The following is a 940,946-nucleotide window of genomic DNA, read 5'->3' as shown; positions in this document are numbered from 1 at the left end:
TACATGAAATTAAATAGAATTTTTTCTTAGTAAAGAAAAAATGTATATCTTTACTAAAAGATATGTATATAATATTATAATGTACAATTTTTAATTTTTTAAAAATCGATTTGATCTGAAATAAGTCAAGATCCCGTTAAGATTGAAGATCTTGTCTTGGGGCGTTCATGCGTTTCAGAATACGAAATGTCAGGTTGCATTAAATTGCTTGTTATGCAGTTCGAGGAGATACAATCGAATTTCTCCTTTTATTGGTGAAGGTCGCCACGAAATTCGTGCCAAACTATAATACGTGCCATTCTTTCACTGGTATAATATTGAGTCAATTGGAGGAATTATTTTGCTTGTTTTTTTCGTGTAACAAAATTTCAGATTGCAACTACAAAAATTTCTTTTCTTTATGTATTAACCTGTTTGATATTGAGAATTATCTTAATATAATTTAATTATTTAAAATATATTATAGTTTAAAATATACTATGAATACATTTTAAAATAATTAATATTTAGAATTAACAATCAATTTTGCAATCTAATGTAATGTAAATTTAGTTACGCATTTAGATAATATTGTTATATAATTCTAGTTGATTTTATTAATAATATTTGTTGTTTGTATAGTCAGAGTAAATAATAAGACACTTTAAAATATTTTATATCATAGTTTTATAATATCTATCATTTCAGTATAGTTCATGGTTATAATTTTTCTACGCGACTTTCTGTCTAAATTTATTAAAATTTAGTTCATAAAATGTATCTCTAACTTTATTATAATGTATCTCATTTGTAAGATTTATATTTATTTACTAATAAATATATGTGTTTCAAAAAAAATTTGGACCGTTTGATTTCAAAAATATTCTTTGAAAAAGAAAGCAAAAGAAAATCTAATAATTCAATATCTGCTAAATTTTTCTTTTAACGCTCTTCAATTGTCAACAATACAATCAGATTTTCATTTTTTCTTCATGTTTTTTTGCTTTTTTTTTTTTTTTTGATTTTTTTTTGATTCGTGCATTTTATTTTAATTTACATAGAGAAAATTTACTCCAGTATCAAGTGCGGCATAAGAAGTGCAGTATAAGAATAGTAAGGTAATAAAGACATTTGGCCAAAGCCCAGGGACGCATATGTAATTCTTGTGTGTTGTAAACAACTACAACAAATTCCAGCAATCGTTTTACTTTACGCTAGATCTTATTTAATATAAATACATACTATAAATTCTATCCCATATATAAAAAAAAAAAAAAAAATTAAGTTAGATTATTTATGTGAAAAACTAGAACTGATTGATTAAAAAAAATAATGAAATGTAAAGAATATTGTTTGAAATATGGAAGAATTAAGCGTGGCTGTTGTATGTTTGCCGTATTTCCCAATTCTATTTTTGTTTTCTTCAAAGTATGTATAGTAATACATCCCCTAGAGTTAACATGTGTTGTGGAAACCAGATTTTTTCGACCTACTACTATTTAATGGTTCTAGACTAAATAAAACTAAGTAGGAGAGAAAAATTTTGAAGAATTTCATTTTGATGATTTCTCAAGAAAGTTTCCTTTACTAAATGATGTTAGATTTAAATTGTTAAAAGGAAATAAGAAATTCATATATTATATTACAATTAATATAACATTTGATTTTTCCAAATTCAAATTTATATTAATGAAATATTAATTTGTTATTTTGATTTAGAAATAATTAATTGTTGTTAAAAAAAATTTTTTTTTATATATAAAAATAGATAGAAAACTTTGAAAAATTAAATATTGTACATTAAATTATTATTATCTATTACAATTAATTATTATATTAATATCATTCTAATATGTATACATATGCAAATTTAAAAGTTTAATTTTCTTAACAAATATTGCAAGAATTTGATATACACGTGTTACCTTATTGCATCTGTTATAATTCATTACAATAGCTGTTCCTGTATGAAAATGTAATAAAATTATACAAAATTATCACAGTGTTTGATCAATTTTTGATATTTAATTTTTAGAAAATTAATATTCCGATATTATTTTATATTCTTTAATTAACTAAAAAAAAAAAAAAGAAAATGAATATCATCATTCTCAATAAGAAATATAAATTAGATAACCTTATTTAACTTTATTGTATAATTTTAAGATTGCTTCCATAATTATAATTTATTTCAAAAAAATGTATTTGAATAAATTACAATCCGTCGCTGATTTTTACCACAATTTTTTATCATTTTTATCTTTTATCTTTTCTTTCTTTTCTGTGGATCGGATTCTGTTTCGTTTTTTTTTTTTTCGTTCATATTCCAAACGCCTGTATCTTTTTATTTTTTTCTGTGTTCATTTTATTTCTCGATACTTCCTCTATTATTTTCTTCGTCTCTTTCTATTCATTTACTTTTATAAAATGCATTTCGGAAGATAATTGTAATTCATTCTTTGTGCCTTTCTGCATTCGTGACTTTTTTTTTAGTATTTCTTTATTACAAGGAAGAAATAAAATTTAAAAAAAATTTTTCTTATTTTATTTCTAATATTTTTATTTTTTATTTTTTTTTTAACGAAGCAATGACATCAATAGTATATAACTGCTTAAATCTTGATCGTTAAAGAAAAAAGAATTGAATGAACGTGTTTTCAAATTCCAAAAGAATTGCGATCCATTTTTTTGTTTTGTCCAGTTTGTCCTTTAGCCACTCCCTATCGAGTAGACCCTTTTTTCAACGTCACACCTGGTCTGTTTTTCACAAACTCAGAGATCCTCAAACCGTATACTTCTTCCAAAAATTAAGAGAAATCAATAATTGTGCATTCTAATGAAACAAGCATTTATATTAAGATTTCAATTTAACCATATAATTTAAAATTTATTAAAATATAATAAAGAATATTATTTTTATCCACAGATTATTTTAAAAAGATTTTACAATGCTTTATAAATAATTTACCATGTATGAACAAATTAGAGGTTAATAACAAGTAAAAGAATAAATCCAAAATGATGATATATTCAAATTAATCAAGGATGATATATATATAAATATTATTCACACTATGTGAAAAGAACTATGAGATATTATATATATTATAATGTAATTATATATAAAATATTATGTGAGATATAATGATAAATATATTTGAAATAATATCGTTTGAAAACAAATAAATTTAAAAGTATTTATTTCTGTTCTTTGTTCATCACATTCATTGAAACGAACAAGACAAAAAAATAATCTCACAATCTGGCACTTTTATTCGAATTCTAGACATTCTTTTTTATCCATGGCAATTCTTTTTTAGCTTCGATAATCCAAGAAAAGAATCTTACAAATGAATAGAATTTATTTATTTCTTTTTTTTTTTTCTTTTTTTCTATTTTATGACCGACAATATGAAAGAGGATATTTTTCTGCAACTAACTTCTTTCATTTATCTTGTATCCAAGTTGAAATACTTTGAAGAGGAAAGCGATTGCTTGAGAAACTCTGTTCAGAACCATTGCCGGTTTTGGGAAGACTGTCGCCTGCACGCGTTCGTCTAAATTAGGCAGACCTCATAGTTAAGAATTAAAGGATCCAACTAGAGAAGGTTTGAAAGCTTTCTCTTTTTTTTTTTTTTTAACCAGAGTACGATATATCGATAGATTTTTTTTATTATTTTTTTAAAAAGAAGTTTCGAAAGTTTCAATAAATTCTTTCTATCTACATTAAATTCGATTAAAAAAAAATAGTTTTTTATGAATTATATGTATATTTATAAATTAATTGTACTTTTTATTTGAAAATATATTTTTACATCTAAGTAAATACATACATTTTCTTCATTCGATAACTTAGATATATTACAAAAATGAAAAATGAGATTTAAGAAATGAGTATATATTTATTTCACTAAAATATAAAAAATTTAACGAATACACGAAATTAACAAGTTTTTCTCAAATTTATAATTATTATAATTTATAGATACAAATAAAGAGAAAATTTGTAATATATATATATATATACTCTCAACATATTATTTAAAATTTTCATATTCGAATATTTTTTTTTTAGCATCGTCCAAATTTAATTTTAAAGAATCGATTCTCGTTTTTGCTCAACAATATCGATAGCAATAAATATTCCAAGAGATCGATTTAATTAAAAGCTGAAAAAAAATTCTTTGTGATTGGTGGTGCTCACTTAATTGGTATATAACGAACCGCATTTCTAGACAGAGACGGAAATCACCGGCACGAATATTTGAATTTCAAAATGTGTCGCCTGTATTGGCTGTGATTTGCAGCGGGCTCGCGCGAAAAATATTTCATCCGCGAGATCGCGTATTCGTATTCACGGATGTGGAAAACACATCGATCGTGTTATTTATTATACCGGCTGCCCTCGCTTCAAGTCAAAATAGTGATCCGATAAAAAATTCGAGGATACACTCGAAATCGTGTAAGTTTTTAGAAAAAGTTTTTTAAAAATTTTCTTTAATCTAACGACGATGATATGTTTCGATGATTTATGTATATATATTCGCGAATAAATAAAAAAAAAAAAAAAAAAAAAAGGAGGATATTCCAGATAACTTTACTATATCTTATCCCTTTTTGTTTTTATCGTTTCGGACAAAAAATTTAAATTTTAGTTTCAGATAAAAATGAAAATGATTTCCAAAATGGTTATTTTGTTTTGAATAGCTTTTTTTTTTTATATATATATATATATACAGTTCAATAATTCTTGTAGAAAATACGACTTCCTTATAACAATTTATAATTTATTTTTGCTTTAGGGGATATTTTTATTTCGCCGAATTAATATTGAGCAATCGTGATATCAATATAATTGGGATTCGGTATTAACTATAGCATTATACGAAGAGAACGTTAGTGCGAATGGAGCAATTTTTTTAATGTAATCTCAGCGAAACACTGCTTGGTAAGAGAAGAGATCCAAAAACCAAAGTATAGAACACTGTGTTTAAATGATAATTACCTTTCTTGCTTTTTGTGTGTATATATAAATTTATTCATATTTATATTTTTTAGTCTATTTATTAATTTAGGAGAATTTCAGAGAATTTCAATTTTGAATATCTATAATATTATTTTTATTTTAAGAACTAGATATAATATTATTCTAGTATCTATCTTAACTGGAATTTAAGTGTCTATTGACAACATGCTATAAAAATATCATTTCATCTCTTAAGTTAAAGTTTCCTTTCATCTTAAGTTACATTAAGTGATGTTATATTAAGAAGGATTAAAATTAGATTGGTAAATCTCTTTCAGTGACAACATTTCTTTTTCGGTGACAATAAATCTATCTATCTATCTATCTCTTTTTGTTGAATAAATTTAATACGAAATTCGAAACAATGATAATAACAAAAAGAAATACTTTTTGCATTGAAGTTGGTTATAAAATAATTTTTCAAAGATTAAAAAAAATAAGATAATTATATTAAAGATTATTTCAACTCTGTAATGTACCTTTAAACAACCATCTCCTCTGTTTTTTGTTCTTCGAGACGAATTTAATATTCCATTCAGAGTCTTAAAAATTCATTCAAAGATTCCTTTTAAAGAAGCTTGCAAAATCCTCTCCACCCCGTTAAAAAATTTAAAAAAAATTAGTCCTTTATTCGCTAAAACGAATATTCGATATTCAAATGGACCAAAATCTTATTAATGCCGGTAGTAATATTAAGCTCTATTTGCATGGGAAGTTAGACAATCGAGTAATCTGGTCAGTTTCACTGTCAAACCTTTCTCTGTAAAATGTCGTTGGACTCTTGACTAAATTTATGGCTCGACAACATCATCTCAAATTAAGAAACTCAGTCTACAGCCTGTGGTCTCAACGATGTGTTTTCTAAGGAATATTGTAACAAAGTGTATATAATCTGGCGACAATCTGGATCAATAATATGCATACTATTTTATGCAAAAGGACAAGTTACAAAAAAAAAAAAAAAAAGAAAATATTTACAGACAATTTTATTAGAGAAACTTTTCTTTAATTAATATATAAATATTATGATGTAAGTATTTTTTGTAGCTATCCATGATACAATTCATCTTTGAAAAATTGAAACACACATGATAAGATTCATCTCATAAATTGACAATAATGAAATAACCTTATTTTTACACATTTCATTAAAATTTTAATAAAACTTCTATGAATCTTTTTTATTTGAAAAATTGTGTCTCAAAAAATTATGAAATAAATGTCAATTAAACGGCCACATGTAATCGTATTACCATTAATGAATGTACTAATGAAATCATCATGGATGACCCTTGTATCATATCATCAAGATGTCATTCAATTCTAAAAATGTACACTTTCGAGTTTCGAGCTAAATAGAGGAGAAATATTAATGCGATTCTCCATTGCTCCATCGTTGAAAAACTCTCTTCCACGAGCATCTCTTGGATGCTCGCCGCTAATGACGACAGCGTTATGGAAATCGTTTGTAGATCATTTAATAAAAAGAGTTTAGTTACGGGAGATATCGGAGAAATTTACTCAAACATCGAGAAAAGTATAATTTCGAGTGGAATGCGAGTATCAAAACGGCCGTAGGAAAGTTTACGATGTGATTTGCGCGAACAACTCTTTCAAAATTGCTGAAGTCAGCATGTAAAGGATGGTGGACGGTTGGAAGTAAACGCCCTCGCATTCCACTATAAACGATGCACCCTAAATGAAATTACCCGTTAGAAATTAGATCGTAGTCAAAAGGTCTCTTGCTGCGGCTATGTCCGACCGAAATTTCTACGCTTGAAATTAGTGCGCTAGGAGTATATGTACTGGCATTTAGTAAATATATTGGTATATACGCAACATTTCAGTGGCATTTGGTAAGAAACGTGGTAAGCGACGCAGTTTATTTTCGGCGTATTATACACACGTGTGTATGTGGTAAAACGAGAATGTGTAAATAAGATTTACATTGGGGGAGAGAGATTTATATAATATTAAAAGCAATATTTGCGATATTTCAAGAAAGCAATATATAACATCAAGATCAGCTATTAAATACGACGATGAGTTTTACGATACGTCACATTTTAGAGACAGGATTCAATGTATAGTACTGAAAATTTGTTATTAATCTATCTAGAAAATTGATAAACAACCGAAATAAAAACTTTATATTTTTGGTCTATCCTTTCTCTTCAAATTTTATATCGATCGTTTATCGAAGTCTTTCAGAATTTTATTCAAATTGACCAGTTTCAAAGAAATTCCTTTTTATTTCTACAATTACGTCGAACGGAGTTTAAGTCGATTCGAAAGAGCGGAAAAAGCACTTAGGCGGAACTAATACGATCGGCTTTGAGCTAGAATTTTCTAGGGATTTCTAGTAGCGCTACGATCTTCGAGCAAGAGACAGCCGTTGTTAGATACAGTGCCTCTTCCTATTCGTCGTTCTTCACCTGCTGGTCAACGACATGGAAACTTTCTTCGTGACAATTTGACGTATTCACCGGGGCTACTCGGCTTTTGTTGCCTTTTTAAGCGTGCAACACGAGACTCGCTAGTTGCGACTTCGCCGCGCTCGGCACGAACAACTCCAGACTTTCTTTGAAGCTACCCGGCCGAGTTGCTCTCAAGTGGAAATCCATTGTTTCTTTTTGCTACGCGCTCTAGTTTTTCGATTTAAGAGAGCTGTCAGTGCTTCTCTTTTTTCTTCTTCTTCCCTTCTCTTTTTTTTTTTTTTTTTTTTCTTTTCGGGGATAACTCTGGTTGACGACTGTTTGAGCTCGAGGAATGTGCGGTTGTGTTTATTTTTTGCATATTTTATATTGTCGCTTTCTATTGAAAATTTGAGATATTTTAAAAAAAAATATACAGACACACATATACAGGTTATATAAAAATATATAATGGTAAACAAAAAAAAAAAAAAAAAAGAAAGAAAATAATTTCTTTCAGAGTTCAGTTATGAGAGTTTTTTTTATTTAATTCTTATTAATTTTCACGTACGTATTTTATTCTATAAATTTACAAAGAAAATAATTCAAGAGTAGTAAAAATACAAATATTATATAATTATTACAAATAACTAATGCTAATTTGTTAATTAATTTCTTATTGTATCATTAATGTAATTAGATATTTGATCTAAAAAAAAAAATATATATATATATATATACTATTATTATTGAAAATTAATTGATGATGAAATTGAAGATATATTGCATTTTCTTTAACATGTATTTATACCATGTAATAATTATTGAAATTCTTTTTATGTTAAATATAAATATATAATTTATTTTTATTTTTATTTAAATGATATTCAATATTGAATATATATGTATATAGTGTAATAATTAAAATTATATTTTATTCTTATTGTGAAATATATTTTATGAAAAAAACTATTGTACTAATAAAATTATATTTTGTGGCAGAAATATTTAAATTACAGGAATTTAGAAAACTCAATTTGCATATTAATCGAAATAAATAAAAGCATTGGATAATTATTTAAATAAAGAATTATGTGATTAAAATGAATGGAAGTGTGATAAACGATTAAAATGAATATAAGTTCAAGTATATAAATTGACGAGTCGGATAAAAAAGATGATTATTTTGCCATTTAATAAAGCAAGAACGATAGGTTGAATGACACAGAAGGCGTGCGAAAATGACTGTGCAAAATTCAAAAGAGAAATTCGAAACCAAATGAAAGAATATAAAAGAGGTAGAGATAAAAGAAGAGGTTCAAATTTAATGCTAAAGCAAGGTTAATTATATGAGACAGAAATAAACTGCACGTATACAAACGATATCCGTCACGACAGATAGATTTTTATTCTTTGTAAATCTTCAAATTTTGAACAGAGATATTCCTTTTTTTATTTATTGTGAAATCATTATTTTTATTAATTTTTACGAAAAATTGGTAGATCAAATAATGAATTACAAATAATAAATTAATTAGAAATTGAAATATTTCTTTTGTATGTAATAATATTTTTTATATATAATTTCGATTCGATGTAAAGTGAATTTCTAAATATTTCTTCTGAAAAGAATTATATAATATTATTTGAAAGATGAAATGCAATTTCTTATTCTGAGTTATGTCAAGTATTTATAGTCCATTTGTAAGTCCAATAAAAATAAAATAAAAAATAAAAAAAAAAAATTTAAGGCATATATCGTAGCTAATCAAAATTTATTTTTTTTTCCAATTTTAAAATGCAATTACATCTATGATGAATTAAGAATATTTTACATTTTATCTGCAATTTCTATTATTTCTAATTTCCTATTTCTTTAAATAAAAAATATATCGTAGTTTTACATTTATTTAATATTATCAGGCGTTAAAATTCATTTTCATTCCATTCTATTCTAACTCGTGCACAAATTATTCAATCCTCTTTTAAATTAAAAAAATTTTGCTTTAATTAATCGATCTACATTAATTGGTAACGCCTAACTTGCAGTTAATTATAATGTTCAAGATGCAAAAGAGATGCCGAAGTAGTTTGAGTGGTCTGCTCGTTAAAGACAGAAGGTCGCAAATTGGCTTATCGTTTCCAATCGATCGAGATTTACGTTACGTGATGTTCCATATCAAGCCAACAATCGTTCCAAGCCCGTTTGAGATGCAAATCGTGATCAGCGACGTGCTTCTTCTACCACCCCATTCGATACGCCTCCTCACCACTTACACGCGTATAATGATGCTGAAGATTGATTAATCACTCGGTTATCGTTATTACGTTGTCGAGATTACGCTAGCTGAATTATCCTTATCGCAATTTTCTTGTACTAATGATATTTTCATTTCACATTTAGAACTACGAAATCAAGTCAAATTTCTTTGTTAAAAATTTTTTGCAAAATTTAAAAAATGCACAAATGCTTTTGGCAAAATCAATATTATTTTTTTATTCATAATTATATATATTTAATCTTTATATATATAGTATTTTGATTTTAGTCATTCACAATATATATATATATATATAATGTTAAAGGATTTTTTTCTAATGTTTCTAATGCATATGAAACAAGTGAATGTTACGTACCATTGATGTGGCTTAAAATAATAATTGTACAAATACGATACATAACACATTCATAAAAAAATATATTCTTCTGCCAACAAAAATAGAAATTTAATTTTAGTTTTAGAATTTTAATTTTCTGTAATTCTTTTTTTGTAATTAATTTTGTAACTAATCGTATTTGTTTCTTTATAACTTTGATATTATCTTCTTGTCCAGAATATATTTTGATGATGATAACGCAATCCTGGAGAACGAGATTTATCTACATGCATAATAGTTATTTAAAAAAAAAAAATTTTTAATGTATTAGATCGATGACGATGTAGATATATCCCTTCTATTTGATTGTATAAAGATAAAAAGGATGAGTTAATTGGATTGCTTGGAATAAGGCGAAAGTAATTAAAACTTGATTTTAAATCTTCTCTTGAATTCTCTCGAATTGAAAGAGTTGCTAAGATCTTATTACACATTCGAAGTATTTGAAATGAAACAATTGCATTTATTAATAGTATGTGAAATAAAGTAAATTATTTCATTTATATAACTAATTTATTTAATCGTTTATTAAATACGATCTTCGTTGAATATAATTATATTACATTATATCGTAAAATTTTTATTTAATAGAATTAACCGAAGAAATATAAAAGTAATATTCAAGAAGAATTTTTATTTTTATATAAGTTGTCGATGAAAAAAGATTAAGTTTGATCGGATTATTAGATCAAAATTAGAATCAAAATTAGATGTCGCATATAATAAGCGATGTATTTATCAATTAAATTATATAATAAGTAAGCATGATTCATCGTATTATATTCATTTTGGAAAGTCACTCATAATATTATAAAAAAATAATCATGTATCAAGTAATTTATATATTATATAATCAAAAGTGTTATGAAATTACATAGGATGTTCCAGTTTCTTAAATATCAAATGTATTTTAATATTTAACATTTATATAAATGTATGAGTAAAAATAAGGAAAAATCTAATATAATAAGATTTTATTATTTTCCTGATTACTTTTTAAAAATAAAAATAAATGGAAATATGTGAAAAAAATATTGATAATGATAAGGAATAGATTGCATATAATTATGCAAATCCAAGATAGAATTTATATTAAAGTTTATTTTTTTAAAACGTTTATTTTTATGTTTTATAGATTTTTTTATATTTAAGTTTTTCATCAAATGTAAAAATATCTGCATACTAATAATAATACTAATAATAATACTAATAATAATTTAAGTTTTGTCAAGTTAAACTTAAATTTTTTTGACAAAACTTAAATTTTAACGTCGAAATTATAGTAAATGATCTTAAATCGATCCATATCAATTATTTTATATTAAAGAGTATCCTTTAACTTTCTTTTTTGGATACTTATAGTCGAACATTCTATATCCAACAATGTTTTCAAACTAACCTCAACATTCACGTTCCAATCACGTGCAGCCATATTGAAATAGCATTTGTGCTCGTGCATCGACTGTTAGTGTGAATCGAATGAATTTTCTTCCTATATGCATCGCATACAACACATTTGATTCGGATAGACAATGGTATTTTCTCATTTGCAACTATTTAACCAATGGAACTAGATCTAATTACTATCACGATAGCTGCTAGTTCCATTTTAGTCGGTTGGTTCGAACCACAATTTGCGGTTCATCTTTTTCGTCTCAACATGGCTGATGCATTTGTAACATTCATTGATCTCGAAAATTCTATAATATAATGAAGAGTTGCTTTTCAATCCGATTTCGAATTTACAGCGATGTTACTCGTTTAATGGCAAATTTGATCGTTACACGATTCGAGTAATGTGCATGGCTTTGCGCGTACAAGCAATTTTACTTGTGATCTCTCGCAATAATATATGTATGTAATATATAATTATTTTTCTATTCGAATAGAAACTTTGTGTTGAAATCTGTATATTTATAATAATTATAAAATATTATAAAAAATCTGAAATTGAGTTGATTTGATACCTTCAATCACGAATTCGATTTAGAAACGATCAACGTACGATCGTGAAATCATTCGGATCCTAAAGAGAATTAAAATATCTTTTAACGTATACGCCTTTGGAGATTCACGATGTATTACTTTAAACTCCAATAGTTAGAATGGCCGTGGCGAGATTGTATATTAAGCCAGACCAGCATGTATGCAAAGGCGATTCGATTAACTTAATTACAGGAATCACGAAATCTGTTAGTCGAGTCGAGACTCGGGTCTATTCATGGCAGCTCGAGCAAGCGGGACCTTTGGACATGGTCGATGGAACACGTGGTGTAAAATTCGTTGGCTTTCCAATGGCGAGATTTGGAGGAGAGTGCAGGACCAACGGAAGCTGCCGGTGGTTACCCAGCAAAGCCTCCAATCGATACAGCTTCCCTTTACGTTCTACTCCCCTTCGTTTGGGTGTGGTGGTGGTGCTGCTGTCGGGCTACCTGTTAGATATGCTACATGTGTGTGTGTACATTCGATGATTGCTCCTCTTTCGTTTGGCCTTCTTACGTCCGGGTATTAATTTCTTGGATATGAATTTTCTAGCTTCAATTTTGCACTCTAAGCGAAATTGGTTGTTGAATCAACCGTGCAAGATTGGTCTTCCTATGTTAAGGCCATAAATTTTGGGATCTTCTTGGCTTTCCCTATGTTTGCCTATATTTGGGTCCTAAATTTTAGACTTCTCTGGCTTCTTTTTTTGCGGCTTATCTTATCTTACGTGCACTGGTAGCTGAATCAACCGTTCAAAGGTTAGCCTTCCTATTTTAGCTATACAGCCTTAGATTTTAGGATATGGTTCTTTAGAATTTTTCATATGTCCTAATCTGAGAAATTAATCGTAGAATAAAATATATTAAGTTCAGCCTTCTCATGTTTAGGACCTCTAGCTTAAATTTTTTTGTATTGTAGTTTTTCTATGTATGCTCCGATAGCTTATTAGATCGTGCAAAAATTGGTCTTTTTATCTTTGCGCTATAAATCTCAGAAAATAGATCCTTTAACTTTTTTCTTGCGCCTTTTTATTCCATTTTATGTGCGCTTTAAGGGAAATTGAGAGAATTGGATGAGGCGTTTGTTCTTTCTATGCCTAGGTCTTGAATTTCAGGATCTAAAAGATTTATGAGTTTATTTTCTAGAACGGTTAAGCAAAAAATATAGTCGCACAATTGTTACTTGATATTACATTATATTGGCTAATTGCAAATATATCCTTTAAAATATTATCCACATGAAATTAACTTAGGATAAAATAGTACAGATTCGCAAATCTCATGACATTTGATTTTTAACATTTAAAACCAACATTTTGCGTGGCTGATTGTTCTGAATCCCTCGTGTATTACAAATCTATCCAATATTGCAGTTCTATCGCGTATATTCGTTCTTCCCCTGCATCAGTTATATCGGCTATGCAACCAGCCAGCCGCATTCAGCGGAATTTCCACTCGAACCGTGCAAAAGCGTAATATAAAAAATTCAATGGTATATATTCTTATATACATATGTTCAGTTTTATATATATATATATATAATATAAAAATTTAAAGGGCGATGTTTTAATTCAAAATAAGACAAAAATCAAGAATAAAGAAATTATTACCTGAAATATCTTCTCGCTTTCAAGGATATTTTCGTCTATTTTATAAATCGTTAATAAAAAAGATTTTTGTTATTCTTGATAGCCATTCTTTTATTTTGGCTTTTTTTTCTTTTAAATACCTACAGCCGAACTCTCTGTACATGTATATATTTCAATTCCGCTCCATCACGTTCGATTTCTGTGATCTCAACATGACAAGGACCGATCGCATTTCACGCTTGTTCCCCGAACAGAATATTTCCGGAATAAATAAATGCATGCTAGCCTGCTTGTTAATTACTTTTCGAAGGGCAAAGCATGCTGCAACACAGTTTTTCAATGGTGAATCAATCGCGCGGAATGAATTGCATTTGACGCGACAATCCAACGAAAGATATGGCTTTACAAAGGCATGGACGCATATTTAACGGGCAAATGACGAAATATCGATGCATCAGCGAAAATCGATAGATAGATAGGAGGGGATCCATTCGATTATCGATGCATACTACAATATTGGTAATCGCGGTGCAATAACGGTCCTCTAGATCTAATTTTCTCCTTAATCGATCCGGAGTAGCGTTGCGTGGATTTTGGGGAGTCCGGGAATTTGCAACGAGATGAACTTTGTTTTGTGAATATTCGATCGATATGATGGAAGTTTTTATTCAATATTTATCTGAAATATTTTTTGTTGTTATCAAAAACAAATCAAATTCTCAACAAATGACAAAATTACACGACTTACTTTGTAATAATTGTATTCCTGAAATATTCTATTAAGAAAATGACAAAAGAATATTTAATGTTGCAAAAAAAGCAATCCTAAAAGGTAAGTATGTAAACGGTAAGTATCCGTAGAATTAAGAAAACTGGAAAAAAAAAAACAGAAAAATGTTCTTAATAAATGGCAGCTACAATAGGTAAGTATAATAAAAAGGTAAGTATTTTACAAGTAAGTATAATAAAATTTGAACGAAAATTTTGCATACCACTTCTTTATATGTCATATTCTTCTGATATAAAATCACAAAATTCTAATTGCATATCCAAAAATTTTATGACTTACATAAAATTTTAAGAAGAATTTCATGTGCCATCTCTTCTCAAGTTATATTCTCCTAGTACAAAATTGAAATTTTTATCAAAAAAAATTTGTGTTCAAATATACATAAAATACATAACAAACATGTAAAAATGTATATAAGGTATTGAAAATTTTTTTTTGTTTGAAAATCTTTGAAAAAACTCCTTTTAGTCTGGTCTATTTAAGATACGATTATCAAAGATATTTCTAAATATTATTAGTACATTTTGTTCGTCGCGTTTTCGAAATGAAATATATTTTTCTTGTTATTTTTCTTTTGTTTTTTCCTCTTCATTTCCTAAAAAGATAGAATTCATTAGAATAAAAATAAGTATTAATACTTAAAGTAATAAAAATATGTATAATTTTTAACAGACCTCAGGAAATTATTACATTTATTTATTAACGACCAATTTTGGTTGAAAATCGCTACAAATAAAAATATAACAAATATTAAAAGACAAATATATTTTTATTACTTTAGTTCAATATATTATGCCATATTATAGCAACTAATACTTACAAAATATTTATTGTTAGAATAGAAAATAAAGAAGAATGTTTTGTATTATAAATCCTAATTATTTACTTTTTTTTCCATATTTTCAATTAAATTAATTCAAAAATTAAAATTATATTAATAACATTTTTTAAAACCTGAAAATATTTAAAATCTAGAACAATTTTTTTAATTTTTAGTTGTTTTCTTTACAGTTTTTGTATTAAATATGATCTATATAAATTACTCCATTCCACTGTTTTAATTTTTAATATATTGACATATAACAATATTTTCTCAATATAAAGCCTGTTTTTAAAGTAAGAATAAACGAATAACTATAAGAATGTATACGATTTATTTATAATAAAAAAAATAACCTAAAACACAATGTATTATTTATATGATGAAATATTTACTTACATATGTATAACATGTATATTCTTCAAATACAATTTCTTCAGAAAAATATTTTTCTTTATTATTCTCCTTTATATTATTAAATATTCTTATTTAAATAAATAATTTATAAATTATACTCTATTTTTTTACGTTCTTTCCTTGATTCTATAAATTTTGAATGGAATCCATTTTATCGATAAGTTAAACGAAAATTTAAACATTTTCTAGGATCAACGCCATCTCGCGTTTGGATCACCGAAGCTCCGACTTGTTATTAGCATAGCAGAATGTGCAAGGAGGTATGCGAATTCGCGTGACGTCACAGACAAGGAACGCAACACTGTGCGAGAAAGACAGAGAGAATTTTCCACCATTACAATGACGCTACATGGAAAATTCATTAATTTCTTATTTTCTACCAAAAATTTCGATACTTTTGAGCTTGCATCTTGAAGTTAGAACTTCAAACAAACTTCTCATAACAATTTTAATGCAAAATTCTTTTTAAATAATTATTTATTAACGATTAATTCGTCATACTTTCTATTGCATCGAAGACGCCATATTGAAAATTCATTAATTACTCGTTTCCTACTAAAAATTTCGACACTTTTAAGCTTGTATCTTGAAGCTAGAACTTCAGACAAGCTTCTCGTAACAATTTTAATATAAAACTTTTTTTAATTAATTATTTATTAACGATTATTATACAGAATATCTCAGTTGTAAACCTTCGCTCGATAATCGAGTAATAAACAATTAGTTTATTTATTTAAATAATAGTAAAATTATGCATAAAATTTATATGTGAAGCTTGTCTGAAGTTCTAGCTTCAAGATACAAGCTTAAAAGTGTCGAAATTTTTAGTAGGAAACGAGTAATTAATGAATTTTCAATATGGCGTCATTGATGTATTAGAACATACGTCGCATTAATCGTTAATAAATAATTAATTAAGAAGAATTTTGCATTAAAATTGTTATAGGAAACTTGCCTGAAGTTCTAGCTTTAAAATAAGATCTCAAAAGTGCAGAAATTTTAATTAGAAAATGAATAATTAATGAATTTTCAATATGGCGTTCTTGGATTGGCGGGAAATTCTCTCTGTCTTTCTCGCACAATGTTGCGTTCCTTGTCTGTGACGTCACGCGAATTCGCATACCTCCTTGCACATTCTGCTATGCTAATAACAAGTCGGAGCTTCGGTGATCCAAACGCGAGATGGCGTTGATCCTTGACAATATTTTTTCTGTTCAACGCAAAAATATATTCCCTTTATAATTGCAGAATAGATGTGAAGAACGATCTTTGTCAATTGACAAAAAAAAAAAAAAACGAAAATATTTTAAAATCTGTAATTTTTTTTAATAAATTTAAATTTTACTAAACGAAATAGTCGTTATACATTATATTACATAATTATAATATTTATAATTATATTGCAGAATAATTATATCAAATTAAATCGTAAAATTTTGATATATCTTGATTAAAACAAGAATCGTTTTTATTATGATGTTTTCTTCATATTATAGGATAGAAAATAAATATAACAGCAATTCTATAATATTTGAATGCTTGCTAACAAAAATAATCTGTGTGTTTAGAAGCAAAAAACTTGTCTTGGAAAAATTAAAAGAAAAGAATTTCTCAGAAAAAAGGGAAGAAAAAGTGAAAAATACACAAATATAAAATATATATAAAATATATTGTACCATATAGAAATATACAATATGCAAGAATATAAAAATATTACGAAATCTATTACTATTAATAGATATTTTCCAATAGTTCAATATAAAATTAATATTATAAATATATATAAACATTTTAATTATTCTTTAAATTTAACATCATGTCAATCTGAAGATTTAAAATATGAAATTTTAGAATGTAACAAAATATACAACAAAAAATATAACATTTAAAATCTGTTATTGCTTTATTTTTCTTTGGGTTTCTTCTTCTTTTTTTTTTTCTTTTTCTTTTTCTTCTTTTTTCCCCATTCTTTTTCTTATTCTTCTTAATCCTCTTCTGTCTTTTCCTCTTCTCTTCATGTCTATTTCTTATTTTTATGATCCTTTCATATCTTTTATACTTTCTCAAAATTTGCTCTGCTTTGCTGCCTTTCACATAAAATAATATATAAATTATTTATAAAGACAAAATATATAAAAAATACATAAAATATGCGACACGTAAAAATATATTATATATCTCAAAATATTATAAAAATAAAAAGTGAAGAAATTAATCTTATCATAAGACCAATATTTCTTTAAGAAATTCTCTCAAAAATTAATTCTATGCTAATCTTTACCAATCTATAAATAACATACAAAACAGGTTATTCCCTAATTTATTATAAATACAGAGAAGCAATGTACCTGCACATTGGTTCAAGCGGCGCGATGAAAAATTTCAATTTTCGCCAAACTATCTCCAATATACAACGGATCATCCTGGCAGCCGTTCTATTTTTCAAGGGATTTTTCACTTTCGAGGGCTTCCGTTGATCGCCATGTTTCAGGATGCACGGGACGTATAGCTTCCGTGCCTGTGTTATAAATTGATTGACGCGTCTGTCAAATGCAATGACAATGGGTATAACGTGATCAGCAGTGTGTCGATCGATGTGAATAATTGTGATGCTATTACAAATCGAATGATCATTTTGATTCAACTGTTAATTAGCGATGCCTGTGGCTAACATTCATATATCTTGCATAATGCGTGATGTATGGATCCTCATTAATGAACTCATTGTATTAAGTTGTTCCAAGTGAATTGTCGTTTTCTTTCTTACTTCAATTATCTGTAACAATACCAAGTTTAACTATATTACATTAAATTTAATTTTCTTATATATCTATTTTTATAACAATTTACTATTTTTATACAATTCTATTGTATGAAATTAGATTTTAAACAAAATTTGAATCATGTTTAATCATCTGATATAATTTTAATTTAATTAGATAGATTGTTTTGTACTATTTTCTTAAATAACATAAATTATATTTTATATGATTATATGAAACTAACAATATATCTAAATAATAAATTTTCTTTGAATTATTTTATACATTCAGTAAAATTAAAAGATTCTTTAAAAATTAATTTAAGTTAATATATATTCAAAAGAAAATAAAATGCGGAAAATGATAATTCGGTTCTAAGCACATAAATGTGTCAATTATATCAGAGATATTTTAATTAAATTAAAAATATAAAAAAGAATTTCAAAGCAATTGTTTCTAAAGATAGTACAAAATATGGATGCAAGATTTTTTTGCAATCTTTAACTTTGAATCATAAACTTAATTTAGATCATCTTTGTTTAATGATAATTATATTAGGTGATTAAATGCATGCCTATAAAAAATGTGATATATTATTCTCATTTAGAAAATGGAACTAATTTTATCAGATTATCTTCAATTGATCAATGTCGTAATAAGATTAATTTTAACATGATTACATTTATCTTCTCTACCTTAATTTTTTACTTTCTAAAAGTTTTTTCATTAAAGAGATTAAAAGATTACAGGTTGTATAACAAAGTATAATTTGTAGTCTTTTGTGACTGATTGTGAAGTTTATACTTTTGTATGATAATTCTGATCCATAAATAAAAATACAAATGTCTAAAATTTTCATCTTTTCTACTAATATTATTTATTTTAATCTTTCTTATTAAAATTTTAAATATTAAAGCTTTATATCTTATAAAAATATTAAAATTTTCTATTTTTCCTACTAGAATTTTTTTTATTTTATATTCAACATTTTATTATATTAAAAATCTTTTCAGATATAAAAATACCATCACAAGAATTTAAACGCTTTTTCAATCTATTCCTACAAGAAATTGCATTGCAATTTCCTTTCAAATATCTACAGAAAACACGACCAGTGTTTTCACAGTGCTTCACGAATTCGTTTACACGATCAAATTTATATTCTCCTCGAACGAGAGAAACTTTCATGATGTCAAAATATTCATATCCATTAAAACTGGAATCTTTCGCTCGCATGAAGTTATCCAAGTGCATTAACTTTTTATAAAGATTCAACGTTCCAAACAATATCACAGCCTCACGATCAATTTTTAAAATTTGATTATTCTTTCATGCAATGAAACTGATCGAGAGAGCCCACTATTTTTTCAGACCTCTTACACGTTTGCACTTCGATCTTACCATCGTGAAGAATTAATATCACGAGTCGAGAACTCGTTTTTAATGAACTGGATGTCCTCGAAATATTTCACGTTATGGCCAGGTAATGAACGACTTTTAAAAAATGTGACCAACTCATTGAATTTTTTAATGAATTCTTTTATCGATTGTAATTGCCTGTAATTTTACTATTGAAAGTTAAATGTTATCGTGGACACAGGATCTATCTAGGATTTCACGCAATTTGATCTAAAACTGTAGAGGATAAAGGAAAATTTTGTTAAAATGTAAAATTTAATTTTATGAGAATTTTAATGTAATAATTTTAAATATAAAAATTTTAAATATAATACCTTTAAATCTTCTTTAAAAGATGCGACAATTTATTATATTTTTAATGGATTCTTTTATTGATTGTAATTATCAGGATACTTGAAATGTTCATTTATAGATATACATTATGGATACACTTCATATAATTTAATCAAATTCTGAAATTAGAAACGTAGAAGAGGATAAAGAAAAATTTTAACAAAATGTAAAATATTCTAAGATATTTTATAAAAATATAACTTGCTTTAGGCTAATATCTTTAAATCAGTAGAACATAGAAAAAACTTATTAAAATTTAATTTTATAATTTCGATTTTTGAAGCATTACAAAATTACATTATGATAGTTCAAACATTTCTTCAAATTATTCTAAATAAAACAAAAATATTCTAAAATATTCTAAATGAAGTTTTATGAAAATTAAAAAACATGTTTTTAATTGCATAATATAGTAAATATATAAAACTAAAATATCAAATATAACAAAGAATGAATCTATATCTAAATTACAAGTAAAAAAAAAAAAAAAAATACCTACATTATTCATCCATCTATAAATTTATATATTTCAAAAGAAAATCTTTGATGGTTACGTGTTTCTTTTTTGAATATCAAAGTGCTCTTCTCGACTGTTCCGTTTCTTTTTTCCTAGAATTCTCGTTATGCATCGAGGATCTTGATGTATATGCGACTTAATTGAACTGACACGTGGAATGCGAGCAAATACATATATCACCCGCATAAAGTGAATCTTGGATCATTTTGAAGCATTGCATTGCCTGACACCCATGTATAACATGCAATTTCAAATATGATGGAGTGCTTATGATGCAGTTAAATGCAAAATGGATACTCTTAAAAATGATACTTATTTTTTGCACATTTTTCTCCTTTTTCAGCATTCATATTTAAATATTTCAAATAATAAAAAAATATACAGCTGCTTCCTTTGTACTTGCAGTTTTCATTGCAATTTTACAATAGGTAATTTCTTTTTATCAACAACATCTGTATTCTAAGAATATAAAAAATTTTTTTCAATTTTTATTACTCTACTACATTCATAAAAAAAAAAAAAAAAAGAAAAAAGAAAACAAACTTACCTTCGAACTTACCTCAGGTTCCTGAAATAAATCATTGCTCCTGTAGAGCAGTAGAAGAAACTTGGATTTCTAAAAGAAAATGTTCTTGGTCGCTATTTATTTATTGTCAAATTTCAGAACTTCTGCCTTACAGAACCCTGTCTCTATTGTACAACACGACCACCTCCTCATTGACAAGTCTCCTGAAAAAAAAAAAAATGAAGAGATTAGAGCAAGAAATAGAAAATAAATAAATGAAAAAAAAAAAAAAAAAAAATCCTAATTTTAGCGCCAAAAAATATATTTTCAAAAATCGAACGATTCGTTATAATAATATAATAATGATGATAATTCATATTCGAAATTGCAATCAATACGATAAAATCGAAATATAATAATATCAATTTATCTCTTAGATAAAATAATAAAAATTTTCGTTCATACGATTTATCGTCATAACGGGTTTAAATATTAAATTACAAAAGACCAAAATTTTCAAAATTCCAAAATCCCAAAAAATAATAATCGAATACTTTTAACAGCCACCCATAATAAATCGAAAAGGCAACAACCAACCAACCAAACAAACAAATTCATATATTCGAAACTATCTTTCCCCGAGAATCCCTCTCTCCTTTCATCCCTTTTCGAATTACAAATGCATCGAGGCAAGGTTCAAGGGAATCGAGCTTCATTTCCGCGTCACGCATCAAAGTGCAGAGAAATTCACACTTTGCCGAGCCGTCCTTACGACTCGAGCGAGCGAGAGAGATAGATAGATAGAGCGAGAGCGAGCGAGCGAGAGAGATAGATAGAGCGAGAGCGAGCGAGCGAGGAGAGATACGAGAGCGAGCAAGCGAGCGAGCGAGCGAGCGAGATAGATAGAGCGAGCGAACGACAGAGATAGATAGAGCGAGCGAGAAAGGGAGAAGAGAGAGTGGAGTCGGCAGCCTGAGCAGGGCACACACTGCGCCGCGATATCCTCGTTAAATCTTATCCCGAGAGACGGTGGACCCGCGGCGGTGCTCGTTATCAAAGGGATCCCCCTATGTTTTAACAATATACTTGCGAGACGGTGTACATACTTTGCCGTGAACAGGTCTGGCTTCCGCGTGAACAGTTGTGCGCACTTCCGTGTCTGGCCGAGGGTGGTTTCTCATATTTTTCTCGCGCTTCTTTTCGCGATGCAGCAACCTCGAAGCAAGAGGGAAAATTGTCATTAAAAGGGGGGGGGGAGGGGGCAGAGGCGAGCCAGAGGCTTTCTGTCACAGTTCAGGAAATAGTTTTCTAATTAATTCTCTTTTCCAGACAGATTTTCGTCTTTTTTAATCATTTTCCAGATCTTCTTTTGTGCGATTTTTTTTTTTTTTTTTTTGGTTGGGATTCTTTACGAGTTGTTTTCAATTCTTCGATAAAATTAACAATAATCGTTTACACCAGTGTTTCGTTATTTTTTTTTTCAATTACTAACTTTTTGGAATATTCGAGTTAATCTATAATTTAAATATATATAAAATAAGGAAAAGTAGTTCGTGTCGATATTTTTAATTTTTTTGTTGAGTTTTCTAGTTTCTTACAATATTTCTCAACCCCTCAATTTTCATCATCGGCGAGCTAGTAAGAGGATAATCTCGATAATGCTCGTGAGATGTAATAAAATACGAGTAAGTAATTACGAGGATAGTTAAATTTTGAAAATTGTCAACTAAAAATAACGGATCATCTTGATTTTAAATTATCGTTGAAAGAAAAATCCAACCGGATTAAACAAGCCTTGTAAATTCATAAAACAAGATGGAATCGAGAATTTATTTCTTCCAAGTGCACGATGCACAGAGCCCCAATTTTGTATTTATCTTAATTTTACTTTCTTGAAAAAGATCAAAAATTATTATATTCTCGAAGTAAGAATATATTTGATCACGTTGCAAGTTAATTACACAGTAGACTTTTTTCGAAAAAATCTATCCTCTTTCCATTCACGTAAAAACTTGAATTAAACAGGAAAAACTAGAATCCCATATTCTTGATAATTACAAGGTAGCCAATGCATGCCGTATAATATTTTATAGATCGAGTTAGAATGATTAAATTACAGAGGAGTATGATAAAATAAATATTTCGATAAATACGATTACGATTAATTTCACATTTCGTATTATAATTTTCTCACGTATTATAATTTCTGATCAGTAATTTGTACGAGCTTGAAACAAAATTACTCAATCATTTTCTTTAATAATAAATATTGTAAGAACGTTGTATTATAATTTTCTGCTATACAATTTTTGCATGTAATTCAAAATTATCATTCTTCGAATCGAGAATCTTTCATTTCTAATATTTAAATAATTTACTTTCCCAAATATAATATTAAAATCATTAGAATTAGATTTTATTATTCCGATTTTAATTATTAATTCCCTCGTGAAAAATCACTGCTACATACTTAAAAAGAAGATACTATTATCACATTTTCCAAAATTTACAAAAAAAAAAAAAAAAAAAAAAAAAGAAAGAAATCAGTAAATATCCATTAACAAATATCACATTGTTGCCGTAATCAGACAATAGAAGAGTTGTTCGAGCAAAATTAATTCGCATTACGCGTTTCTCAAAGTGTTCAACAACTGTCCCCAAACGTCGCCGGTGTGTCAGACATGAAAGCGAAGCGCGCTTTAATTAATGCACCGAGTAGGCAAGCCCCAAGTTTCCGTTTCCTTGAATTCAAAGCAGCCATCTGGGCATAGGCAGAGTCCCTGTTCCACTACCGAAAACGCGGCCCATGTGACGGTCAAAGCGACCAACTTCCGCTCTATCCATCATTACCTCTCGCTATTTCCCAATTTTCCACGTGGACGATCTTCCTTTTATCTTGGACAAATATATATTTCTCTATTTAAGCGAATATATTCGAATATTTGTAGTTTTCCGAGAAATTGTGCAACGTAGGATAATTGGATTTGATCGAGATTTTAAAATTATATCGTTTAGTTAATTATATAGTTGTATAGTCATGGAAATTTTATGCGAAGATGAGAACACAAAATTTTAACACGTATTATTATTAATCAAAAAATTGGAATTATTTTTCTAATTACATTAGAATCTCGTATTAAAATTAAAAAAAAAAAAGAAAAAATCAAAAATAAAAATTACGTGAAATATCCTATAAAAAGAATCCGATCAATAATTCTTCGCACATTTGTCCGAGAAATGCAATGCCTCGAATCGAGGAAGATATCTCCAAATAAAAAGAAGAAAGAAAGGAAAAAAAATAATGAGACATAAATTCAAGTTTATTTAAGCTCGAATAAGCAAGAATATTTCACTGTATCTTGTAGATGGTTCGTTAGCTGTCTTTGTATTATACGTAATATATCATGTATCAACCGCTATAAGTGACTGCTCAATCTCCTTTATTACCGCAACTGAAAAATCCAACGAAACCCATCGTGGCGATGTGTGTCGAACCGTATAAACCGCAAGAGTTAAATCTGATTAAAATGGATCGCTTGCGTGCGTTTCGCCATTAAAAACCTATTTTCCATGCTCGACTAAAAATACGTGACGACAATAACAAGTCGTCTCTGCAACGAAATTGTACAATAACTTTGTCGGTGGACCGAGCACTTTCCACGAACGATATTTTCGAAAATAATGAAAACTTATTTCACACGAGATAATTTAATTAACGATGCCGTGTAATTTTCATTTTCATTTGGAATTTTTTTAACGCGAAGTTCGATGAAAATTATCATTTGTGCTTGTTGTATTTTGTTTAAAAGTAACGAGTGTTTTGTTCATTCCTTTTTTTCTTTTTTTCTTTTTTTGCAAGATTGGTATTTAGGTTGTATTTTATTGGTATTTAATAGAATATGATTTCATTTTACTTTACAATATAACATAACCTCGCTTAAAAAATAAAACTTGTAGATTTTCATTCGTTTCATCATATTACGTTTATTATGCAACAAGAGAGAACTTACTAACTTATAAAATTTCTTTAATAGTATTATTTTGATTGTGTAAGAGTACGCACCGTTTGTCCTTCGATCGATTAATCTAAAAAAAGAAAAAAATAAAACTCGTGGGTCTTCGTTCGTTTCATTGCGAAACGTGTTACAAGATTATACAAGAAAATTCACTAGTCTAGTCTAGTCTAGTCTAGTAACTTGAACAGTAGTCTAGTAACTGATCTAACCTAAAATATAAGACTCGTACATCTTTATTCGTTTCATTACGAAACTTGTCACTAGCATGCAATAAAATTAATAAATTATTAACTCGTAATTATACTAAGATTTTTTAAAATTAATAATTATTCATAGATGATTATCGTATAATTAATTCAATCGTAAAATAGAGACAAATATTATTTGTTCGTATAAATGTATAATTCCACTGAAAAATGTCAACAATTATTCAAAAATACGAAACAACTCGTATTATATTTTTTTTCCACCGGTTACCACCTTCCTCTATGGTTGGACGGTACATCAATGTTCATTTCACGCCATCATCATCGCTCTCTTTATTTTCTCATTCGCGATATTTAAAAAAATACGCAACACTGCACGTTACGAAAAATTTGCCGCAATATGCATATCTCGACGTGTCGTTTCATATGATGTCACTGTCCTCCCTCGAAAATACAACATTTTACGACTTCTCTCTCTGCCAGAACTGGAAAGAACGGATATATCTGTTGCATTGGAACTGACAGTCTCTTTCCATAGGTTGTCGTTGCCTTTGAACGAGGCTGGCATATAAATGCATCGTTGCCCGTGACGAGAAGGTTTCCAAGCGATAAAAGCGTAAACGCACGGGTATATCGACGACAGCTACATTCACGCGATTCGATCGTGCCAATCGTTTCGCTCGTGTCTGGCCTTCTTCTTATTCCTTATCTCCTTTCCTTCATCTCTACTAACTCGGGCCAAATGTTTGGACTTTTCAACTTTAACCATATATACACCTTATCTTTTCGCAAGATATTTTCACAAGAATGTAGATATGATTGTTTCGTGGGGGAGGAAATAAAATTTGTGCGTTTCGTGTCAATTTTTCTTGCGGGAGAGAGGAGGGGGGAATTAGGAAAAATTAGAATTTTTTTCTGTTAATAAAATGTGAAAAGGGAATGACAAAAATGGCGTGTTTTTTCAACTTCAATGTGATTATGATTAATCACGATTTTAAATGTAAATATTCGTGTAGATCCAAATTAACATTTTTAACAGGTTGTATATATTATGTATTATATGCCAACGTTAATCTAACGATGTGTACGTAAAAAGAGAAAGAAGACAATAATTTAATGCATTTTCGTACGTATAATTAAACGATAAAAAAGAGAAAGAACGTAATGTTGTAATAAAATATTTAAATGAAATGTAAATATTTGTATTTTTACATTGCTCAGCAAAAGTTCCAGCAGTTTATGGTGCTATTTGATTTCGAGGAACTGGCCAGGACGTATAATTTCTTCCATCAAAATGAAAATTGCGAAGAGCCAAGTCTGGCATCGCGTTTAATCAGATCGAATAAAGGGAAGCCAGACTCTCGCTACAATTTCAAAGGGATTCGTGGAAAGTTCGGAAAATACGCAAGAGGCGGGAGGTCTTGCGGAAACGAAAAGTGAAAAGTTTTGCGAAAAGTTTGGGAATAAAACCGAAGATCGATCCATGGTCGATGAAAAGACAGTTCGATTGTTTCAATTTGGGAAGATTGTCCGCATCGTTCCACGCAACCACGGTTGCCAACGTACGACGGAGTTAAAACTTCCCAATCTATCTTAAAATAAAACTAGGGAAGCGGAAGATGGAACGTTTCACAAAATGAATTTTTTCTGATTTTCATTATTTTTTTAGAATATTTGAAATATTCAAACATTTTTTACATTTCGATCTCATGAAATTTTATCTCAATTTGGGGACAAAAAGTAATGATAATTTATGAAAATTTTTATATTTGAATGGAAAGATAATTGAAATGAGAAAGATCGATTAAAAAAAAAAAAAAAAGAAAAACTTAATCATATCTTTTTCTTTTTTTTTAATAGTATTGTAAAAAATAAAATATATTTTCTAATGCAATTTATAAAATTTATTAGATTTATAACTATTTTTTTTTTTTTCTTCTTTCAACGATCAAAGAGGTGTATTCGTGTATCTATAGATGAAAGCGTACATTTGTCGAGAAGCGGGCGGAAACAATTTCGAACGAGCAGTATATACGTTTTCCATTGGACCGTATGTTATTGGAATTGTGTTTAAACCGCGTTCCGTATTCCCGCGCGCGCCAGTTTCGACACCGATAACGAATTAACGCCATTGAAAATTATTACACCTGGCGAAACCACCTGAAAATAATTCCATTCTGCCAGAGATTCGAAACAATGGGGAATCTCTGGACGGAATGGAACGATAAAACAACTGCTGCTATCTCGCCCTAGTGTTTGGACACTTTCTATGTTAATGGAATTCTGGCCTGGATTAAAACATTGGAGTAAGTCTTGGAGAAATATTTTACAAGTTTGATTAATACCGAATGGGTTTGTTATTAGAGTAGAGAAATTTGAATGGAGAAGAGAAAGAAAGAAAATTGAAGAAATTAAATATTTTGAATTTTGAAATATTTATAATTTAAATGGAGAAATTGAGAAACAGGAAGCAAAATAAAATTTAAGGGATTAATATTTTGAAATATTTTTAACTTCATTTGAACGGATGTTATATTATTTTTCTGAAAGGCACTCTCGTGCATTTTTCTTCCATTAAATTAAATTTATTCATTTTTCTACCTTTAAATTACAAACAGTTTTTATGCATTGTCACGCTCACGTATGCATGTACACGTTCCACTTTTGTAAATAAAGACTCAATATTCGTCCCTTAGGCGAATGTAAAGTGTTAAAATAGGACAAAAATAATAATAAAAAAAAAGAAATAAATAAAAAATAAAAGATAAAAAAATAAAAAAAAATTGAAAGTGAAAAAGTTTTTATCCTATGACCAACTTTATAGTTTCTCAAAGTATGATATATAGAATAGATTCAAAAAGTATAGAGTATATTTGTAATTCATGAAGCAAACTTGAAGTATGCAAATTGCATGATATTTCAAAAGTTTCTTTTCGGTTCTTTTTTTTTCTCTCTCATTTATCACACATTGTTGTGACTATCTTTTGTAAAAATCAATTCGTATCGGTGTATAAACAAATAAATCGAACTTTAATAAAATTTAATTTTATTTATTTAATTTAATAAGAGAAAAACATTAAACAATTAATAAAAGATGTTATATAATAGCAATTTCAATAAATGCATAAATTAATGTATATGCAAACGAGAGATTGACCGCCAATAATGAGTTAATTTCAACTTAACTTGTATGTATTATAAGACAAGTCGTTGATGTCTGAAGATAACCTCAATAACAAAAGGTCGTTTAGTACCATAACAGCTGGTAAATTAATGGTATTTGAAGCAATGACTTGCATCGTTCATATAACCAATTTAAACGATAATGTTTTGCTCCATTGACATGTAACAAGCAAACATACCACACGCGCAATTAGAATACATACACAGTTTCTTCTGGATAACATCGCGTTCAATGATAAAAATTTATCGTCAATCTTGCAACATTACTCCCCTGTTCTATTTTATCTACAGTGGGCAACCAATTGGTGACAGTTGTTTCCGTTATTCGATTTGAAAGTTCCCGCGTTTTAACCCCACTACCGGAAATAATCTTAAACTTATTAAACCGTCCGGCCAAACCGGATTTCCACCGTTGAATCGAGCCGAGATCCCGACAATTATAACCGAATCTCGCGAATAGTCGATTGGGTTAGATGTGGTCGCAAACTTACCGCGAACTCACCAAGGAACTGCAACTCTAATGGCTGATCAAGCCGTTACCAGACGCGTAAACGAGATAAAGGCTCTTTTCTCCTTTCATAATTGCTTGTTACATCGTCGCTGGCAGACAGGTTGAATCGGTTAATTGGTTTTAGTTGGCAACGCCTGCTTTGCAGGTGTTTTCGGATACAATGGATCGAATGAAATTTTAATTAAAGAGCTTGGAGCTGACAATGAAAATTTTTAGCCTTAAAATGGGGAACAGAGAGCAATTTGAATTTTACGCTAGATATGCTAGGTTGAAATCATTACTTTATATAAACCGGTTTAATAGATTAGCCAGCAATGGGGGGGGGGGGGAACTTTTCTTTACGACTATACAACACAATCTTCATTTATTTTAAAATTCCTTAAAATTTTACCTCGATTTTACCGACGATTTTTTATATAGATTATAGTAACTTATAATATAATAATTTTATAATTAGCAAGATTATTATTATTCGAAATCTATATAATTATTCTTCTCTCTAAATGGTTTGGTTAAATTTACTTCGTCTAAACGAAAAAAAAAAAAAGAAAAAGGCGTAAATTATTTTGTCAAGGAATTTTCAAAGGAACGTTCCGTACGAGAACGTTATATGGCCATAACTCATCGATGAATCATAACGGGACAATTATACCAGTTTTCCCATTCCAAAATTGCACTGTTGGCAACCGGGACTGGATTTAATGGAATTAATTTGATAAGACAGAATGTGTAAACTCCATGAAATCGCATTTACTACGTGGATATCTATCACCGACCATTTCGAAAGCCGCTAATCCTATAAACTGGTAAGATCTGTACGAGAATTCCATAAATTCTCCGTCTCGCGTTGCAAATGGCCGATTCGCGTTTTCCCTCCTTCTGTCCAGTATAAGGTAAAGAGGTGCAGAAATAAAAATGGGAAGAAAGCAATTTATCCGCGCAAAACGATTAATCTTCGCGAGTTTAATGCGTTCCTTGCGTGGGACAACGGTGACTCGAGTTATCAATTATAAAAGTTGGGTGGTCGAGGTTATGAAAAAGGACGAAACGATTAAAATATGTGTAATCGTTATTTTTCTGTAATTAATCATTTCGCAATTAAAGGGATCTTTATCTTTTCGCTTAGCCTCGAAACGTTTTCTTAACGTCTTATTTTTCCATAGAATAACCTAGATAAGAGTAAGATCTATTGAATACGATGAATTTTCATAAATTGGATATAAAATTTATTACGTAAAAGATATCGATGAGGTTTTTCTTTTTTTTTTTTTTTCGAATAAAATACTATATAAATCTATTCTTAAGGTTATTTTTAACTTAATTTCAAAACATTTCGAGAAAATTAAAAAAGATATATCACGATTATAATTATGTTAATTTTTTTCTTCACTTCGTTTGAATAAATTAATAAATCTCGAAATCTTTCGTATCTTTTAATAAAAATATCATATTTTTCTCTCTTCGTAATAATAATATATTCAGAAATATTATTTAAATATGAAATATTCAATAGAAAAATTTTTATCGATCGTATTTTACTCAATTATGTTTTATAATATTCAAATGACATAATGAAATATTGCCCCGAGACGATAATAAAAAATTTCGCAAGAGGATTATGAAAGAATAAAGTGTTTACATGTGCTATGTAAATATGGTGATATTCACACAGAGATATTGTAATTCAAATATTAAATCTCCCCTTTTATAATAGCAGAAATCTTATATTTTTTTTCGTCATATCATATTAATTATTGTGAAAAAAAGTTATTACTTGCTATTTTAAATTATATAATTTTTTTTTTTAATAAAAAATTATATAATTGTATTAGAAATAAAGACATTAAGAATAAAAAGATATCGAAAATAAAATGAATTATAATTATATTTATACGAGATATTAAATTGTAAAAAACAGTAAGTCTTTGTAGTCTTAAAGATATCCAACTTGACAATTTATTAAATTTATTCACTGAAACTCTTGGAGAAATTTTCGCGATAGTTCTTAACTTTGCACAAGTTGAACTGTTAAAGATGTCCAACAACTCGACTATTTTATTAAAATTATTCATTGGAGAAATTTAGATAGTTCAGAGACTTTATAGGTTAGAAAGGAAGTTGCGTGATATACGATACCTCTTTTAAACGAATTGTTCTCGTTTAAAGCGTTTTCTCGAAGGTTTTAACACTTATTAATACATATCGACAGGTATGTAGAGAGAAACCACAGAAGTGGCTCGATATTTTCGAAGGAGCTTAAGCTACAATCGATAGGAATGTTTCTTAACAACGTACGCCTAACTAATTCTATTTCCATCGTTCAAGAGTCTCTTACCTCATCGTATCGTTTATTTTGGAAAAAAAAAAAAAGTTCGTTGAAAATTAATTGTAGGATCACCATAGATCTTCTGTACACACTTTAGAAATTTTTGAAACGAGCAAGCAGCAGACAGACGTATAGTTCAACAATTACGCAAAAATCGTATACTTTATAATACTGATTCTCAACTTCTGGAAGGAGAAATAACTACGTTATTTTATCCTAGATGGCACTCTCGTTTTCCTTATTCTTTTTCTAGTTATTTTAGAAACGACGATGTTATTAAAAAAAAAAAAAAATAATGCAACGTAATACAAGTTTAAAATATTATTAAATATCATGGTATTAATTGTTTTGGAAGATTTTTATAGAATAAAAATTTCGAAATCAATTTTTTTTTTCTTTTACCAATAGCCTAGGTTATTCTAGGGACAATAGTCCTATTTTTTAACGTTGCATACATGATCATCCTTGTTTTGCTTGCTACTTCATGGAGTTACTAGTTATTCTAGTAACAATGATCCTAATTTCATAGACGACTTGATATCCTAGTAATTAATAATTCATGAAACGTGATCGAAACTTCAAAAATGAATTTTCCAGTTCGATTTTAATTGTCAGACTGGATAGTCTAACATTATATTTCAAAACAGTACACGAGGGAAATGTTCATTGTCCCTGTCCCTGACATAAATTGTTCCAAAACTGAATAGCTGTCTGTGATAAACGAGCAAGATCGATCTCTCTTAGTCGCCCCTGTTTTTCCGTACTTTCATTGAATCGACCGAACTGTCTGATTCGTCAGTCCCTCCCGAACTTGGGTTATTGACACAAAAGTTAGATTTTACGTCGGTTCGGACGATTCTTGACAACAATGTATTTAAAAGCTTGCGCATCGATAACACAGAATAATTTCAATCATTTCGAATTGTAAATTTATCTTTCTGCCAATTTCCAATTATTTAAATTCGTAATAAAAAAAAAAAACAAATCTTAATTATTCTAATTATTACGTGGCACGAAATACAGTGTTAAAATACAGTGTATTTAAATTCTTCTAATTTTTTCACATTTTAATGCACGCAAAATTTTATCGATCGACGATTAACATGCGTGCCATTGTTAACGTATGCACACGTATGATTGAAACTTCTACGCTTCTTTTCGACGCGAAAGAAGAAAAGAAAGAAGAATGGATATCTTCTCTTCGAAATTGCAACGGTAGAAGCTGTCTTATCGATTAGCCACGCGACTCGCATCGTGTAGCCGGAAGTCAAGCATAAATCGGGTTTATATCGGCAGTAAAATTCTCCATGCTTGAGCCGAGTAACGAAATGAAACCGATCCGACATAAACTCTGACATCAAACCGATATTATCATACCCCGGGGCACTAACGAATCTCACTATAACCATAAATATAAAACTTTTTCATCCCTTCGGTTTATTTAAAGAGATTGTATAATAATGCGGAGGAGAGTTAGGTTTGTATACGCAAATATTTAAAATAAAATATCTTTACTTTGAATTCGTAAAAATTCTACGATCGCGTATACATGTGTATATACAAGTGTGCACAAGATTTTACGAGAAAATCGAAGAGAAGTCGGAATTAATCGGTAAAAATTTCTTTTACAAAATTTTGAAAGTACAACGGAACTTTTATATTCGATATTCCATTCAAAATTTTTGATTTTTGATAAACCGAGAATCAAAATTAACGACGAAATATAAATCGTTTCTATCTGCATCTATTTTTAATAAACTAAATAAACGTCCCAACAGAAGAAATGTATCGCGACTTTTCTCAACCAATTCACGCCAATTAACGATAGAAAAAAAAAAAAAATTTAAATATCGGTGTCGTTTGAGGGACACTTCATCAAATATTGCCACCAAAACTTTATCTCGTCTCTGTCGATGAAAATTTGCACAGAATCGGCGCGATAATTAATAATTTTCGAATCTATATCGTTTTAATTTACGATCGTTCAACAATATTGGAATGATACTCTTTTTTTTTTTTTTTTTTTTTTTAGAGTAACGAGTGAATGATCTTCGGTACCGGTTTCGATTGCTTCCGGCTGCGAATGAAGAGACGAGACAGAGAGAGAGATAAAATGGGATCATCACAAGTGAGCTCTGTATATTCTCAATACCGATCAATTGATATCAAGTAATCCATCCTTGAACGCGAGGACAAGTGTAAATAATAAGCAGAGATAATTGGTGTAAGAATTTTTCTGCTGGAAAAATTTTAACAATTTAAATTAAATCGATAATTCTCATTTATTACTTACTTCAAACTTATTTATATAATGTGATAAATCGATGCATTAATAGTCACTTTTAATAGTCTATTCGTTTAATAATAATTTTAATCGGTCGAGAATAATTTATCACTTCCTTCTAAAATGCTCTAAAATGTTTATTAACGAAAACATTTAAACGGAGGATAAATTTCACACGTGACGGGTGATCCAATAATCAACAATGTGCCAATAAAACTAAAATAATGTGTATTTATAAAAGTTGGAAAATAAAATGTATATTAAAAAAAAAAGAGAGGAAATTACATTACAATGATCGAAGCTACACTGATAACGATATCAGCCTCGTATTTATTGTCGCAATTTCGCCCAAGGGGGTTGTTTTATATTTTACTTTCCCATTTCGTGGAATATCCACAAACTCTATGGAAAAGTAAATAGCAAGTATAGTGATATTAATTCACCAATTATGTGTGTATATATATTCATTTTCAATGTACAGCTCACGATTTTCAACGTTTTTTTATTTAAACAACAACAAATTCTTCTATTATCAACAATATCGATCAAACTTTAAACACGAAAATATAAAAAAAAATCGAAATTCTGTCTTCCCTCTTTCGAATTTGAAATTTTCAAAGACACGTTCTCTCCCCCGCCCGACATTTTATTTTTATTTCACAATCTCGAGGTACAAGGTGCTCGATCTTTTCCCCTCTTTTCCCACTTTTATCACTGGTCTATACAGCACCGCATCGAAAAGTTGCCAAAAAAGATAAAGAACTCGAGATGCAGCGAAACGGTTGGTGTATATAACGTTCTTGCGACGGGCGATGCTTCTTCGTGCTTTTTTTACCGTTATTTTTTATTCTCGTTCGCGAACGAGAGTATAATCACGACGATTTAAAAGTGATGGATTATTAAATATCGAATAATTAATATTTTTATTTTACATTTCAAGTTATCACGCACAGGTATCAATCTTAAAAAATTTATGTAAATATAACCTTCGATTCAATCTATTTATCCATTTTTTCTGGTTAAGCATTATTGGAATTAGGAAACAAAGTTAGAAAATCTACATTTCTATATATCACGGTAGAGTAGAAGAAACCATAATTTGGCAAACGTGATCGAATTTCTCGCTCGAATGCGTAGGTGGAGGGGGAGACTTTTCGAAAATAAAAACTCGTATAATTCATAATCTCGTTCTCTTAATAAATATTATAACGTAAGCAAGGTCTTCTCTCGGATCGGGCGCAGTTCCTTGGTATCGTTTCAAACGATAAATCAAGGGAGATACGAACATTTTAAATATTTATTTTAGTTACTTTCGTACATCCCGATCCCGTTGTTCCTTCCATCTTCCTCTTCCTTTTTCTGTTTCAATGCATTTCTAAAAAAAAAAAAAAAGAAAAGAAAAGAAAAAGAAAAAGAAAAAAAAATCGGTTTATGACGGAATATTTCATATTGCGGGTCAGCATTGTGCGCTGACGTATCCTGGTTCGTATCCAACCAGTTTTAATAAATAAAACCAACTGCCTACATCTCTTCCGGGATTAATTCCGTATACCCATGTTGACTCGATATTATATACATATAAATTGCTTCTTTTTTTTTTTTTTCTTTCCTTTTCCTTTTTGAACCACGCGCAATGAATTTTTGAGATTTTTCTTTTTTTACGATTCTTATCTTCTACCGTTAAATTAATAAATTGTGAAAAAATAAAATAAGAGTCGGTTAAATTATTCAAATTACGTAATGAGAGAGAGAGAAAATAAAAAATCTATAATAAGAAAGAAGAAACACGACATATGATTTACTCGAGCTTTTTAAAATTATTGAATTACTGTGTAACAATCATTTTCAATCATTTTTCACGAAATAATGTTAAACGTATAGGAGTTAATGAAGAAGGAGTTCCTAAATTCCTCCTTTCACCAATGAAAATTCTGAAAATAATAATATCCCGAGTCAGCGAAGCGAGGATACATTTATCCACCATTGTTCACCCCGCCGACCGTAACTAGCGGACCCGGCTATGCACAGCCGTAACTTCGTTCGACAATACAGGCAGCGGACGTAACTTTAAGGCTCATCTTTGCTTAGGTCATCATCGAAGGTTGGCTTCGCCCGGGATCCAAGGTAAAACTTCTGAAGCGTTGGAGATAGAACAGTTGTATTTCACCAACTTTCTCCCGTTCCAACGAGTTTCCCTTAAAATTAATTTAAAAAGAGTTATTGCCGATGTTAGAAGTTTTGTTATAATTGAGAATATTTGCACGAGAGGGATGCAAAAGGATAGGATAGAAATATATCCTCAAAGTGTTAAACGAGTCAATATTGAACGAATCGAATTTAAAAAATTTGAAAGGTAGAACAGAAACATGTGTTCAAACATTTACAACAAAGTTAGGAGCGAAAACAAGTATTATTCGTCTTCTAGAATTCTAAAAATCGGTCGCGCGAATCTAGGGATATTTTTTCCTCCCCCCCCGATCCTTCTCGTCGAATTAATAAGAAACGAAAACGAAGATTTCAAGGAAATTTTTTTATTCTCTCCGATTTTTTTTTTTTTTTTTTTTTTTTTTTTTACAAATCGAATAATATATAACGACACATGCTCGAAGCCGAAAGCAAAAGTGTTAAGAAATAAATTTTGTTTTACAGTTATGAATATCTCGCCGATGCTTTTCTCCGCTCGTATTAATCAATGTCGAGCGGAAAAGGAGGCATCGAAGGCTCGGTCGCAGCACACGCGTGTGTACGTAACCGCAAAAAGCGGAATGTAAGGCTGATGAAACGAGCCAGTCCCCTCAATTTCTTACCTTTATTCCTAACATTCCGTCGAAAAATCGTGCACCTATTGATTTTTCGAAATATAAATTGGATTTTTAATAAAAAAAAAAAAAAAAAAAAAAAATATCGATCATTTTCAACACAATTTTCAACTAGTTCAAAGCTCCATCTTTGAATTTTTTTTTTTCACATTCGAATCTTCGAGCTTCTCCATCGAAAAATCGTACACCTATTGATTTTTCGAAATATAAATTGGATTTTTAATAAAAAAAAAAAAAAAAAAAATATCGATCATTTTCAACAATTTTCAATTAGTTCAAAGCTCCATCTTTGAATTTTTTTTTTTCACATTCGAATATTCGAGCTTCTCTCTCTTTTTTTTCGAAAAACTCTTCCCCTTTCAATTATCTTTTTTTTTTTTTTTTTTTTTTTCTTCTTTTCTACAGCGAACGAGTAGAATTTCGCACAGAATTTTCGAGGGGAGGGAGGGGAAAAAAGCGCGGCACGCTAATACGTTTACCAAGTAATGGAGATTCTTTCTCTATGCAAATTCGTTGAGTGCACCCCCATCATTGACGTCACACTGTTTTAATTCGAAAAAGCGTGGGACACCGGATAAGTTTGCGGTGTTGGCCAGCTGCGTGCGGCTCAACCTAGCCGCCACTTACCGTAATTTCTCCTCGATATTGCGATATCTTGTGTAATATACACGGTTGAAAATTAATGAAATTCCTGTCGTGGCCCTGGCTCGAAAATCACCAACCTGCCTCGATGTCCCCTCTCTCTCTCTCTCTATATATATATATATAATCCTATGCTAGAAATTTATTTTTTGAATCGAACGATATATGACAAGATTTATTTTTGAAAAATCAAATTTTACGAATTATAATGCTGCAAGGGAAATAATATTATCTCTGTAATTGCAAGAACATATATAATATCCTTTCCTTGTGGATCATCCAATGAAAAAGATTTCAATTTTCGTCAATTAAAAATCAGCATTCATCCCTAAAAATAAACACCACGTTCTATTTATGCGTTATTTTTATATTTATTTTTAGAAAAGTCGCAGTTATATCACAATTCACGATTGAACGTTCACAATTTCTCATTTACATTGAAGGAACAGGACAAGTATGCGTGTATCACAAGTATAAAAGTGATAAGAGCGCGAGAATACGTCTGGATCTATAGATAGAACGTGACTTAATACAGCACGAGGTTAATACTTTCAAAGAGTTGTTTGCCCGATGCGTTTGCACTCGAATCTCGTCGAGAGATGTTTATCGGGTCGATTTATAATAAATTACGAGGTACAGGTGGTGACAGTAAAAAACCGGTTCGACCCGGCGATCCCCTAAAGGATCTCCAGCATCTTTTTCTACTTGCTCATTAAAAGCAATTCGAGGCAACGGTTAAAAACTTCTTACCGCCCAATTATTTCAATGCCCGGTCCAATATCTTCCATCTCTCAGCAAACGAACAATAATTTAATAAAGGCGTACTGTTCGAGAAGAAAATTGATCGAAAATTAAAAATTTTTCGTTTAGTCACGAAAGAAAGAATTCCATACGTGTAATAATAATAAATAATTACTCTACGCTGTATATATACTCGATCCTACTTGAACGAGCGTTACTTGTTTATCCAAATAATTTATTGGATTTAGAGAGTAAGAATTATTGTTTAGAGAAGTGGTTCTCAACCTGTAGATTGAGATAATACGATAATAGAAGAGTATTATTTATTTATTTATAATACAAAAACAGTGGATCGTTCGGAAAACTCTTTTTTAAGTATATAAATACTTGTTGTACAGAGTTGTTGCGTGCGAGTTCTCGTTGAACGTTGAAGTGCGATAGAATGTTCAATAAACGAAGTATATAGTATAGTGAGCGAAGAGGATATGCGAATTGGAAGCGAAAAAAAAAAAAAAAAGAAATTGTAACGACTTCCCTTTTTTTTTTTTTTTTTTCTTTTATGCACAATACGACGAAAAGTTCTCGTTCAATTCGCGATTTAAGGATGTCGAAACAATAATTAAATAATCGATTAAGTTGGATGAAAAGGTGGCTCGCGAAAAAGGATTAAAAAGTTTTCCCGTTTAATGCTATTCAATTTAATTGCACGCCACGATGGAACGATGGCGATTAAATAGTTGGTCAATCGCGTTGAAAATGTTCAACGACCATCGACCTGTTCTTGTTCTTAATTAAAACACCGGGGAACAAAACGTAATCATTTCGAAATACCGAAATACGTACGCCTGAGCACAATAGAAATTTTCCGACACATTTCGAGACGAGTTACGATAACAAGTTGTTGAGTTTTACTTGTTTTCGACGTGTATTAAATATGGCCGCCATTGTGTGTCACGTGCTCCATAACCACAGGCCCGGTTGGTGGCGCGCGATTCGAGTTAACGAGAAGTTACAAATTGCTATTCGCGATCGAAGGTACTTTGGGTACCATTTACGGTTTACATAATTAGGATTAAAGCTCGAGCTTTTAATACCGTAGCGTGCACTTTTAGTGGAATAAAAGTGGAAAATGAAAATGAATATTCAGAAAATGAATCCTCTCGTTACTTTCGAACGCGTTTTCTCCCCTCCTCCAATCTGCACATTCACATTTTGTTAATAATATTAATAACAATATTAAATTTTACTTCATCATATTATATTTTATCGCTATCGTTATTGTTGTACAATATTAAATTTAATAAAATTACATTTATATAAGGAAATATATATATTGAACAAAAAATTATTAGCGGACAACTTTTCGCGTGTATCGTTTACGTACATATTAATTCATTTGCATATTTGATTATCGATCGTTGAAGATAAGCTGATTTTCATTCGCGTCGAGTTCTGATTGATCGAATGCTGCCGCCACGTTGATTTGTTTATTTTCGAGGATTGAGCACGCTATGATCGAACGGCAAAAACAAATTCGATTGATTACAATTAAGCGAAAATTTGAATCGCGCGTGTAATAATTTCGTGTGTAATATTTTTACACATCGAAACAAAACCTTTTCCTTTTGTAACGATTTTTATTTACCTTTTGTATTTATCTTTGAGATTAAATAAAATTATCGCTACTTTTAATCCGATTAATCGATTCGAAATTTCAACAAACCTAACCTAACCTAAAAAAAAAAAAAATTTAGGTTATTTCATCGTCTCTCAGTCGAGAGTCGTAGGTAAACAATATTTATCTCGATACATATAATAAACGTAAAGAATTAAATAAGAAACGTAATACGAATAATTTATACGTTTTCCTAAATTTATTACGCATTTATATTCGTTTCGTTTAAGCGCGATGCAACCTCGAAAGCAATACACCGTAATACGCGAATGCGAATAAATCAGGATCAGCGGGCAAAGGAATGGAAACTCGCCGCTACTTTATTAGCATAAAGGAGGAGAAGAAGCGCGCCCTTCTCTATTTTGTTATTTGAGACGTCGAAGGAACGCGGCAGTCGGAAACATTGTAAAATAGATTTTAAACGAGTGATGTTGGTCGCGGTACCTTACACACACATACACACACACACACATATATACACACATTCTAATAAAACAACACAGGCGGATGTTTGTCGTTGCGATGCAGGTTGTTTGCCTTGAAAATTACTCGATTAAGCGTTTGATTCATTTCAATATTTGCAGTGTAAAGTGTTGCTATAATTGGTAAATATTTTAATAATCCGTATCAATTTGCATCGATATTTGTTTTAAGGTTGTTATTATTGTAATTTTAAGAAAAATTACAAGCGAGATAAATATCGATTTAAAAATAATGATCGATAATAATGATTCGTAAATTTTCCTCGAACTTGGAAGAAATTTTTTTTTTTTCAACGCTTAAACGCAAAAGACAATTCGGGTAAAAGAAGTTTTTTGCTTCGAGAGAGAAAGAATTTCTCGAGGAACATAAAAAAAAAAAAAAAAGGAACATAAATCAAATGGCAACTGGCCATCGTATGGAAGAAAAAAAAAAAAAAAAAAAAAGAAAAAAAGAAAAAATTCACTTTCATCGTATCATACAGTCACTCAATCCACTCTGAAAAATTGTATACCCGGACTGAACTCCGTTAAAAAAGTGCGTGTATAAAAAAAAATTACTTACGTTACGTTAAAATCCATTTGAAAAATTGTATGCTTGACGACACGTGGCATAAAAATAAAGATGAATACGTGAATACTGGTATAGCGGAATGGCATGCCGGAGATTGCGAGGCAAAGTAATGAAAAGTTGCAAACAAATTTGAAATTGTAGCTATTACAGAGAAGTCGTTCCAACAAGGAAGGCTCTCTTCTCCTCTCTCCCTCCCCCACCACCAGTCATTCAAACGTGGAGAGAATTCTTACCTCACCTACTGTGCGCGCAACTTCGAAACCGTATCTTCAAGTTTCACAAGTTTCACAATCGATCCATACATTTTATATTTCTTCGACGCGATTCAGAATAAATAAATCGATAATTCACGATTTTTCTCAATTGATATCTTCTTTCTCTTTTTTTTTTTTATCTAATTCGTATTAATTATTCAATTCCTAAAATACTTTAAAAAAAAAAAAAAAATTAAACGAAGAATATCTTTTTTTCCTCAACCCATCCTGCACGTATGTACGTCCGTGTAAAAATATTTTACAAATAAAAAATTTAAAACCGATACAGTAAAAGCTGACTAAAAGTACGAATAAAATATTCATAGATTTATGGACCGGCTTGCTGGTAACAGGAGAGAAAAAAAAAAAAAAAAAAAAAAAAACTTTTTACTCGTTATCTGTTTGAAAATCAGTAGGGGGAGGGGATTAATCTACTATTCCGTGTGTCTCGATAGTGATGCTTTGAGTGGAATGTCAAATATTGCTTTTACCTCGAAGGCATGCCTATGATAGGAAGGGTTGAAAGAATACTTTTCAACGTGCATTTGTATACCGCTGCTGTCTTATACCCTTGCTATCGTAAATTATTCGATCATAATTTATGCCGATACATACGTTTTGCATTATTCAAAGATAAGATCGTGCATTCAGGGGGGCAAGTTTTCTATCTATTTTTTTTTTTTTTTTGGATAAATTTTTTAAAGTTGTAACGAAAACGAAAATTTGTAATAAAAATTATTGCGACGTAAAATAAGATGGGAAACGAAAACTTTTACAAGTTTTTCACGAAGATTTTTGATTAAAATAATCGTATTAACTTGCATAAAAATCCTTAGATACGTTTTAAAATCCCTACTTCTTATTAATCAGTAGAAACGGAAATTATGCACTGCTGGTGATTTTTAACTATTTTTACACGAACTACTTCTAAACCAACGTCAAGAATTTACCAGTATGACCACCGACGAAAACCGCAGCACGAAAGTTGAATTAAAATAATTTGACCACGGCCCGTTTATTACATCGACACGTGAATGGAATCTCACGCCTACGCAATTTTCCAATACGAAACTATTTACGAGGAGCATTGATAATTGAAATTTCTTAGTAAAAAGATTTTTCACCCTCCCCCATTCTTTATTATTACTTTCTTCGATTAAAAAATTATTTACCTTAAAACATTAGTGAATCTTCAAATTTATGATGATATATATATATATATATTTTTCTATTAATACTAAAAAGTGGATACACGTAAAATATCTGGACTGTCACACACGATAGATACATCATACGTTATCTGTTCCTGAATATATCAAGATTTAGTATATGATTTACGAGCTACTCTTTATCACCAAGTTCTACGATATATAAATGTCTATTTAAAAATCCATAAAAAAGATTTTTCTCCCCCCCTACGTTTATCCATGTGTAGTGTTTGCAACTACTGAAAGATAATTCATATTTTCGAATTTTATATTTGACGTATAGCTATTCTTTTTTTTTTTTTTGTTTCTGTTCAATGTTTGTATTGATATATCATAAATATTTATTGATTTATATATATATATATTGATTTGTATTATTAAAAAAAAAAAATCTAGATGATCGATGAGAATTACTTATGATCACGATATTGAATTAAGTCGCTGAAATAAAATCTTTGGCAAAGGGAATCTGTTTGAAATTCATTTTTTTTTTTTTTTCTCCGTCCGTCACAAATTCGCCATTGAAAATTATTCTCCTATTAACGTTTGGTCCGATCATTTTTATCAGGCTTCATATACGACGTTTAAAAATCTCTGTTTAAAAACTTTTCTGCAAAATTTGCGATACAATTTCAACAAGAAGTGGATATTTCGAAAAATGATGAAGATTTCAGATTCTTAATAACATCGATTTTTTTAAATTACATCTAAATCGCTCCAACAAAAATCACGAAATACTAGAACTTTTATTTTCTAAAAAAAAAAAAAGAAAAAAAAACCGTAGCGAAACAGCTCTACCAACCCGTCTAATCATTTTTTTCACGGTTGAAAACACGTGTTCGAAGACGAGAGAGAAAAAGAATCAAACGATTCTCGAAAATCGAATTTCCCTTCGTGAAAAAGGCAGGGACCTTATACCTCCTCTCCTTGTATAAAAGCTTTTTACGCGAGGCACAAGTTGCGTGTGCCGCGCCGTTCATCGATCTCTCGGCGTCTAAAGGGGTGGCGGATTGTAAAATGTCGTCGAACGACGGAAACAGCCGAGATTAGCACCGAGAGGTAACACGAGAGGTTTCCACCAAATAAAAACGTTGCGAGGAAAATTGCTTCCGCGATATATACATATTTTTTCTTATCTTTTTCCAACGTTGAGGGGGGGGGGCGAATGTCGAAAAGTTGGCTCGACGTGGAAATTCCGTCACGATGGAATTGCATTTGGGGAGGAGGAGCGTCTTCTTCTTCGGTTTCGATTTCGACGAAGGGAAATGTAAATGTGGGTTGAAGGGGATGTAGGACAAGATTAATTGGATGTTGGGAAGGGGAATATATTACAACGTTGCTCTCCCCGTTGTTCGAGAAACGTTACTCTCGAGTTTCGACAAGAGTCGAAGAGTTGTAATTGCGAATTTTCGTGCGATGTTCGTTTAATGTAATAATCGAGCGAATATTTTATTTTGGAGGAACGAATGTAATACACGTTACTAGTTATTATTATCCATGAAAAATTTCCAGTTTCATTTGAACGAAAAAATTACCTTATTAACTGATTCCAGCGATTATTCAATGGGAGAAATTTAAATTCTTATAAAAAAAAAAAAGGAAAAAGAAAGAAGCAAAATTGCCCACGGACAGGAATTCTTCGTGCCACTCCAAATCATGCACGGTCTGTGCATGAGAAGTCGACGTAAACGGGTGAAACTCATTTCTATCTTAGCTTTAGAGATTGCGTTTATTTCGGTTGGAAAAAAAAAAAAGAAGAAAGAAGAAAGAAAAAAGAAAAAATGTTCCCTCGAGGTAAAGGAAATTGCAATTTAGCTGCATGGCTTTGCCGCCGGTTTCGAACCTTGAATTACTTCTTGCTAACGGTATCGCGTACGCTTTTCACTTTTTAGAAACGTTTCAAACAAGATTCTGTTCCTCGATTGAAAATTATATAAAAAATATAAACGATTATTTGATTGCTGCGAAATCAAAAATTCAACTTTGCCGAAGCTTGTGAGAGCAAGGGAAAGGGAAATCATTTCAAAAATTCATTGTTCGACTCTAAAGAGACTTATGATCTTTACATATTTTTGTAAAGGTAATTGTATCTTAAGTAAAAGTTACATTTTTATTTGCCACATTGATCAAAGTGTTTAATTACTATTTCCAATTGTGATTGAAAAATTACCCATACTTTCTATAAAATATGGCAGCACTTGGAAAAATTGGAAAACATATTAACTTAAATTTACGTGTATAAATTTAACTGCAAGGAGAAGGCAATTATAATTTACTTGCGAAGTAAGTGAGAAACGAAGTCTCGAACATTTTAAAACTAATTTAAAGTTGGTGAAACTGGTTACAGGTTATGAGGTTACGAGTTCAATGTCAACGTTTTAACAAGTAATTTTAATTCTACTTTTATGCAAAAATCTTCTTATATTTGTGTTGTTACGTCGGGTAAAATTGAATTTACGGCTTTAATCATAATTTTCATCACGGGAAATTCTTTGTTCCGTTTACAAGAGTTTTCTCTTTCGATAAATGAGTGAAAAAAAATTTGATCATAAATTTCCGGGGGGAGGAAAAAGAATATTAACTTAATTTAATTTCACAGAATTATACCGTACGCGTATCTAAATTCACTTTGTTGCCACAAGATAACAGATAAATATTTCTCTTTTTCAATTTCCTCACACGCGGCTTCTCATTAGTATTTACCATGAAATTTTTTAATTTAATCCTAACCTAATCTCACATCTTGTTACATCTGTCTGCGTATAATCCAACCCGCTGCACACTTTCCCCCCCCTTTTACGCGACATTTCATTAACGCTTACCTCGGAATCAGACCACTTTTGTTGAAAAATGACGTAGAAAACACAGGTTTCGATCAGGTTCAATGCGGCTCTAATGCCACGTCGTTGAAAAAGCCGTGCCACTCTCCAATTAAACCCCTTTGATTCCGTGCATGTGGACCCCGCCCATCTTTTTGTCCACCCAACGATTTTCACATCGATCGGCGCAACGTGCGCCGATTCACGGAAATGTGTTTAGAAAATTGAAATTTGAGGTTGTAGAAGCTCAAGGTTGGACCAACTCGTTCGATCCCCTTTTGGAACTGTACGAACGAAGCCACGATGAATTTAACATGACGCGGATCGGTTGTTAGATTGTCAAAAGGATATAATGGATGGCGAAGGAAAATTTACATTTGGACGTTGTATGTTTGTTATAAATATGGAAGAAAGGAAGAACGGATCTGACGATAATTAAAATTTGTTTTGTGGATTATTACGGAGAAGAAGAGGGAATCAAAGTACGGATGATGAAATAAAAATAACGTATCTTTACGTGCAATGTAAATTCATAACATGCTTGAACAATTTCAAGCGGTGAATAACACTTGTTTCTCAAATGTTGCGCGACTTTCTTCGAAAAACAATTGCTTCTTTTAGAGCAAATATCTATAAGAAGAAGTGTAAGTTCGAGAAACTCTCTTACGCTTCCTCACACCCCGGCTTAAGACCTCGAGAGTTGTAGAGTTTAAACCACACTTCCAACACAATCACTCCTCCAGTCTCTCTTCTTCTCCCACAACTATCCACCGTGCTCGAGAAACCTTTTTTTTCTCGAGAAGCGTTTATCACTCGCCTCATATATTCGCCTTTCTTCGCTCGAACAAAGTGTGTCGCGTAACAACGAGTAACACGGCAAAAGCCCTTTTCGCTTTCGACCGAGTCCTTCATGAAAACGCATCCAAGCGTTACTTCTGAACCTCCGCAAAAATACCCTACTTTCTCCACTATTTTTCCAAATGTCGGTCATCCCGTAACGACTCGTTCCACGATTTACGTAATTGCGTAGCCACAATTCGCGAAAGTAGAAATTTTTTCCCAGATCTCCACTCTCTCGAGATTTCAGTCGTGCAAACAGAAGTGGTAGAACTAGAGAGAGAGAGAGAGAGAGAGAGAAAAAAATGGCCGTCTAGGGAATTTGATGTTATAATAAGGATTAATGGAGGATAATTAATGGAAGAGATAAGGGAGATTCTAGAATGGATATTGTAATGTGAAATTCGATACAGTCGATGACAGTAACAACAATTCGTGTACACTGATCCAACTTCAATCGCTAAGTGTCAACTCGAATCTGTCTATTCGAATGCTACCTTTACACGTTGAATCAAACAAGCAAACTTCTCAATGTGGGTTAATGAAACAATCGATACAACGTGTATCGAAGTATCATTTTGTCAATACATTTGTCGATACTTGTCTACTCGAATATCATTGATCACAAAAAATCTCATTTAACACTTACAATACAAATTTATACAACGTTGATATCGCACAGGTCACACGAATCTCTTTACAAATATTTACGATTTTATTTTACTCAATATTTCCAACGATTGTATTCTAATTTATACGCACTTTTAAACTAGCTAATATTTTGGGTATATTGGATAGTCATCCGAGCTCGTCCGATTTTTCCCGAACTCACCCGAATTCAGTACAGTATACGAACCGAACCGATCTTTTCCGAACTCGACCGAATGATCGAATATCCGTACGTTACGTAACATAACGCATAAATTATTAAATATTACTATTTCTCGTTGAATTATTGGAAATAATATGCACAAGTTGAATTAACGTGATTCTATGAAGGGAAATATTTTCGCAAGCCTGGTCAGAAACATTCGGCGAAGAAAGGTTTGAGAGTTGGCAGCTATTACCATGCTTTTTAATTGGGCTTACGTATAATGACTAGCGCGAACGATTTTTTGCGCGCACGAGAACTTGCTTGCCAATTTTTTTCTCCTCTTTGTAAAGCTGTTCGGAGGAAGAGGAAGAGGGGAGATCAAGGGAAAAGCTGAATGGTTGGAAAGATGTTAAATATCTTTTTTCCCCTCTTAGTTGATTACTTTGACCAATGCTTTTGACGTTGCACTCTTTTAAAATCGGAACGATAGAAAGAAAAGAAAAAAAAAAAAAAAGAGAAAAAAAAACAGGTACAGGAAAAATCGAATGTTCGATTGATTTATCTTTCTATAATTCTGGATGTTTCTTAAAATTTCTCGCAATATTTTTCGGATGTTGATTTAGGAAAAAAAGATTGATGTGACTTAGCACAGTTAAAGTTCGTATATAATGGATTATAGAGGATAGAATAACTTTTCAACTTTTGGAAATCAAAACAAAATCACGATTCATAATTTAACAAGGTGGTAAGTAATTGCGGCACGCTAGATAAATTTTAAATGTTTGAAAGTTTGAAAGCCAAGTTTTCTTTCTTTTTTTTTTTTTTTTTTTTAATGTCAGAACTATATAATATGGCATTAATCTCCAACCTCCAAAGGATACTTAGCGGAAATTGCTCAACGTCATCATGAAATCGGTTTAAGGGGAAAAAGTGTACTATGGTTAATCCGTAAATATACGATTTTCTTAAGTAAACAATCTAATTAAACCGGTGTACGTTACGTGAGTACTGCATACTATAGTGGATAATGGAAACCTTAGCGAGATAAATGCGAAGGTACTCTCTCTCTTGTACAAAGCCATCCGCTTCTAGTTATAGCCATTTTTACGTTCTATCGAACCTTTATCAAATCGCGTGCATAATCCTCTAAAATCGTTCTTTTTAATCGAAAATATTAATCTTTTTTTCTTTTTTTTCCTTCTCTTTTTTTTTTTTTCATGGAACTTTAAAGAGGAGAAAATAAACGATCGATACGAACGCGTTACGTAATGGAAGATTAAATTTTTATGGTTTTCTCGTTATCGCATTTTTATGCGAGATAATAATCGATACCTTTTTTTTTGAAAAACATGTAACGTTTCCTTTAACAATTATCGCCCAATTTAACATTGAAATAATTTTTTAATTCTATCACAATTATCGATTACACGAACTGAATATCTCAATATTTAACTCGAACCAAAAAAAAAAAAAAAAAAAAAAACAAACTCAAACGAAGAGAAATCGCGTATTCTCTCGAGTTACCTCGAAGTTGCCTCGAAAGAAAGAAAGAAAGAAAGGGAAAAAAGAGAGATATAATAATACCACACCTTTTACATCAAATTTTCAAACAAAAGCCGAACGCCTTCAAACGCGGACGAGATTAATATCCCCCCCCATCCTCCCCCTCGGATGAAAAGATTTACTCTCCAGCTTATTATCCCCTTAAAAATTCCTCCTCTCGCTTCTGGTTAAAAAATCCCGCGTCTGGTGAGGTGAAAAGAGGAATCTTAATTATTTACGGGACGGAAATGACTCGTGATCTCTAAGCAACTCTCTGAGAAGAAGCATTCTCTCGATCCGGGGGGTGTTTACATTTCCCGGTTGAACAGGGTCGTTGGAGAGAGAAGAAGAAAAAGGAACGGGAAAGGGTTTGGAGCAGACTCGAATGCCGGTCTTCTATGGGCGGATATCGAGCGAGTCTACGCGGCTCGAAGAATCTCGAGTTTCCGGTCGAGCTCTCCTCGACTAGGAGAACGTTTACTCGAACGAGACGACGACGACGACGCCTTTGAAGCCCCTTTCTAAACGGCTAATTAACGAGGTTGGCCGCCTCGTTTAAGTAGTATACCCGCTTCTTAACGTCGCCGGCCGATACGTGCTTCGTTATATTCGGCGATTCCATTCCTCGACAGGTGTTGGCGTTTAATTATTTAAATACCGATGATCATTTGTGTTTCAAGGGTGATCGGGGAGTAGAGTTTTTTTTTTTTTTTTTTCTTTTTCTTTTAACAATATCGTGCGGATGGACAAATCGACGGAGGGTTAATCGTGAATTAATCATTTTAAAAGGGAAAGAGAACGATCCAATTGCAATGAGGAGGAAAGGTATACTTTTTTTTTTAAACGTGTTATTATCATTGAAAAAAGGATGGTTTGAAAGGAGAAATTAATATCAATACACTTTTCGAAATCCTTCCAACAATGAGCTGCTTATCTTTGCTATTATTCTCCTTAAGACGCAAAGAAAGAGGAGAGAGAGAGAGAGAAAAAAAATGGGGGGGAAACCGTATTCAAAAAACGATTTACAAATGTACAGAGACCGAGATAATATCTATGGAAGACAAGTTGGGCAAGGAAAAAAATTTACTTTATCACCGAGAGAAAATCCGATTTCCTTTCTTAAGGATTTCTTGCTCCCTGGCGAGAGGAACGAGAGAAATAAAAGGGAATGAGAAAATCGTGTTGTTTATAGTTGAATATTTACCGTGTTATAAATTTTATTAAACATTGTTGAAAGTGGCAAAGGAAGGCAGAGCTAGGATCAAGGATTGTCAATCTACGTGTATGAGAAAGAATTATTATAATTCATTGTTAGATTGCAAATTAAAGATTGTTGAATACAGATATATTATTAACACGTTACATCGTTAAAAGTAGCAAAAGAAGAAAGAGTTTAATTTACATAACATATATGAGAAAGAACTATTATTAGAATTATTTGTAATATATATATATATATAGTCGTTCATTTGCAATCACTGGAAACTGATGGTATTTTTTTTTTTTCTCAGTTATTTTCATTATTACAAATTAAAACAATTGTTGAATATAGAAATGGTCGTAGGTTGCAATTAACGAGGATATTGTAAATTTAATTATTGAGTGGCTTAGTTAAGATGGAAAGACACGTTCGAAGTGTGCCATACTGTTAGGATTATAGTTAGTTCAAAGTTTGTTTTGGATTAGTTCACAGTTTACGATGCAGCTTAACATAGAGTTTCTTTGGTCTTAAGTACGTAGTTTAAGCAAATTTTAGAGATTTAAAAGAGGAATGACAAATCTTGATCCTGTTTAGTTCCATCCTAGCTCCGTGAATTCTTGGGAGGAGAAAAAGTCAATTATTAAAAATTGGGAAAAATATCAAAATATTTAAGAGACGATTCTTCAAAATAAAACGAAAATCAAGAGGCTTTTCGTTATCGATCAAAATCAAACGTTTATAAAAATAAAGCCTCGAACAAAAATTTTTCATTTTACTCTCAAGAATCACATCCTTAAATTCTCAAATACATTCATCAATTTTCGATCAAAAAATCTGACAAACAAAATTTTTCCATTCTCTACTTTTATCTCATTCCCTTAAAAAAAAAAATTACTCTTTAGATTCTTGGATAACTGGAAATCTTCGATATAATACCGAAAAAAAAGAACCAGAGAATCCGACAAATTTTTAATTTTCATTATTCTCGCCCTTTTAATCCCACTCCAATAATTTCCACTTCGTAATGAGAAAACGTAGAAAGAGTTCTTTTTTTTTTTTTTGATCACAGATGTGACAGTGGCGCATGATACGTTATCAGAGGGACAGCAGGGTATACAGGATAGGAGCGAGACGAGGTCTCGATTAAATTCACGATACGTGGCCACGGGAGAAAAGGGGAGCAAACAGAGGTGAATTTATTACGTCTGTTCTAGGCGTTTGCTGTCCACTGTCCTCCAAGCAAACGGAGAAAATGACGGTGAAACGCGCATGCCTCGATTCACGGTCCGCGTAAATCTTACACCTGCGTGAAATCTGATTTCGAAACGTGGCGAGAGAAAGAGAGCGAGCGAGAGCGAGGGAATGAGAGGGAGAAAGAGATTTCATATAACTGGAACGTGCTTGTTATTTATGCGGAAAAGGAGGGAGGGGGTGTGTGCATTTGGCCTGCAAAAATCGATTTCTCCCGCGAGCCTATTATATATACGGTGTATTTGAGTGAAAAGTATTGGAAATAATTATTCGAATGAAATAAATTCGAAAGAATTGTTTTACGAGAGATATTATTAGAGAAACGTGGAATATTTATTGGAAATTGTGCCAAATCAGTTTATTAATTTGGAATAATTGTTTAAAATTTTATAGAACTATCTATAAAATATTATATTATATAACATAAATAAATTTTTTTCCCATCGATAAACGAAATGTATTATTGTTAATTGTCGTTTATAAATTGTCGCGCAATTAAAATGAATAAGATATATTTCGTATTTTTCGTTTCTCTCGATTCGTTAAAAAAAAAAAAAAACGACGCGACACATCTTTAAATAAATGTATTTAGGTATTATAAGGTTGGCAATTCTGGCCCAGTGTCAATTGCATCGGAGAACGGTTCTGAAATTCTAGGGATAATCTAGGTACACATCGAAACGATGAAATCATCTGTGAAAAACGTATTTCCAGTGATCCGATTTCGCTTCTCCCGTTTGAATGAGTAGACAAGGCCTCTAGTAGCCGATAGGATAAGCAGAAACACCGTATAATGGAAATGATGGAATATTTAGATTGGCATGATGCATTATGCGCTATGAAATATTTATACCGGAATTATGAAACATATTACGTGTCTGTAAGGATAAACAGTGCGACTCTTGAGATCGCTATTATGATAACGCGACAATGGCGAGTTGTATCATCTGTCAACAGTCGAACGCTATCTACCGGTATCTGCAATAACGATCAAATGTCACTTTTATGTATTCTCCACTTATGGAACAAGATCATTTCTTTTCATATTGAATGGATTAATTGAAAATGTACGTGTGTATATATATATATTTATATATATATGTATATATATATATATATATATATAATTTCTAAATAGTTTCAGGAATTATTAGTGAGAATAATTCTAGGATATTATTTGTCACTAGAGATTGAAATATCCTAGAATCGTGATGGTATCAAATATCATTTTTATGTATTCTCCACTTGTGGAACAAGATCATTTCTTTTCATACTGAATGGATTAATTAAAAATGTGTGTGTGTATGTATATATATATATAATTTCTAAATAGTTTCAGGAATGAGAATAATTCTAGGATATTATTTGTCACTAGAGATTCGATTGAAATATCCTAGTGATGGTATCAAATGTCACTTTTATGTATTCTCCACTTGTGGAACAAGATCATTTCTTTTCATACTGAATGGATTAATTAAAAATGTGTGTGTGTATGTATATATATATATAATTTCTAAATAGTTTCAGGAATGAGAATAATTCTAGGATATTATTTATCACTAGAGATTCGATTGAAATATCCTAGTGATGGTATCAAATGTCACTTTTATGTATTCTCCACTTGTGGAATACAAGATCATTTCTTTTCATACTGGTAGTTTAATCGAAAATGTATGTATGGAGGGTGGAATATATGTCAAACTAATTTTATATTTGCAAAATATCGTTAATTTTATTTATTTAGATTTCTATGTAGTATTTCGGCGAGAATCATTCTAGGATATTATTTATCACTAGAGATCGAAACGTATTTAATGGTATCACGATACCATTAGTAGATCGTTAATCAAAACATTTTGTAATCACACTAATGTTTGAATATCGAGTTTCGCTCGCCGCTATAACGCTATAGCGATTTTAATCCACGATTTTGAAGCGATGTCGTAAAACTCGTATTTTAAGCGGGGAAAGCTTTTAACGCAATTTTCGTAAGTTATCATAAATCGAAGTTGGAAGTTATCTCGTGTATTGTGCACGATCCTCGTAAAGATGGAGTAAATGTCAAAGGAATGCCAAGAAAACGGTTCTAGGAACTCTAAGAAGATAGGAGAGAGAGAGAGAGAGAGGTGACAAGGATATTTTTTTTTTTTTTTTCAAAATGTCAGAAAGCAAAAGTGAAGTTTGGAGGATTACAAGAATCTGTATCGAATGAATACCAATTATAAAATTCTAAAAATATAGAAATTTAAATTTAACATTGTGATGGAATCATATTTTTTTTAATTGTTACATATTAAAAAGAAAAAAAAAAAGTGAATGTCTTCATCAGAGAATCGAATTTGGACTAATTTACCGGTTATTCATGCTTGAAAATAAGGAAACGAATTTTTTTGGACGAAGGTACCATACATAGAACGTGCACATATTTATAGAAATAATTTTATACTTTGAGAAAATCAACCCCATGGGGATAAAATTACCCATTTTTTCCAATAAACAGGCTAAAATTGACTCAACAGGAGACAATTCGGGTATAAATTAAATCCTCCACCCTCCCGGAATGCCATCCGGAATGGCCGTTCATTCAAAGAGATAAGCGACACTATTTTTTGGACGAAATCCAGAGGACAGAGGAGGATTCTTTATTGCCGAATTTTATACGTGACCTTTCGTCGCTTCCCACCGAATCTTAACGATCCCCCACCCCAAATTTCATCCTTATCTTTCGTTATTATCTTTTTTATTCTTATTCCCGGGGAGAAACGATTAAATTTCATCCTCGAAGTCAATGATGAGAAAAAGAAGGAGACGAATTAAATTTCTCTTCGAGCTTCGAAAGTTCTTGCTTTTCCAAATTTCGAATCCATCTGAACCGGCAATAATGAAAGAAGAATAATATGCGTATCACTCGTGTATGTCAGAATAGGATTTAAACTTCGCAACACTTATGAAAGCGTTAATACGCGGAATGAATAAAATGGCAAAATGGAGTTTCATACAACATCCCGCATCCCGGAGAAACCATTCGCACGATTCGATCGAACACAGCGTTCGCTTTTTTTTTTTGGACAAAAATCTCTTTTTAACTATGTAATTTGTATACGTGTAATTTGACGATACTTTTTTTTCGAATTTTTATGTCAAAGTTCCCCGTTTCTTTTTTTGTTACAGAAATTGGAGTACCGAAATACATGCAGCTCGTGAACGTAAGTTCCATTTATTCTTCTCTATTTATATATTAAATATCATGAAAAGCGTTGATTTTTATCATCGGACGTGCGAATTGCACGGTTCAATGATACGAATTGGATTAAACTTACGCTATCTTGACGATTAGAACGAGAGAAAATTAAACCGGTGAACACGACAATTTTATAATTGCTTGCCTCGATATTCTAATCTCGTGCTAACATTTAAGTATATACAAAACGTATATACTTATCGCCTCCTAACGTTTGTTACATCGTAAATAATCCCTTTTTAATAACGATGTCCTCTCAATTAGTAGATTAAAAAAAAAAAAAGGAGGAGGATACATAAAAATTCATGAGAACTTTCATTTGCATACTCGATTACATAACGGTTATTAAAAGGAGTTTTGATTCAGTTTGCACAGGTGTGCCGATCGAGCGAATGCAAATTTTTGATGCGGTTGCGATGAGGGTTTCCGATGATCGAAGGAACCCTGGCTAACACGATTATCCTAGAAAGATAATTCCATTTTAAATTTCCCAATTAAACGCTGCCTCCAATGGTAAAATTAATTGCAACAACCGGATATCGTGTTGAGCAAAATCATCTCTCCCTTTAAAATTCATCATTCACAAAAGACGCCAAGGTTACATCGTTCGATTTAACGTTTATGGTTAATCAGAGAATAGAATTGAAATTAGGCAACGATTAAAAATGTACTTTTAAAATTTACATCAGCCTTTATTCAACTGCGTATACAGTAATTATTTTCACGAAGCAAAGTCATTTTTCGATAAAGCGGAAGATAGTTCATTTCTCAAGTAAGATTGATATTAATTTTACCGTTTTTATTCCCGATAGTCTGGTTAATTCTTCCGTATTTTTCGAATAAAAGGGAGAAAAAGGCGGGGGGGACTTGTTTGGCGACAAAATGGAGTATTTTCGCGCGCACCTTTCACTCGCACACGTTGGGAAATATACTATGGCGGAGATATGTAAATCGCGGGGAGAAAGGTGGGACGAGCGTGGGGAATACTTCACTCTGATGCACTTCTCCCGTGAAACGTATGTTTGCATTTCGTATGGCGCGAATTATTGCCTCGTGTTTTTTGATATATCGCGCGCCATTCTCGTGATAATACGGGTGCATGAGAAACGATACTTGATAGCGAGAATTGCAATGACCCACAAACTGCAGAGTGTATGTATATATATATAAATATTAGCGGCGAGAAAATATATTTTGAAAGTGAATGGAAAAACGATATTTAATGACGAAACGTACACTTTTGTCTCCAAGTGGAATATTAGTCGGAGCAGTAATGACGTGTTATGGCCTATAATTACAACAAGTTAAATCAGCATCTCTAGCCTGATTTCATCTCTTGAAATTATCTTTAATTTTGCCAAAAAAAAAAAAAAATCATCTCTACAGTCGTTTAACATAAAATTACATGAAATATAAAAATATCGACTAATTTGACATACAGCACGTGGAATAATTATTGGCGATGAAAGTAACGAAGATATATATATATATAGCTTTCGTTGGATCGTTGACATTGCGTTATCCCAAACGTTTCAATTTCGCATCTCTCCACGATACGTAAGTTAGTTGTTACATGCACGAACCCGGGAAAGATTAATGCGTAGCACGTTTCAACTCGTTTACATCAGTGAACCATACGTTACGACATGTTAAACACGAGCACGGTGTTAACAGCGCGTCCGTGATATCCGTCCAATTCATAAATTATTAATGGCCGCGTGTAAACCAACTCGAATCGTTGGCCAGTGATTAAACGTGATCAAGGGATTTGAAAATGGACGTAAGAAAATTCGTGATCTTTGCGCGGCGTAATCAACGACAACCTCTTGGAACGAAAGTTAACGTTCTGTTTATATTTTTGTCCTTTGTCGCGAAACGAGTATCGAAGGACGTTCGAAAGAAACGTAAATATGTTCTTCTCTATATCTGAATTAAATGAAAACATAATTAGTCGATTCGATATTTTTCCATTGGATTAGTTTTCTTTTTTAATTCGTCGTATAATAATAAGCCTGATTAAAATTGAATCCTAACCTAACCTAAATTGTTCCCGAAGGAACAGGTTTTTGTTAATAACCAGTCTCTATTAGAATAATAATAACGTAACATAAAATAAGAGAGATGATGTCGTTTTGTGTAAATAATTATCCATATGATAAGACAATGATAGATTGAGATCTACCTCTTGGAACGAAAGTTAACGTTCTGTTTATATTTTTGTCCTTTGTCGCGAAACGCGTATCGAAGGACGTTCGAAAGAAACGTAAATATGTTCTTCTCTATATCTGAATTAAATGAAAACATAATTAGTCGATTCGATATTTTTCCATTGGATTAGTTTTCTTTTTTAATTCGTCGTATAATAATAAGCCTGATTAAAATTGAATCCTAACCTAACCTAAATTGTTCCCGAAGGAACAGGTTTTTGTTAATAACCAGTCTCTATTAGAATAATAATAACGTAACATAAAATAAGAGAGATGATGTCGTTTTGTGTAAATAATTATCCATATGACAAGACAATGATAGATTCAGATCTATTTCATACATGCAATATGAGAAACATTAAATGATTATGCGAAAAAAAAAAAAATATTCGATCGAAGAGGTATATTGGAGAAATCGATTTCTGCTCGAATAACGACGAATCGGTCGACCGATAGTGGCGCCAGGTTATTATGATAAACGAGGCTCGAAAACGAGGTTTAACCGGGCTGATAATTACTATTCCATACCACGCACGATTCAATTTTGGCCACTCGAAATTCACCGCGTGTTACTAGCCATCTGTTCATCCGGAAGACAACCAATTACAGTGCCATTGACCATGTAACCCAGTCTGACAAATTAAGTTGGAAAAATCTAACGAAATTCTATTCTGTATGAAATGAACATACCTCTGGGTGACAAGAATTTTTACGCAATATAAATGTTTTTCTTTCGCGAGCCACGTTTCTCTTCACCGAATTAAAGTCACTCTAACAGATAGCAGAATTGACGAATTACCAAAGTTTGAAATTTTGTGAATCAATTTTCGACAAAATTGATATTTTGATAAATTGTATAATCATTTTTTTCTTCGTATTGAAGGATAATAAATGTCCATTGATAACGTTTGATCATCGAATTACAATTAATTATAATTTTTTATTAAAATTGAAAAATAAAAAGGAATGTCCCTATAATAGTAATATTCACGAATTATTTTATAAAATTGACGCGATATGACGTGGAAATATTTTTCAATCTTGACTTATTATTATTATCATCATTTTAAATCAATTATATGATAACGTTGTTCATTTGCATGTTTGATTATTAAAAGTAATAGCAATTCGATTTGTATAAATCGGATAAAACGGATGCAAATTCGAATATTGAAATACGTTAACCGGAAATAAAAGAAATTCACTGATATTTTTCAACAATTTATAATATTTTATTTCCAATGAAACAAAATATTTTGGTTTTAGGAAAATATTATAAAAATATACACACACCGGACGAATATTTTAAAAATTAAAAATTAAAAAAAAAAAAAAAAGAAAAAAAATTAAAGACGAATATTCTTTATTATTCAAATTTTACGACATGCAAAGTTCAATTACCAATTTACAGTTCACTACACTGTAAAGAGAATTTCCACGGAAATTCAACGACTGATGGATCCTCTTCCTACGCGATTACGCGAAAGGTCGAATGGATATTTTTGCCCTGTTGCGTACAGATAACGTTTCAATAGGAATCCAATAAAGATTCGATATTTTTTATTATAACCGAAAACCTGGCTTTTTTTTTTATTAATAAACTGTTATTCGATTCAACGATAATAGCCCATAAGAATATCTTCATTTTATTAAATACTTTTTCATGAATATTGGATTATTCAATTCTTTTATGACAGATAAAATGTAGAGCTTTGTTAAATGAAGAGTGTATTGTGTGGAAGTGTTAGTATAAAGTATGAAAATTTAAATTTTAATCAGAAAAGAGGAAAAGATAAGACCAAGTTCTAAGAAAAGTGGACCTGATAAAGTTCAGATAATAATTAATGTAACTAAGTGTTAAGATAATAGTTAGTGCTAGAGAAGTAAGAAAAGTGGATTTGATAAAGTCCAAGTAATGGTTAGTGTAATTGAGAATTCAGATAACATTTTTAGAGAAGTAAGAAAAGTGAACCTGATAAAGTCCGTGTAATGATTGGTACAATTGGAAAAAAATAATAATATGATAAAATAAATAATTATTTTTAAAATTTATATCTTACCTGGTTTACAGATAACTGCAAATAATGATTGAGACTTAAAATTGAATATATAATTTTTTGATTTGAATTGTGTTCAATTATAATAAATTATTTTATGAAAGTTTTCACAAAATTTATAAATGAAAATTTTCTGTTCAATTTTCATTTTTTTAGAAAAATTATTATATGAAAGATTTAAGAATCTTTATTATTTAAACTTTTAATTGACAAATTGAAAAATTATTTTAATAGTTTAATAGTGACTTAATTGATTTGTCAATTGAAAGTTTAAAGAATAAAAAAATTTCTGAATTATCAATAAATCATTTTCAAAGAATATAAATACTTTCTAAACTTTTCATGTATATAATTCTTATTAATCTTTTTAATCTAAATCTAGTTAATCTAAATAATCATTTTTTTAAAACCAAAAATAAATAATATTGAAAAATTAAATTTTCATTAAAATAAGATATTTATTATTGTACAAATTTTATTAATATTAACTCATCCTTAATCATATTGTAGAAGAATCAAATTATTGTTGAAAAGTTGTTTTTATTGTATGAACTTCATTATTAATTTCATTTATAAAATTGATATTTGTAGATTAAGAATTAATAAGTTGTCAACTTTTTAGTTGATAAATCAATAAATCATTAAAAAAAAATAAATACATTTAATTGACATATTAATTAAAATGAAAACGATATAGAAATTTTTGAATTATGCAAGTAATTTTCAGAAAATATTATGAATGATTGGTTTTTGAACTTTCTATTCTATATATAATTTGTTTTCTTGTTAAGTCAAGAATATTTATTTTAAAGTAACAATTCGTTTTTTACAACTTTTCTTTTCGCTTGCATTTTCCTTTTCCGGGATAAGAAAATGGCGAACCTTCCTTTGTTACCTAATAGTTCCCAAGAGAAATTGAAAGAAAATGTTGCGTTACCGGTTAGAAAAGACGAAAATTATTATTCCCAGGATCAGTGGCCTCATCCTTTCACTTGCAAATGCAGCCAAAGTTCAAGAATCCCTGCTTTCTGTTTATGTTCGCGTATTCATATTCAATCGGCAACTTTATCACATTCAAGTCGCGAGACACTCGCACTTCGTAGCCTTAACTCCCTTCGAGTCGTAATTATGCGCATATTTAATTCGGAAGGTGGAAAAATGTGAACGTGGCTTGGAATCCGCGTGAAAATGGAAATCTTTAACTATAAACAAGTTTGCCGGACGAAATTCTCAATTTTCAATACGTGACATCACACCGTTTGAAAATAGTGAAAGAGAAAAAAACTAACTGCGGAAAAACTAACACGACGCGACTACCACGCCGCCTATTAAGACACTTGTGTTAAGGTACGTTTTCACGCAATATTAAATATCACTATTTTCATCATGTTATACGATTATAATATTGTATATAACAAATTCAATGATATATAATAATGTAATGACGAAAAATGTTAAGATATTTAGTATCGTGGCCGAAAAAGTAAGAATTTGTTGTCGCGTAAAAATTTATATTAATATATATATCCCGTTAGACGGCGTAGTAGTCGCATCGTGTTAATACCTTTTCTGTTAACTTTTTTCCCCCTCTATTATTCCCAAACGAAAATATCATATGCTGATCTAAAATCTAGAGCTTTCGTTGACAAAATTGATTAAAAATATCGATACTTATTTGTTTTCGCTTCGTTTCGTGATTGTTTTTTTAACAAAGGGAATTAAATATTATAGAAAGAATATATTTTATGTGAAAAATAAATTTTTTCTTATATTTATCTGGTTCATAAACGAATACTGTATGTGAATATTAATTTCTCACTCGTAATATTAATAATTTAAAAACCAAATCAAATTAACTAGCTTCGGATTTTTAATTTTTGCAATTATTAATATTAATACAATAAAATTAACATTAGTTTAAATAAGTGTCAATTTGACTGGTTTAAAATTTTTTTTATTTCCGCAGTTATTAAAAATGTACAGATATTTTTTTAAAATTATTTTAAATACAGATATTTTTTTTAAAATTAACATAATTATGCGCATATAATTATAAAAATAAAAAAATGCGAATGAAGAGAGATGTGGTTTGGAATCAACGAGAACAGAAAACCTTTATCATAAATAACGGCTCGTTTTCATTTCTTTTCAAGGTTCTGAAACGAGTCGACTCTTGTAGTTAATGTAACTTGAAAAATCTTCTTTGAAAAATCTTTAATCGAAATGTGATTTGTAATTTGAAAGGTCATATGCTATATGTTGTTTCGAGAAAAGTGAAGTGAGACGTGAATGGTCTGTCTATTCGTGTATGACATTAGCCAATAAATCATTTTCTATTCAACTGGAATCACCACTATTTGGCATATCTGTCATTTATTTAAAAGGTTATAATTAAATTTAAATTAGATTAACAATCTTTATATTACAATATAAGATTCTTGAGAATAATGGACAGCAATCAACTTCTGTCAAGAATGGAGCATACGGTTCATTTAATATCTAATTTCCGGCTACTTGGCAAATTTCACAATCTTGCGTGCCAAATCTTGTCTCGAATAACTTCACCTGGAAGCCATACTTGATCAGGATTTAACGTAATATGCACGAGGTGAGTTTCATATTTCAACCGCATAAAGAGCTTTGTGAATTCGACTATCAACTTATTATTTCTATCTTATTTGTGTTTTTTATTTCTTTAAAATTTTCACCTGCACTTATATACACAACTCCGCTTATATATACATTTTGATCATATAATATCAACCTCTTTTAAATTGATTAAATATTTTACTACAAATGATTTTGATAGAATTTTTATCAAAGTATAATATAATTTATTACTTTTGTCTCACGACAAAATTCGTAAATTTTAATGTTTTCGTAAATTATGGAAACGATCGATTGCCTAATAATCCAACTCTTTAGGTTATTCATAGAGTATGATTAAACTATTATCCATCCTTTATAGAAGTGGCGTTCTACTTCTTTTCCGCAATTATAATGCGAAAATGTGAAAAATGTGAAAATGTGGAAAAATCTTTAACAGGATAAAGATAAATTTTATACAAATGATTCAACATAAAGTATCCAGAGATATGAAATTGATAGAAATTCATATACAAGGAGAAAATGTAATGTTATAAAAGAAATAAATTTAATAAATGAATTATCTTTAGATTTATCGAATTACAATATTTCTCTATCTTTTTACTTTTTTGCGAATTTTATTTATCTATTTTTGTTAAAATTCTCGTAGATATCGTTATTAAAAATCTTCTACCAAAACTTCTAAATATTTAAGGAAAGAACCGTGTATATATAAGTAGGTAGATATTATACGACAAGATGAAACATAATATTCTTCCCTTGTGCATTAAATTCTCTTCGACAGCCTTTTCACAGTTACGTAAACTGGTTTTCAAAATGTTTATCATTCAATGAATAAAATTTCCATTTAATTAACGACAATTATGTACATTTAAATTTTAGAAGAAAATAAAAATAAGTTGCGGAAAGCTTCTAATTTTGAAATCACAATGGAAAAAAAAATTGGATAATTGCACAGAAAAATCTTTGAAAATAAGTATTCAAAGAGTGTCAAATTGCATTATGAATTTACTGAAACTAAAATAATCACTTGGGAATTTAAAATAAATTGGATAAGCTAAATCAAGCTAAAAATATCCTTCACTATTGGAAAAGGTAAAAAATTTTATTCGAGAAACACGTCAAATGCTAGTTTTACGTGGAAAAGAAAAATTTGATACAATTTTGACAGTGTTATATCGAAAATTAAACGACCCAATTTCTAACCATCAAAGAAAGTAAAAAATTTCATTCCAGGGACACGTCAATGTTATATTTTTTTATCACAAAAAAAAAATGGAATAATATTTTACACGTCGTTACGTCAAAAATCAGAGATTCTAAATCTAAAAATCCTCTAACACCACACTATTATTTAAAAGTTTGAAAGAAATTTCAAATATCACGTATTAAATTTATTTATTATTAACCAAAGCTTGTTGAATAATAAAATAATATATTCTGTCAAAGTTTTAGATAAGTTAAAAAATTAAAAATTGTTTTAATTATGAATTTTTTTTGTCTAAAGTAATATTATTACTGAATAAATATTAATTAAAAAAATTCTCCGTTTCAGAAATATTGTTGCAACTTTCAAAAACTTTTGAACGTCATTCTACATCACTATGAGAAAAAGTAAAAAAAAAAAAAAAAAAAGCTTCACGCGAGAAACACGTAAAATACTATTTTTAAAAAAAAAAGGAAGGCAGACTCGACACACTCTGATATACTCACAGACGACTCACAATCACGCAAATCCTAATAGAATGTCCAAGGCTAAACCGTTTGGAAAGTTTCGGTAGCAATATCCCTATACGGTATTAGCAAAGCGAAGCAAGCGAAGTCCATCAGCATCGACCCACACCATAACTTCCGCAACGAAGGTACAAATATACGTATATACGAAATGAAAAAAAAAAAAAAAGAAAAAAGGAAGGGAAGAAGGAAAAGAAAATCTAGCCTCGAGTTCCATCCATTTTCCCTCCATTCAGGAACTCGTGTCCATTGGGAACAAAATACGAGCCATTGAGAAGGCTGGCCTGTCACCCGTATTTGTATCGCGTGCCAATCCTTTTAGTCGATAGATTGATTTCGTGGAGGTCGTTGTCGTCCACGTTAGTAATCCACGACTACTGAACTGGAAGGGAACTGGCATGAGATTCTATTTTGTTGTTTTTTTTTTTTTTTTTTTTTTGATTCCTTAGCAAAAAATCATATGAATATCTAAATTTTTATTGGTCATCGTTATATTCATCATCAATATTTATTTCATCTTCGCTATACTCATTGTATCATATCATCAGCATCATTATTCTCAGTATGCTCATAATTATTTTTCTGATAAAGGAAAGAAAGGAAGCAGAGATTGCCAATATGATAGAAAAAACGATAATTCGATGCAAGGAGAAGCAAGCTTTAATCTTCTTTATGAAAATAAAGAGTTTACGTTTGAAACAGCAAAATGACGGACCCATGGGAATCAAGAAATCGTTACCTCGCTGATGTCAATTTAGCCGGGCCGTAACCATTCTTCTCTGACGCAGTAAAAGTGACAAATGAAGCGAAAAACTGGAACGTCCGCTTGTTTTGTACCGGCAGTTTTCTCTGGCTCTTTGGTGAGACTTAAAGTTCCACATGGACAATGTACTGAACGTGCTCTTTGTACGTTTGTGACATTTTATTTGTGCGATATTAGAGATGAAATATCATTGAGAGTACATAGTACTATTCACAACATTCTTTCTCTGTTTTCTTTCTTGAACTTGTTTTCAGAGAGAAAGATGCAACTGGTAACAAGTGTTGTTATTTGATATGACTTAAAGTGATTGTTTTATCAAGATATCAAAAGCAATGTATTTATTATTACAGAATCTGAATCGATAAGAGATATTATTTAGAAGATATTATTATTATTCTAAAAGACGATGAAACATCTAATTACTTGTCTCATTTAAAATTTATTTATAATAATAATAATAAGATTGCATTATGATAATCAATATTGCTTCTAATATTGCTCTATTGATAGGAAGAATACACTATAATAAATCAATATATCAACATAGTTGCCTTGACATAATGAAACGTGCTTCTGAATAGATGAATTCCAAGATACAAAGTCTTTGTCAAGTTAGATATAGCTTTGGCTATACACTTTACCTTGAACGATGCTTTGATGAATATAACTGAATTAAGATTAGAATATCCAATCCATTCAATTGATTGATGACAGTTACATTTTTTTTTTATATAACAATTCATTTTCAATAATCTGCAATAATTTTTGATTCATAAATTTATTTTTATATTTGAAAATGCTAATCTTATTATATTTTATCAATTTATTATATTATATTAATATTTTCAATTTATATTGAAAAATTACTACTTTCTACCATCATATTAGGATTTTATCGATAGCAAGGATCGAAATTTATACGAGATTTAAGTTGCACGATAATATTAACCACTTAACGTTCAACACGCCTACAGCAAGACAGAATTATACGTGTTCGCGACAATTCTTATAATTTATTTGTCGCTTTAAATATCGATCCGTGGCTCTGATATTTTTCACGGAAGTGTATGCAAATTTATGCTAAAAATACGCACGATCGTTATTTTTTACGAATTTCGAAACTTTTTCGAATAATTTACACTTTATCACTATGAATACAAATTTCAATTTTCTTTCGAAATAACACGGCACGTTCATTCACATACTTTCGATTGATTGTCCAAAAATTAAAATTAAAATATTCAACTTTTTTCTAATCCTAAATCAAAAATATTAAATCGAATAACAGATAATTCGCAATCATATATCAGATAGATCGGACAAATTATTTTAAATTACAGTTGAAAGATGCTCGTACAAAATAAAAAAGAAAAAAAAAAATGTTATCCACAAAATTATTTTTATTTGTCTCGTTAAAAAAAAAAAAAAAGTTCGATCGATACGAGCATATTTTTTTCTCGAGTTTTAAATTCAGACGTTTATATATGGTATCCGATAGTTATCGCGGACAATTAACGATATTTCCCTCGCATTTTTATGCGTTCGAGGCATCAGTTTGCATAAGGATCCAGGTTAATTGCCGATCGTGAAATGCACGCTATCAATAACGATTACAAATCCGAGAGTGTTTATCGAGCTAATTAGTATCGTATACTTGGCGCGGGGCCAATTTTTAAAGGGTGATAAAACGGAACGATCACAATTAGTTCCGGTAATTGAGTGTTTACAATATCGACGGTTCATTGATGCGCTTCTCTCCCCCTTCTTCCTCGTTCAGCTATTGAATGTTAAGCGGCGTGTAAATTACTTGAATATTTTTTGAAAATATACAGGGAAACGTTGATAAATTATTTATGAGTTATCAACGTGGGAGTAAAAGTACAGGTGAAAGTAAAAAAAAAAAAAAAAAAAAAAAAGGAACAGAACTGATTACTATTAAATTTGGATGATGAATTTATGATATATCGTTCAACTTGATTAACTTTCACCTCATAATTTATATTACTTGTAAATATGTAATACTAAATTTCGCTTGTAATTATTACAGATTTACTATTCTGTTTTCAAAAAAAAGGAAAAAGAGACACGAGAAACGAAGCTTGAACAGAGTGAAAAATAATTAAAAATTGATCCACGAGCGAGTATCGATGACACTTTTCTCCTCTCCCGTCTCGAAAATACAAAAAGGATTTGCATCGACGTATTATACTCCTTGCGATCCCCCCGTAAAAAAGGAAAAAAAAAAAAAAAGAAAGAAAAGAGGGAGGCGAAGCAAAGAAGAAGTGCATAGGGGTATAAGAAGCAAACTCTCTTATAGGTCAATGGATCCAGGGGGAAGGTACGAGTGCTTAAGGAAGCCAGGAAACCGGTAGGATTATAATACCGGGTGAAAAGATCCTTAACAAACGTCGTAAAACGGGTAGTCTTGGATTTCTGGCTAAAGGAGAACCGGTTCCAGCCTCTTCTGATGAATGTAATTAAACGTTAAAGTATTGCACTTACGCGTTTGTACTTGAAATGCGGACGGGGACGAAAGCAATTAGAAACGAGAGGAAAAAAAGAAAAAAAAGAAAAGAAAGAAAGAAGGAAAGGAGAGGAAAGGAAAAGGAGCGAGAATTGATGGCTAAAAAATAGAGCTGTGAGAGAAGCCCGAAAATGTCGAGAATTTTCGAGTAAGGATTCTTTGAGAGGAGCAACGAGCGAGAAAAATAAAAAGAGCAATCTGAAAATCTGCTGCAGACATGTCGACAATGATATTTGTTGTATCGTTATGTACTTGATTTTGTTTTAAGAAGACGTTTTGACAGATACAACTTTTTGGTTTATCTAACTTTTTTTCTTCTTTCTTTTTAGCGACGATGTTACAATGGAATGAAAGAAAATACGAGATCTAATTTTCAAAATGGCATATGAGATTTCATCTCTAATGGGATTAGACATGCTCCGATAGACCTCTTGTTAATAATGCTAGAAGAATCGTAACAATCCCATCTTTGGGGATATAAATTACTTTGAGACGTATTATCTTAATAGTTCTGAAGGGGACTCGACAACTTTTATGACAGCGTTTCTCATTGTTTCACTTTATAAACCTAGATAATATATATATATTAAAATTACGCATATTTGGAAGCGGTTCAAATGTGTTTCGAACAGTTTGGAATAGTTGAAAGATTCTCGTGTAACTTTCATTTTACGATCCATTAAAAATCGAATACATTGAGATTCCGCATAAATTCAAATTATTTGAAATAATTTCCATTTTTATGAGAAGAATTATTATATAAATTTTGTATTTGAAAGTGGCGAGTCTATATCTTCAATGATTGTTTAACATTTGACTACTGTGACGCGAGCAAGAGATGACAGGAAAACGGAAATCCCTTTCGTGCCGAGAAGCCATATTCTCTTATACAAGGAGGATATGTACTATTGCGTGTGAAAGGCATAACAATACTGTATAGAATCTACATATTGTGCGGCTTCGCATTACAGTGTTTTATTTTTCTTATAGAAATATCAAGCTCGAAGTGAAATCGAACATTGATGATAATAACTGCATACATACTTGCCGTTCGCCCAATCTTATTATTATCCTTATTTTAACTTAATTACAAATTTTACCTTTACAATGGAGATAAGGATAAAAATTTATAGACCATAATGAAATTACATGTTTTATACCATCATGTCTATACATGATGCATTGCACGTTGCGATACGCACGATTTATATTTTAAGAATAAGATAGAGGAAAGATAATGGTAATTACGTTTTTGTAAGAAAATTTTCCAGCTTGACGCGTATAATTTTTTATAATTTCTCTTATAATTTATTACCTGATCTCATCAGAGATTCGTGAGTCTGCCAACTCATGGAAAATTAATTTTCTTTTCTATGTACGATTACCAGCTTGTGAATAATACGTATCAGATTAAATTATAATCAATTATGTTAGCAATAACTGATTTTCTTTAATGATTGAATACTTATCATGGCTGAGAACAAAGTACTTTTTTATTATCCAATAAAAATTCATTATTTAAGCTACTCTGAATGAAATCTTTCTTTTTAATAATTTCAAAAAACAAAAATAAATTTGTAGATTTCAGAGAATCAAAATTACTGTAACTTCGTACGAATTAAACATTACTACTTTAATGAAAAAAAAATAACTAATCAAAAGATACACTTATACCAGTGTCGAGATCTTGCCAAGAATGAGACATGTTTGATAAGTTTTTAATCCCAATGATTTCTCCACTTTTTATCTCGGTTAATTACTTATTTAATAAAAAATACGAAAGAAAAGAAAAAGGAAAAAAAAAAGTACTTAAACGCGGCATCAAGATAATTTCTTCGCATTAACTTCCTCCGTTTCTTATTATGCACTTCGAGGCTCGAGATTAAGCGTTATCATTCCCCGTTTCGAAGTTCCACACATTGGAACGGCCAATTAACGAAAGTTTATGGGTAACCTGTATCCTGAAGCCACTCGAATGCTCGTGGGAGGGTTCAATTTATTTCGAGATTCTCGACCGCGTTTTTCACCGAGACTGTCCTCTCATTTGCATCGTGGAAGCATCGTGTTGTTCCTGGTGGGGGGCAATAGGTGCCCCTCGCACGTTCGACCTCAGGAGCGGCTGAAGTTAGGGGCGACTAAGTTTATTATACGTATAAAAAAATATAATTATTATTTTTTTTTATACAAGAGAATAAATTATATATTTCCGTGCAATGAAAATATGAAATAGCATACGTGACGATTGTAATAATTGACGAAAAAAAAATAAGCGAGAAGAGAAAATCGATCTTGAAAGAAACATTTGCTCCTTGAGGATCTTTGTTTCATTTTTATAAAATAAAAATTAATATTTCATTTGCATTACGAGTGTTCAAAACTACGTGTAACAAAATAAAACATTGCACATTTTATCTAAGTTCTTGATTAAATAATATCGAGTTAAGCAATCAGGTTGGAGGATATTATTTTGCATGCACCCGGAGGGGGGGGGGAGGAAGTCAATCTAGGCACAGCACTGAAACCACTCACCCGCTAAGAAAGCAACCCTCATTACCGTGAGTGTTTTGGTTTTCTTTGACTGAGTGACTGAAATAATTATCGTGCGCTTCTTTTCTATCATTATATTGAATTGCGACCATATGCGTTACAAAAATAGTGGATGCATTGAAGGAAATGGACGATCTCGTGTTAATAATAAGATTGTATTGGATCATTTATTTTTATCTCGAAATTTTATTAACGAATTGTTTATATTATAAAATATAATTTTTTTTTCAAAATAAACGATTCAATTGCGTGAATTTTATGTCGAACGAAAGACAAGAAAAGCATTCTATTGTTCATACTGTCCTTGTCTTTCATACGATAAGTTTTACAAGGTTCAAATTGAAATAGTAATGTTTTAAATTTAAAATTTTTTCGATAAAATTAACTTTTTTTTTTGCAGGAAATAACGAACTGCATTAAATATTATACGGTACACCCTATACAAAACGTCTGCGTATGCGAAAATATATGCATACGGTATAATTGCTTTTGGGAGGCAAATATAAAGGAAACAATTTAGGTTATGTTGAACCGTGAGATTCCACAATATTGAGAAAACCTGAGAAACTGGATGGTTAACTTTATTCTTAATTTTTTTTTAATCTTCAAAGCATTCTCGACCAAGGTACGTGTATTTATTAAAAATATCACGAATAATTTATATTTATCGTTTTAAAATTATAATATATATAATATTTATATCTGCTGTTAAATGATGTGTTACTGTATGCATAGGATATCTTCAAATCTAGAGACAAAAACGAATATCGGTTGAGATTTATTTATCGAGTTACAATTAATTGAGATTTGTATTGAATCAAGAGCTATCTCATTTTAATGAAAATCTAAATTGCTCGTAACTTGATAAATAAGTTTTAATTGATATTTTTTTTTTAGGTTAAATTTTCTTTCCTTTACAATCGATTCTGTCTAAAAGTCCACGAACATATTAATATCCTGTATATTATTGTTTTATAATTAAAACAACATGTAATGATATTTTGTTGTTATATAATTAGTAGCGATATTAATTTTATTTAAATTATGCTTTTCCTAAATTCCTAGATTCTAAATTTCGAGATAATTTTTTAATAATTTATAATTTATTTGCAACGTACTTGTTAAAGATCTTAATTGAGAGTAATTAAGAGTAATAAAATTAATTTAATAACGTGGATATAATTATAGTATATAAAATTTTCATTACCATATTATGTATAAATCAATACTCTTATTCTGATGTATTGTTCTATACAATATTTTAATTATATTCCTTAATTATATTCCTTAATCGCTTATTTATATATATTCGAGATCCAATTTTAAATATATTACATGAATTACAATAGAGAGAAATAATTCTTTTTAATATGAGAAAATAAATTTTGATATACGATTATGATTATTTTATTCGATTATTACGTTAAATTAATACACAAAAATATTTCCACGTAATTTCAAAAACGAATAATTGCGAGAAAAATAAATTTTTCCTAAAAAATTAAATCCTCGCAATCGTATTAATATTATAATCGTCATTCATAACCTAAAACGTATAAAACACTTTGAATTAATTTCGAATGCTATACGTCGTGAATGAAAAAAATTAAAAAAATATATAATTTTGTAAATCGAAATCAAATAGTTCAAATACGTAACAAAGAAGGAATACTAACAAAAGAAAGAACGTAAAAATAAATATCGTAATACGAACGGTAACGTGAAACGTGTCAAATTCATGACATCCATGGCCTACTGGCTGCGAATTGCGAAACGGGAAAAGAAGGTCACGTTTCCGGGGTTACCGACCGTAACACGAAAATCCACTAAAAGTGCGCGGGCCATTTAAAATTCTATTTATTTATTTATTTATTATTATTATTATTATTATTATTGATATTATTGTTCCCGTGCACGCTTGCAAATTACAAATTATCGTTGCAAATAAAATTGTTGGAATGTAACACACTAGGAAGGAAATAAAAAAAAAATTAAAAGAGATATCAAGGTTGAAATAACAAAGAATATTTTAAAGCGGAGCGTATAAAAATAAAAAAAAAAAAAAAAAGATCGAAAAAAACGAGAAAATAGTGAAAAAGGCATAAAATTGATAATACCTATTTTCAGGGCTAATATTGTCATACCGTGTTTTATAGTATCCCCGACCGATAAATCAGAATTTATGTCCAATTTTACGTGGTAAAGCTGCGGTATAAAATAGATCGTGGCACGGCTATAAATTGCAAGAGAGAGAGAGAGAGAGAGAGAGAGAGAGAGAGAGAGAGGGGAAAAAGAAAAAAAAATAAAAATCGGCAAACAATATTTTCTCGTGAACAAGGATCCGCTTTCGAAAAACTACAATTTTAAAGTATCGAATCGAGGATGCATCGGTCCAAACATGCTCCTCCTTTTCCTTTCAACAGGTTGCCAGTTGTTCATACACTATACAACACACGCGTCTTTGTTGCACGAGGAGTAGATTTCACGATTTTTGCTCACCGTTTCGGCAAATTGCTTCTTGAAATTGGCCCATAAGAAAAGATAAACGGCAGCTACTAGCACGCTGATCCATTTCACTGCACAATAAAGATATCCATATCTCGTTACATCCGCTTATATACAGAATTTTGACGATAGTGAAAAATAAATTATCAAAAGCATTATCAAAATTCCATTCACTTTTTACTCCCATTCGAGATTATCGTTACGATCAAACCAATGGAGCTCGAATAAAAGATCTTCCTCTCATCCTCTCTCCGCAATAATAATTTCAACTATACTGCTATCTCGAAATATATATTTTTTTGCTTCTCGTTTACCACCCACATTCCGCGCGTTTTACATTTTGTTTAAATCATTCAACATCGAACTCGAACCGTTTTTAAAATCCCTCAAATTTTTTTTCAAATTAAGAATAATCGGGATAATTCTATAATTAAAATCCGTATTGCAATACAACACGCGATACGAGCAATTGTTCACGCTACGATTTATTGGGGAACGCAATATTGCCATAAAACGTCACACGACGGCCCCAATAACTATGACCAACCGATGAAACTTCATCCGTACGAAACTTTCGCGCGCGTGCATGCATAACACGATCTTGTACACACACACGTGTGCAGCTACGCGCGGAATTCGAATACGTGGAAACGTTATACACGAAAGTTGGCTAATTTCGCGCGAAGCATCGGTCACAGCAATGGCGGATTCACCGCCATGATAGAATTCGAAATCCCTCGCATCTCTCCAAGTGGTCAACCATAATCGACCGATACAGACGAATACAGATCACTCGAGTGATCTCTCGCCTTTGAGTTTCCTTTTTAAAAATGGATTTTTTTATTTTTTTTTATTTTTTTTTTTTTGTCTTCTTCTCCCTTGGAAATTAACGAGTAGATTCGCTCGCCACGCTTTGCAGGAGTGGATGTACGTGCACGAGAGCGGAAATCTAACTTTGCCTCGGGCCTCGAACAGATCTCGAAGATTCTGTGGAGAGTAATTTTAATTTATTACAATTTTCCCGACAATTTTTAAATTCCAGAAGATGTTTGCAGCTTTAATTTACCATTCGTTCAGAATTGCGTGAGAAATGCAAATGTTCATCGAAGCAACAATTCGAAATTATCGAAATTATATCGTAGAAAAATAACACTACGTTTTCGACGAGTAGGAGAAAAAAAAATGACACGATTTTTTTATCTGGAATCTAGAAGATAAAACAATATTGTTAAATCAAACGTGACTCGATCCTCGCTAAATCGAGAGCGAGCCTCGTTAATTTATATCAAACGAAACCCACGAAGATCGCCTCGGGAAACCTTGCACTCCAATCTTGGAGGAAATCGATTTCCATTTGTCGCCGCATTCTTCAACACCGTTCAACCAACTTCTTCCATGAATTTATCAAGCGCGTATCTCACCGAGAAACCGGTAAAACGTCTCCTAATTATCGATAATTCCCAAACTTTCCAATTATCCTTCCAACGATATAATTTGCCCAAACTTTTAAAATTATTACACATCTCGATTTATTCCTCGCTTCGAAAAAGAGTAATTCTCCTCTCCCCCCCCGTATAAAATTTAGGGAAAACTATAACAATAATCGCGCTGCATTCAACCGTAAAAGCATTTTTTTTCACCGTATATTTTAAGATAACCGTTGATCAATAATCGACTTTTTCGTCGATCGATTTTTTACAATTAGAAAATTTTAGATATAACTTCGCAAGTAATAATAATAATCTCCTTCCCTATTATCCATTCTCTCCACGTTTTTCGCCATTCTTTCTCGTCGCGGAGAAAAAAAAAAAGAAGAAGAGAGAGAAAAAAAAAAATTTCATTCGCATCGCATCCTCGTTTACCGTTCGAATAATCAAATCTGGGCGAATCACAATTTCATTGACTTTCCGACTCCGTGATTTAATCGGCGATCAATCGGTCGCGAGCGTGGCCGAGCAAGGAGGCCACCACCGACGATCGAACCAATCAGACGAGCGGGAACGTTCCAACTCTTAATTGCTCGTAATTGCATTTTTTTTTCATCCGTTTCGATGCGGTGGATGGACACAGGCCTGGACAGATTTCATATTCTGTATGTAACACACGTGGAAAAGGGAGTTAGAAAGAGAGGGAGAGAGACATGGGTGGACACATCGATTTTCAATTATGGTTTATATTCCGTGGTATCGTCGCATTGGCGAGAGAGGTATTATTTTGAATTAACGTGCCGCATTGCGACTTTAGACCCCGTGCATTCTCTCTGCGGATCTCAGTCTCATGATCGGAAGTTTTAAACTGCTTTGCGCTATTCGGTCGGGGAAATAATTTTGTTACTTTGGGGGAGGGAAATTCGTTTGGTGGAGAAGAGAAAAGGAATGGAAAAATGTCGAGTGAAACGAGGGAATTGGAGGGAAAGAGTTTAGAATTAATTCGATTAATTTTAAACTCGATCCGAATCTGTTTGAACGAATTTATTCAAAATTTAGAAGAGAAGGGGAACGAGAATCGATGCTCGTCAAATATTAAACTCGATCGAGAGTTAAGTCAACTCGTCCCCTTTAATACCGAATTCCAAATAATCGAAAACACGTGTACACGCGTCGCTCTTGAAATTTTTATTGGACACCGTGCAAAAATTACTCCACACACCAAATATCACACAATTTTCACAGTATTTCCTTCTCGTTTACATACATAGTACGATGATATCTTTACAATTTCAAAGATAATCGACAAAAATAACTGTAACACACATATACATATACATACATACATACATACATACATATATATATATATATATATACACGCATAAAAATTTTCACGGTAATATTATTTCCAAGAATATTCCCTCCCCCCCCTTCCTCCTCCTCGTAAAGATAACGAGATATTCACGTAACATTTTCACGGTTGAACGGAGGGGCGGATCGATTCCCGGGTGTGTATACCTGCGGAATACCTAAACAGATAGGAGAAGCGCGGCCAGCCTCCGTTTCCACGCGCCGGCGAAACGAATTCACCTGGCCTGGCTGGCTCTCCGTTTTAAACCATCCCTCCAATCGCAAAAACCTGTTCCGTGTTTCCCTAACGTAACGAGAAAGGTTCTTATCGCGGCTGCCTATAAAGCGACGCGGTTCGTTACAGTATTTCGCGCGCAGCAACCTTTCTCTCTCTCTCTTCTCTCTCCCCCTCCCCCTCTCTTTCCTGCCTCGCCAAAAAGAGCAATTTCTCGCGCCCTTTTGATTCCGTTGCTTTATGCTCTTTCCGTCTCTGTCTCTCTTATTCGAAACGGACGAACCAACTACGATTTTCAGAAGCAGCGTGTACCACGCGTGTATACGCGGATACGGTACAGTCTCGTCGGTAAGTCAGGTATCAGCAAGGTTTTCGTTTCTTCCGGGGAAATATATTGTTTTGGAATTAAGTTGATTGGAATTATTGTACATATTGTTTATTAATGTTTAATGGTAGATCGTTGTTGGATTGGATAACGATAAATTGGATAAACGCGTAGGTTTTATCATTATTATTGCTGTTTGAAAAATAGCGATGAGTATTTTTTTTTTTTTTTTTTTTTTTTTTTTGGAAGAAAAGCGGAGAAACCCGATGAAAATTATCAACTGGGAGGATAAGAAGATCCCTCTGATTGCTGTTCGAATCGTTATTTTCCGAGATATACTTATGAACGAGAATGTACTTTACGCGCCGCTCCACCTGTTTCCAGTTTTTCCAAACCCGGGTCAAAGGAGGAAACGCGCGTGCAAAGTTAAACAAATGGATGAAACGAGAGGGGGAGAGGGGAGGGAGGAAATGCATTTTCCGGAATACTCGCAATTAACGAAATGTACATGGTGTTTTCAAAAAAAAAAAAAAAAAAATACGATAAAATCATTCCTTTCGAAAGCGTTCGATTGATTATTTTTTTTCTCTTCTTTTGATTAAAAAAAAAATAGTTTGGCTCAGGTCCGTGGGCACGCCACCACCCAAAGGACTCACGGGTACCGGGGGTTAAATGGAATAACCGTGTCCCCGATAACCGCAAGTCCCCCTTGCGGGAAAATTATTCTCAACAATGATGACGATGATGAAAAAAGAAAGAAAAAAAAAAAATTAACACCGATTCAAAGAATATTTATTATCTTTTATCTATTAAGAATTCATTTTTCCAACGTATTTCCATTATCCCTCGATTACTCTCCCAGAGTGTATCTCTCCGTTATAGTTAGTACCGATAAATTACCAATAGAGGGCGCCTCGCTCTCAGAATGAAAAATAAAAATCCCACGGTAGCAAGTTTTCCTCAAAGATTACATCGTTTCACGTAAGATTAACACGGATCCTATCCCCGAGGGAATTAAACGAGAAGAACGAGAAACAAAAATTTCCTAATTTTCCTTTCTTCCCTTAAACGGATCCTCTCTCTCTCTCTCTCTCTCCCTATCACGAAACCATATACGTACCTCTCGTTTCCACGGTATATCTCGTTTCCCTTAATGAATAAATGAATCTCGATCAAGGGTAAAACTACTACCAGGGAAGATACAATTATACACTCCTCGACTCCCGTTCTTCAACGGGATTCTCTTCAACAGTTTCAAACGCGTATGAATAATTCATACGGGGCCACGGGGTCCTCGATCATTCTCGCCGGGATCTTCAATTTTTTTTCCCCTCCCCCTCCCCTCCTCCCCCTGTTATCGATCAATCGCATAATTGCACGAAAACGATCGTCGATGCGGAAGGAATGTCGCGAGCGTCAACCCCGATTCGACTGGATACGAGGGAAGAAAGGAGAGGAGAGGAGAGAGAGAGAGAGAGAGAGGGAGAATCGATGCTCCATTTTCCTCCAAGAAATCTTCAGGATTTTAGGTGGCGCATCCCAACCACGAATTTCTATTTTCGCGATGGAAATCCGCGAGTGGACGCTGTTTGCCATTCCCTACGTGCCCTTTACTTTGCCCGGGCTCGTTGTTTGGCTTGCGGCTTTGATTAAATTTATCCCTCCGCTTGGACTTGGACTTGGAATTTTCGTTTTTACCAGGCCGGTGTTGGCAACTGATTAGATCCGGGCCAAAAAGGGAGGGGGGGAGGAGGAGGAGGAGGTTGACTTGATCAGAGGTCATCTTGTTCAAACATTGATATCAGATGTGCAAATAAGTTCTTCTCCCTTCTTTTTCCAAATTCAAGATTTTATTACATAAATCGGGTACAAGATGTATCTTGAACGGTGCACTGGTCGAACGATCGTCGCCTTCCAAATTAAATTCTTTCCAAATTTAAATCTTTCGTAAGATACGAGGAGCGTTTCGAGAGAGAAGTGGCGCGCAAATCATTTCGATAGCCTAAGCTGGAGTGCAAAAAAGTAAACAGCGACGCGAATGACGTTTCTCGCACACGCCATATCGCACGAAATTAACGCGCAGGAGTGGGCGCTCTTAGAGCGCTCGTCACGGCTCTTCTTAAAAACAAAAGAACGCTGTTTCAGATGGCGCCACGAACGGGAAGCGATTCGAATTCGGTTATTACGATCGTGGCAAAAACGTGGGGAAGGAACTTATTTGCGCATCTCGTTTGAATTTGGATTAAAAAAGAAAAAATATTCTCCTCTTCTTGCTATTCTTTTCCTTTTTTTTTTTTTTTTTTTTTTAGAAACTTTTCGTTAGACTCCTTTCTACACGCTGTTAAAATCTTGCACGTGATGTAGAAAAGAAAAGAGAAGAAAAAATAGAAAGTACTCAAAGCCACGGTACGTTCATGAACTGGATCGGATTATCTTTCCCAGGATGTGGTAATCCTGTCATATTAGGAGAACTGCATCGGGCCTAACGCCAGAATGGTTGCGGCCAGTTACGCCAGCAGCTGGGTCGTGCGAGTCGATAACAGGCAGAACCAGGAAATGTGGATCGATAGAGGCGAGAGCCCAACCTTCTCGAATCCGTGATAGGTGATAACTGGTGCAATCTCTCCATCGAGCGAAAAAAAAATATATATATATATCGAACGAGAAAGAAATGGAATTCTATCGATTCGAGTTAACAACGCGATCGATCGATTTGGATCATTGGAAATCCTCGATTTTAACGAAATTTCACGAAAGTTAAATTTAAATCGAATTAAAATTCCATTCCGTGATAAATTCCTTCTATATAATTTAATACCTTAATTTAAACTTACGTGTTAAACCTCGATTAATTAACCTCGTAATGGACGAATTAAAGGCGCGTAAAGTGTGCAACGTTATATCCAAATACAGAGGGGTTGACCATCGTCGAATAACTGAAAAATCGAAGATGGAAAATTAAATTCTTCTCCGTCTCTGATGTTGCGAATCAATCTCGAAGAGGGGAGGCGGGTTTGCTGCTTTCAGCTTTCCGAGGTGTCGATGGCAAAATATTTCATAACCGAGTTTACCGAGTGTTTGGATCGGCCGGGGACGGTGTTACGCGTCAACGTTTTCCCAACTTTCTTTGATCTGTGGCGGATAACGCAGGGCAGGGTGATTCCCCGCGTCAAAGCCATCGAAATGCATGCACCCGCGCCGGTATTACGCGCCCGCTCGCATAAGAGCGCCGATATCCAGGAATAGTTGCGCGTATGCAAATGAGAGAGAACGCGTTGTTACGTGAAACGTTGTTGTTTCGCGTTGTTGCGTTACGTAATCGGATATTTTATTACGCAACGTGTTAAACCGTCGATTTTAATATTAAATTTGCCGGAACCACGAGTTCTCGATCTATTATTCCCCCCTCCTCCTCCTCCTCCTCTTCTTCTTCTTCGATTTCGATTCGATATTTTATCTCGAATATATATATTTGGGGATGATTTTTTTTTTTTTGAAAAAGTCGTGGAAATGTTTGAGAGAAAATTTTTCTCCAACCTAACGAAGATAAATTTCCTCTTATGCAAAATTTACGACTGGCGTGTAATAACGATCGGTAAATAAATCGTTATATCGCTTAATTCGCCAAATTTACGATATATACACCCCTCCCCTCCCCACTCCTTGGTCCGGGAGTAATTTCGATTTACGACGCGCCGATAAAGCAGAGCGCGCTAATTAACCTTCGTAAATACTTCATAAGTACATTTTCGAAACAACACTTGGCAGCAACCACTCCCTCGATTATATTCAAAATTTCACGTATCCGTGAAATAATCGCGCGAATCCATTTGCAGAATTATGGCGCACTTACGGTGGAATTATTGCTCTCGTTTCTCCGCGGATCGAATATTCGACGAGCGTTCGTCGGCCGATCGCTTCGAGCGATTCTTTGCGACTGAAAATTTCTTAATAAGGATATATATTATACGGAGAAACGTACGCACGATCGATAATATTTACAACGATACTCGCTACGTGATAATATCGTTAATAGGATATCTTTCTTTCTTTCTTTTTTGAAACCATAACTGTTGAGTGTTTATACACGTGTAAAGACGCGACTTACACCTTGTTTATTTACGCGTGAACGTTTCGATTCTGTTTTGTACCGAATCGATATGCGATATAACGAGCTTAGTGTAGTGGAACAAAGGCACGCAACGTAATTTATCTTTTTTTATTATTAATTATATATTCTTTTCGCAACGATTAAAAATATCGACGATACTATTTTTAAATATACAAATTTTATCTCGATACTTTTTACGAATTAATTATCCTGCCTATAAAGATGCTAAAAAATGATCGTACTCGTTGCAATATACTTTATTACGCAAAATATTTTTCCAAATATTAAATTCCTTCTTCGCAAATATTCCATGCGATTATCGCGACCTCCTCTTCCTTTATTATTTCCAACTTTGCATAACGGATGACCAAATGACACGTTGCGAAAGGGCGAAGGCTAGGAACTATAGAGACGCAAGCGAGGGTGGTTGAAAAGTTAGGTTTACGTGGAACGCAAATGACACACTTGCACGAGCTCTCTCTATTGTTCCCCGACATTTCGCTGTCTAGACACTTGTTACGATCGATGCCATTTACCGACAGTCCACCCTCCCTCCCATATTCGATACGTCTTTTATACTCGTTTACACTCGTTTTAAAGAGCTCGAATTAATATAATTGCCTCGAGACAGAATTATCTTCCCTTCAATTGTAACTTTTTCGAAAATTATTTATTTATTATTCGTTCTCTTTGTAATTATTAATTACACGTAATATCGCCGATTTAAGAGGAAGAAGAGTAAGCGTTTCTTCGTTAATTTAGAAAATTCGCGTGGACGGATCGAGATGGCGCGGCTAGTTGTGTGTAGCAGCATCGATCCAGAGGCGACACCTGTGACAAAAGCAACCTCCTCGTTTCGGGCTACGGCACAAAGGATGCGTGTGAAAATTTAATCATGCATGCGTTCGCCTGTCGACACCTGGTATATACACTCGTTTAAAATTGAAGATCGAACACTTTGTCTAAACTGTATACGGATTGCGGCGGTAATTGAAAGTTCGCGCAAGAATAATCAATTTCGCTGGGGAATCGAAGTTTCTTATAAAAATATATGAAATATACGACGAGGATTATTTACGAGGAATAATCGTTGCTTTTTTTTTTTTTTTTTTAATGATTATTACCGAAATAATTTGAAATTTATGCATTGTTTGTATTACATTCGCGCGTATATCGTTTCCTTCTCGCTCATTCGCAACGCTCTAGTTTCGTTAATATCGACACCGTGATTGTCAGAAATTACCGGAATAACTCATCTTCGTTTAACCGGCCCAATTTACCGGTCCTCCATACATTTACATGGATTTCGTATGCAAATGGGTTAATATAGCCCCGCGATCAAAATTGATTTATGAAAGTGCTCGGTTTCTGTTATAAGGTTCTGTTATAAACTGTCAAATTTAATTCCTTTAATTTAATTTGACAAAAAAAAGAAAAAAAATTAAAACTATTTTACAAACCTTCGAACAAATTCTTTTTCTTACGGAAAAATTAAGATTCCAGAAAAAGAAAGGAACGATCCAAAAAGGATGGAACGGTGAGAATAAATCAGAACAGCTCTCCCTTAAACACGGGAACGATCGGGTTAACAGAGTCGTCTGTTACGTTGGGAACACGCTCGTTTCCGTTCCGGAACTTGCACTCGGTAAAAGCAAACAACAGTAACCGAAGTTGATCGCCGGCGCAAGTGATGCACGCGCAATTTCGCGGCCTCGTAAAAATTTCATAAAATGGCGGAACGACACGCGCCACGGTAATTGAAATTTTATTGCCATCCCTCTTCTCGGCAAAGATTCTCGAAACTCGGAATCGGGAGAGGCCGATTATTTCCGACTCGACGAGCATCCTTCTCTCTCTCTCTCTCTCTAAGCGATGTCTAAGAATGTTTGAGGGAGAAATAAATAAGAAGAAGGATGGACAAATTTTTCCTTCTTTGTTTCCCAACTTTGTTAATCTTTTAATTTTTATATAATGATTTTTCACTCTGAAAAGTTACATTATTTCGAGATATATCCGAAACTCTCTGCACTTTTCGAACGAAGTGTTGAACACATACTTTTATGTTAAATGTACTCGAAATCGATAAAATTTGCCCAAATTTACAAAATTAAGCCGTGGAGCTTAAAATGGATCTCTGAAAAGTCGTTCCAGAACAGTCGTTAAAAAAAAAAAAAAAAATGTGCTTTTAGAAGTCGGAAATGGGCGAAAAAGCGGCGCGAGAGGCTGACCCCTTCTCTCTCTCTCTCTCTCCTCCCCCCTCCGGCAGTTATTCTCACTGAAGTTTAATTGCAAAGTAATTGCGCGGGGATGAAGATTCATGGAGGTGGAATTTCACGAGTTTAAAACAACATCATTCTTAAAAAAAAAAAATCTCTTCCATTCCTTTTCTTTTCGCTTGTGTATATATCTGTGTGCATGTGTGTGTGTGTATTTTGCCAAGTTCGCTTTTCCAAGTTTCGCGATGACACTTGGTAAGACGTGGCGGTAAACGTCGCCATAACAGTGTTTTCCAAACACTGCGAAATACCTTAAAAATACCATTTCGGGCGCTGGAGAATCTTGAATCTTTGTGTAACGTGTTCTCAATCATTCCGGGTAAAGAAAGTGCGGAATGTTTATTAAAAAATGTAAGACACATTTGACAGAGTCGATTCCAAACGAAAGTATGGAAGCTGATTCATCAAGTTGCGAAATAAATAGTTGAAATAGAGCGCTGGTGTCCCCCTCCCCCAAAGATAGCGTCCCACATTTTCTTTTCAAAAAGGCAAATCTGTCAAATTTCAAAAAGAAGAAGAAGAAGAGAGGAGACACAAAAGAAACGCTTTTAACAATCGTCCAATCTGCCTTCACCGTTGCATTAAAAGTGAAACGAGCGGTGAAAGCAATCCAAGTTAGAGGCGTCGAAAAGTGAAACGTGTCCTTGGAGAAATTTTCGATTCTCCTATCCTTTTTTGTCGAGGAAACATCGGTGGTTATACTCGATTCACAAAGGACAGCCTTCTGCGTTCCTTGCTATTCCAAATTCGAAATTTCTCTCGATCCCATTAATACCTCGTCCGAATTTCTGTTTAAATGCTTGCAGTTTAATTCCTCTCGTTAATTCAACTTGGTATATTGGTGAATACCGACCTCTTGCCCTTGCAGTTCGTGCAACGAACGAAGGAGACAGTGGTTCTTAACGCCATGCTCGCATTAAGAACCGCGACGAAATAATGAAATAAAATTCTGCTAGCAACTCGAATGTTTGGAAAGGATGAATGAAAGTTGAAATGTAAAATGACACGTATATAAAGCTTGGGCAAGTTAACGGTCGCGTGGCGCTAGTGTGTCGTTTCAAATAAGTCCAACCGAGTAGAGGAGGAAATGTAATTGTTTTGAAATGTTACGCGTGCAGTTTGGTATGAATTTTTATAAATCAACGATTGATAAAACATTTCACATGGATCTCTCTTAATCTTCTTCGTGGTAATTTTTAATGATAGAAATTGATCGATCAGAAAAAAAGATCAGAGTCGCGAGAATTTTAATTAAGGGAAAAATTTTATAAAAAATTCCAATCCATCATCAAAATTTCGTTCGTGGGATAAGAATCGTTTTTTGGTTAAGAACCACTGATCCGAAAGGGGGAGGGAGGGGGGGGGGATGAATACAGAACTCATTGCATTACGGGGAGAAGTTGCAAGGTAATACCTTCTTTCTCTCTGCGGAGAGGAACAGTTGATTGCATTTAGTCGACGAGAGATATTTTCAGAGGCGGTTACAAATATTTGCCACGCGACGACTCTCGTTTGGAATGGAATAACGCGAGGATGGATTTTTTCTATTTCTTTTCTTTTTCCTTTTAGCGTATCGAATTATAATTATAATTCCTCTTTTATTTTAATTATTCCATTGAAAATTATTTTGCCGTTAAACACGATTCCCTTACGTGATTAATTATTAAAAAAAAAAAAAAGAAAAAAGAAGAAAGGATCGCATTGCCTTTCGAGTTAATTTTTTTTCGAATTTTCCATTTAAATCGCCCGAAGGTTAAGCAGGATTAAATCGTTTTCTGATATCCGAGGAATCTTCTTTGTGCGTGTAATTAACTCTCGTTCCAATTATTCGGCTCACGGAACTCGGGCAATGCCGGCAATTTTCCCAGTTTTAAAAAGTTCCTGGAAGGAAATATTTTTTATCGAACAATTGGATTGAATCGTACTTCCACGCCCGGATCAAAATATTCTAGGGAATCTAGGGAACACACGACCTATAAACCTTTCGCTTCGAAACGCGTGTAATTTCAATTTTTCGAAACAGAGGTTCTCAACCAGATTGACTCCTCTCTATTGCAAACATTTCTCCGACACAAAAGTTCACAGTCAAGTCTTAAATTACAGAGGATTACAAGGAACACGAACTCGAATAATCAAATAAATCAAATGTTACTGATATTCCTCTAAAAAAAAAAAAAAAGTAATAAATACAATTAATTAAATTAAATAATAAAGTTGCAATTGATATATGAATTGATTTGAAGGAGGAAACGAATCCAGTTTCGGGAATATTAATTAATTTCTGGATATTAAGACGATCCCTTAACAGATAATCCGATGCAACTCACCGACATCGATTATTATAATACGTTTCGCGATAATCTCGACGCGTAACGTTTGTCGGGGATACAATGATCGTCTGCTTTATTAGCATATCGCGCGTTAATTCACCCCCTATTCCATTCCAATTGGCAATCCGAATAGAATTCGCATCGATTCTTCTTCTCCATTCTTCTCTCTATTCTGAAGGATAAATAGAAGAAAGAAAGGGAGAAGAAAGGAAGATATGCGCGCGTGTCTCTGGAATGTTTCCCAGACAAAGTCTACTAAATGTTTGACTCTTGAGAGAATTCGCCCTGCTAGAAAATGCAGAATGGTATTTCCTCTTTCGAGATACATCCCCTCCACCGCCCCTCCATCCGTATAAATCTTTACCAAACCCTTTCTCCTACCACGTATGAATACGTGAGAGATTTCATTCAATGAAGTCTCGACAAAGATATTTCTATTTTTATCTTGTTCCCTCGGTCCCGTTTTCTCGAAACTCGATAACAACGAGATTCTTCCATTCTTCCAGATCAAACTTAACGTTTCTCATCAACGTCCCACGAGATTAGGCTTAAATTCGACTCGCTCGTTTTTATTTAATGCATTTGTTTTCTTTTAATCCTTGCAATCGCACAAGACTTGACTGATTTATGTCATGGGCCGAAGAAATTTGTTTTAAAACGCGCTATTATTTCCACTAGAAAAAAGAAAGAAAAAAATTAGATCCAAATCTTTTTAATCTCTTCGCCCAAATTGTTTAACAATTGTTAACAATTATAATTTCTGAAACGTCAACGCTGCATTTTGTTTTTTACGTTTTCTACCACAATTCGTTGATAAAAACAACTTTCCACTTCCATCATCCGTGGTGCACAGACATTTTTAATTAAACCCCAGGAAAGAAGCAACGAGAACAACGAAGCGTAACTTGAGAGACTTGTTAGAGCACGTCAGTCTCACCACGCCTAACTCATCTGACATCTTCATGAATCGCTATGCAGACATCTCTCCCCATGGCGATCCCACGTCCGATATAAATGGATATGCACTATTAAACAAGGTGGCTAGTGAAAGACACTGATTGCCACCTTTGCCCTCCAGAAACCCTCTCCTCCATCCTGAAACAAGAATGAACGTATTATTTCAAACCTCGCTCGACTTTATTCCACTTAATGGAAATTATATAAATCCAATATTGTTTCATTTTCATTTTCCTCGAAAACTGTATATCGAATTAATTTCGAATCTTGGAGAATATATATACACATGTATCGATTAGATTAAAATTCTCATCTTCGAAATGAATTGTTTCAGATTCTTGTAAGAGTTTAGAGAATATTTCCAATACGTGGACAATGATGGACTGCCTCTTTTAATGCGTCGAATCTTTGACAGGGGCTAATGTGGACATTTGTGCTTTGAAACCCTTTGTGATTGGACGAGATCTGCGGTTCCAATTACCATGAACAATGGTTATTAACTACGGTGGGGCCGTCGATTATCCGAATTAATAGGCGGACAACACTTGTCCCCATAATCGGCTTTCCTTTAATCAGTCTCGAGAAACGGACGTTTATTACGTAAAATTAATCGTTATTCGAGATATCGACAAACGGATACCGGTTTAAATTTATTCGTCTTCTCTTATTTTTCACCCTCGAAGTATTGTTAATATTTTTGATTCCACTAAATAAATATATTCTAATGTTATCGCACAGTTTTCGAGAAAATTCGAGAAAATGCAGTTTCTTTTTCAAATATTGGATAAAAGAATCGAGCGAGCCTCGAATCCATTAATCTCTTGCCTACCCTCTGACGCCATATTTAAAATATGAAAAAATAAATTAGCGAGAATTCTGCACGAATATACGATATATATTATATTTTGATTAATACATTATTCAACAAAATTTTATAATGAAAAATATATATAAAAAAAAAAACACCTCTTTCGAATCGAAATTTAATTTTCTGTCAAATTAATCTTCGACTAAATCTGGAAAATCAAACACGCAAAAAAAAAAAAAAAAACAATTACATCGAATAAATATCAAAAATAACGAGTCGAAGGTTAACTCTTTTTAACAGAAACTGCTAAATTAAAAAAAAAAACTAATCTTGGAACACGTTTAATATATCGAAAACGATACCTAAACACACGAAGGAATACGATCAATTACATGCACTTTCCACTTCGTGGATCTCAGGGCTCATCATCGATCCCATGAAACCCAATATCCGCGTAATAAAAAACTGTAGCGCGGGTTTCCCACCTTTCCTGTGAAACGTAAACCGATCCCCCAACACCATCGACTCACGCTCGTCGGAACAAAGCCCGTGAATTTTTCATTTTTCCCCTCCTCCCCTCCCTTTTTTTCAAAACCTCGTGACGACGAGCACGCACCTTCCTCCGAGGTTTCGCCCATTTTGGCGAGATAAAACGACGCCAGACTTTCCAGTTTCTATAAATTGATTCGCATCGCGGAGAGAACCATCCAAGTCTTTGTCCAGGATGGATTGAAGTTGTTCGTTGGAATGCAAAAGGGATATGATCTTTGGATGTTGACTCGGTTGGGAAATAATTTTCCAGGTGAAATTGCTTTGAAAGTGTTTCATTAGGAGAGAAGTTATCTGGTTGTTTTTTTTTTCGTAGAATTGTAACAATTGTAAATGATACGAATGTATAATTGATTTTTTGAATTCGATTTTATGAACGAACGATACTTTTTTTTTTTTTTTTTTTTTTTTATAATGAAAAAGGAGATTGAATTTAAACTGAAAATTATAGATGATGTAACTATGGGATCGAATATCCGCTGAAAAGTATTTTATTTCCAGTTTAATCGTAGATATACAAAAAAAAAGAGGAAAAATAAATAAATTTTTATAAAAAAAAATTGTATTCGATGTTATAAATAATCATTATTTAATCCTTAACTTATGTAAATGAGAAAAGAAAAAGTACCGCAAAAAAAAAAAAAAAATATAACGTTTAAAGTGACAATTTAAAGAAATGTCGAGTTGACGAAATTTATTATTGCGTTACGTATAACAATTGGCGACAATGCTGAATTAACCGTTTGTGTATGTTCGAAATAAAGCTGAAGAAACGAAACAGATTTCAGAAGAAAATTATTGCTCCATTGGCCGGTTGAATTAAGTACATCTGTTTGTTGAAAGTATACAAAAATATAACGTTCCATTCTATTTTAACTTTGGAGCAATCGGGGAGAAGTTTGGCTATTTAAGAAGAGCGCAACAAGTGTGAAATATTTCAGACAAGCAGTCTGGGGATAAAACGAGCTTCTTTTTTCTTTCACGTACGTACAATTTTTACTGCGTTATACGTTGAGCAACAGCGATATTTTTATTTACTTGATAATATATCGTTTAATATTCTGACAATTCTTCTTCTTCTTCTTCTTCTTTTTTTTTTTTTTCATTTGATTGTTAATTTTGCATTTTATTAATTTTCACCCGTATTATTTTTCGTTGATATTATATTTTAATTATCTTTTCCTCCTTTTTACCAAATTAAATATTTTATTAATTTATTGGAAACATTTTTTTCTATCTTATTCTTAATTACGAATAATTAAACGTTGCATCTAATGGTATGCATCATTACAACAATTAAATTATCTTAATTTTCTTTCACGAAGAAATAATCCGTTAAATAAACGCATGGATACGTTTAAATTAAATTTATCCTGTAATAATAATTATTCGAAATAAAAATCGTGTCGAGTAAAAAATCATTCGAACGTGAGAACGAAAATCGTAACGGAATGTACGAGATATTTCGAAAAGATGCAATAAAATACTCAAATAATATTCGAGGAATAAAGCAAATCCCTGTTTAAGCTTCATTTCTTCCATAAAAATTCGATTTTGCATAAACCTAATGACAGATCGCATTTTTAACCTATCAAGATGCAGGAACACGATATCGTAACAATGAAACGACGCATCACGTCGTACGTTAAAAGCGTACGACTATATCGCAGAGGATACGATCCTAAAAATTTACGAGACGAGCGATTGTAAACCGATCGTTGCCAAGGATTATTATTGAAACAGTGTATCGTCTTTCTTAACAGATCGATACCATAGCAATTAGAGTTATTAAGATGTTGCTTGCGATTTATTATTTATAACAATTTACAAATTAAACAGTTTTAATTAGTTTTCGATAGCAAAATCAGATTGGCGAGAAAAAGAAAGAGTGAATATATATTGTTTAAAAAATGAACACGACAAGATTTACTAATAGGTTAGATTTACTAATAGTGATTTAGATAAATGAAGTTGGTATTAATGCCAACCTTTGATAATAATATTCCCAAGTACCAACCTACCAAATTAAATTTACCTATATTGTTATTCTGCAAAAGATATCATCAACGATTCTCATAAAAACATTACTTTATATATCCTCGCTTCTTCAATAATTCTTTTGCAACTTGAATTTTGAAGGAAACGTTGCGTACGTAAAACGTGTATCCAGAGACAATATCGAATCACAAATCGTCCCCTTGTTCTTTTTTTTAATTTCCCCTTTTCCACTTTTCTCACACTGTGACTCGAACGAATAAAACGAATTTTCCAACCGAAAAGACTATTCAACCGCTACGATTACTCGAGGTTATATCAGAAAAGCGAGAACACGAATCGATCTAGCGTAAGAACGATCGATATAGATGGCTCCGTCTCCGCGAAATTTCATCGGATGAATTTGCATCCGAACTGGATGCTCGCTAATTGCATCCATGGGATGCGTTCGAAAAAGAGGGGTGGCTCCTGGGTTTAAACCGTGCAAAGTTAAATCTGTTTGCGCTGGGACCTGGCCAATTTCGAGGCCAGTGAATGGACCATGTGTAAACGTAACCCTTTGTTTCCATCGATGTTTATGGACGTTGAAATTTTCAGCAAACGTTTCTATCCATTTTTCTCCCATTGCGAGCGAACGAGAAAAGAGAAAGAGAGAAAGAGAGAGAGAGAGAGAGAGAGAGAGAGAGAGAGAGAGAGAGAGACAGAGAGAGAGACAGAGACAGTTTTACGGAAACATTTCTGTGAAGCGAGGTTAGAAGAGAAATAAAGAATGAAAGGAAGGAAAGAACAATGTCCTTTCTGTCGTTCGTTCAACCGTGCGCGTATGAAAAGGAAATGGAGGATGGTAAAAGAGCAGAGAGGTTATGCGCCCTCTATCGCTAATTTTTCGTATTTATCTTATCCATCCTTCTTTACGTCTTTGTGAATTTTCTTCGTTTATTTTGCTGTTTGTTCTATCCCCTCCCTCCCCCCTTTTTTTTATGCCTGTGACATTTTTATCGTTCTTTCAGTTTAAACGTTCAGTTTTACTTCACGTATTTTACTACTACGTTCAGTTAAATTGTTAGGTTAAGTTAAATTAATTTTAATCAAATTTCTATGTTTATTTGTGCGTTTTAAATTTGAACAGATGAAGATAATGAATAAATTAATTTCCAATATATAATATATATATATATGAATATTATTCGTCCAATTAATAACATCATATTTATCGATTATTAAAATTATTTAAATTTACTTATTATAGCAAATTGAAAGTAAATTTTCTGAAACTTTGAACAAAAAGATAATTATTTTCTTTTCTTGTCACTGAATGTTTAACGATCTTCTATCAAAAAATCATCTCGACGTTTAAACGCACGCTTTACGATGAAAAAAATCATTACTCTCCGTAAAATCGTTGGCCCGTAATGTGATGAAGTATTTTTTAATACGTTTGAAACATCTGTGCGCATCGTTGCTCTGTAGAATTTTCTATCGATACACTGTATATATATATACAGTGGTGACTTTATTGGGCAACATCCCTTTACAGTTTTCTACCCTCTCTAATTAAAAACTACGATACCCTGCTTTGTACGATTTCATTTTTACCTCTTCCACATTCCATTCTTTCTTCTTCCTTTTAATCTCGCGTGCATCTACTTCATACCTTTCTAAACAAAGAAAATTTTTTATTTAAAAAAAGAAAACCGACCCTCTTATTCGTCGAAAATTTTCCTTCTCAAGATGAACTCCAGAGTTCCAAATTAATATATGCACACACTGACACTTTTTTCAACTTTTTTTTTTTTGAGCCTCGCATCAATCGATGCTTCAAAAAATTTTAATTACACTTTCTGGCTATAATAATTCACATTTCTAAAACAAAATTTTCGTATCTATTTTTCATTTCTTCTTGTCTCTTCACATTCATTTTAAAACTTCCTTCTCGAAAATTATACATGCCTGTATAATATCGATTATCGAGCTCGAAATCTTCAAAAGTCAAAAGGAAAAAATTCATAAAAATGGAATTTCTTTTCTTTTCCAGTTTCAGAATGAACGCTACGACTTACACGAGCAGCACGTTGGCTGCTGGGATTATGGGTCTCGAGTCGGAGATAAGGATGGACAAGGCGGAGAGCGTGGACAGTGACCTCGATATTTCCCCGGTCACACTGTCCTCCGCGTGGTCCAGGGTGGCGAGGCTCCTCCTGTTGGCGTCGATGGCCGTCGGCGGCAGCGTTGGCAACGTCTTCATGATCTCCGCCGTGGTGGTCGAGGATCAACTTAAGAAACGAGGTAATAAATCATCCGCTTTCCTTCACTTTCTTCAGATTTAATCAGGATGTAATTACTCCCTGTACAGATTCCTTCTTTTCGAAAGTTTCCTTTTTATTTTAAGAAACGAGATCCGAACACTCTTATGAAGAAAAGAAATAATAATAATAATAATAATAATAATAATGATAAATACTTTTCGCTACAACCATTTGACGAGACGCAAAACAGTTAACGAAAAACTCCTGGTCTTCAATCGCAGTAAACATCTCCTTCCTCGCCTGCGAGAATCTCGCGCATATTACATATATTTATACCCCCGAGAAAAGAGAAGGAAACCGATCTTCCACGGAAGACAGTCGTCCGACGCTCTTTTGTGAAATCCACCCTTTTTTACCTCTCGTTGCGGAAAGATCCTTTCGCTTGCGATCCGTGTGTAAAATGACAAAAGCCTGCCACGATTGGATATGACGACGCCAAGGATAATGGAAGGAAGGAAGGAAGGAAGGAAGGAAGGAAGGAAGGAAACGCTCTTTGAGTCCCTCTATTTTTGTCTACCCGAGGTAGCCGGTATATCTCTCCTCGTATTTATTCAACCGAGGAGGAGGGAGGGGGGGGCGGACGGCGGCCATTACGATAACAGATATCGAGAATTTTCTTGAAATTTTCTTCGAAATGTTTTCGAAAGAGCACCGATGTTAGAAAATATAGGGAGAGAGGCATTGTACGTGTACGTGTCGAGCACGAATTGATTACAGAGAAAGCCGTTTGTACGTATCTCGATTTTTACTTATACGAACAAGCGAGGTGTTACGTTTCGTGAAATTTAAATAAAGGTGAAAATTGTAATAATAATGTTCGAAGGATAAATAGTAGGAAAAAAGAGGTGAGAATAATTACGAAATAATTATATACGGATAAATAGATGCAAATATACTAAGTTCTAGTAGTTAATGGTCTCGTGGCGCTAGTGTCGCGTCACTAATCGTCATAGTAAGATACCTATTGATTTGAAAATACATTGAATATATATATATTGTTTATTTAATTCACTTGATAAAGAACTTTCAATCGACTCGATCGTTGATCAATAATGGAAAAAATAAAATTTTCCAATTCCTGTTTTGTTTTTCTTCTTAAAGAATCGTCTCGTAAATCCTTCGATTAAATCTTCGAAATAAAAAGAGTAGTTACATACTCGAGCGTCGACTATCGATTGCTCGTAAGATGTAACATGGAACAATCCGAATCGAAATAATCGGAATATTTAATCTCGTATCCGGGTTTAACGTTCATGCCAAACCAACTGTAAACGACAATTTTTACGACACGTGGGAATAATATCTCGAGTCGTAAACGATTCGACTTTACAGCATGCAATGTCATTTATATCTCTCTCTTTTCTGTTTAATTCAATGACAACACAAGTAAATTGATCATTACGATTCGTAAATTACATCAAATACAACGATTATTGCGACAATCAAAATTTTTTACGAGCGAATAACGTTCGAAAAATTTCCCTCTTCTTGAATTTCTTCTCTTTCTTCTATATATCGCTAAAATTTTCTCGCCATTACATGCTATTTTTCAAAAATTTTTCCCCTCCCCTTTCTCTTTCGAACAAACTTTCGACGCGAGATATTTTCATTCGAAAGATCCCTTTACAGGTAATTCATTTTCCGTAAATCTTGATACGGACGTAAATAATTCCGGGTTCCGTGCACTGGGGGCGATTCAGCAGGAAAATTTCGTTTCCAGTGTTACCTCGCCAATAAACTTCCCCCTTACATAACTGTTCAACCTTTTCCACCAACACAATCGTGATCACCGGCCTCCTCCTTGTAAGTAAAGGGAGGGAGATATATATATATATATATATATATCTGACTGTGTGCAACCATTTCGTGATTCCGGCGTGACAATAGCGATACAGGCCGTTTCACAAACTTGGAAAACTTCTTTTTTCGAATTGTGGAAAGAATTTTTTCTTTTCTTTTCTCTGTTATTCAAATTCACTTGTCCCTTTTGTGATAAATAAATAGATAAATAAATTTTGACACGAATAAATGGATTTTATCTTTATCGATATATTATTATAGGATTGAAAAAAATTGTTTTCAATTGTTAACAATGAAAATAATAATTAATGATCGATATCGAGGATTGATAATAGGCGAAATATCGAACAATTCGAAGGAAAAGTGTCAGTTTGTGAAACATCCTGTATACTCGCCACGCGTAATAATAAAGAAGAGTCCAAGTTTCCCTGCTGATAATCTTACTTTCATCGACTTCTTTTATTTCTTATCGTCCAATCTTACCAAGCGACTTTATTCAAATTGATCGATATCCTTCGTAAATTTATTCTGTAATTCGACACGAGAACGAGCACATCTGTCCCGATCGAAAATAATAGCTCTTACCAAAATAGGATGATATCCTCTATTCTCTCGTATTCTATCCATTTAAAGAACTGTATACCCATTTATCCACACCCAATAAACATTTGTTACTGAATTACTACTACAATATTTACAAAAATTGCTTTCGCAAACTTTTGAAAAGTAATATACATTCCATGTATAGGCATCTTTCTTACCGATCGATAATAATTTTAAAAGGACAAAAACATCGCGATTCTTTCGCTCATAAACGTTATAAACGAAGCCAATGAAATTAAAGCTCGTTTAAAAGAGGGAAACTGAAGTAGGCTCGACTCGAGCGTCCCCGAATTGAATTTATTTCAATTCCCAATTTATTTCACGATCATCCCGTTTTGCCAAATAGCACGCAAACACGCGATAAAACGTACCGCAGATATTATCGATGATCTCACCACTCGAAAACTCGCGACACGAAAGTTATTAAACGCTTAAATTTGCTTGTAAATTAACCATACGACGATCGAGCGTGAAAATTCCACATTGCGATAAAGTGGCGCTCGAACGAGAATTTTATGACGAGATAAAGTTGGCCGAATGTATAACCTCCAACTTCATTAACTCGAGTTTGTAAATTTACGGGAATATTAAGTTTATTAGCGGAGGGCAATAATTCGAATCATTAACACGTGAGGCATTAATAGATCTGTTATTGGATTAGGCAAGTTAATCAGAAATTAGGTTAGGATTTGCTTCCTCGATAAGGTACAATAATCGATTCGTATATACGAATTTGAGAAAAAATTATTTGACCAATCTGCATATATATATATATATATACATCAAAGATGTTTTATTTACACAACAGAAAGAGTAAAATAGACTTCGTTTCTTGATTTTTCAATACTTTCCCTTTTTTTTTTATATTTACATCGAATACATACCAATTACAACGATGAATCTTTCCATCTTTTAATTCACGCTCGATTTCGACTATAATTCGTGTGGCAATTATATAATTTCTGTTCCAGGGAACGCGTTTCTAGTGAACGTCGCGTTGGCGGATCTATTAGTGACGGGGCTCGTGATACCTGTGTCGGTGATCGTGATACTGGCTGGCCATGAAGAGTCGTTGAGCACATGCCGATTCGAATGCACTCTGGAGGCCCTCTGCTTTCTGGTTACCGTACTAACGTTAACCACCATTGCCGCCGAGAATTATACTCGTTTGTGTCTGCCTCACGAAAGGTAAGAGCTCGTAACTCGTTTTATCATATTGATGGCGAACCTTTGTCTTTGATCGATTTCAACGATGTTTAATGATGATAATAAGAATAATAATAATAACAATAATCACGACCAAGATACTCGAGGCGGAAATTACCGATGTAATTTAGATTTCAAGGATGGAAGAATTTTATGCGGAATTAAAAAGAAAAAAAAAAAAAAAAAAGAGGACGGTGTATGAATACTTTATATTGTAAATAGTTAATATCTTCAAGGGGGAAAGAAAAAGTTTTTACGTGGAATTTGATAATATAAGGAAAGACGACGAGGAATTCTTTTCTTTTTTTTCCCCTTTTTTTTTTTTTTTAGTTTTGCGTTATTTTAATGAAAGATAAATGAAAATTCGCGGTGTTTTATATACAGGAGGATGTGTGCGAGGATAAAAGGTGAAAAATGAATAATTCTTTGATTACATGCACATAATAAGAAAAGAAAAGGAGTTTAAAGGTAACGGTATGGATGAACGAATAATTTCCTTTTTTTTTTTTTTTTTGGTAACGTAAATTGAGAACGATTTTCAATTTTTGCTTCTATATTTGCTTCGTTTCGTTTGAAAAATTACGTAATATATATTTATATATATATATATGTATATATACATACATATGTATCTCCTCCTTTCCATAATTTTTAGAAATTTCATTGTTTTTTTTTTCTATCTCTCTCACTCGAAAAAGTAGCTACGATCGAAAAATAGATCCTCTCGATTTTGGCATAAACGATTCTAATTAACCCTTAAAAAATAAAAAAACCAATTCCTCTTGACTTGTAATTGCAATTTAATTAATCATCAATAATAAATAAATTCGATTATCACTATTTGATGACACGATGAAAACACTTATCCATAAACGTATCAGTATTCTCAAAATTCTGTTTGTTATAGCGTGTAATTTCAGATTTTTAATTTTTTTTTTTTTTTTTTTCCATATCTATAGAAAGATAGCGAATTTAGAAAAAGAAAAAGCCTGTTTAGAATTTCGAATTGAACTTTATATATTTAGAAATCTATTATACGAGCAAAATACGCATTTTTTTTCACTTTGACGCAAATTTCAATTACATTTAGATGAAAAGAAAAGTAAAAGTAATAGCAAGTTGCATGCGAAGCATTTCTTCCCTTCTCCCTTTTCTTTTTGCACCGATTATTTATTAGACAATTAATCAATTTTCACTTTTTGTCGAATATTTATATATTCTCATTATATTATATTGCAAATAGCTGCGCAAAATAGAAACGCAATTATAGTAATAGGCACGAAATAATTATCCCAAACAAATCGTAATGGCGTCCACGATTATATCGTCTTCTTCTTTTTTAAACGCAATTTCTGTGATGGAAAATTATTTTCATCATTTTCAGAAAACAGAAAATTCGAGAAAAAAAAAAAAGGTGAAACGATTCGTTAAATCTTGATAATTAAATACCATTTTAATAAATTCCATGATATGATAAAAAAAAAAAAATCGTGGACACCATCATATTTTTATCCTTTACTTACAATTTGATTTTTCACGTTTCAAAAAAAGAAAGAAAGAAAAAAAAATGTCCGAGCAACGAACGCACAGCTTACAGAGTTGATCGAACATGTAGAATCGGAAAGGGATGAAAGATTTGTTTAAAGGAAAAAACTTTATTTTCCTTAGGTTAGAGAGGAATGCAGCGATTGTTTCGATGCATTCGCTTCACCTTTCGCTTCGCCAAACAGAGTGAGTCTGTTGCAATTTCGAGTGCCTATTGTTGGCAACGGCAGAACGATCACAAGGGATTAAAGTGGTTTTCCAGTGAAGCTTGAAAAACCTGCACGTACACCGCCATCGTTACCGAGATCTACGAGAAATACAGTTGCATGCACTCGCTTTAAAGATAGGAGGGGATAGATGCACGATCCTTTTCAAAGTGTCGTGGGAGAAATATTCGTAGAGAGGAGGGGAGAAAAAAAAAAAAAAATGTTTGGAATTTTAGCGCAGAAATTTAGGGAGGAATTTACAATCCTTCGAATTTATGCAGAATGTTCGGCCGGATAATAGATTTGGTAAAATCGAAAGTAATAATTTTATGAATTTTAATATTTGTTTTGAGATACTTGAAGATGATTAAGAATGAATGAAAAATTTCGTTCGAAAAATTATTTATTTCCTAGTTATTTAAAAATTTTAAAATATCCCTAGCTGCTCGCACCAGTCGAAAAAACAAACTGAAATGAAGTTTTTCTATTTTCAATTTTCGTTTTATTTTACTTTGGACAAATTTTTGAATATTTTCCATAATTTTTAATCCTCGATAACACGAGGAGTTCTTTGCACTTAAAATATAACTCCTTTTTTTCTTAGTTACTAACGAGTTAACGATCGACGAAAATATTTCTAGATCACTCGCGCCAACTAATTGAAAAAAAAAAAACTAGACTATGATAGTTACAAGATAAAGCCTCGAACGAAACATTTTTTTATTCCTCGTTTTCGTTCTTATTTTATTTAAAATAGTAGTTTTAATCGTCGTTTTAATTATATAAAAAAAAAAAAAATACTAAAAATTTTTAACACAATCGAGAAATCATTTCTTTAATTTTTAAACACGCATGGTCGAACATCCCGCACATCTAACGGAATGGCGATTTTTTTTCCGAACGTTCGTTGCTCCCCTACAAATATGATACCCTAGAGAAAAATACTAGACTTGTGCATCGTTTTTCTATCGCAAGTTCTCGGAGGAGGGAGAAAAAAAAAAAAAAAAAAAACGGCTTTCACTTTGAACGGAGGTCTCTTGAATAAACCCCTCGTCCATGAAATTCCACGATATTGTTAAACTTGAATCTTTAGAGAGAATGGAAATTTTCTTTCTTTTTTTTTTTTTTTTTTTTCCAACGTGGAAATCGGACTTGATAACGATTTTTTATTTAATTTTTTAAATTTCATTCTATTTTATTCTTTTTTTTTCTTTTTCACAATAAGTACACGTAGTGATTCTGCTTGATCAGGTTTTATGAAGATCTGGCTTTGATAGATTTACGATATTTCTTTTGAGGTAGATAAATTATAGTACTATCGTGGGGAGGGAACAATGTTTGAGAACTCGTGCAGCGTGCTCAGCAATTCGTTCCTTACCCCTGTCGTCGTCCACGTTTCAAACTAATATCGTGATAAATCACGTATCCACCATGTGAATAAAGGAAACGAAGTGGCTTTCTTTTTGTCTCTGCAAATATTAAACGAGATAATTTTCCATACATCACTCGATGAAAGCTATTCGATTTTTCTTTTCTTCTTTTTCTTCTATCCAATATTATTTTCTCGAGTTCGAGGGAGGGGAAGAGGGGGGACCTTCCGCGCGAGACAAATGCGAATTCTGCTCCGATATATTCGAAATATATCGATGGAAGAATCAAGATAATCGAGTCAAGCTATAACTGTTAATTGGAAAAAGATTTTAGGAGGAATTTTATTGAAAAAATTGCATCTACGCTTGTTTTTCGAAAATTTTTTTAAATTTTGAAAATTAATACCAAGATCGTATAAAAGATTAATTTTTTCGTATTCAAAAATTATGGAAGCACGTTCCATTTCACAAAAGGTGCAATTGCATTTGCCTCTTCAACTCTAAAATTTTCGTTAAACGTTAAAAATATAAAAAATAAAAATTTTCTAACATTCACAAAGGATATTTTCGAGATATAAAATAAAATAAAATTCAATATTTTTAATTTTCATTGAAAATATTGAAAAAGTTTGTCCTCCGCCAATGGAATAACATTTATCCGAAAAATACGCGCGTGTATTTCATTATCGTCGATAAATTATCGAACCGAGAAACGGATTCACTCGAATCACGCCCGGATGGTATTCCCCGGTAATGCCATGCCCCGGATCTCTTTTGACACTTTGACTTTGATGTGGATCCGCTTTGTGTAGAACCCTACCAGTGTCACGATTGAGTTCCTAATTTCACATTCTACGCGGCCCAACTCCGTGAAATTCGTGGCCTTCCGAGTTTTCGAACCCGTATCTATTCCAATATATTCAGACACAAAGCCCCTTGTATTAGATAAGTACCTTATTCCTAATCGATTGGCAAAATACTTGAAATTCCAAGAATAATTGGCCGTGTTCCGCGACAAAGCTCTCCGCATTCTTGTTTCAATTGTTATCCACCACTTGTACTTGAATGCAACGCTTGTTGTTCTTAATTTTTTTCTATTTATTTGGAATTTCACCGATGTCCACAATGTTTAACAAGGAGTGATTTTTCAGCAGCAAGATAAGAGGAAAGTCAAGAATTGAAAAAAGTGAGACGAGTTTGAGGAAAACTCTAGGCACATTTTTCTTTGTTCTTTGTTCCATTTTGACGTGGTTAATTATTCGTTTTAAGTTTTTTGAGTGGCTGAACATCTCATCACGATTCACATCTCTAAGTCTAGGGAAAATTTTTACAGCTAAGAACGTAAGGATCTACAACTCTAGATTGCAAAAAAATATTTTACAAAAGATCAACTATATCTAGGAAAATTAACCTAGGAAACTAGGTTAGACCTAGGGGCTAGGGGAAAATGTCTCAACAAAACGTCTATTGTACCTAGGATGTTCGACATAAATTTGATTGAAATCTACAATCTACAAGGAGAATGGCTTGATTCTCACGATTACGTTCACCTAATAAATATACAATCCTAAAAAAGCTTGATCACTATCATACACAACCTAGTTTTACCTATTAAAACTTTCACTCGTATCATATATCAAGATATTTCAACTACTTGCCAAAATATACTTCTCCAAAATACGTAACCCTTATCTCAAAATCACCAGCAACGTTTCACTCTGATCACAATCCGTTCCACACTTGCAGGTACACACCGCATTGTTTGATTTCAATTCCAACCAATTCAAACCACCTTAAAATCCCTTCCCCTCTCAAAAATCTTCGTTTTCATCATGTATATTCCACTTACAGATACGGCGTGCTGACCCCAAGCCGCGTCACAGCGACGATCATAAGCGTCTGGCTGATATCCGCCATGACAGTGGTGTTGCAATCGTCCCTGGACGTAGGTCCCGACTTTTGCCGGCGACGTTTCACCGGTATAGCGATGGAGCAGATAATAGGCGCCACGTTCCTAGTAGGGTTGCCAACCTTGACGACCATATTCCTCTACGTGAAGCTCGTGATCCGCGTCCGCCACGCCACAAGGGGCTCGTACAAGCCACCTATCGCATTCTCCTGGGACTACGAGCTCGCCAAGGCCAACATATACAGCTGCGTCATGTTTGTCGTGTTCTGGCTACCTTTCGGCATAGTCGTGTGCCTCAACTCGTTCAAACCGATAAGCCCACGTGTCCTGTACAACCTGGCCTGGTTCGCCCTCTCCAAATCCTGTTTCAACAATCTGATCTATTGCGTGGCGGACAGGCACTTCAGAAGCGCGTACGTCAAGCTTTTCCATTATTGCTGCTGCAAAACAACGGTGAGTTTTTCGAGGAGGCCGCGCGGAGAGGGGGGCCGGAACACTAGCGACGTGCGCCTCAGAGTTCACATTATACACTCGTACGCGAGTCCTGGCTCTTGTCGGCCACCTGTCGGCAGGCCTAACGGCCGTGACGTTTACGAGCTTTGAATTCGACCAAGTCACGACGTGTTTGGGACATGGATGTATCTTAGAAGGTACCAACGATCGCCGTCCAGTAGAGAGATTGATTATATTTCGGTTTTTCGTGTCGACGAGATATTCCCGTGATCGGCTAGATTGTTTCTTCGGTGTTGTATAATTGAGAGTTGAAGTATTTATTTATTTATCTTTAGGATGCGTTGAGAATCGAAGGGTTTGTAGGGAAGAGTATTCTTAAGATGGTTTTTGGCATACAGGGTGTTGATTCTTTGAAGTAATATATAATTTCTTTAGTGGTTGAAAAGAATGCAAGAGTTGCATATGCACATTGATTGAGATTTATTTGTTTTTATTATTACTTTTAATTTACGTGAGAGATGATTCTATATCTCCATTTAGTTTCATCCAATGCAAACTTTAATTATTTGTAATCAATAAGTTTCAATCGAATATATTAGAGTCCTTTGTACTATAATTATTTTCAGATAATTCTGGACTAACTTTAACTTTATTTAGAACATAGTTTTGATTTTTATATCAAGTATATTTAACTCAAGAATTCTTTAAGAAAAGAGTCAAACACTCTTATCGAATATTTTGTTGAGGAAAAAATTGGAGATTCCAGAATAGTTTTTTAAGGAAAGAACAAAATTTTTAAGAATAGTTTTTATTATCAACTCTTTAATTTTCAAAGATAGGGAAGAGTTTTCAATACAGTAGAACCTTTATTATCTGAAGTATAACAAGCTACATTTTATTTTGTTATATAGACAAAATTAAATTCCTACCAAATTATGTATTTACATAAGTGCCATGATTAACATTGTAGATATAATATTCTTGTTTCAAATAGCACACTGACAATTAAATGTTCAGGCATTCGGATAACAGATGTTCTACTGTATCTTTCCATTCTCTTATGTTCCTCTAATGTTCAATCAATTGACATATTAATATATCATCTATAATTGTTAATTAATATTCATCAAGAATACATGGAGTATGGTCTTCATTGCAAGAAGGTTATGATCATATTCTATATTTCTCGATGAATTCTTTTAATTTTCGTATAAATATTTAAAAAAAAAAAAGAAAAAAAAAGAATAGAATAAAATAATATGGCTACTATCCATTATTTTGATACTAACAAAGTTTAATTCAATCTTCTATTTTGGACATATACAGGATGTTTAACTACAAATGTTTAAAAATTTTTCAAAGCAAAGTAACGAAAATTAAAAATAAAAATAAAAATAGCATTTTCTTTCTTTGCTTTGTTAATATTATCGTTTACCATTAAAAATTTAAGATAATTGCCGAGTTGCTCGCCATACTCGTTTTTATTTTTAATTTTCGTCCTATTTTGCAACATCTATAACCAAATATTCCGAACAAATTTTGTCCAAATTTTGGCTGGCAAAAGGTCAGACTACTCGTCTTGCACGAGTAGCATCGAAGGAATGTAAGTAAGATATCGACACTGAAACAGGAAATCGCCGTCCATTGGGAATTTTATCCTGTTGTCGTTCCGATACCAACGGATGTTTCCATCTTTCGGTCTATATTCTTCCACTTTTATTCTTCCAAGAATCGTTTTACGATACAGTTACATATCTTGAAGAAAAAAAAAAAAAAAAAAAATAAACGTTCGTCTCCCGTTCGAAAATAATAATAATTATCGTGGCCTCTCGCGATTGGTAAGATTATTTAATTTTTATTAATGATATCATTGTAATTTCTCTATTTAATGTTAAAATTATCATAAATTTTTATAGCGTTATCTACAACTCGTTAATGCTTTATTTAGTTGTAAATTATTGCGCAAGATGGCCACGGTATCGACTCGACTCGTGGGTAAGTACACACAGATCGGTTATTCAATTTCGTGTATTCAATTTATAAAGTAGAATTTCTATTTTTCTTTTTTTCTTTTTTTAACAGTGTTTCGTTAGAATTGTCGAATATTCTGGTAGGAATGGATTTAGCTTTAAGACACTATCCTTATGGATTGGACGATGCAAAAGTGTCGACACTGCGTGACAAATGTTACTAGAAAATTTCTAGTTCCTTTTTACAGTATTTGGTTACGCGTAATGATTTTATTATTGTCATTTTCGTGCGAATCATAGAAAGACGCGAAATGAATCGATGAAAATTAGTTATTTTTATATTTTTCAATTAAATAAATACGTTTACTATTCCATTTTAGTTTTCGCGAAATTAAAAGAATATTTTATTACAACAAATTTTGAAATCTAACATTCGATCGAAAATTATTAAAAATCGAATAATAAATTCTGTGAAATATTTGCCATCTATTTACATTCCAAGATGAAAAATTTAATCACCAAAAAAAAAAAAAAAGAAAAAAAAAAGAAAAATCGATAAACGTGATCATGAGACAAAAATTTCTTCCTCTTCGAAGGAAAAACTTGATGCCTCGTTTTATTAAATTTTGCGAGCAACGTTTAAACGTTTGATTTATACAACAGGGACAGGGAAGAATTTAATTACCGAATACTTTGCTACGATTAAATTCGTTCGAGTTACGCAATCTATCCGTATTTAACGCTCGAAGCTAATCGAAGAAAAAGTTTTTCCCATCCGAAGATCTGACAGTTCGAAACTTTGTAAGTTTACGAGTTAATTTAGCCGAAAAGTTCTTTTATCGAGCAACCAGGCCCTTGTACTTTCAACTTTACTCGTTTAATCGGCATTTATCATGCCCGCATTAATTATTCCGAATCGCAAATTTTTCTTATTGCCATCGTGTGAAACCATTGTATTTTATTATGTCATTTTTATTTCTTTTTGCAAAATGAAAAAAAAAGTAAGAAGATCGTTACGAAATATTTCAATTTACCAATTTCTTTCACTTATATATATTCAATTCTTATTGCATATTTTTTTTTTCTTTTTTCCTAAAAAATTCTAATTCTATCTTATTTCTCCCCATTTTCAAAAATTTTCTATACACGCAATCGATCGATATAAAAGAAACTCCATTCTTTGGACGAACGTTTCCCTGATGATTTTCTTCATTTTCGAACGAGCATAACAAAATGTGTAAAATGTTATCCAAATAACATTTCGCTTCGAGTATATATATATATATATAAAAAAAAATCTCACGATAAAGACTGGATCGATCGAAAGAACATTTTCAAGATAAGGGATGTCGCGGGAATTCGTATATTGGAGATTCAAAATCGTCGATGGACTGCGAATTTTCGTGCAAAATTTTTTAATATCAAAAGGAATGGAGAGAGTTGAACAGAGAGATTTGCTTTATTTTTCAATTTGTCGTTATTTACGAATTTTTGCACGGATATTCGCAGTTTGAGGTAGGCAAAGATAATAAGATGGAAGAAGAATTCTTATTGGAGAAAGGAAACGCGACTGAATTAATTATAATAATCGTATTTAATAGATTAACGTCATAGATATATATATAAATATTATATGGGGAATGGGAAACAAGAATAAAGTTAAATACTATGTTATACAATTTAAATATATAAAGGGCAGAAATTTACATGTTAATCGTTCGTATGATATATATATATATATAAAAATATTAGCTTAAATATTATTATATCACGATTCTGATTGTAAGAGGAAGTTGTTCGTGTCTTAACTGCAACTTATCCTCTCATTTCCACAACAAATTTCTCCAACTCTTATTTTTAATTATATTTACTTTAAATTCCGTTCAACTTGGAGGCAAGATCCTTGTAAACTATGAAACCATCAAAATGATGATTTTTTTATTCCCTGTTTGTGTTTGCCGATCGAATTACAATCATTCATCCACGATACGAATACATTACACGGATCTGACAATTATTTTTTTATCTATCCAAGATTTAATAATTGATCCAACTGTTAACTTTTCAATGTTTCCACGCGTTTTGGGGATCAATCTATGTTTTTGAGAAATTTGTCGTTTTCCACAAAAGAGGGGGGGGGGGGGGTTCAAAAGTATCGACACACGTTTCTTCTCAAATACCAAAATACTCTTAAGGATATTAAGCGTAACTTATAATTTTCTCCGCTCGAACGAAGCGTGAAAAATTTCTAAACAAAAATATGAAAAAAAAAAAAAAAAAAAAATATGAAACGCATTCGTTTGTACATAAAATAGACTCGTATAAAATATAGCTCGTCCTCGTAATTCTATCATTATCATTATCGACCGAGAAATTACCGCAAGTATATCTTCTTGACTGTATCTATAATATATTTGTATGTTACATGCCTTCTGTCAATCTGTGATCACACATTTTTAGGTATTGGATTGTTCAGCAGCAACGAGGCGTGTGTTACAGTTTCCAATTTTACCAAGTAATCTCGCCAATTTCGAGAAAAATAAATAAATAAATAAATAAACCTCGAGGACCAAACTTTAGCATTTTACACTTTAGAATTTTATCGTGCTTGATGAAAAAATTTAATCCTTCGTTCAATGCATTTCGAAGTTTCGAATGGAATTTTCCTTTTATTTTTTGAGACACGTCGTCACTCTACTCCCCATTTCCGATGATGAATTTCAAATTATATGTTTTTAAACAATATTTAATGTACGATTGAAAGTGGCGTGATCTTAGAACGATTTTTGACAATCCGCGAACGGAACACATCTTTCGGAACAGATAAACACAATTTTTTCTGAAAAATCGAACGGGAAAAATTCTCTCCTCTCGAAATGGAAAATTCAAACGAACGAATATCCCGAGAAATGATAAAAATTAAAATCGACCGGGAAGATCGAAGAAAGCTTGACAATTCGAAGGAAATGGAATGCGTTTCGTGGGAGGGCATGGCGGAAAATTCCGATACACAGAGATTCTATGCAAAATTGGAAACTGACGTTGAAACGGCGACGGAAAGTTTTCGCCGAAACTTGTGAAAAATCGGATCGGATTCGAGTACAAAACGTCGGCTACGGCAACTTCATCGGAAGCGTCCGCCATCTAAATCGGATGTCGAGAATATCGAAAGGAGGGGGGAGGTGGAATAAGGAATAGCCGATGATGATAACACGTTTGAGAAATGGGACCAGGAAAAAGTTTGTTGTAACTACTTTCCCCCTCCCCGCCTACTTTTTTTATTATACACCCTTTTTTTTTTTTTTGTATTCCGCGACCGTTGCAACGACCCGGGGCTTCGATGCTGGTCCGTCGTCGTCCTCGTCGTCTCGTTTTACCACTTCCTCCTCGTACAAACTTCGTAAAAAAGGATACATTGAAAAAATTGCCACCGCGAGATAAAAGGAATTTCGTCTAATAACAGGATATTTCTACCGGTTACTGTGCTTCTTAACCTTATTTTCATACTTTTCTCTCTGTTTTTCTTTTCTTTTCTCGATATGAAGGGAAAAAGAAAGGCTATGAATCACATTCATTTGGAAATTTTTTTGGAAACGTTAAATAACGAAAAAGGAAACGACTGAGGAAAGAAGCGAATTTGGAGAATTGTTTTTAGAATTGAAAAAAGAAAAAAAAAATAGGAGGCATAATAATCGGTACAAATATACATCGATGAATAGGTTTGTTTCGGGGATAGAATACGTATTTAACTTTATAATATCGGATGGAGTTGAACCGAGAAAAGTAAATTTTCGATTAAAAAACGTGTAACGGTCGTGAAAACTTATGTCACTTTGTATCGAAGGAAAAAATTCCAACTCTTTAACGAATTCGTTAATATATATATATATAATACATATAAGATATATCTCGCCTGAAACGATGAATTATAATATATTTCATTACTTTAAGCAAACACAAGATACGAGCCAGTCTTGTAATCTCTTACCTCAATTCGACAAGTTATTCAACTTTGTTCCAATCTCGAATATCTAATGATATTAATATAATTTTGTTACAACAAAACATTTCTCTATTTCTTATACTATTATTAACTACTATGTTGATTAATTTCCCTTTATTTATACACGTTTCTTTGCATTTAATAACGTTATTTAATATAAAAGAAAATTAAGGACACCATATTAACCATACTACTATACGATGTGTATACATGTGGTCTTTTTACGCGTATGAATTGTATGCGAGAATGCAAGTAAACGCACGGCACGGCTAAACATCAGTCGTTAACATTGAATATTATAAAACACGTTAAAGCGCATTTAAAACGAGAGAGAAGAAGAAAAAAAAAAGAAACGACAGGCACTGCATGCGTATTCATATCGCTTGTCGTAAAAAAAAAAAAAAAATTGTGAGCATATCTTCGATATATTCTACGTTCTTCTGAGTATAATTGCATTTTCGTCTGAAACGCACCTACAGTTTATGCAGTGTCCGTCCAAAGATATACTTTTAGAGAAGCAACTTCTTATTTTGTAATAAAACAACTTATATATTATCGAGAATGTAATCCACGCAAAAGTAACTTGTACAAATGTTATACAATACGTGCGATTTGCAGGATGATTTTATCGTTAAAAGAAAAGAAAAATATATTCGAATTTGTTACACGTGAAATTCCATAATTTTGTTTCTCTTTTCTATTTAATAATACATTCATTGACTCGCTTATAAAGAATTGGAGACAATAGTTCTCAGTTACTATTACTACTACATGAATATTATATAATAAGTAATATGAAAAAATATAAAAATAATATTACTTTATTCGAATTGCTGAAATTTTCCCAATGAAAATGATATCAAACGTAACATTTGAATAAATTTGAATTATATAGATAATATCACGTAAGGATCCTAACCTCGACACGAATCGAAAGAATTCGGGTAGAATCGTACAAGATCTGGAAAGTATAGAGTCCGATCTTACCCGAATTTTTCCGATTCCGTCCGAATTCTCCCGAACAAATGTACAATGAACTCGAATATGCTGCTCTACTGAGCAAAGGATATTTATTTCGGATTAATTAAAAATTACTTTCGTAATTGTTAACAAAACACAGTTTATTTCTGAGATCAGCGGAAAGATTAGTACAAATAAACGCAAAGGATTTTCTACCAAGCAAAAATTATCCTATTCTTTGAACTATCCCCCAAAAATGAGTGGTATATAATATAGTAAATGCCACTGCGATTCATATGATTATATGAATGGTGCTACGTGATATACATAATATATACCATCGAGTGTAAAATCTGTTAATTACGTTTGAAATCAACAACTATTGTCTTTTGCGTAGATTAGTAGTAGATGAAAAGTAGAGTATAGTATAGTTAATGAAATAAGAAGCAGTATACCGATGTTGTAGAGAACAAAGATAATATTTGCAACGTTTTCCAATTACTAGGTTGAAAAATTTTTTTGTTTTTCATATGAAAGTAATATTTTGATTGTTGCTGCTTCTATTTTCGAAAAATATAATTCCTTTGAAATTTTGGATACTCATGTAGTGCATGAACGAATAGTTAATTATTTATAGAATCGTTAATTTTGAACTCGTAATATTATTTTTTATTACTTATTTATTATAGAGAAATAGACGTATTCCTACGTGTTTTGCATTTTCAAAGATTTAATTATGCGAACATAAGCATTATAAATATTCAATTGCTTGAATAACTCATTCGTTATCACAAGTTTCGTTTAAAAAAAAAAAAAAAAATTAAGTTTCTAATATATAACGATCCAAAAATTATTTAAGAATAATAGCATTGAATATAAAATTTTTATCAAGATACTACGGCATATCGACGTTATACACATCATGTATTTCTACGATTATAATCTTGTTTAATAATTTTTCGTTATTGCGAGCTATTACAATAATTATGTCGCGAATATTTCGAATTATTTGCATATATTGCACATAGTGCATTTATATGTGAATTTATAACATTTCTAACTATAAATAATAAGTACTTGACATCTCGAAGAAAAATTTATGAAACTAATTATTTCGCGATACTCGGATAGTCGATGCGAAAAAAAGACGAAGATTGCAATTTGATATGGTTGAAACTTATCGTAACTACGTTAGAATATTTATTGTATTATCAATAATACAAGTATTGACAAATAAAAGAGAACATCCCTTTAATTCGATAAGGTTATAATAAAATCTTAACAAATTGCAATTATTTCTAATGGGCAATGACTGTTTGGGTAAGTTCATGACTTTTCGAACGAGATTGTCGAAAAACCACTGTGTCTGAAACTCTGAGGACCATAAACTCACAATAAAATTTCTCGTTTTCTTCGTGTATTATATTAATCTTGATCGAAATGTTAGAAACGAAATCTATATCTATATTCCGTATAGATCAAATTTCGTTTCACGTACTCGTGTAATGATATTCTATACATTGTTCGAGTTAAGAGTTAGCGGAAGTAAATAAATCACGTGACAGACTATGATTTTAATTACTCATGATTAACCGTATCGTTGCACAAAATAAGTTGATATTTTGTTTATTTTGCTGATGAAAATAAATTATTTGTGAATGTTTAATTTTCACAAGTAATTTATGTTTACATCCACGAATAATTATGTGCATGAATTAATATGCAGAATAGGTAGTAATTTTTTATTTTAAAATTCAAGATTGTGAATTTCCCTAGATTGTAATCACGTGGTTTCGTTTACGTTCGATGATCAAACTCTGAGAACTATGTGTAGCATGAAATAATTAATAAGTAAACTAAAATTAATCAAAAGAAAAAAAGAAAAAGAAATGAAATCGATGTTGTATTTAAATAAATGTCCATTATATCGTATGCATGACGAAGCATACCAAATTATTTAATCATCGATTAAGAAAAAGAATTAATTAGATTGATAAACAAAAAGAAAAAAAAAAATGTAGCGTAGAAAGGATCGGTGTATTGTGTTAGTTTAGTCGAGTAGATGAATGTTATGAGTCTCGTTTAATTTATATAATTATATAATCAAAGCAATGCAGATTTTTTTTTAGTTAGAATAGTATGTTAATATACACGATATAAATACGTTTATTTTGTATTGAATGTATTTCGCATTGATGTATTTTTTTGCAAGCGTCAACTTAGACGCCAACTCCGGACACTATTAAAAATTAAAAAGAAAAAAAAATCGTGGCTTCATTTCATGAATGTACTTTATTATGAACTATGTAAATGTAGATTTTATAATGTTGTAATAAAAAGATTTCTTTTTAAATATATCGATTCAATCTTACGCTATTTGTAGATAATAAAGATTTTTATCCTTTTTTATTTATACTTTCTATTCTCTAAACATTTATATATTAATATAGTTGTAACGTTAGAAATAAAAGTATAGAAACAGAAATATATTTATATTGATTTTGTAAGTATTGCTTGAATTTAATGATCTACAATTTATAAATTTATTTTAGAAATTATTTATGTATATATATATATATACACATCTTATTAATATATATTTACATCTTATTAAATCTATTTTTATTATTGTAACTAAAGGAAGCAACATTAAATTAATATTGCTAAAAATAGAAGAAATTATCGTATTTGAATATCCCGCCAATATTTAATGTTAGACAAAGCGATTTATAGATGACGTGTACCAATATGGCGTTCATAAATATGGCGTTCGAATACTAGTTCGAATTGTTTGTATAATATCGATAACTGATATTTAATTTTATTTATTTACTGTGTAACAAGTCATGACATGACTATTACATAATTACACAGTTTTATATATCGTTATTAAAAAAAAATAATAATAAATAAGACTGAAAACTTTTAATTGTGCATAATAGTTGTACATAAGAGGTTACCTATTACTTAGGTTAGTATTGCATTTAAATATTAAGTTAATATTTTTTTCTTTCTTTTTATACATATTTATATTATTATAGTTCTTTTTCAAGTTGTTTTACTTAAAGAAATGTATATTTATATATATGTTTCCTAAAATTCTATAAAACCAATATTAATAAATTTGTATATTTATTCTTTTAGGCATGGATCCAGAATTTCTTTCTAGATTAATACCTCAAAACAAAGAACATGTACGTCCAGCATGTAAGAAATGTGGATATGCTGGACATCTTACATACCAATGTCGCAACTTTATTAAAGTTGATCCAAACAAAGAGATTGTTTTGGATGTTAGCAGTACTAGTTCTGATAGCGATGAAAATTATGTGACCCCTTTGACTGAATTACGTGAAAAAGAATTGAAAAAGAAGCTACAGGAAGCTAAGAAGAAACACAAAGAAAAGAAAGATAAAAAAAAATCTAAGAAACGTAAAAGATTAACACCAAGTGAAAGTGAATCAGAAACAGAACTTTCTAGTGATGAAGAAAGGAAACATAAACATAAAAAGAAGAAAAGGAAACAATCAAAACATAAAAAACAAAAGAAACATAGAAAGGATAATTTATCAGAGAGTGATAGCGATGACAAAAAAAGATAATTTCTTTTCATTTATCGATATACATCAAACCGAATGTATATATATTTTATTCAAATTATAAATACAATGTACATAGTATTATACTGTTTGTAAATAAATGTGTATAAAATTATTTATTTTTATGCAAATAAATAATTGTATCGAATAATAATTCATTTCATTTATAAAATAGTAAGAAAATTTTGTAATTGTTTTTTATATAAAAACTATATTTTATGAAATAAACAAATAAAAAAGTAAACATACTATGTTTAATTGTATGTATTCCAATTCATATTATTAAATATATATTCATACAACATTGAAAATAAAAGTATCAAGGATAATAATAAAATTAGATTAAAATGGGGTTGTTGGAAAAAATTTAACATCGCCATCTATCCGATAGTACAATGTACTAATTCTAAGAAATAATAGATAGATGGCGTTGTATCATCGTATTGTATTGCCAAACAACGTTTTCCCCCTCCAATCAAATTTCAGTTTATTGTTTCACTTCACAAACTCATAAACACGGAATGGATACGTGTTAAACCTTATTTACATTTAATAAAATAAAAAAAAAAATATGACGCGACACGCGAGAAATTGCACAGCTGGAGCTGTTTATACATATCATGAAAAAAAGAAAGATGCAGCAGCTTCGGGTTATGGTACAAATACGCAAAGAGTAGGAAAAGATTCCGTTAAAGATTTCGATTGTTGTTGTTTGACGTTACAACCTTGTAGAAACCCTGTGATTACGTTTGTATATTTTGTATTAATTGTCATATTAGTACTCATTATTCTCGAATTATATTTCAAATTTATTATATTATTACAGGAAAGATGGCTACTTATTTGACAAAGAAGCAATATTGGAATATGTTTTAACCAAAAAGAAAGAGTATGCAAGAAAATTGAAAGAGTATGAAAAACAAAAACAACAAGAAGAAGTAAATAAAATATGGAAGAAAATTTTCTCTAATATCTTATAATTAATTTTTACAACAATTTTTAGGAACAATCTAATGAAAAAAGTGCTAACGAAGAATTACAGAAATTGCAAAATTTTTTGAAAGGAGAGAAAAATATTGTCTCTAGAAGTCAAACCGTAACCAAAGAACCTACTTCTTCAGTTTCTAATATGAGCAATGGTAAAGATAAGATGCTTCCAAGTTTTTGGATTCCATCTAAAACACCAGAAGCAAAAGAAACTATGGTACAGAAACCAGATAAAACAATCTATTGCCCTGTTAGTGGAAAACCATTGAAAATAAAGGATTTAATTTCTGTGAAATTTACTGAAGTAAAAGATCCAGATGACAAGAAATCTCTTATTGTTAAACAAGCAAGATACATGTGTCCAATTACGCATGATATTTTAAGTAACAGTGTACCATGTGCAGTTATAAAAACAACGTACAATTTTTTTCATTCTCTAATAATTATTAGTTCATTATTTTTTATATAATTTAATTATTAAATGAATTAATAATTAAATTTTGATTTTTCTAGTGGTGACGTGATTACAATGGAATGCGTAGAAAAAATTATAAAGAAGGATTGGATTAATCCATTAGATAGCACAAAATTAACAGAAGCAGATATTATACCACTTCAGAGGGTATAATTTTTAAGAATAACAGTAAGATGTAACGAGAATAGAATAATATAATAATAAAATTGAATTGTTTTTAGGGTGGTACTGGATATTCAGCTGTTAATGATAGCTTAGAAGGTAAACACGAAAGACCCGTATTACAAGCATAAAATAAATAAGTTAATTGTAAATTTTATAAATACAAATTTTGATATACATAAATGGAGTATATTAATGTTGTAAGATCGTAATAAAAAAAATGACTAAAATTGACAAATTTTGATGTACATAAATGGAGTATGTTAATGATGTAAGATTGTAATAAAAAAATGACTAAAATATATATTATTTTGATTTGATTTTTAAATTCTATTCAATAATGTAAGAAAATTTAAAGAATTACACATACCTCAAAATTATTAGAATTAGTAGTTACAAGATTTTCTTTCTTCTTTCTTTCTAGAAGCATTTTTTGTTTGTTTGTTAGTTTATCTTGATCTTTTAAACTTGATCACATTCGCTATTGTCTAATTTAAAACATGTATAAATACTTCACAAAAAACGATGTCACACTTAATCACTTAAATTGTATTACATATTAATAATTATACATAATTACGTTGAATTTTATTTCTAAAACTTTCCCAATATGATTTCTAACACAATTCAATCGAAATTTTCACAATAATTTGACATATTTTCCGTATTTGTAAAAAAAGTCGAGCACGCAATCAATACGTCTTTATTCCATCACGAAGTTCGAATTTAAACTAATAATCAATCAACTGAATCGAAATCGGACAATATGATTGGCTCAAATTTAAAATATTTCTAGCGCGCTCTAGTGAGAGAAACGATACTAATCCCACTTTCGATTCCTTTCGAGCAATATATCGATTCGCGATTTATCCAATTCGAGATTTTGATTTCTGTTAGAAGGTGTCGCCATCTCAAGGAGCACAATTTTTTAAAGCATTCCGAAATTCTCGCGCTCTGCCGGCCAGGCGGCAATCTGCGAGACTACGTTAGTGTTCGCTGTTCGCGTATAGTGCTTGCGCGTGTTCTAAACTTCGTTTTTCCGCAACTGATTTTTTTATTCGGAAAATCAAGTGTCAACATCAATTATGAAGTGCAGATGTCATAATGATCGTACGCTAATAGATTAAAGGTGAGTGTCCGTCTGTTTAAGTGTGTCCTTTTTATCCGGAATCTGTGTATTATCACGTGTGAAAATGCTATGTGATGGTAACACTTTATACGCGTGGTAATCAGCGATTTTTATACCGTTCTCGAGTGAAATAATCATCGAGCGCGATCATTTGCAAACGTCAATAATAACTTGTGTACAAATTTGACTGATTTAAAAAATAATTTTTTTTCTTTTCAATTTTAATGAAGTTGTGTTCGATATATACATATACATATACATATATATATATATATATACATTGCAATAGCTCGATTTGATTAGTTTTGCATGTAAATTTCCATCAACTCTGCAAATAGGCGTCTACGATAGATCCGTAAGTAGGACACGTAAATGCATCGATTAGTTGACTATCAGTAGCGGGATAATGTAATTGATAAGACGTAAACGAAATTTCAACGCGTTTCATATTCATTCGATTGTATATTATACCTCGTTAAATGCAAAAGCAAACAATGTATCGTTACATAAGAACAAATACGTTCGTTAATTGAACCGATATGTTTTCAAGCGTCAATAATCAACCATAATTCATACTTTTCATCATTTTCATTTGCGAGTTCGCGGGTTTAACGCGATCCAACCCCACCACCAGACATCTCATTTTTCACGAATATGCAGCATTTTGTACGAACAGCATTTCTCGGCATATCTCGAACGTTGAAAATCGTTTGAAATTAATTCATATTTGCCATTAAGCGAAACACATAAAACGTATTTTCGTACGAATTATAAATTAATAAAAAAAAAAGAAATGTATACGCATTTAAAAAATATACGCGAAATCGATTACATAGTCGTTTATCGTATCGGGTAAATCGATTTTCAGTTATCGATTTATATTGATTTTCGCATGCCTCATTGTAACTCGAATGCCAGTCGATGCAATTGATCTAATCTAAACGATTAAAAACGAGATTGCAATTGCGTTACACTGTGTATAATGGCTTGAATAGCGTATTATACGATGATAAAACAATCTTAAGTAATAATTAATTAATAAATTTACATCTTAATTAAGTTTCGGACGAAACTGAATAATATCATATCGCGTTGAATGATAAACAAATCTTAATAATTTTCGTAAAACTGTTTTCAAATCGAAACGTTATTTTCTTTTCTTCGAGAAAATCGAGACGCAAAATTTATTACAATGATTGTCTTTTGTAGCTAATATTCATTGTGAAGCATTGAATATATAATGATTAATATAAAATCTACATAAACTTGTTGACATATACACAGCCACATACACGCTATATTAATCATCTGACACATGAGACAAAAAAAATGCAAATTTATCGGTGATACATTGCCATATAATAATAATACCAATGGCAAGATAACATGTAGATAATAATATATATATTTATACACACACACACTATATATATATATATATATATATATATATATATATATATATACAATTCACTACAAATATACACGTACAAGCGTACGCGAAACCTTGTTATATCACTAAGCACATCTGCACGCCGTCTACATAACCACAAAATATGTATCGGTCGCAATACGAGTACATGTCGTATCCGTGTTTCGTTTCTTACATGCGCGCGCAAGCGTGTATACGTGTCATACGTAATAGAAGGTTAAGCTAGGTTGACCGACCATGATGCAGAGTGCATGCGTAACGAATAGTTCACGCCGATCGTACGAGAGAGAACACAGACACGCGAGGAGGAGAACAAAAACACGATATCGCGCGTGTTTTCGTGCATGCATAGATGATAAGAGGCGACACGACGTTATATCATCGTCTACGAGGCACATGGCGAGTATTGCGACACGATTGTCGCAGTTCTTTCACCCATTCGATTTGACCGTGACGCACAATGCGTTAATATGCATTCTAACTGAAATCGGCTCGGTTGGTAAATCCTTCGAGACGCGAATCGATAATCGATTCTCTGATCTGCACCAGTGGCGCTGGCGATGAACGTGGTCATCGTGAGTCAATGGGTGGACGAACTTGAGATGAATTGAACGTTTGATTAGTCTTAAATTAGAGTTTTAATAATGGTATATATATATGCATCAATTGTTACGGTCTGCGAGGTTGATGTAACGATATACGGATAATATTAACCGTATACTAATATAGCAATGTCGTCACTTGATTCAGATATGCTTTTTACTGGTATTATGAATCGATTTATGGTAACATTTAATGACATTTTAATAATAAAGATTATCTTAATATTTATATATTTAGAATTTGAATTTTAAATCGTATTTCAGAATTTTTACAGATTTTTGCATTTAAATATAAATGTTAAAATCTAGTAGTAGTAGTAGTATAAATTTATACGGGAAATTCCAAGTTCATATAAAATCGTTTTATCGTATTTATCGTAAATCGGTATTTCACGATGCGTTTTTCTTCAAACAATCTTGTATTTTTAATTCAACAACTTTCCTGGAATCGCGTATCTAAATGTCGTTCTTTTTATAAATTGATTCAATTGATTTTCAATATAACTCGATTCCTTGCATCATTATTATTTGTCGTTTAAAAATCATAAAATTGTACTTACAAGAACGAAGCTTTTTTTTTTTTAAGTTAAATAAAGAACAGGATATAGCGTAATATACCTTCTCCAAAATTAGACTTGTAAGAGGAAAAAGGAAAGAATTTTATATTTATATTTCAATATCAAAATTCTTCTTCTTCTTCTTCTTCTTCTTCGAGGAAATTGTTCTCCCGATAACCTTCTCGTTGTTACTAATAGCCCGAGTAATTAATGTTATTTCAGTTCTTCCGTAATTACGATACGTTGACTGATTACATAATTTGAGAAACGAACGATTCCTCATTCTGGGACGAATTTTCTCGTTAAACTGACTTTTTCGTCAACGAGATCAATCTCGTCGTCGGCCACTTTTCAAGACCCGTTTCATTAACGACCAAGTGCAGAGGAGAGAAAGCAGGAACTAGGCAGTAGTTTACTACCGTGTGTGGCTCGCCTTTGTTGCACAGACGTGCTAAACTACTGACCTCCCTTCTCAAGAAACTCGCGGCAGACACACCCGTGCTCCTAAACGTAATCATAAATATGCCTGTCATACTTGTCGCACACGTTAACCTCTCGTCTATTCCGCGTTAGAATTTATCCAATTTTATTTATCCACGAAATAAAATGAAATATCCTCGCGTGGAATATTTTTAATTTTTTTTAACTTATTAACTTTCGATCGAATTTAAAATTGCAGGTTCTTTTTTAAATAAAATAAAGAACGAATAAAGGGGCACAAATTTCTTCGAGTTTTATACAAATTGTCTATTGTCCATTTTTTTTTCCAGACACGAATAATCTTTCTTACATAAGAAAAAAAAAAAAAAATAGCAAAAGATTTCGAAAGAAAAATTTAGAAGTGATTTCATGGCAGTACCGAGAAACATGCCGAGATGTTTATATATGTATGAGCCATCATCATTTTCAAAATGTTTTCTACTTGCTTCGTCATTTTTTTTTATCATCGAATTACGGTAAATTAATGAATAATGGAAAAACCTCCCATTCATCTTTTCACAGACGACACATTAATTTCCAATCTTTACAATTAGTTTTAAAAATTCCTCTCGGAAAAAATTGTTAAACGATCGCCCGTCGAAAAAATTCAAACTAAAATTAGACCCAAGACACCAGATCCGGAGGTATCGGTCCAAAATTCCATCTTAAGTAAAAAAATGTATCTAAATATCCAATCGTTATAATATCAAAAAAAAAAAAAAATGATAAGAAAATAATCTAATTAATACGAACAATCGTTCGACAAAATGAAAATAAAACTTGACAAATAAATAAATCTAGATAAAAGGGAACTATTGATAGTTTCATTTTTTCCCTCTCCCTCCCTCTCCCTCTCTCTCTCTCTCTCTCTCCTCCAAGAGAGGAAACTGTTAACCACGATCGCTCGTTAATAAATATAATACCACCAATACCCGGTCACCAACACACCTCTTGAAACATTACGTAATAACGTCTTGCGTGTTTTGCGGTGCGCATTACTTCATATCAAAGCAATTCTCGAGTATGGCACGGTCATTTTCCCACCGTGGCCATACCCTCCTCCTCCTCCTCCCCTTCGCCGCCTCCCCTCCCCCGCACACGCGTCGACTCGTTTCCGTTCGGGGGGCGGGGGGAGGAGGAGAAGGAGGAAAGAGATTTTTCTGTTGGAAAAATATTTCGCGCCATTTCCTCCTTTCTTACGAAACTTGTTGCCGCGGGCCACGCATAAAGCGGACGCTTTTACTTACATCCATGATAATGAGGTTTAATTATTATTATTATTATTATTGCCATTTGCAATTTTAATTTAAAGTTTGGAAAAAAAAAAAAAGAAAAAAAAGAAAAGATAAGAGGAAGGGGAGCTCCATCTTCGGAAATGCATTGGTTACAAATTGTGAATAAATAGTTTTTCCTTCTTTCTTGCCGCGGTTTAACGAGGATTAATAAAAAAGGATTCTTTTTTTTTTTTTTTTTTTAGAGCTCCCTGAACGGATTAAGCACGAGGGGATATTTATTTTAATAAAATAACGAGATGAGTTAGAAATGAGTCGTTTCGAACAGGATTTATTTTTGCACACGCGTTTGGAAGATTCTTTTCTTTCGAAGGTATGAAACAATCTAATCGTACAATACGATAAATAAATCAGAACAATCGATGAAAATGTTATATTGGATCGTGGATAATAGCGAGGAATATTTTAAACGAGATGATATTTCGCTTTTTTCTTCCATACGATTAATTGCAATTTGTTTCTTTTTTTTTAGCATCAAGACACAACAACGTTACAAGCAATAACGAACTTTTTCCTTCCTTTTTTTTTTTTTCCCAATATAAAACGACCAATGACAATTCCATTATTTATTCGCCGTACAAAACAAATTTCAATATTTCGATCCGTCTCGTGAGAAAGGACAAAAATACAATCATGGATGGTTACAAGTAATCCCCTTTTCTTTTAAAAACGCAAAACGAGAAATTTCCGCCCGAAATTCGAAATTTACACAAATTCACCTCGAAAGTTTCCTCCTCCTCCTTTCCATCTTCCTTTCCATATTTCGATCGACCGATTCGGCAGAAAGGAAAATAAGAAGCTCGCTTACTACCCTTCTTCCCCCTCCCCCCCCCCCTCGTCGAGGTTAGAATCGAAATCGCATCATGGTCGTAAGGGAGTAGTGGAGAATTCGCGAAAACGATCACGACTCTCGTTGCTTATATGGTATATTTACGTAACGCGATATAGGCTGTGCACAAATCGGGAGGGGGAAAGGGGGGGGGGAGGGGAAGTGAATCATCGATTACACTTGCTAGGCTGCAATATGGGCGATGGCTTCCTCGTTAAACCTTGAATGAGTAATCTGCCTCTGAGGTGCCTACGCGTTACTCGGAAAATCGCTTAATACTCTCGAGAAAAGAAAAAAAGAAAAAAAAAAAAAAAAAAAAAATTCGAACTTTGACTTGCCCTGTCGGCCGATTGGAACGTTTTTTCCCCATTTTTCAAATTTAGATTAGATAATAATAATATGCTGTGCGAAATTTCCTTTTTCCTTTTTTTTTTTTTTTTTTTCAACTACTGAAAAGCGAGTTCCAATTATCGCGAAGCAACGCGATATCAATTTATCTTTCCTGTCGAGACGAGGAACGAAGAAGACAATTGGACAGAATTAATTTGATTCTTGTTTTTCTATGTTAATCTTTAAATAAATAAGTAATACTAAATTATATGTAAATTCTCTATTATCGGTTTTTCAATGTATGGAATTGTGTGAAAATTGGAAGAATTGGATGAAGGAAGTACGATGTATGTGTACAATTTTCCAGGAACGAGGAAATTGGAGGAAGTGAGCACATAAAATCCATTATCCATAGAATTTTGCTGTGAATTTTCAAAATTTTAATCTTATACTATTTATATATGCCGTATTTTTCGTTCAAACGTTTATCATTCTTTTTAATTTTCCTCTTATCTTCGCACAACTGCGTATCATGATTATGCGTAATTTTTGTAGTTAAGAAAAATGTATTCTTTTCCATTATCGAGTAAACATCGAACATGTACGAATGTTACATCATTCATAGTTACTTGCAAGTTTCTCACTGTTGACTTGGAAATTTAATATTTTACTCGGTGAAACCACTTCTCTCTCTCTCTCTCTCTCTCTCTCTCACTCCCAGCATTGCATTGTTCACTCTTCGTATCTTCGTTGATGAGCGATTAGATCGCATCTTCGCGTAACAATCTTCCAATTTCAGAGAAATTAAGATATCGTTTCTTAAACATTTATTAAAAGTATTTATGCATTCCATCAATTAGTTGAATCTATTAATTTATACGATATACGATTAAAATTATCTAATCTTAATGTTAAAACTATCATAAAACGATCAAAACGATTGTTTTTATCAATTAAGATATATATATTCAGTTTTACAAGAACGGGCAAATTTGAAGGCGAAAAATATCCCTAGATCGTGCCAACAGATTGAAAAAAAATATTAATTATATTGAACAATAAACAATCGTTTAATCGCCGCGGTTCAAGGAATGCAAAGCAGAAAATACGTCGTACTTGCAAGTAATCGATAGAAGATGATTTTTTTACGTGGATCCGTATGAATCGTATTCATATTCATATTTCATATATATTGTATAAATTATTTTGCAATTAATATTAATTCCGGCGATATTCCCAAAGTTTCCGCTAAGTTTTCTAAGTATTGAAATCTTTGTTGTTCGCAGATACCAAAAGTCAGACCTTTCGACCTTTTTCGCGTTTATATAAACACGCATTCGCATATTTTCTTCGAGCATTATTGGAAATGTGGATGACCCGATTATTCCGATTGATACCATTCATTTCAGAGAATAGAAACGAGCGAATAAAACGAGCTAAAAAATTTGGAATTTGTAAAAAAAAAAAAAAAAATATGAAAAATTAATTTGAAAAAAAAGTGGGGTATCGATTGCAAAAATTTTATCAAAAATTTGAGCATGAACAATGATAATGAACCGGATTAAAAATGTATAAATTATGGGAAAAAATTATTGAATGACGAGAAAGATTAGGAGAAAAATTCGAAGAGATAAAAATATTTACGTACGTCTGCATACCCTCACGTAGAATTGTTGTACAACGCAAAATGGAAAGTCATGATTTTAAATATTATTACATTGTTGCACGTGTCTTTTTTTTCAACTTTTTTTTTTTTTTTATTAATATTAATCTTACGATTATGTTAAAACGTGCATCGATGAAATTCAAATAGGAAAAAACATTGGCATCGTAATTACGTACTATTCGTGTCTTTATCATTTATTATACAATCTCTCTGTTACTTAACGTTATCTCATTCTACGAGATAGAATTCTGCAAGTCAAACGAAATTTATTCTTCGATACTTTTCATTTGTATATTATTTTTAGTTCTGTTAGATACATATCTCGCGCAATTATTATGTCGTCGCATATTTATTTATCGTTGACGTACTTTTTAGCGAAAAAAAAAAAAAATGATAGTTCAAATTAATACTTTCATTTATTGTGAAAAATTTATCTATTTGCATATCTTAAAATTATAGTAGAAAAAAATAGAAACGGCTCTTCGAATTTTCAATTCTACTATTTCCAATTAGTCGAATAAAGAAATCGTTCGTAAATAAATTAATTCCTAAAATATATATATATATAAAACGTTCTATTTCGATCTCGAAATTAGAAGCGAAATAGAACGAGTTGAATCGTTCCGTCACGCCACGTATATTTCACTGCATCTTCGCCTCGCTTATTCTAACTTGGACCATCTTTAATCCCACGAATTATTATTATAACTTTCTCTCGACCAACCCGTGACACTTTTCACTCGTCGTTTTCTAACGACATTTAGTACCCATAATTCGGATATAGAATCTAAATCAAGTTCTACTACATTCGATTCGATTACAGTTAACCTAAAATTTTCGACAATTGCAAAATTACTCTCGCACTTGGCACGGAGACAAGGAATGAAATGGATATAAAAAAAAAACCTACTTTGCCTTAAGAACAAACAGAATTTCTGCTCCAACAAAGAAAACTCGAATATTCTCTTCTTAAATCCAACGGATCGACGCGGATCTATCCTGTCACGTACGTCGAACGAGAAATTCGTTTCGTCTCCAGTCAACTGTGACCCAGTCAAGGCATGGCGCTAGTGTCGACTAGAACCAGAAATCTCGCATGGCGCAGATTCGAAAAGGTCGAAGCGTTTCAAATGCAAATAACATTTCTCTATTCGTAAGGGAATATAACGGCGGCCGGTGATTGCAAGGGAATCCAAGTGGGTCCACTTGGTTAACGTCGTTTTACGTTTGATAATTATTCGCTTCCAGCGGCGTGGAATATCAAGTTGGAATTCTTGAAAACCACGGTCGGTCCGGTCACGTCTCCACGCGTGTTGCATTCACTACCGGCTTCACTTTCTCCGATATATGGCTCACCGTCTCCTCTCCGCACCTCCCTCCCCTCCCCCTAGATCTTTATTATTTTCTATGCCTATGCTTGCACGTTCGAGATGCTGAAATGGATTTTTCTGCAGAACGGTTTGATAGAATCGAGAAATTCTCATAGATCCTTTCGTATACATACTGGTACGCGTATATTTTCGAGATGATTAGGTTAATCAAGCTTTGTTTTTAAAACGAAGATTCCATATTTCTTTGATGCTTCACACAGGCAATCTCTCCGATGAAGGTTCCGTATCGTTTAGAATTTTGGCATCTTAGCGTAGATTAAAGTTCTCCGACTTCAAGTCAGAGGAAAGTGAGTAGAGCTTTGATTATTTTTTTGGAAAAATCTTCTCTCGTGATAAAAATGTATATACCACTTTTTCTACCTAAAAATACAATACAAGTTAAAAACGTAAAAAAGAAAAAAGGGAAATGCAACGGACAGATATTTCGAAAATTGATTTTAATAGTTGTGATTACGTTTTTCAAAGCAAATACATAACAATTTATTTTACCTTGAATGCTAGATATCGAAGTGTCAACCGGTTTTTAAGTAGATAAAGTGTTTACGTGTCAGACACTGAATAAATAACTGTCAAACATAAACGAGTAACTGATAATCCAATATATAAGCCGTGAATTTTTTAATACGAAACGTTCTTTCATCCAAGAGATACTTCAAATTCCGCGCGATACTAAAAAAAAAAAAAAAAAAACGAATACAATATAAAATTAATTTTTCGACGTATACAAAGTATATAACATATAACGATACATAAATATACGCGAAATTCGTAAAAAATTGTGATAACAATTGAACGGAAATATTCGGATATTTCGCATCATAGTTTTTCCAAATATTTCTTCGCGATCCGACAACGAACGATCGAGAAGAAGGTGGATTTCCAATTCGAAACTCGGCGATCGATCGAAAGATGAACGCCAACAACTCGACTCTCCTCGAATCGTGGCGCGGAGGAAGCTTGGCAAATATTTAAAACGGCCTTGCATGCGCCAGTTCCTGCAACTTTTACGTCACAGGTCAAGCACATAGGGGACACGCTCGCGCTATCGGTGCTTCCAGTTCGTTACGTAATCCCCGCATTGATAAGGAAATAAGTTGGTCGCCTTGACATTGGCCTGCTCGTAAACGTACGATTCTCCTCGCTTCTTCTCCTCGCGCTTTGTTCTTTCAAACGAACGTCGCGCTCGGAAAACATAACCTAAAACGTCGTTGGCCAAAGTTGCATCGATCATAACTCGAAAGGGAAATTTATTCGAAATTCTTAACTTTTACAGTTACCTCTTTCTGTTCAGATATATTCTCTCTTTATAGCGCGGCTTCTTGGTTAAGTTAGGTTAGGTTATTTGGAAAAATGGGACGATTTAATCGGACATTTCAGACGGCTCCTTTAATAGAATTATTTCGCTTTAATCAAATGGCAAAATAAGGATTAACCCATTTTATTTTATTTTACAGGCTCGTAGAATTAGGAAAGTGTGAATTTCCTTTGTCATTATCAGCAACCAAGAGAACATCCCCGTTGATAAATCGTTATATCGAGTGAATGTATCGCGGCTGATTCACTCGATAATTGATACAGTTTACGTAATTTACAAGTTGAATCCAACGTTATGGTAATTACTCACGAAACGTGCCTTTTCAGAGAGATAATTCGTGGCAATTTTACATATCCTCGATTATAATTACGATTATTAAAAACCGAATAAGAGAGAGAGAGAAAAGAAAAAGTTTGAAATCATCTTCCATTTTATTTTCACAAAAACTTATATTTTCGAAAATGTTCCATCGGATCACGTACACGCGTATTCATTTGTCCCAAATTTTATTTGTTCAAGATTCTTCGCCATTGCACTCTACTTCAGAATTACAACGTGTAATTCGTCCTCCTGTTTCTCCTCGTTGGAAAATGGAAAAGCATGGAGGAGGCAGATTCAATTCATCGGGAGAATTTATTGCGTAATCGCGTTAACGCGAGCAAAGTTAAGCTGGATGGAACGAGTACACAAGTTACAGATGATTTTATAATAGTCAAATTGAACGTATTATATCATAGAGAAATATATGCACGCACGAGTTGCGCCGCGTAACGAGTTGATCGGCTCCCCCGGCCGATTACGTTTCTATTTAGATGTGCACGATTAAGTTTTTGCGTGGATATATATATCACGCGGAATGGAATTTATTTATTTCTTGCGCGTGATTTGACGTCGAATGAGATTCTCTTCTTTTTTCTTTTTCCAATGACGCTCCATTGTCACTTCTCTGGCAAATACTTTTAACGACAAGAGCTAGGCGCCGAAATTTCAACCGATTTCTCGGTTATTTTGAAATTAGAAGAAGAAGAAGAAGATATTTCTGTTCGAGAAAGAAGAAATAAAAATGTCAACTCTAATGTCTATCTCTTGGTACTCCGAAATTACGAAAAAGATATTTCCCTGATTTCTTCTCACTTGATAGACAGGCTATAATACAATCGATATTATATTGTTTATCAGATGAAATTGTTGGAATCGTATTTTACGCTTGTCTTTCGTATCTGTTCCGATGTATGTGGACAATATAAAGCTGGCGAGTATATCGCACAATAGGCTCGAGGATACAGATGTTCAGAAACGGACGAGGCGACGTATTAAATGAAAAGATTGTAACGACCCTTCATTCCCACCTGACACTCTTCCATCCTTGTGCTATCGTAAATACGACAAATTGAATATTTGACCCCCATTCAATTTTATAACACAATCGTGCTACACTTGAATGTATTTTCACCCGGACTTCGTTTCCCACTGGATATACGCGTCTTCCTTTGTCATTTTCATTCGCTCGAATTTTTCCTAGCCCGGCCAATGTTATTCGACGAAATTTAATCCATCTTATTTACATTTGATTATTATTATTTACATTTGATAGAAGAAACGTTTCAATAATTACAGATTAGAACAATTATACGAATTGCAGTTGATATAAAAGCAGTTAATAAAAAGTTTGTAAACAAAGAGGGAAAAGAGAAATGCTAATCCACTATATTCACGAGAAAGAAATGAAATGTATAAATACGGACGTTTGCACGTATCGCAACCGCGCATTTTCGTGTTTCTCTGAACCGAGGGCGCGGTTGAATTCCGGTTACGTAATTCCTGTACCGACAACAATTTAACCACGTGATTATATAAACGTCATCAAGCCTGCGCCTGACAGATTATGTCTTGTCGGCGACATCCCCTATCATGAAAACGGCTCCTTTCTCCCCAAACAATGACAGGTGTAGAAAGTATCGAAAGTAACGAGATAAATGCAATGGAGTTATTTCGTGCAAACTCGTCCTTTCTGTTCAAATTTTCGAGCGGACTTTGAAATTGAATCGGGCGAAAAATGAAGGGGATTCTTCTAAACGAGTCGAGAGTCTAAATTTCCCAAAAATTTTCCTTCCCTTCCCCTCGTTGAAAGAAAAGTATGAAGAAAGAGAAAAAGGGGCGAGGGGGAAAGCGTACGAGGAGAAGTGGTTAACAGCCACGTGGCGCTAGTGTCGTTGTATCTTGAGAATGCATAAATACAATGTTGGATCGTTTTGCATTTAATTGCCAAGTTAATATCTTGATTAGAGAACTCAGAGTGACGAGAAAACTGTACACAATTTTTATCTTATCTTATTTCCCTTCGTTCGAAATTTTCTGCGTGCGTGATAATTTTGATGAACGACAGTTGGGACGCATCTTTCTATCCTCGAATCGAAGGAAGGAATTTGTTGTTTCTCAAGAGTTTTTCCATTTTATTTAATCAATCGATTTCGATCGTGTCGACTCCCCCTCCCTCGACATTTATCGAAAAGTGGAGGAGTACGCCTGGCTTCTTAATTTATACGCCTTGCGTTGTAGTACTCTCGTTTCGTTCGCGTCTGACTGGACGCGGCTCGGCGCTTAATTAACAAGTAATATCGGAGCCAATTATTAAAAACGTAACAATGACACGAGAAGAAAAGAGATCCGCTAATTTGTCACGCCGTCAACATTTGCCGATCGATCTCCCTGCGAACAACTTCATTTTCCTTGATTTGCTTCGATAATTAATAATATTTTTTTAACAGGACAACTATTTCTCTCCGGATCGGAATTATTTTATCCGAAATATACACGAACATTTCACTTACACGGTGGATAGAAAATTTTCCTTCTTTGAAATTTTACTTCATCGGACGAGATTCGTACGTCGATTTTTCTGCAAATTTCTTCAAAAATCTTCCTCTCAAATTATTGTTTTTTTAAAATTTAGCGAGAAGCGTAATAATCGAATTTTGAATTGCAGATAATTGGGCCATGCAGCCAAATGAAGGGTCAAGTGGGGCTGGTCGAGCTAGATTCCACGGTATTTATCATTTTTCGCCCTTAATGCGACAACAACGATGATATAATTTCGAGATATGTATTATTTTCAAGTTAAGCCACCAATTTCTCGATCGTGTATAATAATTAATTTCTATAAATAAATCTCATTGAAAACGAGATTAACAATAATTCAAGTTTAACTTGATTAAAAATAATACACGAAGATATTTGGAATTTAAGATCGACGTTGGTTGGTTCATTGGTACGAGCATAATTAAGGGACGAAAGAATACGATTTCAGGGGGTTCAACAGGTTGGGGTTGGTATTGTGTTGCACGAAAGATTGACCAGTGTTATCTTACCAATCAACGCGGGACAGAATTCTCTTCTCGAGAAAATAATCGACACCTCGAGACGCTATTATTTCTTTTTTTTTTTTTACCAAAACGAAGAGAATTTTTATCCACCTTTGGCTAGTTCCATTATGGTGGATCGATCGTAAAAATTGATATATATATATATATATATATAATTATTTTGAAGAAGATGAGATGTTGCATAATTTGTTTAACATCTTGAAAAGTGCCAATGATTCGATTTAAAATCGGTCAATAAAAGAAATCGCGTGTTTTCTTTGTTAGAAAGAAAATTTGAAAGAATTTGTACAACGATGCCAGGCATACGAAGAATATAAGAATATGGAGGAGTGCGATATACAAACACTTCTATTTCTTCATTTCCTGTTATTATTTATAAATTGGATCAATGCGTATCAAGATTTATATTTTATATCTCTTCTATATTATAATATTTATCGACTTGCACCACTTTCGAAAAGTATATAAATATCCACGTATTGTAAATTTTATGCATTTCGTGAACACAATGATCGAGTGGAAAAGATCAGTGTTTCTCGGTCGCGTGGCTGAGAGACGCGACAATAAATTCTACAAATTTACCACGGTAATCCATCCGTTGAATAAAATCCCAATCGAATCGATCGAGCATCGAACGATCTCAAAAAGAAAAAAAAAAAAATTCACCACCGACACCATCCAATGCCCGATCCAATACCCGTTCTTTCCGGATCGACAGGAAATCCCATTTCAAAAATTGACCCGTTATACTGTAAGCCGATTGCCCAACTAACAAACGTTAGGGGATCCACCGCCCCGTTCGAAAATAATGCTCGATATAATTGGACGATCCAACTAGCTTCGCAACACCCGACACCGATGAGTGTCGCGTACGAGAATCAATCGTCGAATTTAATCGTCGAGCAAGCCCTCCTCCTCCGAAAAATCGTCGCTAATGAGACGAATTCCCTTCTCCCTTCCCCCTCCTCCTCCTCCCTCAACTCGTGGTCACTTCAAACGGTCGATGTCGATCCGGGAATCGAGGGGAGGGGAGGGGAGAGACATCGATGAGAATTATCGGGTTGGGAGCGGAGATCGTACGGGATTACAGGAGATCGGGTTTGGATTCGCGTAATTAGCGTTAATTAAACGTATGGAGCGTGCGTTCCACGCGCTTGGTGGAATCTTGGTGGTGGTGGGGGAGGGGGAGGAAGGTTTTGGGGAACGACGACAGGTGGCGTCGCGTGAGGCGTTGGACACGTGCCGTCTGGGATAGAAGAAGGATACGAGATAGATGATTTCGATTCCGATCGGTTTCAAGATGGAGGATGATTTAATTATGTCGCACACGAATATTCTGAAAATTCTTGGATGTATTTGTTAATCGATCGAGGAAATTTTGCGATTGCGATTTATCGCGTGATTCTGCTTTTTTTTTCTCTTCTTTTTTTTTTTTTAGAAAATTCCATTATTGCGAAGGATTATCGTTGAAACTTTTGAACGTAAAGACAAAGGCGGATTATTATCATTGGCTCGCGATGGGAATGAAGGTAGATAACTTCGATAAAAGAGTCGATTAAAGAAATTTCCACGTTCTTTTCCACTACGATAATGCTTCTTATTACTGAAAAGGTAGCGATTAATAAGACGCACACGTGCCTCTTTCTGACAAGGTGGGCGCACGAAGCGTAGAAACTCGCTCGAACTGAATCGAACTGTGTAAAAAAAAAAAAATAATAATAATAAACCGACTCTTTTCAAAATAAAATTTCTCAAAAAAAAAAAAAAAAAAAGAAGGAAAAAAAAAATTGTCGCGAGTATAAATATTTATCATAAGCTTATCGATAGATGTCGATAATAAAACAAGAGAAACTTTTTTCATAAAACACAACCAACCCTCGCGCAACTCCCTTTTCTCTGTTTACAGGAAGAGCCTTTACAACGAGTTCGCAAACGTCATTCGCCCACCAATTCGATCATCGTACAACATCATAAAACTCCGACTAACTCTGTCGTTTAACAAACAATTTGTGGTTTCGCACAAATTTCCTCGAACGATCTGCAAAAACTTTGAAAAGTTTGTGGCAAATTTTTCCAAGAAAAAGAAAAAAAAAAAAGAAAGAAAAACATTCGATCAGAAGAATGGAATATATTTCGACATTTTCCTCCTCTTCCAATCGTTCGCTGCCACTTTTAAGAAAAATTCACGCGGTATTCGTCGACTCGATGAAATAACGATTTCTTTCGCGCACACACGCGGGTGTGAGATACGTTGGTATTAACGTCTGGCCCGAACAATTCGCATTTATTAGGCTTCCCGTGATGGATATCGGGAAGAAATTCCTTAAAAAATGCATATATTTATTTTAAAGGTGGCGACGCCTTCGAGCGTGCTGTTCGTGCGTGAATTCTTATCGTCGGAACGTGTATACATTTTCGAGAGATAAAGAGGGGCAAAAAATTATGGGCAAACTATGCGAAAATACGCGAATAAAAGAAAGAAAAGGAGAAAGATTCGAACGAAACTCGTAAAAATTCGAATAATCAAATTGAACTCTTCCCAATACGATGATTATTAAGATTATTATTATTATTATATATTATAATTTGATCGACTCGAAAAAATCGATCAATTAAAATCGTCGCACCTTTGATGATTTTATTCGTTTGATTTCTCTAACAACAGATTAATCCGCGCCTCTCTTTCGTTCGAATTTCGAGGAACCTGTGAATCTACACTACTTTCTCTTTTCTCCTATTACACCCTAAATATCCGACTATCCACTGTACAAGAAAATCGATCTCTTCCAACATCGTTTCCTTGTTCTTTTGGAGACGTCGATTTTCTCAATGTTCTCTCTTTAAGAATCTGTTATGTACAATTTTAGCCAAATTCCACGTACGAACGAAGATGTACGAACGTAATAATCGTACAAGCTCGTGTTATAAATGAAAAAAAAAAAAAAAAAAAAGAAACGGAGACGACCCGAAAACGAAGAAATTTGCACGATGTAACTCGATTATTAGTTTCGATTATCAGAGATAACGGTGAAATTAATTAAAAAGATCGTTCCAATTTTTTCCAAAATTTTGGGAAGCAATTTCGAGGGGGCGAGGAGGCAGCGCGTGAACGTTTATTGGTCTCCTGTTGCACCTTCCCAAGGGATTAGACCTGCGTACGATGGGTGTCCCGGTACCATCGGCGAGGTGTAGGCGGTTTCGGTCACTCCCACTTACGCCCGTGACACGCGATACCGGCGTGGCCTCCTGTTTTTTCCCCAATTTTCAAGCTTCGAGAAAACGCGTAAATATCGATGATCGTTGGGAGCGATAATGGTCGACTCGAAGAAAGTCGTCGATTATCGTCGAGGATTTTGAAACGCGAGAAAAAAGAAAAAGAACGATGCACCAATAAACGCGGGAGATAAAAACGATAAAGAATTCGCGCGACGAAATGAAACACAATCGGCGATTATCTTTGAAAAAGCTTCGCTGGTAAAAGATACCGGGCGATATTTATATTCCCTCCTCGAAGTGCAACAACAACAGCATGAATCGTTTTGAATCGAGAAGAAATTCGACGAAAATTATAAACGTATAATAATAGGCGCGCGTTGAACTTCACTTAAAATTCTCGTAACCGAGAGACACACGGTAGAATCGAGAGACACCGAACTGTCGATTCACGAAAGCGACTGTCGAGAAGGAACATGGAAGAGACGCGGCAAAGGGAAAGTTGACGGAGAAAGAAGGAGAGAAGCGAGGAGAGAGCAGAGAGAGAGAGAGAGAGAGAGAGAGTTTAGGTAACTCCCACCTGTGTGTGGTCGGTGTTGGCGCAGGAGAGCGAGCACGTGGTCCGGCCGTGGTTAATCCGCGGCAGGATCTAAGCATCGGTGTTTCTCTTCCACTTCCACCACCGGTCCGGGTCCACCACCACCGCCCACCCGCGCTCAGTGTTCGTTGGCCGTCTCCGGGTGAAGAATGCGCGTGAGTTCGCAAAGTCGGTCGCCGTTACCACCACCACAACCCACCACCACAACTCTGTGGAACAGTAGTGGCACGGTAAACGATCGCGAAGGTTGCCGGCACACGCGTTGTGGGGTCCTTCCTCGTGCACATCGTGTGTGGGTCGAGGTGGAAACACACACGCCCCGCGCCGCCGATCCGCGCCTTTTTTCTAATTTCGTCGGTGGTAAGCACGTGGCGTGGTGGGTGTAAGCGTTCGACGAGGAGAACACGCGAGAAGAGGCAGCACAGCGGAACCTCGTCGTCGTCGTCGTCGTCGTCGTCGTCGAAGAGACAACCCTCGAAGCACGAGGGCATTGGCCGAGAAGAGGGAAGGCGAGAGGCCTTCTGCGCTCATCGAGGATGCCGCCGCTTCCTCGTCGTCGGCGACGACGTGGATGTACGCGCTTCTCGGTAAGCCCGTCACGACCAGCCACGGCTAATTTTATCGGAGGATCGTGGATATAATACGTGGTTGCAACGTGTGAACAACAAGTGTCTGACGAGTGAAATAATGAATTACACAGCATGCTAGAGAATTTTGGAGGATTCGTGGAGAGAGAGAGAGAGAGAATTTGCCGTCCCGTTTGTTTCGGGAATTATTAAACTAACACACAGATAACATCGCAAAGGATTTTGTGTTTTTATTATTTTTTTTTTGTGTATATGTATGTGTGGTGTGTATGTGTTTCATGAAAACTCGATTCTCTTATTATAAATGTAAATAATACCTTTGTAACTGTAATCTACTTTGATGATCATCAAATTATGCGTGCGAGAAATAGTGAATAATTCTTTTTTTCGTTATAAAGCTATTGTTTGGCCATTTTTTAAAAATATGTTTTTTCATTTTTTCTTCTATTCTCTTTGTGAATGCTAAATATTATTTATAAGCCGATTTATTATTTTATTAGGGTGGGGATATATAATATATATCAACGATATATAATATAATATATAACAAAGTTTTATATTATATTTCTCGTAAGATGAGTTGTGGTTGGTTGGTGGTCGTCGGTCACCCATCCAAGTACCGATCGCGAACAACGTAACTGCACTTCGATGATCGAAAAGGGTACCGTTGGATCCACACGGCCAAACGGCTTTGGCTCTTTCTTAAGATCGAATCTCGATGTTTTGTTCCTCGGATTCATCGAGTGCAAAAATGTGGTGTTGTCTTGATTTCTCGGGGTGGAGGGGAGGGGGGAAATGAATTAATTTGGTGGATTAATTGACACGTGTTCAGTGAGAATGTGACACCGTATTTCTAGATAGATGCTAGAATTGACTCGTGTCGACGAACTCGTGCGCCTCTGGATTTCCACGTCGCTTTTATTCAAGGTATCTCCCCAATTTCTTCATTAACATCACCTAAGATTGTCGCAACGAGTCCGTTCACACGGAAGGAAAATTCTAATCTCTTCTTTCAACTTTTCTCACCTCGTCGTTTATTTATCTCTCTTTCCTCGTGTTTCGATTACTCTCTTCTTCTACGATATGAAATTATCTTCTTTCTTATCTCGACCTTGTTATTACACATGCTTTTCTCAATTTCTTCAAGGTGAATCAAGATGATTGCATTGCACCGCTTTCGAAACGAATCTTTCGCACGATGTAGATAGAAAAATTTTTATCATCCAATTTTTATTTCTCTTTTTTGTATTATTATTGACTCCTTAATAATCATCGTATCGGTTCAAATACAAAAAAAAAAAAAATAGATAAAATAATTGGAATATTTAAAGTTGATTGTTGATCAACGATTCGAGCATTAAGGAGTTGATTCGTGGCTGACACGAGTGAGTAGGATTTTTACTTTCGAAAAATGCCCAGTTTACCATCAATTTCTTACTAAAAAAAAAAAAAAAAAAAGTGCAATTCGATCCGCGTCTGACCATTCATTTTTTTCTCTAAATTATTTTTAAACTTGCAAACTTTTCAGATCCTGTTTCATCATCGTACTAAACGCATCTACTAAATATACACTTATCGAATATCAAACCGTAGTGAATTTCGATACCGTGTTTTAGAAAATGTTACTAAACGAGTGATTCGAAAGAAAAGTAGACGCACGCGTGTGTGGAAAGCATTTATCGATTTTCTTTTTTTTTTTTTTTTTTTTTTTTTCAATTTGAAAATGCTCGATAAGTGAACCGTGAGAAGATAGATCAAACGATGAAAACGTAGATAAGGGAAACACTTGAAAGAAATCTCTTTATCAATATATCAGATGGAAGATTCTTCGGAAATCAAGAATTGGAAAAGATATCTTTTTATTATAATAATGTATTAATTAATTATTACATTATTGCCTCGTCAAATTGAAATTTCGAAAGAAAGGATCGAACGTTTAACGAATGTGAATAATGAAGTAACAAATCATCAATGCGATTAATCACTGTCGCTGACTTTATATAATTATAATAGGAAATTTCACGAACGACCGGCGAAAAAGGAACGAAAAGACGCGCATTCTTAAAGAGAAATATTTTCCACCGATGTTTACTTATTACGCATTTTCCAATCTCAATAATATAAATGTTTCTCAACTTTTCTCTCTTAGAAATTTCTATCTTTCCCCTAAAAATTTATTATTATTATTATTATTCGGTTCTCGTCTTTCAACGTCCATTTTCCACACACAACGATTTAAAGTCGCCGATACTTTTCCTCGAGGGATACACGCGTACACCTCGCCGTTCATAAATATTAAACGTTTACACGCAACAAACACATAAACCTGGAATTTCAAAAAATTCTCTCTCCTTCGAACTCGCGCTCGTTTCTTTCTCTTTTTTTTTTTTTCACTTTACTTCGTCGCTCGAGAAAAAATCATCACGAAAGATCAAACGTTCACCTACTCGTCCCGAATATCGTGGAATCGGGTTTCCAAGAATTCCATTCAAACCCGGGGATCATTCTATCTAGCCTCCTGGAGATGTTTCGAAATCATCATCATCATCATCATCATCATCGTCTGGCGAAAACGAACGAAACGCGGCGATGTTAATCGCGTCGTTACGTCATTTCGGTATCGGTAAAAGCGTTCCACGTGTCGCGGGGTCGACACGTAAGCAGCAACGGCTCGAACGTGTGTTCGAAATGTCATAAAAATATGAAATTGTCTGTCGGCTGAGAGAGAGAGAGAGAGATTGACGCTTCGTCTCTCTCTTACTTCGTCTCCTCTTCGATTTGTTACCGACGTCCAATCATTATAACTCTTCCTCGAACGATCGCGAAATCGCGGGAAATTTACTCATCGTACGTTCGAATTCTCGTTGGATGCACGAGAAATATACTTGGAAGGAAAATTCGTACTTCGACAACGCTAATACACCTTCTCCATTTACCTTTTCGATGATAAAATACGTACTACTCTTTTCGGTCTCGCATCTTTGTTATCGCTCGCAAGAATGAAACGCCAACTCTCGAGACAATGTAACAACAGCACGGTTTAGAGTGAAGTTGGAAACGTTGGACACTAGCGACACTCGCGTGGAAGAACGAAACTATTTTCCGAACGAGCACGATACTTCGAAAGAGAAGGAAATATATATATATATATATAATTTCATCGTGGTGCGAAACCGAATTCCCTAGATTTCGGTATCATCGAGGTGTTTCCGGTTAGATATTCAACCGTACTATTTAAGAAAGCTCTCTCTCCTCGAGACGATAAAGTAATCGTGACAAATAATTACGTAATTAAGCTAGCTAATCTTATCGTAACAACGCGAAATCTTGATTCCAGGAAGAGAACTAGTGGTATTTGGCGTCTAGTAATATTCCAAAGCGTCTCTCGATTAATCACTCGAACAGTATTAAAAATTAATCGCAACGATCTCGTACTCTTCCTCTTCGTCTAAAACGACGGGAACCCTTTAACTGCGGGTACTTTTAGCACAGCCGATCACTCTAAACGCGACTCCACAAAATCCAAATTAAAACACGTGGTTTATAAACCACATTCCGCAGCTAAAGGAACTCAAGTTCAATTTCCAAATGAAAAAGCCAAGTTGTTCGTTCCTCAGCCCCGACGAATAACAAAAATCTCTAAAAGATGGGGACTCGATCTCCAAACCCGTTAAAAATCGCGTTTCCAAATCTTCGAAAAAGATTCCTCCACGAAACTTGGACTGTTCACACGTTGCAACCACGTTGTACGAGACGCGAGGAAAAAAACGTTGGTGAACGTCCCCACAGAGGGTGGATTACTGGCGGACACCGGTGGTGTCATGGAGGACGATGTCGCGGTGGTCGGCGATGGCACCCGCGTGAACACCTCCCCGATCCTTCGCCAGTCCCAGGAGAGCCAGGATCGCCGTCGTTACCCCCGAGAAGAGCAGGAGGTGCAGAGGTATCGGGAGCAGAGGGAGGAGTTGGAGGATCTGCTGTGCTTCGAAAGGGGGCCGGAGCAGGAGATGGTGGCCCAAGAGATGGCGCAGAGCTACGCTCAGCTCCTCCACCAGCCTGGCCAGGAGCAGCAGCAGCAGCAAGAGTTCATCTCGTTGGACGAGCTGCAGTCGAGGATCCATCAGGACGATCGAGGTGGACAAGCTTCGACCATTTTGTACCAGCAGCATCAACAGGGGAGTTACTATAGTCTTTCGGCTGTTCAAGAGTAAGTGAAAAAATAAAAGAGAGAAAAAAGAAAAATTGTCGAATCGTTTAGTCCCTGTTTCGACTCTATGTTGTGTCGCCAAACTTTTGTTATAATAATCGAAGTAGAATTTATAACCATTTCAGAAGGTTCGGTTCTATCTTCGATCTGCAAATAAATAAACGTAAATTTTCGCGTTTAATTATCCTCGTTCGCGAGGAGAAGAAACGAATTGTTAGAATATGCAGAAACTCTGCGAAAAACCCTTTCCAAGAGATCTTCACGAGAGAACGTCCCGATTAATTTTTAATCGACCCAAATTCGATCGGCCCAAATTTGATCTAAACTCGATCGATCCAAATTTGATCTAAATTCGATCGACCCAAATTTGATCTAAACTCGATCGATCCAAATTTGATCTAAATTCGATCGACCCAAATTTGATCTAAACTCGATCGACCCAAATTTGATCTAAATTCGATCGATCCAAATTTGATCTAAACTCGATCGATCCAAATTTGATCTAAATTCGATCGACCCAAATTTGATCTAAACTCGATCGATTCATATTTGATCTAAATTCGATCAGTTTAATTCGATCGACCCGAATTCGATCGGTTAAATTCGATCGATCAAAATTCGATCAGTCAAATTCAATCGATCAAAATTCGATCGATCAAAATTCGATCGGTCAAATTCAATCGATCCAAATTCCATCGATCAAAATTCGATCGATCCAAATTCGATCGGTCAAATTCGATCGATCAAAATTCGATGGACCCAAATTCGAGGATGTTGGTAATTTCGCCGTTCTTTTGTTTACACGATCGACGGTTCGATCGATGGAATCGGTATCGATCGGTTCCTCCTAATCGGCAGACGAGTTAAACGGCGAGGCATGTACGGGAATCGGTGGTTTCGGTGACATAACCAGATGCATCTGCCGCGTAATAAGACGATAATTATCTCGCGTTGGTTTGGCTAGCCTTGAATCAACCACGTGATCTCGTTAATCGTAGCTGGATCCCTCGTTGTTTCTCGCGATTTCCACTCGAATCCATCGGAATCCGCCTTTCTAACAACTTCTCGCTCGGCGGAAATCAATTTTAATCATTGGTGATAACGATAAATCATTCCTGAGAATAAATTTAATTGAAATTTAATTGAAATTGAAATTTTCTTCGACAAGAATATCCGTCCAATTGTATTATCAAGCAAATTGTATCATGTTGGTGTTAGTCCAAGTGCCGATTAGATCATAAAATATATCATCGTAATTATTAAATGCGAATGCCACCAACTTTTCAATTTTTTTCTTTCCGTTATATCTTGCACGATAATTTGAACGACAAGAAGGGGAAAGCGCGTACAAATTCAAAAGTGAAACGATAAAATTCTATTCCTCTTTGGCGATCTTTTATTCTGAAAATTATTATTATTATTATTTTCGATACTTTTGGCCCAACAATGAAACAACGAATGAGATCACGCTCGATGGTTTGTCTCCTGTCACGTGATTATACGCGGCAAACAATGGAACCTCGAGGAGAGGGAGAAACATTCTTTCGCGGTTATAAATCGAGATTAATACCGCACACTTTTCGTGGAATACCATTTCACGAATAATACCAAACAACGCACGACGATATCGTTGTTCCACTCCATCATCGTCAAGCTTTTCGCTTTTTTTAGGTTATGTTTTAAGTAGAGATATAAATGTTTCGTTGAAAATTTGTAAAATTTCAATTCTTAAAAAAGAAGAATAACGTATTTCCAATTGAATTGAAAGAAATCTTTTCTTACAACAAGAATTTTCTTATTCCCGATTGTTTAAACCGATCGATCGACCTGTTTCGAAGGCGAGAGACACGAATCCAACAACGTTTCTTCCAAGTTGAGCGCAATTCTCTGGGTAGAAAACTCGAAAAAGAAACACGTGCCCCCCCCTCAGGGGGGCTTCCACTTTCTTTCTCAACCGCGTCGAACCGATTTATAGAACGATGTTGCGCAAGAGAGTTAGTTCTGTATCGAAGAGATCGGTCGGTTTTATTAACCTAGCCTTCCTTTCGAGCTCGAACGATGTGTTGACAATCAGACGATGAGAAAAAAAGCTAAAGTAAAAAAAGGAACTGCAAGATCGATGAGGATCAAATTTGCAACAAAAGTGCGTTTTAAAAATTTTTCCAGCCCATCGAAATCGAATTGCACTCTCAGTCGCCATGGCTCAAAGAAAGTGGAGAAAATTCATTTTCAAATTTACGAACGATACACTGAAACTCTTGTTTGTTGCGGATTAAAGAAAATATGAAGAGAAGACACGACGCGTCAACAGTTTCGATAAAATTTCAATTTTGTGAGTTAATAATTTTCTACAAAAAGTGGAAACTTTCTATTTTACCTCATTATTCGATCCGCAAAATTAATACTAGAATTAATTTTCGTTCACCATGACACGATTCTTTCATTCATATTTATGGATTGATTCCAATCTATCTTGCATCACAATATATATATATATATATCCATTTCTACGATTATTTATTTATCGTATGTTGGAGAAATAAGCAATAACGATATTTCTAGTTGGCAACCTTTTCATCTCTTTCAATCTTGTCAGTGTATCTTCTTACCATGCTTTCTCCATGCTTTTATAATTCTCACTTTCCTTGTTTTTATCCTCATTTTGTTAAATTATCACATGTTTGGGCGCGTATCTGATTCATGTCTAAAAGCCGTAACCTCTTGTTTTAATAATTCTTTTCCCAACATCCGTTTCTTTCCAAGCTCACGAATTTTGTCAAATTCGAAACGCTTCCCAAACTTGGAGATTGCGTATTTTTTTATTTTTTCAATAGAAGAGATTCGACCGTTCCTGTCCTTGTCACGTTCGAAATACAAATGTCCACGAGCAATCGTTCAAATAGCGAATTAACGTTGTTAGTCCACATTTAAGAAACTGTAATTTTGTTTTCTTTTGTCCTTTTCATTTTCTTTATATATCGATTATTTTCTTTTTTATTCTAACATTTTCTAACACATATATAACACAATAAATCCATCATTTCGAAGGGAGAAATTAATTGGAAATTTTTTAATCTTAATTCGGGAGAGGATCGTTGCTTGAAGAAACTCTTGCGAGTGAAATTAGGACGTTCTTTCACCATTTTCTCGAGGACGACGCGTAACTCGCTTGGCGATAATTAATTATTGGAGATGAACGACGCGGTATTAAAAACGAGCAGATGGCAGCCAGGGTTCTCGAATGTTGTCGAAAGGTAAATGGCACGGGTTGCAAACGCGCGATTATTGCGTTTTCTTATATTTTTTCACACTTTTCCTCTCCCTCTCTCTCCAAGTTGTAATCGTTTTTCTCGACGTTGCATATGGATTGTGAAAATATGGAAATGTTGGAGAAACGAGTTTCAAGCGGGGAAGAATCTGTTGCACTCATACGACGAATAAAAATGATAAATTATACGTCGGTATGTACAAGATATATTTTACAATTAGTATCGAAAGAAGAGACTCTTCTCTCTATTTCGAAGAGAGAATTACGAAATTCGTCGAGAATAAATTTGAAATCGTGCCATTCTCTTAATTTACAATTTTAAAAAACCCGCCATTTTAGAATCGAGTCGAGTCGACTTTCGATATCGAAATATTTGAGTAAAGTTTGAGATATTATTAATCTAGAATTTAGAAGAAACTCTTCTCTCCTCGAAATTTATCGAGAATAAATTTGAAATCGCGCCATTCTCTTAATTTACAATTTTAAAAAACCCGCCATTTTAGAATCGAGTCGAGTCGATATCGACTTTCGATATCGAAATATTTGAGTAAAGTTTGAGATATTATTAATCTAGAATTTAGAAGAAACTCTTCTCTCCTCGAAATTTATCGAGAATAAATTTGAAATCGCGCCATTCTTGTAATTTACAATTTTAAAAAACCCGCCATTTTAGAATCGAATCGACTCGACTTTCGATATCGAAATATTTGAGTAAAGTTTGAGATATTATTAATCTAGAATTTAGAAGAAACTCTTCTCTCCTCGAAATTTATCGAGAATAAATTTGAAATCGCGCCATTCTTGTAATTTACAATTTTAAAAAACCCGCCATTTTAGAATCGAGTCGAGTCGACTTTCGATATCGAAATATTTGAGTAAAGTTTGAGATATTATTAATCTATAATTTAGAAGAAACTCTTCTCTCCTCGAAATTTATCGAGAATAAATTTGAAATCGCGCCATTCTTGTAATTTACAATTTTAAAAAACCCGCCATTTTAGAATCGAGTCGAGTCGACTTTCGATATCGAAAAAATCTACTCCTCGAGAATCATTTATACAGGAAAAGATAATCCCAATTACGATTAATTTTAAAATACAACATCTCGACGTCTCGTCGTAAAGTGAGAAAAAAAAAAAATAATAATCCGTCAGAAATATAACGCTTAAACAATATATATATATATACATGGATCGTATGGAACGCATCGCGCACACGCGTCCCGCAATCTTCTTTACAAAGTTACGTAACAACGTGTAACTCGTGCATTTCCTAATCCGCGATGACGCGCAAGAGATAACGCCCGATCGAATATTCCACCGAATAGGGATTAAAGATTACGGATAATATCGTAACAGCAATTTGCAACTGCTTCCCTCTCCCCTTTTCCCAATATACGTATAATTTCACCAGAGGGATAAAATTAACAACGCGAACAACATTCTTCCGCTCGTCCAATTCTATTAAAAACGATCGATTTTAATATATCGGCCAAAATTTCCATCAAGTTTCTCTCTAAGCTTGGAAAAAAGAAAGAAATATATTTTAATTCTTCCATCCACGTTATTGTACAATCTGACGAAGAAAGTCAATTTTCTTATATTAACGAAAAATTATATCAAGTTTCTCTCTAAACTTGCGAAAAAAGAAAGAAATATATTTTAATTCTTCCATCCACGTTATTGTACAATCTGACGAAGGAAATCAATTTTCTTATATTGACGAAAAATTATATCAAGTTTCTCTCTAAACTTGCGAAAAAAGAAAGAAATATATTTTAATTCTTCCATCCACGTTATTGTACAATCTGACGAAGAAAGTCAATTTTCTTATATTAACAAAAAATTATATCAAGTTTCTCTCTAAACTTGCGAAAAAAAAAAGAAATATATTTTAATTCTTCCATCCACGTTATTGTACAATCTGACGAAGGAAAGAAGAAAGTCAATTTATATCGACGAAAAATTATATCAAGTTTCTCTCTAAACTTGCGAAAAAAGAAAGAAATATATTTTAATTCTTCCATCCACGTTATTGTACAATCTGACGAAGAAAGTCAATTTTCTTATATTAACGAAAAATTATATCAAGTTTCTCTCTAAACTTGCGAAAAAAGGAAGAAATATAATATAATTGTTCCATCCACGTTATTGTACAATCTGACGAAGGAAGGAAGAAAGGAAAGGATAATTTTAAGGAGGGGGGAGGATGTAAAATATAATCGCGCGGACGTAGAACTTGAGGAGGCATCGCGTGCGAGCGGCTGTTGCAAAAGCGGATAGCGCGATACCAGCAACGTCGCGTGCACTGACGTATCTATGAATAAATAGAATTACGCTAATCGTGTAGGTTACATCATAATATACGGAACTACTCATACGCCGCGGGCGTAGATACGCGGCCTTCGCCGCGTCTTTTTTCCTCGTACGAAGAGAATCGTCGAGCACAAGATCCCCTCTCCTCTCCTCACCAATTCGAAGGAAAATGATCATTTCGAAATATTTGAAATTGGAAAATTCGCAGGAGAGATCGAAATTGACATTCCCTTCCACTCTTTTCCAAGGATATAATTTCTACTTTATTTATAAGTCTCGTTCCAAAAAAGAGGTATGCAAGGATATATCTAATTACGTTCCGTCTCTCGAAAAGAAAAATTCTAAATATCGATCGAAGAAAAAGAGGAACAATCCAATTGTAGTTTTCTTTCGAACTATTTTACCCGATTTATCTTAGATATATGGCATTAATTTCAAATTACGTAATAACGCGCGTTTATCGCGTGTCGAAGAAGCTCGAATAATTGGAAATGCGACACCATGTCGCTCACATGAAACAAATATCTTGAGGAACCGTTGCAAGAGAAATTAGACCGAAACTGTTCCAACAGATTTCATTGGGAAAAGTGCGCATTGTTGCTGTTCCTGTAAAGCGATAAGTTGACACGGAGAAACGGAGCGAGCGAATGGGAAGAAAAAGGAAAAAGCGAGTGCTCGATGAAGCGTGAATTTAAAACGCAATGCATCCGATATCTCTGATGAAAAAAAAAATAGTAAAAAGTATATATTACAAGCAGCGATATCGATAATTGTTGGCAAATTCGACGCGGGAAATACTCGAATATCAAGCGTGTGTACGTATATATGTGTACGTGTATTGGTTTTTCGAGGAATTTTAATCCGTGCACAGGAAATTTATTAACAGCGAAACGCACGCGTATGGTCAGTCGTTTTCTATTCCAACGAATTGGGAATTAGAAAAGGAATGATTGGAAACTTGATTTATCGCTATATAAGTAAATTGGTTAGTCTGGCAAGAGGTGTACTTTTGTTGTACATTAGATGGAATTATATTAAACGCGCGTAAGATTTTTTTTTTTTTTTTTTGTAAGAAGAAGGAAAAATTGCAGATTCTAATTTCAACTTTTGTTCAAAATTTGAGGATGAGGCTAGCGTTATTTACTTGAAGATGAATTTGTTGGGCGAGTCTTGTTGACTCGAACGATCATTTATTTCGAGCAACAAGATCTATATGTCAACCTATTCAGATCTAACATGGAAAAAAGCGGATGTAAGAAGGGAAAAACCAGTTTGCAACTACCGCTTGTCAACGTATAAGCTGTATTAATCAAACCATTCAAATGCTTCGTATTCATTCTCTATTGTATCGAACTAGTTATCCGATTTATTTTTAACCATACCACTTTCTATTTGTTATTTTAATCCGTGCAGAGGGACGGAGAATATGTGAAAAATTGATAATAAACGAGAAATTAGATTTTTTAAATCGATAGCAGTCTATATATATTTAAAATTTTTGCTATTCATCCTATTATTCATCCTATTTTCACAAATTAAAGGACAAGACCGCTGTTGATACTCACCTCAAATATCCATCACCCTGTTACTCCACATCATAACACTGCTACTCAACGTATTTTCCACGTATTATCCCTCCTTAAATTATCCTTATTACTATCCTTGAGGTTAGAATTCAACATTCCCCGCATACTGTCCCTCCCTAAATTATCATTTCAAATATCACAGTTACAAATATATACTTTCTTATCCCACTATCTGGTTATAATTCCAACATTTTCCACATACTATCCCTTCCTATATCATCATTCCAAATACCATAATTACAAGTACCAACGTAACAACTTTCTTATCCCAATGTAATTCAACATTTTCCACATATTATCTCTCCCTAGATTATCATTTTTATTACTTTTGTTATCTTTATTACTATCCTTAGCGTTGTGATTCAACATTTTCCACATATTATGCCTCCCTAAATTATCATTTCAAATATCATAATTACAAATACCACCAACAAACATAACAACTTTCTTAACTCCAAACACCATATTATTATCCTGCATATTATACTTCCAATATAATTTGACATTTATATGTATAATTATATGTATAATTAATTATATAGATAACAAAAGTAATAAAAATGATAATCTAGGGAGAGATAATATGTGGAAAATGTTGAATTACATTGTGATAAGAAAGTTGTTACGTTGGTACTTGTAATTATGGTATTTGAAATGATACATATAACATTTTTCTATTACATCTTTCTGTTTGCATTATCTTTCCCTACATTGCCATTTCAAATAATTACAACTATATATACTTTCTTATTGCAAATCCCACTATCTCATTATAATTCCAAAATATAATTCAACATTTTCTACGTGTTATCCCATCTTAAATTATCATTTTAAATACAATTGCCATTAACGAATATAACAATTTTTTTTACTTCAAATCCCATATTACTATCCTGTACATTATACTTACAGTTCAACATCCTTCATTATCCTTCCCTAAATTAGCATTTCAAATACCATAGTTACTATCACCAACAAATTATATACTTTCTTATTCCAAATCCCACTAAATTCCAACCATTTCAAATAATTATTATCAATAAACATACGCATTTCTTATTCCAATTCCCATATTACCATCCTCCACATGCAATTATAATCCCAACATATAATCCAACATTTCTTTTCTATTATTCCCTAAATTATTCAATTTCAAATAACCATAACTGCGACTACCACCAACAAGCCCAACTACTCTCTTACTCCAAAACCCACTATAACCGTAATTTCGACGACCACCCCCTCACCCCGATCGTTGTTACAAGCCAAACCAATCACTTCTTTCTTTTTTTTTTCTTTTACAGAAGTTCGTGTTCCACGGTTTACTTCGGCGACATAGGTACGGGATCGGGGGTGGGAGAAGTAACCGGCGCCTCGGCGGGGGGTGGCGAAGGCCTCAGCCTGACTCCAACCCCCGCCACCGACAACACCACGAGCACCGCCACCCCCAGCACCACCATTACCATCGCCACCACCGCCACCACCACCACCACCACCACCACCGCCGCCGCCGCCAACCACACCACCCCGCGGATCGTGACGGGGGCTGAACCGCCCCAGCACATGGAGACACCCCCGGCCATGGTCCCCGACCAGGCACCCGCCCCCGCCCACCACTACCACCGCGCTCACCACCACCACCACCACCACCACCACCACAATCATCACCATCATCATCATCAACGAAGCGCCTCCACCACCCCCACCCACCACGGCCCGGCCACCGCGGATACCACTTCCGACGAGTTCGTCGCCGTTTCCAGGAAGCGGAAACTCTCCTGCCAGTGAGTTTTTCTTTTTCTTTTTCTTTTTCTTTTTTTTTTTTTTTTTTGAGAAGAAATTTTGTCGCCCCATTTCTTTTAAATCTCGTTTAAACAAATTGGATTGAGACGAGTGAAGAACAGGGATGGAATTGGAATTTTGGTTGTATACATGTTCTTTATTGCGTAAGAATTCGTAAGAATTTTTAATATCAATCGAGGAAAAAGTGAGATATTATTCCACGCGGTTTGAAATACAATTGAAATACAGTTGGAAGTCGTACGGAATACTCGACTGTTACACACGTTAACTCATCTGTGGAGCGAGAGAGAGAGAGAGTGTACAGGGAAGCCGGATAAACGCATTCAAGAGTGACATTTCCATCTGGAAACATATTTCTCTGCCCCCCCCGGGCTTCAACCCTTCTTGCCAATCGACTCGCCCTCCCCCTTTTCGACGACGTTTCCAACTTGGAGTAATTACTCCAATCAAGGTGTCGGTTACCCGCTCAAAGGGTTAAGTTAATGATTAACACGGGCCAAGATTCGCGTCCCTCTCTCTCTCTCTCTTGGGGGGTTCCCCCACGAAGCTCTTGGTCGAAGGCACTCGTTGACCGCGATCCATCCAATTTTCGAGCGCGTGAAATCCTTTTTTCCTCTTCTTCTTCTTCTTCTTTAATAATAACTTTCCAACCTTTCCAAAGTTTGAGAAATTTATTTATTTATTCGAAGTATAAGTTCACTTTCAACATTCTTCAGTTAATTATTCCGGAGTAAATGATGCATTATATTCAACAATTGGATAAAATTAATCTGTGCGTTTTCTTTCAAATTTAGACGAATATATATATATATATATATAATTGATTTGAAAAAATTAAGCAGTGGGAAGGAGGAGAATTGGTGAAATTTTCAAAGGGGTCCACCGAAGAAATTGATTCGTTGGTTACATACACCCTTTCTTGAACGGGTCTTCCTTTAATTATTATTCGCTTACATTATTCCCCATAGTGTAACCAACGTAAAAAAGGAAGCTTCGATTCCTTCCTAATTCGAAATAACGAAACGTTTGTGAACACGAATTGGAGAAATAGTCCGCGACGAGGTTTCGAAGAAAAAGGGACGTATAAAAGTCGAAATGTAAAAAAGCGAGGAAAATTAAAATCCATTGAAACGTATTTTATTGTCTGTTTCAGCGACGGTAGTGATTTATTGGACGACGCGGGAGACGATGCCAAATCAGTTCGCACAAACGACGACAGTAAAAAGTAAGCTGAACGAAGAATCGATCGAGAATGAACGAAACGATCGACGATAAAAAAAAAGAAAAATCATCACATCGAGATTAATAAGATAAATAGTTTCGATTATCATTATCGATCTTTGACGAAACCGCGATTCGTTCGATTTGCTCGAAGAGAAACCGCATCACGGTTTTTAAAGCTTGGTCAACGGTTACGGTGGTATTATGTCAGGTATTGCCAAGGTACGCTCTCGCCACCTTGACCTACCTTCATTCTTTCCTCTGGCTTCGTCGATCGCGTCATTAATCCAATCTTGCCAACCTGGATTTCAAAGACGATGCAAAGAAACAAGGGAGAGGAAGGGAGGATCGAAATTCGACATCCCTTCAAATACCTTCTTCGGAAACCTTCTCCTCTTTTGATAAAAAGGATGCATTATTCGTATCGTATAGGTTCACGGAAAAGTTGAGAAGCTCTACAACGAATCAATTATTTTGACAGAAACACGAATTTCGACCGTACCAAGTCGATCAGACCTGTTCCAATCTTTCGTAAAATAATAATTTTTAGTTCGTAGAGTATTTTTTTTTTTTTTTTTGGTCGAATCAATTATTTTGACAGAAACCCGTGCGAATTTAATTGGATTTGTTCCAATTTTTTATAGAGTAATACGAAATGGTAATTTTTAGTTCGTAAAGAATTTTTTTGAACTCAATTGGATCCGTTCCAATCTTTCGTAAAATAATAATTTTTAGTTCGTAGAGTATTTTTTTTTTTTTTTGACCGAATCAATTATTTTGACGAATTTAATTGGATTTGTTCCAATTTTTTATAGAGTAATACGAAATGGTAATTTTTAGTTCGTAAAGAATTTTTTTGAACTCAATTGGATCTATTCCAATTTTTCGTAAAATAATAATTTTTAGTTCGTAGAGTATTTTTTTTTTTTTTTTTTTTGGCCGAATCAATTATTTTGACAGAAACCCGTACGAATTTAATTGCATTTGTTCCAATTTTTTATAGAGTAATACGAAATGGTAATTTTTAGTTCGTAAAGAATTTTTTTAATATGAAATGGTAATTTTTAGTTCGTAAAGAATTTTTTTGAACTCAATTAGATCTGTTCCAATTTTTCATAAAGTAATACGAAATGGTAATTTTTAGTTCGTAAAGAATTTTTTTGAACTCAATTGGATCTGCTCCAATTTTTCATAAAGTAATACGAAATGGTAATTTTTAGTTCGTAAAGAATTTTTTTGAACTCAATTGGATCTGCTCCAATTTAAAGTAATAACGAAATGGTAATTTTTAGTTCGTAAAGTATTTTTTTTTTTTTTTGGCCGAATCAATTATTTTGACACAAAGCCATACGAATTCGATTGGATCTGTTCCAATTTTTCATAAAATAATAATTTTTAGTTTATAAAGCATTTTTTTGGCCGTATAAGGAATCAATTATTTTGACAGAAACGCGTACGAATTCAATTGGATATGTTCCAATTTTTCATAAAATAATACAGATTTTTTTTTTTTAGTTCATAAAGCAATTTTTTTTTTTTGGCCGAAATATAAATAATGGAAAAAGTGCGATAATTAAGAGAGGTTGTTACAGCGAGGTGTACAAGGTTCGATGCGATTGAACGTTTAAATTAATAAAGAGTAGCAGCTTGTAAATCGAAACTAGTTTCTCGCGACTTCCGGCCCCGGCCAATTGATCGCCACGGGGACGATGAATGCGAATTCCTCACGGTCGAATCACCGATGCGACGCAGCTCACAAAAGAGGCGTTTATTAGCTTAAATCGCCTTTATTTATAATTGATTCAACGGCGAGACCGCGTATTCTTCTCGAGAAAGAGATCTTTAACACGACGAGGACGACGATCCCTCGATATTTTCTCCCCTCCACGATTACAAGGAATTTTTCCATTTTTCGCGTGTTATATATATATATATCTTCCTTGTGCATCGATTACGTTCTTTTTTGGGGGGAAGAATCTTAGAGTCTACATGAAATATATATCTAAAAGATTCGCAAAAAATCTCTATATATAGTTCACGTAAAAATTTCTAGAAAAATTGTTTCGAAGAAATTTCTACTACGAATCTCCATTGGATCTTTCCCCCCCCAAAATTTCCGATTTACACCTATCTCGAAAAAAAGTTTCTGTCTAAAGTGTATCCAAAAGATTCGCAAAAAGTCTCTATAGAGTTTTCAAAAAAATTCCTAGGAAAGGAATTTTCAAAATCCGATTCATATCTATCTCGAGAAAAATATACAGTTTCCAAAAAATTTCTTAAAAAGTTTCGAAGAAATATTCGAAGAAATTTCGACTAAAAATCTCCATTAGTTGCCAAAGGATTCTTTCCTAAAATGCACTCTCCCCCCCCCCTCCCCCCAAAATTTCCAAAATCCGAACCGACATTTATCTCGAGAAAAAGTCTCTAAAGTGTATCCAAAAGACTCGCAAAAAATGCGTGGAAAAGGAATTTTTTAAAAGCATCCCCACAAAATTTCCAAAATTTCACATCGATCTCAAAAAAAAAAAAAAAAAAAGCCTCTGTCTAAAATATATTCCCCACACATTTCCAGAAAAGTCTCCATTGCTTGCCAAAGGGGATCCTTAAAAAAAAAGCATCTCTTAAAAGCGTCCTCCCCCCCCCCCCTCCCAAAATTTTCAAAATCTCACACGAATCTATCACGAATCTCTCTCGAAACGCCGTTCTAAAAACGTTTTTCCCCTGTCCCCCCTTTGGATTGTGTTCCAGGCAAAATCACAGCGAGATCGAGAAAAGGAGAAGGGACAAAATGAACACGTACATAACCGAGCTTTCGGCTATGGTGCCCATGTGCCACGCCATGTCCCGCAAACTCGACAAGCTGACCGTGCTCAGGATGGCTGTCCAACACCTCAAGACCATTCTGGGCGCCGTCACCTCGTACACGGAGGGCCACTACAAGCCGGCGTTCCTCAGCGATCAAGAGCTCAAGACGCTCATACTTCAAGTAAGTACGCCTATATAAAAGAAAAATTTGATGTTTTTTGGTGGAAAAGATTCGACGAGTTCGAGTTTTTTATCGCGTATGATAAACGGTGGTGTTGTTGCATTCGTTAGAAATGCAAACGAATCGCGACGTTGCGCTTTATCGCGTTCGTTTTATTTATCAAACAACGGATAAATGTCAATGGGTTTTTTTCTTCGTCTCGTTCCGATCGATATTTTTCCTCCCTCTTCTTCTGTTCGTATTGGTAAAAGGAGATGGAGACCGATTTCTAAGACGAGGCGTAATAGCATCGAGAGGGATCGATCGTTGATGCAACATTGTGATTCGGCCGATAAATTTTTCACGCGGACGAGCCACCGGCTGTTACACGCTCGTTGCATCACTGGAAAATATGCGAACGGCGCGCGAGTATAAATCGCAACCTCGTTGCGCAACGACGGGATCGAGTTATTGAAAATTTTCGAATCGACAATGATTTTTTTTGTAAAAATGAAATTTACAGAGAAATTATTTACGCTAAAATAGGAGAAAAATTGATCGAAATGTGCGTTGAAAAGTTTTAAAAAAGAGCAATAATCTTTTAACCGCTGCTAAAGTAATTCAAAAATCGGTTGGAACATATACCGATTCGAGGTGAAAAAGTTTAGGAAGAAAGGAGAATAGCGAGTGGGGAGAAACGAGTATCCGTTCGGCTAAAAGTCTGAAAGTGACCGATTCCGACGATGAGATTATACGCCATTACCTATTCCGTATTCGGAAAACGAGATAGGAGATACGATTGTGCATACCATTCGAGTAAGACTTCCTGGTATTTCAGAATCACTTGCGTAATTCGAATAGCTCGCCTCGAACATGTTTTCTTTATATATATATATATCATACGCGACAATTTCGTTTCACCTTTTCATCAATTTTCATCATTACTGACTCAAGATAATTAGAGCAACAGCTGGATCGTATATAGATAAGAATGGACGTTTTTATTCCTGTTAGAAATAAACGAAGAAGAAATGCGTACTTGCTGCCAATTACGTATTCGATTGCCGATAACATTCTCTCCCCTAAATCTTCTTAGATTATTGCGGAGGAAAAGGAAAAACAATTGGATCGCGGAAGGGTTTCACTTTCGACTCCCTCTCAACGTTCGTTTTCCCATGCGATCGCGTTAAAGCCAAAGTCATTAATCCGCTAATTGGAAGCAATGCGGGGGAAAAGTTTTTACGTTGCTCGTTGTAAAAGGCCGTCCCGTGTGCGTTTTGCAATCGTAAGAGACTGTGACAGTGGTTCTCGTAAGATCGATCGAAAATTTCTTTAATTTCAATCGGAGAATATTTCGATCGAAGCAATTATCGTTTCGAAAGAAATATCTCCATTTGAGAACCCCTGGTTTTTTTTTCAATTAGAAAGAAACTCTTCAAACGCGTCGTTAACGATCGAGGAAGAGAATCGAATAATTTCTTAAAGAGAAAAAAAAAAAAAAAAAGGAAACTCGCGTGAGAATGAGAACCACTGAGCTGTATATAGTGTATCTAATAGCCGTGGCTAACCTTTCTCCGGCGTGCTACACATTTTTCACAGAGATCGGCCTCTGTGACGGGTGAAAGAGAAGGGTACGAGGCATGTAGATCTGCAATTACGCGTCGCCGTTGATAATACCTTTTGCCCAAGCCGTTTACCTCGATCGAGCTTCTGATCATCGATTATCGACGGGATATCATCGTAACTATTTGTCGATCCTTCTTTCCACTCGCGCGATTAAATTAACTTTACAGATATTTCGCGAGTTTGTTTTATTTTTGTTTACGTAATACGAAAAAAATTTGCAAGCAACGAAGTATTATTACGCGTATGAGAACGATAAATATCATTAACATAGTATTTTGCATCGATTTATGAGCGAATAGATCGATTAAACCGAAAAAAAAAAAAAAAAAATAAAGGACGAAAGCAAGTTGTTTCTCTTATCTTTGCGAAGCGTGGCTTATCTTGCTTATTACTTGTCCGTTTCCTTTATCATATAGCTGGCTCGTATTGCTTGGCTGGTAATTTAAGGCCTGATACTTAAGATTGGATCAAATCATTCGACGTGTTATGAAATTGTACCATCATTTCCAAAAATGATAAAAGAAAAAAAAGGAAAAAAAACAACATCGAGAAAAATATTTCTCAAAACGTTTTCAACGAGGGAAAGATATCTCGCGATCTCTATCGACATTCTATTTTCACGATCCAATTTTCAAACAAGCTATAAACAAACGTTTCGCAACAAGTATAACGGTATATTGTTAACGAGTCAAGGGTGTGTGCAGAAACGAACGAACTCGGATAGTATACATATATAAGATTCGTTTCACGAATGGAATCTATATAAAAATTTCGTTGAAAAATTAAAAAAAAATCTTAATGAGACGCTTAATTTTAAATGAACAAAGGAAAAATATTAAAATACTAACCGACCAATTACTTCTAATCAACCAACAAAAAATTTTCGACGTAAAGTACAATACGTACTAAAAAAGAAAAACAAAGTCGTGCAGTTCGTAAGAAACCTATCTTCTTCCATCTCTTTAAGAATCATAATAAACATAAGACCGAGTATCGTGTAACGTCCTATACGTATACGTATTATTATACTCTCGAAGGTTTAAGAATGAGCCTCGACACGAGTTCCTTTTCACTTTAGATTCCGTCACGCGACTGAGCACAGAGCTCGTGTCGGCCGCTTGGCGGGCATTTTTCACTGTCGGCCAGATATACACGGTAAGTAGATAGGTTTATCTTTTATCGGGGAGCGCTTTCCTTGCCGGCTAAATATTCGAAACGAGTGACCACACCCGGCATACCAACCGGCTCTCGAATCGTAACCCGCCGCCAGCCACCATTATTGTCCATTGGAACTTTCATTGCCTCGCCACCGTTTATTACCACCGCCGTACGTATACGTATCCGGTTCGCGGATAAATTAACATTTCCAGGGACGTTAACCATGTAAAACCATGCATCCTTGGATCAACGTGCGTCACGTAAATGGAATAATTGTATCGGTTACTTGTGCCTCTTGGCATCCGAGTTTCTGAAAATAAACGCTTCGAAGGTAAGGATCGGTAACATAACCTCTTCGTTGCGTTATATTCCATTGATACGGCGGACACGGTATTCGGTTGTAGTATCTGTTTCGCGCGTAAATGATTGTAATTAAAGTGATGATAGGCAAGGTGTATGCAGTTGTATTCTTTCTTTCTCTTTCTTGAAAAAAAAAAAAATACAGGGGAAAGAATGAAATAAAATATTTGTCGTCGTTTTGACGAGAGTTTTTTTAATTCTTTCACTAGGCTAATGTTACTAGAAATTTTTAAAACGTATAAGAAAGTGGTGAAACGTTTTTTTTTTTTTTATGATGAAACAGAATAGATAAAACATTATTTAAATTGGAAAAAAATTTACTATACCTCATAGTGTTTGCTTATCATCGAAGTGAGGTTATGTCCTAATATTTTACCGAAAAAAACTTTTCACGAAGGACAAATATGAAAAATTACTTAGAAGATAAAAAAATATTTTAGATTTTGAATCGAAATTTAATGAATCAATGATTAAAGTTTGTTTAAAAAATTGGAGAAAGAAACCTATTTATATAATTCCTAACCTATTTAACACGATAATTGTGACGTGTAAAAGTAGAATTATGAAATTTTTCCATTACAGACTTTTCAGCCGAATGAAAAAAATAGTTACGATTAATTATCCCGTATTTTAGATATATTCTCATTATGCAAATACCGATTAAATAAAACTGTCCATTAATATCGATGAAAAACAACTTTTCATCGATATTTAATCAATAGACCGTGACGAAATATAAATTTATTAGACGTATAAATTTATTAAAGAGGAACAATATTATTTGATCCGTGCATTTTTATCAATGTCTTATTTAGCATTTTATTAGTTTTTTTTTTTTTTTTTACATCGAACGATAACGTGCAATTATACGTGCAGATACGCATCTACGTTTAGCGAACGTTACAACATCTTTCCAAGGAATATTATGCAGCTAGTTATTACTTCACGGGACATCCAGCGATTGAATTGATTAACTACTACGTTTTAACTGCATTTTTGCCATTTAAGATCCGTAAAGATTCCTCTTTCTTTAAAGTTCGATTTTATTTTAAATAAAAATTGATTTTAATTACGCAGAAACGAGAATCTTAAAATCAATAATGTTAAATTTCGAATGCTTGACAATACTTTTCCACGCTTTTTCGCTCTTCCTTTTTTATCGACGGTATCCTATATTTTTACCCACCGAGTTTATAGTTTTAACCTCACCACACTACTTACGCATGTCGAATTGGATTAAGTTAGATTAGGAAGTTACCACATTCTAATCGTCTTTTACGCAAAAAATTATTCACCTTCAAAGAAATTTTTTTCTCCGACAAGAAACGTTCGAGCCTTCGACCGTTGTGCAAAACGAACAATTAGAGAAATTATTAGAAAAATTAAGATAAAAATCTAGATTAAGAAATACTTTCTATCGCTATATTTCATTTTCATTATTCTGAAAATGAAAAATAATCGATAGTTAAAAAAATAAGCAAAATAAGTGTCTCGGAAAACATTATTCTGCCTATTAATTGTGCATTTATCTGTTTAATCAATATCCTTATTTACTAAGCATGCACCTAATTATAAATACATTTCATTATAAAGTACTTGCTTATATCGATACTATTTTCACTGAAAATAGTTCATCTAATGAAATTATCTTTAAGATAGCTTCATTAATTATAAATCTAACTTAATCTGCCTATTAAAAATACAATGAAAAATTCCTACCTATATACAAATATCTTAAATTCTAATTCAGAATGAAAGTGCGAAATGAGGTTGTAGGGATAAAAAAAAAAGAACGATGATCTAAAATTATGAGAGCAGGCACTATTGGATTTGATTGTTTGGAACGAGAGAATTTAGGGATGGCAAACGATTGCACTGTTTTGAAGAGTATAGAACAGAGATCAATGAAGAATCTGATAAGAAAACGAGGAAGGCGAGGATGACTTTTGACGACAAGGAAAAAGCAGGATGATTAAGCGTATATTTGATATCCCCTCAAGAATATTTCTAGAATTTCACAAAGAATTAAACAATTTGTGAAATCCCACTCATCAGAAATCTAAATCTAATCTTACCTGTTTCTTACCCTTTCTCAGCAAGGAGTGACTGCTTTCTTCGCGAGGAGATGCTGAAAAAAAAAAACCAAAATTCGAACTCGAACAAACCCGTGAGTGGATCCTTTTTTATCTCTCGCGACACTAAATTTAAAAAAAAAGGAAAAAAAAAACGCGAAGAGTGCGAAGAGTTCATTCTATTTGCAATGCAATTATTACTCGACGAAAAAAAAAAAAAGAATGAATTATTGTAATTTTAATTTACGTAACACTATTAATATTAATTTATGCACTCGTATTAAAACAATTAAACGCAACACTAATAACGGATCCATTGTTACAACCACGTTTATGCAGCTCTTGTAACTGCATCGAGTGGTCCAGGAACATCTTCCACATTCGTAGTGGAAGGATAATGGGCGTATACGCAACATTAATTCAAAAAAAAAAAATAAAAAAAAAAATATTTAATTTTAGAATTTTTAATGCAAACTCACTATTTCGTATGCTAAAAGCTACTATTGAAAAATTAAGCTAATATCTTTGCAATTCAATTGTATCAATTTACAACTGAGACATTTAAAGACAATGGCGCAACGATAATTCAAAAATCGCGAGTTGCCCATTAAAATTGGATGACGGGCCTGCATGCATCGGCCAGACGATACAAAAACACACACTACGTATTGCTAAAACGAGCACAGTGACGAGTAGTAGTAACAATGACTTCCCATTCTTTGGACCCAAACAAGATCCAAAAAATGAGAAGCCATTCGTTGCAGCCCTCTTCGTGACAGTTTGTCGGGCCTCTTCGGTCTTCCTCCTTCGGGCGCGATGCCCGCTGAAACTTAAATCTAGGCTCGAGATTCGTCGCTCGGCGAATCGAGGAAAAAAGGGAAAGAAAAAAAAAATTGAATCGCGGAATCTCGAGCGCGAAATTCGAAAAGTCGATAGACGAAGCCAGAGAAGAGAGACACGCTTTACTCGTTCCAGCTTCATCCTCCACTTTTCGAATTATATTTCCTGAAACAGGTTGCCACGCGAAAACGCGCCTACCCGAATAGAGACAGTGTGACAACCTGCCCGGCCCTACCTACTTATAATCAACACACACATACCAGAAATATGCTACCTAACCTGCCTAACCCTATATTTAAAAATTGGCAAAACAGGCATACCAACACACTCGTTCCAACGATTCACACGCATAACACTCGGGCGCAAAAAGCCTAAACTAGGGAAAGCGTCCCGGGACGCCTCCGACACCCGAGCTTGGCACGCTGCATTCACACTCTAACTTTACGTACCATTTTTCCTGAAATCGACTGACGATGGCTAGCGACCATTGCGTGAAGAAAAAATCTTGTGTATATATACGTCTTCTAAAGAAATGATTTTGTCAAACGGATGATATAAATTTTATAGTATAGTATATATCGGATTTAAAATTATTAATAAATGTTAATTCGATTAATAATTGGGAATAGTTTGAGACGACGCAATTCCACAGCCTAACCACACGCATACACATAATGTGGAAAATACGTCGCGCACGATACGCTAACGCGTCGTCAGTCGCTGAGAAATTGTTAGAAATTTATGAACTAAAGTCATCGTGCTCGTTGCCTCTCTCTCACCCAAGTAGCACCTGGGCACGTGAGCGAGATCCTGGCAATGGACACGGAAGGGGTTAAACCTGAAAATCCTGAGCTAAAAAAATATTAATGAATCTTTTTTCTAAGACGGGCTAATATTCTTTAATTTATGTATTTATGTTTTATTTTGAGCTTTAAATAAATTCTAGTATAAATTCTAGTATGACTTTAATTTTGATGAAAATTTATTGATAAGAAAAAATATGAATACTAAGACTCTATTATTTGAAATAAAATAATTGAAATTAATTGGATTATTAATGGAAATAAACCTCAAGCGATCTCTTAATCAAAGCATAATTGGAAAAATATAGAAGCAAACAATGTTCAAAACTTGTTGCTTTGATTCTGAAATCTGCTTGTCGCGAAATGTCTTCTTGTGCACATGATTTCATACATTCTTCAACGAAAGTTCTATTATTTTTAATATTCTAAAAATTGAATAAATAAGTCATGTAATACACTATTATGAAAATTAAAAATAATTTATTATCGCATTAACGATAATACTTAAGCTCATAACTGTTATGCAATAATTGCAACGAAGTTGAATAACATCTGATTTCTCTTATTACTTAATTAACGTCATTTCAATCATTTACTACTAATTAAAATATACGTATATAAAATATCTAATTCATAGATAAATATTCACATAATATTTGACTCTGAAAATATTAAATATAATTTATAATATTACAATTTATTAATTTTAAATATCAATTTCATTCAATTTATTTATTTTATTATCAATATTGTATTACACGTATTATTATTAAAACATTTAAAAACGCGATGCACAAGAAAACCTAGCCTGTACTAATAAATAAAACACAAAAAATGTTACTACTCACGGGTATATTAAATACCCGTGGTCACTGTGCTCGTGCAAAATTCTACGTATACAACCAGTCACTCGTGTCGATTCGGATCTTTCATCCTACGACATGAATGAGCGACCGGAGGAACATAAATGCATGCGACTCACCGTTCGAAGCGAAGAACGTTTTCACTAGGAAGTAATCGGAGGAGGCCATTGTCGTAGCAAGTTGTGAGCATGGTGAAGCATCTGTAACACAAAATGGAACGACATAATTTAAAACACGGTTCAATTGTTTGAAAAAATTGTAATAAGAAAGGATAAAAGGAAAGGATAATTATAGAGTGATATAATAGTAATAAAAATTGAAAATTTAATACAAAGACTTGATTTTAAAAATCTAACGATTCTGAATGAAAGAAGAAGAAGAAGAATTTGAATAGAATAAAAAATAATTACCTGTTCGAGTGATGGATAATCGTTTTGTCTTCTTGAGAGAAGCACTGATTCTAATTTCGCGTTATCCAATAAAGGATTTAAAAAAACTTTCACGAAGCAAACACTGATTTTAATTTCGCGTTATCCGTTTAAGGATTTAAAAAAACTTTTACGAAGCAAACACTGATTCTATTAACCGCATTGCACGCGGTCACAAATATTGTTGTCTTATTCAAGGCTAATATCTAAATGAAATGAAGTCTACGTACCTGTAATAAAAAGAAAAAAATATTTAATGTAATTTTTTTCTTAAAAAATACGAAAATGAAACACAAAAAATTAATAAACTAAAAGAAAATATGAAAGAATAATAACCTTTGATTATTGATCGATGATCACCTTATTCTCTTGATACACTGATTCTACTCTGTACCGTGAAAACGAATATTTAAAAAAGAAAAAAAAAATAAAAGATTATTAACCCGTTTGCCGTTTGTTACAATCGGCGAACAAATACTGACTCTAATTTCGCGATTATAGAAGAATTATAAAGAAACTTTTACGAAACAAACACTGATTCTACTGATCGCATTGCACACGATCACAAAATTTTCTGAAAATAAAGTTGCATTAACAAGATGAGGTAAAAGAAAAATAATATACGTACGTATGATACGAAATATCAAATTTTACTGCGTCATTGTGACAAGATGGCGTCCATATTGGAACTTTTCCCGCCTTCGAAGCTAACCCAAAAATTAACAGTCTGTATAAAAGAAAATTAAAACTATTAAATAAGCGCATAAAATGTATAAAATTAATCAAATATATTAAAATAAAATATCGATCAAACACAAATTTCATTTTGAAAAGTCAAAATATGAAATATTCGTAACTCTAACCTGTTACACTAAAATACTGATAAATGAAAAAAAAAGAATAATTTATTTACAAAAAAGAATTTCTAATTACGATAATAATATATACACAATAAACACGTACTAATAACACACACTAATATATGAATAATAAAGAACAATTATGGAAATAAATATTACGCAACAGATAAATTACACACTTTACACGACGAAACACGACGCACTACAATTATCGATACGACAATGATATCTCGCAGTCAATTTCGATTATCGAAATACAAAGGGTCGCGATCGATATTTCGACAACAAATCGAAACTTGTCGAACACGTCACGAACTCTAATATATATAATCTCAATTTTTTGAAAAAGCAATATAATAAAAAAATATTTGTAGTTTTAAGTATAACAGACAAAAGAAAAAAATATATACATATAAACAATACAATTAAATATAATATTGAAAAATGAATATGTATTACTGATAATTTGACAAAATAAAATTTATTACGACGAACTACCGTATATTTATTTTTCAATACGAAGAAAAAGGAATAATCTATTCCAAATACATCTATTTTTACGAAAAGAAATAAAATGTTATTACCTAATATACAGGTAAATTATCAGCTATAAATCATCATGACACGTGCATATACATACAGCATTATTTCTTCGATATCCCAGCATAATCGAATTATAATCTACACAAATAAAAATCAGAACCGAAAAACAAATGTATATAATTAAAATTATATTATAATATTATAATATAAAACAATAACGATTTGAAATTTTGACTGAAAAATTGATAATACGTGCAATACGAATACTACCGGTAACCTCAACAATCAAATACTCGATCGAAGGAAAAAGTACAAAGAAATTCGAAAAATTAATTAATTTTGTTATCACAATGTTTAATATATATGTCTATAAATTCCACAATAAAGTAACAATAAATAGATTTAAGTACTTACTGCGTAATTAAAATCTCGTCTCGATGATTTTTCGGCAGAAATATGACGCCATGCACTACACTAAGATTTTCTTATAAGCTTTCTGATTGGCTAAAACAATACGAACCTATTTACCTAACCGCGCGAAAATTAAAACATTGTATAATATAATATTAATTATGGTTTCCTATACATTAAATTCCGTTGATGAAAAATATAATTATATACAAGAAATTATAATATAATAAGAAATTAAATACGAAAATTAATATAACATAAAAATTAATCAAATTGGAATGAATTAAAAACGTAAATAAAAGAATTTAAGACAAAAATTAAATAAATGTAAAAGTATGTAATAATAAAAAAAAATGAAATAGCTCGCTAAATTAGGGAAAACTGAAACATAGAAAAATGGATTAAAGCGTAGTTCTTAGCTTGGCATCGTTTTCAAAAAAAAAATTACTAATAAAAATTATTGAATGTTTCTAATAAAATATTTTTCATGTACTTTTTTTAAAAGAAAATTTTGAAAAGGAAAATTTTGGAAAACGATGCCAATTACCAGGTCTCACCAACGAGGAGGTGACTACGCATCGAGACCCACCTAAAGCTAAATAACAAAAACGAAATATAACAAAATTAACGATATAAATAAATTAGAAACATATAAAACATATAAAATAAAAATTAATAGTAAATATTAAAATTAAAAAAAAATACAAAACAAGAAAAAAATAAAAATAAATGTAAAAATTAAACAAAACCTGAAACAAAATAAATAAATTAATGTACAATTATTTTTACAATGATCTTTACAAAAGTTTTTTACATTCGTCGCTCGCTTACTTGATATTACTTATGTTACTTATATAATACTTAATAAGACTTAATATTACTTATATCTATCTTAATTTACACCTTAACGTTAAATCTTAAATCTATAACAAAAATACGCTCGCGATAAACTTAATCTATCTTATGATCTACTTAAGACTAAAACGCATGCATCCCACGATGATCCCAAGATGCCCTCGCGGAGGGGGTTTAATAAAGTGGTACCTGCAGTCCAGTCCAGACGACCAAAATATCCAAAAGAAGGAAAATTTGGACGAGTATGGGCTGGACTGCAGGTACTGCGTAGTTCTTAGCTTGGTATCGATTTTTAAAAGATTTATCTTTGAAAAATTTTCGTAGGAAATTTTTCAAAGATTAATCGAGCAGAAAAATCGATACCAATTACCAGGTCTCACCACGAGGAGGTGACTACGCGTCGAGACCCACCAAATAATAAGATTAATTTAAAGGAAAGAGTAAAGTATAGAAAATAATTAAGAATTAAGTAAATTAAATAGAAATGGTAAGATCTGAAAGTCCTCTTGAGAGAAGCACTGACTCTAATTTCGCGTTATTCATTAAAGAATTTAAAAAAACTTTCACGAAGCAAACACTGACTCTACTGACCGCATTGCGCGCGGTCCCAAAAATTTGCTGAAAATAATTAATCGTATTAATAAGGGAGGGATGGAGTGGAGGATGGAGAAGGAGGAGAAGAAGAAGTAAAATTTCGAAGGAATTTTTTTTTTTTTTCTATCGAGCATTTGTTAAAAAAAATATTTTTTTAAAATTATTAATCATCAATAAATAAATTGATAAATAAGAAAAAACATAAATGAATATGAAGAATAAAGGATAAAGTAAATGAATAATGAAATAAATTAAAAAATAAACGAAGATGTAAATAAATATGAAGAATAAACGATAAAGTAAATGAATAACGAAATAAATTAAAAAATAAAATAAAAATAAACGAAGACATAAATAAATGTGAAAAGTAAACGATAAAGTAAAAGAATAAGGAAATAACAAAATAAATTAAAAAATAAAAAAACGAGGACATAAATAAATGTGAAAAGTAAACGATAAAGTAAATGAATAAGGAAATAAAAAAATAAATTAATGAAATAACGAAGTAATGGAATAAAAAAATGAAGAAATAAAAAAAGAAGAAATTATAAATAAATAATAATGTAAATGAATAATTAAAAATAAAAAAATAAAAATGAAAAAATAAATTAAATAAAACGAGTTAATAAATTAATAAATAATTACGATATAATAATATGAATAAACAAGTATATTAAATATAATAATCGAAAAAATGTTTAAAAAATTTATATTTTATTGAAAATTATTCAAAGTTATAGTACGAGTCGATAAATTAGTTCGGAAGAGAATGACCTGCTCGCTGTGCTCCGCTTTATATTTATATGCTCGGTAAGGTTACGAAATTTAACGACGCCGTCCGAATTTTATCGATTACATTAAAAATGATTTTTTGGACACTGTGATCAATAATTTGAGAATTTTTTAAATGTTTACTCTTAATTAAAAAATTTAACGATTTACTACAATGATAAATATAATAATTAATACATTTTTACTAATTAAAAATAGATTTATAAATTTTATAATATTAATTTTCGATTTATATCGGTATTAAAATATTCCAAGTTTTATTTTAAGCTTTAAATATTTTATATTTAAATGTCTTCGATTATTGGCTAATGTAATTTTTTAATAAAGTTCCAAAAAAAGCTTACATTTATACTTTCACTCAAAAGTTTTAAGATTCAACATAATTACATTTAATTTTCACAATACTGTACTTTATTGAAATAGAAAAGTATATTTACATTTCTATGGTTATTAACCTTCGATTTATATCTGTATTAAAACATTCTATTTAACATTTTAAAGTCTAAATATTTCTCATTTATTTAAATATAATTCGATTTTTAATAATTTTTCAATAAAATTTCAATAAAGTTTTATATTTTGTGATAACAAGAATCGTATAATTACTATTTTATTTCAAATAAAGGAATATTTTTTATTAAAATGGTCAATGTATCGAATTACTATTTATTAATAATTTATCAATGATTTTTTCAATCTTTAAGCAAATATTTTAAGCAAATATTTTTAATAGATAGTTAAATTAGAAAAAAAATATTAAAATTAAACCATTTATTATTTGTTATTTGAATTTCTTCAAGTCCAAAAAAATTAAAATATAATTGAACCGTCGTCAATAATAATGAAAATCGATTTTCCTCGGTTTTGTTATTGCATAATTGTAATTAATATTTGATCCAAGTTACATAATCGAAGATGTCTTCTCTTGTTTCAGGCTGCGGAGGGTTTTGTCTTCGTGGTGGGCTGTGATCGTGGAAGAATTCTTTACGTATCCGAGTCTGTTTTACAGACACTCAACTATTCTCAGGTATCCAGTTTACTCTGTTTACTTTTATTGATAAAATTTTCATCGAAAATCTAAGAACAAAAATAATATAATATATATTAAAATAAATAATTTCCTTAAAATGAATTTGATATATTTAATTATTTTATATTTTTTTTTTCACTAATTATATTTAGTTTTTTTCTTTTCTAATCAAAAAATTATGTATTCTTTAAAATATATTTTAAAATTATACAATTTTTATATCTGTACAGGGTGACCTGTTGGGTCAAAGTTGGTTCGATATCCTGCATCCAAAAGATGTGGCCAAGGTAAAGGAACAGTTGTCCTCTTCGGATCTTAGTCCACGTGAACGATTAATAGATGCCAAAAGTACGTACACAGCATTATATAAATATATATATATAATAAATTAAATGTAATATTATGTACCTTAAAACTTACTCGAAAACGACGAAGAAAATCATGCCGTTCAAGTCACTCTTGATATCTCAATCGGATGCCAAGTTATAAACATTTAAAGTGGTCATAAACATTAAGTAGAAATTAAACAGAAATTATGAATGGACTGACCTAATGGTTTAGGTTTATATTTTTTCCTGGCAATGAGTATGTCCTTTCAGGAAGCGTCTGTCTGTTACTTATTATATATCTAGAATTTGAGATCAATCAGTGAGAAAGAAGGAAGATATAATAAACCATTGAAAATTACCTTTACACGATGATATCTCGGAAAGCAAAAGTCATATCGAATTTCACGCTTCTAATGCTCTTCGATTCGCTGAAGCCATTATCCTCAGAATTACAGTGGTTTAAAGTTTTCCTAATTTTAATCAAACTTTAAATTAAGATATATTTACTCCTTGAAAATTATTACTTACAATAATCCTATTAATTATAGAGAATTTTAAATTAAAAATTTATCTCAACGTTACTTTAACTTTCAAATAAGTTTAATAATACAATTTTTGCAATTAAGTATAATTAATTAATAGGAGATTTATGTATATCCATTTATCAAAAAAAAAAAAAAAAAATCTTCTTTATATCCCTGAAATAAATCAGGATGATTTCTGGCTGTCGGTGAACATTTTCAAATTAATGTCATTATGAAAGAGACTCAGGGCTAAGAGAAGGAAGACAATACTCGTTATGCGTGGATCTCCAAGACGATCAAGTGCTACGATCGTTAATCATCGACACTTGTTGCGTCCGAATTAATAAAGCAGACGATCGAGCCAGGAAAACGATCGCTGACACCTCTGATGGCCGATTGATCAAACGTCGAAGCGCCATTGTAACAGTAATAATATACATAAGGATGGCGGTAATTGCGAGATTTGTATTCGAATGTACGACATGTTACTTAATGCCTATTATCCATTCCGATGGAGTTTCAAATAGAGTAATTGGCTAAAATTATGGATGTATCCCCCGTTGTGAAGTGATTAGGTTCGGATTATTGATGGCTGGCTGTAAGGATGTATCACTCTTCTTACGAGCGTTGCAACTTCAGCTTGCAGAAATGTTAAGGTTGAGATTTTCAAATGGAGTCCAAGAGTTATAGAGTAGCGTCCACGTTGAGCAACAGATCTTAACGTGGATCATCGACGGGAGATTCTGTTAAAAGCAAATGAGAATTGCGGTTTCAGGTGAAAATGTTAAAGTTGATATTGTGTGATTTTTCAAACGAAGCGAATTATTACGTTCGTTTCGTAACGTATCTCTGCTTGCAATGATACATTTTGCTCTGGGCTAAGAATAAATTATCGTAGTAATAGTGATTTTATGCTTATGCTTTCATTCAAATTACGGTAGTCGTTTTATTTTATTCGTTCGAGAACTTTGGTATGTTTGTTTGTTTGTCGGTTACTTATCTGTCGCTTGTCGCTTTCTGTGTAAAAATAAAACTCGAGAAAAAGCGATTGCATAAGTTTGTAAAGCGTTAATAAGAAACTTCCATCAGATAAATGAAAATATATATATATATATATATTTGTAATTTAAAAAAAGACATGTTTGAATTAAACTTAGTTAAATATTTATTTCTTTGATGTCTGTAACATATGATTTATTTAAATTCGTTTCTTTTTTTTTCCTCTTCTTCTTCTTTTTTTACGATTCACTTTTTATGAAAGATTTATTATTTAAAGCATAATATAAATTACTCGAATGAACGATCAAAGAAATTTCTATGCAAAACGGGGGAATTAAATGTAATTTATTGCCTTGCCTTAAACATTTCTTAAACGAGATTATTTTATTTATTTGCATTTATAATTGCACGAATTTGATTAAAACAAGGATTATTTTTTTATTGAAAAATTGAAATACGACGATATAATCGAAGCGTTGACCCATAATATTAATCACATCGAATAGAGAATATCATAAATGATTTTAAAACTAATTTTATTCCTTTTAATTTTAATTAAAAAATAAAACGACTAAATGTACCGTCGAATATTTCTTGTTAATTCGATTATTATTACTTTAATTATTAATTCTTTCATTTATCAGTTTATTAATCGTCAATCCATTCCAAAAATTTTATAAAAAAAGATTCTCTCGCTCAAATAAAATTATACTAAGGGTTTAATACGTGCCTATCGCGTCTTCGAACCGCCTTTTATACTTCTTCCATCTGTCAAGGCCGATTTGACTGCAAATATGCGATACGCACTATGCATGCGTGCATTTCTCTTCCAGGAAATTGTGCGAAAAACTTTTTGATATTGGCACGCATCGATACCTGCACAGACACCTACAAGCAGAAATAAGACATGGCGAACTTTCTTACAAATATAAAATGTTCATCAAATAATGGAATAATGATAAATAAAATCTAAGACAACGTTTAATTTTAACTCGATATAATTGCAAAATTGGAAAATTATTACTTATTATGTTATCCCATACAATTTTCTGAATAATTGTTGAAATAAAATTTGCATCAAAGAATAATGATACATTGTTTAACGTTGTTTTTTAACAGCAATGCTACCTGTAAAAACGGATGTGCCCCAAGGCGTATCGAGATTGTGTCCTGGTGCACGGAGATCCTTTTTCTGCAGAATGAAGCGAAAGGTCGAAGGGATACGTTGCGGTGAATTACAAGTGAAGGAGGAATCCGAATCGGCAAGCGGATGTCATCGACGAAAAAAACAACAAAACGTTGGTAAGTATTCTAAACTTATTAGAATTTGAAATAATAAATTTGAATTATTATTTAGTATTAAATAAAAATACCTCTAATGATAACGTTGTAATAAATCTACTATTGTAAATTGTAAAACGCATTCAATTCGCTCTAACATGACGTTTGAAATCTTCAGCTCGAATATTTGCCGCTTCACTTGTCAAAGATGAATGGTGGATACTATTTCAAAGAGAGCTTAAAGAGGATCGTTTTATATGTGTAAAATGTTGCAGTGCGTTAAGATATTATCTGAAAATATATTTCCAAATAATTATTAAATCGTTCTGGTTGCACATTTCTATTAAAATTTAAGAATTAAAATCAAGATGATTCCTTTACAATTGAATTTTTCAAAGAAGAGATTTCAGGATTTCAAGGATATAAAATATAATCAACCTTAAACGATTTCAAACAAGTTTATGTTGATTTTATCAAGCTGACAACATTATTGAACATTTTTGCAGACTGGAAGTACTGTGTAATTCAATGTACTGGATATTTAAAGTCGTGGGCGCCCGCAAAAATCGACCTCGAAGAACACGAAGGTGATGGAGACGGAGAGGCTTGCAATTTATCGTGTTTGGTAGCAGTTGGCCGATTGCAGTCCACGATTCCGACATCTTTACCTAAGAAGCCTCGTTTGAGATCCATCAAGTTCGTTTCGCGACATGCGATGGACGGTAAATTCCTCTTCGTCGATCAAAGGTTAATATTCTAATCGTTTTCTTAATTATTTAATTTATACAATTTTCAACGTGTCTCTCTCACGAGCCATTATTATTAACGAACTACTATTTTTTTAAAAAGAAAACGTTAAAATAATTGATGCACATTTTTATGCAATATATACTTTTAAGAAAATATTTCTCAATACTCAGAAATCATTAATTAATCCTTTTTGATCAATTTCTGGAACAACAACAATAAATATTTGTTTATAATTCTAAATTCTTCTGTGCCTTAGAATTACGTAATAATAATAGGCAGTGATAATAAGTTGATGTAAATCTTGATGATAAATAAAAAATATTCACAGGGCTACGTTAGTGTTAGGTTTCCTGCCACAAGAGCTACTTGGAACGAGCATGTACGAATATTATCACCACGATGATATCCCTCATCTGGCAGAATCTCATAAAGCCGCTCTTCAAGCATCCGAGAGTGTCACCACACAGGTAAGTTACCATTGTTACTCATTACTCGACACTCTTTTGCAATGATAATGATTATCATTTTAAATTTTAATTCCCTTGCTATGCCATTAATTCAGTCAATGTTGTTTCCACTGTACATGCATTTTCAATTTATTACTTGTTGAATTTTATTTGTTCTTGCATTTTCTGAAAATGTTTCCAATTCTTAATGAGAAAGTATATTTAATAATGCAATCTTTAAAAGTGTTAGATTACAATTGTATTAAGTATTATATTTGTTATCTATTTGTTGAAATAGATTTTTTAGAATTGATTAATAATTTAAAATTTTTATGTATACATAAGAAATTTTATGAGAGAAATTTCTGTTCAGATATACAGGTTTAGGACTAAAGGTGCAAGCTTTGTGAAGCTTCAATCCGAATGGAAATCTTTTAGAAATCCATGGACCAAAGATATCGAGTACCTAATAGCTAAGAACTCTGTCACTTCGTAAGTTTCGATAATATTTTTCTCTTTTAATTAACAAATCTATATCAAATATATAAAACAATACCTTTTACTAATTAATGAAAATGATTGTGTATTCAGCAGTGACTCCCGATCGATCACAAGTAGTGGGAACAGATCTGAGGATTCCAGTGTTCAAGGCAATTACGACTACTTTGCACAAAGTATGAGTGAAATATTTTACGTTGTTCGAGATAATTTTAGTGATTCATTATTTAATTTAATTAGACTCGTCTCGTTTCACACGTCGATAAATAATCGTAGGTAACGGCGGATTAGAAAGATTGATCTCAAGTCACGTAGAGGTAAGTAAAATTGGACGACAAATAGCTGAAGAAGTTCTGGATCTTCAAAGACGCGGTGAGGATTCTTCTTCAGGTAGCAGTCCTGGACCGGAATCTGCTTTATTAAATACGGAGGTAGTTATAACCATAGAAGTTCCAGTTAAAATTTCTTGATTTCCTTTGAGATATGAAACAAACAATTTATTCGTTATTATATTTTCAATGATCTTTACCGCGTTTAATATTAACCCTTTAATATTTACCATTTTTATATCATTTCAATAATCATTCAATGTCTTGGATTACTAAAATCGAAATTATAATATTATATTAAGTAATATTTTAATAATAGTAAATTAATATTTTTAGAAACTAATTTTTAAAGAATTATCAGTTTGATATTTTTTAACATTATATATTTTTATCGTCATGAATATTCGACATATATAAATCATATCAATAAGTCAAAAGGATTAAATAAAGTATTTTAAGCAGCTCACAGACATTAAAGATCATTAAATTATTGATGATAGTTTTCCCTTTAATTTATACTTTTTTTCCTTCACAAGTCACAAATCACTACAACTGCATCGCCGGAGAGAGTGCAAGATGTGGCACAGTCAACCAGAGGCAGCAACAACAGCAGCAGTAATCCTACACCAACGTACAACCACATAGCAAACAACTTGCAGCTGAACAGCATCGCGAACGACCAAGGTCATAGCTATTACTGTCTCTAAGGAGTCGTTTTCTTGGTGTGTAGTGTGATTGCCGGATTTACCAAAAAAAGATTAGTAGGTCGCTCAGAGAAAAAAAATGATCAAGCTTTTGTTTGATCGATCGATTTCAAACGCGAAACTATAATTTTCTTTGAATGAAATTGGGCGAAGGAAGTTCGTTCTCATAGCTCAAATATTTAATTCAAATTAATCTCCATAGATAATAATATTTATAATGTCTTTATGAAAGTAAATTAATTTCATTGTAATACAAATTTTATTTCTTTTTTTTTTTTTTTTCTCTCTCTTTTATACATCTCATTTCAAAACATCTCATTACATGGACTATTCATTATGAAAATGATGTAAGTCCTAGAAAAAAAATTGAAAAAAATAAATGATTTATATAAAAGCATTTTAATGTGAAAAAATAGAAAAGATTAACCCTTAAATATCTCTATACAAAAAGGATAAACTTACAGCACTTTGTAAATAAATAGTCCATATAAATAGTAATATGATCGACTTCAATAATTTTTCAAAGGTTCGAACATCCAGCAATCAAGCCCGCAATACAATTCTTTTTTCCTTTTTTTCTCTTTTTAGCATAACGTTATAGTTCCAATAGTAGCGTTCACAGCAACACCGCGCGGACATTTTTGAATTGATCGTTGCGTATAACATAACATCCAACCCCTTTTAGGAGCGTCACCAGACGAAGGACACGAAACTACTTTTTTAACTAAGGATGTGATGGATATGATTGGTGGTACCACGATTAACGAATCGCCAAACCCAGTGCCATCTGATGGTAACGACGAGGCAGCAATGGCAGTGATAATGAGCCTTCTAGAGGCAGATGCAGGTTTAGGTGGTCCTGTGGACTTTTCTGGCTTACCTTGGCCGCTTCCATAGTACATTTTAATCTCTCCTCTATTCGTGTGAACTGAAATTTCAAGTGTCGAAAATAACTTATGCTTATATGGAAGTTAGAAGTGTGTGTACATAATAGTATCAAGTGTGTGGACCAAGATAAGGTTTTTTTGATTTTTCTTGTTTTTGTTCTATTGTGCTTGAGTACTTGATCAATCTTTACCAATTGTGTCTATGTTCCAATTCAATGGAAAGTATGAACGTCACCATGAATCGTTTCTCATTTGTTTTGAAGAAGTTGAAATATTCTTGGTGCTGAGATGGTGCTGCTTTAAGGAATGCATAAATAATTGAACATTTTAGTTTTATAGACATATCATTTCTGTGATCAAAAATGAAATATCAAACGTACAGAATGATTAATATATACATACGTAAATTGAAATGAATATTTATGTTCATTTTTATAAAGAGTATGTAAATTGAGACTGATCCAAAATTATTTTTTGGTAGCAGTCGATAAGAGATGAAGCATCGTAAATAATGATGATAATTCAGAATAATTCGTAAATAGAATTATAATTCCCTCTGAAAATGAAATCAATATTTTTTTAATGTCGGTCAACGGATCGTTAAGTGATTTCCTTTCATAATTTGTAATTAAACGTATGCTGTTTTACGTTTTTGTACAAAATTAAATACGATTTAAATATTGTAATAAATTAATTTTTATCATAATATTTTAGTCTGATTTATTACTAATTGAATAATTATTTAGAAATGTCAATTTTCGCTCAAGAGTTTCGCGCGATAATATTAGGTCTCCTACCTCAATTTGTATTTTATTGTAATATATCAATTTCCGCTTATTTTTCATCTTCAATAAAAAAGAAATATACAAAATCATTCGGTAACTCTAGATTTCATCGGGACTATGAAAATAATTATTGCAAAATTAATCTATTTTAACACTTTAATAATCAAATTTTTTGTATAAATAAGTTCCATAACATTTTTCTGAAAATTCACGGATGAAATTATTTCCAATTTATTCTTTATACATCACTCTATGAAAAAAAAAATAACTGCAATGAAATCTGTAATGAAATTATTATGAATATTTATTATTTTAAAAAAAATATTTAATATTTCACATAGTTTCGAAGACATTTAGAAAATAACGAATACCGTACACCGATGATTGCTTCAAAAAAACAATTACATAAATATTTATATGTATATAGCATATTCATTGCACACTGTCCGTTTCATAAAGCGAGGATTTAGGTTAACTGTACATATATGTATTCGAGATCTTTTTCACAGTAATCAATATAAATGTTTTGTCACTAGATATAAACCAACGGATCATTTTACAATTATTGACCGCATCGTAAAAAGTGTTTTATTAAATAGTTTCCGGCAAATATATCGAGGAACGAACCAAGAGTGAGGATCGAAGTTCCTGTTCGTTATTTAGCGACAAATTATTGTTGCCTGTAAATATGTATTCTTATAGAACGCGTGATATATGATATAAAGCGTACCTAATTAAATTATAAGAAACCATAAAACAATATCGAATGTTTCATAAGTTATGAGCAATGTTTATCACGAGTAAACAATTCTTTATATTTCTTTGTATGTTATAAATATATTGTTTTTAGGAAATGTTTTTACAACAATTAAATAAGGTATAATAATGATTATGATTAAAAATCTATCAACGTAATGAATATATTTTTGATGTAAAATACTGAAATAGTATTTTATGATAGTACTGACAGTTTTTTTTTTATTTAAAATTTTTAAAAATGTTACTTACTTTTATTATTTACAAATATGATAAAATCGAATGAAAATTCGATATTCAATTTGATATTTATTATAATAAATATAAAAAGTATTTTTTATTTTGAAAACTAAGTTTATATTTTTTATAAACAAGATTTCATATCGATATAATTTTTTCACATAAATAATCGTATTTTTTATTTCTTATATCTTTGTTGTAAAATGTAAAAAAAAGAATATGATAAAATTGATGAAATTATTTTACGATGCAATTAAGTGAATCGATCGAATAAAATCATGAGTTATATAATGTTATATTAAAATAATGTACATAAAGCGTGTATATGTAAATAAATATATATTATCATACAATATATATATATATATATATATATATATATATATATATATATAAATGGTACTTTAAAAAATAAATGTTATTATATAGGAAGAAAATTATTTGATCACACTACTAAATGTAGTGTAGAAAAAATGCTTAAAGATTGTAATTGTTTTTATATAAAATTTTTCATTGTAAATCTTCCGAAATAAACAAATTATTGCTTTTACAAACACTTCTTGATATAAATGAGAAAATTAAAAAATTTAAAATAGTCTTGTTATCAATAATTTTTTTATATGTTTTAATCAATTCACTTACAAAATAAAATATGAATTTTGAATAAAAATGTCTAGTTTATATTTATTTCAAGCTATTTACAATTATATATTTTGTCAGATGAATTATAAAAGAAAATATTTCACTTATATACATTAAAAATATGAAAATAGCAAGTTAAAAATACGTCAACAATTTTATTAATTTTTTTTATTTTTTTATCTTAATTCTTCCGCTTTGATTTCTTTATTTATCTCTATTTCATTTTCAAAAGATTCTAATTTTATAGAATGTTTATGCTTCTTGTGTTTTATTAGAGAATCTTCCGTATTATCATTTATTTCGTGCATGTATGTATCATTTAATTTCTCTATCTTAATTTTTTTATCTATTTCATTTTCAAAGGTATCTAGTTTTAGAGAACGTTTATGTTTTCTATGTTGTTTCTTTGGAGAACTTTCCATATCATCATGTACTTTATGTATGTATGTATTACTTACTTCTTCCATCTTAATTTCTTTTTCAGAGGATTCCAATTTTACAGAATGTTTATGTTTTTTATGCTCTTTCTTTGAAGAGTCTCCTATATCATCATTTACGTCATATATATATGTGCTATTCAATTCTTCTAATTTAATTTTTTTGTCTATTTCATTATCAGATGTTTCTAATTTTACAGAACGTTTATTCTTCCTATGATGTTTCTTTAAATTTTCTGTGCTATTATTTATTTCATGTAAATCTGTGTTATTCCATTCTTCCAGTTTAACGTTTCTATCTATTTCACTTTCAGAAATTTCCAAATTTAGAGAATGTTTATGTTTTTTACGTTGTTTCTTTGGAGAATTTTTCATCACATTATCGTTTATTTCATGAATATTTGTATCATTTAATTTTTCTATCTTAATTTCTCTCTCTAATTCATTTTTAAAAACATTCATTGTCACAGAATTTTTATGTTTTTTATGTTGTTTTTTTGGAGAGTCTCTTATATCATTTACTTCATGTATATATGTATCATCTAATTTTTCCATTTTAATTTTTTTGTCCATTTCATTTTCAAAAGCATTTAATGTTAGAGAATTTTTATGTTTCTTTTGTTGCTTTTTTGAAGAATCTTTTATATCATCATTTACTTCATGTATGTATACGTCATTTAATTCTTCTATTTTAATTTCTTTGTCTGTTTTATTTTCAAAAGCATTCAATTTTGAAGAATTTTTATGTTTTTTATGTTGTTTTCTTGAAGAGTCTTCATCATTTATATCATGTGTATATATATCATTAGATTCTTCCAATTTAATTTTCTTTGAGCTTTTTTTATTTGGACTTATTGAATTTCTTACATATTTATTTGTACTGAAATCATCTAAAGAAGTATCAATATCATCTAAATTTTTTCTTTTCTCAGATTTTATTTTTATATTAGATTTATTTTCGGGTATACTTTCTATTTCATTTGAATGAAAATCATTTATATAATCATGTACAGTTTCCAATTTAGATATAGATTCATTGATTTCTTTAATCTTTTTATCATGTTTTTTGCTTTTTTTCTTCTTTTCACAATGTTTAATTGATTCTTCTTGTTCATAGTTTTTCTTCGATTTTTTTTGTTGTACAATTTCTTTCTTTATTTGTGGTACATCTTCATCAGAAGAATTTTTATCAGACTCAGATGTAAAATATGTATTCTTTATATGTTTAGTATTTGCTTCTGAAACACTATTAACTGAATTTTCATTTTGAATAATATTTTCGGCAGATGATCTTTTATTATTAATATTTTTGTGCATTAATCGACATCCACGTAAATAATCACTGAAATAATAGTAAAAAATTTATAATCATTGGAAATAATGAAAAATATTATAAAGATGTAGATGATATCTTTTTCAATAAATAGTAATTTTATTTTTAAAAAAAACTTTAAAATTAACTTTTAAATATTATTATTAATAAATATACTTACTCTGAATTTAAGACTCCACGAATAAATGGTAATTTACTTGTAAAATCAAGAAGTGTTACTTGAAATCTCACTTCCTGGCCTATTTCAAGATTGTCACCTGGCCAATTTTCTTCATTATCTGGTTTTGGAATTGACACATTAAATGCTTTATGTACAAGTATCCCAATATGATCTAATCCCTTTTTATTCACTATTCCTACAAATAGTTTATTAATAAGTAAATATTTAGAAACTTTATTATAACTAAGTATATTACCTTTCAATGTACATCCAAGTTTAGGTCTAAATATATAAAAATCTGCTTCAATATCAACATGAATGAAACATGAATCATAAAATATTTCTCCCAATGGTGTTAACAATTTAGGATTCTTATAAGCTAACAGAAATCCCTTTAAACTGCAATAAACATAACCTATATATTATATCTAAACATAACTATATATTTGTTAGCTTTTTTACATTTTATTTAAAATTATATTATTGGATACAAATTTCGAGTGAAAATTAATGAAAATTATATACATACTCAGTATCGTACGAATTTAAATTCGAACTTAAAATTTCATTCAAAGCAGCATTTATATTTGTTAAATGGAATGGATGTAAACCAAAATGTTTTGTAAATTTTTCAAAATAGACACAACAATCTTCATCTTCTAAAAGACCTGTAAGTTCCAAAATGGACCACGTAATTCCTGTATACGCTTTAAATTTCATGTTTATTCATTAAAAAATGAAAATGAATTACACTTTCGCATAAAACACATGCAATAAATATGTGAGGTTAAATCTATGTTTGGCCGGTTCAATAGACAAATGGCAAAATTGACGCTGACATTCAAGAATTTTATTTAAATACGAAATAAATATTAGTTATTTTAATTACTATAGAAAATTACTATACAATTTTCACAATTTTCACAAAAAAAAAATATAAAAAATTTATTAATTATTAATTATTAATATATTTCTTCATATTATATATCATATAAAAATTTTTTGTATAATATTTATATAATAAATAAATATTGTTTGCAGAAAAAAGAAAATTTAAATTAAATTATGTTATTTCAAAAAATAAAAGTTACGGAATATATGTTATATGATATAATGTTTATATATTGATATAAAGTATAAACAAGAAAAACAAATAATGAGAAAAGGATAGACAAAACGCCATTTTTTAAATGATTTCATAGTTACTTTTAGTATATTTAAGTATAGTATATTTAAAGTATAGTAATGAAATATGTTTTAATATCATCAGTTGAAATGTAAAAACGAATAATTTTTTTTTCAACATTGTTTAAATATCAACGTATCCAATAAATATATGCGTAATAATTAAAGTTTATAGATATGAATAATAATAACAGAAATGATGGATTATTATGTGGTTTCACTACCGCTAGTGGTAGCTCGATTAATATAACCGAGAAAGCTTTATCAAAAGCAAAAAATTTTTTCAATAAAGAACTTGAAGAAATTGACAATTATAAAGAAACATTCAAAAGTGAAAATGATATTAATGTATCTAATGTACAATCATCAAATGTTGGATTTCAAACTGCAAATGGTCGAAATATTAATGTGACCAATGAAGCATTATTAAAAGCACAAGTATTATTTCAAGAAGAAATTTCCGAAAACCTTGAAAATACTTTTTCCAAATCATTACAGAAACGAAAAATTAAAGATTTAGATGAAAATATACCCTTAAACAAACAAGTAAAATCTAATCAATTTAAAAAATTACGATTTAGTAATGAACTCCAAAATCCGAAAATTATTTGTAAGAATATAATAAATATTGAAGAAGAAACTCAAAATACATCCTCAAAAATAATTTCAAATTGTAATAACAATAAATTAATTGACAATATTGATATAACTGAATCAACAAAAAAAAATAATGAAATATTAAATAATTCTTTCATTTCAAATGAAATTGCAGCTAGTGCAGTTGCACTTTTAGCTGATGAAAAAGATTTAGATTTTTCAGAAGCATGGAAATCTCCTAAAGAAATAAAAAATAATGAAAAATTTACAAATATTCCATCTAGTCCTGTAATAGGAGGACGATTTATTTCTAAAAAACGAAAAAATACAAATAAAAGAAAAATTATAAATAAAGTAGACAAATCTATTTATATAAATGATTTAGAAAAATTAAATGATACTTGTACAAATTTAAATCAATGTGTAAATGAAGAAAATAAATATTTAATAGAAAAGGAAAAATTAATAAATGTAGAAAACAAGACTAAGTCTATAATTAATAATGATTTTGGTGATACTCAATTAATGATAGATTTTATAAATCAATCTGTAATTATATTAGAGAAACGTTTAGAAGCTGCTTCAAAACAAGTAGGTCATATTTTAAAATATATATATTAATAAAAAGAAAATGTTTTTTCAATTTATATTAATATATTTACAGGATAATCAAATTAGTCTAAAACAAAAAAATAAACCTAAACCAACAATCAGTAAATTATATTTTCATAGAAAAAATAATGCCAAAAATCGTATATCTTGGAAACAAATTAGCAAAGGAAAAAATCCTGTTCTATGTACACATGAAGAGGTAATAACTAAACAAGAATTTAATTATTTATTACTTAATTCAATTTTAATTATTCATTTTTTTATTAGCTTAATAAAAAAAAAATACCACTTGAAATTTTGGACATAGCAGCTAATAATGCATTAATGTATAAGTTTCGATGTTCAGATTTTTATGGGTGAGATATATTTTAATCAATTTTTTAATTTCTTATATTATGAATCATTATATTATCATTTATAAAATTAATTATAATATATATTATTCAGGGAAAATATTGTGCAAAATAATATTGATGGTATAAAATTGGAAGATGGAGCATATTTGATTTTGGATGAAAATGGTAATGCAGGAATAACAGAAATTAAAAGATCGTTTTTGGCATGTCCAGGTGTAGATCCTAATTTACTTTCATCTGGATGGGTAGAAAATCATTATAAATGGATTGTATGGAAATTAGCATCAATAGATAGAATAAAATTGGGTTCTCTTATGTTACCAAGGTATAATTTACATTTATTTTTTTAGTTTAGAACTAAAGAATAAGAAATATACGTTTTATAATATTTATATAAAAAAAATTTTTTTTTAGAATGTTAACTCCTACTAGAGTGGTAATGGAATTAAAATATCGTTATGATAGAGAAATTGATAGATCTGAAAGATCAGCTTTAAGAAAAATTTTAGAAAAAGATGATGTTGCAACAAAACGAATGGTTCTATGTGTATCATCTATTATTGAGGTAAATTTTTTTTAAAATGTTGATATTTTTTAGAATTAATTTTTATAAAGAATTTTCATTTTCTTCTTTTTTTATAGTATGATGATTCTACTACAAAAAGCCCTAATCAATACAAAATGTTATCCAAAAAATTGATATTAACAGATGGATGGTATAGCATTCAAGCTTCAATTGATGAAGCAATGATTAAATATATCATGTCTGGTAAAGTAAAAGAAGGAACAAAATTATTAACGTATGGATCCGAATTGTTAAATTGTACTCAAGGATGTCCGCCTTTAGAAGTAAATATCTTTGAAGATTTGTTTAAATTTTAGCAGAAAATATTTATAATACATATATTTTTAGATTCCAGAAAATGTATGTTTAAAACTTCATACAAATTCAACAAGAAGAGCAAGATGGGATGTGAAATTGGGATATATGATATCCCAAGGACCAATATGCATTAAATTAAAATCGATTTTTCCAAATGGCGGTTTAATTGGAAAAATTAAAGTTATAATTGCAAGAGTATATCCAATGTTATATCATGAGAAAACTTCAACTGGAGAATCTAGTGAGATTAGCATGATTATGACATATGATATATATTATTTTAAATTTTTTCAAACATTTTATATTATTATATTTTATTATTTTTTATTTTTCTATATTTTATTTTATTATATTATAGTTTTCCGAAATATTAGATGCGAAGAAAAAGCTAATATTATCTATGAAAAAAAATGTCGTTCAATGATAGAAACATTCTATGATAAAGCAGAAAAATATTTTTATACCAAAAAAAATAAAAATGATTTAAATACAGATAGTATTGATTTAGCAGCAATTGAATGGAATGAAAATTGCGATGGATTATCTAAAAAGGTAAATCAAATAAAAAATATTATTTTTAAGCTTTAAAAATTCATGTATTTATTTATTACAGGATTTTCTTTCAGAACAAGAACTTGAACAAATAAAAAATGAATGTCATATGAAAAAGGAAAAATTTAGACAAGAATTAGAATCTAGATTACAAGAAAGTTTACCTCCGCCACGACAAGTTACACCTGTTTTGAAAATTCGTGTGATTGAAGAAGAAACAAGTGCTATTCTTTCAGTTTGGTCTCCTAGCGAAGAGGTTTTAGATATTTTAAAAGAAGGAAATTATGTATCAGTTTCTGCTGTTATGCCCTCAGCAAAAAGGTAATTATTATATAAAATATTTATAATGTATTTATATTTCTGTATTTATATTTTTTATATTTCTTTATTATTGCTTACAATATAATAACAATTAAATGTAGCTTAAAATTATTATTTTATTGTATCATTAATTTATTATAATAGAGGTAATGAATTGCAACTGACTACAAATCGAAATACATTATTCTGCCAAATAAATAATATCAATATAAATTTTTCTCAAAGAATATATACAGCATTATATGATATAAATAAGCCAATTTTTACTCCAGCTTATGGAGAATTTGATACAGTAGGAATTGTTACTTCTATTGGAAATGAACCTTATGTAAGTAATTAATATAAATGTATGATATGCAATAATAATATTAAGGAATTTTAATGATTATTTTTTTTTATTTAAAAGGGTATGAAAAATTTTCAAGCTGTATATTTGGCATATCCGCATATGGATTCTCAATCTTCATATTTATCAATATTGTTTTGGCATGGAATATTTTTTTATGGATATACAGAAATATTGACTGTAGGATCTTTTGTTGCCTGTAGTAATTTAGAATGGCGTCGCGCTACGACATGGGATGTACCAATAGCATATTGTACAGAACGAAGTATTTTCACGCGCAATCCTCGACACAATTATCTTCAAAAACCTTTTGAAAATTTAAAACACTTAATAAAGGTAAAGATTTAAAAAAGATTATATTAGAAATTCTTAATATAATAAATTTGTAATTTTAAATAACTAAATTACAATTTATGCTAATATAATAATATAATAATTATATTTTTAAAGGATGTCAATATGTATATAGATACCTGTGCAAAAGAAATTTCAGAGAAGATACGAAAGAAACCAGTGACAAGAATTTCAGATAAATTTATGGATGTAAATAATCTTGAAAAAATTGCACCAAGAGAAAATTTTAACAAACAATTTAATGATCATGCTTGTCAAGAATTTCTAAAAAGAAATTTATTGAACGATCAACCAGCAAAATCTATCGCTATACAAAAAAAACTTGAAAAATTACAACATTATGGTGAACCATGTAGTCTATCTCCTATTACACTTAATAATAGTTCTAAACGAGTATCATTAGAATTCAAATCTCCTATGCGATCTAGAAATGAAAATTCTACAAAAGCTCATATGTCATTAAATGCTAAATTTGAGCAAAATTCTAGGTGATATTATATTTTAAATTGTATTATATTTAAATATATATTAATTATGTACAGTATATTTTAAAATAAATTGTTAAAATTTTTAAAGATATATACTCTATATTTCAAGAACAATGTAATGATTCATTATTTTTATTTTATCTTTCATAATAAGATGAAAATAATAAAATTACGAAAAATAAATCCTGTATATTGTATTTATTGTTAATATAAGTAATTGTATTATTAATTTTAAAATTATTGTTATTTACATTAGAAATGTTTATAAATACATATGAATATTATTTTTTAAATTTGCATTTAAAAGTTGTATAAAATAATATTATATAAATTTTATATATTATAAAATTTATAATTATTAAATATTTATATTTAAATCATTTAAAAAATATATGCAATTTAATTATTTCATATTGATATTTATTTAAATTTAAACATCTTAATCATCACATAATCTATTTCTTGTTTTTGTGTTAAATGAAGCTTTTGAAATAGCTCTTTATTTTCAACCAGAAACAGTTTCACCAACTATGCTTTTCCAAGCTTTTCACTAACTACGCTTTCCGTTTTTGGTGAAATCGAAAACATAAAATAAATAATTATTACAAATCTTAAAAAGCAATATTATTATTATTATTTTACTTTAAATATAATGTTTTATATTTTTATTTTTGAAATTAAATTTGTAGAGAAATTTATAATTTCAGTTACTATAATGATGAATACATAATTAGAACTAGCATTTATGAGATTGAATAAAGTATAAATTGTGGGACATATAAATTTTAATCGATCAGATATTATCTGATGGTAAAGTCTTAGTTTTTGAATTAATCAAGGAAATTAATAAATCATTTATAATATGACAGCGGTAGAATGATTTAAATTCTAAGGTTTGAACTAAAAACCTTGTTTTAAGAAAATAATCAATAAAATTACTGTGATCTGTGTAAGTTCTGTGTTATAAGTACGGCGAAAGAATTGTTAGATAAATGATTAAAAATAAGTTTAAAAATTAGTTGATTAAAGATACTTTTTAAGAAGCATGAAATGCATAAAAGGAAACTTAAACGTAACACGTATGTCTTATAATAATATCTTATTCATTTAATTTAAATGTTCAGATTTAAGTACAATTTGTAAGCCATTTTTGTTTTTCAATTCGTATTTTTAAATATAAAAAACTATAAATATTAAGTGTGTTTAAAAAGAAATTTATACTTAATTAGATTAACACAAAATGTAAAATCTGAAAACTTATCAAGAGTGAAAGATTATCAAAACAATCAAAATGAATCAAGTGATAATTTTCAACTACCAAGTTTACAAAAGAAGAAAACTTGGAAAGATGATGATGACAATTTATCAACTGGTTGGAATAGTAATGCAACAGATATATTTTGTTCATCAGAAATTGAAAATATTGCAACAAGAAAAGTTATGCAGCAGTGGGAGACTATTGAAAGTACACTATATGAAGATGGTGAACAAGTAACCCAAACAGCTGTTTTGGAAGAATGTACACAATGGAAAACGCAAATACCTCATTTAAGAATAATAGGAAAAAATCCATTTTTTTCTAAAAGTAATTATCAAGATTTGAACATAAATCATAATCGAATAAAAAATAATTCTCATAATGAAGATAATTCATATTTAGAACATAATATTTCAATAAAGGTAAAGATATATCATATATTTTTAATATAAATTAATAGAATTAAAAATAATGGTAATTATTACAAATCTTTCTATTTTTATAAGATAATTTTAATTTTATATTTTCATATGGCCACATTATATAATCTGTTTGTAGGAAAGAAAAAATTCATCCAAACATAAATTACAGAAAACTGCACAAGATGAAATACTTGATATGCTTTATGCATATGTAATATCAGAGTTGTTTCCTAAAAAAGAAAATGAAATTGATTCATTACATGATGATTTTAATGATGCATTACAAATACGTATGGCATCTATTCACAGCAATAAAAGTTCTGCAAAAAGTTCAAAGATAAATTGGTTTGAAGAAACAATTCCTCTTGAAAATAAATTTTCAAATAATAGTAGTAAATCTGTAGAAGATCATATTTTATCTATGAAAAAAGATATTACTCAAACAAATATGCAAGAAATTCAAAAGTATGTATAAAATATATTACAATAAAATAGGAATTTTTTATAATATAGAAATAAAAAATATTTATAATTTATTTATTTATAGAAAATATGATAATTTTATGAATAATGATAGAATAAGGAATGAAAAGGATGAATTCATCATGGATGACAAGTTTTCTAGGCCACACACTAGTAGAAATAAACTTGGAACAGTTTTCAATGAAAAGATTGTAGTTAGTCCTGTGCCTTATGTTTTATCAACTAGAGAAAGCTTTTCTACTGTAAAAACTACTCCAATTAAGTTCATGGCACAATCTCTAGAAGTTTCTACTTTTCAAAGTATATGATTTTTTTTTGTAATATTGTTACATATAATTTAATTTTACATATAAAATATTAAAAATATTTTTAATGTTATTAATAAATGTTTTATATTTTATATTTTTTTAGGTTCAAACAAAAATATCAATTATTTTAAAAATTCCGAAAAAAATTCAGCAAAAATTTCGAATTATCAATCTTCTTGGCATACTCCTGTTTCTCCTGCTGTATGGGTAAAAAATGTAAAGCTTGCTCCTCTAGATATGTCACGACTACCGAATAATAAAAATAGGTATTTAGAAAATATTAAGAATATTTTTAGCTATAACGAACACTTTTTTATATTGTTTTTACTTTTACTTTTTTTAATTTTAGATCTTTAACATCATCAGTAGTATTATCCCGTAATAAAAAACCTTTAAGTCCTATTTCTCGATCTTCTTTTCCCGTTTCTGCACAAACAATTCATAATAATCATGAAAGTTTAGAAATTCAAGGGAAACAGATAACTCCTAGACAATCTTCTAAATTAAAAATGTCAACTACAGGTTTGGAGAATACCTCTAAAAATAGTACAAAAAAAAAGAAGAGAAGTCAAACAAAAACAAAGTTATAATGAATTACAACTAATTTTGATGGTTAGAAAAAAAATCGATTTTATAAATTCTGTAAGATTATTTTTATCTTTGTAAATTTAAATTGTATTTCATTGTTTTACATAAATAATGACTGGGTAAAGCGTGGACCATGTAATTGAAAAAAGAAATTATATTTCTTTCTTATATTTAAATTAATTTCCTTTTATATATTTAAAATGAAAATTCATTATTGTTTGTGATATAATAATGATGTATGATAAAAATTCAATTATTTATTTTTTATTTACTAAAACCAATGATTTGAAAGTTAAGATAACATTTATAATTCAAATGATATATAAAGTACATTTTATATGATATATAAATACATCGTTATTGTTAAATAATAATAAGATATGTCATTATATTACAGTATTAAAATATACTTTAATTTTAAGAAATGTTTTGCACTATAAACGAAAAAAATATTTAAACGCTATGTTAAAAATAATAAGATCTAGTCTTCTAATTATAAAAATGTATATTTTAAATATTCTTGTTGTTTCAGAAGCGAATTTATTGTTGTAACTATGTCTACCTCACTTAATGTCTATTTGTTGTTTAATGCACACGCTTACGTGCGCAAGTGAATATATTTTTGTAACGCACACATCTGTATTGGTCGTGCTTATTGTAAATATATAATAATTCATAACATTGAATGTACTTTTACTCATATTTTATATATGATATTATAAAATTTAAATTTAACAATATATTATATTTAATTTTATCATTTATCATTTTTTAGTAACGATATATATTTTTAAGTAACGATATATCATTTTTAAAAATATTATTGAAACTTGATTATAATATTTTTTTCTTTTTTTGAGTATGGATATAATATTTTAATATAAAATCCAGTAAAAAAGTATATTTTTATTGTATCAATATTATAAATATTAATATTAAAAATTATAAAATGAAAATACGCGACAAGAAAATTTGTATATTAAGATTACATTGCGCGTGCGCGAATTTCAGCGCGGGGATAAGCTTTCACCGGTAGAATTTATTCCTTTAGTTGCGCGTGATCTTCGAAAGTGCGCGGACGTAGTATAGTGTATTGGAATTAATATTTATATTATTGAAACGTAACCGCGTTATTTATTACGCTTTAAACATTTTTATAACTATTTTTATTTACTTGCGAGTGTTTTTACGTTAAATAACAAATATATTTATTATTTACCACATGGTGACGCAAATGAAGGATTTTAACGTATCATCAGAATCTAGCGGCATGTTCACATACGTTAGAAATACCGGCACTCATCTATCAACGTTAACAAGAATCTTGGGCGTGTGTACTGCAGTTGGTAAGTTAATAATTATTTTTATTGGTCTTATCATTTATTTTTTTCACATTTTATATATCTATTTTATATATATAATTAATAAATAGATATAATATAAATAGATATTATTATATATCTATTTATTAGTTTTGCATATTTTAATGTAAAAAATAACGTATGCGTAATACAAATAGAATACAATATATATTCAATATATTTCAATATATACAGTATATTTTTATTACATTACATTTAATATAAATTTGCATTGATTTTGTTAGTTTTTTTTCCAATATTATAACAATAGGAAAAGAAATTTTAAATTCAAATTATTAAAAACTTAATTTAGTTTCTATTATTTTATGACGATTCTGGTATACACAAAATTATATGTTATATATTAATGATTTAAATTTTAACCATGTTTAAATTTTTTTTAGAATTAATTTTATTATTTATATTCATTTAAGATATTTAAGATATTTCTGTTAAAATATTCGTTATATCACGTTAATTTATGTATAATAACAATTCTGCACATAAATCATAAATGCATTATAAATGCATCATAAATTTGTCACATAAAATAAAGAAAACAAAGAATTGTTTGCAAATACACGTTAGATAGACGTTATACATGAATTATATTTTAGCCACATATATATGTATAGATTTTTAAATTTGATTTTTATGGGGATTAAACCGTGAACAAATAAATTTTAATTTCATATTTTTTTTCTTATTCTTTATAAAACTTAAAGATTTTCGTAATATAGTATACATTTTTATAATTTCTATTTCTTCGTTAATTATAAAAATATGAAACATTATTTCAGGATAGAAATGTTTTTTTATTTTAATTTGAAATACATCTAAATATTAAAACAGTTGTAAACAATGAAGATTTTAAATAAAAAGCAAAATAAAACATATAAATACGTAATATAACAAGTTTGCAGTTTTGTTAACTCTACTTTATTCGAAATTTTATGAAGTAAGGAAAAAGGGAAATTAACTGTAAGCCAAATATTTTCATCGTTTCAAAAATTAAAATATTACGATTTATTTAAGTAATAATTAAATGATTAAATAAAACTACAATAATATAACGACATTATACAAATAAATTACTCATTTTCACAACTTTCTTCAAAATAGAAATATATCAATTCCGTAATTGATTTATTAATATTATATATGTATTTCTTTTTAACTATTCCTAACCTAAGTACTTCATTCATAATCATCTTGAATATTACTCTAATTATTTTACTCAATATAAAAATAATTTTGTTCTTCATTTTTCACGAAAAACAGAAAATTAATAAAAATAGGCTTATCAAGTTTTTTTCTTATATCATTAAAAAAATTGATAAATAATTTCAATTCTGGTCTAGTTTTCAATCTTGTAGCAAAGTAAAAAGAACGACAGCAATGCCACCTAGATAGAAACATTTAATCGTTCAGTCTACTGACTTAGTTCTCGAAGTAATTCTCGACTATTAATATTTAGTGCGTCTAAAGAAGTTGGCGCGATAGAGGTCGCGTATGTCTCTTCTTGTAAAGGAAAAAAAGAAAAGAATTTCGAGAGCGTCGCTTTTTCCATCGTTTTTTACGAAATGTGTAACGGAATTTCGTTCTTTCTTGATGTTTACATCATCGTGTTTACGGAACTTTAAGGCAATCGAGTTTTTCCGAGCATTTTCACCGGATCTGCGTATCATTTTCACTGGAGCGTGTGTCGATCGAGGAGAGTAGAAGAGAAAAATCACGTGGATTAACGTGGCGTATTTTTCTCTCACGGTTTTCGCGTTCTCGCAGCGTAAAAATATATTTTTCCCTCGCGCGTTGTGTATTCTCGATGAAACGATCGAATGAGAAAATGGAACTGGTTGCAAAATCGTTCTTTTTGTTCACGTTGATCTCACGTTATATGATACTATAGTTATAGTGAATTTTTTATTGCGCCTTTTGTTGGTTTCTGACACACCGAAAGTAAGTAAATAAATTATTGTTAATGATACAATGAAAAAACGCAATGAGAATAAAATTTAATTTAAAATTTATTAATTTTAAATCTAATTTTTTGTCTCGAATAAATCTTGTTTTATCATTGTTTGCTTATTCAATTTTGTAGAGAAAATTTCATTTTTCTCTATATTTGCATCGAAATATCTCGTCTCGATATGTGATTATATTTATCCTTTTTTTTGTTTTTTCTTTTTTTTTTTCTTACATATTTCAATTTATCCACATAGATTTCATTGAAAATGAATTTATATGTAGTCAAATTTACAAAAGATACAATATATTTTATTCCAGCATAGATTTTATTTTCAACGGACAGATAATTTTAAAATTTGCCGAACTAGTATTTGCTTAAGCTCAGTTCCAACGTATTTTTCCATAAAATTTTTCTTTTCCTTTGTTCATGGAAAATTCAATTTTATGTTTGTATTTTATTCCGTACGAAAAATCATTGGTTATACTGCTTGTCCAATTGTATCACAAACTGCATATATCTCTATATATTTCGAAACCATGATAAAAAAAATAAAAATTAAATCCAAAGAAGAAACTATATCTGCCATTTTAAACAATTTTAGAGATTCTTTTTTTTTTGTGTAAATAAAGTAAAAGAAAAATTCTTTTTCATTAATTATTTATAATAGAAATTTATATATATATATATATATATATATATATATTAGATCTAAATGATCAAATTCAAAATAATTAAATGATACGAATATATCGTTTTTAAAATTTTCGTCGATTCCATCTAAGCTCCACTGCGATACGATACTGCTGGCGTTATTCGCCCACAGGCGTTTACAACGTAAAATTAAATTGCTCATAACTTAGTAAATAACTTAAATAATCAAGTTTTGCGTATCAACTCTTATCCTTGTTTCTAGAAACAATCAACTTTTTAAAAAGTAGTTGACTCAGTATATCAACAACGTCTTATAAATGGATAAATTCGATCACATCTCTAACGAGGATACGCTAAAACGGATCGATTCGCACACGATTGGTTGATTTAATTGCTCGTGCCGGTTCCCATTTACTCGGCATTAGCTATTATCAATTAAGACTGACTAAATCGCGATTGTCACGGGCAATTAATACCCCGTTCGCATGATGGAAAACGGTGATTCAGCGTTCCTCCATGTTCACCGATTCCGGTGTCGCGACGAGGGCGTCGCGACGACGCACCCCGGCAAAAAAAGCCTGGCTCTCGCCGTTCATCTACCGATAATAGGCCCCGTTTCGTTACGGTGCAACGGTTCCCCAACAAAAGTTCTGTCTTCAACTATTTACCATCTCGTATCCGTGGATTAAAGAGGAGCTACACAAGGCCAGCCATAGCTCCTCCTGGGATTTCGCCTCGTCTCTATTGCGCTCGGTTTCGACAATGGCGATACGAGAATGCTATATAGTCGGGTCGTTGGGGGAGTGGGGGTACAGTGTGAATTACGAGCACGGTTTTCGCGTTCGGTGTTCCCGATTCGTTCTTGAAAGTGATCCCTTAAGACATTCGTTGAAAGATAAATTACTCGCGGGAATATGGAATATTTAGTGGCGATAAGAATTGGGTTATATAATTCTTACCGGAAACGAAGAAAAGTTTTAATCACTTTTAGATTTTTTTTTTTTATTTTCTCGTTAGAAAGTTAGAGATTATATATATTCGATATACCTCGTTTTTTTTTTTTTTTTCATCTACCACTTTTTGACCGATAAAACTCGTCACTTTTTTTTCACAAAACGATTTACTCTCAAACGTTCTGGTCTCCGTTTTTGATTCTTAATTAAAGCGAAATCAGGTATTTTATCGCTATTTTCTATTGACAAGAAGAAAAAGAAAGAAGTAAGCCAATTAGCACAGATATCAGATATTCTGATACGGAGGCGTGTCAAATTTGATCGCGTCGCTAATCTTTAAACAGGGAAACAAGCCACGTTGTAAATAGGTAGCACACGGTTAATTAAGCATTTGCTTACTTGCTCAGATTGCTTTCGAGATTGAGTTATTTTGTCGGGATCAGATGAAAGGTGCCTCGTTTCCCCCCTCCCCCTGTAAGCATCTTCGCACACTCGTGGAAATACCCGGGCGTTGAAAAGGAAGGGATTACAGTTTGAGGACACTGGGTTTAGTTGAGGGCGCTTCTGTGGAAACAATATAGAGGTTGCGAACAATGTTATTTGGTGCAGCTTTAAAGTTGTACACGGCATTCGCCGCGTTTAAGGATTAAGGTTTGTATAAGTAGTTTGAAAAGTCTCTGTTATTATCAGAGGATTTAAAAGAGGGGGAGCTGGCTTTAACGAAATTCTTTTCGATTTTTTTTTTTTTTCTTAGCGAATAATTAATTCGTATTAATTCGCGTGAAATCGTGTTAAATATTCTTGGTAACTTTTGATGGAATGATAACACTCAATGATACTTGATTTAATTTTGAGACAAGTAAAATGTTAAAATAATAGTTTTTATTTTTTATTTTTGCTTTATGATTATGTAAACATGTTTTTAAGAATTGACATTGCATTTTGTCGAGACAGAAATTGCAAATGCAATTATAATCATTTATACAATAAATAAAATAAATAGTTGTTAAGATAATTTTAATTCTTAGAAAAATTAATTATTTTTAATTACATCGATCATTTTATATCGTGAATATTTATACATTTACGGAAAATTTAAATTTAAACGAAAAAAGATAGTCAAACAAGATTTTTATTTCAATTCTGTAATTATGCACATCATGATTTAAGTTACAGAATTGAAAGACCACTTTCCTGAATATTTTAACCTCCTTGCTCGCAAATGCAATCGATAAAGAAACGCGAAAATAATTTTTTTGCGCATTATTAAATTATTAAAATATTTTTTGATGCATGGTAAAGTTCAGAAGCTCTCGCCATTCCCACTTTTCACCCCGCTTTTTATCCAAGGATTCTGAACGTGTCTTTAAAATTACGACACGCACGTACCACGATCCTGCCATGCATCTACTCGTTCTGAAAATTCCACGAGCATTCCTAGGGGCCACCGAAACACAAACAACGATCCCTTGATCCCTCACCACGCCGTTTCAGATACTTATCATTCGTGCCTGGTATGTACTGGTCGATCCTTCGGCGAATATGGCGTTCACGTTTTTATTAATGCTCCTTCTCCTTCTTCCCTCGATAGTCGAAAGAAATCTTTTTACATTTAAATGAAAAATATCCATCTCGAATTTTATTTAGAGAGATCTCGCGTTTATTAGATGCGTGGACAATCGAGGGAGGTTTTATTTCTTTTCTCGGTAAGAAATCGAGAAGTTTCTTTCGTAAAATGTTTTAAAATTCGTTAAGATACTTTTTCTTTCTTTTTTGTTTCTCGTTTAATATATTTGAGGGATATATTTGTCGAAAGTCAGGCGTTACGAAACAAGTTGGATAATAATCGTCGGTGAAAATGTTCCTCTCGAGCGTTGAGTAAATATAAATAAAAAACCGGGATATATTTTTAAGTTTATGAGCCGTACGAGCTCATGTATCGGCGTTTTCATTGCTTCGCGGAACGAAGGATAGGATGAGGGGAGAGGTGGAAAAGCCACAAGAGCCACGTGGACAACCGCAGATATCGGTTTTTATATGCGATACACCGATTCTTCGATATCCACTTACCCGAACTTACCGCTGTCCACTGCTACGGATCGAGAAAATATTTTTACGATGTTTCCTGGAGTTTTCGAGATAATATTTGAAAATATGCACGGATAACAATATTAATGGATCGTCGTTCGAAAATTTGAAACCACTTTTTTTTTTTTCACCGTAATATTAATTTGATGATATCTCCATGGAATTTATATTATCGATTCGAAAAATTCGACGCCAAATTTTAAGTTCACTCGAAATATATATTTCTGAAACCTGGAAATATTATTTCACGCTGCATATTATCCCCTCGATTCGAAACTGGACAAGAAATTCGTTCCACCAAATTTACACTGCGCCTCTTGACTTCGTATAAAAAGATATACATATACACATCCATTTCTAATCTAGAAATTACATTACGCATCTCCCCTCCAAGCCAAGCAAGCTCTCTCTCCTCTCTCTCCCCCCTCTCTCTCTCTCTCTCTCCCCTCTTTTCAACATCCGGAACATCCGGAGTTATTTCAATCCACGTCCGTGTATTAAGAGGAAATTTGTGTTCCCGGTCAGTTGGACGGAATATCAAGACGCGGAAGTGAAAACTGGAAGTAGGTAACGAAATATCCAATTTATCCTTGTTACCAAGTTACGGCAATTGAAAGTTTATCCCCCCAGCGGGCGCGAGCGTGGATTGGTCGACGAGCTGACACTATCCATTTTCTCTCATTTCTCGCTTCCTCTCCTCCCCCTCGTTTCCCAGCTTTAAAACCATTGTGCCCTCGCGCGAACTCGTGGCCGTATTCCGATTTTAATGGTAATTTCTACTAACGTGCGAGTGGTCCCGATCCTTGGTTCGGTTATGGTTTCCTCTACGGTTAAAAAAAGGTGGTGGGGGGGGGTGGGAGAGGGAGAGGTTTGAATTACGTCCGTGGCTAATTTTCCTCGGGGAAACAGCGTTCAACTTTTCGAAGGATGACGATTTTTTTTGAATCTTGATGGGTCACTCGTCGGTGAGAATTACGAAATGGAATGGAATGGAATGGGAAAAAAGTTGAAAGTTTTGAGGAGATATTTTGACGATCGTTGGTTGGATGAAATGTTGGAGTGGAGTTTTATTATGAGAATTAATTAGGGAAAAGGTAAGAGAAAATTGGAAAAATATAATATATTTGTCGCAGTGTGTGGATGAATTACAAGTAAATCTAACGAAAAGTTAAATATTTGTAAAAATATACTAACAAAAAGTGTAAATCGTAATAATATTTGAATATAACATCAAATTAATCTAACAACGTAAGATAAATTTTGAAAAAGTGCAGAAAAAAGAATCATTATTGTACATTATTCGTTGAATCATCGTGTCATAATTTTTATCGCCTAGAAAGAAGATTTAAATGGCTTGTAAAATGAAAATTGGAATACATTCGGTGCCATTTTATAGGGAAAAAGATTCGCATCTTCGTTTCGATATGTACGAATAAACCGACGTACTTGTCCGAGCCATATGCATGTAACTACTGAAAGGAGGTCGTATCATACGTTTTACTACTGCCGAAGAGTTTCTCGCGAAAATCGTGTTTCCGCGCGTGTGCGGATATTGCGTTCTGGAAACTGGCCACTCGTTTCGTATCTCTACTTATTAAAAATTTCTTGACCTATTTTTCTATCGAATAATGTGAACGGAAATCTTCTTTACATAAAAGTATCGAAGAATTATTTCGTCGAGTTAAAGTAACACGAAGATTGTATCGTTGTATATATTTTAAAACTCTATTAAAATTAAGAAAACTTTGAATCGTTATAACTCTGAAGATATCCACTTCCGGTCGATGAATGAAGGATCGTTGGAAGCGTGGAACTTTATCCTTTAAAACCATTCTTCGTTCGTCACGATACGACTTCCGGTTCTCGAGATATCATCGTGTAAAGAAAAAGTAATTTTCAATCGTTTACCTCGAATCCGAACAAATCCTGTTATTGAAATTAGGAAAAGTTTGAACCGCTGTAACTTCGAGAACAGTAACTTTGAAACGACGAATAAAAGATCGTTAGAAGCGTGAAATCTCGCTCTTTAAAACAGTTTTTCATTCGTTATGATACGTCTTCCGGTTCCTGAGATATCGTCGTGTAAAGGAAACCGTAATTTTTAATCGTTTATTGTATCGCTTACACCTATTCTTACCGACTTATTCCAAGCTTCGGACAGGCAGTCACGACTCGTAGAAAAATATAATCATTTAATAAAAAGGAAAAGATACGAGTTATCGAATCGTCGATCCATTCACGATCCTCTACTACTGTCTTGAACGCTATGCACGCTTCGAATGCTTATATCTCGGTAACCGATCGAGATACGAGTATGAATCAAAAAGTGATCTCAACAGCACGGTTTTCTTCATTTTCTCAATAAATTTTGATGAAAAAATTTTTAATTTCCCTCCCCCTTGATTTTTACACGAAAAGTTTAAATTCTATTTCAAGCTTTATGATACGCGATTAACGCGCAACGTAACGTAATAATACACGCGCGTTACATTAATATTGAAAATGATTTCGCGCTCAAAATATATCATCACAATGGCCGTGTGATAAATCAAAATCGAACAAAAGTCTATAACGGTCCGGTAAATCGTTTAATCGCGGTCGATACAAAATGGGATACATGGGGCGGAAACGGATCCCCGAATGAATCATTAACATTGAATGAACAAAATATTACGATTCACGATACGAAATTGGCCAAATAGTAATTCGTGCAACGCGGACAGTGTTGTACAAGTAATTAAGCCGCAACGTAAAACGCGAGTTTACGAAACTTTAGTTGCATTCTCGCTCGAACAAGTTGGAAACAGAAAGCGACTGACTTCCTGTTTACTCCGGATAAATTGTCGCACGGTCTCTCACTCCGGGACCCTCTTTATCTCATTGAACTGCGGCTTAATTCTCCTGAACAACGGCTACCGTTGTCATCGTTAATTTTCACGATGTATAACTAGACTCTTGTTATCTTTGGAACGAGAAAAGTAAATAGATAGAGAACTTCAAAGATAGAACAACGCGATTCTACAATTTTCTTTTACAATCGTACCACGTTACAATTCATTTTCGATGTTTCTGAGGAAAAGAAATTGATAAGCAAGGAGAGGAAGAGGAATTATAATGATAAAAGAAAAGAGGAATTGATAAAGGAAGATAGAAGAATTGATGAAAAAAGAAGGAATTGATAAAGGAGGAAAGGGAACGGACTTGATAAAGAAAAGGAGGAAGAGGAATTGATGAAAGAAAGGAGGAAGAGGAATGGATAAAGGAGGAGAAGAAAAGGAATTGATGAAGAAAAGGAGGAAAAGGAATTGATAAAAGTGGAGAAGAAGAGGAATTGATAAAGGAGGAGGAGAAGAGGAATTGATAAAAGAGAAGAAGAAAAGGAATTGATGAAGAAAAGGAGGAAGAGGAATTGATAAAAGAGAAGAAGAAAAGGAATTGATAAAGGAGGAGGAGAAGAGGAATTGATAAAAGAGGAGAAGAAAAGGAATTGATAAAGGAGGAGAAGAAGAGGAATTGATAAAAGAGGAGAAGAAAAGGAATTGATGAAGGAAAGGAGGAAGAGGAATTGATAAAGGAGGAGAAGAAGAGGAATTGATAAAAGAGAAGAAGAAAAGGAATTGATGAAGGAAAGGAGGAAGAGGAATTGATAAAAGAGGAGAAGAAAAGGAATTGATAAAGGAGGAGAAGAAGAGGAATTGATAAAAGAGGAGAAGAAAAGGAATTGATGAAGGAAAGGAGGAAGAGGAATTGATAAAAGAGGAGAAGAAAAGGAATTGATAAAGGAGGAGAAGAAGAGGAATTGATAAAAGAGGAGAAGAAAAGGAATTGATAAAGGAGGAGAAGAAGAGGAATTGATAAAGGAGGAGAAGAAGAGGAATTGATAAAAGAGAAGAAAAGGAATTGATAAAGGAGGAGAAGAAGAGGAATTGATAAAAGAGGAGAAGAAAAGGAATTGATAAAGGAGGAGAAGAAGAGGAATTGATAAAAGAGGAGAAGAAAAGGAATTGATGAAGGAAAGGAGGAAGAGGAATTGATAAAAGAGGAGAAGAAAAGGAATTGATGAAGGAAAGGAGGAAGAGGAATTGATAAAAGAGGAGAAGAAAAGGAATTGATAAAGGAGGAGAAGAAGAGGAATTGATAAAAGAGGAGAAGAAAAGGAATTGATGAAGAAAAGGAGGAAGAGGAATTGATAAAAGAGGAGAAGAAAAGGAATTGATAAAAGAAAGGAGGAAGAGGAATTGATAAAAGAGGAGAAGAAAAGGAATTGATAAAGGAGGAGGAGAAGAGGAATTGATAAAAGAGGAGAAGAAAAGGAATTGATGAAGGAAAGGAGGAAGAGGAATTGATAAAAGAGGAGAAGAAAAGGAATTGATGAAGGAAAGGAGGAAGAGGAATTGATAAAAGAGGAGAAGAAAAGGAATTGATAAAGGAGGAGGAGAAGAGGAATTGATAAAAGAGGAGAAGAAAAGGAATTGATAAAGGAGGAGAAGAAGAGGAATTGATAAAAGTGGAGAAGAAAAGGAATTGATAAAGGAGGAGGAGAAGAGGAATTGATAAAAGAGGAGAAGAAAAGGAATTGATGAAGGAAAGGAGGAAGAGGAATTGATAAAAGAGGAGAAGAAAAGGAATTGATGAAGGAAAGGAGGAAGAGAATTGATAAAGAAGGAGAGGAAAAGGACTTGATAAAGGAAAGAAGGAAAAGGAATTGATGAAGGAATGGAGGAAAAGGAATTGATAAAGGAGGAGACGAAAAAAACTTGATAAAGGAGGAGAAGAAAAGGAATTGATGAAGGAAAGGAAGAAGAGGAATTGATGAAAGAAAGGAGGAAGAGGAAAAATTGATAAAAAAGAACAAGAATGAAGAAGATATTGAAGGAAGAGAAAGTAGAAAATTGATAAAAATCAAAAGGAAAAGTGAAACATTTATTATATCTCCTAACCGATATTTTCACATTTTCCTTCTACATTCCTAATCGCATAAGATAAATTGCCTTACAAAAAAAAAACGTTATCTCGAATTTTTCATTTTGTAAACACGGTCGTACCGCGGCAAATTTTTCGAGGGCAGGGAAAAAAGAGCAAACGTCCGTAGAGATAATTCGTGACTCGTTTATAATCGCTGTTAAACCTGGTGTAGAGATGAAAAGCACCGTGGTCAAACTGTTTTCCCTTATCGGGTGCATTATCAATTGTCAGCCGGCCATTGAACAGGCGGCGTTAGGTCCTGGTCAAGCAAGATATAATTTGTATCGCAACCTCTCTGATTCCCGGCAACGTAATCACATTGAACGTAGCCAAATTAGCCGTGGTTTACGCTTTGATACGAATACCAAATGCGGTCTGGTGTACCCGATAAATTATCGCTGCCCGTGTAATTACTATCTCGTTTCTGCCCTCCGAGTAATCGCAATTTCTCCTACTTAACCATCGAACGAATTTTTAGCATTTTTTTCGAAAAATCCTTTTAACGAAGAGAAATTGGAACGGTGATTCGATGGAAAAATTAATTGCAAAATATCTATCAATCACAGAGGTATTTATTAATAAATTCTATCGTCAAATTCGATAATTCTGTCTGTTATACGAGAGTATAAATTTTTAATCGTTAACGAGATTCGAGAATGGTATACACAAAATACGAGAAAAATTAGGGTGGTTGATTCTTCGAGAAGATAAATTTACAATTTTTAAATTTTTATACAGGATTATATTATACACACGTTCTTTTTTTCGTGATACGTTTAATCTTCTTGCTTGTGGTCGCATACGTACGTACTAATGACGCGAATTAAGAGTAAAAAGTAAGGATAAGAATTAATGTCGAGAAACTACAAGTATAAATGTAGAAAAATTTGGAAAATTAATTCTACTTTTATCTGTACATTTGTATAAATCCTTTTAAGTATAAATAATTTCAAATAAATAAACCAACGATTCGATGAGGCAAGACAACGAGGAGTACATGAATAGGAAAATTTTCTTCTCCGCTAAAATATTTCATTTTCCTTTTTCGCATATATCAAGTATGCATCATTTAATTATAATACATTTATACATTCATACATTTACATATTCAAAGCAAAAAAAAAAAAAAAGAAAATGTTTACTATCTTTTGCTTATAAATATGAATTAAAAATCGTTTTTTCAATTATATTTCGTATACGAAATTTAATTGTATATTTGCACAACCAATCATTTTTTAACCTCATTGTAACAAACTTCACGTGAATTTTCTCGTGAAAATGGCAATAGCCTGGAAAGATTAACCTGAACAGGAAATTTCCATTTTTTTTCGCCATTCAGAAGACAAGTACCCCCATCTCCATATCGATTTCTTCCATTCGATCCTCCCACCCTTTGTTATCAATCGCGCATTGATCTAATCCACGATCTCATGCATTTTAACAATATCCCCTCAATGTCAACTTCTATATTTTCAAATTCTATTCCGGTTATCTATGACCAGGAGGGTGGTTTTCATTCTCGTGCAACATTTCTTTTTTTCTTTTCACATTTTTATAAATTTCACCGAAAAATAATTTACCGAGGCGTGATACGTTCGCGGAATTTACTAAAAAAATGTATAATTTCACTGAAATTTATTTTTGACGATGTTTTTTTTTTTTATTACACTTGTATTGTATCTTACGTGTTCATATATCTTTATGCTCGCGTGTTGTAACATTAATGCGTGAGAAATTTCGGTATTTATTTTACGAAGAAAGGGAAAAATAAGTACGAAAAATTGAAAGATGAATGTTTGTCATCTGTTTTGCGATCCAAAATAGAAGGGTAAATTTTCACCGTGTTGATCATTTCCATTAATCAGTGTACAATATACGTGTACCCATTATAATAAATCTATAATAATATATCGACGATATATAATAATTGATGTATCGACTCGATCATCAAAAGGACGACCACTTTTCCCTTTCTCAAAAGCTCGAATGTTACGATAAATATATAAGAGGAATACATCGAGTTAAAATCATTAAACATGCAATAATTTTCAGAATAATTTTCGATATTCGAAGAAGCAGAAAAATAAGAACGAAGGTAAATCTCTATCCGATCGTTCTTATTTTCATTTCCACATGCATAAATATCCACACGCAATCTTATAAATTAACGACCGAATCGATCCACCTTTAACATCTTCGTTCAACATTTGCTCGAATTTATCGGATAATCGGAGGAGGGATACCGAGAACCGCGGTAATAAATTAGAAGCAAACAAACGGTACAAACTCCTAAAAGCTTCTCCCCTTTCTTATACACGCACACATACGCGCGAAGATCGCACGGAGAGTTCGTCTTGCCAGAGTTGCTATAAAGCTCGTCGTGGCAAACTAAACCGTCCAGCTGAGAGATCGCCTCCCAGGATTTTCCACTGTGCACAGTGCAAATACCTCTCCATAGAATTGCTCGACTCTTCTTTGCGCTGTTTTTTGCGCGCCACCTTCCCCTCCCCCTCCCTCTCCCCCCACTCCGCCGGCGGAGCCGACTTCTCGAGACCTCGTCTCGCTTAGAAAAACCTTCCTTGTCCGACAACGTGTCGCTCGCAACTGTCGCGCATCGGATCACCTTCCCCCTCTCTCTTTCTCTCTCTCTCTCTAACTGTCTCTTTGCTGAAACTTTCTTTGAGAGGAGGCGAGAAGTAAAAAGAAGAAGAAAAAGAAGGGACACGCTGGTCGAACTTGTGATTTATCGTCGAAACGTCTACGTGCATCGCGTGTAGCCTAAATCGTGAGATTAGAGTCGAGATTATTGGCGAGTTTTCGAGAAACATTCGATTTTGCTTTTTCCATGGTTTTCCTTACTCTCGAAATAGGGAATAATCTCTGATAATCTAACGGGAATGGAATTTATTTTTAAAAGAATATTTTACAAAATTTGTCGTTGAAATACACAATACAAAGGTTTGATCGATTATTCTTGCGTGCCAACACTTTTTCGTTTTTTTGGCTTCTCTCTTCTCTTCATTTCGTGCCACAAATATATATATATATATATATATACATAATCTACAACACATCTACACAGTCGACAACGTTTCATTTCGAAACAGAATTATCGTCGTTGTTGTTTAACAACTTATCATTCGGATTTACATGTGAAAACTTTGGCGACCGACCGTGTATAACGAAATTATTCCTCGACTCGGCAGAAACGAACTATCTACCGTTAAATCGAGGCTAAAGCCTTTGTGCTCGGGATTTTGCGTGGAGTGGGGGGGAGGGGAGGGAGAAACTGCAATAAATCCGCGCGTTCCTATCCTCTCTCTCTCTTTCTGTGTATGTATGTGTGTTTGTGTGTGTATCGAGTTACAATCGTGGGACCAACGATCCGTGCCCCTAATATTAGAATATTTACCAGTAAAGTGTTACTGTTTCTCCGTGTCAAGTATCAAATATAAGAGAGAGAGAGAGTTATGCTGCAGGACGTTAGACAAACTGAAACTTCATCCTAAACAGTCTTTGCGAGAAAGACTGTTTCGCGTGGCCATTTCTTAACTGGGATGCGCGCGTGTTTAGTTTGTTTTGAATTGAAATTATTCTAAAATGAAAAATTGAGACGTGTTGAGGATAATTAAATTTTATTTTATTCTATGTTTTCGTAAAATATTGAATATTTTAAAGTGTTCTTGAGGAGATCATTTTGAAGAAGTTGATGGAGTAGACGAATTCAGTTGACTCGAAATTGTGTAAATTGTAAAAATTACCACAAAATTTAATTAATTAATAGGATAAGGATTTTAAATCGAAAGGATCGAACAATTCTTAGAGCTACTTCGTACTCTACAAGATATTTCATCCATGATAAACTATCTAAACTCACTTTTAATTGTTTCAACTTAATATTTATCTCGTGCAAATTTACAGAATAATTTCACAAAAATACACAAGTTCCCGTATAAATAAAAAGAATTCTAATTCTAATTAAGAAATTTAATGGAAGCAAATTCTTCGGTTTTGAAAACTGCTAATAATAAACCGAAATTTGAGTAAAGCAGCATTCCATCGTTCATTGAAGAAACAACGATATAAATATTTTGCACGAATGTGCGAGCACGAGTATCTCTCCACTACCTTCTCCTTCGGCCTGTAACTCACACTGTAAGGAAAACCGAGGAATCGCATTACAAATTCACGAATATATTTTCCTTTTTCCTTCAGGAAAACGATAAAACACTACTTGACATCCTCGCTTTTATAATTTAAATTTAAACCTTTCCGCCTAAACGGACGTACCCGTGTCACGCGATTTAAATTTAAAATCTCCCCCTTTCCTCCCCCCCCCCCCATAGAATATCATACACATACATCACGAGATACAATTTCTTTCCATTTCCCTTCGAAACTATCGTCGTATTTTTTTTTTTTTTTTTTTTTCTCTCTCTCTATCGTTGAAAATGAATCGTACGTTTCGTGGAATGTATAAAAAGGAGGAGAAAAATGAAAAAAAAAAAAAAAAAAAAAAAAGAATGGAAAAAAAAGTTCAATTTTTAACACGACAATGGAATCAGCACGTATTCACATCAGCCGCGACTAGTACGGGGAGGGAGTTGAAGGGTTACACGTGCAATCGAGTTGCTTTGTAATTTACATTTTTTTCTCCCCCTTCTCTCCGCTCTCTCCCCTCTCTTTAATCGCGAAAACACGATCGAGGTAATACTTTTGGACGGGACGCGGAAAAAAAATAAAATAAAATAAAATGGCGATGATGAAACAAAAGGTGGACTTGATTATCGATATCGTTATCGATAATAACGTTAAGTTTTATTATAAGATATTTTTAAGAATTATTTGTAGATAATTAATAATATTTTATTTCAATTTTCGATATATTTCGATATATATCAATAATGGGAATAGAAGTTGATTGCAAGTATAGTTTTTCGATAAATTTTATTTTATTTTTAATGCTAACTTTTTCTTTTTATAATTTATAATAATAATTTTGTGTAAAAAATAAAAGAATAAAAAAATAACCAATAAGATATAAGATGGAACATATCGACAGTCGATAATCGTAACTTTTTCTCGATCTTTTTATTTTTTATTCATCATTAACGACGATTGCGACATTTATTTTCAGGATGGCGTGAATTTTTATTTTTACTCGTTATCGAGATGTACGTGGATACGTTTAATAAATTTAATATTCAATCTTGCATGGTTGGCGATAAATTAACAAAGTCAATTTTATTTTAATGGAAGGAGATTGAAATTGAATATTTCAACGGAAAGAGGATGAACAGCTTTTTTTTTTTTTTTTTTTTTTTTTTTTTTTTTAGATTGGAGCTTGAGATAGTGAATATTAAAAGATATTGAGAATATTTGTAGATAATTGAATTTTATTTCAAGTTTTAATTTAATTTTAATTTCAGTTTAAATGTAGCGTCGTTTGTAAATGATAATTATATGTAAAACACGATCATTGGATAATACAATATAAATTGCATCTTTAAATTTTAATTTTATTACTATTCTGTGTTACATGGAGAATTTTTTGTATTAAACATTATTGCGCTGAAGTGAAGTGTAAGCAATGTCTCTGTATAAGCAATTATCACGAAGACATTAGTAATAAAGAAAATTAAAAAATTAAAAATTAAAATTTTTTTGCTGAAAGACAATTAATTTATTTTTTTTATCTTTGTAATTATTTTGTTCTTTAATTTTTCAAATTTTCAATCTGAAAATATCAGAGTATGATTCTGTTCTTTCAAAAAGAACAAAATTGACAAAATGATACGAATTATTTCTTTTTTATCAAAATTTTTCCTTCTCTTCTCAGTAAAGTAATGGTTCGTCGTCACATTATATAAAAATATAAGAAACGTGACATTTTGCACTTTTCAGTTCATTAAAATCTATTTATTTTTATCGCTTCAACTTCAACTAAATAAATAACATTTTAAAAATAACATACGTCCCTTAATGATAATTTTAAATTAAAAAAAAAAAAAAAAAAAAGAATTCTAATCATTTTTATGTATTAACGATATTATCGACGTATTTAAAATTATCAATGATCATATCGATAATCGATAAACACCCAATTGTATCACGAGTTACTTACGAGTTATCAAGAAAAAAATTAATTATAATATTATACACATCCTTTCCTATATAAAGGCCATCGAATAGATTATAAATACCACCGTGTATCTGTATGCGCAACATGATGCTATATCGGAAGTCCATTTAGTAATAACATTTGTCCGAACCACGAGCATGGCGTGCGGCTCTATACCGACATAAATCAAGGCTTAATAGAATCCCGATTACGCGGGCTAAAGTAGATCGAGTCCTACGGCGAACAATGAAAAATGGGGATAATGCGGCGGGAATAATTTACGACGTATAAACCGTGAAATACGGAGGCTGCATCGTGGATGTTGTCATAGTGGCGAAACTGCTCATTTTCCCCGGCGATATGCGACGCCACGTTGCATCCCACGATTTTCGAATGGTCGTCCGTGCTAAACATCGTTTCCAACCGCTATTCATTTGCGCATGCGTCGAGCCATTATGGCAAAAAAGACGAATTTTCTTTCGTTTGAGGGAACGGTGGACAATAATGGATTTATTTCGTTTTAGAAATTATTTGGAATTTAGTTAAAATTTGACACGTTTTAAGATGATAAATATAAAATGTGATGATTTTTCTTTTTAGATAAATGATCGATAATATAGAATGCATTAAACTTTTTTGAAAATTGTTTTTGAGGTTGTTTTCTTCTTTTTGATATTTTTATTAATTGGTTTTTTTAAAATGTCAAAATTGTAGAATTTAAACAAGAAAATATCGATGACTAAATCACAATCCTTTTTATCTTTATATTTTCAATATTTAAAAAAAAATATGATTTTATAAATTTCCATCGAAAAAAATATCGATAAAATAAACTCAAACGATGTCATATTTCTTTTATCTTTATAAATTTTTTAACACCCTTCCCAGGAAAATGATGTTTATTATTTCCATGCGTTATTCACCAGAATAAATACCTCTAACGAAATCTATTAAAACCTGTACACATTTCTCGTAAAATAAACCTTCAAATAAACCTAATACCTTCAATTTTTCTCGAAAACAGAAACGCGTGTAAAAAAAAGAAAAAAAAAAAAGAAGGGAAAAAATATCCATCATACCTTTCCTATTTGTTTTTCCAAGAGAAATTGCTTCCCTTTTTTTCCAGATCGTGTATCACGGAATCATTCCACACATTCCGTTCTACAAAATACAAAATACCTTTACGTCGAAAGTGATGATATTGAAATAATCGGAGTACAATTTTCACTGTTCGAACAACGATGTAAATTGAATTGATAAAAATGTGCACAAATAAAGTTGTGCAATACATTGTAGAATAAAAGACTTACAAATAAAATCAATTTAGTTACAAATGAATTCTAATTTCAGCCTATATTATTTCCGTTTGTAACATAATATAATTAGAAATATGGTATTTCGTATATCTTTGATCGAATTTGTTTCAAAATTCTTTTCAAATACATTATTATCTAACATTATTGGAATTGCTGCTAGTATAATATAATATATACTTAAATTTATTATCGAAAGGTGAGAGATATAATATGTTATATAATATGTATTTTCAAATAATTCAATAAAAGATTAAAAGCCAATTACTTTGACATCTTTTTCTATAATCATAAATTCTTATTAATTAAATCACAGGTTAATACCTTCTGTATAAACAACTTGATTATACAAAGCTTTGTTCCTCGATTAATTCGCATAAAATTAGTAGTTATAATTGAACGTTCACTTTTCGACTCGAGATACTTGCTACTTCAATGGTGTAAGAATTATGCGAAAGTTCCTCTCGTCGCGGTTGATGGCGCTGTGATGTGGGTGTGGGTAAGCCGACAATTTCAACGGAACCAATGAAGTTACGACTTCTACCGGTAGAAACGAGGATTTAACTGCGCGTATAAACTGCTACCTTCAGAAATGTTGTCAAACTTCGCCCTCTTTCAAACTGTTAAACTGTACTGACATTTTGCACCTGTCGTGGATCGGATGATTGCGTCACGTAATGAGCATTAACGATAATTGATTAGACCTTTTTGCAAAGATTTCGGTTTTGCGAAAGGCTCGGAATTTGCTAATTGAATTTCGGTTTTTCTGCCTGAGTGACGGTGATATATCACAACTCATCAGTATCTCATTCTGTGTGAATTCATTGCGAGTGTTCAACTTATCAACTACAAGGAAAGTGTATATAATTTTAACACATTTTTGTTTCATCATTTTTCAGATTTTTTGAAATTTTATACAATTATAATTCTTGTTCGATTAAAGTTTCTAGAAACTTGGCCCAACTTAATCATTCACTGTAATCTGATTCTATTGACAGTGAGTTGCTTGGGTAATTGTAAGGAGAGAGTAAATGAGAAAGGCATAATTTACACCTCAATAATTCAGATCTTAGATTATTTCTTCTAAATTAATCAGGTTTTTTATTTCACGTTGTAATTCAATATAATCATAATTCTCTAGTCTGATAACTTGACTTTTATTCCAAAAAAAAAAAAAGAAAAAATATAGAAAAGAAAGAAAAATCCATTATTATCTCACCATTCAATGTCTCGACCTCGTTGTAACTTGAACCTATTGACAAGGATGGTAAATAGGTGTAACGAGAGTAAACGAGAAAGACACATTAGCTAAATTATATTGATCCAACATTTTCGATATACTCGGATATAATCTTATAACCTCGTCAATTATTCTTTAGAAAGATAATATGAAAATTATAGAAATCTTTGCGATATTGGAAACGTGATAATTTTTTTCGAAGATTTGTAATTGAATCGTAATTGGAGAGGGTTGTGTGCAAGATTATACATCTCAGTAATTGAATCTCGGAGAAACATGAGTTTCTGTGTAAATTTACTGATATGAAAATGTAAAACTGTTGTACGATGGAAGGAAAAGGAGAGAGAGAGAGAGAGAGAGAGGGTTCGTGCAGAAATTAATTAATTTAAAACGTTTTATGAAAATAGTTAGAAAATAGAATTAGCTTAATTGAATATTTTAATTATCCATCAGTTTTCTTTTTTCATTTCTCCTTCTACTTTGTTTTATTACTTATAAATATTGTTAAATATTAATTATCCAAATATTAAAAGTGAATATATATTTTTTGAAAAGTATCACGAGTTTAAAAGTATTTTAATTTATATATCAATGAAAAAAAAGGAAAAAAAGTTAAAAATCGTCGAGGCAGATATATCTTGCTGAACATACACGTCACGAGGTAAATTCTTTTTTTCTCCGTTTTCTCATTGCTTCGCACATACTCCACATTCCTTCAGCAAATTTATCACATTCTTCGATAGCTATTCGCTCTTAATCATATGCTTAATTATTCTTCGAAATTTGTACTCTCCTCGGGGTGTTTAAACAATATACAATATAATTGAATTATTTAACGCATAAATTATGAAATTCGTGTTATCTTTAGTTATCTCTCCTCGACGAGATTTGCCGCGAAACAAAAAATTCCAAAAGGAGAAGCTTTTTGAAAGAAATGGACGATCTTTCGAAATATGGCGCGCATAAATAGATTTTCAATCCGGATAAAAATTCTCTGTACATATTCATTCGTTCCAATTATAGTTTCTTGAATTTTTTTCTTACCGAAATTTTCGAAATTTTCAATCGTATTCGCATCGTCCTTTCATTTCCCTTTTCTTTTTTCAGTTGTTCTTCGTGAATTCGCAATAAATATTTTTCCACGCGTATCAAAGCATGCGAAATTCGACGTTGACGGTGTTGACTTTTTCCTCGCACAATTTTGCCAAAGGGCTCCACGAAACGCAATCTTTGAAAAATTATAACAAAAATTTGAACTCGGCTGCCTTGCAAATAGACTCGACATCACAAAAATTGAATTTAGAATATCTTCGATATTATTTTCTGTGATATTTGTTTATCGTGTATTGTGAAACTCATAAAAATTAATAATAACATTCGTTCATTTTTTGCTCTTCACTTCTTTACTCACAATGTGAGTTTTTTTTTTAAATAATTGGAGCTATATCTTTTTTTTTTTTTTTTTTGTTTCTAAATATTTCATACGCAAAATTTCATAAGCTTGTTGTTTCATTCTCAAAGTGGACATAATAATTTGTTGGTTGGAATTTGTTTGGAATGTTGAACTGTGTCAAGTTGAAGGCAGATATTGCTCCATTAGTAGAAATATTCAATGATCGTCAACTGTTTGTTGACAAAATCATCTCCAGAGAATTTGTTTCACGATTCTAGTGTGTGCTTTTGGGGATGGTCAAAGCTGTACAATGTGAGTCCCCTTTTAACGGTGCGATGCCAATTTATAATTCAAACAATTTCCAACTGGATTTCAAATATGAAATTTTGTTTCAATATACGGTAACAAACTCTCTAATTCCACCGTTATTTGCTTTTCCCTCTTGAAATCTCTCATTGTGTCGAAAATTATGACGAATGGTTGTCCAACGTGTGTACGATTAGAACTGAAACGATAATTTTCAAGAGGAGATTGAAACGACAAGTTGTAACCGATCGAAATTAATAAAAAATGATTTGGAAGAAGAATCTTCAATAAAGATGAATTTTTTATTACGAAAAAAAAAGAAAAATAAATGAAAAAATATTGAAAAATTAGATGAAATAAAAAATCGATGAATTTTTCTCTAACGAAAATACGTACATTTTATTCTCCCTTTGGTTATACAGTTATTTCCAGAAATGATTTTTTTTTTCTCCATAAAATATTTCATGACGTTTTACACGGTATTTTCACGATAAAAAAAATTTCATTTCATTTTTTTTTTTTTTTGAACTTCTTTCGATGAAATCGTATTTCATTTACGGCCCGGAAAAAATAAAACTTGCAGCTTATGCTCTATAAAGCTGTCTTCGATAATAAAACTTCACACTTCCTTTCTATCCTGCTTTCAATTTAATTTCTCACAATTAAGAAGAGAAATATTTCTGAAAGAGAATCTTTAATAAATTGTACCTTTCGTGTATAACGTAGCTCTGTAAAAAAAAAAAAAAAAAAGAAAGAAAAACTTTCAATCTTTCTATTAAAGAATTTTCAATTTAAACGCGTCTCTTTTTATTTCGTTTCTTGGCACGATAATTAAATTTTTTTTTCATCATCTTTTTCACAATCAAAGATCACACAGGATCGTGTAAAAGATTATTTCGTTTATCTTCTAATTAATACTTTACAGTAACTACAATTCTAGGAACTTTTACTTTTCCCCCCTAACGTTTAGTTTATCGAGCAGAGATACATTCAAAGATAGTTTTATCATTATTATTAAAATTACCATCGACGGTATTCAAGATCTTTTTTTAGTTTTGTTTTATCGAGCAAAGATATACAAAGGATGACAGATGTGTTTGGATGAAAGTAATTTACCCAGAGGTGGGAAAAAAACTTTTCTTTATAGTCGCGTAAGTGGAACAGATATGAGCAGTTCCAGAAATAAGGATATTACGTGTTGTTACAAAAGTGAATCGAGCAGAGTTTGAAGGTGCGTGTATAAAAGAAAACGAAGTAAAGAAATATTGCGGAAACATTTCTTTTCTTTTACCCTGAGAAATTATAAATCGTTTTGCGATTAAAATTAGTAAAAACAATTATATTATATATTATATCATATTCATGAATTTATATTTGGGCGACGAATTTTCGCTTCTATTTTTTATTTCGTTATTGTATCCGCGTCAAATTTATAAACGAAACTAGCGTGTATCGTCAAAAGAGAGAAAAATATTGTGAAGAATTATATATAAATTCGAGTTTGAGACGAAATTATATATATACATATATATTTTCACGATTATTTTTATATTTTTCGTAAAACGCAAATACTTACAAAGAGCTCGCAGAGAACAGTATCATATATTATAAAAATTCTTTACAACTGTGAATTCAATTATTTCTCTCTCGTATCCTTTATTCATATTCGTGTTAATCACAACGTGATACTTTCCCTAGCAACTGTTTCATTCCCTCCCACCCATCTACAAATTTCCTTCTCTCCCCAACTGAAACGTAGTTCCGTAATTAACACGAGTCCGGAGTTAAAATTTCGGAAAAGTTTCTCAAATTTTGACAAATTGTTTCGAAAGATCGTTTCCAGAGGAATTTCAAGCTGATCCCTTGCATATAAGCAAGGATCGATCCAGTAGAGTGAAACTCGTGATTTAAAATTTGTAGGGAGTTGCAACGGTGAAATTAGTAGACGTTTCTCAATGCTTGTTTCGGCCCGTGTTTCACCAACTACTTCACCGATACTTCTTCAAGATACGCATGCGTATAGTTTAACGCTTCTCCAAAATATTCCCCCCTCCCCGACACTGTGGATAAAGACGCGGCACGGTCTGGAAGATTCTTTTCCTACAAAGTTTCTCGAGTTTCGCGTGTGCGTCTGCGCGAAGGTCGACTCGTATAGAGACAAGTTTCAACGCGTATATAAATACAGGCCTTAATTCAGGAATAGGATTCACACTCGCGCGAACTCTTGCTCGAAGTAGAGTGATCGAACTTCTCTGCGGGTACACGGAGATTACTCGGAAGAAATTAATTGTTCCCTGAATTTGCAATCGATATTTGTTGGATAAATAATTGTTATTATTAAATTAAATTTGAAGAGATTGGTAACAACGAGATGTGATAGTTTGTTTAAAAATTGAAGGAATAGGGAAGTAAGAAAATAAAATTAATAATAATGTATCGTGAATTTATAATGGCGAATATAATAGGAAAATTATATCTATGTTATGTACAATATTAATTCAATTTATAGAGAGCAGACCAACAAAAACTGCCTTTTCAAAAATTCGTAAGGATATAATTTTCATTTTAATAAAACCTTTTTTCTCTTTCTCTCTCCCTATATACATTTCAATTTTGAGAAAACTAAAGCTTGCAACACCTTATACGAGATTTTTGGTGTATTTCGAATTTCATCGCGCACATTGATTTTCGATCGGAAATATTACAGGAGAGGTTGTTAAGCTCGCGCACAGAAATGGTCCAAAGGATCCTTATATAACTTATTTACCAACGTTCGCATATATAGAGATAGATTCGGTAAACTAACGGTAATTATCCTCTAGTCTTGGATCACCACAAAGGATCTTAAGGGACGCTTTTGATTGAATAGGCGTTTGGCGTGTACACACGAAGGAAGGCGTAAGATTGCAAGGGGGATTAAAATATTTCAAAAGACTGGGGTGGCCAGGTTTTCGGCCAAACGCAAGAGTAATGGTTCTTTTAAATTTCTAAGCTGACCCAGATACACGCGGGTCGAGAGACAGAGGGTGTGTACACGAGCCACTCCTGTGATCTTGCTTGAAGCAAGCGTGGTAAAGATTAAAAAAAAAAAAAAAGCCTCCTCTTTCTTTTTAACGATCAAGAATTTTTCTTTCAGCGATCTTTCTGCGGTATTCATATTAATGGTCGTTGGCATCTTCCAAAGGGTGATCACGTTTCTACCATAGCTGTATTTCAACCTCGATGTCGGCTGGGACATAATCGTTTCAAGTGACCGTGGTAATTATGCGCAAACCGTTCTCAAAGCGTCTTGCCTCGGAATTGGGTCGAGTTTATTCCGTTCCGAGGAACGGATTTTAAATAAAGAATCTTGAGAATATCGGGAATTTGATTATGTAAAAGTATTGGACGAGGAAGAATGTATATAGTATTATAAAATTATATGTCGTTCATGGGAGAAAGACTTTATCGACTTGAGGTAACTTTTCATTTAATTTAGAATCTTAATAGATGTATTGTTAATCGTGAAAAAAAAGTAAAAAAGGAACTATCTCATGATATACGAATCGTTAAAACTTGATCATCTATTAATCATCTATTAAAATTAGAAAAACTTTGAACCACTGTAACTTCGAAAATATTGACTTCCGGTCAATGAACGAAAGATGGTTGGAAACGTGGAACTCTACCCTTTAAAACGATTCTTCGTTCGTCACGATACGACTTCCGGTTCTCGAGATATCATCGTGTAAAGAAAAGGTAATTTTCAATCGTTTACCTCGAATCCGAACAAATCCTGTTATTGAAATTAGGAAAAGTTTGAACCGCTGTAACTTCGAGAACAGTAACTTTGAAACGACGAATAAAAGATCGTTAGAAGCGTGAAATCTTGCTCTTTAAAACGGTTTTTCATTCGTCACGATACGTCTTCCGGTTCCTGAGATATCGTCGTGTAAAGGAAACCGTAATTTTTAAGCGTTTATTGTATCGCTTACACCTATCCTTACCGACGTATTCCAAGCTTCAGTGACAAGTGGCAGAAACGATTCGTAGAAAAATATAATTATTTCGTCTTTCTTCGTGATGTACGTATATTAAATTAACCAACGTGATCTTTATTTTCTATACATTTTATACATTCTTGCATTAATAATCCGAGAGAAAAGGAAAAAAAAAAAAAGAATCAAACTATAAAAGATTTGTGTTTGAAAACATATTTCAATATTTACGCGAGTGTTTACTTGGACAATCGTAGCGTTGATCATTTTTCCTTCGCGCAACTCCACCCTATATTTACAAGAGTTCGCGCTTTGTCATTGTTCCCCTCGTATTTCTCCATTCTACTACCCTTTTTCTTTCTTTTCTTCTTTTTTTTTTTTTTTCTGTTGCGAAAACCAGCGGGGAACTGGAACAATGAGCTCGTTTATAGTGACGATTTAATTTCGTTAATTAACCGGGCACTTTGCTTCCAAGCGAAAACAATTATGGTATAGAAAGCTGGAAACATGATTTGTATAAAAAAATTTTAACCTCCATTTAGAAATAATAACATAATTTTTTTTTTTTCAAACTTGTTTGTCACAATAATAACGTGATGCAGTATTTCTAGGAAAATATGAACGCACCTCGTTAAATTGGAATAACAGTGCAATTTTAACTCGTGTGATTTATACTTATATTCATTTCATTGAAAGTTAATGGAAAAATTTATGGATTTAAAACGTTGGATAAAACTATTTACGTATTTTCTGATAGAATAAATCGTTTCTAATAAAAGTAAATGGAGAATATTGCATTGTAAATTTATTTGAATTATTCAAATTTTCATCGATAAACGATCGATTCATAATTATTGAACATAAAAAAGGAAAAGAAATGTATTTTCGTGCAACGAAATATTCGTAATTCCTTCCTTCATTTCTTTTCACAATCGATTTGAAAATTACATTTATCTTTCTCTCAATTCTCTTGATTCAAATGTTCACAATTTTATCATAAAATAACAAGTCAAAAACTAATTTCAGATTATTATATTAAATAGAGTTATTCGAGAATTAATATTAATTCGAATGGAATCTACACGAAATATTTCATTCGTACGTGAACATATAATAAAAATTCTTCTTACAGCACCTGAATCTAAAATTTACTCGAAATTTTTTAAAATTCGCGCCCAAGTGATCAATCAGTCACTTAACAAATCACAGCTAGTCTAACAATCGTGATCGCTCACTCAAAGGATGAAGCCTTTCTCGAGCAACTGATATTAATCGAAACGCATTAAGGGATACGATAGCACGGAAGCAGGGATCCATTGTTGCTCGATGTTACATCTCGATATCTCCTCGTCCTTGCAAATACCGAACAAATCCATCAAGATTCTCGTTGAAAGCAGCGACACGAATGGAGAGAGAGAGAGGGGGAGAGAGAGAGAGAGAGAGAGAGAGAGCTATTGGGAAATAATGCTCGCCAAATGAAGCGAAAGACATATTCGACAATGAGAAATAATAATGGAAGATGGATAAAGCATCCAGTAATAACTCAATTAGCAATCGTGACGAAGATTCCACAATATCTTCGGATCTCTCGATTCTTAGTTTCTTAGTTCGTAATTTTGAAAAAATTTTTTAAACAACTCGGGATATTTAAGTTAAAAGTTTGGATAGCTTTTCACTAATAATTACAATTTTTCGTTAAGGAAACGAATTTTAACTGCTTCACTTTCGAGCATCTCGAAAGCATTTCCTCGCGCAATAATCGTGAATGATATACTCGATCAAACGAATCTTACTATTTTTCATCGTATTTCCTTAAAAGGAGGGTTCGAAATTAACGAGAATTAAGATTAATGAAATAAAATTGATTTCGTTAAGGGGGGGAGGAAGGAAAAGAAGGGATGAAAGAAAACGATGAAGGGCCATTAGCTCTCTCCCCTTCCCCCTCGAAAAACGTTTTTCGCCAATATCGAAATCTTTCGATATTAAAAGCTGGTTATCAATTATTATTCCGCCTGCAGAGCGTTCGTTCATTTGTTAATCAATTTCCCCTCTCGATTAAGCGTACTGGAAATTGCGATCGAGGGTCAAGGGATTAATTCCACGGAATTCTAAAATAACGATTCCTCCCGCAGACGTTATTTTCATGCAAATGTCGTGGCGAGGGAGGAGCAGGAAGTGGTCGCACCCTGCTCGATTTTTGCTCGCTTTTCGTACGCATCGAACCTTCGTTCGTTTTTGTATTTTGTTGTGTATGCTTTTTATCAAGTTAGGAAATGGGTGGCCGGAATCAAAGAACGGGATAAAAACTTTTTTCTTCCTGTTTGGCGCGAGGCACGGCGAAAAATTCGTTGTTTCGAAAAATTTGGAGGGGCGAGCTATTGTGATCGTTGATCAAAATAGACCGCCTCTTGTTTTTCCATCGTATCGGTGTGTAATGTAAATAAATATCGTTGTCAATTTTTTCATAGAAATTAATTAAATTAATTGACAAATTAATGCAATGAAAGATAATTGTAGTAAAAAAAATTGGGACGAAATTTCTCTTAATGTAAATTTTAACCGAACGATAATTTTGAAAATAATCCAATTTCGAGTTCGGTGATTGTTTTTGACCGAGTGGCTCGAATCGAGTGTCTCGATTGTTTCAGATCGACAGATGTTACAATTTCAATCGCTTTTTTTTTTTTTTAACGAAAAATAATATCGTGTATTCGTCCGTTTTCTTAATACAATTTTTACGCTAGAGATAAGTGAAATATCGCATCTATACATTCGTGAACAAAACGTAATCGCATCGATATCTTCGAAAGGATGCAATTGCACGTTAATCAAAGCGTGGGGGGGGAGGTGGGATTAACTTTGCAGGGAAGAACGCCGATTCGATTCCATCTCGACTCGTCCAATAAAAATTCCTGGTCAACCGATTCCAACTATTGTTCTTCAAACCCATCCCTACTCCCCTCCTCCCCGTGGGACGGAGTTGAAACTCTCGTCCAAGTTTTTCGGCCGTGGATAGGAGAAGCGATTACCCTCGGAACGACTGCAGCCACGGGAGGATTAAGTTTTCGTATTTTATTCCGTATCCATGGCTTGTTGTTCGAATTAAAAAAGAATCACTTTTCCCCCCCATATTTTGCCGTATATACAATTCCTTTCTGATGGATAATACATTTCGATTTCGACTCGAATTTCTTAAAGTTTATCCTCAACTTTTAATCCCTTCGTTTTTAATTTTAATACTGGAGATAGCGTTTTGATCTATAATTTATATTAATGCGATGAACGCAAAAAAAAAAAAAAAAAAAAGGAAAAGGAGAATATGAAATACCAAATAATTTTTTTGAGAAGTTTAATAATAGGTTTAATGGGAATGATTTAGATTCGAACGACACACCTCTGTCGAAATGAATACAAGAAATAAAGAGAGAGAGAAAGAGAGAAAGGAAAATAGTAAATGAAAGAGCATTAGTGGAAAGAGCATAAATTATGTGGAAGGAAAGCGAAAAGTCTGGCTCATGAATAATTCAGTATCATTAAGAGTTCACATACGAGGGGTGAAGGATAAATAGAAAAGTTGTCCTTCGTTGAATTTCTCTCCAAGTCGGAGACACCTTCTGGACAGGTTTGTATCCTCTTCCTCCTCGTGTAATATCCTTACCACCGTTGCATCCAATCTCACGAACGATGTTTTCATCTCTCTGCTAAACTGTCCCTACAGTTTCATAGTTTTTTTCATAACGCTGGATAAGTTGGAAACCTTTACGAGATGCATAGTTTAATTTTGTATAAAATTGAATTCTATTCTAGAAAAAGAAAACAAAAATGGAACATTGTCTATATATATATCTATTCTCGTTTAAAATTTTCTTTCCAACATTTTTTTATTTTTTAATAATTGTTCTTTAACTTTTGAGTAAAATTAGAAAGTCTTACGTATTTTTCAAGAATTTAGGATCTAGGGATCCCTAGATATCGAATATAAAATATTTTAAATTCTATGGATCCTTTAACTTTTAAGCGAAATTAGAAAGTCTTTCGTGTTTTTTAAGAATTTAGAGATCCCTAGATATGGAATCCTTTAATTTTTAAACAAAATTAGAAGGTCTTACGTGTTTTTCAAGAATTTAGGGATCCCTAGATATCGAATATAAAATATTTCAAATTCTATGGATCCTTTAACTTTTAAGCGAAATTAAAAAGTCTTACGTGTTTTTTAAGAATCTAGAATCTAGGGATCCCTAGATATCGAATATAAAATATTTCAAATTCTACGGATCCTTTAACTTTTAAGTAAAATTGGAAAGTTCTACGCGCTTTTTAGAAATTCAAAATCTACAATCTAAATCTACGCTATTACTTTTTATATTTTGAATTTATTTCCACTAGAATCTCGTAACATTAAACTTTAAAAATATCCAAAAGTGTTCGGAATCAGATTAACCTAGATCACTGGATATCAAATATCTCTCGTTCACAAAAACGAAAGTGCAAAAACCAGTGATACCACCCATTTTCGAAATTCGATCACCAGTACATACTTGTCAAGTGTTTATCTCGCGGAAAGCGTTCTTGTACACGATTCTGGAAATAACATTTTGCCACAGATAGACACGTTCGGCTCCATCGTCACGAGTATCGAAGCAACATGGCAATCAACGGTTCATCCTTTCTCGATTGTTGAATAATTGATCTCCTCCCTAATAAATGAATTTATTACGCTATAATTCGTAAGACGAGATTCCATCAATAATAACGACCCCCTTTCGCGAAATATTCAATCTCTTTCGAAAAATATCGATCGAAGCCCCATTTATTTAAACTCGTTCGTTACAAACAATTAATTTAAAATCATATATCCATTCAACAATTGTTAAATTAAATAAATTAATTGGATGAAACAAAATTATACGATCGACTAATTTTAAATAACTTTAGAAAAGAGAGAGTTGTTAAGTTTAATCCAAAATATCCCCTTGATAATTACCGCTAGAAGGTATCTAGCAAATCTGATGAATGCAAATTTCCAAAGTTCATTTCGAAATTTTCACGTATTCTATCTCCCTCCCCCCCCCCTCCCCCCTCTCCCCCAGCGTTAATCGCAATTAGCCGATGGAATCCATTTTGTCTTCGCGATAAATTTCTGCGCGCGTTACAAGTGACGCCGAATATTAATCGAGAAATTCAATTTGCCAGACTCGAACGAAAATGATCGTTTAACCGAAGAACTCGCCGATAATTCGGTTTGGTAAACGTTCCCTACTGTTCGATATACATATATATATACATCTCCCTCTTGTTTTCCACAAACCAGAGTTTCGAGTCGATCTCTCCTAGTTACACGAAATGGCCGTGTTAAATTTTCTGGAAAATCATTCGTGTTCACACGTGCGATCGAACGAATATTCAATTTTACCCTTGTCTCTTCGTTAACGATCTAATATGTTTGTACACTTGCGGGATCCACGTTGTATTCGTCGTGGAAACGTGGAAGGATGGATCTTTTTATGACGACAGGGTTTTCGTATTACATCGAATTATTTCGTATTGAAATTAAGACAAGACGATCGAGTCGTACGTTCGAGATTTATATGTAAAAATTTTCGAAACTTTTGTCTATTTTTTTTTTTTAATAAGAAGATTAAGTAAAATAGGTGGAGCAAATTTTAACCCGTGTAATCTTAATAATCTTGTTCTCTGGAAATTACACGGGCGTTCGTTACGTTAAGTCACCTTCCTTCGAGCCATTTTGTGTTCATGCAAATAAAGGTATTATCGCGTGAAGGTGATTTTACGTCGCGTATTAATCCACGATCTTAGAAGAAATACCAGGTCAAATGTCACGTGTTTTCGTTTTATTCATTTTTCTTAACAATTCAACAACTACTAAACATCGTAATTTTTCAAGAATCTAGAGATCCCTAGATATCGAATATAAAATAATTCTATATGGATCCTTTAACTTTTAAGCGAAATTAGAAAGTCTTACGTGTTTTTTAATCGTAATTTTCCGTTCTCAACTGTTCCAGCTTCCCTGGAATCTTTATCAATTAATCGTAGTAATTACGGAATAATTTCTGGCTAAATAAATGGGAGAAGAAAAATGTTTCTTCTCGCTTTAGGATTCGTATCTCAATTAAGCGGAACGGTTAATTTATATGCATATATGCTGAGAAAATATTTTCCATCTCTAGATTTGTTCGCCCCTGGATGCACGCGGATCGCGATGTTTTTATTAAAATGCAAAGTGACGTTGAATTGACAATATATATATATATATATACAACGATGGTTAATTTAGAGACGGATAAAATATGCTTCGATTCGAGTAAATCTCTTAATTTTAAAACGGATTTGAAGAATCGGTGCGAACGCGAATTAGAATTTAGCAGCATAATTTGTTTTTTTCATTTCTCGGGTATTTCTTTGATGCTTTAATATTTATTTAGATACTTTTTTAAATATACTTTTTTAAATACATCCATTATTTAGATATTATATTCAGTTATTATTTATTTCTGGCCATTTTTTTAAATGAATATGAAGTTTTAGCGCGCAAGAATTTCAGATCTAATATTTGACGGATCCCCCCCTTCCCTCTCTGTGGTTAAGACGGTTTAAGACGCTCAGAGTGCAAGATCAGGCGCTTCGATTGATTTAAAGCGCAGTCATCGAGTTGGTCGGTATAAGAGTCGATACGTGACTAACTAATTGCCGGATGTTTGAAGATCGGCGAACTGCTGAGCCTGGTGGAGGCCGACGATTGCCACGATCCATTAGGTAGGATCCAAAAGTTTTCGAGCTTGAAAACGTGATTATACTTGTTCCGATGATCGATCGTTTGATCACATTACGTTTCAGCAAATTTAATAGCAATTTAACAAAGGCATTAACAAGGCAATTAATTTAGAAAATTGAAACACTCGCGTTTCAAATATTTACCCTCTCGTTTAATCAAATTCGTTTCGATTATTATTATTATTATTATCGGTGGAGTAAAATTATCGATCGAGAAAGACTCTTTTAAATTTATACCAGTTCTGATCACTTTAAGATTAATCAAATCCAGTATGTCTTAATAGTAATTTGATAAACGGAACGATTATAAATAAAATAGAACGGGGGCATCGATAATTAAAATTAAAATATTCGTATTTTAAATATTTAGCCTCTCGTTTAATCAAATTCGTTTCAATTATCAGAGGAGTAAAACGTGGAGTAAAATTATCGATCGAGAATGGAGAAAGATTCTTCTAAATTTATACCAGTTCTGATCAATCGATTAATCAAATCCAGCAAATTTAACAATTTAAACGAAACGTCATAAATAAAATAGAACGAAAGCATCGATAATTAATTTGGACAACTAAAATATTCGCATTTCAAACATTTAACCTCTCGTTTAATCAAATTCGTTTTAATTATCAGGCGAGTAAACGTGGAATGAAATTATCGATCGAGAATCGAGAAAGATTCTTCTAAATTTAGTTTTTCGCTTCACGCGAACAACTATGCCGTGGCTAATAATAATCTATCGTTCGAGCAGACCAGCTATGCATACCGCGTGTTGGATGCATCGTAAGGAGTAAAATCAAGCATAAGCCGGGCATATTGCGCAAGATCGTACACTGGTGGCTGCGCCAAAAGGAAAGCGATGCGTTTGCTTTTATCCGTGAAAGCAAAGAGTGTTATGCACGTGGACGACGTTTTCGAGGTTTGAAGAGTCGGTTAGAAAGGCTTTGGCATAAAGCCTTACACCGTATATACACCGTGATGTCGAAAGTTCCTTAGGGGAATTCGTGTATATTTTTTAACAATGGATTGAAAAATTCTGTTTACTTTTTTTCTTTACATTCTCATATCGAGTGTCTAAGAACGAGCATTGAATATAGCGAGTACGACTGGTGGTATTGCAAATATATGTTATATTATAATATATTTTAACAGTAAGTTTTTTTTTTTTTTTTTAGACATGGTATGAATTTTTAATAATAATTTTGAACGTATTAGTGACGATGAATCTAATTATATAGTAAAATTAAATAATTGAAAGAGGTTACGCGAGATATACGTTCATCTGAAAACGATCAAATCGGAATATAGTTCTCTTTTCAAGCCATAGAGGCAGAATTTTTTTATCTTAATTCAACGTTCAGTTGAGCGATGTCTTCCTAAATGCGATCACTTTAAAAGATAGAACGTTACACAGTCTTTTTTACACGGTTCTTTTAGGAATTTTAGCTCGTAAATTGCAGGTAACTCATTTTTTTTTTTTTTAAATTCTTTAAAAACTTTAAACTTATTCTCAGAACTTTTTTTCCCCCTCGTCTAATCAATGATATCCTTTTTTTAAATCAATATCTACTCGTAACATCTTATACTCGTACACGATTTTTCTTTTGATGTGAATTCGATCATTTTCAAGCCTCTCCTATTCGTCGAACCTCCTTCTTCTTCTATCTTATCCTAACCTAACTTTTACGAATCTTTTCTTTGATTACACAACATTTTTAAAAGAAAATTAATAATAACAATAATAATTCAACACAATGAAATAATTTAATAACAATTACACCCATTGTCGTGGTTAACACGATATTAAAACGTTGCAAGGAACATGTACATAGATCGAAAAGGAATTAGTATTCATCCAGTTTCAAGGGAGGGGAGGGGGGAGAGAGAGAAGGGGGGGCTTGTTGAAACGCATAACCTCGTGCTCGTTCGAGTTAATTTAAATTCGTTTGAAAGTTTAAGTTTCGGATTCGGGTTAAAGCAGATTATTTTAATTTAATAATCTCGAGAGGAATGGCGGGGGAGGAGTGGAAAGGGGAGACGTGGCGTGGAAAGAACGGCGTTGAACCTCGGCTTCCGGTTGAAAAACTTCCACGGAAGAACTTCCCTGTTTCATTATCATTGTTTTCTGGCTTAAAGTTTGTTTTTCCTGTATCATTCCGTGGCCTTGTGCTCGTTTTAAAACTGCAATTCTGTAGAAACAGGTTGCCATCTGTTTACAGTGCAATCGCATATAAATCGCATATGAAAATAATTTGTGATGTTACTTGATATGATAAAAAATTCCAATCTAATTATTTATTAAAAAGTATTTTAATATTTTTTTACTTTATCTTAAATAAATTGCACGAATTCGTTTCTTCGTTGAAGTAGTTCTTCTGGTGCCCATTTTTCGATTAATTCTAAAAATTCTTATTTATTCTATTTTTCCCTTTGAATTTTTTTCACGTGTTCTTGATGGTATCGTACTTCTTTGGTAAACACCGTAATATATTTGGATCTATTTTTTTTTTTTTTTCTTCAATATATTTTATTTAGCAAAACATTTATCAGTGACGAGTTTTTCAATTAATTAATAAAAAGATTTCTCAATTAGAAATGATTAAAATAATTTAAAAAGAAAAATAAATATGGATCGATCACGTCAAATTTTTGTAAATTTTATCGAAAAACACGTTCCATATCATTTCATATCATTTCCAAAATTGATCAATTTTATTCCCTGTATAAATTATACTTCTTATTCCCCCTGTATTCTCAATTCTGTTTCACGCATTGATATCAATGCATAACGCGGTTTACATTGATTAATACACTGTATTTATTTCGAAAAACGAATATACATTATTTATCATAATAAATTCACCAATGCGACACTCATTATCATACAAATATATTCGTCGGAATAAAACATAAAGCATGTCCGTTCGATTTTAATAACACATTTCTCCATAAATAATTACACTCTGATCGATCGGGGAAAGCGTGCAAACTAAATTTTCTTCCCACTTTTCCCGTTTCCTTCGATTATTTTATATTTTTATTTTATATCTTATATTTTTACATTGTCTGAAATTTGCGACGTTGAAGATCCACGTCATCTTGAATTTGCTTTGCACTTTGACGATGAACGTCTCCAGGTGTTTTTCCCTCTTCACTTCTTTTTCTTATGTAAAACGTGTTTTTCAAGAGATAGGCTCTCTCTCTCTCTCTCCCTCTCTTTCTCCCGTTGGATCCCTTTCAATGCTAAAGCGGAACTATCCGTTTCCACGAATTCTCAGTTATTTTGATCAAATGAAATTTCTACTCTCACTCGAACATCTTCCCTTATTTGACATCACCTCGAGAACATTCTTACTTCTTATTCTGGATTAAAAAATAGTTGGAACAGAAATAGTTAACAACAAGTATTGGATCTATTATTCGATTTTAATTTTAATAATTATATCATTCATAGGACTATTACTCTTCCAATTTTTTTTTTTTTTTTTTTTTTTTTAGTAAAAGTATATTATTCGATTAAATTTCTTCAATAAAATCTTAGACATTCTTTCTTCATTTTCCAAATATTTTTCCAAAATTTCATAGTAACTTTTACTACTTCATCTATCATCCAATAAATTTTGAAGATAATTATAAAAGAAAACAAAAATTCAAATTGAAAATGATCAAAGATAAATAAATTATTACCAATATTTTCAATGAAATTTATTTTTTACTTTAAATCATGTTGATTCACTTTTTCACCCCATCAACGAATAATTTCCACCATCGTTCTCCCTTCTCTTTACAAAATACAAAACTTTTCCCTTTCGACAAAACGTCACACTAACAACAACGAGTTCTCTCAACGTAATCAGTTAGCGCACGCACAAAAGGGGTGTATAGTTAAAATAAAAAAAAAAAAAAAAAGGAGTAAAAAAGCATAGTCCAATTAAATTAATTGGTATGTGAATTACAAGGCCTTCTCTCGTCAAAAATCATCGTATTTCGTGCGCTGCGTTGTGCATCCATTTCATTTCTTTTCTCCTTTTTTTTTTTTCTTTCTTTCTTTCTTTTTGTTTCTTCCCATTCCCTTTCTTCCATTTCTCCTTTCTCAACAAGAGTCATTTGCACGTAGTTAAATTGCTGTGAAATGTCACGACGATTAAACGTTGGCCAAGGGAGTTCCTTTTCAACGGGGGTCTCACGGGTTACAATTCATTTTTCCTACTTCTAATTTATTCCCGGATCATTGTCGATCCCGACAATCGTGTTGGAAAAATCGTGTTTCCTTGAATTGGAATTTATATTCGAGGAGATATGGTTTTAATTATAATGAAAAAAAATTGTACGATTAAATATACATTTAACTTGATAGATTATATAATTGCAAAATATTCATTTTGTGGATAAATGGAATATTATGAGAGGAGATTATTAAATTAAATAAATAATAACGAAGTTAAAGGTAATATTTATGCATAAATAATACACGAATCTTGTATATTTTTTTATCACGTATCTCACAGATCTAAAAAATGAATAAAAATCAATTGTTATTACAGAAGGGAGAAAAATTAATTTGAAGCATCGAATAAAATAATTTCAATCGTGCAAAATTATTAATTAATGCAGGGAACGTACTTCATTTACGTTGCACGTAAACAAGTGCTTCTCGTGGTAAAATAGAAATTGTTTTAAATTGTGAAAAATGCAATTTTTTCCCTTTTATTATTATATATACGACTAAAATAAAATAAAATGCTTGTATAATGTAAAAGGATTTAATTTATATTTACAAGATAACAATAATTTATTTTAAGCAACTCGGGATTAAGCGAAATTAAGCCCGTTGTGATTAGTGAGTTGTATCACTCGTTAAAGGGGATCGCTTTGTTGAGAAGATAAGAATGTGTAATCTTGGAATGCGTGAAATAGCTACTTAATCTTTCCTAGGTAACGTAGTGGCTTTAACGTATCGTAGTCTTGAGATCAGACGTATTTTCTCTCTATCCAGTACTCTTTTATCCAGTAATTAATCGAAATGAAAATTACAAAAAGTAAAAGTGAATTGAAAAAAATATATATCCAAGTCGAGATATTTTATATCTGCACGTGTGTGGTTTTTCAACCACTTTTTATCCAATAATTATTTTATCTTATAAATAGGAACAATGCTTTTGTAAATTAAAAAAATTTCTCTTTAAAATATTAAAATATTTAGATATATGTATTGGATAGATATTTTTCTCCATATCAAGTATACAATCTTTCTATATTCAAATTTTCCATAAATGCATAAACATCGATCTACTTACAAGTTTCTTTATTTCAACTTTTCAAAATTAAGTTATGTTTGCTCTTCTACTTTTTTATTAGTCCAATCATGGGATACCTTTCACATTTACACGTTTTGCATTCTTATTATATTTTAGGTTAGGTTATGTTTCTCAATCGTTCAATTTCTTTCTGATTATTAATCTTACTATTATTTTATTAAACAAAGAAAAAAAACGCAATTATTCAAAATACATATTATATTCCTATCTTCACGTAATTATAATTTTTATACCACGTAGGTACGCATTATTAAAAGGCAAACGAGAAGATATCTAGAAAAGTTGAGAAATTCAGTTGAAATATAACCTCAAAGATGTTTGATTGTGAAACTGTCTACTACCACTTGTATACCCTTCGTATACAATACATATCGGATCGTTTTATGGATACTTGAGCCGAGGGCCATTTTCTTAAAAGGATCGTTACATCGAGCGATCGAACGATATAAGGCTATTTCCATGAGACATCGGCATACGAAATGAAATTGTAAAACCCAAGATGGAACGATATTTTGATTTTTTTTTTTTTTTTTTTAATATTACGAAATAAAATTTTGTTTCGTCTTTAGGAGAGATGAATAATCGAGATGATAGTCAAAAATAAAGAAAATTTGAGGCTTCGTTTTTTAATTATTAATATTTTCTTCGAAAATTTTTTATTCTTTATTCCTTATTTCTCATTCATTCGCTATTAGATATGGCAGTCGAGCAACTATTAGTAATTCGAAAAGTATTGCAATGAAAAATTGAAAAAGAAACGTGATAATTAAACAAACTTAAATCACGATAATTTGTAATGTTTTAACGTTGTAAAAGCTATTTTCCTTTCTAACTACGTACAGTTTCTTACAAATATTTGCCAATTCCACAAGATTTTAGCTTGTATATACCTTACCAAGCAATTTAAGAAATCTTTATTTTTCCTTCTTCCCCTCTTATTTGCTCGACTATTGTGGTCAAGAAACTATGGTCTAGATATGGTTGGACTACTATTGCCAACACACTTGATGTTCCTAGATTGCCGACCATTTAAGTACCAACTGTACCCAACGCAACTTTAATTTAGCAAACTACTGTAAATATTGGGCAGATCATTAGTTTCTTTATCCAGCAAAATTCTTTGTTTTTTTTTATCGTTGTTAAAATATTTATCAAAAAATTGATATATATATATCAATTTTAAAAATGAATTTTTATTTTAGTTAGAAAATTGTTACAAAATATTTAATTTACTACAAAATTCAGACACAATATTTCAAATTAATTATTTCATTTTTAATTGTAAATTTGTTAATTTAAACATTATTATAAATGATATTTGATAATATTTTCACTATTTTAAAAACAATGTTGTTATTTACTCGATTGAAATAATAAAAAGTAAATTCAAATACAAAATTTAAATCAATTATTTCACTTTTACAATATACAAGATAGATTTGTTCCAGTATATCCAGTATAAATGTTACAATTTATTTATCTGGATTATTCTATCAAAATCTATCGATTTTCACGATAATGCACTGTTTTTTTTTTCTTTTTTTTTTTTTTTTTTCATATTTTACACATTAGAAAACTGTGAATTTTTTTTATCTCATAACGAATATACTACGTTTCTGATTATTTAATTTTATTATAGCCCCAGTGAAAAAATATTTTATTTATCGAGTTAAAAGTTAAATTAATCGCAAGTAATTTATAATGATTTATTTACATTCATTTTTTTTATTTACTTTTTATAAAGAAACTCGATTCGCTATTTGATTATTTACCACGGCAAAAATAACGTGTAACGATATACGAGACGAGTGCAAATTTAGCAGCTGGTATCATTACCACGATTATCGAGTGTGCGATACGACGTCGTTAATCCAAAATTGGAGCCACGTAGACGATTTATTCGTTTGATTCGTCGTCGTGCTAACGATCGTTTTCTTAAAAATTGGAATTTCGCATTATATCGATGTAGAGCAGTGTTTCTCAACTGGAGGGTGGATAGAAAATACTTAAAGGCTAAATATTACCTTCCTGAGAAAAGCGAAAAGTTAGGTTAGGTTAATTTTTAGAGAGAAATAAATCAGACATGATTCGATTCTGGATTCCAAATATTTTAGTGCAACTTGAAAAAGAGAAATAAATATTAAAAATCTTCGAGGCATTGAAATATTATCCAGAAAAGGAATTGGAAAAGATTGATTGTAGAGATTTGAAAAAAATTTTCTCGGATGTGATTGAAATTTTTTCTTTAGAAGAAATTTAAAAAGAAATTTGAACAAGAACGATAAATTTTTCTTCTTCTTAGTTTATTTTATTTTTTTCTATTTTTCTTGACATGCAATATTACTTTGTCAAAACGATAAAAGGGAATCTCTGAGGAATAATAGAAAGTTTCGCAGTTCCCTATTTATCATAAAAAAGATATTCCAGCGAGCCATAAAATGATGAAAAAGTGTTTTGTTGCTTGTTAATAGTAGTTTCAAAAGAAATTCTTTGTGAAACGCATGATTCATATATGCACGATCATCTAAATTTCATCCTTTAAAATATTATTTGAAATTCTCTTTCTACAAAATTTTCTCTTCCAAACTTTAAATCACTCTGCTAAAAGTTGAAAATTAATAGAAATTATTTTAAGATTAATTTTAATGCCTTATTAATTTTTTATAGAATAGCCTCTGAATTACAAATAAAGGAAAGAATTTTACTAAAAAAATATCTTAAAAAATCAACGACTTGAAAATCATCTCTTCAAATACAATTTTCTACAATTAAAAATTGCAAAGAATTTATCTTCATTTTTTACTATTTTCCACTAAATGAACGATACAACGAATAAAAACAAAAATACAAAAAGAAAAATAGAAAAGTTTTCAAATCCATTAAACGCAATCCATTAATTCTCGAATTTTCAAATTTTCCTCTATTCCCTCCAATATTTTCGTTTGATAAAAAAGAGAACAAAAAAACAAACAAAACAAAATAAAAACGAAATTAAAAAGAAACTAAAAGGGCGGAAGCGTTGCCACGAAACGATTCAATTTCGTGAAAAATTTATTTCGTAGAAAAATGAATTGTTCACGGTGAACGATATCTCTGCACGCGTGACAAAAGAAAAGGCAGCAAACGAATCGTTCTTTGCACGATGAATTTCGTGAATCGTGATTGGACAAGCAAGCCGAACCAGGAGAATTTCCGGCCACAATGCACGATACAATAGTTGGATCGATCTACGATAGCCTTAACTCTTTCTTTTTGTATTCCAATTTTTGTTTTCTCTCTCTCTTTTTTTTTCTTTTTTGCTTTTTGGAGGTCGATAAAAATAGTTTATTGCTACTGAATAATTACCTCTTGAATTTTTCCCCCCCTTTCTTAACATTGCTGTTATTTGAAATTACATTGAAACTTAATAACAAAATAAAAATCGTATAAATTTTATATAGTACATCTACTTAATTCTTTCCGTTCAGTCCTTCTTTTTGTATTTCTCAATTTTTATTTTTTTTTTTTCGCAAATTAATTTAAATTAATAATTATCCAAATTATCGATAAGTTTTAACAATAAATTTATTTATTCTCAAAAAAAAAGAGATTTGAAGGTATGAAACAGTACAGGTGTCTATGATCGAAAAGGTGTAAAATTCTTTACAAACATTCGAGCAATCGACGGATCAGTACCATTCGATCCACCGTTTCCGGTATTCTCGTCAGGCGTGTTGTCCCTTTTTCTCGTTCGTTGGATCTCGATTCCGACATTTTGTTCGGTCACGTTTCACGCTCCTCTTTTTCATCGCCGATAACTACGTATCCTTTCCCAACTCGGTTCGTAGTCGCCTCGTGTACCTTTTTCTTCCACAATTAATACCCGAACCAGCGTGCAACGTGTTTAGAAAACAGCGAGCATATTCGAAACAAAGGAGAGGAATTTTGAAGAAGTGGATCGAAACTTGGAATAATTAGTGTCAAGAAATTTTAGTTGTTGTAAATTAAACAGATTTATATATTCGGATGATATTATTTATCATATCAAAAAGTAATATTAATTTAATATTTAATAATTCAATATTTTTAATAATTTATTTTATCTATAATTTAGCTTCGATGAAGCATTCGATCTTCAAATTTGCATCCTTGTTCCTCGAGAAATTTATTAGAGAGAACTTTAATCGGAATTTTTATATCTATAGAAAAATGAGAGGACGGATGCTCGTCCATGGCGCGAAACTCTCGTACACGTAACAAAACCTATAAGCAACCCGCCAACTAAGACAGTAAACGTTCCATAAATTTCGCTTTCCTACGTTCGAACGCACGATAGGATGTACTTTCGAACAGCCAATACAATCTTTCCAATAAGAGACGATCAATTTTTCACCACCACATTTTATTTCTCTCCTCGCTAAAAATTTCGAAATTCTGTTTTAAAATTTATCTATCAATTTTTTCTTTTCAAATTTATTCATCTTCTTGAAATTTTTCTTCATTTTTAGGTTATATTAAGTTATATTAGATTACTTAATCTTCTGTCGATATAATAGATCGCTCAGTTCGAGGTGAAATTTTTATTTTGTGAAGTGAGACAAGGTTTTAACTATTCTATTTTATTTTCTAATTCTATTTTAAATACTCCTTATTGATAATTGTAAAACATAACCAATATAAGATTCGAAGAAAAAAAATCACCAAAGAATATTCCTAGGAATTCTCAATCCTCACGAAAACTCCTCGATAAAGCACAATATTTCGTTGTATAGAAATAACAATATCATTTTATCCGCATGTCCAGTTTATTGATCGCGATATCGTCTTCTTTCGTTCGCACATTTATTCAATCTTCTGATCGTTCCAAGCTGCGAAAATTACTAGCGCGTCGATCAACTGGGTAAAAAGACAAGGGCAAATGGAGTGCAATTGTGTCGTCGATACATTCATAACGCGATAATGCGATCTGAAATATCGTGTGAATTGAAGGTGCTTGAATGCGCATTCAGTTCCATTCCGGCCGGGATAGTTTTAATTTTATTGTCACCGCGTTATTTGACGCCATGCTGTTGTCAGTAATGGCGTCTAAGTGCATTGTTAAGGAAAGGCACGGATGGGGAGGAGGGAGGGGGGGGGGGATAGGGAACATGAAAGGGCACGATATTCGTGTACCAAAGGGGATAATGCCAAGGTAGCCAAGGAATGAAGGTAATGAAGGTAATTTCAGATTGAAATTTTTCTGGAAATGTCGTGGCCTTAATTTCATTCTTTGAACGATAATAAAAAAATTGGAAAAATTTTAGGAGGAAAGGTATTTTTGCGCGTCTTTAAAGGATGAATAGGTTTTTTTTTTTTTTTTTATTTATTGCAATTTATTGCAATGTTAATAAAAGTGAATCGGTGTTGTGAAAAAAAGAAATTGGGAAAAAAAAATATTTTTTATTCAATTAAACTTATTTAATTCGCATGTAAATTTCAATTAATTTAAAAGATTCACGCTTGATTCACAGGGTACATTTTATAATATGATTTTTGTAAAAGCAAAGTCTATAATATAAAATATCCTTTTGTTATGTGTTGAATCGTGTGTTGTTCGAAATTGAATTAAATTAATTGAATGAAAATAAAGGTATTTATAAATTTACAAAGAATAAATTATAAAGGATAAATTAAAATCGGCAATTGTTAATTATGCGATTGCAAAGTGAAGAATTTAATGATAAATTAAACGATAAATTAAATTTTTAGCTTTTATTAATAAATGCAGCTTTCAATATATAACAGTTTATCATCAATTTTACAAAGAATTTGAGATAGGAAAATTGTATTTTGAGGCTTTCTTATTTTGTTTCTTAATTATTAGCAATTAGAAAAATCAACGAATTGTCACTCATAAATTAAACTAAAAAACAAAGCCTCAAACGTTCTTACTCTTCTTATTCTTCATCTCCATCTTATTTTAACTCGAACACTTCCTTTCACTTTTAAAAAATCAATAACAACAATCTTTCATACTCGAGTTTCCCCTTTTATTTTAACTCGAAAAAGATCAGCCTAATTTTTTTCATGCTCCTGGTTCTAATTCCCTTTTTAATATCACGCATCGATAGTAACATTCGATCAATCCCTCTCCGCCCTTATTTTTTCCCTCCAGAGTCAGAATCGATCGCGTTCAATCGTTAACTCGGCAAAGTTTCGTCGGACGCTGACATCGTGGAACAAATCGAATCGCCGCCGATTCGAAAACTCGGAAAATTCAATTTCTATCGTCGAAAAAAAGAAAAAAAAAAAAAAAAAAAAAAACAAGTTTCACGCGCGCGACTTTCGGACCGACCGTCTCTTAAACCGTGAAATCGAAGTGACTTTTGCGTCGTTCGAGTTGGCAACTGATTCTCGGTCAATACAGACAACCTCCTCCTTGTCCGATCCCTTTTTATCCAATCGTTTATCGCGAGATATATTTTTCGCTCGAGATCGGAGAGAGGAGAGACATTTCGACGATTTTTGACTAATTTTTGACATTCGACATCGTGTTTTTCACAAGACAAAAAAGATAAATTTTAGATCAATGGTCATTCAATAATTTTTATTCGAATAATAATTCGAAATTGATTTGAGGAATTTTTTTTTTTTTTTTTTTTGATTAAAATTGAACTGTGTTGATTTAAAAAGCCAATACGATGATTGATATATCATGTTATGTTATAATTGAGCTATATTAAAATAAGTTCTTGTACGAACAATGATTAAAATAAAATTATTTTATTTTTTATGCATTTTTAAATTATTTTAATATTTGTTATTTTATTTGGTTTTAGGTATTTGTTAGTGGATTTCGCTGCAAAAATGTAAACATATTCTTCATTCGAATTCTTGGAATTCTATTAGGAAATGTCTATTCCCACAGAAGCCACATTTTCCTTTTTATCCAGGTCTAAGTATATTTTTTTTATTTTTACATTTTTAAAATAAATCTACTTGTAAAATCTCTCTCTCTCTCTCTCTCTCTCTCTCTCTCTCTCTCTCTCTCTCTCTCTCTCTCTCTCTCTCTCTCTCTCTCTCTCTCTCTCTCTCTCTCTCTCTCTCTCTCTCTCTCTCTCTCTCTCTCTCTCTCTCTCTCTCTCTCTTCTCAAAATATATTTCCTCAAACCTCTTATATCATCATCTTTTCCCTCTTTCCATTAAAACTTTTCATATATTAAACTAACCACATGCTATCTTTCTCGTTCATCAACTACTATCAAATTATCACCGTTCCCATTCAACGTTTCCTAACCTCACTTAATTTTCACAGGTATATTCTTGAACCAACGACACGAGCGTGCTCGTTCGAGCGATCGCCGCATCACCCACACATCCATCTCCCCAAGGAAAGAAGCATCGACCGCTATTCGGTCCCCAGTACTTAATTATTCTTGCAAGTGGCACCGGTGTCTTAATTATCACGCGCTTTCAGCCCTTTTAAGGGATGCCTTTGGCAGAAGTGGTGTACCCGGCTAATTGCATTGCCAAAGAGTACTAAAGGTGGCGTGACAGCGTTGCTTTAATTGAAACTATAACCTTCAGAACCACAAATTCTTTGTCAGATAATCTTATAAGCAAATATTTTTCCAAATTTCCTCTCGTATCGATTCAGTGTTTCAATATTTTTCCAATTCTTTGATGAGATAGTTTTGATGGTTAAGTTAGATTAAGTTAAATTTGTTGGATATATTATAGGATAGATACTGTATTTTCTCTGGTAACAAATGATCATGTGGCAAAGAAGCGTTTAAACATTGCTGAAAATTTTATAAAATCAAAAAGTAGGTATTTTTTTTTTTTTTTTTTTTTTTACAAATAAAGTATTCAAATTTTGTTCACATTTTCTTTTATTTCAGAATTAGCAAAGTTTAATCATATTCAGAAGAGAAATTACATTTGTGGAAATCATACAAGTTCATATTAATTTCACTAATAATAGCAATAATTATAGTAATCTTTGTACTTTTTCTCTAACCTAAAAACAATCGTAGCCGATTACAGTTCTCGAGTCTCCCTGTTCGATATGGAGAAAAAAAATACAGTTTCCTTTATTGAGATACAAATAAAAGTATAGAATGGACGAATAGATAAGAAAGAAAACGAATGAAACATTCTTCGAAGGTAGCTACGAATGAAAAGAGAAAAGCAATCGAATGGAAGCAAAGGAAACGGGGTTCACCGCGTGGCAATCTGTCTTCGTTCTTGCGACAGAAAAAGAAATTAAAAGAAAGAGAAGGGAATATCGAGCACCATTCAACCGAGAGGTATTCTCGCGACAGAAAAGAGAGGCGGGAGGCCTGTCTTTCTGTGTCGTTTCCGGTTTCATCCCCTCCTTTGAGCTCTCGTCTTTTTCGCGCCACCACCAACTTTTCCACTTGCTTTTCCAAGCCATTTCGATGCTTTTACTTGTGAAAACTTAATTCCCCGCCAGATCTCTTTATGGTCGCCTTCTTCTTTGTAAACACTCCGCTATTTTTGTAAGGAATAAGCATTCTCGAAGAGAAGTTACTCGTCTCATTCCATCGTAACTCAACCATGTGGTTTTTATTTAACCTTCCTTTCTTTCGTATCGATAAATTTACCGATTCGAAATCTATTACGTGTGTACAATGAGAACAATATGGATTATAATCGGTCGAAATGTGTACGATGATGGAATTGTATTGTTAGACCGAATTGTCGAGGAAATGAAATGATGTTGGGAGGATTGATCGGTGATTGGAAGAAATTAATAATAAAAAATTTAGATAGTATTAACATTAAATTTAATGATTTTTTCCAATTTTGATAATATCACTGTAAATGTTTTTTTAAAACATTTTTATTTTAAATGAAATTCGTTTAGTATATTTTTTTTTTAACTCTTCTGAGACTAAATGTTTTACGAAAAAATTCCAAAGATAATGCTTCTTTTTTTCAAATATAAAATAATGAAAATATTGTCAATTTTTGAATTTTAAAATTATAGAAATTGATCAGTTTAAGACTTTTTCTGATATATTTTATTACAATAGTAGTCATCCAACTGCAAATAGAAAATGATAAGTATTGGTAAGGATTAAGAAAACTTTTTAAAATTATTAAAAACTAAATAAAGAGAATTACAAAAGTCAAATATAATAAAGGTAAGTATTCAAATGGTAAGTATTTATAAAATTAAGAAAACTATTAACAAATATTTAAAAAAGAAGAATAGTAAGAGGTAAATAAGAGGTAAGTATTTACAATAAAATTTGGACAAAAATTTTTATATTGTTTATAAAAAAAATTCCTATTTGTATATTATATTCTTTCAATACAAAATTTAGATTCTGACATAAAATATTTTTGAAATTAAATATATAATACTTACTCATTTTATATTTACCTTGTGTATATTTATCTTCTTATTCTCAGCTACTAAATATTTTTTAATCATTTTATTTATTTCTAATTATTAAATTTCATATACTTATCTACATATATATTTATAACACTTATATATTATAATTTATATATTTATATATATATATTTATAAGCTATTTAAATTAAGATATTTTGATGAAAAATATATATACGTAATATATAAAAATAGATAATTTGTATATGTACATAAATAATTATATAATATTTTAAGAAAATTATCCTCTGTGGAAAGAATGAAAGATTAAGAAATAAACTATTCTATTTTATTGTATTGTAATATAAAAGCAGACAGTTTAACTATATAATATATTTTTTTTTTTTCATTACCTTTTCTCATTTGTCTTATAAAAGAAATTGTATTAGTTTTAAATATATGAAAAGCTTTTTTGCAATCTGAAACACGATAATAATAATAAGTCAATATTTATTATACAAATGTATATAATTTATTTGTAATAAAAAACTAATTTTAATTGTACGATTATAAACTAACCTAAAGAGTATATATCATTAACATATATAATAATACATTTACTTACATATGTATATTTTACGAATAAATTTATTCTTTTAAGAACATTTTTCATTTTTATTTTCCACTTTACACTATTATATACTTCCATATAAATAATTAATAAAATTATAATTCATTTATCTTTACTCTTTTCTTTGATTCTATAAACATTTAATGTACAATATATAAAATATATTGTGTGTATAAGTTAGACAAGGACGGTTAAAAAAGTTTTGGTGATCAACGCCATCTCGCGTTTGGATCACCGAAGCTCCGACTTGTTATTAGCATAGCAGAATGTGCGAGGAGGTATGCGAATTCGCGTGACGTCACAGACAAGGAACGCAATATTGTGCGAGAAGGACAGAGAGAATTTCCCGCCAATCCAAGAACGCCATATTGAAAATTCATTAATTACTCGTTTTCTAATTAAAATTTCTGCACTTTTGAGATCTCATTTTAAAGCTAGAACTTCAGGCAAGTTTCCTATAACAATTTTAATGCAAAATTCTTCTTAATTAATTATTTATTAACGATTAATGCGACGTATGTTCTAATACATCAATGACGCCATATTGAAAATTCATTAATTACTCGTTTTCTAATTAAAATTTCTGCACTTTTGAGGTTTCATCTTATAACTGGAACTTCAGGGAAGTTTCCTGTAACAATTTTAGTGCAAAATTTTCCTTAATTAATTATTTATTAACGATTAACGCGACATATGTTCTAATACATCAATGACGCCATATTGAAAATTCATTAATTACTCGTTTTCTAATTAAAATTTCTGCACTTTTGATATTTCATCTTAAAACTGGAACTTCAGGCAAGTTTCCTATAACAATTTTAATGCAAAATTTTCCTTAATTAATTATTTATTAACGATTAACACGACATATGTTCTAATACATCAATGACGCCATATTGAAAATTCATTAATTACTCGTTTTCTAATTAAAATTTCTACACTTTCAAGCTTGAATCTTGAAGCTAGAACTTCAAGCAAGTTTCCTATATCAATTTTACTCTGAAATTCCTCTTTATTATTTATTTATTAATGATTATTGTACAAAATGTCGCAGTCGCAAATCTTCACATTATAAACAATTAATTCGTTTATTTAAATAATAGAGAAATTATAAATAAAATTTATATTTAAAGATGAAGGAGAAATTAACTTTGAAAATGTATCTAATTATATTTAGAAAAAAAATATATATTAACAAAAAATTAACGAAAAACCTAATGAATATCAATGATATCGATTCGATATGACGCATTAATCATTAATAAATAATTAATGGAAAATAATTTCAAGTTAAAATTGATATAGGAAACTTGCTTGAAGTTCTAGCTTCAAGATTCAAGCTTGAAAGTGTAGAAATTTTAATTAGAAAACGAGTAATTAATGAATTTTCAATATGGCGTCATTGATGTATTAGAACATATGTCGCGTTAATCGTTAATAAATAATTAATTAAGGAAAATTTTGCACTAAAATTGTTACAGGAAACTTCCCTGAAGTTCCAGTTATAAGATGAAACCTCAAAAGTGCAGCAATTTTAATTAGAAAACGAGTAATTAATGAATTTTCAATATGGCGTCATTGATGTATTAGAACATACGTCGCATTAATCGTTAATAAATAATTAATTAAGAAGAATTTTGCATTAAAATTGTTAATTGTTAAAATAGGAAACTTGCCTGAAGTTCTAGCTTTAAAATGAGATCTCAAAAGTGCAGAAATTTTAATTAGAAAACGAGTAATTAATGAATTTTCAATATGGCGTCATTGATGTATTAGAACATACGTCGCATTAATCGTTAATAAATAATTAATTAAGAAGAATTTTGCATTAAAATTGTTAATTGTTAAAATAGGAAACTTGCCTGAAGTTCTAGCTTTAAAATGAGATCTCAAAAGTGCAGAAATTTTAATTAGAAAACGAGTAATTAATGAATTTTCAATATGGCGTCATTGATGTATTAGAACATACGTCGCATTAATCGTTAATAAATAATTAATTAAGAAGAATTTTGCATTAAAATTGTTATAGGAAACTTGCCTGAAGTTCTAGCTTTAAAATGAGATCTCAAAAGTGCAGAAATTTTAATTAGAAAACGAGTAATTAATGAATTTTCAATATGGCGTTCTTGGATTGGCGGGAAATTCTCTCTGTCCTTCTCGCACAATATTGCGTTCCTTGTCTGTGACGTCACGCGAATTCGCATACCTCCTCGCACATTCTGCTATGCTAATAACAAGTCGGAGCTTCGGTGATCCAAACGCGAGATGGCGTTGATCACCAAAACTTTTTTAACCGTCCTTGTCTAACTTATACACACAATATATTTTATATATTGTACATTAAATGTTTATAGAATCAAAGAAAAGAGTAAAGATAAATGAATTATAATTTTATTAATTATTTATATGGAAGTATATAATAGTGTAAAGTGGAAAATAAAAATGAAAAATGTTCTTAAAAGAATAAATTTATTCGTAAAATATACATATGTAAGTAAATGTATTATTATATATGTTAATGATATATACTCTTTAGGTTAGTTTATAATCGTACAATTAAAATTAGTTTTTTATTACAAATAAATTATATACATTTGTATAATAAATATTGACTTATTATTATTATCGTGTTTCAGATTGCAAAATAACTTTTCATATATTTAAAACTAATAAAATGAAGTATCTTATGTTAATATTAAACTGAAATTATAAATAATGGTAAACAAATAAAAATTGCAAAGATTCATTGAGAAACAATTAAATTATTCTGGATCATATTTCTATAATAATTTTGAAATTTTAATCGTTAAACTAATTTATTTAAAAATATGAGTATAAGAAGTTATCAGAATGTATAAGTAATTAATTTTTTATATCTTATATTAGCATAGTGATATGGCATAATATAAAAACTAAAATAAGTTTATAAAAATGTTTTTGTACTTTTATGCTCACTTCTGAAGAAGAAATATCATTTCTTTAGTTTTAAAATATTTATAATCACATATATTTATATAAAAAAATTAATTAATGAAAACATATATATGAAATAATATAATATCACAATATAAATAAAAAAAATCAGACATGGAAGGAGCACATATAAACATTTCATCTATATAAATCATGTAAGATATTAAATACAAAAATATCTATATCTATAAACAATTAATGAATAAATAATAGAAATAAATAATACAAAAACATATAAAAAAAACTAAATACCTACATGACTAGAACAATACTTATAGTATAAAATTCTCCACAGCAGCCACACAGGAATATGGTGTAATTTTTTAATGTTTCGAACGTATTCTACTTTAAAAAAACCTATGAGCCAACAAAATTTGAATTAAGGTATCCATCGAAAAGAAAAATCCTTTTCTCTTCTTTCGCGGTTATCCATCGTCCCTGCTTAAGGTTCACAGTTTCCACAGGAACGAATTCGTGGGATACCGCAAATCTTGAGGTTCCTCGTGTTAACACACATTCAATGAACCCCTTCGATTTCCCGTAATCTGTGAATCGACAGCTGAACGAGATACAGCTTCTTGGATTAGTTACTGCATGAAATAATCAATGAAGTTAATGGTAACATTTTCAATCATAAATGAAAGACCAAACTTAGAACTTAATATGAAATCTCTTTCAGGTTATAGAAAGACCGCCAAAAATGGATTTGATTTCTTGCTGTAAAATCTACGATTTTTCTTGAACGATTTATCAGATTCGGTGACATTAAATTGTTTTATATATATAAAATGTTAAAATGTTAAAAGGTTAAAGAATACATGTAAAAAAAGAAGAAAGAAAATTTACTAAGACGAAGGCATTTTGTACTAAGACGAATCAATCTCGACTTTCTAAATTTGGTATCCCATGATTCTTTTCTCGTATTATAAATTTATGGCGGAGTGCAATTTTTCTTCCTGCAATGCACCAGTCGTTGAATTGTTTTTCAAACGTTCCGCAAACTTCAATGGAACTTTTTTAGAGGATTTATTCCAGTCGGAGATAAAAGTTGCTCTAAATGGAAATCTCAAGAGATTGCGATAGTTTCTTGAGGAAGATTCGAAAGGATAAGAAAATTTTTGCAATTAAGATTTTTTTAATGGAAGATCTTATTGAAAGATACATACCTCGATTAAAATTATAGAGATATAAAATTATAGAAGATGTTTTATTTCGAACTTTTAACTTTATCGAACATCAAACGATTCATTTTACCAAAATTCTGATGTAACAATTATAATTCAAATTAATTGAATTGAAATTAAATAAAAATATTTATAAGAATAATGGATTATAATGGATATATATTTGAATATTGAGAATATAGAGAATATAACTTTGAAAAATAATTTGAAAATGAGTCTGTATCATGTCACAAATTAAAGATGTATGTAGCATTAACTCAGATATTGTTTTTTATTTATTTTGACTGATTTTCATTTAATTTTCAATCAAGTAAAGAAGCTCAGATTGGCAATAACATTTAAATTTATTTTCAGATAACAATTTTCGATTAACCTAGGAACCAACCTAGAACTCTAAATTCACCGAATTGATCTCTTCCTTTCCAGAAAGTAGTCAAGATTTAAGTGGTAGGTCATGGACGGCGCCCTTCGATTATCAGCCCAATCGAATGCTTTTACCAAAGAGGTTACTCAGATCCGATCATCGATCCTTTGCCACCCTTATCCAATGAGCATTTCTAAAGCTCTGCACGTGACACATGAATAACCATCAGCCACAAGGTGATACTCCTGGACCACAAGCTGATTACGTGCTATCCTCGAAAGTGTTTAAACAACGGAATTTTTAGATTGGAATAGAATTTTTTATTTTTTTTTTTTTTATCTTTCCTTTACACATTCGGATTAAAGTTAATATTTTATCACATATTTAATTAATTCCAACAATGACATATATCTGATAACAATTAAAATATAATTAAGCATATAACTGAAGAATGTAACTAAAGGATGATAGATTTATTCTGATAATTTTTAATTATTATCTAAAAAATATTCTCCATCAATGTAGTGTAAATTGAATAACTATTAATAACTCAATAATAATTACTAACTATTGTATGAAAAAATATATTTCTTCAATTAATTTTTTTTTTTAATTAAAAAAACTTTTTAATTTTCCTCAAGATTTTTTTACTACAAGGTTTTCAATGATATCAAAAATGATCATATTTTATATTCTATACTTACATTACACATTATTATATTAATTTTCATACAATGAATATAATGAAAACAATTATTTTAAAAAATTATTTAATTTCCAAATTATTTTAAATTTAGTTTCTTTAAAAAAAATCCAGTTATCAGAATAAATTTGTCCCTTTATCAATTCAAACAGTCAATGTTTCATGGCTCTTTCAATCGATCCATCCACTTTACAGAACTCACAATCTCTCCAATTTTCAACCGATTATCAAAAAAAAAAAAAAAAAAAAAAAATTCAGTTATCAGAACAAATTTGCCTCCCTATTAATTCAAACAGCCAACGTTTCACAGTTTTCCAAATCGACCCCCTCAATTTCCATTGAAATTTACCACAAAATTGAATGGCAAATATCGAATCATAAAAACTTGAATCAACATCAATTACCATTCTCAATACATTTCAGTGCAAATGCACATAGATATAGTGCATATCACGTGACACAGTGGCCGGAGAATCTCTAAAAGGAAGAGAAAAAAAATATAAATGGCTTTGAGGATAAGTTGGAGGTTTTCATCTCGTGATAAAATGGACGGCGACAGAGTTCTTAGAAACTTTTTCGACGGTGTTACGTTATCTCGAAGATATCTTTGAGGAGTTTCGAATTTATCCTTGAAGGAAAAAGGTTTTGAGATTTTTTTCTCTTTTCTATTTCTTTTTCTTTTTTGTTTTTTTCTTTTTGAAAAAATTCGCGAGTGAAAACGTTACTTGGCGAGATATTAGATGGAATCACGCATCATCTTGGCTTTATTAAAGTGCAAGATAGAAAGACGTTTTCACAAGCACCGGCTGACGTATTCAATAAAGGAGAATTTTGATGGTAACAGTGCTGCAAAAATTGGCGGTTTGTTGCAATTTAATTTTGAAAATTCAGATTGAAATATTGCCTGATTATTGAAAGATTGACTAATTATAAAGATATTATAAATTAAATGGAAAATTATTGTTTGATTTTAGATTGTAATATTATAAATTTAACTATTTATAGAGATAAATTATTATGGAAAGTTATCGTTGAATTATCAGTTGATTATAATTTGATTTTAAAAATTCAAATTGCAAACAATTGTAAAATTGACTAATAATAAAAATGTTATAAATTAAATAAAAAATTATTACTGATGTTAATGATTGTTAATTGATTGCAGTTTAATTTTAAATATTCAGATTGCAATGTTTTTTTTTTTTTATAATTATATTTATATGGATAAATATGGAATAAATAATTAGACATTAAAATAGACATTTTAAATAAAATATTTATTTTATTTAATTAAATCAATTTTTATAACAATAATAAAAATACTTTACATTTATATATTTTTAATTGGATGTTTATAAATTTTCTTTATAAATTTTAAAATCATAAAAAAAAAATATACATGTATGTATATCTCATATGTTATAAATAATTATGAAATAAAATAAAATTTAGTACAATAAAAAATGAATATAAATCAACTATTACAAAGCTTTAATTTTATAAATTATTACGAAGAATTACAAATTATAAATTACAATAATGTAAGAATATAAATTAAATAAAACGGTACAATATACGGTATAAAAGAGAAAATATAAAAATTAACATTTTAATTAAAACGTCAAGCGTTTGTAAAAATTAATTTACAATAAATTACATCAAAATAATTTATTTCACTTAAAATTATTTTCTATATCCTTATTTTCTAATTTATTTAATCTCTTTCAGCACAAAAATTCCATGCTTTCCAAATCCTGTTTCAAATCCGCAACATCCATCGTGTCAGAGATCAACAACGTCGTGTTAAAAGTTTCTTGAAGAAATTAAATATTTTGTTCACTATGATTTTCCAGCTTTCTGATCAAAATTCTGAAAAAAGAAAAAAAAACGAAATATAAACGGAGACTTTTTCGCAAAGAAGATGGTAAAGGTGGTAGTAAAGGGAATGAAATTTTCAGCAAATATTTTCTTCGCGATGAGGGAAATATTGTCGACTGCGTTTCCACAATGGCATTAAAAACTAGCTGCGCGTTTTGCTTTTATTATCGTGGGTCCGCCTTTTGAATAATACATCGCGTTGTAGCGCACAGTTACTCAAAACCAATGTATACAAGGTGTTAATGTATTCGTGAGACATCTTGGAAGATCGATTCTAGAAACCGAAATAACCGAAATGAAAGTCAGTATATAAAAATTATTATTAGATTGTGATTTACGTAATAGTAGTTACAAAAAATTCTTGAAAAAATCAAAAACACATCTCAAAGCATAATTTCGTTAAAGACATGCAATGCAATCATTATAAAAGCAGTATCAATCGATGGAACATCTTGTTTTATTCATTGTTCTTCAGAGATCAAAAACCACCTGAACAATAACACATATCCGATTCTTTGCGCATCATGAATTTTACATAGAGGGCGCTTCGATACACCTTTATCAAAAGCGCCTATTCAGGAAACTCGGCGTTTCTTCGAGTTCGTCAATACCACGTTGGCGGTGGATTTCCGGTTACGCGGAGACATGAAAGCGCAGCTACCGTTTCCATTTTTCGCGGAACCGTCGGCCCGATCGCGAAATTGGAATTTTAAAAATACGAATCGTGGGAAGGTTCGCTCGATTACCGTGTACCGGGTTATTTGAGAACGGGCTGTCAGTTTCAGCGATGATCTCGATCTCTACGAGCAGCGATCCGGCGAAAATGGAATTATCGAACACCTCCCCCCCTCCCCCTGGCCATGCGTGGAAAAAGATTGTGAAATTTTGTACGCGGTGAATGGGTCGATCTGAAGTGTTCGTTGAATGGAATTAAAATATAATTTGGGTTGGGAATTGAATGTTTGAAAAATTGAAACGATACACGTAAAAATAAGATATTGAAAAATTATACATAAAAGAAATTTTCTGAAATCTTGACCAGACAGATAGATGAATTACCATGAAATGTAACAAATACCGAAGTAGAATTTCACACTATTATTATTATATTGTTATGAATAGATTTATTATTTTGATTTATTAAACAAACAAAAAGAAACAATTACTTTTAGAAAATTAAAATCAGTAATATTATATTTTTAGAATTATATTATATTATATTATATTATAGAATTGAAGAAAAATATAATATTCAATAAAAGAGAATACATTATTTCATTCTAAAGAAGTAAAAATAAGAGATGGTAATATATCAAGTTCATAAAGAGAAAAGAGATCTTTCTATTCTTAGAAATCTTCCTATTACAATTATATAAAAAATGACACAGAAAAAAGATTCTATTCAAAAATAATTCAAATAATATTTTCCATTATTAATAAAAATTCAATTTTATTAGATGTGGAGATATGTTATTCAATATTCTTTCCAAAAAAAATCAATCTTAATGGAATTTTGATATAACATTAACAATAGAAAACTTGTATAAACGGGAAACCATATCCGATTATAGTTTCATCCAGTTCGATCGAATCGTTGACATTTGATCGTTGAAGATCACTGAATCAAGATTCAATGAATCATTCGACAACTATACTGGTAAACGGATGAAACTAGATAAAATATTGATCTCTTCAAACGATCGAAACAAAAAATATGAATTATCAGAATTATGCGATACAATTTTTTTATATAAATTTTTATATAAAATATACAAATGTTTAAAAGAATATAAATTTTAAATGAGATTAATAAAATCAATATTATTAATATTACTTATAGAACTTAAACGTTAAAATAAGATAAGTTTGAAGATAATTTTGGAGATATTTTACCTAATTATAACTCTCCGAACTGTAAAGTTTGAACTGTGTGGCTAACTTTCGTTTGTTGAAATTCTAAACTATTGACTTCCATCAGTAGTTATCCATTTCTGTGTAAAATAGTCATTTATTGAAAAATTCATAAAAACCGAAGTAATTTTATTTTGTATCATAAATAAAAATTGTATAATATACATGTAGAACTTTATTATAAATATTTCTAATTATTTCAAATTAACTCAATTAAATAATTATAATTAATGTACGTTAAATTAATAGCCATTCATTTTTTCAAGTATTTCAAAAACAAAAATATTTTGTAACATCGTGTGCGACTAATGCTCAGATCTTATAAACGGCAGAGTAATGACTATGAATGTATACGTTTTTAGGTGAGTGGAGGGTTCTTAAGGTTAAATGGATGGCTTGAAATAAAGAAAAAAAAAGAAATTTAGCAGCGAAACTTCACGAAAAAAACTTGATATAAGATTTTTAAAGAAGAGAGTTATTTACTAAAATAATTTAAATAAAGGATTCAAAGAAAAAGTGACATTTATTTCATTTTCAACAAATTTTTTCATCGCTTTTTCATCAATTCTTTGTTCTTCAATAATGGAATAACAAGAATAATGGAAACACGTAGCTAAAGAAAGATTATGCGGATATTGTAATGCATCTATTCGTTTTTTTTTTTTTTTTTTTTTTTTAACCAAGAAAAATATTATTTTCAAAGAAAGATGTTTTCATTTTCTTTTTATTATAGATAGTTATAGTTAGCTTCATTTTCCATGCATACATAACAAGCGCTCAGAAAAATGCTACTGCATTGCAAATACAAGTAGATTTCACGAACGTATACATAACCTAACTTATAAACGTGACACGCATTACCTTGAGAATCGAGCCTTCGCAAATCTTCGTACGATACGTCTATATCACTCGGGATCGTTATATGGAATTTACCATGGAACAAATCCAGATATCTAACCATTTCCTTTTAAGGAATTCCTTTCACGAAGAAACGAAAATCGAATTTACTCACCGCCAATCGTGTTCCATTTCGCGCGAGCAATTTGTCTTAACTCAATCGTGTTTTAGCTCCTCCGAATTGTGTTTTTACGACCAATCGAATTCTGATGTTTTCAGAAGAAGAGATCAATTACATTAAATAGAAGGATAAGAAATTTCATGAAAAAAAAAATCTCCAAATATTTCAGAAGTCAGACGAATAATATCAAGTCAAGTTATGCAAGGGATTACATAATATGTCGATATGTTATATCGACATAAGTAATATAAGTCAGACAAATAGTATAGTATATATGATAAAATTGAATATGTTGACAAGTAATATAATTTTCTTGATCCAATAAATTTTGTATATAATATAGATTATTTTGACTCAAGTATACGAATAAAATACAAATACATTTTGAGTTGTTGAGATATAAGTTCATTTTCAAATAGAATAATTAATATTCTCATATTTTATAACTTTTATTATAATTTACGATATTTTTCTAATAATTTATTATATTAATTTTGCTCATTTTACGATTATAATTTTTTTCGATTTAATAATTGCAAAAATTTTTATTATTTAATAGTTTGATTAATTTGAAAATGTAATGAATAATGTTGAGTATTCCAGGTATTCTAGAAATTGCATGTATTTTTTGTTTAAACTTCCACTTTGTCACTGTCATCGTGATATGAATCGTATGATACAACTGGGACACGAAGTTGCACCATTTAACATTATGTTTCTCTGATTGTCTCCGTTTTAACATAAACTTTCCCATTATATATTCCAATAATCATTATATGCCAATTTGTATTATTATATTTTTATCCCTCAATGCTCTGCGTCGATATAAAATTTAACATTATTTTAAAAATATACAGTTTAGGCAAATAAAAATTGTTTTCAATAATTGAAACTTTACATCAACATATCCAAGTTGATAGATGATTAATATTCGAAACAGTTCCAAAAATGTGTTAATTTAACAAAAATTAGAGACATCTCGACAGAGATACGTCCCTAATTCCAATAATTATTAATATAACCGTATCTAAATCGAGCAAATAATAAACGAGCCAGAACAATCATTACCAGAAACATTGTTTTCCCGCAGCGTTCGTAATTAACCTCATTAACTCGTAGAATAATTGCTGTTTACGCTGTCCGATCACGGACTAGCTTCAATATTCCATGGAATAGCATCTTTGTCAGAGAATTGCGTAACACTCGTCGCCATCATTAATTTCTATACAACCGAATTTCATTGGAATAGAAAATAAGTAATATCATATCGCCACGATTAACACAAGTAACATAAATCAAACAAGTGGTGCAGATACAGTTTGGTTAAGCAAACATCGCTATAGAATGTGTTATATGTACGATACGTAATATAATATAGATTTATTATGATCACAGTACAAGTAATATAAACATGAATTTCAATCGGACGAATTGAATATATGAACAATACTCATTGTAATACGAGTAATAATAAATATTTGAATGAGTAGCCAATCAGACAAATTATATTAACAATAGAATATAATTATTCAAGTAGATAGAACTGGTTCTAACGAGGCACATTCCAGTCAAACAAATACACAATTTCAACTGTACAAAAGTACCTTAAATAAATTTAGTTCAAAATGCGTATTTTTCCCCCTATTTCACTGGAAAAGAGATTTTATGCAAATTTACTATCGAAATTGTTATCCCCGCTCCCAATTCCATTAACAGGGATTCGTTAATTCGGACGAGAGTTGGCCGATGCTAAGTGATTAATTAATTTTCAATTGCCACTCGATACTCCCCTCTCGTTATTCCCGAATTACTTGACTCCTCCGATAGAGGGGGGAAGAGAGAAGGCGATAGAGGAAGAGAGGGAGAAGAGAAAGAAGAACAAGCTCGAACCTCTTTTTTTCTTTTTTTCGTAGGTGGCGTTTTTCAACTTGAAATCGAGTTCATCGATTCGACGCCATTATCCTTCTCATTACGCGCTAATTAAAGCCTCTTCGCCAGCCCCGACAACGAGGATAAATGCGACAATTGGAGACAAAGTCGTAGTAAAAAAAGAAAAAAAAGATTAATCTTGCAATGACATATTGAGGTCCTTTCTTCAAAAGGGAAAAATTTTAGGAAAAAATTTATCCACGATTCTACTATTGCATCGAAGAGAAATAATAACACGATTCATTGATTATTTTTCATTGAGATAAAATAAAAATATTCGCGATTATCTTTCGCGAAGATAAGTTTTTGATGTGTCACTTGGAGATGATGGAGGGAAGAGAAAAGAGGATTATTATAGGAAACATACGATGAAAGTGCACATCATCCGCGAGAAAAATGGCAATAAATAAGACGGCGACGAAGGAAAATCGATCGGTGCTCATGTACAAACCACCAAGTGCCTCTTTTCATCGAGATGCGAGACGATTGGACTCGTGACACCGGATACAAAGACGTTCATCCGGAATCGAAGCTTCCAGAAAACAGAGACTATCCCAACCTTGGGGTATACAGACATTGCATTCTAATGAAATTCGATCTGTCGAGATAAACGAAATTGTTGCGTAACAATCTTGTAAACATTCCTGTCGAATATTAAACCCAATTCCGACTGAATAAATTATTCTAAATTATTTTTGTAATCTGATAAATATATATTATAATATAAACTACACAAACTATGTCCATGTCCAAAATATGTCGATCATGGTTAAACAAGATGGACAAATAGCGTGAGCTAAAAGTGGAATGTTTACTACTGGAAAGAAGTCTCGCGGGACAGTAGAGGGACGAGGGGGGTGCTTTACGACGCTTTGTTGACATCACACGTTACACAGCAGCAGAAAAGCTATATAATTTGAACATTCGAAATCATAAAAATTATTTTGCAAGCTGACTGGAAATATCTTCGAAACTATTTATACAATTATCTTAATTACTCGAATACGAAATTACATTTCATAAATTAAACTATGGTCACAAATATACGTAATTAATCTATACATATTACGAGAAATAACAAAATTTTTACATTACATCGATACGATTAGAATACTTCGAATATGAAATGCTAATGCATTTAGATATAAATCATCGTTTTGGATTAGTGTACGTGACAAATACCATGGTAGAGAAAGAAAAATGCGTTTCCATCAGTGAGCATCAGTATACATCGTACATCGTATATTATTATGTATACACTGGAACATCGTATCCAATGAAACGTTCCTTTTTAAATCAAGACTTATCTCCTCGATTTTCATTCTCCATCAGCCGTCTAAAAAAAAAAGAAAGGAAAAAGAGAGAGCATTAATATTGTCATTATTCGTTCAAAGCAACAAAGCAAAGAAAGTCGGATTCTTCTCCATCCTTCCGTCCGATCGACAGATAAATTGGTCCGCGCGCGAAAGAACCGGTCAAATTATCCTTTCGCTTCTCCACTTTTCCGCTCGCGCGGTATCGATTCCCCTCTCCTCCTCCCTCATCCCCTCCCCTCGCTCAGCCACTCTCGAATTAATTCGAAAGTAATCCGTGCCCGATCGAGCTCGAACAAGATGCACAGAGACGAGTTAGCTTCGATCAGGGAGGAGCTGATTGTGTGTACCGAGGCGAACTATTCCGAAGCGTTAAAGTTCAAATCGATCAGCTCCCCGGTTCGTGAAGGAGGGGGAAAACGGTTTAATATCGTTCCCACGGAACGTAGCCACGAGAGCGGGAAATTATTTTCCTTGGCGGTTTGCAGCCGTCCAGGCGCGCGACGAACAAATCGGCTCCTCCAAAGTGGAAAATGGCTGCGTTTCTTTTTTTCGTTCCTTTCTCCTCGACGAATAAGAGGGGAGGGGGGAAAGAAGATAAATACACACGCGTAGAAACGACCGTTGTCCACCCGTAAATTAGCCGATTCTCTTCCTTTTATTTCATTATTCCGCTCGGATGAAGCGTTTCGTGTTTTCTACCTCACTTTAACCTCACTTTCGGAGTTTTTGTCAAGGTAAACAAGATTTTTCTGCACCACGTTTCGTCTCCCTACGCTTTACAAAGTGTATTTTCAATGTATATAATTCAATGTTTTTGTTGGCAGGAATTTTTTGTTCTCGTGGTGGGTGAAGTGTGAAAAATAAGAGCTCTCTTAGAGCACGGAGAGAGAAAGAGAGAGAGAGAGATAGGGAATATTGCCTCTTCGTTTGTGCTTGTCGCAAACGGATCTCTTTCACGAGACTCAAATTACACTAACGGAAACAAACTTTTGAAATCTTTTATTTTAGATTTTAGTTCCGTGTATCAAGCGTATATATATACGAGTTATTTATTTTTAACTAATAATAAAAAATAATAATAATAAAATAAATCCCTAGGTTTCGTCCAATTAAAACTTATTCAAAAAACGTAAAACTGGCGTTTGCAATTTATCGTGTGAACAAGAAGCAGGATAATCGGTAAAAACAAACAAATATCTTAATGCACAAGCGTGCCAAGTATTCACCCGTGTTTTCAATGCTCGTAAATTAGCACTTCCGCTATTATTCTGCTCGAGCTATTATCCTACTCGAATGGTAGCGAGCGTGCACCTGTGTGTTTGCACACGTTCTCCTTTCTTCTCCTCTCGAGGAGGAGGAGGAGGAGGAGGAGGGAAGAAGAGGGCCACTCTTTCCGAGTGACCCGTTTTCGCCGAGCAAAAGCTGGAAAACGCGAATTTAATTGAGAAGACAAAGCGGGCAAAGAAAGCCTGGAAGGAATGGAGAGAGGTGGATCGAGGATGGACGCTTGTCGAACGGAGAAAGATTCGAGGGAGGCTAATATCTGGGATATCGATTTTTACGCCACTGATCCTTGGATTTGATCTTGGCCCGATGGATTGAAGTTATAGCGGTAATGAAAAGGGCGGAGGGGAGTTAATACGTAAGATTAAATCCTTAAGGGGATTAAGAGTTGAGATCACTTTTATCAACCATTTCGATGCTATCGTACGTGACTTAATAAGTCTGGATTTTTTTTCTAAACAGGCCGAAGAATGTCGAGTGGTTACCGTGATTATTACAATTTATTCCGTATACGATTAATTGGGAATAATCAATGATAAATTGAAGAGGAAAGTGCAAACAAAGGGAAAATTCTCTAACCTAAATTTTTACAAAGATATACAAGTATAAATATTTCGAATCCGTATTTAACAAAATAAAATTTTTCTATTCCCCTTACTCTCTCAAAATTGCAATAAATTCATTCACATCGTAATAACAAAATTCCCTTCGTTGAAGAATATTTCTTTCTCGTATTTTTCCAGGGAAAAATAGATGGCTCTCGCGCAGATAGCTTCGACAAAATTGTTACATTTAATCTTGGCGATACAGTCGATTCAGCTCCATCCCGATCGTTCCCAATGTAACAAGTTGGAAATTTTTTGAAATTCAACAATTGATACCGCTACTTGTATACGGGGGCGGAGGGGGGGGTGGAAGGAGGAGAGGGGGGAATTACGGGCGGAACGCGAAATTTTTCCACCGACGTGGCTTTTAAAGCGGAAATCTCATTTCGGTGTCGCGGCCACGTGCGCCGTATAAAGAATTCATACCGGGAACCGCTTTGCATCCTACTTTCCGGATGGTTACGTGGGCAACGTTCGATGAGCGGGGCGTATTCTCGTGTACGCGTGAACACCGCAGAACGAGGTCCATCCATTTTCGTCGATTCCTTATTCTTTTTTTTTTTTTTTTTTTTTTTCTTATCCATTATCGAACTTTTTCTCCCCAATATATTCCTGCCAAATTAACGTAAGATCCCTACGTTATTCACAAGGATGTCTATAAAGATATATTCTTTCTCGACTGCTTACTACATCTTTTTCATTTTACTTAGTGTTTCAATCGTTAATTGTGAATTTTTTTGTTACACGTGTTACATACGATGATGATGATATATATCGAGATACGCTGAGATTAGATTGCTGATAATTTTATTAAAAAAAATAATTTTTTGAACAAAACGAATATACATACAATTCTAATACGATTCAAGGAAAGAAGATGGATATAAGTATTGAGTAAAATATCAACCGAAACTTGACTCGTCTTTGTTATTGTTTTAATCGTAATTCGAGTCAAGATCAAAAGCAATGCGAATTCTCTCGAGAGTTAATGTATTCAAAGGGTAAAATTGTGGCTGTCGTTATATGTATCCGGTGATTACATTTTATTTACGTATACACGCATACGTTCGATCTCTGGGGGAGGTGTGTACAAGTTAAATTTCACGAGGACGAAACTTAATAAAACTTTCGAAACCGGCCCGAGATCCTTCTATTCAACTTCTAAATTAGCTTCAACACCGGTCTTTTCGAATTTGATCTTCTCTCCCGGTGAGAGACCTGAATATCCTGTTGTTATTCGTGTTATATATGTAATATAGGGGAATCACTTTCGACTCAATCGCGATTCTCCATTCGTTAATCATTTCAAAATTCGAAATTCGTTTTCGTCGAGCATATTTTTATGGTTAACTCTCGATTTTCCATGATTAATTCGAATCAAGATCTTTGTTTTGGGTATTTATAGGGGAAACTGGAATAAAACTAGGATATTTTTGGTTAACTTTCGATTTTTCCATCGTTAATTCCTTTAAATTATTTTAAATATTTATTTTATAGGGGTAACTAGAATAAAAGTAGAATATTTTTGGTTAACTTTCGATTTTCATTCCTTTAAATTATTTTCAATATTTATAGGGATAACTAGAATAAAACTAGGATATTTTTGGTTAACTTTCGATTTTTCCATCGTTAATTCCTTTAAATTATTTTAAATATTAATTTTATAGGGGTAACTAGAATAAAACTAGAATATTTTTGGTTAACTTTCGATTTTCATTCCTTTAAATTATTTTCAATATTTATAGAGGAAACTAGAATAAAATTAGAGTATTTTTGGTTCAACTTTCATTCCTTTAAATTATTTTCAATATTTATCGGGTTTCTTATAACTTTCTTACAATGGGACTAAGAATACCGAGTGATGTAAGAAGAATTTTCGTTGGCCTGCGATGAAAATTTTTCTTTGTCAATTGTTGATACGTGAACTCTTTCCAACGGTTCCTTACATTTCCAGCATATAATGTTTCGAATAATTAGAGCATTGCCTATAACGCATTACGTAACACAGTATCCCAACTATAGAAACGTTGTATGCAAATTTGAAAAGCAAATAATGAGATAATAAAGGCAAACGTGTGCGCGCGCGCCTCTAAAATACGGGAAAACATTCAAATCATCCCGACAACCATGAACGCTAGTAGGATTATTATGCCGCGTGGAAATTATTAAAACATTACTACTGCAAATTTGAATAATGTTACGCCTAATATAACTTAAATACAACGCATAATTTCGAGATTATTTTGAGAAAGGAAAGCTTTAGAAATTTCTGTAGACGAAGAACGAACGAGAAAGAAAGAAAGGAATTGGATTAAAGAGAAGAGAAAAAGAAGAAGAAGAAATGATTTTGCACTCTAATCTAAAAAAGATCGAATTTATTTAATCGAATCGCATGGGATGAAATGAAACGAACACAATCTCCTTCTTCTTTTTGGGTTGAACACGGTCCAAGCAAGTTTTCGAAAAAAAAAAAAAAAAAAAAATATATAAAAAAGTGATCCAGAGCAACATTCGTTAAAAATTCCTCCTTCACCATTTTCCTTTTTTCTTATAAATTTATACGAGCGAGTAAAAAAGTCGCGGCATTAAAAGTTATATAACGCTTGTTCAAGAATGTTTCAAGCACTTTGGGTAGTTCTGAAAGATATCATCGGTCCAGTAAAATCTTCTGGCATAACTTAAACTTTCGTTTTGCCCGCGAAATAAGTTACGATCCCGCGAATTTATGTTTTCTTCTAGCGGAGCCAATGCCAAATTTCACAAAAAAAAAAAAAAAAAACCTCGAAAGAATCGTATCGAAAATTCTTTTCTCTCGATTAAATAAGAAAATATGCAAAAATTGTACTTTTCTCGTACAATTGCGAATACGCATAATTTTCTAATCAAAAGAATCTCATTTTCTTTATTCGCACTCTTTAATTCTGAAAATCATCGAACAATTAAAAAAAAAAAAAAACGAAACAAGCTTCTATCTTTATTCCATATTTCTTAATTCAATTCGAATTATCAAACGCAACTTCTATCCGATCAAAAAATTATCGATTAGAAACAAGTTTCTAATACTCGATACGATATTTTTAAATCGTCCCTAAATCGATTCTCAGACCACCCGGTAGACACGCGAATGAATTTATCCATTGCGACGCATTTCCTCGCGCGCGAGATTGTTTTATTATCTCGTCCCAGTGGCGTTTTACATTTCCATAAATAAGTCCGCCTATCTCGCCTTCGAGGAAAAGGAAAAGAGAGGGAGAAAAAAAAAGAAAAAAATACGAAGAGTCGTTCGACACGAGCGTATCCAATTAAAAAAATATAATTCGTATTCGCTCACACACGGATGGATTCTCAACCCTTCCACTCGTGTTTTTCTGTTCCAGTTGTGTGCGGCGTCGGAGCGGATGTGGCGTACCATCAGCACGTCATGGGGTTTTACGTTACGTGAGGATAATTCAACATGCGTATACCGTAATTCAACTCAATTATCAGATACAGAGGAGCAAATATCAAAATATTGGGATAGGAATAGGGAGTGATAGAGAGAGAGAGAGAGAGAGAGAGAGAGAGAGAGAAGGATTCCTCGTTCGATTTCGTTTCTTTTCTTTTCTTTTTTTTTTTTTTTTTTTTTAAGAATTTGGAATTTGAAGTGAAGATTGAATTTAATTATATTGGAAAAATGGTGAATAATTATTTTCCTTGTTTTTTGTCGGTAATTTTACGGTATTATTTATTATTGTTGTGGGAAGGATATTGTAAAATTTTAAATTTATAGAAGGTTGATTAAATAATGAATTATTCAAGTGAAAGGAGGAGAGATATATATTTCTTGTTTGATTAGTTTGATCAAGTTTTTGCGATGGAATATTTATGGGTGTTAATAAGTTTGTAATTAAAAGTTTAAAGTTGATTAAAAATCAACAAAGGGCAGCAAACGTCAGAGATGAGAAGTGAAAATTAAAAATTACATTCGCACGATGTTTCATTTTAAAAAACGTTACTATATACTATATTCAGTGTCATAAAAATTGTATTTTTGATGAAAAAAAAATTTCGTCTATTGGTTTCCACTGATTCGAATAATAATTAATAACAGTTAGAAAAATTTTGATTAAAATCTCGCAAGTGAGAAAAATTACATTACACGAAATCATATAACCGTGTTCATTTAAAAAAGAATCTAAATTTGAATTTGAAATTAAAAAATGGAGACAGTATTAATTTTAAAAAAATGACTCTCAAAAGAAATTATATTTTCCACCTTCTTCTCTTCATTTTCACGTATTTTTAAAAGAGACATAATTATTCTAATATATAATATATGCTTCCAAAGTGAAATTAAAATTATCATCATGTAAAGAAACACGAGAATATTTAAAAAAAATATTATACTATTTAATATAATGTTTATATATATCGAAGCACACGTATCGTCATATTAAGAATATCCAATTCTATAAATCAATAAACCGATAAACAAACTTGCACAATTGCGCTTAATTAAATTTCAATCGCCAAGAAAAATCATGGCCAGAATCGAATTAATTCTAGAAAGAGCATCTTTTTTTTCCCCCCTCCCCCTCTCTCCTTTTTAACACAGCCGTCAGTCGCGAATCGAATCTATCCACGAAGAATCTAATTTCAAGGCTCGATTCGATTACCGACAAACGGAAGCTTTCGCAAGCGGAAGCACCGCCTAGAACGAGGTTACCGGCGACGATTACCGAAATTTCTCGATATCCCGTAAAGACCGGCGTTTTTCCGCCCTTGTACACGTGATATCGATCGTTGCAATCCTCCATGGCGATTATTTTAATTCGGTTTAACACGGAAAAGAACGAAGGAATGGAAATTAAAATTTTTCGCGACATACGGATTGGAAAAATATCACGTTACGCGTGAACGTTGGAATGAAAAATATCAAAAGTATTGGAATTTTGTTCGAACTAATTTATTTACTAGATTTGAAAATATAAATAATACCATCTTGGTTGGTATATTCGAAAATACAGGTAATATCAATTTATTTGGAATAATTAACCAAGTATAAATTAAATTTTTACTTCTATCGAAAATACGACATTATTTACTATTTACATTTGTAGAATATAATAATAACTCGAATATATAATAATATAACTTACTTTATATGATTCATCCATGGTTCGAGTTCGTTTACGAAAATTTTACGACGCTTTGTTCGGCTTTTTGGCACGCGACATCGATCGTAAAGAGCCACGTCTTGCCACGAGCGAAAAAACGCGTACGCGGATCGTTCGAGCGTGGACTTTATTTTCGAGAGAGAAATAGCCTCGGCCTCGGTAGTTTTTTGCCTATCCCTAACACGGTCGCGTCGTTGTTACGGTGTCGCAAAGGAGGAATATCAGAGTGGAGTATAGAGAAAAGGAGAAGAGAATGGAAATTGAGAAAAATGTTTTACATTTTCAACGTTATTGCATTACTTCGGATAGTAACATGACGCATCCTTTGTAACGATAGGAGAGATTTGTATCCTTTATCCTTTAGCGATAGGGAATAAGTGCGAATTAAAACTAAAGGAAAAGAGTTTTTCTCTCGAGGAAAGTGAAGATTGCGAATCAAATTGAATTAATTATTTTTAAATTTGTATGTTGAAATTCGCGTCGATGTGGTGGGACGAAAATTGGGTTTAAATAATGGAGAATTCGTATTTTTATCGGGTGAAGGTAAATTGGAAATTTACCGCTGAAGAATATTAACGGTAAATTTAATAATTAATCGAACCAAAGTCCAAAAGCTAGTTCATTAAATTCAAAAATATTATCTTTAATAGATATTAAAGATTCGGTATTAAAAATTTTTCTTAATAAAATCATTCTCGCAATCTCGTTTCCAATTTTAAAATAATGAATTATTAGATGCAAATTGTAGATGTAATATTTCAAGAATTTCCACGTGATTTTAGCGACAGTATTTTGAAGGAATATAAATTAGACATTTATGAAATATGTCAAAATATGCAAACCGGATAGATGTAATGTGATGAATATGATATACGATCGTGTATACGAGGTAACAAATATACAATTGCATTAAAATATGCAAAGAATATGTCGCATGCGCGATAAATATATATACGTGTGTATGTGTCGAGAGGATAAAATAATGAAATCTCCATTATTTGAAATTCAAATATTAAGATTATAATTTAAAATGTAACAAATTATATTTATCTCCTCCAGTTATTAACCAGCAGTTAATTAAAAAGCTTTATCGGCTTAAATTTATTTATTATATCTGATCTCTCTCTCTCTCTCTCTCTCTCTCTCTCTCTCTCTCTCTCTCTCTCTCTCTCTGCTATAACGGAGATGCAAATTTAAATTTATTTCACTATAGCGCTGTTTAACTTCTCGATTGCTTCTCGATAACTTTATCTCCCCAAATTTCGCCAATCCGATCCGCCGGATAATTAAGTAATATTAAAATTAGAATTTCTGTTCAAAATAAATTTTTTCCCCTCGTAATTGCGCCGAATTAATTAATTAACAACAATTATTCGGCGGGACGAATATGTTTTTGTCTTTTCTTTTTTTTTTTTTTTTTAATTGGTAAAAATTTGCTCGAACGTAGGATATGAAATGGATACGAGATAAAATAATTTTATAAAATATGCAAATACCATTGCATATGTTTTCGGGGGGAAAAGTAATATGCAAAATAAGCAATGTACGGTTAAAACTTTCCAAAGGTGATGCAAGTTTTTATCTTGCAGGGGTCCACTTCATTATCAATTTTCTATCAAAATTTGCATTTGTATATAAATAAGATAAGAATGTATCTACGTTTAATAGTGAAAAATTTACATTTTTCCTTGAATTCACCATATCTTTCTTAATCATTATTCGAATCGAACAAGAATAAATTTATTTCTCGAACTTACTAATTAATTTATCCGCTAACGTATCGAAGAATGAACGATATAACCGATATACGGCCAATAATCCATAGCGCACACCTCTATTAAAATAACATTATCGATTCTAAATATAACGTAGTTAAAAACCGCAATTTATTTCCGGACGATCTAATATAGTACGTATCGATTCACGGGGTGTATATCGAAAATGCGCACCTTCCAGAGTCTAAAACGCTGCATCCACGTATTCCCATATTTAACTCGACAATTTGGCCGACGATATCACTCGATGAATAAACCAATCTGCGAATCGATGGGACTGCCTTTACCGAATGAATGCGCGGTAAATAATCAATTTGGGAAGATGCGTCGGCATAATCGAGTCTCCCGTACGAGCAAACCTCGTTACAACCTTTATTAAACGAGTCAAGTATATTAATATGGCCGCGTGTGGGAAGAAGGGGGAGGAGGGAGGGGGAGGAAAGGTCAATACCGGATTACGATTCCAAGTGTACTTAACCCGGGGGATGCGTACGACAAATTGCAAATTCGCAGATCACAGGCCCCGTCGTTCCAGATTACGTTCCGCCAGCCCCTATGGAAATGCGTGTTTTGCACGCGTGCCGAAACGAACACGATCGAGTGTTCGAGAATTAAAAGTGGCGCGCGATTTCCTCTCCCGCCGCTTTCTCCTTCTTCTTCTTCCGCTCCCCTCCCTCTCTCCTCTATTCGTTTCTTCTCAATTTCGGGCGAGAACGGGTTTTTCGAGAATAGATATTCGATATTGTAAGTATAATGCACGTTGAAACTCGATTAAACTGTATTAAAATTAGGAAAAATTTGAATCGCTGTAACTCCGAAAGTAATGACTTCCGGTCAATGAACGAGAGATCGTTAGAAAGGCGAAACTTTCCCCTTTAAAATGACTCCTCACTCGTTCCGATACGACTTTCCATTCCCGAGATATCATCGTTTAAAGAAAAGATAATTTTCAATCGTTTATCCAAATCCGATTAAGCTCTATTAAAATTAGAAAAACTTCGTGCCGCTACAACTCTGAAAATAATGATTTCCGGTCAGTGTACGAAAGATCGTTAGAAACGCGCAACTTTGCTCTTTAAAACGGTTTTTCATTTGTCATTGTACGATTTCCGGTTTCTGAGATATCGTCGTGTAAAGAAAAAGGTAATTTTTATTCGTTTAGTTTCCCTTTCCTTGTCGTTTACTTATCTTCTCGACACTTACTTATCTTCTCGCTCGCACTTGTTCTCCCTAACCTATCTCAAGCTCCAGACAAATAGATAGTCGCGATTCGTGGAAAAATGTAATACGCAAGAAAAAGTATATATCATCGGGCTGTCGTCCCATTCGCAATCTCTATTATTGTCCTAAGCACTGTGGACACTTTGAGTGCTTATGTGTCAGCAACCGGTTGAAATATCGCGATCAATCAAAAAAATGATTTAAACGTGATGATATGGTTTTCTTCTCTATGTTTTGGAAATGGATTTTGGTGAGAAAATTTTTAATTTTTGCTTTACAATTCTGCGTTTATTATTGTAGTATTTTTAACGATAATGGATTATAATAGATATTGAATTTGTTATTAATTCAATGTAGGGAATCTTTGATCGGAAGAAGTTTTAAAATAATTTTTATATTTTTGGAACAATTTATCATTGGCATGACATTGATATAAGACCTTATACTTCACTGGTTCTACTGATGAGTTTTTTTTAGCCATGTAATGTTAAAGGTGACAAATATATTTAACACTACATTGAACGAAAGTGTTATTCAGATCGAGAGAAAGTTTTTTGTAAACACAAGAAAAACATACAATATTTATAATAATTTTTAATATTATAATTTTAAAATGAAACTTTTCCAATGACAAATAATTTTTTTTATAATACCAATACTGGAAACTTATTTCAAAAGAATATTTCAATGCAAAATATTTGCTTCTTCTTCTTCTTCTTCTTCTTTGATCCATTCTTCTCTCAACATTCTTTATGTACGACTTCTATTTTCATCTGTAGACACACGATATCTCTTTCTTTCCTCGTGTGCTCGTATCTCGTAAAACCTTCGATCGATCATCATTTTTCTAAATCTTACCTACATCTTTACTCAAATACCTCTCACATTTCACTTTTCACAGACAGCATTCTGAGCTCGCAAGTTAATGTATACGTATGATCGATGAGATTCGTATTTGCATAGGTGTAAAATATTTTTACAAGCAAGTTATTTCAACTTCTATTTAATTAATCGATAAATTTCATGTATGTGCCTAATTTCAACATTTGTCAATAAATTAAATTACAAGAATTCATGCGTGTAATAACAATTAAAGCAAATATATATATATAAATGCATCTATGATGAATAATTATACGTCAAATTAATAATAATTAGCGATTTATCATAAACTACATTAAACTACAAACGATTAAACATTCTGAATATTCTCGTAGCTTTAACCTCCTGCATCATATGTACACCTATTACTTTAAACTCAGATATATTCATCTTTTTACATTTAATTTCTTTCTGCTATATAATTTCATTATATCATCACTTTATATATTTAATATCCCTACTATACTCTACCTCTAATTAAATCGTATTAAAATTAATAAGATAAATAAAAAATTATCAATTATTATTTCTTTCATTATTGAAATATTAATTAGAATAAGAATTGCTATATATTGATATACTATTGTAAAAATTGAAAAACTATTATTTTATCAAAATTATATTAACTATTATCAGTACAATCAAAATTATTATTATTTTTTTTTTTCATTATTAAATAGCAATATAAATATTTTCACAATCTTTCATCACAAATTTCCACATCTACGTCAAAAATATCAAGTTTGAAACAACAATTATCAAGCAAGAATTCGTTCTTTGTATATATATATATATTTTTCATGTATACGCCGTTTTAGCCTCTGATGGTAACGTCGTTACGAGACGAGTTGAATCGCGATGTATAAACTTTTAACGACATCTTTACAAGATTCGAAACTCGAACGAGGGCAATACAAGAAAGTTCCCCCTCCCCTCTCCTCCGTACACATCGAACGAAGATATTTTTCTCAAATACTGTAAATAAATAAGTAATAATGACACAACAATTATGAAACGAAGAATAAGCAACGATTGATTTAGAAATTTGGATCCCAAGATAACTTTTATGAGGGGGGGAGGGGGGAGGGGAACCATAGAAATCTCGAGTTTGCTCAATTAATGGTTCATTCCCTCTGTATTACCAACCTTGTAACTGCTTTTGTTTAAATGTGATTGCCCTCGTTTTACGACCATTCTTCTTCCCCTTCCTGCTCTCCTTCTCGAGTGTATGTTAAGTGTATGAACATGGTAAGAAAACCATGTAGGGCAAACATTGGACGAAATAATACAAACGAAGTAGGCGTAGTGGAAACTACGCAGTGGAAAGTTACACAAGTAGTTCAAATTTGCTTGAATGGTAAATATAGCGTGTATATACATATATATATATCATTGTGTTGCACACGACTTTCCATCGTGTTTATCATTTTACGAGCCAGTGTAATGCTTGTAAACAGTTTTAAGAGGAAAGAGTATTATTGTTCGAAATATATAAAACTTCAAATAATCCGATGTACGACGAATTTTATTTTTGTTATTTAAAAAGGAGACACTTGTGTATCTCTTTCACGTTTTGTTCATTTATGAAATATATAATAATCTTAAACAGTGTGTAATCATTATAGATATAACTTTGCTACAATTTTTATGATTAGTTGAGTTAATATAGAATTCGAAAATATATTTATCGAGATTTTTTCTTTCTTCAAGTTTGACGAGACGATTTATATATATATATATATTTTAAGAAAGAAATAATTTATTTCTCTCGAAACTGGAAACGCGTAAAAATAAGAGGAGGTATGAATAAATCAAAAATTTCGAGGATGCCTGCAGAATTTTATGATATGTTTATGCATGCAGTTGCATCGGTGAAGCCTCGTTTACATTAGAGGCAACTTTTGGGCTAGGTCAAACAGGCGAATTGACCTCGTTCAAAATCGTTTGTGTAAACTTAAATTTCAATCGGTTTATTTTATCAAAAATAAACTTTCGATAGTTCCACTCCACCAAGTTGCACTCGTATGTATTTTTGATCGGACAATACGGTGATGTTATAAGCGTGATCTGCATCTAATTTCGACAATGCTCAATCGATATTTCTTTTTCTTTTTTTATTAACAAATGATTATTTTAAAAATATAAAAAACAGGAAGAAGAACAAAAAATGGATCAGAATATTTTTTTATCATAATTCCAAATTTAAAATTAATTGTTTTCATGCCATATACAAAACATTTATTTATTTAATGTTGAAATACAATATTATTATTATTTTATTAAAATTACTAGTTTCAATTCAGCATATATGATATAATATTATTTTCATTTTTTTCATTACTCATTATGTTCATAAATATCGCGAGTAAAAAACGAATGAATATTTTATCTGGCAATATGGAATATTAATAGACTCGATATATATATTCCCGATCACGATATCGTTAAAAATGTTATCTTTTCGTTATCTTTTATTGTGAGTGAATTTAGATTGAAATTTACGGGGGAAGATCTACCACTCTGATTAATGCAGTTGCTAGCCATAAATCGAGTTTGGGGACGTTGCATTTAACGTACGACACTGGTGCGATTGTTCGAACAATGATGGAACTTTAACTTTATTGCTGCGCGATACAGGCCAATTTAAAAGGAACACGAGCTTTATATTATAATCTATCCATTCCTCTTTTCTTTTTTTTTTTGTTTTCACTTTTGTTTCCAATTTTTTTTTTCAAAGATACTTTACCGTTTCAAAAATCATATGAATTCGTTGATGTTACGTTCCCATTGATTTTTAATTATGCGTTTGTGAGGTTGTTAAAAAAAAAAAAACGTGATGAAACTTTTAGAAATTTTAAAATTTCAAAAAAATCCTGTAATTAATTTTTATATAAAATTTTAACAGAATTTTTAACAGAAATGTATATCATTATAAATTATTCACTTTTTTTTTGTATCATAATAATTATTTACAGTAAAGGAAATACGTAATTCGTGTTCTTATTTTTTACATTTCTCCTTGGTGATAAATTAATATCAAGCATAATGGGATTAAAAGATACACTATTTTCCATTTTATTCTCCTTCGCGTTAATTACCATAGCGAGGAGTAAAAATTACTCCTAATAAATCACATTTATACATTTTCCACCGTCAGTCAGTGCGGCGACAAAGGAAAAAAAAATATAAAAAAATGATACAATAACAATGATGTAAAAAAAATTGAGTAATACGATTCAACGAAAAAAGCAAAAACTGTGAACCGTTAATCGAACGTAAACAAAGACTAAAAACTTCGTAAAATAAATATATCGAACATAATAAAATATAAATCAATATAAAAACGAAAGAGGATGATCCACCATTACGCCAAAATATTCGGTCAGATGCGAAATCCAATGTGGAACAAATAGTATTCCATATCGATTCGTTTGCCCGTGGATTCTCATTTGGATAACAGTAGCGCGTTCAATGATAGAAGCGTAGTAGTAGATTCGACCGCGGTATGATCAGCCACTCGGCGTGTCTATCCCAACGGTCGACTGCGTATTTCTCGCTTGTTGGCTTTATCCACGCGTGGTGGCGACATTAGCGCGTCTTGCCTTCCACAAAATTACTGTAACACCCGAGCCCGAAATATCCGGGATTTCGTCGTGAATTCCGAGCGTGTCGAGTGAAATTAAGCGTACGAATGAAATCGATGGAAAAATCGCGTTTCGAGGCGAATAATATTATCGATAACTCGATTTTATCAAAGACGAGAGTTTTGTAACTCGTTTTCGTTCGAAATGTATATTAATCGAGAAATGGAATTCCGAATTGTTTCGCATTACTGAATTGAATTTGAAAATCAATGTTTTAGATTTAATTATTCTTGGAATATGCATTATTGATGAAATTTATGGTAAAACTTTAGCGAACAAGGAATTGACTATTGAGCGACGATAAGAGTTATTGCATTGGAATACAATTTTGTACAGTTTTCATAACCTCTGTTGAAACGTGATAACGAAATGTAATATTGTGTTAACATTTACTTACTGGCTAAAGAAATTCTGAGAAATTGGTATTTAAATCTATGTAGATATCAAGAGAACGTTACATAGAGAGAATTCTCCATGTTCCCGTACTCTTGAGACCTACGAGACCTAATATGCAACGAACTGGAGCACTGGAGTTCGAGCATTTGACACGTTCATGTATAATTCAAGATAGATTATTGTATGTTGACTTAAAAATATAAATTATCTTGGAAAAATATATATATATATATATTATAACACGAACATAAGAAAAATTAATTAATTCAATCAAAGCGGTTCGAAAGAGAAAAACATTAAGTTAAGAATTATATATTTTTATATAATTTCAATGCAAATCAAATTATAGATATTTTTTTTATTTCTGAAAGAAACATCTCTCGATTCTTGTTTCGAATACTTAAAAATTCGCGAATCCTAGTGGCAAGAAGTACAATTCTTAAAATTCCTCCGAAATATCATACGAGACAATACCCAGGGAACAGAATTTTCCATTTCTGCGAGCGAAATAATTCCTCCCCTCTCCCTTCAATTCGATTTCCGCGGCTCGAGAAATCGCGAATTCGCTTAAATTTCGCGAAATTCCTCGCGTGGAACACGCGAAAAACGAGGAGGAGCGTACGACGATGAAACAGGAACGAGTTTTATAGCGGGTGGACACGACGGAGAGCAGGGAGCTGAGAGTAATTCGCAGACTTATTTCCGCGATAAAATAAGAGTCGCGGCGCGAGAGGCGAGATACAAAGCGGAATTCGCGAGAGAAATTGTATTTTGCTCGAACCGTGTGTTGCGTATATTCGCAGCCGATTCGAAGATCAGCGAGGACGAGCGTTCTTTCGAGTCCATTGAGAGAATAAAGGAAAATGAATTTGAAGGGAGTAGGAGCTTTTTACGGAAAGTTTGGCTTCGGTGTTTGCAGATTTTTTGCGCCTCTCGCGATCAAAGAAGGACGTTTAAACGAGTTTGGAATAAATTTGTGCAGCTTGTTAATTAAAGGAAGTCGAACCGTTGCGAAAAAGTGTGGAAATTATGTATGTATACCGGGGAAGAAGTTGTGGAAGATTAATAACCTGGGAGGGAGATAAGATAAGATGAGAGTGGTGTAAAACGTTTATTTTAAGATTATGGTATTAATTTGGGAGATAATGAAACTGTTAAAGAACATTTGTAGTGAAAGAAAAAGATTAATTTTCAGTTAGATAGAAAATAATAATGCAAATATTAAAAAGAAGGTGAAAGAATAATTTTTAAATATCCTAGTTATATAAATAATGATTGTTGTATGATAAAAATGTAAAAAAGTTAAATTTTGATAATCTAAAAAGAAAAAATAAAAAAGAATTTTCATTTAATATTTTTTTTTTTAATACAAATTTTGATTCTAAAAGGAACAGTGGAAGAGAAACCAATAGATGGATTTTATTACTACTATTTGAAACATAAATACAAATTGCAACAATATTCTTTCTTCTACTCGTTAAATAAAAATTTATGTGATTCTATTTCAGAGCAGCATCTGGTTTGATATTCTTTCTCGAGATTACATGGGCCATCACCTTGTTCGTACAGATTTGTGTCAGGTAAATAAATTTAGCATACTTTTCCTATACATATTTCTTATCCCTAAATTATTATAAATATTCCGTTCGTAATTTTACACGATTTTTACAGAAATATACGTTTAAATTATCATCATCACTAAATATTATATCGTATTACATATATTTAATGCTGAAAAAATGTGTAGAATGATCAGACCGATCGTGATCAGACAAATAGAACAAAATAATCACTATCGAAGAATAGAGCAGACAAGTAGAATGGGCCAGTTGCTCCCAACCAAATAGAATAAGCTAGTCACGTCCAGACAGATAGAATAGACCAATCATGGCCAAGCACGTAGAATAAAACAATCATAAGAAAAATAAGAGAGTTACATTCAGAAAAATAGTTTACGTCAGTCAGTCAGATAAACACAATAACGTGGTCAAAATAAAAAATGAAACGCCTACAAATATCTTCCATAAATCAATTTCTTCTTTTTTAATTTCTACGTTCAAAACTCCTATTCTAAAAAGAAAAAAAAAGAAGAAAAAGAAGAAAAAAATCAGTTCATTGAAAACAAATCTTCCTACAAAATCCTCAAATAATCACACACTATTATTCCAAACCAGCAAAGCGAGCTCCTTTTCATTCTACCTTCCTTCATCTCTTCAAGTACTTTCATCGAAGTGCAAACAAGCAAGAGGGAAGAAAATCCTCCATCGTATAAAACATCTGATTTTCATCGGTCGTAATAAGAAAGGTACAAAAAAAGGGAGGGAGGAGGGGAGAGACGTTTATTCGTCGACTTTATTCCTTTTGATAACGTCGACAAGAATATAAACTCCCGAAACGAGTGGTGTCGAGCCGAGATAGATCGTCGGAAGTTCGTCCGCCAATAAAATCGTCTTTTCCCTTCGGAAACTCCTTTCTCTCTTTTTATTCCACCTCGACCTTTCGCCGTATTCACTTCGAGCACGACCACCCTCCTTGGTGGCTTCACAATCGTCGTCAACCTCTTCTATTATACATCTATATCAGGTTCTTGCATATTTTCTTTGCCCATCTTCGTTTTCCACTTTACACGTGGAGGTGTATTTTATTCGTGATCGAGGAAATTGGGACAAAGTTCGAACCTGGTAATTACCAGTCTAGCTTTCCATCCTTGCCACCGCTTACTTTTTCCTCCGTGATCCTCCGTTCGAGAATACTTTGCACGATTTCGTCGACGTTTTTGCGTTTATTGGAATCTGGAATGACATTAGGAAATCAATGAGATTCGGCTCGAGAATTCTCGACTGACAATGAAGGGAAAATGGAAAAAGGGGTAGGTTGGTGAAATAACGTGTGACTTGCTGCAAATGAAACTATAGGATTTTTATAAAGAGGTGTTGTAAGGAATATTGGTTTTTGTTTGAATCGGTTCAGATATGTGGATGATTGGAAAGTGAGAAAAATAATAAGAAATTATGCGTTTGACTTATGGCTGGCCTGTTCTACTTGTCTGAAAAGTGAAAAATGTTATCATATAATATAAGTATGGTTTTTTGGTCAGATTAAAAATGAGATATATTATAAAAAATACATACCTGAATGTATTTAATAAAATTTCGATTTCATCAAAGATAAATTGTCTTGAACTATTTTTTAAATAGTTATTAATTTAAGATGAAATAGGAAATAGAATTTACATGTAAAATGTAATAATCTTAAAATTCAAAGGATATATTGGAGAAATTAATACCGATAATATCAAATATCTATAACAATAATTAATTATTATTATACGATTGAATTTCATCAATTTCAACAATGAATGGAATTGTATAGATATTATAGATTGAATGATTTCATTTATAATTTGTAATTCTGATTGACAATCTATCATTATATCAATTCATTCACAGATTACTGCAATTTTATTATTTTCTCTAAACTTAAATAAATTATAAATTAGTAATTTTTAATATATATTTTAATTATTTATGATTTACTAAATTATTTACTATTTTTAAATATTATTTTACTCTCTATTTTTATTTGTTTCATAGCATACTTCAGAAATACTCAAGTAAAAGTATAAATTCAAATTGGAATATAACTTGATATTATTTGCAAAACTGGTAAGTGATATTTAAATATGTGATGAAACTTTACAATAAATTTAATAATATTTTATAAATAATTTAAATTTTATTTATTTCATATAATCTTATTTTTTTTTATTTTAGACTTACTAATTTTCAATTATTCCAATATGTTTACCAAAATAAATCTATTATCCAAATTACAACGATATTAAAAATTATATATTATTATCTAATAAAGTTATAAAGAAAATATATGAATTATTTTCCTCTTAATAAAATCTTCAACGCTTTATTGCATCTATAAATCCAATTTGAAAAGACTTAGTTCTTGCAGAGAATGACATGGACCTCGATAAAACGTTGTATATATTTTGTTTCAGGAACGACGAGTCTCTTTGTTCGTGTTGCTGGTCGGCAGTGTTGGCGATAACAAGGGGTTGGCGAAGGGCATTGTTTTATCTACCATTATCCTGTATTTTGGCATGGAAACCGTATAGTCTATGGTTGTCCTATGTTGCGGGTAACTTGGCAAACTAGTTGTTTAAACATTTATAAGTTGAAAATTATTAATTAAAAGTAACAACAGAAACCCTTTTGTCAGCTAATTCATAGCTTAATAATGCATTAGTGGAATTATTATTTCTTTTATTTATTTATTTTTTTCATTTTGTCATTAAAATTATTTAACGTATTATTTTTAATATATAATTTAACATGATTATTTTGAGAATATTATTGAGAATATTTGAATATTATTTCAATTAATTAAATTAGGAGAAATTTTGTATTTTCTCATGTGGAAACATTTACTTCGGTTTTGAAATAGATTTTACCTTTAAATATATGAAATGATAGAATTTAGTAATCTCAAAGAAAAATGATAAAACTTGTAGTTTGAAAAATTATGAATTACATAGTACATTACATTTGCAAATTATTTATAAATTAATTATTGTGAATAAAAAAAAATCAAATTGTATAAAGATACATATAATTTGATATAATTAATTATATTAAATTAAGATATACAATTGTTGCATTTTAAAATTTTAAAGACTAATTAACAAATCAAAATAATATATAAATATAATACTATTTTTGTCGTTGATAAGATATATTTTAACTTGTTCGTGAGTACGTCACCATCCAAAGGACTCACGAAAGCAAGTTCGGGTCTGTATAAATCTAATGCAGCACCTGAAAGCTGTCGCTCCTCCCTGCGGATACTCACCGACTCATAGACAGTAACTTACCTCGTAAAAGTTGTATTGAGGAGAATTATATGATATTGAGGATAAGATTTAAAAATCATTATTTTTCACTTAAGATTATTTTCATTCGTGTCCAGGATCCAGGAATTACATCCAGATTTATTTTCATTGATTTTTAATTTTCAATATCTGAAAAACAAAGGCAAAAATGCCTTTAAAAGGAAAAATTGTCAAATATCAAAATTCCATTATTAACAATCAAGAAAATTGATCTAAAGGATCAAAAAATAAAAGTTTCCATTTTCAAATTTTAAGAAAATTATGGAACTTTAAAATTTTGCTTAAAACAATCTTAATTTAATGATCAGAAACTATAATACAATAATTTTTATATGTAATATTTTTAGTATATATTATTATAGAATCAAAAAATGATTTAATTTGACAAAATATTTTCTCAAATATAATTTCAAAAATATAACCATAATAAATAACAGGAAGAAAATTTTCATTATTCTGAAATCTTGTATTGTGAAAAAAATATGTGAATCAGAGGAAAGAAAGAGACAAAGATTTGACGTTAAGTAATAACATCGAAAGCAGACAGAAATGAAAGAAATATACCCCGTTATACATTTCCCTTCTGTTTTTATATCCCCAGCCGGACTTTTGGCAGTGCTATCCTTGCTGCATATTACGTCCAGCGCTTTGGGCATACGTGGTTCCTGCCAGATGAGCAATGCCACGGATTCAGTTGGCGAGAGCCTTCTAAACACTAGGCCTGAGAATTACGATCGTTTTGAAGAAGTTCTGGTAAGTATATACAAGCTAAAAAAGGAACAAAAGAAAAAAAAGAAAAATATTTTCTGTATTAAAAGATTAACGTTGAAAATCCTTGAATTTCTGCTACAAAGAAAATGTAATTTAACATAATTGTATAAGGATAATCCTTTCATTGTTCTGGTAATTTTTTTACTTTAAACTAAAAATTTTCTTCTTAAGAAATTAGATATTTAAGAAATTGGAGATTTTTTTAATAATTTAAAAGTGAAAATGATAAATAGATATATTAAATAGTTGAAATGATTAAGATTATTATGAAAAAAAAAAGAAGTAATTAAAATTGAATTTATTATAAAGAAATTTCGAAATTGAAATATATTTTAATTATACATTTTATTAGGTAAACTAATTCTTAAATAAATTATTTGTTATTATGAAAATATTATTTTTGTACTGAAATGGAATTATATGGTAATTTAAAAGAAATTGTAATTTTAATTTTAATTGCAATTATTATAATTTATTATTATTTCAAATTATTATTCAAGTTAAAAGAGAAAATGAAGAGAATTATAACATATAATTTTCTTATTACTTTTTTTTAATGTGCATTATTTATGTGAAAATCGTTACATAGAACAATAAATATGAGAATAATTTTAATTTCTTTTGAAAAAAATTTACAGTTTAATAATTCAAAAATAATTATTGGAAAATTAATTATTTCACGGTTTTTTTATGCAAACATACATTTAACCTGTTCAGTGGATAATTTCACAATATCAAATATTATTTGAAAATATTTTTATGAAAATTAATAATAAATAGAAACGAATATCATAAAAAACCATGGCCAATGAGATGAAATGAAATAAAATTTTTATTTATATTTAATATTTACCAAAGAATAACCTATTCATCACTCAAGCTCAAAAAAAATTAATATAAAAATATAATATTATTTCATATTAAAATAATTCATCATTAGAAAAATAATTTTTAAAAATATTATTTTGACAAAAACGAAATCAGAATTTTTCATATTAAATTTATTGTAATTGCAAAAATAATATCAATATGGCGACTCAATTTCACTCCAACAGGTTAAAATGCAGTAAAACAAGATCTTAAATATTCTGATACTTTAACCCGCTTCTCTCTACAGAATTTTTCACTGTAATTTTACATCTTACATTCAATATAACATTTCGATACTTTAAAAAATTTTCCTTCAATACTTTTTACGAAATTATAAAGCTTCTTCACCTGTTTGTATTTATCTCATATAATATATTATAAAATTTTCATAAAAATTCAAAAAATTAAAATAAAATAAAATTTTCATTTTTTTTCATTTATTTTTACTATCATTACTTATTTATCTGCATTATTCAACATTAATATACTAGCATCTTAACATTATTTGTAAGATTATCTTTTCTTTTCTTATTTCTTTATCAATAATTTAATTAAATTAAATTCCAAAGAAGAAATTCTGATTTTTGACCTAAGGAAACATTATGATTATAAAATTTATAAACTTTATATTTCAAAATTCGACAAAATAATATAAATTATCATTCTAAATATTATATCATATTCTGAATTATATTATCGATAATATTATAATTGAAATTATATTTCTTTGCAAAAATTTTTAATAATAATGTAATCTTAATATATAACAAACTATATTATTATTAATTTTATTACCTTGTAAATTATATAAATTTTTTATAATGAAAAGTTTTGAAAAGGACTGCTGATCTATGACATAGATGAGAACTACTGATTTAGCAGTTATCCCCACCACTTTTCGCGCCATAAAAAGTATCGATATATTCAATTTTCGATTTAACAATTATACATTATAATTAGTAATTCAATTAAATAAAATTAAAATATGTAAACATTTTTCAATTTATAAATTAAAATAAATAAATAATATTTTTTTTTTATCAATTTTTTCATCACTTTTTGATTTGCACTTTTTGATTTGCACAATAAAACACATGACTCATGTCCACTTTCACTTCTTTTTTCTTCTAAATATTTATAACTAGCTATAACAACTATCAATCTTATACATTACTAATCTTTTAGATCTACAAAAAGAAAAATTCCGAACTCTGATCGAATCATATCACCATAAAAATTCATTTTGATTATTTCATAGATATGTTTTCTAATTTTTTATCCAATATTTGTTATAATTCACTTATGTCAATTGATGTACATCAATTCCTTCCCATATCATTCTCGTCTTCTTTACGAAAATTCTCGATTCACAATCATTCACAACATAACATTTCCATTACTCGTGACATAACCTAATTCCTAATATATCATTCGTCGAATTGTCCGATGGCTAGCAATTCATTCTCCTGACCACAAAGAAAAGAACCTTTTTTCTAAGATCGAGTGCATCGCACAAGGTGACGGAAGTACTGGACGACGGTGTGTCTGGACCAACAGGACGAGTGGGAGACAGCGACGGAGAAATATGACACGAACGTCAGCCCTCATGGGCGAGCGAATCAGATGAGGATAGTGAACCGGAACAAAGGACATGTCAAATAGCTACGCTATCTTAGTCGTTGATAGCAGACAGAAAGAACGCCGATCCCGACATTTTGCAAACGATATCAAAATTCAAGCTTCTTCCGCATTGTACAGAAGCCAATGGCATCTTTGCAAAGATGTAATATATAGAAAAGAAAGGAGGGAGAAAGCTTTGCGTGTTCGAAAAGTTACAGAAAAGTTGAACAGAGGAACGATGAAACTTTCCGAAGGAAGTTCAGCGGTCCAAAAATGAGCAGGTAAAATGCGAGACTTGTTGAAAAATTTGATCAAAGATAAAGAGTGTCGCATCATTGAGATATGTAAAAATACTTGCAAGATTTCTTGTTTTCGTTTTGCGTAGTTGAAATTTTCTACGAGTCAATATATGGTATTGAAATATCGCATACGTTAGAACAGTGTTTCCTAATCAATGTCGCGAAAATAGTATTAAAATTTTATGAAACATAAAAATATATAATATTTATTGATATTTATAAATAATGTTAAAAAATGAAATTTATAGATCAACGCACAAATAAAAATTCATTATTGATTACATTATAAAGTACTATCTTTTTCCATATCAGTTGAAATTATTAATATTAAATTTTATTCAATTTTTGATTAAATCTTATTCTAATCTTTAATTGATAAAAATATTTTAAAATATAACAAATGTACTATCATATCAAGTTACTCTTAAAAAGAATCAGGAAACACTGGATTAGATTGTTGCGTATGATTTGAAATCGGCCTTAGATCGTTAAGAGTTCCTTTCGATATATATACGCGCGCGTTCAAATGTTATTTTTAAAAAAAAGCTGTTTGACAATTTCTCATGCTCTAATGTTTAATAATGTTATTTTATTTGTATTTGTGTAAGTAGTAAATGTTTTAAAATGGTTATTCATAAACGATTGTACTCTAATAACTGTGAAGATAAATTTTAGAGTGATGTAAAAAAATTTATGTAGACGATTCTGAAAAAAAGTTATGAATAATAAATTCAATCATAAATTTGAGAATATCGCAAAATTATAATATTATTCTTTTTTTAAAATAAGAATTAATCGTATTAAAATAATTTCCATATAAATGAGAACTTATTTAAATGAAGGTATTATTTTATTTCTGAAATTTAAAAATTTTTTAACTTATTAAATTTCGAAACATAGTAATGAAAACGGTAATCTCAAATTTATGATGAATAACATAGTATGTGTATAAATGAATAATAGAGTATATGATAGATATTATATATATATTATATAAATAATATGTTTTACGCACGTATTAATTTATAAAAATGTAATTCTGATAGTAATAGCTTATAGAATTTAATACAGGCATTTATATTTAAATAACAATTTGCAATTTTGAAAAAGCTCATAATTGTTTCTAAAATCATAAAATTAGTGCAAAATATTATGATTGTTAATGATTGTATGAATGAATATTATTTATTTATATTTTTATCGAATGGGAAGAGAGAAATAAGAATGATATGTTTTATAATTAACAATATATAATTAACTATTACATAACAAAAAAAATAAAAATGAAAAAATTATAAAACATTTATAATTTTCAATATTTGTTTTTAATATCATTATATAATATTTTCCATGTGTATATGTCTAGATTTAAATAAAAAAAAAAGAGTAATTAAAATAAATTACTTCTCATTCTCATTATTCCGTATAAATTTAAATATATGTTTTTTAACATGTTGCATATTCAAAATTATTAGTTTTTACTATGACAAAATATGTGAGAAAGAATGTGATAAAACAAAAATATTATAAAATATTATAAATGCATTGCTAAGATTTGAAGAAGATTTATTCGTATACAAATGATTTTATATGTAACAACATATATTATATCACATTATCAATTGTACAGCGTATGATCGCATGATGTATAAATCAATAGTAATATCTCCATATAAGCGATTGAGAGTATTAATTGTAAGTTTAATATTAAACAATATATTAATTAAATTATTGTACATGTATGGCAGCCTATAATAAAAGTCAAAATATAATTAATAAATAGTCGTTTTACATGATTCGTTTAATATAATTTTTCATTTCAATTTTTGATCACAACTATAAATTTACTTTGATTTATTATTATTACCTTATTATGAATATTTCAAAAATATATCATACCAAATCATACTGAAAATTATTTGTCAATTTTATTTTTTGGTACTGTCAAGAAAATGTTTTGTATAAATATAAATATATATATATTTATAACCAGTGCAAAAATAATCCATCTATATTATTATTTAATAAATATAAAAAAATTTATTTAATAAAATAAAAATGAACTTATAAAAATTGTACTTAAAGATTGTTTGTAAAGATTCAGCTATAATATTATATTAGATTAAAAAACTTAACAATTATCTTTGATTATTTCTTAATTAAGAATCAGATTTATTTAAATTGCACTTTTAAAATTTTAGTTTTAAATAAAAATGGATAATAAAAATTTTTTTTAATTAAAATGGAAGACGAAAAAAATAAAAAATAATAAAAAAATGGAAATTTATAGTATATTATCAGGAAGAATTTTAAAAAAATGAAAAATGATCTAAATAAAAATTAGATCACTATATTAATATATTATTAAAAAATAATTAAAAATAATATAATATTCTATGTGGAGTTCCATATTCATTACAATTTATCCATTTGTATTATGTACAAATATATTATATACTTTCAAAGACCAAATAGCAAACTAAGATAAGAAAATTAATTAAAAAAATTTGAATATTTATTTATATAGTTACAGACATTTTTATTGAAAAAAAATGTCAATATTAATACTACAGATTATTTGTTTTATTAGAGATCTTTGATTGAAACTTTTATTAAAAATGTCACATATATGTATATACATATAATATTTATGTTTATATATATTTATGTTCATATATATATTTTATATATATATATATATATGATTAAGTTGATATCTTTTTGTATTATCTCTATGTAATAAATAATATTTGAACTTCAATTATAATCAGCTGAAAATATACATGCAACAAACAATATTAACATTTTTATATAAATTTTGAAGTTATTCTTATTATTTAGCATATGTATTATTTGTTAAATAAAGAAAAATCTTATATCTTCATAAATATCTTCATAAACATAGCAGATAATAAATGTTTAATTGCGAAATATATATGTATATATATATATATATATATATATATATATATATATATATATTAAAAAAAATGTACATAAATTAAATATGTATAGACATAAATTTTAAAAAAACATAATATAATTAATTTTTTATTTTTATTCATTTCTTGAGTGTTTTGAGTATTTCCAAGATTTTAAATTATCTAAAACTTGAATTAAAAAGGGATTTCCACCTAAACGTGCAATTTCATCTCTTGCTTTCTTGTCCAATTCTTCCAATAAAGTCTTTGTATAAGCAAAAGATCCAAACTTTTCTAACAATTTAACACAATACCGTTTTACCTCAATATCCTTTGTTCGTTGTCTAAGAATGTCTTTATCAATAATAGCTAAGAATAATATTTAAGAATGTTTGAAAAATTAGATTATTTATAATTAAAAAAAAGGATACTTATTATTTGTCTATCTTCTGGATGGCTTCGTATAGCATGTATAATAGGAAAACTATACTTTCCTTCAGAAAGATCTTCGCAATAGCCTTTATTATCAACATACTATAAAAATTTTTGATATACTATAACTTTTATTTTGTTATGTAAATCTGAAAACTTACCTCTTCTGAAGATAGATTACAATAATCATCACGAATTTGAAAGTAAAGTCCTAAAATACTAGTTAAAGGTACAAAATCTTCTTTACATTCAGAAAATAATTGCATTAATCTTACAGCCAAATTAAAAAGACCACCTGTTTCTATAGGAAAAAATTAAGAAAATTTAATAACAAAATATTAAGAAATATAAAATCATTTGAAGATAAAATATTATCAAGTTAAAATTTACTTTGAATTGTCATCTGTTTATAAGCTGCTTCAGTAGGACAAATATAATTATCTCTCCAATAAATTTCCATACCCTGACCTCTATGAAGTTCTAATAACTGTTCTAAATATATTTGTATACCCTAATATTAATTTTAACAATATTAAAATCAAAATTTATAAAAAAAAAATTTTTATATAGCATATTTACCTCTACATGATTTAAAGCAAGTACTTTTTCCAAAGCAATAAATATGGCATAATTTGCAGCATTCATTGTAGATGCTACACCATAAATGTTATGAGCTACAGGAATACCTCTTCTTAAAACTGAATTATCTTGAATATCATCAATTCTGTAAAAATTATAATAATCAATAACTTTGTGATACTATAAATATATACAATTTTTGATGCTGTAAATATATCCAATATACTCAATATATTTGAAAAAAAAAAGTGATAGTTTGAGAGTCAAAATAAATAAGATTTGTAAACTCACAAGAGACTAGCATTATGAAGTAATTGTATAATATCTCCAATGTCACGAAGTTTATCTGATTTTATTTTTAACCAGTAATTGAAGGCATGTGCTAATGTAGCTCTAATCTGTTTTCCAGGAACTTGGAGAATGTAATTATACGGTTCCAATAATATCTACAGAAAAAATTGTCTCTTTAAAATTTAAAATTCATGATACAACACAATTTACAATACAATAATAAACCCGATTGATTCTTGTCATTTTGACAGTTTTCTTAACCTCATTGATCACGGTCCACAACAAACTAACCTCATCTTCTTCCTTGTTACCGGTACGCGAATAAGGTACAATTTTATCTTTCTCCATGACGTGTTCACGCACTGTTAAAATAATCAATTTGTATCGTTATTATATACAATTATCATTATATGCAATTAATTGAACAATTGTACATAAGAAAATTAATTAAATAAAATTACACCGACAAACTGCAATACTTACTGCATAAGAACCGCTACTACTTATGCGATGTCGTCTGCTATGTTATATTGGTAATTTCCACTTAAGATAAGTAAATATCTAAATTTATCTGAAATGAAATTATCTCCAAGATACTATATTGAATTTCTTGTTTTTTATTATATACAGATATTAAGATTATATTTAGATTAAAAAGAATAAATTTGGAATTTGAAATAAATGACAATGGAAATACATTACATTATGATTTATACTTATTAAAGTTTAATATTTCGATTAGCTTGCATTTCCAGATTGCACCAGTAGCAGATTTCATTATGTTAAAGAATCAGAATAATCTCGTTTTATAGTAGAAGTATTTAATATATTAATAGAATTCTATATATTTTTATGTAATTATTCATAACTACATCGTGGATTATATATGTATTCTTATGTATTTGATAATATCTAATAATAAAAAAATAATTATGAATATGTATAAAATCAATGCAAATCATTTCAAAAAATCAATCCATACATACATTACATACATACATACATTAAAATAATATTAATTAAAATAAGCAGAAGTAAAATACAAAATTATATATTCTATTCTTCTATTTATATCTTTTATTCATGATATTCATACTATTCATAGAAAAAATGGCAATAAATTATATATTAAATAGATTGATAATTTTTTTCTATTTAGTAATTTTTTAAATAATCGATGTTTTCGATAATCGTAATAATTAATAGACTAATAATTTTTGAATAGAAAAATATCAATAAATTAAAAAAAAAATAATATAATTAATAATATAATAAAAATAAAAAATAAGAAAATTATTTTAAAAAATATATTAAAAATAAAATATATTTACATATTATGTAATGTAATAAATTTTAATATAGTTTAATGAAAGAATTTATTTAAATAATTAAAAAATGTAAAATAAATGGGTAAATTTTAAAATAATGTATTCATAGAAACAAAAGAAATAAATCATATTAAAATGATTTATTTTTACAAAAAAATAATTACATAATAATTTATTAAAAATCTTACTTAATACATATTTACAATTCGCATATGTAAAAAAATTTTTTTATCAGAATAATTTCAATATACTTTTTGTTTCGCATATTTAATACACGTACATTAAAAAATTTATTTGACCTCTGACTAGTTCACGACGCCTTTATCTCTTCAGAATACTTACAACTCGTTCAACGTGTGAAATTATTTATCATTTGCACACATTTATTTATTAATATATACAAATTGGCGTAATTCAGGTAAATCGTCGATGAACTTAATCTCAGTAAACAGGTAAACAGATTTCTAAAACATTTAAGTTTTATGATTTTCAAAACACTCATTGAATAGTTGATATGACGCATAATTCTATTTTATTAAAATATTTATAAACTATAATATTTTAATATAAATTATTCTGCATATTTACAAATTGAAAAACATAAAGAAATTATTGCATACTCATCATATATCAGTGCTGCAAAATCATATTAATTAGCCTAATTATCAAAAATTCATATAAATCAGTCAATGATATTAATGTTATATTTTAGATACAATCATTTACAATTTCTCTCCGCTAAGATTTAGCACGTTGTAATACGAATGGTCCGGGAACCTATCCAATTCAATGTAATCGGTTTCGTCGAGTAAAAGACCTTCTGTTAGGCTGACAAGTTCTCCAAAGGATGGCCTACATGCTGGATCTTTGTCCCAGCAATAATACATAATGTTATAAAGTTCTCTTTTACAATGTTCTGGCCTATCTAGTCTGTAGCCCTCTTTGATCCTCCTCATTACCTAGAAAAATGATTTTATATAATGTACTGCGAATATTTAAATATCTTGTTTTTTTCGAATATTAAGATAATTTATAACATAATTTATGATTAGAAGATAAAATAATAATAAAAATTAATTGAAATAAAGTATTAGAAGTCAAGAACATTTTAAATTACATTAAACTTTGTAATTATTAATTAATTACATTTATATAATTAAATTTTTAAAGAGTTTTGATAATTTGTTATTTATTTAAACAATTTTTAAAATGAATGAATAATCACAAGTGTATGCTGAAAAATTAATTTTAAAAGATTGCATTTAATTTTTTTTTTAGAGGATAACAACTTTGAAATTAATAAACTCTGCTGACCCTACTACTCTAAGATCCTACCTCTGCTGCAGCTAAGCCGGGATAAGGCGTGGAGCCCAATGTCACGATTTCCCATATTAATACCCCAAAACTCCATATATCCGATTTTACAGAAAAGATGTTGTCGTATAAACTCTCAGGAGCCATCCATCTGATAGGTAGCCGACCTTCGGACTTCCTTTCATAAATTTGATTAGCGGCCACGTCTCGAGCGAATCCAAAGTCCGCAACTTTACAAGCACGATTCTCGTCGATCAATATATTCCGTGCAGCTAGATCTCTATGTATAATTCCTTTGGAAGCCAAATATTCCATGCCTTTGGCAATCTATGATATATAAATTATTATGTAAGTGAATAATAATAGATATAAAATTTAATAATAATATTTACATTTGTATCTGATAGTTGAATAATAATAGTCTAAAATAATTAAAATTATTTACTTCATTTTTTTTTCATTATTGATTCTATATAAAATTTCAGAGACATATTTAAAAATTATATTATACATAATTAAGTTATCTTTTAAAAAAGATTTTATATTACATAATATGTAATACTTGATAAACAAATCCAGTTAAATCCCTAGACGTCAGTCCAGGTCCACCGTGATTCCTTTCTTCTCTAGATGCTCTCAGAAAACTCTGAAGCTTTCCACCGCTTACATATTCTAAAATAACGAACATAGGTTCACGTTCTGTACAACAGCCCAATAATCTGACTACATTGGGATGAGGATCCAAATTTTTCATGACTCGTAATTCCTGAGCGAGATCTAATCGTTCTCTTTCCGTGGCATTTTCCTTTAATGTCTTCACAGCGACTATAGTAGCTCCTGATTTTCCATCAATATCCAAGGCCTCGCATTTCCATACTTGACCAAAGCAACCTTCACCAAGAATATTGAAAACCTATTAATGAAATAATTTGTTTAATTATTTTTTTTTTTGATGAAAAAGAAAGAAAGAAAAAAAATGTTGACATTTGAATTTGAATAGTAATTATACATAGAGAAAAAACTTAATAAATCATGCTTTTTTAATTATCAATACAGAAAACATTCCCTTTAAAAAAATATTTATATATATGGCATTTAATTCAAAATGTATTAAAGTGAAAATATAAAGTAAAGATAATTTTATATAAAAAAAAAAATCAATTTACATTTGAAAAATTTTTTTAAAGAATTAAATTTGAATAATTCTTTTAAAATAAAATTTCCGTGATAAAATGAATATGAAATTACAATTGAATAATTATCATATTTATTTATATTTATTTATTAACGTGATTATCAACCTTTAATCGATGCCGTGGAAATTCCCATTTATCTTCTTGCTTATTCTGACCGGCTTGATTCTCTTTTTCCCATGGCTCGTATCGATTGTTGTACGCTTTTGGTCCTCGCCATCTTTTCAAGACAAGCGATGGATCGTCTGATATGTTCGAGACGCTAACCGAAGCTTGTTCTTTCTATATTAAAACAAAAATAATTATTTCAAAATTTTAAAACGTAACGAATAGAATATCAAAATAATTTTTAATATTTTGAACATGAACATGAATATGATCATTCTTCTTAATATTATTCTACTCTGTTGGAATTAATAAATATTCTTAACAATATAAAACTGTAATTTCTCACTCAACAAGTTACTAACATTAAATGAACAATTACTACTATTATTACCACATATTATAAATATTCTCATACAAATATCAATGATCCCAAATTTACATTACATCACAAATGAACAGACATATTACTTTTACGAATACTAATATTTTCATACGTTTTCCAAATACGTTTCATCCCAAATTTATCTAAAATCGCAAATACAAAATTCAACGTAGCTTAAAAAAAAAAAAACCTGAAGCTCCCCACATTTCAGAAACAATACATTCGACGCTATATCCATAATAACTATCCCATCCTCGTACCGTGTCTTCCTTAGACTTTCGGTTCCCGCAGAATTTGTTCCTCATGGACCACACACCCATCCCGAGCCCCACGACGAGCACGCAGACAGCCGTCACGGGTACCAAGGTGATAGCTATGTCTTGCGAGGGAGCTGCGTCGGCAGGCGAGATTTTCGAGCTGAGAGGTGGCCCCTCGACCTCGTTCTCCTCTGTCGCCGGTTGGGGGACACCGGTGGTTGGATCACCCTCGCCCTCTTTCGCCTCCTCCGGCTGTAGCTTGGTCGTTTTTGGTATGCTGGCGGGTACGGGCGGTGGTTTATGAGGTAACGAAGGCCTGGGGTAGTTGGGCAGGCTGGACAGGCCCAACAGTGGCGGCCGGATCCTGCCGGCCGAGCCGTGCTGACCCGGAAACGGGCTCCTGGAACAAAAGGGAAAATTAGAACGAGGGTGAATTACGATCGAGAGGATCGATTCTAAAAGCATCGTCGAAAATTGGAACAGAGTCAATTTTGGAGTCAATATTGAAAGAATAATGAATTATTGTGAAAAATTGGAGTAAAATTTTACTAATATAATATCATTAAAAAAATTAGAAATATTGAAACAGAGTCGTAAAAATTAGAGGATCGTAATAAATTCTTTGATCGCTCGGGAGTGGAACGAGCATTATGAAAAATTGGGGTAAACAGAGTTTGTCACTCAAAACGAATCTGATCATCGACGAACTGGAGCATGAATAATGGAACGGGCCACTGAGAGTCCTCCAAAAGGTCACGCACTGTTCACCGTGATTTATCGACGAAACTTTCTTGCAGGTTGACTAGGTCCCGCAGATTCACCGGAACCTCTGCTCGATCAACTGAAAAACTGTTTCAAGCAAGATTGGGGCTGTTGATTTTCAAAGGGAATAGATCGAAAAACCAACTGCATACCGAATTTTAAAAAGCTTTAAACACGTTTTATTTCTAATAAAATTTTTAATACAAATTTTAATTGCATCGTGACGTATCTTTAGATAATTTTAACGATATAAACGATATTTCTTTGATTCATTCTTTTTTTTTTTTTTTTTTAAGAAATATAAATAACGAGCTATTTTTATTTATTTTTAATTTTGATATACTATGATATATTATAACACGTATAATTGATTAAATTAAAAAAAATAAATAAATAAATAGTCTCTAGTTAATATTCAAAATGAAATACGTAATTTTTGATTAATATGCTCAGGTTCTCAATTTTTATTCGTGATATAAGTAATTTAAATTTTCCATCGATACAAATTTTAATATCATGCATTTAATTATAAATTGTTACATTACATTCCATAGAGGGATAGTAAACGATCTCTCTCGAGTGAAGATCAAAATCGGTTCATCGATCTTGCGCCCATTTTTATCCTCGACTCACCTGGTGTGTCCTCCATTGGGACCCGAAGTGTTCTTGATGGTAACGTAGACCTCGGTCTTTGTCGTGAGTTGACCGTCGGAGACGGTTACATAAAGGAACAGGTTCTGCCCTCCCTGGAAAGAAGAAGCAAGAAACATCGTTCAATTCTTGAATCGAGTCGACCGTATGCAGCTCGTGTTACGTTCTTATCGTCTTGAGCAAAGGAGGAAAAAAGATGACGACACGTAAACGCTTTGCCCCCGTCCAACGATTCGTTTAGATGCATTACAATGACGCCGCAGTATTTCGTATTTGATGCCAGCCCAGACGTATAGAACGTAATAAAGAACGGTTAATGGTAAACGTAATTCCATTTGAAGAAATAAACTTGATCTTTAAGTGGCCTCTACTATTCACGTTCCTTGTTTCTTAATTTTTCAAAATTCCACTTAACGATGGATATTGTTGTTGGAAAAGTAATTATCGTTGAAATAATTGTACTAAGATAATTCACTTGTACATATTTTATTTGAGTGTAACAGCAATTGTTAAATTGCCACTCGAATCTGGTGATAATTATAATCAATAAGTAAAGAAAGTGGTCTTATTATTTTTAAATAGTAGATTATGTACTGATAAAAAAAAAACATGTTCTATTTATGATATATATTCTATAATGTATTAAAAGTGTTATGTTATTTAAAACATTTGTGATATCTTTTTCTAGATTAAAAATTCTCTAATTAGAGATGAAAACACAATTCACTTTTTACACAATATGAAAATTCGCTTGAACAAAGAACAATTATTCGAGGATAGAGAAAGAAGAATTCCCCCTGTTCGTTAATTTAAACGTGAAAATAATTAAGATAGGGATTAGAAGGTACATTTACTTTATCTTTGAGCGTTTCATTAACGTAGATAATGCCCGTGCTATTGTCGATGAAGAAAGGAAGCGAGGGTTGCGGATTCTCGTTTCCGTTGTAATTGTGCCCAAGAGGTTCCAAGCCATAGGTTAGCTGATCCTGTTCATTGTCCTCGGCACGGGCTCTAGTAACCACGCTTCCTACAGGCTCTGAATCAAGAAGCACCAGATTTCGGTCTATCCACATCACGGGTGGTGTGTTGTCGCTGAATTGGCTTCCTACAATGAAAATTAATTGCCAAGGTTCGTTCACGTTCAGTTTGTTTAATAGGCATAATAGTTGTAGTTAGCTTGAATAGGGCAAATATTTTATACATTTTCGGTAAAACAATCTAAATATAATTAAAAATTACTATTGTCACTTTTGTTTCAAATTAAAATTAAATAAATAAATCTGAACAATCGTTATTACACGTACGTATGTATGTGTATCAATTTATTGTATCGATTTATGAAAAAAAAATTTGATATTACCTTCGAAAGAAAACTACTTTATCGATTAACCGCCGAATTATCGATTTAAAACTGTTTTATCGTTTTTTCGTGGAATACAAATTATCGCAACTATCGTAAACTTCCTATTCTCGATTCTCAAATATTTGCGCTTTCATCCACGATTCAGCTGTATCGATTTTGAACTGAACTTCGTGTAATCGCTCTTTTCCCTTTTTTTTTTTTTTTATCGAATCCGATTAATTCGTACTTAGAACGAAACGGCTTTCCGCTTGAGTTCTAATTAAGTTCGGATTTACCGAACGATAATGAGAGAGAGCCGCGAATAGCTTGAGAGATCGGCCTTGATATGCATTCTTATCCTAGATTTTGAGTTCATATCGTCAAGTAGAGTGTAACCTTTCGTACCGTATTCAGAGATTGCAGATTTTTCGTTCTTTTTTTCGTAAGTAACGAAATAACGAGATCCAAGCCTTTGAAATGTATCCTCTCGTCTCGTCTCAGACATGCACATTAGAAGTCGTTTTGTGAATTTTTTACCTCATCTTATATTCATTCGAATAAATTTTTTTCCTATTAATTTAATTCAATCCCGAATCATTAGAGAACAAACGATTGTTTTTCTAAAATTTTTTAATTCCTTTAATATCTTGTTTCAATGTAATCTTAAGAGAATTTTAATAGAAAAATTATTTTTCTATGTTTATTATTTCATTCTGTAATTCCACGTTATTCAAACATTTAATTATTATATACAATCTTTGCAATGCTAACTTCTATATCTAATCTAGGATAATTTAATATACATTTTACGATATTAAATTTCGTATTATGATCTAAAAAAGGAAAATAATGAATTTATTATATTACATTAATTATATATTTATTATTTTCTTCCTTTTCGAATTTTTTGTTTTCTAGTAAGAGAAATAATAAATTACCCATAAAAGAGACATAAAATTCTTCGGATAACTACTTTCTATATATATTTTTTTTACATATTCTACAGAGAAGCCGTTTTATTATTTACATTTATTTTATAAAATAAAAATATTTTTCTACAAATACATTTATTTCTATATATATATACATATATGTATGATCATTGCTCTAAATTATGATCTCCATAATTCTTTTATAAACTACGTCCAATTTTACCATATCGATCACATAAATTATCCGATTTGTTGTACCTTCCGTGTAAGAGGTCGTTCGTGCGTTACCAGGCGATATAACGTATGATCATTCGTCGTGCCGGTTCAATTCTCGGTAGCATAAGATACCGTTGCACCGAGTATCGGTATTACCATTCTTATCTACGATTTCGAGATCTCAATCGGCAGTTCTTCTCAGCCGAGAAAACACGGTAGCTGTTTGAAATAATGGATCGTACGTCGCCTACCGAGTTACCTCGTTCGTTTTAATTTATACTCGCGTTGAATGAAACAACGAAACAAGCGCTCTTGTACTATAACAGTTTCATTATATGCCCTATATGTATATTTATTATTTCATCGTGAAAATATTTTTATGAATCTTATGAAAATGAATTTTTTAGAAATTTTAAAAGAGAGAGAGAAAAAAAAAGTTAAAAATAAAGATTGCGAAAATAGATGATATATTTTTTTTTTTTTTTTCAAAGATCAAAACAAATTTTCGATCAAAATTTAGCGATTCTTCGGTTTTAACAATAAAAATATAATTTTTCATCGTGAATTAAACGTTAAATTTGGATAATTTTTATTTCTTGGAAATTTTTAAATTTGGCGCCGTTAACGCGAACGTCATTTCCATCGCATGGTTATAATATATTTTATCGAAGTTTATTTTTCGTTTGTTCATTTCACATGTTACAAAAGAGATATAAATTATTTATTTTAATTTAAAAGATGCACAATTCCACTTGTACGTATTGAATTCCATCGTCCATAAATGTATTTATATTCTTAACCTAACCTTAACACGCAAATTGAAATTACTTATAACTCAATAAGTAAATTTCAACTGGCATTTCTGCATACCAAGTTTTATATATCTCTTTTGATTCATAAAATTAATAATACTACTTTCGAAGATTATCCATAACCAAATATATCAACATTCCGTACAATTTCTACAATTTATCCGAAAAATTAAATTGGTTATAACTCGATAAGTAAACTTCAATCGATATTTTTCCACTAATAACTTTTAACCTCCAATTTGTCTCACGAATATATCGATATCCTGAATAAAATACACACAGGAAGAAGAACTGAATAAGACAGTTCCGTTAGTTAACTAACAAACTTTACGATCTCGGTAATTATTCGCTAATGTTACAGCACACTGTTCACCGTTCCAAACGCTCGAGCCGTTTGTTCAACACAAGCATACCAATGAGCTTTCGTGTGAACAAGAGAAAGTCCTCATTATCAGCCTGTATTCCTTACCATGTTTCGCAATTTCGATTTGATTTCAATATCACTAGACGTTACCTGTGCATTCTCATTCGATTCCAACCTGATTTAAATAAGATAATCATAGAGTTGATGTTAATAATACGATTAAAAAAAAGAAAAAAAAGATCCTCGTTTCAAATCTTTTGCATAAAATAAATTTTAGATAGTTTCATTAATTTTAATTTAATTAACGCAAATGTATAATATTTTTATCAATTGTAATTGTCCATTATAATATTTTATGAAATTATATTATATTATATCTATTATAATAGACACATATATACTATAAATAATTCTATTTTTCCCTAAAACTCTTGACAATTACAATTCAAGAAATTAATTTATTGTTCAAAATAATATTTTTTTCTTACTTACAATCAAGTTCGTTCAATAAATAAATACTTGAACATTCTTCCACTTTTTAATCAGTTTATCCATTAAAATAAATCCAAGGAATCTTAAAAAAACAATTATTTACTTTCCCATTTCTTCGTTTGTTAAAAAATTCATTTAGAGCAGAAAAATTAAAATTAATCGCTTTTCAAATATTACATCGACTATGAATAAGCTTTGCAAGATAAAAATAAAAATAAAACAAAAAAAAAAATCCAATTTATTTTGTAGAACACATGCACTTGGTAAAAAACATCATTATCATCATTTCGATTTATTCGTGCAGAGTTCTTGTTTCCTCAAACCTTCAATTATCAATCTTATGATCAATCTTTTAATCGCGATAAGAGTGAAGAAGAAAAAAGAAAAAGGAAAAAAGAAAACGCCAGGAAGCGGTGGCATTTAATTAGAGTAAAGCAAGCAGAAGCGAAGGATTAGAATCGAGAAAAACATGTATTCGTGACTGGCAAATTCGCCCGTAACGTGGATCATTAAAATTTATGGATGTTGTCTGCCTGATGACTTTCTTCGTTCGCGTGTTTTCCACTCGATCGGAGGATCGCGTTTATTTTTAAAACACGGTTCTAATGGACAGCATAGCCCAGCCTTGTAATTAAGGCGTGAGAGATTAGGCCTCGATTCGAATTTATGATAATTAATGTTGGAGGAGGCACTTTTTTTTTTTATCGAATCGAGGATGGTTTCTTATTTCTTTCCTGTTTGAATCCACTATTACGATTTTGTTTGGTCGATTTTGTAAATCTGTGATCGCAATATTAAGAATGCTTGGTCATTTTTCTGGAAATGGTCAGTAAATTAACAAGATGCGCAAGATAGTTTAAATTTTTCAAAAATATTATAAGTTAATTTGGAATATTAGTATAAATGGCTTTTGCCATTTTTCACGAATGAGTGTAGTTACAAAAATAGCTTAATATAATATATAATGAATAGCCAATAGGTATATTAAATTAAATTAACTGTGAAATTAGTTTCTTGGTAATTATAGTATATATTATATTTGCTATTTTTCCTAAATTAATTATCCGTTATTGTCTAATAATTTTTGTAAACTACAAAGAAATATCCGAGTCCAATTATATTAAACATTTAAATAAGTTTCAAATATTCTACATGACGAGACAAAATCTTTCACTCAATCCTGATAATTCTATCACATTTGCAATATGATCTTCAATTGTCAATAAGAAAATCGCCAATAACAAGTCAATCTCAATTTCGTGAAAAAATTATCATAGTTCGATGGTTTCCTTCTCTTTTTCGTGTTATAAAAAAAAAAGAAAGATCCATCATACATGTACAACTAGCGCCGCTGTGGTGCGATGCCGATACATTCACACTGTGACAAAGTGACAGTACACTTTGTGGTTTCCAATGTTTTTGAAATGATTTCAAATTTATGTATCTCGGTAAAAATGTCGTACGATTATATGTAAAAACAAATTTTACAAGAAGAAGGTTAATATTATAGAATAAAAAATTGATAAAAATAAACTGATTTTTTTCTGTATCTCCTGACATATTAAGCAATTTTTAAATTCTATTTTATTATATACTTTCACCATTTTGTTACATTCATTTTTTCTATATTCCTCTTTTACTTGGTTAAAGAATTAACATTTTACACGATATATAATTTGCATTTAATATTTGTCTTGGGTCAATCTCGAGAGAGGAAAAAAAATGAGAATCACAGAGCGTGTTATCATTTTGTTGCAGGCCGTGAATTCATAAGTCTGGAACGGCGACTGGACAAATAAACGATAAGCATAAATTCCCGCTTCTATGCTTCTGTTATTGCGGTCGCGGCATTACAATGCCACGAGTCGCGACATCGGTGTACAAGGTGCTTCTTTATTTCGAGCACCGGCGTGTTATAGCGGTATTGAAGTCACTGCACCGTGAGAATACAGTTACGCGGTTATTCTCGTGAAATAATGGCCGGCATTAATGATCGGTATAAAACATAATACTATTAAAATTTTCGATTGCAACTCTTTTACCGTTGCTAAAGAATAAATTTAAGATTTAGACATTTTTCTTAGAATATTTTTTTTTTTTTTTTCTTACGAACAGTATTTGCCAAGTAAAAAGTATACTTAAAGCAATGTAAAGATTAATAAATTTTTGTAATTTTCATTTTTGTTTTAGCGAAACTTGAAAATTTGATCTAGGATACAAAGGGTATAAATCTAATATATCTATATTCTACACGTATAATAATTTACATATACACTTTTATTAGATTTACCTTCATACTCAGTTAACACTATAACACTAACGCCACGTAATCATTAGCCACTAGTTCTATATTTTTCTCACGTTTATATCTCTCTACATACATCTCTAACGAAAGACGTCTCAATTTCCCAATAAACCGCAAAAGAAAAAGAAAAATATAAGAAGAAAGAAAAAAATGAAACAAACAAAAATTAATGTCTACTATTCAAAGAGTTCAAAAAGTTTTTTTCTTCGTTATCTTAACGAAAGAGTCCCAATTTCCCAATAAACAAAAAACGAAGAGAAAAGAAAAATTAATGGAGTGTAAAGGTTGACTGGCCAACAGTGTGGTCAACGAGCAAAGGAACAAGACGGAGAAAGTGGGACGATGAAAGTGCGACCAAACGACAGGGCTGCCACTGCTGTGTGCGCATGTCAGTACGACCTGCGTCGAATCATGGGTTTTTCACCGGCGTCGGAAATGCAAGGGATCTACTTGTTGCTCGGCTCTTCCCTCGAGTCAGGTGTCGCGTACGAATCGAGACCATTAACGACACTGTCAATCTGTCCCACTTATTTAATTACAGACAAAGAAAAAAGAATAGAAAATAGTTTCCAGAAATTGGATAATCTATATATTTATATATAGTATTATTGTCAGAGGCAAGATTTAGAAAATGGATTGATGATAAAGATCAGATCGCTGCATGAAATTTATAAAATCATTCAAAAATAAATGTCCAAGTGGATTATCGAATAATCTTCCATTGGTATAAAAATTATGATTGACAAATATAATTGTAAAAAGTGAAGTTAAGCAATTATCAATAATAAAAGATTAAAATTGATTGTTGATATATATAACCAATTCATTGATCAGTTTAATGAAAGTTGATATTAAGATTAGGGAGTCTTGTGATATTATGTTGATGTTTGATAAACATCTATTGCTGTCAGAATTAGTGAAAGTAGTTTTTGAAACTTTTTAGGGAAAGTTTTTATGAATTTATAGATATACATGTATATACAATCTATGGTAAACTATATATAATCTATGATATAACAAATACATTCTTAAACAAAAATAACTTGATCACTTTGAATCTTATCTCGCTCGATAATAGGAATATTATACGTTAAGAAAAGTTGTTTCAGATAAAATTGATTATGCAGATAAATAAACGTGTTAATGTCACACGAAGGTCAACTTTATCTTATGAAGGTCAAAAAAAAAAAAAAAAATGTAAAAACACTATATTAAGTGTAAAAAGAAAAAAAAAAAAAAACAAGTTTTACTAATTAACCTCGATAGATACAGTTTTAGGGTCAACATGATTTTTAAATGGCTGTCAATTAACATGTAAAAACATTGAAAAAAGAGGATAATTTTTATTATCAGTATTTATTTAGAAAAACTATTCTTTTTTTAATAAAAAATTATTTATATGCATCAATGAAGGATTAATAAAATTATTAATTCAAGAAATTTTGTTGATCTTTGAAAAAAATAACATCTCCACCAGCTATTCGTATAAGAAAATAAATATTTCCTTTGACAGTGTTCAATTATAAGCATTCAGCAATTATATTTATCAATAGTTTTAGCACAAGATAGACAGAAATTCTCGTTAATGGATAGAAAGTCAAGCGCTCTCGACTTTGATACACACTTGAACACCGAGACTTAAGTCTTACTCTTAAAATATCTCTTTCAATTTTCTGTACAGTAATGCCAGCCATATTTTAGACAGGCATTGAAGTAACGAATTTACCTTGGAAAAAGAATTTATAATTGTTTAAAAATTTAATGCTATTTGTAATAAAATTAAAAAAAATTTAAAATAGAAAATTTAAACAATAATATCATAATAAATTATCAATAAATCTTTCCCCCGGTGAATCGTTCGATTCTTATCGAAATTTCCAAAGTAATGGCAAAAAAAAAAATAAAGTTTTTTTTAAACTTCTTGCGTCAGAAAATATATTTTTTCAACTATTTGTAGACGATCAATTTTATCTTCTTATCAGAAATAAAAATATTTAACATATAAAGTTTAAAGAACTGTTCTTCTGAAACTCGAAACAGTAACATATATATAAATATCAAACATATCGTGTTATAATATTTTTAAACAATTTCTTCCTAATATGATACTCTCCAGTAATTTGTTCAAAAGAAATAAAATAGATTAATCGTAACGATTACACGTGCAACTTTTAAAGAATGACTCATGGAGAATGGATAGATCTGCAAGTACTTAAGTAACGTGAGACGCAACAGGATCTGAAAGTGAACTATTCGGTTTCCATCTTTCGCTCGAACGCTACGAAAATATACCGCGGACGATTTCTCATTTCCATCGCAATACGACCAATGAATTTTTGGAATACAACAATACGACATAATGTTTGCATAATTCGATATACAATAAAATTTAACCGTGGCTAATAACTTAATGATACAACAATGTCATAATCAAGATCTTCCTTTATTTTTTTGCAATATTAAAATAATTATATGAAATTTATTTAATAGATTTAATTTTATAACACTTTAAACTTAGATATTTTAATTTTTTTCAAATCTTTCTTATTGCTTGAGCAGAAAAATTACATTCAGATTGAAAGATCTCAAAGTGCCATCAAATATTCTGTCAATCTATTCAATCTAACAAATTAAAACGGATTCTTAATAAAAATTCCTAACGAAATTAAAAAAAAAAAAAAAAATACAGCATTTAAAATAGAAAGTGAAGAAATAAGTTACGACAATCTAAGTTACAATAATATTCCAAAGGAGTGTTTATATCGCAAAATAAATCCCCGAGAGAAAGTTGGGGATTTACCAAGGATCCAAACCAAAAGAAAAAAACAATAATTTAATATCCGTTCCCTGCAACATAAAAATCCATTATCGCTTCACGATACGTATAGCATCCCATCGTAAGAAAATCATTGGACGATCATCGAAACTCGAAAATCCGCTTGATCGAAGGCCGATCTTTCGAAACCATCGATTTCGTGGTATTCGACCAAGGTCGTGACGTCAACGAGGAACGCGTTGCCTTCCGGAAGCGGATACATCCAGGCTTATGGGCGCTCGAAACAGGCCGAGGGACCTCTCTCTCTCTCTCTCTCTCTCTCTTTTTTTTTATCTTTTGCTCGTTTTAACCGAGTGTAGGGAACAGAACCGGAGAACTTTCACTTCGGTGAGGTCATCGTCGGTCCTTAAATATTCCTTAGCACGACGCTTCACTTTCATGCACGGCGACGTTCACGCACACCGAAAATTCGTTTAGAGATTCGATTATGGCCATTTTGGGTGCAAAATTTCCTCCTTCTCGTTTCCAAACGAACGACTTTTACATACACTTTTGTAAATCGGATTCAAGTCCAAGTGTTATTATTAATAAGTTGTTGGATATGTTTTAAACTAACGATTTTTTTGATATATTTTTTGTAGGAAATAAGTTGCATTGGTTAATTTATGGGATTGTATTTTAAAAAATATTTCTTTTTTTTTTTTTTCATATCAATCTTTCATCAAAAGATATTCCATTGTATAAAACAGATATGTATGAATAATTATAAATTATAGGATATTCATTGAATAAAACTATGAATATTTGTGCAAGAAATATTTCTGTTAAAACTAGCTATGTATATAAATTCAATACCTGTTTAAATAATTAGGAAGTTGTGGTATTAAGAAAGATATTTGTATTCGCGATAATAATAATATTTTAAGAAAAAGAGTTAAGTAAAAGAAGAAAAAAATACATCTTCGGTGATCAGCGGTATAAAACCTTGAAATCTTTTCATCAGATTGCCTTGAGCGAATCTTAATGTGGCCATATGCGACTTGTAACATTATATTCAGGCGTAAGTATATGTTTCGCGGTTTTGTGAATGCAGACGAGTTAAAATTTCACGAAGAACTTTTTCTTCTTCTCGTGCCACGCTAAAGGGGACACGAATCTCATTTGTTATTTTACATATTAATTGGAAATTTATAACGTAAATTTACAGGTAAATATTTTTTGTGCGGCAAAAAAAACTAAGAGTTCACAATTTCATTTGTATCTTTGTGTATCGCTATTTGATTTAAATTTAAACTGTAAAATTTGTATATGGATTATTTCTTTTATTAAATTTGTGAGATAATAAGATTCTTTATAATTAGTAATAAAATTTAACAATGCTAAAATAAAATGAAATGCTACACTAATTAATTATATAACAAAGATACGAATGTATAGACTTAACTTTCTAGACTATTTTCTAATTAATATGTCGTAACAAATAATTTGTTCATACATGTTAATTATACAATTAATTATTTACTGTGTGACGTATGTATATATTGCATTAATGGTACGTATTTTATGTATAATTCATTATTAAATGCGGTAAATTTATAGAAGTCAATTAGTGCCATAAGAAGTTTGTAATGGTTAAGTAATGGTTGTTCTATGAAACAAGTACCAGCGCCTGAATTACCGCACAACGCCGAGCATTTTCTCAGAGACACGAATGTCGGCACAAGAACGATCCTTCCTAGTCAATTGCTATGTATTTAACGTGTAACACATTTTGCAAGATGAAAATAATAATACCATTTAATTATAATTTTCGCGCGTATATAGAACAAATTTATTTTTAATATAATTTTAATATCCATCCTCTAATTCTATTTAATTTTTATATCATTGATATAATTAAAAAGAAATATGAATCACAATTTAAAAAAATACCGTTATCTTTATCGAATTAATAAGCATTTTTAACATTTATAACTGGAATAACTGTAAATCTTTTTTTACTAATAATAACGTGATAAATAATATTCAATCTTCAGTTTGATTATTACAGATTTTTTGTCTTGAAAGCTAACACATTAATTATAGATTAAATTAATTTTCAAATCTCAAAAATTATTATTAAATTTTTCAAATATTAAAAATCCTATTTAAAAATATATCTAATTTAATAAATCTCCTTCTAGATAAACAGACATATAAAAAAAAAAGACAAATGAAAATGTGAAAGTATGAAAATACATATAATACAATAAACTATATTTCACAAGCTATATATCTATCTTTCATTTTCAATAAAATTCAAAATATCTGAGAAACTCTTCAGAAATTTTCACAATGGACAATCCATTGTGTATCATTGATTGAACAAATGCACGTTTATTAAACAAAAAGAATGTGTGATTGATACGCATGTGAACGCATCGGGTTGGTCGATAATGCAAGAATGTGTTCCGGGAATGACTTTTCCGCACTTTTTCTGCATCGTATTTTTCTGCAACGGTTTCCTTTAACGAGCGAAGACAACCAAAAGCACGATCGTGATCCCTCCTCAACCAAGGAATTCGAGCGGAAAAATGGCTGCGCGACAAAATAAAACGACGAATGACTCGACCACTCGCCAGACGAATTAACGTTTAACAGCCGGTCGCATAATCGGGTCGCCAGACACCAAACAAGAAGTCGTGTATCCAACCTTCAGCGATAATCGCTCGTCTGCACAAGGTTTGGTCGAAATACGAGTCTTTGCCGAAGAATCTCGGTAGTTTTCGAACAAATTCGCAAAAATATTTAGGCATTAATATACTTTTCATCTTTCTATCTAATATTTATCGATAGTACAATACAAATTCTAATGAATATTTAAAATGAATTACATTAGCTGAAAAGTTTTTTTTTCATTTTTAATCAGTAAATGAAATTAATTGAATCTTACTTCATAGGTTATGTTAGGTTATAGATTAGTTTAGATTACTTACTTAATTTTAGATTATTAAGACAAAAAACTTTGATTATCATAATTTGTATGTCATTAAATTTTTTAATGAAATTTTCATCGTAAAATTCTTGTTTTTTTATTAATATTATAATAAATTATCTATTAAACAACTCAAATTATAACAACATAGATGCAACAACTTTGTTCTATTTACAGATCGCAGTGTTGAAAAATGCCAAGAGGAGGCGCACTTAAACAGGAAGCACGTGTAACTAAAAAGAACAATAAAAGAAAAAGGTTGGTAAGCGTGCGAAACAAACGATGAGAAAGAACACGAGTAAACGAAATAAACTTTCTTAATGCATACCAGGCAATTGGTATTTTCTTTTGACAAAAAATCATTATGAAAACAAATATGCAGTTGATTATTTGCAATTACCAATTATAACTATCAAATTTTCTTATTAATTTTATTACTAATTAAAAAATAATTCTATATAATAATAATAATAATAATAATAATTTCAGTAATAATTTCAGTTATTCGTTAATAAATTTGATTATGATAGAATTTTTGAGGTTACAGAACGATGAATTCTTGGGATATGTTCAAACTTTTGATTGGTAAAATCATATCGAGAATATCTATATTATGAAAATAAATATTATATAAGTATATTCGTCTATCTATTAACGAGAGTCAGTAAAATTTTTTTCAGATAAAATTGCCGCGTTCTTTTGCATTCTTTAAAGATTCTTAGAGTCGTGCATCTTCGTGTCACAACTGTTATCGGTTATCGGTTAATTGGCTTCTTTCTTTCGACTTCGTATAAATACTGTAAATATCTTTGAAACTCAGAACCTATAAAAAAGTGGATTACGAAAGAGTAATGGCACTACATCTATCGCAAGTATGTTCAAATATTCGAATTTTTTATAAATCTTATAATCTTCTCGAATCTCTCTCGATCTCTCTCGAATCTTTTTAAAAATTTTATGAATACTAAAGATCAAATACTTTATAATATCTTACTACTATTATATGAATCCTATAAAATGATTTTTTTCGTTAGATTTAAATTTACTTATAAGTACATATTGAACTTGATCCCATCACTAGTTAAAAGAATTCTACGTGCAGGTGTCTCTCAAGTCGCGACAACGACTTTCTATTTAAGTCTGTTTGGAAACTTCCTGGGCCTTTTGGTTAACAAAGCTATTTGAAGGATAATTTTTTTTTTTTTTTAAAGAATTTACGCTGACAAAAGAAAAATTTTCTTTCTTTGATATGAGATGTTAAAAATAGTTTCATGAGAAATCTACTACATACTTTCATAAGACTTCAATATTTTAGTTATGGAACAGAGCACATATAATTCTTAATTTATACAACTTTGACACATTTCTTTATTCTTTGTATAAATGCCGTTGCTCTATTGTAATCGAAGTAAACACCGTTACTTTTTACAGTAATCAACGTCACTATAAGCATTCTTTTAATGTATTTTGATTTCTCAAATAAATCTTTCCTATTTTTCTAAATTTTATTTCGTCCTGTTATTTTATGTTTAATATATCAACATAGAAAAAAAAAAATAAAAAAGAAAAAGGAAATCGATAAAATAAACGATAATTCGAATAGATCGAATAAATGATTTAAGTAACTTTCACTTGTACCCTTCACCACTATTCCATTAAATCATGGTATAGACTCGTTTACAAGTGAATCCGATATTGCTAACCAATCGAAGAAAATTCATATTTAAATCTGTAAATCATAGGTTTGGATTCCACGACGAGTTCGAATATTCAAATTAATTCACCGTACATCTCTTATCAATCTCTTTTCTATTTTATTTAACCGTACAATTATATATTTGGAAAGAAGACAGACATTTTTTTTATTTCATAGCATCAACATTAAATAGAAAGGAATCGCTCACAACGAACAGAATTCATTGTATCAAAGGCGACAACTTAATGAAATATGAAAAGAATGTTGCGTAGGTGCAATATGCGTATACGTATATGTATATGAAAGTGAATGTATATGATAAATAATTTGCAAGCTAAATGCATACAAATATACATTTATTGCAATATTATATATTTGATGAAGATGTAATTTTATAGAATGATAAGAAGTTACATATGGATTTTATTTTTATATATAATAAATTGTTTTAAAAATAAAGGAAAATTATTGAAAATTTTATTGAAATTATTCATTTCTATTGAAGAAATCTCATTTTTCATTTATTGTTAGATGAGAAGAAATCTTTGTATCTTTTTTAGATATGGATATCATAAATTATTTTCAGAAATATATTTCTCTTCCTTCAAATAATTAAAAAATATATATTCATGAACTTATGATATAAATAATAAAAATTATAATAATTGAACCAAAAATATCAATAATTAAAAGTAGAATACTTTTTTCAAAAAAATCAGAAAAAATCTAGATTTTTTTAAACTGAAAAAATTTTAATAATATTTATTGTTTTTTTGATATTATAAAATCGTTCATTTTGATTAAATTCAACAAGCTTTAAAAAGTTTTTTTAAAACATCATAAATATTGTCATACATTTTTTTATAGTTTTCAATATAGGATGACAATTCATATTTATTATTTCACAATTTTTCTATATTTCATGACATACATTATAATATGCTTTTTCAGGCCATAATTTCATTGAACAACAGGTGAGAATCTCCATTATAGATTGAAAGCTGTAACGAATTTATCACCAATGCATATGGCAGCATTTCGTAGAATATAACTTAAATATACATAATGTCCCGTTTATTACACTTGTTTAAAATGCGTAACAAAAGAAATTTAAGATTTATTTAAAAAAATAAGAATTATATTTTCATAATTAATTTAAAAGAAAAAATTTTTATAATTCAAAAAAAAATTTCATATTATTATATGATACGGATTATTTTAATAATATTTAACGTTTAATTTTATTTGAAATTATGTATGAAATTTGAACAAATAAATAATATCGAATTGATTCATTTGTTCGTTAAATTTATTCCTCTATATTCTGATTTCGCATTATTTGAAGCATGCGTCAGAAGAAGTATTCTCGACGCTTTCTCCGGGATATATTAGAAAGTACAGGCTATAAAATCGTGGTTGAAAAACTACAAATATCATAGATTATTGGTAAAAGTTTTTCAAACTTAAAATTATTGTTCGTCATTAAAATTTTCAACTTGTTTCATTTATATTTAAATCAAAACTAAATAAATAATCATTGTAAATATTAAGAATTATCGATCTTTCAAACGAATGTTCTTAATATTTTGAATATCACTGCCATTATTTTTAAAAAAAATAGAAACAAAATTTCGATTGTTTACAAAATCGTTAATTGAATGATAATATGTATATCAATCAAAAATATTAAAAAAATGTTAAAAAATAAAAAAATATCTTACCGACTCCATTCCATAGGCACAGCGCCATAATAACGACAATCAATCTGACAAACATTGCGCTACATTGGTCTACGATACATGAAATATCAACAGAATCACATTCGACTCGCCGATACGTGGATCGATCCGAGCCACGATAAATCGAAACACTTTGATAGCCAGTTCTGTCGATGACATCTATCGAAATGTTACACTGTCAATCATATATATGTAAATGCATCTATCATTCATACAGATACATTTATTATTCTTTTTTGCGTCGATCTGATTGAATATATCTTCATACTCGATACTAATTATCCTTAGATACATTGAAAAACAGTTGCAAATTGTACATAAACATTTCTCGAATATATTCGATAACGAACACAAAATCACACAGATTCTCGACAAACTTCTTCATCTATATATTACACACACAATTTTAATCAACATTGATTAATGCACAATTCGAAAACACCAACTCGAAAGTTTTGCTACTTGTGGTAGAATCAACCGGTCAGAACACGCAAAGCAGTCAACTTTCTCTCGAGTCAGATAATTAACCGGCACAAGTTTTTAGAGCGATCACAGTTCGCAGCGAAATATTAATTACGAATACACCGAACGCTAGTAAATCATCATTGAAGTGAATTTCAAGAAACGCTTGAAATATTTCGGCTTCAATCGTATCAGAATTGTATATGTTGTCTCCAAGTATCATGATCTTTCTTTCATCTTGGTGTAGATAACATTATATTCCTGTCAATCGATTTCTCGATCACTTTTCACTGACTCTAGGTTAAAAAATAACATGACCATGATTAGAATCACTAATTCAAATTAGAAAAACATGTACCGATCTTACGCATTTTCGAACTAAAATTGATCACCTGTTAAGCCTTTTGATTTCGAAAAAATGCCGCTCGTGAATCGAGTACTGACTCTACGTGCATCGCGACGCGATCTGTTCGTGAATGCTGTGGCAGCCATGCCGATCAAACTAAAAGAACACGTATCATTGGCGTAACTATTAAAGAATCAAGTATCGAGTTCATCATTTCGATTCAATCAACTTTGTTAAACAATTAGACAAAGTATTAAATGAATTATTATATATTTTATTTCTTTTATGATTTTTTTTTTTTACTTTTACAGCTTCTATAATTTTTAACTTTTAAATTAAACATTATTTTTTTAAAAATATTTCGTGAAATTAGATAAAATTAGAAATTGAATAAACTATTAGTTTATTCAATTATGAAGTAATTGAAAAGTTAATAATTTATTTGAAAATGAAAAATAAAATAAAGCAATCGATTCTTTGATTCTTTTCAAATTTTTTGAAATTTTATGCATGATTACGCTTATGGTTTACTGTCAATTCTGTAAAATGTAAGAAAACTTCATTGGTCAACTTGCCTTCAGATTCTAAGAAATATATATACATAGACATTATATGCATTTAATCAAATTTTTATAATTTAAAACTGAATTAAATAAATAATTGAATAAAATGATTAATTTACTAAATACGTATTTTATAAGAACAGGATCTTTTAAAATATTCATTAAACTTGATAAATCAATTTTATGTAATTATAATAATATAAATATAATTTATGTGATATAATTCTATATAAAATAATTTAAATAAATAAAATCAATTTTATACAAAAAAATATATAATGATTCTAAAGCAATATATTAAAGTACCTATATTATTTATCAAAATAAAATTTTAATAAGTAATCAATAGAATGTTAATTACATATAATAACTAATAACTAATTACATATAAAAATTCTTCAATTTATTTAATAAAGCACAATAATAATAATATATTTAATTTATTTGTTATTTACATATATTAAATAAATTTTTTTTCTAAAAAGAAATAAATGTTCAAGAAATAATCGCTTTATTTTTATTTTTAATATGTTTTATTATTATTATTATTATTATTATAAGAAATAGAAATTATTTTTAAAAATGCTTTATTATTAAAATAAAAAAATAAAATAAAAATTATTTAATTATGTTATCGAAAAATACTTTCACTTACATGGCACTTAACGTATATGAACATATGTATATTTCTTTCTTAACTTTCTAATACATATTTTAATAATTTCATTTTATTTTATATAAATTTTATAAGAATTTTCTAATATAAAAAAAAATTGTCTATATATGTTAAATATTATTTTTATTATAGTATCAATATTAAAATATTGCAGAAGTTATTAATGCTATATTTTCTGCTATTTATTATATCAAAGACACTATATATTTTTAAGATCTTATATCTTTCACACTTTTATATGAATATAGCAATTATGATTTTTAGTGCTTTAAAAAAATGTGATTTTATTTTGTTATATTATTCGAATGATATAAACGTAACCTTTTCCAGGCGTTAAAGTCTCAAAATTAATTGGTAACTTTGAGGTTTTGTAATGTAATGGATGTTTTTAAAAACCGACAAAGATACAAACATTATACATGTCTCTGTTTTTCAGTAATGGGACAGAGAAGATTTAGAGTTTCGGTAATTCATAGAGATGTTATTATTACATTTTGTAATAAAATTAATATCATTTGATTATTTTTTATACATATAAAATATATTATTATAATTCGTTTTTCTAATTTTTCTTTATGACAAATATCAATATGAACTTTATATTGAATCAATATGATTTCTAAATAATTTAACAATCACATTGGATAATTTAACAATCATCATTTTGAGATGGGTGTCCTTATTGCTCCGAAAACAGGAGATGCATCAATTAAGATTATACCACAAATGAAGAAACATACTACCAGTTCTGATGAATCTTCTAAGAGTTTTATTTCTACAATATCAAAAAGACATGCTATTAAACAAAATGCTTTGATTATTGAATCGAATTACAACTCCATTAACAGTATGAATAAAGATTCACATAATCATTCAGTAACAGAAAATATAATTTCTGATGAAATGAGCAATTCTACGATTCATGATAGCTGTCAGTTTCCTTATTATAGGTTAATATTTTTATTATATTATTATTTGTTATTCAATATTTTTATTAATACAGTTTTTATTTTATCAAATGTATCATAAATAATTTTGTTGAAAATTTTTATTCTTAAATAATGATTTTTTTTTGTCATATACATAATCATATTCATTAAATAATAAAAAAATTATTTACATATCTTTTTTTATAGGAGTAATAAAAGTAATGGATGTCCAGATGCAGTTTTGGTAAAAGATATAGGTGTATCGTGTATGCTTTTAAATCAAAATACTTCTGAAATATCTCCTGAAACAAAAACTATTGTTAAGCATCTTAAAAAAGAATACAATGATTTGTCTAACATTACAAGTAAAATAACTACATATACAAAAGACATATTAAGTCATTTATCAAAAAAAAATCAAAAAAAGCAGCAATTTCTTAAAAATTTGGTATTTAATTTTTCATATAATCTATAATGATAAAAATGAATTTAATATTCACATAAAATGATATAAAATACATACAATTTTTATTTTATATTTGTTTTTTTTTCATAAATCTAATAATAATTATTTCATAATTATAAATATAAGTATAAAATGTATGAATTCTATAGGTATCTTCAAAACATGCAATGGCATCTCAGTATATAGATACTGAAGGTAATCTCTGTTTAAAATTAAGACTTTTTAGTAATGCTGAAACTCAATGTATTACTCAGCAAGATGTTAAGAATTTCAATAATATATTATGCAAAGATGGATATAATATTAAGAAATTGTGTAGTAAACATTGTAATTATTACAATTATTTTATAATATTCAAAAAAATAAAATAATTTTTTTATCTATATTTTTTTATATATGTGTATATATATAAATGTTTTATAGTTTTTATATATTTATAATATATATTATTATTTTTATATATGTAGCTCAAATTTCAAGTAATGAAAGTATAAAAGTTAATAGTATGAAAAAAAATTCAAAATATGAAAAAAATATTCAAACATTAATTCCATGTCAAGAAAACGAAACAAATACTTCAACTTCAACATCACCTAGTGCATCTTCAGTATTTAATTACTTAATATTAAGTAAAAAAAGAACATCAAATGAATTTTTAAATTCTAAATCTAACAAATTTGGTGATATGCACAAACATACACATCTTAAAAATTTCATTGATAAAGATGGCAAAGATCATTTAAAAATACGTAATCCAATATTATTTACTAATTGGAAAGAAATTTCAAAATCAAAATCCAAAAATAAAACTTTTTTCAGTGAATCACAACAAACGGTTTGAATATTACAATTCAAAAATATTATATTATTTTATAATATAATTATAATTGTTTTTTTTAATTTCAATTACAGACTAATACAAAAAATAAAATTTTACAAGGAGATAATACGATCAACAATTTATCTAATACCAAGTTTCATACAGTTAATATACGTATTATAAAAAAAAGTAAAAAAAATGTATAATTTTTATATTTTTTATGTTTTGATATATTCATATAATAAATATTTTTATATTACTATTAAATATTTGTTTTATTTACTCAATATTTATAATCTTAATATTTTTTGATGATTTTTTTCTTTAATGATTTATTCTTGATAAAAGCATTTTATTTTAATTATTTATAGTCATTTATAAATTTATTTAAATTATATATATTATATATTTATACATGTATTATACTATTACAAATGTGTATAAATAATTTTTCTATTTTTATTTATCAATACCGATATTTTGCAAATTTATCGTTTGACTTTTATGTAAAAATGTGGAATGTATTAAAATTTTATTAAATATAAATATATAAAATTATATACTGTATATGTACATAATGTTCATTTATCAAAATATATATTTATTAAATTTAAAAACTTCACAAATCAAATATAAGTGTTTTTAATAAAACAAAAGTTTAATAATCAAAAATATAGGTTATGTTTTATATGCTCGTAAATAAGAAAATCTAATTTTACGAGTAAAAAAATATAATTTAAGATAAAATTTTTTATCTTTATATTAATAACAATAAAAAACATGATTTTTGATTAATATAAAAAACATCATGTGGAATAGTATAAAAATAAATAATGATACTTATATGATTTCTATTACATATAAAAATGATACAATCAAAGTTCTTTTAACTAATCTTATTGAAATATGGACAGAAACATTAACAAAAAAAATTATTTTAGACAGATGTCAGGTAATTACTAAAGTATTATACAACAAAAAAAAATGTAAAAACAAAAACTTTACATTTTTATAATTAATTAAATTTAATTTTATATTTTATTTTAGAAATTAAATCCACTTTTAAATGTTGAAGCTATTGATTATAATGACATTGCATTAAACATTTTAAATAATATGTCAGAATATATTGTGGAAGCATCTATAGAACATATAAAATTACGCGCTCAAATAGATGGTGGTTCAATAAAATTTTCTGTAAATCTAGTAAAAGGCACAGCTCAAGATTTTTGGGAAATTATAACTAAACCTTTATATATATCATCAATGGAAATTATTCGTCAGCATAAATTTCTTTTAGATTTAATAAAAAAAAAGGATGAAGAAATTGCAGAATATAAAGCAGAAGGCGCTGAGTTAATAAGAAGTATATTATTTTTTTTTATATTAAGTATATTATATTACGTTGATTTAATATATATTTTAATATTTATACAGAAAATATTGAAACAAAAATTTTTACGGAGGAACAATTTGAAGTAGACATTCCTACACCAAATACTATTGATTATACAAACACATTCCAAAGAATGATGGATTTTTATAAACTGAATTTCTATAAATATAATACAACATTTAAAGAACTAACAAGGTATTCTTTAATTATTATTTATAATATTATATATAATAAATTCTTTATTAAAATGATTTTTTGTAATAAGTTACAATAATTACAAAAAAAATTTATAAAAAATTTTATAAATTTAAAGAACTTATCATTTTTTATAGCAATGATCATAATAAAATACAGCAAACAGAAATATTGAAACAGAATTTAACAAGTTCAATCCAGGATGATATTCCTAATGATAATAAAAATGTATCTAATATTGAGGATACTTGTATGAAAACAAATATAGGAACTACATTTTCAGAGAATAAAAAGAAAAGTAAAAATATAACTAAAAATAAAAAAGTAATTAATAAAATTGGAACTGCAAATTTGACATATAGACCTGTCAAAATATTAAAAAAAGGTTTGAATGATTCTATCTTGTGAAATATGATATCAAAGTATAAAAAATTAATTTAATATAATATATTCTATAATATTCAGAGGAAAGGGTAATTTTTGTAAAAATATATTATTTAAAGTATTTTTTTTTTTGATCTTATATTTATATCTATTTACATATCATACAAAATAAATTAATTTATTTTAAATTGATGATACATCGAGTAAGTATATTCTAAATTATCAATATAAGTAATGATATATTATGTATTTTATGATAAAATTAATGTTCTGATTATTCAGTATTCAAAATATTATTAAAGAAACAAGATTATATGAAAATAAAGTATTAACAAAAAATGATAAAAGAGAAATTGATATTAGATTGAAAAGCAGTTAAGATTGTCAAAATTTCAAAATATATATTCAAAATATATATGTATTCAATTATATATTCAAAATATATATGTATTAACATGATAAAAAAGATTTTGTATTACATGATAGATAATAAAAATGAAATTATGAATTGATAATAATAATAGTAATGTGGCAAAATAAGTTATAATTAAAAGGATATTAAAAAAAAATATGATAAAAGTGATAAAAGACTTTCGTCTGAATATTATCGATAATTTTGAACTCGAAAATTATTAGGAAAATACTTCTTTTTATTAGAACTTGAACATCTACCTGAAATGTTACCTAGACGAGGAAACAATAAAATAAAAAGAAAAAGATGTCGACAATGTACTGCTAATGGTTTACGAAAAGAAACTAATTATTTCTGTCCTGGCTGTAAAGATAATCCTGGTTTATGTTTAGGAAAATGTTTTAAAGAATATCATAAACTTATATGATATTTAATACTATGTATATGTCAATTTTTTAGATTTTATTCATTATTTTAACTTATTTTTGCATACATAATAATTTCTTTATTTAGTACATAAAAAAATTTACAATCTGGTTTTGGCTTTTTTAATATATGGATTGTTCATGATAATTGCTATTTAGTAATTTATAATATATATATTAATTAAAACATTATCAAATTAAAGTTAATTAATTCATATAGAATTTTAAGCCCTTTCCCTGGATATTACTCCAATTGTAAATGTATCAATAAATTTATTATATTCATTAATTGTATTATAAATAACAAAATTGTAAATTTTGAAATATGAAATTGTAATGATACATAAATATAATTATTTTATTTATATGAGATTTATAGAAAGAAAAGAAAAATATGTAATAGAAAAATATATAATATAAAAACATATATTAGTATAATTTATTTTTTACTTATGTTATTTATGTTTCATTGTATTTTGTTAAAAGTTTAAATAAAAAGATTTAGAAAGATTAAAGGCAAGACAATTAACAAAAAAAAACCGCTGGGCTCGTCCGGGATTTGAACCCGGGACCTCTCGCACCCTAAGCGAGAATCATACCCCTAGACCAACGAGCCATGTTATGTGATTTGTTTGTTAGTAGAGATATCTTCCTTAATGGCGGCTTCGCTGTTGATTCAAAGTATTATCACTCTTATTATTTAATGATAATTTCTCATCGTATAGTATCGTATATGCAAGATGGCGGAACAGAGCCAACAAGATTTTAATAGAAGTGCGTTGACAGTTCGATATGGACGGGTAATCAACATATACTTTTATTAATATATGTTTAAAATGTTATTTTAGTGAATTTTAAATTTTAATGCAAACAGATTATTGTAAACGTTTTCAAAAATCTAGGCTTGGTACACAGGACAACGGGCAGAAAAGATACCTGGAGGATTAGTGGGTGTTGTTGGCGATAATTGTACAAGTTTAGATCTGTCTTATAATGAACTAACCTCTATTACTGCTGTCAAATACTTCGAAAGTCTACAGGAACTGATACTCGATAATAATAAACTTCGGGATTTAAAGACATTACCTCGTATACTAAATTTGACCACTCTCAGTTTAAACAATAACAAGGTTTGTTTTACTTATTTTGTTAATTTTTTGCATTAAAAAGAATATTTTGATGAATTAAAATTATTATTGATAGAAGATATTGATATAGAATAGAAATTAATTATTTACCATATAATGCATTAAAAAATTAAAGTTTAAATGTTTTTCCAATAGTTTTTTAATTATGAAGATCTATTTTTTTGGTATGTATAATTATTTGACATTATATCAAACTACTTGTAAAACATATTTGTGCATATGATATTAATATAAATATTTATTATTTCTTTTTATGCTTTTTATTGAAACATAATTTTCGTTATATTTATTTTTAATTTGTTTTATGCAAATTTTATTTCAATATATTTACTTCAATAAATTTTAGTATAATATTTCGTTATCATTATCTCATAGGGAAATATGTATTTATCTCGTTTAAATGTCATAAAATATTTATTTATAGTAACTTAATATAATTATTTTGATACTAATTTGTGATGAATTCTATTTTAATTTGATTTACATTTCTTATTTTTGAAATGAACAATTATATTTAAAAATATATAAATAAGATAAAAATATCAATTAATTAATCAATCAATAATCTTTGTTAACGATTTATCTACTATCATATTACTTTTAAATCATTTCAAATAATGAATAGTTGAAAAACAGATTAAATAAATATGATACATTTATTATTGCATCATACTAAATATTTTTATTGGATTAAAAATAACTAATCGTTCATGTTTTCAACATATATTGTCAGCTTGTAATTTTTTAATAATTGCGAAACCGATAAATCGAAAGAGAAAAAATAAGAGTTAATTGTATTCGTTTTAATCGGGGAACTTCTAAAGGAATACTTTATGAGTTATTCATTTTCATTGAAATTCTAAACGTTTATGACTTTTGATATCTTATGTCATCAATGCAAATGGGTTCGATGACATTCTTGATGCCATTCACCTCGTACTGATCGTTACGATTGACGATATAACTGGGTTGCGGATTTGTATAATTTCATTAAGAATATTGCGTTTTAATAAAAAATTTTACTATTATTATTTTCGGTAAATTACGTAATCAATATTATTAATCAGTATTAATGTAATTAAATAACTTAAAATTTTTATTTTTTGATAATTATTTTTTATTTAAAAACTTTTTTAAAAATTTAATATTATTATTTTTTAAAAATTAAACAAATTAATATGAACTTAATTTTAAAAATTATTAAATAATAAAAATAAATAAAAATTATTATTATTATTAAATAATTGTATTATTTGGAATGATATGATTAATATAAGTAATATCATTTCATAAAATATAAAATTATAATTAATAAATAATTAAAAAATTCCAAAATAATGATCATTAAATAAAATTGAAATATGCCATATTACATATAGCATCCTTTATAAAATTTCATTTGTATACTTTATCATTATGTATCAATATTGTTGTATCATTTTGGTTTAATTATAAATTTACATTTATTATGTATATGAATGAATCATATTTTTATCACATAATTTGTTTAAATAAAAAATTGTTTAGATAACAGATATAGACAACGCATTGAAGAGAATACAGGAATGTTGTCCAAAAGTAATGTACGTGAGTTTACTGGGTAATCCAGGATGCCCCGATCAGTTAACGAATCCAACGTCAACCGATGACGAGGATTATAATCGTTATAGACTCTATGCTATATATGCATTACCTTCGACACTTCGGTTTTTGGATTCACGTCCAGTGACGATACAGGAACGAAAAGATGCTGAAAGACGAGGAAAATATTCGAGGACTATTAAAATGGTTCCAGATTTATCACAGAAATTCGTTTCAAATACATTAGAAGATTTTGATGATATATTCTTCAATATTCATTATACTCCTTTGCCAAGATCAATCCGCAATCCTCTTGATCATAAAGGTATAATTGTAATATTATAATTTCTTTAATATACCTTATTATTTTTTAGTGATATATAATATAATTGAATAATGATATTTATTTGAATAAGAATGAATATTCTTGTTTAGAAAAGAAACAAAATTAAAAATATTTCTTATATATTTTTTGAATTGATAATAGAAAATTGATTACAGAAAAAATAAATTTGATTTTATTAATAGTAAGAGAATTAAATCATTTTACTTATATTATTTATCAATCAATATTTTATGAAAACATTGATTGTAAAATCAAGTTGAAAAAGTATGTTCATATGAGTGTTAAACCATTTAATGAGAATTACTATTTAAAATAATTACACTATATTTAATTTTAAATATTAAATATAATATCCTTATTCAATTTCATTTTATCTATTGATTATTTAGTTTTGTTATCAAATAATTAAATTTAATCAAATTTATTTAACTAAATTATTAATTAAAATTATTTAATTAGAAATAATGATTGATTTATTGATTATCTGATTAGAAGTTTTATTAATTTTATAAATTAGAAGTATTTCAATTATTTTATGTTTCAGGAGCATTTGGAAAATGTAAATATCGATATTCTGGAAAGAATTCAGAAGGAAACCGGTTCATTTCTAATAATGATCTTTGAATATAAATCGAGTAAGTCAAGATATTTTTGTATATATGTTGCGATTTTGTTTTTTTTATAAATGAGAAAAAAAACAGCAATTAGATTCGTAGAACTGGCAATGAATGAAACGATGCACAAATCAAATTTTCTTGATATTTTTTTTTTCTCGTTTTTAACCAAAAATCTCATCTACGTGCCTGATTATTTGTTCAATATTTACCTAATAGATGTTAATTTTTTATACATATATACATCGAATAAAATATAATTCATTATGAGTAAACGTACAAAATTTTATTATCACGTACACTGATGAGTGACATAAATAAATGTCAAAGACTCTCCATTTTGTTCCGATCGATCCGAGCGCCACATTATCCTTCGAAGAAACGGTCTCAAGAGAAACAAAAAACGCGCGCGTGTTTTGAATTCCAAAACTCTGTTTTTTTCTTCCTGCTATCGTATTAGTTTTATTATCATAATTTAATGTTATTGGTCCTTAAACATACACAACATAATAGTCTCGCAACAATATTTTCCACGCGCAGTTCGATCCTCCTGACAAGCTACGAACAAACACAGCACATTCAATTCCAAACTCATTTTTTACGGACGTATTGGCAAATTTTTCTAACAATCGTTTCTTTGACACGCGTTTACGAGAAAAACTTACGTCGAAGGCAGTTTAAAATAGTATCGATTGTTAACCCTGTATTTAGGAAGAACCTTACGGATAAGTATACACGATCCATGTGTTACGTTATGTTTTCCTATATGCGATAATACCGAAAACTCGGTGTTGTAATATAATTAATTAATTAAGTACGATTACATCAGCCTTTCGATTCGTCCCGGATGTAATTAGTATTCAAATACTAATATTATTTTTAAAAGGAAGTTTCGCGGATCAGTGTTTTGCATATATTTCACAATTATCATAACGTTTCGTATATGCTTTTATCTTGAAACACTGATATTTTTTTACTTTTTACTTTTTTTTTTCTTTTTTTCTTTTTTTTTTTTTTTTTTTTTTTTGTTAAGAATTCCTTCCGTTGATAATGATCCAAAGTCCCATGGCCTATCTTATATTGTATAATCTTACTGTGAATGTATAAATATAATATTTATATGAATATATTTAATAGGAATCGGTCATATTTAATTGCTTAAATACACCGTTCCATCGGTCTGTGGCAACTCAGCGCGAGAAATCGAGTATTGTACACACTAGAAGCATCTTTCTCTCCAAGAAAGGAAAGTGTCCACAATGCAAGCCACGTTCCAAACGCCGGAACCTTTTGTCCTTGGATTAATATAAAGTAAAATTTACTTCGTAAAATATAGTATATAATGTATACATACATATATATATATCGTTTTATGTTTTTTCTTTTCTTTCACTGGAAGGATTTTAATAACAATATCTTATTGCTGCGATCGACGAACGTTTCCCAAAAAATGTGTACGTTTGGAACGAGGCGGTGTCTATTAAAATTATAATAATACGATTGGCCACGAAGAATTTTCATGCATGATGTTCAATAGTCATCTCGCCTTGATGATTGGACGGATGTCCGTTTTAAAAATTTTTCTTTCTTTATCATTTAAAAATTGTATAATCAACGAGAAGAATCAGACGACTTTTTACGGTATATTGCACGAATTTTGCGTGTCCATATTGATGTTCCATTGATCATCTGGCTAGGATTTTCTTTGCTCTGTAATAATATATATAATATATATATATATATAACGATGAAAGAAAAGGAAATTAATGAAGGAAAAACAAAAGAAAACGAGAAAATATAACCAAAAAAAGAAACTAAAAAGAAATTCACTTGAAAAAAAATCATATATAGTACGATTTTTCATACAGCAGAAAAAGAAAAAAAAAAAAGAAATTGCAAACAAAATACCTACAAAGTAAACTTATCTCGGAAGCAAACGGAAGCTACAGATTAAAAATTCTAATTATATCGGCTATGATCATTTACAAAGTAAACTGGACCTGGTAAATAAGGTAAATACTAATTTTCACGACCAAGATTTGATTTCTTGGTTACTTTTCTAGAGGTTAATATCTCACAACGACCACTTTCTATTACATTCTTGAGAATTTAGAGTCTAAATGATAGACTGTGCCCTGTGGAGATGGACAATGTGTTTACATCGGCCCCAAAGGCACTGATATTTTTTTTTTTTTTTTTTTTTTTCGAAAGTTGCATTTCGAAATTATTCGACGAATGTGGTCCGTTTATATTGACACATAATACGTATTTGCGTTTTAAGTTAAACTAGGCCGAAGCGTAACGAGCTCCGTTGAGATGGAACTAACAAGGTCCACACTGTGAACACTCGACTGTGTCACAAGTTAAGTACAAAAGAAATCACTGAGACGATGCTTAATGATTAGGTGCTGCTATTTTTCCCATGATTATGCAAATTTGGCCTCAAAGTCACGGCACCCTCCACCCAGAAATTAGGCCTCTCAAGCATGCTTTGCCAAAGGGATAATTCTCGACCGGTTGCGTCCATCCAATCTACTGGTTTTCCATAGTGTTTTCCTGCAAAAATTATAATTAATCATAAAAATCACGTAATCCATTTGTTTAATAATTTAAACTGGACAATTTTTTATATTCTGTGTTATATATAGTAAGTACAAAGTAAAATATTATTTTGACTTAAAAAAAATTTGATATTATTTTTTAACAAGTTGGATCACAGATTTTATTATTTTAATTATTTTAAATATTGTTTTTAGGAGTTTGAATTTTTGTATTTGTTAGTTACAAATATACAAATTTTCACTATTTTAAACAAAATGTTAAATGCTACTTAGAAAGATGAAAAATATAATAAATTATATAAATAATTTACATACCTGTGCCAAGATTAAATCGAACACCTCCTAAAAATTCGTTGCTGGCGATACGATCGTGATCCCAGACTGTTAATTCCAGTCCACGTTCTGCTAATTCTTGAAGACTCACATCTTTATAAATGAAAGTATGACCCCATACTGGTGAACCACCAGATCTGCGAACTACTCCAGTCTTTTGTTTTCCTGAACGACCTTTGTCAGGTAATAAATAACTAAAAATAATACAAATTTGATTTGTAAAAACCTATCTTTTTTCTTATTTCAATTATGATTAGATAATAATAAATAATAAAGATATGGTAAACTGAGTATCTTGTTGACCATAAAGAATCATTTATATCAGAAATAAAATAGCAGATCACAAAAGTGCAAATTTATTCAAAATCAAATTACAGAGAATTAATAATTTCTAGAAGAAAGAAAAAAGATTTAAAAATTTATGATTTTTTAATGTCTCTCCTTATTTGTTAACAATAGGAAGAAAACAATACAAGTGTTAATAAATGATACCTTTTACAGAATGGATCACACGTTCCTGAATTCTTCGCCCTGGTTTGCAAATTTCTAGCTTCCTTTACGAGCACGTGTAACGCGCCACGGCTCATATTCTTCTTAGACTTGGAGGTACCACGTTCTGATCCTGCTTCTCGATCACGTTCCTGTTGCGTAGGATCCGGTGGCACGAACTTCAAACCGACGATCACCTCGCCTTTGTATGCAACAGGGTCATCGAACGGTTCTGTCTAAAATTTATAATCACGGTTAATCGTTAATTTCAAAAATTGGCAAAAAATATTTTAAAATTATATAGAGTAATTTTCGTACAAGATATTATAATTTTAATACATTTTAGAAATGAAAAGAAAATTATCTATATTTTAATTTTTTTTTACAGAATGTCTAGAAATTTAAGGGATGATTTTTCAAATCAAAATATGAAGAAATATGAATCAGGAATAAAATTAAAGAATTATATTTTTTGGATACCAAACTAGTTGTATGATAATATTATTTTATATATCATCATAATAATTAAACGAGCAATTTAAACAAATTTTTTAAATAATTTTAAATATATTTATGTATATGTTACTCACTTGATAAGAACTGATTTAATAAATATGCATTTTTGTTACTTTTCAAGAACAGAATAATTATAAAAAAGTGAATATACATATTTTAATATTAATTATTTGATAAAAAAAAGGTTATACATGATGTAAAATGGTAAAAAACAAGAGGTTTCTATTAAAAATTTTAATTCTTGTGCATGCAGAATACATTGCAAAAAGTAATGCAATCAGATGTGGTCTAATCGCAATATAATATTGTGTATCTTCTATAAAATTAGTCTCTTCGTTCATGCTGTTTTTTGAACTTGAATTTTTCTTCGATAATGTAACAAGTCGTGCAATATTGCTTTCCTATTGCAAAGTGTGTCAATTAATTTCATCAAGATAAATAAAAACAAATAAAAGAAGGCTTCTAATTACGTACTGGGTAATAATCAAGACCTATAACGAAGACTTACTTTCTCCGGCCCATTCTCATCGCGTTTTTATATCTAGAACGATCTTTTACCATTGAATAATAACTGGAAGAGATAAAAAGACATTCAAAATTCAGTTGGTTGAAATAATAGTGAAATTAGAACATTACAATGACTTTTAACTTAAGAGAAATTAGTCGAGAATAATTTTAATCCTCAAATGATTAATTATGGATCATGTGTAATAATTGCAATGTTAACAATATTTTTAAGAAGAGAGAATATTTATAGAATAGTAGTAAAATTTTGTAATAACTTTGCAATAAGAGGAAGGCAGATTTAAAAATTTAAAAATTTGTCCAAAATTGAAACAAAGATATCAATTGAATATAACTAGTAATTATTGTGAAAACATATATTTTTTGAATTAATATTAAAACAATTTTTTCTCTTACTTCACCTCTTACAAGATTCTTAATTATTCTCTAATGAGATTATCCAGGTTTATTTGAAGATTAATTTCCATTACATGATTAAAAATTATAGTAACAGTTTGAAACAAGAAAACTGATTAAAAAGGAAACTGAAGTTAATCTAAATTAATGATCCATTTAAAAAGAATTATATTTTTATGCCTCTTATCTTTTGTATCTCTTCCATTAATAATAAACATACAATGACTCATAGATATTATATTTTAAAAGATATGCCCATCTCTTACTTCTACTTGAACTTACAAATAAATATAGATATTTCTATGTGTAATATTATTTTCATTCATATTAGAAAAATAGTAAAAAAAGAAAAAAAATATGAATAGATGTACGAGTCACTGTATATCTTATTCTTTATTTATAAAAAAATATAGAACGATGAACAAACTATTTCATAAACTTACTCGTTCTTGAAGAGGATACCATTTGGGCGTAGGATCATCGAAGATTTTGTTCTCCAAGGGCATTCGAACTTCGCCGAGGAAATCGTTGCGTCCAAACATGTCTGAATGCCAAACAGTCAGCCATAATGTTCTTGTCTCTAGGCCGCTCAGACTCATATGGAACTGAAATATGGTTGCGTACCGTCCAAGCTCTAACTCTCATGCAGGAAACAATGGAGGGGCAAGCAAGAATTTGTTTGTGCTCCAGATTTGAAAGAAAATGAAACTTTATCAATCTTACCTTCAATGTCTCGTTAAATTCAGGATTCAGCGTGTGCTTCTTCACTTTCGTCTTTCGTTTCCCGCTCTTTGATTTGTCAGGTAATAAATACACTTTCACGTATCTGAAGGAATGGTTTGCGGTTAATTTATTGAAAAGAGAATTGTTGATTTTCTTTATGCATTAACTGTATATTGGAGGTATATTGGATAATTCACACGTGTGTGAATTGTTATATTTTTATATATTTCAATAGTAATTCCTTTGTGTATTCATCTGATTGTTTTTGTTTGATTAAAATTTTTATTAATTAAAAATGAGAGATCTTTCCTTTAATCAGAAGCCAGGTATATAACGGATTAAAAATATTGATCTCGTTATACAGTTGTTGCAATCTTAATCCTCATCAAGGGAACATCAACAAAATTGAAGAAATTTTCAACTTTTACAAGTTTTTTTTTTTTTTAAATTTCATTCTATCACGTTATAGTAATAAATTAAAATAATTCTACTTTTACATCCGTAAGAAAGAAATGTACTAACGTGTTGAAAGCTCCTACAAATTGGCAATAACTATTCGCAAGCAAGATAACAATTAGTAAATTGGAAAGAACATATAAATATAATGTCAATATAATCAACTTTTCTGAAACAAACACAAAAGTTGGCGTGTACGAAAAATGGGACTTTACTTATTAAAATACATTATTTAAAACGAATAAAACAGAATGAATAGAACTTCACATCTCTGTCTCGCTTCATCCAACGTAAACCGCTTATCATTCAACAAACAAGCCTCAGATCACATTTTTGTCACACCAACTTTTGTCTTTACTTTTTGCCTCTAGAATTCACTCTTCAAAGATCATTTATAAATATGATTAACATCTGACGCATCTTAATACTCTTAATACGCGATGAATGATGGAATAATTTTCAAATCCAGAAATAACTAGAAACAAAAACAAATTACATAATATTTAATATTCCACCTTAAGTAACTAAACATTTAAATAATTTGCAACTCTTAATTTCTCATAATTTAAAAATTTCTCGTCTCAAAGAGATATAGCAATCCGATAGATCATTATATACCAGTGAGTCATGCGTTACTTACGGATCTGAACGTTTGCGTTTCACGTCAACGGGTGCTAGATTTTTGCACTTCGTTACGTGCACCTCGAACGTTAGATGTTTATAATCGTATTGCAACGCGAATTCGACTTCTCCTGTGACGACCACCGAGCGACAGCACCGCCCCTCCCCAGCACCGCTATAAACCGACGCCATTGAATCTGAACGTGCCTGGAAAAAAAATCCAATATTACACGCACGAACTTATCGAATACAACGATACTGCAATATTTTAAGATAACAAATTCTCCATTTACTTACTCCAAGACTGGACAAGGATGCGCGCGTGGCAAGGTGTCCAGAATGCAACCCGGAATCCATGTCATCCACGTCGATCACCGTGTGGCTAGAGCCTGCTCGCGATCCAGCGCCGATGATCGGAGTGCTGCACGCCTCCGACAAGCTGCTCCCGTCATCTACAAGAAAAGTCGTTCGAGATCAATGAGGAGAGAAACGAAATCGAATACGATCGTTCGAAACTACTATTTGGAAAAACAATATAACAAATTTATTTGCTTCGATTAACTTGTTCTTCCATCCTCGGACGAGTCGTTCCTCTCCTTGGGGAACAGCTCCTCCATCGACCAACTCCTCACGCTTTTCCAGAATATCTCCTCGTCCATCGTTTCAGGAATCGTCACGGAGGAACTGGCCCCATCGTGGCTCGACGATCCTCCACAATTATTCCCCTCCTCGTTCCTGGTCAACGAGTCCTCCTCCATCTCCATCCTCGCGCCCTTTTCGTTCTCCTCGTCGATCGGGTAACAGGGCAGGGCGAAACAATGGAGGAACAGATTGGGATTGATCCACCTCCGATTGGACGCGTTGAACGCGGTGTAACCGCCGCTCTTCATTCTCCGCTCGTTCGATGGAAATGCCTGTTTAATTAGGTGAATCCTTTGGAATCGAAATTAGATTGACGTATCAGAAGTTTCTCTCGAAACTAGCACTTGGCTTGTCGGTTTACGAAAATTTGCTCGAGAATCGAACACTCGTCGAGTTCTTTTGAAGGCATTGTTTAATCTTCTTTCTTCGGTTCTTGGAGAATTGTAAGGAGAAACTTGAATTTAACTTGGAGAATTGCTTGGATTTATCCCTCCGCAGAAACGTTCGCGATACTGACGAGTTCGTTTCGTAGTCGTTTCTGATAATGCGAGCGAGGGAGAACGATAAAACTGATTTTTGCTTCCTGTCTTCCGGCTCGAATGCGCACGAGCTTTCACGTTCAAGGTTTCAGTTCCGTGATAAGGCGCAACAATTGAATCGTGCCTCAAATTCAAACGATCCTATATTTTCCCATATATTGTATAAATATCAAGCGAAAATGGAATATATTATTATATTTGTCTAGGATTTGTCTTGGAATCATTATTTAATTGATCAGATTTGTTACTTTTGAAATTGCTTTTGCAGTATTTAATTATTTTATTGTTTTTACGATGGTTGATGGCTCTCTCTTTGAATTGAAAATGTAAAATACAAGTTGATAAAATTTTACATTTATCTTAGATTTATAGAAATTTGTATTATCGTGTTGTGGTGATTTAGATGCAATTTCTACGAGCAACTGTGTGGGAGAAATGTGTGCCAAGGTGAATGCTTGTAGCGAGAAAAAGAAAAAAAACCTTTCGTAAAAACCTCGTGCTTTGGAATTTTAGTATCGAAATATTATTATTTTTCAATACGTGTAATTAATCACGCACAAGTTTTGCTACGATTCGAAAAATTTCTTTTTTTCAAATCCTTCCACGAATTTTAATCATCGATTGTTAAGCGTTAATGAAGCTTGAGGCTATTACGTTCTTGTCACACTTTCTTTACTTTGGCGGCTAGCAATTTGAATTAATTGCAACAAAGTATTTCGCTTAGTTGAAATTGCGCTTATCAATCCCATCGCGAGAATACGTGCTCGAATTAATATGAAAAAACATTATTTTCCTGTTTTTATTACATTGTGTTTTAACAGAAAGAGGTACGATCTTTCTAAAATTTCTACCAAATTGATGGAATAAAATGTATTCGTTCAATTTTAATACCTTAAAAATTCCTTAATGATTTCAGAATTGTGTATAAATGAATAGATAGTGTAAATCGAGATATACTCGTACAACGTGATAATTAAAAGATTAAAAATTTTTCTTAATCTTTTTTCTATTTAGATTTTTATATAGAATTAACAAATAAATAACGATTAATAATTGGATAATTTAATATTATCATTTATATATCGATAATATTTCGTTACAACTTTCATTTATTATAAAGTTAAATTGAAATGAAATTTCAAATAATCCGCCGAAAACACGTGACTTCCGTTCAACGCCATCTGTCATAATTCTTTCCAAAAAACTGTTTTATATGACATCTATCGGCAATTAAAATCCATCCGTTGTGAATTGATATAATTAATAAGCAAAGTTGTGCGAAAATTAATCGCGAGTCGATTAAAAAAAAAAAGAGAATAAAATATTCTTCGTATATGAACGAACGCTGTTTGTCAGTCATATTTATCGGACTACTCTATCGAAGCGTGACTCTTGAATTGGGCAGAAGATAATAATCGCGAAAAGAATGTATTTTTTTTTTTTTCCAAGTGAAAACATGCTCGCTATTTCACGAAAATAAAACGTAACGTAATTATGTTGGAAAATTAATTACAGTTTGATTAAAATTTATTAATCCAATTAATCCTTGTATAAACTATGTATGTATAACCTAATCAATTTTGATATATTTAATGTAATCACACATCGAATCGCAATATATAATTTGTAATTTTTCATTCAATTAATGAACTGTCACAAATTTTGATTTTAATTAATTCAATTTTGTTCCTTTGATCCTAACAATGATTAATTAATTTTAAAATTTTTAAAATTATTCCACGAGATTGGAATAAAATTAAATTATAATAATAGATGCTTTAAGAGAATTAATGTTCGGAATAATTATTGAAATTGAAAGAATCGTTTCAGCGTTGTACTCTTTTATGAATAATTATGAGAGGCAGTGAAGTCGAACAATTTTTTTTTTACTTTTTTTTTTTTTTTTTGCAAGTAACAGTACTTTTCACCGAATAGAAACATGGGAATCTCACGGAGGAAGAGGATATTATTATGGAACTCGAAGGTTGAATTAATTTTCACAATAGTTGCATCTAAAAGTCGTATGATTAAAAATCGTAATTTGTTTACACGCGATAGAATGATTTAAGAATGTTTTCTGAATGTTTATCGTGGTTGAAATATTGTTACTATCGAATACCACCGAGTTGAAAGTTGTTAACATTGAATATCAAGACGTGAATATCGAATACCCAATATTCAGGGATTGTTGATATCGAATGTTACCTGAATTCCATTTAGAATTATAAATTAATATATATATATATCACATTTTTATATTTAATATTATATTAATTATTAATTTATTTGCATGCAAGTTATCAAAAGTGATTAAGTTTATTACGTAAATTTAATAACGAAGCATGTGGAAAATTGTATGTTCGAACAGCATTGAAAAGATGCAAAAACAATGATTAATCAGAAAATCTACGATATCGTAATAATTTTATGTTTAATTTAAAAAAAAAATGGAATGACATGATTTGAAGTCATTAAATTATTAAATTTTGCAATATATTAATTACAATTATCCAGCAAATTTTATTTTCTTTAAAAAAAAAAATAAGTAAAAGAAATCTATCTACAAATTTTTCGACAATTACATTACCTCTTCTTAAAATTCAAATTACACTTTAGTAAATTTAATCGAATCAGTTCGTGCCACAAATTGATCAATCAATTTTTTTTTTTCTGTTACATATTAAAAAATATTCCATATCGAAAAATCAATCAAAGCAAAGTAGTGCGGTGTTAATTTAGATGTAGCGTGGAATAGAAAAGTCTGATCGTCGTGTGCACATTAGAATCAAGAAGAAAGAAAAAAGCGGTGGAAAAATTGGAGTGTTCGAGTCGCTCGTCAAGCCGAGTACCGTTTTCTCGATCACGCAAAAAGGTGACACGCATTTCGAAATGTCGGTACCGGTATACCAGCTGTGTCTATCGACTTTCCAACTAACATCATTAAAAAACGGGATGTCTAGTTCTGTATGGTTGGTGATAAATTATGACCTGGACCCGTTTATTGATCGTTGCCACTTTTCATTTTCATCATTATCGCTTGAATTTTTGTTTTTGAAATCAATTTTTACTTTTTTTCATGTTTTCACAGTACACGATCGAGTTATTTTACGATTTATTTTACGACGAGGATTTTTGACCATTTATAGTATCGTATAATACGAAGGTGTTATGCAAATTTTCCTTGGTTTTCTAATTTGTATATATATTTAATGAAAAAAATATTGTTTAAATATTGAATTAATTTAATAGTAAAAATATAGATTTAGAAACTAGGTAGTTGTTTTAATATTCATATTGTTCGTATCGTAGAGTATCGTATAATACGAAAATGTTACGAAGATTTTTTTTTTTTCCTTTATTTTTATAAATTATTTTTTAACGCTAAAACTATAGATTTTAGATTAAAAATTAAAACAAAGTTTTTAAAATTTAATTATTTAACCAACACGATTATTCTTTCGCTGGAAATGTATAGAAAATTTAACAACGGAAACACATGCGTCTGAATTTCCTGTAACGAATGAAAAGCTTGACTAATGCGTAGAGTGAACGTGTAAAAAAAGATATCTCTCGAGAATGGTTTAAAATAAAAATATTTGTGTACAAATGCATTGAATTATTATGGAAAAATGGCAGAGTAATAATTGAGATTATCTTATCGTTTGGTAACGTAGAGTCATTCCAAAGTGTTTTAGGTTAAAACTAATTCGTGTAATTTTAAAAAATTTTAAAATTATAAAGACTTTTAGCACTTTTTAATGTATAATGTTTTGACTTCACTTTAAAAATGAATTCTAAGTTCAAAAACTTGTTTTTTCGAGTTATCATTAATGTATTTTTTTCTTACTTTATTTAGTAATCATTAACATAATTTATTTCGAATTTTTAAAACCATTTTTCAAATCAAAAAATTTCATTCTATATTTTTTTTACTTCTTTTCGCTACTTATTACTTCTTAAGTAATAATAATCTTTTGTCAATTATTTATTCTTATAATAATTGGCAAACTTTTAAACTCGATCCTTTAACAAATAAAATATTTCTATTCCGTTTTCAGATGGTATAGTTAATCTTATTAAAAAGTTACACGGTTATCGTGGAAATCTAGCTCCTTTTTTTCATTCATATACAATCTTTCGTAAAATACACGTACCGATACTTTTGCGACAAACTGTATCTACGTTTTCAACTCGCAACTATCCAATCGTGGATAGTTCGTCGGAACTTTTCGCTATGCCAGGCGTGCTCGGCATAATTCCGCGCGTTCCAGCAACGCACCGTGTGTTTCACGCGCGTACGTTCTCCGTTTACGACTTGGCGCTCGCGCATGCGCCGTATGAAAAACTCGTGGAATATTCGTATGTAAGCGTAGTAACATTGCGACCGGTTTGCTCGGTATTGAATTCGAACGCGTGTCGCAATTCTCACGAGCTATTGCCATTTTACGGAAGAGTAACGGATGACAAATGTAATTCAACTATATATACTTTTCTCTACTTGAATTCGTCGTAAGAGAGTGGGAAGAGAGATTAAGAAAAATTGTGAAAGATTTTTTGCTTGTGTTTGGGCACAACGAATGACGTAGATTTTTATGAGTGCGAATGAGGAGAATAAGAGTATGGAAAAAAAGAATAAATTGAAGATATAAAATAGAAAAATTCTAATCTTACTTACAAAAAATATATGTTATTAATAAATATTGCTTATTGTTTTCCTTTTTTATCATATCTATGTCTCGAGGACAAAATTCGATTAATCTTTATTTCCCCCCCCTCCCCCCTCAAAAAATCATCTCTTAAATTTTCGAACATCCTGTTCAAAAAGTGTTCAATCGTATTGTCCATCAATGAAAATGATTGCTCGCGATATTTTTGTTAATAAATTTTCAAACAATTTTCTACAATGATCTGATAAACGCAAAATGTCCTGCAACTCTGTTGTACAAAGTGAAATTGTATTGTTCGCCACCATCTTGCCGACAAATTAGTAGAGCAGAAGAATGTGGCAGGAAGCGATGTTACAGAAACTTAATTTCTATTTAACCGTTGTGTTTAATTGCCTTACAGTGAAACTGATCACATTTAAGCGTGCAGGGGAACGTCTTTACGAATATATTCCCTGTTTCTTTTCTGACTTGACACAATTTTATAATTCCATGTTGTTAATTTTAAGCGAATAGTGGTAATTACAAGGATGAGAAGTTTTAGTTTTAGAAGCATAAAAACATATGTCCGTTTTGAAAACACAAAGTTTAAAAAACGAAAATATGTTTAATAATGGAGAATATTCACGAAAAGAGGTAAATGTCAAAGATTAGATAATGGGAAAGCGAGTGAACTTACACGAATAAATTCTCTTGTGGCGTGTGAATGAACTTTTCGTGCAAATAATAACGATTTTAAGAAAGTGTGACAAATTAAGTGAAAATAAGTGACGAGAAAAATATATGAAATATATGATATTAAAAAAATTATTATACATTTCTATGTATAATTATAAATAAAAATTTCTATTCAAGTAAATAATATAAAGAATTGAATAAATAATCTGTAATAAACAAGCGAGTAGTGTTAAAGTAAAGTAAATTTATATTTGGATGAAGATGTAGGATAAATTTGAAAGTAATTGAAAAAGAAATGGAAAATGAATTAATTTTCCAGTAGAATTTAATTAGATCTAATATGCTGAACAATGAAGAATTAATTAATTCATTCTAGTTTTTCAACACAGATTTCAATATAACATATATATTTTTATAAAATCACTTATAAAATCAATATTAATAATAAAATTAGAATTAAATCATATTTTATAAAAGATCTAATTTCAATCTTAATAGAAATCTCTCATCGAAATTTCACTGACTCTTTAAATTGACACTATTCTCCTCCCCAGAACAATGGAAATGAAAAAAAAAAGTGAACCGATCATAAATTGCTGAGGTAAGGAATTGAAATCCCGATCTTCCATTTTCTGGACGACTTATTTGAAACTCATTATTCAGGTCGATAAAATTTACTCCTTTTATACCGAATCTTTTAACCGTAAAATTTTAAATGCCTAATACCGTTCAGTGTAATACGCTTCATTAAATTTTATGCGAATCACAATGATGGATCGTAAAATTTTTTGAATTAGTAGTTCCATAATTTCTATTTCTATATAATTCCACAATTTATAATTTAAAAATAAAAACGTAATATCTTTCTTTATTTAACTATTGAACCTAAAATATATAAATATTTTTTATTCTCATATCAATTCTGTAATATATGCACAGAATTAGAATATTTGAAATTTAATTTCTAATAGTCAATGTATTTATAAAAGATAAATAAATTAATTTCTACTTGAAAATCAAAAAGGATAATAGCCTAAGGACTAATATCAAGGATTATACCAAAGTTTAAAATGTGTTTGGATAAACAGTAAGAGAAATAATTAATGGCATTTGTATTTTAGAAGTCTAATTTTAGATCCAATTTCTTCTATCTGTGCTCAAACGAGCACCCAAGTTAGAACACTGTGCTTTATTCGGCAACACTAATGCTTTATTTAAAATACGTGTAGTAACCAATTTGTAACTCTATATCCGTGGTTCTCAATTCTTTTCCTACGCGAGTACAAAAATTTCGATGGATTACAATCCATCCATTATTGAAATGACAAATTTCCATTATATTCAAATTGCAAGTTTTCCAATATAACTTTTAAATTAATAATCAAACAACCTGGTGATTAGAATATACTATACATCACTTTTAACCCATGCCAAATTCCCTTATTCAAACGTTATGAGGTAACATTTTATTGTATTTCGAAAATAAATATTTGTAATTTGTTCGAAAAGCAAAATCTGTAAATTGCAATTAATCCTACCAACCGTTAACAATTTTAATTTTCTAATTTGAAACGGAGGTGATGTAACGAATTGCAAACACGTTTCTGATAAGATACGAGTATTATCGTTACCTTCTTTATTTTTCCAACGAAAATGCAATGGTTGCTGACGACCGAGAAGGTGATCGTTTCCACAAGTACACCAGGTTGAAACAATTTACATAGTTTTAAAGTTTCGTACACGGCCACGAGAATGGTTGGAACGAGGAATCGTCGAGTTTCGTGAAAGTGTATTGTCTTCACAGGAAATGGTCTTGTTTGTTTCAGAAAATAAAGTGTCTTGCAACAGCTCCTCGTGTAAAAAGCAATGGCATAAGATTAATTTCCACTCTTTCATGTCTAGTAGAAGAAGAAGTGTAAAAAGAAACTTGTAGTTTTACTACTCGTTATTGTTTACCTTTCTAAAACTTGGTTTTTGTGAATTGTTTCTTTCAATAAGAACTTCCCTGTCGTGCAACTTTTTATATGAATTGATACAATGTGTATCATTGTATCAAATTGCTATTTTTAATTAAATTATAATTTCAACAAATTCTTTTGGTAAAAAATTCCTAATAGATCTAGAATATAGTTGTTGTATATCCATAGAACTTCTATTCTATCTGTTAATTATTACATATTATTTATACTTTTTAACAATTTTTTTCATTAAAACATGATTTAATCTTATTATAAAATTAATACAGGTAAAACTATATCATTTGTTATGATGATAACATTTAAAATATTTACCTTCGTTCTAATTAAACACTTCGTTAGTTTGTTGTTCCTAATTTCCTTCCTTAATTAATTTCTCTTATCTTTCTCTGTAATTAATTAAACAGTTTCGAATCACAGTGGTCTTCTCGGTTATTGATCCATACGAGCCACGAATGCAACAGGGAGTGGCAGTGAAAATAATATTATCGGTCTGTAGAGGATGTTTCTTCTTCCTTTTCATCCCCCATAAAAATCAACCCTTTTGGATGCCATGTTTTAAAGAGGAAACGATCCGATCAATGTACGAACGACTGTCCAAGAATAAAGTTGATTCGAATCATAATTCTCGTTCTCATTTCAATTTTTGTTTTTCTATAATTGAATTTAAAATCTTGCATTAGAACTAGATCTATCCTTTAATCAAAATGTTTTGTCGTTCTTTTTATGGTTGAAAAAATAATACCAAAATGCTGATTTTATGAAAATTACAATTTGCAAAAATAGAAAACAATTTTTCAATATTTTCTACTTAGAATTAGGATAAGATATATTTAACACTCCCTTTGGAAATGGATCATTTAAATAGATTTATATATATTTTTTAATTTTCTCTTTGATGTTCGAATTCAATCAATTGAAACAAGTGCAATAGAGTGTAATAATCTCTGTTCCCATCGTTTTGCTTGTTAAAATCAATTCTCTAAAAAAGGTTTCATAAATATATATTAAATATCCTTTATAATTTAGAAAAATTCAAAATCGATCAATTAGCGTAATCCATATAACTTTTAACGACTTCCAACGACAAAATCATTCTGCAATCACTTACTTACTTCAAACGTGACTATGAAATAATTTCTATGATACGTGACACGAATCTGGAGCAAATTTCACGAGTTTGCCAGGGAAATGGCGCCCATGAATCATCGATTCGTGTGATTCGAGCCGAATTGAAAGCAGCAGAAATGGAATTTGCAGTTCTAACGCTATTTCTTCCCATTCAAGCTTAAACTGAGTAGTGTTGTATATATATATCATAAATTTTTTTTTACTATCATTGGAATGCAAATACGGATATGCAGTGAAGTGTCTAACGTCGTGATAGTTTGATGGATGTAGATCTGGAATTGGAAGCATTGCTTTTGTTAGGTTAGGTTAGGGAAGTTTGTGACAAAAGATAAGAGAAAAATTTAAAGATATGTATGTATGTATGTAATTTTTAAAATTGTTACCTATTATTAGAATTCCAAAAAATCTAATTAATTTTTTAACGATTTAGAATAATTTTAAATAACACATTTAAAAGTTAGAGTTATAAGATCTAAATATCATCACGGAGGATTAAAATTTTTAAATGTTATAGTTATAAAAAAATTAAAGTTTAAAGGTTAAGTATTTATCACGTATTAAAATTAAAAGTTTCTTTATAATATATTATATAATTATATATCACAAATATTAAAACTGAAATAATAATATCACTGATAAATCAATATAATTTACTGAATGAAACGAAAAAGAATATTTTCAGAAAAATTGGTCAGAAAAATCTACTATAAATCAACACTTGGAAAAATCGATTATAAAGATCGATTTTGTTAACTGCGAACAATCGCTATAAAGACTCGTAAATACTATCGAAAATTAAAAATCGATTCTTCCTTGTGCGAGATTAATTTAATCAATATTAAAATAATTTGTTAAATAATACTAAATGAAATTAAAAAAAATATTAAATTAACAATAGACGATCAAAAAAATGGATCATATATAATTATTAAAAAAATTCATCGATATCTATCAAAAATCGAAAATCGATTCTTTTTCTCGCGAGAGTAACTTTCATAAAATTCGATTTGTGACACTCGATTTCAAGAGTCATGGCGATAAGTAGAACGCTATTTGTAAATGCATAACGTTTTAAAGTATTTACTGGAGTGTAACAGGTGTAACTGTTTTATCGAGATTTCCCTTCTTTTCCCGCTTTTCTTCCTCCTCCACCTCCACCTCGTTCCGACCCACGGTACGACAATCGATCGGTATAACGTTGTGTCTCGCGTATGCGTACTGTCGGATTTCTCTCTGGCTGTCACCTTTTTCTTTTCAACATTGATACGGTTAATTTTTTCCTACTTTCTAGTCGTCTCGTTTAGTGATATTATAACGTGTTGTATTGTTGGATTTGACTTCAAACTATGAAAACTTAGTAAACATTGAAAAAAAATGTGTTAAATATTCATTTTGATAAGTTAAAACGAATACTTTTGTTTATTTTATTCTATTTATAACAAGTGATTCATGCAATTTAGATATTTCAAATAAGTTTTAAACGATGAAATGTTTAATGAAAAATTGATAAATATAAAAGTTGCGTAGTTTTAAATTTCAGATATTTTGAGGTTAAGTTTATTTCTTTCAATGAAATCGTATATTTTGTTCGTTGTGGACGAAAGAATAAAAAAGAATATTATTTCAAGTAAAAAAATTAACTTATATTGATCTCAATCTATAATAATAATAATAATAATAATAATAATAATATTTTTACGACGATCATTTCAATTTTGTTTTGAATATACATATAGAAATAGTGGTTGCAGAAAATTTTTCAGAATCGAGAACTTTCGTAACTTCATTTCAGTTTACGTTTCGCAATTAATCGTGTTGATCAAACGAAATGAAAATAAAGGATTGTTGATTAATCAGCGAAATCGCGAGTGATTGAGTAACTGAAAGAGTATTATCACAAATCATATAATGTAATTCTTCTCTGGATGCAAATTATAAAAATAAAATTATTTCATAATTTACTTGTAAAGATGAAACTTTTATGAAATTAACTTTTATTTTATATCATAATCTTTTCAAAATGCATTCATTTATATTTATTTCTATTAAACTCAAAACAAATTTAAGAAATTTAATAAAAAACTTTTAAGAATAAATGTATAATCATTCTTTTAAATTATTTATATAAATTATTTTTTATTTAGGAAAATTTTGAATCACAAATATGACAAAGATTTTCTTTGAAAAGTTTCGAGGATTCGAGTTTCTTAATAAAAATCATCACATCTTCATTTATAGCATGCTTATCAATCTATCTTTCATCCATGAATGCTACGTAAATAGATTTTCACTTTAAATGCAGATCAATCTTAATTAACTCGTCTCGGTAAGATATAACATGTTTTTCCATCAGAGTATGTTTAAATACAAACTATTATCGACTTTATAGAGCACAGCATTCACATTACTTTTCCTGTTTGCAGATTTTCTTAATTGCTCAGATGATTACATATTCATTAAAAAGTTTTCTAATTCATTTTTTTTTTAATCATTATGGAAACATGTACAAAAAACAATACAAGAATAAATACAAATATATATTTTGAATATTAATGCATATGTAATTTAAAAGAAATATACATAAGAAAGAAAACTTGGAAGACTTACCAGGCGTGAGAGACATAGTCTGTTGCCTTCTCGACCTCGAATTGTCCCGTTTTCCATTGGAAGACTGAGATCCTGAGACCTGAAGTCCCGGAGCACTGACCGCACGTTTTGGTCCTCCCAGTACACCAGGAACGTTGCTGTTCCTCGCGAATCCTGGAGGACGGTATCTGGCTGATTTCACGCCAGAATGTTGAGGCAGAAAATGATAGACACTGTGCGCTTTGTGCATTGTCGTTGATGGCGTGGTTGACGTCGTCGTTAAACCGGAAGGTGCAATGGATGCTGGTAAACGTGGTAAAGAATTGGTAGCAGCGGTGATGGCAGATTGCATTCCGCGTGGAAGAGTCGTTGCTCGAGATTCACCACTGTACTCGAGCTCGTCTTCGGTGTCCTCGTCACCTGTGGACGTATCTGTTGATATATTGGTTTGCATTTTTATTTGGTTGACGTTTGGTGGTAGGTAATTAAAAATAGCAGAGATTCTATGTTTTGATCTCTGGATTCTCGATTTTCTTAAATTTTGAGTTTTATATTTTGTTTTGTATTTTAATTTTAAGATTTAATGACAAAAATTTATTCACAAATTCTATAAAATTTAACAATTTGATGTAAACTAATATTTTATATTTTAATTTTAACACTCTGATGATTCAAAAAATATTCTTTTGAGTTTTTTTCAATAAAATTTGGAATTTTATGTATAAGTATATTTTATAGAATCTAATGATTTCAAAGTATTCAATTACAAATTTTCTGAAATTTATTATATTTAAGTTTTCATATTTGAAATTCTAATCCTAAAAAAGAGGGTTTAAATCCTTCATGAATTTTTAGAACTAATTAAAATATTTAGAACTAGATCAATATTAAACAGTTTACAAATATTATTCAATATTAAAAAAAAATTTAACATAAAAACAATTCTTCTAAATCATATTATATTCTTAAGGATACATTCTTTTTATATGCAGATAAATCTTCATGTGATATCATACATTCCAATCCTCATTTATATTCTTAGAATTATTTTCACTCGCAATCAATACTCTAAACATTCGCTCAGCTCAATTATTCTTTATCCATGTTGCATCCACGTCATTCATTACGATATACAATTCAAGTCACACTTACATCAGTTTTATTTTTTATAATTTTGACTGATATTATACACAAAAAAGTTTTATTTAAAAAATTAAAATGTAAACAAAAGAACTAGAATCAAAAAAAAGTAGTTGGAAATAGAAATAAAAGAGAATTAATAATATAGATGGTTAAAAGTGACTTAGTCTTGGAATAGATTATTTCAAAATAATAGATAAAATCAGGAAAGAAATTATTTTTATTGTGTCATTAGTATAATTGCATATTTTTTAACTCTTCTAAAGAAATCTGCATATATATAGGAATTTTATATAATTTTATATAATTTCTAAAGTATTATATAAGAATGCAAAAATTTACCATTATAAAACAATTTATTAAATACTCCTCTATTCATTATCAAAAGTATACTATATTATGTCACACTTGTGTAATATTGTTTGCCTTCATTTGAAATGTTAAGAATCATAAGAGTATCACAAATGTATTCTAAAGTTCAAGTTGATATATACTTTTCACATTGAATGGAGTTCTGTTTACAAAACATATTTTCTAATTTGTATTTGTACTTTAAAAATACTTATATTTTTAAGCTATGTAATTAAATTTTAATTTGTTCTAAATCATTTCATTCTTTCATGAAAATATTATAAAAAATTTAAAATTTACAGTAAAAGAAATTCAAATAAAGAATATAAAATAAACTTACCAGATTCCCCTCTTGTGTTAGCATCAGGAACAGATGATCTTCTTCTATTACTCCAGATCCTTTCCTCCACTGATCCAGCACTGGCAGCACCACCACTTCCACCTCCAATGGAACCACAGCTCCTAACTCTATCCAATTGTTCTCTTGAAAAGCTTTTAGGATTGAACAACAAATCTCCAGCACTTCTTCGCTTAGCTGCCATTGCCAAGGCATTAGCACTAGCACTAGCACCGACACTATCTCCAGAACAAGCCAAAAGGCTCAATTTCGTCCTAGAATCAGCAGCCATTAGCGCCGATTCAAAACTGCCTCTCCAAGAGAACCTCTCATAATCACTAGCTTCTCGTTCCTCCCCCTCCTGTCCAGTGGAAGCTGCTGGATGACTATTAATCAACAGTAAAGGATCATGAGATTTTGATCTGGGTAACTGCAAATGCGTCGACGAAGGTGCGTTAGTAGAATCTGAAGTGGAATCATCATCCTCAGTGGTAGAAGCTGAGGAAGGTGTTCTGTGATGTTGAGAATAACGTCTCCAGCTGGTGGAGTGATGCTGCACGCTTGGCCCACCTTCAGAGACTTCATGCATTAAAGCAACCAATCTACTACCTATATGATGCATCACTTTAGCTATCAACGGTGGACTGCTGTGTGGTGTCGAGTTGGCGTCAGAACTAACTCCATCACCTGCCATCTTCGTGAAACTCTGAACCAATTTCTGATACACAAACGCGGTATCTCTGCCTAAACAGGGTGGTTGAATTCCAGGAGTTGGCACAGTTTTATCTTCTCTCTCTTTGTCCAACAGAGTGTCACCCGACGTTGTGTCAAATTTGCTGATAATCTGTTGACAACTCTGCGAGATCTGTTCCTGTAAAGCTGATCTACGACCACCTGCTGCTCCTTCCAAGTCAGAACTGGTGTAATCAGAACTGTCATATGAATCTGACCACGTGTCTTCAGAGCTAAGGTATTCGACTATTTCTCTTACTTGTTCGTCTCGAATTCCTGGTACTGTTTTCATTAATCTAGTCAATTCATTTTCAAAATATACTAATTGAGGTGGCTTTGTACGGTTTTGTGAACATAATCTGGCTTTTGATGCATAGCCTGCTAATCTAGGACTGGGTGCAGGTGAGGCTGCGCTTGAATTTGCATTAGTCGTGTTCTGATTCTGCCCATTCGAATTGGCCACCATGGTTTTGAAGAACTGTCTCATCTTGGACATCATCAAGTTCGTTTCCTCGTCACTGGACCAATTGTTGAAGCTATCCTTCCTCGAGAGAGAAGCGTTTGGCAAGTGAGGCAGTGCAGTGTGACTTAAATGATGATCCACCTTAACCACGTTTCCTTTCTCGATTCCGGAGGTACCTTCATTCGAAATTTGATTCGCATCTTGAACATTCTCACCAGTTTCATTGTTGGAACGATCTTTTCCACCGTCTTGGCTGATTTCTGAACCAGGTTGGCCATCCTCTGGCAATTTCTGATGTTGCAGAAGATCGTCACAACTACCTACAAATCCAGAATCTCTTGACTGCTGCTTCGACCTTTGATTGTAGTTCAAAGATTCTCCTGAACTCATTTGTACATTCCTGGAAGAATCGACAAGCGACGTTGAAGTTAAAGAAGCATTGACGGTACCCGATGGAGAGGAAGAAGAAGATAAAATACATTCCGGTTGAGGTGTCTTTGCTCGTTCAGAGTCCTCAGAATTAATAGCTTCTGCGTCATTTTCCATCACTACTTCTCCAACCAACACCATTTCTCTGTTAGGCTCAGGAGTTTTGTTCCTGTCGTCAGGAACACGTGGACTCTGAGTGCCTAGGTTTCTAGGCTTCTTCTTCTTCCGTTTCACAGTGTCAAATTGCCCATCCGTTCCAAAGGCCGCGGTTTGTCCATCATCCGCTCCATCAGTCTCGGTGGACGAGCCTTCTGATTGCGTCTCTTGCGCATCCTGATTCAAACTCAAATCTTGAAGAGAGTTCTGCGAGCTCAAGTTCTGCGAACTTTGAGTAAGAGCAAGTAAATTATCCAAGGAAGAGCTGTGCGATCTACCGGTACCTCTCGCGCGAACCAGCTTCTTTCTTCTCTGTGCCTCAGGACTGGGTCTTCCTTCAGAATCACTTCCCACAGAGCCATCCGAATCCCTCCTATCTTGGTCGAATCCTAGAAACTCCGACAAAAAGTATTTTTCCAGTCTGGATGAATTCAAAAATCCCTCTCCAGAATTCGATCTCTCCTGACTCTGTCCGTTTCCTGGAGCCTCGTCCTGTCCAAGTGACTCCAAACCCTCTGAATAAATGGACGAAGTCTCCGAGAGGCTGTCCACCTCGCGCGAACCCATGCTCGAATTATTTCCATCACCTCCAAGGCCGAAGAAGAAGTACTTCTCCAGTTCGGAGGCCGACGGAGGTCTCTGCTTCTTGGATGGACTACCAGCAGCCAAACTGGGCTCAGCCTCGCTCTCCTCGCAAGATTCCTCCACGATGGTGTGCAAGGTAAAGTCGATAGCCTGTCTATGATAGCCACGAAGCTCCTCCTCCCTATCCCCAAGATTATTGGCTTCATCCTCAGAGCTTTCCTCGGTGGCAGTCGTAGCTCCGGGCTCATCCTCATCGTGGGAAACCTCTTCCACCCATGAATCATCATCGGCCAAGCCTTCCTCCAAGATCACCACCCCACCACCAGCAGAATTTTCATCGCTGGACTGCGACGAGACACGTGTCCTTGTGCCTTCACGATGCTCATTGCTACCCAAACGCTCTTTGCCAACGTTTTCCTCGTTGCTCTCCGCTCTGCTACCAATTTTCGCCGAATTTTTCACCGAAACATCGTCGCTTTCACTAGCACTACCAACACTCAGCCCGCTGTCTACCTCCGTTTCCGAATGATTCGCAGTCACACTGGCCAAACGCTTCACCATCAACGGTTTCCTCGGCCCTTGGCCATTCTTGCGATGCGGTTGCTCCGAGACGGCCTCCAATGCCAGCTGGAAGTAGCCAGCCAGGCCCTGGCTAGCCTGGTGCACTTCATCCGGCTGCAACAAGGTTGTCGTATCCGAGGTGATCACGCTCACCGGCTGGTACGATGCTTCCTGGGTGATCATCACGAGGCTTCTGTACTTGTTGCTGTTGTTGGCCGTCGTTGGCGAGTACTGGTGAACAGAACTGTTGTCTCTGATGTTAGAATCCTTGGTCGACGCAGCAACAGGGAATCCATTCTCCTTTCCAATGGACGGGCGTCGCTCGACTGAGAGAAACCGTGTCGAAACCCCTTCTATCCCCTCTTCCACGCCACCACCACCACCACCACCTTCACCACCTCCACCTCCAATTTCTCCTACTACCTGACCAGAGGCAGAACACTCGCCTCTCACCGTGCTGTCATGCGCATTACCCGCTTTACCTGCGTTCAACGTTTCTTGTATCTTGTCCACCGTTGTTTCGATTTTGCCCACGCTCGAGACTGACTTCGACTCTGTCGAGCCGTTGTCTTCTGCCGCGCCATCTTTGGCCTCGGATGCAGTTCGCCTCGATCGATCATCCTCGGTCGCGTTTGGCAATGAATCGATCTCGGTCACGGCGTCGATAATCTCCAAAGATTGCTCAACGATTGTTCCCTCGCCTTGCGAGAATAATTGCTCCCTCCATCTCGCGCTGCTCGATGCCGTGATGCTGGATTCCTCGTAATTGGCATTCTTGTCGTTGCTTCGTTGACTCAGCCACGATGTCCTTTCTTCGTTGCTTCTGTTCAATCGTGACAGTAAATCGGTGTTTTCGAAAAAGGTGACGTTGGACGATGTCACCTCGTACTCGTGAAGCTCGTCGCTGCTTATCTCGCTGCCTGTCGTGTTCGTTTCGTTGCTGGTGAAACTGTCGCACCCTAAAGAATTTTCTGTTACATTTAAATTTGTATCAGTTGCTGCGTACGAATGATTATCATTGATTACTTTGGAATTACCGATTATTGTTTCAAAATGATTATTATTATCCTCGGAATTAATATGATTTTCGGTTCTCGAGGCTTGAACAAACTTGGCACTCTCCTCGTTGTCGTTCACAATTTCTTGTGCGGAGACCTCCAACGAGTCTGGAATTATGTTAGAGTCCCAGGTGTCGGTGGACGACAATTGCGTTTGATTATGATTATCCAAATTCATATTTTCATTATGCTCTGTTTCATTTTGAATCTGGTCGATTTTCAGCCTATTTTCTTCCACAACTGTCTCTACCCTTTCTACAACGCTGAAGTTATCGAACACGACAGGCTCTATGCTGTCCGGATCCAAACTCTTTATAGACTTTAACTCGATCTGACTCTCTGAACAATCGTTGTCACTCGCTATGTACATTTCCTCGGGCATCTCTCGTTGCTGCAACGACAAAGAAATCCTCTTATCGCTTATTTCTAAATTATGCTTTCTACCTCGAGATCTACGTCTCTCGTTAACATTCCCATCTCGTTCAGACTTATCGTTCATCCCCAAGCTGTCGTCCTTTCGACCGGACCTCGCCCTATCCTTCTCTGAATCTTCCCCGTTCGCGTTCTCAAAATTCGCGTCCTCGTTGAAGAATCTAACGTACTGGAGGACCACAGGTTCTTCGTCGGGAAGAGCCGTGACCCTCTTCAAAGTGATACCGTCCTCGGCGGCGGAATCAGAGTCTTCGTCCTCGTCTCCGTTATCCTCAATGTCGTTGTCGCTGGTGAGCGAGTCGTCATTCACGACGAACACCCTGGAGAACCTGTGGGACGAAGAATCGTCCTCCAAGTCGCTGCTATCCGCCGAAGACCGGCCGGAAGAGCTGCCAGAGTCCTCGTACATTCTCTGCCTTTCCCTTCTGCTCTCGAAATCTTGACAGCTCGTTTCCTCATCCTCTTTCGCTTCCTTCGCCTCCTCATCGCTTCCCACCTTCTTCGACTCGTCGTCCAATTTGTCCTTATTTATTATCTGTACATCGGAGGATAGTTGGTCAACGACCTCGCTCGAGACATCCAGCAAAGCGGCCTCTTGCCTCGTCTCCACGGATTTCGCAGCATCCTCGTTCTCGTCTCGGTTGACGTGCAGGTTGGTCATTCGTTGACGAAGCTGGTCGCTGGTCGGTATGGAGGACGGCTCGATGGTCGAGTACAGCACTTGGTCGGGTGTGAAGGAACTTAGGGTGGCAGGGTCGAAGACGTTGGTCAGTCTTGGATCGAGTCTGGAGCCGTGCAAGGGTTGGTTGAAGCGTGGGTGCCAGGCGAACCAGGGCGCGGCTGGATCGCCTCTCAACCTCAGTGTTCCTGGCTCTGTGTGGGCATCGCCGCTGCGACTTATCATGGAGGATGCGGCTGCTGCAAAGTCGCTGGTCCACAGAGATGCCGGAACTGGGACCGGATACGGGACTGGAACTGGAATTGGGACTGGTACTGGTAACACGTTTGCTCCTCGAGAACCTCCACACGCCTGGAAAGGGGAATGGTAGAATTGTTGTAGTATTATATTAGGTTATTTTTGTTGAAATAAACAATTTCGTTAGTCTAAAGTTCTAGTATTTAAATATAGATGTTTGAATTGCATCATCTTAAATTATTATGGAAGATTTTTGTGAATTTTTCTTGATTGATTTTTTATTTGCGAAAATAAGACGTGATGTTTAAATATGGAAATTATTTATAAAATTTAACAATTGAATTTAAGTCAATTCAATTCTATTTTTATGAGTTAGGATATATTGTGTAATTGTATTTGATGAGTAGTGGTCATTTGCAAGAAAAATATTGAATTTTTGCAATGATGATAAAAATTGTGTAATATATAGATACAGATTAGAGCGTGATATTGATAAGAGGTAGACAAGAAAATGCAAGAGAAATTTATAAGATTATTTCATACAATCCATTGTAAAATTAGATGTTCCTTGTGTGTTCATTGATAGGTATAAACAATTATTAAAATAAATTATTTCTCCACATTTTTATCCTTAAATATGCAGTATAATATATTCCTTCAATTTATTACTAATAAATTTTTCAAAATATTTTCTTTCTATTTTCACTATCTAAAACTCTCCATTTCAAAAACACTTTATTTAACATTATCACACCGTTTCTCTATTTATTTCTTTTCCAATGTAGTTCCATTTGCTATTTAAATTATGTCAAAAGTCCACTTAAATTAAATTTCTTCCATGCAATTTTGATTAGATAATAATATCAATGATCCAACTTATTTGTTAAGACATGAAATCACATCCAAGACAATATTTAAAAATTCAAGCAATTTAAAACAAATAAAATTTCTGGACATCTATCAAGAGTCAAACACTCTGACCTCCTCACATCCTTAACCAATTTTCCAAAAATCTTTCATGCAATTTTGTTCACCTTAAAACGATGATATAGATAATAAATATCGTCATCCACTATCCAAGCTACCTAAAAAATTCATCATTATCAGCTGAACCTTTAAATATATCATAATCATTTTTAATCAAAAAAAAAGTGTTTCAAAAAGATGATTTCTCAAGCTAAAATAAACACAATTTTGAACACTTTTAATCAAACACTCTAATATCCTTGACAAGATACTTTCCAAACTTCTCAAAAGGAAGAAAGAAAGAAAAAAAAAAAAAATCTTCCATGCAAATTTAATCACCTTGCAACGACGAAACTGATAACAGATTCTTTCATCCAACATCCAAGCTTCCTAAAAAATGCATCAATTGAATCAATTGAATCTCCGCGCACGACAGGATCTTTAATAACGTAAATTTCAATCAACAAACCCACCTGACAAGCAGTGGACCCGCGTCCAGGACAACAGCTCCAATCCTGAGCCGCGCTCGTCTCCGTGCCAACGTTGCTCGTGCTTATGGCAACCGGAACTCCAGCGGGCAGCGGCAGAGACCCACTCTCGAAATAATCCCAGTCACAATCCTCCAACGACTGCGTGCGGCTGCCTGCGCGCGGCAAACCGTTCAAGAACGAGGAACTCGAGCAACTGCTGTCAGCGTCGTCCTCTTCCCTTCCCGAGGACGAGTCCGAGCTGATGAACACCAGCCGCCTGTAGTCGACCAGCGGCTGCTCCTGCTGACTTCCGGTAGGGCTGTGCTGCCTTCCGTCCCGGCCAATCACGTGCAACGTTTGGAAACCTTGCAATTCCTCGGCGCAACAACTCCTCGCGTGTGATCGGCCTCTTCGTCTGGAACCTTTTTTCCCAAAACACGATGTTTCGTGCTCGATTAGAGGACAGTGATAAAAAAAAAAAAAAGGGAGGGGAATGAGAAGATAACTGTTATCGATAACTGTTATTAGCGACAATTATCGCTATTGATTTCGATGTTATCAGGGTGATCGATGGAGAAGATTTTTTTTTCGAAGAGTTGAGAGAAAATTTTTGATAAGCTGTGTGCTTTAATATTTTTTTTTTCAATGTATCGTTTTGAGATATCGCACGTGTTTTTATTTTGTGCAAATTTTTGATATTTCAAAGTTAAAGGAAATTTGGCAAATTTCAAAATATCGAACGTACTAGTACATGAGAAAATAATTCTACGAGTTTGATTTAAAATTTTTTTATTTACTATCAAGTTTATTATTTTTAATTATTAATATTGTAAAGAAATATTTATGATATAGGATAAATATAGTAATTTTTCTTTTTTTATTTGTTAATAGCTGAGTGGAGTGTTGATCGTTCAAAAATAACGAATTCATCGAAAGTTGGTTAGGTTTATGGCAAGGTGCATCGACAAATTACGAACTTAAGCAAATATTCCACGAAGATAATGAACGTGTTTACTCTTGACCGCTAATGAACCACTGGCGAATTTTGCTCGTTAACGATTAAAGTACCCAGGCACGACAAAATGACTCACAATAAATGGCTGCACTATTGTGTATGGTGCAATAAAGAGGAATTAAAAGAAAGGGATAATTTACTATAGAAATTTTTCAACAACAAGTATCCTTCGTTATAAATCCTTTTTTCATTTTAATTATAATTATAATAAATTACTTCTGATTAATGTAATGTAACAAAATTTGTTTTTTTAAGGTTATTATTTATTTAGTATAATTTTTAATCGAATAGAATTGTCATGATAATAAATAATAAATTTAATAATAATATGAATCAATAAAATTAAATAGATAAAATCGAATAAAAGAAATCACTATATTGCATCAATCATGCATTCAATGAATTTCTTAAACCAAAATCACTAAATCTATTTTCATTCAAATTATAATGATCAAACTAAAATTTTGAGCATAATAGTGCATAAAATTGAACAAACGATGAAAATGGAATCGTAAAAACAATCAAAAGAGAATAGTCGAGGATTTGATCATGATCTGGTCTTAATTTGCAGTTTTACCGACTTAGCAAAATTCGGAGCGGAAAAAGATGGAATGCGGAGATAGAGGGAATTAATTGTAACATATAAACACATACGCCATTCTTTATTCGCCAAAAGTAGGCTGTTTTCAACGTATTATTGCTACCTGTGTGAGAATAAATTAATCTCGTCCAAATAGCTTCTAATTGCATTTACCTCGTCGTTTCCTATCGAGTTTATTTATCGTTTTCAAAATTCAAAACGAAGAAAATTTTGAATCGTTATAAACGCTTGGACGATTTAGCAGAGGCAGAGTGCTAAATTTAGCGCGCGATTCGCGGAGAACACCTTAAACGGCCATTTACATTTCCACCAATGAGTTTCTTGTTCACTGTCACCTATTCCGATGTTTTCTTCGTTTGAAATTCAATGTTGTAAGTAAATAAATATAATTTGTAAGTAACATGTAAACAAAGTGTAAATAAATTGTAAATAAGTATAATAGAAAAAGTAAATTGAATAAAAATATATTGGAAATTACTTAGTATAAAAGTATTAGTAAAATAGTACTTCATTATTTTATTGTAAAAAAAATTTAAACAAAAACCAGTAGACCAAATTATTTTAATTTAAAAGTGATTTATCGTTTATACTATTTTTTAATAATCGGATAGCGAATAATAATAGATCATATTTGATTTGTATTAAATTCTCGTATTCGAATTTAATATATTCACTTTATAATAAATATGTTTTATTATTATTAAATAAATTAGAATATTATATATTTGGAAAAGGTAAAAATGCAATTTACAATTTATTTTCAAATTAAACTTTAAAAGTTGATTGATTTAAAAATTCCTAAACATCAATTTCTAACCTCACAAAACGGAAACTAGACATACAGTGCCGAACAAAAGAAGCTTTAAAGAAACATGATACTGTAAAAGTCGCAAGACTCGAGAGTATCGAATTCAATTCTGTATGAATCCTATATGGTGTCCAAAAAATTTCAAGAAACTATATTTATCATATAATATAATGATTCAATGTATGAACTTTACATGGTATACAAAAAATTTCAAGAAAATATATTTATAACAGTAAGTAGAGTGATTCACATTTTTTTTATATATTTAAATTTTTATAAATACATAGATATTCACTGTCTACTAATGATATATTAATAAATTTTGTACAATTCATATATTATTATATTTATAAAATCTCTGAGTTACTCAAAATATAATTAATTGTACCAAAGAATAATAAATTGTGAAAAACACAATTTTGTTGAAGACAATCAATGAAATTAAATAAAGATTTATCTTATTTTTCAAAATAATATAATGCATACTATATTTTGAATATTTCATATATTCAAATTTTTGCATAAATACATAAAGATCTTCTAATAATGAATATTCTATGACACATTATTTCCAACTCTATTTCAAATTTTATTTATACATAAAATATTCAAAAGACAGGATATTTTTCATTTTTAAAAAATTCAATATTTAATAAAAATTTTAAATTTCATATTCTTTTGAATATATCTATTATTTCTTATATATATAATATACTTATTATATAATTATACTTTTCTTATCTTATCAAGTTAAAAAGTCAAATTGCAAGTGATTTTTTTCATATATTTTAATTTATATATTTATATTTTCATATTTTTGCCAACTTTTTAATATTAAAACTATTAATTATAATATATATCTGAATATATGTATTATATAAAGATAACTAAAATCAAAATACTATTATGAAAATAATTAGATCCATATAGTTTTCTTTCTATCTAAATAAAAACTAATATTAATTTTGCCAAAAGCATTTGTGTAATTTTAATATTTAATTTTAAATAATAATGATAGAATAATATATAATGAATAAAACAAAAATCAATCAATTTGACTTAATTTAACTGTTTTAAAACAAACTATTATATGTCTTTTTACTAATTTATATATATATATATATAAATTAATATTAATAAATAATATTAAATAAAAATTAATATTAATTTTGTTAAAAGCAATTACAAAGCAACAAGCCTAGTCAATTTAAAACTTGGTTTAACACTTCTAATATTAGATTATTCTATTTTGAAAATATATACAATTTTTATAATTCTATCTACTTACACTTGCAATAATATATTCAAATACTCTTATGAGTCACCCTATAAAGCACCAATACTCCCACTAATGCTTCTACCAAGTGTTCACCAGCAACTGTCACTGTTTACAGCTCGTCAATTCCCATTCTCAACAATATTTATAACTCACTATTCCAACCTCAAAAACACCTGCTGGGTCATACTTGCAACCAAGTTCACGAACCTTGGTCAAATTGATGGAAAACTTAGCAAGGGCCTTATCCAGTGTATCGCAACGGAGGCCGGTGCGTATTCAGGATCTTTCGTCATCGTCTCGAGGTAAACGACACACTGTCAAAGAAAGAGCAGTGGCGATTCGCGTGGGCTACCGCCAGAGAACTGAGAGCGTCTGAGGCACACCTGAATCCCAACAGCATCGGTCACTACCTTACTACAGCGCGGAACAACCTCTATAGTGGCGTCGTTGTGTATATTGTGACGCGTATACTGGGTGATGCAAAAAATATAATAAAGAAATAGATTGTGATGTCTGTGAAAAAAGGCAATAACAATAATATAGCTGTCAGTGAAGATTAATAAGAATTTAATCAGGCCTACCTTGACTAATGGATAATAGAGGATGAAGACAATTGTTTTGATCGAATTGTGTTTTTGGTATGATTGGAATTAGATTATAATAAGTATATTGGATTATAGTAGTAATAAGTACATAAATATTGCGTATACTATAATATTAATTAAAGATAAATGCAATTATTTTTTTATCTTAAAATACAATATTAATTTTTCAGACAGGAATATATATATACTTTTAATTATAAATAGAAATATGAATCATTCTATCTAATGGGATTAATTCATTTTTGAATTAAATGTTACAAAAGATTAGCCTTTTTTGATTTATAAATAAAAGAAAAGATAATAAGTACGATTGATCGATATAAACAAGTAATCTTTTGTGAAAATGAAAATGAAAAGAAGAAAAAATTGTTTCATTTGCAATTGAATAATATAAACAAATACCTATGGTAAGTAAAAGAAGAAAAGATTGTTTCAAGCGAATATAATTTTTCTATATAATCAAAAATGATTGTGGAAAATATAGAATACTGACCTTTTTTAATATTTTTTTAATAGTAGAATTTTAAATATTTGGATTACTATCGATGCGAAGCTCACTATTGAAATGGCAGCGATTATGCAGAATTCGCGACACCTTGTATAAGCGTCGCAGGTGAGCGGACTATGGAGCGAAACAGAGAAGTTGTTATACTATTATTTCTATGCTGTTTTCCTGGGCACCGCTTCGCTTCGTCTCACCTGCTTGCTTACTTGCTTCTCCTGCGCTCAAACCTTGCCTCTCAGGGTGTTAATATGTATGTATATTCGTAGAAAACCTTTGTAGGATCGATTCTAAACGTCAAAACAAATACAAAAGTTGATATACAAAAAATATCGATTATTATTCATTTATTAAGTTATAAATAATTGAAGTTTAATTTGGATGAAGCGAGATGGAGATAGAGCGAGAAGGTGGCACGATGGCAAGATAGATTTATCTTATTCTAACCCAAACTTCAATTAATTATAAGTTAATAAATAAAATTCAATCTTCAAACGATATTTTTATATAAACTTTTGTATCTGACTCATCAGAATCGACTCTCCAAAAATATTTTATAAATACTAGCAACACGTATGTATTATTATTTAAAAATCTTATGATATTCTTGTTTTTATCCATAAACTTTAATATGTGAATCATTCTTTAATCATTCTTTAATATTAACACTTCAAATACTTTCTTTTTTGTAGAAATACCAAATTAAATGATCTAGGTATCAAATAATTATACATCTTTTTAAAAATTAAAAAAAAAAAAATAGAAAAGAATCAAATATTTATGCCATTTACATTTAATCTTCAAAATATAAAGTTGGATTAAAATAATTATTAATTTCTCTGTTCTTAACTATAAAAATTTTATTTTGGTCATATTATTAGAATTATTACAATGGAAAAATTTGCGAATACCGTAAGAGAAGAAACAATCGAGACGCCTAAATTTCCTCCTATTCCTTGTACCGATATAAGCATTATTCAGGAGAGTAGCTAATTAATTAGAAGCGGATTATAAGTGGGCGTGTTGTTCTCACGTTTTCAGCAAAGATTTTCTGAACAAGTTTCATCCAACGATGTTGTTATGGAATTATAATTTTTTTTTAATTATTACGAGCTTTCTTCGATCGAAGGATAGTGAATTATTCTCTCTTTGCAATTCATTCACATATAAACGATTAAAAAAAAAAGAAAGAAGCAAATGATTATCGATAATGATAATCACAACAATAATAAATAAATCTAAAATGTAATACCCACTTCGAATTCACACAACTTTTCTCACTAGCTGCTGCTATTATACATTTTGAAAACTACACACAAAGATTTTTGTGTTTCAAAGCCAATATTTTTTTTTTTCATTTCTCTTCAACAAAAGCCGTTCGTTTAAATAAATAAAATTAAAAAAAAATCTCTTTATCTTGAACGTATCTATCCTATCCAAAGAATGTAGAGAAAAACGATAATCCCGGCGTAAAAAAGCAAAAAATACATGGACACGAAGCCGGTGATTAATAGTTGGCATATTCTTCTCACGTCCATGTTTGCAGGATGCTCGGGTCCCTCCAGATTGGATGGATATCTCACGCCGTGAAACATGCGATTTGCATTCAACTCGGATCCCCTGCTCGTGGCTTGTATCATGCGAAATGCACCGAGAACAACGGTATACCTGAATTTTACCTCGAGCCTGTTGTATCGAATTTTTTACCAAATCGATCGAGAATTGTGTAAATTTTTACCGATCGAGAAAGGAAATTTCTTTAATAACCTCAACAATTTAATTTTTTTTCCAAATTTTAACTTTTAATTTTAACTTTAGCCTTTAGTTTTTAAATTTATCGATATAAAATATTTTATTATTAATCGTTTAATCAATTTATTAAAAAATTAAGTAAAAATATTTTTTTTTTACTAATTTCAGTGATCGCCTATTATCAATATTATCGTCGATAAAAATATTTATCAATGGCCACTTCTATTAATATCCCTGATCCCGTGTTTATATGACCACTTATTACGTATTTTTCGCACGTTCACTGATTAGGGATATGTATGCAATATTTTTCTTATCAAACACGATTTCGCGTTTGAAGTTTGATACGGAAACAATATCGCGCTCGCTACGTTGATAATACTATTCTGGAGTTCGCAGGTTTCACGAGAGGCACAGGCTGGTTTCATACGGGGCTAGTATGCCAATGGTTTCGATAATCGATGGACTTATCCAAGCATGTGTTACATACGCGAGCTGGAAGCTGTTTCTGGCAGGTATGCCGATAATGTAGTTTTAATTACGAGAGATATTGTACACGTTAAATTCATAACATTGAATTATTATTCTTAAAAATTATTTGAAATAATTGTCTCAAAGTGATTACTTTTACCTAATTCAACTGTTTTTGTTTAGGAAAAATAATATCTGAAACAAATTTTACTCGATACGTTGCAGCGAGAAATATAAAAATTATTTACTGTATAATTAAATTTCAGAGGAAAAGTCAAACAAGAAAATTAGATATGTGTGATGTGTAATTTTAAAAGTAATATTATAGAATTACTAAATGCTATTACTTCAAGATAAGTAACATTAAATGATTAAATAATTTATAATTTTAAATTTACTAACAAATTACCAACGAATGATTAATATAGAACAATGTCATTTCAGCAATACAATAAGAGAAGAGGAACAGGAGAGTACAGCGCATGTTACACGCAAATGTACACACAAAACGCATAAATGTATGAAGGCGGTCGCGAAAGCGAAATGTTACTCGCTCCTACGATAATTAGTAACTCTATTAGTTATGGCTATGCCTTCTAACCAGCCTCAGAATACAAATGCGAACGAGCCTTCCCCGATCCCAGTGTTCAATTACACACCTTATATCTCTACGCTTCGTTCCACCGATTAATGTACACACCGTGGTGAATCGCATCTTATGATTCATGAAATCGATGAAAATTTGGCGGATGACATGCCGTGTCCGATTTTTGATTTATATACCTGTTCGATTGTTCGTCAAATTGCCGATGGCAATTGCGAGAAAACGCACCAGTGTTGTTCTTGGAAACGGATACTCGATTATGGGGATTGAATTGTTTCATGGATCGTTTGCCTCGCCAAGATTTCATCGTTACTTTCGTTTGTTTCTTTGTTAACAAGCTTGGTGTGCATCCTGGGATGCATTTAAATGGATAAGCAGTAAGACTGCTTTTATGCAATGTTATGGAGGTAATGAGGACTGGTGAAAATGATAATTTTTTGCCTTAATTTGAAAACAAGTGTAATTGGAATAATTTTATTTCAAGTAATTTGATATGGTGCAGAAAATTTAACGATCTTATATATAGTGGAATTTCTTGTTGATGTTTGTGGAAAAATGCATGAATTTCTATATTGTTTTTTTCCAGAAATAATTATTATGAGATAATGCGTAACGTATAAAGTTGTATTAATTTAATCAATTTTAGGTACGGTATAGTGATTTATAATTATTGTTGAAATAGTTAATTTGTAAACTTTATTTGTAAATTTAAATAAATAGGAATGATTGAAAAATTTATATTTACATACCTTGGGCGTCGAATTGTCTTCTTCTACGAAGCATGCTTCTTCCCTGAGAAGAAACAGGACCTGTTCTTCCATGATTATCATCGTGAGGATCATCTTCACCTGCACTTGTTGCGCTATCGCGTTGCACTACTTCATCACTTCCGATCGTCAATGGAACCGTGCCACTTCCGTTACCACCGAAAAATTTCACTCTCCTAGCCAGTTCTACGTATCCATGAAGACCAGTCTCGCTTAATCTAATTAAAAAAAGTAAAAAAAAAATAAATAAATAAATGAATAAAAGGTGAACTTATAACAAATAATAAAAAGATTAATAATAATAATCAAAAATAACTATAATAATAATATATAAATAAAAAGTTGAGAAAAGAAATGATAGAAATAATAGAAAAAATTCGTAATAGTATCTTTTGAATATGAAATATGAACCATTATTTTTTATATCTATTTCTCTCATTTAGCGAGAAAAAACATTTGTGCTTATCATTATTCATTCTATAGTTAGGATACAATACAATATTTTATTGAAGATGAAAATACAAAAAATATATTTCCTACTATTTTCCTATAATGAAATTTTAAAATTACAATTACACTTTCTCTTCAAGTGATATCATAAATATTAAATGATAAATATAAAAACTTTCTTATATAAAATAGATTACAAAATAGATTCTTCTATTAATCTTATTCTTACTTTTTTCCTTTAATACTTACTAATCTAAGAAATCTATCTTTCCAAACTTCCAATTCAAAATTTCCAAAATTCCTCCTAACAGCTACATTCTCCCTCCCCATTACAGAAATACTTCTCGCAGATTCGATTTCTAACGCACGCACAGACGGCAAAACTTCCGCTATTACTTCCTAATGATCGATTATTCGAATTGATCATTCGAGGCACGTGTTCTGAGCTAAGTTTCACGAGTTTAACCGTCGCGTGATTTAAATTGCACACACCTCACACTCTCGCTACCGCTACTCTCGTATCTAGTACTGCTATTCGATTCCCTTCTGGTCCTCGTGATCGCATCCCGTATTCTTTGGGATGCCGAGCACGAGTCGCCTGTTTTCCGTGGAAGTGCCGGGGTTGGCTCGCTCTCGCTCTCCCTTGGACTGTATCTCGAGGATCTTGTACTCAGTGGACTCGCTTCCGGAGATAAATGCTGGAAAGGGATTTAATTTATTTATTTATTTCATTTATTTTGTGAGAGATTGGAAAATAATTGAATTGAATAGAATGAAATGTTTTTTTACTTGAATAACTTTTTCTTTAAATAGTTTTGTATTAATAAGTTTTATTATCATTAAATAATTATATGTTTCAGCTACATTGTATAATTAGAAGTAAATTTGTATCAGAAGGCTGATACGTAATAGCAAATATGTATCTATTTTTTGAATAGAACCGGTTTTACTCGAACTGAAAATTGACACGTTGCATATTTTCATGGAATGGTGTAAACATGGGTTGAAAAATTATTTCAAATTAGAAGGAAAATATATTTAGAGTTAGTTTGATTAATTCTTGAAAATTGTTTTATCATTTATCTTCTTTATTTTGAGAAAATTATTCATCTAAATATATTATCGTTTATAAATATTTCTTGATTTAGATTAAATTTTTTAAAAATATTTTTATTTATATGAAAAATGTTTTAATATTATAAAAAAGTAATTCTTTTTTCATGAATAAATGAAAAATTAGATTGTGTAAAACTAATTATTAGAACAATCAGATATTTTCTATTTAAATATTTGATAAAACTAAAATCTAATTTTAATTAAATTAAATGTATTTTAAAAATCGTAAAAGCTTCTTTTATATGGGTGAATATTGTAAGTGGCATAACAATTTACATTTACAATTTCGTTTAATACAATAAACATGCCGTATACCAATTATGGAAACATATAATTTCATAAATGCATATTTATATTACTATCCCATTATTCTTTTCTTTAGATAATAGAAAGCATTACTCATCGGCAACAATGCATCATGTTACAACATCAATGAGACTAACAGTAAGAATTGGGAAACTTACACTGGAACAGCGTTTATTGGGAGTGTCATCCGTGTCATCAGGATTAGAAAACTCCTCTTTTGAAAATTTCCTCCGTACCTGGATCAAAAATAAGAACAAATTCAACATTTGTACTAAAAAGTATACAATTTATTAATTATACTCCTTTTAGAAACTTTGTCAAAATCATCATTCTTACAATTTGTTAATTGCAATTCAATAATAAAACTCAACAACTAAATCTTAGTAAAACCTACCACTTGAAAATCGTCGGATCTCCTTCCATGTATTCCAATATCCTTCCTCTCAAACGTCCCAAACGCATTGCAATCGGGTTCAGAATTTTCTATCAAACTCTCACTAGTCTCCTTCATAGAGTCCTTATTCTTATCGTTCTCGAATACTTCTGCCTCCTCGACCATCGACTCTCCTTCCTTTCTCGCCCCCGTGCATCCACGTATCTCCTCCCTGTCTCCTTTCTTCACGCCCTCTTGCTCTTCCACCAACTTCTTCTCGTCGTTGACGGCCACGTCGAGCATCGTCTGTTCCTTGGCCTCCGCTTTCACTCTCTCATGCTGGCTCGCACATGGCCCTTCCTCGTCATTCCTCTTCCCATCCAGGCTCTCCCTGCTGCCTTCTCTTACCTTCGTCTTTCCTTGTTCGTGCACCGTCGACTTCGATTTCGAGACGCCCACGCGTTGTTCCTCCGTCCTCTCCTGCTTCTCTTCTTTACCAGTTTGCTTTCCTTTTGCAGCTAAGGCCGAGCTATTCGCATTTGAATTCAAGCTATCCCTACCCACGTCCTCGCGGCTGTTGTCCCGCCGGAATAGTCGTATAACGTACTTAGAGTCCTCCTTCCCTGTCGATTGGACGCCAGTTCCACGAGTTTCCTCTCTCGTGTCTTTTCTAACCGATTTGGACGAGCAACGGATGTCGTCTTTGCTGTCCTGACGCTTCAATCGGTCCTCCTTGATACGGGGAGAGAGCAGTTTTGGAATCAAGCTGGGCAAACTTATATCCTCGCGGCTGCGACGCAGATCGTCGGTACTTCCTCGATATCTGGAAAAAGTTTTGGTGATAATTAGTGAAAAGTATATAAGTTTTTTTAGATATGGAAGAATTTTTGTTAGCAAGTAGATGTGAGTTTTTTTTTTTTTTTTTTTCATTTCACATTATCCTTACAAATTTAATTTGTCTCTTTACATTATTGTAGTGACATGATTATTAAAATTTGATAAATTGATTATGGAAATAAAATATTAAATTTAAAGTTTTTATAAACACTTTGTGTCAAATATTACATATATATATATATATAGTTACTAATAATTTATACATGTAGATAAACAAATAAGATTTATGTGCATGAATTATTATATTTCTTTCAAATATAAGATAGCAAGAAAATTAAAACTTGAACTTAAGAAACAAAAAATATTGGATTCTATTAGATTCTCGCATTCTTGTTAATAATAAATTATTTTATCACACAATAGAGAATTAGAATTTTAAGCAAATCGCTTTAAAACTAGATCAAATATGATTCTGCAATCTCTCACTGGCAAAAATTCCTTCTCAATTCTAGACCTAAGAGAAAATATTACCTTTGAGGTATGAGAGAACGTTTAGGTGATTCTTGGGGGCTTCTAATGTCCTCAAACTCCTTGGAGCTTCTCTTAAATATCGGTATATTCGATTTTCTCTCCCCATGCTTAATCGTGCCCGATTTTATCTCCGGTGAAATAAACTTGGACAATATCCTCGGTGGTTTTATCAAAGAAATCCTCGGCGTGCACTGCTCCTGGCTACCGACCTCTTGCTCCTGCTCTTCGATTTTCGTTTTATTACCGTTGGCCAACGAGGATCGCTCGTTTCTCTTCGTTTTTATGGCATCCAACGATGGCACTTCCTCTTCCTGTTTATTGGACGGTTTCTCCCCTCGTTTCGGGTTCGTTCGTTCGTTCGTCTCGGCTCGTGGCGTGAATTTCTCGTGAACAGAGATCGATTCGCTCTTCGTTATCGCATCTTTGCACGGATCCTCCTTCGTAGAATCATTACAGTCGTCGGTATGTAAGGTTGCCTCGTTGATAACTGGTTCCTTCGCGTTATTCGATGTTTCGATGCCGGCCGATTTTACGATTTCGCTCTTGGTAATGATTTCTCGGTATTCCTGATGACGGGACGGCAAACTCCGATATACTCGAAACTCGGCCGATTTCCTGGCCGCTGACCAGCGTGTGGGTGGACCTGTACGTGCATGCAAAGTGCGATCGATTATTTATCGCGTTCCTTTCGATGTTGAAGTTGAAGTTATTATTATTGCATGCAGATTTATTATTTCGTCGTAAGCTTTTTCGATGAAAATATAAAATTTTTGTTGAATTTGTATTTTTACTTTTTTTTAATTAAATTTAATTTAATCCCTCTTCTTAAAAGAATCAATAAGAAAACGTTGGATTAAATATTTCATATCGATGTTCGTATTAATTATTCACGTAAATCATTCGATATAATTTAGAGTAATGATATAATAATTGAACAGAACGGTAACAAACCATTAATAGTCCAAGCCCGTCTGATGCTATGCTTCAATAATTCTACAGGCGACGCTGCTTTTCCATTTATAGATCCTTTACATATCGAATTTTCGAAGGTCCATTTCTCGGTGACGACGTGCAATTCCCTAAAATAAATAAAAAAAAAAAAAAAAAAAGATTGCAAGAAGAAATTTAATTCGAACAAAGATTCAAATAAAATTAAAATTTTAAAAGGGGCAAGAAAACAATCCCTTCAAAACGTAGAAATTTCAGAGGATCAGAAACTTCTCGCAACAAAGGATTACTCACGCGATCTTGTAGCAAACGTTACAGATCCACTCGACTTCTTTGTTATCGGTGGGGCTCCTGACCTCGATACGGCACTGCCTGCAAACTCTGTGCCTGCACCGCGCACACGGTGCACCGGTGTTGTAAAATCTACCAAACGGTGCACCGCATCTGGCGCATTTACGTCCTTGGTACGATAGTTCACCCGACGCCTTCAGAAGTCCCCTCCTCCGCAGATATTGCAGATCAGCCTTCAGTCTTCTGTAAAACGCACAGTTCCCTTTGCAGTCCCGATCGCATCTACGATACCATCGAATCCAGTCGATTCGAATGTTTCTTTTCTTTAGATATTTGATTAAAGTATTACTTAAGTATTATTTCGTTTAATTTCTCGGGAAGAAATTGTTGTTATCGTCGCCTCGTGAAAATTTCGAGAGAGATCACGACGATTGAACGATGTCGATTGTCCATTGGCCGAAGTTATGATTACCTGCCAAGGTATCGTCAATACTATAGTACTCGTGCAAACGAGCGCATGTGATGCGTTCCTCAACGGCGAATTCGAATGAATGTTTTTGGAATAAAACTCTTCGAGAGCGAGAGTAATTATACGGCGTTAAGAATGGATAATTTTGGGACAATCTATTATCGAGAGATAATTTTTCTTTAATGGATAAAAGGAATGAATAAAAATTATTAAAGAAAGACGTGGCATTGTTCGACCGTCGAAGAGCATCCGTTTTAAATTTGACATTGGAGGGAACAATCGAAGCGGAAATGCATAAGGTAATCGACACGTTGGATGTAACGACAAATTGCATCGATGCTTTATTAATTGCAGTTATTGTATAACACTCGACACTATAGGGCAACGAAATTCTTTGCCGGATTTATTGTTAGCCGAAAAGTTGTTGTGAAAATAGAAACGTCACACAATTGGTCCATAAAGGTTATCTAATTGTAAGTATTGTGAAGTATAGCATACTCTTTTTTCGATATATTCTATTTTGCCTTTCAATTATTCCGTATGATGAAATAAAATTATAAGTTGCTCGTCAATCAGATGATTCTAAACAAAACAAAGTATATCTAATACAGATATGGACACTTGTGATAGAACTTGTAGATAGATAGATTATGGAATTTTTTTTTTTTACTTTTATCAATTCTTCTCTTAATGTCGATAGAAATCATGCACAAAGATTAAATTTTTGTTAAAGTTCATTGCTCAATCATCTTACTTTTTTTCAACTTTTATGCACTGCAACCATTCTTGAGTAAGAATTTCTAATAAAATTAAGACACAATCCTTACACATTAGGCTTAAGTAAAGTTAAATTTTGATCAAATACACTATTTTCCTTCAATTCACCAAAAATAAAAATCAAGTAGTATTTAAAGTAAAGATAAAACGATTACTTTCACTTTTTCCATCAAAATTAAAAAACTTGTGTATAATTTTCCTCAAATTCCTAGAGATACTTAGAAGAAGAAACTACACATAAATATTCTTTTTCAATTAACTTCACTTTTTCACTCGATTCACCAAAAAAAAAAAAAAAAAAATTATACAAGTACAATTTTCTTCAAATTTTCAGGTTATTCCGATTAAATCCACTTTTTCCATACACCAAAAAATTCCAAAATTTTAAAAAATATCCACAAAAGATTAAGTTTCAACGAAATCCACTTTCTCTCTTAAATTTCATTCGCGACAACCGTTCGAGACAACTGTCTCATCCGTTCAAGTTACCGAAGAATAATCAAGAACATTCAAATAACGATATATCGAAACGATATTGAGACGAGTAAAACGAAAGTTTCCCCGAGATTCGGCTCGATGACAGTGACTCATGTCCAATCGTGCAGTTGACGTATCTAGTCCCTTTTGTTATAAAAAAAGAATGGACACAGCGCGCAGAGGAAAGATTGCTACATCTTTCTTGGTTGGTGCCAATGTTGCGTTAGTATAACCTCGTAGGTGTAGCCTGCCGGGTATATATCTGGTTTCCATTCCCGTCAGGGCACAATGATAAAGCATATTAACGCAACACACTGTACGGTGCAATGGACACGACCGAATAACAATGAACGATATTTCCTTTGGCTTTTAGATATCCCGATCAGGATACCTTTCTCCTATCTCTCTTTCTCTCTCACTTCCTATTCGAATATCGTGACTGGACGCCATGGTGTAAGAACACGGAACGTAAATAAACGGTAGCTGGTTTTAAAACGTTTTTATCATCCGTGAAAAAAGTAGATTTTTGTTTACCTTGTGAGGTGGAAGGTATGTTTTGTGAGAAATAGAAAAAAATGAAGATGTTTGCGAATAAATGATGAAAATAAAGATGTGAAGTATTTCTATTACGAGAATTTTATAATATATATATTAAAAAGATAATATTATCCTATAATAAAATATAAAATAATATTATTTGATGATATATTTAAAGCTTAATTAACGTGTAATAAAGATATTGATTTATAAATACTTTTCATAAGAAATATATATTTAATCTTTAAGATAATTATATCATAATTTCTAAGACAATTCGTCAATGAAGATAAATAAATGTACTTTTAAAAAGAGAATATATAAATGTAAATTAAGATGCAGATTATATATCGGATGAAACGAATACAAAACAAAAGTAGCTTCCTTTCAGTTCCTTTCATTGGTTTTTTTCAATTATATGTATACCGTTAGCCTACATACCTTTAACCTCCATCCATAGAGAACACAAGTTTCCCGAAGCAAACATTTATCCTTATATCATTAGAAAGCAAATGTTTATATCTTATTAATTTATAACATTACATAATCCTAATAGTACTTCATTTTATGTTACAATAAAGTGAACGATCGTTTTAACTATTAATTATTTATCCATATAATGGACAAGATATAATAGTTAATAGAATAATTGTTATGGAAAATTTAAATAATTTTTAAATTTAGCATAGGATTTCGACACGTCATATCCAATCAAATAAAGACAAGAGTCATAGAAATAAAAGCAAATCCATAAAATATTGCATACTAATCCCACACAATAGCCTTAGGGGAAGTTATTAAAAATTATGTAGATTTATGTGTCAACTTTAAAATCTTCAACAATTACAAGAAATAATTAAAAGTATATTATCAATTCAAAAAGTTTGAAACTAATTACATTTCTTAGAATGCAAAAATTTAAAAAAAAAAAAACCAAATTAAAACATTGATAGAATCTTAGTTACAAAAAATTTTTTCAACTAAAATTTAAAATTAAAATACTATTATTTCTAGTATTAATTTTGAATTAACAATAAAATTAGCAGAAAATTTAACTTAATTATCTATAATTGGAAAAATTCCAAACTTTCACCTCAATATACATCCTTTTGCCTGAACAAGATAAAGACAGAATCGTAGAAAAATAAAAATAAAAATTCAAAAAGAAAAAAAAAAAGAAGAAAGAGCATCGATTTGAAGAAGATACAATTGCAACAGTAATGAAAGGCATTCTGAATTTGCATACAAAATTGGAGAGTTTCGATAGAGTGGTATCCTAACTAAGGATTAACGTCTTTCACAGAGAACAACTTGGAAATAGATGAAGCTGGTTGAACAGCTTTATCTTTGAGGAGAGATTGCTCGAAGATAAAGTTGCAGTTTCTATATCCTACCTTCTCAAGAAGTAATTAGTCCTTTATATCATTACGTGACCGGAATTTACCGATTTCTTGCTTGACGATTCTATTGAAGTTAAATATAAATATAATAATAATAATAATAATCATTTATCGATTAAATTATTAAATAAATCTTATTAAAATTTCTCAATAAAATATACTTGTTTATATTCTTATATTTTTATTAATATAAGATGGATAATATAATTGAATCTTAGCAAATTAAAATTAATAAATGACGAGTCATTAATGATATATATATATAATTCTGAATAGTCTCTTGTTTTATGTTTAAATAACGAATCAGATTAATATATCTGCAAATGAAGAATTCATAAATGTTTGAAATATCGTGCATACAATCAAATCAATTAAACATGTTTTTTATAATCGAAGAACATTCGAGACACAATCAATTAGACATCCATTCATTGAAACGGAACTTATAAACAGTTGTAAACTTTAAGATTTAGATAAATTTGAAATTGAAATAAAATATAATTTATTTTCAATAATGTTATCTAAAAATATAAATAATATCAAATTATTTAAAATAATATCCAATAATAAATTACTTTGCGATTTATTTATTTCAAATTTGTCAAAAGAAACAATTCAAACAAAAAATCCTTAACTTGCACTTATACATATAATATAATTTATAAAATTAATTAAATCATTTTTCTATTTATATACTCATCATTGTGTAATTTCTGTTAGAATTGGATACTTATGAAATGAAATTATTTCAAATAATTTAAATTATTTTAAATGTTATTGTTTAATATTGTATTCATATAATATACTATTAATTTCTATCCTAACTTTTATTATAATTATTTTTTTTTTATCAAATTTGAAATAAAAAATGATGAAACAATATATTTCAATTTCAAATTGATCCAAATTTTTACCGAACAACTTACTTACAATCCAACGCTAATGAAATAACTTTTTTTCAATATAACCAACACAACTAAACACGCATAAACCACTGAACAGCACAAGCTCTTTTAAATCGTCTCACTGAACCATATTAACTAAAATTAAAACAAGCTCAATGGACTGGACAACACCGAGTTTCGTTCTCTTCCCAAAGTAATACGGTTTTCACTTTTTCGTTGTATCAAAAACATTGGAAAGAACCTTGCCTTTACACCTACGCATCCCTCTAATTCCTCCCAGATCCGATCTTCGGGTCGAAGACACGATCCTGCTACGACCGCATCCGGTCAAGCGAAACACAGCCGCTAGACTGTGGATCGAGAGCCACCGATGCTCGTTCGCACAATAAAACGAGGCAACCGCGGTGCAAGCTGGTGTCACTTTCCGCGACCATTACCGACCGATATTAAGGGCACACTGACGTATCGAAGGAGCGAGTCACGTAGCGGTGTTTGGATCCGTGTTCTATTCAGTTCTATTTTATTAGAAAAGAGTTATGGATGGAAGGATTACAGATGATGGGTCAACGATATTTAGCGTCTAGTAAAGAGGATCGTAAGAACATATGACAGTAAATGGGAAACATAGTACGATCAGGTACGTATAGTTACTTACCTGGACCGCGCAGCCGCTTTAGGTCTTGAACCGAGCAGAGAAGCAACCGGTGAAGCGACCAATCGGCGCTCTTTATCGCTGACGCAGTGACATGGTGTAGGTGTGCGTGTGCCGATATATCGTGGTTCAAGGTGGAAAATTATTCGAACAGTTAATTTAGAAATGTTGTAATTAACAAATTTCAATTAAGCCTAACTTCTATCTTTTTTAATAAATTTTCAATAGATATTAAAGTGAAGAGAGAAAATGTTAAATTTTGATTAGAGAAACTTAATCCAAACTTAACCTAACCTAATCTTTTTCGTAAATTTTAGATTTTAAATGAATCAAAGGAGGAAAATGTTAGATTTTTGATTGTTTGAAACTCAATCTGACTTCTTTATTAAATTTCATTAAATTTCAAATATTTGTCTGAGTTATCTACTATATATCTAATATCAGTATTATAAAAGAATTGTATACAATTCTTTGCAACTTTTGCCGCGCTTTTTTTTCATAACTGTCTTTTCGATATACTTCGTACAATTCAGTTTAGCTGTTAGTCCCTTCGGTATATTTCGTTTTGCTTCGGTTCGCTTCGGTTGTTCGCATTTACCTGATACTACAGTGGAGGCGTAACTGAACGTACATAAGACAGTAATGCTCCATCTGTGCGATGTCAACGACTGCTACAGACCGTGACATAGTGATTCAGAAACTCGGGAAAGATTCGTTTTTTTTTAGTATATGTGTGGAAAAAGATTTAATGCACGAGATAAATATGATATTGGTGTCTTTATTTCTCATAATTCAATGTTCGTACCTATTATCTTTGATCATTTTAGATTCGAGCTGCGATTTTCTTCATTTTACATGAGGTTTTTGGTATTGATTGTACGTTTATATGTAAGGTGATTGATTACAATCGATTTATGTTTTTGACACAGGCGTTCTGATAGGAGATAAGAATGATTTATATGCGCAATATGTATGCGCTGTTGACGTTCGTGTAATTATTTTAACGACGGGCATGTGAGTGTTTAGACATATGGTCTAGTCGGTTATTTCCTTATGCGTTTTTCATTCTTTGAAATATAATAAATGCTATTATTCTTCCTTTACTAATTTTATTCTATTATTTCATTTTATTTATTCTATAGGTATTATATCATTTCTAAATAATATTTAAATTTTATTTTGCGTTTTCAAACGATATTTTTCTATTTTTAAATAATATCATTATCGAATAACGATGTTTGTCATAATATAATGTCTATCGTGGAAAAAATAATTTTGATTAATCATTGTCAGATAATCGTTTACGGGATATCGTAACACATACTTTCTAATATTTAATATTTAATATTTTCTATAATGAAATATTAATGGATAAAATAAATTAAAATTTCGAATCAAGTTAAGATAATGATTGGTGAAAGTATGTACATATTGCAACGTCTTAAAATATTAATCATACAGTATTGACGACAATTTCGCGAAAAATCTTATACGTATTTTATCTTTCCCGTTTTGTACTTTGAACTGGATTCATGTTTAATGATTCACTAGCAATAAAATTACATTAGACATAAATGTTTCATAACTTTGTTCTTTCATTTCCTTGTCGCGTTCATAGTGAATCACATCATCGGTAAATTTTCCACAATCAGTTTCATGCAAAACCATTGCTCGTGATTTAATTATAAAGCATGTGAACATAAATGTGATCCTACACCGCTTCATCGATGATCAAAATAATGACGCTGCAATTCGCAAGATAATAGCTTTTTAAAATGATTTTAAGAAATTTTAGATAAAATATTATATAGAATTTCTACAATTTTATGAAATATTTATTCTCAATGAATTTTTTTTTTCTTTTTCTTTTATTGTCATTTTACAACACAATATTTTATTTTTCCATCAATGATTCCCTTCCTTTTTTAACCTTCCATGCAAGCATTCTTTCTGAAAAATTCTTAGCAAATTTTATTACTATAATTTTACAACATTTTTTTCCTTCGAAAAGTTTATTATTTAACGGTTCTCTCCTTTAAGATCTGAAGTAAAATATTGCTTGATTTCACGCATTAGAATTAATGTTCATGTGCTGTCAAGTATCCGCAGATTTATATACAATGACACATAGCTTTGCATCTCACCAATTATTCCAAGTGATACATCAATTTAACATTATTCCTATATATGATCAATATAAAACAGTATTAATCACGCCAATTAAAAAGTAACTTCGTTAACACGTGTAACGATGTCAGCTAGGTCTAATCGGTGATCGAGATCACGTAATTGTATATCCGTTCCTATTTATGTCTGGATAATTTATATCGAGGGGCGTAAAACTTGTGTGTAAACCTTTCTCCAATTTTTCTCCATTTTTATAATTGAATAAAAAAAAATATATATATATAATCAATAAATATCAGAAATAATTTTTTGTTCCTTTTACAATTGCAATTGCTTAATTATCGCATTTATTTATGATATGATATATAAAGAAAAGTCTGGTTGATCGTGTCACAATATTTTCTTCAATATGCAGATTGGTTTCCATTAGAAAGTTGATGAAATCGCCTATCTTATCTTTCAAGAACAAAGTTGTCTTTCTGGTGGATCAAGCCTACAACATGTTTTTTCTTTTATCTACGAAGCTTAATATTTCATTACTGCGTAACACATTTGAGAGTAAAACTCTCGAGAGTTGTTATCAAACGTGTTTGCGCATAAATCTTTAATGCATAATATAATAAACTTAACACAACGTGAGAAATTAATCTAACACAAATTTAACAGTTACTCGAAAATATGCAAACGGATATAACGGAAAAGAGTTAACGACTTCGAGGAAACTAATTTTCACCAAGGTTAATATTCATGAAATACCCGTGCATCGTTATAAGAACTTAAGCTTGCCCCTTAATGAAACGGTAAAAGTTCGAGAATATTATCGACGAAATATCTGAGACGACAGGTCAGACCGTTTGGCATGCAAACACACTGGGATACTAATGGCAATGATTCTCGTTTAGGTAAAGTTCTATTGCACAAGCGCGCCTCTAATCATGGCAATACCATTTACAGATACGACCAGGAAGAGTGGACCTCCAGCCATTCCCCATAAATGGCGCACCTTCTCGAGTATCCAGTTATCCGTTCTTGCATTACGAACTTGTTACGCGGAGTTTTATAAATGCGAATCATCCTTGTCCTCCTTAGTTATCTGAATTTTCAAACGTTTTAATCCTCCCATTTTTATTCTCTCTCAGAATAAATCAAACCGTTTCTAAATTTCTACAACGTAAAAAGAATTTGCGTGGAATTTCGAATATCTCGAGTTTTCATTATTCTTACGAATTAAATTATTTTCAGATTTCCTTTTGCGTATTCCTAGTCGATCGCATTGGGAATATTTTGTCTAATAATAAAAATGGGATGCATAGAAATTTTCGAATTAAAAGATGGATTGCAAAGGATGGATCTCTTCGAATGAAAAATATATGCATATTAGTCGATGACAAGTTTTTAATATATTAAAGCGGAAAGTGGAGCGGAAACGCGGAGAAGCGTGTCTACCCTTCGTGATTACGCACTGTCATTTAAACTTCACGCAAGAGAGAACAATGGCTTTCCCTAAGTCGTTAATTTAATTAATTGTTATACGCATGATAAAACGTGTGCATCACGTTCCTTACTGTTCCATCCAATTTTTCTTATTCTGACCCAGTCTCCTGAAAATATGAAAGCGTTGAATCGATGATTTCTTCGTTTGACAATTACTACAATTTAATTGAAATTTTCTGCCTAGAATCTCGGAAATATACTTTTTTTCGTTAAAGATAGAATTGTATTTCTCAGAGAAAATAAAAAATTAACTAGGATAATATTCTTCGCTATATTTGATATTTTCGTTCGATATGTTCAGGATAGTTTCACTTGCCATCAATTTATTAGATTTATAATTACATATTTCTAAATGACTACGATCGATTAACATGTATTCACGATTTATCATTATTTGACGTTTCAATGAAGAAGTATAAGGGAACTGGATCATGCATATGAATGTTAATTACGTTTGTGAAATAAGTGTCATTTTAATAATCACTTTAAATATTTTAACATGTTTTAAAAAATTAAAAAAAAAAAAAATGCCAAAAGAAGACGCTTACTTAGAGATTTTCAAATTGTAAATCGCGCAAAAATTCTAGAATTATACAATTAACCTGTACGAATAATATATGAATATATTAAAAGTTAAAAGAAAAAGATCAAATATCGAGGTATAGTATGTAGAAGAAAGTAATATAGAGGTTAATTTCTATCGATCGTGTTATAGGGGAGAGATTCGAAAGGAAATACGATGGCATATATTTCTAATTCTTTATCAAGTTCAAATTTTCTATCAACATTCCGGCAAATACGGTATATTACGGATCACAGGAATTGCAATGGCAATCACTGTATGCAGTATAGTACGTACGGACGCCGGAAGTCCCGTTAGTCAACCTTAAGGTTTAAGGTTCGTTTCTCCGAGAGAGTATTACTTCGATCTCTCCGCGCGCAAAAATGTAAATAATAATCGAATTGATAAATAGCGGTATAAATTCAATCGATTATTATAGAGTTAATATTAAATCGTTAAGAAAAACCAAAGATAAATTTACTACTAAAAAGTTATTGGATTACCTATGGCTGTTAAAAGACGTTTATCGACCAGATATTTACGTAGAGATAATTTTCAGTGAAAGTCGTAATGGAACCCGAACTGGTTTCGATGATATCTCCTTATAGTTATAAGTTGATAAGTTGTGCAGAAATTCTTGATGAAAACTCGTAGGAAATTTCTTTCGAAAATTGTCAATTTCATCGAATGTTTCATGCTATTCAAAAAAAATTTTCAGGAAAATCCTTTTTTAAATTTAAACTAGATTCGAATTCGCGCGCCGAAGTTACCGCGGGAAATATGATTATCTCTAATATTATTTCGTTCGACCCGAAACGAATCTCACAATTGTTCACAATTCTTACGAGAGGATAGTATTTTATGATTTTGTTCTATACTAACTTGGTAATTACTTTACAAACAAAATTTTTAAACTTTTTTCTATATTTTACTATATTAATATATATATATTTCTTTAATAGTTGAAAAGTAATCAAGATAAAACAATTTTATAATCAAAAATAAAGAATTATATTACATTGATATATTTATTTTGATGCATCATCAATTTTGTATATATGATTGAAAGTCTATATACAAACAATTAAATTATTAACTGTTAAATTAATTTGTAAAAATAAAACTATAAAATTACATTATTGATGCTATAACAATACGATTCATTATTTATTTCTAAAAAATCTTAGAACAAGTCTTATTAGAAAGTTTTATGTAAGTTGATATGTAAAATATAATAAGGAAAATAATAAATTTTATCAAAAACAAATATCTTAACAGTTTCTCGCATAATGGATGAAATTGGATCAAACGAAACAGCAGAGTTAAAAATACTATCTATTTTTATACCTATTTCATTTAGAAATTTGTACCATCGTTTCAGACACAATACGTATATACATATAGATAATATAAATAATCACGACTTCTTTATGGCTTCGTGTGAAAGCGCCATTCCACTTGACTCCTGCTATATGCTACGACATACAGAAAGACGAGACTCTCGTTCGCACGGGGGGTCACAGCTAGCCCTGAGGGAGCAGTCATTGACATTGAGAGAGAGAGAGGAAGGGAGAGAGACCGTCGAGAAACGTGACTAATATCGTGGTGCTACCTTTATATGGAAGCTTTTCGTATTTTCTATTCGCCGATAGCCACCTGTAGAATCGGTGATCACGAGCTCGATTTAAATTGAATCATTAGGGCCCGAATGTGTACACCGTTGAATCGTTCTTTCAAGTTCGTGCTATGAATCGTATTCGTTGTCTAATGGTCCATTGTAAATTGAATTTATCTTATATCGTTTAGGGAACGAGATATATTAGTTCGTGAAAAATAAGATGGAATAGAAAGGAACATTTAAAGCATGTGAACAATTATGGTAGCAACATCAAGTAAATTATACGGTAAGATAACATTAAAAGGTATACGCATGTTGTCTGAACATTTGTCTAATTATACGCTCGTTGGCGCCAGAAAGGTTCAGATAATAAAAAAAATGCAATTACTTCGTCTTGGAGATTTTATGAAATATCATAAAGGATATAATTCATATGCAGAACGGAAGATACGATTCAAAATAAGATTCACGAAATTGTAGATAATTGAAGATATCATTTAATTTTCAAAAGAATTAGTCGAATGCATATACACCTAACCTAACTAATAATTGATATCAAAAATATTATATATTTTACTATAGTTTACTATTTCAGTACAAGACACAATCTTAAAACTTGTTTTGTAATTAACCAAAAATATTTACCAAAAAATTCAATATTTATTCAAAGAAATATTTTATCGATTCTTAAAATTGTAAAAAATTATTACTCATAATAAAATCATTTAAAATATTCTAAAAAAATGTTCCAAGAGGTGAGACAGAGCCACGATTTACCGTATTTTAATTTGCTTGGTTGATATAGAAATTCTGAATAGTATTAAAACAGGTTTCTCGCGAACGTCTCATTTCCGACGATTCAGTATTCGACAGTCGTTCTGCTGGTTCGTATTCGTCGAGGTTTATTGCCTCGAGCAGCGTAGAAAGTATAACGCAAATCCTTTTGATAAACTGTAAACGGTCATAGAGATATATAAAGCCAAATAAATAAAGAACGATTCGTTTCTGATAACATTCGTCCAAGTGTCAATCTCTTAGGGATTTGATCATTCTACCCAACAGAAATGAAAAATACTCTTTCGGTATATAAATTTTAGTTAAAAATTTAAAATGTCTGTCAAATCTTCCACAGAAACACTTAACTAAATGACATTTCAACACGACGATTTCTATCAATATATACCTCCCCTCTCTTCGAAACGATCACTTTTAAAAATGTATTCTGAGTCGAGCAATACGTAACTGAAACTTGAACAAAAACATTCTTGTTGGATCTTCCAGAACAATCACTCGTATTGACCAATCACGTAACTTCGTTCGAACTCTTCTCACGAAATAGAAAGATTATCCTTTTTTTGCACGAAAGCAAAGGATTAGATTAATCCTAAATCGCAAAATAACACTTTTGATAAACGTTACCCTTGTTCCTCTTCAGCAGTCGGCGATCCCTGTTGCGCGATGCGAAACACGTCCATCGTCGACATGGTGCTGCGCTGGCCAGCACACTGTTGACACACGATCACAGGTCACATATCGACGCCACTTTTCTCCTATCATCCGACCGTTAAGGATACTTTCCTCGATTCGAATTCACGTATCGATGCCGCGCACTCAGTACGATCCACGTGTGAATGCGCGCTAGCTGTACAAGTTAAGTATGTGTCCAGGTTAGCTGGCGCCCGTCAAGGCTAATATCGCCACAAGAATGGTGCGTGTTGAGAACGATGTATGCAAGATCGGTGCCGGTAGCGTAACAGGTTGCGAGTCTACATCGATTTTCTACGATCTACGGCTGGCCCAGAGCAGTCGATCGTTCGTGTCGATCGAAAACCAGTGAAGAGCGACGCACGGCAGCGACCAACTCACTGCAGTCTCGTGTAGTGTCGCAGCGAGAAGCGGTCACGCCGCACCTCTGCCTCTGTTGCCGCTGTTCCTTCTACCTGTGCACAGCCACGCACACCATCATTTTTCTTTTACTTGTGTATACCGGGCCGTCGTTGTTCGTAAATGCTCGTTTGCCGCGGACGAAACGCGTTTCTTCTACCTGCACGTTCAACACTGTCAAAGTAGTCGTAGAGATGCTATTAACCACTGTATACACCGCTATCTTTCGGTCGTCGTGTCACACTCATACATATAAATTTTCCACTAATACTACGGCGCGATATGTACGTATAGATACGGATATTTATCTCTAACTATATTGTGTACGAACAGGTTCCACGCGGTTGTATATACATACATAGAAGTACGCTAAGTTGACACCAGTCGCGCTTGTGTTGCGTGATGACACATGTGTCTTTCGCGTATGCACAGGTAGATGGTGTTCCTTTCATTTGCATATTTTCTTGCACGTATACATTTCAATGGACATTGAATGTTTACCATATCTGTGTATGTACTTGCTTTCTTTGGCTTATTAGAAAAAAATACACGCGAGGACTTTTCCCTTTTCGCCAATGCAACGTGCAGACGTTGATATATACTTTGCTTGTAAAAGGATAGGTTAGTGTGCTTCGTGCTACACCGATACGTTTGACTCACGTTCAGACGCATTTCCGTTTACCTGCGTTGGGGACATATATCGACATGTGATTTCCATCTGTGTAACGGTCTACGAACGGAGACATTTACGTACCATTCGTGAAACAGTTGTAAGAACACGTCCTTCTATCCGACTATATGTTCAAAAATATATTTCTTTGATCAGTGTGTGTGTGAGCGGTGCTACAAAGAAGAACGGTTTCCTTTCATTCGTGTATCGATTCTTATACATCGATATTTATCCTGGCTAGTCGTGCGTAAACGTTACACGAACACATTTCATCATCTATGCACACATGCAACGGTAAAAACTTGCTTTTTATATATATGTACTCAAATCGATTGCTCGAATATAGAACTCTTTTGGAACAATCGTAATCTTTTTGAGTATTGCGATCTTCAATATACGAAATTGTGATAAATCTTATATTATTTCTGTAATGTTAATAACGCAATATGTTATATGATTCGAATTTGAAAAGAGAAAAAAAAAATAAATAAATAGAATATTTGTTTATACGATGAAAGTATTATTAACATAATTTCCTCTATGAAGATTGTCTTTTACTTTCACCTATTCTGAATCCTAGTATTGCATACTTAATACCACTTTATTTATTATAAATTTTATTTTACATATAACAATTATTTTTAAAATTCATTTTTCATAAATATATATTATTATAACCTAATTCAAAAGTATTATTTTTTTTATTAAAATATATTAACAATCTTTATGAAAATATATAAAACTTAAATGACTGTAAATGTTTAAATAGAAAACGCTAATGTTTGAAGAAAGTTCGTTAAATGAAATATCTTTGATTGAGTACTTCTTGTTCGGTTTATTTAAGATGTTTGCAAGTGTACTAACGAATCTATTTGACATTATATTTTATTATTTTTTAATTTCGATTATAGTTTTAAAAATATATTTTCAAAACAATTTTTTTTTTTTTAGTGAAATATAAATAATTGTTTGATTCTAATGAAGCATTTAAAATGTATTTGTTTACATAATATGAATAATTAAATTTTTCAATAAATTTGCTGTAAATAAATATAAAAAAATAATTTTATAAAATTGTTTCGATAAATTTTAAAATTATTATAAAGTTAACATCAAATATTTATGATACATATAATTATATAATATATTAAAAATTATAGTAACATATCTACAACAAATTTTGAATTTTAAAAAGAAAATTAATATTGTTGATAAAGATAAAATAAATAGATATTTTTGTTAAATTAAATAAAAAGATATATTTCTCTTTATGTATAGTTTTGGCTAATATATTTCTATATGCGGTTCACGTTCACACTCCGGATGGAAGTGTACAGTCACGTAAGATGCATTTGATCGTAAGTCATTGCTAGTGCAACAGCTTTGAAATACATGGCTACAAAATTGTAATATTTTTTTATTTATTAAAAAAAAAAACAAAATATTAAATTATTCAATATGCATGTACAAAGTAAAAAAAAGACCATATGATAATTATAATTATTATATTTATATATTTATATTATTATTATATTTAATATTATTAACACAATTTGAATAAAATTAAAAAATGTTATTGAGATTATTTACTTACAAAACATTATTTATAAAACACAATCATGTGTATATAAAGTAAAGTCTTCATTCTTCATTTTTTACTAATTATATAGAGTGTATAAAAAATTTATACATTTATGTAAACAAAGAAATTGAAATGAGTTGCTTAATTTTCCTACAATTTTTATATTTTTTTACATATCATATTATTCTATTGTATTTTTATATTTAATTATTTTAATTTTATATAATTCTAGAAAAAATTTTTATATCGAATTAATTCAGTCACATAAATGTTAGCATGTTCTTCATACACCCTGAGCGAAATTATTAAATTATGAATACTCGATATGTAATGTATTTACATTTTATATCTCATGGACGTTATAATATACAAGACGAATTATACATTGATAAAAAATTATCGAATTAAATAAAAAATAAAAATTATCATTAATGACTTATATTTTACAAAATGAATTTTTTATCATATCAAATAATACTATGATATATTCATTTATAATTAACACTTACGAGTGAATGAATTAAAATCAATTGAAACAAAAATAAAATTAATTTTTTAAATAATCATAACTTATTCATTATAATTTCATCCAATAATTATAACTTATTAACATTTTTGTACATAAATAAAAATCATGAATTTCTTGATATTTCTTCCATTATATTCATTATTATAAATATATTATAAATAAACGTGATATTTTTCAAGAGTAATTTTAATTTAATATCTAGTTGGTATTTTTAAATCAAATATATTAGCTGATATAAATTTTATATAATTCGAAATTATTTAAATTTATGGCATCGTAGAAAATCTCATTTTATGAAAAAAAAAAAAATAAAAAAATAAAAATTATATCGCGTTACGATTAGTTCGATTTTATATCTTTAATAAAAATTTCATTTTTTATATACACATCCTTTCATTCATTTATTCTCACGATTGCACTTGTACGACATTTACTTTCATATGTTAATAAGACTATTCAAAGTAACTTGCAATGAAAAGTGCAATGACTTACATTTTAGAAATTTTCTCTTTACAATAATCTTATAAATTACGATTGGACCAAGTGTACGTTAAGATATAACATTCATTATGCGAATATTGAAAACCGGAAGTTATAACTACATGGCCCGTTAAGTTATTTTCATGACAATGAAACGTAATATATAAACGTATTATATATATATCATCTTGTTTATATGAGTTTTTAAATCAAACAAGCATAATTGGTTTATATCTCTTGATTTTTATGAAATATACATCAAAATGTTTCATACATAGATGGTCCATTGTTACTCGTAGTGTATTTGAAACGATCGGGAAACAGCGAGAAGAAGCGATTAAAAAGATTCAATTGTCAATATGATTAGTGTATTGTCAGTAGTGAAAAAAATTTAGTTGTTAAATTTGATTGTAGAAACAAATTATTTGTTAAAAATGAAACAATAAAGAAAACAAGTATGAAGAACATTTTACTTCATTCGTATTACGTATGTATAAAATATAAATGAAATATTTTTTTTTTAGAACGATATAATGATTATATCACACAATTTTTATGTAACATTATGTTGTGCATTCGTAATATCGTTATATAAAATAGAACTTTTTAATAATATATTACCAGAGGTTATGTTCAATAAAAGAAAATTTATACTTTACCTTTGTACTATATTGTGCTTCAAATCATTTTGTAGCATTAAAATATAACAATATTCATTGAATTATTTGAATTATTGCTTCAGTATATACAAATGTTCTCAATAATAATTTGAGAAACATATAAAAATTTTATAAATATCAATTTAAATTTCATTTGACAAATTTGACAACTTGAATATTTTTCTCTTTCAAAGTATTGTATCATGTCATTGTATATTTCAGATAAAAATATGAGGTACATGTATATCATAAAATTGACATTTGTTATCCAACAATTTATAATACAAATGTATATAATCTTAAGTTTTATGCAATAATTAGATCAGGTTAAGGTATTATATTAAAGTTGAACTTACTCGGGCCATGTAAGTATATCACAACTATATACGTTCATACATACATATACATTCAACAAACATACAAATTATTCTTGAGATACATACATTAACCATACTCACACTTTGCTGCTCAATGTATTCATTCTGTTTACAACTAATTCTCTACTTTGATACCTGATTTTGATGTATATTTAACTAGATTTAAATCGTAAATTTTTAATTAACAAATAAATTTTAAACAAGAACAATTCCAATTAGTTTTAATAAATTCAGAAATCTGATATCACATAGTGAGAACATGCTATTTAAACTATACTTTTTTTTTTTTTTTTTGCAAGAAATATGAAATATATCAAATGAAAGAATCTATGTCAGGCATCAGGAACAATTATATAATTATCGTGATTCAGCTTTCGTTTTAGGAGGCCTAAAAGCTTTTAATTTTTTTGCTTTTTTTTGTTTTGTGGCATTAGCACCAGATTGAAAAGCTTTCCAACTATCAACTCTTGATTGTCGAGATTCCTCAAAATTTTTTTGCCACTCACGTTCTAATGCAGCTTGGGCTTCTGCAGATAATTCTTCTTCTCGTTTCCTTTTACGTTGTTCTGCATCTCTAGTTGCTAATTCTCTTCTATAAAAAAAAAAAAGGAAAAAATAAATTAATTATAAATAATTGGATCAATTTTGTAAATTTTTGAATTATTATTATTATTATTATTATTTAAATTAACCTTCTTCTTTCCATATCAGCAAAGAGTTTCATTGTCATAACCCAAACTGCATGCTTGTAACCTTCTTCTGTTTCTTCTTCAAGTATATTTGCACTTTCTGTTTTTCCTTCTTTTTTCATTTTCTTCTTCTTTTCTGCAATCTAATAAATTTACAACCATTATATTTATTACACATATATATTTTTTAAATAAAAAAGATTCATTATTTATACCATATGATCAGTTCTAGCTTTTGCTTCTTCAATAACGTCCATGCATTTAGCTCTAGTTTCTTCATTTTCCAATGTTTTCCATGCTTTGTTAACAACTATAATCAAACAAATAATACTTATAAATTGAACATTTATCATTCTATGAAATAAAAATTGATATATACTTTCAAATGCTTGTTGTGCACGTTCTGCATCATCTTGATTTTTATCAGGATGTACAAGAATTGACATCTATAAAATAGAAATATATTATAATAATTAATATATATTCTTAAATTTATATTTTATACATTATAATAAAAAAAAAATTAACTTACACGTCGATATTTTTTTTTGATTTCATCTATAGAAGTGGATGGATCAATTTGTAATACTTCAAAAGGATTTAAATTAAAATAAGACGATCCAGGTCGTAATAATCTGTCGATTTGTTGTTTAGGAGTTAAGACAGAGTCTCTTTTTTCTATTTCTTTTACCTAGAAGAAAGAGAATTTTTTACAGCTCATAAAATATCTATTTGTTTGGGCGCGAATACATTCGTACAGGTTAGGCTTATTTATAACTCGAAAGTTTATTGAAAAAGCAATTCACTTTATAATATTTTAAAAAATGACAGGTATTAGTTTTTAAATAACGAAAAACTATATAATATATTGTATTTTAAATACGATTTATTATTATTGTTTAAAGCATACATAGTGACGTTTGTTAACCCTTAAAATAAAGTAAAAGTATTTACAGTTATATAATCAAGAATTATATTAAAAATTGATTTTTACACAGGTGAATATTCTAACGTTATTACATCATTCTGAATTTACATACTTCGGAATAAAATTCATTGAATTCGTCTTCTTTCTTAGTTGGACTATCACTGGATATATTCGAGTTGGTAGCAGCCATTTTGATTGTTACTAACTTCCATGCTGTTAGTAGTGCCGCCTGTTAAATCTTAACATTTCGAGTAAATTCATTTTTGATTTATTTATTCAAAAAAATTCGTACAAAAATTTATTATTTTTGTATTCACTCACAGAAAAATTTAGTAATTAATTGATAAATTAAATTATTAAAATTAATTTAGCAATAATATATAAATAATATTATATAACTTATATAAATAAAACAAAGATTTAATAAAATTTTATATATATATATATATATATATATGTTATACACGATATATATAATTGGAAATGAAAGGAATTTAAATTGAATTAAATAATCTTTTAAAATCTTATAATATTTTATTAACAAAGCTTAACAACCAATAAACAAGTGAAGTTTTATAGCGGTAACAAAGATACATTAGACGAAATTAAAATCGTACATTCAATATACATTGCATAAGATTTTTTCAAATCAATAGACTAATACTAATTTTTATGACTAGTCTAGCATGTACACATAACTACTTTCTATCTTCCATTAGGAAATACAGAATGCGTAAATAGGAAGGTGTAAACACTAGTACAACACTATAACATATAGCATATTATTATTTTTACTAATCTAGCATGATATCTAATAACTAATCGTGTACTATTGAACACCAGTTCATACATAAACGCATTATTTTTAATGTTATCTATGAGAGCCAGTCTGTTTAAGGAACGCGATTACAAACACACACAGTTTCCTTGTAACATTTTCTTTACTTATTAACATACGTCACGTTCTTCTATTAACTAGTTACATGAATTGCAAACTAATTGTTTTTACTTACATACATCGACATTATGCAACTCACTGCCTATTTTCTGTATTTTTTTTTAATTCTATCTTTTTTTAACAAATTCTTTTTTTTTAAAGAATCTTAACATTTGTTATTATAATTAAAGATAAAGAACAAGATAAAGATTTTTCTCAACTCTTTCAATAATATGATCAATTTCGAATATATTGAATTCAGATTTCTTGAATCACTATATGTAATATAAAATAAAAAAATAAAAAAAACTTTGATGAGTAAATTTTTCGAAATTATTTATCAATAAAAAAGTCAATAAAAAAGAATTTTCAAACATATATTAATATAAAATTTGAAAAGCAAATATTTAATGAAGTTTTTTTTTTAAATAACAGAATTATTAAACTATTTGTTTAAAATAACAAATAGATTTTATACATAATATTTTAAATATCAGCAACAACAAGGTTAAGATTCTATTTTTTTATTGAAGCAGTTATTAAAACATCAAAAACTTTAGTTGAACACGAAATAGTCAGGACATTGATGTTTTTTACTCTTTTTTTTTGTTTTTGTTTTTGGTAGTGTACGTCGTTTGCATGAAATATAACATTTATGCATTATATTTATAAAAATGATTTTCTTTGTCATTCATTAATTTATAGAATCAAATTTTTCACTTTAACAAACAAAAGTACACACGAAATATATGATATAATTTACAATCAATTAAAATTCATATTATAACCTAATTACATTTCAGTAAATTATCAAATATATATTATGGGAATTGATTAAAATTGAAATATTATCATATATGATTTAATATAACTGTACATTATGCACTTCTAAATGAATCCAACCTCTACGGTACAATACAAAAACCACAATAACTTATCTTCTTTTTTCTTGTTTGCCACACACGTGATTATATGTATATTAGAAATTCTATACGAACTAACGATTAATGATACCAACGGTCGAAGTTCGAAAAGCATTTGCAAATTGTTCGCGACGTTAAAACATATGCTTAAACTTCACACACTGATTTGAAAGTCTCGATAACTATTGACTGCAAAGATTATGTGATATAAATGACAATAGACAATTTTTATGATCCTATGTAGTTCTCTCAATCGATCTAACCTGATGATTGACTTATTCTTACAATTTAACTATTTATTAAACCGCACGTCTTAGACCCGGTCATACGTGCAAATTCAAGAGGGGTTAATAATCAAGAATGCGAATATATTTGGAAGTAAAATTCTCGAGAATAATTTTTGGACACTGCATTGAGAATAAAATTTGAAAACAAAAGTTATTCTTAAGAGATATACAAGAACCCGAAAATATTGGGATATTCGGGACGGGTCGGATTGGCTCGGGTTGGATCGGCTTAGCTCGAGTCGATTCGGATCGCGTCGGATCCTGAAAGTATCTCATAGTTCGAGAATTTCAGAATTCTTGAAAATATTAGAATTTCTCTAAAATTTCCAAGAATTTCTAAATTTTCAGGAAATTTTGATTCTGATATCGAATTACGAGATACTTTTGGAACTCTGATAAGATGAATTCTCAATTTGATCTGACCTGACATTTTTGGATTCTCGCACACTAATCTCTCGAGAATTTTATTCTAAAATGTATTTGCAACTATACGTATACAATGTATGTAATACGATACAATGTATATCGATGCTCATATGACCGAACTTTTATATACAATGAAATACATAAAGCTAGTTGTACTAACAATATCTAGAAATTTCTCTCTTTAGTATTTTAATATATAATGCGTGAAAGGAATGATTTTCTAATTAATGAGAAACAAGCGAATAAAATAATTAAACTTATAATTATTCTCTAATGGTTATGAAATTAGAAAATCTCTATCTTTAAATTCTTTGCAAATTTTCTTTTTTTTTTTCTTCATTTATTTTCGAGATGGACTATGTTCCCACGACTGTGTTTCTCATTCGGAATACGAAAGTACTTAAAAACATTCGAATGTCCGAATTAATATGATCCGCAGCGACGTACAATATATCAGAAAATATCACGAAGATATTAGAATTCTTTTACACGGAGTTGATCACGATGTTAAACATTTTTAATCGTGAAACTGTCTTATCGAAGAATCGTTTGCATTTAAAAGAACAGTCTCGATTTAAAGGTCTTCCTCAAGATTCTCGCGAACTTCTTCGTGAAGTTTCTGTCAAAATATATATATTTGTATATTTATATTTTTTTTTTGTTGTCCGTAAAAATTTACATCTATGTAACTTATCGATATGCACCCAAAAGCTTATCGTAATAAAGCGATATATGTTATACGTTATATCTGACTTATCAGAAGTTATTAGATCGCTTAGATGAAAACATGCGCCGAATAGCGTACAATTATACTGGTTATAGACATAGAGATTGGTCGAATTTTTCATTGATGGGTCGATATATGTATACACTTACCAAGAGCGCAAGATGAAGTTTCGAAAATCGAATTCTTCGCAGAAAAGCTATAAATTTTCTTTTACCGATCGACGGTTATTGTACACTTATGTATATTTTATTCAGCGGATAATGGTCCTTTGATTTCTTGATAATTGATCTTCATATGTATCTTGCCGATTTTCGTAGAAATTTAATATTTTTACAAAGTGGTATATTACGTCAAAGCAAATTTTCTCAGGGTTTTCTTTTTGGGTCGTTTCTATAAATTTTATTGTATTTGCTACAACCAAAAAAGAAAAAGACATGACACTCGACTTATACATTAAGATGGAAAGAAGAAATTTTTAAAGGGTGTTTCTTCGATTTTATTTTAAGTTAATTTTATATCGTTAAGAACTTAAAGATGAGAAACCAAAGCACCATTGAATGTTATTACATTTCTATAAGACATTAACACAGTTATTACATCTACCATTTTTACACACTTTTTAAAACACATTAGGTAGATCTCTCGTATCAGACATCTGTATATGTTCATCGTAATTACCTTATACTTAAATTATCAATAGTTTATTTTGCTGGAATGAATCGTAATTTTATTAAATATTGATTTTTTTTTTTATTAGAGAAATTAAAATTTCGTGTTCAATTAATCCTTGGAAAGATAAAATTGTTAAAAATATTTTTATTTTTATAATACAATGATTGCAATTTATGAATCGTATTATACGAGAGTTTCTTTTCCAATTTAATTTAGAAATCACACAATTCAAAGTTGAAAGGAAAATTATTCAAATTAATAAAATTATTTAAATTTATTAATTATTATTATTAAAATCGCATTGTATCGTCATAATATAAAGATTTCCAATTACGAATCGTATTATACGAAACTTTCTTCTATGATGCGCAATTTAATTTCATTAATTCAGAAATTAAATTTCTGCATAGGTAAAGATTAAATGAATCATAAAATAAAAAGAAAAAATTGTTAAAATTAAAAAGATTATTAAAACTATCAATATTATTAAAATTATCAAAATCGTATTATACGAAAATTCGGTATAAAATTCAAATTTGAATTTTCAATATTTATAATAAAATCACAACGAAATTATACGTAAGTGTATATATATATAAAAAAAAATTTTACGTATATAATTAACAATCAATCCAGCAAAATAAAGCTTGTTACATTATTATAGATACAACATACTATATAAAAATTTGACAGTAACATTCGCAAATATATTCGTCATATTTGGCGAATACAACGCTAATATTCGCACACACACGTATAAACTTTCAAAATCTATTTGGCACTCTCCTAGTTTCATCAAAAAGGCGAGCACGCTTGCTATATTCATCAATTCAAAGACATTGCATCGAGTATAGCTTTACTCTTTCGCTACAGTATTTGCTTTACACTATACTTTAAGTTTTTTTCCTTAACGTTAACATTGGTCTAAGAGGATATTTTCTTTTTTATTCTGTTTATTTTGCATAAAAAATATCAATTGTTACTTCGCGAATGAATTATCCCAACGTTCATTTGTCTTGCTATAATATATGTTATTGTAAATAGAATTTATCCAGTCAAGATATTTGAGAAATTAAATTTAATTTAATTCAATGTATATCAATATATGTATGCAACATATAGTATATATGTATATTTCTTTTTGGTCTTCGGGTTAATTTTAAAATAGATATAAGATATTAATATTAATTTGTAAATAATTTTTGTGATTTTGACTGAATTTTGATCTTTAAGCATTCGATAACAGATTCTTTTGATTTTGATAAGTAATAGATTTGATTATGTAATTTTTTTTGATATATTTGCAAAAATATATAAATAAATAATTTTAGAAAGAAAAAAATATTTTTATTTATACGCTACAGAGCGAAATAAAGAAAATTGAAAATTATGAAGCTAGTGTAGATAGTGTTGATGATCGTGTTGTAAAATTTCTTTAAATATCTTCAGTTACTTTATTTACACGAGTTAAATTAGACTAAGATAAATATCTTACGACAAAAGCACTATTCTATATAGTCAGTACAATATATATATCCTGTTTCGTGTATAGACTTGCTGGATTCAGACAAAGTAATAATTTACTTTAAATATTTATTTTCCAATTTTTGATCTTGCAAATTATTCTTTGTAAAATATAATCTTCTTAAATTGTTAATTATCATTAAATATTTATTATTAATTATTTTAATTACATTCGAAGCTTTTTAAGTTTGATTCACTGCAAAATTATAAACTCTGGAAGAACAATTAATTATATATTTTTAATTTATCCCTTTTTTTTTAATCTTATTCTGTTTCAGCATAGATTTTATTAACGCACAATTTTGGTACAGAATATTTCTGAAGTGCACTGTAGCATAGATCGTAAATGACCTAATTGCTTTAGCAGATAAAATTTATTGCAATTGCAAAATTATCACGAAATTTAATAACAATTAAAGCACTGGTTGTTGCATAAGCTCGTGATTTATTTAGAATTCTGCTTAGAATTTGATTTTGCGGATATTACGTTTTCGATATTAATAAACCGAGATCGATGCGATAAAAAAGCAAATATTCTTCGAAAAATATTTCATTCCTTGGAAAAATTTAATTCTCAAATTTCCAGGAAAGTCTTTTTATTCTTAAATTTTCAATTTTATACTTTGATCTCTCGTTCTTTTTTTATATCGATTTACGAAAGAGAATACAAATTACTTTCTCAATATTTAAAATTGACAATTGAATTGTTCGTTTATTTTTAAATTTTAAAATAATTATTATCCATTTTGCACGCCTGTACCCAGCATTTCTGTGAACTGTATTCTGATCCATTATTTCGTGTGTCATGTACGTTTGGAATACAAGAATGAATTGTAAACATACGAGGGAACAGATTGTGTGGGTCACTAGGCATCGACACACATTGAAAACGATCCATGTTTTCAATTAATGGATCATTTTTATTTCATCTCAATGCGTGTCGCGCATTTATATGTTGCATTTTGATTTCGAGCTGTCAGCCATTGGTTTTATTATTATTATTATTATTATTATTATTTCTTATATTATTACTTACGTAATAGATTATTATTTCGTATTTTATTATTATTATTATTATTATTATTATTACTATTATTATTATTATTATTATTATTTTATTTCCTTTTAAGACTAGATATCTTAACGATAGATCATTTAAAGGCTGTCAAGTGTTCCGTTTCGAAACGAAAATCAATATCACAATAGTGTGTATTAAAATAAATTATAGTACTTGTCTCGAATGTTAATGTAAATTATCGATTATTAATTATGTTTTGTTTGATGATGTCATGATTTTTTTTTTTTTATGCAGATGTATTTATATTTATATTATGCGTGTAAATGCAACGATGTGATGATATGTTTTTGTTATATCAAATTAACAGTTATATTTTTGGAATGCGTTCTCAATTTGTTTGCCTATATATATATATATATATATGTATGAATTAGATAATTTCGTTTTTAAAAAAAAAAAAATCGTGGGACAATTTCTAGATTTTTTTCTTTAAAAATTAGAAGAATTTTTTTAAAGAAAATCGAAGATCAGTAGAATCCAACCTAACCTAACTAATTAATAGATAGCTACAGGATATTAATTTCATTATAATTCTATATTCTATAATAATTTTATCAAAAGATGCATGTAAATAAAAATTTATCAGTCGAAACCAAGTGCTAAATTAATTAAAAAAAAAAAAATGCATGACTAAAATTATTACAATTTATACTACTGTACCAGATATTATTTGAAGATGTCCTTTTGAGCTTACATACACTTTATCGTCATTCAACAGATGTAAAAAAAAGCTCGTACAGGACATTGAACTGCTTCCTGCGCGAAACGAAAATATCAATTGGCAATTATTTTTCTTCTTAACAGGCTCAAAAAAATATATTCTTATATACTCGTGATAGATTAAATTTAATTCTCAATGCATTTTGCTTCGCGTAACTTTAAGAAGATTATTTTATATATATATATTCTTTCTCGTTATATATTTTAATTTCTAAATAACCTTTTTATTAAGAGATTATTAAGAAAATTAAAAAAAAAAAAAAAAAAAAAGAAAAATTTTCAATGTAATTTTTCTTTCTCCTTTTTAAATTAAATTCGAAACTAATAAATTTTTTCCTTTCGAACATCAACATGCTATATATAATAATAATCGTGTATTACTCGTGATTTTCAATAAATTTTTACATCTAATCATTTTCACTTTTTTAATCGAAGCAAAAATGTTTCTCACATTACGAAAATTACCGGTATCGCCATTATCGCGATACTGCATGCTAATAAATATAACTATGTAGCTACTGTTTGTCCTGTTCGTAGGTAAAGAGAGCTCTCCTTCCCTTAACAAACTATTATTAATTTTCACGATGCTTAATGGCGACGTATTTACGATCATTTATCATTAGCAGGAAGCAGAATATCGCGTTTCACATTTAATCCTTTAACCCTTTAACCGAGTCATAACTCGCCACTTGAATCAACCTTAAATCTCTTAATTATCCCTTTTTTTTTCGTATCTCGTATATAATTTTCTGTTGAAAATAAATTATTCTATTTTTTTTTTTTTTTTTTTTAAGGATAAGACAGAATCATTTCCACTATTACTCTTTTCAAAGAATCTTTTCTATTAAAGTAACTTTGTTGATTTTGAAATTTATTCGCTTCCAGATCTCATGTATCCCTTCTGTAATTAAATTAAATCTTAAATCTTCTTTAACTTTTTTTTGTACAAAAATGGACAAGCGAATAAATCTTCCACGTATAAGAAACAATTGAAGAATTTGAGATCTTTCAATTAATTTTGATTTTGGCGAGAATGTTGTAAATGATTCTGGATGAACAATATGATCCGGTTAACAGGTTAAACAATCTCTTCTCTTCTATTCCAATAAGCATACACCCACGCGCATACTATAATATAATTTATCCACACTGAGACACACGCACAAACAGTCAACGATGGCGCATCTTATCTAACATTCGCAGGATTTTTCCTGTAACGAGCGACATTTTAGTAGCTGCCTTAATAAAAATTCTACACCATTCTCGTCGCGTGATACGCGAAGAATGTGTAATCTCTGTATTTTTTTTTTGTGTTTCAACGTGCAAGCGGCTATTCCGACTGGAATTAAGAAAAACTATGACCATCAATTTTTATTTCTTCTTTGTGTGTGTTTGTGGGATTACTTCTCGTTCTGTTACTTTTGGTGTTTTTTTTTTTTTTTTTTTTACCTTTTTTTTCTTTTTTCATTTTTATTAATATTGCTCGACAGTGTGTAGTAAATAAGAATACTTGAAACTATTGTAATATTGGAAAGTATAAAAATTTTTGAAAATACCAACAGATCCCCTCTTCTTCCCTTTCAATTCTTCGATTCTCGTGATCAAAGATTTTGTGAATTATTTCGACAGTGTAATTAATGGATTTCATCGTTTCGATTCAAATTGTTCTGCTAGCATCATGGGGCAAGTAACAGATCTCTGATGATTCCATAAATAAATAACACGACAAACATACTCGATTACACTAAAAGCCAACATGCTTCAAACTTGCTAATAAAAATCTCTCTTCTTTCTTACTTCTTTCTTCCTCTTCATTCTCTATTGTTATTTCTTTAATTCACAAGCTATGAATAGAATATTGAAATCAACTTGAAAAATAGGTGTAACACAACGTGATGTATCCTCATAAATTTGTATCGGTACACAATCGAATAAATAACGAACACAGATATGTATATATAAATGTCCATAGAGAGGATATTATCAAGTTGTGAAAGAAAAAAATTTACAGAATTGGCACGGTGAATACAGTTCACCATGGATGAAGTGAGCCATGTCCAGGCTCGTTTCCGGTTCACCCCCTTCACCAACGTCCACGCTAAGACCTTGAAATTTACAAGGTCATACGTGGAGAACGGTGGAGGGGGTCTGGCCGCTATGCTTGATCCACCTCGTGACAGACCTCCATATAGTCTGGGTTGTGCATTATATCCTTGATCATGTCCTTTAGGATTGGGTAACGAGGAAAGATTGGATACACTTTTGAGCTATTGTACTCCTCCTGTAGCAGATGATATATTAATGTTATCAAGGTGACAAATTGGATCTTGATTGTAGAGTTGCATAGAGTGATAATTGGGAGAGGAAGATGAGAAAATTTGTGTGTTCAATCTTCCTTGGTTGGAGAGAGATTGGTAATATTTGCTTTTAAGTTTAAGATATTTTATCTACAAGTTAGAATACTGGAATTGCTGTCATTTTTTGATTCTTATTGGGCCTAGATTTTAGATTTATAAAAAGCATATAGGATTTCTTTGCTTTGTTTGTGAAAATTTAAAAGATTCATAGAACTCTTTTCATTGAAAAATAAAAAAAATATCAGGTAGAGCATTTCAACTAAAGAAAAAAGATAAAAGTTGTGATTACAAATATATATTCATACTAGTATATAACTAGTAAAAGGTATAAATATAAATTTCATTAAGTTTTAATCATCAAATATTTCTTATATATATATATATATAACTTGTTAATTTTCAAATATAATATAATTCTATATATTACTTTTCAAAGTATGTAACTTGATAATAATTCTTCTCATAAGTTTCTTTCCAATTCAAATAATATATATACAATAAAAAATACATGGGTAAATATATATACATATATATAAAATAAGATAGCATTTAATAATTGGATACTGATTAATTCAATTGAACAACACACAGGTGAGACAAGTTACAAATAAGAAATTCTTTCTTGACATTTTACAAATATGATGTAAGTCTACTGTTAATAATTCTTCAGAGTTGTTTCAAATATATTCTTGAAGATTATTTATTCATTACTTCACATTCAGCTTCGATGAATGTGCAAAAGGAAGAGTTAGTGGTACTTGGTTCACTTGTATATACCTTTAAGTCTCGGATGAGGTTTCTCAGTCCTGTATATTTTTTCAACAATCTATAAAGGTCGTTAGTCATTTGCGTGTTCTCTGCTTCGATTTGGGCTGTTGTCATACCTGTGCATATTGAAACAAAGTCGATATAGAGGCAAATCAATAAGCGTAAGTTGCATTCGACTAAAACGAATTTTAACCTAAAATTTAATCCGTTAAATTTCGAACAATAAAACTGGCATTACTTTTATAAAATACAAAGCTAGTATTATTTTACTTTAATAAAGATATTACGACTTCTCTATGAGGATAAATTTGATGTACGTACAATAATGTTGAATGACAATATCGTCAGAATACCATAACCGATCTCTTCTTGTACCTATCGAGCACGTATGATAGCACGTAATATATTATTCATGCTTGGAAACTTTCCAACCGACAGGGCAGCCATCGAGTTGTGTCTTTTCCTCACAATTTGTCCAACAATTTGAAAGATTGCTCGTGTTTTATTTTCTTTTTTCATAAATTTGATCTTTTCTTTTATTTACATTATTGAAAAAAATTATAAACCTAAAATTTTAACCATCTGTCTTGTCCACGTTTCTCTTAATACGTATGTATATATATATACAGAGAAAGTTATTATATTTATGGACGAACTTTGAAAGGTTTATTCCAGATAAATTCCAGATCAAGAAAGCAGTTATCAAGCAATTTAAGTTGGATGAAGCGAGAGTGAAATAGAACCAGATGCTCGTGTGACAGAGATAGCGCCATCTAAGGTAAAAACTTTAGCACACTTAGCATTTTTGTATTCTTTTATCTCTAAGGAATTGATCTTCTAAAGGTGAGTACTCTGATGATATATTTTTAAGAAAAATTTCAACTCACTCTCGAGTCTTTCAATGCGTTCTCTCTTGGTTTCAGCTTCTTCGGCCAGCCGGGCCGAAGTCTTCACACCTTCCCCGCTTTTGTGGGTCTTCTCCATAATGGAACAGGCGCGCAGGACAAAGGCAGGCACGGTCTCCTGTTTCTCCTGCTTCGGTATATCCACCAGGGTCCAGTATTGGGTCTCCAACTTGATCACATCCTCAAAAAGAAGAGAGATTTTTTATTAAAAAAAATCTGTTAAAATTAGCCTAAAGTTTCAGATTCAAACATTGAATTAGATTATGAGAAATTGAATACACAGAAAAAGAAATTTTTAGATGATTTGAATTGATTGAAATTTGGATTTTAGAATTTTAGATTGGTTAGATAGAGATTTAATTTTCTCAAATTTTATAAGATTTTTTTAATTTCATAATTGTGTGAAATATGCTGTGATAGGTAGAGTTTTGTTCATATTTCTTAAGAAGAAAAAAAAATTTTGGGTTACCTTGATCATTAGTTTCAAGAGGTTGTAACGTTGGAACACGTTGCGTACTTGCTTGCTGTCGGTATATTTGCACATAAGTTCAACGAGGGCACGTTTAGCAATCTCGTAACTGCCATCGAGGCGTATCCTCACGATTCTTAGTCTCTCGTTCGTTTCAATCACCTCTTCCTTAGTTTGTCCACCTGTTCAAGAGGTTCAAGAATTTGTTTAAAATTTTTCTATTAAAAAATTCTACTAAAACACTTTCCTGTTATACACGACAAATCAATATTGATCATTAGTTACAGATTTTCTGTTTTCAAGATTTTTATTCAGAAATATAATTATTATACATATTCGGTTACTTTCATAATATTGGGTTAATTCTGTGCCCAGTAATGATTTTTATTAAAATTTGTAAATTGATTTGCTGACATTCGTCAGAATATTCAACTTTTTATTTTTATTACAATATGATATTTAAATTATTTTAAATACATTAATAATATGCATTAAAATATTAAGTATATTAATGTATACAAGTCCATAAAAAAATCCTATTAAATACCATTAATCTTCGTATTAAAAAAAAAAAAATAAAAAAAGATGTATCTTTCAATTAACAATGATTTACAATAACGGAGAGAAAAGTTTTATTATTACCATTATTAATATTACAGATTAAAAATAAAAAAAATAAAATTTTCATTATTATTATTACCATCATTATTTATAATCGAAGAAAAAAATGAAGAGTACTGGATAACAAAGGGACTAAAGTTGCCTTGTCACGAGCATCGCCATTACTTCATATCCATTCTTTGCCCTTAACCCTTTGCCGATCCTCGAACATTAATAAGCGATGCAATCTCCACATACACATGCACGTGCAAACACGTTGTGTGTCCATTCACCAAGCTGGTTTAATAACATTATTGCTTTCAGCCGTATCGTGTACGCCTAATGAGAAAATTGATGTTGCCGCTTGGTTACAGGGAATTCGTTTCTGTTTTAATTAAACCTCTCCTTTATTGCCGTTGAAGGAGGTAAGTGCATGCTTTATTCGACGATTTATGTTAAACGAATTATTGGTTAATAATTAATAATGATTATTAATATTTCAAATATTTATAACGAGATGGAGCAAAGTTGTAATTAATTTTTTAAATATTTTCCGCCCCGTTATAAAAAGATATTTCCAGGCGAAGAAATAATAAATATCGAGTTTTTTTGATGGGTCGATTTCGATTTTCCATCAAAGAGAATTTCCAAAAAAATAATTTCTTCTCGTTACAACGCAATTTCATATAAATTCACTGAAATTTCATAATTTCATAATTTCTTTAAAATTAAAATTTTTTTTTAAATTTCCTTCCTAAGATATCCTCCCTCTAAATTATCAATTATCGATCCAGTTAATAAAATATAATATTATTTTTATTCGGTCGAAAGTAATTTAATTCGAGAAAGGTACACGAATCGTTGATCCGGCTTTAACGAATTTATCCCAGAGGAAACGTTCGCGACTATTCCAAGTGCAAATACCACTCTTGACGCGTCGTTATATCAACTGACCGGGTGTAAAAGCTTCTGCTTCAATTCCATTCATGAGCTAACAGCCGACCACCACCTGGCACTCGGCCAATACCTTATTTCCAACAGTTGTCTGTGCACGAACATCTTCTTCGTCCCGGCTCTCTTACATTCGCGAACAAGTGCTTCGAGAAATCGAAATCGAGAAAGAGGAATAACTTTTTGAGATTTTTCTTTTTTCTCATTTGTTTAACGCGAAATAAAAATTCAAATCAAATTTTCGTGTAAATTTATGAAATTAAACGGAATATTCTTGGGCTCGAACAATCATTTTTATAAATTTTTAATCATCGGTAATTTAAAAACAAAGTCGAATTTTTTTATTCTCTTAAATTATCCCTTAAATTTTTTTTAATCTATTTTTTAAGGATAGTATATTTTATTTTAGAAACTTACTCGATGTTCCTTCATCCTTTACATCTTGGACGATTCTTCGGACACTTTGTGTAAATTTGCCCATAAGATTTGTGCCCGCTGAAAAATATTAAAAAAACAATTATATAATTAAGAAATGCAAATAAACAAAGATTAGAGATTTTGTTAAAAAAATATATCGGAAAAGTTTTTTCTAGATTTCTGTCTAAAAAGTGTTTATCAAATTTTTATTTGATTGGAATGATAATACAATAAAATTTTATTAATCAATATTTATTCATATATTGAAATAACTCGATACGATAACTATTTTTTTTTTTTTTTTTTACGTCAATATATATCTAAATTAGTGTATTAATAACAGATGGTAACATATAGTAAAATTTCAAATGGCTCGTTTTCAGTTCATCCTCCGTGAAAGCAGAGAAATGTGCAAGGAATCCTGTACATATTTTTCAGTGGGTAAAACATTTTTGTTAGAAAGGGGGAAATGTGTGTTGGTGCACATCTATTGGTCGGTTGACATAAAACGCGATAGGGCAGAAGAGCGAATAAAGCTTCTTAGTCGTAAAACATAGAACTGTCCTTAAGACCGCCGAAGTAGGCTTTTAAAAGCATTTGAAGCTTTCTCTGGAAGATAACCTATTGTCCATAATACTTGGGAGACTTCTGTAAAAGCACCACTGTCAGATATACATCAGACTTAACAGTTGGCAAACTACTCTCTTGAAAGTGTACACAATTTTAGTGAGAATATTCTTATGTTGGTATACTGAAAAGATGGCACTCAAGATTGTACATAGTCAAGATATTATAGTTAGGTTAGATTAGCTTAAGTTTACACGTTTATAAAATATTTCATTATTACATAGGATCATTTATATTTTATAAAAATTTGAAATTTAAAATTGTTTATTGAATTTATAGAATTTGATAGAATTCCATTGCTCGAGTTTTAAATTGTTTTGCAAAAAAATTTTATATATATAATAGGATATAATTGCATATTGTTGAAGCAAAATCACGTGGAAAATAAATGGTTTGTTAATAAGAGTATCCTAAATGATATATTTTACCTTTACGTCGTATTGTATATCATTTGTTCAGTGCATTTATACGGTAAATCTGTGGTTGCATTTACGAGCAAAAGAGCATTATTTGGTATCGTTAGAAGAATATGATTTGCGTTCACGAACTTGGCTGGTTGCCAACATGGGATAACCTAAACTCGCGCCATTATTCCGCACAATGATCTCGTTAAGAGAATGATCGCGTTTTATCATTCGAAATTTGTAACAGTTCTTAACGAAATAATTTTTTTTTAAATACTAAATAGATCTAATTATTTTTATAAATTTTTTTTCTTCTAAAATTTATTCTAAAATTAGATTATTGTATGTAAAATGATTTTTAAAAAATTTCCTTTGATACTTTTTCAGTAATATTGTTCTTTATTTCATTCCATATTCTTCTTTACATTGTAGTATTAATATAATTAAAATAAATTCATGGAAAAAGATTATCTGTAAGCTTTAATTTTTAATACTCATTGCTGATAATTATTTTTCCACTTTATGGTCATTCTTCTACTTTGTCAATTTTTTTTATATTTTACAAGAAAAAAAGAATTATTTTTCACGGATGGTATCTGTGCAGAAAATTTAAATTTTAGAATGAAACCTCAATTTTCCTCCACGTTTCATATCTCGCGAGATTGGCGCGCGCGCCAAATTCAAATCGAACGTCAGCGCGTTGACACGTTTATCTTCAACCCGCCACTTGTTTAGTTTTGATTTTTGCGAGAAGTCTACCGTGAATGAAGATTGCACACATGCACATACACATTTGAGGTAGACACTTTGAGGTAAAGAAGGTGCCATCCTTAGATTGGTGCTATCAAGGGAATCGTGGAAGAGCTATGTCGTCCCGAATTTGTTTCCTTTCTGACTATTCGTAGAGTTTGGACATGGGTATTGAAATTCATCACGGTGCCTTCTACGTGATGTTTCTATTTTCGAAACTTCGTCCTTCGCCTCGAGAAATAAGGAAAAAGTTTGGAAGTGAGATAAAATTGAAACACGTTTGACTAAACTTATCATTTATTGCATCCACGTAAAAATATTCGAACATATAATATTTCTTTTCTTGTATTTATAACAAATTCTATTTTTGCTTAATATTCAGTTGAGCATAATTACTTAATCTTTATGAAATTTTATTTTTTTATTCGATCTTTTGTGCTATAAGAATTATTTATTTTATATATGATATGAAATATATATTTTCTGATTTATCGAATGTTTGTACAATTAGCGATTGGAACAGAGATCTCAAGTACGAAACTTTCGTTTGCTTCCTCGGGCTAAGTGCCAAAATGCAACAAGCAAGTTCGATACACTCCTTTCGTTTGAAAGAAGAGACATCGTGTCCGATTCGTTTAAAGAGAATTCTAGTAATTTTCTAGTAATATTTTCTTCTTTGTGAAAAGAAGATTGAAAAGAAATTGTGCGTATAATTCTACTTCTTATAAAAAACGTGAGTTTTAAGAATTTTGAAAAATGAATATTTTAAACAATTTCATTTTCAAGTGAATACTTATTCTCGAACGACACTAGCGCCACACGTAATAATTAACTAATAGTATTCAAATACTTATACGTACATTTATTCATTCAAGTTACGTTTGAAAAATTCATAAAAAATTACTTCGATTAATACAATAATGCAATTCACTCGAATTTTAGAACACAATTTTTCTCATGATATGATCCAAATTAAAGCCTCGTTTACTACCGTTTTATGAACCATTGTGAACCAGTAAAGGTTTGGTCTTTTCGTTTATCGTTCGATACAGGCGAAAAGTTAAAACGATATAACCAGGATTGATCGTAAAATTCTCGTGACGAGTTCTTCTAAGTATAATAATCTGAAGGAGACAAAACGCGTCGAAATACTCTATTTTTTTTCTTCAATTTTCCAGATTTTCATTTTAATAACGGTAATCCCAGCGAATCGTTAAGGCTCGTAAGAGGGTCATTTGAGCTCTCTAACTTCAACCTTGGTTTAACGTAGTAACCACCGTTATACTCCTCGTAACTGTGCAACTTCCGGGGAAATTATAACGAAGTATATATAAGTATAGTTCAGTATATAGCTCGTTATGACTCTTTTTCACAGTTTAATTCGATTCTTGTTTTATGAAAGAGAATAGTGAGATTAGTTTTTGTTACATATGTATTACAGTTTTATTTCACGTAGCTTTTTTTATATTGAAAGCAATTGTTTTTATCAATTACGAATGTAAAATGATAAAAAAGAAAAGATTTTTAACTTTAAGAATGAATACTACTTTGAATAAAAGGAAAAAAAATAAATTAATAAATATGACAAGATTCAAAAGATTAATATTTTTTTAGAATTATAAACAATTTCTTTTTTAATGTCAAAGACTGGCTAGAGTTTTATTATAACATTTTGGACAAAGAGAGCTTAAAATATAACCTTAATATAATAAAATTTAATTCCAATTTTGAAAGAAATTAAAATTAAATTAAAGCATATGTCTAATCATTGTCACTTGTAGATTACCGACTGATGATAATTAATCTAAATTATTATTATTAGTATTCTAATTTCAATTTTTTTTTTTTTTTTTTTTTTAGTTAAATTATTTTTTATTCAATTTTAAATGTCCAAACATTTCCTGACATATCTCGTACATACCAAAACTATGAAATTTCTCTGCGTACATGCAGATGACGTTCCTCGCGCTGTTGGTCTAATTATTCCAGAAATTAAGTACACTCGTGCGCGCGTAATCCTTTACCCGCATATACCGTAGTAGTAGTAGTTGTACTCTTTGAATCCATCCTTGCGTATTTAACGTGCCGCATTTAAAATTATTCTGATAAAGGGAACTCTAATTGCGAAACGATAAATTTATATGTTCAATCTAGTTTGTGCTTTGTTCACACTACATCAACACTATTATTATGTTATATGGAATGATGAGAAATCAAATTTCGTAAGTTTTAGGTTAAGTTGCGTTTTACACGTTGCTTTTGTGGAATTACTAGATGAAATTTTTTTTTTTCTCTTTCCTTTTATACTTTTAAATACTTTTTAATGCTTTGTTAATTTTCTGTCCATTTAATAAATTTCTAGAACTGGAATTTTAGACGTTTAAAATATAATTCAAAATGCCCAAAACTGATTTTTGATCATATAATAATTAACAAAGCATTATTGTATGTGTTTTTTTTTTTAATGGATTAGGCATAAAAGAAACTATTAATGCGATCATTGGATTGTCATCAATCAAAGAATTTATAATATAAAATTTTAATTTTTCGAAAATTATATTTTTTATCCAAAAAAATATTTCCAATAATTGTTAAAAAGTTTTAAGTAAAAGGATTAATTGTATTTTTTTTAAAATACAATATTTCTTTGAATTTTTAATAAAAATATCTAGAAAATTAAAATATTTCTTCTAACCTTGTAAAAATTATATTTTTTTATTGGTTTTCATCAATTATTTCAAGTAACTATCTCATCCTTTCCTCTTATAGTTAAAAATACTTCCTGTTAAGTTTTCCATTTCCATTATACATTATGCATTCAAACAATAATAAGTAAGTAGATATAATTCAGGGAGAAAGGCAGGTAAAAGGCGTTCAATGGGAAATATTAAGGTGGTTAAAGTGGCATTAAAATGACTGAAATCTTTATTTCAAAAGAACTTCTTGCAACAGTTTCATTGAACCCTATTCCATTTCATCTTCTTTGATGCTTAATAAAAAGAAGAATTATTTTCTTATATAAAATGATTTTTTAATCATCTATTAACTAGTGTGATCTATTAACTTTCAATTTTTTTTATTTCTTATTTTCAATGCATTTTTATTAGTATTTATATTATGTATAAATTTATTTAAAAATAAAAGTCAAAGTATTTGATATTTTTTCTATATTTATACTTTATATTATTTTTAATACTTTGTAATACTTTTTTCACTGTTATAATTATATAAATTCATTACTTTATTGATTTTATATTTACTAAATATTCTAATATCTATAATAATTGCATGACTGTATAGTACATTTTATGTACAAGTAGTATATACTTAAACTGAATATCATCTTGTCTGACCATATATGAAACGTAACTACTTAAATTATGAATAACAAAGATACAAATAATTCTTTTAATGATTATTAAACATTGAAGATGTATAAATTAAATATATAATTTAATATTATATTTAATAATTTTCAAATTTATATTTATTCAATTTTAAATGTGGTACAGGTTAATTGTAGAATAAGTTACAAATGAATGAATGAAAACAAACAATCTCTCTAAATAAATTAAAATGATCTTCAATAAATATCATTGTTATAACAAAGAAGAGGTATAATTTATATTGCAGTATATTATAATTGAAATTTTAAAGCTTTCTAATTTATAGATATTAATTTAAATAAAATTATAGTTGGTATTTGCATTACGAATTTATTAATATATCTGAAACACGATATACTCGTGATGTTTAATCTTGAAATGATAGTATTGTGGCTCGTCCACCACAGCTACGTGATATTATTGCAGGATTTAAGGGAATAAAGGAGCTTTGAAAGTTAAAATTGAGCATTAGGAGCGTGAAGCTGATATAGCGCTAGAGATTTTTCCTTTAAAATGGACGTGTCACGCTCGAATATAGAGCATAGAAATATACGTGGTTCCTAGTTTCGAACAAAAAATATATATATTTTTTTATTGAAAAAGAAAGTTGTTTTTCTTTAATTTTTTAGAAAAATATATACTTTCTCAAAAGTATATTATATTTTCACTTCGGATATTAAAATAACAGATATCGATATAATTTCTTTCGAAATTCAAAAGCAAAACTTTATTTCATGATATTTCAATTTCACCTCAATTTCGAACGCTTCAAAAAATTTCCTCCAACTCTCCAATTTAAAGTGAAACAATCCGTTTACTTCGTAACGCACCACCATTTTATTCATCCATATTTTTCAACCTAACCTAAACCAACTAACCTCCAAAACTCGCATCAAACAACGAGACGATCCAAAGGTAACGACTTTGGCGCGAAATTTGAATAATAAAACAGTCTCCAAATGCGTAGAAGGCAGGGAAAAAGCAGGTTCGGCTTTTGTTCACGCTGTTCGGTGCTATTGCGACCGAGCTTTGAAAATCAGTAAACTGTGCTTTTTATCGGGGGCGCTCGAGCAGGGATCAAACGTATCGACCGCAATTCTGCGGTTCTCGTACGAGATCTCGCGATGGGGAGGGGATGAGCGCGAGTATGCAGATCACGGATCTAATTACCAGATACGAGCATCGAGAGCCACGAAAATTGGTCATCCGTGAGGCGTCCAATTTATTTTGCGGTCGGATTTCACGCTCCTTCGCCGGTTGGATGATGATTTTATTGTTTAGAGCGTGAAAAGAGGATTGAGTGAAGGATGAAAGGATGTGCCTGTTAATTTATCTTGTAAACATAACCTGCAAAATTTGTTTACTTGACTTTGTACGTACAATAATAAATATCCTTTAATCTAGTTTTCGTTTCAGTTTTGAATAGTGAACGTTTATGGTATATTCGATGTAATCTGTTTACAGTTAATCTTGTAAGAAGATTCTTTAATTGCTCTTTTATATTTTCTATCACGATACATTGAGTGTGATACATAGTTTCTTGTAAAGGATTCTTCAGAGGTAAAAATAAATATGAAAAATGATTAGGAAATAATAAATGAGATATTATAGAGATTAATTTGTGCAATAATTTTTAATCCGATCGTTTTTATCTTTTATCAAGAATTTGCATAGAAATCATTTTTCGCTTGTGGAATATAGAATACACGTTTTATAATACGCGTGCGAAGAAGAGAAGTGGCAAAAGTGACGACGAGGATTTTTGTTACGACTTGTGACACACGAACTGATGATTATCAAAGCGAAGTCTATCAATTGGATCGGCTAATGTTACAGGAAGCTGTAATCTTCGCCAATCAGTTTTTAGAGAATTTAAATAATATTAATAAATTTATGTTGGTATTAATTTTTAAATAATAATGAGAGAATTTGAGAAATTGTGATCCGCCATTGAGATCGACCAACATCAATAGTTAACAAGATTTGGAAGGTTACGTTGCACAGAATTTCGTGGCTGGATCTGAAGATCCTTTTGTCAAAGCCCATCCCCAAAGAGGAAGCTCTCACTTTGTGGTCTGCAAATGGCTACGAAATTTGTGCTCCCCAAAGTACTCTCTCCTGACATATGTCCAGTTACACAACAAAAGACTGAATACTTAACATTTTGTTTGTACACTTTTGACGGATTTGAACAATTTGTTTGACAAATTTTTTTTTATATAAAAGAATTCAGAATTTGGTCGAATTTTATTAAATATAAAAGAATCGTAAAAATCGTATATTAATGGATTTTAAATTAATAAAATGACATAATATATCGAGAAATCTTCTCGTTATAAATTCGCAGAGAGAAAATTTTATATAAATATTGGTGACGAACGAGAACATAAAAAAAAGAAAATGGAAATAAATAAATCCGAAAAAAAAATACGATCTTCAGATATTAAAACAGAAATAAAAATTACAAAAATTTCCAATTATACAATTTCCCTTTTGAAAATTCGCAAACGGAAAATATCAAATTTTACATACGAATAAATAGAATAAATGACGACCACCTAGATATATTGAATTCAAACGAGCAGAAAATTCGAAATTAAATAAAATCGAGGTATTTTTAACGTCGTTATAAATTTTGGGAGGATCGATGAAAATTTCAATTAATAATATCATAAGTTTTTAGAAGAATGTCTCTTCGAAGGTAGGCTTTCTCGAATCTCGATCGTTAAAAAGAAAGTTTGGCGAGAAGCAGAAAGAAAGTTTATCGGGTGGATTCGAAACGGTTGTGCGTGGATAACAGGCTTGGAGGCAGGAAGTCGATAAACGAGCGACATCTAGCGCGTTGCTACGCTCGATATTTTCTCTTTCAGCCAGAAAAATGTCGGACCCGATACGAGGGATCGTTTCTCCGTGAGATCGTACGATGATTCCTTCCGACACCCGAGGAAATATCCCTTCTTCCTTTCTCTCTAATATCACTCGAAACGATGAATTTTGTATCAGTTGGATAGAAATGCAATGTCGTAGAACCTGATTATTAAACTGTTTCACATTTTTCCTATAAAGAAAATGAAATTTAATGTTATAGAACTTGATTATTAACCTGTTTCATTCTTCTTATAAGGAAAATGAGAAGAAAAATGTTTCATTACACAATATGTACAATATATATATATATGTACATAATAATCAAGTTGGATAGAAGTGTGATTATTAAATTGTTTCACATTTTTCCTGTAAGGAAAATGAGAAGAAAAATGTTTTATTAGACAATATGTATAATAATCAAGTTAGATAAAAAAATATGATATATAAATTTGATTGTTAAACTGTTTCACATTTTTTCTATAAAGAAAATGAGAAGAAATATGTTTTATTACACAATATAATAATCAAGTTGGAGAGAAATTTAATATTATAGAACTTGGTTATTAACCTGTTTCATTCTTCTTATAAGGAAAATGAGAAGAAAAATGTTTCATTACACAATATGTACAATATATATATATATATATATGCATAACAATCAAGTTGGATAAAAATGTGATTATTAAATTGTTTCACATTTTTCCTGTAAGGAAAATGAGAAGAAAAATGTTTTATTAGACAATATAATAATCAAGTTGGATAGAAATGTTATAGAACTGGATTATTAAACTGTTTCACATTTTTCCTATAAGGAAAATATATAATATGATAATCAAATTGGATAAAAATATGATATTATAAGAATTTCATTATTAAACTGTCACATTTTTTCTATAAGAAGAAAAATGTTTTATTAGACAATATGTATAATCAAGTTGGATAGAAATGTTATAGAACTTGTTTATTAAACTGTTTCACATTTTTCCTATAAGGAAAATGAGAAGAAAAATGTTTTATTAAACAATATGTATAATACATACATATGCACAATAAAAATATGTATTTGACCCTTGTTGTATGAAGTATACTTATATATCTTATTTGGTTTCACTACAATGAAAAATAATGGATACAAGTATCACAAATTATCAGAGAAGATACAGAACTTACATCTCGATTCGTTCACAATTTTTATAACCGCTATCTTGAAATTTTCCATACCCGTTCAAGTTTCCATTGAAGCAGGATTAGTAACGAGTGTTGTTAACCCACGAAGCCAGGCCAAACCGAATCAGTGATGTTATTACGATTATTAAACCGCGATTATTGTGGAACGCAAATCGAATTCGAATCGACACATCTTGTTTGCTGTACCAAGTTCCAGCTTTAATCGAGCTTAATTCGTGGCGGTAAATGTATTTTACCTCAGTAATAATAATAATAATAATAATAATAATAACAATAATAATTGAGAATTAACGCAAGAATCGGCAAATATTTGACTTCCTCATGGCTTCGAGTGAAATCATTACTCAAACACGAATCCCAATGATAAGAGCTTACTAATGCAGAAGTTGAAACAAAGATTCTTAAGCGATGCTCAACCAGATTCGTTGGTTTGAAGAGATTGGATTGTTATAAATAGACGATTCAACGATTTACAGATTTTTTTTTTTTTTATGATGGTTTGGTTAATACATTTCTTATCTTTCTTTTATACAATACTACTACACGTGTTTTCTTTTCAGGTTAAATAATTCTTTCAATCAAATGATTTATACACATTTATATATTCTTCCTTTAAATTAAATAACTGGATTGTATATTTGTAATTGGAAAATTTTTCTGATTTATTTATTTTTCCCATTAAAATCAGAAAATTCGCCTATCATATTTTCTTTTCAAGTTAAACAATTCTTTAAATTATTTAACATTTGTACAACAATTCTTTCTTTGAATTGAACAGCTGGATTAAATTTTGTAATTAGGTAATTAGAAAATTTGTCTAACTTATTTATCCTTCGAATATTAAACTGAACTGAATCAAAATTTTTAATCGCATCTAATAAAACTTGTTAATCCTAGGAATATTTCCAGGAAATGTGCAATTTAGTGTCCATCCAGTGAAAATTCAAACGGTACAGCTCGGTATTCCACACATAGCTGAATACATCGTGTCCAAGTTATGTGGAATAATATGCGCGATTGTTGAGCTTTTTGGCTGCAAATGTTTATTGCACGGCCTTTAAACTCGTTGATCCCCAATTTGAACTAACTTGCTAACTTCTCCTTATTCATATTATATTATTACCGTCTCTCTCCCTTTACGCCATTTCGTGGAATTGTTCTTTAATATTATAAGAGCGGATTGAACGTGGAGAGGAACACGTGAAACGTGTTATTAATTTTAATTTTGAATTTGTAAGGGGGTCGAATGGATCTGCGTTATAATATCAGACTGAAAATCGAAAACTGGATGGAACATTTGAATAAAAATTCTAGTAGAGGAGAGATCTAGTGATGTGTGAATGGATAATTAAGTAGAGACGTTACATTAGATGCCAATTCTTGAAATATTATAATGTGAATAAAAAGAATCCAAAGTATTTCAATTTTTTGAAGCTTAGAGTACTATTTAATAGAGGAGCTATTGATGTGTTAATTAAGTAGAGACGTTACATTAGATGCCAATTCTTGAAATATTATAATATGAATCCAAAGTATTCTAATTTTGTGAAGCTTAGACTATTATTTAATAGGAGTTATTGATGTGTGAATGGATAATTAAGTAGAGATGTTATATTAGATGCCAATTCTTGAAATATTATAATATGAATTCAAAGTATTCTAATTTTGTGAAGCTTAGAGTACTATTTAATAGAGGAACTATTGATGTGTGAATGGATAATTAAGTAGAGACAATGGATAATTAAGTTACATTAGATGTCAATTCTTGAAATATTATAATATGAATCCAAAGCATTTCAATCTTGTGAAGCTTAGAGTATTATTTAATAGAGGAACTATTAATGTATGAATGGATAATTAAGTAGAGATGTTATATTAGATGCCAATTCTTGAAATATTATAATATGAATTCAAAGTATTCTAATTTTGTGAAGCTTAGAGTATTATTTAATAGAGGAGTTATTGATGTGTGAATGGATAATTAAGTAGAGATGTTACATTAGATGCCAATTCTTGAAATATTATAATATGAATCCAAAGTATTCTAATTTTGTGAAGCTTAGACTATTATTTAATAGGAGTTATTGATGTGTGAATGGATAATTAAGTAGAGATGCCAATTCTTGAAATATTATAATATGAATTCAAAGTATTTCAATCTTGTGAAGCTTAGAGTATTATTTAATAGAGGAGTTATTGATGTGTGAATGGATAATTAAGTAGAGATGTTACATTAGATGTCAATTCTTGAATATTGAAAAATTATGATGTGAATAAAAAGAATCCAAAGTATATATTCTGAAGCTTAGAGTATTAAGAAAAAGAAATTGGAGATAAATTTCTATTTACAGTATTAAACAATTATTAATTAATAGAATTAAAATTTGTTGCAAATGTAGATGCCATGAATTTTAATCTCTAATAATTCAATTTTAACATTTGAATTGATCAATTCACATGACATTTTTAACGTTCATAAATATCGTATCCTTTGAAATCAATTAAATTCTCATCATTGGTAATTTGTAATTAACATTGAGTAAAGGACAATCTCGGCAAATATGCAAATTAGTAATTCAGTGGAAGGATTATGCTTGCAGGCGAACCGCGAAGAGCCATTAGGATTACGCTTATGGTTACGTTTACATCTTCCGTCCATCTGGACAGATATTCTGCTCCCATTGTTTGATCCCTTACCTCCAGGTTTGTACATAGATTAGAGTGTAATTGTAGAATATCATTGTTATATTGTGAAGGTTTGTAATTCTGGTGAGAGAAAAATTTACACATTGTAACTTGTATGTCATTAACTTGACAATTTCTTGGAAATTGGAAAAGGAAGATTTGGAAAAGGTATAGTATTTATAAATTGTAATGAAAAAAATATCTTAACTGTGTATTCTTCTCTCTTCATCTTATAACAAAAAATTGTAGAATATCATTGTTATATTATGAAGGTTTGTAATTTTAGTGAGAAGAATTTATATATTGTAACTTATATGTCATTAACTTGACAATTTCTGATTTGGAAAGGGTAGTATTTATAAATTGTAATGAAAAAAGCTGTGTGTCAGTATTCTTCATCTTATAACAAAAAAATTGTAGAATATCATTGTTATATTGTGAAGGTTTGTAATTCTGGTGAGAAGAATTTACATATTGTAATTTATATATCATTAAGTTTGAAAAGATATCTTAACTTTGATATTCATTATTTAACAATGATATTCTATTGAAAATTTCTAATATGTGTCAAAATCTATAAAGCTGTGTGTCAATATTCTTCTCTCATCTAACATAACAAAAAAATTATAGAATATCATTGTGAAGGTTTGTAATTCTGGTGAGAAGAATTGTACACATTGTAACTTGATAATTTATGATTTGGAAAAGGAAAAGGTATTTAAAAATTGTAATGAAAAAGGTATCCATATGGTGTGTAACTTTAACTCTATTGAAAATTGTATTCTTGCTAACAAATGTCAAAATCTGTGAAGCTGTGTATTCTTCTCTCACATAACAAATTATAACAAATTATAATAAAATATTACAACAACACTATAAAAAAGTGTGCAAATTATGAAACAAAGGAAAGGAAATATAACATATTTATAATATAATCACATTATGTTTACACAGATAACGAACGAAAATTGTAAAATTTTTTTAACATCATCAGACTGAAAACTAGCAGGATTTATTGTACGCAGTCCAACACACCTTGAAATTCTCTCAACGTTACCAAAGCGTCTCCTCCACATTTACATTGAAATAACGCAATCTATTTTACACTGTCATCGCTTCTTCGATGATCACGAAACGAGTACCGCCTTCTTCGTCATCGATACAATTATACAAAGATACGGATCTCATCTGTTCTCCAATCAAGAAAAAAAGAAGAAGAAGAAGAGAAAAAAAAGGAATCTCGTCGCATTCGTTCTTGCAAGATCCTTCGAGGTGAACTGGTTCGCTCGAGTTTCTAAATCATTCGCGTTTTCCGCCTCGTTGCCGCGAAACTTGGCGGAAACTCTGAGATTTGGAACAAATGCGCGGAACAAAAAGTAAAAATTTCGTAATTTCGGAGAATCTCTACGTGGATAGCATGGATGGAAAGAGAGGGAGAGAAAGGGAGAGAGAATTAGAAGCTGGTGGGTAATGATGGAAAGTTTAAATATAAAAGTTGAAGGAATGGTTTTAATGAAATTCGAGTTGGATAAACTTACACCAAGCGTGACGTGTTGCTAAAAATCTAAATCGAGACAGGGATTTGTTTTTTTTTTCTTTTTCGATTGATTGAGAGATTTTACGAGATTGTATTGAGCGTTCTTGTATTATTTAAATTTTTACGAAATTGAAATCTATAATTGAAAAATTGTTGAAATAAAAACCTGTATACACGTATACACGTCTTAAAAGAATAATTCATGAAATTGAAATTTGTGAAAATAATTATCTACTAAAAATATTGATATATACGTACGTTTTAAAAGAATGATTCGCAAAATTTATAATTGTAAAATTGTGAAAATAAAGGATTAAAATTGGGATGCAAAGATCTGACTGTAGCAAAGATATTGACGTATATATACGTCTTAAATGAAAAAAAAAGAAGAAATAATTTATGAGATTGGAACTTGAGAAAATAAAGGATTAAAATTGGTATGCAAAGATATTGACGTATACACCGGGTGTCTCAAAATAATGACTCGTTAATTATAAATTGAAATTCATAATTAAAAAATTGTAAAAATAAAAAATTGAAATTGCAAAAATCTGTATCAAATCTGTATTGACGTATATATACGTCTTAAATGAAAAAAAAGAAGAAATGATTTGTGAGATTGGAACTTGAGAAAATAAAGGATTAAAATTGGTATGCAAAGATATTGACGTATACTGGGTGTCTCAAAATAATGACTCGTTAATTATAAATTGAAATTCATAATTAAAAAATTGTAAAAATAAAAAATTGAAATTGCAAAAATCTGTATCAAATCTGTATTGACGTATATATACGTCATAAATGAAAAAAAAAAGAAATGATTTATGAGATTGAAACTTGAGAAAATAAAGGATTAAAATTGGTATGCAAAGATATTGACGTATACACCGGGTGTCTCAAAATAATGATTCGTGAAATTGAAATTGGAGTCGCAAATCATATATATATATTATAAATAAGCAATTTTCATCGATTCATCCGTTCGTACATACGTAAGAACCGGCATAAAATAATAAAGGATTGCTCGATATTGCCTGGCCGAGAATAATCAGACGAAAGTCCTGTTTTGCCTCGATCCGATGGAAAACTGGCTAATATGTGCACCCAGTTACGGAATTACCGGTGGTGTTTCCATGGGAATGCAAGCTTCCGGTTCCCAAGGGAATTAATTATGCCTCGCCCAAAGTGTATCCTCAAAGTAAAAAGCTTTCATGCCTCGCCTGTGTCTGCCCTTACCACGAATACCTTTCCAAAGAGACCTTTTTCATTTTAACCCTTAGCGCGAAATTTATTTTCATACCAACCAGCTCTCTTTTCTCCCGTTTCTTGGAAAAATATTATTAAAAATGGACGGATTTATTATCCACCGGTATTTATCTACTTGGATTTACGCATCATTCCAATACGAAAGTTTCAATGTTTATTCAACCTTTTCCGCCACGATTTTTAGTTTCAACCAGTGGATTATTTAAAGGATGTTTGCAACGCTTAAAATATCCAGAATATCCAGTGGTGAAATATTTTTGGAATCGAAAAATGAAAGAAGACGGATATATTTTTCTTTTTTTCACGATCGACCCGGAATATCGATATCGACAACCTGGATACCATCACCCTTTTTTTTTTTCATTCGAATTAATCCTCGTGTTGCGAATTCTCTGGCAAAAATGCGAGAAAAGTATTCTCGACTCGCAATTAACGGCGCGGCTCGAAGCAAGTACATTACGTGCACGTGGACGGCAATTACGGTAGGAAATTGTTAAAAAATGATTGTTAATTCCCTCGGCCATTCCGATTTATGCTCCGTGGTTCGCCACCGTTCGAGGAAACAGGTTGGTTTAACGAGTTCTTAGCTCCGCGAAAATTCGCATTTTCAACGAGCCGCCATTTTTCTTTCTTTCTTTCTTTCTCGCCAAATAGAAATCCGCGACAAGCCCTCCTTCATTCGTTTCAAGTGGATCGAACATATATATATATATATATTTAAAGTTGATGAAAATGATCAATGAATGGGGGAAAAAAGAGAGTCCCTCATTTTTTATCAATTTTTTGTTTCTGTTAAACGATGAGATTGGATATGGTTCTTTTCCCCTAGATTAAGTAATTGTTCCCCTTTTCGTTGCTTTTCGAGGGTGGAAATTGATAAAATCCGATTCGGTGAATTTTCTTAAGTCTAAATTTTAGAAAAGCTATGGATAAAATTTTAAAAGTAAGTTCGAATCTAAGTTTTGACTGAAGAAAATGGATCAAAGGAATTTGAAATATTTCATTTCGTTAATTCCATCTCCTCAGATCCCTAGGGATCCCTAGATTTTAAAAAGCTTTCATATTTAAAACGTAAAACTAATCGAAATATCTCGATGCATTTTGAGAAATAAAAGCGTTATTTTACCTACAATCAATCGTGCCAAAACTTCGATATCTGTCCAACCTCGTAAAAACTTTCATCACTCATCGATCGTTTTATATCCACGCTTTTCCTCTAAATTTTTATAGTGGAAAAATAATCGGCTCACTTTTCCTTTGCCATTCCATTACGCCGACATATATACACGGTGGACACGAACTCGAGACGTTCCACCGATCGTAAATCACGGGTATTATGCGGCGTTGTCGATTCTTCTTCTTCCTGTCTGGATCGCCATTAACGAGATATTTGATACACGCCCACGCAGCCAACAGCAGGATCGTTTTCATGCCTCATTACGGAGTCATGATACAGCCCTATACAGTTTCCATCGTTTTAATCGAGATAATCGGCGTTGTGTGTACGCCTCGAACATCGGAGAACGTTGTCATCAGTTTTAAGGTTAACCGTGAAAACGTGAATTTCGAGAGTTTTCAACGATTTCTATTTTCAATCAACGTTTCAAAAATTTCCAGTTCCCAATCGAAAGGATATCTCAAATATGGAGAAATATTCCGTTCGAAAAATGGTCGAGGGTACTCGTACAAGCGAATAAAATATATATGTAGTCTGCGCGGATTAATTTCCACAACTTCCCGAGGAGAGACAGCTTCCTCCTCCTTTGAGCGAGTTTGAGCAACGAGTTTCGCATACTCGTCGAATACCAGCGCGATTTCCCTGCAAACGGTTCCTCGACCGTTTCTGATTTTTCTCTCGAGACCAAACACTGCAATTTCTCTCCTTGTTACTCTCCTCTGAAGCGTGGATGCTCCCTCGTTTGATCATTTCGAGGAGGGACGATAAATTTTCCTCTGCGAATTTGTTTTGCGAAATTAATTTTTCTCGTCGAAATTAATTGTGGAGTTCACTTCCTTCGATCTCAATTCGTTTCAAGAATTACAATATTCGTAAGAATAAATAAGAATATTAATCAATTTCGTACCGAGAAATTTACATTGGAACGCAGAGCATAGGCTCTACTAACATCGAGCAGAATGAGATTTGTAACCTCACTCCTAATTGTATACTCAACGATTTTACTGTAATTTCAATTTAATTTAATAATTCCAATGATCAGATTGCAATCAGATTCTCTGAAATGTTTCCACGCATTAATCATCCAATGTATCCCTGAAAATTTGAAGATCGGTGAAAAGATGAAGTTGGCATCGAGTCTTTCGACGCTACTTCGAGCAGTGGTAACAATTTTGAAAGAGGAGTTAATGCGAGAAGTTCCGGCGGGGAACGCAATTATCCGCCACTGTTCGAGTGCCGTGGCTCAACAGACTTTCAACGTGTTCAACGGAAATTGTATTTTCTTCTTCTTCTTTCTCGTCCAACCGTGCCACTTTGTCCAATAGGAGTGGGGGGGAAGGTCTCTTGCCTCGAGAGATCGAATCGATAACCGATGATTCTTGCTGAAACTTTGCACGGAACGTCGTATGTGCGACGGTTGTTTCGTCTTATTTTTTTTTTTTTAACAAATTTCGCGTGGAATTAAAACCAAATAGATATCCAAGGCGTTATTTTGTGGGGAAAAAAGGTGAAAAGGTAGGTTTCGAATCAACTCATTCTATAATTCAAATTACTTCGCGATGTAATGGATACAGAAGATATAGGTTAGATCAGAATCAAATGATTTCTCATTTTAATTAGGAATTATATTATTTGGATCGAGTTTTTTTTCACCTTTAAGACCCTTTCTTTGTTGGATAGTACCAGGATCGTGTGCTGCTTCAGAAAAGAGAATTACATCCACAACTTTGTTGTTATAATTCAAGGGTAAAATTCCTCGCTTTAACTAAAAGATGATAGTGGAATCTGAATATATGTAATTTGACTACCAGTGAGGGAAGTATACTTTGCTATCTGTTGATATAGATTCATCCTTGAACAAATGTGGCTTTGAATCGTATAATAATCCTAAGATTTAGGTTAAGTCTCCAAGTTAGAGAAAGCGAGTGCTAAAAGTAGATACCAGAGACAGAGATAAACAGAGAGGTGTAAGAAAGTGAGAATTAAACGCGAGAGAAAATATTATGGAGAATATATAAGTCTTATCTTAATGGTTTTAATGTAAATTCGAATTTAATGGATTGTTTTATAGAGAAGAGAGAAAAATTAAACAAAGGTAAATATCGCGGAAAGGAAACAAGGATCTCTTCTTCGTGCTCTTTCGAGTGGCCGGTTGAAGAGTGCTACGTTAAGGAAAGTTTTAAAAGCACGCCTTTAATTCCATTCAATGCTATCACTCGCCGTTGGAATGAACATTGAAAACACAGCCACTGTGAAACTAATGAAATTGATTTGCACCGTTCCTTCCCGACTTGGTAAAGAGTTCAAGCTCTCGAAGACACTGTTTCTTTTAATCTTATTTATTGTGCTTGTAGCTTGAAACGGAGCTGTCATTTACCACGGATCAAAAAGAAAAAAATAAATAAAAAATTGAAAGATGTATGTATTTTTTTTTTAATAATATTGCGAATATTCAACGAAACATTTAACGTAAATACTTTAAAATTTATTTTTATTATTTTTATTTCGAGAATAATTCGTAAATAAATGAATTTTTTTTTTTTTTCAGAATAAAAAAGATCCGATTCCGAAAGCATCGAACAGTTTATTCATTACGTAATGAGATTACTAGGAAGAGAGATATTGTATCACGAGCTACGTAGTTTCTCCTCGCTTATATCGAAGATTCGCGCGGAAACGGAAGTTCGACAAGGCACTACTACTCTCCGCCTCTTCGAGACTACGCATTTTAATGAAGATTATTAAAATGAGATGGAGCTTAAGAAGTTCCGAAACAATATCTTAACGCGACTCGAGTTACGTGGCGAAGATCAGTGGTTTAAAGTGTGGAAGAGAAGAGAATCTTTTTCGAAAATTAAGGAACGAATTTTATCAAGTAAACGAAACAAGATTTAAAACAGTAACGGCGGATGGAAAATTCATCTTTTCGAAATTTAAGTAAAATTTTTAACGAGAAACGAATTACAAGATTTAACCTAACCTTTAATTAAATTGGGATATTCGTTCTCAGATTCGATTTCTCAGTGTTTTTGGCTTTGAAAAAATTCTGAAATTGCTCATCAAGAGCATTTAATTTGGAACAATTTGAAACAAATTATCGTTGAATTTAAAGTTGAACAAAACTTTTTTCCAACAATCTAACCTAATTCAACTCGGGACATTTATTCCGAAACTCTTTTTCTTATCGTTTTTTTTTTGGGGGGGGGGGAGTTGAAAAAACTCTGAAAATACTGATCAAAGTCTTTAATTTGGAATACAAATCGTTAAACGAGAATTTAAAACTTTTTCGATAAAAATAAAATCTCGTTTCCAAGTTATTTGACGTTAAAAATTTCCCTTTGATCTTCAGTCATCCACGACAAAATAAGTAGAACGAAAAAGGGGGAGAAAGGTAATCTCAAATTTTTTTATCACCTTCGATCGTAGTTCAATGAACTTTTCACGAAAATTGCTTTTTTTTTTTTGGTCTGTTTTGGACGACAAGTTCGAAAAAAAGAAAAAAAAAGAAAAAAAAATTAAGAAGAATAGAAAATAGAAAAAAAAAAAAAAATAAAAACAGGCGAAGCTTAATTAAATTTCGTGAATCGTTTTCATCAGGTGACTTCGCCTCTCTGGCTTTTATGGAAATTTGCCGAAAACTCTCGTGTTGAACAGCTAAATTCGCAACAAATGAAATTTCGAGGATTACAAGCCGCTGAAACGTGAGAAAAATATTAATCCGAATGGGAACATGTTTCGCGATAATGTACCCGTTTGTCAACAAGTGAACAAGATTGTCGTGCGATTGTGGTGAGATTTTCCTACAAAGTGTGAAAATTTAACTTGAATTATCAGTTTGTTGAAAAAATATAATTATTATCGATTCGTTTGATGATAGATTCTTTTTTTTTTTTTTCTTATAGTATTCGTTATTTTTTGTTTCTCTTTTATTTCTCTTTCCAGATGAAAAGAGACGAGAAGAGAAGAGGATAAAAATTTCAAGTGAACGAAAATAGAATAAAATTCCAATTTCAAGGAATGGAAGAGTAGACAAGTTTTCTTTCATACATCCATCCAACGATTCTCAATTCAACGTTTCTCGAGCAGAGAAAGAATAAATAAAAATTCCGACTTGCTTAAAAAAGTAAAGTAAAAAAAATTCAAAAACTCGAATTTAACGGAACAGAAGGTTAGACGATTGATCAGTCGACGTTGCGACATGCAAATTTCCCGTCACTTGTTCAATTCCAAGGTTTCGGTTCAAGGGTGCAACCGTGTATGCAAATGCGTGACGAGGAAGAGAAAAATGAAAACGAATGACTCCGCATCAGAAGAGAACAATCTCTGAGGTAGGTTTAAGTTGGTAATTGCATGTGTCAATTATTCCAGATCAGATTAATAAAAATGCCATTTGTTCACATTAAATTCAAAGTGTCAAGAAATAAATAAATTCAAGTATGAAATTTTATTATAGTCGCATTCATAGAAGAAAATATTGTAAACTCGTTTTAGATCAAATTCACGATCTTTGTCCAAAGAAATTAGGTTATGTATAAAGTAAATTTACTTAAAGCCAATTTTAGGTTAGGTAGTTACATTTTATTTACAGAATTAAATAGTATGATATGCAGTATAAGTTTATTGTATTTGTAAAAACCGTTCAAATCGAATTCAAAAAATGAAGAAATTTAACTATAAAATTTTATCATAGTCGCATTCATAGAAGAAAATATTGTAAACTCGTTTTAGATCAAATTCACGATCTTTGTCCAAAGAAATTAGGTTATGTGTAAAGTAAATTTACTTAAAGCCAATTTTAGGTTAGGTAGTTACGTTTCATTTGTATTTACAGAATTAAATACTATAATACGCGGTGTAAGAATATTGTTTTAGATTGGTTAGTTGGCCAACAGCGATTCCCGACATTTCTTGTATTCTTTATCATTCGCGTGATCGTGTGATGGCATTCGTGCATAACTTTTGCATTACCGCGATTCTATCATCTAGTCCTTGGATCAATTTTTGTCCAAGAAATTCCATTATTCCACGATTATATATTGCACCACTGAAAAAAAAAAAAAGAAAGAAAAAACTGTGAAGAGAATTCTGAGAATGCCAAAGTTCATTTTTTTTATCCACTTCCGGCTAACAATCTCGGCATACCTTTATCGATTATGCGTCACCATGCGTTTAAATACCTACAATGGAAGAATTGAAATCTCGTCAAGCTTAAACGTTATACGTGTAGAATGAATGTGAAAAAGAAAGTTTTCTATTAAACTTGCATTCCCTTCCTTCCTTTTTCTCATTTCTCCCTTTTTATCCATGGTGTGAATATTGTTTTTTTTTTTTTCTTTCGAAAATTCGGATCAATTTCTTCATATGTACAGTACGGTCGATAACTTTTGTAGGTTCTCGTACAAATGTTACCGACCTGGAAGGTAAAGTTGTTTGGTGAAAAGATATTATAATTTTTACAATCGCATTGGACACAAAAGGCGAAGTGTACTCACGATCTTAACCGTTTGTGTCACGAGTGTGCATCACCGTTCGCGATAATCGAGACATTGTTACGTGACATTTATAAATCGTGATATCGCTGAAACGACATCCAATACCTTGTGCATCCATTCGTTGCTGAGAATTACAAGCTGAGAATTCTAAGGGATAATTCTTAGAAGCAAAATGAAATATCGAAATAATTCTTGAAAATAAAACTTTGAAGCGGGTATATCGAGCAATAGATAATTTTCTCTCTCGAAGTGCACGATTCCTTTTACCTCGAAAATTGATTTTTCGTTCGTCGATCGTTTTGCCACTCGATTAATCAGCATATATCGATAACTGTGTTAATTAAAGTGCATTGCGTTTATTAAGTTGAAAGATCGATCGAAACTTATAAATAATTCAATTCTGATTCGTTTCAGACGTACACGTGTGTGAGTGTGAGTGGCGTATAAACGTCTATTCAGCTTTTCGAACGGGGATAACAACGGCTCTTCAGATTACCAGAAATGGCATATCTTGCACGTGGCTGTTCGACTCGAGATGACATTTAAGACGAACGAACGAAGGCGTAAATGGAAATTGGGAATTTTTAAATCGAAGGTAAATTTTCGTATTTATTTATTTATACGACTAATTATTTAGAAGATAAAATAAATGTGAATTGGAGGATAAACAGGTTTGTACAAATAAATTCATGTCTTTTTAATACTCTCTTCTCGTATGATTTTTCATTTCATTTTTTAAAAATTCGAGAGAATTTTGAATGCAATTCCGTTTTCATCAAGAGATACAATTCTCTCAATTTGAATCTCAATATCGCATACGCAATTTACGTATTTGTTGATACGAATAATTGTCCGATATTATAATAATTTTTGTAATATATATATATCACGATTCGTCACTCCTCTTTCTCTTCGTTCTTTTTCCAAAAAATTATTCCACAATTACTGTTATTATTGTAAGTGATGGAATCGAGCATATTTGGTTGTTCCCACCGATACCGATTTTTCAATCAAAATTTCTAATTCGTTTGAACGTTTGCAGATAACGTAATGGATGGTCAATTTTCGCCACGTGTTAGCGTGCTCATCTTTCTCGTATAATTCAATCGTGTCGTGTTGTGGGGAATTCCCGCGAAAAAAAACACGTTTATGCTCATCAGATCGAGAATCTCATTAATAACACGGTAAATTCATACGATGACTTTTTAATATTCAAAGATTTTTATGTCATAGAACGATCATCGATACTACGTTGTTCAATTAGTATGAAAAAAATTAAATAACAACTTAAATTGTCGTTGCAAATTAGGTATTAGATAATTTTAAAAGGATAATTGTATTTCTTTATTTTTTCTTCCTCATTGTTTTATCCTTTAGAACGAAGGAAATTGTAAATCAATGATTTTTATGAAAATTGATGATTATTAATGAGACTCTTCTTCTCGCATTATCATTTCAAATAAATTATGAATTTTTCATTGAATCAACAAATTCGAACAAAATTTATTTCATTTTGTTTTTGGATAATTTCGTTTTTAATGAAAAAAAAGAAAACAGGAGAAAATAACAAATATATAGGACACCATTGACATCTCGTTCGATTATCAATTTTTCGTATTCACGGTTCGTGAACAACAGATTAATCCGATTGCAGAGAATTGTCGTTCGACCGTGCTCCAAACCGGGAGCTGTGAATGAATTATTAATAATGGGCGAGAATCTGTGTGATGGAACGCAGGAACGCGTGTTCGATCACTTATTTGAATCACCATCAACGTGACTATCACCTGATTGAAGATAATTATACCGATGTCGACTAAAAATAATTGCTCACGCTTGATCCGAGTCGACCGATGAATTTCTGTTTAACGAATACTTCTTTGAACCCAGTCACATTCCGAATCGATCACAGTCAGAATCTTTGCGATTATGCAGACACTGTTACTCTCATCACTTTTTTCTAATTACAAAAAATTTCGAAAGTACTTTTCCAATCATTTCATCGTAATGAAAAATTTGCATGAAAATCATTTATTGCAAAAGTAGAATTGTTATAGCGTACATACATATTAAAATACTAATAATACTAAGGAAAAAATGTTAAGTGAAAATAATATTCAAAGAGACTTTTACTCTTAAAAATTAAATAAAATAAATCGACGTTCGTGAATGAAACGAGTTTTTCGGATTGTTGACCTAAAAGTGTGAACTGAAAAGATTGCTTTGGAGAATATTCTTTTTTCCTAGGATTCGTTAGAGGACACTAGATTCGCTAGGGAACACTAGGCTGCGATTCGCTAGAATCTAGGGGCACTAGAAAAAATATATTTCCAAATATCCTTAGATGGTAATTCTTTATCTTGAAAATTATTACGCTCTAAAGTTATTTTATCCAGATTCATAGACACTGATAGTAACTTTCGTTAATAATTTTCGAGAGATTTATTCTGTTCGGATTTCGTTGTGAATTTCGTGGAAAAGAACCAGAATCCAGCATAAACAAAGCTGGATTTGTGAAGGAACACAGCTCGTAAAGTATGGAAACCGGGAAAAGTGCATACAGATGTATACACGCATAATTGCAGAGAGAAACAGCTATTCGAGTCGAGTGTTTGATTAACGAGTTTGCACCGCGCATGCGCGCGTACCGCGTGCATTTAACCGAGTTATGTAAATTATCGGAGAAGCATTGGGTCGTATCGGTAACGTGGAAAGGAAACGAATTTGTTTTATCGATCGAGCTGAAAATGAAAACGCGAAGAACGAGACGAGTTTGTTTGCGTGATATTGACGATGAAACGAAATTCTTCTTTTCCATCTTGCTCGTTTTGGAATAAAAATAAGCAGATTGGATTATCCTTGTAATTTGATTGATTAAATTCCTTATAAAAATTGCATTATTATTCAGCGTTTATAAAATTGTGATACCAAAATTTTTTTTTTAAATATTTATTGGGGAAATTTACGAGGAATATAATATTTTATTTGTGAAATTTCGCGAAACATTTTCTGCTCCACTAATTGTTCGGATTAAGCAATTTTTTTTTTTTTTTATTGGTTTTATCGAAATTTATAATATACGTTTTATATACGAGACTATAAGAAGAAAGTGTAGGAATAAAATTTCATAGCACGTTTTATCTTCCATTTAGGATAAGTGGTGGATTATCTTATTAAGTGGATTGAACTTTTTAATTCAGAATTTTAAAAGTTTTCAAAATTACACAAGATTACAATTCGATCAATAAGATATAAAACGAACATATATTTCGTATATCTTTTTAGTAAAGTCTCGACTTAATTAACACGAAACTGTTAACTTTAATTAAAAAATAATTATCACTGTTAAACCAAACATTTCTTGTTTTATTGATTTTAATCTCTTTAACTCTTTATGTTTTTGCCATCTTTTAATCTTAGAAACATAATCTTAGTTAATGAGAAAAGAATGCTACATTTTGCATACAATTTCAACCGTTTCGAAATTCACAAATTCTTTTCCACTATTTTAAGGATTTCTTAGCAACTTATGTCAATGTCACGTAGCAGATCATTGAACTTGTCTCTTATCATCTGGTGAAAAAAATTGCATTCGTCGAGAACGAGATATTTTATCTAAAATATTAGCATTAAACTAAAAACTGACTTCAAACATTCTTTTCAATCATTTATATACGTTTATCCTTTCTTCACATTATACTTACATTATTCGTACAAAATTCACATTCCATTGTATTGGAATTTCTATTACAAGAAAGAATTATAAAAATTAAGAGAAAATTACATTTCATAAATAAATTTTCATCTGTATTGCAGACCAAAAAAAAAAAAAAAAATTCCAAAAATTGAAATATAAATAAATATAAAGAAGAGATTTCATCGATAACATCATAAATATCGATATTCTAATATAGAATGTGTTACACGTGCGATATTTAAAGAGATAAAAAATACGGAAAAAAAAAAAAACAGATAAACGAAGGCAATTTCGTTCGAAGCTCGAGGGGATCGATACTCGTAGCGACGAAATTTCGTGCTAAAATTTGCTTTCTCCATGTCGTAGCTGCAGTGAGATAACTGGCACCGAGATTTGTTAAACAAACTTTCCCACGCAAGATGACGCATGGGAGGAAACAGACGAGCAGCAACGAACTCTTTCATGTCGGAAAGGAGATAACCGCTGTAACGTGCAAATGTCTGCACTGGAAGGATCTAGATACCGGTGCCGCCATTCACAAAACGAGACGGAAGAATCGTTGGAAAGAAATTAGAAAAAAAAAAAAAAAAAAAAATGAAAATGAATCTCGATGAATTCGTTGTTTAAAAACGTCTATATTCCAATGATCTCGAGTCGTTCGAATTTTGGGACGAAAATCGGGTTAAAAAATTAAGATATTTTATTATCGCGTATAATTTCACAGCAATATTCTATTTACTTTCGAGTTTCACACAGGAACTGGCGAACGAATAAACGATTTCCATTCTATGAAAATAATTTTCTATTTTACAATTCTTAAAAATTGGACAGAGTTCAAACAGATTTCCACGACACCCGATACTTGCCTCGATCGCACGGATAAAATTCGATGGCACCCATAGATTTCTCGGTCAATATGTTTATACGCCTCGTTGAACGCAAGTTTGCTTTTCACTCACGTTGCGCCGCCGTTCACGGCGAATATCGTGAAACATAAACAACGGGTATAAGCAAGGCGATATATACCCGATCTTTTTTCTCGTGTTATTTTTAGCGAGATCGTTTCAAGTTTATCTCTCTTTGGCCGAGCTCGAACTGCCTCTTCGTTGTTTAATTGTACATTCGCTTCGAAAACTCGAGTGGCCTTCGTTAAAGCTGACATAATTAAACATAATTGAATCTATACACCTATCGTGATTAATGTTGTGCAAAAGTTGCTCGGCTTTGCTTCGTTACTTTCTCCGAATTAATGTTATCGAAATGTATTCTATTATTACTGTTGAGTGAGAAATTTCGTTAATTTCTCGATTTTGTTTTCCCTTCCTGAGATTAATTTATTTCTTGGATGATGTTTAAACAATCACAAAATTTTATCACAAAATTTTATCGTATTAATATATCTATATGATTGTATTAAAAATCGTTCGATTAATTTTTTTCCATCACCAATAGATAGTTAGACAACTTCGCTTACTGGAATTCAAAATTCCCGCTTTCCACCGATATATATATATATACATCACAGAATTTTACTTACTCTTTTACTATTTACATTCAAACTCAACGATAGACAAGTTCACTCATTAGAATTCAAAATTCCCTATATCGAAAATAAAATAAAATTTTACTGATTAATAGACGCATGGTATAAAGATCATTATCTACATTCAAAGAAACGAACAATTAATTTCTTTCAATTAATAATATAATCGCTCAAAAAAAAAAAAAATTCTAACCTACAATTCAAAATATCGAATTTCACTCGTATGACCATGTATAATCTCGTAAGACCAACGAAAAATACGTATAATCTAAAGGGACAACTTCACTCTGGTTCAAGAGTCTCGCGCACGGTAGAGAAATGTCGGTGGAAAGCGGGGTGGGGGAGGGAATCAGAGTGATCTGGCAGGGGAATAATAACGAGGCGGACGACACGAAGCGAAGTCAGAGAGCGGACGAGGCTTTATAAATCGCGAGGATGTTCGCCAGCGCCGAACCAGTGACACCTCGGCCGCGATCGATCGTGCTAGTGGTACACGGACCGTTCCAACGACCACGTGCTCGCGATACAACATCCGCGGGTATCGATTTCCCTTCGAAATTCGAGAATTGTCTCGATTCTTTAAAGCTCGATATTGTTCGTACGTAGAGTGGACGAGTATACGGTATATATATATGCGGGAAAAGTGTTAGTAATCTATTCGGTATAAAGTATATATATAAGAAGAGTGGTTTTGTTACAATTGGAAGAATATTTTCGCCTTTATTGTGAGTGATTAATATCGAATACGTTACGTTATTCGACTGCGGATGTTTATGCACTTGAAATGTGAAAAAATATGTATTGTAATATTTATATTTGTGTTGTTATCGGATGTTGCGGATGATTGTACGTTTGTAATGAGAAATGTGGAAAAGTTTATATGAGAATATCGAGTAAGATAATGTTCGAGCTTCTTTAATCGTGTTTCCATTTAATTTTATTTCGCATAAACATTCGTGGATCGATTATTTACGGTTTATTTTTAGTTTATTAAGGAGCTAGCTGTGACTTTTTAATGTTTTAATCCAGGGTTATTTTATTTTATTCTTATTTTAAAGTGAAAAATTATATTTCTTAATTGAATCACAAGTGAATTTTTTGCTAATTCAATCTCACAGCTCAATGAATTGATATATTTTTTCATTTGCACGATTTTTCACAAATTTCGCTATCGATCACCGGTTACTTTGTCGAGTTATATATAATTTTTTTTTTTTTTAATTTCGTGACAATTATTTTACAGCATCTATAATTTAACATAAATTTAACAATTTAAAAAAAATATATAATTGTGATATATTTTACAAATTTCTTGTATTTTACATATATATATATTTATTATATTTTATCATGTATCACCTCCTTTCCAAGATTTCCTTTAGAAGTTTGTCCAATTACACATTATTTCCACGAAATAATACTCGACGTGCATAAAGTAAACGTGCAGTTACCGAGAAATTTCGTTTTTTCATTCATTCGCGTATCATCATTTATCGTTCCGTTGAACAGAAACGATAATGTAAATTGACATATTGGAAAAACCGATCAATTATTCATCAGTTTTATACCGATTACGATAATGTTTACAATAATACCACGTCATGGATTTCATAAGATTATTGGATCTAATCGTAAACACAGAATTAATAGTAATGCAGAAAATTCGTAGAGATTGTGTTATCTCGTATGAATTACAGTTAGCCTTACAGAGAAATCTTCGTGTGCAAATTCGATTAATAAGTGTGTTATCAAAATTAACAGTAATTCTGTTCTGCATGAAATATCTGCAGATTATGCGAGTATGTATTACAGATTACTATAATATGTATTATACGCGCAGGAATTTCTTTCTATTAATATCATTTCGAGAGAGTGAAAAATGAATTTTTAAAGCTTCGATATTATTTTCTTCCGAAATGAAGCAAAAGTTGATAATAAAAATTTTTTAAGATAGTTGAATATGAAAGATAATAACGTGAAATCCCGTTGAATTTGAAAATCTTTCAAGAAGATGTATGTTCTTCTTATTTTAAGTGTGATCTCATAAATTTTAGTGCCCTATTATTACTATTTATCCTGTTATAAAATTATTGTATGTATGACAATTTTTTTTTTATTACATACGTCGAAATCTAATTTTTGCAAAAAATAGAGGAGAATTTCGTTGCAGAATAAAGTATGAAAATTTACAATTTACATTAAAGTATACAAATTAATTGTTTAACCATATAATATCTAGTTTTAAAATATCACTGTCATAATTAAAAATCTTCTTGTTGAAGTTTTAAAAGGAATTAGTAGAGCCTTGAACAATTTCTCTCTATCTCATTCATTATTCCTATAATTTACTCGTAGATAGTGAGAAAATTACCCGTTAAATATAAAATATCGACTTAGGCCGTCGTATCAGTCGAGTATACATGTAAATGAGATTACTTTCCAGTCATTCATTCAAATATATTTTCCAAGACATTCGAAGAATGTCTCCACCACTTAGCTATATATAAACGCTGAATTTATTTTTGAATCCTTTATGATACTTGGCAAAACACTTATTTTAACTGTATTATAATTTTTTTTTTTTTTTTTTAGAAAGATTTTTCGTCTCACGAAAATAGGTTGAAAATTAATTATTTGTCACGTAATAAGTTATTTATTTTCTTGACTTGAATAATTTTAATTACTTTTACCATATAAATCACGTGTAATAGATATTTATCTTTGATTATTTCGATTTGATTCGATTTTTCATTTTAATTATTAATTTATTTTATCTATCTATATTTTTAAAATTGATAAAGATGTAATAATTTTTTATATAATTTTTTCAAAGTGACGAACAAAGGCATTGGTAATTAAAATTGCGTGTTAAGTAATATAAAATTGATTGGAGAAAGTTTTAAAAACAAGAAAATAATTAACTGTTTGTTTTTTGCGCTAGCAAATTACCATCATCGAGTAATTAAATGTTCTTACATTCCAATTAATTTCATTGTTTTATCACGTGTTAGTTAATTTCTCATTTAATTAGAATGGGTAATACATTCAATTCTGTTGGGTAAAAGAGAAGAAATCTTGAATGGTATAATAAGAATCACATCTTTCTCTTTGACTATACTCGTATAACGGATATATTCGGAAAGTGTTTTATCAGCCAACATCGTCGTGTGCATCACAAATATTTTTTTATTTTTTTTACGAACATTTCCTCCGAATTCGCAAAATTGAGACGATGATTCTTTCATAAAAGAAATGATTTTTTTTTTTTTTTTACACAAAAGGAAACGATTAGATAAAAAGGAGGACAGAATTAAGATTATTCGTAAAATCGGCAAAGATTACGTTGATACGTGATGAAATTGGAATAATTACTTTAACATCCCTATCTATCGTTTCATTTATTTAATTATAAATCAATTTTGCCCGCGAAATACAAATTTCCCGCAAGAAAACAAACTTTTCCGGAAACCAAACTCACCCTCGATCAACACATCCCCGAACTCGTTATAAACTTCGCTATATTCGCTTATGAAACAACGAAATTCAAGTAACACCTCGTTTCAAATGAAATTTCATTCCAAACGCACGGTGTGTCCATATAATATTTTTCATATAGGAGGGATTGTTAATAATACACGTGCAGAGGGGTAAACTGTTTTCCAAGAAAATTCATTTAACAAGAAAATATATAATTTTGATTATAAGAGATGATTACAAATTCAAATTTTTACACCTCGATCTATGCAAGTTGAGAACCACTGTTTTATACAATTATACGCCCTTCGCTATCCGCTCTCTACAGCTTTCTCTTCGGATTGAGAATTACTTCTATTTCGCTTTTTCTATATTTTTCACAGGTTGAGAACCACTGCTCTATATATTATTTCTGAATCTCTTACCATTTTCCGTTATTTCACTCTCGAGATCGTTTCTATTTCACTTTATAATTTTTTATCTTCTTCGTGATTTCTCGATTTTTAGTTCGAATAATCGCCGCTAGGGGGACCGACGAGTATTGGGATTCGTTTAATCTCATCCTCTTTTTCGTGAATCCTTTAAGCGGTGGTGTTGTGTATCTATGGAGTCAAACGTCTTTTCTAAGCGAGCTAATTAGCCGTGCTCTTTCTGATGCACATGCAAGCTGTAATAATTGCCTCTGGAGAGTTCTATCTTAGCTTTCATTATAGATCTTAAGATACGGACTCGTATAAATATTCATTTGCACGAGCAAACATTGAACAGTGTGCAACTTGTTCGTCAATAACAGGTTATAATATATAGGTCAATAGATGTCCTTAAACTATTTCTATGCGAAAGCCAGTGTTTAATATTATTTCGATTTATTCTTCAAATACGAGTTTCATATCTCAGTTTCTCAATATATATCTGTGATTTAACATTTTATATAATCTAAAATACAAATTTGCTTTTCCATTGTCCTGTCTCGAACGATTGAAGAACTTGATATTGTTTCAACCTCTCACCACCAGATGTCTCATTTCTTCACCTTTCTCGCAAATGCTATTACAAGTTCCAACACCCAGAACCGTTATCATAATTCTCTACATTTACCATCTAGCCACGGAATCCTCAATTTCCATTAAAACCAACCATAAAATTCACACGTGACAGTATTTTATTTCATTGCACACGTACCACATTCACAACAATCGTTCCTCAATAAAATCTTTTTTCCCTTAACCTCTTCGATTCATTTTTTTCTTAAAAATAATTCTAAATAAAAAAACTAACGTGCACATACGTGTCAATCAATTATAAAAATACACGTACAGAGACACACTCTCGTGCGAATCGCGTGGACAATCGCAGTGGGTCTCTTTGTTCCCAAAAGATTTGCAGAACGAGAGAAGCGTGTTACGAAGCGTGGAAAGCCCGACACGAACGTTGGCTGCCGTCTCATCGATCGTGGCAAATTGGATTGCCGCTAAAACGGCGGGGCTATCTTATGGCTTATAGGGATATAGCGTCCAGTGCCAGTGGGAACTGTGCAAAGTTGCACAGTAACGAGACTGAATTCTGACGTTTTACGCGTGCATCTTCGTCTGTGGGGGGAAACTCGATTATCGACCATCGGTATATGGCGCGTGCAACCGGCCGTTTATCGTGATTAACGAAAGTCAACGTGGCCTAACGAGACCACGAACGACCGGCCTCGGTCACGTGCGCACGTGAATCACTTCTGCTCGCACACACGGCCGGCTGAATTGTGAGAACGCGGCATTGTTAGAGTCGATGGAAGAGGAATGTAGGTGACTTGTGTAAACTTGGTCAGTTGCGAGGTGTAGAGTAAAGGCATTGATAACGTTCGAGGTCGGATGGAAAGGTTATGGTGTAAGTAGGTTATTTCAAAGCAGTTGGTATTTGTTTTTTTTTTTTTTTTTTTTCCTCATTTTGTAGATAAATGGGTAGAGAATTTTTAATAGCTGCAGATCTAATTTGAATCTTAATTTAGAAAATAGATTATTTTGTGATGGAAACAGTTAGAGTACTTTTTAATCGTACGTATTTTCGATGGCTGTTGTGTTATAATTTAAATTAGTTTAAATGTCGTGTTTGGTGTTATTTTCATTAGAAAAAAAGTATCTGCTTAATTTCTTTTCTCTCCTGCGACAATTAAAACGTATATATTTTTATTTCTCGTATTTTGAATCGCACTTGGACGAGAGGCGATTTGTAACGGAAGTTAAAATGTATTTGATGTACGACTCTAATCGAGATTTCGTCGTTTCCAGTGGAGATACATTTATCGATTAAGTGTGTATTCGTGTTTACAAAAAAATAGACGACTATATTGACGTTTGCAATTAAGTTATATAATTATCAACATGTTTACCTGCTTCGATCTTTGAAGTTATTATACATATTTATACTCTTAAGAAAAATGGTAAAACATATTTATTCCATACTTTTGTGGACATTATCCACAAATATCTATTTATACACGAGATTCTTATCGATATTATTATTATTATTATTATTATTATTATTAGAGTTCAATTCAAGAGATCTGATCTAAATTTTAAATTTATTCTAAAAATAAAAAACGTAACAAACGATTGATGCAATATTGTTAATATATATTATTCTCTTCGTAAATATTTGACGAAATTTCCATTTTACGAAATTTCCAGGCTGCGCAGTCGATCGATCGATTCAATTTCCACGCGAGTTGGTATAAAAGTTTAAACAATATTATGTAAAACAAATTGTTTTGGATCAATTAACTTATCTTACGTAACGTTATTACGCAAAGAAGTGAGTGAGATTGTCTGAAATAATAAATTATACAGAAAATTCATTTAAACCATTCTATCTTCCATAGAAACGAAAGTATTCAAACATATTTTTCGCGGAGAAAGAATAAGAAATAAAGAGGGCGGTTGCAATGAATGTTGTTAAAACTTTTTTGTAAATAAACGTGTGAAAGCGTTTTCAGGATACATATTTTTTTTTTTCCCCCTCCTGTTGGAAAAACATTTGTGCGCGCATCCCTCTCGTAAAAGTAACGACGAAAAATGCGGTATTGTTAGAAATTAACGACCAGCAGGATGTAATTAGCCGGAAATGTTTGTCTACTGTCATCACAATTACCGAAGTTTTAGAATTTGGATTTATTCGTCGTACGAATTTTTGAAAAATTCTTTACAAATCTTCCCTCTTCACTTTTCTCGTTATCCATTTATTTGTATAAAAATTTTCCAACACGACACGTTATTATAAATTTAAAATATAATTATACTACTATACTCACATTATATATATATTTTAAAATCTCATTTTTATCAATATTGCGTTTTACAAAAAACAAAAAAGAAAAGAAAAAAATATGAATTTATTTTTTAAAACTAATTATTATTCATACTTACATATCTTAATTCTAATTTATGCATTCAAAGTCCTTGTAACACTAATGACACTGTAACGAGTTGAGAATAATTAATTATTATTGGATAACGAATTACGTGCGCATATTTTCCTCCGTAAGAATACGGCCGAGAAGAGTTGGAATAGTTTGCCCGATATTCACGCCTGTCGTGAGACGCATCCACACTGATCAGAATCCATTAAACTTTTCCCCCTCTGATCTGATCTTTTAAACTCGATCCTGTCAATTTGCGATCAAGATTGAATCAAGAGAATAAGAGTTCTTCGATAGAACGAAAGCCGATAAGGATAAGTTATAAATCAAAATCAACTTTATTCGATGTTATCTAATAAATCTATCTCTCCACGAGTTGTGAGTCTTGTAGAGAAGGAATTAACCGTTGTTACGCAACGTGGTTAATATAACGGTATTTCTTCTTAAATTTTTGAATTTAAAAAGGAAAAAATCACAATTCGAAGTAAATTTATGAGAAATTTTAATAACAATAGCAACACTCTCTCTCTTCGATATTTACAGGCGTGTTTAAAAATTAATTTCTAAAATTCTTCCACCCAATATTCCACCCTTCACATTCTCTCCTCCCGCATCTTCTTATTTCCAGTCGAGCGAGAAGAAGAAGGAAATAACGATTAAAAGTGTCATCGTCGAAGGGATCCAATTTTGACAATCGATTTCGACGTCTCATTCACACAGGACAAGTTATACGAGGTCGTTACACGAATCGATGATTCGGCCATCGCAGGTCCATAAATTGTGCCGGCCAATATCGATTTCAGCCGTGTAATACGCTCGTCGTTATAACTGACACACGCGTGTCACGCAATTTATACGGGCGCGTGAGCACGACGGGTTTGCACGCGTTGTCCCATACAGAGTGTCCCATCAGACGCGAGTAAAACTCGTGGATTGGACCCTTCGATGCCTCGAGCAATCGAAAAATTGGAAAAAATTCCAAGTTTCTTTTATCTTTTTTTAATAAATCTTATTTATTCATTCGTAATAATGTTATTACGATTGTAAATGATTAATTAATTGCTTTTAATTTTTAAAAATTTTCAGGCAACAAAGCGTATCGAAATGTTGAGCTACGATAAAAAGAATGTAGGGATAGGTAAATTTTTCTTAGAATGAAAAATATTTACGTTTCTTGTAACAGCAATATAATTGCAAAGTGAGAATTAGTGCGATATAAGTTTAAATAATTCTCGATTTGCAAATTCGAAGTATTACGAGATACGTATTTTTAAAACGAGCATGAATTATCGATTCCATGAATCTGCCTCATAGAAAAAAAAAAAAGAAAAGAAAGGAATGAGAAGTAGAGGAAGAGGGAATTATATTTCCTTTGTTTCCACTCGAGTGCGCCATTGAAAATCACGCGATCGATAGAGCAATCGATGGGATACGAGAATTCTCCTCTATGTGTAAATATCAGTTTCCGATAATCATAGTATTTCCAAGCGAGCGAGACTTTGTTCACGTCGCGAGTAAAAACGTTTTTCTATAACTACCACAATTTCTTTGTAGTGTTGGGATTAATTTCATTTCGCCGTTCCTTCTTTCTTAAGTTAACCTCAAAACGAACGTACGTGCATTCGTACGTGCATGCACACAACGTGTTCGAGCGTGTAATTTATGTGATATTTAACTCTGGATAAACGAAAGAAGAAATGCAATGTTTTTTTTTTTTTTTTTGATTTTCATTTTATCGTGAATCAATTTATCAATTGGATGTTATTTTCAAAACAAGTGACAACAAAAGAATAAATATTTTCATCGTTGAGATAGTAAAGTGAGGTTAGAGTGTAGCTATGAATTTTACAAATCGATTCCTTCAAAGTGATTTACCTTTTCGAACAGAGAACGTTATACTTTCTGCATTCTTGAGTGTTAATTTCCCTATAATACAATGGGAGGATATAAGTTGGCGTGGCATAATAGGGCGAGAATGAAATTTAATACGAACATACATTGATCAATTAATTCGATCTTGTTAGTAAGTAGGCATACAATAATAATCGTCCATGCCTATTCACAAGAACACTGTCAATGAACGTGTTGACAAGGTTTTATGTACAGTACGTGTCTCGAACAACGTTTTAGTATCCTGCATATTGTATCGAATAATTGGTTCTTTGTGTCACGCGTTCTCCTCGTTGAAACGTACGAATGCGATCAATAAAAGGTATTTTTCCTAATTTTTTTTTTTTTTTTATTCTTATATTTATCCACAATTCTGGACAAAACTAATATTGCAATTATATAATAAATTTAACGCATGTTAAACGATTCGACATGAATTATAAATCTTTCGAATAATTGTATTATTATTATTATTTCCAATGCTCGAGTGTGAAGTGAAAAATTTAATTTGTATCTTTGGATACATTGAATTAATATTTATACGTGAAACTTAACAAAGAATGTTGACAAATTATCTAATTAACGCGATTAATTGTAGTAATCAAATCATTATGAATAATTTAGTTTCTATAAACATAAATATGCGAGTTGAAAATGTTATGAAGGAAAGATGAATTATTCCCTCCCGGTTATTGAGTTGGAAAAAAACTTTATATCTCGATATTTCTTATATATAACTGAGTAAATATAATATAAACATAATATTATTTTTGACAGATAAATTTCCACAGTGAAGTTACAGATACGAGTGAAGTGAAGTCCACCGTTTAGATAACAAAATGATTCAAGATATATGTTATCAAAAATTAATTAAATTAAGAAACCATTAATTTCCATTGAAATTATATGTGTAATCTATGAGATTAATTTTTAAGAAATTACGATACACATTTTCTTTTCTTCTTCTTGTATCAATTAAATGCAAACAAAACGTAAAAAATGATTTAAATTATTTTCTACTTATCAATCTTCAATTGTATATTTACAATATATAATTTATATTCCAATTTATATTCCTTTTTTTGAATGTTTTTTTTTTTTGTGTCACTGCACATAAAGAAGAAGCTACTATATCTCGTCATCGTGACATGGATGATGGAAATATTTCAAGATCATTTATCACGGCCATAATCTTGTTGCCAAGTTTTATGCTACCAACATTACGCATATTTTAAACGACAACAAACATTTTACGATATATTTTATCTTATTATGATATCAGGCTTCAATAATATCACTCATTTCTTCCGTTTCCAATGGCACACATGTATTCAAGAAAAATAAACGAGTATCGCTTCTTAATGCGTTTCCTTGAGTCGTAATCCCTGCGAAACGAGGCCAAGTCGAAGTTCAACTCGACTTTGACACGTATACGTGTACGTGTTATTTTATTTTTCTTTTTGTTGTGTTGCATGAAATTTAAATGAAAATAATAATTATTCGATTCAGTTACTTAATATTCCTTTTTAACAATTAATTACTAGTTACAGATTAAAGGATTTATTTCATTTGACAAAATTTTAAATATCACTAACTCCTAATTTTATCTTTCACTTCTAAATTTCAACACGATAATATTATTTTCATTGTCCAAGATTTGTGAATACTTTCACGATAGATCAGATGTTTTGGAATGAATGCTGCACAATATTCTTTTATTTCTTAATCTTTTTTCATCACACCGCAAATATTCGAATAAAAACCAGTAAAAAAAAGAGGTGAAAACGAGAGGACAAAAAGCAATGTAATGAGAAAAATGGAAAAACAAAAGGTGTACGGAATGAAATGGGCGAGAGAAAATTATCCGTAACTTATGATACCATATTTTTTTAGATATTAAACCTACTACGTGCCATACTTTGCGGAGGGGCGTACAATATAATCTCGCTAACCGTTTTCGCGAAATTTACTTTTCGTGAAAATTGAATTGTTTCGAAAATAAAGAATAAAAAGTCGTAATTTTCGTTACCAATACCTTTCTCTTACCAAATTAAACCTTTTAATTTCAACGGTCTTCTAACTTTGGATACCTAACCTAACCTAACCTAACCTAACCTAACCTAACCTAACCTCCACTTTCAAAATTTATCACGCTCGTACGACACTTCACATACGTGGCTAGAGAATTTTTCTTCAATTACACAATAACATTTATAATGCAAACAATGAATTTAATTATTAAAATTATCAAACGATAATAAATTTTGTCCCGATCTATGAAATACATCCAAAAAAAAAAAAAAAAAACTAGAAGAAACTGGTCCACACCCTGTCGAAAATTTATTGTCTGTTTTACAGGATGGCATTCGCGCTGAATAAATTCGGCCGTCCATTCGAACGAACGCGAGATTGTCGATAAGCCTGTCCGTGGACATTAATCTGTACGCGAGTGAACCAAGGGAATGGTTCAGAGGAATGGTTCGCGACTCTTGCCCTTTCGAATTGTTCCCGCGTTTGTACCGACCCGTCACGTTTCTCGCACGCCTTGTCGTTACGGGCAGTCACGAGCAATTTCGTGGAATACTGGCGCAGAGAGAGAGAGAGAGAGAGAGGGGAGAGAGAGAGAGAGAGAGAGAGAGAGAGAGAGAGAGAGAGAGAGAGAGAGAGAGAGAGAGAGAGAGAGAGAGAGAGAGAGAGAGAGAGAGAGAGAGAGAGAGAGAGAGAGAGAGAGAGAGAGAGAGAGAGAGAGAGAGAGAGAGAGAGAGAGAGAGAGAGAGAGAGAGAGAGAGAGAGAGAGAGAGAGAGAGAGAGAGAGAGAGAGAGAGAGAGAGAGAGAGAGAAATTTTCAGTTCTGCGATTTGCTTGAAAAATGCGTGAGAATGGTAAAAATAATCCAAAATAAATTAATGAAAGCGGGAACAGAATTGCAGTTTTGAATTTATAGTATATAGAATTGATTGGTGGATGGATATAGGGATTTGGTGGAGGGGTATAGGGATTTTTAGAACGTGCGAAAAGAAAGGATGTGCCGGTATTTTACCGGTGTTTTCCCACCGAATACTTTCGGCGTGAGAGAAATATTGATAATTCGGTATGAAACGCGATCTTCATGTATTTATTCAAACTTTCGAGGCCGGTGGGCGGGCCTGTAAGGGGATTTGTATTCAAACTAAAAAGAACTGTTGAAAATTCGTATCTTTTGCGAAATGTATAAAAGATGTTACCGAGTCTGGTAACGTGTGTGTACGAGAAATCAGAGGAAAGTTGAAACATTGTTTCCCAAGTGAAACATAGGATGCCTGCTTCTGGAACTTTGCATCTGGAAAACAAACGTTGAATTGGAGTAGCAATCGAAATTTTATTTGTTACTTTGCAACGTGTTATTTGCAAAAAAAAATTTTGTAAAATCAATATATTTAATGAAGGATTGGTGAAAAAATTAATGTATGTACAGCTATTTTCTTTATTCAATTGTGTTAGAAAAAATAAATGAGATTGTTACATACAAAGGGTAAAAATAATTTTTTGTCGCGATATATATGGCATATATAGTAATAAAAATAGCATATAAAGTCGAACGATTGTCTCAGAAATTACTTTCGAGTTTTCATTTCAATTTTGTACAATCAATACTGCACATGCTTGACGCTTATAATCTCGTTGAACTGAATAATTTATTCGAAACATACAAATGCCCAACTCGAGTCATTATATATATATATATATATATATATATATATATATATATATATATATATATATATATATATATATATATTTCATACATATATAAATACGATGCTTATAGCGACATATAATCCTTCCCCAAGTTCTAATTAATAATATCGCATACATTCATAAATATCGCAGTAATCTTTCATGGTTCATTTTAAAGGGAAAAGAGTTTCTCGAATAGTGGAGCATTTAATTTTTTGGAGAATTGTTTCCTAGGGAAAACAATGACGAATTAAACGAATCAAGTAATTTTTGGAAAAAAATTTGTCAATCTGTGAAATACCATAATTTTAGATAGAAATGTCCTAGAATGATCAATCAAAGCTCATTTTAAAGTGAAAAGAGTGTAAAATAGCGTAGCATTTTTCAATCTTTTGGGGAATTGTTTTCTACTCTATGACAAGTTAAATAAGTCAAGCAATTTTTGAAGAAAAGGTTATCAATATTTGATATATTATAATTTTCGCAAGAAATATCTTAGATTAATCATTCTGGATTCATTTTAAAAGGAAAAGAGTCCAGAATAACTTAGTATTTCTTAGTTTTTTGGGGAATTCTTTTCTTATTGTTGTCGAATTAAAAGAGCAATTCTTAAAGAAAAAATTGACAATTTTTAAAATACCATAACTCTTTACAAACAAAATTAGAGTAGATTATTCATTTTGTGCTCACTTGTGTTGCATTTTTCAATATAATTAAAAAATTAAGTGATGTAAATATAAAATTCATTCTTTAATAATTTGATATTAAATATATCATAAGAGACTCGCTATATTATAAGAAAACAGGTAAAGAAGGTAAATATGGGAAGGTAAGTATCTTTAGAAATAAGGAAACTGTTGAAAAAAACAAAATGATTATAACTGTAATGTAAAGAAAAGCAAGTAAGTATTTATGTAAATTAGATTGTAGAAATTTCAGAAATTCTAAGAATTTGACACCATTTCCAAGAACTATTGGAATTCCTGAAAATCTTTCAATCGATCTCCTATCAATTCATGTTCTCCTAATATAAAATCGAATTTTTGGCCAAAAATTCCGTACGTTTAAACAATTGGAAATTTCCAAGAATACAACAAGTTATTTCCAGAAGAATTTTAGAGGTTCCGAGAAATCGACGTCATTTCCAAGAATTTCAGTGATTCCGAGAATTTGACGTCATTTCTCGGAAAAATTTTTCGATCGACCTCCTATCGTATCATGTTCTCCTAATACAAAGTCGCATTTTTGGACAAAAATTTTACTTCGAACAGGGAATTTCGAAACCAATCTTTTTTATTAAATATCTCGCTTATTCTTCAAGATATTAAAAAATGTTTCGAATGAAAGTTGAATGGTTTCGAAAGGGCTATATTCCGGTGCCCTCAATTTTTTCGTGAATCAACTCATAAAAAAATTATCAAGGTCACCCTTATTTTTTTAAATTGCACCATATAATTTTTCATACACCAATCTATGCATCCTGGCATTCTCTATAAAAATGAAGAGGGGTATTTTTACTAAAAAACCATTAGTTTAGAAGATATTAATTATTTCTTAAACCATAAGATTTTTGCCATATATGGCTTAATACTTTTTTATAGAGAATATTAAGGGGCAACGATTGGTGTATTAAAAAATGTACAGTCCCATTTAAAAAAACCATGTTCGCGTTTATAAGTCCGTAACCCTTTTATTTATAAAAAAATGAACAGCAGCAGGACGTGCCCCTCTCGAAACCAAGCAACTTTTATTCCAAACATTTTTTAATATCTCGAAAAATAAGCGAGATATATCGAAAAATGTCGAACGATTGTTCGAACAGTTCCGAAAAATTGACGTCATTTCTCGGAAAAATTTTTCGATCGACCTCCTATCGTATCATGTTCTCCTAATACAAAGTCGCATTTTTGGACAAAAATTTTACTTCGAACAGGGAATTTCGAAACCAATCTTTTTTATTAAATATCTCGCTTATTCTTCAAGATATTAAAAAATGTTTCGAATGAAAGTTGAATGGTTTCGAAAGGGCTATATTCCGGTGCCCTCAATTTTTTCGTGAATCAACTCATAAAAAAATTATCAAGGTCACCCCTATTTTTTTAAATTGCACCATATATTTTTTCATACACCAATCTATGCATCCTGGCATTTTCTATAAAAATGAAGAGGGGTATTTTTACTAAAAAACCATTAGTTTAGAAGATATTAATTATTTCTTAAACCATAAGTTTTTTGCCATATATGGCTTAATACTTTTTTATAGAGAATATTAAGGGGCAACGATTGGTGTATTAAAAAATGTACAGTCCCATTTAAAAAAACCATGTTCGCGTTTATAAGTCCGTAACCCTTTTATTTATAAAAAAATGAACAGCAGCAGGACGTGCCCCTCTCGAAACCAAGCAACTTTTATTCCAAACATTTTTTAATATCTCGAAAAATAAGCGAGATATATCGAAAAATGTCGAACGATTGTTCGAACAGTTCCGAGAATTTGACGTCATTTCTCGGAAAAATTTTTCGATCGACCTCCTATCGTATCATGTTCTCCTAATACAAAGTCGCATTTTTGGACAAAAATTTTACTTCGAACAGGGAATTTCGAAACCAATCTTTTTTATTAAATATCTCGCTTATTCTTCAAGATATTAAAAAATGTTTCGAATGAAAGTTGAATGGTTTCGAAAGGGCTATATTCCGGTGCCCTCAATTTTTTCGTGAATCAACTCATAAAAAAATTATCAAGGTCACCCCTATTTTTTTAAATTGCACCATATATTTTTTCATACACCAATCTATGCATCCTGGCATTTTCTATAAAAATGAAGAGGGGTATTTTTACTAAAAAACCATTAGTTTAGAAGATATTAATTATTTCTTAAACCATAAGTTTTTTGCCATATATGGCTTAATACTTTTTTATAGAGAATATTAAGGGGCAACGATTGGTGTATTAAAAAATGTACAGTCCCATTTAAAAAAACCATGTTCGCGTTTATAAGTCCGTAACCCTTTTATTTATAAAAAAATGAACAGCAGCAGGACGTGCCCCTCTCGAAACCAAGCAACTTTTATTCCAAACATTTTTTAATATCTCGAAAAATAAGCGAGATATATCGAAAAATGTCGAACGATTGTTCGAACAGTTCCGAGAAATTGACGTCATTTCTCGGAAAAATTTTTCGATCGACCTCCTATCGTATCATGTTCTCCTAATACAAAGTCGCATTTTTGGACAAAAATTTTACTTCGAACAGGGAATTTCGAAACCAATCTTTTTTATTAAATATCTCGCTTATTCTTCAAGATATTAAAAAATGTTTCGAATGAAAGTTGAATGGTTTCGAAAGGGCTATATTCCGGTGCCCTCAATTTTTTCGTGAATCAACTCATAAAAAAATTATCAAGGTCACCCCTATTTTTTTAAATTGCACCATATATTTTTTCATACACCAATCTATGCATCCTGGCATTTTCTATAAAAATGAAGAGGGGTATTTTTACTAAAAAACCATTAGTTTAGAAGATATTAATTATTTCTTAAACCATAAGTTTTTTGCCATATATGGCTTAATACTTTTTTATAGAGAATATTAAGGGGCAACGATTGGTGTATTAAAAAATGTACAGTCCCATTTAAAAAAACCATGTTCGCGTTTATAAGTCCGTAACCCTTTTATTTATAAAAAAATGAACAGCAGCAGGACGTGCCCCTCTCGAAACCAAGCAACTTTTATTCCAAACATTTTTTAATATCTCGAAAAATAAGCGAGATATATCGAAAAATGTCGAACGATTGTTCGTACAGTTCCGAGAAATTGACGTCATTTCTCGGAAAAATTTTTCGATCGACCTCCTATCGTATCATGTTCTCCTAATACAAAGTCGCATTTTTGGACAAAAATTTTACTTCGAACAGGGAATTTCGAAACCAATCTTTTTTATTAAATATCTCGCTTATTCTTCAAGATATTAAAAAATGTTTCGCATGAAAGTTGAATGGTTTCGAAAGGGCTATATTCCGGTGCCCTCAATTTTTTCGTGAATCAACTCATAAAAAAATTATCAAGGTCACCCTTATTTTTTTAAATTGCACCATATATTTTTTCATACACCAATCTATGCATCCTGGCATTCTCTATAAAAATGAAGAGGGGTATTTTTACTAAAAAACCATTAGTTTAGAAGATATTAATTATTTCTTAAACCATAAGTTTTTTGCCATATATGGCTTAATACTTTTTTATAGAGAATATTAAGGGGCAACGATTGGTGTATTAAAAAATGTACAGTCCCATTTAAAAAAACCATGTTCGCGTTTATAAGTCCGTAACCCTTTTATTTATAAAAAAATGAACAGCAGCAGGACGTGCCCCTCTCGAAACCAAGCAACTTTTATTCTAAACATTTTTTAATATCTCGAAAAATAAGCGAGATACATCGAAAAATGTCCATGAATCGTTCGTACACTTCCGAGAAATTGACGTCATTTCTCGGAAAAATTTTTCAATCGTACTCCTATCGTATCATGTTCTCCTGATATAAAATCGAATTTTTAGCCAAAAATTTTAATAGAATCCAAATATTTAAGAAATTCTAAGAATTTGACGCCAGTTCCAAAAATTTTATAAATTCTTTCAGTTTGACGTTATTTCTATGAATTCCTGAAATTCTTCGAATTTTTCTGTTTGTCATAGATTATTGAATTCATGGATGAAATTTTTCTTGAATTTTAATTCCATTTACCTTTTATACTTACCTTTTTATGGCACTTTGTTTCCAGGAAGTACATTACTTTATTTAATACTAATTATAAAATTTGACATATTTAATACTTACTTTTTGTTTTTTATTAATTTGGATGCCAATACATTTGAGAAATTATCAAGAATTTTTCTGGAGACCTATTTTTTATTAATGGTACTGCGTTGACAATAAATATTACTTTCCAATTAATTATTGCAAGCAATATTACGCTCAAATTATTTTTTGCTTGTAAAAAATGCTTTCCGGAAGGATTCTAAAGTCTTTTATTCTCAAATATATGATTTGTATTCTTTAAACTATCATATTTTCAAAAATTAGGAAAAAAAGGTATATAAAATATACTAAAAATGTTATCATATATTCTATATTTTTATTTTCTAAAAGTACAGAGTAGATATATAAATATATAGAAAAAACAAATTTACATATACATAATAATTTACATAATAATTTACATAATACAATGAATTATATGATATATAATTTCTTGTCTATATAATAATTAATAAATGAAACAATGCACGAACTTGATTATTCTGTATGTATGCATGTATGTATGTGTTTAATCATTTTAATTATCCTCTTTAGACAATACTTCTCCAATTCTTCTGTAATTAAAGCCAATTCACAGCTTTTTCCTTTGCTTAATCGTTGCAACGTAAATATATAAGAGAGCTTTTCATTTTTATTTAAAAATTTTATCTCAATATTTATGTCTGTTAGAACGTTATATTCTTTATATTTATTATTTATATTATTAATTATTCAACAAGAACATCATTTTATTTCTTTTCCAAACGTTTTATGAATTTTATTATTGTTATCTGATGAATATACTATTCTTGAATAAAATATAGATACATCTTTTTTTTTTTAAGATATATATATAAATATTTCGAAAAATATAGAATAAAATTTTTCGAAAGGTGTATAAATATCATTCAAATAGTTTCGATTCAACAGGGCATTTAGAAAAGCAATTTTATTCGAATTTCTCAACTAAAAATAAAATAGAGTTATTGCTTATCCCGATGTTGTATTGGTAATAATAAATTATCGTCTTGCCTTCAGAGGATTATGTTTGATCGTTCGAAATCGGGATTATCTTTCAAACGCACAGTTTCTATTTTACCAACTGTAAAATATTTTTCGTCGAAATACAATACTTGGTTCACCGCGTGTTCGATATATTTATTTCTACATCGTTGGCTGGTCTCTAAAAATATTCACGAATTTAAAAAAAGAAAACGATAAATTGTGTGCAATAAAATTAATACAAAATGTAGTAGAATTAGATTCTGTGAATTTGTTAAAATTTGTTAAAACTTTTTATTTTCTTCTTTACATACTTTTGCTAAAATTCGTATCACATGCTCGATGAAAGGAATTTTAGATTTATCACCGACAGATATTTCGATATTTCATCACAGTGAGTGAAAGATATTCGTGTGATAGTATGATGGAATGCAAAGAATCTCAAATAAAAAATATAAATCAATCGTGCAACGAGAGGAAGACAACGAAGCTTAAATCCAACAACACATAACAATTTATCGTATTTATCATTATTTATACTATATAAACGTGGAATTAAATAAATTTAAATCTCTACGTATCTTACAACAAATCATTGCAATCGCATAAAACTACACTTAAATAACTGTCGTGTAAAAAGAATAAACTAAAAAATATTGTCATCGATCAAAATATCAGGAAACGATGGCATTGAAGTCACTTTTTGATTCGTATCGATACCTCAATCGATTGCTGAGATACAAGCAATCAAAGTGTCCATGACGCTCATCTCAGTGCAGAGAACGTCTAGTAACGTTTCATTTTTCCCCTAGAAATCACTTGTCTGAAGTTTGGTGGCGAGCGAGAGATTCCAGTAAGTGACAAAGAAGGAAATAGTAAAAATTAAAAATTAATCACACGATGATATCTGAAAAATATCGAACAAATGAAAGAGAGTATTTGAAAAGCATCCAATGATTTTATTACTTACTAGCGATTAAAAGTGTACCTAATTAGAATTCAATGGAGATTTATTACTCGCTGCCATTCCTTAAATTTAACCGTTCGCTCTGCACCTTCAATTTTTCGTACACTCTCATGACAAAACGTCGAAACGAATATTTTCCAAGACTTTTCATTCCATTCTGAAAAGGTTTATACTCCTTGAATCAATAAAACGTTCCTTTCTTCGTTCGCCAAATTTCACGAAATAATTCCGCTTCTCGTCTCGTTTCGTCTTTATTCCACGTGCTTTTGTTTTCACAGTGGCTCACCGGCTAAAGGGTTCTTTCGGTTAATCGAGTAAACTTGTTCCCCGAAGAACGGTCATCGAGCGGAAGCAATTTCAAAAAGGAGGCACGAAAAAAAAAAAAGGAAAATAAGGGAAGGCGGTCGAAAATTATTAAGAGAATTAACTTTGACCCGAGAAAAATGTGCACCGGCCTCGATTCGTCGAGGTCGCGTCGTATAAAACGAAAGGAACCCGATGCTTGGAGACTTCACGGAAGAAAGAATCGCTCTGTTATTGGCCGTTCCTTTTAATTAATCTGATTAAAATCAGCCCAAAGAGCTGCTCGGCACAAAGTTCCTCTTATTCAAGTCTGTGCATTATATCTAAAATATATAGTAAAGCATCATATAATAAAATAATAATAAAAATAAGTAGTTTAATAAAGTAAGTAATTCACAAATGCGTATCAAGGAAACTGATAGAATTGAATTATTCTCGTGATAACTCCCTGTCAGAAAGTTACATCTCTCCACTTTGAATAACAATACTCCTATATTATTATATAATACAACAGTATTCTATGTAACTATAATATATAAAATGCCGAAGAAGATGATAGATTTGTAAATAAATTTTAAATATAGTTTTTTGTTTGTATCATGCGTATATATATTTTAATCGAAACTTTTGTTTAAAAGAATCCGTACATGATCAATAATATTGTCGATATTGGCAATTATCAATCAACGAGATTAAAACATCCTGTGTAATAAAACTGCACTTCACTGAACGAATATTTTCAACATTTTTAACAATATTATCGATCAAGGCTTCGATAAAACCTAGTTTCAAACCAGTTTCAAACAATCCTAACCTCAAAATCGGAACTCGCACAAAACACATCAAACACGAAACTCGCATCTAAAATTCATCTATAAACCTATCACCCTTAACATTTGTCAACGTGTCTACAAACTCGTAACCTCTGAACAATACTCTTACCAACCCAATAAGATGAAATTGTTCGAAAATTCATCAGCACGGGATCTCTCGAATCATCCTCCATCGTTTCTTGGAAACTCGAGCGCAACTATCCCGTTGCACGAAGCCACGACCTAACCTCTTTGAGCCATCTTGGATAAATGATGTGATCTGATTGCACGTCATGCTTTACACGCGCGAATCCCCATTAGAGTGATTGATATCCATTCAGCGAACGACAACCGTGCTAATAACCGTGTGCACGCCATCGAACGCACGGTCGATAAAGTAGGCACACACTATGCTAATTGCTATTCCGATCGATGCGAAGGAAAATTCGTATTATCCTAGCTTCTTGCTCTTTGATCGATCGTCGCTTGAACGAAGGCCGGTGAGCAATCAGCTTGGATGGATGATTCAAGATACGCGTATCACGTGTGAATCGATGATAACACCTGATACCAGCACAGGTGTTGATCGAGCGATTGTTGCTCATTCCGATATGCTCGCGAGATTGCATTCGGATAGACGTGTAAGGTTATCATTATACTCTATTCCATAGTTATCTCGGGGGAGGATGTGAGATTGCTGGAAATAGGGGAAAATGGCTGTCTAGGGAATACAGTGATGACCAGGGTTGTCAGAAGAATTCATAAGGAAAAATCTATCTAACTTAACCTGATATATCGAGATTTTATTTAGATAGAGTTCTCTTCGACTTTCTTTTGGCGTAATCGATAAAAATAGTCGATATATTCTTTCTCAATTATACCACATTTTTTTAAATCGTTCTAAAAAAAAAAAAAAAAAAAAAAAAAAAGGAAATCCAATAATTGTTTCGAAATTTTTAAAAATCCAAAATATTCATAAATCCCTGTCGAGTCTAACGCAACAAATCCAAACAGATATTCAGTTTACACGACACTTTCGATTTGCGATTAAATCGTGCCCGAAATGTCCTCGCATAAATACAGACCGCAGCCACCGCGTTACAACGACGATCTAATTGTGGCGAAATTAGTTCACGTCGATACCGCGAGATATCGCGATCGATGCTCGAGAATGGATATGGCTGGTAATCAGCTCACTTCAAAGCGGTAAGAGTGGCGATTTCGAGGTACACGTTTTCTCGTCTATACGATGTGTATCGGTGATACACTGTAACGACTGGATTAAACGGTCACTCTAAAGCGTGCTTGTCCGTATAATCCGATTATTTTCCTCGTCCTCGGCTGTCTGGTTTTAGCAAATGCCCTGAAATTCGTCCTGGTATCAGGCCGGAATTTCCCGCGTTACGTAATTCCGGATAATTAACTGGCATCGAACGAACGAGATTGTATCACGACCAAATATTTGTACATTATTACTTTTCTACAGAGTGTGCAAATTTTCGTGGTATCGAGACACGATAATTGTGAACGATTTAAAATTTTTGTAAATAGTAAGCAACTTTTGTAACGAAAGAAATATTATAAATATGTATTAATTTATGGGATTGATTATTATTAAATATTTGTATTATTTAAAATTATTTATGACGATAATTAGTTTTTATATTTCATGTAAAAAATTATAATATAAAAGTGTTCTTTTCAATTTTCTTGCAAATGAAAATCGATTAGTATATTATCTAATCATCTTGACTGTTAAAGAAGTGGCATGCCTTGACCTGTCCATCATTGAAGTTAACTTTTTAACAAAGCGCTTACGAGTCTATATTTATGCAAAGAATTTTCTTTACTATTTATCTCATAAAACATACTGATATCGCGTAATATATAAAACCTGATGAATATGATACTTTTTGTTTAGGCTTGAGTTAGGATATATCGTTCAAGAGTTTGGAACTGAAATAGAAAATAAAATTATTTTAACATAAAGTAACAAGGTAAAATTTTTTTTGGATTCTTTTTATTATAAAATAAAATATAAATTAAAAATTAGGATCTTCCCTTTATCCATAATTACGCATCAAAGTAATAATTTGTCAAAGGGGAATTAAAACGATGCCTCTCCTTTTGAATGAAGCGAAAGGTGGACGTTTTATAACGATAAATTTGATTGTAACGTAATTCGATTGCTCCTAGGGAAATTTTATAAAGTATCAGTGTGTAGGTACGTATCCAACGTTTCTAGGGAAAAGCGACACTGATTACACTGAGACACGACGGTTGGTAATTGAAATTGTTGAATATCAGCCAATCAGTGTAACGTCCAACTAGAATCGTTACAGGAACGTGCTAGAATTTTAGAGCACACTGAAGCTACCAAAGATTAGTGAAACTTCTCGTTCATTCTCGAACAAATCCTGTTCCTATCTATCTTAAAATACGAAAATTGTATCCGATAATTATTAAAACGTTTTAAAAAAAAAAAACTATATTTTCTACGTTTATTCATATTTATTTTAATATCAAAATTCTTATTTTAAAACTCGAGTAATTTTGATTTCATTTTATTAATTTTAATGATTATTAATTTTTCAATTCTACTTATTTCTCTGTTTATCGTTAGAAATTATAGGAAGAGTAGTAACTTTTCTCAATATAACCAACTATTGGAAAATTATGGAGTAGCAACTATTGTGCAATTGTTTTTCGACTACAGAATGTACAGCTATTCATATCATTTTGCCTTTATATGTCTAAAATATTCAGCCTACTGGTTAGAGAGTGTTCCAACCGTATCTCTATAATAATAGAACAATGCCATGTCGCTCAACGTTTATAACAATCCTCCATAGAGGATTACTATCTTTTATTATTCCGAAATAATGCCAAGAACTGAATGAGAGTGATAAAAGTTCACGTGTTACCTTGTTCACATTTAGTGCGAACGTGTTTTTTTCTTTTTTTTAATCTAAAAATTTTTCAACGTTACAGGTTAGATCGCTGTTGAAGCCGAAGAGGATTATCGTTCATCGAATATCAATCTCGATCACTGTAAGTATCTTAAAAATCTCTCTTTCGATCGATCAATCTATATTCGCAACACTTTTTTCAAGTTTTCGATTTTTAGATTAGAAATTTTTCCACGAGACACCCGGTATACATACGTACGAATTTTATTCCCTATCTTTCACAAAATTCCACTCCAACCTGATCTTCAATCGAATAATTTTTAAATTTCTTTCTACACTAAGATTATACTTTAGAGACACCCTGTATATTGTCGATCCAAATCAGAAATTCTATCCCATTCTCGATTAACTCACCTATCCAAGAAACGATCAAATTTCTATTTCGTTACCTCCAAGATCAGAAAATTCGATTCATTTTTAAATGACACCCTGTACACACACTCTCCAAATAATAGTTATTAGCACAGGGATCACGTGACACCACTCGATGCGTTCACCAGCCTCTCCCGAATCGAGACACAAAAGAAATCGTAACCGCCCTAAGAACTTCTTCTCTCCTTCGTTTTCGTTCCAAGTCGGCCAATTTATTTTCGTGTCACCGTTGCGCAAGTGTCGATCGATCGATCGACAGACAATGCGTGTGGGCGTTAAAAAGAGCAAGAGTTACTTACTTTCGAGTTGTCTACGACTTGGATCAATGAACGTTTTACGAGCAATTACGCGGGAATCGTCGCGTTCATCGACGCGTAACCGGCACGGTTATTACGCGATCATTGAATGAATCGATGCTTTCTTTCCAAACGATTTTTCGAGCGTCACGGGTTATTAATTTTTGCAAGTCGTGAATAATTTCACGAACGTGACTTTACCGAGGAAAAAGAGACAATAAATTGTCGAATTGAATTTTTAAGTTGACGAGATATTTCAATGACAAAAAATAATGCGTTTTGAAAAAATTGATTGAAAGAATTACCAAGATCTAATGGACGAGAGAGAAAAAAAAAATAAAAATTCTAAAAAAACTTACTAAACTGTCACTTAATTAGATACTATTAGAAATACCTAGAAATAATTCCCCAAGCATATCACGAAACATTTTCTGAATCTAAAACTTTCGATCTCGTCTCGAAGTTTCGAATTCAAAATTAAAATTTCATTCCAAATTAAAGTTTCCCAAGAAGAAGGAAGGCACATTTATCTCTCCTCCAAATTGAAGTAAAAGGAAAGTTACTAATATACCCTAGATTACGCTAGAAAGTAACTAGCCTACATACATCGTATCGTTAAAAAAAAAAAAAAAAAAAAAAATCCATCTCGAAAGGTGGTTGCAGTCCATAAATCAATTCTACCACCCTGTTCCTTTAACACATCACACGCTTAACACGCTGCTGATCGTTAACTCCCCCCTCTTTTCCTTTATCTGCTCGGTACATAACCTGTAACGCGGTGTACATAACCTCTCTCCTGTGTCGCGCGCTATCTCGACTGACGTGAAACGAGTGGCACGGCATTAACCCTGGCTGAAACTGCACGAAATAACGTATGCAAAGCGCGACATTAGCACGGTGTACTGGATATACTTTATTTACCCTCCCTTCTTGTTCCTTGGTTTCTCTCAATAATTCTTCCCCCTTCTGTTCCAAGATTATCATTAATGACACCGTGGTACGTTTCTCTGCAAGAAATTGCGTAATCGATCTTTCTAGAATACGAAAAATCGTTTGTTGGGATTTGTTGGAGGAAATAGGAAAAAAAAAAAAATTTTTTTTTCATTTTTATATTTATATAAAATTTCCTGTAATTAACATTCTTTATAAAAAGAAAAAATGAAATTTGAATTTCGCGTTTTAATTAAAACGAACGGGGATTATATAATTTATTCTTAGATAAGGGAGGGCTTCTAAAACACGCAAGGAGGGTTGTCGATTGGCTAAGGGGTTCATTTGTAAGGGGCTCGAGAGGATCGATCGAGGAACGTTCTTTCTTCTTCGAGAAAGATTTTCGATGCTGTCTTTTTTTTTTTTTTTTTTTTTTTTTTTTATTCGAATAGAATAGAACGGAGTATTTGTCATATTCGAAAACTGGGTCAAACTGGGTGCAGCTCGTGATTCCTTTTTTGTTTCTTTTCGCGTTAGAAAGTTTTCGAGAAGGTGATTTCTTATTGGCCTGACTCTTTTTTCGATATTCAACATTCGATATTTTTCATTCCCTAAGTGGTTTATAGTCGATAAAACGTTTATTTTTGTAACCACGAATAAAGGGGTTAGGGGAAAAAAAAAAAAGTATGGGGAGGTGTTTATTGGAAAAATAATAACGGTACATTTGCTTTAAAAATAAAAAACATGAAAGCAAAAAATTTAATATCTACTTATAGAAACTAGAAATATATTCCAATACATTTTTGAAAAAAAAAAAAACAATTAACAATCACAAGATTGAAGATTTGATAAAATTTTTAACAAACCTTTCGTTCATCGAATCTTTACAATTTATTATTAGTCTTTTTAAAAAATTTTCCATGAAATCTTACGAATCCTATTATGATCTTAACAGAATTATATTATCGAATCTTTGTCAGTTACACAGTGTGAATAACCTCGTTTTGATGCGAATGCAAGATAAATAAAAGAAAAGGGAGAACAGTCTTATCTTGTGTTCTACAATTAGCACTATTTAATTTATACGTTTGAAAAACTTCGTTCTTATTTCTTCAACTTTTTTAATGTATGCACATGAGCATGAAGGATAAACGTGACGCGAACACTGTTTCTCAAACAGAAACTTAAGATGGAAATCTAACAATGGTTCTTTGTTGCAAAGCTTCTTTTTATGCTGTAATTGAAACCAGATTCCCCTTCAGTCAGTCTATTACGAGTACGTGGTAGTTTTATACGTGTGAATGATACTATTTAAAACCAAATTAACATGCAAAGTTAAATATTTAAAATAATCAGTTCTTGTTCATCTTTGCCCGTCATTTTATTTGTTCTCTATCGATTTTTTCTTATTTGTTATTAGAAAATAATTAAAATCTAATTCCTGTTTGTAGGAAAATATAATATTTCTAATAGATAATTTACAAAAAAAAAAAAAAAAAAAGTATAACTAAATAAATATTATTATATTGGACATTAGTAGTTAACGGTCTCGTGGCGCTAGTGTCGCATCATCAATCATATCATCCATTATATCATCATATCTTCTTCTGTAACTTGTCCAATTATCCGTATTCCCAAAAAGATTAATCGAAGCTCGAGTGAAGTTAGCCAAAATAAAAATTTTCTTTCGAAAAATGAAGATTTATCGGCGGCAATCGGTCGATTTAAGTGGAAATTCGAACATCTACCGACGAACGATCCGGTAAAACTGGTCTCAAAGGGAATCGCGAGAGAGAGAGAGAGAAAAGCCTAGACGTCTTGTTAAAATCGATCTCGCTTTCTTAGTCTCTTCCACTCTCAGAGGGAGCTGCGATGAGGCGTATAATTAATAGCCTGTTGAACATGGCAGGCTCTGGATAATAATTTCACGCGAAACGATCGTTCTTGTTCTTGTAAAAGCACACGTGAGCGGAGAAGCTACCACTTTTCGATTCGAGTTGGTGAACAAGACGTCGCTCGAACGAGTTGAATTCGAAATCAACAGGTGTGGCATGTTTTTGAGTTTCTTTCAACTTTCTGAACGTATCGAACCAACAAACAAACAAACAAAATTCATATTCGTTAGTCTTCGACACTTTTCTTGTTATTAAATTCTTGGCAAAATTAATATTACATTTTCTTTCGGATGGATATCCAATTGTTTTCATAACAGTGTTTTAAAAGATGTAGAAATATATATATTGTGTTATGCAAGTTATTATTATTGAAATAAATTGATAATCTGGACTAATGAAATAATGGCGTGAAAGCATATGGAAAGGGTTGGTGGACCAAATAAACGGCGAGTATAGTTGTTGGCTGTTGGTGAAAGGAACATATGCTGGACGAAGTAACAATATTTCCCGCTTGTCACGCGGAAACGCCATCGAAATTCAATCTGCTGTTCGAACGAACAGCAGCTGCAAATCGAATTTGCCGCCTGAACGATGGTGGTGGAACGCCATAATGTGGTAACCAAACGGGCGAAGAAAAGAAAATGGCGGTGAACGAGAAAACAGAATATTCTCTTTTTTTTTCTTTTTTGCAATATTTGGAGAACTGATCTAATCTTTAATTACAAATATTACTCGAAAATACTTCTACTTTTCTTAAAAATTGAAAAAATATTATAAGATCGGAAAGATTATTTTTGTTCTTTTGCTACATTTAAATTTCTAATTTTTCTCAAACACTCATGATATCATTTTTCCAGAATATATTCCATTTTATTATGAACGTATGACTATTCTATTCAATATTCTATTTTTACCTGAAATTTTTACTCATTTTACTTTTGCAAAATTCTTAAAATTCTTCAAAAACGTATCTACTTTAAATTTTAAATATTTTTAGAATTTCGTATAAATGTCCATGAAAGAAAGGAATACAATTTTCCAATAAGCACATCTACGAAGAAAATGGCCTTTGCTTATATGTCGTTCACGAGATCAAAGACGTCGCCATTTTCCTCTTATATTCGTTCTACGGTGACGCAGAAATTTACAATTAAAGAAAAGAAACATCTTTCTCTTTCTCGACAGCTCTCTTTCAATCCCACAAATTTTTTCCATCCTCTTTTTTTTTTATTGCATTTCTCGACCGCAACCGTGATTACACGTTGTTCCCTTTGGACAAATTGTACCACAACTTTGACACCGTTCTTTCAACGTTAGAAAAAGTAGAGAACGATCGCCGCGCGTGTGACAACGCTCTTTTTATTATGCTTTTGTAACCACTTTTTGTCCCTCGCTTGTCGCGCACTCGCCACGTGATTGTTTTTCCTTTCCTCGTTTTTTTTCCTCCTGTTATCGAACGATTTTCTTTGTGAATGCACGCTCTTTTACGGGCGTTAATTTTTCGTCGGAAACGTGGATTAAAAGTTTAATGGAAAGGCGATGGAATTCTTGCCAAAGGTTTCGATGCTCTATCACTTGGAGAAGAAATGATCATCGGTCGGTAATTGGTGAAATTTTCGACAAATGATCTTTAACCTAACCTCTTCTTGATTGTAAAAACGACTTATAAAAAGAATTTAAATATATCGTAAATAGACAGAATTAATATAGTAAAATAATTAAATACGTAACTTAACTTGAATATTTTTTAAACGATTCGTATTATTCCATTCGTGAGAATGATGAATAATTATATTTTCTTACATAACATTTCTTGTATACCTTTTTTATTTTCACCGATAAAGCAAAAGTGTTGATTAAGTAAGATGGAATTTTCTGCGATTATATTATCTGAAATGATTCGATAATATTTTGAAACAAATAAAATGCATTCTTAAGTTGAAATTAAAAATTAACATGGTGTTATGCGATGTATCAAGACGAGAGAAAATGAAAGTAAATCGAACAATTCATTGTCTTATCTCTCAGACGATTAATCTCTTGACTGACGTGTCGCTATGTTTCGAAGCATTAGAAAGTAATCGTAAAAAAAAAAAAAAAAAATAATACGCAGTTTTAGATGATATCTTTCGAAAAAAGATACATATCAAAGCCCTGTCATAAATCAATTGTTGAAACTGACGTTGTTCGTCTCTTTTTCGCTTCTCTTTTCCCTTTTTCATTCATCTAAAATGTTTATCTGGATTTTTTAAAAAAAAATATTTATTTCGACTTTCCATCAAGTTCACATCTAAACAAAAATTTACAAAAATATTTGAAATAATATTATCGATTATTCTATATTCCTTAAAATTATCAAGTATTTTTTTTATCCTTAAACATAGATTTGAAGAAACAAAATTTCGTTCCACTTTAACTTCTCGCTCCAGAATAAGCCCTACAATTCGTATCGATCACACCGCTATCTGGCGGCGAATATTATTGAAAACGAGCACGTAGTTGCGAAACGTTCAGTGAAATTTGCATAAAATCAATTCTTTCAACATTTCTGGCCGTGCCTGTATTTCGAATTAAAAAATAACAAAACGAGAATCACACTCCAGTTTCCCCAAATACTCATAATTCCTCTCCTTCGTGCCGCCATCGACGCAATCTCACTTTCCATATTTCGCTGGAATTATCACTATCGATAAATATCGATACCATCGATGATATTCGATTCATTAATAATAAAAATAAACGAAACTTTTAAAATTATAATTAATAAGAGATGTTGTTTGATAAATTCTCGATGTACACATCGTTAATATGAATAGAAGTAGACTTGAAATAGATTTATTACAATTTTCAAATGATGTGAAAATTCTAATTCAAATATATATTAAAAAACTATCGATGAGATATCGATAATCGATAATCACAATTTTACAACAGCTACTTGCTTCCTTTAAACGCTTCTTCGTGCTCCTCCTTCGCGATTTACATTTTTTATCATTTTATTCACGCCCGAACTCTCGGCTCGAACGAGATCGCGATATCCGTCGATTTCTCCATTGATGATTTTTCGAAGTGAAAAAGTAATTGGCAGCCGATTTGTAACCTCAATTATTTCCCCGATGCAATTTCGCTTTATATCGATGAGTAAATAGCGAGTCCCGATGATGGTAAAGTTTAGCTTTAACCATGGCGGAAATGATCGATCGTGACAGTTTTATTTTTCGAGGGAACTGAACTGGTTTTCAAATAATTTGAGACCATCTTTTTTTGAAATTATACAAAAATTTTTAACGAAAAGGGCGAAGCGATAAATTAAAAATAAGACCGGTAAAATTTTCTGTACAAAAGTAGAATCGTAAAAAAAGATTGAGAACCACTTTCCACCCACAGTGGATTGCCCTTCGATTCGATTTTAAACTTTTCCGCGTACACAAATGCGAAAATAATAATTTCGAGATTCGTCCGACCGATTTTTCGACGTACAGTGTAAACAATACACATGACGACAATGAAATTTTATCTCTTTAAATTGGGATTTCAATGCTCGACTTTGTAGCGTAATTCTGTTTAATTTTGGAGGGAAAAAAAGAAGTTTTATCTCGTTTCTTTTCTTTTTTTTTTTAATTTTCTTACTGCAATAATCAAACACTTATCAATCTCATCAGCCTTCTTCTTTTCTTTCGCTGTTAAATCGCATTTTCGAAATATCATAAATATACCTTTACCATTATGCAATGAGGTGCTTCTTTCTGCAGGTTCCATTACTGCAGTCAGCATCGCACGTCTCCTCCTCTTTGATGTTATTTTCAATATGAATTTCACGTTTTAACAGAATACATTGTTCAAACATTGGATTAATTAATTTCTAATGGCACGTGCAGGATGTACGATCGATTCCTTTGAATTTTTAAAATTGTCTATGACTGCAGAAATTCTACAAATTTATCAATGTTATTGATTACTTTTCATTATCGTATAGTTTAATAGCTGAGGCTGATGCATCTCTTGTTACATCATTCGATATGATATCACGTATAACATCGATGATAAAGATACAAATGTATACGATGATTAAAAAGAATTAAAGACGGAAGGTCATCGTGTAATAAAATTTTTTTTGCAAACATGACATTTAAAAAAGATTTTCATCAATGTCAATAAGTTAATCGCGCCACAGACATTTAAAATGTTATCAATACAATAAATAAATTAATCATTTATAAACATAATGAAAAATTTATGCATCGCCATCATCATCGTCGTCGTCGTCATCGTCGTGTTTATCTCATTTTTAAATCAATCAATACATTTTTATAAATATCTCCAAGAATCCAATGTTTACGTCGATCCTCGATCAGTGATTCTCAATTCAAAATTTTCATTTCGAATTATTTACTTTACGCATTTTTCGTGTCAAAAATTTTCCTACAACACGATCTTCCCTCTTTCCTTCTTCTTAGATTCTTGAATTCCTAGTATAAAAAAAAAAAAGAATAAAAGTTTTCAAATTCCAAAAAAATTACCATCGTGTTCGTCTCATTTCTTCATTCATATCTTCATTCATAGAAAAAATCTAATTTGAAAAGTTATGGGTGGTTAACCCAGAATAAGGTTGAGAGACACTGATCGATTTTGGTGACGAGTTAACGATCATCACTTTGTGTTTCACATACGTGATCGAAAGAGTCGGGAGAGGATCGATTTGGTCCGGTTGTCAATTTACGAGGCTGCTCAAATTCTCAGAGGGAAATGCAAATTACTCTCGTAACTGTCGGAAAGTCCGAACGCTTGGTTGTGGTTCGAGGGAGGAGGAACGGCAAGATGTTATTATTACCTGTCACGCGAAACTTTGAATAATTTGCCTCGTCGATTAAGTGCATCGTTTGCGTGAGTTGGATCAGTATTTGAACAGGAGGAGGGGGAGGAAGGGAATGGTACAACAAACGGTGAATACACGAAAGTAAAGTTAATGTTTCGAAGATGGAATATACTCGTTTCGCATGATTAGAATGATTTATCGAACGGGCTGAATATTATCAAGCAGATTAAAAAAGAATCGAAAATATTTTGTGTTTACAGAAAGATGAATTATTAAATTCGTTGTGATAATACAAATGTAATTATTAGGTTAGGTTGGATAAACATTTTTAGGTTAGTTTTGCGATTTTACCGATCCAATTTATTATTCGTAATCGTGCATTAAATTTCACTTGACAAACTTGTTTATCGTGAAAAAGAAAACATATTTATTTATTATATTGTAGAATGAATTATTAATTTTAAACGAATACTGAATATTATCAAGTGGATTATAACAGAATGAATTATTAAATAACCGTTGTGATAATACAAATGTAATTATTAGGTTAGGTTGGATAAACATTTTTAGGTTAGTTTTGCGATTTTACCGATCCAATTTATTATTCGTAATCGTGCATTAAATTTCACTTGACAAACTTGTTTATCGTGAAAAAGAAAACATATTTATTTATTATATTGTAGAATGAATTATTAATTTTAAACGAATACTGAATATTATCAAGTGGATTATAACAGAATGAATTATTAAATATCCGTTGTGGTAATACAAATGTAATTATTAGGTTAGGTTGGATAAACATTTTTAGGTTAGTTTTGCGATTTTACCGATCCAATTTATTATTCGTAATCGTGCATTAAATTTCACTTGACAAACTTGTTTATCGTGAAAAAGAAAACATATTTATTTGTATTGTAGAATGAATTATTAATTTTAAACGAATACTGAATATTATCAAGTGGATTATAACAGAATGAATTATTAAATATCCGTTGTGGTAATACAAATGTAATTATTAGGTTAGGTTGGATAAACAGGTTTTTAGGTTAGTTTTACGATTTTTATCGATCCATTAAATTTTCACAGCTGTTGAAAACAGTTATGATTTCATTTGATGAACTTGGACACATTGTTTATCGTGAAAAAGAAGACATATTTATTTAAAGTTTTAATATATACGTATATAAATGAAATTTAAATTGGATAAAGTTTAATTACTAAAATAACTTCTTCTAACTATTACTATTATTACACAACCGTTAAAATCATAAGTGGGAAGAAATTTTTCTCGCGTTCGCCTCGATTAATTTTTCACGATGCATATTTATCACGTGCTGAAACGTATCCGACAAAAGAGCACAAGAACGTGTTAAATCGATAAATATTGCACAATTTATTCGATTGAATCCCGAATATTCATCTCACTTTGTCCAACATTTAATTTCCCGCCTCTTTCTCCCCGTATAAAACGTCCCATTTAACTTTCAACAATATCAATTAACGTGCTAATTACTTAACAGCTTTTTATTTATATATATATATATATATCGGCACGCTCAGATTATTTTAATAATGCCGCGTTAAAAATCGAATAACAGGGGCGAGTTCATGCGCGAAAAAGTTGCAGGGGGAAAAAGTTTCGTGTTAGAAGCCAATATTGTGCACCAATATGGCATTATTACCTAAGCTAAAATTGTACCGTATAATTTGCTTCTCGCTCTAGAATTCCGCAACACGCGTATATAACGGGACGAAAAGGGAGGGAGGGAGGGAGGGAGGGAGGGAGGGAGGGAGGGAGGGAGGGAGAGAGAGAGAGAGAGAGAGAGAGGGAGAGAGAGAGAGAGAGAGAGAGAGAGAAACGTAATAAAATTGATTGACCAGCAAGGAAGGTGAAGATCGATGAAAAGGTATTGTATGCACGAGGGAAAATTTACAACGGGATATTACAGGGAGTAGTGGATTTAATTAAAAGTTTTAATTGAAAAAAAAAAAAAAAAAAAATTCGTACCGAACGTTAAATCATCGAAAGAAAGAAACGTGTCTTTCCTTCTGTTCTAACCTAACCTAAAAAGTATGGGGATAATACTCGTTTAAAGAATTCCGATCGAAATTTAATTCAATTCAATTGGAATTATCGATCCCATGTTTTTAATAATGCAGAGGTAGCTAATTGATCGTTTGGACGAGGAAAATATTTATTTGGTGACAAAGCAAATCCTTTTTTTATCCATTCCTTTCACTCGTCCAATCACATTTTCATAAATATTTCTCGAGGATATTATAACAGTTTTACGTGGATTAGAATTGGTCACCCGTGACATTTGAATTGTATTTATTTTAACTTTATTAGAGGATAAGAAACAAATCGTGTAAATCATACATAAATTGCACAGTTTTTATTGCTTTGGAAAATTATCGATAGAAAATATTAGCTTATTAGAATTAAAAGGGAGAGAAAAAAAGAAAATAGGAGGCTCGATAAATTTTTTAACAAGAGATATTACAATGACGAAAGTACAAACAATTTATCAAGATGGTTAATTTGTTTCACCTCGTGTTAACTAAATGGCAGTCATTATTCATTCCGTTGGCTAAGGAGTTGCAGCGGCAGTTTCAGGAGAAACTTGTAGCTCGAGACTGAATATAAAGTTCTCGGACGGTCAGCTATCCGAGCTCAACTTTCTTCATCAAAGGGGAGAAACCGGCGCCGCGTTTTCTGTGTGGCGGAAATCCTTAACACCTGGGATGCAAAAAGTTCGCCTGTAAAACTGATAATGAACTTTGAAATCTACCCGAAATTTGCATTCGAGTTTGTCGAATGCCAGTCGACGAATTGTATCGATCGATAGGCAACGCTTCGAATTGTTATATGTTAGTTTTGATAATTTTAACAAATTAGATCATCGATTTGCGATAAACGAAGATTTATAACTTTTAAAAAAAAAAAAGAAATTGAACAAAATTTTACCAAATATATTTATTTTAACGACAAGTTTAAAAAAAATATATTAATTTAAACAACTTCCTAATAAAGAGGTTTAAAATCATCTACTTGGGACGATGATAATAAATTTTTTTAAATGTCCATCCTTTTCTATTACGTTTATCGAGTACAATTTACAATTGAAATAATTAGAAAGAAAGGGAGGAAGGAAGAAAAATAGAGGAAGGGGTTTATAAAGCGAAGGAAGGAAATTATTCTAATCAAAATTTATCACCGCGAGATAATGAAAATTAAACATTTTATTTTTATCTCCTTCGAATTCGCGCTGTTGCCTCGCGTTCAACCCCCCCCCCCCTCCCCCCTTTTTTTTTGTTTGAAGTTAATTACGGTTAGAGAGCTAATTTCACAAGTCCGCCGCCGCGGCTGTAAAACTTATTTAAGTTTTCCACGTCGTTATTTAAGACTGTTTAAGGCTGAAAGAATGCACAACAACGCCCCCCCCCCCCCCCCGGCATTGCTATTAACGGACCTCGTTAGAACTGCTGAAACGAAATTGCTTGGCTAAATTTCGTTTCGAGGAATGCACGCGTAAAATTTTTACAGATAAAAATAATTTGAATGAACGCGCGTTTACGATATTCCCAGATTTTAAATGGCCGAGAAAGAGCGAGTGTAATTTTATTTTATGATTCACAGCTGCGATGACCTCGTTTAACGCGATCAAATTCTAATTTTTTTTTTTTCCTCCTTTTCTAATTTACATATCTCTGAAAATGACTCATCTTTTTAGTAGATTTATCTTCGTATCGTGATATTAATAGTAATTTAAATATGTAGAAATAGGATTGTAGTAATTTCAACTGGTTTAATCACAATTTTAAAAATAATGAAATTCGTATGCACTTTGTCCACGTTCAGAGATAAGATTAAAGTTAAATAATTCGATAAATGATAAAAAAAAAAAAAAGTATTACGTTAAATTCAAGAATTCTTCAAGAGTGCGAAATGAGACGAAAATTATAAAAAAAAAAAAAAAAAAAAAAAAAAAGATTTTGACTTTATTTTTATTTTTAGCTATTAATCATTCTAATTGTCGATAATTAAGAGAAGAACGAGTCCCTCGAACCTTTCCTACTCCCCAGTCGATAATCACGATCGAAACGAAGGAGGGGGAGATGGTTGCAGCTCCTAAAATTATTTTATCATCCCCAATTCGATTTTTCGTTGCAAGCACGAGGAAAAGTTTACGAGCCCGTTCCATCGTAAAGTAAGGCGCGCCATTCCATTTACTATCAACGGCTAATTGCTTTAATTGCTAATTACTTTAATGCACGATAAGGCTCGACGCTTTTTGCCCGATAACGCGGTGCATTGAATTAGAGAGAACGCGGTTAAACGAGTTGTCCGTTATAACCCATACATCCTGTTACGTTATATACATTCGTGTTAAATATGTATGCGAAATTTTACCTCTTCGGTAATTTTTTATATCGATCTTAAATCATAAAATGTGCGAGCAACATTTTGAGAATCTAGATATCTCATCGTCCGATCTGTATCTAATTCGATTCAATCGTGAAAAATTATGCCCAAGGAAAGTTGATTTATCGGGTTGTTCGAAAAGTAACCTCGTTTTCTCGAGACGCTTCGAAACGAAATCAATTTTGTTTCACGCAATTCGACAAATTCGATCTCGTAGCAATTTCTCGAGTTATTCGTCGAACCTTTTTTCCTTGTCTGAACAGTATTCTTACCTTTTCGATGATAAAATACTAAAATATGCCAAAAATGCTGCTTTTCGTCTTTGTTATCACGCACAGAATGAAATGCCAACTCTCGAAATATATAACACGTTGTTCAGAGTGAAGTTGGCTGGATAAACGTTCGACTAGCGACACTCGCGTGAAAAAGCGAAACTACATTCCGAACGATGCAATAATTTACGCAATGAATGAAACACATCGTTAGAATAATAAATACAGAAATTTAATGTTATATTTCATTTCGAAAACGTTTAATTTTTTAGATAGCAATCGAGATAGCTCGATTTACGAGCGATATCGAAATTTTTCTTCGCCTTTGCACAATTTGCGTGCAACGAGGTCGTCGAAATTACGTGCTCAGCGGAATCAAACGATTGTCCACCGATTAAATTTTTCCTTCCTTTTTCGCCCATTGCATAATTCCCTCGTTCTCGTTTCCAATCGATTTCACACGAGTGTTAAAAAATGTTAATCAGCGGTTATGCACCGCGGCGGTATAAATTCGAAAGGTTTAACACGTTGTTTAATCGTGCGAATGGAAAATCGATGAATAAACTCGACTGCAAGAATGCACTCGCGTCGCGTGCAAATACGATCGCGGAGAAAAAGGAAGGTGGCTGCCAATGAAATTAATTTTAACGGCACAATTGCACGATTATTATGAATATTCGTTGCTTCTAAAGATTGATAGAATTTTTTTTTTTTCTCGATCAAAGGAGAAAATTGATTATTTATTCTAATAAAATTTAGGTTAGGTTAAATTTGCAGCTTATTCAAACTGCTAGCATTTTCATTTATTTAATCTTCTCTCTCGATAATTTCATTTCGAATCATCACGAGAGATCGACGAGACGAAGGAATTATCCTTTTTTAATAATCACGTGTCCGGTTGTTCTCTTTTAATTAAAACGAGCAGCAAATTTTACCGCATTCTAAATACAAGCCAGGAACGATTAATCGTTGCGTTATCGGTGTTGTCAACCTGTCAACGCTCGTTAATTCACCTGGTTCGCAACTTCTCCAACAAACGAAGCGTCATTGTAATTTCACGAAATCACCGACAGCGCCATCTGTTCTCGCGAGTTCATCGAAAACTCGTCTCTCTCTCTCTCTCTCTCTCTCTCTCTCTTCTATCTATCTATCTATCTATCTATCTATCTCTTTCCCGAGTATTCTTTCGATCGGTCAGATTTATATTTAAACCAATTCGAGGCCAATTAGAAGGAATTGGATGGAGCAACTGGTGGTGTTCGAAGAAGTTCACGGTTAGTTCGTGGCCAAGATCAAGTTCGTTTAGAACGTTTGCGATTGATTTATACGCGTACGTAACATCGTTAAAGAGGAGATTTATTCGTGATGGAGAGCCGATTGTTGGAGTAATTATCAAAATGGTCATTGAAATTGGGGATAATTTACGGGCGTTTGACGAGGGTGTGAAATCGATGGGCGATAAATTCTTGTTTGGAATCCTGTTCTTTCGACAGATCGAGAAATATACTTTTCCACGAATTTTATCGAATTTAACTTTGCATCAAGCTTGATCATTTGTCATTTAATGTTAACTCGTATCGACATACCAGAATTGTAATATAAGTGTAGTCTTCGTAACAACTTAGATCAGGTTATATAAATCTAAAACGGATTGTATCGATTTGTTACGATTCGTCGTAGAAGGAAATATAACAATTTATTGACTAACGAACGAAACTTACGTCATCTGGCTAGAAAATCGATCGACAGCTTATGTAAAACGATTATAATACAATCGTTTGGATTCTATCAAAAATCCCGCCCGTCCTCCATTTTCTGTTAAATAATCTCGGCTGTCAATTAAAGTACATTTCATCGAGAACGTGAAATTCTTGTGTATCTGTGTGTTAACACAGAGATCGGTACGAGGTGTTCGAATTCCGAATTTCCATGCGACGTTCTTGGAATTCCCATTAGAGGGAGACCTTGATAATGGAACGTCTTATGGTACCATTATTCGGAAAATATCTGGAACCAGGTGTATTTCTACTCGTTTCCGAAAGTAAAGAAATTTTTGATTCCTTTTGAAGCGTGTTTAATTATTGAGAAAATTTAAAAGCGTTTGACAATTGTTAAATTGGATTATTTTATTTTAAATGATAGGACAAGGGGATGTCAATTATCTTTAATTAAAAAAGAATTGCAAATTCAATTGGATTTATTTCTATCGTGACCGTGACAATTGATCACTAATTAACTCATATTTGATAAGGACAGATTCGATACGTAATGTTTTGATTGCTAACAATAACAATTAGTCATATTTGATATTGTGGTTGCATGACTAGTTTGAATATAAAGCATCGTTAATAGAAGGATGACATAATTAGCAAATGGATCAGAATATATTAATAAATTTGTTTGAAACGTAGTAGAAATATTATTCTTTAGAATGCAATATGATTGATATTTAATTTGGTTACAATTATTCATTTGAACGAAATTTATTTTGCACAATCGTGGAACAGTTTTTTCGTTTCTTAATTACCGAAAAAAGGAACAAGGAAACGTATTGAGATAAGCTTGCTAAATTTATTCAAGATAATATTCCATCCATTGATTGCAATATTAGTATCGGAAAAAGATTCTAAAAAAAAAAATGATTTTCTCCAAACAACACTTTTTCCCCCATAACATTTTCTAACGATACAACAATATTTTATTAATTTAAATACACGTGGAAAAGTGATCCTCTCTACCCATCAAGTATCATTCTCCACCCATAGCAATTCAACAGGATCACCAACGAAATGTCCCACGTAAATCTCCCCTTCCATCCCCTTTTTTTCAACAATTGCCAGCAACGAAATGTCGCCACGTCGAATCGTTCACACGTCCCCATAAATAGGAACGCCACCATTCCGAACGAGGATTAGAACACGTGGCGACACCACGACGATTGTTTCCTCGAGCCTTGCACCGCAGCGCCTCGTAAACATCGACGAAGCTTCCCCCCTCCCCGGCCAACGCGATAAAAACTGTTTTGTTCGCTTTTGACCGTGAAACTCCGGGGAGCAGTCGAATCGTAAAACGTGCCACGTCGCTGTAACGAGATTTTTCCAACGGTTTCCGCCATTCCCCCTCCCCTCCCTCGACCTCAATCTCGGAGACGAAAGGAAACCGCGTCGAATATTCAACGATCATCCCGCAATTTCCGCCACATTTTGTCGTAGACGTTGCTTGTTAGCCACGGTGAACTTGGGGGATTGAATTTTTTCTAAATCTTGTTTCGTTTTCTATTCTATTTCTGGGGGTGGCGCCTCGTTTCGGGGAGACGAGCGGTTTGTCGTGTTTGACGCGACAGTTTTTTTTTTATTTTTTTCAACGATTTTCAGAAGGGAAAGAAGATTGAGGGGATAGAGAGAAGTAGATATATATATATAGCAATTCTATTCTAAATAATTAGCGAGCATTTAATACGCGTAATTGGAATAATAAACGAGTTCAATATGAATTTTAACAACGAACGAAATGCTCGTATCTCTCGTCGATAATATAAAAAAAAAAGAATTATAACAAATATGAAAACTATTGCAAAACTATTGTAATTTCTCTCTACTCCTTTAAATCCAAAAATAAAATTCGACGATTCAAATCCATCGACCGGCCCATTCAAACTTCCCGCGCAAATTTAATTAACGCACGTTTCTCGCAACGCGGATTAAAGTGAATTTCGAAGAAATCGCGAATCATCTCTCCGATTCGACGTGGTCCCTTTACTTTAAGCACACCGTCTCCACGACGTGGCCGATTAATAATCCAAGAGGGTTATCCGTTTAAACGGAAATAGGCTTTCCTCTACGTGGTGTGTACACACACACACACACACACACACACACACACACACACACACACACACACACACACACACACAGCACAGGCTCGTTCTAATTATTTTGCTCGCTCGGTTGCGAGTAACGTGATAACGGCCGCCCAACACTCGCACCCTCTGACGCCTGCCATGCACTGATACTAATGCATTAATTTATAATCATCCTATAATTTGCGGCTGCATCCTCCTTGCCACGCGTGACCTCCATTCTAAACACGCTATCTCCGCGCATTTCAATTTCCACCTCGAATCCGCGTGGTGTGTAACACGATCCTTTGTATTCGGGTGCATTCGATGCACTTTGGAAAAAAAAAAAAGGATCACAAGAGGAGTCGATACCCATTTTTCCTATTCCCGTTGTAAAAGTTTTAAGAGGAATTTTCCGTAGCTGAAGTATTCGTATTGCTATTTTATTTATATCGTAGTGCTTTTAGCGCGAGTTTTGATTTTAGAATTACTTTTTGAAATTATTTCAAAAATAATTTATCTTCGGATGTAAATGAAATTTATTTGTCATTCGATGAGATAAATTATTCGCAGTTTACTGTTGCTATTCGTTGTTTATAAACATCACCGTCTCTTATTAACATTAATTTCTCTAATGTTATTTCGAGAAAAGAAATTTTCAATATTGTTTTCTATATAAATAATTGATTCAATTTAATATTCTCAAATATTGGCTTTATCTCAAATTCCTTTAATTGTAAAAATAAAAAAAATATAGTAGCGTAAAATTTGAAATAAATTTCCAGTCCAGATGTGTTTCATTAGACGCTTCGTCGTCGTCTCGTTGTTTTAGCGAGGAAATATTTCGCAAAGAAAAATAGCAGGTTTAATTTATCCGTCTACGAAAGAGGTTAGGTTAGAGTAAATTAAGTTAGAAAGTTTTGAGATATATATATCTTTTGCTAAAATGTTTTGCGTTTGTGATAACCAGTTGCTATAATAACTTGACGTGATATTTGGTTTAATGAAATCGTGAAATTGAATATTTAAGTGATGTGTACGAATATGAGATAAAATGGAGAAACTTGGTTAATGTTGCTTTTAATTAAATTGTATGCACGACGGGTATTACAACCGACTACTGAATTGAATAGAACTGTTTTCTATTCATTCATAAGAAATGAAATAATCTGGTTTCAATTATAAAATCTTTGACTGTTAACAAGTTAATTGCTTTTTTCAAACATTTAACTACCAATGAAAATATTTTCTCAAAGTGTTGAAAAATTCTATTCTGCATAAATCACTCAACTTCTCGAGAAAATTTAAAAAAAAACTTTAATAATTTACAAAATTTGATAAGATTTTAATCCTCTTAAAAAAAAAAAAAAAAAAAAGAAGAAGAAGAAGAAAAGAAGAAGAAAAACTTTTCGCGCATAAATTTCAAAGTTTCAATCAAAATCATGAATCTCGATTCATTCCTAACCTGATATTACACGCAACGACTTGTTAATAATTATAATTTCTCGCTATTCCTTACCTTTTGCTATTGATTCAATTTGTAGACTTTCGACGAATTCGTAAAAAGGAACGAGTTGCAATACACTTCTCTATTTCCTTGCCAGCAATTATCAAAGAAACGAGTCCATCCTCTTGGTAGCCAGCAAATCGTTCGTCATTAATAAGTAATCCCATTTAGAGGTTGGACCTACCCACCGATTAGCGACGGTGCTGCCGCTCACGTTAATTAGGTGACACTTTTTCTCGCCCCGACCAACCTTCAATTGGTTTCAACTCTAATCGTTAGCAAGTACATCCTGCTTGACTGTTCGCGTCGGTTGAAATCAGTGCTCTTTTTTTAACAACTCTTTTGCGAACTTTTAACGGAAAAACTTGTTTTTGGTAAATGATGGATCGAAGTAAACTGTGAATGAATTTAAATTATTTAGATTGGATTGTTTTACGTGAATAAATTAACTCGACAAAGTACAGACACAAGTTATATATACAGATAAGTTATAAATAAATTTGAGTTGTTTGAATTAGAGATTGAGCCGTCTCGATTATTTTCATAATTGGAAAAGAAAAATTTGAATACTAATTTTCAAAGATTTTATTTCATGATTTTTATTAAATTCATTACTGTCGGAAGAATTTTCCATAGTGAAGAAGAATACGCAGTAAAGAAGTAAAGGCTTCCTGTGATATTAATATAGCTTTCGGCGTACGTTAAGGAAACAAACAATTTCTTGTTGGTGCGAAGAATTTAGGCTTTGAAATACTAAAATACTGAAATCGAAAAAAACTATTTAATAATAATCAATTACTGATTTTATCAAGTTCTATTATATAACATTATTCTAATAAAATTATCAACATCTAATATTCTATTCTTTTCTATTATTTCCTCGATAGAAAAATTTTTAAATATGATTTAGAAATTCTCTAATAATTACGTTCAAAAAATCAACGAAATATAACTCTTTGAAGAAATCAAATAGTGATTTTAAGAAAAAGCACGAATTTTAAAATTTTAAAAAGTTGAAAAAAGAAAAAAAATAGTGAATCGTTATGAAACAAAATTGTCAACAATTTGATGATTCACAGTAGTGTAAGATTTCGAAGAAAAACAGTAGAACGATTAATACAACGATATCTTTACGTTCCACAATTACAATGGAACGCCGATTATCCAAACTGTCCAGATGTGACCAGAAATTCTAGAACTTGGTAAACAGAAGCAATTACACGCGAATTATTCTGTATTCTCTCTTATCACAATTGGATAAAATTAATATTAAAATTATAAATAATATAAGAGAATCGTTTAACAATTTATTTTATTGGATAAAGTAGGATAAAAAAAATTAGATTGGCAAAAAAGTTAACACAAATCTTAAAATTTTTTAAAACCTCTAAAAAAATGAGAAATTAAAATTTTTTTGTTAAAACAAGAAATATTTGATTACAAATGGGAATTAGATTTTGTAAAAATGGTGAAACAGTATCTTCTCTTTACCTTAACCAGAATAGAATAACAGGATAAAATAAAAAAAAATAGTGCGTACGGGTCGACGTCTAATCAAGAACTGTCACAAGGTCGACCTTCGTGCAATAGTATATGTTGACTTACCATTCTACCTTCCTAAATTCACTCTACGTTACGTTCTCCTAAAATTGTTCAGAAATATTGGAAATTATCCCTTATACCTATATCGAGAAGAAAATTAACATCGAGTTGAACGACACATCACACATTCTCTTCCGTAACATTTAACGCATCCTTCCTCCTTCCTCATATCATTTCGAAACAATCGATGCAAATCAAGCTTCGAAAAAAAAAAAAAAAAATTCTTGCGTTCGAACGATTCTCGATAGCCGGATCCTATTTGTCATAAGCGGTAACAAGAACGTCGAGTGGTTGCGATAAGATAAAAAAAAAAAAAAAAAAAAAAAAAAATCTCGTTTCCCATCGGTACCACCTTGTGCCAGATCGTGGCAGCCAGAATTCGTGCGAAACGACGTTCCAATATTTCAATACCGTTATCTCCGAAAAGTCAGGCGGAAACTGGCTCGATCGATAACGGGTGCATGACAGAACGATATAGTCTCTTGTGCCGTTTTTATTATCCCGTGGGTGCCATTATTCCATTGCTCGTCGACTATGAGTTTTATACGCACGTCTCACGATCTCCAATTCGATCGTACGTTACGCGAAAGTACGAGTGTCGATTCCTTATTTTCCAGCCCAGGGAATCAGTTGAATATTAATAAATACATTTTTCAAATCGCGATCGAATTCGCGTTAAAATGCGAATATATTCGTTTTATCCTATTGTACACAAGTCGATTATCATCTGCAAAAAAGTACAAAGCAATCTACTTATATCACGGATCCAATCATTCGATCGACACTTTTCAATCCCTTTCCATTATTATTTATAATAATAGTTTTCAACCGTGTTCGTTAAATCGGTATCGAAATCAATCACAATTCAACGCTTGATACGCAAACAGTGTTTCAAATAACTAGGCTTAATCTTAAAAATAAACTGTAAAATATAAATACTCTTTCTATTTATTCTATTGTTAATATAGAAAATTTATAATTCTAAAAATCTGCAAAATTTTCAATACATACAATTCTTTGTAAAGAACGAAAAGTTTTTTTTACTTAAAAAGAAAAAAAGAAATACGATATTGATATTATATTCTTTTTCTTTTATAAAATTTTATTCTACCACTTATGTACGACATATAGTGAGCACATTGTAACAAACGCGATCGAACCAATTTTCTTTTTTCTAGAGAGAGTATAGTCTATTCTCGACCGTAACATTCCAGCTCGTTACCACGAGGCATGCAAAAGTGGAATAGGAAAGATACAGGAAAGAGAGAGAGGGAGAGAGAGAGAGAGAGAGAGAGAGAGAGAGAGAGAGAGAATGGAGAGAAAAAAAGGAGACGAGAAAATGGTTTCGAGGAGTTAGACGGATAATGGAGGTTAGGAGGGACTCTGCATTTTGGATATCCCCGTTCGAAAGTAACTTTAATTCCCTCGTCTCTGGCAATTTGTACGATTTACATTCACGTTTTCTCGCCTACCATGCCATTGCTCCAAAGATTTTTCGATCAGTATGTATATAACGTCGAGAAAACTAATTAACAAGCGACAAAGATTTCTTTAACGTTTGAATCTTGATCCAGTGACCAGTGTTAGTTAATTAACTTCGTTTTGAAAGAGTCGAAGCTTTTTGACTTGTTTACCACCGCGTCTATGATTATAATTTTAACAGTTCGTTTGTAATCAAAAATTAACCGGTGTACAGTGTACTGAACGAAAAGTTGTCGGCAACGTAACTTTGTTAGGTTAGGTTTTCCTTCAAAAATATTTTTTTTATATATTTATATAAATTAATAATTGAAACGTTTTCAAAAAAAGTATTCTTGAAATAATTGTAAAATAATTCTAAACCAGTTCCATTCGACGTTATCTCAAATCGTCGTTTTCCAAAGCGTTCATTTGCAAAGGACTTTTTTCCTTATATATATTAATTATGCGCTTGTTTCGAGCAGTTCTCTTCTTCCTGATAACCTTGTCGTATCAGCCGCGTATTTCAATTTCGCGTTGCATTCCTCGCAGAGAAGCGAATTTAAAGCCTCTTAACTCCTCTACCGTTAAGAAGGGGGAAGAGAGAGAGATAATTACGAGCAGGACAGCAAAAGGAAAAGGAAACCGAGATGTCGCTCGCGTAGCTGTAATCCAAGATAGTGAACGAAAATTATTTGCATCGCTCTCGGTAAAAGCGTGGATCACGAGAGACGTAAATATAAATTTGCACGTGTCAGAAAAATTGAAAAATGAAGATACTTATCGCATATCCATATTTCGTATGAAATATCGTTACGGTAAACTCGTTTGTCATCCATAACGTCTTCTTTTTTTTTTTTTTTTTTCTTTTTATATTAAATTTCCTTGTGACGTATGGATATTTTCACTCACGCCTTTTAGGTTATGTTGTTTCACGTATTTCGTTTAACACGCTGATCGACTTTCATCGATCGACATCGAATATTGGACTTTCTTAATTTCTTTTTCTTAATAATTCTTTATTTTTTTTTTTTCTTTGATTGTTGACGAAAGTCGAAGGTTTCGAAAGGGATTTCGCTACGTAATTTCGGATTGTGCGTCTCGATAGCGTAATCCCTGGTCTTCAAGAAGCGAGCAACACCAGGGATTACGTTGTCGAAACTTTCTTCTCGTGCTACAAAAATTCTGGAGACAGTGATTAATCGTTCGAGAGCAGACAGCTGGAGGAGTGTGTTTCTAATAAGATAGCCCATTATGGAGTTCGCCCAGTGAAATTCCCACGAAAAAGATTCCATCCCTGCTAATGTTAGAAGTCATGCGATTGAAGAAACGATTAAAACGGTATACCACAATTTTGAAAGTTGTATCGTTCATTTTAATTAAATGTGATTTCAATAATTTTTTTTAATAAATCAAACATTCCTTATAGATTTTTCTTCTAGATAGATAAATTAATATATTATTTTTCGTCTTACTTGTTACATTTCGAGAAGCATTTATCATCTGCAACAATTTCAACCCCCTCGTCGGATCTCTCGTCCAACTTTTCCTTCGTTTCATTCTTGCAACACGTACAACTATGAATAATAAATACAGAGGGAGGAGGGGAGGGAGAGGGGAATTTCGTTCCCAATCAATGTCAAGATCCTTTTACGCGAAACCCCTTCCGCTCTAAATCAGGTTCTCGAGCTTCCCTCGTCAAAACAACGGTTCTTGGTCAACCGAGCGTAAGATTTATGGCGAAAAGTTGGTAGAAACCATCATCGCCTGTCCCTTATGAAACTTATTACGCGCAACTTGAAAGCGACGATTGATCGTGGGGAAAAGTTGGACGATTAAGAAACGTGTTTCCGATACTCGTGATTTTAACCCTTTGCATTATTATCGCTTTTTCATCCTCATTTTAACTTATACGAGTTTCGAAAAAGGAATTAAAATTTTAAGTTTCTTTTCCACAAGGCAAAACTATTTAACCTTCTTTGAAGAAATTGAACGATTAACCTTGACAGACTTGATCAATTTGCCTTCCAAGTGACACCTACACTGCTTAAAAAAAAAAAACTTGAACAATTCGCAGGAAAACTACGTCTCGCCGTGTTATTTACATTCTTCATAATACGAGCCAGTCAATTAAACCGATTTGTCTTCTTCTCTCGCTGCGGAGAAGGCCTCGTCAAAGACCTTCTTGTTAGCTCGTCCACGATGACCTACCAGAATTGAACAAGTAACTAGTTAAAAATTTCGAATAAACAATTACTTATCAGAACGATTTCGAATTTATTATTTATAGCTTTTAACCTCATCTCGCCTTATAAAATCAAATTCTGCTACAATTATAAAATCAGTGACAGGGGGGGAAAATTTAATTGGCATCGCGAATAATTTATCGTTCAGAGCATAATCGAATCGAGGGCAACAAATATGTTATTAGTGAGTTGGTTGGAAGGAAACAAAACCAAAAAAAAAAGGAATCACGATAATCGGTCGAAATTGCCACAATGACGTCACCGGCATCCGGAAGTGCACGGCTTTTGTGTACACGCCGGCCAACAGGCGGAGTCTGTTAAGTTTAGCCGGCTCGACCTGGCAAGTCGACAGTGTGTCAAGATCACTTGATCCCTTGCCGCGTCTTCACCGCGGCGTCGAGGGCCTCGATTGTCGCCTCTCTTTTCTGCCAACGGGGAACTCCACTCCAACGCAACGTGGAGGAGGAGAATTCGAATTCGTGGTGGAAAGAGCGAGGGTTTCTTCTTCTCCTGTTCGAGGGGGCAATCGAGTGTGTGTCGCGGGGGATCGATAGCCGGCTTTTTCGTGTGCAACGACGAATGTGATCTTGTTACTTGATCTTGGTACGAAACGAGAAGGGGGAGCGTTTGATTTTCGAATTTTACAAAGTGATTGGAGATTGAGTGGTGGTTATGGAATTGAATTCGAATGATTAGTTGGTGAAAGTGGATCGATTTTGATTTCGAAAAATTTGGAAATTTTTTTTTTTTGGTTTAGAAAAAGTGGGATAAATTTGGAACAAGTTTTATATCAATGAGCATTGATTTGATTGATGTTGACTCTCTTGATCCTCTCGTGATTTCGAAAAATTTGGAAAAAGTTTTATATTAACGAATATTTTTCTTAGAGATTATTGCAAACAAATTTCTTGGTTGCAAAGGAATAAAGGAAAGGTGGAATTATAGATATGAAAGATTGGAACTAAATTTTTAACAAAATTAACAAATATCAATTCGTTGAAAATATACTCGATTCTGTTTCGATTTAATTGTTCGATCATTACTTAACGATATCCATTCATTTGCATATATCATAATTCGCAATATTTCGCAAAGGAACGATACGTTTTACATGACTAATCGCTACTACGATGACACAGCCAATTAACTTTGAATCGCGATTCTACGAGTGGCGGCAAGAACAACGGTGAAAATTGCTACAGCGCAAATGTGATAATGGATCCCCCCGCGAGCTTTATAAAACCTAGCCTTTATAAAGCCAACCTCCACCTCTGATCAATTCTCTCCTGTTACGAAAAATCAATATATACCCATCTGAAAATCCGCCACCCGATTCGTTATCCCTTCGTCCAATTTCTAATCCAGCGTGAAAAAAAAAAAAGAAAAAGAAGAGAAGGAGAATAGTTGGAAAATATATTTTTTTTTCACGGGCACAGCTGTTAAGTTTGATATACGATATTTAAAATTATATAATTTATTATCCTTTTCTCGGACAATTTTATGAAAATGAACAAAAAAAAAAAAAAAAAAAAGAAAAAGACAGGGAAAGAAATACGATAAGGATCAAAATTCATAGTGGTACAGGTGTACAATATAGTGAACATCGAACGGAGAACGATACACGCATATTTTTTTAAAATCCATTAGTTAAAGTTTATTAATATACTCGTTCAAGACTCCAAGAGAAAAGAGAAAAGAAAGATAACGATTATATTTTAATTCTTCCAGATAAAACCCGTTTTATCCATTTTTTTTCTCCAAAAAACGAAAAGAATATAAAATTCTCACAGTGACATCGTGTAACATCGCAAACTAATCCAAAACGTCGAGATTAAAATCCCTAAAAATTCACCATCAAATTCACTATCCTATCTTTGATACTAACGGGAAAGGAGAAGAGGGGAGAGGAAAGATATAAAATATTCTTCCAATCAAAATTCAGTGACACGGTCGCATAATATCGCAGACATTAAACCCAAGATCCTCGAGGAACATCCGAGATGCCTCCTTTGACGCGGCACGAATACCTAATAAGAATTTCCATCCTCGTGCAAAGTGCTCACACGTCTCCGTTCACGCCGTTCCGGAATCCACGGAGCGGAAGTGAGAGCCACGTAGCTCGTAACACGGTCCCAGGAACCGTTTAAACCGTCCCTCCCCCCTCTCTCTCCCGCCAACTCTGTAAGCGTATAAAAATACGCTCCTCCCCACCACTTTTCACGGCTCGGTTCACCGCGCTACGCCAGACCCATAGAAATCAATTTGCCGGATCGAACGATGATATTCCACGCCTGCCTGTTACAGGCAACGATTTTGGAGGAATCGTCGAAAATATAGCGACGCTCGGATAATTGTCGCCGATAATCGAAACGGAGGGGTTAGGTTTCGGGTTAGGCAAAGTATCTCATCAATCCGTCCTTTTAAGTGGAAAAGAATGCTGATTAATTATTCGTTTATAAATACAATTTGTTTTCGATAGATAGACACGTCGTTACGAAAGAGATGTTGAAGGATTGATTAAGATAAAACACGAATATCTCATTTATATCTCGTCAAAAGGCAAACTTTAACTTGCTCGACAAGCAAACATTTTTCTTTTTTTTTTTTTTTTTGTATTTTCGACAATTTTCAGCAATTCTCTTTGCTTTGTCTCCAGGAATCGATCCTGGAAAGCTCTCTTCTCCACGAGCGTACCTTTAACCTACATAAAAAAATGTCTCGGAATGGGAAGAGGGAGAGGGGGGGAGGAGGGGGTCATACAACGATCGGGTCATTCCAGCTTCATTGGGGCTGGCAGAAAAAGAATAACCGAGAGCCGTATCCGTTTGATTTCAGAAGTATGCAGCCAGGGATGAGGGTGGTGGTCCTGGCCACCACGTTCTGGCTGGCTGTGCTCGTGGCGGGGACAGTCGGCCACCATCCCGCCGGTCGCCTTATCTTCGATCAATACTCCTCCCCCTTCGCCCCGCACCAGTATGGAGTTTATCGAAGAGCCGGGGGCCAACCGGACTGGAAGGATCAGGATCCTGTCGAGAAGAATCACCCGTTCGACCCTTCGATCAATCCGCCAAGGTCGATCACCAACACCGGCCACGGTACGCCTGCTATTCGTTACGTCACCTCGTTTAATTTTGTCTCCCCCTCTCTATCTTTCCTTGTACTTCTTATCTCTTTTCTCTCTGTCATTTTCCTTCTTTCTTTTTGCCGTCATTCGTCATCTTCCTCTTTCTATACTTTTCGCCCTCTCTCTTTCCTGTCCGAGTTTCTCATTCCGTCTCTCTCTCTCTCTCTCTCTCTCTCTCTCTCTCTCTCTCTCTCTCTCTCTCTTTCTGTGCGTGTCTTTTTCTCCCTTTCTTTATATTTCTCGTTCGTCGTTTCTTCTTCTTCCTGTCTGAATTTTTCATTCTGTCTCTCTTTATTTTTCGTTTTCTCTTTGAACCTTTGTTCTTTCTCTCTCTCTTCCTCTCTGTGTCTCCTTTTTTCTATCTCTTTCTTGTCTGAATTTTTCATTCTATCTCTTTCGTTCTCTCTTATTCTATTTATTTTATTTTCTATTTTTCGCTCTTTCTCTTTTTTCCCTTTGTGTCTTTCGTTCTCTCTCTCTCTCTCTCTCTCTCTCTCTCTCTCTCTCTCTCTCTCTCTCTCTCTCTCTCTCTCTGTTTCCCAATTTCTCTTCTTCTGTCTTTCGTTCTTCCTCTCTACGTGATTTTCGTTATCTCTCTTTTTTCTTCGTTCCTTCTTCTTCCATGTTTCTCTTTCTCTCTTCGTGTCTCTTTGTTCTCGTTCTCTGTTTGCAAAGGATGAATATATATCGTTCTGGTTAACATGCTCGTTTCTAACGTAACCGAGGGACGGGCACGTGGGTCGGGTAATCAAGTTCTCCGCTACGATCGAGATAAGCGGCTGTGTTCTTGGATACTTGGGGACGGTGGTTGCCAACGTTGATCAAGGGAACGAACCTCTTCGCCGCGAGATTATACCGCTTACCGTGACGAATCTAATTTACGGCTAATTTTAGATAACAATATCGAGGGAATCGTTGTGGTTTCGAGGGGTGGAGATTTTTTTTCTTTTCGCGTAATCGGTGATCGTTTCGAACGGATTTTTTTTTTTTTTAATTTCATGGTTTATAGTTTATAATTTAATCCAATTCTTTAAAAGATATTAATAGAGTTTAAGGGATAGGAATACTTTTAACTTTTAACTTTTGCAAATGCATAATTTCGAATACCAAATTTTTGAAAACAATTTCCTCGTGTATTTTCAACCTCGTTTATTTTCAAAGATGTTATTATCGATAACACGAATTTGATCCCAATCGATTATTTTCCAAATATTCTATTTTCAAGTTCGGTTTAATATATCGCAGAGCTTCGAATGCTTATTTTTTTTTTTTCGAAAATAAACTTCCTCCCCCCGAAACATTAAATATCACGTTCGAGCTCTCGTTTCGACGTAACGCTACATTATTAATATTTTGTTAAACCCCTCTATCCACAATCGTTCTGGAAAACCTTCCCTTCGACACAATCGAAATGTCTTACTTCGTCCGGACTTTAATCACACGTTGGAGACGAAATCCAGAATCCAGTTTAGATCGTTGACTCGGTAAACTCGTTCGTTGTACGGTAAAAATACTGGATGAAACTTTTATAACAAAAGCTAGAGAATCTTCCACGAGGGAATCCTTTTTTTGCCTCACGATGCATCACGATTTCAGATTTCATCGAGGGACGATCCCAGGGGGGGAGCAAGTACGCGTCGACCGAGCTCGAAGATAAAACCGGGAACCGCGAACTTCGGCCAAAACCGACCGACTTAGAACGCGCGAAATCGGCGGAAGACTCGTCGAGATTCGAGGAGTCATTCGTGGCCGACGACACGTTCCAGGACCAAGGGCCCGGCTCCCTCGAGATATACAAATTGGATCTCCTTCGAGAGAGGCCTCTCCTCCAATACAACCAGGTGACCCCCGTGTTCCCCGGCAAAGGGAAGAGCAAAGCGCCGAAGAAGACGATCGGCAGCCACGCCGCCAACCCGTGGAAATCGGCACCGAAAACTGTCCCAGGCCTGCCCATGCTCCTCCACAAACAGTCCAACTCGTTCGACGACCCGAGCACAGAGGTCCCCCCTGACCTGTTCGGCGTAGGTGGCGTGCCCGAGTTGCAGGTAGGCTGCGAGGGCCTCGAGGCGGCCCACTACAAGGAGAAGAGATCGTTAGACAGAGGGATCAAGAAAGATCCCTGGCTCGACGTCACCCCGATCACCTTGGATCTCGACTACGAGGGGGAACTGGAGGAGGAGGAGGAGGAGATGGACGAGCTGCTGAAGCTGAAGAAGCTGGAGACCACCACGAGGGGGGTGAAGAGGAACAGGGGCGACATGGACGCCAAGCTTCACTCGGAGTTTCACTCGGCCGACAAGGGGGCCGAGAAGTTGCCCGTTCGCGGCGATTTGGGCAGCGCGAGCAACGCCTCGGATCCAAGGGAGCGAGGAGGATCGTTGGAGAATGGCTCGTTGGGCCGGGGAAATCGCAGGATATTATGGGCGGTGGACGAGGAGGAGCGCGGGAAGCGCGCGCTTTGGGGTTTCGGGGAGAACGAGGGGGTGGTGAGCAGCGACGAGCTGCAGACCGAGGGCCAGAGGCGGAGGATGTATCAGGAGAGACGGAGGAAGGAGGAGGAGGAGAGGAGGAGGGCCAACTTGGATATAGAGAGGATCAGGGGGGAGTACGAGAGGAGGTTGGACGAGAGGCAGAGGGAGGAGGAGGAGAGGCAGAGGCGAGTGCAGCAGTCGAACAGGTGGCAGCAGCTCGAGGCGGAACAGAGGCGACGTTTGGAGGAGGAAGGGCGGGGGGGGGAGGCGTCTCGTGCAAGGTCGTACCAGGATCGTGCCCGCGGGGAGGAGGAGCGGAGGCAGCGGGAGGAGGAGGAGAGGAGGAGGAGGAGGAAGGAGGAGGAGGAGGAGATGGACAGGAGAAGATTGGAGGAAAGGAGGAGAGAGTGGTCGTTGAAACAGAGGCGGATAGAGGAGGAGGAGAGGAGGAGAGAGCCGTCCAATTTCACCTATCCGGCCAACCTGACCGCGGAGAGAGAGCGTCATCATCGGCATCATCAACAGCAACAACAAAGTCGACCCGATCCAACGTCGATGATCGATCGTCGAAGAAAAGAAGAGGAGCGTAAATTGCTCGACTACGTTCGAAGGAACCAACCCGTCCACGTGGCGAACGATTCTCGCTCGAGCGAGAGAAGCTTGGCGGAGCAGAGGAGGAGGGCGGAGGAGGTGAGGCGGATATACAATCCAGGAAACGGAAGAAGAAATCACGGTCCATCGGCCCCTACGAATATCGATCCGAGGTCTTACGCGGAGGAGGGCAGGCGGAGGGAGGCGGCGAGGAGGATCGAGGAGGAGGAGGAGAGGCGGGGGAGGATGAGAGAGGCGGAGAGGCGAGAAGAAGAGGTTCGAAGGAGGATGTCTAGGTGGTACGAGGAGGAGAGGAGGAGGAAGGAGGCCGCCAGGCTGGAGGCGGAGAGGATGGCGAAGGTGCAGAGGGAGGAGGAGGCGAGGAGAAGCAGGGCCGGCGGGGGGTACGAGGATCGTAGACGATTCGACGATCATAGAAGGAGGCAGGACACGGGTCTTATTCCGGCCAATTTGGTTTTGAACAAGTCGAGGAGGCCCGTTGAGCACGCGAGACAAAGGCAGGAGGAGGTGGAGAGGAGGAGGCAGGAGGAGAGAAGGTAATGAAAATTCGGACGAAATACAGGGGTATTGATTCGGGTGGATTATTTGTCGCAATCGGGCTTATTTCGATCCCTTTCTAATTCTATTACAATTGGTATATATTTAGAATTTTTCGATGTCTTATTCAAGAATGGATTTTTAAGAAATTTTAGAGATCCGAATTATTTTTTATTTTATATACGTATATATAAGAGGAAAGTTGCTCTAATTTATTATCTCTATCATGCTCTAAGTTGGCAAGTTTCTAGAGAGAATATTTCGTGACGCAATAGATTTTCCTAGGCGATAAATACTCAAGACAGAGGCCACACGTCGGCCCTCTTACTAATATTTATGATACCACGGCAACCCTATAACCTTAAAGCTTGACTTTCGGAATGTTTCTCATCGTTATAGATCATTTCCCTGAAATAGTTGTTTTGCTATCATTCTTGCTGTATCTCCTCTACAATAAATTTACATCAATATTTTTTTTTTTCTCCCTAAATATATCCTTTGGAATGATATATATTTTACGGACTATATTTCGAAAATATTTAATTTTGATTTGATCCATCCGTTAGATCGAATAAAAATTTTTATCTTGACAATTACTTTCTAAAGAGTAGGAATATTTTAGAGAATTTTTCTTACGATTAATCGAATAATTTAAAGATATTAAATTGTTGTAAACAAAGAATTCTTAATTTCGATTGTCGCAAGATCCAACAAGTCGTGTGACACGCAATGACATCCGCTATTTATTCAAACCTGTGAAATCTCGCGTGCGCAACATTTTCCATGGCCACGATAAATAACTTTTAATTATAGGCTTATTACAATTGAAAAGAATTTGACGAATCGAGCTTTGCTGATTTTAACAGAGAAAACGATAAAAATTAACAGATTCCAGGATAAAATCTCAACGTAGATTTAAAAAAAAAAAAAAATAATCAAATTTCCAATGAAATCCATTTACTTAAAGATTAGAGAAAGAAAATTACTTCCTCTTCTAAAAATTCGTATAAATTTTACAATATAAAATTTATATTGCGGCAAATATAACGTTAATGTCGAATAAAATGAGAAAAAATTCCAAGCCCCAAGAATTACGCGAGAGCAGCTAACGTGTTAATTACAACGGCGGCAACGGGTCGAAAAAAAGGGTGAGACGAGTTGCCGCCAGTTATTGCATCCCATAAGATCCATCTGCGACCGCCACGGAGATAAATATTCAGCGATGAGAAAGCCATCCGACAATTTCGTCGTCTGGCCACATTCTAGCGGCACTCGGTTTAATGAAACAAACAGCCGCTTGGCGGCGCGCAATAAGCTTCCTCTTTCGGTCTAGCTACGATAGTGTGTAACGTGTGTCTCGTTTTATTCCACGCAGGGCGAACGAGGCGAGAGAGAGGGAGGAGCGCGACAGAGTCATGAAGGAGCAGTGGAGACGGCAGGAAGAGGCGAGGTTGAACGCGTTGCCTGTGAGCGCGAGAATAATAGTCCAACCTCAGAAGCCTAAGGTGATATCGAGGATAGGAGGGTTCGATATCGATTTCTCGGTGAGAAATATATCCATTTCCTCGAAACGTCGTTCCAGCTACAAATGTTTTGTAATTGTGTCTCCAACTTTGAGCGTAACACCACTGATCCTCAACATCCTTGTTTGCGAGTAGTAAAGCTTCTGAAGCTTGGACTTGGGAAAGGTTAGGTTATGCGAGATTGAAGGCTGGCTTCGAGAGCGTAGTATATTTTGACAGTAAAACGGTTTGATCGTTCAAATGAAATAGTTTAAGAGTGGCAGACTTGTTAAGAGCAAAGGTAGCTTTGCTATTTGAGATATAACTTTATGCTTGGAATAGAAATATTGTTCCTGAAACAATAGACAAGATGGAAATAGCTAACTTTATATTTTCTGAAACAACTAGCTAGTGAAATGGGCAAGACAAAAATTGAAATATATTTATTGAAATACGTAAAATAGTAAATGTATTTATAGTATAATTTTGTGTTTGGAATACTGTTTCTACAACAGTTGAACTGGAGAACATAAAACACAAGAATGCTTTTGATTCGAGATCTCACACCATCATTCAAAGGATTCATGAATAACTTTCACAATCAATATCCATTGTGAAAAATAACTATTAAAAACAATTGAGAGTTTTACTCTCAAATGTATCCACCCTTATTAACTCCCCAATTACTTTCCATTAATGGACACTGGATTGAAAAAAATTCAAAAAATACGATATTGCGTTCATTTTAAATGATCCAACAAACTATATCAATCTCTCTAACTTCCAATTAGAATTTTATTTTTCTTAGAAGCAAAAAATATTAAGTTCTGTGAATGTTGAAACTTTGCATTCTCTCGTACATTGTCGTATTCGAGCGTTAGAAAAATGAAATTGAATTGAGACAAGCGTTGGTTGGTATCGATTGGAAGCATGTGATCATTAAAGCTGAAATAATTGCTCACCGGATATTCGTGCAAGCAATAACTTACTAGCATCATGATATGCTCGTGTTCTACAATTCTCACAACTCGTAACAATTGTAAAAAGATGAAGAGATTGTAAATTACGTGTTAATCATAAATTAAGGGGGTGAGAATAACTATTATGTTGCATGGAACGAACATATCGTTAATATATTTCACAGCAAAGAGTTATCTTTAGAAGGAAAAGATTATTTTTTTTTTTTTTTCTTTTTAGGATATATAAATTTTGTCAATGAAGATAATTCCTATGGGAAAATTTAAAGTAAAAAAAGTTAAAGTTTCTGGATATTACAGTTGTTCCTTATTCTTTTTTAGATTAAATTATGAAATGCAGTAGAGATAAAATAAAAAATAAAAACGATTTATGAGAAGAAATTATCATAAATATTACTTCTTCCTGCTACGTTCTATGTAGAAGATTATTTTAATGGGACAGTTAATCTCAAGTTTAAGGATATAATTTTTATCATGAATGAAATTGGAAATAATTATGTAAGCTAGTATGTTAATAATTATTACAGTTCCACAGATTACACAAAGTATCTTCTTCGTTATATATTTGGATTCATTTTAAAACAGATTATCGCTCTTCCAATATTAACGAAACACAGAACAATAAAAGTCAGTAATTTTTAATACTCCTAATCTTAGAACTGATATATTTGGAAATTTTAAATCTCTTAAACATTGTCAGAAACTAAATATAAATAAAAATTTTATCCTAATATGGAATATCCTGATCCTAAAATCCTCACATACATAATCAAGATACAGTAATCATGTCCAAAGGAGAATACATCCACTTCTGTTTCTTTGCAGGGAGCGAATCCATACCAAAGTGGAGTACGATTCCCCAACTTTCCAGCTCCACCCACTCGACGACCACCTGTACAAAGTCCCCCGCCCTGCGTCTGGGCTATCATCCAATGTTGTCCATCGAATCAACGTCTGGTCACATGTTTCGAGTCCTTGGGCTGTCCAGGTGTCAATTGGGATTCTAATCCTTGCAGGGATTCTGTCTCTCAAGCTGCCAGGGCGCAGGTTGAGAAATTTTACAGAGAAACCGAGGACGAGGAGGAGGAACGTTATTGAAAGGAAACGAGAAAGTGTAGATTCCGTGGATATTTTTAGTATACTTTGGTGAGGAGGAGCGTTTCTGCGAGTCGAAAAATACAAGATCAGAATTTGGAATTCGAACAATTTTGAATTCAAAGAATTTTAAACGGTTATTAATTGTTGATGAACAATATCAAGAAATGGAATTCGATGGAAAAATGATTTTCAAAATTTTAAGAAGAATTTCGTAAAAGAATTTTTTTATTAAAAAGTAACAATCAATTATTGGTAAATAATTGTTATATATAGATGAAAAATTTAATTCTATGAAATCCTTTGATAAGAAAAAATCATTATGAAGAAATAATATGGTACGAACAAGGAAATCGATAGGTAATCTCGTTTTCCAACAAATTTGTAACGTAAAGAATTGCTATTATCGTGAATTTTCGATCAAATTTTTATTAAATTTGCAACTTCGTTCGAAAAAGAAAAGTAATTCGATCTATCGAGACGTGATACCTCATCAATATTTTTAAATAACAAAAATAACCTATGACACGTTGGAAGAAGAGCGCCGCTTGTGTTCTTCGTATTCTTAGAACGTAGAGACGTTTATAATACGATAGATCCGATATTTTTCTATTCCGCTTCTATCGGATCGTCGTTGCACGACACGAGCCTTTTTAAATATAACAAAGCGAAAGATTGCGCCAACAATGATTTCGAAATCATCGTTGCATCGTTATTCTTATAAAAATCGATGGATCAGAAATTTGGCGAACATTTTAAAATATATTTTTTTTTTTCTTTTTTCTAGAAGTCGCTTCGATACGAATATAAAATATTTCGAGAGAGTTTCGAATAATTATCGAAGCGTGGAAATAAAAAACTTCGAGAAAAAAAAAAAAACGAGCAATTGTGAAATGCTCTGTTAAAATATTCAACGAATTTTAATTATAAGATATAGCGCGCAGTATTTGCCCGGAATTTTTTCAGCTCTGATGAAAGCTCATTTCCTGACGAATTATATTTCAATACTATCTTGTACATTTGATAAAATTTTAATACATCGACATCAGTTCTCATCGTGTGTTAAAATTTAATTGATATTCAGTAGTTTTCATTTGAATGTTTTACTCTCTGGCAATAAAGAATTAATTTTAATTGCCTATTTGTATACGAGAAAAATAATATTTTTTACAATAATAACGTAAAGAAAAGAAAAAGGAAAAGCGTGTATTATATCTCGGATAAATCGGTTTGACCGGTTAAATAAGCAATAACAGGATCCATTAAATCGTTTCATACTCTCGATAGAAGGACCAAACGAAACAGGAATCGTTCTGCTTTACAGAGCTTGATACAATTCCGGGAGGGAGCCAATATTCAACAGAGAGTAACTGATCGTTTAGTATTGGCCGGTTGCCAATTTCGGTGCCGAGTCGGTTAGCGTGTAAAAATATAGGTGTAAGAGAGAGAGGGCGAGTGAAAGATACATAGAATGTGCGCGAATGAGAGAGAGAGAGAGAGAGAAACGCGACATATGTCACGTCATAGACGCACGTGCTATTAAGCATGTTCGCTTTTTGCGTATAACGAATGTAGAGTTATTAACTGTAATTTTGTCTTTTTCCCCTCTCGTACGTAGTCGTCGAGCTATATTACCGCAGCTTTCTCACATGTGATATAATAGATAGGCTCTTAATTAGCTGTAGCTGTAGTAGACGTATTTATCTCTGTAAGAGGAAACGAACATTCGACGAGTATTATTATTGTGTCAAAAATTGTTTCGAAAGTTATTGTATATTTTTGAGAATTGTGTTTTTGAGAATTATTTTGGAAGGAGGATTTATTTTACTAGCAATGTTTGTGGATTTTCTTTGCACTTCGTGTGTATACATGTATATTTGCACGAAAGAAAGAGAGTATAATGGAACGTGTATAGTAAATTGTGCAAGGATAGTGCCAGGATACTTTACTGCCGTTTCCTTGGTTAAAAGGAAAGTTTTATTTTTTTTTTTTTTTCTTTGTAACATTATCGTTCGGAGAAATGCACAGACTTCGAGTCTTCAAATTGAAAAATTTCAATTCGACACATCAATTTTGAAGACATTTCAATATAAAATTGTTCGATACGTGGAAAAATACTAAATAGGACATTTTAATTAAAATCACTATAGATTTCCTAAAAAGTAGAACTTTTTAATCTTTTTTGAATTTTGAAGTTTAATAGAATTTCAAATGTTTCAATACAAAAGATTGAAAAATAAATATTTCAATATTCTAAAATTTTTCATTATATGAAAAATTGAAAAACAGAAAAATACTATAAAACATTTTAATTAAAATCACTATAAATCCCTAGAAAACGTACATTACATACATAAAGAAAGTGTACAACTTCGAACATTTCAATATATGAAAAATTGAAAAATGAATATTTCGATACGTAAAATTTTTGTAACATATATAAAATTGAAGAAAAATTTTAATTAAGGAAGGCAGTTTGGTCGACCAGATGTAATATTAGTATTTCTTGTTCTGATTGACATTTTAAACAAGGATCAGACCGATATTTTTCTACTTATTGAAATAAAAAGAACGTGTAAAAATACATGGTTGAAATAATGAAAGGATTTCAGAGATTTTTAGCTCGCTGTAACATATATTTAACATTTAACTATGTAATATACGTAATGATTCTTTATAAATACGAATATCTAACGCAATGTGTTGTTTTTTTATTTTTCATTAATTTATTATTATTATAAAAAAAAAAATTTGAAAGCATTACGTCATTATAATATAAATTTAAATCTTATTCAAAATATTGATTCCTCGATATCTTCGATATTTAACAGAAATATTTGAATAAAATAATTTAAATCGTATTTAATAATATATATTGCGTTAATTCGAAAAGTAATAAACTATTTATATGAAAACTGGATATTTCGTCAAAAATCCGTGTCTACGTATATCAAGACGATTATTTAATTTAAAATTATCAATTACTAATACTTTTTTCACAAGCAAAAATATTTGATTAATTTTTATATAAAAATATAAATACATCTCGTTATAGATTATTAAAAATAGGGATAATATTTGTTCAACAGTTATTATTATCCAGATTTGGCCAAGTTTTATATAATTTAAATAAGAAAAAAATAATGAAATATTAAAGTACAATATAATAAAAAAATTATTTCACTTCAAATAATACCTTACTTCATTTATTCTGTAATTTTGTTTGCATAGATTTAGGCTGTACACAATTTGTGCATATACGTTATTAAAATCAATTCTTTTTCATATATTTAAATGAAATTGGTATCTAGAATAAATTTACATTTATCCTTGTTTTATATAAAAATTGCAAAATTACTCGATGTAAAATATTTTTTTCATAAAATGTGTTTAAATTTAAAATGAGATAAATAATAATCGTAAAGTGAATTTAAATTTGAAAAATAGAAAAAAAATGATAATTATAAATCACGAATTTTATCGTTTCATTAAAGGAAAAATAACCATTTCTTCGCTTACAGAAAGCGCGCAGTGAGATAGATCAACGCTTGGCGCGACGAAGGTTCTTAAAATTCTTCCTCCTCTCCTTCCCAGGGAGTTGGAATAATCCCGCATCCTATCGGACGCGAAATAGGCACTGCCTGTTGAGAAGTAACGTGACCAGAAGATCGAACAGAAGAATTTGTTTTCTTCCCATCCTGCACTTTCTAAAACCACCTTGGACGTGATCGTCTCTCCGGGTAACCGATTTCTCTTCAATTTGTAATTTCACTCTCGGCTTTAGTAGATTTGTTACATAATCATTACCTTCTCCCCAATCCCTGTTCGAGTTTCACATTCAGACTTTCAATTACAAGCGAGTATTCTTTTTTTTTTCTTCTTCTTTTTACACGATTGATTTTATTCCAGGTGAATTTTGTTTTATTCCAAGTGAAATTCTTGGAAATTTTTTTCGAAATCGTGGCGTGAAAAATATATTTCCATCCAATAACGACGATAAACTTATCGTATTTAATTACTTCGCGTTTCAAGTTATTACGTTTAATTATTATTATTATTATTAACTCTAACTTTATTGCTTCAACTATATTAATTTTGTCGTGATCAAAGTTCAGGATCACTTTCGGGAAGCCTTTGAGAAACTCGAATCCGCAAGAATCGACCGCAAGAAACCTAACCTCAAAAATATCACAAACTATGCCGGCCCGATGCTCGAGACGAGAAGTAAGCTATCATGGTCGAATCTAGACACGCAAACTTCGTCATATTCGCTCGATAAACCAATGTGTGGAGTTTAGGTGTCTCGTTTCATCCCGTGCCGCGTTTCTGACATACTAATTGCGGAGCAATACCCCGCAACCGTAACCGCACAGTTCATAAACGTATCCCTCCGTGGCATAATTGCCGAATTTGCACGGAGACTAGATGGCGCATCGAGCGGCGCTCGTTTTCACGAAACTATCGAAACTAGAATTCGTAGAAAATCTGCGAAAACTTGGAACGGCAACAATTTATCCTCTCTTTTTATTTTATAATTTTGCTAATTAAATTTGTCTTCGATCCATAATTCTCGAAAGCATTGATTCGAAATTTTTAATTATATCAATTCCAAGTATATACTTACGACATATCGTTTAATAAAAAGAATATTGGAATACTTTTTATATTTGTTTCACGCGTTACCAAAAATTCTTACGGAAATAAAAATATTCCTTCGAGAGGAATAAAGCGATTCGATGTCTAAAATGATACAAGTTTCGAAGGCTCGAAGACAAAAAACAGGGAAAATCGGTTGCTGGTTTTTCGGCATTTGCATCCGCCTCTTCGCTCCGTTTTCCTTTTAATGGCGGTCGATAACGAGGACATTCATCGGCGAAGGACTCGCGAACTCTTTCCTGTCCAATCAACCGCATTGTTATTGCCGTCGAAAATACCTCCGACGGCGCCATCTTGTCTTGTCCACAAAGCCAACCAAAAGGGAATAATCCGGCCACTATTCACTCGGTCGTCCTCCACGATCCTCGTTTCATCTGCGTTAATACACAGAGTGTCTCTGAAGGAGGGAAGAACTTTGCGAAAATTGTATAAGCCTTTTGTTCGGTTGTTAATAATCTTTCCACGATTAATTATAATTTTTAATGCATCTTTAAGAACACTTTCCTTAAAAGATATTCACAGACAAAATAGACGCTTTGTCTGATTTAATTCGAATTTATTTCATCTTCGTTTCTGGCATTGATCGGTAGAGCCTTGTTTCCAGGAATAGTTGCATCAACGGCGTTTACAATGTGCACAATGTTGATGGGATGAGTTCTTTCTCGAGAGAAATTAGACAAAAATTTTAAGGATATTCTTTCAGTGTTCTTCATTCTCGAAATATATAAATGTGGAAATTTGCAAAATAATATGAAAATAAAAATGTGTTTGTTAGGAAGGAACGATATATTTTGTTCTACATATAAAAATTTGCAATCTTTGAATACAATCCATAAGTGTCCCATTCTTTAATAAAATTAATGTTCAAATAATTGCAATTAATGTGAAATATATACTCTTAAAAAGATATTAAATTTAAAATGGAATTTTCAACGACGAATTTTTAGCAAAACCAATTAAATCTAACAATTTAAACAGTCAATTTTTTCCCCAATGAATTTCCTAATTTCTAAATCGTAATTATCCATCAGACACAATTGGATAAATATTGCAACAACACGTGTGCACGTGCATGAAATAATAGACGATCAAAGCAATGTGCATTGGTAGTTTGACTTCCCAATAAACACCGATTTGTAACAAAGGTAAACCGAGCAACCCCTTCACCGAGGTAACTAACCAGCTGGCTTTGTATATTACATCGATCGCACCCCTGTCAATAACAACCCCTCTCGCTGTCACACACACGCGAGAGATTGGCATTTCGTGGCAAAATTGACATCCATCGCGATAAAATTGATGCTCCTTTTTTGAGAGTTAATATATCTCACTTTCTCTCTATCTACCTCTCTCTCTCTCTCTCCAGAGAGACACTCGATAACAAAAAAATTTTATCCTTTAATTCGTGACAAAATTCGTGTTTCTCTCCAATTTTTCACTTTGTGCGTGAAGAACTGTTCGTTAAAAGGAAATATATTTATTATTTGATAATTAAAAAGAGGATGGAAATATGAAAAATAAATGTATATAAAGAATTATGAAATGAACGATCATCTTTACAATTTTTAAAAAATTATCGTATTATTTCAATTTGCACGAGCTTCAAACTGGTTGTAAAAAAAAAAAAAAAAAGAAGAAGAAGAAAGAAAGAAAGAAATAAAGAAGGAAGGAAGGAAGGAAGGAAGGTAAAAACCAAAGTTAGTGTAGAAGTAGACAGGAGAATATGGACAACAGCCTTGGGGATCCTTGGGACAGACGGCGCCTAGACGACGCACCTGTCTCGTGTCGATCCGTTATTGGGATTTCTGCACGCGTAAAGCCCTCGAGAGAACGTCCCCGACCTCTGCCTTCCGGTGAATTATTCGAAATTCTTCGAGGGACGAATTTAATCACATCCAGTCGCAGTGTTTTAATAATAAAAAGCTAGGAGTGGAATTTTCAGTGGAATTTTTATTTCGATGATTTTTCTTTTTTCGATCGTTTATCTGATTGTAATATAAAATTTGAAATCGAAGAATTGTATTGAAAATATGTATACAAGTTTTTGCAAATTGAGGATATAATGCAAAATGTTAAGTTATGATTGTAATAATTTGGATTAAAATTTTTGTGAACATAAAAAAATAAAAATGTCTGTTCTACTCTTTAATTATTTCACGAATAAAATTATTCTAGTTCAATAACAATGCATTCCATTCCCATCGTAAAAATAGAGTACAATTTTTTATTTAGAACGATATAATAACAAATTTTCACGAGAACGGTTATTATTATTTAAAAAAAAATCCATTAATTACACGCCAACGTTTAGATTCAAAATGCTTTACAAATGGCGCGTAACTCGAAACGTCAATTTTACATCTAACGTACAATGCACGGTTTCAATCGTCTTAGCCGAGAACAGAACCGTGCAACGCCAAACAATAAAGCTTGCTTAATAATACGAGACCGGCTAAATTATAATCGGTGCACGAGTAAAAAAAGAAAAGAAATGAGAAGTCGTAACGGAGGGTGAAAACAAACTCAAAGCGAAGTGGATGAAGACACGCTTAAGGGTATTAGCATAAACTCCATTAAGGCCTCGTGAGTGGTTCCGTGGTCAAAATTCTAAGCGGTTGGAACTTTAGATTAGCGCCAAGGGAGTAAGCGTAAAATTTCATTTTTCCCGTGTTTCTCAACTATGAACATATATTAGAAAGTACGATAAAAATTAGCAAGGTTATATTATTAGATCATTTACCAAAGTGTCAAATTTTAAATACATTTTTAAATCAATAAATTTCGTCGGTTAAATATACATACTACCTTATCGACTGTGTGGAAACGATCTTGGCCGATCGTGTTCGGCTCTTCTCGACAGTTTCCGTCGCTTCCGAGATCGGCTCTCGGCGTTCAAAATTAATACCCAATCGCATTTTTGTAAGAAAAGTAGCGTTTTCTCTTTCGTTATCGAGCTTATATAATAAATTATATATATAATGAAAAGAAGAAGAAAAAAGGAACAAAGGAAAAAAGTGGCGTTAAAATTTTAACAAAGAAAAGCGAAGAATCAAACTGAAACAACAACAACTCGCGTAGATTCGTAGATTCAAAAGTAGATAGAAGAAAATAAAGCCGGTTGAATGGTGGAAAGTGTGAAACAAGCCCGGCCCATTGTGCCTTCTTGCCCCGTTGTCGAATGAATTGTGCGCAAGGCACGGCGCTGAGGGCGGAGGGGGAGGTGGAGAGATGAAAGAGGTATTGCGGGTTGAGCGTGCGGCGAAAGAGAGCGAAAAAAGAAGACAATGGCCGCGAGAATTGTTGGAGTAAAGGCGTCTTCGCTTATCTCGAGGGCAGACGTTTTCTTTCGAGTAAAAAAGGAGAGGTTATTATCGGGCCTTCGCGGTTTTTCTTTCTTTTCTCGCATCAAGACAACGTATATAAAGTACGGATATTTATTAATACCCGTCTTCTCTCTTCCCTCTTTTTCCTTCTTTATTATTACACACGATATTATTATGCTATTACGTTATTCAAGAAGCATCTATCCAACTTTACCAATCGCTCTATTTCCAAAAAGTTGAACGCTAATCGCATTCTGCCCGTGCAAAAAGTTTCAATGGAAAAATTGGAAATTTCCATTCCAAACAACGACGCAAAGCAACACTACGAATTCGTCATATTCGACGATATCAACATCGCCACCGATTTTATCCAGAAACGTGGCGTGTTGTGTACGCAGCGCAAATTGAATCGTCGGAGGAAGAGACGAAAGGGCTGTCTGCATGTTTGCGGCCCGATCCTTTCGTCTATTTGCATGTCCCTGTTTACAGCGAGCGGGTCCGATTTCTCGCGGCGCGAGTAAAGCGGATCCCGCATCGCGTGCAGGGACGAACGATATTTCTTCAAGATTCGATTTCACGCGAGTAAAGTCGTTGGTGAATTTTACGGGCGAGTAAGGAATCTTAGAATTCAGGTGGGTTTATATTGTATAAAATGAATATCTGTTTTTTTGAGATGAAAATTTGATTTTTTTCAAATATTCGAAATTTAGACAGGTGTTTGTTGTTGGTTGACCAGTGTTTAGTCAAGTTATTTTACCCAAAGAATAATTTATTGATTTTAATTCTGAATTGTCGAACGCGCACAAAAGTAACCTGAGAGTAGAGTGGAGAAAAAGGACAAATTTTTGATCGAGCAATTAGCTTAATAATGGCATATTGTGAAGGAAATTAAGACCAGGATTTTATAGCTGCATGTTCAAGCATCGAGGAACAAAATCTTTCAAATAAAGTGGTCATTGTCGGTAACCTAATTTACCGCTTCATTTAAATATCATTATTATTAAATTTTCGAAAGTATAGCGCATAGATTATGGAGAAATACAAGAATAAATGAGGAATAAATATTGATTGGCAAGGCGTTATCGACCGCAATTTATGAAAATTTAAAATTTTGAAATCACTTGTTCTCTTTTAGATACTAGCATTGCCAATTTTTTAAAGGAAAAGTGGTAAGAATCTTTCCATTACTTAACTTACTTAAATATAGACAAAAAAAAAAAAAAATAAACAAATTTCCTTCTATCCGAATTTTTTAAATTTCAGAATCACCCCTTCCTCACCCGTACAACAACGAATTAAAAGTCAAATAATACGAAATTTCAAATGGTGAGTGGGGGGGAACGCGAGCGACCTCTTCTCACGGCGCATCATTTCTTCCCGGCCATTTCTCCTCCTCTCTGCGTTCTCGCCCGATATTCGGTGTTGCGTGGGGAATTGCTCACACGTGTCGTGACGCGGGGAAATTCGCGGGGAAAAAAATATAGATCCATCGTAACGGTTCCATCAGAAACCGTGAGTGAACCTCTTTTTTCTTTTTTTTTTTTCATTCGGAAGCGTCACGCGTCTCCAAAGCGCGGGACAGAAATGGGAAATTGCGAAAATTTACAAAGCTTTGCGGGGGAGGATTGGAGAGAAAAATGCTCGAGCCTTTGACGTGTTAATCGTTATAGTAGAAGCGACCTTTCGTTTTTTCGAGGCTGGCAGTATTTTTTCGTGAGAGGAACACGAGAAAGTGTAAAATGGTTGAACGGATAGTGCGTAATTAAAAAAGAGAAATTTAATTATTGTAAGTAAACGTGGGAAAGAAATGTTAATACGCGATTAATATTTTAGTTTGAATTGGATTTTAAGAGTAAGAAATGTAAAGTAAAATTGTTTGTAGGTTATACGAGAAAAGTTGCATCGTAACAATACAATACATCGTTTTATATATGCGAAAGTGAAGTGTTATAGGTTATGAAAGTATTGACTAATCTTTATAAATACAGCCTGAGTTTCAACATATATTTTTTCCCATATAAATATTAATTAAAAACACGTATTTTATATCGAATACCCAGAATAATGAAACGATCAATTAATGATACGTCAAATAATGACAATGATCATTTTATATGTGAAAGTGTAGGTTATGTTGTAGGTTATGAAAGTATCGAGTTGAATCTTTATAAATTCATTGATGAATATTCTTCGTTTCAACAAATATTTTTTGCCCATCAAGATATATTAATATTTCATATCGAAAATAACGAACGATCAAATGACGATTAATTATAATTAGTTGTTATTCCACGCAGTAAACGGCCTTTTTATCGTTCCTCTTTTTTCTCAATTCACCCATTTCGTTTGTTTTCGAGCGTCGAGTTGTCGCGATTAGGGTCGATCAATTTGAAATTTAATGGATCGCAGTCCCGAATTGATCGAAATATATACGTATTATATAAGCGCGATTTAGCTCGTCGTCCCTCGTCTCGAACAATTTCCCTCGATGCAACTTCGCTTCTGGGAGTCTCATAATTTAATTTCACCCGATTCAACGCTTTAACGTACCTGGATATTAGGAATTTCCACGGGAAACGACGTTGCTTAGAAAATTATTTCAAACAAACCGATCGTATTTCGTATGATTCTTTTCTTCGGTGATGAAATTCAGCCACGTTTTAATGTAAAACGACAAAACGAATATGCGTGTATAAATAAATGTATCGAGTATATGAATAAACTATCCTCGCGTTCATTAACGGAGATAACATCGAAATCAGAGGTTTCAACATACGTTTCTGACACATATCCGAGGGAAAAGTTTCGCGATAGTTTCGAACTATGATACCAACTTCACGTCCGTTTACCAGATATTGCCAACGTATGCGTTGTAACACGATGCCGATGTATGCGAGAGTTTAAAAATTACAGTGTTGCCAACTCTTGTGTATTATTTTACGTATACACCGATGAATATTTTAAAGAAGAATTTTTTTCCTTCCTTTTTTAATTTTATTTTATTTTCGCGACGTGTGACACGAGCGACAACTTTTATCTCATCTTTTATTTAACATTTAAATTCGATGTTTATTTTAAATGATTCGTTTGATGATATTTTGCGTTTCTTCGAATAATCTATCTTTGGTAAAAAATTTGGAATTTCATTTGAATTTAAATTCGATAGATGGAATAAAACTGAACGTTTATCCTCGTTAATTAAAAAAAGAGATAAAAAAAAAAAAAAACTAGTTTTTGTTTCCAAATTTGTCGTGAGAAAAATTGTTTTAGAAGAGCAAAGAAGCGAAGAAAGTGAAAGATGACGACCTTTAAATAATTCATGCAAAGCTTACGTTAAAAAACTTTGGAAACTTTTATACTTTTATTCTATATGCCTCGCGTAGTTTTTTAATTTACGTATTAATTACAAAGTTTTTATATACCCACGAGAAATTACGATAAAAAATCTCATCCTCGTGTGAACAAAGAAAAAGAATGTAAAAAAAAAAAAAAAAAAAAAAAAAATAGTAAAACTCGATCCATTTTCCGATACCCGATAAACACCATTTTCGTATTTTCACAATCTTTGTCGTATACATATGCATAATTCACGAGCACCATTTGCTCGATAATTATTCATATCTCTCTGAACGCGAACCTCCTTCGAATAATTGAAACCACTTGACTATAATCTAAAATTTTATCTTTGTAAATTATTACAAAGAAAATTAGTTAAAAAAACTCGATCCAATTTGTATTAATAACTATCGAACTGAAAACAATTCGATTCTGCGCAATATAAATTTTCATTCGTTCAAATTTTTTATTTTATTAAATGTAAAAAAAAAAAAAGGGATCATACACATTTTTCTGCAAAATAAAGAATGATCTCGAAACTCGAAGTGTTCGAGGCACAGAAACCGTAATATCGAAGCGCGAAGCGGTCGCAATAGTTGAGGCGCGTAACAGCACCCCGTACACCGTTCAATTAACATTAAACAAACACTCACCGTCGCTGCGCTGCGCGATACCCCTCTTGTCTCCCTTTCCCATATTTTCTTCTCCCTCTTTCCTCTAAGGTGAGAATCGCTTTCTTCCTCTCCCGCCTGAAATTCAATTGTAAAGTGCATTTGATTACTGCGTGTTTCTGCCCTCTCGTATCCAACCTTCCTCCACACACAACAGACACACAAAAAGCCTTCGATAAAGCGCGCGGGAGACACTTGTGTTTCGACACACATCGCCTGTTTTCTGTGCGCGCCTGTGTTCCCTCGAATGCGGGGAGAATTGGGTTCAATTTGTCCCTGGATGAGAGCGAAGGAGGGAGAATTGGCCGCCACGATGGTGCAATGAAGAAAAAATGTTTTTCGAATTTACAGGAAGATTTTGCAATGAATGATAAATTAAAAATAATATATAACAAGCGAGTGTGTACGTATTATGATTTTACGGTTGAATTTTATTCATATATTTTAAGGATATAAATGAATTTGTGTGATCTTTGAAACGAATGTAAACAAAAAAAAAAGAGAGAGAGATAAAGATAAAAGAAATTTTATCGCGAAAATTCACTCGGAAAAATAAAGAAAATCGTGGCGTTGAAATCACCTTTTCGTTCGTTCCGATATCTCAATTGGTTGCCGAGATATAAACGCTCAAAGTGTTCATAGCGCTTAGCACAGAGATTATGAATAGATCTGCGACCTAGTGACTTTCATTTTTTCCTAGATACTACGTCTTTTCAAGGATCGCGTCTGCCGCTTGTTTGGTAATTTAACACCAGGTTAGAGAGAGAAAGTTGATGCGTCGAACCAAGTGGCAGGAATGGAAATGGAACGAAAATTAAAAATTATCTTTTCTTTATACGACGATATCTCGGAAACCGAAAGTCATATCGAGACGAATGAAAAACCATTTTAAAAGGCAAGGTTTCGCGCTTCTAACGATCTTTCGTTCATTGACCGGAAGTCGCTATGCTCGGAGTTATAGCGGTTCAAAGTTTTTCTAATTTTAATCGGTCTTGAGACAACAAATGATTAAAAATTACTTTTCCTTTAAATGACGATATCTCGAGAACCGAAAGTCGTATCGGGACAAATGAAAATATGTATGAAAGGGCAAAGTTTCGCGCTTGTAAAGATCTTTCGTTCATTGACCGGAAATTACTATCTTCAAAATTATAGCGGTTCAAAGTTTTCCTAATTTTAATAGAGTTTAATCGAGTTTTGAGATAAATTACGCGATAAGTATATTTATCTCTGGAAAGGTTTTATTGCTTTTACCACCGCTATTAATGATCTCTTGAAGACTCTAAATTGATAAAAAGTTACCTCCTTTCTCTGGTCTAAAGTGTGATTAATAAAATGTATTAATCAATGAAAGAATTTATATCTGTGTACATATTACATTCATATACAATTCTCTGTTCATTATTCTCTTTGGATATTAAAAAACAGAAAAAGAATAAAAACTGACATGGGATAAAGTAATTAAGAGAAGGAGGAAGCTATTTTTTTTTTTTTTTTTTTTTTTTACAACTCTAAGAATTTATATAAGGATTCTCTCACAAGTTTAAACTTGGAATCGAACTTTTTCGTGCAGCCACACCTATTATACGCAATATTTATCATCGAAATATCACATCATTCTACAATTGCGAAGGAAAAAGTTTTCTCTCCAAAAAAAAAAAAAAAAGTAGCAGATAAATTTTTTTTTTCATTTAAAAACACTAAAAAGTAAAACTTATTCTTCCCTAACGTTTACGTTATATCGCCTGTTTTTTGATTAAAATTAAAATTAATCACACCTAGTAATTTTCTTACTTTTTCCAACAAACGTAAAGCTCTTATTTTTAATTTTGTTCCATTCGCAACGATATATATCGAGCAGCGCGAAAATCGCGGGATTCGGAACGGAAATTGGCCAGGCTTGCACATTTTCGCGAGGAGCTGGCCAATGCTGGGATTGGAAATCGATATTCGTCGTGGCGCTTATACGTACACGTCATTATCAATCACCGACGCCGGAAATTATTAGCTACTACACGCTTGTAAATCGGAAAGTCCGAAAGATATTGACCGATATGCAACAACGTGTCTCGACTGTTGCTGCTGATTTTCATATCGTTCTTGTGAAATTTTCTCCTTTCACTTATATCATTATTGTTGTTATTATTAGGGATATTTAAATTTTTAAATTTGAAAGAATTAAGTTTAGGCGAAGTTTGTGCAAAATTATGGATATTGCGGTATTTCTGAATTTGTTTAATTTGAGACAGAATTATATTGAGATGTATTGCTTGTTGCTTGTAAATGTGATAACATTTATTTGTTATCTTGCTTTTTCTAATTTGAATGATTATAAAAAGAGAGAGAGAGAGAGAGAGAGAAATTTTATTATAAAATATTTCAAGTTGCTTGTTTAAAAATGAGTTGAAGGAGCTATTATTATTTTTAATAATTTATCCATTCGTTTACATAGCAATAGTATTTTTTTAGTACCGCGATAAATTATCAAAATAACTGCCAAAGAAAAAATAAAAATACAGCGCAGAGTAGTTTGGAAGTATCTTATTTGAAAATCAAAAGTTCAACTACTTTCATGGCACCGTATACTCAAATATCAAAACTTTCAGGATAAAACTTTTTTGCACGAAAATCCTCCTCCCCGTCGGAAGAAATCGACACAAAGAAACTTCAAATTTCTTAAAGATTTCTTATTCATTGCTATTGAAAAAGTGGTCGAGCTTTTGAAAATTCTTAAAAATTTATATTGAAATCTTGTAAATAAGAAAGTATTAATTCAATTAAAAAAATCAATCAATTTTCAACGTGAAATCTTTTGGAATAATTTGGAAATCATTTTTGAACAAATTTATCCTACACGTTCGATTAATTTCGAGTCAATTTTTCAAAAAAAAAAAAAAAAAAAAAAATATGAAACTCGAATTAGATATATTTTAGTTTCGTTCTTGAGAGCGATCAATCTATCAAGCGTAAGTTTTAAATTGGTACTACGAGAAGCGTTTTCATCAGTCAGCCATTTCTCAATCAATTCCTATTTCAAGCACTTGGATTTCAATCAGTTTAGGGAGCAATTAGATTCCACTCAAAGAGACGTGAAAGATCATTGTTGCAAGTCTCCGGATGTAAACTGTGATTCTCGTGAATTCTCTACGCAACTCTGTAATATTCTCTCGTGACTTAAACGACTTTCATCTTGAAATCTAATATTGAAAATCCGATTTTTATTTCATCAGCCAAGACACACAGATTTATGATATTCCGTCTATCATATACAAGTTTTGTAACATTTGCATAATGATTCTCATGGTTTTCATTGCTGGACACAGAAAAGAATGGCAGGCAATGGAGATGAAAAAGATCTACCTCCATGATAATTGTCTAATCTTAGAATATTCTTTTTTTGGAACATTGTTCTCCATTATTGAAAAAAGAATGGCAAGCAATGAAGATCAAAAAGATCTACTTTTATAATAATTATCTAATCATCTCTTGGAATATTTATTTTGAAACATTGTCCTCCATTACTGAAAAAAGAAAGGCAATCAAAAAGATCTATCTTCACTTAATCATCTCTTGGAATATTTATTTTGAAACACTGTTCTCCATTACTGAAAAAAGAATGATAATTATTTAATCTTAGAATTTTTTTTTTTTGGAACACTCCATTACTGAAAAAAAAGACAATCAAAAAGATCTACCTCCATTTAATCATCTCTTGGAATATTTATTTTGAAACACTGTTCTCCATTACTGAAAAAAGAATGATAATTATTTAATCTTAGAATTTTTTTTTTTTTTGGAACACTCCATTACTGAAAAAAAAGACAATCAAAAAGATCTACCTCCATTTAATCATCTCTTGGAATATTTATTTTGAAACACTGTTTTCCATTACTGAAAAAAGAATGGCAATCAAAAAGATCTATGATAATTATCTAATCTTAGAATTTTTTTTTTTGGAACACTCCATTACTGAAAAAAAAGACAATCAAAAAGATCTACCTCCATTTAATCATCTCTTGGAATATTTATTTTGAAACACTGTTCTCCATTACTGAAAAAAGAATGGCAAGATCGAAAAGATCTATCTCCATGATAATTCATCTATCAGATTATGATTTTGGAACGTTTATCGTATAACAGACACCATTTTTCACTACTGAACAAGAAAGAATGGCAAGCAATGAAGATCCAAAAGATCTATCTCCATGATAATTGTCGATTCATTTATCATGTAAGAGATATATCAAATTTTCCAAATTTCTTGAAAACTTGCTGAAAAAAAAAAAAGATATATTGACTCAAAGACTCGGCTTCAAGACAATTGTCAAATCGTCTCTTAGAACATTTATCACTTTGAAACATTTATCGCGTACAAGAAACCATTTTCTCCCAAATCTCTCTCGCATTTGTTAATTCTTGCTAGACAAAGAAAAGGATAGCAAAAAAAAAAAAAAAAAAAAAGACTTTATTTATTCAAAATACTTTCATCTCCACGATAATTCGTGACAATTTGTGAACTGTGAGCGAGCAATAAACGAAAATGATTTTAGACCGAATTTCAGAATGAATAAATAACGAGAACTTTAAAAAAAAAAAAAAAAGATCAGAAGACGTTTCTATCCACGATGCGTTCACAAAAATATTCGGCAACAGCATCGGATCTGGCTACAACAAATTTGCATAGATATCACGCTGTCGTCGTCCGCAGAGAGGAAAAATGAAATTCATCGGTTCTCGAGATTTCGCGGATCTTTCACGCGCGGCACGTATTTTCTTCGAGGGAGCCAATAATATTCGTATCACGTTCGATCGTGGTTGATAAATGTTGTTAAAGAGATCGGGCAACACGTGTTATTTTTCATCCCGATATTCGGTGTTTGATCCCTCCGCCATCTCTGTGGAGCTAATAGAAATCACGTGGAATTTATTCACATTTAATCCCAATAAAATTTGAATCGAAAATTGTTTTTAACGAGTGGTCTCGTTACGAATCGTGTATTGGATAATTGAAGCATGATAAAAAAAAAAAAAAGGAAAAAAAGAAGAAAATGATACCACTCGAGTTTATCGAGTTTGAAGAACGCGTTTCTAATTAAAAGTTTCTTGATGATGCACGTGAAATCGTAGCTTTTATGATGTTTCAAATTGGCAGATTAATATCGCATGTTCGAGAGTTTGTTTTATTATGCAAATTTTGCGTGTCACGACGAAGTTACAGGGAGGGAGAAAGTTTTCGAATATGTCAGGTTGAACTATGTTACTACTCTTAACCCATGATATTTCTGATTCTTGACGTGAAAATTGAAACGAAAAATGATCCAACGCATTTTTCGATCGATGATTCATGGATATTTATTTTATTATTTTTTAATAATAAGAAAGGAGGCGAGTTTTATCGGGAAGAAATTCGAGAACTCGACATTTTTCGTTCGATCGATATTTCAAGATCTAGAGTTTGATCTAGGAAAAAAGAGAAAGGAGACTAAAGGAAAATTTCTCGCACAAACCGAACAACTTAATCCATACGAACGTTTCACTATAAAAAAAAAAAAAAAAGAACAATTTACATTCATACAAGAAAATTTCGATTCCAATTCGAATATACTTGGATCGAACTTAGCGCAAGTAAACACCAAAGTTTTCCATCCGCCATCCGTAATCGAAACACGTCGAGTTTCGACGAACGTGGCGCCACCACTCGGGCGAGCACGAACAGCAGAGAGAGACAGAGTACGTTCAGATATGAAAGAGAGCGAGAAGAAGTAAAAGAGGATCAATTGAACCGCCAACTATTGCTTTTATCCGATCATTGCTCAACGATACGTGCACACTTCATCAGCCGCTAAAAGCGATTCGAAACCATCAGTTTTTTGCACGTTCCTCTATCGATTCCCAACTCTCTCTCTCTCTCTCTCTCTCTCTCTCTCTCTCTCTCTCTCTCTCTCTCTCTCTCTCTCTCTCCCCCCCCTCTCTCTAGGCTAGACATCGTCGAGAGCTCGATAAACACTGAACTATGGTTAATTCAGGCGCATCATGACGTTGACACGATTTTTCAAACCTGTTATTCCTGTTATTCGAGGATTTTTTCAAAAAAATTTTACAAATCCAAAATAAAAAAGGCAATTCGTTTCCACGTTATTCCTTTAAAATTGTCTCGAGTCATGTAGTTACGTGAAGTTTACGCGTGAAGTACACTGTCATCCCGTATCGCATCACTCTCTGATCGAGCCGAATATTCACCCATTAGTGAATCAAGCAATATATCACCAAAAACCATTCCGCCACCCAATATCTATTTCCTCCTTGGCGCGCAAATTCACCAGGCTCGCGTGCAGGTGCAAAGGTGTAATTTAAATCCATTTTATCATCGTTAGATTCATCGAGTTCGCAAGCGTTGCCGTGCAGGGAACCGACCAACCAACCTCCCCCTCCCTTCTCTACCCCTCAAACGAGGAAATTATTCGATTCGTCCGGAAATTGTGTTGAAATTCCCGATAGCCAGCATCTAACCGGATCAACCTGTCCGCCATTCTCCTGTTCCACACGTTTCTCAATGAAGCCACCAGCGTACGTATGCGTGAATCGGGGGACCTTGCCGAGAGAAGTCTACATTTTCGTCGAAATTTAGGCGAATATAGAAGAAAATTCACCGTGTGTTGATGAATTAAAAGGTGAAAATTCAAAAAAAAAATGAAAAAAGAAAGTTGTTTCTATTAATTGCAAAAAAAAATTGTTTGAACTTTTGTTTCATCTGAATCGTTAAAAAAATGGTTATTTCTCGTCTCGGCGATGATACACGATATATATGATGTACAATTATCGATACGATCAAGAAAAAAAAAAACACTATCAAAAAGTAACACATTATCCAATTACCCAAAAGAGTGACGGCAGAATGATCCAAAATCATTGCATCAATCAATTTTACAAAAAATCAGAAAACGATAAAAAATGTTGTACAGTCGCTTCCGAAGCAGGCTCTCCTCAATTCCTATTCGTTCTATTCCTAGTTCGATCGAAGGGTTCACTCTAGGGCCATCCCCTATGATTGCGTCCCGGTGCTTCCAACTCCCTTTAACGATTCTACGTACAAAAAGGAGAGGCTTTGCTGACGCGGCTCGAGCTAAAAAGCGGATCGGGAAAGCTTTTTTCACGGTGGACTGGTAACAAGATCCCTGGGAAAAACGTTAATGAGCAATGGACGCCCATTGTCCAATGGCGGGATCGGTCGGCTTTTTCGTGCGCCCGCATGCACACGCAGCGCCATCTATCGAATCCAATTGTCGAGCGTATAGAGAGTTAGATTAAGAGAAATGTTTGTAGAAACGGGCGACTGTTCGCTGCGAACAGTCTTCTTTCGCGTGGAAAGTGGAAGTTTTCGTTTTTTCTCTTAAAATGTGTAATTTTAAATGTGTAAGTGGAAACGTAGGTGCGTTTGTTAAGTAGATTATAAGTTTTTCGTTCGTGGAAACGTGTGAAAGATTTGGTGAGAGGGATTTAGGTTAGATCAATGTTTCTTGGTGAAAGACCACGTGGTGATCAACATACGAATTGTAGCTAATTTGTTAATTATTCATTAATCGATCTTCGCCAATGGACATTGCATTCAGAATAAAAGAGCGCGATATTTGAACAATAAAATATTAATTCCCCAAAAATTCCTAAATTTTCCATTTTTATCTTCTCCTTTGAACTATAAAAACTAACAATAGATCCATGTTCTATCGTTCCATAAAATTTGAATTTTTAATACAGATGTAATGTAACAAGTTTCTTCTCAAAAAGCTTCATTTTGCAAAAAAAAAAAAAAAAGAACAATAAACAGAATAAAATAACGAATCTTAAATTGTTAAATTCTCTTCGTTCTCGAAACGATAGTAAGAAAATAATTGAATTTTCTCATAGAGCGAAAGTGAATGTACTTCGTTTAACAAAATATAAAGTTTCCTTTTCCTTCTTTGTTATCAAAGCAATTTTCATTCGTCAGTAGTGACGTTGCTAATTCCCTTAGAAGCTCGAACGATCGAACGAATTCGAAATAAGGTCTCGCCTTTTCTTTTTTTCCGAGGAAGTGCTCTATCCTCGAAATACCTTGAAATTAATGCAAATTGCAAGGTTTCGCGCATAAAAAGGAAAAGAGATATTACGTTTCGAGCGTAACGCGAAGATAAACTGCGAGTTCTTCAAAAGGTTCTGTTAAAAATGTCAAACATTTTGTTGCTCGATGTTCAGACAATATGGAAGTTTGTTTAAATGGAAGACTTTATATACAATTTCTCTTACAAATATATTTTTATTAATCGTTAAAAATTAATGTAACTATAATTTTCATGATATTTTAACAAAAAAAAAAAAAAAAAAATCTAAAAATAATTTATATCTTGTACGTTATACGATATAAAGTACAATAGATATAAAGATATAATGGATCGACATTTCGCAGATTATGTGCCAACAGAAGAGATGACCATTTCGAAACGCACTTTACTGCAATTTATGCGCATTAATTTCAATGATTGATCTGTACTATTAAAAACAACTCGAGCAATCGGGGATATAAAACAAATAATTATTAACGCGATACTTTTTCTAAATTATTAATTTATACGAATTCTTAAATTCATTTTTAACATAAATTTCTAAAAATACACGAAACAAAAATGAATCAATCGAATTTAAAAAGAATAAAAATAGAAAAATTTAATTTGATCTATGTATCTACCGATAAAATCAATTCCTGTAAGGTCGTTAACGATTTACAGATATTATTAAAATTCCTATCTCGAAATATTTTATTCGCGTAAAAAAAAAAAAAAAAAAAAAAAAAGAAAAAAGAGAAAAATTGGAAAAAATGTAGAGCATATATATATATATATATATTCATAAAAGAAGCGTATATGTAAGATGGTTGAAATCGAATAGAAATTACGATGCATACGATTGCTCGAATGGACTTTATCCGGAGAAAGAAATAATCTTTTATGCATGCTTGAGAGGGATGAGGACATAGCATGTATCCGGTAATCTATCCGAATAGTGAAAAAAAGAAGAATGGCTTTTCAGTTTCCTATCCCTCGAGTCCGATATATTCAACGATGCCTTCTCATTTTCTCTGAATAGCTAATATCGTGTCTCGCATATACGTTAAAAAATATATATCTGCCACTCTCGTTACATTTGAAAGCTGTACCGAGTATTTGTACGACGAAATAAATGTTGCAAGGATGATCACTGTGTTATTATTAAAATTATTATTTTATTCCCATAAAATTGATAAAAAAAATTGTTTAAATTTTTACTATCACGATAGATAAGTCTAGAAAACCAACAAATTATTGATAAATTATGTATTTTTATAAATACATAAGTATCGAAGGTGTTCGAGGATGATAACAATATTTTCTCATTTTCCTCGTCTTCCAATCTATATTATTTTTCACATCTGTGTGAATAAATTATTAATTTAAATAAAAAAAAAATACAAAACACCTATGCATTATCAAAATTTCGTTAGAATCGTTTTCGATAAAAATTCCGACACAAAATTCATAAAAAAAAAATAAAACGTATCGAAGGCGTCCGATTGTATTACGCCCGAATTTCCTCGCCCTTCCCCTTCCTCGCGTTCTAACCGTTAACGCTTTTCTCCTCGAAGGAAAGAAAAAAAGAAGGGAGAAGCGATTCTCGCGACTCTCGGTCAAAATCCACCTTCTCGGTGGAAAAATATCCGAGAGATAACAATCTCACGGCGGTGAATTACGCGCGTTTTATTCGCGTTTTTAAGCAAATTGGGTTGGAGGATTCATAAATTCCTTCGGTAACGCGGCCATACTCGCGATGTATTCCCATCTCTTCTGCCTCGACTCGGGCTCGACTTGAATTTTAAAAGAAAACGCCACCGCGCACGGTCTAAGAAATGAATCCGTTGCGGGGGGAGGGGAGAGGCGGGAGGAGAGCAGGAGAAGGAGAAGGAGAAGGAGAAGGAGGAATTGTCGAATCTTTGCGCACGGCACGCCTTGTTGCTTGTCGAGGAATGAGACGTTGGCGAGCGAGCAAGTAATATTATATCGAAAGTTTATAGTTTCGTTCTTGGATTTAAGGTTAGGTTTTCATTCTGTTGAAGTTTTTTATTACATAAATTATTTATTTTATCTTATATATTATCGGATTGATGAGATTGCGTTTGAGAAAATTATTCGAGAAGAGGATTGAGAGGAGTAATTTCTTGAAATGAGGGGGGGAAAATAGGGAGAAAGGAAAATCGAGAAGAGGAAGAATTTGAAAGAATTTTGTTGATTTAAAAATTGAAGAGGCGATTCAGGCGGAAGGAAATGAAGAAGAGGAAAATTTCGTTGAAGGATTTGAATGTTTAATCGTGAAACAACGCTTTTGGTTATTAACGATTTTATCGTGTAAAAGAAATTTTTCTACTCCCCGTTTTAACCTCGAAGAATCGATTTACCTTAATTCCGTTATCTCAAAAGTATTGATGGGAAAATTATGAATAAAATTAGACGATCGATCGATAGGCATTTCGAATCATATTTATCGATGATACGCCTAAATGATATGTGAAATTGGCTGCTCTGAATAATATTAAATCAATGTTATATTGGGTACATACATTACGCGATACACAGTCGCGTAATTTATTTATTTTAATTAATTTCGTTTAACTCGTTATCTAATTAATTTATCGTGTAATTATATTGGAACTTGTATTAAAATTGTTTAGAAAATTAATCGAAACATTATAAATATTTTTTGCAAATAGTATAAATATCAAAAAGAAGATGTTGAAACGAAAGACGAAGCAAACAATTGATAAGAAAATTGAATGGCGATACGGTTAAGGGAATTAATAGTTGCAAACTGTGATATTTGAATTACAGTCTGTGAAACTTTACGCAGTAACAATTAATAAACTTTGATATCCTGTGTAATAATGGAAACATTTTACGATACAATTACAACCGTTTGACTTTTCAATTATTCAAAATTAAAAAAACCATATCGATTGATCTGATAAATCTGGAAAAGAGTATTCCTTGACAAACATAATTATTGAATGATAATTCGTTATTTTATGAATATTCGATCACAACTGTTTTGGAAGAAATCTTTTCTTTGTAAAAATTGAATGAGAGAGAAAGTGATGACGTCTAACCAACCAGAAAGAGACCAGAATTGATAAACTCGACGTTAAAAAATTAAAGAAATGAATGTTAAATCAATCAGCAAGAGCAATTTCATTAAAAATTAATGAGTTTGGTGTTTAATATTGCTTTTTTTCTTTAAAATTAATCTACGCATATTCGTGAACGAATGATTTATATTTATCACCTGATGTTTTTAACTGGAAATTAAAAAGCTTAGCAGTAATTGAAATGAGCTCGATAAAATGGATTACGAAGTTTGCAGTTTTAATTCCAGGATTTCTAACGAAATCGGCGAATTAATTCAGTCAGTTTTCATATTCCTGCGAGATTCCCTGCAATATTTGAATCTGCGATGAATTAAATCGTCAGAGAATTCGAGCTCGTAACTCTTACATTTCTACAAAATTTAACAAAATTTAAATATTCGATTTTCGATTTATGGATATGATGAGAAAATCACACTCGCAATATTTGGAAAGTAAAACGAGACTCTAACTTGTGGAATAGTAAAAAGATATATATTAAAATATATCTGTTAATTTTGCCTCTCAATCTTCTCCAATTCCTCTCCAAAATGAATGCCAATTCATTTTTAGAAATATCGAAACAAAAATTTAAGAAATCACTATTAAAAACTACTAACGTGTTAAATTTTTCACAAATAAAACTTTCACAAGGAAGTTCACTTTCTGTTTAAAATAAAATTTTAATTTATCTATAATATCTCAACATCGAAATGTTTCCGGTCTTACGATCGATTGCAATCCATCTCTGCAAAGGGTACAATTCGATCAAAATTTGTCACCGATACGCGACAACGATCCGCGCGTCGTGTATCGTGCAAGAGTGGCGTGAAAAGGAAGGCGACGCGGCGAAGATATCGCTTACCTTTATCCTGGGATATCATTGGTCACGGGCGTGCCATTAGAATGCCTGACTGACCACACACCACGTCTATCTCGCGCGGAAAACTAACAAGAAGTTGATTGAACGGAAAACGATATCACACGATATCGCCCCCCACCCCTTCCGAAATTGGCTCGTTTTGGAATTTCAAGGGATAAACTGGCAAAAAACACCGGTCCCTCGACTATCCGTTCATATCGCGTCGTTATTACACCTCGTCAGCCGCTCATTATGCCGTATTGTTCTGGTTGAACCGAGTCGGTAATCCCCTCGAATCGACAGTCCTATCAAATGTACATGTCTATTGCCATTTTAAATATCGTGTCCCGTATAATGTCCAGACGTGAACGCGTTTCGGGACCGGCACCGACTAAACTCCTGCCGACAGGCAACCCGTTAGGACAACCGTGCCCTTGGCTCCTGCGCCTGATCGTTCTTTTACAGCGACACCACTCGCTCAATCGAGCAAGTTACGATTTTACCAAGTGTCGGTAACGTACGAGCGAGGATGAGGATAAGAGTATATTTATTATCATATGAAACCGGATTAGTTGTCGCGGAACTATATTTTTCGAACTACTTATCCTCTGAGTAGAGACGAGGAACAGACCAGATGCGACATTTCTTACCGACATATACTTTGAAATACCGATTTTCAAGAAATAAAAACGTTTCTTATGCCCTTTAATATAATTTCTACGTTTCGTAAGGAAAACCGACGGGGAAGACTAAATCTAAAAATAAAATCTAAAACGATTCAATAACAGATAATTAGTTTACATCAAATGAAGATCAAATGCCTTTTCTTTTATTCATCCCCTTTAATTCACACCTGTAAAAAACTTAATTATCAGATTAATAATTAAAAGAATCAATAATTTAAGAAAAAAAAAGGAACCCTTACGTCTTGAAAAGAACAAATTATCAAAATGTTGTTAAGTAATTCATAATTTTTTATAATTTTGAAAATTAAAAATTTTCTAATTATAATTTATGCGAATCATAATAAATTCTTGCTATAATAATTTGATATATATTTTCAATAATATTTTCAATAACAAATGTTCCGTTTACCTGGAGATGCTGAAAAGAAGGAAAAAGTAGCCAGAAGGGCTATGAAATTCATCCACTCGATATAAACCCGAACAAACCGTGAGTGGATCTTTTCTCTTTCGCAACACTAATATACTAAATTTGTAAAACAAACCGCGAAGAGTGCACCAATATATTTACAATTCTCGATCAATGAAAAAAAAAAAGAAAAAGAAAAAAAAATGAAGATTCCCGATAGCATATATCCTTAAGTAAGTGATTATTATTCACGCAACTCTATTAATACTAATTTATGCACTCGTATTCAATTGTACGCAACACTAATGACGGATCCATTACAGTCATATCAGACTGCCGTTGTACAATCATTCTCATGCAGATTTTTCAACTGCATTAAATGGTTCAGGAATCATCTTCCACAGTCATTGTGAAAGGACATTGAGCAATTGTATACGCAACACTAATTCAAAAACGCGATAATCCATGGACGCAACACTACTTTAAAACGCGTTTACTCATCAATGCAAAAAAAAAAAAAAATAAAACTATTGTATGTATTCAAAGCTATTAATAAAAAATTAAATGAAAATTTAATATTTTTACAATTTTAGATAAAAGAAATTATACTAATTTACAATTTAAAAAATTAATATTTAAAGACAATCGCGTAAAATATAACACGCAACACTATAGCAAACGCGATCATTATTTTTCCGCAACGCTAATTCAAAAATCGCGACTTGCCCATTAAAATTGGATGACGGGCCCGCATGCATCGGCCAGACGATACAAAAACACACACTACGTATTGCTAAAACGAGCACAGTGACAAGATAGTAACAATGACTTCCCATTCTTTGGATCCGAGAAACAAGATCCAAAAAATGAGAAACCATTCGTTGCAGCCCTCTTCGTGACAGTTTGTCGGGCCTCTTCGGTCTTCCTCCTTCGGGCGCGATGCCCGCTGAAACTTAAATCTAGGCTCGAGATTCGCTACTCGAGAATCAAGAAAAAAAGAAAAAAAAAAGACTAAGTCACGGAAACTAAGCGCGCATGGACGATCAACGATCGCAATGATCGTTGCCCGTCGTACACGCGCGGAATCTCGAGCGCGACGTTCGTTTCGAGAAGAAATCGCGACCGCGACCGCGGAATTCGAAAAGCCGATAGACGAAGCCGGAGAAGAGTGACATGCTTCGCTCGTTCCAGCTTCATCCTCCACTTTTCGAATTATATTTCCTGAAACAGGTTGCCACGCGAAAACGCGCCTACCCGAGCGGAGACTGTGACAACCTGCCCGGCCCTACCTACTTATAATTAACACAAACATACCAGAAATATGCTACCTATCCTGCCTAACCCTATATTTAAAAATTGGCAAAACAGGCATACCAACACACTCGTTCCAACGATTCTCACGCATAACGCTCGGGCGCAAAAAACCTAAACTAGGGAAAGCGTCCCGGGACGCCTCCGACACCCGAGCTTGGCACGCTGCATTCACACTCTAACTTTACGTACCATTTTCCTGAAATCGACTGACGATGGCTAGCGACCATTGCGTGAATCACGAAAAAATCTCGCGTACGTCTTGATTCCAATTGCGAATATTTAAAATCGAAAGAATATAAGTGTCTTCTAAAGAAACGATTTTATTAATCAGGATAGATGATATAAATTTTAATATCATTATTATAACGTGAAATAATAAGATTAAGGCAAAAATTATTATCGTAAATGTTATATTATAATAATGATGAATAATTGTGAATAAATTAGTATTTGAAACGACGCAATTCCACAGCCTAACCACACGCATAATGTGGAAAATACGTCGCGCACGATACACTAACGCATCGTCAGTCGCTGAAAAATTGTTAAAAACTTATAAATTAAAATCATCGTACCCATTGCCTCTCTCTCACCCAAGTAGCACCTGGGCACGTGAGTGAGATCCTGGCAATGGACACGGAAGGGGTTAAATCTGAAAATCCTGAGCTAAAAAAATATTAATGAATCTTTTCTAACGGGCTAATATTATTTAATTTATGTATTTTTGTTTTATGAACTTTAATGAATTTTTAATAATAAAAAATATTGAAAATTTAATATTAAATAAATAAAATTATCAAGACTTGAATATAATTAGTGAATCTAATTGAATTATTAATGGAAGTAAACCTCAGGCGATTCCTTTACCAAAGTATATATTCGAAAAATAATGTTCAAAAACCTGTTACTTTGGTTCCGAAATCTGCCTGTCGCGAAATGTCTTCTTGCGCATAAAATTTCACATATTCTTGAACGAAAGAAATAAAGTTCTATTAGTTTTAATATTTCAAAAATCCAATAATTAAATCATCGTGATACGCTATTGTACAAAATGAAATTAAAAATGATTTATTATCGCATTAACGATAAAAGTTAAATTCTATAACTGCAATAGTTGCAACGAAGTCGGATGATGTCCGACTTCTTTGCTATCTTGTCATTTTCAATCATTTATTATTAATTAAAATATACATGTCTCGCATAAATATTTGATTCTGCGAATATGATATATCAAAATTTATTAATTAAAAACTTATTATCGATTTCTTTCAGTTTATATTATTTATTATTATCAATAGAACATTACTATTGATGATTACCATTCAAAAACGCGATGCACAAGAAAACCTAGCCTGATCTAATAAATAAAATACAGAAAATGTTACTATTCATGGGTATAAATACTCATGGTCACTGTGCTCGTGCAAAATTCTACGTATACAACCGGTTACCCGTGTCGTTTCGGACCTTTCATCCTACGACATGATTGAGTAACTGGAGGAATCAAAATGCATGCGACTCACCATTCGATGCGAAGAATCTGCATTGTCATGGATGCTGCAGTAATCCATGAGAAGTCGTTGAGAAGCAGACAAGTAGGAGGATGGAAACTGCAAAAAAATTAAATATTTTAATTCAAAATGTAGCAGATACATTAATTATTTGAAGTGAGGAAGGACAAAAATCTATATTAGTGAATAGAATATAGAAAGATAATTACCTCTTCGCGTGATGGATACAATATGTTCTTGAAAGGAGCACTGATTCTACTCTGTACCGAAAACGAATATTTAAAAAAAAAATAAATAAAAGACTATTAGCGCGTTTAAATTATAGTTCACGAAAAAACACAGCTTCTAATTTCGCGAATGGCTATTATAAATAAATTGAATTAGAGCAGTTGTGCTCTAAAAAATATTGAAAATACTATCTCGAAACAAACACTGACTCTATCGACTGCATTGCTCGCAGTCACAAATACTCAACATTGAGATCCAGCAGAAAACAGCAAAGACTCCTTTAACAAAATATAAATTATCATTGTAGTATTGTTCTTCAAAACACAGCAGTGATTATACGGTAAATTTTAAAATAACATAAATAAATAAAATAAAGAATTATAATTCTAATAAATTCTAGTAACGATAAAAATTGAAAATCTAATATAAAAAATGAAATTGAAACTTTAATAAAAATTCTATTTTTATGAAAGAATAAAAATTTAGTTAAAATGAAAGATAAAGTGATAATTACTTCTTTGCGTAATGGATGATCGCCTTTTTTTCTTGATACACTGATTCTATTCTATACCAAAAACGAATAATTAAAAAAAGAAATAAATAAAAGACTATTAACTCGCCCGTTTAAGTTAAAACCAACACTGATTTTAATTCCGCGAATAACTGTTACAATTAAATTAAATTGAAGCAATTGTGCTCTAAAGAATATGGAAAATACTTTTACGAACTAACCACTGACTCTATCGACCGCATTGCACGCGGTAAAATTTTCTGAAAATAAAATTAATAAAGAGGAGTACAATAAAAAAAAGGAAGGAAATATTATTTCAATATTTTTCTTCTCCTTTCTATTCAGTCATTTTGTTTCAGACAATATTATTCTTCTGAAACTAATATTTCAAATTTTTCAGTAAAGAAATATTATAGATAAATAGAATATAAAAGAATATTATGAATTACTTAACAACGATCAATAACAATCCAATAAAAATAAAATATGTATAGATAAATGTATAGAATGTATAGAAAAATGTATAGATACATACGAAATATCAAATTTTATTGCATCTTCATGGAAAAGCATGATAGCGTCCATATTGAAATTTTTCCCGCCAAAGTTATTCCAGCAAGTAGCCAATAATCTGTATAATCTGTATAAAATAAGACTTTCAAATGAATCTATATATAGATTTGATTATATAGATCGATTAAATTAAAATAAAATAATAATTAAGCTGAAATTTAATTTTAAAAAGTCAAAAAATAAATTATTTCTAACTCTAACCCTCAAATATATGAATAAAAAAAAAATAATAATTTACCACTCAAAAAACTTTCAATTATATATAATAAACACGTATTGATTGACTGTATGTATGTACGAATGATAAAAAGTAGCTATGGAAGTAAAACTATTCGAAAAATTAATTACGTACCTCGAGAAAAAAAGATTCGTATTAACACCACAATTAACGACACTGCAATGACGCTTCGCGCCATAATTTCGATTATCGAAATAGAAATCACGAGAGAGTTCGATATATTCGATAGTTTGACGAGTAATGTATGTAATACAATATAAATAAATTAATCAATTATATATTAATTATTTATATTAAAATAAAATAATTACCAATTATATTATTATTATTATATTAAAATTGAACGATAATCTAGCTAAGATATTATTTTAGAAAGTCATAATATGATTTATTTGCAACTCTAACCCACAATAAATGAATAAAAAAAAAAGAACAATTTAGCACTAAAAAAATTTTTAATTATAATAATAAACACGTATTATTTGATTACGCGAATATAAAAAATAATTATGGAAGTAAAACTATTCGAAAAATCAATCACATATCTCAAGGAAAAAAGACACGTCTTAACACCATAATAATCGACACTACAATGACGCCACGATTTCGATTATCGAATTAGATGGGATACGATCGACAATTCGACAACAAATCGAAACATGAGCATTGCACGAATGCGAACGATCAATTTTTTTGGAAGAATTGTTACAATAAAAAATGTTTATATTCTCGAGTAAAATACGGATCAAAGAGAAAGATATTATTAAGATTATATATGTAAATAATATAGATAGATGCATTTAGAATAAAAATATGTCAATGAAATAATTTAATGAAATAAAATTTAAATTATAATGGACTAATTATTGTAGATTTGTTTCGATAGGAATGAATCTATTCTAAATGAATATGTTTTTATGAAAAGAAATAAAGTGTTACCTGATATACGAGAAAATCATCGGCATAATAAATCGTCATGCTGTTCGTATGTAATAAATCACCGTTCTTTCAAAATCATATTGGCACAATCGAACAATAATCTGCACAAATAATAATCAAAATTATAAAACAAATATATAAAATTAAAATTATAGTAAAATAAAGCAATAAATGAATTTAATTCGTAAATTTATAATACGAATCACTCATAATATAACAGCCGAATAAATGATCGAAGCAAAAAACAAGAAAACTCAAAAACTAATTAATTTCGTTTTCACAATTTTACTTCTTTATTAATTTTGTAATAAAATAACAATCGAATTATTTATTGCGTAGTCAAAATCATGCACTCTAACCGATAACACGTCCTGTCACGATGCTTTTTGACACAAGAATGATGTCTCGCGCCATAATTTGTCTACCGGCTTTCCTGATTGGTTGAAAAATGATTGCGTACCATAAATTTGTCTAGCAATTTTCTATTGGTTGAAATAATTTATTTTTATTTAATAAAAAAACCGCGCGAAAAATTGAAATATTGTTACTGTAATACAATTTATTAAATATAATTTAATTGTGATTTTCTATTACATCAAAATTTTACGAAAAAAAAAGTTTTATAAATATTAAAAATGTAATAATGATAAAGTATTAAAATTAGTTTAACTTAAAATTAAGAAAATTAGAAAATGTAAATCAAAATGTAAAAAATTAATAAATTTGAAAAAATTAATACAAAAAAAAAAGAAATTTAAATGTTTTTAACTATCGTAAATTATAAAAAGCATAAAAAAATCTATGATTTTTTAAAAAGATATTTCAAAAAGCATAAAATTCTATAAGATGTCATATCTATTCTGTACTTGGTCTATGATGCTATTATAGTACTTGATATAATTGTATAGTATTGAAATAAAACTTAAATATATGTATATATATAATTATATACTTATTTTGCTGTAATTTTGTTCTTCTGTATCATCTATGACAATGTGATAATGAATTATGTGTTAGATCTGTGAAATGCATATATAGTATACTTTTTATATAAAAGAAAATTAATGAATGACACGTGGATTTATTAAGGTTATATACATATAGTGTGTAATATAATATTCTGTGAAACAGTTGATTTAAATATATTATTTAAATATTATTTAAATATTTGAATTAAACATTATGAATTATGATAAATATTATTAAAAATCAATATGAAATTTTATACCAATTCAATAAAATCTTGTACTGCTCGTATTGGAAAGTTAACAGAATTTAACAGAATTCCCAATAGTAATTTTGAAACTCCTCTTGTTCTTGTTTATACAAAGGTAAAGTTTAATGTATATATAATTCGTATATAATTCATTCGTATATAATATATAATTCAATAAGTAAATAAAAATATTTTATTCAAAATTTTATTATTAGGGAGGTAGTGTACCACATTTAACTAAAGATGTTTTCAAAATGGTTACTTCAGATTTACAAATGTTATCTGTTCCACTTAGTTCTACATATCTAATGTTAGAATCAATAAAGGATTGTAATATTAATTTTGCAAATTTTGTAGGAATGAAGGTATATTATATCATAATTTTTCAATAACATTCCATTCATAAAATTTAAATAATAAATATTTTGTTTTTTAGGAATATATCAATATTCTTACTTTGCATGATCCAGCTTATGTTACACCTTCAGGTTTTCAAGAAATGGATTTCACTCCTATATGGACTAGAAAAGGAAAGTGTAAATTAACTCCCAAGAAATATATGGATGTAATTGAAGCATTTAAACCAGATATGTATGTTGCTTTGTATGATGGAGATACCAAAATTAATAGTAGTAGAAAAAGATTATCAAATGCTATACGACGTAGTACAACATTCTTTGAAAAATGTTTTTCTATACATTCTTCATCTGAAACATTAAAATCTTCAGAAATATTAGGTGTAATCGAAGGTGGTTATGATAAAGAAGCTAGAGCATGGTCAATAGAGTTTTTAAAAGATAAACCTTTAATTGGATATGTGATTGATGGATTGCATAATAATGGACCAAATGTAAAGGATATATCAACAGAACAAATTAAAGAAATAGTGGAATATACAGTTGTGAGTAATAATATCTCTCTTCTGTATTTCTACATTTCTTTATTAAATGTATTAATTGCAGAATCTTCTACCTGTTGAAAAACTTAAAGTATCAATGGGATGTTGGAATCCTCTTACAGTATTAGATCTTGTTGAGTTAGGTATTGATGTATTTGATACATCATATCCTTATATAATTACCGAAAATTTAGAAGCTTTAACTTTCTTATGTGATCATCATGATTGTAATAATATAGGACATGTAATATCATTTACAGAAGAAAGGTAATTGCTGATTTAATTGCTAATAGCTAAAACAGAAATTATTATAAAAATTATAAAAATCTTTTGTTTTAATAAGAAATATTTTATAACAGATATATAGATGACTTTTCTCCTATTTGTCATGTCTGTGAATGTCTTACCTGTAAAAATCATACTAAGGCATATCTACATCATTTGTGTAATACCAAAGAAATGCTTAGCACAGTTCTTTTAATGATGTAAGTTCTATAATAATATAATTTGTAAGTAATATTAATATTTAATATTCTATGACGAACATATATATTGATTTGTGATGAATTTTCAGACATAATCTACATCAATATTTCGAATTTTTCAAGATTATTCGAGAAAATATAAAAAATGGTACTCTTGGCGATTACAAAAAGAAAATTAATTTAAAATTTAAACAAAACAATGTCGTTCAGACAGATCAGCAAGACACAATATCTATATGTTCTTAACACAATTTTAAAAAAATATTAATATTTAATAATACTTTTTTAAAATAATAATAAATAATAGTAGTTGATAATTATTTTTATATTCTTTTTTTACAAATATGATAAAATTTAATTACATACAAATTTTATAAGATATTAATAATTATTCCGGTAAAAAATTAGGATCTAAGTAATTGTAAGAAGAATTACTAAAACTTTGTGGGAAATAATCCAAATCATAACTTCTAGTATACTGAGGTGGCTTAATAGGAAGTAATCTATGTAATGTATCATGTAATGGTTTTTCAGCTTCTAATTGTGCTACTGCACAATCACCACATAAATCAATTCCATCTTGGCATTCTGTACAATGCCATCTCGTACCTGTCAAGGGATCTTCCCCACAAACTAAACACTGTAAAAAAAAAAAAAAAAAAAAAAAGAAATCAATTTTGTTTTAATTCCTTTGTATTTTTTGTATGTTTTAAAAATATTTTATATACATACTTTATATCCAACGTGTTTATATACAAAAGATGAATTTTGTTCTTTCTCAGCTTTTACTTGTTTCAATAATTCTATATGTCTCAATTCTGGATTATCATCAATAATACTATTTCCAGCATCATCTTCCTATAAATATAAAGAATAAAATCACACTGCAAATTACATTTTCATCAAATTATAAAATTGTTGCAATACATACAGATTCTTCTGTAATTGCTTGTTCTTTGCTTTCATCAGGCATTGTAAAAGACATATCTTGATGAGGAAAAAATGTAGAACGCCTGAATAATGAATAGTTATTACGTTGATGTCTATGACCCATTCCTTTTTTAACATCCAATTTCATTTTAGGACCTCGACCAGGTATAGGTAATCCAGCTCTTAAAAGTTTAATGAAATATTTCTGGACTCTACTAGATACTTGTTTTGGAGTTCTATTACCTATTAAAAATTAAAATTAATCTATATATTAAACAAGAAAGATATTAATAATGTACCTAAAGCATTAGCTATTTTGGTCCATCTTCTCATTTCTACATCCTCTGGTGGATATTCTATTAAAAGTTCTTCTAATCTTCTTTGTTCTTCTACTGTCCATAACTGATTGAAAGTCTCTGGTTTACTCTCATCAAAAGCACGTCCTCTCACTAAAATCTTTTAATTATACATATTTATATTAAATATATAAATTTTATACATGCAATAAAATAAAATAAATAAAATAAAGTAAAATAAAATATTTATATCGAATATATAAAGCGTAACATACTTTTCCATTCTCTTGTTCTGACTTTGTTTGTACATGAGGCAAAATATGTCCATGTCTTGTTTGAGGTCTCATACGCATATCAGGTGCAGCTATATTATATTGAGTCCAATCAATATAAGGAATTTCTGCAATTTTTTGTGATCCTGGTAGTTCTGGCAGTTCACCATTTTGTATCTGTGCTACAAAAGATATTGGATCCTTCAATGCTTTGGAACGAATTGATAAAAGTTTATCCAAATCTTCTAAAGCTTGAACACGTTGAGCTTCAAGAATTACGATTGTTTTTAAAAGACTAGTATAATCTTTATTTCCTTTTAATGCCAAATGATCAGATTCGAAATAAAATTCATTTGGTTCCTCATCTTGACACTTTTTTTGTTCATCTTCCATTGCTAATTAATATTTAGCATGCCCGATAGGTTATATATATATTCACCGTAACACCTTAACCTTAATTGTCCGTCAAAATAATCCACATTAAAAACAGAATGTTAAATAAAATCAATGTATTTATATTAATTATTACTCCATTTTCAATGATATGTGAATTTAATTTAAAATATGAATGATTAAGCGTAAAAATTGCGAAAATATTTTCACAATACGATTTTAAAATGCATACTCTTCATTCTAGACTCTAGACTCAGCACGTGTTGCAAACGTAAATTCAAACATTAAATATGTTATAGAAGAAAATTAATGTTTTATATTATATATTGTATTTTTTTTTAAATTTCGATTTGTAATTATTATTAAAATATTATATTATATTATTTTAATATATTTGCATTTTAATTATATAAAAAAAAAATTTCAAAAAATATATAAACGAAATCATTTAACATCATAAATGAAAATATTGTAGCTTCAAAATATAAATCATAGAAAATTTACAATATTATAGAATTTTTCTTTTTTTATAGTATTTCTTCATTTCAAATAAATAATATGCTTTCATAGTTTGCGCAATCATTATTCATTGCTCTTTTCAAAAATTTGCTTTATCTTTAGTCCAAATGTACTTTCGATAAAACTATACGAGGAATAACACAAAGGACATAATCAAATAAGTTAGTCATCGGTGAAAGAACATAAATATAAAGAAGAATATAAATCGGCGAGATATTTCTTTTTATAATATTACCATTATTTTATTAAATATCGAATGAAATGCGAATTATCTTATCAAACATACTTCTTTATAGCGAAACTTCGTAATACTTCAAAATTTAAGCAATTTCAAGGTGATACACGTTCAGTTCTTATTTCGGTACAAGATCAATCAATTTTACGCTCTTTATAAATTCAGTACTTATAAAATAATTATTAATTGACCGTAAAAGTATATCTTGTATTTAAATTATTATTTAAATTACGATTTCTATTTCTATGCGTTTAAGTCTTTATTCATCTGTATTCGCAAAATTTTTCAAACTCTTCTAAACCGTCTGGCTGATCGTCAAAGATATCGGTAACGATCAGGGTATGAAGTACTCTCTTATCAGGGGGACCATCGTACGCCTGTAAAAATAAGCGACTAGCTGACCCGTTAACACTTCAGTCTCGTTCTGGACATCTTCCGATAACGTCGTACTGTCTTCGATCCGGCTCTAAGGCACGAGGAAGCCGATTCGTGTCTTCATTACACGGATTGTATGTAGAGCCTGATCGAAGGCGGTCTCAAAGTTGTGCGTCGTGCGTCTCGCGCGATGTACGTTTGAATTCAAAAATAAAATAAAGTTTGTAGTGCTGGTGAATTGGATAATAACGTGGTAATCGTTACTTGTCAAGAGTTCTAATCAAATATTGTGCAAAATGGAACAAGTCGAGAAAAAGGGAAATGAAAAAATTGCGCTAAAACGAGAGTTAGGCCTGTTCAGTGCGGTGGGCATGATCGTGGCGGTTATGATCGGTATGAAAACAATATATGAAAGACAGGTCTTAAATTAATTTTACACGATGTAACAATTCGAGATTTCGTCTTAGTTAAGTCCAATTGAAAAATATTAAATAACAAGTGTTTTCTTCCGGCATAACGTTAGAGCACGTTATGCAGGGTCAGCAAGTATGAATTATTGATTTTACACCTTTTACTTCTTTATTTTTTTCATTATTTATTTATTTATTTATTTACTTATTTATTTATTTTTTTTTTGCGCAATATCATTTTAATCAATTTTATTCGACTTGTTAATGAACTCAGCAGATAATTGCCGAAGGCCAGAAATACGTAATGCATTATCAGCATCACATATGTTCCACTTTATTATGCTTACATAATGAAATTTTAATCCTTAAACGTAACATATTCGAACAATGAACTTCTGCTTAAATAGGATTTCATTGATAATTATCACTCTATTCTCTTGTGAAAACATATTTATATAATGATATAAGACGCTTAACAATACTTGAGAATATTTAAAAATAAAATGTGCGAAAAGGTTTTAATCATCCTATTATATTTTATCAATATTTGACCCAAGAGTTATGTAAATATAAAATATATTCGATACATTTCGAATGGTATATGCACAATTATTTAATTCAATGCATATGTTATTGCAAGTGAAAGTATCCCTGCATTTGCGCAGATAATAGCAAGTCAATATCGGTACTGTTACATTCATTTGAGAGTTCATTTGAGAAACGATAACCAGAGCTAATGTTTAATTTTAGTAAACCGTATATTGTAAAACGTGTAATACTCTCGTGATTCGTTTTTAACGATATTCTGATCTTTTCTGTCAATACTTGATATACGATTGATATAATATCATAAAATATATATATGTAGATAATGTTTCTTTGTAAATCATATTTACTCCCGGTTTAGACGGTATTATCTAATAATAAATGATAATTGATCGTATTAAAAATCGTATAAAATAAAAGAGAAAAGTCCAATAGAAGTGTTTCTTAGTATCATGTTTAGATTTAACAACACTTAAATGTAATTGCATTATTATATATAGGCTTGAATAAAGTTCGACTTTATACTTACGCAGATTATGTTCTTCAATAGAGATTCAAGACATCGTAGTTTTTTTTATATTACCCTTTCAGTGATTGTATTCATTAGGGAGATTGAATCTTATTCGACAATTGTACATTTTCATTGTACACAAAATTATACATTCAGTTATAACCATACAACAATATGTATTTCATTTAACTGGAATATTATTAAAATAAATATTAGATAGAAAAAAACATTTTGAGCAAAAGTCATGCTAATTATAAAACTTTTATCATCGAGAATGTTTTTCGAGAAAGTGCACGATCGGATGAGACTTCTCAAATAGTTCTCCAGATTATTATTCTGCTAAACCAGTTGGAATCGAATTAATGGAAATTGGGGGCAAATGTACATAATATGCGCAATTCTTTAGAAATTAATTATTAATCTATAGAGTTCTGTGCACGATAAAAAAAATAAAACGTGATGTAACATTTCGGTAATTATGCAGAAAACTTTGACACGATTATAAATTAAGGGGTTAATCAAGGTTAATTGCTGACCCACGCGCTCGAGTATTACGAGATATTTTCTTTAAGTATATCTACTCAATTTTAATCAAACTTTGCAGTCTAACTGCAAATTTATCTTGTTTACTATTTATTTGTATATGTAAATTTGCAAGATGACTTTTTTCCATTAAGATCGAATAATATACGTCAAATGATATTTTTATTAAAAAGCTTAACACAGAACGTTTTTAACGTACGTGGTCGTGTAAGTTGAATTTCGTTTAATAACAAAGAATAAAAATAATCATATTATTTTGAAAAACTGAAATATGAAATAAACAATGATATAAAAAGTAAGAACGATCATAATAAACGGTATTTAAAGTTTTAATATACTTGCAACATCGCGATAATAAAAAAAAAAAAAACATTTTTTGAAGATATTACTAATTGCTTATATTTTTTTTAATAAATAATAAATTGATAAAAGTTACGATGATAAGAGTTCATATTTTTTTTGTTTCATATATATATTTTGTTTTTACAAATAAAAATTGACGATCATTTTGTCCTTAGGTTCCGGAATATTTGTATCCCCCACTAGCGCTCTCGAAAGATCAGGATCTGTCGGCCTTTGTCTGATCGTCTGGATTTCTTGTGGCTTATTATCTCTACTGGGGGCACTCGCGTTCGCCGAATTAAGTACAGTCGTTCCACGATCCGGAGCTGAATATGCTTATTTCATGGAAGCTTTTTCACCCCTGCATCAATATGCCGGCCAAATACCAGCATTTATATGTTCGTGGGTTTACGTAATGGTATTACGACCAACAGAAGTGGCGGTAATCATGTTGACATTCGCCGAGTACAGTGTACAACCGTTTTCCGGATATTTAGAAAATCTTTCTGAAGAATGGATGTTCAGATTAAAAAAACTCATAGCTATCCTAGCACTCGGCCTGATCACGTACATTAATTTAACCAGCGTGAAATTATACGTGAAAGTTCAAAATATATTTACCGTATGCAAAATAGTTGCGTGTATTTTCGTGATTTGCGGTGGAATATGGTGGTTATGCACTGGTCATACGGAATTACTGGAGAAACCGTTTCATGGTACTACAACTTCGGCAGGCAACGTGGCGCTAGCGTTCTATAGTGGATTATGGGCCTATGATGGATGGACTTCCGCCGCAATCGTCACGGAAGAGATTCAGAAACCGGAAATTAATATTCTCAGAAGTATTTTAATCGGTGTACCTCTGATCACCATTTTATACGTTTCGATGAATTTGATGTACATGGCTGCTCTAACGATACCTGAAATGGTAAGAGCACCAGCTGTGGCAGTACTCTGGGCGAAAAAAGTTCTACCCTCCTGGTTGGGCTTTGTGATACCTCTGGGTGTTGCAATATCTACTTTTGGATGCAGTCTTAGTATTCAATTCGGAGTATCCAGACTTTGTTATGTAGCCGGTCGCGAAGGCCACGTACCCAGAGTTTTCAGCTTTGTACATATCGAAAGAATGACTCCCGCCGCGGCAGTAGCATTTCAAGGAATACTTACGTTACTTTATCTGCTCACGGGAGATATTATCGCACTTATCGAATTTGCAAGTTTCTTAACATGGGTATTTTATGGATTTGCCATGTTATCATTAATAATCATGCGACGAACGAAACCAAATGCATCGAGACCATACGCGGTGCCGATAGTAGTACCTTGGCTAATATTAGGAGTTTCTATTTTCTTGGCTGTAACACCAATCGTGCACGAACCAACACCGAAATACTTGTTTGCATTGTTATTTGTTCTTCTTGGCATTGTTGTTTATCACACGTACGTGTATAAAAAAGTTAAAAGTAATTTGGCAAGTGAGTATAAAAAACAATTTTCTGTAAATTCTTAATAAAATTACTTTATCTCGTTTGTACATATAATTTGTTTTTTTTTTTTTCAGCGAAAATCACGTACCTGATCCAGGTATTATGCCTTGTCGTTGCTCCAGATAAAGAAGACTGAAAAATAATTTCTCATTTTACATTTTAATTATATATAAGACCGTTTAAATTATACGATATGGTTGAGGTTGAAATATATTTAATAATTCAATTGAGAGATATTTTTAAATCTCTTAATATCCGTTATTATTATTAAAAGGGTAACAATATTAAATTTATTCATTTTATATTTTTTAATTAAAAATTTTTATAATATATAACAAATTTTTATATTTGTGCAGTATTGTAAAATATTTAATAATGTAACTACAAAGATATAATAAATATTAATTACGATATAAGTATAAAATATAATTAATGGAAATGTCAAGTATTTATTATATCTTTACATAAATATACTTTTACTAAATATCACAATACTGTAATATCAAAGTTCACAATAATATCAATATTTCAGTATTATGATGACAATAAATACTATTAATATCAATTATAATTCGATAAACGTAATCATTATCTATACGATGTAAAATACTACAAAATATATAGAATTTTATGAAATACCAAAGATTAATATACTTTGGCATATATTCATAGTCAAATTGTAAACATTTACAATCATGTAAATATTTACTTGTCAACTTTACATTTTGACATTACACAATATTTATCTATTAAAGTTGTATAAGGCACCTGTATAAGGCTTCTCAAAGTTACATATAAAATTATATAAGTTTAATACTAAGAAAGCTCAATGTACTTATTATGTTAAGAATTTTATATACATCTTTTGCACAAATTTTGCACAAAAATTAAGTTATTTTGTATAAATTAGTGGAAAATACGTAATTAAATGCATAAAATATACTCTAAATACATCTTTAACGAATAACAATTATTTATATTATAGCAATTCAAACAGCAGAAATAAAGCTGTTTATTTATATTAGTCTTTGCATAAAATATTTTACCAATATCAATTTATAAGTTTCTAATTTATAAGAAGCTGTTACTGAGATGCACCACATTTTGGACAAGTATGTCTTTCACTGAAACAATAATTATAATTTTGATATTTATTATAAATACCATTTATTTATATTTATTTATATACTTATAATATAAATACCATTTATTTATATTTAATTATATACTTATAATATAAATACCATTTATTTATATTTAATTATATATTTATAATATAAATACCATTTATTTATATTTAATTATATACTTGCCTTAATATTTGATGTAATTTTTTGCGAAGTTCATTACATAAAGCTGTTTCTGCTGCAAGAGCAGAGTCTCTTTCTTTTAATTGTTGTCTTAAATGATATATAGTATCTTCTAATGCTTCAAAAATTGCCTGCAAAAAAATAGAATATAAATTTACTTTAATTAATATAATAATAATAATAATAATAATAATAATAAAAATATATATATATATATAAAATTTTATTTACTCTAGATTCTTCTGCAGTATCAGATAAAGCAGGTGGTTCATCTAAACAAAAAAATTCTCTCACACATGCAGTTCCTATGAGAAGAGGACTGCTTAATATTCCATTGACAAATGCTTGAAGACCGCGTATTCTTCCTTCTAAAAAGCTTGGTGCAAAATTATCACCAAGCCATTTTTTTCTTGGTAAGCTTAATTGTGAAATTGGAATTTTCTGCCTTCTTAATTGTGATAATAAACGAACAAAATCTGTATATCTTCTAAATACAAACCAACAATCTCCATTTTTTAATTCTACTCGTAATTTATAAACCTGAAAAATAATGACTGAATATTGTTGTATATTTAGTATAGACAAAAAAATTAATAGATAATTATAGGAAAATGATTATTTCAACTAACTGTAAATCTAGCTCTTTCTTCCATAACTTCATATCCAACAATTGGTATTCTTAAATCATCACTAGTTAATGGAGGGTGCAAAATATCTGAGTTTGCACTATCATTATTAGAATAATTAAACCGTTGCACAGTAAATGAGTTTGAATGTCCAGATCCATCAGAGTCCGGACTATCCAATGCTCTAACAGTGCCTGATTGAGAACCTTTTGCTTTACTAATTGCAAGTGTAACTTCACTAATACATCCTACACCAGATTCTGACGTGGACATTTTACCACCAATAAATTAAATGAAACCATGCATACTTAAAAAGAAATTAAAATAAAATTATTATGAAAGTATACAATAAAATAATATGGACTGATGCAATAAATATTATTTTTTTATTAATTGCATATAAATCTATTTGAAATTATATATAAAAATAATTAATATATTTATATACATAAAAAGAAATAAAATGCAAACATAACATTTTATAGATACAACAAAAAGTAAAAAAGAAAATATAAAAGAACAATATAAATAATAATTTATAATAATTTCATATTATAATAACATGCTAAAAGTGAAAACTTAAAATTCTAACAACAACAATACAATATTATATGTTACAATTAAAAGAAAACACTAACCTCAATATAAATAAATAAATATAATATACAATTTTATAACTTTTTTTTCTATCTAGACTATATTCGCAATGATATCATAATTTATGAATCTTTTTACAAAATGTTACATATCTTATAAGTTTAAATTTATTTAAAAAATGGAATAATAGGAAAACTGCTATGACATATTGAAAGTTTGCAAATATACTCTCTCTGCGAAATTGTAATAAGTTAGATGGTAAACTAAATTGGAAACATAGATATGTATAAAAAAATTTCTAATTTACCATTGATATTTTAAACTTCAAAAATTCAAATTGCCTAACTTTAAATAATCAGAAAAATGAAATATTTCTTATCGTATTTTCTATTTTTCCAATATATATATATATATATATTTAATTTTATTAATATCGACTTAATATTTTTAATTTTGGTAAAATTTAAACAGCAATTTAAAAAATATATTCTTCAATAAATAATTTAAAAAAATAAATCTTTCAAAGTTTAATTTCTTTAAAAGTCAGCATTTTGATATCTTATTAAAATCAATTGCACAATACATAGATGAGTACGTATTCTATAAATTCTATATACGTAGCTATGCATATCACTTTTGCTACGTGACAGTTTTCAAAAAATAGGTTATATATTTCGATGAATTTAAATATAAAAAAGTAAGATATTTAAAATGGGCGAAAAAAACACTAATAATACTTTAGTTCGAAGGGTTAATAAATTGCTCGAATCAAGAGTTGAGAATGACAAGGTATTTACATTATATTATATTGTAATTATATATGCATTTAATAAAAAATAAACATTTCTTTTTTAGGATACATTGGAAGCTTTAAAAGAATTATCCACATTCTTTACAGAAAATACATTGAATTCTCGTAGAAATTTACGTAGTAAAATTGAAAGAAGAAGTCTTGCTATAAATGAAGAATTTTTATCTGCTTTTAGAGAAGTAAAATCTTCTTTAGACGGCATATATCAAGATGTTCTAGCTATGAATAATGCAGTTCAATGTATGACAAATCGTTTACAAACTACAAAAACACAAACATCACAGCTTATTGATCAAACTGCAAAACTTCAAAATAAAAGGTATATTTACTGAATGAGTAAATTTTTATTTAAAAAAAAGAAAATATATGAAATATTAATATTTTTAGTCAAACTTTATCTATGCAACAAGAAGTTGCAAATGCATTTATTAAAAATTTTCAATTGACTTCATCTGAACAAAATATTTTACATGGTTCTACCAGGGAATCACCTATTACAGAAGAGTTTTTTTCTGTAGTTAACCGTGTTCAGGTATAATATTTATAAAAAAAATTTCAATCAAAAATGAATTAATAATAATTTAAATTGTAGGAAATCCATAGCAGTTGTAGGATATTAATGCAATCAGGATATCAGACATTAGGATTAGATATTATGCAAAGGATGACTCTGTTACAAGAGGCAGCTCTTGAAAGGCTATATAGATGGACACAAAATCAATGTAAACATATTGAAAATGAACGTTTAGCACCATTATTAATTAAAGCAATGAATAAATTACAAGATAGACCAGTTTTATTTAAGTATGGATTGATGTCTAAATATAACATTACTTGTCTAAAACAATTTATAGTTATTACCTATATTTTTTTAGATATGTGTTAGATGAATATTGTACAGCAAGAAGAACTGTATTAGTGGGTTCATTCATAGATGCTTTAACATTAGGAGAAATATACGGTAGTACACCTAATCCTATTGAAATGCATGCAAATGATCCCAAAAGATATATTGGTGATATGCTTGCTTGGCTTCATCAAGTTATTCCTGTTGAAAAAGAAAATATTCTTACTTTAGTAAAAGGCTGTGATAAAACAGGTAAAAATTAAATTAGTTGTTCTTTTATTTTTATTTTTCTTATTTTTTTATTATATATTTTAGATTTATCAGATCAAATTAAACAATCTTTGAGTAATATCACAGATGGACTTTGTCATCCTTTGAAATCAAGAATAGAAAATGTTATATCTGTAGATATACCAGCAGCATTATTATATTCTGTTACAACTCTTCTTAGATTTTATCACATGATAATTCAACAAGTAATACCAGATAGTACCTTAGATTCAACATTAACAGATTTATTAACATTAAGCGAAAAAAGTTTTTTAAGTAGACTTCAAAAGGAGACGCGTATTGCGCTTGGCGAACGCGCAGAACCTCCAGGAAATGATTTAGTACCTGCTCCGTCTGTTTCCAGATTATTATCACTTCTTAATGAAATTCTTTCTGTAGTAAGTATTGCAGAAGATAGAGAGAAAGATATGCTGCAGGTTTGTGTCACATTACATTTAATTATTTTACGAAATCAAATATATTTTTAATTTCACAAATCAAATAATTTACAGATAGTATCGTGCATTATTGATCCTTTGTTACAAGAAGTTAATGAAACAGCATCAAGATTACCTACAGTAGACATGGCTGTATATCTTTTAAATTGTATGCATCAAATACAATCTACCTTAGCATTGTATGAATATATGGATCAACGATTAGAAAGATTACAGGTAATTGGAGCGAATTTAATACACGAATGTTTTATGTACATTATTGTTAAAATAATTGTAAAGTAATATTTTTCAGGCCCAATCTGATGCACAAATAGATACTCTTACATCAGAACAAGCCAGTTCATTAGTAGCGCATTTAAATCTTGGTTCAATTTATACTATTTTACAAGGTCATGAACAAGGTCCATTGTCTTCTATTCCTGGAATGGATCCTCTAAGTGTGAAAGAATTTACAGTATGTTAACCATTATTCTATCATTTGATGAAAAATATATATTAATTTTATTGCAAATTCTTAATATGTTACAGAACAAACTGGAAGCATTTCTAGTAATGCCAGATGTATTATTATTGCCACAAATAAGTTTATTGCAAAGCAGTAATCATCGCTCGATAGTACAAAAACGTTCTTTTGAAGTTATTGGAGCTATTTATAAACAATTATATGAATCTTGTCATGATCCAAAAAATTTGTATCAAAATGCAAACAGTTTATTTTCAAGAACTCCCGAGGATCTTTTACAAACATTGATTTCGGTTTAAACGCAAATTGAAAAAAACATTTTTTAAACATAACTATATGGAAGTTAAATGTGTAAATAATACATGATTGTAAAATATAATTTTAAGATTTTAAATAAATTTATTAACTTATATATAGAAACGGTTTTATTTTTGTATCGATTAGAAATTTCTTTGTTATAAAAATAGTAAAGAAATTTATAGGTTAATTCAATATGGTTATAACCTATTCTCTTCGATTGTATTTTTATTGTTTTTACAAGGTATAAGTTTCCACACGATTAGTTATTTTACTGTTCTATCGGAATCAACCAATGAATAAAAGCTGTAGTCAGTAAGATGATGTAAAAGTGACATCGTGAACGCACCTTTAGCGATAGCGGTGGAAGTATAGTGCGCGCGCCTTTGGGCCACGATTGGCCCGGCACTTTCCGTCAGTCTTCAGTCTGGTGCGGTGGAATGCGCTCGTGTCTGCATTTTGTTCGCGAGCCGCGCGTCTTTCATTCATACTTCTCTGTGGTAGTAATTTTTTGTCGTTTTCTATCCAAAGATTTACATTCAAAACATCTCGTCCCTAAGATCGAACGTGCGTGGTAATATATAAAATGCAGACACTTCCAACCAGATCGGTAGTGTAACGTTCATTGCTCGTGTAAACACAATGGACTTCGTCGTTCCATACACAAAGGACGGATAGAAAGCAGTGAGTGAGTGAGTGGAGTATAGTGTCCAAGATGGCGGAATCAAGCTATTATCAGGTGAGTCGCAGGTCCATCCACGCTCTCTTTACGAACTGGTCCGCGTTGGTCGCTACCCGACTGATGATTCCAGCCGCCATAATAAAAGATTGCTTTGGACGTGATTTAACCAGTTTGCATATTACTTTTATCTCCTTTTCGCGATCTTACGCCGACAACACGCTCGCACTTGTCTCTACGTTCGCAGAATGTTTTTCGAAGATGACGATGATCAGTGATTTCTTCTTAAACTATCTATTATCTTTAGTTTGATTTATATTAAATGAGATAGATAGATTGTATATCTTTGATATCGCTTAAATTCGTTTAATATATTTTCAACAAGTTTCCATACAGTTTCTGGTAGCACCTGTTCCTATCGGCAAGTGGTATTTCCTGACATTACCAGCATAAGTGTACAGTTCGAATACGTTTATCAAAAGTATAGTCGAATAACGGCCAAGAATCCTTCTGACAGGAACATGATTGTATAGAAACTCCATTATAGCAGACACAGCTTTTAACGTATCATCGTCAAATTTTATATTTACGATTATCGATTCTTTTGAACGTTGATATCGAATTTTTTTCTAACAAAAAATTTACATCGAATTTCAGATTACATTATATTTTCATATATATATTCAAAATAAAATATAAAATATTCGTCGTATTTTCAAGAAATTTTGATCTGTTTACCATCGCGCGAAATATGAAAAATTTCATTTATTCATGATTTAAATTCGCATGTTAAAATTCATCGATGCAATTACAATTATTATTATACAGTTTTATTTGTTCAACTTTGCTAGATATACGATACTTTCGCAATTTGCTAACAGATGCTTTTCGTTGTGCGTAACCTAAAAATAAAATGGTACACCTCGCAGCGCTATACTGATCTCGAGTTCTATTTTCTTGTAACGATTAATCATAACATAAATGGCTATAATTTTTGAAGGGCGAAACTTTGTTATTAACGATATTGCTGCGTTCTGCGTGTTACAACTTCTTGATTATTGTTTTTATTATTTTTTAAAACATTATCTTTACTTCACGACTATATATAAATGTTACAGATACGCAAGATTTTAAACTATCTCATCTTACTCATAATATTTAGATCTGTTCCATGTCAACTCAATATCGATGAAGCTGTAAATGTTTTGATCACCGGATGATTTTTATGTTCTTGTTACTACAATGCTTGTGACGACTATTGACCTCTCGAGATTATTATGCATGGCACACATATTACGGAATGCATGAAAATAGCTCATGCGTCAGTGTGTCAAACACGTATACAGATGCATACGTTTGTTGAGGGTTCGTTGCTTCTTTAAATTCCACCCACCCGATTTTGTTTCTCTCGTAAAAATCGTATCCAATTCCCGAATTATATAAGTTTTTTTTGTATCGTTGCACGATTTAAATTATCGATGCAAATTTTTTTTCTAAGTTTCCCGTCCTATCCTTCTAACTTTACCGAATAAAGTAAGGTTAATTATTGGAATATTGAAATTTAATATAATACGTTTGTAATAAATAATAAATAATACGTAATAAATTTAAATTGCATCGAGTGGTGGGAATTTTAAGTATAACGTGAATAAATAATATCACATTGATTCACATTGTCTCGAACGGCGGAAATTTTTGAAAAGAGATTAAGAGGAATTCAACTCATAACTCCTATATGTAATCTCAGTTGTACCAATGAACGCATGTTCACTAGTTTTACTAATTACACATTTTTCATTGAGAATATACAAACGTATATTATTTTTCGAATCATTAAAATTTCAAACTTAAACATTTGTAGATGTATCAAATAAACAGAAATAGAATATCCCTCGCATATATTCTTTGCAATTAAGGATATATAGATTATTATTAAGATTTTATAATACGATTTATTTATTTTCTATCATATAACAAATATATGGCGAACTCGAACCAAAAATGTATAATCAGATTTGTAACGAGGTAGATGATTAATGCTGTTACTTGAGAAAGTCGCAACACTGTTATCGCACCACGATAAGAGATAAAACATCGGCAAAGTCTTTAGTCAGTCTATAGAAATCCACAAGTCAGTCACGTACATGCCATTTCGTCCATCATAGATCTGTTTTATATATTTATTTATAGTGAAGTGGACCGTGGATCGATGAAAATTCAAGTATTCGAATGTGATGAAAAGAAAATTGAATTTGTGAACGAATTATTCGAAGCTCGTCACGAAGATAAGGCTCATACACCGCGGTTTGTCGCAACAGGTGGTCAAAGTGTGCAGCCTAGATTCTCAACCGAATGTTGTTACCAACGAGGAACAATTTTTAAAAGATTGATCGTGTATAATTATTTATTAATTTCGTTTTCTCAATTATATAAGTCGTCGAATTTTTTTCCACTGGCAGAAGTTAATGACCTTTGTGATCTCGTTGGACCAGAGTGCGTAGATATAAATGCGAATTTGGTTTCACGCGTCAAGTAATGCGAATACATATTTTAATATTATTCCAATAAAAACTGGAGAAAGGAATTTCCGAACGAAATTCTGTTAAAGATTAAAAATAGAGAAAAATTCGGTGCACGATGTCGTTCATTTCTTTACACGACAAGAATAAGAAGCCGAATACGTATCGGTGTTTATCGGTAAGAAAATCGAGCCAACCCAAACACCGATGGAGCTGCATTGAACCATACATGGTACGCTTTTAATGCCTTTAAACAATTTCGTAGGTTGTATCGATATAAATGTCTAACACGTGCCATTGATAAGTCAATTAATTTCATAACAGACATATCGACCACGATATGTTGTATAAATATTTATTTAAAATAAATAAAATCGAACGTGTAGGAAGGGCAAATGTACAAACAATCAATCATTTCTTCATTTTATTATATTTTCAATTATATATTTTCGATAATGTTAATCCTTTATTTTTCTATATATATAAAGTACTTACATACGTGGACTCGAGATAGCGCGATAGCGCCACCAAAATTGATCGAGTCATCGTTATCTCATATTCGATCGTCAGTCGAAAAATTTAAATAATTTAAATATAAAATCGGTCATTAATTAGATTGTTAACAAGTATATATCCAATATACGTTATTTTCAGATCAATATTTCCCGCGACTCGCCGCGAGTTTATAAGCGTGGTTGTTCCGAGTAGACAGCGGTGTGCACATCCGCCGCAACGCGCCAGGCAATTTCCGGCCGTGCACGGAGAGAACGTGTATTATATTCCGCGACGTTTTTCCCTCGCAAATTCACAAGCCCAGCCTCGTCCTTCTTTCTTCTTCGACGTTCCCTGTAAAAATGTAAATGTCATTGCCAGGATTAAACGTGGAAATGGAAAGGGTAGGCCGACGTTTATTAATCACCCTGAAGAGGAAAAAAAATTTTGTTCTCGTTATATACGATTAAATTATCCGTTTGCATCTATAGAAAAGCAACGACATTAACGGCGGGTCGAAAATAACTCTGGATTCGCGTCATTTTTTATTACCTAATTTTAATCGATCGGGTTAAAAACGAGCTTTAAGGATTAAATATTGCTCAACCATGATATTAGAGCAACGTAGTAGTAACAACAATGATAAATCGATCTGGTTAAACCTTCTAATTTATCATCTTTTTAATACTACGATATTAAGTATAAAGAAATGGAGAGGGGGGGGGGGGAATAGAGAAAGAAAAATAACGTAACGTTGGAATAATCGAATTCGAAATCTGTTCCAGGGCGATTACATCAGGCACCCGGTGTACGAACTGTCGAGCAAGTATGGAGTGGCTAGCAGTGACCAGGTGCCCTTGCCGGCTCGTCTCGACGAGCTCCGGGAGCACATACGCCGAGAAATACGCAAGGTATGTCGAGTTTCGTTTGTCCTTCTCCGCGCTACGCCTCTTCCCCGAAGCTCTCTTTCTCCCTCTTTCTCTCCGTACACCGCAATATACACGGTAGCATGCTGCTCGCGCGAGCAGCACCGATCCCTCGCACGACAGAAGAGTATCCTTTCGCTGTTCCTCTCCTCGCTCGTCCTCTCGATCGTTTCGTCTATCCTTTTCCGTTCTTCTTAAAAGGGGAGAGGAACGGAGAAATCCGATATGTGTCAGGCCACCGTCGATCCACGGCACGCCCGTTGAAAACCGGCACGATCCACGTGACTAATGGATACCGGGCAGAATTTATGGTTATTCCCCAGGAGGGGGAAAAGAGAGGAAAAAAAGAGAGCGCTTTCTTCGTCCGTTTCGCGGGCCAGCAATAAGATAAGAAATTATGAGCCCCCCGTTACCTTTTCGTTGATCGTAAATCGATAACGAGTCGGTTTTAATACTTTACACATGACTCGAGGTGCTAGTCTCCAGTCTATGTCTCCTTGAGTGCGAACACATTTGGAAATTCGCAAAGGAGAATTACTCTCTGGAGGATACCGCGTTGAATGTGAAAGTTACTTATCGGTTAGTCATCTAATACGATCTAGTGTCCCCTAGCGAAAATTAATTTCGAGCGTTACTCGAAAGAGAATATTTTATTACGTATTTTCAAATGGATTTGTTGTATCCTTTTTTTTTTTTTAAATCTCCATTGATTTATACATGAAATTCATTCGAAAATAAAATTCTCCATAGTTTTTTTTTTGCTAGGGAACACTAGGATGCGAACGATCGTTCAAGAATAATTATTACTCTCAACGTAATAACTGTTAGCGAAAAATAATTATGAATGTTAATAACTGGAAGTAAGATGATATACATGACAGAAATCGCATTCGAAAGATTTATTAAAATAACTCTGAAAGATCGCGAAAAATATTTTCAAAATGTATTAACACTTTTGACACGATTCGAATACGAATATTGCTGTGATTCAATACTCTTTGCAATATAAAATATCTAACGTATATTCTCGTGATTTCGATCGGATCGGATGATAATCAGAACTTGCTATAAAAAAATATATTTATATATATATATATATATATATATATATATATATAGTTGTACAATTCATATCGATGCAATCATAAGTTGGTGCCGTGCATTATCTTTATTTACGTAACATCTTCTCCGTGTTCAAATCTTATACACAAACAGTTATAAATCATACTGGGCGAAGTAAGTAAAACATTTCACGTACCAATCTCGCTTTCCTACTAGTAACCTAGTAATCATTTTATGCCGCTCGCAAATATTATTCACGGGTCAGTCATGATTAGAAGATATAGCTCCTGTCAGGTGTGCTCGCCGAGTAAAAGTTAGCGGGGAATATAATAGAAGGTAATAGAATGAAAGGATAGCCTCATGAAGCCTGATATAATTTTACGTCTCATTTGCCTCGGGAAAGGAGTGGTATCGACGCGCTCTAACGATTGATAGATCGATAACAACAATAGAACGAATTCTGTGAAGCGAAATTCCGCCCCCTCCATGTGGTTCCATCTATGCGGTGTATCGACGAACTACATGTGGCGAATACATATTTATTCACCTTCGACGCAGTCGTCTCGTAACACAAAAGGCTCGCCATAAAACGACGAGAAATATGCATGTATATGGTTGCAGGAGCTGAAGATAAAGGCCGGCGCCGAGAAGCTGAGAGAAGTGGCGACCGATCGTAAAGCGCTCTCCGACGTGGCGACGATCGTGAAAAAGTCGAATAGTAAGCTGAACGAACTGCAGGCCGAGCTTCAACAACTGGAGAGTCAAATTATATTGACGCAGGGCCAGCCGCAGTCGCCCCAGCAAAATCACTCGAACGGTCAAGGTAAGGCAAAAGAGAGAAGTCGCACGGCAGATACCATCTTTGTATTCGCCTTAACGCTGCATGGCATTGACCGAGAGGATAAGGCAGACTCATGCGCCGCCTAAACGGGTTTTATGTAATGCCGCGTGTTAGACTTCGTGCCGATCAATTACTGCTTCGGCCGAATGGCGGTTCGTGCGCGCGAATACGCTCGACCCATCGATACTATAAACGAGTTCAAGGATTTTTTTAACCGGAGACCGTGCGAAATCGTGATTTGGTGCGGCGCGTTATCGGTAAGATGTTGCAACTTATGAAAGAATCGTAAGAAAAAAAGAAAAAAAAGCATTAAATTAATCGTAATCGTTAAATTTTCGTTGTTAATATTTATTTTCTTCTCTCCTCGTCTACCGTGGAGGAGGATCGACTCGGTAGTGTGAATTTAACCGAGCATTTAAAATAGAATTCCGGCACTACTTGTTACCTAAACTGTTGTATTATTATTTTATTTTTATTTTTATGTTCTCTCGTAAAATCGAGTCGACGCGCAACCGTGGCTTCTTTTCGACATATCAATTACATATTTCTGCTTATTCACGAATAACTTATCGATACATCGGGCTTAATGGCCAGTGTTCCGGTATGTACCCTTTCTGCCGCACGCTAACGACTGCTCTCTTTATCTCTTTTTCTGTGTCGTTAACGAGCAGCCACTTAATAAGTCCACCCGCTAACGAGTCGTCGAGACGTCTTCGCTTTATAGAGGCCAACCGTGCATGCGAGCTACTGCTTTATTACTGGCCTGGCAAATCGAGCATGCCCAACTATCTGGAGCCATAACCGTTTCGCTTAGCGATCGTTTCATCGAGGATCCAGCGATCGACGGCCCGATAAACGGCTCGTTGAAATATGACTCGATGGAAAATAGGCACGCGTTACTTTTTTCATGATTTAAAATTTGAAGAAAAATTTACGATCCTCTTCGGTATAAAACGTGTATATTAAGAGATTATGGAATGAACGAACGAAATACGAATGGTATTAAATACGTAGAAATTGATATATTTGCGGTTAAATTTTTTTGTTTCGAGAGGCAGAAAATGGGATCTCGGCCGAGAATAAAATTCAATTTACTCGCTTAAGCGCGAATTACTTGTTGTTTGTACGCTATGTATGAGTCATGGCTGGACTTTGAAACGTCTGGAAGTTTTTGAGAAATTATAGAGTTGCAACGATACTTTATATACCGGAAATAGTGCTCTCCTGGCATTTCCAGTCACCGTGGCTGGTCATTTCCCTCGCTTGGAACATTCTCTGGCGCGTACGTACTACGCTGTGCAGTCGGTGGACATAAATTAGGAACGATTAACTGCGATCCTCGTAATCAGGGGTCGTGGTACTCTGAATAGTCACCGGCGTAGCGTCAAATTTCAACTCTATCGTGCAATTCGCGATTGCGATCAATGCACCGTCTTATCTATTATTACAATCTAGCGAGTCAATTTATTTCTTGGAAATTGAACGATTACAAATTCGCGATACGATACATTCCTTTGCTTTTTTTTTTTTTTTAAATTGTCAGAATCTTTTACCTACTTTATCATTATCATATTCTAGATATTAAGATTAATTTTTATTACATTTTTCTTACACAATAAGGAGAGCAAAATTTTCGTTACAAAATTCGGGAAAAAATGCGACAGATTCGAATCGATCTGTAAATGCATTCCACTCTATTCAATCACGTAACCGCTGTTTTCACCCCGGCTGTGAAGGGTTAAAGTGAACGGCACGGGGCGGTACGAATTGGCAGTGCTCATCGGCCGACCTTGAAAAGACTAGTTACGCCACTGGGTGGCACTTGGTTATCGGTGCCGCTTCGTGACGCGCCCGAGGCTTTCGTACGTATGTTCACTTATTCGCTCCGCGAATCTTGTGCTCTCTTTGAATTGATGGTAAGTGGTAACGTCTATTTATGGACCCAGACGCGCTCTATCCACTCCAGTTAAGCCAGTCATTCGTGCATTCTGGGGACTTTAGCAACCTGCCTCCGGGCCATCTCATTCAACTCCCCCTTTCGAAGGGTTAGAATCCATTCAGAATAGTGCAACCACCTTCTTGAATATCGTTATATATATTAGAAATAACTGGTTTTCAGATGGAACAACTTCTCTTCGAAACTATTCTTTCTAATGGAATTATAGTAATGCTTGGTTAATTGAAAAATTAGTAGATAGAACAATTTTTGGAATGTCTGATTTCCAATCTCGTGATCTTTCAAATATCTGAAAGTGTTTAAGTTTTTAAGTTCAAGTGTAATTACAAGCTTGATAGTAATCAATATATTTTGCTATTTATCATTTATCATTGTTTCAGATTAATTATTTATCATCGATGAATTACCAGGCAATTCATAAATCGAATTCATAGAAAAATCATGCTATAATCTATTGTATATCCCTTTTTCAACGTTGTTATCAATAAACAACGAGAGCGAATGAATTTAGAATAAGATGATATCGTGTGAATGAGACGATGCCACGGAGAAAGTACTTACGTACTTCCCTCCTTTCCTCCGGCAAACGAACGCCGCGAGGGAAGCAACAACGTATCTTTCCTTCACTTTCCAGCTCTCTCGAGTTCTGTGCGTGTAAAGCTTGTTCTACACCGGCGGATAATCGCCCGCGGACAATCCGCGGATTATGAAAGATAAAATATGAATCTTCAGACAGTCCCATTATTAGCCTGTATTTTAATGGTGGTATTCTAGAAGAGAGAAAGTGGATATGCATTATTTATGTCTGATGTCACAAGTTGTAAAAATCTTGATAGTAAAAAGATTATTGCGCAACGTAGGTTAAGTTAACCTATATCAAATTACACGACGTTATATATATATATATATATATATATATATATATACATGTGTGTGTGTGTGTGTGTGTGTGTGTGTGTGTGTGTGTGTGTACAGAATTAATCAAATTAGAAATGCAAATCGAAACAACTTGCTTACCCGACTCGATAATTCGATTATCGTTGAAATTTTTAATCAAATCGATCGTACTACAATTTGTGAACAATTTTTGTACATCTCTCTTTTATGAATAATTTATCTTTAAAAACGAATTATCTCGTTTCGTATTCTATTTCTGAAACTTTCGTTCTATAATTTCGAAACGGGTTCGCATGATTTGTGCGTGGATTGTAAATAATAGCAGGCCGAGAAAACTCTTTTGAAACGTTACGTACGCATCCGCACATGCGCGGAAGGAACGTTATCGAGTCACGTTTACATCTTTTGACCGAAGGACTTCAGATCGATGAGTCGAAAATAGACGAATGGTGAGCTACTTTTGATCGAACGATCAGTTTGCTCGCCGATATCAATCAACAATCGAACCGACTCTTGCCATCCTTCAATCGCGCGTATAACCTATTCGTCTATTTTTGGTCGATCGATCAAAGCTCGCCTAATGCAAACGCGGCTTTACGTTTCTCGAGAGGCGATCAGAGCGCCGAGTACCGTTGCGCACGCGTATTTAGCCCGCGGCCCTTGCCCGCCTCGATGTGGATCGAGATCGCGTTTCAGCCGAACCGAGGCGAACCCACGCTTTCGCATTCCATACACTGTCGCGTATCGAGAAGGCCCTCAGGCCCTCTCCCCGCCCCCTTTATCCCTTTGGGGACCTACCTGCTTGCCCACGGAACGGTCAAAAGCGAAATCTCGCGACAATTCGCGTTTAGAGACTCGCTATGAATTCGTTAATGGATAAATAGATATATATATATATAAGCGAAACGAATGAATTGTAAATGTGCTACGTCGATCCTTCTTCGCTCCTCGCCCGTCTCGAAAATTACGATCATTTCGTTGTTCAGCGTGTATTTATCGAAATGACGGCCAATTCAGCGCGGTTTCCTTTCTTCCTGTCTGTTGCATCATGCGCGGGTTGCTTACATGGGAGAGAAGGTTGGATTTCGTTTTGGGATATCGTTCTCTTAAAAAATTTCTTTTTCTCGGTATTATTTGATGAGTAAAAACGAATTTAGGAATAAATATCGATTCAAAATTTAGTCTTTCTAACTTAGTTTTCATCTAATTCATCTTTATTCGAATCGTACAATTAAAAAATCTATATTTCAGTTTTATTTATCGAATGCTATCGGGAAACGCAGAGTAAATTTAAAAGAAAGAGAATGCTCTAATGTTATCAAGTCGATCTTATCCAACCGATAACTTTCAGTTCTTTCTAGAACACCAATAGCTTGGCTTGACCTAACCTTACTTAATCCAACTCAATCTAAATACACCAAAAGTATCAAATTTCAAATGTTTTTGAATCAATGAGTTATATACGAATTCTTCGATACTCAAAACTGGTATATGCATCATTTATACCAATACATTTATACATGCTCGTCGATTATTAATCAGAATACGAGTTTTTTTTTTATCCCAAAACGAAAAGTTGTATATTCGAGGACAAACGCAATTTTCCGATCGATCATCACTCCGAACGAAGATCATGTTGCGTGGACGAAAAATAGGAAATCGGCAAAGGCTTGTTTTACGGGATATAAACGTACGTAGCGCAATTTGTAGCGTGAGAAGTAATTGGCGCACGATTCTCGAGAGTCGAGTTTGTAAATTTCACTCGTCGGGTCATTGTTTCCGATCTAGCTCGAGATATACGTCAGTTTGTAAAATAACCACGCGTAAAAGATTGTCGTTTTATCCACGTAAACTGTTACGCCTCTTTCTCGCCAACCGTTATCGTTCCTCGCGCGACATTTGCCCGAGTTCGCGGACTGCTTCTAAATAAACGGGACGCCATTACATAATTCTCGCGTTCCGTAACGCGAATCACGTTGCCACCGCGCACGCATCGAGAGTTGTAACTATCGATATCGTTATCGATAAATATCGATAATGGATAAAAATAACTGGAATTTCCATTTCTTTTTTTTCCCCCCCATTCAAAGTTATATTAGTTACAAGTTATATTAAGAAAACGTTATCTTAACGATACATCTTTATTATTATTTTTTTTTTTAACGATATTTTATTTTATTTTCGATATATTTCGATTAAAATATCGTCGATATAACGAGCGAATAGAAATTGTCGAAATAAAATTTATAATTTTCCAATAAAGTTTATCTGTCTATCTTGATCATAGGTTTTAATTTAATACCTTGGAATGAGAGAAAAATAAAAATTCTAAACGATGTTATCGATATACTACACGAACGATAATCGATAGTCACAGCTCTGTGATCGAGAGTTTGCGGATCTCAACGTGATTCATCGATCACCGGTTGCCGAGAAATTTTTCTCTCTCGAGAATTCTGTTGATGCTCGCGAAAAATCCTGTTATCCTTTCACCGGGTGGTTTATAAACCGAGACCAGCGCGAACTTTATCGCACGCGGAGAGTCGGTTTTATGCTCGAGGTTTGGCGTTCGCCCGGCGTCCTATTTTTGTCTCGTGTCTTAATTCTGCTTGTACACCGGATATTACGCAATTTTCTTTTTTTTTATGAAATCGGGATTTTATTGGGTTTTCGCGTGCGAAAATGGCTGATTTAATAATAAATGTCTAAAGAAAAATAGCTTGGGATTTAGCGAGTAAACGTGGTCAAGTAGGTTAAGCAGTATTCGTCAATTTTGGCCTTGAGATGATATTTTATTGTAAAAATGCAAATTTGTTACAATCGTTCTTTGATATTCCATTTAAACGTTTCTTCTTATAAAAATTTAAGGATTCAACGATAAACGAGATTAGAATATTTGAAAGCGTTAGATCGAGGCGACCAATGATATCGTTCGTGAAAAATTTAAATCGATAAACATAAAAAGTTGCAGAAATGGAACCCCTCTCGAAAGATGACTCCACAACAATTTGAAACATTTGAAGAAATGGAAAGAGACTGGAGAATTAAAAAGCCTTGACAAATTTCAAAGATGCCAATTGTGTGCTTGATACATTGAACACGAGACATAACAATCGCGCGAGTTTAAAAATAACGAGTTATCAAGTTTCTCCCCGGTGGTCTTGATAAATGAAACAACCTAATAATCACTTGGCTAACTCAACTATTATCCTTATCTGCACTATACTGTATCCATTTTCCCGTAAACACCCGTGTGATTTAAATGTTTCACGCGTCCCAGCTATGCGGTAAAAAAAATCAGGAATAATCGATAAAATTTTATGAGTCACGAATTACAAAAGTCTGGTAACACGTCAACGTCGTCGTCGTCGTCGTCCTCGTCGTGTATCGGCTTTGCTCGCGTGTAACACTCGCAAGAATGAATCGTTTCTTTCGAGATTACAGGCCACGCGTGACGCCCACGTACGGTGAATGAGAGAAAACGGGCCCATAGATTTGACTGATATAGCCTGTTGTTCCATCAACCTTATCAAAAGCGCCCTCGGTGAAACTGTTTTACGACACTTTCCACGGGAACGGTACGCACGTAATAATTTATTTAAGAGCGAGGCGTGCGTACAGTTGGGCCCAAAAGTAGAAATTGGTTGGAAAATTGGTTGAAAAATCGTCGTATCCGATATAAGAAACGATGCACGTCAACAACAGTTACATTCGCGAAAACGCGGTCTTTGGAATTTTTGGATTGGACAAAGACGAACAGTTAACGATCGATTCGCAACGAGTAATTAAAAAATTTCGAGAAAATTAAAATCCATCGATTTTGTTTAACAATTTTTGCTCATCGCGTTCACACACATTTTTTGAATTATTATCACTTTTAAGACCCGCCAAGTACATTCTCAGGAAATGGGATAGTTTTGGGATCAACTGTAAGCGTGCGACTACCGCTTTCCTGCGATCGTAAACTCGTCAAGAAAATCATTCGCGGTCGCAAATAAGCGTTGCGATTTATATCAGTTAATTGACGGCTAGTATGAGATTTTAGTAGATTTGCCGACTGTGTGTGTGGGGGGAGAGAACTTTTTAAATGGAACATTCTACAGCAAACCGGTCTCCAGTAATTTTCTCGTTCCAGGCAAACGGTAGCAAATGCTAATAACTTATAAATATTACGCTACAGTTAAACGTACAGCTACAACAATTATCCTCGATTCGTTTCAAATTACTTTTTCTTTTTTGTCTTCTTTCGAATCACAATCTAATTGGTAGTAATCTAATTTCCAAAAAAAAAAAAAAAGAAATCTGAAATTTTATTTCGAACCGTCTAGGGATTTTTTTTTCTCTAACTTTATTCGAAAGATTGTATCAGTGTGCAAAATATCTCTAAAGGATATAACGTTTTTTAACTTAGAAGAATTTCCTAAAATTTGCCTCGATTTTCAAAATATTGCAATATTTGCAAATATTCCCTTTATCTTTAAATCATTTTCCCAGAACAGAGAGAATTTCTTTCTGTTCGGTGTAGCACAATGGTTGAGCCAATTAATAACGTATTCCATCGCAAGTTCCTCTGGTTGACGCAAGCGATTGTTACGCGACAGGATACTCTCCGATTCTGTGATTTTTTTTTTTTTTTTCCTCTCCCGATACCAAGTTCACGCTCAACTTCAATCCACGCTTAATTATTTTAATTTCAGTTCCGTAATAAGGATGTTTGGGGAGGGGCATCCCCTTTCACGATACGCAGAATTGCTCCTTATAGTATTAATACGCTGCATAATAGGAAGTAAGTCTCTCCCTCCAGGTTACGGTTTATGAGCACACACACACACACACACACACACACTGTGTCTGCTGCGTGAATCGGTTGGATACGTGGAAAGAAATCATGAATGGGCGACAAGCGGGAGAGTGACTCGAGCGGGCGAGCATTACAGAAGAGGAAATCGCCGTCGATTACAATTTTTAATTATCTCGAACGGAGTTTGAGTTCTTTTCTCTCCATTCTTCGGTATCCTGTTCGCTCGTTATTCTTTATCGCAGTTTTTAAGTTGGATTAAGAAAGAAAGGTATCCTCGTACGATTGAATTTGTTCCGCCGTAACGTGATCGAGCTCGGGATGAGATCTTGTGAAATTTCTTCTTAGAGAGAATTATTGGTTAATGGAAAGGGAAGGATATAGGGAAAGATGGTTAAATTTTTAATGTATAAATGGTTATATTTGTTTCATATGTATGCACGTTGAAATATTAATATATGGTAACAATTTATAAGTATAATATATTTATATCGTTCAAAAGAATTAATGAATTGGATATTTTAGATTTTTTTAAAACAGCGCGAGGAGTTTGGAAATATATTCTGGGATAAAAACTTTCGTAAATTATTCGTGAAAATTACTTTCACGAGAACAACTTTCGTTTCCTCGAATTTTCAGACGTAACGATTTTGAAAATGCCAATAATTATTTACGACTAGCGAAAAAATCACTTGCAATATAAATAATTCCCTAGCAAAAAAAATATTCCTTCGATACGAAAATATCATTGAGATGCGCTCGAGAATAAAAATTTTCTTCTTCTTCTTATTATTATTATTATTATTATTCCACTCCCTGCAGCATGTTGCCCATCAACAAAGAGAGGCAAACCCTTTGCGACAACCTCTTCCTTCCGCCATCCTCGCGTGGAACGAGCTCGATACGATGGAATCGGTCGAGCCTAACTGATTCTCAGCGGCAAACCTACTCTCGTATGCATTCCCATGCCCGATATCCTCCTTATTTTCCTCTCTTTCTCTCTGTCCCGCTCCGTGGCTCGCCTTATTCGGACATGTCAAGCTAACCTCCTCCTCCTCCTCCGCCTCCTCCTCCTCCTCGTGCACCGACGAGTTACAAGTGCGCCTCGTGCATAGGCGTCGTGCGCGCGCCTCTTTACGTTGCCTCTTTGTCGGCCGCGAGAGTTTCTGCTATACGTCGTTATACCGTTGTTTTCCATGCGGCTGGCCAAGTCCACGCGAGACGCTTAAATATCGGTGGTAAAACCCTTCACGGTCCGCTTCTCTCCAAAGAAACGAATCCTCGAACGAGCAGGAGGAGGTAGTGGTGGTGGTGGTAATCCTTTGGACGCATGCGTGAACAGTAGCCTCGACGATACGCGAAAGCGACGTACGATATGATATTTTACCAAACTGGTTTCGAGCCGGGCAAATCAATCAAAATTTTCTTGCGAATTATAAAAGTTTCTAGTTCGAAACTGGCTTCTATACAGCACGTAACTTTCTCCAATCCATTCCTGTATTAATCATCGTTGGTACTCTAAAATTTGATCAATCCAGATTGAATATAATAATACGAATTTTTGTATCTCCAAGTTTTGGCGAAAGGATCTCGGGAATTGGACTAATCGGAAGGTGAAACGGTGGAAGAGTCGGTGTTCGGGACAATGGAGGCATCGAGGAGGTACGCGAAACCATGTCATTAGCGCAGCACCAGAACACGTGCCCCATTATACTCGGTTTCTGCCGACCGAGGGTCGCTCGACAAAGGCTTTCCTTGTTTCCACACTGCAAAACTTTCCGCCGCTCCCTCCCTCCCTGCCTCCCTCCCTCTCTCTCTCTCTCCCTCGTCTTTTTCCACCTCTTACCTCCCAGTAGGAAAACAATGAATGGAATTATTGACGCGTGCAACTTTCGAAAAACGCAGAGATGCACGCGAGGAAACGAGCTTTTTCCTCTTTGTCGAGATGTCGCCATCTTTTTCAACGGAGTGCTCCAATGCACGCGAGCAACAAACCCCTTTCACAGAGAGAGGGAAACTCATCGCGCCTTTTCACGCGTGCATAATTCGCTTGCACGCGTCCAACGGAGGCGTCATCTCGAGTACACAAGACGAGAATATCGTATTTATATACTCGATGAAAGCCAGGTTATTAGGATTATCGTGCTCGATCGAAAATTATTGGAAGATAATTTTTTTCGTGAATCGAAGGATGGAAAATTTTTTTAAATTTTTAAAATTTTTTTTTGCGAATCGACAACTATGGAAAGAAACTTTTGGTGTGGTGATGTGGAAACGCGTTTCGAAACGCGATTTAATTTACGCAAGTCGAATTGATTATGGTAATTGTAATCCAAAGATATTTCCGGCCAGCGCGGAAACGTCGCTTATAATATTCTGACACTCGTTCCTCCCAATGTTTCCGCGCTCCACCTTGCCACGATCTACTTTTACGATCGCCAATTGCGCAATACGCCGTGTCGTAGAAGTTTATTTAGACTTCGATTAATGTATGTATATATATATATATATATATATATAATAACCGTCTATAAAAGATCGATGCAAGTTTATTTCAACGATAAATCGACGAGGTTAACTTTGTTCCACGTTAACGGCAAATGGAATTGCCTTCGATGCGTATCTAAATATTTTATACAGATATAAATGAACTAGTAATGAATGTGGCGTGTAATGAAAATAAATAACTATATCTAGTTACATATATATTTCCATCTCGATAAAATAAATCGCGTGTATACAGTTTTGAGATAGGCAATGATGGAACGGTACAAGATCGTGGAGATACGATTGTTCGAGTTTCTTTTCGATAGATTCGATAAATTGTAATTGAAACGTTAATTAATCTACACGTCGTTCGTCATTCCACGTATTTCGACCGGGGATATGGAGGCCAACCTTATTGTTTACTGTATTCTAACCTCAAAATATATATATGTACAGATCTGTAACACGTTCTTAAATTATTTAATAATTAATTTTAACCATCTTCAGATTCCTTATGCTTGCAATTATTACTCACTTAAAACTCGAAGAATAATTTATTTTGCACTTGAACGAAATTATTCGTCTCTTTTTAATTTTACTTTGTCGAAAAAAATCTCGTTTTAGAATCGTGTTCGATAATTCAGCGCGAGTGAAAACACAGGCGATGGGAAATTGGCGAGCAAACAGAGACAAAGAAAAGAGGAGTAGCGCTTTTTTTTCCGCGCTCGCATTGTGCCTGGGAGTGCATTAAATACGTGGGAGTCCGGAGATATCTCTAGTAGGTTACAGGAAGTGGGATTCGAGTACCTTGCGATTTCACTATTGGACACTCGAGGCGCTTGTGCAGAGATGTAACGAGATGTACTGGCGCGAATTCACGCCCACGCTCTTCTCAACCGTCTCATTCTCGCTTCGATCCGTTTTATTTTTTCTTTTTTTTTTTTTTTTAAACCGATACTTGACTTCTTCTCGAAATGAACTCGATAAATGAATTCGATCTTGCATCGAAACCATCCATTCGAGAGTATTGGAAAGTATTTGATGAGTTTGAGAACGTAAAAAAAAGAAAGCTTTATCTCTCGTGTTTGCATTCTAACTTGGTATTCGTGTTATATGCAACAATTATAGCACTGAAATAGAAAGAAACGAATTTGGAGAAAAAAAGAAAAAATAATCGAATTACTTTTATTGAGATGAGATAAGCTAATGAGATCAAGTTTTCTCGATAATTGATTGATAAAGCTAATGGAAAAAGACAAATGTTTAGATGGTATCGAGAAGGGGATTTTTATACTTTCAATGCCTATTTTCGTTTCAGACACGCCTCTGTCACCAATGGGGCCGTCGTCGCCGAGTCAGGAGGGTCTATTCACGGATCTTCGCCTTTTGTCCTTGGAGAAGCAGCTCAATATCGAACTCAAGGTAGACCATCGTTTCGAGGAAAACGACAAAAGGATGATAAATTCGATCGTTTCGTCTCTTCGTCAAAATTATATATATATCAATTTGAATTAATTATTAGCAAGATAAGAGCAAGATTTTAAACAGCATTGAATAACAGTATTGATGAAAAAAGAAAGAGGATGTTATAACTGTAAAATTGCAGGGCTTGTCCAGAATATCTTGATATCGTGCATAACGAGGATATTTCCTATCGCGGGGAGACACCAGGGTAACAGTTCTCGTTGCATGAATCAGCAGAATGAATCGTCAGGATTTTTTTCTCCCTCTTTCCACCAAAGATAGCCTCTCGTTTCGTCACACTTTAATCGGAACAGCAAGCTTTGAACTTGTTTTTCCATCTCCATATTCATTTCGACTCGTAATCATTGATCTGATCATAAACGGATGTTATTATTCAAATCTGGTTTCTGATAAAATCCAAGAATAACTTTTATCAACTTTGTGAATGTGTGGAGCCTTGCTAAGAGGGAAATTCTGCTGGTTTAAAAAAAAAAAAAAATATTGTTAACGTTTTACACTTTCGGTTGATAATAATTTCTAATGTGATAAACATTCAAGCTAATTGCGTTGATTTCTGACTCAGATCAGAAAGTTTTCGACAGAGGAAATCGTCAAATTTTTTGGCGTTCAGCCAGGCCCGGGGATGTCAACGAATTTTCAATGTCCAACAACAATCGATGTATGCAGAGTATCCCTACGTCATATTGCGCGATCAGTTTCGTGTAATAGGTTTAAACTATCGAGCTGGTGAATACTTACAATGTTTAGAAAACGCGTAGTCGTTTATCAGATGTTGGCGTGGAAAGGCGAGCAGCGACAATGCCGAAATTTTCCTTCAAAAAGGTGAACCGTTCAACCATTCTCGATTTAGGGGAAAAAGCTAGTGTTACTTTAATAAATTGTAATACAGAATTCGAATATTTTTTCTTCAGTAACTTCATAGCGATGTAACTCTAGTGAATTGTTCCTTCTTAATTTGTAAGTAACTTTTGATTTTTGTACACTGTGAAATGGATAAACACTTTAAGTTGTTCTTTTTAAAAATTAATCGAATTCGAGGTGGTCCAACCAAGATGTGTACCTGCACGATTTAAAAACCAAATGAATCAAATTAATATTCGTAGTGATTCGTCTTCCCTGTTGAAATTGCAGGTGAAACAGGGGGCGGAGAACATGATCCAGAGTTTGACGAGCGGAAGGGACAAAAAGTTGCTGCAGGAGGCTCAACAAATGCTCGACGATTCTCGCGCTAAAATCGAGTTCCTACGTATGCGAATAATGAAAGTGCGGCAGGCTCGTCAGCAGCAGCACGCGCGAGGCGATGCACCACCGCCGAACGGCGAGACGACTAGCAACAAAGGTACAAAATTGACTCACCGCGAGGACGACTTAATTATTGGCAATTAAGTTTCGTGCGTATATATTTACACACGCGTTCTTACATATTGAATAACCGGCCGAATATGGATGATAATTTAGATGAGATATTACGTCCGTCCAATTCGACATCTTCTTTTTTACTTTTTATTACCTAACGCTTCGACTCAGCAACCGGTGATTGCATAAATGATGCTCTCTTACGTGATTGTATTTCTTAATATACATTGTATTTCTTGGATCGCAAGTATATTTTTTAATAATTTAAAAATATTCGTGACAACATCGATTCTGTCGAACAATTATTAGATTATCATTACAAATTCTAACGATAATATTTTAAACTAATTTATTACCTTGCATATCGCAGGAAATATTTATGTACACGCTCCACGTGCGCTGCACGTAACACCTCTTTTATCTCCTCGATTCGAAGTTCATTATTCACTGAAACAAAAAACAAAAAAAAAAAAAAAAAAAAGAACCAAGTAATATATATATATACATATTGATATTATTTGAAGGACAATCCATTCTCGCGTGACGCAAAAACAATCTTGCCTTCAATGTGTAGATATCGAGTTATCACAGTCTAGTTCTATTAAATCATCCATCCGTTCGGAATTTCCTATACTTTCCCGTACTTTCAATTCCCCACAAAGAAAAATCGCTCGAGCGAATATAAAACATTGTCACTCGACTCGCTGTGAGAATAATAATCGTTACATAACTCGTTCAATATATATATATATATGTACGAAAACCGTGATGGATAACTTTCTAATTACAGACAGGTACGAGCCTAGTTTGGAGTTGGCGTTGGAGGAAAGGGTGGAGGAGCTTCGACATCGTTTACGGATCGAAGCCGCGGTCGTGGAAGGGGCTAAGAACGTGATACGCCTTTTACAAAGTGCCAAAGTCGCCGATAAGAAGGCCTTAACGGAGGTACGTATCATTTCCTGCTCGATACGCTGTCTCCGCCATATTGGAAATGTATATACTCCGATAATGAAAAGCTTTTGTGTACATGTTGCGTACCCGGATACGCCGTCTAAAGAGAGCTATTGATAGGTGTATTCCACTTAACAGACACGTAGCCCCTTTGAGAGCCGCGTGTATCATTGTACACAGCCGCGCCAAGAATATTCATTCGCATCTATAATAAAATCTCGCTCGAAAAAAACGGGAGAATTCGAAATGGATTCACTCTCTTTCACGTTTATTTTCCGGAAGAAAAAAAAAAATCACGAACGAGATCCCATTCTGTATAAGAATATACCGAGAATACTTTTTCTCTCTGATTCGATAATAACGTAAATAACGGGGATTCGTCACGAAGATTAACGATTGTTGGTAACACGGTTGCTCGTCACTGTGACGTAGGTAGCGTTGAATTCGCCATATGGTCGAGTTCGATATCTCGAAGTCGAGCGAGCGCCGAGTTCGACTACGTAAACGACTACGTCGAGTTTGAACGGGCAAGTGGCGCGTATACGCCACCGGTCTCGAAATAGAATTGCCTAATCCCCGCTACCCCATCGTCTTTCTATGACGCCTTTTCGGGTCGCGCTTAGTTACCACTTCTCGAGGGGAGAACCCAGTCGTAAGCAACGCGATAAACCAACGACATGTGCGCCAATCAACCGCGAACTCGACAAATGTCTGCATCGAGTACTCGGACATTCCTGGAGATATCCGTAGATAATTCACACTACCGTCGATAACAGTCGCAAACTATGACCTGAATATACCGAAGACTGACACGATATTATTCCACTCGTGGAGTCGTACTACTACCGTTGGACGTCACCACACTTCTGCCTACGATTCTGATACAACACGTAGTATTTCGAGAAGACTGACGTGTCTGTTCCGCGAGATATCGAAAGAAATACAGCTGTGAACGTTGGAGAGAAAGCGATTTAAGAGAAAAAGCTCAAAAAAAAAAAAAAAAAAGAGTTCCTAGTTTTCAGAGAGCGAATGGAAAAAGCTCTTTTCCGTGAAGCACTTTAAATTCCAAGACGGAAGAAATAGAGGATGGACTGACAGAAATAGAGGATGTTGCACGTTGAATAATTATATATACGCTCGTGGAGACGAGAGCCACTTCTACTTTGATCGAGCCTGTTTCGTTGTTCGAGGAATCGAACGAGATAAAGACAGGAGAAAACGTGCATTTATTCAGACTGGTTAATTGGATAGTATTTTTAAATTTTTCTCTCTCTTTCTCTCTCTCTCTCTCTCTCCTTTGGAAGTTTTCGTTACGTCGACGTGGGTGACGTATCTGTCAGTAGAGGCTAATCTTATACAGCGAATGGTATTAAAAGTTTCATCTGGTTCCAGGTATATTTGGTCCGACTGTACGTTGCTCCAAATTTATATTGTGCTAATTATACCTTGGGACGCTGCTCTAACGTATGGTTTGTCACCTTACGAGAAACGAGCGAACGACTCGGTAACTAAACTCCTCGATATTCCAGATTCAGATTTGTGCACTCCGATAAATTCAACTGAAAAGAAAAGTGCTCGTACAAGAGTGTGATAGTTGATCGATTATTATTATTATTATTATTATTGATCTTTTTTAAATAATTAATCAGCGCTTGGAAAAACTTAAGAAAAACTTGACTCCTCTACGATACAAGAGTCTATTTTATAATCTCGATACGTAATATCGATACGACGAGAGATTCTGAAATCGCTTGAACCACGGTATAACACTGATGCTGAAAATAGATGACGGAGACGCAGTATCGCAGAATTGCCGTCTTTCCGCGAACAACATATGTAATATATGTACGGATTTGTGAAATACTCTCCGAAAATATTTTCGTTCGCATCGAGGGCGTTCGATCAATTTTTATAACAAATTACGTAATAAAAAGTGGCGAAAACGGATCGTCGAATAGTATGAATGTATAATAAAATTCAACGGTAACAACGGAAAGAAGTAGAAGTGGTGCTTCCATCTTTCGCGAAATCGATCGACCGTTCGAATGTGCAGCGGAACGACACTGAGAAAGGAACGAGGGATTTTCTTCGCGAGGGAGGCGAAAAACAGTTCTGCGAATGGATCTTCGCAACGAAACCGATTAAACGCTCGGGACGATGATGTTTTGCGGTGGATAACAGCGTGGAGAAGGTTGAAAAAAAAGGTACGACATGTACGGGCGTCAAGGCGATTCGAGTAACGCGCAACCACCATGGTCGGTGCGTGCAGAAGTTACGATTCGCCATAGTACACCGGTAACTTCGGAATCTAGCCAAACACCCGTAGGTATATCATCGACTGTCACGGATTCGGGCGGTGTTCGTATGATATATCGATGGAATACTACCAGTCAATCGTCTCCATCGCCGACGATCCCAGTCATCACGACTTCCGGGCCATCCGTGTCTTCTGGCTCGTTTGGCTTTCAACGAGGAAACATATTGTTCACTTCGACGCCACCACCAAAATCCACGCAAGGATCTTTCACGATTCCAAGATCAGGATCGTCTGGAAACGATGAGCATACGCCATCTAGAGGACGTGGCGCGAACTTCTCGGATTCGGGCTACAACAGTGAGCGATTTTCACCTAATTCGTACTCTAGTTTGCCTGTTCGTCGACCTTCCCAACAATATAATCGTCGATGCAGGAGCACGTGCAGTATTGTACTGTCCGCTGTGGATGGTTCAAAGGAAGAAAACTACAGCAAAGTAATCAGCAATGAAACCGTTAAGCATTCGTATGACAATTCTTGGCGCCATCCCTCGGCGTACGTTTTCTCGCGGCAACAATTCACCACAGTACCGGAAGTTTGCGAGGACTGCCCGGAGGATGGCGCTTCCAGTGCGCATGGAACGCATTTTTGCAGTAGCGTAAAAGAGGAAGTTACGACGAAGTCGACCACGGTCAGCAAAGATGCATCTTCGCAAACGACGGATATAGAATCCCGAGAATCTTCGTCGATGGTCGCTGACAAGAACAAAGTGAGGAGGAGAGCTGCTACTGGTCTCCGTTCATTGGACGAGCAGAAGAAGAAGAAGGTAAATTGTTTTCTTTAGTCAGTTTACAATCGATCTCAAGTCGAAAGTTCTAAGTATTGTTAAAATTCAGCCAAATCCTTCGAAAGAGATAGTATTTATTGTTCATCTTCATCATCAACTAACTCTGTTCAAATAACTGGAATCGTGTGAAAACCGATGGCCTTTTTCATCGATTAATCCTAAATTTTTCGACTTAAGATCTGTTGTAGATCGACCAAGTTTTATTTCTATGCGATTATTTCTAAACGAACAATTTTATATCGCGAATATCTGATTTTAGCCAGAAAGTCGGTCGGCAACCACAGCTTCAGAGACCACAAGCATCGGTCCTTCGGCGGAATCGGAAAAGTCTGATTCCTCGACGAAAGATGACAGCGCGAAGAGGAAATCACGAACCGTGCATATCGACGTGTATTGCACCGGGTCCGATGACGACGAGAATGTCGATACATCGAGTGAAAACGAATGCGAAACTCCTATGACCGTGTTCGAAAATCCAGACGTGAAAGTGACGCATACTCGGGTAGCGGGTAACGTTTTGCCCAGGGGATATCAAGATGACAAAGCTTTTCTGAAACGTGCCACGGAACGACGATGCGACAGCTTTAAACACGCACCGATGAGAATGCCCTCTATAGCCAGTTCAAAAGGTTATGATAGCGACGATGTTTTCAGCTCACTTTATCCTTCGCAATTTAGTTCGTACAGCGCCTTGAGAGATCCTGATTCGGCGCCTTGGTCTGCCGCGTCTTCAAACGTGGGTATTCCATTCGATTATGATTCGACTATTGCTACCTCGGCCAAAGATACATTTTCTGACATAGAATCTTTGATAAACGCTAAAACAGACTTAACCCGTTGTGACAGTTTCGAGTATGCTAGTAGCACCGATCGTGAAAGGATACGCAGGATGGAGGAAATATGGGCAAAGACGGAGGACAAAGAGAAGTATTGGCGTTCACCTCAAATCGAGCGTAAACATTTGTTACGGAATCGAAAGATGAGAGAATATTTGAAAAAACACGAGGCAGGATGGTCGTCGGGTGACAGTGACGTGGAATCTGACGAGAGCGGTGCAATTGGATGGAGTTTTGTGTCCGGCAAGGAAAATCAAGAAGGAATTAAAAAAACTTCGTCCGTTCGAAGAGCGAGTAAATCTATCGCTGAAGATGGGGAACTTTCAAAGCAAAAGAATTCGCAGCAGTATCATTCTGATTCAACGCGTAGCGACAGTATCCCTCATCTTTATACTTTTCGTGATCAATTCGGTTCCAAGACTCCTTCCCCTCTTCCATCAAAAGTACCTTCGAGAGTCACTTCTCCATTTATGACGCCTCAGGGTGAAAGAACCGACCATATTTTAAAAGCCTCTATATTCGGCACAGTGGTGAACGCATTTCGAAAGCCAGGCCATCATATAGGACCTTCCAAGAATCCTTCGTGTTCCTGCGAGCATTGTCAAAGATATTTCGAGGAATTGAATTCACGGGAACGTTCGCGTTCTATAAGCGATTTCGAACGACAAACAGGATTTCGTTTAAGGAATGAGAAAAGGATATTTCGTCCGATCCCGAAAAATGACAATTCTTAAGACTTGATATTTCATTTATATGTTTTTGAAGGTTTTTTTTTTTTTTTAAATAATAGTATATATGTTTCACGATGAAAATTCATTGAAAATATGATGAGGGTTGTGTTTTGTAATATATAAACGTGTGTTAAGTTATATTTATTGAGTACAATATTCCATACTCATTATCTTTTTCTATTTATGATTGTTATAAATTGCTAAAACATTCTGCTGAATATAAAGCATTTATATAAGCTAACAAATAAATACATAATTATTTATGCTGTTAATGCTGTTAATAAATGTTGATTATATTAGTAATCACACTTGAAATCAATTATTCCTATCATTGTAAAAATTTATTCGAGATTTACGTTTCGCTTTTTTATCATCTTTTGAATTACTTTAGGCTCAAGCAAGTCTTGCAGAATCGAGTAGAAAGTTGGATCTGCTGAGATTATCCCTTGAACTCAGAAGACAAGAATTACCACCTGACAGTGGTACTGCTGCTCAATTGAAGAGAGAATTGGCTAGTGTGCAATCGGCTAGCCCGGTTCCTGTGACTTACACGTCGTTACAACCATTTCGTGGCCCTTTGGAGGGTAAAGCTACGGTGCCTGCTTCGGTTTCAAGATGTGCTGCCGTCACAGGACAATTAGAGGTGACAAAAATTTGAATAATGATAATCTCGTGTAATCTTTATGCGATGATAAATGATGGATATATTTACTTGAAATTTTAGGTAAGGTTAATGGGATGTCAAGACTTGGCGGAAGAAGTGCCTGGTCGCACAAGAAGAGAACATCCAGCAAGTCCAGATCTACGCAGTTTTGTTAAAGGGGTTACAGGACGTAGTTCGAGCAAATCGTATAGTGTTAAAGATGAAACAAGTAGTGAGCATTTTTTTTTTTTGCAAATATTATGAAATTACATTAGGAATTGAATATTAAAATTAATTTCTCTTTTGTTTGTTACAGATGATATTATGGCAGTTATTAAACTGGACAACCAAACAGTAGGACAAACCAGTTGGCGACCGTGTTCTCAACAAGCTTGGGATCAAAGGTATTTCTTTGTTGTATGCAATATTATTTTTTTTTGTGAGAGGTATCATCTTTATATGTTATCATTTTATAATAAAGAGAGTACAAATATATCAAAATATATGCCTACGTTGTTTTTCTAGGTTTTCCATCGAACTAGATAAGTCGAGAGAACTTGAAATAGGCATTTATTGGAAAGATTGGAGATCTCTTTGTGCTATAAAATTTTTACGTTTAGAAGAGTTTATCGATGATGTTAGGCACGGAATGGCTTTGCAATTGGAACCGCAAGGTCTTCTCTTCGCGGAAATTAAATTCTTGAATCCTATGATTTCAAGAAAACCTAAATTACAACGTCAACGCAAAATCTTTAAACAACAAGTGAAAAATTTCCCAAGAGCTAATCAAATGAACATCAATGTTGCAACTTGGGGTAGACTTTTAAAACGATCGGCAGCTCCTTCATTGCACAATTCAAGAAATTCTGAAAGCCCACCATCAGGTACGATTATATATTCTTGATTGTGTTCTTTACACAAATTTTAACGTTGTACAAATTTTTATTTGTAGGACCGCAACCTTTACAACTAGTTTTTGATACCTCGGTAGAAGATAAACCGGAAACACCTGGAGAGTTACCTGATCCGGAGAAAGGAGGCTTAGGAGGCGCTAGACCATTAGGATTATCGACTTCTAGTAGTAGTCCTACATTACCACGTCCTCCAGAACACCCACCACCTCCACCACCTACAATTACAAAAAAACCTTCAATGCCCGCACCTCCACCACCACCAAAATTAGATCAAGAAGTAAGTCATACGAAATTCATATTATCTTTTACAATTCAATTTTTTTTTTCTTTTTGTTATATTTATCAAAGTGTTATATAGAAGAGAGAAGTTTTACATTATATTTTGAACCTTCTTAGCGATATCATAATTATCCATCTTGTTATAAAGTATTTTGAAACTATCTAGTATTTTCTTTTATTTGAGAGGTTTAGGGTTTGGTACACTGGTTATGGGTAAAAATCATGTAGAACACATACAATATATTATACATAGATAGTTGAGTCGATATACTGGCTAATGTTTGTACATAGTATTATACATTTTATCAAGGCATGTTAGAATACTTGATATACTGTCAATTGCGTAAGATATTGCTTCGAAGATAGCTAAAAATATATCTTTTTAATAGTAGAACGCGATTTATAAAAAGGCAATTTTTTATATGCTTAAAATATACAAATCTTTTATTCATTTTTTTCTTTTTTTTTTCTCTTTTTTTGTGTTTAAATTTATATTATATTTTTAATTCTTAGCTTTTTTTATGCATAGTTGTTTCCACAATGTTTGGCACCAATATGCAATGCAATATGTAATGTGCATTGTGCAATATATAGTATCCCTTCAACAAATTTGCAGCAAACTCCCTTCAATAACTGAATCAATTTATTTTCTCAAATTTATAATATCAATTCACAATATCTAATTCTTAATTCTATTACATAAGACTTTGGTACGTTACAGTTTGAAATATATTGCAATCTAAAGTAGCTTTTAGAGCTAAGCAGATAGTGATGTAGTTACAGAGTGCATTAAGGGAGTTTGATTTCCTGCACAACGAAGAAAAGGGGGGTCTTCAGGGGGCAAATTTGAGGCCTCTTGTAACAGAACCTCGTCCTGTGCTGATTGCACCACCCTCTCCGCGCACACCCTCGCCCCAACCCGTCGTCGAGTTTCCTGAAGATGAGGTATATACCTCCAATACACACAGCTTTATTTATTTACGTGATTTTAATTTTTATGCTTCTTTATTACTAACATATTGAATATAAAATTGTTTTTTTAAGTTATTGTAATTTTTTTTTTTTATTAAAGTAACTTATTTTTTTATTATTTTAATGGTTTTCTCATTAAAAGCATGTAATCAATTTTTTTCGCATGATCGTATATGCATATTATGTATCAAGGCTTTATAATACTAAACTTGTAAATAACTATGTACTTTGTATGTTACATATCTATATCTTGGCCATTAATGGCGCAATATTTCATTATTCAACAGTTTTAGGTTTTTTTTTCTCTTAAGATAGAAAAATATTAAATATAAAACATATTTTTAAAAAAAAAATACATTAATAATGTATTTGTATTGGATTAAAATTATTATTATTATTATTAACAAATATCCAACGTATATGTATATGATAATTAAATAACAGCTTTCCATACTATCAATTAATATAAAAATAAGTAATATAAATGTGCAGTCATTATCTTATGATAAACACGATATTTCAAGCTGAACATTTTAATGATTATAGGTTGTATACGAAATGCCGAATAAGCCTTCTCAATACAGAGACAGTGCCTACGAATCTAGAAGACATTCGCAACTTACTGGAATGACCATAGATAATTTTAGACTACTCTCTGTTCTTGGCCGCGGTCATTTCGGAAAAGTAATTCTATCGCAATATAGAAATACAGGAGAATACTTCGCAATAAAAGCGTTAAAAAAAGGAGACATAATAGCGAGAGATGAAGTAGAATCTTTACTTTCAGAGAAGAGAATATTTGAAGTCGCCAATGCTACACGTCATCCTTTCCTTGTAAATCTTTTTGCTTGTTTTCAAACTGAGGTATATATATATATATATATCTTTTTAATTATTTTTAATAATAAATTTTTTTTATCAAAATATCAATATTAAATTTTTATTTCTATAGGCACATGTGTGCTTTGTAATGGAATATGCAGCTGGAGGAGATCTTATGATGCATATACACGCGGATGTGTTTGGAGAGCCACGAGCTGTATTTTATTCAGCTTGTGTTGTATTAGGGTTGCAATATTTGCATGAAAGTCGAATTATTTATCGGTAGATATTTAAATAATCATATGATTAATTTATGTCAAATATGTAATGACGATAATTTCGTTCAATTTACAGAGATTTGAAATTAGATAATTTACTATTGGATACAGAAGGATATGTAAAAATTGCGGATTTCGGTTTGTGCAAAGAGGGAATGGGATATGGAGATAGAACAGGAACATTTTGTGGTACTCCAGAATTTTTAGCTCCTGAAGTGCTTACTGAAACATCATATACACGGGCAGTTGATTGGTGGGGTCTTGGTGTATTAATATTTGAAATGCTTGTTGGTGAAGTAAGTAATATCCAATTTAATTTTTTTTTTTTTTAATTATATGTTATAATCACTAATATTAATTATTATCTTTTTATATAGTCACCATTTCCTGGCGATGATGAAGAAGAAGTATTTGATTCCATTGTGAATGATGAAGTTCGTTATCCGCGATTTCTTTCTTTAGAAGCAATTGCGATAATGCGGAGGGTAAAATATTAATTTCTTAAATATATATAAATATATAAATATTTGAAATAATATTGAATAATATTGAAATAATTTTTCTTATTTATTTTCTTATTTATTAAATATAGTTATTAAGAAAAAATCCTGATAGAAGATTAGGTAGTAGTGAAAGAGATGCAGAAGATGTTAAGAAACAAGCATTCTTTAGGCATATAGCTTGGGATGATTTACTTCTAAGACGTGTAAAACCACCATTTGTTCCAGTAATTGTAAGTATTAATTGTGTTTAGTTGTTTTTTTATGTTGATTGGAATATTCAATAAATATTATACTAGTAATATATTTGTATTTGTATTTCAGCATTCTGTGGAAGATGTTAGTAATTTTGATGAAGAATTTACATCAGAAAAACCTCAATTAACTCCACCTAAAGATCCTAGACCACTTAGTGATTTAGAACAAAGTTTATTTAAAGATTTTACGTATATGGCTGATTGGTGCTAGCCATAATTATGTTAATCATCTTTTTGTTAAATTTGATACGCAAATTATTTAGCGTTTTAATATATTTTCAATTTTAGGGGCAATCAAATTGCAATTAATAATACCGATGATTATATATTATTTGTTTAATTTTCAAAATATGTTCCACATTTCATAATGTTATGTATTGTACAGATGTTTTATTTTTAATATCATGATATAATCAGACATATAGAATTAAAAAAATTATGTTCACAACAACATACGAATCTCAGGTTTTTAACTAATATGTATGAATGTCAGATTAACTTGTAGTTATACATTTATCACAATTGTTTCCAATATATAAATAATTATAATTATTTGACACACTTGAAGTAATCAAGTGGAAGATCAGCAGTAAAACATAAATTGTATAAGCATTTTTATAGTATGTTCATATTTTGATACAAAAAACTACAGTTTGGAACCGAAAATTTATAAAGATTTATATCATTTAATTATAAATCATTAGATCTCATAATAATGATTCAAAATATTGACCAAATATTCGAAGGAATATCTATTTGAAATTTTGACTACTTTTACTTAGTACATTCATTTTTATGTATAGTAATTGTTTTACAATTATTCTACGATTATTCATTTAAAATAAAGGATATTTACTGTATAAAAATATGATTCATAAAATGCAGAAAATAAATCAAAACATAGTTGTATTAGGTGTTTGAAAAAGTTTTAACAAATTCCATTATAAGTAGATTGCATTATTTTACAAAAAAATCAAATCAAAAACCATGATTATATAATTGATTTCTTTTTTTGTAAAATAACTATTTACTTATAATGAAATACAAAACTTTTAAATGCACTTAATATTTGCTCATGCTCATGTGATAATGAATTGAATGAAGAAATGGCACTATGTATAACAGTGTTGATCTATATAATCACAAAAAAACACTGGGCGCTTTAATTATATTAGTCATGTGTACCTAATCATTAATATGACCAGAAATTAAGACCAGTTATTACATTTAATTTGACAATTTAACTATATCAACTTTTCTTAATCAACAACTCTTGCAGGTTTAATTCCTATAATCTCCTTTATCCATTTGTATGCATTACTTAGTTACTTATTTTCATATTTTCAGTATGTGATAGAATACTTGTGGTGTTCTAGTGCTATACCTTGTAAATATATAACCAAACATTGAAAAGTAATAATTCATAAGATTTATAAATACAAGATAGTTTAGTTTGATATCCAACACTGTGTCAGGCGTAATATCTCAAGTTCATATTTAGCATACTGTTAATAATTATATTTACATTTTAATCTAAACATCACTACAATTTACTCATATTTTTTAAATATATTTTTGGTTTTGTGAATGAGTATGAATATCTTATACAATCATCACAAATGTATACATTATATGTTACTTATATTTGATAGTGTTTTGTACTAACATTATATCGATGTCATTTTAGAAATTCTTTCTTTCATATTATATTGGAGCTTATTTAAAACAGTAAATTTATTATTTCCGCATAAATTATTTTCAAAAATATCAATAACAGTATATAATACATTATTTAACATTAAGAATCATATGCATATAATAGTAATTTATCCTGTAACAATATTATTAATTCATCAAGTTTGTTCATTTAATAGTTGATATGCAAATGTATAAAAGAATTTTTTAAATGGAACCTATTACAGTATTTTTAAAATTATTTATAAATTTAAATTATACTTTTGTAAAACAATATTTGTTTAAAATAAATCTGAAAAAGAATAATATAAATGGCTGATTATTTAATGATTAGATTACTGTGATAGCAATATCAAATGGTTTCATTTGAAATTTTCTTATATTTTAATTTTAGTCATATAAGCTTGAAATCATTAATCATATTCTTAAAAACAGTATTCAAAATTGTAAAACAAAAAACTAATCATGTCATTTGTGATAGTTTCGAGTACATCTCGAATTCTAGTTGCCTTAATGCACTAATAAATTAATAACTGTTTGGTAACTATTTTATACAGAGACCTTGTGTATTAGAAATGAAAACCTTTACAAAGGTGCTCATGTAACACATTATTCCTAATGTGCCTGTTTTTATACAGTTCTCATATTAGTAGATCTTAAAATCTAATTAAATAATTATTATACATGATTTTAGTTAAAATATATACAAACATATATCTTTACATTGTATAAACATGGACAAGAAAATATGGGAAAATATAGGAACATTGGGATGTTTATCTTCATTGTCTATTAAATATTTCTATTTAAATAAAAATAAAATATTATAAATTGGATTAAATTTTCAAAAAATTCGTAATAAAAATAAAAAAAAAAGTATACTGTTTCGTTAAAAGTTAAAGAAAATGTTTATTTTTGTATTTTATATGTAAAAACATTATATTCTCATGTGTTGAACTGCCAAGCAACACACTTCAATAAAAAATAAGTCACTTTTTATTAATCAATATTTTCTTGTCAATATATATTAATGATATACTCTATAATATTTAAGACATATATATATACATATACATATACATAAATGGTAAATATATATATATATTATATATATTATAAACGTTAAAAAAATATTACATTAAGATGTATACATAAGTAGCTTTTATGGAAGCGACGTTCTTTATATATACTACGACGTTAAAAATGAAGTGCGTCCAAAAAATACTAATTCAAAGATGTATATGTATGATACAAGTGTCGTAAATTTTTTTGTAGATAGATTTATTTTGAAAACTCAAAGTAGATTTGTTAAAATATACTTTCGTTACGTATTTTTATACATACAAAATATCGTAACACTATTAAGTTTTAACCTTAGTTTAGATTGTTTAAAATATTTATCTGTAGTTAAAAATAATGAAACAGCATGTGCCTCATACTTGCAGTGTTTACTAAATCATAGATAGTCTGACACGATAGAAAATGCTTATAATATATCATTAAGCAATAATTTATTTAATATTCACATTTGCAAATGGCAGCTTAATACATATCATTTTAAGTAATTATATATTTTTAGTAGCACTTCTAAACTTTACACATTTTAAATATATAAATAATAATTACTTTTAAATATATAAATAATAAACATTTAAAAGAAATATGACAATTTCATATTTTTTTAATCCTTTTTGAAAAATTTGATAGAATTAAAATATGAAGATTAAATAAAGTAATAAAATAAATTTTATTTATTTGTTATTTTATCATTATGACTTATATCAGAATCCGTTATTTTATTATTATGGCTTACATCACTATCTTTATTAGTATCTTTATTAATATCTTTATCTAAAGATTTGGCTAATTCATATAAATAAGAAGTATTTTTTCTTATTTCTTTTTCTAAATTTAACTTTTTTTCTTCTTTTTCTTTCATCAATTTAGTTGTTTCTGGATCAATGGGTTTCATAAGACCTTTAGAAGCTTTATAAATAATGCTTGTGCTGTCTTCAAGTTTAAAAACAAGAGTTATCCTATTAGAAAATATGTAAATCAATTTATGGATTATACAATTAATGATTATACAACTCTTAAGTTTTATTATCTATAATTTTTATTCTTACTGTTCAACATTTAAACCTTCTTGTATCTTCTCTATTGTTTTAAGAGAAATATTACACGATGTGGGCCAAGGTACATATATTTCTGTTTGAGAAGTTTTATTTTTTTTTACTTCTAAATATAATAAATCTAAATTTTCATTATATTTGTAATCAACTTCCCAATATCTCTTTGCTAAATATAAGTAATAATTATTAGTGATATTAATTTGTAAATTATATTTTAATCTTATTTAATTACCTTCGCATAGCTCAATGTAAACATAAAATGTTGTGCTTATTTTTACAGGATCAGTGCAGCCTAATTTTCCAATATGATAATACTAATAATATTAAAATAAATTAGTTTTAAATTTATTATATTTGAAAATTATTTAAATATTATTATACTTACACTAGGATGACATATATCATACATGATTAATAAAAAATAATTTTTGTTGGAAAAATAACTTTCTTTTTATATGAAAAAAATATGAAATATCTATATTATATTAATATATAATTAAACAACGATTTTAATCTACATATTTCAGATTCAAAAATAATATTTTCATTTGAATAGAATATAAAATAAAAAATATTATTTTATATAAGGTTAAATTTCTAAAATTAGTTTAAATTTACACTATACATACTTGATATTTATACATAAAGAAAAATTTATTAATACAATATATGAAAAATGAAATAAAGTTTAATAATGAGATAATAGTTAATAAAATTTCAATATTTTATACACATAACACACAAGATTTATGTAGTACAAATATAATATACATGAATTTTGATATCATATACTAGACTAGATATAACCATAGATTAGATATAAAATAGATATATCATTCAATACTTTTTTGTATCATTCAATATGTAAAAATTAAGAATAAAAGTTTATAAATACAAATAAAAATATTTTCAGAATGATAAATTTCAATAAATTAAAATATTATTAAATTACTTTTAAAATTAATAAATTATTAGTAATAAAAAATTTATTAATAAGTTTAATTATAATATTATAAATTATTATATTATATTAATAAATTATAAAGTTAATAAAATATTAAAAGAATATTGAAAATTATAATATTTTAATAATTATATATTTTAAAAGTCGTCTACAGACAACTATTTACACCGTTATCGATACAGTAGTCGACACGTAACCTTGTACGCTAAGTTATAGTTACGGAGTGGGGAGACGCTACGCGCCAATTCTACTTTAACCGCGGTAGTGTTTAGACGTAGTGGAGCCATGTTACATTTATATATAATTTATATGCGTATAAACTTCGCGTTTAAAAAATATATGTTTATTTACGAGTATGATAATTAATTCCATTTATTCATCTACATATTACATCATATTTATTGAAAAATAAAAAATTTTTATTGCATCTTTCCTGATTGGTGTATTATCTACAAAAGATAAGTTGTATGTTTTTTAATTTGATGATTGATTTATTATTTAGATATCCAGAGGGCATAATAATAGAGATATTTCGATATTCGTGTATACTATACTAACTTATTTTTTTATTTATTTTGTAATTTAGTATATTTTTATTTAATTAATAATTTTTTAAAAATTTTGATAACGAAATTAATAAATTTAAAAAATTTTTTTGTATTCTTTTCTTCAATTCTAGTCAATCTATCTAAGGTTAAGGTTATCGGTAACTTTTATTATATTATAAACTTTTTAGTCAAGATTTCAATTCAATTATTGCTTTATTTTATTATTATTTTAATTATATACATTTATTATACAATTTTAATTTTTATTTAAGGGATTATTGTTCAATTGCACACATATTATTTCGAGGAAATAATGATTTATTATATGCATTATCATGGACGATTTTCTTGTATCAGGTAATATTTTACTTCGTTTTTACAAAAATAGATATATTTAGAATTTTACTCTTTCTTTATTTGTATTGAAACGAGTATATAATAATTAATTTTATTTTAAATTAAATTATTTCAGTGATACATTCTTGTTTTAAATGCACTTCTTTATATTATTTGTATATATAAATGTTTTTTTCTTTGATTGTTTTACTCGAAGTTGAAAATATTTCTTATAATTCAATTTTTTGACAAAAAATTAAATATTTGTGTTCGTGTTCGACATGTTTCGATTTGTTTTTAAGCTATCTAACATGTCTTCTCTCCTAATTTTGCAATAATTCGATAATCGAAATCGTGCTGTAAAGCATCGTAGTGTTGATAATTGTGGTGTTAAGACGTTTTTTTCTTGAAATATATGATTTTTTGAATAGTTATTTTTTATCATTTATATATTCAATTAATATGTGTTTATTAATATGATTGAAAGTTTTTTGAGTGGTGAAATATTCTTTTATTTTTATTAAATTTATTTGAGGGTTAGAATTACAAATAACTTATACTTTTATAAAATTTTATAAAATTAAATTTTAGCTTATCGTTTAATTTTAATATAATTGATTATTATTTTATTTTAATATAATTAATTAATATATAATTGATATAATATATTTAATATATTTATAATATATACAGGTTTATCGTCGAATTATCGAACATATCGAATCTTTTTCTGATTTCTATTTCGATAATCGAAATCGTGGCGTCATTGTGGTGTCGATAATTATAGTGTTAAGACGCATCTCTTTTTCTCGAGGTATGTAATTAGTTTTTCGAATAATTTTACTTGCATAGTTATTTTTTCTTATTCGTACATTCGCGTAGTCAATTAATATTTATTTATTAATATAATTGAAAATCTTTTGAGAGCTAAATTATTCTTTTTTTCTTTATTCATACATTTGAGGGTTAAAGTTGCAAATTAGTCATATTATGACTTTCTAAAATAATATTTCAGCTTGATTATCGTTTAATTTTGATATAATTAATAATTATTTTACATTAATATAATTAATTAATATAATTGATTATTGTATTTATATTATATATAAGACTTGTTATCGAACTATCGAACGTATCGAAACTTTTCCTGATTTCGATAATCGAAATTGTGGCTTCATTGTAGTGTCGATAATTGTGGTGTTAAGACGCATCTCTTTTTCTCGAGGTATGTAATTAGTTTTTCGAATAATTTTACTTGCATAGTTATTTTTTCTTATTCGTACATTCGCATACTCAATTAATATTTATTTATTAATGTAATTGGAAATTTTTTGAGAACTAAATTATTCTTTTTTCTCTATTCATACATTTGACAGTTCAAGTTGCAAATACGTCATATTATGATTTTCTAAAATAATATCCCAGTTTATTTTGATTTATTATTGATTTATTAGTATTTATCGTTTAATTTTGATATAATTGATAATTATTTTACTTTAATATAATTAATTAATATATAATTGATTATTACTTTTATAGGACTTGTTATCGAACAATCGAACATATCGAACCTTTTCCTAAATTCGATAATCGAAATCGTGACGTCATAGTAGTGTCGTTAATTGTGGTGTTAATACGCATCTTTTTTTCTCGAGGTATGTAATTGATTTTTCGAATATTTTTACTTCCTTAGCTACTTTTTATCATTCGTACATTCATACAGTCAATCAATACGTGTTTATTATATATAATTGAAAGTTTTTTGAGTGGTAAATTATTATTTTTTTTTATTCATATATTTGAGGGTTAGAGTTAGAAATAATTTATTTTTTGACTTTTTAAAATTAAATTTCAGTTTAATTATTATTTTATTTTAATTTAATCGATCTATATAATCAAATCTATATATAGATTCATTTGAAAGTCTTATTTTATACAGATTATACAGATTATTGGCTACTTGCTGGAATAACTTTGGCGGGAAAATTTTCAATATGGACGCTATCATGCTTTTCCATGAAGATGCAATAAAATTTGATATTTCGTATGTATACCATTTATCTATACATATTTTATTTTTATTGGATTGTTATTGATCGTTGTTAAGTAATTCATAATATATAAATAATTCATAATATTCTTTTATATTCTATCTATTTATAATATTTCTTTATTGAAAAATTTGAAATATTAGTTTCAGAAGAATAATATTGTCTGAAACAAAATGACTGGATAGAAAGGAGAAGAAAAATATTGAAATAATATTTTCTTCCTTTTTTTTATTGTACTCCTCTTTATTAATTTTATTTTCAGAAAATTTTACCGCGCGCAATGCGGTCGATAGAGTCAGTGGTTAGTTCGTAAAAGTATTTTCCATATTCTTTAGAGCACAATTGCTTCAATTTAATTTAATTGTAACAGTTATTCGCGGAATTAAAATCAGTGTTGGTTTTAACTTAAACGAGCGAGTTAGTAGTCTTTTATTTATTTCTTTTTTTAATTATTCGTTTTTGGTATAGAATAGAATCAGTGTATCAAGAAAAAAAGGCGATCATCCATTACGCAAAGAAGTAATTACCACTTTATCTTTCATTTTAACTAAATTTTTATTCTTTCATAAAAATAGAATTTTTATTAAAGTTTCAATTTCATTTTTTATATTAGATTTTCAATTTTTATCGTTACTAGAATTTATTAGAATTATAATTCTTTATTTTATTTATTTATGTTATTTTAAAATTTGCTGTATAATCACTGCTGTGTTTTGAAGAACAATACTACAATGATAATTTATATTTTGTTAAAGGTGTCTTTGCTGTTTTCTGCTGGATCTCAATGTTGAGTATTTGTGACTGCGAGCAATGCAGTCGATAGAGTCAGTGTTTGTTTCGAGATAGTATTTTCAATATTTTTTAGAGCACAACTGCTCTAATTCAATTTATTTATAATAGCCATTCGCGAAATTAGAAGCTGTGTTTTTTCGTGAACTATAATTTAAACGCGCTAATAGTCTTTTATTTATTTTTTTTTTAAATATTCGTTTTCGGTACAGAATAGAATCAGTGCTCTTTTCAAGAACATATTGTATCCATCACGCGAAGAGGTAATTATTTTTCTATATTCTATTCACTAATATAGATTTTTGTCCTTTCTCACTTCAAATAATTAATGTATCTGCTATATTTTGAATTAAAATATTTAATTTTTTTGCAGTTTCCATCCTCCTACTTGTCTGCTTCTCAACGACTTCTCATGGATTACTGCAGCATCCATGACAATGCAGATTCTTCGCATCGAATGGTGAGTCGCATGCATTTTGATTCCTCCAGTTACTCAATCATGTCGTAGGATGAAAGGTCCGAAACGACACGGGTAACCGGTTGTATACGTAGAATTTTGCACGAGCACAGTGACCATGAGTATTTATACCCATGAATAGTAACATTTTCTGTATTTTATTTATTAGATCAGGCTAGGTTTTCTTGTGCATCGCGTTTTTGAATGGTAATCATCAATAGTAATGTTCTATTGATAATAATAAATAATATAAACTGAAAGAAATCGATAATAAGTTTTTAATTAATAAATTTTGATATATCATATTCGCAGAATCAAATATTTATGCGAGACATGTATATTTTAATTAATAATAAATGATTGAAAATGACAAGATAGCAAAGAAGTCGGACATCATCCGACTTCGTTGCAACTATTGCAGTTATAGAATTTAACTTTTATCGTTAATGCGATAATAAGTCATTTTTAATTTCATTTTGTACAATAGCGTATCACGGTGATTTAATTATTGGATTTTTGAAATATTAAAACTAATAGAACTTTATTTCTTTCGTTCAAGAATATGTGAAATTTTATGCGCAAGAAGACATTTCGCGACAGGCAGATTTCGGAACCAAAGTAACAGGTTTTTGAACATTATTTTTCGAATATATACTTTGGTAAAGGAATCGCCTGAGGTTTACTTCCATTAATAATTCAATTAGATTCACTAATTATATTCAAGTCTTGATAATTTTATTTATTTAATATTAAATTTTCAATATTTTTTATTATTAAAAATTCATTAAAGCTCATAAAACAAAAATACATAAATTAAATAATATTAGCCCGTTAGAAAAGATTCATTAATATTTTTTTAGCTCAGGATTTTCAGATTTAACCCCTTCCGTGTCCATTGCCAGGATCTCACTCACGTGCCCAGGTGCTACTTGGGTGAGAGAGAGGCAATGGGTACGATGATTTTAATTTATAAGTTTTTAACAATTTTTCAGCGACTGACGATGCGTTAATGTATCGTGCGCGACGTATTTTCCACATTATGCGTGTGGTTAGGCTGTGGAATTGCGTCGTTTCAAATACTAATTTATTTACAATTATTCATCATTATTATAATATAACATTTACGATAATAATTTTTGCCTTAATCTTATTATTTCACATTTATAATAATGATATTAAAATTTATATCATCTATCCTGATTAATAAAATCGTTTCTTTAGAAGACACTTATATTCTTTCGATTTTAAATATTCTCAATTGGAATCAAGACGTACGCGAGATTTTTTCGTGATTCACGCAATGGTCGCTAGCCATCGTCAGTCGATTTCAGGAAAATGGTACGTAAAGTTAGAGTGTGAATGCAGCGTGCCAAGCTCGGGTGTCGGAGGCGTCCCGGGACGCTTTCCCTAGTTTAGGTTTTTTGCGCCCGAGCGTTATGCGTGAGAATCGTTGGAACGAGTGTGTTGGTATGCCTGTTTTGCCAATTTTTAAATATAGGGTTAGGCAGGATAGGTAGCATATTTCTGGTATGTGTGTGTTGATTATAAGTAGGTAGGGCCGGGCAGGTTGTCACAGTCTCCGCTCGGGTAGGCGCGTTTTCGCGTGGCAACCTGTTTCAGGAAATATAATTCGAAAAGTGGAGGATGAAGCTGGAACGAGCGAAGCATGTCACTCTTCTTCGGCTTCGTCTATCGGCTTTTCGAATTCCGCGGTCGCGGTCGCGATTTCTTCTCGAAACGAACGTCGCGCTCGAGATTCCGCGCGTGTACGACGGGCAACGATCATTGCGATCGTTGATCGTCCATGCGCGCTTAGTTTCCGTGACTTAGTCTTTTTTTTTTTCTTTTTTTCTTGATTCTCGAGTAGCGAATCTCGAGCCTAGATTTAAGTTTCAGCGGGCATCGCGCCCGAAGGAGGAAGACCGAAGAGGCCCGACAAACTGTCACGAAGAGGGCTGCAACGAATGGTTTCTCATTTTTTGGATCTTGTTTCTCGGATCCAAAGAATGGGAAGTCATTGTTACTATCTTGTCACTGTGCTCGTTTTAGCAATACGTAGTGTGTGTTTTTGTATCGTCTGGCCGATGCATGCGGGCCCGTCATCCAATTTTAATGGGCAAGTCGCGATTTTTGAATTAGCGTTGCGGAAAAATAATGATCGCGTTTGTTGCGTGTTATATTTTACGCGATTGTCTTTAAATATTAATTTTTTAAATTGTAAATTAGTATAATTTCTTTTATCTAAAATTGTAAAAATATTACTTTTCATTTAATTTTTTATTAATAGCTTTGAATACATACAATAGTTTTATTTTTTTTTTTTTTTTGCATTGATGAGTAAACGCGTTTTAAAGTAGTGTTGCGTCCATGGATTATCGCGTTTTTGAATTAGTGTTGCGTATACAATTGCCCAATGTCCTTCCACAATGACTGTGGAAGATGATTCCTGAACCATTTAATGCAGTTGAAAGATCTGCATGAGAATGATTGTACAACGGCAGTCTGATATGACTGTAATGGATCCGTCATTAGTGTTGCGTACAATTGAATACGAGTGCATAAATTAGTATTAATAGAGTTGCGTGAATAGTAATCACTTACTTAAGGATATATGCTATCGGGAATCTTCATTTTTTTTTCTTTTTCTTTTTTTTTTCATTGATCGAGATTTGTAAATATATTGGTGCACTCTTCGCGGTTTGTTTTACAAATTTAGTGTATTAGTGTTGCGAAAGAGAAAAGATCCACTCATGGTTTGTTCGGGTTTATATCGAGTGGATGAATTTCATAGCCCTTCTGGCTACTTTTTCCTTCTTTTCAGCATCTCCAGGTAAACGGAACATTTGTTATTAAAAATATTATTGAAAATATATATCAAAGTAATATAGCAAGAATTTATTATGATTCGCATAAATTATAATTAGAAAATTTTTAATTTTCAAAATTATAAAAAATTATGAATTACTTAACGACATTTTGATAATTTGTTCTTTTCAAGACGTAAGTGTTCCTTTTTTTTTTATATTATTGGTTCTTTTAATTACTAATCTGATAATTACAGTTTGTTACAGGTGTGAATTGAAGAGGATGAATAAAAGAAAAAGGATTTGATCTTCATTTGATGTAAACTAAAATTATCTGTCATTGATTCGTATTAATTTTGTTTCTCTATTTCGTTTCAGGATCTATTCAGCTTTCGACGAAAGTAAGGAAAAAATATCTTTATTAGATTTAGATTTTTATATAAGTAGAATCATAGTAGGCATTCGATCATTTGGTCTGAAATTCTGATTTTTAAATGTCAACGCAAACTTCCCCGTATTGTTGTCAAATTCCTCGTGATTTATTCCCATTCTTCAACGATTCATTTATCGTTTCTAAATTCTCTCTTTCTTCTACTTCGTTCTTCTACTCTTTCTTTCATCAAATTCTTGGATACTCGACTGCCTACTTGACTGGTCATCAGTAGTCATTGTTGAGTATCTGAACATCCTTATTTGCATTTTATTTATGTATCTTACATGTAATCTAAGAGATATAAATAGGAATTATAAAAATTATATGATTTTTAATGGGCATATTAAATTAAATTTACAATGAAGGAAGGAATGAAAGTGATTGAATGAGTTATTTTCAATTAAAATAAGATACGAGTGAATATTTCATGGAAAAAGATATAATTACTTGCATGCGTAATCAAGGGTGTAAATTAGATAAATAAAATAGTGTAATTGGATAATTAATGGGTAATGCTTTGTGAGATGCTTATTTCGCTTATTTTTTTTTCCTTTTTTTTTTTGTTTACGCTTTTTAATTATTTTTCATTTTCATCCACATGAAAATGAAAAATAATTATTAAACAAAAATGCATATTTTAAATGCATTAATTTTAGATTTTATTTTCAGGTTTAGTCTTCCGCGTCGGTTTTCCTTACGATTCTTTCGTTGTTGAAAACGTATAAAAAAAATTTATGTGAAAATAATTTTTTCCGCAAAAGGAGAGAAGAATGGGTGTCCAATCTGCAACAACTTCCACGCGGTGAGACTTGGTTAAATATTATTTGATATAATTAATATATAATATATAATTACTAATTATATAGAAAATAATGTTAGGCTGATTGGCTGCAATCGCGATCATTATTTTTATAATAATCGTTAGTTTAATGATCTTTCTCAATTTTAATTATTCGACTTTATTTTTTTCAAAAGTTTTGTTTTATCATTAATGAAAAAAATTAATGGGATTTGTATTTCGGGTAAATAGTTAGATTATAATGTGTGTAGAGGGCGTAAGAAACATTTTCTTCTTTTCGAGATCGGTATTTCAGAACATGCGTCGGTTAAATCTCAAAATATGTCGCATCTAGTCTGTTCCCTGTCTTTATCTAGAGTATGAGTAATTCTAGAAATATAATTGCACGACATCTAGTGAAAATTTTATAAAGTTGCAAGGATAAGTGGTTTCCAGAAGTATCGACTAGATAGCGCTCGTGTACATGATTTTTCGTAGGCGCGCTTTCAAAATACGTAATGGAAGATTAAATATCTAATATCTAGGTAATCAATTCGTCATTTATTTTTAATCTTGAACATTTATACAATTCATTTAAAAATCTACAATTGAATAATTAATATATATATATATATATATTTCGTCGATAGTATAACAACACGCATAGTATTGCAATTTCTATTTTTTACTACTTAGGTACAATGATTGTATTCACATCCTTAAGTGATAGAATATTTTACAATAAAATTGTGCGTAGTACACCCTGTATAGAAATTGTAATTTCATTTCCGCGTTTACGACGGATTATATATGTTATGTATTTGGCCTTGGTGCGGATGCATCGGTAAATCTGAAATATTGCTTTCAAGTGTTAAATTAAGGCACTTATAAAAACCATGATGATAATAATAATTATAGCAAAGAATGTGCATCGTGCATTTCTGCAACGTAAGAAAATATTGACAATCAAATCATTGCGTGCAAGTCTTCATCAAGAATAAATTCCTTTTGTAAAACTCTTATCATTTTAATCAGTCGATTGATGAGGGCAAGTTTATCACCGGTAAAGAAAATATTCGTTCCAAATATATCTGGCCATATTATCCGGCCATCGCTCGTAATAATATTTAAAAATATTATATCGCTAAATCATAATTTCAGTCTTTTTTAATATACTACGTCAACTTTTTACCGATCTGTTAAAAATATTTCAAAATCATCATTATCTAAAGAGATCAGAAGACAAAGGTACACGATGATTCACTAGAGCAGTGTTTCTCAATCTATAAGTTGCATTATGGTGTTATAATTTTTTTCTTTTTTTTTAACTTTTAATCGTAAGGTGACCAAATATACACGTAATTTTATCTATTTCACATAATTCCAGTTACTGCTAGATTTTTGAAAATTTTACATTACAAACATTTGAATCGTGAAAAAGAATCGAAAAACGCGATTCTTTCAAAAAGATCGAGAAACGCTGCATTTGAGCCTCAAGTTTTCGCGACAGATGTCGCGTTGGAGTTATTCTACAATTGCGCAGATCCTCTCCACGCGGAATCGAATCCGCATGCGGTATCCGAATCCGAGTCGTTGTTCTGTTGCGTTTTCGAAGCGGCAGAACCGACCGCTGTCGTGGAGGTTGGTCGGCGATGCATCTGTTGACTCGATCGAGAAACTTTCCCTTGAAGAAGCGGAGTGGTCGGTTGACTGGCAGCTTGGTGTTCCCGCGACGAGCTGAAATCCTGAGCACGGCGACTTCTTCTTTTCTTGATAGGCGCGTACTTTGGTGGCGGCATCATTTTTTGATCCAACTAGCAACAAATTTGAAACAATTTTTTTTAATTTTTTTTTTTTTGCGACCCTTGGACGAGGTTTCAAGAGCAATAATATCATAATTATTTGCAATCATCGTCATTATAAAAATATCCGACGATGGATTAAAAACGAAATTATTATCTTTCTTAAAATAAGACCACGATAATTTCTCTCTACCTACGTTAATGTTAAACGAGATTCGTCGCATAATATTTATGCGTCGAAGAGGGATGGATGTGTGGTGCTTCGTCCAAGGGTTGAATAATTATAGAGGGTGGAGGGGAAGGGTGTGTGTGTGTGTGTGTGTGTGTGTGGGTATCGAGCAATTTTCGAGATCGCTCTTCCTTTCTCCTCTACCTGCACATTATCCGCCGATCCCCAACTCTTGTGTATCTTCTCGTGGTTGCTGCTGGCGCTGCTAGTTGCCACACCCAGGAACTGGCTGAACGCTTCCGTCGTGCGTTTCACGCGTACGTTCAGCGAGCCAATACGCAGGAAACCAAGATCTTTCTCTGCGTGTTCAACCAATCATCGTGTTACCGCTTTGCAATCATCCTCTCGCGCGCACTCCCTTCGATCTTTTTTCTTTTCTTTTTTTTGGTGAACTTGTCGAAAAAAAGGATACTTTTTCTTTTCCTTTTTTTTTTTTTTGGACATTAGAGATACATCGAAGATAGGTTGAAGTATTGATGAACGTTATTAAATATACAAAAATATCTATATACATCGTGTAACGTTAGATAGTTGTTCAAAAGACAGCCATACGAGGATTTGGAAAAATTTAATTATCCAGTTTATAAGTAATATGAATTGATCGAGGTCGATAGTTTTTATTTTTTCTTGTATCATCTAGTTTCTTAATCTTAATTTTCAAATCATTCGACAAGCTTACCTTTCTCTTTTTCTCTTTTTTTTTTTTTTTAAATTGCCTTTGTTGCATTTTTTCGGGATTTTTCATGTCGCATGCATCTACCGTGAAGATATCTAGGATCGAATCTAGGGGTAACTAGATAATAGGGAATATATATAATGAATGCCTCTCGCTTATATATCGTTTTCGTGGAAAATTTTTTGATACTGTAATTTATATAAGAGAATTTTTGGAAAATTAGACAAGATTTTTGTTAATTAGAGAGAGAGAGAGAGAGAGAGAGAGGTTTTTCTAAATGGCTAAAAGAAAAGTCGTGTAGATATATATCTGTATAGGAGATAGATGCATAAATTTGTAAGGGATGATTGTTCTCTCTGAGCGTAGAGAAAATTGGTAGAAGCATTTTCGTTTCAAGTTTGTTTTGTTCTTTTGATTGAATTTTTGAATCTTCCAATTCTCCCTTTCAGTCAAAAAGAATCGTCCTGTATCGAAAATGCCTACGTTGCCAATATTCTAATTCTTTTTTAAATTTCTGCATTTTCGTTCTAAAGAAATAATGCTGTGGATGGAAAAAAAAAAAAATAAAAGAAAAAAATAAATAACAGGTTTAAGAAAATTCTACTACAAAAACCGAACATTCTACCAAACATCGACGTGTACTACTATTATATTACTTCACAGAACTTCACAGAGTCGATGCATGCATTGACTAACTACCGATTAAATTAGTAAAAGTCGATAATTCCATGCGGATTATTTCTTACCTGCATGCTTTTTCCTTGCTTTTATTTCTGAAATAAAATAGAAAATCATTTGAGACTGTTTCTGTTGTGGAGATAGGGTTGGAATTCGAGGAAGAGCAAGGATTAATTAAGACACGGATACTAGACAGTCAATTAGTCATCGTGGTTAGAAGACGTGTTAGAACGACAGCTTGTGCTCGTTTTTGCAAATTGTCGTTATTCGTTAATTACGAAATAGAAGAGCTCTAATAATTTTCAGTGCTCAATAATAATAATAATAATAATTGAACAATGCAACAAATTCGAAGTTGTTATAATACGAAAAAAAAAAAAAAAAATACTCGATAAAGTTGATCCTTTGAAGAAACACAGATGTATTAATTGCGACGAGTTTTGGGAAAATTGTCAATTCGATTAAAATTTGTTTTCTTCTTATCGAAATTGATCGATATAAAATTATCAAGCACCGATCCGAATACGAACTCTTTCCGCGCCGCAACGAGTAGCTCATTATTGTTCATTAAAGACTCGATTAAAAACTCGAAATTGAAAATTGAACGGAGAGATTTCAATTTGATCGAAAATTCGTGTCGTTTCGCGATCATTATCAGCGAGAGTTTGAATCGATTTGAAAGAGTAAAACTTTCGAAAGTAACCTTTAACGGTTAATATTTCGCTAGGGAACACTAGGATCCGCTAGGGGACACTAGATTGAAATTTACTAGGAAAAACGGTACACTGCCATTTACGCCAGCTAATTTAATTTTCCTAATTATCTCGTCATTTTGAACACCAGTGTCCGCTAGCCATAATTCCCTAGACAGTTTTACCACCTCAAACGAATTCACACCCCAAGATCGAGCAACAACAATTTGTGACGTGTGTTCAATCAAAGCGAATTATTAACTGTTAATTCTGAAATTGTCGATCTAGGGAATTTAAATTCTAGTCTCTAAGTGCATCGCGTGGAAAAACATGTGGGAGTCTAGGGGAAAATCGGTCGAACGTGTCATGCTTTTCGGGTACGTGCTTTTTATTGTTACATACGCGCGCAACTGAAAGTGACAAAACTGAAGAGAAAAACATCGACTGATCATTATTAGCCGGCGATACGTGTGTGTGTGTGTGTGTTGTGTAACAGCTCGAATTCTTTTTTTTTTTTTCTCCTTTTCTCTCCACGACTCTCCCCGGCGTCAACATCGTGTTACGCGATCGGCAAAGAGCATAAACGTGTAAATCGTGCGAGATAAAATCGCGAGGCTGTTATACAATAGGAAACGTTCACACACCGCCGGCTATGGAAGGGTTAAAGTCACATCGTTTCTACGGTGCAAAGGAGAGGTTTTCAGGTACTACTGCCACTTCGATTGATCGTTCCCGAATCGTGGAGCAAATCGTTATTTTTTTTTTTTTTGAGGAACAACGCGGAGAATTATCCCGTTCTCTTCTTTTTTATTTATTTATTTTTTTTTTTTCGAAACACGCGTTGCGTCAAGGCTTCGAGAGTATCGCAGCAACGTGAGATTTACCACGCGTAAATAAATGATGTTACACAAGGTGTGATTCTTCTTCTTTTTTCTTTTTTTTTTTTTTTAATCGTGTCGAAGTATTTGTTAAAAAAGCGCAACAGTTAAAATAACAAACAACACGACATCGTTAAATGATATGTAAATATAAAAAAAAAAAAAAAAAAAACAAAAACGAATAATAAAAATCCACGCGGTGGTGCACATCTAGTCACATCTTTCGTGTTTTACAGAGAGCGATTTTACAGGGCTGGGGAAATTAATTTATAATATTTATTATAGATTCTTATGTTACGTACAAATCATACATTCTTATTTACAATATATTATTTTTCCAAAAATAATATATTTCTCGATAATATTTACACATTTTTAATTTGAAATGATGGTTCGTTTTTCGACTCGATTCTAACTGTTGGTTCGAGACGCATAAATTTTTTTTCAAACATGGTGTTACAAAGAGTATTTCGTTATTATTGGAAATTTTTAATTTTAACAACACCCGGATTTATTGGAAAACACTATGTTTGTTCACGAAAATAATATTTTCCCTAACTCGTTTTTCCCCAGCTCTGCCAGTAATAAAAACGTCACAAGAATACGTATTATACATCGATTAATATGCAATTCACAGTATCGAAAAAGCGATGATTCACGAGATTCACAAATTTCGGGAATGAACGGGTCCACCATTCGTCTAATATCGATCGATCAAAAACGAACAAAAAAAAAAAAAAAAAAAAAAACAAATAAATAGAAAAGATATTCCGCCCTCCTAGGTTAAAATTCTTCTTCTTCGAGAATCAAAGAAAAAAAAACCCTATACGACAAAAATGCGACAGATTTCGGATTTATTCAAATTGAACTCAAAGCGAAGACGATTTTAACCAAAGCGGGCAAAACGAATTATTCGGGATTCTCTCCCTCGCGTGGATGGACCCGCGGATTCTCGCGCAATACTCACGTCAGCGCCGACAAAAGTGACAGTGTTCATACGTTACTCTAAGGTGCGGCTACTTTAATCTTGCGACACAAGCGCTTTACTACTTTAGCAGAGGTGTGCTTCTGAACTTGCCTGAGCGTAGCGGCAGCAGTAATCCCTACAACAGAAGAATACTTCCAGAGCCCCGATACTCACCGAGAACAGAGGACAGATGAGGAGTGGACAGAGGATAGAGAGAGATAGACAGACAGACAGACTAGATAGATAAAGAGCCCGAAACCATGTATACCGCTGCCTCTATTTCGATATGTGTGGTGCTGGATGCTGGTACAACACCTGTCTTTACCGCCTTTTCTCTTTACTTTTCTTCCTTCTCGAGGTCGGAGGAGGAGGAGGTTGGATCAGCTTTTCGAAGCAAGCTTTCTCTCAAAGTTACGCGTGTAACTTTCGATGCTGCTGCGTGTTATTTCGCGTGTACAATGGATTTCTCGCGCGATGGTGATAAAGTAAGCGTGGATCTTTTTTTTTGGAGGGAAAAAGTTATTGGATGCTCTTATTATTGGTGAATAATGGCACAATGATTTCTTTTTTTTCGATTGTTAAATATAAACAATAAGATGATTGCTTCGAAAGTGCGAACGAATGTTTTCTCACTTTTTTTTTTTTTTTTTTTTCTTCAATGAAAAGATTGGCAAAGGTAAAAAGCTGAAAGATATTTATACTCGTGATATGTTTGAAAAGAAACGAACAAAGAGAACGAAAGAAAGTATAAAAAAAAAAAAAAACCAACAACTGCTACTTGATCCCCGAAAGAAGACTCACTGCAATAAAAGTTCTAGTCGTTCAGGAATGACAAGATGGGATGCAAACTGGTTAATGCCACGCATGCTGCCCTGCTAGGAAACTAGGAAGCAAAACGTCTTTCGAGAGGCATGCGCACGATCGAAAGGAGGAAGCTGAGCGGTGGAAAAATAGAAAGACGAGAGGACCAAGGCCGAGAGAGCAAGAACCAAAGAAGCGTATGAAAGCGTATGTGCAAATTGCGGTGTACCTTGGTGCGGTATACCTGTAATAATCGCTCTATCGAGCGTATCTGGTGATATTCTACCTCGTATATAATAATTTTATTTCCCTAGATACGTGGTATATTTTTTTTCCCCCGAGGAGGAGGGGCAAGAGGGATAGAAAATAATTAATCACCATTCAGGCCGAAAATTTCGAATTCGAATTCTTTTTTTTTTTTTTTTTTGAAATTTCGAACGAAGTCGAGGGTGTCTTCTCTAAGGAGGATTAAAATATTATTTCGGTTTGGATGATTTTTTTTTTTTTTTTTTAACTCTTTGTGGACGAATCAAGTCTCGTCGACTTAAATCCAAGTCTTGCAAGCAAGATGCTCTCACGAAATTGTACAATTTTGGTGTGTTTTTGCGAAATTTAATCACGTTAATCATTGACAGGAAAATTAATCTCGTTTAATTCACAATTGGAGACCCAACTCGTTTACCAAGAATTAAAAAAAGAAGAAATGGAACAAACGTTCGTTCAGTGTTGAAAAATTGAAGGGACGATTCTTCGTCGGAAGAAAATCAAAAAGTAACTCTGCTCGATATTGGCGATACTTCAATTATATTATCTTACCTTCCCCAACTCGACAAAAGAAATCAAAGAATCGTGAATCCCCCAAATTTTTCACCAAACACGTCCAATAATAATAATAATATTAATACAAAAACCTTTCGTTAAACCAAGAGGTGACCAAGAGTCGTAACGATATCCCGTGGCAAGCAACGATTTTAATCGAATCGGGGGGCCGGCTTTTAAAATACAATCGGAACGACAGGGGAATCCCCTCGAGTGCGTGCTCGCCTCTTAATATCGCGTAACTTTAATCGTTCGACAAGGCGACAATGCCATCTCTCGTAGGCTCGTGATAAGATCGAAAGGGAAATGTTAGATGGGTATATTCAAATCTTGCAGTTCGAGTTATATTTCTTTCCACGAATATATCATATACAGAGTGATTGTGCAGAGTTGGAGAGAATAGATTTTTGAATTGAATTTTTGAAAATAGAAATATCTGTAATGAGTGAAAATTGTAATAATTTGAATGTATAAATACATCGGACCAGTATCTAGTAGTTAATGGTCCGCGTGGCGCTAGTGTCGCCGTAGCATTAATTTCGATCGTTTTCAAGAATGCAGAAAATTTAAATTCGATTCTTCTCCAGCTTCGCGAGAATACTCTCTCGAGTTCCAACGAATATAGAAGTTTTGGGGAGGGGTGGGGGAGAAAGAAAAAATAAAAAAGGAATAATTCACTCGGCTATTTGCGTAGAAACGAGCCTCGAACATTACGAAACTTTGACGCGTCTCATTTACGATGTTGAAGATGATAAGATCTCGATCGTGGGACTCGATAACGCTCCCTCGATCACGACTCAATTATTCTACTTAACATGTGGCTTGTAATAAACAACGCACGTCCGTTTCCTTTCATTTTCTTTCTCTCTTCCGATGGTAATATTTTCAACAATTTTTTTTTCTTTTTTTCGCTCGGAAAATTTTTCTCCCCTCGCTCGAAACGAACAGTTACTTACTGCGGAAGGTGTCCTGACTGACAGCGGCCTCCTGGGAGACCAAGTATTGTCTCGCCTTCTTCCCGCTGTAGTCCCGTATCTCCTGGTTCGCAGCTGTGTGAATAAGTAAACGCGAAAAAGTAAATGGGCGGCGAGATTATGGGAAAAATATTCGAATTCTCGTTAGGTTAGGGCATCTCTGTTGTTCGTTTGAAACGTTTAATAAAAAAGATAGTTCGTTGGTTGAACGAATAATTTTTCGAAAAACAAGGTGGAAATTATTGGCAAAAGTTGATAAGTAAGTCAATAATTGGATTTTTTCTTTTGGATATGGACGCTTTTTTTTTTTTTACTTACTTTCGACTCTCAATCCAGCGTCCGATCAATGGAAAACAATCCGACGATTATTTTCCACGCCAGGGACACCGTTATTCAAGCTAGATCCAGATCTATCTTTTTTTCAACGTTACATCAACTCACCGTACACTTGGACCAACAGGTTGAAGATATTCTCATGATCGAACTGCATCGCGATATGTAACGGCGTGTACCCCTGCAAAATCGGAATGAATGATGGGATTAACGAGGCAGCAAGATTTTCCGTAAGATTTTTCCATAAACGGAATCACGTAACGAGGATCGATCCTTATAAATAAACGAGGGAAAATGTTCCATCGATGGCTTATCGCCTTCCTCCATTTTCTCTCTGGCATGGAACGACGATGGAGAGGCGGAAAAAAAAAAAAAAAAAAAAGGGAAAAATGAAGGGAAAACAATGAGGAATTAATGACATCTTATTATGAATATCACTCGGCAGCGTGCGAATCCCCCAACAATATTATCTTTGCTCGTTTTCCCGTGCACGAAACTGCGTGGATAGATTGACGCACGCGTGAATTATCTCTCAAGAGATCCCTCGCGATTTCGCAACAAATTATTCGTATCTTTTCCTTAAGCGTGGAATTTTTTTTTTTTTTTGTAATTTAAAATAGCAAAGAAAAGTGGAATATTTTATTTTTGTACTTACAAAGTTGTATCGAGTAATATCGATGATCAAGATTCTAGGGGAAACTAGAATGAGGCAAGTAATTAATATCGGTAACCGAGGAATGAATATAATAACAATTAATCGATGAATTAAATAATCTCGAGAAAGTGTAAAACTGTGTTACAAGAAGACGGATAAACTCTTTTCATCAGGGATTGCGAATAATCAAGATTCTAGGGGAAACTAGGATGAAGCAAGTAATCAATCCTTATATCGATAATCAAGGAATGAGTATAACTAATCGACGAATTAAATAATTTCGAGAAAGCGTGAAATTGTGTTATAAGAAAAACTTTTTTCACCAGAGGATGCGAATAATCAAGATTCTAGGGGAAACTAGGATGAAGCAAGTAATCAATCCTTATATCGATAATCAAGGAATGAGTATAACTAATCGACGAATTAAATAATTTCGAGAAAGCGTGAAATTGTGTTATAAGAAAAACTTTTTTCACCAGGGATTGCGAATAATCAAGATTCTAGGGGAAACTAGGATGAAGCAAGTAATCAATCCTTATATCGATAATCAAGGAATGAGTATAACTAATCGACGAATTAAATAATTTCGAGAAAGCGTGAAATTGTGTTATAAGAAGATAAACTTTTTTCACCAGGGGATGCGAATAATCAAGATTCTAGGGGAAACTAGGACGAATTAAATAATCTCAAGAAAATTAGAGATACTGAATCGATCGTTACAACTAGCTTACGAGAACTGACCTATCTCAATACGATCTATCTAGATGAAATGAAGATGAAGGGGGAAAAGAAGATAGGAATCGTGACACTCGCGTTTATACCCTTAACAACGGAGGATCGAACGTCTTTTTTTCGCGCCTCCTTCTGTCTGTCGACATCGAACGCGCGAAGAGGAGGAACGAAAAAAAAAAAAAAAAAGGAAAAAAAGAGTGGACGCCGTGAAATGGCGTGGAATCGATGTTACGCAAAATCGTGGTGGTGGTATCACGTTATCTGGCAATTAGTATCTCGTAGAGGGCGGCAGGTGAGAGAGAGAGAGAGAGGACCACTTTTCCACCGGCGGCAGGAAACAGCTGCCAACCATTTTCGATCGTCTCGTTCGTTCGGTTTCACAGAGAGATATCAACAATACGCGATCGACTAACGCGGTGCAGGTATCGATAACACCGATAAATTAATAATTCAGCAGCTCCTCGGCCCTTAAGATTTTGATCTTTTGAATAATTTAACAGCCTGGCCCAACAGAAATATGATAAGGAGGTGAAGCTGCGAGGAAAAAGAATGGGTACAAAGTCTTGGGAGTTAAGGATGCTTTATCAAGCATTTTTGGCCGAAGAGAAAATCAATCGAAATCGCCCTTCTTCTTGAAATTTTTTCAATTTTTTATGCGATCATCATTAAAAAAGAGAAATTTCTAGAGAATTTAAAAGGTTATGATGGCGCGACACTAGCGCCACGAGAGAGAGAGGCTATCGGTCTATAGACTATATTCGTTCATTCACTTGTTCGATTAAATTACTTACCTTTACTTTTCTCATTTTCGCGCGTAATGAAAATTCTAATTTCTTATTCGTCGCATGAACGACGGGCGTCAATCATGGCGGCCGAGGATAAAAATCGCGCGGCCTTGAAATATCGTATGCAAACTCGGTACACACGAAAGCGAGCTGCGGGCACGTAGCCGCCGTTCACGATGTCCCGGCTCGATAAGTGCGACAAATTGCGCGTAATTGTGTGCGTGCATCGGTCATTATCCGATCCCCGATCCGATGGATCGGGTTTTCATCCACGATCCTCGATAATTTCTAAATAAAATTTAAACTACTACTCGTCTCGTCCAATCTCGACAACAGATTGTTCAGAGCTGACCATTTCATACCATTCTCCGTAAAAACGGTGAAAAGTAAATTGTTGAAAATTTCAAATCTCTTTTTCTCGTTTCACGGATTAATAATATTGGATATAATCGACAAATTTTTCGACCCGTTAAATTTTTAAGCTAAGAAAAAAAATCATCTCCATCTTAATTCGTGTAATAAAAATCCTATTTTATAGAAATATCGAGTAAATTCACAACAGTTCACAATCTCTCGTCAAATCTAAAACATCCGTATAAAATAAAATAAATTAAATATCAGCATCTCCAATAAACAGATCTCCCTCCCTCTCTTTCAATAACGTTATGTTCCTCCGATAAACAGCGGTGACAAATGCTGTGAAAACCGCGGCATCATACGCGGTGCGCCGTTATCGAAACGAGGCGCGCGCCACCACGGTTGAAAGGAAAGAAGAGAAAGAAAAGGGGGGGAGGGGTGCCGCAACGCGAGAGAGGAAGAAGGACAGAGGCTTTATTCGAAAGGGTGGCCCTAATTTATTTCGCTTTAAAGTTCCCCGGCACGCGTATAGGTGTAGGAATAGGAAATGGGGTGGCTCTTTGTCGGAGTCACCCTTTCTCGACTCCAATAGCGCGCGACACGTGTGCCCTCGCGACAAGTGGCGCGACACACGCACGCTCTCTCTCTCTCTCTCTCTCTCACCCCTTCCTCCTCCATATTTCGTCCCTCCACCCTCACCCCTCTTTATACTTTCGACGATATTTTAAAGTAGCATTGTAGCCCGACACGAGGAGTCACCGAGACAATATCGCGCAGTCACCACCCCCCTTTTTCCCCCTATTTTTTTTCCCCCCTCCTCCTCGCTCTCGTCTCGTCTCGTCTCGTCTCGTCTCGTCTTCCTAGGAGCAGGAGCATATTTTTCCTCTTCCTCTTCTCCTCCCGGGCCGAGTTTTCGCGCGTTTAGCGAGAGAAGGGAGGGAGGGTGGGGAGGGAGAGAGTTTGGGAAACGGGACAGCTGCCGGCCACCAATATCGCACACGCGTATATCACCCGTTGAGGATTTTCCATTTTAATATTTTTCCTCTACACTCGAGCCGCCTTCACGAGGAGTTAAATCATAACGGGGGGGCGCCCCGCTCGGCCGAGATTCCGACATTTTGTATATTTCGACAGCCCTTGGATATTGGCTCTTATAAGCGTATGGATTCTATCCTTTTTTGGGGGGGGGAGGGGTGGCGCGAGATAGATGTTGCTATTTCTGATTTTTTTTTTTTTTTTTTTGTTTTTTTGTCAGAGAAGTTTCTTCCAAGGTTTTTCCAAGCGAATAATTGGACGAGTATTCTTTTTTTTAATAAGGTGAGAATGTATATATGGTTTATAAATGGTGTTCGAAAAAAAGGAAAAAGTTGTTTGAAACTTTCTTTTTTTCCTTTCGTTAACGTTGCGAGAATTTTTTATCGTGAAAAGAATATGACTGATAACAGAAATATCGGATTCTGAATCCTACTTACACAATAATAAATGTGCAAATATCAATTAAACGAAGAATCCTATATAGTTTCTGAATTAAATCAAACGGGTGATTGAAACGGGTCACCCGGTATACTTTCCAGTATATCACAGATAGTTAATATACAAATATCAAGTGAACCAAGAATATTATATTGTTCCAGTTTCTGAATTAAATTAAACGACTGATTGAAGTGGATCACCCGGTATACTTTCCACGAGAATAAACTCTAATTACTCTGCATTCGTCTGAAATGGATCACCCGGTACAATTACTCGCAATAACAAACGTGTAAACGTCGAACAAACTACACTGCCAGTCTTCTGAAATCAAATTGAACGCGATGGAAATGGATCACCCGGTATACTTTCCACGAGAATAAACTCTAATTACTCTGCATTCGTCTGAAATGAACACTACCCAGTATACAAGTGTCGAATAAACGAAGAATACTGTACCGCTTCAAACGGGTCACCCGGTATACTTTGCACCCTAATTACGCTGCACTCGTTTGAAATGGATCACCCGGTACAATCACTCGCAATAACAAACGTGTAAACGTCGAACAAACTACACTGCCAGTCTTCTGAAATCAAATTGAACGCGATGGAAATGGATCACCCGGTATGCACGAGGGATCCCGCCGATGTCTCGAGGGTCTGGCTGTGGGATCGGCATTGTCGTTGGCTGTCGTACGCCCGGCAAGGATGCAGGCGCCACACGGGCGGCTTTACGGGGGCCCCATGGGGAACGGGGCACCGTTTTTTGCGGGGATTAAATGCGAGCCGATGCCGCGATAAGCCGTAGAAAACTACGCTGGAAGCGGTACCGGTGACAGATTACGCTCGTGACTACGGATCCGCCACGTACCCGGCGACATCTTGCGCTCGACGATGGACCGATCGCGCTAATTTCGTACGTAATTTCGTCGAACGAGGGGCCAATAATATTCGATAAAATCGTCTTGGAGTCGAACATGATTCTGAAATGTTTTGGAACGCAACCCCCTCTTTTTTTTTTTTTTTTTTAATGATTTTTTAATTGGATCGGAGAAATTAATTGCTGTCGCGCGATTTGAGCGAGAAATAAATAGGATGAATTAAAATCTTTGTTCGGGTTACGTTGTAGGTTGTGCGATTTTTCATTTTTATGCGAGGGAGTTTTTAAAATTTTCTAAAACCAAAGGAAATTCTTTCGCATTGAATAAGTTGACAGCAACTTTTTAATTATACCTAAAAATTCCATTTCCATTCCATTTCCTTCAATTTCGATTCTAACTTTTGATAAATCTCATTTGCGTCGATAAGAGTGAAATCAAAAAAAAAAAAAAAAAAAAGAAAAAGAAAAAAAATCTCGAAATATCTAGTCTCTTAAATCTTTCTTCTCGAATTCGCTTGATCTTAAAAATAAAAAAAGAAAAACTTCGTTTTTCTTTCTTTCTTTTCTTTTGTCGCGTAAAAACAGAGATGGAATCCTCCCGGATTCGAAGCGGTTGGGATAAGGCATCGGATCGGATATTACACGGGTTGAAGTTACCAAGGGCGAAAAGAAGGAAGGCGCCCTGCGTTTTTCCCCTCTTTTTTTTTCATTTGGCGGGTGGGGGAGCGTTGAAGCGATCGAGGGGCAGAGGAGGGGAAGGGGGACTAAGCCGCAGAAAACTACGGCGAGAGTGGTGGCTGTGACAGATTACGCCGTGCCGCACGATTCACCGTCTGCCGGATGGAAAGGAGGGGGAAAAGGAGGGAGGAGGAGGGAAAAAAGAGAGGTATAGAGAGGATCCATTCCGGAGTGGATTAGCCCCGGGCCGACGTTGTTGGTACCTAACACGGATACACGCGTATTTATTAAATCGAGCACTAATCCCCGAAAACAGAGAGTCTGGCGTATTTCGGCGGACATGGGAGACGTTTTAAAAGAATCGAACCTATTTTCGAACGACGCTTCTTTTTTCACACACACAGCTTTCCTTTTGTCCATCGATGGCGATACTTTTTATTTATATTCTTCGACAGGACCTAACCTCTTCTTCCCTCCCTCCCCCCCTCCCCCTTTCTCTTTCTTCCTTTCTCGTTCTCTGTCTTTGTCTGTTGCGAGTACTTAACCTTTTTTCGCTATTTTTTTTTTTTTAATCCAACTTCCTCTTCTTCTTTTCCTCTTTCTCTTTCGTCTTAAACGTTCTCTATCTTTATCTATAGCGAGTATTTAGTATTTTTTTGCTATTTTTTTTTTTTTTTTAATCCAACTTCCACTTGATGATTACACGAATTTTGATACATGTTGATTTTCCATCGATCAAGGATGAACGACCTAACCTATCTTTTTTCCTTTAGCGACTTACTCCTCCATTCTCCCTTATTTTTCCTTTGATCCTGAACTTCAACTCGATAATTTGATCGATTATTTCAAGCAAACTCAATCGTGCAACGTCGTAATCTTTCAATAAGAAAATCGATAAAAATTTCAAAAATAAAATCAAAAGATGAAAAATAAAATGGACGAATAAAAAAATATGATTCTGATGAAATGTTTTGGAACGCAACCCCCTCTTCTTTTTTTTTTTTTTAAATAGGATCGGGGGATGTTGTCGCGCGAGAAATAAATAGGATGAATTAAAATCTTTGTTACGTTGAGTTTCCTTTCCTTTTTTTATTTTCCTCCTCTCAATTCGTTCCAATTATTCAAGTAAGTAGAAGCGCTCGATCCCCCATCGCCGCTCATCGATCCATCCGAGTGGAACGTGTGCTGCTGCGGTAGTTCAACGAGCGTTTGTCGCGAGCCGCTAACGAGCAACCCACCCCCCCTCCCCTCCCCCGCCTCCTCTTTTCTATCTCCAACCGTCTTCCACCTCTTCCCACCGCGAACAGAGGGCGCTCCAGCTTATATAAGTCTTATAAAGAGCAAAGCGGCGGACCACACACATCCGATCCTATCTCGCGAGCCTCCTCTCGCTGCGTTGCGCCATTCCCTCCCTTTGCAGCCCGAGAGATGCAACCCGCACGAATCTCTCTCTCTCTCTCTCTCTCTCTTTCGCACGCCGACCACTTTCAGAGATCACGGTAGATAGATATCGCGTGGTTCGCGATTTATTCACCTCTCCCCCTTTTTATCGATACCTCCCCTTTCTCTCTCTCTCTCTCTGTCTGTCTTTCATGCGCTTTTATTTATTTAGAGTAAGCTAATGGAAGTTGGAATTATGGAGAGTTAATCGAAAAGTTGCTCGATTGAGAAGGGATTGTTCGAGATGAAAAATTATTAGAAAATGTATGTAAAGTTTGCTCGAATCGAGGCAATAATATAAACAAACTGGCCGATCCTTGTTTACGCGTTTTCGACAATTTTGATTTATGAGAACTTACCCCGTTCTGAACGGCAGATTGGCAGGGCGCGGTCACCAGGGAAACAGAGGACAAGATTAGAATCGAAATTTTAAATATTAATTGTAAAAAGAGTGAGTTTATCGAAATAGAAGAAAATATATATTTTCATTCGCTTACCGAAGTTTCATTGACACTCTTGATGTAATCCTTGTAGGTGCCAGCGATCAACTTGACGATATTCTCGTCCCCGTGCTTGGCCGCCCAGTGCAACGCCGTCTGTAACACCGCCAACAACATCAACAAACAACAAACAACAACAAGACAAGACGAGAACGATGAATCGTGCTCCTCAAACTTTCGACCGAGGAATTATATCATCCCTCCCGCCCCCAAAATAAAAGCTGATTAACAGGGGGAGGGAGTTTAAAGCGTTTGGAGAAGGTAAAAAAAAAAATAAGCGAACGACGGAAATTTACGGGCGACTCGAATATTTGGGAAAAATGGCGCGCGGCGGCCCGGTTGTAGACACGACGCGAGCAGCTGTAACGTATTTTCAGCCGGCGGTGAAATATTCGCGAATTAAGCGACGGCCACGGGAACGAATGGCGGATGAATGGCGACGTCGGACACCACTCGAGATGGGGGGCACGCTTTGAGGGCAGTCGATCATCGGATCCGCGAAACCAAAGGGGAATCGTTTCCGAGAGTTACTTTCACGATTATCAGGGCGGCCAATGGTGCAGAGAATCAATAATTTTGGTGGAGAAATTTTGGGTAAGAATTAAGAAAAGTGTGATAAATTACTTTTTCGAGTGAGGATTTTGCACAAGAGAAAAGCGTGCTGTGCATTGTAAGGTAAGACGATCGGTGAGGCGACACTAGCGCCACGTGACCATTAACTAGTTGGTACTTAATACGTGTGTTATTACGTATTATTGTTCGTTTATTTATTATATATGTGCATTTTTCAAAGTATTTATCGACGATGCTACTTTTTTGTATTGTTACGTAATTCACGCCGATTCAACGAAGGAATTTTAGAAATTATTACGAATTGATTCTGAAATATCTTTCTCTCAGGGAAGGAACGGGTGGATTCTTGGCTCTGATTCAGACGAACGATGTCGCTCGTCAAGTTTGAAGAATTACAAAAATCAAAATTTGTTCTCGTCGGAGGAAAAAAAGCACTCTGGATTTCGGGAGTATCTCTAATTTTCACTTTTATATTCAATTGCGGATATCCTATTGGAGTGTCTCATTATCCAATTACCAATTACCCTGATTAACTCTGAAATAGAAGGAAGACATTCATTCGTATTTTTCTCCAAACCTCCCCCCCCCCAAAAAAAAAGAGGAGAAGAAAGATTTCAACCGAACCAAGACTCGGCAATTGTCCTTAAATTCTCGAGCACCAGAAAAACCATACTTCACCATATTTTCGCAAAAACCTAAAAAGCTCGGGTATGCATATTTCGCTCGGCGACGATTAATCAACGAATTGGAAGGAAACAATTTCCTTCCACAACATTTTAATTTAAAATCTAGCACGAGGGATGGAAATAACCGGCGGGGGTAAAAAAAAAAAAAAAAATGTTAAATAGCCGCGTTTTTTTAAAACAACAGCAGCGGGCGCGTGCGCCCGATCCTCCGTTTAAACGTTGAGTTATATCCGGTCTGGCTTGCTTTGACATCGAGAGTTCGTTCAAATAGCCCCGGCTATTTCCATATACCGGGTTATCCCCGACCCGGCTGGATTATTTCGAGCATATACGTTATTATTCTTTGCAAGTTAGCCGTGACGGCTCGTAAATTTAATGGCCGCGGGCAGGTCTCGCAAAAACGCGCGGACACGCGCGCGCCATTCGTCCGTCCGCGCTTAAATGTCGGTGTCGCGTGGAACCGCGTCGTATCACGACGACAGAGAGCGGCGTTGTCGATGCCCGGCTAACACGCGCCCCTCTACTCCCCCCTCCCCGCCCACGTTTCGTTAAACGTGTACGCGAAAATGGATTATTTCCTGGATAATCGAGCCACAGGCTGATTTTTCGTGTATAAACACACGTGTTACATACGTGTTTCTCGGTAACGGTGCGGGAGGAGCATCAGGTGTTTTGGAAAATTTGGAAAACGAGGATGGGCTTTGGTTGGTTTTGGGTTTTGGAAAATAGACGATAACACGATTTGCATGCGCGCAAATGTTTGCGCATAATTTATTTGATTGGAGATGTTTAGAAATTTTAAAAGATTTTTTTGAGGAAAACGAGGAAAATTGATGGGAATGGTACCCTAGGACGAGCACTCACATATTTTTGTTTCCATTATTTCATTCCTTCGTCTCACAAACTTCGCTAAACATAATTTCCCTCGATTTATAAAAATCTACTACACACATTTATTCCCCACCCACGATTTTTGAATCACTCGCTCATAATTTCCCCCATCCAACAATCCCCTACGTTTTACCTTCGTCCCCAAAAGAAAAGCCAACCGCAAGAAAGCGGATCCACGAAGCTTCGGGGGAAAAAACGGAGACGACGAGTCAAAAAGAAAAGGAAAAAAAAAAAAAAAAAAAGAAGAAGGAAAAACGAGATGTCCGTTGGCATAACATCCAGGAAGAAGCAGGATTATTCCTGGTTGTAGGGTTGTCCGCTAAGAGAGAAATATAGTATCCGCGTCGGGGGGGATATAAGCAGCCGGCATGTATTTTAATTCCATAAAGTCCGCGTCCCGAGGGTGGATTAAAAATAGTGTCCAGGTCTCGAGATTCGCGCTGGGCCGAGCGTCACGGAAGGCCGGACTCCGCGTCCACCTGATCCACGCGGAGCGAGAGAGAGAGAGAGAGAGAGAGAGACAGAGAGCGCCCTCTACCTCGGACCTCGTCTGCGCCGGTAGAGAGACAACTACTTGCAGGCCACCTCATTAGCGGTGGAAAAACTCATCCTAACGAGGCCACGTTACCTAATGACGCGCGCGCCATCTCTTTCGTGTATGCCTATTTACCCCTTGGCCGTGTGCGCGCTCCTCCCCCACCCCTCCTCCGTGTGCTGTGCGTGTGTGCGTGCGTGTGTGTGGCCACGTGTGGGGTGCACCTTGTGCGCCCACTGGCCCTGTACGCGCTCGCTCCACAGCGAGCAAATTAACGAGCGGACGCACCGTGGACGATATACGACCTCCTGCTTGATATTAGAGGCACGTGGCGCCAATACCGTTGCTCAACCTGCGTTCATCGAAATTCGAGATCGTTAAACCGCTCGATAAACGAGGATTACGTGGACGGATCCTCGTTTTTATTATTAAAGGAGGATCCGTGGCGAGTTTTCTTGTAAAAGTATTTGGAATCTTTGTTTTTTTTTTTTTTTTTTTTATATTGATACTACTCGAGTAACCGATGCGGTTCAATGTAATAAAATTACACGGGCGATGAGTCATTTCGAGAGGGAGCATGGTCGAGATTATGATCTATCGTGGATTATTACGCGATAGCGGAGGATACAAGACCCGGCCGGACAAACAACACGGTGACAACGGGATGCGAGATTCGAGGAAGAAGGCGCGATGAATCTCGTTTACGCGCGGCACAAAGGAACGTGGCGAATGCTGCTAATCAAGATTAGGATCGGACGCAGCGGCCGCGCTTGATCACTCTCGTGTTCGTGGAGGCGAGGAGGAGGAGGAAGCAAGAATCCGGTGGTGAAATTACACGGGGAAGGGAGGAGAAAATGAATTTTTACGGTAGCCAGCCGACTACCCTCTGAGAGAGGGGCCATCAGCGCGGTGTCTCCTCTACGCTATAACGTTATAACGCTGCAGCGACCTGTCTACTTGCACGGCCTGCTAACGAAGTTTTATGAAGCGCGATAGCTACGCCATCCCGTCGACTTTGGCGCTCCTTAATTTGTGAACGGTGCGCGCGCATACACACACCGTGCGTCGCCGAAACAACCGCGATATATCTTCGCCTCCTCTCACGGTAGCCCCGTCGTCTTCTTTACCGTCCATCCGTGTTCGTCATGCGTGAGAAATGTCTCGATATCTGCCTAATTTTTCGTCTCTTTTTTCTTCTTTCTTTCGAGAGATTATTCAAACTATCGAGAAAAAAAGATCTCCACTTCAGACGCTTTTATATTTTATAATTTGAATGTTGAAATTTCATTCAAGACTGGAATTATTTCGATATCCAACTTACTTAACTATCATCTTAACTACTCGTTTATTAAATTAATATTACGAGAAATGGATTCCATGCCTAATCGAGGTTTAAATACAGATCGTCGTTTTTTCAGATCCGTGCGAAAACAAACGTGTCCTTTCTTTCTTACCGGCGAGAACAAAACACTATGAAAAAAATGCCAATAAAAATGGGAAAAAAGACTGAACGTACACAACCTCCTCTTGCTCCCGCACCCAAGGTCACCTTGTACGCGCGAAACTATGTACAAACCGTGGTGTGTGTATATATAGTTGTCTCTTCCTTCTCTGTGGGTACTGATTAAGCCAGCCGGGTGGAGACTCGGCGGAGTAGGAGGAGAAGGAGGAGAAGGTCCTCTCGCCAGCAACAACGGCAGCCAGCTACCGCGGCCTCTGATGTATGCGAGCGATACAGATATCTCGTGGAAGGAATTTGCGTTGAATTAGCGTATAATCGGCGGGCCGATCTGCTCATACGGAATCCCGCTTACACGTGTCCCGAGAGCTGTATTCTCTGCGCGAACACAATATTTAGTGGCCGTCTCCTCTCCCTTTCGGCTCCCGTGGGATCCTTCCGCTGGTATGTCCCCGATCCCCAAATTTTTGCACCTGGGGAGGGGAGGGCAGGGAAATCTTCGCGGCAAGCTGATTAAAAGCGCCACTATCGCGCCGCGATCTGGCATTCCTGGTGTTAAGACCTGGCGATATTTGGCCAGGATTTTTTTGGCTTCGAACATTAATTGGGATCCTTGTTAAGGGATGATACGGAGACGATATGGAAGATTTTCCGTAACGTTAGGATGCATTCGACAATATCAAAAATCATATTAAAAAATCTAATAGAAACAACGTTACCTCGTTGATTATTCGAGCATTTCAATTCGCTCGAAGTGGGAAGTAACTTAAACTTTGTTCGAAACTTTTCGACCCAAGCGTTTAAAAAAAAGAAAAATTTATCCATCCCTTTCCTCGAATCGAAGATACTTCCAAGATCCTCGGGGAAGAAATATCGCGATGGCGGCCGATCAAGATACAAATTGACGAAGCTGTGCGGGGACCGCTGTAACAGGCTGGTCCGCGAATAATCGGAGACGTCTTTGTTTCCCCGGAATCTTTGGAGGAGCTCGGCTCCCTTAACTCGCTCGCTCATCTCGACGTGGAAGCCGGTTCCTATAACCTCTCTCCTTTCTTTCTCTCTCTCTCTCTCTCTCTCTCTCTCTCTCTCTCTCTCTCTCTGTTGTTTGGAACTCTCGTGGCCGTTCGCGGTGGGTCGTGGAGATCGTTTGTGGCGATTCGATCTCTCGAAAGTCGATTCCGGGAAATCGAGGGGGGGACGTTGGGCGCGTGTCTTCCGACGGAGGGTGGAGGGGAGGGGAGAGAGGTGGAAGGAGTCACGTGTACGGCGTCGAGATGTCAGATCTGTCGGGCGCGTGCTCGATGGCGCGTGTCCTCGCCTGTTGATCACCTCTCGAGTGGTCTATTGCTCGAGGCTGCCAAGTCTCGAGATTCGATCTATTAGTCACGGCTTTCTCAGTACTGCAGAAAGGATCGATTCGAGGCGTCGAAAGTTAATGGGGATATGAAGGAAAGGTAAAGAGTAGGGAGCGTGGACCTTTGTGGAAAATTGAACGAAGGTTTTTTTTTCTTTTTTTTTTTTTTGAAGAATTTTTTTCTAATCATTTACGATTATACCACGATCTCAGCATCGTACTGCGCGAAGAAGATAAAAAAGAAACTAATTATGATTGTATATTATTCACAATTTTTGTTTTTTTAGATCGCAAAAAAAGAAAAAAAATCACTAGATCCCAATTTTTCATTTAAACGAAATCGAGAGAATATTCTTTTTCTCTAGAAACCACAACCGCGAAGAAAAAAAAAAAAAAAAAGACACGTAATCGAAAGAGAAATTTCTTGTTCCGGCGATTAATCGCCGCCGTATATTTCGGCGAGGAGGAGATGGAAGAAGAACGGGATGGAGGACGGCGATACATATTTCTTTCTCGCGGCGCGGTGCTCGTTACACGGCCGAGCACGGTTGTTGCTTCCATCGCGGGCCTCTCTCGCGTTGTACGTCCGGGTAAGAGTGTTTTATTTCCTGCAATTGCGTCAAGGAGGTGTGTTGCCCCGTACAGAAGAAAAAAAAAAGAAGAAAGAAAGAAAGAAAGAAGGAAAACAAAAAGGGGAAGAGAGAAGAAGAAGTGGTGGCGTGCCAACTTTCGCGGCAATGATGCACAGGATGCAGGAGGTGTCATTAGCATAGCGCGGAAGAGCCGTGCTTTATGATTTATCCGGCCCCTTCTTGTTAGCTCTTCTTTTCGCTCGTAATTCCAGCTGCACGCCGAGTAAACACGGATCCATGGAGCTCTAACGTAGATCCATGGAGAATAAAGAAAAGGAAAAAAATTCTTCGTTGTTGAACCACCCTCGTATCTCGCGCCAATTCTGAAACTTCCGCTTTTCTATATCACAAGGTAAGATCTAACTCTTGAAACAATGATTATATAGATCATCATATTCAATAATTTGTGGATGTTTGTTGTAAATCGAAAGATTTCTTCCGAAAACTTATAACGAAACAAGACGGAGACTGTGCTGGTTGCCTATCTACAGGCAACGTTTCTCTTGGCTCTTGTCACGAATGTCGCCAATATTTACGCCAACGATAAATGCTGGTTGCCTATCCACAGGCGTTTCTACAAGATAAAATCGACATAATTTCTCTTCCCCCTCCACGCTAAGACTCTCGATTTCGCATTGGATCGAGTTTAGAAGAGAACGTTTTGCAACCGTTCGAAAGGAGAGCGATACGCACCGATTGTTGGAAATGGGGCACTCCCTCAGCCGGCCACCTTTGACCAGCCGTCTTTTGGATCGCGATCACAATGTTATCCCGGCCGCCATCGAGCCTGCAATTTCAATCCAGCTAGGCCTGATATCGGGAAACACCTACCGCTTCCTATTGCAGAAATAATAAGAAGCAAACGGATCGTGGAAACGAGGTGTAACCGACGAAATCACTCGAGGCATCCGCTCAAACGAGCTGTGACCGAGGGAGATTTTTATCCCCCGGCTCTTTAATTCCATCGGTCGATCGCCGGCCGAGATACAAAACCAATATTCCCCTCCCATTATTCTCGCCACGATATCAAGAACAACGATAGTCGGCTCGTGTCCAATGCGTGTCCAATTTTGGAAAAAATCTCCTTCGATATATGTTGATTCGCCTACGCAGGCAGGATGTGTCGAGAGCAGGGCAGCCGATAACAGCTCGGTGGTGGCATCTTCCTGCAACGACAAACGGCGCCTCGGCTTCCGGTCTCCCACGATCGCACGTGTGCAAACCACCGAGATGGTCGACGCTTCGACGCTCGTCGAAGCGGATCGAGCGTTTTCCAGTTAATGGACGTGGCTGATGGCGATGCCTTGTCGCGTCGCGGATCGACGAACGGCCACCTGCGCGAGAGGAGAATTCCTGCCTTGTCTAAATCGCGCGATCCTCCCTTCCTTCCTTCCTTCCTTATTCGTCGAATTCACACCGAATTAAACTCGAGCAATTACAGCACGAGTCGGACACGATCGATAAGAGTGTACGCGCGGTATATATGAGCGCGATTAATCTTGGATGGGGAGGGGCGGCGGGTATCTATCGATATCCTGGCAACTCGCCCGAGCAACTCTTCCAGCGTGGAGGAGGATAGAGATTCCCTGGGTGTCTGGTGGTTTACGTGGATCACGCGGCGCGTACCTGGCCACCTCTTGGAACCGGAGTTTAAACGATTAACGCGAGCGGTTCGCCGCGAATAATCGATGTCCCTTCCCTCCCTTTCCCTCCTTCGGGCAAAGTTCTCGGATCCGGGCGCGGTATTTCACGGGGGATTACGCGGCTCACGCGTTTTCGTTCGATCGGCCACCACCTCCACTCCGTTGGCCGTTCTCTTTCGAATTATCGTGCTCGTTTTATTTTTCGGTATAACGTCGCTCACTACTTTCCCCATCTTGTTTTAAACCCCCTTTGTGGGTCGATCGATCGTGGTAATTGACAAAGTGATAAGTTCAGAGTGGGTTTTATTTGTAATTTTGTGATGGAATTTTTCGTTCGTTATATTTTCAATTCTTTCGTTCTCTTCTCCGTGTTTTTTTTCAAGTTCTTTATTGGTTGTGATAATTGACAAAGTGATAAATCATTATACTTTCAATCCTCTTCTCCATCTTTTTTTAAGTTCTTTGTGGGTTGTTTGTGATAATTGACAAACTGATAAATCATTATACTTTCAATCCTCTTCTCCATCTTTTTTTAAGTTCTTTGTGGGTTGTTTGTGATAATTGACAAAGTGATAAATCATTATACTTTCAATCCTCTTCTCCATCTTTTTTTAAGTCCTTTGTGGGTTGATTATGGTAATTGGCAAAGTGATAAGTTCAAAGTGGGTTTTATTTGTAATTTTGTGATGGAGTTTCTCGATCATTATATTTTCAATCCTGTCGTCTTCTTCTTCATCTTTTTTCAAGTTCTTTATTGGTTGTGATAATTGACAAAGTGATAAATCATTATACTTTCAATTCTCTTCTCCCATTTCTTCTCTCTTTTTAAATTCTTTGTGATTGTTTGTGATAATTAACAAAGTGATAAATGGATTTTATTTTTTTTTATTGATTGTAATAAAGTTTTTCGATCGTTGTATGTGTCGTTCTCTTCTTCTCTTCTCCATCTTTTTTTATAGGTTGTGATAATTGATAAAGTGATAAGTTTAAAATAGATTTTATTTGTAATTTTGTGATGGAGTTTCTCTCATTATATTTTCAATCCTATCTCTTCTTTTTTCAAGTTCATTATTGGTTGTGATAATTGACAAAGTTTAAAAGAGATTTATCTTATTATATTAATAATTTTGTGATGGAGTTTCTCGATCATTACATTTTCAATTCTGTCGTCCTTTTCTCCATCTTTTTTCAAATCCTTTATTGGTTGTGATAATAATTGTGATAAAATAATAAATCATTATATTTTCAATCCTCTTCTTCATCTTTTTTTAAGTCCTTTGTGGGTTGTTTGTGATAATTGACAAAGTGATAAATCATTATACTTTCAATCCTCTTCTCCATCTTTTTTTAAGTTCTTTGCGATTGCTTGTGATAATTAACAAAGTGATAAATGGATTTTATTTTTTTGTTGATTTTTGTTGATGGAGTTTCTCGATCGTTTTATTTTCAATTCTTCATCTTTTTTTTAAATCCTTTGTAGCTCGTTAATTGACAAATTGATAGGTTCAAGTTTAAAATGAATTCTATTTATTTCTGAGTTTCTCGATTTGTTCCATTCTCTGAATTCTTTACTAATACTTTGACTTCGGCTGGAAAAATTTTTAGGAGGCGCCCATATACACTTTCTACAGCTTATATAAACAAGTGAGGTCGTTTTGTTGCAAGTCGCGTTGTTATCGCGTTGTTATCGCGAAAATTGCGATCGATCTTGGAGTTCTTTCTCTTTCTCCTTTTTTTTTCGGGGAAAACGGCCTTTTTCAAGCCAAGTCGCTTTGTGCTTTTCATCGAGCACGCGTCTGCCGGACGACAGATAAACCAACCACGATCCGATCGGTTATCAACCGATGGGAATAACCGATACAGAGCGGTGCACTCGAAAGCTTACCTCCCCATTGTTCCGCGATAGTTTTTTCCATACAGGCCGAGATTCGAACAGATTGATTATGAATAATATCACAGTTAATGCCACAGTTTTGCCAATCCTCGTATCTTCGTTCGTATCTCTCCTCGTATTTATATCTTTGCAATTTTTATTCGAATATGAAAAAAAAAAAAAAAAAAAAAAAAACGAGGATCCAATGTATAACACGCGTCTTCTTCATCCATCTTTTTCATCATCTTACTTACACTCTTGGACAAAACAAATTCAAACGCGATTAAATTAAATAAGACCAATGGAATATGCAAAGAAAATCACAAAGTCACATCCACGTGATCTCCTCCTCCTATCATTTTCTTGCGGGCAAAAATCGGGGAAATCTATATTTCTTCGAATATATCGATACGATTAATAACGCAGTAGTAGTGGATCATTCCCTGGACGACACTCGGACAAGCCCTGGAACGCGTGGTTCCGGCTAATTTCCAGCATTTGCATGCCGATACAAGGATAGGGAGCAGTTTCGCCACGGCGATCCAATCATGTAAATCGGGGGAGGGGATGGGGGGTGGCGTTATTAGTGGCGGCGATCGAACTCCTCCTGGACAGGAGAGGATGGAGGGAGAGGAAGAGTGTATCGGGCGTCCAACTAATCCAGGGTTTACCTAATCGCCTGCACCCTTCCTCCTCCAAGCGCTCGTTCGCAAAGCGGCTTACCCTTGCAACCAACCCATCCACCTCTCCTGGGGGGGGGGGATCCCCGTAGGGACGTCCTAGGGAATTCCGCGAATCCAGCTTTTCCACCATTCCTGATCCTTGTCGAGTTGTGTCGAGTTGTTGTTTCGAACCTTGTTCCTTACTTCGTTTTCTGTTCTTTCGTGAAATTGTCGCTTTTGTAAAATTTAAGGTTTAACAAATTTTAATCTGTTCTTCGCACTCCGGAAGATTGCTTAGCTGACTCGGAAGTGGATGATTTTTAACACGGAGATTAAATTATTTTTATATTTTATTATATTTTACGTATGTTTGCTGCGTAATAAAATAAAATATCTTGCTATTTTTATTTTCCATCTTCTTGTACTACATTTCTATTTTTATCGCTATTTTCCGTCTCTCCGTCGCCAATTTCTTTATTCGACAACGAAAAATCAAACTCTCATCTCCGCTTGAACACAATTTGGAATTTCAATGAATGTATGCTTGAATGAAACTGAGAAATTTTGAAAATAATATTTCTATCGACTGTCAAACTTGGACTAAAATGTAGTTCGATCTAATTTGAGATAAGAGGAATCTGATCATTCATCCTGTTGGAGTGCAAAGGATTAATTCTTTGAAATGGTTGGAAAATCGTTTTCAAATCGTTTTTATCGTACGATAAATGTTTTTTATAAAATTTTTATTAGAATAATTAATTTTCTTCGATTTGTTTGGATATTTCAAGTTTCGAATCTTTTTCTTTTTATTTCTATTGGACGATGTGGATTTGTAGAATTTTTGGTAATTTTAATTCACATCAAAATTTACGTTTCGATTGTTTTCTTTCTTTTTTATTGTTATATGGATGTTTTTGTAAAATTTTCCCAATTCTATTTAAGATTCTTCAGAAATGGTTAGAGTAACAGCCTCCATCCTTTCTCGATGTGTTTGAAATTGTTTCAAATGTTTTCTTCCTTTTAGAAAATTAATTTTAATTCCACAGAATGGAATTAGAGTATCTAGGTAACACTCGATTTTCTTCCTATTTCGTCCGTATTAAATTGTTTCAAACGTTTGTATTCTTGTAAAATTTTCTCTAATTTTAATTCCAATTTCGCAGAATGGTGGTAAATGATAATTAGATCGCGGATGTTTCTGCATTTAAATTCTGTAGAAAGAATTTAAGCCAAAGTAGCCATTAAGCTGTCTATTTCACGTCTTTAAATTTATTTAAATACAAGTCGTCTAATAATAATTTTCTAAAATTCGTTTTAGAGATTTTACATACAAAGTATTCTAATATGTTCAGTGTTAATATGAGAGTTCAATGATGAATTTCTAAAATTTGCAATATCATGTTCTGCTCCTACAATCGACATCTCTGACACGATAATCCTTATTACAAATCCTTCTTTTATTAATCTCCTCGTCTAAAGTCAAAATCACATGAAAATATATTATTAAATCAAGCAAGAAAGAACAGAAGAGTTCAAATTTCCATTTTAAAATTCACACCAAGTCCAAAAAGGAAAAAGTTTTCCACGATTTTTAACGATTTTTTAACGAACAGGCACGATAAGATCCCGATGAATCACGATACATTTCCGTATCACAATGCGAGTCTCACCTGACCCGGGACGATATTTTCGACGGTTCGAATAAATCGCGATCTTGGTCGTTTCGAGGTTGATTCATAAGGTACCAGCCCAGTTGGCATCGGCCAACCGCAATTTGTTGGGACGATGGATCGTTGCACGCGGCATGCCGCCTTTCCTCGTGTCCACGCTTCCCGTGTCTCTCCGCTATACTCGAAAAGAAACGTTTCCACGTGATTGAGAATCGCGACGAAATTAGACAGTCGTCGCATTTCCAAAATTAAGGCTCGCCTCGAGCCCGGCTTAATTCCCTCTTGAAAATCAATTTCTTTCGAATCGAGAGATGGTCGAAATTGCGTTTAAATTTTTCTTTCGTTGCATCTTTTTATGTCTCGAATTCATTCGATCAAGACGGATCTGTAAAACAGTTTTATCGCTCTTCCATTTCCAATTTGCTTTTGCCTAGAAATCACCAGATTCGAGGTAATCGCGTATCGTCCTACGTATATCTTGTAAATTGAATTATAATCACTTCTTTTTTTTCCTTTTAATCTTCTAAATGTCAAAAAAAATTCAAACATCCATCCTTTTCAAGCCTCCATCCTTTGTTTGTTCCATGTATATCTATTTCTCTATGATCTAGAGTCGTTTCGGTTCTAGGTATCGCTAGATAAATTTTGTTCGAGATAAATTCAATTACAATCACTTTTCTTTTAATCTTCCAAATATTAAAAAAATTCAAACCTTCGTCCTTTTCAAACCTCCATCTTCATTCTGTTTCACGCGAAGTGTACGTCCATTTCCCTAGTCGCTTTGGTGAAAAACCAATTTTTTCTAGAGATCACTAGATAAATTCTGTTCGACATCCCTATGATCTAGAATTGTTTTGGTTCTAGAAATCACTAGATTAATTCAAGATTCGAAATTGATTCAATCACAATCACTCGTTTCTTTTTTAATCTTCCAAATATTAAAAAAATTCAAACCTTCGTCCTTTTCAAACCTCCATCTTTTTCTGTTTCACGCGAAGTATACGTCCATTTCCCATTCCATTGGTGAAAAACCAATTTTTTCTAGAGATCACTAGATAAATTCTGTTCGACATCCCTATGATCTCGGAATCGCCTCGGTTCTAGAAATCACTAGATAAATTCCATTACAATCACTCGTTTCTTTATCTAGAAATCACTAGATAAATTCAATCACAATCACTCGTTTCTTTTTTAATCTTCCAAATGTTAGAAAAGTTCCAACAATTCCTTTGTTCCACGCGAAATGTACATCCATTTCCCTATGATCTAGAGTCGCTTTGGTTCCGGAAAAATAGTTGAAGAAAGAGAGAGAGAGAGAGAGAGAGTGGGACGATTGTCGGAACGATATTGAATCGTTTCCTCGTGTCGAGGGCCACGGATATATTTCATAGACGGTATATACGACAAAAGGAGGAAACTCTCTCTCTCTCTTTCTCTCTCTCTCTCTCTCTCTCTCTGAGAGATTAGTATGCTCGTATCTGCATGCCGCAAGATCGTATCTCCCTTGACCGCGGCCCTTTGTGGCTTTTTGTTTGCGCTGCGTATACGTATTTATGGTGACCGTCCACTTCTCCTCTTTCTGTCTCCCTCCGCCGCCATCGCTCTCCTCCGCCTTTTTTCACCTCCCCCTCCTCCTCCTCATCTTCCTTGTTCGCCGTTCTTCACCCGTGAGAGGGCTTGGTACGAGCCTCTTCGAGTTTGGATGATTTGCTTTCTACCTTTGCCCATCTCTTCGAATTTACCTTCTTCTTCTTCCCCCTCCACTTGTTTTTGGTTCTATATTTTTGCTAAGAGGAGGGGAGGGGAGAGAGTATTCGTGACTCTTGAAATGATGGAATTTTGGAATTTTGGGAATTCGAGAGCGAGGAAAATTTTGCTTTTTATGGGAGCAAAGGTGCGTAAAGTTTGGGAAATGAAGGAATAGGATGGAACGTGTGTTGAAAAATGATGAAATATCGATTTGAGATTGGATTATTGGAAATTATTACATAGTGATTTTGCATAGTGATCTTTCAGTTTAATGACTCAATTTTTGTTATCGTATCAATGAGACGTAAACTATTAGAGAGAAACTTTGGGGAAAATTTAATTATTACACTTGTGATATATCTTATCTCCCCAAAATACAATTTCTCAAAATTCAGCTTCATCCACCACTTGTTTTATTTTATATTCTTCTTCAAAGGGACTGTATTTGTTGTTCTTGATTAATGATTTATAAAATTTTAGGATGTTCCAGCGGAGGTAAATACGTTTTTGAGAGATAAAGGAATGGAACGTGTATTGAATGAAGATGAAATAATAAAGTGTTAATTTGAGATTGTGTTTGAAATATTCGTTGAACAGAATTGTCCAGCCTTCTGAATGAAGGAAAGAAGAAAAAACAGTTTTGCAGGCTATCAATGACGACAATTTTATTTAAATTAGAAAGAAGATCTTGCAAACAAAGATAATCCTTAAAGTACAAATTGGCCTTCTTCCACCGCCTGTTTTATCCTGCATTTTCGAGGGAGGAGAGATCGTCTACTAGTCGTTCTTGACGTATAAATTTTTCACTTTCAACTCGACAAAACTTTTCGTTGAAAAGTTAAAAAACATTATTATTCTTCAGATGAATACGCGTAACGACGAGAAAGAGACGAGAGGAAAGAAAAAGGGGTTTGGAAATTTTAATCGAAGACTGTCCAAATGGCAATTAAGAAGGGAAAGGAGGGGGATCGCCGCCGCCGCAAATGGCGGAATTCAGAGGCGGACGACGATCCGTCGCCTTGGCGCACCCCCTAATCCCTCCAGTGTACCAATTACCTCGTCCATTTTGGCCGCAGTTCATGCAAATTGGATTTGGAGGAGGACAGGGGCTTTGTCCTCGTTCGCTCGAACCGTGAGGATTGAATGTCGCGCGACCGGAAACGGACCTCTCTGCACCCCGGAAGATAACGATCACCACGTTGGAGATCGTGGAGAGTTAAACGACCTGGGCCATCTTCCCATCTTTCTTTTCTTTTTTTGGTGAATAAGAACAAGGATCTATCTATTGGCCGTCGTTGGAAGTGGTCAATTTGGCCGATGATAGACGCCAATGATGGATCGAAAGAGGAGAAAGGCGCATTACACGGTGCGTTGGAGACCGGTTTCCTTTTTGGATCGGTCCGATTTTTCCTCTAAGTGCGGTCTAAATGTGGACCCTGTCTGTCCGAGTTTGTCCGTGAAGGAGAAACGTTGGCCTTGTTAGACTAATTCCGTTTCACTTTTCTTTTTTAAACGAAGAAACGAATGATTGGAGAATAATCGGTAAGAAGATTTTTAAGATCGTGAAAGATTCACCGGCGCGGAACAACTTCGAGTCCAATACCGTGAATTAAGATTCTCTTCGTGATGTCGAACTTTGCCAATTTTTCCCCTAGGAAAGCGGGGAGATATTTCAGATACGAAATTTCCCTATTATAGGGAAATCACTAATATTTCGATCCTTCCTATCTCGGTCCATTTCACACGAATTCCAGTGGAAAATGAAAAAAGAAAAGGACAAAAAGAACCTTTTTCGACGCTTAAAGAAGAAAGAGAGGGGAAGATATTTCAGAAATGAAATTTTTCTATTATAAACAATCATCAATTTCGATCCTTTTCGATACTTAGAAAAGAGAGAGAAGAAGAAATATTTCAAATATTCCCTATAATTTCCCTATTAAACACGATCACCAACATTTCTTCCTATCGTTATCTCCGTCCATTTCACGCGAATTCCAATGGAAAATAAAAAAAAGAACAAAAAAAAAAATCTTTTTCGACTCTTAGAAAAGAGAGAGAGGGAGGAAGGGAGAGAGTCGAAGGGTGCATGGTAATGCGCCTCGCCATGGGAAACGTGGAGGATGGCTGGTTTCTCTGGGAAAGGAAAAGAACCATTATGTAAAGATGAACTTTTTGTGGCAATCTCTGCGTCAATTAAATTAAACCGCGATCGCGTCCGGGCCCCGAGGTTCGATCCAGGCGAAGTGCATCGCGCGAATCGTTCCCACGAAGAAGAAACGTTATTAAAGGGATATATCGTGAGGGAGGTAAATTGGATGGATGTAGCGAGATTAACATGATTTTCCAAGGCCGAAAGATTCTGGAAAATATCTCGTATATCTCAGAGAAGGGAGGGAGTTTAACTTGTTTTTTGGAGATTCGATGTAGTTCATGATCGAGTCGAATTCAAGGCGAACCAGCGGTGATTGCTCGAAATAAGACGAAAACGGAAAATGGCCTTTCGTTTTTTTAGTTTTCGAAAAAGTCTGAAAAATGAAAAATCCTATGTCGAATAACTCGTTCGAGAAAAGAAAACGATTGGCAGGCGTATCTAGGGATATTTTCATGAGTTTTTAATTATTTTTTAAATCTCGAGGAAAACAAGTATCAATATTGATTGAATTACCCTAAACTTACGCTGAAAAATCCGCCATTTTTGCCAACCTTTTAATTCCAATTATCCCGACTGCCTATCGAAATACCAGAAACGATCTTATCGTTTATAATTATCCAACTTTAAACTTGTCCATCTTTCTTAATTTCCAACCACTAACTTCAAAAATATCAAGAGCACAAAATTTCCCACCGTTTCGAAAAAGCTCGTGGGAGGTCGCCATCGGTCGTTAAGATTCCCGATCCATCGGGCCCCAAGCATTGGGGAAGTGCGGGCACCGAGAGCCCCTCCCTTTCTCTCTCTCGAAAAACTCCAGGAAATCGACGACGCTGTCTACGTTTAAACTCTCGAAGAGGATACGTAGAAAAAAGAGAGAGAGACTTTGTGAATCACGACGACGACGACGACGACGGTCGATTGGTAGTCGGCCGCCACACGATGTCGTCGGGCAGCGAGATGACGAGGCCGATGACGAAGGCGCGATCGAGACGTTACACACTCGTCGAATTCTATTATTCTTTAGACGCTGGTCACAGGTGGGCGCGCCACTCGCATACGCAACAATCGTGCCGCATTTAAACGCAATTACCTTGCTGCCGTGCAGACGTGCGTGAAATCACAATTTCAACCGCCTGCCCGCCGCTTGTCACCCGCGCGCGAGGAGAGTTGGGGAGGGGGGGAGAAGGAGAGGGATAATAGCACAGAGCGTGGTGAGAAACGTTCGCGTCTTCTTTTCGACAGGCTACTTTTACTTAGGAGACGAAAATTTATCGAGCTCGAGCGTGAAAAGTATACATACATGTTTGCGAAACGAACGATTTGTAAAAAAGAAAAAACATAGTACGAGACTTGTTTTCCACGATTCACCAAAAGAAAAAAAAAAAAAAAACCAATCGCGTGAAAAGAAAAATAACTTCGAAGCAGGAAACCAGCCTCCAATTCACATTCACAAGTAAAATTAAAATTAAAATCCCCGCGCGCTTAATCTCTCCTCCTATTTCCTTGTTTCCGTCCATCCTTGATCGAGCCACCTCATGGTCGAATAACAAGAAAAAAAAGGAAAGAAACAAAGAAAGGAAAAAAGAAGAAAAAACAAGGTGTATTCGCGCGTGCACACGCGAAATCCGCGCAGGCGTTGGCCGGGAGAGAGAGAGAGAGAGAGTGATAGGAGGAGTGGGCAGGAGGAGGGAGGGTCAGGTACAGATTTTTGCGGGCAGCTCGAGCGTTGGACAGCTGGCGTGCGGTAACCCGCTTCGGCCGCAGCTCTGCGTCGGTCGTGCATCACCGGCCACCGTATTAACCCCAAGCCCCGACCACCACCGCCACAGGCCGCAGAATACGCGGTCCATGGTGCCCCATGCTGTCCCACTCCCTCCTATAGTTCCTGTCCTATAGTTGTTTCCGTCGCTCGCGTTGGCACGCCTGTGCATCCTCTCTCTTTCTGTTCTTCGGTCGGTACCACCACCGCCTACTTTATCGGCCATAATTGTTCCACCGTGACCCCTCTTCTCGATACTGGATGTTGCTTTCTTTCTTTCTCTTCTCCGCTTGAATTTAGCTTCTTTACGTCGTTCAAGTCGAGTCCTCTCGACCCTTCTTCTCTTTGTCTTTTGCTTGAAGTTTTCAGTTTGTCCTCCTATTATTTTGCCTCTTATTTGCTCTTTTTCCCCTTCTCTCGATTGTTATTCCTCCCGAACTGAATTTACCGAATTTAATTTCTTTATTATTACTCTTCCCTTCGAATTCCAGCCCAGAATCGCAAAGTTTGTATCCATTCTCGCGCAACGGAACGTTTTAACGGCGATAAAGTGAAACGGTAAATGGCTCGGTATTTAACGCGCAGCGTTGTTGCCTCGAAACTATTCGGCTTGGATATTCTGCGGTTTCGATCGTTTTTGCCTCACCCTCCCACTCTCCTGTTTTATATATATATACACATCGAACGAATACACCTGCACTACGGCCACCCACGATTGGCGGTGAATCGGTGGTCGGAGCGTGGAAATTTGCTCGTCGATTTATTCCTCTCCCCCGAACGAATTGTTTTATTTTAAAGGAAATATTGTGGTTGCATAACGTGAAGTATCGCACGATCATCGAAATGATTAGAATTTAAGATTTAAGATTTTACTCTGCTAATTCAGAATTTTAATATATAATTTAATATATTTGTGAATCAACGTATAACCAAAAATATTTTTCGTCCTTAGACGTCCTCGTTCTTCCCAATTGCGAAGTTTAATCCCGCAGATTTGTAGGAGGAATCGTGGTGGTGATCAGCCACGCGAGCGAAACGTTCGAAACGAATAAATCACGTACAGACGAGAGAGAGAGAGAGAGAGAGAGAGAGAGGACCCGTTTCCAAAATGCATGCGTGTCGCTATACAAGCAATATCCCTGATAATGACAGGTTACGCGCGACGATACACGAACTTCGGTGTACGAACCGGCTACCAGGAAATGTCCCGCGAAGTTAAGTACCGTGGAACAAGTCCGCTCGTTTGCTCCGTTATTAGTAGCCGCGCGTAGAGAGAGAGAGAGAGAGAGATTCGAGATCGAGCAACACGAAGATACGCTCCTGGCGGGTTAAAGCCTCTTTCGCACCTTTCCACGCTCTGTCGGTAAATAAGTTGCGTTTCTTTCGTATAGGATGAGGATACGTATTTGTTTTACAATTTGAAATTTTTCGTCGTCAGACGCGTGTGTTATTTTTTGCACCCTGTTGTCGAGGATGAAAAGAAAAACGAGTACGTGAAAAGTGTGATTTCGAGTCGAGAAAATGTCAATAATGTATGGGATTAATGGTATCGAGTGAAACAGGCTTTAAACAGGCGTCACGTTCGATGTCGAAACGTATAATCATTTCTCGGTTGGTCCCCGTTTGGCGAGATGGACTCGTCGACAGCTTCGTTTAATTACATTTCTTTTTTTTTTTTTTTTTTCCGTCGAATTTCTCGGTATTTCTTCGGAGATTGCCTTCGTGACGTTCGTTAAATACGATGTTATTTACTTGTTCGTAACGAGGTTGTGTTTACTGATATCTTTTTTTTTTTTTCTTTTCTTTTTTTTGTGAATACTGACGAACGAGGAAAAAAATTGGAAAAGAAAAGGGAACGAGAGACACGACCGACCTTTGATTAAGTCATGATAAAAGTATAATTTAAGAGTACGAAAATTAAGGAGGGAGGTGTAATACGAGAGTAGGGAGCGGCATCGTGATTGCTATAATGAGACGTTGACACTGTAAGGCGACAGTAGTATGTAGAAACGCGAATGGTGTCGCGTTCGATGAAAATAAAATGAATATGTGCTACTACATAGAATCGACTTTAATCTTATTTGATAAAAAAAAAAAAAAAAAACGAGAGTAAATATTTTCCCGAGCCTCGTCATCTTTTAAATAGTTTCCTAGCACGAACAGTGCAGCCAACCTAATTCTAATTCTCCACCAATATTGGAATTACTATTTAAAGACGCCTGTACGTATGCAACCGGACCGGATAAAACAAAATTATCAAATAAAAATCGTTCGAAATTAACCTCGATTCCTCCTCCCTCGATTATCTCCATCTCTGTGAAGAGTATTAATTAATTCGACGTTTCCGGTGGATAATGACGATTCGAGCAACAACAATTTTCGTCGATTCATAGATGTACAGGATGGATCGATCGACGACCAGCTCTGGACGGGAGGGAACAGCCAGCACGAGCTCATATTCCACATAATGAGGGCGGCAGCAACATCAGACAGGCCGACACGGCCGCGTAATTGAAACCTACCGAGCTAACCTACCGTTCCTCTTCCCCCCTCTTCCTCCCCCCCGCCCATTCGTGCAAAAACGGAACTGCGTGCTCTCCGCGGGAAATCGGACCCCGAACTTGGAAGCGAGATCCAACCTCGTAGAATCGTTTATGTACCGTCGGTAAAGTCGAATAGGCCTCGATCCACTGGTAATTGGATCATTTCGAGAAAATTGCTCGAATTTTGGTATTTTACGATCGTTCCCTCGAATTTACAAAAACACCCGATCGAATAATCTTCGAGATTGAGGATATTAAAATTTATATATTTTTCTAATAATCAGCAGTTACATCGAATAATAAATTAATACTACTGTTGCAAATTCGTCGAATTTATTAGAAACTTGTTGACACGACAATCGAAACTTTTGGCAGGTAGTGTACGTACACGCGACGTAACTTTAGCCGCTTGAACCGACGTGACCGACGGGAAAGTCGAGGAAAATATTAACCGTGGATAGACAGAGATCATTAGAGCCAGGTTAGATAAGCAGGGATCGTCGAGTGTAATGTTAAGGGGCGTGTGTAAATGATGATCTCTCGCGAAAAGAATTAAGTAACTGGATGTTTTCATCTTATCGGCCGATCTTAATCGACATCAACGAAATACCGAATACCTGGAATTTATATTACACGTATATTATTACATTTATAGATGTGCTCGTTTCGACACGAAACTCGTCAATTACGCAACTCGATAAAGATGGCGTACGGATAGCGTTTCTTTTACTCTCGCCATCTTGAAGATTTTCAATCCTCAGACAAGGCATCCGTCTAATCCTGATTCGTTTGCCGAATCAACTAATTATTATTCGATTCTCAAAAAAATTCTACCAAAATATTCCCCCTCAAAAGAAAAAAAAAAGAAGCAAAGCATCAACGAAAACATCGATTACTCACATACTGCGGCGATCGAGCAGCGGGCACGTGAAGTAGCCATCCATCCATCCATCCGTCCGGCCGTCCGTCCACAAGAGAGGGCGTGTGCATCGTCGTAACATGAAACAGAGAGAGAGAGAAAAAAAAGACCAACGAAATTAACAGGCAATCATCATCAAGGGACATCGAGTCCCTACTTACATATAAAAGAGACATTCAACTCGAATAAAACGATCGACTGCTGCGCGTCCACAGTGTCGTTAGCCGACGAGTTAAAAGGGGCTCATTGGCGCGGCACGAGAGTATGTAATAATCGGAGGTGCAGGGGCGGACGAAACGTTGACAGGCGGCAATCGAGGATTACGTCGTACACACGGATACGATACGAGCTGTGCTATTAACGTCGCTTTTTGCCGCGAGCATGGGTAGTGTGCGGCTATTCGGCACGAACTCGCGTGGAAAACGTTGGGGAGGGAATTTCCAAGGCAAAGTAGGGAAGCCTCGATCCGTCACGATCAAACGGTACCCGTGATTTAATTGTCGCTCGAGAGAAAGGGACCCAGTTATCATTTTCTTGTCCAAGATCGTATCCTTCTCCATATTAATCTTTATGCGCTCAAGATTTTGATCACTTATTCCAGTAGTAATTGTATTATATTTTTTTCAAGATCGAAAAGACTGAAAATGGACTATTTCGATTTACTCTCGTAGAGAGAGAGAGAGAGAGAGGAGGGGATTTAACTCGAGCTCTCTCGAACGAAGTTCTCGAGGAGAGAACTGGATTTGAAGGAGGCGGTTATATCTCGACGTCTATCTGAATAATAACGTGTACGACAACATGTCAAATTATTCAGAAGTTGCGAGGCGTGTACGCGAGCGTTTGCACGGGTGCGTACGTGCGTGTGCCACGTCGAGGAAACCGTCGGGGGTTGGCGTAGCGGGCAGACACGTGTTCGCGGTGGCGGTGACTCTCGACAGCAGTTTTATAATTGTCGGCAATCTCGAGATCGATCGTTTCGAATGATCCATGATTTTTTTCGTTCATATCGAATTTTTTCATTCGAAATTTCACCTCGTTAATACGATAATACGAAGAATTTTTTTTTGTCGATCGTGAGAAGTAATTAAAAGAAGGGGAAAGAGATTCTTTTGTTGAAATACAATCGAGAAGAAGAAGAAGAAGAAAAAGAAAGAGAAGTCGTAAAGTTGTATTGGAACAATTGCGAGGAAAGACGATTAATTCGAAGGAAGTCGATATTTATCCGGGCAAAATTACATCGAAAACAAAGTCGCTCGATCTCGATCTCGATCGAAAGTATCCCGTTCACCGAGTTCCGAGTTACACGATCGATGGAAAAGTCGTGATAACGACCTTTCTCTATCGAGATTGACATTTAGATTACACGACTCGTGGATTGTCATGCGAACAGCGGACCCCTCTAATAGGCTCTATTAGCATGAAACGGTGTAATCGGTTCGTCGTATGCACACACATGCCGGAGGAAAGGGGACGACGAACTTGGGCTTCTCCCCAACACTGCCACCTCTCCAATTTTCGACTCGACTCTTTTGCATATTTTCAAACATATTCGTTGCAATCAATTTTTTCTATTCTTCTCCATACACAGCTATCTCATTTTTTCCAAACTTACTTAATTCTCTCCCTTAAATTAACTCTCACTAACCCCAAGCATTAATTTTACCAAGCATCGATAATTAATAATTAAAAATCTCCACGCGAAGATTGACCGAGAGCAAGTTGGCAGCCCTGCCTCTCCTCTCATTATGCGCGCGCATCACGTGACGCGTCTCCTCCGAACTCTCGAGCTGCTACCAGCTGGTAATGCGCCCGAGCATCTCCTCGAAGGAGACGCGCACCTGCGGCCGCCCTTCCTTCCGTCTAATTATTCGGCCGGCTTTTTTAACTCGCGGCGATTTATATCGAGCAATTAGCCCCGGCTGTAGCGCTAATTGGAGTGAGACCGGCGTATAAACGTGGCCTGGACCACGGGTCGGCCGATAAACACCGACTATCTCGTTAGTGCCTCGCGTGGGGTTCCCATGCACTTTCGCCTGCCACGATTCGACGAGGAAAGTTTTCGTGCGCGAGATGGAGGAGGGTTTCAATTCAATTTGACCAGGAAAAATTAACCGGAGTTTTACCGGGGCTTGATCAATTTTCAACGTACACGTAGAGAGAGAGAGAGATTAAAAATATCGATCCACTCGAAGGAGTTTTGTCAAGCTTCAAATCTTTTGGGGAAAATATGGAAATTCCAGAATTTTTACATTTTATAACCAGAAAACTTTGATATCGACGAATTAGAGAGTTAAAAGTGGAAAATTACTTAGGTTTGGATTTTTAGGTTAGGAAGAGAATTAATTTCTAAAACAGAGATAGATCCGTAAATCCTGTGATCTGTAATTCGATCTCGAAACCGTGCGTTTCCAAACACCGTTAAGAAAAAAAAAAAAAAAAAAGAAATATTCAAATTTCGCATTGGAAAGGGAAGAGAAATGACCGAGTCGGTGTCCGGACGTGGAATCGGTAAGAACGTTTAACGAGTAGGTCTACAGAGCGAGAAAACGTTTAAGGTTTCAAGGTGTTTAGGAGCAGTTTCGTACACGGCGAGCAAATTGCCCCTTTTCGACCCACCTTACCTTCCCCGAAAAGTGGCCTGTTCCTGGTTAATGACGAGGCATTTTCGCGCCTCCCTTCGCTACCTGCCAGACATTGATGGACTACTATCCTCAATTTCAGGTTATTTTAATTTTAATGTTTTCGTACGAGAAATCCGGATTTCCTTCCCATATTTTATTCACCTCCCCTTTGGGACAGAATCGTTGCGTACCTAACCTCTTTCCATTTCGCATCGTCCTGCATCGTCGTCGAAAAAATTTTATCTCCTTATACTCTTCTTAGTTGTTTTAAAAATAATAGAGATAGATTTCGTTGTGTATAAAATTGTATAGCACGACACAAGATTACGCATCTTGGAAAAACGAAAAGTTCAATTAATAAAACTTGGCAGATTGGAGAGCTCGAAGAATCGAAAAATCGATCGTATCTCCACACCAGAAGAAATGAATGAATGTGAAAGGTATGTGAACGAGAATCCGTATCGACATCTAACTTCCTACACACGATCCACTAGCAACTATCTTTCTCCTTCAGCCAAACTGTCTCGTCTATTCCCACCGATGATGGAATTTATAAGACGTGACACAACGACTATCCACAGCTGGATCGTTCATCGGTATCTTGGTCGAGAATTGCCTCGTGCACTCGTCCATGCATATGCATAGGCACGATACACTGCCGTTTATCCTCTGCTCGATTTTTAATAATGGTATTTAAGTTTTATCAAAGTGTAAAAATACATTGTAATCTCATATTTTAACATATATTTTACATATCAAGTAATATTATTCAGATCGTAATAAATAAAAATAAAAGGTGAATAAATTTTTAGATGGACGTTAAGAGAGAATGAGATTAAAATTTAACGGCCAATAATTAAGCTCAATTAAAATCAAATACATTAATCGAGCCGATCTTATTATTTAAACGATAAAAAAAATTCTCTTTTCCAAACTAATTTTTCTATACATAAATTCTGAAATAAATACATATACCTGTGTGACAATAGAATACGCGAGGAGACAGACATCGGATAATTAAGTAGTTAGTTCATTTTCCAAATTGGTATATAAAATATATACCTCGGCTATACGCAAATTCTTGTGCGCATAAATTCCAAATTAAACCTGTTGTTAAAAAAAATAAACAAATGCCCGGATATCGCGTATACAATGGTACACGAATGGATAGAGGGCAGCACCAGAGGGTCCAGTTGCGCGAGATCTCTCGTGGCAGATATGGCGTTGGCCCCTAAACATCCACCATTATATTAAATTGTGTATATTTCCCTTCATAATTACTCGAATTATGTAAATCGGTATGTTAATACACTGCATCCACCCTCCTGAAACCTCTCCCTCCTCGCTACGCAAAGCCTCTTCCTCTCGCGCAGTACCTCGACCGCCACGCCACCGTACGATTACAGCAATTTCGTTTAAGCGTGCGCTAAATGTTACTTTATGCGCTTTTTATTCAACCGGCATCCGGTCTCGCGGATACGTGCACCGTCCCTCGGGTCCTCTTTTCTAGATCGTGCCCCGTTTAACGCGCGCCTCTATTTACATAATATTTCGCGAGGAGATACGTATCGTGAGCGTGCTCGAATCAGAGGCCGCGGATCTCTGGTCGTCGTGAAAGTGCCGTGAGTGATTGGCTTAAAAAAAAAAAAAAAAAATTGGATAGTCCGTGTGTGAATTTTCGAAAATTTCGGGGAAAAGTCTTATTTTGGACAAAATGAATTATAAAAAGATTTTGATTCGGAAGAAGTGATCTAGATCGATATCAAGATTCTAACCTATAAAAGTTTAAAATCCATACGACGAAGATAAATCGGTAGAAAGTGCACGTTGGGCGTAATCGGACTGTAAAAGAATTTTCACGATATGAAAAATAAAAAAAAAAAAAAAAAAGAAATTCTTAATTAAACGAGACAAAGACAAATCGGTAGAAAGTAAAACACGACACTACGAAAGAATTTTTATAGCGCAAGCGTGGCCGTGCTCGTTTATCTTACATAGTTTCTCGTCCCAATTATCCGTCGCGTGAAAAATTTATTCTTTCCGCATATTTTACGTTAGTCGGCCGGTGTAGCCGCCCTATTTACATAATTTTTCGCGAGATCGATATCGGGGCAGAGATTGCACCGCTTTAATGAGGCACGGCAACGAAATTAGGAATCTAAAGCCATTCACGCGGACCTGGCCACGCAAGGTGATCAACCGGCGATCGACGGATAAGTGCGATCTCTGTTATTAGCGATAGGAATCGATTCATAAAGCAAATCGACAACCACCGAAGGCGGTCGTACGAGGGCGCGCAACTCAATTCACTCTTCGTGTTTCGGGTTTAAGTTTAGCGCCCTCTTTCGCGTTAATACTCTCGGTAATGTCGTGTAAACATGGTGTCGTACAACGTGTTTTTCGTGGATTCGTCGTTTTAAAAGTTTCGGGTCTGACAAGATTTCGAAAAATTATGACAACGACGAGATATTGCGGTGAGGTTATGGTGAATAATAATTATGTTTTTTACATTATTAACCGTGGGAAAAATTTTATGTTTTGATACAGGATTCTTTTCCTCTTTTAATATCGAAAAAATGATTAAAGAACTATCCGTATAACCTGAAGAACGATATGTTACGATATGTACATAACAACAAGTGTTAAATGGTAAAATATTACTGAAAAAAATTAAAGTTTTTACAGTATGATATGCAATTGGTTATTCTGCGTAGCAGTGATATACTTGCTTCTAAGTATTTTTTATAGTATGATAAAATTCTTATTCTATATAGCAATAATATACGTAATTCTACATATTATTTATTTACTTATTAATTACAGGTAATCAAAGAAATTTTTACTTAAATTAAGAATTATATTAATATATATATATATATATATATATATATATTATTATAAATCAATTTAGATAGGATACCATTATTTATTTGCAGCGAAGTCAATCAAGAATAGAGCGTCGTTATTTCACGGAACTATTATATTTTTCGAAACTTTTAAACGTTATAACCTCTCTAACCGTGCGATTATATATTCGCGTATAAACATCGAAAACTTCAAGTCGAATGTTAATACAACAAGGACGACAACTTGTGCCCCGACAGTCTTGCCAACGTCTAAACGCTGTCTGATCCCTCGGTTGGGAAACAAGTTCAAGGAGACTCGTCCAATTGACACATCGGGAGGCACGTTTCCAGATCAAGTTCATCGAATCGGAAGAACGATATTATTAACGACTCGATTCTCGTTTTTTCTCGTAGGAGAAGCCGCGTACAGATTACCAAGTAATCCACGGCCTCATTACCGACGCCAATTATCGAATGGGACGAATCGATCGGTGGCAAACGATCCCCGCCGACTCTCAATCAACTTTCCGAGGCGAAGGACGCTGATCGACGACGAGCAGCCGGATGACGATCGACTGCAATTTCGATGATGATACGGAATTATCCATCCGAGAGAAGGGAGATAGCAGCCGGGCCCCGCGAACAACGAAGTGAGTCTGCCTTACCGACGTCTCTCTCTCTCTCTCTCTCTCTCTTTCGCACCCTCTCGCTACTTTAACAAATGTTTCTCAAGGTACACACACACCCCACCACCTCTTGGTCGATACGTGTATCGGGCCGGTGTACGAAGAGGACTTGTGGAGAGGCTTTATTACACGTAGGACGGAGTGGAAGGACGATCACGGATCCGCGGGCGAACTTCGTTACGGACCTATGTGATTTTCCATGCAAATTGAGTTGTTCGCCTGTCATTATGCTAATAAAAGTAATGACGCGTCGCGTATGTACCGAGTAATGCAGCTGCTGTAATGAACCACGGTGTAGTATATCGGCTTTGGAGGTCTTCGCCACCGTTTCGAGAAGCGTGACACCGCGACGTTTTCCACGCTTTTGTGGAGCACAACACCTGGCTGAACCGAGAAAATATCGTTAAAGAGAGTTGGTTAGATTTGTACGAGCAACCTTTGGTAACCAGGTTATTCGTTTATATTAAATGAAATGCGATCTTCTCTTCTTCGTTGCATTGTTTTGATACTCGTCTCTCGTTTTCAACCATTAATCTCATTCGCGCCGTGATCTATATATTGTGTAACGTATATTACCATACCTTTTATTAGCCCGAGTGTGTATATTCATTCTCATAACCTAGAGAAATAACCTAACCTCAAATATGATTTTCTCTTTATTATTATCATCTTGTTTCGACCCGTTAAAGATCGAGTGTATTTCTAATTAAGTAAAATAAATAAATAAATAAGTAATTATCACGTCAAATATCGCACGTTATGTAAACACGTTGTTTATACAACAAGAGGCGCACTATTAATTACAATTTCATTGTACACCATCGATTGTTTTTGTATACTTGCGGTGCACGTGCACATGCCTTGACCATCTTATCTAATGATAAATCGTTCACAAGGGAAGTGGATAAATGACATCTGTCCGGTTAATTAGTTCGAGAAATGTCGCGGCGCGGTGTGTGCGTGAGGAAAGAGAATGAAGGGTATGGAAGTTTGTTCTGGAAATCTGATCGAGAAACATGTGCATATTTTTTCTTTTTTTATTTATTATCTTTGTTTTTAATAACGGGTTACGATCATATCGATACAGAAAGTAAATATCAAGGGGAATCGGGGGAATTTTTCGAGAGAATAATAGGGTGAGATGATGGTAATTATCGCGAATGATGTTTATAATTATTTCGTTAACCCTTTGCATTAACGCATTTGCATCGTCGTTACGTGAACACGCGAGAAATTTAACTTTATACATTACATAAATATCTTTTTTCTTGCGTTTACGATCGAATTTACAATTACTCGTGGAAATGATAATTATTTTTCTGAAATTCACGAGACTGTGAAAGTTAATTCAGATATATGTATCATTACTTACTTTTTACTTTGTCATTATCTTTTACGAATTTTTTTTTTTTTTTTTCAGTGTAAAGAATTAAAAGACGCAAGAAGAAAAGGAAAAAAAAAAAAAGATCGAAATGGATTTTTTTTACAAAACAATACTCGTCAGGTTAACAGTACAGGTTAACCTAACCTAAATCGCACTAAACGAGACGCATTAAAATTACGGAATTTTGAATCGACGGAATCCCGTGTTCAAAAAAATAAGAGAAAAGAAACACGTATACGTGTATATATCGAAAGAGAAAAGGAAGAAGGACTCGAAACAATCATCGACGTCTCCCTTTCTCACAAACCGGTACTCGTCACTCGGCCAGTGCATCGTGGGAGTGATTGCGGAAACGTCTGACGGTGGCGCAGCCGCGTTTACGTGCGTGCATAATGCATATCGCGTGACTTCGTCACGGATCCGGACAGTTACAACGTGTACACGCGTAACAATATCGCGTATCAAGGGGAATCTCGTTCTCTCTCTCTCTTACACACCCGCTCCCGGCGACGTCTGGCATTTTAATCGAAGCTGCGAGGGAGAAATGGTTTGCTCGCGGCCGGGGTACCGTAACGATCGCGTTATAAAATAGAGACCGTAAGCCACTTTTGCCCATGCTACGATCCCATGACTTTTTCTCGAACCATCGTCCATCGCGGAAACCGGCCCGTCATAATTAGGGACGTCGCGATTACGATATCCGACTATGGATCTCCCCGGTTGATAAAGAAGGCCGCCGGCCTGTTTGGCTCCTTAACCGGAACTCGTTTGCTTCGTTTAGCGAAGGATATGTTGGAGGATTGTCGAGGGAGACGCGCGTTTCCGGATCTTCAGCGTTGGATACGAGACTCGTAAAAGTGATCATTCGGTGGGTGAACATTCGAATGAACGAATAACTATTCGTTCTACCATTGATGAAGGGAGACGTTTTTGGAGATAGACAAGATCGAGGAGAATTGGGAAGGTGGTGCCCTCTAGCGGTGCGAGAGAATAGTAAAAATAGTGAATTTGGCACGCGAAAGGTTAGGTTAGGTTATTAGGTAACAAGCGTGGAAAGTAAAGCGTATTTAAAGAAATCTTTCGATCGATCGACGATCAAAATCGTTTCGATGGATAATGCTCTCCGTATGATTATTCTATATTCGAAATTAAATATCTTCGATCGACAATTGTGATAACAAAAAAGAGAAAAAAATAATAATAACAAGCCATAGTACGAAATAACGATTACTAATAACACAATGCGAATATCGGGAGAACCGGTTCAAAATTAAAAATAACGCGATTATTCGTTAAACAGGCCGAGTTTTTCACGTGACGCGGTCGTGTTCCGAGCAATTTGTAAAACAAGAATCACCGGTCTCGCGTATATACGCCTCGGATCGCGGCCTTGCCTTTTTTCCAACGCGCGCCGCCTGTATCGCGAGCGGCGCTATAAGCTGGCAATTAAAAGCGTGCAGCAGGGACATTTATGTTGGCACTAACTGCCCGTTAAGACGAAGGAACCGCCTAACCGTGGAAGGTGTAATTGGCCGGCGTGGTGAACCCGCAGCTCGTAAAACAGCGGGCGTGCCTAGCCGAGGGCCGCAATTTTTCCGCCATCGCGTATCGCGTTACCACGAATTTTTCGATGAATCCTTCGAAAAAACACGTTTCTCCCTTCGATCAATCCTCGTGCAATTAATTAATTAATTAATTAATTAATTCGTATTCGCTTCTCTACGGCGACGCGAATAGTAACGCGACACTAGCGCCACGTGACTTTATCAACTTTAATAAAATTCGATTTTGTATTCCCTTGGAATAATAAATACCATTATACACGATAGCTTAATAAAGTTGTTAAAATATAAAAAATCGTTTAGAATCGTTAATGATTTCACGGTTTCCACTGTCGTGGATAACGAACGTCTTAATTTTCATTCGTTCAATTTTTTTTTTCTCTCTCCCCCCTCCCCCAAGTTTCCAATTAATCTCTAAACTCGTTCCCCCCCGGTGGAATCTCACGATCTTCCATTCCGTTCCATTCTCGGAGGAATCGTTAATTTAATAACGAGAAGACTTAATTAGGGAGGAATAAGCCGTTTGATAAGCCGACATTGATCAAAAATTCACGAGGCGACGTAATCGGGTATCCAATAGGCTACAATGTGTGTATATATATATATATAGTTTATTCCGGCGTTATATCTTCGCACGCATCGCGCGCACGAAACGGAAGAGCCAAGTCGAGCGGATCCTTCGAACACGCGATTATAACCACGGGCCAAGATGTATCCAGCTCTAAATAAATTCACCGAGTGTCAACACCGATTTATGCTTTAGGATTATGGTTCTAATTAGCCACGTGCACTCGGTACACCGTGCTTTACGGTTCCGTGGAACAAAAAAAAAGTGTGTGATTTATTGCTAACGGTGTTTCGTTCGGAAGCTAGGGGAGAAAAAAAAAGGAGGAGGGTGGGGAGGAGGGGGAGGGAAGAGGAAAAAATGGAAACGCTAAGTAATTTTCGTTTCTACGATTTTAATTACGAAGTCCACTTTCTTTCACGCGAAGAGTACGTTCAACCCTAAGTAAGTTTCTTTTCAATCTCTTTCGAAAATACGATTATACGATTAAAAGTATTTCTCTTCGATCGATTGGTTGCAAGGATAGGTTAGATTTCTTTCTTATTCTCATAAATAATAATAATCGATCTAGAATCGATCTTTTAAAGATGCGTCATTCCATATTGTATGGAAACTTTTGAAAAGTATAAAAAAAAAAAAAAAAAAAAAAACTCGGCCACGATTCAACAACTGGACGAAAAAGATCGATGAAATTGACGAGGGATCGATCAACCGCGTCCACGATCTTCGCGCCTTCGCGTTATCATCCCTTTCGGATCCCTCGTACGTCTCTCGTACGAATAAAAGGAAAGGACGAGGGGGCAGGGGGAGAAGGTTGGGGCCAGGCTCATTAACATCTCCTTTGGACACGCGTTCTCCGCGGTTTTCGCGGCGATATATTTTAATTAACGATTTACGCCGTAAATATCGTTTATCGGCGCCGTAAGTCAGCCGAGGATATAACATTCGTTTTCGGGACGAGGAGTTGCGTGGGTGTGACATCGGTTTCTCTGCGTGGACCGGTCAAAGGAGGGGAGGGGAAGGGGAGGGAGGGTCTGGGTTAATAAATATTATTTCGAGCAACGCGATCGTTCACGGATCGTATTCGATTTGAATTTAATATCGAAATTGAGATTAATATTTTAACGTTTCTTTCAATGTTCCTTTAACATTTTCTGTATCTCGTTTTTATTTACAATTTTAACGAGCACACCAGAAAAGGTTCGATTCGAAATCTAGCCATCTACTTCGAAATATAATTATCTCGAATTTGGTATTTTTGGTTGGCTTCCAAGCTCGAAAATAGGAATAGCTCGAAATTCGGTTGTTATTAATTTGGTTTGGGGGCCCGACGGGGCGCTGGCGACCCCCTCGTGCGTGTCAGCCGGGGTTGGGCCCTTCCCTGCCTCGCCCTCTCGCCCTTGGGACTCCCTTGAGACAATGGCCGCCCGCGGTGCCCGATGTCTCCGACGACGTCTCCGGACCCCCGCCGGGCCACGCATGCCCGCCGTTTTACTGCTATAGAGACGTCAGATATCCGTCCCGTCATTTCGTATTCGTGGCCTTCGGGGCCCCGCCAGAATTTCAGCTCTAATGGATATGCGTGAAACCGCTTATCGCGGACTATTTTTTCTTCTCTCTCTTCCTTTTTCTTTTCTTTCCTTTTTTTTTTTTTTTTCATTTTATCTCGATAATTTGTACAGATATAATCTCCGTATAAATTCACTCTATTGGGATAAAAATGGCGAATGGCTTCGTTAATCTAACAAAAAGCGGTTCTAAATATTAGGATACGTATAAAAGAGTAAAGATGAGAATTTGATCAAATCGAATTATTTGGGGAATAAACGATCGAAATAATAATCTCCAAATTATAATATTCTCTCGATGTCTTGTTAAAGATCTGCCGTTTAATAACCTAAACTAACTCTTGAGAGACTCTTATCAAAATCTTGACAGAATGCATATGTAGAAAAACCTAAATCGATCGAATGGACGTTTCTCGAAAGACAAATCACAAATCACAATAATATTTCAACTGGATGCCTCGTTAAAGATCTGCCGCTTAATACAAACCTAACTCAAAATGGAACCAACAATAATTTCCAAAAAACATAATTTATTACACAAATAGATAATCTCCAATACACATACAAAAAAAAACCTAATCGAATAAACGTTTTTAACCAAAGACAAAAAATCGCAATAAGTCAATAAAGACGCTCAATACAAACCTAACCCAAAAGACTCTCGTCAAAATTTCTCGACTGAAATGAAACTAACAGTAATTTCCAAAAGCTTGATTCAGAAATGGACGCGTGAAAATGGACGTTTCTCGAAATCCCAAACGCGAAACGTCCAAATACGAATCATAACGGACGATATTCGTCCCTCGATCCGCCGATTTAATTGAGACCTAACCATCGTCGTTCCCCGATCACACGCGTGCCCGATCGAGATCGAGGGCCGCCTCCTCTCGCGGATCCCTTTCACGAAAAAGGAGGCCCGCTGGATTTATCGTGACGCATCGGGACACTGACAAGAACAGCTGTGCAAGGGGCCCGGCCTCGCAGCGGGAAACAAACGCACGATAACGATCCAACGTGTTTTGCGCCGCGTATGATGTTATTGTCGCGATTGATCGCGATTTTCAGAGCTTGGAATCGGCTGATTTATCGAGGCATAGGGTAGGGTGACGAGGATGAAAACTATTGGATTTTTCGTCTTCGAAATTTGATAAGTTTGAAGTTAATAGAACAATGTGAACTTTGATAATCTAGAGATTACATCAGTTTAAGCGACTTTTTCACGATTAATGCCCGATCTGAAATTGGGTGTTGTTATTATTACTGTATCTTGGGCAATGTGGTCTTTGGTAAAATTTGAAAATTATTATGTCTGACCACGTGCGCCAAAAAAGAGGGAAATATCGTGAAAAATTTGTAATTATCATTCGATCATAAATAGGAAAAATTCTCGCAGGGGGGACGACGAAAAGGTTCTGGGAGCTGGATTCGTGCCGCTCTCAGACCTGCTTTCGTGAGTCCTTTGGGTGGTAGCGTACCCACGAACCCGAGCTAGTAACATTCTAGTGAATAGAGAAGATAGAGTGTTACTCGCGTTTCCATTTTAACTAACAAACTTATTAAATTAACAATTTGGATTATTAGAACCACTCCTTAAAATAGCAACTAATCTAACGAATGTAGAAAATAAAGTGTTCACATTTCCATTTTATCTAACAGGCTTGTTAGATTAAAAACTTAGATAATTGGAAGCGTTCTTAAAATCTAGTAACATCTAGTGAATACAGAAAATAGAGCGGTACTCGCGTTTCCATTTTATCTAACAGTCTTATTAGATTAAAAATTTTAAGATTAACAGAATCACCAAGATGACTCTACTCAGAAATCTAGCTAGTTACGTTAGAATAACTGTTTGTGTTCACGCGATCGTAACCACGAGCAACATATTTGACTGTTTCGAAAATCATTGATTCCATGCTCTATGTAAACGCTCCTTTTTTTGCCGAGGTTTTGTTTGCTCATACGTTCTCCCGCTCGATAGGCGGTGAATACAGGGTGGAGCACGCAATCACTCGCGATTAGCGATATTAATCTGTCCATATAAGGCGAGTCTTCTTCGCACGTTTAATATTTTCATAGAAATTGCAACGCTAATTTTCTCATTTCCTTTCCAATTATTCCATTTTTTTCTTTTTCTTTTTTTTTGTTATACTTATCTGCCCATGCAAGAAAGACCAATTTTCTTTTCGTATCGTTTCAATCAAGAGAATTTCGAGCGGATCAATCATAGGAATTAAACGTCATTTCCACGAAAATTGAATTGAATCAACTTTTATCCAAAAGAGATTAAAAAAAAATAATCGTTCTAAATAATTTCTCCACCCTGTATGTTCGCGCGCCTGAACGAACGAGAGCGGAATATCTCGAAATTTTGAATGCTACTTACACCCTGAATTTCGATTTCCGGCCCCCAGATGGCAGATGATGGCATCGTAATGGCGTCGAGGAGATGACCGTGGCATGATATGGAACACAAAGTAGACATTAGAGATGCTCCTCCACAATCACAAAGCTTCCAACGAAACTGGCAAAGCTTCGAACGAACGGATTTCACGGATTTTTATTTACAAACTAGAATTTAAACATTTCTTTTTTTTTACAAAGATGTCCTCGAAACTCGCGCCGGTGCTGCCCTCTTTACGGCAGATTCAATTTCCCGTGAAAAATTTCAAAAACGATGAAAGGAAGCTTTAAAAAAAATCTCCCTCTCGCCTCGTTCTCGCCTCGATTGTATAAAAATCCATCGATAAAAACGATTCTCTCTCTCGCCGCAGAAGAAACGGCCAATATCTTCGATATCCCCGAAAGGAGAGAACTCAATCAACCGTCGTCTCTCCCTCGATAAAAAGAAAAAAAGAGAGAGAACGGCAGAAGAAGCGAGGAAACGCCGCGTCACAGCTAGCTCTATCTTACGACAAACGTGTTAATTAGAAATTCATCGTTCCCTCGGATCGAGGTCGAGAGAGAGAGAGAGAGAGGCGAGAAGGCAAGAAGCGAGGCGGCCACCGCCTCACCGTGAAACTCGGTGATTTTTCGAGGCCGAGACGTGCACAACTTTTTTGCAAGCCGATCGAAGCGATCGAGGTGTGCTGCTCGCGGCTCTCGCAATGAACGAAACGCGATACGCGCGAGACTTTTTTTCGGGCCTGCGCGAATCGATCATGGCGTCACGGGAAAGAAACCCGTTCGCTCGCGCCAACTGCACTCTGGCTTCGCCCGCATTCGCTCCGTTACTTTTACCGTGCGTAAGGGAGGATGGATAGCTCTCCCCCCGCTTTCTCCCCCTCGTTGGATTGGTATTTTATGGCGGTGTAAAAAAAAAAAAAAAGAAAAAAAAAAGCGGAGATAATGGCACCTATCTGGTTCCATCGATCTTCTCCACAAAAGTGAAAAGATGCTCGATTTAATTAGATTTATTGGACGTTAATGTAACGTATTTGTAAGATGTTTGTTTATTATTTCTTTGATTAAAGAACGTGTGGAGAAACCGGATACCATTTTCCCTCTGCGTTATTATTAACCGTGGAATCCGTTCAAACGAATGAGTTGGAATTTTCACTTTCGTAAGAAAGTTATCAATGTCGATTTCTCGATCAATTCTTTTTTCCAGGGAATAAAATTGTGTCCACTACTCACGGATGTCGGGTCCTGGATGACGATGGCAGCACATGAAAAAAAAAAACAAAAGCGAAAAAGTAAGGATAAAACATGTGCGATGTGATGGCGAAAAAATTCAGGAACGATTTAATTTTCAATTTCGCGTCTCGTTCCTTTTATTATCTTTGTCGAAACGCGACCGATCGGCCGGTCGAGCGAGTACAAACGATCGGTCGAAACGACGACGTTGGCGAAGTCGTTTCGAGACGAGGAGGCGCAGTTTATGCAGGAATAATAATTGGATTGTAATCGTCGTGGGGGACGGAAGCACGCACTTTTCTGCCCCCGTGCTGCTACGTGATCGCATCAGCAGCTCTCAACCTGCGTTCATGCGATTCTCGATTTTATTTATCGAGGCTTGCTTCATCAAATTCATCAGGTTTTTTGGTGCAACATTGCGAGTTGCGATCCTTTTGTTAAATAAGATCTTCCGAAAGTGAGACACCAAGGTAAGGATAAAATTATGGAATTTCGTGTTTGCAGGATGGATATGATATTGGAAATTCACACATGAAACGCATAATTTGTACGAATTGCAACCCTTGTTAAGTAGGATTTTCTAAAACATAGGGATAAGGGTGTTGAAACGGACGTTGTATTATTTGAAGTGCAAAAGTATCGAATTTCATTGTATCCCTCTTATAATTTTCAAAATTACAATGGCTAAATGGCGTAAGATCGATCGAAAAACCATCCTTAATTCGACGATTATGATTAATCAGGTTTATGTAAATAAAATTGCGAATCCTTGTTAAATAAGATTGCGAATTATAGAGGAAGGAGGATAAAATTTAAGAATTTTGTTACAAATTTTGTTACGAGAAGTCTTTTAAAAAATCGTAGATGGCGTTCGACAACGCATCCATTCGAAAACGACACGAAAAAAGGATTTTTAACAAAAATTGCATGCTGTGTGAATTCTTATTAGATAAGAATTACAGATTTCAGATGGAACAAAATTTACAAAAATCTTGGTTAACAAACGAGATCGTCTAAGAAGCTACGTCGTAGATGGCGTTCGTCAACGCATCCGTTCGAAAACGACACGAAAAAAGGATTTTTAACAAAAATTGCATGCTGTTTCTTATTAAATAAGATTGCACAGATGGAACAAAATTTACAAAAAGCTTGGTTAACAAACGAGATCGTCTAAGAAGCTACGTCGTAGATGGCGTTCGGCAACGCATCAATTCGAAAACAACCATTCATAATTCGACGACTACGATCAATCAATCCTACGTAAATAAGATCGCTTAGGGAAGGGGGATAAAATTTAAAAACTTCGTCGAAGATCCTCGTTGATCTTCTTAAAAAAAAAAAAAAAAAAAAAAAAAAAAAACTATCGTCATAGATGCGACAACAACGTCGTCCCACGCGGGAAAAAAATCGATTGAGAAACTCTGCCCCGAGTAATCGCGCCAAGTTTCGAAGTATAAAGACGTTCAAACCTCCCTCCCCCTCCCCCTCCCCCGACAATTTGTTATGCATACCTCGCATGGACGAAAATTGCGTTTAATTCGCCGGCTGCTTACGCGACTCCTCTCCCCTCCTCCCCCCCCCCCTCCCCGTTTGCCATTCGAAAATCACGGGGCCCCCCATAAACGTAGATGTCCCATTTAAAAACCCATTCTCGCGTGTTTAGCATAATACGTAATCGCGCGAATCGCGATCTCCCTCCTCTCTCGAATTATTATTTCCAGATTTTTTTTTTCTCTCTCTCTCTCTCTCTCTCTCCTTCGACCGTCTATTCTACGAAAGAGGGGGGAAGGAAGGGGGATGATCGCGATTCCCAGAACAGATTTATATATATATATGTGTGTGTGTGTGTGTGTGCGCGCGTGTATATACGAAGCTCGCGCCAAGGATACGATCGAATCTCGAGTCGAGGTGGCAGCACGAAAAAAGTGGTGCTGGTGTCCCCCCCCTTTGATAAATTATTAAGAAAGAAGGGGGAGGGGGGGCGGGAGGAGGAGGATAACCGCGTGTTCCCTAGGGGAGAGGATACACGGAGGATTTTATGGGGACACTGGTATTTGGGAAATAATTACGGCGAAATTTGTTGTAAACCGTTCTGGTAATTGATGGTGTAAAGGGGGGGGGGGGAGAAAGAGGGAAGGAGAGAGGGAGAGAGAGGTCGATGGACCATGGATTCGCGTTGTGGGGCTGGTGGTTTGGTTTGGTGGAGGAGAAAGTTTTGGAAATGGTTTTTGAATTGGCCTTTTAGAATTGTTTTTTAGAATTTTAAAACAAGCAGCTTGGAATTGTTGCGTTTACCATAATCGATTATGTTTTCGATCATGTTGTTTCTCGTTACAAACTTGTAATTGTTGTAATTCCTGAGATTAAAATACGAAAAGCGGATCGGCTATTTCGAAATTTTTTAACGTCCTGGGTTGCTGCTAATGCCCAACCCTGATACTTTTGCGTTTAAAAGAAACACTTGACCCTTCATATACGTGTAATATAATTACATTCTAGGGACTTTTGTTACTTGATCGGTAACCTTCTTAAATACAAATACGAGTGACTCTCAAGCGCCACTTTTGGATCGATAACTCTTTACAATCATCCCCTCGACGAATACATTCCTCTTTATTTGCGCAATAAGAATCATGCACAATAATCGATACATAAGATGTATCAAAATATATCAAAAGTTTCGTACGTTTCAATTCACGACGAAAAAAAAAAAGACCCAACAACTCTTCCCTGAAGAAACATCCCCATCGATTAATCGACTTGTCATCACAAAGGAATCGAGACAAATCCTTTTTCTGCCTCTGAATATTTCCAAGCCAAGTTGCGCCAACGTTTCCATTTCGTTGAAATAAAGTGGGCCAGAACACACGAGGCAATTAATTACTGGCTGATCTGATTGCGCGCAATTAATCCTGCCGTCTTCCCTCCCCGGCATCGTTAATTAAGAGTAAACGAATGTCTCCACGGATGTAGACACTCGCCAGTGTGTGTGTGTGTGTGTGTGAGAGAGAGAGAAAGAGGAGGAACGCTCGTTTATTTGGAATAATTTAACTTTGAACGTGGACGTGGCTAGATCCACCCGATAAATTGTCGCTTATATCGATCTGTAACTCGTTATAGCTCGTTCCTTCGATTCTTATTCTCGCTTTGTCCACGTCGTGTTATCGAATTTCTTTCGATTCGATGGATTTTTTTAGGGGATCGTCTCTTAAAAGAATTCGATTGTTGCATTCGAAAAATTTAAAAAAAAAAGGAAGAAGAGGAATATGGTTGCAATGAGCTCAAATTCACAATTCCCAATTCCCGGCAAATTCTTCCGTTCTCGTCAACTTTTTATTTGATGGATGTGTTTCTTTCGCAAAAAGGTTTCGCCAAGTTGAATCAAATTATCGTTATTCTTCTTATTCTAGAAAGATTCTGCAAGAATTTTTCGTTTCAACTGGACACGAATAATTAATAACCATACTTGAACAGAAACTTATTTAACTTCTAGGTGAGGTCATTGAACAACGTCGCCATCTTTCGGCAAAATCCATGCTTGCTTGCTCGACTCGTCCAATTATTTGTCGGTTTCAATTTCGTACGATATTAATTAGATCCTAACGATTCCAGGATTAGCTGTTGTTAGAATACCAGAAATTGTAGTTATTCGATTTTAACTAATTAACGATAGTTTCAATCGAGATGTAGCAAAGTGTAGGGAATCGCGCCAAATTTCTCGATTATCCTTTGGATCCATGGGATCAAGCAATTTAATAACACGAAGCCCAAGAAGCGGGTGCATTCGAGGTCAGCTCGGGTCGAGGTGTATAAAGATAATAAAGGCAGCCACCGGCCGGTCGGCGAGTAAGTTCTTTTATGCCCAGGTACGTTGACTCGAGAGAGGTCTCTCTCGTAAACGTGTAAGCCGCACCAACTTTGGCCGAAATTCGTGTTTATTTTCGCAAACGATATCGATATCGATCCGTGGAAAATGAAATAACGAAATAATTTTCGACAATAATCTTAAAAAGCTCCATCTCGCGTGCCAAAGGTTAACTTATTCCTTCAAAACTCTCGTAGACCAGATCTAAACCAGTATTCATAAATATTTCATCGCGGGACGATCAATCTTTCGATCGTACCATCACCCTAACGTTTCTCACGAACGCTTGCAAACAGTGTGAATAAAATTTCCACTATGCTATCATCACAATGCGTTCACAATACGCTAATAATGACATCAAACGCGACGCGAATCAGTTTCCAAAGGAGTAATTCGATAATAATAATTGGTGGTGGCGTAAAAAAGAAAGCTGTTTCGGGGTCCCCTAATGACGAGATCGGGGCCGTAGGGGTCGCCAGAGGGGTCAGGCCGCGCAAAAATAATAATCAATCGGGCGATTGAGAGGCGGCCAATTACGCGGTGGCGGCGGTGCCTCTGCTGCGGTTTTGCAAAAGGAGGAGGGACGAGGACAGCCAAGACAGCTTCCTTGCCCGCCTTTGATTCACCTCGAACGCTCTTTTCCTGGCCCACCTCTCATCATAACCCAACAACTCCCTCGCTTTATTATATTAAAAGTTAAAATTCCCCTCGATCTTGCGGCAAACCGCTTCTTCTTCGACCTCCCCACCCCCTTTCACACGAGATTTAATACAGGATGATTCCACTGGCAGAGCGATTCAAGCCTAGTTAAATGAAAGAAAAAGAAACTATAGCTAGGGTTTTCCAGATGGCGCTCCTCCTATCAGCTTGGGATAATAAAACTCTGGAAGGCGATTTTTTTTTTAGTTAAACAATTATTACGTATCTCGATGAAATCCATTATATCATTGATTCGTGTCCAAATTAATTACAATAAAACAAAAAAAAAAAAAAAGAAAAAAAACTATGTAGCCAGAGAGTTTTCCAGATGGCGCGCTCTTTTGGTAATAAAACTCGCTCGAGGAAGGCGAAAAACGGTAAAACTGTCAGGAGGAAGAACGAAGGGATCGTGGTGGGGAGAGAGAGAGAGAGGATTTACGAATTCACGGGGAGCAGGCGATTGCCTCGGTTTCGCGATGGAATATTTAAACGGAACAGGAGTCGGGAAACCGCAGCTCGTACCCTGTGTGTCACGCGAAAACGCACGCGTGCCGCAGAACATTTTGAGGCTTTATAAACAAACGTACCTCGCTTGTTCCTCCCCCTCCCCCTCGATCCCAATTGCGAGCATGAAAAATCCCTTTCTTTATTTAAAACGGTCGAAACGAAGGTGCATGCTTTCATTCAATAAGTATGGAACAAGTCGATACGTAATAATAGAAAATACAAAATAATTGGACTTCATTAAAAATATACTTGCAACACACGGAATAATAACAATAATTGTAACGTCAAGATATTTGAGAAATTGTTATTATATACCTTTCTCACGATTCACCTTCGTATGGACACTGTGGGCGTGTGCTCGGCTGACCTTACGACCTTCGACGAGTCGCGCTATCTCGCCGACGACTGATAAGATTCGCGCGCTCGAGGAGATCGTTCGTCACACCTCGAACGCTCGGACATGATCCACGCCTCTGGCGAATTCTATTTCGCCCGTTTCTTCTCGCGTTGGAATTACACACACACACACACAATTCGTGGGATCGGGTCGAGGCGATAGCTTAACCTTTCCTCGACGATTCAGATTAGTCTTATTAATGGCCGCGAACCGTTATCTTAATAGTCTCTGTCCGACTGGACAACGAGAAACAACGGTTACCACGGTGTGGTCGAATGTTGCCGAATTGAATTTTTGCCTAAAATTATATTAGGACAGGTTTTTGCCCGAACATTTTTAAAATTAAAATGTTTTCGGAGGAAAATTAATAACATTCGATCCCGCTTTTATGGCAATATATATTTAATTAAATTGTACTTACGTTTTATGTTTTTATAGATTGGTTGTAGAGGGTAAAAATTTCTCGTTTACAAATATATCTTGTCACTCGAGATTCTATCTTATCTCGAAAATAGGATTACTATTTTTAAATCGAAGTAACGGGAGAAGGAATATTGAAACGAAGATGGATCGAGTTGGATCAGATTATTCGTATCGTCTGCATCAATTCGATCTTTGGAAAAAAGAAGAAAAAGGAAAAAAAAAAAAAAAGCGATTCGTCTCTCCTATTATTACTTTAATTAACGATCGCGTGGAAAATTGTGTCGCGAGTTCAAGTTAAAATATGCGCTACGTGTCTCTTATTAAGGAACGTATTTTAACTTTGCGTGGGTAAAAAAAAGGAAATTACGTTTTCAATTATCCCGTTGTTATAATAGCAGCGGGCGATTCCTATCGGCATACCGCTTTCTAAACGAAAATGTTCCTTACTTTCCTGCTGCAATCAATTCCGCTGATTGCTGGGAATGAAAGATGTAGAGAGAGACATACACACGCGCACACACACACACACGCGCGCGCGCGCGCGCCAGTGAAAAGTCGAATCTCTCACGCTTTCGTTCTTAAAACGTCCTATCGTGCGTGGCCGATCGACATTCGCCTCTCGAATAATGCGATTCCACGTTTCTTATTTCCTAACCTGGTTACTTTACATCTTACACGAAAGAAATATCCGAATAATCGTCTTCCTTTTGATCTTTGGCGAGAGGAGTCGTAACAGTCGGATCGAGTTTCATTCCGGTGAGAATACCTTTTGGTTGAGGTTAGAAGCATAAAATATATTTAAACGGGGAAGCTATTATCTCCTCTATTGGCTCCGTTGAACTACGATTACGATTCTACGATTGTACGCTTAAACCAAAGATTAAGAAGAATTATAAAAGAGCAACAAAAGCACTAGAAAATTTAAAAACACTACGAAGACACTACCGCAACGCTACCGACAAAGTTTCGACACCGCGCGCATCATCGACGCGCATCTCCGCCGATAAAACAGAAACTGTCATCTCGAATCGTGACGAGCGTTCGAAAGGGGAAAAAAAAAAAAATTCTCTCCCATTCCATCACGAAACCACCTCTATCTACTATCCACCCATATGGAAGAGAGAACCACCAGAAGCTAGAATAATAATAACAGTGTGGAATAAACGTGTATTGAGTTAATTATTCCCAGCAAATCAGCGTTTCGGTTCAAGAGATCAATCGGCCACGCCGATATTCCGTTTCTATCGACGGCCGGAGGGGGAGGTCGTCCCGGATCCGGGCCGAGCCGAGCGTAACCGACACGTTTCACCGGCGAACGAACCAAAAACACGTTCCTTTGTGCGGGATACAATTGGGTTTGACCGGCCGCCGCCACCACCACCCCCCATCGACGGAATAATTTCAGTTTCGAAGCGAACTTTCGACGAGTGCGACGCTATCCCCCTCCCTCCCCCCCTCCCCCCGCCCTCCCTCCCTCCATCCATCCATCCTCGCCCCGATACGCCGCGCGCCAGCCCCCACCACACCGATGCGTGCGTGGCCGTGGGCGGATCCTGGATGGACCTAATAAATTGTTTGTTGTAATTAAATGAGTTCGAGGGAATCGTGTAGGGCGTTTTGGCTCGGGCGAGGAGGGAGGGAGGGAGGGAGGGGAGCCGCCGCACACGGACTCCTCCACACGTGTAAAGGAATAAAGATGAACGGCCTATGGACGGGCCGCTATCTGCGCCTGTGGAACGGAAACACGCTCGTGCCGCGACAGCCCCTGACAAATGACGGCCCGAGCGCGGCTATTGCCGCCGCCCTGCCAACCCCTCCTCGCCTATTGGCAACCCCTTTCCACCCCCCATTTCGCGTCCATCCTCTCTCTCTCTCTCTCTCTCTCTCTCTCTCTCTCTCTCTCTTTCTCAGCGCGGATATATATATAAGACCATGATTAAACAGGGGACGAAAAACGAAATTGAGCGGCGAATATTTCGTGCCGCCACCCCTTCGATGAACTCTCGATTGGCCTCATCCCCTCCTGTATACAGGATTCGTGGAATCGGTGGTTCTGGAAGCGAGAAAGGAGTTGCAAAAGTTATTAAAATATATTCTCGATAGTCGATTTGGGACGCAGTTTTGAAATAATATAATCAATCTATTTTGTCACGCTCGAATCGTATTATTCTCTTTCTCGCTCGCGGTTTTTTCTCGTGGAAAATTCGCGGAGAGGAGAAGGGATATATATATATATATATAGAAGCGTTCTATTCGATTTGCAATTCGAATCGTCTAGCAGCTAGGAAGAACGTGTGTGTTCACGAGCATCGAAGAGGGAGGGAAAGAAGACGAATCGTGGAGGTTCCACCCCAGTCGCTCTCGGGGGAGGGGGGGGGTGAAAACGCAATCTCCGGCAAGTGTCTATCGCGGATATACGAGCAAATTGATTCCCGTTCCTTCGATTCCTCCTAATCTCGGCTTCCGCTCGATTATTCGACGACGATTATTCCAAACAACTTCTTTTCGCCTAAATTTTTTTCTTATTTACTTCGATTCATTCGCGAAGAACTTCGAACTTCGAATGACGAATCAATTAGGATGCTTGAAAGTGTCAGGGATCGAACAACGTTGCTTCGAGCGATTCCTTTGATCGAATAATTTCCCGATTATTATATTACGACTTTTTTGAACTGCATAAACTACAAAATGAAAATCGACGCCGATAGTCGAGCAGACGCTAAAAAAAAAAAAAAAGAGAGAAAAGTAAAGCGAGAAATAAAAGTATCACGGCGAGAGGGTGTGTGGGTTCAGAAGTGATTCTCCCTCTCTGGTGATTTCCATCGTGACCCTTTCGAAACAAACGGTTCCGCGCGGGACAGAGATGGATTTACTTTTGGAGGCGTGAAAGGGGAAGGGTTTGGTTTCGAGCGGAAAGAGAGGCGCGATGGATTTGACAGAAAGCTTTACTACAAAGCGGTGTCGCGCGCTATTTTGTATTTTATTTTCGAGCGGCACGCGGATTGGACACGGACGTTAACAGCACTCGTTGTAATGCTTTATAATGCCCTCTCTCTCTCTCCCGCCTCGGTGGATAACACGGGAAAAGGGGGCCACAGCCACGCGTCCGATTTTTCGCGATATAAAATATGAGCATGATGCAATAAGGGATGGAGTAATTTTCCCCCACCCAGTGTCGTCGAGAATCGATCTGTGATAATTATAATTCTTGGATTCGTTCGGGAATTGGATTTTGACGATCCTCCCCCAATTTTTGCAAATGTTGTTACCGTCGCGAAAACGGTTAGAAACGGAGCGATAAACCGAAGTAGCTTTAATATCTTTTTATTCCGTTCTTCCGGCTGTAACTGTTCGATTCTGAATCAGTTGTTTTTCTCATTCGCCTCTACTTCTTCGTTCTCCCTATTTCCAAACTCAATCTTCAAAGTATTCTGAATATGAGCCTGTGTTACCACATACAATTTCAGATTTAAAATTGTTCATATAAAAGATGTGGTTCGCTATCATACTTGCTATTTTTGTATTCACATTTCAGTGCTGATTCCATTAAATATAATATGATTACATTCTAAGGGAGTCTTGTAGTAACCTTTTTAAATATAAATACGAGCGCAAAGGGTTAACAACAAGAAGGTGTGATCCGTGCGTTCCAACTCTTCTGAAACTTCCATACTCCAAACTAGCTAGAAATTAAAATTACAATATTACAAAAAAGAATTCTCTCGGAAACGAAACACTGGAGGAGCAAAACGAGTTTGGGAAAAAATCATAGCCGAGCTCTGTCAAATCCTAGAGTACAGAGAGAGAGAGAGAGAGAGAGGGAGCATAATGGGCCCACCATTTGGCCCCTCGCGAGCGCATTATTGCGCGGCCTCTGTTGGCCGCGCGTGAGCAGGAGGCGAGCGCATCTTTTATTCATCCGACAGAGTGGAGCCTTAATTTGAATTGAATAGGATTTATAAATTATTTCAAATTATAGTTGCGACGCATGACCGGTACGGAGACCGGGAGGAGAGGACCTGTGTGGCTACCGGTTGCCGTCGACGGCAACCACGACGCTCTAAGCCGGTGGCGACGACTCCTGAGAAGACTCCTCTTCTTTCCTTCTTCCTTCTCCCTCTCTCTCTCTCTCTTTCTCTCTGTTCGTCCAAGCCTCGAGATTCGACGATTCTGACAGGTGTGGAGGGCCAAGTTTGATTTGATTGCTTCCTCCGTTTCAAAATTTGGCAAAGCAACTAATCCTCGCTCCAATAAAATTAACGGAGGAAATAATATAATAGATAGTTTTCGTACATCCTTCCTTCCTATCTATTCGAACTGTGGAGTAGATACTCTCACTTGATATTACGGATTGTTTCTTTGATTCAAAAAAAAAAAAAAAAAAAATAACCAATTCTTATTACTTCTCGTTTCGAAATAATATTCACGTAAAGTAACAACCATTTCAAATTGATGCCAAGCAGAGATTCTCATCAGAGACTCTTTCAACAATTGCTACACCTAAGGAGAACGCCTAATAGAAATCAAACTTGACGCACAATTACGCCACCTTACTTCCCTTTTTCCTCAAAAAAAAAAAAAAAAAAAACACTTACAAAACTTGGCATCGCCCCTTAAAATCGTCACTTCGAATAAGAAGATTCGAGAAGCGATCCCCGTCTCTCCCAAGAAGAGAGAGAGAGAGAGAGAGGAAGAGAAGAAAGAGAAGGGCGGCGAGCCACGATCGCGAATCCCTCCCTCCCTCCTCCTCCTCCCTCCTCCCCTTTCTTGCCGCGGCTCTTGCTCCAGGTTTTCTTACGTAAGCGGTCGGCGCAGGCATCCCGATCCGGAATTCCAAGTCCCCCGAGCATCGTTGCGCCGCTCGCGTGCACCGTCTCGAAGAAAAGTATCTCTCCTCCTCTCCCCCCCTCCCCCCTCCCCCCTCCTTGCCCCTCGTATACACGTCGGCCCAACGTCGGGGGAAAAAAGGCGCGAAGAAAAAGTTGCATCGCGGGCCGAACGATGGATACACGTCTCGAGACGAGCGGAGCGTGTAACGAGTTTCGAGGGGGGCCGGGCAAAAAAGGAAGGAGGGGGAGGGTCCCCCCCCCCGTCGCCTTTATTGCTCCCGATAGAAATGTATCGAAACGGCGGCAAGCTGTCGCTATTTGCCAACCTCGAAGCAAGTGTCTGAATTCTGCGATCCCGTCTCGGGATCGAACGAAGACGACTTTAGGAGAGGTTAGGGCCTTGCCTGAAAACTCGGTCAAAAGTCGAAACTCATTGTATAATTGGCAAGGATAAACTGTCGTCGCACGCGCAAAAGGATAAACTGGTTGCGCTTCCAGAAAAGACTCGACGAGGGGGCAGAGAAGGAACAAAGGGGTTCGTTCGAGGGAGTAACGTTCGAGACGTACGACTCCGTCGTAAATATGGTAATCCGAAAGTATCAGCGGTGGCCGGGGACGACGATAACGACCATTATGCGAATGCTCGACGAAAAGAGAATTAGGGGAATCATTTGTTAGGCGAGCTGTCCGTCGCAGCTGATATAATCCCCGGATGTCGGCGCCGAAAGACACTCCCCGCGGGCCTACACCCGCGAGCCAAACGACTTGGAATATCTATCTCTGTAAACCTGTTCCACCGGTTCGATAGATTCGATCGAATTCTCGACCTCTTTTCATTCCCGTAGAACGGGATATTTTTTTTTTACGAAACAATACAATATTTCGAACATTTGGAGACATCCGCCGACTTTAAGAGAGATCTTAAAGTACGCCGGGTAGTTAATGGCCACGTGGCGCTAGTGTCGTCGTGTGAAAACCTCGAGCGATTCCTCCTCGAACGTCGCTCTGCTCTCCTCCTTCCTCGCAACAAAAATCGAAAGCCGCCGAAAAGAAACGAATTTTCTCACGGGTGATCGACACATCGATCATCTCGATCGATTACGATCCAAGGAAAGAGGTGTCCATATATCTGTCACCCGCCTCGTTCACGTCGTCATTCGCCAGCTGGTATTATCCTCCTCCTCCTCCTCCTCCTCCTCCTCCCTTGGAGTGGAGGAGAAAGACGGATAAAAGAATCGGTTTTGCCCCGATGTTGGGCCCCAACGTTGGCCAGGTCAGGTTTTATTCCTACGGGCCGCTTCCTTTCCCATCCATCCCTCCCCTTTTCATCCACAGCGGTCGGACGATGAAAAAACCTCGATCGATTCGCGTTATGAATTACAGATTGGCCAATGCGCGAGCATCGAGTCGAGAGAGCAGCAGCACCGCGGGTAACGCATACCTGGCCGGGCAACGGAGGGAAGGGGGGAGGGGGGGGGAAGGGAACTGAAGGTTGGTATCTGTCAGCCTCGAGGAGGAGGAGGAGGACAGGTAAAAGTAGAAGATGGGTCGATCAGATTATGATGAGGAGCTGAACATGTGTGAAATTTGCACGCAAAAGGGAAAATTTGCATTCGCTTCATACGCTTTTCTATTCTTTCACTCGGATCAGAAAGAATGTATCTAATTTTGTTCTAAAATAATATCGATGATAAACAACCTGTTTTATGTCGATAAATTACAATTCGATTAAATATAGAAAGAAGGGGAAAATCAACGTTGAACAATACCGAGAGAGAGAGAGAGAGAGAGAGAGAGAGAGAGTGGACGATATAAGAAGATATAAATGTGTAGTGGTGTTGTATATAAGCGCTCTCCGGGATACGTCACCCGATTAATTTGTTGTTGTTAGCAAACAGGTTGGCAAACTGCGAGCGGATGCTGGCTCGAGAGCAAATAAAGGAGCCTCCATTTATTAAGCCGGCAATAAAATAGCGCTCCTCTTCTCCTCGTTTCGCCGTCTCGATCTGTTCCGAGGCCCGTGGGTGGACCGTCGAGGGGGGAGAGTGAGAGAGAGAGAGAGAGAGGGCAGCACACGTCGGGGGACACGGCTGATTTATGCGAAAATCGGGGGGGGGGACTCGGGCCAGGATTCGAGAGCGCAACACCGCCGTAATGCCCTGCTACACACGTTGAATCGGGTTAATCCACCCCGAGCCCCTGTCCCACCAAGCGGGAAGGAAGGAGGAGAAGGTAGAAGTTGGTGAAGTTGGACGTGGCCGAGTTGTGGAACGAATTTGCTTGCGTTTCCACACGGAAATATTTATTTTTAAATAATTTGCCAGCTATAGGATACGAATCCAATTCGATTCACTTTGTATTTTGCTGAAACATTCACTGTACGGTTGGATAAGTGCGAGCTTGGGCAAAAAGAATTTTGTATTTTGTTGGAAACATCCATTAGAAGAGCTTTTTAGATTTGGATTGGATGAATGTAAACTAAAACTAAATAAGCTTGATTAATTACCATTGGATAAGTGCAAACTTATAGAAGACAATATAAAAAAGAATTTAGGCTCAGCGAGTGCGAAGAATTATGGAATTTTGTCGAATATATAACACGTGTTTATGAAATACAGGTATTGAAATTTAATTTTATATTTTTGCCAAAATAAAGAAAAAGAGAAAAATATTCGAGGAGGAAGCTTCTGTTATCGAAACTGTTATCACAGAGGAGATATATAAATTTGCACAACATTTTCACGAGAAATGGAATGATATTCGCGCCGCTTGTGTTTCGAAATTTGTGGCCAACGTAGAGAGAATCGTAAATAGGACGATTAGCTCGGTGATTTGTTGCTTCCCCTCGGGTCTATCGTCACCCAATTTGGACAGTGGCATGCCTGGATCTCGAGGAGGCAGCGATCGGGAAAATCGATAAGGGGGATTCTACGAAACCTTTGGAATAATATCCTCGTTTGCTTTAATTATGCAAACGCCGATCCAACCGAAATCCGCGTCTAGGCGACGAGTTTATCGTCGGACGGATCGATTGCGCCACAGATCGTTATCGACGCGTATTAATTCCTTCTCTCGACCTGTTTAACACGCATCACCAAATCTTTGGAAATTAAATTCTTCTCTCTCCCCTTTTCGTATTCCATCTTCTCCGATCTCTCTTATTAATTTTACAATGGATTATTTTCCAATTCTCTTTCTATAAATCGTTTTACACGTATAAATATCTTGATAATAATGTACACCGATTTCACACGATTGCGAAAGTAGCTTTTATATCTTCTTTACTTAAAATGTAATCCAATTAAACACTTAATATAAATACTTTGCTCAAAGGATCGATTCTGCAACAGCAACCCGACTACGAAAATAGATGTTACAAAATTTGATTCAAATTGCCTAAAAGTAATTAAATCTTGTGTTAATTGCGATTTAATAAACCTCGATTTTTCTATACATATATATATATATATATATATATATATATATATATATATATAAACCGTAGTACACGGTTTCTATACAATAATTAGCTCCAACGGTATTACCGCTCCCATTATCCGTTATATTACACGTGTTTCCAAACTTTGAACACCCAACATGGCCGACGCCTCGTGTATCGACCACTCGTCCAATTTATCTTTTCCCTGCTCAACCCAATTTTCCAAAAAAATTCATTGGAATATCGGGGAAAAAAAAAAAAAAAAAAACACCCCCTCCCTCCTGAAAAGAGGGGGATTACTCGTGAGGCAGTAAACTCGAGTTCCCCGTGGAACACGGGGGTATACACGAATACAACATTAGGGGATGTATAGAAAATTCCTGTTCACGGAGAAGAAGGAATATTTAATTCAAAGGTTAAGAGGGGGGAGGGGGGAGGCCTGCGGCGAGCGCGTAAAAGAGGAGAGAACGTCGCTTGTGAAAGTATACGAGGGGGTGGGCGAGGTCGGGTGCGCTTCTGGATGCTGCCCTCCCCCTCCGGCTCGAGGGTAAAGGCACCGCCAATTAGCTCGAAATAATGAACGCATTTCGGCGTCTTTTGTTTTGCTTCCGTTCGCCGCCTAGCTAGCTAACAGAGCGCCCCGAGCGAGAAGCGTGGCATTACAATAGAGGAGAGCCTCTTTCTCTCTCTCTCTCTCTCTCTCTCTCTTTCTCTGTTCTCTAAAAACTCGCCCAAAGTTGTACAAAATTGTGGATGAAGAAAAAACGAGATGGAAGTAGAGATCGATTTAAAAAATAGTCGTCGAGATACGCCGGTTAAAGTTGGGTTGGAATCGTACGAATTATCACATCAAGCTACGTCAGTCATGGTTAAGGTTGGGAACCTTCGTTCAATCTACGTCAATCACGATAATAGGTTAGGTTGGATTGGAAATCGGGAGGAAAATCGAGCTTATCGAACACGACCACAACGCCCTCTGGCAATTCAGAATCCTTTCGCGCAATAAATTTTCCAAAAGTTCAAAGAGAAAGAAAGACAATCGCGCGTAACAATTTCACGAATCGTCTTCGAGGAGGCTTACCAATATCGTCCCGGAAAAGAGAGAATCTCTCGAAATGTGTGCAGTTAGAGGGAGGAAAAATGGGTGGCTGGTTCAGGTAGCCGAGAGCACGTTGGGCGAGCACGGTATGCGTACACGAGTTACGATAAGTATCGCGACACATGTCGGCGTAAGTGGCGCGATCAATAAGGCGCGCGCGCGAGAGCCAAGGAGAAGAGATTCGTCTCTTTGCCGCGGTTGGAAGCCGAGCCGTCCAATGGGACGATTCGTTCCTCCCCGGTTCCGTTTCGAGCAGAGACAATGACCTTGGCTCTATTATTAGTTCCTCGTTCGACCACCAGAGTCCAGGCTTAATAGTAGCGATATATTCCCCCTCTTTTCGTCGATGTGGAATAGAAATTTTAAGGATTGTGTCGTCGCGATATTTTTCGATTTTGTGGATATATACAAGGATCAACGGAATCTGTCTATTTTGGAAAGTAAAGTGGAAATGAAACACTGAAACGTATAAAATTAAGTTTGGTTATAAAGTTATTCACAAGGATCGTAGATTTCATACAGCCAGTCTCGAGACGTCTTTCTTCGTTAACCTATCCTCGCAAATCAGCATTGAATTAAACGTGTTGGTCGAAAACTGAAACTGTAATTCTGCATTCCACTAAATTCCGTGTTACCAAGATACCACGGTTGCTTCGGAATATAATAAACAGGAAAGATCGTGCGATTGAACAACGATTGAAACGCGTCAAAATAAAATTCTCGAAATATATAATGCTCCTCCTATACGCTATGGATCATCCAGCATACCCGTTCGATAGCCCGCGTTCCACACTCGCGTCGTTCACCGGAGGCGAGTGCAAGGACTATACATAATATTGCGGGGCGCGGAACGTCGCGTCGGTTGGTTCCACCGGACAACGCCACGTGATGGTAATGGCCGCGATAATTATTTAGATAGCGGAGGATATATGCTTCCTAGCGCAGCATGGGACCTGCCCGCTCAGTTTCCATGGTGCCCCGTGGTAGCGCTCCCCCGCTCGAACTCGATGGAATCTTGGACCCCCTCCATCGAGAAGATTTTCCCCCTTTTCCGAGTTTTTTGGACGAAAGAATAACCGATTGCAACCGATGATCGTACTTCGAGGAAGGGAAACGTGCAGTTGGATACAAGCGTTTTTTTTTTTTAATTGTAACGAATCATCAGAAAGGAAAATTACATTGGGTACCAGTCGAATCGAATTTCGTGAGAGTCTGAGGAAAAGATTCGAAGAATCAAAACTTAAATAACTTTTAGAGGGAATTGTTACTTGCTTCTGGATCGTAATTATTGTTCGCCATTTTTTTTTTTTTTTTAATCTCGTCGATCGTTCGTCTCTGCGCCCGCATCGCGTCTCTCCCTTCGAAGCGGATAGATAACCACTGGCTGAAATACGAATCGCCGGTTGCTTCGACGGGGGATATTTGTCACTGTCGCGATTGCGTTCTGAATGGTTTCCCCCTTTTTTTTCTCGATCGATGTTTCGTTAAATAATGCAAGTTGAAAACGATCCTCTTCTTCTTGAGAACAAATTTTCCTTTTCTCGATTATTACAAAATATGCGAAAAGGGCACCTTTCTATGATACAGAAAACATTTTTTTAAATGCAAATTGAAACGATCCATTGATTCTTGTTAAAATTTTCCATAATTCCAAAACCATCTCAAATACGAAGAAATGCAAAAATAAAATTCTAAAATTTCACGTGATCGAGTTAGTTCAACGAAGTAGCGGATCAGCAGAGAAATATACGCGAGGCGAAAGACAAAATTGAGCGCAAGTTTTCTGGCTTTTGAATCGGTTGCGAACACGGGGAGATAAGGTTTGGTGTGCTCGTCGCTCGGTTTCGAAACACCGCTCCGTTGGATTTCTCACGCGCGTGTGCCCGTGGTTTCACGTGCTCGTTCGTCACGGGTGCACGCCCACGCGAACGCCCACCACCCGACAAAAGATAGAGAATTAACGTAGGAAAGTAGCATTTTGTCGAGATTAATATCCCCGTCCAGTATCGCCGCGAAACGCGCCCTCCTTCGAATTTAATTTCTTTTTCTCCAGCTCCTTATTACTACGTATAATAATCTCTCTCTCTCTCTCTCTCTTTCTCTATGAAATTTTAAACTCTTCGCAACGTGTTTCGTGCTCTCGTTCTTTTCTCCAGATCGTCGTTACAGCGATTATTCCTCGAAATCGGTAAGAAAATCCAGCAGAAGCAATCTCTCTCTCTCTCTCTCTCTCTCTCTCTCTCTCTCTCTCACGAAACGTCTCGTACCATAACCGTTTGAAACCGTGGCGTTCGATCCACGGGTCGTATAGATCCGGATGGAAAAAGGGCGAAGGAGAGAGGCGGGCAGCATCGCGAGAGGGAGCAGCAGGGGGGAGAAGGTAAAAGGAGGAGAAGAGAGCTCCGGAGAGAATCTCGGGAGCGCAGCAAAAAGCAAGCGGCGCGATCGAGTGAGAACGATTCAATCAGGAGCCACATAAATCTCCTCCCCGCGGACATCCCGAGACCCGGTCCCCTCCGGTACCAACAACGGGGACTTCCCTTCCTCTTTCTTCTTTCTTTCCACCGTTCCGCGCGCCGGGTCCGAGGAGACCGCGTTTGCCTTTCTGCCATATTTCTCTCTCTCTCTCTCTCGTTTCGAAGGAGGGAGAGAGAAGAAGCTCCTTCTTCTCTTCTTTCTCTCCGTGTGTTTGGTTTGGAGAGAGCCGAGAGAGGCTCGCCGCCGCTCCCTCGGCCGTGGTATTAATTATGCGTCGTGTGCGCTCGCGGGCATTCCACGGCTGGTACCAGTATTTGCGGCATTGTTAATCCGCGCTCCTCGTCCGCTACCGTTCCGCGAGTCTCTCTCTCTCTCTCTCTCTCTCTTTTCTCTTTCTCTTTCTCTTCTTTTGGAGAGGAGCGTTTTGTCTTTTTTTTTTCTTTTGTTTCTCTCCTCGATCCTTCGAGTAGTAAGTAGAGTTGAAAGAGAAGTTTTCTCTTTCTCTATACTTCTCTAAAAATCTCTCTCTGAGAGACGCGTTTATTATTATAATATAACTACTTGTGTTACATACACACAAATCATATATTTTTTGTGAATTTTATATTTTTTTCGCGAGATTCGAATTTTTCGCGTCATTTTCGTCAATGATTCGAAAGCATTTTAATTAAATAATTACTACTTCCTTCTTAGATATTTGTTATATGGAGAAGATATAGAGAGAGTTTTTTTTCCCAAGCGGTCACCCATCCAAGTATTAACCGCGACCAAGTGCAATTGCACTTAATGATCAAATAGAAACCTACCCATCCTATGTTGCCAAAGTCGACAAACATTGTGCGATGTGTTATTATTATTAATAAAGATAGATCTTTATTAACAGTCCATCTTGTTTTACCAAAATGAAATAAATTTATTGAAAACTTTTCATTATTAATTGTATCTTGATCGATCTCGAATTGGAGATTCCAAATTCATAAATAGGAATTACATGAACTTTTATTTTTATTTTTTCGCGATAAATGCGTTAAATATTTTACTCTACGAAATTGTGATTGGCGAATAACGTCTACGGTGATCACAAAATCGAATTATTGCAAAAAATTTGTTTGCGCAACGTTTACGTACGAATTATCGTTCGATCGGTGGAAGAAATTTGTATTGGTTTCCTCCACGGTTTCGCGTCGCATCGGTTGAAAAATTATTACTCCCCTCCCTCTTCCTTCCTTGAATAACAAGATCCATCGTAATCGGCTGTAATCGGCTCGCGAGGCGACACGATCGTGGATTAGACGAGGATCTCCGGCCCATAAGTTAACCGGCGACGAAACCCGTTTTTATCTCGAGATCAGAAAGTCGTTTCATCGGGAACGGCTCGCTCGAATTCTCCATGACGAAACGCGAATAACGAACGCGTGTGTTTCGTTTAATTTAATTTATTCAGTAGGAAAACCCATTAACGTTTACACAAATATCCTACAATTGACGCAAGTGGTGAGAATATTTATAGATGGGAAAAATGTAAGCGAATAAATAAACTCGACTTTTCAAAAGGGATAGAGGGAATGATAAAAAGAATAAAATTAAAAATAATCTCACGATTCTTACTTACTTTGACATATATATTATTCCCGTGTTATTCTCGAAGTGATAAAAGATAAAATCAATTCACCATTTAAAACTCCTCTCCCTCCCTCCCCTCCTCCCCCCCAAAAAAAACTTCAAATCACAAATGTTCCAAGCCCAAGAGGACAAAAGGCGAGAAGAGCAGCGCCACTTAACCTCTCGAAAACGACTCATCTCGTACCATGTGAAATCCAACTTTTTTCAAACTTTCTCTCCCAAAACTGGAACAGGATTGAAAAAAACATCCCAAAAAAAAAAAAAAAAAAAAAAAAATCCAAAAAAACTTGAGGAAAAGAACACAGCCCGTGACGTGCACTTGAATCCGCGGCTAACCGAGCGGATAACCGAGCGCTCAAGATTTAAACGAACCTTGGCCGCTGACACTTTAATGCCTCTCGCGTTTCGTGGCCCATCTTTTTCCCGTGGCCCCGTCATCGCTGACATAATTGTGCACGCGCGGCCGATGTACGGCCGAGGGACGAGGCCTGACGTTGATTACGCTCGAGCGGAAAACACGTATATATCCATCGCGTGGATACGCGTCGGTTTCGTAATTTCGCCGTGTCAAACGGTGGGTCGAGGGGGGGGAGGGGGGAAGATGACGGATGGCGGAGAGGCGGAAGGATGGAGGACCGTTAGCGACTATAAAGTTGGGCGGCCTGTCCCCTCGATCACACCTAAACGCTCGTTCAAAGGGAGTTTGCTTATTTGTGGCCCCGAGATAAAATCGCTCGCGCCATTTTAATAACTCACTCGCGACTTATCGAGGAGGAGAGGAGAGTTTGGATACGTCGGATTCTGGCCGCCATTAACGGCGATCAACTTCGAACCACGTCCGCCAGAGGGAAGTTTAACACTCGATCTCCCATCTAGGTTCTGGTTCTTTAAAATAGCGATGACTCGAGAGATTGACTGAAGACTTTTTTTTTTTTTTTTCCTTTCTCTTCTTCTTTCTTATTTTAACTTTTTTTTAGTTTTAATTCGATAATGATCGAATGAATCTTCAATCGAATTAAATTCGATTCGAATCTCTTCTCTTCCGTATCGCGGATATGTTCGGTGACAACTCGTTTTTTCCAACGCGTTGACAATTATTATATACCGTAATGGAAATAGTGGAAACGGTATAATTCATCGCGGTTTACGAGGTTGGAAGAGAGGCGGGATCCAGAAATCCCATTTTGGCGGATGATTGATTCAATTGCATCCGCGTGCCGGCCGGGCGCAGGACATTTCTCTTTCCCTCTCTTTCTCTCTCTCTCTCTCTCTCTCCTCGTCGCCGTCGAGGACCCTGGTAACCCCGTTATTATTTTCAGGTCTGCGGCCTGTGTTTTTCGTCCCGTGGCGGGCCGGTATAAACGCCATTTAAATAAATGGTACTTTTAAACCGATATATTATGCGCCCGACCCAAGCTACGCTTTACCCAAACCCGCTGCTTCTTTCTCTCTCTCTCTCTCTCTCTCTCCCTTTATGCTTCACAGTTCTTCTCTTTTTATCGCTCCCTATCCTTTTCCCCACTCTCTGTTTCTCTGTTCAGAATCTTTTTCTTTTTCTCACTTTCCTCGAATATTTCTTTTTCTTCTCTTCTTTTCTTTCTTCTCTCTCTATCGTCTATAATTTAAAAGTTTGTACAAGTAATATCTCTTCTCTCTCGTCTAGTTTTTCTTTCCCCCATTTTCTCTCTCTTTTTCTAAACTTTTCTTCATCAAATTTCAACAAAACCCCCTTTTCTTCGATTCTATTTTCCTTTCTCTCCTTTTCCTCTCTTTAACCTCCAAATTCAGAGGCTATATGATACATAAAAAGGTCTGTCTCCTCGCCCTTCCCATCTTCTCCTCTCTCTATCTTCGTTCAGAATAATACGTGTGTATCTTCCTTCTCCTCTCTCTCTCTCTCTCTCTCTCTCTCTCTCTCTCTCTCTCTCTCTCTCTCTCTCTCTCTCTTTCCAACAGCACACCACCCCGTCCAGCCAGAAGTGATGGACTACCGTGAGTGCACATGGGTGGCGCTGAGAGTGCACGGATGATGCGCTCTTCGCGTATGCGTCAACGCAAGGGACGAGAGTGGATGTTTTGACAGCGAGTCGCGCTAATCGGTCTTTCCACTTTGGCCTGACGTACGGATCCGGCGTGTGCGTGTGCGCGCCACAAATTTCTAATTGGGCCGGGAACGCGTTGGTTGGAATAGTTTATTCCCCCTTGTGCCGATTGGCACCGACAAATGCGAGTGTCGCCGAGCGGAGACGCGGCACGTCTCTCTCTCCAACGATCGTGGAACAGACGAATTGGTGCGGGAATATAGCGAGAGGGATAAAAGTCGGAGAGAGCACCACAACACACCACCACACGACGACGACGTTCTATATCCTCTAAGAGGGGATTTTGAGAAATATTTTCATTTTGTTATTCTCTTTGCGAGAAGGAGGAAGAAGCTTGTTGTTAAATTAGGACTTGACATTCCACAAATGCTGGAGTCGGTTGTTATATGTATATTCTACGGAATTTTGTGTAAATCTTTTGTTTTCAAGACGTGGAAGAGAGAAGAAGACAAGACGTGAGAATATTTTTAAAAAATACTCTTTTAAACGAACTAAACTAAAGAGGAGGGAGAGGATTATATATTAATATTTGAAATATTTTCATCACCGTAAACAAGCGGTCACCCATCCAAGTTTCAACCGCGACAAACGACACTGCACTTTGACGATCAAACGGAAACCGTCGATCCCGCGTCGCAAAAGTCGTCGGTTGGAAAAGTGTTATTCGAATAAGCTAATATATATTGCTGTGAATCTTGAAGTTGGAAAAGTACTAAAAGTACTCTACCTTCGTGTCTCCACTCGTTTCTCTTCCTTCCTTCTTTATATATCGTCCGCGAAACCGACTCGTAATCCACTCGTCGCCTCCACACATCACCCTCCAAACGACGAGGGCCTCGAGGAATACACTCACCCCCTCTGTAAGCTGTGTTCTCCCAGGATCTGGCTCGAATCTGTTACGGAAAATTACGAGGTGCACAAGGGTCTGGTATGCGCGCGTGTAAACAGATTTCCGGCCCCTTTATAAGGGGTCGCGATTCCATCTCTCTGTTTGGATACATTTCTGCCCGATTTAATGGGCCACGCGAGCGGAAGAGAAACGGATTCACTTTCTTGTGCCACGAAAACGATTCGAGATCACGTTAATTCACCTGAGAAGTGATTTAAACCATTTCATACAAACGATTAATCATTTTCAATTACATTTATCCAAAACGATATCCAAAAAGCACGTTGCCAAGACTTTCATCCCAATAGTCATTGAACTCTGTTCCCATCTCCTTCGAACCTCGTCGCCTCGCCTCGAGAGGTGAACAGCTCGGTTTTCCAGCTGCGCGGCTCTCGTCAACGTTGAGGCGGCGGCCACCCTCGGCGAGCCTCTCTGGATACCCCGCAAAAAAGCTCGCTCCCTCGCGCGCATAATGGGCCACGTTCTCTCCGTGGGGACCGTTTTTTCGACTCGAGGCAATGGGGACTTTACAATCCACCCGACTCTCTCTCTCTCTCTTCCTCTCCTTCTTTTTCTTCGCTCTGTTTTTCTTTCTCCCCGCCTCCTGGTTTCCGCCTACGAGCGAAATTCCGGCCGAGGGCCAACGGACGAGCAGCTTTGTTCTTCGACCGAGTTGCGAGAGAAAGAAAGGAAGAGAAAGAGAAAGAAATCGGCGAGCGTTCGTCCGTTCCAGATTCACGGGGTTCGATGGTATCGGCGTTGCTGGTTCGACAGATTGGAGGAAGCGGAGATCCTCTGCTTTATCGTTTTTTTCATCGTGCGAATTTATTCGAGCGCGCATTTTTCAATTCTATTTTCAACGAAACGCTTGGCATCCCCTCCACCATCTCTACGATAGATCGTTCGGCTCTCGAAGGAAACGGAAACGTCGGTCGGAGCGAGGAGTAGAGGAGGGGGGGAGGAGCAGTTCATCACGGGGAGAATCGGCGGTGTAACGGTCATACGGTGAATCCGGGCCGTTCTATCACTGCTAACACGCGATCCTTGTCCCTCTTCCTCCCCCCCTCATTTCCAAGACCAACCCTCGTCCCCTCTCTCTCTCTCTCTCTCCCTGTTTCGAAAAAAAAGAGAAAAGAAAAAAGAGAGAAACGTCTACGCGCGAGAGAGGACAGGCTGGTTAATGGCGGCGATTACTCAACGAATCGAACGAGCAGCGGCCTCGTGCCCGACGTCGGCCCCGTAACGAAATACCAAAATAACGTCACTAATAAATATAGGGGGCCGGTGCGACGGTGTTGGGAGGAGGAGGTTGGGAAACCGCCTCGTTCCGTCCCGTGTACACCACCGTTTCCGATGGTTGTTTCGCCGATGCTCCTGGACTGACAAACGGCTCCAGAATTAACCGGAGTCGTTTTCCAAACCGAACCGACTCCCTTTTACACCGAGCGGAGTTGAGGCGGAGGAGGAGGAGGAGGATGGGTTATCGCTCGGTTTCCTTCGAGTGGAATTTCGTGGGACTGATATTTGATCGAATTCGAGGGGAGGAATTGGAAGGAAGGAATTTGATTTCGATCTTGTTTAAATTGACGGTGTTGGTTTTTTTTTTTTTACGTTTAACGTTAAAGAAATTGAAAAGTGGGTGCTTATCGCAGGGTGGAGGAATTTTATGGGCCTGATATTTGGACCGAATTTTTTGGGATTGAAGGAATTTGATTTAATTTTGTTTCAATCGAATCATTTGCCTTTTGAGCCAAAGTTGAAAGGCAGCTATCAACTGTTTCCTGTTTGATGGAATTTTGGGCCTGATATTTGGACCGAATTTTTTGGGATTGAAGAAATTTGATTTAATTTTATTTTAATGGAATCATTTGCCTTTTGAGCCAAAGTTGAAAGGCAGCTATCAACTGTTTCCTGTTTGATGGAATTTTGGGCCTGATATTTGGACCGAATTTTTTGGGATTGAAGAAATTTGATTTAATTTTATTTTAATGGAATCATTTGCCTTTTGAGCCAAAGTTGAAAGACAGCTATCACTGTTTCCTGTTTGATGGAATTTTGGGCCTGATATTTGGACCGAATTTTTTGGGATTGAAGAAATTTGATTTAATTTTATTTTAATGGAATCATTTAATCTTTTACGCCAAAGTTGAAAGAGTTGAAGGCTATCACTGTTTCCTGTTTGATGGAATTTTGTGGGCCTGATATTCTAACTGAATTTGAGGACTGAAGAAATTTAATTTAATCTTGTTTAAATCAGGTAGTGCTGAAATAAATACCGAAAATACCGAAAAGATGGCTGTTTATAGATATTTCATCGATGGAATTTCGGTAAAATCGGCTAATTTGCCTTTTACATTGGCGTTGAAAGGATGGCTGCTTATTGCTGTTTCATTAATGAAATTTTGTGGGCCTGACACACGATCGAAATTGAGAAAATTTAACTTAATCTTATTCAAATCGATTGATTTGCCTTTTACATCGATATTGAAATGAAAGATGGCTGCTTATTGCTGTTATTGCGAAACAAACTTGAAAATTGTCAACCGCAGTAAAGAATTTTCAAACGTTTCGAACAAAAATCGAACGAATCCGCTTTCTTTTCCAGACGAACGTACAAATATCGCATAAAAGTTCCTTTTCTTTAAAAAAATCATCTTTCCAAACATTCGAAACGGATGCAACAAAGGTATATTGTCACAGGAATAACAAACTGCCAAGAAATCAAACTAGAAACATCGAAGTATTCTCGAGTAATTTCGCGTCGCCGCCATGTTTACTTTACGCACATTCGTAAATTTTAACGGATTGCAAGCCGACTTTCTTAAAATCACAAAAGATCAATCGGCCACGTTGAAAACGTATCGCGGCCTGGTCTCCTCCTCGCGGGCATCAATCCATCCGTAGAGCCATCGGGCCCCCGCCGCTCAAATAATACAAACAACTCGTCGTGGAAGGTGCGAGAACAACACAGCTTGTGGACGAAAGCGATAGAGGCATCGTCGATTCATAAATTACTACTCCCCCTTTCTCTCTCCTCCCCTTGTGGATCGTGTGTACCCAAGAGAGCCACTTTTACCAATTTTCAGAAGAGGAATTTCGATTTTTTCCGGCTCGTAAAAATTCCTCTTCCTCTTGGACAAGCTTGTTCCAATCTTGCTGTAATTACGATTATTTGGAAGCTGTCTTCCACTATCTTCTCATGCACCTACTCTTTTATTCAACATGTGAAATTAAAATATGCCATACGTATCGTTTTTTATTATTATTATATCAAAGTGTTATAATTTTTTTTTATTTGTTTCTGACGAACCCGTTCTTTTCTACTTTCAGAATCAAGAAATGGAGAGATAGCCAAGCGTTTTCGTTGTTAGATCGTGCAATTGTCTGGCGAATTAATAGAAACAACGACGACTTCGATACAATTTCGAAAATCTAATAACGATTCTCTTTCATCGATCTTCGTTCCGTTCGAAAAATATTTAATTTCGCGAGCTGCCGCCATATTGGATTTTTCAACAGCGCCATCGCTAGTCGAAGTAGCGAAACTTGAAATCAAACTTAAATAATCGAAATAATCGAAGGAACGACGTAATTTAAATTCGACCAACGATGGCGCTGCTGTCAGCTTCGAAAATCCAATATGGCGCACGTTTTTTTTATTAATCGGGTTTCTCTTTGTTTTGCGGGATCGGATACGAGCGTGGCGCGACGAGAGAGATCTGACGGCGAAGGAAAAAACCGCCCCATCGGAAAGTTTTACGAGCGAGGAGGAGGGCTACTTGTTTCTCTTGCCTCTTCTGCAAACACTCGGAAAGTTGATATAAGCACGATAAAACGAAGCGTGAGTTTATAGCGTTGGAGGCGTTAAGACGAAGGAAGTTGTTAACCAGACGGGCCGACAGACGTCCTCGTCGCCGTTGTCATCCGTGGCCGGCCTCCTCTCGTGTACCTCGAGGGTATTTTCGTGGATACGATGGCTGTAAAAGTCTCGTCGTATCATCCCGTCTTATATAATTCGTTGCCTGAAATTTCACGCCTGTTCCTCCATTTTCCAAAAACCATTCGTTTCACTCGTTTTTCAACTTGATTTGAACACTATAGAGATATAGAATTCCTATCTCGCGTGTTCTTGTATTTTTGAACGAATTTCAAAATTTCGGTCTCCGCCTCATATTCTCCCGAGCCCACGTCTTCCTTCGGACGAATGTAATCGTACACGCCTGACGGTTACCAACAGTCGTGTGTTTTCTCCATTATATTCCACAGCATTTATCATTGTATCATCCTTTTTTTCAACGCAATCAACGCATTTATCGGCCTCTCTCTTTCCCTTTCTTTCCTTCCAAGCTCGGCCAAGCTCCATTTCACAGCTTGATTCACGTATACACTTTATATATATATTTTTGATTATATTTTATACGGTAGATGGTATAATTATTGTTTCGAATATAGTATACACAATTTTATATTGTATTCTTCTTGTTCAAACTATGATAATTTCTTTAACAGAAATTCGAAATATGGTGAATCAAGGGAACCAGTGAACTAGTATTATTGCATGCATCGTGCATTAAGACGTAAGTTTTTCAGTAGACGAGATGATGTATTACCACATTTGTAGGTGGATGGTATAAATGTATATTTAAAATTATTATTCTGAATTATTTATTAAAAACTTGCAATTACTAGAAACATCTTATAAATATGTAACATCATTCTTTTATTTCTTCTTGTCCAAACTATAATAATATACATTTTTTTACAACAGATCAAAATACAGCCCAATGGAAAACTCATTTTTGGGGAACTAGTGAACAAAATATCTTTACATTTCCAGATACACCTTTGAAACTATTATTCCTATTATTTACTGTTTCTTCAAACATTTTTACCAGAAGAGATCAAAATACCCAACTTACTCGACGATTCGAGACAACTGAAATAAAACGAAATAAACGTGGGGAGACGTGGTTCGATCGAAAATTTTAACCGATCGGTTTGAAAAATCAGCGGAGGAGCAGCGACGATATCGTGGCCCATCCGTGGACCATCAGGCTCCCTTTCTCCTCGCGCGAGCAACGGGTTACTCGAGAGCCACTCGTTTATCTTGCTTGACGAGGAAAGGAGGAATTAACGAGGAATTAATAGTGGATCCTAATGATAAATGATTCGTTCACCCCTGCCCGCCTGTCCTAATTTGTCTAATTATTTCCCTTAATTCCCTCTCTCCTTCATGAGAGCAACGAGCAAGATTTCACGCGCTTAAAACGAAACGAAACTAATTAATGGGGGATCGTTAACCTGCGCGAACCGGTTGTCTCCGCCGTTGAAATCTCACTTTTCTGCCGATTCTCGCTTCCCCTTTTCCCCTACAGATCGCAAGGAAGGAAGGATTTTTAAACAATCGAAACGATCACACGTTTTTTAATTCAGTTCCAACAGCTGATTAAAACAACGAACTTCTCTCCGGTTTTACCAGATTCATCGACCTATCCTTTTTTATATAAAAATTCATATAAAAGAAAAGATGAAAGCAAAATCCAGCTGATTCGAGAAAAGACGGCGGCACGAGCGAAAGAAGAAGAAGAAGAAAGGGGAGGCACAGGTGGTTATTATGCCATCGATGGCACAGGTGAGAGCTGTTTGTTTTAAGCTTGGAGAGAAAACCGAGCGTTCTCAAACACATCCTCGAGTGGCTCTCCACGGGATGCTCTCCCGCTCGAGGAGGGCCATTGTAATACGGTGCGTCCCTGAAGAGCACAAGCTCGTGCCTCCCTCTCTCTCTCTCTCTCTGACGTTTCGTCTGGAGGATTGTCGAAAAGAAGAAGAAGAAAAAAAAAAATGGAGAAGAAAAGGGGAAAAAAAGAAGGGAGGGAAAAGAGATCCATCCATGTAGGTTGGATCTCCTTCTAAGGATTTGCGTGTACTCCAGCGAAGAAAACACTGGATGTGGATGTAACGGCCGGTGGAAATTTACGAGTTGGTGGAGAGTACCGTTAATGAACGATCCTGTTAGCAGTTCTTGTCGAGCGGATTTTTGCATTGTGCCGGCGGTGAAATTGGCTGGAGGCTAGCTTTTATAAGATGTTGTGCGTGAGCACATTTTTCCCAGGTAATTGTTTCCTTTAACCAAGCTTATAGCGTAGGAAGTTTAGTTTTAAAAATGTATCGTGGAATTTTGAAAATCAAGCTTCGATGGACAAGTATTTTTGTGAAATTGAAGATTGAAGAAAAGATTGAAGAAGAAATTTTTGCGTTGCAGTTCCTTTTGTGCCAAGGATATCGTGAAATTTTTTAAATCGTGCATCTGTAGATGGTGAAAGAATATTTTTGATTACGTATTTTTGTGAAATTGAAGATTGTGAAATTTTTGTGTTGCAATCAAGGTTCGAGGATATCGTGAAATTTTTTAAATCATGCTTCTGTAGATGCTAGAATATTTTCGAGATATGTTACACTATTGTGAAATTTTGAAAATAACATCAGTGGACGTTGATAGATATTTTTTATTTTATAAAATTGAAGATTTCGAACTTTTTGCATTGCAATTGCTTTTGAATCAAGGATAGAAGATTGTACAGCATCGTGAAATTTTTTAAATCACGCTTCTACAGATGGTGGAAGAATATTTTCGAGGATTGTATATCGTTGCGAAGTTGTTGAAAACCAAGCTTCAACGGATGCTGATAGGTATTTTTGTAAAATTGAAGATTACGAAATTTTTGCAACACTGTGAAATTTCTTAAATTATGCTTCTGTTGTTGAAAAATATTTCTGAAGATTGTGTATCGTTGTGAAAATCGAACATCGGTAAACGTTGACAGATAATATTTTTCGTTTTGTGAAATTGCGAAGAATAGCGAAATCAAAGTTTGAAGATTGTACGGTTGAAATTTTTTTTTTTTCTAATACAAGATTTCTTTGGACAATTTTTTAAATATTCTCAGAGAGTTTGGACAAACTCTATGATTTTTGCACACATTACATGATATAAAGCACCATTTGATATCTTTACATTCCCAAACGTGTTTAGCGTTAAAAACGCATAATTATGAATTAAAATTTCGAGATTCCACGATGATTTGATTTTCGTAAACCAGGCGAGCAATTTATGCCCGTCCGTTGGTATGATTTATCGCCGGTCACGGTGTTCACTTAATAAAAGTAACGACAGTTCTAATTATGGTCGTTAGCGGTTTATAATGCCGAGATAATTGGTGGCCGGGCGACGATGTAAATCTTTTTGCCTGCCTCCGTGAATAAACGTGTTAAAAAGAGTTCCCCTTCCCCTTCCACAACGCCTCTCCTTAATCAAATATTAAATTTTATCCTTATTTTCTCCCTGCCTCCAATCAATGGGGAGGAGGGGGGAAGGGGGAGGGAATAAAAAATTACATCGATTCGAACGAAATTATCAGAAGATTTGGCAAGTCAACGAAGAAAGAAAAAGTGTCCGCCGGCTGGGAAGATTAATACAAAAGAAATTGAATTTCTCCCATCTCAATTCGACTTTTTCAATTTCTTCTACCAAACGGAGCAATAATTACAAACGTTTTTTTGTAATTTTTTCCCAACTTACTTTCAATTCAATAATTATTCGTATAATCAGAGAAATATAATATAATAACAACAATCTTCACTTTCGTTCTTTTGTGTTTCTAACCTAAAAAACTAAAAAAGAAAAAAAATCAAAACTAAAAGCATAAAACTCCGAAATTCCATTTATAAATATTCATTATCATCCGACCCATTATGACCGCCCTATCTGCTAACCGCATCTACGCGATATAACCATAAGCCTCGTCGACCACGTGACCAAGTGGTCGTGCAACAATATCATCGATCGATTCGCATTTTCAAAATAAAAACGCTTCGTTCGAACAAAAATCAACAAGGGTTTGCACACGTTTTATACGTAGTTTATGCGTGCCAGAATTATCGAGCAGAGGAGAAGGAGTAAGGTTTCGTACGTCAGGATCGTGATGTGGCGAGACTAACCGATGCACGCCTCGTTGCCGCTGTCACCGAGCCACTATCTCACTCGCTTCGTGGCAAACGCGCGTGTCCCTGCTTCGGTGTCGGCTCGGCCGACAGAGCGAGCCACCCTCGTAAGACACGGCCAACAAACGGGTATTTATTAAGCGTGGCAACCCGTGCCGACAGTTATGAGGACCGCGTTTATTTGTCCCCGCGAGCAGCAACTCCCTGGTAATATCTCGATATAATACCAAGTGTGCACAATATGTAGTGTATCTATCTCTGGATCTATTCTCTACCAATGCATCGCGAATAATTTGTTCTACGAAGCTCGTGTATTTGTGTCGTGCGATGCTGAACTTGCTATAATATAATAATTTATCGTTTCAAAATAATAATAATTGGAAATTGAATTGTATTCAACTCCGTTTTTCTCAACTCTTCGCCCTCGTTTTTTATTGCGTAGAGGAGGGGGGAGAGGGGGGAGGGTCACAATGTGAGTATAACTATATATATATATATATATATATATATATACTTTGATGGGTCGACGAAACCTTTTAGGAAAGAGGGTCTTCTGCTCGTCCACCCTTTCGCGATCGGTAGTTTGTCATCCGTCAACGCGTTCGCTGTTACTTGGAAGGGGTTGCACCTGCGAGAGGCCTGAGAGGCCAAAGATAAACGGGCCGCGTTAAGTCTCGAGCATTAATTATCAATTCCTGGCCACGATGGTCGCGCCATCGTGGAAGAGCTGAGAAAGCAGCAGCGCCCTCCAGATAATTTCCCACCGAACCACTTCCCACTCTTTCTCTCTCCCTCATTCTTTTGGCGGCCGTTTATTATTAGGGCCGCGTACACGTGGCCACAAATAATGTTCACGGCGTTGAGTGTCGCGCGCCACCACCACGCGGGAGGAGGAAGCATTCGGGACGATCCGCGAACGCTTACACAGGCGCGCGTTCTATTTGCGTCGTGGAGATTCGTGGGTGAATGGATGGATGGATGGAAAAGGTTGAAGAAAAATTAGGTGGGTAAAAGTATCTTGAATAGTTAGGTTAGGTAGGATAAGTAAGATGTTGAAGATGATTTTCAATTAGTCATCAGTGGCTGTTGATAATAACAATTACGGGAGAATTGTTTGCCGACGAGTTTGGCACGGTGGGATTGTTGGTTCCTGTTCGATTAGCAAAGTGCAATTACCTTTGGTCGCGGTTCGAACTTGGATGGGTGACCGCGCGCGCGGGGTATATGGCTTGTTTTAAAAATATATATATATATATAATATACAAGGTTGTTTTTTAATCGTTTAATAATATTTACAAGGTTTTCCCTTGTCATTTGGATTATTCACGAATACACTCAAAATTGATTGAATATAAAATAATATATTATATATTTATTTACCTTTCAGGTATATAATATCGTTTTGATGATTTTAATCTCTCAAACGTTATTACAGATTATTTACTCAATATATATGAGAATTTTTATTAAAAAAGCTTTTTCATATTCCAGTAATTACGATAAAATTTTCGAATCTGCGAGAGAAGAAATAATAATAATACTTGTGGCTTCCCTCTATTTCGAAACTCAACTAAAACTATTAGATTCTTCCGCAATTATCGGACGGCGATTAAATAACAGATAAACGATAAAATCTTGTTGATTTCACGGGAGAGTTGGAAGGCGGAAGAGGAAAAGAGAGAGAGAGAGAGAGAGAAAACGTGTCTTTGGAAAGGAAACGCGAAAGAGAGAGGGAAAAGGCGCCACAGGGGTGCTCCGTGTCCCGCAGCTGCGCTGGCAACGAAATGCGCGCGATGCGTCACGAAATTAATTGGACGCGCGTTTAAATCCGAAGGCGTTAACTTTCGCGTATACGTTTCTTTATCACCTGCGTTTATACGTTTTAATAACGCCTCGCCGGGATGAAATAAGCGCCTTGGCCCACGCCGACCCCGCCGACGTTTTACAACCGCGTCATTACGCGATGGAAAAGAGAGAGAGAGAGAGAGAGAGATTTTATAATTGTCGTCGTGTCGCGAATATATAAGGGAAGAGAAACATTTCCGTTTCGATACCAAGAGGAAACAACGAAAGAGAAGAGAAGTATTTTCTACTACGAGTATGTTAATTGAGTTATCAAGGTTAGTTTAAATGTGCCCGCGAGAATAATTTGAATTTTAAATCGGGTAACTTTGCCGTTTCTTCTTTCTTCCTTTCTCCCAGATAAATCTTTCAAGAAATTCTCGAGAAATTTCTATTATCGAGACAAAGAAAAGAGGAAAATATTCGCAAACAATTACTTTCACCCAAGATCGCTCGGGTCGATCATCAAACATTCACAATCCTGCGATTCGATTCGATTCGATTCGACCGTTAGAAATTTCGATAGAAATCTCGAAAGTGAGAAAACGTAAAGAAATTCTCCGGAAATTCTCCCCGCTTACTTGAAATTCTCGAAACGAGTAAGCAGAGGAGTAAGAAGGAGTGGACGAGGGAAGGGGAAGGGCCAGGTGCCCGTCCGTTTGTTAAGCACCGAGTTGGCCACACAGAGGCAGGGGCCCGGGGGCGCAAAAAGATGCGTGTGGCATCCGCGGTGGCTCATTAACCGAGCTGCCTCTAAATTGGCCTCGCGGCAGCTCCATAGCTACTTCTTAAGCAACCCGTCGAATATTTATGCCCGCCGCGTGGCCCTGGCCCCCTCGCCGGCCACGCTTGCTTTCGTTTAGCCCTTAGCCCACGAAAAACGGAACGATACTTCTCGCACCTTTGATTTTTTACCGCGAGGAACGGTGGATTGGCGGCAGAGGGGAAGGGGGGAGAGAAGATAGAGAGAGGGAGAGAGAAAAGGAAACAACATCTCGAGCCGGCATCGCTCTTTGAAATTGTTGCGCTCGAGGATGGAAAATGGGCTAAGAGATGGTAATCTTGGATCTGGACAAGGCGTGGCGAGAGACTCGGGAAGAGCTATTAACAAACTTCTCTCTCCCCCCCCCCCCATCCCTCCCTCCCCACTGGACATTTTCATTCACGAAACGACGAGGCAACTTTCGATTGTGGGGTTACGATTTATATATATTCTCGAACGAATTCTATTCAAAGAGCAACGTACTCCCTCCCCTCCCCCCAAGGAGGAGGATCCCTGAACAAAACAAAGGATTCCGGGATCGCGTCTCGAAATTTCAAACCAGACGAAGAAAGACGTTTGCATATCGATCAAGAGGCCCAACGCCCCCTCTCGATCCTTATCCCGAGAGCCTCGCTCGCGGGCCCCCCTTCTTCCTCCTCCTCCTCCTCCCCCCCCCCTTTGCATCGAGGCCGAAACCCGTTAGAGCCACACCGATATCGAGATCGGTGTGGGACCCGGATTATAAAGGGGGCCTTATCCCCCCGCCGATTTACAAGAGGCTATTATATACAGCGTCGCGTATGTCCCGTTAAAGCGGCATTAAACGGCTTGGCCGTTCCACCTTCCGCGTAGCGCTAGAATATACGTGTGTGTGTGTGTGTGTGTATATACCTAGGCCGGCTGCATTGGGCCCTATTGAGGTTCGTAAATCAGGAACACGAGCCAGGAACAACGATCCTGGAAAAAGTGTCCAACGTTCCACCACGATTCCACGGGGCCCGCTCGCCTTAGACGATGCTAACTTATGCCCGCGCGGCCTTAGGCCCGATCTCCTGCGCGCGCATGCCGGGTCCAGCGATATTTACGATTCGCTGGGAGCGCAGTAAACCACTCGACGCCGCTATCGTACGCCCCTTCCTGCGCCCGGCCTTGCGCACGGGCCTTTCCACAGTTCTCAGGCCCCGCCGCGAGCTTTGGAGAATTCCTCCGAGCTGGAGAAATGGCTGCGATGCGTTGTGTGTTTGTGCGTTGAAAATGTTCAGGCTGAGAGGATATTCGATGCGGATTATTTCGAAACGATTTTGTATTTGAAATGTACGTTGTATATTACGTGTCGATGACTCGTCTGGAAAATTCCTTCGCAATTTCAATGTGTAATTTTTTTAGTCTTTCCCCTTAGATTTTTGGGTCGTGTAGTACTACGAAAGTTGAACGAATAATATTCAATGCGATGCACTTACTGGCCGTAAATTACGTGCAATCATTTCTGCGATACGAAGCGACAAGTGCGTGCATCGCTCGTTCCGCCGATTTCTAATTGCAATATTATCATCTGCCGCGTAACGTGGCTGGAAACGAGTCACGTAACACTGGTAAAACACGCGGTAAAAGGTGGCGAATTGGCGACGGATGTACAGGGTGTCTGATAAAACTCCGAGCAAAAGAATCGTAATCTTGCTAATATCACCCCATAATTGGATTATATCTGTACGAGCTTATCCTAAAAATAGACGAGAGAGGATAATGTAATGTAATGTAATATAAACGAACACGCGGGTCTCCAATACTCAGGAGACCAACACCCCGTACACCGAAGGAAAAACCTTCGAGTTACCTTGGTTCGTGCTCGCTGCAGGAGGAATCGAGATGCAATCGAGTCTACTTGAGTTAAATAACCGCCTCCCAGCGTTCCGAAGAAACGAACCTCGCCCCGAGAAAAAGAGTTTTTCCCGAGTTTATCCCTCGGGGCGTCGGTGGAGAAACGATGGGGCCCCAATTTGGCAGGAAATCGCGTGCCGTCCCAGGCCACGAACGACATAGTCTCCCTGCAGCCCGCTGGAGGAGCGTGGAATGTTGTAATTGGCGGCAGAAGGGCCCACCGATGTCCACCGCTGATATCCACCAACCTCGCCACCCATTCATTTTTAGGGGCAACGTGGTACTTTTTTGCGGGCTTTCTATCGGGCGAAAAGGTAAACGTTCAAACAGGGCAACGATACACGGTTAATTTGCTTTTTGCCATTTGGCGCTGCAACTTGTCCCACACGTTTCTTTTGCCGGGGGTAACGAGTGTCCATGGACGAGATTATTTCGCTGTTTGCCGATGTTTCTTGTCGTTTGTCAATGTTTGTTAATGTCACACATTGCACGTCAAATAATTCGACCCATGGACGAGATTATATTTCGTTGTTTGCCCATGTTTCTTGTCGTTTGTTAATGTTTGTTTCACGAGTACGAGTGTCTCGACCCATGGACGAGATTATTTCGCTGTTTGCCGATGTTTCTTGTTTCACACAAATTTCTTTTTGTCCTTTTTTTTTTTTTTTGCGAGGACAATGTTAGACACGAGCCGATTACGCCGATTGTTTTGCGAAAAGTTTTCTCTCGGTCATAAGATAAGAGTTCTCGAAATCAGAATCGTGAATTTACGATACGATCGTGTTGACCGTATTTTAAGGGTGACGTTTTAGTTTCGATCGAAACTTTTCAATGGAAGGATAATAATCGATCGCAATTTTCGCAGCCAGCCCTGAAACGAGCTTTCGCGCGGTGTACACGTAACGGTAGTACCTTTTACGCGCAATATCGCGTATGCAGGCAATTGCAAGCGGGGTTCCAGCACTGCAGCTGCTGGTTATCACTGCACGAGTGCAATCTACGACAGTTTTGCAGTTTCGCTGTCTTAATTACAAAAGATGCACGCGTTTCGTGGGGAGGGGGGAAATGCTTCGAAACGAACATTTTTCAAGTATTCGTCACTTGATAAAATCGACAAAATATATACACATCTTTCTTTCTTACTCTCAGCACTGGATTATGGAAGTTTATTCATTCATGGATAAATTCAAGAAAAATTGTTCAGAACGATATCTCCAGTTATGGGTAAGGAATTTTAATTTGCACAAACGCGAATGCGAATACACGAATAACAACCGTGATAATTTTAACACTTTTATAAAATTTTATATACTTTTTTCCTATCATTTTATGTGAGCAGGATATTTGGGAAAAATTCATTTGAAAGTACTAATTTAAATTAAGATAAAATATAGATAGTAAACGAGCTTGAATAAGTTTATATTTTAGAAAATATGATGTAACAGAAATAAAATTTTTTATTAACTTTATCATATTTTTAATATATATATATATTTTTTTATTAATTATAAAAATAAAAATAATAATTACAAAATTAAATTTATAATTTCTTTTGTATAATATCGTAAATATCATCGATTCGTCAAACAAAGTGGCAAGATATTTTATATTTCCCTTTTAAAACAATCTCAAAACCCACCAATTATGAGACACTCGTATCAAAAACCCGGTACCAAAACAATGGTAAAAGAAAAAAAAAAAAGAAAACGAAGATAGGTTAGGAAAAAGAGGAAAGGAAAGGTTAGGAGGCACACACGTGTAGGGCACATTGCGCGGATAGATGGCGCTCGATGGGGCACGCTCGACGGGTATCGTTTAAAAGTATAACTGGTTCGCGTGGCGCCCCCAAGCCTGACATGTTTTGATACAAATTAAGCAGCCAGCCCCCGGTGATAGAGTGGCTCGAGGCGCCAGCTTCCCATCGCGGATATATATTTTCTCCGGCCGTGATTAGTTAAACGTCGTTAGGATAACGGGTGACAGCCGTCCCCGTGGAGGGGCAGGCGAAACCTGGAAGCGATTTATAAGTCCCGGCCACGTATTGCCGAGAGAGAGAGAGAGCCTCCGAGTATCCTTCTCCTTCTTTGGTCTCCTTTTTTGCTCTCTCTCTCTCTCTCCTCCTGACACTTTCGAGCCCAAAATATTTCTCAACGAATCGCTCGCCGTTCGAGCTCTAATTGACCGTACTTGGCTGCGAGGTAAAGCCTGTTTCGCACGATCGAGATTTTATTATTTGTTCCAAATGAATGCAGAACTCGAAAAAGCAAGTTGGAGGAGAATTTCGAGAATTATGCTTTGGCATGTTTGGGATCCCTCCTAATTATCGGCTCGATGTGCAGCTCGGTGTCGGGTGACAGACGTATCCGGGTCGGACTCTGGAGATTGTTAAACGTTTATAAACCCGACACCCGAGTTTGAACGGCATCGTGGCTAGCGCCACGTCGTGTATTCGATTCCAGCAGCTTAAAGTGTCAGGTTCGAAAAAGGTTATGTTTTCGTGTAACGTAACAGGACTCTCTCTCTGGCTCGTGTGCACTAAATACTCGAACAGAGAGGAAAAGGAAGAAGAAGAAAGAAGAAAAATATGTTGTTAATAGAGAGGACACAAGTTTCGCCATGTGTTCTCTACGTTCGTGTAACGTGTAACAATTTTCTGTGTCATTCTCGGAATGAAACGGACCGTGAATGACACGGACACAGAATCTGCCAATTCCGCCATTGTTCTCTTCACTTCCGTGTTTCTCAACCTCTTTTCTCTTCTTCCTCTTCTTCAAACTTTTTCTTTTTAAATTTAACCAATAAATCGTGTGAGATGATAAATTATATGTACATATATACAGGGAGCAATTTTTCTCTCTCCAATTCCCTCTTTGAAATTGCACTCGTTGAAATAAAGAAAAGGAGAGGGGGGGGGAGAGAGAGAGAGAGAGAGAGAGAGGGAACGGCCACAATTCTACGCCATTGCCCCGTGTAACCATTACTCCATCCCAAAGAATGGTTTCAGAAACACGACCTAACCCCGTCTCTGGACAATATCAGAAGCCTGGGGTCCTAACCGCCATAAAACTGCTCGTGAAAGATCTCGTAGCGACACATGTTTCCGCAAGCTGAAAAAAGCTCTGGCTCAACAAAAGAGCTTCCAAGACGCGACAAGTCTTGGAAGGCCAGTGTCCAACTACCGAACAACACGAGGCGAGCGTGCAGCACGTGAAACGTGGCGGCGGGGTGTTACGTTTCGAGGATACGCGAGAAGCGTTTAAGGCGCAGTCGCCGTTCAGTCCATTTATCCAGAAACGTGGAGAGAGAGAGAGAGAGAGAGAGAGAAAGGAGCACGGCAGAGGGGGCTGGATCGACCGTGATTGATCGGCAGCAACGCCTCGACGACTAACTGGCGTCGCTCCGCTCCACCCTTCGACCCTTCTGTTCCCAGGAAATTTGCTACTTCCTGGTTTCGATCGTTCAAGACGACGCTAGAGGTAAATTAATTTCGACGAAGGCTCTCCATTCTTTTGCAATTGGGAGGGGAAAGTTTAGACGAGCGACACTAGCGCTACTTGACCATTAACTACCAACCACCACTGACCGATATATTATGAACTAATCGATCGCTTAGTTAGTTAAACTTCTTTAAACGTTGTCAAGAACTTTTAGAAAGAAAAAAAAGTTAGAGAAGTTGTGTGGAAAATCCAAAGGAGCCAAGTTAGAAGTAAGAGAATTCCATCCAAGGCGTAGGTTAATTACTACCTGTCGCTCAGGTTGTCCGGTTTAAAGGCGCAATGAGTAATCTCAACCCTTCAAACACGTAAAATTGAACGATGATCCCTTTGATTCTTGCGTTTCTTCCAACTTGAGAAATGCTACTCGGGTATTTCGGCCCAATTTCACAGAAGCCGCGAATAGAAGCAACTTTTCCAACCAACCAACCCCGATGGATAGAGACGAGGTTGGCTTGGATCCACGGCCAGAAAACGAGGGGGAGGGGAAGGGGGAGGTGACTAATGCAAGAATGGATGGTGGAGGAACGATTGCAGGAAATGTCTCCCTACTAATCACCATAAACCACGGGGATACACGTGTTACGTGAATTCTCGGCGCAGGGGAATCACTCTCCAACCCCGCATTTGTTGCTCTCCCGGGGAAACCGCGCAACATTTCGCCTCCGCGCTTCGCCCTCCTTTGTTTCTTCGCCTCTACAACGCTCCGCCTTTCGTTGGACCGACGTTGAACGTTGGCTCGAGTTGGGGGAGAGAAGTGGAAAAGTTTCGAATCGTATCTTGGTTGGTGTAAATGATAACGAGACGATTGGTTTTTAATCATTTCTAATCTATTCCTAGTATACATTCTAGAATTAGATCAAATTTTAATTTCGGCAAATTCGATTCGTTCACTCGAATCAGGATTACCATTAATTTTTATCGATAAACAATTTTTCCTTCCCTCGATTCAGATCGAAACAAATATCTCTCCAAGCGGCGCCTTGTACCCCTCCCCCCCCTTTCATCCAAGAGAACGTTGTCGGCGTGCACGAACTGCTATCCCCGGCCCTGGTATCACGATAATTCCGACTAATCTATCGCGGTGTCGATAGGCAATCGATTGCGCCAAAGGAGGCCGAACATCGACCAACAGAAAGGATGGAGGAGAAATAGAGAGAGAGAGAGAGAGAGAGAGAGACAGTTTAGAGGAGCAAACACGCCCACGAGGAGGAAACGCATCCTTGCTAAGTCGTCGTCGAGACGCACCGTACACCACCGTCTTTCGGAGGCGAGACGACCGGGAAGGCGCTACAGAAGGAGAGACATTCGTCTCGCATTAGCATATACACGAGGAACCATAAAGGTGGAGAGAGAGAGAGAGAGAGAGGAGGGGGAAGAGAGATAGAATTTCTCTCGAACGTTTCTGGCGAGGAGCATGGGACGATAAGTTTCTAGGAGATCGGATGGAGAGGATCGTTGTTATTGCGAGACCCAACGCTTTCCAACCTGGCGATTGTCGATCGGCAAGGTTCAACGGCCGAATCTATGAAAGGTAACCGAGTTAAAAATAACGTTGCAAAGGGCCAATAGCAATATCATTTGTGATATTCATGTATTTTGGGCCCACTTGATTTCCTCGTGTTACGAATGGAAAAATTGATGAAAAATGATAATTTAATTTCAAAGAATTGCTTAGCAAAGCCAATTAATCGCGAACAAAAGGACGCAAGATTTGAAATACGATTAACCGTTTCCACTTGCGTGTATATATACCCATCACACAACTAGCGCGACTAGCGGCGTGTAGCGAAAGAAGAGAGCCAAGTGGCTGTCCTAGCAGAGGAGGAGGAGGAGGAGGAGGAGGAGGAGGAGGGGAAGCGATCGCGACCGTTAGCTGGCGTAAAACAGACGAGCGCTCGTAAAAGTCGATGTATCTTTGAAGGCGGCGGTGTGGGGGGGGAAGGAAAAAATCGTACGACCGTGTATATCTCCGGGACACGTGCTTGGCCGTTTGCTTGGAACGGCCGTAGAAAAGCGGCGGAGAAAGCTCGATGGGACGACGCTTATTATCGCGTCAATAATGTTTACACCCGACAGACAGCCGTTGACGAGATAAACGGTTTAAGCGACACGATAAGTGTACCAGTTCTTTTTCTTCTTCCTCCTTCCTCTTCTTCTTTTTTTTTTTTAATCAACATCTTCTTCGCGCACGAGACGAGGATAAGAAGAGTCTCTCTCTCTCTCTCTCTATCCATATTTCTATCACGCAAATTCTAATTTGAGAATTATCGTATATTTTTTTTTTTTTTTTTTTTTTTTGCTTCGAATTGAAATTATCGAGAAGAGAGAAGAAACAACACTTGGATAAAAATAATTCGAATATGCAAGAAAAAGATATCCACCTGCCCCGACGAGATAACTCATCCCCATTCCCCCGCGACACGATCGATAATTCTCTCTGCCCTGCCCGGCAAAAGTCGCGGAGATTTTTATTAATATCGTTGTATTTAATCCCCGTATCGTATCGATAAAAACCAAAACCACCTTCTCTGGCCGAACTGTGCTCGCGCACTCCTCTTCCCCCCCCGAGATATGATAAAGCGTCGGATAAGGGATCGTGGGACAAGGATTGGCAGGGGAGGGAGAGAGAGAGAGAGAGAGAGAGAGAGAGAGAGAGAGAGAGAGAACCGTGGTCGGCCAAATTAAATCCTCGGACGTCGAAGGAGAGGAGCCTCGTCTCGGAGGGCAAAAGGATGGAGAAAAAATTTTACGAGGGTCTAACGGGTGGGTTGGGTCGGTTGGTGTACACCGGAGAAGGTATATCCGGACCCATGGGCCGATGTACAACGTCAGAGGGGTCCCACCGTCGCTCGGAACCCAGAGTGAACGTTTCTGGCGCCGTACAGAGACCTCCCCTCTTTCTGCCCCTCCCCTCCTCGCCGGCCGGCCGGTAGTTGAGCGTCGTTAAAAAGTTATATATATCGGCTGGAAGTGGCGCAAAAACAATACGACTTTATTGCCGGGACCGAAGCAGGGCATTTACGTGGCGGATGGCGGGAAACGAAGTGACACTTTTATGGGAGGAGTGGGGGGTGGGTCCGAAAGGAAGCGAGTTTCTCTCACGAGATCTAATTTTTTACACGTTTATTCGTTGTACGAATCTCGAACTCGGATTCCGGTAAAACTAGAAAATTCCAATTTCAACGAAGCAAAGAGGGAAGGGAAACTCCAAGCTGATGCATCTTGGCCGCGCGTATCCCTCGCACGCCCACGTACAGAAATGGGTCCCCTGGTCCCCCAGAGATGTACGAGGTTTGGTACCGTGGAACCGGTATACGGGGCCCCGCCATTTTTGACAACAATTTCCACTTAGTGCCTCCGCGCGACATTCGAGACCCGTCACACGGCTCGGATGTCCCTCTCTTCCCTTCCCGTTCGAACACATCCCTTCTGGAAGGGATGCCCCGCTCGATTTTGGCCCTTTGCCTTGGATATATATACAATAGCTGGCTGCCTAGACGTCCACCAAAGCGTTCGTTTAACGATCGAGAGCTTCGAGATATGTTACGACGATTCTTCTCGAAATCGTTTCGCTACTTTTCTTTTTTTATCACTTTCGGTTGTTTTCATTTTCAGGGGGCACGACACGAAAGAGTATCTAAAAGAGGATTGGAATTAAAATGGATTCGTTCGATACGAATTTTTTCATCGTTTCATCAAGTGTGCGAAGATAAATATTAGGGTTAGGATTAGAGTCGGCGGGCGCTATGCGAGTCGTTTAAACGGTTACATCGTTCCCGAATCGGTACAAGACGCGCCATTTGCCGCGCCCCCTTTGGCTGCTCCTCGACCGCCACAGGATTCCCAAGGATTTATGGCGACGAAAAATATTGCTCACCGAGGCTGGACTATCTGTTCGCGATAAATACCGCCGGCTTGCCTACCGATTCGTGAGCAGATTTAAGAGGTGGGTTAGATAAGGGTTGCTAAGAATTATTCAACGTCCGTATTTAACGCGTGTTGCTCTTTTCTCTTCTTTTTTTTTTTTTTTTCTTTAAGATCGGGATTGATGCATTACTTCCGCTGTTTTCTTCGTCATTTTACGGATCGTCTCTCTCTCTCCCAGTCGAGAGTTTTTCTTGCACAAGAAAAAGATAAACAAATCTCTGTTTGTCACAATTCTTATATTCTTCTATCATTTTCTCTTCTTCTTCTTCTTCTTCAACGTTATGTTTCTTTACAGAAAGAACCATCGAGTGTTTGACCTTTGAACGAAAGTTACCAATTCGACGAGAAAACGAAATCGTTCTTCTGTTAAAGAAAAAAAGGAAGCTTCGTTCACCAAGTTTCGTTCACCCACACTCCACCAACCTCTCTCTCTCTCTCGAGAAATCGTCGGATGGAGCAACAACCTCGATGACAAAGTTCTCCACGATTCTGTTCCGGAGATGAGAGAGGAAACGAGAGGGGCGGAGGTGTGAATGAGGCTGGAGGCTTGTTGTAGCGACGCCTCCAGCCGCGGCCTCCCTCCCCCCTCGTGTCAACACCTTTGACGAAACTTCACGCCACCCCCGAGCGCTCCCCTCTCTTCCCTCCTCTTCACTCCGCTTCTGAATTCGTCCCAACGATAAACATCTCGGCCGCATAATCCATTCGATCGCGCTTCTCAACGAGGCCGCTTTTCTTTTACCTTTAATACCTAATTTTTACCTATAAAAATGTCATCGAAAAGGATGTTAAACGGTGAGAGATTTTTTGCTAGCAGGAAGTGATATTTTATCTCACTCTGACGACACGTGCATCGATATGTTGATAATAATTTAAAATACGTGTCTCGTCTTGCAAAATAAAATTAGCGGACTTCGATTGGGCCTTAAATCGTGAGATCGCTGATCGTGAAAAAAAGAAAAAGGAAAATGGAAAATAGCGAAATGGCTTCGACGATATGGTGGCCATTATCGGGTATTAGGATCGGGTCGGATACCTCGATCGATAAAATTAGCCTTAACTTGTACTGGGCCGTTGAGCGAGGAAAGGTGTGGGCCCCGGGAAGGGCTGAAGGGTGAGTAGGTGGAGCGGAATAGGACCACCCAGCCCGTGTCGGCGGCTGCTTAGTGTTAGCATAACGCGTGGGCGCCATTCTTTCTGTATTCTATTTGCATCCCTCCTCTTGCATCCCTTTCCGGGGTCCGCATAAGTCGTGGGTCCGGCCATTTCGAAAATGGCGGCCGACCAATCCTTTCGAGGAAATACAAGATCCTTCTTTGCAACTTTGGTTCCTTCGCCGTATCTTTTTAGGGATACTTTTCTCTCTCTCTCTCGAAATATAAATTGTTCGTCACGAGTCATTCTATTTTTAACGTTCGAAGCGAACACGTTAATAGGATAGATTGTTTAATGGATTGAGCGTGGATATTGTAAATCACTGGGCAGGGCACAATTTTTCACACAGGCGAAAAATCTCTAATTGAACAACGTCTTTTCGACGTTCTTCTCTGGGATTTCTTTTTTTTTTTTTTTTTTTTTTTTTTGCTTTCGAAAGCCAGCCCTGAACGATGGAATCCCCAAACGGGATTCCAGATTAGAAGCGCGGCGAGATTTTTTCAAGCGAGGATCATTAATAAACGGCCGAGTCACCGTGTAACCGATCCGCCATTGTCTCTGAATGAATTAACCTCCATCGTCCCTCGTCCCAAGGATTCAACGGCGTCCTCGTTGCTATTGCAACGGATAATATACAATTTTAAAAGAGATTCATTTTTTTCCCACTGTGGGCTATTTCGAACATATCGCTCTATTTCCATTCTCACTCGTGGAGGGAAGGAAGGAAACACGCGGTACCCGTCGTCTAAGGGGAGCTTATGAATAATTCGAGAGGAGAGGAATAATCGATAAGTTTGCGAAGAAACTGCGTCCCAGTCGAAGAAGACCCGACCAGGAAACGGAAAAGAAACTTTTTAATACTCGAATTCTCTTCCCTTGACTTCGAGCCACCTCCTCGAGTCTTCTTCTACATCCAACTAATGAAATGCAAAACTGTATGCTTTCTTTTCAAATTTTTTTTCCAATTCGCAAAAATGAATTCGTCAAACGAGTTTCATGCTACTCCTCTCCTGATCGATAAATTCGATTAAGATCGACGTCGACTGGAAGCGTCAACGCGACCGATTTCTCCACCCTCGCGGAAGGAGGAGGAGGAGGAGGATCGTCTTAACGACTATCTGGATACGGTGAAATGATCCGTAAGAAAAGCGGTGGTGGCGAGGTGGTGGTTATCCTCCGGCGGCCATTAATCAAAGGACAGGAGCGCTAATGAACCTGTGCCGGTGAATCGTTCCAGCTACGCAGCCCTCTTGTCTTTGAATCCCTCGAAACCCTCGAGGGCGAACGAATCGAAACGAGCAAACAAATGAAGAGGGATGGAGAGGGTTGATCTCCCTCCTCGAGAAAGCTCGACTCGCCACGAAAATGATCGAGAGATCCAGTTTATGGTGGTGAAGAATGAGGGGGGAGGTGGAGAAAAAGAGGAGAGAGAGGAGAGACAGTTTTTTAGAAGCGTCTTTGGTAAGACAGACTCGTTTAAGAGAATGAGAATGTTTCGTTTGTTGTTCGAGATCTAGAGGAACTTGAACCCTTCGCTACTATTTTCTTTCTTTTTTTTTTTAACTTTCTCCTTCTCTTTGGCTAAAACTATACTTTCTGTGATCATCGTTTCTTTCGAATTAACTCGTTGTATTGGCGAGATTCGAGTTAGGATGAGAATATTTTGCTTGTTGTTTGAGATCGAGAGAACTTAAATCCTTTGCTATTATTTCTTTGTTAACTCGTTACAGTTTCAAAATGAGATGTGGAGTTTGGAAAATTAACTCGTTGTATCGAGTCAGGATGAGAATGTTTCGTTCGTTGTTTGAGATCGAGACAACTTAAATCCTTCGCTACTATTTTTTTATTAATTTTCTTTTTCTTTTCTTTACCTGAAACTATATTTTCTGATCATTGTTTCTTTCGTTATATTGAGTTAGGATGAGAACGTTTCGTTTGTTGTTCGAGATCGAGAGAACTTGAACCCTTCGCTACTATTTTCTTTTTTTTTTTTTTTAACTTTCCCCTCTCTTTGGCTAAAACTATACTTTCTGTGATCATCGTTTCTTTCGAATTAACTCGTTGTATTGGCGAGATTCGAGTTAGGATGAGAATGTTTTGCTTGTTGTTTGAGATCGAGAGAACTTAAATCCTTCGCTACTATTTTTTTTTTTTTTTTTAAACTTTCCCTTCAACTAAAACTATATTTTTTAATTATTGATCATCGTTTCTTTCGAAAATTACCTCGTTACAGTTTCAAAATTATGAGATGGAATTTTCGTTTTTTTCCCTTCTCTTTCGCTAAAACTATACTTTCTATGATCATCGTTTCTTTCGAAAATTAACTCGTTAAACCGAACGTGTCGAGGGAGGAGAGAAGGAAGTTGGGGGGGAGGGAGGGGGAGCGACTGGGGGGGTCCGCCATGTTGCCATGAAATAGGCGAAAAACACGAGGGAAAACGCGCGACGATTGGTTCGAAGCTGCGGTTCGATTATAACAGTAAGTTGTATATCGAGTGTAATTTGCTTTGTGTTATTTGCCCCCATTGTTTTCCACCCTTCCTTTCTCTCTACGATCCCAATTATTCGACGCCCCGGGCCGCTTCGATCTCTCGCCATTATCGGATGACACGGACCCAAGCTTTTATGTTTAATTGATATTTTTCGTAATTCCCCGGGAATCCAATACAGGGACGGTCCGGCGGACAGATATAATCCCGGGGCACGACATTGCTCTCGTTAAAATATTTCCCGATAGAAAATATTGCAGCGGATGTATCTGGACGTACAGCCCGGTCCAAAAGCGAAATCTCGTCGTCGAAATCGCACCGATCGTACGATCGAGTTGCCAGGATGACTCGAAGAAAATAACAACCGTGAACGGGGTTGAACGGTGCAATAGATCTTTCCAAATTTTTGCAAAAATTTTTCACCCTCGATTATTCCCATTCCAGAAAAATTGAACAAAATATCCGAAATATTCGTCTCGATCTTCGTCCAGAGTCGAGAGAAATGGTAAGGCGCAATAAAGACGCTGCTCTTCATTCCGTGACACGGTGCAATAAATACAAAGGGTGGCCGTAAAACCTCGTAAAACCAGATAATATCTCCGGGCAAGGTTTTTCTTCCAACCCGATCCGAACTGTGTCTTTCGCAAACCTCTCTTCTCCAAACCTCGTTTCCAGCCCTCGTAACGTTTCCTCCTCCTCCCCCCTTCCCTCCCTCCGCATTTTTTCCCTCCCTCTTCTTCTCTTTCCCCCCCTCCCCCTCCCTCCGTGGTTCCGATTTATCGGAACACGGTGTCGACGGGAGCCCGGCCCGAAAATGTTCGCCGAAAATTAAATGAACAATTCGTTACGGGGCGGCGACAAGGTTTCGCATCGAGCCACGGCTCTCCCACCACCCCCCCCTCCGTCCCTTGCGACCTGGTGTGCGCCGGGAGGTGAATTTTGTTTCCCCGGCTCTTATTAATTAATCCGTATTTATTCACCTCTCGAGAGGCATTTCAAAAGTTTCTTCTTAGGGAATAACGATAGCGATTCGTTGGCGGATATTTGTGGCACGACTTTGTTGTTATTCGATGGGCTCGTTCGAAGCCGGAAACTGTTTCGTAGAAACAATCGTAGATTAGATAAAAGCGCGTTATTAAGTAGCGTGGTATTTTTTTTTTTTTTTTTTTTTCTGCCAGATGTTGTATCGTGTTGTATTGATTTATCACATAAGTTTTACACGAGACTAAACTTACTTAAGTTGAAAGAGAAAGTGTAATTACTTAGGATAGGCTGTGCTGTAGTTATTAATTAACGACACAACGATTCATTCTAGCATTTTACTTTTCACGGTCGAGATAAATTTTCTTAAGCCTTGACTCGAAATTGTACGACTTTTTTAAGGAGGGCCCAACCCCGTTTTAACAATCGTAGATTATACGAAGCTAACAGTACAATCTATAACTAAGAGATTTTGCGTGACGCGACACTAGCGCCACGTGGTTATTAACTAGCCTACGTTTTCACGGCTGAAACAACAAACTTTCTCGACTTGAAATTGTACGGCTTATTTAAGGGCTCAACATCGCTTTAACAATCGTAGATTACACGAAAATAAGTACTTAAACTGAGAGAAAGAAGGGAATTCATTCCACTATTTTACTTTTCACCGAAACAACAATTGTTCGTAAATCCTTGATTCGAAATTGTACAACTTATTTAAGGACTCGACATCGTTTTAACAATCGTTGATTAGGTATGGTGAAAATAGGTAGGTTGCGTGTACGTTTATACGAAACTACTATCTAAACCGAGAGAAAGAAGATTGGTAATTACGATAATTACTTAAGATTTGGCGTGACGCGACACTAGCGCCACGTGGTTATTAACTAACCGATACCTTAATCCTATCATTTCACTTTTTTTCTCGAGCTTGAAAAAAAGCTTAGACGTAAGAACGTATTTTCTCCGACACAATCGGTGAGTCGGACAACAATCAGATTTCTGTCAATCCTTTGGTCAATCTTTTGGACAATTACAAACGAGAAGGACGGTTCTTCCGTCCGTCGTTTCAAACGCGAGAAACTCGAGCTGCAAATAGGCGGAATAGGGGAAGATTTACCGCTAATATTTTTCCGCTTGCGGACGTGGCGAGCTTAAAACAGTCGGGGGACGTATATATGGGACAATACAGACTTTGGAAAATTTATTAGCCCCCTTCTGGCCTCGTGTTACGCCTGGGGCCTGGCGCCACAACTGGGAACCGTCGTTAAACGATAGATTCCAGAAGAGAAAGATCGGTATCGGTTTTTGGGTCTTTCCAAGGGCTGCTCGATTTCACGAATTTTCCCACCGATTCACGCGAACGACCGGCTAATCCTGCCCATTCTGCACAGAGCTTACTCCCTGAAACCGATACCCTCTTAAGCAATACCCACTTTGTCTTTACCTGCAAATCGTCCCATTGTTCCAATTCTTCTTTGTCCAAATTGTTCGTTTCTTCGTGTGTATATATATTTATTTATTTTATAATCTTGATGCTTCTTGAACCAACTATCTTCTATCTTCATTTTTTCACCTAATTCACTCTATTTTACCTCAAAATTTTTTCCCTTCCCTTTTTTCTTTTTGACCAGCATTTTCAACCCTTATCGCGTTACGACCAGCCCAAACTGTGAATACGGCTCTTTTATGGATCAATAATTTTTTTAGAAGGAAAATCGAAAGATTCCATTATCAGAGGGTTTCGAAAAATTCGCGGTATCTTTCGATCGCGGGTGAAGAAGAAATCGATCGAAATTCGGTTCGAATCGGAGGAGAACAGGTCGAAGCCCGTTTACCTGTGCTCGATCGAGGCGGAAGTGGGCATCGAAGGGAGAACGGTTTCGGGACAGGTTATGGCCCCTCCCGAGTATAAAGCGGCTCGTTAACACGAGACAATCGGGGGACCGATAGTGATCGGCTAATCTTCACCGAGCAACAGACTCTAGCCTCTGTTTTTGTACTCGCCTCGGGCAGATGCGACCCGGCCAATTCTCGAAAGAGGGCGCCACGGGGAATTGAAAATGGCGGGCCGGAAAATGAAGTCGAATAATTAGAAGCGAGTCACAAGCGTGTCAGGCGATTAATCAATGACCAGTTTTTAATCAAAGTCCAATTAACCAGGCCAATTACTACTACCAGGCTAGATCCAAGTGTTCGCACGATTAATTTATATATTTATTATATTTATAATAATATTAATATAATAGTAAGCAGTAATAAGATTGGCAATTCTCTGTTCAATGTTATTCGTACGATTGAATTTAATTTGAACACGTTATGGAATTGGTCTGATCCTTTAGAAAAATTAGAAAAACTCTTTGATTCGATCTTTTTCTCACGGAAGAGCGCGTGATTACGCTCTAAACTCGATTTAGCTCGGGGAGAGGCGACGTACAAATGACAAAAACTTGGGCCGCTGACGCTGAAATATCAACGACTTCATCACCGAATTCATCAGCCAGTGTGCACGAGAGAGAGAGAGAGAGAGAGAGAGAAAGAAGAATTGATCTCTGCAAACTCGATCGAGAATACGTGTCATCGAATACATTTATACGCGCAAGAAGAAGGAAACGTTGACGAGAGGAAAGAAAGGAAGAGCGGCTGAGTGTACGGGCCAACAAACAATGGCTTTGTTTCCACGCGAAAAAACGTGATACGACTGTAAAGTAACAAATATCGGGGCCGTAGATCGACACGCGATCCGCTTGGGCCGCCCTCCTTTCGGCACACTAGCGCCACGACTGTCCTCGTTGTGCACGCGGATCTCCCACGTGACCCAGACGCGCGTACATTTTTACCCGGAAACGGTATTGAATCGAAAAAATATAAATCTTAAATTTAACGAATTTCATTAAATTGCAAGCAACTGTCGAAAACGTTCAGCTCGAGAATATAAAAAAAAGAGGAGGATTGTTCGTTCGTTAGTTTAGGTTAGGTTAGTTCGTTGTATTCATCGATCGTATATATAGAAATTTTGCAACGAAATGTTTCCTACGCGAAACTGTATCTTCACTTCTTTACGAGTGAAATGCAAAAGAAAAGGGGCATATTATTCATTTGCACGGCCATATCTCCATAATGAGAGCCCCCGCCCGTTAAATTGCGCCCCGTTTTCTCACGCAACACGTGTAATACCACGCGCTCCCCGTTTTATCCGCCATCGTGGGAGAAATCGTTGGATCGACCGTAACACGCGATCGAAAAAGGTCCAGATCGTAATTCTGAGAACGCCTTATTTCCAACCCTGTAAAGTTTTCTCCCTTTTTCCACTCGGAGAGACAAATTTTAAATTAGGCAACGAGAAAACGAAATCGATCGATCCAAGGAAGGAGGAAATTTCTGACGCTCTTCCGAACCTTGGACATTAACGTTACATCGATCGCGCGCACATTTGCACATGAATGGGGATGTCCAAAGCTGATGCGTGACCCCGAAAGGGGTGCAGCAAGGGACTCGATAATCCTACGTTGCACGGAGGCTTAATTATCGGGAATATACGGGTGTATACGCGCGTGTATACATTATGAATTTTAAAAGTGCACAGCTGTTGCGCGCAATGGGACACGACTAGGCACAGTTCTCTCTCTCTCTCTCTCTCTCTCTCTCTCTCTCTCTCGCTGTCTCCAGCGAGTTTCTCTTCGGCGTTGGAGGAAAGGTGAGGGAGGGGAGGTTGACGTTTAAGTTGTTGGATCGGTGCAAAGGAGCCGAGTTTCCGAAACGGAAAAGGCGTACCGGATGTTTCGGCTCGCCACTTTAGGGACATGTGGCCGCCGGACAGATAGCCATCGATCTTGAGGCTAATTAGGGGCGCACAGTGCGAACAACACAGCGACGATATGTGTACACGCGTGTATACACTCTCTCTCCTTTTTTTACATTCTTTTCTCGAATCGTTTTCTGGCTTCGATTCTTGGATCGACGGCGATGGACAGGATTTGGGATACGGATTGTTGGTAAGGTAAGGGCAGTTGGTATGCAATTTTGCGAGAGAAGAGAGAGACGATGATCGATATAAAAAATGTATTTTGTATTTTACAGTTTAATTTATAATAATTGTACGTGTACGAATAAATTAAAGAAATATATTTCGGATGATTGGATCGAATATTCAAATTATATTCTATCTCTATGTAGAAAAGAAACGTCGCTTCAGGCAATTTTGTCGACAATTTTGAAAATCCTAGAAATTATTTTCCCTCGTGAGGATAATCAAACCAGCCGAAGTATTTTCGAAACAATTAATTATCTCGATATTAATAAAAATTTATAAATGTAATCTCGTATTCGATATACTGTGGATATATTTTATACCAGCGAAAATTTAATCACGTCGAGTAAAATTACTTTCAAAATTGCTTTTTCAGTTGAACAAATAATTATAAACGGTCCCAGATTATTCGAAATCTTTAACCAATTACTTCCTCAACTTTGATTAATCCGACGAATATCACGTAGATGGAAAAATCGAAGCTTTTCCACCAGATGGAACGGTAACATCGAACTTGATCGCTACGATCTCAGAGATCAAGAAATTCAGGCGAAAACGAGCCACGCGGCACCTATCAATCACGTGGATCTGTCGTCGGCTCGCGGGGACAAATTCCTGCGAATTTGCGGCAACATTCCGTGTATCATGCACGTTTATTCGTTATCGAGCTCGCGGGAGTTTGTTTGGCGAGAGGCAAGAGGAAGAGGTAATTTGAAACATATCGTGAGGTTAAAAGTTTTGAATATATTTTTCATTTATCGAAATAAGTAGGAGGAGGAATTGACAAAAATAGGAAGAAGAGGAATTGATACAAATAAGGAGGAGGAGGAATTGATAAATATAAGGAGGAGGAGGAATTGATAAAAATAAGGAGGAGGAGGAATTGATAAAAATAGGGAGGAGGAGGAATTGATAAAAATAAGGAGGAGGAGGAATTGATAAAAATAAGGAGGAGGAGGAATTGATAAAAATAAGGAGGAGGAGGAATTGATAAAAATAAGGAAGAGGAGGAATTGATAAAAATAAGGAGGAGGAGGAATTGATAAAAATAAGGAGGAGGAGGAATTGATAAAAATAAGGAGGAGGAGGAATTGATAAAAATAAGGAGGAGGAGGAATTGATAAAAATAAGGAGGAGGAGGAATTGATAAAAATAAGGAGGAGGAGGAATTGATAAAAATAAGGAGGAGGAGGAATTGATAAAAATAAGGAGGAGGAGGAATTGATAAAAATAAGGAGGAGGAGGAATTGATAAAAATAAAGAGATGGTGAAATTTATAAAAATAAAGAGCAAGGGAAGGAATTGATAAATTTGAAGAGCAAGAGGTGGAATTGATAAATTTGAGGGAAAGGAAAAGGAGGAGGAGGAGGAATTGATAAAAGTAAGAAAAAGGGGGAATTGATAAATGTTTGATCCTTTTCTTTCATCCTTCTCCCCGATTGTAAACGAAGAGATATAATAATACTATACGTTTATTATTATATATAGGGAAAATAAGAATTTGAAGGATTCGTATTCGAGCCAATATCGAATGATAAATTTCACTCGGAGGAGGGACGAAAACGAAATGGGAGAGGGGGGGGGAGGGAGGAGATCCAACGAGACGAGCCTAACCCAACCTGACGATACGAATATTCCCTTCGAGTTTGAGTTTCAGCCAGCTAAAACTATCGGCTCTTCGCTTCGGTTTGCACGAGAGATCTTACAAGGCGACACTCGCACTTGTAAAATGTGTATAGACAAAATTTCGCCTCTCGAGTTTCACTCTCGACTCTTCTCCATTGTCTTTTCCATCCCTCCTTCCCTCGTTTTTCTTTTTCTTCTCTTCTTTCTATTCGCTGCTCGAGTTAAAAAAAGGCCGGCAACGACGAGATGTACGAGAAACTGTTGACTAATTCGAGCGTGAGTGGTGCAGGCATCGGAGGAAACTTGGTTGGGGAGGAAAGTTGAAATTCTAGAAGACTGTTAGAGAGAGAGGGAGTGAGAGAGAGAGAGAGAGAGAGAGGGTGAAGAGGCCCGAAAGCGGGCCCCATGGATCGATGCCACGAGAAGATGACGGGCCTCGGTGGCGCCACTATCTGCGACACCCTGCCTCGTTACGTTAAATCTCTCCCTTTTGCTGATCCACTATCGCGGCCCTTCGCCGACTTCCTGCTTCTACCCCCCCGACTTTCTCTACTTTTCCAACGTTCCAAAGTCGAAAAACTCGACGATCGCCCCCTAGCCTCGTTCGAATATTATATCTCACACATACCAGTTATAATTTGTTAATCTTTATGAAAAGTAAAAGGTGGTATGACTTATTAAATATTTATAAAAATTGTAACGGATATCGAAAGATTAATCGATCGTGCTCTGTCCATATCTTATTACAATTGTATATAATGCACAATCTGTAATATAATAATTCGTTAATTTTTATGAAAAGTAAAAGGCGAACTTATGGATAATATTTGTAAAAAATTATAAAGGGTGTCGAAAGATTAATCGATCTCTGTCCATATCTCGTTCGAATATTAATTTTATAAAGTTATGTATATCTGTATAATTACAAATCGTGCGGTAATTTGTTAATTTTTACTTTTAAAAGTAAAAAAAGGCGATGCTTATTAAATATTCATAAAAAAAAAAAGAAGAATCGTGCTGCTGAATACGTACATAAAAAGAAAAAAGAAGCAACCGTAATTTATTCTTTCTCGAAATCCCTCTCCTCCCCCCAAAAAAAGAAAGACAAAGAAAAACCAAACAATCTAATTTTCGCCATCTCGATACGATTTCTCCGTTCCATTCCCCCCGTGGACTGTCAAGAGAAACCGGTCTCTCGTCAGCGAGTTCGATCTGACTAATAGCCGTTCCAAACGATAAACGCGGCAAGACTAATTCGAAGGGATGCCAAGCGATTCCCGCGCTAATTACCACAACAGACAGGCCACGGCCACGTAATAATCTTTGGCCGAAAATATATTTCGCGCTTGAAAGGCACGCACGATAAATGATCACCGCGAGGAGAGATCCTCGAATGGATCGAGAAATTCGAAAATAAGATCGAGTGGATTGGAAATTATAAAGATTTCTACAAATTTTTCGTGCGATCGTACGAATTTGCGTATTTAACATTCGTGTATAAATTGTAATCACTTTCGAGTAGAAAATTATTTTTTCGAGCTCACGGATTTAATTTTTAGAAAACAATACTGCTTTCGTTGTGAAAAAGTGTATATAAAAAATTACGACTAGATACAAGGAAAAAGATCAACACTTGGTTGGTTTAATTAATAGCGTAGGATAAAGAAGAAAATGCGAATCCTGTCCTACAAATTATCCGATATAAAATTCCCAACTAAAATATATAGGAATATTATTATTTATCCAAAATACGACAAATAAACAATGGATGCGTATATCATAATTCAAGATAGTTTGGCAAAAAAATTTTCCTACATTCGATCCTTATCTCATGGAACAGATCATTGTTCGAATTCTATTTAATATAAAGTAAAAACTGCTCAAACTTTCAATGAAAAAAAAAAAAAAAGAAAGAAAGAAAAAAAAAAGATCTTGTATAATTTACACAACGATTATATATATATATACGCTCGCGTCGTTGGAACGACGAATTTCACGAAAGATGGCGCTGAGGACGGTTAACTCGTCGCGTAGCGGCAGCTACGAGAGAAGACAGGTTAAGGAAAAGAGAATGAGGCCGGGGGCCCCGAGAAAATAACTAGAGATAATTACGCGCATAAATCAAAGTGTTAATATAACGGGGCAGGGGAGGGGGGGCGTATATTTATACACACGAAAAAGAGAGAGAGAGATCGGTAGATCATTCGCGGATACGCCTCCTTGTTAGCCCGGGTTTACTTAGGTCCTGCGACGCTGCCAGGACGTGCGTTACGCCCGCTAATAGCCCGCCTGTAACGAACTACCGTCCGCATTTCTCGACCACCTTTTAAAGCGAACTTATACGAACGACTCTTATCGATCATCCGAAGGACAAGTAGGGGAGGCTCGAAACGAATTCTCCTCCTCCCCCTCCTCTCCATCTCGTCCACTCGGACGACGAGAATTTATCTTATCTCGCGGCGCAACGACTCTCGTTCGCGAAATTGTGAAATTCGATCCGGGGAAATTGTGGAAAAGGAAACGATGTTGATACACGAGCGTATATCTCTTGGCAACGGAAGAAAGAGAGGGAGAAGGAGAGGCGCACAGTGGCGTGGAAACACTCATAAGACGCATCCTCGAGGTGGGCGGTCCCACACTCCTTAAATCAGCCCCGAGCCACGTTAAAGGATCGGTTGCTGCTCGCGCGCAACCGATCCCCCTCCTCGTGTTTATTTGTTTGCTCAGAGCGAGTAATTAGAATCCGATACAAATGGTTATTATTTATTCGGATATATACACCGAAGGAGGAGGAGGAGCACACCTCTGATTGCCTCGCGTTATTAAACCGGCCGATACCAGCTGATAAATACCACCGACCCCCCCCCTCCCTCCCTCCTCTTTCTTCGTTTTGACGATATATATAACCGCTCGGCCTTAACTAGCCTTTCCCTCCTTTCGCGCGCGCAGAAGAAGTTTTCGAGATGAAATTCCCTTTCTTTTTTTCCTCTCCTCGGTCAGGGTCGGTCGGGGCAAAATTTAATCTTGGCCCAAGTCGCCTCGATATGATTTATTATCGTATTCGAAACGATGATAATAATAGGAGGAGGAGGAGGAGGAGGAGGAAATAATTGTTGATAATTTTAAGAAGGTAGATAATACAATTTTAACATTCTCAAGGGACTGTGGATCCGTTACCAACCTCGTTAAATATAAATAAAACGCTTGAGTTGAAAGAAGAAGAAGAAGAAGAAGAAGAAGAAGAAGAAGAAGTTGGCAATAAAATTGGTCGAAACGAGCCCGTATTAAACGCTCGCACACCCGTTGCATCAGGTGGTGGCTGACCATTACACTTTATCGACGGGCGTCTGGCATCGATAGATTTCGATTTCTGCCTTTCCCTCCCCTCTCGCTCGTCCATCTTCCTTTTTTACACGTCGAGACAGGTGCTCGGCTCGTTTCAAAACAAGTATCCCTGATCAAAACGAAAACTTGTCTTCCTTGTTGCGAGAGGAAAACAACAATTCACGAGCGGAATCGTCCATCCAAGATTCACCTTGTCCAAGGATTTAAAAGGTGGAGAGAAAAGAAATTCGACGAGAGAGAGAGAGAGAGAGAGAGAGATAGGAAAGTTGGTGGCCAACCTTCGTTGATTACCCTTCGTGTTGATTTAATTACCAGAGGGGGGGAGGAGGGGGAGTAATTGGAATGCCCACCGACGTTCCACCCACAAACGACACCCTCGTGTCGTTTGCTTCACTTTGTCTCCCATCCCCGACCATATTGCATATTCATCGATGGATTAATACGTGGCTCTCCGTATCTCATCCCCTCTCGAACCAGGCTCATCGGTGGTGGTGGATGAATTTCCTTCTCCTTTTTTTTTTCTTTTCTTTTCTTTTCTTTTTTTTTTTTTTTTTTTTTAGACACACCTTTTTATCAATCGTCGAGAAAGAGATGATAGATTGTGGAGTGGGGAACAAATTTTTTTTACGCGTACATCTCGTATAACAATTCCATGGAGGAGAAAAAAAATGGCGGACTAATTCCGAATTGGCGTTTCTTCCAAAACGTTCCAAGAAGAAGAAGAAGAATTGGCGGATGGGATACTTGCACGCACACTTGGATTAAAAGAGAGAGAGAGAGAGAGAGAGAGAGAGAGAGAGAGAGGAGAGAGAGAGAGAGGTCACGAAAAGGCTCGAGCGGAAAAGGAGAGGGGATGAATCCCTGTGGATGGTCAACGGGAAGAGGTGGAGAGGAACCGCACAGGGGCTGCGCGTGCTGAATTCATTCCGCTGGACAAGGTTGCTTGCCCCGCCACCCCTCCCTCGGGATAAATTGGTCGAACCCGCGTGTTTGCGGATAACATCGCCGCGATATACAGGCCGCCACCCCCTCTTTTTGCGACTAGAAACTCCCGCGAAAATTGGCAACCGACCCTCCTCCTCTCCTCCTCCGCCTTTTTCTGCACGAAAAGACCTCCTCTTCCTTCCTTTTTCTTTCTTCTTCTTCTTCTTCTCTCTTCATCCTCTTTCCATCCGATCAATTAATTGGCGATAATTGTTTCGTTTTTGAAAAACAATTTGGAATGCGCGAAATTCTTGGGAAAAGGCGAAAGGAGGAGAGAGGTAGAGGTAGAGAGAGAGAGGGAGGGGTGGAGGGAGTAATCCTGGACTCGTTCGAGTGGTATACGGGGCGACAAGCGGTGATCCGGTCCACGTATTGGCGGTTTGGTATAACAGGGGCCGGCTGATTGCCACGGGGGCCCCCAGGATTTATTGACCTGTCAATGGCGGGGCGCGAAAACGGCGAATTTACAACGCCGCAGGTGTTAAGTTCCGCCGTGCGTGTAATAACGCGCCTGATCCCGGGGCCTACGGTAAGCCACACACACCGTAATTATATTTCCGTACTCGGCTATGCCCGAGCCACCTTTGTCATTATCAAACCCGCCCCGATAATTCAACCAGATCCAGCAAAAACGTTCGATAATTCTCTCTCTTGGTCAAGGACGACTTGTTGGATTTCTTCTGAATCAATGTTTTTCCAGGTAGATTAAAAGTATCGTATCGATCGATTAAAACAAGACTAGGCTTTCAAAATTTTTCTGTACGCCACGAATAATTTGGAAGGAGAAAAGTGGTCGATTATCGTGGACGGATAACACGATAGAGAAATTGGAAAGAAACGTACCTTGAGGCGGGTGAGGCGAGGTTCTTCGGCGGCCAATTTCGCCAAAGCCTGATAATCCCCTTGCGCCGCTCTGACCAACCACTCCCGTGACTTCCCGTCCAGTTGCTACTTGCCAAAGCAATAATTGGCTCGATTAACAGGGGTTGGGCTCGCGATATCGAGCCAGCTAGGCCGATAACGGGCAAACACGGGCGGGACAAGTACGAATATGAGATGCGTGGCTCCGATTATGAGGGAGGGGAATTTTAATTAAGATCTCCGCGCGGAGATCCCGGCCCGTTTATCGGCGAAACTTGGCGCGAGATCGGGGGTGGAATAATCGGGGGAGAGGGGAGAGTTTCGGTCGAAAATTCTTCAACCGTCGAAAATAGTGTGCGCACGTATATACATTTCTTTCCTGTTGAACGCCTCTTTCGCTTCACAAGTCGATCATTTTTCGAAATTATTTATTTAATCGTTAGAAAAATACTCCAATTTATCCCTGTTCGTCGAAGAATTTTCAAATTTGAAATACTCAATTTATTCTACTTTATAAAAAAGTTTGAAAAAGTTCTTTCATAAGTCGATCGAATCTCATTTCGAAAATTACTCTGCACTTTTTATTTCTTTAATCGTTAAAAAAATATCTCAATTTAACCCACTTCGTAAAAAGCTTCATAAAAATTTTCAAATTCGATCGAATCTCCTTTTGAAAAATATACTCTCGTTATTATTTTTTTTTTTCATAAGTCGAAGAATTTTCAAATTCGATCGAATTTTATTTCGAAATTAACCTTCCCCTTCTTATTATTTCTTTAATCGTTAAAAAAATATCCCGCTTTATAAAAAAGCTTCAAATTCGATCGAATCTCCTTTTGAAAAATATACTCTCGTTATTATTTTTTTTAATTCGAAGAATTTTCAAATTCGATCGAATCTCATTTCGAAAAATACGTTATTATTTCTTTAATAGTTAAAAAAAAAAAAATACCTCATCCTAACCTGTATTTTAATTTATCCAATCTAAGTAAGTCGATTTTCAAATTCGATCGAATTTTATTAGAAAATCTCAATTTTCGAAAATTACGAAGAATTTTCGAAATTCGATCGAATTTTATTTCGAAACTAACCCCCCCCCCCCTTCTTATTATTTCTTTACCCGTTAAAAAAAAAAAACACCTCATTTTATCCTCCATCTCAATTTATCTTATCTAAGAATTTTCAAATTCGATCGAATCTCATTCCGAAAATTACCCTTTTCGCATCTCAATTCATCCTCCTCGTATAAGCGCGTCGAAGAATTTTCAAATTCGAATTTTCGTTTCGAAAAACACACCCCTGCTCCCCCGCGATTATTTCTTATTACCACCACATCTGAACAGACAAATTCGCGATTAACTAGAGAAAGCTGGCTCGACGATCAACTCTCCCCCCCCTCACTTAAGATGAACTTACCGAGGCGACGGAAGCGCTGTCATCCTCGTCGGCGCCCTGCGGAGAGAAGAAGAGAATCGGTCAGTCGGCTCGGTCAGTGGAATCGACGTTACGCGCTGTGCGCCACGCTCGTGAAACGGCGAAGAGGGAACCGGTCTTTGGCGCGCGATCGCTCTACACGGGGGGATCGTGCACGACCCCCCTCCTCCTCTTCCTTTCTCTTTTCTTTTCGCTTCTATCCTCTTTGTTTCTCTCTCTCTCTCTCTCGAGGAGGAGGAGGAGGAGGGACGTCTTGGAAAGGGCGTCCTTTTTTCGAAGGGTGGATAGAGACGAGGGGGAGGAAGAGGGGAAGAAAATGCGTAAAAGCAGCGGGGGGTGGCGAGCGCCAGGGTCATCGGATTGATATACGGGCCCAATAATTGATTCTCTGACGCAAGGCCGCGGGTGGTTGGGCCGACTTACGCAACCGAAGCGCCCTCCTCGCCGGCCTGCACTTGGGTTAGGCTAGGTTAGGCTCTCCGTTGGCAAATTTTGTGTTACGTTCAATTTTTAATTTTTACAATCTGTAAGTAATAGTGAAATTATTATTTTTAGAATTTTCGCAGGCCTCTCTATCGAATTTAAATTTTTGAACTAGTGAATTAAAAATTTCGTGTATCGTTAAATCTCTGGTAAGCAGAAAATTTTAACTTGTGCATTGGAAATTTTGTTTTGTATCGTTTGAAATTTTACAGAATTTCTATCAAATTTAAATTTTAACGTGTACGTTGAAAAATTCGTGTATCGTGGAATTTTTGATAATTTTGATAATTTTGATAATTTTGGTAATCTGTAAAAATGTAAAATTACATTCTTGAAATTTTATAGATTTAAATTTTAATTTAAAAATGCGTTAAAAATTTTGTATATTATTCAATTTTTAATTTTGGTAAGCTTATTCAATTTTAACTTGATCGTTTTTAATTTTCATAAAAAACCATAATCTTCCGATTTAAAGTAATACTATATATATATATCTACGACGATGAGCGTCCAGTTCCTATCTACGATCTTTGAATTGCACAAACTATTTTTCGTCGAAAGATACACTTATTCCCGATTTCCCGAATGCTCGAAATCACCCCGACACATAAATAAACGCAATAAATATCTTCCACGATCCAATCTTCCCACTCTCCATTCAAAACGCACCCTCCCTCTCAATCCCAACCCCTTTCAATCTCCAACGACACTTTTCGCAACGACCACACCTACGTTGTGCATTCGCAAAAAAAAAAAGTAAAAAAAAAAAAAAAAAAAGGAAAGAAAGGAGCGGCTGATCCCAAGGAAACGTTAAACGACCACTCATCCCTGTTAAACTGTTTGTATTTTCACTCGTCACGGGCCGCGCGGTGCGTTTCGAGGTGCTCACATCGACACTCGTACCCGAATCAATCGTGACTCCTCTCGTAAATTGGTTGGAACGGGGGGAGGGGGAGGCGCTCGAATTCGGCCGAGTCATCATTAGCCGGGACCGATATATCTCTATCGATCGACACCGACTCGCGTGTCCTTAAGTGAAATCGTGATTCGAGAGAGCGATCACCAGCGGGGAAGCCCGACCACGGACAAGTAGACATTCCACCCTTAATTTAATTTCATCCAATAATCCTCGATGCCCTCTCACGCTATGCAAATTCGATGATCCCTGGCTGGCTGGCTGGCTGGCTGGCTGGCTCGTGTCGTATTTTTTCGCCACCCTTTTTCTTTTCGAGGCATCCGATTTTCGCGACATCCTTTGTAAATTATCTCTTTCGTAAAAATTCATTCATCCTCCCTCGAACACCTCTCTTAAAGACCTATTCTCCATTTTTTTTTTTTTTTTCCTCTCTCGACAAGAATTGCAATTGCACGATAAATTTATATCTTCGCGATATAAATCTCCAATCATTCACGATCTATATAAAAAAACGTGATCCGCGACGATTCCGGTGTCCGAGTCGAATCGAGAACCACTGCCCCCCCGTCGCGTCAGGTGGTGCATCGAGCAACGTTCCCAGCTTTCGTGCGCCACTCTCCATCTCTTTCTCTCTCTCTTTCTCTCTCTCTCCTTCCCTCTATCGAGTTGAGTCTGAACCTCGGTGCAACGGTACGCACGGACGAGGGGGGAGGGGATAGTCTTTATTAACGGGAAGAGGACGTTATCCAGGATCGGTGATTCGACAATCGTACTTTCAATAAGCAGTTGTTATTGTCCGTTTAACGAACGATTTCGGTTGCTCGTTCTCCGTCGGCTGGGAACAACACGCGATGACGGTGCAACGTCACTTTTCAGACAAGTGCTATAAACGGCAAATTGAAGATGTAGATGTAGATACGCCAAGTAGAAATACGGCGAGAGAATATTTCTACGAACAACTATTTTTTCGAAATTCTGGCTCGACTATCATTGCTCGACATTTTCGTAATTCAAGTGGCGAAGTATATAATAGATTCTCGGAATTCGCTTAAACTCCACGGTAAATGTTACGTCTATTTCTTCGCTTTCGTTTTTATCTTATCTCTACTTGCACACATTCGATATTTAAGAAGTGCTCGATAATTAAGATAATTTTTATTGCTGGACTCGACTCTCCATCCAACTTGCTACACGTATAATTGCAACACATTCAGTTACGTTTTCTCCACGGTATTTCTACGTGGAAAAATTCAGAAATAATTCAGCGAGCGAATAATATTCTTTTATCGAAAGCGATACGACTCGTCCTGGATGAAAAGAAGAAACGGGCGAGGGAAAAAGGTCTGTCCCATTGTTTCTTAATATTTTAATCGAGATCGGAGGGGATTAATTAACGCAACGGGTTTGTTAAACTCCTCCGTCCGGGCCCCGTTGCCTCGTTTAATCGATCGTAACACGGCGCCTGTCAGATGTGCACCGCTCGTCCCATGAATTTTCGTCGATTTCACGCTGCGCGTAGACGCCCCTCAGATATTATCTCGGGGCTAATTTCTTTACTCCTCGTTATTTATATTAACCGTTTACGATTACGCGGGTATGCCTTTTGCGGCCAATGCGATTTACATTCATACAACGGGAGGCGTTTTAATTTATATATTTTCCAAGGCCTCTTTACGCGCGAATATGAAAATTTAACACGGGATTTTGATTAATAAGAAGTAGTATTTAATAATCCCGTCAATTATGGTGGATTTAAAAGAATCTTTCTCCAATTGGACAATTAAACAGACATTTCGTTCGGAAATTAAAACGCATCGAAATTTCGTGTCCTTTCAACGAGAATCAGAGGAGGAAGTCGAGAAGTCGACCACGTTTGTCTCTCTCTCTCTCTCTCTCGCTCTCGCTCCCCCAAATGTAACGAGCGAGCAAAATTTTCTCCGCCGCGTTTCCAACCGAGCTCGATTTCGAAAAAACATTGCCTGCCTTCCCTAATTAAATTAAATACGCGCCTCTCGAGTTAATTTGAGAAAATGCTAGAAACCAGCCACGTGTCGAGGTGGGTGAAAAGAAGAGGAGGAAACGAGGATGGATGGATGGATGGATGGACAGATACTCGGGGTGGAAACGTTTTAATAAACGGACGTGCGCCACCACCCCTTCCGAGGGGGCGTATAAATATATTCGGTTGTTCCACAACGCGTGGAAGAAGGCAGTGTAGAGACAGAGAGGGGGGGAGGGGGGGAGGGGGTGGGTGGATACATGGATGGAGGAGGCCAAAACATGTTGCGGCACGAGCTGCCTCAAGAGCACCGCAGAATTAGCTTTATTATAACCTGGGGGCCATCCATACACGCCTAACAGAGAGCGGGAACATTTCGCAGGCCAATAAGCCGAATGCTAAACCAAACATTTTCGCGACTCGCCCTCGAATTTGCGACCACAGTGTGGAGGAGTCGAAGGTTTTGCGAGTCGATATCGGTCCATGAATGGTGGACTAGAAATTCGAATATTTCTATAATCTTTGATTTGTTTTAAAATTCTACGACTAATTCGATCAAAAATTTTGTTATTATGTATTTCACAGGTATCATTCTAGACTCAATTTATTTCAGAATTGTAATTAAATTTCATTTGTACATTTGTTAATTTGCAACATTTCCGTGATAATTGATTCATCGTCAATTTTATTTAAATTTTTATAATAACATCTTTTCATTTCCATTATTCTATTCTTCGTTCTCCTCTCTCTCAAAAATTTCGATTTCTAAATTAAAAATTTCACGAATTATTTTCCAATACCTTTGTAATTGCTCGACACATCACGATCGATCCATCTTCCATTCCTTTCCATTCTTCTACCATTCTTCTTTCTATCGAAAATTTCGAATACCTTTACTGTTTCACCAACTCATTTTCAATCTCATTTCCAATCTCCTCCTCTGTATCAAAAATATTACCATTCTTTTGTCGAAAAATTCGAGTGCACTTTCCAATACCCTCCCGATAATTGTTCCAACTTTACATCTTCACATCTTCCAGTCTCCTCAGAAATTTCGAGTCACAAGTTTCCACTACCACTGTTCCATTTTTATTATCAACCAAAAATTTCTCTTTATCGAAAAATTCGAATACACGTTTCCAATACCACGATAACCACCATCGATCCAGGTCCTCCAAATCCTCCCCTCGAATTCTCCCCTCCATCAAAAATTTCCACTCTCTCCTCTCCGTCACCATGGGAGAGAAAAACTCCATCGATGGACAAACTCTCTCTTCGCGCGAAATACCCCAAAGATCATCCGCAGAGCATCCACACAGCGCCTCCACACAACGATCACTGGAGGAACTTTTCTGACAGGGCGATGACGACGATTTAGGGAGGAGGAGGAGGAGGAGGAGGACGATTAGGGATCAGATCGATTATTATGCCGCTGCGGATAACGTCGGCCCTGATTTATTCCCCTAATGGGGGCGTTCGCGCATTCATTTCGCCAATTCCACGGGGCTTCCTCGTGGAGCGGCCGCGCGCCGTATCACTGCCGGTGACAGGAAAACTCTCGCCGGGATGATTCAGCGTTCCGTTTCGGGCGACGCCTCCCCCGACTCGGCCACCGTATAACGCCCTATACACCTACCTACCTACCCACCTAGGCGGCCCACCTACCTAAACGCCATTTCCATCGGCCGCTATCGTCCGGGATCATAATCCAAGGTTTAACCCCCTCCAGAAATCGCGCCCGAGTGCAGACCGCTGTTTCAACGCGATCCTCCACCCTCGAGCCTATACTATAGTGCGTATGTATATAGGCGGATCCTATAGGCGGTGGATGGTTCGAAATAAAGTAATCCTTGGGCCGATTTTTGGAGGGGTATTGTTGAGTCGAATTATTTTTCTCGGGGATGAAAGGGGATTCTTTCCACCGAGAGAATTTGTCCGATCGAACGATTACACGGGAGAGAGGGAGATTCTCGATTATTAGAGGTGGTGTAATTGATAACGACGGGGGTAGGTCGTATTTTCGGGGAGCGCCACGTCGAATTTGGTCCGGATGGAGAACATGGCGCGACCCACCCTCCTCTTCTGCCGCGTTTCGTATCCTCCGTTGACAGGATTATATTCGTATTCGCGCGCTATCGTGTTGTTCCTCTGGCGCAATACGCGATCATATTCCCGCCGAGTAATAAATTTGGCGAGTGGTGTCGTCGTACGGTCGATCGTCCTGCCCCCTGCGATGTCACTGTTTCGATCCTTCGACGACTCTGTCTCGTTTTTAATCGTAATTTTTTCCTTCCAATTGATCTTGTTGGGATTGTTAAAATTGTAAGAATTGTTGCGTTCTTTTAATTTGTAAATTGTCAATTTTTGTGGCAGAAATTTTATCATGGGAAAATAGAATCGAAGTTTTGGAATTTCTTGTTTTTTTTTTTTTCTTTTTTCTTTTTAAGTATCGGTAATTTTACGTAGAATTTGAATCACTTACGATACATTATTTTATTATCAGAAGTTTTGGAAAGGTATTTTATATTATAACAGTCTCGTCTCTGCGTGTTATTTAATTTTGGAATCTTTCAATTTCTTGTTCTTCTTTAAAGATGTTAAATATCGATAATTTCGTACAGAATTTAACCAATTAATTACGTATACACGTGTCATTCCGTTTTTTTTTTGAAATTCGCATCGATCGTGGAAAATTTCTGCAATTTCTCTTCCATTTTATTATCGAGATTTTGGAAAGAGAAATTTAAAACTTACCTCATCTTGTTATTCGTTACGACGGTGTCTCGGTTTAAAATTTTTTTTCGATTGTTTATTTATTCCTACCATTCTTTAATTGAACACGGATAATTTAACGTGGAAGAATTTATCACGATTAATTACGCATGCGCGTACACGTGTCACGTCTCGCCATCTTTTGGCCAATATAAATATTCATTCGCTGGAATGAAAAATTAAAAATTTAGATAGACCTTCTGATCGAACCAAACATTTCTCTTTTTTTTTTTTAGAATTTTGCAATTTTAAAGAATTAAAAGCCCCGTTCAATCGACTCAATCTAATCTAACTCAACATTCCCTCGACCGATCCGCAGATAGAAATAGAAGAAGAATTTGATCGCTCGAAAACCCGTTACAACATTTAAAAAATTAAAAATTAAAACAATCCAATCAACCCACCCGTCACGAATTTTTCACGAAAAAACCTTGGCCAACGGAGCCAGCTTTTACTTACTTTACCAGCGCCCACCCTCCTCCCATAATTTCATCTCCTAACGAGTTTATCGCATCCTCTTTAACGTTATTAACACGGGCTAACGAACTGGAAGTGCCGAGTCACCCTGGCTCCTCCGCCAAACGCCTGGCCTCCACCACCACCACCAGCACGATACACGCGCACACCTGCGTCCTCCCTCCCTCCCCTCCCTACTCCCCTCCGTGTGTGCACGCCGTGCGTGTACACGGTCAGGTGTTTGTAAGCGCGGGAGACGAGAGGACAGGTTACGTGTATAAGGTGGGATAAAGGTACGTATAGGCAGAGGAGAGGCTGGCCGCCTGTCTGCACGGCCCTGATACCCCAGTCTCTGGGCTAATTCCGAGGTGTAATCTGCGGGTACCATCTCAATGGATTAGCATATAGATAGCGAGGTGGGCCGTGTATATATATATATACATATATATATATATATATATATAGGGGCCACGTCCGTTTTGTGTCCAAAGGACGAAAGGGGGGTCGACGCGACACCCCCGCAATTGCGAACCCCCGAGAGCGTGGCGTCGAATCGATCGTTATTCTTTCGAAATGCACACCGCGGATATCTCGTCTATCCAAGTAGTGAAGGGAATAATATAACGGGATTCGTAACGAGAAATTTGAAAACTTGTGCAATTATTATTTATAAATTTGTACCTCTCGTTTCGAATCGTTTGTGATGTATTTATGAAGAGATATTTATGGGAAGAAAGAAAATTATCGTGGATAATGATAGTAGAAATTTAATCGAGTTTGAAGGTGGAGGAGGAGGAGATGAGGGAGGATGGAATTGGCGGAGGGAAGTGCGACTTGTGAGGGGGAGGGGGAGAGGAGGAGCACCGAATATTCGGGTGGAGGTGATCTCGGTCGCGTAAGTAATTTGTGCTCACAGCGGGGCTGAGCAAACACGCGCGGCGGGGGTGCCTGGAAAAATTAAATAACTCGATGACTGGCCGCATTCTCGAGCCGCCACGCGTGTACGAATACACACGCGTTGGAAGAAACCATTGAAACGAACCGCGAAGGTGGGCCGCCGCCTCCTCCTGCTCCGTCGGTTGAATGACGTGGCCCGTCGCCCTCTCTCTCTCTCTCTCTCTCTTTGTCGTCTCTTCTTCTTCGTTGCACACGACTCGTTGAGGACGGCTGTATCTCTTACAATTGTGCCCAACACTTGAATCGTTTCCAAGTCTGATTCGAATTTCTTCTCCTTAACCTTTTGATGAAACGTTGCTCGATGATATTTTGTTTTACAATTCTTCTTTATTGAACGTAATTTTGTTCTTCAATTTGTTAAATAATAAAATAATAAGTGATGAAAGGCTGTTGTCTATCTTTTCCTTTCAACTTTTGATTGAAAAGTTGTGGGAGGATAATTAAATAATAATATAAGTCTCTTATAATTCTTCTTTTGAATTATAAAAAGTAGCTTTCAAATAGGAGAGATCAAGTTGTTAAGCTTAAGCTTATTTCTTCATTCTTTAACTTTTGATTGAAAAGGGCAACGATAATTTCTATCTATTTATATATTTTGTATAGGTTTTATAATTCTTCTTTATTGAATGTTACATGTAACTTTGATTCAAATTCCCATTGTTCTCCAATTGTCAAATAATATTAATAAATGGTGATGAAAAATTCTTGTCTAACACTTTTTCCTTTTAAACTTTCAATTGAAAAGTTACAGAAGAATTAAATAATAACATCTAATGCTACTTAATATTTTGAAAAGTATGAAAAATATGAAAACAATGAATATTTATACGACATTTGTATATTTTATACATCTTTTATAATTTTTCTTTTGAATTATAAAGAATAAACTTTAAAATCAAATCAAAAGACTCTTGGTCAGAAAGATCAAGTTTAACATTTCTTTCTTTAAACTTTTAATGGAAACTTTGATTCAAATTGTTCTCCAATTGTCAAATCACTAATAAATAGTGATGAGTAGACTCTTATCAATTCTAACATTTCATCCTCTTAAACTTTCAATTGAAAAGTTACAAAAGAATAATTAGATATTAACATCTATCTAATACTACCTACTTTCAACAATAATAATTTTTATCTATTTTATTGTATAGCGTCTTTTTATATAGTTCTTCTTTAGTGAATAATTACAATGTAACCTTGATTTCTCCAACTGTCAAAAATCACTAACAGATAGTTATTGATTGATCAGAAAGACTTTTGTCAAGTTTAACATCTCTTCCTTTTAACTTTTAATTGAAAAGTTACAGAAGAACAATGATAATTTCTATCTATTTATACATTTTATATCTTTTATAATTCTTCTTTATTGTGAATATTATATGTAACTTTGATTCAAATCATTCTCCAATTATCACTAATCACCAATTGTGACAAACACTCTTGTCAAGTCTATCTTTTCCTTTTAACTTTTATTAATTAAAAAGTTGTATAGGAATAATTAATAAATAATAACATCTATCCAATACTACCCAATACTTTGAACAATGATAATTTCTTCTTTTGAATTATATATGTAACTTTTGATTCAAATTGGAAGACTCTTGTCAAGTTTAACATCTCTTTTAATTTTTAATTGAAAAGTTACAGAAGAATAATTAATTAATGCTATCCAATACTTTGAGAAATAATAATTTCTATCTATTTATACATTTTACATCTTTTCTAATTCTTCTTTTGAATTATATGTAACTTTTGATTCAAATGTTACAGAAAAACAATGATAATTTCTATCTATTTATACATTTTACATCTTTTCTAATTCTTCTTTTGAATTATATGTAACTTTGATTCAAATTGGAAGACTCTTGTCAAGTTTAACATCTCTTTCAATTGAAAAGTGACAGAAGAATTAACTGCTATCCAATACTTTGAGAAATAATAATTTCTATCTATTTATACATTTTACATCTTTTCTAATTCTTCTTTTGAATTGTATATGTAACTTTTGATTCAAATTGGAAGACTCTTGTCAAGTTTAACATCTCTTTCAATTGAAAAGTGACAGAAGAATTAACGCTATCCAATACTTTGAGAAATAATAATTTCTATCTATTTATACATTTTACATCTTTTCTAATTCTTCTTTTGAATTGTATATGTAACTTTTGATTCAAATTGGAAGACTCTTGTCAAGTTTAACATCTCTTTTAATTTTTAATTGAAAAGTTACAGAAGAATAATTAATTAATGCTATCCAATATTTTGAGAAATAATAATTTCTATCTATTTATATATTTTACATCTTTTGTAATTCTTCTTTTGAATTATATGTAACTTTTGATTCAAACATTACAGAAGAACAATGATAATTTCTATCTATTTATACATTTTACATCTTTTCTAATTCTTCTTTTGAATTGTATATGTAACTTTTGATTCAAATTGGAAGACTCTTGTCAAGTTTAACATCTCTTTCAATTGAAAAGTGACAGAAGAATTAACGCTATCCAATACTTTGAGAAATAATAATTTCTATTTATATATTTTACATCTTTTCTAATTCTTCTTTTGAATTATATATGTAACTTTTGATTCAAATGTTAGAGAAGAAGAACAATGATAATTTCTATCTATTTATACATTTTACATCTTTTCTAATTCTTCTTTTGAATTGTATATGTAACTTTTGATTCAAATTGGAAGACTCTTGTCAAGTTTAACATCTCTCCCTTTCAACTTTTGATTGAAACATTACAGAAGAACAAGCAATAATAACTTCAATCTATTTATACATTATCATATCTTTTACAACTCTTCCTTATATCAAATTACGTGAATTCAAGTCGCTATACACCCTAAAATTTATAACTTTTTCATTATTCTCGGCCAGCTCACGAGAAAGAATAATAAAATTTTCCAAAAGCAATCCTCGATAACAACTTCGATACACCCCCTTTCATCCTTCCATCCGACAAAATTACACACACAAGACACGAAAATATTACAACAATCTCCGAGTGGAACGATTAGATCGTACCCTGCCACGGGTTTGCACAGTTCACCCTGTATATCAGAAGAAGCGAAGGAAGGAAGCGAAAAGGGCCCGAAGAGCGAGCGCCGGCCTCCTGCGGACTTATGAATACAAATAGCCGCTCACTGCGCGACTCAGATTCCCGATAAGAGAGTGCACTCCCGGCTTACCACCGACTAGCATAAAGTACGGGCTTAGGCCCTATCCACCACCGCCGTTTAACGGCAGATTATCCTTGGAAAGATTCGCATCGGACGATATCGTCCTTGTATCGGAACAGCAACCCCTTAAGGGTTGTTCGGGCCGAGTATCGCCTCCCTGAGACGTGAAACGGAGCCGAAAATTCGAAAGTGCGAGACGTGAGATTGAGGATCAGAGAAGGACGAAACGAATCGTATTTCTTCATTTGAAAAAGGACGCATTGCACAAATTACGCGTCCATGTTCTGGCTTCAGAAAGGAATGGCATTCCCCGGTCGATCAGCAAGAAGATACCCACGCTCCTTCACGATTGGAGTCTCGCTTTATCTGCGGCTAATGTCGTGTAAGAGCTGCGCCTCCTTCGATCCACTGACAGCCACGCGTGCCCCTCAACTTTCTAATGAATTTACAATGTATGTCGAAATGTGAAAGAAAAAATAAAGGACGAATTACCATATACGCACAGTCACGAGGGAATCAACAATTCCCCTAACTCTGTTCTGGAAGAAACACGAGGAATCTTTGTGAATCTTCCCCTCCTTCTTTTACAGGCGGAAGAATATGGGATGGACACGTGTCGCCTCGTATAAATTATTCCTTAATTAAGGTTTCTATCGGCGAGGATTCGTGTATGTAAACCGGTGGAAGAGAGATTGAAACTCGATGGATTTATTTGTTAAGCCTTGGACGTTTTCGAGAATTCGTTTTAATTTCGAGAAAAAAGAAGTTACACTCCTGTGTATGCTGTAATAATAACAATAATAATAATAAATTAAATCTCTCTCTCTTCGAGTGTGATTTCAATCGATGGATCCTCCTCGCCAATCCCAAAGGAGGAAAAGGAAAAGGAAAGGTGGGCCCCCCTCGTAATGGGACCACCAACGAGCGACCCGGAAGGGGTGGAGGCTGATCGTGACAGTCACCATCAGTTTTTCGACGCACTGTCACTACGGGAGACGAACACCCGCGGATGGAGAGGAATTTAGTTACGCGATTCCTCTCACTAAACACGTCTCCTCTCCTCTAACGATGATTATGGACAAGTATATATATATAAATATTTAATGATGCAACAATAATAATATTTATGTTATAATATCAACGCATTAAAAAAGTCCTCGTTCTGATTATGAAGAAGAAGAATACACACACACATATATATATATAATATTGTGTATATCATTAAAGAGCCTTAATTTTCATACTTCTCTATAATCATTGTTTTTGTGACAGTATTCAATTTTATCAATCGAGGACACATTTGGTATACATTCAGTGAGAACGAATTGATATGAACAAAATACACGTTCGAAAAGTTCGTTCAGGTATCAACCAGATGTTCATTGGCTTCACAATCTTTCGGCAAAGAAAGATCGCCCCTTTAAACCTTTACAAATTTAACGCTTGTGCGTGGACAATTTAAATGATAATAAGCGTGTATATATATATATACCTTCGAGATTAACTCGTAATAGGGCGGAATGCATGGACACGCGCTAACTGCTCTTGCGGACAAGCTCGTTTATATCGATGTGGTCGATTGAGCGAGATGGAAAAGGTGTATAAAGCGGAATAAAATTTGCTCGAATTAATCGATTTTTTTTTTACCGATGGATGGTAAAATAGAACTCGATCGAATCCTTTCGAGAAAATTCTATTTCGTTTACCCTTATTTATTTATCGCTCAATTTATCGGCGAATAAAATATGGATTTCGATCGTTTCGAAGAGAACAAGGCATAATGAACCAACTTCCCTTTTATGCTCCCCTATCCATCTGTCCGTGCCAAGAATCGTTAGTAACGCGGATTTTGAAAAAATTTCATTTCGAAAAAAAAAAAAAAAAAAAAAGCAATGCCGAATTAATCACTTTCATCACGATTCCGTCGAATCCCTTAACTAGGGATGAAAGAAGGAAGAGAGAGGAGCAAAGGTCGAGCGTAGTCTTGCGAAACTACGCCGCCCTGCGAAGGTAAGTTTGCCTCCGGGGGTGTCTTGTCGGTGTTGTCGCGGATGGGATCATGCAAGCTGTGCTGCCACCCACCCCTCCCCCTTGGTGAACCTCTTTGCATATACATTCTGTAAGATTACTTTGCGCGGTTTACACCCACCGGTACTTGCTCTCGTCCTTCAACAACCCGAATCCAGCTCTCGCTTCCTCGCTTCCTTGCCCGGCAGGCAAACTACCCTGCCAAGTTTCTACCCTGCAAGAGTGGCTCCCTAATGTATGCGGAACTGTATATATATATATATATAGGAAGAGAGAAATTCCAAGTTCGGCGTGTTCACCCACCTTTACGACGAGTATCTTCCTCGTCTCTCCGGTTAGGGTGAAGAGGAGAGGAACGGAACACGCGTGATCCTAATTAGAACGCGTCGAGGTGTCGAAGTAAAAGCGGCTTTCGAGGCAATTGAAAAACGAACGAACGAAGGCAGGATCCGTTCGAGGGGAGATTCTCGGGGAAATTCTCACGGAGGAGAAGAGAGTTAATAGTATTCTTTTACCACCCACATTTTCGGGAATTTACATAAAAACTTTGGCCGGGGCCAGGTGTGACTACGAATAACCGCATTAACTTGTGGAGGAATTGTTTGTGAAATGAATTTCGAATATTCCACCAATCTCGTGCGTGAAATGTGAACTGAAAAAAAAAAAAAAAAACTTCGACTAAATTTACTTAGCGATAAATATTTTCAACTTTGGCTAAATCCGTCGTTAAAGAAAGAAAAAGAAAAATTTCATCGAATTCCCAGACCTCTCCCTAATCGGTCGCGTGATCATTCGTCCCGTCGCGTATCAAACGGCGGCTGCATTCAATGACCCATAACGAGGCGTTCGAGGAAAGCGCGGCGGAAAATTACGTGAAACGTGTTGGCGACGCGGCACGCGACACAACGTTGGCCGAGGGGCTCATTAAGGATTCGAGGGGCGGGATAGCGGCGGCCACGCCGCATGATAATTACAGCGAAAGAGAGAGAGAGAGAGAGAGAGAGCTGCCGAGAGATTGCAGGATGTCCGGAGGTGAGAGGATTCCCCCGAAACCCTATCTCGACGACTAATAAAAATTAACAACCTCGAGGGCCGGCTCGGGAGGGAGGATAGACGATGAAAGACGGGCCGCCACCAAATAGATGATGACGGGTGAATAATAAATAATTATCGTTTGGGGCCCACGCGCCACCCGTGAGCCCCTTTGCGGCTCGCATATTCGTTGTTGTATAACAGTTTCCGGTTATATATATACACGTTCGTTCCTAGGGACAATCTAGATGCAGGATAGGAATTGTAGGCCACCCACACGAATATCCCGACGCGATACGATTTTATAATTGTATATAAACCGAACCGATCGTTATTTTCAAGAGAGAAACATTTTTTTTTTCTTTTTCTTCTCGTCGTTGTATAATAAAGTAAGTTTGGGAAAATTAAAAAAAAAAAAAATTCTCATCCTTTTAATCGTTCGGCGATATCGAAATAACGACGAGGAGGATCGAGCGCGTAAAGGACGAGCGTTTGTCGTAAATCGCGGCGGAAAGGGATGATCCTCCTCCTCCTCCTCCTCCTCCCCCCCTGCGCGCACACCTTCCTCCACTTTTAATTTTCAGGCGCGGCTAATTATGATTTACGGCAACATCGACGCAACATCCTGATCGGTACGCGAGATACCGCCCGCAGGATATTCAAATGCGATGAATATTGCTCGCCGCGATAAACGGCGCACGAACGACACCGACGGACGAGATGAGAAAAGGAGGAAGGGGAGGAAAGAGAGACGAGATGGCTGCGCGGCGAGTGGAAGGGAGAGAGAGAGAGAGAGAGAGAGACGGGCCGAGTGGAGGGGAGGCGCGCGTGTAAAGGATACGAGAAAAGGATTCTTAGTAGTCTATTCGGTATGCAAGATGAGCGGCCAGACTTGTACGCACCGCGTGTCCCTTCTTCGCGAAAAGGGAAGAGAAAAAGAGAAAGGATGCGTATCCTCGCGTGTGGATTATTCGATGTATCGAGGGCCGAGAGCATCATAACCTTTCCTCGCCGATAACTCGGTGTCGAACAGTGGAGATGAGAGGTTATGATTTGAAGGGGAAACGTTTAAAAACACGTTGTGTTATTAACCGATCTTATCTCTCGGGGAAATAAAAGATACGTATTTATAACTGCTCCCGGTTCATACGTGTTCTCACATGAATTACACCCGCGTGAAGATCATAGCCGGATAGTGCGAGCATTCTGTTAGTAAGCTTAAATAATTTGTCGATATCTTATATATGGGATAAAGGAGATGCTCACGAGAATTACGCACTCGTTTAATGAATTCTATTTTGACTATTTAAGTCGAACATCGTCGATTCATTGCGTTTATTCATTCTTCCACATATTGTATTTACTCGTCATAACCTCAAAAAGTTTGAAATTAAGTAATATCGAAAAATTGAAAAAATTTCATTGGAGCAAATTTTTATTGCAACGATTATTAATAATCGATCCTCGTTCTAACCTCATTTTTCATTTTCGTCGATTGTAACTAACGAAGAATCCAAGCATTTGAAAAAATTTTACGATATATTTAATTTCGATATGAAATTATTCGCTTCGAGGAGGAATCCAGTAAAGAGGATAATTCCGCGATACGTAGTCGAACATAAAGCGATAAAATAACGAGCGATAAAATAACGAACAATATATATATATATATAATAATGATAACGATCGAATAAAGAAATAAATGTTGTATCTCGTTTACATTTCGTAATCGTTCGTTATTTTGCACGAGCTACCGATTATCGACAGCGATTAGCCAGTTACTCGGGCGTACCTTATATAGCGGAATGTATGTCGCGAAGCAACGATAGAATGCATGATGTTGTTAGTCAATGAACCGAATAGCTAGGAGGTAGCTATTCCGTGGACGAACGGTGAGATAATTGTCTCCACTGCCGGTAAAACGGTGAGAATATTACGCTCCGGTGAACGTCCGATGTATGTCCGGTGATCGATCGATATAATCGTTTTAGAGGTTATGTATTAAAGAAGATTATCGATTACCTTGTCAGATCGCTTTTTAGTAGGTGTGATAGTGCCATTAGGCCTGCCTTGGAGATCGGTTTCGCTAGCCATCCGGTTGAAACGTTGCATCCGCTCGCGGAAGCTTAATTGCTCGGTTGAGCCCGGATTCGTCGCGACAGCCTCATCTTCCTGCATGTTTTAATATCTCGAATTGTCAAGTCTAAGAGGATAGCGACGCTACTACGTCCAACTACTGATAAAAGGCGGAACGAACAAGGAGACAGCGATAGAGCAACAAAGAGAGTGACAAGAAACCGTGCGGCGCGACATATATGGATATATACTCGACGCGAATAACACACACTGGGAAAGAGTGCTTTATCTATGCCATTACTATCATGCTACGGTGCTAATTAAAGCGAGACAATATATATATATGTGTGTATGTATGTGATGTTTAAAGCATGCCAAATGACTGTAAACGAATAAACGAAAGTGTTTTGGATATAGGTTGGTAATCGCTCATGGATACGGATACCGATGTCGTTATGCACAGAACGTTAAGCTTTCGATACAGGATGAGGTACACGCCACTGTCGTGTGGCGCTGTGATCGGTAACATACTGCGTAAATGACATTTATTGTAACCATGAACACCTTTCTACATAACCAAACCATGTACAACGCAACACTATTGCTCAATAATACCAAAATTATCTAACCTCGATAATTACCCGATAAAGCGAAAACGTGTTCAACCATTTTATCGTTTGCACACTTATTTACATATATGACCACAACCAGGATACTATAGACAACATAAGTAATACGTACTACATGACGTGCGTAATATAAAAAAACATGAAATTTTATCAAATTCTAATCGGAACGAATTAAAAGAAATATTTATCAATTATATTTTCCTTCCTTCTTTTGTTTTATTTTTGTTTTTTTTTTTTTTAATCTTAATAAAATTCCATGTTTTCGTATTTTTATTTTTGCATAGATTTTAAAAAAACTAACCTTGATAACTGCCTCCGATCCTCCCCTATTTCTATCGACATTCTCCTTATTTTCCATCTTGACTTTATCTTGACTTTTACGACGTGGTGGTACAGGAGGCGAGGTTGTTGAAAATCCTGTCTCGACGCTTTCGACGCCATTTTTCCGCGCGTTAATAGCGGCCTCTTCACGGTCAAAATTCGAACACGATTCTTCGCGGTTCGCATTATTGGTCGGAGGACTAAGAGGTGCGGGAGGTGGTGGTCGGTAAGGTGGCGGAACTCGTAAAGGAGAAAGCGGAGTTGATATATCAGGGCTATTTATGGGTGATGTCATTTGATCCGAAATCCCCAAATCTATAGGAAGTTGACGATACTTCTTCTTGAGAACTAAATATTTCTCACCCTGCACAAATAATTTCTTTTGTAATATTTTTTTTTTATATGAATATAATTATCATATTATATAATTATCATTTTGCATTTCAAGCAAATAAAACAAAATATAAACACGTAACGTATGATGTGGAGAGGAAATGCATTTAAAAAAAAAAAAAAAATTTACAGAATATACACATAGATATGCAAAAAGATATGCAAAATATTCAAAGCATGATATATACTATGATACGTAAAAGGTGTAAAAATAAATGATAAATTTGTATAAATATTTAAAATTTAACGATAATATACGTAGTATATGATGTATAATAAAACGAAGATTTAAAAAAAACGAGAAAGAAAACTTTTCTCAGATAATTGAATTTTCTATTAGCCGCGCGAGACATTGAAAAAACCGGCAACGTCGCAAAACGCGCAACAAGTCGCTCCTGTCAAGGCGGAAGGAAATTGTTAGTCGATGACGTACCTCTTCGTTCTTTATAGTAGCCAGGGTGTTTACATATTCCTTGAACTGATTTCGTGCCTCGACTGTAACGTAAATTTAAACACTATTCACTAACTGTCCTTAGATTTAACGTTGAATGTGACAAGTATTAACGTGTATTCCGTGTTTACACACAGCATGCCGTGTAACGTTCGAGTCACACCTTGCGAAAGTAAGACACTCGTTCAACTACGCCGTAAATCGGATTTTCAACGTACCTCGCGTTTCTGGATCTGTCAAAAACTTCTTGAAGTGCTTCACTACATCGTGATTACGAGCAGTACCCCCATTTTCCAACAAATATTGACGAATTTCTTCGAGAGACAGTTCACTGGGCGTCGCCATCTTGACACTACTGGCCGACGCTACAGCGCCGCCGTTTCCACTTTTCACCGTACCGTCGATAAAGACGACTTCTGTGACGCGCATGATACGCATAGTGAATTCAAAATATTTTAAAATTAAATCAACTTCTCTCTCGAGCGAACGTAGCTATTGCACGTAATTTTTTTTAAATCCAAGATAAGAATTTAAGAATCGTGCGTCTAATAGTACATATTAATACATTGTACGTGACAATGACTATGAAAACGTAGTAACAGTATTATCGTCTTTCGTATTGCTACAACAAACTACGATATCGGAGCAGAAGCGAAGAATGATGTCTAATTGCTACTTCGAGATGCAAATAAAAATTATGTATGCGTGAAAATGAATACACGAACGCAACGTGTAATTTCTTTCTTTAATAATGTACTAACGAGTTGTAATCATATCGCACCTTAACAAAAAAATTGTTAACATTATTAGTAAAGGAGTGCAATCGTTATTCCTCATGCATAACGCATAATATACCAATCAATTTAATTGCATTATAATTGTGTAGGATTTGGTGTGGAATGTGTAACGCGCGATCCAACTGTTAGCTCGAATCCCACGTCGTCGAATACACGTATAAAAAAAAAAAAATCGACGACCATGCAAAAACCAATTTTTCACTTCGAAGCCAAACATATTAACCGACGATGGAACTAGATATTTGATTCGATCCGCGCAAATAGACGATTCGTAAAACCTTTTAGCAGCCCGACGCGTTATATTCCATTCATGCAAACATCCGGCCAACGAACCCGCCGCACAAACTAATGCGAGTAACCATGCATCGCCAGATGGAGTTTTAAACACCGCGATTTAAGTGCTGCTATACGCATCGACAATGACCGATAGAATGATTGATTCCGATTTTTATTATGTTGTCTGATCTGTTTACGAGTTCAAGTTTGACCAGTTTACTCTGTAACTTATTCAGAATGTATGTTTTAACTTAAATAAACGTACGAACATTTCAGAAATAAATTGCAGTAATCATTATTGAATTAATTATATATAGATGATGACTAATTATTGCAAGTTTAACTTGTTTGGTTGCTCATAGTTATATTTTCAAATTATTTTATCATATTAGAAAAAAATTTATCTGTGTCAAGAGTATGATAGGTACACTAATATGATTAACATATAGTAACAAGTGTTGTACCAAAGAAGTAAAAAAATTGTTAATACTTATTTTGCAAGTATTCAAGATATACAGGAGCAATTTGCAAAATTAAGTAATATAAAAACATAATTATTTTTGAATCATTTGTTTGTATTATGAAATTATTATTTAACAAAATTAAGATTAGAATTATCAATATAAGTTAAAATTGTTAAAAATTTCATCGACTTGACACAAAAGAATCTCGAATTTTTATAGTCTACTGTATTGTATACTACAAATAAGCAGAAAGTTACTTAATTCAGAACAACTATATCGTCTTAATGGTGTTGATAATCACACGTGGGACTTACAAAGAGAGTCTGATTTGCATAATATACGGTATAATAGTCTTGAAACAAAATTATCCAGATAATGATACGTACTTCCATAATGAGAACAATTCTTGGCAACAATGTTTTGTAATGAAGAAAATAGCCTTACTAATCACCGACCGTGTGTAAAAATATATAACACAAAGTACAAAAGACGAAGAAAGGGAACACGAGAAGAAACGTGTAAGCACGCACATGAGTCTCCACGGGAAGGAAGCGTCGTAATGGTAAGCCTTTATAATTAAATCCCTTTTATCGACCATATTCTAATGAAACGGCGAGTAATGATTAAGTTCGGCCCTCTTGAAGGGTCCCCAACGATCGAATCATTCCCAATCGAAACGTAATTCTCGCAATATTTTTAATGGGCCAAAATCACTGCATCGGAACGACTGGCAAACACCACGTTTAAACGTGGCCATGAATGTGCATTAAGCGCACTTTGTAACGCCATTTACAAGGGTCGTCACGATCAGAGAGATCAGCTCGATTAAAATAATTACAACCGCGTGGATACGGGGGGAGGATTCGTGTCTCTGGAAACCTGAAAAAAAGAAAGAAAGAAAGAAAGAAAAAGGGGAGAGAGAGAGAGAAAAAAAGGAAAAAAATATTACCACGCCAAATAACAGTATCAGAGATCTCGAGGAGATCAGATGGTAATCTTTATGCTACAGTAGCTGGCACGCAGCGTGTTCCTTTGATACAATTCTTCAAACCCAGCAGGATTGATGCACGAGATTGGTATTTCCGCGAACAAAATGTGTGTGCGGCAAGAGGTCGTCCGGGGGCGAAGCGTTTGCAGGGAAGAAGAACGAGCGGCCAGGAACGAGGACAAAGGAGTCGCGTCGACGCCCCGTGGCCCCGTAGGTGCATCCACGATATCATCTACCCATGTTCCTCTGCGTTATGCTTATGCTCGTGCATACGTAAAAGATGCGCGAGGTTGGAGCCGCTGCAGCATTTTATCCGGTCCCGGTGCAAACTGCAAAAGAGTTCGTGTGATCTACCGCCCAGTGATATGTCGCCGCCGGGATTCCAAAGAGAACCGCAGCCTTTCTTACCTCCTCCTCTCCTCATAATTCTGGCCGGCCGTTTGTTCTCGCGCCATTTTAATTAATTCTTGAACAATGCGACGGTGGAATGATTTTTTATTGTGCACGATTATCCGAGCGTGTACAAGAATTCATTATGTAATGTATGGTCTCCCGCCGCCAGTTTCTTTTTACTCTCTTACAATCTGAAATGTTACTTTTGGCTGGCACACGCTTTTTGCTTTGTTTTGCGTATGAACGAGAATCGCGTTTACACAAAGCCGCGCGCCTTTATTAATTGCCGAACGTTCGAGAAACGAGTTCATTCGCGGAACACGGGTTTTTCCTCTTCCTCCTCGAAATTGTTCCCATTTTTCTCGTTCCGACGATAATTCGAGATGAATGGATCCGAAATTTCGATAAATTTCTTTCTCGAAATGGAAGCACGATAGTTTCATGGAAACAGGCTATTGTTTATTTCGTACACTCTCGTTCTATTGATAGAGGTATCGTGCCGTGTTATTTGTATTTGAAACAAGACCAAATTGCAGGGCAGATCCATGAATGTAGCACGATTGGTACAACCGAACGAATAATCGACACTGTTCGCGATTCAGATCCAAATTCGCCGCCAGTAACCAATAATTAGATCAACGAATTAACCAAATTTGCTGAATCTATTTGATTTCATCTAATTAATTTAAAAGTAATAAAGTCTGATAACGAGACTACGATAAATTGAACTTATAAAACGAGAATCACCAAAAAATTCACTTACTTCGTTCTTCCCTCTTAACCTAACCTAATTTAATCGAGTCTTCTTTCTTCTTCGATTTACATCCACCAATTCAACTTCTTGTCCGAATAAATGAAAATAAAATTCACTTTGTTTCTATTAGAAACAGTAGAATATTTTATAATAATAAGAAGAAACGAGACGGAATAAAAGCGTTTGGCACCACGCTCGATTTTCGCCAAAAAATTCGTTGATTCGAAATGGAAAGTCGCGAGTAGAGGCGCAAATGTGCTCGATTCGCAGCGTCTCTAGTGGCAAAAAACAGCATCTAGATCATGCTGTCCTCTCCACGGATGGCAAGCGACGCCGCCACTGTAACAGTAAATTCGAGGCTGAACCCGATGATGGACTTCGCGCTCTCTATAGTTTTTGCCATATAAAGGGTCGCAATGGTATCGTGGTATCCGACAGGATTCGACTTTATATATTCGTCCATAATTGGAGCGACTGCACTCACTCCAATTGGCTACGGATATAAAACATCCCGTATAAAGAGCGTACTTTGGTAGGTTTCTTGCGTTGTTTTTAGTCCCCGTACCTTTGGTGGTCTCGTTAGAAGGACAGTGGGAGGTCCTTGGGAAAAACGGCAATAACACGCAACAAAGTCCTCGCGTTTCTAGCCGATCTCGTCGTTTCTGATCCCCTAAAAACCCAACGAGGCTCAAGTAAAAAAAAAATATGACGAAGCCAGCAGTCGATGCTCACGTGACCTCGTATCGTTCGTCCGCACGATTATCACGGCATTATATGTCGTAGGATAGCTTCGATCAATTTTTTGAAATAATTATCAATGTACACAGATAACGGGGAAAAATAAATTTTAAAAGCATTCCAAAAGAAATAAGGTAGAATATTGAAAAGAGAAAGTATCGAGTAACCGATTATTGAGGTTATGTCACGCGCAAATGTAAATAAGCAAAAGAGTTATGAATTCGAATAAATCGAAAAAAAGGAAAATAGGAAATAATAACTTTTAACCCTATTTCAATACAATTATGATAATATAACCCAAGCATTGAAAAATTGAAATAATTGAAAAAAATTATACGATTTTTCTTCGTTTTTCTTCGCGTATAATATTTTTTCATTCGTTCGCGATCAAATCTGAACGAAATAAAAAGAAACGCAAAAGAAAATGGTAGCTACTCGGAGGCAACATTGTAAGAATAGCGAGAGCTTCCTTTTGATGGGCTATGTACTTAAGTATACTTACATCGCACGGCAACGAACGTAAAACGTTTCGGTGAACAGAGTTATGGGCTCTAATGAGTCGAGGGGTTAAAGCGCGAGTCCCGAGATCCTCACGGCAAAAGAAGAGAGCTAAAACCGTATCGGACCGTTCAATCTATCCTGACTACCGTTTACCACGGCATCGTTTAAAGTGGCCACAGGTGCTCGCCCGTATAGTATACCGCCCGTACGAAAAAAAGAGAAAGAAAAGAAAAAAGAGGGAAAAGGAACGGATATAAGGACTGCGAGGGTACGATGTCGTCGAGTATGAGATGTAATGTTTGGCTTTCTCATAGTTTTGCCGGGATGATTTTTAATACTTGATCGGTGCCGGCTCGGGTTTGTCGGCGGAAAGCCAGCTCGAACTTCAAAGATTCGCGATCGACCACCACTTGGCTCTATACAGGCATTACATATTATCATGGCTGGTATCCAACCGAAGCGCGCGTGTCCCCTTGGTTCACGTCGTAAAGCGGCTTTCCGTGCATACAAAGTCGAGGGCTCAACCAACACTTTACGGGGTCGCGTTGTCGTTGGTTGGGCTAGAGGTCCGTGAAAAGAGCAAAGTATACCTTGGCGTATACGCGGCTAATAGCTCGGCATTTTTTCTCCTGCAATACATATACCGTGGAAATTGACCGCGGCTGTTCGACCGTTTCATGCGAAACATTTAATGCATGGATCGTGGATCGATATATATCGAAAGCGTTTATTTTTCACAATATGCATTTCAATGACTTTTTTTTTTTTTTTTTCGCAGCTAAAATGCGTTCAAAAATATTAAATTAGACGAATTGAACGGCGAGATATTTTTCGCGAGGTTAATCCGAAAATACATCAACGAATTTTTCAGGATGACTAACGACAGAGCCAGTCATTCAGATCGTTTTCAATGCGACACCAATTGCGTTTATCGATGCGCCCGACGAGAATGTCGCAGTCTGGTGCGATCAATCTTTGACATCGATGTGACAGCTCGTGCTATTTCAGAGTGTGTCCCGCGCGATAATAGCGATTGCCAAGTGGCGACTATTAGTAGAATTTTAAGCCAGATACGCCAATCGACGCGAGCGACAGGAGTCAAATTAAAACGCATCCAATGGGAAGAGTTCGCAAAATAAAAGAGAGAGAGAGAGAGAGAGAGAGATAAAAGCGGAGCAAGCTGAATTGGAACGCACCGATGGTACGAAGAAGGGCAGAAAGTACTATCAACGATTCGTGTCGCTGTCAGTAACGACGCATTAACGCATTCATATCTCGCATTCCAACCCTTCGTTCGACTGCTACTCGATGTCCACACACTGGTTCTTTCGTACGCGCCCGCATGTGGCTCGCGAACATTCGAAAAATATCCGAGACGATCGAAGCGTTACACAACCAAAGAACGTGTTAATTACGTGTCGACTTGTAAAACTCGTGAAAACTCTCCGCGATATGATGTTTTATTCGTATGCCAAGTATCAGTGGCGCACAAAAAGTGTGTCACTAAATATAAAGGTTCGTTGACGTGTTATAGGTTAACTGGAATCACGCTCAAGGTGGCGGTACGAGCGTGCGTCTATCGCGCGAGTCACTCTTCTAGAGTATTACAATTTGTCATGCGAAGTAACGAACGTCGCAAGAAACAGTGGAAAAAGTTGGGAGCGAGTTACGACGGTGACAGCGTGTAATAACGGCGGTTGGTAAACCGGCAATTTAACTCTTGTAAAGTATTTTTCTCGCGTTTCACGACTTCTGCACAATATGAATAATACGCGATGGCGATAAGTACAATTAACTTTTAACTCACCTGCGCCTTTATTATGCAATCAGTCACGAAGAGTCCTCGAGAAATTTTACCTCGATTGAAGAAGGAAAGCAATCAAAGACCAAAGTATCAAGATCAAAGTTTAATTGCACGTTTCGTGCATATGTTTGGAATACAGGGTCTCTCTCGGGGTAATAGATGATCGAACGTTGATACGGCATTTTATTCCTAAAGATAAGAAAAGTATCGTGTGAAATTCATCTTTTCAAAAAACAGGTGTAAATTTCATTATTAAAATAAAAAAGATAATAGCAATACCTTTTATAATATGATGAAAGATTGTATCACAATTTCTCGTTTTTGACACTTATTTATTCGACGAGTGTGCAATTATAACAACAAAAATTGTTACAAAATGTAGAATATAAGAAGAGAGTTGTTCCATACGCCTTCGGTTTCCAATTAACTCTTACTCGGGATATTCCGACTTTTATAGTTTTCTATAAAGCATCGTTGGACCAATTATGTTCAAGTAAATGAATGCTCGCTTTTCATTGGTGCGACGCTGCTACATTCGTTGTTACATTCGATCTTTTTCAGTTACCAAATTATACAAAATAGTAATTATATAATTTTGTTACAATTGTTATAATGCAAAATAATTATATAATATATAATTATATATTTAATATATACTATATAATGTATAATATCTTTTGAAATTCAAAGCTTAATTTATTGCATAATTGTGAACTCGATCATGTAGTATCCCCACTCCTGACATCATCGCAACACCATCCGTCTAATTTTTAGGCTGTCAGTCCACGCACGCATGTCGATAAGGTTGCTCTATATTTTCTAACCTCGCGTGACTAATTCTTTGTTTCGTTATACTTTGTGTTGACGGTACGTATAACAACAGTGATGGAAAATTCGTCGAATAAATCTTTGATTACGAATCGTAACGTCCCAGGACGAATACATACGATGTAAATTTACGCGTGTCGATTAGTGAGAAACATATCGAGCCACGTATTCCACCACACTTCTTCGAGCCATGGAAGAACGAACAACGTACGGATCGTCGAGAGATCGAGGCATCCTTTGCCTCGAGTTCGAGGTTTGCGTTGTCCCAGGGAATCCGCTATGCCGCCCACGTCGTCGCCGATTACCGGGAGGTATACGTGAAAGGTAAGGGCAGTTCGATCGAGGATAACGATCGTTTATCGGCGCCAATGAACTATCGTCCTCTTGTCGACAGATCGATTCGAGGAAATGGAGAATTGCGGTAATTGCGATAAGTAACGCGATACGCCAGAACGAACGATTTCGCGATGGAGAAAGATGTTAATCGCTCGTACAAAAAATTTATTAAAACACTCATAGATATCTCAACCATTCGATTCACGGATCGAGGATAATTCTCGCGTCGCGAAACTGCGTCGTTGTTAATATTTCCTAAGATGGCGTCGCGAAGAAAATTTCGCACGGTTAACCTGTACAGTAATGTCTCGAGCATAAGCCACGCTATTCGAATAGTAGTAAACAAAGCATCGAATAATATACCGAAAATTCTCGTATTTAAGAAAAAGTGAAATAATAATAATTTTTAATATAGATCGACTGTGAAAGTGTATATATGTTTTCATTATATTATATTTAGCATTTTAAAGATATTTTCCAACTTTTATGAAACGGTTATATATAAGATTAGTTACTTTTTGTTGTAAGATACCATAATTTTTTAAATGAAATAACAACATATCGATAGTTGTCACTTATTTCAGTTGTTTCAATTTTGATAAAAAATTTTTACAATGTAATCGAGATAGTGAATCTCTTCAAAAACGAAGCCTTCCAATTAATCTTCTTCCTCAATTTCTTTAATTTTCCAGTTTCCCTCTTCGATTTTTGACCCACGATACGCACTCCACCCCGTAGTGTACACACGAGGAAAAGAGGCATCGAGGGGAAGTATAGGAAGCAAACGAGGCAGGTAAAAACAAGAGGCATGACGGAATATAAGTGAAATCGCAATAATTACAGGCGGCACGGATCGCAAATCCTGCAATACGGTAGTCGGAGTAGGCGGTATGGCCTACCAACAGGCGCATACAGGTATACGCAAGCTCTTTGTCGGACGGAGGTGGAGTACGGGTTATATTGGCGCCACCTCCTGCACGGTTAAGCGAGCGACTAGGGCAGACTTACGCCTTACGCCTCTCTCACTCCAACCCCACCCTCTGCCTCGCTACGCTATCTCGCTCGATCTCCCTTTCTCTCTCCCTCTCTCCTTCCTCCTTTCTCCAGCTCCACAGTCCGTCGCTCCTCGTTCTCCCTCGGTGCTTTTCCCCCTCCGCTCCGCTCTCTCTTCCACTCTTTTCTCTCTCTCTTTCCCTCCCGCCCCTTCCTCGTACACGGCTCGCTCGCTCGCTCGCTCGCGCGCTCTCTGCCCTCCTCTCTCGTCCCTCTCTCCTCGCTGATGCTGCAACTCCGGCTCGGCTAACCCAACCTAACCCGCGGGCCAACTTCATTCCACGCCGACTGACCACCACCGACGGCCGTCGTCGTCCTCGACGCCGTCGTCGTCGTCATAGAACGCGGGTCACGCGACACGTCGTGTCGACGTCGTTACCGTGTGTTCGTGCGTTCTCCGTTCGGTTTTTTCGCGGGTCTTCCGACGACTATCCTCGAACGTTTTATATATATATATATATATGTGTGTATATATATATATATATATACATATATATATATATACATATATATATATATTCCCTGGTTCACGACAGTGACAGGGACACGGCCACCGTGTGAGGGGGAGAAAGAGGGAAGGCTAAGAAACGGGAGGAGAGAGAGAGAGGGAGGGAGAGGGAGATAGATAGTGACCAAGTGCGACGAAATATAGTTTTTCCGAGGGAGGAACCGTTCAAGGGAGGAAATCGAGAGAAATCTGGGAACCAGACACCCGGCGTTGGAGACACACGGATTGATCCAGACGTCCCGCCGCGCGGATTTAGTGTCCCGTTTCGACCCTTACCGACATTTCGAACGAGGAGGAAGCGGAGGAGGAGGGACGATCATGGACATATCGGAAGATTGTTGGGAGCACGTGGGACTGCTTCAAGAGGTCTCCGCCGCGGAACCACCCCCGCCACCACCCGCTCCCGACTTCCTAATTCAGCAACAGGAGGTGAGCAGCCCGTTTTTTCCTTTCTTCCTCGTGGTCGAGCATTCTTCGATCGAGATACGAATCGAGAAAAAAGCGCGGGAGATCGGACAGGTTTGTAGTTTTTTACACAAAGTGTCGGTGTAAACGTCCGTTTTATACTTTTATCGTTATTTTCTTTCTTTTTTTTATTGCTCGTGGAAAAATATATGTGTGTGGTTATTAAGATAATATTACAAGGAGACATGGTGTAATTATTGCTTAATTGCTCGAGATAGAGGGATACGTATAATTGACATTGCTAGTTATCGTAAGTGACGTAAGATTTTAAATTTTGTACTTATCAGTCGTTACTTACTAGCGCGATACCGCTAGAGATTCTTGTGCTTAAGTGGGATAGGACAAAAAAAAAAAAAAAAAAAAAAAAAAAGAATCAAAAGTAGGCTAGTTGTGTGGTAGATAAAAGAAATCGGTTGATCGTTTGATTTTTCTTTGGAACATGGTGTTTAAATTAACTGGAACTTGTACATTTAATAAAGCTAAAGTATTTAAAGTAATTTATATGCACGTACCTCGCGCAGGTGGACTACACATTGTCGCTGGCACGTTATCGTAATAACGCGTACGAGGTGCGCCGGTTTTGTTTCGTTGGAAACAAGAACGTGGACATTCCATAAAGCGATCGTTTCAAAAATGGTTGTCGAAATTGGTGAAAACAACGATAGCGTGAATTAATTTAATAATCATCGGGATGTATATCGATAGCACGTCGGTGAAATTGATATTTCATACGGAATGGGATCGATGAAAAAAAATCGTTTCGAACGATTCTATTCTCGGGCGGGAGAATGTTTCGTACAACTTGCCACTTCGTTAACGAATTTCAATTGTAGATATGAAATCAAATCTCTGTTACCCTCTAATTGATGCATTACGAATTAAAAGCGCGCGGTGCACGCGATCATCTAGTATTATATAGCTTTTATCGCGATATTTCGATGGCATCGACACGCTGCACTTTTCTCTCCAACAATTTCCCCAACGACATCGAATCACTTTTATCGAATTAATCGCCCGATATATAACCTCTTCCAGTTTCACGCCAATTATTCCCAACCGCGCATCAAAATTTCCTTGAATTACACATTTCAAATTTCCAAGCGTATCGAAATTCCTCTGTACTTATTATTTTAAACGTATCTTAACAAAAGGACGTGAAATTTGTTTCTCCATTTTCCGTTTCTCTCTCGAGAGAACGACAGTTGGCGAAAAATGGAAGAAGAAGCCCCGAACATTTGAAAAAATTTATGACGTATTGTTACCGTGTGAAACTAGTCGCCTCGATGGTGGGGACAACTGCCTAACACGCATCCGCAAGAAGCGGCCGCGCGCATATAACGAATTAAATACCTCTAATTCTCTGCCCTTCTAAAAGCATCGTGTATCCAAGCTGGAGACGTGACACGACTTCGAAGTCGAAAGAACCGCAGCTGTCCCTCCCGTTCTCTCCATTTCTCTGTTTGCTTAACCAGAGCAGCCGGTAATAATCGTGCGTTCGATCGGTAAAGAAGAATTTAGACATCATTATGAGTGCGTTCGGTGAGGAACGGTGACGGAGTTGACCCGTGGGTCCTGATCTAAGGGAACGGAAGTGCACTCATTCCGTTTCAATTTCGGGGTAACGAGCCTCTCTCGCGGTTGAACGGGTTCATAGAGGGCGTCGATGCCCTGTAATCATCCCGGAAATTATAGGCATTTATCCGCGGCCGAATGAACGAACGGATAGGAAAGTTTATAAGAAGATATCGGTGGCATCGAGGCGCGTCAGAGGCGCGTGCAGGGTCCCCTTTGGAGAACTCTCGCCCCTTCTGCCAATTTCTAGAGGCACCTGCAGCTGTACAAGACTCGATCGAGAGGCCCAGATTTCACTCCTTTTTCTTCTTCGTTATTTTTTTTTTTTTTTTTAATCCTTTTTTGGGGGTACGTGTGCGTGCACATGGGCGAAATTCTGGGACACGAACTATGTATCGAGGCTCGGTTAATTCTTCCTTCCCGACGGTAATAACTGCGCCAACATAAGTTGCAATCAGCTGTCCGTGCGTATGGGTGTGTACATTACGCGGCACGCATACTCGCGTGTGCATTATTATGATAAACGATTATATTATATAGGGTGTTCCAATTTTTACGCGCAAAGTTTACGTAAATATTCTTGTAAATAATAATTATACGAAGGAAATATTTCAGCAAAGATTTTTAATCGTAGATCCTGCGAACATTATCATATCGTATAGGGTGTTTCACTTTTTAAGCGCTAAGAAAATTTTTCAATAGATTTAAATTTCTGTATATTAGTGAATTGATCGAATAGAACAAGTACGAGATTCTTAATCGTAGAAACAATTTCCACGGTGGTTCGTTATCTTGTAACGTATCTGCCTACAAGTGACAAGTGGAAAAAGAAAGCAAGAGTGATAAATAAATTTTAAAATTAAGGAGGCGCGCTTTTAAAAAATATATTTTCCTAACTTTTAGAGTTGCTCGACAGGCTCGGTTGAAAAAATTCATCGTTGCTTATACGCGACGTCGAGCGTGAAAGAGAAACTGTACACCCTGTATACACGTATGGATGTACACTCGGCGCCGCGTAGAATTCTCGAGAGCCGCTGCCGTTATTATTATTAAATTGCTTCCTTAGTGCACGCGAAGAATTATAAACAACCGATACACAGCCTTGCGGCGTTGTTACTCTTCCTCCCGGCTGATTTTAATACGTTTCGCAAGATTAAAACATTAAGTGTTCTTCCTCGTACCAGATTTGATTGTAAAAATTAACAATTGTTATTTTACGCGAGGAATGGAGTCGAACGAGTTTGGGGATAATTTCACGAACGAAAAATATCTGAATCTAAATAGAATTATTTATAATAATAACGCGTCTTGTAATTAAATTTAGGTTTGTTTAGAGAGGACGAAGTGTTGTATCTGTCTGCAATTTTAAGAAGATTAAATTTAAAATAAAGATAGGGCTCGAGTTAGAAAGCTTGCCTCGAAAAATATTTCTCAACATTTCGTTCGGATAAATTAAATTAGTTAGTTAGAAATAAAATTGAGGAAGATTCATTGAGAAATACAGACTCGCGAATGCTTTATTACTATATATTCAAAACCCGTTTAAACAAGTAAATAAAATCGAGAGATTGGATATCATTAATCGCGTTTTCCGTTCGAGTAATTAAAAATATTAAATCATCGGCATATATAAAATTATTGTTCTACAATCGTTGCATCTTTATTTGCCTCGTTCAAGTTCGTTTAAATTAAATTTTAGAATTTTACGTAAAAAATTTAAATTCGTTAAATAATAATTTAGAGACAGTGATTATTTCATTGATTCATTCGTTCGACCCTTCAATTTATTACGCTATTTTTGTATCAATCAATTCGTAGAGCGGAAATTATAATCTTTGATCATGACGAAATTAAATTTTTTAAAAAATACTATTATATTTATAACGTTGAATTAAAAAAGAAGGGGGACAAGGTGAAAAAAAAAAGGAGAGAGGAGAAAACGCAGAAAACGAGGAAGGAATACGAAAATCGAGGATCGAACTCGTGTTCACCTATGCTCGAGTAATGAGTCCCGATATTCCCACACGGGCCCATTCTGGCCCGCCGTGGGAAACTCATACGTGAGCCGTGAGTCCCTCCGCCTCTCGGCTATTTCCGATTTATTTTACTTTTTTCTAAAAAGAAATCGACATTTCTCTACTTGTACTCCTACTAAAATTAATTTTTTCTTTAACGATATTTTCCACGAATCATAGTTTTAAAAGAAATGGAAGAATACGGGCATAATTATTATTTGTCGTAAATTTAATTTTGGAAACTTTTTTTTCACCGTAACGAGAATTATTTTAAATTATTTTGATAAAATTTATCTTTAAACAGTTTCGTCAAAAACGCTTATTTTTCGAAAAAATCTTGGAGAGAGAAAAATTCGTCCACGATTTTTCGATTCGAAGTTTTAAGGATAAGCATTTCCGAAAAAAGTGAACTCTTATCGGGAGAAGAAGAAGAAGAAGAAGAAGAAAAAAATACACAGAGCACGTAGCAACTTCGTGAGAGAACTCGGCCGATTCGTACGATAACGACGGCGTACGAGCTGCTTCCGAATTGCTTCCTTTGCTCGGTGCACGCTCGTCGTGAAAATTGAAATGAGAAGTGGAACGAGGCCTGCCTCCTTTCGCACGTCCGTGGAATTCCACCGACGATCCCAAGACGGATTGCAAAGAGCGCCCTCTGTCCCGATGCAAACCGATCGCGCCTAAGATATTCTGTTCCTCGCCGAATCGGAATGCGACGCGCGCCAATCCACCGTGTCCGCGATTGTCGGGGAAAATGAGAGGGGCGATAATAAATGCGGCGAGCCTTCCAAGATTCTAAGAGAATCGCCCCGTTTTAATAATCGGACGATGAAGATTTTTTATTTTTCGCCGCCTGAACTCGAGAAAGTCGTCACTCACTGTCGAAAAAAAGAAACTTTTCGCGTTTCTCCTTTTGTTCCTCGAAATAATGCCCGCTCACTGCCATCTCACTTGCTGGGATCGATCGTAATGAAGCCTACTCGGGGATGGAGTTTTATCGATATACAATTATCTGCTTTACTTAAGGAAAAATTAATTTGTAAAATCGTAAGAAATATTTTCCTCGTGTCATTTATGAGTTCGTTTATCTTCTCTCTCTCTCTCTCTGGGCGACAATTATTTTTCCCTTAATACCGTCCCTAAATATCCCCGAGGTCGCTTTATGTCCTCTCTTCCCCCCCCCCCTCCCCCGTTAGAACTCGGGGTACCACTCGACGATACGAGTCCAGATTCGAGCGTAAACCGACGACCAAGATTCCCGGTGAAATTTATTAGCTAGCCGTAAATTATGGGACGGGGTACACCTGTGCTTTACCACCACGTTCGGACTTGTCTCGGGCCCGATCACCTCGCCGAAGCGTCTCTTTATAGCGGCCGAGACTTCCACTTCCGGCCGGGACACGGAACCCCTTTGATATCGGTGCTCTCGAATCCTCTCGCTACTCTTGCTTCGAATAAGTTTCGAAAGAAAAGGCGGTTTCGTTATCCGGATAATCTCGACGTTGCCCCGTTAAGGATACGTAACACCTTTACCACTTTAATCCAAACGCCAGCTGCAACTTGCTCTTGCCTTTTAATTCCTCTCCGGGATCCGATCGGTTTGTATTAATTGGGGTTGATTAACGATTAAGGGACGAGAATTTTCACGAAATTTCGAATCGAATTGTTCTTTGGATTTTACCTTGAAAAGATTCAATATCGATTGGAAAAAATTTTTCGATACAATTGTTCGAAAGCTTTAAAGCAAGTTTTTTTGGAGGGGGGGGAAACTTTATAAACTTGGATTACATTTTTTATTACAATTGTAGCCAGTCTCTATGGGTATAATAAGCTATAAAAGATATTATAATACGGAGGTATACGATTCCCTAAAGACGGTGCTGCCATCATTTGCCAATTTCGAGGATCGTTCGAAGCGGACAGATAATGCCTGTCTCGTTTATAAACCGACTGTCTCGCTAACTGACCTATTTCGAGGATTCCTTGGAGTGTAATGTCTCAAGCTATTGTCTGTTCAAGCCGAATGGACGACAGGGTAATGGCGCGCTTTACGATTTAGAGATTTAATATTCGCGCGGTAAGTGGCCGACCGCGGCTTGTGGGCCGCTTTACCCGTTTACGGTCCAATTTACTGTCGTGGTTAAAACCGTGCCGCGTGAATCACGTGGAAAGAATCGTCCATGTTCACGCGAAAACCGGCATAAATCCCCTTCCAGTATTTATTCGTTACAGCCTTGTACTGCCGCCTTCCTTTCAATATTTGTGGAAACTGAAATTTTGCCGTTGTCCTTTCTACAGTTTCTACTTTTTAAGTAGAAGAATAAATTAGAGCGTCTCAATCTCCATAAAATATGTGTACAAGTTTCTATATATCAGCAAGAAAAGTGCAAGAAATACGAATGAATATTTAGAAAAATAAGTAAAGAAGAAACGAATTTACTCGCGTCTCGGTTCCGTGTGAAATTATTCGCTTTACCGGGTCCAAGGACGATTCCACCCGAATATGATCGACGACTGCCGAGCATAGTCGATGATTCCCGAACGTGTATCCACGAGAAGCGCGTATAACAAAATACTACACAATATATATATATCGGTTTCACGGATAGAAAAATCCAAGAAAATAACCCGCACGAATACGCATAATTACAATCGCGCCGATGAAATATGAACGCAGTTAATCAAAACGCTTTTATTCGAACGCGTTTCTTTTCTGTGAGGGGGAGAAAAAAAAAAGGGAAAAAGAGAAGAAGGGAAAAAAACATTACACGCTACACACCTTTGGCATCAATCTTCTCCAAATCGGGCTGGAATTATCGGGCATCGCGCGAGATGCATGAAACGATACGATACATCGTTCCTCTCTCTCTCTCTCTCTCTCTCTCTCTCTCTCTCTCTCTCTCTCTCTCTCTCTCTCTCTCTCTTTCTCTCTCTCTCTCTCCTACTCTCTTGACATTAAATTTCGTACCGGCTTGATACCATCTTCCCACAATCTAAGCGTCCCACGCAGAGAGCTCCCATGGCGCTTGGAAGAGGGGAAAGATGTCGCTAGACGGGACGCTCCATCGGGCGTTCCGCTCGATGATATCTCCTTTTCCCGAACGCTCGTTGCGACTGTTCACACGGCGTGCAAGCAACACACCCCGATATTCCGCGATCCTCCTCGAGCCAGGATACGCACTTGTCGTTCAGCCACTTGTCGCCCTTCCTGCTTCCACAGGCTCCGGTTTCACCCTCCGACAGTCGTGCGTTACTACCACCATCGGGGCGCTGAATGGAGGCTTTCTTCGACTGAAAACACGCGACACGTGCATCGACCGGACACGTGCGTCCACCTCCGGTTCCATGCTTCGCCGGAACCCCGTGGTCATGGTCTTATGACCATATTCTCGCTATTGCTGTTCGAGGGCTTACCGCTACAATAACACGGGGTCTCACGGAACTATCCTCCGTTTCTGTTATTACTGAAGACTGTACTTACTCGGATCCGATAATTGAATTTAACAAAAATTATTATTTTTTTTTTTTCAAGTTTATTTATATTCTTAAGTCTCTTATTTTTAAGTCTCGATCTCATTTGATGTCTCTGACGTCGGCACGCGGATTTTTATTAGTTCTAACGAGATAAGCCAATTTGTACGAGCACAACAAATATATCTATATATAGCCACGCGCGTGTTTATAATTAAATGAGCTCGTGAGCGGAGGAGAAGCTTATATACCATCCTTTTGCAAATTTACCACCAACGTGTATACATTATATATCTCATCCCTGGAATTAAAGTTAAAGATTTCCCCCTAACCTTTCGCGCGTATTAACAATTAACCCGAGCGGCGCGATACTACCAAGACCCCTCGCTCCCTGCGGGAAAATTGGCTGTCTCCAGAAAACGCATTCGTCCCGTTGGGTCGCAAACAGAGGTTGGACCGCAAACTGTTGCGTGAAAATAGCCGCGTGTCGCTTAATAAAGGGAGGGGAGGGAGGCGGCTATAGAGCGTGTGCGTGTGACAAAGTCAGCCAGACCCCTCCTCTCTCTCCTTTCTTCCAGGCGCGCGTTGACGCGCGTCGAGATAAATCCACCCTCGGTGGAGCGTGCTGCGGCCGGGGTGGGTCGTTCAATTAGAGAGAAAGGCAGCTCGCCGTTTACGGTCGAAAACTTTTTCAAGGAACGGGACGAGGCGGAAAAAAAGAGGAAAAGGAGGGGAAGGGCTGTGAGAGCGCGGTCAAAGGGAAGAAGCTCGGTGTGTGCGTGATACAAGTCTAGGAGGCTCGAAGAGTTACAGAGCACCACGAGTGCCATAATCATCATCCCTCCATTTCTCTCCCGGTACAAAGACACTCTTCAGTCTCCTCTCCGGATGCAATTCCTATTTTTTTTTTTTTAGCAACAAGTGGTCGTCGAGCTGCACTTCTTTACTCTTACTACTACTACTATTGTATCGTAGACGTTTGTATGTTCGATCATCATTCGTGATGTTACAACACGAGAAAGTCTACGACGATTATTCAATCGTTTTTACCTTAACAAAATTCTCGAGTGGAATATTTTCGACATGTATGTATATATATCTCAATCGATATGACGGTTAAGGTTGCAGGCAAGTTTCGACGGATATTCGAGGCACAATTCTGCTCGCAATAAGAGCATCGCTCTGCTCTCTGGCCGATGTATTCCCGTTTCCCGCTAAATCCAAAGCCATACCTGTAAAACTCTTTATGATTTCTACAGGCTTCCGCGATCGGAACGCTCTAACGCCGCTCTCTGTGTGTATCGACTTCGAGCGGCGAAGAAGGGAAGGAAAGAGGTGTAGAGCAATTTGGAAACGGTCGACATGACAGAGGAGGTGTACCAATGAGCCGGATGGAGGGAGGAGGGAAAGGGAGGGGGGTTACTTGGTTCGAAACCATCCAGTTTCCCGCTTATTCAGCAATGATTCAATTCGGATGTGCTTTTTACCGCCCAAAAGCGGTAAGCTTCGATGGGTGGTTACCGAGCCGCGGTTGCAGGCCAACCGAAAAGAAGAGGGGTTGGAAACAGATTGGCCGGAATTCAGCCACCCTTCTTTCGACCTCCGTCGTTCAGGGGTTGGTGAGAGAAAAACCGAGAGAGTCGACTAACCAACAAGTCGTTCCTTTAATTCGACTCGCTCGTTTTCTCCTCTTTCACTCGTTCTTTCTTTATTCTCGCTCGGTGAAACGCACCCTCGACAATATATACCACCTGTCCGGATCCTTTTCACTTGATAACGGAACTTCTTGCGCGTTTACATGTCGAGCCTTTATCGAGCGCCATCTACTTAACGTAATTTTTATGCATATCGAGGGGACCCTCGGTTCATTGATGGAACGTGAACTGGAACGGGTCGGAACTTCTTTGTGAAGCCTTATTTGTCTTTGTATGATGGACTGTGTTGTGGGACTGTGTCGGTGGTTGAATATAATTGAGGTGGTTTCCTTGGGGGGAAAGGGGTTTAATTAGCCGCCATTATTGAATAATCTTCCTTTTTCATGCTTTGTGTTTAAAATAATATTTAGCCCAGAATATGTATATATATATATATATATATATATATATATATATATAACATATACACGTTAGAGTGAGTTTAATTAACCACCATTATAGATACTTTATATTTAAAATATATTTAAACCATCTGGTTTACGTGTATGTTGGTATGCGTGACTTTAATTAGCCGCCATTATCGAGTAACCATCTTTCCTGATATTTTTATATTTAAATACAGGATACTAATGTATTCGTGGAACATCTTCTCGAAGGTTGTTGATTTTTAAAAGGCAGCAACAAACAGAAAAATTGATGTACAAAAATTTCGTTCGAGACTTATTTATTAAGCAATTGAAGTTTACATTAGATGGAGAGAGATGAAGGTAGAGAGAGAGAGAGAGAGACGTCTCTGTCCTCGCATTCTGAATGGGCAAGTATTTGTTTCGAATCTTTGGAATCGAGCCTCAAAGATATCCCACGAATATATTAATACGCAATTGTATTTAATTTTAATTTATATATCCTGTGTGACCAATTTATCACACACACACACACGCGCGCGCGTATATTTGCATTAGAAACATTTTTACATTTTATTTATTTGATGTACATGACAACAGGATAATTTAGAATACGTAGGTTAATTAGGTTAGTTGCCACTAGATGGCTTCATAGAGCGATGTTGTGTTGATACATAGAGAATGTGACTACAATTGCGTCGGCCATTGTTTCGTCACTTTTATCATGAACATTTTACCATTTTAACGCGAATGACGAATTACAGGATGCAACGTTGAAATTGTTGTTGGGAAATCGGTGAATTCTTCCAACACGCGTACACACATAAATTAACTGCAACGAAAGCTTATAGATAAATTTTTGTTAGGAACGAGAAATATTTTCTCTATTCATTCACGTTTCTTCTTTTTTTTTTTTTTTTTTTTAGAAGAATAATTTATTCCCACTGATCCATTATTACCAAAATTTGTAACACGTAAATATTCCTGAGAATCAGAAGAATCGGAGAAAAAGTTAGATTAGAATCTTGAAAAATTTTCCCCTCCTAGCAAAATTATCATAAATATTGAATGTTGAAACGAGAGAAAAGTTAGGTTAGATTGCCAAACTTACCAAAAACTTCATAATCGTGAAACGAACTATCTTTCTCTGTTAAAGAAACATTTCGATTGCAACCGTTCTTTCTTCCGTTCTTCGATTTTACGCGTCGAACGTGCGATTTCCACATCCACGGTTTCTTTAAAAAGAGGATCGAATCTCCTCCCCACTTGCCAAAGTATCGTTGCGCCGAAAACGACCTCGGGCGGAACACGCGTGTACCAATAGTGAGCACATGATCACGTGACGAGCAAAACGAATCGAGCTTGCGAACGAGGCGGAATGAAGAGCGCCGCGAGTCGTTGTCAATTCCACTAAAAACTCGGACGGAGCTCGTGTTAAAACGCCTTCCTGGCGTACAAGGATGAAGGTATCTTCGAGATTCGATCCTTGTTCTTTGTCGGCGGGGTCCAACCTGTCGATGAAAAAGCGCCCTTTCTTAAGAAACTGTAATGACGGCATCGAAACACCGGGCCCTGTTAATGCTTCGAGGCCGAAGTGTATCGGCAGCCTCGCGGTATAAATCAACAGATATTCGCCCGAAGGCGTGCCCGACTCGTGTACTCGCGAGGATACACCAAGAAGTTTATCTTTTTTTCTCGAAATCATAATACGTGTCCATTATTAGAAAATACTTGACTCGAAGTAATTTTTCGTGCAAAGATAAATCGAAGAGGGGGAGGGGAATAAAATCTTCGAGAGATCGAAGAAAAGATGATCCTATAGATTTTTCATTTGAAAAAATTAATACAATCGATGAAAGAGGAATTTCAAGGGAAGATTTGTAAAATTTCCTAAATATGTCGAAATTACTTTGATTATGTTTTCCGTTAACTGTTCGATATCCTGCGAAATATACGTGTCGTGTCTCCGAGCCACGTTCATCCGTCAATCGAGAATATCTTACCGCAGGGATCGCACCTGCGCAAGGAATCACGCGACCATGTCGATAATGAGAAGGTTTCGAGGATCTAACTTTGGCAAAGACAGGATTAGGATTTTGTCCTCGGGTCAAGGGACGATGTTTCCCCGACGGAATGGTTATAATGGCAATAAGTGGATGATTCGACCGATATATGATTCTCATGATGCTACCGGTATGAGATGAGCGACGTAATGCGAAACGTAGCCGAGGAAAGTAGTACATTGCCACTCAAAAGTATTAACTTGACTTTCTCGAGACTTTAAGAAATCAATTCTAACGGATAGAATATAATATCAGAAAGCACAAATAACGAATATAATATGTTTCGATAATAATTAAATAACATAAAATACAATGGTACAGTTTCTTGCGGATGTAAAATTTTCTTTAGAATATCAATGATGTACAGCAAAAGATTCCAATATATTATTGCAGAATTATATATATGCACACATGTATATAATAAAATTTGTAAAATTCGCAGAAAATAACAAACGATACTTTTGTACGGGAGTCTACATACCTGCTCATCGCTGCCAAAGGAGAACGATCGATTACGAATGGTGGTGCACGAAAATCAAAGGGTGTTGTTCGCTCTAGCTACGTTTCTCGATTGACGTGACGTAATAGGATGGTACGGTGTAACAACGAAAGCATCGGTCCCACTCGGTCAGTCGCATATTAATAGCTGGGACCGTGTAGCCAGGAGCCGGGCAGCTGCCGGCTCGTTTGCAGCACGCGATACTCGCGCTCTCACCTGTAACGTATATCTCGACCTTTCTCTGTCTTCTCTCCGTCTCTTTCCTCGGCCGGCCGCTGCGCTGGTCCGCTTCATCGTCGCCTCACCCCTCGCTCCTTTCACTCGGTCCGTGCTCGTATCTATCTCTGCAAGGAGCACTCGAAATTATTATTCCCGTTCGCCTGCTAAAGGGCCCCGTATCTCGCTCGCTTAATGTGTACACAGGGTGTTTCGATATTCGAGTACCGAGCGCCTCTCTTCGTTTATCTTCGTATCTTTCCGTGCAGACGATTTCTCGCCGGGAATATATGTGAGCATAGGTGGGACGCGCATGCGCTGCTCGATGATTTTGCCGTGAAATAAGCGTGAGTCAATGAAATACACTCGCGGTATATTTTTATCGCCGGTTAATTATACGTCCACCTCTGTGTTATCTCTCAGGGCGTGAATTCGCGAGGAATAAGAAAAGCTTATCCGCTAATCGAGCATCTGCGAGCATTCTCTATAAATAAAGATTACGTTATTTGTTACTTAACCAGCATTCACTGTTACGGTTTGAATTGGGCTTCCAAAGTCGTTCAAATGTTAACCGATGTAGCTATAATTCGGTACGAGCAGCAAATTTGTCGAATATTTTATATTTGTATAACGTAAATTCTTCTCTCACGTATAATATTTATCTGTATTTAAGTATACGTTTTAAGAATATGGCGGGGTTAATGGTTTATGATTATGATTGTGGGAACTTAATCCCCAACTCTTACGATAAATTTTTGATATTAAACGAATTTGGATAATTTTCAGTGAATAATTCATTCTCGCTTCTTCTTTCTCCTCTCTTTTAGCGAGACCAGCCAAGCTGCTGCCGCAGTAAGCAGCGTCTTCGAGGTCTCGCATAAGCGCGTCGTAGCGATTTCGATCACGCACTACGTCGAGCCCGCCTCTAGTGATCGATGATCGTCGCGAACCAACTCTGGGAATGTTTCGAGCTCTATCCTATTCGACAAAGAATATCGACGGCCGGTTGCGAAATCGAGCTGCGCGTCCCTCGACAATCTAGGCACGATCGGAGCTTAAACGATTGATAAAAGCTGCTGGTGCGATCCATCATGATGCTCGACTCGTCGCGCGACTGGATCGCGCGGCTGTAGAAGAAAAAAAAAGGGGGGGGAGGGGGGAAGGGAGAGGATAGGTTATCCTCGACCTGGAGATAATTTGTATTGCTTTTCTCGATCGATTCCTCGTAGTTGTCTTCGTAGCCAGCCAAGTATAATTATTGCTCTCCCTGATAAATTAATATTGCTTAATGCTCGCTGCTGGCGATGCTTCTTTTGGTTATTATTAACAGGTAGATTATTTATTCCTCCCGATCCGAGAGTAGTTTAATAAGTGGAATGATGGCTCTTTTTTCTTTTTTATACTTGAGACGATGAATAATGATAAACAAATTTTAATCCTCAAGTTATTTATACACGCGATCTTTTTGTGAAATTATCTTTCTACGTTCAAAACTTTTTTTGAAGAAATTCCTCTTCTCGAAAATTCGTTCTAAATTCTCGCCTTAATTCGTTCTCCTTAAAGGATTTCGAGAAAAGGACTCGAATCGGTTCGCCCCTTCTCTCCGATTCTTCACGGTGACCCGATATCGGCTTACGTATACGCGTGTACCGAACATAATGCCTGCCCCGGCTACGTCGTCGCGATAAATAATCGTAAACGCATGTTAACCGCCCGCCTTGGATATTTGTTAACAGGTTAGAGTAGGCGGCTCGTGTATACTCTCGTTCCGTCGTTACACGTACGTTTATACGCGCATAAAACGTGCTCGGTTATGGTCGGCTCCTTCGTACGCCTCTCCCTTCTTTTCCTCGCGAGGATCCCACCGCCTCTGCCCTTCCTTTCATCCCTGTTTCATCCTTGCCAAATGATACTGTTTTTTTTTTTTTTTTAAAAGTCTAATCAAAATTTTTCAATTTTAAATATTAAAATATAGAATTTACAATTTCCATTTTTGTTGATTGGACAGCTAGTTTGATGTGTTCTTTTAATCTTATTAAACGATAAAGATATTCGAAAGAGTTACTTTTGCGAATTAATTTTTTTTATATTATTTTAATATCAGAATCAGTTGACTCGGTTAATAAACGAGTTTAATTTCACATTACGGAATGTACACGGCTTCTCGAATGCACGATTTCATGGTTAATTTGATAAACCAGGAGGAGAAAAATGGTTCGATCGGAATGGATTCTTTTGTTGGTGGAAAATTTTTCTGAAACCCGTGTACATGAACGGGTATGAATATGCAGCAGATATGCGTTTCACTTCTCTGTGTACCCGCCCCCTGGAAAACTAGTTTCGAGGGCTGGTTCGAAACGAGATTTCATTCGCTACTTTTTTGGTGTTCCCTTGCTCGGCCAGACACGAGCTTTTCCGTTTATCATTGTGCTTTAACTTTTCCCGACGAAACGGAGTTATTAGACGGTGTATCCCGGATGTAACTGTGAAACGTCGAGATTTGGACATGGTTTGACGCACAGATGGATATTCGTGTTATGGATGCAAAAATGGGATCGCCAACACGTATTCTACATATTTCGTTCCACTGAGACTTCCTCGAACGAAGATTTTTTTACCTCTTTTACATTTGTATCATTTATCCGCTTCAAATATTCTTGAAGAATATCGAAGAAATCTTTTTCTGAAAATTTCCATCGTCCAATTATTTCTGAACAGAAATAACGCGATTTTAATCCTTTTATAACCGAGCCGAGAAGCGAGAAAATGAAACGATTTCCGGTTGCTGCACGCGAGTCTTAACCTCGCCGGCCTCGAAAGAATTTCGAAAAGCGCGTGATATATATATCCGTATATGGAAGAAATTTCCATATCCATCCTCACCTACATATACGTACAACATGTCCTCTCGAATCGAGTTGAGACGAAGAAAATTCTAATAAGCTCGCAATGACAAGATGGATTATACACGGTGGACAACACGGACGGTTTTAAGTGGCCATTTGAAGAAAATGTAAACACGGATAACAATCTATTCGCTACAGATATTACAAGGAAAGGATTTTAAAAGAATTCCAGGAAACGAGCGCGAAATTTCGTTTCGATCCGTCCGCCATTACGCGTCGCCGCGTAATAGAACTTGAATAATTTAAACACACTCGTGTTATCGCGAGTACAAGTGGTAAGTGGCCAAGTGTGGTCACAGCCTTATACGTGAAAATCGTCCAGGTTTGTGGAGGCATCGAATCGCCGCGGTAATACGTAACGATCGGCGGCCACAGGAACTAATTAACTTCTTTACAAGGAACGACCATTACGACCGAGTGCGTTGGAACACGATTCTCGAGTGGGAAGGAAATCGTGGCGATGTCGCTTGTGTTGGCTGCTACCGGCCGTCGAATCGCTCGGCCATCTCGAGAATTTCCTGATCACTGTTTATCCGACGGAAGTGACGTCAGTGGACAACGAATCGCCAACCAATACCTATCCGTTCTTCCGTTATTCTTCTAAAAAAAAGTGAAATTTCGAATCTCTCGAACAACGCGTATCTCGAATTAATGATCGACGGAAGGATGATTGGAAACTTTTACTTCTGAGTGTAATGTCGAACGATATCAATCGTATTGATAAGAGAGGAAGAAGAAAAAAAAAAAAATTAAGCTTCGAAGAGTTTTTGAATTATGAGGTTTGATGATCGACGGGGGAAGAAGCGAGGTCGGTGGAAATTCAATGAATCTCTCGATAATCCTGTAGGTAGGGCGACTGGATCGAATGCGAGGGATTTTTTTCACGCCACGAGTTTAAGTTACTTATTCCAAGTGCATCGAGTAATATTTCACCGGTCCGCGCGTAACGTCCGCGTTATTAATCGTGGCAACATTAATAATCAGCCACGCAGGCGATAACTTAGGTTAAGCGGGGAGTTACGGTGGTCCCCTGCTACCAGCCAGTCCTTCGTTTCCGCGTACATATCCGCCGATCGTTTTCGCGGACGATATCGTGTACGGAATATCCCATAATTCATGGTATAAATAGGAAGGCCAGATAGGAAGATTGCGCGGCTCAAAATATGATGGAAATGAAGAAATTACGTTGGAGTTCGTGGTCGTTCCTCCACGAATGTTTAAAAATGAACGGCTGCATTTAAGCTAATTATCGAATAAATACGATTAGATAAATCGGTATTAAAAAATATTTTTATCTAGCGTGGGTATTACGTGTTAAAAATTATTTTTGAAGCATTGATCTCGATTTGTGAATAATTTTCGAGAATTTTAAATTTTACAATTTTACATCCAGATGATTTATAATTTCGTTGCATTTTTTTTTTTTTTTTTTTTTTTTAGAATCTATTCAATTGCAATCTTTCCTTCCCTTTTCTCAACAATGGCGGCAACGACTTCGAACGGTTGGCCGCGAATCGTCGAGCGTACCGTCGGTCCGCGTTTCAAACACGCATATATAAGTACTTATATGCGTGTCGTTTCGTGTAGTTTCGTAACGCACACGATGCACCACGATGTGGTATCGTTGGTCGCTCGAGTAGGCGCTACTTGTCCGGTAATTTCACCTGGATCTGCATATTTTAGCACGAAAACTTCCGTCGATCATTATCCTCGCGGCGACGCGGCCAAGCCGCGGTTCCGTATTCTCGCTTCCACTTCGTAGCGCACGCTCGTTGTGAGCCACGCGAGCCTTTCGTGCCTCGATCCAATGGAAAATCGTTGCAGCTCAAAGCTAAAAGAAGAAAAGATGCCCTCCCTCGTTGTTCGTTTAAACAATTTCCAACTTTGTTCCCAATCTAAAAGCGCGCTAAAAGGAAGCGTTCGTTCGCTCGAATACCGGAATTTTAATAGTTCGTCGTTCCACGTTCTTATTCCGCGTCTTCTTCGAAAGGTGAAATCGATAGCGAACCACGACTGATGGATTCGAAAGCCATCATAGAGCGTAAAGTATTTATTCCTTATTGTAAACCCTATTATTACGCGTTGCTATAGGGATAGCTACCAATTCGAAAAGTGAAATTCGAGCCGTATTTTATCTTTGCGGTCGACGACGGTTAGAAAATGACGGTTAGAAAATGACGGTTAGAAAATGACGGTTAGAGAAAAAACGAGAGGCGAAGCATTTAAAAAAAATTTAGGATCTATTGTTTTCGTGTGAAATTATTCGCTTCACCGAGTCCAAGGGCGATTCTTCCCGAACATACTCGATGATTCCCGAGCATATATCTATCCTTGAGAAAATGCTCGAATATATCGTCGTAATTCGACGAGAGTTTCCGCAAAAATACCGAGGCGCAAACAGAGCACGAAACGAAAATGACGCGGGTTGCATGATACGGTACGATTGTCGAATTAGTTTCGAAATTATCTGTTGATGACGAAGAGATATTTTCTCACAGAAAATATCGGCTCGTTTTATCTGCACGCACTACTCTCGCACGCCGCCCCTATACGTGGCCTCCAGTCTGTTTACAACGGCTAAGACGCGGGTCACCGTTGTAAGAACACTAGGCTTAATTGTAATAACTATAATTAGCACCACTTATACGGCCGATAAAGAACTCGAGTATCGAAGAGGAAGAGAATAAATTCTAGACTGCGTGCAACTTTTCTTTATTTTTCTCTCTCTCTCTCTCTCTCTCTCTCTCTTTCTCTCTACCATCTACACAACATTCTCCGACACGGTTGATTACGTTATACTTCGAGCTCTCAACCCTGGAAGGTGGAAAAATAAATTAATTTTAATTTCCCATATGAATAGCTGATAACTGACTCTTTTAACACACAAGTACATATTACTACGCCAGCTTTTATTTTATCTTTCTCCTTCTATTTTCCTTCCGTTTCGCGTGTTATTTTTCGCCTGTTATTTTTAAATTTCTAAATGTCTACAAATGCATACACCTAACACCGCGAAATAAAAATATTTGACTTAAGATATTAATAACTTAACGTTTTAATGCTTACACCGCAAAGTTTAATGCTATTCCGTATTGCATTTAGAGGCCATAGAATGCTGTTAACCTTCATTCGTGTTGCTCTGTAATATTAGACATAACGATCCACGTGGCGAAAAAAAAGCTAATCAATTTTTACTACCTAATATATCGAACGATAATTAAGGCGTTATAATTTTCCCGAGTTTCGATCGATGATGCGAAACGGAAACGTGTAATGTATAATTCGCGAATAAAAAAAATAAAAAAAAAAAAAAAAAATACCGTTTTCATAGGAGCAAATTACGAATCCTCTAGCAAATGATTAATTAACTATGGGAATATCCCGTGTCGAGTCGACACCTTCAAAAAGAACAAATTATATCGGGTTGTTTTCAAAAACACGTTCAGTGATTCTAATCAGCAGAACGGCTAATAAAGTCCAATTATAAAACCCCACGGACCGAGTGCACGATCTTCGAGTTTCTTCTGTTGAGATACGACGTTGGCAAAGTGGCTTGAAACAAGAGGCCGAGATAACAACCTCGGCCCCGGATAAAAAGAGAAAAGCCGCGAATGAATTTCAACGAGGGCCGCGATTTGACTTCAGAGGTCCGCGGCGGTGGTTGTCTGCCCACAGGCGCCCTCTCTAAGAAGCTTCTACTTATCGAGACCAATCATCTTGCCTTCTCTCCCATTTTTCTTTTATGGATGCGTTATAATTATCTATTCGTTTTCTATGGGCACATCGTGTAACATCGCGGTGCTCGTCGTTCATGCGACGCTTTGCATCTGATCGCAAATAGAGAACGTTTGTAGACGGAGAAATTGCTATAACGTGTCGTGCACCGCGCAACCTGTCGTCGATTGTATGTACTTGAGGGATGTTAAATCGTGTATGTGTGCGCATGTATAATACCAAGGAATTCGAGACATGGCGATTGATTCGAATCTCTGAATCTGTTTTCAAAACTTTGAATTCCATTGTATTCGATTATAATTTCAACGGAATTATAATATCTTAGTAAAACGACAAATTATATAAGTTGTAGATTCTTCATTTACGATTTGATTAATTTCTACTTTGAAAACGTTACGTTCGTCTTAAATTATTTATTCGTTCACAATTCGATTCTTATTTTATTTTTATCGACGAGATGTCGTTACGACGTAGAGAATTTAAAGGAATTTATGTAAAAAGAATTTCTTCCTAATAGCGAGGTTAACTTCTAACCAAGTTGAAGAGAATGTAACGAATACATACGTACTAGTTTTAAAAATTATATATTTCCGATAGAAATGAATATTTTCAGCGATGATACGAATCGCGAAAGCGGTACGAAACAACACTGGTGAATTTTTCCAGATACTTTTCCCCCCGATACCGATCGTGGAATGGACGTAATAACATCACAGTCACATTATAAACAATTTATGATATCCCAACGATGAGCTCGCGATCGCGATACGGTCGAAACATATGCTTCGTTAGTGTTCCTTTTTATTTTTTCGCAATCACCCTCTTCCTCACCATCACTCTTCTCCACTCTTTCCGCGTCGTGCACGCCACGATCGCGCAATCGTTTCACGCGAATGTCGGACGAATGGTGGTGGCGTGCGTGTCGCGAGTGTCGTGACACAATGAGCACGTGACAGAATCGCAAAATGGAGGAAGGAGAGTCGTGTGTGCACGCATATTTGTCAAACGCTCGGTTATGAAAGCGACCCCGGCTATTAGTCGGCAATATTTTCGCGTTGCGTTGTTCAAAACGAACGAGGAGAATCGAGCCGCTTTTGTTGCCATGAAAACATCGACGCAATGCTTGTTCTTGCAACGGAATTGAAACGAAGCCTCGATGGAACGAAGCGGGTAGCGATTCGATCAGTTACAAAATCGTTTAATTGCTCGCATGCATCGAGTTTATCGATCGGTAAGTGGAATAAAATATTAACTTTCTGATATGTATATTCTCTGTTTTGTATCTATAAATCGGAATCTACTTTATCACATATGCGAATGAAAATTTATTCTTGAAATTAATCAGATCTTTGCGAGAATATATTATGAGAATAATACTTGTTTACTTGCATTACTATTTGCTTTCAATCGATCGCCGTACCGTGATTAATACAAATTAGGAAAACTGAATTTAATGATTTCCAATATTTCTGTGAAACGAAATTTGAAATTCAAATCAGAATTTACATCAAAATATAAATCTTTCTAGATATCTGTTTCGATCATAATTTGTCACGGGTATAACTTTTTTTTAATTAATTAATGATTGTAGTATCGTACAATTTTTTTTCCCCCACTTCTACTAGAGCAACTAGAGTTGATTACCGATATTTTATTGACATTTCCATATCGATATCGATCGTATAACACGTTAAATATTAAATATCCATCGATAACATTATCGATAATCACAGTTTCTATGTCCACGCGTTTGAACGAATAATTTTATATATTCATATTACTTACAGATAATAATTTTATTACTGATTCTTCGTTCATTTTCACGCACCGTTTCACGCGCCCCGAACATAACTCAAAACGTTTTCACTCGACTCAAAACACGATCGCCCACACGACTAATTAGCTCGAAAGAAAAATTGTTTCCCGCTCGAGGACCGACCGATCGATCCTTCATCAAGCAAGAAAGAAGGTGAAGCTCGATCCGAGATGGTTATTTTTCAAGCAACATCGTCTCCCTGGAAGCGGGTTCCAGGAAATCTTTTCTTTCTAGCAACCGTGAAGACTAGAAAACACACACACACACACACACCAGAAGGAAGAGATGTCGCTTCGCAATCTCTGCTGGTATCGACTGTCCTCTTTGTTTATAAATAAAGTTGGATGCCTGGATGTCGATGTATATAGGCGTCTCCGCATAAAGTATATAAAAGGGAGGTGTATCGCGACGCCCGCAAACCGACGGCGGGGTTAAAATGGAAATGCATGGCAGCGGGCGGTATAGGCGAAACCCCGCGGTTTCGCCTCTTTCGGCCAAGATCTACTACCACGGGTCAGCAGCGAGAATAGGAGGAAGGGGTGGGGATGAACATTTCGGCCGAACGCGCGGCCATCTATCGGTCGAATACGCTGGGAGAAAAAGCGCCGATTTATTTCCTAGCGAATGTTCGTCCGTTACCCCTCCCTCCCCTCCCTCCCCCTCCTCGTGCCAAGTTTTCAATTCGTTCTTCCACTTACGGTTCGAAAACTCCTCTACCATGCCTGTTTTCCACCTGTGTCGCGTCGTCTAACAGTCGGTGCTTGTTGCAAGAACTTGGAAGAATCGATCGTCCTTAATCGTTATACGTATCCACTCCGGTGGATCGATAAAAATTCCCTCGAATTCTTCCCCTCCTCCCATGCGATTCTCGCCGGGATGGGAAAAACGGATGGCCGAAAATTCTCTCGTTCGAATTCTAAGCGATGGCGCGAACGAATTCTTTTCGAGGCCACGCTAGACGCGAGGGCGAGGCGGCGGGGGAAGAGGGGTGGACGAGGGAAGGCAAGAGAGCGCCGCTGAACGGCGCAGTTTATTTCGGTCGGGTTAATTAGTGTTGCCTCGCGAGGTTTACGGTTGACATTTCGTTGGTCGTTCGTTCGTTCGTTCGTTCGTCGTTCCACGGAGGGCGGGGTGAGGTGAGGAGGAGGAGGAGGACAGACAAGGGGAGACCGGCTTTTTTACGGCAACATACTGGTCGGCCATACCGAGTGCCGGTGGAGGAAGACGAAGTCGCCGCAGAGGAGAGCACAGTGTACAGAGAAAAGGAGAGGAGGAAGAAGAAGAAGAAGAAGAAGAAGAAGAAGAAGAAAAGGAGGACGGAGAGGGACAAGGACACACCGGCCAATAAAACTGCAGTGCCCCTCGAAGGTGCACCGAAGGCGCCAGGGCAGTCTGGACCTCCCTTATTAGCTCCCCTCTTTCAACTTTTACCATCCACCTAAGGTCGCTCCGCAACAGCCTTTGTTTTATCCTACGGTGTGAATATCGCACCGTTTTACGGCGTTCGGATTAGACCCACCTTTGTGACTCTGTCGAGAGAGAAGCCGCCGAATACGACGGTGGTCGAGCATCGAACGATTTCGAAGCATCGAAATAGCTAGCTACGAGGGATAGTTTCGAAAGAATTCGAAAAGGAAGAAAGAATTTCTACGATATTTACTCGTTATTCTCTTTCTCCTCGCTCGCTTGTCTCTGCTCAGAAGTTATTTCCATCATAGGAGAGGGGGGAGGGGGGGATATCTCCTTTGTGCTCAGCGAAGCGAGTTAATTTGTTCGAATGTTTTCCTCGTGCTCTCTATCTCTATGACCATCATTACGGGCAAAGCGAAGATCGAATTTCGTCTCCGAATAGACGATTCCAAATTCTCGTGAAATATATCGAGAGCTTCGTTCGAGAAGCTCCTGTAACCCCGTGGTTAGTTAGGGACTATACAGTTTACGGACTACACGGGTCCCTCCCTGTGTTTCTCGATTTCTCTTACGTTTCGCCTTGAATTAGGTAGTTGAAATCTTTCCCTCGTTAGGCCTGTGGACGCTCTTCGGTGAGAAGAGTAACGAATTACAAGAAGCTGGCAATGGTTGGAAAGATAAGGGGAGAGAGGAAGGAAGGAAGGCAGGCAGGCAGGCAGGCAGGCAGGCAGGCAGGCAGGCAGGCCTTACCTAACTGGGTCGAGGGTGAAACAAAGAAAGAAACGGTGAAAGAGGGACGAACGAGATGAACGAGTAGTGAAGAAGGTGGATGGTTTGCTGCCTTATTAAGCGGTCTTATCGCTAGAGACAGCCTGCCCCGACACGGCCGTTTAACTTTTACTCGACCTGCAAACAAGTAGTGGACACACTGGCCAGGGAGATAGGACTCGGCCGCGTTACCTTCGCCTGAACCCTCTGCCTTATCACACTTGAAAAACTTGACGGCTGTAAACATGAAACGACGGCGCAACTGGCCCCCGGAATATTTCTCCGCGCCGAGATTTACAATGCGTCGTCTTTAACTACGCAGTGGGATATTTAAGCGTCACTTACAGAATCGTAGTCTCCGATTTATACGATTGTGGACAACGATATACCATAAACTGTCCTTTCCCGCCGACTTTCGTGGAGATAGAATTTCCTGCAATTGAGTGGCAAAGAAACCACCTTCGTATCGAAAACTCTGTTGTTTTTCGAACATAGTAACAAAAAAGAAGAAAAAGAGCGTCGATATGAATTTAAATTTAGATTCGAGAACGTTAAAAATGCATTAAAGAGCCTCTCCTTATTGCAAACGTTGAGTAAAGTGGCCATTTACACTTTGCTCGAGGGTAACCTCATTCTTAAAACAATCATACATTATTTTCACAAATCCAAGAATCGCGTCCACTCGATCCCAAGCGTCGCTCCCATGTGCCTCGATCGTCGGCTCCCCGTGGCGTCTCGAGAGCAGCCGGCAAAATATTTGCCGCGCAAACAGGAGGACATCGAACGGGCGAGGCCTCCGTTTTGCGGAGCGGAGCGGAGGTAAACAAAGGTGTACGCGCGCGAGCCAAGTCGAGGCAGGATTAAATGGGTTATTGTGCGGTTTTGACGGGTCACGTTGACTGTTTGAAAGGGATTCCGTGGCACGAGATACAGTGGCCAGGGGGCCCACAAACGTGTCCTCGAGAATCTCGCATTATGTCGGCGAGACTGTTCGTGGAGAGGGGGCGTGATCGGCAGGTCACCAGGTTTACGCGGCGCAATAAATCACTCGAAAGGGCCTCCTTGAACGGATCCTCAGGTAAGGATACCTCCTTGGGATCCTTATCTTCCGAAGAGACCTCGTCGACCTGTCAGCTAATCCTATTAGCGGCACTGAATCTTGCGTTGCCACGCAACCGCCATTTTCCCTCGGTTTCCATATTTCCTCCTCGAACACGTTTCCGTCTTTCTTTCTTTCTTTCTTTCTTTTTTTTTTTCCCTTCCTTCTTCTCTGTAAATCGTCGACCACGAAGTCCACGGAGCGTTTCTCGCGCGATAAACTGCCGATACGAATTGCGGGGCGAGGGAGAAGGCTGTCGGAACGTTTCACGCGTGCACGTAGCAAATTGCTCGAGGCCGTCTTGCAAATTGCTCGAGGCAACGTGGTGGAAAATCGTCCGGCCCGCATTGACACGAATAAAACACATGGCCGGCCAAGCATGGCACGCGGAAAAACGCGAAACGTTCTCACGCGGCGGGAGTTTCATTTTTGTCGACAAATGGAAAATTGAGAAAATTAACGGCAAATTTTCTTTCGAAACTTTTGACAACAACGAGGATGAAAAGTGGCAGGCGAGCGTTTGAAGAATTCCAACGAGTTGCAACGGCAGTAAAGCGCCATCTTGAACGAGGCGAACGTTCGAAACAACTGTTAATCCAAGACACTCTAATTTGCCGGATAAATACTCGTTTGCGGGAAACGGTTGTAACCGCCGTCTAATAACCCGTGAAATTATTCTAAATACCACGGAAACCGAACGAACGATCCCCGTGGCTAATCCTTCCGACGACCGGACCATGTCCGTGAAATCTCCAAAGCGTGTTTCCCTCGGAATATTCGGCTCGATTTAGAGCGGAGAGATTTATGCGCTGCTCGAAATAATTGCCGGTTTCGGGTGACTTTGTCGTACAGCGAAGATATCCAGGTTTTTTAATTGTCTTAGAAATTTAGAAACTTGACGATTGCTACTTATGCCGTTATTCTCGAGAAGTAATTTCTAGAAATCGGATAATAATAATCGACGTTACGATTGGATTAGATTTGGTAAAGAAGAGTTGGTTACTAGATACTAGGTGAATACTATCGTGAAAGTAACCTGTAATGACTTGCCTGTCCATTAATCTTTGCCGGAAAGATATAATGAAGGAGATTTGAACGGCGAATTGAAAAAAAAAAAAAAAAAAAAGAAAGAAAAAAAGGAAAAAAAGAAAAAAAAAACTAGCTATTTAGTAAATAATGTGAGCGAAAACAAGAAACTGGTTTTCTAAATGGAATAATACGCTACAAGGGGGACGATAACGATCTAATGAATGCAGTTCGTACACCTTCTATTGTTTTATTGTTTCATTCATACATGTTCCAGAGGCGTTCTCCTATCCTCGTTCTTTCCCCGCGAGATCTCTTCTCGGATCCTCGAACGATCCTCGATTCGAGGGAGACTCGCATTTTTCGCGACGTATCTCCAACTTTGTCGCGGTTACGATCCACGGGACGGTGGGGAAAAAATTTTACGAGGTTCATTCCGCATGCAGCTCGAACGCTCGAGAAGAGAAGAAGAGGCTTCGAGAGGCGACCACTTTTTATTTATAAACCATAGAAAGCTTCGATCCACTCGAATTCCCCGAATCGTTTCTCTTCGTCACGGACGTTACTGCTCTCCAACTCCCCCGAAACATTCGTGTTCGTCCCTCTCGCGAAACTCTCGAGAAAAGGGTGTCCTTGTAGAAGCGAACGTTTCGCCGTTTCGTGTCACGTAGCCGTAACAAAGTTTTCGAGGGCCGAGAAGCGTGGAAACAGGCGGCACGACGCATCGTCGGTAGTACTCGGCGATTTCACGAAGCCGGACAATGGCGCGATATAAGCCGGAAGAAGGTGGCTCGTCGGAGGATAAAGAAAGATAGAGAGCGGGTGGGTGGGATGGGATAGGCGGTGAAGGGTTGGCGAGAGAGCGCGGGAGAGGCCGGCAGATTTATTTAAGTCCCTCGCCGTCGGGTTGACAAGAGTAGACTCGCGTAAACATACTCGTTTCTCCTTGTTCCGCCGTGGCCGTTTGTCGAGCCTTGGCGGGGGGAGACAGCGGCGGGATCGTTTCACGGTAGTTTCTCGGCGGGTGGGGCGAAAGGCGTCGTCCCGCTCGTGGGCAAGTTCGATTCGAAAGGACGCCCGCGCGCCAAACGGCCGGCCAATCCCGTCCCACGTACCGTCCCACGTGACACGCCCGCAGGGTAGTGCGAGGCGGCGCGATTGGACGGTTCCGTAAGAACCACGTCCTACGCTGCTGTGGTGGGGGCAGACGTTGCTTTCGGTTTTCCTCGCCAGAGGGGGAACTGGGACGGAGCGGAGTGGAAGGCCGCTGAAGTGGTGTGAGTGGTGGCGAGTCAGTCGCAGACTGGAGTGCCCTGTGAGAGCAGGGGACGGACCGAACGAACGAACGAACTCTATAACTAATCGCTCGTGACGCTTCGTCGTCTGTCCGAATGTCCGTCCCAATCGCCCGACCACACCAACGTTCCTCTATTCCTATTCTCTTTTTCTCGCGGTGACGTGAACCCCAAAGTGTGACGTGTTTGCGCTCTGCGTTGTTCGAGATTTTTTCCGATTAGTGCGAATTTCAACCGTCGAACCGTCGTGCCCCGCTCCATCCTTTTGCCTTTTTCTCGTGCCATTCTGGACTGGATTCATCTGTGAACACTTTCGGGACATTGTTGGAGTCTGGATATCGTACTGGCACGTCCTCCCGGCCGAGCACCATCGGGAGATGCAATATTCGACATGTGGTCATCGGTCGAATTCTTCGGTCACGACTCAAAGACACCCTGATGGCAATCACCGTTCGCGATACATCGCGATCACTCGCCACCACTCGACTCGTTGTTAGTTTCGTGTTGATATCCTCGTTGTCGATAATAGTAGTAGTAGTAGTAATAGTAGTAATACTGACTTAGTGAGAGAGTGCAGTGCGTGCAGGTGCGATTGTGACCCAATTTTTCGTTCAAGCGAACAGACATTGAGACAACGAGACGTAACGAAAAGAAAAAAAAAAAAAAAAAACTGTTCGTCGAAATCGGCTGAGATGTCAGCGTACGCGCAATTCGGATACTCGTATCCGTCGGCGTCCCAGGTGAGTCATAAACTATGAAACATTACATTCAATGTCAGATTTGAATCTCGAAGGTTTTTTATCAGATTTTTTTCTCGTCGATCGTGTTTCGTGACGAGGACGCATACGTGTTGTATCGCGATTAGAAGCATTTTCGAGAATAGAAAGTCGTGGTTCGTTGATTTTGACGCGAGATGACATCGTTCGAAATCGTTATCGCGTAATCTCTGCTTTTAGCGGAGTTATAATTTCGAGAAAAATTTCGCGTAGTAAATAATTCATAGCCGGTGCTGCGATGATGATGGCGTTGGTAATAAGTTTTATTTCCTTGTCTGCAAAATCAGATTCAATTATTCGTATAACGACGGTGATTCTTTATCGGTTGGTGGTAATTTCAAAATTCTTCCAGTCACGACGAATGATTGTTTCGATTCTTTTTTCTTTTTCTCGTCGTGAAAGCGAACGCATTGTGAAGTATATCGCGGGTAATTACATACTACTTTTATTAGTTTCCGCCTTTTAAGATATCCTATTCACGATCCTATTACAACGTTTCAGAAAGTTGCTTCGCACACGTGTTATCAATTTATTTATCGATTTATGTTTTCGATAATTTATATTTTCTCTCGTAAATGTCTGCATAATTGATTTGTAAACGTGTAAAAATTATTTTCGTACAATTCCAGTAGATTTTTTACAATGAAACGTTAGATATTCGAAGTAGGTGATTTTCTATAGTTATACACCTGTTTCTCGTAAATGTGTACCGACGGCCGTCGCTTACAAGTTATGATGTCTCGCTATGTCTAACTATTTGATAAAAAATACCATTTAATACCAAAGTTAGCAACTGATCTGTATCATAACGAAAATTAATTTCTTCCGAGGAATTACTGGACTACTAATTGTTACTTTCATTTCATTGATTCACATCATTGCGAATGCATTTATTTACATTTAATGCAAATATTTCTTTAAAAATTGACAGTTCCTTTTGTATTTAAAGATTAACTAGAAAAGTCAATAGTCAGGCTGTAAATACAAATGTAATAATACTTGTGACATTTCGAATCATCGAATAATAGGAATTAAACTCACTGAAAAATTACACGTTAATAAAGTGGATAAATATCTTCACCTCTTTTAACTTCAATATTATGTTTTCAATTTTTTCTTAATATCCACATAATGAAACAAGTAAATTGTTTCGACGAGAAGATTTCCAATTATCGTTAATTGACTAAAATTCATTTTTCTTATTCTTAAAAATAATTTATAAAAAAAAAAAAAAACTTCAAAAATAAATTAAATCAACTTTTAAAGTTTAATCTAAACTAACATTCCATAACATTCTTTCTTACTTCCCAATGGAGTATCGTCATCGACTCTCTTTAGAATAACACACTAACCTATATTCCATCACGGTAGTGTAGTAATTTCCAACAGAAATTAATCGTCCGATCGAAAATTCGGGCGTTAATAATTTCCTCGAGTTTTATCCGCGCGTGTACCCGATTTCGTCACTTGTTAAATATCCGTATCTGGTCAAGAGGGAAAATTAAATTCTGATTTACGAGATCGGTCCATGATCACCGCGGAGGCGGGGAGCGTGCGGGAAGGGGGTGGCCACGAGAGCCGCGCATGCGCTCTAATCATCCCGCTGCCGAAAAAAGGAAGGAGACTCTCAAACGCGAAATAACATCGAAACGAGGCACTTACGCGCAGGTGCAAGACTAGATAATAATACGGGTAGCGTGTACCCGCATGGGCTCTCGCGAGAAAGGTGCGAGTTGCATCTCAGTGAAGAGAGTCGAGAGTCGATTCTCGCATTTCGTTCTTTTCAACGGCGCGCGCTTTCAAAGCTCAGGCTTTTTCCTTCGTTTCGAGTAAGCACATTGAAATCGCGTCAGCCGTCTTGTTTGTCGTGTCGTTCAAGTATTATTGGAAATTGTATTCGCGGAGAAGATTTGCTTTCTTTCATCATCATTTATTTACCTCGCGCATTTGTATTTACGTTTTTATTCTATATCTACGGGAAGATTAATTTGTTGAACTGATCCCTGGAAGCGGGCAATTAGCGTAGATATTTTTTTTTAAGCACGCTCTAAGTAAATTAACTAATTGCCTTCCCGTATTTAAAATCTTGAATAACCAAGCGAGTAACAATTCCTGGCAGATTCCGTGTGTATTGTATGCATAATATTATTTCCGTTGGTCCGCACGAATGAGAATGGTAGGCTTTTAACTAGGTAAGCCCGTCATCTGTAACTCTCGATACGCGGCGCGATATGGAACAACGATAATTGGTCGGTTATCTTCTCCCGTAACCGCGCGTGTTTCCTATCTTAACTCTTATTCTCGACCGACGAATTACTCGGGGCGTTTACATGCGCGCAAGTTGCAACCAGGCTTATAAACTCGAGGCAGCGAAAATAAAGAGAAGAGAAGAACGGGCTTATAATTGCCGGTGCAGTGGTGAATAGTCGAAACGGGGTTCGTCTCTCGAGCCGTCTAAATAAACAGTTTATACACGAAGTTGGCGGCGGATGCTTTACGATCGAGAGGCCAATTCCTGTCGTGCGGGATAATAAATATTTTAACGCGAATCATTTTCTTTCTACGTGGAAATGCGCGTAACGATAATTGGATTTTACAGCCTACTTGCGTGAATTTATAATACGGTCGCCTAGGAATCGTAAAATTCGCGATTACAGATTAGGTAAGTTAATATATTTACTCTGGATGGAGGAGGAGGAGGAGGGATTCAGTAGTGGATAACCGCTTGTTCCGTTCGTTTCATTCCTCCCTCCTCCCCTTATTCCTTTCTTTCGGCCGGTGTTATTGCGAGTTAAACGACGAGAGAGAGAGAGAGAGAGAGAGAGAGAGAGAGACTCGTTCAATTTTTCCCCTTGGGGGAGCGCCGAGACGAAGAGGAGAAAGGTTATGTTTATCGTTGGCCGATTGAAAGGATGCCTTTATAATGGCGCCTTTAATTAAACGAACCCGATGGATATTGCCGCGAACGAGTGTGTACCGTTTTATATAAAATCTCTCTCTTCCACTCTGTCTCATCCTCATGTGTTTATTTTCGTATTTTCGTCGTTTAACCGCGAGCGAGCGAGAGAGAGAGCGAGAGAGAGAGAGAGAGAGAGAGAGAGAGAGAGAGAGAGAGAGAGAGAGAGAAAGAAAGAATTTCAAACGGCGGTGATTAATCTCGTCGCGGTTCCCGCGCGTCCATTTAACGCGCGCACGCCACGTTCAATTTTCCACAGCATTTTCAACAGTTACGTGCTAATGAAATTCTTGCCGCGGAATGCGTTCGATCCGTTTTATGGGCGACCGTTTAATTAACGAGAAAGTTATGTCCAAGTTTATATTTGAAAAAAAAAGAAGAAGAAGATATACGTTTAATAAATTTGCGAAGAATCTGATTTCAAATCTTTTCGTAACAATATAGCCCGTTTTATCTAATTCCTTCCGTATCATCCGTGTTCATCTAGGCGAAGTTTCTCGGACGTAATTAATAACAGTAGACAGCGGGTTCGATAAATATTCTTCGCAGGTGTGTGTGTGTGTGTATTAACGAAAAAGTAAGATGATATTTTTGCGCAAAAATAAACTGGCCAGCGTGGACACGGGAGAAGCTTCTTTTTATATAGGGATGGGCAAGGTGTTAACATGAATCCAATTAATATGATGTTAATGATATGCCGGCAGTACACCTGGAATGGTTGGTTACAAATTCACGGATTTTGTAACTCGGCCTGGATATTGATTGATTCGTCATCGAGGGAAGGAACAATTACGAAGAATCGAATGGAAGCGATGCGACGATTCGGTTTCAACTGTTCGCGAGTGCTTGCGCGAATGTCGCCACTGTACGACGGTGAAACGGGCAATTACAGGCAGAGAAAAAGAGGTGGCGGTGGTGGGGATAAAGGTTGAGGGCGCACGGTTCGCAGACACGGTTTAAGAATTCGGTTTGTTAACGCGTAATGAGAAGCAGCAATTGGCCGTGGCTCGTTAAGCTAACCGGGAACGCATCGATCGCCATTCTTCCGTTATTTGTCAGCAGCCGTAAAACACGTCGAACAGGTCGACTTTCTACGCGGGAACATCTGTTGGCCGATTATGCCCGACCGCGTAACGACGGTAATTACTTTTTCGTTCGGCGAATAATTAGTAACAAAGTTATTAGTACCACTGTTCTTTCTACGTCGTCGCCACTTGTTAACAAGTCACCGATAAGTGTGCATTAATTAAACCGTTCAACGAAAACGGAACGATGTTTTATCGTTGCGAGGAACACGCGTATTTATATTCCTCAATGAGATTGCTTGGGCAAAATTAAACGTTCGATTATCGACAATGTCCAATTATCTTACAATGTACAAACCGTGTTTATTCCTTTATTTATAATAGAAAGAAATCTTTTTTCGACCATACCAAGGAAATAATATAAAATTCCATTTCCATAGCCAATTATTACAGTTCAAGCAAATTTATGACGAACACTCGATATTCTTTCTTAAATGAGAGCAAATGAAAAATCTGAAATTCGCTAACCATGGCAACACACCCTTCTTTTCTCGATATCGTAACGTGTGTCCTCCTCAGTGAAGCGCGTCGCGCGATTTCGATATCAGCATCGAAGCATCTGTTCGAGCAAAAGTTACATCCGCATAATGGGAATAACGCGCATGGCGCAACGGGTACATCGGCTCGTTGTATAATTACGGCCCTGGACACGGAAGCGCTCGATATCTCCGTAATATCAGTTTTCAGGATCGTGGCCTACGCTCCTCTCCTCTCCTCCCGTGCCTCCCTTTCCCCTATCCCTCCCCGCCTCTCCACCCTTCTCTTTCACTGTCCTTCATCCACTCTCTTTTTGTTTACGGACGTTCACGGACGGATGTCGTCGGCGTACTTTCGATTCGAAGGATCGAGAGAGTTGGAAGCATCTTCCAACAGCAACAACAACACGAGTTTCCTTCGTAAAATGTGCGACGTTCCGCTGTGTAATCGATAATTACGCGGTGAACGAGATTAAATGCCGTTTCGATTTACCGTCTCGGCGAGGTTATTCCTTTCCACCCGGTATTTACGAATTTCGTGCACTACACCTCCTCGACAGCGTATTATATGTGCATACGAGACATGCAAGAAACTTATTCGAATCGCTGCAACTATACATTTCCTCCCTTATCGAAGCTTTTGGAAAAAAATTTAATTGCGGTTTATTTGACGCGTAGAAATCTCTCCTCCCCGCGTTTATTTCGGTGTATAATACGCGCGGCAATTTGTAACGATCCGCACACAGAAGTCCGTGATCGTTGCGCGATTACTCCGTGTAAAATTATTACTTTGTCGACGGCGTGTGATCGGTTACAATAATGCCTGGCGAGATATCAAGCCTCGCGCGCCGCCGCCGCGCACTTCGCGTATTAATACGCGTGCATCGCATGATCGAGCAGGGGAATTTTCGTGGTCCGTCCGCTTCGTTAACTCGCGCTTATTATACCGTCGTTATCCGGTTATACTTTGTTATTATCCGGTGTGTTTATTCGGGATAAGAAGATTCGGTGGAAGGCATTGAAGCTCCTCCCCCCCCCCCCCCGATGATTGACGGAATCGGCAATTACGCCACGGATTCTCGCACGTACTTTACCTACCGGGCACACAACAACCGTCCTACTGCACCGACGTTACACGCACGCTCGCGGGAAACCGGTTGCTTCTCTTTAAAGGTGCACACGTGTCTCATCCGCACGGAAACCGAGACTTTGGTGGCAACTTTGTTTTCGGGAATCATTTTTTTTTTTTTTTTTTTTTTCAAAATCCCTTTTCATTTATTTTTCAACTATTTTTTCACGAGATAATCTAAGATCACATTGGTTCGAAAAGGGGGTTATCTATAACCTAACCTAATCGGTGTATTTCGTTCCTGTGTTGTATCGAGTGTTACAAAAGTTTGAGACTACAAAAAAGGAACTAGCGTTGGAAAAAATTCCATGTTCTAAAACTAAAGTTTAACCGTGGTGTGAATCCGTGGTACTCGTCTTTTTCACGATTTCTCGAGAGAAGCACGGGTGTCTCTCTTCTGTTGGCCGCAACAGGGTGTATATACCCGGTTGATCCGGCAGGAATGTCGTTTCTGAGAAAAACGATCGATATGTATATATATATCGTATAGATTGAATTTCACAGAAGAGACAGAGAGTGCCGAGAGGCACTTCTCTTGAGGAATATTTTTTTTTTGTCTTCCCTCTCCTCTTCTCTTTTGTCTCTCGATACGTCACGAATATAAAAATCAGACGAGTGAGATTTTTTTCGAAAAAAAGATTTTCCCCGAATTTTTACGGAATCGTAAAAATTTTAGTCGAAACGTGTTTCGGCAAGGCGCGTAAAAATACCGTCAGACCCGTCACTCGTACGGTTAACGTTCACGCCTTCTTAACGTCGAGTTACTGCCACTTTAACGGAGTCTTTAAGGCTTCAAATAGATCTTCTCGCGGCGGCCCCTCGCGCGCATCCTTTCCCATCTAGACGTTTTTAAAGCCGCCACGAAACCGTTCTCGGCATTCCGTGGCGCCCTTTAGCCCTTCGAGAGGTAATTAACGTTAAATTGTTGCCAACATTAATATATTTATATTTCACCGCCATCTGGCGATTCGTTACGATTCCTTCTCCTCGTTGCCACGACTTTGTCTATACTGTTAGTAAAGAGTGCGAAAGAATCGAAAGATAAAAAGATAATACTTCGCTATATAATAGCGAGTTTTATAAAAATCGAAGCGTCCTCCTTCCCTTGAAAGAACTTTCTCCGTGCGAGAATAAACGGAAAAAAAAAAAAAAAGTGGAATGCATTTTTACACACTTTTTACAAAATTTTACTTTCAATTCAATTCGATCCCGAGTTTCGTAAAATATAAATTGCATTCCGATGTAAATACAGCGGAAAGTGAAACCCGAAGTTGGCGAGCACATGCGTAATGCTTATCGAGAGACGTTTAAGATAAAAACAATATTCTACGCAGCGCGGAGACAACAGATAACACAGCTCGAAATCCGATTAACTTCTATTTCACCACCGATAGAGACAAATTGCGACCACGTGACTCGTTGTGTATTTAATCTGGGGCACACGAGAGGGAATGAAAGAGAGAAAGGATCACCGTAACGGTTAATTTGTCGCGGAAAAGAAGGGCGGTTGAGAAGAACGGGGAGAGGGGTCTGTAAATGCCGTTGTCGTACAAGATCTCGCGCGTGGAAAGGTGGTGGGGCGGATGGGATGGGGAGGCGGAGGGGTGAAGAGAAGAAGGCTCCTGCGTGCGCTCTCTCTCTCTCTCCCCGTGTATTCGAGATTTCGAGCGACCAGAAAAAGACACGTGGTGGAGAAAAGTGGTGGTGGTGGTGGTAGGAGTGATGCGCGGGAAGGGACGGAAGGAGAGAATCGGTCTAGAGAAGTCATCGTCTCGAGGCTGTCTCATTCTTATCCCTCCTGCGATCCGCCATCTTTTTCGTGCGAATTGCGCGCGCGTATCGCGTTCCTATTGGTTTCGGCCTGCGTTTTATGACGTTTGTTCGGTGGTAAGCTCGTAAAAAAGAAAAAAGTGAGTTTCGAACTTTTCAGAGAATGACGAAGCTAGCCAAAGACGAAGAGGAAAATTGTTGCTCGTGAATTCAATTGGAAAGATGTATATATCCAAAGAATTATTGTGCAAATTTTCTTTTACGTCTAAATTTTTACTTTCAATATTCAATAATTAAAATTCACAAATGAACGCTATCTAATCTGACTAATTTAGAATGATAATTTTGATATTTATATCTCTCGTGCAACATGCATGAAATATATAAATGTTATATTCCATGGACGTGGATATTTTTTTTTTCCAGCGGATCAAATTATCGTGTAAATTATCGTCAAGGATTAAATTCGAAATTCTGCCGTGTGATCCCGCGAGATCGGTCGTTGGAGAATTATCGCGTTTGTTGTTTCGTCGCGTGTGCCGGCTCTCTAGGAAGAGAGAGAGAGAGAGAGAGAGAGAATGAGCCGCATTGTCAAGTTTCTCCGGTTACTTTGCACGAGAGGCGATAACTCGCGATCAAACCGCTACTTAGCTCAACTTTAACACGTGTAATCCTGTTTATGAAGAGAACCCTTTACACGACCGAGTCCTGTTCCAGGGAGGACTCGGCCCGTATTCTTCGGCTTCGTTTCTAACTCGTTTCCACGTGACTCTCGGAACTCTCGAAAACGAAGATTATAACGCCGTTCGAAATTAATCAGTCGAACGATTTTTGGGAGAAAGTTTGAAGAGGCGACCAGATATTGGAACGCGATATATATATATCGGCCACCGTGATAATCCAAAATTACGCGCTTCCGATTCACGATTGCGTAAATTGTAGATATATTTCGTTGGTAATAAGGAAATGAACGTCGACGATTGTTCGATGAAATTTCGTGGATTATTATCGACAGGGGCGACGATGGCATCGATCGTGCGCCAGTTTGTTTAGCGTATCGATACATTGTGTATTCGCGGCCGTCGGGAATAAGGGGTTGCCGCGGTTACGTCGAAATTACACGTTCGAGCACCGGTAAATTATTCCTCATGATCGACAGTCGAGAGAGAGGCTACGTTCTCTTTACACCTGCGTCACGCATCGCTTATTCGTGCGCCGGATCATCGATAAACCATACTTAACGTTTTTTCCACGAACCATCTCTCGGCTCGCTCGCGCTTACACACACACACGCGCGCGCACGCACAAATACACGCGCTCGAGAACCAGCCTCGAGCGTCTTCCAATTAAAACATACGTTGTAATTATCCGGCTATCACGATCGACCGTATTTTCTCTCCTCGCCGGATTTCGATTTTATTTCTCAATTACTCGTCGCCTTTCTTTCTCTGTCTCTCTGGAATACGTGTTTACGTATAGGAAGCCTCGCGCAGAGAATTAGTCGACACGATTCACTCCACTCTTGGAGGGGTTGATTCGCTGACTGTTACCGAATCGTAATCGAAGGTGGTGGAATGATTTTACGATTCATTTTTTTTTCTCGTAAAAATAAAACATTTCGTTAATATATTCCAGTCTGTCAAAATTACATATTAATAAGATTCGCGCTAAAAAAAGAACAGTCGAAGAGAATAAATTAAAATAATTTAAAGAAAAAAAAAAAAAAAAAAAAGAAAACGTCGCCATTCTAACAATATCGCAACTAACAGATATCTCGAAATACAAATACATGTAATACGTGTATAATATAATATTCGTGATGAATCGTTGACAAAATCCATTAACCAAAGAACGGACTTGCACCGTTCCCAACGATAAACGGTCCACACATCGATGGAGGTTAAAGCGTCGAAGCGAAGGGACGAACGAACCGTTCTCCCAGGATTATCTCGGCGGTGGTTGGTGCCGCGGGGGTGAAAGCGGGCTTTTAAAAGGTTCCGATGGGAAACCCAGCAGGGCGTGAATGGCTCGAGACGCCGGAACATTCCGTGAGAGACGAATTGGCGAAACGAGGAGGAGAGACGTGGCGGGAATAAAGGCAGCGCGACACATTCGTGAAGGAAGGCTCCCTGGGTGTAGACCCCAGAGCGTGCTACGGGGCGCACACGCACGCCGCCACGCATGTGTCGCGGCCTCGAGGTGTAGGCCTCCTCCTCCTCTCCTCCTCTCACACCCTTCACTCTTTATTCACGAAAGTTCGGTTTACCTCGTTCCCTTCCGGGTCTGCCCTTTCTTTTTCTCGTCTATTTTTGCCCCAACAGCTTCTCTCGAAGGGAGAGGCCTCCCGAGCGGGAGACAACAGACTGTTTCACTCGTGTGAAATAGTTTAAATTGATTAAAGAGTGTGTCGATTTAATTGGAAGGATCCACTTATGGCAATATCTCAGGACACTGGTCGTCGTTGGTTGCTTTCCTTTTTCTTTATCGAAAGCGGTCCCGCAAAATAAAAAAATGAAATGGAATCGCGCGGGTGCGATTTCCACGCCGGGACGCTATTTAGGTATATCCATAGGCGATAAATTATCGGGTGAAATTTGTAGCCGGCACGTCGACGGGGCGTCGAAATATCTTACGACTATTTAGCGCGACGTGGAATCCCGTTTTTCGTAAACATGTCCGCGCCACGAGAGATACGGTCGTTTTATATAAAAAACGGTGGCGACGGTTACCCATCCCTCCTCCATTTCCTCCCGAGATTTCTTCGCCGCCGCCGCAGCGAAAACAAAAGGGAAGAGGGAAGAAAGAAAATAATCGTGCGCGTGTGAAAATAATGTTTTCGTTGATCCTCGTTTATCACCGTTTCCCGTGGGCGACATGCGCGCCTCCCGATTTCGACACGCTCGAACTCTACGAATAGAAAGGTTGTTCTACGTGAGCGAAACCTCTTTTTCCCTTCGTTTTTCCTTCCTTCGTTTTCACGATTTATCTTATCCTCCCTCGCTTCGAAACGAAAACTTTGAAATATATATATTTTTACAAGTTTTTTTTTAAATTCGCAACGCGTAGAAGTTTTTCTTCTCCCTTCGGAGAGAAAAATACTAAGTTTTGCGTCCTACTTAGGGAAAAATATCGAAATGTATAGATTACAGGAGTACTCTGCCTCCTTTCTCTCCATTCTTCTCTCGAAATAACTCCACGCCCGTATTAATTACCAGGATTCATTTCATCCTCGTTTACCGCGGAGAAATCCGCCGCGATGTATGCACGCGATCCTTCCCTCGTGAGCGCCTTCACAAGAGAGATCGACGACGTACGCTGCCTTTGGGAAGCGATTAATCGCGGTATCGCGCCACCGTTGCTTGCCTCCCCTCCCTCTTTGGGACAGAAGTTTGTTCGCAGAGTTGGGATGAAGGGAAGTACTCTCGTGGTGGGGTATTTTGGAATTTGGAACGATTAAATTTATGTTTATACAAATTATTGTCTAATAATTTTTCGAGGAAAAAAGAAATGGCGCCTATATTCCATAATCTAATTTAACTTGATTACGATATTGATTCTCTTCGTTAAAAGATATAATTTGCGAATATTATATCTTTTAACACGTGATTATCTAAATAGCCACGACTCCGTGAATTATATCCTATAACTTGTCATCAATGTTATTATCCAAGAACATTCATAAAGGATTCCACGCAAAAATGACAGGTTATGCTCCCCGGCCGATCGTATATGATTATTCAAATGGAAGTCCCAGCGCACTTGAGAGAGAGTAAGCTGGATGGAGAGTGCTAGAGAGATCTAGTAGAGATCCCCACTTGAAAACTTATGGAGGAACTATAGATGAGGTATAGCTGTTCGGGAATTTATTATTATGCAAATCATTCCGCACTCGTGCGTAATTAAATAATCAATTGGCATGTTTATTATATCATCGTCGACAATTCTATCTCGATATTCCATTTATTTGTCTCGTTTTCTTCTTTTTTTTTTTTTTTTTTGTCAGCGCGTGCAACAGGTATAATCAACGAGATAGACTTTTTTTTTTTTCTTCTTTCCTGTTCTTGTTTAGCGATTCTATATTGTAGGAATTATTAATTTTAATTAAATAGTTACCGTGACGCTAATATCTTGTTCTCCTTACGTGATACAGATCTCGTTTCTTTTTTAGGGGGTATAACTTGTTTTAAATTAAATAAAACACATACCTTCATATTTTTATTCGATTACGTGTGGATAACGTTTACATTAATTATCAATATTATTACAAATCTCTCGAGTATTCCGACTTGGATCAACTATCGATGGATCGTTGTTCACTTTTCAATGGAAATATCTTTCCTTACTTTTTATTACACTCTCTATTCACTTATTTTCACTACTGTCTACTTAAGAAACACTAAAATATTTGGCTTGGCAGAAAATGATAGCCGATGAAAAGCGAAGAGAGAATTTAAAGAAATTTATGGTGTATTTTTTGGGTATGAAATTACGCGCTTCGCTGAACTTCCAAGAGCGATTCTTACCGAACTTTGCCGATGATTCCCGAATATAGTCGCGAATATAACCGAGTATAACCGCGAGAAAAGGTGGAACGAATAACGAATAAATACTCTAATTCCAACTATCTATTGTAGTTTATTTTTATTTTATTTATCTATCGTTGTTACTGTCCTCACAATAAGGTAATAATCTTTCATGTTACATAAACATAGAATATATTTTTATGCCCGTGTACAACAATTAGGCACGAAAACGGTATACGCGACAAGATATTTGCTATCTTTAGTCTCGACGAGCTCTCCTCAGCTCGTTGCGCTGATATCGCTTGAACAAATGAGGGTATTTTTGTGTTCGGTAAAAAGGGGTCGGGGAAGCATTTCTTGCCGCATTAGCATGCAACGAGTATAATTTTCGTGCGATATTTGATCGTTTATAAAAGTGCAAACACGGCTCGTTGATGTACGAAGCTTGATCCCGACAATTTGACTTATTCGAGCGGCGAGACGATAAATTTCCATTTAATTTATTCGGTCTCGAAACGCTCGAGTGGCATTCACGGTATACACGGCTGTCATTATACGAAATTACGTGACAATTATTGCTATCGGGGAACCCTGATCACGAGGGGACATCGATGTGTCGCGCCACATAATTCCAGTTACGAGAAACGTGTGTATACGTTGAAAATACGTTCGATCGGAGATTTTTTTTCTTTTTTTCCTTCTCTTTTCCTTTCTTTTCTTTTCAAGTGAATTATAACTTATTTTTATTTCGCCTTTTCTCGCCTTCTCCTCGCGTCGACGGTAACTTTTTAAGAAGTTAATTGTCGTGTGTCATCTGTTGTTTAATAACGACAGATACCGCTACTCGGTCCTCGATTATCGTCCATTAAAGTAACACGGAATTGCTATCGAGTTATCGAGCACGCATTTATAATCGGATCCGCGGCGATAAGGACTTGTATCACCTGGTTTTCGAAATTACCGTCATTACCGCCATTAACCCTTTGCTCTAGAATTATTTTTAAACCCGATACACTCCGTACTTTATTTAACTCGATAATTTATTTCCGTGTATATACGCATTTTATTCGTGCTTTCGACATTTTTTTCACGCGCATTGATACACGGTGTTAACTAAATACCTGTTGACGGAAACGAGAACGAGACGAGGTAATATGAATCATCCTTGCTCTTGGTAACATGAGTCACGGACAAAAAAGGTTGGAGGATACGTGAAGGATTTTGTATCATGTTTGCAATATAAAAGAAGGAAAAAAAAAAAAGAAAAAAGAAAAAAAAAACAGTTTTATTGCCATATAATTTGTTTATATATAACTTTTTGATATATCTGGTATAATCAACACTCGAAGCGTGATTATCTATAATTCATTAGATGTTGGCGGATAATGTTTCGAAATTCATTTTTTTTAATGTTAATTCAATTAAATTTCTTATCTCGCTGATTATCTTCTTTTTCTTCTTCTTCTTCTTCTTATTATTATTATTATTATTACGTGTTTGAATCACTTGAAATTTCATTGACAAGAATCTCCTTATCCATGCTTTCGTCAAAAGCATCGTTAAGTCGAGTCATTATTGAACAATCGATGATGTGTTGTTTTACAATATTTATACACGTCGATCTTTTCTCCTTTGTACGAAAATTGTAAAAAAATTTTCTGAAAAAAAAAAAAAAAAGAGAAAACTTCTATATAACATATACATCATACAAAGTTTAACAAACGTTACACGTTTTCATTGTTTTTCATCGCAAAATTCATTCGTTCTCTAAAAATTTATGATATTCGATAACTTAAATTTAAAAAAAAAAAAAAAAAAAAAAAATGAAAATTTTTCAGCTGTTGGTGAGCGGCGGACAACCAACGACGGCGACGTCGCCGGCGATGTCGTCGGGGGGCGCCCTGAGTCCTGGCGCCCTCTCACCGTCGTCGACGGCGACGACGACCGGCGCCGCGGCGGCAGCCGCCTCCGGTGGGGCGAGCACCCCTGTGGCGGGTGCCACGGGACCCGGTTGCTGCGAGAACGGCAGGCCCATGATGACCGACCCAGTCACCGGCCAATCTGTGTGCAGTTGTCAGTACGACAGCGCGGCAAGGCTAGCTTTGGGAGCGTATCCAAGGCTAGCACCGACCGCGACCTCCTACTCGTCGTATCCCACGCCGACACCCTCCACCACCGACCAAGGACCCTATCCTAGCATTGGAATGGACAGCTCCGCGTTCTACCCTCCTTTGGTGAGTAGCTCTCCTTAAATATTTATCACTGATTTTTTTAGTTTTTCTCTTCTTTCTCCTTCCTTCCTTCCTTCCTTCCTTCCTTGTTTCCTTCTGTTTCCATGCGAGAAGGTCGCCGGGTTAATTGTTGGAAGGCAATTAACGGCGTTTACACAACAAACGATGAATTATTCATGGTATATTATTTAAATAAATTATTATATCGTTTGTGGGAATGTTTTGACGAGTGTTGTGTGGATGGGATTCGAATATGTTGGATGGATGGAAGGTTTCGAAGAAGGTTGGCTTCGAAATTACTTGCCGAGATAGGCGATCGAGATATCGAGAAGCATGGAAAACGGAATAAATTAGTCGAAACAGCACGTTCCACGGTTAATCGGAAGACTTACGACCACACTGTGTTATGTATTTATAAACGCGATCATTAAACGGTTTATTAGCTCGGTTTCGAAAATAGAAAAGCAGATGTATCCGCCCGCATTTGCAATACGCTTTGTAACGTTTCACGGATGAGATATACGCGGCTATCGCGGGCTTAGATTGATCGAGGCGTCGTGCTAGGCGTGCCGGACGATTATTACTCCCGTTGCCCGAACTCGAGACGGATTAGCGCTCGGCCCTGCCACGAATTAGCTTGGAATCCACGGTAATAGAAGCCACGAGAAATCCATACGTGTCTGCTCTCGAAGTCGCGCTTCCCAGCCACGCTCCGTCGCCGGCTGCGTCGAATTATTCACGCACGGCTGTCGAGAGCGGAGCGATAATCTCGTTTAAGTTTCGGTTCGCGGAAGACGCGTCTCGCTACCTCCTAACGAGGGCTCCGTGATGGATTCGCGGTTATATATTTCGTTGGAGCGAGGATCTCGCTCACGTTTCGCCCGGGAATCTTGTGAAACACGCGTTTCTCGTCGCAGACACGCACCGAGCTCTCCTCTCTCCTTTTCATCGCGTGGAAAAAACACCGGCTAAGAATAAGTTTCCGAACGAACACGGTCACGTGACTCCACTATGCGGAGAAAGAGATGGCGCTCGCGTGCCTGTGGACGAAAGTGTCGGGTAATTAAGTCAACGCGGACATTGAAATTACATCGAATCGGTATCGCGTGCGAGAGGAATGGGTAGGCGGAGACGAGAAACGTTCAAGTTCGTTGTAAAACTTGTTCAGGGTGAGAAGGATTGACATGGTGAGACTTTGTACATGTGTTTAGCCTACGGAATGCGCGGAGGGTTCGTAAAGTGTGTACAGGTTATGATGTCGCTTCTCGATTAACCGCTCGATAATTAGTATTTTAACCGTTAACATTTTTCGAAGCATTTCTTGCCGTATACGGGTGTTTGGATCCAGTGAAGCGAGTAATTTCGTAATTGGAAGAACAATGCATCGTAAATTTCTTCGAACGCATGGGTGTCGAGTTCATCCAAGCTTCGTCTTTTTTGCAGATATCGGACTCGTAGTTAATGTAGTTTAGCTTCATATACGTTTAAACAGTTTCTCGTTGTTGTTTTAACCGAAAACGTGATAGTTTAATGAAAATTTCGATTTCATAATATACGTGCAATTTTCGAATCGACGATTATCGGACGATATTACGTGGACGGATGAAGTGTTTTTGATGAACACGAGGAAAAAAATCAGGCGGGAATTGTAACGGGATCACGCGTGTTGAGAAAAAACTGTTTGCGCGTAATCACGATTATATCGACGATAGGACTGATAATACGCGCGATTGACATAAACGTGTAGAAATAGGCAATCGATTGTATCAGCGTTTCGGCCAATTTATATCTGCACTCGAGCGTGGATACTCACCACAGGGAGGTAGGAACGATAAAAAGATTGCTGTGGAAAACACGCTCGTCACACCAGATGTTGCGAGTCCATTTGAAACGACTTCGACTGGGCGCGAGTTTCAACTGGAAAAGGAACACAGAGAGAGAGAGAAAGAGAGAGAGCTGATAATTAAATTCTGCATTTATTCTTAACTCTTTTTTAACTCATGGAGACCTCGTTTCGAACGATAAGATGCATTAATCCTACAAGAGAGTGAAAGGTCAAACCGAGGTAAACCCGTATCAAACGGTTAGGATATCGTGTAGAGAAATTTTTTTTATCGTACGAAACACGCGTTTCCCGTGGTATGCATCGAGCATAATGGTATGGCACGTTTGCTTTTCTTTTACGATACAACGTAATTGTTGCATCAAAATATTTATTTTCGAGAATAATAATGACTGATTTATTAATATTATTTACGTGGTGTATATATATATACACACGTGAAGATTCTTCAAGACGAAGAGTTGTGGCCAATTAATTATATTAATTTTTCCTCCCTCTCCAATCGACTTAACCTTTTATGGAACCGTATTTGGAATGACTCGTCATTCGTATCACTCGAGACGTACAAAAATCTTCGTATGCAGTGGAAAAATTGAAATTAAAATAAATTCGACTATCTCGATCTCGATACGGAAGCGAGATTCCACGATTCGGAAATAACTGTTTCCGTGACAAAAATGCCCGTTTCTTATCTCAACAGCCTCTCCTCGATATAATTAACGGAATACAACCGAGACGTAGATAGGACAAGGTAGATAGAGATGGATAGATAGCAAGGTGTTCAACCAAGTATCGATGTAATCGATCAGAATCGATATTGAATTTCGTTCGACAATTTTAAAAATTGGTGGAAGTAAAGAATACGTTATATATATAAAATATTTGTACGTTATACATTTGAATTTTTTTCCCTTTCTTCTTCTGCGAAGTGAAGCGAGTAATTTCACATCGAAACAATACATCGTAAAATTTTTTTTAAACACTTAAGCCCAGTTTCTCTTCGTCTTTCGTTCTAGCTGTCATTCTCTACAATGGTCGTTATATAAGCTAGAATTTCAAGTGTCCCCAGCGAGAAAAAACTACAGTGTAAAAATGTGCCGATATGGCGTTCGAGTTTATAACGAATTTCCACCCCAAGCGCGAGACCGAATCGCGTTCAGCCAATCAGCGACGCGTGTCCTCCGATAACCGGGCCAGCTTTCATTGGTCGAAATTACACGGCCGTTTTATACCTCGACAAATGGGACGAATCGGATGGAATCGCAGATAACGAACAATTTCTATCCCCCCATACACGTACACCACGATCCGTTGCTGCCGCCGCGACGTTCAAATTTTCGTTTCGTACTTTATATTATACGATCGTGTATCGATTATGAGCGACACCGATCGTCCAGCCGGAGAATTATCGTCGTGACTCCATCTAGCGGCCGATAATAGCGCGCGTGTCGTTACACGGTTTCGTTCTTTCGATGCTCTTATCTGCACAACCGCAAATGGTAACCGCGCGGTCTTTTCATCTTTGCCGCGCAATCAGTCCAAGTCAGAACTGATAACGGAAGATAGTATCGCTTTCGAGCTTATCTCATCTAGTTGAAAAGTAAAAATGATTGTTAGATTTCTTCAAAGAGGGTTGCGTTTTTACCGTGATTTCATATTTGGTTTGGTTGATTGTAAGGTATCACGCGGGTAGTAAGTGAAATCTAAGGTCAATTGTTATTTGTCCGTTATATAAGATAAAAAGCATTTATGGGTGTAGGTAAACTGTTTGTGTATTTTCTCGGACGGTGAGGAATTATAGGTAAAATTTTATACTTATTATTTAATGAAAATTCATCACATTAATTACGATTAAATTGATTAAAATTGATTTTTCTCAAACATATTATTATTTAAAATAATAATAAGACAATTCCTAGTTTTCTTCGCAATAAAATTTTGTAGAATCGTAGACGATTATATGCGTTAATACAATTTCTTTCCTCTCTCTCTCTCTCTCTCTCTCTCTCTCTCTCTCTCTCTCTCGTAATTATTTACGGTCAGAGTGACAGAGTGTCGACAAATTAATTTAGATCGACGTTTTATTGGCAATGGGAGGGAGCGGAACGCGAGGAATGCGGATTTAAACGGTCGGAGTGTGATTTCTGCTATTTCACAGTTCGTTTCACGGACCACAGCGTTTCAACGGATGTTAATTGCTCCCTGGATATTTCTCGACACAACGCGCGCCGATTATGTCACTGTTCCTTGATAATGCTATTCACAAATTGCCGATTAAACGCACGTTATCGGCAAGATAATGAAAAATTGCGTTTTACCCGCGATTTGTACAAGGAAATTGGTGGAAGGAGGAAAAAGGAAGAGAGGCAGGAAGCAAAAGTAGTTGCGCTGCAACGAATCTACTTATGGACCTCGATATGGACTGGTTCCGTTGCGTTTGGTGTCGTTCAGCTCTTTGCTGTTAATTAAATCGAATTGCGTATTAGCCTCAGTTTGAAGATACGCAAGAAAACACGAGATTTCGCAATGTATACAGGATGTTCAATTGTTAGATGTTAAAGGAAGAAAAATCGTCTCTGAGATTTTGCATTTTGGCCAGTGACAGAATTAAAAACCGGGTATAAATTTCTGAAAAATTTATTTTCTTACATATCAAAATAAGACAATTTTTTAAAAAGAAAAATTTGTTTTCCAATTATTCGCGATGAAAAACTTTATTAACAACAAGAAAAAAAGAGTGTATCTCGCAATTGGGATAAATCCAAGATATCCCAAGATAAAAAAGAAAAAAAAAAAACTGCTGCAGCAATTTCTCCCAACCTGGTTATCCGCTCGAAATTTCACTTTCGCCGCAGGCCACATATAATAGAGAGATTTACGCGTTCAAACGGCTCGAAAGAATATTTCTCTTCCTTATCTCTGTGCCAACGTTGTCGCGTGATCCCACGCGATCGTTCGAATAAATGGAAATATCGAAAGCTTGCCTCTTCTCTCCCCAGAGGGGAGAGCGGTCGCATCCGCTCGAATCTGCTCTCTCGGCCTGTGCTGGACGAAAGAGCGCGCGGCATTCCGATCCGCGATATCGCGAAATGCGTTACTTTACGGCTCATTGATAAGCGTAACACACGTAGCGCTCTTAATCGCGGACCGTTTACGCTCTTATAATTGGCAGTTACGCGCGGCTCGCATGCGATACAATGTGCCTACACGGTTCTTGGCTCTGTGAAACGCGTGTTTCGCGCTCTACGCTCGCCTCGGCTAATGTATGTAAACGCGTATCCGCGTAAACGCACGCCTGTTTCTCCCGCCGATCTTTATTTCCCTTCTATTCGTTATGGCTGAAACCGCTCGCCACCGCTCTCGTGTAACAATCCCCTGCCGCACGAGCTAGACGAGCTGGAAACGGTTCGAATTGATTTAGGATGAAAGAAAGAGAGAGAGAGAGAGAGCAATGCTTCGAGGAGAATATTAGGTAGCAGAAGCGGGCTCGTTGAAATTAGTTGCTCAAGGTTAGCCTCCCCACCACTAGGCGGCTCTCTCTCCCCACTCCGTTTCTTATGGGCACGCAGGGAGTGGGGCGAGGGAGGGCGAGGTTATGAGGTATCGGGTAGCGGTAATGATGAATAGTGGCATCGACTGGTGGTAATTCATACGGTGACGTTTAATGACGAATTGAAACACGTTTCTTACCGATCTTGCGCTAATATTATATTTCCAGTTTGATTGCCAGGTGATATCGATGCTTTTGATTAGTAGATGCGGGTTACTCGATACACTTAACCAGTTTTCAAACGTATTCGATACTTGAATGGAAAAGTTTCCATGTAGCCAACACTGGGATCTGTTATCAATCTAGTAAAAACACTGTTTAGCACTTAATTTTATAGCACTTAAACTTATATATAGAGACAGACTTGAAAATTTATTTGTGTCGACGAGTTTTTCAGAATGAACTTCTATCTAACTTAAGAAATTCTTAAGTTCATGTAAAAAGACGAAATGTACGACATGTGAATGTAATATCGAGCGAACGATACGATAATAAAATTTGACTTTATCCGGACACCGATCTCTCCGATATCCCCGAAGAAACCGAGAGAGACCACACCACAATCGTCGTCTCTCTTATGTCGGAGGACACGCGAAAAATTCTCTACCGTGGCCGTCGTCCCCCTGTCCGGTAGTTGGCGTTATTAGTCGGGCTTGACCGATCGACGCTCGAGGAATGCCATTTGTCGTGAGACGATGCGTCAAACGTCATAGCTTTGCACCTTTATCGCAATAAATTGCAGCTGGCCCGCGGCCTTTGCCCGCCCTGCTTGGTCAGCCCTTCGTGGAATTTCAGCGGCGTCGTGCAATTTCGTGCACGCGACGAGACCGTTTCAGCCTCCCGCGGTCGTGTGCGACAACCAACTGCTGGAATGTCATAAGCGGAAGATCATCCGGAGGAATTTTGAGAATTTTCACGAGCCCCCTCGGCTCCCGTTTAACCTCGTTTAACCTTAACGTTTATAGGGTGAATTCGTTGTGAAGTGCTGCAACCTTTAGTATAATCTCATAGTTAATAATCGTACATTTAAAAATAACACGTCTATAATGATACATTTAGAATTTTTATTCTACCCGTTTTTCTTTTTTTGATTGCTCGCGATTCGATCATCGTATAAACACGAGCTTTTTAATCAAATAAATTGGCCGGTGTAATCTCGTGTAATCATCGTTAATGACGAATCTCAGGTAAAATACGTGTGCTTAACATTTAGGAAATTTTTATCGCGTTCCTATCTGACATTTAATTCTTTGCCGCTCCACAAACGCGCGAGCCTTTAGCCATATCTTGTATATCGCGCGAGGTAAGTTAGCATCGATTTGCAAGTCCATATTAAGAGGACGTCCATAAACTCGCGAAACATTTTTTTTTTTTACACCTCGTACAGTGTGTGATAAAGCGGGCGAAGCGGTGATGGCGTGAAAATACGGCCCCGCCAATACCGGAATCGGTAATAAAGTTGCGTTATCGTGTGGAAATAGTTGTTGCTCGCCGCATAAACTAATCTTATCTGAGAGGGTGAAGTTATTAGTAACGTATATCGAATATAACGTAATCTTATCGCGTTGCTCAGATATATTGTATATTGGCTACAAAATGAAATAAAACGTCCCGATAAAGAAACAACTTTTGTCTCTCGGGAACAAATTTCACATTCACAGGTGTTTTCATCATTCCATCCTTTCCTGGCGCTTTCGTCGTGCTTTAATCCCCTGCTTCTCGCGCTTTATTTTTGTACTTAACCGGATCAAGAACAAATTATTTCTCTCTTCGAATATGGTTTCTCTCCACGGTCTTTCTTTTTTCTTTTTCTTTTTCTTTTTTTTTTTTTTCTCTCTCTTTGCAAATTTCCACGATGATCGTCGCGATCACAGAAAAGAAGCCCTCAAGCCCTCGAGAAGGAGGAAGTCAAATAAAGGCCTTCAGTTTCAGTTCAAATGTCGAGTTGAAATCCGCTCAACGATTATCTAAGCGATGCGCGATACATACAAGCCCGAGACATGAAATTCTTACATAATGAGGGGACTCAAATAAGGTCATCGGCAAACTGCAACGTCGACGCAATCCGATGGTGGCGCGAAATTTCCTCCTTTCAACCTGTTTCTTCCCCCCCACCGTTCACCGTTATTCCTGTTCCTTCCTTCTTTCACTCACCGATCTTCGTCTATTTCGATGGAAAGAGAACGATCGTTAAGCCAGGAGGCACGCGCTTCCAACGATTCCAAGCGGCACGACGACGTCGTTTCGACGACGAGCATTATAATATAATATAAGAATCGGATTAGCATTGAATGAAGTGGGTGGCGCGAGAGCGGAGAGCGATAAAGGAACTAATAAAAAGCTGCCTTTTTAAGGCGAGCATGGTGGTCCTCGTTCAACGAAAGCTCTCCAGGGGAATAAATAAAAAAAAAGTGGGACCACCGTTGCCCGCTGTGTCCCGAATAGAAAGTACATACTGTACATACTGCCCTCCTTACTTTAAAATGTCCTCTTTTTGTGTCATTCTTTTATTTCTTGAAACGTATCGAAATATTTTAAATTTTTAAGTTGAAAATTGAAAAACTCTGTGTGTTTTTTTAAGGATATTTTTAAGAATTAAGTCTAATTTATTTTTCTCGGCAAAATTATATTTTCAGATCTTTTTAGATAAGAGGGAGAGTATTCGTTCGTTAGAAACTCGTAACGGAGTGAAATTTGATCTTTAATTTATCTTTATTGGCGAGCATAGAGAATGACAGGTAGCGAAAAGACGAAGAGGGATTGAAAGCCCAAGTACTTTAGGAAATTTATGACGTACTGTTTCAGCGTGAAATTACTCGCTTCACTGAGTTCAAGGGGAGTGTCTCACGATAAAAACTCGAGCATACAGTAAATAAAACTGCGGTATTCTTGAAATTCATGATCGTACAAATTTTTAAAGAATGCTCAATAAATATTAAGTTAACGTTATAAATACATTACCCATATTAATATAAGATAGAGAAATTTTTAAAATTGTTTAATTCTTGTCTTCTCCAGTGAGCAAGAAGTAAAAGAGCTTAAAATAAATAGTATATAGGATCTTTAATCTCGCGAAATGAGCATTTACTCGCGGACGATGGAAGCTTCTGAAAACTGTTGTCCCGCGCGTCTCTACGGCTTCATCATCGTTTCACATCGATACTAAATACCCTCCTTTCCCCTTCGGCGCGCCATACCCCTCAGACTGTTAATTAAATTATCGTCAGACAACTGCTAGACGAACCTCGAACTTTTTAACTTTGTGGGCCTCGTGTCACGTCGTCGTCCCCTCTTTGCATTCAACCAACTTTTCCGCCGGTTGTCTTTTGTCGTCGCTGACCCAGACTTCGAACTCCGCGAAACGACCAATTTGGCATTATGCTCTCTCGTCAGATGAATTTTCGAGGTGAATTTGCACGTGTTAATAATTGTGCGTATATACGTTTTTCGTGAGTCTATGTGTAACTTGAAAGGAAAAGGAAAAAGCATTTGAATTAAGTTTTGAATGGTAGTTTTTTAATAGAATTTATCTTTGTTATACTTTGTCTCGTTTAAAAAAATTATTTCTTAAATAATGGAGATTGAGTTGGATTTTTTTTTTTTTTTTTTCATATAAAAAGATTTTATACAAAAGTCTAGTGAAAATATCTTGATATTTTTTTTCCTTAAAATTTTTCTATTTTCATTAAAATATTCTCCATATATAAAGTGCTGCTTTTTTTTTTCATATATCGTTTCACTTTGTAAAGAAGAGAAGATTTCTCTACAGTTTACTTCTAACATAGAATTTTATTTTTAGATATTTTTTGGTATTTTCTTTGGTACAAATAAAAATAAAGTAAAAATACATGCTCTTTCTCCTTACCGTTGATGTAAATTTACATTATTTGTTTCTTTATTTTTTCTTATAATTTCACATTTTCTCTCTACGAATTCAAATTCAAAATTTATTGTGTATTTATTTTTTAGCGATAAATTTGACAACTTTTATTCTTTTGCAATGATACGAATCGTTTTTGACAATCAACTTTTATATTTGTATTTATTTGCTTTATCACAAAGAGAAATAATCAAATAATCGCATGACATCGAATATTAAATTTTTGAGACTGCTCCTTCAATAGTATACAAGCATGCATGTAAAAAGTCGTATCCCGATAATTTTTTCCCGTGAATCATTCTCACCCTTTATTCGAACGCAACACGATCGCGATATCAGTTAAAACTATGGACAATAAAAAAAATAAATACCATCCCCGTTTATTTAGTCTGAAATCTAACATTAATCGAATTGATACGTGTCTCATTCACTATTTAATAAGTTCTCGTCACGTACATTCAAACTGCACGCCAGTTGTAAAACTCGATCTATCGATATATACATATCTGCGAGCGTGAATCTTCGATATTCGGTCGCGATATCATTTTCCACACAATATGTCGTGACGCACGCTGAACGAAACCGGGAAGATACCGTCTCTATATAGTTTTTACGAATAGAATATCAATTTCTATCAGTCAAATAATTGAATAAGAAATATCCACGGATTCGTCCATCTTTAAAATCTATATTAACTTTCAATAGCGTTCTCTAAATCTGATTTGAAAAATGAATATCGAAATTAGATTAAAGTATAGAAAATTTGTAGAATCCCAAATAGGTATATAATTTCCACTAATCGAATTGTAACATTCATACGTTCATCAATTTTTAGTAAGTATCGAAGCTGTAAATTTTTTTAATTCGATTTAAAAATAAACAGTTATATGTTTATCATATAAGAAAAAAAAAATCATATTAGAATTTCTTTGTTGAAAACTAAATATCAAAACGAGAGTCTTAATGGGATTTAGAAAATTCGACTGGCGTATACTTATTGCTGCCTAATGTACGGTCGTTCGTATAATCGGTTTGTGACCGTTCTATGCTCGGTAACAATAGTTCGAGGCGTCGACGTTGGACCACCCGCGGTTCACCATTAAAATCATCTCCGTAGAAAGGATATTGTATCGAGGGCTAGCAACAGGGGGACAAATATTGCGTATTTTTTTCTTCTTTCCTCTCCTCTGTCTCTTTCTTGTATATTAAGAAGAAAAAAAAAAGAAGCACAAAAGTAGGTACGGATCGAGAAGAGGAAATAAGAGTCGATGGAAGCTGGTCGAATGAGTCGACACCGATCTCTGTGTAACGCGGAATTTCCTGGCGCCAAATGCCTTTAAACCTTCGCTCTAATAATATCCCATTGTGCTACCATTAGCCACCGAACGCGCCGCCACCGTCCCTTTCGTGCTTCTTCTCGCTGAAACGTCGCTTTCTATTCTTTTTTTTTTTTTTTTTTTTTTTTTTTCAGATCCTTTTGTGAACCTTTACCTCCGTTTCCAACGCGAGAGGCTTCTTTATGACGTGCTTTGTAGCGGCACGCCTCGTCCCTCTTTGTGTTCTTCTCTAATTTCGAAAGAATTACTAAGCGAAGAAGTGTTAAAATTCAATAGCATTTATGCTAGGAAAACGAATTTCCAACTTGCAAAGTTTATTTCGCTTCTTCGTCTCTCAATTTCGTTATTTTCTTCCAAAGAAACATAAAATTCTGAAGGGAAAAAAGCGTTGAAGCGATAAGCCTACTGCTAGGGATTGGCCACGAGCCCATCCATATAACTGCAGAGAAGCGAAATTCGATCCTCACTTTTTCTTCGTGGACCATGACTCGATCGTAGAGAGTGACAGCTTATTTTAAAATAGCGAAAGACGAAGTGGGATAGAGAGTTCAAACGTTTGAAGAAATTTATGTGAAATTTCTGGCTTCTTATTGGATCCGACGAGAATTTATTTTCGGTGGTGGGGATAACTGCCAAGTCTATACGACGAATAAATATTCGTCGAACCAACGTTGTGGGATCTTTTGTGGCCAGTGTATTTCGATTAACGGATGGTCAGTCACTTGTCGATGGCTTGACTGATTCGTCGCAACGAATTTGCCGCGAAATCGCCGATTAAGATGATGGATCGATCGATTTTATTTCGAATGGGCCATAAATCGTGTCACGCGAGTGTAGACCGTTCGAGGGATACGTATATTCGAGTTTTCGAGACGAAATTAGTCACGAAGCAATGGCAAAAATAACACCATCGGTATCATTCTTCACGGCCGCGATTCACGTGTTTGTGTCGTTCTTGTTAACATTCGCATACGAGATACCTCGTACGTCGCGTGTAATCGTACGGATAAATGGTACACGTTGTCGAGTTTTATACCGTGTGGTAGTATTTATTTCAGCTCAAGGGAAAGTGCAGGTACTCTGAGACAATGTATTCATTCTTGGTAACCATCGTCGCTTGTACTTAATCGATCATCGTTTTAAAAGTCGATGTAGCGCTGTCATATAGTATCCAGTGTTTACAATAATGCTAGATGTTACATTGCGGTCTTAACTCGTAACTGACCTTAATATACGGATAGATAAAAGGGTGGAAGATGGATCGCGTCGCTTGTCTTCGCCTACTCTTATATAAATAATTCTCGTTTAATAACAATCTTTAGAATTTCATTGTATCACACATATACTTCTCTATTAAAATTTTCTTTTAATTTTCTTAACTAAAATTAAAATTCGTGCAAATTGAAAATTTATAATATTTCGGTCTTTCTTGATTCTCTTAGACAGTTAATCTAACTTAAATAAAGATATTTAAAATTTCCAATCTTTAAACGAACGTTGTTTAAACACTTGCAACCCCCAGAGTAATTAATTATGCTATTCGATTGCAGGGAAATCCGTACGGATTGAAGGACACGACGGGAATGGGGATGACGGCGGATATGGGTGCAGCATGGGGCACGGCCGCCCTTCAACCTGCCGCCACGGGTTACTACCCCTACGATCCAACCCTGGCCGCCTACGGGTAAGTTTATCACCAGGTTTCATGGTCTCTCGGCTCCATTAGATTAAACCACCAGTCGCGTTCCACACTCTCTCGCTCTCGCTCTCTCTCGCTTTCGCTCTCGCCCTTTCTCGCGCAGCTTTCGAGAGCCGCTCACGGTGCCGCCATTAAAACAAGAGTCACGATCTCTCGTACTCGTTACACATATCCCGGCAGAAATGGTTATCGTTATCGCGAATCCGTAATATCTTTCCCTCGATGTAACTGGTATACATAGCTTTAAGCGGTCCGTTGACGTTTATTCCAAACGATCTTTTTAGTTTCATTTAGATTCTGTATCTAATAAAAATTAGTGTTTGACGTGAATTATAAATTTTAATTTAAATTTTCGGTAAGTTTAACACTAACTAACTAACGCGTGCAAGATAATTTAACGAGATTTTTTTTTTATTATTTTTCATATCTATGTTAGATTGCTTGATTTTTAATATAAAAATTAATCATGAGGTTAAACTATATGTGTACAATATGTGTATAACTCGATTAGATATAAATGCATCTGCGCAGCAATTGCGTTGTGACGTTGATTAAGATTTCTTTTACAAGAGAAACAAATTGACAAATTCATATCGTCTCCAAACCAATCCTACGAATCGTTCTTTACCCCCATTTCAATCTTATTCGTTCCCCTCGTGAAAAACCTCGAGAAGAAGTAGAGTATATTTACAAAACAACGCACGTCCACCGAAGGTGGCCGACAATTAATCCGTAAGAAGAAGGGTGACGAGCAAACCGGATGCTCGTTCTTGCCGCTCGTGGATAAGAGTTACGAGGGTGCTGTCAACACGAGGACCCTTGTACTTCATCTTGTAGGGAGACTGCGGAATATCGATGGCGAGTGGAAAGAGGCCGAGAGTGAGTCGCCGCTTCGAGAGAGGACGACACGAATTCGCCGCAAACATTGCGTATCGGCCGAGTTAAGTGATTTCCACGCGTGTATTTTCAACGGATTCCATATTTTCGTTACGGATCCGTGTTTTGATTAATAATGGCCGGCCACGGGCGAAAAAGTGACGGCCGAATTTACGACGGATATTTATTTCGCCCGCGGATCCGTTGTATCGCGATACAACGGCGATATATCAAAATCTGTCGGAACGGTGGAACGATTATTTATCGAGGATGGAATTAAAATTATAGGGGAGAAAGTTGCTTTGTTCGATTCGGCCGACGGGGCGCGTTCATTCGAAACGCGGGAAGGAGGGAAGAAGGGGAAAAAGAAGAGGCTTTCTTTTATAATTCGAAATTTGTGTTTATTCTTTGCCACTGTATTTATCGTAGAATTAATCTCAGGTATAATAATTTTTCTATTTTTATACGTTTATTGGAATTTGATCAAATATTTTTATATATATATATATTTTTAAATATTTACGGTTTAATGATATTCGTGAGAATATTTTACGCGAAAAAAAGGGGGAAACGCAGAGGAAGCAACCTGCATGCAATAACGTGGCCCGATAGATGGCGCGCAGAGTCTTGGAATCTTCTGGACAGAGTTTTCGTGGGAACGCGGAGGGTTATTTTCGAAAACCATGTGTCGCGTGCCGTTGACAAAATGAGACATTGACATAGATTTCGACGCTAGGCGTAATTGGAAACACTTGGTTCCCCACGGGGCGCTCGATTATTCTCCTCTCCTGCCTCGTAAATCTAAATCCTCGTTTCTTTTCCGCTTTCCCTTTTTTTTTTTTTTTTTTTTCTCCCCACTATTTCAAAACACATTTTATCTCGCGCACTTTTATCTCTGGCTCTCGTTATGCGCTACTCATCCGTTATAACTTCGAACGCGAACTCCTAAGAGGAATCATAGAAAAACTCTTGTGTCTCGCTGAAAGAGTTCCTTCCTCCTGTAAGAATAAAATATTTGTACATTCGTATTTCGTTTCACGAGAGAGAATTTCGATAAAGCCTATATATATATATATGTATGTATATATATAATTAGAAGAAGAAGAAAATTTTCAAGGATATATTTATAAAAATCGCGACGAGAAGAATTCAATATCGAGCTAGATCTTCCTCGAGACCCGTTCCCAATTCCTTTGATCTCGCCGAACCATGACTCTCTCTCTCTCTCTCTCTTCCTCGTCATCTTTGAACGTGTGTGCAGGAACGTCGTCTCCGATTCCTCCACCGTTTCTCTCTCCTTCATTCTCTCTTTCTCGCAAAGGGGGGTGAGGAGACACAGAGAGGAGATTCGAGAGGAAACCGTGCACGGCGAACGGTTACAAAATGGCTGTAGGCAGGCCGAGTGGGCGTACGTAATGGAGGCTTCCAGGTTGGCTGTATATATAGTCGCATTGCGAGCGTAGGGAGAGCAGTAGTAGGTCTCTCTTCGTAGGAGAGCGAGTGAGTGAGTTTATTGATTGGCTTCCTCCCGGGGTTGGCTCGCCTGTTCGCCAGGCCTCTCTGTTCTCTCTTCCTCCTCCTCCTTCTCCCTCCTTCCACTCTCTCTCTCTCTCTCTCCTCGGTTGCTCTGCTCCCCCTTCTCTCCTCTCCCGCCTTCTTCCACCTCTAACGCGGCGACCTCCTTCCACCCTCGAAAGCGAGCCAAGCTCCCACAGGTGCTTTACTTACTTTGCTTAGCAACCCTCGTGTCCACACACAAACACGGCTCTCCTCTCCACTTCTCCTCGCTCGCTCCTTCGTTCACGCACCGAGTAGTTTTGATTCTCTCTCTCTCTCTGTGTCCCTTGCCGCCTCTTCTCCCCCCACCTCTCGAGAGGACCCACGAGTTCGAACGTGTACTAGGGCCGGCTCGTCGTGCAAAACTCGGAACGAGCCGTAGGCATTGTTTATCGTGGAATATATCCAACCCTCCTCTCCATTCCACAGCCTCTATTAATTTACTTGCTTAATAATACGACCTCTCTCGTTTCTCCTCGGCTCGTCCCTTTTATCCCTCGTCCGCTCTATTTGTCTCTCCTCCGCGTTTCTCCTCGCTCTCTCGCTCTCGCGTCACCTCGCGTCGGTGACGGGCCGCTATTGTTTCGACGACGACGACGACGGTTTGCATTTCGGTTGGGGGAGAGGGACGAGCGAGAGGAGGACGACGAGGTTCTCCGATTACGGGAAATGAGAAATATTCTCAGGTCCTTTGGGAATCGTCTCGATGCGCTTTTGAGTCCTTTCTTCCGTGACGATGAATTCGATTGCGTTTTCTTTTTCCTTTTTTTTTTTTCTTTTCTTCTGTTTATTTTTATCGGTTGAAATTTTAATATCCTTTAAAATGCTTCGAATATTTTGTTCGAATTTACACCCTCGCGTCTTTCGTATCGATGTTGAGTTGGGAAATTTTTTTCACCAGTCTTTATCAACAACATCAACAAAATGGCTGACCAATCTGACAATATCTGGTAATAATAATACGTTTTTATCATGTTTTTATAATGTTATAAAAGGGGGAAAAAAAATAATAATTATTGCAAAAATCTATATCTATCTAATATTGTATAAAAATTATACAACAGAGTTCAAAATGAATATCTTTTTTTCTTTTTTTACAATACTATCTACCAATGGTTAATCTAATCGATCAATTAATAAAGAAATCTGAGATTCTTATAAAATTAATTAAAAGGAAACATTTTATACTTTACACGAATGATTTTTATTCCTGTATGTCATTTTTATCGTCGAATGAAGATAGATTAGAAAATTAATGTGAGAAAAGTAATGTGGAAATTGTGGAAATAAATAATTAACCGTTTTCTAAACGGTTTTAATAAGAGTATGAAAAGTGAATAGCGGTTGGAATTTATCTATTTTCATTGAATGAAAACCGTTCTCACCGTGCTCGGCAAGCAATTCCTTCTTGGCAAGTTAATTCTCCCCCCCCCCCCGAAGAGAGCGGCTAGATGGGCACCAGGTGATCAATGCCTTCCTCTCGTCGTCTTATACACCTTTTCAATCCATTCCTTCGAACAATTTTTACGAAGAGCAGGAGTCGCACACGTATCTCTCTTCTGAAGCTTCCCCATTCGTGAGCGCCATTTTTCACGCAGATCCCGCGACACCCTCGCCCTTCTGTTCTTTCCATTTTAACTCTCCAACTCTTCGCGACACCCCCGCTATTTCACTGAATAAAAAATCACGCCGCCGATCTTCCTCCTAGGGGAAACTCTAAAACTAAATCCAGAGGAAAAACCGAAATCCCAAGCTTTCATAACTCTATCTATCGTAAAATTTGTATATATTGATTTATTTAGATATAATAGTAGCTTCATCTGCAACATCGACGAAAGTTTCACGACTGATTTCCACACTTTTATTCTCGACATCGTTGCGTATAAGTAAAAGTCGAGGTTTTTTGTTTTTTTTTTTTTTTTTTTTTTTCCTTTTTTGCGACCTCCAACGGGTATCGAGATCGGCCTACGCCGAAGAAAAATCGAGCGAGCCCAACCGGTCGCGGCTCCATCGTTGGAAAAAAGCTCTTTCTCGCGCGCGAGAGAACGTTTCTCGTCTCCATACAGGCAGACGTCTGTATCTAACCGGGCGAATAAAAAGCGGTATCTCCGCATCGGGTCGGAATTGAGTTAGCTCTCGAAAGCGTCGCCTCGATTTCATCGTTTAACGGCCGTCGGAGGAGGCGAGGGGAACGTTGTTTAATTGCGACCGATTTTCTCCGTTTTCGACGAGTGAAAAGCCGCCGATCGGCTTTGGGCCAATTAACTTCGACCGTCACCGCAGCCAACATTTGGAGAAAAAGAATCGAGAAATTCTGTCGTCGTAATAGCTCTTCTTTTGATACTTTAGGTTAGGACTTTCGAACCAACTTGTCTCACCTTTTTTTCTTTTTCACTTTTTTTCCGTTTCGGATGTCGAACGCGTAACGCGTGGAACAGTGAATGCGAAATTTTAACGAGAAAGAAGCAAGCAATGGTATATATATATATATATATATATATATATATATATATATATATATTAGAATAATCATTATTTTATTTATCTAAAATGTTGATTATTATTTTAATTCTGTGTTATGTATATAATAGATTTCGATATTCGTATAAATCGAATATTTTTAGACGTAGAATAAATTTGCAAGTTCATTTTTAGTCACGATACACGTCGAGTTTAACCGTTAAGAATCTATATTACACTTTTTCTTTATTCCATATATAAGCTTTTCTTCTACGTTCGCGAGCAACGTCGCGTAGAAAATGACAGGTAGCAAAAAACGAAGAGCACTCGAAGAACGATGATTGGTTCGAAATTACTCGCCTCACCGAGTCCAAAGGAGATTAAACCCCGCCCCTTTTCAGTTGAAAACGAACGTAACGAATAAACGTGTACATTTTCTAACTAATCTCTCTCTCTCTCTTTCTCTCTTCCCATCGTTAATACGACACATGTAACCAACTATTCCAAGTAGTAGTAACGGACTACTTGCACTTAAACTTTCTTCCAACTCGTAAGAAATAATACGAAGGAAAGAAGAAACAAGGACGAAGCGAGATTCGGATTAGATAAGAGGTGGCGAAGTAGTCGTCGTCGCGTAGCGCACCAGTCGTGTACATAGTTACACGGATAGGGGGCGGGTCAGTCGGATACAGCAGCGCTTGCGGAGCAGACGCGGCGGTAGGTTGCGTGGTGCAAGCACAAGGTAGGTTGGTTGGGCTGGCGGGTTGGTCGGTCGGTCGGTTGGTAGGTTGGTTGGTAGGTAGGAAACGTTTGCACATCCGGGACCGGGCGTAACTATCGGCAGGCTATATACACGGCTCTATACGAGGCCGGAGGACGTAATTACGCGCGTTCTGCCAATATTGGTTAACCTTTCGAGGTTGACGCCACCATATGCAAAGCCCCTAATGAGTCGCTCGAGTGGCCCCGGTGTCTAGTATTACGCGCTCATCTCTGCCCCCCTTTTCGCGTCGTTATTACCTCCTCTACCAGAGGAGATATTCGACGATATCCTCTCTTTTCCTCTATTTCCACCCCTCCGCGTTTATACGTATCGTGCACACGATATACTCGTTCGCTTCTCGATCCTGTTTCGACCGTGTTTCGCCTTTCTAAATTTGCGTACGTACGTTTTCGTGAGACGCGACGAGGATAGCGCCCGACGACGACGAATATTCGGCGGCTGATTCTGCGACGAAACTGCACACTACTCTCGCAGTTATGCGAATGAAATATGGAATGGTGGATTCGCTCTCGAGGGAAGGAAGAAAGAATATTTGATTAAATTTTTTGATAAAGCTACATTCGTCGTTATTCTGTGCATATTCTGTGAGTTAAGTTTCTTCTTCTCCTTGCAATTGCAATTATCGCTAAATAACAACGCATAATACCTACTAACCATCACTTTTTTCGAGATATATGGAAATAATACCTTTTTCCAATTCCATTACCGTCGTCCAAAAAAGAAGAAGAAGAAAGAGTATTTAAATTCCAGCTAGAAAATTTAAAAATTTTAAATTCTGCTCGATCGAATCGAATACCCTTCCTTATCTCGAACCCCGATTCCAACGATCGATCGCGAGCCCACGCAATCCTTATTCTCTCTTCTTCCTACCCTTTCTTACCCGCGAAAGGCCGTGTCGCGAACTCTCGAACATGCCTCTCGATCTAACCTTCCTCGTAACAAGAGAGCCCCTCTCGGCTCGTTGTCGCATCTGCATTGCATCGACGATCGCGTCGATACATCCGAGTTGGATTCTCCGCCGGCACGCAACGCCACACTTAGTATGTAAATCGGCGCGCTCTCCCTCCCTCTCCCCACACACGTCCACGCGACGTACGTGTGGATAATTGCGCGGCGGGTTGGCGCGCGTGTGGGTGGCAGTCGAAATTGCGCATATCAATGAGGTGTGGGGCGTCGATTAAAATCTAGAGAGAGGAGGAGGCCGCCTGTCAATTTCTAACTCCCCGGGCTCGTTCGCGGAACGAGTTGTTGTTACGTTTCCAACCGATGTGTTGTGCCCTCTCGCGCAACTTTATATGAACTGCTGTCGTCTCTCGACAAAGAAGAGAGGCGGGCCGCCATTTTTACCGCGCGCATTGATACACTTTCGAACCAACTTGCCCGCTCCTCTATCTCTGGCGTTGATTTATGGGTGACGCGAATATATATGCGCGTGAAATAGTTTGTTATCGGCAGAATTAAATTAATAATTAATAGATACATACGTTTAACGATATTTATTATTAATTATTTATAATTCTTAAATCTCAGAATTCTCAGAATTAATTTTTCTAATATAAAATTCGCTTTTTATTGCGATTAACTGTTAACCAAAACTTAGACTTAAGTGATAAATTCTCCAAAATCGGGAGAGCAAGAAGGAAAATAAGGGAGGGGGAATGGAACGAAAAAAGCGGTTGATTAGGGGAGATCGTGTGGCGGGAGTTCGTCGTTGGAGGAACACGGGAGAGAAGATTGCGCGATTCCCCTTTCGGAATCCGTCGTGACTGCAATCCACATCCGAGATTGGCGATGACCGCCGTCGATGGGGACGAGGGAGGCGCAGAGGAGGAAGCGGCGTCCAAGTTCGAGGACGTTTCACCCTCTATTAAACTCCCTTGGACAAGGGAAAGGCGGCCGTCGTTGCCCTTGGTAGCTCGTCTGTAAAATCAGCCGCCTTTTTTTCTCTCTCTTTTTCTGCCTTTTCTCCCTTCCTCCCCCCTTCTCGATCGATCGAGATTCTTCGTGATTGGGAAAGGAAAGTGCGAACAGAATAAATCATCTAGATTTTTCAATTCTACCTTTGTTGTTGTCCAATTAGAGGGAAAAAGAAAATGTAATATAATAAAATAAGAATAATTAAGTTTTTAATTTTTCTAGCTTTTTATATTCTATGATTGAATATGAAAAGCGATTCTCCAAATAGAAATTCTCCAAATAATTGCTTCTTTACGAATAATTAATTTCATCACATCGTGTAATTTCAATAAGCGAGGATAGATTAGAGTTTTTCCAATTGGTACGCAAAGATAATTAATTTTCATTTGTGGATTAGAATTTATTTACATTGGCAAAAGGAATGGATGGAACAATGGATGGAAAGTTTTCACAGGGAACAATGTGATCTCGGTGGATATCGTTAGGCGACACGCCTAAGCGGCCAATATTTTAGGGAGGCTCGTGTTCCAGCGGCGAAAGCCCCGAGATTAGATCACGTCTAAACTTGTAGTAAGGCTGGACAGAAGATTTCATCGGGCCATTTGTCGCGCACCGTCAGAACAGAATCGGTCGGATAGCCGCGCGATCGTAAAACGCGATTTTAGTCGGCGGGAAACGTCTCCATTTGAATAAACTCTTCCCGCGTAAGAAAGGATCTTTTTTGATGATCTCGTCCTGCGAGAACGTAAAACGGCGATAGATTCCATTTCGAAAACCTCTGTGCGTGTGTGTGTTCAGGGGCCGTAAAATTTTCGAAACATATCCGTCCTTCCGCCTCTATCTCTTGTTTTATTTTTCCTCGCGAGGCTCGAAATTATCATTCCCCGTGTGTGCTTCGATCAATTTACGACTAGCTCGATAAAGTGGAGGAAGATGTTTGGAAAGATTTCGTCAAAACGAAATATTTATATTTAAGTGAAACGAAACCACGAATTTTCGATTCTTTCGAAGGAAATTAACGACCGTTATAAAATCGAGAGAAAACTTGAATTTTATTTATAAGTGTCAAATTTTAGATTCGTAATATTTTGCCCTAAGAACAATGCAGTAGCAAATATCATTCACCACCATCAATCCTTCCTTCCGACAAGATCAACACCCATAGCGTCGGCAATCGCGCAAGGATTTCCATTAATCGTCCTCCTATTCTCGCGCGTCCTTGCCGAATCCGATTCTCGATACCCCGTCAAGCCGCGTCACGCTTCGTCGTTGGTAACCGCACCACCATCAGCCAGCCAGCCAGCCAAGCCACCCTTCCGATGGATCGTCGATAGGTATTTTAGGCTACAGTATATAATAGTACATACCTATAACAGGCTCGCGTGGGAGCAGAGCTCCCCCAGTGGGAGAGGACACGCAGCGAGAGGGAGAGAGAGAGAGAAAGGGAGATCGATCGAATCGCCATTACAGCGAGTGAGTGGCGGGGTTGCTCGATGGAATCACGCCGCCGCTGGGGGTTTATTCTCCGTATATATTTGCCGGAGTATCACCCTCGACCCAGTAGGATGTCGCTGTGTGGGGAGGGTTCGATGCTTCGGCGCGGCCGCCCAGCCCGCGGCCAGGGGAACGAATCTAGGAACGCCGACTTTCGTCCGTCTCTGTCTCACCGTGTCTCTTGTCTCTCTCTCTTTCTCTCTCCCTCCTTCTTTCGCTAACCGACAATACCTGTTTCACTCTATCCAAGCGGCTGGCACTTTGGATCTTGGGGAAAATCTACGGGGAATTCGCACCCTCGATAGGATGCCACTTTTCGAGCGAAGTGGCTCGACTCGACAAATGTTGAACAATGGTTACGTTTTTATACCGTTCGAGAATAGGCCGTCGTGATGGTGCCAGTCTTGGGTTTGGAAAAGACGCGAGACGCGTTTTCGAGTCGTTTCGAAGGCGAATTATTAATTTCGATCGTTGAATTTGCCGTTTTCGTGATCAATGTAATAAGGAAGATGCGTTTTTGGGAGCAAGAAATGTATTTTAAAATCGGAATATACGGTCGGAAGTTTAGATTTAGTTCGTTCAGATTCGCGCTACTGATGCGTGAACACGATCGAGCGAAGAGGAGACATTGTGCACGAAAAAACACGACTTAAGCCGAAGACGCACGAACGTGAAAAAACGAACGTTACGTGGCATTTGGTTGTTCAGTATAGGAGCGACATCTGCGACGATTTAAACATTCGTTGAGCAGCATATTTTCAGTTTTACCGTTTGAGCGAATATTTTTCCAATGAAACTTTACTTACGTTCTGAAGCATATATTTATAGAATCACATTTGTCCCTTTACGAGTGAATAGTTTCCCGTTTTGCGTCACAATTGCATCGAGAGCAAGTCGATTTACGAATCGATACGATCTTTTCAGATATGGCGCCGGATACGATTTGGCAGCGCGGCGGAAGAACGCGACGAGGGAGTCGACGGCCACGTTGAAGGCATGGCTGAACGAGCACAAGAAGAATCCTTACCCGACCAAGGGCGAGAAGATCATGCTTGCGATCATCACGAAGATGACACTGACGCAGGTATCCACTTGGTTCGCGAACGCGCGACGGCGTTTGAAAAAAGAGAACAAAATGACCTGGGAGCCGAAAAACAAGACCGACGATGACGATGACGCGGTTCTCACGGACTCGGAGGACAACAAGGAGAAGGATGATCTCGCGGGTGACAATCAAGGCGACAGGGTCGGGGAGGAGGCGAGGAGAGGCCTCGAGGAAAATGGTGAGTGACTTTTTTTTTTTTTTTTTTGTAATTTTAACCGTCACGCCTGATATATAATTATCGTCGAATCTTTGAAAGATGTCGCAAGATAGAAACAAACGATAAAACAGAAAAATGTAGTAGAGATCAAGACTGTTCTTATTTTTCCATTTAACAAATAATTATTCGTTGTATGCTTCTTTAAGTAACTTAAGTAAAGTGACTTACTTTTACTCATCGAAGCAATCGTATAACCTCTCAATCGTTCTTCGTCTTTCGTTCTTACTGTCCTTCTTCGTTATTACCTGGGAACAAAAAAAGGGTCGAATTTCGTTTCTCCAATAGTTACGCGTTCTCGCGGTCAGTCTCGAGTGGTGAGCTTATAAACGAGTGGACGCTAATATTTCGAACGGCGGCCAGAGAAGACAAAAAATACCGGGCGAAAAAGCCAGGGTCGAAACCTCGTTTCACCGTGGCTATACGCCGGCAAGTTTAGTCGATAAGCTTTGCACGCGTGTAACAGCACGAAACGCAAAATAATCCATGCAGTCGTGCATGCATTCGAGGCGAGGAATGTTCGAAGAACAACCTGTGTCTCGAATCTCGGAAGAAGCACCGCCATTAGGGGCCAATTATCGATGTTCACAACGATGTATAGTGCACGTATATACACAATAGCGATGAGTCGAGGGTGAACCTAGCCCGCGGAACGTATATACCGATCTCTTCGAGGAATGTCGGTAGCGTGTATAGCTCGCGTGACTAGTTTCCCCGATATCGAGTGGCCATCGGTCGCCGCGTTTCTGATATTGCGCAAGCATCCATTCCGCGCGCACAATAACCGTACGCGACCTCACCCTGCATGGATCGGCCACCATTCACGGAGATCGGCCACGAGATCCTCGAGGAACGTGGAACGTTACTAGGGACAAAAGCGGCGGGGAGCTTCTGTGATCCTTTCGAGTACCGCTACGATTTACGATAAATACCACTCTACTCTATTGGATTCCAGAGGTATACGAGTTTTTCGCGATGTATCGTTTCAGGGCTGCGAGTACATTTGGTTATTTTTTTTTTTTTTTATTGGAAAAGGATAATTTCTTTTAGATTACTAGTACATAATAAATAAGAATATAAATGTAAACATTTTTTGAAAATTTGAAAATTGCTATCGGACAATCGCTTAACCTAAAAGTTACGTGTTGGAATAAAATCTTGAAAATCTTGCTTTCGAAAGTTATTCTTTTTTCGTAACGGATACTTTGAGAGATAAAATTACTATTGGATATTTCATTTCGTGACACAAGAGTTAACAAGCATTGCGACGCCACGATGATTTTTCAATATATAGTAATATTCTATTTGGCATGTAATATTACAATCTCATTTATTTTTTTGTTTATTCAAAAATGTTTCTAAATTCGCGAAAAAATTCATGACAATCTTTTTATTATTTTTTCTTAATCGAAAATATCTCTAAACTTTTAAAACACCTTCAACTTTTCCATGTTCGATGATTCGTTTTTTAAATTCCTTTTAACTTCAACCACGTTTCCAATAATCGTGCTACGTAAGAAGCGGATCGTTCCTGTTGCCGCAAATTTCAAAGTCGCGTGTGTCCCATGCACACATAGGCTGTAAATTCAATTACCCAAACTCGAGTCTCTGAGTGGCGCTGAAATCGGTCGACGAGCGAGACGTCCAGTCGTTTTCGTGTCGCGCGCCATCTAGTGTCGTTTCTCGGCCATCTCGATAGGCCGCTATACTTATTCAGGCATTTTGCCCAACGGGCGGAAACGGCGAGTTAGAAATTCGCTGCGAAACCGGCCGTGTGTCGGCCTCTATATCGCGGAGGCGGACATAATGGTTCACATGTGGGTAAACACAGTGACGGGTTGCGGGTTGCCGCGCAAAGAGATTAATGGCCTTCGGTTTGGTCCCCTGGTGGACCGCTCGGTTCGTCGCCGTCGTCGTCGTCGTGTTGGTATACGCGCGCTCACGCTTTCACCGCGCATAGTGGCGGCGTGCGTATACCGAGTCTCGTGCGTGTGGTGGTGGTACACTCGCGTATATAGGTGATCTGGTGCGCGCGCTTGTGCTTCGACTCCCTAAGCGTGCCTCTGTGAGAGGCGGAGGGTGCGCCCGGGTTGAGTAGCCATCCGTAGTAGGACCATATACACTCCGTACAGCTCGGTGTATATATTTATATATATATATATATATATACACATACAGTGGATGTATATAGATACATGGCGGAATGGTGGTTTGAGGCACGGTGATGTATCGGCGCCCGCGGCGAGACGAATGGTACGGACCCTCGTATGGCCACCATTACCCCACCGCACATTGGCCAATATCGGCCCTCTCTGTTCCTCCCTGTCCTTCTCTTCCTCTCTGCCTTGTCCACCGCCCTTTCTCGCATTCTCTCTCTCTCTTTCTCTCTCTCGCATTCTGTTCCCCCTCTGTCTCGCTCGCCACGTCTCTCGGTTCGATTCCGGGACATTTAGGTGTTGCGTTGTCACGCGCGTGATGCATCGTAATTTTAAAGGACCACGCCACCGGGAAATAAGCCCACCCGAATATATCCGGCGAGAAGGAACGATGCCCCGTACGAAAGCGATTTGTTTTCTATTTCCAGACCGCTCTCCGGGCCCGTGGTGATTTGTGATCGCGTATGAATATATCCCGACTCGTTTCGAGGGATATTGGCATCGAAGGAGACGCGCGTGTGTATATATTCGGTCGTGCGTGTTATGGATCGTTCCACGCCTATGAATGTTGAAAGCGGTCTCTCTCCGTATTGCTGGGCCTTGAATACGGTTGAGGTTATGGCGTGTATACCGACCGGGCCGAACGAGACAACCGCAAGGTTTGCCAGGAAGTTTGCTAAATTCAAGAGAGAGCCCTCATGAATTTCCATGCCAAACGTCGGAGGGAAGAGGTCACTCGAGAGCACGAGAGCTGCTTACGAGCCTGGCCTGTTGTAAGATTCTCTCCACGAGTGGTCCACTTGATTTTTTTTTTTTTTTTTTTTTTGAGAATGTCAACAGCAACAGGCTATCTTTATCGTCGTCGGGAAAATATCAAAGCTTGTCATCTTTTGAAATATTTATTCGTTATAAGCTCGTATATGAAATTTTTGTCTACAAATTAATGTTACATTAATAGTTAATTTTACGATCCCATCATTCCAGATATTTAAAAAAATTTGATGCATTACTGGTTTTCAAACTACGAAAACGAAGCTAAAATTTCTAGCAATCGTGATCATTGTATAATCATTCCTACCGGGAGTTTGGCTAAAGTAAATATTGTATCGTGGCGAACACGAGAAATCATCGAATAGATTCAACCCAACGAAGATTATGAGATTAACGTCTGATAAAAGGGGGTCAAAAGTTAAAGAGCCACTTGTGGACTCGACGGTGGTATCTATTTAGTTGGCCCATAAGGTTCCCTTTATAAGGGAAGGCCGCCGGCACCCTAAAACTCCTCCTCTGTTTCTCCGGTGATATCTCTCCATCTCTCTCCGGCCCATCGTTCCACCCGTCTATCCGTCCATTTCTGTTTCACGGGGAGAAGCAGTCGGGGCCTCCCCTTCTAGCTTGGGAATTATCGCTTGACGACCCATCAAGTAAACCCTCTGCCGACTCATTCGAACCTCTTAATGAAATTCTCACCCCTGACTGACTGGCTGGCTTGGCTGGATGGCTAGCTGGCAGACGCTTGGGACGATCCTAGAGTGCTTCGAGAGAGAGGGAGAGAAGCTCGAGTGGCGGAAGAGCGAGGGAGGAAGACAGAGGAAAAAGGATACGGCCTTCCCTATTTTCCCTTCTCGATGTGTTTCTCCGCTGCCTCGAGGGGGAACTAAAATCTCTCGCGCCTCAAAGTGGTTGAAGGCTTCGCTCCCTTTTTTTCACAGCATCCCTTACAGCTTAACCGTATAAGGGTCCAAGGGAGACTCCCGATACATAACACTCCCTCTTTCGATATATATATATATATATATACATCGACCGACTCCTCGCTCGTAGATCTCACTTTCACACCAGGGATTATAAACCATTAATTCTGACATCGCGTCCAGGCCAAAATAACGAGAGGAGGGGCGCGAGCCTTAATGCGATACCGTTGACCGTACTGAATTTTCTATCAGTTGCGTCGCCTTCCCCCACTCTTTCCATCCTCTCTCCCCACTCCGGCCTGTACGTTACACCACAAGAGGAGAGGGGGAGCGAGTTTTACGAGCTATTAAGTTCACTTTTATTCGATATATACCTACTTATACACTCGCGCTTGGGTATATATATATATATATATACATTTGTACCGGTTACCACCGTGACCATTAACGTCACTTTCACAGTTTTTGCTCCCGATAAATATTTCTAGATCCAATTTTTCTTTTTCCCCTAACTCGAACATACTTTCCGGACAAATTAATTTGCACTTTTTTTTCTAATTTAGAAAGAAATAAAAATTGCTTTACACAAATATCAACGATATTCTCGTGTATTTATGGGTGTATCGTATCGTGATAGTTTATTAGGGATAATGAGGGAACCGTTTTTCCCCTGTCATTACTCGAGATGATAGACCACGATCGGCAATTTACTAAATTGACGCCGCCTCGGTCTGTTTGCAGAGCCGATGAGGCACGTGAAAGCGGAGCACTTGCAGCACGACAAGGACCTGGACGAGGAGGACGACCTCGATCTCGAGGAGGATCCCCGCCGGGGCGAGCATCCGTTTCACCACGCGATGCAGCACCACCACCACCACCACCAAGCGTATCCCGGCGAGGACCATCTGAAGGACGAGGGTATCGTGAAAACCGACTGCAGCGCGGCAGGCGTGCCGATACCCGCGACCAAGCCGAAAATCTGGTCGCTGGCCGACACGGCCGCGTGCAAGACGCCCCCGCCCCCCACCCACCCTCATCATCAACAGTACCATCACCTTCATCACCAGCAACACTACGGCCAGCAGCAGCACCACATGGCCACCAACCAAGGCCACCACCACCACCACCACCACCACCACCACCACTCCCAGCAACCTTGGCTCGGCTCCGGGGGCGGGGGCGGCGCCGGGGGCGGGGGTAACCTGAGCTCGTTCGCGCTTCCGTCCTCGGCGTCGATGAGCCCGTCTGCAGCCGCGACAGCGCCTTACTCGAGCGCCGCCACGAGGTACGGCGGTTTCCTCTCGTCCTCGTCCGGCGGCCAACTCCACTACAACCCGAACTCGTCGTCCGGCTCGAGTTCCTCTGCGTCCTCCTCGGCGGCTGCGGGGTTTCCCGAGGTTGGTACGGACACCCCACCCCAGACACCGCCCAACATGAAGGTGGCTACACCGAATGGAGTGATCCAGGCACCACCGGGCGGTTACTGCACTGGTGGCAACGGGAACGCGACGAGCAACGGTAATCCAAATCCGTACGGGCAGAGCCATCCGGCGGCCGCCGGCTATCTGTCGACCAGTTCCGGCTCGGCGAGCAGCGGTTCCTCGTTCAGCTCGAGGCTGCAGGCGTCCCCGCACAAGGACTTCTCGCCTGCCGGCCAGAACTCTATCCTCCAACAGCACCAGACCACTGCCAGCCTACCGCCCACGGAGGCCACCACCGCGTTCAAACCGTTCTATAAGGGGTAGGTAGGTTCCTAGAGGGGGGGAGTTGTTCTTGAAGGCGTGGAAGATTGATGATGATAGGTGTTAGAGGAGAAGAGATAATTTGGAAAATCGAAATTATGTCTGTTTCAGCTCGCAGTCCATGGGTAGCGGATTCGTGTCGCCTGTCTAAGGAACTCGCTGGATCGATTCTGGATCACCGCGTCGCGTTCCTCCAGGTGAGTGGGGGGGTTGTGTTCCGTTCGGGAGAAGAATTCGTTTGTGCGCAATTTTGCGATGTTGAATAAATTCGTAAATATGATAAGATAAGAGTATATAAAAGTACGGCTTTTTAATTCTACTTAGAATTTTGTGTTGAAATTTTAAAAATATTGCAAAATTGCACGCAATATTATTTAAGAATTCATATATTCTCGAAACCGGTCACGAGCCACCGTTTTACCGATAATTATATAGAAAATGACAGTTGAAACGAAAAAACAGAGAGAGAAAGAGAGAGCGAGAACTCACAAACATTTCAAGAAATTTATGACACATTATTTTCCACGCGAAATTCTCGGAGCATATAACGAGTAAATACTAAAAAACGCGACGTCCGAAGTTTTTTTCTCATTTAACGAACCAGATCTTCCATCTTTCTCTAACCTACTACATACATACATATACACACTTTCCCCGTCGCTTCAGGCTAACGTCTCCGCTCGTCCAAAATATACATGTCTCTTCGAGCGAACGAAATATCACGGATGAATCACTATCTCGCGTTAAAAGAGAGACATTCCCTATCGTCCGCCGCTCGACGATAAATCATAAGCACACGAAATAACGCTAATCGTGTGGCGCGTGTACGAGGAGGTGCGATCGTAATTTATAACACGCATAGAGGGAATCTGTCGGGCAGAGAGTAACACGATAATCGGTTTGCAAATCGTTGGATTGGCGTGTTGTTGTTGTCTACGATCGACGAAAGCTTTTCGTGGTTGCTGCACGGTTGGTGGAAAATCGATAAGAAATTAATATTGGACGCGTCGATTGGTCGTTAGGGGTCGCCTCTCTCTCTCTCTCTCTCTCTCGTTGAAATAATAATGGGCCTGTGTGGACCGATGAGCCGGGAAGCGGAGAAAGAAAACGGGAGAGGAGAGAGGAGAGGCTATCGCCACCTCCTTGACAGTGACAAATGGACGGAGATTTCAATCAGTGAATGGAATCACCACTGGACTAGCCGCGTCTCTCTCGCGCCAACGCGTATGACCATGCTCTTCCAAGTCTCTGCTGTTTCTCGACTCGTGTGCGCGAGCGTTAGTGTATACAGTGGAACACATCTCAACCTGTCGCGCTCGCTGACTGAACGACCGACCACAGTCCACTTGCGCGTACTATATTCTCTCACGAGTAGCGCTCGAATTAACTAGTATGGAATAAGACGCGCGCGTTTCGTAGGAGGTTATTAGCGATGGTCGTTGATCGATGGAATTTTCGGTTTGATAATAAATGAAACGTGTAAAGTTTTTTTTTTTTCGGATCAATTATTGAAAATTCCAATATTTAAAAAGTAGTAGCGTGTGATATATGATTTTAATTAAAATTGTCTCGCAGAGGGTGATAAGGTTATCGCGGAGATTGATGGTTTACGGATTGAATTGTTCGATCAAGGGTCATCGACTATCGAAATTTAAAATTCGAAAATGTATAAAGTATCCGTACATATATATATATAGGAAAATTAATTAAAATAGTTTCGTGGAAGAAGATAAGATTATCACGGCGGTTGATTGATTTATATTGAATTTTTGATTTAAGCAAGTGATAAGATTTCAATTTTCTTGATTTAATTGATTCTAGATCTAGAAATTTTTTACTATTAAAAACTCGTTTGTGCAGTAAATTTAATAAGTGAGAGATATCGTATAAATGATTTAAATACAATTTTCGTAACGAACAGTTCGTTATTAAACGAATGAAATTTAACAAAATTAGAGATTGCGATGACACACCATTAGGTTTCAGAAATAATTAAATCTGCCAAATTTGAAATAAATAAACGAAAGCGTGGTGGTGTGCAGTGGCTCCTTTCAAAACCAGTTCCTTTCGAAACGATTAAAATCACTTATCTCTCCCCGTCTCTCCCCGTGATTCATCACTTTCCTCGCCCGATGACGCGCACGGGGAAAACGTCGTCGTAGATAAATAAGGAAACGCGTAAATTAGGCAGATATATCTATCTTCCCCGGCCATATCTCTTTCAACGTGCCGCTAATAGAAAAGTAAGTTGGCCACGATATCGCGCGATATCAATGGCTTTGACCATTTCACAAAGGGAGGAGGTTCACGAGATTCCTTTAACAACAACAACAACAACATCCTTTTCTATTTCCTGCCTCTCTCGAAGGCATATCGCCCCCTCCTCCTCCTCCTCCTCTCTCCCCCCCTCTTCCAAGGTTATCCGATTCGTAGCCGTGGCATAAACACGTGGTTGTTTGGTGGCGGCCAGTTATTTCAAAAAGAAAAATTTGAAAATCAAAAGATTCATCCGATTTCATTCGTTGCCGAGATCATGACATCATCACTGTTGTGACACTAACCGTGAATATTTTTCCATTTAAAATATCCGTTATTTCCACGCATAATTTTTAAATTAATTTACAAAATAATTTTACAATAGTAAAACTCTCGACTCGTAATATGTAATATCATCCCCGCGTTTATTATGCCCGCCAGTTGGATAGAGATTCAACTTTAAGAAACCTAACTTTAACCGACTCCTTCTTCTTCGTCCACACTCGCTCGCTCGCTCGCTCCCTTGGCCGAGAGCGCGCAACAACGAAGTGAAAGAAGGTGTCGAGCGGGAGGTAGGGAGGAGGAGGAGGAGGAGGAGGGGGAGAGGGGAGGGGAGGGAGAGACGACACCTTGGAAGACAACGCGAAAGAGAGAGAGAGAGGGGCGCCACGTTGGAAAGGGAACCGGGTGTTAGCCGGTACTCTTATCGCGTGGCGATCTGATCCTAATTTATAGCCGCGTCCCAAATAAACTAGTTTTCGCTGTCGTCACCTCTCGGACCTCACCTCCCCCTCCCTCCCTCCCTCGAGTTCCATGCATGTGGACCGGGAGGGGTCCTTCGGGGCCCCGTGGCTTCTCTCCTCTCGTCGACCCTTCCTGCTCCCTTCACATCTCTACAAGGAGGCCCCCAGGTATACGTATAAGCTCCTCTCCCCTTGTCGCACCTACCTGCCAGGCACCTTTTCTCTCTCTCTCTCTCTCTCTCTATTTCTTCCTTTTTTCGCCTCCGCTCTCCTCTTTTCTTTCGAGAAGTGGTGGAGGAAACCAAACACAGAGAGAATCCTTCGACACCCTATAATTGTCAATTAGTTTGGGGATATTTAATTGCCATTAGGCTACTCCTGGAGCCGTAAAAAAATTCGAGTCTTTGTTCTTTGTCTCGAGTTTGTTATCGTGTTTATCGATGGAAGATAAATCGAGTTTTCTATTTTCTTTTCTTTTTTTTTTTTTTTTTTTCCCTTTATTCTGAAAAATCAGTCAGTCAACTTTTAACGAATTATCAACGATATTTCGTGTTTCATCGAGTTTCATATCGAATCGATTTCTTTAATGAAATAAAAACTTTGAACGAGAAGAAATGAGATAGAGGAAACGGTTATCGATTCGGTACGTGTCTTTCTTACCAGCAAAGATCTCCAAAAAATAATCGATATTCACTGGAAACGGTAAAAGCGATATTTAGAAATTTCGTCGGTAGATAGCAGCAGCAGTCGAGAAATCGGCGGATGCACTTGTTGATTCGACCGTGTTCAACTCGGATTAAAATTCGCGACCACCAAAGATTCCTCGACGCTGGATAACCGATCTTTTTAACGGCCAGATTCCAAGAGAATTCGGCTGCCCAGCCGATAAATCCTTCGTGTTCGATCCTCGCGAGAAACTGCACCCGCCACTTCGAGGTTTCTTCTGCCCCTCCCCCCCCCCCTCTTCGTATCGGTGGCGAGAGGCGCGCGCGCGCGTGTGTGCGTGCGTGCACGTGTAAGCGTGTGCGCGTTTCTCGAATTCTTGAAAGGCGTTACACACCACGTTTCAGTGTTCCACGAGGCGAGACACCGCGTAAGAGACCGCGTCCTTCTTTGTCCTCGACCCCTATTTTTGCGCAGAATCCCGGGTTTGTTACATCGCGAGAAGTCGTGAGAAGACGAAACGCGGGGTACGCTTCGAGCAGCGGAAGGTTTTGGCCTATGCCTGCTACCTGGGTAACCGGAGAACCTGCTGAAACTGCCCCGAATCCGCTCGTTTCTTCCTCTTGTTGCATTCGTCTCTCGCTCTCCTTGTGAATTCGTGAACCCGCTTCTGGAAACGAGTTATTATTGAACCGGGTTATTATTGCACGAATATATCGCGAGTTCTCGTTGTTGTTATTAATCGGATAATAATGTCGATGATAACAGTGAGGTTTTTTAAGTTTCTCCGCAGCTAGAATCGTTGAATTTTTGACGCAACTTGCTGAAATAAATAAAATAAAAAATACTTACTTGTGTATTTTTAATTCCAAGCAATTACAAGAGGTCGTAAGAAGAAGAAACGTGTGCATTAATAATTTATAATACTCTGTAATTTAATTTTTTTTTTTTTTTTCATTTTTTTTTCCCCCCTCCGCATAATATTTCGAATAGTTATCAGTTTTAATTTATGTATGTAACAATCGTGCGAACTTCAATAAAAAGCAAAAATATATAAATTATGTAAAAATGAAAATTTGAATTTTTCAACTTGTTTCGAACGATGTATAATTATTAATTACGATTCAAAGATTTACGACTCAAGCAAACCGTTCGTTGAATTTTCCGCTCTCATAAAGCGGTACATCGTATCCGAAGTACACCACACACACACGCACACAGCATATCTAAGACTTTATCCGAACGTGAAAACCGCCTAACGCTGTTTTTCCTCGTCGGCTTATCGGCATATAATTTTTAATTACGTCGCTACACCACCGCCAATTAATCACGCTCAATCTCCCCGGAAAATGGAACCCGCCACCGTTAATACACTCGCCGATGCGGTCGAGTGTTGGTAATTATACAATTAAACAACGACTGAACAACGTCATTTTGGCTCGAGACCGTATTTATCAATCTTTGTAACGGCATGATCTCGCGGAAAACACGTTGACGTCGCGTCCGGTAATTTCGACGAGTATTCGACGAGAGTTAGACGAGAATCAATTTTATAATCATCGTTATTTCACGCTCGTTCCCGCCAAGGTATGCGCAAAGGGAACATGAAACCAGATAAGGTAACAATATGGTAATTAAATCCTGCTTTTCCCTATCGAATTTGCTGCCTTTTCCTTCCCAAAAGCGTGTACAGTTCGAATTTCGCGCGTTATCGTCGTCCTAGATCGCTCCCATCTAGTTACTTGTTTCGTGGTTGGCGCACGTGTCGATTCCACCAGATATCTTAACCTTCCCTATTCGCGTGAAATTATTATGTCGCGGAGAATGGAGATGATCGTCGCGATTACGTGTAAATTACCGTCACACCAGAGAAACCTTCTCCTCTGTCTCTTCCGAGAGATCTTAATCCGGCTTATCCAAGGATCTTGCTCCGCTATTGGACATATGAAAGGAGAGAGAGAGAGAGAGAGAGAAAGAGAATGGTTGGAAATGGAAAAACTTGCGACCGATTCGTGTCACGTTCTTTGTCCGTGAATCTTTTGAAATTAGATAGAGAAATGATGATGAGGATTTTAAAATAAGTATACATTTGTAAAATTTTGTTAATATTATTAACAAAGGTGTTATAGGAAGAAAGAAAATTGAACGTAATAGAACAATTTATTCGTTATATCCGTTGAGCTATTCTCGCGAATATACGTTCGGCTTTCATCGACAAGGTTCGGGCGAATTCGTTTTCGGATCCACTGAAGCGTGATAATTTCACACCGAAAGAATACATCGTAAACTTTTTTTAAATGCCTGACTTCTCTCAATTCGTCTTCTATTAACCGTCCTTACACAAAAATAACGTAAAGATCGAATTTCGTTTTTCCAGCTGTACGTTTATAACGAATAAATATTACGATCCAAATTATATCGAACTTAATATTATTTTAATCAGAAAAATTTCAAAAATCTCATGGATGTTTTTTATTTATTTAAAAAGAATCAAAAATATAGAAATTTTACCATTGTAATATTATTATCGTATCGTATTTTTTTTTTCGAGCTCTGGTCGAACTATATATCAAAAGTATAACTGCAAATCATCCTTCCCAAAGTTTTTGTACTTATAAAACATAATTTACATGCACATTTAAATTTGCATTTCTCTCGGGCTTCGATCGTACTCGTAAACGATCGAAGGAGAAAAAAAAAAAATGTCTCATTTACCATCGACGATGCACGACCTGACTAAATTAATTCCTTCTGGCTGAATTAATTCCCTCTCGGCCGAACGATCTTCCTTTTCGTTGTACCTTCTCTCTCTCTCTCTCTCTACATTTCACTTTTTATTCAGTTCGATTATTCAATGAAAATCGAGGCGATTTATAACTTGGACAAGAAGACATAGGAGAAACGATGCGAAAATAAGCTTGCTGATGGAATTGAGAGGAACGCGAATCGCGCGTAAAACCGTATGGAATATATCACGGCCGTTAGAGGAGCGTTATGTATGCCAGCATCGTGGTGGATCGACGTTTTACACGGCATGCGACTATCGATACGCGATTACCGTGTCTCACCTAGGGAACAAGTCCGTGTACGCGCGCTGCCACGATCACCGCGGCCGATAGACCGCCTCCGCCTAGCGGCGGAGATTCTGTGCACACTCTGGATGTGGAATGCTGCTGTTTCTCGGCCGTGGATAGGGGAAAAATGAAGTGGTACAATCTTAAACGGTCAGGGATGGAAGGGTTCGATCGGTATTATGTACACATGATCAATAACATAGGGATTTTTATGCTAGATTCGTTTCATTCCTCAAATCATACGTATGTATTCAAATTTTGCATAAATATCCGTAATTTAACGATCGGTATTTTAACGAGGCTGACAAGATTGCGAGGATTTTCTCATGTGAATACAAGATGTGTAAAATAAATCTTAGTCTATAGATTGTAATAAAGTTGTTAAAATTGCTTATCTATTAAATAATTAATTACAATTTAAAAATTTCTTCGCGTTATATTCTCGAAAATACAAAGTAGGTTGCATCTCAGCGGCCTTCGGGATCAAAAATTTTAAATTTATTAACGCGCGATAAAAAACGCAGGACATAAATTAATCGATCAAGAAATATATTCGCTTAAGCTCGATTAAAATTAATAAGCGTCGGGGAAAACAATTAAGCGACGAATGAATCTACATCAGCGCGGTAATTTTTGCCGGAAGCTGTGAATCCCGATTAAACGAAACTCTATGTAGCCCATTTGTTCGATGTTTCAACGGTGTGACAGTTGCCGACGAATATTTCAAAACGCCACGGGCTATCCGTCGGTATGGCCGCACCTCTCTTTATTTCCTCTCCGTTCCGTTCCAAACTCGAAATGACGCGAAACCGGATGACAAATGCTGCGCAATTACGCGACAAGTCGTTTCGAGGAGATCCACGTTCGAACGCGGTTTCTCGCGTGCAACCAACTTTCATGATACTTTTTACACGGGGGAGTCTCCCTTGTCCGTCCATCACGCTCGTTGTGTGCGCGATTCTCTTGAAATGCTATGCTCGAAAGACTGAGAAAGATCGTACGGCGGAGAAAAAATAATTGCAAGATGATTAAAGCTCCGTATACTGGGCTACGTTTTTTGGTGAAACGATACTAGTTGTATGGAGAAATTACAACGAGTTTCGCGAAAATATACTTGTGGTATATTTGTCAAAAAATTATCTATTGAAAGATAGATCGCAAGTAAGCGCAAAATGCTATTACTGCTTTTCATTTTCCCTAACAATATATAATTTAGATTCATTTTTAACGAGATCGAGGATTAAGAAACGAATGTATATTTCAAATAATCTAAAAATATTATTATTAATATTAATCTACAAATAGATAGAACTCTTGTCAAACGTTCCACTTTACTTTCAACATATATTCAAAACCAACTTACTCCACCTCTTCTTGTTTCGCTTTGTTCGTCCAATAAAGACACGTCGTTCCTTCGCTCAAAGAGATCCGTCGGGGCGCATGTATTTTTCATTTATATATGAAATTCATCGGACACGATGTAGAGAGTCTCCAACTTCGATCCATTTATTCAAACGTTCAGAGAATATTCATGAACACGGTCGAATAGTTGCAAGAAGACTACACAAACCATCATTGTCCGCGCACGAAAATTCGCCTTTCAACGGTCGCTTCGTTTCTAAAAAAGAACGGAATTTCATTGGTTAGACCGAATCGATAGCAGTGCCTCCTCCCGTCAAAAAAGCGGAACCATCATTTGTGCTATCGTATTCTCCGTAATTGCGAAGCTTTTAATACAAGTCCCTCTAGCGGAACGCGAGAAACCTGTTTATCCGTACCACGCACATTATCTTCGACACGAAAAGCGACGTTACGAAACAACGTGTTTGCAGTTAATCGCGTCTACCCGGTTTCTCAGACGTATCTTCCATTTTCTCGAACGTTAATAATTAGAATTGAATTGATCGCTGTTCGATCTTTTAGGTTTTTTCTTCGTAAGTAGCGAGGAGTTGACGCGCTGCATAACTTAACCTAACTATTGGACAATGTAGGAAAAAGTGTGTTAATGAGATGAATTCGGTGAAGAGGGTGCTTCGTTATTTATTTGTCGTAAATTCATAACGATTCGAGAGCGACCGTGAGAATCTAGCCACCAGGTAAACGAAATTCGATCCTTATTTTATCTTTATGAGTAATTAAAATATAGATTGTAGAGAATGATAACCGGCGAAAAACAAAGAGGGACAGAGCAGTTTTAGAGAACTATTCGAAGAAGCTGATGATCATTTATTTATGAAATTCACTATTAAATAAGCATAAATCTTTTATAATTATATACACAGATATAGATTACAAATATATATGATCGAAGAGATTATCCTCTCTACGAATGTATCAACATTACGTATAATTGCAAAGGTTTCGTGAATCTCGAGCTACAATTATAATGATCGAATACCGGTGATTTTCGGCATTTGGGCACGATCGGAATCCGTTTGGATGCTGTCGTCACGTATGCAAATTCATTCGAAGAATTCTTACGTAACGAGATAGAAGTTGAATTATTGCGCTTTTCGAGACAATCCTCGATTAATTAATTTTTTTTACGCAGTGAGCCAAATATTTATTGTTTTACTGATCCGATATCGATCTAGCTAACATTAGAGACCAAAAGAGTCATAAATTTTATTTTTCAAACTCGATAAACATATAACGCAAACAAAACACGTATTTCCAAATACCGGTCAGAAATTGATACCAAAAATTCTCATCCTCCGAACGAACATTCTTCGAACACCTGTTGCTTTCCAATTAAAAAAAGAAAAAAAAGAAAAAAAGCAGATCTTCACCATTAACCAGAATCTTTCAGAACGAAAACACCTATCGCACTTTCTGTGAACCCATAAATCGAATATATTTTCCACCATCAAGAGACGCCGGGAGGTCGCCTGTAATCCCGTTAATCACGGGATGGCCATTGGTACACGATAACCATGCTGCCACGCACTGGAACTGGTTGTACGGAGGAACGTTGTGACGAACCACGTTAGCGACGTTCCATTTGCAACAGCGTGTTGTGCAAACCGAGAAGAAAGAGGCAAGTTGTTGGTTTATCGGTTCTCTCGGCGATTGGCGTTGTGTGCATGTTGAGAGCCAGCACCACTTGTCTCTACCAGGTGAGACGGAGGGGTAATCGCGTATCGATAGGCGGCCACGACGTATATTGGCCCGATCCACCGCAACGTCGACGTGTATTGCGGAACGCTAATAGTTAACTATGATCTTACAAGTCGTTTACATACAGACCATCTGGCCGCGGTTGCGAAAAGCCGTGGAGTAAGCCTTCTGGTGGAAACGTTAACGTACGATCGTCAAAGGTTGAGGTTATGTTGATGTTTTTTTTTTTTTTTGTTTTGTAGATGTATCTACTTGTGAAGAGTTATTCAATGTTACGGATATAGTGCGGTATATTTTGTTTTTCATTTATTTTGCTCGTCGATGAATCATTGGGTATGAAAGTTGTGTTGCTAGATTGAATTTCTTTCTTCTTCGAGAGTTGAGGTTATGTTGGTGTACACTCTCTTTTTTTCTTGTATCTACTTGTGGACAATTGTCTACTGTAATGGATAGTGTGTGGTAATTTTATTTATTGACTGACAAAGGAGAAGATTCTTTTAGAAGATTTCTTCTTTTTTTCTTATTTTCTATTATTTATTCAAAGGAAGGTAAAAGTTACCAGATCGAATCTCTTCCTCGAGATTGATGTTGCTTTTTTTTTCTTTTAAAATTAAAAGTATATACTTTTTTCGATTGCTTCATTTATTACTTACTTTATCACTCTAAGTACTTAAAAAGATGAAATTACTCTTCGATAATATTACTAATATTAAATAATTCTGCGAGAGTGCACTGAACTATTGGAAAATCCATGGGGAGGAAGTAACGATAGCCACATACCCCGGTAATAGTTCGGTTAAGAGTGTACAAACGATATTTTCGCAAGTCTTATGCCGATAGACCGGTTAACCTGGCCATAAACGGCCACCGCCTAATTGCGAGAGTCGCGATTGTCGTTGCTATCGACCTAATCGTTCCGGAAACGATTTTAGAGACCCTAATCGTGCGATGGACAGACACCATTTTATTTGAGCGGCGAAAACTGATGCGTTGTCGTATCGAAATAGCGCGTGTGAAATTGAAATTTTTCCTAAAAAAAAAAAAAAAAAAAATAAACTTGAAATTTCACATTTCATATATATATATATATATATATATATATTCACTGCAACCGCAAAATTAAAAATGCTAAAAAAAAAAAAAAAAAAAAAAGTCTGTCTGACACTGTTCTTGTCTTTCTGTTGCAGGATCGAAAAAAAGGGCGCAAGGAGTGTAAATAAATACGTCCTCTCCCCGCAGAGGGATTCTTTAGGATTTGCGATTTCTGCGCCAGAAGGAGAGAGGCACTAACTAGGGGGAAAAAAAAGAAAAGAAAAGAAAAGAAAGAATTAAGCGAGGGTGCAAAAAAGAATATACTCTAAAAGAAATGGAAGTTCGTCCTTGAGAAACATAAATCGTGACGCGAGGGCACGAGAAGACGAATGGGGAATGCGCGCGCGCGCGCGCCACAGTCGGCTCAGAGGAGATTTAGGAATTAAGGGAATTACGTCGAAGTGCCTGCTTACGCACGAGTACGTAGGAAGGAAGGAAGGAAGGAAGGAAGAAGATTCGACCGCGAGAGGAAGATAGATAGATAGATAGATAGATAGATGTTTGAGGAGGAGACGTGCGCTGAATCGTGTTTTCGTGGCGTTGCGCGGAGGAGAGAAGAGTTTTTAGGCGAGAATCGCCTATAATTTTCGAAGAGATCGTCCACGTTTAACCCTCGCCGTTTCGCCGTATCCTTAAATCCGAGGGTTTCACCTTAGTCAACCACCAATTCTTCGATTCCCTGTAAATAACGAGATCACTTGCGACATCTCGCGGATGATTCGAGACCTAAAAGAGAGATCGGTAAGAAACCGTAACCGTAGGTCGTTTTGTACATATATATAAATTGTGGATGGGAGGGGAGGGGGAGGGGGATCGGGGGGGGGAGGGGGGACGAGAGTTTATGCAGAATTATTTTCTCGTTCGTTCCATCTGTATCTGTTCAGTCCCGCGGATCTTGCCGATATCCGAGCAGCCAAGACCCGCAAATCATACGGGCAACGTGCAAAATAACAGCCATTTTCAGCTCCAATCGCGAACAGAGCGTGTCCTGATGGCGATCGTGGATGACCGTTCCATTACAGTATTTATTCGTTATAAGGGTAAGAATTCTTTTTTGAAACGAGTTAATTTTTTTTTTTTTTTTCTTTTCACCGCACCAATAGTCGTAAATTCCTTTAAATATTTAGGTTTTCAATTCCTCCTTTTTCTTTTATTAGCCTATCCTTTTCTTTTTACGCTCCTCGTTATTGGCGAAGATAAAACGAAAATAGAATTTCTTCTTCGAGCCCCTACTTTTTTTTGTGTGTGTTAGGAGAGAGGACGGTCGACCGTTCTTTTTATGCCATTTAAAAATTTTATTTCACACTAAAAAAGTGAACAGAAATACGTCGTCTATCCTAACTAACCTTCTTTCGTTAGTAATAAATGCAACACAGTCCCAACACGTGTTCACTATTGTGACATTATATTGCTTTATTATTATTAGTAGTAGTAGTAGTGCCCTCTTTAGGGCACAATTCACATTTCACAGACATACGATATCTGGTAAAGTTTATTAATATACACCCCTGGAAAAAATCTTTTTACGCTAGTTACAAAAATCGATGGAGATAGTATCAGATGTTTTAAAGTGGACGTTACTCTTATAACGAATACATATAATATTAGACGAGCGACAAAATTCTTGTACAAAGTTCTCAATATCTTTCAACACCAACTCGCGTGTCCGGCTCCTCTCCTTTTCTCGTCGAGGATGGTCACAGCGTCGTCGAGGAGGCGGGGAAGGAAGAAGAAGAAGAAGAAGGCGGATCGCACAGGCGCTACTCTTAACACTTGTTACCAGAGTAACTCTTTAATTAAACTCCCGATGAAATATTCTCTCGTGTTGAAAAGTGGCTATGGTGGCTGGTAGAAAATAGCGGGGTTCTTTGGAAAATTTGTCAAGGTGAAGTCGAGTCCATGTATAAAAACTGATTCAAAATTACAATATGGCGTGGAAGTGGAGTGACGAACTGGACATTTTCCTTACTTGATAATACTACTCTACTCCTATAGACTGTTCGAAATGTTCTTTTCTCTGCTGCTGACTCGAGCTTCAACTCTCGACTGTTGTGTACAGTGTGGTGAAACCGACTGAGAAGTTCGTCACTCCTGTCTCGAGTGTTTGTCCATCGTGGATGATTATTATGGTGCAGTGAAGAGAATGGTTAATAAACTGATTAAGTGTAAAAAAAAAAAAGAAAAAAAATTCGTCCTTTTTCCGCGGTGGGTATCGTGCACTCGCGATTGGACTTCTCTTGCAAACGCGAGACTTCGACGATGCGATAACAACGTGTTCCGCTTTAATTAGCATCGTATTTCTTTCGTATTACTTCCAACCCTTCACACTCTGTGCAATATATATTGTTTTTTTTTTTTTTTTTTTTTTTTATAGATCGTGCGCTCGTCGATTGTTCACGTTTTTCGTGATCCACGACCTCGTGGAAATGAAACATTTCGATCTATACGAAAATAACTCGTGCGTGTGTGTGTGTGAGTGAGTGTATACGTCGTGCGTGTTCGTATGTGTATAACAATTTTGATCTCTTTGTCCCCTGGATCCCTTTGAATTGGATTAAATTTCGCGGTTTTTGACGATAGGAAATACGATAGGTCGCGCCGATTAATTGGAAATTTTTCAAAGGGCAACCTTTGACCCGTGGTTTCGAAGGTGCACGGTGCTCGAGATTGTTAATATTATTTTTTTATATCGTACATGTATATCGTGTCCCTCCTTTCGATATTATTGGTACAATGAATTGTTCCTTTCAATTTATTTCGAACGAGCAGAATGTGGGGATGAAGCAAAGAGAAGCAAGGGAGGAGAAAGAGAGAGAGAGAGAGAGAAAACAACACTAATTGTAGAAATCATTTTATACTTTGACACGTGTAAGTAAGTGAGTGTGCGTGATTTGCTTCGAGAGAGAAAGAGAGAGAAGGAAAAATTGGGAGGAGAGAATATGAGAAAGGAGCGCGATAGAGGAAATTGTACATTGTTTTGTAAAGAGTACATTTATTTATATCTGTGATAATGGGCAAGGTTAAGTAGAAATGAGAGGGGAAGAGTTTGCAAAACGGGAGAGACGGTTGAGAGAGTGTGAGAAAGAGAGGAAGAATGGAGTATACAATATGGACGAAAAAAAAAAAAAAGATATATATATATATATATATATATATATATATATATATATAAAAGAAATGAAGGCGAGAAGGAAAAATACTATGGTATTTGACTTCATACTACGACGAAGATGGTCGGTGCTCGTGCATTCGTTGACACGTATGTAATATCGTAATAGACTTAATTAAATAATAGAGACTCAATCATGATTTTTGTAAATAATAGCCAGCGTAGCCAGGGGGATGATACACCGTCATCGAGGATCGAGTGTATTCGTTTTACGAATCCATGCGAGAAAGTGAAAAAACAAAAAAAAAATAAAAGTAAAAAAAATAAAAAAAAATGAAGGATAAAAGAATTATAAGAATCGAATTGAAAGAGTGGAGGATAATTTTGTGCGCTTCTTATATGTACACCATCGTACCCTCGACGCAAAAAAAAAAAAAAAAAAAAAAAAAAAAAAAGAAAAGAAAAAAAAAGAAAAAAAGAGGGGGAAAGAGACCTATCTGTTGTGAATATATATATTATACAGGTATTAGGTATATAGATATATATATAAATATAAATATATAAATATATATATATATACATACTACACACGATTAATAGGTTCTATTTGGTTGTTCGTACGAATTCAATTGTAAATTAATTAAATTGTACATAGTTCTAAATGTGAATATAGACAGAATATATCTATTATTATTATTATTATTATTATTATTATATTAATTTTATTATTATTATTATTATTATTATTATTATTGGCACCATCATATTATTATTATTATATTATTATTATTATTGTCTATTACCATTATGAATTCATTATATTAAAATGGAGACTATTATGTTGTATATTTACATGTTTTATTTTCGTTTTTTTCTTTCTTTCTTTTTTTTTTTTTTTTTAAACCTTCATTCCATTCTTCAATCTTTGTTATCGATATTATCCTTTTTTCCTCCTTCAAGCGAAGAAAGAAGATATTATGCAGTTTAAAATGCTGCATAATAATGTTTGTTTTAATAATTATATTCTTGGTAAATGTCGAATTTCAACATATCTGTTGTTACAAATTGAAAATCTATACGATTGTAAAGTGGTAAAAGAAGTATTTTGATGCAATTATTATTTCGATATTTCAGCTAACACTTTCGAATGGACGAAATTGAAAGAAGGAAAACATATCTTATTGAAAATCAATTTTAAACAGGCAATTAATCGATCTTTAAAATGTATCTATTTTTTTTTTTTTTTAGAAACTTCAAGGTAAGAGAAATAATACAATTTCTATAATATAAATTCTAATTTAAGCATAATTCTATAAAATACAGCATTCTGTGTCTCCTTTGATATTCATATGATGTTTCGAATAAATAATAATTATTTAATCTTAATAAATTCGATCCTCGAGAATTTAATTTAAAAATAATTAACCTAACTGCCTATAATAATATACAAACTGAATATTAACTTTCCAATTTCCATGGACACCGGCTCTCTAAATAATAATTCCCAAATTTATCCAATAAAACGAGGGAAAACGCGCACAAGGATCGATTAAAACGCGATACCATCGGACATCGAGAGCTGCCTTAATTAGAAAGGATCGATGAGATATCGGTGAACCAGCCGGCGGTTAAACGGCCGGCAATTATCGATGTCGCAAATTCATTACGCATAAACTAATTTCGGTTTATCGCGTGAATTGACCGCCACGTCAAGTGGAAACGGATCGTTCGAGCAAGTGGAGTGTTCATGTCTTTTTACGATCGTTTGGCGCTCTCCAACTCGTTCCGATCGCCCACGGCGTTATTTACAGGTCGGATTTATGCTTGAAAACTTCCCACGAAGATTCAAGGTTCGCCGGTTCGTGACCCATAAATCAGGCATACGTTTGTCGCGCGTCGTTCGGAGAAAGCTCTTCCTCGAAAGCGCATCTTTTTTATTCCCCGCGATTTATGCCAATTTATTGTTGCTGTTGTTTGTTATCTAACACCAATATCGAAAACACACAAATCCTTTTTATTTATTTTAATTCACGTTGTTCTTTTCTTCTAAATTTCATAATATGTTCGTGTTTTCGTTTTTCTTGTTATTTTATTATCGTTATATTAATTATTAATGATTAATTTAACTATTATTATACTGTTCAAGCAATCACCCATTCAAATACTAATATCACGATATAATTGCATGTTAAACGAAACTATTGATTCTACATCGTAAAAATCATTATTTACGTGACAAACATTATTGTCATAGAATTTGCTCAAGGAATGGAAGAAATCAAATAATTCTCAATTAAATGTTTTACACTTCAGAAATTTATTGCTAGTTTCAATGTGGAAAAAAGAAAAAGAAAAAAATAATTCTTTCCTTAATTAAACTTTTACATAACCTAAAAATAAAAGAAAGGAAGAATACCTCTTTTCTCCATAAACTATCTACAATCTCCACGATCCTTGCTCGACTCCATCAAGGGGGAAAGAGACATAGACCCATATTGCCGTGCACTAAAATCCTAAGACCCGTAAATTGGACAACAAAAGGCCCCGTAGAATCTCGACAATTCACTAAGACAAAGGATCCGCGGAGCTATAAAGTCATAAGCTGTGCTCGGTTATGGCGTTCCATCTTGCGGTGGCGGTGGCGCCCCCTAGGCCCACGGCAGATGCGCGGCGTGGTTTACAAGAGGCGGCCGTGCCGCGACGGCCCTTATATCATTCGCGACGAAATATATGGGATCTCGGTGCCAGTTGTTGAACGTGTCGCGAGGCTCTACGGGTGCGCGAAAACTTTTCGCAACGCGGTTAACCGTCCTCGCTCGTTCGAGCTCGAAAACGGCTCGAATACATCTCGTCTCGTTTCGTTTCCTTCCGTTGAATATGCACACAGATCGTACGAAGGGGAACTCCACGTATTAAGCGATGATTTAACGCGTGTGCCGCGCGTGCCTAAGAAACGAGCGTAGAAAATGCAGGATAAGAAATTTATTCGTTATACAGAATGTTGGGACAAAGAGTAAGTAGGAAATTCGAGGAATGAAGCTAGGAGCAGGTATGAAAATTAATATACGAACGCGTTCGTTGGAAATATTTTTTAGGTTATGAGCGATTTTATTTTGTTACGAGTGCTACTAAAATGGAGAGTGTGACAAAGATGGATTTGATAGAATAAAAAAAATAATAAATTTATCGCCGTCTCGTTTTATTTGATGTAACTTTCGATTGCTTATAACTTGAGAATATGAATATTTTTATCAATTTTTGTGTTTGTTTCATTTTCTAAAATATAACAACTTATACATATCATGATCTAACGATAAAATTGAATGAAATTTTCTAATTATATAAATTATCATATTTGTTATCAAATAATAGATTTTTCAATTACTTAAAATAATCAAATGAATTTATTTTTTATTTTATTCGAAATAGATAATTATTTTTCGTTTCTTTTTGAATCCTTTAATGAAATTTCGCAGAGGGCGAAGTTTGGCCACGAATATGGTTACAATGGTAATATTAATAATAGGAATAACAACGTGCAAGGACCGTATCGATAACCCCGTGCAGAGCGGTCGAGCATTATCATAAATTTGAACGTCCACGCATTCCTCTTCTTGCATATACGGTTTGGGCCCCCTAAGTATTGGGCCACGATCGGTGTTCTTTCTTCGCTTAGCCTCACCTTCCTCACAGTCGAAACGTCTCTGCCCGCGACTGCAACCCCTTTTACGGCTTACTTTATGGCAAAGACTCAATTTGAACCCGGCAGTTGGTGCCCGTTCCCAGTGACTAATATACCGAGATGCACCGCGTGGGGTGTAGCCATGATACATGGTTCGCGATGCACTGCGTTCATGCCAGGTATCTTCTCTCGCCTCGAAGTGAGAGATCGTTCCTCCATTGATTCTTTAAGTTGTAAGTGGCTTGTTTCTTCCTGCTGCTATTTGATTAATTCGATTTTTGGCGAATTTTAAATTCGATCCTTCAAATGTGCATTCTTCGTAATTTTTTTGTATTCGATTTTTTACACAGAAAAAAAATCTGATAAAATTTGAGGATATTAATTATATTATTATATGAATATTTTAATAATATAAAGATAGTAACTTTAAAACTACAATATTAAATAATTATTTTTCAACATTTTTGGCTTTTTCATTTTTCATATTTAAAATTTGTAAAATGAAAATGCAAAATTTTGAAAAAATTCTCAAATATATGTCACGAAATTCATGAAATATCAAAATTTTTTTCAGAATTTTATTTGCCCGTGAAAATATCGCAAATCCGAATTTTTCCTGTAACTCCTCTTCCAGTTCACTTATAGACTTTTTATGAGGTTCTCTCTTTTATATGAAGTTAATTATTGTATGGTCTGTCAGATTAATTCGATTCAAAAATATTTTCGATCATTTCTTCAATTATACTCCATTGTAAATCGTCAATAGACGACAGATGATCGTTTTATATGTTGGATGAATTGTGCAGATAGGATGTCAGTTAGAAGGTTCGACATTGTTCAAGGAGATAAAGTGTGCCATGTAGGCATATGGGAGGTCTTAATCGATCTAGTATCTGATCGTAAGTGTCGCGTTGCATTGGAACGCTTATTGATCGCTTATGAAATTAGTTTGATATGCTTGTTAGAGCAGCGTTTGTAATGTAGATCGTGACAAAGATAGTGTACGACTATGTTCGGGTTGCGTGCCTCATTCGAAGGGATTTAATGAACCAGTAGTTAATGACAACGAAATAATGCGTGGAACTACTGTAAAATTGTCGTGTCAATCTGAAATGTTTAATAACAGAAGTTTAAAATAAAAAATTCGGATATAAGAATGCCGATTATATAAATTAATAAGAGGATCGAATTAAGGAATATGTCATAAAATGATTATATTGAATAACAAAAGTAAATGAATCATTTTTTCATATTATTTCTTTCTTCTTATCATTTTGTTTTCATCAGTCAATTTATTTTATATAAATTATAATAAATTACTTTCACTATAATAGATTCTTTTCAATATTTATAATAATTTCCAATAATTATAGATTTATTAAGCTTAATGCAATTTAATTTATTATATAATATATAATAGCACTATCAAAATATAAAAATAATGAAACTTTATATTTTTGTTTATATAATATTAATTCAAAATAATCACATCATAATTTAGGAAATTAATTCAATTAATTTATGTTCTCTTTCTAGTCTTTTATAAGCTTGTCCTTAATATAGTAATTTGTTAAATTTTATATACGATTACCTTTTAAAATCTTTTAGCATTATATCATATATGTTTAAGATTAATTTAACAATTATATAATAATAATTTATACAATTATTTTCTAAACTATAATAATATAAACAAAATTATGACTATTAATCCTATATTAAAATCATAAATCTTTTGCAAATATTGTACGTATTCCAGATATGATTAAGAACAAATATTTGATCAATCTTTGATTTTTTTTTTACTTATTCCTTGAAGAGCAGAAGAAAGTGCATTTTGCTCGAAATTTTCGTAAATTCCAACTGTCCCAAGACATTTTATTTTCAACTTCTCGCAAGAGCAAGAAAGTAAAGGCGACTATTCACCAATGCACGCAGAAGACTACGAAGAGCATTACGTTGGACTTCGTTTTCCTTGCCATGGGACACCGCTCCGCGTTAACTTAACTACGCCGGATTACGGACACTATTTCATCGCATCGTGGACATCTTCAGACTCCATCGCCATTTTTTCCTTTATCTCTTTCTTTTTTTCTTATTGCACGATCCCTTGCAACGAGCTCTGGTCCTTTGACTACGTATCATCTTCATTTCTTATTTTCTATCTTTTTAGTATGATTTTGATGCTGTAACAATATAACTTTCTTGTATATTAAAAGTAATAAGATGATTTTTATTTTTAATAGAATTTTTTCTAGTATAAATTATAGTATAAAGTATAAATTATATATATTCTTTATTAGAAGTTATATTACAATATGAAAATTAGTATTTTATTAAAGTTTATCAAGTGACTGTAATAAATGTAATGTAAGACTTGTAAATATCTTGTTATCTTTAGATTATTTGTCCCTACTCATTTCCTAATCTTTCTAAGTTCTTAACATAATTGTAAACATGACAAAGAGATATTACTGGAAATTTTTAATGTCGTATATTTATCTTCATTATTTAAAATATTAATAAAATTAAAAACTTAATAAGTTGTAATCTACACTGACACTTATAGCCTTCTTATATATATAACTAATTTTTTTATAGATTTTATTTCAAACTAATTTAATAATAACTTAATTCAATAATAAATTCTTTAAATCTATTTAATCTAATGATATTTTATACTATAAACAAAATATAAAATCTTATAAATAGATCAATACAATCCTTTATCATCCTCATCATTTTCACTAAACATCTAACCTAAAATCTTCACTTTGAAAATCAATATATGTGTGTGTTAGAAGTATAATGAAATATCTTATAGGAAAACACAAACCTTCGTTTTCACCAAACTTAATGCATCTGCAATTCAATATGTTATGTAAACGTATTGAAAGGAAATGTCGAAAGAGAAATATAACAAGAAATGAAGCAGGGCCGAATCAAGTCTGCGTCCCTTTAGAAGTTTTCTTTTCAAGGTGAGGCTCGATATATCGAAGTCAAAAATCTGTAAGCCAGGTATGCAAAGCGTGTGCGTGATTAAAGCGAGTTGCGCACTACTTCGAATCGGATTTGATCGGATTGGATCGGATCAGATCGGATCAGACATTGTATCGCGGAACTAGTTGCGCAGTGGTGCGAATCGGATCGAATCGGACAGTCGGTACCCAGACCTCGCCACGTGGTAAGTAGATTGTCGCTGAAAGGAAAAGAAAACCCATCGATAGATCTATCATGATTCCTTCTTTACCATGGGAGGAAATTAATAGGACGATGCGAATGGAGAAATCGAGGAATGAGAGCGTTCGTACTTTAGAAAGCAGTTGAAGTTGGGATAAGATACGGTTAAGTTAGGTTAGGTAGACACGGGCTTTTATGTTTTCAGAGACTTTTTATTTTCTACCAGGATTGGATTCTTAATCGTGATTATTATGGATTTTACGCTTCTTGCTGGTGAATTACTGAACCGAGAAGTCGAGTTTTTGTATATGGTAAGTATTAATTTTGTTTTTATATAATTTCGACTATTCATTCTTTAGATCAAGATATCTAACTACGTACGAGATGAATCAATTGGAATCCCATTTGTTTTTGATAATATTAAGAAATTAATAACATTGCATTCTTTCGAAACTATTTAACTTTTATTTGAAATTTTTTTATTATTATTCAAAGGTATGAAAAAAATAAAATTTATTTCTCAATATTCCAGTATTAAGAAAAATATAAAAAAAAAAAAAGTTTTGCACTAAATTCTAGAATTAAATAAACTGTTCAAAAATTAAACTGTTAAAAAAAATTATAACTGCTTTAGATAAGTACACAATAAGTACTTAGATAAGTATTTATTTATTTAAAAAAGGCGAAAAATTTTATCTCTTTACACTTATTAAAAATTTTTGCAAATTATATTTTCTTAATAGAAAGTTGAAAAATTGACCAAAAATTTCAATTTAATTCAAGAATTTGGCAAATAGGAATTTGACCTCATTTTCAAGAATTGACAAAATTCTTGGAAAAATTTCTCAAATTATCTTCTGTCAAGTTATATTTTCCTAATACAAAATCGAAAAATAGAGTAAAAATTTTTAATCAAATATCAGATTTTATAACAGGAGAATATAAGCTGAGAAGAGGTAGTATAGAATTTTTGTATTAAAAAATATAATTTTAAAAAATGTGGAATGTAAAAATTTATTAATATTTAATGAATACTTACCTATTTATTTATCTTTTGCATATTTATCTTTTTAAAATATCTTATTTTCAGGAACTAATCATTTTACTTAATTCTATCTAAATTATAGAATTTGATATACTTATTTGTTTGATATCTTTTATATACTATTTAATATATTTAAGTAAATAATTTCAAACTCTGCAAGAAGAAATGCAAAATATATAGAAAAACTTATATATATAAAATATATGTATACAAAAATATAAATCAACATAATATAATTACAAGTGTTTAATTAAATATTCCTATATGTTTGGAAAATCTAGATTTCCTTTTTTCCATTTGTCAACAGAATCTCGACCAACGTTGAAACGAAACCGCTGAAACCGGTCGGGGAGAAACTGGCCGGATGGAGTCATCGAGGAAGAGAGGATCGTCGCGATCGGGTGGACACCCCCGACGGCGCGACATTGTCTAAAAGTTGGTCGCGATGAATGAAGAAAACCGAGAGAGCAGCGGGTGCGCGGACTAGGACGAGTCGGCTCCACGCTGCGCAGGAATGCCAACTTCCATTTGGCCGCGTTCCTCGTTGGAAGACAGTGTTCTTGGCTCGACTGTCGGCCTTCTATGTTCTCGCGACTGATCGTAAAACCGATTGTTCGCTGGCGAATCGTCCAATTGTTCTTGTCGCTTTCTATTCTTTTTTTATTCTTCATTTCTTACCGTAGTAATATTTGGTATAACAGATTGTATAAACTGTCAAAAAGAATACTATGATTATATTTATGAAAATTTGAAAAAATGGAAATAACAGAAAGAAAATTGAATAATTTAAAGATTATCAGATAATAATATTGAATGAATAAGTGTATAATAATGAATTTGATTACATTGTTAAGGTTAGAAAGCAGTAATATTTGTGAGTATCACAATTAGGTTAGAAAGATTGAATAGATTAAAAAAAAAGAATAAAAAAAGGGAAAATAATAGAGAGAAAGTTAAGCAATTAATTAAAAATCGGATAATGATATATTATTGATAGAAGTGCAAATGTAATAATGAACTTGGTGCTAATTAGGTTAGGAAGAAGCATCATACGAGTATCGTAATTAGGTTAAAAAGAAGAAAAAAGAAAAAAAGAAATAGCAGAAATAACTTTTTTTTACCTTTCTTTTTCAACTGTTTTTAACTTCATCAATTTAATCTTTTGGATTATTGTAGAGTGTCGTACATAAGAAATTTTAATAATGAAACAAGACAATGAAGATTAAATATAACAGAGAAGAAAAACAAATGTAAGAAGTATGTTGTACATAGAATAATAAAAAGTGACACAGGAAAAATCGAAAAGAGAATACAGTGAAGGAAAATGAATGGAAAAGGGTATACCGGAAGACCTGCCGCGTCCTGTTCACAGAAGTGTGCACGGATGAACTGGCCATGTAATTTAATTTAAGTTACGAGCACCGATAGCAGCCGAGCCACAAATCAATTAGAGTGGTCCGTTCTTTTGGGGTGATAGTGATAGTGGCGGCGCAGACCACGCTGTAAACATCTTTACTGCCAGATAAGTGTGCGAGCGTGTTTATATGTCCCACTGCCACGCGGCCACCCTCTTTTCCTCTCTGTCTTATCTGACCACCATTTTGTACTCTCGATTATTTCTCTCATTCGGTTATTGCTATTACTGTGGACCCATCGACTTTGCTTGACAACTTTATATTTCTTTCTCTCTCAGTTCGTGTCTTTGCTTTCTGTAAAATTTTCAATAAAAAATAGTAGTTGCTAGTATTACCTAATTTTAAAAATTTTTTTAATTTTATCAAGAATAATTTTAAATATAAAAATAAAAAGCTCTCTGATGTTGCTACAATAGTAAAAGTAATAATTATATGTAGGATGTTCATTGCAAATGTCTGAGATACGATTTTTGAACGGAAGCGATTGAATTTTAAGATTATCTAAAATTTTAAAATTCTTGGTTTAATTTTAGTTAAAATTATCTAAGTTATAAATGAAACATTGTTATTTTAAGAACTACTAATATATATAAATATGTAATATCTATGACGTCAAAAAATAATGTATATCTAACCTAAATCCTAGAATGAATAGTTAGAATTTAAAATAATTTCAAATGTAAAAATAATTGATAACAGCTACGATAATTCGATCAAGTTTTCATATTTTAATACATTTTGTACAAATATTCAAAGTTTGCAACTTAACCTAACAAAATTCTTATTCCCTAGCCATGCGCAACGATTCAAAAAATCTCGCAATCCTTCTGTTTCATACAGTTAATAGGTGAGAGTTAGGGATAGCGATATCTAAATGACTTTAATATATTACGATAAGAGTTGCAACTCGAGACCAGAAATACTTGTTCAACCGAATCGAATTCATGAAAATGTAACGTTCCTAAAAATAGCAGAGCGTTTAGAACTTTATTTTCAATAAGTTATGTATACGCTTACCTCGATTAATACGTATCTCTTCGTAATTCCATTTCGAAATTCTTTGTCAAATTTCATCAAACTCGATGTAGTCCAATAACACATGATCCGCGTATTAACGGAAATCGTTCCGTTAAGAGAGAAGGAGAGGGAAAGTTAGATGGCGTGACGACTCGGTTATTCCTAAATAAGTTCATTATCGCCAGTTAGCAATCAGTGTCAGTCCACGGCGAAAGGTTCTGTCTAGTTAATTACCAGGACACGGTCATTTCGAGAGACGATAATTGATTTCTGTCAGTGATTGAGCCTGTCACTCTGGACACGCGACTTAATCTTCTCTGTAATCCCTATTTAACAATATTTCTTCCATGATTCTCTCTCGTGTGTACATTTTCCATGATTTTCCAGAGCTCGTATGAAATATTGGAAATATCGAAAATAATTAAATACTAATGAAGACAATATTCCTTTAAAGATATCCATTATACTTATTTAAGTACAATTTTTATTCTTTTTATTTGACATGTTTTAAACGTTTATTTTCTTAAATGAAAATTTAGAATTTATTTGCAACCGTTATAAAAAATACTCAATTCTGAAAAATGTGAAAAGTTTTATTACTAACTTATTGAAAATCAAAAATATTTTGAAATAAAAAGAGACAAATTTAATACATATTAGTTGTTATACAAACGTTACAACATAAAATACTACCTGGTTAAAGAGAAGAGGTCATTGAAACTCTATTCGTACTCATGGAACTGGGTCCACAGGACCCTGAAGTGATGGTACCCTTACCACTTTATCTACCAGTTTCCTGGTTCTAATGAAAAGAGCCAACGTCATCAAGTATCGCGTGGCTTCCGCAAACGAGATACGGCCGAGCGAGGGGACCACCCGTGTCCACGCACGGAATTCGGGGTCCACGTCCACGGACTATCTATCGTCGCGCGAGTAGGTACAAAACTGTTAGACGTGCTCGAAACTGGGCACCGAATATTCCTCTATCTTATCTGCAAAGTCGGCCAGAAAAACAACCCTCGTCGACTCGCACGACACACCATCCTCCTCTCTTCTTTTTTCCTCTTCCACGTTTTCGACATGCTCGCTTGCTGTTTTCACTCCCTTGGTGATTTAAAGTTACCAGGTAGAATTCGGCCGAAGGTATGCTCTCGCGAGATACGAGGACATACCTTTTCTCGACATGAAGGAAAATTTTCTGAAAATGAAACAGAGAAAACAATGGGAAAAACAAAAGAGGCTGGTTCGAGCAACATAGAGACATAGATAGTTACTCGGTCACGGATTGTCCGGGATTAGCAGAAGAGCTCCCCTCTTTCTCCAAGCTTACCGCCTCCGCCAGCCTGATCCTGCTCGTTAACCGAAATTACACGACACGTCGATCGTCCTCTGCTTCCTCTCTAGTGGGACGTTGTTAACTGTTTGACCATCTGAATAACTGGTTTCCGTTTTTTCTTCTTTTTTTTTTTTTGGTTAAACGTGGGAATGGAATAGATGATGAATATGTTTTTTCTCTTCTTTTTTTGTTGTTTTTTTTTTAAGAAGGCTTTTATGTATAACAAATAGTAATGAGAGGAAAAAATACTTAAGTGAATTTTAAATTATTAGAAAAAACATTTTCTTGTTTCGCTTCATAAATAAAATGGGGCCTGAAAAAGAAAGAAAAAAGCCTAAGAAAATTTTACTATAATTATAAAATTCTAATTATTTTCATTAAAGTATTGTTTTATCAGAAAAACAATAATACGTTATACCTACCCGTCAATTTCTAAAAACTGGAATTTTAATTTTTGAGATACACGATATAAAACGACCATTTTTTTTTTTTTCTACTCAACAAGAAATATCTCTTGTGTTCTATATATTCTACGATACTTTCCTGCGACAGTTAACCAGGCCCTCTTGTGCTCACACTTGCAATCCTGCGAAAGAGGTACGGTGCGTTACATAGTCCTGTTACGTACGACGGCCCGTTAGTCGATAAGGATTTCAGGTGCGATGTTACGTGCATGTCGCGGGACAATAAACCTCGCGAGGCGAGGCACGGCGGAGCCGGCTTTCCGCGGCATATCAAAATTTACGACTAAGATTAATATTCCTCTCGTGCCGGGGCACCGGTGCGCGTTTGTTCGAGACTTTTCAAGATCAAACGATACCACCATTAAATATAATTACCGCGCTCCTAAATTACATCAAATTAACGGAACGCTTCCCCTCGGCCGTGCACATTCGGAGAAGGAGAAGCTACGCCCTCGTGTTTTACGCTTCGAGCCCGTTCCGCGAACCCGTGTAACCCGTATTACCATGCCAATGGCGCTCACCAGTGATTTAGAGGCGCGGGAAAATTTAAAATAAACGGATATAATGATCGATGTAAAATAATCTAGATGTTCTAAAAACGTACATGGCAATATTCAAAAACAATAAGATAACTTAACTCGTTTTTGAAATAGTACCAACAGTGTTTTAAATTTATTAGGTATAAAAGTGCACGGACAACTGTCGCAAGATGAAGATGCTTTGAGTATCTTAAGTTTTCAATATGTGCTTCAAAAATCGTTCCTTTCCAGTTTGTAGGAATCTCATGGTAAGAAAATTATAAATAATTACTTGATTAATATCCAAAAATCTAGAACTTGCTCTATCCATCAACTTAAAATTTGTCCAATACAAACCAAAGTAAATCCAAACGTTCCTCTTCCATTCTACAATTCATAAATTCCATTTTTGAAGATGTTTTGAGTTGTATCTTAAGTTTCCAATATCTGCTTCATGGTAAGAAAATTATAACGTTAAATTTAAAGAAAACTATGAATAATTACTTCACTAATATCCAGAAATCTAGAACTTGCTCTATCCAATTTGTCCAATACAAACCAAGCCAAATCCAAATGTTCCCCTTCCATTCTACAATTCATAAATTCCATTTTTGAAGATGTTTTGAGTTGTATCTTAAGTTTCCAATATCTGTTTCATGGTAAGAAAATTATAACGTTAAATTTAAAGAAAACTATGAATAATTACTTCACTAATATCTAGAAATCTAGAACTTACTCTATCCAATTTGTCCAATACAAACCAAGCCAAATCCAAACGTTCCCCTTCCATTCTACAATTCATAAATTCCATTTTTGAAGATGTTTTGAGTTGTATCTTAAGTTTCCAATATCTGTTTCATGGTAAGAAAATTATAACGTTAAATTTAAAGAAAACTATGAATAATTACTTCACTAATATCTAGAAATCTAGAACTTACTCTATCCAATTTGTCCAATACAAACCAAGCCAAATCCAAACGTTTCCCTTCCATTCTACAATTCATAAATTCCATTTTTGAAGATGTTTTGAGTTGTATCTTAAGTTTCCAATATCTGTTTCATGGTAAGAAAATTATAACGTTAAATTTAAAGAAAACTATGAATAATTACTTCACTAATATCTAGAAATCTAGAACTTGCTTTATCCAATTTGTCCAATATAAACCAAGTCAAATCCGAACGTTCCCCTTCCATTCTACAATCGATCTTCATAAATTCCATTTTTATAATTCCTCGACGTACAAAAAATCGCAAAGAACTGTTCGAAGCTGTGCTACCGTGAGAGCGGTATTCCTCTGTGGAATAGTTGCTATCCATCTCCTGCCCTTCGACTCGTTCATTCACGCGCGGAAGTTCCCATTGATGGTGGAGGATCGCGGCACCGCCAAAGAAGAAGGGAAACTATGCGACACGAGGATGGCGTAACGAGGAAGGGCCTTCGCATTAATACTCGCCGAAAATTCTATTCTTTTCTTGTTTTTTTATAAGACACGCCGTGAGAGAAAAACGCTCGAACTCGAGGCTTCGGCGAGCTTCTAGGAGAAGAGAAAAAGCGGGCGGTCAAGGCGTTCCAAGGATGTCGCGGTCACACCTGGACGAGGTATGCACGGTTTTCGGTAGGGTCGGACAGTTTTATAGTAATTGATCGTATCTGGCTCCCGATTCCGTTCCTCCACTTCTGCTTTGTTCCCTCTGAAGTGGATGCCGGTCAATGGGGGAGTTTTGTTGCTCCTTTTTCGCAAGGAATTCGCGCGAATAAGGGCTTTCTATGAAGATGGATTCGCGGTGGGTGCTAATGGGTTTCTGAATCTGAATCTTTGTTGGAAATTATAGTTTTCAATTATTCTTCCCTTCACTATTATTTGTGATAGCAAGATATAAGATCAGGATAACAGGCAATTTGATCTACTAAATGTGGAATCCCTTGTGATTCATAAGTAGATTGCAGATTTTCATGTATGTATGTACATACATCTTTCTACTGTAAAATTTTGAGTCTGAAAATACAGACTAGAATAATTAAATAGAAGAGAAAGAAATTTATTATAAAACTATTATAAACGGCATTGTTTGTATATGTATCGTTGAATGAAAATTCACAATTTCATACGAAAAATCGTCAATCTACTTAATTTAACCCATCAGCGGTCCGCGACAAAAATCGAGCAGTTTGACGAAAGAGCAAGCGTATCAGCATCCACCACCACCGATGATGATGGATGATATAGCCTTCTCTGGGAATCAGTCTCGCGGAAGGGTCAGTCTGCGGTCACACGCCGCAAACGAGAAGCTGATCGCGCAGGTGACGCTTCCTCCACTAATCACCATCGGTTTTAGATTATTCTAAAATAATGACGAGGCCCCTTCTAGCGAATCGATGGTGACAAATCGCTGGCCACGCGGCTAGCTCCAACCGTAACCAACGTCCAACGTTCCCGGCGGATGGGTCAGGGCGAAACGGGGCTCTCAGGTGTCGTGGAGACATCCTTGGAACGTGAATCGCGGCTCGACGCCCTTCTCGAATGCCACGAATTGTTCGTAACCCGGCTTGGTTGCCGCAGGAAATCCTAAATCAAGCAGCTCGATGGAAAACGTAGGTGTCGCGTGAGAACCAGCTGGGTAAAGGTCCGTGTATAATGGATGTTGAAGACTGGCCTGTCGTCCGTGGCGTTTGAATTAATAAGACAGTTGGTTATTTTCAATCCTTATCTTGGTATTGAATCTTCGTCTCTCCTCCGAGTTGCGAATTTTTATTTCTTGGATTGGTTCGAGTATTGTTGGCTGCCTCCAAGTGTTGTGTCGATGAAGATTTAATGAAAAAAATGATAAAAACGAATTTAATGATGTGTCTTAAGAAGATATCCTGTTTGAAAATTTTTAAAACTATTATTTGCAACACGTATTCAGTTTGAAAGAAATTACTTATGTTACTTATACGCTATTAATGATTTAAATACATATAATTCAATCGTTATTACATACCTCGTGGAATTTATTTGAAAACTTTATAAAAATCTGGTACTTGTGTTTTATATGATTAACTTGACTGAAAAATATTCACAATTTAAAATGTATCGTTACGTTTATGTATGTAAGATATATAAAGAATATTCCTTTGTTTTTTAAGAAATAATTTCAAACGATTACCGTAAGTTTCAACAAGTTTTTCAAACTTGTTCGTTTGTTTCCTTACTTGTAAAGTGTGGTCCAAATTTGTGGATCGCATCAGGAGAAGGATTTCTCGATGGCTAAGCCCGGAGGACGTTCAGGTAGAAGGCCGAAAGTTTTACGAAAACCGACGTTAATTATTCGAAAATGGTCAAGGATGGCACCGTCCTGGCGATCCCTCTTCATCCGGTCGAAGGGACGTCTCGTTCGCGCGCCACTTCGATCCCTCGTAAACGGGGAGGTCTCGTGGCAAAATGTGATATTTCACGGTGACGTAGCTCTGAGAAGCGTGTAATATACGCCCGACAATTTGTCCGTTCTTTTGCTTTACCACTGACCGATAGGTCTACGAACATTTCCCTTGTATTTTCCAACGATCCGTGCAACCGTTTAGTTCGAAATTGGAGAGAGATACGATGTTTCGAAGCACAAGAATGAACGATATTTGCCTATTGAAATAAAAATATTTTGTCATTCCTATTGATTAAATTTATGGTATGTATGAGATTTTCAAAAGAATTAATTCGTTATAGAAAATTACACTGTATAATATTAAATAATGTTTTATACGTATAATTATACGATAGAATGATGGTAGTAATTTGATAAATATTAATTACTTGGTATTAATTATAGGTTATATATAACAGCAACGCATTTTGCGTAGTAATAATGCAAACTGCGCATGTCCAGCGAAGCCAGACAAAATGTAGAATTATGAATATCGTATCCGTACAACCGACGAATTGTTAAATCGCTGAGAGAAATTATCTTACTTTTCCTTGATTCTCGTCAAATTATAACAATAAGTACAGATATAATTGTAGATTACATTATATATACATTATATACTGCTACTACACTGTGCATTATAAACGTTATGCATTATAATGCGAACTGCGCATGACAGTAATGAGGCTGCGCACTTCGCACAATAATGCAAACTGCGCATGTCTAGCGAAGCCGAACAAAGTTACGAAACGACGAAATTACGTCTTTATATAGGAGAGCCGACAAAGATTAATTCTCTTAAAACAATTTTTGAAAGTAAACCGTTCCTGTTCGAATATTTTATTCGAGATTTCCCCGATTCTTACCAAACTAACAAGTGTAAAGGGACTAAGAAAAGCTGTTTGCGCTAGAAAGGAAGCGCAGCGTGTCTCAGATCGGAGGAGATGGTATTGGTGACGGACACACGAGGATACGAGAAGACGGTGGTGGTAAGTATGGTACCCCTGGAGCGGGTGTCATCATTTATCTCGCACCGGAGATCGGGCCCGCCGATACAGCGGGACGTTTTAATGGCCGAACCATGTTGGAATTAACCAAAACAAAGACGAAGCATCAATTAGGCGACTTTTTCTTCCACTTATCCTTCTCTCTCCGTCTCGCTGCTGGACCAGGCCGATCTCCCTCCCTCCCTCCCTTCCTCTCGGCCCCTCTCGTGTCAAAGAAGAGGATCGGAGAGGTGCATACACTCTTATACGCGGGCCCACCTATGCACTCCTCTGACTCTGTCCTCCCTCTACACCCTTACCTTGGTATCAGACCCCTTTCCTCGCCGCTTTTACGCCAACCTCTTCGTATCCTCTCCTTCGGCTTTCTCCTCTCGCTCTTGCTTCTTTCCACGCGCTTTCTTCTTTGAACGCGAACCCTCGCCAACCCTCTCTCCCTCGATGCAAACCGTATGCGCCCTTTGGCGCACAGGTAGCCGCGCATTGTCTCAGATAATGGCTAATAAATTGCCCAAAGAAATCGCGGGGACCACCGCGAATCGCTTGCCACCATTTTCTTCGTCGCTGAACCGGATTTCTTACCTGGCTCTTCCCAATTCATAGAAAGTTTTGTACAATTTTACAGGACGGTGTGAAGCATAGCGAAACAAGTTTTCTCATCGTACGTTACCAACTTCTCTCCACAAGAACCGCCGGAATACCCGATTCGTCGTCCTACGACACCATCGGCTGAAATCAACAAAGAATCCCGTTTCGTCATAAGCGAAATTACGCGTCTACCACGAGCCTTCCCCCACCACTCTTCTGCTGCGCGAGCATGCGCATGCGTCTGGCATGCAAAAGTGTCACCTGGCCCCTCTCCCCCGGCGGCCGAAAGAAGTAAGGCCGCGAGTAGGCTCGTACATATCTCCGGGAGCAAACGTCCACGTTATTAATGGCACGTCAGGTGAACGAAGAAACACACTTAAAGAGGAGGGGGCGAGGAGGCGAGCGTGTCGAAGTGTCGTGTTGCGCAACCCGGCTCGATCGGGTCGCGAGGACTCGTCCCGAGTTATCGGGTCGCATCGATCACGAGGAAGTTCCGCGAGGCGAAGGTGGATCGGTCAGGTGGGCATCGAGGTCGGCCGCGGAACCTGGAATAAGGTCAGCCGGCCCGGCCGAGTGGCCTCGGCTCTCCTGGCCACTCTTGCCTCTGAACGTAGATATCATATCGGAGAGGACGAGCGACCGGGAGAGTGTATAAATTTGTAAAGCCGGGAGCCAGGCCACTCAAGCCGGAGTGGCATTAACGGCCGGCAATCGCCACTAAAACACTAAAGTATTAATGTAAAACACATTCTGATAGAGATACCCCCACGCTACGTAGGCTTCGAGACTGGACCCCAACCGATTTTGCGTCTCTCGAACGAACTTGCGGACTTCTTGTCCCGTTGATGTGATGAAGTGATACAATTGAAGTTTTTTTTTTCTTTTTCTAGCTATATCATGATTCGAGATACAAGTAAGCACAGTTATTTCACGCTGTTTACAAAATTACGTAAGATTATTCCACGAGATATTATTCGTGGATCGTGAAATTAATAAATCGAGAGACAATGGGATATTTTCTTGAACGTAAAGGAGCCACAATGAAAACATCGTTGTTACGTATGGGCCATCCGTAATCCGATCGATCCATAATTTCTCGCCGAGTGAAAGGGTGACGAACGTTTCGCAAGACGGCGGCGCATCGAAGTGAGGTATCGAAGAAACGAATGGTTGGAGGATCGGTCGGCTGGCGCGAACTAATTGCCGCCGCTCGTAATCAACCGATCGTTTCGCTTTATCTGGTCTCGAAACCTGTTGAGAAGCGTTGCACGATTTCCAAGTGTTCGCTGTATCGCTTCCTGTATGTAAGAGCACGGTTGTAAACCGTAGCTGCCTCGTTGAGAAACGTGATTGATGAACGTCCGCGATGCTCTCGACGGATCGGTGGAGAAAAACGAGCGGAGAAATCGTAACGCGATTGATGTTAATCCAGTTTCAGCCTTGTAGACGTGGAATGGATCGATACGATTTCTTAAGTGTTAGTGTTATAGGATCCAGTGTTATAGGAGAAACGAAAAGTATCGGGGAATTGGATTCGGTTGGAGCGTGCTCGATCGCGTGTTTTTGCCGTGTTCTGCGAAAGGGAAAGTTTGTAATAATTCCTCGCAGTGAAAACTTAAAACGAGCGGAAAAGTTGTTATCATGTAATTTTGATATATTCCTTTCCGAGAAGAAGGAAAATACAAGCGATGGCTAAGGTCATTTTTTGACTGCTTCTGTTCTTATGCGTTCCTTTTCATCCAAACCAAGAATCTACGTTCGAATTAACGAGTGGAATATTGGATCCACTGCTATTAAATCAACTATTGAATCATTAAAAAATTGACGTAATTATTTCATATAATTATTTGCTTCGATTCGATCATGATCATTTTTTGATTAATCAAATTAGGTATAGATCTACTATTGGCAAAAAGGAGAGTGGCTTTTGTTTCCCGGATTAGTAATTGGGCGGACGTTCTATTATTTCGATGAACCTTACGGGCTACAAATTTAATAAAGCCGGGTTAGGGTTTAATGGCCGCGCGCCGTGGTCTGTCCGTGGTGTACGAAGTGGGGTAGAAGGGAGGTTTAATGATAAAACGACTAGATCCTCGGAAAGATAACGGTGCGTAATTAAATTCAACTTGATTTTATTGCCACGGACTCGAGGCCGCCTTTATGTGGCTTTTATACCATCGCGAGCAAATTCTCAGGACACGCTTCGATGCTGACTCGAGAGATGAGCATTATACGTCAGTCAAAAGATTCTTCGACATTTTATCACCCGTAATTCCATGCTGCAAATCCTCGTCCCTTTTGTTAGATACACGATAACTTTCTATGGGACAATTAACGAAATTCCTCTAGTCGATCAGTTCGATTCTCCGATTGATTACAAGTTATATTACGTGTGAATTTAATCCTCATATTTATATAAAATTTTTGAGTAATATTCTTGCACTACACTCTTCTCGATTCTCTCAATAAACTCTGTATTTGATATGTATTCGCTCAATCATCATCAAACTTATTAACAAGCTGAAAAACATTTATAAATTCAGATTAAAAAAATAAGTTAACAAACTTAGTTATATTTATTTTTATTATTCTATACAGACCTTATATCACTATATATATATATATACTTACAAAGCTTAGAGCTGAAAAAAATCTGAGATTCCCAAAATGTTCGATTTCCGTGCTTTCCATTCCTATCGTGTACAAGCCGAGGAATTATAATCGAGGGGAAGAGAGAATTCGAACGACCGGATGTCCCGAAGACAGAGGCGGCCTCACGGGCCCTCGTAAAGCGTGAAATAATCAAGCGGACGAAAAGTGGCAATAAAATGTGTCGCCAGCCTTGGTAACGAGCCCGAATGGGCCGGCGACGGAGGCGGCGGACCACCCAAAGAATCTCGTACGGGGGGCGGCTGTGGTGGCGCAGGGGGAGCGGCGGACGGGGTCACTCGGCTACTCATTATGCATCTCGGATCTCTGCTCGCACCTCTGTTGTTAATCTCGCTAAGCGTTAATTTAATTAAACGCCTCTCCAGCGTGGTCCGCGACCGCGCCATTCATTCTCTTTCTGCGTTCCACTCTTGTCCTTTTCCCCATCCCCACTGTATACCGTGGCCAGATACCGCGGGGTACGGTAATTAACGCTGGCCGCGATGGAACGCTGGCTATCCTGACGGAATTATTCGCCTGTGAAAATGCGTACTATTGCTCAAAGTGTTTCTCGAGGGAACGAATGCTTTTGCTCAGCTCATCGAGAAATATTGGATGATTTTAACATTGTTATTCGGTTTATTTTAAATCGCGTCGATTAATGTATCGATAATATAAGTTACCTTGTAGAAGTATTTGTAAAAGTAGATTTCATAATTTTATCTCACATCGTCATTGCGCGTTCCTTTCCGATATTGCCACAAAATTTCTCTTCGATGTTGTCGATTAACCAAAACTAAAATGAATTGATAAATCAATTAAGTTACTATTTTCGTATCATTTTATGTAATTCTATTTTATAGTATTTTATAGTATATATATATATATATATAAATTTTCTATCAATATTCGTTTTTAACTTTTATTGATTTACATTGACTTACTGGTTTCTATTTGATCGACTAGCTTGTAAAATTTTTAAGGAGGAAATATCGAGTGAATCATTCACAAAAGTTTTTCGAAACATTCGGTTTGTTTCCTATTTTTAAACACGAGAAACATTATGATTCCATGAAAACACACTCCAGGAAATTCTTACACTTGTACTTTTATAAAACATCCTTTCACCTCTCTCGTGTGACTTTCACAATATGAACGAAAACAAGTATTCCCACCAGAACAAAATATTCGAACATTAACTAACCTCAAAACATTTCCTTAAAAATGCACCGAACGTCGCTCGACGATTTACATCTACATATCATTCAATACTCTTCAAAGAGTGATTCTTTTTACATTTCTTTCTTAAGCTTCATTTCTTTATTACACTATCGACAATAGGGTCGATTGTCTTTGGTGTAAACAATGACCATCCATTGTCCCCATTATTACAGGATTACATGTCGCGTTTGGATACGTAGAATACGCAAGAGGGCGCAAGAAATCGGAGGTAGAACGCGCGTCTACCAGGCGTCGCATCGGTCGGGTTGTGACTCGATAGATCGATTGAAAATCAACGCGACATCTCGTTCGATTTGTCTAGGCTTGAGTCATCGATTCACAGACGCGTCTCTGGTATAGTCGCGCGACACCAGGTGCACCCAGAATAATTATGAACGTGACACGTGGATCAGTGGCGTGTAATGGTTTCTAAGAAATAGTGAAGTGTTAGGATAACTTTTAATTAAATAAAAGAATAAGAATTTAAGATACTGAATCTTTGTTAACAGACAATGATGTAAGAATATTTTGATCAGAGAAGATTATAGGTTATGTAAATTAGATAAATTATTGAATTATTATATTATTACGTGGCAGCCATTTTGATAAAATGAAAGAATAAGAATGTGTGAGAATAATGATAATGATTGTGTGATAATATACTGTTTCAATCAAATTTTTGTATGTAGCGTTTTTTTTTAATCGAGATGATCTTCCGCTTCCCATAGTGTCTATTTCTGACGTTTTATCGTTCTCGACGATTATCTAATTTTAGCTCGAAACACTGTTTATGGGTATATACCAATTAAGGAGATCCGAATTCATGGCAGAAGCATATAACGGTTGAATTATAGGCTGCCATATATCAACCGCCAGAATTTCGATATATTCGACACAGTGATCGATCTACAGGTTACGCAATAATTATGGCTCATTAATTCTCTCTATCTTTCTATATTCAATTTCGACAATTTCTCTATCGTTTCAAAGAATTTTGATAGAGAATTAATTTACTTTTGTCTATTATTATTATTTTATAGATGGGCATAGTGATCAAGAACATCATAAAAGAAAATAATATAAGCTATAAATGTTAAAAAGCATTGATCAAAGGCCATTGCAGAAACATTATGAACGAATAACAATGGATGTCAAGTATTTTGAAAGTATCGTCTAATGGAGAATACAAAAGAATAAGAAAGCTATTCTAACATTACAAATTGAATTAAAGTCACTAGAAATATGTAAGTTTTGTCAAAAGACCAGATTCCAATCGTATCTTTTTTTTTTTAGCTTCAAAAGGAAAGAAAAGGCGACAAAAAAAATTTTCATACGAATCGAAGTATGATTCACTTTAATGCATTTATTATGCGCGACAAGGAATGTCGGCGTGTCGCGTTTAAGTGACAACGACAATGGCTCCGCCGGTTGTAACGATTTAGCTGGAATACACCAGGCCAAACCTAGCGACAATAGGCCGCCACGCGAATAGAGAGGAGAAAAAGGAAAAGATGAGGATAAAAGGAGGGAACGTAAGCCGGTGACGATGTTCCTCGTGGTACGTGACAGGATGCACCGCCACGTGCCCGCTTTGCGGGTGGTTGGCGAGCACATTCAAAGGTGGAACTTCGTCATCGAGTACGTGGAAGACACTGGGCACACGCTGCATGTAGATATCTGGACAATCGACACGCGATCAACCCCTTCTTTCTTTCTTAACGAGGCTTGGGAGAGGAACGCCTATTTCGACGAGTGAAAAGAAATAATGCTTCCTTTGTGGCTTCGTGTCGCGTTTGCTTAAACTTGACTACTTCTTTGGTTGGTGAAACACTTTAGAATTCGAAATCAAAATCTATACAATATCTTTTAAGTTTTTCAGAATCTTTATATTTAAAAAAAAAAAGAAATACACAACACATATATTATTTATACACATAATCTACAAATATCAAAATATATCTATGCTTATTAATCTTTCTTTTACATAGTACATAAAATGAATGTAAAATATTGCATAATAATAATTTTAAAAAAGTCTTAATATATGAACCTATAATTGTATTGTTAGAATCAACTAAAAATTACATCAAATTTAATTTAACCTCAAAAGTACTAAAATAGTTATTATATTTATAATAATTCAAAAATTGATGATTCTGAAAATGGATTAAAAAATCTATTAACTTAACATTAGAATTACCAAATTAAATCAAATTAATATTAAATTTTTTAATTTTTTTCAGATTTTTTTGTTATTACAATTAAAAATATCCTCTTCAGAATCTACAACTTTAATACTTTAATTTTGTGAATATATTTAACTGTACTTGCTCTAACTGTTAACGACTTATGTCGTGCATTGAATTTTTATTAAAAAAAAAAACACAAATATCCCAAGATGTTCCATCGATATTGTCTCGCAGGAAGTATCTGTTCAACTCATCGCAAAACACACAGCCCCACCAGACTCAGGACAAAGACAATAGCCGAGATAGATCGCGACTTCCGTCTTCTTCGGTACCCCGGAAAGCGAGGAAAAAAACCGGGTGTCCTTCTATCGCGCGATCTCATCTCCTCGAGATGGCGACAGGCCCGCCTGTCGACCAACGAAGAGGGGCCCCAACCGAGGAACAACTGTGCGTAGCCCGAGCAAGAAGAGAGGAGCCAAGCCAAAGAAACCAAGAAAAAGAAACTTCGGTCGGAGAAAAGTCAACCGATGGAACAACGACAGAGGACAACTCACCGAGAAAGAAGAAGAAGAAGAAGAAGAAGAAGAAGAAGAAAAAGTCGACGTATAGACTCGTGCGGCTGGCCTTGATTCATTCAGACCCTTTTTATCTCGAGAATTCGTCCCGGAAAGGACGCTCGATTTCTCGGAACCTTCTCTCGGTCCCCTCGGGGTCCGAGATTTAGGCCGGGGCCCGTGGTCGCTGATAGCAGAAGAGAGAAGCGGACGCATCAATGGGCTCCATTCAAACTCGGGTCCAGATCCTATCTAAGAGTGGTTTTCGGGGCCCAGGACATCGATCTTGGTCCCCCTAATTATTTCCAAGATGGAGATCGTCGTGGTCCTAGCACACGGCTCGGTATCGAGGCTATTTTGGGTCCACGAGGAGAGAGAGAGAGACAGAGAGGAGTGTACCTGCTTTCTTTGGGCCTTGCGTATCCTATGGCGACGGACGCTTGGCCGATTGGTCACGCTCGCGGGCCCGCTTCGAAACGATTTCGCACGGTTTTCGTGGACATGTCTCTCGATGCTCTTGCCGACTTTTGTACTGGAGACACGAGAAAGATCGCCGTGGATAATCGCTTCTTGGCATCGGTCAGACGATGTTGTATCAATTTAGCTTCCGTTCCGACTTCGTTCAGAAAGGTGAATATACACTGAATGATACGTGAATGATACTACTATATTCTTTGATGTTTGATAATGTTACCGCAAAATGGTTGATTGCAAAACATTGAAATTTTTATTTTAAATGTTTAATTTTCTATGGAAAGTTGCATAACGAAATAATTTTGATTCGTTTGATGTTGATTTTATACACGTATCTTGTTTGCCATCGTTTCGACATTACAAGGATCGTTGTAGCATGTATTAATGTAATCAAATGCCACGTGATAATGAAGCTATTTAACATAATTTAGAAACCTTTCATCTATATTATCGCGTGACGACTTTCCATTAATCCTACTCATGGTTTTACCAAGAATAAAAGCTCGCCAATTCTAACCTATTTGCAATAGCAATTGTATAAACTTTGTGCAATTTTCTTGAAATTTTTCCTCGCATGTAACGCATTCTATACAACTTCAATCATTTATATCTGGAATAAAATTTCATATTTTTGAAAACATATACATAGATATAATGTAATATAATATAAATTATTTGTGTGAAAAATATATTTACCAATAGAAGGTTATTTTACAACCTGTATAAACATATCCATATCCACTTGTTATCTTTTTACGATTCTAAAATAAATATATCGTGTTTTATGCATAAGGTAATTAATATCCAAATAATGTTTAATGATTAAACAAATATCCGTTGAATAAATTATAACTGATCGATTAATAACAAAACACCTTTACCTACGAGACAATAGTTCGAAACGAGTGTGTTCTATCAGCCTCGTGTCAAACGAGATCGACAACTCTGCGGATCCAGCCATGAACTCGTCCGCGAGTATCGCTGATATCTGGCGTCTAATGAAAACGTATCGTCGGAACGAGGCGACGAGGTACACAGAAACGTCGTTTCGTTTTAACAATAAGGGGCGTACAGTTTGGGCCGACAGCGACCCATCATCTCTCCTCCTCCTCCTCCTCAACTTACCACGGGGTAACGGATGAACTGGAACACCACGAGCATTTTTCAATTACGCGCAATAGGATCGGGTTGTTAGAAGGTTGGATGGATGGAATTCGTCTGGTCGACAGATTCGATACATATATCTACTCACCTGTACTTTGTCTCTTTTACTCTTTCGTTTGGTCCAAGAGCTGTCCAATATACATGAAATTCTAATTCCGTCTTTCTATACGAAATTTAAAATATTTGGAAATAGTTTTGATAAATTCTAAACTTGGTTAGCTTCTAACCTGAGAATGAGAAAATAATAGATTACATTCAGTGCTGCCATCTAGCTAGAATTTCATCAGCCTAGTTACTTTTATGAAAAATAAATAACTTAACCTCTGGGAAAAATAGATGAAATGTAATAATCATATCATAGTTACAAATTAAAGTTATTAAAAATAAAAATCAAGTTCGGTTATTTATCATTCATTAAGAAAAAAGAAAACGAAAATTTATAAGATGAAAATTCTAATATTATTCTCAGTCTAATTCCATTACATACATATATCGTTGTAATAAAGTGCAGAATTGAAGAAGAAAGAATTGAAGGAAGAAAAGAATCATACTTTACCCAATTTTATATATAAATAATTCTTCTATTATTGATTATAATACAATTGTCTAAAGAGATTATAATACAATTGCACGAGACACTTTTTAAGTCATACATACTCTATACATTTTTTCAAATTTATGTGCAATCGATTACTCGTTCTTATCTATAAATTTACTCATTACTTATTCTGCATAAATATCCACCACAACATTTTACAATACAATTTACTTATCATACTCTCACCAGTCAAATTCAAGCTTCGACCAAAGTCCTACAACCGATTACACTTTTCAAAATCGCCGCCATGTCTTCACTCGAACACCAGTCCAAATAAAACGTAGTTTCGGGACCCGAGTTAATGCCGCGAGAAGAGCGGCGTCCGTGTTCTGCATCTCGCGGCCATGTTTTGGCCGGCTTATGAATTTATTGGGGGCCATTCATTAGACATTAGGGACAGCCTCGCGAGCGCGTAGGAGTTTGGAAAAAGGATAGCCGCTCTCCCTGCGGGTTACCGCGTCTCTAGCGTCCTTTCTTCTTCTACCTGCGCCCTCTTGCAACCAACCAACTTCTGCATCTGCATATCGGCTCGAAACTCGAGCGTACCCGCGGCGTGAAACAAAATGCGCGGCTCGCGAACACGCGAGCTCGTTAGAAACGGGGCCGAAAAGGGATCTTTCCACCGTTCGTTGAGGTTAAGTTCGCGGATTCGGTTCGCGGACTCGGCTCGCTGATTTATCTGCGCGGCAAGGAAGATCGGGCAAGGCTACTTTTTTTCGCAAAGGTAGATCGTGGTGATTAAGTGGCCGTGGTACGGCGCTGGACCGTTCGATAAATAAATAAACCGCGGTGAATTAATTGGCGCACTCTCGGCCGAGTTCACCTCGTGTCGAGCGTGTTCTCCACCGGGCCTTTCATTCCTCTGCGATCGATCGACGCCATTTTGTTCGCCTTCGCGCTCTGAATCGGGTAAATTGTTCCTCTTTATTTATTTAATTATTTTCCTTCCTTTTTTGAACGTCACATCGTAATGTTTTATCGCATATAGAGTTAAATTGTTCTTAAAAGATTATTTCGATAAATATCATCTTACTTGTTTTTCTGAAATACACAATCTCGCAGAATTGGATAGATTTATTATACTTACACTTGAAAGTGTAAAATATTGAAAATTCTCGAGAACTTGAGAAAAGGAGAAATTGAGAGAGATGAAAGAGATTCAATTTACGCATAAAAGAGAGAGACTCGGAAAAATTATCTTGCTTTTCTCGGAACGCGGCTTAAAAAATTCGTTGCAAGCCATCATTCGAAAGGAAAATTCGTTTCCCTCGGGCGTTGGAAACGAAATAAACAGAGAACGATCTCGAAATCGAAAAGGCGTCGAGCGGATTGATAAGAGGGAGTACGAGAGCGGCGTATCGTGGGTGCATGGAGGCGCGTAGATACGCGCGAACCCGCTCGCTTTCGTGGCCGGTGGTCGTATCCACGCGTTACGGTGATACGGCGCAGTTTATGATATCGCGTACCGAGGTAGGCATGCCGTGGCGTATTCATTTCCACACCAGCCTCGTAAAAACTGACTTAATTTAATGCGCGTCGTCTCTTCCACGCGCGCTTCTCCTCGACACCGCGGCGGGGCTCTGCTGTCGCGGGATAACGTGCCAGAAATGAAGGGCTTTTATGGCGCGATAATGGTTTTCGATAATGGTGATAAAAGGTGGGATGGAGTTTAGTTTATTATTGATGTACGTATACTTTGCAATTTTAAGATGTTAATCGGTGATAAAGTTAAGTTTGGCTTGTTTTGATTTCTTTTTTTTTTTTCTTCAAAAATATCCGCAGAAAGTTCTGTTTCCAAAATTTTAATTACGATTCGTTCAAGTTTTCAAATTTGAAATTCAATATATATGATTCAAATTTCAGAATTTTTCAATCGAAACTTTAATTTTTCAGAATTAAAATGTTTTATAAGTTTTTACAACTTTTATTTTTAAGGTAAATTTACTTTCAATCTCCTCAATTCCCAAATTCGAAATTCGAAATATTGAAAATTATAATTAAACTTTTGTATTCAATTTTTCACTCAATTCCCTAATTTCAGAATTTCAAATTCGCAAAAACTCCCAAAATTTCCAAATATCCTACATTTAAACAAATTTTGTTAAAGAGAAATTAATTTTTCATTTACCTAGCGAATAATAACACAAAGAATACTAATTAAGGAACAGTTTCAAAAATATATAAAACTCGACGAATGTCGAAATTTTTTGGACCGTGAATGTAATTTGCAACAATGTATAACCATTCATCGGCCCGATCTCTTTTTCCCCCGTGTAATTACGCTCGAGTAATTACCGGTTATAAACATAAGAAAGATGTTGGATAACATTTTTTCGAAGCTCGATCGTCGAAATTGCGTTAAATGGGTAACTCGTTGGTTAAGCAAACGAAAGACACGCCCGCGGCGTATCGCGTGTTCGATGAAATTTTTCGTCGGGCCGGCTTAACTTTTCCTTAATATCCGGCGAGCATGATAATTGCTCGTTGCGAATTAATTAGGCCCGAGAAAAATCGTTGTAATCGTATTTACCTGTTTCGTGCATGCATAGATGTAACGTAATTACCGACGAACACGGCCGAATTATATACCGAAAATATATACGCTATTGTTAAATGAAATTTCAAATAAAATCGGGGCAAAAATCAGGTATTAAGTTTATCACGATCAAATAATAAAATTTATTAGAACAAAAATTACGAATTAACCTAAATTTCGAACGTTCACGATTCCTTTATTCAAAAACTAACCTAAAAATTACGAATCAACCTAAACTTCGGAATCTTCATTCGATTCCTTTACACAAACAACTCACCGATCGACTATATCAATGAGCAAAATTGAGGTTAAAGACAAAATTGCTTCGATAATTTATTGCTGGATCAACTATAACAATAGCTATGACAAACAAATTTTAATAAGTAATCGCTTTCAACTAGTTACTTTTTCAACTTCTCGATGAAAAATCTCCATTCAAGTCAAAACTATCCTCCAACCTCATCGATCCTCCTTACATCGTTCCAGAATTCGACTATCCTCCTTGGATCATCCTCGATCTCCACCTTCCTTTCCACCACAGTAATGAGAACAATGCGAGGCACGTGACGCGCCGTGGCCATTCTTATTCCGGGATACCTCTCTCTCTCCCTCTCTCTCTCTCTCTCTCTCTCTCTCTCTCTCTCTCCCCCTCCTTCTTTAAAACGCACAACGGAAAGTCGGGTACAGAGAGCGAGTTATAGCGGGCACGGATCGAGGTAAATAATATATTAATATAAGATACGAGTGGCGGTTCGGTGGTTGGCAGGGCACCAGGAGGTAATGGATGCCCGGTCTCGGTGGAAGTGACGGCTCTCCGCTGGTTGCGTGGCCATTCGTGGTTAAATTCCTGGTTCCACCGAGCGAGACCCCCCGCGGACTCTGGGCCCCGCTGTCACCACCCCCCGCCAAGGGCCCCCCTCGAAACTGCGCTCGCATGCCTCGGGGTACCGCGTTCTCCGCCACGTTCCATCATCCAAAGCAAAATCTCTCTCTCTCTCTCTCTCTCTCTCTCTCTCTCTCTCTCTCTCTCTCTCTCTCTCTCTCTCTCTCTCTCTCTCTCTCTCTCTCTGTTTGATGCCCGTTGCGTTGGCTCGAGTCGCTTCCATTTGTCCACGAGTATCTCCGTCCCTGTTTCGGGGATGTTCGCTCTTTCGCGCGCGAGCTTTCCTCGGTAATCTCTTAATCTCCTCGGTATTTCGAGTTTTCTGTACGGATGGACGAGAAGATTGGGAAGTTCGATTGGTCTGAATTTGGAAGGATTGGAATGAGGGCGATGATGAAATGATATTTTTTTTTTTTTTTATAAGAGAAAGAATATTTTGGAAAAGATTTCTAACCTAAACATTTTGGTTATTGGATGATGATTAATGATGATTATATTTGATGGAATTAATACTTCTGATCGAGTAGACAGAGCATGTTAGTTAATGCTAACGAATTATTGAGATTCTCTCCGATTCACTTACGAAAGGAATGGGATATTGTGATGTAATTGGTGAAGCGACACCAGCGCTACCTGGTTATGACACATTGAAATTGTTGAAATAATTTTATGAATCAAATCAAAGATCGAGATTAAATCGAGGAATCTCGCGCACTCTCGATCCTTCTTCTTAACGAGGAGCAAGGGAACAATTACCAGGTACACCCGAATCGCCTTTAACTAGGCATACAGTTAACCGACGCCCACGCGAATTCCTTTCGAATGTACGCGAAGGATGGAAATGCATGGAGAGGCATGGCGGAGGGAACATCTTGGCGGAGAGAGGGGAGGGTGTAAAAAAATATTTTTCACTGACAATGGAGGAGGAGGAGGAGGGCACAAAACGTTTCACGGACACGTTCCCCTTCCGTGGCTTGACTTTCGACGCAGCCTCCTGAATTTCTAATTGACTTTGGGGGCTCAGTTCGGAGGTCTCGTGACCGCGAACTTCGCCATTGTATTCAGCGGTCCCGCGATTCGTCGTGCACGGCGAGAGCTCGTTAACATTCAAGGAGGCACGATTGCTCTCCTCGAGGACTGTAATTCGTCCCCTCCCCCGTCCTTCCCCCTCCCCTCCCTATCGTCGATGAAACGGTGCGTCAAAAAACGATTCGAATCGGTGGCCAAACGGTGGGACAAAGGCAACTTCATCGACAGCTCGATGAAAGTGTCAAAATTTAAACGAGGAATAATTCGTACGTATCGCTTGTTTATTCGTTTTATGAGAAATTTAGAGGGGGGAAAACGCGAGATGTGCAAACGTGTGCAAAAACGACGAGAGTCGAAAAGATGATCGCTGAATACAAGTTTGACGAATTCTGGAAATTAAAATTTTATGAGAGAACCTAGCATTCGTATCACGGAGTATATTCTCATCCTTTACGACGAAAGTTTTGCGCGTGTTAAGACAACACGACACGGGGGAAGACTCGAAATGCTACCAGTAGAGTAATACAAGTCCCCTGTCGATTCAAATTCTGCGGAAAATTGGGAATAAAGGCCATACTATAACGAATAATATAATTTCTCAAAGAAATTTCTCGAGGAATCCTTCCTTTAGAGGGATCATAAAATTGACAAATTAATATAATTTTTGATTAATTAAAACTTAAGATGGCAGTAATTGAGACACTAGCGCCATTAACTATTAGTATCATATGTATACGTCTTTTAATCGTCCATTTCATCTTTTCAATTATCACACTTTTCCACCGAAATAATATTTTCAATCAATTAGTTAAGTAAGTTACTTAACTAATATCGAAATAACATTTGTTCTTCAGCTATAATTGATCCATTCTTCTACGTTACCCGATGTTTCGAGCGATAAATTATCGAGGCAACTTTATCCGTTCAATTTCAACTATTAAATTTTGCCCGAATCGCCCGAACACGAGAGGCCGGCCCATAATTCCACCGACAAGCAAGCCACAGTTACAAACTCAATCGCCTCATCCCTTACACCTTCCTCACGAAGAATAATTCCCTCCACGGCCATACGGTCGAAAACGAACTTAATCCAAGAATAAAGTTTTCCCTCCTCCGTGTACGGGGAGAGGAGGGGCCGAAAGGGGTGAGCGAGAGAAGTTGAGGAAGGATCCAGAACTCGCTCGCTCCGTTCAGACTGTTTCCACTTCAACGTTCGCCGACACGTGCACGCCTCCCCCCTCCGCCCCCCACTCCCGCGCATTTCTTCTTCCTTCTGCCCCGTTTCCATGCTCTCGCGAGCGACGTTGTGTTTCCGTCGAAACCGAGTTTCCAACGCTCTTTTCGCCTCCCCTCTTCCTCCCCCCTCCCAACGAAAGTTCCGTGTAAGTTTTGCTGCGTTACGACGCCGTTATATACCCAACCACCTCTACTTATCCGCCTACTACGTGCCTTGTATATATATATATATATATATATACACACACATATATACATATATATACACATATATACCTGCTCGAGTCGCTGTCGAAAACGTCCTGCCGTAGTACGGTGCAGTTTGTACAAGTACCCGAAACTTTCGTCCCGACGTGTGTCGCCTCCATTGGGGAAGTGGAGGGGGAAAAAAAAGAGAGATGCTCGCGAGTTTGTCCACAAACTATAGCGCCCGAGAGAGAATTTCCTTCGTCTCACCCACCGAGTTTTCTCCGTATGGATATCCTGTATGGATCTCTTTTTGGGGGGAGGGTATTTTAATCAGTCTCGTGTCGGGTACTAGATATAGATAGGCGTTGGGATCACGAATTTCACGATCTTATTGCAATTTAGGTTATTTCGATCACGATAAATTCTCTTACAATATATAAATATCTCTTTATCGATGTTAAACGAGTTAAACGTGTCCCCGAATTAACGCAACGAGAGAAGGGAGGGGTTAATCACGATCCAGAGGGTTCCTCCACTGTCCTTGAGGATGCGTTTCGTTGCTCGTCGATCGGGATCGGAGGCGAGTAGGAGGAGGAGGGGGGTTGTGGCGCGCTCGCGTCCTGCCCGACGCGGCAATAATTATTCCGATGTAGATAGGGGCCGCGTAACTCGAGCGTTAATGCTTGCCGACGGTGTGTGCAAGTCGGCGAGTTGCAACGGCAGGAGGGAAGCGAAACGGGGAGACAGATCACGAGGCTCGATTGCCTCACGGCTATAACCCGGAGCTCCTGAACGATATTCATGCCGGTCAACGATAATAACGATAAATTGGCCGGCGGTAATGCCCGTACATCCGATGGCCAATCGAAGAGAGGACGATTCGCTCGGCCCGCCCTCTATCGCCGAAAAAATTGAAGCTCGAGTCGAGGTATTCTAGGTTAGAATTCGCAATTCTCTCATCGTGTGACGAGTTTCGGTTTCGATTCGTACGCGAGAGGGAGACTCTTTCTTTAAGATTAAAATAGGCTCGCCATCTACGAACGGGGCTGGGAAAATTTTTAGCTAGTTTTTCCGCGGGCAAGTGTTAACGTATCGTTACGTTGTTGTGTTTAACTTATCGATTAGGAGATCCATTTTTTGATATTCCAATTAGATTATTAATCTAATTATCTCAAAATCGATTCATACTTTTTCGATCTCGCTTAAAGTGGATCGTAATTAAAAGCCTCGCTCTTGCGTGTATATAAATGAAAACGAAAAAGAGGCGAAAACGCTCGAGAAATTAATTACTCACGACTCAAGTCCGATTCGGGTCGAAGCAAAGGGTTAACAAGAGGGTGATGATTCGAGGAAGTGTACGATCCACGATTCGCCATCGGCGTTCCCTTGGTCGCGTTTAAGGGCACACGATCCGGACGGACATTATTCTCCGGTCACGGTCTATTGAATAAATCCGAATGGACTGCGATCGGGTTGCCGTGACCGAACCGTCAACGCGGGGCCCGCTCGTGTTTTACTCCGAGGCCCCGTATTAAAATGTTCTTCATGCTTCACGGTTTGATTAATTCGGAGACGTATTTCTGCTATCCTCCTTCGGGGGAGTAGGATAAACGTTGATAAGAGTTACACAAAGAAGGTATGGAAGGAATGGAAATATCATCGCATATCGTTGTTTGTAATGTGAAAATAAGTGATAAGCGTGCAAGGTATAAATATTTTTTTTTATCGCCAAACACGTGGATATATATATATATATATATATATATATATATATATATATATATATGTATATTTTCTTTTTCTTTTAATCTTTAACTTGTTTCCGTGGATCTTTATACGAAGATGAAAATTTGAACGCGAGTCGAAACAAGAGCGAAGCTTAATAGAACCCGCTAATTGCTACTTATTAGAATTACTAATTCATGCGTTTTCATATATTATGCAAAATATTGCGGGAACAGTGATACATTTGTAATTACGTTTTTATCTGGTAAGTAAGTAATAATAATAAAAAAAAAAGGAATTTTCTTAAGAAAAATTGAATACGTTTTATGATATAATTGCAAAAAATGAAAAGTTCATAAGTCGGTGTTTTGAATTTTTGATTTGGCAATTTTCTAGCGTTGAGCAGAGATTTATATTTATCCCTCGAATTTAAATATTTTATATTCGCATTTCACTATTGCATGTAAAAGATAATTGTGTTCTTCAAGTATTTACTTACATCACTTTGAAATTTTTAATTAATTGTTTAATAGATTGGAAATTTTAATTCTACTACTAAATTCTCAAGATATTCGTATTTTAGAATTCATTCAGTATTCTAATAAATAATAAAAAATAATGGAAATTGTCTTTCCATCAATGTCCATTGTTCTCATAATCACTTTTATAAATTCGATAATATAAAATATTAAAAAGTTTCCATAATATCTCATATATTTTGCATTCAATATTTGCAATTACTTAATTACAAAAAATATTTATTATTAAATGTTATCAGATACAAATGGTTATAAATTATTTGCACATTTCATTTTTATAAAATTCTTATATAATAAAAAGTCACGATATAAATATATGCTGTGGAGCGTAAATTTTTTTCTCTCTGTAATCATAATAAAATTACTCGAATGATAATTTAAATTACAACTCATCCGTTCACTCGAATTGGCACAGGTGTCCAAGTGAAAAGTAGAAAATTTCGTGGCGGCAAATGACAGACTCGGTTCGTTAAAGGATGTCGCTCTCGGGTAACGATCTAACGACACTTCGCACCTTTCGTCGCCTTCAACCAACAGTTGTAATTACGGCAAGGGGAACATAGTGTTTTTCTGCACGTAACCGTTTTATTCTCTGCCGGCAATGATTATCGAGTTCGTGCTGACAATCAGCACTCGAATCAAACCTCAAAGAAATCCGCCATTTTAAATCCAGATTACGATTCCATATTCTTTTTGCAAAACATCAGTTTGCTTGAATCGTAAACAACGATATTTCAACAACTTTTAATCTGAAATTCGTGTTACCAATTCTTTGCATCTCGTAAATTTACTCCATTACATTTTCATTCCGTGTTTCTTTTTTTCTCTCTTTCTCTCTCTATCTCTTTTTACTCAAGGTTTTAAGCAACATTAACCACAGAGGGCGCTACAAACAACAGTGCGTTGTCAAAGTGGCTCTCCAGAGACACTTTCGTTATAGAAAAAAAAAATTTTCGAATCAACAGATTATTATTTCGACTTTTTAAACAATACGATGTATATTTGATTTCATGGTACGATATGAGCCGGGTATTTTATTGTAAAAAAAAAAAAAATTAGCTCGAAAAATTTTAAAGCTATGGCGTTACCACGTGTTTATTTTGCTTATTGATGAATGCAACGTCCCGTGTTAAGTAAACAAGTTAATTAATTAATTTTATTAAAACTACTAATTATTTCTTTTTTATCATTTTATTTATTTATTTATTTTTTTCCCCTCTCTTTTTACACACCGTTATTTTATACACCGTGCACCGTCACGTTCACGAACACACACACACACACACATAACACACATACACACATTGTCGAGGAATGGGATCGTTGTTCATTAGCGGACTTTTATCGTCCAATCTCGGTTGCAGCAATCCCGACTCGTGTACTCGTAGTCATTTATTGCTGATAAGCCGGTGGAAAAGGCGGCGTTTATCGGCGCACGTATAATGGCAGATTTAGTATTCATTATCAGCGAAATGGCAGCTCGTAGCGTGATTTTCTGTATGACGTATATCACTTCGATTGGAATTATACTCGGTGGATGCAAATCGTAACCGTGTCGAGGATTTGATCGAACATGGAACGTCGTTTCCTAGGAGAACTCTCTAATGTGCTCGCTTTAATAAACTTTCGATGGTTAATTATAGGTTATGTTATCGTTGGATGGAAAGTATGGTAAATGTAACAATAGGAAATTCTTTCGAAAATATCGCAGCGTTTGGTAGAAAGCATTTTCACATAAAATTAAACATGAAATATTATTTTTGAAAAAATTTGGAAATCTTTTGGCTTAAAAAGTTAAGCTTGCTAGTTCTTATATTGAAAGATTAATTGAACGATTCTTTAACTTGATTATAAGTAATCGAATAATGAAATTGGATAAAGTTATCTTTTTTTTAGAAAATTTTGAGAAAATTGATATTGCTGGTAAAATGACAACAGACTCATTATTTGATACAATTTAGAAAGATTTTCGAATCAAATTAGATAACAAAATCTATCTCATTTATTAATAATTTAAGATTACTTACTTCAAACGAATTCTGATAAAAATATAATTTTTGTTTAGTTCATTTTTATATCTTTACCGTTCAAAAATAAACGTAAGCGAACTCTCCTCTAAAACTTCGCGCATAAGACGGCAACCTCGTTCAAACCAACATGGACACCGATAACAGCCGATGCAGTCATCGAGCCGAATTAATCCTCGAAACACGCATTTGCATTCGCTTTCGCGATAAATCATATCGCGAATGAACGACCATTCTTCGATACTGTTCAACGAATCACTTTAAACATGGCGAACCTTTGCGCCAACCGTTGGCGCGCAATAATAAACCAAAGTATTCGTCAAGTGTTACAACGCATAAAAACGTTTAGTTCCCGCAAGTAGCAGAGGGCAGCACCGCACTGTGCGGCGTGGAATTAAAAAAGCCGTGGAAGCGGAGGAGGAGGAGGGGGAGGAGAAGGAGGAGGAGGAGAAACGGTCGAAGGCGGAGAGAGGAGAGATGAATGAAACGGAGAACCTCCGATCAAATAGACGAAGACGAAATCACGAAGGAAGAAGACGGAATCACGATAAAAAGGATGGAGAGAGCGCGAGAAAAGGAGGAAGAGAGAGACGGATGCGAGAAGAATGGCCGGTGGAAGGGGTACTACTTGGTGGAAGTAAAAAGAAGAAGCCAAAGAAGTCTAGGAAAGGGCAGCTATAAAGATAAAAAGAGATAGTACAACGTTCGTGCGTGCACCACGTGACTGTGTGTGTGTGTGTTTAATCTTCTCTATAGCACGGAGGAGGGCTGATGGGAGTTCAGTCCGCGCCTCTTTGGAGGGAGATGACTTGGCCGCCTTAATGATTCCGGAGGAAAATAATGAAACATGACCAGGTATCAGAAAGGGGCGTTACTGAACGGCGAAAAGGGTAGAGAGGGGCAAAGTCGCCCTTTTCCTACGCGTCGTTGATATAAGGACCAGGATACGACGTCTTGTCGGCCTGAGGAAGGTAGGAGGCACTAATGAGGACCGTGAGAGCTCGACGAAGAAGCGCGAGAGAGACGAGGCAACGATCAGCTTATTCGAGGGAACGAGATGGAAAACGAAAGGAGGCTGTGGCTCTGGACCAACGATCATCAGCCGGGATTGGCCCGTGGGCCCGACCACCGGCGCGACCTGGTTGGACGAACCGGACCCCTCGGTGCACCAGGTGAGAAAAACTCACCTGGAGAAACCATGCCTACGTGGCTGGGAGTGGTGAAGTTGGATGAACGTTACTCGGTACACAAGATCCGCTCTTAGAACGTGGACCAACGAGTTCGAAGCGTCCATATTGCTCTACACTAGCGCCACCATCTTTCTAATCGCTTCCCTCGCGGGCCTCGACGCTATTCGCGATTTATGGAAGGCTGGCGTGAGAATCGTAAAGGTTCTGCTTTATCGACAAGTCCTGATCCGACCGCGATGGAAGACGAACGATGTTTTCGAGGCAGAAGAATCCTCGAACACACGATGCTCGTCCGAGGATTTTTACGAGATGTAAGAAACGTGGGAACGGTGGATATACGATATTTGTTCGTTATAAGCTTATAGCCCTTCTTGGTAGAAATCTAGTATCTAACATTTTATTTTATTTTTCAAAATATTTAAAATATTTCTAAAATTAAGTCTAATTTATTTTTTTTTTATCTCTTTAACCCGAATCATATCTCATCTTATCTTTGCCAATAACAACGATCGTAGAAGATGATAGCTTGTAAAAGATGAAAAGAAAACAAAGTTAATTTCGTATGCTTAATAGATAATTGTGTAATCTCAAACTGTCAGCTTGTAACGAATAAATATCATTACGAATAAAAATCATGGATTAATATCTAATCTCTCGTTGAACTCGATGGTAATATTGATTCTTATTTAAAGATTCAAAACGTTTAAACAAATTTCAATCATTGTATTGGTTAAATTACTCGACTTACCGTTTCACGAGCGATTTCTCCCGAACATACCCGATTTTTCTCGAGCATACCCGACTATTCCCGAACACGTATTCGCGAGAAAAGCGTACAGCGAATAAATCCACCGCATCGCGTGGAATCGAGTATCGAATTGTAAATAAAAGAAGCGAAACGTGGTTGGTTATGATAGGTACAAGCAGAGGAGGTAAAAATATTGCGGTTTTTCGCATAAAATGGGAATGTTTGGCGTTTACCAATACACCAGATCTCCCGTTCATGGGTCGAAGTTACAACAGGAAGCGATTGTTACTTTGTTATCGAGCGGATGGAAACTCACGCAATTATCTTTAATTACCGTTTAATAGCGAGTGGAACACACCTGTCTTTCATCGCCGGGATGCATCGACATGGTGCACGATGTAGCCATTTAATTGCTTTGATTATTTGAAAAGATTGTCGCGATAAGCGTACAGGTTATGAAGGATAAATTTCGTTATTGTATACATTAATATATACGTATGTATAAAACGTCTCGTATAATTATTAATCGGTTTCACTCGCTTAATACAAAGAAATATTATTTCGATTTAATTAATACGATTTAATAAATAAATAATTCAGTCGTTTGGGGTTATCTTACCGTTTTCTATCGTTTTTATCGCCATTGTCTGTGAAATCTTGACTGGCATGAAATTAATTGCCGTATGAAAAGGAATGTAACCCGTTACAACGTATATTAATCTCTTTTTAATCGTAACGATTAAACAATTACACCGATTTATGTAAGTAGATAATAGATACGGTATCTTCTGTGAAATAATTAGTTGATCGAACGCGTTTCTTCGTGATGTTTCCAGATAAGAGACGAGAAATCGAAATATCGATAATATTTACACGTTATTCGATATATATATATATATCGATAACGAATGAAAATAAATGGAGTTCTAAACTTTTTTTTTTCTTATTTCAAAGTTATTATAAAACGTTATTGTTAACGATTAGCCATAGATAATTCATTAATTTTCGATGTACTTAAAATATCAAAAACACTGTGATAGATATGGCTGAAAGAGAAAAATTTATTGCACGGATAATATTTTTACGTGTTACGTGAATAAAAACAAATAAATCATTTTAACGATTATCGATACATCGTAAAATTATCAATAAGATGTTGATAACGTATCGATAATCTAGTTTTCGAAACATAAGGTTGTGAATTAGAAGGAAATCGTCATTGTCAATGTCGAAGTTATTCGCGTTAGACACGTGCACGTTAATTGCATACACGATGACATACTCGTTCTTAGATATGCGTAATTGTATGCATAATTAACGTCAAAAGCGACTTTATCGGTTCCGTCGAGCACCAAGTTTTTTAATAGAACAACTAAAATCGTTTTCTATATTGTATTTTGCATTTATGTAAAAATAGAAGAAGAAAAAAAGTCCTTCCTTTAGTTTGTTTTAACAATGTTTTCCTACATGTTAACTATATTTACATTATTTGAGCCAGTCGACATTTTCGTGCAACTGTTTATCATTGGAGAGTAATTAAGATAACTAGAGAATAATTATTTTAAAGTATTCTTTTTTTTTTTTTTTTAACAAGTATATTCTTTTTAACTATTCTATTTTAGTATAATCTTTTTAACATGTGTCTAATATTGGCCAAAAAAAAAAAAAAAAATTACTCCTCGCATGTGAGTAAAAAATAACCCAAGGTCGAGTGTTCAAAGATTGAAATGAAAAAAATAGCACAATTCTATTTTTGTTTCGAAAGAGAAAAAAGAATAGTACGAATGTTTTTTGAAATGGTAATATTGTAATAACACGTGACATCTTAATTTCATGGAAGGCATGAAGATTCCTCTATTTAAAGTTTAACTCAGACCAGAATCTCTTCGAGCTACAGATTTTCTCACTCTGAATCCCTCAATTCTTAATGATTCTTATTCCAAGAAAACTTCATCGAGATAAGATATTTACGCTTTACTCGACTGAACCTTTTATTTCTTGCTTGAGAATATTAACGAACGTATTATAAGGAGAAAAGTATTATGGAATCGCTGTCTCGTTCCACGATACATCGAAACACATATTTAGAAAAGCATTTCAAATCATTATTCCATTATTATCAGAAAATTCTTCTAAGAACTACAAGAATATACATCTACTCGGATAAATAAACGTTTCCAAAATTTTCAATCGCGAAATAATATCTACGTAATCGCCAGAACGTAAGGCCAAATTGATAAATCTAGGGAACCCCAGATATCGAGGTGAAAATGATTATCATTTCTCTCCTCATCTTACTCGAAACGTTGCATTGTTAAAGGCAAAGTGCCATCCGTGATCAACGTTGCACACGCAACGCGTTCATTTGTTTGATAGAAAAATAAATAGAAAAAAAAAAAAAAAAAAAAATAGCAAGCGTGTCGCTCGCAGCGCCGCCAATATATCCCTAGATAAGAGTATGCAGCGCGCTCGAGACGCGATTATCGACATTCGAGTGCTCGACTCGATTAGCCCGGCCCGCCTTTCCTCCTCCTCCTCCTCCTCTTCCCTCCCCCCTAGCCTTCCACGCTCTGTCGATTTCGATCGCGATAAATACGTACGCCATTAACTCGGACAGATACTGAATTTCAAGCTCGTTTCGCCGGATGTTGACGATCCGCATCGATTATCGTCGAGGACGACCGACATTGGCCCTCCTCTCGTCTGTCGGACGATAGTTCTTTCGATCGGTCTTAATATCCGTGGTACCTGTGCATCGATCATGCCCCTTTATCATTTGGGAAGAGAGTTGGAAAGGAGTTTTTTCTTTCTTTTTTTTTTTTTTCGAGAAAGCCGCTCGAGATAATTGAACGTCCCGACGAGATAAGGGAACAAGGTTTCTTTGGTCGTCGAGCGATAAATCCGGAAACGTGGCGAGGGGGGGTGGGGGGACCTACCCTCCCCCCCCCTCGATTCAAGGAGGAGCGCGCTAAGGGTGACTTAGAGAGGGTTCGAAATCGACGAGTGAAATCGCGCGATCACGAGGTTGTCATCCGCCGTCTAAATCACGATCCATCAGCGAAAATTCGAAAGAAAGCTCGTGGCTGTCCCTGATAAATGATGAATCGGCTCGTCGAGCGCCGATGGACGACACGAGCGACACTTGCGTTTCGCCGTTCCCGGATTTGACTCCTCCATGTACGCCTCGTGTACTTGTTCGAGAGATTAGGGCACCGTCGAACGCGTCAATTAACCCCGTTACGTCAATAAATCTCGTTTATATAAGAATTATCGAATAACGGATTAGAAAATTCTCTTTCTTCTCGAATGAAGGGCGAAAAAAAAAAAAGAAATCCAATTAATCGATATGACCGAAAATTGGTAAATTTTATTTTCTCCTTTATCCACGATCCTATTGATATCAAAATATAAACGGAATTAAGGAGAATTAAAAGGAAAGGAGAAGATTTGTTTTCACCCATAATGCTAGGTACACGCACCGGCCTGCCATCCTTTGTTCCATTCATTTGATCCGTCCCAACAGTTTAACGACACGAGGGTAAAAAAAGGGAGGAGGAGGAGGGGGGGAGGAGGGGGGCAGGGGCTCAAGGGGGACGGAATCGGTCGATCGACTTTCTGCCGGATGATCGGCGGCTCCTTCAGATCGTCCGTGGGGGTTGGCCGTTTTGGAACAAAGGAGAGGTGGGGCCAAGGAAAGGGGCCAGAGGGTTGAGAATCTCACGCTTCGTTTAATTAATGAGCGCCGGCACCGCTCCTTCCTTCCACCTCTCTTCCCTTTATAGGGTGGCCGCACCGCTCATCTAGCTCCCCCCTCCATTATCCCCCTCCCTCCCCCTCCCACTGACCGGCCGGATTCTTCTCACGTTTACACGCCGAGTCCTGCGCGCGGATAGCACAACGATCACACTGTTTATGGACCGCTCAGCTCGCGGCAATGTATAGGGTTGGAACGGGACGAATCCGGCTTTTCTACCACGAACAATCTTTCATGTTGCCGCTCGATGAGATACGAGTCCACCTTTTCCGATGGACGAACATCGCTGTGTCGGATGAGGGAACGTCTGTCGAAGCATTTCTAGCCACCAGCCCGAATTTGCCCGAATTTTTTCATCGTGGAACATATCGGGCTTGTCTCCATTCTCTCCGTGATTCGAGTAATATAAGCTTTAAAAATTAAAATTTCGAATCTAGTTCGGTGCGATTTTTCTTCGCTAATATGCTCGCATGATGCTAGTCTAACCTTAAATTTTTTTTCGTAGGAATGTAGTTTTGAATTGTTTCGATGATTCGTTTCCTTTCGATTACGTTTTAAAATTTCAGTTCATGAAAGACACGCTGTGCATAACGATCATTTCGATAAATTGTGAATGTTTAACAATTCGCGATTGTTGACGGTCGCCTCCTGCAATCGACGTGCCGAAGCGAAGACATATTATTTACTCGGACCAGATTTCAGATTTATCAGCCGATAGATTGACAAAGGGTCGGCCGAAATCCTTTGAAGATATCGGTTATCGATCGATTCGTTGTTTGATTTGCGTCGAAACATGGACGAGCACTTCGTCCATCATTGATAACAGGAGCGTGATCGTGCATGGTTCCGACGATCATGAGACACGCCACTCATCCTGGCCGATCCTTATCAGCCACGACGTATTTGTACTTATGTCGCTTGAAGTGTTGCCGAATCGGGATCGGCACATGGGCGACGAAAAATATTTCCGTTTCGATACTTTCACTTAAAATGTTGCGAGACTAAAGCAAATTTGTGAAGCAAACAGAAACATATTCGATTCTTCCCCATTATTTGATAGTATGACGCAATTATAATTATATAAAGAACAACGAAAACACTTTGAACACTTTGAACATATATTCAATAATATGTAATGTCGAACTTCGATTATTTGTTAAATAAATGAAAGATAAATAATTTATTGTTCGATGCGTATATTGTATATTTCTTTGGTTACATTCAATTTCAACAACATATATCATTGATAACAGAAAAATTTTCCCATGAGTCAAGAAAAGTGTAACTTAAAAACAGAATTAATAAAGTAATTATTCATTTGGCCGTTTGAAAAAAATATTATCTTTATTAATAATATTTGTATACCATGGTTAAGACTCGGCTATAATCAGACATAACAACCGTTATCTCATTAATAACTTGGGAATTACCAAGTAATGTACCGTTCTGACGACAATAAGTAGCAATGACTCGCGATATCTTGCAGTTCGCAAGATCGCGCAATCCGTTCGAAATACCTAGCAGAATTCACGCGATGGATTTCATGGTGAAGTGATCGTGGACAATGAAGGCGTGGAAACACCATCGCGGATCACCTTGTGTCAACTACGCGCAACAACGGCGTGCTTATGTACGGTAGGCGATATTAATTATCCCCGAGCCTCCTTATAACGTAATTTATGGGAGCACAAGGGTACGACCGAAAGGGGAGCGTTATCAATCCGGTAAGATTAATCACGCAAGTTTATACTCGAGCTTCCTATCCACTTCACTCCGTAAGTAGTACACTTCGCTTTGCTTCCAAGGCTTTTCGTGCCTTACCGCCTTTAGCATCTTTGATTTATGAGCAACCGTGCTCGTAAGGTCTCGATATTTATTAAATATGTGTATATTTTGACGAAGTTTTTAGCGAGTTTTAGTCGGGAGAAAAGTACGAAGAGAACTTGAATATTGTTTCGAACGTGTATTGTACCGCATAAAAATTCATAATGATTTATAATTATGAATATGAATCATTCTTTATTAAATATAAAATGTCTTGTACCTATCGTTCGATGCATTATAACCTTAAAATTAATGATTAATTGCGATTTGATAAGAATCATGATTAAAAATTTCAACCTCGTGAAACTTCTCTTTTAACGATAAAAATATGATTGCGAATGTTACTTACTATTACGGCTCATGGATCACAGATTCTTCGATTCAAGAATTTGTTTTAAAGACAAGACCACGTAACATCCACGCCAATATCCGTTCAGCGATCAACGGATTCGAGAGAAAGGTGTAATGTAAGATTCAATTCAAAAATGCAACGGGCGCGCACTCTATCGAGTGCAGGCTGAACCCGTCCATGATTCTTTCCTCGTTGCACCGCGGTTTAGCGTTAGAAACGTCTCACTCGTGGAACCTGTCGAAGTGCGGGTATTCAACACGGTGACAACCGTTGCTGCACACATTGTCGAAAGTATACACGTCACCCCTTCCGTCCCTTTCGGTGAGAGAGGGACGAGTAGTAAGAGGGGTGGTCGCGTGGAAAGTGGAAAGGGAAAGCCCCCACCTAATGGCCCCAAGCAAACCCCCACTTTTCCCACTGGCAATGATGCCAAGGTACCAACGAGGAGGGTCTATAACCGTCCTTTGTCGAGTCGTGCTGCCACCTGTGCAGCAGCTTTCGTCGACCTTGCCCGTGACTGGTCGCCAACCACTTCTTGACCGTCGATCTTGCGCAGGAAAAGTCTCTTTTTAAGTCTTCCTTCGATTTTGTTGTTCGAAGAAAACATCGCATTGGTTAGATAGCTACGTCTTAGATTCGCGATGAAATTCCCTTGCATGTTGTGTGAACGAGTTTCAATAGCGGTATAATTTTAACTGGAAATTGAACAATATCGATAGTGACGATATATGGAATGAGATTCGTGTTTGCATCTAAATTTTAGTAGCTTTGGCGTTTGAAACGCAAGTGCACGAGGATAGAAAGGTGTACAATGTTATCGAAGCAATCGGATGAAACGTGAGCAAATCGAATTACGTGTGGCACGCGCTTGTCGTTAAATCAGATAAGCTGTGGAGGTTATTTAGGAAAATTGTAACCTTTGAATATATTAGATAAACATTTTAAACATGCTCGCAATATATATCGTGCAAATAATTATAGATTCAACCTATAGTTTAATCTATACGCGGATGGATTTACACTGGGTATTACGTATGCTTCTCGTATCGTGTATAATCTGCAATTATAGGCGGTAATTGTATGATAGCTCGTACGCATTTTCATAGTAACGGATAGGGAAAAAAAATACTCTTGCATACAGTAGTCATTGTATACTTGAACGGGTTTCATGTGAGAAATTTTATTGCAGTGTATAATAATACTTACTACATATACGTAATCTTAACTTATCCATGTTCAGGCATTCCAGGGAAATCCGGTGATAAAGAGCACGATAATCGTGTTCAAATATATTACAAAGGGAAACTATAACGTATAACGTGTTTTTACAATCTGATTAGCATTTCGTTCTATTTTTAGTTCAACTATTTAATAACATGTTGCAAGAATTTAATTGCGAATCACATTATAAAAACATTCATTACATTTAATAAATATGAATGACTTCTATATAAATATAATAACAAGCGTCATCGAAGAGAAAGATTTTTATGCATTATTTTAATTATTTTTTTTTTTCAAAATTATTATCAACGCGTATGTCGATTTAAAAATGCAAGCCGATAACATATTTAATATACATTATGCGTAACAGTAGCAGTTAAACCGTATCATCTTTCCTTTCATTTACATTCAAATTCGCGGCAGAATGCGAATCATTAGTTGAAGCGTAACAATGCGTAGAGCCGATGCATTTAACATGAATTGCATGTACGTACTGTGCTAGACTATAGCCTATAGAGTAGGACGCATTAACATGTTAATGCCTTGTCTCGCGCTACAGTTAACTGTCTCATCTCGCTACAGTTAAACGTGTTGGTTGATCCACGGCATTAGTAATTCAAAGCGTGGAGACACCTATATAGCGGGCACAGTCATAATAAAACACCCCCAATGGTATACCACCGTTTGTAGATCGACTCGCTACAAATTGCTCCATTACGATTAATTCCGTTTTGCAAATCGATATTCTGGTTACGAATTAGACACACACGCGAAAAAGAGAAGGAAAAATGTCGATAAAAAAGATATAATTTTCAATAAGGAACAATGGCCACTCGATGAATAATTCAACATTTTATTATAGATAAACGTGACGCAGCTATTTTAAAAATCCTTTACCGAGAATTCCATGACATTAAACGTCGGTAATATTATAAAGGAGCCACGATACAAAGCCACTATTACTCCCTGTTGGCTCCTTAATTCCCGATTCCGAAGACGCGCGATTGATCCTCGTAGCACACGCACAGAGACGGAAATCCAAAATCGATGTGCGATGACATCGGTCAGCGGCTTAGTTTGGGCGTAGTCGTAGCGGAACGTCGACATTCTGTGCCGTCGACAAATTCGGTATCGCATTCTCGGAAAGTTACCGGTGTAGGGATAGGAACTGATCGGAGGAAGGGAGTTTTAAGGTGGAGTCAAAGAGCGGAAGAGAGAAAAAGAGAGAGAACGAATAAAACAAAGAGGGGAGAATCCCTTCGAGCAAGAGCACACACTGCAATGACACTCGCGTATATTGACTCATACACTTGCACGTGGGCTTACAAAGCGTATACGCATAGTAGCGGCCTCTTGAAGTCACCGGTGGTAGAAGGGTACGGAGGAGAGGAGTGAGAGTTGCGCGCGGCTATGTGTAGACCGCGGTGTTAACAAACGGTACACTAATGTTTCACGTCTCGGTGTGCCTCCACCGTATGTTTTCATCTCGCTCCAGTTTCTGGACTCTCTTTGTCCTGCAATGTGTTCCTCCGTCGACGTCGCCGTGGCGAGCAAGAGCGCGAAGTAGTAGCTCAACGTGCTGCGCACACTGCGGGGTGACGAGAAAGGCAGTGGCACACGATTTGGTGGTAGTACGAGTAGCTTCGAGTATACAGGAGGGGGTAGGGAAAGGTGGTAGGGGGCGGAGCAAGGCTAGTCCGCGCCCACGGAGGGGAAAAAAGCCGAGCTCCGCACCCACCGTGGTATATTAGAGGGGGGGGAAAGAAGTGTGGAAGGGGACGATTTATCCAGTTTGTTCTCTCTCCCTTTCTCCTATGCACCAGTATGCACCACTACAAAGATCCGTTTAAGCGAGGGGGTAAACGCGAGAGCGTGTGAGTTTCACCACGAAACGGCAAAAATATCTTCGCTGGCAGGTACTTCTCGTAGGTAGGTGTGTATATCGGCAATCTGCCGGCCGGCGAAAAATGTCAGTGCACCTTTTTATTCACCCCGCGAACCACATCGTCCCCTTCGGCTGTCCCCACCGCCGTTCCACCGAATGTCCTCCCCCGCAACCTCTATGCTCGCGATCCACCACCTACAGCCGCCCCTACCCGCCCCTTTGATCGGCGGTCGCGCCAGGAGGGCGACAAGTAAGCGCGAGGAGGCGAGTTCCCTTGAAAGAACTGCGCAAAACACACTTTCGCGATGCCACGGCCGAAGTCGTCGTTGTCGTCATCGTATCCGTCGCTCGCCGGATTGTCAACTTGTATATTGTTAGTGATCGTCGGCACGTTGCCGCACTCGCGTACAACGGTACATCAACAACAATCGTTTGACTCGGTTGGTCTATATGATCGAACTTGTCGTTCGACGTGGATCACGTTTTTTTAAATTCGACCGTAGCTACGTGAAAAAAATTTGAAAAGTTAACGATCAATAGCGTTGTTTGTCATCGCGACTTTCTAAAAGCCGATGACAATTGGTGGTGAAACGCGCGATGGGACATACACGCATCATCGGCGCATTAAACCGCTGGTACGCGTTTATGCCGCGTAAATGTGCCTGTGTAATACGTTCGTCAGCTGGTGATGTTCGTGCGTTTCACTGTATAAGTGTCGAGCGAGAGAGACATCGCGGCGGTGGTATATTGAAGTGAAAAGCAAACGTGGAGTCAAAGTTGGAGGGAAAGAGAGAAAAGTTGTGTAGTCAAGTGTCGCGTTGTGTGTGGAGTAAGGAGGAGGATCTCAGGAGGTGGGGGCTAGAGGTATAGCGAGGGGGCACGAAGTAGTTGACGATCGCCACGGTGAAGGAGAAAAGAAAGAGAGAGAGAGAGAGAGAGAGAGAGAGAGAGAGAGAGAGAAAGAGAGTGGGAACACCGCGGTGGTGGGGAACCGTCAGAGTGTGCGGTCGTGTCCAAGAAAGAGGTGGAGAAGCGAACAGCAACGGCAGGGAGGGGAGAACGGGGGAGAGCGAACAAACTACCGGGAAGAAGTCAGCGGCAAGTAAAGCAGCGCCGCCGAGGCTAAACTTCAGGATCTATCGAACTAAAATTGTCGTGTAGTTTCTGCCTCCTCTTCTCGCCCCTCCTAACGCAACCTACCTCTCCCTTGACCCCACCAGAGCCGAACACGGTGGCAACGGCAGCATCTCGGCCGGTTGCGCCCCCTCTGGCTCGAGCACCCATCCCCTCCACAAAACGAAAGCCGAACGAAGAGGGAAGAAAGCGGCGACGGTGGGGCGTCACGAGGGACGAGGAGCGTACGGACGAGGGAGAAGAAGAGATTGGAACGTGTCGTGAAAGAGAGAGACGGAGAAACAGAAAGAGGAAAAGGAGAGAAAGAGAGGGAAGAACGGGAATCGGAGTGAGAGGGGGTAGGCTGGGAGCGCGTTAGCTGGCCCCACGGGCGACTCACCATATTTTATTGTCGCGTTTGCCGACGCTAACCGCTGGTGTACGGCTCCGTGCCCGATCTACGAAGATGCCGACCTGACTCGAGAGAAGAGAAGTATACACAGAACACTCGGCCTACTAGTAGAGTGCGGTACGAATTCGCGTGGGTACGAGGTGCCGGTAGTGGCATCATCAGCCACCAGCAGAGGTGGCACCAGGCTCCCCCACCACACTGCGCGGCGTGCCGGCCTGGACCCTCCCACCCGTCTCACCGAGGGCAAACCATCTCGCAAAAATCGTCCCCCTTTCCATGGAAGGAAAAGAACTACGGCGACGACTCTGCCACCACCACTGTCGAGCCGACCGTTTCTCGTCACTACCACCACCACCATCGGCACACTACCATCGTTATCGCCAGCGCCACCGTCACTGTACCGCCGCCTCCTCCTACACCGATCAACCGTCATCTCGAGGAACGAGGATACCAGAACTTACGGATTTGAATCGCGTTATCCGGACCTTCGACGAACGCGTTACTTACAACCCACTGTTGGATTTATCATCTCTTATATATATCTTTATTGGTGATTATCCGATTAAAATCGGATATCAGTGACGATTTACAAAAGTGCGCGTGTGGATCATAATAAGGCGGATAATCGAAATACCTGTACTCGATCGAGTAATTATTCCGTAAGCACGCGCGAAAGAAGTTTCCGCCAAGTTTCGAAGGTAGAGAGGGAAGACTCGTCGCATGGACACGCGCCCTCCTTGTACCCCCTCTAAACACGAGTGAAAACATACACATACATGTGGACGCACACGCACGCGAATCACGCAGAGGTGAAGACAGAAGTGCCGAGGCGTTATACACGTGTGACTCGCGCCAGTTTGTAGTTACTATTTGTTTGGAGTGCGCGTATACGGATATGGTGATACTGATATTTTGTAATTTGTGAGTTAAAAAAATTCATATCGATCAATTTTCAATTCTAATTATAAAAAAAAAGTAACAAAAACGAATACGAGTCTCTCTCTATGTCGTGATTTTACGGGGTGCAAAGCAATTCAACGTGTGGACGGATTTTACAAGCAAGAAAGGAAAAAAAAGGAGATCGGTGTGCGCGAACAAGTCGATCCTCGCCTTTCCTTTTTCACGAGTCTCTTCGTCACCATCGCTCGAGTTCTCGATCTACCACTCTCTCCCTCTCTATCTCTCGTTTCGCCTCTTGTCCGTCCCTCTAGCGCTTCCTCTCGCTCGCTCCTCCCTCTATTTCGTCTCGCTTTCTCATTTCCTCTCTCTCTATATCGCGCTTTCTTCTTCGCACTCGTACTTATGTACCTCCGCCTTCCTAACCGCTGAGCGGAGGTCTGGATTCCGTCGAAAAGAAACGACGATTCGGAGGATAGTCGCGACCGATCATAGCTGGCGCGTCGATCGGATCAACGGCGTGAGTTACATGAACGAATCATTCACCGGCGCATATGATATTTACATTTAAATAGCGCGTTAGTTACATTTCTATCGTTATTAATTTATGATTTCGACTTGTGTCATATCATTTTTATCATCTGGACAATCGTCGTTTTTCGATCTCTAGTGACTAGTGTGAACTGTTCCTGTTGACTTATAGTTGTCATCGGTCTGTGCTGATCGTGAAATCCCGAAACCGACAGTGTCATCTTTATAACTGCATTGTGGTCGGAGAAAACTGGTCCCTGTTTCTCACAAGTGCCTGCGTTTGTGACAGTGCAAGTGTATATACGAGCGGAGACCGCCTTCAGAATCAAGTAGAGTCGGGTACTAGACAGTGCAATAAAACAGGCGTGAGTTTTACAGTGAAAAATTTTTCACCATTTTTTTTTTTTTTTTACGTTGTTTTGCCATTTAGTGACTTGCTCTGGTTCTCCGACCGGCACGATTATATCCGCACGATTTTATCTTTCTCGTCGTGTTACGTGGTGAAAAAATAAAATTAAAGAGAGAAGAAAAAAACAAAAGTGATCTGATACTTGTTTCGAGTGACTTGGTGAGACTGCAACAGATGCTACGGTCTGGAAGGATGATCGCGTAGCGGCGCCCGACCATCACGGCCCTGAGTGGCCGACACAACATGTCACAGTTCTCTTTTCGAGGATCACCAAATCTACAGGTGAGTCCTCGTCATTTCGTGTTAATTCGTTTTTTAAAACTCTATCTACCAGTTTTGTTTTTTGATACAATCGAGTGATTAACGTGATGGATACATCTTTAAATCGATATCTTTCGATGACATCAATCAATATAAGTGAAATCGATCGTGTCGTATACGAATTTGGTTACTTCGAACTTTGTTAATACGATTCGAGGATATTTTTTAAAATTTCAAACTATATTTAAAATTATTGGACTATGTGGTAGTGTTTTAACAAACAAAATTATTAGGTGGACTGATCGTAGAACATGTTTATGAATTGTTTTAATTATTCTCATTATGTTAAAGAATTCATTATATGTAGTTCATTATCTATGACGTCGTCATTAATACTTAATCATTATCATAAAAGTATCATACAAATTAGCAAAAATTCTACTTTAACATATTTGAAAATTGTCGTATAGAAATTCGTTATTTCGTGTCGTTATGCGCTTATACAATTTTTATAAAAATTTTTATTATTTATAAATTATGATTATCAAGGAATTTTAAATCAATTTGGAAAAAAATTTTATCTTGCAAGAGAAAAGTCTTACAATGATTGGAAAAACAAAAACACATGATATTGAAATATTCGTGACAAGTGCACATATATTTCAGCATTCAGAGTACACGATTCGAGAAACTATGGTCGTTGTATTTCAGGTCTGTAGATATATGAATCCGGATATAATTTCAACCGTTTGAAAGTCAAATGTATTCAACGGTCAAAAGCCTCACCTATTTGTGTCTATCTGTTCCTTCCCGTGTGTGACTTCGCATATGCCAGGCTAACCAGCGAATGAATCGTTTATGCTGTTGACTATTCACCGCGAAAGCGGATATCGTCCCTGCTGTTTGCGGATGCGCTTTTACGAGCAGTCGAGGAAGTTGCTTTCTTCGTTCCCCCGAATTACGATCGTTGCTTGATTTCATTGGAAGAGGCCATTAATGAAATTACATTCAATATATTTTCGATCTTTTCACTTTCTTTCTGTATGATATGATATACAGAATGAATCAACTAGCAAAAATGTGATAAAATTGAAATTTGCAATATAACGCTTAAATTTCGAACGTCATTGAAACGATTACTTACTTACGTATGATATGTATCTTTTATTAAAAAATGTTAATGAGTTTCTTGAGAAATTGAGATTTAAATTAATCATCAAATTGCAAAGTGTAAAATTTAGAGCTGTCATAAAATCGTATCCTAAAAATTTCAATATATGGTACGATGAATTACACGTTTACAATTTTCCAACTTACTACTTCCGATTATTATTCAATCCCAAATGGATTACCTATGAAAATTCTGACGAGTTGAAAGCATAATTAGTCGTTGCACCGATTCATTTCGGTTCCGTGACCGCAAGGGATAATTTGTAGCGTGGGATCTTGTTCGTAGCGAAAATGGATAGCCGTTGGCAAGCCTGAGAGATTCGGTACCACGTGTCCTGACATGTTGCATATAGGTATACGTTGCATACCTATGCACTGTGCATAGCGCCGAGCTGAGAACATGTGTTGCCACGCCTAAAGCAACGTTCCGAAATGATCGAAGAGCTTGCGCCGGGCTAGAATAATTATCTCGTCTTACCATCAACGAGCTTTTTGTTACCATATCCTCGCCATTGTACGGCCACAATGGATCTTCGAAATGGCGATTCGAACATTCTTTTTCTCATCTTATTATCTCGTCCCTAATTACATAATAGATTTTTGTTCTTTGCATTTTTTTTTTTTTTTTTTTCTAAGAAAAAAGAAAAATTCCTTTTTCTGCCTTCCTTTTTAAAATTTTTCTTTTTTTTTTTTTTTCGTAACATTTATATATCGTAATTTTTTGTACTTGTCTCGGAATTAGAAGGAGCAAGTTTTAAAATACGCTTTCTAAATTTTTAGACAGCGCTATTGATCATCTATTCTACGCGAAAATGTCCACGTGCAACGAGGTGAAACCGAGCAGTTTGTATATAAAATAACACATTTGAAAGGTAGCAATTCTTCATGCGAGGCAGACAGTGGAATCGTTCGCGTATCACATATTGTTTAAGTGCCGATAAAAATTAATGGCCTATTATCTATGAATATTATTCCACTTATAAAACAGAGTTAAACAAACAAGCAAGCAAGCACGGTTTAGTCACGGTTGTCGTTTTATCGTCGACACATTTTTCTTTCGAATTCCTCGTTTCCTCTTTCATCTTTTACACGCTAATCAATCCCGTCCACTCTACACACATCATTTGTTACGCCACAGATTGTAGTAATTCAATCTTCCTTCGTGTAGTAAACTTCAACTTTTTTTATGAAATGGAACAGAGGATGAAATGGCGGTTGAATCATCGGACATTACTTTCTCGAAATGCGTATGCGCGACACTCCTTATCGTAATTATGTCACAGCCTGACTAAAAATCAATGATAAGCAATGAACGATGATTATTTTTCCATCGTTCAGTACTCGATCGCGCGTACGATTTTTTGTCACCTTTTTTTTTTTTCTTTTTTTTTCTTTTTTTTTTCTCCCCCGTTCGATAAACGAGTTAATTATCGTACGCCTCTATTATTGCAGCTGTACCGAAGTCGGGTTGACATTTGCGCCGGTGTCGATGATGTAACGCGAGAAATTGGCCGGTGATAAATACGCACGACGCGTGAAACGTGTAAATTTTATCATTAATAATCGTGAGTGTGCCCCGTTCAGGTATGCTTCTTGTTAATTTCTTAACTGGTCGTCGGACAGAAGAAAACGTTCGACTTTTATTTCTTCATCCCGGGATACCAGAAGAATCTTTCTGGTATCCCTGTCTCTTGCATCATCGTTTCGACGATTAGATTTCTCTTCATTCAAACCGACAACCGACCCTGTGGGTCATTTCTGATCCGTGTTATTATATACGTAAACAGAAATAATTTCTCTAATAAAATTTATAGATACGTTATTATATGATCGTTAATTCTCCGCCGGCGGGCATCCAGTTTTACGACGCGACGCTATTTTACTGTTTATTGTTAAACAACGTTATATTATTTATATAAAGAGATAATGGGAGGGACGTATGTGGGTTAAAAGCGACCCGATTTTTTCTTTTTTTTAAAAAAAGCTGAAAACGAGAAAAAAATTTTTTTCCACCGCCTTCTCGAGAGTTTAAACAGAGTACTTTTAACAACGTTAAAAAAGATACTAACATAAATAAATAAATAAAAGATTTAATCAATTATCGTTGAATGAAATCAGAGTGAAATTTATTTCGAAAATTTATTTTGTGCTAAAAAAAAAGAGTCACGACAATGAACACGTTCGTTCACAAGGAGAGGAATTAAGGAATGTCCTCGGTGTGGCAACGAGCTTTAATTTTGGCCTGAAAAATTCACAGCCGCGCCCTCGAAGAATGAAGATACCACAGCGACGACGGACGTCGTGTATATTAAATTTAGAACGCGGCGAATTCATATCGCTAATCTGCGTCACTCAATCTAATTGAAGTAACGATCCTTCCTACTGCCTCGTATATTCTTTCTTAATCTAACCTGTATTTTTGGAATTTCGTCTCGTTGGATCGTTTCGTATCGTAAGAAATGAAATCAAGAAATCTTCGATCGAACGAAATATGCAGAAGTAAATTGAAATCACTTTGGATAATAACTAAGTCGTGATTAATTGAAAAGAAAGATGCTACTAAAGGTAGAATTTTTGTGTTATATAAATATTAAATTAAAGATAGATTTTATGTATATAGAATTCGATATATATATAATATATATAATCACTCTTTACACATTTATTTTTTCGATCTCGAAATTTGAACATATGTTCAACGTGTACAATTATTTTCAAATATATAGTTCAAAAAGATATTAACGATAAAATTTTCAAAACCCAGATAAAAATATCTATTCATCGTCGATGATAATTGAATTCACTTTATGTTTAAATTTTAGATTTATTTTAATCGATTATTCGTCAATCGTGTAAGAAAAATTCAATTTTTCGCGAAACATGATTATTATTATTTAAAAAGAAAAAAAAGAAAAGAAAAATTACTTGAACATTGTCTATTTCAATTTCGAGAATTTCGATATTTTCCTTCTAAAAATACGTTTTATCCGTTCTTATCAGCTTCTGCTAAAGTTTCTATAAACTTTCTATACCTCTCTCCAAGCATAGCAACGTTGTCTTCGATACGGCGGTGTCCCGCGTTCGAAACCGCAAAAAGGCGGCCCGTCCGCGTCGAGCGCGATTATAGCGCAAGCTCGCCACGAAATTACCTTCGTGGCCGCCCCTCGTGACCGCCCTCCCTCGGCCAGTCGAATCATGAGTCTCCATCCGCCTTGGAATCCGCGGAATTGCGCGACCCGCGGCGCGCAAGTGTGGTGGGCAAGAGGGAAAGAAAATTCGGCCGCGTTTCCAACACCTTGCCAACAGGAATGCGCCACGGGCAGGCAGACCGGAATTCCTCAATGACGCTTGCTCGCGTAAAAATTATGAATGGCCATATTATTGCAAGTTGGCAGCGCGATGCACCGCGGCACGATACGTCGCTATATAGATACGATCTCCGGTAGTAGTTTGCGCCCGGCAGTTAGCGCTGTTTCGCTCGCTGACTCGGCGCTACTCGATCCAATCGGGCTGACTCAGATCCTCCGCCCTCACTCTCTTGCACTTGTTCTTTCTCTCCTTCTTTCTTCTTCTTTTTCGCTTCTTTCTCCCCCCCGTCCTTCGCCACGTTGCATTCATTCACTCTCGCATGCTCGCGTTCCGTTCTTTTCTTTCTGTTCCTTCGGTCTCTTGTTCCTTCCGATCGTTCTTACCTTCTTCCTCTCGCCCGCCTCTGCCCTCCTTTCCCTTTCCCTCCTTTTCACCGGTGTCTTCTATTCATTCACTCGAGTGCACGCTTTCTCGCTGCGTTTTTTTCTCTCCCCCCTTTTTTTTTTTTTTTAATTCCTCTCGCGTGATGAGCGTAGCCCTGTAGGTAAAAAAGTTTGCGAGGATGTATTTCGAAACTCTTCAAAGATCTAAAATGATTAGGTTTCTTCGATTTTAATCAAATGTTAATGAAAAGTAAAATTGAAATTTGTTTCACTTTAAAATTCTCCCTCCTCCTCCTCCTCTTAAACGAAATCTTGGTCAAGTTCTTGCTATTCGTTTATTCTTCTTCTTCTTCTTCTTCTTCTTCTTCTTCCATCTCTTTTTTCTCGTTAGTCGTTTCTTTCTTCGAATCCATTCAACGCCGAGTTTCAGGACCACATATTTCTAACTATCAACCCCCCCTTTCTTGCCTCCCCCCTCCCCCGCGCGACGTGAAGTTAACGTGCGTGGAACGCGTACAAGGAGCCGTGCGCACGACGTTATGACAGAAACATTGTTGCTGGTTGACGGTTACCATGCCCCCGAGACTTCCGGCGGTCCGATTACATTTCGACATATAGCGGTCCAATTGTCGCCGTCGATAAATCATCCGGCCATTATCGTTCGCGATTAGTCTCGTGAAACCTGCTCTCTCTTCCGCTTCGATTCTGCTACGTGGAATCGGTAGATAAGAAGGCCGAGAAGCAAATCTTTCGCGGTTCTCGAGCGCGCACGTTCCAATATCGATGTTCTATACACGATGCCCTCGTACTTTCTTTATCTCTTTATTAATTGGAATAAATTGGAATATGAAAAAAATCATTGAAATATACGACGGTAATATTAACCGGTATAATTAAGAGATTCGAGGAAATTTCGAGTCACAAGAGGAAAGTCACAAAGAAATCGTTGAATGGAAATAAAGAGTTATTCTAAACTGTGTGTTTCTAATCTAGAAAATGTCTTCACCTCGTGAAGATTAACTCGACTTACGAACCTCTCAATTGTGAGGAATAGATTCTTGACAACTTAACGATTCCCGGATATGGACCCCCCCCTCCCCCCAAAGAGTTCGTCAATACCAGTAAAACCACTCGTACTTCATCCGATCCTGAACTTTATCTCTTGGAAAACAAAAACGCCTATCGTCAACTGGGCCGGTCCCTGAAATAATCCATTCGTACGCGCCGCAAGAACCCCACCTATAAAGAAACGCCTCTACTAGAGTGCGGATCTTGTTAAAATCTACCACCAGATGTCTCCCTAAGAACGCTGTCTCACGAACAATGGTGATCCTCCCGGGAGGAAGATATTCGATCAGTTTTTACGCGGCGTGCAGACGTCGCTTCGTGCATTCTCGTCGCATCGATGCAGATTCATCGAAGAGGAGAGAGAACGCGCCAAGTCACCGGGCAAGAGATCGGCATGTAATCGATGTTCGAGGAAAGGCGAGACGGCGATCTCTCTGATCGGTCGCGTACCGCGGGATAATTTATTGAAATTGTCGTTACACCGGGAGTCGTTCGCTGTTTTATCCGCGCAAAGAGACGTGAGCACACGTTTTCCGCGCATGCGCACGCGCGTGCGCATGTGTAACAGTAGTGGTGAAACGAGAAGGGTCCAACCGCGAATGCCTAATCTTTCTCACGGTATAAATCATTGGTTCGCGGGCAACGATCTTTGTGTATGTGTTGTGTATGTTCACGCGACGATGCAATAAATTCCGCGGGGCCGCTTGTAAACGAACCATTACGAATTCGGTGTCCCGTGACTTTCCTGTTCAAGCGGTTTCCCCGTCTGTCTCTCTGAATTCCGAGATCGTTTAACCCTTAGCCGGTAACGCGGACATTGCCGTGCTAGATCCAATTCGTGTTGAAGCGAATTTTTCTTTCTTTTTTTTTTTTTTTTTTCCGAGACATAGGAGCTTGTACAGCAGAGGAAACGGTTACGTGTTGTTAAGGCTGGACTACGCTTTCGAGAAGGAAATAGATTTTCTGGTAATTGATGTTGTTAGAGACGTTTGAGTGGAGGGGATTATGTTTCTCTTTTGCGGTGCGGTGTTTCGATTTTATTCGAAAGGTGAAAAATGTTCTCGGGAAGTTAGAGTCGATTTCTTCGAGACAGACGAAATTTCACCGATTTTTCATCGTCTCAAGATCTTAACCTTTTACGAATGAAATTTTTTCCACGGTAAGAAAGAAACTTTTTTTTTGTTTTTATCAATTCGATCCTGGATCATTTTTGTTACTGTCCATAAGCAAAGATAATTTTTTCTTCTCAAAATTTTATGGCAACAGAAAAAGGAAATACACTTGAAGAAATCATTTATTTTATTTTTCAATGATCCAAAATCGACCAAAAAATAACATATATATATATATATATATATATATAGTTCAAGAACCTCTTTATCGAGACAGATCGATTGAATCCGTGTTCTTGGAACGTTACACGAGAGCCAATTTATATTTTATTCCGTTCTATTATCAACAATGAACAAATATCGCTTAACAATGTATTAAGAAACCACGATGAATATCACTAATAAATACGTAACGCTATCCCTAATCTAACTTCAATATCCTTCTCGACTACACCTTTCAGACCACACAGCCAAATAAAGAAGAGTTCCTTATCAAATTACATTTAGATATCTGTGTAAGCGGTTTGATCATCGAAGGAATGAGAAAAAACAGATCGCGTCCGGGGACTGGTCTCAGAAAGACCGTGTCTCGAGTTTTGTTTCTCTCGGCGCAACATCTAACACGTTGCTTCGAGATTACAAAGTAACTCTTTTCCTCGCGATAAGAGCCGGTATATGTGTATGTTTAATAAATAGAGATCAGGCGCGTAGGGTCTATAGGGTATAATACAGTCTTAGGAGGAATACGATCGTGCCAACGAGGACGAAAGTATCGCGCGACAATGCGTGGAAGACAGACGTATAGACTTTATCGTTCAAGTGACAGTGTTAGCAAATGACGCCGGATGCGCCATTGTATCGTCGCGGCTTCTCTCCCGATAACGCCACTCACGCCTTTAATCGCTTTACGGCGAAACTTGGGTGTCGGATGGCCGATCCTGCGGCGAGAGACTAAACCCTTTTGTCGAAACGCGTGCACAAAGCTCCGTCAATTCTCGAACAATAAATCTCGCAACGCCGAGAACAATTTAAATCATGTTATTGCATATTAAATTTCAAATATAATATTTATTTAGCAATTATTTTAAATTGCGCGCCATTTTAACTTCTTCTGCCCGTTCCTTGTCCAATTTCATTATCGATTTCGTTATCGATTCTTTCGAAAATAAATCAATTTGAAGTTACGAAAATCAAGTTTCGTAGCGTCAAATTTTTATGATCAACAACTGATGGGTCAGTGGGTTATTTATTTCAATTTCAAACAAAATTTCGCCCTTCTAAACATCCTAAATCGAGATAATGCGATTCCGACCGCGAGTGTGAAGGAGAGTATAGCGATTAGTAAGGAGGAGCGAATTAATTTGGCCAGATACCGAGCGGTATCGTGGAGAAGGCCCGTGAGAACGAACGATTTCACGGTTTATCAGATTTCGTTTACATTCGAGGCCCTGGATCTTGGCTTTCCTGCGCCTTTTTCGAGTCCCTTGGGATCCTCCCAGGCTTTCGCCTTTAATGCTGTTGAAAATGCATGAAAATATCAGGAAAATTTGGCAATTTAACTCGAAATCATCGTGCTTCATTCATATTTTCGTTGATAATTAATTTTCTTTTTGTCGATAACACGCGTTGTTTCGTGCCAATTTATTTATTGCTATTTACAATTAGTTAATATATTTTCCTCTTTGAATCGCAATACGGTTTTCCAACTATATCTTGTTCTGTGCATTTTCCAGGGAAGAAAATTCGATTTACTTTTCGTTATTATACGACTTGTATCGATCGATGTTTGTTTCCACCTCGATAAAAATAAAAAACTTCCGCCACGAATATAGCCTATTTTTTGATATTTCTCTCGACGGGAATTGGCAGATCAATTTCTAAGAATATACGTGATTTCAAAGGTTTCGCAAACGTTTCGTGATCGATCAAATCCTCGATTACAAGCAGTTTGTTTTCATTCTGCTCCCTTTGTACATTGGAGCAGAGCGGAAATCGCTCCTGATAATAATATAAAACGCGTATCAATGTTCCTAGAAATTATTGTAAAACGAAATGCGAGCGGGTTTATTCGTATTTTCTACGAAGGTATTTCCTTATTCATTATTGTAGAAATTAAATGTCTCAAAATTTCTGTAAAACGATCGTACAATCGAAATAATATTATTAGCAAAATTTCACGGATTCGTAAAATTACAAAATCATTGTCAATGGATAAAATTTTAGAAATGAATTGTAGCAAGTTTCGAATTAAAATTAGAATATTTTAGAAAAGAAATTTGTTAAATCATTAACAATTGCCAAAATTACATTAGCACAACCACGATCCGCCATTTTGCAGCAACTACTGCCCTCCCCAGTTAAAATGTTTCCAACAATTTAAAACGTTCGAGAAATTTAAAGTTTTCGTAAAACTTTCTCATCTTTACTCGGATAAACAAATTAAACCGTTTCTTTTGACTTTTGAAAAATTTATTACGAAGAATATTTTAATTCTCCATAAAAGCTGTCTGCTAATAAAAAAGAAGAAAAAAAAAAAGCACGGAACATTTTTCATTTTAAAATATCTGGAAAAAAAAATGAAAAAGTACTAGATAAAACATTCTCTAGCTATACAGAATGGAACACTGAACAGGGACTAACGAGAACAGGGTGGAAACATAAGTGAGTGCCGTGAGGCCTAAACACACATGCGAAGAAGGTCCATCAATCTGGGCTGGGGTCAATATTGACTCGGCTGGGCCTCGTTGCAAAGAGGGCATCATCTCTCGACCGGTCCCTTTTCTCTCGCCCAGGACACGCGTGACAAATGCTTCGTGTGCAAACAGCGGCGCATCTGTGTCTACAGGATAACCGATTCTCTTTTCGGGATCTATAAATCGTGGAAACACGGCGTACCTCGTTGCTCCTGTGGATCCGAACATTCTCAGGTCCAGCTTGAAATACACTCGCGCTTTGGCTTTTTCGACGAGTCGATTGCAAAATCGTTGGTCACGATTCTTCAAGAATTCTTGCAATTGTCCGTGTATATTCGTTATGTGTATTCTTGAACTCTTATCGGATGTAATTCTCCAGAGACTTCTTCCCTGGACACAGTGAAGCGAGTTATTTAATTTCGAACCAATTTCTTTAAATGCTTGAACTCTCGCCCTCTTGCTGTCGTTCTCTCCTTTATTGGCAAAGATAAAATAAAATTCGAATTTCCTCGGCAGTATATACTTCACTTACTTCGCTTTAATCTTATCTTTTGCGAAAAATAAATTTCTGAAAGAATAAAAAATAATATTAGAATTTTTACTTAACAGTATTAAATTATTAATTCTAAAATTAATATTAATTTTTCATTCAAACTTGATATGTTACTTTGTGTCTATATTCAGACGTATTACACTTCCGCTGAATAAGGAGAATGGCAAGTTTTAACAATTAACATTTCCTCTTTCTTTTTCCATTCCCATTTCGTTCACGGGAAAGCACGAGACGAGCGGCACGAGAGCGACGATGAATGCGTCAGAGCGAACGATTGTCCCTCTGAATATGGATACGCAATAAATTCGAAGCCAGGCCGCGAGGCGAACCGCGAGCAGCGCCAAAAAAACCCATTGGTCAATCTCTAGCATCGCGTGCCTTTCCCCCTTGGCCCCCCCGATCATCTTTCTCCACCCGGCACGGAGCGAAGGGTGGGGAGTGGGACAGTTCTTGCCGGGTCGCGAAGAAGAAAGGAACGACACGAGATCGCGACGTAACCGTGTTCCCACGTCGACGCGACTGTTACATTGTGCATATAAATCGCGTCATAAAACGCGTGTACACCGGGGGCAGATCCTCTCTCTGTGCAACGCACGAATCGAGGGAAGAAGCGAGTGTGTAAGTCGCTTACTGGTTTCTCTCGATCGCGCAGCGAGAGCCATTCGTTCCACCCGAGGACTTCCAGTTTTTTTCCTTACTTGGGATCGGACGTCTATCGATCATCCACTCTTTCGAGAAAGAGAGAGAGATATATAGGTTTTTCGAGGGGTCCTATGAGGCAGGTATGTGCCGTGGTTAGGAGCCAGCTTTGCCCATGAACGGAATCGCGAGGAATTTTCTGCAAAGCCGAGGTGTCATACGATTCTTCAGGCTTCCGCGAACTTCCGCTTCTTTCGTACTCTTTTCGCACGATTTCACGACACCGACACGGCTAATTTCCAATCGTATTACTTTTTCGTGTATTCGAAGGTGTTATATAAGCATAGCTTGGGATGAGATGTAATCTAAAATGTTAATGTTATCTCGTAAGTAACGATAATCGTGTAAATAACAACTAACAGCTAACGTTTGTTACAATGATACTTAAATTTTTCTTTTTTTATACATTTTATTTTCATGTTTACTTATTTATCGTCGTGATAATTTATTTTTAAGCCACTTAACCGAACATTTATCAGTCTAGTCAGTTTTTAATCAGCAAGCTATGTTTCTCCAATTATTTAACACACTAATGACGCATGCTATATCGCGGAACAGTTAAAAATATATAATTTGCGTATTCGTTTTTCCAACTCTTAATTATTCTAATCTAAAAATAGATACAACTTATACAGCGTTAATTTTAACCAAAAATTAAACGCGGCATCGATCTAAAATCAATTCCATCTCATCGCCATCTATTAAAAACACTTTAAAGCAACATTAGCAGTCCTCAACCTGTACTAAAGTTCTTTCCCAACACGTAGACAGAGCGACGTACCAACAGAACATTGGCGCGTAGCAATCGTATCGTAATGCATCCCCCCTCCCCGATACGTGACGCGCTGTTCTCGCAGCTTCCGTTTCCCTTTAGAGCCCCGGAGAAGGAATCGTGGCTCCGGCAATTAGCATCGTCGTGGAACAAACGAGCCATCCTATCGGGCTAATGCCTCGATATATCGATCCCCCGGCGCACGAATAATTATCGCCCTTCGCGGTAGCCAACCTTCGATGAACCCGAGGACAAGGATACAATCGTGGAGCGGCTACCTCGAACGCTACTTTAAAGGCGACGAGCCAAAGGCGAAACCGTAGTCCACGCGAGGCACGTTGGGTGTGATATAGTTGGCGGTCCTGCGCGCACACGGTTGCGCGGTGAATCGGGACTCACTTCGATGCGATCGCGTCGAGTAACTCAGGGACTGGCGGCCGCTTCTTCTTTCTCCGTAGAGGACCGTGGAGGACTGAATTATGGGCCGTGGCCGTGGACACTCGGCAACACGCTTCGTCGTTTAACCCCTTGCCCGATCCCGAGCCCCGAAGCGCATTCTTATACCGTCGCCCTCTCTCCTCGTCGAGTTTGGCCGAGGATTCTTACGATTCTTGGTGAGAACGGCCGCATAGCAGTATATCTGCCGCCCCGGCGCACACTCTTCCTGAGACCTTCTGTCTTCGGTTGTATACGGGGATGTACCGAATCTTGTCCTTCGAAGCGTGGTAGAGAGCTCCGTAGTTGTTCCAGGATCCGTGCAAATGTCGAGGTTCGAAATTTATGCGAAAGCGGGATAAATTTTTTCATAAAACGAAATCGTAATGTTTGTAGATTTGTGAAAATATAATCTGTACGAAATAAAACTTTCGGTTAACGGTAGCAGATTCTTGTACAATTCATTTTTAACGAAATTTCCTCGAATCGATTATAGGGAGGAACAAATTCCAATAAATTGCAAAACAGTGTGTCGATCGATCATCGCGGTCGCGATTAAAATATCAACCGGTGTAAGCCTGACTAGCTTACAATCCGTGCGCGCGAATTACTAAAAACTGAAACGTGGCAGGAAAGAGGGATAGCGCGATCCCAGATATTGCGTGTATATATATATATATATATATCGAATTTGAACCAGCGCTGTGGATCGTGATCATCGCGTTGTTATTCCGCCAGGCAGGCAGTTGGAAGCGTCAAACGGAAAAGCGTAACCGGGACACGCATTAACGCCGCTCTCGATACGCCATAATACGCGGCGGGTCACGTTTTTCGTCCTCGAACACAATGCACGCTCGCAGTGCCCCTCCTCTCTCTCTCTTTCTCTCTCTCTCTCCTTTCGGCAATATGTTCGAAACGACGGATGGATGGATGGAGAGAACGGGCGAATAGGGACGGTTCCACACGCCGGGGGTTTGTTTAGGCTCCGCCGCGCGAAAGCCACTCAACCCGCTAATCTATTTAGCCGTGCTGTTTGATATGGAATTAATGAGGACCCCCTGGTATTATGTGCACGGGCCTGATTTTTGGTTTACCTTCCCGAGAATGGAAAGAGGGAGACACATTCGTGGCCTCGACTTAACAGTTGCTCCTCTGCCTTTTCACACTGTTGTTGGAAAAGTCCTTTTGGGACGATCGTCACCTCTCTTTCTTTCTGGGTGTGGTTCGTTCGCGCAGCTGCTCTACCGTTGGGTGTCGCCCGATTATCGGCGTCGAACGTGCCACTGGAGGCGTTTATTGTTTCGTAAATCGGAAACAATCGCGTCGGCAGGTGTGTGTTTAACGGAAGTTCCCTGGAGGCTGCGCGCTAGGGATATATTGGGTTAAGTGGATACTGGTTTGGTGGTGTGTTCATACATACACGATGTAGCAAAATGGTGATACAGTATTTATTCGTTACGAATAACGTTTCAAATTTCTTGAAATGTTTGCTCTCTCTCTCTCTCTCTCTCGAACTTTTCGCTAGCTAGTCATTTCTTTCTTATAGTCGTAGAGATAAAGAAGCTCGAATTTATGGGTTTGTGGTCACGAGCTCGTAAACTTATATTGAATAAATACTTTACAAAGTGTTTCTTCTATTTCTGTACAGAAGAAAAATATGAAATAATAATTTTTAAAATAATATTTGACGAAACATATTGATATATTGAATATTATGAGAATTTTGTTTAAATTTTTTTCCCGGTTTTTCGACGAGATAGACTTGCGCTACAATTTTCGGTGCAACATTTTGTCGAGACACGTTTGTCGAGAGAAAGTTGTTCGATTAATATGGAAATATTACATCGTTTATTGTTATGTTCAGATAACGTTGGATAAATTACACGCATATTGTACTTGGAAAAGTTGGCCAAATTCAAGAACATTTGATATAATTTGTAATAATTTCTAGGATACATAAAACACTGTCTTTTTAATCTTGCCGTGAAATCTGATTCGCGTATCAGCAAATCCACCGGTCTGTTTCGAGAAACGTTTAAATCCAACCGGATCTGCAACGAGATATCTTTCGCAGTTTACCTCGTGAACCATTTCATAACTTGATTCGATCAATTTTCCCTTCGATCAACGACCACTAATTCCCGAGTAATTCTTAACTAGTTGTTGCTGGCAGTGTGCAACTGAAACGTTGATCTCTCCAGCAAAATGGGAAGCTCGCGATCCGCTTCACTTCGCGTGCAATCCGTGCAATTGGAGAACGTGTAACACGGCTCGAGATCGAGTGACGATTAAAACGTCCGAGTCTCCCGACGTTGTCAGCGAATCTTCGACGGTGATACCGGTAGCATCCACGAAAAGCAAACTTCTCCTATGTTAATATGCCTCCCCTATATGTGTACCCAGTCGCGTACGGTCATAAGAGCGAGACGTGACGTGTATGGTAGTGTCGAACGAGTGTCTACAAACGCGAAAACATGATCGATTACAAGTTTTCAGATCTCGTAACCGGTATTTACAGTAATATCTTAATAATAGGCGCAAAATCGTTCACGATCATATTCTGAAATTGGTTCGATCTAACCGAATCTCTACGTACATTTTTTTCGTAATCGAACGATCTTTTTCTTTCTCTCTAAAGAGTGAACGAGCCAAAAAGTAAGTACGATAACGTCGACAATTTTTAAAACTTTTTCGTTAATAGAATGTTTAGAATCTCTTTCGTTCGAAATGTTAACTTTATTTTTGCTGATCGTAGAGAATAACCGTTAAAAAGAGGCGAAACATTTGACGAAATTATTCGCTTCACCGTGTCCGAGAGCGATTGTTGCCGAACATACTCGATGATTCCCGAACTTATATCCGCGAGAACGCATAAATACTGTCATGGCGGCGCGAACAGACGACGATTCGTCGCACCTGGTACACGCGGTCGGTCATTCGTTGTCGCTGTAACGACGAGCGTAAATCTGACCACGAATGGGTCAAGAGATGGAGGTAAACGTTAACCTTCCGCGATAAAAAATTGCGGGAAAAAGAGGAGCAGTTAGCGTGTAACGCGAGAAAAGGTAAAGAGAGGGATCCACGAAGAGTGGGTGACCCACGTAACGTAAACGTGTATACTCCTCCCGACCAGGGTTGTTTGCCGAGAGAAAGAGCGAGAGAGGGAAAAGAAAGGAGCGAGTCGTCGGGAATTTTCAAGCAAACAGTGTCGATGTAACGCGTCGTTGTTTAAGCTTCTCGTTTTCGAAAACGATTTTGTCGAAAGACGCGTACAACATCTTGTTTTCATTGAGATATGCAAGTTGTCCTCTTCCCCCTTTCGAAGCACGGCTCGATACCGATACAACGCAATGCAAATATCATTTGGCCAAGAATGTATCTCCTGTTTAGATTACGATATGTAAAGAACGAATGTTCGAGACACCGGGCATGTACGCCATCGATCACGTAACCGGCTGTTGTTTGGTAAATATAATAAGACGCTGTGTTTCTCTCGAAGCTACGAAATATTTTTATCTAGAAACATATTTATTGTTTGATATTACAATGTGTATCGGGCAAACGCTCTGTACCCTAAAACTTTTCTTTATACATTATTTTTTAAACGCGTATATTATGTCAAATACGAATTACGCAATTTACGATTGTCAAATATAAACACCTTTTATCGACAAACGACAATTATCTCATTCGATGAATTAATATCGCAAAAACATGTTTATTTCTTCCCTAATCCTAATCATTCCGAAATACGAGAGAGAATAATATTTCCTTCCGTTTCCAAGAAGGAAACCATCGACGATACATAAACATCTTCGATCATTAATCTCGAATATACTCACTTGTTTCCAGTGTCCTGTGACAGTGAGCTCGTCGCTGACGTCTTCCTCGGCCTCGCCGGTGTCCGGCGCGATCCTGAGCGCGGGCGGTTCGTCGTTGGTCAGCGTAGCGGGCACTGCCACCAATCATCCCCTGGGAGTAGCTGCCGGCCTGTCGAACGCGAGGATGGCGGTGACCAGCGCGGTTGTGAGGCCGCCTGGCAGTCCAACCACGTCGGTCAGCCCGTCACAGGGTCATCCGCCTCCGACGACCGGCGGCCCAACGCCGACGGGGCGATGCTGCGACACCGGAAGACCGATCTTCACGGACCCGCTCACGGGCCAGACCGTGTGCTCCTGCCAATACGAGCTTATCGGCGGTTATCAACGGCTCGGCGCGCTACCGACGGCCGCGCTTTCCATGTACAGCGCGCCGTACGCGGCTGCGGCCGCCGCCGCCGCCTCCGAGGGCATGGCCGCCTATTTCCCGAGCCTTGGGGCCGAGCAAGCACCCTTCTATACACCTACGGTGAGTTAATAAGTATTATCGAGATGGAATAACGAAAGGATAAAAATTGTTAGAGGAAAAAATTTGTCTCTCATCTTTCCATAAACTAGTAATTGGAATTTCAAGTTGATTAAGAATAAACAAGTTGTTTGTTGATTATTGTTTAAATTCAGAGTTTAGCTGGTTAAATATCGTTGGAAGGAACTATTTATTTGATACTCATTTTTTGGAAAAAATTACCATCGATTAAGGATTGTATTAAACATGGCCGTCAAATAAATTATTCTCTAAACTCCATCCATTTGATCTTAATAAAAAGCGTACTCGCTGGTGCGTACGCTTTCCCGATTTCGCCGTGTATTGTTTAATTATGCTATCATGGCTCGCGCGACTGTTCCCGCGTAATAAACGTCAATGCAATGCACGCTCGGTGTTCATACAGCCGTTTCACCCTACCGAACCTTAAAAATTCATTTTATTGCATCCACGGTCGTTCGAAGATACTTTCGAGTTTATTATCACCGTCGTCGTAATTAACTTCGTGAATCGGTCAAAATCTTTAGGCGAATTTTTACCAAATGTTTCGCCTTATTAATTCTCCTAACCTAACGATCGATGAAACGATAAAGTCCTCGAATCAGTCAAATGTATAAAGTAACGAACGTCACATCGTGGTCAGATAAGGGTTTGAAATTTCCAACTTCACTTGACACGGGTCGATGTCGCCATCTAATGATTTGATTTATGATATATTATATCGTAACTCTAATAACATTTGTGCCAATATGCCGCGCATCTTTACTTCGATCAACGAATTTCAAGCAAATGAATTTCATCGAAAAGATAACGAATTCACAAGTTGGCCAATTCTTAACGATAGTTTCAATGTTTTGTTCCAAATTATAGAAAAAGCTTCGTAACTCACCGCTATTTTTCATCGATTTACATCATATTTTCACTTTATTAGTTGGCCATTCTAACCTAACTCGTACGTTCAAACACAAATCGCATTTCGAAAACTAGAATCACAAAATATTCCATAAATCGTGAATTCACATTAAATAGTTTCTGTCCAACCCGTCCAGTCCCGCTTATGTTCTATAGAAAAGCGAGAAAAAATACGTATTCGACGTTTGAATCTCTAGCCAGCAATCTACCACGATTCTATCTGATCCACTACCGAAGCGCCTCCCTGCGTCTATTTCTCATCACTTTAGTTCCTATGTATCGTTCACAAAGCGCATGTCGAATCGAATTTTTCTTCTCGACTGTTAGGATAAAGAAACATATATATATATATATATATATATATATACACATACCTTGTTTTAATATATATATATATACGCTCGCGAGACGTTCTATAATAATCGAGATGTTATCGTGGCGAAAAGTCCTGGACACTGTGACGTTAATATGCGCGAGCAAGAGAAAAGAGAAGCGTTGCGATTTGGGATAGGCAATCGCGTGTATTCGTCGGACCCAGAGAGGTTATCGGACCACACACAAAGCGTATATGCGAAGAAAATAGCCGCGAAGCGTAAATTTATGAATCCGTTCTGCCGTAACAGTGGGACACTGTCGTGTTCGAGCCGTCGCCGGGGCAAGCTTGTTATCGTCGCTCTTTATGATCGAGCTTAAAGGCCGGACGTATAGAGTGGGGCCTCTCCTCGTAACCGGATTGCATATTGCATATACAGGTTGACCCACGTAACAGAATACCTTCGTAGCTAATATTAACAAGATTCTGGAACTCGCTTGGTAACGTTTTTAATGATAATGATCTTTATATAAAATTCTTTCGATTTTCTGGTCTTCTGATAACTTTGAGGTTATAAGTCGAAATAGGGTTATAGGTCTATGGGTTTTTTTTTTTTTTTTTTTTTTTTTTGTTAATCTTTTTTATCAGTGTAATGAATAGAGATAGATCGAAATTGGAATTTTAAATCCGCGAAACTTGGACATTTGAAATTTTCTTCTTCTTTCGAGTAATTATAAAATTAATTATTTTTTGTAACGATTTGAGAATTAAATTCAGATGTTAAATAATTTCGAAAATTTTAGATAGATTTCGATCTATCGTATTAAAATTCAAAATTTTGATAACTTCGTGATAAAAAAAATAATTTTGGTTGAAATAAACGGGAGAGAATTTTCATTTCGTGATACTAGTAAACATGTGTAATTAAACGCTTGGATTTTAGAATATTCCTGGTCCTCGCTTTTGAGTTCAGTTTAAACACTCGAAAATTACACGGATCGAGCAACAATTTTCGAAGAGTTTCAAATAAACGGTGTTGAATTTTCTTGATTGAACTCTGACCCCTGTCCACTATTTTCGAGTGCTAATTACCAGTGCCAGTTCAACGATGACTACGTCATTCGAAACACAATGTATAATTAATGCCATTAATGCACAAGATGAAATGATTACACGAAAAGAAGCGAGGCAGAAGGAGAGAGATAGAGAAAAACGTTTTAAATTGGGAGAGGAGAGGAGGGATTCTATAGTTCTATTATTCTACCGATTGATGATTTAAATACTGACCTGATATAATATAAAATCGTCGTTGGGATTTCAGTAACAAACAAAACCGGCACACATCGATTCTAATTATTATTATTATTGGTGCTTTGTCAGCTATTTTTCATCATTACAATCGATGAATTGTTAATCGATCGCAGTGGCGTTGCTTAACTGCGTCATGTTCTTATAAAAGTGGGTATTTCCGCTAATCAAACTAGTCGAATGTTTTTTTCTCTATCGTTTGACAGAATAATATCGACGAAATATCTATTTTTGGAAAATTAATTGGAAAATAATTTTGACGATTTTTACTTTGTCGTTGAATGGCTCGCATTTTAAAACAAAAAGTAACCGTTGTTTCGTTCGTTTTACGTTATTTATTCGTTGGAAATTCTTATCCCCACCACCATTGAAATTGCTCTCGAACCCAGTGAAGCGAGAGTAATGTCGCGCCATAAATTTTTAGCATCCTCTATCCTTTTTCGTCTTTCGTTAGTTGTCCTTTTTTTTTTTTTTTTTACGTTCATCGTTATTACGGTAAACGTAAAAAGAGAGATAAAAAGAATTTCGTGTTCTTAACATTTGGAATTCGAATTGTTAAGTTACGACGAATAAATAGTGTGTACTGTCGAGTGGGACAAAAAGCTCGTGGAATTCGTGTTTTTCAGCTGCGATAATTAGTCACGCGAAACGTTGCCATATTACCAACGATTATATATAATCGGTTACAGGCTGCTGGCCTCGATCTGAAGGCGGAAAATCTTGGGGCTGGAGCCGCGGCAGCATGGCCTTATCCTTCCGTGTACCATCCCTACGATGCGGCCTTCGCTAGTTATCCCTTCAACGGGTGAGTTTTTATATACATATATACAATAACTCTTCTATACACAGTGCGTCCTGATAATCGTAACGTAACCAACGAAGAAAATTTTCGATTTCTTTATCTCTCTCTACGAATATTGGAACACTCTGTGTGTATCGTACTATTTTCTTACTCGAGATAACGAAACGAAATAAAATCATCGAACGAATCATTCCGAATGTGGCAAATGGCTTGTATCGCTTTCGACAATTAGGGGATCACCTTTATGGACGATTTAAAAAGAAATACCGCCATATTTAAAGCAATATACGTGTCCTAGACTGTGGGTGTTTTCGAAAACTTTCTCCACCCTCCTCCTCCATCTCCCTCCCCTCCCCTCCTTCCCCTCAAATTTTCATCAACGAAAGCCGCACGTGTTTTCTTTTGCGTTTATTGTCAGGAACAAAGTCGAAGTCGGAGACAAAGGTGGCGTCGCGTCGCGGAAAGTTTTTCTGCTCGGTTTTATCTCGGTAATTGCATTTCGATTCGAGGTATCGAATCTCCAACCGTTGCTCTCCTGTCTTCGGAGGAAAAGACAGAGGATTCTCCCCTTTCACGTGCGTTCGAACCACTGTTGTTATATATTTCTTTTTTCTCGCGATGTCGAGTCTCACGCGCTCAAGCTCGCGATAACGCTCGACAGAGAAACACATAAACATTCCAATAAATTAGCGCTCCGTTGACCCGGGACTGTCGCCTTGGGCGTTTTTATTCTCGCGCTCCTCGAATCGGTCAACGCGTGTCACGCCGACGCGACCGGTGAAAGGTCTTACCCGCAAGATAAGTCGGAATCGTATTTATCGGCGCCGGGCGAGATTACGGATATTCGGAGTTGGTTGGAGTGCCTCGAACTCTCTCGGCCCGATGATTAATCGGTCTAATCTATGTTTCCTGAATTTTTCAATTTTTCCTTCGCCTCTTTTTTTCTTTCCCTTCTCCCCCCTCACAACGAGCCTCTCGTTATCGTGTACCGTTATCGCGGCGCTCGTCGCGTTGGAACGGATGCTAAACCGTGCGTGATGCCGTACCGCGAGTGATTTGTAAACTCGCTTTTTACGACTCGCTAATTGTAAACAATTAGAAAAGTGGGAAACGGGATTGTTGACTCCGTAGCGGGATACACCGCGAGTTACAGCGTAAATATGAAAATGAATTATTTCTAATTCTAATTAATCGAATATTATCCATACGATACGAAAGTAAAATACGTTGTACAGTTTATCTATACAATCGAAAAATGTATTTTGCCCCCGTAATTGCTTCACGAAGAAGCAATCTATGATCGGGACGAACGGTAGTGGAATTTAAAAATTATTCACAGTTAAGCGTGAAATTTTCATCGTATTCTTGCGTATTTTAATCCTCGTAATTACCTCGAGGATACCGTTTCAACCGAGGAATGAGTTTGTAAACCCCGCTGCTACACTTGTTAACGCATTGTGGCGGCGGTGTTTTTTCAACAGGCGAGCGATAACGTTGCAGAAGATGAAACATCCTGCTTATATCAGTGGTCTCGATCAATCATTGCCGCGTCTCGTTATCTGGCCCGTGGAAACGCGATCCTCGGTCACGTAGGTATTATCCAACCACTCGGTGACGAGTCGACGACGTCGTGCCCTCCCTCCCCCCTCTCTCTCTCTCTCTCTCTCTCTACTCGTGGAATCTACACTGTTGCCGCGTGACGCACTTCCGGCGGAGACTGCTTCGTATGCAAGGAAGCGATCGGGTACTACAGCTTGCTTAGCATCCATTCGCTCTGGTCGGTTCGCGCACCGGGTCTTCCTTTGGAGGAGACCTACCGCCGGTCCACACCGGAACCGCGTTAACAATTACCGGAAGATCCGGGGGATGCACCTGTCCCTCGAGATCTTTTTTCCTTTACATCGGATATAAATTTTATCGATATTAACAATTTTCCAGCTAACTTGAACCGATCGTTATTTTAAAATTATTTCGTCGAAAGAAGAAGGAGACTCGAGGAAGTAAAATTTTACTGTACACAGGTTTCTTAATTGTTAAGAAATTCAATTGTACACGAGTTGAAATAATAATCGAAGTAGGTTTTGCGGGTTGGGTTATTTTAAAATTATTGAAATCGTATAAAAGTGATCCGTCTTGTGTCTTACTTCGTCGAAGGAAGGGAGAGGAGATAAAATTTTACTATGCAGAGGTTTCTTAATTGTTAAGAAATTCAATGGTACACGTGTTGAAATAATAATCGAAGTAGGTTTCGCAGGTAAGGTTAGGTTTTGCCAAAGTGTTTGTAGCATCGAAATTATCGATAGGAGGAACAAGGAAGCGAGAAAATACGCGTGTTTAAATTTCGATCGATCGATACGGCGCGTTCGTACACACGATTTTTCGGTTTTTTCGCCCCGCGAAGGAGTTAATTAATAAGCGTCGATTAATGCAAACAACGTATCGATACGTGAAGATAGCTCGAGATATACACACGCGCCGTTACCTGACTAATCAAATTCAAATTTAACGCGGTATATTATTGAAATCAATTTCCCCCCGACGATTCGCAACGTCATCGAAACGAATATTCACGAATAATTCAACGTATTAACGACTGCTAATTTCCCACCTTCGATTTCGTTTCCGCGCGAGCGAAATAACAATTGCCAATCTTTTTTCTCCCCCCTCCCCCTCCCCCTCCCCCCTTTTTTTCGCATCGTGATGTTTCACAACGAATGTGAAATTTTATTTGTTTAATTTTTTTCGCTCGTTTGTTTGCTTTCGAGAAGAGTTATTTATACTGCGAAATTCGATCAAATTGTTTTATCACGTTATTATACTCGTCGTACGTGTCCATGCTACGATTCGCGAACAATACAAATTAATTTTCTAGACTTTTTATTATTATTTAAAATATGAAGGGAATTGCGCACAAAGTTAATTACGAATTAATCGAGTTGGGTTCACGTAGAAGTTTCTTTTATTTATTATACATATTCAGAAAGAAAAATTCTTTTCCTGTCTCCATTTTTATTTATACTTAGAAAAGAAAGAAAACGAGATTTATTCGTTAACTTTGGGCAGAGCGTGCCAGCCACGTTCGAAGATACTCTTTTTACCTCTATCTATATATCCCTCCCCCTCTGTTTGCGTGCAACCCTCGACGAAGAAGTTCCAACTCGTTAATGTACAAGTAGCAGCAGACGAGGCCAATTAAAATTAAAATTCAAACGCACATCTCTCATAAATTCATAACTAATTAACTAACATTCGTGGTAATTAATTCTCTCTCTCTCTCTCTACAACTGCTAGCAAATAATAATGAAAGCGATTAATCATCGTTTCAAAAATCATAATTTCATCCGTGGATCGATGAGAATCCATTAGAATTATATTAAAAAACAGAATCCTTCCAAAAAACTTCCTCGTTCAACGATATATAACAACACAGAGTATGAATACAAAGACAGTCTTCAAAAAGTGGATAAGTGAAACAAATTCAAGCAACGAATCGACCAAAAAAAAAAAAAAATACACACACACGCACACACGCAATCGTAGGCCATTACCATAGGCTGCGTGTGCACCATCGGTCGCTTTAACATAAGCGGCATAAGCATACAAAAAGCCAATAATGCAGAGTTGGAATGCACGGCCGCGAGGTCTCGGGATCGTGCGGGTTAACGGTCCCGTCTTTCCGGCGGATTGGCCCTGCTTCCGGGGACATATAGGGTAAACAATAAGAAACACAGTGGCCGGGCAGCCGCTCGCTTGTACGAACACGGCCGGCGTACACACAAGCCCGCTCCTGTGTCCGGCCTCGGCCCCCTCCTCGCCCCCCCGATCAAGCACACGTATTATTAAGTGTGTTCCGTACAACGACCGATGTGTCTCGGCACGCGCTTCACGGGCCTTCGAGAGCGCGTTTAAGGACGTCGCGACCATCCGCGAATCTTAATGATCGTTCGACGCATGGGCGAGGGGGGGAGAGGGAGGAGAGGGGGGGAGAGCTCGGTTCGCTCGTTAAGATTATCGTTGAGATAGGATAGCACCGTGCTCGAGGAAGGAAAGGGACGACGAGAAAGTGGTGGAAAGTTTCGCATTTTTCTGGACGGTTTTTGAAATTTTCCAAGGGCGGAACGTGGACGTGTTCAAACTTTTTCATATATTTGAACATATATTTAAAATCACGATAAAACGCTATAAAACTTTGTGACTTTTCCTAAAATGTGGATACGATATATTTTTCAGTATTTACTTTTTTTTTTTTTTCCCTCTCTTTCCAAGAAATGTTTGTCTATGTTACTTTGTTTTGTCTCTGCCTGTCGGTAGGTTTAGTGTTAAAAGGTTTTAGGAAAGGAGAGAGGAGGAGGAAGAAGAAGAAGAAGAAGAAGAATATAAGAGAAGAATATACGCGACACTAGCGCCACGTGACCGTTAACTAGTTAATACTTACGATAATTATTCGATCGTTTATCGCTTCCAAGGAGAAAATTCTTTTTCTTTATTTCTAAGAAATTGTGAAAATTATGTTTGAATCGTCGAGATAGATGATTAAATGAAAATAATGAATTTATTAATTCGAGGAATCCTTTTTAATCCGATACATTATATCTTTATGTGTCAATTTCTCCCATTCTGTTTGACGAGTTATTACTGCGGGGATCTTTATTTGCCCACAAAAGAAATTGGCTCTTAGTCGAATTGATTTTCACAGATAGCCCCGGCTTCATTTCTCACGGATTCGATAAGATTATTGAACATTTTTACACGGAAACGTATCATCTTGGTGATCGTCTCTTAAATTTTATTTTCGTACTCAACAATCTTATCGGTATTGTTTTGCATAAAGAGAAGAGAATTCATCGTGATGGGTTTTTTTTTTTTTTGTTTTCTGTTTTATTTAAATAATTCATTCATTAAATGATGCTTCTCCAACGAGACGAGATCGAAGTGTGCAGATATCGTTCTGTGAAAATTTTTCATCAACAAAAGAGAGTGAGCATTGTATACGTTGAAACTGCTAACTCAATTTACTTAATTGTTGGAATTAGAGGAACTAGCGATCCCATTGTGTCGCGTATACGTTGACAAAATCGCTCACTTGATTTTATCGTTGTCGATCCTTTCCTAGAGGCTTGGACAAATAGAATTACATGGAATTATTCCATGTTTCCGATCCATTCTACGGTCAAGTATCTAACAAGATTGACGCATGGATCCTTGTTCTATCTGTGTAGAACGTGTGCAACAATGCGTTCGAATCTATTTAATCTTGTTTTCTGAAGCGTCTACACAGCTTAGGTTGATTCTAAGTCGAAATTACTTGTAGCTCATTGGCTGTAGGCGGCCGTTCAGAAAATTCGATAATCGATACGACTCTGTCTCGTTTAATGTTGCAAATCGCGTTTCAAGAAAATTGAATTATTTGGAAGAGGTACTTTACTTTCTATTTCATTCCTTTATTTGTTTTTAGCAAACGATATCTATTATTTAAAATTCTTTCGTAAACAATAAGTATGAATGAAGATTACTAATCCAAAGTCCCATTTTCATCGCATCTACACTCAAATATGCATCCATGATGAAAATTAATAAATTTCGTCGCCTACTTTCTTTTTTCTTTCTCCACAAACCTCAATCCTTGATTTCAATTATTCAAATTCATCCCCGTCTCGCATCTAGTTTCCCAGAAGAAGGAGGAGGAGGAGGATACGTTGGCTCGTCAAAGGGAGGCCCATATCCGGCCACGAACCGAGGAATACGAGTCTAATGAGGGTTTTCAGGACGTGGCACGATGATGTACGGCCATTTAATGACCCGGTTTCGGTCCTGGGGGCTGGTTTTTGCCCTGCAAGGGTTGTGAAAAGTCACCGACACGCGTCCTTTTTAAACGATCCTCTTCTTTCAGCCTCAATGGTGGATCCACTTTCTTTAACTCTCGGTCAATATTTATTTATGCTTGGTTTTTTAAAAATATCGCCTCATGGATAGATCCCTAAGCTCTTTGGGTTAGGTTTTTTTTGTTATCTGAAATTAGACCGTGATCGACATTTTAGTTGATCAGTTTGACAATCGTGAAGATCGAAATATTACTATTAAAGTTTTTAAGCATGTGGAATACGTGGTAACGAAATTAGTTTGATTTTTCGTTATTAAATTATTTCCATTCTGTTAAGAAATTGAGGATAGAAAGTTCGCCTCTCGAACTAAAATAAGAAAGGCAATTTGAAAGACAAACCGAATATGCATCTTGGCAATTACATTATTATTAAAGTATCGCACGAAACAACGACAAAGTTTTATCCATCGATTCGTGGCTGAAATCATTTCGAAGAAACTCACCGAATGGGAAATCGTCTGAAGTTGTTGGCTCGAAAAAGTTGGCTCGAGTGCAAAGGATTGAAATATCGCACAAAACAACAATATTCAACAAATATTCTCTCTTTATACGTGAAATCATTTTAACTTGGCTAAGAAATTCACCGAATTTTCATTCATTCATTCATTCGCCAATTCTCTTTCAATCCTCTTAACACGAATTAATAATCTTCCTTTCCCTGGAAGGAAGTTCGTTTGCCCGCTCTCTCTTCTCGAGGCAAACGTCCGGCTTTTGTAAATTTTCGCCGGTTAGCCATAACAGAGGGGCGCGGCCGACTTTAATCGCCTCGTGATGGATTCGAACGATCGTGCGACAAAGTAGCGAACCGTGTATCATTTTATACGAGCAAGGAGAGGGAAGGAGATTGTATAATCTTTCCCCTTGCCAACTTGCCGCCTAGAAATCTGTTGTATTTACGCGTGTGCACACGCGCAAAACGGCGAGTTTACGATCGATCTGTCACGTCGCGAGCGACTGGTAATAAAGTTGTGATGTGGAACCGACAACCGACTGTCAACCAACCTCGCCAAACTTATTCGCGACACGTCGCGAATCTCTCTCTCTCTCTCTCTCCTCGTAGGAGATTTCGGCAGTACGAGAGTACGTAGTAGTAAAAAAGTAATTTGATCAGTTTGAGAATGAAATTGAAAATTGACAATGAAACTTAGATCTGAGAATAAGAAAACTTTCAGAGAATTGTTGGGTGAATAATTTTCGGAGGATCGATAGTTAAAAAAAGGCGTAAAAAGAGAAGAAAAAGAGAAGGAGAGACCCGTGTATGAAACCACATATATTCTGCCCGACCACGAAAAAGGGCGGAGGCGGATGGGAGACGGATGAAAGGGGCCGCGGAAGGTTGGCGTGGCTTCGCGGTTGATTAAACCAAAAGCGAACCACGAGACACAGGTATCCTGCCTTCTAGCCGAGTGAACGCGTTCGTGCGAGTATCTTGCCAAGTAAAGATGGCGACTCCACCGAAATGGCTGCACCTTCTTTGTTGATAAAACGCGGGAAGTAAGCCCTCCCCCCCCCCAATACCTGCGAAACGTGTGCGTCGGCGATAGAGGTTTAGGAAGGGTGGCGTGGAAGGGGTTGGTGGTAACAGAGAGGGGAAAAAAAGAAGTTGGATATCACCCCTAGTTACGAGCGGTAACGAGGGGCGGAGTCGTTCGTGTCTCTCCGCACACCTGCCTCGTTTCGAACTGGCCATGGTCACTCAACCCTCTGTTCTTATCCCTGTTAAAGGCTACGCCATGACAAACGCGTTTACGGTAACCGCGGTGCGGTTGAAGGGTCGCGAGGAATGGTCGTTTCGGCGGGTTTTAATGGTTGATTTGGCCGTTGGACGCGCGTTCCTTCGAGGGGTGCGCGTTCCTTTTAAAAATGCCCGATCCTTCGAAATGATGTATGGGAAATTGGATCTCTTCTAGGTATCCCTAGATTCTAAAAAGGATTTTGCTGAAAAGTATGGCTATACGAGAAAGAATTAGATCTAGGGATCCCTAGATTCTAAAAAGGCTTTTGCTAAGAAGTATGGCTATACGAGAAGGAATTAGATCTAGGGATCCCTAGATTCTAAAAAGGCTTTTGCTAAGAAGTATGGCTATACGAGAAAGAATTAGATCTAGGGATCCCTAGATTCTAAAAAGGCTTTTGCTAAGAAGTATGGCTATACGAGAAGGAATTAGATCTAGGGATCCCTAGATTCTAAAAAGGCTTTTGCTAAGAAGTATGGCTATACGAGAAAGAATTAGATCTAGGGATCCCTAGATTCTAAAAAGGCTTTTGCTAAGAAGTATGGCTATACGAGAAAGAATTAGATCTAGGGATCCCTAGATTCTAGACTCCTAAAATATAGAGATTTTTAATAGTATATTAATATTAGTAAAAAGTAAGAAAAGTATATCTTGAAAGTGTTTCCTTTGGAAAAAAGCGAAAGAAAGCGCGAAAAGTCGTTCGATCCAGTGGGAGCGAGAAATGCAAAGGATTCCGTTCCGATTAGCGATCGTCATGGAAACACAAACACGCGCGGCGCCCCCTAGCGGAAAAGGAAGAAGAGAGAAGAAAAAAGAGCCGATCATAGCTGCGCCTATATACGCGTATATAACGCGATTTGTATATATCTATACAACGTCTCTATCTGCGAACGGTTTGGCGCTTATACGCATCGGCCGTATTTAAATTTGTGGCCCCTCGCTCGTGCGGTTGTATAGCCGGAGAGACAGATTGGGAGAGAAAAGTTGGGACGCGCGAGGAAAAGGAAACAGAGAAACGGTGGGAAGTGAAAGAGGAAGAGACGGATGGACGCGGAAGAGGCGGAGAGATAGAGGCGCTCGACAAAAGAGTAGTGGGGTGGTAGTGCTGGCAGGGAGAGACGGAATCGGTAGAAAGCAGCAGTTCCCGCTCTCGGGAGCCGGCTGGGCTGTTATCATGAGAAACAAGCTTCCACTCTGATTTTTTAATCCGATCCGCACCCCCTGCCACCCGGTTGAATTTTAAAATAACTGCAGAACGCCATTTGCTCCTCGCAAACAGACCGGGGGTTAAGCCATCGTATTCCGTCTCCCTTTCTCCCACCTCCGTGCCACTTTGCTATCTTCCTGTACCTCTCTGTTTCATCGGTACGCCGCGCGATCCTGGCGTCGCCACCTCCACCCCCTTCTTCCTACTCTCTTCGCCGTTTCTCATTCTCTTTCGCTCTTCTCGCGAACATTCCACGAGAACTCTCGAACCCTCGACGCGGCTCGGATGGATGGGACGTAGATATAGGAATTCTGGGAAATGTTGTGTATTGGAAATTGATTGTTGGAATCGTTTTAACAAGTTTATCTCGTAATGGAAAATTTATTAAATATAACGTTTCTGTTGCTTTCGTTAGAATTACATTCAAGTATTATTCCATTTTGCATTTTCTTAATGAACTTGTGAAAATATTAATCTGTTAATTATTTTAGGCGAATAATCAAATATTTTATTATATCGTCAGAATAAAAACAAATATACGGTTGAGAAAATATTTTTCTACAATTATTTTTATTTTTTCTCTTCTCATTTTATCCAACCTGGATAAAAACATCCACGATGTAGATTCTCATCCATGCGATGTCAAATTGAAATGTTTAGCGCCTCCTTTCGGCTGTTGCGAATCCCTCGTGTGAAAAAGGGAGAGAAATATGGGAAACAATCGGAAAGAATACAGGGAGAAGAGAGATGGAAGAGAAGATAGGTTGTGTAGGCCTGCCTCGGGGAAGGGTAGATAAGTGACAGTTTTATTAATTTCCCATCTCATCCTCCCCAACTCCTCCCCTCCTCGACACCAGGAACGTCAGTCCACACACGTTTCTCCTTCCATCTCTGTCCTTCCTCGAACGAAAGAGGGTGGAAATAAAGCTCGATAATGGCGGCCGCCCGTCACGGCCATCACCAAGGTGCGCTTCCGTGTTGGCTTCTGCTAGGATTTTGATCCACCGTTATATATATATAATCCATCTCATTCATATTTACCGATTTGGCTACGTAACAACGAATAATCATTATTTAATCGAAATTAAATAAGATAAAACATATATCTCCGAAGAAGGGCGAATCTAAAAAAGAAAAACAAGATCGAAACTTTAGAAAGGAGATGTCGAGATGTCGCTGAGGGGATGGAACAAGGGAAAAAGCCCAACTATGCTCTGCGAACGAAAGAAAGAAGGGGAAAAAACGGAGAAGAGGGGAAGGGGAGGAGTAAGCATCTCCCGGCCGCGCTTCACCGCTGGAAAATTTAATTTCGATCCCGTCGATTCAGCAGTTATACCGAAGTTTAATCTTTGATAAGGGTTAGTCTTTTAGTAATGGGATCCCAGGGGTCTCTCCGTGGGCGAAGCGTTTCGAGGGGGTGAGAGAGAGAGGATCGTTCCACTCGTCTCCTCCACTCCTCTGGAATGGAAGGAAGGAGCTTAAACCGTTAGATAGAGATCTGCTCTCGGGATGAAAGTAGTAGCTACCCGCTTATATCGTTTCCTCTAACCGAGCAGGACTCCTTGGATACTTTTATACCAAACTGCAGGGGAAGGCGTAACGAGCCTCACGATTGGATAAGTTTCCCGACACGAGCTTCCACTGGAGGAGCCTTCTTCTTCTTCTTCTTCTTTGTCTCCTCTCCCCCCAACTTGCGGCTCAGTGTGTCTCTTTGTTGCGACCAACCGGCTCGAGTAACGTATCGAGACTTGCGTGCAGTCTTACATTGGCGGCTGGGTCACGTGCCACGAGAACGTCGAAAGGATTTTGATGAAAGGACGATCGAGCGGCTATCTGTTCATCCTGATTACGATGGACCGAAGAAAAAGTAATAATGAAAATAGTGGGAAAAGGCCAAATTGATATATAGAAGAAAAGAAGGGTCGGAGAGTAGTATATATTTTGATACTTGACGCGCGTCTAACTTGTATCGTTTCAGTTATGGGATGGATCTAAACGGGGCCAGACGGAAGAACGCGACGCGAGAGACGACGAGTACGTTGAAGGCCTGGCTCAACGATCATAAGAAGAATCCTTATCCAACGAAGGGCGAGAAGATCATGCTAGCCATCATCACGAAGATGACTCTGACCCAAGTGTCCACGTGGTTCGCGAACGCGCGGAGACGTTTGAAGAAGGAGAACAAGATGACGTGGGAGCCGAGGAACAGGGTCGAGGACGAGGATAACAATAACGAGGATGACGACAGTGGGAGGAAGAGCGTGGACGAGAAAGATCGGCTAGGTAAGTGCCTTATTACGCTTCACCGTCTAATAATCCAAAGATCACAGCCAAAGATCCACCATAGTACTTCACATTCGCAAAGAAAAGTGCCCTTGCCCCGCCTCCTTCGTCCAAAAGACAAAAATCCGCCTGTCTGCCGCAGACTCAAAAGACTCGGGCACCGGATCGAGCGAGGACGGGGAGCGGCCTGCGCACCGGATGGACCTGCTCGGCACGAGCGGCGGTTCCACTGGTGTCCAGGGTAGAACCGAGAGCGAGTGGAGCGAATCCCGAGCAGACAGCGGCCCAGACAGCCCGGAGTGCCTCTACGACCAAAGAGAACCTCCCAGACACCCTCTACAGCTGCAACACCCCGCCTATCTGGCCTCCTCCCACGGCCGACTGTTGCGCCACCCGTCTCCCGAGAGCACGCCACCTAGCAGCCACCAGGTGCCTCCAAGCACAACGGCGTCCTCGACGGCGGGTAGCGGCGTGACCACGAAGCCCAGGATCTGGTCCCTGGCCGACATGGCCAGCAAGGGGGATGGGGAGCAGCAGAGCCCGATACCGACCACGATGACAGGCCTGTCATCGCCTTACGGCGGAAGTGGCGGGGCTGGCGGAGGGGGTGGGGGCGGGGGCAAGCTGATGAGCCCCCTGGCCAGTCGTCTGCCGCCTCATCACCCGCTTGCAATGCACTCAGCCGGGACGCAATTCGTCCGGCATCATCCCGACTTCTACCGTAACCTGTACGGGGCCTCTCACCTCGGCTCGGGAGACATGTCCCTGTTGGAGACCTACTCGAGGACCTTGGGCGGGTTGAGCGGTGTCATGCCCCCCTCCACAGCGCCCAGCATACTGACGTCGTCCGCGTCAGCCGTGTCGGCCAGCGGTAAACCTTTCTCGATTAACGGTGGCAGCACCGCGCCAGGTGGCGCTGTGCTCCTCACCACAGCGACCTCTGGCCTCTCCCCCTCGTCCTCGTCCACGGCGTCCTCGGGCGGGTCGGACCAGTCCCCCCACCCGAGTCTCTCGTCCACGCAGGAGCTCAAGTCGCCTGGCCGAGTGTGATTACGAAGGGGTGAGTGTGACGACGGACATTGATATTGAAATAATATATTATATACGCCGCGCAGGCGTTGTGTGGTGTGGATGACAATAATAATCAGAGACTATGGATTCTTGTAATTATAGTGTACAGTTTGACCGAATGTACGAACGAGTTGGAAAAAATTATGATAATGTAACTGCCTCCCTCTCGGACTCCCTCGTTTCCACCGTTCCTCTGCTCTGTCTTCTTCCTCGGTCCCCTCCTCTCCTCCTCGTTTTGCTTATCCCCATCCTATTTCGGCGCGAAATTTCGTCTTGGGCCATTTCTTTTTTTTTTTTCTTCTTCTTCTTCTTAACGTTCCTTTTTCCATTTTCTCGATTCTCGACGAATTGTCTAGCTTTCCATCATCCAGCCGTGTCCATCGAAACATTTAGAAGAAAATTTTTCAATTTTTGATTTTTAAGAGGAATTATTTATTTAGATTTAATTATCAGAATTATTAACAATTGAGAGAAAGATTTGGAAAAAGGTTTGGTCCCTCGAAACGAAATTCGGCCGATTCCTGCTATCTCTCTCTCTCTCTCTCTTTCTCTCCCCCCCTTCGTTGTGAGCTTTCTTCCCCGACCTCGACGAGAGAATATTAGAGTGTGTGTTGTTAAAGGAGAAGAAGAGAAGAAGAGGTTTGAGGAGATGAATCGATGAAAGGAAATAGAAAAAGGAAAGAAAATGGAGAGAAAAAATCGTAGGGCAACCGTTTATCACTTCCGTTAGAGCAGCGTCGCGACATTTAAAAAAAAAAAAAAAAAAACAATGAAAAATAAAGAAATGAAAAAAAACGAAAAAGACACACTATCCTAGGTGTGTGTCTTACTTTTACGACAGGTAATAATATACATAAAGAATACTATATATATATATATATAATATATATATATATATAAACACACGATAATAATTAATAATTATTTATGCGTTTGTAAATAGTAGAGAGGGCCCAGTAGAGAGCGTCCGGCCAGTGTATGTATTGTATGTAGAGTAGGTACGATATTATTATTATAATATTGGAGATCATAATTCATACTAACAACGACGACGACGATGATGATTATTATTATTATTATTATTATTATTATTCTGATTAATTATTATTATTATTATTATTATTATGGATTATTATTATTATTATTATTATTCTGATTAATTATTATTATTATGGATTATTATTATTATTATTATTATGGATTATTATTATTGTTATCGCAATGTTTACGACATTATCGATTCACACGTCGACTCTTGTCGATCATGACGAGGTATGGATCGTTGGATTTAAAATGAGACAGATTACGGAGGCCGAGCGCGCAGCAATGTTTCGAATAAAAAAAGAAAAAAAAAAGAAAAAAAAAAAAACAAATTTACACCCGTGCCCGTATTTCTCCGTTCACAAGTATTATTTATTTATTTCCTATAGCGAGTTCGACGGAGAAAAAGGAAACCGTTCGTTGCGTTTTTTTTCATTTTTGTTTTTATTTTTTTTTTTTTTTCTTCTATTTCACCCTCCTCTCTTCCCTCTCTTAATGTGCTCGAGTCTCTATTCGTAATCTGAATTGTCGGAAATATCGCGTTGCGCCCCGACCTGTCCGCTGCGAAACAGGATGGTGTGTGCTTTGCCACCTTTCCTTCCAGAAATATACATATATATATATATATGTGTGTGTGTGTATATACATATATATATATAATATGTATACGTACTATACATACACGTGAGAGTGAATGAGAGCGTGTGGACTCCTCGTTGGACGAGTTAGAGAGAGAGAGAGAGAAGAGAGGCGCGCAGGGGCGCAGCGGCTGTCAACATATCATGTCATGTCGAGAGTGAACGATCGCCATCACCTTTTAGTCATTCGTGTCCAAAATTTCACGCGAGCTTGCCGATGCCACATTGGCAGATGGCTTGCAGACTGTGTCCTTTCGCAATAAACGAATCATTATAAAAAAGAAAAAAGAAAAAAAAAAAAACAGGTCTACGAGGTCTTCATTCATTTTTTTCTTTCTCTTTCTCTTTCTCCTCTTCCTGGATCTCCTCTTCCCCCCTCGCTCCCCCCCGATCGATCATCCTGTCCTCCTCATAATTCTTGGCCGCCCCAATCTGTGAGAAGATTTAGGGTGAGATCGATTTTTTTTTTGTACGTAATGATCTATCTTTTACACTTTGAAATCACTTTTAATCACTTTAGATGATTATATGTAAGAAAATTTGGTGATTTACATTAGTTGTACATTGTTTTCTTTCTTTTTTCGATATTATTCTCCGTCTATTAAATCGAGGAATTTATGATTGACGTTACATTTTTATTTTACATTTAGGTACTTGAGAATTTTATGTACCAGATACACACACACACACACTTCGAATGAAATCAAAACGAAATAATCAAGAGCAAGAATCTACAGCCAGGTAAACAACACGAGTGCACATTTATCGCACGTCGCTTCAAAGTGACGACCTAACCTCAAACGTCCAATTTTCGAGAGCGATGCAAGGCATCGGTGTCTCGACGACGAGGAGAGGATCCGGCGTCCGCATAACTCTGCGGGGTCTGGCACAACAACCCTTTGAAGGTTTATGCCGATTCAGGAACGAGTTGATTCATGAAGACGGGATGGACCTCCTTGGGATCCGCGGCTCGGTGCCTCCAAGGCCGTGGCGGGTGGTCCCGCGGCTTGATTTCTTGTTTCCTCCACCAGAGCGTCTCTCCTCTCCTTTCTCTCCTTCTCTCTCTCTCTCTCTCTCTCTCAGAATGGAGAAACGGTATTATTCGTTGGACAACGACGGAGGGAACGGAGAAGAAAGAAGAAGAAGAAGAAGAGGCACCGAGTCCTTCTTCCCTCCCGTATCTATACCTATACCGATTGTCGATTTAAATGTTTACTAATAACCAAGCTTGTCCCGCAACCACCCAGAAGTCGGCCGCTTTGCATTTTTATAAGTACATCTTACGGCCGGTTCCAAGAACGAGAGGAGAAGACGTTTCATATTCATCCGGCCAGGGATGCGCCGCGCCGACCGACTGCCTCCTCCTTTCCTCCTCGAGATATAACCTCCTTTCTGGCGTGTATTGTCTCTCCAACCACGCATGCGCCCCAGATTAGCCGGCAGCCGGCATAATCGTTCTCTCGGTGCTTGTCTCGGCTGGGAAGGATCGTTAAGAAGAGTGATACGTTCTCCGTGGTATTCTGCTGTATTATATACACACGTGGGAAACGCGGTGGATCGAAATACTTTCTCGAGTTTTGCTTTCGGTTTGGATTCGTAGGTAATGGTAGGTAACCATTAAAAATATTTCACTTGTATCGAGCAATGGTATTTGAAATTTTTACGATTGAATTGAAATCTTGCATCTGTTTCTCTGTTTCGTTAAAAAGAGGGAGAAAGAAGTAAGATTAATATTTACAAGCGTTACGTACGTGTACTCGATGTGTAATTTCTTCTTTCGTTGAGTCTAATTTTAGAATTAAAAGAGTAAAAGGGGGGGAAAAGAGAAAAATGTATCGGGACACGCGGTTAATGCCGTGAACGGTATTTAAATTGCTGGGTAAACTCGTTTTATGCCTTCCATAAAGATACCAATGCGCAAAAATGCCAGGTGCAGGGGAGGAGACCTAAGGCCGCGTTTCCACCAGCCGACTCTTGGGCCCCTGGACGAGATAAAGCCGACCCATTACCAATATATAGTAGCTCAGTTGTAAAATGATCGTGTCGTCGAGTACTAAACCGAGACAACACTATCTGCCGCCCAACGGGGTGTTCGTTTTTAGTGGCATTACCCGACCAACATACGATAATCGACCACTTCTCCTGCATGTGTATACCGAATGCCTCAGGATGGGTGGTACGGAGGGCGGAGGGGAGGGGGGGAGGGAGGGAGGGGGGACGACCCCTTTTTCTTTTCGTTTTCGAAAAAATCAATCGTTTTGGAAATTCTTTTTGATTTTTAAAATAATTCCTTGCCTTCTACTCATCCGAGTAGAAGATAGAAGAAGTTATTAATATTTCTGGTATTATAAACCGTACTTTTATTAAGAATTAGAAGATAGATTGCTATTAAAATCATATCGCAAACTATTGGTTATGATTAACTAAGCATTTCGATAACTCGGAAGGGACGTGATAGAAGGCTATAAACTCCGCAAACTTTCTGTAAAGATGCTCCACGATTGTAAAATATCTGTGATGAAGTGGACACTATTGAAACATCTTTTTCCAATTATTTAGAATACTTGCTGTCCAACCAAAAGTTGGCCCAAAAGTGAAAGGGATCCAATCGAAACCATCACAAACAAACCACTAAACTTTTATATACACCCCCTCGTTCCCAAGATAAAATCATCGAACACGAAGGAGACAAAAGGAAAGAGGGAGTTGTAATAAAAATTAACAGCCCCCCAGCTTCGGGTCGCCAGGTCCTCGAACTCTCTCTCCCCTTCCCTCCCCCTCTTCCCCCCCCTGCCCCTTAGAACCCTCCTCCTCGTAAGTCTTATCCTGGAATGGCTGCAAATGGTCGCAGGTTGGCACCGGTTAACTCTGGACACCTCTGGAGCTCGTAGGGCGATAAACTATACTCTAAACTGCCGCGCTCTCCCGATGCTTTATTGGCTTTTATCGAGTTTTAACGCAAGCACACCACGGATTCCTTTATGGAAACGCCGTTAATTTTACGACGCGGGCATATTTAGCCCGGCGGGCTTCTCGTAAAATCATACTTCAGCCCGCGATAAAGTTAAAACATCGGCAGGCTTAAAGCAAAGTTCGCCTCGTAAATATGACGGGGGTGGAAACAGCCGTGAGACAGTGTCTGTTACGTGTGCGTTCGGAGGGGGTGGCTTTGCTCGTCGTTCTAATTAACTTATGGTAATTAACGCGAGTCGTGGGGGAAAAGATTTTTATTAGGCTTCCGCGTCTTTGCGGAACTTTCTCTTTTTCTTTTCTTTTCTTTTTTTTTTTTTTTCCTTCCATTACGTAGCTTCGATACAGGCTTTTAATTTTCGTGTCTCCGTTTCGGTGGGGGATACTGCTTTCACCTTTTTCAGAACAATAAAAACGAAATTAATGACGACAATGTGCAGCACGACAATGTATGTACAAATACATAAATTTGGTTGAGACGTGGAATTCTTTTGGGGACGAGATTTATTTATTTGTTAGGTTATGTGAAGTGGACGTTTAGTTTTTGTTCAAAACAATCAAGAAGAATACCGTTTGCATTATATATTTCTTTCAATAATTTTCGAGCTTCAAGATAACCCAGTTAAAAATTTACAGATACAACATATCATTATACGATACTCTTCCATCAAATTCAAGCTCAAACAACCTAAGTATCTCGAGTTAAAATCTAATCTATTCAAGTTCGATCTTTCAAAATTTTGGATCAAGAAAAACATTTTATCAGCGTATTTAACCTCACTTTACACAATTGAGACGAATAACGAATATCAAACGAATGATGAAATTATCCTACAACAATCAAATTTTCCCCAACACACCTAATTTCAAAACGGTAAAAAGTTCGTCGTGGTGCGCCTAACCTCACTTTACAAAAAGCGTTCGTCGTCCCTTTAACACCCGTAGTATCCCGCGTGTCGAAAGGTAGCATAGCTGTGTAGGAGGTGAATAATGAATGGCAACGTCGAAACAACTTGCTGGACCAGCGTCTCCTCGTTCGGTAGAGGGCGCAGTTACCGCGCGAGTTCCGGGTGGAACGACATGAAAAATTAACGGGCCCACGTTTTGACGTCGCGTCAAAGTTTCGTTGTACGGGTGATAGATCGTCCCTGCGACCGTGTAGATTACTCTCGAACCGGAGGATTACTCAACAGCGAACAGGGGACACGATCGGAAAAAGGTACATGCACGGATATTATAAGACGGTTTTGAATTTCTCTTAATCCGAATTTTATGCGTCCCTTGCTGCCTGTGCTTCTACCAGGAATCTGGTAGAATAATTCTTTTTCCCTTGGAAGATTCCTCGTTTGATTATGTTACGTTCGAAACGAACGTGGATTCGTTATTTTTCCTTCCATGAAGCCACGTTGAGAAAACTAACCTCTCAAAGTCGATTCGCTTGAATTCTACATTCATACAATTCTGAAATGAACTTGCTGACAATGCATCTATATATCGTGATTACTTTTACGTTTCTCTACAAAGGATCAAAAACAAATCGTCGTCAATATTTGTATCGATTTCGTGATAAAATATAGCGTGACGTAGGCTCGTTATAAAGGACTCTACTTTTGAACGTTGAAATTTTCCTCAAGGATCTTTTCGAGGATATCGAAAAACTGACTTATCTATGTTTCTTTCGATCGAACGAATTCGATTCGATGAACAACGTCAGAGAGATTGCATGTAAATTATAACGAATAATAATAATATTATTATCTTACATTCTCGAATATACTTACGGCGAAGAAAAAAATTAATTATTCTCCTATTCCTCGTTAATCCATAGCAGCTAATCTTTTAAAAAATTAATATACAATCGCTCAATTTACATAACAAACCGCTCGAACGCCGTATTAAACGCTTATCTCGCAACTCGTTCAAGAATCCGTTCCGCGAAATCAAAGAAACATCGTTATAAAGGAATCGGTACGGGCTACGAGTTATCAGAGATTAAGTTATCACGATTGCACAATTCCTCGCTCGAATTGCAAATCCGGACACAAGATTCCCTTCATCGGTTTCTCGAGGACGTTGAACGTTAATGCGAAATAAAGAGGAGGAAACCATCCTCCGCCATCAACAAGTTCGCGAATTTTATTCTCTCTCTCTCTCTCTCTCTCTCTCTCTCTCTCTCTCTCTCTCTCTCTCTCTCTCTCTCTGTCTCTCTCTCTCCCCCCGTTCTTCCTCGGCATGAATGCTCGAGTAACAGCAGCTGAATCGGTAAAGAACACCGGGGACGTCCGCGATGATCATAATATATCGTCGACGTCTGGCTTCCCGATTTGTGGCCTCGATATCGAATGTTTGATGCGGCCGCTCCTCTCTTCGACGTAGGTCCCGGATGCTGGCTATCTATTGTTCCTGAATAAACCATCGTATGGCCGAATACCAAAGGCAAGGCAGTAACTCTTCGACTTCCTGCGCGATTACACGAAAAAGTCGCGTGTCTCTTCCGTCCTCTTCTTTCGTCGCTCTCGAAACGAATTTGAGGGGACGTCGATTTTTGAATTTTTTCCTTTTTTTCGCGATCCTTTGAATTTCAAGAACGAAAATTTTTTTTTGAATACATTTGAAGCGTAATGGAAGAAGGACATTTATTTTAAAATATTTTACTTTTACTATTTTATCGGGAAAAAAAAAAAAAAAAAAAAAACGTACGTACGTACTTCCTCTGCGACACGTGTGGCGAATGATAAATGATTCTTTTTTTAGTTTCTATAATTTTTAATGATAAAAAAAAACGACTATACATTTTTCCTCCGCGATACAAGTAATGGATGGATAAGTAAGCGCTATTATTAGCGCTACTTAAAATCAAATGGCCTTCGTGCATTCGCGCGCGATATTAATATTTTTACATAAAAGAATTATTCCGAAATTATTTACTCGCCTTTCCCCCACAATTTAATTAATTAGTATATATTTTCTCTTCCTCGAATTCTCGATTCGCTTGCATACTTGAACGGAGAGATTTGAATTTTTCTCATGTTCAAATATAATGTTTAAAAAAGATTCGTAAATCGTCGTCGTTGCATACGTCGTTCCAGAAAAAGAAAAAAACAGGCAGAGAGACAAAGAGAGGCAGGCAAAAGTAGGGACTAACAAATTTCTTGGAAAAGCGAGAGGATCGTCGCCTCGGTTCACAGCGCAATAAACCGATTGAGAGACTTAAGTAATCCCTGGTAAGCGTGTATCCGGGCGGAGGATTCGTTGGAAGCTCGAAAAGAGCCACGGTGATATTTCATTCGGCGTACGATCCCGCGAATTCGGCCGCTCAAAGACATCAAAGGGGCGCTCGCGAGTTGCCGGATGTCCGGCTGGGGCCGCTTCGAGAAAAGGAGGAGGGGGGGAGAAGAGGAATTTTCCATCACTTGGACGGTATTAATGGTATCTCGTATAGAGAAGAGGGGAAATAAAATTAATCTCCATCGTCGATGTGGATCCTAACCTCGAAATGCGTGAATTCTTGAGGAGATCGCGAAAAGATATTCAGACAATAATGTATTTTAATGCCAAAAAAAAAAAAAAAAAAAAAAAAGAAAACGAAGAAGAATCTTTCTTCGTTTCAATAAACAAAATTTAAAATTATTTCCACGCCCAACTTAACCTCAAAATTTAATTCAATTCCTTCAACGTATCCTTCATCGATTTCACGCCAATGAGGAGAAGAATTTTTTTGGCAACTCACGATTTAATTTCCGCGTCCAACTTAACCTCAAAATTTAATTCAATTCCTTCAACGTATCCTTCATCGATTTCACGCCAATGAGGAGAAGAATTTTTTTGGCAACTCACGATTTAATTTCCGCGTCCAACTTAACCTCAAAATTTAATTCAATTCCTTCAACGTATCCTTCATCGATTTCACGCCAATGAGGAGAAGAATTTTTTTGGCAACTCACGATTTAATTTCCGCGTCCAACTTAACCTCAAAATTTAATTCAATTCCTTCAACGTATCCTTCATCGATTTCACGCCAATGAGGAGAAGAGTTTTTTTGGCAATTCACGATTTATTAAATCCACGTCCGATAACTTAACCTCAAAATTTGGTTTAATTCGGACGAATCCGTTTCTCGCATCCGCTACACGTACGCGCCAAGTATCGAGAAGAGGAGGAAGAAGAAGAAGAAGAAGAATAAGAAGAACGACGAGAGGAAGGAGACGAGAAAGAAGAAGAGGTGGGAGGAGGGGAAGGAGGAGGGGAGTCTACCGTTCAGCGAGGTACTCGAATCCGTCCGGAGACTTGTCGGCTTGCGAGTACGACATAAGTCACCTACTAAATTAGTGGGTAAGGGGCGGTGCATAATTCACCGTGGGTTAATTGGCGAGCGTTTTCACGCCAGCCGCCAGTCTGTCAAAGGCGGTTGCAGTTTAGAGAGAGGAAGCTCGTAGACACACAGCGCTGGTATAGAATCAATTTTTAAGCGGTTAACGGCCTGTCTGCCGGCGGAATTCCGATGGAAACACGGAGATGGTTTAAAAGCTGAATTAACGACCGACAGCGATAACTGGTTTACGTCGTTGCGTAATCGTGATTGTTTCGGACGGATGGATGGGGAATGGCCGGCACTCGAGCAGACTTTGAGGAATATATTTGTTAGGTGGAGGATCTCAATTTTCGCGATTTTCCTTTTCTTTTCTCCACGAGATGTTAAATTTTCGCTCGTAACGAATCATTGTTCTGATCATTGTAAGTTACACGTTTCGATTGGACTTGAATAATTGAATGGCAAATGTGTTTTCCATCCAAATTTAAATAGAAAATTTTATTTTGTTTATTCTAAATTATTAAGCTGTACTAATCTTACTATAATATATATGAATTAAAATAAAAATAAGTAGGAATAAGTAGGATTCAATATCTTAATTCAATATCCTCTTGCACGATAATTATTGCACCAATTAATAAAAATATTAACAAAAATTGACAAAATAGTAGAGGTTAAAGTAGTTATATAAATCACGATTAAATTACATTTTCATTATTTAATAAATTTTATTTTATTTGCTTTCAACAACCCATGGCAGTAGAAATCCACGTGCTGCGCATTTCACTCTCTCTCTCTCTCTCTCTGCCTGCTTGTTTATAAATACTGCGCCTGGAAGAAAGGAGCAATAACGGAAAAAAGAAGCGTCCTCGTTGGTCGAGAACCGTGACAGACGAACGAGGCGTGGGGATACCGTGCCGCTTCGTTAAGGGACCGCGATGATACGACTTATTTAATCGTCCGGGATGAACGTTGATGCGCGTCTCTATGTGGCTTCCTCGAATGCTTGGGGAGAACGCGATTTACGAGTCGGTGAATGTGTCGTTAATGTAAATCGAAGGTGGTTTTTATTTGAAAAATAAAGCGTATAAAAAAATGTGGGAATAATATCTTGTGTAAACTTGTATAATTTATCGACGAGTATTTAAGGTTAGGTTATTAAAGTATGTTTTTTTTTTTTTTTTACAAGAAAATTCTCTAAAATTAACTTAATTCTCAATTTTCACAGCTTTGTACATCGACGATAGAATCTCTCATATCCCTTTACGAAATCGTGGCTTGAAAGAAGAATCTTCGTGTCAATTCTCCAAGTATAACAAGAAGGCAACGGTGTATAGAGGTTAGGTCGAAGGAATGGAGGAAAATTTGGGAAGGATTGTAATGGAAGAAGGTCGATCGAAGCAGTTTATAAAAGTTGGAAAGAGATTAAAAGTCCCCCTTCCCGGTTTGTGTCAGGCTTGCCTCAAAACAGGGAGCCGTCGCTCGGAGTCGTTATAATGATTGATGTCTTTCATATCCAAAACCATCTTCGGACGAGAGAGAGTGTTCTAATGCCTCGTTTCGTCGGCCACCGTTTTACACAACGGTGAACGTTAAACCAGTGAAAATAACGTAATAATTTTCGAAATTTATCCGAATAGAGTACCAACCAAACCAACTCGATATCGACAACTCGTAAATTTTTTTACGTAGGACGAAATGTTTAAAAATATCGTCTTGTGTCGTTAAAGCTTGTTCTTTTTATCGTTTACAAGTCGCAACTACAAGATATTTAAAACGATGATTTATGTTTTAAATAACTGGAAAATAATTAAGGTTAAGTTCACGTATCGTTCGCAGACGATAAAAAACGAAAAAAAATCGTAAAATTTACGATTCCATATATTTCAATTATTCACGATCGAGTCTCGACAAACGGGGAAATGTCCTGCTCTCGACAACAGGATTAAAAAAAAAACGATCTAAGACGAGAGAACGAAACAAAAACAATTTCGTCGCTTCTTCCCATCGACGAAATATTCTTATGCTTTTAGGAACACTCGAATTATGCTCAACCGTTTCTTCACTCCTCCTCCCTCCTTTCCACCAACCGGAATCTTCTCTCTTCGATCGAACCAAGGTAAGCAAGGATCGATCGACGTTTGAACGTCGAGAAGGATTGATTCGTCATCCATCGAGGGGCCGCTGCTATCGTGTTTTTTGCCCGCGATCCCCCGACTAGTCACCAGTCATCTTCCACATCGTAGTTTTCGTGTTCTTGTCGACGGACGCCGATCGTCGTGGATCGGTCCCGGCTCGTTTAATTAAATACAGTTTTTCATACGGTAGGCCGAATCCGCGGCCGCCCCGCTGGGACGAAGGGGAGACGCGATCCAGGATACGCCGGCAAATAAATCAAAAGAGGAGCGGGTAGAGGGCGCCGTCTTCCTGGAAGGAAGAAACACCAGTCGATGGTGTAATTAGTGGACGCGATCGCGTCTCCTTTCCACTTCTGATCCTGGAGAAAAATTGGCCAGGAATGGAAGGAGAGATGCGCGTGTTATATTACGTGTCGAGTAACTTTGGATATTTTAGGTTATGTTCGAAGTGTGTAGTAATCTTATTGTTTTATTATGTATTTTAGAAATTTATTGTATTTCGAGAAAAAAGCTCTTTATTTATCGTCTTAAATTTATTTGCCTAAATTTTTTAACGATCTTCAATTTCAAGAATCTCGATGACAGAGATACAATTTGTAATCGTATTGGAAATCGAAGTATAAACTTGACCTCGGTCGAGATATCGAACAGTTTGTTTTGAAAATCTTTTTTTTTTTTTTCATAGAGAAAAAAAGAGAATATAGTCACAATAGAGAGTGTCGAGTGTTCGAGAGGAGAAGAGAAGAACAAGATATATATTTTGAGTGGAAGACACGACACGGGTGAGGAGTTCAGAGTGTTAATGTTACTTTTCGACACGAGTTTTAAACCTCTTCTTCCCAGGTTACAGGCATAAACGTCCCGTAACTTGACCTGGACTCGATCTCTCCAGCCAGGAATGCGCAGCCCGTGACAACCGATGCGCGTCTGTTCTTCGTCGATGGCATCCACATGTCACCAATCCTTGTCTGTTGGCTACCCAACGGTCCCATGGATCGTGTACTACTCTGTTAGAATTGCTTTCGAGCTGTAACTCATGTCTCCCGCTTCTTTGTTCGGATTCCAACATCGGCTACACACGATCGGCCTCATTTGAGTACTTCAATTAACCTGGTTACATTGGAACGGGTAGCCATGGAATGAAATTTCATTTTTCCACTTTTCGATTATATATTATATCTGCAAAAATGAGAAAGTAATTATTATTAAATATCGATTTTGAAATCCAACCTGACTCGACGATAGTCGAGTCAAATTAATTTTATAACACAAGATTATAAGATTTAAAGGATGAAATTTAATTTCCAGAATCGATAGTGATAGTGAATATCGATATTACGACGGGCCCAAAATCCTTGATCGCAACGATCAAAAATCGCACAGCGGGGGCAGATGCGACGCCGATTGCCCAGAAAATTAGCATTATCCCCGTGCAACAACCGCTGACCACGATCCGAAAAACCGATCCCGAAAACGAAAAAGAGAGAGAGAAAACAAAAAAAGATAAATAAACAGGAGGGCAAGGCCCTATAGAGAGACATCGATCGGTCGTTTAATTGCGCTTTTTACGGTCAATTATCTCGTTAGACGGCGGTGCCCCGCTGCTTCCAGAATGTTAATCCACGGGGACTTCTTCGGGCCCCAGGACGGTGGCGTTTCTTTCCCCGTCTCTGTGCCCCCGGTATCGGCCTGTGCCCCTGGCGGTCCCATAATCGAGGTGGGGAGGGGTCTGGCGAGATTCGAACGAGAACTTTTTCACCTGGGCCCCTCCGGGAACACCGGGTACCCCGCTGGCGTAATTAACATTCGCCACGTTCAGCCGGTCCTCGCCGCGCTTCTTGCCACCGGCCATGCGCGCCCTCCTCCTCCTCCTCCTCACCCGCCTCCCCCCTCCTCCCGCGGCCGGGCCAGACGCTGATTGAGACGTGACCACGGGATGACGTGCCGCTCCTCTCCTCGGCCGGCTTTGTTGCGCGCCATCGGGACCTCTGCTCACGCTCCGCGTGGCGAGGTTACGTCGATGTGTTGATTCGAATGCGACGGAATGATTCGTTTTGCTGGCTCTTGTTCGCTGGAGCTTTCGTTTTTCGTTTTCCGTAAGTGTTTTAGATTTTATTGACAATGTGTAATTTCGTCGATTTGAGGTTATGAGCGAGTACGACTGTTCGAATTGATGCGTAACTTTGGATCGATAACGTCTGTCCGTCTTCGTTGTTAATCATATTGATATCGGTACGTGTTCTTGCATTGGCGCAAGAATTAATATTTAACTTTTGAAAATTATAAAATGTGTAAAAATTCTTTCATTCGACGAGGTTAGAGAAGTAAATTAAGTTTATTGAGATTAAGTTTTAATTTCGCTTGCGATTTAAAACTAATTTTAATTATACATATCGAGTTTGCTTTATTATTTGAGCGAAATGTCGTTAGATGGATGGAAAAAGTGATGCAACTAGGATTGAAACGACCCGAATCATCCTGTTTCTCTCACGATCGAGACAAAATATGATAAATAATTTAAATTTCGGTAGCGTAAAATCACTCGATATCGTTCCTCTCGACTCGTCCCTTGGGGAGACGAGACGACACCGTCTCGCGCGAAACCATACCATAAATCCGCGTTTGACGGCCACCCTCCTCCCTCGATTCTCTCGTAAAATAAACGTCATTTATTTATACGCGCGTGCATACGGAAGGGAAAGATCGACGGCCACCACGTTTCGAAAAAAGCCCGGCTCGCCACCCGTAAATCGCGCCGCGTGCACCGAGATATATGTATATCGCGGCGCACGTGGAAAACGGACATTAATAGAACGAAACTGTTGGGCGACACCGCCAACCTCCCTCCCCCTCCTCCGTGTGGCATCGTGTATTACTAATTATGTTACGACGTGCCGTTGAGGGCGGTGTCACAACAAGCGTCGCCGGATGCTTTTCGCCTTTCGCTTTTATAAAAAGGTTTGAATTACGACGATCGAAGCTTTTAACGAGATACGAAAATCCGCGATTTCATTTCAGGGGTTGCTTGTAAAATCGATATCGCGCGATAAATCGGAAGGGTGATTAATGAGATCGAGAATTTTTTATGGAAATTTTTTTTTTTTTTTTTTGGTTATATGGAAAATCTGTTTTTGGGGGGTTTCCTAACCTAGCTACGAATTTGAGGAAGACGCCATGTCGTTCTCGCAGACAATATGGCGCCGATCTTTCGAATTCGAATAATTGGGACACACCATTATTACTCTTTACGAGTTTCTAATCTAAATCTTATCTTATTCCTACAATAATAAGAATTAATGATACACGAGATTATTTTTGTAAATCAATGATTCTTGGTATCGATTAATTTTAATACATTTTTCTTTTTTCCCGTTCCTGTCTTAATTTTTCAATTATCAATTAATTCAAGGGAGATCGAAAATGGCGAGAATTGAAAATGGAATAAAATCGAATTCATAAAATTCTCCATAGGCTTGTTGTGCATTTCTCAGAGAAAAGGAAAAATAATTCAGCTTCCATTAAATACCGAAAGCAGCGCCGTCTCTTTGAACGGAAGAGCTATACTTCAGGATCCATCACACTTAACCCGCTCCCTCCGGTTAAACTCCATTCATCTTCGTACGATTCCATCCGCGATTTCAACGAGGGGAAGGGAGGGAGAGGGGAGGGAGAGCGAAGGGCGTAACGGCGACGCTACGTTGAAAACAGTCCGCGGATTCGAGGTGGATAGGGGGGAGGGGGGAGGGGGCACGCGAGACAGAGAGAGAGGCAGATCAAAGGCGAAGGTTCGTCTTCTCTCTGGCCGAGAGAGTTTTGTGGGAAAATATCATAAATCCACTTTGACGGCTCTCTCTCTCTCTCTCTCTCTCTTAACAAACGATTCTCTCATAATAAACTCTCGATTTATTTATAAACCGGCACGAGGAAAGCTTATAATATAATAATTTCGTATATTTTGCTATTAAATTTGGATTTATGATAGTCGGATCGTTATACGTTATAATTTGCCTCTTTTAATCGTAAATTGTGCGTAATATTTTTTTTTTTTTAAACAAGAATGTATAAAGAGGGTTTCCGTTCCCTCGAGGGAAACTTCCGGTACGAGTCTCGAAGGATTGAATCGTCCGCTCGCGGTTCGGCTTCCATTCATCTCACGTGGCCTCCGACCAATGTTGATTTATTTACCCGATCTATTTCGCGTGGCTGGCGCAAACACGTATGCATTTTAACGTATGCACCCTGCCGTGATCTATGGATCGATGCAGGTTTCTCCGTTTTTGGCTTTCTCCGTGCGCGAGTCGATGCGAGAAGCGAAAGGAAATCCTGGATGTCTTGTTTTAAACAAGTATTGTTCAGGTATTGTTTTAATTCCCATATGAAAAAAATTTTTGAAATTGAGGGAGTAAAAGGATCGGCTACTTTTTCGTTTCGAGAAAATGAAAATATTCCAAAAAAGAAAATTGCTCATCTTTCGGCATTCGAAAATATTTCAAGCGTGTACAATTATACGAAAAAAAAAAAAAAAAAAAACAATTATTCGAATCGGTTTAAATCGTCGCTTTTAACAGACTAGAGGAGGGGAAAAAAAAAAAAAAAGAAAAATCGGCGAAACCATTACATCCATACATCGTCAAGGAGAATATACGAATAATATGAAAAATCGAACGACTGAACGGATGAATGGGCTCGTTCTATTCCTCGACAGAGAGTATATCTCTTCCAACAACCGCGGGACTGTCTTAAAGATAGCCGCCGAACGAGACTGCCGCGAAAACGGCCGCGTTATTTTCTAGGTCACCGAGTCACGTTGCACGAAATTACGATACGACCTATTTGGTAAACGATTCTCTTCTCCCGAGACGCGCCGTAATATCAAGATTCAATGGATGATTCCGGTCGAGAGGAGGGCCTGGATCAAGACTTTTCCCCTTTCTTCAACCTGTAAGAGACGACGAATTCCGGTGGATCTATTCTATTCTCGGATGAATCAATTACGTGACGTGAAACCGATGGAATCGCGAAACGGCTCGCCTTTGGGCGAATTTCGATGGAACGCGAGCGAACGTGACGCCTCTCTCGGCGACAATCGGAGGCTTCGTTAAGAAAGGTTAGCTATCATCTGGTTAATCGAGGCCTCTTTTACTTCATTCGCTTCGACGATTTTTGTCTCGTTATTTATCTTTCCATTCCCAAAATATTACATTTCAATCGTTTTATACGAAATACAGATACGTTTATTGGAATAAATGAAAAAAATCCTATATTATCGATAAAAGATGTAATTTAATCAACAATGAAATTTACAAGAGATATCTATGGGGAAAAGGTTAAGTATTTTGCCAATTATAAAAAAAAGTTTGTGTCGTGAGCATAAAAATGTTAACACTCGCACGGTAGAAAATCGAAAAGTGTCGACGAACGATTTCAAATTTGGCCAGGAAACCTTGGCCGCGGACGTGCGCCACGGCGACAAACAAGAAGGACGACACTTCCTTCGTCGCTTCGAACATCGAATACCTAATTGCACGCCACGTCGACACGGTCCTCCTCTTCGTTCGCGCTGCTGCTAGGTGCCAGCGGTCGTTAATGACGCGTGTGTATTAAAAACGCGGCCGACTTAAAATAAACGGAGTTGCGGCCCACCGGTGATTGATGAGGAACACCGCTCTCTGAAACCGCTTTTCGAGCCGCTAGGGACCCCTAAATGCGCGAGCACGTTTAGAATCGGATACCTCGACGATTTGTGCCCGCCTCGTTTGCGCACAAAGCGAGTCTGAAATCGGTTTTTCCTCCTTTTGGAGATTGGACGAGGCGTTTGGGTGTTAAGCCAAAGACTGCTTTTATTTTAGAGAACGGAGGTTTTAAAAATATGAATCTTTCTTGAAAGTAAGAATGAAACTTACGTCTTTCTTTATTAATTCGAGAAAATTTAAGGTTAGATAAAGGCTATTTTTCAGGAAATGGGATATTCGGATTTTGAGAAAACTTTTTTTTTGGTTATATTTCCCCAAGTCTTAACCTAATTTTTCTCTACTAATTCGTATCGTTCCTAACCTCTTTCTACTTTTTTAATTAATACATAAACAAAATGACAAATGAATTAAATATACATGTATATTTGAACACTTAATACATTTGAAAATAAAAATATTTTCACTTTCATTACACCACATCCACTTGCTGAAAATTATTCTCTAGAATGCTCAGTTTCTCGAGAGTTTTAAATAGATTCCCAGTCTAAATGAACTGTGTACCACAAAATTCGAAGCGTAATAAATACAAAACAATGGAAGACGAATCGTGACAAGTCTGAAACACTCTCGAGAGCTCGAAAACACTCGAAAACACGGTACACTAGTCGTCAAAGAAGTTTCGAGGCGCCACCATGTGATTTTCGTCGCGCGCGAGAGCCACCTATCCGTCAACGTAACGATCTTGGTGACGCGTCAGTTCTTTCCATCGCGAAGATGAAGTAGAATGACAGAAAAGATCCGGATCGTTTGTCTGAGAGCGATCGTTAAGCCAACCCTCGCCGTCTGTCACGGATTATTTCGGTTATTTTAACGAATCGCGTCTAATTATTTATAATTAATTGCCTCTCCCGCGTGGAATAGGAGACGATCGAAGAGCCAGCCATATCGTGCATCGGCGATATCGTCGCATATAATTTGTAACGTCGATCGACTTTGAGCGCATCAATCTTTGTCTTTTTTGCTACGGAAGTAAAAAAAAAAATTTGGATGAAAAATCGTTCGTTGTGGAATGCTCGTTTACGAATCGTGAGAATCGTTAAGCCAGAAGAATTATTCTCTTTCGTTCCGTTGAGAAATCTTTATCGCGAAAATAATTAGAAGATTTTTAAATGAATTTTAGATACGTGATGAAATATTTCCATTATAAATATCTGGAAAACGAATCGCATTAATTAACAGAAAAATAATATGGAACGATAACTCTTATTTATGGAATCGAAATAATCGAAGACGAAAATCTTTGACCGGTGAATATTATTGGTTGTCGGCCATATTTTCATCGAATATGCAAATGTATCGGGGAGTGATAGGGGGCGCATTGGCTACTTTAAAAAACAGCCGTGTTACGAACCAGTTCCGGTGGACTGCGCGTATGTGCACACCTGTGCCGTGGCAGACGATAAAACTTTCGCTCGATAAGTTCCGGCCTTTTAATGCCGTTACGTATTCCACGAATAAATACGAAGAAGCGTCATACTCTGATCCCTTCCGCCCATTTTTATACGAATTCAAAAGAGAAGCATAGAGATAAGGTTATATTTCATTGTGCATTTGAATCCTAACCTATAATTTTTCATTACATGTTTTATAACAAATTGCAAACAATACCTTTAATATCCACAAATCTTTCGAGCATTACAATCAAAAAAATTACAGAATTCCAATCTTTTTCACGGTCGTTTCTCGAAATGAAAATTCATGAAAAAGAAAAATCTTCGTCAAAAAAGATATTCGTTTAATCCACTCGATCGAATATAATCTCGCCCACCCGGTATATCTAAGAAAATTCCACAAACCGCGCGTTCACAAACCAATAATTCCAAATACTTCTCCCCTATTAATCTTCCATTGTTCCTCCCCCCTCTCCCTCCCTATTTCCACGCCGCATAACTTGCTCGCGAGCCGAAAAAATCGACGATATTACCGGCGGAGGGAGGAGGAAAAAAGAGGAAAAAGCGCGCGAAATACGAAACGAGACGGCGAGAAGCAAGAGATTTATCGGGCAAGCGGCGAATCGGCGCAAATCTTCGGAAGCGACGATTTAGAGGCGACGCGGAGAGGCACGCGCAGAATGTTTCGTGTCACGGAGCCACCGTACATGGAAAACCATCGACGCTGCAATCTCCGCCATTGTCTGCCCGCCACACGGATCGTGTACAACGGTGCAATACACTTCTCCTATGGTCGCGTCTATGAATTATTGTCGTGAAACGTTGGGATTCGCGTTTTTTTTCTCCCCTTCTTTTTTTTTCTCTCTCTCTCTCTTCTTTTTTCTCGCTTTTCGTCCCACATAGACGAAATTCGAACCATGGTATATTCGCAGTATATTCGCGTATACTTTGCGTATTAGATCGATTTTTTAAAAAAAGAGAAATATTTTAGAATCTATGTAAGAAAGGATTCTATATAAGATATTTTCTCGAGAATGGTTTCCTCGAGGATTTATTACAAAAAAGTTTAAATTTGCTCTCAATTCACATTTGATTTTCGAAATTGGACTGGAATTACTTTTATCGGACAACCGTCTTTATCTTATTTCGATTTGCATTCGTATCGAGAATTCCCAACTTCTTAAAAGTATAATAAAAATTCCTCAATAAGAGTATTCCTATATATAAAGTCGAAAAACCAGAAGGAACAGCCAACCTGTCCTCTTAACTCACCTCTCAAAGGGACACGTCTCGATGCATCCAGCAGATATCGACATCCCTTCCGGTCTCGTCAACCAGGGCTTAAATATACCCTGCCACATCCACGACCCGCCCACGCCGTCTCCAAGGTACGTCCCCAATTAACAGAACGTCCCCATCTCGCGATCTCGATCTTGCGACGGGTCTCGATTAAAATTCATTAAACCCTTTTCGAGATTAGCGCGGTCGTGGAAACGAGCTCGAAAGTCACCGCACGACGCATATCAATCGGTCGTTTGCACGAAGCAATGGCGGATTCGAGGATTTCGAGAGAGACGAATGTGAAAAATGATCGAATTTTCCATTCCAGAAAATGTCTCGTGAAGTGCGAAGTGAGCATTGAAATTAGGACGAAGTGTTTTTACTAGTGAAAACATGTTGGACAGGATAATTTTGCATCGAAGATTCTTTTCGAATATTATCTATGGAATTCGAGAAATAAATTTTTTCAATTTGTTCTTAATAAATAAATAAGTAATAAAATGATTTTACAAACTCGTATACACGTGGATCAATCAACACTAAGCTGCGTTCAAGTAGTTTTACACATGGATAATTACTTTTAGGTTATGTTATCCGTCTTTGCCTTACGTTTTTACCATCGTGTAAGCCCCTCTGTCTTACAAGATCCGAGATGACCATCTCGTCCTCTTATGCGTGCCTAAATCCGCCACTGGATTAAGAGACTGATAAAAGGATCGAAACAGAGTGTGAAAACGGCGATGAAGAGGACACGGACGCCTGATGGAAGAGGAGAGTAGAAGAGGAAGAAGAGAAGAAGGAGGAGGAGAAGGACCAAGGAGAAGAAAGATGGCGAAAGCGGAGGAAGGGGGGGTGCCGCTAATGAGAGCGACAATTCAGTGTGTCGAGCACAGGCAGCGTGGAATGCAGCCAGCAACCGGGTTCCAGCATTCATAAATTTATTCCCGCCTGCCTTCCTTCTGCCAGCTTCGTTTTATCGCCTGACAATATGCTTCACGCACGAACTTTGGAAATCGAGTCTCCCTCTGGTCAAGTGTGATGTGTAGTAATGTATGCACGCTTGTTTTCGAGATTTTTTTTTTTTTTTTCTTTACTTCTTTTCCGATTCGATCGTGGAATTCGATTCTGGATTTGGTTATGGAAACGTGAAGTTTTGTGTTTGAGGTTAGGTGTAACGATCGATCGTGTCGCGACGAATACGTTGACAAAGTATAAAGCTTGGATGAAATGTTGCAATTTTCATTTCCTTGGTTCTGTGTTGACTCAGTTTTTTTTTTTGTATAGGTTATGAATGTAATATGATATTTCTCGTGTGTTCTTTGTACTTGAAGATCCCAGATTAGATTTTAGACTTTCCCAGTGCTAATTTTTTATTAAAAATATTTCTCGAGTTTCGTGTTGGCAAAATATGCACTCGTGGTTTGTACCTTTCCACCGAGTCTTCCATTTGTTTCGAGCAAATTGAACTCCTCGCATTCACGAGGTATCTCGTGATGCAACGAATTCGTGTCACGAAATATCTCGCGTGTCTTTTAATTAAGACGTCGGATACCTCCGTCCACAAATTCGTATAAAAGTCAGTTAACGAGATAATACGAAAGGATTAACGAGGAACTCGAACTATTATTTACCATATCTTTTGTTTTATGTGTTTTAAGAGCGATATAACGTTATTAACGTTATTGAAGCTTAGCTTCAATAAAACGAAATCGAATGATTTCTTTTATAACTCGATGTAAAATTTCGAACGATTTTGACAATTCGATTCGTAAAAATTTTTGAGTTTCTAAAAGTTTCCAATATTTTTATATTCTCAAAATATCAACAAATTCGTCTATTGTTTCAAAATTTTTAAAGATTTCGAAACTTTCGAATCTCTAAAACATAAAAAAATAGCAAAGCCTTTTTCGAAAATTTTTTCAATCTCTCCAAACCTCAGAATAACAGAAATAGTAAAAAATTTCTTTCCAAGTTCAAGAATTTCGAATCACAAAAATACTAAAATTGTTTTGAAAATTTTTAATTTCAAAAAATTATTCCATTATTTCAAATCATTCAAAAAAGTCGTTCACTCTTGCTTCAATTTTCGAAATATTTCCATCTTTCCAAATTAGCCACGCCATATTCTTATTTATCCAAAGTAGGAGCTGGAGTAGAGAGATTAGCCGTGGACCAGCAGGAAATCTGGTAACGATTCTCCCCTACTTAACCCGAATTTTACGCACGGCTTTGGGTAAGACAATGGCGAGGTTCCAGGTTTACATTATTTAATGCCCCCTTTGGTGGTCGGGGCGTTAATTAGGCGGCGCTCATATGCTAATACGTGGGACTAAGCTTCGCTTATTCGCATGGTAGCTGCCATGAGCCGCGTACAAGCGTACTGCGCTCACTTGGTTACTCGGTTATACTACACGAAGCCTCTTTCGCTGCCCTCCTGCGTGTCCTACCTATCTGAAACTAACACAGCCTCCAGCCTGTATACACCGACACGTTCTCACTTACACCAAGCTATTTGTCTCGCTAATATCTCCCTGTTTCCTATTCCACGCCTTCGTGAAACTGACAAAGATACCCTAACCTAACTTTTCGACTCTCTTCAACGAACGTGTAACGTCCACCTATTGGAACAACTAGTCTAGAATTTTCGGTATATTTCTAGTGTTCGATGGAGATATTAATTTTTGTTGAGGTTGTTTTTATTTGATTTAAGACGTAACGTTAATTTTGAATAATTGTTTTGAATAATTGTGAAACGAAGAATTTGATTATTTTAATATCGTATCGTGGTCGAATAATGTTGTCTCAACAGTTGATTCATCGTGCTAAAATTTTTCTATCTTGAGATATTCAAGTAATGCATATTATTTTGTCTTTTATAATCGAAATATTTTATTTAGCACAATTTTTATCAATTTTTCTTTGCGGTTCGTATGGATATTTTAAAGAAACATTATTCAAAAATTTAACCAACGTGTAACCATTTATAAGAAACAATTTAACGTAGAATTTCTCTTGTATCTTATGAATATCATTATTCCTGAGATTTTTGTATATTTTTTCAATCATTCGCAGTTATAATTTCGCAAAATTCACTCGTACGATTTGTTTATTTTTAAAATTCTACCAATTATATCAATTCAATTGCACTCCTCCTCCAATACAATTTTGCAATTTTGCGCGTGTTATTTAAAATTTACCAGCGCTATTGACACGTCTATTTTGAAATAATTTCTCACCGTTTCGACAAACTCTCTTATTTCCAAGCGCGACACGGGATCAAAGAGCAAATAAACAACACCTCCACCCCATCCTCACACTCTCCAACTCTCGGTTCCCGCAGGAAACACTGTTGGCTCGACTCTCAGCGGTTCGGATCAAGGCAGAGCCTCTTGTCGCCTAAGATTCCACCGATAGGAGAGAACCCTGTGCCCCCGTCGAGATCGGTATCTGTAGACTAAATGGCCTCTCGAACGGATTCGTCATTCTAACACACGAGGGATCGGCCTCGATGCAACCTCCTCCTCCTCTCCTCTCTCTGTCCCAGGCCGCTTTAATTTATCCGGGCTGACGCCGAGGAAGCGCGAACTGCGCATCCTGCTCGAATTGTTCGACTAATTCTAGCCTTGGACCACCGTGAAACCGCTCGAGACTTTGACATTTAGTCGAGAATCCCTATTCCCTTTCGAGATTGCCGCGGAATTTTTCTGAAAAGGGTGTTCCACTCTTCTTTTTATTCTTTTAACGAGATGTAGTTTTGAGTTGGAAATTTTACTTTTGATAATTTTTTTTATATAATTGGACGTTTAATTTTAATGCATGAGATAACAAGTCGCCCAACTTGGCATTTTTTTCTATGTTTTTTTATATTGATAATATTTTTTCTATATTTAAGAAAAAACTTTTGACAGTTTGAAAATTGTTTCAATAGAAATTGATACTTGGAAGATTATAAATTATAGGTTATGTTGGACAGTTCTTTAAAGTTAGCAAAATATTTTAAATAATCAGATAATACCTCTGGATAATGCCTCTGGTAGCCATTTTGTATCTCAAGGAATCATTCTCAAGGAGTGAACTGTTAAGAAATAGGTTGGTCAATGGTGGAACAGCGTTGGAGATTGACCTAATTGAATGTGTTTGATGTCATTGGGTAAATTGGTAGGCGGTCATTTCGAATAGCACGATGGCTATTATAATTCAAAGTGTTAATGAGGGTTTCTGGTCGGCGCCAAGAGTTCGTTCGCGGAGTGCTTCATAAATCACAATGCGGCGCACGGTGAAAATTTATTGTACGTGAATCGTATATTTCCTTCCTGGAAAATAATTCAAAAAAGAATCCCACAAATTCTCAACCTTAACAGGATTTCCACTAATTTACCATTTATATCACCACAGACCGCGCGTGTTTATAAAAATTCATATTTCTATTAATTAATCCGCATTTTCGACTAACGTGATAGTTTAACGAAATATAACAATATCGTGTAAAAAGAAATAGATAATTTTCCTAACCTTTTCACGATCAAATCTTTTAAAGGCTGTGCAAAATAAAATTCTTGTTCGTCGAATATTAATAATGGAAAAGGACACGTATAAACACTTAACTATTTAACCCAATTAAAATTTTATCAGCCGTATTCAATTTATAAATCGACTGTTAACAACACTTTTCTCGATCAATCTTAAACCAAAGATCGAAATACTGAATAAACTTGTCTCTGATCGATCCATCATTCTCTGCGGCAACTTCTTTTTTATATTCGCAAAAACTCGTGCACCGTTTCCTTTTTCACTTAACCTATAATTAGTCTAGCATCATAATTTCATGTTAACAAGATCGACGATTTTAATTAAATCACACTATTTATATATATATATATATACACATCGAGATCAATCGCTTCCATCGACAGTGCTCACGTCGTTAATTGCATTTTGCAAAACCATTAATACACGAAGGATCGAAGGATTGCGTCAGCGAAAGAAAACTGCAGCCTCGCGGCGATTCTCGCCACCGTTATTTACCGATATAGAAGAGACTGATTGATCGGCCGAGTCGGTGCCTTGTCGCTGCGCCCTTACACGACCGACAAAAATAGATTAAGCTCATTAGATGCATTAGGCCGTGGATCGTGGCGAGTTTGTGCCTCGACCGGCTGTTACGGTTCGCCGGCTCTCGCTATTTATTAGCTTCGAATCGCATCGTGGTCGCAGGAACGCCGTTTATGGGAGGGACTCGTGTCTGTTCGCGGGTGGCTGGCAATTTCTCTCGGCTCAGGCCGCCGCTTCGCTTTGTGATTGAGCGTAGATTCCGTTGACGAGCGTCATTCTCCGTTTCGGCTTCGAGTTTATGCAACGAAATATATTCCTCGAGGGGAATAAATTGTATCGTGGATCGGGGTTAAGTAGCCTGCGTTCAAATTACAATTAACGAAATTACGATAATAACACCTAACCTATAACGTCGATAAGTATTTGAAATTTTACTAACGAATTCCTTCCATCATTTGGAAGATCAATTTTTCAATAACACAAGGCGTAAATACGGGTTCAAAAATACATTTAAAAATTTATTTATCACAAGAGACAAAAGAAATATCTGCAAACCGACTCGTTTTGACGCGTATCATCGGCCGCCAAGTGCGAGAAATCGACGAACTTTTATTTTTCGCAGAAACCGTTACACGACTTCGACTTCCAATGCCAAAACCTTTCTCAAACATCCCACACCGATGGGCATGCTGCCGTTGGAAGCATCCTCGAAGCGGGGGCGCATCCCGTAGTATATACCTTGGGACGCGGCAGAAGTCCTTACGAACGATGTTTCGCATTTATAACGAAAGAGACATGGAAGGAAAGCAAGGTCGCGGGGGAGGGGAGCTCACGAAGTTACACACACGAGCCGTTCCACCGAATACACGCTGCCCCAAACGTGGCCTGTGGCTCGATCGAGAGGGGGGAGGAAGGGGAGAGACGCACACTCCCTCTTCTTGGCGGGAGTGATCGGACACCGGGAGTATCCGGAGAGGTATTCGAGACTCTTGTAGCCTGTCCTCGGGTGGATGGACCACGGAGAGCACGGCGGTGGGTGAGCACCACAAGGTGGAGGGAGCTCGCGGCGCATCAAAGGGCGCCGCCACCAGGATATAGGGTTACCGACTCGCCATAGGCCAGGTTATTCCTCCTAATAGCCTGTATTGGGTTAGGACGGCTGTACACAGCCAGTTTCGAGCTTCGTTTTCCCCTCTCTCTCTCTCTCTGCCGCTCCGCTCTTCTCCGTCTTCTTGCTTGGATAGTGGGCGCGAGTCCTCGAGAATGAAACGCGAGGATGTTACTATTCCTATCCTATTTGTAGCCGGCGAACCGTGAGCTGTAGACACGACGCGTCGTTGGATCGACAATGGAGTCTCTTTTCGGACTCCTTACGAAAGCGTAGGCTACGCCACGAATTATACGTTACACTTGATACACGACCGCTTAGAAAACCTTGAGCGGATATTTGGAAAGGCGTGGAAACTTGCCGTAAGAAACAGGTGTCGCGCCATCTTTACGAGTCGCGTGTGAACTTGTATATATGTGTATATATATATATATATATGTATATATAGAATGTCAATGTAATAAATATCAAATAATGACTGGCCATCATTTTGAGGTTAGGTTAAATATTGGTATACAAATTTTCCCTGGCCAAAGACAATGCAATATTACAAAGTGTAAAATAGTATCATAATTATCGAAGTTATTTTTGACTCGATAGATTTTGAGATTGGATCAAGTATTAATACCGATGCAAAAATTTTGACGTGGTAAAGCAACGCGGTAGATGGTCATATTTACTTATTCAAAGTCAAGTCGTATGATGTGACCCAACACCATTTTGAGGTTAGGTTAAATATTAGTAGAGGCTTATCTTCCGAGATTTTCTTGAACGAGGAAAACAAGAGGTGGCGGGGATTACGTCTGTTTGAAGTAACGACGCGCATGTACGCTTATTTCAGAGCTTCGGGATCCATTTTGAGCTCAGGTTAAGATACACGGGGTCCGGTTACCAACGGAGTCTCGTGGTCCTCCGGCTCTCCCTTTCGTTCGACGTGGTCTTCCACATCTTCGAGCATGTTTTCACTCGGTCTCTGGTTTCGAGAAAACACGCCGAGGTTTCGGAGACCTTTATGGGCACGGTTTAATGGCCGGGTATGCGGTTAATGGACACAAACACCGTCCTCGAACTGGTTATGTCTCATTTACCGATTAAGATTACATGACACGGGCCTCTCCCCTGCCCGACTTTTATTTTTCCCTCCTCAAAGGATCGAACAACATCCGTACTCCTCCTTCGTTCGTTAATTTTTCGATCCTGAAGATGTCCTCGCGGTTCATTAACAACAATGGCTTCTCGTTTGCCTCTCGTGGAAACTTGACGAAACGTTTAAACGTTTTTTCCAAATTAATTGAAACATAACATTTAATTATATTTTTCATCTTATTACAATTTTCTTGCATGATAATTTATCGATGAATCGACAAGTTTTTTTATAGATTTTCGTACACATATATGTATATATATATATATATTTTGAACAAAGCAGCGTTTGTGTACCTGTAATAATTACAGAAATGAGTGAAGCTCGATATTTTCGAAAAAATTATTCTACACGAGTTTTTGAGAGGTCGAATATAATTTCGCTAAATTTTTCCATACGATGCGACATCGAGCACAAACGACAGACGTTTCTCGATAACAAGATCCTCGATTCGTTGCAGTTTCTCGTCTCTTGCGACGATTATCCTCGCCGATACGCGGCACCAGGTCGATCGTTAAGGCGATGTCAGGCCTGGTGGTTCGTGGAAACGGCGATTCTCATGCCGCGAATCCTTTCTCGAGCGTGTCGAGTCACACCGTCCAACGAATGGACGAGCTCTCCTTGATTGGATGCAGATTACGGTTGATGGAGTTGTGCGCCAGATCGAAAGTGGACGATCCGATAGTGGCGCCGCTTATGGCGTTCGAGTCGTGCTCCTGCAAATAGAGGCTTGATTGCCCTCACTTACTTCTCACTTTGAATATCGCTGCGTGGAACACTTTTCTCGAACGATCGTTTTAAAATCAATGGCTACCAGTTTTTGAGATCGAGGCGAGTGTATTTATGGCTTGTATTTTGTTCGTATTTTGGCGTGCTGGCGTTGTCGAACGAAAGTGTGATTGCATGTATTTGAATCTCTCTATTTTTAATATTAATTCTATTGTCTATATGTATTTTATATATATATATATTTTTTTTACGATGAAGTATATATTTAATTTTATTCAATTATAAAATGTATACAATTTTTTATATTATGAAAGTTAGGTTAAGTTGGATCAACCTTCTTCAAAATCTAATTATTTAAAGGTTTCTATATCTTACCGATTTTAAACTTTCCAATCATCCCACTCGAAATTGCTTTCGTTTATGAATATCGGTCACCATGCTTCCATTCGTTCATCGAACGAAGCCTATCACCTATCGCCACCGATATCCAAAACCTCACCCCCTCCACCATCTATCTCGGATGATAAACCAGAGCTCTGTCAAACTGTGGAGAGAGCTCGCCAAGAGCTCGTCATTATTTATAATTTTCCGCTCGGTCGACCCAACTTCCCCTCCACCCTTCTGTTTCCACGATTCGAAAGAATAGCATTTTTCCAAGCTGCTTTTCTTCCCGTCCACCTTCGCGGCGATGAGGAAACGAATCGACGGAGAAGAAAAGAGGCGCAAAAGAAGGAAAAGGAAACGAAAAAAAGAAGAAACGAAAGAAAGAAAGAAAGAAAGAAAGAAAAAAAGAGAGAGAAAAAATGGAAGACCAAGGGGTCCCGTTCGCCCCCGCAAGTGGAAGAGGCGTCGAGAGATGGCCGTCTCGATAATACCTGAGACAATGACCGACCGGCATCGTTACTCGGCTGGAAACCCTCGCGCATCCGCGACAAAGACGGGGACACTCTTACACCTGGAATCAATTTATCAAAGGACGAGGCGGCCGTGAGCGTCGTCAACTCGGGATTCCAACTTCTTTCGCGTATATATACGCATTGTTGCAGCCCGGTAACGATGCCTGGTCGACTGATTCAATGGATGGGATCGAGAGATGGGTCGTCTTCCTTGCGCGACCGCAGCGCCACCACGGCTCTCGATGGACGATACGCGATAGGCTTTCTGACTCGAGATCGATTTGGGAACTTGCATACAGCTTGGAAAGTATTAATATATGGATGGAAAGCGTTACGCTTTAATCGAATACGTAAAAGTTGAGCGATCGAATTTCGCGTTATGACGAAGTCGAGTTTTCTATTGAAATAATCGTGCTTTTGATAATTCGATTAAGGTTTACTTATTAAGTTATAACTAATCGAAGTTTGAGACAAAGATAGAGAGATGGGTCGTCTTCCTTGCGCGACCGCAGCGCCACCACGGCTCTCGATGGACGATACGCGATAGACTTTTGACTCGAGATAACTTAATTGAGATTTATTTATTAAGTTATAATTAATCAAAGTTTGAGACAAAGATAGAGTTATCCTTGTATATGTAGATGTAAGAACGATAAGAACCATAGTATAGGTTAAATGGAGGAAAAAATTCCTAATTTTTGTTTCAGCATGTTAATTTTTATTCATAATTTTGAAAATATTAGAACTTTTCTCTTTCGTTTAGTATTATATCTATTTTTCCTTCCTAAGAAAACTTAAACAACAAAACTCCACCAAAGATTTCAAAGATCCACGACCTTTAAGATGCGACCCGATGATTAAGTCACTTGTTTAAGGATCACGTATCCTCGAACGTACACGCACGTACGGGCCCTGTTCAAAGATTGGATAACGAGAGCGTGGCTCGAGAGAGAGGAGAGGAAAAGGACGTACACTGCGGAGAGCTCGTTAGGCGGCCTACGCGGTTCACGCGTCCGTTTCTCTTCTTGTTCGTGCGCTGGCCTCGCCCCGGCTGTCCGTCACCGGGCCCCGAGAACAACTTCGCGAGTCCAGGCCCTTTTTCGCGATTCTCTCGCCCTTTGACGCGACGTTAATGACGGTTTCCACTATCGAGGATCTATTTGGAAGATGTTATCTACCCGTAAGAGCGATTCGTAGACGATGGGAGGCGCGTAAAGAGAGGTTAGGTTAGGCGATAGCTTTGCAGAGAAGGATGGATCGAGGTTGGGTTTGTGTTTTAAAAATTTAGATATATAAAATAGATGTAATACACAAGTACAATTTTATTTTATATTTTATTATTATATAATACATTTGTACATGCAATCGCTACGTTAATCGCTTGTCAATAAACTTGTAATATATTTGTATGCATACATTTTTTCGAAATGGTAATTATGAAAGAGAAATCCAGGGCTTTGCTTCATGTTTATTCATCGTTTCTTTCTTCTTTTCTTTTCTTTTCTTTTTTTTTTTTTTTTTTTAGGAATTTATTGAATTATTCATGGCACACATTATAATAAAGATGTAAAACATGTCATTAAATCGTGGAACGTTATTTTATGTCTTTATTTTACGTAGCAGATGCTTACGTGGATATTCTACATAATTTAATTTAATAACCTTAATCTTAAAATAGCCTCTCCAACGTATCGTTGAATTCCAATTATCGTATCCTATAAAATTTTCTTCAGTCTTGATTTATTCGTGGTAAAATTGGACAATGATCTTTTTTTTGATTTTTCAATCAGATTATTAATCACATCGAATCGAATAAATTCGGTTTTCTCGGAAAGGCTGCGTGCGAACGGTTGTCACACAAAGTTACGCTCCATTCACCTTGCGCCAAGGCAAGTTGATCGACGAGTCGATGAATACGAGACGCGGCTCTCAGGCTCCGTTTCCCAGAAACGTGCAACGATCAGCTGAATTGCAATGGGAGAAAAATGACCCCGCGGCTCGCGCTAATAATGCTTCGACAAGACGGCTTATCGTCACCGTCGATCGGCCAGATCTAACTGCTGGTTTGTCGCATAAGTAATCGTTTTAATATCCACGCGGAGGTACGCTCGTTCCATTTGATGAAGTGCATCGATTCAAAGTGACGTGAGAATAATGTAAGAATCTCGATTTTATCTCCCATGAAATTCGAACCATTTTTGGAATTTCTTTTCTTTACTTTATCACGCAGTGGATGGTGATTAATTGTATCGATTGAAAGCAATTCTTGCCAAATTTTAATTATAGTCATTTTACGACTTTTCACGAATCATATTTGAATTTGCATATAATTTCTCTTGAAAATTTATACTAGTGTATAAATATTTTCTTGAAATAATTATATTCCAACTATATTTTTTAATATGCAAATATAAAACATACATATATACGTTACAAAATATATTTCTATGTGTATCTATACATATCCAACAATAATTCAAGCAAGTGGCGGCAAATTCAAACCTGGATTCAAACAATTGTACCATTTTAGAAATTAAATCTATTATTAAACTTAAATTTATTATTTATTATATTTATCAAATGGCGGGAAATTCAAACTTGGATTCAAACAATTGTATCATTTTAGAAATTAAATCTATTATTAAACTTAAATTTATTTATTATATTTATCAGAATAATTCAAGCAAGTGGCGGCAAATTCAAACAATTATCGAAAATTAAATGGCGGCAAATTCAAACAATTATCGAAAATTAAATTATTATTAAACTCATTAACGATATATACATTTCTACGTGTATTTAAATTTATATACTACATTTATCGCAATAATTCAAGCAAATGGCGGCAAATTCAAACTTGGATTCAAACAATTACACCATTTTTATCCTGAAGAATATAATGAATCGAAAATTAAATCTATTATTAAACACATTAACGATATATACATTTTTACGTGTACTTAAATTTATATACCATATTTATCGCAATAATTCAAGCAAATGGCGGCAAATTCAAACTTGGATTCGAACGGTCACGCCGGTTTATCGGGAAGAAACGAAAATTAAAATCTATTATTAAACTCATTAACAACTTCCTCCTCCCTTTAATAACCCCTCGAAACTTGCGCCCGATTAAAAACACTGGAACCGGAAGTAGCTGAATTAACCATCGGGAAAGCAAGCTCGCGCATAAAACAAAACTCCCTCCCTCGAAAGGGAACCGGCTCTCCTGCAACTTTTGCACCGTTCCTCGCCACGGGTTTCCGCCGCCGGCACGTTGCACGCTTTGCACTTCGAAGAGGGGAGGGTGGTAATTGTAATTTATCGTCGGGAACGGCATAGCGGCGTAATAATCGAGGTAGTCGAGCGCATTAATAGGATTCAACCGTCTTGCACACTTGGTTCCGCGACTTGGTTGGAGCAAACGCACAATTGTATCTCCGGCGGGCAGAGGATCGACGAGCGCCTCGAACGTCCGGAAGCAATCCGCCGCTTCACAAGGAGAATCGAGGTTTCGTCGAAGAAGGTGGATCGGGCAGATTTCTCCGCGAGGTGGAGGAAGTTGATTGTTGCTTTTATTAGCATACTAATTGGAAGATTTCTTCAACGCTCTCGTGATTGGGAGAGATAAGGGGAGACGTGGATTAACGGTTGTCGAACGGGAATAGGAATCCTCGGCTATGTTTGGAATTAAGTATGATGTAATGTGTTTTTTTCTTTTTCATATGTATTTGTGTATTTTACGGCATCGTATTTTTTTCTTTTAGGTTTCGGGATGATTTTTAAGTCTGTGAGTTGGAATATCTCGCTTGCCAATATTGGAAAATGTTTCGGAGGAAAATTGAACATTTTGCTTCATTTTTAAATGGAATTTTATGTTTTTCGAGGCATTTTTGGCGAATGGAGAATTCGATTCCCTAGAAAAATCTATTTGTAGTATTAAGTTATTAGTTTAGAAGATGTTTCATGATATTAATTATCTTTTAAATTAACAAGTTTTCGATTGATATGGTTTGATATTTTTTATAGAGAATAATATAACGCATTGAAAAACATACAATTCCATTTAAAAAAATAGAGTTAATCTTAGTTTCTTTGAATGAATTCATTTACGAAAGAACGAGTACGATTAGAAAGAAATATTTTTGGAACTATTCAATTTTTATTTGAAATATTTTTTAGTATCGTTAATATTGTATCTTAATATTAAGGAATCTGTGAAAAAAATTGATTGCCATAAAAAAGGTAAGTACCCAAAGGTAAGTATTTCTAGAATTAAGTAAAATGTACAAAAAAATGTACAAAAAAAAACAAAAAAAAAATAGATGCTCGAGGTAAGTATAGAGGTAAGTATACAGGTAAGTATTTATAAAAAAATATAAATCGAAAATTTTTATCTCATTACATTTATAACAAATTTTGCGTGCCACCTCCTGTCAAATTATATTCTCCTGATACAAAGTGGAATTTTTGGACAAAAATTTCAATCAAGTTCAAGAATTTGTAAAATTCCCAGAATTTAACGTCAGTTCTACGAATTTTAAAAAATTCCAAGAATTTGACGTCATTTTCAAGAATTGGTAAAATTCGAACGACCTCCTGTCAGATTATATTCTCCTGATACAAAGTGGAATTTTTGGACAAAAGTTTCAATCTAGTTCAAGAATTTGTAAAATTCCTAGAATTTAACGTCAGTTCCAAGAATTTTAAAAATTCCAAGAATTTGACGTCATTTCCAAGAATTGGTAAAATTAGAACGACCTCCTGTCAGATTATATTCTCCTGATACAAAGTAGAATTTTTGGACAAAAGTTTCAATCTAGTTCAAGAATTTGTAAAATTCCTAGAATTTAACGTCAGTTCCAAGAATTTTAAAAATTCCAAGAATTTGACGTCATTTCCAAGAATTGCTAAAATCGAACGACCTCCTGTCAGATTATATTCTCCTGATACAAAGTGGAATTTTTGGACAAAAGTTTCAATCTAGTTCAAGAATTTGTAAAATTCCTAGAATTTAACATCAGTTCCAAGAATTTTAAAAATTCCAAGAATTTGACGTCATTTCCAAGAATTGGTAAAATTCGAACGACCTCCTGTCAGATTATATTCTCCTGATACAAAGTGGAATTTTTGGACAAAAGTTTCAATCTAGTTCAAGAATTTGTAAAATTCCTAGAATTTAACGTCAGTTCCAAGAATTTTAAAAATTCCAAGAATTTGACGTCATTTCTAAGAATTGGTAAAATTCGAACGATCTCCTGTCAGATTATATTCTCCTGATACAAAGTGGAATTTCTGGACAAAAGTTTCAATCTAGTTCAAGAATTTGTAAAATTCCTAGAATTTAACGTCAGTTCCAAGAATTTTAAAAATTCCAAGAATTTGACGTCATTTCCAAGAATTGGTAAAATCGAACGACCTCCTGTCAGATTATATTCTCCTGATACAAAGTGGAATTTTTGGACAAAAGTTTCAATCTAGTTCAAGAATTTGTAAAATTCCTAGAATTTAACGTCAGTTCCAAGAATTTTAAAAATTCCAAGAATTTGACGTCATTTCCAAGAATTGGTAAAATTCGAACGACCTCCTGTCAGATTATATTCTCCTGATACAAAGTAGAATTTTTGGACAAAAGTTTCAATCTAGTTCAAGAATTTGTAAAATTCCTAGAATTTAACGTCAGTTCCAAGAATTTTAAAAATTCCAAGAATTTGACGTCATTTCCAAGAATTGCTAAAATTCGAACGACCTCCTGTCAGATTATATTCTCCTGATTCAAAGTGGAATTTTTGGACAAAAGTTTCAATCTAGTTCAAGAATTTGTAAAATTCCTAGAATTTAACGTCAGTTCCAAGAATTTTAAAAATTCCAAGAATTTGACGTCATTTCCAAGAATTGGTAAAATTCGAACGACCTCCTGTCAGATTATATTCTCCTGATACAAAGTGGAATTTTTGGACAAAAGTTTCAATCTAGTTCAAGAATTTGTAAAATTCCTAGAATTTAACGTCAGTTCCAAGAATTTTAAAAATTCCAAGAATTTGACGTCATTTCCAAGAATTGGTAAAATTCGAACGACCTCCTGTCAGATTATATTCTCCTGATACAAAGTGGAATTTTTGGACAAAAGTTTCAATCTAGTTCAAGAATTTGTAAAATTCCTAGAATTTAACGTCAGTTCCAAGAATTTTAAAAATTCCAAGAATTTGACGTCATTTCCAAGAATTGGTAAAATTCGAACGACCTCCTGTCAGATTATATTCTCCTGATACAAAGTGGAATTTTTGGACAAAAGTTTCAATCTAGTTCAAGAATTTGTAAAATTCCTAGAATTTAACGTCAGTTCCAAGAATTTTAAAAATTCCAAGAATTTGACGTCATTTCCAAGAATTGGTAAAATCGAACGACCTCCTGTCAGATTATATTCTCCTGATACAAAGTGGAATTTTTGGATAAAAGTTTCAATCTAGTTCAAGAATTTGTAAAATTCCTAGAATTTAACGTCAGTTCCAAGAATTTTAAAAATTCCAAGAATTTGACGTCATTTCCAAGAATTGGTAAAATCGAACGACCTCCTGTCAGATTATATTCTCCTGATACAAAGTGGAATTTTTGGACAAAAGTTTCAATCTAGTTCAAGAATTTGTAAAATTCCTAGAATTTAACGTCAGTTCCAAGAATTTTAAAAATTCCAAGAATTTGACGTCATTTCCAAGAATTGGTAAAATTCGAACGACCTCCTGTCAGATTATATTCTCCTGATACAAAGTGGAATTTTTGGACAAAAGTTTCAATCTAGTTCAAGAATTTGTAAAATTCCTAGAATTTAACGTCAGTTCCAAGAATTTTAAAAATTCCAAGAATTTGACGTCATTTCCAATAATTGGTAAAATCGAACGACCTCCTGTCAGATTATATTCTCCTGATACAAAGTGGAATTTTTGGACAAAAGTTTCAATCTAGTTCAAGAATTTGTACAATTCCTAGAATTTAACGTCAGTTCCAAGAATTTTAAAAATTCCAAGAATTTGACGTCATTTCCAAGAATTGGTAAAATTCGAACGACCTCCTGTCAGATTATATTCTCCTGATACAAAGTGGAATTTTTGGACAAAAGTTTCAATCTAGTTCAAGAATTTGTAAAATTCCTAGAATTTAACGTCAGTTCCAAGAATTTTAAAAATTCCAAGAATTTGACGTCATTTCCAAGAATTGGTAAAATCGAACGACCTCCTGTCAGATTATATTCTCCTGATACAAAGTGGAATTTTTGGACAAAAGTTTCAATCTAGTTCAAGAATTTGTACAATTCCTAGAATTTAACGTCAGTTCCAAGAATTTTAAAAATTCCAAGAATTTGACGTCATTTCCAAGAATTGGTAAAATCGAACGACCTCCTGTCAGATTATATTCTCCTGATACAAAGTGGAATTTTTGGATAAAAGTTTCAATCTAGTTCAAGAATTTGTAAAATTCCTAGAATTTAACGTCAGTTCCAAGAATTTTAAAAATTGCAAGAATTTGACGTCATTTCCAAGAATTGGTAAAATCGAACGACCTCCTGTCAGATTATATTCTCCTGATACAAAGTGGAATTTTTGGACAAAAGTTTCAATCTAGTTCAAGAATTTGTAAAATTCCTAGAATTTAACGTCAGTTCCAAGAATTTTAAAAATTCCAAGAATTTGACGTCATTTCCAAGAATTGGTAAAATTCGAACGACCTCCTGTCAGATTATATTCTCCTGATACAAAGTAGAATTTTTGGACAAAAGTTTCAATCTAGTTCAAGAATTTGTAAAATTCCTAGAATTTAACGTCAGTTCCAAGAATTTTAAAAATTCCAAGAATTTGACGTCATTTCCAAGAATTGCTAAAATCGAACGACCTCCTGTCAGATTATATTCTCCTGATACAAAGTGGAATTTTTGGACAAAAGTTTCAATCTAGTTCAAGAATTTGTAAAATTCCTAGAATTTAACGTCAGTTCCAAGAATTTTAAAAATTCCAAGAATTTGACGTCATTTCCAAGAATTGGTAAAATTCGAACGACCTCCTGTCAGATTATATTCTCCTGATACAAAGTGGAATTTTTGGACAAAAGTTTCAATCTAGTTCAAGAATTTGTAAAATTCCTAGAATTTAACGTCAGTTCCAAGAATTTTAAAAATTCCAAGAATTTGACGTCATTTCCAAGAATTGGTAAAATTCGAACGACCTCCTGTCAGATTATATTCTCCTGATACAAAGTGGAATTTTTGGACAAAAGTTTCAATCTAGTTCAAGAATTTGTAAAATTCCTAGAATTTAACGTCAGTTCCAAGAATTTTAAAAATTCCAAGAATTTGACGTCATTTCCAAGAATTGGTAAAATTCGAACGACCTCCTGTCAGATTATATTCTCCTGATACAAAGTGGAATTTTTGGATAAAAGTTTCAATCTAGTTCAAGAATTTGTAAAATTCCTAGAATTTAACGTCAGTTCCAAGAATTTTAAAAATTCCAAGAATTTGACGTCATTTCCAAGAATTGGTAAAATCGAACGACCTCCTGTCAGATTATATTCTCCTGATACAAAGTGGAATTTTTGGACAAAAGTTTCAATCTAGTTCAAGAATTTGTAAAATTCCTAGAATTTAACGTCAGTTCCAAGAATTTTAAAAATTCCAAGAATTTGACGTCATTTCCAAGAATTGGTAAAATTCGAACGACCTCCTGTCAGATTATATTCTCCTGATACAAAGTAGAATTTTTGGACAAAAGTTTCAATCTAGTTCAAGAATTTGTAAAATTCCTAGAATTTAACGTCAGTTCCAAGAATTTTAAAAATTCCAAGAATTTGACGTCATTTCCAAGAATTGCTAAAATCGAACGACCTCCTGTCAGATTATATTCTCCTGATTCAAAGTGGAATTTTTGGACAAAAGTTTCAATCTAGTTCAAGAATTTGTAAAATTCCTAGAATTTAACGTCAGTTCCAAGAATTTTAAAAATTCCAAGAATTTGACGTCATTTCCAAGAATTGGTAAAATTCGAACGACCTCCTGTCAGATTATATTCTCCTGATACAAAGTGGAATTTTTGGACAAAAGTTTCAATCTAGTTCAAGAATTTGTAAAATTCCTAGAATTTAACGTCAGTTCCAAGAATTTTAAAAATTCCAAGAATTTGACGTCATTTCCAAGAATTGGTAAAATTCGAACGACCTCCTGTCAGATTATATTCTCCTGATACAAAGTGGAATTTTTGGACAAAAGTTTCAATCTAGTTCAAGAATTTGTAAAATTCCTAGAATTTAACGTCAGTTCCAAGAATTTTAAAAATTCCAAGAATTTGACGTCATTTCCAATAATTGGTAAAATTCGAACGACCTCCTGTCAGATTATATTCTCCTGATACAAAGTGGAATTTTTGGATAAAAGTTTCAATCTAGTTCAAGAATTTGTAAAATTCCTAGAATTTAACGTCAGTTCCAAGAATTTTAAAAATTCCAAGAATTTGACGTCATTTCCAAGAATTGGTAAAATCGAACGACCTCCTGTCAGATTATATTCTCCTGATACAAAGTGGAATTTTTGGATAAAAGTTTCAATCTAGTTCAAGAATTTGTAAAATTCCTAGAATTTAACGTCAGTTCCAAGAATTTTAAAAATTCCAAGAATTTGACGTCATTTCCAAGAATTGGTAAAATCGAACGACCTCCTGTCAGATTATATTCTCCTGATACAAAGTGGAATTTTTGGACAAAAGTTTCAATCTAGTTCAAGAATTTGTAAAATTCCTAGAATTTAACGTCAGTTCCAAGAATTTTAAAAATTCCAAGAATTTGACGTCATTTCCAAGAATTGGTAAAATTCGAACGACCTCCTGTCAGATTATATTCTCCTGATACAAAGTGGAATTTTTGGACAAAAGTTTCAATCTAGTTCAAGAATTTGTAAAATTCCTAGAATTTAACGTCAGTTCCAAGAATTTTAAAAATTCCAAGAATTTGACGTCATTTCCAAGAATTGGTAAAATTCGAACGACCTCCTGTCAGATTATATTCTCCTGATACAAAGTGGAATTTTTGGATAAAAGTTTCAATCTAGTTCAAGAATTTGTAAAATTCCTAGAATTTAACGTCAGTTCCAAGAATTTTAAAAATTCCAAGAATTTGACGTCATTTCCAAGAATTGGTAAAATCGAACGACCTCCTGTCAGATTATATTCTCCTGATACAAAGTGGAATTTTTGGACAAAAGTTTCAATCTAGTTCAAGAATTTGTAAAATTCCTAGAATTTAACGTCAGTTCCAAGAATTTTAAAAATTCCAAGAATTTGACGTCATTTCCAAGAATTGGTAAAATCGAACGACCTCCTGTCAGATTATATTCTCCTGATACAAAGTGGAATTTTTGGACAAAAGTTTCAATCTAGTTCAAGAATTTGTACAATTCCTAGAATTTAACGTCAGTTCCAAGAATTTTAAAAATTCCAAGAATTTGACGTCATTTCCAAGAATTGGTAAAATTCGAACGACCTCCTGTCAGATTATATTCTCCTGATACAAAGTGGAATTTTTGGACAAAAGTTTCAATCTAGTTCAAGAATTTGTAAAATTCCTAGAATTTAACGTCAGTTCCAAGAATTTTAAAAATTCCAAGAATTTGACGTCATTTCCAAGAATTGGTAAAATTCGAACGACCTCCTGTCAGATTATATTCTCCTGATACAAAGTGGAATTTTTGGATAAAAGTTTCAATCTAGTTCAAGAATTTGTAAAATTCCTAGAATTTAACGTCAGTTCCAAGAATTTTAAAAATTCCAAGAATTTGACGTCATTTCCAAGAATTGGTAAAATCGAACGACCTCCTGTCAGATTATATTCTCCTGATACAAAGTGGAATTTTTGGATAAAAGTTTCAATCTAGTTCAAGAATTTGTAAAATTCCTAGAATTTAACGTCAGTTCCAAGAATTTTAAAAATTGCAAGAATTTGACGTCATTTCCAAGAATTGGTAAAATCGAACGACCTCCTGTCAGATTATATTCTCCTGATACAAAGTGGAATTTTTGGACAAAAGTTTCAATCTAGTTCAAGAATTTGTAAAATTCCTAGAATTTAACGTCAGTTCCAAGAATTTTAAAAATTCCAAGAATTTGACGTCATTTCCAAGAATTGGTAAAATTCGAACGACCTCCTGTCAGATTATATTCTCCTGATACAAAGTAGAATTTTTGGACAAAAGTTTCAATCTAGTTCAAGAATTTGTAAAATTCCTAGAATTTAACGTCAGTTCCAAGAATTTTAAAAATTCCAAGAATTTGACGTCATTTCCAAGAATTGCTAAAATCGAACGACCTCCTGTCAGATTATATTCTCCTGATACAAAGTGGAATTTTTGGACAAAAGTTTCAATCTAGTTCAAGAATTTGTAAAATTCCTAGAATTTAACGTCAGTTCCAAGAATTTTAAAAATTCCAAGAATTTGACGTCATTTCCAAGAATTGGTAAAATTCGAACGACCTCCTGTCAGATTATATTCTCCTGATACAAAGTGGAATTTTTGGACAAAAGTTTCAATCTAGTTCAAGAATTTGTAAAATTCCTAGAATTTAACGTCAGTTCCAAGAATTTTAAAAATTCCAAGAATTTGACGTCATTTCCAAGAATTGGTAAAATTCGAACGACCTCCTGTCAGATTATATTCTCCTGATACAAAGTGGAATTTTTGGATAAAAGTTTCAATCTAGTTCAAGAATTTGTAAAATTCCTAGAATTTAACGTCAGTTCCAAGAATTTTAAAAATTCCAAGAATTTGACGTCATTTCCAAGAATTGGTAAAATTCGAACGACCTCCTGTCAGATTATATTCTCCTGATACAAAGTAGAATTTTTGGACAAAAGTTTCAATCTAGTTCAAGAATTTGTAAAATTCCTAGAATTTAACGTCAGTTCCAAGAATTTTAAAAATTCCAAGAATTTGACGTCATTTCCAAGAATTGCTAAAATCGAACGACCTCCTGTCAGATTATATTCTCCTGATTCAAAGTGGAATTTTTGGACAAAAGTTTCAATCTAGTTCAAGAATTTGTAAAATTCCTAGAATATAACGTCAGTTCCAAGAATTTTAAAAATTCCAAGAATTTGACGTCATTTCCAAGAATTGGTAAAATTCGAACGACCTCCTGTCAGATTATATTCTCCTGATACAAAGTGGAATTTTTGGACAAAAGTTTCAATCTAGTTCAAGAATTTGTAAAATTCCTAGAATTTAACGTCAGTTCCAAGAATTTTAAAAATTCCAAGAATTTGACGTCATTTCCAAGAATTGGTAAAATTCGAACGACCTCCTGTCAGATTATATTCTCCTGATACAAAGTGGAATTTTTGGACAAAAGTTTCAATCTAGTTCAAGAATTTGTACAATTCCTAGAATTTAACGTCAGTTCCAAGAATTTTAAAAATTCCAAGAATTTGACGTCATTTCCAAGAATTGGTAAAATTCGAACGACCTCCTGTCAGATTATATTCTCCTGATACAAAGTGGAATTTTTGGACAAAAGTTTCAATCTAGTTCAAGAATTTGTAAAATTCCTAGAATTTAACGTCAGTTCTACGAATTTTAAAAATTCCAAGAATTTGACGTCATTTTCAAGAATTGGTAAAATTCGAACGACCTCCTGTCAGATTATATTCTCCTGATACAAAGTGGAATTTTTGGACAAAAGTTTCAATCTAGTTCAAGAATTTGTAAAATTCCTAGAATTTAACGTCAGTTCCAAGAATTTTAAAAATTCCAAGAATTTGACGTCATTTCTAAGAATTGGTAAAATTAGAACGACCTCCTGTCAGATTATATTCTCCTGATACAAAGTGGAATTTTTGGACAAAAGTTTCAATCTAGTTCAAGAATTTGTAAAATTCCTAGAATTTAACGTCAGTTCCAAGAATTTTAAAAATTCCAAGAATTTGACGTCATTTCTAAGAATTGGTAAAATTAGAACGACCTCCTGTCAGATTATATTCTCCTGATACAAAGTGGAATTTTTGGACAAAAGTTTCAATCTAGTTCAAGAATTTGTAAAATTCCTACAATTTAACATCAGTTCCAAGAATTTTAAAAATTCCAAGAATTTGACGTCATTTCCAAGAATTGGTAAAATTCGAACGACCTCCTGTCAGATTATATTCTCCTGATACAAAGTGGAATTTTTGGACAAAAGTTTCAATCTAGTTCAAGAATTTGTAAAATTCCTAGAATTTAACGTCAGTTCCAAGAATTTTAAAAATTCCAAGAATTTGACGTCATTTCCAAGAACTGGTAAAATTCGAACGACCTCCTGTCAGATTATATTCTCTTGATACAAAGTGGAATTTTTGGACAAAAGTTTCAATTTAGTCCAAGAATTTGTAAAATACCTAGAATTTAACGTCAGTTCCAAGAATTTTAAAAATTCCAAGAATTTGACGTCATTTCCAAGAATTTGTAAAATTCGAACGACCTCCTGTCAGATTATATTCTCCTGATACAAAGTGGAATTTTTGGATAAAAGTTTCAATCTAGTTCAAGAATTTGTAAAATTCCTAGAATTTAACGTCAGTTCCAAGAATTTTAAAAATTCCAAGAATTGGTAAAATCGAACGACCTCCTGTCAGATTATATTCTCCTGATACAAAGTGGAATTTTTGGATAAAAGTTTCAATCTAGTTCAAGAATTTGTAAAATTCCTAGAATTTAACGTCAGTTCCAAGAATTTTAAAAATTCCAAGAATTTGACGTCATTTCCAAGAATTGGTAAAATCGAACGACCTCCTGTCAGATTATATTCTCCTGATACAAAGTGGAATTTTTGGACAAAAGTTTCAATCTAGTTCAAGAATTTGTAAAATTCCTAGAATTTAACGTCAGTTCCAAGAATTTTAAAAATTCCAAGAATTTGACGTCATTTTCAAGAATTGGTAAAATTCGAACGACCTCCTGTCAGATTATATTCTCCTGATACAAAGTGGAATTTTTGGACAAAAGTTTCAATCTAGTTCAAGAATTTGTAAAATTCCTAGAATTTAACGTCAGTTCCAAGAATTTTAAAAATTCCAAGAATTTGACGTCATTTCCAAGAATTGGTAAAATCGAACGACCTCCTGTCAGATTATATTCTCCTGATACAAAGTGGAATTTTTGGACAAAAGTTTCAATCTAGTTCAAGAATTTGTACAATTCCTAGAATTTAACGTCAGTTCCAAGAATTTTAAAAATTCCAAGAATTTGACGTCATTTCCAAGAATTGGTAAAATTCGAACGACCTCCTGTCAGATTATATTCTCCTGATACAAAGTGGAATTTTTGGACAAAAGTTTCAATCTAGTTCAAGAATTTGTAAAATTCCTAGAATTTAACGTCAGTTCCAAGAATTTTAAAAATTCCAAGAATTTGACGTCATTTCCAAGAATTGGTAAAATTCGAACGACCTCCTGTCAGATTATATTCTCCTGATACAAAGTGGAATTTTTGGACAAAAGTTTCAATCTAGTTCAAGAATTTGTAAAATTCCTAGAATTTAACGTCAGTTCCAAGAATTTTAAAAATTCCAAGAATTTGACGTCATTTCCAAGAATTGGTAAAATTCGAACGACCTCCTGTCAGATTATATTCTCCTGATACAAAGTGGAATTTTTGGACAAAAGTTTCAATCTAGTTCAAGAATTTGTAAAATTCCTAGAATTTAACGTCAGTTCCAAGAATTTTAAAAATTCCAAGAATTTGACGTCATTTCCAAGAATTGGTAAAATCGAACGACCTCCTGTCAGATTATATTCTCCTGATACAAAGTGGAATTTTTGGACAAAAGTTTCAATCTAGTTCAAGAATTTGTAAAATTCCTAGAATTTAACGTCAGTTCCAAGAATTTTAAAAATTCCAAGAATTTGACGTCATTTCCAAGAATTGGTAAAATTCGAACGACCTCCTGTCAGATTATATTCTCCTGATACAAAGTGGAATTTTTGGACAAAAGTTTCAATCTAGTTCAAGAATTTGTAAAATTCCTAGAATTTAACGTCAGTTCCAAGAATTTTAAAAATTCCAAGAATTTGACGTCATTTCCAAGAATTGGTAAAATTCGAACGACCTCCTGTCAGATTATATTCTCCTGATACAAAGTGGAATTTTTGGACAAAAGTTTCAATCTAGTTCAAGAATTTGTAAAATTCCTAGAATTTAACGTCAGTTCCAAGAATTTTAAAAATTCCAAGAATTTGACGTCATTTCCAAGAATTGGTAAAATTCGAACGACCTCCTGTCAGATTATATTCTCCTGATACAAAGTGGAATTTTTGGACAAAAGTTTCAATCTAGTTCAAGAATTTGTAAAATTCCTAGAATTTAACGTCAGTTCCAAGAATTTTAAAAATTCCAAGAATTTGACGTCATTTCCAAGAATTGGTAAAATTCGAACGACCTCCTGTCAGATTATATTCTCCTGATACAAAGTGGAATTTTTGGACAAAAGTTTCAATCTAGTTCAAGAATTTGTAAAATTCCTAGAATTTAACGTCAGTTCCAAGAATTTTAAAAATTCCAAGAATTTGACGTCATTTCCAAGAATTGGTAAAATTCGAACGACCTCCTGTCAGATTATATTCTCCTGATACAAAGTGGAATTTTTGGACAAAAGTTTCAATCTAGTTCAAGAATTTGTAAAATTCCTAGAATTTAACGTCAGTTCCAAGAATTTTAAAAATTCCAAGAATTTGACGTCATTTCCAAGAATTGGTAAAATTCGAACGACCTCCTGTCAGATTATATTCTCCTGATACAAAGTGGAATTTTTGGACAAAAGTTTCAATCTAGTTCAAGAATTTGTAAAATTCCTAGAATTTAACGTCAGTTCCAAGAATTTTAAAAATTCCAAGAATTTGACGTCATTTCCAAGAATTGGTAAAATCGAACGACCTCCTGTCGGATTATGTTCTCCTGATACAAAGTGGAATTTTTGGACAAAAGTTTCAATCTAGTTCAAGAATTTGTAAAATTCCTAGAATTTAACGTCAGTTCCAAGAATTTTAAAAATTCCAAGAATTTGACGTCATTTCCAAGAATTGGTAAAATCGAACGACCTCCTGTCAGATTATATTCTCCTGATACAAAGTGGAATTTTTGGACAAAAGTTTCAATCTAGTTCAAGAATTTGTAAAATTCCTAGAATTTAACGTCAGTTCCAAGAATTTTAAAAATTCCAAGAATTTGACGTCATTTCCAAGAATTGGTAAAATTCGAACGACCTCCTGTCAGATTATATTCTCCTGATACAAAGTGGAATTTTTGGACAAAAGTTTCAATCTAGTTCAAGAATTTGTAAAATTCCTAGAATTTAACGTCAGTTCCAAGAATTTTAAAAATTCCAAGAATTTGACGTCATTTCCAAGAATTGGTAAAATTCGAACGACCTCCTGTCAGATTATATTCTCCTGATACAAAGTGGAATTTTTGGACAAAAGTTTCAATCTAGTTCAAGAATTTGTAAAATTCCTAGAATTTAACGTCAGTTCCAAGAATTTTAAAAATTCCAAGAATTTGACGTCATTTCCAAGAATTGGTAAAATTCGAACGACCTCCTGTCAGATTATATTCTCCTGATACAAAGTGGAATTTTTGGACAAAAGTTTCAATCTAGTTCAAGAATTTGTAAAATTCCTAGAATTTAACGTCAGTTCCAAGAATTTTAAAAATTCCAAGAATTTGACGTCATTTCCAAGAATTGGTAAAATTCGAACGACCTCCTGTCAGATTATATTCTCCTGATACAAAGTGGAATTTTTGGACAAAAGTTTCAATCTAGTTCAAGAATTTGTAAAATTCCTAGAATTTAACGTCAGTTCCAAGAATTTTAAAAATTCCAAGAATTTGACGTCATTTCCAAGAATTGGTAAAATTCGAACGACCTCCTGTCAGATTATATTCTCCTGATACAAAGTGGAATTTTTGGACAAAAGTTTCAATCTAGTTCAAGAATTTGTAAAATTCCTAGAATTTAACGTCAGTTCCAAGAATTTTAAAAATTCCAAGAATTTGACGTCATTTCCAAGAATTGGTAAAATCGAACGACCTCCTGTCAGATTATATTCTCCTGATACAAAGTGGAATTTTTGGACAAAAGTTTCAATCTAGTTCAAGAATTTGTAAAATTCCTAGAATTTAACGTCAGTTCCAAGAATTTTAAAAATTCCAAGAATTTGACGTCATTTCCAAGAATTGGTAAAATTCGAACGACCTCCTGTCAGATTATATTCTCCTGATACAAAGTGGAATTTTTGGACAAAAGTTTCAATCTAGTTCAAGAATTTGTAAAATTCCTAGAATTTAACGTCAGTTCCAAGAATTTTAAAAATTCCAAGAATTTGACGTCATTTCCAAGAATTGGTAAAATTCGAACGACCTCCTGTCAGATTATATTCTCCTGATACAAAGTGGAATTTTTGGACAAAAGTTTCAATCTAGTTCAAGAATTTGTAAAATTCCTAGAATTTAACGTCAGTTCCAAGAATTTTAAAAATTCCAAGAATTTGACGTCATTTCCAAGAATTGGTAAAATTCGAACGACCTCCTGTCAGATTATATTCTCCTGATACAAAGTGGAATTTTTGGACAAAAGTTTCAATCTAGTTCAAGAATTTGTAAAATTCCTAGAATTTAACGTCAGTTCCAAGAATTTTAAAAATTCCAAGAATTTGACGTCATTTCCAAGAATTGGTAAAATTCGAACGACCTCCTGTCAGATTATATTCTCCTGATACAAAGTGGAATTTTTGGATAAAAGTTTCAATCTAGTTCAAGAATTTGTAAAATTCCTAGAATTTAACGTCAGTTCCAAGAATTTTAAAAATTCCAAGAATTTGACGTCATTTCCAAGAATTGGTAAAATCGAACGACCTCCTGTCGGATTATGTTCTCCTGATACAAAGTGGAATTTTTGGACAAAAGTTTCAATCTAGTTCAAGAATTTGTAAAATTCCTAGAATTTAACGTCAGTTCCAAGAATTTAAAAAATTCTAAGAATTTGACGTCATTTCCAAGAATTGGTAAAATTAGAACGACCTCCTGTCGGATTATATTCTCCTGATACAAAGTGGAATTTTTGGACAAAAGTTTCAATCTAGTTCAAGAATTTGTAAAATTCCTAGAATTTAACGTCAGTTCCAAGAATTTTAAAAATTCCAAGAATTTGACGTCATTTCCAAGAATTGGTAAAATTAGAACGACCTCCTGTCGGATTATATTCTCCTGATACAAAGTGGAATTTTTGGACAAAAGTTTCAATCTAGTTCAAGAATTTGTAAAATTCCTAGAATTTAACGTCAGTTTCAAGAATTTTAAAAATTCCAAGAATTTGACGTCATTTCCAAGAATTGGTAAAATTCGAACGACCTCTGTCAGATTATATTCTCCTGATACAAAGTGGAATTTTTGGACAAAAGTTTCAATCTAGTTCAAGAATTTGTAAAATTCCTAGAATTTAACGTCAGTTCCAAGAATTTTAAAAATTCCAAGAATTTGACGTCATTTCCAAGAATTGGTAAAATTCGAACGACCTCCTGTCAGATTATATTCTCCTGATACAAAGTGGAATTTTAGAACAAAAGTTTCAATCTAGTTCAAGAATTTGTAAAATTTCTAGAATTTAACGTCAGTTCCAAGAATTTTAAATATTCCAAAAATTTGACGTCATTTCCAAGAATTGGTAAAATTCGAACGACCTCCTGTCAGATTATATTCTCCTGATACAAAGTGGAATTTTTGGACAAAAGTTTTAATCTAGTTCAAGAATTTGTAAAATTCCTAGAATTTAACGTCAGTTCCAAGAATTTTAAAAATTCCAAGAATTTGACGTCATTTCCAAGAATTGGTAAAATTCGAACGACCTCCTGTCAGATTATATTCTCCTGATACAAAGTCGAAATTTTGGGCAGCAAAAATTTTTTGGCGAAATTTTCGATTTTGTAACAGGAGAATATAATTTGAAAAGAGGTGGCACGAGAAATATTTTTCAAACTTGGAGTTTTATAGCATCAGTGAATATTTTTCCGAATTTTGGATTAGGAGAAAATAATTTTAGAAGAGGTGGCGCGTGAAAAGTTAACATACATTTTTTTTCATTATATTTTTAAGAATTTATCATATTTTCATCATTTTACTTAATTCTATTGAAAAATATACTTGAGAAATATACTTACCTATACTTACCTGTTTTATACTTACCTCTTTGAGGTCACATCTTCAGGATCTACATTTTTTTGAACATTTTACTTAATCCTAATTAATGAAATTTGATATACTTACCTATACTTACCTTTTATATATTTCCTTCTTTGAACCATTTAAAAGTTGTCAAATTTTCAGAAACTGAAAAAAAAAAAAATATATATATATAAAACGTGAATATAAAAATATATACAATATCTAAAAATTACCTTTATTACTCCTTTAACATTTATTCGTATCCGAATGTCAATAATCCTAATTAATTACCAAAAATATAATCGAACAATCGTCGTCGAAAGCCAACCTAATCACAAAAGCGAAATGGACACGAATCATCACGAAGATAGCAACCCTTTTGGAGGTGCACTAAACCGGAAGTAGCGAGAATCCGTGGAGTTAAGTGAAATAAAAAGAACGAGTGGGGCGATGATGATCGTGCCCTGGACACAGGATGCAACGTGTTATTGTCGCCATTAATGTTAATTGTTCCCCGTTCGGCTAATGCGCGAAGCTCGAACTCGGTGGCAGGACGATCAACGTCTCGGTGAACTATAAAATCGCGATAAATCGCTAACCGATGCGCTATAAATTACGCGAGGAGGACGGCAAACGAAGCGTGAGCCTGGAAGATCGTTCGCGATTGCCTCCGTAATTTATACTTTACCGGTTAATATGAGATTGAAATTGAAAGATAACGACCCGCTTGGAAGTCCATTAAGCACGCGAGATATCTTTTTTCTTTTCTTTCTTTTTTTACAGCCACCTCCTAACTCAAGCTCGCTATCATACTTTCATGTTGTACAAAACTGGCATAATGGTGGGAAGAATCTCGAAATAGCATCTTTTGATCTAATTCGTTATTAAAATTTATTGGAAGATCGACAGAGACATCTGTTCATCGAGATCTAGTTTTCACTAGGCTAGATTCACTAGACTAGATAGCTTATTGGCCATTGAAGTCTAGTTAAATCACAAATTTGATCATCGGTTCTTGTTACTGTCTAAAATTTTAAGGTTAAGTTTAAAATCTTATTACCAATCGATAGAGTTAGTCAAATTACTTAAAAGAAACGAAAATCTCTTCTATCTTAACCTATAATCCAACTATTCTAGCTCTCTAATAAGACGAATTACATTTATCAAGATGACTTTAAATCTTGCTCAATCAAATATAACCTTAATCTCATAATTAAAATCACTGCACCTATTCTAACCTATAATTCAACTCTAGACCTGTAACAATTACACTTATCGAGATCAGACTTCGACTCGGTCGGTCAAACACCTACTATACCTACTGTACAACTTCCATCGAAACGCCTAACCTCACAATCTGACAATCAACATCTACACTACTTACACCGTTCATCCACTTATCACTTACTTCAATACACTTCAATACTCACCACTTCGATTAATTCTCTCAATCAAAACCATCACCACGCTTCCAAAAACTTCCAAAATATCCAAATCTTGCCATCCAGATCCAGATACAGACACTCGACTAAGAATATTTCGTGCTAATTGTCAGAGGAGAGAGAGAAAGAGAAAGAGAGAGAGAATCGGTTATCGGCGATCTCATTATACGCATACCAGCTGCGTGTATCGTTGCGTTACGGTTGTACACCGTTGAATCCTGTCGGTCTCGTCCCGGTCCAGGTGCAAGCGAGAGAGGCGGCCGAGCCGTTGGCGCGAGCGAGAGACATCGGTGCCGTGAGGGGGGCGCGCAGGGAGGTTTTACACGAGCGAAACGTTCCCTCCACGCTCGTTTAGTTGGTTCGCGCGAACGAGGGTGATGTCACCGTGCCTGTTCGATCCGCTATCGCGAATTTTAATGATGGTGCAAATGTCTCGGCGGACCGGCGCTATATTATCTTGCGAGTTTAGGCCGGATGCGAGGCCGCCCACGCTCGGGCCCCGTCCTCCTCTCGCTACTTATAGCCGTGGACGGACGTCCACGGCATTTTCGGCCTTTGTCTTCTTCTCGTGGCCGGGTGAAAAAGTTTTTTTTTTTTTTTTTTTTTTTTTTGGTTATTACGAATTGATTAAATATGTGTTGTAAATATAAAATTGTAAATGATAAAGTAAAATGTTTCTCGAAAAGATCAATTTTTATTATTGACTTTAGACGCGAGTTAACCTCAAAAAAATTGTTGAAAAATCTTAAAGTTTAGAAATTTTGCAGTAAAGAAAAATAGAATGAGATTAACAATGAGCTGTCTATTTTTTTTTTAGTGCAAAATTTGGTTGATAAAAAAGTTGGCGTATTCGTCTTTTGCGAGGAATAAAGAAATAAATTCTCGTTTTGGACGATGCTGCATTCTCCACTGATGCGTTTTTCATTGGGTTTCAGGGTTGGAACGCGTTTCTCGATGACAAAGGGTGGGTTTCTCAGTCGTTTGTATCCTATCCTTATATATACTTTTTGTAAAAGAAAAAGACAAAACCAAGGAGGGCAAATCTTTTGCAAATTTATATTTAAAACGGTTGGAGATTAGTAGAGAGACTAAACGTCTCCCTAAAGTGCTAAAGGATGACGTACGAAAGGAGGAGGCAATGGCTTTGGATCCATTTTTGTTATATTTTTTCATTTCGTATTTGTAGAAATTCGGTGAACAGATGAGATGGATATTGTAGTATTATTTTTTAAAACCGAGGAGAGAAATTCGACAATTTGGATTAAAAAAAAAGAGATAGAAGAAAAAGAGGATTAGGATGGGAAGGGAGAAAAATTGAATGATGTTAGCGAACGAGAGGAACAAGAATTTACGGGAGAAAAAGAAGAAAAGGTCGAAAACTCGCGAAACGTAAATGGAAGAAAGCGACTGAGGAACATCGTGCGATGGGATGAAGACAAGAGAACAGGCAGAAGATAAAGAGCGAAGTGAAAGACAAAAAATGAACAGGACCTGGAAAGCGTGGATACAAGGCGAGAAGACTAAACTGCAACCAGAAAGGAAGAAATAGAAAAAGGACGAAAGATAGGATGTCGAGAAGCTGGCTGAACAAATCTGCTTAATAATATCGTGTATCGTTCTTTTTATCAAACATTTTAAATTTTATATCTTTTCAATAAAAAAAAAATCCTATCCTTAAAAAATTGTTAATTATTCATTGACGTTCAATCCTTTTGATATTTTCCTTTGAAAATATTTAAAATAACCTAAAAATTTACACCCAACCTTTTTCGTTCCGTATTAAATCTGAAAAGGAGAACAGCAGAATAATAATTCGAAAGAAAATCACTCTCTTATCCTTGTATCTCAAAAAAAAATGACCACCATTTCCGGTGGCGAGATTTCGATGGGTTGCGCAACGCATAGGTGGCGTGGCGATCGAGGATCAAGCACACATAATAGGGATAAATAATTGTTGCGAGCGGGTCGAGTCGTGAGCCACGTCTCCGATTAAGTTGACGTTAATTTAGCCGATGAAACGGTTGAAACGAGACTTACGAGGCACGAGAGACGCGAGCGAGGTGAATGAAAGGAAAGGTGGTGTACCTGGGCGAGAGATTCTTCGACGCGATCGTGGTGCCACTACGCGGCAGAAAAACGACAAAAAGGAGTCGTGTATCACGCGATTCGGCCGGCAACTTCGTAAATTTCAATTTATATCCGTGTCCAAGGGTCTTGTTCATCCGTTTAAGTGCCACGCGAGCGCTACTAACGCGCCAAACGAAAAAACAGGTGATTTCTACGCGTTTGGGATACGACATGCACATCCGAAACGTCGATCGAGGTTATATTGCACTACTGGTAACAGTGTTGATACATTTGTGGAATATTTTTGGAGGATTGATCGTCGAGCTGAAAATGAAAGAGGATAAAGAGAATGTGGTGTGTTGTACATCAATTTTTGTGCTCCTTCAAAAGTATCCTAATAGATTTTATATGATTTGTATTGTATTTCTTCAGATAATAATATTTAATAAATACAAATTGAAAGTATCTGTCACATAGAAATTATTAATAATGAAATATGAAAATATAAAAATTCCTTTATCATCAATATCGTCATTCTTGCATTATTTCAAAAAAATTTGTGACAGTTATACAAATAAGAACAATAAATTGCAAGACATATAACAGTATGATGATTGACTAATTTTATAACTTTCAAGAACCAACAAAATATATTTTTCTCACGTTTGACAAATAAAATGTAGAGACAATAAATGGATTACTTGCTATAACCTTAGAGCACTTGTAGTTAATAGTCGCGTGGCGCTAGTATCGTCTCACCATATCCTCCATTATTATTCTTCTTCACTTTCGATTAACTTAACGGTCTTAGAAATCAATAAAATCAATAAAATTAAATTAACTTTGTCGAATAATAAATTATATCCATATAAATATAAATTTAATTCACTTACTATTAATTTTTACATTTATTCATATTCACGATTTGTAATTATTGATTAACAAGTGTTAATTATTTGTCTTGAATGAATCAGGAGGTTCGATAGTGAAAGCTTTGGTGTTACAAACAATTCTGTTTCTAATGTTAAAGTACTTTTGAGACAGAATGTTTCGAATTCGAATAATCTGTAATTACATATATAAAAATGTTAATTTATTAATTTTTGACGTAAACATATATAGCAAAAATAGGAAATTATATGATGAATCTTTCAACTATTATATTTCCATAAAGATAAATAAATTAAAATAAACTAAAAATTTTCATTATCGAATTTTCTTCAAATAAAAATAATGGCCTATAAATTCTTTAGGCATCTAATATTTTCTCTGGATGGAAAAGTGGCAAAAAGATAAAAAAATAATAATATGAAACCTATCTTTAATAAACATTTATTAAATACATTTAAATATCATATTTTAACCCTCTAATAAATTTCCAAAATATATCTATTATATATTCGTTTGAAATAATAAATTCCAAAAAAAAAATATATTTTCCTAAGCAATATTAATTTTTACTTCCCTTCGATTGCAATTCTTACGAATCGAGAATCCTCGAAACGCGAAATTTCCACTCCGCTCACAGGAAGGAAAACAGCAGCGAACGATCGCTATCGTGAAATAAAATCCTCCATCGAGGATTCAAGGAAAACTTTTAACGACAGTCATTAAACACGTTTCGGAATGTTTAAAAATACTAATAACGACAGGAATCGCCAGTATCGGGTTCCATCAAAATCTCTGGCCCCTTAATCGAAAAATAAAATCTACGATTACCACATGCAGGTGTCCCGACACGATTGCTCGCGACGTCTCGTTTAATCAAGGCCGAAAGTTTTACGCGCGATCATTAAAACCGAAACGGGCCGTGTTATACGCGAATGCATAAACCCGAACGACGATAGCGAAGAGATTTTACGCGGCTTTTTATTTAAATATACTTCGTTCTCACAGTACCTTTCTTCTCGATCTTTCGCGCCGAATGCGAGTAATGGCTGTTTGAGCGAGGAGGCAGTGTTTAAAGCGTGTTTTGTTCAACGGATATTTCTTATATATTAAACGATTAATTAATTGAGACGCATTTTGTCTATCTGAAGATTAATACAGAATTATTATTGTATTATTAAAAATTTTAAATACAGCCGGCCAATTCTTCGATACTTGTTCCTGAACAATTTGTCCCACGTATGAAATATTTCCAATAAAAAGTAGCGTAATCCAACCACTTTACCGACGTACATAACCTCAATGTAAGACCTGCAAACAAATTTGTCCCACGTATGAAATATTTCCAATAACAAGTAGCGTAATCCAACCACTTTACCGACGTACATAACCTCAATGTAAGACTTGCACAAACAAATTGCAATTATCGGTGAATGAACTCAACCACTCAAGTTCGACAAATTTTAACTTTGTCACGATCGATCAAACGAAAAAGATGGAACACCAGGCAGAGCAATAAGATGGAGAAATTCCCATCTATCCTAATTCGAATTCTTTTGAGTAAACGCGGCTGCTGGTCGAGGATTCGCCGGGAATTTCCTGTTCACCACGAGCTGATCGCCGCTCTCCCGAGGCAATCAACGCCGGTGCTCCCGTAGGACACCGCGAATCGGCCCCATTGAATTATTCAAGAGGCGTCGCTCGCCAGAGTTTGCCGGATTTGTAGCGCGACCGCGCGCGCGCCCTCTTCACAAAGAGACGAGAAAAGAGGCGAAAGCGGAACGCCTAGGAATGCCTTGACAGGCTCTTACTGACGATTCGCTAGATCTATGGACTGTCCTTGTGCGGATCCCACGATCCGCAGTTTCGTGGCTCCCTCTCTTCTTGTCGTTTGGGTGGGGATTAAGAGTTATTGTGCTGGGTTAAAGGAGAAGAAAAATCAAGTTTTGGACGATACTTCGAGCGTAGTGCATTTTCTTGGTATTTCTTAATTGGGATAATGGAATGTTATTGGACAAATTTCGACACGTGACGACACGTAGAGTAGAAAGAAAAATTTTTATTCGTTTCGTTGAGCTGATTTACCGACAATTTGCAGTTTGTTTGCAGGTTATGTTTGTCGGTAAAGTGGTTGGATATTATTTTTTGTTTTATTAAAAGACTTTTTCTTATTCAGCGAGTATTATTCGTTGTAGAAGTTATAAAGTTTCACTTGTGTACATCTCTATTCGTTAATACAATATTAAAATAAATTATTACACTATGTATACCTGTATTTATAATACCGTCATGATATACTATGATGTGTTATGTACGCGATTAACAAAAATAAGGGAAAATTCAAAAGGATTGAAGGATCTATACACCCATACTTTCCTGTATGTTAAACTTAAATCCTTCCTCGGTCTAAATCTTTCCAAAGGTTCCACCGGTACGAAATCCCAAAATTCTGTTTAAGAGGACAAGGGGTGTGGACATTAGTGGGTCGGTACCTGTCCGGCACAATCGCATTTCCATCAGAGTCGATCTGTTTATACACGATGCCGGACACGCCCGACAAATATTTTCCTTGGCGAAATTCTTCCGGAACGTCCCCAAGGTGACGATAATGCCCGTGAACCGGGATTATAGCAGGAAACCGCGACGAGTTTCCGCGGCGCAAGGTGAAACAACTTTCGACCGGTTGTGCGGCCATTCGTTCGATTTTCCCAGGCAATCGAGCTCTCTTTGGGAAACTTCAACGTTTTTCCAAATATTTTTTTAGAATTTTTGGAAAGTTTCGAAGGTCCTTGCCTATTTGGCAAGTATCAAATTGTCTTATTGAAATAGCTATGTTCTTGTAGATATATTATCGATTGTAAAGAAACATTTAGAAAAGTGCAATTGGTAAAATTGTATACAAAAGTAAATCTTATAACTGTCTATTTCCAAATTTTCATAAACGCGAACCAAACGATTCCGTATTCAACTTTTACAAACGTAATCAAACCAAATTTCAATCAAACACGAATCAAATACTCTTTCTCACATTTACAACTTTTCGAACACGATCAAACCTAATCAAACATAAGCAATCCTTTCACCCGTATTCCACTTTTATAACCTTTCAAACCTCTTCAAACTTCGTAAATCTAATCAAACCTAAGCAATCCTTTCGTCACTCTTATTCTTTCCGTATTCCATTTTTACAACTTTTCGAACTTCTTCGAACACGATCAAACCTTTCTTCGATTTCTTCGCAAACTTGATCAAACGTTCTAATTTTCTTCCTTTTTTTTCTTTTCTCTCTCTCTTTCACGAACCACAATTTCAAAATAACCAGACACCAAGCGCGAGAAATAAATTTCGAAACGGTGAATTGAATCGGGGAATAACGGAAGGGTCGCCCGCGTCTTCCGGCGCGCTCCTTGCCGGGTATCAGGGTTGGTTGTGCGCTCGTTAATCTTTTTTACGACGCGTCTCCGCGCGCGGAAGGCCACTCTGCGACCCGACGAAGGAGGCGTCCCACGCTAATAAATAATTTCTCGCTTAGGTCCCTGTAGATCTGGCGATGATAACCCCGGCTTGGAATAACCACCATCCGGTGGGGTGGAGGGGAGATTGCCAACAACCGTGGCGCATCTTCGCGCGAGCACACATACTCACGTATGCTCACTTTTGCGTGTGCATGCTTAATCGCGCGCAACCAAGAAAGGGTTGAACGCCTACGCGCTTAGCCTTTCCCGTGGAAATGATGAACGACGAGTGCCCCACAATTTTAGCTTTTGGACAATTCGAGAATTGTTTGATCTATTTCGTGGGAAGGGAATCATTTTCTCATCGATCCTAGTTGATATAAGAGATCGTGATAATGTAATATAATTGTAGGAATCTATACTATCACTTTCTAATCGTTTTTTCGGTATATCTTTACCAGATCTATTTCCAGAATCGAAAAATATACAAAAAGGAATAATAATAATAATAATAAAGAAAGAAAGAAAAAAAAAGCTTCAACTTCGACTCCCATATAATCCACCAACCTATCTCTACAAAAATCTCCATCTTCCCACACTGGTCGAGCAAGCGCCACGGCGCCACCTAGAGCAAAAAACCTCCTCCTCGATAATTCGGTCCGTCTCGGTGTCCACCGCGCCACCTTCATTTCCCACGTGTCGTCTTATACCCTCGGCCTAACCTCGCACCACACACATACATATACACACACAACGCGCAGGACAAAAGAAGCTTCCCTCCCTCGGCAGCAAAACGAAGCAACCGACCGAAAGGGAATCGGCGGAGTTGATTTGCTATAATACACGTACGCGACAACCGCACGCTCGAAACCTCCCAGAGGTGCGCGTTGCTCTCTCTCTCTCTCTCTTTCTCTCTCTCCAATAAAGAGGGATGGTGGTAGTGGGATCGGTTAAGGGAGAGCGAGGAGGGCCCAGTGGCGGGCGAGGAGGGCCCGCTGCTATTGCTGTGCAATTAAAATGCCGCGCTAGCGCCACTCAACGGCAACCGCCGATAAATAAACGCGACTACCGGCGCACGAATAAGTGTGCAGGAGGATCGTTCCACGGCCGGCCGGCCAGCCAGTCAGAGGTGCCAGCCTCCTCTCTCTCTCCCCCCTCTCGCTCTTTCTCTTTCTTTCTTGGCCGGCTTAGAGGTTCACCTACTCTTTCTCGCGTACCGAGGCTGCAAGAGAGAGTTCGGTTCCGCCACCAGCGCCACCTCCACCACCACCACTACCTTTTCTTCTTCCTCCACCTTCTCTCCACACCGTGGTTCGTGCTCCTCTTCTTGCGCTCTTCTTTCTCGTTCTTTCTCGCGTGATATACGTATATACGTACCACACATACACGCATACATACACAGCATGGACAGACATTCTGCCTTCTGCCCGTGGCGCTCTCACAATAAAAAGGTGGAGACGTCGAGGCTGTGCGGCCATGTTCCCCATCCCTCTCGTGTCTGTTGGTAACCTCCCGCCACCCCGTGGTCGCTTTGCCTCCGGCCACCCTCGAGACGAGGAAAAAAGCGAGTAACGTATAGCCCGAGATCTAATTGTCGGAATTATTGTCCCGGCTCCTGGAGGTAAGAAAACCTGCGGTGGCCACGACGAGAGGGGGTTGAAAGAGTGGAGGGAACTGGAAGTGACGGTTGGTCTTTGAGGTTGGTTTTTATCCGTGTTTTATCGAGAGCGGGGGGAGGGGGGAGGGGGGGGGAGGATATTTTGGTTGGCGGTTTTCGAAATATTTCGCGAAGAATATTTTGGTCGCATCGTTCGATTTTAAACTCTGCTTGATCTAGCTGAACTGGAACAATGTTCGGGTCGAAAAAGTTCTCTCTCCGTCTTGAAATATATAACGCAAAACCTCCCCCCCCTCCTCCCTTTTTCGCATCGACGTATTATTATTGTCTCTCGATCGTTATTGTCGTCAAACAATAACAATAATAATCGTTTTTAGAAGCGTAATCGAGCGGAGCGGAGGCAAGGTGGGGGAGGAGGAGGGGTGATCTCTCGATAGCGAAAGCTCGAAACGCGGGTCCCATTGTTCTGCCAAGACGGCTTTCTGGTTTCTCGCTATCGCTCTATGAAAGAGTGCGGTAATTGCTGTGCTCGTTACCGTTCCCGCCGATGCGCCGCAATCGACCACCCTCCTCCTGACAGTGAGATAATAAGTGGTTTTCCTTTCCGTGGCGAGGCGTACGCTCATAACCGGGCCCATTGTCCCCCTTCGCGCTGTGAGAGTAGCCTTTTTCACGTGCACCGATTGTAAAAAGCGTCGTAGAAACGTGGAGATAATTAATCTAATTGGTCGTGGAGCATCACCGGAGGGGACAGCGAACGAAGTGTGGAAATAGGCGCACGATATTCCGAGCTTCGTTTTCTTTGTATTCTTGGTTTCTTTCTTTCTTCTTTTTTTTTTTTGGAAATCGAGATAAAAGCGTGAAAGATAAGAAGGAGAAATTGAATCGAAAGACTTTATCTTCTTCTATATGATAAAGGGAGAAAAAGAGAGATTATTAATATTTTAACAAATATACAATCCTCGAGTCTGACAGAAAAAAAAAAAAAATAAAGAAAAAAGAAAACACTGTCTGATCTATTCGATTCGTGACGAACGAGTAATGCCGATTGTGAGGTAAGCGGAATCTTGAAGGGTGACATTCGCACCCTCTATGCGACAAAAGAAGAAAACTAAATCGAAAAGAGAGAGAGAGAGAGAGAGAGAGAGAGAGAGAGAGCGGAAACAGTGCCGCGGCTCGAGGGCGCGGAGATATTTACGAGGCAATAATTTAACCGCCACTTAGCCGGCTATTAATTTTGGGAATCGCTGAGAAAGGAAGACGTTATAAGAACACGATCGGTGGACCCAAGACTCAAGGGCTCCTCTCTCTCTCTCTCTCTCTTTCTCCATCTTAACGAAAGATATATCGTTGTCGAGTCGACAACGATCTCCTTCATAACCCCTCTCGTCCATCCGTTCCACAACCTTTTCACGAAAAAGGCGTCGCGCCAATCTTTATTGCCACACCGTCATAAAATTCATAGTATCTCTCTCTCCTCCTCCTCCTCCTCCTCCTGGGCCACGTCGATTAATTACGAATCCTGTCCTGTTCCAACCAGATTACATTATACGTATTTTGCGAGTAACTTTCATCGTTGCCTTTTCTTTTCCTTTTCTTTTTTAACAATTAACGACAAATTTATAACGATAATATGGTAATAACATCACATTTACGAGATTCCAAAAATTACGGTGAACACCAAATTGCATTAATGATTAATTACGAAAGTCCAGGTCCAATTCAGTTTACACAAAGATCAAAATAATATACACGCGTGTATAAGAATTTGACTCGAAGGTGATTAGCTCTCGTTATTTTCGCGTCACAACCGCCTCTAGCAGCAGACAGTCGAATTAAACGAGCGGCCATGACAGTGTCGATCACGAGGCTCTACGCCTGGTTCCTCGGTCTCTTGGCTCGCGTCGTCGTTCGCGATTTTTACGATTGAACTCGAGGGTCGAGGTTCGAGCGAAGGAGGTTGGAGGAGGTCCAGGCAAGGAGAGATCGCGACAGATTGATTGGAGCACCGATGCCGTGTTTGCCGGATGGATTCCAATTATGCCGTACTATTTGCCAAGCACTCCCTCGGCCGCGATCGTTTCATATCGGCCTGGCTGGGCCACTCTCTGACCGTCCGATACGCGATATTAATACGACTGACCCCCCCCCCTCTCTCTCTCTGTTTCGCCCCTTCTCCTGGTTCGGTTCCGTTCCACGAGTGATGTTTCCCGTTTTTCGTGGCTAGGCAGCGGTGCGTGGTTATATCGGTCTGCGGTTAACCATTTAATTTGGACATTTTTCGCTGCTCGACGAGGCTCTCGCGGTTCCGTGAATTTTCATATCGGAGATTTTCGTGTCTTGTTACGAGTACTTTATTTTTGTCTTCTATATTTTGAACGTAGAGTGTAATTTTTTTCTTTAGAATTTCGTCTCTCTTTTTTATACAGTATGTTAAAATTAATTTATTCCAAATTGTTTGGAGAGGTTTAAGAAGAAAATGCACAGCAAAGGGAAAAGTGGAACGATATCGCCGAGTCACACGCTGGTAACGGTGATACGTATGAACTGTATCGATATCCAGAGTATCGATATACCGCATATATCCGGATGAAATATGCAACAACACGATTATAGAAATCCTACGTATCACGTAGGAGAAGAAATAACAATTATTACTAGCTTTAAAAACATTTAAATTCTTTCTTTATCTTTCTAATGTTTAAGAAGCATTAACGATTGGCCAATAATTCGATTATGACAAATATTTCTCTCCCCTGAAGTTGAGGAATTTAAAAAAAAAATTTCAAATCCGAAACACGAAGCTGCCACCACACCTATCGTTGAATTATTAACGTAATCGATCGTGTCAATCTTAACGTGACGTATCCGTTGTTGGAAACGTCGATAATGACGTAGATAAAAAAACTCCCTCCTCCCTTCTTCGAGATAAATAAAAATAACACATTTCCAAAAATCCCGATCGAGTCGACGTTTAAAATTCTTTCGATTTCAACGAGCAGCGACGAACTCTCTTTTCTCGATCTTTACTTTCTTGTACTTTCCTTATTTTCTTCCTTCCTCGCCCCGACAAATCAACCCAAGCGGTCCAAACCAAGGGTATCGAAGGTACCAAAAGCTGGAAGCGCCTTACAACACAGGCGGCTTAATAAGCGTAAGCCGGCAATTAAGGATGGGACGACTTCCGTGGAGGAGGAAGGGCCCGTTTAATGCGACTTAACGTACGATCTGATACGATTGGATAAGAGGAAGAAGAGGGAACCTTATTAGAATACACGTTTCGTTTGATAAATAGCTCGTATATAGCGTGTACGCGTGATTTAGACCTCTCCTCCTCTTCCCATTATCGCGGATCTACCTGCGCGCGTCGCTTTCTTCTTCTCTCTCGCTCTTTCGCTCGCTTCCCCCACTCTTCTTCTTTTCTCGAGCAACCGTTCCGGAATAGAAACGTTACGAAAGGCTCTCGAAAGCTCGGCTCGCAACGCGAGATAACTGGATTTACCACGAGTATCCAGTTGATAGGGAAAGGGGGCACACGTGAGAAAAGTAGCGTGAATCGAAACACCGATCGCTGGGAGGCGATAGCGTTGGAGGGTTGGCTTGAGGATTGTACGCCTGCAGATGTGAATTTATTTGTAATTTGTATTTTGTGTAGTTGTAGATGAAGAACTTTTCCTTAATTTTTTTCCTTTGTTGTTGTTTTTTTTTTCTTCTATCGTTGTTATATGTTGATAATTTAACATTGGAGAACGAACAGATTCGAATATTGATAGACGTGTCGTGGGATACATCTGCATCGTTGTTTCCAGATGAACCCACGCTGCGAGACGTATGCTTCTGTAACCATGACCAAATTTATCTCGTCCTGTCGGCGACAGAGCTCGAGGACTTTCACGGTATATCCGGAAAGAAGGTGGTTCTGATCAACTTTGGCTCGCTGGCAACGATTATTCACGTTTATCCTCTTTTGAATCGTAATAAATTTAAATTATTCTAAACGGTGCCCATTTTAATAAAATTTGATCAAATTCGAGTATTTGAATTGATAATAACGTTTCTAATAACCCATTTGATAGCCATATAGGAGAATCAAATTTCGAATTCAATTTCAAAAATACACTGTCCAATGAAAATTTGCATTTTTAACGCAGTTTACAGTTTTCTCTGCAACGTTAACAAAATAATATCCGCACGATCCATTTAGTAGTCATACAGAAAAGACAATTTACAATTTTTTCAATCTTCAAACAACAGTAACACTTAACCTGTACAAAAGTATCCGCTCAAAAATACGCACTCCTCCTGTTTCTCCTCCCCAAACAATATCTACACACCTGTAGTTCAAACGACGATCCATTTCGAAATAATATTACAAAAGCAGGGAGGAGGAATCACTTTCGCACAAAGCCTCTCGCATTCCGCCACGGAATTTCGGTTGCTCGGAAAAATTGGGCGGAAAGACTAACGGCGACTGGGCATATCGGCGATGTGTGACCGTCACGCCGCGCACGGCCGGCTTATGAAATATATCGCGGCAATATACGTTTACCCGCGCGCGGATCTCTACGCTTCGCTGGACGATATCTCATATCTCGATGGCATCGGTGGGCATCGCCGATATGCCACGAATGAGACCAGCTATGCCGCAGGTTTCAGATGATCGGCGTACCTCACGTACGTGTTATTGCACGCCTCTATATATATATATGATACCAATATTCTCAATAACCTTACAAACGTTGGTCAAGGAGGAGGAGGGGAATCGAATACCAGCCGCATATCTGTTCGCTCGACAATGGGCCAAAGGATCTCGCCTCTTCCCCCTCCAGAGAATTTCCAAAATTCCTCGACGTTCCTAGGGGGGGATCCCCTTCCTTTGTTTAATTCCAATAAAGTGTTTAGCAATTTATTATAATAAAATCTTTTTAGATATAGTAATTATTATTTTATGCCTCTTATGAAATTTAATTTTATATGATATAGATTCTGTTCCATCTTTAATTTCATTTCTTCGAGTCTGCGTTAATAGACAAGAACACGAAGATTTGCGGTTATTTATCCAGCAAATTAAAAACTTTAATTTCGATACGGCTTTATTCGTAATTTTTTTTTTTTTTTAAGTAATTTTAATCTAGAAACAGAGCGAACCACCACCAATTTTTCCATCGGTCGAGAAGGGATCGTTGAGCTAGCGTAGGACACGGTTCGACGCCTTGAGAATGGTCCGTCGTCGGCAGTGAGCAATAAAACACAGTGGCCCCCGTGAATAATCATAACGCGTTCTCGAGCCCATAAACTGCAACCCCTCCTGTGAATCGCGCGTGTCTCGCTCATTAAGCCCATTCGTTCCGCAACGCGCGCGAGACACGCGTTGTTTGACGATCATTTTCCACGCGCTGATCAGGGATGAAGCATCCATCTTATAATACTTTGATATCCGATTTAATTATAAATTTGTCACCGTTTCTTGCGTACTTTTATCCTCTTCATTTACACTCTTTGACCGAGTCACTGAATCCGTTTCATCGAAAAAAAAAAAAAAAAAGAAAAGGATTGATTTCAATTTTATCAGGGAGGAACGGATGCGTATTGATATACGACGCGGTTGAGTTGAAGAGAGAGAGAGAGAGAGAGTGTTTTCGACTATTGCTTACCGCAACGAAATCCAAATACTAGCTACGTTTCGCAACGCCGCTTCCTGTTTTCTGGGTACGCGGCCTCGTCGCACTAATGCAGAAACTTGTACTTCCTGTGTAATGCAACTTGACTCGTTTTCGGGTCAAGTCAGCGAATTTCGCGGCGGCGGCGAAACCGATTTTATGCAGCGCGGTTGGAAGAAATCGAGTGTGACTCTCGTCCAAGGAAGTGAATGTAACGTGTCTATACAACGTGGTCATAGGATTGCGATATATACGAGTTATCGTCAGATCGTCAGTTTCTCGAATTATATATATGATATTTTGGAAATTGAAATTCCCTTCATTTTTCGATAGAATATCATAATTATTGTCAAAATTCATTCCTTGATAAAATTATATTTGGAACCAACAACAAAGGAGAATCGTCCAATTTTAAAAAAAGAAATTTCTTATACAATTATTATCTCCGTCTACGATCAATCAAATCCAATACGAGAAACGATCGAACAATCGCAAAAAATCCAAGCAATCCACGAAAAAAAAAAAAAAAAGAAAAAGAAAAATTAAAAAAAAATTCCATTCTCTCGGATCGAAAGTCTCGTGGCGGCCGAGGACAGCGATTTCCCGTCGGATTATCATCCTCGGTCGGTATAACAAACCGAATTTCACGGGCTCGGGACACGGTTGCCTCGGTCATCGGGACACTTAACCGAGAGGGGGGGGGGGCTGCTCCTTTTAATGCTCGGGCCTTCGCCCCGAATTTATGTGCCGTCCCGTGCAGTTTAATTCGGATTAAACTTATACTACGAAGGAACGAATTAAAGGGATTTGCGATTGGACACGTTGTATATGGACGTTGGTGGCCATAGGAGGAGGATACTGCGCCCGACACGTCGCAACCAGTCAATTTGATTTATCGATGTCGCGACGCTCTCCCTTCGAGCTTCGTCTCCTCCTCGTGGAAATCGTTGACATAACCTAAAAGAATAGAAACGAAATCGAAAAGCATCGATCGATAACGCAGTTTTATTTATTATATCTCCTTGCGGATAATCTTCCGGGGATTTAGCTGCAGTATCTGAGAGAATTAAGGAGAGAAATGTTGCACAAACGTGAATATTTCACGAATACCAACAACCCAGTGATAATTTATCGTTCGAAACTCGAGCTAACTTATTTCCATGTCAATGCCCAAAGCATCTTAATGCAATAACGTGTTAGAAATAATTAGAACGAATGTGACCTCTAACGACCCGATCTATGACCAGCAAAATTAGAAAAGATGTCTGGCACACAGTGGCTACCGGTGTAAAACGCGTCCCAGAGATGACCCAGAACCGAAAGGGGGGCGTGGCGAGTGTCGGCTGAGCGGGGATCAGCCGGATTAGTGCTTCCTTACCCCCTTAGCTCGTGCCTATAACTGCTGATGAATACGGATTAAGGGTGAGCTGCCTAGCACTTCTCCAACAACCCCTTCCAAGAAATCTTCACCTTCTTCTTCTTCTTCTTCTTGCCCCCCTTGGAGGGGGGAGGCACGTTAATCTCTTTTGCAGGACCAAACACTCCTTACCTCGAGATTAACTTGGACGACTGCTCGATTCCTGGCCGTGCTGGGGCCTAATTAATGCCCCAGAATTTCGTGGACGAGTGGTGAATTATCGGCCGAATTGCTCGTGTTGTCGGCGAGCAGTTGGTAAATCTTTAAAGTATATATTTAAGATGTAATGCTATTTTTTAATAAACAATTGGAATCAAATATATTACATTTAAAAAACTTTTGCCCTTCTGCACGCGAAAAAATTACAGATTCCTTCGTCTAAAACGCTGGATCGCCAATTATATATACTCGCGGAGTATATAATCCTTGGAAGTGTTCGTTGGGGGTCCGAGAACGTTTGACAAGCGCGGTGGATTAACTTCTGGTGGCGATAAATCTTCCCGCAAACATTCTGGAATCTGTTTAGGATTTCGAATCCTATTCGAATCCTCTTTGGAGAGGCCTATTCCGTCCATTCAGATTCAATTTCACAATCTTCTCGTCGAGTACGTCGAATACGCGCTTTCAAAAATTACAATTATCGAACGTTCGTCGATTTCACGCTTGGTGGCGGTCCACGTGGACTGAAAAAAAAAAAAAAAAAAAAATTCATGAATCCATCATCGTCCTCAACCAATTTCCTAGATCCTCCTTTGAACTCGCTCGAATCGTTCTCGAATAATATACCCACCTCTCTCCATCGACCCTCCTCCCTCGAAAGAACGAGGCGGAAGCGAGTCTTCCTCCCATCCCAGCCGGAAATCACGATTCATCCTCGATTCCCAGGAGATTCCTCCTCGTTGGTTCCAACGGTCCAAACTCGGCCGAAGTCGAAGGCTGGGGGAGAGGAGAGGAGTGGGAAGAGGATAATATACTTCGCGAAGTACGCTCGTCAAACACAAGCGCGAGCAAGCGGGGCTGCTCGCCGGATATATTAGAGGATGCATCTCCATAAAAGTTGGCCGAGTCAACATCCCTTCGTGGTCGTGGGAGGAGGAGGGGGAGGTGAGAGAGGAGAAGGAGCTATCTTCCCTTTTTCTGGAGGCAAAAGGAGCGTCTTGCAATCACCGATATTGAGGGTGATTTCATTTCGTCCTTGGCGGAGTAAAGAGAAGAGGGAGGGGCGAGGAGGGATGCGGTTTTATCCCGGCTTCGTTGTCTTCGTCTTCGAGTGAGAGGGACGAGAGGAAGGTGGCTCTATTTTTGTCTTTTTTCGACGATAATTTTGGAACGATTTCATTTCGTATTATCGTTCACGATCTGAAAGTGGAGAGGAAAGTTGTGGATAATTTACTGAATTTTTATCGAATTTTTCATTCTCCGTTCGAAATAATTAATTTTTCGAGAAACAATAGCTAGTTTTTAGATTTTAAATGGTCAAGGGAGAGAGAAATGGAACAGATAGGGCGAAAGATCGATCCTTGCTTACCGATATAAATAGCCTCAATTAGCGCGACCGTTCATTGAGTAGGGTTAATGGATCGTCAGATCGCGACGTGTTTAAATCGTTTGTCGTAGCCATTGAACCGCTCATCCATCCTTCTGTTTTTTTTTTTTTTTTTTTTTCCCCTCTCCTTGAATCTATCCTATCGAAATTTGAATTTCGACCGAATATCTATAATGAAAACAATTATGTATAATCCGTTGTAATTAAACCGATTCAACTTTCCACTAAAAGACGCGCCTCTTTCCAATTTATTTATTGGGAATCGTTCGTTCAAAGGGGAGAAATGGAGGAAGGAATTTTGCTTGGTTCAAAACCCACGTGGAAATATCCCCGGAAAGTCGACACACACAGGTATCGTTGCCATCGGGTTTCTCGGCTGTCGGCCTGCCTGGCTTAACTTATGGCCGGAAGTATTATCCGCTCGCCGACATCGTATTGTTTTCATTTAAGGGTATTAAACCGGCTTATATCTGGTTGGACACCGGTGCTTCGTTAGAGAGAAACCCCGCCTTTAAATGACTGTCGATACACGCGAGACCCGTGGAATGCAATTATATATCCTCGCCGCGAAATGGTGGAAAGGACGCACGCCTAAAAAAGGAAACGGGAGGCTGTTCATTAATAAAATCGTAAAGCGTGGAAAAAAAAGAAAAAGCCAATTCCTTTGGATCGCATGAGAATCGACCAATTCGAAATATTACATTAACGTATAACGTTCCGTAATTAAAAAAAAAAAAAAAATCAAAATACAAATTTCGTCCAAAGCTTCATCCCTGTACGTGTCCCAGGACGAAGAGCGAACGTCGATACCCCGAGTTGGAAGCGCGGGACACGGAACTCGTGACGGCGGGCCCCCACGCGGGGGAGGGGAGGAGAGGAAGCCGAAGTAGGCGGCTCGATTACAACGGAGAGAGGGGTCCGTCCGGCATAATGTCCTCTTCCTCCACCGCCGTTTGCCGGCTTGACCCGCGGGCCCGCCGGGTTAGATTCCTACGCGGGGCCCCTCGCGCACACAATGCGAGTTATTGCGGCATCCGCGGAGGAACGGCAGCGGCTGGCGCCAGCGCCGACTTGGGCCCGCATAAATCCTGCCCGGGGCCCTCCTTTTGTCTCTCTCCTCCACGGATTCCTCGTTCGACGGGGCCTTCGTTCCTTTTCGGCCGAGACGACCACCTCCTCGCGTCAAACGTTAGAGCGTTTTCACAGTATTAATTTTTCAAAATTTTTCAAATTTTGTCCTCCTTTCCCTTTCGATCGAACGAGATTCTAGAAAAAGTGTGGCAAAATCGAGATCGTTTTTAATTTACGTTACGTAACAACAACGTTCGAAAAAAAAAAAGAAAAAAAAAATCTAAAAGAAGAAAGGCGGCTCGAGATCGAAGCGCGAGATGCCCCCCGTCCCAAACACGCACCTGCAGCAGCGGGCGATATCGTATTCGCGCGTGGCAGGGCCCACGATCCAGATTCATCCAGCGGTAGCAGCTATCAGAGAATAGGCCTTTTTGCGCGGTTATTGTCCGTCCGACGAAAAAAGGATTTTATCCAATCCTGCCATCTCCGCCGCACAATTCCCTCCTTTACTTCTCCGCCACGAAGCGAGAGGCGCTGTGGCTGCATAATGTAACAACGGTTCTTCGCCCGGCCGAAACGTCAAACCCACTGTGTTTCGAGATTTAGAGAGGGGCAGGGTGGGGTAGTAGGCACCCGATGAGTTATGACCTCGACTGAGCATCGCCCTCCCCTCCCTTCTCACGCGTGGCCCCCTCGATTCACACGATACCGCAGCTATCCTCCATCCTCGTTCTCCCTTTGTTTCTCTAACTCTGGCAACACCAACGCCACCTTCGAGCCGCCTTGAATCCGTCCCGAGATTGCCGGTGTTGATGAAGAGATGGCAAGGAGGAATCCGATCTGACAAAGAGGCGGAAGAGAAAGAGAGAGAGAGATCGGACCAGTTTTGGCCTATTGTGCATTTGATAATTCCGAGTTAAAGCGCGATATCTTTCGAGAGTGAAATTCTAGAGGCCAGCAGAGGATTCGGGTGGTCTCCTCGCGAGGCGCAGCACGGTAGCCAAAGCTCTAAGGAGGGCTTATCTCGCGCGTCATCTGCCTACCGTTGACTCGCTTCTATTCGCGTCTTCCCTTCCCCTCCCCGCCCCTCCTACGGCCGGAGATGCGTGCGAGCGGCCGCTAGATGGCCACCTTGTGGCGCGTTTCTAATAGCCTGGTAGAGATATACGCGAGATACGGCCGATTGATTCCGCCTGGTTTAACGGCGTGTTCTTCGAATCGTTTCTTCCGCATTAACGACTGTCAAGCTTGTTCACAGCGCAATTACGTCAACTCGCGTTCATTATTACTAAAGCAACATTTCGTCAATGATAAATAGAAATGGTACATTCGAGTTACCACGAAAAACATGAAACATAAACACTTCACTCTCTCTCTCTCTCTCCCCCCCCTACTTTCATAAATTCCTCGGGACGAGATTGGCGTGTCAATCGTCGTCCCATACACGTTGATCCAGGCTCGACTTAATATCCGCAAGCTGACACTTCCGCACAAACGCGAAGAGAAGAGAAAGAGGGAGGGGATGAACGACATCTGCGGGCCGGAAGTCGACCTCTCTGATCCTCTCCGATTTAGATTTCCCTCCCCCTAATCTGGCCAACCGTCGTCCCACCCCTCGTGTGTACGGGGGTTTAAACACGCGTTCGATTCGCCTCGTCAGCTCCTCTTCTCTCCTCTCCTCTCCTCTTCCACTACCTTTTCCACGGTAATACGCGGCCGTATATCTCAGGATTGCGAGGAGCCCGGTCGAGAGACAGAGTCCGTATATTCGTGAGAGGGAGGGAGGAGGAGGATCGTCGAGGAGAGTGGCCCATTCCAGCAGAGTGGGGGGGGGGAGGGGAAAGGGCAGAAGCGTGACGTGGCTTTTTGCTCGAGTGACGACGATACGCCTTAAATCCGAGGACAGGGGGTGGTGGGCTTTCAACGCGAGCATGTGTAATAAGGGGGGAGGAGGAAGGAAGGCTCGAGCTTTCGTGTGTGCGTGGAAACAAGGAAGAGAGATTCTTTTCTGGCGCGCGTTTTGAGAAATTTTTAGAGTTCGATTGAAAAATGTCGGAGACGACATTGCTCCTTCCTGATTCAATTTGAACCGAAAATTTTGAAAACTTTGCGCCTTTTGGTTCGCGCAAAAACTTTTATTCGAGAAGATACACGTTTCGGTGTTATAAATACGCTTTGATTTGTTAAAGTCGGTTGAATTCGACACGTGGTGTGGTTTCGTGCGTGTACATACAGAGGCTTGGGGGGAGGGGGGAGAGAGGGAGAGAATAGTTGTAGGAATAGAGAATGTCGTGGATCTCTGCTGTGTATATCTGTAGTATACCAGTAGTATATGAACACAATTTCGGATCAGGAACACGTAGCGGCGAGGGAAACTTGGTGTTTGTCCACTTCGTTCGGCCGGCCGGGATCCACGTACACGCCATCAGGAAATTACTACTCGAAGTGTGTGGAGGGCCGGCCAAGGCACCGGGAAACACAGCTCACCGAGTTTAATTAACTTCGGACGGTTGTTTTCTGTCAATATTTTCGCTCGCTGCCCGAGGTCGCGGTTTGCAACCTTCTTTCCTTTACACGCGCCCCCTCGAGATCGATCTTCCTTTCCTCCTTGCGATGGAATACTTTTATCCAACTTACTTTTTTTATCTCGCGTCACGCTGTTTCCAAACTGTTTCGATCCACTTGAAAGGAAAAAGCAAGAATCTGAAACGTTCCTTTTCTTCAAATGTTTCTACATATATATTTTTTTTTTTAGTAAAAGTCGTTTTGAAATTTTATCTCAAATGAAGAAAATTTGTTTGACGTGATTGTTTTACGTGAAATACAGTTCATATTAATATTTCTCATTTATATTTTATGATATAAATTATGTATGATAAAAATTAAATAATCGTATTATTTTATAACAAAGTCGTCAACGAGTTAGAAATAAATACAATTGCACGCAATTGTAATTTTGAATCGTGAAAAATTGAAGTTACGAATAAAGTTTTATTAAAGATAATTTATTGTTCAAAATATAATAATAATAATCGCAAATAATTGTAATACCAAACGGTAATATCAAGTATAATAGCTAATTAATAAATATTATTAATATTTTACGCGCAACATCTACTTACAACTTTCTCTGAATCATATTTTCCAATTTTTATCAACAAACAAAATAACCTTATAAGAGAAATTTCAAAATCACCCACAATTACAATACAATTACACAAAAAGACTCCATCAAATCCTTTCAAACCATTACCACCGACATTGCAACAAGCATAAAATCCTTTCAAAAGTAAGGAAGCCATATTATCAGAGTTAAAGAGACTGACTGAAAATTTACATAAAGAAGACTCCATCAAACCCTTTCAAATCATTACTGTCAAAATTAAAACGCCAAATCCAAAGTAAGCAGATTAGAATTAAGTAAAGATTGGCCAAAAATTCGTATAAATACATATAATCAATTCCAATACCAGCCACAAATACAATTACACGAGAAGAGCCTCCACATCAAACCCTTCCAAACCGTTGCAAACCGTGAAATCCCCTTCAAAATAGGTCATATCACAATCAGAAGTTAAGGAGACTGGCTGAAAATTCGCATATACGCACAATCCATAATACAATTACAATTACAGAAGACTCCACCAAACCCTGTCAAACCACATATATTGCAACGACCAATTAAAAACACAAAATAAGAAGACTAGCTGAAAATTCGCACAAATACATGTAACATACCATATCAATACCACCCACAAATACAATTACACGAGAAGAGCCTCCACATCAAACCCTTCCAAACCGTTGCAAACCGTGAAATCCCCTTCAAAATAGGTCATATCACAATCAGAAGTTAAGAAGACTGGCTAAAAATTCGCATATACGCACAATCCATAATACAATTACAATTACAGAAGACTCCATCAAACCCTGTCAAACCACATATGTTGCAACGACCAATTAAAAACACAAAATAAGAAGACTAGCTGAAAATTCGCATGAATACATGTAACATACCATATCAATACCACCCACAAATAGAATTACACGAGAAGAGCGTCCACATCAAACCCTTTCAAACCGTTGCAAAATCCCCTTCAAAATAAGGAGGTCATATCACGGTGAGAAGTTAAGGAGGCTGGCTGAAAATTCGCATATATGCACAGCCCATAATACAATTACAAGAAGAGTCCATCAAACCCTGTCAAACTATCCATGTTGCAACGACCAATTGAAAACACAAAATAAGAAGACTAGCTGAAAATTCGCACGAATACATGTAACATACCACATCAATACCACCCACAAATAGAATTACACGAGAAGAGCGTCCACATCAAACCCTTTCAAACCGTTGCAAAATCCCCTTCAAAATAAGGAGGTCATATCACGGTGAGAAGTTAAGGAGGCTGGCCGAAAGGTAGTTGATACGAAACTAGTTTCGCGGGCTGGGATACACGAGAGGGAGCGCGACGAGGCAAAGAGTCTTGTTTGCCCTTCGAATGGAAGTTGCGGGAGGGGTCGAGGCTCGAGTGGTACTTACCAAATCGACACGGGCCAACTCAATACATCAAAGACCTTCTCGAGGCTTGGGACAGGGCGCGGCGGTTATATGGAGCGCGCCACCTCCGATGTCCATACATAATCATGGCGCCCTCCCCCTCCCTCCCCCCCCTCCGTCTTTGTCCCTCGAAATTGATTTATTATTCAAAGTGACGCGTGTTTCACAATGTGTATTTACCACGATACGGTTTCGGGCGTGAAACACGTTGCCCTAGGTGGCCACCTTTGTAACGTGTTGCAACCCTGCATACATACACGATGAGCGCGCGCGCGAAGAAATTTAGCTTTTGCCTTCGAGGAGGAGGGGAGGGTCGAGGGTGGACGCTTTTTGACTCCAGGGATCGGAGTGGAATCACACGATGCTTCCCTTTCTCTCTCTCTTCAATTGATTTTGCTTCTTTGGTTTCGAGGTTAGGTTAGGTTAGGTTAGGTTAGGTTAGGTTAGATTGGCGCAATCTAAGAACAACATCTATTAAAATGTTCCACCTACGATGAACAATATTCTTTCTCTGTTATTTTCGAAGTAAAGGAATAAGGGGAAGAAAAATAAAAACCATCCTCCTTTCTCTCTCTCTCTCTCTCTCTCTCTCTCTGAAAGCCAAAAAGCAATTTCGAAAAACTTCGAAATTACAGGGTGTCGTAACGAGTAGCTACGATTTTTCAAATTATTCCCAATTAATCCGTTCGAAGATCATCTCGATCCTAGAATAAAAACACTTTCGCCACCCTATTTTACGATCGAATCGAATTTTCGAATATTCGAGAAGTGGGGAAAAAAAAAAGTTCTCTCCGGATTATTAAAAATCTTTAATCTTCTACATCTCTCTCTCTCTCTCTCTCTCTCCATTCACGATACCCGTGACGCATCCCCCGCGTATATAAACGCCGCGTATATATCCGGTTCCAGGTGATAAAAATTTCGCGAAAATTACGGCCGGGCTTCGAAATTAGCCGAGGCGCAAAAAACTGTCAACACAACACCAGCGAATATCGTTAACGAGCTCTCTCTCCTCCCCCCCCCGCCCCTCGTGCACACGCCACGCACGCACACCACCACCGACCCACCCACCACTCCTGTCCATTGATATTCAACATTAAATTTGCATCGCACGCACCGGCCAGAGTTTTCGCAGAGGCGGAACGATCGGTGCCTACTGAGATTCGAGAGGAGGGTGGTGTGTGGGAGGGAGGGAGGGTTAGGGTAAAACAATCACGCAGGCCTCATGCATGTTAATGCGTTGTTAGGGGCGCGTGAGAGAATCGGGGTTGGCTAGGATTGAATGCCCAATATCAGCGAACCGCCCTCCATCCATACCGAGGACTCGCTTCAGGAACCAATATCAATCTCGTCGCCGCTCTGCATGCGATCACGCAAAAGCGCAAAACGAGTCTCTCTCTCTCTCTCTCTCTCTTTCTCTTTGAGCGACCGATTTCTCGCCGCACCCTCGTCACGGCTCTCTCTTGTATTTGATGCGCCTTTTTTTTTTTTGGAGGAGGAGGAGGGTTGGTGTGTGGCGGTAGTCGAATATCTTCGAGGAGAGGAGCTGGTTGATTTGGATTCCAGAAGAGTATTTTGTTATTACATTTGTTTTCGAAGAGAGAAAGTGGTATTTAAACTTGATTGAAAATAATAAAAAAAAAAGAAGAAGAATCAACGAGTGTAATTGTTTCGACGAGTAACAATTATAATTCGAGTTGGCTGGATACACTCTTTCGTTGTTTCGGTGTTAGACTTGTATTAAAGACGCGATTGAATAAATAAGCACGCTTGAGAAATGCTTAAAAAAGTCTTAAGTTTACTTTAAGGATACTCGAAAGATTAAATTTTTTTAAAAAAAGAAACCCTTTTCTCGAGGGCCATCCGCGAATACGAGTTATATCCGAAAAAGTGGATATATCGGGTATAGCGCGATAACACGGATTCGACGATAAACGTTATCGATTCCTTCCAGTGCACGTTAGAAGCCGATAATATAGCCGTTGTAAAATTATGGCCGCCATCGTCTTGCTCCCCTCTTTCCTCCAAAGATCGAACCCCCTCGCTTATATATATATACATACATATATATATATATACCACCACTTTCGAGCCTATGAATACTAAGCAGTTTATAAAAATGTTGATTTAGCACCTTTGCCAACTTATATACGCCACCCTCCCGACGATGTCGTTGCTTCTTATGCCGATCGCCGCCGATCGAGGCGGAATTTCTTTTTTCGAATCTCTTTTTCAAAGCGGAGCAGCGATTCCATCACTTTTCGATAGTCGATTTTCGACGGGTAAAAAAAAGGAAGTTCTAAAAAAAAAAAAAAAAAAAAAAAAAGAATCCCAACTTAACCCGATTTCGTACACTTGTCAATTATTTACATTAAACATTACGTAAATACGATTGATTTTGAAAATAACAACCAAAATACGATAGATACGTATTTTACATTACAAACAGCTAATACTTTACTTTTCCGCTAACCTATACCGCGAAAAATCGGCAGAGAGAGTGAGAGAGGGAGTCGGTCAAGAAGAAGGAGAAGAAGAAAAAAAAAAAACAAAAAACCGTTTTCACAAACGCGATCCCAAAACTCGTTAAAGAGATCCCGCCCGCCACCACCGCTCGAAAACCGAATAAAACACACCTAAACACACGGATCCACGGAACAATAAACGTCGTAGAACAAATCCTCCGCGCGAGGCCTCGTAATCTCTCCCCCTCCTCCCCCCCCCCCAAACCAGCCAATCCAAACGAAGAAAATTCCTCGAACCCGGATTAATCGAATAAACCTTCGGAAGTCGTAATAACGTTCTCCGCGCGTTTTCCACGACGACGACGCGACGATACCTTCCCCCCATGGCCAACGTTGAAATCAGATAAGACGCCATGTTGGGCGGGGGAGGGGAGGGGAGGGGGGAGAGGGGGGGGGCACTTTCGTGTCATCCCTGGCCGGCCAATCAGCGCGGCAGGCCGGGGAAGCCCCTTTCGCGCCGCTTAAAAACGAACCGGGAGGAGGAGGGAGGGGATGAGTTTTAAACTCGTCCACGCTGATCCGCTGTAATTAGCGTCGGTGATCACTGGTGCGGCTAACCCGTTCGTAAGGATGCCCCCTCGAATCAGAGACAAAGGCTTGCTCTTGCCCCTCCCGCAACCTCCACCATTCCTCCTCTCTATCCTCTCGATTATATTAGGCCTCCTCCTAGGCAATCGATACGGGATTTAATCTCCTTAATCGGTAATTATCCCCACCCGATCCGGATCGGGCCCCTGCGGATACCTGCGGTGCACGGATGAAATTGGGTTATGGCTGAAACCTTCGTTCTCCCCCCTATTCGGTTTCGTAGGATGAAGATACGTTTGGAAACGTATCGACACAGGAGGAGGACGAGGAGGCGGCTCGGGCGAGAGATCGAGCCGGATAGGGTTTCTTCTTCGATGGAGGATACATCCACCACCCTTGCCAATTGCTCTTCTCTTTTCTCCCATGGACGTGTAGAAGAGAGAGAGAGAGAGAGAGAGGTGATATTGGTTAGTCGAACGGTATTGCTTTCGTTGCGGCTCTTGATTTTTATTGGTCGGGGAGTAATGGTGGAAATGGTCGAGGAATTCTCCTTTAATGTTCGAACAATGTTCAAATTATTGCCAAATTTTTATCTCAAAACACATCGATATCGAAAAAATCGAGCGAGAACCAGCGCCAATTGTTGTTTACGTCCTCTCCTCTCATCCACTTATCACGTCGCGGCGGCAATGGCTTCCACATCCCGACAAACGCGATTACCAGCAAATCCTGAAACCCAGCTGCTTCCTCTCTTTTTCTCTCTCTCTCTCTCTACATTTCCATTTGTACACGGCGCGAAAACGCCATCTACATACGTCTAAACCTCGCGACCGTGGTGCCACACCGCGGTGGACGGACGACAGGAGACACGTTCCCCTAGATCCCGTGAATTGCGAGATACAGATGTTCTACAAAACGTCGGAGCCACGGCCGAGCCAATAATAGGCGACACATAGGGTTTATGCGTGCGCGCTAAGTAGCGATCCCGCAGGAGAGCTCGGGACAATGCGAGACCCTTCGTATATTTTGACTTTTTGACAGATGGCCGTGGTGGTTCCTCGTGCCTTGTATTTCCAAACGTTGGTGAGACGAGGTGGAACAACGACGAGGTTGTGTTGGGAACCGTTTCAGCTTTCGCACGGAAAAACGGATGCTTCTGATTCATTTATGGAGGGATTAAGGAAAGCGGAGGGGGGGGGGGCAGGGGGAAGGAGGCAGAGAGGAAGTTCTATAGAGGCGAATACGCGTGTACTTTTTACCAGGCGAGAGATCACTGTCGAGAGATCACCGTGCCACAAAAGGGAAAGTTCGTAGTCACTTTTGGATCGGACAATTTGCTTGCCTTCTAGTTTCATTTGGGATCGTTCTTTTGTATGTGTGGACGTGTGACGGGGGTGAGGAGGTTGTATGTTTGAGAAATGTTACGTTGAAATTTTCTTTTATGAAATATTAACGTTAAATTGTAAGTGTTGTTATTCGTTTGCAATTGTACGATAACTTTCCCTGATAAATCAAAAGTTTTGTGTATTCTGTTCAAAATTTCAAATGTTTGTGTTACTTGTGATAAACACGATCAATTGAAATTCTTTTGCACAACGTAAATACATTGATACTTGCTGATATTTTTCTTCGAGTCCCCCTTTTAAGTTTGCAGATAAATCACTTGAAAGCACAATAACAGGAATTGATGTTTTATTGTTGCTTTGTAGTAATAATATATATATATCTTCAGAAAGCAACGACATCAAGGATGATTCAATAGTTGAATATATTCTCCTTATGTAGCAATTTTATTCAATTCCTCTTCTAAAATTAGAAATTTCCCAAAATATACTCTCGCTTGTATCGATACCCATTGCTCTCTACTACTTCACGATCAAATCTCAGCCAGAAAAAGTCAAGTAAACACAAAGCGACATAACCCAAAACATTCTTCCTTCTTGAATTAAAATAACTCGGGTAAATCTTTTTATCCAAGAATGCCTCTTGTTGTGCCCATCCACGAACGAGTGTTTACAAAAATCAGGAATGGCAGGTAGATGATAGATGCACCAGATTCCCACCTTTTACACTACGGAACAGTGGGACGATCCTCGCAAAAGGCGACTAACGGCCAAGGAAGAAATAATTGGCCGTAAAAGCCACGTTTCTCTAACCTCGTGACGAGGTTGAATGCACCTTGGCAGCGGGGTACGATCTGTTGTGACCGTCATCCCACAATGAGGCCTTTTAGAGGTGAACAGGATGCTGTGTAAACGCTTCCCGCCAAGCTGATGACTCCTTTTGCACCCAGTCCACCTCCTTTTCTCTATACTACCTACCACGATGAAACAGGAATTCGATTCTCTTTTGTACCGCTTTTCCTCCCTCCTTTTCGACCAGAAAACGATGACTCTATTCCCAACGGGGGTGGCCTCTGTTTACGTGATCGTTTAGATTTGAAAGATTTGGAATTTTTTTTTTCCTTCTTCTGCAATGATCAAATACTTTCAGGATTTTCCATTATTATATACACGGATGGAACAATTACTTATCGAATTACTTATCGAAAATGGCCAATTTAAATTTCCACTCGCAATTGTCGCGAAACCTTCCACACCTCTGATCCCAATTTGCGAATTGACGATGACGCCAACACACGATTCGTTATTAAATCGCGAGCTATTTGCGGCTCTTGCGCTCGGCGGCAAGATTCCGCAAGGTGTTTCACGGTGTAATTCTCGTAAAGTTCAATCGTTCGCGCGGCCATTTCGGCGGAAACGGGTATCCAGGCGATCAAATATCAGCGGCCACGTTTAAGCTCTTATGCAAACTCCTGTGGCGCCCTCCTGTTATTCCGTGAACGTGGTGTCCGCTGATTTCGCGGCCGAAATTATTATTGTGTCTCGTTACGAGCTGGGGCTGTATCGGTTTTCTGAAAGACCTTTGGTCACCATTTGGTCGAAGACAATCCTTTTGGAAGATGTAACGAGGCAATTGTCGCGAGATCCAAGGTTTGTTCGACGTGTCAATAGTTAATAGTTATTTTTGCCACCAGATGACATGATACATTTACCGTCAGAAATTCATCGTTCAGAAATTCAATTTTAGCAAGTAGTAATGACACCAATTGCTTATAAATTACACGTTTTTATATACACTATTTCGCTGAACAACAATCCATTGTCCAAGCGAAACTTTTGATCGTCCCAAAAACAACGAGAGAAATTTTCTAAGAAAGAAGGGAGGTGGACACAACAAGGCCAAAGCGTTGAACAAAACGGGCGAGTGTCGCGAGCGTACCATTCAAACAACGACGCGTGTAGACACATTAGACGGTCATTTTTCGTCGTGGACAATTACCAGGAGGGTGGACGTTCCTTTTTTTTTTTTTTTTTTTTTTTTATAAAGACGCGCCTCGAGGATCCCTCCCATACGTGTGCACGGAGGCTGACCACCCTGGCGCGCCATGATTTATGGCCGGCCAGAAAATATTTGTGCCTGGGTATCCGATTGTGCGTGGCCCGAGATCTGGCCAAACATTTTCATTTGTGAAAGACGAGAGAGAGAGAGAGAGAGAGAGAGAGAGAGAGAAGAGAGAAGAGGAAGAGGGCGAAGCAGAAAGGCAAGATGCACGGTAGGCGTACATAATGCAAATGGATCGAATGAGCGAGAAAAGCGTTACGAAGCGCTGCGTGGCATGGCTTTCCTTTGAATACTAGTAATCACGAACGATAGCTTGGGTTATAATTCGAATTGTATATAATCTCACTTTTAATACCATGTGTCAGTGTTAATAATAATCTTTAAAATTAGTGAAAATTGTGACGTTCGTATTTGTATTGTAACCATTGTGTTTTTATTTACATCCTGCATGTGAGAACTGTCTTGCCGTTAATATCTGTTGAAAAAACGTCTCGCGGGACGGCACAGGGGCAAGAGGGGTCCTTCGCTAAGACCGCCCATCTCCACTTTAGACGCTTTGTTTACAAAGCCTGACACCACACATTCTACACAGTGGTGTACAGGACAGTTATAATTTGAATATTCAAAAAGTAAAAGTTATTTTCATTTATGAAGTTACGTTGGGATAATCATCATCAAGTCTGAAAGCTATAAATTAAATTAATCTACTGATGAGGAATAAAAAAATTTTTATATTTCATGTCGACACGTTAGAATTCTCTGAATTCTATGCTTTCTACAAATATGACATGGTAGAAACATTTCTTCCTGCAGTGAACAGTAAATATCTACTTTACATATAAACGATTAAGATAAAATACAAATTAATTGTGAATTAAAAGTGTGACAACAAGTGGATAATTAAACGCGTTTTCAATAATCGTTCAAAAAAAGAAAAAATTGATCGATAAAAAAAATAAAAATCTGCCCAATTCACGATCAGGCATGGACGACCACCTGCCTTCCGACGTCTTATTCCATCGTATAGCGTAACGATTACAAGGCTTGGGATACCTGTAACGCCTTCATTCATTACCACCTACCGCTCAATGGGCCCAACGTCGCCAATTAATTAATCCCACCGTCCCGCTGCTCGGTTAACGAGTCGGTTGATCGGCTGGCACGGGCCCCGGAGAACCGGTAGGCCAGTAAAAGGTGAAATGATTGTACGCTGTTGATTAAGTGTTTTGATTGATGGGCGAAGAAGAGTGGGAGAGATTGATCGGAGAGAGTGTGATTGAGGTGAACCCGTGTGTTTGTATTTTATGGGGAACGTTAATGATGAACGCCAAGCGTGACAGGGTTTCAGTATCTACCTTGACACTCTTCTCCTTTGGTTTAATAACCGAGTTATAAAGTACGGATTGTTTTTTAAAAAATCGAATTAAAACCGTTTTTTTTTAATCCCGAGGATATCGTATCGTAGATAAGACAATTAAAATCGAGGTATTATTACGTAAACTAATATGTTAATTTCGTTGTTATTAATTGGAAAAATCTATAGTTAAAATTTCGTTTGATTAATTTAAAAATGAATTTAATATTTTTATCTTTTCTTAAACAATTCATTAATTAAAAATCTTTTCTTCCGTTACGTGGCGCAACGATCGAGTTTCTCGTCATATTAATCATATGTCCCTTCTAATAAAACATAACCTTATCCCATGACAATGCGTGGAACACGTTATCCAATACGCAATATTCATTAATGAACTGAATAATAATTTCCTTTTATAAGGGGAAAGAAAGAAAGAAGCGACGAAAAAATAAATCAAAATAATCAAATCACCTTCTCAGAAACAGGAGCTTACTGTACGAATCTAAATCGAATTTCCACCAAAAATAGATTCACGTTAGGTTAACTTACCAAGCGAGGAAAGAGACGTCACATTTAGAATTAGACCAATCGTTGCACTTTCTATCCCTATTGTGCACAAGAAAGAGACGTTTCCATTCATCCAAGAAGAAGCGGATCTCGTTGTGGGTGGCATTTTCTCGACGCCAGTTTTTCGCTCCTCTGAATAGAGACGATCTCCAAGATCTCCTGTCCTCCTCCGTCTCTCTCTCGGTGGCGGCGCTCAAATCGCATTTATGCGCGAGTTACGAGCCGACCCCTCTTCTTCTGCCTATACTCCACTTTCGTATATACCTTTATGGTAGCTCCATAGAGACGTCAATCAGTCGGCGTTGCCTTCCTTTCACGAATAATTCTAAAGTCCCCCTCGTCAATCGATCCGCAACCTTGCCGTCTCCTTTCCTGTCCTTCTTTGGGATCCTCTTTCTTTCCCTTCCTCGTTCCATCTCTTTCTCTCTCTCTCTCTCTCTCCCTCGCTTTGGATACAGAGCGAGAGCGTTGGAATCCGCAAATCGGAAAATGGGAACGTCCGCATCTGCGTGAATGCGGAGAGGGGGGGAGGGAGGGAGGGAGGAGGAGGAGGAGTGTATCGCACATCTGCGAGTCCCGAGTATCGTGAAATCATAACTTCTCGTCAATTTTTGGACTCGAAGTATTAAACTTTTTTTTTTTTTTTTTTTTTTTAAGAGAAAAAGAAAGGAATTTTTTTCCTCTTTCCCAATTTTCGACTTTTGAAATTTGCAAATTAATCGTCGATCAATTAAGTCGATTTTGGCTCGTTTAAATTCCATTGTATTACGAGAAACGTTGAATTATTATTTCATAGAATTGTACGAATACTTGGAAACGGATATTTTTTTTTTGAATCTTGCACTTCAGTCTATCTTTCTTTCTAAATCTAAAGATAGAAGGAGGCGAGTATCCGGTCACCGGTGACCTCATCTCACCGGAAGTGGCATTTAGAGGCGGTTGCTTTCGATGGGCTGCGAAAAGATATATTCTCTTTGACGAATCCGGCGGATCGATCCTCGGATTCCGCTTCTTGGAAACCGACCGTTTGACCGTTTAAAAGTAAACGAAAGTATGGTTGTACGACGCACGATCGAACGAATGATTTAGATAGATCGTTGGTCGTTACACTGTCATTTTTAGAGAAATTTAACCAACAACCATTCGCTTAATTTTGATTTAAATATCCCCCTCCCCCTGGTGACAACCGTCTACTACCCATTACCACTTTATTTTTCATCCTCAACCAACCGCCACCAACCCCGCTAATTCTATTTCTTCCAAAAGATCGATCCTTCATCGAGCATCCGCCGATACGTTTTATTGGCCGCGCTTTTAGCTCCCCCCCCTTCCTTCTCTCTCTCTCTCTCCATCAATCGAGTTCTCTTCGAGTTCAAATAAATCGGATGGAATCGGGCCGGTTGCTCAGAAGGGAAACAGAAGTATCCAATCGGCGAAATTGTCACCTCTTTCTCCTCCGCAACGCTGCAATCGTCGGGATGAGAGAGAGAGAGAGGAGGTGGTTCGGGTGGAAGGAGAGGAAAATTCGAGGACAGGCTTGTGATTGACAGCGGCCAATATGGCTGTGCCCAAGTCTCCCTTTTGCTCTTTGTCGGCCGCGTTACGCAAGCTGTTGCACCCGCATCTGCGCATTCATGCAAAGTCAAAACCGTCGGCCCGTCCACTCTCGGCCCATCCATCCGTCCATACCATCTCTCCCTCCCTCCCTCCCTCCCTCCCTCCCTCCCTCTCTCTCTCTCGTCTCCGATAATCGCTCCAGGCGCGTCGTTGCACCGCTGCATTTTTTCGCCCGCCCCTCTTTAACGCCGTATCGATTCCCCGGGTACAAGTAGCTTCCAGAGGAAGCTGCGTCTCGAGACGCGGCTCGAACGAGTATCCGTCCAAGGCTGGTCGTGCGAATATATCAATTATAATATCAAATACAAATACAATCTGGAAATCATCCGATGCTGCCTCTCGAAGGAGTCACGTTTCGAACAATTCAATTCGAAGAAATTCGAAAAGAGAAGGAGGAATGGCCTCCTCCACGAAGCCAGCTCAACGTCAAAGTTGTTCCTTCTTATATATATATATATGTGTATGTGTATATACACACGCATACACGGCAGGATCGTTTGTTTCTGCGGCCCGTTTAGCCAATTGCCGCAACAAAGGCGCTGCCGGCTCGCGGAGGGGTTGTTTGTAGCCGGAGTAATGGCCGCCGAGGTAACCCTCCCTTGTCCCTTCGTCGAGCTTCCTACTCCCTCCCCACTCCCCCTTTTATATCTCTCGCCTAACCAGCGCGCGCGAGAAACAGGAGGAGGAGGGGGAGAGGGAGGGAGAGCGACAGAGCGAGGGGAGGGGGGAGGAGGAGACTAGACGAGGAGAAGACTAGAGGAGGAGTGAACTCGGCACTCGATCTACCCTCTACCCACCGGCGGAACATTCTCGCGCGGGTGCAGCCTCGTAGGTAGATAGGGGCGGGTAAATCCGAACAGGAAAGCAGCCGCGTTCGAGGATCGGGGATTTATTCGGAAACTATTGCGCGAGGGGGGTCTAGGCGGTGAGGAGAGAAGAGAGAGAGAGAGAGAGACGTGGGTGAAAGGGTGAAATATATACGAGCATTTATTGGTTGGCCGCGTTGGAAAGAAAGAAAAACGATAATATTTCGATTTTCAGTTTCGAGTTTCATGGATGGATTATTATTATTATTATTCAAGTTAGGAGAAAAATGTGATGAACAAAGGAGCAAAGGAATCTACTAATCACGTTGTATCTAAAAAAAGAAGGATTAATTTCCAAGGATAAGCTTATTTCTATCTTATTCAAGTGGGTCGAATCGGGATGATCGTAGGTGGCGCCAGCTGCAATTGGCCGAGTAATTGAGGTTGGAACGAGAAAGAGAGATCCCATTTGGAAAGAAGAAAGGATTAATTTCGATGGACGATGTCATAGACGAATAATTAAATCCAAGACTTAATTTCGATGAATAAACCTTGTCCCCATTTCCACCCAACTCTTAAACGCGTATTCGAAGGAACAGGAACGAGATTATCGTGCGAACGAGAGTTGTAGGTGGCGCTGGGCGCGCTTGGCCGAGCGAGCTCAGATTAGAAAGAGAGAGAGAGAGAGAGAGGTGTGTAGAGGCACTGTGGTGGGGATGAAAGGGTATCCGGTGTGCTCGCAGCTAAATGCTTCCCACCTCTTCTTTCCGCACATCCTTCGGAATGCTCTAAACACCTCGAAAACGCTCAAACGTGATATATTATCGGACGTATATACGGAGCACGGGCGTATTTATCCGTGGAACGGCGATGGCACACGCCTGTGTAAAGGAGGGGAGAGGGGTAGAGAGAGAGAGAGAGAGAGTGAGAGGCCGTAAACCTGCCAGCGCAAAGTATTGCATAAATAAGTGCACCGGGCGAAATATTCATGGCCGTGCCAAACCGTCCTTCCCCTCCCCTCCACCCCCTCCCCACCATTTTCACGGCACTATCCACCTTTCTGTCGCTCGGCAGCCTCCTTTTTTACTCCGTGGACCATCAAGCCGCGCCGGCTGAGCCGGATATCCAGCGCGTCGTAGCGAGATACCCAACCCTCCCCCTCCCCGAAAAGCGCGGATCTATTCATGAGAGTCTCTATCGGTGGCGGGCTCGTCGATAAATTCACCCCCCAAAAGATGTGTGTGTGTGTGTGTGTGTGTATCGCGTGTGTGGAACGAAGGTTTTGCGCGCAGGCCAACTCCGGAGGAGTAAGGAGTCCAAGGATTCGTGAACAGGGATGGTTATAAATTTTTCGCAGGTTCCAGATCCCCAAGTTGGAGAGATCGGGTCCAAGTTTTATTTCGTTACGTTCTTATCTAACCCGTGTTTAATGGCGAGCGTTTTCAATTTTGGATTGAAAAATCTTGCAGGGAGGGGGGGGGGGTGCGAATTTTAATTTCGAAATATCAAGAAATAGCTTTTTTTTTTTTTTTTTTTTTAATAACGACGCTAGGATCGTATTTTTCGATCGAGCCAGTCGTGTCTCGCTTGCCAAGATAATTTTTTTACTCACGTGATTTTTCAGTCACGATCGTTCGTTGCGATAAAAGTTTTTTTTTTATTTCGAACGAGTATACAAACCGAATTCGATTGAACTTTTTGAAAAAATGATATCGCGCTTTTATTCGTCGTTCCAAATTCCATTTTTTCTTCACAGAGCTCGTTCGAAGGAAACTGTCATAAATTTCTGAAACGATAACAAAGATTCGTTTTAGAGAAGAAAAAAAGGAAAATAACGGTGGACAATCATCTTCTCATCAACGACGGTACTTCACTCGAGGCGTTACACGCGAAACACGGTGAGAGGCGCTTGGCGGAGGAAGCCAAGCAAAGGACGGAGGAGGAGAAAAAGACGGAGAGGTCTAAGAAAGAAGTCTCCATCAATAACGCACGTCCGCGCCTTGAAGACGTGGAAGACCGCAAGATTAATCACCCTTCTTCGCTCGCTTTCTTGCCTACGTTTATACGCACGACAATCGGGAGGAGAAGCTCTCTCGGGAGGGCCACCTCCTCGAACAAACGCCGCTCCTCAAACTTATCCTCCTTTTCTCGCTTTTTACTCGACTCGACAACCCGTGTCCCCCTCTCCTCCTCCCCGGTTTTCTTCGCATTCCACGGAACGAATAAGGAGCGTTTCCAAGCGCGAGCTGCGACACCCTTAACACGATGGTTAATTGCCAGAATAATAAATGGCCATTCGAATAATTGCCCGATTTCGGGGAGGGATTAAAGGGAATTTAACGATCTTCTTTATCGAAATTGTATCGATTTCAACGATAATAATAAATGATCGAAGGAACTTACGTATTAGTAGTTAACGGTCAAGTGGCGCTAGTGTCGCCAGTATCGCGCTCGATATCTTCGAAACAAAGACTTTCTGTAACCTTCAAACTTGTCGCAAATATTCGTGTAAATTCTTTTGCACGATTCGCTTCTTTCTTCGTCACAATCACGAGGCACCGGTTGATAACGCGCTTCCGTCGCACGACCCCCTCTCGACGAGGTGGAAGAAAGTCCAGCGAGGAGGGGAGGGGGGGGGAGGAGAGGTGGTTGACGACCGCATCGTTTCTCTTCATCCGCAGCTGTAAGCCGAAGAAAGAGAGGGCGGAGCGGGTTTACGCGGTTTTTCTACCGCGCGTCATTAATATCCGTTGCCGCGACGCCTCCTCGCAATTTGTCAACATCTGATATTTAATTTCACGCCCCCTTTACCTTGTCCTGCCTGCGCGGCCGGTGGAGGGGGGGGGGAGGGGGTGCAGCTGCTGACCGAGGCTCTTGAAAAAAGAGGGAAAAAGTCTGGTTTAAAGGAATGCAAATAAACTTTGTTGTTGTCGTGGTAATTTCTTGCAAAGGTCGTCTACCAAAGAAACAACCTCCTATTTCCAATGATTTTTCTCACTTTTAGGTTTTAGTATATGTTTTGAAATTTGTAACGACGAATTATAGGGAGAGGGATTGTTTTCCCACGAATGTTTTCATCCGTTAAATTTAATTGAATCGATGGGTTTTCCATGCTTGCGTCAGTTGGTTCAGGAAATGGTTTCGTATTCGGGAAGATAAACAACTGGTGTCTGGTTAGCCATTAGTAAGTTTCGATAATACGATGTCACGATGTCTAGTTCGAATTCTGTTTGGAGGCCGTTGAAATGTTAATTTCAATAGGTTATTTACAGTTACTTGCCACTTGTATCGAAATCCAACACTGTTCCATTCAAAGTCAAATCTAAATTTCATCTTCAGGATAATGGTACAGTCACATTACATTCTAACACGTTAGATCTCGTTCCATTGATAATTTCGAACCTCCTAAAAGTAGTCAGCCCAATAATAACCCTGATAATTAAATCAAGAGGGCTGAACAACTGAATAGAGAGGCACGCGTTCAACTCAACGGACGCGATTTGTAGCGATTAATTAAGAAGGAAGACGGAGCAAGTATAACGACCGTTGGCCCAACGTCCATCACAGTGGCCCACGGGATGTGCCTCCTATTGGGCCGGCGTGCGGTCACTTCCGCTTCCCTTGGAACTGACCAACGCCATAACCTCCCCCTCTCACACTCGAGCATCGTCGTATCCCTGCGGTTTCGCGTACACCAGGCCTCATCCCGGATGATTAACGGCACCCCAGAGGTTGGCCAGCGTCTATTATCTTCTGGTTTCCTCTACGTTCATATCTAGTCGTATAACCAGCTAGATTGGGTGTATCGATGGAAATTGGGAGGGGGGAAAGTCTGTCGAACGATGAAAAATATTCTTCGATGGGGGTCGATGAATAGAAGGAACGTGGAGAGGATAATGTACGTCGTCTATGCTATATATTACTCAATTCTAACGATTCCAATATTTTTCTGGTAATAAAATTCAATTTGGAAATATTTGATGCGTCCTATCTTTCCTAAAAGCGAATAAAAAAATTACCGAGAGAGAACAAGACACGATAAAATGCAGAGTCCAACAACGAAACGGAAGGTAAACGCACAGGCGGTTAGGAACGGCGTGTGAAACACAATTGGTATTAATGCGGGAGAAGGTATAAGGTCGAGATAAATGATGGCTCGCTTTTAGCCTTTTGCTCCTTTTCCCATTCGAATGGGGAAATGGATATTAATGGGTTCTGGGCAAGAGATGGCCACGCGTACACGCGCGCGCGTGCGCGCACACACACACACACAGCGCCTCTAACCGTCGCGGATAGACTCATCAGGCTGGACATGCCTCGCTGATTATACATACAAGCGTGCTGCCTCGTTACCAACGTTTAGCCGCGATCCTCGCGCCATCTACGCCCTTTGTAAACACGTTTGAGCGATTGCCTGCGTGCAAAGACGCCGTGGATTCTCCTTGGTAATTGGCCTGTTACGCGAATAGAGGATCGTTCGAGGTTTGAATCGACCGTTTTCACGCTTTCGGTTGCCGAGCATATTGTTGGTTTTAGCGATGATGGTGCACCATGAAAGTGCCCACCGACCTGTCCCGGAGAGTGTTTTGGTTAGGTACGAGTGACGTTCGAGATGTCGTTGAAATTCCGAAGGTGAATGATAAATATTGTTGGATAGGTGTTTACCAGCGATGGGAGTAAACGTATCGCGGGTCAACGAACAAGAGTCGAATCTTTCGATTGAAATTTTCTCGAGAAAAAGATGCAATAGCTGCTTCCAGGAGAAAGAAGGAAATGAATATTTCGCATCGATATTTTGAATTTTAAATAAGGGATGAAAAAACACCATCGTCGAATTCATTCGTTACTGTGATGTATAACAATTGTGATGTTATAATTTTGTTTTGATTTTAAGGTAAAAATTTTTTAGGAAGTTGTTCAGATTATTGGCAAGAGAAAGAATAACGAAATTTTCTCAACGATTCTCGAAATGTTGCACCACGAGTGACCCTAATAGCGCTAACGGGATTGACAGCAGCACGCTTTTCCGCGAGCCGTTCAATTGGTTTCCAGCCCTAATTAGAGTGTACGAAGCCAGCCGATTTCGTAATTGCCCGCCATGTCCTCTATCGACGGCTAATTCCATCCCCTCGAGGGATGAGGCTAAAGCCCCACCGCTCCAAGTCCGATGACACGTTCAACCGGCTTACGAAACCTCGAGTTTTCCAGCAAATTAATAGACAGGCGTTTCCCAAGCGTCGAAAAATTTATTCTATTTTCTATTAATATTCTATTAATTTCTTGCACAAAATAAGTTTATAAAATTGCGTTTGCAACTTTTCGTTACGAGTACGGATATCGTAGATATTCAAATTTGTCAAAATTAGAATAACATGTGTGGAATGGAACTTCAGATATAAATAGTTACTAGAAGGTTAAAGGAAGGAAAAGTTACTAGAAAGAGAAACGTTCGATCAATAAAAAGCACTAGACGCTTTCATTTATGCTTTTGTTATCGAAAGTATCCAATAACTTGCTCGAAGCTTCGAACTAACGACTTTTACCTGCAACTCTGACCTACAATTTTGCAATTCCAAGGAAAGATAACGAGACAGGGTAGAGGAGGCTCGTTGACGGTGAAACGTAAGAAACTCGAAACGGCAGAGAAAGCCACGCCGTGTCCAGTGGAGGGTGGTCGACTTTAGGTGTATATTAGGTGGCTACTGGCAAAGTAGGTACCCAGGCCACCGCACCAGGCGATAAGCTAATGCGTTTCGTGGCTTTAATGAGGTTGATTGGCGGCTATGGCGGGTCGCCGCTTTAACCGTCCTCCTATCGCTCAGCCGAGTGTGTTCACCTCT

The 940,946-nt window shown here is 35.5% G+C and overlaps 28 protein-coding genes, 30 long non-coding RNA genes and 1 other non-coding gene across 116 annotated transcripts; 33 read left to right on the top strand and 26 right to left on the bottom strand.

Moving 5' to 3' along the window:
* Positions 1 to 10,571: 10,571 nt before the first annotated feature.
* On the bottom strand, positions 10,572 to 13,525 carry LOC105737377 (uncharacterized). The gene is made up of 2 exons (XR_015293931.1): positions 13,253 to 13,525; positions 10,572 to 13,177 (listed from the first exon to the last, which is right to left on the bottom strand). It is a non-coding gene; the product is annotated as an uncharacterized LOC105737377 (long non-coding RNA).
* Positions 13,526 to 13,896: 371 nt separating this feature from the next.
* On the bottom strand, positions 13,897 to 15,543 carry LOC116415606 (uncharacterized). Its single transcript, XR_015293929.1, has 6 exons — positions 15,259 to 15,543; positions 15,113 to 15,164; positions 14,960 to 15,033; positions 14,641 to 14,769; positions 14,397 to 14,520; positions 13,897 to 14,327 (listed from the first exon to the last, which is right to left on the bottom strand). It is a non-coding gene; the product is annotated as an uncharacterized LOC116415606 (long non-coding RNA).
* A 1,782-nt stretch (positions 15,544 to 17,325) lies between these two features.
* LOC105737375 (uncharacterized) lies at positions 17,326 to 111,610 on the bottom strand. Of its 5 annotated transcripts, none has more exons than XR_015293905.1 (7): positions 111,069 to 111,610; positions 21,254 to 21,435; positions 20,689 to 21,165; positions 20,171 to 20,308; positions 19,839 to 20,072; positions 18,024 to 18,451; positions 17,326 to 17,762 (listed from the first exon to the last, which is right to left on the bottom strand). It is a non-coding gene; the product is annotated as an uncharacterized LOC105737375 (long non-coding RNA). The 5 variants fall into 5 exon arrangements; XR_015293908.1 differs by lacking the exon at positions 111,069 to 111,610 and adding an exon at positions 59,036 to 59,501 and having other exon boundaries at positions 21,266 to 21,435; XR_015293906.1 differs by lacking the exon at positions 111,069 to 111,610 and adding an exon at positions 59,036 to 59,499.
* LOC147658612 (uncharacterized) lies at positions 34,911 to 40,864 on the bottom strand. Its single transcript, XR_015293933.1, has 2 exons — positions 40,659 to 40,864; positions 34,911 to 35,112 (listed from the first exon to the last, which is right to left on the bottom strand). It is a non-coding gene; the product is annotated as an uncharacterized LOC147658612 (long non-coding RNA).
* On the top strand, positions 60,081 to 67,147 carry LOC116415603 (uncharacterized). Of its 3 annotated transcripts, XR_015293918.1 has the most exons (7): positions 60,081 to 60,706; positions 61,067 to 61,229; positions 61,355 to 61,499; positions 61,588 to 61,800; positions 62,261 to 62,567; positions 63,031 to 64,267; positions 65,250 to 67,147. It is a non-coding gene; the product is annotated as an uncharacterized LOC116415603 (long non-coding RNA). The 3 variants fall into 3 exon arrangements; XR_015293924.1 differs by lacking the exons at positions 61,067 to 61,229; positions 61,355 to 61,499 and having other exon boundaries at positions 65,250 to 65,974; positions 66,056 to 67,147; XR_015293909.1 differs by lacking the exons at positions 61,067 to 61,229; positions 61,355 to 61,499.
* Positions 68,226 to 69,678, top strand: LOC147658611 (uncharacterized). The gene is made up of 2 exons (XR_015293934.1): positions 68,226 to 68,605; positions 68,674 to 69,678. It is a non-coding gene; the product is annotated as an uncharacterized LOC147658611 (long non-coding RNA).
* LOC147658610 (uncharacterized) lies at positions 83,532 to 92,906 on the bottom strand. Its single transcript, XR_015293930.1, has 2 exons — positions 92,738 to 92,906; positions 83,532 to 83,930 (listed from the first exon to the last, which is right to left on the bottom strand). It is a non-coding gene; the product is annotated as an uncharacterized LOC147658610 (long non-coding RNA).
* LOC100864107 (adenosine receptor A1) lies at positions 89,184 to 101,538 on the top strand. The gene is made up of 3 exons (XM_086913702.1): positions 89,184 to 89,430; positions 92,825 to 93,041; positions 98,032 to 101,538. Exons 1-3 carry the CDS (start codon positions 89,187 to 89,189, stop codon positions 98,690 to 98,692), a joined length of 1,122 nt encoding a protein of 373 aa, XP_086769828.1. The 5' UTR covers positions 89,184 to 89,186; the 3' UTR covers positions 98,693 to 101,538.
* On the top strand, positions 108,219 to 109,318 carry LOC100866483 (uncharacterized). The gene is made up of 2 exons (XM_012495215.3): positions 108,219 to 108,446; positions 108,620 to 109,318. Exon 2 carries the CDS (start codon positions 108,622 to 108,624, stop codon positions 109,075 to 109,077), a length of 456 nt encoding a protein of 151 aa, XP_012350669.1. The 5' UTR covers positions 108,219 to 108,446; positions 108,620 to 108,621; the 3' UTR covers positions 109,078 to 109,318.
* On the top strand, positions 109,498 to 111,002 carry LOC100866368 (nitric oxide synthase-interacting protein homolog). Its single transcript, XM_003691038.4, has 5 exons — positions 109,498 to 109,821; positions 109,901 to 110,012; positions 110,078 to 110,478; positions 110,575 to 110,683; positions 110,758 to 111,002. Exons 1-5 carry the CDS (start codon positions 109,646 to 109,648, stop codon positions 110,827 to 110,829), a joined length of 870 nt encoding a protein of 289 aa, XP_003691086.1. The 5' UTR covers positions 109,498 to 109,645; the 3' UTR covers positions 110,830 to 111,002.
* A 57-nt stretch (positions 111,611 to 111,667) lies between the features above and the next one.
* cyc (basic helix-loop-helix ARNT-like protein cyc) lies at positions 111,668 to 167,555 on the top strand. Of its 6 annotated transcripts, XM_086913671.1 has the most exons (18): positions 116,381 to 116,503; positions 116,663 to 116,837; positions 124,490 to 124,606; positions 124,708 to 129,502; positions 133,292 to 133,709; positions 142,183 to 142,662; positions 143,835 to 143,906; positions 146,651 to 146,888; positions 160,007 to 160,099; positions 160,333 to 160,450; positions 163,074 to 163,256; positions 163,742 to 163,982; positions 164,314 to 164,452; positions 164,805 to 164,923; positions 165,023 to 165,105; positions 165,206 to 165,360; positions 165,795 to 165,942; positions 166,648 to 167,555. In XM_086913671.1, exons 4-18 carry the CDS (start codon positions 129,487 to 129,489, stop codon positions 166,857 to 166,859), a joined length of 2,715 nt encoding a protein of 904 aa, XP_086769797.1. In that variant the 5' UTR covers positions 116,381 to 116,503; positions 116,663 to 116,837; positions 124,490 to 124,606; positions 124,708 to 129,486; the 3' UTR covers positions 166,860 to 167,555. The 6 variants fall into 6 exon arrangements, with proteins under 6 accessions (XP_086769799.1, XP_086769803.1, XP_086769800.1 ...); XM_086913673.1 differs by lacking the exons at positions 116,381 to 116,503; positions 116,663 to 116,837; positions 124,490 to 124,606 and adding an exon at positions 111,668 to 111,827 and having other exon boundaries at positions 165,026 to 165,105; XM_086913677.1 differs by lacking the exons at positions 116,381 to 116,503; positions 116,663 to 116,837; positions 124,490 to 124,606 and adding an exon at positions 111,668 to 111,827 and having other exon boundaries at positions 166,551 to 167,555.
* Positions 166,203 to 172,026, bottom strand: Polr1F (RNA polymerase I subunit F). Of its 2 annotated transcripts, XM_012495225.3 has the most exons (4): positions 171,732 to 172,026; positions 171,459 to 171,601; positions 171,203 to 171,398; positions 166,203 to 171,051 (listed from the first exon to the last, which is right to left on the bottom strand). In XM_012495225.3, exons 1-4 carry the CDS (start codon positions 171,920 to 171,922, stop codon positions 169,449 to 169,451), a joined length of 2,133 nt encoding a protein of 710 aa, XP_012350679.3. In that variant the 5' UTR covers positions 171,923 to 172,026; the 3' UTR covers positions 166,203 to 169,448. The 2 variants fall into 2 exon arrangements, with proteins under 2 accessions (XP_012350679.3, XP_086769813.1); XM_086913687.1 differs by having other exon boundaries at positions 171,203 to 171,601; positions 171,732 to 172,009.
* A 412-nt stretch (positions 172,027 to 172,438) lies between these two features.
* Positions 172,439 to 177,079, top strand: LOC100866720 (breast cancer type 2 susceptibility protein). Its single transcript, XM_012495223.2, has 12 exons — positions 172,439 to 173,575; positions 173,649 to 173,795; positions 173,864 to 173,952; positions 174,044 to 174,277; positions 174,367 to 174,517; positions 174,595 to 174,801; positions 174,866 to 175,076; positions 175,194 to 175,387; positions 175,449 to 175,708; positions 175,853 to 176,036; positions 176,115 to 176,390; positions 176,505 to 177,079. Exons 1-12 carry the CDS (start codon positions 172,565 to 172,567, stop codon positions 176,898 to 176,900), a joined length of 3,360 nt encoding a protein of 1,119 aa, XP_012350677.2. The 5' UTR covers positions 172,439 to 172,564; the 3' UTR covers positions 176,901 to 177,079.
* Positions 177,080 to 177,467: 388 nt separating this feature from the next.
* LOC100866836 (uncharacterized) lies at positions 177,468 to 180,636 on the top strand. 3 transcript variants are annotated; one of them, XM_003691042.4, is made up of 6 exons: positions 177,468 to 177,975; positions 178,126 to 178,576; positions 178,713 to 179,041; positions 179,124 to 179,359; positions 179,471 to 179,633; positions 179,717 to 180,636. In XM_003691042.4, exons 1-6 carry the CDS (start codon positions 177,947 to 177,949, stop codon positions 179,955 to 179,957), a joined length of 1,449 nt encoding a protein of 482 aa, XP_003691090.1. In that variant the 5' UTR covers positions 177,468 to 177,946; the 3' UTR covers positions 179,958 to 180,636. The 3 variants fall into 3 exon arrangements, with proteins under 3 accessions (XP_003691090.1, XP_086771202.1, XP_086771196.1); XM_086915076.1 differs by having other exon boundaries at positions 177,804 to 177,975; positions 178,746 to 179,041; XM_086915070.1 differs by having other exon boundaries at positions 177,919 to 178,035.
* A 368-nt stretch (positions 180,637 to 181,004) lies between these two features.
* LOC105737381 (uncharacterized) lies at positions 181,005 to 266,854 on the top strand. 4 transcript variants are annotated; one of them, XM_086913623.1, is made up of 6 exons: positions 181,005 to 181,301; positions 246,899 to 246,959; positions 258,104 to 258,175; positions 260,608 to 260,747; positions 262,100 to 262,251; positions 264,657 to 266,854. In XM_086913623.1, exons 1-6 carry the CDS (start codon positions 181,178 to 181,180, stop codon positions 264,726 to 264,728), a joined length of 621 nt encoding a protein of 206 aa, XP_086769749.1. In that variant the 5' UTR covers positions 181,005 to 181,177; the 3' UTR covers positions 264,729 to 266,854. The 4 variants fall into 4 exon arrangements, 1 of the variants encoding a protein (XP_086769749.1); XR_015293819.1 differs by lacking the exons at positions 246,899 to 246,959; positions 258,104 to 258,175; positions 260,608 to 260,747; positions 262,100 to 262,251; positions 264,657 to 266,854 and adding exons at positions 225,200 to 225,313; positions 225,676 to 226,186; positions 226,262 to 227,266 and having other exon boundaries at positions 181,164 to 181,301; XR_015293825.1 differs by lacking the exons at positions 181,005 to 181,301; positions 246,899 to 246,959; positions 258,104 to 258,175; ... (1 more) ...; positions 262,100 to 262,251; positions 264,657 to 266,854 and adding exons at positions 205,453 to 205,573; positions 225,200 to 225,313; positions 225,676 to 226,186; positions 226,262 to 227,266.
* On the top strand, positions 230,993 to 233,326 carry LOC147658609 (uncharacterized). The gene is made up of 6 exons (XR_015293831.1): positions 230,993 to 231,214; positions 231,320 to 231,484; positions 231,625 to 231,713; positions 231,794 to 231,947; positions 232,009 to 232,755; positions 232,940 to 233,326. It is a non-coding gene; the product is annotated as an uncharacterized LOC147658609 (long non-coding RNA).
* Positions 235,049 to 238,575, bottom strand: LOC147658608 (uncharacterized). The gene is made up of 2 exons (XR_015294409.1): positions 238,382 to 238,575; positions 235,049 to 235,449 (listed from the first exon to the last, which is right to left on the bottom strand). It is a non-coding gene; the product is annotated as an uncharacterized LOC147658608 (long non-coding RNA).
* LOC116415601 (uncharacterized) lies at positions 260,311 to 264,778 on the bottom strand. The gene is made up of 4 exons (XR_015293829.1): positions 263,935 to 264,778; positions 262,063 to 262,266; positions 261,481 to 261,627; positions 260,311 to 260,760 (listed from the first exon to the last, which is right to left on the bottom strand). It is a non-coding gene; the product is annotated as an uncharacterized LOC116415601 (long non-coding RNA).
* Positions 266,855 to 268,096: 1,242 nt separating the features above from the next.
* Positions 268,097 to 269,967, bottom strand: qm (geranylgeranyl pyrophosphate synthase quemao). 2 transcript variants are annotated; one of them, XM_003691026.4, is made up of 8 exons: positions 269,765 to 269,967; positions 269,573 to 269,643; positions 269,282 to 269,436; positions 268,991 to 269,135; positions 268,802 to 268,922; positions 268,573 to 268,712; positions 268,411 to 268,513; positions 268,097 to 268,333 (listed from the first exon to the last, which is right to left on the bottom strand). In XM_003691026.4, coding segments are annotated over exons 1-8 (954 nt in total). In that variant the 5' UTR covers positions 269,766 to 269,967; the 3' UTR covers positions 268,097 to 268,115. The 2 variants fall into 2 exon arrangements, with proteins under 2 accessions (XP_003691074.2, XP_012350627.1); XM_012495173.3 differs by having other exon boundaries at positions 268,097 to 268,348; positions 269,765 to 269,866.
* Positions 269,968 to 270,730: 763 nt separating this feature from the next.
* Positions 270,731 to 291,898, bottom strand: Cad96Ca (tyrosine kinase receptor Cad96Ca). Of its 3 annotated transcripts, none has more exons than XM_086913605.1 (8): positions 290,907 to 291,898; positions 276,131 to 276,381; positions 275,259 to 275,371; positions 273,867 to 274,263; positions 273,225 to 273,398; positions 272,486 to 272,836; positions 271,945 to 272,250; positions 270,731 to 271,568 (listed from the first exon to the last, which is right to left on the bottom strand). In XM_086913605.1, exons 1-8 carry the CDS (start codon positions 290,959 to 290,961, stop codon positions 271,332 to 271,334), a joined length of 1,884 nt encoding a protein of 627 aa, XP_086769731.1. In that variant the 5' UTR covers positions 290,962 to 291,898; the 3' UTR covers positions 270,731 to 271,331. The 3 variants fall into 3 exon arrangements, with proteins under 3 accessions (XP_086769731.1, XP_086769734.1, XP_086769726.1); XM_086913608.1 differs by lacking the exon at positions 290,907 to 291,898 and adding an exon at positions 281,725 to 282,059; XM_086913600.1 differs by lacking the exon at positions 290,907 to 291,898 and adding an exon at positions 277,024 to 277,178.
* On the top strand, positions 276,265 to 283,737 carry LOC147658607 (uncharacterized). The gene is made up of 3 exons (XR_015293845.1): positions 276,265 to 276,405; positions 281,193 to 281,430; positions 281,625 to 283,737. It is a non-coding gene; the product is annotated as an uncharacterized LOC147658607 (long non-coding RNA).
* On the top strand, positions 286,756 to 289,665 carry LOC116415617 (uncharacterized). The gene is made up of 3 exons (XR_015293839.1): positions 286,756 to 287,236; positions 287,667 to 288,361; positions 289,363 to 289,665. It is a non-coding gene; the product is annotated as an uncharacterized LOC116415617 (long non-coding RNA).
* Positions 291,899 to 292,944: 1,046 nt separating the features above from the next.
* Positions 292,945 to 295,453, top strand: LOC105737380 (uncharacterized). 4 transcript variants are annotated; one of them, XM_086913487.1, is made up of 7 exons: positions 292,945 to 293,325; positions 293,408 to 293,436; positions 293,641 to 293,921; positions 294,108 to 294,348; positions 294,516 to 294,693; positions 294,834 to 295,201; positions 295,279 to 295,453. In XM_086913487.1, the coding sequence occupies exons 2-7, from the start codon at positions 293,410 to 293,412 to the stop codon at positions 295,390 to 295,392; spliced, it is 1,209 nt and encodes a 402-aa protein (XP_086769613.1). In that variant the 5' UTR covers positions 292,945 to 293,325; positions 293,408 to 293,409; the 3' UTR covers positions 295,393 to 295,453. The 4 variants fall into 4 exon arrangements, with proteins under 4 accessions (XP_086769613.1, XP_086769620.1, XP_086769618.1 ...); XM_086913494.1 differs by having other exon boundaries at positions 292,953 to 293,325; positions 293,669 to 293,921; XM_086913492.1 differs by having other exon boundaries at positions 293,151 to 293,436; positions 293,669 to 293,921.
* A 52-nt stretch (positions 295,454 to 295,505) lies between these two features.
* LOC100864702 (uncharacterized) lies at positions 295,506 to 298,425 on the top strand. Its single transcript, XM_031920605.2, has 5 exons — positions 295,506 to 296,138; positions 296,234 to 296,552; positions 296,624 to 296,777; positions 296,915 to 297,162; positions 297,819 to 298,425. The coding sequence occupies exons 1-5, from the start codon at positions 295,995 to 295,997 to the stop codon at positions 297,998 to 298,000; spliced, it is 1,047 nt and encodes a 348-aa protein (XP_031776465.1). The 5' UTR covers positions 295,506 to 295,994; the 3' UTR covers positions 298,001 to 298,425.
* A 117-nt stretch (positions 298,426 to 298,542) lies between these two features.
* On the bottom strand, positions 298,543 to 298,614 carry TRNAP-AGG (transfer RNA proline (anticodon AGG)). Its single transcript has one exon. It is a non-coding gene; the product is annotated as a tRNA-Pro (tRNA).
* On the top strand, positions 298,543 to 303,580 carry LOC100867310 (leucine-rich melanocyte differentiation-associated protein). Of its 3 annotated transcripts, XR_015293761.1 has the most exons (6): positions 298,552 to 298,798; positions 298,901 to 299,128; positions 300,674 to 301,052; positions 301,618 to 301,708; positions 302,825 to 302,998; positions 303,087 to 303,580. XR_015293761.1 is itself a non-coding variant. In XM_086913517.1 (5 exons), the coding sequence occupies exons 1-4, from the start codon at positions 298,739 to 298,741 to the stop codon at positions 301,695 to 301,697; spliced, it is 747 nt and encodes a 248-aa protein (XP_086769643.1). In that variant the 5' UTR covers positions 298,552 to 298,738; the 3' UTR covers positions 301,698 to 301,708; positions 302,825 to 303,580. The 3 variants fall into 3 exon arrangements, 2 of the variants coding, with proteins under 2 accessions (XP_012350635.1, XP_086769643.1); XM_086913517.1 differs by having other exon boundaries at positions 302,825 to 303,580; XM_012495181.2 differs by lacking the exons at positions 302,825 to 302,998; positions 303,087 to 303,580 and having other exon boundaries at positions 298,543 to 298,798; positions 301,618 to 301,962.
* On the bottom strand, positions 301,952 to 355,306 carry LOC100866959 (uncharacterized). Of its 8 annotated transcripts, XM_086913435.1 has the most exons (20): positions 343,599 to 343,676; positions 342,379 to 342,618; positions 342,088 to 342,215; positions 341,137 to 341,779; positions 339,790 to 340,591; positions 339,554 to 339,631; positions 338,466 to 338,671; positions 337,506 to 337,741; positions 329,123 to 329,541; positions 328,989 to 329,039; positions 326,315 to 327,797; positions 322,355 to 326,236; positions 320,545 to 320,955; positions 308,605 to 308,759; positions 308,327 to 308,514; positions 307,231 to 307,333; positions 306,951 to 307,112; positions 305,074 to 305,306; positions 304,564 to 304,775; positions 301,952 to 304,243 (listed from the first exon to the last, which is right to left on the bottom strand). In XM_086913435.1, exons 1-20 carry the CDS (start codon positions 343,673 to 343,675, stop codon positions 304,089 to 304,091), a joined length of 9,864 nt encoding a protein of 3,287 aa, XP_086769561.1. In that variant the 5' UTR covers position 343,676; the 3' UTR covers positions 301,952 to 304,088. The 8 variants fall into 8 exon arrangements, with proteins under 8 accessions (XP_086769561.1, XP_086769529.1, XP_086769572.1 ...); XM_086913403.1 differs by lacking the exon at positions 343,599 to 343,676 and adding an exon at positions 354,813 to 355,306 and having other exon boundaries at positions 322,355 to 327,797; XM_086913446.1 differs by lacking the exon at positions 343,599 to 343,676 and adding an exon at positions 347,187 to 347,292 and having other exon boundaries at positions 322,355 to 327,797.
* LOC147658606 (uncharacterized) lies at positions 304,622 to 305,617 on the top strand. Its single transcript, XR_015293778.1, has 3 exons — positions 304,622 to 304,764; positions 305,083 to 305,324; positions 305,459 to 305,617. It is a non-coding gene; the product is annotated as an uncharacterized LOC147658606 (long non-coding RNA).
* On the bottom strand, positions 316,543 to 316,923 carry LOC147658605 (uncharacterized). The gene is made up of 2 exons (XR_015293791.1): positions 316,787 to 316,923; positions 316,543 to 316,728 (listed from the first exon to the last, which is right to left on the bottom strand). It is a non-coding gene; the product is annotated as an uncharacterized LOC147658605 (long non-coding RNA).
* LOC116415616 (uncharacterized) lies at positions 319,153 to 320,486 on the top strand. The gene is made up of 3 exons (XR_015293779.1): positions 319,153 to 319,847; positions 320,082 to 320,263; positions 320,361 to 320,486. It is a non-coding gene; the product is annotated as an uncharacterized LOC116415616 (long non-coding RNA).
* LOC116415613 (uncharacterized) lies at positions 330,851 to 334,753 on the top strand. The gene is made up of 4 exons (XR_004226240.2): positions 330,851 to 331,106; positions 332,938 to 333,460; positions 333,598 to 333,834; positions 333,944 to 334,753. It is a non-coding gene; the product is annotated as an uncharacterized LOC116415613 (long non-coding RNA).
* Positions 336,006 to 338,174, top strand: LOC147658604 (uncharacterized). Its single transcript, XR_015293797.1, has 2 exons — positions 336,006 to 336,196; positions 336,336 to 338,174. It is a non-coding gene; the product is annotated as an uncharacterized LOC147658604 (long non-coding RNA).
* On the top strand, positions 342,630 to 344,970 carry LOC147658603 (uncharacterized). The gene is made up of 2 exons (XR_015293789.1): positions 342,630 to 343,317; positions 343,956 to 344,970. It is a non-coding gene; the product is annotated as an uncharacterized LOC147658603 (long non-coding RNA).
* Positions 355,307 to 355,663: 357 nt separating the features above from the next.
* Positions 355,664 to 373,671, top strand: LOC105737385 (uncharacterized). 2 transcript variants are annotated; one of them, XR_015293783.1, is made up of 3 exons: positions 355,664 to 356,241; positions 372,286 to 372,388; positions 372,534 to 373,671. It is a non-coding gene; the product is annotated as an uncharacterized LOC105737385 (long non-coding RNA). The 2 variants fall into 2 exon arrangements; XR_015293787.1 differs by having other exon boundaries at positions 355,693 to 356,241; positions 372,275 to 372,388.
* LOC100867192 (dnaJ homolog subfamily C member 8) lies at positions 359,392 to 361,409 on the bottom strand. The gene is made up of 6 exons (XM_012495180.3): positions 361,304 to 361,409; positions 360,796 to 360,954; positions 360,643 to 360,709; positions 360,479 to 360,573; positions 360,267 to 360,406; positions 359,392 to 360,166 (listed from the first exon to the last, which is right to left on the bottom strand). Exons 1-6 carry the CDS (start codon positions 361,379 to 361,381, stop codon positions 359,932 to 359,934), a joined length of 774 nt encoding a protein of 257 aa, XP_012350634.1. The 5' UTR covers positions 361,382 to 361,409; the 3' UTR covers positions 359,392 to 359,931.
* On the bottom strand, positions 370,439 to 489,690 carry LOC100864824 (uncharacterized). Of its 3 annotated transcripts, XM_086913532.1 has the most exons (8): positions 489,325 to 489,690; positions 488,110 to 488,214; positions 470,857 to 470,952; positions 374,953 to 375,030; positions 372,985 to 373,166; positions 372,498 to 372,696; positions 371,620 to 371,726; positions 370,439 to 370,766 (listed from the first exon to the last, which is right to left on the bottom strand). In XM_086913532.1, exons 3-8 carry the CDS (start codon positions 470,897 to 470,899, stop codon positions 370,641 to 370,643), a joined length of 735 nt encoding a protein of 244 aa, XP_086769658.1. In that variant the 5' UTR covers positions 470,900 to 470,952; positions 488,110 to 488,214; positions 489,325 to 489,690; the 3' UTR covers positions 370,439 to 370,640. The 3 variants fall into 3 exon arrangements, with proteins under 3 accessions (XP_086769658.1, XP_012350636.1, XP_086769666.1); XM_012495182.3 differs by lacking the exons at positions 488,110 to 488,214; positions 489,325 to 489,690 and adding an exon at positions 482,922 to 483,312; XM_086913540.1 differs by lacking the exons at positions 470,857 to 470,952; positions 488,110 to 488,214; positions 489,325 to 489,690 and adding an exon at positions 443,277 to 443,400.
* On the top strand, positions 392,912 to 393,715 carry LOC116415610 (uncharacterized). The gene is made up of 3 exons (XR_015293794.1): positions 392,912 to 393,134; positions 393,195 to 393,258; positions 393,389 to 393,715. It is a non-coding gene; the product is annotated as an uncharacterized LOC116415610 (long non-coding RNA).
* LOC147658602 (uncharacterized) lies at positions 395,028 to 397,018 on the top strand. The gene is made up of 2 exons (XR_015293790.1): positions 395,028 to 395,168; positions 396,747 to 397,018. It is a non-coding gene; the product is annotated as an uncharacterized LOC147658602 (long non-coding RNA).
* LOC100867715 (uncharacterized) lies at positions 402,028 to 461,587 on the top strand. Of its 4 annotated transcripts, none has more exons than XM_086913451.1 (6): positions 402,028 to 402,297; positions 424,935 to 424,994; positions 451,406 to 451,665; positions 453,291 to 455,313; positions 456,690 to 456,858; positions 458,619 to 461,587. In XM_086913451.1, the coding sequence occupies exons 3-6, from the start codon at positions 451,410 to 451,412 to the stop codon at positions 458,889 to 458,891; spliced, it is 2,721 nt and encodes a 906-aa protein (XP_086769577.1). In that variant the 5' UTR covers positions 402,028 to 402,297; positions 424,935 to 424,994; positions 451,406 to 451,409; the 3' UTR covers positions 458,892 to 461,587. The 4 variants fall into 4 exon arrangements, with proteins under 4 accessions (XP_086769577.1, XP_086769583.1, XP_086769595.1 ...); XM_086913457.1 differs by having other exon boundaries at positions 402,158 to 402,297; positions 451,409 to 451,665; XM_086913469.1 differs by lacking the exons at positions 402,028 to 402,297; positions 424,935 to 424,994 and adding an exon at positions 449,043 to 449,173 and having other exon boundaries at positions 451,409 to 451,665.
* Positions 410,361 to 411,704, top strand: LOC147658601 (uncharacterized). Its single transcript, XR_015293774.1, has 2 exons — positions 410,361 to 410,664; positions 411,120 to 411,704. It is a non-coding gene; the product is annotated as an uncharacterized LOC147658601 (long non-coding RNA).
* On the bottom strand, positions 419,177 to 425,493 carry LOC116415612 (uncharacterized). Of its 2 annotated transcripts, none has more exons than XR_015293781.1 (5): positions 425,267 to 425,493; positions 420,850 to 421,454; positions 420,582 to 420,768; positions 419,892 to 420,042; positions 419,177 to 419,825 (listed from the first exon to the last, which is right to left on the bottom strand). It is a non-coding gene; the product is annotated as an uncharacterized LOC116415612 (long non-coding RNA). The 2 variants fall into 2 exon arrangements; XR_015293780.1 differs by lacking the exon at positions 425,267 to 425,493 and adding an exon at positions 422,074 to 422,202.
* Positions 435,542 to 438,490, bottom strand: LOC147658600 (uncharacterized). 2 transcript variants are annotated; one of them, XR_015293775.1, is made up of 2 exons: positions 437,920 to 438,490; positions 435,542 to 435,961 (listed from the first exon to the last, which is right to left on the bottom strand). It is a non-coding gene; the product is annotated as an uncharacterized LOC147658600 (long non-coding RNA). The 2 variants fall into 2 exon arrangements; XR_015293776.1 differs by having other exon boundaries at positions 435,542 to 435,989; positions 437,920 to 438,012.
* Positions 489,691 to 490,172: 482 nt separating the features above from the next.
* Positions 490,173 to 492,704, top strand: LOC100864941 (queuine tRNA-ribosyltransferase accessory subunit 2). The gene is made up of 6 exons (XM_012495171.3): positions 490,173 to 490,655; positions 490,756 to 490,905; positions 490,977 to 491,441; positions 491,503 to 491,705; positions 491,798 to 491,923; positions 492,013 to 492,704. The coding sequence occupies exons 1-6, from the start codon at positions 490,539 to 490,541 to the stop codon at positions 492,167 to 492,169; spliced, it is 1,218 nt and encodes a 405-aa protein (XP_012350625.1). The 5' UTR covers positions 490,173 to 490,538; the 3' UTR covers positions 492,170 to 492,704.
* On the bottom strand, positions 492,231 to 494,103 carry LOC100868074 (Ada2a-containing complex component 1). Its single transcript, XM_012495172.3, has 5 exons — positions 493,425 to 494,103; positions 493,153 to 493,309; positions 492,855 to 493,096; positions 492,656 to 492,781; positions 492,231 to 492,563 (listed from the first exon to the last, which is right to left on the bottom strand). Exons 1-5 carry the CDS (start codon positions 493,812 to 493,814, stop codon positions 492,312 to 492,314), a joined length of 1,167 nt encoding a protein of 388 aa, XP_012350626.2. The 5' UTR covers positions 493,815 to 494,103; the 3' UTR covers positions 492,231 to 492,311.
* Positions 494,104 to 494,983: 880 nt separating this feature from the next.
* Positions 494,984 to 499,198, top strand: LOC100868316 (b(0,+)-type amino acid transporter 1). Its single transcript, XM_012495168.3, has 3 exons — positions 494,984 to 495,336; positions 497,472 to 498,770; positions 498,857 to 499,198. The coding sequence occupies exons 1-3, from the start codon at positions 495,240 to 495,242 to the stop codon at positions 498,916 to 498,918; spliced, it is 1,458 nt and encodes a 485-aa protein (XP_012350622.2). The 5' UTR covers positions 494,984 to 495,239; the 3' UTR covers positions 498,919 to 499,198.
* On the bottom strand, positions 495,789 to 498,052 carry LOC147658599 (uncharacterized). Its single transcript, XR_015293716.1, has 4 exons — positions 497,917 to 498,052; positions 497,441 to 497,801; positions 496,429 to 496,599; positions 495,789 to 496,270 (listed from the first exon to the last, which is right to left on the bottom strand). It is a non-coding gene; the product is annotated as an uncharacterized LOC147658599 (long non-coding RNA).
* Snx16 (sorting nexin 16) lies at positions 499,067 to 501,568 on the bottom strand. Of its 2 annotated transcripts, XM_003691049.4 has the most exons (5): positions 501,357 to 501,568; positions 500,722 to 501,025; positions 500,324 to 500,632; positions 500,096 to 500,223; positions 499,067 to 499,906 (listed from the first exon to the last, which is right to left on the bottom strand). In XM_003691049.4, exons 2-5 carry the CDS (start codon positions 500,989 to 500,991, stop codon positions 499,867 to 499,869), a joined length of 747 nt encoding a protein of 248 aa, XP_003691097.1. In that variant the 5' UTR covers positions 500,992 to 501,025; positions 501,357 to 501,568; the 3' UTR covers positions 499,067 to 499,866. The 2 variants fall into 2 exon arrangements, with proteins under 2 accessions (XP_003691097.1, XP_086769462.1); XM_086913336.1 differs by lacking the exon at positions 501,357 to 501,568 and having other exon boundaries at positions 500,722 to 501,135.
* Positions 501,446 to 504,584, top strand: Cog6 (conserved oligomeric Golgi complex subunit 6). Of its 5 annotated transcripts, none has more exons than XM_086913311.1 (9): positions 501,446 to 502,104; positions 502,171 to 502,445; positions 502,514 to 502,658; positions 502,719 to 502,930; positions 503,002 to 503,225; positions 503,289 to 503,641; positions 503,756 to 503,917; positions 503,994 to 504,155; positions 504,230 to 504,584. In XM_086913311.1, exons 1-9 carry the CDS (start codon positions 502,027 to 502,029, stop codon positions 504,461 to 504,463), a joined length of 1,845 nt encoding a protein of 614 aa, XP_086769437.1. In that variant the 5' UTR covers positions 501,446 to 502,026; the 3' UTR covers positions 504,464 to 504,584. The 5 variants fall into 5 exon arrangements, 4 of the variants coding, with proteins under 4 accessions (XP_086769437.1, XP_003691096.1, XP_086769432.1 ...); XM_003691048.4 differs by having other exon boundaries at positions 503,289 to 503,680; XR_015293686.1 differs by having other exon boundaries at positions 501,931 to 502,104; positions 502,981 to 503,225; positions 503,289 to 503,680; positions 503,981 to 504,155.
* Positions 504,585 to 504,797: 213 nt separating this feature from the next.
* Pkn (serine/threonine-protein kinase N) lies at positions 504,798 to 536,501 on the top strand. 4 transcript variants are annotated; one of them, XM_086913269.1, is made up of 18 exons: positions 504,798 to 505,200; positions 508,937 to 509,062; positions 510,761 to 510,962; positions 522,438 to 522,541; positions 523,736 to 523,943; positions 524,751 to 524,905; positions 529,972 to 530,223; positions 530,305 to 530,455; positions 530,540 to 530,627; positions 530,749 to 531,107; positions 531,176 to 531,414; positions 532,200 to 532,361; positions 532,935 to 533,252; positions 533,341 to 533,492; positions 533,565 to 533,784; positions 533,866 to 533,973; positions 534,081 to 534,221; positions 534,313 to 536,501. In XM_086913269.1, the coding sequence occupies exons 1-18, from the start codon at positions 505,177 to 505,179 to the stop codon at positions 534,454 to 534,456; spliced, it is 3,153 nt and encodes a 1,050-aa protein (XP_086769395.1). In that variant the 5' UTR covers positions 504,798 to 505,176; the 3' UTR covers positions 534,457 to 536,501. The 4 variants fall into 4 exon arrangements, with proteins under 4 accessions (XP_086769395.1, XP_086769391.1, XP_086769401.1 ...); XM_086913265.1 differs by having other exon boundaries at positions 532,194 to 532,361; XM_086913275.1 differs by lacking the exon at positions 532,200 to 532,361.
* On the bottom strand, positions 512,420 to 514,437 carry LOC147658598 (uncharacterized). Its single transcript, XR_015293713.1, has 2 exons — positions 513,955 to 514,437; positions 512,420 to 513,707 (listed from the first exon to the last, which is right to left on the bottom strand). It is a non-coding gene; the product is annotated as an uncharacterized LOC147658598 (long non-coding RNA).
* On the bottom strand, positions 522,291 to 523,832 carry LOC147658597 (uncharacterized). The gene is made up of 3 exons (XR_015293715.1): positions 523,665 to 523,832; positions 523,343 to 523,586; positions 522,291 to 523,277 (listed from the first exon to the last, which is right to left on the bottom strand). It is a non-coding gene; the product is annotated as an uncharacterized LOC147658597 (long non-coding RNA).
* On the top strand, positions 525,566 to 529,883 carry LOC147658596 (uncharacterized). Its single transcript, XM_086913295.1, has 2 exons — positions 525,566 to 527,992; positions 528,273 to 529,883. The coding sequence occupies exons 1-2, from the start codon at positions 527,123 to 527,125 to the stop codon at positions 529,581 to 529,583; spliced, it is 2,181 nt and encodes a 726-aa protein (XP_086769421.1). The 5' UTR covers positions 525,566 to 527,122; the 3' UTR covers positions 529,584 to 529,883.
* A 933-nt stretch (positions 536,502 to 537,434) lies between the features above and the next one.
* LOC100865182 (tRNA-splicing endonuclease subunit Sen15) lies at positions 537,435 to 538,904 on the bottom strand. Of its 4 annotated transcripts, none has more exons than XM_012495184.3 (5): positions 538,702 to 538,894; positions 538,458 to 538,519; positions 538,305 to 538,386; positions 538,067 to 538,238; positions 537,435 to 537,976 (listed from the first exon to the last, which is right to left on the bottom strand). In XM_012495184.3, the coding sequence occupies exons 2-5, from the start codon at positions 538,479 to 538,481 to the stop codon at positions 537,688 to 537,690; spliced, it is 567 nt and encodes a 188-aa protein (XP_012350638.2). In that variant the 5' UTR covers positions 538,482 to 538,519; positions 538,702 to 538,894; the 3' UTR covers positions 537,435 to 537,687. The 4 variants fall into 4 exon arrangements, with proteins under 4 accessions (XP_012350638.2, XP_086769477.1, XP_086769481.1 ...); XM_086913351.1 differs by having other exon boundaries at positions 538,458 to 538,547; positions 538,702 to 538,870; XM_086913355.1 differs by lacking the exon at positions 538,458 to 538,519 and having other exon boundaries at positions 538,702 to 538,904.
* An 8,870-nt stretch (positions 538,905 to 547,774) lies between these two features.
* Positions 547,775 to 677,761, bottom strand: sowah (ankyrin repeat domain family member sosondowah). Of its 7 annotated transcripts, XR_015293660.1 has the most exons (14): positions 676,630 to 677,761; positions 676,394 to 676,455; positions 675,548 to 675,931; positions 674,564 to 674,713; positions 658,689 to 658,724; positions 657,255 to 657,359; positions 599,544 to 599,555; positions 563,576 to 563,674; positions 556,190 to 556,262; positions 555,731 to 555,823; positions 553,266 to 553,290; positions 550,686 to 550,712; positions 549,408 to 549,562; positions 547,775 to 549,046 (listed from the first exon to the last, which is right to left on the bottom strand). XR_015293660.1 is itself a non-coding variant. In XM_086913240.1 (13 exons), the coding sequence occupies exons 1-13, from the start codon at positions 676,847 to 676,849 to the stop codon at positions 548,762 to 548,764; spliced, it is 1,701 nt and encodes a 566-aa protein (XP_086769366.1). In that variant the 5' UTR covers positions 676,850 to 677,761; the 3' UTR covers positions 547,775 to 548,761. The 7 variants fall into 7 exon arrangements, 6 of the variants coding, with proteins under 6 accessions (XP_086769366.1, XP_086769373.1, XP_086769372.1 ...); XM_086913240.1 differs by lacking the exon at positions 553,266 to 553,290; XM_086913247.1 differs by lacking the exons at positions 555,731 to 555,823; positions 556,190 to 556,262.
* Positions 589,580 to 591,566, top strand: LOC116415605 (uncharacterized). Its single transcript, XR_015293675.1, has 5 exons — positions 589,580 to 589,773; positions 589,847 to 589,948; positions 590,236 to 590,484; positions 590,560 to 590,795; positions 590,879 to 591,566. It is a non-coding gene; the product is annotated as an uncharacterized LOC116415605 (long non-coding RNA).
* A 34,521-nt stretch (positions 677,762 to 712,282) lies between the features above and the next one.
* LOC100865421 (homeobox protein araucan) lies at positions 712,283 to 767,256 on the top strand. Its single transcript, XM_086915107.1, has 7 exons — positions 712,283 to 713,006; positions 726,820 to 727,215; positions 739,373 to 739,506; positions 749,534 to 749,892; positions 754,520 to 755,519; positions 755,632 to 755,717; positions 766,561 to 767,256. The coding sequence occupies exons 1-6, from the start codon at positions 712,959 to 712,961 to the stop codon at positions 755,669 to 755,671; spliced, it is 1,977 nt and encodes a 658-aa protein (XP_086771233.1). The 5' UTR covers positions 712,283 to 712,958; the 3' UTR covers positions 755,672 to 755,717; positions 766,561 to 767,256.
* Positions 767,257 to 777,483: 10,227 nt separating this feature from the next.
* LOC105737391 (uncharacterized) lies at positions 777,484 to 780,282 on the bottom strand. Its single transcript, XR_015294372.1, has 4 exons — positions 779,914 to 780,282; positions 778,826 to 779,190; positions 777,722 to 778,192; positions 777,484 to 777,634 (listed from the first exon to the last, which is right to left on the bottom strand). It is a non-coding gene; the product is annotated as an uncharacterized LOC105737391 (long non-coding RNA).
* Positions 780,283 to 794,539: 14,257 nt separating this feature from the next.
* Positions 794,540 to 795,452, bottom strand: LOC147658595 (uncharacterized). The gene is made up of 3 exons (XR_015294411.1): positions 795,191 to 795,452; positions 795,006 to 795,070; positions 794,540 to 794,919 (listed from the first exon to the last, which is right to left on the bottom strand). It is a non-coding gene; the product is annotated as an uncharacterized LOC147658595 (long non-coding RNA).
* A 24,826-nt stretch (positions 795,453 to 820,278) lies between these two features.
* On the top strand, positions 820,279 to 853,674 carry mirr (iroquois-class homeodomain protein mirror). The gene is made up of 5 exons (XM_086915094.1): positions 820,279 to 820,856; positions 836,882 to 837,376; positions 840,614 to 840,729; positions 851,529 to 851,833; positions 851,976 to 853,674. The coding sequence occupies exons 1-5, from the start codon at positions 820,818 to 820,820 to the stop codon at positions 852,881 to 852,883; spliced, it is 1,863 nt and encodes a 620-aa protein (XP_086771220.1). The 5' UTR covers positions 820,279 to 820,817; the 3' UTR covers positions 852,884 to 853,674.
* The last annotated feature ends 87,272 nt before the right edge of the window (positions 853,675 to 940,946 follow it).

Source organism: Apis florea, unplaced genomic scaffold (genome assembly GCF_048593485.1).
Source record: "Apis florea isolate Af1SG1 unplaced genomic scaffold, ASM4859348v1 contig_1914_pilon, whole genome shotgun sequence".
Lineage (NCBI taxonomy): Eukaryota > Metazoa > Arthropoda > Insecta > Hymenoptera > Apidae > Apis > Apis florea.
Note: the sequence above shows the minus strand (reverse complement) of the source record. Positions and strands in the feature narration are given on the sequence as shown.

Bases quoted from the DNA above. Each gene is read 5' to 3' on its own strand.
- LOC100866959 (XM_086913392.1), bottom strand. From the start codon at position 343,675: ATGTGTAAGGATTGTGTCTTAATTTTATTAGAAATTCTTACTCAAGAA. The intron at 342,216-342,378 runs GTGAGTAATCCT...TATTTATTTTAG, and splicing joins AACGTTTGCTACAAGATCGC to GGAATTGCACGTCGTCACCG. The intron at 337,742-338,465 runs GTGTGTGCAATT...TTTTTTAATTAG, and splicing joins AGCGGTAGCGAGAGTGTGAG to ATTAAGCGAGACTGGTCTTC.
- LOC100864702 (XM_031920605.2), top strand. From the start codon at position 295,995: ATGTGGAATAGTATAAAAATAAATAATGATACTTATATGATTTCTATT. The intron at 296,139-296,233 runs GTAATTACTAAA...ATTTTATTTTAG, and splicing joins TTATTTTAGACAGATGTCAG to AAATTAAATCCACTTTTAAA. The intron at 296,553-296,623 runs GTATATTATTTT...ATATTTATACAG, and splicing joins AGGCGCTGAGTTAATAAGAA to AAAATATTGAAACAAAAATT.
- LOC100864941 (XM_012495171.3), top strand. From the start codon at position 490,539: ATGAAATTTTATACCAATTCAATAAAATCTTGTACTGCTCGTATTGGA. The intron at 490,656-490,755 runs GTAAAGTTTAAT...TTTTATTATTAG, and splicing joins TTGTTCTTGTTTATACAAAG to GGAGGTAGTGTACCACATTT. The intron at 490,906-490,976 runs GTATATTATATC...TTTGTTTTTTAG, and splicing joins CAAATTTTGTAGGAATGAAG to GAATATATCAATATTCTTAC.
- cyc (XM_003691023.4), top strand. The intron at 142,663-143,834 runs GTGAGTTTTTCT...TGTCTGTTTCAG, and splicing joins AAGCGGAAACTCTCCTGCCA to CGACGGTAGTGATTTATTGG. The intron at 143,907-146,650 runs GTAAGCTGAACG...ATTGTGTTCCAG, and splicing joins ACAAACGACGACAGTAAAAA to GCAAAATCACAGCGAGATCG.
- LOC105737380 (XM_012495169.3), top strand. From the start codon at position 293,350: ATGGATGTTTTTAAAAACCGACAAAGATACAAACATTATACATGTCTC. The intron at 294,694-294,833 runs GTAATTATTACA...TTATATATGTAG, and splicing joins GAAATTGTGTAGTAAACATT to CTCAAATTTCAAGTAATGAA. The intron at 295,202-295,278 runs GTTTGAATATTA...TTTCAATTACAG, and splicing joins TCAGTGAATCACAACAAACG to ACTAATACAAAAAATAAAAT.
- LOC105737381 (XM_086913623.1), top strand. From the start codon at position 181,178: ATGGTGACGCAAATGAAGGATTTTAACGTATCATCAGAATCTAGCGGC. The intron at 181,302-246,898 runs GTAAGTTAATAA...TTTCTGTTCCAG, and splicing joins GGGCGTGTGTACTGCAGTTG to TTGTGTGCGGCGTCGGAGCG. The intron at 246,960-258,103 runs GTGAGGATAATT...ATTCTATTTCAG, and splicing joins GTCATGGGGTTTTACGTTAC to AGCAGCATCTGGTTTGATAT.
- LOC100867310 (XM_086913517.1), top strand. From the start codon at position 298,739: ATGGCGGAACAGAGCCAACAAGATTTTAATAGAAGTGCGTTGACAGTT. The intron at 298,799-298,900 runs GTAATCAACATA...TCAAAAATCTAG, and splicing joins TGACAGTTCGATATGGACGG to GCTTGGTACACAGGACAACG. The intron at 299,129-300,673 runs GTTTGTTTTACT...AAAATTGTTTAG, and splicing joins TCAGTTTAAACAATAACAAG to ATAACAGATATAGACAACGC.
- LOC100866836 (XM_003691042.4), top strand. From the start codon at position 177,947: ATGCATAAAAGGAAACTTAAACGTAACAC. The intron at 178,577-178,712 runs GTAAAGATATAT...ATCTGTTTGTAG, and splicing joins AACATAATATTTCAATAAAG to GAAAGAAAAAATTCATCCAA. The intron at 179,360-179,470 runs GTATATGATTTT...ATATTTTTTTAG, and splicing joins AGAAGTTTCTACTTTTCAAA to GTTCAAACAAAAATATCAAT.
- LOC100868316 (XM_012495168.3), top strand. From the start codon at position 495,240: ATGGAACAAGTCGAGAAAAAGGGAAATGAAAAAATTGCGCTAAAACGA. The intron at 495,337-497,471 runs GTATGAAAACAA...TTTTGTCCTTAG, and splicing joins GATCGTGGCGGTTATGATCG to GTTCCGGAATATTTGTATCC. The intron at 498,771-498,856 runs GTGAGTATAAAA...TTTTTTTTTCAG, and splicing joins AGTTAAAAGTAATTTGGCAA to CGAAAATCACGTACCTGATC.
- LOC100868074 (XM_012495172.3), bottom strand. From the start codon at position 493,814: ATGGAAGATGAACAAAAAAAGTGTCAAGATGAGGAACCAAATGAATTT. The intron at 493,310-493,424 runs GTATGTTACGCT...TATAATTAAAAG, and splicing joins CAGAACAAGAGAATGGAAAA to ATTTTAGTGAGAGGACGTGC. The intron at 492,564-492,655 runs GTATGTATATAA...TTTTTTTTACAG, and splicing joins ATAAACACGTTGGATATAAA to TGTTTAGTTTGTGGGGAAGA.
- Cad96Ca (XM_086913600.1), bottom strand. From the start codon at position 277,129: ATGTGCATGTCTGAGACGAGACGAGAGGATACATTTCAAAGGCTTGGA. The intron at 273,399-273,866 runs GTACGAGGATGG...GTTTTAATATAG, and splicing joins GAAAGTCTAAGGAAGACACG to AAAGAACAAGCTTCGGTTAG. The intron at 272,251-272,485 runs GTATTACATATT...TATATATCATAG, and splicing joins TAACTGGATTTGTTTATCAA to ATTGCCAAAGGCATGGAATA.
- Snx16 (XM_003691049.4), bottom strand. From the start codon at position 500,991: ATGTCCACGTCAGAATCTGGTGTAGGATGTATTAGTGAAGTTACACTT. The intron at 500,224-500,323 runs GTAAATAAAATT...ATTTTTTTGCAG, and splicing joins ATACTGCAGAAGAATCTAGA to GCAATTTTTGAAGCATTAGA. The intron at 499,907-500,095 runs GCAAGTATATAA...TTATTGTTTCAG, and splicing joins AAATTACATCAAATATTAAG to TGAAAGACATACTTGTCCAA.
- LOC100864824 (XM_086913532.1), bottom strand. From the start codon at position 470,899: ATGGGAAAGGGAGACAAGAGGGGTATCGCGCAGCGCAGCGACG. The intron at 373,167-374,952 runs GTAAGTTTCTAA...CCTCTTGAACAG, and splicing joins AAAGGATGAAGGAACATCGA to GTGGACAAACTAAGGAAGAG. The intron at 372,697-372,984 runs GTAACCCAAAAT...CTTCTTTTTGAG, and splicing joins TCTTGAAACTAATGATCAAG to GATGTGATCAAGTTGGAGAC.
- LOC100867715 (XM_086913451.1), top strand. From the start codon at position 451,410: ATGCAGCCAGGGATGAGGGTGGTGGTCCTGGCCACCACGTTCTGGCTG. The intron at 451,666-453,290 runs GTACGCCTGCTA...TCACGATTTCAG, and splicing joins GATCACCAACACCGGCCACG to ATTTCATCGAGGGACGATCC. The intron at 455,314-456,689 runs GTAATGAAAATT...TATTCCACGCAG, and splicing joins AGGAGGCAGGAGGAGAGAAG to GGCGAACGAGGCGAGAGAGA.
- Cog6 (XM_086913301.1), top strand. From the start codon at position 502,027: ATGGGCGAAAAAAACACTAATAATACTTTAGTTCGAAGGGTTAATAAA. The intron at 502,446-502,513 runs GTATATTTACTG...TAATATTTTTAG, and splicing joins GCAAAACTTCAAAATAAAAG to TCAAACTTTATCTATGCAAC. The intron at 503,918-503,993 runs GTAATTGGAGCG...AATATTTTTCAG, and splicing joins AACGATTAGAAAGATTACAG to GCCCAATCTGATGCACAAAT.
- LOC100866483 (XM_012495215.3), top strand. From the start codon at position 108,622: ATGGATCCAGAATTTCTTTCTAGATTAATACCTCAAAACAAAGAACAT.
- LOC100866368 (XM_003691038.4), top strand. From the start codon at position 109,646: ATGACGCGACACGCGAGAAATTGCACAGCTGGAGCTGTTTATACATAT. The intron at 109,822-109,900 runs GTTTGTATATTT...ATATTATTACAG, and splicing joins TGTAGAAACCCTGTGATTAC to GAAAGATGGCTACTTATTTG. The intron at 110,684-110,757 runs GTATAATTTTTA...AATTGTTTTTAG, and splicing joins ATATTATACCACTTCAGAGG to GGTGGTACTGGATATTCAGC.
- LOC100867192 (XM_012495180.3), bottom strand. From the start codon at position 361,381: ATGGCTGCTACCAACTCGAATATATCCAGTGATAGTCCAACTAAGAAA. The intron at 360,955-361,303 runs GTATGTAAATTC...TCTTTCTTCTAG, and splicing joins TCAATGAATTTTATTCCGAA to GTAAAAGAAATAGAAAAAAG. The intron at 360,167-360,266 runs GTTAATTTAAAT...TTTTTTTTATAG, and splicing joins GCTGATATGGAAAGAAGAAG to AAGAGAATTAGCAACTAGAG.
- LOC147658596 (XM_086913295.1), top strand. From the start codon at position 527,123: ATGTACGGGCGTCAAGGCGATTCGAGTAACGCGCAACCACCATGGTCG. The intron at 527,993-528,272 runs GTAAATTGTTTT...ATCTGATTTTAG, and splicing joins ACGAGCAGAAGAAGAAGAAG to CCAGAAAGTCGGTCGGCAAC.
- mirr (XM_086915094.1), top strand. From the start codon at position 820,818: ATGTCACAGTTCTCTTTTCGAGGATCACCAAATCTACAG. The intron at 837,377-840,613 runs GTGAGTTAATAA...AATCGGTTACAG, and splicing joins CACCCTTCTATACACCTACG to GCTGCTGGCCTCGATCTGAA. The intron at 851,834-851,975 runs GTAAGTGCCTTA...TGTCTGCCGCAG, and splicing joins GGACGAGAAAGATCGGCTAG to ACTCAAAAGACTCGGGCACC.
- LOC100864107 (XM_086913702.1), top strand. From the start codon at position 89,187: ATGAACGCTACGACTTACACGAGCAGCACGTTGGCTGCTGGGATTATG. The intron at 89,431-92,824 runs GTAATAAATCAT...TTTCTGTTCCAG, and splicing joins GGATCAACTTAAGAAACGAG to GGAACGCGTTTCTAGTGAAC. The intron at 93,042-98,031 runs GTAAGAGCTCGT...TTCCACTTACAG, and splicing joins TTGTGTCTGCCTCACGAAAG to ATACGGCGTGCTGACCCCAA.
- sowah (XM_086913240.1), bottom strand. From the start codon at position 676,849: ATGCGTATCATGCGCGTCACAGAAGTCGTCTTTATCGACGGTACGGTG. The intron at 658,725-674,563 runs GTAATCGATAAT...TTCTCTCCGCAG, and splicing joins CTAAAAAGCGATCTGACAAG to GGCGCCGACGAGGATGACAG. The intron at 657,360-658,688 runs GTAAGTTCATCT...TTTGGCAAGTAG, and splicing joins ACAGCGCTTCCGTCGCCTCG to CAACTGGACGGGAAGTCACG.
- qm (XM_012495173.3), bottom strand. The intron at 268,923-268,990 runs GTAAATATGCTA...AATTAATATTAG, and splicing joins TTGCTTTAAATCATGTAGAG to GGTATACAAATATATTTAGA. The intron at 268,713-268,801 runs GTAAATTTTAAC...TTTTTCCTATAG, and splicing joins TAAACAGATGACAATTCAAA to AAACAGGTGGTCTTTTTAAT.
- Pkn (XM_086913265.1), top strand. From the start codon at position 505,177: ATGGCGGAATCAAGCTATTATCAG. The intron at 530,456-530,539 runs GTGAGCATTTTT...TGTTTGTTACAG, and splicing joins TGTTAAAGATGAAACAAGTA to ATGATATTATGGCAGTTATT. The intron at 533,785-533,865 runs GTAAGTAATATC...CTTTTTATATAG, and splicing joins TTGAAATGCTTGTTGGTGAA to TCACCATTTCCTGGCGATGA.
- LOC100866720 (XM_012495223.2), top strand. From the start codon at position 172,565: ATGAATAATAATAACAGAAATGATGGATTATTATGTGGTTTCACTACC. The intron at 174,518-174,594 runs GTAAATTTTTTT...CTTTTTTTATAG, and splicing joins GTGTATCATCTATTATTGAG to TATGATGATTCTACTACAAA. The intron at 175,077-175,193 runs GTGAGATTAGCA...ATTATATTATAG, and splicing joins AACTTCAACTGGAGAATCTA to TTTTCCGAAATATTAGATGC.
- LOC100865421 (XM_086915107.1), top strand. From the start codon at position 712,959: ATGTCAGCGTACGCGCAATTCGGATACTCGTATCCGTCGGCGTCCCAG. The intron at 713,007-726,819 runs GTGAGTCATAAA...AAAATTTTTCAG, and splicing joins CGTATCCGTCGGCGTCCCAG to CTGTTGGTGAGCGGCGGACA. The intron at 755,520-755,631 runs GTAGGTAGGTTC...TGTCTGTTTCAG, and splicing joins TTCAAACCGTTCTATAAGGG to CTCGCAGTCCATGGGTAGCG.
- LOC100865182 (XM_086913345.1), bottom strand. From the start codon at position 538,481: ATGTATGATATATGTCATCCTAGT. The intron at 538,387-538,457 runs GTAAGTATAATA...TAATATTATTAG, and splicing joins ATGATATATGTCATCCTAGT to TATTATCATATTGGAAAATT. The intron at 538,239-538,304 runs GTAATTAAATAA...ACTTATATTTAG, and splicing joins TTACATTGAGCTATGCGAAG to CAAAGAGATATTGGGAAGTT.
- Polr1F (XM_086913687.1), bottom strand. From the start codon at position 171,922: ATGAAATTTAAAGCGTATACAGGAATTACGTGGTCCATTTTGGAACTT. The intron at 171,602-171,731 runs GTATGTATATAA...TGTTTATTGCAG, and splicing joins TTAAATTCGTACGATACTGA to TTTAAAGGGATTTCTGTTAG. The intron at 171,052-171,202 runs GTAAGTATATTT...CTATTATTTCAG, and splicing joins CGTGGAGTCTTAAATTCAGA to TGATTATTTACGTGGATGTC.